Here is a 1,153,433-nt window from a genome sequence, read left to right on the forward strand (position 1 = left end):
TGATCGGTCAGATCATGAAGACGTACGACTACATCAACCGCGTTGTGATAATGCTTCCGCTATCGGTCTACGAGGGTACGTGGACAACACTCTCCCCTCTCGTTGCTATGCATCACCATGATCTTGCGTGTGCGTAGGAATTTTTTTGAAATTACTACGTTCCCCAACAGTGGCATCCGAGCCTGGTTTTATGCGTTGATGCTATGCACGAGTAGAACACAAGTGAGTTGTGGGCGATATAAGTCATACTGCTTACCAGCATGTCATACTTTGGTTCAGCGGTATTGTGAGATGAAGCGGCCCGGACCGACATTACGCGTACGCTTACGCGAGACTGGTTTCACCGTTCGGAGCACTCGTTGCTTAAAGGTGACTGGCGGGTGTCTGTCTCTCTCACTTTAGTTGAACCGAGTGTGGCTACGCCCGGTCCTTGCGAAGGGTAAAACAACACCAACTTGACAAACTATCGTTGTGGTTTTGATGCGTAGGTAAGAACGGTTCTTGCTAAGCCCGTAGCAGCCACGTAAAACATGCAACAACAAAGTAGAGGATGTCTAACTTGTTTTTGCAGGGCATGTTGTGATGTGATATGGTCAAGACATGATGTGATATAATTTGTTGTATGAGATGATCATGTTTTGTAACCGAGTTATCGGCAACTGGCAGGAGCCATATGGTTGTCGCTTTATTGTATGAGATGAAATCACCATGTAATAGTTTTACTTTATCACTAAGCGGTAGCGATAGTCGTAAAAGCAATTAGTTGGCGAGACGACAACGATACTACGATGGAGATCAAGGTGTCGCGCCGGTAACGATGGTGATCATGACGGTGCTTCGGAGATGGAGATCACGAACACGGTGCTTCGGAGATGGAGATCACGAACACGGTACTTCGGAGATGGAGATCACGAACACGGTGCTTCGGAGATGGAGATCACAAGCACAAGATGATGATGGCCATATCATATCACTTATATTGATTGCATGTGATGTTAATCCTTTATGCATCTTATCTTGCTTTGATTGACGGTAGCATTATAAGATGATCTCTCAGTAAAATTTCAAGATAAAAGTGTTCTCCCTGAGTATGCACCGTTGCGAAAGTTCTTCGTGCTGAGACACCACGTGATGATCGGGTGTGATAGGCTCTACGTTCAAATACAACGGGTGCAAAACAGTTGCACACGCGGAATACTCAGGTTAAACTTGACGAGCCTAGCATATGCAGATATGGCCTCGGAACACGGAGACCGAAAGGTCGAGCGTGAATCATATAGTAGATATGATCAACATAGTGATGTTCACCATTGAAACTACTCCATCTCACGTGATGATCGGACATGGTTTAGTTGATTTGGATCACGTAATCACTTAGATGATGAGAGGGATGTCTATCTAAGTGGGAGTTCTTAAGTAATATGATTAATTGAACTTAAATTTATCATGAACTTAGTCCTGATAGTATTTTGCAAATTATGTTGTAGATCAATAGCTCGCGTTGTTGCTTCCCTGTTTATTTTTGATATGTTCCTAGAGAAAAATTATGTTGAAAGATGTTAGTAGCAAAGATGCGGATTGGATCCGTGATCTGAGGATTATCCTCATTGCTGCACAGAAAAATTATGTCCTTGATGCACTGCTAGGTCACAGACCTATTGCAGGAGCAGATGCAGACGTTATGAACGTTTGGCTAGCTCAATATGATGACTACTTGATAGTTTAGTGCACCATGCTTAAACAGCTTAGAATCGGGACTTCAAAGACGTTTTGAACATCATGGAACATATAAGATGTTCCAGGAGTTGAAGTTAATATTTCAAGCAAATACCCGAGTTGAGAGATATGAAGTCTCCAACAAGTTCTATAGCTAAAATATGAAGGAGAATCGCTCAACTAGTGAGCATGTGCTCAGATTGTCTGGGTACTACAATCACTTGAATCAAGTGGGAGTTAATCTTCCAGATAAAATAGTGATTGACAGAATTCTCTAGTCACCATCACCAAGTTAGTAGAACTTCGTGATGAACTATAGTATGCAAGGGATGACGAAAGTAATTCCCGAGCTCTTCGTGATGCTGAAATCGACGAAGGTAGAAATCAAGAAAAACATCAAGTGTTGATGGTTGACGAGACCACTAGTTTCAAGAAAACGGCAAAGGGAAGAAGGGGAACTTCAAGAAGAACGGCAAGCAAGTTGCTGCTCAATTGAAGAAGCCTAAGTCTGGTCCTAAGCCTGAGACTAAGTGCTTCTACTGCAAAGGGACTGATCACTGGAAGCGGAACTACCCCAACTATTTGGTGGATAAGAAGGATGGCAAAGTGAACAAAGGTATATTGGATATACAAGTTATTGATGTGTACTTTACTAGTGTTTATAGCAACCCCTCGGTATTTGATACTGGTTCAGTTGCTAAGAGTAGTAACTCGAAACGGGAGTTGCAGAATAAACAGAGACTAGTAAAAGGCGAGGTGACGATGTATGTTGGAAGTAGTTCCAAGATTGATATGATCATCATCGCACACTCCCTGTACTTTCAGGATTAGTGTTGAAACTAAATAAGTGTTATTTGGTGTTTGCGTTGAGCATGAATATGATATGATCATGTTTTTTGCAATTCGGTTATTCATTTAAGTTAGAGAACAATTGTTGTTCTGTTTACATGAATAAAAACCTTCTATGGTCATACACACCAACGAAAATGGTTTGTTGGATCTCGATCGTAGTGATACACATAATCATAATATTGAAGCCAAAAGATGCAAAGTTAATAATGATAGTGCAACTTATTTGTGGCACTACCGTTTAGGTCATATTGGTGTAAAGCGCATGAAGAAACTCCATACTGATGGGATTTTGGAATCACTTGATTATGAATCACTTGATGCTTGCGATCCGTGCCTCATGGGCAAGATGACTAAAACGCCGTTCTCCAGAACTATGGAGAGAGCAACAGATTTGTTGGAAATCATACATACAGATGTATGTGGCCCGATGAATATTGAGGCTCGTAGCAGGTATCATTATTTTCTGACCTTCACAGACGATTTGAGCAAATATGGGTATATCTACTTAATGAAACAGAAGTCTGAAACATTTGAAAAGTTCATATAATTTCAGAGTGAAGTAAAAAATCATCGTAACAAGAAAATAAAGTTTCTACGATCTGATCGCGGAGACAAATATTTGAGTTACGAGTTTGGTCTTCAATTAAAACAATGTGGAATATTTTCACAAATTCGTGCCACCTGGAACAACACAGCATAATGGTGTGTCCGAACGTCATAACCGTACTTTATTGGATATAGTGCAATCTATGATGTCTCTTACCAATTTACCACTATCGTTTTGGGGTTATGCATTAGAGACAGCTACATTCACGTTAAATAGGGCACCATCAAAAGCCGTTGAGACGACGCCTTATGAACTGTGGTTTGGCAAGAAACCAAAGTTGTCGTTTCTTAAAGTTTGGGGTTGCGATGCTTATGTGAAAAAGTTTCATCCTGATAAGCTCAAACCCAAATCGGAGAAATGTGTCTTCATAGGATACCCAAAGGAGACAGTTGGGTACACCTTCTATCACAGATCCGAAGGCAAGACATTCGTTGCTAAGAATGGATCCTTTCTAGAGAAGGAGTTTTCTCTCGAAAGAAGTGAGTGGGAGGAAAGTATAACTTGATGAGGTAACTGTACCTGCTCCCTTATTGGAAAGTAGTTCATCACAGAAATCTGTTCCTGTGACTCCTACACCAATTAGTGAGGAAGTTAATGATGATGATCATGTAAACTTCAGATCAAGTTACTACCAAACCTCGTAGGTAAACCAGAGTGAGATCCACACCAGAGTGGTATGGTAATCCTGTTCTGGAGGTCATCTTATTTGACCATGACGAACCTACGAACTATGAGGAAGCGATGATGAGCCCAGATTCCGCAAAATAGCTTGAGGCCATGAAATCTGAGATGAGATCCATGTATAAGAACAAAGTATGGACTTTGATTGACTTGCCCAATGATCGGCGAGTCATTGAGAATAAATGGATCTTCAAGAGGAAGACGGACGCTGATAGTAGTGTCACTATCTACAAAGCTAGAATTGTCGCAAAAAGGTTTTCGACAAGTTCAAGATGTTGACTACGATGAGAGTTTCTCACTCGTATCTATGCTTAAGTCTGTCTGAATCATGTTAGCAATTGCCGCATTTTATGAAATATGGCAAATGGATAAACAAAACTACATTCCTTAATGGATTTATTAAAGAAGAGTTGTATATGATGCAACCAGAAGGTTTTGTTAATCCTAAAGGTGCTAACAAAATATGCAAGCTCCAGCGATCCATCTATGGACTGGTGCAAGCATCTCGGAGTTGGAATATACACTTTGATAAGTTGATCAAAGAATATAGTGTTATACAGACTTGCGGTGAAGCCTGTATTTACAAGAAAGTGAGTGGGAGCACTACAACATTTCTGATAAGTATATGTGAATGACATATTGTTGATCGGAAATAATGTAGAATTATTCTGCAAAGCATAAAGGAGTGTTTGAAAGAAGTTTTTCAAAGATAGACCTCGATGAAGTTGCTTACATATTGAGCATCAAGATCTATAGAGATAGATCAAGACGCTTGACAAGTTTTTTCAATGAGTACATACCTTAACAAGATTTTGAAGTAGTTCAAAATAGAACAGTCAAAGAAAGAGTTCTTGCCTGTGTTACAAGGTGTGAAATTGAGTAAGACTCAAAGCCCGTCCATGGCAGAAGATAGAAAGAGAATGAAAGTCATTCCCTATGCCTTGGCCATAGGTTCTATAAAGTATGCCATGCTGTGTACCAGATCTATTGTATACCCTACACTGATTTTGGCAAGGGAGTACAATAGTTATCTAGGAGTAGATCACTGGACAGCGGTTAAAATTATCCTTAGTGGAATAAGGATATGTTTCTCAATTATGGAAGTGACAAAAGGTTCGTCGTAAAGGGTTACGTCGATGCAAGTTTTGACACTAAATCTAGATGACTCTAAGTCTCGGTCTAGATACATATTGAAAGTGGGAGCAATTAGCTAGAGTAGCTCCGTGAAGAGCATTGTAGACATAGAAATTTGCAAAATACTTACGGATCTGAATGTGACAGACCCGTTGACTAAAATTATCTCACAATCAAAACATGATCACACCTTAGTACTCTTTGGGTGTTAATCACATAGCGATGTGAACTAGATTATTGACTCTAGTAAACCCTTTGAGTGTTGGTCACATAGAGATGTGAACTATGGGTGTTAATCACATGGTGATGTGAATTATTGATATTAAATCACATGGCGATGTGAACTAGATTATTGACTCTAGTGCAAGTGGGAGACTGAAGGAAATATGCCCTAGAGGCAATAATAAAGTATTATATATTTCCTTATATCATGATAAATGTTTATTATTCATGCTAGAATTGTATTAACCGGAAACATAATACATGTGTGAATACATAGACAAACAGAGTGTCACTAGTAGGCCTCTACTTGACTAGCTCGTTAATCAAAGATGGTTATGTTTCCTAGCCATAGAAATGAGTTGTCATTTTATTAATGGGATCACCTCATTAGGAGAATGACGTGATTGACTTGACCCATTCCGTTAGCTTAGCACCCGATCGTTTAGTATGTTGCTATTGCTTTCTTCATGACTTATACATGTTCCTATGACTATGAGATTATGCAACTCCCGTTTACCGGAGGAACACTTTGTGTGCTACCAAACGTCACAACGTAAATGGGTGATTATAAAGGTGCTCTACAGGTGCCTCCAAAGGTACTTGTTGGGTTGGCGTATTTCGAGATTAGGATTTGTCACTCCGATTGTCGGAGAGGTATCTCTGGGCCCACTCGGTAATGCACATCACTATAAGCCTTGCAAGCATTGTGACTAATGAGTTAGTTGCGGGATGATGTATTACGGAACGAGTAAAGAGACTTGCCAGTAACGAGATTGAACTAGGTATCGAGATACCGACGATCGAATCTCGGGCAAGTAACATACCGATGACAAAGGGAACAACGTATGTTGTTATGCGGTCTGACCGATAAAGATCGTCGTAGAATATGTGGGAGCCAATATGGGCATCCAGGTCCCGCTATTGGTTATTGACCGGAGAGGTGTCTCGGTCATGTCTACATAGTTTTCGAACCCGTAGGGTCCGCACGCTTAACGTTACGATGACAGTTTTATTGAGTTTTGATGTACCGAAGGAGTTCGGAGTCCCGGATGAGATCGGGGACATGACGAGGAGTCTCGAAATGGCTGAGACGTAAAGATCGATATATTGGACGACTATATTCGGACTTCGGAAAGGTTCCGAGTGATTCGGGTATTTTTCGGAGTACCGGAGAGTTACGGGAATTCGTAATGGGCCTTAATGGGCCATACGGGAAAGGAGAGAAAGACCCCAAAGGGTGGCCGCACCCCTCCCCATGGGCTAGTCCGAATTGGACTAGGGAGGGGGGCGCCCCCTTCCTTCTTTCTCCTCCCCCCTTCCCTTCTCCTACTCCCACAAGGAAAGGAGGAGTCCTACTCCTGGTGGGAGTAGGACTCCCCCCTTTGGCGCGCCTCTCCCCTTGGCCGGCTGCCTCCCCCTTGCTCCTTTATATACGGGGGCAGGGGGGCACCCCATAGACACAACAATTGATCTATTGATCTCTTAGCCGTGTGTGGTGCCCTCCTCCACCAAATTACACCTCGATAATATCGTTGCGGAGCTTAGGCGAAGCCCTGCGTCAGTAGAACATCATCATCGTCACCACGCCGTCGTGCTGACGAAACTCTCCCTCAACACTCGGCTGGATCGGAGTTCGAGGGATGTCATCGAGCTGAACGTGTGTAGAACTCGGAGGTGTCGTGCGTTCGGTACTTGATCGGTCGGATCGTGAAGACGTACGACTACATCAACCGCGTTGTGATAACGCTTCCGCTATCGGTCTACGAGGGTACGTGGACAACACTCTCCCCTCTCGTTGCTATGCATCACCATGATCTTGCGTGTGCGTAGGAATTTTTTTGAAATTACTACGTTCCCCAACAGGCATGACTAATCTGAACAGAACTAGAAACTCTAACTGAACTAGAAACCAAGACCAGCAATTGGACACGACGATGCAACCGATAATTAATTCAACTATGCAAACAATAAAAAGAAAATTGCAAGGGCTCAGACTGGCTTGGACAAAGGATGAACAGGTCTAACTTTCTACGGCTTTTTCTTGGACAATAGGTAAGAAAATAAATGTAATCTAGGTATAACTGGAAATTCTCACCGAGCAACCTGAAAACTAATACCACTTGATAGAGGGGAGGGTGTCCTGATTTTTTGATGAGATGATAACTATCGATTTGGTGGAGCCGACTTTGATGATCTGACCACAAAGGTGCACGATGTTGCGCCTTAGCAATCGCTAAACCAATCTCGTGAGGTTACCGATGATGCTGGAAGCACGATCAACCTGACCATGAAGGTCTATTCCTGCATGCAATCGAAGAACAAGCAAGAATATGATAATGCAATATGAATATTGCGAATATAGATGAAGTATTGATAAATGTGGGGATCCCAAAGTGGTCTTGGTCTGGTCGTTGGACACAAACGAAGTACACGAAGTTGCAATGGCTAACTTTTAACTAAACAAATCCCAAGGAAAAAGCTACTAGAGGGATCTACTTATATAGGAGCAAGGGGTGGCGGCCAAGGAGGTGGGAAAACGTCCCAAGGCAGCCTAAAACTAATCCTAGGTCGTACAAGGCCCATGGGCCCAAGTGGAGGTGATGTAACACCTTTGGACTTGTAGTTTGACTCGGATTCTGCTGCAGCGTCAGATTGTTTCGTCAATATCTCAATGCTCCGGATGAATATGAAGGTGAAACCAATTGGGTTGGAAAGTACATGAAATCTACTTTCCAACAAAAAAAGGAATCACCCAATTCGGAGTACGGATGAAACAGATCTTGGCGTTTTGAGTTAACTATGTCTGGGTAGTCCGAATCTGAGTCCAGGACGTAGGAGACTTGTGATCTATCTTTTCTTGGCCCGAAAGAGACGTGAGATGACTTTTTGAACAGAACCTAAACTTGTCTTTTTCCCTTATCTTCATATGTGGATTGTACAAATGTCCCATACACTTGCAATTAGATATGGCACAAAAGTCTGTGTAGTATTTTTGTCCTTGATAACATAAATAAATTATTGCATAGTTTGCACTAGAAATCACCTCACAAATATGCATGTATGTTATATTTTTGGTCGTATCCAAGGTAGTCATGTCCTCATCACCACCACATCTATGATGATAAGTGTTTTTTTCACAATTATCGCCATACAAGTCTCTCATGAAGATAGCATACGGTGGGTAAACAAATTACTATTGGGCAATTGGTAGAAAAACGAATAATCATGAAAATATCCAAGGCAATGATCATGTATATAGGCATCATGTCCGAGACGTTTAGACCGACTCCTGCCTACATCTACTAATATTACTCCACACATCAACCGCTATCCAGCATGCATCTGGAGTATTAAGTTCATAAAGGACGGAGTAACGCCTTAATGAAGATGACATGACGTAGACAAAGTAAACGCAAGCAATATGAATAAACCCCATCGGTTTACCCTTAATGGCAATAATACAAATACGTGTCCTGTCCCTTTCTGTCACTGGGACGATAAAGTAGCATGTAATATTAAGTGATTTATAACGTAAGCAGAACTAAAAGAGTGCGACCTCTCTTGCGGACCCGTGTAGTCCTTAAGGTCATCTGCTCGGTTGATGATGGTAATACAGTTGTCGTGGATATCAGTGGCGAGGAAGAAGATCTGAGGCGGTGAAAGATAGTCTGGAGGCCGATCCCTGCTATGGTGGACCCTTCTGTCGTTGGAGCAACTGAGTTGGGGTGGACGACGGCGCAGCAGGAGCAGAACAAACCACACATGGTTTTCTTTGACAACTATCGATAAGAGAAGTAATTCCGTAAGGGCTCGTTTGAATTGGAGGATTCTAACAACGCATGGATAGGAAATACACAGGAATAGGATAGGAATGCACGTGCAAAACAGAGAATTTAAAAAGATCTTAGGCATCTGGAGATGGAGCCCGGGGTACCGCTCCGCTGTGATGGAGGGTTTCATCGTTGGAGCAGCTCCGGTGAGTTGTACGACAGCGAGGCTGAAGCAGGACAAGAGAGACAACGTTAACCTGAGTGGAATTCTAATAGCATCTTCAATAGATGACATAAAATGCATAACCACAAAGTGCGAGATGTAAAATACATCAGCCGCTCATCTCTGAACTTAACTGTCGAAACTGAATTTAACTGTCAAAACTGAACTTTGCAGTCAAAACTGAATTTTACTGTCGAAACAGAATGCACTAGTAGCAGAAAATTAGTAGCAGGAGAAGTGTGTGCGAGAGCAGGGGCAGCTGGTCGTGTAGCAGCATCTCAGGTAGCAGCTGCAGGGGCTCGAGGGAGAGTAGGATCTGCTGCTCGTGCAGCAGCAACGCGCGCAAGAGTAGAGCAGCAGCGCAAGCAAGAGCAAGAGCGAGAGCAGTAGCGCGAGCAAGAGCAAGAGCAAGAGGAGACCAGGAAGGGGACCGAGAGCAAGACCAGAGCAGCAGCGCGAGCGAGAGCCAAAGCAGCAGCAGCTCCTACTGATGTGGACGTCACCGACGAGGGAGAGACACCATGGAGGAAGTGGCCAGAGATGCCGTCGTGGATGGAGCCATGCCATGTCGGCTCAGGACCGAGCGCCAGCAGCACCGTGAGATCGAATCAAGAAGAAAATCCGGCAATTAGTGTAGAACCTCTTTGGTTGTGCCGATTAGGCCTCAGCTTCATTCGAGGAATCGGTGATGATGCTACTCTTCCAGTGGTGCAGGTGAAGACGGCGGTGTGGGAATGGAGGTGGCGCCAAAGACGAGGGGAACGTCAGGGCAGCTCCTTGGAGGTGGAGGATGGGGTGGATGAACCGGGACTTCGAGATCGACGACGGATCCTTATCCAGTGCGGTGGATGAGGGACGTCGAGGTGTTGCTGTGGACGACGTCATCGGGGAAGAGGCTCCGGCTAGGTGGCGGACGGAGGAAGGTGTGGGGCTTTGCGGGTTTTCGCGGCCTTGGTGTACGAATGGGTTGGCGGATGGGATGGGAGGGGGGAACCATGGCTTAGGGACGTGCTTGTCCGAAATGTGGGGTAAGTTACAAAAGTACCCCCACCGATTTGAGCTAGGCGGTTCTTTCGGTTGGGGATAGGACGGTAATCTTGCATACACCGAATATTTGCCGATGGAGATTTCGGTGGACGAGAGTTTGTTTTGGCGCCCACCGTATATGAATCAGGGAGGGAGGTGATTTTGGCCGAGGAGACATTGTGTTTTGGCGCCCACCGTGTATTAATCCGGTTGATAGGCGGTTATGTCACGTTTGAGTGAAATTACAAACCTACCCTATCAAAACCTTTAGAAATCTACCCGATAGGCTTTGCTTGTCAGGGATAGGCAGTAATTTCCATCTCGCAGATTTTGGTTTCGGGCGGTTACTTTGAATTTTCCCGCTTCATTCAAATTTTTGCAGAGAAAGAGTGCACGTTTACTGTGCCAACTCAATTTCGATCTCGCAGATTTTGTTTGGGCAGAATCCATTTTCGATTGGAATAAAATTCTATATACATCATTTTTTATATATACTTTCAAAAGCAAACACCCTTTATACATAAATATGGTTTACAAATCGCAACCGCCCTGCCTCCAGAGTCCGGACTAGCCGGAGCCGACGAGGAGGCGTTGGAGGCGGAGCAGCACGCGGAGCCGGAGGAGGAGAACGACAACACAGAGCCGGAATAGGAGGACAACGACGCGGGCGAAGCGGAGCCGGAGGAGGACGATGATTTCCATTATACTTAGACTTAAAGGGCTTTGAGTTTCACGCCACATTTATTTCATAGAGATAAGAGAAAGGAAATTTTAGTGGTCATGCATGCATCTTTTTGTGCTAGCACTTCTATATAAGGGTTGACCGGTCACTTCCTGCGAACATGCGCGGGCGGTGGAAGAGGAAGGAGAAAGGAAGTGGGCTGTGGAGTACGCCAGTTGTAGCACGAGCTCCAAGGAACGTTCGTGCCAAACAATGCATAGTTGTACAGTATAGTCCAGCAGAGTATGAATTGGCCTTTAGGTTGCGTGTGGATGACATGGCTGCAACATGCAGGCTGCAGTTCGACAGCCTACCGCTCCGCTTCGCATGGTTTGGTCACGCAAGATTTGCATGCACGCATGTCACACACGTACTTGTCGAAGGCGTGCTCGAAAAAGGGCGACCAGGTTCGCTAGTCCGCGTTGGTCCATGCGCCCGGAAAACAAGTAATCCGAGTCATTGTAAATGTCATGCGTGCTTTAATTCCGGGCTAGTGGATGGACGCGAATGTGCCATACAACGAACTGCCCGCCAGCTCCCTAATCTCTATCTCAACTCTTAAGATAATAATAATCTATCTATCTATATCTCTCTTCTACTACTCTACTACTCTTATAAAAAACAGAGTTGGTGATGATGGTGTGCCGGCTATCCTGCAATACAGGCCGTCCGATTTATATCTGACGGATAGGAAGAAAACTATGGCAATTTTGCAAAAAATATACACACACACGCCTCTCCACATTTGCAAATAAGGCCTCCCCTCCTTCATCCTTTTCTTTCACAAGATAAAATACTCGCACAAATGCATCTTGATGTTATGTGCAACGCACGAGGATGTTTCCCTGGGGTTCTCTCCAGCGCGGCGTGGCCGTAGTTGCAAGTTGACGCCCCCTGAGATGCCGATGTTGAGGGGCACTCGGATTTTGTCCGATGAGCAGGTAATTGATGAGTTTGATCACATAGTAAATGCATTCTAAAGACTACATCCATGTCCATTTCCCAATTCCCGCGCTGCCCACTGTTTCACAGGTTAGGCTTGGTGCCAGTGGAGATTGGCTTGCATATGTACGGGAGGGTACCCACATCAATTTGCACAACATTTACAACGGTGACACCGTTCCCGTAGAACCTTTGTCAAATATTGGGATCAGCCATGCAACAGGCCATCGCCTGAATAGGTACGATGGAACCACGGTGAGATTGGAGAAGATAGCAATCCCGGAAGCCCCGATAAGGTCGTCCGCCAACCAAAGTTACACTCTCATCACGGTGTTCGACATCGCGATTGCTTTCACGAACCCTGTACATGGCGGTAAAAGGTGGACCATGTTGTTTGCGGCCGATTTGTTGCCGTACAAGTATGAAGACGATGTGCTCCTTTCTAACCGCATCTTCGCGGTGACAAACCAGGGGACTTGTTTCGTATGGGACACATCCTACGGTATAATCCCTCTCTTCCAGTTTATTTGTTTTGATTTTTTTGTTTTATAAGTTTCAAATTCAAATTTAGAGCTCCCCATCACATGTTGAGATTACAATATCCATTAAATCGTTGCGTGCATGTACTAGTTTTTTATTGGTCATTTATATTGGTCACGTGTGCATGCATTGCAAGTAACGTTTTTTACCACAATTTCTTAGGAAATTGAGTGCAATAATTGAGTAGTTTTGCAAATTACCGGTACTACACCTGAAACGGTTCAAAATCAATACTACCACCACTACAAAAAAAATACACATCCGTGACATTTTGGGCCGAACGAAATTTTTTCTGTCATACTTATGACACTTCTATGACGATAATTGTGACAAAACCCGGTATCATCATAGATGTGGTGGGGTCCTACTTCTGTGACAAAAAATCATGACAGAAAATGGGCTTTTCGTCCTGGGTGGGCCGGAGACGCAGCTGCAAGACATTCTTTGGGCCGTCCATGACGGAAAAAACCATGGTAGAAGCGAGGGCGAGGAAAATATCGGGGAGTTCCCGGTTACGGTGGATGGTCGGGGGCCGAGCGATGCACATTTCTCTCGTACGTACACGCGTGTGTGCGAGGCGTTGCGCTCTAACCGAACCCGAGCGAGGCATTGGGCTCTAACTGAACCCGAGCGATTGCACTGCAGGCTACGCGTTACTGAACCCGAGCGATCGATCGATCCCTTGCTGTTAACTGAACCCGAGTGATTCCTTCGCTACTGCCGCTAACTGAAGCCGATCGACGCTGCCTCTGGATAAACATTGAGCATTGTTGGGGGTTTGGATGAACAGTTCCTGGTGGGGGGTTGGATGAACAGGACCCCGTGGTAGTAGAGGCTGTTGCCGCTAGATGAATAGTACCCCGATTGATCGAGCTGGTGGTTGAATAGGACCCCGTGGAGGGCTGGATGAACAGGACCCCATGGAGGGCTGGTTGAACAGTAGCCGGTGGAGGGCTGGATGAACAGTAGCCCGTGGAGGGGTGGTTGAACAGGACCCCGTGGAGAGGGCTGGTTGAACAGTAGCCGGTGGAGGAGCGCGCGGTGTAGCCTGGATGAACAGGAGCCCGTGGATGAACAGTCACAGGTGAAGGTTGGAGGAGGTCGACGGTGGATGAACAGGAGCCCGTGGAGGCAGTCGACAATGGATGAACAGTAACTCGTGCAGGAGGTCGACGGTGGAGATGAACAGTGTCCCGTGGAGTCCCGTTTTGCGGTACGCCACACCCCTCCCGATGAACAGGACCCCCGTTTCGACCGTAGCACTCCAACACAAGTCCGTTTCCTCTGTTTTGCGGTACGCCACACCCCTCCTGGCCAACAGGACCCCGTTTCCACCGTAGTAGGTTTGTTTCCTCCGCTTTGCGGTACGCCAGAACCCTCCCGATGAACAGGATCCCGTTTCGACCGTGGCCGGTCGAACACAAGGCCGTTTCCTCCGTTCTGCGGTACGCCAGGCCTCGTTTCCATCGGCTGTTCCATCCAAGCCGGTTGGCTCCTGATGAACACGATGTATTCCGTTGCCTCCCGATGAACACGACACGTTTTGTTACCTCCCCATGAACACGACGACGACGCAGTTTCTCCGTTCCGACCCAGCCATGTACATGAGACCTGGCCGTACGTATGCGCGTATGTACGTACGTGGCCGTATTTACTTTCTTGCACCCTGGCCGCTGTATGTACATGTACATTCTATGTGCACGCCTCTACTACGACACGTGCGCGCCTCTACTATGACACGTACCCTTCCTTACACGGCCACGGTTCATCGCTGCAGCCTGCAGACAGACCGATCATATGTACGTACACGTTCGCGACCAGAATGACAACACTACGTACGCTTCGACCGGGTGGGTCCCAGCAGTCAGGGGGGAAACGTTTTTTTCGTGAAATACGGTGGCCCGTCCGGTGGGTCCCTACTGTTTGGTGGAGGAATCATTATTTTCCGCGTAATAAGGAGGCACTTCCTTGCTGCGGTCATGGACCCAGCTGTCAGCCTCTCAACGTACAATACTCTTCCGATGGAAGTCATTCATTGACCACATTGACCATGCCGCGCCGAGAGCACCAAGGCGGTGGACGACGGCGAGGCCTAGGAAGGGAACGACGCGGAGTCGGGGAAGACGCGGCAGTGGATGCCCACACCGAGAGAAGTACGAGGGTTCACTGGTTCGGCTGCGGTGTGAGGCTGCCGTCGCCGCAGGGCCTGGCCAGCGGTGGGAGTAGTAGGGGCGGTGAGGCCTCCGCGGCAGCACAGCCGGCCATGGGAGGCAAGAGCACGCGGTGGTTTGGACGGCTGGACCAAGAAAATCAGAGGTTGTAGAAGCAGGACGACCATTGGATGTTAACAATCCAGCGGTCACTGGTGATAGAATCGTTTGTTGACTAAGCTGACAAAGCCCTCCGTCCGTGTCAACTTAGTAGGCCCACAAGTCAGCCTCCCACTATTGTCGGTCCCAGCTAGAAGGGGGAGTATTCATTTTTTTGTGCGTAATAAGGAGGCACTTCCTTGCGTGCGAAGATATAGCTGGTGGGTCTGAGCTGTCAGCGGGAGTATTCATTCTTTTTGGCGTAATAAGGAGGTACTTGCCTGCGTGCGGCCATGGACCATGTGGGTCCCAACTGTCAGCCTCTCCATGTACGTCCCTCTTCCGATGTTGTCGTTTGTTGAGAACGTTGACCACGCCGTGCCGAGAACACTAGCGCGATGGACGACGGCGAGACCCAGGAAGGGAATGACCCGGAGGTGGCGAAGCCACAGCAGTGGAGGGATGTGGGTGAGTATAGGGATGGCCTGTCCAGCGGTGGGAGTAGTAGGGGGCGGTGAGGCCTGCACGGCAGCATAGTCGGCCACGGGAGGCGGGAGCAGGCGGTCCCGCCGGCGCTGGATTTGGCGGCTGGAGCAAGAGATCAGAGATTGAAGAAACATGACGGCCGTTGGATTGACATCCAACGGTTACGTCTGCTAGAATCGTTTGTTGTCGTATATAATAAGTAAAAAAATCTTGCATATGCGTCAACTTAATAGGCCCACAAGTCAGACCATTCCCTATTTTTTAATAATTTATATATAGCTCATTGCAACTTCTTATGCAATTTATTGCAGTCCGTTTTTTTGTTGGCCAGGGCCAGGGTTAAAAATTTAAACAAAATTTCGCATATTTCTGTGGGTTCCAAACTATTTTTAATACTGAAATGTCGAGCCAGATTTAAAGTACTTTGAAGATATATTTAAATTAGGTTAAAGATTGGAATGTGAAAATGTGAAAAAAAAATTAGAAATTATAAAGTAATTGCCAATTTGTCATATGTTTTTATATTTACATCCCATTTCATATTACTTTCAAGATTTGCAGTCGTCTTGAAAGAGTTGCAGCCCATCAGGGCGTAGAAAAATAAGTAGGCCTGGATTGGGTATTCTTCAGAAAAAATAAACTGCGCTCATTTTCACCCAAAAAAAGCTGGGCTGGTCGTGTGGTGAGCATAAAATATAAGCCTGGGCTAGACGGGCCACAACCCAGTTGAAACCCTGCTCTGTCTCAACAATAACAAAAAAATACTTCTCGAGTAGCTACGTCCCAGGTGTCAGCCGATCATGTGCTGTTCTCTTGTCTATTGACTATATACGCTGACAATATCGTGGGCCCCAGATGTCAGGAAACCACTAGCAGGAAGCATTTTCTTTTTCCATACGCTAACAATGGAGTATATATATATATATATAACAAAAAATGAGGAACTTCCTTGCGTCCGGCCATGGACATGGTGGGCCCCTACTGTCATCCTCTCCATGTACAGTCCTCTCCCGATTCCTCTTGTTTGTTGACCATGTTTACAACACGAGAGGGCGGCACCGCGGCGAGCGCAGCAAAGCGCGTGGAGGACGACAGCGAGGTCTCGGAGGTCGGCATTAACAATTTAGGAGACGGTGGGGCGGCGATGCATGCGCTGAGGCGCAGCCAGCCGTGGGAGGCGGAAGCAGGCGGCCCCGCAAGTGCTGGTTTGGTTTTGGAGGCTGGAGGAAGACAGGACTGAGGAAACACGACAGGTTGTAAAAGTAGCAGGAGTACTTAACAACCTTAACTGAAACCAGCAGGGGCACTTAACAACCATAGCTGAAAGCAGTATGAGTACTTATACAGGTTCAACTGTACAAAGCATGCCTCGAACAGTGCTACTTTGCCTACAGTTAACCAAAGGGTGAGGCCGCCAAGCCCCAGGACAAGGCCCAGGCACCACCCCGCACATCCACAACCTTCTGAAAGCGGCTTCATCTCGCAATGTGTTCAATAAACAGGATATTCACTTTAGAGCCATGGAAAAGCAGGAACATAATCTTCTGTCCTATTCTCCAAGATGGACGAGCCTTCATTATTTGAGACCACCCATGAATAAGTATCTTTTCACCTCCAAGGGGAATGGAGTAGGCCGACATAAACATCATGTTGTGACCAAGCGCAAGTTTGACCCGAGCATGGTCAGGCATCTGTATAGGAACAATAGAACTGGGCAGTTCCTGTTTCAAGAAGATCACAGCTGTAAAACTGTGCATAAGCAAGAGTTTATGAACAACATATATAACAGAAAACAACTCTTACCATAAGTTTCTCAACACAGTTGGACCTGTTCAACGAGTGCAGCAGTGGCACACATATCCCACGTGGCCTTCCACCATTGAAATGCCCCACAAGGACCTCAAGACGATCAATAAAGTGTAGGAACTTGTGGATGTCGTCCAAGTCAACTTCAGTGCCATGTGTAACAGCCGAGTTCTTATAGAATAACAAGCGAGTAGCCTGCTTAACTCTAAAAAAACCTACACATGCCACCAATTATAAGAAAATATTAGTTAGTAGTAGCATCTTCGTGAGAGATTCGTTGCCACTTCTAAAGTTAAATTGTGATTAGTTGGACATAATAGTTGGATTAAGAAGTAATCGAGGCAAGAAGCAAGAACCAGATACAAAACTAACATGGATGAACAATTGGAATGACGTCGGGGTGGAAGATCGCAGTGAAGATGAGAGCAGGTTCTGCTATTTCCATCAACATTCGTGCGCCAACTTTCAGTCCGTAACACTTGAGAAAGTTTATTCAAGTTTGGCCATAAAAAAAAGCAGCGATCTTCTTGGTTCATGAACCCAACTCGAAACTTATATCCATGGCTTGTCTTCACTGTGACCATTAAACTGGTGTATTCAGTTATGGCAAGGCCGAGCATCTTGACTACATGTGTTCTGGCAGAGCAAGGAATGCACTGCAGGAAAAATAATATGAGAACACAATGTATTCCCTATATCCAAATCTAGAAATAATTTCCTCCTTCACGTCAGTGTTGACCATGGTACTAGTACCTTTTATCCAAATATAGCAATCCAAATTTCCAAATTAGTCGACAACATGTTCAAAAAACCCCACCCTCCCAGATAGAAAAGAGGATTCTAGGAACATACTGTGCGCGTTTTAAAATCCTGTGTTAGGATGAGAAGGAACAAGTGTGGCGTCTCGCCGAGGGCGCAGAAACCTGTAGGGTCCTCACACTTTGGGCACTGCAAATGAAACACACTAGATTCAGTAGGAAGAAAAATGCATCAACGGCGGCGGCTGCCATCCTAGGAGTACCCGCGACCAAGGGACTTGGATTTATCGGGGATGGATGAAGAATTCGTACCAGGTTCTCCATGAGAAAACCCTATGCAGTCGCCGAGCGGGGGGTTTCTCTGAACAAGCAGACGAGGGAGAAGGGGATTCAGGCCTAGTGAAATATTGTCGCTTCGTCCGTCCAGCTTACTGCTAAAGCTGGAAAGGTGGGGATTTTGTGATTTGACGGCTGATTGGGCATTACTGCGGCGCTACGACCGGGGTGTGTCTACCTTGCAGTTGTGCACTCTAATTTGGTGCATATGGCACGTGGACCCCGTTGCTGGATGCCCCACATATCAGTGAAAGGAAGTAGAAAGACAGGAGTAACTAGTTACACATAAATATATTTTTGACAGAGAGATACTCCCTTTGTAAAGAAATATAAAGATCTTTTATATCACAACTTTATACATAAGGAAAATCAAGGGGAATATATATAACATATATAATTATAAAAACATAGTTTTTTTAACACGGTATAGACGAGTTGGTGATGATGGTGTGTCTGCCATCCTGCAATATAGGCCGTCCGATTTATATCTGACGGATAGGAAGGAAACTATGACAATTTTGCAAAAAGGTGCCCACACACATCTCCACATTTGCAAATAAGGCCTTCACTCATTCATCCTTTTGTCTCACAAGATAAAATACTCATACAAATGCATCTTGATGTTACGTGCAACGCACGGGCATTATGGGGGTTCAGCTGAGAAATACTCAGCGAGGCTCACGGTTCTGGAATTTGGGCCACAGGCCGGTGGGCCTGCATGTTTGGGGGCCCATGTGTTCTACCTCGGCGCTTTTCATATTGCAAGCAGTCAGTACGGCGCTGGTTTTAGATGTTGTCGCAAGGCGAATACACAAAATTGAATAAAGCACGACAGCGTTTGGAATGAAATCAAACGACTGTTCCTAACCAGCAATCAGAGTTGCAATTCTATCAACGATACTTTGATACTACTAATACACACAAGACACTTGTTTCACCATGCCAGAGTATTACATCAAAATGTCTCGGAGGATAGATCAGTTCAGCAGTTGCGTGCTGCTACTGAAGAATTTCAAAGTTGATTTGGACCAGCTCTCCTTGCCGAGAAAGTTCGATTTTGACATCATCCCCTACCGCAAGATATGATTTAGATTTGAACCTTGAACATCCTTTAGCACCAATCATCATGCGACCATCCTTTGTACTTACGGTATATTAAGCAGGTTCATTCACACCAAGGCTGCGCATGGTAAGAGAAACTTGGCCACGGTCGCCCGGATTGTTGAACGACTCCCTCGTTGCTCTAGGAATTCTCTGTTTGCAAACGAGAAGACATACACAAACAGTTAGATCAACACAGTGAATCATGTGAAACAACATGGAAAGAAAAAAGAACGAAGCACTTGGGCGGCCAATGCTTACCAAGAAGGTGGACATGTCGGTTTTTGTAAGGACATTGGTATATGAAGTGTGAACTGTAGCCCAGTCTGTTGCCGGTGCAACTGCTGGTTCCGTTGCCGCTGCACGGGCGGGAGCAGATGCAATTGCAAGATTTGGTGCAGGTGCCAAAGCCGTTGCTGGTGCCCGTGCTGGTGCGACTGGTAGTGCCGCTGCAGCTGCCGGAGATGGTGCTCCTTATAGAGCTGCTGCCGGTGTCGGAGCAGGTGCCGGTGTCGATGCCCGATCCCCCGTTAGATCAGCCTGATCCGCTGACGCGGTCGGTGCCCAATCCTCAGCTGGATCAGACTGAGATGCTGCCACTGTCAGTGCAAGAGCAACTGTCGGTGCTCGATCCATTGCTGAAGGTGGTACCGATGTGCGAGACAACGGCGATCGTGTCTGGTCTGCTATGATCAGCTTTCTAACTTGACTAGGCTCTGTGACCGTGATCCAGTCTTTTTCTTCATTTCTTTTAAACGCGAGAAGGACTAATTGTGGCGTGTTTGTTAAACCAAACTGCAGTTCGTCATAGGGATTCATCTTGTACTCAGACAAAAGACTGATCCAATTTTTTCCAGTAATATAAGTGATGGACAGTGCCTTCGTTACTGACATGGCATAAGAAGTGAAGCCTGCAAACATATCCATCGTAGAGCAAACCAAACGGTTTATTCTGTGATGAATGTCACATGGCAAAACCTGCATCAGAAAATTGCAGCAAAAGAAAGAAAACATGACACTAAATCAATAAGATTTAGACAGTAAATCAATAAGATTTACTTGATGTGACACGAGTGAATCCTTACCAGGAAATCACTATGTTGAAGTACTAAACAGAAGATTGGTCGTCCAACTACGCGTGGCATGCAGGGCCCCCGCCTACTCCCACAACCAGGACAGTCCAAAGGTCGTGACAAATCATATGGACCGAACATCCATGGGACTGGAAATCCTGGTGGGTGCGATAAACCCTGCAATGCATACAAATATTGGAGTGTAACCATAATTGATAAACCATCCTCACAAAAAAGATGACCTGGATACCTCAAAATATAGAGACTAAATTGAGTGGACAGACATTAACATAGACTGTTCTGAGGACTCACCACACACCAAAAGCGGTAGTGCTAAACAATACAGGGTTCACAAACACAAATCAAGTGCTGAACAATAGTACATACTATAGACAAGCAAAGTTGCACTAATTAAACTCTGCAGATTATTTCTTGCCACCGAACTACGGGATGAACCCTGCATAATTGGCTAGGCCATGGACTTCGTGAGAGATATCTACTGGCACCATCACCATCTCCTCAACCTTGGAGAACCTAACATAGTGGTCTTTCCACTCATAAACATGATGATGAAGACATGCCGCATCAGATTTGTCGGGAAGCTTTACAAGAACCACACCCTTCATAATCGAAGGCACAGCCAGGAAATTGTTGTGGTCAAGTACAGCATCGAGAACATGCATGACAACAATGCTACAGGAAAACATTAGTTCAGGACACGTGGCGACAAGGACACAACAGCTGGATAGTTTAGCAGTAGAACTCAACCTCAGGTCTTCCAGTTCACACGGCATGACTTTGAGAACTTCATCTCCACTGCGGACCTGGTTCTAATTCAAACAGAAACCAAATATTTTGTTACTACCTCCATTCAGAAATATAAGATGATTTTTGATATTTTACTCCATATATGACTACATATACGCACAGAAATGAGTGAACAAAGACACTAGAACATGTCTTCAAAGGCATGAGAGCAGAGGGATTACTTGCAATATCCATAACACAAGTTACTGATGCAAATATACAGTCTTCAAAGGTAGCATTGATGTTCATAAAGTAGTTGAAAGTAATCTATAAGAAATCAGTGTCAACCTCTCGCATGTTTTGGTCAAAAGAAGAATTTAGAACTGTCATTTGGCACACAAAAATCACATGCAAGATCACCCAGAAAGTTGTACTACTAGTACTAGTACTGTGTGTTAGATGAAAAAACACGATCAGGATCGAGAAAAAGATCGTTAAGAAGAGATATTACCTGGACTTGCTTAATGAGGGATCCCGGAGAGGGGGCTTGGACAGGGCGATGGCTTTGAGCTTGTCTGCGGTAGTCTCGGCGGGGTGCTTGCGCTTCTTCGTACCATGAGCCTTGACGGTTTTGGCCAGAGCCATAGAATCACTTCGGCCGGTGCTCCAGCGTCCATCAAGAAACTGTCAAATAGAAATAAAAGAAAAGACACCATAATCACAAACCCCAAAGCAAAACAGAGAGGGAGTTATAGGATCAGTCTCGGGGTTGCAAGACCGGGCCTTGGCCAGAATCAACACCATTGATGCGCTCACCTTTCCTTCTTTGGGAGAGAAGAACAATCGCAGAAGCATGTCGGGGTTTTCTTGAAGAAATGAGGAACAAGATGAGGGAGAAGCGAGGGTTGGGTAGAGAGGAAGCTGAGAGAGAAGAGTGAAATGATGGTTGCTTCATCCGTCCAACTTACTACTGGAAAGGAGGGGCTTTTGTGATTTGACGGCTCATTGGGCATTACTGCGGCGCTTCGATCGGGGTAGTCTACCGTGCAGTTGGGCACTCTACTACGAAGTAATTTAGTGCATGGCTGGTGGACCCCCATGCTGGCTGTCCCACACGTCGGTGAAAGTGAGTAGCAAGGTTCCCGATGACCGTCGAGGAGGATCCGCACGGTAGAGCGAGTCCAATGTTTTTTCTGAAGAAAAAAATGATTACAACAAGCGCTTCCACTCTTATGACGGAGGAGTGCGAAACACGGTAGCCACTTGAACATACACAGTGCTCCTACTACTAGGCATGTGCAGTGGTTCATATGTCAGTACTACATAATCTTGTTGCTAGTGTAGTAAGATATGACGATAACAAATGATGTTGTGCGCATGTCAACTATATGAACAGTAATGTAACATAGTACCGCTTTTTCGACTGTCCGGTCGAGAATGAACGGTGCGATTAATGTTAACAGAACTAGGTCTACAGTGCACGGAGAGTACGGTGCTACAGTACTCCACGAAACATGAACCATATGAAGCATGACTCAGTGTTAGGCAGGGTGTATGAAGGGTGCACGGGATGGGAGCAAAAGTTCCCTTCTCGACCCACTTTTGGGTGTTTGGCAGAGTGCATGAAGGGTGCATGAGTCCACACTAGTAGGTTAACACAAATACACGAAGAGGGAACAACTATATTGATATGAGAATGCAACCAAACACACCCACACGCTTTGTGCTAGAGTGACTGATCTGCATCGTCTGAGGTTGATCCAACGGTCATGTTGCACCGAGACATGGACATGCCCATGCAGAGGACGCCTAAACACCACTGAAGTCCCTCTGCTTCTCGAGGCGCATGACATTGGTGATGCAGGGTGCAAAGGCCCGCAGAGCCCGCTCCCGGTCGACGGGAGCCCGCTCGTCAAAGACGGCATCCAATGGCACGAATGGATTCCGGTGATGGAGCCCTGAGAGGATTCGCCCGGCAACGGCGACGGTAGCCCGCAACCCCTCCTTGTCCAGCTCCGCCCCCACCATCGCGCGGAGACATCTCAGCTCCTCCGAGATATAGGTGAAGAAGGAGACCAGGTCAGGAAGCCGCAGCTCGTTGAAGTCGACGTGGTGGTCAAACGGGTTTAGCCCGACGGCCGGCATGGTCGCGCTGGCACGACGGTAGGCATCGCGCAGCCGCAACACATGCATGGCAACTTGGTCCCGCAAGTGGCTGAGGCGATCCTGGACCTCATCACGATCAGCCCGCTCGTGCTCTAGCCAGCTCCCCTGACGACCAATCGTATCTCCCGCTTTCTGCAGCAACGCCGCCGATGCCTCGAGCATGTTTGTGGTGGACGCATGCCGCTTTTGAAGCTCCGTGAACTTCCGCACATAACGGAGGAGCATGGCACTCCTCTCCTTCTTGAGCTCACGGAGCTCCACGTCCTTGGCCCTGAGCTCCGCATCCTTGGCCTGGAGCTCCCATGTCAGGTGCCTCACCGCAGACTCCGTGATCTGCTGGGTCGCCATGGCACCAGGTAGAAGCAATGGGGAGAGGAAGCAAAGGGGGCGAAATGGCTAAAAGTCAATGCAATCTACGGGAAGGCGGAGGGAGCCAGCCGAGGAGCAGGGAATCTTTAGGTTTTCACCATGGGAAAACACTAGTCGATGACTTCTCACATCAGGGAGCAGTGGGTTTTACAGGCGGAGTCATCGTGACAATTTACTGTCGCGCCTGCTCCCGTCAATCAAAAAATTAAAAATCCTGCCGCCGCGCCTGCTCCCGTCAATCAAAAATTAAAAATCCTGCCGCGCCTGCCGCACCCAAAGACTAGAGCAACGCCGCGGTGGATATTTAAATTTACCTGCCGGCAAGGAGATAAAAAAGGGTGAAAAAACAAATGTGGCAGTGGCCTAGCTAATCGGTCACACTAGCCCAACTAGCTAGCCACCGTGCTTCAATGATGTACTCGGCGGGAAAGGTGGCCTTTCATGATTTGACGACTCATTTACTTGCTTCAGCGCTACGACCGAGGAGGACCCAGAAAATGCGCGGTAGGGCATCCCACGTCTCGGCAAGGAAGAATATATGCATGCACCACCCAGGAGGACCCAAAAAATGCGCAATAGGGCATCCCACGCCTCGACAAGGAAGAATATATGCATGCACCACCTAGGAGGACCCCGAAACCGCGAGGTAGGGTGTGCCACGTCTCAACACGGAGGAAAAATGTGCGTGTAAAAATATACTGTATCAGACGTAGTAGTACCTATGGTTCGACCTCAGGACCCAGCCAGTCGGTCGAAAACACCCCACTAGCCACACAGCTTCATCATGATAACTGGCACGGAGGATAGGTGTGGTTAGCTCCGTCTCGACCAGCCACAACGTCTCTTGTTCTAGGCGATTCTTCTATTTTCCAAGCTTTTTTTAGTTATAATGACACCACGGCAAGCTAGCGCCGCTCTTCATGTGTGCCCATGCGTCTAAAGGTTAGACGATGGAGAGGAGAGAGAGATCGCAGACCTGGGACCCACCAGTAAGCGAGTCAACGGTCATGCACGTGTTGACGAGGCACTCCCTCTACTCTACTCAACGTAATACTGTATAAAATCAAGTTATGGGACAAAGCCAACAACCCTTGTTATGTCAGGCTATCGACTTATGCTTTGTAGTCCAGGTTGCCAGTTCGAATCTTGTCTTTCGGTTTTGTTAGTTTTAGGTCCAAATTTGATCAATGACAACTGGTACCCCCATGTGTTGTTCCGATATTTCAGTGTAAGATGGTTTTTTGAACAAACACTTTGCGCGGTTAAACAAGTAACGACACGAGTTACACATATTTTGCAAGTTTATGAACAAAAATGACAGCGGCATAGAATATCACATCCACCCCGCAGCTTAGATGATATGGTGATACGAGTTTTTACATTGTTGGAACTGAGATCCAATGGCTTGGGAGTAGTCTTTGTAATTATGCGCAATTTCCAAACTCTCCAAGGTTTTTTTGCAAATAAAACATTCAGGCCTCATGTGTGCCGCTGCATCTTGGATCCAACGGCTCCCCGTTGCTCATATTAGGCGCTCCCCGTAGCTTAATTAGCTGCTACGGTGATACGAGCATCTAGGTCGTATGATCTGTGGTCAGATGCCACATGCGTAGTACTTGTACTTTCTGCGCAATTCCCAAACTCTCTCAGGCGTATATTGCAAAAACATTCAAACCTCCTACCGTGAGCCGTCAGATCTCCATGAACTCGTATCACCATAGAATCTACGGTGCGGGAGCACCTCATATTCTCCCGTGCGAGAAAACATCAGGTGCTCTCGCAGCTTGGATGGTACGGTGATACGAACTTCGAGGTCATTTGATCTGAGATCCAATGGCATCTGAGCAGTCTTTGTGCTTGTAAGCAGTGGCCGAACTCTTTGGGGGCTTTTCTGCAAAAAAACATTCGAGCCACCGAGGAGTTGTTGGGTCACAAATCCAACGTCTCCGAAGAGCTTGTATCACCAAAGCATCTTCCGGTGTGTTTGGTTGCGTTCTCGTCTCAGCATAGTTGTTCCCTCTTCATGCATGCTCAACTCAACACCCCTCTTCATGCATGCTCTCTTCATGCATGCTTCTAGTGTATTTGTGCTAAGCTAGTGTGGACTCATGCACCCTCCATACACTCTACCAAACACCCAAAAGTGGGTCGAGAAGGGAACTCTTGGGCTCATGCACCCTTCATACACCCTACCAAACACACCTCATACAAGCTCTTCTGAGACGTTGGATTTGTGACCCAACAACTCCTCGGTGGTTCGAATTTTTTTTACATATAGGAGAATATGATGTTCTCCTTCATCTTAGATGCTACAGTGATACGAGCTTTGAGGTCGTTGGATATGGGATCCAAGGGCATCTGAGTAGTTTTTGTACAAATTGTGTGCAATTCAGAAACTCATTAAGGTTTCCTATAAAAATATTAAGACATCATGTGAGCTGCTATATCTCAGACCAACAAGCTCCAAGCAACTCATATCAGCATATAGCATATAAGATGTGGGGGCACATGATATTCTCCCGGGGAGGAGGGGGTGCACAACCAATCAGTGTTTGGGAGGGTGGGGACAAATATAATCTAAACAATCCTAAACAGAGCTTCACAATTTACATATCTAGGGTCGAGGGGTTAACCCCCGACAATCTACATAGCTCCACCTAAACACAACATTTGCATGTACTGTAGTACTAGACTTAATATTCATGTTTCAGTTTCTTGTTCATTTTAAATATTGAATTAAGGACCATGCATGTCTTTCATTTTACTCCCTTCGTTCCTAAATATTAGTCTTTTTAGAGATTTCAAATGGACTGCCACATACGGATGTATATAGACATATTTTAGAGTGTAGATTCACTCATTTTGCTCTGTATGTAGTCACTTGTTGAAATCTCTGAAAGACTAATATTTAGGAACAGAAGGAGTATTTTTGAATTCGTGTCATACATGCATGGTTTGGAAAAATAGATGCACTATACTTATTGGATTGCTATTGTGTTCGTGTGTGTTCGTGTGTGTGTGTGTGTGTGTGGTCGTATGCTTGATATATACAAAGTTTTCTCACCACCATACTATTCATCTTTTAAATTGGAATTTGCAATGAAAAACTTACTAGGGATACCATGAAATGTGAAATCCACGTTGAGATCACTATATCACAAACTAACTCTAATTCAAGAACTCGTCATAAATCAATTTCCATGTTGAGATTACTATTTGCAAGGAAAATACGGGCATTGTAATCACATAGATTCGTTTGGCAATTTAAAAGATTCCTTTTGTATTCTTTTTTTACGGATCCTTTCGTATTCTCGAATGGTAGGACCCAACGGCGTACCAGCCAGACCTTAGCTCGTGTTGATCCTAAAAAACAACCGGGCTCGTGTCCTTTTGGTGGCGTGCATGGTACGCACATTAGCCAACCCCAACTAGTCGAGCCTCCGCGTTTCGAGTCGTAATATCTGGTGGCCAGAATTCCAGCCCTAGGAAATTCCCTTCATGTCCCCGATCCATAATGACTACCGATGACCAATGGAGGGATGCTTTAGTAACTAAACAACGTTACCTACTGTGCCGAGCACGGTTCAATTCCCTCGGTCGCCGCTACCAAGGTCACCCGTCAACTGCATTGCCTAGTACTACTACTACACCAGGATGAGCACAGAATTGACCCCATTTGTTCGTGCCTAGTAGTACTTGAGTTAATATGTACCCCTAAAAAAACTTGAGTTAATATATCAGGCAATGCACTGGTATGGAGGGATTATCATTTTACTCTGCATATATAACTTGTCTGAAGTCTAACTAGGCAAAATGTTTGACGAAATCCTTTCTTAAGAAATACAACAGGAAAGATGTATCGCTTGAAAATTTATTGCATGATGCAGGTTATGATATTGTTTCGAATCCTGGATTTTAAATTTCATTAAAATCGAAAAGGTGACCAGAAATTCATCAAATATTCCTACGTAATTTTTTCTTCAATTTGAGACAAGTTGCTTATGAGAAGTTGCACAAATGAAGAGCCAAGGTATTTTGGAACAAAGACCTGTCACGTTAAGGCGAACGCTTTCACTATTGAAACCGTGGGCGTTTACGTGCCGCCACGAGTCCCGCTTCTCATCGGTAGGTGCCGTCGGAGCAAGCGTGTGAGTCAGCAGGAGGCGTGCGAGCAGACCACTGCGCAGGCTCACCGGGAGGCGAGCCCTTTGACCAGGCTCCGCCGCCCACCTTCGTCCCAACTGCTTCCACTTTTAATGTCGTCGGCGCTGCAGTTTAAAATCAACCCCGCACTACCCGGTATCGCTACAATCTTCTCTCTTCCCCTCCGATTCTCCTGTCATCTACCTCCAACGAGCCTGACCTAACCGTACGCCATGACGCATCACGATGGTCTGCCCTTAGTCTTCCGGTTTCCTAAGGAAGACACCTAGCCGGAGTCTCAAGAACATAAGGTGCTGTGCGACGAGCTTCAACCGGCCTTGCGGGAATACGCCGCGCCTGTCCTCGCTCCCATTCCGGCTCCCGTCACCCCGTCTACGCCAGCGCCCATCCCCGTGGCATTGATGGGCTGGGAGCCGCACATTGTCGCCGAGCTTGATGCCACGGGGTTCCACGGGGTTCCACGAGGTCCCCGCCGACTTTCACGCGCCCGTGCACCTGCAAGCGCATGCGTCTGCACGTGCATTGTCGCGCACGCCCGTGCCGGTGCCTGTGCAGCGCATGCGCCTGCGCGTGCACTGACGTGCACGCCCGTGTCTATGCCCGTGCACACGAATGTCTCCGCCGCGCCGTTGCTAGCGCCTGTCCCCGCGCGGGTGCCAGTGCCCCCCTCAGCGGCATGGATGGCCGCCGTCGACCGCTTCCTTGCACCAACGCTAGTCGCCTCCTCCCGCCAATTGACTCGCTCCTGGAGACCGAAGTCCAGAACATTGTGGCCTTCCTTGAAGCTAGGGCCAACATCCAGGAGTACGCCAACAACGGCGCAAGACACCGCCATCGCCGCCGGTCAGTGGCCCGACGACACATAGAGCATGGCAGAGGAGCCGCTTCCCACCGCAAGACGCCCCCGCCGCCGTCGCGTAATCTAAATTTGCCATGAAAAACGTTCGGATTGCCATGCTTAAAATCCGAATGTTTATCATTTCCGTTTATTTTAGATCCATTAGTGTATGAATGTAAAGTCGAAGTCAGACTGAATGAAATCTAAGGTTTGATCGATTGAATGTTCTGCTAGAGCCATATCAAATTAAATATAAAACGTCATCAGCCACATGTTCCTTCTCATCCAACGACCTAGACTGCTTCAATGTCGAACGCTCAACACGTTTAGCGTGCAGTTAATTCCATGCCAAAAATAGTGCTAATCACATAATAACACGCAAATAATATCGTACTTAATATCCGCATGCACTTAATATACTTCCAAATTAACGTGCATTGCACGTACACATTGACTAGTACTACTAGTACATGAAACTGGTGCCGTAACTTGTGAACGCGTCCAGATATATTCAACGGCAACATCGCCCGCGAGTTCTTCGTGTTTGCCCAGGCGTCTAAACACAGAAGGGGAGGAGAGAGATAGAGAGAGCACATGGAACCCACCAGTAAGTGAAGGCGAAAGTACATGCTAACGAGCCGGTCCCACTAATGTACTAAAAATAATTTACATGTTATCCATTAAATAGGCTGTGGTAATATAAAAACATTATATGAACAAAGGGGGGTACAACAAACATTGCTGTTCTATGTATGTTGCCTATTGACGTGCGGCTTGAAGGCCCTGGTCGCATGTTCGATCCTCGTCCTTTATTTTTTAATTTGTATATGGGTCCAAATTTGTTTCATGACAGGTGGGCCCCTCGGTGTGTAGTTTGTAGCACTTTAATTTGTGGGTCGAAATTTGTTCCATTCTAGGTGGACTATCGGTGTGTAGTTTTGTAGCTTATTTGTAATAATTAAAGAGAACAACAGAGTTTTTTGCAGTAATACCATGGTGCAACGTTGAAGGTGAGAAAGGACGTGCGAGAGAGCGATGACCGAGCCAGAGGGAAATCAATTGGGGGAGGTGCGGGGGTTGCAAAGGTGTTTGGAGTACTTGTGGGCCGAATGCTACAAAAATATAATCTAAACCCATCGGAGTAAATGCCTACACATATTAATCCAAGGTTGGAGTCGCCCTCGCAATTTAAATAGCTCCGGCTTTGCGAGGGATGGAGAGGTAGCTTCAATGTATGGAAGATACGGCGTGAGAAAGCGAGGTCAATCGAGAGACATATAGATAGAGAGACAAAGTGAGTGTGGTCCGACATTCATTGAAAAGATATATATGCTCTGGAGAGATATTGTCCGATTGAGCTTTTGGGAAGAGTGAGGGCTGTAAGATAGAGCTTGAGAGATGATACAGTCACAGATATGTAGATATATTTTGTGTGTGGGAGGAAGCAAGGTCAATCGATTACATATATAAAGGGAGAGAGATTGAGCGAGTGTGGGTCATCGTGCGATCGAAAGAGTGAGACGGGTTGGAGAGAGTGACCTAGATAGACATTGTGAGTGAGAGTGTATACAATATGAATATGTTGAATTGGGCTCAAACATGGAGATATATCATTTGTGTCTGAGAAAGAGTGAGGTCAATCGATACATACATAGAGAGAGAGATTGAGCGAGCGTGGCCCGCCATGAGGTCGAAAGAGCGGGGGCGGCTTGGACGGACTGACCTAGATAGACAATCTGCGTGAGAGAGTATAGAGTGTGTCGATCGAGGCCCGAACAGGAAGATATATCATATGTGTGTGAAAGAAAACGAGGTTAATCGAGACTCAGATAAAGAGAGCGAGATTGAGCGAGTGTGGCCCGCCGTGCGAAAGAAAGAGTGAGACAGTCTTGAGGGAGTGACCTAGATAGACAACGTGCGTGTGTGCGCATGAGAGGTTGGGGGGCTAGATAGGCAATGCATGTATCTAGCGAGAGAGGGTGGGAGGGAGAGAGAGAGAGAGAGCTCGGCATGGGGTGCAATGGCGGGTGTGTGAGGTAAATACATTTGGTAACAGAGTGTAAAAAGGGGGTTGTGTAGTTGAGAGAGTTAGAGATCGAAACATGGAGAGAAAGAATGAACGTGTGTCGGAAACCGATAGCTTCCTAATATGCTTAGGAGAGGAAGATTGACCAATACAGGATGTATGTAGCGTGTGTGCCGAGGGGGGTGGGTGGGGCTAAAAACAACATTTGAATGTAGATAGTACGAGACTTAATATCGATGTTTCAGTTCGGTGTACATTGTAAGATTTGAACTGAGGACCATGCATATGGGTAATTATTTCGAATTCGTGCCATACTAGGTTTGGAAAAGTTGACATTGACTCGATTGTTGTGCTATTTACTAGCAAGAGGCCAATGCGTTGCATGGAACATCAAGATGCATTTATACGAGCTGTTTATCTCGTGGGAGATGAAGATGAACGAGGGAAGTCCTTATCTGCAAATGTGGAGAGGGGTGTGGGTATCTTTTTGCAAAATTGTCATAGTTTTCTTTCTATCCGTCAGATATAGATCGGACGGTCTATATTGCAGGATGGCACACCATCATCACCAACTCAGTTTTTTTTATAAGAATAGATATTAGGTCATATGTTTGAATCCATCCAAAGTTTTCTCACTACCATGGTGTTCAACATATACATATGAATTTGTATTAAAAAAAGTAGCGTGGATACCGTGAAGTGCGAAATCCACGTTAGAATTGGAGATCGCTATGTGACAAACACTCTAATTCAAATAACTAATTATGTGACACACACCCTAACCCACGTTAGCGTGGATACCGTTTCGAATTTTTTTCAAATAACTCATTAATTAATTTATAGTATCTCGTTTCAAATGACTAATTATTTGCAAGGAAAACACGGGCATGGTAATACATACAGATTCATTTGCAAATGAAAGAATATTCGTTTGCATTCTCAAAAGTAGGCGCACTAGGTCGACCACGGTCGTGTCATGGTGGTCGCGTGTGTTGTACGGACGCTTAGCACGCAGCCACCTACCCCCTCCCTCCCCCCCCCAAAAGGACGACGACAAAATAAGTTCGCGCTTCCACGTTTCATATTGAAATATCTGGGGGCCCCAAGCAAAATCTCCCTTCTCCACCGTCCCCTTCCGCGCCCAGATTGCTCAAATCCCTAATTCGCCGCCAACCCAAGCAAATTTCGAATCGCCCCATGTCTCGTCTCTTTCCCCACCTCTGTGCCGGACGACGACGACGAAGACGATGGTCGCGCTTCACCACCGCACCGGAGCTACCTCATCTACGCCCTCGTCCACCGCACCGGGTGGTCCACCGACAACGTCGGCCACCGCAACCGACGTGCCTCACAGAATCCGACTTGCACCGCATCAAGTGCACTTCACCGATGCCGTCTCCCACCTCCACTACAAAAAAAGACACATCCGTGACATTATTGGCCGAACGAATTTTTTTTCTGTCATACTCATGACACTTCTATGACGATAATTGTGACAAAACCCGGTATCATCATAAATGTGGTGGGGTCGTACTTCTGTGACAAAAAATCATGACAGAAACGTCCTGGGCGGGCCGGAGACGCAGCTGCATGACATTCTTTGGGCCGTCCATGATGGAAAAAACCGTGGTAGAAGCAAGGGCGAGGAAAATATCACGGTGTTCCCGGTTACTGTGGGTGGTCGGGGCCGAGCGATGCGCATTTCTCTCGTACACGCACGTGCGTGGGTGCGAGGTGTTGGGCTCTAACTGAACCCGAGCAAGGCGTTGGGCTCTAACTGAACCCGAGCGATTGCACTGCAGGCTATGCGTTACTGAACACGAGCGATCGATCGATGGCTGTTAACTGAACCCGATCGAGCGATTCCTTCGCTACTGCTGCTAACTGAAGTCGATCGATGCTGCCTCTGGATGAACAGTGAGCATTGCTGAGGGGGGGGTTGGATGAACAGTTCCCAGTGGGGGTGGATGAACAGGACCCCGTGGTGTTGCCTCTGGATGAGCAGGACCCCGATGGATCGAGCCGGTTGGGGTTGGATGAACAGGACCCCGTGGAGGGCTGGATGAACAGGACCACCCCGTGGAGGGCAGGATGAACAGTAGACGGTGGAGGGCTGGATGAATAGTAGCCCGTGGAGAGGGCTGGTTGAACAGTAGCCGGTGGAGTAGCGCGCGGTGGAGGCTGGATAAACAGGAGCCCGTGGATGAACAGTCGCATGTGGAGGCTAGAGGAGGTCGACGGTGGATGAACAGTAGCCCGTGGAGGCTGGAGGGGGTCGACGGTGGAGATGAACAGTATCTTGTGGAGTCCCGTTTTGTGGTATGCCACACCCCACCGATGAACAGGACCCCCGTTTCGACCGTAGCGCTCCAACACAAGTACGTTTCCTCCGTTTTGCGGTACGCCACACCCCTCCCGATCAACAGGACCCCCGTTTCGACCGTAGGAGGTCAGTTTCCTCCATTTTGCGGTACGCCAGACCCCTCCCGATGAACAGGATCCCGTTTCGTACGTGGCCGGTCGAACACAAGCCCGTTTCCTCCGTTCTGCGGTATGCCAGGCCTCGTTTCCATCGGTTGTTCTGTCCAAGCCGGTTGGCTCCCACGCGTTCCGTTGCCTCCCGATGAACACGACGCATTCCTTTGCCTCCCCATGAACACGACGACGACGCAGTTTCTCCGTTCCGACCCAGCCATGTACACGAGCCCTGGCCGTACGTATGCGCGAGTAGGCGTTCGAGACCCTGCCCGTATGTACGTACGTGGCCGTATTTTCTTTCTTGCACACTGGCCGTTGTACGTACGTGTACATGCTACGTGCGCGCCTCTACTACGACACGTGCGCGCCTCTACATCGACCAGTATGTACGTACACGTTCGCGACCAGAATGACAACGCTACGTACGCTTCGATCAGGTGGGTCCCGACTGTCATGCACTTCCTTGCATGCGAAGATGTAGTTGGTGGGTCCCAGCAGTCAGGGGGGCGAATCGTTTTTTTTGCCCGGACGCACTTCCTTGCGTGCGAAGATGTAGCTGGTGGGTCCTAGTAGTCAGGGGGAAACATTTTTTTTCACGAAACACGGTGGCCCGATCCGGTGGGTCCCCGCTGTCAGGTGGAGGAATAATTATTTTGCGCAGAATAAGGAGGCACTTCCTTGCTGCGGCCGTGGACCTAGCTGTCAGCCTCTCCACGTACAGTCCACATCCGATGGAAGCCGTTCCTTGACCACGCTGACCACGCCGCGCCGAGAGCACCAGGGCGGTGGACGACGGTGAGGCCTAGGAAGGGGACGACGCGGAGCCGGTGAAGACGCGGCAGTGGAAGCTCGCGCGAAGAGGAGTACGAGGGTTCACTGGTTCGGCTGCGGTGTGAGGCTGCCGTCGCCGCAGGGCCTGGCCAGCGGTGGGAATAGTAGGGGGCGGTGAGGCCTCCGCGGCAGCACAGTCGGCCACGGGAGGCAGGTGCATGCGGCACGACCGGCGCTGCTTTAGGCGGCTGGAGCAAGAAGACCAGAGGTTGAAGAAGCACTACGGCCGTTGGATGGACATCGTACGGTCACTGGAGCTAGAATTGTTCATATTGACTAAGTTGACAAAGCCCTCCATCCCCGTCAACTTAGTAGGCCCACAAGTCAGCCACCCACCAAGGTGGGTCCCAACTAGCAGGGGGAGTATTCATTTTTTGTGCGTAATAAGGAGGCACTTCCGGTGGGTCCGAGCTGACAGCTGGGGGAACACTTTTTTCGCGAAATACGGTGACCCGTCCGGTGGGTCCCAGCAGTCAGGGGGAAACTTTTTTTCGCAAAATATGGTGGCCCGTCTGGGGGGTCCCTACTGTTAGGTGGAGGAATCATTATTTTCCGCGTAATAAGGTGGCACTTCCTTGCTGCGGCTGTGGACCCAGCTGTCAGCCTCTCCACGTACAGTACACTTTCGATGGAAGTCGTTCCTTGACCACATTGACCACGCCGCGTTCCGTTGCATGCATGCGTCCATGGACGTGGTGCTTCCCCACTGTCAGCCTCTCACATACAATCATCTTCCGATGACTCTCGGTTGTTGACCATGTTGACCACACCGTGCCGAGCGCACCAAAGGCCAGTGGACGACGGCGAGGCCCCAGACTGGAACGACCCGGAGATGGGGAAGACGGGTCAGTGGAGTCGCAGATGGAGAGGAGTGGGAAACTTGACTGGTTCGGGTGCGCGGCAGCACAGCCGCGGTGCCGCCCACGGGAGACAGGAGCAAGAACAGAGGTTGAAGAAGGAGCACGGCTGTTGGATTAACATGCAACAGTCCAGCTGCTAGAATCATTTGTTGATTTAGTTGACAAAGCCCTGCGTACACGTCCGCTTAGTAGGCCCACAAGTCAGCCACCAAATCTGACGGGTCCTAGCTGTCAACGGGAGGAATAATTTTTTTCGCATAACAAGGAGGCACTTCCTTTCGTGCGAAGATATAACCGGTGGGTCCCAGCTGTCAGGTGGAGGAAACATTTTTTTAGCTTAATGAGGAGGAACTTTCCTTGCGTGCGACCATGGACCTCGTGGGTCCCAGCCATCAGGCTCTCCACGTACAATCCTCTTCTGATGACTCTCGTTTGCTGACCACGCCACACTGAGCGCAGCGAGGTGGTGGACGACGGCGAGGCCCCGGACGGGAACGACTCAGAGATGAGAAGACGCGGTAGTGGAGTCACAGATTGAGTGGAGGAGAAGGGTTATAACTGGTTCTGGTGCGGTGTGGGTTTGCAGTCGGTGGAGAATAACATGAGGTGTGGAGGGGTGGAGGGATAGCCTGGCCGGTGGTGGGGTAGTGCTTCGCAGCGATGCTTGCTAAGCAGAGCCGCTAGCTGCCGGAGGCCGGACCAGGCGGTCCCGGCGACGCTGGAGGAAGAAGACGAGAGATTGAAGGTGCATGCCGACCAAGTTGACAACGCCCCGCGTAGGCTTCGACCTATTGGCCCACATGTCAGCCTGCAAAAATGTGGCATATATTTAACCCATGTTTTCTAGAATGTACAGTCCATTTGATGGGCTGGGTGAACAAATAATTTCGCGTCAATGCGGCACATTTATATTATCTAAAAAATCCCAGCCCATTTGCACTTCCTTCAAATACACGAATTAGCTAGGCTCGTTATATATAATGTTATGTTAGAAGGAGCAATTAATATCAAAATTAAACCGGAGAGGCACATTTTATATATACATAATTAACAAATTAGCGAGTTATTGCTCAAAATAAAAATGAGCGCGCTATTATTACATTGGTCCTTAAAATCTTCGCAAGCTTTTGTACGCAATTACCAGGATTTTCCTTGCCCGTGAGTAAAAAAACCCAGGATTTTCCTTGCCAACTTCTGTTAAACATTTACTTTTATAAGTTAATAACACGTGGGATATTTTTATAATCTATATATAAGTCTCTATAAAATATACTATAATAGTAATAATATAAATATATATAATGTGGTTAAAAAAATACATTGGGCTGCCGATCTTTAAGAAAAAGCCCATAGGCGGGTATGGACCTCAAAAAATAAGTTGAAACCACTGTCACCGTATGTCGTGGGCTACGCATGTTAAAATACAAAACCTAGGCCTAGCTGATACTTGTTCGCCCTCTGGAAAAAAAGGATACCAGATCCCCGAGCGAACTGGATTATAGAGGGGGCCGGCGGTACGACTAAAGAAGCACATCTAGAGCGATTTTTTTCAGTGGATGGCTCTTGATGGCATTTTTTACTTGCCTCTGCACCATACAACTTGTATTTTTAGCCTCCCAGTCCGTGGTGGACCAGCAGCCCATTTGCTGGGCGGGCCAACCTACAGATACCAGCACTCGATTTTTCATCAAGCCCCAAAAACAATGCAATACTATGTTTGTTTTGAGGCCAAAAACATTACGGCAGGGGTTGAACGGGGGAGGGGGCAAGACAGAGCAAAAAGATTAAAAAGAGCTGATGCGCCATTGCTACCCTAACAAAGCAGGTGCAATTCTTCTCGGGAAGAAGGTTTGCCGTTGACACCCACACGTCACATACCCCACAGTAGGAATACTAACAAGTTCACACACAAGCACAACAGAAAAGGTAAACTTTCGTATCAAACTCAGGTTCACAGGACACGTTCATATTCATAGCCAACATTCACTATCAACAACTCAAAAGATTCATATATACACAAGTTCAGCATGTCTATGGATCCAAATGATTGATAGATCACACAAAAATATTCATAGATAATTCACAAAAAGATTCAGATATACACATGTTCAGTATGTTTATGCGTCCAAATGATTGAGATCATAGCCAATATGATCCATGGACAAACTTTAATTACCTAGGGTACAGACTGGTAAATGGTGTTCAGTCGGAGGTACTTCTTGCTAAAATTAATGCTTGTACGAGTAAACTTTCGAGTACATAAGAGGCAGCACAGACAATCTGAACTTTGCTTGTAGGTTTATCCGCAAATAGTGGCCTCGTGCCGAGGGAGGTTTGAGCAACTTGGCCACTACTTTCATCGAACTAGTTTACTGGCTCATCTTGGTCCTGTATCTCGCCAAAATTCTACATTGTAGACGAGAAAGGAGGCGGTTCAGAAAATGAACCACCCTAATTTTTTGTGCAGTTCAACTGAAATGGAGCATCCCTGGCATGCAGACAGATTAAGTGCCAGATGAATATACGTGTCAACCAACTTGTGTGGAATCTTTAGACTCCATGCCATACAGTTCGCTACCATATGTGCCGATAACCAAAAGGCACAAGTTGGGACCAAAGACTGGACTGCGTTTTTCTGGGCTATGCGCCAAGCAATATTTTTGGCGTTCACTCTCCTAATACTTGGAGTTTGACAATTGGTTGACGCCGGTTGATACTCGAATGAATATAGGCACTTCTTGTTGTCAACATCGATGCTTGTCAGAGTGAACTTTGGAGTACATAGCAGCAGCATAAGTACCTGCCCATGTGATCTTTTTGTGCAGTTCTACTGAAATCACCCGATGTAATGATTTCCCTGCGAGTTCAGGCTCCAAGTTACTCCTTTATGAAATCGGAAAACAGTAGCACAATACCAAATTACCAATACATATGACAAGCACAATAATCAGGATAAAGACCAGTACCAACCTGTGTGAGGTAGCATATCAATTACTATTTCCTTTGACTGGAAGCCGAGATAAGCCAAGCGACTGACTGCAAAGGAAGAATGCAAGCCAAGATTAGCGACTAATAGGAAAGGAAGGAAGCTGTCGAGGCAATGAAGCACCCAAAGTTTTTGTGCAGTTCCACCAAAATTGAGCATCCTTGTTGGCACATATATTGAGAGAGTGAGATTACTGTAATAGTGGGACTTGTTGATGAAACATACACTAACAAATAGAAGCACCCTCATTATCTTAATGGGTAAAGTTAGCATTCCCTCCCTGCTCCACCACATGATTCACCTCCATAGACAAACATACACACATACATGATTCAACATAGGGTGCTACTAAAGATTTGTTTAACTCCGACAGGAAAATTAGGCAGCAATAAATTAGTGGTACTTAAGTACTCCTAATTAATTAAGTGAGACAGCAGAAGTGGAAGGGATCCCTGGAGGATTGTCTCACATGTAAGGTAGTCATTGTCGGAGCCCTTGAATGGCCTCTACTGAGGCCTCTGGCTTCAGCAAGATCGCCTTGGCACTGTTTACTCTTCTTCTTCTTCCTCTTCATGCTCTGTTTCTCATTCTCCTCACCAGTTGGTGAAACCAAGTACATGATTGGCCTTCTATTTCAGAATTGGTTTTATCAGTGAGGGAGTACAAGTGTACTAGTAAAAATAGCATTATTTTCTCATGGCAGTCGCAAAATAGAGATGAACACATGCATTAAATATCATTCTTACCTAAAGGAAGGTTATGGTGCCAATATGGATGATGAGGATTGGAACACATATCTCCCTTTGTGCAGTTCCACCGAAATGAACCAACTGTTCCATTCTGACATTCTAGTTAAATAGCACAAAAGTCACTTCTTTTAAGAAGAGTTTTGTGCAGTGCACCAAAAGGTCACAACTGCAACCAGGTGAAATGGATATCCCTATTTGCACAAAAAGCTACAGAGGAAACAGTCAGAGTCTCAAACAATTACAGGCAAAAACATTTGGCTAAACTTGTCATGGCTTATAAAAGTGGCATGGCTTCATTTTTACCAGGGGCATTAGATTAAGAACAACTAAATATTTGGTATAAGGGCATGGGACAGTGGGTACACCAGCAGTCCAGCACCATGTACCTAAACAGGGGCATAAAGTGGTGATTCATAGTTTGTTGCCCCGAGAAACAAACATCCAAGAAACATATCTAGGTTGGTCCCATTTTTGTTCACTCTAGCCACCTACTCCTATGTGTGGATAGCACATCTAGTCCTGGTCATACCACTGTGTACAGCGTTACCCCTATATTTCCCTTTTCGACCAAGAGACCGGTTGGATGACCAGTCTGTACTACTTTCACCCCCTTTCCTTCCTGTTTGTACCAAGTCCGATGTACTACATACTCCCTCCAGCCGCAAATACTTGTCGGAGAAATGAATAAAAATGGATGTATCTAGAACTAAAATACGTCTAGATACATCCATTTCTCTGACAAGTATTTCCAGACGGAGGGAGTACTAAATTCCCCCACCCCCACTTTATTTCTTGTTTGAACCAAGTACAAGATTCGACTCCATGAAGTAGCTTTACCTCTAACAATAGAAGAATAAAAATAGGTGACGTTGGACCATCCGATCGAGAGGGGCTGAGAGGTAGAAAATGATGCACATGCAGCGATGTAGCGAGCTGGGGAAGTAGAGCTAAGGCGGTTTCGAAGGAGGATATACCTGAAGGTCGTCGGGATGTGGATAGGTGGGCGGCGGGAGGCCGGATCCGCCCACACTAGGGCAACAACGAAGGGATCGGAGGACGTCCCGCGCCGGCGCTCGGCCAGAGATAACGGTGCGGACGGCAGTGGGTCTCCTCCCTCGCTGTCGACGACGGCCTAAACGCTGCCCCTCCTCCCCTTCACCGGCGGAGGGGGATACGTCCGGATCTGTAACCAGCGGTGAGGATAGAAAGACAGTGTTTTTTGAAGGGAGAAATACAGTGTTACCATCCCTATCTTGTTTAGATCTGGAGAGGATGAGAGTGTGTGAATAGAGCAACCCTAGCAAGCAAGCGCGGAGGCTCCGGCCTATATATACGTAGTGGGGTAGTTTTCCTTTTTCACTCCATCAAAACAATCGTTTAAAATTGTGTACTACGTGCCAGGTCGCTGTTTTTTAGTTGTTGATTGTTTTTTGAGATAGCTACCCGCTTGTTCCAAGTGGTGTTACGGTGTGCCAGGTCGCACTTTGTATCGTTCAAGTCTGCTACAAGTCCCTCCATTAAATGAACAACCACCCCCTCGTAAAAATTGTGAACAAGCCCATGGCTAAAATTATCGGAAACGTGGGTTGCCCCAACATGCATTATTATTTATATTTTCTACTCCCTCCGTTCCTAAATATAAGTCTTTTTTATTAGCCACTCCTAAGACAAGAATTTTTTTATTAGCAGTGAACCCCACATGTCATAGACACAAAAAGTGTGGCAAGATTCCCTTAGGCAAGCCAAAGTGTGTCCAACAATTTGAGCAACTCAAGTTAGGAAAGTGTGGAAAGTGTGGGAAAAATAATGTGGCAACATAAGACAAACATAGTCACAATCCAAACAGCCCCGTAATTTTTTGTGACATGCATGAAAATTTGGCTAGTTAAATTTATAGTCAAAATTTGGTAAGGTGCATCAAATCAACACATGCAAGTATCAAAAGGGAAGTCACCTCATGCATGCGTTGTACTCCCTCCGTTTCCAAATATAAGTCTTTTTAGAGATTGCAACAAGTGACTACATACGAAGCAAAATATGTCTACATACATCCGTATGTAGTAGTCCATTTGAAATGTGTAAAAAGACTTATATCGAGTGCAGTGCTTTGATGTGTCGTGTCAACTCGTACAAGACCGAGAAGTTTGATTACTACAATGCCCTCTCCCTCACGGACTGAGCTCCGGTGCCTTAACTGCACCTGCCTTTGGGCCCACCTGTCATAGACGCGAAGGCAGGAGCAGTAAGTCAATGAAGCTGCGTCCCTCCCTCGCGCATGAGCGTGGTGGCTGGCAGGACTAGTAGGAGCTTTCGCTACACGCTTCTTGACGGCGGTGAGGGCTACGACGCTGGCGGTCGCCAGCACCGTCTGGAAACGCTGAGCGGTGCGGGGCCGCAGGCCGGCACCTTGGACGATTTGGCACAGCCGACTGCCGCTCGCGACCATCGCCTCCGTAGGTGCTTCTGGCTTCTGGTCACTTGGTCTTGGATTGGAGTGAGCAGTGTTGCGCAGTGATTGAGAAAGAACATTTATTGTCAATCTAACCCTGCCATCCATACACCTCTTTGGTTTAGAGTTAGTTCAGGGTTAGAATCTAACTCTAACCTCTAACTGAGTTAGTAGAGTTCTCCTCGTCTCGGTTCATCACCATCATACTTTCCCCATTTCTGTGTTTTCAGTATCCTGGTTTAGGTCGGTAGTTTTTTATAAACGTGTTATGTCCAAAATTTAATGGACGTGCTCCGGTTTATATGAAAATAATCCGGTTTCATGTAGTAATTCATTCATTTATTTATTCTTCTGCGAGAGGTTTGCATGTAATTCGTGATGTCTGAAATGTAAAGTACCCTGGCATATGCTCCGAGTCGTGCATGCACTACGACCTAGATGCTCTATGTCCCACATGTCGGCGAAAGGGAGCACGTGGAAATAGCCTAGGAGTACATATAGGAGGATAAATGCGTGAAAAAATATGTACGGTGAAGCGTAGCTGCGGTTCGAAAAGGAGACCTAAAGTGATGACAGGTATAGGTCGCACGCACCCAACTAGTGGTAGTACTAGACATACGACTGCTTTTTCCCTAAAAAAAGAGGTACGAGTGCTCAGTACTCCTATTCTATCAACGCGAGTCCCATCTGACAACAACGTTTGTGCTACAGCTAGCTCTTCTCCCTCGTTTCTCTCTTCTAATTCTAAACTCAGCCGACACCCGGTGGGCAGGGTGGGGATTTGCCGATGGTCGGTTTGCTCAACTGCGGCCCCACCTCACACTGAAAACGTTACTACTGGAATAAAAATGCCATATACTCCTATACTAATAAAACATTAAGGCCACGAGGCGATGCAGTGCTGTTTACGGGAGGCAAGAAGAAGAGATGCATCCATCGACGATGTCCACCTCCTCGACTCAGGGCGCCGGCCCACCGAACGGCGGCTAAGTAGCAACGACTTTCGTTGCTAGGTCGACGTGATTCTGAACAATGGCGTCCAAAGATTCCAGCCGCTGGAAGAAGGCCAACGTCTTTCTGTCCTTGCTGGCCTTGTAGTGGCCTATGTAGAAGATTTCCTCGTAGACATGGATGTGCCGGTCGACGGTTTCTTGCATGGCGAGGCACTGCGCGACGAGCGCGGCCTCGAGGTGCATATTCTTCATCGCGACCTCCGGCAACTGCAGGGCCACCAGGGCTTGAAAGAGTTCCTCACCATTGGAGGCTGATGAGAGTGGCAGGCAATGAGGAGCGTGGGCGCGCGGGCTGGAGCAGTACGGCAAGGTCGTCCGCGCGCTTCTTGACGGCGGCGAACTTGCGGATGGAGTTGACCATCATGTCATCCATGTGAGAGGCGAAGCCGGCATCGGTGAGGGCTATGACGCCAGTGGTTGCCAGCACCATCTGGAAACACTGCGCGGTGCGGGGCCGCAGGCCGGTGCCTTGGATGATTTGGCACAGCCGACTGCCGCTCGTGTCCATTGCCTCCATAGGTGCTTCTGGCTTCTGGTCACTTGGTCTTGGATTGGAGTGAGCAGTGTTGCGCAGAGACTAAGGCGTAGATGTATTGGAGTGGTGGGGCGCCTTTATATGAGAATCCAAACTATGTTGCATTCACATCATGCTGGCTCTATTCTGCTTCTCCAATTAATTCCCTCTGCATGTAGAGTAATCTGAGGATGCATCATTGACCGTTCAACGTCTCGGGAACGGCTACCCTCTCCCTCCTTGGCATTCAAGCACCTATGGAGGCGACTGCCGCTCGCGTCTATCGCGTGTCAGGAGACGTTCCCATCGACGACGAGGTGCCTATGGTGACTTCGTAAATTTCAAGATGATAGCACTAGTATACTCAATATTGTGCACCGCGACCAAGGCCGAGAGGAAAACGAGAGAACTACGTATTTATTTATGGTGTAGATTCACTCATTTTGCTCCATATGTACTCTGTCTCGGTGTAGTCTAGTCACTTGTTGAAATCTCTAGAAAGGCAAATACTCCTTTCTGGTTTACAGGGCTATACTAGCAAGTACTCCCTCCGTCCGAAAATACTTATCATCAAAATGGATAAAAAGGATGTATCTAGAACTAATATACATCTAGATACATCCCCTTTTATTCATTTTGATGACAAGTATTCCAGACGGAGGGAGTACTACAATAGTGGGCTCACATAGCAATTTTGTCTCATGCAAGAGCCTGGCTATATGCGTGCTCCAAGGTTCGCAACTGCCACATTCGGGTTGCACTTGGCTCTTCGCCTCTTCGAGAAGACGAACAATGATGTTACTACTACTGCTTCTACAGTATCGAATCCACTGATGCATGTCCGTCCACCGCGAGCGGGAGGAATAGCTTGTTGTAGTACTATAAGAAAAAGCCTGTCCTCGTCTGCGAGCCACCGCGCGCATGGGAGAGGGAGAAGGCGTGTAGTAGTAAAATCAAGCTTCTCCTCGTTGTACGAGTTGACGCGACACATCACAACACTGACCCCACATGGTCGCCTCTAAACTTGGCTGAAAGACCCGCAGTGTACAATACTCCATTTGCTGCAACCTCTAACATTTACCCCACCACAAATTAAAATATATATTCCTGTCTTGACAGGTAGGGCCAGAAGATTTTTTTAATCAAAAATATATAGCATGGAGCCGACCCCAATGATTTTAAGCTTACAAGCACGATACACGCTATCCTAGACTACTCTACACATGAAACTGCCACACGAGCGTCCGGGCTGCACTTGGCTCTTTGCCTCTTCGGGAAGCCGAACTAAATGATGGAGTACTACTGCAGTGGAGGAGTACTATAGTATGCTTCTGGCGATCTGACACCGATTGAACTGCTGCATGTCCAGCGCGTATGGGAGGGAGAGCGTGTAGCGAACGAAAGCTTCTCGTAGTCCTGCCAGCCACCACGCTCATGGGCGAGGGAGGACGCAGCTTCATTGACTTACTGCTCCTGCCTTTGCGTCCATGACAGGTGGGCCCAACAGGTCGGTGGCCCACCTGTCATGCAGCCAAAGGCAGGTGCGGTTAAGGCGAGAGGGCGTTGTAGTAATCAAACTTCTCGGTCTTGTATGAGTTGACGCGACACATCAAAGCACTGCACTCGATATATTTCAATAATTTGCGTTTACCGATGCATTAATTACAACGCATGCATGCATGCCGTGACTCTCCTTTTGATACTTGCATGTGTTGATTTAATGCACCTTGAAGTAGTATGATATGTGACGGTAAAGCTTTGTAATGCCCCGGCCCTAATAAAGTGAGAGATGGTTCTGCACGAGGAGGGCGAGATCATGCAGATGGAACAGGACCCGACGATGGAGCTCTCTATGGTCTCGATGGACCTCACCTTGCTCCACTGCCCCTTGTGCCTCTGCCCCTTGAAGCCTCCAGTGTATGAGGTTTGAATACACCTCGTCCGTTCGGCTGATCGAGTAAGGTGCAGGTTTCTTGATTGATGTGTTGTTCGATTGATTTGTGCAGTGCAAGGGAGGGCACCTGGCTTGCGCGGACTGCCGCGTCGAGCGCCCCGGGAACCAGTGGCAGTGCTAGAAGTGCGAGCGCGGCGGTGGCTTCAACGTGCGGAACACGGAGGTGGACGCCGTCCTCTCCTCGGTGAGGGTGGAGTGCCCACACGAAGGTTGTGGGCTCTACGTCACTTACCACAAGCTCGCCGATCACCAGAGCGTGTGTCCGCTTGCGCCCTGCAAATGCCCCATGCCCGTCTACGGCTACGAAGGCCCGCCGCTAGTGCTCTCCCACCACATCAGCACCGTGCATCCCATGCCCGTGCAGAGGATCCAGTACGGCAAGGCGCTCCAGCTGCAAGTGCCACTGCCGGAGCCACGGCTCTTGCTGTTCGTGGAGGAGGACGGCCGCGCATTTTTCTTGGTCGGCGGCGTGCTTGACATCGGCGCGCCTATCGCCGTGTCGGTCGTCTGCATTAGAGTGGGGGCGTCCCCACTACCGCACTACATGGCCAAGCAGTGGGCGAACGGCCCGCCGGGGGAGCCCAAAGGCAGGACCGACGCCGTCAAGGTGGAAATGGAGGTGACAAGCAGCAGGGATCCCGGCGACGTCGCCGTGCAGGAGCTGACCTTCTTCACAGTTCCGCCCAAGCTGCTGGCCGGGGCTATGCTGGTGTCCCTCCACATTCAGATTGACAAGCTCAAGTCCTAAATGATTCTACAGTGCCTTCTATTTATCTTAGTAATATGCTAATATAGGGGTTAGCTCGGTCTACTTTAGCTTAAGAGATGGTGGGTTTTGGTGGCGATGCAACAATTACCTCAACATCAGATCAGTAGTGAAAGTAAGTTCGAACAGTCGAATGGATATTTTGTGTCTGTTGGATATAAAGATCCTTTGGGTATGAAGTAACAGCTTATATGCTTTTTTTCGAAACGGAACAGCGATACTAGTATAATTTTTGTTGACATGCACTCATATTTTCGAAACAGACGTCGGGCTGTAGCTAGAAGGGCGGTTGGGACGTGGCATCGGCCCATACCGTGGTGACCCCCGATTGGGACGCACCGACTGTGGATTTTCTCCCTCGCCAATGTCAACCGCGTCTACGCAGAACATTGTTCCCGTCCCCCAGCTGCGGGATCAGGCCGGATATGTGACCAGCAGTGTGGCCACCATCGTTCTATGCTTGTGTAGAGAGCAACCCAAGCAAGCAGGCTTGTAGCTTAGGCTCCTGCTAGTGTATATATAGTGGTTTTCTTTTTCTCTCCATATCAACCATTTTATATTGCGTACGTGTCATTGAAGAGTGAAATGATGGTTGCTTCTTCCGACTAACTTATTGAAGAGTGGCCCCTACACGTACTCCCCCTACGTGTATGCAACGTCACACGTACACATGGACGCAAAAACGCGTGCGACGCCCTAATGCATGCATGCATGCCCGAGCACACAACGGAACACACACGGTCATGCTCAAGTGCTCAACCTACATGTGCATGCACACACATACTCAGCCAAGGTGAGCTAGTGACCGTATAAACACCGGACAATGTATATATTTAGCGCAATGAGCGTATTATGAAGTCCACTGACCGTATTTTTACAAATATACAGTGACACACACTGTATTTATCTCGTTTGAAATTAAGCCATATTAACCGGAGAGGAGGCAGTATGGACTCGCATTACTTTGTTGTGTCCCAACAACTTGCCGAACGAGGATAAGCTTGCAGGACGGGAGGGCTTGCGCGCGGTGGCTCGCAGGACAAGGAGAAACTTTTGACTAATGCAAGCTCTCCTTCGCTCAGGCGGTGGATGTGCAACAGTTAATTTGGTGTCAGATTGCCAGAAGCATACACTATACTAGTACTATTATTGTTGCACTTCCCGAAGAGGCGAACAGCCAAGCGCAAAGTTTACTAGTACTAGTACTACTACTATAGTCTATAGAGGTATGTACTACTCCCTCCGTTCCTAAATATAAGTCTTTTTAGACATTTCAAATGGACAACAACATACAGATGTATGTAGTCATATTTTAGAGCGTAGATTCATTCATTTTGCTCCGTATCTAGTCACTTGTTAGAATCTCTAGAAAGACTTATATTTGGGAACGGAGGGAGTACTATACTAGTACTAGGAACCGGATGGAGGAGCGTCTGCACTCTTATTATATTTTTAAAATGTGATAAAGCAATCTTCAACACATTTGGTTCTCTTCGAGGGTTCTCGCATGTGATAATGGAAGTTGATTGCATGGAACACTCGCCACAATTCTCGCTTAATTCTGGCTCATATCCTGTTACAAATAGGAGCGCTCGGTAATATTTCCTCTTTTTTTGTTATTCAGCATGTAAACAGGTCAACAAACCTTGCGGCGCATCTTTGTGCGAACCGTGCTTGCTCCACTTTGAATGTGGCCGAGAGCTGGCTTGATGAAACACCTCGCTTCCTACTTCTTTTTTTGCGGGGTACCTCGCTTCCTAGTGACCAGTGTCTTGGCTGATCGTCCTAAGAATGCTTATATATGAATAAAGCTCTCTCATTTACCCGCAAAAAAGATTAAGCCATATTAACCGGAAAGGAGGGAGTATGGACTAGCACTACTTGTTGGTGTGTCCCGTCAACTCGCAGAACGAGGAGAAGCTTGCAGGACAAGGTGAAGCTCGTTTACGCCTTTTGACTAATGCAACGTACCCTCGCCCAGGCGGTGGACATGCATCAGTTCATTCGGTGTCAGATTGCCAGAGGCATACACTGTAGTACCGAACATGCGGAGTACCATCATTGTTCGACTTCACGAAGAGGCGAAGAGCCAAGCGCAAGGTTTAGTAGTACGAGTAGTACTACTACTAGAACCGCATGGTGGAGCATCTGTACTCTTATTTTTCTTAATCTCTGACAAAGTACACATTTACTCCGGAGAAGGGCGGAAAACGGCAGCCCAACATGTAATGATGATATTGATCAACCATGCTCGAATATATCTTGGCCTCCGTGCGAGCCCGTCTGTGTGTTCTCGCTCCTCGTCTCTCTCAAGGAACGGCGGGTTGGCCATTTTGCCGTCAATTGAGATCGGTTTGCTCACACTCCGGTCCCACATGTCAGTGATATGCCAAGAGGAGGTGCGTTGACCGACTGGCCATACGCGTACTTGGTTTTGCACCTTCATACTACTCCTCCCTCCGTCACAGTTTACAGGGCGCGCTTCATTATGATGCATTTCTCTCAATGCATTTCCACCACCAGAGAGACTTTAGACGCGTTTGGTTTATTTCTCAATTAATTAGGGTGTGGTAACCGCAATTTTCTCTCGATGTAGTACTACGGAGTGGAGTAAGTGCATGCATGTGTGTACCCGGGGTGGAAGCACTGCATGCATGTGTGTACGTATTATTTCCTCTAGTAATAGACGCCGTGCTATAACTACCAATGCTTTTCTTCAGGCCGATCGCTAGTCGCCTTGGTCCCAGAGATTTTCTCTTTTTCTGAAGCGTGCTCTATAAACAGTGACAGATGGAGTTGTATGAGCGGATTCAAAGAAGAGCGTATTGATGGTTGCTTCTTCTGAGCAACTTACAGTGGGAAAGGTGGGGCTTATGATTTGACTACTCATTACTCACTATTAATGCGGCGCAACGACCGGTCTGAGTCTCCCAAGCGGCTGTGCAATACCCCCTCGGTTCTTAAATATACTCCGGAGTATTTGTCTTTCTAGAGATTTCAACGAGTGACAACTCAAATATTGTTCTTTTTAGAGATTCAAATGGACTACTACATACAGATGTATATAGACATATTTTAGAGTGTAGATTCACTCATTTTGCTCCGTATGTAGTCACTTGTTGAAATCTCTAGAAAGACAAATATTTAGGAACAGAGGGAGTACACATATGAAGCAAAATGAGTGAATCTACACTATAAAATATGCCCATTTGAAATTTGTAAAAAGACAAATATTGTTGATGGCAGTTGCGACGACAAAAACAAGCATATTCCTTGTCCTAAGGGAAGATAACAACACGGTTGTGTTTGTATAAAACGGTGTGAGGACGAGATTGCAATATGGAAAGTACGCCGGACGAGCTACATTTTTTGCAAAGAACTATGGAAGATCCACATGCAGCGACGTGGGAAGACGGGCAGTGGAGCAAGGCCGAAGAGTATACCTGGAGGTCGTCGGGATGTAACTAGGTGAGTGGCGGCAGGCGGAATCTGCCCATACTGCGGCAGCGAGCAGATGGCGTAGGCCCTACCACGCCGGAGCTTGGTCAGAGAAAACGGCGTGTACCGCATATCGGGGCATGTTGCCTCGGCGCCGTCGAACGGAGAAACGATGCACGTCCTCCCTTTCCGCCGGCAGACGGGATGCAGCCGGATCAGTGACCAACGGTGAGAGAGAGAGAGGGGCCACCGCAGCCTTGTGTGAGATACTCTGAAGAGAGACAAACCAGGCAGGGAGGCTCCATTGTATATAGTGGAGCGGACTACCTTTTTCTCCATAAAAATCATTTTATATTCTGTGTACGTGCCATTGAGCGATATAACTTTATTTAAAAATAACGCGCCAACGCATCAAGTCGAACTTTGTTTCGTGCACGCGTGGTACACGACCTCCGTAGGTAAACAACCGCTACACGCGTTCAAATTAGCATGTGGGCTGCCATTTTGTACAGAAATGAGCTCCAACGTGTACCCGCGCGGGTGTGGCTGGGCACGAAGCGTGAGTACGTGCACGGTGCACCTATTCTCTTCTTGTATACATACACCACCTACATGGGGTTGTGTGAGAGAGATACAAACGTAGAGAGATATAGTGTGTGGGTTCGTGAGAGTTTGGGGGGGGGGGGTCAATCAAAAAATGTAACATATGCAATGTGTGAGAAATAGAGTCCTGGATATATCATATATATAGAGGGGGCGATCCACGAGAAGAGAGTGGAGGTATCATCGACTTGAGGTGTCCATAGAATCGAAGAGAGGGATGATGTGTGTGTGTGTGCCCGTGCGTGGTCGATAAAGAGTGCCATCGAATTTGTGTGTGCCCATGTCAAAGATATAGAGTGGCTGGCCTACTAGAATGAGAGAGGGGACAGGTGCAGTTTGTCTCTGTGGCATGGATACCTACCTATAGCGCTCGACTATCGGTGTGTGGTGGGGGGAGGGAGGCCTAATTAACTATAGAGGTACAATGGCTGGTATATGTATGGAGGAGGAGAGAGGCCTACCTCGTGTATTAAGGGAGATCGATCTACCTCATGTATTAAGGGAGATCGATCGACATCCATGCATATGTGCAAGAGAGGAATAAGGTTGGGAGAGAGACAGAGCTAGAGTGTTGGAGGGGGTGGTAGTGGAGTTGCTTCTAAAAAATGGTGGGATAGGCTTGCTAGACAACCAAAGGGCACGCCTACAATATCAATAAGAGAGGGGATGGCTGCCTGTTTGTGCACGTGCGTGTGAGAGACGGGTCGGGAGGCATGCACGAATGATGAGGGGGGACGATATGGCTGTGGTAAGCAGACATAACTACATAGGAAGATCAATCGTCCTTTGTCAGAGAAAGGACAGACATAACTTGTGAGGTACGTCGATCGATGGGGGGGGAATAGTTAAAGTCGACCTAGGTATATGTTGGGAGATCGATCAGTATACATGCATGTGTGTGTTAGAAGCAAATGAGGCACGAGGAGAAGGATAGAGAGAGGGATGCATCTAGGAGGTGGTGCGAGAGTCATACTATATCGAGGGGGAAGGAGTGTGCGAGTACGAGATCGATGAAAAGAGTGGTGGGAGTGAGGCATGGACGGTGATAAGAGAAGAGGGGAAGCTTGTGTTTGTGCTAGGCACACCTGGCTAGAGAGGCATATCGATCGATGTGTGCCGTAAATAAGGAGCTGGGGGGCCTACACACACCATGGGTGAACGACCTAAAGTGAAAAGGTGAATTTGCGCGATGGAGCTAGAGAATGCTGAGGGAGGGTGAGAGGGAGGCAGGCGTCTGCATGCATGAGAGAAACTTAGCGCTAGCTAGCTACAAAGATAAGAGGATTGTGTGGGTGTAAAAGACGAATGGAGATCATACTTCATTATAAAAAGCGAATTCAGATATTTGAAGAATTTATCATAATGTTTTAAACCGACGCATCTGTGAATATATTTAACGGTGATACACATGGTGTGGTTATGAACATGTTATACTACATATAATATATTTTATCTCTACTCTTATAAAAAAATGGAGTTGTTGATGATGGTGCCATCCTGCAATATAGGCCGTCCGATTTATATCTGACGGATAGGAAGGAAACTATGGCAATTTTGAAAAAGATACCCACACCCCTCTCCATATTTGTAAATTAGGCCTCCCCTTGATCATGATGATGTTCTGTCGAACGCATGGGCATCTTGCTAGTAATACGTATAACATATAGAACATTGATCATAATTTGGGCTAATGTGTAGATTTTACAGCTCAGGTCTAAATACTTGTCATAATGTAGGGGGCGGGGCACTATACTATGTGTGATAAACATGGTGTACACGTATGGAACATGGTTTAGATTATGAATATATAGTTAGTACATCAAATGTACTATTATTTGGAATCAACATCAAGTGTATTCAAAAAATAGAATTCGAGTTCATGTAGTACACATAGTTCATATCTATCTCTATAGTAATCATGTGGTGTGTTATTAAGGTAATACACGAATGATGGTTGAAGTTGGCAACAATCATGATTATAGGTTCTTATTGAAATAGAGAAACGAATTCAAATTCAGTTCGAATTGCAGCGGTAGTATAGACATTTGGAATGCACTAAAATGTTGGTATGAGTAGGTTACATGCATTATACAGCAAGCGAAAAAATTTAATTGGACATAACATGGATTCATACTACCGAATAGCATTTAATTGCACTAAATTGTTGGTATGAGTAGCTTTAAATAGCATTTTTATAGTAAAACGGGGCAAGACTCTCTCTTTGTGTGGTGTGAATAGTTTTATTTTTTTGTTTTATTTTTAGTTGAGGGAAGTGCGAATTGATTTGGTACGTACAAGTACAGTATTACACGTTAGGCTTGTCCATAAAATTCAACCCGCGCCTTGTTATATCCCAAAAATTCAGATATCGTGCTCCCAAAACTGGCGCTTCACAACCCGCGCCTTGCTATCCCGAAATTACAACGCGCGCGAAAACTCCCTCCAGCTGCCAAATGCCGACACGCAAAATCCCCCTTCTAACCCTGAGCCGAAAGGGCCGCTAGTTCAAATCGGTGGGGGGTACTTTTGTAACACACCCTACATTTTGGAGAAGCGCGTCCCTAAGTCATGGTTCACCCCCTCCCATCGCCTCCTTTTTGCCATTCAAAACCCAGGCCGCCATAACCTCTCTGCTCCAGCCACGAAACCGCACCCTCCTCCGTCCGCCACCTCACCGCTGCCCAGCCGGAGCCTCTTCCCCGACGACGTCGTCCATCGCAACAGCTCGACGTCCCTCGTCCACCTCCCCGGATGAGGATCCGTCGTCCATCTCGTCGTCCCGCCGGTTCAGCCGCCCCGTCCTCCACCTCCAAGGAGCTGCTCCGACGATCGCCTCGTCTATTGCGGCTGCTCCATCCCCACAGCGCCGCCTTAACCTGCTCCACCAGAACCGCAACATCCTCACCGAATCCTCGAACGAAGCCGAGGCCTACTCGGCACCACCAAAGAGGTTGTACATGCATCGCATCGCACCTTCTCCTTAGCTCGACCTCCCGGCGCCGACGGTGCTCCATCCCGCACCCTCATGGAGCGGCTACCTTGAAGCCGGTGCCGCGAGCGACATCTCCACGGCGGCTCTCCCCCAGTGCGAGGCCCCTTCGGCAGCGGCGTCCATACCAGCCGGATCTGCTACTGCTGCTCCGGCTCTCGCTCGCTCGCGCTGCTGCTGCTGCTCTGGCTCTCGCTCGATCGCTCGCTCGCCCAGCTGCTGCTGCTCCGGCTCTCGCTCGCTCGCACTGCTGCTGCTGATCCGGCTCTCGCTCGATCGCTCGCTCGCCTAGCTGCTGCTGCTCCGGCTCTCGCTCGCTCGCTCGCGCTGCTCCTGCTGCTCCCCCCTCGCTCGTGCTGCTGCTCTGCTCCGATTTAGCTACACTTCAGTTGACTGAATCGACTTTTGGGTCAGTCAATTTTCAGGGGGTGGGGGGCTCGCCGAAGTTAAGGAAGAACCACCCGCAGCGGGGATGGGGGCTCGTCGGAGAGGTACCCCACTATTTATCTTAGGGTTCAGGGTGGGGGCGGGGGGCCTATAGGGCTGGCCGGGGCGGCGGCGGACCGGGAGTGGGGAGTTGTTTCGGGGCGGCGAGGCGGCGCTGGGGCCGGCGGTTCGGCCGGTGGTGGCTGGCGGCTCAGGGGGGTGCAGGTTGAAGATGAACTGCAGGCCCTCCCTAAACTACATGTCAAGTGCCTCTCTGCTACCATTGCGTTCAGTTTCGACAGTAACATTCAGATTCCACAGTAAATTTCAGTTTCGACAGTTAAGTTCAGAGTCAATAGTTTTTACCTCATCTGTTGTAGTCAGGTGGTTTTTGGTGATGTAAATTTACATCTATTTTACATCATCTATTGGAGATGCTATTAGAATCCCACTTGATATTGACGATGTCTGTCTTGTGCTGCTTTAGCCTTGACGTCTTACGGCTCATCGGGGCTGCTCCAACGATAGAACGATCCATCACAATAGAGCAGTGCCCTGGACACTGTCTACAAATTCCTCAGATCTTCCTCCACACCTCCGACAGCCACCTCTGCCTCAACTGCTTCAGCGACCAACCCAATGATGCTGAGGTCGACACGGCTACGGCAAAGAGGTTGTACACTTGTTGCATCACTTATTACTATACATTCATGTCGATCCATTAGGGCTATTTTGGTTCGACGAAAAAACATAGCAATAGGGAATTTTCCAATGGTACTCTACTATTCAATTATTCATGCATTTTGTTGAAAGGAATGAAGCAAAACATCCACCTGGACCTAATTTTCAAAATCCAATGCATGAAAACAAGACCAAGTGCATTAGTGGCAGAATAACATTCTAACTGTACACGCTTTCGTATGGTTTCACTTTATTTTGGCCATGTTTCTTTGCATTCCTCTGCTCTTCCAATTCCTGTAAACCAAACACCCAAGTTGACAGAAATCCTGTGTTTACAAATGCTCTGTTTACCATGTGCATTCCTATCCTATTCTGGAGTTTTTCCTATCCCTGCGTTTTTAGAATCATGCAAGCCAAATGAGCCCTTACAGAATTACTTCAGTTACAGGTAGGCGTCGAAGGGAACTTTGTGTGGTTTGTCCTGCTCCTGCCGTGACGTCGTCCACCTCACCGGAGGTGCTCCATCGACAGAAACATCCACCAAACCAGACATCACGACTCCTGACTGTCTTTCGCCGCCTCAGATCTCCTTCCCTGCCGCTGGCACCCACCGCAACGGCATCACCATCATCGACTCAGCAGATGAACCTGAGGAGTACACGGGTCCACAAGAGAGGTCGCACTCTTTTGATTCTGCTTATGTTATGCATTGCTTAAAATTACCTGCTACTTTATCGTCCTGTTCACCTCTTGGACTCCAAGTCAGGTCCAAATTAATGTTCAAAGTTGAGTTCTAAATTAGTTGTGGGGCACATATCGAGGAAGCAATGAATAGTATCTCTGTCTAATATCTGGTTCACCTAGGGTATGCCTATGTTGTTCATCGTGGCTGGGAAACAAATAGTAAAGCAATCATCATCTGTCTTTTTATTAAATTAAAGCAGTCATCAGCCTGCTATCATTATTTTTGGATCCATCCACTGGTTGTTACCATCACTCTAAATTTCTGCATTCTCTCCTTACATAATCTCACCATATTTTTTCGTATGCATGTCAGATATTGTACACAGTCATGCTGAATATGTAGAGAAAAAGAGAAGAGTTTTGCGCGGCAATACAATGTCATTCAGACATCGCTCCATGGTGGGTTTAATGGCAAACCTTCCCCACCCCTCTCTAGATTGAGAGGCGGATTCAGACGCCGCTGACCACTCCTATTTACCCCCCAAGGTGTTTGCTCTACCTTGGCATGATGATGTTAGTCATATCATGCATATGTTGCCTTGCAGTGCCTACTTTTGACATTATATATGTCATCTGCTTAGTTTAGACATGTTCTGTCGCCACCTGTTTAGTTTCTATATCATATATGGGAATTATGCAGTCTCATGTCTTTTAGCCAGCCATAATATATGTGAAATGTGCAATGCCATCCTGTTTAACCAGGCATCATATATTTGAATTATATCTTGCCCATCCTTTTCTTCATTACATTTCCATTTGTCGACAATGTTTGTACATTAAACTACTCTTCCTGTGAATCAGCCATTTGGGTGGGAGATTGAAAAATCTGGAGTGAAAACAAGGCCTTCAGAGCAGACAGTGCTACCTGTCGAAGCAGATCTCTTGTTGGGTCCCGATAGCTCCCCAGAGATGGATTCAGAGACAGATGACCAGTCCTATTCCCCCACTGAGGTGTATGCTCTAACTTGGCACGGTATTTTAGTTATTTATCATATCTTTGAATTATGTTATGCTATGCTATCCAGTTTAGATAGACATCATATATGTGAAATTATGTCATGCTATTCATTTTAGTTAAACAATATACATGTCAACTATTTCATGTCCTCTTTTTTCCACACTATCTATTGCATCTGTCTCTCATACAATGTCTGTACATTCAACTATGTTTCCTGTTTATCAGCCATTTGAATTGGAGTGGGTGATGCCAGCATCTAGCGGACTAAAAACACGGTCTTCAAATAAAACAGTGCTACCTCTTGGTGGAGATAGCACCCCGGTTGTACATGCACGAGAACCAGCCCTGCCACACATAACCCAAACTCTCGCAGATTGTACCCCTACTGCAATGGACAGAGAACCAGCTTCACTCAATCTAACCCCAGCAGATAGTAACCCAGTTCCTGTTGACACAGCACCATCTCCACCACAGAGCTCCCAAACAAGAGCAGTTAGTAAGGCAGCTCCAGTGCCCAAAGGGCCAGTACTACCATGGTGAACCCCAACTCCACTAGTTAGTACGCCTATTCCTGTGGAGGAAGCACAACCAGCTAGTCGTACTTTAGCATCTATCGCATTTGATGTTGTTAAATCGTATGTGCGTATCTTCCCATCTTGGAAATATTATACTGAAGATGAAGGAAAATGCCAGTTGCAGGTGTTTGTCCAGGAGTTATGTGTAAGTAATGTTATTCATGGCAATTACTTTGCTTTATCCCATACATCCTACCTCCATGATGGTTATAATACAGCAAATTTTCCCATTTTTCTCTATAGAGAAGGACCGATTTGGAAACTCAGGATGAGGTAACCTGTGCTAATACCTCTGCTATCTTCAAGAATGCTTGGTGGCAGTATCGGAATTACCTGAAGAAAACGTACTTCACCAGCAAAGAAACTGATCAAATTCCCTTACGTTCTCCTGAGACACATTTACTGGACGATGACTGGGAACGCCTTGTTCTATACTGGTCCCGAACCAAGAATGTGGTAAGGTCTATGAGCTCATTTTCTATTTTTAAGTACTATATTCTTGCGTCTTACTGTACTCTGTTCATGTAGAACAAGTGCCTAAACCTAAAGAACAACTGTTCTAATTTAAGATTCCATTGCTAACATAGTTCCAAAAAGCGCTAGGCATTAATTGTGCGTTTTGCCACCTCCTTGCACTTTACTGACCAAAGCGCATGCTTATGCGCAGTTATGCACAGATTAAGCGTAGTTATGCGCAATGCGTTTCGCCAACGCCTAGAGCCTAGGCGCGCTTAAGCGCTCTCTTAGGCGCGCCTTTTTTAACTATGATTTCTATCGTGCATACTGCTTTGCTCTTGTATCACTGTATTTACTCATACAAACTTATTTTTAAATTGAAGGATCCAACCGAAACTCCAATGGCACAGCAGGTATGTTCACGCATGTTTCCTTAACAGGCTTGCTCTTATCAATAGCTCTGTTGATTTCAATTTCAATTGTGTATACAGTTGACTTCTCATATCATGCACATTACTAGCATCACAACAAAGCAAATAGTGTTGTTGTACATGTAGACCCGTGGTACCCATCTGAAATCTTGTTGTGCCGTGTAGTTTCCCACGCTTTGTATTCTTTGCTGTTGGTTTCTCTTGAACTGATATGATTTGAACCATGTCTCTATTTGATTTGGCAAGACAATGCAGTGACCATAGGACATAGATATATGTTTGTTTGATGCTTTTATTATGTACTAGTACTTGGCAATAGAAGACTTGGTAGTTTAATCCTGTCCACCTTACTAATGAACTGGTTCACCGAAATGAGTTTCATATACTAGTACATGCTAAACTGTTATGTGTCTGCTTGTTTCTTCTTTTAGAATGCTGACAAAATATTGGGGAAGAGTGCCTTATTAAGCAATGGTAAAGGAAGTAATGCAGATAAGGTTCAGGATAGTGAAACATCCTTGTTGGTCTCCAACAAAGCTGATAAAACAGCTAAGGAAGACTATCTCGAAGACAGTGAGACAACCCCAAAGTCCTGTCTTGGTTTAGTGTTGGAATTACTGGCCACTACCGCTTGCACAAGCTATTCAAACTCACTGTCTGAATCAGTTCGGTTTCTTGAGTCTCAACTACAAGCTGAAAGACATCGATCAGCTGTGCTGCGACAAGAAGCGGAAGGACTGCGGAAGTCCCTGGAGCATTCAGATGCATACTTTCTGGTGCAACAGCAAGCGTTGGAGGATTTTAGCGCCAAACAGGACAAAGCTAATAAGCTTGCTAAGCTTATTGCCAGCATGGTAGATACCACGTTTCTTGAGCTCTTCTAAAGTTGTTTCAGTTATGCTCTTGTTTTGCTGCCGCGTTTATTTGCACTGGTGGCCAATTTTGACGGCCAGCGTATGTAATATGCTGCTTTGTTCCCTATATTTGCACTGGTGGCGAACTTTGATGCCCAGTGGATGTAATATGTGTAATAGCGGTAATAGGCTAGCGTTAATTGCTTGCTTATTTATTTCCTTATTGTCTTGTTTAGTTGTTTGCTTGTAGTCACTACAGTTCTTTTTCTGTGTTTTTCTAGTGGCCACAATAACCTATCTTTGGAAACTAGGCCAGAATAATCATGGCAACACACGGACTGTATTAACCATGGGCCTCCCACGGGCCATATGATCCATGGGCCTTCTACGGGCCGTAGGATCCATTGGCCTTCTATACGGGCCGTAGGATCCATGGGCCTTCTACAGGCCGTACGATTCATGGGCCTTTTACGGGCCGTAGGATCCATGGGCCTTCTACGGGGCGTATCATCATTTCGCCAACTATGGGTTGTACTATTCGTGGACAATAATTGGCCTTTAATAGGCCGTATTTGATAACTCTATGAAAACAGGCCAACGGGTTTTTTTGACATGAAAATTGCCCAACGTATTATCGGGCCACAAACGGGTCGACTGTAACCACGAGCTGAATTTGGCCCACAAGCAGAAAATGACAGTAACGGGCCGTAAGTAAACGAATGTGGAAATGAGCACAAGAATAAATGGGCCCCGAGAAGGCCGAAAGATAACATGGGCTGGAAATGGCCCAACGGAATAATGGGCCGTTAATGGGTATAATGTGGTACACTGTTCATTACGGCCCAGTTTCATCACGTGCCATTAATGAGTATAAAGTGATACACTGTTCATTACGGGCCAGTTTTACCATGGGCCGTTAATGGGCCGAGAGTAATAAGGGCCTCATATGGGCCGAAAGATTTCATGGGCCATACATGGGCCGGAAGTTAAAATGGGCTGGAATTATATTGGACGGCCCAGATGACGCTACTGGGCCTAATTCGGATAGGCCATAAACGGGCCCTGGGTTAGCGGGCTGTAAATGGGCCATATGCGAACAGGCCGTTCATAGGCTTGCCGTGGGCCGGCCCGCCACCTTTTGACCAAGTCAAACGGGCCGGCCTTTTCACAGGAACGGGCCTCTGTTGGGTCATGCCACATGTCGACGTATCGTAGGCGCTTTGGGTCCAATGAGTGGATGACATCTGTCCCAACGGTGAGACGACACGTGTTTCCTCCAGCCAATGATGATTTTACACGTGGAGAATCCCCAGTGGTCGGGGCTGTTAACGGGTTATCGGATCCAAAACCGGACCCGATAGCTTAACGGCATTCCATTACGGTGGATGCCACGTGTCGGTCACCCTTGACGAAAGCACTTCTGTGATGTGCGATTTATCGTCATGGAAGTGGACACTTCCGTGATGATAATTTTTGTAATGTCATGGAACACTTCTACGACATCACAGGTATGACTATCTTGATTCTGTCATAAATTTTTCATGGATGTACATGCATGACAGAAAACGTGACCTACTGTGACAAACACGTATCATCACGGAAGTGTCTTTTTTTTGTAGTGCTCACCGGGGCTACTTCACCGAGCACATCGTCGCACCTCCGCCCCCCGAGGCCGTTGGGGCTTCACCAACGGTCTTGTCCACCGCATCGTAGCGCTCCGCTGCCACTAAAGATATGCATCCATGCGCGGACAGCAAACGCCAGCGCATCACCCTCAACGACTTTGAAGTGACCCACACTCTAGCTAGGCGAGCATGCCCATATGCCGGCCCGAACTAGGTATACACACATCACTCCCTTGTGCACTGTTCCGACGATGTTTGGATATCCTTTCACTGCTCTCTTAGATTACACGCCTATGCAACTCTGACTTTAACTCTTATTTCTAGTGGAGATATCATCTGAAACAAGCAAAACCATTTTTTAGCAAAGCATGACGGCGCTATGGGATCTGGTACACATCCTGCACACCCGTATAACCTTGTAAGTATCTGTCCTCTGGTACAATAGCAAGGTCGATTCCTCTTATTTGATCAACCATTCGCCGTGTCAAAAATGCAGAGGGGGATGCAAGGAGCACAAGGGCTGCACATCCAAGCAAGTGGTAACATGGACTTGTACATGGAACATCGCAAGTGCAAGCAGAGCTGAAGTGAGCCTGTACAACGAGCTAGCGTAAGTCCCTGCATTTCATTTAATTCGTACTGGCCTGCGTGTATGATTTGTGTGCAGTGGCGGATCCACGAATTCAAGTTACCAGGGGCGAACATTTAACTTAAAAAATACGAAGGCACTTGCACTCCGAAAATCAACATAACTTGAGAAATCTGAAGCGACATGCACTTTGAAAACTAGCTAATGATCCAAAGTAGTTCAGATTAGAAAACACTAAATGATGTAAGCACCAAAAAAACACAAAATGCAACATGGTGTACAAGGACTACTAACATGCATGGTCTGTACCTGCTTGAATTATTCGTTCTCTGGCTGAAAATATCGAAGTGTAATTGCACCTATAACCAGTGCGCAAACTGCATATCAATATATCTATCGTGCACAAGTATGCCAATAGTTTCAAACAATAGATTAGAAAATTATTTATGCAACATTGTCATGATACGGGGACTTTCCGGTTGATGGCCTCGACATTTCCTCAAATCATGAAAATGTACTATAATTTGCTTCTCAGCAATGCCTGCAAATCTCTATGTCTCTCTCAACATAGCAGATCATCATTAGACACTAAATCCTTCAATGGGAGCTTGCAAAATGCTTGCATTAGATCCCTCATTAGACACTATATGTTCATCACCAGGAGCATGTAAAATGTTTGCATCAAATCCTTCATTAGCAGTCTGTTCACTAGACACTTCAGGCTCAAGAACAACATGAGCTTGTATGTTTGCACCGGAAACTTGATTAGATACATCAGATTCAGTCAGTTCAGTATTGATTGGGTGAGTTATAAAATAAGCAGAAATTGGTTTCATTTTCTCATAGATTCCCTACATACAAGCAGTTTTACAACACCGTCAGGTCTAACTATTGGCCAGAAATTGAACAGTTGAATTAGATATAATCAGGGATATGATGTACTTGCTCGTTGCGCATGCTGCTCTTGCAAGCTGCGATTGTCTGTTTACGCAAGCTCGATGCCATGCCCGTGCTGCCGCCGCTGCCTCCCACGCAGGCTACACCCATGGTTGGATCTTCATCTTCTTGTCCTTCCATTCGCTTGAAGCCCGGCGACCGCCCTCCAACGAGGGCGCGAGGAAGTGTTGTGTCGGTCTGTCCAGCGACGGCTAAGTTAGGAGCCAACCAGACTGGAGGCTCGAGCGAACGAATTGGGATTTTTCCTGCTGTCGATCGATATGGGAGGCGCTCGTTTGGGCCGCGAGCCTGCTATAGGGCCTGCCTTACACTTACATTATTGTCCCATCCAAATTGAAACGTTTTCTTCATTTTTTACATTGCCTACTCATGCGTTGGGACGAACAAAACTAGCCTGGGCCAACCTGGACAACTCAAACTAGGTGCACACTTTCCAGCCACCCGAGGCGGCCGCCCATACCAGCCCCTATGGTGGCGTCGCCCCTTTTTGCGTGTATGACTGGGGTAGTGAAAAATATTCCAGTGGCGCTTTTGATTTACCCACAAAATGGTTGAATTGCTTGTTTCTATGAACTGAGTTCACCAATAATGTGAAGGATGCCAGTCTTTTCATCCTATTGTAGATTGCTTAGGTCTCGATATGTCAAATGTAATCGCGTGAAATATACAGTAAAAGCCAGTGTGATGTGTGTGACTACAACTAGTCTGACTACACGTGCTCATATAACATATCAAGGATGCACCATCTTACCAGATTAACCATTCGACTTACCAATGCAGCGTGGGAAAAAAGAAGTATTGGGACTGCGTATCCAAGCAATTGATGCCATGGACTCCTTCGTAGAACCTTGTAAGCGAAAAAGAAGTTGCAGTGTGCCTGTACAAAGAGCTAGCGTAAGTTCACTTACCTGCTTCTCGGAATTTTAGTTAGCCATTTATTGCAAAATTGTTCAATTATGTTGCTTGGCTTAATTTAGTTTGCTACTGATTACATAATGCCATAGCCTGTTAATCCTATTATAGACTGCGCCTATCTATGTGTTTGATACTTACTGTTAAGAATTACCTGTTTGCCTGAACTTAAATAGCTACTTAAGCACGTAGATAGCTGGTCATATGTACTTCTAGGGTGCAGTAGAATTCACGTGTAATTTACGTTCTGATACCCTGTTTGTTTAAATGGTTTGTTGTTATCACTTGTTGCACTAGTAATGTTTGCATGTTCATAGATAGACAACTGTCAGGTTTATATGAGGGACACCGTCTTTTTAACTTATATATGTGTTGGAATCATTTTGCTTATGTCAAAGAAATTTACAGATGTCTGTGTTGCCGGTAAACGGTACCGACTTGTTAGTTTAATACGTTGCCAAGAACTTGTTAGTTTTACTAGTTCATGTGTAATTAAATACGTTGCCAAAACTGGTTAGTTGTACTAGTTTGATGTTAGTTTCTTATGGCTCTTGCAAAACTTTATTTATTGATTGCTAACATTCAAGTTTGCTGGATCCAACTAAAACTCCGTTGGCACAATAGGTATGTTTTCAGAAACTTCCTTGTTTACCTGGTTTGCTGCTGTAACTTGTTGCTGTAATCATCTTACCAACTTCAAGTTTTGAGGATCCAATTGGAAATCCAATTGCACAGCAGGTACATTTTCAAAAATATATTTGTGTAACAGGTTTGCTGCTGTAACTTGTTGCTCTAATCAAGTTACTGACTACTCAACTTTTCAGGATCCAAGAGAAACTCCAATGCCACAACAGGTTCCTTTTGCAAACTTGTTTGTTTAACTGCTTTGCTGCTGCAACCGGTTGCTTTAATCATGTTACTAGCTACTCAACTTTTCATGATCCAAGAGAAACTCCAATGCCACAACAGGTACCTTTTGGAAAACTTGTTTGTTTAACTGCTTTGCTGCTGCAACAACCGGTTACAATGATGTTAATAACTACTTTTCAGCATCCAATTGAAACTCTTTAATTCCTTGTTTGTTTAAATGGTTTGCTATTATAACTCCCAGTTGAGATGTTTTGCTAACTTCAACTTTTTAGAATCCAATCAGAACTTTAATGGCAACACATGTTAGCCCAAGATCAAAGAGCGAGGTCCCCATGGACGTTGTATCATCCCACAGCAGTGGCACCGGCCCAATCGTGCATCATGAATTGCCAACTTCTGATGCTCTAGAGGCTAAACTACTGGTAGAAAGAGATTCTGCTTCTGCACTTAGAGATGAAGTTGACATGTTGAGGAAGCAAATAACACAATCACAAGAAGTACCCAAGACAACCATTAAATATTTGGTGGATTTCAAAATGAAGCAAGCTGAGACTGACTGCATTGTTAAGGTCCTGAAGGAAAAAAGGAAATTAAATTCCCACTTGGTAAATCATAGGTGAAATGTTCTTTCCATCGTTGAATAACCTTTGTGTTGTTTGTTCAAGTAATCGATCAAACCATTTGTTCTAGAGATCATGTAATAATTGTTTTTTGTTTTTTAGTTTGTAATTTTATTTGAGCACAAGTCTGTATTAATTGATAAGACTCGGAGATATTTCATTTTGATTGTCGTGCCAGACCTACAAATATGCCAATCGGGCTGAATGTGCATTCGGCAATAATAGTAGTATAGATGGACCATAAGTGGCACGCATCGGAAAGGGCCAAGATGCTGTACTAGCTTCGCTAGAAAAAGGATGCTCTTCTAGCAAAAAAATACAGTGGCCTGGCTTATGTATGTTAGTTGATATTATTGATCCATATCTATAAGTGGTTATATGTCTGTTAGTTTTGTACATTCTTGGTTGATTGACTCGTATTTGAATCTTGATACATCGCTTGTGTACATAGCTAAATGGGAGTACACATTATGCTACATGTGACATTTGAGTTGGACATAAAGTGTTCCAAATATTCGAATTTACCTTAAACTGGATTCTAGCTTCTGAATTCGAGTATTGGCATTTGTTAATCATATTCATATATGACAGTGGAATACATCTTTGTCGTGCTTTTGAAGATATATAAAAACACATAGACTGATTTATAAAGATTCGTATCGGAATATAAAATGGATTCGAATTTAGTTGCCGGGGTAAACGTGGATGCTTATTGTCCCAAAATTCGAAAGAAGCGGAAAATGTCCACTCCCACATCGGCTGCCCGAAGCCAAGTGTTCGGGAGATGGAAATTACTGTCTACCCCTTACACGGGCAATCCATTGGCCCGATTTCCACTGCTCTCAATAGGGGTAGGTTAGTAACTTCAATTAGACCTGACATGAACGCCTCTGAGCCCATTCCGACACGGTGGGTGCCAAACATGGGTGGCAAAACACATTTGATTCAAGCTCGTCCGAAAGACCTCTATTTCTCCCTCCATTTCCCCATTCATACACGGTGGGCGGCAAACAAACTCGCCTCGGCAGAAATCGATGTAGGCAAATATTTTCAATAGGGGCAGGTTTGTAACTTCACTCAGACGTGACACAACCGCCCTACCTGTAGGCCCAGTTCATACACCGTGGGCGCCAACCATGGGCGCCAAAACACCCTCTCCTCGCCAGAAATCGCTCTGGGCAAATATTGGCAAGATGCAATGTAACAACCCGACTCGAATGGATCAAGTTTCTGTGCTTAAGTGTCATCCCTGGATCGGTATGCTGACACACACAGTACTCGAGGATTTATAACAGAGGTAAATCACATGTATAAAGTAACGTAATACTATTACCTCAATCCAAATAGCGGAAGTAACAACAAGTTTGTGGATTCCCATCAACACCAACGGCAAAGTTGAGTGTAGAAATCGTAACCCTAACGTATCACTTACTCGTCGTAAGAATCCTCCAACATGAGATATTGCAGCCATGTAGGTCAGTACATTGAATGTACTGGCAATTTCACACTGTAGAGCAATGCTGAATAATGGCTATCACTACATGCATATTTGGCTGGTGGAAAGCTCTAGGTTTATTTTTGCATAAAGCCAATTTTTCCCTACATCAAAGGAATAAATTTTACCTAACTACCAAGTTGGTTGAAAATTATTGAGCAGGTTCCTTCAACTCAATTCCAATTAAAAGTTAGCAACCCAACACATTAATTAAGTAAAGTGATGAGATCAACATGATAATCCAAGAACCAGATACTCAAGATGTCCATAACCGGGGACACGGTTAATCATGATTAGTTTGTACACTCTACAGAGGTTTGCGCACTTTTCCCCACAAGACTCGATCTCCTCCGTTGAATTTCTCGCATGTTTGAGAAACGGATGACCGAGACACAGTCTTTCACAAGAATTAACTCTAACCCTGGGTAGACAGTACCAACCTACATCCCCTACATCTGCTAGCCTACCACTGGAAGAGGTCATGCAACATACTCAACTATGCTAGAGCCCATAATAGCTTGTGGCTGCACACGGAAGTTTCTAGCAGGAATAATCTTATGATCCCTTTGAGACTGGGTGGCATTCCATAGGGTAATCACACGGGTACTCCGAGATTCCCTTGGGCAAGCACTGGGTTCTCCAGGTGCCCGGGCAAAACTGGGTGCTCCAAGGTGCCCCAACCAATCCACCCAGATGTGTATTAGAGTTTCCACCTTAAGTTTAACCATTAATAATACTCTCACATCTGTCATGGATTCTCTTAGAACCAAACCACGTATATGAGCATAGCATAGCAGTAAGCATAACGTAGTAATCCCAAGGTTTGAATGTAAGGCAATAGGTTCCTACCTCATCAACTACTTCCCAATACCCACATGTTATCAATCCTACTCATGCAATGTTTGAGGGATAAGACTAATGCATAAAAACTGGGTAATGAAGGGATATGATCAAAGTGTGAACTTGCCTGTACTGTTGATGAAGATAATTCACACTCATAACTCCTGATAGTTTTACTCGTCACACTCCGGTCAATCTATGGTGAGCAAGCAATTGCATACATTAGCACTCATGCAAAAGAATCGAAGAAAACATCTCGGAAAACTTCGAAAACAAGCAAACAACTCTTGCAACAGAAAAAAAATTCTAACAGTACCAAAATTAAGTGAATTTGGCCTTATCAGAAAGTTTAGGTCAAGAGCTTCGGTTTGCAAAAAGAATCAACTAAATCGGAGTTATAAAACTCAAGTTATGACAAAAAGAAGTTTGAATTCAAATATGTATGAAAACCAAATTTTAAACTTTCAAAAAATATGTTTAAGTTGTTTATCTGGATATAGGGGATCATAACAAAGAAGTGGGCGTTGGTTTCGTTGGATTTGGACAAACGAGCGAAAAGTAGCGAAGGTTTGAAGACCAGGGACTAATTTGTAGATAAAATATTCATGGATGGGTCCCTGGCCGAAATTAAACAGAAAAAGAAAAATTCTACCGAACGAATGTTCGCTACCGAGCACTAACGGACGAAAACCGTTCACTACAGAGAACTTACGGACGAACGATCTGTAATTAAATTAACCTAAATAAATAAACCGTATCTAAAAGAAACCGAAGACCTAAAAAAATAAAACAGCGTAAACCGGGGACGGTTTGTTACTGAACCGGGGAAAACCGGCAGTCGGGCGGCGGTTCGAAGAGGCGGATCGGATCGGCGGCACGGCGGCTCCGGCGAGTCCGGTGACGGGCGTCTGCGGCGGGGCGAGGCGAGGCGGCGGCTTCGGCAGTGGCGGCGTCGCGCGGGGCGGCGGTGTTGGCAAGCGGCGGCGGCGCAAGGAGGCAGGAGCAGCGGCGTACGCGGCTGGGAAGTGCAGCGCGGCAGCCGCGACGGGCAGCGCGGCGGCGGCATTGGCGAGCAGCGGCGGAGAGGGCCCCGTGCCTCGGGCTTTATAGGGGAGGGGGCGTGCTCGCGTGGGGGTGGGGGCAGAGGAGGCGGCAACGGGAGGCCGGGCGGAGCACGGCGGCGGCGATGCGTGCGCTCTCGGGAGTCGGGGACGAAGGCGGTGGCGCGCTGGGCCTTTGCCTGGCTTCGGCTGGGCCGGCCGAGTCAGCAAAGAAAACGTTTTTTTAACATTTTTCCTGACAAACAAAAATACTAAAAACAAAATAAAAGAGAATATTATATAGGAATATAGTATAACGAAATTTTCAGAAAAAGATTTTCTACAACATGAACATTTTTCTAACGTCAAATAAAATCTACAAAAATTCAAATAATTCAAACAGTGCTACTGCTCTAATAGAATCCAATAAAAATCATTTTAAAAATACCAAAATAAATTTCAAATTTATTTCTCTCCAATTTTCTATTGTAGGGAATCATTTTACCCTAATTTCCATATATTTTATTTTTGAAGAAAAATAATTTGAATAAAATCCAAATAACTCCAAATTGAAAATAATTTCCAAAAGGACTTTAAATTTAATTCTTTTAAAACTTCCAACTCATATTTCATATGTTTTGAAGAAGTCATTTTATCTTCTCTCATCAAAATCATTGAGTTGCTTAAAGTTTCTGAATTTGAAATATTTCCAAGTGAAATTCAAATATTTTCAAAAATCCTTTTCATTTTTTTAAATGGAAGAAGTCATGTCATCTTCTCTCTAGGGTTTTGTATCTGAAAAGAATTTGAATTCTTGGAGATTAGAAAGCAAAGGTGAAAGTTTGGGAAAGTTCCGAATTTCACTCAATTTCACACAATCAATCACACAACAATCAAACAAACAATCAATCTATTGATTTATTATAACATTCCAAAATTTAGAATTTTGGTATGTTACATGCGAGATTACCGTCCTATCCCCAACCGACGGGAGGTCCAAATTTTAAATGGGGGCTAAGTTCGTAACTTTCCCACATTTCAGATAGGTGCGTCCCAAAAACATGGTTCCCCGTACCTATCCCTCCATTTTCCCATTCATACAACGTCCGCGCTAGAACACCATCCCCACACTAGCCTCCTCCGTCCGCCACCCCATCCATCGCCGCCAACCTCCACCCCATCCATCACCACCGTCCTCCAGCATGCCGGAGCACCTACCAAGACCGCGTCGTCCACTGCTAGAGATGGACGTTTCTCATCCATAGCGACGGACCAAGAGCCTTGCATCGCGTCCTGTCGCTTCATCGGTGCCGCCGTCCTCTTTGCTGGGGCCGCTCACATGACCTTCTCTTCCACCGCAACGAGACCTATCCCCCGATGCACCCGTCTATGCTCGCAGATCTGCTTCAATACCACTGACAGCCATCGCACCCCTAATGCCTACACGACGCCGCAAGAGAGGTGGTACTTCATATCTCCTCAACTTTTTGATCTCAACCAGAAAATAGATCGTAACTTGGTTACTGTAGTTTCTTTTCAGCTCTTAGAATTTAGTTCTTAGTTCAAAGCAAACAATGGATGCTAAATAGCATTTCTCCGGTTTGCAGCTTTAAATCTGCCATGGCACAGTCATAATAGGGTTTAATTGATCATGCTTAGGGTTTAATTGATCATGTTGGTTCCACGGTGGTTTCTTTAATAGAAATCAGAGGGGAAACCCTCTTTTGCTCAAAAAAATGCTAGCAGAAGAACACTCGGGTGTGTATCTCTACAGGGTGCCCACGGTGGGTCGCGGCCCACCCTGGGATTTTGGGTTGGCGCTGGCCCCGATTCCCCTCTGTTCTGCTGCACGCTTCAGATCTCTACTCGCCCCCAGCCGCCTGCCTCGCCGGCGACTTGCCGTCCCCGGACGGCATGGCTCTAGGAGGAGACGCCGGACTAACAGGAGGTCAGGAGCCGCTCGCCCAACAGCGTCATCGCTGCCCAGGCGCGCCGCCGTGCCTACCTTGCCAGTCCGTCTAGGGCTCAGGCGTGTAGCACCCACTAAGCCAACCTGATTTATTCTGAGATACGTCCTCAACACTCAGCAGCCACTCCTCATCACCCATTTGCTAATTGATTCATTACTCATTAGGCAGGACTGTCATAGGGTTTGTTTTGTGCTGAGTGCTACCTACACTTAGTGGTTCAGATGTATTTCAGTAATCTTTAGTACCTGTAAAGTTCACAGGGTTTCAAAATTCCATCCCTAGGAATAGACACTAGTCATTTTGGATTGTTGGTCGTAGTGACATTGACCGAGATTACTGCTGCAGGCTAGGTTTGTTGACAATTTTACTTGTCTTTCTTACTCATTCGATATGATATCCAATTATTCACGTCGATTAGGTGGAAACAATAAGTGCTAGACAAACTTCTTGATTCAGATTTCGGATGATCTCTTACTGCAGTTACAATTCTGCATACTTGTCCTAGTAAGCTCACAAGTAAATGATTGATTCACTACATCTATGCTTGCCTTGTCATATTTGTTGTCAATATTCTTTTAGGGTGGACCACCCTGTTTCAAAATACTGGAACCGTAGACATGAGTGAATAGTATTTCTCTGTGTGATCTCTTCCCTCATGTGTGGGCAACGAACACTGCATTGTATAGAAAGAAAGTGTCATTTCCACCTTTTACATAGACTACAATCTTTTACATGGAATACAATCTGCCTACTTGCTATGCGTCGCACTACCAGCACTCCACCCTTGAAGCTAAACATTATGCCACTCATAATTCCTTAGTTTATTTGTTCAAATATGAATTTGATATGATTCTAATGTTCCTACTTCAGTTTTGAAATGTGCGTCTGCCTGTTATAGAGATATAAGAGGTTTGTATTTCTGTTTGGTCTGGTCAGCACAGTTGGGGGGTGAACTTTGCATATGCAGGGGTTTATAGGGAGACACTCTTTGAGTTGAATCCGCAATGCATTCCATAGATATCTGACTACTTTTTATGTTTTCATGAATCTCAGATTCTGAATAGCATCATAATGATTATGAGCTTGCGCGCATGAAAAGAATAAAGCAGAACAATGCCATGGCTGTCAAACTTGGCATTAAGGGACTGAAATCAAGTCTGGATGCAATGCAATGCAAACGCTCTCCACCTACAGATTCATGCTCAGAATATGATCCTAACTGTGATTCTGAGCTAGAGGGAGACCTAAGTCAATGTAGCTCCCTAGTGGAGGAGTCAGAGGCAGATGCCCTATCTTATTCACCCATCAAGGTGCTTGCTCTAACTTTCCAAGGTTATATTGGTCACACATATCTTGCAACTGATGATTTGCATTGCTTCTACTTTGTTGCACTGTCATTAGCTTAGTTTACACATCGTGTATGTGTATACGCCCTGCCTATCCATTTTCAGTACATATTCCATCTGTCATCATACCATATTTATGCATTGAAATGTTGTTCTTGTGTATTAGACGTTCAAAAGGAAGAGGGCGATTGCTGATCGCGGAGGAGCACGAGCAAAGTATTTGGAAAAGGTAGTGACACTTGATAAATCAAATATCCCATTAGGTGTAGTTGCAATATCACCTGACCCACAAAACAACCCAACTCTAGCAGACTCTAGCCCTACTACACTAGTCATTTCTGATGCCCCAACTCAGCAGACCCCAACTGCAGCAAACAGTATGATGATGCCAGTTGACATAGCACCAGCTCTACGACGCAAAAACCCCATTCCAGCAAAGAGTACACCAAATCCAGTTGCCAAATCCCTTTTCGAACCAGAGAGAGCCCCAATTGCAGCAAATAGGACCCCTGTTCCATTTCTTCCCAGTTTAGAAGACGAAGCTTATATAGTTGTCAGGAACTTTGTGCGCATCTTTCCTTGATGGAAATATTATACCGCAGACACAGAACAATTTCCAGTCTTCCTCCGCAGCTTACGCGTAAGTAATGTACTAATGTTATTCATGGTAATTACTGCATATGTTTCTGCTGATAGAAGACACAAGATTTCATTCTTTTAAATAGGCGAGGACCAAACTGGATTGTCAAGACGAGCAAGGGTTGGTTGCACTTTTCAAGCACTCGTTGATGAAGTATCGTTCCTACCTGAGGCAAGCGCACTTCGATGGCAAGCCTCTAAACAAAATTTCTGTAAAGTCTCCGGTGCTACATTTATCAGACAGTGACTGGAATAATCTTGTTACACATTGGTCTCGTCTGCAGCGTAAGGTACTCTCTATGACATCACATCACAATTTGAACTACATTTCTGCATTTTCCTTAACGTCTCACTTGTACGAAAACTGTTAGCAGAAGAACAGTCATTCTCAAGGGACCACAAAATCTCGCAACTATACTGCACACTGCATTGCTCTTGTGAGTACCTCTTGCCCTGTATGACCATACTTACTTTCATAGCTATTTGATTATGTAGCATCACTGCACATGTTAGCCTCGTTCTCATCCATTTGGTGGACATTATAAGATCCGTATGGACTCTTACATAAATTTAGAATCAACCCAATGCTTTTGAAGAGGTTTAGCTCTGCAGTCCTCTTGTAAGGATTGAACGTCGTCTATCACTGTACTTACATTAACAGCTACTCCCTCCGTCCCATAATATAAGAACGTTTTGTACAGTACACCAGTGTTCAAAACACTCTTCTATTATGGGAAGAGGGATTGGTTCATTGTGTAGCATTCTGCATCTTATCTCCCTCGCCACCATTTACTAAAAAAATTCAGATCTATATTTAATCTTACCAAAAAGTTGAATACACAGACAATGCGAGTGCAGAAGTGTAGCCCATTGCTCTTGTCAGTACATTTTGTCCTGTAACATTTGTACTTCCAGGGATTGGTAGTTGATTATGTAGCATCAATCTACATCTTATCTTCATTATCCTCTATCCCTTCTAGTATTATCTTCATAAGCATTGGGTTGATTCTAAATTTATGTAAGATGATTCTGTGCTGAAACTCTTGAGTTATCCTTCCCTTGACATGGAGAAGGGCATTATAAAGCCGGTGTTAACTGTTAATGTAAGCCAGTCCTTCTAAAGCCTTTATCCTCAAATGTTGTTTAATTTGCTCGTACTCCCTATCGTTTACTGCTGTTTAGTTTGCTGTTTCTATCAAAATGCATGTTCGCAAGACCCGTAAGTTCCAAGTTTTACTTGTAAAACCAAATTCCTTATTCATACCATGCACATTACTCAATACTCCCTATATGTATGCTTGTTTTTGTGGATCTATAATCCAATGTGTGGTGAAGCAGCCCACATTTGCACCTTGCCATCTCCTGTTTTATCTTACTGATGTGGCTGAGGATATGAACAACATGCCATGCACATTAACCAAAATAGATACAATGATTGTCTTTGCCCTTCATCTATGCTTGTTATGTTGACATGGTAATCTAGTAGTGTGGGGAAGCTCCCCGCATTATGAACAATGCCAAATTATGCTACAGATATTTTGAACTTACTCTTTATTTTTTAATTTCAAATTGGATGGAATTGACAGCACAGTTATCATGTTTGTTTATAGACATACAAAACCTGTCATCTCTCTGCTTGTTTCAGGGTGATATGCCTGATGGCATGAACAAGTCTGCTGAAGGCTATGAGACAAACCCAACATATATTGCAGCAAAGAAGGCAAAACATCTTGAAGATAGCGAGACAACCCCAAAGTCTTGTCTTGATGCAGTGTTGAAGTTACTTGAGACTAGCAGTCAGACAAGCTCACAGAATTCGCTATCTGAATTAGTTCGACTTGTTCAGTCCCAAGTTCTAGCAGAAAGGCATTCTGCAACTCAACTTTGACTTGAAGTCCTATCTCTAAGAAAGATTGCGGAGAACACCAATGAGAACCTCATTGCTAAACAGCTACACCTGGAAGCTATGACCGACATGGTAGGCCAGTCTCACAGCCTTGCTCGGCAGCTTGCGCAGCAGTTCCCGCGCAAGCCTAACCTTTCTCGAACTGTCTTGGAAGTGGTCTCGGTTTAATATTATTTTGTTACGCTGCAATGGTGCCCAGTTTTTGCAATCCACTTCTTCGTTGCGCTTTACGATCACTTGTGGCGAACTTCGATGCCCAGTGGATGTAATATACCATAAATCCTTTATTGTATGGTGTAGGTTTATTCTAAGTTACTATGCCGTAATTTATTTATTGTATAGAGTAGGTTTGTTCTTAATTCCTACTAGTTACTTCCATCATTCACTATCTAAAAAAATCTGATGTAGTCGACCGGGCCGAAACATTCTTGGGCCGGCCTGCATCTTCCTTGGGCCCGAATGGCCATTGGGGCCTTCACACTTTGCGCCAGGCCCACAACTTACTCCGGCCTATATTCGGCCCAAATTTTAGTTGGGCGTTTTGCGGACCCAGCGCTTAGTTTGGCCCATGTAGCGTTGGGCCATTAACAGGCTGAATATTCTGCTGGCCTGTTACGGCCCAGAAGAAACCATGGGCCTTTAGCAGGCCAAAATGCATGTTGGGCCTCAATTTTCACTAGTCATCGATGGGCCTTCAACATGCTGAAATGTAGATCAGGCCTTTTTTGGCCTAGTTATATGACGGGCCGTTACCAGGGCGAAACATATCTTGGGCCTTTAATAGGCCGAAAGCTTAGTACAGGCATCAACGGGCCGAATTATACGACAGGCCTTTAACAAGCCCAAAGTCACATTGGACTGAACTGTTTCCACCTTTATCACGGGCTGTTAGTGGGCCGGATGTCGCGTCGGACCATATATGACCCGTGGACAGCACGGGTCATTCCCAGGCCGAAAGACACACCGGGCTGAAATGGGCCCATGTCTACATCGGGCCTCTAACAGGCCGAAAGTCACTGGACTGTAATTGGGCCCAAATATTCGGCGAACAATTAACGGGCCAGATCTGGCTTCGGGTCGTAAATGGGCCTTTATTAAACATGCCGTTATTGGGCTGGCCCACTAGTACCTGAGTAAGTACTACGGGCCTTTGACTGGGCCGGCCTTTTTAACCTATATGGGCCTCTGTTGGGCCGTGCCACGTGTCGACGTATCATAGGCGCCTCATGTCCAATGAATGGATGACATCTATCCCAACGGTGAGCCAACACATGTTTCCTCTGGCCAATGAGAATTTTACACGTGGAAAATCCTCATTGGCCAGGGCTGTTAGCGGGTTATCGGATCCAAAACCGGACCCGATAGCTTAACGACGACTGTTACGCTGTATGCCACGTGTCGGTCACCCTTGACGAAAGCACTTCAATGACGCAGCATTTATCGTCATGGAAGTGGACACTTCCGTGATGATAATTTTCGTAATTTCATGGAACACTTCTACGACAGCACAGGTATGACTATCTTGATTCTGTCATAAAATTGTCATGGATGTACATGCATGACAGAAAACGTGACCTACTGTGACAAACACGTATCATCACGGAAGTGTATTTTTTTGTAGTGCACCACGCCCGCGTCTGACCGCCCTGGCCGACCCATACCCCCTCCCTTACCGGCCCGCGCTTCCCGTGTGAACCGGTCAGCGTCGCCCCGGAGTGTCTGTGCCGCATTAATGCCCGACCAGAGCGGAGGCAACCTCTCACTAGTGCCGGCTTTGAAGCAGCGCAATGCCCGAGAGAGCGCTGCTTCCCGATGCACGCGACTGCTCGGCGTCAAGGCTGGCTAAAAGAAGCTGCGATGATATGGACTCCTGTTGCCCACTGTTATGGATCGTTACATCTATGAAGAACACGTGGGACTGGAACTATGAGACGGACATGTACCCAGGAGTGGACGTACGAACCTCAGTAATTTAGCGCAGTAAGTGAAGTAGAAAGGCACAAATAGTATGAACATGCGTGGCATATAGGCATTTGTCTCTTACTACGACTAAATGTTGTACGTGCAATGCACTATGATGTTATGATGTACGTTCCTAAGTACTCTACTGCTATATTAATTGGAGGCACATATTAGGTTTTATATTTGTTTACGTGCATGGCCCGAGACCTTCCAACTAGACGTGTCTTTCTCTCTGGGTCGCACTTTGTATCTTTCATACCACTAGTACTACTACCTGTGGTCTCCGACCTAGAAGTGGAAGAAGTGGAGATGCTCTACCACGCTGTTTATGTCCCACTCCTTTCGCTGACGTGTGGGACATCCAGCACGTGCCATGTTTGGCACTCCTTTGTCGTAAGAGTTGAAACACTAGCTTTCATCAAAAATAAAAAAATAAATATAAATCAGCAGTGATACTATACCACGCGGTTTCCTTGCTCCTCGATATCGGAAATAATACTTCCGTTCACCGACATGTGGGACGCCGACCATCCTGGTCCACTTGCCATGCACGCAAAACTCCAAGGAAGAGTCACCCCGGTCGTCGCGCCGCAGTAATAATGACTAATGAGCCGTCAAATCACAGGCCCAACCTTTCCCACTGTGAAGTTGCTCGGATGAAGGAACCATCATGACTTTGTTGAATTCTGCTTCTTGAAGAACACTACTGTACCAGCGGTACTGCTAGCTACAGTAGTACTGTACTCCAGGAGAGGCCTCCTTTGGTTCATAGGATAGGAATTTTATAGGAATATGAAAATCATAGGAAGTGAGATGACATGCATCTCAATTCCTATAGAGAAAGAGATGCCATTTGATGCATATGATAGGAATTTTTCCATTGAATCTAGGCTAATGTACTGGTAATTTGCTCAAAAAACTACAGTAGTAACTATAGTACATGCTCGTAATTAATTAAACAAACGTACGGGTGACACAGACACACACACACACTAACTACTAGTACTACTACTTCTCTCATGCTGGCCAGACGCCGTCGTTCTCCTTCCCGGCTTTGTTGGCGACACCCCACCGTGCTTGGATCTCCGCCGAGCTCTCCGCAGCAGCGCATGCGTCCTCTTCTTTCTTGCGGCAGTGGGCCTCTCTTTTCTTGAGTGCTTTCTGCCTTTTCTGCTCCCTCTGTGCAGCTTTGGCCACCTCTTGCTCTACCGCCCATTCGGCCTTGGCAGCTCCAAGACCGCCCATGTAGGTGTGAGGTCGCGAGCGGCAATGAACTCGGCATGGCGGGATGCCATCGCTTCCCTACCATTTTGTGTGCGGTCGTGGGTGGCGAGGAACTTGGCGCGGCGGGATGCCATCGCTTCCTTACTGGTTAGTGTGCGGCACGGTGGCATGAACGACGCTTGGTGAGAGCTCTGGGGTGGAGTGGCCGGACAACCGTATAGTGCATTGGTTTGTCAAGAGCTCAAGGACAGAAGACGAAGGAAATTTGGATTCCCCTTGAATCCTGGTCATTTATTACCGAGTAAACTGCATTAGCGATCATCGAACTTGTCTTGATAGCTCACCTTGATCATTGTATACGAGATATGGTGATTATACGGTCACTGGCTCAGCGTATAGCTCTGTATTTGTCTGGTTGACCAGTCAAACAGTCTGCATGCGCCTCATCAGCTCGTGTTCTATATCTACTATCTATCTATGCGGGCCTACCTATCAGTGGAGAAAGAAATGAAAACCAAAATTATGTGTATGTGAGGAATCAAACCACGGACTCGTCGCTGCAACGCACACTCGTCAGCCAATTGAAAATGAAATACTTTGTGTTAAATGCACAAACCGATTTTTTATATTATACGTGATGCACACATTAGCGCACACCGTCCATAGACGCAAGTAGCATGTAGGCGTGCAGACACTCACGCTCACGCTGCCAAACCGTGACAATGCATGCACGTCGCCCTCTCAATCAAAGTTCTGCTCATGGCGCAATGCAAACGTCGAGCCCGTTACCTGCGCGCCCCGGCGGTGCCTGACATTACTGTTTAGACGTTTGCTGGCGGCCTCTGCGAACACCGAGCATGTATTCACCTGGCTCAACACCAACGTCATACTCGTGCTTTGGCACCGAGTTGCCCTACATTAGCCATGGCTCTGCACACAACGCGACGACGTGGCTCGGTGCCTTGCTCATGTATATCATCCATCACAACAACAATCTATAAAACATCCTAGCTAGAGAGGGTACTATGGTACCTATATACGTATCGTGAGGGACCGATCATAGTGCCACAGCACACGAGTGTGTGTTTGATCGATTCGTCCATTATCCGTATGTTATGCATGGTTGTGTGGTGCCTAATGGTGGTCGTCGAAGGCTAGCTGGCACCAAGAGCGGTTGCATGGACGTCTGGTTGTCTATACGTGCCGCATACGCTTCAAAGGCTCGTCATCCATGAGTTCACATTTTACCACCACGCCAGCGTCTGACCGCCCTGGCCTACCAAAACCCCTTCCATCGCTAGCGCGCGCTTCCCGCCTGAAAGGGTCATTGTCTCTCCAGAACATCAATGCCGCATTCACGGGACTGAGTTTCAGTGACTTAACTGCAGGTGCAGTTGGGTCACTGACATGTGGGCCAGATGCCTGTTGGTCCCACATGTCAGTGACCCACATGCACCTGTAGTTAAGTCACTGACGCCGGCATTCACGCCCGACACGACCTCTCACTGGCGCCGGCATTGCAGCAACGCGACGGTCGAGAGAGCGCCACCCGCACGGCATCCCGGTGCGAGCGACTGCTCCGCGTTAATGACACCACGGCCATCCGTCCGTCCGCCGCCCACATTAATGACACACGGCTGATGTCGGTGTCAAAACCGGCGGATCTCGGGTAGGGGGTCCCGAACTGTGCGTCTAAGGTCGATGGTAACAGGAGACAGGGGACACGATGTTTACCCAGGTTTGGGCCCTCTCTATGGAGGTAATACCCTACTTCCTACTTGATTGATCTGGATGAATATGAGTATTACAAGAGTTGATCTACCACGAGATCTTAATGGCTATAACCCTAGAAGTCTAGCCTGTATGATTATGATTGCCTCTACGGACTAAACCCTCCGGTTTATATAGACACCGGAGGGGACTAGGGTTGTACAAAGTCGGTTACAGAGAAAGGAATCTTCATATCCGAGCGCTAAGCTTGCCATCCACGCCATGGAGAGTCCCATCCGGACACGGGTGAGAGTCTTCGGTCTTGTATCTTCATAGCCCATCAGTCCGGCCCACGTCACATGGGCCGGACACCCGAGGACCCCTTAATCCAGGACTCCCTCAGTAGTCCCCGAACCAGGCTTTCAATAACGATGTGTCCGGCGCGTAGATTATCTTCAGCATTGCAAGGCGGGTTCCTCCTCCGATGACTTCAAAGCACCTGATTTCAAAGAGTTGGATTCGGCCTTCCATTTAATGTCGTACCCATCGACTTCTGTGCATCCATGGCTTCAGCTTCCAGGTGTCGAGCGAATACGAGAGGTCAGGGTAATTTTTGCACATAACACCTCGGCCATGTAAGAAAGGTGTCTATTTAAAGAGATTGGATCTCAGATCCATTCCACACCAAGTGGAAAATCCTCAGAGCTTGCTGGGAGAAACCACTCCAACATGGCTAGCGCTCCCAGTTCTTCCTCCCGCCCCCACGGCTCCAAAAAAGGCGATTGGGAAAGATGTTCCGTATCCCACGATCAGCTGTCGAGGCTGCAAACGCAGGGATTTCTTCCCCCACGGATGTAGTCCCCGTTCGAGCAGGATTGGCCTCCTTCAACGGCGGGGCTCAGGCGGAGAATTTCCCCAATCCATCTAGGGGGGAACGAGTGTGCTTCGTTCCCTACTTGATAAGATGCGTCGGATTTCCAATCCACCCTTTCCTCCGAGGACTTCTGGAGTATTATGGCCACCAACTGCACAATCTCACTCCTGCCTCCATCCTGCACATCGTTACGTTGCTCTTTGTGAGCTATTCCTGGGTTGTGAGGCCCATTTTGAGTTATGGAGGAAACTATTCTGCCTCGTCCCTCGCAACCAAGAGGGATCGATATTCGAAGTGGGCGGTGCCGAGGTATGGCGCATCGCCGGGACCGGATACCTGTCCAGCACGCCGAAGAATGGACCTTAGAATGGTTCTATATTGAGGACGTCGCTCTCCCCAACCTAGTTCGAATGGGTCTTCCCGAATTTTCAAATGCTCTGTTGAAGAAACGCCACAGCTGGCGCCCTCGGAGCCTCGAGGAGGAAGATAGCGCGGAAGTCCGTCAATTGATGGGTAAGATAAGGATACTTGCCCTGTCTGGAGTATCAATAGTCGAGGTAATTGTGACTTCCATAGTGCGCGGGGTCCAGCCACTCCAATACAGAGGGCTTCCCATGTGGCACTATAATGGAGAAGATGGCGCCTCATGCTGCGGTCGGAAGGGTCCGGACACCCCCGTTGCTTTGCCAAAATAGTGGCCGAACTGTACAAAGGGGAGAAAGAGGAGTTCACTCGTCTTAAACGTCAAGATGGATTTTCCATGTACAGTCCTCCTAGCTGGGTGAGTTCTAATCCCACCACTTTACTCAATTCTCTCCCTGAGTCACTTTTAATGAGCATCAACCCGTCCATTCATAGCAGGAATGGCGGAAGGCTACCGAGGGGATTCATAGCCCCACCCCACAGTCAGAGGATCACAACCGGGACCTTGACCCCGGATTCAAAGAGGATCCGGACATATTTGTGGAACTTGAGGATGGAGTATTCTACCAGGCGAGCAATGATGGTACGGAAGTGGCCACCATCGCCGACTATCCCGGCCTCCTTCCTGCCTCGCATGTAAGTAATCAAGAGACACTTTCTTCGAAAGAGCTTCCTCATTACGCCTCACTCACCGCACAATTTCATGCTCTAAAGGGGAGGCGCCCGACGCCTCAACATGCACCAGAGGCATCTCCTAAGAGAGCGGCGCCAGCGCTGAGCAAATCTTCAAAGAGGAAGGAAAACGACAATATGGCAGAGCCTTCATCAAAGAGGTATGGTTTTTTAATCATGCCCCCTGGCAGTCACATCAAACAATGACATTATCCGCTGTGTCTTATCAGAAAAAAGTTTGCCGGACTATGTCCGGGGATCCCACCGGTCGCGTCTCCACAAGTCAGGTTCCAGACCCTGCCTTAAAGGCGAGGGCTGATGCAAGAGTGACGCCGGATTGTCTTACAGAGGATTCAGATGATGTATCCGTCACAAACTCTGAAGTGGAAAGCTCTATTAATGATCGGCGCTGGGGGGCCGTTCTTCGCGACCCCGGCTTTACAAAAGAGTTATTCAACGCCTTCAGCTCGGCTGATGCATACATCCGAGCCACTCGAGACGGGCTTACCAGAGCCACAAACCATCATTTGAGAGATATGCGGGTAAATACTCATTTGTACAAATCTGATAATTATATATACCAGTAGCCCCCGAGACTTGAAGCAGTTGATACAACTGATTTAAGGATCATGGTATAACCAGGTGCTCACAGAGAAGAACAACTTGCTGTATCAAGAGCTAGAAAAGTGTTGGACCCAGGTAGCTGCTGTTACCACCGAACTGGAGAAATCCGAGAAGGCATCACCTGGTAATGTTCCCCTCTATCGAGAAAATATAATCATATACCAGCAATATTAATACTTTTTGTACTCCCCATGGCAGGATCATCAGATCAACTGAAGGAAGCACTGAAATTTGCGCAAGTGGGTGAACAAGAGGCCAAAAGGCAACTAGCCGCGGGCGAATGTGTGCTGACACGGGTCAGGGATGATAAAAATAAGCTGCAGGATTCCAACACCCTGCTGGGTGAAGAACTAAAAGATGTGCGAGCCCAGCTGGTCGACTCCATGAAGGAGAATAAGAGACTACGAGGCAGCATATTCAGTATGCTTTTCGAACTTGCCTCCATATAATTCGGCAAGGAACTGATAGATTTATGTCTGCAGGTATGCTGACTGGCCGCCCCGAAGAGGAAATGTCCGGATCTCAAGGCGACCTGCTACAAGAGCTGTCCCAAATGCACGAGTGAGTTCAGCAAGCAATGCGGAGTGTTGCCAAGGCTTTATGGCCATCTGGCTCCCCTCCAGGAAGTATGGCGGAGCTCGTGGAGATATTCAAAGGGGCACGGTGGCGTATTCGATTATGGAAGATATCAGCCTGCCGAGAAGGTGCGCGGGAGGCCTGGGCCATGGTGAAGACACAGTACACCAAGCTTGATCCGAATCATATGGCCCGGGTCGGGCCTAAGGGGTTAGATGGAAAAGAAATCCAGTTAGTTTGGTATATGACCAAGTAAAGGTAGCCGCCAAATATTCCCAACAGGATTGTAAGCTAGACAGCCTGTTGGACGGCATAGAGGAAGAAGTGTTTGAGTCCAAGTGACTATATACTTCAATTGACATAATTGTCCCTAGCCGGATTTGTAAAACGATTTTCATGGCAGACCTTTTTGCTTCGACCTCTGGACCTGAAGGTATGGAGTGTTTCCGAAAACCTGAGTGGCAAGATAGACCGGGGTATGCATAGAAACCAGGCGTAGGGGTCATAGTTGCTTAAATAGACGAGTTGTATCCGGCTAGCTATGTTATATTACAATGTAATTGTAAGAAACGTCTTCCAGAGAGAATAGTTCCGTTAAGGGTTCCTTTCCCTGGGTGAACATGCGTTAATGTGCATGCCCGAACTGTGATTGAAAAATCGCAGTATTCGTGACATCTGGGGGTTCATAGTGTAATGAGTGTGAAAACATCTTTAGTCCACCGACCGAATATTCCCTTAAGAACGCTAGCTTTCGGCTTCACCCAGTCTGAGGTACACATCCGGATGACCCGGCAGTAACAATCACAGAGGTGCTCCCTTTCTGCCCTAGCCGAACAAACGGGAACGTAGGGCATAAGCACAGGAGCCAGGCAACCCAGCTTGGCCAAAACTTAAGTCATAATGATGCATATAATGGCGAAGAAAAGGTACATATGAGGAAAAGACACATATGTGGTGAGCTTGATGCTCGAAAAATAATAACAAGCTTCTGTACAAGAAGCCCCCAGGTATTATGGCGTACATATATAAGGATGTGTATGTCATAGGTGTGTGGTTTAGCCGCACAAGAGCTTAAAGCTAGAAGAAAAGTTAAAGAGAGGAAAAATAATGGAAACAAAGGGAGAAGAAGACGAACAAAGAGTCCGGCTCTTGGCGTAGAATCTTCGGAGTCTGGCAGCGTTCCATGGGTTCGGCTCTAAGCGATTATCTGATGCATCACGCAGGCGGTATGCTCCTCCAGTGAGAACTTTGTCAATGATGAAGGGACCCTCCCACTTGGGCTTGAGTTTGTCCTTTTTCTTCTCTGGCAAGCGTAGAACGAGTTCGCCAACATTATAAGTTTTGGCCCGCACTTCTCTGCTTTGATATCTGCGAGCCTGTTGTTGATACAATGCGGAACGGGCTTTTGCAACGACGCGCTCCTCCTCCAAGGCGTCTAAACTATCCTGCCAATCAAGCTCGGCCTCTCTCTCTTCGTGCATGCACACTCGAGGTGAGTCATGAATAATGTCACAGGGCAACACGACCTCTGCGCCATACACCATGAAGAACGGTGTGTATCCAGTAGTACGATTGGGCGTGGTCCGCAGCCCCCAGAGTACGGAGTCGAGCTCCTCAACCTAGTGCTTGTCTGATTCTTTCAAAGACCGCACTAGTCTAGGCTTAATGCCGCTCATAATAAGACCATTGGCTCGTTTGACTTGACCGTTTGTTTGCGGGTGATAGACGGAGGCGTAAGCGAGCTTAATGCCCAGATTAGCACACTAGGTTTTCACCTCATCGGCTGTAAAATTGGAGCCGTTATCGGTGATGATGTTGTGTGGGACGCCATAACGCTGCACAACACCGGATATGAAGTCTATCACTGGTCCGGCTTCGGCCGTTTTAACTGGTTTAGCCTCTATCCATTTGGTGAATTTATCTACCATGACCAGCAAATATTTTTTCTTATGGCTTCCTCCTTTGAGGGGTCCGACCATATCAAGCCCCCAGACCACAAAAGGCCAAGTAATGGGGATTGTTTGTAGAGCGGTGGGAGGCATATGGCTTTGGTTGGCAAAAAGCTGGCATCCGACACAACGTTGGACAAGGTCATGTGCATCTGCTCGGGCCGTTGGCCAATAGAAACCTGTACGGAAGGCCTTACTTACAAGGGCCCGAGCCGCAGCGTGGTGACCACCGAGACCGGCGTGAATTTTGGCCAAGAGTTGTCATCCCTCTTCTTCGGAGATACATCTTTGAAGTACTCCGGTAGCGCTTTTCTTGTAGAGCTCTCCGTCATGGATCTTGTAGGCTTTCGAGCGTCGCACAATGGAGCGAGCCTCATTCTGATCCTCAAGGAGCTCTCGCCTATTAAGGTAGGCCAAGAAAGGTTCGGTCCGTGGGGCAATTACTGCCATGATAAGATGGGCCAATGGTGTTATTTCGGTGGCTGAGCTCCCGATGATATCGGTATTGTGTTCGGAATCTGGGGGTATAATCGGGTCTGGACTGGTGTTGCCGCTCTCCCCTTGCCACACCATGGATGGCTTGAAGAGCCTTTCCAGGAATATGTTAGGCGGGATGGGGTCGCGCTTGGCGTCGATGCGAGCAAGGACATCCGTCGCTTGATTACTTTCTCGAGCCCCTCGAACCGAGCCGACATTTTGAGAACAGCATTACGATAGGCCGCCATCTTCGGATCTTTGGCATCGAAATATCCATTTATTTGGGATATTGCGAGGTTTGAATCCCCGCGCACCTCCAGGCGTTGTATGCCCATCAAGACAGCCATCCGAAGACCGTGCAATAAGGCCTCGTATTCGGCTGCGTTGTTGGAGTCTGTGTATAATATTTGGAGTACGTACTAAACTGTGTCTCCAGTGGGGGACGTTAATACAACACCCGCTCCTAAGCCCGCCAGCATTTTGGAACCATCGAAGTGCATGACCCAGTTGGAATATGTGCCGTACTCTTTAGGGAGTTCGGCCTCTGTCCATTCGGCGATGAAGTCGGCCAGTACTTGGGATTTAATGGCCCGGCGCGGTTTGTATGTTATGTCGAATGGAAGGAGCTCAATGGCCCACTTGGCAATCTGGCCCGTGGCATCACGGTTGTTTATTATGTCATTGAGTGGTACTTCTGAAGCCACCATGACTGAGCACTCTTGAAAGTAGTGTCGTAGCTTCTGGGATGCCATGAAGACCGCATATGCTCTCTTTTGGTAATGAGGGCACCGGGATTTGCATGGTGTGAGGACAGTGGATACGTAGTATACCGGTTTCTGAAGTGGGAATTTGTATCCGCCCTCCTCTCGCTTGACGACGAGCACCACGCTCACCACCTGGTGTGTTGCCGAGATGCATAATAACATGGGTTCGCCGACGTTCGGCGCGGCCAGGATTGGGTTGCTCGCTAAAAGAGCCTTTATCTCTTCCAGTCCGGCCGTTGCCGCATCCGTCCACTCGAAGTGGTCGGTGCGTCGGAGAAGGCGATAGAGCGGCAATGCTTTTTCCCCCAGTCTGGAGACAAAGCGGCTTAAAGCTGCCACACATCCGGCTAGTTTTTGGACCTGTTTAAGGTCTGTTGGTGTAGCCAATTGTGACAAAGATCGGATTTTGGCTGGATTTGCCTCAATTCCTCTATTGGAGACGATGAAGCCCAGCAGTTTTCCGGCGGGAACGCCGGAAATACACTTTTCCGGATTGAGCTTGATGTCATATGTACGGAGGTTGTCGAGGAGGTTGTTGAATGTGAGACGCAGATCATCTATCAATGACTCGACGTGCCTAGTTTTGATGACGATGTCGTCCACATATGCTTCAACTGTCTTGCCGATCTGTTTCTCCAGGCATGTTTCAATCATGCATTGGTAGGTGGCGCCGGCGTTTTTAAGTCCGAAGGGCATAGTGTTGAAACAGAACGGCCCATATGGGGTAATGAATGCCGTTGCGGCTTGGTCGGACACCTTCATTTTGATTTGATGGTATCCGGAGTATGCGTCGAGGAAACATAGTGCGTCGTGTCCTGCAGTAGCATCAATAATCTGATCGATGCGAGGGAGGGGGAAGGGATCCTTAGGGCAGGCCTTCTTGAGGTCTTTGAAATCGACGCATAGGCGCCAGGATTTATCCTTCTTTGGCACCATCACCAGGTTTGCTAGCCAGTCCGGGTGTTTTATTTCTCTGATGAATCTGGCCTCGATTAACTTGGCTAGCTCCTCCCCCATAGCTTGTCGTTTGGGTTCGGAAAAGTGCCGCGGTGTTTGCTTGACCTGTTTATATGCCTTCAATATGTTGAGGCTGTGTCCGGCCAACCTGCGTGGGATTCCTGGCATATCAGAAGGGTGCCAGGAGAATATGTCCCAGTTCTCGCGCAGGAACTCTCGTAGCGCGGCGTCAACCGTTGGGTCCAGCTGTGCCCCGATGGATGCTGTCTTCTTGGGGTCCGTCGGGTGGACTTGAAATTTGACTATTTCATCTGCTAGTTTAAAGGAGGTGGATTTGGGTCGCTTGTCTAGGATTACGTCGTCCCTATCCACCATGGAGCGTAGCGCGGTTAACTCTTCGGCCGCGAGGGCTTCAAACAGTGCCTCGAGGGCCAGGGATGCAGTTTTGTTCTCGGCGCGGAGTGCTATGTCCGCATCACTGGCAAGGGTGATAATACCATTGGGCCCGGGCATCTTGAGCTTCATGTACTCGTAATGAGGTATAGCTTGGAAGTGTGTAAGTGCATCTCGCCCCAATAGGGCGTGATATCCACTGTTGAAAGGGGCCACTTGGAAGGTTATCTCTTCGGACCGATAATTCTCTGGTGTGCCGAATACCACGTCGAGCGTGATTTTTCCCGCGCATCACGCCTCCCGACTGGGAATGATTCCTCGGAAGGTCGTGCTACTTTGCTCGATGCGGCTCCTGTCCATTTCCATTTTATTGAGTGTATCCTCGTAGATGAGGTTTAATCCGCTGCAGCCATCCATGAGCACTTTGGTGAGCCGAAAACCGTCCACAATTGGATTGAGGACTAAGGTGGCTGGTGCCCGGACTGTCCGGAATTTTGGTTCGTCACTCGCATTGAGAGTTATGGCCGTGTCATTCCAGGGGTTTATTGTTGCGACTTGGCAGACTTCGGCGAGGTCGCGGAAGGCCCTTTTACGCCGATTGTTTGAAGCGGAGGTCTCAAAGACTGTCAATACGCTGAGGTCGTCATCTTCTGGGGGGTGTTTCTCTGGGGTATTTTTGGTGAGGATATCCTCGCCGCTCTTGGCCATTTGCCGGAGTATCCAACATGCTCTAACGCTGTGGGTTGGTATGGACGAACCTACTCCGGTGCCAGCCTTCCATCCGTCTGCCGCGGCTCACTGCCATTCGCCCGCTATATTAACTTCAGCCCCAGCTCCCAGCCATAGCCAAAGACCCACGGTCATTCTCCTCCGATCCCTTCCTTCTGTCGGCACCACTCCAACCATGGCCTCCTGGCGCTCCAAAGCTCTATTGGACGTACTATCGCAGGAGCACACGAAGGACATCGGCGGCTCCGCTCCGGGTGCACTCCAAAGCTCTCTTGGACGTACTGTCGCAGGAGCAGACGTACGAGATCCCTGGCTCCCCCCCCCGGCCGCCATCCGTCGCCACGACCACGAAGCCGGCGCGCGTGCGCGGGCGCAGCCGGTAGTGAGGAAGAGTAGTACATGGTAGGTCGCCGCCGCTCTGGTCCCAGGAAGGCCACCGCTCCTCCACTCAATCGACACCAAGCTTGGTGAGGTAAACATTGGCGACCGATTAGCTGCTTGACAGCGATGTGAAGGCGGAAATCTTCATAACCTTGTGCTCCGGAGGAGGAGGTTATCGAGGCGGAGCTGGACAAAGCCGAGGCGGTTGAGGAGGAGGCAAAGGCAATATCCGGAGCGTCAGTTCTCGGGGCTCATGGCCGGACTTGGTGGTCGTGCGCCGGCGACCATAGATTAGGTTTATAGTAGGTTTTAGTACGGTTTGTGCGAAATATGTAATGAATTTCGTCCAGTTTATAGGAAAAGTTTTCGAAATGTAATGAATTTCATCCGGATAATTTGAAATTTGCTTTGTTTGCATGAATTTCGTCCGGTTAGTTCATATAGTTGTCGAAAGGTATGCAGGTAGCATTGGATGGCATCCTCTGGCATCAGTGTCCTCCGACAGATGTCGGTGTAAATTTGTGGGTCAGCACTGGAGATGCCCTAACTATCATGCTATAATGGCTAATAGTGCTCCATTATTTAGCAGGGAACAGTTATCCCTCGATCAAAATCAGATCCGCCGTGTTTCACAATCCTCCCACGTAAGAGTGTAGACGCTTCCTTATATAAAAATGGAGCAAGTGGACGGTACTGTTGTCGGTGTCAAAACTGGCGGATCTGGGTTAGGGGGTCCCGAACTGTGCGTCTAGGATCGATGGTAACAAGAGACGGGGGACACGATGTTTACCCAGGTTCGGGCCCTCTCTATGGAGGTAATACCCTACTTCCTGCTTGATTGATCTTGATGAAAATAAGTGTTACAAGAGATGATCTACCACGAGATCGTAATGGCTAAACCCTAGAAGTCTAGCCTATATGATTATGGTAATGTGTCTCCTTTCCGGACTAACCCCTCCAGTTTATATAGACACCGGGGGGGGATCTAGGGTTTACACAGAGTCGGTTACATAAGAAGGAATCTTCGGTCGCCAAGCTTGCCTTCCATGCCAAGTAGAGTCCAATCCGGACATGGGTACAGTCTTCGGCCTTCATGTCTTCACAGCCCATCAGTCCGGCCCATGGATAACAGGCCGGACACCCGAGGACCCCTTAGTCCAGGACTCCCTCAGTAGCCCCTGAACCTGGCTTCAATGACGAGGAGTCCGGCGCGCAGATTGTCTTCGGCATTGCAAGGCGGGTTCCCCTTTTTCCGAACTCCAAGATAGTCTTCAGATGTATTGATTGTATCTGGACTTGTGTACACAACTGCAGAGGATATAATGTTTTACGAGTTCAACCTCCCGACAACTTTTTGGTAATATGACATTACGCCTACCTCGGCCATTGTTTGTGAACCGCTTTAGCTGGCCTGTCGCCCCACGTCCCAAGACGCGATTTTATTGGCATGTCTTATCCAAACGGAGATCGTGACTCCCTTTTTTAAGGGATTCCTGTCAACCCGGACGCGGGTAACCCAACCATCGCTTGGGTACAACTCCATGGAGATAAGCAAGTTTTGAGGCCCAGGAGGAGACGTTTGATATTCGCAGCCTTTATATCGGGGTACAGACCCGTCTTTTTTCTTTCACGCTTGCTTCCTCCTCAGACCCTGCTATCCCGAGTTTCGCCACCCGAGTTTCGGTCGCCCCAAGCCCCAATTATGTCCGGATCCAGCCGTCAAGGCCGGTGGGCAGCTTCTTCTGTCACGGAGGAAGATATTGCAAAGCTTCGGGCGGCGAGGTATTTGACCGCAGAAATCCATCCTCGGCTTCCTGCCGAGGGGCAGGTTATTCCCACTCCCAAATCCAGCGAGAGGGTCGTGTTCGTGTCCCACTTCCTTCGCGAGTTAGGGTTTGCACTTAACCCCTTCGTCCGGGGGCTCATGTTCTATTACGGGCTAGATTTTCATGATCTGGCCCCGGACTCTATTCTTCTTATCTCGGCGTTTATCGTCACGTGCTAAGCCTTCCTCCGGACTCCCCCGCACTTCGGCTTGTGGCTCAAGACCTTCGATGTGAAGCCGCAGGTGATAGAGGGGGAGCAGGCCGAGTGTGGTGGTGCTTCAATGAGCAAGCTTGCCGGCGCCGTCTGGCTGAATGGATCCTTCGCCAAATCTTCCGATCTATGGCAGCAGGGGTGGTTCTATATTACCGAGCCCCATGGTTCCAAGTGGGAAACGACGCCCGCATTCCGATCCAGCGCTCCAATTCAACTTGCATCGTGGGTTAACAAGGGGCTGGATTGGGGATCAACAAATGATGTGCGAACTCTGCAGAGCCGCATCCGAAGCCTTATTGAGAAGGACATCGACATAGCCAACGTTGTTCAAGTAATGCTAGTTCGTCGGACCCTGCCGTGCCAGCGACGGCCTCTCCGCCTATGGGAGTTCAATCCAGAAGGGCCACGAACTCTTCAGCACTTCTTCGGCACTACGCACGAAGGAATGTGGAGATTATTCTTCGGGAAACGAAGGCAATGGCCGGACACCACCGAAGATGTCGGCCTAGACTGTAACCATCCGGACACCCCGGTAAGTCCCCTTTTACGGAATACCTTATAGTCAGACACTCAGTGGTTAGATACCAATAGTATCATCCTTTTTTCAGGGCTGGATAAAGAAGGTGGAGCGGATTAGGTGTCCGGCTCCCCTTCCCGAAGACTCAGCTATTCCCGTGTTAACAAGGATACTGGCCTCGGCGCCATACCAGGCACCAGCAGGGAGGGTGAGGAGACCCAAGAGGACCTTGGTTCCGGAGGTAAGTCGGACACTGAGTCCGGGGAAATTGACCTTTCCTCGCCGAAGACGGAGGCGGAAAAGGACCCAGTATCCCTTCTCCAAGCAGGAGAAAAAGGGTCGCCTCCGAAGATTGGGAGGGGCGGTCTTCCAAAAAGGGCAAGATGTCGTCGTCGAGCGGCTTGTGTTTGGAGAGCGACGCCGTTGAACAGCTCCAACAAGGGGACAAGCCCTTGACCAAACCGTAAGAGAATCCGAAGTACTTTGATAGGGTCCCGCTCCGATGTCGTTACCGAAGATACACATAACGCATTTATGCATTTTTATAGGTCGACACGGAATTTTTCTGGGCGATCCTCCTCTTCGGGGAGTCTCCTCCCAGAGATGATGGAGAGCGAGACGCCTCCTCGAACCTCCTCGCCCACTAAGGCGGATGACTCTGAAATGTCCTCGTGGAGGGTCCCTTTAGATCAGGGGACAAAAGAGGCAGTACCCGAAGCCGGACCTCCGACCGTCCGAGATTCCGGGGCCGATGATAACAGAGGCCCCGGACTGACTGGTTCACAACCGATAATAATTTTGGAGGCTGGTGAGCAGATTCCTTCAAAGGATGATTGTGCTTTTGGAGCAGCTTCCGGAGACCCGGGGACTCCGGATATGTTGCAGGACATGTTGCGGAAATCATCCGTCTCAGGGTAACAGCGTACCTTGATGGGTACAGTGATTGAAAAGGTTTCGTCCGCGAAGAGCGGATTAAATGAAGCCTTCCTGAGCCTACTTAAAGGCTTCGAGGTTTGTGACAAAATGTTTTTCAGCTATGTTTCATTTGCAAAGATGCGCCTGTGTATAGGTAGTAGCCCCTGAGACTCAGGTTGTCTTCCATTAGGAAGCAAACAGAGGATCGAAAATGATCGTTTTGAGGACTAACCCGATGAGCTTGAACACATGCTGCTTCCCACTTGGCCACTTCCTGGACTATGGAAATTGCCGAGCTACAGCGGAAGCTTGACGTGGTAGGGGATGATCTTGCATTAATCAATACGCATCTTGACGAGTCGCAAGGTATGTATTCGGGGTAATCCTCATACATTGTTTGTGGTATAAGCATGATGCTGAGATTTAGATGTTCGAATATGCATGGCTGCGGATGGTGCTGCCGCCATTGAAGTTCTTCGAGCGGAGCTGGCTCGGGCCAAGGAGCAGGTCCGTCGTAGCAATGCTACTGCCGAAAAGGCATCAGCTGAATTAAAGGCCGAACAAGCTGTACGGTGCCAAGGTGAAGAGAAGATATCCACGATGACACTCGAGCTGGAGAATGCTACTGGCCGCTGCGAATTTCTGGAGAAGGAGAATAAAGCCTTGACGGCTGAACTGGACAAGGCCCGACAGGGGGCGAGGGAAGCGCGATCAGAATCTAGAGCAATCCATGAGGAGGTTCGACAGGCGAAGGAGATTGTGGCTGGAAAGCCTTTTCTGCTGCAAACTAGGTTCGGTGACCCGGACTATGCTCAGCTTAACCAAGTGTGGAGTTTTCCGAATGAGTATTTCGGCTTGCCGAAGAGTTCTTCCGATGCGGCGCAGTATTACCAAGCGCGAGATGGATATGCAACGGAGAAGCTTTTTTGGTCACAGTTTGGCTCGTCAAAGCGCCCTTTGCTGCTTAATGAACAGATGTCCCAATGGGCTGAACTTCATAGGATATCCGGCGCTGCCATGAAGGATGTTGTAATCCGGTTGTGGCCAACCGAGCCTGCTCCGAATAGCTATTTCGGTTTGGTGCAGAGGCTTGTTGACGCAGTGCCGTGTATCGACGCTGTGAAGCGGTCAACGTGCATTGAGGGTGCACGGATGGCCTTCGCCCGAGTCAAGACGTTCTGGGGGAAGATGAAGGCCATCGATGTTGCGACGAAGAGTCCACCCAAAGGCAAGGACCGTCCGGAACTGGAGCATTATTTTGAAGACGTCCTAGAGGCCGCCCGCTTGATAGAGGGGCAGTGCTCGAAAGACATAATGTTTGAGTGAGATGTATGGGAATTGTAAATGACAATTTTATAGTTAATCTATTTTTATGTTTTGCTTGAAAGCTTGAATTCCTCCTGTGCGGCCGGTTTGATCTAATCTGAAAGTTTTCCAATCGTCGGCTTCAGCCCCCTCGTAGGAAGTACGGGGGTGTTTCGAAAAGCATTTAATCACTCTTTATCCAACGTCTTGGTCCATGAAGGAGGTGATAATGCGGCGAACCAGGCAATCGGACTATAGGGCGTTAACACTTTCACTTAGCCATAGGAGTTTTATGGTGGGACTACGACATAGCCCCTGGTATGTATGTGGTGTATGGTGCCTTACATATTTGATCTGGAAAAGATCCTTCGTGTGACACGGAGAATCACAAAAGATTCCAAGAAGTCGTCAAGTGGTTGACCAGCTCACGCCGCATCATGACAGTCAGTTTTCGGCTTTCTCTACTGAGGTGCTCGTCCGGTTTAGACCAGGGCACAATCGCAGTAGTTCTCCCTTTACTACCCTAGCCAATAGAGCGGAACGTAGGGTAGCAAGCACAGTAGCTGGGCAACCCAACTATTGACCCAAGACAATGATTCGGAGCTGATGCATATAAGGCCAAACTTGCGACGCCAAAGTGTGCTATAGAGCTGTTCGGACTTTTACTGGCAACTCATTTGTTCTCACACCCAGCCCCTGGCAGGTTATGCCAAGGTATTTCTGTGAAATAACCGTAGGAACCATACTTTGTTGGGGAATAATCCGGATGATTAGTTCGGGTATTGTTTAATTGGAACTGAGCGATATGCCAATTATTACCTATGATATATATATATATATATATATATATATATATATATATATATATATATATATATATATAAGCCATCCCCTCGGCTATTGGACATGCTCGGGGTTGGAGGCGGAGGAACAGGCATAGTACAGGCTCGAGAAGTAGATAGTGTGGTCTACAAAAGTTATTTTGGACCTCCTGTCGCACGTCTGCGCCGCCAGTCCTCGGTGGGGGGAATCCTTGACGGAAAATAGCCCCTTAGGTGAGTGTACGGATCCGGACTCCGATAGAGCCAGTTTTTATCCTGTTCGTCACCTATTTTCAAAGGATAGAGAAGGAGGAAATAAAGGGAAAATAAATAACAATAAAAAAAGTTACTGGAGTGTATGCAGGCTTGTCCGTATTATGCTTCCGCTAATGCCCATGGTATCCTGAGTGAGTAATGATGTATCCGCGGTACAAACTTCGTAGGTGTATGGAGTGGGCGGCGGAAGCCGGGTTGCTATTTCCGTTCTGGGAGTAGTTTATCCTCGGGCGGAGATTGCTTCTTACCCCCGGTGCTTCGTTGGTGAACCTTCCCGTCATCCCTGTCGCCTAGCGGCCTCCTTCCCTTGTGTTCGGCGTTAAGCTTGCTGGCCTGCTTAAGGACCCAACAGTTTCGTTAGTATGATTGGCTGGTTTATCGGGGTGGCCATGAATCTGGCAGGGTCGGTCCAATATCATCTCCAGGTTGGATGGTTCGTCGCGATTCGCCTTGAATGGCTTCTTTCGCTGACCGGGCTTGGGATTGCTGAATCCAGCGTTGACCACTGTGTCACGTGATCTTTCATTATCATTGCGACTGTTGTATTTGCTTCGTCGTGGCTTGTCGTTGCCGTCTCGGATTTTGGAAGTGCCCGGATCGCTGGCGCTGTTGCTTCTACGAGCGAGCTAGCTGTCTTCTCCCGTGCAAAAGCGGGTCATCAGAGCAGTGAGGGCTGCCATGGATTTAGGTCCTTCTTGGCCGAGGTGGCGTATCAGCCATTCATCCCGGATGCGGTGTCTGAAGGCCGCAAGGGCTTCCGTGTCCGGACAGTCGACGATTTGGTTCTTTTTGACTAAGAACCGAGTCCAGAGCTCCCTGGCTGACTCCCCGGGCTACTGGACAATGTGGCTTAGGTCATCGGCATCTAGTGGCCGGACATATGTTCCTTGGAAGTTGCCAAGGAAGGCTTCTTCCAAGTCCTCCCAGCTGCCTATGGAATTTTCAGGCAGGCTGTTTAACCAGTGCCGAGCTGGCCCTTTTAGCTTTAGTGGGAGGTATTTAATGGCGTGGAGGTCGTCTCCGCGGGCCATATGGATGTGGAGAATAAAATCTTCTATCCAAACCGAGGGATCGGTTGTTCTATCGTATGGTTCAATATTGACGGGTTTGAATCCCTCGGGCAATTCATGATCCATTACTTCATTGGTGAAGCAAAGAGGGTGTGCGGCGCCTCTATGTTGGGCCACAATGCGACGTGACTCCGAAGGAGTCCATTTGTGGTTTTCGGCTCGGGCGTGGCCAGGTTTGTCACGTCCGAATAGGTAGCGGTCGTCATGTGTCGTTACATGCATGCCCTCGTGATCCATAGATCGATCTTGCGTGTCCTGCTCTACTGTCCAAGTCCCGTCGAAGGTTGTCTGTACAACCACGAGCTGTGTTATTCTTGCCTTTACGGCGAGGTAGGGCGGTCTGGAGTTTGGCTTGAGTTGCCTCTTTATCCGGACCGGGTTGTTGTCGACCTGCCGCATGGTGTGATAATGGTATGGGCTCCAATGCCTCGTTATCAAACTAAGGTAGCGATCTATGCTTCGGGTAGCTTTTGGCTGGGCCACTAAGGTTGTATTCTTCGGCGGCCAGGACTGTGGTCCATCTATCATTGAGCAGGTCTTGGTCAGCTTGAAGCTGCTGCTGCTTCTTTTTCAGGCTTCTTGCGGTAGCTATTAACCTGTACTTGAAACGCTCCTGCTCGTCCTTCGGGTACGATGAAGTGTTCGTCGCCGAGGCTTACCTCGTCTTCGGATAGCGGAAGGTAGTTGTCATCCTCCGAATTGTCACTGGGCAGGGCCTGTTCGTCGGGGCTGGCTTGCCCTTTTTTTTTGTTCCTCCTGTTCGGATTTTGCTCCGACAGGGTCTTCATTGTGTTCGGCGTCGTCTGGGGTATTGTTTCCTCCGGTCCCTGTGTTGCTGTCTTTTGGTGTATCGACCATGTACACATCGTATGAAGAGGTGGCCATCCGACTTCTTGTGAATGGCTGGTCTTGGCCTTGCTCCTTGTCAGCATCGCCGTCCGAGCTGTCGATGTCTTCGGAACCCCAGTTAAGCACGTCGGTTGAGTTTTCGACAGTAGCTATGAAGTGGGTGGCGGGTGGGAAGCAAAGTTCTCCATCAGCCCCTAGTTCGAACCGAACATAGTTCGGCTGTGAGTCCCCTGCCAAGGACAGTTTTTTAAAGAATTTAGCATATCGCCCAAGGGCGAGTGTTGAAAGATGTCTGCGGCGCTGAACTCGAAGATCGATAACCGATCCAACTCGGTGTCCGCAGGTATACGTGGTTCAGAATTTATGGCCAAAAACAAGTCCGGAATTCCGTTGACGCAGATATTGTAAGGTGTTGAGTCTGTGAGCGGTTCCAACGCTGTGGACTCTGTGGCTTCGGATGGTGCAAACTGCTCCGGATCTAAGGTCGTAGCAGTTGCAGGAACTGTCTCCAGAGTCTGGTGCGATGACAGATTTAAGCCATGTTCATCAAAGCAAGGGGGAGCGATCGCCGCTGTCTCAAATCTGTTGAAGATCAAGTCTCCATGGATATCCACGACATAGTTCAAGTTTCCAAATCTGACCTGGTGGCCAGGGGCGTAGCTGTCGACCTGCTCCAGATGGCCAAGCGAGTTGGCCCGCAGTACGAAGCCGCCGAACACAAAAATCTGTCCGGGGAGGAAGGTTCCTCCTTGGACAGCGTCATTATCGATGATTGAAGGGGCCATCGAACCTTTTGTCGACGGCACAGTGGAACTCTCAATGAAAGCACCAATGTCGGTGTCAAAACCGGCAGATCTCGGGTAGGGGGTCCCGAACTGTGCGTCTAGGATCGATGGTAACAGGAGACGGGGGACACGATGTTTACCCAGGTTCGGGCCCTCTCTATGGAGGTAATACCCTACTTCCTGCTTGATTGATCTTGATGAATATGAGTGTTACAAGAGTTGATCTACCACGAGATCGTAATGGCTAAACCCTAGAAGTCTAGCCTATATGATTATGGTAATGTGTCTCCTTTCCGGACCCTCCTGTTTATATAGACATCGGGGGGGGGGGTCTAGGGTTTACACAGAGTCGGTTACATAAGAAGGAATCTTCGGTCGCCAAGCTTGCCTTCCACGCCAAGTAGAGTCCAATCCGGACACGGGTACAGTCTTCGGCCTTCATGTCTTCACAACCCATCAGTTCGGCCCATGGATAACAGGCCGGACGCCCGAGGACCCCTTAGTCCAGGACTCCCTCAACTGTAGCACGTCATATCACTCCAACTAGCCCACCTAACGCGCGGGAAAGCCCCACCCTCGTCATTTTGTTCTAGATTTCTATCGATCGATCGCACGAAAATGTTACGCTTTGCAAGTTCAAAAGGAAAAGGCGGCACACCTAAGGCACGCCTGTCACGTTCACGTCACACCCCCGACAGTCCGGCTCGCACGCCGCTTACCAGAGGGGACACACATTGTCTTGCATTTGCACTGACATGTGGGACTGCAATTGAATAAACCGTCGATAGCCGAAATCTAATCACTCGGCGGGCATCGGCTCAGAAGAGAGAGACGGGGGAGGGAGAAGAGATTGCCCGCCCGCCACGCACAGACTCCAAGAAATATGGTGATAATGTGAGGTGGGCCATGCGGGAGTCCGTAACGCTTCCGAGCCCGCTTCTGACTGCCCTGGCCCACCAGAAAACCCCCCTCCTGCGCGCGCTCCCCCCTCCGACGCCAGCTGCCCGCATTCATAGCAAGTAGTACTAGTACAATACTGGGCTATAAGCCCGCTTATGTGGAGGAGAGAGAGGCATTGACAAATTCAAGGAGTGGGCTCTGCAAGAGCCCGTCTCTACACGTGCTCCTAGGTATAAAAAACTAATTCTAAAAAAGCGGTATTAAAAACAATTGTGTCTAGAAAAGAAAGGTAAAAAACATTTGAGAGGAAATAGATAGAGAGAAAGTGAGAAAAAGTTGTAACCTTATAGTCAACAATATGGTACATGAGGAAGGAGGGTGTTGTGCACATGCCAAGTTCACTGGGCTGCCGTGTTTCACACTCCTCGATAGCTTTCATAAAAACGAAACAATGAATACCCGTTGCTCATCCTCGATATCAGAAAGAATACTTTCATTCGTCGACATGTGGGACATCGACCATCCTGGTCCACCTGCCATGCACAAAATTATCCTGGTCCACCCCGGTCATAGCGCAGGCCCAACCTTTCCCACTGTAAGTTGGTCGGACGAAGGAACAATCATGACTTTGTTGAATTTCGTTTCTTCAAGAAAAATTACTGTACCCGCAATACTGCTACCACACGCGAAGACTAGACGGCACTATAGCACGTCATATCACTGAAACCCACTAGGCCAAACTAGCCCGCCTAGGATTTGTACTTCCACCGTTTCAAAGTTAGTACAAAGTTGAGTCATCTATTTTGGAACGAAGGGAGTACGTCTTTGTACTGCTATGATTTTGTGTTCTCAAAAAATATCCTTTGTCAATCTAACAATTAGGAGTAGAAATAGGGTCTTTCTCTCTCTCTAGATCTCTCTCCATCCCACAACCCCTCTAGCACACGTACACACTCTTTGTAGCCACTCCGAAGGTACGACGTCACTACACATTCACGCATGTTACAAGTACGTGCCAATTTTGTTAGCTATTAATGTGAGGCCTCCTTTGGTTTAGAGGAATCTTGTAGGAATTTCGTAGGATAGGATTTCTATAGGAAAAATTTCTGTAGAGCCCTTTCGTTTATAGGAATGGAATCATATTCCTATGGAGGAATTATTCCTATCCTCCACATTTCATAGGAAAATAAACATTAGCCTAGACTCAATGGAAAAAAATCCTATGATGTGAATCAAAGGGAATCTCCTTTCCTATTCCTACTCATAGGATTTAAGATACATGTCATCTCATTTCCTATGACTTTCCTATTGCTACGATTTTCCTACCCTATGAACCAGATGAGGCCTGAATGTATCCGTGAACCAACTCTTTGAGTTTGATGTGAATTAATGTGTAATTGTTGACTATTGTCTGATCGACCGCTAAGCCTACAATTTTAGGAGCTTGGGCTATTGGCCGATCGACGATGGATCAGACCTATAAGCGTACCACGAGCTCATCGGCCCCAACGTTTATCTTTGGTGAGTATTTTGCGAGCACTCACTACAAAAAAATACGCTTCCGTGATGATACGTGTTTGTCATAGTAGGTCGCGTTTTTTGTCATGCATGTACATCCATGACAATTTTATGATAGAATCAAGATAGTCATACCTGTGCTGTCGTAGAAGTGTTCCATGACATTACCAAAATTATCATCACGGAAGTGTGCACTTCCATGACGATAAATCGCGCGTCACAGAAGTGCTTTCGTCAAGGGTGACCGACACGTGGCATCCACCGTAACGGAACGCCGTTAAGCTATCGGGTCGGGTTTTGGATCCGATAACCCGTTAAGAGCCCCGACCAATGGGGATTTTCCACGTGTAAAATCATCATTGGCTGGAGGAAACACGTGTCGGCTCATCGTTGGGACAGATGTCATCCACTCATTGGACAGAAGGCGCCTATGATACGTCAACACGTGGCACAGCCCAACAGAGGCCCATTCCTGTGAAAAGGCCGACCCGTTTGACTTGGTTAAAAGGTGGCGGGCCGGCCCATGGAAAGCCTGTTAACGGCATGTTCGCATATAGCCCATTTACAGCCCGCTAACCCAAGGCCCGTTACGCCCTATCCGAATTAGGCCCAGTAGCGTCATCTGGGCCATCCAATATGATTCCAGCCCGTTTTCACTTCTGGCCCATGTATGGCCCATGACGTCTTTCGGCCCATATGAGGCCCTATGTAACTCTTGGCCTATTAACGGCCCGTGGTGAAACTGGCCCGTAATGAACAGTGTATCACTTTACACCCATTAACGGCCCGTGGTGAAACTGGCCCGTAATGAACAGTGTATCACTTTTTTATACCCATTAATGGCCCGTTATTCCGTTGGGCCGTTTCCAGCCCATGTTATCTTTCGTCCTTCTTAGAGCCCATTTATTCTTGGGATCATTTCCAGCATTCGTTTACTTACGGCCCGTTACTGTCATTTTCTGCTTGTGGGCCAAATTCAGCCCGTGGTTACAGTCGGCCCATTTGTGGTCCTTTAATACGTTGGGCCGTTTTCATAGCGTCATCAAATACGGCCTATTAACGATGGCACGTTATCGTCGGCCCATGAACGGACGATTCCAACTCTAGCCCGTTTATGGCCATAATGCGGCCTGTTATTGGCCCATGTTTGGCCAATCGATCATACGGCCCGTATAAGGCCCATTGATGATACGGCTCGTAGAAGGCCCATTGTTTCTACGGCCAGTAGAAGGCCTACTGTTTCTACGGCCCGTAGAAGGCCCACTGTTTCTACGGTCCATAGGAGGCCCAGTGTCACTATAGTAAATATTAGCCCATGGTTATTGTGGCCTAGTTTTAAAAAATAGGTTATTGCAGCCACTAGCAAACCGCGGAAAAAGAACTGCACTGACTACAAGCAAACAAATAAACAAGACAACAAGGAAATAAATAAGCAAGCAACTTATGCTAGGCTATCACGGCTATTACACATATTACATCCACTGGGCATCAAAGTTCGCCACCAGTGCAAATATAGGGAACAAAGCAGCATATAAACGCCGCAGCAAAACAAGTCCAGAACTGAAACCACTTCAGAAGAGTTCAAGAAACAATATCCTGGGTACCCATAATGCTGGCAAGATGCTTAGCAAGCTTATTAACTTTCTCTTGTTTGGCGCTTAAATCCTCCCGCGCTTGCTGTTGCACAAGAAAGTACACATCTGAATTCTGCAGGGACTTACTCAGTCCTTCGGCTTCTTGCCGCAGCACAGCTGACTGATGCCTTTCAGCTTGTAGCTGAGACTGAAGAAGCCGAAGTGATTCAGGCAGCAAGTTCGAAGAGCTTGTGCCAGCGGTACTGGCCAGTAACTCGAACACTACATCAACGCAGGACTGTGGGGTTTTCTCACTGTCTACAAGATCGTTTTTATCACCTTTCTTGGAGACCAACAGGGTTGTCTCACTATCTTGAACCTTATCTGCATTACTTTCTCTACCATTGCATAGTGGGGTGCTCTTCTCCAATATTCTGTTTGCATACTACAAGAGAAACAAGAAGACACATCACAGGTTTAGCTTGTAGTATACGAAACTCATTTTGGTAAACCAGTTCAGTAGTAAAGTGGACAGGATAACAGCATGAAACAAACATATATCTATGTACTATGGTCACTGTATTGTCCATATCATTCTAGTTTATGTTCCCTAATCAAGATCGAGACACAGTTCAACTCATATATTTTTAAGACACAACAGCATAGACAGAATATAAGTGTGAGAAACTACACAGCATTGGCAGCACTTGTAATGTGCATCACATGATAACATAACTGTTTATACAACTTAAACTGAAATCAACATAGAGCAAGAAGTTAGAACAACAATCCAGTTAAAGAAATAGGTTTAAAACATACCTGTTGCGCCATTGGAGTTTCAATTGGATCCTTCAAATTCGAAAGTAGTTGGTATGAGTAAATACAGTGATGCAACAGCAAAGGAGTATGGACCATAGCTACGGAATCTGACCTGAGAACAGTTGCTCTTCTGCTCTAAACGTGGAGTTTGGGTTAGCTGTGGTGGTCTTCATGCTTTGGGCACTACAGTAGCTTTACAAACTGCTCGTGTGGGGGTACTCTGTGGTGGACATGGTGCTTTGTCAACTATAAGTGGGTTACTATCTGCTGGGGTTGCGGTTAGATGGGTTGTATCTGGTTCTCTGCCCAACGGTGTAAGTGTGCAATTTGGAAGAGTCTCGATTATGTGTGGTGGGGCTAGTTTGTGGGCCAGTACAACCATGGTTCTATCTGCATTGACGGGTAGCACTGTCTTTTGTGAAGAACGGGTTTTTGCTCCCTTAGATACAGCCATCACCCCCTCCAATTCAAATGGCTGATAAACAAGAAAAGAAATTGAACGTACAGACATTGTATGATAGACAGATGTGGTAATTCACATATATGTTGTCTAACCAAACAGGACAGCATGACACAATTTCACATATATGATGCCTAACTAAACAGGATAGCATGACACAGTTTCAGATATATGATGGATAACTTAACAGGATATAATGGCATAATTCAACATATGATGAGTACCTAAACAGGATGACATGACAAAACTATATGATGTCTTTCTAAAATAGGTTGGGATGAAATAATTCACATACATGTTGTCTAAGTATGCAGGATGGCATGATATAATTGACATAATTGATTCATATACTAAGCAGCTGGCACTCGCATGTATGATCTCTAAACTAAGAAGATAGAATTCAATATTGTGCATATGATGTCTAAACTAAGCAATGCAAGACACCATATGCATCATATGAGAAATATAAACATTGCAACTTAGAGCATACACCTCAGGTGGGATATAGGAATGGTCATCTGTCTCTGAATCCTCCTCTGACGAGTTCCCTGTAACCATCGAGATATATGCTTCAACAGGTACCATTGCCTGCTCTGAAGATCTTGTTTTCACTCCAGATTTTTCCATAACCGGCTCAAATGGCTGATACACATGAAGAGTAGTTCAATATACATAGATTGTCGACAAATGGAATACGTAATGAAAAAAAAAGATGGCATGAGATAATTCACATATATGATGCCTAGCTCCATGGCGGTGCATAATTCACATATATGATAACTGGCTGAAAAACATGGCATTGCATAATTCACATATCTGATATAGAAAGCAAACAGGAGGCATTCAGACAAAGCATGTCTAATCTAAGCAGATGGCATGGCAATGCAAGACACCATATGCATGGTATGAGCAATATAACCCAGCCAAGTTAGAGCATGCACCTCGGGGGGGGATACGACTGGTCATCTCTCTCTGAATCCTCCTCTGAGGAGCTATAAGTAACCAGCAAGAAATCTGCATCGACAGGTAGCACTGACTGCTCAGAAGACCTTGTTTTCACTCCAGATTTTCCCATGACCGACTCAAATGGCTGATGCACAGGAAGAGTAGATGAATGTATAAACATTGTTGACAAATGGAATACATTATGGAAAAAAATATGGCACAATACAATTCACATATACGATGACTGGCTAAACAGGATGGCATTGCATGATTCACGTATATGATGCCTGGCTAAAGAAGACGGCATTGCATAATTCCCATATACTCCCTCCGTTCCTAAATATTTGTCTTTTTAGAGATTTCAAATGGACTACCACATACGGATGTATATAGACATATTTTAGAGTGTAGATCCACTCATTTTGTTCCATATGTAGTCACTTGTTGAAATTTCTAAAAAGACAAATATTTAGGAATGGTGGGAGTATGATATAGAAACCAAATAGGTGGCATTCACACAAAGCAAATCTAAACTAAGCTGATGACATATAAGATGTATAATGTAAGCAATGCAAGGCGCCATATGCATGATATGACCAACATCAGCATGCCAGGTTAGAGCAAACACCTCAGGTGGTAAACATGCATGGTCGGCTCCTTCTGAATCTCCATCTGAATAGTTATCTTCCTCTGGAATACAATCTGGAAATGCAAGAAGGGGGGCACTTCGCCCACCATGGAGCAGCGTCTCCATGACATTATATTCGCACGCAACGGTCTTCTCTTTTTCTCTACATGTTCAGTACGATTGTGTACAATATCTGACATGCATAATAAAAAAATAGTTAGATTTTGTAAGGCCTAAGGGGTGCATGCAAAAATCAAGACTGATGGTAGCAAACGAGTGGATGGATCCAAAACTAATGATAGCAGGTAGATTATAGCTTCAGTTTAAAAAGATAGACAATGGATCATCTATTGTTTGTTGCCTACCCAACATGAACCACATAGAAGACCCTAGATGAACCAGATAGTAGACATATACTATTCGTTGCTGGCTCGATATGAGACCCATGGGCAATTCAAAACTCAAGATTGAACGATAAAGTAGCAGGTAATAATAACCGATGTATAACGTAAGCAAACACGAAAGACTGCGACCTCTCTTCCGGAACTGTGTAGTCCTCAGGTTCATCTGCTCAGTCGATGATGGTAATGCAGTTGGCGTGGCTGCCGGCAACGGGGAAGATGATCTGAGGCGGCGAAAGGAAGTCTGCAGGGGGATCTCTGCTGCAGTGAACGCTTCTGTCGATGGTGCACCTCAGGTGGGGTGGATGACGGCACGGCAGGAGCAGGACATAACACACAGAGTTTTCTTTGACGCCTATCTGAAAATGAAGTAAATCTGTAAGGGCTCCTTAGAATTGGAGGATTCTATTAACGCAGGGACAGGAAAAACACAGGAATAGGATAGGAATGCACGTGCAAAACAGAGCATTTGGAAACATAGGATTTCAGTCAACCTGGGTGTTTGGCTCACATGAATTGGAAGAACAGAGGAATGGAGAAACAAAGTGATGCGACGAGTGTACAACCTCTTTGGCATAGCCTTGTGGACCTCAGCATCATTGGGTTGGATGTGGAGGATGGTGATGATGCTGGTGTGACTGTCGGAGGCGGGGAAGAAGATCCGAGGCTTCTGGAAACGGCGCCGAGGGTACTGCTCCGCTGTGATGGACAGTTCCGTCGTTGGAGCAGCTCCGCTAAGGTGTACGGCGACGAGGCTGAAGCATGACAAGACAGACAACGTTAATCTGAAGTGGGACCCTAATATCATCTGCAATAGATGATGTAAAATACATCACCAAAAAGTGCTACTCCCTCTGTTCCTAAATATTTGCCTTTCTAGATATTTCAACAAGTGACTACATACGAAGCAAAGTGAGTGAATCTACACTCTAAAATGTGTCTACATGCATCCGTATGTTGTAGTCCATTTGAAATGTTAGAAAGACGAATATTTTGGAACGGAGGGAGTAGATGTAAAACGCATCAGCCGCGCCACGGCCGCTCCGACAGATGCTGTAAGTACTGTTCACTCTGAACTTAACTGAAGAAAATGAACTTCACAGTCGAAACTGAATTTTACTGTCGAAACTGATTGAACTAGTAACAGAGCATTGCAATAGATGTTTAGGGCGTTCGAGCACTAGTAGCAGAGAAGCAGTGATCTAAATTAGCAGACGCTCGAGCAGGGAACGCACTAGCAGAGAGCAAGTCGTGCAGTAGCACCGCGAGCGAGTGCTAAAGCAGCAACTCCTATAGCTGCCGGAGGTCGTGCAGCAGCAGCAGCAGCAGCGCAAGCGAGAGCAAGAGCAGAGCAGCAGCACGAACGAAAGCAGGAGCAGTGCAGCAGCGCGACCGATAGCAAGAACAGAGCCGCAGCGCGAGCGAGAGCCGGAGCAGCTGCAGCTAGTGCCGTTTTGGAAGTCGCCGCCGAGGAAGCAACGACATGGGGGAGAGACGCCATGGATGATGTGGCCGGCGACGGCGCCGTCGATGGAGACACGCCATGTCTGCTCGGTATCGAGCACCGGCAGCCCCGTGAGATCGAATAAAAGATAAAATGTAGCGGTGAGTGCAGAACCTCCTTGGTGGCGCCGAGTTGGCCTCGGCTTCATCGGAGGAATTGGTGAGGGTGCTGCGGTTCCGGTGGGGCAGGTCAAGACGGCGCTGGGGGGATTGAGGTGGCGCGATAGACGAGGCAAACGTCGGGGCAGCTCCTTGGAGGTGGAGGACGGGGCGGCTGATCCGGCGGGACGACGAGATCGACAACGGATCCTCATCCGGTGCGGTGGATGAGGGACGGCGAGCTGTTGCGGTGGACGACGTAGTCGGGGAAGAGTCTCCGGCTGGGCGGCGGTCGGGAGGCCGACGGAGGAGCATGGGGTTTCGCGGGTTTTGGCGGCCTCGGTGTACGAATAGGGGGGCGAAGGGGGAGGGGGAGCCAAGCTTAGGGACGCGCTTGTCCGAAATGTAGGGTAAGTAACCAGCGTACCCCCACCAGTTTTGACACCGCGACGTGGAGCTTCATTTCCGGCTGACGGGTAGAAGGGGGATTTCGCGTGTCTGGGCTACGGGAGCGATTTCGGATGAGGAGAGAGTTCTCGCGCGCGTCCAAATTTCGGGATAACAAGGCGCGGCGCCGGTTGAAGAAGCGGGAGTTTCAAAGCAGGTGAGACAAAAGATACTCGAGCTTGAAAATTTCGGGATAACAAGGTGCGGATTCCTTGTTTGGCAGAACAAACTTAACGTGTAAAAAAACAATTCATACAAGACATAAGAGAGTCATGTCCCCTTTTACTATATTGCTATAGATGCCGTTGAAAAAACTACAAGAAAAATGTAAAAAAAAATCGGGAGAACAGGATTACCCTGCACAGTACCAAACCGATTCGCACTTCCCTCAACAACAACAAAAAACAAATCAATTCCCACCAAAGAAAGAGTAATGTCCCTTTTTATATGATTACAAATGCCATGATCTCGAATTTCAATTTTTGAATCCACGTTATGTTGAATTCGAATATATCGTTAGGTGACCTTGCGGTTTATAATTGATGTAATCGTACATTTTGATCTTCCATCATATATGAACATTTTACTCACCATGTGAACATATATATTGTCGTCTACCATATGGACTAAATTTGAATCAATTTTCCTTATTTGAATACGATTGTTGTCAAGTTATACAATAATTTAAATATTATCTTGATAACAAAAAAAATACATATAGCAGTAATCATATTTCACTATGAACTACATGTACCATACGCTCTCCAATTCAAATATTTGTATCCATTTTATGTTGAATTCAAATCATAGTACATTATTGGTCTAGGTAGCGAGATGTTTGGGATAATCTAAACCCTGTTTTCATACGTATAATTTTTGGCTGAATTGGGACAAGTTTTGGTATAAGCCTCTTGCAAAACCGGAGATTCTCTCAACAAGCCTCGTGGTTCCAAGAGGGAACATGTCACCTTTGTGTGCGAAATGATATACGCTGCCTCCCCCTGATTTTATTTACAAAGGCAACATAGAACTATATGAGTGCCCTGTTAAATTTTGGAATTATTTCGGGTTCATTTGGCCTTTTTATACATTAATTGAGTTTCTGGACTTTTAATGTGCATAATCTAAATATGAATTGCATGCACATGCTCCGGTGCACCAAAGTGGGTTGAAAAATCACATGTGTGTCCTTGGTTGAATTTCTAGGTCCCATGGAAGAAATGAGAATGAAATTCAAACATCTGGGCGTCATGACTCGGCCGAGAACATCGAGAAACTTTGATTTTAAATTCATGTAAATCCAAAACTCGCCTGGAAATCATGAAACTTGGCATGGTGTCATGTCATGGCACTAACATGTTGTGGTAAAAAATTGGGCCGATTTGGAAGCTCGTGGTTCTAAGAGGGAACGTGCCACCTTTGAGTGTGAAACGATATACGCTGCCCCCCCTTGAGTTTCTTAACAAAGGCAACATAGAACTACATTAGTGCCCTGTTAAATTTTGGAATTATTCCGGGTTCGTTTGTCATTTTTATACATTAATTGAGTTTCTGGTCATTTAATGTGCATAAGTCAAATTTGAACTACAAGCACATGCTCTCGTGCACCAAAGTTGGTTGAAAAATCACATTTGTGTCCTCGGGTGAATTTCTAGGTCCCATGCAAGAAATGAGAATAAAATTAAAACATCTGGGCATCGTGGCTCGGCCGAGAACATTGAGAAACTTGGTTTTAAAATTCTTGTAAATCCAAAACACGTCTGAAAATCATGAAACTTGGCATGGATGTCATGTCATGGTACTACCATGTTGTGGTAAAAAAATTGGCCGAATAGGAACAGATTTTGGTATAAGCTTCTTGCAAACCAAAGCTTCTCTCAAGAAGGCTCGTGGATCTGAGAGGGAACGTGCCACCTTTGAGTGCGAAACGATATACGTTGTCCCCCTTGAGTTTATTTACAAAGGCAACATAGAACTACATGAGTGCCCTGTTAAATTTTGGAATTATTCCGGCTTCGTTTGGCCTTATTTACACATTAATTGAGTTTTTGGTCATTTAATGTGCATAATACAAATTTGAACTACAAGCACATGCTCCCGTGCACCAAAGTTGGTTGAAAAATCACATTTGTGTCCTCGGGTGAATTTCTACTCTTTCCTTCCATCTATATAGGTCCTAATGCGTTTTTCGAGGCTAACTTTGACCAAACGTTAGAGCAATAATATATGACATGCAACTTACACAAAGCATACCTTCAAATTTGTATGTCAAAGGAGCTTCCAATAATATAATTTTCATAGTATACATCTCATGTGCTATTAATCTTGTCAATAGTCAAAGGCTGTCTTGAAAAACACATTAGGCCCTATATAGATGGAAGGAGGGAGTAGGTCCCATGCAAAAAATGAGAATAAAATTCAAACATCTGGGCATCATGGCTCGGTCGAGAACATTGAGAAACTTGGTTTTAAAATCATGAAACTTGGCATGGTGTCATGTCATGGTAGTACCATGCCGTGGTAAAAACAATTGGCCGAATAGGAACAAATTTTGGTATAAGCTTCTTGCAAATCGGAGCTTCTCTCAAGAAGGCTCGTGGTTCTGGGAGGGAACGTGTCACCTTTGTGTGCATAATTCAAATTTGAAATACAAGCACATGTTCCAGTGCACCAAAGTTGGTTGAAAAATCACATGTGTGTCCTCGGGTAAATTTCTAGGTTCCATGCAAGAAATGGGAATGAAATTCAAAATTCTGGGCGTCGTGGCTGGGTTGGAAACATTGAGAAACTTAGTTTTTTAATTCCTGTAGATCCAAAACACGCATGAAAATAATGAAACTTGGCTTGGTGCCATGACATGGCACCAAAATGCTGTGGTAAATTTGCAATCCGATTTGCGAAGGCGCACACATTAACAATCAACAAAGTCATTTTGCAACAAGTGCTGTCACGTTACAATCGGAAACACAAGTATTATTGAAACCGTGGGCGTTCTACTTACTAGTACCATTTACGTGCCGCCACGCGTCCCCGTTTTTTATTAGCTAGGAGGCGCCGTGCAGGGTAGCTATTTGAGTACGAGAGGCGTGCGATCAGACCCCTGCGCGTGCTTATCGGGAGGAGAGCCCTTTGACCTCCATCTGCCGTCCACCTCTCTCCCAAGGTCTCCATTAATGGCGCCCGAGCCTCTGTTTAAGGGCGTGGCTATGTCTCACTCGACTGAGATTTAAGAGAGAAAAAAAGAAAATCTGAAAGCACGGATCTTGATGTAAGATCTGACGGACCTATATAGCATCTACTGCGACTTATAGCAAGACTGATGAATATATAAGGACGATTAATTTTTTTTGATCAAAGAAGGGCTTGCCCCTTCCGATTTTCATTACTGAAAACCACCACAATTCACAAGAAGTTCAGCACAACTCCAGCCTAACACGAAGGACTAAAAGCTACCAGATTGAAATCGCAACATCCTAAGAGGCCAACAAAGGCCAAACATCCGCGCTAGAACCCAACATTTCACAACCGACGACACAATCCACATCCCAAAACTGATTATTACATCAAAAGAAACCGGGAAACTGAAGGAAGCCCAGCAGCAACTAGAAGAACAGCAATGCCAGGGTCGCCACAGCAAGAGTTTTCTTCATTCCAGCCTCGCAACATTGATCTTCCATAGAAAGATAAGGACGATTAATTGTCTTACATGATTAGAAAGATAATTAAAAAAGCCACATGCGGCTACGCCCGAAATACACAAGGGCAAAAGAAGAAGGAAGACAAGGATCTGGCTCACTAATCTCTACTTTCTTGATGTGTTGCTGCAGGCCGCGGGAACTAGTCTCCGTGGCGACCGGTGATGAGCTCTTTCGTGTCCTCAAGACGCTACTTGAGAACATCCACGGATTCCTCCACCAGCCTTTGGCGCTCGTTGTGGAGCATGTCATTCTCATCCATAAGTTTCTTGACGATGACGCCGGTCCTCTTCAACAAGGCACTGGTCTCCTCCTGCTAGTCTGCACTTCAGACGATCTTCTCCCTCAGGAGGTCGCGCTCGGCCCGGAGCCTCTCATTTCCCTCCCTTAGTTGTTGGATGACGCCGATAGCCTATTCAAACGAGGCTTTCATGTCGTCCTGCAACCTTGCCCAGCCGGAGATCTGATCCATCTGGCTATGGACGATCACATGCATGCGCCTGTAACAGTCGTCGCCTGCCCGCGAGAAATTTTCCCAGGCCGCCGCGGCGCGGTGGGACATCTCTGCTGCATTCGTGGCGCGGCGGGACATCTCTGCTGCTTCCGCGGCACGGCCGGACCAGTCTGCTACATCGACGGTGCGGCGGGACCTCCGTGCTGCTTCAGCGGCGCGGCGGGACCTCTGTGCTGCTACTTCCGCACGGCGGGACATGTTGGCTGCTCTCGCAGCGAGGCGGGACATCTCTCGTGCTTCCGCTTCCATGCGCGCCTCTACGTGGTGGCAGTCTCTTGACCCAGAACTCACGCTGGCCATGGCAGACGCAAGGGAAGGATGCTGAATGACTTGTTTGTTTTTGTGGATGAGGAGTTGAGGAGGAATGTGCAGTCATCTTGGCATACTAGTATTTATAACCGAGTACTAATACACTCCTAAGTGGGAAACCGTTTAGGTTGTGATCGGTGTGAACAGGTTTGCAATTCAATATAGCATGGTACTAATACGCTCCTAAGTGGAAACCGTTTAGGTTGTGATCAGTGTGAATAGGTTTGCAATTCAATATAGCGTGGAGTAATTTGGAATGTGACGAAACGCAAGCTCAAAATTTATTGACGGTTCTAGTTTCGAAGTGCGGCACTATTCCCGGATGGAGTACTTCTTTTTCTACTCCCTCCTTTCCGGTTTTATAGGGCTTATCTCAAAATTTTAGTTTTTCCATTTTATAAGGCTCAATTTGGTTGTTCCCCAACACATGTTCAGATTCCAAGGTGCATTAAATCATTGCATGCAAGTATTAAGAGAAAATTGACCAATGCATGTACTTTATGCATGCATGCATTGCAATTAATGCATTGATAAACATAATTTTTTGAGAAAACAAGAGCATTAATTAGGTGCTTTTGCAAACTACAAAAAATATTCCACCACTCACCATCTTGGTTGGTGAGATTTTTGAATTAAGCCCCATAAACCGGAAAGGAGGGAGTACTGCTGTGTACGTGCAATAACTGGCACCGTCGTATGCATATCTTACGGTTAATGGGGCGTTCGACAGGAATAGCCGCGTGGCGAGCTCTAGGCTAGTCTTTTTTCAGACGCATTAAACCTATCTCTCGGGACTTCTCGCACGCACCATCGTGCCACCCACAAAAACGTGTACTCTGAGTTTAGTAATATGTTATACAGGAAGAGAAGAGGTGCACGCACGCACTCGTCCTCTCACACACGCGTCTGTTTTTTCTCGAAAAGGAGGATGATGACCCCCGGCCTCTGCATCTGGGAGTCACACACGCATCTGTAGCTACGAATTGTAGTGTTCTCAACCATCCAATTGGCTCTATCATGGATGTACCTATATACTAAAACATGTCTAGATACATCTATATTTTGACAAATGGAAGGCATGTATTGTGGAACGGAGGGAGTGCTTGTCATCAAAATGGATAAAAAGGGACGTATCTAGAACTAAAATACGTCTACATACATCTCCTTTTATCCATTTAGATGACAAGTAGTACTTCTTACCCAAAGGAACTTTATATCCGACAGACACAAAATATCCGCTCGACTGTTGGGAATTACTGATCTGATGTCGAAGTAATTGCTGCATCGCCACCAAAACCCACCATTTCTTAAGCTAAAGTATACCAAGGTAATCCCTATATTAGCATATTACTAAGATAAACAGAAGGCACTGTAGAAACATTTAGGACGTGAGCTTGTCAATCTGAATGTGGAGGGACACAAGCTTAGCCCCGACCAGCAGCTTGGGCGGAACTGTCAAGAAGGTCAGCTCCTGCACGTCGACGTCGCGGCGATCCTTGCTGCTTGTCACCTCCATTTCCACCTTGACGGCGGCGGTCGTGCCTTTGGGCTCCCCCGGCGGGCCGTTCGCCCACAGCTTGGCCATGTAGTGCGATAGGCGCGCCGATGTCGAGCACGCCGCCGACCAAGAAAAACGCGCGGCGGTCCTCCTCCGCGAACAGCAAGAGCCGTGGCTCCGACAGTGGCACTTGCAGCTGGAGCACCTTGCCGTACTAGATCCTGTGCACGGGCATGGGATGCGCGGTGCTGATGTGGTGGTAGAGCGCCGGCGGCGGGCCTTCGTAGCCACAGACGGGCATGGGGCATTTGCAGGGCGCGAGCGGACACACGCTCTGGTGATCGGCGAGCTTGTGGTAAGTGACGTAGAGCCCACAGCTTTCGTGCGGGCACTCCACCCTCACCGATGAAAGGACGGAGTCCACCGCCGTGTTCCGCACATCGAAGCCACCGCCGCGCTCGCACTTCTGGCACTGCAGCTGGTTCCCGGGGCGCTCGACGCGGCAGTCCGCGCAGGCCAGGTGCCCTCCCTTGCACTGCAGAAATCAATCGAGCAGCACATCAATCAAGAAACATGCACCTTGCTCAATCAGCCGAACGGACGAGGTGTATTCGAACCTCATACACTGGAGGCGTCAAGGGGCGGAGGCACAAGGGTCACTGGAGCACGGTGAGGTCCATCGAGACCTTAGAGAGCTCCATCGTCGGGTCCTGTTCGGTCTGCATGATCTCGAACTCCTCGTGCACAACCATCTCTCGACTTGGGCCGGGGTATTACAAAGCTTTACCGTCACATATTTTATACTACTTTAAGGTGCATTAAATCAACACATGCAAGTATCAAAAGGAGAGTCACGACATGCATGCATGCGTTGTAATTAATGCATCGGTAAACGCAAATTATTGAAATATATCGAGTGAAGTGCTTTGATGTGTCGCGTCAACTCGTACATCAACGAGAAGTTTGATTGTCCTCTCCCTCGCGGACTTAACTGCACCTGCCTTTGGCTGTATGACAGGTTGGCCACACACCTGTCGGGCCCACCTATCATACACGCAAAGGCAGGAGCGTCCCTCCCTCGCCCATGAGCGTGGTGGCTAGCAAGACTAGGAGAAGCTTTCGCTACACGCTCTCCCTCCCGCACGCGGTGGACATGCAGCAGTTCAATCGGTGTCAGATGGCCAGAAGCGTACTGTAGTACTCCTCCAGTGCAGTAGTACTCCATCATTGTTCGACTTCCCAAAGAGGCGAAGAGCCAAGCGCAGCCCGGACGCTCGTTTGGCAATTTCATGTGTAGAGTAGTCTAGGATAGCGTGTACCGTGCCTGTAAGCTTAAATCGTTGGGGTCGGCTCCATGCTATGTGGCCGTCTCGAAGATAAAAAAATTAAAATAGTCTTCTGGCCCTACCTGACACCCTGGTGATTGTAGTTTGCACGCTCATCTAGTCAAGACAGGAATATATATTTTAATTTGTTTTTTTCGAAAAGGGGGGAATCCCCGGCCTCTGCATCAGAACGATGCATACGGCCACATATATTTTAATTTGTGGTGGGTAAATGTTAGAGGTTGCAGCAAATATATTGTACACTGTGGGTCTTTCAGCCAAGTTTAGAGGCAAGCATGTGGGGCCAGTGCTATGATGTGTCGCATCAACTCGTACAACGAGGAGAAGCTTGATTTTACTACACGCCTTCTCCCTCACCCATGCACGCGGTTGCTCGCAAACGAGGACAGGCTTTTGCTTTGTAGTACTTCTACAACAAGCTATCCGTCCCGCTCGCGGTGGACGGACATGCAGCAGTGGATTCGACACTGTAGAAGTAGTAGTAGTAACATCATTGTTCGTCTTCTCGAAGAGGCGAAGAGCCAAGCGCAAACCGAACGTTGCAGTTGCGAACACTGGAGCACGCATATAGCCAGGCTCTTGCATGAGACAAAATTGCTATGTGAGCCCACTATTGTACTAGTACGTACAACTACTTCCTAGTATAGCCCTGTATACCAGAAAGGAGTATTTGCCCTTCTAGAGATTTCAACAAGTGACTAGACTACACCGAGACGGAGTACATATGGAGCAAAATGAGTGAATCTGCACCGTAAATAAATACGTACTAGTTCTATCGTTTTCCTCTCCGAGGTGCACAATATTGAGTATACTGACTAGTCTCTTTTTGACACGCATTTACGTTTTTTTACACAGTACAGACGCAAGCGCTCATATACACGCGCATACACTCACCCCTATGAACGCACACACGCACGGCACTATCATCTTGAAATTTACGAAGTCACCATAGGCACCTCGTCGTCGACGGGTCCATAGGTGCTTGAATGCCAAGGAGGGAGAGGGTAGCGGTTCCCGAGACGTTGAACGGTCAATGATGCATCCTCAATTACATGCAGAGGGAATTAATTGGAAAAGCAGAATAGAGCCAGCACGATGTGAATGCAACAGAGTTTGGACTCACATATAATAAAGGCGCCCCACCACTCCAATCCATCTACTCCCAAGTCTCTGCGCAACACTGCTCACTCCAATCCAAGACCAAGTGACCAGAAGCCACAAGCACCTATGGAGGCGATGGATGCGAGCGGCAGTCGGCTGTGCCAAATCATCCAAGGCGCCGGCCTGCGGCCCTGCACCGCGCAGCGTTTCCAGATGGTGCTGGCGACCGCAGGCATCGTAGCCCTCGCCGACGCCGGCTTCGACTATCACATGGACGACATGATGGTCAACTCCATCCGCAAGTTCACCGTCGTCAAGAAGCGCGCGGACGACCTTGCCGTACTGCTCCAGCCCTCGCGCCCAGGCTCCTCATTGCCTGCCACCCTCATCGGCCTCCATGGTGACGAACTCTTTCAAGCCCTGGTGGCCCTGCAGGTGCCGGAGGTCGCGACGAAGAATGTGCACGTCGAGACCGCGCTCGCCGCGCAGCGCCTCGCCATGCAAGAAACTGTCGACCTGCACATCCACGTCTACGAGGAAATCGTCTACATAGGCCACTACAAGGCAAGCGAGGACAGAAAGACGTTGGCCTTCTTCCAGCGGCTGGAATCTTTGGACGCCATTGTTCAGAAGCACGTCGACCTGGCCACGAAAGCCGCTGCTACTTAGGCACCGTTCGATGGGCCGGCGCCCTGAGTCGAGGAGGTGGACGTCGTCGATGGATTCATCTCTTCTTGCCTCCTGTAACCAGCACTGCATCGCCTCGTGGCCTTAATGTTTTATTAGTATAGTACTCCCTCCGTTCCCAAATATAAATCTTTCTAAAGATTCCAGCAAGTGACTACTACATATGGAGCAAAATGAGTGAATCTACACTCTAAACTATGTCTACATACATCTGTATGCTGTATTCCATTTGAAATAGTATCTAAAAAGGCTTATATTTATGAACGGAGGGAGTATATGGCATTTTTATTCCAGTCGTAACGTTTTCACTGTGAGGTGGGGCCGCAGTTGAGCAAACCCACCCCGCCCACTGGGATCGGCTGAGTTTAGAATTACTAGAAGAGAGAAACGAGGGAGGAGAGCTAGCTGTAGCACGGACGCTGTTGTCAGATGGGACTCGTGCTTATAGAATAGGAGTACTGAGCACTCGTGCCTCTTTTTTTTGAGGGAAAAATTAGTCGTATGTCTAGTACCACTAGTTGGGTGCGTGCGACCTATAGCTGTCATCACTTTAGGTCTCCTTTTCGAACCGCGGCTACGCTTCGCAGTACATATTATTTCACGCATTTATCCTCCTATATGTACTCCTAGGCTATTTCCACGTGCTCCCATTCGCCGACATGTGGGACATAGAGCATCTGGGTCATAGTGCATGCACGACTCGGAGCATATGCCGGGGTACTTTACATTTCAGACCTCACGAATTACATGCAAACCCCCCGCAGAAGAATAAATAAATGAATGAATTACTACATGAAACCGGATTATTTTCGTGGAAACCGGAGCACGTTCATTAAATTTTGGACATAACACGTTTATAAAAAATGACCGAACCGAAACCAGTCTAAAGGCCTCTTTGATTTTTCCCGCAAAAAAAGGGCCTCTTTGATTCGCAGGATACTGAAAACACAGGAATGAGGAAAGTATGATGGCGATGAACTGAGACGAGGAGAACTCTAACTCAGTTAGAGGTTAGAGTTAGATTCTAAGCTTGAACTAATTCTAAACGAAAGAGGTGGATGGATGGCAGGGTTAGATTGACAATAAATGCTCTATCTCAATCATTTGACTACTTTGGACCCTATTTCCTGCCGGATTTGGAGGGTGCTTGGATACGTTTTAGTTCCATGACTAAAAGTAGTGGGACTAAAACTTGCTAGCCTCACCCATGCTTGGATCCAAATACTAAAGAGACTAAAATCAAGTTAATGAGCATTTATTATCCTCCAAACCCTCAAATCCAGAACTCGCCTGTGTTAAAGGAGAGGAGTTAAATGAGGAGAGAGAGGACTAATCCACATTTTAGTAGGGGTACCCCTGACTAAAACTTTTTAGTCTCAAGACTAGTTTTAGCCCCTCTTTACTCAGGGGTGCTTGGAACTTTAGCCTCTTAAAGAGACTATTTTTAGTCAGACTAAAATAAGTCCCTTGGATCCAAGCACCCTCTTGGTGTGGCCGGCTCTTCTGTGGCCTCCTCCCGCTCACAATTGACATAAACGAACCATCTATACAAATCAAGCATGCAAAACATGATAATTTTTACTTTGTCCATACAAATGAGATATCCCACTTAAACATACAAGTCATCAATCAAGCTTCACAAAATAAAAAAAAAACACTTCATGAAACAAAGAATGAGCTAACTCATCACGGAAGTCATTCACGATAGGGAGGGAGCCCGGAGCCCCTCACGCACCGAGGGAGGAGCTCGCCATCGTCGCTCTGGAGGAAGGCTCCGTCGAGCCCAAGCCCCGGGAACCCCTCCGACGCCGGCCCTTGGGAGTTGAGGTCGACACCGGCATGGGTAGCAGGGCCGCTTGTCGCCGACTGGGAACTTAATCTTTGGGCCTCTAGAAATAATGCAAGCCTGTAACTAAAATACCTAGAAAGGTGAACTGAATCTTTGGGCCTCTAGAAATAATGCAAGCCTGAAACTGAAATACCTAGAAAGGTGTGAATCTTTGGGCCTCTAGAAATAATGCAAGCCTGAAAGTGAAATACCTAGAAAGGTGAACTGAATCTTTGGGCCTCTAGAAATAATGCAAGCCTGAAACTGAAATACCTAGAAAGGTGAACTGAATCTTTGGGCCTCTAGAAATAATGCAAGCCTGAAATTGAAATACCTAGAAAGGTGAACTGAATCTTTGGGCCTCTAGAATAATGCAAGCCTGAAATTGAAATACCTAGAAAGGTGACCTGAATCTTTGGGCCTCTAGAAAGATTTATTACCTCCTCAAGCAGCATCAAACAATTCCATGCGTGCACCACAAATCTATACCAAGTTTGACCAGGATCTACTTTTCCAAATCAGAATTAGCGCTAGATCAAGCAAGATCAATGATATGGCCGTGAGACAGAGAAGGAACGAACAAACTCACCCCTCTCGCGACCTCCCTGGTAGATGCGCCGCCGCCACGCACGACAGAGGGAGAAAAACGACTGGTGAAGGGGGAGCGGGGCGACCTTCGAAGGCCAGAGGGAGAGGGCGGCCGGAGTAGGGCGGCAGAGGCCGGAAGGAGAGGGCGGCTGGAGAAGAGAGAGGGCGAGCGGCCCTATGGGGAACAGAGAGGAGTCGTGCGAGAGGGGGGGAGCGATCTGGTGCGGGCAGGGGAGATTTTTTAGTTCTCTTTTAGTGGGCCCGAGGATAACTAACCCAATTAGAACCTCTCCACCGGGCTAGTTTTTTTAGCTGGGTTAGAGCAAACTAGCTCAAACTAACCTCTCTTGTTTCGATAATTTGAGGCTATTTCAACCCAAACTAGCTCTAACTCAGGGATCCAAACAAAGAGGAGTGTTACTGTACATGCTACAGTGTGGACCGTAGCACATTGTTTTTTATGGCCATATCACCACATTGTTTTCTACTGCTGGTTCACTGGGCTGCCGTGGTTCGCACTCCTCCGACCTGAGTATTACTGTAGTATAGTACTAGTATATACCGCACCATTCTTTGCTCCTTCTTACTACTCCGACATGTGGGAGAGCCAGCATCTGGGTCGACGTGTCATGCACCAGAGTAGAGCGCGGAACGGAAGGGGGGCATCACCCCGGTCGGAGCGCCAGTAATTCATGACTATAGTGAGTGGTCATACCACAAGTCTTTCTAGCAGTAACGCGCCGTCAAATCGCACAGCCCCACTCGCTCACCCTCCTCGCCTCTCTGTCAAACCGCCTACCCAAAAACTGTCGCGCGTACTGCCCGAGAAAAGCCCCGCCCTCAACTTTTAACTATGCAAAAATAGTTCGAGCTTGTTCGTTCTATATAAATACAGTACTTACTGTATGTTTATTCACCCGTGGGGTTGTTCAATGAATGGAGGGGCGGGGAGCACAAGTGAACAATACTGTAGTACTACTAGTAGTAAGTAGGAGTCGTACAGTAGTCACCTTAAATAGAGAGTTTCTTTTCTTTAATGCCACATACACAAATTGAAACGCTTGTTGTGGAGAGGAAAAAGATAATCACTCCACTATATATGGACGCAGGGGCCTGAGCGCTTGCTTTACTAGGGTTGCTCTCTTCATTCTCTCATCCTCTCCAGATATAAACAAGACAACGGTAGCGACATTTTCTCTCTGCTCACCGCTGGTCACAGATCCGGCCGGATCCCTTCGGCCGGTGTGTGTAGAGGACTAAAAGGTGCATCGTTCACGCGGTCATCGCCGCCGAGGGAGGAAACCCACAGCTGCCGGAGGGGCCCGATTCTCTGCCCATGCCATTCTCTCCGACACAGCGCCGGCTCGGGAGGTCCTCCGACCCTTCTTCCTCCCTGCCGTATTGCCCGCAGATCCGACCTGCCGCCGCCGACATCCCGGCGACCCTCAGGTATAAGTTCCTCGAAAGCGGCCTTAGTCTACTGCCCTAGCTCCCCACGTGTCTTCATGTGCATCTTTTTCTACTCCCATCAGCTCTTCTAAAGCCACCTAAATTTTTAGTATTATTAGAGGTAAAGCTACTTCATGCATTCGAATCTAGGGCTTTGTTCAAACAACGAAGAAAGGGGGGAAAGTTGTAGCATGAATCTAGGACTTGATTCAAAGAGGAAATAATATGGTGAAAGTAGTAGAGACCGGATACCCAACCGGGCTCTTGGTTGAAAAGGGAAATAATGGGAAAACGCAGTACAAACTGGATAAGGAACAAATCTATTATTGGTTGAAAAAAGGATAGAAAGTGGCGGCTGGTGCACAAGTCAACAGAGTATGTCCAGGATTAGATTTGCTGCCCTCACATAGTAAAAGGTCTCAGGATTAGATTTGCTGCCCTCACATAGTAAAAGGTCTCAGGATTAGATTTCCTGCCCTCACATAGTAAAAGGTCTCCAGGATTAGATTTGCTGCCCTCACATAGTAAAAGGTCTCCAGGATTAGATTTAATGCCCTCACATAGTAAAAGGTCTCCAGGATTAGATTTGCTGCCCTCACATAGCATGAACAAACTCGGCATCACCACTTTATGCCTCCTTGTAGGTACATTGTGCTGATGCGTCCACTGTCGCATGTCCTTATACCAACCTTTTGCTGTTGTTAATGTAAGGACGCATGTAAAATGAAGCGATCACAGTGTTACCTTAGGGACATGTCTAACCAGTGTTATTGTTAATCTAATGCTTCTAGTGATAAGATGCAATTAAACTGTGTTACAAATGGCACTCCTGCTGTTTTCCCCAGTATGATAAGTAAGTTGCTCCTTTACGCTGCTGAGTGTCCTGGTGTCCCCACGGTCCCATGCCCTTAAACCAACTCTTTAGCTGATGTTGATTTACTGTGTTTGGTAAACAAGCAATGCCACCATTAAAGTAATCCCATATTTGAGTAATCTCATTGTTGATCGTAATGCTTCTGGTAACATGAAGCATTGCTGATGTTTTAAAATTTCTACTGTCCTTGCGTGATTGCCATGAACATAATTAAGATGCTTCTTTTCATTTTGTATATGTTTCGTATATTCTTATTGACCAGCAACTGTTTACTTTCTATCTTTTTGTGCAGATCGGGATATCCATTTCACCTTGTTGCTATTGTGACCTTTTGGTGAACTACGCAAAACACTTTTTTTTGGAATGAGTGTCTTGTGCAGTTCAACTAAAATGTCACGTGGGCAACATCTCTCAATTTTGGTGAAACTGCACAAAATGGTGACTGGAGTTTCCAAAATCTCCGTCAAGTTCTGCTGGTAATCTCGTGCAACACTTTATTAGCCTTTGCAAGATGGAGCCGTCACTGTCACCACAATGGAACTTTATTTTAGTGGAACTGCACAAAAGGATAAGAAAATTATAGTTGCACCTTACATGAGCCGGACAACCAACCTTAATGTTGCTCAATTTTTGTGCAACTACTAAAGAAGAACCTGCCAGCTCACAAGAGCAAGTACTTCTTGCTAGCTGAATGATACAATTTTTACTTCATTTCAGGTGAACTGCAGAAAAAGTGGCATGAATTGAATCATCGAGTGGAGCTGCAGGTTGACTTCCAATAGTGCCAGTATTATAGTAATCATGCTCTTTATTATCTGTGCTGTGCAAACAGGAATACTCAACTACAGATGTTGTGACGGTCAAGAGCATTCGCCAAGTTCTTCGATTGTATGACATGGCTAGCCAAGATGGATTTAATCCCGATATTCACTTTATCAAAAGGCTCTAATGGGTTGGTTCTGAATCTTGCAAGCTGGGAATCAGTGAGATGTGTAGGCATCTTTGTTGTACTTATTATCTGAATCTTATTTGTTGGTTCTAAATCTTGCAAGCTGGGAATCAATGAGATGTGTAGGCATCTTTGTTGTACTTATTATTTGGATCTTATTTGTTGGTTCTGAATCTTGCAAGCTGGGAATCAATGAGATGTATAGGCATCATTGTTGTACTTATTATTTGGATCTTATTTGTTGGTTCTGAATCTTGCAAGTTGGGAAACACGGCATGATGATGCAGAGGACAACAACCATAACAAACAGTTCAAACTTGGTAGTATTATCTTTGTGAAAGTGCGACAAATGTGCTAATCGTGTGTGTCCTGAGAATAATAATTCTAATTGTTGTGCATGTTGATCCTGTGGCACTGCTAGAACGAGCGAATGCATTGCTTGTTTTAAGTATAAATTTCTATTAAAGCTAATTAAATTTAAGTAAAGTGACCACTAACTCCTGTTATTACAGTACCAATACAGACCCGCTCGTGAACCGACGTGTGGCCGAGGGTGCATCTTCTGCCGGGCGTGCAGCGGACGAGGGAGGGGTAGTAACTGTTGTTGCCTGTACACACATAGCTTACTGTTGAATCCAGTTCCCCAAGAGCTGAAAAACGAACTGCTGCCGCCGCCTACACACTCGTTCACTCGAAGAGACTCCAATGGTGATCCGAGGGGTGAGCCTGCTGGATATGGACTTCAGCAAGGAGTTCCCCTTTGAGTTCGCCGTTCAGTCCTATGGCTGCACCAAGTTGAATGTGATGTACACCAACGATACGGACTCGGTGAAGCTCTGCCTCGCCTCAGTCCTATGGCTGCACCAGGTTCTGGAGCACTCGCCCGTTTCATCAGCAACGCCGACTGCACCTTCGCTACAGTGGAGAGAAGGAAGAACGCGACGATTCGGCCATCTGGTGCAACAAGCTTGTTGACATCCAGAAGCAATACAAGACCATCAGCAACGGGCAGGAGAAGGACTCCGTGGTTGACCTCGCTGAGACCATCATCGACCCCTGATACGCCAACATGAAAGAAGACGACCTGAACACGTGGGAGGTACCTCTGAATCTAGCCTACATAACCTACGCCGCCAAGGATGCATACGCATGCTACGACATGTAGAGGCAGATCTTGGACATGAGGGCATGTCTGCTTCCCGTAACCGACGAGTACACGGACAGCCGCAGCGTCATGATCAAGCGTGCCAGGAAGGTCTAGATGTTGTATTTTATCTGTTTATAAGCACCTTTATCATCTGAGTGTTTCATGCATTAGCCTATGTGTCGTAATTATCTGTTTTGTCCGAAATATTTCTTTTAAGAACCCATTAACCTGATTGCTTTTTTAGTGGCTATTTGCTTATGTATGTAAACTAGTTCACTTGTCCGTAAAAAAACTAGTTCACTCGGCTGCCGTGCTTTGAATCTCCTTCCTCCGAACATATTCCCCTCCTCTGGTGGACCCAGCAGGTCTCTGAATTTTCTCCCACTTTCTTTTTTGATGTAAACTGAGTTTTCTCCCAGTACTTTCCCCTAGAACCAACTCAATTGTCCCACGTCTAGCCTAAAAAATAATAATACCCCATGTACTATTAACTCATCAAATTAAAATGATATTTTATTTCGTAAGTTGAAAGTTCTTACAAAATAATAATAATAATTGTTTATATATAACTTGGCAAGTTAACTCCTAGTGATTGCGTACATAAGCTTGCAAAGATTTTACTGACGTGCAATCATGTGTTTATGTTTTTATAACATTTCTCCGTCTAGCCCAACATGATATTTTCACCCAGCCCAGCAAGTCCGCGGATTTCGAGAAAAATGCAAATGGGATTTAAACGGGCTGCATAGATGCTACATCATTGTTTCACCCAGCCCACCAAATGGACTAAAAAAACAAATGGACTGGCTGACATGTGGGCCAGTAGGTCGAAGCCTAAGAAGGCGTTGGATTTACATCCAACGGCCGGCATTCTTCTTCAATCTCTCGTCTTCTTCCCCCAGCGCTGCCGGAACCGCCTGCTCCAGCCTTCGGCGCCCAGCGGCATTGTTTTGCGCTCCTCAGCGAAACGCTACCCCGCCGACGGCCAGGCCATCCCTCCACTCCGCACCTCCTGTTATTCTCTGCCGAGTGTAGGCCCACCCCGCACCCGAACCAGTCAAGTTTCCCACTCCACTCCCTCTGCGACTCCACTGCCGCGTCTTCCCCATCTCCGGGTCGTTCCAGTCTGGGGCCTCGCCGTCGTCCATCGCCTCGGTGCGCTCGGCGCGGCGTGGTCAACATACGAGAGTCATCGGAAGAGGACTGTACGTGGAGAGCCTGACGGCTGGGATCCACGAGGTCCATGGTCGCACGCAAGGAAAGTTCCTCCTTATTACGCACTGTACGTGGGAAGGGCTTCTGTATTTTGCGAAAAAACGTTCCCCCTACTGACAGGTTGGACCCACCAGCTATATCTTCGCACGCAAGGAAGTGCCTCCTTATTACGCACCAAAAAATGAATACCCCCTGCTAGCTGGGACCCACCATAGTGGGTGGCTGACTTGTGGGCCTACTAAGTTGATGAGGATGGAGGGCTTTGTCAACTTAGTCAATACGAACGATTCTAGCTCCAGTGACCGTACGATGTCCATCCAACGGCCATAGTGCTTCTTCAACCTCTGGTCTTCTTGCTCCAGCCGCCCAAAGCAGCGCCGGTCGTGCCGCGTGCTCCTGCCTCTCGTGGCCGGCTGTGATGCCGCGGAGGCCTCACCGCCCCCTACTACTCCCACCGCTGGCCCAGGGTATCCCTCTACTCACCCACACCCCCTGTTATTCTGCGGCGACGCAGCCTCACGCCGCAGCCGAACCAGTGAACCCTCGTACTCCTCTCCGCATGGGCATCCACTGCCGCGTCTTCCCCGGCTCCGCGTCGTCCCCTTCCTAGGCCTCGCCGTCATCCACCGCCTTGGTGCTCTCGGCGCGGCGTGGTCAATATGATCAACGACCGACTTCCATCGGAAGAGTACTGTACGTGGAGAGGCTGACAGCTGGGTCCACGGCCACAACCCAGTTTTTTTGTGATTTGCCAAGTAAGTCGCTTTGTCAGGCCTGTTGGGCTGCAAATCTTTCAAGACGAGGAGAGCTTCATTCGGCTGGCCGAGAAAATGGCCTATCAGTAATGAGAAATGGGCTGTACATTTTTAAAACACATCAAACCGGCAATTAGTTTCAAATATCTTTTTTTCATTTTGAGATTTTAAATTACCTTAATTTTTATGCATGGAGAATTTGTTGGATTTTATATTGATATACATTTATTTTTAAAATCAGTTTGAATGTGAGTCGAAATTTCGGGATTAAAAACAGTTCGGACCGCACCGAAATATGCAAAATTTCGTATAATTTTTTAACCGTGGCCACAATATGGGCTGTAATGCTAACAAAAAGAATATGGGCTCCAAAAAAACCTTAAGAATTAGCAAATGGGCTGTAAATTATTCGAAATAATGGCAGATGGGCTGTATGATGTTTTCCACAGATTTGAGGCTTTCCTAAAAAAAGGTTAACGCACAAGCAGTGACTGTTGGATGTCCATCGAACGGCCGTCGTGCTTCTTCAATCTCTGCTCTTCCTGATCCAGCCGCTCAAACAAGCGCCGGCGTGACTGCCTGCTCCTCCTCCCCGCGGCCGGCTGTGCTGCCGCGCAGGCCTCACCGCCCCACCGTACTCCCATCGCTGGCCTAGCCATCCCTCTACTCACCCACACCTGCTGTTATTCTCCGGCGACGGCAGACGAACCAGTAAACCCTCGTACAGTCGTACTCCCCTCCGCGTGGGAAACAACTGCCGAGCCTTCCCTGCCTCCGTGTCGTTCCCTTCCTAGGCCTCGCTGTCGTCCACCGCCCTGGTGCTCTCGGCACGGCCTGGTCAACGTGGTCAACGACCGACATGCATCTGAAGTGGACTGTATGTGGAGAGGCCGACAGCTGGGTCCACGGCCGCACGCAAGGAAATGCCTCCTTATTACGCGCAAAATAATGATTCCTCCACCTGACATCAGGGACCCACAGAAAGGGCCTCTGTATTTCGCGAAAAAAACGTTGCCGCCGCTGACAGCTCGGACCCACCAGCTATATCTTCGCACGCAAGGAAGTGCCTCCTTATTACGCACAAAAAAATGAATACTCCCCCTGTTAGCTGGGACCCAGTATAGTGGCAGGATGACTTGTGGGCCTACTAAGTTGACGGGGACGGAGGGCTTTGTCAACTTAGTCAATATGCACAATTCTAGCTCCAGTGACCGTACGATGTCCATCCAACGGCCGTAGTGCTTCTTCAACCTCTGGTCTTCTTGCTCCAGCCGCCCAAACCAGCGCCGGTCGTGCCTCGTGCTCCTGCCTCCCGTGGCCGGCTGTGATGCGGCAGAGGCCTCACCGCCCCCTACTACTCCCACCGCTGGCCAGGCCATCCCTCTACTCACCCACACCCCCTGTTATTCTGCGGCGACGGCAGCCTCACACCGCAGCGAACCAGTGAACCCTCATACTCCTCTACGCGTGGGCATCCACTGCCGTGTCTTCCCCGGCTCCGCGTCGTCCCCTTCCTAGGCCTCGCCGTCGTCCACCGCCCTGGTGCTCTCGGCGCGGCGTAGCCAACGTGGTCAAGGAACGACTTCCATCGGACGTGGACTGTACATGCAGAGGCTGACAGCTGGGTCCATGGCCGCAGCAAGGAAGTGCCTCCTTATTACGTGCAAAATAATTATTCCTCCACCTGACAGCGGGGACCCACCGGACGGGCCACCGTATTTCGTGAAAAAAATGTTTGCCCTTGACTGCTGGGACCCACCAGCTACATCTTCGCACGCAAGGAAGTGCGTCCGGGAAAAAAAATGATTCTCCCCCCTGACTGCTGGGACCCACCAGCTACATCTTCGCAGGCAAGGAAGTGCCTGACAGTCGGGACCCACCTGGTCGAAGCGTACGTAGCGTTGTCATTCTAGTCGTGAACGTGTACGTACATATATACTGGTGGATGTAGAGGCACGCACGTGTCATAGTAGAGGCGCGTACGTGTCGTAGTAGAGGCGTGCACGTAGCATGTACACGTACGTACAGCGGCCTGGGTGCAAGAAAGAAAATAAGCCCACGTATGTGTACATACGGGTGGGGTCTCGAACGCCTACTCGCGCATACGTACGGCTAGGGCTCGTGTACATGGCTGGGTCGGAACAGAGAAACAGCGTCGTCGTCGTGTTCATGGGGAGGCACCGGAATGCGTCGTGTTCATGGGGGGCAACGGAATGCGTCGTGTTCATGGGGGGCAACGGAATGCGTCGTGTTCATGGGGAGGGGTGTGGCGTACCGCAAAACGGAGGAAACGGACCTCCTACGGTCGAAACGGGGGTCCTGTTGATCGGGAGGAGTGTGGCGTACCGCAAAACGGAGGAAACAGACCTCCTACGGTCGAAACGGGGGTCCTGTTGATCGGGAGGGGTGTGGCGTACCGCAAAACGGAGGTAACGGACCTCCTACGGTCGAAACGGGGGTCCTGTTGATCGGGAGGGGTGTGGCGTACCGCAAAACGGACAAAACGGACCTCCTACGGTCGAAACGGGGGTCCTGTTAATCGGGAGGGGTGTGGTGTACCGCAAAACGGACGAAACGGACCTCCTACGGTCGAAACGGGGGTCCTGTTCATCGGGAGGGTGTGGCGTACCGCAAAATGGGACTCCACGGGATACCGTTCATCTCCACCGTCAACCTCCTCCAGCCTCCACGGGCTACCGTCGACCTCCTCCAGCCTCCACGGGCTCCTGTTCATCCAGCCTCCACCGCGCGCTACTCCACCGGCTACTGTTCAACCACCCCTCCACCGTCTACTGTTCATCCAGCCCCCCACACCACGGGATCCTGTTCAACCACCCCTCCACGGGCACCCCTCCACCGTCTACTGTTCATCTAGCCCTCCACACCACGGGGTCCTGTTCATCCAGAGGCAACGCCACCGCTCACTGTTCATCCAACCCCCCCCCCCCCCCGCAACGCTCACTGTTCATCCCAGAGGCAGCATCGATCGGCTTCAGTTAGCAGCAGTAGCGAAGGAATCGCTCGATCGGGTTCAGTTAACAGCCATCGATCGATCGCTCGGGTTCAGTAATGCGTAGCCTGCAGTGCAATCGCTCGGGTTCAGTTAGAGCCCAACACCTCGCTCGGGTTCAGTTAGAACCAACGCCTCGCACACACGCGCGTACGTGTATGAGAGAAACGCGCATCGCTCGGCCCCGGACCTCCCACCGTAACCGGGAACTCGCCGAAATCTTCCTCGCCCTCGCTTCTACCACGGTTTTTTCCGTCATGGACGGCCCAAAGAATGTCATGCAGCTGCGTCTCCGGCCCGCCCAGGACGAAAAGCCCATTTTCTGTCATGATTTTTTGTCATAGAAGTAGGAGCCCAGCACATCTATGATGATACCGGGTTTTGTCACAATTATCGTCATAGAAGTGTCATATGTATGAAAGAAAAAAATTCGTTCGGCCCAAAATGTCACGGATGTGTCTTTTTTTTGTAGTGACTATAGCTCGCACAGTAGCTAGCCTACTAACACCAAGAATCATCAAACAAGCCCTGTTGATATGATAAATAGTTCAAACTTACATCTAAGCATGCCATATATTACATCAAAAGCTGGTGAGGCTACATCTGTTTCCATAACTCGAAGAGGGTTCGCATGATTCACTATCAAACAAAAGTAGCCAGTACCATCCACACAAGACAATGCACTAGACCTAAGATGGTTTCATAACACACATCATTCTGGTAATTAAACACCATGCAAACTACCTTGAAGGATTAGCGCGACCAACTATTTCTTGTCAAGCGATCTCTCGGGCAATAACCACAACACGGACATCGGCATGGGAATCGATCTCTGGGGTGATGTCCACAGGATGGACCGCGACATCAGAATCGATCTCTGGAGCGATGTACACACGACGGACAGTGGCATCAGAATCAATCTCTGGGGCGATGTCCACAGGAAGGACCGCGACATCGAAAACGATCTCTAGGGCGTTGTCCAGGACGGACCGTGACATCGGAATCATCATGGACGTCCACCGGCACCTGCACAACCCTAACATATTAGCAAGAACATTGCAAATGATCAAAAACCACAACTATGGTAAGCCATTATTTTTTACCTTTGTAGCTCACCGGGGGATCCCATCCCTCTGGGGGTCATCTCCTTGATGGGGGCCATCGCCTTGCCAGGGAAATACTGCTTCTCAACGCCGACTATCTCCTCAAACTCGGCCTTGAGCCTCTCATAGGTGGCCATTAGAGTTTCTGGGGTAGGCACAGTGGGGCCCTTGCTGTTCTTCCATCTTTCTTTGAGGAGTTCGTCCGCCAACGTCGTCAACTCTTTGGCCAGTTCTTGTTTCTTGGAGTTCTTCGTCTCCATGGGTTGGCCCGCCAACATGGCAACCTCGTTAGTCGGTGCTTGCTTCTTGGAGATCTCTTTCTCGAGTGGATTGTCCGCCGGCAACTCTTTGCCTAGTGTTCCAGGATCCATCAATAAACTGACAAACAAAAAGCAATCAAAAGGAAACCACAATCGCAATGAAAACGGGAAAAGAATAGGCTATGAGAATCGGTCGGTGCTTCGCACAAAGAAGATTCTTGGAATAAAAATATAGTAGCATCAATGATTCGCCCACCTTTCCTTCGTCGGTACAAAAGAATAATGGCAGAAGTGAGTAGCCTGGAGTGAGGTTTTCGTCAAGAAAGGGGAGAAAGGGCTTCAACGAGCATTCCAGTGAAATGATGGTTGCTTCGTCCAGTCCAACTTCGAGGCCACTTTACCACTGCTGGTAAAGGTGTGCATTTTTTGATATGACGGGTCATGACGGCCACATCGGGGTGACCGGTGAGTCTCGACTGTAGCTCCTCGCTGTGATTTGGTAGATGGCACGCGGGCCCGGATTCTTTGATGTCTCACATGTAGATAGAGCAGCTAGTCATATATTGTACAGTAGTAGTTTGGATGACAGACGAGGAGCTCTGTCCTTGTTTATTGGTCCCTATGATAATCTCTGCCAAATTTTGACTATAAATTTAACTAACCAAATGTTCATGCATGTTACAAAAAATTACATCATTGAAAACTATGTTCAAATACTAATCAAATGATATATTTTTTGTTAACATGCACTAACATTTTGTCAGTTAAATCTTTGGTCAAAATTTAGCAAAAATTACAAAGGGGCCCAATAAATATCGTACTCTCACATTGTTTTTGAGGATACTCCCACATACAAAATATAAATAATAATGCATGTTGGGGCAGCCCACATTTCCGATAATTTTAGCCGTGGGATTGTTCACAAATTGTACGAGGCGGTGGTTGTTCACTTAATGGAGGGTCTAGTACCAGACTTGAACGATATAAAGTGTGACCTGGCACACCGTAACACCACTTGGAATAAGCAGGTAGCTATCTCAAAAAACAATCAACAACTCAAAAAAACGGTGATCTAGCACGTACACAGTTTTAAACGATTGTTTTGACGCATGAAAAAAGAAACTACCCCACTATACGTATATATATAGGCCAGAGCCTCGGTGCTTGCTTGCTAGGATTGCTCTATTCACACACTCTCATCCTCTCCAGATCTAAACAAGATAGCGGTGGTAACACTGTCTTTCTATCCTCACCGCTGGTTACAGATCCGGACGTATCCCCCTCCGCCGGTGAAGGGGAGGAGGGGCAGCGTTTAGGCCGCCGTCGACAGCGAGAGAGGAGACTCATTGCCGGCTGCACCATTATCTCTGGCCGAGCGCCGGCACGGGAGGTCCTCCAATTCCTTCGTCGTTGCCCTAGTGTGGGCGGATCCGGCCTCCCGCCGCCCACCTATCCACATCCCGACGACCTTTACGTATATCTTCCTTCGAAACCGGCCTAGCTCTACTTCCCCAGCCCGCTACGTCACTGCATGTGCATCATTTTCTACCTCTCAGCCCCTCTCGATCGGATGGTCCAACGTCACCTTTTTTCTATTGTTAGAGTAAAGCTACTTCATGGAGTCAAATCTTGTACTTGGTTCAAACAAGAAATAAAGGGGGGAAATTTAGTATGTAGATCGGACTTGGTACAAACTGGAAGGAAAGGGGGTGAAAGTAGTACAGACTGGTCATCCAACTGGTCTCTTGGTCGAGAAGGGAAATATAGGGGAAACGCTGTACACAGTGGTATGACCAGGACTAGATTTTCTATCCACACATAGGAGTAGGTGGCTAGAGTGAACAAAAATGGGACTAACCCAGATATGTTTCTTGGATGTTTGTTTCTCGGGGCAACAAACTCTGAATCACCACTTTATGCCCCGGTTTAGGTACATGGTGCTGGACTGCTGGTGCACCCACTGTCCCATGCCCTTATAGCAAATATTTAGTTGTTCTTAATCTAATGCCCCTGGTAAAATGAAGCCATGCCACTGTTATAATCCATGACAAGTTTAGCCAATTGGTTTTGCCAGTAATTGTTTGAGACTCTGACTGTTTCCTCTGTAGCTTTTTCTGCAAACAGGGATATCCATTTCACCTCATTGCTATTGCGAACTTTTGGTGCACTGCACAAAACACTTCTTAAAAGAAGTGACTTTTGTGATGTTTAACTGGAATGTCAGAATGGAACCGTTGGTTCATTTCGGTGGAACTGCACAAAGGGAGATATGTGTTCCAATCTTCATCATCCATATTGGCACCATAACCTTCCTTTAGGTAAGAATGATATTTAATGCATGTGCTCATCTCTATTTTGTGACTGCCATGAGAAAACAATGCTATTGTTTACTAGTACACTTGTACTCCCTCACTAACAAAACCAATTCTAAAATAGAAGGCCAATCATGTACTTCGTTTCACCAACTGGTGAGGAGAAAGAGAAACGGAGCATGAAGAGGAAGAAGAAGAAGAAGAAGAATAAGAAGGAGGAAATGAAGAAGATCACACGATGGTACCATCCTATGTTATCCTGGCATCTTGCTAGTGGTATTGTATTGTTGTGTTGCTACTAGTCTTAATTTACTTGGAAGACTAGCAAGAAGCCCGTGCGTTGCACGTAACATCTAGATGCATTTGTATGAGTACTTTATATTGTGAGAGAAAAGGATGAACTAGGGAAGGCCTTATTTGCAAATGTGGAGAGGGGTGTGGGTACCTTTTTGCAAAATTTCCATAGTTTCCTTCCTATCCGTCAGATATAAATCGGACGGCCTATATTGCAGGATGGCAGGCACACCATCATCACCAACTCTGTTTTTTATAAGAGTAGAGTAGATAATAGTAGAGTAGACATAGATAGAGAAATGCAGCAGAGTAGTACTTGGGTTGACGACACATCATACAAATTAACTGGATTCTGGATGCATGTGTGACCCAGCTCTACACGATCAACAGTGCCAAGGTGATCTTGCTGAAGCTGAGGCCTCAGTTGAGGCCATTCAAGGGCTCCGGCAACGTCTACCTTACATGTGAGACGATCCTCCAAGGAGCCCTTCCACTTCTGCTCTCTCTCCTGCAAGGTCACTTAATTAATTAGGAGTACTTAATTAGCACTAATTTATTGCTGCCTAATTTTCCCGTCGAAGTTAAACAAATCTTTAGTAGGACCCTATGCTGAATCATGTACGTGTCTATGTGTGTCTGTGGAGGTGAATCATGTGGTGGAGCAGGGAGGGAATCTTGGTAGTGTCATGACATAATAGTGCTATTGTTTTGCATGTCAATTTATTGCCATTGGTTTAATGAGGCAATGTTTTGCGTATTGTCCGTCATGAATTTGATGCTACTGTTAAAGTAATATGCTAATGTCTTTATATCCTTTCTCACTAGGCTAACGAAGGTTTTACCTTGTTCCTACTTGTGCAAACAGGGATCATGTTGTGCCAATCGTACATTTTAATGGAACTACACAAGACAATACAATGAACTATATCCCAGCCAGTGCTTTAACTCTGCTGGAAGTTCTTGATAATCTTTCGATATAATCTCACCACTAGTAAACAAGAGTGATTTCAACCATACATTTGAAGTGCACAAAAATAAATACTATTAAGTGATTCCAGTGAGTGCTTTATCATCTCTTCTGGGACTACATGAATAAGCTTTTTTGCTCAGGTTGGTATCAGCCTAAGGCCTTCATCCATATTAGTTTGATGTCATCTCTTTTGTATCGTGCTACTGTGTTGCTACTGTCATGAGAAACTCCTTTATCTTTGCACGTTAAAGTTTTGCAACCTATGATACATGGCAATGCTTTGAGTGTGGAGCTAATTAGCACTAATTAAATAAACTAATACCTCTCTTTAAGCAAGACTACTATGTTGCTAACTTTACCGATTAAGATAATGAGGGTGCTTCTATTTGTTAGTGTATGTTTCATCAACTAGTCCCACTATTACAGTAATCTCACTCTCTCAATATATGTGCCAACAGGGATGCTCAATTTTGGTGGAACTGCACAAAAACTTTGGGTGCTTCATTGCCTCGACTGCTTCCTTCCTTTCCTGTCAGTCGCTTATCTCGGCTTGCTTCCTTCCTGTCAGTCGCTTCGCTTATCTCGGCTTCCAGTCAAAAGGAAATAGTAATTGATATGCTACCTCACACAGGTTGGTACCGGTATTTATCCTGATTATTGTGCTTGTCATATGTATTGGTAATTTGGTATTGTGCTACTGTTTGCCGATTTCATAAAGGAGTAACTTGGAGCCTGAACTCGCTGGCAAATCATTAAATTGAGCGATTTCAGTAGAACTGCACAAAAATATCAGATGGACAGATACTTATGTTGTTGCTATGTACTCCAAAGTTCACTCAGACAAGCATCGATGTTGACAAGAAGAAGTGCCTATATTCATTCGAGTATCAACCAACGTCAACCAGTTGTCAAACTCCAAGTATTAGGAGAGTGAACACCAAAAATATTGCTTGACGCATAGCCCAGAAAAACGCAGTCCGGTCTTTGGTCCCAACTTGTCCCTTTTGGTTATCGGCAAATATGGTAGCAAACTATATGGCATGGACTAATGATTCCAGACAAGTTGGTTGACGCGTATATTCATCTGGCACTTAAACAGTCTGCATGCCAGGGATGCTCCATTTCAGTTGAACTGCACAAAAAATTTGGGTGGTTCATTTTATCAACCGCCTCCTTTCTTGTCTGCAATGTAGAATTTTGGCGAGCTACAGGACCAAGATGAGCCAGTAAACTAGTTGGATGAAAGTAGTGGCCAAGTTGCTCAAACCTCCCTTGGCATCGAGGCCACTACCTCGAGGATAAACCTACAAGCAAAGTTCAGATTGTCTGTGGTGCCTCTTATGTACTCAAATGTTTACTCCTACAAGCATTAATTTTAGCAAGAAGTACCTCTGATTGAACACCATTTACCAGTCTGTACCCTAGGTAATTAAATTTTGTCCATGGATGATATTGATTGTGATCTCAATCATTTGGATGCATAAACATACTGAACATGTGTATATCTGAATCTTTTTGTGAATTATCTATGAATATTGTCTTGTGATCTATCAATCATTTGGATGCATAGACATGCTGAACTTGTGTATATATGAATATTTTGAGTTGTTGATTGTGAATGTTGGCTATGAATATGAACGTGTCCTGTGAACCTAAGTTTGATACGAATGTTTACCTTTTCTGTTGTACTTGTGTGTGAACCTGTTAGTATGTCTACTGTTGGATTTGTGACATGTGTGTGTCAACGGCACACCTTCTTCCCGAGAAGAATTGCACCTGCTTGTTAGGGTAGCAACGGCGCATCAGCTCTTTTTAATCTTTTTGCTCTGTCTTCCCCCCTCCCCCACTCAACCCCTGTCGTAATGTTTTTGGCCTCAAAACAAACATAGTATTGTGTTGTTTTTGGGGCTTGATGAAAAATCGGGTGCTGCTTTCTGTAGGTTGGCCCGCCCAGCAAATGGGCTGCTGGTCCAGCATGGACCGGGAGGCTAAAAACACAAGTTGTATGGTGCAGAGGCAAGTAAAAAAAATGCCATCGAGAGCCATCCACTAAAAAAATTGCGTCTGATGTGCTTATTCAGTCACGCCGCCAGCCCCCTCTTTAATCCAGTTCGCTCCATGCCCCAACCAGCAGCATGGGATAGAAGTTTATTTCCCCCTCGCGCCTGCCTAGGGATTGATGAAGCGCAGCATCAAATCCAACACCGGTGATGGCTGCTTGTCCAAGTGATTTTCAGATAAGAATTTGCATGTTTCAGAGACATCATTTAAATCAACAGGCACTTTTCAAACATGGATAACGGAATGTTGGAAATTTTATTCATTGTAAAAAATGTAACTAACAACAAGTTAACATCATGCTGATCAACATTCATGTATAGCGCATCTTCATATGATGCAAAGTCAAAAAGATATGCTATTTTCAAAATGGCAAGACAATGTTGAGTGCGTGAAAAACTGGGTAAACTAGGGACGAAATTTTGGCAAGTGTTAGATATTTTTCAACTACACTAGATGGAATCGAACCCGGGCAGTACAATTTTTGGGTGAGAGGGTTGCAGCCACCGGGCTAGTGCGGTATGTTTGAAAGAATGAAGGCGTCTTCCCAGACTCCAGTTCTTTCCTATCCGTGTGCGCTCGCCATGGCGCCGCCGTATGCCGTTTTCAACATGCTCAACAAACGAGAGGAATCCGGAGAGGACTGTATGCCGAGAGACTGACAGTGAGGACCCACCAGGTCCAAGCCGTACGCAAGCAAGTGCCCCATTGGAAAAAAGCTTCCTCCTAATTGTATACTAACGTTGGGGCCCACGGGTTTGTCAACCTTAGTCAATAAATGAAATAAATTTCCAACGATGACTATCATCGGGGAGCTTTTTTTCTAGGGGTATCGGGGATCTTTTTTTGTTGTTGCGAGAAAGGGGTATCGGGGATCTAGCTGGTATCATTTTTTTCTAGAGGGCGAACAAGTATCAGCTAGGCATAGATTTTGTTTTTTAACATGCGTAACCCACGACATACCGAGATAGTGGTTTCAACTTATTTTTTGAGGTCCATCATGTACATATCGGCCTATGGGCCTCCCAACGTAGGTTTTACTTTTTCTTAAAGATCGGCAACCCAATGTATTTTTTTAATAAAACGCAGATATCAGTTCTATTTATCTACATATAAAAATAATAATGATGTGTCCAATTTATGTTTTCCCTTCTAACCACATTATATATATATATATATTATTACTATTATCGTATATTTAATAGAGACTTATATATACATTATAAAAACATCCCATGTCTTATTAACTTATAGAAGTAAATGTTTAACAGAAGTTGGCAAGGAAAATCCTGGTGATTGCGTACAAAAGCTTGCGAAGATTTTAAGGACCAATGTAATAATCACGCGCTCATTTTTGTTTTGAGCAATAACTTGCTAATTTTTTAATTATATATATATATAATGTGTCACTCCGGTTGATTTTTTTATATTATTTGTTCCTTCTAACCTAACATTATATATAGAACACACCCAGCTAATTTGTGTATTTCAAGAAAGTGCAAATGGGCTAGGATTTCTTATAAAATATTAAATGGGCCGCATTGACGTGAAATTATTCGTTCACCCAGCCCAGCAAATGGACTGTAAATTCTAGAAAACTTGGGTTAAATATATGCCACATTTTTGCAGGCTGACATGTGGGCCAATAGGTCGAAGCCTACGCAAGGCATTGTCAACTTAGCCAACAAATGATTATGACATCCACAGCCATTGGATTTACATCCAACGGCCGGCATGCACCTTCAATCTCTCATCTTCTTCCTCCAGCGTTGCCGGGACCGCCTGCTCCGGCCTCCGGCGGCTAGCGGCTCTGCTTAGCACGCATTGCTGCGAAGCGCTACCCCACCGCCAGCTAGGCTATCCCTCCACACCTCCTGTTATTCTCCACCAACTGCAGCCCCACGCTGCACCAGAACCACTTATAACCCTTGTACTCCTCTCAATCTGTGACTCCACTGCCGCATTCTCCCATCTCCGGGTCATTCTCGTCCGAGGCCTCGCCGTTGTCCACCACCTCGCTACGCTCGGCGCGGCGTGGTCAACAAACGAGAGTCATCGGAAGAGGACTGTACATGGAGATCCTGGTGGCTGGGACCCACGAGGTCCATGGTTGCACGCAAGGAAAGTTCCTCCTTATTAAGCTGAAAAAATGTTTCCCCCCTGACAGCTGGGACCCACCGGCTGTATCTTCACACGGAAGGAAGTGCCTCCTTGTTATGCGAAAAAAATATTCCTCCCGATGACAGCTGGGACCCGGCAGATTTGGTGGCTGACTTGTGGGCCTACTAAGCTGACGTGTACGCAGGGCTTTGTTAACTTAATCAACAAATTATTCTAGCACCTGGACCGTTGGATGTTAATCCAACAACCATGCTGCTTCTTCAACCTCTGTTCTTGCTCCTGTCTCCCGTGGGCGGCAGTGCTGCCGTGCACCCGAACCAGTCAAGTTTCCCACTCCTCTCCATCTGTGACTCCACTGCCGCGTCTTCCCCATCTCCGGGTCATTCCAGTCTGGGGCCTCGCTGTCATCCACCGGCCTTGGTGCGCTCAGCATGGTGTGGTCAACATGGTCAACAAACGAGAGTCATCGAAAGATGACTATACGTGAGAGGCTGGCAGTGGGGACACACCACGCCCATGGACACATGCATGCAACTGCATCCTTTTTACCCTGAAAAATAATGTTTTCTCCCCCTGACAGATAGGACCCACCAGCTACATCTTCGCACGCAAGGAAGTGCGTCCTTATTACGGGCGAAAAAATAATTCCTCCCTGACAGCTGGGACCCAGCAGCTATATCTTCGCACGCAAGGAAGTGCGTCCTTATCCTCCCTGACAGCTGGGACCCACCTGGTCGAAGCATACGTACTGTTGTATGTCTTGTCGCGAACGTGTACGTACATACTGGTCGACCGGTCGCTCTGCAACGATCAACCGTGGCCGAGTAAGTAGCGGCACATGTCATAGTAGAGCCCCCCACGTAGCAGTTCAGGCTGTCCCGTCTAAACCGTGTACACGTACATACAGCCACTCGCCACAAAATACGGCCACATACGTACATATGAGCGGGGTCTCAAAACGCGTACTCGCGCATACGGACGGCCAGGGCTGTTCATCTTCAGCTAACCGGCTGGGTCGGAATGGAGGAAACAACATCGTGTTCACCAGGAGCCAAGTGACTGGGTCGGAACGCATCCTATTCACCGAGAGGCAACAGACTGGGTCAGAATGGGTCATGTTTAATGGGATCCAACTAGCTTGGACGGAACAGCCGGAACGGGGTCTGGCGTACCGCAAAACGGAGGAAAACGGCCTTGTGTTCGACCGCGTACGGTCAAAACAGGGTCCTGTTCATCGGGAAGGGTCTGGCGTACCGCAGAACGGAGGAAACGGACTTGTGTTTGATCTCCTACGGTCGAAACGGGGTGCTATTGATCGGGAGGGGTGTGGTGTACCGCCAAACGGAGGAAACAGACTTGTGTTGGAGCGCCTACGGTCGGAACGGGGGTCCTGTTCATCGGGAGGGGTGTGGCGTACCGCAAAACGTGACTCCAGGAGCTACTGTTCATCCACCGTCTACCACCTCGCTCCAGCCTCCACGGGCTACTGTTCATCCACCATCGACCTCCTCAAGCCTCCACCTGAGACTGTTCATCCATGGTGTCTCCCTCCTGCCTCCACCAGCTACTGTTCATCCACAGGCTCATGTTCATCCAACCTCCACCGCTCCTCCACCGGCTACTATTCAACCAGCCCTCTCCACGGGGTCCTGTTCAAGCACCCCTCCATAGGCTACTGTTCATCCAGCCCTCCACCGGCTGCTGTTCATCCAGCCCTCCACAGGGTCCTGTTCATCCACCCCCCTCCGGGAACTACTCATCCAACACCCAACAATGCTCATTGTTCGTCAAGAGGCAGCAGGTTCGATCAGCTTCAGTTAGTAGCAGTAGCGAAGGAATCTCTCGATCGGGTTCAGTTAACAGCCAGATCGATCGATCGCTCGCGTTCAGTAACGCGTAGCCTCTAGTGCAATCGCTCGGGTTCAGTAGGCGAACGCCTCGCTCAGGTTCAGTTAGAGCCCAATGCCTCGCACCCACGAGTACATGTATGAGAGAAACGCGCAATCCCTCCGTGCATCGCTCGGCCCTGACCACCCACCGTAACCGGGAACTACCGATATTTTCCTCGCCCTCGCTTCTACCATAGTTTTTTCCGTCATGGACGGCCCAAAGAATGTCATGCAGCTGTGTCTCCGGCCCGCCCAGGACGAAAAGCCCATTTTCTGTCATGATTTTTTGTCATAGAAGTAGGAGCCCACCACATCTATGATGATACCGGGTTTTGTCACAATTATCGTCATAGAAGTGTCATAAGCATGACAAGAAAACAATCGTTTGGCCCAAAATGTCACGGATGTGTCTTTTTTTGTAGTGTATAGGGGATCGCAACAGTTTTCGAGGGTAGAGTATTCAACCCAATTTTATTGATTCGACACAACGGGATCCAAACAATATTCACGAGTATTAGCAGTTGAGTTGTCAATTCAACCACACCTGAAAGACTTAATATCTGCAGCAAAATATTTAGTAGCAAAGTAGTATGGAAGTAACGATAACAGTGGCAAAAGTAACAGTAGCAGTTTTGTACTGATTGTAACAGAAGTAGCAACGAAAGTAACTAAGCAAAGATCAATATGTGAAAAGCTCGTAGGCATTGGATCGACAATGATAATTATGTTGAATAATATTCATCATGTAGCAGTCATAACCTAGGGTGACACAGAACTAGGTCCAATTCATTAATATAATGTAGGCATGTATTCCATATATAGTCATACGTGCTTATGGAAAAGAACTTGCATGACATCTTTTGTCCTACCCTCCCGTGGCAGCAGGGTCCTAATGGAAACTAAGGGATATTAAGGCCTCCTTTTAATATAGAACCGGACCAAAGCATTAGCACTTAGTGAATACATGAACTCCTCAAACTATGGTAATCACCGGAAAGAATCCCAATTATTGTCACCTTGGGGTATGCGGATCATAACTCGCAATAGGTGTCTACAACTTGCAAGGTAGGATCAAAAACAAAAATATATTCATGAAAACATAATAGGTCCAGATCTGAAATCATGGCACTCGGGCCCTAGTGACAAGCATTAAGCATAGCAAAGTCAAAGCAACATCAATCTCAGAACATAGTGGATACTAGGGATCAAACCGTGACAAAAATAACTCGATTACATGATAAATCTCATCCAACCCATCACCATCTAGCAAGCCTACGATGGAATTACTCCCTCTCGGCGGTGAGCATCATGAAATTGGGGATGGAGGAAGGTTGGTGATGATGATGGCGACAGATCCCCCTCTCCGGAGCCCAAAATAGACTCCAAATCTGCCCACCCGATGAAGAACAGGAGGTGGCGGCGGCTTAGTATTGTAAAAGACGAATAATCCTTCTCTCTGATTTTTCCTCCCTGAATAGGGTTATATAGAGTTGGAGTTGAGGTCGGAGGAGGTCCAGGGGGCCCACAAGCCCTCTAGGCGCGCCCCAGGGGGGGGGGCGCCCCCAGGCTTGTGGCCTCTAGGTGGACCCCCTCTGGTTAATTCTTTTGCCAGTATTTTTTATATATTCCACAAAAAATCTCTGTAAATTTTCAGGTCAATCCGAGAACTTTGATTTCTGCACAAAAATAACACCATGGCAATTCTGCTGAAAACAATGTCAGTCCATGTTAGTTCCATTCAAATCATGCATATTAGAGTCCAAAACAAGGGCAAAAGAGTTTGGAAAAGTAGATACGATGGAGATGTATCAACTCCCCCAAGCTTAACCCATTGCTTGTCCTCAAGCAATTCAGTTGAGAAACTGAAAGTGACAAAGAAAAACTTTTACAAACACTGTTTGATCTTGTTGTTGCAGATATGTCTAGTCAATATTCAGGTTTTCAGCAAAGATTATGAACTAACCATATTCACAATAACATTTAAGTCTCACATTTACTCATATCGATGGCATAATAAACTAGCGAGCAATAACAATGAATCTCGGATGATAACACCTTTTTTCAAAACAATCATGATATAATATGACAAAATGGTATCTCCCTAGCCCTTTCTAAGACCGCAAAGCATAAATGCAGAGCACCCCTGAAGATCAAGGACTGACTAGACATTATAATTCATGGCAAAAGAGATCCAGTCACACTCATACTTAGTATCAATTAATAACAAAGCATACAAATGACAGTGGTGCTCTCTAACTGGTGCTTTTTATAAGAGGATGATGACTCAGAAATAAAAGTAAATAGATAGGCCCTTTGCAGAGGGAAGCAGGGATTTGCAGAGGTGCCAGAGCTCGGAGCTTTTAAAACATAGATAAATATAATTGTGAGCGGTATGCTTTCATTGTCAACATAACAACCAGATGATCTCACTATCTTCCATGCTAGATACATTATAGGAGGTTCCCAAACAGAATGGTAAAGTTTTTACTCCCCCTCCACCAACAATCACACTCCACGACTAGCCGAATTCACGGGTGCCGTCCATACCAACAACAGTCCTGGGGAGTTTTGTTTTATGATTATATTTTGATTTGATTTCGAGCATGGAACCGGGCATCCTGATTACCAGCAACTTTCTCATGAATGACAACTGAATAAACACTCATAGTAGAATAACCCACCTAGCATGGAGGATACTGACAGCCCCTAGTCACTACATGAGCGATTCGGGCATACAAAACATGTTATTATTTGAAGGTTTAGAGTTTGGCACATGCAAATTTACTTGGAACGACAGATATATACCGCGTAAAGGTAGGTATGGTGGACTCATATGGAACAACTTTGGGTTTAAGGAAGTGGATGCACAAGCAGTATTCCCGCTTAGTACAAGTGAAGGCTAGCAAAAGATTGAGAAGCGACCAACTAGAGAGCGACAACGGTCATAAACATGCATTAAGATTAATCAACATTGGGTGCAAATATGAGTAGGATATAAATCACCATGAACATAAATATCATGGAGGCTATGTTGTTTTTGATTCAACTTCATGCGTGAGCATGTGCAAAGTCAAGCCACTTAAATCATTCAAAGGAGGACACCATCCTATCATACTACATCATAACCATTTTAAATTGCATGTTGGCACACAAGACAAACCATTATCCACTCCTAGCTAATTAAGCATGGCATGAGTAACTATAATCTCTAATTGTCATCGCAAACATGTTTCATTCATAATGGGCTGAATCAGGAACGATGAGCTAATCATATTTACAAAAACAAAATAGGCTGAGTCCGTACCAGCTTTTCTCCATCTCAATCATTTCGTCAAATATCATCATTATTGCCTTTCACTTGCACGACGAACGGTGTGGATAATAATAAGAGTGCACGTGCATTGGACTAAGCTGGAATCTGCAAACATTTATTCAAAGGAGAAGACAAGGTAATATGGGCTCTTTGTTAGATCATCAATAATGCATATAAGAGCCACTCAACATTTTCATCATGCTCTTCTCCTTACGACCCAAAGAAAAGGAAAATAATTTCAAAGAAACACACTGAAATATTTTTGGAGTTTTTTTTCCTGAAGAAAGTAAAACAAAAACGAGAAAAACTATTTACACGAAAAAGCTCCCAACAAACAAAAGAAGAACGAGAAATCGTTTTGGGTTTTGTTTTAATACTACTACTAAACTAGAAAGAAAAACAAAAAAGAAGCGAGAACTATTTTTTTGGATTTTCTCAAAGTTTTTCAAACACACAAGAAGAAAGCAAGAAAAATAAACTAACATTGATAATACAATGAAAAAGTATGAACATCGACAACTGGAATGAATGTGTGAACATGAATGTAGTGTCGGTGAAAAATACGTACTCCGCCAAGCTTAGGCTTTCGGCCTAAGTTAGTCTAGGGCCACGGCTGGCCTGTCGAATATCCATGTTGTAGTTGGGGTTGTACTGAGTCGCGACAGCTACTGCTTGGAGGGCTGCCTCGTGGAGGCGAGCGGTCTCCCTCGCTCTCTCTTACTCGGCTGCCTCCTCTCAGGTTGTGAAGTATCTTCATTTTACCTGAGAGTCAAAAAAAGCAAGAGCGGGAAGGGTAATATGGACAGCGCCCTGCCTGTCAAAGATTAGTCTGTACTGAAAAGGCAACTCGCCTCTCTCAAGAAACTGGTAGCGTTCTGTGGCATCATAATCAAGAAAAGCAGGTGGTAACTGTTGGAGATCGTTGCAGAAATTAAAAAATTTCTACGCATCACCAAGAACAATCTATGGAGTCTTCTAGCAACGAGAGGGAAAATAGTGCATCTACATACCCTTGTAGATCGTGAGCGTAAGCGTTCAAGTGAACGGGGTTGATGGAGTCGTACTCGTCGTGATCCAAATCACCGATGACCGAGCGCCGAACGGACGGCACCTCCGCGTTCAACACACGTACGGTTGGGGAAGACGTCTCCTCCTTCTTGATCCAGCAAGGGGAGGGAGAGGTTGATGGAGATCCAGCAGCACGACAGCGTGGTGGTGGAAGCAGCGGGGATATCGGCAGGGCTTCGCCAAGCTCAGCAAGAGGGAGAGGTGTCACGGGAGGGAGAAGGAGGCGCCAGGGGCTTTGGTGCTGCTCCCATGCGCCTCCCCACTATATATAGGGGTGGAGGGGGCTGGTTTCTTGCCCTCCAAGTCCATTGGGACGTTGGCAAAGCTGGGGGAAAGAAATCCCATCATTTCCCTTCCCCACCGATTGTTATCCCCCTTTTTTAGGGATCTTGATCTTATCCCTTCGGGATATGATCTTATTCCTTCTAAGGTGGGATCTTGGTGCGCCTTGACCAGGGATGTGGGGCCTTGCCCCCACTACCCACGTTCATGTTGGTCCCCCCATGCAGGTGGGCCCCACTTCGGAACCTTCTAGAACCTTCCCAGTACAATACCGAAAAATCCCGAACATTTTCCGGTGGCCAAAATAGGACTTCCCATATATAAATCTTTACCTCCGGACCATTCCGGAACTCCTCGTGACGTCCGGGATCTCATCCGGGACTCCGAACAACTTTCGGTTAACCACATACTAATATCTCTACAACTCTAGCGTCACCGAACCTTAAGTGTGTAGACCCTACGGGTTCGGGAGACATGCAGACATGACCGAGACGACTCTCCGGTCAATAACCAACAGCAGGATCTGGATACCCATGTTGGCTCCCACATGTTCCACGATGATCTCATCGGATGAACCACGATGTCGAGGATTCAATCAATCCCGTATACAATTCCCTTTGTCAATCGATACGTTACTTGCCCGAGATTCGATCGTCGGTATCCCAATACCGTGTTCAATCTCGTTACCGGTAAGTCACTTTACTCGTACCGTAATGCATGATCCCGTGACCAAACACTTGGTCACATTGAGCTCATTATGATGATGCATTACCGAGTGGGCCCAGAGATACCTCTCCGTCATACGGAGTGACAAATCCCAGTCTCGATTCGTGCCAACCCAACAGACACTTTCGGAGATACCCGTAGTGCACCTTTATAGCCACCCAGTTACGTTGTGACGTTTGGCACACCCAAAGCACTCCTATGGTATCCGGGAGTTGCACAATCTCATGGTCTAAGGAAATGATACTTGACATTTGGAAAAGCTCTAGCAAACGAACTACACGATCTTGTGCTATGCTTAGGATTGGGTCTTGTCCATCACATCATTCTCCTAATGATGTGATCCCGTTATCAATGACATCCAATGTCCATAGCCAGGAAACCATGACTATCTGTTGATCAACGAGCTAGTCAACTAGAGGCTCACTAGGGACATGTTGTGGTCTATGTATTCACACATGTATTACGATTTCCGGATAACACAATTATAGCATGAACAATAGACAATTATCATGAACAAGGAAATATAATAATAACCATTTTATTATTGCCTCTAGGGCATATTTCCAACAGTCTCCCACTTGCACTAGAGTCAATAATCTAGTTACATTGTGATGAATCGAACACCCATAGAGTTCTGGTGTTGATCATGTTTTGCTCTAGGGAGAAGTTTAGTCAACGAATCTGCTACATTCAGGTCCGTATGTACTTTACAAATATCTATGTCTCCATTTTGAACATTTTCACGAATGGAGTTGAAGCGACGCTTGATATGCCTGGTCTTCCTGTGAAACCTGGGCTCCTTGGCAAGGGCAATAGCTCCAGTGTTGTCACATAAGAGAGTCATCGGGCCCGACGCATTGGGAATAACTCCTAGGTCGGTAATGAACTCCTTCACCCAGATTGCTTCTTGTGTTGCCTCTGAGGCCGCCATGTATTCCGCTTCACATGTAGATCCCGCCACAACGCTTTGCTTGCAACTGCACCAGCTTACTGCCCCACCATTCAAAATATACACGTATCCGGTTTGTGACTTAGAGTCATCCAGATCTGTGTCGAAACTAGCATCGACGTAACCCTTTACGACGAGCTCTTCGTCACCTCCATGAACGAGAAACATATCCTTAGTCCTCTTCAGGTACTTCAGGATATTCTTGACCGCTGTCCATTGTTCCATGCCGGGATTACTTTGGTACCTTCCTACCAAACTTACGGCAAGGTTTACATCAGGTCTGGTACACAGCATGGCATACATAATAGACCCTATGGCCGAGGCATAGGGGACGACACTCATCTTTTCTCTATCTTCTGCCGTGGTCGGGCATTGAGCCGTGCTCAATTGCACACCTTGCAATACTGGCAAGAACCCCTTCTTGGACTGATCCATATTGAACTTCTTCAATATCTTGTCAAGGTACGTACTTTGTGAAAGACTAATGAGGCGTCTTGATCTATCTCTATAGATCTTGATGCCTAATATATAAGCAGCTTCTCCAAGGTCCTTCATTGAAAAACACTTGTTCAAGTAGGCCTTTATGCTTCCAAGAATTCTATATCATTTCCCATCAACAGTATGTCATCCACATATAATATGAGAAATGCTACAGAGCTCCCACTCACTTTCTTGTAAACATGGGCTTCTCCATAAGTCTGTGTAAACCCAAACGCTTTGATCATCTCATCAAATCGAATGTTCCAACTCCGAGATGCTTGCACCAGCCCATAGATGGAGCGCTGGAGCTTGCATACCTTGTTAGCATTCTTAGGATCGACAAAACCTTCCGGCTGCATCATATACAATTCTTCCTTAAGAAAGCCGTTAAGGAATGCCGTTTTGACGTCCATTTGCCATATCTCATAATCATAGTATGCGACAATTGCTAACATGATTCAGACGGACTTCAGCTTCGCTACGGGTGAGAAAGTCTCATCGTAGTCAACCCCTTGAACTTGTCGATAACCCTTAGCGACAAGTCGAGCTTTATAGATGGTAACATTACCATCCACGTCTGTCTTCTTCTTAAAGATCCATTTGTTTTCTATCGCTCGCCGATCATCGGGCAAGTCTGTCAAAGTCCACACTTTGTTTTCATACATGGATCCTATCTTGGATTGCATGGCTTCAAGCCATTTGTCAGAATCTGGGCCCGCCATTGCTTCTTCATACTTCGAAGGTTCACCGTTGTCTAACAACATGATTTCCAAGACAGGGTTGCGGTACCACTCTGGCGCGGAACGTGTCCTTGTGGACCTACGAAGTTCAGTAGGAGCTTGATCCGAAGTACCTTGATCATCATCATCATCATTAACTTCCTCTCTAGTCGGTGCAGGCACCACAGGAACATCATCCTGAGCTGCGCTACTTTCCGGTTCAAGAGGTAGTACTTCATCAAGTTCCACTTTCCTCCCACTTTCTTCTTTCGAGAGAAACTCTTTCTCCAGAAAGGACCCGTTCTTGGCAACAAAGATCTTGCCTTCGGATCTGAGGTAGAAGGTATACCCAATGGTTTCCTTAGGGTATCCTATGAAGACACATTTTTCCGACTTGGGTTCGAGCTTTTCAGGTTGAAGTTTCTTGGCATAAGCATCGCATCCCCAAACTTTTAGAAACGACAGCTTAGGTTTCTTCCCAAACCATAATTCATACGGTGTCGTCTCAACGGATTTCGACGGAGCCCTATTTAAAGTGAATGCGGCAGTCTCTAAAGCATAGCCCCAAAATGAGAGCGGTAGATCGGTAAGAGACATCATACATCGCACCATATCCAATAGAGTGCGATTACGACGTTCGGACACACCATTTTACTGAGGTGTTCCAGGCGGCGTGAGTTGTGAAACTATTCCACATTTCCTTAAGTGTGTGCCAAATTCGTGACTCAAATATTCCCCTCCACGATCTGATCGTAAGAACTTTATTTTTCTATCACGTTGATTCTCAACCTCACTCTGAAATTCCTTGAACTTTTCAAAGGTCTCAGACTTGTGTTTCATTAGGTAGACATACCCATATCTACTCAAGTCATCAGTGAGAGTGAGAACATAATGATAGCCACCGCGAGCCTCAACACTCATTGGACCGCACACATCAGTATGTATGATTTCCAATAAGTTGGTTGCTCGCTCCATTGTTCCGGAGAACGGAGTCTTGGTCATCTTACCCATGAGGCATGGTTCGCACGTGTCAAATGATTCGTAATCAAGAGACTCCAAAAGTCCATCTGCATGGAGCTTCTTCATGCGTTTGACACCAATGTGACCAAGACGGCAGTGCCACAAGTATGTGGGACTATCATTATCAACCTTACATCTTTTGGTATTCACACTATGAATATGTGTAACACTACGTTCGAGATTCATTAAGAATAAACCATTAACCAGCGGGGCATGACCATAAAACATATCTCTCATATAAATAGAACAACCATTATTCTCGGATTTAAATGAGTAGCCATCTCAAATTAAATGATATCCTGATACAATGTTCATGCTCAAAGCTGGCACTAAATAATAATTATTGAGGTTTAAAACTAATCCCGTAGGTAAATGTAGAGGTAGCATGCCGACGGCGATCACATCGACCTTGGAACCATTCCCGACGCGCATCGTCACCTCGTCCTTTGCCAGTCTCCGTTTATTCCGCAGCTCCTGCTTTGAGTTACAAATATGAGCAACCGCACCGGTATCAAATACCCAGGAGCTACTACGAGTGCTGGTAAGGTACACATCAATAACATGTATATCACATATACCTTTGGTGTTGCCGGCCTTCTTGTCCGCCAAGTACTTGGGGCATATCCGCTTCTAGTGACCACTTCCCTTGCAATAAAAGCACTCAGTCTCAGGCTTGGGTCCATTCTTTGGCTTCTTCCCGGAAACTGGCTTACCAGGCGCGGCAACTCCCTTGCCGTCCTTCTTGAAGTTCTTCTTACCCTTGCCTTTCTTGAACTTAGTGGTTTTATTCACCATCAACACTTGATGTTCCTTTTTGATCTCCACCTCCGCTGATTTCAGCATTGAATATACCTCAGGAATGGTCTTTTCCATCCCCTGCATATTGAAGTTCATCACAAAGCTCTTGTAGCTCGGTGGAAGCGACTGAAGGATTCTGTCAATGACCGCGTCATCCGGGAGATTAACTCCCAGCTGAGTCAAGCGGTTGTGTAACCCAGACATTTTGAGTATGTGCTCACTGACAGAACTATTTTCCTCCATCTTACAACTGAAGAACTTGTCGGAGACTTCATATCTCTCGACCCGGGCATGAGCTTGGAAAACCATTTTCATCTCTTCGAACATCTCATATGCTCCGTGTTGCTCAAAACGCTTTTGGAGCCCCGGTTCGAAGTTGTAAAGCATGCCGCACTGAACGAGGGAGTAATCATCAGCACGCTGCTGCCAAGCGTTCATAACGTCTTGGTTCTCTGGGATGGGTGCGTCACCTAGCGGTGCTTCTAGGACATAATCTTTCTTGGCAGCTATGAGGATGATCCTCAGGTTCTGGACCCAGTCCGTATAGTTGCTGTCATCATCTTTTAGCTTGGTTTTCTCTAGGAACGCGTTGAAGTTTAAATAGCGTGGGCCATTTGATCTACAAGACATATTGTAAAGATTTTAGACTAAGTTCATGATAATTAAGTTCATCTAATCAAATTATTCAATGAACTCCCACTCAGATACACATCCCTCTAGTCATCTAAGTGAAACATGATCCGAGTCAACTAGGCCGTGTCCGATCATCACGTGAGACGGACTAGTCAACATCGGTGAACATCTTCATGTTGATCGTATCTTCTATACGACTCATGCTCGACCTTTCGGTCTTCCGTGTTCCGAGGCCATGTCTGTACATGCTAGGCTCGTCAAGTCAACCTAAGTGTATTGCGTGTGTAAATCTGGCTTACACCCGTTGTATTCGAACGTTAGAATCTATCACACCCGATCATGACGTGGTGCTTCGAAACAACGAACCTTCGCAACGGTGCACAGTTAGGGGGAACACTTTCTTGAAATTATTGCGAGGGATCATCTTATTTAAGCTACCGTCGTTCTAAGCAAATAAGATGTAAAACATGATAAACATCACATGCAATCAAATAATGACATGATATGGCCAATATCATTTTGCTCCTTTTGATCTCCATCTCCGGGGCGCCATGATCATCTTCGTCACCGGCATGACACCATGATCTCCATCATCATGATCTTCATCATCGTGTCTTCATGAAGTTGTCACGCCAACGATTACTTCTACTTCTATGGCTAACGTGTTTAGCAATAAAGTAAAGTAATTTACATGGCGTTATTCAATGACACGCAGGTCATACAAAAATAAAGACAACTCCTATGGCTCCTGCCGGTTGTCATACTCATCGACATGCAAGTCGTGATTCCTATTACAAGAACATGATCAATCTCATACATCACATATATCATTCATCACATCCTTTTGGCCATATCACATCACACGGCATATGCTGCAAAAACAAGTTAGACGTCCTCTAATTGTTGTTGCAAGTTTTTATGTGGCTGTTATAGGTTTCTTAGCAAGAACGTTTCTTACCTACGCCAAAACCACAACGTGACATGCCAATTTCTATTTACCCTTCATAAGGACCCTTTTCATCGAATCCGATCCGACTAAAGTGGGAGAGACAGACACCCGCTAGCCACCTTATGCAACTAGTGCATGTCAGTTGGTGGAACCTGTCTCTTGTAAGCATACGTGTAAGGTCGGTCCGGGCCGCTTCATCCCACGATGCCGCCGAAACAAGATAAGACTAGTAGTGGCAAGAAAATTGACAACATCTACGCCCACAACAAGTTTGTGTTCTACTCGTGCATAGAAACTACGCATAGACCTGGCTCATGATGCCACTGTTGGAGATCGTTGCAGAAATTAAAAAATTTCTACGCATCACCAAGAACAATCTATGGAGTCTTCTAGCAACAAGAGGGAAAAGAGTGCATCTACATACCCTTGTAGATCGCGAGCGGAAGCGTTCAAGTGAACGGGGTTGATGGAGTCGTACTCGTCGTGATCCAAATCACCGATGACCAAGCGCCGAACGGACGGCACCTCCGCGTACAACACACGTACGGTTGGGGAAGACGTCTCCTCCTTCTTGATCCAGCAAGGGGAGGGAGAGGTTGATGGAGATCCAGCAGCACGACGGCGTGGTGGTGGAAGCAGCGGGGATCTCGGCAGGGCTTCGCCAAGCTCAGCGAGAGGGAGAGGTGTCACGGGAGGGAGAGGGAGGCGCCAGGGACTTTGGTGCTGCTCCCATGCGCCTCCCCACTATATATAGGGGTGGAGGGGGCTGGTTTCTTGCCCTCCAAGTCCATTGGGACGTTGGCAAAGGTGGAGGAAAGAAATCCCATCATTTCCCTTCCCCACCGATTGTTATCCCCCTTTTTTAGGGATCTTGATCTTATCCCTTCGGGATATGATCTTATTCCTTCTAAGGTGGGATCTTGGTGCGCCTTGACCAGGGGTGTGGGGCCTTGCCCCCACTACCCACGTTCATGTGGGTCCCCCCATGCAGGTGGGCCCCACTTTGGAACCTTCTAGAACCTTCCCGGTACAGTACCGAAAAATCCCGAACATTTTCCGGTGGCCAAAATAGGACTTCCCATATATAAATCTTTACCTCCGGACCATTCCGGAACTCCTCGTGACGTCCGGGATCTCATCCGGGACTCCGAACAACTTTCGGTTAACCGCATACTAATATCTCTACAACTCTAGCGTCACCGAACCTTAAGTGTGTAGACCCTACGGGTTCGGGAGACATGCAGACATAGCCGAGACGACTCTCCGGTCAATAACCAACAGCGGGATCTGGATACCCATGTTGGCTCCCACATGTTCCACGATGATCTCATCGGATGAACCACGATGTCGAGGATTCAATCAATCCCGTATACAATTCCCTTTGTCAATCGGTACGTTACTTGCCCGAGATTCGATCGTCGGTATCCCAATACCGTGTTCAATCTCGTTACCGGCAAGTCACTTTACTCGTACCGTAATGCATGATCCCGTGACCAAACACTTGGTCACATTGAGCTCATTATGATGATGCATTACCGAGTGGGCCCAGAGATACCTCTCCATCATACGGAGTGACAAATCCCAGTCTCGATTCGTGCCAACCCAACAGACACTTTCGGAGATACCCGTAGTGCACCTTTATAGCCACCCAGTTACGTTGTGACGTTTGGCACACCCAAAGCACTCCTATGGTATCCGGGAGTTGCACAATCTCATGGTCTAAGGAAATGATACTTGACATTTGGAAAAGCTCTAGCAAACGAACTACACGATCTTGTGCTATGCTTAGGATTGGGTCTTGTCCATCACATCATTCTCCTAATGATGTGATCCCGTTATCAATGACATCCAATGTCCATAGTCAGGAAACCATGACTATCTGTTGATCAACGAGCTAGTCAACTAGAGGCTCACTAGGGACATGTTGTGGTCTATGTATTCACACATGTGTTACGATTTCCGGATAACACAATTATAGTATGAACAATAGACAATTATCATGAACAAGGAAATATAATAATAACCATTTTATTATTGCCTCTAGGGCATATTTCCAACAGTAACTGAGGTTCATTTTCCCTTATGGGAACACCAAGAAATGTAGCTAAACGAGTGGCATAAATTCCACCAAAGAAATCCCCATCTTTAGCATTATTATATAATCAACGTGCAATGATGGCCCCAAAATTAAATCTTTTATTGTTCATTACTGCGCTCTTGAGAACAATGAGATCAGAGGCGCAGAGGTGGCTATGATCATATTTACCATTAATGCATCTTCCTATGAAGAGAGCAAAGTAATGTAAAGCAGGAAAATGAGTGCTCCCTATAGTCGCTTCTGTTATGGTTCTGGTTTCTCCTACAGTAATGCTAGCAAGGAACTCAGAACAATCAGATTTACGAGGTTCCGTACAACTGCCCCATTGTGGAATTTTACATGCATCATTAAATTCTTCTAGGTCCATGGTAAATGATTTATCATAAAGATCAAACAAAACAAAATGCGTATTGCGCTGAACAGAATACTTAAATCTCCTCACAAAGGAATCAGTAAGGTTGTAGTACTGAGGGCACCTATCTCACACAAAGTCTGTCAGCTCGGTGTTATGCACGTATGCATAGAATTCATCCTTGAAACCGGCACGGGTCGTGAAATTATCCGACGGCCATTCACAAGGTTGCACTGGAGCCTCCCTTGGTGGTTCGAGATCTGGCCCTCGTATCGCGGGTCTTGGGAATTTATTCTTTGAGGAACCACCTTGGAACACTTTCCTCAACATTTTCCTTCTCTGACAATTTCTGAAATTTTTAGTGACTCAAAATAAAAGTGAACAAAACTCAACAAGATTGATAGCAACTACTCCCACAAGTGTCTAGAGACTATATCATGCAACAAAACTACTTTGGACCATATAAATTTGACATGCAAGCTCAAGAACAAGGTAACCATAGCAGCAAAAATTTGCAATATATAAAGCATTAGAACAAAAACTAATTGGACCATTGGAGGAGTCACATACCGAAGAACAATCCCCGAAACTGTTTCAGAAATGGAGTTCCGAGCAAGGAGATCAAAAATGGCACCAAAATGAGCAAGAACACGAATTTGAGCAATGGTGGGATTTTTTTGGAGGAAGACGAAGTGGATGGGTACTGGCATAAGTGAGGGGGACCCAAGTGGGACCCACAAGCCCTGTAGGCGCGCCAAGGGGTGGGGGTGCCCTGTGGGCTTGTGGCCCACTGGTGCACCTCCCTGAGGTGTTTTCAGTGGCAAAAATTCTTAAATATTCCAGAAAAAATCATACTAAATTTTCAGGGCATTTGGAGAACTTTTATTTTCTGGCCATTTTTATTGCACGGATAGTTCAAAAAACAGAAAAATAACAGTATTTTTGCTTTGTTTATTCCAAATAACAAAAAGTAAAAAGTGGGTACACAGAGTTGTGTTTACTAAATTCATCCATCTCATGCCCATCAAAAGGAATCCATTAACAAGGTTCATCAAGTCTTGTTAACAAACTTCTTCCGAATGACATGAAGCCGGAGAATCTTCGTATAACACTAGGTTACCTCAATGGGGATATGCATATCCCCAACAATAAGAATATCATATTTCTTTTTTAAGTAGGGAGAGGGAACTCAAAACCTCCAATAGTAATTGTTGAAAATTTTCCAATAGAGTTGATACTATTCACTTGAGGTTGTTTCTTCGGAAAGTGTATCGTATGCTCATTGCCATTAACATGAAATGTGACATTGCCCTTGTTGCAATCAATAACAGCCCCTACAGTATTAAAAAGGATCTACCAAGGATGATCGACATACTGTCGTCCTCGGGTATATCAAGAATAACAAAGTCCGTTAAAATAGTAACATTTGCAACTATGACAGGCACATCATCAGAAATACTGATGTGTATAGCAGTAGATTTATCGGCCATTTGCAAAGAGATTTCAGTTGGTGTCAACTTATTCAAATCAAGTCTACGATACAAACATAAAGGCATAACACTAACATCGGCTCCCAAATCACATAAAGCAGTTTTAACATTCTTTCTTTTAATGGAGCATGGTATAGTTGGTATTCCTGGATCTCCTAGTTTCTTTGGTATTCCACCTTTAAATGTATAATTAGCAAGCATGGTGGAAATTTCAGCTTCTGGAATCTTTCTTATTTGTAACAATATCTTTCATATACTTAGCATAAGGAGACATTTTCAGAATATCAGTCAAACACATACGCAAAAAGACAGGTCTAAGCATTTCAACAAAGCGCTCAATGTCCTCATCATCCTTTTTCTTGGATGGTTTAGGAGGAAATGGCATGGATTTCTGAACCCATGGTTGTCTTTCTTTACCATGTTTCCTAGCAATAAAGTCTCTTTATCATCTCTTTTATTCTTGGGTTGTGGGTTATCAAGATCAACAACAGGTTCTATCTCCACATCATTATCAATGCTAGGTTGAGCATCAACATGAACATCATCATTATCATTATTACTAGGTTCATGTTCATCACCTGATTGTGTCTCAACATCAGAAATAGAAATATCATTTGGATTCTGAAGTGTATCTACAACAGGTTCACTAGAAGCATGCAAAGTCCTATCATCTTTCTTTTTCTTTTTATTACTAGGAGAACTAGGTGCATCAGTATTAATTCTCTGAGAGTCTTGCTCAACTCTCTTAGGATGACCCTCAGGATACAAAGGTTCCTGAGTCATTTTACCACCTCTAGTCATAACTCTAACAACATTATCTTTGTTCTTATTATTCATCTCATTCAACAAATCTTTTTGTGCCTTGAGAACTTGTTCTACTTGAGTTTTTACCATGGAAGCATGTTTACTAATAATCTTGAGATCATTAAAAATTAAACACATATAGTCACCCAAGCAGTCAAGCATATAAGCATTACGTTTCAATTGTCTACTAACATAAGCATTGAAATTTTCTTGCTTAACAATAAAGTCATCAAATTCATCCAAGCATTGACTAGCCACTAGTACACGTCGGTGCTATACAAACAGTTTTTAACCCCTTTCCGCGATGGCATTTGGAACCGTCGCCTAGTGAGTGTGGGCGATAGGGGGTCCTTCCCACACGACCCAGAAACCGTCAGGGATATGCCCTCCTGGCACACACGCTCGGCAAAATGAGGTCCTGTGCGGCCGGCGAGTGCTCAAATACGGAAATACATACAGTAGAGCTAAAAAATACAATTATACAGGCAAAGTTGTTTCCGGTCGCAAGTACATCCCACATAGTCAGTCCCCCTAAATGTTTCCGTTCGTATGTACATCCCACACAGTCGCTCCAAGGAAAATGTTTCCATTCACAGGTACATCACACACAATTTTTCCCGTTAAATCGTTTGTGTTATTGAATGCGTCACACACGGTCCGTTGAAGAAACTGTGTGGCAAAGGTTGTCCATCACACACATTTTTTATGTGGTAAACATTTGCACAAGGTGGCCTAACGCAAACAGTTTTCAAGAGAAAGTCGTGTGTGATTGTTCATTGATCTGACATGGTTTATTCCTAGAAACTGTGTGCGTTGCCTGAGGTCATCGCCCACGGTGTTTTTTCAATAACCATTTGCAATAGCAAAGCCAATTAGCAGGCTAATTCGCCATTAGCAGGCTAATTGCCCTATTATTAATAATCCATTTATTAATATAATTGACATTCATATTAAGCACATAATATATTTCATTTCCATATTAAGGAAGCAGAATTTCATAATTGAAATACATCAGAGTACAACATGATATAGCTTCAGCACTCAGCTACCCCATTACACAACTGCACCAGCACCAAGTTTCACATGCAACATGTAGAACCTTTTGAAATTAGCATCATCGACGGCATATAGACAGATGCATCTCATCTAGAAAACTGCTGAAGCGGAAGGCGAATATTGATCTTTCATTCATGTTGAAGGTCTTTGCAACTTTAGGCCAGTGCATTTGGATGATTGACCGTTCGTCCTTCGTCCTCTTCAGAAACACTTCAATATTGAACCGTGGGTGTTCTATGAAAACCTTCCTCGCCTCCTGACCATAGAGGTGGTTTGAAAGGTAATCATCAGTGAACTGCTTTGGAAAGGCCTGAAAACAAGGATGTGCATAAATATCTTCTCTATATTGGAAATGGGGCAAAGGAATAAAAAAAGGCAATGTATAATAGTAAGTACCATCTTGTAGTGAACTGATGTCTTCTTTATTGTGCAGACAAAGATCCTGTTGTTTTTTGTCGCTAATTTCTTTATCCTAACAATCTTTATGAGTTTCTTGACTTGATTGTTATTCATGGACAACTCATTTCCCCATATGCAAAAAGGGTCGAACAGTGGGTCAAAACCTCTGACAGCAAGACCTACATGTGCAAGACCAAATTGTTAAAAACCTAAATATTAGAATGGTTCCTACAATTGCACAATATGTGTTGTTAGACAATGGACCATGCATGTGCAGTTAACTAAACACCACACAAATGAACCAAATGTTAACTGAGCACCACATTGCACAATATAACATACTCCTAATAGAAGATCAGACAGTTAACCAAACCAAGCCTGCTTAACAACTTGGAAATATTGCAATTGCATTTGTTTCTCATGTATTTAGTACAGCCAAATTCGATTTATTTCTCACATGGTATACAATAACAGAATGCAGCCACAACAATTGAACATCGCATTGCAGAATTGAACCATGCAGTTAAGTAAACACCACAACAAGCGAACCAAATGTTAACTGAGCACCACATTGCACAATATAACATACTACTAATAGAGGATCAGACAGTTAACCAAACCAAGCATGCTTAACAACTTGGAAATGTAGAAATTGTATTTGTTTCTAATGTATTTAGTATAGCCAAATTCAATTTATTTCCCACATGGTATACAATAACAGAATGCAGCCACAACAATTGAACATCGCATTGCAGAATTGAACCAAATAGTTAACTAAACACCACAACAAATGAACCAAACGTTAATTGAGCACCACATTGCACAATATAACATACTCCTAATAGAAGATCGGACAGTTAGCCAGACCAAGCATGCTTGACAACTTGGAAAATTGCACCCTAAAGAATTGAACATCACATTTGCAGAATTGAACCAAACAGTTAACTAAAGACCACATTGCACGACATATAGAACATATACTCTAGAGCAGAAGATTGCATGGTAAAAGTAGATAGCACTATTCACTAGAATTTGTTAAGGAAAGGAAATAGTTAGCAAACTGAACATGGGTCCTTATAGTGAGCTAATAAGACAAGCTACTCCTCATTGTTGGAGATATCAATGACAATTGGCTCCTTGGACATGGAAGAGGGCGAGGCCTCCACTTCGTGGGTACCCTCGTCGTATTGGTGAGTTGCCTGAGCCGCTCCGAGCACCAACCTGCTAGCTCTCGAGATGAGATAAGCACGTGTACGCTGAGAAAACACCTCGTAGTCTTCGTCGAAGGCACCGACGGTGGCCTCGAGAAAACGCCACGAACTGTCGTTTAAAGCAGCTAACCGCATCGCAGCATCGGCGCGTGAGGCGTCGACGGTAGCCTCGACGGCGAGGTGCTCCTCCAAGATCTGGGGGTCGACACGAATGGCAGCCATCGGGACCTCATCCGTGTGTGCGGCCGCGATTTGCTTCTCCGCTGCCAAATGCTCCTTGAGATCCTGGCTATACTACATGCACCATGGCTTAGGGCGGCGCTTATTTGGTGGAGGCGTCGATGACTTGGGTGGAAGGTGTCGCGCTCGAGCCGGCGGTCGGGGCATGTGGGATGTGGAAGGAGGAGGAGGATGGGGGTCGGGTGTGGATTACCTGCCTGGATAGGCGAGGCCGGGCAGCGTGAAGGAGGGTCACCGGCAAGTAGGTGGCGCTTCAAGCAAGGAGTGAAGGTTTGAACTTGGAATGGAAGGCGGAAACAGCGGAAATGCGGCTTTTAGTAAGGGGGAGGGGGCGGGGAGGTAGATATTTCCGTGGAAGCCAAAAATTTGGAATTGCTTCAGCCAAAACACTGGTGCGCAAAGTGTCATCAGACACGGTCCCTTATTCAGAGCGGGTTGTGGACTGTAGCCGTCGCACCTTCTCGCGTAAGCCGTATGCGTACTATAATCCGACGATGCTCCAAGATATTTTGTACTGCATCTCACACGGTTGATGATAATAAACTGTGTGAGATCTACTTGATTTTTCGTCTTGATTTGTATTACATAATGGGGTCACAGTGGCAATGGACAGTGTTTGAATTGCTAGACCTTTTATCTGCAGTGAACATGCAACTATATGTGTGTCGTAAAAAAAATGGAATTATTCAGGGTTCGTTTGGAAATTTTATACATTAAATTGGTTTTCTAGCCATTTCAGGTGCACAATTCAAAATTAAAGCACATGCACATGGTCCGGTGCACCAACATGGGTTGTAAAATCATATATGTGTCCATGGGTTTATGCTTATGTCCCATGCAAGAAATGGGGATGAATTTCGAACACCAGGGCACCATGGCTCTCCGGCAAATGTTGAGGTACTTGCTTTTGTAATTCTAGTATATCCAAAATTGAACTACATGCACGTGCTCCGTCCATAAAAACGGGTTGCAAAATCAAATGTTTATCCTTGCTTCATGCTTAGGTCCCATGCAAGAAATGGGAACGAATGTCAAACACCCTACCACGGCCACTCGGCCGCAAACATTGAGATACCTAGTTTTTAAATTCTAGTAAATCCAAAGCTCGTCTGAAATTCATGAAACTTGGCATGCTATCATGGAGCGGCATCAACATGTCGTGGTAAATTGTTTGTCCCATTCGGAGCATGTTTGGGGATATGCTTCTCACAACAAGCCTGGTGGTTTCAGTAGGGAACGTCCCACCTTTGGGGACGAAACAATATCCATTGCCTCTTATCGCTTTCAAAAAATTTCTCATGTGAACATAGAACAAAAGGAGTGTTGTGTCAATTTTTGGGATTTTTCGGGGTTTGTTTGGACATTTTTATGCATTAATTGAGTTTTCAATGCATTTATGTGCATAATTCAAATTTGAACTACATGCACATGCTCTACTGCATATAAATTGGTTGAAAATTCAAATCTGTGCCCTTGGTTGCATGCTTACGTCCCATGCAAGAAATGTGAACGAATGTCAAACACCCTGCCACGGTCACTCGGCCGCAAACATTGAGATACCTGGTTTTTAAATTCTAGTAAATCCAAAGCTCGCCTGAAATTCATGAAACTTGGCATGCTATCATGGAGCGGCATCAACATGCCGTGGTAAATTTTTTGTCCCATTTGGGGCAGGTTTGGGGATATGATTCTCACAAACCAGAGCTTCTCACAACAAGCCTGATGGTTTCAGTAGGGAACGTCCCACCTTTGGGGACGAAACGATATCCATTGACTCTTATTGCTTTCAATTTTTTTCTCATGTCAACATAGAACAACAGGAGTGTTGTGTCAATTTTTGGGATTTTTCGGGGTTCGCTTGCACGTTTTTATGCATCAATTGATTTTTCAATGCATTTATGTGCATAATTCAAATTTGAACTACATTTACATGCTCTAATGCATATAAATTGGTTGAAAAATCAAATATGTGTCCTTGGGTGCATGCTTAGGTCCCATGCAAGAAATGGGAATGAATTTCAAACACCAGGGCATCGTTGATTGCCGGCAAAACGTTGAGATACTTTGTTTTTAATTCTAGTAAATCCAAAACTCGTTTGAAATTCTTGAAACTTGGCATGCTATCATGGAATGGCACCCGACATGTTGTGGTATTTTTCGTGTCCATTTTGAGAGAAGGCGCACTCGAATACCAGCCAACAAAGGCATTTTGAAAAAATAGTTGCCACTTTAATATCTCAAACGTTTGTATAATTCAAATCATGTGCATTCTGTTAACCATTCACGTGACACCACGTGTCTTTGTTTTAATGGCTATAGGAGGTGACGTGCGGACAGCTGCTTGACCTTGACTGAACGGGAGGCGTGCAAGAGGAGTCTGGTGTGCAGGCTGACCGAGAGGCGCGCAAGCTGTCCTCCAATGCGCAGGCTCACCGGGAAGCATGCAAGTTGTACACTACGCAGGCTCACTAGGAAGCGAGCCCTTTGACTTCCATGGCCGCCCGCCTTTCTCTCTATTAATGGTGCCCGAGCCGCTGTTTAATACGGGCGGCCTTACTGTCCGCCTCCTATTCCCCTCCCTCCCGCAGACCTCCACCAACGCCATGGCGCAGAATTATCCGCTGCCACTAGTCTTCAAGTTTGGTGAAGTCGACTCCGAGTCGGAGGAGATAGAAAATAAGGAGGAATGGGGCCTCATGGACATGGCCTAGACGAGCTGGCCACGACGGTTGCTGCACACGCTCCCGTCCCAGCTCCCATCCCCGCGCCCGCGCCAGCGACCATCCCCGTAGCATTGACGGGCTGGTCACCGAGCATTATCGCAGAGCTGGAAGCCGCGGGCGTCAGCGAGGTCTCCACGGACCCGCGCGAGCTCATGTACATGCCGACGCTCGCGCCCGTGACCCGTGCCCGTGCCCGTGCGCGCCCCTCCACCTACCTTGGCTCTGGGCCCCGTGCATTTGGCTCCACCCGCCGCGCCCGTGCCCCTGCCCGTGCGTGCCCCTCCACCCACCGCGGCGCCGGTCCCCGTGCGTTTGGCTGCATCCCCCGCGCTCGTGCCCGTGCGAGCGCCCCCCTCAACGGCATGGGACGCTGCCGTTGACCGCTACCTCTCAGCGGTGCCAGTTGCCTTCCTCCCGCGCCCCGCCCGTCGATCGCGCGATGACATGATGTCAGATTTACAAGTGAAGAACATTTTTTGCTGCCTTGAAGACTTCAACAATGACATCCCGGAGGACGACAATGACAACGATGGCGCGGCACGCCGCCTCCGCCGCCGCCGAAAATAGTTTTTTGGGGGTTTAATATTGTATCTCGAATTCTCGATCGTATGAATATAAATTCGCAGTGTGACTGAATGAAAGATATGGTTTGAATGAACTTGCGTTTTTCTCTCTTAATGTACAAACTTATCAAACGATTTTATTTTGAAAAAACGTCAATGGTTTTTAAATATAAAACACTCATCGCAATCGTTTTAGTTAGAACACCCGTATGCAAACCGACAGCTTCCCCAGGAAGCCAAGGGAAAATGTGCCGAGCAGGATTTCTGCAGCTCTTGATCACAAACATTTTAGTTAGAACACCCGTATGCAAACCGACAGCTTCCCCAGGAAGGCAAGAGAAAATGTGCTGCGCAGGATTTCTGCAGCTCTTGATCGCAAACATTTTAGATAGAACACCCGTATGCAAAGTGAGAGCTATGGTCTTCCCCCTTAAGTCGAGGGAAAATTCGCAGCGCAGGATTTGTGCATCCCTTCAACGCAAACGGTGTTTTGCATGACCCGTGTGCATCCACGTACAAACAATTTGGTAAGATTTGCATCTGTCATATTGGGTATATTGCCATTTGTCAAACTGGAAATATTGACATTTGTTGATCTAGTAACATTGCCATTTGTCAATCCTTGTAACACTGCGATTTGTCAAAATATGCAGCTAAATATCACTAGCACTATCTAATTTTTGCAACTAAAATCACTAGCACTGTTCATATGGACACCACTAGCAGGCGTGAGTTGATGGACGCATATGCAAATATACCATTGATTACATACAACAAGTCATCAACCCACAATGACAACGAGGATACATGTTGGATTATAGATCATTTCCAACAAAACATTCTAGTAAAGTAAAGTTTTTCTCACACAACAAATAAGAAAGCGATGAAATGAACTTCAGCTCAACCACTCATCAGCGTTGGAAACGCTTGCTTTGAACCAGAAGTGATTCTCTGGGAAGGGTCATCTACTGTTAATCTCAAGACTAATGCAGGACTGATCATCCAGGCTGAAGCGGCCTATTTCAATACCCATATTGTGATAACCACGGTAGGGAAGCATAGCAATGTCTGAGGTATAGATACAACTACTTCTCATAAATGGTAGTAACGTTGTGTCAACAGCAGCTGGATCGCCTTTCACCATCATTGGATAGGTTTGTCCAAGGAAGAGCGGGTTTTCTCCAAGACTATCAATACTGAACCAGGGAGAAGGTGTTGGCGCTAGCACACTAGTATCCATCCCGAATACCCTGCAACAGATGTTGGAATAGGTCCGGAGAGTGCGACCATGCGAGAAAACACCTGCTTCCTTACTAACATCAGCAGTGCCCTGTATATAGACAAGAAGAGGTGATCCATCGGTATAAGTTGCCAGGCACCACTGAGTATATGGGTCCTGCTCGTGATTATCACCATCGTCATCTCCCTCTTGGTTATAAATTTTTTGAAGTATAGGTGGTGGAATGTTCATAGGACCTTGGAAACACAAGAAGGTTAATTAGTAAAGGGAAACTAGCTAGCTAACCCGCATGCATGTGGATGAAACAATTATAATTACACTAGAAGACAAACGTACCGAAACCATAAGGATTCCATGCAAAAACAGTGCCACGAGTGGTGGCAGCAAACACAAGACCCTCGTATTGAATTGCATCACAGTACTCATCCATGTACAAAAATTGATTTTTGAGTAATATCCATCGAGTTGTGGAAGCAAGGACGGCAACAAGCTTGTCGAACATAGCAACAACTTCATAGTTCGTGTAATTCCAAGAGCGGTTGGGAACTCGACAAATTGCTATCTTCCGTAGACGACAGTCACCATGATCATATTTGAACGTACGTAGAATACCGGTGTGCTCAACTTCAGGGCAGTCTGAGATTTTTTGAAGTGGAACCCGGTGACGAGTGTACACATTCACAAGTTCCCACTCGCAGTTGTACCCAATATAAACAACCCAATCTCCATTTGCGCCTGCCCAAGCCTTACGCTCAAGCGATGGCATCTTAACATCACACGTATCATTATCAAGCGGCATCAATTTGCACAAGGCGAGGCTTACATCGTCCCCGCGCCAGTGATCAGGGTCACGGCGAAGAAGATAGGGGAGATCATACCGCTCCTGGACCCTTGGGTTGCTTGTAATGATGTTATTATTTGAGTCAAGAATGGTCTTGAACGAACTTGCCATGCTAGCCGAGGTGATGACGTCGCACCGATCAATGAGTTCCTCCACCACGTCATCTTTCAGATCGAGGCAAGAATAACGGGGTCGTTTCCAGCCTGTTCCCTCCATGCAGAAGACAATCAAACAATGGCAGAAGGAAAGGGTGAAGGCAAATGGAGGGAGGAAGAGCGTGCAACAGGAGTTCCTAATCGAGAGGGAAAGGCGAAGAGGCGGCGGACGTTTGCCACGGTACAAGAAGAGGCTAGTGGGACCGAACGGTTGCCACAGAGGTCACACACTGACGACAAGGCCGAGTGAACCGCATGCCGTATATCGCACACACCTTGATCTGGCTGACCATTTCTTTTGTGTTGCCTAATCACAAACAGTTCATCCGAGTGAACCGTATGCTGTATATCGCACACGCCTTCATCTGGCTGCCCATTTCTTTTGTGTTGCCTCATCGCAAATAGTTAATTAAACTGAACCGTATGCCCTGCAGCACACACGCAACTAAAATATGAACCGTGTTTCATGCATCCGTCATCGCAAATGTTTTGCACCTTTTTTGACAGGTTTTTTACACCACCGTTTGCGATTATTGCATCGCACACAGTTTCGTCGAAGGGTCTCTGGTCGTAGTGTTGCGTTAGCAGCATCCTGCAGTAGTGAGCAGACTTATTATAAGGAATATCACCTTCATCAAATCTATAGAGATAATTTACCTTTACTACCTGTGTCGGGTTATCAAGACTATGTATTTCTTCAATAGGTGGTAAATTCTTAACATCTTCAGCTTTAATACCTTTTTCTTTCATAGATTTCTTTGCCTCTTGCATATCTTCAGGACTGAGAAATAGAATACCCCTCTTCTTTGGAGTTGGCTTAGGAGGTGGTTCAGGAAGAGTCCAATCATTATCATTACTCAATATGTTATTCAATAATACTTCAGCTTGTTCAACAGTTCGTTCCCTGAAAACAGAACCAGCACAACTCTCTAGGTGGTCCCTAGAAGCATCGGTTAGTCCATTATAAAATATCTCAAGTATTTCATTTTTCTAAGAGGATGATTAGGCAAAGCATTAAGTAATTAGAGAAGCCTCTCTTCTTCAATTTGCACAAAGTTAAATATTTCCTGTAAAACAGCTTGTTTCTTATGAGCAGGAAAATATTTTTCAGAGAAGTAATAGATCATATCCTGGGGACTACGCACACAACCAGGAGCAAGAGAATTAAACCACATCTTAGAATCACCCTTTAAGAAGAAAGGAAACAACTTAAGAATATAGTAATAGCGATTTTTTTCCTCATGAGCAAATAGGGTGGCTATATCATTCAGTTTAGTAAGATGTGCCACAACAGTTTCAGATTCATAACCATGGAAAGGATCAGATTCAACCAAAGTGATTAACTAAGGATCGACAGAGAACTCATAATCCTTATCAGTAACAAAGATAGGTGAAGTAGCAAACTTAGGATCATATTGCATTATAGCATTCAGAGATTTTTTTCCACTTGCATAGTAATTTCTTAAGATCATCTCTATCCTTACAAGCAAGAAATTCCCTAGCTACCTCTCCATCCATAACATAACCCTCATGTATAACAGGTAATTCATATCTAGGAGAGCTAGGTCTAGCAAGTGTTTCAAATTGTTTAGTTTCAATAATTTCATTAGTTTCAGAAATATCATCTTCATTAGCATTCTCAGCATTTTTAGCTCTAGCAAGTTGTTCATCAAGAAATTCACCAAGTGGCACAGTATTATCAAGCAAAGCAGTAGTATCATCACGAGCATCATGCATAGCAGAAGTAGCATCATCAATTACTTGCGACATATCAGAATCAATAGCAGGTGTAGGTGTCGCAAGCTTACTTAAAACAGAAGGTGACTCAAGTACATAGCTAGATGGCAGTTCCTTACCTCCCCTCGTAGTAGAGGGAAAATCTTGGTTCTGGTATCTTTCAGATTCCTCATAGTGATCAACAGATATAAATCCCAAGTGACTCAGAGAATAGAGTTATGCTCCCCGGCAATGGTGCCCGAAAAAGATCTTGATAACCCACAAGTATAGGGGATCGCAACAGTTTTCGAGGGTAGAGTATTCAACCCAAATTTACTGATTCGACATAAGGGGAGCCAAATAATATTCACGAGTATTAGCAGTTGAGTTGTCAATTCAACCACACCTGAAAGACTTAATATCTGCAGCAAAATAGTAGCAAAGTAGTATGGAAGTAACGATAACAGTGGCAAAGTAACAGTAGCAGTTTTGTAGTGATTGTAATAACAGTAGCAACGAAAGTAACTTAGCAAAGATCAATATGTGAAAAGCTCGTAGGCATTGGATCGGCAATGATAATTATGTCGGATAATATTCATGATGTAGCAGTCATAACCTAGGGTGACACAGAACTAGCTCCAATTCATCAATATAATGTAGGCATGTATTCCGTATATAGTCATACGTGCTTATGGAAAAGAACTTGCATGACATCTTTTGTCCTACCCTCCCATGGCAGCGGGGTCCTAATGGAAACTAAGGGATATTAAGGCCTCCTTTCAATAGAGAACTGGACCAAAGCATTAGCACTTAGTGAATACGTGAACTCCTCAAACTACGGTAATCACCGGAAAGAATCCCAATTATTGTCACCTTGGGGTATGCGGATCATAACTCGTAATAGGTGTCTACAACTTGCAAGATAGGATCAAGAACACAAATATATTCATGAGAACATAATAGGTTCAGATATGAAATCATGGCACTCGGGCCCTAGTGACAAGCATTAAGCATAGCAAAGTCATATAGCAACATCAATCTCAAAACATAGTGGATACTAGGGATCAAACCCTAACAAAACTAACTCGATTACATGATAAATCTCATCCAACCCATCACCGTCCAGCAAGCCTACGATGGAATTAATCCCTCTCGGCAGTGAGCATCATGAAATTGGTGATGGAGGAAGGTTGGTGATGATGATGGCGACGGATCCCCCTCTCCGGAGCCCAAAACAGACTCCAGATCTGCCCTTCCGATGAAGAACAGGAGGTGGTGGCGGCTGCGTATAGTAAAACGCGATGAATACTTCTCTCCCCGAATAGGTTTATATAGAGTTGGAGTTGAGGTCAGAGGAGGTCCAGGGGGCCTACAAGCCCTCTAGGCGCGCCCCAGGGCGGGCGCCCCCCAGGCTTGTGGCCTTTGGGTGGAACCCCTCTAGTTAATTCTTGTGCCAGTATTTTTCATATATTCCACAAAAAATCTCCGTAAATTTTCAGGTCAATCTGAGAACTTTGATTTCTGCACAAAAATAACACCATGGCAATTCTGCTGAAAACAGAGTCAGTCCGGGTTAGTTCAATTCAAATCATGCAAATTACAGTCCAAAACAAGGGCAAAATAGTTTGGAAAAGTAGATACGGTGGAGACGTATCAGTGTCACAAGTTTGTTTTCGCATATACGCAATTGCTATCTTGGTTCGAGCATTTTGCATAAGTGGCCAATGTAAGATATCAAAAGAGCAAGAAAGAAAAGCTTGTAAACAAAAGAAAAAGATAATCGAAGAGCTTTTAAGCAAGTGCAATAGCATCATCACATCACCTATCGTATTGCCATATTTGATCATCTTGAATCATCGTGAGAAAACTCATTAGGACATCATACAGATAGCATACTTGAGATAGAAGTCGATGCATTTTTACTTTGTAGGTTGTGCACAAGTCTCATATCCGCCTATTGAGCAATCGTGCTAGTGCCTCTCTAGTGTTGTGCAACAAGAGCATTTTCAGTGGATTCCACATTTTGAGCTCATTCCTTGGTTGCACGAACCCATTTATCTATCTGCGCGTGTGTCTCCGTGTTCTACATATTACTATTGGTCTACTCGTTTCACTTGCGAATTTGCGAATCTCTGATACGTCCATTTTGCATCATGTTTTCTTACGGTTATTTACGATCTTTTTATTCATAATAATGCTTTTTGTAGTAATTCTAATGCCTTTTCTCTCATAATTTGCAAGGTACATACCAAGAGGGAGAATTCCGGTAGCTGGAAATCTGGACCTGGAAAAGCTACGTCAGGCCACCTATTCTGCACAACTCCAAACAAGCTAAAACTTCACGGAGATTTCTTATGGAATATTTGAAGAATATTGGAGCAAATAACTACCAGAGGGGACCCACCAGGTGGGCACAACCCACCTGGGCGCGCCAGGGAGCCTAGGCGCGCCCTGCTGGGTTGTGCTCACCCAGGCCCACCTCTGGTGCCCATCTTCAGGTATATAGGTCATTTTGACCTAGAAAAAATAAGGGGAGGACTTTCGGGACGGAGCGCCGCCGTCTCGAGGCGGAACTTGGGCAGGAGCACTTTTGCCCTCCGGCGGAGCGATTCCGCCGGGGGAACTTCCCTCCCGGAGGGGGAAATCATCGTCCTCATAATCACCACCAACTCTCCCATCTTGGGGAGGGCAATCTCCATCAACATCTTCAACAGCACCATCTCATCTCAAACCCTAGTTCATCTCTTGTATTCAATCTTGTTACCGGAACTATAGATTTGTGCTTGTGGGTGACTAGTAGTGTTGATTACATCTTGTAGTTGATTACTATATGGTTTATTTGGTGGAAGATTATATGTTCAGATCCATTATGCTATTTAATACCCCTCTGATCTTGAGCATGATTATCATTTGCGAGTAGTTACTTCTGTTCTTGAGGTCACGGGAGAAATCATGTTGCAAGTAATCATGTGAACTTGGTATGTGTTCGATATTTTGATAGTATGTATGTTTTGATTCCCTTAGTGGTGTCATGTGAACGTCGACTACATGAAACTTCACCATATTTGGGCCTAAGGGAATGCATTGTGGAGTAGCAATTAGATGATGGGTTGCGAGAGTGACAGAAGCTTAAACCCCAGTTTATGCGCTATTCCGTAAGGGACCCATTGGATCCAAAAGTTTAATGCTATGGTTAGAAATTATTCTTAATACTTTTCTCGTAGTTGCGGATGCTTGCGGGAGGGTTAATCATAAGTAGGAGGTTTGTTCAAGTAAGAACAGCACCTAAGCACCGGTCCAGCCACATATCAAATTATCAAAGTACCGAGCACGAATTAAACCAACATGATGAAAGTGACTAGATGAAATTCCCGTGTACCCTCAAGAACGCTTTGCTTATCATAAGAGACCGTTTTGGCATGACCTTTGCCTCAAAAGGATTGGGCTACCTTGCTGCACTTTTGTTACTACTATCGTTACTTGCTCGTTACAAATTATATTGCTATCAAACTACTCTGCTACTTACAATTTCAGCACTTGCAGACATTACCTTACTAAAAACTACTTGTCATTTCCTTCTGCTCCTCGTTGGGTTTGACACTCTTACTTATCAAAAAGAGCTACAATTGATCCCCTATACTTGTGGGTCATCAATCTCTTTCAACATTATTGAATCTGGCTAACAATTGCATAAATTTTGTGCCACCATCCTCACCAAGCTACTCCAAAGGCTTTACTTATGTATGTGTGAGAATTGACAAGATCTGGTACCAATTGTGCTATTTCCATAATACATTATTGGTGATCATTGATCCATATTCAACATCGGATAAGGTACATTTGGCCTAGTTCTTCCTTTCTTCCACTCACATATTTTCTTGAGATGATGGATAGGCAAGGTACTTCTACCAACCCACTCTTCATCGAGCAAGAAGAGGACCCGAACAACTACGTCACCAAGCAACACCTATTCGGCACACAAAGAGCTTTGCATCAAGAGAAGGAAGCATTGAGCGACCACATCGACCTACTCACTACTGAATTGCAACAATCCGAGCTACGTACAAGAGACTACTTCGACAACAAGCTTTTCACACACATGGAAGAGATCGGCGCAAGGATGTCTACTCAAATGGAGGAATTTCATGCCTTGTTGGTCAACCGTTCTTCTATGACATCGTCATCATCAAGATGATCCCACTCAAGCCGGCATTCTTCGGAATCTTCTTCCGACACAAGTCTTCCCCGAGCTCGTCCACATCATCGCCAAAACCATGAAGATCATCAAGCTCCCCAAAACCCATTTCATGGCAATGGTTTACCAGACCACCTACGAGAATGTGAGCGACTTCATCATCAAGCTAATGATCCAATGGAACAAGACAAGCTCCACGACGCCAACCTCAATAACAAGAAAACCAAGATGGCGGTGCCCATCAACAAGAACGACAACGCTATGAGGAACAAGCCCAACAAGCTCAGCGTTCTCTAAAAGAAGTGACACAAGCCGTCAATGAGCGCAACCGCCAAGTATGTCTACAAGAAGAGGCCCTCCAACGAGAGTGACAAGAAGAAGACGCATGTCTTGAGGAGCGCCAAGAGATGAGGAACCGTGCAAGAATCCCTCAATGTCAAGCTATTCAAGAGGAGACGAGGAGCAAGCGCTTGAAGATCCTCCTCCATGACAAGAGCGTCATCACCATCAACAACAACATAATGACGAGCAACGCTACGGCAAGCTCAAGTTCACCATGCCTAAGTTCTCCAGAAGCAATGATCCTGAAGACTACCTTTCATGGGCATTGAAGGTCATCAAGATCTTTCGCGTACACAACTATGAAGAATAAAAGAAGATTGCGATGGCATCTCTTGAGTTCCAAGACTATGTCCTCATTTGGTGGGAGCCAGTGATTGAGAGGTGAGAAGCAAAAGGTGACCCACCCACCACAAATGGAACCAAATGAAGGATGTCATGTGAGCATGCTTTGTGCCAACATATTATAGTCGAGATCTCTTCAAGAAATTGCAACTCCTCAAGCAAGGCACCAAGTCCGTTGAAGAGTATTACAAGGAAATGGAGATCGCCATGATCCGAGCCAATGTCATGGAAGATGAGGAGAAAACCATGGCACGATTCTTGAATGGACTCAACCACCCTATCAAGAAGATGGGGATTTCCAACCGTACTCGAACCTCCTTGAGCTAGTGCACCAAGCTACCAAGGCGGAGCGGCAAGTGCAATATGATTATAAGTACACCAAGTACTCTTCCAAGACCTACGGTTCATACAATCAAGCTTCAACGACTACAACGCCTTCTACCTCGATGAAACCTACACCAAGCAATGGTGACAAGTGAATTTACAAGAAATCTTCGACATCTTCAAGTCGTGCTCCTACTACAAGCAACTTCAAGCTGAGAGCTTCATCATCAACTACTCCAATGGATGAGACCGTCAAGACGAGTTCCATCTAATGCTTCACATGTCAAGGTCGAGGCCACAAGACATTTGAGTTCCCCACTCGGTGCACCATGATCGCCAACGACGACGGCACCAATGACTCCATGAGTGAGGAAGAAATCGATGCACTTGATCATGTGGCCATGCATCGACGAGTGAATGAAGATGAAGATGATCAAGTCTTTTGCGACAATGATTCAAGCCCCGCTCTTGTTGTTTCCAAGGTCTTCACACTTCAACACCAACAAGACGAGGACTAACATTGCCACATCTTCCACACCAAAGCGGGCATCAATGGACGTTCCGTAAAGGTCATCGTCGACGGAGGAAGTTGCCACAGTTTAGCAAGTGAAGAGCTATGTTCCAAGCTATAATTGGTCAAGATGAAGCATCCTCGTCCCTATAAGGTCCAATGGCTTAGCGACTCTGGCACCATTCAAGTGGAGCAAACCGTTCAAGTCTCCTTCAAGATTGGAGCATATGAAGACACATTGGGGTGTGATGTGGTTCCCATGTACGTTTGCCACCTCCTACTTGGACGACCTTGGCAATTCGACCGTGGCATCATCCACAATGGGTGAAACAATCACTGACACCTACATTGGTGTAAGGACTTCGAATCCGAGGATGTCCTCAGATGTGGAATCAACCTGGAAGATAGAAGTGTCAAGTTTTTTGAACTCGCCTGCGAAACCGAAGACCGAAGATGAAGCCACGACTCCGAGGAGCCGATCGATGTCTTCGGCTTGAAGACCAGTTCAGGGGCTATTGACGGTTTCCCAAATTAGGGGGTGCTAACCACGTCGACCCCCCAATCATGGGCTGGTCCAAGAATCCCCGGACAACCGACAAGTGGGCCATGTTTGCCATGCCCCACGGCGTACTCAAGATGGAATCCTCTGAAGATTTGGCACATACTCCGAGACACATTTTGAATCATCGGCATGTTTATCCCTTGGTCTAATTGAACTACATGTAATCCTAGCTACTCCCGGTGCCTATATAAGCCAATGGGTTTAGCCCATAGGTTACATTCATACACATACGATCTCGACGTAGATCACCTTGTACTTTGTACCCCATCCAAAATTAATACAACAGAAGCAGGATGTAGGGTTTCACCTAAACCTGGGTAAAACATCATGTCCCTCTTTATCCTATTACCATCTAGCCAATATCACCTGCTTGGGACCCCCCTACCCGAGATCCGCCGGATTCAACTCCGAAAAGGAGGAGGCACCAAGCTAACAATGTTAACAGCACCTACACACAAACAAATAATATTGGTTGCAGCCAACAATAGCAAGGAGGTTGTCAATCCCCTTATTCTTGCTAGTTACAAGATTAAAAGCAAATAGATAGTGATAGGGCAAACAACAAGAAAGTGAAAGAGCAAATTGTAGGAGCTTTTGTATTAATGGAGAATAGACCCGGAGGCCTTATGTTCACTTGGCATCTCTCTCGAAAGCAGATAGTGGTATGGTAACAAATTATAGTTGGGCAATTGACAGAAGGGTGGCAATTCATAATTATGATCATTCATGGCATAATCTCACATAGACATTACGTCCGTGATAAGTAAACCGTTAAATTTACTGACATCTAGTACTATACTCCACCCCAAGACCGCTATTCAGCATGCATCTCAAAGTATTAAGTTTGCAAGAAACAGAGTAACGCAATAAGCGAGATGACATAATGTAGACAGAAAGAAACCTAGCAATAAGATTAATCCACATCATTTTATCCTTAGTGGCAACAATACATACGTGCCTTCATCCTTTTTGTCACTCGACAAGATCACCGCAAGATTGAAGCCACTAATATGGACCACTCCCTCTGAAGAAAAAAATCATCTATTTTGGCCAGAGAAGACACATAGATCGGAAAGCATACATGACTATAAAATTACGTGGTAAAGAAACTTCAAGAGATTCAACTAAATTTAATAAACAAGTTGATCATAAGTCCACAATTCATCGAATCCAAGAAAACACACCACAAGAATTACATTGGATTGATCTTAGAGGAGATCATTGTATTGAGGATCAAAGAGAGAGAGAGAGAGAGAGAGAGAGAGAGAGAGAGAGAGAGAGAGAGAGAGAGAGGAGGGAGAGAGAGAGTCGTCTAACTACTACTATGAACCCGTAGATCCTAATGGAACTACTCACACATCATCATGGAGACAACAAGGTTGACGAAGATGGCCTCCCAATGGCTTCCCCCTTCGGCAGAGCACCGGAACAGGGTTCCAGATGGGATCGCATTGGAAGATAGGCTTGCGGCAATGGTAAAATTCTTTCGGGTTCACTTCTGAGGGTTGCGGAATACTGGGTATTTATAGGCTTGGAATTAGGTCAAACAGAGCCACTAGGGCCCCACAAGCTAGGGTGGCGCGGCCAAGGGTAGGCCGCGCCCCTTGGTTTGTGGGACCTGTGTGCATCATATGGTCTTCTCCCTAAGCTTCTAGGGTCTCTTATTTCCCATAGAAAACTTTCATAAAATTTCATCGTGTTTGGACCTTCCTAGGTATGGTTTTTAATGCAAAAAACATGAACTGACATTGGGCACTAAACTAATAAGTTAGTCCAGAAAACTAATATAAAATGCATACAAAAGTGATAATATAATAGCATTTAACAATAAAAAATTATAGATACATTGGAGATGTATCATCGGCTAGGCGCCGAGGCCGGACGGGTTCACATCAGAGTTTCTTCGCAGTGCATGGAGTGTGATCAAGCAATACATCCTTGCCGTCTTTGACTAACTATACTCCTTGAATGGCCTAGGCTTCCATAAAATTAATTAGGCGCTTATAACCTTGTTGCCGAAGAGGCCTGCTGCGGAATCCCTCTTCGACTACCGCCCTATAAGCCTTGTACACCTAATTGGCAAGCTCTTTGCGAAGGCTCTCTCCCTTCGATTGGCTCCGAGGCTTGGTGCCATGGTCTCCACCAATAAAAGTGCATTCATCGACGGGCGTTCCATCCATGATAACTTCTTGCTAGTCCAGCAAACGACACGGTTGCTCCATAACATCAAGGCTCAAAGGATGCTTCTGAAGCTCGACGGCAAGGGCATTTGACTTAGTATCTTGACCGTTTCTCATTGAGATTTTGGAGCACTTGGGTTTTTGCGAGCATTGGCAAGAATGGATTTCCATCATCCTCTTCCCGGCCTCCACACGTGTCCTAATGAATGGGAACCCCGACCCGCCAATCCCACAAAAGTGTGAGTTTCTCCAGGGAGATACCTTACCTCCAATGATGTTCGTGCTCGTGATCGACGTTCCCAACACCATCATCCAAGCCGAGGTGCAACAGGGCATCTTGCACTGGCTAACCTATGAGGCACGTGGCATCAAGCATTTCGCTATACACCGATGACATCGTCGTGTTCTACCATCCTGATGAGCATGATGCCCAAGCTATCAAGGGGATCCTACAGATCTTCAATGATGTGTTGGGTTTGCACATGAACTACGCCAAGTGTTCGACAACTCCAATCCAATGCTCGGAGGCCAAGACTGAATCCTTCTCTACCCTTATGGCCTCCCAGATTACCAAGTTCTCGGTGGCATATCTTGGGCTCCCGCTCTCCATCCAGAAGCTGACTCGTACTGATCTTCTTCCCCTTGGGGGCAAGCTTGGGTGCAATCTCTTCACTTGGCGTGCCTGCATGCTCTCCCTTGGCAGCAGGCTCACGCTCGTCCGGCATGTTCTTTGTGCCATGCCCACACACTTCCTAGTGGCCATCGTTGTCAGCCAATCTGTCCTAGCTAAGGTGAACAAAATCATCAGAGGCTTTCTTTGAGATGGGCGTAAGGAGGCCATTGGCGGCCAATGTTGCGTGAATTGGGCGAGGGTGTGCCACCCCACCTTCTTGGGAGGGCTCGATGTGCAAGATCTGCAGAGGGCCGGCATTGCCTTGAGCACACGCTGGCTGTGGCTGCAGCAGACAGACCCCACGCTCGCATGGAGCCACCTGCACTTACGTTATGACCCCGAGGCATTGCAGTTTTTCATGATTCCACATCCTAGTCTCTAGGGGACGGAAACTCATGTTGTTTTTGGACCAAACCATGGCTTTCTGGTACCTCCATCGCTAACATTGCACCTCTGTTCATGCTATGGTTCCCAAGCAGTGTTGACGTGATCGTACGATGCGCCAAGGTCTTATCGATTGTGCTTGGGTGCATGACATCCAAGGTGGCCTGGGACCGGCCGCGCTGGTTCAATGCGTTGACATGTGGAGGCGCGTTCCCTTCATCACTCTATCTGACAAGCCGGAGACCCTGCAATGGCGGTGGTCGGTGTCGGGCAGCTACTCCACCAAGTCTTCCTATCTGGCCATGTTCCAAGGACTGACTCAGGACCCGAACTGACGCGTCAACATCGGCACCTCTCCGCATCAAGGTTTTTAGCTTGCTTTCCAAGATCGATGTTGGACGACAGATCGCCTTGCTAGGTGATAACCCACAAGTATAGGGGATCAGTTGTAGCCTCTTTCGGTAAGTAAGAGTGTCGCACTCAACAAGGAGCGAAAGGTAGAACAAATATTCCCTCAAGTTCTATCGACCACCGATACAACTCTACGCACACTTAACGTTCGCTTTACCTAGAACAAGTATGAAACTAGAAGTACTTTGTAGGTGTTGTAGGATAGATTTGCAAGATAATAAAGAGCACGTAAATAGAAACTAGGGGCTGTTTAGATAAAGAAACAATTAAGTTAGTTTAACGAGTGCGGAAAAGTGGTGGTAGGAGTTGCGGAATTGTCCCTAAGCAATTGACTACGTTACTAGACCGATAGCAAGTTTTATGTGGGCTGCTAGCATGACATACCTTACTTGGAATTCTATGCACTTATGATTGGAACTATTAGCAAGCATCCGCAACTACTAACATTCATTAAGGTAAAACCCAACCATAGCATTAAGATATATTGGTCCTCCTTCAATCTCGTATGCATCAATTTTTATGCTAGGGAAGCTGCTATCACCTTTGCCCTCCAATACATAGTCCTATCAACATACAACTAACCCTATGGTGTGATCCACGCGTGCGCTCATATGATGGGCACCAAAGGATAGCAACATAAACACAAGCAAATTAAACCAATCATAGCAATTCACCAATCACCGATAGGACAACAAAAATCTACTCAAGCATCATAAGATGGCAACACATCATTGGATAATAATACGAAGCATAAAGCACCATGTTCAAGTAGATGGTACAACGGGTTGCAAGAGAGTGGACCGCTGAATATAGATGGGGGAAGGTGATGAAGATGTTGGGGAAGATGACAGGTATGTTAGTGTAGATCGCCGTCACACGATGATTGCCCCGGCGGCGTTCCGGCGCCACCGGGAGAGAGGAGGAGAGAGCCCCCCTCCTTCTTCTTGTTCCTTGACCTCCCCCCTAGATGGGAGGAGGGTTTCCCCTCTGTTCCTTGGTCTCCATGGCGGCGGAGGGGCGGGAGCCCCTCCGAGATTGGATCTCTCTCTCTCTGTTTCCTTCTATTTGTGCGTTTTCAGATTCTGGCCTTTCACCGTTTCTTAAATTCCCGGAGATCCGTAACTCCGATTGGGCTGAAATTTTAACATGATTTTTATCCGGATATTAGCTTTCTTGCGGAGAAGGAAGGGCGCCAACCGCCTTACGGGATGGCCACAAGGGTCCAGGGCGCGCCCTACCCCCTGGGGGCGCCCTTGTGGCTTGTGGGCCCCTCGGGCATCGTATCGCGTTGATTCTTTTTTCAAAAAATCACATATATTCCAAAAAAAATCTCCGTAAGTTTTTATCGCGTTTGGACTCCGTTTGATATGGATTTTTTGCGAAACAAAAAATGCAACAAACAGGACTGGCACTGGGCACTGGATCAATATGTTAGACCTAAAAATAGTATAAAAAGTTGTCAAAAGTATATGAAAGTTGTGAAATATTGGCATGAAACAATCAAAAATTATAGATACGACGGAGACGAAAATCTGCACCATCTGCTCGCAAGCTGCCCTTCTTGAGGTAGGTTTGGCACGATGTGCTGGCCTGGTGTCGTTCCATAGCCTCAATCCCCGGCAACACGGTGACCTTCTCCGAGTGCTGGATGACGATCTCACATCATGCCCCAATGGTTATCATTGTGGGCTCTCCCCTCTCATCATGCTGACTGCGTGCTGCTTATAGTGTCACCGTAATGCTTGCATCTTTGATGGCATGCGGCCTTTCACATCAAGCGTCCTGCAGGAAATCCAAGACCAAGCACGGCTATGGGCAAGGGCAGATGCTAAAGGACTGATATCATCCTTTGTGAGACGTAGTTCTTAGTCTTCGTGGCCTTCGTGAGACGTAGTCCTTGGTCTTTGTGGGGTAGAACATCCCACTCACCTTGTATGCTCTCGTCACCGTGTAATGCCATTGCACTTGTATCACATGATTGTACCAACACTTTGTATTGGTTTTCCAACTTTTTTTTTTCAATGGAAAGATACACAATCTTTGTGTATTCGCGAAAAAAAAAGCTTCGCAGCCTGCATTAGTCTGGATATGCAACTGATTACTTTTGGTTAATTATGCATCGCTATCCAACTGCATGAGCCGATGAAAGAAAGAACCGTGATTTAGCAGTAAAAGGAGAATCAACAATGTTGTTTTAATCACTAGAAATATTATGTCCCCGTTGCAAGACAAATATTATTGAAAGCCTACAAATGTTATTTGTAGCATATATAGTAGTATTGAAAGCCTACAAATCGAAATTCCAATCACGCGGATGGCCACAAATTGTCTCGTTCGCGCGCTAAATGGAGAAGGTAGGGATGACACTCACACCCCGTCGTTCTTGCTGCCGCGGCCACGCGGTGCCCAGAACTTGAGCCTGACCTCCCGCTTCTCCAGCATCTTCTCCACCTCCTCGATGGGGAGTCCCTTGGTCTCCGGCACGCAGACGAGCACGAAGGCGAGCGCTGCCACGGACAGGCAACCGAAGATGAGGAACGTCCACGCGGGGCCGATGGCCCCCGTCAGCGTCAGGAACGACTGCGCCACTACGAGGTTGGACACCCAGTTCGCGGTCGCCGCCACGCCACCGCACACACCGCGGTGCCGCAGCGGGTAGATCTCTGAGTTGACGATCCAGGGCACCGTGCCCATCCCCGGCGAGAAGAAGGCGATGTACAGAGCCAGCCCCACCATCGCCAACCAACCGTATCGGCTCGGGCAGCCGCGCGTGTACCACAGTCGCCCCTCGCCGTGGCACGCGTCGCGCACCGTCGCGTTCGACAGCAGGCACGCGCCCGGGAGCAGCTTGCTGCCGGCGCCGGACGCGCAGAAGCCGCACTCCGTCGAGCTGGCCTTGAGGCACCGGGTGCAGTCCCAGCCGGAGCTGCTCGTCCGGTAGTCCGGGCATGTGAGGGAACCATCGAAGTGTCTGGTATCGGCGCTGCCGACGGCGGGCGAGTGTGTGGTGGTCTGGTGGAACACCGCGGAGAGCAGGGCAAGCGACGCGATGACGCCGACGAGGCTGATCACCAGCAGCTTCCTCCGGCCGGTGCGGTCGATGAAGTAGATGCTAACGATGGAGCCGAGCGCGTTGAGGCCGGAGGTGACCAGCGAGAGCGCGAGCGCCGTTTGGTTGGAGGCGAACCCGGCGAGCTGCACGATGCTCGGGCTGTAGTACATCACGGTGTTGATACCCACGAGCTGCTGGAACACCTGCAGCCCGACGCCGGCCACCAGCGCCCGCCGCACAGTTGGCGTCTTCACCAGCGCCGTCAGGCTTACCTTCTCCGACGAGCCCCGCTCCCGCGCCTCCGCCTCCACCGACTCCTTCAACTCCTGCATCTCCCTCGTCACCTCTTCCTCGGCCATGTATATCTTACGCAGGATCGCCTCTGCTTCCTCCACCCTCCCCTGACATCATCGGTAATTAAGTTCGTCCGTTCATGTAAAGAGTTGGCACAACTTTCTAGTTCAAGGAAAGAATTGATCTTCTAAATAAACAATTAGTACTACCCAAAACTAACCTTTCTGTAAAGCCATCTTGGCGATTCGGGGAGGAAGAGCATGAGGACGAACTGGAACACGGCAGGGAGGCCGGCGACTCCGAGCATCCACCTCCACGTCCCCGGCGCCTTGGTGAACGCGAGGTTGATAAGGTAGGACAAGAACTGGCCGCCGGTGATGAGGAAGCCGTTGGTACTGACGAGCGCGCCCCTGATCCTCGCCGGCGACGCCTCGGAGATGTAAAGCGGCGCCGTCATGGATGCCATGCCGACGCCTAGGCCGACGAAGACGCGGCCGACCACGAGCTGCACGGGGCCCGTCGCCGAAGCCATGACCACCGCGCCCGCGAAAAAGAGCAGGTCGGCCACGAGGATGGACGTCCGCCGCCCGAACCTGTCGTTGGTCCAGCCGCCGACCGCCGCGCCGATGATGGCGCCGGCCACCGCCATGCTCACGATCATTTCCTGCAGCAGCCATAAACTCCATACTGATTAGCAAACGTACGAAAGTGCACCAATACATCAATTCTTATGAGTCTGTTTCGGCCAAGGAGAAGAAGAATTGGATGTTTTAATTACCTGAAGCCATGTGTTCTTGTCGACGGAGCGGAAATCGTCGCGGATGTAAAGCAGTGCCCCTGAAATGACACCGGTGTCGTAGCCGAAGAGGAGGCCGCCGATGCCGGCGGAGAAGGCGAGGCGGAGGACGTAGGGGTTCCGCCAGGAGAGGGAGAAGCACTCCCTGAAGGCCGAGCCGTCGAACCCGTGAGCGCCGCCCTCCATGGCCGCCGGCCAGCCGGATGCCACTCTCTAATCTGTATCTTTTCTCGCTCCTCCTTGGAATGCTCAGTGCTTACGGATGGATGAGGAAGACCGGGTTGGACTGGCACCTACTACTAGTGTGTGTACGTACTCCCTAGGAGTAGTACATGTATACAGACAGGCGCACGCATACAACATTGATTGTCAATTATCCATGTCACGGGTGTGGACGAATAATTGACCATAATCGGAGGAAGATTCCAGTAGATAGGGGGCCGTTTCACTTTGACTGATTTGACAAAATGGATAGGATAGGATAGGGGGCCCATGCTGATTGTCATCTGATGGCGGCGATTAGGGGCTAGAAAGCAATGACATTAGTCAGTTGGTACATCCAACCACCGGAGAAGAAGGCATCGTCCTCCCTGATGTGATTCCAAGCCATATTGGTGCTGGTGGAATGGCTGTCTGTTACCTGTCCATTTCAGCACAAGCTACCTGAAGAGCATCAAGCAATTCCACTAGTTTGCACGATTTCTGATCCTGATTTTTCGTTAGTAGCATGACAATAGAAATAAATTTCTAAATAAATAGACGAGCTGTATTTGGGGAACATCACTTCCGCATAATCAATAATTTATTGCCAATTTTAGGAAGCATTAATGAGTCTTTAATTACTTTGCTATGTTTGAGCGTTTTAAGAGTTGTTACCGAAAAAGACTTTAGCCCCGCTTTATATATAGAGCAACCCACATACAACCGATGCAAACCACACCTCACTCACCTAAGGCCAGATACAAAGGTGCGATAAACTACAACAACCACGCATCGAACGACTCGAAGTAGACTACAAGAGGACAGTAAGCATCACTACGAAGCCAATAGAGCACTTCCCGACGATACCGCGAAGAGGTAAAGTTGAGGGTCAACGACACCATGAACTCCAAGACGGTGCCTTCAGGAAGGATACGACCCCAAAGTGCCTACGTTACCCGATCCAAGAATCTAGATTTTCATCCGGAGCACGACAAAGAGAGAGCAGCAACTACAACGGAGACTTCAGGAAGGTGACGACGCCCACGGGCGCTGCCTCCGTGGGCCTGACCGAAGCCAGACAGGGATTTCCCCCCGGCAAGCATGCTCCTCCTTCGGCCAAGTGCGGCCAGGCATGAGTACCACAACAACACACCTCCACGGACCGTCAAAAAGCAAGCCACCACACCGCCATGCGCCATGGTCGCTAGCTGCACGCACAAGAGCCGCAAGCTTAGCCCACAAGCACCACAACTCCCACCACTGAGCAGCCGCCCAGGAAACACGACGGCCCCAAGGGCCTCCATTGCTGCGAGTGATGAACCGACTGCAAGCTCCGACCGCCGATAGAGCCGATCACACCGATCGGGAGTCGCTAGGTCAGAGAAGAAGTGAAACGGGAGCGGACCATGTCGACAACCGGCAAACCTGCCGGTGACGGGTGGACCGACCGCATTGGTGCCACCAATCACTCCCACCACCTCTCCATACGCCACCCCATGTGGCGCCCAGCCGTAGCTCCCGGCCTGGATCTGCATCTGGCCCATCCCGGTTGTCGGGTTTACGATCCTGATAATGAGTACTAGGGGTACGGAAGAGGGGGCAGATCCTAGCTACGGCATAGGTGTAACACTCGGTGTTTAACGAGTTTAGGCCCCTCTTGGCGGAGGTAACAACCCTACGTCTCGTGCCCCGAGGCTTGGTTTTTCTTGATGGGGATGCTTACAGAGTTTGCTTAACCCCGGCTCGGGAGGAGGAGTGCAGCTTATATAGAGTGCGCTGCAGCCCCACGCTCTCCACGTCACCAGGGCACTTAATGCCATTAAATACAACAGTTACAGGTGTAAAGAGCCTCTACTACGGTAGTTACAGGTAACGGTAGCCTTGACTCTACTTTAAGGATGACTTAGGATTCCTCGACCGTTGTAGCTCCCATGCCATCCTTCCATCTCTCTAGTCCGAGCGGTGGTGGTCCAGTCGAGTGATGGGCGGCCGTCCGAGTGTCGTTGAGGTGTCCGAGTGGACCTCCTGGTATACGCATCTAAGTGCTAGTGTGGTCCAGAGACCTACCAATGATGGTGTGGTAGGTGGGCCCCTTATGATGGGTCCTTGACCCTACCTGTAGTAGGTGACCTCATCATTAGCCTCCGAATCAGTTGAGTTTTCGTAGGACAAGCGGAGTGGTCCTTCGGTTAGGTCCGAGTGCTTCAGGGGCACTCAGAATATGTTTCTGAGTCGTGGTTCATTGCTCCTTGGACGAAAACACAACATATTATGGACTATATGTTTCCCTAGATGACCGAGTGTCATTGATTGCCGAGAAAAACCTAATGGGACTCATTTGTCTCCTGGAGGAGATAGACTTGGGGCCCGAGTGAGGGCATGCCATTACAACTCGAGCGATGACGCCAGCGCGTGGTCTGATTCTCTGGGGAGATGCCACTCCTTATCACAGGGGAACGCTAGCGCATGCCTTCTATGAGTCCAGATTTATGAGTCATGCGCCTTGGAGCCCAGTGAAAGGGCCAAGTCAACCCGTGGAGGGGCGTTAAGCTCGCCTCATAGCAATCCTAAAGAAGACTTCAGTCAGGTGTTTAACGTGGCCGAGTGCATGGGTCCTCGTGGAGGATGGTGAGTTGGATTGACGTGAGTCCTTTGAGAAAGGAACAACGAGCAATCAATCGGATCGATTTGCTCCAGAAATCTCGGGATTTGAATTTGTGCGCGCGCGCAAAAGTGGTAACGACGTGCATTAGTGGGGAAAGTGGGGGCTCGGCGCCACGATTTTCGCCCACGAAATCTGCCACGTGTCGCGGCTCCTCTGCGCGACGCCCCGTTGCGGGTGCCGTCGATCCAGAGATCAGCGACGCAGGATTTGGTCTGAGACTTTGTCTAAGATATAAAAGATTGGGGGACCGAGGTCGAGGCTCCAGATCCCCTTCTCTCTCCTTCGGCTCCTCCTCTTCTCCTCTCCACTCGAGCGCACAGAGCACCCGTAGCCATGGTGAAAGATTCCACAGTCAAGGCGGAGCAGGCAAAGAAGGCCGGGAAGGCCTCCTACTCAGGCTCCGGCGCGACGGTTGGATGTGTGTCGGGGGATTGGATCCTCTCGTACATCTCGGCCAAGCGGCTGGAGGACCTCGCTGCGGAAGGCTCATCCCAAAGGACGGGTGGAGCCCCCTGAAGGCGGGGGAGGTTGAGCCGCCGCCCTAGGACGAGCGCATCCTGCTGGTCACCCACATCGAGAGGGGCTTCTCGTTGCCTCCCCATTCGTTCTTCCGGGCGTTCCTGGACTACTTCGGTGCGCAGCTCCACCATCTTCCCTCAAATGTTGTCATCTACCTCTCGGCCTCTGTCTCCCTCTGCGAGAACTTCCTCGGTTGCCACCCCCACTGGGGCCTCATCAAACACATCTTCACTTGTCGGTCGATGACGGTCAAGAAGGATTCGCCGACTGGCGAGTAGACCCACGTCACCCAACTGTGTGGGGGCCTGGGCATCCAGCTTCGGGACGGAGCACCTTCCCCAAGATGAGTTTTCCCGACTCAGTCAAGGGATGGCAGGGAACTTGGTTCTACTACAAGGACGTCCCCGGCGCCAACAACCAGTCGGGCCTCCCACCGTACTCAGCGGAGAGGGTGCGGGCTCCAGCGTCTCTTTCTGTGACGAAGGAGGAGAAGACGGAAGTCGGCATCTTGGCCGCCGCCCTTGTTGGGGTCGTGAACACTAGCGTGAACGGGATGGACTTGCTGGAGACCTTCCTCACTTGACGAATCCAGCCACTGCAGGCCAGGGCCCTGTGACGCCCCCGATTCAATCGTACACTAATCATACACGCAAACGTGTACGATCAAGATCAGGGACTCACGGGAAGAAATCACAACACAACTCTAAACACAAATAAAAGAAATACAAGCTTCATATTACCAGGGGCCTCGAGGGCTCGAATACAAAAGCTCGAAAGCACAAGAGTTAGCGGAAGCAAGACTGCCTTAAGAAGGCAACCACAAAAGCAACAACAATCGAAAAGGCAAGGCCTCCTGCCTGGGACCCTCCTAACTACTCCTGGTCATCGGTGATCTCCATGTAGTAGCAGGCTCCATCGGGGAGTAGTAGTAGTTGACGGGGGCAGCTGGCTCCTGGGACGCACCGTCTGATCGCAGCAACCGGGTATAGCGGAAAAAGAGGTAGCAAAGCAACCGTGAGTACTCATCCAAAGTACTCGCAAGACTTACATCAGAACTAAGCTAAGTATGCATCGGTATCAAAGGAATGAGCTGTATATGTGGACTGAACTTCAGAATGCCAGAGGAGAAGGGAAAGACTAGCCTATCGAAGACTAGCATCTTCAACCATCTTGTAGCATTTATAAGAGTACATAATAGCAATTTATAATTAACAAGCATGTTGTAAAAATTAATGCCTCGAGATCCTTCCTCGACTCCCTGCAAGGAAGCAATCCTGGAGCCAACATATCCATCTCATGTCTGAAGTATCCATTTCTAGTTGTAATAGATCGGGATACAACTGAGCGTCCGTTACCGTGGACACGACTATTCGAATAGATAACTTTCCTGCACGGCTGCACCACATTACCCAACACGCTTGATTACTCTCGCCAGACACACTTTCCTGGGTCATGCCCGACCTCGAAGATCAACACGTCGTAGTCCTACTAGGCTCCGCAGAGAGGTCCCCGCTGGTCTACATCCTAAGCGCTCCGGGGTCTTGGGCCCATCGCCCTTTGCACTCCGGGTCGTTATGCGATGAGCCGGGACGAGCACCACCTCATCCTGGATGGCACTGGCCCGATAGGCCCACAATGCTGAACTAGACGTTTGACAGAGTTTTCGGAAGAAACATACGACGCTCTTCAAAATACCTTCTTGAAGTAGACTGAATGATATGTATCAAATTGAAGTTGCCTTTAGAATCTGGGATCAGAACAGGACATGTATCACTTTTCACAATCAAACCAATGGGAAAATGCAATGGATGAAAACCATGGATAAGCCCTTTCTCTTTTCTTTCAAGTACCAACACGAGTGCCCATAACTGTTCCCGCATGGCAGTTAGTGCATATAGGCCAGTGGCCAACTCAGATCAAATACCCAAACCCTTAGTGTATTGGGAGCTCACGGAGATGAGCAGAGACTCACGGTCATGTGACCCCGTCGCCCCGTCTCGAGGAAATACGGCAAGGGCCAGGCCCAACCCTCTCTCTCTAGGGCGGTCTACCTACCCGACCGTGCCTCATAATTATCCCGCGGGTGAGGGAGTCTTGGATTAGGGGGTCCTCGGGGTGCTGGCCTGTCTACTAGGGCCGGATTGGTGGGTCGCATTATATCCAGACCATAGACCCTTTTGTGCCTTGGTGTGCACCTGAAGTCAGGATGGAAGATCCCGAGTTTCCTTGATGTAACCAACTATCTGTAAACTCTAGCACCCCTGGTGTCTATATAAACCAGGGGGCTTGGTCCGTAGAGGCTAGAAGAACAATCGCCATCCTACTAGTTAGGGTTTAGTTCCTCTGATCTCGTGGTAGATCTACTCTGTAACCCCCTTATAAGCAAGCAATATAATCAAGCAAGACGTAGGGTTTTACCCCTTAGAGAGGGCCTGAACCTGGGTAAAAATCGTGTCCTACGTCTACTGTTCCCCATCGATCCAAGGTCCACAATTCGGGACCCCTACCCGAGATCTGCTGGTTTTGACACCGACATTTGTGCTTTCATTGAGAGTTTTGCTGGATCGCCGAAGGGTCGATGGCTCACCTAATCATCGGAGACGGCATTAGCACCGGGGATGTCTTCGTTCCTGGGCAACTTTTCGCGTTCGCCAGCCTTGTTTTGCACGCCAACTCGACTAGTCATCTCAACCCGGTCGACATGTTCGCCTCTGAGCGTCAGATCAGGTTTGGCAACTTCGATTACATCACCGACGCTCGGGGCGATCTGATCTTCACCGGCTTCTCAGCCTCACCTGGAAACACCACCGCTCCCGAATCATTAACTTTGGCGCCTCTTCCCGATCTGATCTTTGGATCGGCCCTTACCGCACTATAAGCTTCGAGCTTGGGTGCACCTCTTACATCCGAAGACCGGGAACCCGCCACTTTGACCTCGGGGACGGAAAACAATGATGTACGGAACCCAGCCTTAGACCCAGTGTCCGTCAATACGTCGACCACGCACCACGCGAACACTGTCTCGAACAGACCCGGAGCGACCGCACTTCGAGTCAGCCCCAGACACGCGGGCAACATGGACCCGACAGACCTCTCGTCCATCAATGATATCCTAGATTGGATTCAGGACATGGGAGTCTCTGACAGTCAGTCGTCAGTCTACGACCAGATCGGGTTTCAGCCCGACAATAGGGAAATTCACACACCGCCTGCCACGCACCTCGTCGCCACCATTGAAGAATTGGCCGAAGGATCGTCATTGCCAAAGCTCAAAACAAGATACGCTCAGATCAATTATCAGGCCTCAAGCCCCGAAGAAGGTCCCAAGCTAAGTACCAACCTAAAAGACGACTTCAAGTCCTTGCCGCCATCCGCTGACAGTAAGGATGCCGCAGATACCACCGCCGGAGTTCCGGACACACAGCCTGGGACAATACGAAATTTTCTCCCACCCACCACCCATGTGACGTACTCCCTAGATAATTCGGGTCCTCCGGACATCTGGGATTTGATGTATGTGAAGCAACAACCTGGAGAAACGGTCCATCACTATTGGGCCAGATTCCTCTTGGTAAAAGAACAAATCACAAGCTACTTTGACTAAGACATAATTACGACCTTTTGGTCTAACTGCCGAGACGAAGGGCTTCTGAACGCTCTTGCCCGTCGCCACAAGCAAAGCATCACCGAGTTATCAGACCTGGTATGCAAGTACTGCGCCATGGAGAGCACCTGGAAGGAACAACAAATACGCGTGGAGTCAAACCAAGTTGAACAGTCAAGTATAATCCGGGACAAGCGGGCATACGCACAGCGGTCGCCCGAACACGAGCCCCCTGAAAAAAGAAATAGATCCCTCGCCGGACCCAGATCGGTCCTGGATGAACTACTGGATAAGCCATGCCCCATACACTCGGCCCTACTAAACACAAATCCGACTCACAGGCTTCGAGCCTGCTAGGTTGTTAGACAGGTCGCCATAAGTGGCAAAGCCGTATTCCGCCTTCAAACTCCCAATAGAGGATCAGAAACACCTTCATTCGATGACCATAACGTCTTAACCATCTACGAAACCTTCCCCTCGAACAATCGGAGGAAAAGAGCCCTTCAAGAGCTCAGCCAAGTCCAGTATGTCACAATAGCAAACCCCTGGACGGACACCCCGATTATCTTCGATGAGGAGGATGAACCAAGGGCGCAACTCATTCGAGCACCCGCCACACTCGTCCTCGATCCCATCGTGGACGACTTCAGATTAACCAAGGTGCTTGGACGGAGGTAGCGGCCTAAACCTCATCTACGAGGATACCCTTGACCAGATGCAATTCGACAGATCTCAAGTCAAACAAAGTCACACCACGTTTTGGGGAATCATCCCCGGCAATGAGGCGCGCTGTTCCGGACGAGTTACTCTGGACATAGTGTTCGACACTCCCGCGAATTATAGGACCGAAGAACTACTCTTCCACATCGTGCCCTTCCATAGCGGATACCATGCCCTATTGGGGCGTGACACATTCTCAAAGTTTCAGGCTATACCCATTACGGGTACATGAAGCTAAAAATGCCAGGGCCCAATGGTGTGATCACAATAGCTAGTGACCCTGACAAAGCCCTCTGAGCCGAAAACGAAACATCATCCCTGGCCCTTGAGGCACTATCTGAGGCTCTCGCAGCCGAAGAATTGAACACACTACATACAGTAGTAGACAGGGATGAGGTCACCCTCAGCAAGAGACCCAAGTCTACTTCCTTCAAGCCAGCTGATGAAACCGTTAAGTTCCAAGTGCACTCAACGGACCCCAATAAGACAGGGACCATCGGAGCCCAGCTGGACCTAGAGATCGACGAGGCGTTGCGCGCATTCCTGTGTGAAAATTGGGACATATTTGCTTGGCATCCTTCGTACATGCCAGGTATCCCGCGCAAGCTGGCAGAGCACAGTCTGAACATAATTAAGGGCTTTAAGCCGGTTAAACAGACGTTGCGCCGATTCTCCGAACCCAAGCGTCAAGCCATGGGAGTAGAATTAGCGAAGTTACTTGAAGCCGGATTCATCAGAGAAATCAAACACCCCGAGTGGTTGGCAAATCTGGTCATGGTGCCCAAAAAAGACAAATCCTAGCGGTTATGCATCGACTTCAAAGACCTCGACAAAGCCTGCCCCAAGGATCCCTTCCCTTTGCCCTGAATAGACCAGATCATTGATGCCATCGCCGGACACGACTCGTTGTGCTTCCTCGACGCCTTCTCAGGATATCACCAAATCAAGATGAAGGAATCCGACCAACCAGCAACCGTGTTTGTCACACCCTACGGACCATTCTGCTTCAACACAATGCCCTTTGGGTTAAAAAACACAAGTGCAACATATCAGCGCATGATTCAAACATGCCTGGAAAACCAAATCGGTAAAACAATCGAAGCCTGATGAGGTGGTCATTAACACCAAACATGTAGGCCAGTTGATCAACGACGTCCGCCTCACTTTCGAAAACCTCACAACATACGATATACGGCTTAACCCGGATAAGTGTGTTTTCGGTGTTCCCGCCGGAAAACTGCTCAGATTCATCATCTCCCATAGAGGGATAGAGGCCAATCCGGCTAAAATCCGAGCTTTGTCCCAACTGGCAATACCCACAGAACACAAACACGTCCAGAAGCTAGCCGGTTGAATTGCAGCCTTGAGTCGTTTCATATTCCGCCTCGACGAAAAGGCTCTGCCGCTTTACAGATTACTCGAAAAGACCAAAAACTTCGAATGGACTGATGAGGCCACTGTCGCACTAGAGGATATGAAGACTCTACTAGCAGGCAACCCCATCTTGACAGCACCTGGCATAGCCGAACCCATGCTGCTATACATCTCAGCCACGAACCAGGTTGTAAGCGTTGTCCTCGTGGTAGAACGAGAGGTAGAAGGACACAAGTTTAAGGTTCAAAAGCCTGTCTATTACATCTCGGAAGTACTCACCCAGTGTAAATCCCGGTATCCGCACTACCAGAAGATCACCGACACAATTTTCATGGCATCCCACAAACTCCGACACTACTTTCAAGAGTGTTCGGTCACCGTGGCATCCGAAGTACCCTTAAATGATATTATCAACAATAGGGATGCCACGGGCCGTATAGCCAAATGGGAAATAGAGCTCCTGCCCTTTGAAATTCAATACAAGCCACGCCGCACTATTAATTCTCAGGTGCTAGCTGATTTTTTGGCCGAATGGACGGAAGCCAAACTTCCTTGGGAATACACTAAACTCCCGCTAGACAATGTATGTTGACGGTTATGAAATGTTGGCCAGACTGGGGGCTGGAGTAATCCTCACATCCCCCACGGGCGACAATATTTGGTACGTACTACAGATCATGTACATAGACTCCAACAACGCAGTCGAATACGAAGCCCTGCTGCATCGTCTTTGGATGGCAACCTCAATGGTTGTTCGGCTGCTTGAGGTGAGGGGGGATTCCAACCTCGCCATCTCCCAAGTCAATGGCGAGTTCGACCCCAAGGACCAAAAAATGGCGGCATATTGGAATGCCGCCTTAAGAATATCAGCCCGGTTTGAAGGGTTAGAATTCCACCACGTCTCTAGACACAGTAACCAAGCTGCAGATATCCTCGCCCGTATGGGCGCTAAACGCAACCCTGTCCCTAAAAACACCTTTCTAGAGCGGCTTTTCAAGCCATCCGTTGTGCGGCAGAACGGAGACTAGGATGCAGCGATCAATGGGCCCGAATAAATCGTCCCTCCGGCTATCGAGCCAGATGACGATATCATCAGCGGCTCGACAGTTGAAGAAAGTGCTTCAGCTCACAAGGTCATGGCCATAATCGCACTATGGACAAAGCCTTTCCTTGCGTACCTCCTACGGCAAGAACTCCCCGATGATTAGACCGAGGCACTGCGCATAATCCGGCACTCCAAAGCCTATAAGGTCCAAGAGGGATATCTATACAAGAAAAAGCGCCACCAGAGTCTTGCAACGGTGCATATCGGAAACAGAAGGGCAACAACTTTTGACCGAGATTCATGCAGGCATGGGCGGCCACCACACGGCAGCTTGGGCCCTGGTAAGCAAGGCTTTTCGAGCAGGGTTTTTCTGGCCGAGTACCCGCACGGATGCTGATACGTCCATTTTGCATCATGCTTTTATATTGATATTTATTGAATTATGGGATGTTCTTACACAGTATGGTACAATACTTATGCCTTTCTTCTCATATTTTACAAGATTTACATGAAGAGGGAGAATGCCGGCGACTGGAATTCTGGACCGGAAAGGAGCAAATCCGAGAGACCTATTATGCACAACTCCAAAAGTCCTGAAAATTTACGGAGACTTTTTTGGAATATATAAAAAATATTGGGTGAAGAAAATACCAGAGGGGACCCACCAGGTGGCCACAAGCCTGGGGGGCGCGCCCTACCCCCTGGGCGCGCCCCTAGGGCTTGTCGACCACCTGGCAGGTCTCCGGTGCCCATCTTCTGCTATATGGAGCCTTTTGACCTGGAAAAAAAATCATAAGGACGCTTTCGGGATGAAACGCCGCCATCTCGAGGCAGAACCTGGGCAGAAGCAATCTAGGGCTCCGGCGGAGCTGTTCTGCAAGGGAAACTTCCCTCATGGAGGGGGAAATCGAAGCCATCGTCATCACCAACGATCCTCTCATTGAGAGGGGGTCAATCTTCATCAACATCTTCACCAGCACCATCTCCTCTCAAACCCTAGTTCATCTCTTGTATTCAGTCTTTGTCTCGAAACCTCAGATTGGTACTTGTGGGTTACTAGAAGTGTTGATTACTCCTTGTAGTTGATGCTACTTGGTTTATTTGGTGGAAGATCATATGTTCAGATCCTTAATGATATTCAATACCCTTCTGATCTTGAACATGAACATGCTTTGTGAGTAGTTATGTTTGTTCCTGAGGACATGGGAGAAGTCTTTTATAAGTAATCATGTGAATTTGGTATTCGTTCGATATTTTGATGAGATGTATGTTGTCTTTCCTCTAGTGGTGTTATGTGAACGTCGACTACATGACACTTCACCATGATTTGGGCCTAGGGGAAGGCATTGGGAAGTAATAAGTAGATGATGGGTTGCTATAGTGATAGAAGCTTAAACCCTAGTTTATGTGTTGCTTCATAAGGGGCTGATTTGGATCCACATGTTTCATGCGATGGTTAGATTTATCTTAATTCTTCTTTCGTAGTTGCGGATGCTTGCGAGAGAGGTTAATCATAAGTGGGAGGCTTGTCCAAGCAAGAAAAACACCCAAGCACCGGTCCACCCACATATCAAATTATCAAAGTAACGAGCGCGAATCCTATGAGCACGATGAAAACTAACTTGACAATAATTCCCATGTGTCCTCGGGAGCGCTTTGCTTTATATAAGAGTTTGTCCAGACTTATCCTTTGCTACAAAAAGGATTGGGCCACCTTTCTACACCTTTGTTACACTTGTTACTTGTTACCCGTACGAATTATCTTATCACAAAACTATCTGTTAATTACCCATAATTTCAGTGCTTGCGGAAAATACCTTGCTGAAAACTGCTTGTCATTTCCTTCTGCTCCTTGTTGGGTTCAACACTCTTACTTATCGAAAGGACTATGATAGATCCCCTATACTTGTGGGCTATAAAGACTCTTTTCTGGCGCCGTTGCCTGGGAGTGAAGCGCCTTTGGTGAGTGGAATTTGGTAAGGAAAAATTTATAACACGTGCTGAAATTTACTCTCACTTGTCACTATGGAGAATCATCCTTTGATGAGTTTGTTCGGGGTATCTTCACCTCGACCAGAAGAGAAAAGAGTTGCTCCTCAACCCACTGTACCTACTGAAAATATTTATTCTGAAATTTCTTTGGGTATGATAGAGAAACTGCTAGCTAATCCTTATGCAGGAGATGGAACATTACATCCTGATTTGCATCTAATCTATGTGGATGAGTTTGTGGATTATTTAAGCTTACAGGTTTGCTCGAGGATGAAGTCAAGAATAAGGTCTTCCCTTTATCTTTGAAGGTAAAGGCATTGACATGGTATAGGCTATGTGATGATATTGGAGCCTAGAATTACAACCAATTGAAATTGGAATTTCATCAGAAGTTTTATCCTATGCATCTGGTTGATCGTGATTGGAATTACATATATAATTTTTGGCCTCGTGAAGGAGAAAGTATTGCTCAAGATTTGGGAGGCTTAAGTCAATGTTATATTCATGCCCCAATCATGAGCTCTCAAGAGAAATTATTATTCAGAATTTTTATGCTCGGCTTTCTCGTAATGATCAATCCATGCTTGATACTTCTTGTACTGGTTCTTTTATAAAGAAGACCATTGAATTCAAATGGGATTTATTGGAAAGAATTAAACGCAACTCTAAAGATTGGGAGCTCGATGAAGGTAAGGAGTCAGGTATAAACCATAAGTTTGATTGTGTTAAATATTTTATGGATACCGATGCTTTTCGTGAATTTAGCACTAAATATGGACTTGACTCTGAGATAGTAGCTTCTTTCTGTGAATCATTTGCTACCCATGTTGATCTCCCTAAGGAGAAGTGGTTTAAATAGCATCCACCCATTGAAGTAAAAGTATTAGAACTGAAAGTGCGTTATATTGACTAGAGGGGGGTGAATAGACGATTTTTATGAATTCTTCACTGAGGAATTTGCCGGTGAGGAAATTCCTTAGAGAAGAACTACTTGCAGCGGAATAAGTACTCAAGAGTAAACACAACGGAATACAAGCATAGTCATCATGATGAAATGAAGACAAGCACAGAGTACAGAAAGCGTAAACACAGGATAACACAGGATGAAGACAAACAGACTGAAGAAATTGAACTGAGGAAATTGAGAAAGTCTTCAGTCAAAGTCTTCAAACACAGATATGACAAGCACACAACACAGTAATGAGGAAATGAAAGAGTTGAGGAATTAGAACCAGTAGGCTTGGTGAAGACAATGATTTGGTAGACCAGTTCCAACTACTGTCTCAGTTGTACATCTGGTTGGAGCGGCTAGGTATTTAAACCTGAGGACACACAGTCCTCACCGTATTCTCCTTGAACTAAGGTCACACAGACCTCGCCAAATCACTCGTGGTAAGTCTTTAGGTGACTTCCGAACCTTCACAAACTCGGTCACTCGGCGATCCACAATTCCTCTTGGATGCTCTAGACCATGATGCCTAACCGTCTGGAAGAAGCACAATCTTCAAAGGTAACAAGCGTCGGATCCACGCAGGATCAATCTCTTCAGTGATGCTCAATCACTTTGGGTTTGTAGGTGTTTGGGTTTGGGTTTTACTCACTTGATGATTTTCGCTCAAAGTCCTCGGAGGATGGGATGCTCTCAAATGACAAGTGTCAGTTTCTCTCGGAGCAGCCAACCAGCTAGTGGTTGTAGGGGGGGCTATTTATAGCCTAGGGAGCAGCCCGACATGATAAGACATAAATTCCCTTCAATGATATGACCGTTAGGTGGGTAGATACTTTGGGACAGCTGGCGCATAGCACAACAACGGTCGGAAATTTGAGTATCAAATTCCTCAGGGCTATCATGTTCCTCACTGTGTAGGCAATCCGCACTGGCGAATTCCTAACTCCTCAGTCAGAACAAATTCCTCAGAGACCAGAAGAACTTTGTCTCTGTCACTGAAGAATATGACTGATCTGTATGAGATTTCCAATGGCTTCACTCGAAGGGATTGGTAGGTGTAGGATTTTGAGTTGAGCATCACATGGAAATTTTTCCTTAGTATTTCCTCAACCCCCTTTAACAGTACGGTGTTTCCTATAACTCAAGAAAGAGAAAATGAAACTACGAAAACAAAAGTCTTCATGCTTCATGTTCCTTGAATGAATACCAAGTCTTCAAGGTCACACCAATTTCTTCACTTTCAAAGTCTTCAGAAAGTCTTCAGAATTACAAAGTCTTCAGACGAAGAACTTCATTTTTAGGGGTCGACTTTCACTGTAAATATCAAACTCCTCATAGACTTATAGACCTGTGTACACTCATAAACACATTAGTCCCTTAACCTATAAGTCTTCAATACACCGAAATCACTAAGGGGCACTAGATGCACTTACAAGAACCTATTAAAGTTGAAGAAGAAACTATTACTTATACTGTTGATCCAGTTATTCCTACTACTTACTCTGAGAAACCACCTTTTCCTGTTAGGATAAAAGAACATGCTAAAGCTTCAGCTGTGGTTCGTAAGAGTTATACTAGAACACCTACACCCCCTGAAAAAATTAAAGTGGAACCTAGTATTGCTATGGTTAAAGATCTCTTGGTTGATAATATTGATGGGCATGTTATTTATTTATGTGATGAAGCTGCTAGAATTGCCAAACCCGATGATAAAGATAAACATAGACCTATTGTTGGCATGCCTGTTGTTTCTGTTAAGATAGGAGATCATTGTCATCATGGATTATGTGATTTGGGTGCTAGTGTGAGTGCAATTCCCTTTACTATATACCAAGAAATTATGAATGATACTGCACCTGCTGAAATAGAAGATATTGATGTTACTATTAAGCTCGCTAATAGAGATACTATCTCACCAATTGGGATTGTTAGAGATGTTGAAGTCCTGTGTGGGAAAATAAAATGTCCCATTGATTTTATTGTTCTTGGTTCCCCACAAGATGACTTTTGTCCCATTGTATTTGGTAGACCTTTCTTGAATACTATCAATGCTAAGATAGATTGCGAGAAAGAAACAGTTAGTGTAAATTTCGGGGATGTGTCTCATGAGTTTAATTCTCCAAATTTTGTAGACAACCTCGTGATAAAGAATTGCCTAATAAAGATGAAATTATTGGTGTTGCTTCTATTGCCATTCCGCCTACTGATACTTTAGAACAATATTTGCTAGACCATGAAAAATGACATATTCATGAAAGAAAGAAATGGAATAGATGAAATATTCTTTAAACAAATGCCTGTTTTGAAACACAATTTGCGTGTTGAGACTCTTGGAGATCCTCTACCACCCAAGAGTGATCCTGTGTTCGATCTTAAACAAATACCTAATACTTTGAAATATGCTTATCTTGATGAAAAGAAGATATATCACGTTATTATTAGTGCTAACCTTTCAGAGCATGAAGAAAAGAAATTATTGAAAACTGTGAAGAAGCACCGTGCTGCTATTGGATATACTCTGGATGATCTTAAGGGCATTAGTCCCACTCTATGTCAGCACAAAGTTAATATGGAACCTGATGCTAAACCAGTTGTTGATCACCAGTGACGGTTGAATCCAAAGATTAAAGTAGTGGTAAGAAATGAAATATTAAAGCTTCTGGAAGTAGTTCTAATTTATCCTATTGCTGATAGTAGATGGGTAAGTCCCGTTCATTGTGTCACTAAGAAGGGAGGTATTACTGTTGTTCCCATTGATAAGAATGAATTGATTCCACAAAGAATTGTTACAAGTTATAAAATGGTAATTGATTTTAGAAAATTAAACAAAGCTACTAGGAAAGATCATTATCCTCTACCTTTTATTGATCAAATGCTAGAACGATTATCCAAACATACACACTTTTGCTTTCTATATGGTTATTCTGGTTATTCTGGAATACCTGTGTCATAAGAGGATCAAGAAAAAAACTACTTTTTCATGCCCTTTTGGTACCTTTGCTTATAGACATAAGCGTTTTGGTTTATGTAATGCACCTGCTACCTTTTCAAAGATGTATGACTGCTATAATCTTTGACTTTTGTGAAAAGATTGTTGAGGTTTTCATGGATGATTTCTCCATTTACGAAACTTATTTTGATGATTGCTTAAGCAACCTTGATCGAGTTCTGCAGAGATATGAAGAAATTAATCTTGTCTTGAATTGGGAGAAGTGCCACTTTATGGTGAATGAAGGTATTGTCTTGGGGCATAAAATCTCCGAAAGAGGTATTGAAGTGGATAAAGCTAAAGTTGATGCAATTGAAAAATGCCATGTCCTAAAGATATCAAAAGTATAAGAAGTTTTCTTGGTCATGCTGGTTTGTATAGGAGATTTATTAAAGACTTCTCTAAATTTTCTAGGCCTCTCACTAATTTTTGCAAAAGGATGTTCCATTTGTTTTTGATGATGATTGTGTAGAAGCATTTGAAATTCTTAAGAAAGCCTTAATTTCTGCACCTATTGTTCAACCACCTGATTGGAACCTATCCTTTGAAAGTATCTGTGATGCTAGTGATTATGTTGTTGGTGTTGTTCTAGGACAAAGAGTTGATAAGAAATTAAATGTTATTCATTATGCTAGTAAAACTCTAGGCAGTGCTCAAAGAAATTATGCTACTACTGAAAAAGAATTTTTAGCTGTTGTATTTGCTTGTGATAAGTTCAGATCTTATATTGTTGATTCCAAAGTAACTGTTCACACTAATCATGCTGCTATTAAATATCTTATGGAAAAGAAAGATGCTAAACCTAGAATCATTAGATGGGTTCTCTTGCTACAAGAATTTGATTTACATATTACTGATAGGAAAGGGGCTGAAAACCCCATAGTAGACAACTTGTCTAGGTTAGAAAATATTCTTGATAACCCACTACCTATTGATGATAGCTTTCCTGATGAATAGTGAGCTGTTATAAATGCTTCTCATAGTACTCCATGGTATGCAAACTATGCTAATTATATTGTTGCTAAATTTATACCACCTAGTTTCACATACCAACAAAAGAAAAAGTTTTTCTATGATTTAAGACATTACTTTTGGGATGACCCACACCTCTATAAAGAAGGAGTAGATGGTGTTATTAGACGTTGTGTACCTGAGCATGAACAGGAACAGATCCTATGCAAGTGTCACTCCGAAGCCTACGGAGGACACCATGCTAGAGATAGAACTGCACATAAGGTATTACAATCTGGTTTTTATTGGCCTACTCTCTTTAAGGATGCTCGTAAGTTTGTCTTGTCTTATGATGAATGTCAAAGAATTGGTAATATTAGTAGACGTCAGGAAATGCCTATGAATTATTCACTCATCATTGAACCATTTGATGTTTGGGGTTTTCATTATATGGGAACTTTTCCATCCTATTATGGGTATACACATATTTTAGTTGCTGTTGATTACATTACTAAGTGGGTATAAGCTATTCCAACTAGTAGTGCTGATCATAACACTTCTATTAAAATTCTTAAAGAAGTTATTTTCCCGAGGTTTGGGGTCCCTATATATTTAATGACTGATGGTGGTTCACACTTTATTCATGGTGCTTTCCACAAATTGGTTGCCAAGTATGATGTCAACCATAGAATTGCATCACCTTATCATCCTTAGTCTAGTGGTCAAGTAGAATTGAGTAATAGGGAAATAAAATTGATCTTGCAAAAGACTGTTAATAGATCTAGAAAGAATTGGTCTAAGAAACTTAATGATGCATTATGGGATTATAGAACTGCATATAAAAATCCTATGGGTATGTCTCCCTATAAAATGGCTTATGGAAAAGCATGTCACTTACCTCTTGAACTAGAACACAAGGCTTATTGGGCAATTAAAGAGCTCAATTATGATTCCAAACTTGCTGGTGAGAATAGGTTATTTGACGCTCGCTTGATGAATGGAGAATCCAAGCCTATGAGAATGTCAAATTGTTTAAAGAAAGAGTTAAAAGATGGCATGACAAAAGGATACAAAAGTGTGAATTTAATGTAGGTGGCCATATCTTGCTATACAACTCTCGTTTAAGATTTTTTGCAGGAAAAACTTCTCTCTAAATGGGAAGGTCCTTACATTATCGAGGAAGTTTATCGTTCCTGTGCCATCAAGATCAACAATGACGAGGGCAATAACCCGAAGGTGGTAAACGGGCAAAGAATCAAACATTATATCTCAGGTACTCCAATAAATGTTGAAAAAAGCAATATTATTATACCATAACACTGGAGGAGTACATAAGGGAGACCTACCAGAATGTTCCAGACCCCTGAAAAGGAATAGGTATGTGATACGGTAAGTAAACCGACTCCAAAACTTTTCTAGAGGCAATTTTACTCCGTTTTGGAATATTTAAAAAATTAGGAAAATAAAACATAGTCCAAAAAGTGCAGGAGGAGGCGACAAGCCTTGGGGGCGCTCCTCCCAGGCTTGTGTCCACCTCGTGTACCCTCTGGACTCTGTTTTCTTGCAGAATACTTCTTTTGGTCGGTAAAAATTCATTATATAATCCCCCGAAAGTTTTGACCATCGTATCACGACAATATCCTCTGTCTTTGTTTTGAGCTATTTCTGCAATAGATTTAGAGTAAGATATCTTCGCAAGAGTCCGTCGGGGAGAGTCGTGTCTCTCACCCGACTCCAGACCCAAAAGCATACAACAAAGTTGAACCCTTTGGGTGGTCAACGGAGGAAGAGATGTAAGCTGACCTGAAAAGAGTGGATGCTATGGAGGAGGATCAAGAAGTTACTTCTGTTCCCCGAAATGATGGCTGGCATGAGGAGTTCACGAGCTCAGTTATGCCTGATTCAATCAAGCCACCCGGTGCTAAGTTTATCTCTTATAACAACATGAAAAAAAGTGTTGTTTTTTCTCCCGCAGCCAAGATGCATCCATGGGTGGACGGTGCTCTAACCGTCACAGGCAAACTCCGCAAGGAAAATATGGACCTCAAGCAGCAAAGTCAAAAGCTTGAAGAGGAGAATTGCATCCTGAAGGGCACTATTGCCGAGAACATTGCACCAACACCTCCGAAGAAGGAGCCATGAGTACATGGGTATGGACACTCCCCTTGGCTTGTGCCATGCTTGGGGGTGGTGTCCCGGTATCGTATCACCATCATATCTTTACCTTTACTGTTTTTCTTAGTTCGATCCTTTTGGTTATATCTTGGTTTAGTAGAATAAACTTTTTAGTATGATCTAGTTTGAGCTTTGCTTTGAGTTCCCTCTATGTAATCGAGTCCGTGAGTTATATAATAAAGAGTAGTTTTGAGTTGAGGGCTTTGCTTTCTTGCTAAGATCTTGATAAAAGAAAGGAATAAAAGAAATAAAAACATTATATAATGATCTTATGGAGAGTGATGACTTCACATATAAGGAGTATGATGAATGAAATTTGTTGAGAGTTGGCAAACATAGTTTTGGTCATTGTTGCAATTAATAGGAAGTAATAACCAAATAGAGGTTTCACATATAAATATACTATCTTGGACATCTGTTGTGATTGTGAGCACTCATTAAAATATTACATGCTAAAAAGTTGATGTTGGACAAGGAAGACAACATAATGGGTTATGTTTCCTTATATCTGAATAGAAGTTATATTGTCATGGATCCTCCAACATATTGAGCTTGTTTCTCATCCCATGCCAGCCAAATCTTTTGCACCAATTAGAGATACTACTTGCATCCAAACATACCTTAAACCAGTTTTGCCATGAGAGTCCACTATATCTACCTATGGATTGAGTAAGATCCTTAAAGTAAGTTGTCATCGGTGCAAGCAATAAAAATTGCTCTCTAAATATGTATGATCTTTTAGTGTGAGGAAAATAAGCTTTATATGAACTTGTGATATGGAAGAAATAAAAGCGTCAGACTGCATAATAAAGTTCTTTAGCACAAGCGGCAATATAAAGTGACGTTCTTTTGCATTAAGATTTTGTGCATCCAACCATAAAAGCGCATGACAACCTCTGCTTCCCTCTGCGAAGGGCCTATCTTTTACTTTTATCTTCTACCTTTATAAAAGAGTCAAGGTGATCTTCACCTTTCCTTTTTACACTTTTTCTTTTTGGCAAGCACTATGTGTTGGGGAAAGATCCAGACATATATATCCACTCGGATGTAGGTTATCATAAAGTATTATTGTTGACATTACACTTGAGGTAAAAGGTTGGGAGGCGAAGGCCTCTCTGTGTCCGATTGAGGCTTTGATCTCATAAGTATCGCGTGAGTGTTAGCAATTGTGAAAGACTAAAAGATGCTTGAGTATTGGGACTTGCTATACAAAAGCTCTTACGTTGACTCTTTACGATATTACGATACATTGCAATTGCTTCAATTACTGAGATCATAGTTTGTTAGTTTTCAATGAAGTTTCGGATTCATACTCTACCTTGTGAATGAACTGTTACTTTAGCATAAGAAATTATATGACAATATATGTTGTTGTTATATAGATGATCATGATGTCCTCATGCCCGTATTTCATTTCATCGACACCTCTATCTCTAAACATGTGGACATATTTATCGATTTCGGCTTTCGCTTGAGAACAAGCGAGGTCTAAGCTTTGGGGAGTTGATACGTCCATTTTGCATCATGCTTTTATATTGATATTTATTGCATTATAGGCTGTTATTACACATTATGGTACAATACTTATGCATTTTCTCTCTTATTTACAAGATTTACATGAAGAGGGAGAATGCCGGCAGCTGGAATTCTGGACCGGGAAGGAGCAAATCTGAGAGACATATTCTGCATAACTCCAAAAGTCCTGAAAATTTACGGAGAATTATTTTGGAATATAAAAAATATGGGCGAAGAAAATACCAGAAGGGACCCACCAGGTGGCCACAAGCCTGCGGGGTGCGCCATACCCCGTGGGCGCGCCCCTAGGGCTTGTGGGCCCCCTAGTAAGGTCTCCGGTGCCCATCTTCTACTATATGGAGGCTTTTGACCTGGAAAACAATCATAAGGAAGCTTTCGGGACGAAGCATCATCGTCTCGAGGCGGAACATGGGCAGAAGCAATCTAGGTTCCGGCGGAGCTGTTCTGCCGGGGAAACTTCCCTCCCGGAGGTGGAAATCGAAGCCATCATCATCACCAACGATCCTATCATCAAGAGGGGGTCAATCTTCATCAACATCTTCACCAACACCATCTCCTGTCAAACCCAACTTCATCTCTTGTATTCAATATTTGTCTCAAAACCTCAGATCGGTACCTATGGGTTGCTAGTAGTGTTGATTACTCCTTGTAGTTGATGCTAGTTGGTTTATTTGGTGGAAGATCATATGTTCAGATCCTTAATGATATCCAATACCCGTCTGATCTTGAACATAAACATGCTTTGTGAGTAGTTACGTTTGTTCCTGAGGACATGGTAGAAGTCTTGTTATAAGTAATCATGTGAGTTTGGTATTCGTTCGATATTTTGATGAGATACATGTTATCTTTCCTCTAGTGGTGTTATGTGAACATCGACTACATGACACTTCACCATGATTTGGGCCTAGGGGAAGGCATTGGGAAGTAATAAGTAGATGATGGGTTGCTAGAGTGACAGAAGCTTAAACCATAGTTTACGCGTTGCTTCGTAAGGGGCTGATTTGGATCCACATGTTTCATTCTATGGTTAGATTTACCTTAATTCTTTTTTCGTAGTTGCAGATGCTTGCGAGAGAGGTTGATCATAAGTGGGAGACTTGTCCAGGTAAGGACATCACCCAAGCACCGGTCCACCCGCATATCAAATTATCAAAGTAACGAACGCGAATCATATGAGCACGATGAAAACTAACTTGACAATAATTCCCATGTGTCCTCGGGAGCACTTTGCTTTATATAAGAGAAAAGGACTGGGCCACCTTGCTGCACCTTTGTTACACTTGTTACTTGTTACCGGTTACGAATTATCTTATCACAAAACTATCTGTTACCCATAATTTCTGTGCTTGCAGAAAATACCTTGCTGAAAACCGCTTGTCATTTCCTTCTGCTCCTTTTTGGGTTCGACACTCTTACTTATCGAAAGGACTACGATAGATCCTCTATACTTGTGGGTCATCATATGCCCACACTCTAGTTCAACGCTGTGTTGGATGTCAGCTTTGCGCTAATCAAAGCCATAGTTCGCCCATGGCTCCCCGAACTATACCAATTACCTGGCCCTTCGCAGTCTGGGGACTGGAGATGGTTGGACCACTTAAAGGGGAATCAAGAAAAATTAATATATACTGGTCATGGTCGACAAATTCACTAAATGGATTAAAGCAAAGCCAGTAACCTGAGCAAAGTTCGGACCAGTTATCGACTTTATATCCGAGTTAGTACACCATTACGGTGTCCCCCATAGTATCATCATGTATAATGGATCTAACTTCACGGCCCAGGAGGTCAAGACCTAGTGCACTACCATGGGTATCAAGCTCGACTACGCTTCGGTGTACCACCCGCAGACCAACGGACTAATCATGAGCGGCATCAAGCCTCGCCTTGTCCGTTCCTTGAAACAATATGATTGTCACTGGGTGGAAGAACTTGACTCCGTGCTTTGGCGATTGCGCACTACCCCCAACCGATCAACGGGATATACACCCTTTTTCATGGTGTACGGCGCAAAAGCAGTCTTACCTTGTGATATTATACACGACGCACCTCGAGTATGCATGTACGAGGAAAAGGAAGCCAAGTTGGATCGGTAGGATGACCTAGACGGTTGGAAGAAGAGCGGGACGTCGCTCAGGCTCGTTCTACATTTTATCAGCAGCATGCTCGATGCTACCAAAGCAGGGAAGTTCGTGCGAAGGCATACAACATTGGAGAACTCATCCTCCGCCTCCCAGAGAAGCGAAAGAACAAGCTCTCGCCTAAATGGGAGGGCCCTTTTATAATTGATGAAATACTAGCAGGAGGAGCGTATCGTCTTCGCAACCCGGCCGACAACCGCCTCGAACCGAACCCCTGGAACGCCGCTCGGCTCCGGCGCTTCTACGGCTAAAAATGCCCACGTCAGTGCACTACCCCTTTCCTCATTGTAAGATTCCTTTTTTTCCTGAAGAATTAGCACCTCCCGGGCCCTGTTCAGATAAACCGAATTTTGTTTAGGCCCCCTTCATCGTACATTTTCAAATGTCACACCCAGATCTTACCTGGGGATCCTTTAAAGCAGCCAATCAATATATTTCGGTGCACGTAATCGTCTCTGCCATGTTGGCACCTCTCGAATACCTCTCCCACCATTATATTCACCGATTTGACTTAAGTTTTTGCCCAGCTGAGTTTCCTGGCTCTTGTGCTTACCCCCTATGTTCCCGATCGTTCGGCTAGGGGGTAAAGGGAGCACCTCCGTGATTATTACGACCGGGTTAGCCGTGTACGTACCTCAGATGGGTCAAGCCGAAGGCTAGTGATACGTCTCCAACATATCTATATTTTTTGATTATTCCATGCTATTCTATTATCAATCTTGGATATTTTATAATCATTTTATATCATTGTTTGGTACTAACCTATTGACATAGTGCCAAGTGCCAGTTGCTGTTTTCTGCATGTTTTTTACATCGTAGGAGATCAATACCAAATGGAGTCCAAATGCAACAAAACTTCACAGAGATTTTTTATGGACCAGAAGACACCCAATGGGCCAAGGCAGCGCCTGGGGGTGCGCCGAGGGGAGCACAACCCACCAGGGCGCGCCAGGAGGCCCAGGCGTGCCCTGATGGGTTGTGCCCACCTCGGGTGCCCCCCGGACCGCCTCTTTGCTCTATAAATACCCCAATATTCCAGAAACCCTAGGGGAGTCGACGAAAATCAATTCCAGCCGCCGCCGAGTCCAGAACCACCAGATCCAATCTAGACACCATCACGGAGGGGTTCACCACTTCCATTGGTGCCTCTTTGATGATGCGTGAGTAGTTCTTTGTAGACCTTCGGGTCCGTAGTTAGTAACTAGATGGCTTCCTCTCTCTCGTTTGATTCTCAATACAATGGTCTCTTGGAGATACATATGATGTAACTCTTTTTGCGGTGAGTTTGTTGGGATCGGATGAACTTTGAGTTTATGATCAGATCTAGCTTTTTATATCCATGAAAGTTATTTGAGTTTCTTTGATCTCTTAAATGCATGATTTCTTATAGCCTCGTATTTCTTCTCCGATATTTAGGTTTTGTTTGGCCAACTTGATCTATTTATCTTGCAATGGGAAGAGGTGCTTTGTAGTGGGTTCGATCTTACGGTGCATGATTCCAGTGACAGAAGGGGAACCGACACGTATGTATCGTTGCTACTAAGGATAAAACGATGGGGTCTATCTCTACATAGATCGATCTTGTCTACATCATGTCATCGTTCTTATTGCATTACTCCGTTTCCCCATGAACTTAATACACTAGATGCATGTTGGATAGCGGTCGATGTGTGGCGTAATAGTAGTAGATGCAGGCAGGAGTCGGTCTACTAATCTTGGACGTGATGCCTATGTAATGATCATTGCCTGGATATCGTCATGATTATTTGAAGTTCTATCAATTGCCCAACAGTAATTTGTTTACCCACCGTTTGCTATTTTTCTCGAGAGAAGCCACTAGTGAAATCTACGGCCCCCAGGTCTCTTTCTCATATTATTTGCCTTTGCGATCTATTTTCCTTTGCTTTTATTTTCAGATCTATTAAACCAAAAATACAAAAATACCTTGCTGCATTTTATTCTTATTTATTTTATTTGGCGTCCGTTTGCCTATCTTGAGGCGCCGCTACCCGAAAGGGATTAACAACCCTTTTTACACGTCGGGTTGCGAGTATTTGTTATTTGTGTGCAGGGGCTGTTTATGTTGTGTTGCTTGGGTCTCCTACTGGTTCGATAACCTTGGTCTCATCACTAAGGGAAATACCTACCGCCGCTGTGCTGCATCATCCCTTCCTCCTTGGGGAAATACCGACGTAGCTTCAAGCCGCATCAAAAGGAATTTCTAGCGCCGTTGCTGGGGAGGATCTTCAACATATACCAGGTTCCTAATCACAAATCTCATCTCCTCGCAATTTACATTATTTGCCATTTGCCTCTCGTTTTACTCTCCCCCACTTCACAAAAAATTGTTGTTTTATTCGCCATTCTTTTTCGTTCGCCGTTTTCTTACCGGATATGTTTTTGTGTGCGTTCTTGTTTGCGTAGTCATGATGCCTCAAAGAAAATATTTGGATGTTCCTTACCGCAATATTTTGCTTGAAATTGAGAAAAGTACTAAGGAATATATGACTACACAATTTGAGCATAATAAGTATTTTACCAAAGAAATTAAGGAACGCTCCGTTGTGCTTGATGCTATAACAAAACAACTTGATGATATTAGTAGAGAAGTTTGGAATCTCCAATCTAAGTATGCTTTTGCTGAAAGTTTGCTAGGAAAAATATCCGATGCACAAGCTACTCTAGTAAATCAAATGACGGCTAAACCAATCTCACTAGAGGATAAAAATGATGATCTTAAAGTGATTGGTGTTTCTTCTATTGATTCCTTGTTTAGTAAAATTAAGATTGATGAAAAAGGGACTGTACAAGAGTCCACTTTAGTTAGAAGGAGTCCCGATAATTCGGAGGGTGAAAATCTTGTTGAGAAAATTGATAAAAGTGGGTTTGAAGAGGTCAAAACTTTAACTAGTGATGTGCCCACTCTTTTGGATTACAAAGACTTTAATTATGATACTTGCTCTTTGATTGACTGTATTTCTTTGTTGCAATCCATGGTAAATTCACCCCATGCTTATGAACAAAATAAAGCTTTTACTAAACATTTTGTTGATGCTATGATGAAAGCTTTAGAAGAAAATTTGGAATTAGGAGTTTCAATTCCAAGAAAATTGCATGATGAATGGGAACCTACCATCAAAGTCAAGATTAAAAATTATGAGTGTTTTGCTTTGTGTGACTTGGGTGCTAGTGTTTCTACAATTCCGAAATCTTTATGTGATGTGCTTGGTCTTACCGATATTGAAGAATGCTCTTTAAATTTGCACTTGGCGAATTCCACTATTAAAAAGCCTATGGGAAGAATAAATGTTGTTATTATTCTTGAAAATAGGAATTATGTGCCCATAAATTTTATTGTTCTTGACATTGATTGCAATTGGTCTTGTCCAATTATTCTTGGTAGACCGTTTTTACGCACTATCGGTGCCGTGATTGATATGAAAGAAGGCAATATTAAGTTCCAATTTCCTTTGAGGAAGGGTATGGAACACTTCCCTAGAACAAGAATTAGGCCACCATATTAATCAATCATGAGGGCATCTTATGGATCTCGAAACAAAGATGACAAAACTTAGATCCTTGCTTTATGCCTAGCTAAGGGCGTAAAACTATAGCGCTTGTTGGGAGGCAACCCAATGAATAAAATTTATTCTTGCTTTTTTTTTGTTCTTGAGTGTTTGCACAATTATGCTACTGTTATGATTGTGTTTTTTGTGTTTTAATTAGTGTTTGTGCCAAGTAAAGCCTTTAGGATCTTCTTGGGTGATAGTTGTTTGATCTTGCTGAAAAACAGAAACTTTTGCGCTCACAAAAACAATTCTCATTTTTTACAAGAGCGTGATAAAATACCAATTCTTTTTGCAGAATATTAATATACAAATTGCTCAGGTCGTCCTAATTTTTCAGAATTTTTGGAGTTTCAGAAGTATTCTAAATATCCAGATTGCTACAGATTGTTCTGTTTTCGACAGATTATGTTTTCTTTGCGTTGTGTGCTTGTTTTGACGGCTCTATGGTTTTCTTTGATGAGTGTTTGCCATAGAAAAGTTGGAATACAGTAGTGTGACGCCCGGATAATTAAGCTACACTAACTTTCTACTAATGATGCCACGTCCCTCGGTTACTGTTGCTAATCTACCGTTAGGTCAAACCGTTTAAAAATTCAAATTCAAATTAATGTCAACGATAAAAGTTTTTCAAAATTTAAAACAAAAATGTTCGGGAGGTGCCATATTTTGCATAAGTAAATATGGTGTAATAAACACATTTTTATAAAATGCCTAGATAATTTAAAATGATTTAAAACAGAAAAGAAAATACACAAGAGAAAACAAAAAAAAGAAAAAAGAAAGAAGAGAAACCCCCCGGGCTTCGGCCCAGCTGACCACAGGCCCAACTGGGCCAAGCAACCAGGCCACCCGCCGGCCCACCCTGCCCCCTGCTTATCCACCCACTCCCCACCGACACCCCACTTCCCCCCCGAAAATATCCCCCCCTCTCCCCCGATTGGATCGGGATCGAGAGGAGGAGACTGCCGACGCCCGGACCGCCCGACGCCGCCTCGCCCTCGCCGGCCTGCCTCCTCCTCCCCACCGGTCTGCCTCCCCCGTCGCCGGTCGTCTCCGTCCTCCGCCTCGCCCCCCGTTGCCCTGGACCCTACTCCCCGCCGTGAGCCGCCGCCTTTTCTCTCCTCCTCTTCCTCGTCCCGCAGCTCCACGCCAGCACGCGCGCCCGCGCCGTCCCATGGCCGTGCTCGTGCTGTGGCCGCGCCCTCTCTCCCCCGCGGCTCCCTCGTCCCGTGCACGCACCGTCCGCATGCACACGGCACCCACGCGCCGCGCCCCAGCTCCTGGCCGTGCCTGCCCCCGTCGATGCGCGCGCGCTCGCGCGCCCTGCGCCCCGCTGCCACCCCGGGGGGCCGCGGCCTCCTTCCCCGCACCGCGCCTGGGCAGCGCGCCCCACCGTCCCGCTCCTCGCGCCACCGCGTTGGCCTCGCCCGCTGACCCCGCGCCTCCGTTGCCGCCTGCTCACCGCGCGGCACTGCTCCGCCCTGCCGCCCGCTTCGCCGCTGCTGCCGCTCCTCGCGCTCGCCCGCGACCTCCTGCGCCCTGTCCGCCGCGGCCACCGCCCGGTTGGCCGCACCTGTCGCCGCCCGCCGGAGAGCGCCCGCCCCGTTTCTTCGGGTCCGCCCCGATGGGCGCCTCACCCGCAACGGCGCCCGCTGCCTAGCGCCCGCTCGGGCGCACACCCGCACCCGAGCGCCCGAACCCGGTAGGCCCCTATGGGCCTATGACATATGGGCCCCGCCCACAGAACGTGTTTAAAAAAAATAAAAAATATTAATAATTAAAATAAAATAAAAATAATATCATTAATTAATTAAGATAATTAATTTACTTAATTAATCCTGTTAATTAATATAATTAAGCCTAATTAATTAATCTAATCACTTAAATTAAAATTAACTAATCGTGTTTAGTTAACTAAGTCAATGACCAGTGGGACCCACACGTCAGCGACCCAGTCAACACTTCTGTTGACTGCTGATGTCATGATGACGTCAGCAAACACCGTTCTGGATAATGTTGTATTAAATTAATTAAATAAATGCTAAAATTAATTTAAATATTTTAAAATTCATATAAAATAAACCGTAGCTCGGATGAAAATACTTTCTACATGAAAGTTGCTCAGAAAGACGAGACGAATCCGGATACGCAGCCCGTTCGTCTGCCACACATCCCTAACATATCGAACTCGCAACTTTCCCCCTCCGTTTCATCTGCCCGAAAATGGATTATGCTATGCGATGCTACTTGGAGGACTTCAATCTACTCTCTTCCACATGCTGCAAGATGGAGGCTGCCAGAAGCGTAGTCTTGACAGGACTAGCTACCCCCCTCTTATTCTGGCATTCTGCAGTTCAGTCCACTGATATGGCCCTTTACACATATATCCATGCATATGTAGTGTAGCTCCTTGCTTGCGAGTACTTTGGATGAGTACTCACGGTTGCTTTCCTTCCTCTTTTCCCCCTTTCCTTTCTACCTGGTTGTCGCAACCAGATGCTGGAGCCCAGGAGCTAGAGATCCCGAGGATGATTCTATGTGGAGTTTGGCTTCGAGGAGTAGTTAGGAGGTCCCAGGCAGGAGGCCTTGCCCTTTCGATCGTTGCTACTTTTGTGCTAGCCTTCTTAAGGCAAACTTGTTTAACTTATGTCTGTACTCAGATATTGTTGCTTCCGCTGACTCGTCTATGATCGAGCACTTGTATTCGAGCCCTCGAGGCCCCTGGCTTGTATTATGATGCTTGTATGACTTATTTATGTTGTAGAGTTGTGTTGTGATATCTTCCCGTGAGTCCCTGATCTTGATCGTACACATTTGCGTGCATGATTAGTGTACGGTCGAATGGGGGGTGTCACAAGTTGGTATCAGAGCCAGGTTTCGATCCTGGGACCTGTGGGTTATGGGCCCACGTCGCCATTGGGTGGTATTAGGATCTTTTACTCCTTGTCTATACTCTGGGACTCTGATCTCTCTTCTATTCGGGTTAAGTGAGTTTTGCTAAATCTAACATTAGGATCTCGTTATCACTTTCACCCGGAGAGCCCCTTATTACTGATGATCGTCTGCTGCACGTGAAGACCCTGAAGATACTCTCCGCTGATAACCCAAGAACTTGTGTTCATCGCTTTTGCAATTCCCTTTCATCGATAAACTCCTATGGATAACCACGTATACTCGCCATTCACACAATGTTTCCCAGTTGATCTTGTTATTACAAGATACCCCGAAATTCTCTCTGTTGTTCCGAGAATCCTTTGAGCTTACTGCCTTGCTGTTCTTTGTCACCTGAATACCCCTACGGATAATTCTTGCACTTACCGAGTATCCGCTCATCCCCAGTTGATTCAAGTATTTCACAAAAGTGTTCAAAATACCATTCGATCTTCCAAAAATCCTCAGGAGCCTTTTGCTCTTGAAATTCTTGCTTACTTGCATTATGATTAATCTTAAGTCTCGTAATCTTATTGGCATCTCTTGTCATTATCATTTTGAGTCCGTTGATTCAATCTGTTGCGAATGCTCGCAATCCTCAATCAGAGCCTAGAATTCATCCTTCCGGCTCAGACGTCATTTGAAACATGAGCTGGTTCTCGCCAATCAAATTGTCGTCGATTTTGCCCCTATGTCTATTGAACTTATCCATCCTTAATCAGAGCGTTTGTTTCTGATCCTTCGCTTTGTAAATCATAATTCCTTTGCAATTGAGCTCTAAGTTACTTAGTTGTTTCTATAATCCAAGGTCTTTGCATTGATTCTACCTCTGGTTGTGTGCCGATACTCACATCAGATCCTTTATGGACCATCAGAACCTTGTTGGATTTTATCCGACAACGTCCTTCATATTCAATCACTTTGGAAGTTGTTTACCTGATACATCATGCCTTTAGTAAATTGTATCCTCTCGTTTTGTCACCCATGCTCTACTATCGAGCTTGAGTTATTTACCCCTGAAGCTTGTGGTATATGTTTCCACGATGCCCCGATGGGTTGAACCTATGCCTTTCATAGTATGTGTGAACTTGAAAGTTTTCATGAGTCATACTCTTCTGGTATTTTGCCAGATAAAAATTTTCAACACTGCAACTTCATCAAACGCGAGAAGTGAATGAAAGGGTATGCATTGGCGAAGTGGGAGTCGACCTTGAACTTTGTGTTCATGCCCATGGACACGATGTAGATCCTATCATAGAAGCTTCTTGTAATAATAACTATTTCCTTGATATGATATTGTCTAGTATCTGTGTATTGATCCTTTTGCAATCGTGGTTCCGACCATGTTCTCCTTTAAATACCATTTCTCGTGCAAGTTTAAGCACTTGTCCTCTGCAGAGCAATACCCCTGTCCAACCTCTACTTTGGTCTGTCGTCGAGTATTACCCACCTGGTATCTCGAGAATGCCAAGGAACTACTTAACTTCTTATGGGTTCTTCATCAACTAATATTCTTGCCGATTCCATTTTTCCAACGGGTTCTGAGTTGTTAGAACCACTCAAAGACACCGATAACTGAACCAAGTCCGCTCTACGGTTCAACAACCTTAGTAATCTTCTTTACTTACGAGTTTGTACCCAAACACGTCATTCCTAGCCTGATTGGCTATATCATTATCGTGCTAAATTTTAAACTGTGCCACCCGGTCCTTCTTCCCGGAGCACAACTTTCGACGGTGAGCAAACTTACGTCGATCTTCCCCATAATACCATTTCACCTTGAGCAGCAAGCTTGATTTCGAATTTGTGTCATACCCGTGGTTCCAATATCCTTTCGCTTCATCATTCCTTTGACTTGATGTCATCGCCAATTGATTACATCTTCATGAAATCTCTTGACAAATGTGTCGTGATCATCATCGGCATTCGGAGCTCTTCCTGTATATCGATTGAGTTCATGATGAGAAATACCATCCTTGCCCTCGATGATTTGTGTTATCGTCGACAACATTCTTGCCTCCCCCCAACACAAACTTGTTCATATTTTGTGTTGTATCTTGATTTCCCTGCTATCCAACTTATGTTATGTTCTACCGTGGAGTATTACCATCTTTGATGTCAAGAATGTCGTGAGCATTACTCCATCTCTTAAGAATTCTTGGTACAGTGATACTTCTCACCATCACCATTCTTTCTTGGTCCCAATGTTGATTCTAACCGGAATACCAACAAGTGAACGATGCTGCTTGGATTCTGTACTCCTAGCAACCCTATTTGCATTGGAGTTAATGGTCGACAGTTCATTCTTAGACTATTGGATAATGGATCATCATTTGAACATTGATCGTGCTACCTAGCCCATATTTTGGGTGCACATTTCACCCAATGTTTAACTGTGTATGTTTTCCTCGAGCATACATCATTAAGTCATTCGATCTAGCTAATGTTATCTCCTTGTTCACATAGTTGTGGAAATCCATCTTTTGGAAATCTCAATGGATTGTCGCTGAGCCAATCAGTCACCTCCTCACCTCTCCTTGATTTAATGATGAACCCTTGTTCGGAACTCGCTTCCATAGTTCATCTCCCGAGAATCTTCGATGTCGTTTCGACAATTTGTGTTGCACCTTTCTTCTCAGGCATCCTGAGTCTGAGTTATCCTGACACCAATCAGATCTGAATCTCGGTCAGATATGATGGTTGGAACATATTTCCAAGAGTTATAACATTGGTCTTTATATATGACGCGGTAAGATAATGTCATGCCTAGCACACCTGGCCGGAGGCCCTATTGTTATAGTTTCCTTTTTAGCAAGATTATCCATTTCTCCATGAGGAAATTGTAGGACTTATTATATAAGTTGTACCTGATGAATCCTTTGAGTATCCAAAGTCCGAATTTGCTTGAATACCTTGTCAATGCTATCTCGACGCATGCTTGTGGTACTCCGATCTTCAATAAGAACATTTGAAGCCCAATGCTAAATGTTTCCTGCTCAATTATCCAAACACCGTTGTATGGGTAATGTCATGAAATTTCTCTCCCCTCACCTAGAGGGTTTTCTACATAATATCCTATCATGGTTATCAGGCTCTGCTTGTCGTTGGGAAGGATATACCCCTGAAATATGTGTTAAACACATTTTCCTTTCCATTGTTCTGTTTAATCTGATAATCATACTATCATTTCCATTGTATTGTTTAACCTTTCCAGTAATCTGACTTAACTGAGCAGTGACATTTCCCTGCTAGGGTAAGCACCTTGTTGTACCACTCTGTCAGTAAGACCCTGTTACTATTGTTGATGACATTCCGGTAGCCACCGATGGACGAGAAGTTTGCCTATTGGTCCGCCTCGTTCAATGAGCAGGAAAATGGTTCTCTTCGTCCCTCGCCCTTGGTACCGACGTTGTTGCCGACATAACTGGCAGGCTACCCTCTGACATGCCTTGCTACCATGACCGTGCAAGATGTTACCATTCCTCCTACTTTTAATCCACATGGTGGGCCCATAACCCACAGTTCCACAGGATCGAAACCTGACTCTCCTGTACACCACTGGTTCCCAAGGTTGTTCCTCGCGCGTGACCTCGTATATAATTCACGACCACCTTCCGAGGGATCATCAATTCTGGTATCAAACACAATACTTATCCCCGTTGCTTTGAACCCCTTTCATGCCCTGTTTCAGACATCGATCGATTGCGTACCCGCTCGAAACTTTCCATGATACCACCTTACTTTGCTCTCGATATTTTCTTAAGTTCAATTTGAGAGTTACTTTCCACCACCTTCCCCGATGTTATTGACCGCGTAGTCAACCTTGCAGAGGTCCCATTCTCCCAGAATACCCCCTTATTCTTTCGTAAGTACGATGGAGTTCCCGAAGAAAGAATGCCGACTTCATCATGATGACTGGAAGCAGAGAAATGAAGACATCAACATAATGGATCAACCTCTTCGAGAAGAGCAACCAAGACCGAGAAGAATCGTTAGAATTTCGTAACCTATTCATCCCCCTTACTCCCCTCTTAAATCTCGGGACGAGATTTCTTGTAGTGGAGGAGAATTGTGACGCCTGGATAATTAAGCTACAGTAACTTTCTACTAATGATGCCATGTCACCTCGGTTACTGTTGCTAATCTACCGTTAGGTCAAACCGTTTAAAAATTCAAATTCAAATTAATGTCAACGATAATTTTTTTCAAAATTTAAAACAAAAATGTTCGGGAGGTGCCATATTTTGCACAAGTAAATATGGTGTAATAAACACATTTTTATAAAATGCCTAGATAATTTAAAATGATTTAAAATAGAAAAGAAAATACAAAAGAGAAAACAAAAAGAAAGAAAGAAGAGAAACCCCCGGGCTTCGGCCCAGCTGACCACAGGCCCAACTGGGCCAAGCAACCAGGCCACCCGCCGGCCCACCCTGCCCCCTGCCTATCCACCCACTCCCCCCACTCCCCACCGACACCCCACTTCCCCCCCCCGAAAATATCTCCCCCCTCCCCCGATTGGATCGGGATCGAGAGGAGGAGACTGCCGACGCCGCCTCGCCCTCGCCGGCCTGCCTCCTCCTCCCCACCGGTCTGCCTCCCCGTCGCCGGTCGTCTCCATCCTCCTGATCGCCCCCCGTTGCCCTGGACCCTACTCCCCGCCGTGAGCCGCCGCCTTTTCTCTCCTCCTCTCCCTCGTCCCGCAGCTCCACGCCAGCACGCGCCGTCCCGTGCCCGTGCTCGCGCCGTGGCCGAGCCCTCTCTCCCCTGCGGCTCCCTCGTCCCGTGCACGCACACGGCACCCGCGCGCCGCGCCCCAGCTCCTGGCCGTGCCTGCCCCGTCGATGCGCGCGCGCACGCGCGCCCTGCGCCCCGCTGCCACCCCGGGGGGCCGCGGCCTCCTTCCCCGCACCGCGCCTGGGCAGCGCGCCCCACCGTCCCGCTCCTCGCGCCACCGCGTTGGCCTCGCTCGCTGACCCCGCGCCTCCGTTGCCGCCTGCTCACCGCGCGGCACTGCTCCGCCCTGCCTCCCGCTTCGTCGCTGCTGCCGCTCCCCGCGCTCGCCAGCGACCTCCTGCGCCCTGTCCGCCGCATCCACCGCCCTGTTGGCCGCACCTGTCGCCGCCCGCCGGAGAGCGCCCGCCCCGTTGCTTCGGGTCCGCCCCGATGGGCGCCTCACCCGCAACGGCGCCCGCTGCCTAGCGCCCGCTCGGGCGCACACCCGCACCCGAGCGCCCGAACCCGATCGGCTCCTATGGGCCTATGACATATGGGCCCCGCCCACAGAACGTGTTTTAGAAAAAATAAAAAATAAATATTAATAATTAAAATAAAATAAAAATAAATAAATAAAAATAATATCATTAATTAATTAAGATAATTAATTTACTTAATTAATCCTGTTAATTAATCTAATTAAGCCTAATTAATTAATCTAATCACTTAAATTAAAATTAACTAATCCTGTTTAGTTAACTAACTCAATGACCAGTGGGACCCACACGTCAGCGACCCAGTTAACACTTCTGTTGACTGCTGATGACATGCTGACGTCATGATGACATCAGCAAACACTGTTCTGGATAATGTTGTATTAAATTAATTAAATAAATGCTAAAATTAATTTAAATCTTTTAAAATTCATATAAAATAAACCGTAGCTCGGATGAAAATACTTTCTACATGAAAGTTGCGCAGAACGACGAGACGAATCCGGATACGCAGCCCGTTCGTCCGCCACACATCCCTAACATTTCGAACTCGCAACTTTCCCCCTCCATTTCTTCCGTCCGAAAATGCGAAACATCGGGACTACTTTCCCGGATGTTCCCCCCCTTCGCCGGTACCACCTACTGCCGCGTTAGGGCACACCTAGCACCGCTCATTGCCATGTCACGCATCGTCATGCTTATGTTTGCATTGTATTTACTGTTTCTTCCCACTCTTCTCTCCGGTAGACTACGAGACCGACGCTGCTGCTGCCCTGTTCGACTACGGAGTTGACGACCCCTCCTACTTGCCAGAGCAACCAGGCAAGCCCCCCCTTGATCAACAGATGTCGCCTATTCCTTCTCTATACTGCTTGCATTAGAGTAGTGTAGCATGTTACTGCTTTTGGTTAATCCTATACTGATGCATAGCCTATCATTGTTGTTACAGTTGTTACCCTTACCTGCTATCCTACTGCTTAGTATAGGATGGTAGTGTTCCATCAGTGGCCCTACACTCTTGTCCGTCTGCCATGCTATACTACTGGGCCGTGATCACTTCGGGAGGTGGTCACGGGTATATACTATATACTTTATATACATGACACATGTGGTGACTAAAGTCGGGTCGGCTCGTTGAGTACCCGCAAGTGATTCTGATGAGGGGGCTGAAAGGACAGGTGGCTCCATCCCGGTAGAGGTGGGCCCGGGTTCCTGACGGCCCCCGACTGTTACTTTATGGCAGAGCGACAGGGCAGGTTGAGACCACCTAGGAGAGAGGTGGGCCTGGCCCTGGTCGGCGTTCGCAGATACTTAACACGCTTAACGAGATCTTGGTATTTGATCTGAGTCTGGCCATTTGGTCTATACGCACTAACCAGCTACGCGGGAACAGTTATGGGCACTCGACGTCGTGGTATCAGCCGAAGCTCTTCTTGACGTCAGCGACGGAGCGGCGCGCGCCGGATTGGACTGGAACGCCTGCTAGGCTAGGTCTACTTCCGGCCGCCCTCGCAACGTGCAGGTGTGCAATGGGCGATGGGCCCAGACCCCTGCGCGCATAGGATTTAGACCGGCGTGCTGACCTCTCTGTTGAGCCTAGGTGGGGCTGCGACGTGTTGATCTTCCGAGGCCGGGCATGACCCAGGAAAGTGTGTCCGGCCAAATGGGATCAAGCGTGTTGGGTTATGTGGTGCACCCTGCAGGGAAGTTTATCTATTCGAATAGCCGTGTCCCTCGGTAAAAGGACGACCCGGAGTTATACCTTGACCTTATGACAACTAGAACCGGATACTTAATAAAATACACCCTTCCAAGTGCCAGATACAACCCGGTGATCGCTCTCTAACAGGGCGACGAGGAGGGGATCGCCGGGTAGGATTATGCTATGCGATGCTACTTGGAGGACTTCAATCTACTCTCTTCCACATGCTGCAAGATGGAGGCTGCCAGAAGCATAGTCTTCGACAGGACTAGCTACCCCCTCTTATTCTGGCATTCTGCAGTTTAGTCCACTGATATGGCCCTTTACACATATATCCATGCATATGTAGTGTAGCTCCTTGCTTGCGAGTACTTTGGATGAGTACTCACGGTTGCTTTCCTTCCTCTTTTCCCCCTTTCCTTTCTACCTGGTTGTCGCAACCAGATGCTGGAGCCCAGGAGCTAGAGATCCTGAGGATGATTCTATGTGGAGTTTGGCTTCGAGGAGTAGTTAGGAGGTCCCAGGCAGGAAGCCTTGCCCTTTCGATCGTTGCTACTTTTGTGCTAGCCTTCTTAAGGCAAACTTGTTTAACTTATGTCTGTACTCAGATATTGTTGCTTCCGCTGACTCGTCTATGACCGAGCACTTGTATTCGAGCCCTCGAGGCCCCTGGCTTGTATTATGATGCTTGTATGACTTATTTATGTTGTAGAGTTGTGTTGTGATATCTTCCCGTCAGTCCCTGATCTTGATCGTACACATTTGCGTGCATGATTAGTGTACGGTCGAATCGGGGGCGTCACAAGTAGATATAATGCAAGAACAAAATATGAATTGGTTTGCTATAGTACTTATAGTAGTGATTTGCTTTCCTATACTAACGGATCTCACGAAGGTTTTATTGAGTTTCGTGTGATTGAAGTTTTCAAGTTTTGGGTTATCTTACGATGGATGAAGGAATAAGGAGTAAGATGAGCCTAAGCTTGGGGATGCCCCGGCATCCCAAGATATTATCCAAAAGAGAGCAACCAGCTAAGCTTGGGGATGCCCCGAGTGGCATCCCCTCTTTCTTCTAACAACCATCGGTATTTTACTCGAAGCTATATTTTTATTCGTCACATACTATGTGTTTTGCTTGGAGTGTCTTGTATGATAAGAGTCTTTGCTTGTTTTATTTTGTGTTTTAAGTCTTGATTCCTTGCTGGACACACCTATTTGAGAGAGCCAAAATTATGTCATGACTTGTTAGAATTGCTCTCTATGCTTCACTTAAATTTTTATGAGCTATGGACTTGCTCTAGTGCTTCACTTATATCTTTTTGAGCATGGTGTGATTTAGTATTTTTGAAGAAATGCTCTCTTGCTTCACTTAGATTTATTTGAGAGTTTTTAAAAATTTCAAGAAATTCTCTCTTGCTTCACTTAAATTAATTTGAGAGAAAGAAATTTTATGCTCATGATCTTCACTTACATTTGTTTGAGCTTATCAAAAGTAAAATATGAAAATTAGTTCGAAAGTGATAGATATCCAAGAAGGATATAATAAAAACTTTCATGAAGATCATTGGACAAAATAAACTTGATTCTTAGTAATAGTTTTGAGATATGATGATGTGATATGTGAGTCATGTTGATGAGTAATTATGCTTTAGTAAGAATATTGGTGTTAAGGTTTGTGTTTCCCTATGCAAGCACGAAAGTCAATAATTATGCAATGAAATTATATCCTACTTGTGGTGCATTATTTGGTGTTAATTGTGCTTAATGCTCGCTTATGATCTTATTCGTTGCTTGGTTGGTCGCTTCTCAATCTTTTGCTAGCCTTCATTTTGCACTAAGTATGATCACTACTTGTGCATCCAAAAACCTTAAACCAGTTTTGCCACATGAGTCCACTATATCTACCTATATGCGGTTCTTTCGCCCTTCTAAGCAAATTTGTATGTGCCATCTCTAATTTTCAAAATAAACTCTCTTTTGTGTGTTCGTACCACTCGCGGAGCGGTGAGGGGTGGCTAATATTTTCCATGCTAGACACGATGCGTGTTTATTCACTTGTCATTGCACAAGAGTAAGGAAAAGGTATTAGGGATGCCCAGTCCCGAAATGGAAAATGAGTTTACTTTATGTTGTCAAATAATAAATTCCTTGGTAAGTGTTGGTATGGAAGGCACCTGTGGATACGGTTAGCCATGGAAAGTGAAAGTATGGTTGAAAAAGGAATAAACTTTAATTTCTGTTTGGGAATCGCCTATGATATATCTAGCATGGAAAGTGTTGGGAACTCTAAGTCATTTTCGTTGCTGGGAAAGGCACACCTCCCAAAATGTTTTACCTCTAAGTTTTTCGCTTTGAGCACTGGCACCTCTACAAATCCCTACTTCTCTCTGCGAAGGGCCTTTCTTTTACTTTATACAATTTTTATTTTGAATTTGAGTCTCCATCTTGTCTTATAAAGCACCAACAGGAGGCACTATGATCGTACTTGAGTATTAGGTGTAGTTAATATGCGAGTGTGTTTCATGAATGGATCAATGATTGAGCATGATGGGCTAGGGATAGCTTATTTTAGCGTTGATATTTTGAAAGACATGGTTGCTTGTTGATATGCTTGAGTATTTAAGTTATCATGTCAAAACTAGACTATTGCTTTGAATCACATAAAAGTCCAAATGTCCATGCTATAAAGAAAAGAATATGATATAACATGTTAGGCAGCATTCCACATAAAAAAATTTGTTTTTATCACTTACCTACTCGAGGACGAGCAGGAGTTAATCTTGGGGATGCTGATACGTCTCCAACGTATCTATAATTTTTGATTGTTCCATGCTGTTATATTATCTTGGATGTTTTATAATCATTTTATAGTCATTTTATATCATTTTTTGGTACTAACCCATTGACATAGTTGAAGGAAATATGCCCTAGAGGCAATAATAAAGTTGTTATTTATATTTCCTTATATCATTATAAATTTTTATTATTAATGCTAGAATTGTATTAACTGGAAACTTAGTACATGTGTGAATACATAGAAAAAATAAAGTGTCCCTAGTATGCCTCTACTTGACTAGCTCGTCAATCAAAGATGGTTAAGTTTCCTGACCATAGACATGTGTTGTCATTTGATCAATGGGATCACATCATTAGAGAATGATGTGATGGACAAAGACCCATCCGTTAGCTTAGCATAATGATCATTTAGTTTTATTGCTATTGGTTTCATCATCACTTATACATGTTCCTCTGACTATGAGATTATGCAACTACCGAATACCGGAGGAACACCTTGTGTGCTATCAAACATCACAACATAACTGGGTGATTATAAAGATGCTCTACAGGTGTCTCCTAAGGTGTTTGTTGGGTTGGCATATATCAAGATTATGATTTGTCACTCCGTGTATCGGAGAGGTATCTCTGGGCCCTCTCGTTAATGCACATCACTATAAGCCTTGCAAGCGATGTGACTAATGAGTTAGTTGCAGGATGATGCATTACGAAACGAGTAAAGAGACTTGCCGATAATGATATTGAACTAGGTATGATGATACCAACGATCAAATCTCGGGCAAGTAACATATCGATGACAAAGGGAACAACGTATGTTATGCGGTTTGACCGATAAAGATCTTCGTAGAATATGTAGGAGCCAATATGAGCATCTAGGTTCCGCTATTGGTTATTGACCGGAGATGAGTCTCGGTCATGTCTAGATAGTTCTCGAACCCGTAGGGTCTGCACGCTTAACGTTCGATGACGATCGGTATTATGAGTTTATGTGTTTTGATGTACCAAAGTTTGTTCGGAGTCCCGGATGAGATCACGGACATGACGAGGAGTCTCGAAATGGTTGAGACATAAAGATTGATATATTGGATGACTATATTCGGACACCGGAATGGTTCTGAGGTGTATCGGGTATTTACCGGAGTACCGGGGGGTTACCGGAACCCCCCGGGGGTTAATGGGCCTACATGGGCTTTGGTGGAAGAGAGGAGGAGGCGGCCAAGTGGAGGGGCGCGCCCCCCAAGCCCAATCCGAATTGGGAGGGGGGACGGCCCCCCTTTCCTTCTCTCCCTCTTCCCTTTCCTTCCCCTCCTAGTTGGAACCTACTCCTAGTAGGAGTAGGATTCCCCCCTTGGGGCGCACCCCATGAGGCCGTCTGGCTCCCTCCTACACTCCTTTATATACGGGGGAGGGGGGCACCCCATAGACACACAAGTTGATTTCTTAGCCATGTGGGGTAGCCCCCTCCACAGATTTCCACCTCGTCATATTGTCGTAGTGCTTGGGCGAAGCCCTGCGTCGGTAACTTCATCATCACCGTCAACACGCCATCGTGCTGACGAAACTCTCCCTCGGCCTCAGCTGGATCTAGAAGTTCGAGGGACGTCACCGAGCTGAACATGTGCAGATCGCGGAGGTGCCGTGCGTTCGGTACTTGATCGGTTGGATCGCGAAGACGTTCGACTACATCAACCGCGTTACTTAATGCTTCCACTTTCGATCTACGAGGGTACGTGGACACACTCTCCTCGCTCGTTGTTATGCTTCTCCTAGATAGATCTTGCGTGATCGTAGGATTTTTTTTGAAATACTACGTTCCCCAATAGTGGCATCCGAGTCAGGTCTATGCGTAGATGTTATATGCACGAGTAGAACACAAAGAGTTGTGGGAGATAATAGTCATACTTCTTACCATCATGTCGTACTTTGATTCGGCGGTATTGTTGGATGAAGTGGCCCAGACCGACATTACATGACCGCGTTCATGAGACTGGTTCTACCGCCGTGCTTCGCACACAGGTGGCTAGTGGGTGTCTGTTTCTCCAACTTTAGTTGAATCGAGTGTGACTACGCCCAGTCCTTGTTGAATGTTAAAACAACAAACTTGACGAAAAACCGTTGTGGTTTTGATGCGTAGGTAAGAACGGTTCTTGCTAAAGCTCGTAGCAGTCACATAAAATTTGCAACAACAATGTAGAGGACGTCTAACTTGTTTTTGCAGGGCTTGCTGTGATGTGATAGGGCAAGACGTGATGATATATAAATTGTTGTATGAGATGATCATGTTTTGTAACAGTTATCGGTAACTGGCAGGAGCCATATGGTTGTCGCTTTATTGTATGAAATGCAATCGCCATGTAATTGCTTTACTTTATCACTAAGCGGTAGTGATAGTCGTAGAAGCAATAGTTGGCGAGACGACAACGATACTTCGATGGAGATCAAGGTGTCAAGCCGGTGACGATGGTGATCATGACGGTGCTTTGGAGATGGAGATCAAAGGCACAAGATGATGATGGCCATATCATATCACTTATATTGATTGCATGTGATGTTTATCCTTTATGCATCTTATTTTGCTTAGTACGACGGTAGCATTATAAGATGATCTCTCACTAAATTTCAAGGTACAAGTGTTCTCCCCGAGTATGCACCGTTGCTACAGTTCGTCGTGCCGAGACACCACGTGATGATCGGGTGTGATAAGCTCTACGTTCACATACAATGGGTGCAAGCCAGTTTTGCACATGCAGAATACTCGGGTTAAACTTGACGAGCCTAGCATATGCAGATATGGCCTCGGAACACTAGAGACCGAAAGGTCGAGCGTGAATCATATAGTAGATATGATCAACATACACTACAAAAAAACTACACTTCCGTGATGATACGTGTTTATCACAGTAGGTCGCGTTTTTTTTCATGCATGTACATCCATGATGATTTTATGACAGAATCAAGATAGTCATACCTGTGCTGTAGTAGAAGTGTTCCATGACATTACCAAAATTATCATCACGGAAGTGTCCACTTCCATGACGATAAATCGCGCATCACAGAAGTGCTTTCGTCAAGGGTGACCGACACGTGGCATCCACCGTAACGAAACGCCGTTAAGCTATCGGGTCCGGTTTTGGATCCGATAACCCGTTAACAGCCCGGACCAATGGGGATTGTCCACGTGTAAAATCATCATTGGCCGGAGGAAACACGTGTTGCCTCACCGTTGGGACATATGTCATCCACTCATTGGACAGGAGGCACCTATGATAGGTCGACACGTGGCACGGCCCAACAGTGGCCCATTCCAGTGAAAAAGGCCGGCCCAGTAAAAAAAGCAGGCCGGCCCATATAAGGCCTACTTGTGTCAGGTCCATTGAAGCCCACGGCCCATATGAGATGTGCCAATTCGGCCCATCAACGACCCGTTAAAGATTTGACACCATTGCAGCCCATCGTCAGTTCGAGCCCGTTAACAGCCCGCTATATATTTGGGCTCAATATCGGCCCGATGAGATTTCGGCCTGTTAACGGCCCATTCAGTGGATGGGCCAATTTTCACGATGTACATCTTTCAGCCTTTTAGCGACCCATTTAAATGTTGGGCTAATTTCTGGCCCGGTGTGTCTTTCAGCCTATTGACGGCCCATAAATCAGTTGGGCCATTTGTAGTCGGACCTAAGTTTCGGCCTTTTAGCGACCCATTTAAGTGTTGGGCCAATTTTCGGCCCGGTGTGTCTTTCAGCCTGGTGACGGCCCATATATCTGTTGGGCCATTTGTAGTCGGACCTGAGTTTTGGCCTTTTAGCGACCCATTTAAGTGTTGGGCCAATTCCTGGCCCTGTGTGCCTTTCAGCCTATTAACGGACCATAAATGTGTTGGGCCATTTGTAGTCAGACCTGAGTTTTGGCCTTTTAATGGCCCATGCCCTTCATGGTCCAATACCAGCCCGGTTTCTCTTTCGGCCTGCTAAAGGCCCACAACACAGTCGGGCCATTTACAATACGACCTGACTTTCGGCCTCTTAGCGGCCCATGCTCTTCATGGTCCAGTACAAGCCCGCTGTCTCTTTCGGCCTGCTAAAGGCCCACAGTATAGTTGGGCCATATGTAGCCTGAACTTAGTAACGGCCTGTTAACGGTCCGTGAAATCAATTGGGCCCACCTGTTGCCCGCTTCGATGCCAACCTGTTAACGACCCGGGAGTTAAGAGGGCCGACCATTAACTTTGGGCCTGGTAACGGCCCATTAACTTAATGGGCCTGTCGGTGTCAAAACCGGCGGATCTCGGGTAGGGGGTCCCGAACTGTGCGTCTAAGGCGGATGGTAACAGGAGGCGGGGGACACAATGTTTACCCAGGTTCGGGCCCTCTCGATGGAGGTAATACCCTACTTCCTGCTTGATTGATCTTGATGATATGAGTATTACAAGAGTTGATCTACCACGAGATCGTAGAGGCTAAACCCTAGAAGCTAGCCTATGATTATGATTGTTGTTGTCCTACGGACTAAACCCTCCAGTTTATATAGACACCGGAGGGGGCTAGGGTCACACAGAGTCGGTTACAAGGGAGGAGATCTACATATCCGAGTTGCCAAGATTGCTTTCCACGCAAAGGAGAGTCCCACCCGGATACGGGACGAAGTCTTCAATCTTGTATCTTCATAATCCAACAGTCCGGCCAAAGGATATAGTCCGGCTGTCCAAGGACCCCCTAATCCAGGACTCCCTCAGTAGCCCCTGAACCAGGCTTCAATGACGATGAGTCCGGCGCGTAGATTGTCTTCAACATTGCAAGGCGGGTTCCTCCTCCGAATACTCCATAGAAGATCTTGATCACAAGGATCATGTCCGGCTCTGCAAAACAAATTCCACATACCACCGTAGGGAGTATAATACTTCCACGAATCTAATCTGCTGACAACTTTTCATAACGTGACGTCCTGCCGTGGTCCGGTCATTATGAACCGTTTTTCCCAGCCTGCCACTGCACGTGTTGCGAGGCGGTTTTAGTGGCACGTCTTGTCGAAGCAGAGATTGTGTTCCCCTTATCACGGGATTCTCATCAATACAGGTATGGGTAACCTAATCGTGCCTGCTGGTATGACTCCTCGATTTTAGGCAAGTTCCAAACAGCCACGCGGAGGACGCTTGATATTCACCCTCTTTATAAAGGGGCCAAGGCCTGTGCTTTTCTTCTCGCGTTCGATCCTTCCCTTCCCCCACCTCGAATTCCAACACCCAAGGCTCGGGCTAAGCGCTTCGGACCTTCAATCATGTCCGGATCCAACCTTCAAGGCCGGTGGACAAAGGAGGACATCAAGAAGCTAAGAGAAGCCAGGTATCTGACCGCCGAAATCTCGTTGTTCATCGTCGTGTGTGAGGCCTTCCTCTGCATCACCCCACACTTCGGCTTATGGCTCAAGACCTTCAATGTGGAGCCGAAGATGATCGATGGGCGACACGCAAAATGCGGAGGTGCCATAATAAGCAAAGGCGCCGATGCTCCATGGCCAAAGGGTTCCTTCCAGGAGATGTCCGACTTATGGCAGCGGGAGTGGTTTTACATCACAGATCCCCAAGTACTAAGTGGGTAGCTGCCTCCGCCTTCCGTTCAGGCCCCCCACCACAACTGGCGTCATGGGTCAACAAGGGGCTGGACTGGGGGCCATTTAATGACGTGCCGACATTGCAGAGTTGCATTCGAGATCTCCTCATGAGAGATGTCAGCCTTGTCAAGGTAATGCAAGTCATGCTAGTTCGTCGGGTCCTGCCATGTCAATGTTGACCTCTCCGTATGTGGGAGTTCAACCCGGAAGGACCGCAAACTATTCAACAATTCTTCGGCGTGACGCTCGAAGGGATGTATGGATTGTTCTTAGGATCACGAATAAAGTGTCCGGACACCACCGAGGATGCGGGTCTAAACTGCAATCGTCCAGATACCCACGTAAGTAATTCTGCGGCCGAACACGCTGTCTTTTTATTTGTCCTAACATCATTCTGAAAAAATTGCTCTTGGCCAGGACTGGATAAGAAAGGCGAAGATGATCAGGTGTTCGGCCCCCTTCCCGAAGGCTCACCGGATCCTGTACTAGCCAGGATGCTTGAGCTCGCACCTTATCAAGCGCCATCCGGGGAAGATAAAGGGAGGAATAAAGAAGCCGAAAGCGGGCCTCACGCATTACTTATCCAAACCGGGGGAATTAGTGTCTCCGTGAAGGAGGATAATCGGGGAGAAGAATCTGAAATTCCCTCTCCCCAAGGAAGGAAGAGGACCGCCTCTGAAGACTTGGAAACAAGGGTTTCCAAACGAGGGAAGAAACCTTCGCCAGGATGCCCTGCCCCGGAGGGCATTCTTACCGCACAATGCCCGCAAGGGGATCAGCCCTCCACCGAGCTGTAAGTGAACAAGAGTACTTTTGGTAAATATATCCTGCTTCTTCTCCGAGGACAATAACCGAGACGTATGTCTTGCAGTTCGGATCGTATCCCTTCTCGACAGAGTTCGTCTTCGGGGGATCTTCTTCCGGAGATGATGGAGAGCGAAACGCCTCCCCCTGTCTCCCCGCCTCATGAGGCGGACGACCCTGAGGTGTCGTCACGAAGGATTTCTCCTGATCCGCCAAGGCCGGAAGGTAACCCTTCGGCCACCCGAAGTCCGGAGTATTCGACTCCTAAGGAGAGCAACAGAAAGAGTCCGGGACTGTCCGGTGCATGACCGGACGCACTGATGGGTCTTCTGGAGCAACCGACTATCTCAGAGGCGCATCGTACTTTAATGGGTACGGTGGTTGAGAGGATTTCATCTACCAAAAGTGGGTTGCATGAAGCTTTTTATGAGCCTGCTAAGAGGCTTTGAGGTACGCAAAGTAATATATATATTTTGACGGTACCGCACACGCTAGGTGTGCCCTATGCAGATAGTAGCCCCTGAGACTCTGGTTGCTGTCCAAAGGCGGCAAGCAGAGGATCATAGTCCTAGGTAATGATCATGCTGCTTTAATGTGCAGGCGGCTGAGGGTTCGGTGGCTGGCCGGACTGGTGAGTTTGCCGAACTGAGGCGGCAACTTGATGCGGCAGATGCCGACATTGTGCTTGTAAACAAGCGGCTTGACGAGGCACAGGGTATGTATTCTCCGGTGGTCAACAGATATTAAGAGGAGCATTATGCTAGTATTTGTAATATGTTGTGACTGCAGATGGAGCTGCCGCCGTGGAGACCCTTCGGGCGGAGATTGCCCGAGCCAAGGAACAAGCCAGGAGAAGCGATGCGGCCGCCCTAAAGGCGGCCGAACAGTTAAGGGCCGAACAGGCTGCTCATCGCCAGAGCGAAGATAAAATAGACAAGATGGCTGTTGAGCTGAAGGATGTCGCCGACCGGTATGAGCTTCTTGAAAAGGAAAGCCAAGCAAAAGCGGCGGACCTGAAGAAAGCCATGGTTGCAGCCAAGGAAACCCGCTCTAAAATCAGAGCGGCGAAGGAGGAGCTTCGTCAAGCCGGAGATATCACGGCTGGGAAGCCCTTTTTGTTGCGGACGAAGTTCGGAGATCCGGAGTATGCCCCTCTGGATCAATTATGGAGTGCTGCAGACGCGTAATTGGACTTGCCAACGAGTGCTACTGATGCGACGGAGTTTTTCAAAGATCAAAAAGATCATGAAGTGGAAAAGTTGTTCTGGTCGCAGTTCAGTGCTCCAACGCGTCCGCTGCTATTAAATGAGCAAATGGCTGAGTGGGCTGAGCTCCACAGGTTGTCCGGGCTTGCCATGAGGTCTGTCGTGGATCATCTTTGGCCTGAAGGACCAAGGCCGAATAGTTATTTTGGTTTAGTGCAACGATTCCTTGGTGCTGTGCCGCATATCGACGTTGTAAAGAGGTCGGCGTGCATAGAGGGTGCGCGGATGGCTCTTACCCGTGTTAAGACATACTGGGCAGAGATGGAGGCCACCGCTATTGCAACCCGGGGTCCGGCCATAGGCCAGGTCTCGGCCGAGCACTATTTTGAAGAAGTCCTAGAAGGTGCTCGTTTAATAGAGGCTCAGTGCTCGAAGAGTATTATGTTCGAGTGACATGTATCCCAATTGTAAAAACAATGCTGTTTGGATTATAAAGGCTATGTTTATACTTTTGCCCGAAAGTATTATGATGCCTCCTGTGCGGCCATTTATGTATGTATATAACCTGAAAGTTTGCAGTCGTCGGCTTCAGCCCCCACACATATAATGCGGGGGTGTTCGGAAAAGCGCGTATTCACACTTGATCCAACGTCTTGGTCCATTAAGGAGGTGATGGCGCGGCGAACAAGGCAATCGGACTATATAGCTTTAACACTTTCACTTAGCCATATGAGTTTGACGGTGGGGCTACTATATAGCCCCTGGTACTTCCGCGCTCATCCGAATATGGGGCGCGTACATACAGGACCGGGAAACCGGCCCTTCGTTAATGCGGAGGAATCGCGAAGATTCCGCTGAGTCATCGAGTGGTTGACCAGTCTCGCGCTTTATCATGACAGTCAGTTTTCGGCTTTCTCTACTGAGGTGCTCGTCCGGATGAACCAGGGCACAATCGCAGTAGTTCTCCTGGTGCCACCTTAGCCGATAGAGCGGAACGTAAGGTAGCAAAACACAGGAGCCGGGCAAACCCAACTATTGACCAAAGACATGATTCGGAGCTGATGCATATAAGGCCAAACTTGCGACGCTGAACACTCCCTAAGGTATTCGGTCTTTACAACGTATACTGGGCTGAGTAACGCCCTCGATAATGAACCCTGAATTTCCAGGTACGTGCATTAGTCTGACGTGAAGAAATGCCGATAACGCCAGCATCCCTCTTGGTTATGTTGAGTATCCGGAGGGTGTGAAGCAACAAGAGATAGTAAAAAAGGTTTACACAGGGTCTTAATCTAAAAAGAAACCTTTGACCGGGGCCCTGCTGCACATCTGCGCCTGTGTCTCCGTTGTGCCGTATCCTGGAAGGGTGTAGCACGATTATCATCTGTAAAAGAGAAAAACCCAGGTGAAAGTCTTTGTGCGAAAAATTGGTTGTTCTTAATAGACCATTGAAATTCAATCTAAATAAGGTCAAGCCGAACTATAGCCCTTTTTACATGCGGGAAGCCCCTAGCACCACCTTTGGGGGTATATCCATCGTCCCAATCTCAGGTTTATCTGAGCTGTTACAGCTAGTGGTGCGCCGGACTCGTCTAGCCGTGTCCGTGGTCTTGACGACCGATCATTTATTCTGGTTGGAGAGGCCGTTCAGTGTTCGGCTGCTAAAGCCGCCACACATTCTTCCGCGCGTAAAGAACGCTCTGTGTTTCCACTAACTATGATGATGCCACGTGGACCGGGCATCTTAAGCTTAAGATAAGTGTAATGTGGTACTGCATTAAAACGAGCGAAGGCCGTTCTTATGAGTAGTGCTTGATAGCTGCTTCGGAATGGAGCGATGTTGAAGGTTAACTTTTCACTTTGAAAGTTGTCGGGAGAGCCGAATACAACCTCTAGTACTAGAGAGCCCGTGCAGCGGGCCTCTGGGCCTGGTATTACTCCTTTAAAGGTAGTATTGCTTTGGCTGATTCTTTTCGGGTCTATCCCCATTTTGCGGACTGTGTCCTGATATATCAGATTAAGACTACTGCCGCTGTCCATAAAGACTCGGGTGAGATGGTATCCGTCAATTATTGGGTCTAGTACCAAGGCAGCCGATCCTCCGTGCCGGATACTGGTCAGGTTATCCCTGCGATCAAAAGTGATCAGGCAGGCCGACCAAGGGTTGAACTTGGGGGTGACGGGCTCCACGGCGCATATGTCTTGGAGTGCGTGTTTGCTCCTCCTCTTCGTTACGTGAATCATGTTCACTGTTTTGACCTCTGGTGGGAATTTTTTCTGTCCCCCAGTGTTTTGCTGGCGAGGCTCATCCTCGTCTTCACTTGGTGTCTCCCTCCCTTTGTGTTCGGCGTTTAGCTTGCCGGCCTTCTTGAAGACCCAGCATTCTCTGTTGGTGTGATTTGCAGGTTTGTCGGAGGTGCCATGAATCTGACATAATCTGTCTAGAATCTTGTTTAGGCTGGATGGTCCATCTCTACTGCCTTTGAATGGCTTTTTCCGCTGACCGGGTTGAGAGCCCCTGAATCTGGCGTTTACCGCCGTGTTGTCTGGGTTGTCTTCATTGTTTCGACGCTTGCTTTTATTGCGTCATGGTTTTCCATTGCCATCCCTAACTTCGGATGTGCCTGGGTGGCCAACTATCTTCGCCCACGCAAAAGCGAGTCATAAGGCTTGTTAGGGCTGCCATTGTCCTCGATTTTTCCTGGCCGAGGTGTCTGGCGAGCCATTCATCCCGGACACTGTGTCTGAAAGCTGCTAAGGCTTCGGTGTCCGGGCAATCGATAATTTGATTATTCTTAGTGAGGAATCTATTCCAAAGCTTTCGGGCCGACTCTCCGGGCTGTTGAGTTATATGACTTAAATCGTCTGCATCCGGAGGTCGGACATAAGTCCCTTGAAAATTAGCCCTAAAAGCATCCTCAAGCTCTTCCCAACTTCCAATTGAGTTTTCGGGGAGGCTCTTCAGCCAGTGCCGAGCTGGCCCTTTCAACTTGAGGAGCAAGTATTTGATGGTGTGGAGATCATCTCCGCGAGCCATGTGGATATGAAGGATAAAGTCCTCAATCCAGACCCCAGGGTCTGTTGTTCCGTCGTATGCCTCTATGTTCACGGGTTTGAATCCCTTTGGAAATTCGTGATCCAGTACCTCATCGGTGAAGCATAGGGGGTGCGCGGCACCCTTGTATTTGGATGTGTCATGGCATTCTGACGGTTGTAGTGTTCGGTTTTGATTCTGTGCCGGAGCACGCTTCCTAGATCCATAGATGGACCTGGTCATACCGGCTCTTTGGTGCAAGTCCTCATGTGCTGACTAATGTGCGACATCGTTGGCCACCCTATCGCGGCCACGGGGTGGTCGATCCGGCTGATCGGCCGTTTTATTTTTTGGCTATATAGGCTCTAAAGCCTCGTCATCGAATTCAGGCAGCAGCTTGCGCTTTGGATAGCTCTTTGTGTGGCGACTGCCACCGTACTTTTCTTCAGTGTCGAGCACTTTGTTCCATCTGCTGTTGAGTGTATTTTGCGCGGCCTTAAGCCTTTGCTTCTGCTTCTTTAGACTCCTCGCGGTGGCAATAAGCCTTCTATGGAGGTTCTCTTGCTCCAAGTGCCTTTCCGGGATGATGTGTGCATCGTCGTCCGGACTGTTCTCCTCTCCGGAGACAGGTTGATTAGCTTTACCCTCTGCATCGCTGTGATCGAACGGCGGCTCCGTACTATGTTCGCCGTCCGCTGGTGCATCCTGCTCTGTCGCTGGGTCCATGTGGTCGTCGTTTCCTTTGGAGTCGACCGGGGTATTATTCTTTCTTGCGCTGTTATCAATGTTTTTGCCGAGGCGGGGTTTGGAGCGGCGCCTACGCCGCTTTGGTTGCTTCTCGAGGGAACTATCCTTCGCTGCATCCTTCCGTTCCTCGTCATTGTTTTCTTTGGGTGTATCCACCATATATATATCGTGTGATGAAGTGGCTGTCCAGCGCCCTGTGGGCGGTGGTTCCTGTTCCTCTCCTGCATCGTCGTCCATACCGTCGATGTCTTCGGAGTCGAAATCGAGCATGTCGGTTAAGTCGTCGACAGTGGCTATTAAGTGGGTGGTGGGTGGGGAACGTATTTCTTCGTCGTCCGCTTCCCACTCGAGCCGGACATAGTTCGGCCGAGGGCCTCCTGACAAGGAGAGAGACCTTAATGAATTTAGCACATCGCCCAAGGGCGAGTGCTGAAAGATATACGCGGAGGAAAACTCCATGATCGGCGCCCAATGAGATTCGATAGGCACGAACGCAGGCGGTTCGGAGCCCGTGGCCGGGGACAAATCCAAGGATCCGGCAACACAGGTCTCGTAGGAGGTAAAGTCAGCATTCGGCTCTATCACCGCTGAGTGTGCGGCCTCCGTGGCGGGGTCGATCCACCCGTGCATGGACGGCGCAATCTGCTCCGGATTGAGGGCCGGAGTAGCCACACGTGTGATCTCCTGACCACCGTCCGACGGCAGAGCTAAGTCATGCTCGTCGTGACTGTGCGGCGCACCTGACATGGGCTAGAATCCGTCAAAGACCAAGTCTCCGCGGATGTCGGCAGTATAGTTTAAGTTTCCAAACCTGACCTGATGGCCAGGGGTGTAACTCTCAATCTGTTCCAGATGGCCAAGCGAGTTGGCCCGCAGTGCGAAGCCGCTGAATACAAAGATTTGTCCGGGGGGGAACCTCACCCTGGATCGCATCGTTGCTGATGATCGAAGGACCCATCAAGCCTTATGGTGACGGCACAGTGGAACTCTCAATGAAAGCACCAATGTCGGTGTCAAAACCGGCGGATCTCGGGTAGGGGGTCCCGAACTGTGCGTCTAAGGCGGATGGTAACAGGAGGCGGGGGACACAATGTTTACCCAGGTTCGGGCCCTCTCAATGGAGGTAATACCCTACTTCCTGCTTGATTGATCTTGATGATATGAGTATTACAAGAGTTGATCTACCACGAGATCGTAGAGGCTAAACCCTAGAAGCTAGCCTATTTTTATGATTGTTGTTGTCCTACGGACTAAACCCTCCGGTTTATATAGACACCGGAGGGGGCTAGGGTTACACTGAGTCGGTTACAAGGGAGGAGATCTACATATCCAAATTGCCAAGCTTGCCTTCCACGCAAAGGAGAGTCCCACCCAGACACGGGACGAAGTCTTCAATCTTGTATCTTCATAATCCAACAGTCCGGCCAAAGGATATAGTCCGGCTGTCCGAGGACCCCCTAATCCAGGACTCCCTCAGTCCCACTAAAGTTCGTACATGTCTTTAGGCCAAATTAGATAATTTGAGCCCATTACGACGAGCAATTATGCACAAGACCAAAACCGATCAAGCTAAGGTACGGCATACAGGGAAAAACGTTGCACATCCAGCATATATTACAGGAAATTACATCCACTGGGCAATCAAAGATTGATGCCAGTGCAAATAAATGAACAGAACCTAACGATCTACAACGTCACAATCTGCAACCTCAGCACGGATGACGCCCATAAGCATGTGGGCAAGTTCTTGCTGCTGTGCTACACTGTCTCTGAAAACATTGATCAGTTGTTGTGTCGCACGACTCTGCACCTCTGATTCCTCCACCATTTCCATCATTCCTTCAGCCATTAATTGGTTCACAAACATACATTTTTTCCGTTGCATTCGAGACAGAGGATACTGAAAAGATTTAGATGGCGATTTTGGCAGGCTTGTATTATTGATAGTGGAGAGTGTCTCGACCACTGCATCATAACATAAATTAGGAGGGGAACCAAACAGATTAATCATGAGTTATTGGCATATTACCTGGCCTAGATTTATTGGAAAGAAACAATGGGGTTGCCTTGCTGTTTTCAGAGTTGGTCTTCTTATCTTCAGCAGCCTGCACCAAATTAAGACACTAGCATTGCTATCATTGGCCAAGTCAGATAATAGGAAAGCAACATTGGCACAACGAACGTTTGGGCAACTAGCCAACACCAAATTAACACAATATGGCACAACTATCATCAGCCAGGTAAGGTAACACGAAAGCAACATTGACACAATGAATGAATGGGCAACCAGAGCAGCACTACAATTCAGTAATGTGCATGATATGAGATACTACACTCATGCAGCTCAGTATGCAAAACTACCAGGAAGTTTTCTTTACAAAAATCAACATTGGCGCCTTTAAAATTTTGCTACAACTAATTTTAGATCAGATAAAGGTTGGATTCACCCCGATTAACAAAATACATGCTGATGTAAAAATATAGTGATATACAATAGGTACTTACATCAGCATTGGAGCACAGAGAATTCCCGCAAGATATTTTCCTCGAATACATCCTGTCGTGGTTTTGTCACGGCAGATGTCCTAGAGAAAGGACTTAGTCGTGGAGCCATCGCTATGGGTTAGCTTAAAGGGGTTAAAGTGGACAAGGGACGCAAGAGAGTTTTATACTAGTTCGCCCCCTTACGATGAAGGTAAAAGCCTACGCCTAGTTGTGATGGAATTGATGGGGTTTCGATGACCAGGGAGCGAATACGCTGCGCCTGAGTCTCGAGTTGTTGTCTGTTGTTCCTGAACCGCCGCCAGGTCGTCCCCTTATATACATGGGTTGACACCCGTCGGTTTACAGACTCCAAGGCCGGCTCATAATCGTGTCCGGCTCGGTCTCTGCTACTTCTATCTTACAACACAAGTTTACATCTCAATGCCGGTTTGTGTCTACAGGCCTTAAACCGGCTTTGGGCCCTTGGCCTTCATGAAGCGTCACCGTCTGTCTTCATGAGCTTCAGATACAGATGAACTACTTATGAAGTTAACCTGGCCTCTCCTGGCCGGTTTACGCCCAGTGGTAATATCCCCAACATTAGGCCCCAGATTGATTTGAACTGGTTCATGTCAATCCTCAATACTTAAGAAGATTTCTTCTTCAACATCTTCACACAATCTTGTAAACCGCCATGACATCATTTTCTAGGATCATGGTAAACCGCCGTGACGTCACCTCTCATTAACGAGCCTCCGACAATCGAGGCGATAGCATCACCTCATATCCAAAAATCCGGCTCCTCGATTTTCTCATCTAACATTTATCTCCCTTATAAATAGGGCTAGGGGGTCTTTCCATTTTCCCCCTCGTGCCTCTTTGCTTCATCGTCATCCTCGCGATGCCCGACCCTTCGACCTCGGCCGCCGCTGTCAACCTTCGACTGCTGCACCAACCTTGGCCGCTGCATCGACGTGAACGTACCAGAGCTTCTCCGCGCGCCGCCGCTGCTCAACAGCATCCGTAAGTCTCCCCTTTCTCTTACCATAGATCTACACTTAGGGTTTCTGTCGTTCATCAGTGTTCGTCGCCGCCCTTCTTTTTCCTTATTTATATCCATGGATTAGATCTGAAAACCACATAGATCTCGCGCGGTAGTAGTTTAAGCCACATAGATCTCGCGCGGTAGTAGTTTCAACAACTGTTTGATATCCAACTCATCTTAACTTGGTGAACTTTTAGTACGCTGGAATTTAGGTCAGAATATATTTTGTTTTCCCACGCACGGTAGATCTGAAATTACCATAGCAAGATGTGAAACTTGTTTCTTCCTTCACTTACACACTTTGAATACCAGATTGGCCGGTTTAACTTCACAGAAAAATGATGACCCGGTAGATACCATTAGTCCCCTGTTGAACCGTCAATGCATTATACTGTTCCATTGTCAGACTTCGGTTTACGAATAACCAAATCCGGTTTACCAATATGCTTGTATCCTCATACCGCTGTATAGTTGTCCACTGTAAATCTTAAACCGGTAATAATCATTTTTCAGATTTTCCTTGTCATGGCTAAACAAGTCTATGAGTGCAATTGGGCTCCCTCTCGAGTAACCGAGGAGCAGTTAAACAACCTTGTTAAAACAGGCGCTTTAGCCAAGAAATATGTCATCCACTTGAGGGTCCCTGGCCCGGAAAATCCTCCTACACCCAAGGATGGAGAGGTAGTCGTGTTTGCTGATCATCTCGGACGAGGTTTTAGCCCTCCCAGTTCAAAAAATTTCTGAGATGTGCTAGCCAATTTTCAGCTGCACCCTCAAGACATCGGTCCCAACTCTGTTACCAACATCTGCCACTTCCAAGTATTCTGTGAAGTTTATCTGCAAGAGGAACCTACAGTCAAACTGTTTAGGGATTTCTTTCACTTAAACCGTTGCACCGAATTCTCAGATGGACCCAATACGGAACTGGGCGGAATGGCAGTTCAGAAGAGGAAAGAAGTCACCTTCCCCCATCCCAAACTCCACAGTCACCCCAAAGAGTGGAACCAAACTTGGTTTTACTGCATGGATACCTCTCCATCTGACGAAAACCCCCTGCCGGGTTACCGCCCTGAACGCCTGAGCAACACACACCCGTTTCCTCAGAGGTTGACAGCAAGAGAATGGGCCAACTATGCTCTCCAACTATCAAAGCTTAGAGACTTCATGGCGAACGGTTTGACAGGAGTTGATCTTGCTCGTTGCTGGATAAGCTGGAGCATTCTGCCCTTAAGCCGGCGCCCCGGTTTGATGTGTGAGTACACGGGGAGTTTGAAGGATGCTCAGCGGCACATTGACATTCAGCTTACAGACGAAGAAGTCACTGAGGCTGTAAAGAAAATACTGAACGAACCGGAGGTCGTCTGTGCCCAAACCGGACTACTCCCTTTCTGCACCTTCAACAAACCACCAGCTGTAAGAATCATATAATCCTTTATATCTGAATTTGCTTCTGTCCAAATATTCTCTGAAAGTGTGATTATTTCCTGACAGGGTGATGATCCGTTCTGGAAGAAGAAACCATCACAAGACAAACCGGTGAAGCCGCAAGACAAACCGGTCAAGCCAGTTCGTCCAAAGACCAAGGTTGTTAAGAAACCTGCCAAAAGAAGGACCACCGCATCCTCTGATCTACCCGCTGATGACGATGTGTGTAATCCGGAACCAGAGGTAGAACTTGACTCTCTTGGTTCATTTTTCATACATCTGATTGACAATGATTATTATCAGGATGACGCTGAAGGTAGTCACGCTGAGGACGTAGAGGTAACCATTCTGTCCTCCGATTCAGATCCTCTGCCAACACCAAAATCCCGTCAAGCAAACCGGAAAGTAAACTTTTCTCACCCTCTTGCTTACTTGGACCCAAACTTTCTTTCGAAGACGCAGCAGCACGAAGCTCGCCGTACAACCCGGCACAGCGGCCAGGTAGTTACCTCCGCCAGTTTACAGAACAGTCCGGTTCGGAAACGCTGATCAGAGGTCTCTTATCCCATTGATACTTCATGCCCAAAAACAGGTTGTTTTCGCCAGCCTCTTAACCCGTTTGATTCAAATTATCAGGGTACTTCTCACTCATCCTCTGGCGAGTCATCGGCCACACAGCTTCCACCCCTCAAAACAGTTCCTGGGTGAGCTATGCACATGTCTTTACTCTTGATGTGTTTTACATACTGTACTGATCCTTATGTCTATCTTTTCTCAGCGCCAAGCCAAGACCCAGCAAGAAAGCTCGGTTAAACAAACCGGCTGATGATAATGTTGTTGCTGAACCGGAAACAACTCCAGAGGCGGAAGAAACCGATGTTGATGCCATGCTTCACGATCCGCCGCCTCAAGACCATGACTTCCTTGCTGAACAAGTGCAAGTTGACACTACCAGCCATGCAGACCGGCCAGCCAGCCCTGTCCAAACTGCTGACAAACCGGTCAGTCCAGTTAAGGACACTGATAAACCGCCAACTCCGGTGAAGGCTGCTGATGAAGAAGATGATGATATTATGATTACTGGCACTGGCCACACCACTCCTGGAAATCATGTAGCTTTGTCAAAGCATACTGCCAAGGATGATCTCTCTGCTATCGGAAAAGGCAAATGGAATGCCGATTTATCAAGCTACGCCCATCTCAATGCTCAAGACATTCACTCTGGCTTCTTGAACCGTCTGTATACCAGCCGTGATTATGAAGCTAGTTTGGTAAACTTGATGAAGGAGCGATATGAGGTAAGTACCATTTTTCTCTTTTGTCCAATTGTAGTTTATCAATTCCTAGTAGCCCCCAAGTGACGGTTTATGATACCGATCTAAATCGGGACTTTTGTCATAACTCATCTTTGCATATTTAGCCTCCAGGGACCGGATTACCTCGTTAAGATGAAGCGGTTTCTTTAAAATTTGCCATACTGCTCTTTCACCGGTATAGCCCCCAAGGGCCGGTTTAACTTTATAAAGATGAACCGGGACTGTAGAAGAACTCCCATACCAACAGCTTTTTGAGCAAATATACATTAGCCCCCAAGTGCCAAGATTAATACTTGTATTGTGCTTGGGACTTGTAGAAATTTCTGATCAAGAGCAAACATGCATTAGCCCCCAAGTATCAAGGGCATAACCTGTTATGGGCTTGGTACTTCAAATATGTAATGTCAACTCATGATACATCTGTCCCTTTACAGGTGAAGCTGAGCAAGAAGGAACGCCAAACCGTTGATCTGCAAGAGAACATCAAAACCCAGCAAGCTGAAGCCTCCAAAGTGAAGGAAGAGTTGACCCACGCTCTAGGCGCTATGGAGAAACTAAAAGAGGGCTTCAACAAAGAGCGGGCGGATTGGGAGACCGAAAAAGCCGCTTTGATAAAAAGGGCTGAAAATGCAGAAGCCGCTCTTAAACCGGTGGTTGACGAGCTCACTGGTGTAAAGCGGCAAGTGCATGCTATGACCGCTGCTGTGTTTGGTAAGCATCCTTCCTTTATGCTTTCAACATATCCTCCCATGCGTTGCCGCTTTACCGATGTTTGTAATGATACAGCAACTCGCATTAGCCATCTGGGCTCTGATGTGCAGAAGAAGTTGAAAGCTGCCTACACGCTGATAGAGCAACTGTATACCGATGCACAATGGATTATCTGCACCACTTCTCACAATAAGCCACCCCCGACGTTGATCAAGGATACCTTAGAAAGGCTATCTATGCTACCTGCCCGGATAGTAGAGCTGAAGTGGTCTGCTGCTAGGGCTGGCGCTCTGACCGCACTAACCTGGGCAAAAGCATGGGTGCCTGATCTTGATCCGACGGACGTGGCTAAAGGCTACCCAAGCTTAAAAGAAGACGGATCAGAGTTTGGCACTGAAGATCTCCGCGCCATAAAGCGGGAAGTACGTCCACTGGCTTGTCAACTTGCTGAAGAGGCTGATCTTTCATTTTACCAGGTGAGCTATGATACTAATAACAAGCGGGTTGCTGCACCAACTCCTGAGGCTCAAAACCTGATCCCTCCAATCCGTAAGCACACTTATGCCCCTGACATTGAACCGTCCACCCTTATAAGCGACGAAGCTGTTTTCCAAGCTTTAACCGGGATCGACTGGACAACTATTGAGTTCCAGCCGCTGGGTAGAGACGAAGAAGATGAACCGGTGCAAGATGATCCGCAGCCGTTAGGTCAAGCTGCTCAGCAATCATAACCCGGGGGCCGGTTTAATGTTCCATACTGCAATGTTTATTGAGAAACAATTATTCCTTTGGGCACTGAAACGCCTTGTAATAGGCTAGTTAAACACTTGGTCTGTTATGCCTTCGTGCATATATATCTGCAACTGATGCGTGTTAATCCGCCATGCTTGAGATATGATGTTCATAATCCATAGCTATTTATTCCAGTTGTTCCTGCAGATAAAAAGCTTAAAGCGCCCTGGCGGTTTACCACCGGGCGGGTCATGATACCCAACTATATATATGACCAATGTTGTAAAAGATAACCAAATATGGCAATATATGATACCTGCGACCTTTAGGCATAGTGTTGGCTGACCAACCTTGTAATGAGGGTAATAACCTTAATCCAGAGTAAAAGTATCTCCTGTTATATAATGCCGGTTTACAACAAAACCGTTCCGGGTTGTGATAAACACCGGTTTATTCCATACTGGTGACTATGAGTCAAAACCAGACCGGCCTAATAGTCTCCGGATTATAACTTGGTCATGTACTGACAACTTGTAGTTGACAGCCTAACCGGGTTGATAAACACTGATTTGAAAACATCACAAATCTTAGCAAAAGAAAAAGAAACTTAGCAAAAGGCAAATAAAACCGTTGTAGTCGAGGCTTTTCACGGGCTGCCAGGCCCCAAATTTGATCAAGAGGTGTTGCTATGGTTCGGGTTCGACCAAGCCCCCAAGTGATGCTATGGCATTACGCCGATCAAGAGGTGTTGCTATGGTTCGGGTTCGACCAAGCCCCCAAGTGATGCTGTGGCATGACGCCGATCAAGAGGCGTAGGTATGGTTCGGGTTCGACCAAGCCCCCAAGTGATGATGTGGCATTGCGCCGATCAAGAGGCGTAGCTATGGTTCGGATACGACCAAGCCCCCAAGTGATGCTGTGGCATTGCGCCGATCAAGAGGCGTAGCTATGGTTCGGATACGACCAAGCCCCCAAGTGATCTAATATCAAGCTTTAAGAAGCTAAATCAAGGGGTAAACCGGACGCCGCTTTGTAAGCTCCATGTAACCACACGTGATGTAAGAAAACAACAGATACCCCGCTTTAGCTGAGGTTCCGGTTTATTATGTTGATCATAATACATACAATGTCATAATATGTACATAAGCAGAGCCTGTAGCTCAAGTATAGTAGGGCCGAAGATGAGCTATATTCCACGGCTGGTTGGTCTCCTCCTCCGATTTACGTGAGTCTTTGCGCTCTCGAACATCGATTAGGTAGTACGACCCATTGTGCAGATCCTTGCTGACCACAAAAGGTCCTTCCCAAGGGGGGATAGCTTGTGCATATCCGTCTGATCCTGGATGAGTCGAAGCACCAAATCTCCTTCTTGAAAGGTTCTGGTTCTAACCCGGCGGCTATGATAACGACGCAAATCTTGCTGATAAATCGCCGAACGGGCTGCCGCCATGTCACGCTCCTCATCTAACAGGTCAAGAGCTTCCTGCCGTGCCTTCTCGTTATACGCTTCAACATATGACGCTACACGAGGCGAGTCATGATGGATGTCACTAGGAAGAACTGCTTCCGCTCCATAAACCATGAAGAACGGCGTGTAGCCTGTCGATCTGTTGGTTGTGGTATTGATGCTCCATAACACTGAAGGTAACTCCTCAACCCAACAACCCGGCGTCCGTTACAAAGGAACCATAAGCCGGGGGTTGATGCCTCTCAAGATCTCTTGATTGGCCCTCTCCGCTTGACCATTGGACTGGGGGTGAGCCACTGATGACACGTCAAGCCGGATGTGCTCACATTGACAGAACTCCTTCATGGCACCCTTTGACAGATTGGTACCATTGTCTGTTATAATGCTGTGTGGAAAGCCAAACCGGAAGATCACCTTTTTGATGAATTGAACTGCCGTGGCTATGTCACACTTACTAACTGGCTCTGCTTCCACCCACTTTGTGTACTTATCAACCGCCACCAAAAGGTGGGCCTTCTTGTCCTTGGACCTCTTGAAAGGCCCAACCATATCCAACCCCCAAGTTGCAAACGGCCAGGTGATTGGAATCATCCTCAATTCTTGAGCTGGTACATGAGCACGCCGTGAGAATTTCTGACAGCCATCACATCTTTTAACCAAGTCCTCGGCATCAGCATGAGCTGTCAACAAATAGAAACCGTGACGAAACGCCTTGGCCACCAAAGATTTTGAACCGGTGTGGTGTCCACAATCTCCTTCGTGGATCTCACGCAAAATTTCACGGCCTTCCTCAGGAGATACACAGTGTTGAAACGCCCCTGTCACACTGCAGTGATGTAACTCTCCATTGATAATAGTCATGGACTTGGACCGCCGGGTTATCTTTCTGGCCAAAGTTTCATCCTCTGGTAACTCGCCCCGGTTTATATATGCCAGATACGGAACCGTCCAATCCGGGATAACATGTAGAGCTGCCACCAACTGAGCCTCCGGATCAGGAACAGCCAAATCCTCTTCACCAGGGAGCTTGACGGATGGATTATGCAAAACATCCAGGAAGACATTAGGTGGAACCGGTTTACATTGGGAACCCAGGCGACTTAAAGCGTCTACCGCTTCATTCTTCCGCCGGTCCACATGATCCACCTGATAACCTTTGAAGTGACCTGCAACAATATCCACCTCACGACGATATGCTGCCATTAGTGGGTCCTTGGAATCCCAAGTGCCGGACACTTGTTGAGCCACCAGATCCGAGTCACCGAAGCACTTAACTCGGCTAAGATTCATCTCCTTAGCCATCCGAAGACCATGGAGTAAGGCCTCATATTCAGCTGCATTATTAGTGCAAGGGAACATTAAACGGAGAACATAACAAAACTTATCACCTCGTGGGGAAGTTAACACGACTCCAGCCCCCGAGCCCTCTGCCTGGACCCATCAAAATGAATAGTCCAATAAGTGTGATCCGGCTTCTCTTCTGGCGCTTGTAATTCTGTCCAATCATTGATGAAATCCACAAGTGCCTGAGATTTGTTCGCCGTTCGGGGTATGTATTTCAACCCGTGAGGCCCGAGCTCGATAGCCCACTTAGCAATCCGACCAGTTGCCTCCCTATTCTGGATTATATCCCCCAAAGGAGCAGAGCTGACCATCGTGATGGGATAACCTTGGAAATACTGCTTAAGCTTCCGGCTTGCCATGAAAACCCCATACACCAATTTTTGCCAATGCGGGTACCTCTGCTTGGATTCAATGAGTACCTCACTAATATAGTAAACCGGCCGCTGAACCGGATATTCCTTTCCTGCCTCCTTGCGCTCCACCACAATAGCCACACTAACAGCCCGAGCATTAGCTGCCACATATAGCAACAATGGCTCTTTGTCAACCGGAGCAGCGAGAACCGGCGGATTAGCTAGTTGCCGCTTTAAGTCCTTAAATGCTTCATTAGCAGCGTCACTCCAGACGAAGTTATCCGTTTTCTTCAGCATCTGATACAAATGGATGGCCTTCTCGCCGAGGCGACTGACAAAATGGCTCAACGTGGCAATCCGGCCTGCCAGGCGTTGAACATCATTGATACACTTTGGTTTAGCCAAGGAGGTGATGGCTTTGATCTTTTCCGGATTAGCTTCAATGCCCCTGTTAGACACCAAAAAGCCCAGGAGCTTCCCTGCAGGTACACCAAAGACACATTTGGCTGGATTAAGCATCATTTTATAAACCCGCAGGTTTTCAAAGGTTTCCTTCAAGTCATCAATCAATGTCTCATTCTTCCTTGATTTTACCACAATATCATCCACATAGGCATGAACATTGCGGCCGATCTGTTTATGAAGACAATTCTGCACACACCGTTGATAAGTTGCCTATGCACTCTTGAGCCCAAAGGGCATGGACACATAGCAGAAGGCTCCAAAGGGAGTTATGAAGGATGTCTTCTCCTGGTCCTTAACTGCCATTTTGATCTGATGATAACCAGAATATGCAGCCAAAAAACATAAACGTTCACAACCTGCCGTAGCACCAATAATTCGATCAATACGGGGGAGGGCAAAAGGATCTGCTGGACAAGCTTTGTTGAGATCTGTGTAGTCCACACACATACGCCAAGTGCCATTCTTCTTGAGGACCAGCACCGGATTAGCCAACCACCCAGGATGGAATACTTCAATGATAAATCCAGCCGCCAAGAGCCTGGCTACTTCTTCTCCAATAGCTTTGCATCTTTCTTCATTGAACCGGCGGAGAAACTGCTTGACCGGTTTATACTTAGGATCAACATTGAGAGTGTGCTCAGCGAGTTCTCTCGGTACACCAGGCATGTCAGAAGGCTTCCATGCAAAGATGTCCCGATTCTCACGGATGAACTCGATGAGCGCGCTTTCCTATTTCGGATCCAAGTTAGCGCTGATGCTAAACTGCTTGGACGAATCACCAGGCATGAAGTCAACAAGTTTAGTCTCATCAGCCGATTTAAACTTCAGGGCCGGATCATGCTCCGTAGTTGGTTTCTTCAATGAAGTCATATCTGCCGGATCAACATTGTCCTTGTAAAACTTCAACTCCTCTGTTGCACAAACCGACTCAGCATAAGCCGCATCACCTTCCTCACACTCCAGAGCAATCTTGCGGCTTCCATGCACGGTTATAGTTCCCTTGTGACCCGGCATCTTGAGCACTTCAACGGTCAAGGTTTCTGATCTCGAGTCATGCTCATCTCCAAAAGCCACCTCCAGAGCTATCTTACCAACAGGATATGCCGACTTACCAGGCACCACACCATGGAACACCGTATTGGACGGTTTAAGATTTTTATCTGTTAGCCCCATGCGACGGAAAGTTTCATAATAAAGGATATTGATACTACTCCCTCCATCCATTAGTACCTTAGTGAATTATAACCTCCCACCTGAGGTGCCACCACCAGAGCCAGATGACCCGGATTGTCAACCCGGGGTGGATGATCTTCTCTACTCCACACAATGGGCTGCTCGGACCAGCGCAAATAACGGGGCACCGCCGGTTCGACGGCATTCACCACCCTTTTATGAAGCTTCTGATCGCGCTTGTCCAAGCTAGTGGTGAAGACATGATACTGTCCGCTATTCAACTGCTTCGGGTTGCTCTGGTAACCCGACTGCTGCTGCTGCTGATTGCCCTGATGATTATAGCCACCTTGGTTACCTTGATTACTTTGATTGTTATGTCCACCCTGATTGCCATGGAATCCTGAACCGGAATTTCCTCCGCCATAACCCGGCCCATGAGAACCAGAGCCCGAACCGCCTCCTAATCGATGATCATACCGGAAAGAATAAGAATTTTTGAACTCTTGCATGATGTAACAATCTTTCCAGAGGTGTGTAGACGGTTCCTCCTTCGTCCCATGCTTTGGACAGGGCTGGTTCAACAGATACGACAAACGGTCCGGATTAGGATTCGGCATTCCACTGCGCCGGGGCGGTTTACCCTTACGCCGCTGGCCCTTGTCGTGTGTATTAGTGTTAGCCACAAAGTCTAAACCGTGGTCAGCTTTACGCTTGCCGCCGTTTCCATGACCCGTCGGGTTGTGGTGCTGCCCCTTGGCGTTGCCGCTCTTCTTTCCCTTCCCTGTCTTATCATCGTCAGACTCAGGATCCTTGGTACTATCAGAGTCGGCATACTTCACCAGTGCAGCCATGAGGGTTCCCATGTCATTACAATGACGTTTGAGTTGTCCCAACTTCAACTTCAAGGGTTCAAACCGGCAATTGCCTTCCAATGTTAAAACTGCGGTGTCAGCGTCGATGCGGTCTGATGAATGCAAAATCTCCGAAACCCGGTGCACCCAATGAGTTGTTGACTCTCCTTCCTCCTGGACACAGGCAACTAAGTCCACAATTGACATGGGCTGCTTGCATGTATCCTTGAAATTCTGAATAAACCGGGCTCTCAACTCGGCCCATGACCTGATAGAATTAGCCGGTAAGCTCTTTAGCCAAGTGCGGGCCGTTCCTTCTAGCATCATGGTGAAGTACTTCACACATGCCGCATCATCCACGTCCAGCATCTCCATGGCCATCTCGTAGCTTTCAACCCATGTTTCAGGGGATAAATCGGCGGTGTAATTCGGCACCTTGCGCGGGCCCTTGAAATCCTTGGGCAGGCGCACATTGCGCAACGCTGGGACAAGACATGGCACTCCCAAGGAACTAGAGGTAACTCCTGGTTCCACTGATGTGGTTGGACGAACTGGAGTAAGCTGACGGGCCTCGTGCAGTGCCGCTAACTCGGCCTCTCTGCGTGCCCGAGCCCGGTCCACCACCTCCTGAGCATCACCAGCACCACCCGCCGGGTTATGGCCACGGGGCGGATCACGGTTCCGCGCATTGCTTGATACTGCCGGTTCATCCATACGCCTGCTGTAACTCCGGCTTGGACGGGGAGTGGAATGAATCCAATCGCGACTATATGAATAAGCCTCCTGTTGAACCAAGGCTGTCTGAAGAAGCTCCTTAACCCGACGCGTCTCGACCGCTGCTGGAGAATCGCCTTCGATTGGGATGGCCGCCAGCCGTGAAGCGGCAGCGACAATATTGTCCATTGGGTTAGAATAATGACCCGGTGGCGTGGGGACATGAGGTACCACAATGTTGTTCTGACAAGGCGGATCCACCAAACGTGGCTGAACCGGCGCCCCTGCTTCGAGTGCCTCTGCCTGGTTTACCACCGGCGGATTACTGGTCCATGCTCCTGGGGTGTTAAAGAGATTTCTAGCGTCATAAACCGGCGGCAGGCGAGATCAGTGCCTCCTCTTCATGACTTCGTTCGACGCACCCTGATTCAGCATAATCCGGTAAGCTTGTGCATCCAAAGAGGCCCGCTCCGCGGCTATCCTGGTATCCTCAGCTGCTAAGTCGGCTTTTGCCTGGGTGATCTGATCTTTCACTTTCGCGATTTCCGCATTGTGTGCATCCTGATCCGCCGGGTTAACCTCCGCCATCAGCGTTGCCAACACATCAAATAAATCAGATAGAACCTGAGCTGGCGGTCGGACAGGGCCTCCTGCCCCAGCCGCCGCCGCCGCTGTTGATCCGGAAATTATCGCTGTTGCGGTCGAAGAGTGGAGCGCTGGTTGCGTGGCGGCCATGAAGATCGCCACCCGGTTTGGCAGATCAAAGGGGTCCGGAATACTGTCGCCATCGGAACAGCCCCCAATCCGGCCATCTTGTAACTGATATAACGACTCGGTCTCTCCAGTCGATGACTCGTCGCCGGAATAAACGACGGTCTAATCACCAGATTCCGATCTATCCTTAGATTCACCTCCATGGATAACTCCCACGAAGGCATGCTTCATGACAGGCTTGACCCGGGCAGATCTCGCACGCTGAGCCGTTTCGACGAGGTCGGTGCAGATGTCCGGCTCAAGGCCCGGTTTGCCGATCTTGCCAATGAAAACGTGTATGCCACCAAAGGGGACCCGGTACCCGTACTCGATTGAGCCGGCCTCGGGGCCCCAGCCTGCATCGTCGATGTAGAGCTTGCCGCGACGACTCTTGGTCATCCGGCCCACAACGTAACCCTTGAGCCCTTCGAAGTTGCCCTCCAAGGACTTGAAACCATCGTGCGATAGCCCCACGGTGGGCGCCAACTGTCGTGGTTTTGTCATGGCAGATGTCCTAGAGAAAGGACTTAGTCGTGGAGCCATCGCTACGGGTTAGCTTAAAGGGGTTAAAGTGGACAAGGGACGCAAGAGAGTTTTATACTAGTTCGGCCCCTTACGATGAAGGTAAAAGCCTACGTCTAGTTGTGATGGAATTGATGGGGTTTCGATTACCAGGGAGCGAATACGCTTTGCCCGAGTCTCGAGTTGTTGTCTGTTGTTCCTGAACCGCCACCGGGTCGTCCCCTTATATACATGGGTTGACACCTGTCGGTTTACAGACTCCGAGGCCAGCTCATAATCGTGTCCGGCTCGGTCTCTGCTACTTCTATCTTACAACACAAGTTTACATCTCAATGCCGGTTTGTGTCTGCCTTAAACCGGCTTTGGGCCCTGGGCCTTCATGAAGCGTCACCGTCTGTCTTCATGGGCTTCAGATACAGATGAACTACTTATGAAGTTAACCCGGCCTCTCTTGGCCGGTTTACGCCCAGTGGTAATATCCCCAACACAATCCCAATGAAGGTAGTCTTCTATCATTTAACCTTATTTTAAAGAGATATGGGTAAGAAACATGTAGAAAATATGATCAGAATGCTATAAAATTTCATGATGAGAGGATACGCACACACTTCTTAGAATGGAGTTGACATTCTTTTGCTGGACTGGAGCAGACTAGTTCTTTGGCCACCGGAATCTGCTTCTTATCAGTGGGAGTTGGGTTTCTCTGTGCTGGAGCAGTATCTATGAAAAATGGAGTTGGTTTATTATCTCCTGGCGTTTGGATCTTTTGCAAAGACCTGGTTTGTAACCCTTCAGATTCTAACATAGCCGTCTTCCCCTTGCATGCCTTATATAGAAGAATGGTGCTTCAATTATAAAACATGCTACAGCAGAGATGGAATAGGTACTGAAGAATAGAAAGGCATGACATATTGACATGTATTCCCTCCATCCGGAAATAAATGGATGGGTCTAGGCGTATTTCAGTTCTAGATACATCCAGTTTTATCCATTTTCGCGACATGTAAACCGAACGGAGGGAGTATGATGTAAGAGCTAGGGATACGACAGGACAACACAGTAAAAAAAACACTAAACACCCACTGCAGAACCAGAGTAATCAAACCCACTGATATGAGATAGTACACTCATGCAGCTCAGGATGCAAAACTACCAGGCAGTTTTCCTTACAAAAATCAACATTGTGGCCTTTAATCATACATTTTGCTACAACTAGATTTATATCAGATAAAGGTTGGATTCACGCCGATTAAGAAAATACATGCTGATGTAAAAATATAGTGATATACAACAGGTACTTACATCTGCATTGGAGTACAAAGAATTCCTGCAAGAATCTTTCCTCACAAACGATACCACTGCAGAAATTCTTCTATCTGTTAAGCTTATTTTCTAAAAGAGAGATGGGTAAGAAACATGTAGAAAATATGATCAGCATGCTATAAAATTTCATGATGCAAGGATACGCACACGCTTCTTAGAATGGAGGTGACATATTTTTGCTGGACTGGAGCGGACTAGTTCTTCGGCCACTGGAATCTGCTTATTATCAGTAGGAGTTGGGTTTCTCTGTGCTGGAGCAGTATCTATAAAAACTGGAGTTGGTTTATTATCTCCTGGCATTTGGATCTTTTGCAAAGACCTGGTTTGTAACCCTTCATATTCTAGCATAGTCGTCTTCCCCTTGCATGCCTTGTATAGAAGAATGGTGCTTCAATTATAAAACATGCTACAGCAGAGAGATGGAATAGGTACTGAAGAATAGAAAGGCATGACATATTGACATGTATTCCCTCCATCTGGAAAAAATGGATGGGTCTAGGCGTATTTCAGTTCTAGATACATCCTTTTTTATCCATTTCGGCAACATGTAATGCAGACGGAGGGAATATGGTGTAAGAGCTAGGGATACGACAGGACAACACAGTAAAAAAAAACACTAGTTGAATGTAAAACTGTATGATAGCGGAATACATACAGAAAAAACTAAGGCAACATACACGTGTATGATTGGGAAACTAAGATGGCATTGCAACAGAGCACTAGAACAGCACTTCAATGTAAAAAAACATGGTATGGTAGACATATGAAGTACATACTGATGAATAACAATGCATAAGATATTCAGAAGCATGATGTCCAAATTAAGCAGATGGCATTGCGATAGAGTAGAATGACAGTACTTGAATTTGAAAACATGTTATCATTAATGGAATGGGTACTGAAAAACAGGAAGGCATGACATATTTACATGCATGATCAGCATGCTAAGCACGTGGCATTGCAACAGAGTAGATACACTCCAGGACATTATATGCATGTTGTACCCATATCACGGGCCAAGTTAGACTAAGGACCATGTGGGGTGAAGAGGATTCAAATCTTTCTACAAGTCTTTTGAAGAACTGCCTTTACATGTTCCATCATATTGGGTATCATTGACATCAAGTTTATTAGACTTTACATTGCTCCGTGAGGTTCTTGTGGATATATCAGTGTGTGCAATTATATCTGACATGCATGGAAGACAACTAGTAGTTAGATTTATGTAATGAGTGCCTGTAGGAGACGACATAAATAGTAGGACTGGGGTTAACTAGCAGCAACAGGTCTCAAAAACTAAAGGGAGAACACAGATGAAAGCTACAGAATATGTATCATTTGTACTCGAGATTAACTAGATGGCACACAAAAGTATTAAAGAACAACATAGGTAATACTAGAAGTGGTATAATACTATAATCACCAGCCTGTGGGATAGCATTGGCTGATGGATGATAACTATGGAACAACGTTACCTAAAGAACAAGTATCTTAGCTGAACTATGGAACAACGTTAACTCCTGAACAAGACCCGTAAGAGATTAGCATGAATATACAGTGAAATGTGATAATGTATTTTCCATGCTTAGATGAATAACAAAGCCATAAATGTTGCACACAAGTAAGATGAGGGTACAACCTATCTGGCCTCCATCCATAGGAGTGAGCATCATGTGCTGAATTGTCGACGGCCCTGCAGTTGTTGTGGCTGTCCATGTCGGGCACGCGCATTCGATGCAGGGAACTGTTGAGTGGGGACTATAGCTCCCTTATGGTGTATGCTTCCCTTGTTGGAGCAGCTGCGGTGAGTCGGAAGACGGTGTGGCTGAAGATGCAGATAACGCATAATGTTAAGAACGACACATCTCTTTGATCTGAAGAAATACACTAAGAGATCAACAACAAGGTACGAGAGTGGTCACACGTCTGTTGACTGAAGACTAAATTGGGGTCACACGATTTTATTTTATTTTGGTACTGTCCGATCTACGCCGGATGGCTTGATGGCCGTCTTGTGCCTCCCGGCTGACACTATTAGGAATCTTCCCCGAAGAGCCAGCGACCAATGGCAGAGCAGCTTGCGTTCGCCGTCCATGGCCCCGGCCAAAACCCTGCTCCTCGCCCCATCGCACTGCCATGGTTGCGCCGCCCCTGGGCCAATCCACAAAGACTCCCCGTCATCCAGATTCGGCGGCGGCAGTACCTTCAACCCACGCAACTCTAAGATAGCCATCTAAGCGCTGCTTCTACAGCGAACTTGCGGCCTCGCACCCTTACGTTAGACACCAGCCAACCGGCAGCCTAGGAGCTCCGCCGCCTCGAGGGGTGCTGCTTCCCATTGGGAATGATTGGCCCAGAATAAAAATTCAGACAACTGATGCCTAAATAAAGTGATTTGAGATGAGGGTGCGACCTATCTGGCGGCATGGTGAAGTAGGCAGGTCCAGCTGCCGAGTCGGTGAGGCCGGCGCAGTTGCGGTGGCCACCGGCGGCAAGGAAACAACGATGTCGTGACGGTCAAAGGCTACGGGGAAGCAGCGCCGGGACTCTAGACAGATCCAAAGTTGGAGCCGCTCTGGCGCCGTGAACAGCGGCGGGGGTGAATCGGCTCCGATACGGTTCACGTGGCCGTCGTCGAGGCAGCTCCAGCAGCACGGAGCAAGAGGCACACGGCCTAGTGCACGACAACAAATGGACAGCGTCTCCGGCATTAGGGAGGAGGGCGGCTGTGAAATTGGTGCGGTGGGGGCGCCATGGAGGAGGGGCTGAGGTTTCGCGGCTCGGGAGAAGGGAGCTTCCGGGGAGAAGGTGATTTGGCACCCACGAGGTATGAATGGGGGGGGATTGGGAGGGGAGTGGAACCATGTTTTACGGACGCATTTGTGTGAAATGTGAGGGGGAGTTACAGTTCTACCCCTGCCTTTAGGCTTCTCGGCTTGGGTCTGTGTACTGAGGGTCAGGGATAGTAGAGTAACTTTGCTTCTCCCCAAATAGTGGGCGGGAGCGATTTCTGGCGAGGAGGGCGTGTTTTGAAATATAGTGGGCGCGAGCGATTTCGGGCAAGGAGAGCGTGTTTTGAAATAGTGGGCGCGAGCTATTTCGGGCGAGGAGAGTGTGTTTTGCCGACCATGGTTTATGAATTATTCAGCACATGTCATTTCGACCGAGGAGAAGGCGCGCTTGGATGAAGTTACGAATCTACCCTCGATTTACAACGGGTCAATTAATGCGTCTCCCACATAGGACGGTAATTTTGCGTCTCCCATTTATTTGCTCGGGTGAATTCCACCGAGCAGAGGATGTTTAACGGTTCATTCAAAATTTGGGAGAACGAGCATCCACGTCTACCTTACCAAGTCGATTTGAATCAAATTTTGAAATATTAGCTTGCCACTTCTTTTTTAGATGGAGAGATGATGCTCGGGAGTAATGTGTTTTTACATGCTCGTTGCTAGCGATTTACTTTATGACAAATAGTTGACCCACTCAAAAAAGGGAATCAAACCCAAAATGAAATATCTCGATTCAATATAATAGCTCGTTCACCAGGTCAAAATAGTGAACTAAATCCAAAATTGAACACCTCAATCGAATAGCATGTTGTACAGTATTATAGTACTCCATGAACATGTTGAAAGTCAAATTAATGAACTTGTTTGATATACGCATATATCCGTTCATGTGAGGATTGCAGACAACATGTTCTCCAATTTAAATATTTGAATGCAAGTTTATATCGAAACATGGTTTATATCAGTCTTTGATGCATAAAACGCGACCTCCCCCTCTCCCGGACTCCTGCTCTCTCTCTCTCTCTCGCCAACAATCTTCAATTCTGTCGCACGCATCCAACACACAAACCTTGTTGGTCCCTCTCGCTTTCTCTCCATCTCTCTCTCTCTCTCTCTCTCTCTCTTTGTGTGTGTGTGCGTGGGGGGGGGTCTTTCTAGTTTGCATGCATATATACTCCATCTATAGGTCTCTCTCGCACACTATGTATGATTCTCTAGTCCAAGCTAGATATCTTGGGTGCACTCATCGTACGCACACAAATTCCTTGGCTCGTTGCCTGTAACTATCTCACGCACCACTCTGTCGTCTCGGAGCTCTTCCCCCTCTCTCTCAAACTCTCCATCTACCTGGGTCACACATACACATGCATATCTCACTCGCACTCGATAGGCCCATCTAAAAATCTATCTCTCTCCCTCGTTCTCTCTCCATCTCACACGCACACACACAATCTCATGCCTAGCTAGCCAAGTATGATGGTATCTCACTCAATTGTAGGCACAAGCAGTCCCCCCTATATGTATATGACTAGCTAATCTTAGTCTCCATCACAAACATGTGCATGGTCTATCTCGATTTCTCTCGGGGCTTTCTATCGCGCACGCACCTCCCTCGATCTCCCACCCATATAGTCCCCTCACGATCTCGAGTGGGTCTCTCTATCACAAACACACCCGCTCGCCCTCCCCACGCGTCCATGTTCTCCATGTGTCCCTCTCGACCTTTGTTCCTTGTTAGCCAGACCTCTATTGGACATGTGCTATAGGGGTGTCTCTATCCGTTGCAAACAATCACACACTAGCTATCTTTGTGTATCTCCTCGCCTCACTTTTCTATCTCGGAGATGCATGCGTGATATGTTCGCCTAAGAAACGAAAAAACACACACTCTCTCTAATTTATCGTTTGTTGTTACTTTCTCTTTCACACACATACTCTTTTTGCACACTTACTCATTCTCCTTCACACGCACTTGATCCCTCTCGACTTAGGCACTCTCCCCAGTCCATAGCATCTTGATTTATTGAAAAGTCAAACATCACAAAGTTTGACCATGTATGTGGAGAAAAACAATTACATCTAGAACGGCAAACATATACCATTAGATTCACCATGAGATGTAGTTTCGTATGATGTATCTTTGGTATTGAAGATATAAATAAAATTTGTGTAAACCTATCAAAGTTTCCAAAGTTTGACTTCTAAAAAAATTACATGCACTGCATTATCGAGTGGACGGAATATCTCTTCCCCCCTCTCAGCTATCTGACGCACCACTCAGCCTTATCGGAGCTCCTCAATCTCTCTCAAAGTTTATATCTCCCTGGTTCACACATACACATGTCTCGCTCGCGCTATACATATAGACCCATCCAACACTCTCCGCCCTTGTTCTTTCTCTATGTGACACGCACCCCCCTATTAAGTACCATAATCCCTCACTCCATCATAGGCGCAAGCACTCCCCCCTAAGTATGATTATCTCTCACTAGCCATCAGGAACACACGTATTGTCTCCTTCCATCCATACGTCTATCTCGATATCTCTCGGGGTATCTTCTATCGCGCACACACCTTGTCACTCGATCTCCCACCCATGTAGTCCCATCACGATCTCCAGGGGATCTCTCTATGACAAACATACACTCTCTCCTCCCCATGTTTGCATTTTCTCCGTACGTCTCTCTCGACCTCTCTCCCTTGTTTGTCAGACCCCTCTTGGCCACATGCTAGGGGTCTTGCTCTCTCGGTTGCAAACAACCGCACACTATCTCCTCACCTTGCTTCCGTTGTCGAAGATGCATGTGTGATATGTTTGCATAAGACACACATGTTTTTTCTCGACTTTTATCGAGTGTTGTCTATGTCTCTTTCACACACGCACACACACTTTTTTCACTCACTCTTTCTATTTCACACACTCTCTCTCTCTCTAGTTAGGGACTCTCTCACGTCCATAAGCATATGGATGTTTTGAAAAGTCAAACCTCAGAAAAGTTTGACCAGGTATATGTGGAGAAAAACATTTACATCTGGAAAGATCATTAGATTCATCACAACATGTACTTACTTCATACTATCATTTATCTTTGGTATTGTAGATATAAGTAATTTCTTTATAAACTCGGTCAAAGTTTCAAAAGTTTGACTTTTAAAAAAATGTTGGAACTACATTATCGAATGGAGGGAGTAGCTCTCTCTCTCTCTCTCTCTCTCTCTCTCTCTCTGCTATCTCTCACGGGCCTCCCCTCTCACACGAACTCTCTATACCGACGGACTATACGCTCACTTTGTCAGCGTATAGCTCCGTATATTGTTTAGTTGACCGGTCAACCAGTCCACATGCTGCCTTGTCAGCTCGTGTTCTGTATCTTCGTGTGCTAGCCCATGTGGCAGTGGGTGAAAATAAGTAAACTAGAGGCCCATCTGACACGCGGTGAAGTAAACAAAGTTGAAACCACTCGGGGTAGCACCCCGCACGCTAGTAAATTGAGGGCGCATTGAGGACACACTTCTTCCGCGTGGAGGATGCACTCGCTCACAATTCACCACTGCGCGGCGGCATGCACAGAAGGACGCACTCGCGCACACCCAGCACACAACACACACCAGCACACGTGTACACCGGCATCGCCGCCGGTTGAGATGGACGGCGAGGCAGCCAACAAGCGGAGGCGGCTCGAGCCAAAACCGCATCCGGCGAGCCTGGACTTCATCAGCAGCCTCCCCGACGACATGCTGCTCATCATCATTGGTCTCCTCCCCACTAAATCTGCCGTGCAGACCGCCCTGCTCTCCCGGCGGTGGCGCCTCCTCTGGCGCCGCGTCCCCCTCAACCTCACCGTCGACAGCTGCCTCTGCGATGGGGATTGCAAACGCATGGCGGCAGTCTCCAAGATCCTTTCATCGCACCCTGGGCTAGCCTGGCGCCTTGACATCCGCATGTTCAGTACCAACTGCAAGGTCCAACCCAAGTTCGACGAGTGGTTCTTATCCCCCGCCCTAGATCAGCTCGAGGAGCTCAGCTTTGAAGCTGGACGATGTCGCTCTCTGCCGCCGTCCGCGCTCCGCCTCGCGCCAACGCTGTGCCGCGCCAGCTTCAGCTCCTGCTATCTTCCCCAGATTAATGCCGCGCCCGCCCTTCTTCTCCCTCAACTCAAGCAGCTCGACCTCTTCGACGTTGTCATCTTGAAGAAGGCTATGGAGCACCTGCTCTGCAGCTGTACTGCGCTCGAGTACCTTCATCTTGAGCAGATCCACGGGTTCATTAGCCTCCACATCGCCTCGACGAATCTCCGATGGATTTATTTGTCTTGCTGGCCCCGCAACAAGACATCAATTGGGAAGAGATCACTCTAGCTGTTCCACGTTATGGTCATTGAGAATGTGCCTTTCCTTGAGAGATTGCTTGTATCGGATCTAGAAGGTCCAACAAAAATCAGGGTCATTGACGCGCTGAAATTGACAGCGTTGGTGCACTCGTCTACCAAATTCTCCGAACTCTTTATTGGATCCGTAATCGTTCAGGTACAACACTCATCTTCTTCTCCGTCTTCTTGAAATTCACATTTTTAAATTTCTTCTTGATGTATTTACGACCGTCTTCCAGAAAATGATTCCCACAAGCTTGACCCAGTCTATGCGCACAGTGAAGATCTTGGCAATAAAATCTATCGGCCCCAATCTGGATCAAGTTGTTGGATTCCTTACATGCTTTCCGTGCACGGAGAAGCTACTCATCGAGGTGAAACTTCTTTCCTATTAGTAAACAGTAATCACAACGTAGCTCAAATTTTTCGTAATTTTCCCAAATTACGATGACAAGTGTAGTGTTCAAAACTGCATCTACACGCTGCACCTAAAGAAATGTTTTTAGTATTTTTTCTCACGTGATCACCTGCATCGTTTTTTTGTTTTGCTACTATAGTAGCCTAGGCTAGTCATAGTGGAAAGTAACTTAGACTACTCCAGTAACTCTATGGTTACCCTACGAGCAAGTACTACCTCTGTCCTGGTTTACTCTTCCTATTTTGTAGTATCAAAATTTGACCATAGATTTAACTGACAAAATGTTAATGCATGTCACTAAGAACTATATCGTTGGATTCGTATTTGAACATAATTTCAAATGGTGTAATTTTTAGTGACATGCATTGGCATTTTCTTACATAAATATATGGTCAAAATTTTATACTAAATAAGAGGTAGTACAAAAGTGGGCTATAACATCCCTCCACTATGTAGGCCAAAACACGTGCCAAATTCAATTGTGATGCATTTGGCATCGATTGCCCACCATTGCTCACCTGGTGCCCCAATCTGGATCACCTACTTTGCTCCGGTGCTAAATTAACTCACGCAATGAAAAAGCACTTGCGTGGGAGAGAGAGATGACTGAGGCAATAAAAAACACTTGTTTGGGAGAGTGAGAGGCTGGTGTAGTTGGTTTGATTGATTTGTTTATACATGTGGGTCTGTGTGCACAGCGGTGCCAACTCTCTCACATCGCGAGAGCGGTGCCAAAATCTTTTGATTTGACATCGATGCATATTATGTGGCATACTTTTGCGAAATATGGCATCGGCCGCATAGTGGAAGGTAACAAATGCCCAAGCTCTTTACGTACTCCTAGGTAAATGAGAGGAAAGAGAAAGAGAGAGAGAGAGTGAAAAAATATCACTAGCCAGCCAACCCTATCGTATGAGTGAATGATATTGGTACCTCTTGATGACACGGCAATCTTATACAGCCAGCTACTGTAATATGTTCTCTTCTTTTGTAGATAAAAAAAGACGCGAAAGTGAAAAATGTGCTGCACTATAACAATCTCATTGAATGCCTTGATCTCCATCTTACAGAAATTGATTTGATCGACTACTGAGGCAGCACATCTGAGATTAAATTGGCCAGGTTCTTTGTTCTGGAGGCAAGTGTGCTCAAGGTAATGAGGTTTGGCGTTCTCTGGCGCAACAATGAATGGCGTGCTGATCACCGCAAGCGTCTAAGCCTAAATGACAAAGTCTCCGCAGAAGTTGAATTTGTTTTTGAAACATCAAGTGGCCAGAGACTCGAAAACTTATTTGCCCATTAGTGACTTATCAGGGTGGTGGATTTTAGTTTGTACGATAATGCTGCATCCAGCTAAAGTAACGAAAGTTCTTACGTAAACTTCCTAGTAATTCCCTCTTCGTAGGTGCAAGATTACTCCTAACATTTGTAATATCAGTTTGAAACTTGTAATATTGCCGTGTCCTATTCCTGCATTTTCAAAATCCTGTGAATCAAATAGGTCCTGAGTTGGTGATGATGTTGTGCCTGCCATCTTTCACCAATAGCCGTCGGATCTAGATCTAACACATACAAACCAAACTTCTCCAGTTTTGCAAAAAGATGCCCGCACTTGTTCCCTATTTACAAACAACTCCTTGTCTCTCACAATCAGCCTTATCTCCTCCCCACCACATCTAGAAGGCCATGGAAAAATCTGGCACGATGGCCGCTGCCGGCGCCGTCCACCCCCAATCTTGGTGTTCCGTGCAATGCACGGGCATCTACGCATGGGAAATTATGTCGAACACGGCTAGTTGTAAGCAGGCTAGGTCTACAGCCATGACGATAGTGACTGCAGACGGTGAGGCTGACTATGGTAGCCGAACACGGCGCCTATACTCAGGTGTCATCTCCGGCGTAGGGTCTTGTCACTTCACTGTGAGGAGCAGCACGTAATAATTTGACCAACGTGTAGTACAGTGCTACTACATTGGTAGTACTACTACTACTAGTACTAGCACCACCGTCTGGATTTAGTAGTACTACCACGTCCATCTGGATTTAGTATTTGACTAGTGATGTCTACTACGCAACCTTCTTCTTGTAGACGTTGTTGGGCCTCCAAGCGCAGAGGTTTGTAGGACAGTAGAAAATTTCCCTCAAGTGGATGACCTAAGGTTTATCAATCCGTGGGAGGCGTAGGTTGAACATGGTCTCTCTCAAACAAACCTGCAACCAAATAACAAAGAGTCTCTTGTGTCCCCAACACACCTAATACAATGGTAAATTGTATAGGTGCACTAGTTCGGCGAAGAGATGGTGATACAAGTGCAACATGGATAGTAGATATAGGTTTTTGTAATCTGAAAATATAAAAACAGCAAGGTAACTAATAATAAAAGTGAGCGTAAACGGTATTGCAATGCTAGGAAACAAGGCCTACGGTTCATACTTTCACTAGTGCAAGTTCTCTCAACAATAATAACATAATTGGATCATATAACTATCCCTCAACATGCAACAAAGTGTCACTCCAAAGTCACTAATAGCGGAGAACAAACGAAGAGATTATTGTAGGGTACGAAACCACCTCAAAGTTATCCTTTCTGATCGATCTATTCAAGAGTCCATAGTAAAATAACACGAAGCTATTCTTTCCGTTCGATCTATCATAGAGTTCGTACTAGAATAACACCTTAAGACACAAATCAACCAAAACCCTAATGTCACCTAGATACTCCAATGTCACCTCAAGTATCCGTGGGTATGATTATACGGTATGCATCACACAATCTCAAATTCATCTATTCAACCAACACAAATAACTTCAAAGAGCGCACCAAAGTTTCTACCAGAGAGTCAAGACAAAAACGTGTGCCAACCCCTATGCATAAGTTCACGAGGTCACGGAACCCGCAAGTTGATCACCAAAACACACATCAAGTAGATCACGCGAATATCCCATTGTCACCACAGATAAGCACATGCAAGACATACATCAAGTGTTCTCAAATCCTTAAAGACTCAATCCGATAAGATAACTTCAAAGGGAAAACTCAATACATTACAAGAGAGTAGAGGGGGAGAAACATCATAAGATCCAACTATAATAGCAAAGCTCGCAATACATCAAGATCGTGCCAAATCAAGAACACGAGAGAGAGAGATCAAACACATAGCTACTGGTACATACCCTCAGCACCGAGGGTGAACTACTCCCTACTCGTCATGGAGAGCGCCGGGATGATGAAGATGGCCACTGGTGAGGGACCCCCCCTCCGGCAGGGTGCCGGAGAAGGGTCCCGATTGGTTTTTGCTGGCTACAGAGGCTTGCGGCGGCGGAACTCCCAATCTATTCTGCTCCCCGATGTTTTGAGGGTATATGGATATATATAGGCGAAAGAAGTCGGCCAGGGAGCCACGAGGGGCCCACGAGGGTGGGGGGCGCGCCCAGGGGGGCAGGCGCGCCTCCCTGCCTGGTGGCCACCTCGAAGCTTCCTTGACTTCAACTCCAAGTCTCATGGATCACGTTCGTTCCAAAAATCACGCTCCCGAAGGTTTCATTCCGTTTGGACTCCATGTGATATTCCTTTTATGCGAAACACTGAAACAAGGGAAAAAACAGAAACTGGCACTGGGCTCTGGGTTAATAAGTTAGTCCCAAAAATAATATAAAAGTGTTTAATAAAGCCTATAAACATCCAAAACAGATAATATAATAGCATGGAACAATCAAAAATTATAGATACGTTGGAGACGTATCAACTAGCAATATCTAGTAATGCATGTCAGAAAAAATGTACTACTCCCTCTGTAAATAAATACATGGTGTATTGTTTTATTCCTATCGGAGAGATAACTTACTGTCTTTTTGCTACTTAATAGGATTACACGCAATGAACTAACCACTGCATGTGATGTTTGGTAGTCTCAAGTCATTGAAAGCATGCACGGGCACGGAGGGGGACGCAGCTTCATTGACTTACTGCACCTGCCTTTGTGTGTATGACACGTGGGCCCAACGGGTGGCTGGACAACCTGTCATACAGCCAAAGGCAGGTGCAGTAGAGGGGCGAGGAGTAGATGGCCAACATGCACGTGAATTCAACTCAGTCTGCACTTCTCATATAAAGGCTCCCACCAGTCCAATCTACGCAATCCTACGCACCTACGCACCCAAGGGCAAGAGTGATCACTCCAATCGCAAGATCAGTTGACTAGAAGCTAGACCCATGGAGGCGATGAGTGCGAGCATCAGCCGGCTGTGCCAAATGGTCCACGACGCCGGCCTGCGGCCCGGCACCAAGGAACGTCTCCAGGTAGTGCTTGAGGCCGCCAGGGTGAGGGGCCGCTTGGACGACAGCTTCGTCTCCTTGTTCGAGGAGGTCCTCGTCGGCTTCCTCGACAAGTTCACTGTCATCAAGAAGCTCGCGGACGACCTTGACGTACGCCTCCATCCCACGCGCCCAGGCTCTGCGATGCCTGCCAACCTCAACGGCCTCTATGGTGACAACCTCTTTGACGCACTGGTGGCCCTGCGACTGCCCGCCGTCGTGCCAGAGAATGTCCACCTCGAGGTCGCGCTCGCCGTGCAGCGCCTGGCGCAGCAAGACACCATCAACATAATCACCCACGTCTACGCGCAAATCGTCCACAAGGACTAATACATGCAAGAGGAGGACGATAGGACGCTGGCCTTCTTGGACCGCAGGGCAACCTTGGACGACATTGTTCAGAAGCACATTGAGCTTGCCGCCAACGTCGCTGCTCCTCACACGTCGGTTGGTGACCCGGTGCACTAGGGTGTGAGGATGTCGTTGATGGATCCGTATGTATCTTTATCTTTCCATCAAATCCATGTAGTAGTATATGGTACTACTAGTAATTATCTTACCTTTCGCATCAACTTCATAATTTTCCTACGTACTCCATGCATGAACCGCGCCAGAACCAAACTTGTCATTACTCTCGGGAATATAGTTATTTCTATCTATCGGTCGCGCCATGGAGCAGAACCAAATTTTACAAGTTACAAGTTCAAAAGGAAAAGCCTGCCGTGTTCGTGTTGCACCCCCACACGGTTGGTCCGGCACGCCGCTCAAGGGGGAATGCGTGCTGTGTTGCATTTTCACTTACAAGTGGCACCGCAGTTGAGCAAACCGACTATCGGCAAACCCCCACCCCCCCACCGCGCGATGGCTGAGAAAACAGGAGGGAGAAGAGATGGCTGTAGCATGGACTCCAAGAAAATTGGTGTCGGACGGGACTCGTGTGGGTGGCGTGTGCCGTACTGCTAGACATGAATGCTAGTTATGGCCCATGCCACCCCACTATATCGAGGTGGTGGTTACATAGAACAAATTTCCTGGAGTCCGTGCTCAGCCCTCCTCTATCTCTCTTCTCAGCCAGCCAGCAGACGCGCGGAGCCCATCGTCTGTTTGCTCATATGCGGTCCCACATGTCAGTGAAAACGCAAGAGGACCCACTGAACCTGCACATCTTTCACCTCGACGTGCTGGTGATGAAAAACAAATCCAATAAAGATCTTCGGTGGCCGCTTTTGGAGTTACTCAAGAGTAGTAAGATTCTATTTACAGTTTAACCCAAGATGCACATCACGTGGCTTCAACTACCACTCTATTTTCTTGCATGACACGACCTGGATGCTGGATGTCCCACGTGTCGGCAAAAGGAGGAAGAACTCGACCAAATCTTCGGTTGTGCTCTCGGATTAGACTAGTTGTGCTAACTTAAAATTTTATTGTGTAGAATGGATGCAAGTTTTGGTATTTGGAAGAAGAGTACAACGATATATTGATAGAGCGCAATTTAGTAGATGTTCTAGCGCTTTTAGCTAGCATAGAGGCTAGAGATGAGACTAGTGCACTTGTTGATAGAATAGAGGCTAGACACGTCTACTTCTTTACACTCGAAGAAGAAAGAAGCACACAGGATCGAGCCTCCGCAGATCAACAATGAATGCATTGAGAAGGCACTAATCCAACTTACAGGAGCAGTTATGGAAGTTGGATATCTTCTAAAATATATTCTTGTGGTTCTTGTTTTCTTTGGTCTTGCTTTTCTAGTCAAAATTTTGGTGATGTATTTCCATGTACCAAAAAATCAATGATGAAAAAAAGATATGTGTTTGCAAAGAAAAATGTACGCGACCGGGATGCGTCCGCGCGTTCGGCGCACGACCACCGCATCAGAGAAATGGCCCGGACACGACCCCATTGCCCTACCCAAACGGACAGAATCCGGGCAAAACGGAGGTCCGTTTGGGGTCGTGCGTTGGAGTTGGCCTTACAAGTGGGACCGCAGTTGAGGAAACCGACTATCGGCAAACCCCCACCTCGCCCGCCGCGCGATGGCTGAGTTAGAGAAACGACGAGGTTGAAGAGATTGCTGTAGCACGGACTCCAATAAATATGGTGTCAGATGGAAGTCGTGCTGGTGGTGTGTGTCGTACTCCTGGACGTGAATGCTTGTTCTAGCTTATGCCACCCTACTACTCCTACTACTTATACTAGTAGTATCGAGGTTTCGAGGTGCTGGTTACGTACAGCGAACACATTAACATCTGGCCCACCTCACACTGTGGCCAAATTTCCTGGAGTCTGTGCTAGGTTAAAAAGTGTTCTTTGTGAGGATGGGTGGCTGGTCTCAAGTTTGAAACTTGTTGTATTACGTACGTAGACGTAGAGATAGTGCAACATGTGAAGCTAGTACAAATAGTGTACTATTGTTGATTGGCCTCATCTGATAACCTGTTGCAATGCATGTACAATTATGTATTCGGAAAATATATTTTTTGCCTCGTCGCAGCACCCACTCAAAGAAGCGACTCGAAAGCCATTCATAAATTTAGTAAGTTTATCACAGGCATATCATTTTATTACATACAACAGGTCATCAACCTACAACGACAATGAGGATACATTACAAGTACTAAAGTTTTCATCACACAACAAATAACAAGCAATGAAATGAACTTCAACTCAACCAATCCTCGGCGTTGGAAACGCTTGCTTTGAACCACAAGCGATTCTCTGGGAAGAGCCAGCTACGGTCAATCTTGAGACCAACGCAGGACTGATCATCCAGGCTGAAGCGGCCTACTATATCACGACCAGGGTAGGGAACCACCGCAATGTCTGATGTATAGATACGGTTGCTTCTCATAAATGGTAGTAAAGTTGTGTCAACAGCAGTTGGGTCGCCTTTCACCATCATTGGATAGTTTTGTCCAAGGAAGAGCGAGTTTGCTCCAAGACTATCAACACTGTACCAGGGAGAAGGTGTTGGTGCTAGCACACTAGTATCCATCCTGAATACCATGCAACGGGTGTTGGAATAGGTCCGGAGAGTGCGACCATGGGAGACAACACCTGCTCCCTCAGTAGTAACATCACGAGAGGGCTGTATACAGACAAGAAGTGGTGTTCCATTGGAATTAGTTGCCAGCCGCCAGTGAGCATATGGGCCCTGCTCGTCCTCATGCTCTTGATCATCACCATCGTCATCTCCCCCTTGGTTTTAAAAAATTTCAAGTATAGGTGGTGGAATGCTCACGGGACCTTGGAAACACAAGAAGAAGGTTAATTAGTAGAGAAGGGAAACTTGCTAACTCGCATGCATGTGGATGAAACAATTATAATTATGGTGGAAGACAAACGTACCGAAACTACGAGGATCCCATGCAAAAACAGTGCCACGAGTGGTGGCAGCAAACACAAGACCCTCGTATTACATTTCAAATGACTACCACATACGGATGTATGTAGACATATTTTAGAGTGTAGATTCACTCAGTTTGCTTCGTATGTAGGCACTTGTTGAAATGCCTAGAAAGACAAGTATTAAGGAACGGAGGGAGTACAAAAGAGAGATGATTCAGACAAGATTAGCTTCAGACAATAATTATGACAGGAACATTGTGTCCCTTCACTAGACATGAAGGGAGGCAAAACTTGATTATAAAGGTTGAAAGTAAAACAGTGATTGATGTAATAAGAAAATGGCCCACCAGTTCATGCACCGCTGGGAGTAAATTAGTTTGATGCAGTAATTTTCACTTCTTTTAGTCAGAGGTTTCTTGTAAAATCTATTTCATTTGTGTATCATTGACCTCACAGCATGTTAAATAACTTACCATCATGTTAAGAAAAATAAAGTAAAATCTAAATACAAAAATTCTACTGGTTTTTTTGAGTATTTCTCTCTGTGACCAGCAGTATTGCCATGTATACACTCTTTTCTTCACATGCAAAAAAAAAAATGTTCACTCTTTTCTACAGCACAAATCACACTACTTTTGAGAGAAGTAAGATGCTTCCATGCATGTAGCACTCCGTGATAAGTAAACTGCACTCCGTGAGAAGTAAACTGCTACTGTAGTACTATAGGCTGCTAGCCTCTACGTACATGCACTTGTCTAGATAATTCCAGCCTGTACATGTAAATACTCGTTGCTGGGATTCTTCATGGCAGTAGACCGCTCTGGTTGCAGGCGAACAACTCGTCAGTGACAAGTCTGGAAGCCCCAGATTGGCAGCGCCTTTCAGCAAGCACAAGCCGAGCATAAGCATAACGAACCAACCAATCTGTGGATACAACCAAAAAATAGATGCCAGAGCAGGCAAGGAGAAAATCGCACGCGCCACAGCATCTGAGCGAACAAAACGCCACCTCGCGCGGAATCCATATGGCATAACCTAAACCCCCAAAAATACAGCCGAGGGGAATTCAGAAACCCCAGACAGCGCCCCTCGGACCCCTACCAGACCAGATCGGCCGCGCAATCGAAGCCAAGCCGCTGCCACACACAAGCGCGGCACCCGCTAGCCGCTACCGCTACCAGATCAAGCCAAACCGGACCGACGGCGCACAGATCGAGGAGACGATGGATGGGGGATGGGGGATAGGGGCGTGTCCGTACCTCGACGGTGGGGTTGCCGCGGCTGTCGAAGATCTGGCGGCCTTCACGGACTAGATGGTCGCCGCCATGGCCGGAGCGGGAGCCGGAGCTGGTCTCGCGTCGCGTGGCTTGGGGAGGAAGCCGAGATCGAATCAGATCAGAGCAGATGGAGCGGAGTGGGTGTGCGGAATCCAGGAGCCGAGGCCGTCGAACGTCCATCTCGGCCCTCACGGGAGAGTGAGTGGAAGGGGAGCCGGAGGAGGTGGGGATCCGGCTCATGGAGGAGAGCGAGTGGAAGGGGACGGCGGTTTTGGGCGGAATTGATGGGGGCGGCGGCGCACGGAGGAGGGTCGGCTAGGGTTTGGACGAGGGGTGAGAGGGAGCTACGCTGATTCGGGAGGGGGATGAGAGGGATGACGGGTAGAGGGGGTGGGGGAAGAGGGCTGCCGTCGGATCCGGGCCTATCCAACGGTGGTCGATGCATGATCCGCGTGAGGTGCTCGTGGACCAATCATAATGCAATAAAGGCCTTGACAACGTTATGACCATATAAGTAGGTCGTAATTGATTAAAAATAAGTTCTTTTGCAGGAGAAAAGCATTTTTCATTTTTGAAGTATAAAAATAGTTTTGTTGTGACGAACCTGCCAACTCTATGTATTAGACCAAATTTTATGTATAATTGACCAAATGATTTTATGTAAAATGTTTTTGATCCACGTTTCGTCAAATTGACGGAAAAACCATTTTCATTTTTCGAGTGCACAAAATGAGTTTTTTAAGGACCTACCATATATTTGTTGTAAAATTGAACCAAATAATTTTTCTAAACAATTAGGCCATATTTAATGCACAATTGACCAAATGGTTGGGTGTCAAAAGTTTTGATCCACCTCTGGGGAAAAAGCCAAATTTTCGCCGATTCAGCAGGAAGCGGGTCAAATTTGAACTGCGGCTACCTCGTAGTTTGCTATTTATTTTTTCCAAAAATCATTTCTAGGTACAAAAGTATCTATTTAATCAGAGAAACACCAAAAAAATTCCAAGATTCAACCACTAGCTAGCAACGGTCAAGCCCGCCGTTTTGACCGCATGTTGAAACGGGCATAAAAAATTCAAAAAAATCAAAAAAATGGAAAACCTTTGCATTGTGTCATTATATGTGACAAAGTTACCAGGAAAAATAATAAACTTGTAATACGGCAATTCTTTTAAAAAAGTGTTCTCAGAAATGAGCTACCATGTGTGAAGATTCATGGCTTTCAACCCAAATGATCAATCTTATGGCCACATTCATGGCATAGTTTGTTCAAATGATCTCATATTATGCATAAGGGTGCATCTTGGAATTCCACACAATGTTGCCTAAGGGAGTTTTCATTTTCTTTGGACGAAAAAATCATTTTCCATTTTTCGAGTGCCCGAAATAAGGTTTTTTGTGAAGGACCTACCAAATAATTGTTGCAAAATTGGACCAAATCAATTTTATAAAATACTAGGCCATATTTAATGCACAATTGACCAAATAGTTTGGTGTCAAAAGTTTTGATCCACCTCTGGTGAAAAAGACAAATTTCCGCCGATTTAGCACGAAGCCGGTCAAATTTGAACTACGGCTGCCTCATAGTTTGCTATTTATTTTTTCCAAAAATCATTTCTAGGTACAAAAGTATCTATTTAATCAGATAAACACCAAAAAATTCCAAGATTCAACCACTAGCTAGGAACGGTCAAGCCCGCCGTTGTGACCACATGTTGAAACAGGCATAAAAAATTCAAAAAATTCAAAAAATTGGAAAACCTTCGCATTGTGTCATTATATGTGACCAAGTTACCGGGAAAAATAATAAACTTGTAATACGACAATTCTTTTAAAAAAGTGTTCTCAGAAATGAGCTATCATGTGTGAAGATTCATGGCTTTCAACCCAAATGATCAATCTTATGCCCACATTCATGGCATAGTTTGTTCAAATGATCTAATATTGTGCACAAGGGTGCATCTTGGAATTCCAAACAATGTTCCCTAAGGGAGTTTTTATTTTCTTTGGACGAAAAAATCATTTTCCATTTTTCGAGTGCCCCAAATAAGGTTTTTTGGTGAAGGACCTACCAAATAATTATTGCAAAATTGGACCAAATCATTTTTAATACTAGGCCATATTTAATGCAGAATTGACCAAATGGTTTGGTGTCAAAAGTTTTGATCCACCTCTGGTGAAAAAGACAAATTTCCGCCGATTAGTAGGAAGCAGGTCAAATTTGAACTGTGGCTGCCTCATAGTTTGCTATTTATTTTTTCCAAAAATCATTTATAGGTACAAAAGTATCTATTTAATCATAGAAACACCAAAAAAATTCCAAGATTCAACCACTAGCTAGGAACGGTCAAGCCCGCCGTTTTGACCGCATTTTGAAACGGGCATAAAAAAATCAAAACAAATCAAAAATTTGGGAAACCTTCGCATTGTGTCATTATATGTGACCAAGTTTCCTGGAAAAATAATAAACTTGTAATACGACAATTATTTTAAAAAAGTGTTCTCAGAAATGAGCTATCATGCGTGAAGATTCATGGCTTTCAAGCCAAATAATCAATCTTATGGCCACATTCATGGCATAGTTTGTTCAAATGATCTCATATTGTGCACAAGGGTGCATTTTGGAATTCCAAACAATGTTGCCTAAGGGAGTTTTCATTTTCTTTGCACGGAAAATTCATTTTCCATTTTCCGAGTGCCCGAAATGAGTTTTTTTTGTGAATGACCTACCATATATTTGATGCAAAATTGGACCAAATCAATTTTCTAAAATACTAGGCCATATTTAATGCACAATTGACAAAATGGTTGGGTGTCAAAAGCTTTGATCCATCTCTGGTGAAAAAGCCAAATTTCAGCCGATTCAGTAGGAAGCGGGTCAAATTTGAACTGCAGCTGCCTTATAGTTTGCTCTTTATTTTTTACAAAAATCATTTCTAGGTACATAAGTATCTATTTAAGCATAAATACATGGTTTGGTGGTGATACGTTGAGGTTTGGACGGTGGCCCAGGGCCCCAACTCCAAAACGCGTAGACTCGCATGACCGCCGCATGGTCACCGCGTGACCGTGGCGTTGCCATGCGTTCTGGGAAGCCTAGGCATGTCTAGTAGGTTCGGCACTCCCCAGGTAGATGCTTGGAAGAAAATAACAATAGAAGAATCTCACGAGGAGTCCGAACAATGTTCAAACATGAATTAGCACCCAAGTGTTTGATTAGTGGTACGGGAAATGCACATGGCCAATGGGCCTGAGTTTTGGCTGAGGATGATCATATACTAAGGACACTATCTTGGAAAATTTGCAGCTCAAATGGAGGAGCCTAGGTGTCACTCGCTTTGCAACGTACCACACTGGACAGAAATATGAATGTTGAAGCCACACTCACATGTATTGTTAGATGGGGCTCAAATTTTGTGGAGAGCAATGATTTGGGAATATAGAAGATGTGGCAAAAATTCAGCTCATTAGGATATGCCTAGCTAGTACTTCCTTCACAATAGTTCGAGTTGAACAAAAACTTTGGAAATTTGCCGAGGTAGATTTTCCAGGCAAATGGAGTTGAATATTGTCATGAGGCAATGATTTGGATAGTAAAGAATGCCCAATTTTTTTGGGAATTTTGGGAATGACAGAAATATAGGTTGCTTCACAACCTAGGGCAAAAATTGACACATGGACATGACACATAGGCAAAACTGATGAGGTGGCGCCTAGTCATAGAAATCCACCACAACTTACAAGGATATGACCATCTATATTGGTCATGACCAACTAGAAATAAGGCAGCAGATCAATGCTGTCTGCTTTGTGACCATTTCGTGTAAGGAAATTACGACCTTTCTGACCAAAATGGTCCATATAGTTTAGCGTTTGGAGCCCCCCGAACAGCTTTTGACCAATTGGTCTCAAATGGTCTTAGATCTATGACCAATTCTTCGAGGGTCACTGCGAGAAGGTCACTAGTTGACATATTTCTTGTAGTGGATGTCCATCCAACGGCCTTAGTGCTTCTTCAACCTCTGGTCTTCTTGCTCCAGCCGCCCAAAGCAGCGCCGGTCGTGCCGCATGCTCCTGCATCCTGTGGCCGGCTGTGCTGCCGCGGAGGCCTCACCGCCCCTACTATTCCCACCGCTGGCCAGGCCCTGCGGCGACGGCAGCCTCACACCGCAGCCGAACCAGTGAACCCTCGTACTCCTCTCCGCGCGGGCTTCCACTGCCGCGTCTTCCCCGGCTCCGCGTCGTCCCCTTCCTAGGCCTCGCCGTCGTCCATCGCCCTGGTGCTCTCGGCGCGGCGTGGTCAACGTGGTCAAGGAACGACTTCCATTGGAAGAGTACTCTACGTGAAGAGGCTGACAGCTAGGTCCACGACCGCAGCAAGGAAGTGCCTCCTTATTAGGCGCAAAATAATTATTCCTCCACCTGACAGCGGGGACCCACCGGACGGGCCACCGTATTTCACGAAAAAACGTTTCCCCCTGACTGCTGGGACCCACCAGCTACATCTTCGCACGCAAGGAAGTGCGTCCGGGCAACAAAAAAACGATTCGCACCCCTGACTGCTGGGACCCACCAGCTACATCTTCGCACGCAAGGAAGTGCCTGACAGTCGGGACCCACCTGGTCGAAGCGTACGTAGCGTTGTCATTCTGGTCGCGAACGTGTACGTACATAATGGTCGATGTAGAGGCGCGTACGTGTCGTAGTAGAGGCGCGCACGTAGCATGTACACATATGTACAGCGGCCAGTGTGCAAGAAAGAAAATACGGCCACGTACGTACGTACGGGCAGGGTCTCGAACGCCTACTCGCGCATACGTATGGCCAGGGCTCGTGTACATGGCTCTGTCGGAACAGAGAAACTGCGTCGTTGTAGTGTTCATGGGGAGCCAACCGGCTGGGTCGGAACGAAATGCGTCGTCGTGTTCATCGGGAGGGATTGGACGGAACAGCCGATGGAAACGAGGCCTGGCGTACCGCAGAATGGAGGAAACGGCCTTGTGTTCGACCGGCCACGGTCGAAACGGGATCCTGTTCATCGGGAGGGGTCTGGCGTAACGCAAAACGGAGGAAACGGACCTCCTACGGTCGAAACGGGGGTCCTGTTGATCGGGAGGGGTGTGGCGTACCGCAAAATGGAGGAAACGGACTTGTGTTGGAGCGCTACGGTCGAAACGGGGGTCCTCTTCATCGGGAGGGGTGTGGCGTACCGCAAAACGGGACTCCACGGGATACTGTTCATCTCCACCGTCGAGCCCCTCTAGCCTCCACGGGCTACTGTTCATCCACCGTCGACCTCCTCCGGCCTCCACCTGCGACTGTTCATCCACGGGTTCTTGTTCATCTAGCCTCCACCACGCGCTACTCCACCGGCTACTGTTCAACCAGCCCTCTCCACGGGCTCCTGTTCAACCACCCCTCCACGGGCTACTGTTCATCCAGCCCTCCACCGTCTACTGTTCATCCAGCCCTCCACGGGGTGGTCCTGTTCATCCGGCCCTCCACGGGGTCCTGTTCATCCAGCCCCAACCGGCTCGATTGATCGGGGTCCTGTTCATCCAGAGGCAACACCACGGGGTCCTCTTCATCCACCCCCACTGGGAACTGTTCATCCAAACCCCCCTAGCAACGCTCACTGTTCATCTAGAGGCAGCATCGATTAGCTTCAGTTACCAGCAGTAGCGAAGGAATCGCTCGATCGGGTTCAGTTAACAGCCATCGATCGATCGCTCGGGTTCAGTAACGTGTAGCCTGCAGTGCAATCGCTCGGGTTCAGTTAGAGCCCAACGCCTCACTCGGGTTCAGTTAGAGCCCAACACCTCGCACCCACGCGTGTGCGTGTATAAGAGAAACGCGCATCGCTCGGCCCCGACCACCCACCATAACCGGGAACACCCCGATATTTTCCTCGCCCTCGCTTCTACCATGGTTTTTCTGTCATGGACGGCCCAAAGAATGTCATGCAGCTGCGTTTCCGGCCCGCCCAGGACGAAAAGCCCATTTTCTGTCATGATTTTTTGTCATAGAAGTAGGACCCCACCACATCTATGATGATGCCGTGTTTTGTCACAATTATCGTCATAGAAGTGTCATAAGTATGACAGGAAAAAATTTCGTTCGACCCAAAATGTCACGGATGTGTCTTTTTTTGTAGTGATAGTGATGTTCACCATTGAAAACTACTCCATCTCACGTGATGATCGGACATGGTTTAGTTGATATGGATCACGTAATCACTTATATGATTAGAGGGACGTCTAAGTGGGAGTTCTTAAGTAATATGATTAATTGAACTTTAATTTATCATGAACTTAGTCCTGATAGTATTTGCATAACTATGTTGTAGATCAATAGCTCGCGATGTAGCTCCCCATTTATTTTTGATATGTTCCTAGAGAAAAAACTATGTTGAAAGATGATAGTAGCAATGATGCGGACTAGGTCCGTGATCTGAGGATTATCCTCATTGCTGCATAGAAGAATTATGTCCTTGATGCACCGCTAGGTGAAGGACCTATTGCAGGAGCAGATGCACATGTTATGAACGTTTGGCAAGCTCGGTATGATAACTACTCGATAGTTTAGTGCGCCATTGTAACACCCTGAGAATCATGCTACAGTAACCCCCTGTGATTAAGCTAATCATGTTGCTAAACAGGGCTTGATCACATTTGAACCACACCCCTGTCAAACTCCTAGTTCAAACTTCAAATATAATTAAAGTGAAAAATAAAAGTTTTCAAAAACTCAAACAAAAATGTTCTGTGGGTGCTAAATAATACACTGGCAATTATGGTGGAGAAAACTCCTTTTTATAAAATGCCTAAATACTTTAAATGAAATAAAACAGAAAAGGAAATAAACAAATAAAAAGAAAACAGAAAACAGAAACAGTCAGAGAAAAGAAAAAAAGGGGAGCAGGCCTTCCCCCCCCACTGGACCCGTGGCCGATCTGCACCGACCCCCCCCCGGCCCAAACTGGGCCGCACCCCCGCGCCCCCGGCCCAGCCCACCTCCTCCCTCGCCCCTTCCCTGTTCCCCCGACCCGGTCGGAACAGGGGCGCGCTGCCGTCGCACCACCTCGCCGGCGGTGAACCCCGCGAGAGGATAAGGGCGCCAGCGGCCCCCGCTCCCTCGGGCCTCTCTCCCACTCACCCCGCTCTCCCTCTCGGCCCCCGCGCCTCCCTCTTCCCTCCCCCGGATCCGCGCCGCTCTCCTCTTCCCCACGCCCGACGCGCTCGCAGCCGTTCCCGTCGTTCTCGCGGCCACCGTGCCCCACTCGCCACCTCGCCGTGTCGTACGACGTCGCCGCCCTCGACTACACCCCCTCCGCCTCTCCGTCGAAGCTCGGAGCCACTACAACGACCTCTCCGAGCTCGCCTTCATCTTCGGACGCCGGGGACCCCCTTCTTCCCCGGCGACGACCTGCTGCTACTAAGCCACCCACGGGCCTTTCTTGCGCCGCGCGGTGAGCTCCTCTACCTCCTCCCCCTCTCCGTTAGGTCGCTCGCGCTCCGTAGCTGCTTCCCCGCGCGCGCCCGAACGCCACGCCGCGGAGCTCGCCGCCGGCGTGTCTCCGGTGACCAAATGGTCACGGGCGTTGGCCCGCTAGCCCGACCACACCGAGCCGCACCCGCCTAGGTAGTTAGTTCGGCCGTTCGCGCGCTCTAGCGTAGCTTCCGTCGGGCACCCGTAGCACCTCGCCGCCGGCGAGTTCATAGCGCTCGTCTCCGGCCGTTCCAGCCCCTCCGACCACCGCCGTTGGACGCGCGACGTCGAGCCGCGTCGAACGCGCCAAGCCCCGCCCCCGCAAACCCACTGTGGGCGAAACCCGAAGCACACCCGCGCATCGCCGCCGCGTTGGAGCTCGCCGGAGCCCCTCTCCGGTGCCCTGCCGACGTGGCCGGCCGGGCCCCCCCTGGCTCACCGCCAGTGGCCCCCACGGGCCCCAGTTGACTGGGTTGACCCAGTCAACTGCTGACTGGGCAGGCCCAGTCACTGACATGCGGGCCCCGCCGCAAAATTTAAAAAAAAAAGAAAAGAAAAAGAAAATGTTTTATAAATAAAAATAATTAGTTTAAATAATCTCTCACTGACAGGTGGGCCCAGTAGTTAATTAACTAAAAGTTAATTAGTTTAATCCTCTGTTAACCCACTGTCTATGACAAGTGGGTCCCCCGTGTCAGTTTGACCAGTCAACCCGGACTGTTGACCGCTGACGTCACTCATACGTCATGCTGACGTCATATCCCTTTTTCTGTTAATTAAATAATTCCAGAAATTCAAATAAACTTTGAAAATTCATATCTTTTAAACCGTAACTCGGATGAAAATGTTTTCTATATGAAAGTTGCTCAGCACGACGAGACGAATCCGAATACGCAGTCCGTTCGTCCACCACACCTCCCTAACCTATCGAACTAGCAACTTTCCCCCTCCGGTCCGTCTGTCCGAAAACGTGAAACATCGGGAATACCTCCCGGATGTTCCCCCCCTTCACCGGTACCACCTACTGTCGCGTTAGGACACCCCTAGCACCGCTCACTGTCATGTCACGCATCGTCATGCTTATGTTTGCATTGTATTTACTGTTTCTTCCCCCTCTTCTCTCCGGTAGACTACGAGACCGACACTGCTGCTGCCCAGTTCGACTACGGAGTCGACGACCCCTCCTACTTGCCAGAGCAACCAGGCAAGCCCCCCCTTGATCACCAGATATCGCCTACTCTCCTCTATACTGCTTGCATTAGAGTAGTGTAGCATGTTACTGCTTTTCGATATCCTATTCTGATGCATAGCCTATCCTTGCTACTACTGTTGATACCTTTACCTGCAATCCTACATGCTTAGTATAGGATGCTAGATTTCCATCAGTGGCCCTACATTCTTGTCCGTCTGCTGTGCTACACTATCGGGCCGTGATCACCTGGGCGGTGATCGCGGGTATATACTTATATACTATATACATGACACATGTGATGACTAAAGTCGGGTCGGCTCGTAGGAGTACCCGCAAGTGGATCTTTGTGGCGGAGCGACAGGGCAGGTTGAGACCGCCTAGGTAAGAGGTGGGCCTGGCCCTGGTCGGCGTTCGCGGATACTTAACACGCTTAACGAGATCTTCGTATTTGATCTGAGTCTGGCCATTTGGTCTATACGCACTAGCCATCTACGCGGGAGTAGTTATGGGTATCCCGGCGTCGTGGTATCAGCCGAAGCCTTCGTGACGTCAGCGACTGTGTGGCGCGCGCCGTGTTGGACCGCTTTGACGTAACCGCCGTGATCGTGTGGGTTGCTAGGTCTGCTCGCGGCCGCGTTCGCAACGTGCAGGTGTGCATAGGGCGATGGGCCCAGACCCCTGCGCGCTTAGGATTAGACCGGCGTGCTAACCGCTCTGTTGTGCTTAGGTGGGGCTGCGACGCGTTGATCTTACGAGGCCGGGCATGACCCAGAAAAGTGTGTCCGGCCAATTGGGATCGAGCGTGTTGGGTTATGTGGTGCACCCCTGCAGGGAAGTTTATCTATTCGAATAGCCGTGTCCCTCGGTAAAAGGACGACCCGGAGTTGTACCTTGAGCTTATGACAACTAGAACTGGATACTAAATAAAATACACCCTTCCAAGTGCCAGATACAACCCGGTGATCGCTCTCTAACAGGGCGACGAGGAGGGGATTGCCGGGTAGGATTATGCTATGCGATGCTACTTGGAGGACTTCACTCTATTCTCTTCTATATGCTGCAAGATGGAGATGACCAGAAGCGTAGTCTTCGACAGGACTAGCTATCCCCCTTTTAATTCTGGCATTCTGCAGTTCAGTCCACTGATATGCCCCTTTACACATATACCCATGCATATGTAGTGTAGCTCCTTGCTTGCGAGTACTTTGGATGAGTACTCACGGTTGCTTCTCTCCCTCTTTTTTCCCCTTTCCTTTCTATCTGGTTGTCGCAACCAGATGTTGGAGTCCAGGAGCCAGACGCCACCGTCGACGACGACTCCCACGGCACTGGAGGTGCCTACTACTACGTGCAGGCCGCTGACGACGACCAGGAGTAGTTAGGAGGTCCCAGGCAGGAGGCCTTGCCTCTTCGATCGTTGCTACTTTTGTGCTAGCCTTCTTAAGGCAAAACTTGTTTAACTTATGTCTGTACTCAGATATTGTTGCTTCCGCTGACTCGTCTATGATCGAGCACTTGTATTCGAGCCCTCGAGGCCCCTGGCTTGTATTATGATGCTTGTATGACTTATTTATGTTTTAGAGTTGTGTTGTGATATCTTCCCGTGAGTCCCTGATCTTGGTCGTACACATTTGCGTGCATGATTAGTGTACGGTCAAATCGGGGGCGTCACAGCCATGCTTTACGGCTTAGAACCGGGACTTCAAAAACATTTTGAATGCCACGGAGCATATAAGATGTTCCAAGAGCTGAAATTGGTATTTCAGACTCATGCCCGAGTCAAGAGGTATGAGACCTCTGACAAGTACTTTGCCTACAAGATGGAGGAGAATAGCTCAACCAGTGAGCATGTGCTCAGATTGTCTAAGTACTACAATCGCTTGAATCAAGTGGGAGTTAATCTTCCAGATAAAATAGTGATTGACAGAGTTCTGTAGTCACTATCACCAAGTTACTGGAACTTCGTGATGAACTATAATATGCAAGGGATGACGAAAATGATTCCCGAGCTCTTCGTGATGCTGAAATCGACGAAGGTAGAAATCAAGAAAAGCATCAAATGTTGATGGTTGTCAAGACCACTAGTTTCAAGTAAAAGGGCAAGGGAAAGAAAGGGAACTTCAGGAAGAATGGCAATCAAGTTGCCACTCCCATGAAGAAGCCCAAAGCTAGACCCAAGCCTGAAACTGAGTGCTTCTACTTTAAAGGAAATGGTCACTGGAAGCGGAACTGCCCTAAATACTTGGCGGATAAGAAGGATGGCAAAGTGAACAAAAGTATATATGATATCCATGTTAATTGATGTGTACTTTACTAGTGTTCATAGTAGCCCCTGGGTATTTGATACTGGTTTAGTTGCTATGATTAGTAACTCAAAACAGGAGTTACAAAATGAAAAAAGACTAGTTGAGGGCAAGGTGACGATGTGTGTTGGAAGTGATTTCAAGGTTGACAAGATCACCATCGCACACTCCCTTTACTTTCGGGATCAGTGTTGAACCTAAAATAAATCTTATTTGGTGTTTGCGTTAAGCATCATATGATTGGATCATGGTTATTGCAATACTGTTATTCAGTTAAAGTCAAAGAATAATTGTTATTGTTTACATGAATAAAACCTTCTGTGGTCGTACACCCAAGGTGAATGGTTTATTGAATCTCGATCGTAGTGATACACATATTCATAATATTGATGCCAAAAGATGCAAAGTTGATAATGATAGTGCAACATATTTGTGGCACTGCCATTTAGGTCATATTGGTGTAAAGCGCAAGAAGAAACTCCATGCTGATGGGCTTTTGGAATCACTTGATTATGAGTCACTTGATGCTTGCGAACCATGCCTCATGGGCAAGATGACTAAGACTCCGTTCTCTGGAACAATGGAGCGAGCAACTGACTTATTGGAAATAATACATACTGATGTATGCGATCCGATGAGTGTTGAAGCTCGTGGCGGGTATCATTATTTTCTGACCTTCACAGATGATTTGAGCAGATATGGGTATATCTACTGAATGAAACATAAGTCTAAAACATTTGAAAAGTTCAAAGAATTTCAAAGTGAAGTAGAAAATCATCGTAACAAGAAAATAAAGTTTCTACGATCTGATCGTGGAAGTGAATATTTGAGTTACGAGTTTGGTCTTCATATGAAACAATGTGGAATAGTTTTGCAACTCACGCCACCTGGTACACCACAGTGTAATGGTGTGTCCAAACATCGTGACCGTAGTTTATTAGATATGGTGCGGTCTATGATGTCTCTTACCGATTTACCACTACTGTTTTGGGGTTATGCATTAGAGACAGCTGCATTAACGTTAAATAGGGCACCATCTAATCCGTTGAGACGACACCGTATGAACTGTGGTTTGGCAAGAAACCTAAGCTGTCGTTTCTTAAAGTTTGGGGCTGCAATGCTTATGTGAAAAAGCTTCAACCTGATAAGCTCGAACCCAAATCGGAGAAATGCATCTTCATAGGATACCTAAAGGAGACTGTTGGGCACACCTTCTATCACAGATCCAAAGGCAAGATATTCGTTGCTAAGAATGGATCCTTTCTAGAGAAGGAGTTTCTCTCGAAAGAAGTGAGTGGGAGGAATGTGAAACTTGATGAGGTAATTGTACCTTCTACCAAATTGGAAAGTAGTTCATCATAGAAATCAGTTCCAGTGATTCCTACACCAATTAGTGAGGAAGCTAATGATGATGATCATGAAACTTCAGATCAAGTTACTATCGAACCTCGTAGGTCAACCAGAGTACGGTCCGCACCAGAGTGGTACGGTAATCCTGTTCTGGAAGTCATGTTACTAGACAAGGACGAACCTACGAACTATGAGGAAGCGATGATGAGCCTAGTTTCCGCGAAATGGCTTGAGGCCATGAAATTTGAGATGGGATCCATGTATAAGAACAAAGTATGGACTTTGATTGACTTGCCCGATGATCGGCGAGCCATTGAGAATAAATGGATCTTCAAGAGGAAGACGGACGTTGATAGTAGTGTTACTATCTACAAAGCTCGAATTGTCGCAAAAAGTTTTCGACAAGTTCAAGGTGTTGACTACGATAAGATTTTCTCACTCGTAGCGATGCTTAAGTCTGTCCGAATCATGTTCGCAATTGCCACATTTTATGAAATCTGGCAAATGGATGTCAAAACTACATTGCTTAATGGATTTCTTAAAAGAAGAGTTGTATATGATGCAACAAGAAGGTTTTGCCAATCCTAAAGGTGCTAGCAAAGTATGCAAGCTCCAGCGATCTATCTATGGACTGGTGCAAGCATCTCAGAGTTGGATACATGCTTTGATAAGTTGATCAAAGCATATAGTTTTATACAGACTTGCATTGAAGCCTGTATTTACAAGAAAGTGATTGGGAGCACTACAGCCTTTCTGATAAGTATATGTGAATGACATATTGTTGATCGCAAATGATGTAGAATTTTCTGGAAAGCATAAAGGAGTGTTTGAAAGAAGTTTTTCAAAGAAAGATGTCGGTGAAGCTGCTTACATATTGGGCATCAAGATCTGTAAAGATAGATCAAGACCTTGACAAAGATTTTGAAGTAGTTCAAAATGGAACAGTCAAAGGAGTTCTTGCATGTATTGCAAGGTGTAAAGTTGAGTAAGAGTCAAAACACGACCACGGTAGAAAATAGAAAGAGAATGAAAGTCATTCCCTATGCCTCAGCCATAGGTTCTATAAAGTATGCTATGTTGTGTACCAAACCTATTGTGCACCATGACATGAGTTTGGCAAGGGGGTACGATATTGATCTAGGAGTGGATCACTTAACAGCGGTCAAAATTATCCTTAGAAGACTAAGGAGATATTTCATGGTTATGGAGGTGATAAAGAGTTCGTCGTAAAGAGTTACGTCGATGCAAGCTTTGACACCAATTTGGATGACTCCGTGTCTCGATCTAGATACATATTGAAAGTGGGAGCAATTAGCCAGAGTAGCTCCGTGCAGAGCATTGTAGACATAGAAATTTGCAAAATACATACGGCTCTGAATATGGCAGACCCATTGACTAAACTTCTCTCATAAGCAAAACATGATCACACCTTAGTAAACCCATTGGGTGTTAGTCACATGGTGACGTGAACTAATCACATAAAGATGTGAACTATTGGTATTAAATCACATGACGATGTGAACTAGATTATTGACTCCACTGCAAGTGGGAGAGTGAAGGAAATATGCCCTAGAGGCAATAATAAAGTTGTTATTTATATTTCCTTATATCATGATAAATGTTTATTATTCATGCTAGAATTGTATTAACCGAAAACTTAGTACATGTGTGAATACATAGACAAAACAGAATGTCCCTAGTATGCCTCTACTTGACTAGCTAGTCAATCAAAGATGGTTAAGTTTCCTGACCATAGACATGTGTTGTCATTTGATCAACGGGATCACATCATTAGAGAATGATGTGATGGACAAAGACCCATCTGTTAGCTTAGCATAATGATCATTTAGTTTTATTGCTATTGCTTTCATCATCACTTATACATGTTCCTCTGACTATGAGATTATGCAACTCCCGAATACCGGAGGAACACCTTGTGTGCTATCAAATGTCACAACGTAACTGGGTGATTATAAAGATGCTCTACAGGTGTCTCCGAAGGTGTTTGTTGGGTTGGCATAGATCAAGATTAGGATTTGTCACTCCGTGTATCGGAGAGGTATCTCTGGGCCCTCTCGGTAATGCACATCACTATAAGCCTTGCAAGCAATGTGACTAATGAGTTAGTTGCAGGATGATGCATTACGTAACAACTAAAGAGACTTGCCGGTAACGAGATTGAACTCGGTATGATGATACCGACGATCAAATCTCGGGCAAGTAACATACCATGACAAAGGGAACAACTTATGTTATGCGGTTTGACCAATAAAGATCTTCGTAGAATATGTAGGAGCCAATATGAGCATCCAGGTTCCGCTATTGGTTATTGACCGGAGATGAGTCTCGGTCATGTCTACATAGTTCTCGAACCCGTAGGGTCCGCACGCTTAACGTTCGATGACGATCGGTATTATTATGTTTTGATGTGCCGAAGGAAGTTCGGAGTCCCGGACGAGATCACGGACATGACGAGGTGTCTCAAAATGGTTAAGACATAAAGATTGATATATTGGATGACTATATCCGGACACCGGAATGGTTCCGAGGTGTATAGGGTACTTACCGGAGTACCGGGGGGTTACCGGAATCCCCGGTGGGTTAATGGGCCTACATGGGCTTTAGTGGAAGAGAGGAGGAGGCACCCAAGTGGAGGGGCGCGCCCCCCAAGCCCAATCCGAATTGGGAGGGGGGCCGGCCCCCCCTTTCCTTCTCTCCCTCTTCCCTTTCCTTCCCCTCCTAGTTGGACTAGGAAAGGGGGAACCTACTCCTAGTAGGTGTAGGATTCCCCCCTTGGGGCGCACCACATGAGGCTAGTCGGCCGCCTCCTCCACTCTTTTATATACGGGGGAGGGGGCACCCCATAGACACACAAGTTGATTTCTTAGCCGTGTGGGGTGCCCCCCTCCACAGATTTCCACCTCGGTTATATTGTCGTAGTGCTTAGGCGAAGCCCTGCGTCGGTAACTTCATCATCACCGTCAACACGCCGCCGTGCTGACGAAACTCTCCCTCGGCCTCAGCTGGATCTAGAAGTTCGAGGGATGTCACCGAGCTGAACGTGTGCAGATCGCGGAGGTGCCGTGCGTTCGGTACTTGATCGGTTGGATCGCGAAGACGTTCGACTACATCAACCGTGTTACTAAACGCTTCCGCTTTCGGTCTACTAGGGTACGTGGACACACTCTCCCCGCTCGTTGCTATGCTTTTCCTAGATAGATCTTGCATGATCGTAGGATTTTTTTTGAAATACTACGTTCCCCAACAATAGTGCCAAGTGCCAGTTGCTGTTTTCTGCATGTTTTTTACATCGCAGGAAATCAATACCAAACGGAGTCCAAAAATGCAAGGAAACTTCACGGAGATTTTTTATGGACGAGAAGACACCCAATGGGCCAAGGTAGCGCCTGGGGGTGCTCCGAGGGGAGCACAACCCACCAGGGTGCGCTAGAGGCCCTGGCGCGCCCTGGTGGGTTGTGCCCACCTCGGGTGCCCCCAGACCGCCTCTTTGATCTATAAATACCCCAATATTCCAGAAACCCTAGGGGAGTCGATGAAAATCAATTCCAGCCGCTGCAGAGTCCATAACCACCTGATCCAATCTAGACACCATCACGGAGGGGTTCACCACTTCCATTGGTGCCTCTCCGATGATGCGTGAGTAGTTCTTTGTAGACCTTCGGGTCCGTAGTTAGTAGCTAGATGGCTTCCTCTCTCTCGTTTGATTCTCAATACAATGGTCTCTTGGAGATCCATATGATGTAACTCTTTTTGCGGTGAGTTTGTTGGGATCGGATGAACTTTGAGTTTATGATCAGATCTATCTTTTTATATCCATGAAAGTTATTTGAGTTTCTTTGATCTCTTATATGCATGATTGCTTATAGCCTTGTATTTCTTCTCCGATATTTGGGTTTTGTTTGGCCAACTTGATCTATTTATCTTGCATTGGGAAGAGGTGCTTTCTAGTGGGTTCGATCTTACGGTGTTTGATCCCAGTGACAGAAGGGGAACCGACACGTATGTATCGTTGCTAGTAAGGATAAAACGATGGGTCTATCTCTACATAGATAGATCTTGTCTACATCATGTCATCCTTCTTATTGCATTACTCCGTTTCCCCATGAACTTATTACACTAGATGCATGCTGTATACCGGTCGATGTGTGGAGTAATAGTAGTAGATGCAAGCAGGAGTCGGTCTACTAATCTTGGACGTGATGCCTATGTAATGATCATTTCCTAGATATCGTCATGATTATTTGAAGTTCTATCAATTGCCCAACAGTAATTTTTTACCCACCATTTGCTATTTTTCTCGAGAGAAGCCACTAGTGAAATCTACGGCCCCCGGGTCTCTTTCTCATATTACTTGCCTTTGCAATCTATTTTCCTTTGATTTTATTTTCAGATCTATTAAACCAAAAATACAAAAATACCTTTCTGCGTTTTATTCTTATTTATTTTATTTGGCGTTTGATCTATCAATCTACTACAATTTATTTCACGTCCGTTTGCCTATCTTGAGGCGCCGCTACCCGAAAGGGATTGACAACCCCTTTTACGCGTCGGGTTGCGTGTATTTGTTATTTGTGTGCAGGGGTTGTTTACGTTGTGTTGCTTGGTTCTCCTACTGGTTCGATAACCTTGGTCTCATCACTGAGGGAAATACCTACTGCCGCTGTGTTGCACCATCCCTTCCTCTTTGGGGAAATACCGACGTAGCTTCAAGCCGCATCAGCTAGCATCCTTAAGAACACAATGGGTCGGCATAGAGGAAAACTATAACACTTTTGGTGTTCATCACCAACGCTTGGGGATTCGACCCCTGCGGCCATTATTCACATACCTCGAATATCCGACTATAAATGTCTACACTTGGCATGACAAACCTGCAAAAAGGAACCCATCGAGGAACTATTTCCTTCAGAAGATGTTTCTTACATTACATAGTAATATAACATAACTCTCCGCATGCGTTTTTGTCTGTTCGTACCTAAAGGCCGGATTGTCTGGTTACCAGAAGTGATTTCCTGCTTACATCAGGTCACATAGTACGGAACACTCCCCGACCCCTGGTTAGGGCGGTCAAATCCGATGGCCGGTTATGACAACGTCTTTTTTGCGGACCGAGCATGTTTGATGTAAAGTATATAGATACATAGAATCAAACACGGCACTCTTTGTCCACATTGTCAATTATGCTATCCAAGGCGCAATCCTGCTAGGAGAACTAAGCTGCAGGCATCACTTGTTCATAAACCAAGTGAAGAGGTATTTCCTGTCCGTCTGGCCCTACTGGTCCAACACAAGCCACATGCTCCGGCTCAAATTTCCTAAATCGGGTCTTCACCATGGCCCATGCTTCTCGCTCCCCTTCTTGGCAAGCTGGTATTTTCCATACTTCCAGATGTCACCGAGCTCCCTTAAAGTGCTTCGCTAGTTCAGCCATATCGTCCGGTGCCGCTTCGATCGGCCATAGCGCCTTGGCCATACTTTTCATAGCTTTTCGAGCTCTCTCATGAATCATAGACAGATCTTTTAAAAGACCTCCGCCAAAGGAATTGGCCTCTCCTCTGGGCCGACCAGTCAGGAGACCTAGCCTCAAGCATGGCACATTTGTTATAATCAAGCATCACGGACGACCATTTACACCCAATGCTTAAGTGCCACTTACTGAACATGCCACTTTTCAATCTCTGGTTATCTCCGAGAGCTTGCGCCAGCTGAGATTTTAAGCTCTCCAGTTCCTCGGCATGTTGCTGGTTCTCTGCCTTCAGCTTGTTGTTTTCCTCATGACTTCATTTTAAAACCCGCACACCGGATTGATGCTGTGATTCAGCATACCATTGGGATTATTTGGCGGCATCCAGGTCCTTTTGAAGTTGACCTATAGATTCGACTGCTATAAATAAGGCTGGTGTTAGACAGGGTGATTTAGCATCATTAATACATGTCCATAGCTTTAACTCGCCATGGGCCTCGCTGGTGAACTTTTTCACCGCTTCCAATTCGGCACTCGCATCAGCCAATTGTGTTCAGCTTGCCTCAAGATCCTCGGACAACTTTTTTTCTGGTCCTTTAAGACCTGCAGCAAGCGATACATGATTCTCAAACCCTTAACTCGGCCATCCCGCCCGATTCAAGGCTCGGGGCTAATGGGTTAGTATTTACAAATTGGCTGTTGGAAACCATTCCTTACCTTCGTATTGGTGGAAAGAAGATTGGCAATTCCTCGAGACCTGTTCGGGCCACTCAGAGATATGCGCCGACCAAATTGAAAGCGTTAAATTCTTGGTCAGTAAAGACTGCCTGGCGCAGGGATTGCTTTCGTCGCCCGTGATTCATCACACTTTCAACTTCCGAATTGGTAACTGAAACATCCTCCAGATCTTCCACAGGATGATGTGTTGTGGGATCTCCCACATTAACCTTCGCTCGCGCCGAGGGTCTTCGGCCACTCCCTGACACTTCCTTAATGCCTCCGGATGGTGGGGGCCGTTCCTTCTTCCTGTTAACCAGGATTGAATTTCAGCGGAGCCCTTCATAGATAAGGCAGCGGATGAACTGATCGCAATTCTAGAGCATATTAACTTTTTCCCGAAGAAGCGATTGGCATGGCCGCTTTCCGTTTGAAGGCTCCTTTGTTGACTCAAATCGGCGCCTCCTCCGTTGGTGCTCAGCATGAGGTTCGGTGGCCCTTGGGAGTAGAAGTTAGTGTAGCCGGGTAGCTCAAGGCGAGCACTTTGTTGGAAAAGAGGCCTTCTCGCTACTTACTATGGAGGAGGGGAGGAGCCCAGGGTGATCGGCTATGATGGCCAGCTTAGAACCATCGAGGTTTTTCTGAAAGAAAACCCGGTCCTTAAAGTCAATCGATATATCTGGGTCCTCGTGAAAGCCCAGGTCATCTTCACGAAAATGATCCTCTGGTTGAGGGGCGGGGCCGCTGATGCCTTCAATTTGGCTTCTCTAGCTCTGTTCAGAAAAATGGTTGAACCAATCAATATTCGGGTGCAATGTCCACGCTATGAGACAAGTTTAAAATTTACACATTCAATAGGGTTGTAGCCCGAGTAGCCTTTCCAGTTTCTCGGGCGGGCGAAATCTTCTTCCTTGCCCTTGAATAGATCCATCAATATGGCGGCCATTGCTGCTGGATTGGCTGGCCCCTGTTGCTTGTAGTGGGATGCATCACTTGTCCTGTTATATCTCCACAGGGGTGCGCCCTTTGTTGGAGGGGTTGCACGCATCGTTCAATCGCTACGGCCATTACATCAACCGTCGTCAATCCTCCATGGGCCTGCACCCTTGCCTTCGCAGCTAGGCACTATACCTCAGCAGACTCTTCTTGGGAGGGCCTTTGGGCCGCCAGTTAAGTCGTTTCTTAAGTGGGGCGTCCGAATATACAGGCAGACCCCTCCGAACTGGTTCAAACAGAGGGACATCTTTGATATAAAACCACTTCAAAGACCATTCTTCAGGGTCTTTCTTTGGAGTCCCAATGGGATATCCGGTACCGACTATGCGACACACCTCGGCTCCGCCTACTTCAAAGATTGACCCTCCATGGGTGCGAGGGATAAGGAAGAAAAACTTCCTCCATAGTTCAAAATGGGCCTCGCAGCCCAGAAACATCTCGCAAGAAGCAACAAAGTCGGAAATGTGCAGAATTGATCCCGATGTGAGGTGGTGGAGTTGGATCCCATAAAACTCAAGCAGGCCCCTTAAAAATGGGTGAATGGGGAATCCTAGACCTCTTTGAAGGAGGGATACAAAACATACCCTCTCATCCTTATTTGGATTGGGAGATCTCTCTGCAAAAGCTTTGCCATTATCTGAAGTCAGCCCTACGTGAACGGGCACGAGATCTGTGGCTCGAAGGTACCCTTGCCGTGGGAGGTCGCATAGCTGAAGTCGCGACACAGAGTAGATGGGCCAGTCGCCCAGGAGATGGCCGTGAGGACGCGATGATGAGCCAGGGACATCGGCCATGAGGATTTTCTCTGGGCGGGGTGGGGTTCCTTTCTAAGGTATGGATGGACCACCTGATGCACTCTTGGCCTATTTAATAGACATGTTCCTTGTCCTAGGGGTGTTCTTGTAAAAATACACAAGACTGCTCGTCTTCCGGCAGCTGCATAAAAATCAAGGATCGCCTTTGACAAAGTCAATAGTAAAGGGCCCGGCGTGATTTGGTGGGTCGAGGAGTCATCGGAAAATGAATTGTTGAAGTTAGCCGAACAGGGTAAAGATGACGAACTCGCCTCGCAAGCCGAAGATTTTGGGGATCATAGGACGACCAACGGTTGTGTACTCCAGCATTGAAGGCTAGTTCAGGGGCTACTGAGGGAGTCCTAGATTAGTGGGTCGTCGGGATGCCAGAGTGTCTACTTGGGCCGAATTGGTGGGCCGCATTATATCCGGATCAAAGACCCTTTGTGCCTTGGTGTGCACCAAGTCAGGTTGGAAGATCTAAAGTTTCCTTGATGTAACCAACTATCTGTAAACCGTAGCACCCCTGGTGTCTATATAAACCAGGGGCTTGGTCCGTAGAGGCTAAAAGAACAATCGCCATCCTACTAGTTAGGGTTTAGTTCCTCTAATCTCATGGTAGATCTACTCCGTAACCCCCTTATACACAAGCAATTTAATCAAGTAGGACGTAGGGTTTTACCTCTTAGAGAGGGCCCGAACCTGGGTAAACATCATGTCCTACATCTATTGTTCCCCATCGATCCAAGGTCCACAGTTTCGGACCCCCTACCCGAGATCCGCTGATTTTGACACCGACAACGGGTACCCTCCAGGACATCCCGACTATCCAAAGACTGTCAGGAACTTAGGTCCACCTCTACCAGGCTGGTACCGCCTGTCCCTTTAGTCCTGTAGTAATACTAACTCTCGCGGGGACCCCCACGGTCAACCCGACTTCACATATCTCGCGGGTACCCCTCGGGGCCGACCCGACTTTAACATGGTCCTGGGGTAAAGCCAAGGTAACCGTGTGTCCATAGCATCAAGGGGGAAATCCGAGGAATCACCCTCGATGGATTTCTTCTCGATGTAACCGTCAAGGTGAACTTAGGAGGAATCACCCTCGAGGTTCACACTTGAGGTGTTGCACGACAGAGACGTCATCGGGAGTGGTGGAGGAGGAATCACCCTCGATATACCACAACCGAATAGGTACACTACATAGTTATCATCAGGAGTGCGTTATGAGGTATCACCCTCGGCACTCGATAGTAGCCCAGCAGAGTCGTACAACTAGGGGTGAGGTGATGTGTCGGGCTCTAGACGTCGATCATGTTGATCGAGTCATCAGTCATCAAGCCGAGGCAACTGGGACAAGGTGAGGGGTCACTGATGGATCACTAACCAACCTATACTAAGCAGTTTAGTATAAGCAGGTAAGGTACGAGAGCAGGTTACACAAGCAGGTTGTGCATCAGAATAGGAGCAATCAAGTGCAGTAGCAAAATCTAATGCAAGCATGAGAGAGAATGGAATGGGCGATATCAAAATGATCAAGGGGGGTTTGCTTGCCTGGAAGTTCTACTGAAAAGGAAGAAGGGTCGTCAATTACGTAGTCGATCATAGGGGCAGCATCGATCTCGGGGTCTACCGGAGAGAAGATGGGGAAGAAACAGTAAATACAAAGCACACAGATGCATGACATGACAATAAGCAGTACTAAGGGTGACCTAACACGGTTCTACACATTGCAGGCGAAGAGGGAAAACATCCGAAGGGGTTTTCCCGGCGTTTGGCATTTTCCGGACAGAAGAAAAGAGGGGGACGATTCCATGTTCAGCGTGCTAGGGGCATGTGACAGATGAACAGATGGCATATTCGGAATCGTCATATTTTTCTAAGCAACATTCATATATAAATTATTTTCATTGGAGTTACATATTATTTTATATTAATTTTAGAAGTTTTATTGACTTTCCGCAATTAGTTTTAATTCCTTATTTCGAATTAAAGCAGCAAATACTTTTTGCACCCAACACTGGGCTAGCCACTGAGACTGACAGGTGGGCCACTCCTACTTCTTGAGCTTGCGTTGATTTTTCGCTTGAAGAGGAAAGGGTGATGCAGCAAAGTAGAGATAAGTATTTCCCTCAGTTAAGGACCAAGGTATCAATCCAGTAGGAGGCACAAGCAAGTCTCCAATCTATGCACCTGCACAAACTAACAAGCACTTGCACACAATGCAAAAAAGGGGTTGTCAATCCCTTCACGGTCACGAGCAAGAGTGAGATCTAATAGAGATAGGTATAAAAGATAAATAAAAGAGGAACTAAAGTAAATAAATAAATTGTAGCAAGGTATTTTTGTGTTTTTTGGTTTATAGATCTGAAAGTATATGATGGAAAATAGACCCCGGGGCCATAGATTCCACTAGAGGTTTCGCTCTTGCAAGAAAACGTACGATGGGTAAACAAATTACTGTCGAGCAATTGATAGAAAAGCGCATAGTTATGAAAATATCTAAGGCAATGATCATGAATATAGGCATCACGTCCGTGACAAGTAGATCAAAACGATTCTGCATCTACTACTATTACTCCACACATCGACCGCTATCCAGCATGCATCTAGAGTATTAAGTTCATAAGAACAGAGTAACGCCTTAATTAAGATGACATGATGTAGAGGGATATACTAAGCAATATGATGAAAACCTGTCGGGGAAAATATGCAGGGGTATACATTTTCCCCTGACTCATGCATGGACAAGCCAGAGTGCTAAAGAACCAAGAGATTTGAAGATCCAACATGCAGCCCAGAGGGACCAAGATCAAGCCTGAGGAGCAAGATATCGGCAAGAGAAGGGCCTCCCTTGCAGGGCAGGCGGGCCCAACAAGGGGCGACGCCACCACCAGAAGCAAGCAACCGAGGCTCGCGGGGGCAGAACCACCGCACCAACCACTCAAGCACGACTCACGTCGTCAATCAGTGCGACGTCAAGCCGCAAGATGGTTAAGTGGCAGCCGTTCGCCACATGGCAGCCATTTCCTACACAAGAAACCCGCACATCACACCTGTCCTGCGACGTGTCAAGGGAACAGGTGCGGAGCTGGCAAGATAGCCCGGCAGGCCTTGCCGGGTGACCAGTGATGTGACACTAAGCGGCGCATTTAATGCGCCCTGTCAGCCCGCAAAGTTAGGTATGATTGCACTGTTCTCTATCATATCAGTGGATAATGACCACTTTGCCACTGTGGTGACCCCTTAATCTATAAAAGGAGGCCCATGGCACTCGTAGGAGGGGTTAGAGGGTTGGAAAGTTGATGAACCCAAGCCACCATACGAGCGTAGTCGCTGTGGCCCCTAGGCAAACCATGCCGGGCAAGTGTACTACATGTCTCCACACTCATTCCACCATCAATCCACCAAAGCAGGAGTAGGGTCTTATGCCTCGTGGCGGCCCGGACCTGGGTAAATTGTTTGTGTGCTCTCTGCCGTGCCGCCGTATGCAGATCTGCTCTTGGTGCAACGCGACGTCTCCCCGCCGAACTAGCAAGGGGCCGCCCGGTCCCATAGGTGGCCGCGGATATCTCGCGACATCTTTGGCGTGCCAGGTAGGGGGATCGCTTGTGCGAACCTGAAAGCATGCATAGCGCGTCATCTTCATGACCATCCTCATCTTCGATGGCGCCATCGACCATGGTGCCTGCGGACGTGTAGAAGCGGAGCGGAGGAAGATCCACTCTCGTGCCGTGTTGTCGCTCTCCAAGATTTGCCATAGCAACGGTCACGACCAAGACCATGGTTGGTGACGCTGGATTTACCCCGGTGGTTCGTATGGCGTCATCGCCATCCGAACGCTGTCCGGACGAAGGGGCACAAGGCATGCGGGCGCGAGCTACCTCCTTCCTATCCCTCCAACTCATGAGCAGTCGAGTTGCTTTAGCCCCGATATCATCGATGTCAACGATTACCATGCGACGCTCGGTCCAGCATTTTCCCCACCGTTTGTAATCCTGAGAAGAATGCTGGTATGAGTCCATCGGTCGATGCCCCGGCAAGCACACTTCGGCGAGGCTGCCCGCACTGGCACAACCTATGCGACAGCAGCCGCTGCATTGACTCGAGGGGAGGGGAAGCAAAAAGGAAGGAGCCCAGAGAAGCCCGACGCCATGCCCCTATGCCCGCCAGCTACAAGAAATGCATGCCGACCCTTGCCGGGAGCAAGGGAATCACCCGATTGCCTTCTACTTCTCAAGGCACCGCGGACGCATCGAACGCGCGCGGCCCGGCAGACGAAAAAGAAGCTCAACACGAAAGCTAAGTCCACGTTATCACTTTTTGTTGATGCGTTTCAGATTTCTGCAGTCGTTTATCCCTTAACTCCAGTGAGTGTCCGTATCATGAAAGCCCTCATGCGATGGAACCTTGGCTAGTTTCTTTGATCGCACCACCGTCCTGTCCAGAGCCATGCTCGCAGTTCGAGAGGATGCATCGAGAGCTACCTAGGAAAAACCTGCTGAGACGCATCCACGCCAAGATGACTGTTAAGGGCCGGCCCCTTACGACAATCGCGGCAATATGGTATCGGCAGGCATCTAGAGCATACATAGGAAATGATCATATGAACACGAGCATATAGAGTTAAAAGGGATAAACACGCATTTAAAGATCCAGCTAGAAATATCAGCCTCGCACAAGCACTAGAGATAAAACGACTAAACACAAAATATGCGTCATATTTCATTACATGACCAGAAGGAATAACTTAAAAACGGAGAACCCTGTTGGCGCAGGGAGCGGCCTTCTTCTCAGCGGCAGCAACGTCAGCACCCACTGGCGGCTTCCTGAAGCCATCGTCAAGATCGAGCTCTGGCTGGCGACAGGCGATGTTGCTCAAGACCATGAAGAGGGCGTTGCGAACTAGCCTCCGCGACTCGGTCGCGAAACGCTCGACCCTCCCCTCTACATGCACCTTCAACTTGTTGATCGACTAGTCGAAGAAGATCCCCAACTTGACACTCGGGACCTCATGCTCGCTGGCTGAGTAGACTGGCCCGTCCATGCCCATCGCCGCAGCTTGGGCTCCAAGACGTCTGCAACATCAATCAAGCTCTTGATCCAGAGGTTGCTCATGTCGACCCGATTCTTCAGCCCGTCCTCTGCGTCTTGCCGGAGACACTTGGCGTTTTCCAAATCCTTAGATAGCAGCTGCTGCCGGGATTCAAGGGACTCTGCCGACAGCTCCTGCGAGCCGATCCTTGCCTTCATATCAGAAATGTTTCTGTTGGCAGTCTCAAGGCTTTGGGTCTTGGAGGAGAGCTGCGACTGCACATCAGCCAGGTGAAGCTCTGCTTGCCGTGCCTATTCTTTGAGTGCCTCCACCTCCTTAGCACTCCCGGCAAGGTCTTCATTCAGTTTGTCCACCTGCCGGTCAAGCTCAGCCTTAGCAGAGGATGCAGCATCCAGATCTTCAACAACCTTCTTCAGCTGGGCAGCATGATCAGTAGCAAGGGTGTCCAGAGCAGCACCATGCTCGTCCTTCAGTTCTTTAGTGCGTTGCTGCACCAAGGTCTCCAAACTCTCATCCCTGGCACGGAGGGTGGCTTCAAGATTCTCCTCCCGAAGGGAGATCTCTTGCTCCTTGGCATCCAAAGATGCTTTGTGATCCGCCAGGCGCCCCTCCCGAGCCACGACATCTTCCCTCATCATCTGAAGGATCTCTTGCTGCTTCATGAGTGCCTTGAACTGCTTGTCATGCCATTCATGCAACTCCAGGCATTTGTACTTCAGCTTCTGATCCACTTTGCCGGCGAATTCACGCTGCTCCTTGAGGTCTTGCCACTTCTGGTTGTGTCAGGCCTGCATTTCCTTCAATCCCACCGCCATGGACTCGATGAAAGACAAATCTATGGTGATGGCAGCTGAGTCGTCGACCTCCCCAGCTCCTAGACGCTGAAGCTCTTCATCAAGCTATGCGTCTGTCAAGGACGACCTGGGGGCTCCGATATCAGGCAACAATGGCACCATGGCCAGCGTGTTCGAGGAAGACGGCGGGGCATCAGCAGCGCCCTCGGGAGAAGGAAGTGGACCCATGGTTTGAAGAGGAACCTTTGCCTCGATAACCACTTCCTCCACCGGGGCGCTTTCCAGAGAATGTTCCATCACTGCCAAGGAACCTTGTGTTCTCCTGGCAGCGAGATCCCGCCCCTCAGTAGCCGCGACCTTCGCGGCTTCATCTGCGGCGGACCTTCCTATGTTCGCCACCACCTCTGACAAGTCTGGTTCTTCGGCCTAGGGTCTACAGATGGAAGGGGCCAGTGAACAAACGAAGGGATGGAAGTCTCAAAGCGAACAAATAAGCCAGTGGGGGCAACCAGAGTATGAAAGAGAAGAGGGGTTAAGCTAGATACCTGGAGAAGTCTGCCGGGCAGGGGTCTCTGTTTCCCCGGCAACGGTCGTTGCCGGGTCACGAGCTTCATCCTCTACCGGGGTAGACTCGGCAGCCTTCTACGCCGTCTCTGCCACAGAGGATTCCATGACGGCATCTTCGGCTTGAGCGGCAGGGGACACGTGCTCCTCCAGGAGTAGCTTGCCCTGCGTGACCTCGCCCCCTCCTCCGCATGAAGGGGCGGAAAGGCTGTCTCCATCGTCTCCAGCGGGTGGGGTCAAGTCTCCGTTCCCAGGCCGAGGGCTAGGTTGGGGGCTCGACACGGGATCTTCTGCATCCTTACCCGCCTAAGTCGAGCCCTCTACGCCCTCCAGCAACCCGAGATGCCGGAGCTTCTTCCGGGAATGATGGATGAGGGTCTCCATCTCCTCTTCCACTTCCCTGCTGGCAACAACAAGAACAAGAGGTTAGTCGGCAAAAGCATTCAAATCTGCTTAGGAAGATATCTACCACAAAGAGAAATCCTCCTTACTCTTCTGGAATGAGCATGGAGTTCAAGTTGAACTCCGTGGGAGGAGGGGACTCTCGTCTTCTCTTCAGAGACGAAAGGGTAGAGGTTCCCGGCAGCTTCGGCGCCTGCCGTGATATCAAGGGCTCCGGGGGAGATGAGCTCTGCAAGGAGCTCAAGCCAAAACGGGAGCTGGACTCCACCTCCATGGCCACCAACCATTTTGGCGGAAGGTGCTTCGGATTGAGCAAGGCGAGGAGATTGGCGACACGCCACCTCGGCCTTGGTAGACTTGGTGGAGATCTTCTTCACCTTCTTGGTGGGTGGTGCCGGGTTGGAGGTTGCCGCTCCTCGGGCGGCGGCGTGCCTATGGGTACGCTGGTCTGGGTCCAGTACGGGGGCTTGCGGTCTTGCCGCAAGCCATTCCTCTTCAGGGGCCGCTGCCGCGCTCCCATCCCTCTCCGCCTCCTCTCCCTCGTGGAGCTCCTTTGCTGCCGTGGCTAGAGCGTCTAGCCCCGCGAAGTTATCCCCGACAAGCTCTCCCCCGGCAGTATCTTATGTGGCTTGCACCTTGCTGCTACCCTGGGAAGAGCTCCCATTCCCAGCCTTCCCTTTGCCTTTCCCGGCTTTCGCAGCCTTCTCCATTTCTGCGCGGCGGGCATCCTTGTCCTCCGCGACTCTCTTCAGAATATACACTACCTCCGCAGCAGAGGTGCGTTTGTACATCCCATCTTCAGCCCTGGTGGCCTTTTTCACCAAGGTGCTCGACCACTGGGGCTCTTCGTCAAGAGAAGGGAGCTACCAAGGGCCCAATACTCCCTCAGTGTTGCAATCTGGCATCCACTTCGGTATTTGATCCTGGGCAGAGATGATGTTCAGGGGAACAACGGTTGACGGGAGCTTGAACATCTCGAAGCGACCAAATAGCTGGTCGCGCAACCAAGCATGGCCATAAACTGACAAATTGTTGGCCAGCCCCGGCAGCAGCCTCATCCTATCAACAACGCCGCCGTATAGCCACGCAGGCCTGTCCCTTTCCTACAACGGTGAGATGTGGCGGAGGAGGAAGTCTGCCCCCACATGCTCGATGGTTAACCCGGCAGCCGCCAGGCGGATGATCCTATTGATTACCGGGCGCAACCTGTCCTCAAAAAGGCCCTTGGTGCTCCAATCCTTGCTGCGCTCGACGCACTCCTGCTGCGCTTCACAAAACTCGGGGGCTTCTTTGTCCTAGATCCAACACCAATCCCCTCTCCATTCATCCCATCTCTCGCGTTGGTATCCTAGGAGGTAATTCTTTGTTGACCGTGGTATCCAGCTGGTGATCCCAGAGCGGTTAACTCTGCTCTCCACCCGCGGGACGAAGTAATGTCGGAATAGATGCACATTGGGCTGCACCCCGACGAAATTCTCACACAAATGCGCGAAGATGACCATGGTCGCCATTGCATTTGGCGTGAAATCAAGGAGGTGAAATCCATAGGTGTTCATGATTGCCTCAAAGAACTCAAAAAAGGAGGGCGCAGACTGCAGATGAAATAAGCGGCAAAGAACCGATAAGAATCGGGGGGATTCACCTCACCCGCTTCGTAGACCACGAGCGCTCTATGCCCTTTCTCAACGGGCTGCCCCCACGGATACTCGTACTTCGCTTGAAGGACGGGGCCGCTCAAGTTGGACGGAACAAAGACAATGTCCTGGCACCGCTTCTTGTTCAGCTCCGCCGACCTTTTGTTCCCCTCGGCGGTAGTCTCCTTCACCTCGGTCGTCGACTTCTTCTTGTCCGCGGGTCTCTTCCCCATTGCTGCGACAACGCAAGAAGGATTCGTTGGAGAAAGTGGCGGCGGAAGGAGAAGTGAGACGGGGAACTATCGCTTGCCATGAAGAGGAAGAAGATGGGAGCAGGGCGAGAGATAGATGAATCGTGCCGCTTCGATTTACCCTGCTCTTAAGAGGGGGGAAAGTGGGGCAGGGGCGCGACGCTTCAGAAATTTACCGTTTTACCTTAACTACAACAGTCGAACGACCCCACGACACGCAGTAATTACGCGAAAGTGGACGTTGGATTGACTAGTCATTGTGGCAAACCGTCACCCACAGCCCTCTCCTGCCACGTGTCCGCACATTTTTTGGGGCCTAACCCAGCGTGCCACGCGACACGTGTGGCTTAGGCCCGGGGGCTTATTTCGGGGAAAATATGCTGGGGTATACATTTTCCCCTGACTCGTGCACGGACAAGCCAGAGTGCTAAAGAACCAAGAGATTTGAAGAGCCAACATGCAGCGCAGAGGGACCAAGATCGAGCCCGAGGAGCAAGATATCGGCAAGAGAAGGGCCTCCCTTGCCGGGCAGGCGAGCCCGGCAAGGGGCGAGGCCACCACCAGAAGCAAGCAACCGAGGCTCCCCGGCAGAGCCTGCCGGGGCTCTTGGGGGCAGAACCACCCCACTAACCACTCAAGCACGACTCACGTCGTCAATCAATGCGGTGTCAAGCTGCAAGATGGTTAAGTGGCAGCCATTCACCACATGGCAGCCATTTCCTATAGAAGAAACCCGCAGATGACACCCATCCTGCTACGTGTCAAGGGAACAGGTGCGGAGCCGGCAAGATTGCCTGACAGGCCTTGCCGGGCGACCAGTGATGTGACACTAAGCGGCGCATTTAATGCGCCATGTCAGCCCGTAGAGTTATGTATGATAGCACTGTTCACTATCATATCAGTGGATAATGACCACTTTGCTACTGTGGTGATCCCTTAATCTATAAAAGGAGGCCCATGGCACTCGTAGGAGGGGTTAGAGGGTTGGAAAGTTGATGAACCCAAGCCACCATACGAGTGTAGTCGCTGCGGCCCCTAGGAAAACCCTGCCTGGCAAGTTACTACGTGTCTCCACAATCATTCCACCATCAATCCACCAAAGCAAGAGTATTGTCTTACACCTCGTGGCGGCCCGAACCTGGGTAAATTGTTTGTGTGCTCTCTGCCGTGCTGCCGTACGCTGTTCTGCTCTTTGTGCAACGCGACGTCCCCCCGCCGAACCAGCAATGGGCCGCCCGGTCCCATAGGTGGCCGAGGATATCCCGTGACAAAACCCCATCTTTTTATCCTTGATGGCAAGAATACAATACGTGCCTCGCTACCCCTACTATGTCACTGGGTGAGGACACCACAAGATTGAACCCAAAACTAAGCACCTCTCCCATTGCAAGAAAAACCGATCTAGTTGGCCAAACCAAAATGATAATTCGAAGAGAAATACAAAGATATTTAATCATGCATAAAGAGTTTAGAGAGGACTCAAATAATATTCATAGATAATCTAGTCATAAATCCGCAATCCATCGGATCTCGAGAAACACACCACAAAAGAATATTACATCAGATATAACTCCAAGAACATCGAGGAGAACATTGTATTGAAGATCAAAGACAGAGAAGAAGCCATCTAGCTACTAGCTCTGGACCCGTAGATCTATGGTAAACTACTCACGCTTCATCGGAAGGGTAACAAGGTTGATGTAGAGGCCCTCCGTGATCGAAGCCCCTTCCGGCGCGGTGCCGGAAAAAGGCCCTAAGATGGGATCTCACGGGAACTGAGGCTTGCGGCGATGGAAAAATATTTTGGTGGATGCTTCTGATGTTGGGGGAATATTTTGGAATTTATAGTGCAAATATTATGGTTGGAGGACTCCCAAGGGGTCCACAAGCCAGGGGCGCGCCCTGAGGGCTTGTGGACTTCTCGTGAGTCTTTTGACCCCCTCCCCAAGTCTTCTGGTCCAAGAAAAATCATAGCAAAAGTTTTATTCTGTTTGGACTCCGTTTGATATTCCTTTTCGGTAAAACTCAAAAACAAGGAAAAACCAGAAACTGGCACTGGGTTCTTGGTTAATAGGTTAGTCCAAAAAATCATATAAAATAGCATATAAAACATCCAAAACAGATAATATAATAGCATGGAACAATAAAAAATTATAGATACGTTGGAGACGTATCAAGCATCCCGAAGCTTAATTCCTGCTCGTCCTCGAGTAGGTAAATGATAAACTAAATTTTTTGATGTGGAATTCTACCTAACATATTTATCCACGTAATCTTATTTATTGTGGCATTAATATTCAGATCCATAAGATTCAAAACAAAAGTTTAATATTGACATAAAAACAATAATACTTCAAGCATACTAATAAAGCAATCATGTCTTCTGAAAATAACATGGCAAAAGCAAGTTATCCCTACAAAATCATATAGTCTGGCTATGCTCCATCCTCATCACACAAAGTATTTTATCATGCACAACCCCGATGACAAGCCAAGCAATTCTTTCATACATTTGGTGTTCTCAAACTTTTTCAACTTTCACGCAATACATGAGCGTGAGCCTTGGATATAACACTATAGGTGGAATAGAATATGGTGGTTGTGGAGAAGACAAAAAGAAGGAGAAAGTCTCACATCAACTAGGCGTATTAACGGGCTATGGAGATGCCCATCAAGAGAAATCAATGCGAGTGAGTAGGGATTGCCATGCAACGGATGCACTAGAGCTATAAGTGTATGAACACTACTAGGGAAAAGCTTATAGACAGACGCTTACTAGTAGCGTGCTATATTGCCCCGCGCTGCTGCTACTTACTAGTAGCGTGCTATATTGACCCGCGCTGCTAGTAATATTTACTGGTAGCGCGTGGCAAAAAAAACACGCTACTAGTAAATATCTCTAACCGTACCCCACGAACAGACTATAGTAGTAGCGCTGGTTCTAAAACCTGCGCTACTCCTATGTGGATAGCTGTAGCGTAGGTCAGGCGCCCGCGCTACTAGTATTCTCCCGCCCCACCTAACAGTCCCACTCCACTGTCCACCCGCCCCCGTTTATCTATTAAAAAATCACGAACCCCCGATCCAGATCCCGTCCACCGCTGGCCTCCTTCCACCTCCTCTCCTCTCCCAATCAACGATTGTGTGCGCCCCCTCCGACCGCTGCAGCCGGCCGGCCACAAATCCCTCTCTCCCGTCCGGCCAGATCGGCGAGACCCCCTCCCCCGCCGGTCGGCGATTGCCTGAGCGGATGTGATTTGGTGGTGACCTGCTGCCGTTTCGTCCGTGTTTACATCGATGCTGAACTGCTCCCGTCTCGCCGCCTCTTGCCAGCCGTTTCCGACTACCTCATGGCGTTGCTGGTGTGAGGTTCGGCAATGAAAGGGGGTGGCTGAGGCGGCATGCTGTGGTTCTGAGGGGAGCCGTCCCCACTGCCGCTCCCGTTGCTTGGTGTTCCTTTTTCGTAACTTTTAGGTTTGCCCTTCTTCTTTCCTCCTTTAATTTCTTGAGCGGGCTGTTGTCTGTCTGTCGGATTTCGGGTTCCGGCAAAACCCTCGAGGTTCGAACACTGGGTGCGCGTGAAGATCTCCCCCTACCTAATCACGCCCTCAGCCTCACCGCGATCTCAAAGCCTATCTCGACGAACCCACAACACAAGAGACACGAGATTTATACCGGTTCGGGCCACCGTTGTGGTGTAATACCCTACTCCAGTGTGGTGTGGTGGATTGCCTCTTGGGCTGAGGATGAACTGTACAAGGGGAAGAACAGCCTCCTCAGGAGAGGTCTTCTTGTGCTTGGTGAACTTGTGTGGGTGAGGATGGATCTAGTCCCAGATGAGCTATCCAGTTCGAGATGAGTTGTTTCCTAGTGTGGTGGCTAGTCCTATTTATAGAGGCCCTGGTCCTCGCCTGCGCTCGCCCCTTTAGCACCAAAGAGGAAACGAGGACACTGTGAGCGCTGGCGCCCGCCTGGCCTTGGTCGTCATGGCTGACGTCGTAGGAACCTCGCAAGGTTCCCTTGCCTTGATCTCTCCGCCCCTCGTGAGCCAGCCTGGTGAGGCCGCTCCCGAGGAGGTCTTGTGTCGCCCGCCTCGCGAGGCTTGGCCCCTCGCGAGATTCTTGAATGTTTGCTGGTGAAGATGGGCCATACAGGGCCGCTGGCGGAGCCACGCCGTGGGCCGCAGGAAGGCAAGTCTGGGGACCCCCATTCCCAGGACGCCGACAGTAGCCCCCGGGCCCAAGGCGTGCTCGGACTTGGCTTTGAGGTGAAGCCAAAGGGCAAGTGCGGAGCACCGCGGGCCCCAACATCCTATGGCCTTGGTCGACGCGTGGCGACTGATTGGACGTGGGCGTCTCCGCTTCCCGACGCTGCCTCGGCAACTGTCGGACTTGACGAGTCCCTACTGCATGCTGAGAAATATCATCATTACCTGTGATCATGGGGATCGCCAGTTGGCCTTCTCCTGCTATAAATGACGATGGGAGCGGAGCCCCCGTCGCTCATCTCTTCCAGTTCTTCCTGCCTCTTCTTCCTTCTCGCTCCATTGCTAGTGGCGACTCCCATGGCGCCCATTCGGAGGTTTTCAGCCGCAGAGAAAGGGAAAACCCCCCGCGACAAACCTGGATCGAGCCACCGCCGCGACATGGTCGTGAGGCCGGAGGTGACAAGGCCTTGGTACGAGCGACTTCCTCCCGGCTACCCGCTGCCTCTGTACGCCCAAGCTGAGGGCTCCGGGGGAAGAGGCGATGAGCGCCGCCGCCCTCGCCAGGGCCGCGGTCGCCACGCCGCGGTGACGCATGCTGTCGCCCCAGGAGTCCACACTGCGGACTCCTCGCGCGAGCTCGTGATGTGGGTGGCGATGCCCCCGCACACCTGGATCCGCTTCCCGCAGTTCTTCTCCGCCGAGATGCCGCCGAGAGGCCCCCTGGAGCTTTGGCTGCAGCACGCCGACTGCGACGTCCCGGCGACTGGAGCGGAGGTCGGGACCGTCTCCCCAGGCAAGATCTTCATGACCCGTGGCTGGGGCGAGGTTTCCTGGGTCTGCCGCGCGGAAGGCGCCCTCGCCATCCACTTCAGGTACGACGGCGCCTCCACGATGTTCTTCAAGGTCTTCGACGCGGAAGGCCGCCGCCTGGAGTGCTACCCCCGGAGGGGGTCATCGGGACGGTGCAGCGGCCAGCGCTGGGTGCGCCGTTGGCTTCTCCAGCGGCTCCTCCAGCAGCAGCGGTGGCGCTTGGGAGTCCAGCGACTCTCCCGAGCTCTACGAGACCCCGGAGACGAGCGACGACAGCTACGTGCCTCCGAGCTCTCGTCGGGCCCGGAGCAAGGCCGCAGCGTCCGGCCGTCCCCGTCGCTGATCTGGATGGGGTTGGCGCCGGCCTCCCTTGGCCCACTGTTGATGATGGCATCGGCTGCGCTGGCACGTGTAGATAGGGCTCCTAGGGACTCCCCTCTTTTGTTCCCTGCGAGGAATTGAAACGAACCCCGCGGGGGCGTGTAAAGAACCTGTAATGCCTTTTGTTCATATTATCTTTATCATGAAAGTTGGCGAGCGCATGTCTTGTTTCGGCTCAGTCCCCCCTTTCTAACCCCGCGGCAGCATGGTGCTCTACGCCGACAGGCCCCAGTCCCCAGGCAGGCTGCAGCCGTCGCTGGTATGCCAGGTCGCGATGCCGTGGTCAAGGCCAGGAGGTGAGCGGCCCAAGGTCCGGTAAGAGCTCCTGAGGCGTGATGCTCAAGAGGTCCCCTTTAGCACTCAAGCAACTACCGAGAAGGAAGAAAGGGTGGCGGCGTTGCCGTAACAAGGCTGCCTCAGGTGAAGGTCCGATGCTGTAGTGCTGGGTCGATCTAGTCGCGAGACTTATCTTGGCATTCCTAAGCTGGCTCCTTGTGTCGCGCCAGACTTGTGCATCGACCGCTGTAGGGTAGCTAGGTTGGGCCCGCGCAAGCCTCCCCCTCTTCTCCATGCTCTTCCGTGTGTTCTGTGTCCTCAGGTCCCGGCCCTCGAGCGAGCTCAGTCGCCACTGGTATGCCAGGTCGCGATGCCGTGGTCAAGGCCAGGGGGTGAGGGATGGAGAGCCAGTAAGAGCTCCTGAGTCGCAATGCTCAGGAGCCCCCCTTTTAACACACAAGTGAATCACATGGGAGAAGATGTAGGAGCTCGTGGTACCGCCCGCTGTCGTCTCGGGAGGTTCCTGCAGGTCAGCACGAGGGAAAGCACAGATTGCCGCGATGATTACCGGTCTGCCGCAGGTCGCCCTGCAAGAAGATGAAGGCACTGAGGGCCTGGTGAGGTGACGTGCGCAGGGCGTGCCGCAAGCCAGAGCTCGACCACTCGGATTTTTCGGTGCTGCAGGGACGGACCCGAGCACAGGCGCCGTGCCAGAGTGCATAGCTCCCGTGGTGGGTGACAATCGAGCAGGTGATAACCATAGATAGATTATGCATGGAAAGCGGACGGGGTTAGGTAAATGCAAGAACGATACATGCTGCTGGGCCGGACCCGAGCGGCTTGGGGATAATGCAGCCCGAGGGGCGCCTGCAATAGGGTAAGCTAAAGATGTGAAGGGATACATGCCACAGGGACGGACCCACGCGGTCTAGGAATGATGCAGCCCGAGGGGCGCTCCCAGCTAAATAAACTTGGAAAATGTCACCTGGTTCTGTTGTTGAAGGAATGTTGGGGTAGCTGAAGACTCGTGGTGAAGGGGTTGCTCCTCACGAGCCACCGTGACCCTGAGCCTCGGGAGGCTCTGGGGTCCGGGCGGTTCCTTGAAGACCGTCTCCATCTCCGCCAGGACTACGTGATGCCTGGCCTCCTGAGCCGCCAGGATGCTCTGGAGGTTGCGTTGGAAGGCGAACGCCACGCTCGGCAGGCCAAAAGGCATGTGAACGTAGCTGTGACGTGGCCCTCGCAACGTCCCATGCGCGAAGGCCAGAAGAGCTCCTGAGATGTGGCCCTGTTGAGCCCTGGGATGTCGATGTAGACGCGCAGCCCGCCATCCTCGCCTGGGTGGGGAGCCGCGCCAGGTGAGCGGCGGTCGCCGCGCATGGCTGTCGCAACCTGCAGTTCCTGAGTGGTCTTGGCAATGAACTCCTGAGTGCCAGACGCTCCTCGTCCGGTGTCCTCCTGAGGGAACCGTGCTGTGAAGCACGCCTCCACATGGTGCCCGAGCGCCTCCCTCGTATTGTTGGCAAGGTTGGAGGCCCTCCAGAAGAGAGCCCCCGAGCCCTACCCGAGGAGGGCGCCGGGCGCGCCTTCCTATGCGAGGGAGGGAGGCGCCCCAGGCACGAGTGCCGATCCTGACGTGGCTCCACTAGCGATGCCACTCTCCTGAGGCCCTGTGCGGAGTAGCTGCTTCTTCTTCTCTGGGGCGACCTCAGGAGGGTACTGTGCTGCATTGTTGTCGGGGTCTTCGATTGACGCTGCTTGGAAGGAACGCTCGAGGGAGCACGCTGCATCTCTTTCTTCGCAGGGGACTGTGATGATTCTGCCGCTCCCTGGCATCTTCAGGACATTGTAGCCGTGGTGTGTCACTGCCATGAACTTGGCCAGGGCCGTATACCCTAGGATGGCGTTGTACGGCAGACGGATGTGGTGTTGGGGAATGTAGTAATTTCAAAAAAAATCCTACGCACACGCAAGGTCATGGTGTTGCATAGCAACGAGAGGGGAGAGTGTTGTCCACGTACCCTCGTAGACCAAAAGCTGAAGCGTTAGCACAACGCGGTTAATGTAGTCGTACGTCTTCACTATCCGACCGATCAAGTACCGAACGCACGGCACCTCCGAGTTCAGCACACGTTCAGCCCGATGACGTCCCTCGAACTCCGATCCAGCCGAGTGTTGAGGGAGAGTTTCGTCAGCACGACGGCGTGGTGACGATGATGATGTTCTACCGACGCAGGGCTTCGCCTAAGCACCGCTACAATATTATCGAGGTGGACTATGGTGGAGGGGGGCACCGCACACGGCTAAAAGATCAACAGATCAATTGTTGTTTTTCTAGGGTGCCCCCGACCCCTGTATATAAAGGAGCAAGGGGGGAGAGGCGGCCGGCCAGGAGGGGCGTGCCAGGAGGAGTCCTACTCCCACTGGGAGTAGGACTCCCTCCCTTTTCCTTGTTGGATTAGGAGAGGAGAGGGAAGGAGAGAGAGGGGGAAAGGAAAGGGGGGGCGCCTCCCCCCTCCTTGTCCAATTCGGAATTGGGGGGAGGGGCGCGCAGCTGCCCCTTGGCCGCCTCTCCTCTTCCACCAATTGGGCCCATGAGGCCCAATAACCTCCGGGGGGTTCCGGTAACCCCCCGGTACTCCGGTATATATCCGATAATCCCCGGAACCATTCCGGTGTCTGAATATAGTCGTCCGATATATCAATCTTCATGTCTCGACCATTTCGAGACTCCTCATCATGTCTGTGATCACATCCGGGACTCCGAACTACCTTCGGTACATCAAAACATATAAACTCATAATATAACTGTCATCGTAACTTTAAGCGTGCGGACCCTACGGGTTCGAGAACTATGTAGACATGACTGAGACACGTCTCCGGCCAATAACCAATAGCGGAACCTGGATGCTCATATTGGCTCCCACATATTCTACGAAGATCTTTATCGGTCAAACCGCATAACAACATATGTTGTTCCCTTTGTCATCGGTATGTTACTTGCCCGAGATTCGATCGTCGGTATCTCAATACCTAGTTCAATCTCGTTACTGGCAAGTCTCTTTACTCGTTCTGTAATACATCATCCCGCAACTAACTCATTAGTTGCAATGCTTGCAAGGCGTAAGTGATGTGCATTAACGAGTGGGCCTAGAGATACCTCTCCGACAATTGGAGTGACAAATCCTAATCTTGAAATACGCCAACCCAACAAGTACCTTCGAAGACACCTGTAGAGCACCTTTATAATCACCCAGTTATGTTGTGACGTTTGGTAGCACACAAAGTGTTCCTCCGGTAAACGGGAGTTGCATAATCTCATAGTCATAGGAACATGTATAAGTCATGAAGAAAGCAATAGCAACATACTAAACGATCGAGTGCTAAGCTAACGGAATGGGTCAAGTCAATCACATCATTCTCCTAATGATGTGATCTCATTAAGCAAATGACAACTCTTTGTCTATGGCTAGGAAACATAACCATCTTTGATCAACGAGCTAGTCAAGTAGAGGCATACTAGTGACACTCTGTTTGTCTATGTATTCACACATGTATCATGTTTCCGGTTAATACAATTCTAGCATGAATAATAAACATTTATCATGATATAAGGAAATAAATAATAACTTTATTATTGCCTCTAGGGCATATTTTAGTCTCCCACTTCCACTAGAGTCAATAATCTAGATTACACAGTAATGATTCTAACACCCATGGAGCCTTGGTGCTGATCATGTTTTGCTCGTGGAAGAGGCTTAGTCAACGGGTCTGCAACATTCATATCCGTATGTATCTTGCAAATTTCTATGTCTCCCACCTGGACTAAATCCCGGATGGAATTGAAGCGTCTCTTGATGTGCTTGGTTCTCTTGGGAAATCCGGATTCCTTTGCCAAGGCAATTGCACCAGTATTGTCACAAAAGATTTTCATTGTACCCGATGCACTAGGTATGACACCTAGATTGGATATGAACTCCTTCATCCAGACTCCTTCATTTGCTGCTTTCGAAGCAGCTATGTACTCCGCTTCACACGTAGATCCCGCCATGACGCTTTGTTTAGAACTGCACCAACTGACAGCTCCACCGTTCAATGTAAACACGTATCCGGTTTGTGATTTAGAATCGTCCGGATCAGTGTCAAAGCTTGCATCAACGTAACCATTTATGATGAGCTCTTTGTCACCTCCATAAACGAGAAACATATCCTTAGTCCTTGTCAGGTATTTCAGGATGTTCTTGACCGCTGTCTAGTGATCCACTCCTGGATTACTTTGGTACCTCCCTGCTAAACTTATAGCAAGGCACACATCAGGTCTGGTACACAGCATTGCATACATGATAGAGCCTATGGCTGAAGCATAGGGAACATCTTTCATCTTTTCTCTATCTTCTATAGTGGTCGGGCATTGAGTCTTACTCAACTTCACACCTTGTAACACAGGAAAGAACCCTTTCTTTGCTTGATCCATTTTGAACTTCTTCAAAACTTTGTCAAGGTATGTGCTTTTTGAAAGTCCAATTAAGCATCTTGATCTATCTCTATTGATCTTGATGCCCAATATATAAGCAGCTTCACCGAGGTCCTTCATTGAAAAACTCTTATTCAAGTATCCCTTTATGCTATCCATAAATTCTATATCATTTCCAATCAGCAATATGTCATCCACATATAATATCAGAAATGCTACAGAGCTCCCACTCACTTTCTAGTAAATATAGGCTTCTCCAAAAGTTTGTATAAAACCGAATGCTTTGATCACACTATCAAAACGTTTATTCCAACTCCGAGAGGCTTGCACCAGTCCATAAATGGATTCCTGGAGCTTGCACACTTTGTTAGCTCCCTTTGGATCGATAAAACCTTCCGGTTGCATCATATACAACTCTTCTTCCAGAAATCCATTCAGGAATGCAGTTTTTACATCCATTTGCCAAATTTCATAATCATAAAATGCGGCAATTGCTAACATGATTCGGACAGACTTAAGCATCGCTACGGGTGAGAAGGTCTCATTGTAGTCAATCCCGTGAACTTGTCGAAAACCTTTTGCAACAAGTCGAGCTTTATGGACAGTAACATTACCGTCAGCGTCAGTCTTCTTCTTGAAGATCCATTTATTCTCAATGGCTTGCCGATCATCGGGCAAGTCAACCAAAGTCCATACTTTGTTCTCATACATGGATCCCATCTCAGATTTCATGGCCTCAAGCCATTTTGCGGAATCTGGGCTCACCATAGCTTCTTCATAGTTCATAGGTTCGTCATGGTCTAGTAACATAACTTGCAGAACAGGATTATCGTACCACTCTGGTGCGGATCTTACTCTGGTTGACCTATGAGGTTCAGTAACAACTTGATCTGAAATTTCATGATCATCATCATTAACTTCCTCACTAATTGGTGTATGTGTCGCAGAAATCGGTTTCTGTGATGAACTACTTTCCAATAAGGGAGCAGGTACGGTTACCTCATCAAGTTCTACTTTCCTCCCACTCACTTCTTTCGAGAGAAACTCCTTCTCTAGAAAGATTCCGAATTTAGCAACAGAAGTCTTGCCTTCGGATCTGTGATAGAAGGTGTACCCAACTGTCTCTTTTGGGTATCCTATGAAGACACATTTTTCCGATTTAGGTTCGGGCTTATCGGGTTGAAGCTTTTTCACATAAGCATCGCAGCCCTAAACTTTAAGAAACGACAACTTTGGTTTCTTGCCAAACCACAATTCATAAGGCGTCGTCTCAACGGATTTTGATGGTGTCCTATTTAACGTGAATGCAGCCGTTTCTAAAGCATAACCCCAAAACGATAGCGGTAAATCAGTAAGGGACATCATAGATCGCACCATATCAAGTAAAGTACGATTACGACGTTCGGACACACCATTACGCTGTGGTGTTCCGGGTGGCGTGAGTTGCGAAACTATTCCGCATTGTTTCAAATGAAGGCCAAACTCGTAACTCAAATATTCTCCTCCACGATCAGATCGTAGAAACTTTATTTTCTTGTTACGATGATTTTCAACTTCACTCTGAAATTCTTTGAACTTTTCAAATGTTTCAGACTTATGTTTCATTAAGTAGATATACCCATATCTACTTAAATCATCTGCCAAGGTGAGAAAATAACGATATCCGCCACGAGCCTCAATATTCATCGGACCACATACATATGTATGTATGATTTCCAACAAATCTGTTGCTCGCTCCATAGTTCCGGAGAACGGCGTTTTAGTCATCTTGCCCATGAGGCACGGTTCGCAACTACCAAGTGATTCATAATCAAGTGGTTCCAAAAGTCCATCATTATGGAGTTTCTTCATGCGCTTTACATCGATATGACCTAAATGGCAGTGCCACAAATAAGTTGCACTATCATTATCAACTCTGCATCTTTTGGCTTCAATATTATGAATATGTGTATCACTACTATCGAGACTCAACAAAAATAGACCACTCCTCAAGGGTTCATGACCATAAAAGATATTACTAATATAAATAGAACAACCATTATTCTCTGATTTAAATGAATAACCGTCTCGCATCAAACAAGATCCAGATATAATGTTCATGCTCAATGCTGGCACCAAATAACAATTATTCAGGTCTAAAACTAATCCCAAAGGTAGACGTAGAGGTAGCGTGCCGACCGTGATCACATCGACTTTGGAACCATTTCCCACGCGCATCGTCACCTCGTCCTTAGCCAATCTTCGCTTAATCCGTAGTCCCTGTTTCGAGTTGCAAATATTAGCAACAGAACCAGTATCAAATACCCAGGTGCTACTGCGAGCATTAGTAAGGTACACATCAATAACATGTATATCACATATACCTTTGTTCACCTTGCCATCCTTCTTATCCGCCAAATACTTGGGGCAGTTCCGCTTCCAGTGACCAGTCTGCTTGTAGTAGAAGCACTCAGTCTCATGCTTAGGTCCAGACTTGGGTTTCTTCTCCTGAGCAGCAACTTGCTTGCTGTTCTTCTTGAAGTTCCCCTTCTTCTTCCCTTTGCCCTTTTTCTTGAAACTGGTGGTCTTATTGACCATCAACACTTGATGCTCCTTCTTGATTTCTACCTCCACAGCCTTTAGCATTGCGAAGAGCTCGGAAATTTTCTTATCCATGCCTTGCATGCTATAGTTCATCACGAAGCTCTTGTAGCTTGGTGGCAGTGATTGAAGAATTCTGTCAATGACGCTATCATCCGGAAGATTAACTCCCAGTTTGTGACAGCCTGGTTTTTGCCCTTTCTTATTTGCTAGAAATTTCATTTGAACGTTTTTGAAACTTGGAGTTTCCGAATCTTTTCATTTGGACTTAAACACTAAGCCCTAAGGCAACCCTAATTTTTATGGCTCAGAAAATCCTAAGATAATTCACAAATATTCTAGGGACCCTAGGGCACCTCCCTGAGCAAAAATATTTCATCACTTTTTGGAATATTTTTGCTACAGAAAATCTTTTCTGTTCTGGACAGAAATGGTGGTTTCTACAGCAACTACCATTTTACTTGCTCCATTTGACCTGAACTTTCTTGTGCATCTTTACCTTAGTAACTTATAACTAGCCTCGAAAGCATAGCCATTTTGACCACAGTAACATCACAAAGTTACTAACCAGAAACTTAGCTGGCTTGTAAAATCTTCTCTACTGCACCTGGATCCAAACCAAACTGTGGTAAACTTCAAAACTACCACGAACAACATGCCAGACATGATTTTTGGACGAAGGCTGGCCTGAGGAGAGAGTTCGCGCGATGACCACGCGTGTCCACGATGCCAGGCATGCGTGTCGACGCGCTCTGGGTGACGCCGAGCGCTCTGTTCGAGCGTGCTCGCTTCCCCCGCCAGCCCAACCATGCAAAACCCCGCCAGCATCATCGTCTCGACGTCCTTAACTCCTCACTAGCACTCGCCGACGCCGGAACTCGCCGCAACGAGCACGGGCAAGGTCCGGCCAGCCCAAAGTGCGGAGCGCACTATGCTCGTCGCCATCCCCTTGATCCTGTGCTCGTCTCCGCTCACCCACAGTGGCCGCGTGACCTCCGTCGCCTTCTCCCCCTCTCACTGACGCCGCTCGTCGCCGGGCGCCGTGGACAGGTGTCCACCGGCGGATCCCGAAGCACCCTCGCCGCTCGCCTATAAATAGAGCCACCCCCAGCCTCCTCGAGCACCATCCAGCACTCACACACACCCCACGATCGAGCAGGAAGCCGTAGCCCGGCCGGGCAGGCCTCGGGCCGCCGTCCCCGAGCTCGAGCTCGCCGGCGATCCCCTCTGGTCACCGCGGTAGCTCCAGCCCCTCCCAGGCCTGGGCGACCCCTCCAAGGCCTCCGCCTCTCTCCGGTGAGACCATCTCGCCTGCTTGGAGCCTCTGGAGTGACCTTTGCTCGCCGTCTTCCTCAACTCTAGCGACCTCCACGTTCTGCCTCCGCTTGCGAGCTAGTTTCCGACGCTGTCCGACCACCCCTAGCCACGCTACGGGTACGGGCAGGTGCGCCATCGTCCCCTCTCTCAATCCCTCCCTCTCATTTGGGCCAAGGAGCCCTCGTCGCCGGCGAGAGCTCCGGCGAAGCCGCGGCCCTATCTGTTTCTCTCTCCCTCTTCCCCCACCTGACTAGCGGGGCCTGCTAGTCAGCCACTCAGTACACGCGCGAAGCGGTACGAGTGGTGGTGCCCCTGGGCTTTACACCTTCGACGTCACCCCCCAGCGGTTTCTTTTTATTCAAATTCATTTATATTCCAGAGAGCTTCAAACAATTTTAACTTTTTAACCATACGTCCAAATGAGATGATTCTTTTTGCATTGTGTTCTTTGAAAGGAAATCTAATAGCTCACCAAAGATGAGATTTTTCTGAGCTGTTTAGAATTTCTGGTGAATTTCAAAAGTGTTCTTGATATTCTCTTTTTGTGTTTAAAATTATTTTCAGAAGGTGAGGCTTGTCTTGAGGATCACCAGGAGGCTTGTGAACCTCATATGCACTAAGGCAAGCCACAGCAACATTTTTATGATGCCATTTCAATATTTGTGATTTTCTCACTTAAATGAAATGATGAACCCATGCATTTGAATAATTATTGAATTATTTGTATTCTGTTAAGTATTGGTCAGTTGTTATGCTTGATTTACAGAATAGTTGAAACTAGTTTAAGTGGGTAAAGGAAGTTAAAATTTATTTGAGGTGATGTTAGAAATAATTTTGTTATGCATGTTAGTAATTATTTAAAGCTTTGTGTTTGCATTCTTAAATTGATAAGAATTTGTTAGAAAATATTTTGTTAAATACTTGTTTAATCATATTACTTGTCTTACAGAATGTTTGAACCCAACTTAGTGATAAAGAAATTAAGAGTTGTTGATAATGATATCTTTTGGTCAAGCATATGAAAAATTTATCGGAGTTACTTTCTTGCGTAGGAAATTAATAAAACTTGTTCAAAAATATTTTGGTTAAGTTCTGAGTCATTTTGAGCAAGTAGAGTAATATGAGTTGTTGACGTTTATGCTTGGTGTGCATATGGATGACATCGGTCATTTTTATCAATATGTGATGCATGTGTTGTTTTGCATTTCATGGCATGCTATGACACCGGTCATTTGTAGTTAATAGTTAATCCTGTATATAACTCAACTTGAATATACCGTTGACTGGGTCATGGTGCCGCTGAATCGAGTTTCTTTCCAGTGCAACCACATTTGCCTTGTGGGAAGGCCTTGATTCGGTCCATTGACACGGCCTTTTGTCGGTGCCTCCATCTAGGGAAGATTATGTCGTGTTTGCCCTGGCCCGGTAAGCACACATAATCTTGTGTGCTCATTGATGAGATTATGGTACCGAGTCCCCGAGTGGGAGTGTTTTGACCACGATGGTGGTCGGGGTGTCTTTGGTAGACACGGGGCCACCCAGGACCAGCCCATTGGGGATTTGGGTCGGAGTGGCCGGGAGAGTGCTGTGGCAATGGAGGGGTTTTGTCGGAATGCTGTTGGTCCACCCGAATGGGAATGCGAGGCCATGGGTTCCGTGGTGTGGGTACAGTGTGCTACCTCTGCAGAGTGTATAATCTATCGATAGCCGAGTCCACTGTCACGGACACCTCGTACTAGGTCCCACCATGAGTCAACGTCGAATAAAAATTGCACACTAAGCTATGAACTTTGCATTGTCAATGGATGGCAGAAAGGCCATCGAGGTATTTGGGACCAAATGATGGTCGTGGTTGTGATCGCCGTAAGGATCACGAGTTGTTCTTGAGAAAGACCACTATGGTGGTGTGTTTGTGGTCCAGAGATGATCACAGTTGGTAAGCTGTCCTGAGGACGTTCGGGCTTGATCACAGCATGTTGACATATAATGTTGCATTATTAATAATTGGTTAAATATCATGATATTGTTTGTCATTATGATTATGCTTGTTGTGAGCTTGCAAGTACATTCAATGTACTAACCTGGCGTGTCATGCCAGATTTCAGGAAAGTCTCGTTGGAAAGCATGAGTGTCCCTGTGATATGGAGCTTCCGCTACGACGTTATTCCGCTGCCACGTAGTTGTTCGAGTCGAGGCCCCTTTATGTTCAGTAAATAATGTACATATTGTTCCACCGCACCGAGTGTGCCGCTTGGCCTCGACCACTGTTGTAATATGAACTCTGTTCCGCTAGCATCAATAAAGCATTTGTTTTCTGTACCAATATGTTGTGTGTTGCCAGAAGACATGATCTCTGGGCTGGCAATGCAGGGTAAACCGGTCGCTCTGAGCCGGGGTGCCACAACGGTTGGTATCAGAGCCGCGCTGACTGTAGGACATGCTAGACTACGACATGTTAACTGGACGCTAGACACGAGTAAATGTGAGTGTCGGTAGCAGTTATAGCTGGTTGTTGCATTGTAGTCATTTGATTATTATTTTCATGCTAACCTGTTAATGGTTGTGAGTGTAGATGGCTCCGGTGCCGTATCCGTGCCAGTTGTAGTTGATGCCGTACACGTCACCGCACCTTCTCCGCAACGTGTGGCATCGGCTGTACCCTCATGGAGACAAACCAGTCTACCGTGTGTACCGGGAGCGTCTAGCAGACTTAGTGTATGAGTATCACGCAGTGGTTACTCGGCGCACCAGTTCCGATTCCGGCTCTTACACTCGCACTTCTCGGAGCGGTTATGCCTCCACCGCTTCTCAGGCTGTCCAGTTTGCCGCATTTGAGGTCCTTTTCGAGCTTCGTTATAACGTGGTTCAAATGCAGCATCACCCAGGATTCTATTACTACCCATCTCTGCACGACAACGGTCGTGTCCGTTTTCCTCTCGTTAACCCGGAGTCTGATAGTGTTGCTAGCCATCTTGCTCGCTATATCACTGCTAGCTATCTGATGATCCACAAGCTAGCTCGAGAGCTGACTCGTGCCCGTACTGCTTTAGCCGCTACCTTGGTCACTACTAGATCCACCACTACTCCATCCTCACTGGGATTTACCCCTTATGTCCTAGTTAGCTGTAGCTCCCCTATTTCGCCGGTTACTCCCCGGAGTAGCACAGGCGTTCCGGCCGTGAACCCTCTCAGTACTCCTGCCGAGTGGGTCTCACTTCTTCCTACTCCTGCAGCCCCGATGCTTCATCCTACCCCTGCCCCTGAGGGAGAGCCCTCGAGGCAGCGTCGTCGTGTTACCTTTAACCCGGAGGTTTCCGTTAACCACGTCAGTTCGGGATCTGAGACCGCTTCATGGGAGGGCACCGCAGCACCAGCAGAGCAGTAATGTCTTTGAGTATTCGCAGTCGTCTAGATGGTGTACGGATGTAGTTGTACGAGTCATGATGCTTCATGTATGAGAGTAGTGGAACCAGTCAGGTTGTTAAATTTTCATGTATGAGTCTATGTATAATTATGATGGGACTTTAATCGCTGTATTCTCTTCGCTCTTTTGTCTTTTTCGAGAATTGTTGCTGGCTTTTCCCCAATTTTATTCTTGGATGTCTCTCATCTCGATTTCGTTGCCTTGGGAAAAATACTCAATAGGATGACGCGGGGAGGCGGCAGTAGCAACGTTTGTGAGGGAACTCCTGTTCGTCGTTCCGCACGACAGGCAGGATATTCTCCCGAGCCGTACGTTCAGCCACCACCTCCTCCGCCTGATCCTCCCTCCACCGAGCAAGTTCTGCGTATGTTTGAAGAAAAAAGGAACAATGATCTGATTGAAATATTGAGAAGTGTGCAAGCTATAGTTGGACAAAATGGAAATCAGAATGGTCATCACTCAAAGCTGTTAGATTTTCAGAGGACCAATCCACCCAATTTCAGTCAGGTTGTTGACCCATTGGATGCAGACGATTGGTTGCGCACCATGGAGAAAAAGCTTGAGATTGCCTGTACTGAAGGAAATGATAAAGCCCATTTGCAATCCATTACCTTGAAGGCGCAGCTGCCATATGGTGGGAAAATACAAAAGCTATGTGGCCGATTGTTGAGGAAGTCACCTGGGAAAAATTCAAGGATAAGTTCCGCAAATATCACATCCCTACTAGAGTTATGAAGGCCAACCAGCGTGAATTTCTCGCGCTTGTCCAAGGAAATCAATCTGTGGCTGAGTATCTGCAAAAATTCAATCATCTGGCCCGTTACTCTCTGTATGACGTAGCCACCGAAGAAAGGAAGATGGACAGATTTCTTGGAGGTTTAAATCCGCAACTTCGGTGTGCTCTCAATATGTTTGATTTCACGGATTTCGAAACTCTGGTAGACAAGGCATTCATTGCTGAACAGGAACACAAGCTTATATCAGATAATAGGCCTGTTAACGACAACAAGCGCAAGTTTGAGCCAAAGAAGGATAGTCAACCTATGCAAAAGGCTCGTACCTGGCAGCAGACTCTCGTGGAATACCGGCCAAATTGGTAGCAGAATGTTAACAAGACCACCACTCGAGTCAAGAATGTTGGGGCCAATCCAATGCATGAGGAGCGGCAGCGCAATAATTCTTGTTTCACTTGCGGGCAGCCTGGACATTATGCCAAACAGTGCCCCAAGAACCACAAGGTGAATGCGCTGAGCAGGCCACAAGTCAACTTTATGGAGTCAGGGCCAACCCAGCAAAACTTCACTGGGCACGTGAATCATATCTCCGCCGATGAATCCCAAGAGAAGCCAGAAGTCGTCATTGGTATGTTTTCTGTTAATGACATACCTGCAGTAATTTTATTTGACTCTGGGGCTTCCCATTCTTTTATTTCTCGGAGTTTTGCCGCCCAAAACAATTTTCCTTGCACAATTTTGGGCAAAAATATGCTGGTACAAACCCCGGGATCTATAATCAAGAGCAATCTAGTCTGCCGTGATCTGGAGATCAATATCAACGGGGTCCACTTTCCAACATCTCTGATAATCATTGAGTCTGAACAGTTGGATATTATATTGGGAATGAATTGGCTGACCAAATATCAAGTTTGTATGAACTGCGCAACCCGAGAAGTCAATTTAACCAGTCTGAATGGGCAGCTCACCAAATTCTATGCTCGCAAGCATATACCCAAGCCAGAACTAGTGTGCACTGCTGTGGTCGAATTGGAATTTATTCCTGTGGTCAGTGAGTACCCTGATGTGTTTCCAGAAGAACTGCCAGGCATGCCACCAGATCGGGAACTGGAATTTGCCATAGATCTTGTGCCCGGAACCGCACCATTATACAAGAAGTATTACCGGATGCCCTCATCAGAATTAGTGGAACTAAAGAAACATCTTGACGAATTACTCCGGAAAGGTTATATTCGTCCCAGATCTTCACCGTGGGGGTCACCTGCAATCTTCGTGGGTAAAAAGGATGGCAGTCTCCGTATGTGCATAGATTATCGCCAACTGAATGAGGTCACCATCAAAAATAAATACCCACTGCCAAGGATTGATGATCTGTTCGATCAGCTCAGTGGGGCTAAAGTATTCTCAAAAATCGATTTACGGACCGGGTATCATCAGCTCAAGATTAAAAGAGAAGATATTCCTAAGACCGCATTCACTACACGATACAGTCTTTACGAATATACTTTGATGTCCTTTGGTCTCACCAATGCCCCTGCCTTCTTCATGCATATGATGAACAAGGTGTTCATGGACTTCCTCGACAAATTTGTGGTAGTCTTTATCGACGACATCCTCATTTACTCCAAGAGTGAAGAAGAGCATAAGGATCACCTCCGGGCAGTGCTACAACTGCTCCGCAACCATAAGCTATACGCCAAGTTCAGTAAGTGCGAATTTTGGCTCAAGCAAGTTGGGTTTCTCGGGCATGTACTATCCGCCGAAGGCATAGCCGTGGACCCGAGCAAAGTAAAGGATGTGCTCGATTGGGTACTGCCCACGACTGTAACACAGATCCGGAGTTTCCTTGGATTAGCTGGATACTATCGTCGTTTCATTGAAGGGTTTTCCAAAATTGCTAAACCTATGACGGAACTGCTCAAATAGGATACAAAGTTTGAGTGGACCAAGGACTGTGAGAAGAGTTTTTATGAGCTAAAGACGCGTCTGGCAACCGCACCCGTATTGACTCTTCCAGACATTTATCGCAGCTTCGACGTGTATTGCGATGCCTCCAGACAAGGTATTGGTTGTGTACTGATGCAAGACGGCAAGGTAGTAGCCTATGCATCACGACAACTACGACCAGATGAGGGAAATTATCCTACTCATGATTTGGAATTGGCTGCAGTGGTTCATGCATTAAAAATTTGGAGGCACTATCTCATTGGAAAAAGGTGCCAAATTTTTACCAACCACAACAGCCTCAAGTACATCTTCACTCAGCCAGATTTAAATCTCCGTCAGCGAAGATGGTTAGAGTTGGTCAAGGATTATGACCTTGGAATAAATTACCATCCAGGCAGGGCCAACGTCGTTGCCGATGCGCTCAGTCGAAAGCCCGTCAGCTTAAATGTCATGTTAAAATCATTGCCTACCGAACTTCAGGAGGAGATCGCTCAGCTCAACTTGGTCATCGTGGATGCTGGCCTCACTAATATTTTGGAAGTTACCCCCACACTTGAGATGGAAATCCGCAAGGCCCAGCCAGATGACGCCAAGCTACAAAAACACGCAAGGCAGCCCCCAGATTTCTTCAAGGACAACTTCGGTACCCTCCGATTCCGTGGACGAATTTGTGTACCAAATCAACCGGACTTGAAGAGGAAAATCTTGTCAGAAGCACACGAATCCTCGTATTCCATTCATCCGGGAAGTATGAAAATGTATGAAGACCTTAAATAAATATTCTGCTGGAATGGGATGAAGAAAGACATTGCCTATTTTGTAGCCTGTTGCGACATATGCAACAAGGTGAAAGCAGAGCATCAGAAGCCAGCCGGACTTCTCCAACCACTGCCAGTTTCACAATGGAAATGGGATGATGTTTGCATGGACTTCATCACTGGATTGCCTAGGACTCAGCGAGGCAAAGAAGCAATCTGGGTTATAGTGGACACCCTAACCAAGGTTGCTCATTTCATCCCGGTCAGCACCAGATACAGAGCAAATGAACTGGCGCAACTGTATGTATCCAGAGTTGTCAGTCTGCATGGGGTACCCCGGACTATCACTTCCGACCGAGGTTCTTTGTTTACCTCCGCTTTCTGGTCCCACCTCCATCAAGCCTTGGGGACAGCACTAAAATATAGTACTGCTTATCACCCCCAGACGGACGGTCAGACAGAGCGAGTAAATCAAATACTCGAAGATATGTTGCGAGCCTGTGTGCTAGCCAATGGGGCGAACTGGGAAGATTGCTTGCCATACGCCGAGTTCTCGTATAACAACAGTTTCCAGACCAGTCTAAAGATGTCACCCTATGAAGCTCTATATGGTCGTAAGTGCCGCACTCCTCTAAATTGGTCTCAAGCTGGAGATAGCCATATCTTCGGAACCGATGTCATGATGGAAGCCGAGAAACAAGTCAGGAAAATCAGAGACCGACTGCAATTGGCCAAATCCCGTCAGAAGAGTTATTATGATGCAAAGCACCGGCAGGTCAGTTTTGAACCCGGAGAACAAGTGTACCTCCGAGTCACTCCTATGAAAGGAGTTAAGCGATTTCAGACTCGTGGAAAGCTGGCACCCAGATTCATTGGTCCATTCTCAATTATGTCTCGAGTGGGTACGGTTGCATACCAACTGGAACTACCCCCGGAGTTGTCAGAAATACACAATGTGTTCCATGTTTCGCAATTGAGACGATGCATATCCCCGCCTGAGAAAAGGACTGCAATGGCTGAGATAGAATTGGCAAAGGATTTAACTTATGAAGAAAGACCGTCCAAAATTTTGGATCAAGTGGAAAGGGTCACTCGCAGCAAAGTCAGAAATTTTTTCAAGGTTCAGTGGGAGCATCACACCGAGTCAGAAGCAACTTGGGAGCAGGAAGAGTTCCTTAAGAGTCAGTATCCAGAGTGGTTTTCCCAAGCAACTGAATCTCGAGGACGAGATTCATTCTAAGTGGGGGAGGTTTGTGACAGCCTGGTTTTTTCCCTTTCTTATTTGCTTGAAATTTCATTTGAAAGTTTTTGAAACTTGGAGTTTCTGAATCTTTTCATTTGGACTTAAACACTTGGGCATCCTTAGCTTTCACCCAAGTGTTCACTTCTCTCCCAAACCATCACTTCACTTCTGATCCACCACAAAATAACCTTTGGAATATTTTTCTTAAATGAAAAATATTCATTTTCTCTCAAAAACCCTAAGCCAAATCTGTTTGCTTCAAGGAAACCCTAATTTTTATGGCTCAGAAAATTCTAAGATAATTCACAAATATTCTAGGGACCCTAGGACCTCCCTGAGCAAAAATATTTCATCACTTTTTGGAATATTTTTGCTACAGAAAATCTTTTCTGTTCTGGACAGAAATGGTGGTTTCTACAGCAACTACCATTTTACTTGCTCCATTTGACCCGAACTTTCTTGTGCATCTTTACCTTAGTAACTTATAACAAGCCTCCAAAGCACAGCCCCAAACTCCCAGCCATTTGACCACAGTAACATCACAAAGTTACTAACCAGAAACTTACCTGGCTTGTAAAATCTTCTCTACTTCACCTGGATCCAAACCAAACCATGGTAAACTTCAAAACTACCACGAACAACATGCCAGACATGATTATTGGACGAAGGCTGGCCTGAGGAGAGAGTTCGCGCGGTGACCACGCGTGTCCACGATGCCAGGCATGCGTGTCGACGCGCTCTGGGTGACGCCGAGCGCTTTGTTCTAGCGTGCTCGCTTCCCCCGCCTGCCCAACCATGCCAAACCCCGCCACCATCATCGTCTCGACGTCCTTAACTCCTCCCTGGCACTCGACGATGCCGGAGCTCGCCGCAGAGAACGGGCAGGGTCCGGCCAGCCCAACGGTGCGGAGCGCACTATGCTCGTCGCCATCCCCTTGATCCTGTGCTCGTCTCCGCTCGCCCATAGTGGCCGCGTGACCTCCGTCTCCTTCTCCCCCTCTCACTGACGCCGCTCGTCGCCGGGCGCCATGGACAGGTGTCCACCGGCGGAGCCTGAAGCACCCTCGCCGCTCGCCTATAAATAGAGCAACCCCCAGCCTCCTCGAGCACCATCCAGCAATCACACAAACCCCACGATCGAGTAGGAAGCCGTAGCCCGGCCGGGCAGGCCTCGGGCCGCTGTCCCCGAGCTTCAGCTTGCCGGCGATCCCCTCTGGTCGCCGCGGTAGCTCCAGCCCCTCCCAGGCCTGGGCGACCCCTCCAAGGCCTCTGCCTCTCTCCGGTGAGGCCATCTCGCCCGCTTGGAGCCTCTGGAGTGACCTCTGCTCTCCGTCTTCCTCAACTCCGGCGACCTCCACGTTCTGCCTCCGCTTGCGAGCTAGTTTCCGATGTCGTCCGACCACCCCTAGCCACGCTACGGGTACGGGCAGGTGTGCCATCGTCCCCTCTCTCAATCCCTCCCCCTCGTTTGGGCCAAGGAGCCCTCGTCGCCGGCGAGAGCTCCGGCGAAGCCGCGGCCCTCTCTGTTTCTCTCTCCCTCTTCCCCCACCTGACTAGCGGGGCCCGCTAGTCAGCCACTCAGTACACGCGCGAAGCAGTACGAGTGGTGGCGCCCCTGGGCTTTACGCCTTCGACGTCACCCCCCAGCTGTTTCTTTTTATTCAAATTCATTTATATTCCAGAGAGCTTCAAACAATTTTAACTTTTTAACCATAATTCCAAATGAGATGATTCTTTTTGCATTGTGTTCTTTGAAAGGAAATCTAACAGCTCACCAAAGATGAGATTTTTCTGAGCTGTTTAGAATTTCTGGTGAATTTCAGAAGTGTTCTTGATATTCTCTTTTTGTGTTTAAAATTATTTTCAGAAGGTGAGGCTTGTCTTGAGGATCACCAGGAGGCTTGTGAACCTCATATGCATTCAGGCAAGCCACATCAACATTTTTATGATGCCATTTCAATATTTGTGATTTTCTCACTTAAATGAAATGATTAACCCATGCATTTAAATAATTATTGAATTATTTGTATTCTGTTCAGTATTGGTCAGTTGTTATGCTTGATTTATAGAATAGTTGAAACTAGTTTAAGTGGGTAAAGCAAGTTAAAATTTATTTGAGGTGATGTTAGAAATAATTTTATTATGCATGTTAGTAATTATTTAAAGCTTTGTGTTTGCATTCTTAAATTGATAAAAATTTGTTAGAAAATATTCTGTTAAATACTTGTTTAATCATATTACTTGTCTTACAGAATATTTGAACCCAACTTAGTGATAAAGAAATTAAGAGTTGTTGATAATGATATCTTTTGGTCAAGCATATAAAAAATTTATCGGAGTTACTTTCTTGCGTAGGAAATTAATAAAACTTGTTGCAAAATATTTTGTTTAAGTTGTGAGTCATTTTGAGCAAGTAGAGTAATATGAGTTGTTGACGTTTATGCTTGGTGTGCATATGGATGACGTCGGTCATTTTTATCAATATGTGATGCATGTGTTGTTTTGCATTTCATGGCATGCTATGACACCGGTCATTTTTAGTTAAAAGTTAATCCTGAATATAACTCAACTTGAATATACCGTTGACTGGTACATGGTGCCGCTGAATCGACACGGCCTCTGTGTCACTACCGGTTTTCCAATAAAAATATTTATTGAGAGACCGATCCCTTTTACGGACCAGTAGAGAAGAATTCCTTCTTACTGGTAGACAAAATCTTGATCACAGAAGAAAAATACCAGGAGTACTGAATATAATACAAGGTTGAGCGGAGACTGCTCAACAATTTATTACAAGCACGCCAATAATACATAAAGGCGGATAGGGTGACATAACTACTAACTCACGATAAAAGCGGTGGTGGATATATCACAGCGCAGTGGGTGATATGACTCCTGAAAACTAACAGCTCTTCGAGCGTCGGAGTGAGGCTCGAGGAGACTTATTGTGGGTGGCGGAAGCGTATATGATACAAGTGACCAATATCCAGGATCGCACGGGACTGACTGGGATTCCTCTAGGCGTCGGACTCACTATCAAACTCTTCATCCCTAAGATCGCCTTCTTCAACATCTGGCCAAATCAACAAGCCAGGTGAGTACTATGAAAGTACTCACAAGACAGTTCGGACATAGGATATAACAAATGTAAACATGATGCATATGAACAGATTAATAAGCGCACTCAGACATAGAGATAATAATGCATGGGAAATAAAAGAGAAGTCGGGCGGTAGTCCTCCCGAAATCCCAAAATAATACCGAGGGCCAAACGAGTGTCTGAATGACTCCTCGAGAGGAAACAAAAGAAATAACAATGCCGCAGTCGGGCGTCAAGGCGACGCCACGTAAAGGGCTTATAATAGAATGTAAATAACAGTGCATGCCACAGTCGGACGTCTGAGCGACATCACATAAAGGGCTTATATCCAAAGTAAATAACAAGAGTGCCACTGTCGGACGTCTGAGCGACATCACATAAAGGGCTTATATCAAAGTAAATAACTAGAGTGCCACAGTCGGACGTCTGAGCGACATCACATAAAGGGCTTATATCCAAAGTAAGAGTGCCACAGTCGGACGTCTGAGCGACATCACATAAAGGGCTTATATTTCACAACTTAAAATTTAGTAGCTCATGAATTTAATATCACAACAAGGGAATATTCAGATATGAGATAAACAACAGGGTTAGTCCATCCACAGGAATAACGTTCAACCGATTTACCACTCAAACTTGTTCACCGGGGAAAAATACCACGAGGATGTGACATAGATATGGATACGCTGGTCACGGTCCTTGACCATGGATACGATGACTCGGAAGGATTTGACTCTGCAGAGTTTGTACTTTAACCACAGCCAACGGATTTCAGTAGTCACGGGGACTAGTTCCGTTTCGGTGTTTTGGAAGAAACACATCTAACCAGTACACACCCATTCAACATTCCGAAGCCAGGAATCACCCTTGGCAACGTTCAAGAAAAACTTTGAGACGGGGAGGCTACAACCTCGCGTAGCATGGGATCAAAGTTATATACGCGCGCTCTAAGGGGTGCCCCCCTCTCGGTCCCAACCGGAAACACCCATGCCCCCTGACCGGATGAATTGCTTTAATCCAGGGGCATGGAACCCTCATCCCGGCACCACCATTTGGTGTGTACACGGAAAGAGGTTATCAACTTACTAAACCGTACTCTTTGCAGAAAACATGTGGCGGCACGGAAGGGGAAGAACGGTAACGTGACTCAGTCCACGTTGACGTCGGAGTTTATCGGATGTCGTAAGGCTGGCATGCTACAACAATACCACCTTACTGCCTTTCATGTCACCACATGACTAGGCCATCTCTCATCAGAAATCACAGTAACTTCGGAACTCACGGATAGTTGCCTCACATGCAACGAGATACTCACCGATGCTCATATGCCATGCACAAACCATTCAAGCAAACATGCAAAACACCCATCATATCAAAGGTTCAAACATGCTTGCCTGGTTCGGAGAAGTCGGAGTCTAGCTCGGCGAAGTTCGCGGCTCCGTCACCTCTTCCGGAACCTACGGTATGGCGAAAACGTACACTAACGTGAAAATTAACGCGTGCATAAAATTTGTTCCAAATTTTTTCCAAATAAATACTAAAAAACTAGACAAAAATACAAGACTGACAGAAAAAGAATCACTCAAAAATCATCTTTTATTAAAAAGTTATAAGAGTTTTAGTCCAGGGACTAATCTGTGATGAAACAGAAAAGATCCAGGGACTTAACTGAGAAAACAGAAAACGGTTCGGAAAGAAACGCGCCAGCCCAAAGAGAAAATGTATTTGCCCGAAGGCGCCAACAGAAAACGGTTCGAGAGAGAAACAGAAGAGAGGCTGACGGGGGGGGGGGGGGGGTCCCACATGTCAGGTTTAAAAACCTCGCCGGCGCCCGAAGACTGCGGTGGTCGCCGGCGTTGAACCACGGCGAGGCAGGGAGATCGGAGTGTACCAAGAGGTTCAGTGCGTCCTTCCGCGTCGGTGGGTGGTGGTCTTGGTCGACGGAGAGCACCACGTCGACGGCGACACTTTCTCCGGCGGACGGCGGCTCGGGCGATGGTGGAGAACTCCGGTGGGTGCTGCAAACTCCGAACTGAAGCGCGGGTCAGGAGAGTGGATGCGTAAGGAAGCTACTGGCAAGAGCTGAGAGGTAGAGGTGCACGCACGGGAGCGAATCGCGCTGGATCCCGTGGCGGGTCGCGGCGGCTGGAGTTCGGGAAGGAGGCTCCCTCGGGGCTCTTCCAGTGGCTAGGCGTGGTGTTGGAGGAGTGCAGAGGTGGTGTGGGTTCGAGTTCGAGCTCGGGGCCTCTATTTATAGGCGATTCGAGGGGGTGGCCGTGAACGGGAAATCTCCGGCGAGCGATTACGGCGAGGCAGTGGTTGGGCAGGGAGTTTAAGTGGCCAGCCAGCATCAGGGAGGTTCACTGGTGCCGTTCCACTGCTAACCTTGGTCGGGCTTGGCGTAATGGCGCCGGTCCTCGACGGGGCGGCCGTACGGGCACGGCGGCGGCAGAGAGCGCGCCCCGTGCCTAGCAGTTCACGACGAGGGTGGCAGCGCGCACGGGGGAGTGGATGGCCACGCGGCGGCCTCCGGTGGCTTGCGCGGCGCTGGACGGCGCCGTCTACGCTGCGCCCCTCTCTGGCGGCCGCAAAGCTGCCGCTGTCGTCGCTCACGGGGTGGCGCACCTCCTCCTGCTCGTCGCCGACGCCCGCAACCTTCCAGGCATTCGTGCGGCGCAGGGACAAGAGGGAGGGGACGGGGAGCAAGGCGCCATCGCGGCACTGTCGAGATCGACAACAAGTTCTGAAGAAAACGACAGCAGCTCTGAAACTGTTACTGAATTAACTGAACATGATAGCAACAGTGTCCAGCAGGTGTTCGATGAAATGATTTGGCATGAAGAAATTTTTTTCTGGAGCTGGGACTTGGTGAGGTGACCTCTCAATGCACCCAGAGGCTGCCTGAATTTTCTCAGATTTTTAGGAGAAGAATTCAAATGAATTTCATCAAATTTGGCAAATCTGGTCCAAACTTGCAGCAAGTATAGTTTGAAATATTTGAACTGGAGACCAGTGGACTTCATGGATCTTGGTTGAGGGCTCAAAGGACTAGCTAGGGAAATTGGTTTGGAGGCAAAACTCAAAGCAGAAAGGGTAGCTCCTTTGAAAATCTCCAAGAGCTAGAATAGAAGGCAGAAATTGTTTTTGATGAGAATTAAATGGAAAAGAAATAATGGGGAGGTTCAAACTGCTGGATTTGAAAAGTAACTTGACACAAAGATGGGGAAAGGCTTATGGGAGTGGATTTCCACTTAGGTCATGGCAAGAGGGATTTTTGGAAGGGGAAAAAGATCACTCAAATACCATAGGGCCCTTTAAAAGATTTTCAAAAGAAATTTTTCCAAGTGAAAAGCATTTGGTTTTGAGTCCAAACAAAAAGGGAAAACCTCCAAGACCAAGGACCAAGTCTTGGGTGAATCCAAAACAAAACACTTGCCATAAAAGAAAATATTTTGAGAGGGAGAGTTCTTCAGAAGAAAAATTTAAATAACCTCCCTCAAAAAGTTTGAAAAAGTCAAATAAAATTTTGGGTGTCACACTCTGGTCGGTGCCTCCGTCTAGGGAAGATTATGTCGTGTTTGCCCTGGACCGGTAAGCACACATAATCTTGTGTGCTCGTTGATGAGATTATGGTACCGAGTCCCCGAGTGGGAGTGTTTTGACCACGACGGTGGTCGGGGTGTCTTTGGTAGACACGGGGCCACCCAGGACCAGCCCGTTGGGGATTTGGGTCGGAGTGGCCGGGAGAGTGCTGTGGCAATGGAGGGGTTTTGTCGGAATGCCGTTGGTCCGCCCGAATGGGAATGTGAGGCCATGGGTTCCGTGGTGTGGGTACAGTGTGCTACCTCTGCAGAGTGTATAATCTATCGATAGCCGAGTCCACGGTCACAGACACCTCGTACTAGGTCCCACCATGAGTCAACGTTTAATAAAAATTGCGCACTAAGCTATGAACTTTGCATTGTCAATGGATGGCAGAAAGGCCATCGAGGTATTTGGGACCAAATGATGGTCGTGGTTGTGATCGCCGTAAGGATCACGAGTTGTTCTTGAGAAAGACCACTATGGTGGTGTGTTTGTGGTGCAGAGATGATCACAGTTGGTAAGCTGTCCTGAGGGACGTTCGGGCTTGATCACAGCATGTTGACATATAATGTTGCATTATTAATAATTGGTTAAATATAATGATATTGTTTGTCATTATGATTATGCTTGTTGTGAGCTTGCAAGTACATTCAATGTACTGACCTGTCGTGTCATGCCAGATTTCAGAAAAGTCTCGTTGGAAAGGAGCGCTGTTCGAGTCTAGATCGTGTCCACATCAATGTCCCTGTGATATGGAGCTTCCGCTACGACGTTATTCCGCTGTCACGTAGTTGTTCGAGTCGAGGCCCCTTTATGTTCAGTAAATAATGTACATATTGTTCCGCCGCACCGAGTGTGCCGCTTGGCCTCGACCACTATTGTAATATGAACTCTGTTCCGCTAGCATCAATAAAGCGGTTGTTTTCTATACCAATATGTTGTGTGTTGCCAGAAGACATGATCTCTGGGCTGGCAATGCAGGGTAAACCTGTCGCTCTGAGCCGGGGTGCCACACAGTTGAATCAAGTGATTGTTATACCCAGACATTTTGAGTATATGCTCACTGACAGAACTATTCTCCTCCATCTTGTAGTTGTAGAACTTATTGGAAACTTCATATCTCTCAATCCGGGCATTTTCTTGAAATATTAACTTCAACTCCTGGAACATCTCATATGCTCCATGACATTCAAAACGTCGTTGAAGACCCGGTTCTAAGCCGTAAAGCATGGCACACTGAACTATCGAGTAGTCATCAGCTTTGCTCTGCTAGACGTTCATAACATCTGGTGTTGCTCCTGCAGCAGGTCTGGCACCTAGCGGTGCTTCCAGGACGTAATTCTTCTGTGCAACAATGAGGATAATCCTCAAGTTACGGACCCAGTCTGTGTAATTGCTACCATCATCTTTCAACATTGCTTTCTCAAGGAACGCATTAAAATTCAATGGAACAACAGCACGGGCCATCTATCTACAATCAACATAGACAAGCAAAATACTATCAGGTACTAAGTTCATGATAAATTTAAGTTCAATTAATCATATTACTAAAGTACTCCCACTTAGATAGACATCCCTCTAATCCTCTAAGTGATCACGTGATCCAAATCAACTAAACCATGTCCGATCATCACGTGAGATGGAGTAGTTTCAATGGTGAAAATCACTATGTTGATCATATCTACTATATGATTCATGCTCGACCTTTTCGGTCTCCGTGTTCCGAGGCCATATCTGTTATATGCTAGGCTCGTCAAGTTTAACCTGAGTATTCCGCGTGTGCAACTGTTTTGCACCCGTTGTATTTGAACGTAGAGCCTATCACACCCGATCATCACGTGGTGTCTCAGCACGAAGAACTTTCGCAACGGTGCATACTCAGGGAGAACACTTATACTTGGATAATTTAGTGAGGGATCATCTTATAACGCTACCGTCAATCAAAGCAAGATAAGATGCATAAAAGATAAACATCACATGCAATCAATATAAGTGATATGATATGGCCATCATCATCTTGTGCATGTGATCTCCATCTCCGAAGCACCGTCATGATCACCATCGTCACCAGCTCGACACCTTGATCTCCATCGTAGCATCGTTGTCGTCTCGCCAATCTTATGCTTCTACGACTATCGCTATCGCTTAGTGATAAAGTAAAGCATTACAGGGCGATTGCATTGCATACAATAAAGCGACAACCATATGGCTCCTGCCAGTTGCCGATAACTTGGTTACAAAACATGGTCATCTCATACAATAAAATTTAGCATCATGTCTTGACCATATCACATCACAACATACCCTGCAAAAACAAGTTAGACGTCCTCTACTTTGTTGTTGCAACTTTTACGTGGCTGCTACGGGCTTAGCAAGAACCGTTCTTACCTACGCATCAAAACCACAATGATAGTTTGTCAAGTTGATGCTGTTTTAACCTTCTCAAGGACCGGGCGTAGCCACACTCGGTTCAATAAAGTTGGAGAAACTGACACCCGCTAGCCACCTGTGTGCAAAGCACGTCGGTAGAACCAGTCTCGCGTAAGCGTACGCGTAATGTCGGTCCGGGCCGCTTCATCCAACAATACCTCCGAACCAAAGTATGACATGCTGGTAAGCAGTATGACTTATATCGCCCACAACTCACTTGTGTTCTACTCGTGCATATGACATCTACGCATAAAACCAGGCTCGGATGCCACTGTTGGGGAACGTAGTAATTTCAAAAAAATTCGTACGCACACGCAAGATCATGATGATGCATAGCAACGAGAGGGGAGAGTGTTGTCCACGTACCCTCGTAGACCAAAAGCGGGAGCGTTAGCACAATGCGGCTAATGTAGTCATACGTCTTCATGATCCGACCGATCAAGTACCGAATGCACGGCACCTCCGAGTTCAGCACACGTTCAGCCCGATGATGTCCCTCGAACTCCGATCCAGCTGAGTGTTGAGGGAGAGTTTCATCAGCACGACGGCGTGGTGACGATGATGATGTTCTACCGACGTAGGGCTTTGCCTAAACACCGCTACAGTATTATCGAGGTGGACTATGGTGGAGGGGGGCACCGCACACGGCTAAAAGATCAACAGATCAATTGTTGTTTTTCTAGGGTGCCCCCTTGCCCCTGTATATACAGGAGCAAGGGGGGAGAGGCGGCCGGCCAGGAGGGGCGCGCCAGGAGGAGTCCTACTCCCACCGGGAGTAGGACTCCCTCCCTTTTCCTTGTTGGATTAGGAGAGGAGAGGAAAGGAGAGAGAGGGGGAAAGGAAAGGGGGGGGGCGCCGCCACCCCTCCTTGTCCAATTCGGACTTGGGGCAGGGGGGAGGGGCGCGCGGCTGCCCCTTGGCCGCCTCTCCTCTTCCACCAATTGGGCCCATGAGGCCCAATAACCTCCGGGGGGTTCCGGTAACCCCCCGGTACTCCAGTATATATCCGATAACCCCCGGAACCATTCCGGTGTCTGAATATAGTCGTCCAATATATCAATCTTCATGTCTCGACCATTTCGAGACTCCTCGTCATGTCCGTGATCACATCCGGGACTCTGAACTACCTTCGGTACATGAAAACATATAAACTCATAATATAACTGTCATCGTAACTTTAAGCGTGCGGACCCTACGGGTTCGAGAACTATGTAGACATGACCGAGACACGTCTCCGGCCAATAACCAATAGCGGAACCTGGATGCTCATATTGGCCCCCACATATTCTTCGATGATCTTTATCGGTCAAACCGCATAACAACATACGTTGTTCCCTTTGTCATCGGTATGTTACTTGCCCGAGATTCGATCGTCGGTATCTCAATACCTAGTGCAATCTCATTACTGGCAAGTCTCTTTACTCATTCTGTAATACATCATCTCGCAACTAGCTCATTAGTTGCAATGCTTGCAAGGCTTAAGTGATGTGCATTACCGAGTGGGCCCAGAGATACCTCTCCGACAATCGGAGTGACAAATCCTAATCTCGAAATACGCCAACCCAACAAGTACCTTCGGAGACACCTGTAGAGCACCTTTATAATCACCCAGTTACGTTGTGACGTTTGGTAGCACACAAAGTGTTCCTCCAGTAAACGGGAGTTGCATAATCTCATAGTCATAGGAACATGTATAAGTCATGAAGAAAGCAATAGCAACATACTAAACGATCGAGTGCTAAGCTAACGGAATGGGTCAAGTCAATCACATCATTCTCCTAATGATGTGATCTCATTAATCAAATGACAACTCTTTGTCTATGGCTAGGAAACATAACCATCTTTGATCAACGAGCTAGTCAAGTAGAGGCATACTAGTGACACTCTGTTTGACTATGTATTCACACATGTATCATGTTTCCGGTTAATACAATTCTAGCATGAATAATAAACATTTATCATGATATAAGGAAATAAATAATAACTTTATTATTGCCTCTAGGGCATATTTCCTTCATGTGGGTGACGTCAAAGTCGATGAGCTCGGTGCGGTAGTTGTCGCGCTGCCCGAAGGTGCACTACAAAAAAAAGACACATCCGTGACATTTTGGGCCGAATGAATTTTTTTCTGTCATACATATGACACTTCTATGACGATAATTGTGACAAAACCCGGTATTATCATAGATGTGGTGGGCTCCTACTTCTATGACGAAAAATCACGACAGAAAATGGGCTTTTCGTCCTGGGCGGGCCGGAGACGCAGCTGCATGACATTCGTTGGGCCGTCCATGACGGAAAAACCGTGGTAGAAGCGAGGGGGAGGAAAATTTCGGGGAGTTCAAGGTTACGGTGGGAGGTCGGGGGCCGAGCGATGCGCGTTTCTCTCGTACATGTACGCGCGTGTGTGCGAGGCGTTGGCTCTAACTGAACCCGAGCGAGGCGTTGGGCTCTAACTGAACCCGAGCGATTGCACTGCAGGCTACGCGTTACTGAACCCGAGCGATCGATCGATGGCTGTTAATTGAACCCGATCGAGCGATTCCTTCGCTACTGCTGCTAACTGAAGTCGATCGATTGGATGAACAGTGAGCGTTGCGGGGTGGGGGGTGGATGAACAGTGAGCGGTGGCGTTGCCTCTGGATGAACAGGACCCCGTGGTGTGGTGGAGGGCTGGATGAACAGTAGACGGTGGAGGGGTGCCTCTGGAGGGGTGGTTGAACAGGACCCCGTGGTGTGGAGGGCTGGATGAATAGTAGAAGGTGGAGGGGTGCCCGTGGAGGGGTGGTTGAACAGTAGCCGGTGGAGTAGCGCGCGGTGGAGGCTGGATGAACAGGAGCCCGTGGAGGCAGGAGGAGGTCGACGGTAGCCCGTGGAGGCTGGACGAGGTCGACGGTGGAGATGAACAGTATCCCATGGAGTCCCGTTTTGCGGTACGCCACACCCCTCCCGATGAACAGGACCCCCATTTCGACCGTAGGAGGTCCGTTTTGTCCGTTTTGCCGTACGCCACACCCCTCCCGATCAACAGGACCCCCGTTTCGACCGTAGGAGGTCCGTTTCGTCCATTTTGCGGTACGCCACACCCCTCCCGATCAACAGGACCCCGTTTTGACCGTAGGAGGTCCGTTTCGTCCGTTTTGCGGTACACCACACCCCTCCCGATCAACAGGACCCCCATTTCGACCGTAGGAGGCCGTTTCCTCCAATTTGCGGTACGCCACACCCCTCCCGATCAACAGGACCCCGTTCCGAACGTAGGAGGTCCGTTTCCTCCGTTCTGCGGTACGCCAGGCCTCATTTCCATCGCCTGTTCCGTCCAAGCCCTCCCGATGAACACGACAACGCATTCCGTTCCGACCCAGCCGGTTGGCTCCCACGCGTTCTGTTGCCTCCCGATGAACACGACGCATTCCGTTGCCTCCCGATGAACACGACGCATTCCGTTGCCTCCCCATGAACACGACGCATTCCGTTGCCTCCCCATGAACACGACGACGACGCTGTTTCTCCGTTCCGACCCAGCCATGTACACGAGCCCTGGCCGTACGTGTGCGCGAGTAGGTGTTCGAGACCCTGCTCGTATGTACACATACGTGGCCGTATTTTCTTTCTTGCACCCTGGCCGATGTACGTACGTGTACATGCTACGTGCGCGCCTCTACTACGACACGTGCGTGCCTCTACTACGACACGTGCGCGCCTCTACTACGACACGTGCGCGCCTCTACATCGACCAGTATGTACGTACACGTTCGCGACCAGAATGACAACGCTACGTACGCTTCGACCAGGTGGGTCCCGACTGTCAGGCACTTCCTTGCCTGCGAAGATGTAGCTGGTGGGTCCCAGCAGTCAGGGGGGCGAATCGTTTTTTTCTTGCCTGGACGCACTTCCTTGCGTGCGAAGGTGTAGCTGCTGGGTCCCAGCAGTCAGGGGGGCGAATCGTTTTTTTGCCCGGACGCACTTCCTTGCATGCGAAGGTGTAGCTGGTGGGTCCCAGCAGTCGGGGGGCGAATCATTTTTTTTCCGGACACACTTCCTTGCGTGCGAAGATGTAGCTAGTGGGTCCCAGCAGTCAGGGGGGCGAATCGTTTTTTTCCGGACGCACTTCCTTGCGTGCGAAGATGTAGCTCATGGGTCTCAGCAGTCAGGGGGCGAATCATTTTTTCGCGAAATACGGTGGCCTGTCCGGTGGGTCCCCGCTGTCAGGTGGAGGAATAATTATTTTGCGCATAATAAGGAGGCACTTCCTTGCGGCTGCCATGGACCCAGCTGTCAGCCTCTCCACGTACAGTCCACGTCCGATGGAAGTCGTTCCTTGACCACGTTGACCACGCCGCACCGAGAGCACCAGGGCGTTGGACGACGGCGAGGCCTAGGAAGGGGACGACGCGGAGCCGGGGAAGACGCGGCAGTGGATGCACACGCGGAGAGGAGTACGAGGGTTCACTGGTTCGGCTGCGCTGCCGTCACCGCAGAATAACAGGGGGGTGTGGGTGAGTGGAGGGATGGCCTGGCCAGCGGTGGGAGAAGTAGGGGGCGGTGAGGCCTCCGCGGCAGCACAGCCGGCCACGGGAGGCAGGAGCAAGCGGCACGACCGGCGCTGCTTTGGGCGGCTGGAGCAAGAAGACCAGCGGTTTAAGAAGCACGACGGCCGTTGGATGGACATCGTACGGTCACTGCAGCTAGAATCGTTTATATTGACTAAGTTGACAAAGCCCTTGGTACGTCAACTTAGTAGGCCCACAGGTCAGCTTCCGAAACGGTGCGCCCGAAATGTTAGGGGGAGGAATCATTTTTGGCTGGTGAAGCTAGAATATCCGAGATTGAAGAAGAAGCACGGCATCCGTTGGATGGACATCCAACGGCCTCTGCTGCTAGAACCATGTGTTGACTATAAGTTGACAAAGCCTTGCATACGCGTCAACTCTGTTTTTTTGGGACGCGTCAACTTAGTAAGGCCAGAAGTGTGTGGCAGAGAACTTATAGCCCATTTGAGATTTGTAAGAATGTGTAGCCCATTTTTGAATTCTAATGGAATTTACTACAACCCATTTACAGTTTGTTAAAAGTACAGCCCATTTCAACCAACCGTTCAAAACAGATTTCAATAAAATTTCCCACATTTTTATATTACGTAAAAATCCGATGAAACATTGCGCTCGCAAAAATTTATGAAATTAAAATTTTCAATATCCAAAAATAATATTTTATAAAGTAATCACATGTTTGGTGCATTTTTTTATAGTTACTGCCCAGTTTTTATAATTACATCCCATTTATTATTTCTTAAAGCCCATTTTCTTGTTAAGCCTAATGCATCCCTCCTAGGAAAGATTTGCAGCCCAGCGGGGCGGAAAATAACAACTTGACCTTGCCTGGGTATTCCTAAAAAAAAGTATAGCTGGGCTAGCCATTTTCAACTTGAAAAAAATTAATATCTGGGCTGGATATCTGGCCTGGGCTAGACGGGCCACAGCCCGCCCAGTTAATACCTACAGCGATGTTTTCGTTGTTGTTCAGAGGAAAATTAATATCTGGGCTAAACATCGAAAAACTCTACAGTGCTCACACCTCAAAAACACAAATACTGCTCGAGCTGCTTGGTCCCAGCTGTCGGCCGCTTCTTGTGCAATTCTCTCATTTATTGACTACTACATAGGTTGACAATGGTGTGGGACCGTGATGTCAGGAAACCAGGAGGAAGCAAAATAAATTATAGTTATATATATATATAATAAGGAGGCACTTGCGTACGTGAGGCTATGGACCTGGTGGGTCCCCATTGTCATCCTCTCCAAGTAAAGTCATCTCCTCGCCCGCGCGCGCTTTCCGCCCGAAACAGTCAGCGCTGCCCGCCCCGCTTCCCGGTGCAGGCGATTGCTCCGCCTTCAAACGACACAAGTGCCGTCCGTCCGTCCATCTGCTGCCCACATTAATGATACGCGGTTGCCGAGGCGGCTACTCCGGCGCCACACGTCCGTCCCTCCGCCCGCCCACCATTGCTATATAAACTGCTGCGCCGGCCATAGCCGCAGTCATCCGCATCCGTTCCCTTTCTCCTGTCCACACCACTACTGCCCACCATGGCTTCCTTGCGCCCCAGCGCTCTTCGGGACGGGCGGACGACGGACCACAAGGAGATGGCAGCCATTGCTGCCGACCGGCTGGCCGGGAGGCAGCCGGAGGACGACGACGTCCCAATGGAGAACATGGTAGTCGACGATCCGGCGCCAACCACCTCCTCCGCGCCATCCTCGCCGGTGCATTGCACCATAACCATCGGCGAGGCCCCTGCCCAATATATGGACAGGGTGAGGCAGATGCGTGAGGAGCAATTCCGGGAGGCGCAGGCCGACGCCACCTACAACCACCATCTCCTCCAGGAGCACCTACAGGCGAAGGAGCAGATCGCTGCGGAGCGGGCGGAGCAGGAGGCGCTGCTCGACTCGTACCGCTCCGCCCGAAAGGGCCGCCTCGAGCGCTGGCGGTATCGCATGGGGGTGGCGGAGGCTGCGGCCGCCTACAAAGAGGCTAGCAAAGAGGGCGATGAAGCGGGCGAGGCGCTGTTTGGCGAGACCGAGGACGAGGCAGAGGACAATGCCAACTCCGACGAGTCCCCGCTCCGCTGGCGTCGACGAGGCCCTGCTCCGCCGAGGTCCCGTGGCGCCAACAACGAGGCAGAGGACACCGCCGGCTCCGCCGAGGCCCCGCCCCGCCAACAACGAGGCAGAGGACATCGCCGGCTCAGCCGAGGCCCCACCCTGCCGGCAACGTGGGGGAGGATTTCCACCGCTCCGCTGAGGCGCCGCCCGCCGGCAACGAGACAGAGGACATCGCCGGCTCCGCCGAGGCCCCGCCCCGCTGCCAACGAGGCCGCGCCACACAGAAAATGAGGAAGAGTAGAACACGGTAGGTCGCCGCCGCTCGGGTCCAAGTAAGGCCACAGCTGCTACCCTCCGGTTGAAGCCAAGCTAGGTGGGTTGACCATTGACGGCCGGTTAGCTTCTTGGCAGCGACGTGGAGTCGGAGAGCTGCGCTGGAGAAGAACGCTGCTTCTATTTAACTGCTGGTGAAGTTGGCTGACTGACACGTGGGCCCAACAGGCCACATGTCAGTTACGCAACTGCACCTGCAGTTAAGTCACTGAAGCTTCTGTTCGGCTCAGCGGGACATAGGTGGGTAGCTTCAGTTAATTAATTATACCTCCAGCGCACCCCTTTTTAGTTGAAGAATGTATGAAATGTAATGAAATCCGGCATGTTTATATGAAATCCGATCGTGTATGAATGAATTTATTTCGATTAGTTTGAATTCTTGTATCACTGGCATTGGATGAACATGCAAAACAATACGTACTAGCATTATTCCCAGGGTGATCACCTCGTTTGCAGCAGTTTCACAAGTACTCCCTCCGATCCTTTCTAGTCGTGCATACAAGTTTTGTCTGCAGTCAAAGTATCTCTACTTTGACCAATCTTATACAAAAAAAGTATGCACTTTCACAATGTGCGAAGTAAAAAGGAACAGAAGGAGTACAAAGAGTTTGATCAGCTTTTTAGTGTTTCTGTACATTGCAATCAAACACACAGGCCTGGCAATTCATAGAGATCATTCAAAACAATCGATGATTATGCATCTCAGCAACTCAGGTGTCAGAGGCAATATTTACTTCACAACTAAAGAATAAAGAAAAAATTGATCGACGTGCTGATAGCAAAGGGCGTCCCATTCGAAAATATCAAACGCATGTCTTGCTAAAATCAATGAGCAAAATTTGACAAGGTTGTCCCATTCCAAAATATCAAATGCCTACGATTGTGGAATGGGCAGGGTTTGCCATCAGTTCAGACATTGACATGGCACCTCGTGCTAAATAAACCAGCTGTTCTTTTTGTGCAGTTCCACCAAAATCAACCAAATTCGCGCGTAGCTTGTATGATTTCGCCCTTATATGTTGCAACGCCTTGAACTTATCGGCACCTCCTTTCTTGTGGTGGAAATGAATGATTCGATGTATTCATGAACATTTTGTGCAGTTCCCATTGAAATCAAGCTGAGCACCCCTGTTTGCACAAATACAAAAAAGTGATTAGTATAAAGCAAACTGTACTATGAATTGACAGTTTCAACAGGCACATACATGGTCCATGTAGAGCACACTTTTAGAAAAATGGAACTCACCAGAAAGAATCCTAGAACAACATTGTACTCGCGCATGACAGCAAAAAAATGGAGATTTGTCAGTCCTTCTCAGCTGAAGTTAGTTTGGTCTTGTGGGGAGTAATGTAACCATCCTTCAACTGCTCCTTCTGATGAGAAGATAGACAGGGCTTCTTCATCCTGGCATAATCAGAACTAGTCACTTCACGTACTCCATATTCTTCTTCAGAGGAAGATGATCCTGTTGTGCAAAGACAAGAGGACTACTAAATGCTAGCATCCCTGTTTGCTCAAAAAAAGGAAAGGAAATATTTAAAACATCATAGATGAAGCACTTCTCAAGGACAATACCACTTTTTCATGACAATATCTAAACAGTAGCACAACACCAATAGAGATGACAAAGCTCAATCATATGGATGAAATCAGTGGGCGAGTACCAACCTTTGTCAGGAGGCTTATTGTGTAGAGCATACAGATGAAGCACTTCTCAGGAACCATCTGTTGCTATCTACGGTGGTGGCCATGCTTACTATATACTCCTCGTTTAGTTTAATGTTTCCAACATCTTCTTGTGCAGTTCCAATAAAATATATGGTATCTTCAAAGAAGATCCCTGTTTGCACAAGTAGAGATAATTACATATTACATTAAGAGTGGCATCAAATCAGTGGCAAAACAATTGCTCGTTCCAGCCATAGCATTAAATTAAGATGCAAAACTATATCATTACTTGTGTCATCACAGTTCCAGTGCTTCATTACAGCACCGGGAGTTGATTTTTGTTTTTCTTCTGCTTGTTCTTCCCCTTCATCACTTGGTTCAATAACAGACAAGCTTTGCCTTCAATGTAAGATTTGGCATGTCAATTAGGGAGCACAAGTATAGTACTAAACTTAATTTTCTGATGAAAGTGGCAAAATACAGGCCAACAGTTGTGAAATATCCTTATCTTACCTCAATGGGATATTACGGTGCACATACAGATTGGAAGTCTTGTCTCCATTTGTGTAGTTCACTAAAATCAAGCAACATTATCGTACAAGTAGCACAACATATGAAAGCACACTGCAGAATCATGTGAAAGAAGACTAGTACTGACCTCTCATGATGCGGAATTCAAACAACTCACAAGAAGAAGATCTGAACCAAATTCGCCTTAACGGATAGGAAGTAAGATCTCCTCTTGTGCGGTTCCACTAAGATCAAGCAATCAAGCAACGTTGTCGGTGTGACATTTTGGTTGAACTGCACAAAACACTCTTAAAACAAAAGTGTTTTGTGCCGTGCAACAAAAGGTCACAATGGCAACGAGGTGAAGTAGATAACCCTGTTTACACAGAGGTGCAAAGGAAACAATTAGTGGTCAATAACGGTGGATGACACAGAAGCCAACAAAAAGAAGCATCTAAATATCTAAATGTGAAAGAAAGCAAGATAGTAGCATTTCTCAAACGGTGGCATTGATTAATATTAACATAGAGATTATATTAACAATAAAATTCGTTAAACATGTAATTTGCTTTTAACTGTGGCATTGCATCAATTTTCCAGCGGAATTATTAGAGGGTGTTTGTTTACAGGGACTTTTTGGTGTAGGGACTAAAAAAATCCGTGTCAGTCCCATCTAAACCAAACAGGAGGGACTTTTAGGGACTAAAAGTGGGCATTTGGGACTAAAGAAAGAAGACCCCGAGGGAGTCTTTTTGGGACTTTTTCCAACAGTTGCCCCAGCCACGCGTCGCACCTTGTCTCTATTAGTTCATTACTAGGGGTAACATGGTATTTTAGCATGTCATTTAATAACCTCTAGTCCATGTTTAGTCCCTGGAACCAAGCAGGTAGGGACTAGGGAGTTTTTAACCAAACAAGGCCTTAGATTAACAACAGCTAATGAGTTGCACGGGACAGTGGACGCACCAGCACCATGTGCATCTACCGATGTACTGTGGTCATGCACAGTCTGTTGCAACAAAGAACAAACAACCAAGGAGCATATGTGTGTTGGTCCCAGTTTTGTTATCTTTTGACACCTTTCCCTATGTGAGCGCAGCAAATCTAGTCCTGCTCAAACTCTACAGCCTTGTCCCTTCCTTTCCTTTTTGAACTAGTACTTTCGCCCCTTCCTTTCCTCTTTGAACCACGTCCTAGATTTATGCGATACAACTTTCCCCACTACTTTCCCCCATTCCTTTCCTCTTTGAACCGCGTCCTAGATTCATGCTATACAACTTTCCCCTTCATTTCCTCTTTGAACCACGTCCTAGATTCATGTTATATACAACTTTTCCCACTACTTTCCCCCACTCCTTTCCTCTTTGAACCACGTCCTAGATTCATGGTATACATGCAGCTAGAGCAATGCATGTGGAGTAAGTAAATTATACCTTAAGGTTCTTGGGGCGTGGTTCGGTGGGCGACGGGACGGCGGCGAAGAAGAAGGGGTCGGAGGCCCTCCCACGCCGCCGCTGGGTGGAAAGTGAACAGCTGCGCCGGTAGTCCCTCACCGACGGCGACAACGTTAAGCCTCCTTCCCTTCCCGGCGGACGGATCCTGCCGGATCTTTGAGCAGCAGTGAGGGGAGAGAGAGGCCAATGAAATCTTGTTTAGATCTGGAGAGGGCGAGAGAGTGTGAAGAGAGCAACTACAAGCGCTGAGGCTCCAGCGGGAGAGGGCGAGAGAGTGTGAAGAGAGCAACTACAAGCGTTGAGGCTCCAGCGTGTATATATATACTGGAGAGAGAGTGTGCAGCGTGCAAACCCTAGAAAACATTTTGACCAGTCAAAGAATCCTCCTGGCACAAATTATGCTCAAGTGTAGTTATCGAACCCGAGACCTCAAGTTTGATGAGCGAACAGGCTAACCAGCTACACAACCCTCCCGTTATGTTCAACGAGAGGGAAATAACCTTTTATACATTCCTGCATTTGTGTGACAAGCATGCCGTGTTTTTTTTTGTGTGTGTGGGAGTCATTGGGATTTCAATCATAATCATGTCATGTGGCTTTGGTGGTAAGACTATCCATAGTGGTGCAGAAATAATGCAGCCTTAGTCACCTTACCTCTCTCCACGTAGTACGTTGGGTCCCACCAGTCAGAGGGTGAAACAAACAAATTAATAAGAAAAATTAAAAGCGCCAGCGGTGTATCTTACCTCACACATCTCGCTACTGCTCGGGAACACTGTCCGATTGATCCCTCTGTTCGCTCACGTGCTATTTTAAGTGAATCCTTATTATAACATGCACACAAATTTTGGGCACTTGTATTCGACTTAAGTCAGTGTGCCACCGTATCTCGTATACTTACTACTCCCTCCGTCTAGGTGTAATAAGTCACGTTAGAAGGTGCAACGGGACCAAGGTGCGTGCGTGCGTGTGTGTGTGTTTAACAGCATGTGTGTGTTAGAGAGAGCGACAGATCGACCTACTCCTACAGAGAGATGTTGTCTAGTGTACGATTTTAGCCGCGAGAGTCGGTGCATCCTCTCGTTTCCGGGCGTGTCCGGTAGGGATATGCGGATAGCTGCCACGCCCGCTCCTGACCAGCCTGGCCCACCCAAAGCCCCTCCATCGCCCGCGCGCACTTCCCGCCAGAAACGGTCAGCGCCGCTCCAAAGAATCGGTGCCGCATTCATGCCCGGGCAGAGCGGACGCGACCTCTCACTGGCGCAAGAGTGATGGTCGCTTCGTCCGTCCAACTTACTGCTGGGTCTATGTGATTTGACGGCTCATTGGTCTTTATTACTGAGGTGGTAGGACTACTGGATATCCCACGCTTTCGGCGAAAGGAGGTACTACTACTAGATTACAATTTTGTCCATTCATACAGTGGAGGCGTGCAAGAGCAGTGAAAACACGCAGGCTCAGTGATTACATGGCCCACCTCACACTATCACCGTGCGACACCTAGCTCTTTACATAGCACTCCCTTCGTTCCTAAATATTACTAGATGAGTCCCCGCGTGTTGCCGCGGAACAGCGGTATATCTCTTTGCGCAAAATTATCGATTTCATAGAACTAAAAAAACTCTATAACCGCATGACAAATGTGGTAGCCAAACTAAATAAACTCCCATCATCATTTAGATCATCCCACATACGGAAAAAATATCAGCCAACTCCTACTGCATAATGGGATTATATTTTTCTTTTTGACATGTTAATGGGACTTAAAAGCTCACTTACATGCATGCTACCGGTGCATGCTTGCATGCAGACATGTTGATGTGATTTAAAACCCACTCACATGCATGTGCCACGGTATTTCTGCATGCTTGCATGTGACTTAGTGCGGAGCCTCTCAACGTCTAGATCAGACGACTATTATGGACTGATTTACTTCATCTAACGGCTACATCAATTTTGATGATGTGGCTCAAGGAGAGGATAGAGAATTCCTAGTAGTGGGGGCTAGCTATTACTAGTAGATAAGTCTTTGTAGAGATTCCACTACATACGGAACAAAATGAATGAATCTACACTTAAAATGCATCTATATACATCTGCATGTGGTTCATGGTGAAATCTCTACAAAGACTTATATTTAGGAACGGAGGAAGTACTAGTATAGTACGTACTGTAATTTATCAGTGAGACAAATTTGTACAATGCTATGAAGCTTCCAGCTTCTGTTACATGTATCTTGCGTCCAAGGTTGCCCGTTGCAACATTTCATCAAATACTCCCTCCGTTCGGAATTACTTGTCTCGGAAATGGATGTATCTAGAACTAAAATACGTCTAGATACATCCATTTCCACGACAAGTAATGCCGAACGGAGGGAGTACAAAGGAGACTAACATGCATGCTATTGCATCTCAATGATTGACAGATCATAGCAAATATGTACTCCCTCCGTTCCAAAATAAGTGTCTCAACTTTGTGCAAACTTTAGTACAAAGTTGTACTACTACTAAAGTTGACACTTATTTTGGAACAGAGGCAGCTAAAGAAAAAACGATCCATGCAGTCCCTAGCCCTTGAACCGTGAACCCTGACCAGGCTTCAATTTGCTGGCAACGTTCGAGCTTCCTAATAAATGAAGTTTGCAACCTTTTGACCATCGGATCATTTTGTGCAGTTTCACCAAAATCGAGATGAGCATCCCTGTGGCAAAGAAATTGAAGAAGCATTATTAGAATAAGATTACTGGGACTAGTTGATGAGACATAAACTCATCACAAATACAGTACGTAGAAGCCAGTAGAGGTATGTGTGGGGCAAATAAGTAGAGAAATATCCACCAGGAGTGATGTGGGCAGCTGGAGCAGTGGTGCAAGCCGGCTGTAAAGGGAGTTGTACCTGAGGGACGTAGCTCAACCTTGAGGAGGGCGGCGGGAGGCGGCAACTGCCCACATCGCGGCAGTGAGCAAGGGACGAAGGCAACCTCACCGGCTTTGTGAGAGAGAACGGCGGGGACCCCTGATCGGGACGTGCCGACAGTGGGTTTTCGCCGTCGGCGACGGCCACCACATCTACACTAAGCATCCACCCCTTTCCCAAGCGGACGTGATCCGCCGGGATGTTAGAGATGTGGCCACAGTCGTTTTGTGCGAGAGAGAGTGTGAAGAGAGCCACCCCAGCAAGCAGCCGTGTAGGTTGGCCCGTCCTGACTATGTATATAGTGGAGCGGTTTCCTTTTCTCTCCATATGGACCTATCATATTGCGTACGTGCCACTGAAGAAAAAAAACTTTGTTTATAAATGACGTGGCACCTACTACTCTTTCTCCTATAACCTTGCGCTTGGCATCTCCAAAATATTAACCTTGCGATTGGCTCTTCGCCTCTTCAGGAAGTCCAGCAATAATGGTAGTGCAGTATATATCGTTCTGCTATATGAGACCGAATGAATTGCTGCACGTCCACCACGTGGGTGAGGGTCAAGGGGCGAGGGAGAGTGCTACATATGGAACAAAATGAGTGAATCTACACTCTAAAATATGTCTATATACATCAGTGTTTGGAGTATGTACTAGTAGTTCATATTGAAATCTACTAAAGGACATATATATTCCAAACAATATCATATAATCTCTATAATCAAGGTAGTAGGGACGAGGAGTAAACGGAGGGAGTAGTAAATTTTTCTCCTCGTCCTGCGAGCCACCGCGTGCATGGGCGAGGGAGCGGGCTTAAGGCGGAGCAAGCTTCACCTCATCCTGCGAGCCACCGCGCCCGTGGGCGGGGGAGACGGCGTACTAAGCAAGCTTCTCCTTGTTCTGCGAGTTGACGGGACACATCAAAAGTACTCCAGTGTATAGAGCCTTGCCTCTAAGGTAGGCCCCACATGGTTTGCCTCTTTTTTTAACATAACACGTCAAGTCGCAATTTGTTTGTTCATCCGTGGTAGACGATCCTCCCTCCACCAAGTGGACAACCAGTACACGTGCCAAATTACCACGTGGGCTGCCTTTTTCGTACAGAAATGAGCTCCACCATGTACCCGGTGTGGTTGGGAAAGAGACGGGAGTACGTGCGCCGTGCATGCACCTCTTCTCTTCGTGCACGTCCCCCACCTACGTGGGTGTGTGTGAGAGATACAAACCGCGTTCGTGAGTGTTTTTTGTTTTGGGGTGGGGGATGGGGTGGGGGTTGATTTCGTGAAATATTTGTGGGAATATGTGTCGATGACATCTCAAACAAAATTTTGCATGCAATGTGTGTGAAATGGAGGCCTATCCATATCATACATAGAGGGTCGGGCAATCCACGAGAAGAGAGGGAGCGGTCATAGCTATCGATAGAGTCAAAGAGAGGATCAAGTGGGTGGGTGCGAGATCGATGAAGAGAGCCATCGAAATTGTGTGTGTGTGTGCAAGTCAAAGATATAGGGCGACTGGCCTACCGGAACGTTAGAGGGCACATGTCAAGTTTGTGTGTGGCAGGGAGACATGACTAGAGCGCTCGATGTATCGGTGTGTGTGGGGGGAGGGGGGTGGGGGGAGGGGTAGGCAGAGGCCAAACTATAGAGGTAGAACGACTCGTATATGTGTTGAGAAGGAGAGACCCAGCTATGTCTTGAGGGAGATCGGTCGACATCCATACATAACTGAAGGACGGGAAATATGTGTTAGAAATATGTCCTAGAGGCAATAATAAATTGGTTATTATTATATTTCCTTGTTCATGATAATCGTTTATTATCCATGCTGAAATTGTATTGATAGGAAACTCAGATACATGTGTGGATACATAGACAACACCATGTCCCTAGTAAGCCTCTAGTTGACTAGCTCGTTGATCAATAGATGGTTACGGTTTCCTGACCATGGACATTGGATGTCGTTGATAACGGGATCACATCATTAGGAGAATGATGTGATGGACAAGACCCAATCCTAAGCCTAGCACAAGATCGTGTAGTTCGTTTGCTAAGAGCTTTTCTAATGTCAAGTATCATTTCCTTAGACCATGAGATTGTGCAACTCCCGGATACCGTAGGAATGCTTTGGGTGTACCAAACGTCACAACGTAACTGGGTGGCTATAAAGGTGCACTACAGGTATCTCCGAAAGTGTCTGTTCGGTTGGCACGAATCGAGACTGGGATTTGTCACTCCGTGTGAATGGAGAGGTATCTCTGGGCCCACTCGGTAGGACATCATCATATTGTGCACAATGTGACCAAGGAGTTGATCACGGGATGATGTGTTACGGAACGAGTAAAGAGACTTGCCGGTAACGAGATTGAACAAGGTATCGGGATACCGACGATCGAATCTCGGGCAAGTAACATACCGATTGACAAAGGGAATTGAATACGGGATTGATTGAATCCCCGACATCGTGGTTCATCCGATGAGATCATCGTGGAACATGTGGGAGCCAACATGGGTATCCAGATCCCGCTGTTGGTTATTGGCCGGAGAACGTCTCGGTCATGTCTGCATGGTTCCCGAACCAGTAGGGTCTACACACTTAAGGTTCGATGACGCTAGGGTTATAGGCAATAGGTATACGTGGTTACCGAATGTTGTTCGGAGTCCCGGATGAGATCCCGGACGTCACGAGGAGTTCCGGAATGGTCCGGAGGTAAAGATTTATATATGGGAAGTCCTGTTTTGGTCACCGGAAAAGTTTCGGGTGCTATCGGTAACGTACCGGGACCACCGGGAGGGTCCCGGGGGTCCACCAGGTGGGGCCAGCAGCCCAAGAGGCCTACGTGGGCCAATAGTGGGAAGGGACCAGCCCCTAGGTGGGCTGGGGCGCCTCCCACCAAGGCCCAAGGCGCCCTCAAGAGGAGAGGGGGCAAACCCTAGGAGCAGATGGGCCCTAAGGCCCACCCTAGGTGCGCCCCCCCTTTCTCCCCCTTGGCCGCCACCCAGATGGGATCTGGGGGCTGCCGCCACCCCTGGGGAGGGAACCTAGGTGGGGGCACAGCCCCTCCTCTTCCCCTATATATACTTGAGGTATGGGGGCTGCCCAACATATGATTTGCTCTCCCTCTTGGCGCAGCCCTTCCCTCTTCCATGTCCTCCTCCTCTCCCGCGGTGCTTGGCGAAGCCCTGCAGGATTGCCACGCTCCTCCATCACCACCACGCCGTCGTGCTGCTGCTGGACGGAGTCTTCCCCAACCTCTCCCTCTCTCCTTGCTGGATCAAGGCGTGGGAGACGTCACCGGGCTGCACGTGTGTTGAACGCGGAGGCGCCGTGGTTCGGCGCTTAGATCGGAATCAACCGCGATCTGAATCGCTACGAGTATGACTCCTTCATCCGCGTTCTTGCAACACTTCCGCATAGCGATCTACAAGGGTATGTAGATGCACTCCCCTTCCCCTCGTTGCTAGATTACTCCATAGATTGATCTTGGTGATGCGTAGAAAATTTTGAATTTCTGCTACGTTCCCCAACATTGGCATCATGAGCTAGGTCTATGCGTAGTTTCTATGCACGAGTAGAACACAAAGTAGTTGTGGGCGTCGATTTTGTCAATTTACTTGCCGTTACTAGTCTTATCTTGATTCGGCGGCATCGTGGGATGAAGCGGCCCGGACAGACCTTACACGTACACTTACGTGAGACAGGTTCCACCGACAGACATGCACTAGTTGCATAAGGTGGCTAGCGGGTGTCTGTCTCTCCCACTTTAGTCGGATCGGATTCGATGAAAAGGGTCCTTATGAAGGGTAAATAGAAATTGGCATATCACGTTGTGGCTTTTGCGTAGGTAAGAAACGTTCTTGCTAGAATCCCATAGCAGCCACGTAAAACATGCAACAACAATTAGAGGACGTCTAACTTGTTTTTGCAGGGTATGCTATGTGATGTGATATGGCCAAAAGGATGTGATGAATGATATATGTGATGTATGAGATTGATCCTGTTATTGTAATAGGAATCACGACTTGCATGTCGATGAGTATGACAACTGGCAGGAGCCATAGGAGTTGTCTTAATTTATTGTATGACCTGCGTGTCAATGAAAACGCCATGTAATTACTTTACTTTATTGCTAACCATTAGCTATAGTAGTAGAAGTAATAGTTGGTGAGACAACTTCAAGAAGACACGATGATGGAGATCATGATGATGGAGATCATGGTGTCATGCCGGTGACAAAGGTGATCATGCCGCGCCTCGAAGATGGAGATCAAAAGGCGCAAGATGATATTGGCCATATCATGTCACTTTATGATTTGCATGTGATGTTTGTCATGTTTACATCTTATTTGCTTAGAACGACGGTAGCATAAATAAGATGACCCCTCACTAAAATTTCAAGAGACGTGTTCCCCCTAACTGTGCACCGTTGCGAAGGTTCGTTGTTTTGAAGCACCACGTGATGATCGGGTGTGATAGATTCTAACGTTCGAATACAATGGGTGTTGACGAGCCTAGCATGTACAGACATGGCCTCGGAACACATGTGAAACACTTAGGTTGACTTGACGATCCTAGCATGTACAGACATGGCCTCGGAACACAAGAGATCAAAAGGTCGAACATGAGTCGTATAGTAGATGCGATCAACATGGAGATGTTCACCGATGATGACTAGTCCGTCTCACGTGATGATTGGACACGGCCTAGTTTGACTTGGATCATGTATCACTTAGATGATTAGAGGGATGTCTATCTGAGTGGGAGTTCATTGAATAATCAGATGAACTTAATTATCATGAACATAGTCAAAAGGTCTTTGCAAATTATGTCATAGCTTACGCTTTAGTTCTACTGGTTAAGATATGTTCCTAGAGAAAATTTAGTTGAAAGTTGATAGTAGCAATTATGCGGACTGGGTCCGTGAACTGAGGATTGTCCTCATTGCTGCACAGAAGGCTTATGTCCTTAATGCACCGCTCGGTGTGCTGAACCTCAGCGTCGTCTGTAGATGTTGCGAAACATCTGGCATACACATTTTGATGACTACGTGATAGTTCAGTGCGTAATGCTAACAGTTTAGAATTGTGGCACCAAAGACGTTTTTGAAACGTCGCAGCACATATGAGATGTTCCGAAGACTGAAATTGGGATTTCAGACTAGTGCCCACATCAAGAGGTATGAGACCTCTGACAAGTTTCTTAAGCCTGCAAACTAAGGGAGAAAAGCTCAATCGTTGAGCATGTGCTCAGATTGTCTGAGTACTACAATCGCTTGAATCGAGTGGAAGTTAATCTTCCAGATGAGATAGTGATGGTTCTCCATAGTCACTGCCACCAAGCTATTAGAGCTTCGTGATGAACTATAACATATCAGGGATAGACATGATGATCCTTGAGCAGCTCGCGATGTTTGACACCGCGAAAGTAGAAATCAAGAAGGAGCATCAGTTGTTGATGGTTAGTAAAACCACTAGTTTCTAGAAGGGCAAGGGCAAGAAGGGATACTTCATGAAACGGCAAATCATTTGCTGCTCTAGTGGAGAATCCCAAGGTTGAACCCAAACCCGAGACTAAGTGCTTCTGTAATGAGGGGAACGGTCACTGAAGCAGAACTACCCTAGATACTTGGTAGATGAGAAGGCAGGCAAGGTCGACAGAAGTATATTGGATATACATTATATGAATGTGTACTTTACTAGTACTCCTAGCAGCACCAGGGTATTAGGTACCGGTTCGGTTGCTAAGTGTTAGTAACTCGAAATAAAAGCTGCGGAATAAATGGAGACTAGCTAAAGGTGAGATGACGATATGTGCTGGAAGTGTTTCCAAGGTTGATGTGATCAAGCATCGCATGCTCCCTCTACCATCGAGATTGGTGTTAAACCTAAATAATTGTTATTTGGTGTTTGCGTTGAGCATAAACATGATTGGATTATGTTTATCGCAATACAGTTATTCATTTAAGGAGAATAATGGTTACTCTGTTTATTTGAATAATACCTTCAATGGTCTTGCACCTAAAATGAATCTCGATCGCAGTGATACACATGTTCGTGCCAAAAGATATAAAATAGTAATGATAGTACCACATACTTGTGGCACTGCCATTTGAGTCATATTGGTATAGAACGCATGAAGAAGCTCCATGTAGATGGATCTTTGGACTCACTCGTTTTTGAAAGGATTGAGACATGCAAACCATGTCTATTGGTATATATGCGTGAAGAAACTCCATGCAGATGGATCGTTTGGACTCACTTGATTTTGAATCACTTGAGACATGCAAATCATTCCACATGGGCAAGATGACTGAAAAGCCTCGTTTTCAGTAAAATGGAACAAGAGAGCAACTTGTTGGAAGTAATACATTTGATGTGTGCAGTCCAATGAGTGCTGAGGCACGCAGTGGATATCGATATGTTCTTACTTCACAGATGATTTGAGTAGATGCTGAGAATATTTACTTGATGAAACACAAGTCTGAATTATTGAAAGGTTCAAGTAATTTCAGAGTGAAGTTGAAGATCGTCGTGACAAGAGGATAAAATGTCTATGATATGATCATAGAGATATCTGAGTTACGAGTTTGGCACACAATTAAGACATTGTGGAAAGTGTTTCACAATTAATACCGCCTGGAACACCACAGTGTGATGGTGTGTCCGAACATCATAACTGCACCCTATTGGATATGGTGCATACCATGATGTCTCATATCGAATTACCACTATCGTTTATTGGTTAGGCATTAGAGACAACCGCATTCACTTTAAATAGGGCACCACGCAATTACGTTGAGACGACACCGTTTAGAGAAACCTAAGTTGTCGTTTCTTAAAAGTTTGGGGCTGCGATGCTTATGTGGAAAAAGTTTCAGGCTGATAAGCTCAAACCCAAAGCGGATAAATGCATCTTCATAGAATACCCAAAACAGTTGGGTATACCTCATATTTCAGATCTGGAAGCAAAAGTAATTGCTTCTAGAAACGGGTCCTTTCTTGAGGAAAAGTTTCTCTCGAAAGAATTGAGTGGGAGGATGGTGGAGACTTGATGAGGTTATTGAACCATAACTTCAACTAGTGTGTAGCAGGGCACAGGAAGTTGTTCCTGTGGCACCTACACCAATTGAAGTGGAAGCTTATGATAGTGATCATGAAACTTCGGATCAAGTCACTACCAAACCTCGTAGGTCGATAAGGATGCATACTACTTCAGAGTGGTACGTAATCCTGTCTTGGAAGTCATGTTGCTAGACAACAATGAACCTACGAGCTATGGAGAAGCGATGGTGGGCCCGGATTCCGACGAATGGCTCGAGGCCATAAAATCCGAGAGAGGATCCATGTATAAAACAAGGTATAGACTTTGGAAGAACTACTTGATGGTCGTAACGCTGTTGGTTGCAGATGGATTTTAAAAGGAAGACAGACAATAATGGTAAGTGTCACCATTGAGAAAGCTCGACTTGTCGTTAAGATGTTTTCCGACAAGTTCAAGGAGTTGACTACGATGAGATTTTTCTCACTCGTAGCGATGCTAAGAGTCTGTTGGAATTGTATTAGCAGTTACTGCATTATTTATGAAATCTTGCAGATAGGATGTCAAAACATTGTTTCCTCGACGATTTTCTTGAGGAAAGGTTGTATGTGACACAACCAGAAGGTTTTGTCAATCCTGAAAGATGCTAACAAGTATGCAAAGCTCCAGCAATCCTTCTAAGGACTGGAGTAAGCATCTCGGAGTTGGAATGTACGCTTTGATGAGATGATCAAAGATTTTGGGTTTATACAAAGTTTATGAGAAACTTGTATTTCCAAAGAAGTGAGTGGGAGCACTATAGAATTTCTGATGAGTATATATTGTTGATCAGAGATGATGTAGAATTTCTGGAAAGCATAGAGGGTATTTGAAAAGTGTTTTTCAATGGAAAACCTGATTAAGCTACTTGAACATTGAGCATCAAGATCTATAAGGATAGATCAAAAACGCTTAATAGTACTTTCAAATGAATACATACCATGACAAGATTTTGAAGGAGTTCAAAATAGACCAGCAAAGAAGGAGTTCTTGGCTGTGTTACAAGGTGTGAGTATTGAGTAAGACTCAAGACCTGACCACAACAGAAGAGAGAGAAAGGACGAAGGTCGTCCCCTATGCTTTAGACGTAGGCTCTACAGTATGCTATGTTGTGTACCGCACATGAAGTGTGCCTTGCCATGAGTTGGTCAAGGGGTACAATAGTGATCCGGGAATGGATCACATGACAGCGGTCGAACTTATCCTTAGTATCTAGTGGACTAAGGAATTTTCTCGATTATGGAGGTGAAAAGGAGTTCGTCGTAAAGAGTTACGTCGATTCGAACTTTGACACTAATCCGGATGACTCTGAGTAGTAAACCGGATTCGTATAGTAGTGCAGTTATTTGGAATAGCTCCAAGTAGCGCGTGGTAGCTGCATCTACAAGATGACATAGATATTCGTAAAGCACACACGGATCTGAAAGGTTCAGACCCGTTAACTAATAACCTCTCTCACAAGCGAGATATGAACAAACCCCATGGGTGTTGGATTCATTACATTCACATGGTGATGTGAACTAGATTGTTGACTCTAGTAAACTCTTGGGTATTAATCACATGGCGATGTGAACTAGATTATTGACTCTAGTGCAAGTGGGAGACTGTTAGAAATATTCCCTAGAGGCAATAATAAATTGGTTATTATTATATTTCCTTGTTCATGATAATCGTTTATTATCCATGCTGAAATTGTATTGATAGGAAACTCAGATACATGTGTGGATACATAGACAACACCATGTCCCTAGTAAGCCTCTAGTTGACTAGCTCGTTGATCAATAGATGGTTACGGTTTCCTGACCATGGACATTGGATGTCGTTGATAATGGGATCACATCATTAGGAGAATGATGTGATGGACAAGACCCAATCCTAAGCCTAGCACAAGATCGTGTAGTTCGTTTGCTAAGAGCTTTTCTAATGTCAAGTATCATTTCCTTAGACCATGAGATTGTGCAACTCCCGGATACCGTAGGAATGCTTTGGGTGTACCAAACGTCACAACGTAACTGGGTGGCTATAAAGGTGCACTACAGGTATCTCCGAAAGTGTCTGTTGGGTTGGCACGAATCGAGACTGGGATTTGTCACTCCGTGTGAACGGAGAGGTATCTCTGGGCCCACTCGGTAGGACATCATCATATTGTGCACAATGTGACCAAGGAGTTGATCACGGGATGATGTGTTACGCAACGAGTAAAGAGACTTGCCGGTAACGAGATTGAACAAGGTATCGGGATACCGATGATCGAATCTCGGGCAAGTAACATACCGATTGACAAAGGGAATTGAATACGGGATTGATTGAATCCCCGACATCGTGGTTCATCCGATGATATCATCGTGGAACATGTGGGAGCCAACATGGGTATCCAGATCCCGCTGTTGGTTATTGGCCGGAGAACGTCTCGGTCATGTGTGCATGGTTCCCGAACCCGTAGGGTCTACACACTTAAGGTTCGATGATGCTAGGGTTATAGGGAATAGGTATACGTGGTTACCGAATGTTGTTCGGAGTCCCGGATGAGATCCCGGACGTCACGAGGAGTTCTGGAATGGTCCGGAGGTAAAGATTTATATATGGGAAGTCCTGTTTTGGTCACCGGAAAAGTTTCGGGTGCTATCGGTAACGTACCGGGACCACCGGGAGGGTCCCGGGGGTCCACCAGGTGGGGCCACCAGCCCCAGAGGCCTACGTGGGCCAATAGTGGTAAGGGACCAGCCCCTAGGTGGGCTAGGGCGCCTCCCACCAAGGCCCAAGGCGCCCTCAAGAGGAGAGGGGGCAAACCCTAGGAGCAGATGGGCCCTAAGGCCCACCCTAGGTGCGCCCCCCTTTCTCCCCCTTGGCCGCCACCCAGATGGGATCTGGGGGCTGCCGCCACCCAGATGGGATCTGGGGGCTGCCGCCACCCCTGGGGAGGGAACCCTAGGTGGGGGCGCAACCCCTCCTCTTCCCCTATATATACTTGAGGTATGGGGGCTGCCCAACATATGATTTGCTCTCCCTCTTGGCGTAGCCCTTCCCTCTTCCATGTCCTCCTCCTCTCCCGCGGTGCTTAGCGAAGCCCTGCAGGATTGCCACGCTCCTCCATCACCACCACGCCGTCGTGCTGCTGCTGGATGGAGTCTTCCCCAACCTCTCCCTCTCTCCTTGCTGGATCAAGGCGTGGGAGACGTCACCGGGCTGCACGTGTGTTGAACGCGGAGGCGCCGTGGTTCGGCGCTTAGATCGGAATCAACCGCGATCTGAATCGCTACGAGTACGACTCCTTCATCCGCGTTCTTGCAACGCTTCCGCATAGCGATCTACAAGGGTATGTAGATGCACTCCCCTTCCCCTCGTTGCTAGATTACTCCATAGATTGATCTTGGTGATGCGTAGAAAATTTTGAATTTCTGCTACGTTCCCCAACAATATGATGGGACAGAGAGAGAGAGGAGAGAGAGATGGAGGGAGAGGGAGGGAGAGGGGTAGAGTGCTGGATGGGTGATGGAGTTGCTTCTCGAAGATGGTGGGAGAGGCCTACTAGAAAAACTGAGGGTGGAACTGCAATGTTATCAATAAGAGTGGGGATGTGTTTCTGTGTGTGCCTATGCGTGATAGATCTGTCGAGACGCATCCATGGATGATGAAGGGGAACCATGTGTTTGGTAAGCAAACCTAACTAGATCGGTAGATCGATTGAAGGGAGAGACACAACTAATGAGGTAGATCGATTGATGTGTGGGTAAAAACGAGTTATAAGGACCTAGCTAGCTATATGTATAGCGAGAGATCGGTCGGTGTACCTCCATTTGTTAGAGGCAAATAAGGCCCAGCGAGACGGATAGACAGAGAGAATGGAGCTAGGAGGTGGTGCGAGAGGCCCAACTACTAGCTAGATAGGGGGAGGAGTGTGCGGTTGTGAGATTGATGAAAAGAGGGGCGAGAGTTTACACGTGTGTCTGACCGTATGAGAGACACGAGGCAAGGACACATAAAGGAGGAGATTGAAGGTGTGTGTGTATGTTGTAGGCAGGCATCGCTGGAGAGGTTTATCGATCGGTGTGTGTCGGAAAGGAGTTGTGGAGACTCTGGGAGAACGACCTAAAGAAAAAAAATGAATGTGCCCGGTGGATAGAATGCCGAGGGAGGGGGAGGGCGAGGAGGGCGTGTGCATGCACGAGAGAAAGTTAGTGGTAGCTACAAAGGTTAGAGGATTGTGTGGGTGTAAGAGACTAACAAAGATCATAATTTGATATGAAAGCGGATTCATATATTTGAATAGGAGATCATAGTGTTTTAAACATTGCATGCATGAATATAGCGGTGATACATGTGCTGTGCACATGTTATACCATAATGTGATAATGCATGGCGTTTGCAACTCACAGCTAAATGCCGAACAATCTAAACCATGCTATACATCAAACAATCTCACATTTTATTTGAATTTGTGATAATGTGTGGCGTTTGCAGCTTACAACTAAATATCAAACAATCTAAACAATACTATATATCGAACATTCTCACATTTTATTTGAATTTGTGGTAATGTGTGGTGTTTGCAACTCACATCTAAATACTTGTAGGCGTAGGGGGCGGGGCACCATACATAATGTGATAAACACATTATACATATGAGACATGGTTTAGATTATGAAGATCTAGCTAGAGCTGAAAATGTAATGTGACTTGAAATCAAAATAAAGTGGATTCAAAAAATCTAGTTCGAGTTCATATAGTACACATAGTTCATATGTAACTCGAGACTAATCATGTGGTGTGCTGTGAAGATAATACACAAACGATGGTTTAACTTGACAATAATGATGATTGTAGATCTTACTAAAACAGATAAACGAATTCAAATGCTTTGACTTCACAGCAATCATTACTGTAGATCTTATTCAAATAGAGAAACGAATTCAAATTTAGTTCATATTGAAGCGGTAGTATATACGTTTGGAATGCACTAAAACGTTCATTTGAGTAGTAGGTTGCATGCATTATACACGTAGCGAAATATTTTAATTGAACATAACATGAATTCAAATTTTTGAATGACATTTGTAGTGCGCATTGATTTGGTAAAGTACACGTTAGGCTTGTCCGGAAATTTCAACCCGCGCCTTGTTAGCCCGAAATATTTAAGATATATCTTTGTCTCGTTGTGCTCTGACAACTCCCTCCATCTCAACCCGCGCCTTGCTATTCTGAAATTACAACGCGCGCGAAAACTCCCAACTCCTGTGGAATCCCGACACGCGAAATGCCCGTGGTACCCCTGAACCGAAAGAACCGCCTCAAATCGATGGGGGTACTTTTGTAACTTACCCCACATTTCGGACAAGCGCGCCTCTAAGCCATGGTTCCCCACTGCCATCCCATCCGCCCACCCATTCGTACACCGAGGCCGTGAAAACCCGCAATGAAACCCCACACCCTGCTCCGTCTGCTACCCAGCCGGAGCCTCTTCCCCGACGACGTCGTCCACAGCAACACCTCGACGTCCCTCATCCACCGTACCGGATGAGGATCCGTCGTCGATCTCATCGTCTCGCTGGTTCAGCCACCCCGTCCTCCACCTCCAAGGAGCTGCCCCGACATTCCCCTCGTCTTTCGCGCCACCTCCATTCCCACACTGCCGTCTTCACCTGCACCACCGGAAGAGCATCATCATCACCGTTTCCTCGGATGAAGCTGCGGCCTAATCGGCGCCACCAAAGAGGTTGTACACTAATCGCCGCATTTTCTTCTTGATTCGATCTCACGGTGCTGCCGGCGCTCGGTCCCGAGCCGACACGGCGCGGCTCCATCCATGGCGGCGTCGCCGGCCACTTCCTCCACGGCGTCGCTCCCTCGGCGGCGACGTCCACATCAGTAGGAGCTGCTGCTGCTTTAGTTCTCGCTCGCGCTGCTGCTCTGCTCTTGCTCTCGGTCCCCTGCCTGGTCTGCTCTTGCTTTTGCTCTTGCTCGCGCTGCTGCTCTCGCTCTTGCTCTTGCTCGCGCTGCTGCTCTCGCTCTTGCTCTTGCTTGCGATGCTGCTCTGATTTAGCTACACTTCAGTCGACTGAATCGACTTTTGGGTCAGTCGATTTTCAGGGGGGGGGGGGCTCGCCGGGGTGAAGGAAGAACCAGCCGCAGCGGGGAGGGGGGCTCGCCGGAGAGGTATCCCACTATCTATCTTAGGGTTCAGGATGGGGGCGGTGGTCGCCGGCGGTGGCGGGGCGTTGGCGGGGCGGTGGCGTGGGGATCGCCGGAGAAAAAGCTCGGAACGGGGGGCCTAGAGGGATGGCTGGGGCGGCGGCGACCCGGCGGTGGGGACTGTTTTCGGGGCGGGCGGGGCGGCGCACCGCCGGCCGCGGGCGGCGGGGGGCTGCTGTTTGGCCGGTGGTGGCTGGCAGCTCAGCGGGGTGGAGGTTGAAGATGAACCGCAGGCCCTTGATTTCGTATCCAACGGCCGCAAAATCGACTGACCAGAGATGAAAAAGTCAGTCGACCGACGTGTAGTGTAACGCCCATGATGCGGCTATATCTCCCACGTGTCGAGGCATGACTTAGAGGCATAACCACATTATGGTTTTGTCGCAAGAAGGGTCATCTTCACACAATCCCATGTAATGAACAAGAATGGGATAAAGAGTTGGCTTACAATCGCCACTTCACACAATACATAATAAAATCATACATCATTCAAAGATACACACATAGGTCCGACTACGGAACCAAAATAAAAGAAGACAACCCAACTGCTAGATCCCTGATCCTCCCAACTGGGCTGCACTATTGATCAACAAGAAAAGAAACAACACAACGGATAAGATCTTCATCGAGCCCCCACTTGAGCTCAGTTGCGTCATCTGCACTGGTATCATCGGCACCTGCAGATGTTTTGGAAGTATCTGTGAGACACGAGGACTCAGCAATCTCACACCCGCGAGATCAAGACTATTTAAGCTTATAGGAAAGACGAGGTAATGAGGTGGAGCTGCAGCAAGCACTAAGCATATATGGTGGCTAACATACGCAAATGAGAGCGAGAAGAGAAGCAACGGAACGGTCGTGAACTAGCAATGATCAAGAAGTGATCCTGAACTTCTACTTACGTCAAACATAACCCAGAAACCGTGTTCACCTCCCGGACTCCGTCGAGAAGAGACCATCACGGCTACACACGCGGTTGATGCGTTTTAATTAAGGTCAAGTGTCAAGTTCTCTACAACCGGATATTAACAAATTCCCATCTGCCACATAACCGCGGGCACGGCTCTCGAAAGTTTATACCCTGCAGGGGTGTCCCGACTTAGCCCATCATAAGCTCTCACAGTCAACGAAGGATAAACCTTCTCCCGGAAAGACCCGATCAGTCTCGGAATCCCGGTTTACAAGACATTTTGACAATGGTAAAACAAGACCAGCAAAGCCGCCCGGATGTGCCGACAAATCCCGATAGGAGCTGCACATATCTCGTTCTCAGGGCACACCGGATGAGCAAGACGTCGGGTTGGCATAGACCCTGGTTGCCCAGGGGGCGCCGGACATCGCTCGGTTTGGACCAGCACTCGAAGGAGAACTGGCCCGGGGGGGGGGGTAAATAAAGATGACCCTTGAGTCTGCAGAACCCAAGGGAAAAAGGCTTAGGTAGGCAAATGGTAAAACCAAGGTTGGGCCTTGCTGGAGGAGTTTTATTCAAAGCGAACTATCAAGGGGGTCCCATAAATCACCCAACCGCGTAAGGAACGCAAAATCAAGGAACATAACACCGGTACGATGGAAACTAGGGCGGCAAGAGTGGAACAAAACACCAGGCATAAGGCCAAGCCTTCCACCCTTTACCAAGTATATAGATGCATTAATTAAGATAAGAGATATTGTGATATCCCAAGAGAGTTCATAAACATAATCCAGCATGGAGCAATCTTCATCTTCACCTGCAGCTAGCAACGCTATAAGAGGGGCTGAGCAAAGTGGTAACATAGCCAAACAACGGTTTGCTAGGAAGGTGACAAAGGTTAGAGGTTCATGGCAATTTGGGAGGCTTGAAAAGCAAGTGGTAGGTAGCGCGGCATAGCAATAGAACGAGCAACTAGCAAAGCAAAGATAGAAGTGATTTCGAGGGGTGGTCATCTTGCCTGAGATCCCGCTAGGAAGAAGAACGAGTCCATGAAGAAGACAAACGGATGGAGTCGAACGAATCCTCACAACTCCGGAAAGAAACCGAAGCTAACGAGAGAAGCAACCCGGAAAGAAACAAACAACATAGTAAACAACCACCACATACACATGGCATGATGCAAAAACAAATATGATGCATGTCCGGTTTAAATATGCATGGCATAGCAAAGTGCAACAAACAACACTACAAATTAAGTGGAGCTCAATATGCAACGATTTGCATATTGACGAAACACCACATTTAATTATTTAGTTCACTCTTGTTTAAGTAACCAACAATATTAAATGTTGTTAACCATGGCAAGGGGTGAAGCATAATTAAACAACCTATCTAGGCACGTTTAAATGAGGCCGGAAATAACAAACGACAATACCGGAAACTCCCCATATGTCATATTTTAGATTGGTACTGTTCTGCCATAAACACCATTTTAATGTTGTTAAACAGCAAAATAAAGTGCACCAAGCTAAACTAGGCATTTTTCTACCCCATTTGCATATAAAGGTTATTAAAATCCGAGCTACGGTTATTTAGTTATGAAATAAATCATTTTAACATGGCATTTATGCAAAATTAAATAAACAGCATTTTAAACATTTTAACATGGGCTGAAAGTGAAAAATTATTAATCTACACAAAATTCTAAGCATTTTACATATATAAATTATTTTAAACTGATGCACAGTTGTGAAGTTATTAAATGCATGAAGTGCAAGGGTTTTCTGTAAACATGCAGTTTCTCTGGAAATTAGATAAATCGCAGACATGGGGAAAAATACACTGGGCCGAATCTAAAACCGGAGCAGGCCCAACAGAAGAATAATCAAAGGGGCACTGGGGGCCTCACCATGGGCTAAGGCCCAGTCGATGGAGAGGCTGGCTGGAGCCGGTGGCCGCTGGCCCAGGCGCTGGGGCGGAACGGTCAACGAAGACGAGCGGCAGGGGATCGGCTTGAGATGACCGTGCTCTCGGTCAACGGGCAAGGGGTGGCATCCCAGGCGCGCGGACGCGCGAGGCAGAGGGCGTGCTGGAGGACTCCGGTGGCGTGGAGCTTGGCGGCGCGCGGGGCGGCACAAGGAGCGGGACGAGGCACTGGTCGTCGTCATCGGGCTCGATCCCGCCTGGATCAAGATGATGGCTCCAGCGGGCGATGGCGCTCGGCGACGCAGGGGAGCCATAGGAGACTTCGACGTGGCTGGCGACGTGGTCAACGCGCAGGCAGAGGAGGCGCATGGGGCAGCAGCGACGGGGTAGAGCACTCGAACTCGAGCTCCCGAACGAAGACGAACGCGGCGGCGGGCGCATGCGAGATCCGGCGACGCGGATTCTTTCCAGGACAGGCGCGGGAGACGAGATCCGACGCGAGGAAGTGGATTCGGCCGGGGACGACACCTTGGCAAAGCAGGGGAGGTCCAGGACAAGCTGTACGCGGCCTCCGGCAGCGGGGACGGGGCCTGCCGGTGGGATCCGGCCGGGAACGGGCAAGGGCGACGAAGGTCGGCCGGGTCTGGTGGTGGAGATGAGGCCCCGATGCTAGCGCGATGCAGCGGTGGGTTCGGACGGCCATGGCAGGACTCCTGCTGCTGTTGGACCATGAGAGGGAAAACGAGGTCAGGAGGGGGAGAGAGAGCGGAGCTGCGGCAAGAAGGGAAGGAGGGCGACGTAGCTTAGCTGCTGGTGGTACTCTTCGGCGGAGGGAGCTCTGGAGGTCGGCCGGCGACGGGTGAGACGAGGTGAGGAGGAGGCACTCGGGACAGGAGCTGGCTGCGGGAGGAGCGGGACGAGGAGGAGCTCCTCTGGTTGGCCGGGTGGATCGAGGGGAGGCCTCGGGTGCCAGTTGGTTAGGAGAGAGGATCGGGAGGGATCCCGAGGAGGAAGATTGGACAGAGTGGCGGCGGCGGGCACGAAATGGAAGGATGGGACAGGATCCCTAGTTTCTAGGGTTGCCCACTATTTATATAGGTAGGGGATAGCTTAGGGGCATCCGGTCCCTCCGTTCATCATCGGACGGTCCGGGAAAATTAGGTTAGGGAGCCCAATTAAGAAAACGGAGATGTTTTGTAGATGTTTGGGGATGATCTGGACCCAACGGTAACAACAAACCGGGTCGGGTACGGGACAACTTTCGGACGCGCGGGAGGGGATCGCGGGCTGATGAGAGAGGTTAGTTGGTTTGACAAGAGGGAACCGAAAACACGGTTGGTCTCGGAACGGTGAACGAAGACAAGGGGGGAACGCGGCAACTACGAACGAATGCAAATTTTAAAACATGACTGCAACGAAGAACCGATGCAATGCAAATGATGCGATGATGAATGCAGCACACAAATAAAACACAGCTGACTCGCAAAACAAGGAAGGCAATCGGAGCGTCGGTCTCGGGGCGTTACATGTAGCCTCACCTGGCTAGTGCGTTCAGTTTCGACAGCAAAATTCAGTTTCGACAGCAAAATTCAGTTTTGACAGTTAAGTTCAGTTTCGACAGTTAAGTTCAGTTTCGATAGTTAAGTTCAGAGATGAGCGGCTGATGTATTTTACATATAGCACTTTGTGGTTATGTATTTTACGTCATGTATTGGAGATGCTATTAGAGTTCCACTCAGGTTAACGTTGTTCGTTGTCTCTCTTGTCCTGCTTCAGCCTCGGCGTCGTACAACTCACCAGAGCTGCTCCAACGACGAAACCCTCCATCACAGCGGAGCAGTACCTCGGGCTCCATCTCCAGACGCCTAAGATCTTCTTCCCCTCCTCCGACAGCAAAGTCAGCCGGAGCATCCTCACCGGCCAACCCAATCACGCTGAGATCGACATGGCTTCGCCAAAGAGGTTGTACACTTGTTGCATCTCTTTTTTACTCTACATGTTATATATATTGTCCACTGAGCACACGGATTTGTTCCTTTAGTGTCTCCTTGAAAGAAAAAACGTAGGAATTTTAATTTTCACTTGTCCTCCTTTTCAAATTCCTATTCATGAAGCACAAGACTAAGAGATAGTTGCATAATAGTATTATAACTGTACATTTTCTTGTGGTTTGACTTAATCTCACCATGCTTCTTTGCATCCTGTGATCTTCCAATTGTTGTGAATCAAACACCCAGATTGGCAAAAATCCCGTGTTTTTAAATTCTATGTTTTGCACGTGCATTCCTATCCTATTCCTGTCTATTTCCTATCCCTGCATTGTTGGAATCCTCCAATTCAAACGAGCCCTTACAGAATTACTTCTCTTACAGATAGTTGTCAAAGAAAACCTTGTGTGGTTTGTCCCGCTCCTGCTGCACCGTCGTCCACCCCAGCTCAGCTGCTCCAACGACAGAAAGGTCCAGCACAGCAGGGATCCGGCCTCCAGACTGTCTTTCGCCGCCTCAGATGTTCTTCCCCGCCGCTGGCAGCCATGAAAACTGCATTACCATCATCAACCGAGCAGATGACCTCGAGGACTACACGGGTCCGCAAGAGAGGTCGCACTCTTTCGTGTCTGCTTACGTTATGCATCGCTTAATATTACATGCTACTTTATCGTCCTGTTCACCGATTAGACTCTGAGTTAGCTCCAAACTAATGGTCAAACTTGAGTTTTTAAATGGTTGTGGGGTACATATCGGGGCCGCTATCAGTAGTATCTATCTACTATCTGGTTAATCTCCGGTGTCTACTATCAGTTTCATGTTGGGTGGGAAACAAACAGTAAAGAAGCCATTATCTGTATTTTTTAACTGAAGCCATTATCTGCCTGCTATTATTGGTTTTGGGTCTATCCACAGGTTGCTACCATCACTCTGGATTTCTGCATGCACTCCTTACATAATCTCACTATGTTTTATTCCTATGCATGACAGTTATTGTAAACAATGGAATGAACATGTAGAGCAAAAGAGACGAGCCTTGCGCAGCAATAAAATTTCATGCAGACGACGCTCCATGGTAGGCGCAAAGGCAGCCCCCCTCCATGCATTTCGGATTGTAATCGAGAGGAAGATATATGTTCAGAAGACAACTCCTATTTACCCCCTGAGGTCTTCGCTCTAACTTGGCATGCTGATGTTGGTTATATCATGCATATGGTGTCTTGCATTGCTTACTTTATACATCAAATATGTCATCTGCTTAGTTTAGACATCCTTTGTGCGAATGCCATCTGTTTAGTTTATTCATCGTTTATGTGATTTATGCAACGCCATCTTGTTTAGCTAGGCATCATATATGTGAATTTTGCAATGTCATCCTGCTTAGCCAGTCATCTTATATGTAAATTATATCAGGCCATCCTTTTTTTTCGTTACATATTACATTTGTCAACAATGTTAGTACATTCAACTGCTCTTCGTGTCCATCAGCCATTTGACACGGTGGTGGCAAATTCTGGAGTGAAAACAAGGTCTTCAGAGCAGACTATGCTATCTGACGAAGCGCATATCTCGCTGGTTACGGATAGCTCCTTAGAGGAGGATTCAGAGACAGATGACCAGTCCTATTCCCCCCCCCCCCCCCCCGAGGTGTATGCTCTAACTTGGCAGGGTTATGTTGCTCATATCGTGCGTATGGTGTCTCGCATTGCTATGTCATTTGATTAGTTTAGACATGCTTTGTGTGAATGCCACCTGTTCAGTGTCTAATTACCATATATGTGAATTATGCATTGCCATCTTGTTGCAAGACATTATATATGTGAACTATACAATGCTATCTTGTTGCAAAGGCATTATATATGTGAATTATGCAATGCCATGCTGTTTAGCCAATCATCATGTATGTGAATTATATCATGCTATCATTTTTTTGTATTACGTGTTCCATTTGTCGACAACGTTTGTATATTCAACTACTCTTCCTGTGCATCAGCCATTTGAAGCGGTGATGGAAGTATCTGGAGTGAAAACAAGGTATTCAGAGCAGACAATGCTACCTGCTGAAGCAGACATCTTGCTGGTTACAGAGAGCTCCTCAGAGGAGGATTCAGAGACTGATGACCAGTCCTATTTCCCCCCTGAGGTCTATGCTCAAACTTGGCAGGGTTATATTACCCATGTCATGCATGTTGTCTTGCATTGCTTAGTTTTTACATCATATATGGATTGCCATCTGCTTACTTGCTTACTATATAAATCATATATTTGAATTATATCATGCTATCATGTTTACATAGTACATACACATCATCTATCTGAATTATGGCATGGCAACCCATTTAATAAAGACATCATATAGTTATATCATCTCATCCTGTTTAGTGTTTACAGTCATCATATTTTGAATTATGGCATTCTATCCGTGAATGTATGTGAATTATGGCATGCCAACCTATTTAATAAACACATTATATAGTTATGTCATGTCATCCTGTTTACATAGTCTCATATTTTGAACTATGTCTTTCCATCTTTTTTAGTTAGCCATCATAATGTGAAATTGTGTCATGCTATCCTGTTTAGTTAGCCATCATATATGTGAAATTGTGTCATGCTATCCTGTTTGGTTAGACAACATAAATATGAATTATTTCATGCCCTCTTTTATTCCCCACTTTCCATTGCACCTGTCTATCATACAATGTCTATACTTTCAATTACTTTTCTTGTTTATCAGCCATTTGAATTGGAGAGCGTGATGGCAGTATCTAAGGGAGTAACAACACGGTCTTCAGAAAAGATAGTGCTACTAGTTGATGCAGATAGAACCACGGTTGTACTTGCCCAAGGACCAGATCCACCACACATAACCCAGACTCTTGCAGATTGTACCCCTACCCAGTTGGATAGAGAACCAGCTACACCCCTTCTAACCCCATCCCCGGCAGATAGTAACCCAGTTCCAGTTGACACAGCACCATCTCCACCACAGAGCACCCAAACACGAGCAGTTAGTAAGGGAACTGCAGTGCCCAAAGCACGAGGACCACCACTCCGAATCCCAACTCAACGCTTAAAGGAGAAGAAGATTTGTTCTCAGGTCAGGTTCTGTAGCTATGGTTCTACTCCTTTGCTCTTGCATTACTGTATTTACTCATGCCAACTATTTTCAAATTTGAAGGATGGAATTGAAACTCCAATGGCGCAACAGGTATGTTTTAAACCTGTTTCTTTAACTGGTTTGCTGTTGTAACCTGCTCTATGTTGATTTCAGTTTCAATTGAATAAATAGTTATGTTCTCATGTCATGCACATTACAAGTGTTGTTATTGCTCTATAGTTACCCACACTTATATTCTGTCTATTCTGCTTTGTCTTGAACAAATATTATTTGAACCGTGTCTCTATCTTGATTTGGCAACAAAAACTAGAATGATATAGACCATAAAGTGACCATGGTACATAGATATATGTTTGTTTCATGCTGTTATCCTGTCCACTTTACTACTGAACTCATTTACCAAAATGAGTTTCATATACAACATGGTAAACATGTGATGTGTCTGCTTGTTTCTCTTTTAGAATGCGGACAAAATATTGGAGAACAGTACCGCGTTATCCAATGGTAAAGAAAGTAATGCAGATAAGGTTCAAGATAGTGAGACATCCCTATTGGTCTCCAAGAAAGCTGATAAAAACTATCTTGACGACAGTGAGGGAACCCAAAAGTCATGTCTTGATGTAGTGTTCGAGTTACTAGCCACTACTGCTGGCACAAGCTCTTCGAATTCACTGCCTGAATTAGTTCGTCTTCTTGAGTCTCAACTTCAAGTTGAAAGACATCGATCAGATGTGCTGCGACAGGAAGCTGAAGGACTGAGGAAGTCCCTGCAGAATTCAGATGCATATTTTCTGGTGCAACAGCAAGCGCTGGAGGATTTAAGCGCCAAACAAGAGAAAGTTAATAAGCTTGCTAAGCATCTTGCCAGCATTATGGGTACCCAGGATATTGTTTCTTGAGATCTTCTGAAGTGGTTTCAGTTCTGGATTTGTTTTGCTGCGGCGTTCATTTGCGCTGGTTGCCAACTTTCACAACCAGTGTATATGATATGCTGCTTTGTTCCCTATATTTGCACTGGTGGCGAACTTTGATGCCCAGTGGATGTAATATGTGTAATAGCCGTGATAGCCTAGCGTTAGTTGCTTGCTTATTTATTTCCTTGTTGTCTTGTTTATTTGTTTGCTTGTAGTCATTGCAGTTCTTTTTCCGCGGTTAGCTAGTGGCTGCAATAACCTATTTTTTAAAACTAGGCCACAATAACCATGGGCTAATATTTACTGTAGTGACACTGGGCCTCCTACTGGCCATAGAAATAGTGGGCCTTCTACGGGCCGTAGAAACAATGGGCCTTCTGCGGGCCGTATCATCAATGGGCCTTATACGGGCCGTATGATCGATTGGCCAAACATGGGCCAAACAGACTGCATTTTGGTCGTAAACGGGCTAGAGTTGGAATCGTCCGTTCATGGGCCGACCATAATGGGCCATTGTTAATAGGCCGTATTTGGTGATGCTATGAAAATGGCCCAACAGACTAACGGTCCACAAACGGGCTGACTGTAACGACGGGCTGAATTTGGCCCACAAGCAGAAAATGACAGTAACGGGCCGTAAGTAACCGAATGCTGCAAATGAGCCCAAGAATAAATGGGCCCTCAGAAGGCCGAAAGTTAACTTGGGCTGGAAACGGCCCAACGGAATAACGGGCCGTTAATGGGTATAAAGTGATACACTGTTCATTACGGGCCAGTTTCACCACAGGCCGTTAATGGGTGTAAAGTAATACACTGTTCATTACGGGCCAGTTTCAGCACAGGCCGCTAATGGGCCAAGAGTTACAAAGGGCCTCATATGGGCCGAAAGACGTCATGGGCTATACATGGGCCAGAAGTGAAAACGGGCTGGAATCATATTGGATGTCCCAGATGACGCTACTGGGCCTAATTCGGATAGGGCGTAACGGGCCTTGGGTTAGCGGGCTGTAAATGGGCTATATGCGAACAGGCCGTTAACAGGCTTTCCATGGGCCGGCCCGCCAGCTTTTGACCAAGTCAAACGGGCTGGCCTTTTCACAGGAATGGGCCACTGTTGGGCCGTGCCACGTGTCGATGTATCATAGGCGCCTTCTGTCCAGTGAGTGGATGACATCTGTCCCAATGATGAGCCGACACGTGTTTCCTCTAGCCAATGATGATTTTATACGTGGAAAATCCCCATTGGTCGGGGTTGTTAACGGGTTATCGGATCCAAAACCCGACCCGATAGCTTAACGGCGTTCCGTTACGGTGGATGCCACGTGTCGGTCACCCTTGACGAAAGCACTTCTATGACGCGCGATTTATCGTCATGGAAGTGGACACTTTCGTGATGATAATTTTGGTAATGTCATGGAACACTTCTACGACAGCACAGGTATGACTATCTTGATTCTGTCATAAATTTGTCATGGATGTACATGCATGACAAAAAACGCGACCTAGTATGACAAACATGTATCATTACGGAAGTGTATTTTTTTTGTAGTGGTGACAGGGAGGCGGACCTGCCCTATCGGGGTGGTGGAGCCGTCGGTTACTCCTGAGAAAGGCTTGGTAGGCTGAAGCTGACCGTATGGCACTTGGAGGCTGTCGAACGTCTCGACAGACAGGACATTAAGCCCTGCGCCGCCATCGATGAGGGTCTTGGTGACTTGCACGTTGCTGATGACGGGTGAGCAAAGCATCGGGAGGGCGCCAACGGTGGCCGCGCACTTGAGTTGGTCTGCTGAGCTAAAAGTGATGGCGCACTTGGACCACCTAAGCGGGCGTGTGGCCTCGAGCCTGGGGAGGACCACGTTTACGTCGCGAGCAAACTGTTTGAAGATACGCTGAGAGGCTGGGGCCTGAGCTCTGCCCAAGATGCAAGCGATAGCCCACAGCTCCTGGAAGCCCCCAGCCCCCTCGCCCTGATGGTGGTCGTCGTTCCTTCTTGGTGGTGGTGGAAGCGGAGGAAGCCCACCATTGCCCTAAGGACGGTCCTCGCGAGGCTGGTCCCTCGAGGTGCCCTCGCGAGGTTGGTCCTGCTAGCGGTCCACGTGAGGCCGGTCACGCCACTCCTGGCATGGGCCACGATCGTCCCAGCGTCCTCCGCCATGTCTTCCTCCTCGGCCGTAGCCCCGGTCATTGCGCTCGGGGTGTCGACCGAGGCGTCGATCCCGAATGGCCCTGAGCTCTTAACAGTCATTAGTGTTGTGGCTGTGGATGTTGTGGAAGGCGCAGAATGGACGGCTGCTCTTGGACGACTCGGGAATGTCCCGGTCGCGCTTCGTCTCCGGCTCTGCTGCAAGCACGGCCACTCCTTTGCGCTTCACGTCCTTGGCCTTGGCCTTCTTCTCCTCAGGGTCGGCAGCCGGGAGCTCGAGGAGGGAAAGGCGCCCTTCCTCAGCTCTTGCGCACTTGGTCGCCAGGTTGAACAGCTCCAAGGTCGTGCACATCTCCTCATGGATGGCGAGCTCCTCCTTCATCTTGACGTCGTGGACGCCATCAGAAAACGTGGAGATGATGGCCTCGTTCATCACCTTGGGGATCTTGAGGCGAACGTTGTTGAAGCGCTGGATGTACTTCTCAAGGGTCTCTCCTGGCTGTTGCTTGATGCGGCGCAGGTCACCCGCGGCCGGAGGGCGGTCGCGAGTGCCCCGGAAGTTGGCGACGAAGCGGTCGCGCATCTTGTTCCAGGAGGAGATCGAACTCGGGGGCAAGTTTAGGAGCCACGAACGAGCGCCATCCTTGAGTGCCATGGGGAACCAGTTCGCCATGACTTTTTCGTCGCCGTTGGCCGCCTTGATGCTCAGCTCGTAGAGCTCCAGGAACTCTGCGGGGTCGGGGGCGCCGTCGTAGCAAGGAGGCAGGTCTGGCTTGAACTTGCCCAGCCACGCGACGCTACGCAGCTCAGGGGTGAAGGCGCGGCAGCCTGCGGTGGCCACCGGGACACTTTGCTGATGCAGAGCCTGCCCTTGATGCCCGCGCACCACCGCCGCAGGCGGTACGCGGTCTTGTCGCAGCGGCGCTGGGAGCGCGGGCGCATTCTCTTGCGGTCGAGGAACTTCTTGGCAGCTTCCTTCTTCTCGCGCAGGCGCCCAGCGCGGTGGGTCACGCCAGGGGGCCGCACGCCTTGGCACTAGGACGCCGTCTTGGTGCAGGGGCGGTGGAGGCGCCCCGTGCGCCACGTCGCCCGCAGTTGGCGGAGGGCGAGGCAGCAAGAGAGATGGCGTAGGGGAGCCCCCTGCGGCGCTGATGAGCTCGGCGATGCGGTCCAGCCAGTCCTCGTAGAGGTCGTCGACGGGGCGGTAACGCAGGAGCTCGCGCGCCATGAGCAGCGTGGCCTGCGCGTCCGTGGGAGCGCGTCCGTGGGAGCCGGCCAGGGTCAGTGACGGAGTGGCGGTGCGGCCGCCCCGCCGCACCGAGGGGTGCAGTGAGGATGCTTGCTGCTCGTTTTCCGCCGGGCTGGTGGCGGCGTTGGCAGCGGGTGACAAGAACGACAGGGAGGCCCGCCGACAGGTGCGGTCTAAGCAACACGGGCGGCGAGGGCGGCCCGGCGCTCAGCGCGAGCTCGACGAGCGTCCGCCATGGAGACGACGAAGCGACGGGATGCGGATCGGCGGAAAGAAAGCTTCGGCGCACCCCTACCTGGCGCGCCAAATGTCGGATTTCAGGTTCTGGCAAAACCCTCAAGGTTCGAACACTCGGGTGCGCGCGAAGATCTCCCCCTAACTAATCACGCCCTCAGCCTCACCGCGATCTCAAAGCCTAGCTCGACGAACCCGCAACACAAGAGACACGAGATTTATACTGGTTCGGACCACCGTTGTGGTGTAATACCCTACTCCAGTGTGGTGTGGTGGATTGCCTCTTGGGCTGAGGATGAACTGTACAAGGGGAAGAACAGCCTCCTCAGGAGAGGTGTTCTTGTGCTTGGTGAACTTGTGTGGGTGAGGATGGATCTAGTCCCAGATGAGCTGTCCAGTTCGAGATGAGTTGTTTCCTACTGTGGTGTCTAGTCCTATTTATAGAGGCCCTGGTCCTCTCCCCAAATATTGAGCGGGAAGGGAGCCAACAACGGCCAAATTCGAAGGAAGACAACTAGTACAAGCTATCCTGACTAAAGGTGGTCTTCGCCTGCCAAAGGCTCTGGTCGGGACGCCTTCTTGGGCTCCACGGTGACCTCCGTCCTGCCGTCCTGCTGGTCTTGATCTCATTGCACCGATATGGAAACCTTTGCCTGATGCCTCGAGACTCCTCGCCTGCGCTTGCCCCTTTAGCACCAAGGAGGAAACGAGGACACTGTGCGTGCTGGCGCCCGCCTGACCTTGGTCATCATGGCTGACGTCGTAGGAACCTCGCAAGGTTCCCTCGCCTTGATCTTTCCGCCCCTCGCGAGCCAGCCTGGTGAGGCCGCTCCCGAGGAGGTCTTGTGTCGCACGCCTCGCGAGGGTCTTGAATGTTTGCTGGTGAAGATGGGCCATACAGGGCCGCTGGCGGAGCCACGCCGTGGGCGGCAGGCAGGCAAGTCTGGGGACCCCATTCCCAGGACGCCGACACTGTCAGCGCCTGTTACTCCAGTAGATGGTTTTATGTTGCAGAAAAGCAGGGTAATGCGGGCCTCAAGGCATGGGTCGGTGCCGTCCAGCGGCGCCGTCGTGGACGGACGGTGCGGCCGATAGTCCTCTTTATCTTGCAGATGGAGACAACCTGGCGCTGCTGCCATGGTTCTTCCGTCTCAAGCCTCTCCCTCATGTTGCAGATTTGATTGGTTGGCTGTTTAGTCCTAATTTGTGTTAAAGCTGCTAATGCACGGCTTGGTGAGATAGATCTCAAGCAGTGGGTGAATGAGTGGCTTGGTGCTTTTGAGGAGCCAGTGGCCATCCTTTTGCTGATTATGACTATCATATTAGTAGTACATTCTGTGATGGCGATGGGAGATACTAACAAGGATTCCAGCAGGGTGACAATTGGTTCTGTCTCGAGCAAAGTACATTCTGGGCACATGGATGCATTGTTTGTTTGTTCATTCACTTTGCAGTAATTATTTTTTTAACCCTCTCTGTCAGCAGGTTCTGTAATATGATATGCACCCTGCGTGCCTTTGGATTCTTCCAAGTAAAAAAGATGATCTTTGCACGTTATTTTATAACCTGTAAGACATAATTTCATGTGCTGCTCTATTCTCCGAATATTGGTATACAACTGATGTGATCCTCCGTCGAATAGTTTTAAACTTGTTCAGCTCATTTGCCATGGTAAAGAACTAAAGATAGGCTGTTTCATCGTCTTTCACGAAGTAATCATGAAATGTTAGCTTTATTTTACAGCTTTAAAGATACAAATCTTTGTGCTTCTTTTGATGTAGATAGGAATAGTGCATACATGGCTTTGCAGAGTCAATTTTTTCCCTTTTATCGCATCAAAACTTACCGCATACTATTATGTGACGCTTTCTCTAACCGCGCAATCGACCGGGCAAAACTACGAGGGGCTTAAGCAGGAGCATGATAAGAAGGTGGGGCTGCTGAGGAAGCAGGAGGTGAGGGCGTGGACTACCTCAAGATGGAGAAGAATAGGATGGAGATGGAGAGCCTCGAGTCCAAGATGCTGGTGGCCACCCAGTCCATCGACATCACCACCTCTGAGATCATCAGGCTCAGAGAATCAGAGCTATTCCCTCGGCTACTTGAGCTGGTTGCTGGGTCAGTACCACACTACCATCACTCCTCACTCATTCATTTACCATATGCATCCAGTACTGGTACCTCACATGTCTCACTACTTCCTGTATCTGTCGTTTTTTGCATAGTACTACTTGCATATGCATGGTCAAGAAATAAATAAATATAAGCTTGATAACACGTAAAAATGAACAAACGAAACTATACAATCTCTAAGGAAGCGAGAATCACAGATACGAATTGTAATTTGCCATGCAAGTGAACACATAATTATTTATTAGTGTGATCACAAAGCAGGCTATGTAAAACTTGACGAGCATTTTACTTGAATAGGGAAACAGACTAGGTAGGATATCAGTCGACTGTTGGGGTGACAACGTAGTAAAGTGAGCAACCAAACTATCAGAAGAAACTGTACAATAAACAAACAAAGATGAGTGATTCAAATGTCAAATATATTTTATAGACACTTGTCAAATCTAATGTACAATGGCAAACATGATGGTTATAATATATCCAAATTACAATATCCTCTCTAAGAGTTTAACTCAAAAGTGCATTTTTGAATCCAAAGTAGCTAGCGGAGGTCAAGTGAAAGGCTGTTCACTGTCCCAAAGTTCTTTCCTCTACAAAAGAGTGTAATCTTAACCAATGATTGTTTCCAACATGCAAGGACGTGACCACGCAAATTTATATATCTTAATCTCATATGCTATCAAGCTTTTCAAGTGCAGTTACCAAGCACCACTTTTATTTAAGGAAGAAGTTGCTGTTTTTTTATTTAAATAGTTGATACCTAACTAGGTGAACGAGAAAATTTCTTTTCCCTATTCGTGCATGTTTGCTAGTACTATTTGGTTGAACTGATGCAATTTGCGTACTAACAAGTTTTCACTTTCCCAACGTGGGCGCAGAGGTGATCGACGCTAACTAGGACGGCCCGGTAGCGCTGTGCTCTTCAACCACTCGGAGACGGAATTCGCCGTGAAGCCTGGTTGCCATGTCAGACAGATGATCGTCCAGGTGATTTCGACGCCGGAGGTCGCCGAGGTGTGGAGGACCTTGACGCCACCGTCCAGGGGAGGGAGGATTCGAGTCCACCGACATCTGAACTCCAAGCCTAGGTAGATGCATCTAGAGAAGTGGTTTGTTTAGGTTGGTGGTAGACCACTAGGGAAGGTACCCACCTTACGATGATGGTTGTGTGTGTCTGATGTTAAATGGAATCTTGAGATGGTTCTGTGACATGTTAAATGGAATATTGAGATGGTTCAGTGATATTCGTTTGTTTTGCATTGGACGTATTACCATTCATGAATACTACATCTAATTTTTATTTTTTTAATTCCTCAATTGTTAGTAGTAGCGCGGGGAGGAAACTGAGCGCTACTAGTATATAGGATACTAGTAGCGTTGGTTGATTACCCATGCTACTACTATTTCATTAGTAGTAGCGCGTGTACGTAATAGCAGTAGCTTGAGTGGCACACGCTACTACAAACAAAGTTAGTAGTAGCGCGGGTACCCGCGCTGCTAGTAGCCATTTTACCCGCGCTGCTAGTAGCCTTTTTCCTAGTAGTGGAAAGCTCAAAAAGAAACTAAGTGGGTGTGCATCCAACTTTCTTGCTCATGAAGACCTAGGGCAATTTGTGGAAGCCCATCATTGGAATGTACAAGCCAAGTTATAATGAAAAATCCCCACTAGTATATATGAAAGTGGCAAAATAGGAGACTCTCTATCATGAAGAACATGGTGCTACTTTGAAGCACAAGTGTGGAAAAGGATAGTAACATTGTCCCTTCTCTCTTTTTCTCTCATTTTTTTGTTTGGGCTTATTTGGCCTCTTTTATCTTATTTTGGCTTCTTTGTCCTCTTTTATTTCTAATAAAGTCCGGAGACTCATCCCAACGGATTCATAGCTTCCATCATCCTTTCCTCACATGGGACAATGCTCTAATAATGATGATCATCACACTTTTATTTACTTACAACTCAAGAATTACAACTCAATACTAGAACAAAATACGACTCTATATGAATGCCTCCGGCGGATTACCGGGATGTGCAATGATCAAGAGTGACATGTATAAAAAATATGAACTGTGGCCTTGCCACAAATACTATGCCAAATACATGATCATCCAAAGCAATATGACAATGATGGTATGTGTCATAATAAAATGGAATGGTGGAAGTTGCATGGCAATATATCTCGGAATGGCTATGGAAATGCCATAATAGGTAGGAATGGTGGTTGTTTTGAGGAAGGTATATGGTGGGTTTAATGCACCGGCGAAAGTTGCGCGGTACTAGGGAGGCTAGCAATGGTGGAAGGGTGAGAGTGTGTATAATCCATAGAATAAACATTATCCATAAAGAAATCACATAATTATTGCAAAATTTTATTAGCCATCAAAACAAAGTACTACACACATGCTCCTAGGGAGATATATTGGTAGAAAAAGACCATCGCTCGTCCCCGACCGCTACTCATAAGGAAGACAGTCAAAGAATAAATCATGCTCCGATTTCAGCACATAACGGTTCACCATACGTGCATGCTACGGGAATCACAAACTTTAACACAAGTATTTCTACCAATACACAATTACTCACTAGCATGACTCTAATATCACCTTCTTTATATCTCAAAACAATCATAAGGAATCAAACTTCTCATAGTATTCAATGCTCTTTTTATGAAAGTTTTTATTATATCCATCTTGGATGCCCATCATATTAGGACTAAATTCAAAACCTAAGCAAATTACCATGTTGTTTAGAGGTTCTCAAAATAATATAAGTGAAGCATGAGAATTCAACAATTTCTACAAAATAAAACCACCGCCGTGCTCTAAAAAGATATAAGTGAAGCACTAGAGCAAAACTGCCTAGCTCAAAAGATATAAGTGAAGCACATAGAGTATTCTAATAAATTCACGATTAAAGCATGTCCCTCTCAAAAGGTGTGTACAGCAAGGATGATTGTGGCAAACTAAATAGCAAAGACTCATATCATACAAGATGCTCCAAACAAAACACATATCATGTGGTGAATAAACATATAGCCTCAAGTAAATTTATCGATGGAACGAAGACAAAAGAGGGGATGCCATCCGGGCATCCCCAAGCTTAGATGCTTGGTTGCCCTTGAATATTACCTTGGGGTGACTTGGGCATCCCAAAGATTAGGCTCTTGCCACTCCTTATTCTATAGTCCATCAAATCTTTACCCAAAACTTGAAAACTTCACAACACAAAACTCAACAGAAAACTCGTGATATCTGTTAGTATAATAAAGTAAATCACCACCTTAGGTACTGCTGTGAACTCACTATAAATTTATATTGGTGTAATATCTACTATATTCCAACTTCTCCATGGTTCCTACCCCCCGATACTACCCACAGATTCATCAAAATAAGCAAACAACACATAGAAAACAGAATCTGTCAAAAACAAAACAGTTTGTAGTAATCTGTAAACTTCAGATACTTCTGTAACTCCAAAACTTTTAAAAAATTAGGACAACAAAGGAAATTTGTATATAAATCTTGTGTAAAAAATTCATATCAAAATGATGTTTTTGTGATTTTTTAAAATTCTGGCAATGAGCGCAAAAGTTTTTGTTTTTCAGCAAGATAAAATCAACTATCACCATAGACCATCCCAAAGGTCTTGCTTTGCTCAAACACTAATTAAAACGCTAAAACACAATTACTACAGAAGTAATAATGTGTATTTATTGAAAAACAGAACCAAAAATAAAATTGGGTTGCCTCACAACAAGCGCTATCATTTAACGCCCCTAGCTAGGCATAAAACATCGATCTAGCTATTGTCATGTTTGGTATTAAACCCATAAGTAGCGCTCATAATAGATTCATATGTCAACTTAATTTTCTTTCTTGGAAAGTGTTCCATGCCCTTCCTTAATGGAAATTGAAATCTAATGTTTACTTCTTTCATATCAATAATTGCACCAATCATTCTAAGGAAAGGTCTACCAAGAATAATAGGACATGTAGGATTGCAATCTATATCAAGCACAATAAAATATACGGGCACATAATTCCTATTTGCAACTATAAGAACATCATTAATCCTTCCCATATGTTTCTTTATAGCAGAATCCGCTAGATGCAAATTCAAAGAACAATCATTAAATTTGTGGAAACCGAGCACATCACATAAAGTTTTCAGAATAGTGGAAACAGTGGAACCCAAATCACACAAAGCATTGCATTCATAATCTTTTAATAGTGGGTTCCCACTCATCATAAAGCTTTCTAGGGATAGAAACTCCCAACTCAAGTTTCTCTTCAAAAGATTTCATGATAGCATCAACAATATGTTTAGTAAAAGCTTTATTTTGATTACAAACATGAGGTGAATTTAACATGGATTGCAACAAGGAAATACAATCTACCAAAGAACAATTATCATAATTAAAATCCTTGAAATTCAAAAGAGTGGGTTCATCGCTACTTAAAGTTTTGACCTCTCCAATCCCACTTTAATCAATTTTTCATTAAGATCTATAAACTCCAAATTATTGGGACGCCTTCTAGCTAAAGTTGACTCATCTCCAGTCCCATCTTTATCAATATTTATATTAGAAAACAAAGATTCAATAGGAGTCACACCAATCACTTTAAGATCTTCATCATTATTTTCACAAAACTCCGGTTTAGCGGCAATCTTATTTACTAGAGTAGTTTTCTTATCAGAAATTTGACCTACTAAATTTTCAATATGAGAAAACTGAGATTTAAGACCATATATTTCATTTGTGACATCATCAAGCTCCTTATTGCTATATTCCATCATAGTTTTTTCTTCTTTAAGTTCATTCCTAAAGAAACTATTATGCTCAAATAAGGACATAAAACCTTTTGCATTATTTTCAATTTCTTCCAACTTCCTATAGTAAGGATCAAAACTCTTGGGTTGAGCCATAAAGACAAGCAAACAATCTAGCACACGAGCAAACGAAAAGAAAACAACAAAGACAAACGAAAGAAGGGGGAATAAAGACAAATATTTTTGTGTTTGTTTTTGAAAACGTTTTAGAAGTGGGGGAGAGGAAAACGAGAGGCAAATGGCAAATAATGTAAGTGCAAGAGAGGAGAGTTTCTGATGGGTACTTGGTAGGATTGATGTAGAACCTCCCCGGCAACGACGCCAGAAATTCTTCCTACTACTTCTTGAGCTTGCGTTGATTTTTCCCTTGAAGAGGAAAGGGTGATGCGGCAAAGTAGAGATAAGTATTTCCCTCAGTTAAGGACCAACATATCAATCCAGTAGGAGGCACAAGCAAGTCTCCAATCTATGCACCTGCACAAACTAACAAACACTTGCACACAACGCAAAAAAGGCATTGTCAATCCATTCACGGTCACGAACAAGAGTGAGATCTAATAGAGATAGGTATAAAAGATAAATAAAAGAGCAAACTAAAGTAAATATAAATAAATTGCAGGAAGGTATTTTTGGGGTTTTTGGTTTATTAGATCTAAAGATATATGATGGAAAATAGACCCGGGGGCCATAGGTTTCACTAGAGGCTTCTCTCTTGACAAAAAACACACGGTGGGTAAACAAATTACTCTCGAGCAATTGATAGAAAAGCGCATAGCTATGACGGTATTAAAGGCAATGATCATGAATATAGGCTTCACGTCCGTGACAAGTAGACCGAAGCGATTCTGCATCTACTACTATTACTCCACACATCGACCGCTATCCAGCATGCATCTAGAGTATTAAGTTAATAAGAACAGAGTAACGCCTTAAGTAAGATGACATGATGTAGAGGGATAAACTCAACCAATATGTTGAAAACCCCATCTTTTTATCCTTGATGGCAAAAATACAATACGTGCCTCGCTACCCCTACTATGTCACTGGGTGAGGACACCGCAAGATTGAACCCAAACTAAGTACCTCTCCCATTGCAAGAAAAAGCAATCTAGTTAGCCAAACCAAACCGATAATTCGAAGAGAAATACAAAGATATTTAATCATGCATAAAGTGTTCAGAGAAGACTCAAAAAATATTCATAGATAATCTGATCATAAATCCACAATTCATGGGTCTCAACAAACACACCGCAAAAGAATATTACATCGGATAGAACTCCAAGAACATCGATGAGAACATTGCATTGAAGATCAAAGAGAGAGAAGAAGCCATCTAGCTACTAGCTATGGCCCCATAGGTGTGTGGTAAACTAATCACGCTTCATTGGAAGGACAACAAGGTTTATGTAGAGGCCCTCTGTGATCGAATCCCCTTACGGCAGGGTGCCAGAAAAGGCCCCAAGATGGGATCTCACGGGAACATAGGCTTGCGGCGGCAAAAAAGTATTTTGGTAGATGCTTCTGATGTTGGGGGGGAATATTTTTGAATTTATAGTGCAAAGATTAGGGTTGGGGGGCTCACGAGGGGTCCACAAGCCAGGGGGCGTGGCCCCCCTAGGGCACGCCCTGAGGGCTTGTGGACTCCTCGTGAGTCTCCTGACCCCCTCCCCAAGTCTTCTAGGTGTCTTCTGGTCCAAGAAAAATCATCGCGAAAGTTTTATTCCGTTTGGACTCCGTTTGATATTCCTGTTCTGTAAAACTCAAAAACAAGGAAAAAACAGAAACTGGCACTGGGCTTTGGGTTAATAGGTTAGTCCCAAAAATAATATAAAATAGCATATTAATGCATATAAGACATCCAAAATAAATAATATAATAGCATGGAACAATAAAAAATTATAGATACGTTGGAGACGTATCAGCCACTGCCTAGTCAGCAGTCAACTCTGTTGACTGTTGGCCTGGTCAAATTGACTGGTGGGCCCCCTGTCATTGACTCATACATTTAATAGTGTATTTAAATTAAACTAATTAGACGTAGGGACCATTGTCAGTGGGTTGTTTGTGTCAGACGTAGGTTAAACAATGATTAGGGGTTAATTAAGCTGGGCAGGCCCACACGTTAGTTGGTCAACCCACTGTTTTAAGCGTGTGTGCGTGCATGCCAGCCGGCGAACACAGAGGACAGTCTCGTGCACGTAGGCGGCGGCTCCGGTGACCAAAGTCCAGCCGCGAGCGCCAGTCGGACGAGCGCAGTGAGCCGCGACGAGTGGTGCGAGCGACGCGTGCAGGGGCTGGCAGGAGCGACGACTACGTCGACGGCCGAGCTCGAGGGGGGCGTCGCAAGGCGACCAAAACGTTCGTTCCAACAAGCAAGGGAAAACCTCCACGGCACATCAAGCACATGGACGCGCTCGGCTAGGGCGGAGAGGCCCTACCGCGGCGGCACGATGAGCAACAGTGGCGATGGAGCTATGGTAATGGCGGGGCTACGGCTAGCGGCTGCGCGTGAGATAGAGAAGGGAGGGAGGAAGGAGAGCTCACCTTGGAGCACAAGGAGGCTCAGTGCCGGTTTAGGAACTGCAGGAGCGGCCGGAGTTGTTGGCGGGGTGGCGATGACCCGAGGAGGAAGACATGGTGGATCCGGCGCTGCGGCACTCCTCAATCCCAACGAGCTACACCAGAGGGCGAGGCACTCCACGACGACGCCGATGGACACGTCGGCGAGGCGCAGGTACGGCAGTCGCCGCGGAGGTGGCCGACGCCGGCGGCACGGTTGCTCGGACGAGGCGGGTCTAAAGGGGAATGGAGAGGCGGAGAGGCTAGGGGTGTGCGGGTGATTGGGCGGTGCAGGGGGAGTGGGAGAGCCCGAGGAGGCGGGGTGGGGCCTTATCCACCCGCTGACACTGGCGAGGTGGTTCGGCAGGGCGTCGCCCTTGTTGCGACCCCGGTCGGGGGAACAGAGGGAAGGCGGCCGTGCGGTCGGTGGGCTGGGCCGGCCAGACGGCTGGGCCCGCGGGGATGCAGGGGCCTTTTCTCTTTTCTTTTTATTTTATTTTTCTTTTAAGCTTTTCTGTTTTCATTTTAGTTTTATTTTATTTTTATTTTTATAAAATATAACACTAGCCCCTAAATTAGTATTTATAATTAGGCTACCGCCACATTTAATTTGGTACAATAATAGAATAGGTCTGTATTTATTTATTATTTAAAAAGCATTTAATAATTATTCTTAACCCCTGATTTAATTTTTTAGGGCATTAAAGCACTTTATAAAAATGTTTGTTCACCACCATAATTAGTTATGGAATATTTGCCACACTTTAACATTTTAGTTTTAATGTTTGAAAACTTTTATTGCTTGACCGGATTTTGAATTTGAATTTTGAATAGGTTTTGAATCAACGCGAGATTAACAACAGTAACAATGATACCTCTCCAAAGTATCTATAATTTTTTTGTTGTTCCATCCTATTATATTATCCATCTAGGATGTTTTATATGCATTTATATGCTATTTTATATGATTTCTGGGACTAACCTATTAACCTAGAGCCGAGTGCCAGTTTCTGTTTTTTCCTTGTTTTTAAGTATCACCGAAAAGGAATACCAAACGGAGTCCAATTGACGTGCCAATTTTTGATGATTTTTTATGGATCAAAAGAAGCCCCGGAGTAAAAGAGTTGGGCCAGAAGAGTCCCGGGCTGTCCACGAGGGTGGGGGGAGCGCCTACCCCCCTGGGCGGGTCCCCCTATCTTGTGGATGACTCGGAGACCCCCCTGACGTGAGACCTACGCCAAAAATTCCTATAAATACAGAAACCTCCAGAAAATAACCTAAATCGGGAGTTCCGCTGCCGCAAGCCTCTGTAGCCACCAAAAACCAATCGGTACCCTGTTCCGGCACCCTGCCGGAGGGGGGATCCCTCACCGGTGGCCATCATCATCCCAGCGCTCTCCATGACGAGGAGGGAGTAGTTAACCCTCGGGGCTGAGGGTATGTACCAGTAGCTATGTGTTTGATCTCTCTCTCTCTCTCTCGTGTTCTTGATTTGGCACGATCTTGATCTATCGCGAGCTTTGCTATTATAGTTGGATCTTATGATGTTTCTCCCCCTCTACTTTCTTTTAATGGATTGAGTTTACCCTTTGAAGTTATCTTATCGGATTGAGTCTTTAAGGATTTGAGAACACTTGATGTATGTCTTGCATGTGCTTATCTGTGGTGACAATGGGATATTCACGTGATCTGCTTGATGTATGTTTTGTTGATCAACTTGCGGGTTCAGTGACCTTGTGAACTTATGCATAGGGGTTGGCACATGTTTTCGTCTTACTCTCCGGTAGAAACTTTGGGGCACTCTTTGAAGTACTTGTTGTTGGTTTGAATAGATGAATCTGAGATTATGTGATGCATATCGTATAATCATACCAACGGATACTTGAGGTGACATTAGGGTTTTGGTTGTTATGTGTCTTAAGGTGTTATTCTAGTACAAACTCTAGGATAGATCGAACGGAGAGAATAACTTCATGTTATTTTACTACAGACTCTTGAATGGATCGATCAGAAAGGATAACTTTGAGGTGGTTTCGTACCCTAGAATAATCTCTTCGTTTGTTCTCCTCTATTAGTGACTTTGGAGTGACTCTTTGTTGCATGTTGAGGGATAGTTATATGATCCAATTATGTTATTATTGTTGAGAGAACTTGCACTAGTGAAAGTATGAACCCTAGGCCTTGTTTCAACGCATTGCAATACCGTTTGTGCTCACTTTTATCATTAGTTACCTTGCTGTTTTTATATTTTCAGATTACAAAAACCTAAATCTACCATCCATATTGCACTTGTATCACCATCTCTTCGCCGAACTAGTGCACCTATACAATTTACCATTGTATTGGGTGTGGTGGGGACACAAGAGACTCTTTGTTATTTGGTTGCAGGGTTGTTTGAGAGAGACCATCTTCAACCTACGCCTCCCACGGATTGATAAACCTTAGGTCATCCACTGGAGGGAAATTTGCTACTGTCCTACAAAACTCTGCACTTGGAGGCCCAACAACGTCTACAAGAAGAAGGTTGCGTAGTAGACATCAAGCAATTTCTGGCGCCATTGCCGGGGAGGTTAGTGCTTGAAGGTATATGTTTAGATCTTGCAATCGAATCTTTTAGTTTCTTGTTTTATCACTCGTTTAGTTTATAAAAGAAAACTATAAAAAAATGGAATTGAGGGTGCCTCATATGCTTCATCTTTTTAATATCTTTCATGAAAATAAGGATTTCGATAATTGTGCCAAAGTGTTAGAAAAAGAATGCATTAAAATGTTTGGCACTAAATCTTTGAATGATGAGCATGATTGCAATGTTGTTAGTAGGAACTCTTTGAATATCCATGGTACTAATGATGATTGCACTAGTCATGATGAAAATGTCTCTTATAAGCATGTCAATTTTTGTGGAGTGCATAGAGTTTGCAAGTACACACCAAATAAGGAAGATAGATTTTGCAAGAGGCACAAGTATTTAGAATCTAAATGGTTGCAAGAAAGGCTAGATGTTTGTGCTCAAAATTAAAATTTTCTTAGCCATCCTTGTGAAATTTGCAATGAACGTGGTCATTTAAATCTCCAATGCAAATTGTTTCATGATTGTATCGTGTCCAAAAATTGTGATGACTCGATTTCCCTTGCGCATCATAATGAACTTAGTTTGCTTGTGGGTTATGAAGAAATGAAATGTATAACCAAGGATCTTCCAGAATTTGTCCTTGATAAAGTTCTCTATTTTGATCTAGAGGAAATTTTTATGTATTGTGCGGTGAATTGCAATGAAAATCCTTATATTGCCAATTACATAAAGACAAGAAAACAAATAGACGATGAAGAGAATACTAATGAAAGGGAAGAGACTTCCCAATATTCTCCTGTTATTTCTTATGGTGAATCAGGTAACGAGGAGGAGCCATGTATTCAACCAATCTCATTAATAAGGAGCTCCAAAAAGAGGATTAAACCCACACATGATGCAAGAAGAAAAAGAAAAGACGGAGAAACAAAGGTAAAAAGGTATCCCTCCCAAATGATGTTGCTCCTATTACTCATTCTGATGATGATAATTGCTATACTATTGGTGCTATCCATACTATTAATGATGAGAGTGATTATGCTTATGATATGAAAAGGCCCAAGCTTGGGGATGCTATGTTTGATGAGCATGACAAGTTTGAGAATTTATTTGCTGCAATTACTGATTCTCCCAAGCTTGGGGATGCTATGTTTTATGAAGATGATATGTTTAAACTCCCAAGTTTTGATATGCAAATTTATTATGATGATAGCATGCCTCCTATTTATGATGGTTATATTGATGAAAGTGGGTTTGGAAGAGTGTCAACTTTAGGAAGTAATGATCCCACTATTTTGGAGGGTGTTGAATCTTATTGTGAAAATTATGAAAGTAGATTTGGAGAGGTCATGACTTTATTTAGTAATGATTCCACTATCTTGGAAGAGGTTTCAATTGATTATGATGAGAACAAAGTTGCTACTTATGATGATTATTGTGATGACACTTATTCTATAAAAAGTAGTGATGATTATATTAAAACTTGTCATGATCGTGATTACCCTTTTTCTAAACATTACTCTTTTAATGTGGAAACAATTTATAGTGTTCGAGTTTCTTATGATACTCCCACTATTCCGAATGAGAAGAATTTTGCTTATGTGGAGTGTACTTAATTTTCTATGCTTGTAGATCATGAAAAAATGCTTTATGCGATGGTTATATTGTTGAATTCATTCATGATGCTACTGAAAATTATTATGAGGGAGGAACATATGCTTGTAGGAATTGCAATAATATCAAGTTTCCTCTCTATGTGCTTAAAGTTTTAAAGTTATGCTTGTTTTGCCTTCCTATGCTAGTTGATTATTGTTCCCATAAGTTGTTTGCTCACAAAATCCCTACGCATAGGAAGTGGGTTAGACTTACATGTGCTATTCATATTCTTCATGATGCTCTCTTTATGCTTCAATTCTTATCTTTTATGTGAGCATCATTGAAATCATCATGCCTAGCTAGGGGCGTTAAAACAATAGCGCTTGTTGGGAGGCAACCCAATTTTATTTTTGTTCTTTGAATTTTGCTCCTGTTTAGTAATAAATAATTCATATAGCCTCATTTTATATGTTTTTATGTTTTAATTAGTGTTTGTGCCAAGTAGAACCTTTGGGAAGACTTGGGTGAAGTCTTTGCGATCTTGCTGTAAAAAACAGAAACTTTTGCGATCACGAGATTAGCTGCCATTTTTTACTGGAGAGTGATTTTAGGTTGATTCTTTTTTCAGATGATTAATAGACAAATTCCTCAGGTCCACCAATTTATTTCAGAATTTTTGGAGTTACATAATTATTCGAATGATACATATTACTACAGACTGTTCTGTTTTTGACAGATTCTGTTTTCTATGTGTTGTTTGCTTATTTTGATGAATCTATGAGTAGTACCGGAGGGTATGAACCATGGAGAAGTTGGAATACAGTAGATAATACACCAATATGAATTTATAATTAGTTCACAACAGTAACTAATTGGTGGTTTTATTTTCTTATACTATCGGAGCTTACGAGTTTCTGTTGAGTTATGTGTTTTGAAGTTTTCAAGTTTTGGGTAAAGATTCGATGGACTATGGAATAAGGAGTCGCAAGAGCCCAAGCTTGGAATGCCCAAGGCACCCCAAGGTAATATTTAAGGACAACTAAGAGACTATGCTTGGGGATGACCCGGAAGGCATCCCCTCTTTCGTCTTCGTTCATCGGTAACTTTACTTGGAGCTATATTTTTATTCACCACATGATATGTGTTTTGCTTGGAGCGTCATTTTATTTTGTTTTGTTTTGCTTTCTGTTTGAATAAAATACCAAGATCTGAAATTCTTAAATGTTATGGAGTCTTCACATAGTTGCATAATTATTCGACTACTCATTGATCTTCACTTATATCTTTCGGAGTAGTTTGTCATTTGCTCTAGTGCTTCACTTATATCCTTTTAGAGCACGGCGGTGGTTTCATTTTGAAGAAATAGATGAACTCTCATGCTTCACTTATATTATTTTGAGAGTCCTAAACAGCATGATAATTTTCTTTGGCTATGAAACTAGTCCTAATATGATAGGCATCCAAGATGGGTATAATAAAAACTTTCATATAAAGTGCATTAAATACTATGAGAAGTTTGATACTTGATAATTGTTTTGAGATATAAAGATGGTGATATTAGAGTCGTGCTAGTTGATTAATTGTGAAATTGAGAAATACTTGTGTTGAGGTTTGCAAGTCCCGTAGCATGCACGTATGGTAACCGTTGTGTGACAAATTTGAAGCATGAGGTGTTCTTTGATTGCCTTCCTTATGAGTGGCGGTCGGGGACGAGCGATGGTCTTTTCCTACCAATCTATCCCCATAGGAGCATGCGCGTAGTGCTTGGTTTTGATGACTTGTAGATTTTTGCAATAAGTATGTGAGTTCTTTATGACTAATGTTGAGTCCATGGATTATACGCACTCTCACCCTTCCATCATTGCTAGCCTCTTCGGTACCGTGCATTGCCCTTTCTCACCTCGAGAGTTGGTGCAAACTTCACCGGTGCATCCAAACCCCGTGATATGATACGCTCTATCACACATAAGCCTCCTTATATCTTCCTCAAAACAGCCACCATACCTACCTATTATGGCATTTCCATAGCCATTCCGAGATATATTTCCATGCAACTTTCCACCATTCCGTTTATTATGATGCGCTTCATCATTGTCATATTGCCTTGCATGATCATGTAGTTGACATCGTATTTGTGGCAAAGCCACCATGCATATTATTTCATACATGTCACTCTTGATTCATTGCCCATCCCGGTACACCGCCGGAGGCATTCATATAGAGTCATATTTTGTTCTAGTATCGAGTTGTAATCATTGAGTTGTAAATAAATAGAAGTGTGATGATCATCATTATTAGAGCATTGCCCCGTGTGAGGAGAAAAGAGAAATGCCAAAAAAAGAGAAGGCCCAAAAAAATGAGAGAAAATGAGAGAAGGGGCAATGTTACTATCCTTTTTTCCACACTTGTGCTTCAAAGTAGCACCATGATCTTCATGATAGAGAGTCTCTTATTTTGTCACTTTCATATACTAGTGGGAATTTTCATTATGGAACTTGGCTTGTATATTCCAACGATGGGCTTCCTCAAAATGCCCTAGGTCTTCATGAGCAAGCAAGTTGGATGCACACCCACTTAGTTTCTTTTGTTGAGCTTTCATACATTTATAGCTCTAGTGCATCCATTGCATGACAATCCCTACTCCTCACATTGATATCAATTGATGGGCATCTCCATAGCCCATTGATTAGCCGCGTTGATGCGAGACATTCTCCCTTTTTGTCTTCTCCATACAACCTCCATCATCATACTCTGTTCCACCTATAGTGCTATGTCCATGGCTCGCGCTCATATATTGCGTGAAAGTTGAAAAAGTTTGTGAATACTAAAGTATGAAACAATTGCTTGGCTTTTCATCGGCTTGTGCATGATGGGAGCATTTTGTGTGACGAAAATGAAGCATGGCCAAACTATATGATTTTGTAGGGATGAGCTTTCTTTGGCTATGTTATTTTGAGAAGACATAATTGCTTGGTCAGTATGCTTGAAGTATTATTGTTTTTATGTCAATATTAAACTTTTGTCTTGGATCTTTCGGATCTGAACATTCATGCCACAATAAGAAAAATTACATTAATAAATATGCTAGGTAGCATTCCGCATCAAAAATTCTGTTTTTATCATCTACCTACTCGAGGACGAGCAGCAAATTAAGCTTGGGGATGCTTGATTCGTCTCCAACGTATCTATAATTTTTGATTGTTCCATGCTATTATATTATCCATCTAGGATGTTTTATATGCATTTATATGCTATTTTATATGATTTTTGGGACTAACCTATAAACCTAGAGCCCAGTGCCAGTTTCTATTTTTCTTTGTTTTTGAGTATCGCAGAAAAGGAATACCAAACGGAGTCCAATTGACGTGCCAATTTTTGATGATTTTTTATGGACCAAAAGAAGCCCCGGGAGTAAAAGAGTTTGGCTAGAAGAGTCTCGGGCTGTCCACGAGGGTGGGGGCGCGCCCTACCCCCTGGGCGCGTCCCCCTATCTTGTGGACGACTCGGAGACCCCCCTAACATGAGACCTATGCGAAAAATTCCTATAAATACAGAAACCTCCAGAAAATAACCTAGATCAGGAGTTCCGCCACCGCAAGCCTCTGTAGCCACCAAAAACCAATCGGGATCCTATTCCGGCACCCTGCCAGAGGGGGGATCTCTCACCGGTTGCCATCTTCATCGTCCCGGCGCTCTCCATGACGAGGAGGGAGTAGTTCACCCTCGGGGCTGAGGGTATGTCCCAGTAGCTATGTGTTTGATCTCTCTCTCTCATGTTCTTGATTTGGCACGATCTTGGTGTATCGCGAGCTTTGCTATTATAGTTGGATCTTATGATGTTTCTCCCCCTCTAATTTCTTTTAATGGATTGAGTTTACCCTTTGTAGTAATCTTATCGGATTGAGTCTTTAAGGATTTGAGAATACTTGATGTATGTTTTGCATGTGCTTATCTGTGGTGACAATGGGATATTCACGTGATCTACTTGATGTATGTTTTGGTGATCAACTTGCGGGTCCAGTGACCTTGTAACTTATGCATATGGGTTGGCACACGTTTTCGTCTTGACTCTCCGGTAGAAACTTTGGGGCACTCTTAGAAGTACTTTGTGTTGGTTTGAATAGATGAATCTGAGATTGTGTGATGCATATCGTATAATCATACCCACGGATACTTGAGGTGACATTGGAGTATCTAGATGACATTAGGGTTTTGGTTGTTATGTGTCTTAAGGTGTTATTCTAGTACGAACTCTAGGATAGATCGAACGGAAAGAATAGCTTCATGTTATTTTACTACGGACTCTTGAATAGATCGATCAGAAAGGATAACTTTGAGGTGGTTTGGTACCCTACAATAATCTCGTCATTTGTTCTCCTCTATTAGTGACTTTGGAGACTCTTTGTTGCATGTTGAGGGATAGTTATATGATCCAATTATGTTATTATTGTTGAGAGAACTTGCACTAGTGAAAGTATGAACCCTAGGCCTTGTTTCAACGCATTTCAATACCGTTTGTGCTCACTTTTATCATTAGTTACCTTGCTGTTTTTATATTTTCAGATTACAAAAACCTAAATCTACCATCCATATTGCACTTGTATCACCATCTCTTCGCCGAACTAGTGCACCTATACAATTTACCATTGTATTGGGTGTGTTGGGGACACAAGAGACTCTTTGTTATTTGGTTGCAGGGTTGTTTGAGAGAGACCATCTTCATCCTACGCCTCCCACGGATTGATAAACCTTAGGTCATCCACTTGAGGGAAATTTGTTACTGTCCTACAAACCTCCGCACTTGGAGGCCCAACAACGTCTAAAAGAAGAAGGTTGCGTAGTAGACATCAACAATAGTGACATGGCATCCTTAGTAGATGGTTACTATAGATAATTATCCGGGCGTTACAGGCCCACCCGATGTAGCTGCATGAAGGGCCGAGTGACCCCACCCGAGTGCACCCAGTGGACCTTAACGAGAAGGATGTGGGGGCCAAGATCCGGGTGGTCACCTGTGCCCGAGACAACCCGAGGGGTGCCAGGATGGTGCCTCCATACCCCAAGGACTTTCCGCCAGTCGAGGTATGCATCTTGTGTTCTGTTGGACAGTCCATATGTTACTTCCTGTGTATCTGATTCTGGTGCTGTGATATGTATGCCTCTCCAAGACTTCCAAAACATGATCTCTGATATGCCGGTGGTTGACCGGTCTCCTGTGGATGTGACGAGTGAACCAACAACGAGGACGAGAGCTCTGAGGATGGGGAGGAGGCTGAGTCATGTCCGTCTTATGAAGCCCCAAAGGAACCCCGTTCCAAGGCACTGCATGATCAGAGTGGCAAGGCGGGAGTAGCCCAGCAGCCGACAGCCTCGGGGCGGATGTCGGTGTCAAAACCGGCGGATCTCGGGTAGGGGGTCCCGAACTGTGCGTCTAGGATTGATGGTAACAAGAGACGGGGGACACGATGTTTACCCAGGTTCGGGCCCTCTCTATGGAGGTACTACCCTACTTCCTGCTTGATTGATCTTGATGAATATGAGTGTTACAAGAGTTGATCTACCACGAGATCGTAATGGCTAAACCCTACAAGCCTAGCCTATGAATATGGTAATGAATCTGTCCTGTCTGGACTATGCTCTCCGGTTTATATAGACACCGGAGAGATCTAGGGTTACATGGAGTCGGTTACATAAGAAGGAATCTTCACTGCTGGTCGCCTAGCTTGCCTTCCACGCCAAGGTAAGTCCAATCCGGACACGAGCATGGTCTTCGGTCTTCATGTCTTCACAGCCCATCAGTCCGGCCCATGGATAGCAGGCCAGACGCCCGAGGACCCCTTAGTCCAGGACTCCCTTAGTAGCCCCTGAACCTGGCTTCAATGACGAGGAGTCCGGCGCGCAGATTGTCTTCGGCATTGCAAGGCGGGTTCCCCTTTCTTCGAACTCCAAGATAGTCTTTGGATGTGGCAGATATATCCGGACCTGTATATATAGTTGCAGAAAATATAATATTCCATGAGCCTAATTTATTGGTAACTGTTTATGACATCACGCCTGCCCGGTCACTATTTCCAAACGTTGGCTGGCGCGTCGCCCCACGTCTCGGGACACGGTTTCACTGGCTTGTCTTGCCAAGGCAGAGATCGTGTTCCCTTATTCATGGGATTTTAATTAATGCAGGCATGGGTAACCCAACCGTCCCCTGGGTACAACTCTCTGGAGATTGGTAAGTTTCGAGACCCAGGTGGATACGCTTAGTACTTGGGGTCTTTATATAGGGTCCCAGACTCGTCTTCTTCCTTTGCGCTTGCTTCTTCCTCAACCCTAGCCACCCCAAGTTCCAACCCTCTGGTTCCCATCGCCACCAGCCCCAATCATGTCCGGATCCAGCCGTCCAGGCCGGTGGGTGGCTTCTTCTGTCACAGAGGAGGATATTGCGAAGCTCCGCGCAGCGAGGTATCTGACCCCCAAAATCCTCCATCGGCTTCCTGCACAGGGGCAGATCGTTCCTACCCCCAAATCCGGTGAGAGGGTAGTGTTTGTGTCCCACTTCCTCCATGGGTTAGGGTTCGCGCTTAACCCCTATGTCCGGGGGCTCATGTTTTACTATGGGCTAGACTTTCACGATCTGGCCCCGGACTCTATTCTCCTCATCTCGACATTTATCGTCACATGTGAGGCCTTCCTCCGGACTCCTCCGCACTTTGGTTTGTGGCTCAAGACCTTTGACGTGAGGCCGCAGGTGACAGAGGAGGAGCAGGCAGAGTGCGGCAGCGTCACAATAGGCAAGCTTGCTAGCGCGGTTTGGTTTGAAGGATCTTTCGCCAAGTCTTCCGACCTATGGCAGCAGAGGTGGTTTTATATCAATGAGCCACGGGGCTCCAGGTGGGCGGCTATGCCTACGTTCCGACCCGGCCCGCCAATTCAGCTTGCTTCATGGATCAATAAGGGACTGGACTGGGGATCCGTCAATGAAGTGCAGACTCTGCAAGGTCGCATCCGAAGCCTTACTAAGAAGGGCATCGGTCTTGTGAACGTCGTTCAAGTAATGATAGTCCAACGGACCCTGCCATGTCAGCGGCGGCCTCTCCGTATGTGGGAGTTTAATCCCGAAGGACGGCGGACTCTTCAGCACTTCCTCGGCACTACGCACGAGGGAATGTGGAAATTATATTTCGGGGAACGAGAGCAATGGCCGGACACCACCGAAGATGTTGGCCTCGACTGTAATCATTCGGACACTACGGTAAGTATTCGATCTCCGCACACCCTTTATTCGAGTATCTCTTGGTAAGATTTTGAACAAGCCGTCCCTTCACAGGACTGGATAAAGAAAGCGATGTTGATCTGGTGTCCGGCGCCCCTTCCCGAAGACTCTGCGAGCGCCCTACTAACAAGGATGCTGACTCCGACACCGTACCAGGTGTCTGCGGAGGAGGGCGAGAATAGGGAGGCCGGAGGTGGTCTCTGCCCCAAGGATAAATCAGACGTTGTGTTCGGGGAAACCGAAACCCTCTTGCCTGAGGGCAAAGCTGCAGAGGAGGCCTTCCATGGTAAGAAGAGGGCCACTTCTGAAGGTCAGGAGGGGAAACCTTCCAAGAAAGGGAAAACGCCATCGACGGGCGGCTTGGGCCGGGCAAGCGATGTTGACGTGGAGCTTTATGATGAGGATAAACCTCTGGCCAAACCGTAAGTGCAGCAGGGTACTTTAATCGTACCTCCTTCCTTTCTTATTACTGAAGTAATCCTCCGACATACGTATGTCTTCACAGGTTAACGCCTGGGGTTTCCCAATCGTCCTCCTCCTCGGGAGACCTTCTTCCCGAGATGATGGAGAGTAACACGCCTTCTCCGGCCCCCTCGCCCAACAGGGCGGATGATTCTGAGGTATCATCCCGAGGGGCTCCTCCTGGTCGACAAGCACAGGAAACGAAGAGGGCATTACCCGAAGGTGGTGCCTCTGTCACTCAAGGTTCGGGAATCAAGCGTGGCGGCCCCGCCCTATCCGGTTTAGAGCCGGAGACGATCCCGAGGGCGAGTGGGCAGATTCCTTCAAAGGAATACTGTACTCTGGCAGCAGCTTCCGAAGACCCAGAAGCGTCCGTTTCGGAGGAACACCGTGCCTTGATGGTTAAGGTGGTCGAAAAGGTTCTATCCGTGAAGAGCGGGTTGAACGAGGCCTTCACGAGCCTCCTAAGGGGTTTTGAGGTTTGTGATGTAGTTTTGCCAATTGAATAATATTGACAGAATGCACCTGTTGTATATGCAGTAGCCCTTGAGACTTGGATTGCCTTCTGACGGAAGCGATCGGAGGATCAAAAAGATATGCTCAGTTGCCAACCTTGATATAACTTGGAATACAGGCTGCCTCCCCTCCTGCGGCTACCCGAAATACGGAAGTGGCCGAACTGCAGCGAAAGCTGGATATTGCGGAAGATGACATTGCATTGATCAGGCGTCTTGACAAGTCGCAAGGTATATATGTCTAGCATTCCTTACACCAATGGGCTTGTAATGTAGGCCTGACGCCGAAAAGGGTTTATATGAAATGTGCATGATTGCAGATGGTGCTGCCGCCGTTGAAGCTCTTCGGGCGGAGCTAGCCCGGGCCAAGGAGCAAGCCCGGCATAGTGATGCAGCTGATCTAAGAGCCGAACAAGCAGCTCGCCGCCAAAGTGAGGAGAGAATATCCGCACTGGCGCTTGAATTGAAGAATACTGCCAGCCGCTTTGAATTCCTTGAGAAGGAGAATAAAGCCAAAATGGCTGAGCTTGATAAGGCCGTACGAGAGGCGAGTGAAGCTCGGTCTGAATCTAGGGCAACTCGTGAAGAGAATCGGCAGGCTAAGGAGATAGCGGCCGGTAAGCCCTTTTTGCTTCAGACCAAGTTTGGCGATGCGGACTATGCTCACCTAAACCAGGTCTGGAGTTCTCCAGCTGAATTTTTGGACTTGCCGAAGAGTTCTTCCGATGCGACGCAATTTTACCACGCGCAAGAGGGGTATGCAATGGAGAAGCTTTTCTGGTCACAATTCAGTGTGTCGAAGCGCCCTCTGTTGCTCAATGAACAGACGTCCCAGTGGGCCGAGCTTCATATGATATCTGGCGACGCCATGAAGAACGTCATAATCCGGTTGTGGCCAAGTGAGCCTATTCCGAGTAGTTATTTTGGCCTGGTGCGGCGGCTTGTTGACATGATGCCACATATCAACGTTGTGAAGCGGTCGGCATGCATTGAGGGTGCACGGATGGCCTTTGCCCGAGTCAAAACATTTTGGGGAAAGATGAAGGCCATTGATGTTGCGGCGAGGAGTCCACCCAAGGGCCAGGACCGTAATGAGCCAGAGCACTATTTTGAAGACGTCTTAGATGCCGCCCGCTTGATAGATGGTCAATGCTCGAAAGATATAATGTTAGAGTGATTTATATGATGGTGTAACAGACAACTTTATAGTTAATCTATTTATATTTTGCTCAAAAGCTTGAATTCCTCCTCTGTGGCCGTTTGAGTATAATCTGAAAGTTTTCCAGTCGTCGGCTTTAGCCCCCTCGTAGGAAGTACAGGGGTGTCCAAAAAAGCATTTAATCACTCTTTATCCAACGTCTTGGTCCATAAAGGAGGTGATAATGCGGCGAACCAGGCAATCGGACTTATAGGGCGTTAACACTTTCACTTAGCCATAGGAGTTTTATGGTGGGGCTACGACATAGCCCCTGGTATGTATACGGCGCATAGTGCCTTACATATGTTGATCTAAAAAAGATCCCTCGTGTGACACGGAGAATCACTAAAGATTTGAATAAGTCATCAAGTGGTTGACCAGCTCTCGCCGCATCATGACAGTCAGTTTTCGGCTTTCTCTACTGAGGTGCTCATCCGGTCTAGGCCAGGGCACAATCGCAGTAGTTCTCCCTTTACTACCCTAGCCGATAGAGCGGAACGTAGGGTAGCAGGCACAGGAGCCAGGCAACCCAACTATTGACCAAAGACAATGATTCAGAGCTGATGCATATAAGGCCAAACTTGCGACGCCGAAGTACGCTATAGAGCTGTTCGGACTTTTACTGGCGACTCGTTTTGTTCCCATACCGGGCCCCTGGCAAGTTATGCCGAGGCGCGTCTTGTAAGGCAGCCGTTACGGCCGGACTCATTGTAGAAAGAGCATGAAATATTAGTTCGGATAAAGTTTACTAGGAGCGGAGCAATATGCCAATGATAAATATATAAAGAGTAAAAACCACAACCCAGCTATTTGACATGCTCGGGGTTGGGAACAAAAGAAAAGGGCATGGTACAGGCTCAAAAGGAAGAGTGCGGTCTACAAAAGCTTATTTTGGACCTCCTGTCGCACGTCTGCGCCGCCCGTCCTCGGGGAGGGGAATCCTTAACGGGCGTGGCCCCTTAGGTTAGTGTGCGGATCCGAACTTCGAGAGAGTCCGATGTAGATGTTGTCCTGATGGTCACCTGTTTTTAAGAAATTATACAGAAAAATAAGAAAGACGGATAAAAAACGTTACGGGGATTCTTGCAGGGTTGTCCATATGTGCTTCCGCCGATGCCCATGGTATCTTGAGTGCGTAGTTATGTACGCGTGGTGTAAACTTTGCCAGTACAGTAGGTGGGCGGCGGAAGCCGAACAGCTATTTCCGTTCTGGGAGTGGTCGAACTTCAGAGGGAAAGTGTTTCTGGCCCCTGGTGTTCGGCTGGCGGGCCGATCCGTTGTCTCTATCGCCTGGTGGCCTCCTCCCCTTGTGATCGGCGTTGAGCTTGGCTGCCTGCTTAAGGACCCAACAGTTTCTGTTGGTATGATTAGCTGGCCTATCAGGGTGACCGTGAATCTAACAAGGTCGCTCCAATATCCTGTCAAGGGTGGATGGTCCATCCTGGTTTGCCTTTAGTGGCTTCTTCCATTGACCGGGCTTCGGATTGTGAAATCCGGCGTTCACCATTGTGTCGCATGTATTACTGCGACTGTTGTGTTCGGTTCGTCGTGGCTTACCGTTGGTGTCCTCGAATTTTGGAAGTGCCCGGGTCGCTGGCGTTGTTGCTTTTACGAGTGAGCCAGTTGTCTTCTCCCGCACAAAAGCGAGTCATTAGAGCGGTGAGGGCTGTCATGGACTTGGGTCCTTCCTGGCCGAGGTGACACGCTAGCCGTTCATCCCGGACGCCATGTTTGAAGGCTGCGAGGGCTTCTGCATCCGGACAGTCGACAATTTGGTTCTTTTTGACTAAGAACCTAGTCTAGAGCTCCCTGACTGACTCGCCGGGCTTCTGGACAATATGACTTAAGTCATCGGCATCTAGAGGGCAGACATATGTTCCTTGGAAGTTGTCTCGAAAGGCATCTTCCAAGTCTTCCCAGCTACCAATGGAATTTTCTAGTAAACTGTTTAGCTAGTAGCAAGCTGGCCCTTTAAGCTTGAGAGGTATGTATTTAATGGCATGAAGGTCGTCTCCGCGAGCCATTTGAATATGGAGGAGGTAATCCTCAATCCATACCGCGGGATCTATTGTTCCATCGTATGATTCGATGTTAATGGGTTTGAACCCGTCTGGAAATTCATGCTTCATTACCTTGTTAGTGAAGCAGAGAGGGTGTGCAGCTCCTCTATGTTGAGCCACACTATGAAGCACTTCCGGCGGACTCCGTTTACGGAGTTTGGACCGGGCGTGGTCGGCTCTGTAGTGTCCGAATGGGTGACCATCATAGTCGGTCGGGGTGTATCTCCGTGATCTGTACATCGATCTTGTGCGCCCTGCTCTATCCTCCGGGTCTTGGTTGATGTCGCGAGTGTTCCCTCCAGCTGTTTTGCTCTTGATTTGACGGCCGGATGGGTTGGTACGTTGCTCTGTTTGGGCTGCCGCTTTGTCTGGACCGAACTGTGGCCGGCCCGCCGCATTGTTCGATGGTGGTGTGGGCTCCAGCGCCCTGCCATCGTATTGAGGGAGCCACCTACCCTTTGGGTGGATTTTGTCTGGGCTACTAGGGCCATATTCTTCGGCAGCCAAGACCTCGGTCCATCTATCATTGAGAAAATCTTGGCTTGCTTGAAGTTGCAGCTGCTTCTTCCTTAAGCTCCTTGCAATGGCTATAAGCCGGCGTTTGAAACGCTCCTGCCCGAGAGGTTCCTTAGGAATGATAAAATCCTCGCTGCTGAGGATCTCCTCTTCCTTGGAGGATGGGAGATAATTGCTGTCCTTCGAGTATCCATATGTGGCCTGTTCATCAGGGCTGTCTTGCCCGCTTTCCTGTTCCTCCTGTTCGGATTCTACCTCAACAGGGTCTTCCTTGTCCGGAGTGTTGTCTTTTCTGGTGCTAGCAGTGTTTTCTCTTGGCCGATGTGGCTTGGAGTGGCACCGTGGGTGCAGGTGTTCGGATTGTGTACCAGGAGGTTTATTCTCGACTGGATCCTCCTCCTCATCGGGTGTGTCTATCATACACACATCATACCAGGAAGTGGCCATCCCGTGTCTAGCGGGTAGCGAGCTCTGGCCCTGCCCCTCATCGTCGTCCATACCGGCGATGTCTTCGGAGCGGGGGTCAGGTGTGTTGGTTGGGTCTTCGACGGTGGCTATAAAGTGGGTGGCAGGTGGGAAGAAAAATTCTCCATCATCCGTCGTAAGTTCGAACCGAACATAGTTCGGCGACGAGCCATCTGCCAGGGATAGGTTTTTTAGTGAGTTTAGTAGGTCGCCCATGGGCGAGTGTTGGAAGACATCTGCGGAAATGAACTTGAAGATCGATAACCGATCGAGTTCGGTATCCGCGGGCTCGCAGGGTTCGGAACTCGACGCCGGAGAATAGTCCGGGGTTCCGTTGATGCAGATGCCGTACGCAGTGGAATCTACGAGCGGCTCCAACGCTGCAGAATCGGTAGCCCCCGCGATGGGGTTAAGCTTCCCATCTTCGGGGGACTTGATCTGCTCTGGATCTAAGGCCAGAGTTGCTGCAGGAGCTCTCTCCTGGATGTGGCCCAATGACAGGTTTATGCCATGTCCATCGGGGCAGCGGGGAGCGATCGCCGCGGTCTCGAATCCGTCGAAGATCAAGTCTCTACGGATGTCCGCAACGTAGTTCAAGCTTCCGAACCTGACCTGATGGCCAGGGGCGTAGCCGTCGATGTGCTCCAGATGGCCAAGCGAGTTGGCCCACAGTACGAAGCCGCCGAACACGAAGATCTGTCCGGGGAGAAAGGTTTCTCCCTGGACAACGTCATCATCGACGATTGAAGGGGCCATCAAACCTTTTGACGACGGCATAGTGGAACTCTCAATGAAAGCACCAATGTCGGTGTCAAAACCGGCGGATCTCGAGTAGGGGGTCCCGAACTGTGCGTCTAGGATCGATGGTAACAGGAGACGGGGGACACGATGTTTACCCAGGTTCGGGCCCTCTCTATGGAGGTAATACCCTACTTCCTGCTTGATTGATCTTGATGAATATGAGTGTTACAAGAGTTGATCTACCACGAGATCGTAATGGCTAAACCCTACAAGCCTAGCCTATGAATATGGTAATGAATCTGTCCTGTCCGGACTATCCTCTCCGGTTTATATAGACACCGGAGAGATCTAGGGTTACATGGAGTCGGTTACATAAGAAGGAATCTTCATAGCTGGTCGCCTAGCTTGCTTTCCACGCCAAGGAAAGTCCAATCCGGACACGAGCATGGTCTTCGGTCTTCATGTCTTCACAGCCCATCAGTCCGGCCCATGGATAGCAGGCCGGACGCTTGACGACCCATTAGTCCAGGACTCCCTCTGCAGACGACCCGCGGCTCCAAGCGCGCATGTACCAAGGTGTAGAGCTCCGCCGAGAAGCAGCCCAAACAACCGAAGCAGATCGCCTCCAAGCCTCGGAAGGCCACGGTGCCTCGAATCAAGGTGACGGTGTTGGTGTCCTCGACGTAAGTATATTTTCTATTTCTTTGTTTATTGTTATCTTGACTCGGTTGATGACCGAGTGTCGTTGACATTTGTAGCAATGAGAACTCAACAACGTCGTTGGACTCGCATGCTCACAAGCAGGACCATGGCGATGTTGATGCGGCCGATGTTGCCAAAAGGCATCTTGCGCCGACTGGTCATGAAGTCCAGATCTTATCCGACTGACCTTCATTAATTTCTCCGACTCATATGCTCATCCAGCTCCACCCCAGGTCAGCTAGCTGGATGACGATGAGAGGGTTGACCCGCCTAACCCAGAGGCTGCCAAGGGAAAGGCATCCGACATCGACGTGGCCATGCAGGAGGCTTCCCATCGCCGAGTGGAACGTGCTTCGCCAGCCAAGACTGTCATCAAGGCCACGGGGCCGAATCCTCTAGCTTAGAGTGGCTCAGCGCCTGTGACTGCGGTGATCCCGGTTTAAGGCCCATGATAACCCACAAGTATAGGGGATCGCAATAGTTTTCGAGGGTAGAATATTCAACCCAAATTTATTGATTCGACACAAGGGGAGCCAAAGAATATTCTCAAGTATTAGCAGTTGAGTTGTCAATTAAACCACACCTGGATAACTTAGTATCTGTAGCAAAGTATTTAGTACCAAAGTAATATGGAGGTAACGGTAGCAAAAGTAATATTTTTGGGTTTTGTAGTGATTGTAACAATAGCAACGGAGAAGTAAATAAGCAAAGAACAATATGTGAAAAGCTCGTAGGCATTGGATCGGTGATAGAGAATTATGCCGGATGCGGTTCATCATGTAACAGTCATAACATAGGGTGACACAGAACTAGCTCCAATTCATCAAATGTAATGTAGGGATGTATTCCGAATATAGTCATACGTGCTTATGGAAAAGAACTTGCATGACATCTTTTGTCCTACCCTCCCGTGGCAGCGGGGTCCTAATGGAAACTATGGGATATTAAGGCCTCCTTTTAATAGAGTACCGGATGAAAGCATTAACACATAGTGAATACATGAACTCCTCAAACTACGGTCATCACCGGGAGTGATCCCAATTATTGTCACTTCGGGGTTGCCGGATCATAACACATAGTAGGTGACTATAGACTTGCAAGATAGGATCAAGAACTCACATATATTCATGAAAACATAATAGGTTCAGATCTGAAATCATGGCACTCGGGCCCTAGTGACAAGCATTAAGCATAGCAAAGTCATAGCAACATCAATCTCAGAACATAGTGGATACTAGGGATCAAACCCTAACAAAACTATCTCGATTACATGATAGATCTCATACAACCCATCACCGTCCAGCAAGCCTACGATGGAATTACTCACGCACGGCGGTGAGCATCATGAAATTGGTGATGGAGGATGGTTGATGATGACGACAGCGACGAATCCCCCTCTCCGGAGCCCCGAACGGACTCCAGATCAGCCCTCCCGAGAGGTTTTAGGGCTTGGCGGCGGCTCCGTATCGTAAAACGCGATGAATCCTTCTCTCTGATTTTTTTTCTCCCTGAAAGTGAATATATGGAGTTGGAGTTGAGGTCGGTGGAGCGTCAGGGGGCCCACGAGGTAGGGGGGCGCGCCCCCACCCTCGTGGACAGGGTGTGGGCCCCCTCACGTGGATTTTTCTACCAGTATTTTTAATATTTTCCAAAAAGATGTTCTATGGAGTTTTAGGTCATTCCGAGAACTTATGTTTCTGCACATAAATAACACCATGGAAAGTCTGCTGAAAACAGCGTCCGTCCGGGTTAGTTCCATTCAAATCATGCAAGTTAGAGTCCAAAACAAGGGCAAAAGTGTTTGGAAAAGTAGATACGCCGAAGACGTATCAACTCCCCCAAGCTTAAACCTTTGCTTGTCCTCAAGCAATTCAGTTGATAAACTGAAAGTGATAAAGAAAAACTTTTACAAACTCTGTTTGCTCTTGTTGTTGTAAATATGTAAAGCCAGCATTCAAGTTTTCAGCAAAGAGTATGACTAACCACATTCACAATAACATTTAGGTCTCATGTTTACTCATGTCAATAGCATAATCAACTAGCGAGCAATAATAATAAATCTCGGATGACAACACTTTCTCAAAACAATCATGATATGATATAACAAGATGGTATCTCGCAAGCCCTTTCTGAGACCGCAAAACATAAATGCAGAGCACCTTTAAAGATCAAGGACTGACTAAACATTGTAATTCATGGAAAAAGAGATCCAATCATAGTCATACCCAATATAAATTAACAGTAATGGATGCAAATGACAGCGGTGCTCTCCAGCTGGTGCTTTTTAATAAGAGGGTGATGACTCAACATAAAAGTAAATAGATAGGCCCTTCGTAGAGGGAAGCAGGGATTTGTAGAGGTGCCAGAGCTCGATTTTAAAACAGAGATAAATAATATTTTGAGCGGCATACTTTCATTGTCAACATAACAACCAAGAGATGGCGATATCTTCCATGCTACGCACATTATAGGCGGTTCCCAAATAGAATGGTAAAGTTTATACTCCCCCTCCACCAACAAGCATCAATCCATGGCTTGCTCGAAACAACGAGTGCCTCCAACTAGCAACAGCCCCAGGGGGAGTTTTGTTTGCAATTATTTTGGTTTAGTTTGCATAAAGCATGGGACTGGGCATCCCGGTGACCAGCCATTTTCTCGTGAGTGAGGAGCGGAGTCCACTCCTCTTGAGAATAACCCGCCTAACATGGAAGATACGGACAGCCCTAGTTGATACATGAGCTATTCGAGCATACAAAACAGAATTTCATTTGAAGGTTTAGAGTTTGGCACATACAAATTTACTTGGAACGGCAGGTAGATACCGCATATAGGAAGGTATAGTGGACTCATATGGAATAACTTCGGGGTTTAAGGGATTGGATGCACAAGCAGTATTCCCGCTTAGTACAAGTGAAGGCTAGCAAAAGACTGGGAAGCGACCAACTAGAGAGCGACAACAGTCATGAACATGCATTAAAATTAATAAACATTGAGTACAAGCATGAGTAGGATATAATCCACCATGAACATAAATATCGTGAAGGCTATGTTGATTTGTTTCAACTACATGTGTGAACATGTGCCAAGTCGAGTCACTTAAATCATTCAAAGGAGGATACCACCCCACTATACCACATCACAACCATTTTAATAGCATGTTGGCATGCAAGGTAAACCATTATAACTCATAGCTAATCAAGCATGGCATAAGCAACTATAATCTCTAATTGTCATTGCAAACATGTTTATTCATAATAAGCTGAATCAGGAACGATGAACTAATCATATTTACAAAAACAAAAGAGGTCGAGTTCATACCAGCTTTTCTCATCTCAGTCAGTCCATCATATATCGTCATAATTGCCTTTCACTTGCACGACCGAACGATGTGAATAATAATAAGAGTGCACGTGCATTTGACTAAGCTGGAATCTGTGAGCATTCAATAAAAAGGAGAAGACAAGGCAATATGGGCTCTTGGTTAAATCAACAATAATGCATATAAGAGCCACTTCAACAATTTCATTATGGTTTTCTCCTATCGACCCCCAAAGAAAAGAAAAGAAATAAAACTATTTACACGAGAAAGCTCCCAACAAGCAAAAGAAGAACGGGAAATCTTTTTGGGTTTTCTTTTTAATTACTACTACTACAGCATGAAAAGTAAACTAACTAAAAGCTACTACTAATTTTTTTTGTTTTCCTTAAAGTTTATCAAACACACAAGAAGAAAGCAAGAAAAAGGAAAATAAACTAGCATGGATATTACAGTGAAAGAGTATGAGCACCGACATCTAGCAATCAGTGTGTGGGCATGAATGTAATGTCAGTGGGAAATACGTACTCCCCCAAGCTTAGGCTTTTGGCCTAAGTTGGTTTATTGCCACGGATGGCCTGGCGGATATCCATAGTTGTAGCTGGGGTCGTACTGCGATGCGGTAGTTATTGCCTCCTGGGCTGCAGCGTGGCGGCGAGCTGCCTCCGCCCTCCTCTCGTACTCATCTGCCTCCTCTCTGGTAATAAAATGTCTTCCTTTTGCCTGATAATGAAAGAAGGTAGGAGCAGGGAGAGTAATACGGACAGCACGACGTCTGTCAAAGATTAAGCGATACCGGAGAGGTGATTCATTCCTCTCGACAAACTAGTGGTGAACCATAGCATTAAAGTCTAGGTAAGCAGGAGGCAATTCAATATCATCATTGTGTATGGTTACACCAAGAAAATCAGCTAAGCGGGTTGCATAAATTCCGCCAAAGAAATCTCCATTAAATCTATTATGATGCAACCTACGTGCAACAATGGCTCCCAAATTATAAGATTTGTCTCCTAACACAGCACTCCTAAGAATACTGAGGTCAGGGACACACATATGACATGCTTCATCTTTACCATTTATGCACCTACCCATGAAGAGAGCAAAATAATGTATAGCAGGAAAATGAATGCTCCCTATGGTAGCTTGTGCTATATCTCTAGATTCCCCAACAGTTATACTAGCAAGAAAATTTCTAAATTTAGATTTGCGGGGTTCACTAGCACTACCCCATTGTGGAAGTTTGCAAGCAGTGATAAAATACTCTAAGCCCATCGTATAAGATTTCTCATAAAGATCAAACAGGACAGTTGGAGAATTGCGTGAAGATGAAAGTTCAAACCTCCTCACAAAGGAACTAGTGAGATAGTGGTACTGGCGGCACTTTTCTTCCTCGAAGCTCACAAGATCAGCGTTATGCAAATATGCGGTAAATTCTTCTTTGATTCCCGCTTGATCCATAAAGTTATCTGAAGGCCATTCACAAGGCCGCACTGGAGCGTCCCTTGGTGGCTCATCGTCAGCATCACGCATTGCAAGCCTGGGTCCTTGCTTCCTTGAAGAACCACCTTGGTACATTTTCCTAAGCATATTTCTTCCTCTGAAAAATTTCTGAAATTTTTAGTAACTTCAAACAAAAGTGAACCAAGCTCAATAAAATCGATAGCAACTACTCCTACAAGTGCCTAGAGCCTATATCATGCATTAGAACTACTTGGAACCATATAAATTTGACATGCAAGCTCAAGAACATGGTCACCTAGGCAGCACAAATTTGCAATGAATAGAGCACTAGAACAAAAACTAATTGGACCAATGGAGGAGTCACATACCAAGGAACAATCCCCCCAAGCAGGTTTGTGAGAGGTGCTTTGAGCAAGGAGATCGAAAATCACAGCAAAATGAGCTAGAACTCGTGCTTGAGCTGGATGGTGATTTTTTTGGGAGGAAGAAGAAGTGTGTGGGTGCAGGAATAAGTGGAGGGGAGCCACCGTGGGACCACAAGGCAGGGGGGCGCCCTAGACCCTCGTGGCCAGGTGCTTGCTCCCCCTGCTGTGTTCTCAGTGCCAGATATTCTCAAATATTCCAGAAAAAATCATATTTAAATTTCAAGGCATTTGGAGAACTTTTATTTTCGAGGTATTTTTATATTGCATGGATAAATCAGAAAACAGACAGAAAAATACTATTTTTACTTTATTTCAACCAAATAACAGAAAGTAGAAGGAGGGTATAGAAGGTTGTGCCTTCTAGTTTCATCCATCTCATGCTCATCAAAAGGAATCCACTAACAAGGTTGATCAAGTCTTGTGAACAAACTCATTCTGAATAACATGAAACCGGAGAAATTTCGAGGGATATGCACATCCCCAATAATAAGAATATCATATTTCTTCTTGACAGTAGGAAGAGGAAATTCAAAACCTCCAAAGATAATTGATGGAATTTTTCCAATAGAGTTGATACTATGAACTTGAGGTTGTTTCCTCGGAAAGTGTACCGTATGCTCATTACCATTAACATGAAAAGTGACATTGCCTTTGTTGAACAGCCCCTGCAGTATTCAAAAAGGGTCTTCCAAGAATAATAGACATACTATCGTCCTCGGGAATATCAAGAATAACAACGTCCGTTAAAATAGTGACGTTTGCAACCACAACAGGCACATCCTCACAAATACCAACAGGTATAGCAGTTGATTTATCAGCCATTTGCAAAGATATTTCAATAGGTGTCAACTTATTCAAATTAAGTCTACGATATAAAGAGAGAGGCATAACACTAACACCGGCTCCAAGATCACATAAAGCAGTTTTAACATAGTTTCTTTTAATGGAGCATGGTATAGTAGGTACTCCTGGATCTCCTAGTTTCTCTGGTATTCCACCCTTAAAAGTATAATTAGCAAGCATGGTGGAAATTTCAGCTTTCGGTATCTTTCTTTTATTTGTGACAATTTCTTTCATATACTTAGCATAAGGATTCATTTTGAGCATATCAGTTAATCGCATACGCAAAAAGATAGGTCTACTCATTTCAGCAAAGCGCTCAAAATCCTCATCATCCTTTTTCTTGGATGGTTTGGGAGGAAAGGGCATGGGTTTCTGAACCCAAGGTTCTCTTTCTTTACTGTGTTTCCTAGCAACAAAATCTCTCTTATCATAACGTTGATTCTTTGATTGTGGGTTATCAAGATCAACAGCAGGTTCAATTTCTACATCATTATCATTACTAGGTTGGGCATCATCATGAACATCATCATTAACGTTTTCACTAGGTTCATCTTCATTACCAGATTGTGTTTCAGCATCAGAAATAGAGATATCATTTGGATTGTCAGGTGGTTCAGCAATAGGTTCACTAGAAGTATGCAAAGTCCTATCATTTTTCTTTTTCTTCTTTTTAGAAGGACTAGGTGCATCGATATTATTTCTCTGAGAATCTTGTTCAATTCTCTTAGGGTGGCCTTCAGGATACAAAGGTTCCTGAGTCATTTTACTAGTTCTAGTAGCCACTCTAACAGCATAGTCATTATTTTTACTATTTAATTCATTGAGCAAATCATTCTGAGCTTTAAGTACTTGTTCTACTTGAGTGGTGACCATAGAAGCATGTTTACTAATAAGTTTAAGTTCACCCTTAACATTAGCCATTCAAGCGTATCGGAATTGTATTTCAATTGTCTACCAAAATAAGCATTGAAGTTTTCTTGTTTGACAATAAAATTATCAAACTCTTCTAAGCATTGTCTAGCAGACTTATAGTGAGGAATATCACCTTCATCAAATCTATAGAGAGAATTTACCTTTACTACCTGTGTCGGGTTATCAAGACCATGAGTTTCTTCAATAGGTGAAGGATTAGGATCATATATTTCTTCAACAGGCGGTAAATCAAGACCATGTATTTCTTCAATAGGAGGTAAATTCTTAACATCTTCAGCTTTAATACCTTTTTCTTTCATAGATTTCTTTGCCTCTTGCATATCTTCAGGACTGAGAAATAGAACACCTCCTTTCTTCGGAGTTGGTTTAGGAATAGGCTCAGGAATTGGCTCATGAGTTGGCTCAGGAAGTGTCCAATTATTTTCATTTGTCAACATATTATTCAATAGAATTTCAGCTTCATCCAGTGTTCTTTCCCTGAAAACAGAACCAGCACAACTATCCAGGTAATCTCTGGAAGCATCGGTTAGTCCATTATAAAAGATATCAAGTATTTCATTTTTCTTAAGAGGATGATCAGGCAAAGCATTAAGTAATTGGAGAAGCCTCCCCCAAGCTTGTGGGAGACTCTCTTCTTCAATTTGCACAAAATTATATATTTCCCTTAAAGCAGCTTGTTTCTTATGAGCGGGGAAATATTTAGTAGAGAAGCAATAAATCATGTCCTGGGGACTACGCACACAACCAGGATCAAGAGAATTAAACCATATCTTAGCATCACCCTTTAATGAGAACGGAAATATTTTGAGGATATAAAAGTAGCGGGTTCTCTCATCATTAGTGAACAAGGTGGCTATATCATTTAATTTAGTAAGATGTGCCACAACAGTTCCAGATTCATAGCCATAGAAAGGATCAGATTAAACCAAAGTAATTATATCAGGATCAACAGAGAATTCATAATCCTTATCAGTAACACAGATAGGTGAAGTAGCAAACGCAGGGTCAGGTTTCATTCTAGCATTAAGAGATCGCTGCTTCCATTTAGCTAATACCCTCTTTAGATCATCATTGCAAGCTAAGATAGCTCTAGCAGCTCCTTCTTCCAGAACATAACCCTCAGGAACAACAGGCAATTCATAGTTATTAGGGGGAGAGTCTTCATCATCACTTTCATCGATATTATCAGTTTCAATAATTTCATTCTCTCTAGCCCTAGCAAGTTGTTCAGCAAGAAATTCACCAAGTGGCATAGTAGTATCAAGCATAGAAGTAGTTTCATCATAAGTGTCATGCATAGCAGAAGTGGCATCATCAATAACATGCGACATATCAGAACGAATAGCAGAAGCAGGTTTAGGTGTCGCAAGCTTACTCAAAACAGAAGGTGAATCAAGTGCAGAGCTAGATGGCAGTTCCTTACCTCCCCTCGTAGTTGAGGGATAAATTGTTGTCTTAGCGTATTTCAAGTTCTTCATAGTGACCAGCAGATATAAATCCTAAGTGACTCAAAGAATAGAGCTATTCTCCCCGGCAACGGCGCCAGAAAATAGTCTTGATAACCCACAAGTATAGGGGATCGCAACAGTTTTCGAGGGTAGAGTATTCAACCCAAATTTATTGATTCGACACAAGGGGAGCCAAAGAATATTCTCAAGTATTAGCAGTTGAGTTGTCAATTCAACCACACCTGGATAACTTAGTATCTGCAGCAAAGTATTTAGTAGCAAAGTAATATGGAAGTAACGGTAACGGTAGCAAAAGTAATATTTTTGGGTTTTGTAGTGATTGTAACAATAGCAACGGAGAAGTAAATAAGCGAAGAACATATGTGAAAAAGCTCGTAGGCATTGGATAGGTGATAGAGAATTATGCCGGATGCGGTTCATCATGTAACAGTCATAACATAGGGTGACACAGAACTAGCTCCAATTCATCGATGTAATGTAGGCATGTATTCCGAATATAGTCATGCGTGCTTATGGAAAAGAACTTGCATGACATCTTTTGTCCTACCCTCCCGTGGCAGCGGGGTCCTAATGGAAACTAAGGGGTATTAAGGCCTCCTTTTAATAGAGTACCGGACCAAAGCATTAACACATAGTGAATACATGAACTCCTCAAACTACGGTCATCACCGGGAGTGATCCCGATTATTGTCACTTCGGGGTTGCCGGATCATAACACATAGTAGGTGACTATAGACTTGCAAGATAGGATCTAGAACTCACATATATTCATGAAAACATAATAGGTTCAGATCTGAAATCATGGCACTCGGGCCCTAGTGACAAGCATTAAGCATAGCAAAGTCATAGCAACATCAATCTCAGAACATAGTGGATACTAGGGATCAAACCCTAACAAAACTAACTCGATTAAATAATAGATCTCATCCAACCCATCACCGTCCAGCAAGCCTACGATGGAATTACTCACGCACGGTGGTGAGCATCATGAAATTGGTGATGGAGGATGGTTGATGATGACGACGGCGACGAATCCCCCTCTCCGGAGCCCCGAACGGACTCCAGATCAGCCCTCCCGAGAGGTTTTAGGGCTTGGCGGCGGCTCCGTATCGTAAAACGCGATGAATCCTTCTCTATGATTTTTATCCCCGAAAGTGAATATATGGAGTTGGAGTTGAGGTCAGTGGAGCGTTAGGGGGCCCACGAGGTAGGGGGCACGCCCAAGGGGCAGGCACGCCCAGGGGGCAGGCGCGCCCCCCACCCTCATGGACTGGGTGTGGGCCCCTTGACGTGGATTTTTCTTCCAGTATTTTTAATATTTTCCAAAAAGATGTTCCGTGGAGTTTCAGGTCATTCCGAGAACTTTTGTTTCTGCACATAAATAACACCATCGAAAGTCTACTGAAAACAGCGTCAGCTTGGGTTAGTTCCATTCAAATCATGCAAGTTAGAGTCCAAAACAAGGGCAAAAGTGTTTGGAATAGTAGATACAACGAAGACGTATCAGCCCACACTAGCACCTCCGTCAACCTCTGCCACCTCCTTCCCCATGTATCTTGTCCCAGAAGACCAATTGGGGGCAAGCAAGGTGGCCCTGATCCAGGTGGGGTTAATGTGCCGCCGTCTGAAGGATGCCTACGATGCTAGTGAGGCGCTGCAAACCAACGTCCGAGTAAGTTCCATTTTGAGTAAGATTTTCAGTCGAAGTTTGTTCTTTTTCTTTCTCCACGATAGGGTTTTCGTCAGTGGGTTTGCGTAGGGCACACCCACTGGGTGTTTATTTTGGTCCAGTGGGGGCATGTTGAGTGCTCCCACTGGGTGTAGTCCCCGAGGCTCCTGCTGACTGGCAGCAGTCGGCGAGAGTCTTAGAACTTATGTTTTTTTATGTTGTCGCTTTCACTCGGACTTAGCTGGGGTGTTACCGAGTGTTTGCGACCCAGTGGGGCCACGTTGATTGCACCCACTGGGTGTAGTCCCTGAGGCTACCGCTAACTTGAGGTAGTCGGTGGTAGTCTTAGAACTGTGGCTCCTATGCCCAGGGGCTTATTGCCATTTTTAGCTCATCTCATCAACATGAATCACTTTCCAGTGGGGGCACGCTGAGTGCACCCACTGGTTGTAGTCCCCGAGACTGCTGCCTATTGCAGGCAATTGGTGGTGGTCTATTAGATTTGTCATGCATTGATGACTCACAAGTATACAGGCTCAATCGTAGTCCTTTTGATAAGTAAGAGTGTCGAACCCAACGAGGAGCAGAAGGAAATGACAAGCGGTTTTCAGCAAGGTATTCTCTGCAAGCACTGAAATTATAAGTAACGAGTAGTTTGATAGCAAGATAATTTGTAATGAGCAAGTAACGGTAATGGTAACAAAAGTGCAGCAAGGTAGCCCAATCCTTTCGAGGCAAAGGACAGGCCAAAACGGTCTCTTGTTATAAGCAAAGCGTTCTTGAGGGTACAAGGGAATTTCATCTAGCCACTTTCATCATGTTGGTTTTGTTTCTGTTCGCTACTTTGATAATTTGATATGTGGGTGGACAGGTGCTTAGGTGATGTTCTTACTTGAACAAGCCTCCTACTTATGCTTAACCCCATCGTAAGCATCCGCAAATACAAGAAAAGTATTAAGATAAAATCTAACCATAGCATTAAATTTTGGATCCAAATCGGTCCCTTACAGAATAGCGCATAAACTAGGGTTTAAGCTTCTATCACTCTCGCAGCCCATCATCTAATAACTACTCCACAATACATCCCCTTAGGCCCACATATGGTGAAGTGTCATGTAGTCGACGTTCACATGACACCACTAAGGGAATCATAACATACATACCATCAAAATATCAAACACATATCAAGTTCACATGATTATTTGCAACAAGATTTCTCCCGTGACCTCAAGAACGAAAGTAACTACTCACAAATGATAATGATGCTCAAGATCAAAGGGGTATTAAATAGCATAATGTATCTGAACATATAATGTTCCACCGAATAAACCATATAGTAATCAACTACAAGATGTAATCAACACTACTAGTCACCCACAAGCACCAATCTATAGTCCTGGTACAAAGATTGAACACAAGAGATGAACTAGGGTTAGGAGATGGTGATGTTGAAGATGTTGATGGAGATTGCCCTCCCTGAGATGGGAGAGTTGCTGGTGATGATGATGACGATGATTTCCCCCTCCGGGAGGGAAGTTCTCCTTGCGGAATCGCTCCGCCGGAGGGCAAAAGTGCTCCTGCCCAAGTTCCTCCTCGAGACGCGATGCTTCATCCAGAAAGTCCTCCCCTTATTTTTAGGTCAAAATGACTCATATAGCAGAAGAGGGGCACTGGAGGTGGGACGAGGAGGGCACAACCCACCAGGGTACGCCTGGGCTCCCTGGCGCGTCCAGGTGGGTTGTGTCCACCTGGTGGGCCCCCTCTGGTACTTATTTTCTCCTATATTTCTTATATATTGCATAAAATATCTCTATTAAGTTTCATCTCATTTGGAGTTGTGCAGAATAGGTAGCCTGACGTAGCTTTTTCAGGTCCAGAATTCTAGTTGCCGGTGTTCTCCCTGTTTGTGTGAACCTTGCATATTATTAAAAAAATGCATTAGAACTACTCCAATAATCATTATTATGCATAAAAACAATATAAATAACAGTAGGAAAACATGATGCAAAATGGACGTATCAACTCCCCCAAGCTTAGACCTCGCTTGTCGTCAAGCGAAAACCGAAATCGAAAAACATGTCCACATGCTTAGAGAGAGAGAGAGGTGTCGATAAAACCAAAATACAAACATAGAAGCATCAAGTATATTATTATAACAGCAACAAACTTTGAGTTCACGAAATCGGAGACAGAGTTTATCTTCGAGTATCACCACTTCGAGGAGTGAAGCGCTTTGGAGTTAAGGGAAAGTTAGCGCCTCGTTTTGTAGGACCATACAGAGTTTTGGAATGTATGGGAGAAGTTGCCTACGAGCTGGAATTGCCTGAAGGATAGTCAGGAGTTTATGATGTATTTCATGTTTCCCAGTTGAAGAAGTGCCACGCAGAGATGGCTGAGGTACCACTGAGAGATACAGTGCCGCTGGAAGAGATTCAGCTGGAAAGTGATTTGACCTATGAGGAGAAGCCAGTTAAGATTCTTGAGTATGCCAGCCGAGTCACCCGCAGTAAGGTTATCAAGTTTTGCAAAGTCCAGTGGAGTCACCATACGGAAGATGAAGCCACCTGGGAGCGAGAGGAAGATCTACGGAAGAACCACTCTCACCTATTTTCTAGCCAACCCGAATCTCGAGGGCGAGATTCATCTTAAGGGGGTAGGTTTGTAACATCCCAAATTTTCAATTTGGAATGTTATACATTAGATCATCATTGCATAGCATATTTTATTGCATTTTGGCAAATCCTCGATAAATCCTAAGCAACTCAAGGACCCTCGGAGAGAGTTGGGGATTTTCCCGGTTTTTCATATTTGATTTTTAATCAAATAATAGAACGAGGATTTTTGGTTTTAATTATTTTTCTCTTCGAAAAATATTTTACGTTAAAATAAATGAGAGGAGAAAATATGACTTCTCCACAATAATTGAAATATTGGAGGAAAAATATTAAAATCAAATATTGGATTTTATTCGGATTTTATTTGCAATTTTAATTGCATTAAAATAATTGCACGTTTTCAAAACTGCATTTTTGGGCCAAGAAAATGTTCATCTTGTTCTAATTATTTTAATTAGACGGGAAAATTTTGTTTTAGCATTTTTGAATTTTTATTTATTTTTCTGCGATTTTTCTTAGATTCGGCGCATTTTTTTAAAAAAAAATATCCCGCGCCCGACAGGGCCGAGGCCCAGCCGAGCCAGGCCGGCCCGTCCCCGCGTCGTCTCCCTCCCGAGCACGGCTCGCGCGCCGCCGCCGAGTCCGGCTCGAGCACGCCGCCCGCCGGTGCCTTGCCCCCTCCTCCACGCCACCCCCTGCCCCTCCTTAAATACCCCCTGCCCCGCCACCTCTCCTCACCCCGCCGCCCCAACCCGCACCCGCCGCCGCCCCGGAGCCCGTGCGCCGCCGCCCGCCGCCTCCCGTCGTCGCCCCACCGCCCCTCGTCCGCCCCGCCGGAGCCCCGCCGGAGCTGCCCGCCGAGGTAGCCGAAGCCGCCGCCGCAGCCGAGTCCGTTTTTTTTAAACCGATTCGGTTTATTTTTTTTCAAAACCCTAGTTTTTTTATAGATCGGTTTAATTTAACGTTCACCGACCCGTTCATTTTAACGAACGTGTTCGTCGGATTGTCGCTGTTAACGAACGTTCGTTCGTTTAACTGTTCGTCAGTTTTTCTTTTTCGTCGGATTTTCCGCGATTATTCCAGATCGTGATTTCCGATCAGATCTTCGTTTTCGTTTAACTTTTCGCTCGTTTATCGGAATCAGGCGATTCAAGCGCCTAGAGTTTCATCTCGAAATTCTCTTTCCGTTTAACCCACTCAAACAAGTTTTTGCCACTGTAAAAATTTGACCTAGATCCAGATTAGTAAACGAAGCTTGTTTCTTTCGCCGTTTGACTTTCGTTGCTTCGTTTGAGTTGAATCTTTTTGCAAACCGGAGTTCTTAAGTTGAACTTTCTGGTTAGATCTTTATTTGAGTTTTACTTTTGCATTAGATGAGTACTTATTGTTTGCTTGTTTGTTTGCGATAGAGTACCCGGAGTGCGCCGCTTGCTACTTCGAATCTCTAGGTTTCACGGATCATCAGCAAGGCAAGTAACACTTTGATCATACTTTTCACTACCCAGTTTTATTGCATTAGATCAATCCTCAAACATTGCATGGTTAGGATCTAATTAAATTGTGGGTATTGGGAAGTAGTTGAGGTAGTACCTATTGACCTTTATTATCAAACCCTTGGGAGTTACTTCTGCGTTTTGCTTATACTGCTATGCTATGCTTGTAGACATGGATTGGGTTGAGAGATATTCACGACAGATGTGAGATTGTTAATTAATGGTTTATTTAAGGTGGCAACTAACACTCACATCTGGGTGGATTGAGGCACCTGGAGAACCCAGTGCTGCCTGTATTTTTGGATATCCCGGAGTACCCGTGTGATCATCCTATGGACCGCCACCCAGGCTCAAAGGGATCATGAGATTATTCATGCTAGAAACTTCCGTGTGCAGCCACAAGCTATTATGGGCTCTAGCATAGTTGATTAAGTTGTGTGAGCTCTTGAAGTGGTAGACTAGCAGATGTAGGGGATGTAGGTGGTATTGTCTACCCGGAGTAGAGAGTTAACGCTTCTGAAAGACTGTGTCTCGGTCATCCGTTTCTCAAACATCATGTAGTGCGAGAATCAAGCGGGGGAGATCGAGTCTTGTGGGGAAAAGTGCACAAACCTCTGCAGAGTGTACAAACTAATCATGATTAGCCGTGTCCCCGGTTATGGACATCTTGAGTATCTAGTACTTGGATTATCATATGAATCTCATCATCATGTTACTTTAATTAATTTTGTTGGGTTAATGATGACACTTAATTGGGATTGAGTTGGAGGTGCCTTCTCAATGTTTCACAACCACCATGATAGTTAAATAAAATTTATTCCTTTGAAGTAGGGAAAATTTGGCTTTTCGCAAAACTGTAACCATAGAGCTTTCTACCAGCCATATATGCATGTAGTATATCATTATTCTGTTCATTACTCTCTATGTGTTACATTGCCAGCATATTCCATGTGCTGACCCGTTTTCGGGCTGCAACGTTTCATGTTGCAGACTTTTCAGACGACGAGTAAGGTGCCTTAGGTCGTGGTCTTATACTCAGTGATGCCGTTGGAGTTGATGGACTCACTTATCTTCCAAGCCTTCCGCTGTTATCGTATTTGATGGCCTTAAGCCATATTTACCATACTTATTCTTTTTTGAGATATTCGTTGTAATAAGTGTGTGATTGCTACTCTGTTATAAATCCTCCATTTGTACTGTGCGTGTCAGCATTACTGATCCAGGGATGACACTGGTGCACAGCAGCACAGACTGTTTGAGGTCTGGTCGCTACAAAGGTGGTATCAGAGCACACGCTGACTGTAGGACACGACCACTAAGCTTAAACCCTAGAACACTTCTCTCTTCTCATTTCTGACTCCTCTCCACTTTCTACTCTTTTAGGAATGGCGGATGCAAGAAGCAAGTTCATGCAACCAGATGAAGATACGCCTTTTGGACGACACTTGAAGGAAATCACTAAGTACTTGAACATTGTAATACCAAGCATCACCGGAACCTACAACGCCACATTACCTGAAGAGGAGAGCTGGAAGATTCAAGTTCAAGTTCCAGGAAGGACGTTTACGCCAGTCACTGAGCCTATAAAGTTGGCTTTTGAAGCACCAACCTGGAGTTTAGGGAAGAGCATGGCAGCCCACATCTCTATGGGATGCATTGGAGAAGTCTACCACAGGGAGCTTAAAGACACTATTTATCAGATTTGTGGACGCCGAGACGAGCAATGGGAGATGATGAGCACCAAGAAGGATGGATCAATTGCAGCCTTCATCCAGGAGCAAAACCAACACATTCGTCGCCAGGAGAACCAGATGTGCTCAGACAAGATAGATCTGAAGAAGGCATTGACGAAGATCAAGGAGCTGGAGGAAGAACTCAAGGCTACACGCGAGGATTATTTGGAGGAAATCGTCACATTAGTAGGGAAGAATGACGACCTGGAGAAGAAGATTGGAGTACTCATGGGAAATCCAGTATCAAAAGCAGAAGATGATGAATGCGCTTGCCCGGATAACTACATCATCATCGACGACACCGACTCGGACCCCAGTGAAGATGACTTTGTTGATGAAGCTGGAGCAGATATCATGGAGTCTTCGACTGATCAAAATTTCTAGTAGACCACCATATCAGTAGTAGTTTTCCCCCATATAATAGTATAGTTCAAGCACTTTTGTAACGCCAGTTAGATCGATTGTATGCCTTGTTTGAATTGATTGAGTGATATTGATTGTGTTTGTCTCATGAGCATATGGGTAGTGTTATCCCTCTAGACCTCATTCTATTCTAAACTCTCATCTTTTCTAACCTATCAGATGCCTCCGAGACGCGACACCGGATTTGTTTTCCCACCGGAGATCACCCAGTTGATTCAGCAACAGAATGCCCTGATGCAAGTGTTAGTACAAAACCAAGGCAACAACAACAACAACAACCCACCACCACCACCTGTTGATCACCTAGCCTGTTTCTTGAGGCTAAATCCGCCGGTGTTTTCCAGAAGCACCGAGCCGATTGTTGCAGATGATTGGCTCCGCAAAGTTGGAAGCGAGTTGACCACTGCAGGATGCACAGATGCGGAAAGAGTACGTTTTGCCGCACATCAGCTTGATGGAACCGCAGCATCATGGTGGGAGAATTACACAGCCACACACCCTATTGACACTGTCACATGGGACCAGTTTCAGCAAGCTTTCCGTAAAACCCATGTTTCAGCAGGAGCTATGGCTATGAAGAAGCGTGAGTTTCGCAACCTACGCCAAGGAGGACGCACCGTAGGCCAGTATGTGGAGGATTTCAGTAAGTTAGCACGTTATGCACCAGATGACGTTGCCACAGATGCCGCCAAGCAGGAGAAGTTTTTGGAAGGACTGAATGATGAGCTGAGCATGCAGCTAATGGTAGCAACCTTCAACAACTACCAGGAGTTGGTAGATAGATCACTCATGATTGAAGGGAAGCAGCAGCAGATTGAAAACCGTAAGAGGAAGTATGGACAAGGGAAGTACAATTCTGGAGCCCAGCAGAAGCCACGTTTTGCCCCGAAACCGGGAGGACAGTTTCAGCATACCCATCGAGGAGGTAGTTCGCACAACCATAGTGGACCCAAGAATGGTAATGGGAATGGAGGAAGCAACGGGCAGAACCGTAATGCCAGAAGACTGGACATTATGCAACCGACTGTCCTGAAGCCCAGAATGGAAATGGCAATGGAAGCTCTGGGAAGAAGCCGAACCCTTTCAACAAAGGACATGTGAACCACGTTAGCGTGGAAGAGGTTGAAGCACAGCCTGATGCAGTAATAGGTAAGTTTTTGGTTAAGTCATTTACTGCACTCGTTCTTTTTTATACTGGTGCATCGCATTCATACATATCAAGGGGATTTGTGGATAAGTATAAACTACCAACCCAAGCCCTAGGTCACCCATGTTAGTAACCTCGCCAGGAGCAGAGTATATGGCTAGTTTATGGTGTGATCGGTTACCATTAAGGATTGGTAACTACGTGTTTCCCTCAGACCTAATAATATTGGAATCGCAAGGATTGGATGTGATATTAGGCATGGATTGGTTATCAAAGTATGGAGGGAACATCGATTGTGCCAGTAAGTCGATTTTGCTTACCACCCCAGAAGGAAGAAGGATTAAGTATGTATCCCGGTATGTGCCGATGAGGACTCAAGTGAATTCCTTATCAGGAGTTGTACAGGAGGAAGTACCAGTGGTGAAGGATTACCCGGATGTATTTCCAGAAGAGTTGCCAGGCATGCCACCGGATAGAGACATTGAGTTATTGATTGAACTTTTGCCAGGCACAGGGCCAATATCTAAGAGACCGTACACGATGCCCGCAAAAGATTTGGAGGAGATTAAGAAGCAGATTAAGGAGTTATTGGATAAAGGCTATATTCGCCCAAGTTCGTCACCTTGGGGGTCGCCCGTACTTCTAGTGGAGAAGAAGGATGGATCGTTAAGGATGTTCGTTGATTACCGTGGATTGAATGAAGTGACCATCAAAAACAAGTACCCACTGCCGATGATCAATGATTTGTTTGACCGCTTACAAGGAGCTAAGGTATTTTCCAAGATCGATCTACGATCAGGATACCATCAGTTAAGGATTCGAGAGCAGGATATACCTAAGACGGCTTTTACCACCAGGTATGGGCTATATGAGTATACCGTTATGTCATTTGGTCTGACTAACGCACCTGCCTATTTCATGAACCTGATGAACAAAGTGTTTATGGAGTTTTTGGATAAGTTCGTCGTGGTGTTCATTGACGATATTTTAGTCTACTCCAAGAATGAAGAAGAGCATAAGGAGCATTTGCGTTTGGTACTTGAGAAGCTCAGAGAACACCAGTTATACTCCAAGTTCAGCAAATGTGAATTTTGGCTGAAGGAAGTTGGATTCCTCGGACATGTTATATCCGGAGAAGGAATAGCAGTAGACCCCGCCAAAGTTGACACAGTAACAAGCTGGGAATCACCCACGTCAGTTGGAGAGATCCGGAGTTTTCTTGGACTTGCAGGATACTACCGGAGGTTCATCGAGAATTTCTCGAAGATTGCTAAGCCCATGACAGAGCTGTTAAAGAAGGACACCAAGTTCTATTGGACTGAGGAATGTGAAGCTAGTTTCCAAGAGTTGAAGAAACGATTGGTTACATCACCAGTGTTGATTCTGCCAGATCAACGCAAGGATTATGAAGTTTATTGCGACGCTTCTCGTCGAGGACTTGGAGCAGTGCTTATGCAGGAAGGAAGAGTTGTGTCATATGCTTCACGACAACTTAAACCTCATGAGAAGAATTATGCCACGCATGATTTGGAATTAGTAGCCGTAGTGCATGCGTTGAAGACATGGAGACATTTTCTCATCGGAAACCATTGTGAGGTGTACACGGATCACAAGAGTTTGAAGTACATTTTCACGCAGAAGGAGTTGAATCTCAGGCAGAGGAGATGGTTGGAGCTTATTAAGGACTATGATATGAGATTGCATTATCACCCAGGGAAGGCTAACGTAGTAGCAGATGCCTTGAGCCGCAAGAGACATGTCAACACACTCATGACAGGAGAGTTACCCCAGGAGTTAGCCGAGGATCTTCGCGAGCTATGTTTGGAGATAGTACCGAGGGGCTATTTAGCAACATTGGAAATTCAGTCTACCTTGATGGAAAAGATCAGAGAAGCTCAGAAGATAGACAAGGAGGTTGACGAGATAAAGGAAAAGTTGAGCAAAGGAAAAGCCAAGGGATTTCGTGAGGATGAGCACGATACCTTATGGTTTGAGGACCGCGTTTATGTGCCCAATGATCCGGAGATCAGGAAGTTGATCTTGCAAGAGGCCCATGATTCACCATATTCGATTCACCCAGGAAATACCAAGATGTATTTAGATTTGAAGGTTACTTTCTGGTGGACCGGAATAAAGAAGGATATTGTGGAGTATGTAGCAGTCTGTGATGTATGTCAGAGAGTGAAGGCAGAACATTAGAAGCCAGCGGGATTGCTACAACCATTGCCGATACCCGAATGGAAGTGGGATAAACTAGGCATGGATTTTATCACGGAATTGCCCAGGACTCGTTCAGGCTATGACTCAATATGGGTTGTAGTCGACCATTTGACGAAAGTAGCTCATTTCATCCCAGTGAAGACCACTTACACCAGTGCTAAGTTGGCAAAGATATACATGACCAGAATCGTATGTTTGCATGGAGTTCCGAGGACCATTGTATCAGATAGAGGAACCCAGTTTACCTCGAAGTTTTGGAATCAGTTACATGAAACCTTGGGAACCAGGCTAGAATTCAGTACAGCCTTTCACTCACAGACAGATGGAGAGACCGAGAGAGTCAATCAGATTTTGGAAGACATGTTAAGAGCTTGTGCGCTAGATTATGGATCTAGTTGGGACGACAATTTGCTGTATGTAGAGTTTTCTTACAACAACAGTTATCAAACCAGTTTGAAGATGGCCCCTTTCGAAGCTTTGTACGGAAGGAGGTGTAGAACACCATTGTTATGGGACGAAGTTGGGGACCGTCAGTTGTTTGGACCAGATTTGATAAAAGAGTCTGAACAGAAAGTGAGGTTGATTTGCGATAGGCTCAAGGTAGCCCAGTCCAGACAGAAGAGTTATGCGGATTCAAAACGTAAGGAGACAGTTCACGAAGTCGGAGACCGAGTTTATCTTCGAGTATCACCACTTCGAGGAGTGAAGCGCTTTGGAGTTAAGAGAAAGTTAGCGCCTCGTTTTGTAGGACCATACAGAGTTTTGGAACGTATGGGAGAAGTTGCCTACAAGCTGGAATTGCCTGAAGGATTGTCGGGAGTTCATGATGTATTTCACGTTTCCCAGTTGAAGAAGTGCCACGCAGAGATGGCTGAGATACCACTGAGAGATACAGTGCCACTGGAAGCGATTCAGCTGGAAAGTGATTTGACCTATGAGGAGAAGCCAGTTAAGATTCTTGAGTATGCCAGCCAAGTCACCCGCAGTAAGGTTATCAAGTTTTGCAAAGTCCAGTGGAGTCACCATACGGAAGATGAAGCCACCTGGGAGCGAGAGGAAGATCTACGGAAGAACCACTCTCACCTATTTTCTAGCCAACCCGAATCTCGAGGGCGAGATTCATCTTAAGGGGGTAGGTTTGTAACATCCCAAATTTTCAATTTGGAATGTTATACATTAGATCATCATTGCATAGCATATTTTATTGCATTGTGGCAAATCCTCGATAAATCCTAAGCAACTCAAGGACCCTCGGAGAGAGTTGGGGATTTTCCCGGTTTTTCATATTTGATTTTTAATCAAATAATAGAATGAGGATTTTTGGTTTTAATTATTTTTCTCTCCGAAAAATATTTTATATTAAAATAAATGAGAGGAGAAAATATGACTTCTCCACAATAATTGAAAAATATTATTGGAGGAAAAATATTAAAATCAAATATTGGATTTTATTCGGATTTTATTTGCAATTTTAATTGCATTAAAAAAATTGCACGTTTTCAAAACTGCATTTTTGGGCCAAGAAAATGTTCATCTTGTTCTAATTATTTTAATTAGACGGGAAAAATTTGTTTTAGCATTTTTGAAATTTTATTTATTTTTCTGCGTTTTTTAGATTCGGCGCATTTTTTAAAAATAAAAATCCCGCGCCCGACTGGGCCGAGGCCCAGCCGAGCCTGGCCGGCCCGTCCCCGCGTCGTCTCCCTCCCGAGCACGGCTCGCGCGCTGCCGCCGAGTCCGGCTCGAGCACGCCGCCCGCCGCCGCCTTGCCCCCTCCTCCACGCCACCCCCTCCCCCTCCTTAAATACCCCCCTGCCCCGCCACCTCTCCTCACCCCGCCGCCCCAACCCGCACCTGCCGCCGCCGCACCCGCCGCCGCCCGCCGCCTCCCGTCGTCGCCCCGCCGCCCCTCGCCCGCCCAGCCGGAGCTGCCCGCCAAGGTAGCCGAAGCCGCCGCCGCCGCCGAGTCCGGTTTTTTTAAAAAACCGATTCGGTTTATTTTTTTCGAAACCCTAGTTTTTTTATACATCGGTTTATTTTTTTGGTTTTATTAATTAGTGAACGTTCACCGACCCGTTTGTTTTAACGAACGTATTCGTCGGATTGTCGCTGTTAACGAACGTTCGTTCGTTTAACTGTTCGTCAGTTTTTCTTTTTCGTCGGATTTTCCGCGATTATTCCAGATCGTGATTTCTGATCAGATCTTCGTTTTTGTTTAACTTTTCGCTCGTTTATCGAAATCAGGCGATTCAAGCGCCTAGAGTTTCGTCTCGAAATTCTCTTTCCGTTTAACCCACTCAAACAAGTTTTTGCCACTGTAAAATTTGACCTAGATCCAGATTAGTAAACGAAGCTTGTTTCTTTCGCCGTTTGACTTTCGTTGCTTCGTTTGAGTTGAATCTTTTTGCAAACCGGAGTTCTTAAGTTGAACTTTCTAGTTAGATCTTTATTTGAGTTTTACTTTTGCATTAGATGAGTACTTATTGTTTGCTTGTTTGTTTGCGATAGAGTACCCGGAGTGCGCCGCTTGCTACTTCGAATCTCTAGGTTTCACGGATCATCAGCAAGGCAAGTAACACTTTGATCATACTTTTCACTACCCAGTTTTATTGCATTAGATCAATCCTCAAACATTGCATGGTTAGGATCTAATTAAATTGTGGGTATTGGGAAGTAGATGAGGTAGTACCTATTGACCTTTATTATCAAACCCTTGGGAGTTACTTCTGCGTTTTGCTTATACTGCTATGCTATGCTTGTAGACGTGGATTGGGTTGAGAGATATTCACGACAGATGTGAGATTGTTAATTAATAGTTTATTTAAGGTGGCAACTAACACTCACATCTGGGTGGATTGAGGCACCTGGAGAACCCAGTGCTGCCTGTATTTTTGGATATCCCGGAGTACCCGTGTGATCATCCTATGGACCGCCACCCAGGCTCAAAGGGATCATGAGATTATTCATGCTAGAAACTTCCGTGTGCGGCCACAAGCTATTATGGGCTCTAGCATAGTTGATTAAGTTGTGTGAGCTCTTTAAGAGGTAGACTAGCAGATGTAGGGGATGTAGGTGGTACTGGCTACCCGGAGTAGAGAGTTAACGCTTCTAAAAGACTGTGTCTCGGTCATCCGTTTCTCAAACATCATGTAGTGCGAGAATCAAGCGGAGGAGATCGAGTCTTGTGGGGAAAAGTGCACAAACCTCTGCAGAGTGTACAAACTAATCATGATTAGCCGTGCCCCCAGTTATGGACATCTTGAGTATCTAGTACTTGGATTATCATATGAATCTCATCATCATGTTACTTTAATTAATTTTGTTGGGTTAATGATGACACTTAATTGGGATTGAGTTGGAGGTGCCTTCTCAATGTTTCACAACCACCATGATAGTTAAATAAAATTTATTCCTTTGAAGTAGGGAAAAATTGGCTTTTCGCAAAACTGTAACCATAGAGCTTTCTACCAGCCATATATGCATGTAGTATATCATTATTCTGTTCATTACTCTCAATGTGTTACATTGCCATCATATTCCATGTGCTGACCCGTTTTCGGGCTGCAATGTTTCATGTTGCAGACTTTTCAGACGACGAGTAAGGTGCCTTAGGTCGTGGTCTTATACTCAGTGATGCCGTTGGAGTTGATGGACTCACTTATCTTCCAAGCCTTCCGCTGTTATCGTATTTGATGGCCTTAAGCCATATTTACCATACTTATTCTCTTTTGAGATATTCGTTGTAATAAGTGTGTGATTGCTACTCTGTTATAAATCCTCCATTTGTACTGTGCGTGTCAGCATTACTGATCCAGGGATGACACTGGTGCACAGCAGCACAGACTGTTTGAGGTCTGCTCGCTACACCTTGTATTATAAGGCAAGTGTAATTAGTCACTGAGCCAGACACATTGTGCATGAGCCGGCCGGGACAATATGATCCGTTGGGTGTCAACCTGTGTATATAAAGGGATGACCCGGCGGCGGTTTAGGGCAAGAGACAAGAGATCGAAAGCTAGGTCAAACGTATTCGCTCCCTGGTAATCGAAACCTAAGCAATACCACCTCAAACTGGACTAGGCCTTTACCTTCACCGCAAACGGACGAACCAGTATAAACTCTCTGTATCCTTTGTCCCGTTTAACCCCGTTAAGCTAACCTAGTTGCGATGGCTCCATGACTAATTCCTTCTGCTAGGACATCTGTCGTGACAATTCCACGACAAGGGTGATGTCAACAATAATAACTCATGCCACCCATACCCAACTGGATATATGTGCCTAGATCTTTCCTCACCACATGATGCTTGCCAAAACAGAAAATAAAAAGGAATAGAGAGAAAAACTTTAACTCTTGCATAAAAGTAAGTACATAAAAGTAAAAGATTGGCCCTTCGTAGAGGGAAGCAGAGGTTGCCATGCACTTTTTGTTTGTATGCTCAATCTCTTAGTGCAAAAGAACGTCAAGTTATATTGCCCCTTATGATAGCAACCTTTATTATGCAGTATGTTGCTTTTATTCTTTGCCATCACAAGTTCATACAACGCTAAATTTTCTCTTACACTAAATGATCTAACACTTTTGGAAGCAATTTTTATTGCCTTATTGCACCGATGATAACTTACTTGAAGGATCTTACTCAATCCGTAGGTAGGTATGGTGGACTCTCAAAATGATATTTGTGTTTAAGGGTTTTTGGATGCACAAGTAGTGTCTCTACTTAGTGCGGAATTTTTGGCTAGCAAAGATAGGGGAAAGCACCACATGTTAAAGGATCTATGACAATATAACTTCTATGTGGATATGAACAAACATAAATCATTACGTTGTCTTCCTTGTCCAACGTCAATAATTTTGGCATATAATATATTGATTGGGGCTCACAATCACAAAAGATGTCCAAGATAGTGTATTTGCATATGAACCTTCTATTCCCTTATTTTTTTCATGAATTGCATCATTGACCAATTCTATGTTTGTAGATCTCCAATAAAATTTTCTACTTATACTCTTCCTTATGTGATGTCATTACTTACCATAAGATTAGCAGATGATCTTTCATTTATTTGCTTTCTTTTTATTGAACATGAAAGTAAAGAAAACAAAAAATCAAACTAAACTTTATTATATATCTCGCACACGATTACAAGGATAGATCACTAAGCAAACTCTCAAAAAGAAAGGATCAACCTAAACTTTTATTCATCTAAAGCAAAATATAACTATGGATCGAACTAAGATAAGTAAAGGCAAAAGATAGTGGAGGTGATACGATACCGGGGCACCTCCCCCAAGCTTTGCTCAAGCCAAGGGAGTGCCCATACCCGATACTCAAATCTCCTTTGGTGATGAAGAAGGAGGTGGTGGCGATGAAGTCGTAGCAATCTTATCCTCGGGTTTATCCTTCTTCTTTAACTTACGCTTGAGGATGGAATTTCCCCCCTTCAAGTCACCGATCTCCCGCTCGAGCTCCAACACCTTTTTACATAATTCTTGCTTGTTTTCCTGCAAAAGACGAAAGGGGATAAACTGGATCTTAGGCCTGTTTGCTTTGTTGGGGAGACTCGACTTCTTGAATTCCACGTGCATATCCCCAGGTTGAGGCAACGGAGCTTCATATTCGTCTGAGCTCGTCTCCTCCTTCCCTTTAGGATCATAGTCTTCTTCTTCTTCCGAAGTCCAGCTATAATGCTCCACATCCCCATAAACCTTGGGGTTTGCGATATAGTCAGCAACATAGCTTTCACCTTTCAAATCTTGGGATGACATACTATCAGATCTATTGGAAAACAACAAGAAAAGCAAACAGAAGATTTCTCCGTGATACGGTGGTCAATAGGTTTGGGAGGTATATAAAGATTTTTTTTATCTTGGGAAACAAGCAAACATAAAAAATGGAGTTCGAAAGGTACCCGAGGTGGCACAACCCACCTCGGCGTGCCTGCCAAGCCAGGCGCGCCTTGGTGTCTTGTGCCCACCAGGGGTGCTTCCTGGTTGTTTCTTATTTTCCTAATTTTTCATATATTCCAAAACTGACAGAAAATATTTTTCCGGATTTTTCGGAGTCCGTTTACTTACCGAATCACGTACCTCCTCTTTTTTCACGATTCTGGAGTGTTCCGGAATGTTTCCTTTATGTGTTCTTCCGGTGTCATAGTTTGGATAATATTGCTTTCAGCATTAATGGGATATAATGTTTTATTCTTTTCCCATTGACAACCTTCGGGTTAGTACCTTCGGCATTATTTATTTTGATGGCTCCAGATCGATAAACCTCCTCGATAACATAGGGTCCTTCCCATTTGGAGAGGAGTTTTCTTGCAATTCTCTTGGGACCTATTGACAGTCTTTTGTATAAAAAAAATTCTCTATTGCTAAGTTCAACTTGACCACTAGACTGAAGATGATAAGGTGATGCAATTCTATGGTTAACATCATACTTAGAAAGCATTTACGAAAAGCACCATGAATAAAATGTGAACCACCATCAGTCATTAAATAAATAGGGACTTCAAACCTTGGGAAATGACTTCCTTAAGCATTTTAATCGAGGTATTGTGATCAACACTACTAGTTGGAATAGCTTCTACCCACTTGGTAACATAATCAACAACAACCAAAATATTTGTATACCCATTAGAGGAAGGAAAAGGTCCCATGTAATCAAATCCCCAAACATTAAATGGTTCAACAACAAGTGAATAATTCATAGGCATTTCCTGACGCTTACCAATATTACCAATTGTTTGACATTCATCACAAGATAAAACAAACTTAGGGGCATCCTTGAAGAGAGTAGGCCAATAAAAACCAGATTGCAATACCTTGTGAGCAGTTTTGTCTGCCGCATGATGCCCTCCATAAGCTTCGGAGTGATATTTCCATAGGATTTGTCCCTTTGATATCTTTAGGACATGGCATTTTCTCAATTGCATCAACTTTAGCTTTATCCACCTCAATACCTCGTTCAGAAATTTGATGTCCCGAGACAATACCTTCATTAACCATAAAGTGGCACTTCTCCCAATTCAAGACAAGATTAGTTTTCTCGCATCTTTGCAAAACTCGATCAAGGTTGCTTACGCAATCATCAAAAGAAGTTCCGTAAACGGAAACATCATCCATGAAAACCTCAACAACCTTTTCACAAAATCAGAGAATATAGCAGTCGTACGTATATGAAAGGTAGCAGGTGCATTGCATAAACCAAAAGACATACGTCTATAAGCATAAGTTCCAAAAGGACAAGTAAAGGTGGTTTCTCTTGATCAGGTTGTGAGACAGGTAGTTGAGAAAAACCAAAATATCCATCATGGAAACAAAAATGTGTGTGATTTGATAGTCTTTCTAGCATTTGACCAATAAAAGGCAGAGGGTAATGATCTTTTCTATTAGCTTTATTTAATTTTCTAGAATCAATTACCATTTTGTAGCCAGTAACAATTCTTTGTGGAATAAGTTCATTTTTATCATTAGGAACAACAGTAATACCTCCCTTCTTAGGGACACAATGAACAGGACTTACCCATCTACTATCAGCTATAAGATAGATTATACCTGCTTCCAGAAGCTTCAATATTTCAGTTCTTACCACTTCTTTCATTATAGGATTTTAAATGTCGTTGGTGATCAACAACGGGTTTAGCATCAGGTTCCATATAAATTTTATGCTGACAGAGAGTGGGAGTAATGCCCTTTAAATCATCAAGAGTATACCCAATAGCTGCTCGGTGCTTCTTTAGAACCTTCAATAATCTTTCTTCTTCATTTTCTGAAAGGTTAGCTCTAATAATAACAGGATACATCTTTTTCTCATCAAGATAAGCATATTTCAAAGTGCCTGGCAATTGTTTTAATTCAAACACAGGATCACCTTTAGGTGGAGGAGGACCTCCTAGAGTTTCAATAGGCAAAGTGTGTTTAAGTAGAGGACGTTGTTCAAAGAAAATCTTATCTATTTCATTTCTTTCATGCATATGCACATCATTCTCATGGTCTATCAAATATTGTTCTAGTGGATCAATAGGAGGTACGGCAATAGAAGCAAGACCAATTATTTCATACTTACTAGGCAATTCTTTCATATGATGCTTTCTACTAAACTTAGAAAAAATAAACACATGAGACTCATCACCAAAACTTACACCGACAGTTTGTTTCTCACAATCTATTTTAGCATTGACGCTGTTCAAGAAAGGTCTACCAAAGATAATGGGACAAAAGTCATCTTGTGGGGAACCAAGAACAAGAAAAATTAGTAGGATATTTTATTTTCCCACACAAGACTTCAACATCTCTAACAATCCCAAGTGGTGTGATGGTGTCTCTATTAGCAAGTTTAATAGTAACATCTGTGTCTTCTATTTCAGCGGGTGCTATATCATTCATAATTTCTTGATATAAGGTAAAAGGAATAGCACTCACGCTAGCACCTATGTCGCATCAACCAGGATAACAGTGATCTCCTATTTTAACTGAGACAACAGGCATGCCAACAAAAGGTCTATCTTTATCTTTTTCATCGGGTTTGGCAATTCTAGCAGCTTCATCACAGAAGTAAATAACATGCCCATCTATATTTTCAACCAGGACATCTTTAACCATAGCAATAGTAGGTTCTACCTTGATTGGTTCAGATGGTTTAGGTGTTCTAATATAGCTTTTATTGACCACAGTTGAAACTTTGGCATGTTCCTTTATCCTAAGAGGGAAAGGTGGTTTTTCAATATAAGTAGTAGGAACAACTCGATCAACATTATAGATAATAGTTTCATATTCATCTATTAGCGGTTCTTTAATTTCTTCTTTAATAGGTGGGTGATATTTAAACCACTTCTCCTTAGGGAGATCAACATGAGTAGCAAATGATTCACAAAAGGAGGCTACTATCTCAGAGTCAAGTCCATATTTAGTGCTAAACTTTTGAAAAGCATTGGTATTCATAAAAGAATTAATACAATCATACTCAAGCTTAATACCTGACTCTTTACCTTTGTTGAGTTCCCGATCTTCAGAGTTGTGTTTAATTCTTTCTAAAAGATCCCACCGGAAATCAATAGTCTTCTTCATAAAGGAACCAGTACAAGAAGTATCGAGCATGGATCGATCAACATGAGAAAGCCGAGCATAAAATTTTTGAGTGATAATTTCTCTTGAGAGCTCATGATTGGGGCATGAATATAACATTGAATTAAACCTCCCCCAAGCTAGAGAGATACTTTCTCCTTCACGAGGCCAAAAATTATATATGTAATTCCGATCACGATGAATTAGATGCATAGGGTAATTTTTTTGGTGAAACTCCAATTTCAATCGATTCCAATTCCAAGATCCAATATCATCGCATAGCCTATACCATGCCAATGCTTTTACCTTAAAAGATAAAGGGAAAACCTTCTTCTTAGCTTCATCTCCGGGTAGACCTGCAAGCTTAAATAATCCACAAAGTACATCCACATATATCAAGTGCATATCATTATGTTCGGTTCCATCTCCTGCATAAGGATTAGCTAGCAATTGTTCTATCATACCCGAAGGAATTTCATAACCAATATTTTCAGTAGGTGCAGTAGGTTGAGGGGTAACTAATTGTGGTTCTGGTCGAGGTGAAGATACCCCGAACAAACCCCTCAAAGGATTGTTTTCCATAGTAACAAGTGACAGTAAATTTCAGCACGTAGTAATAATTTTTCCTTACCGATTTCCACTTACCAAGAGCGCTTCACTCCTCGGCAATGGTGACAGAAAAGAGACTTGATGACCCACAAGTATATGGGATCAATCATAGTCCTTTTGATAAGTAAGAGTGTCGAACCCAACGAGGAGCAGAAGGAAATGACAAGCGGTTTTCAGCAAGGTATTCTCTGGAAGCACTGAAATTATAAGTAACGAGTAGTTTGATAGCAAGATAATTTGTAATGAGCAAGTAATGTTAACGGTAACAAAAGTGCAGCATGGTATCCCAATCCTTTTCAGGCAAAGTACGGGCCAAAATAGTCTCTTATGATAAGCAAAGCGTTCTTGAGGGTACACGGGAATTTCATCTAGTCACTTTCATCATGTCGGTTTGATTTGTGTTCGCTACTTTGATAATTTGATATGTGGGTGGACCAGTTCTTAGGTGTTGTTCTTACTTGAACAAGCCTTCTACTTATGATTAACCCCCTCGCAAGTATCCACAACTATGAGAAAAATATTAAGATAAAATCTAACCATAGCATTAAACTTTTGGATCCAAATCGGTCCCTTACGGAATAGCGCATAAACTAGGGTTTAAGCTTATGTCACTCTCGCAACCCATCATCTAATAACTACTCCACAATGCATTCCATTAGGCCCAAATATGGTGAAGTGTCATGTAGTCGATGTTCACATGACACCACTAAGGGAATCACAACATACATACCATCAAAATATCGAACACATATCAAGTTCACATGATTACTTGCAACAAGATTTCTCCCGTGACCTCAAGAACAAAAGTAACTACTCACAAAGGATAATCATGCTCAAGATCAGAGGGGTATTAAATAGCATAATGGATCTGAACATATAATCTTCCACCGAATAAACCATATAGTAATCAATTACAAGATGTAATTAACACTACTAGTCACCCACAAGCACCAATCTATAGTTCCGGGACAAAGATTGAACACAAGAGATGAACTAGGGTTTGCGAGGAGATGGTGTTGTTGAAGATGTTGATGGAGATTGCCCTCCCTAAGATGGGAGAGTTGTTGGTGATGATGATGAAGATGATTTCCCCCTCCGGGAGGGAAGTTCCTCCGGCGGAATCGCTCCGCCGGAGGGCAAAAGTGCTCCTGCCCAAGTTCTGCCTCGAGACGGTGGCGCTTCGTCCCAAAAGTCCCCCCTTACTTTTTCTAGGTCAAAATGAGTTATATACCAGAAGAGGGGCACCAGAGGTGGGCCGAGGAGGGCACAACCCATCAGGGCACGCCTGGGCTCCCTGGCGCCCCTAGGTGGGTTGTGCCCACCTGGTGGGCCCCCTCTTGTACTTAATTGCTCCAATATTTCTTATGTATTCCATATAAAATCTCCGTGAAGTTTCAGCTCATTTGGAGTTGTGTAGAATAGGTAGCCTGACGTAGATTTTTAGGTCAAGAATTCCAACTGCCGATATTCTCCCTCTTTGTGTGAAACTTGCATATTATGAGAGAAAATGCATTAGAATTAATCCAAAAAGAATTATTATGCATAAAAACAATATGAATAACAGTAGGAAAACATGATGTAAAATGGACGTATCATGCGTCACGCAGAGTACCCATCTGTACTCGATCGACCGAGGTATAATTCTGATGGTACGTTAGATAGGATCTTCTTCATTGCTGACTCGGAGGCCAGCCTAATGAAAGGAGATTAGGGTGTTGTTGTCCTTGATCTTCTTCATCGCTGACTTAGTGGTGAGCTGTATGATAATAGATTAGGACTTTATTGTCCTCGATCTTCTTGATCGCCGACTCGATGGTCACCCGAGTGATAGTAGATCAGGAATTTGTTATCCTCGATCTTCTTCATCGCCGACTCATTGGTCAGACAAGTGACAGTAGATCAGGACTTTGTTGTCCTTGATCTTCTTCATCGCCGACTCAGTGGTCAGCCGAGTGATGGTAGATTTGGGTTTTGATTTTATCTTCATGCTTTCTGACTGACTGTCTTTTGTATGGTGCAGAGGGCCTGTGAGCTAGGATCTCACTATGCCACCATAGAGAAGGAGGTGATATCCCTCCGGGTGAACTTGGATGTAGAGAAGCACAAGAGTGCTCGACTAGAGAAGGAGAAGAAGACCTTGGGAGGTCAGTTGTTTCTTTCGGCTGGCCGTTGCACACTGCTTTTCTCTTTTGATCCGAGTCATTCTGCTCCGACAGATGTTCGTAGCGAGAACACCCAACTTGTAAAGAGGCTTAGGAATTCTATTTCTTTAGAAACCATGAAGCAAGCCCTAGAGAACAAGGACAAGGAGCTGGCACTAGCCCAGAAGGAAGCCAAGACGAAGACCAAGCTTGCTGACGAAAAACTGGCGTCACTCGGAAAGTTGGAGGAAATCAAGATCCTCGAGGCTCCTACTGTTGCTGCAAAAGGAAAGTCTTTCGAATGGGAGAAGAAGTGCAAAGATCAAGTCGGCGCCTTTGAGCATGAGAAGCAGACCTTGGAGGAGAAGGTCGCACAACTCCTTGAGAAGAAGAATGCTATGGAGCAGTACATCGACGACTTCTGCACCGCGATGAACGAGAAGCTTGCTGGTAAGTTTGCAATCTAGATGTGGTCCATTTGCTTTCGGTTCTACTGAATCACCAATTTTTGATGTCGTTTCCTTGAGAAAGAGTATTGCCTTGACGAAGAATTGGAGACGAAGAGGATCGAGCGGGAGTTGAACCCCACTAGCCAAATCGTCAATGACAAAGCTGCCCTTGTGATACGTCTCCAATGTATCTATAATTTTTTATTGTTCCATGTTGTTATATTATCAATTTTGGATGTTTTATAATCATTTTATATCATTTTTTGGTACTAACCTATTGACATAGTGCCAAGTGTCAGTTCCTGTTTTTTGCATGTCTTTTACATCGCAGGAAATCAATACCAAACAGAGTCCAAACGCAGTGAAACTTTTTGTGGATTTTTTGGACCAGAAGACAACCAATGGGCTAAAGAAGCACCTGAGGGCTTCTCCGAGGGGAGCACAACCCACCAGGGCGCGCCTGGAGGCCCAGGCGCGACCTGCTGGGTTGTGCCCACCTCGGGTGCCCCCTGACCGCCTCTTTACTCTATAAATACCCCAATATTCCAGAAACCCTAGGGGAGTCGACGAAAATCAATTCCAGCCGCCGTAGAGTCCAGAACCACCAGATCCAATCTAAACACCATCACAGAGGGGTTCACCACTTCCATTGGTGCCTCTCCAATGATGCGTGAGTAGTTCTTTGTAGACCTTCGGGTCCGTAGTTAGTAGCTAGATGGCTTCCTCTCTCTCGTTTGATTCTCAATACAATGGTCTCTTGGAGATCCATATGATGTAACTCTTTTGCGGTGTGTTTGTTGGGATCGGATGAACTTTGAGTTTATGATCAGATCTATCTTTTTATCCATGAAGTGATTTGAGTTTCTTTGATCTCTTATATGCATGATTTCTTATAACCTCGTATTTCTTCTCCAATATTTGGGTTTTGTTTGGCCAACTTGATCTATTTATCTTGCAACGGGAAGAGGTGCTTTGTAGTGGGTTCGATCTTACCGTGCTTGATCCCACTGATAGAAGGGGAACCGACACATATATATCGTTGCTACTAACACTACAGGAATCAGGCACTTTGTCGTCCGCCATGGCTGATGGCAAAGGTCTTTGTCGTCCGCCCACAGACGGCAACAGGTCCGGCTGAATAAGGGTTCTTTGCCGTCTGCTGGCGGACGGCAAAGATGAAATGGCCTTTGCCATCCGCGAGCAGACAACAAAGAGCCTGGACGGCACACGTGGCAGCTTAGGTCCGTTAGGGGGTTAACGGCGTGCTTTGCTGTTTGCTGGCGGACGGCAAAGACCTTTGTATCTTTGCTATCTACCGGCGGACAGCAAAGTGCCCATGTAGTCATCATGACTCAAGAGAACACCAAGTTGTGTGATTTCTCAAATACCAACAACAATGATTTTATTGGCACTCCGATTGCTCCTCCCGCCACTAGTGCGGAGTCTTGTGATATGAATACTGCTTTGCTAAATCTTGTTATGATAGATCAATTTTCCGGTACTCCTAATGAGGATGACGCATCCTCATCTTAATACCTTCGTGGAATTATGCGATATGAAAATAAAAAAGTTGTGGACAATGATGTGGTGAAGATGAAATTATTTCCGTTTTCTTTGCGTGATTCTGCGAAAATTTGGTTTTCTTCTTTGCCTCGCAATAGTATCGTTTCTTGGAATAAGTGCAAAGATGCTTTTATCACTAAGTATTTTCCACCCGCAAAAATTATTTCCCTTACAACCCAGATCATGAATTTCAAGCAACTTGAACATGAGCATGTTGCGCAATCTTGGGAAAGGATGAAAATGATGCTAAGGAATTTCCCAACTCATGGGTTAAATCTTTGGATGATCATACAATTTTTTATGCGGGATTGAATTTTGTTTCTCGTAATCTTTTAGATTCCGCCGCGGGTGGTACTTTTATGGAAATTACTTTGGGTGACGCCACCAAATTGCTTGATAATATCATGGCAAATTATTCACAATGGCATACCGAAAGAGCTCCTACTAGTAAAATAGTTAATTCGGTTGAAGAAATTTCTTCTTTCAGTGAAAAAGTTGATGCTCTTATGAAATTGGTTGCTAGTAAAAGTGCTCCTATTGATTTAAATCATATGCCTTTATCTACTTTGATTGAGCAAAATAGTGATGCCGTAGATATGAATTTTATCTCTCAAAATAATTTCAACAACAATGCTTATAGAGGTAATTTTAATCCTAGGCCTTTTCCTAGTAATTCCTCTAATAATTATGGTAATTCCTATGGAAATCCTTCTTATAATAATAATAGGAACACCTCTAATCTTGATAATAATATTAAAGAATTTATCAACACGCAAAAAAAATTCAACACTACTATAGAAGAAAAGTTGAATAAGATTGATGATTTGTCTAGAAGTGTTGATAGAATTTCTCATGATGTGGAAAATCTCAAGATGAAAAATTTTGTGCCTAAGGTTGAGGAATCAATTAAAGCTCTTTATGTTTCCATGGATGAAAGTAAGAAAAGAACCACTATGCTTAGAGCTAAAAGAGAATTTTTAGAAAAAGCATTTTCTAGTGATTACTTTTGCAAAAGAGATGAAGATCTTAAAATGATTGGTGTTTCTTCTATTGATTCCTTGTTTAGTAAAGTTAAGATTGATGAAAAAGGGACTGGAGAAGAGTCAACTTTAGCTAGAAGGCGTCCCGATAATTCGGAGGGTGAAAATCTTGTTGAGAAAATTGATAAAAGTGGGTTTGAAGAGGTCAAAACTTTAACTAGTGATGTGCCCACTCTTTTGGATTACAAAGACTTTAATCATGATAGTTGCTCTTTGATCGATTGTATTTCTTTGTTGCAATCCATGATAAATTCACCCCATGTTTATGAACAAAATAAATCTTTTACTAAACATATTGTTGTTGCTATGATGAAAGCCTTAGAAGAAAAGTTGGAATTAGAAGTTTCAATTCCTAGAAAATTAGATGATGAATGGGAACCTACTATCAAAGTCAAGATTAAAAATTATGAGTGCTTTGCTTTGTGTGACTTGGGTGCTAGTGTTTCTACAATTCTGAAATCTTTATGTGATGTGTGGTCTTACCGATATTGAAGAATGTTCTTTAAATTTGCACTTGGCGGATTCTACTATTAAAAAGCCTATGGGAAGAATTAATGATGTTCTTATTATTGCAAATAGGAATTATGTGCTCATAGATTTTATTGTTCTTGATATTGATTGCAATCCGTCTTGTCCAATTATTCTTGGTAGACCGTTTTTACGCACTATCGGTGCCGTGATTGATATGAAAGAAGGCAATATTAAGTTCCAATTTCCTAGAACAAGAATTAGGCCACCATATGAATCAATCATGAGGGCATCTTATGGATCTCGAAACAAAGATGACAAAACTTAGATCCTTTGCTTTATGCCAAGCTAAGGGCGTAAAACTATAGCGTTTGTTGGGAGGCAACCCAAGGAATAAAATTTATTTTTGCCTTTTGCTTTCTGTTATTGAGTGTTACCACAATTATGCTACTGTTATGATTGTTTTTTGTGTTTTAATTACCGTTTGTGCCAAGTAAAGCCTTTAGGATCTTCTTGGGTGATAGTTGTTTGATCTTGCTGAAAAAAAGAAACTTTTGCGCTCACGAAAACAATTCTCATTTTTAAACAGAGCGTGATATCTTGCCAATTATTTTTGCAGAAATTTCATATACAAATTGCTCACGTGGTCCTAATTTTTTCAGAATTTTTGGAGTTTCAGAAGTATTTGAAATATTCAGATTACTACAGACTGTTCTGTTTTTGACAGATTCTGTTTTCTTTGCGTTGTGTGCTTGTTTTGATAGCTCTATGGTTTTATTTGATGAGTTTTTGCCATAGAAAAGTTGGAATATAGTAGATATAATACAAGAACAAAATATGAATTGGTTTTATACAGTACTTATTGTAGTGATTTGCTTTCTTATACTAACGGATCTCACGAAGGTTTTCTTGGAGTTTTGTGTGATTGAAGTTTTCAAGGTTTGGGTTATCTTACGATGGATGAAGGAATAAGGAGTAAGAAGAGCCTAAGCTTGGGGATGCCCTGGCATCCCAAGCTATTTTCCAAAGAGAGAAAGCAACTAAGCTTGGGGATGCCTCGAGTGGCATCCCCTCTTTCTTCTAACGACCATCGGTATTTTACTCAAAGCTATATTTTTATTCATCACATACTATGTGTTTTGCTTGGAGCGTCTTGTATGATATGAGTATTTGCTTGTTTTATTTTGTGTTTTAAGTCTTGATTCCTTGCTGGACACACCTATTAGAGAGAGCCAAAATTATGCCATGACTTGTTAGAATTGCTCTCTATACTTCACTTCAATTTTTATGAGCTATGGATTTGCTCTAGTGCTTCACTTATATCTTTTTAGCACGGTGTGCTTTAGTATTTTTGAAGAAATGCTCTCTTACTTCACTTAAATTTATTTGAGAGTTAGTAAAATTTTCAAGAAATTCTCTCTTGCTTCACTTAAACTAATTTGAGAGAAAGAAATATTATGCTCATGATCTTCACTTATATTTGTTTGAGCTTGTCAAAAGCAACATATGAAAATTAGTTCCAAAGTGATAGATATCCAAGAAGGATATAATAAAAACACTACTAGGAAAAGGCCTGCTAGTGGCGCACCTGTTTTGCCTACTAATGGCGCACTGCAGGTGCACCACTTGCATCACGCCATTAGAATTTTTTACTAATGGCGCACCACAGGTGCGCCATTAGTATCTGGTATACTAATGGCGCACCAGGCAGTGCGCCATTAGTACATCACACGGTGCGCCATTACTATCTGACTTAGTAATGGCGCACCACATAGAAGGGCGACATTACTAACATTTTTTTTCAAATTTTTTCAGAAATATTTTTTTTCAAATTTTTTCCAACTTTTTTCTTTTTTTCTTAATCTTGGGTCACTATGGCTTAATCTCGAGTCAATATGCTTAATCTCAAGTCAAATCGCACTCCGTGGTCAAACTTCCCGAAAGGTCACCCATCCTCACAGTACTCCAGCCCAAGCACGCTTAGCTTCAGAGTTCTATCCAACCCCAGCACCAGCTCACTTAACAGGCACTTGTTGATATATCTAGCATATCAATCCTATTAAACCTTGTTGATGTCTAGGACTTTGTTCATCTTCATGAGTGTGATGAAATTTTGAAAAAATATTTCAAACTTCCCGGTCATATTACGTATCATATTTTGAAAAAAAATCCAAAAAAAAAGTTTTTTTGAAACCAATTTTTTTTCTGTTACTAGTGGCACACCTAGCAAATGGTGCGCCACTAGTAAGTTTGAATTTTTTTTCATTTCCCCCCCTCTAGATCTTAAAAGCCCCGTATCTTTCGTTTTGTTAGGTTTTTGGGGATTTTGAAGATGTTGAACGGGGTTCCCCCGGTTCAATTCCTATGTAACTTTTCGAGTAGATTATTTTTCATATAAAAAACTCTTTAATCTGAGTTCGTATGCAAAAGTTATGCCCATTTTACAAATTCGGAGAGATTTTGCAAATAAAGTCGAAATTCATATTTGTAAATTTTCCCAACAACTAGACCACATATCACATGAGAAACTTATTTTCTTTTATTTTTTTGACATTTCCATCATTTTATTTTATTTTTGGGCAAAGTTAGTAATGGCGCCCCGAGGGTGTGGTGCGCCATTACTAGTTAAAACTAGTAATGGCGCACTGTCCCCTGGTGCGCCATTACTAGTTTTGACAAAAAAATAAAAAAATTGTTAGTAGTGGCGCACCGAGGATGTGGTGCGCCATTACTAGTTAAAGTAGTAATGGCGCACTATCCCCTGGTGGGCCATTATTAGTTTTGAAAAAAATGAAAAAAATTGTTAGTAGTGGCGCACCGTGGATGTGGTGCACCATTAGTATTTGGACACTAATGGCGTAGCAACACATCGTGCGCCATTAGTATATAGTAGTGGCGCATCACATGTGTGGTGCGCCATTAGTGTCCATATTATCTATAGCCCTTTTCCTAGTAGTGAAACTTTCATGAAGATCATTGGACAAAATAAACTTGATTCTTAGTAATAGTTTTGAGATATGATGATGTGATATGTGAGTCATCTTGATGAGTAATTATGCTTTAGTAAGAATATTGGTGTTAAGGTTTGTGATTCCCTATGCAAGCACGAAAGTCAATAATTATACAATGAAATTATATCCTACTTGTGGTGCATTATTCGGTGTTAATTATGCTTAATGCTCACTTATGAGATTATTCGTTTCTTGGTTGGTCGCTTCTCAATCTTTTGCTAGCCTTCATTTTGCACTATGTATGATCACTACTTGTGCATCCAAAATCCTTTAAACCAGTTGTCGGTGTACAAAAGTAGGGGCCTTTCTGTACCCCTTTACTTGTGCACGGGCAGTCGTAGCCACACCTACGGCCATGCTTGGCGGGGCAGAGGAAGCAAAGGTACGAGACTGCCAAGGCAACACTCAAGCCAGAGGCATGAAGAGCAAAGGGACAAGATGGACTTCCCCCAACAACACCCTTGCCGGGGCGGCCTACATAGCCCCGGTAAGAGCCTTGCCGGGGTGATTTGCCCAACACCAGCAAGGCCGCCACCCTTGAGCCAGAGAGTTCTGACACCATCAATAACGTCGAGACCAAGACTCGGGGTCGCCAGCGTGGTGGCATGCATATCCTTGTGAAGACCAAAGGCCTGCGAGTCTAGATAAGAACCAGAAGACGAAGACCCCCCAGCAAGATCCTTGCCGGGGACGGCCGAGGACCCCCAGAAAGATCCTTGCCGGGGACGGCCGCGAGACCCTGGCAAGACCCTTACCGGGGGCATCTACGGGGCCGCGGCCAGGCCCACCCCTGCCAAAGTTTCGCTGCCCCGCGGCCGTTCCGACACGGCAACCAGCCCGCCAACTAGGCAAGCGCCTGCGTGGCAGCATGCAGCTTCTAGGCCAACTAGTCAAGCACCTGCGTGGTGGCATGCAGATCTTCGTGAAGGCAGTCACCGCACCAGCACAGCAACCAGCCAGCCAGCATGGCGCTGCATGCCTCGTTAGCTTGGACACGCGTCGAAGCAAGGCGAGGCGGCGACGGACGAGACGAGCTCTGTTGCCGTCCCTGATAAAGTGAGAGGGCACGTAGGCAGCACATTAAATGCATTTTTCCTACGATGTCAGGCGATAAACTTGTACACTGTAGATACTTTCCACCTCCCGTGTGCCACTGTGGCGACCCCTTTGACATATAAAAGGAGGCCTGAGGCGTATTGTGGGAAGGATTCGGACTGTTTGGACTTGGCACACATAGTATCTAGTCCAAGAACTGAAGAACACCAGATAAACACAGACAAGCAGGACTAGGGTTTTACGCATCGTTCACGGCCCGAACCTGGGTAAAAATCCCCCCTCGCCCTGATCGCTAGACCTGCTCTTTGCACAAATCTTTGCCCCCGCCAACCGTAGTAGGGGTCCTCGGGATCCCATAGGTGTCGTTTTCCCCGACATCTTTGGCGCGCCTGGTAGGGGCGCGTGAGGCTGTGACAATCTGGTCTAGAAGTTAGCGCATCGACTTCTTCATCGCCATGGCCCCCAAGAAGAAAGGGATCACAGTGATCGGATCGTCTGGAACCGGACCACCCATACCAGCGCGGGAGGGCGACGGGGCAGTCGTGGATGGTGGCGGAGGCGTGGCCCGCAAGCATCCACGACACTCTGGCAATCGGAGTCAGGTGAGCGGCGTCGTTCGTGCCCAAGACGACGAGCCGCACGCTGTTGGGTCCAGGGGCGGGGCCGTGCTGCCCACAGGCGGCGCGGCGACCTCCAGGACGCCCCAGCCGGCGCCCGCACCGCGGTCCTCCCAGGCCACGCATGTCGAGCAACGCCGCGATGTCGGTGCCCCAGGGCGCTGCCGCGGGAAGAGCCCTTTGCGTCACTCTCGAGATGCATCGGGCCAGCATGCGCGCCAGACGCTAGCGGAAACGGCGCGCGACCGCGAGACCGTGATAGAGCTCCTTCTAACGTGGTTAGAAGTCGGAGCGCGTCTCGGTCCATGCAGATTTCGCCGCCACCCACGCCAGCAGAAGCATTGGCGCGCGTGAAACTGCTCCTCGACTTCCCTCCTGCTGCGGAGAAGCTCGACGAGTGCAGGGCCACCATTCCGAGCCTCATCAGCTTCGCCAATAAAGATGAACCGTGACCAGCGTGACCCACATGCCGGCGCTCTGTCGAGCCGGTGCACGCTGGTGGTGGAAGGACCGGAGACGCTGCGACCACGGTGCACTCTCCTCCCCCACGCCAGTAACAGTAGCCGCCGGCTCGTCGGGCCAACGCCTGTGACAATGTTTCCACAGCGTCGTCCGACCCGCGAGCCCACCACGACCAACGTCAAGTTCTTCGCGAGCGAGCCCAGGAAGATGCTCGGACCACTATCGAGCGGCGGCGGGAAGCGCGCCATCAGTTAGATAGGCTTGCAGGGCCCACTATGGACTGCCCAACACCGGGGGGGGGGGGGGTTCTTGTGACTTACCTTACGAGGTGGGTTGTCCAGCCTTTGCCCGTGAGCTGCGACAGTTCCCGTGGCCCACCCACCGCACATTCAAGGCTGAGGTTAGAGAAAAATACAATGGCAAGACTCACCCGTCGGAGTTCCTCAGCATCTACACTATCACGATGCAGGCTTCCGGGGCTCATGACGACAAGGTACTCGCCAACTACTTCCCGTTGGCACTTAAGCCCAACGCCATGTCATGGTTGATGCACCTGCCAGTGGATTCCATTTCTTCTTGGTCGGGTCTGTGCCACGAGTTTCTTGGCGCCTTTACTGGGGGCCACCAAGCTCCTGGCCAGGCAAGTGATTTGCATGTCATCCCCCAGAAGGACGGCGAAACCCTGCGCAAGTACATACAAAGGTTCAGCCGTGTGCAGTACAACATCCTAGATGTTCATCCCGCCGCCATCATCAGTGCATTCCATCAGAATGTGCGCAACTGCAAGATGCGTGAGGAGCTAGCGATGAACAAGGTTAGGGATGTATCCGAGCTTTATGTTCTGGCCGATAGATGTGCTTGGGCTGAAGAAGGGAGGAATTACCCCGGCGAAGATGCCGGCGCGGAAACCGACTCCATAGACGAAGACGCCGTCGCCCCGGCAAAGAAGGGCCGAAGCCGCAATAGGAAGCGTAAGGGCAAGACCGTGCTTGCCGTCGAGGGATCCAGCAACCCCAGCGCCGGCAAGAAGTCCAAGGCTGACGACCCCAGCAAGGAAGTTGCCGGGTGCACCACCTGTCGGGCCTTGGCGGTTGCCGACAAGCCAGGAGGCTTCGACAAGCAGTAATGCAAGATCGATCGCACCAAGGGCCATGACCTCCAGAATTGCCGGCATGTTGAGCTGCTTGCAGAGAAGCAGAAAGCTGAGTATGAGAGGCGCGATAAGGAGAAGGGCCGGGATGGTGCTGAGGCGTTCGGCAAGAAGTGTGGCGGTCGAGGAGGTTGCCACGACAAAGATAATCAACCAGAGAGGCCCTCTCGGGGCCGCGACAAGAAGGAGGGAGAGGATGATCATGATGAGGACGACGAGTCCAGTGAGCACGAGTTCTAGAAAGCAACGGAGGTCATGTGCGTCGACGGTGGCACCTTGTTGCACACCTCTCACCGCCAACTGAAATAGTGGGCGCGTGAAGTCGCTGCGGCGGAGCCATCGTTCAACGCCCAGAGGCCACTGAAGTGGTCTAGCACGCCTATCATTTTTGACACCGAGGATCACCCTGATCGCACAACGGCGGTCGGGTGTTTGCCATTTTTGGTTTCACCAACAATATGCAACCTCAAGGTGACGAAGGTGCTAGTTGACGGTGGGGCCGGTCTGAACTTGATCTCGCCCGCTGTGATCGAGAGGCTGCAAATCCCCGATGGAGATCTCGAGGAGACGGGCACGTTTCAAGGGGTCAACCCGGGGAGGAGTCAGCTGAAGGATAAGATCATGTTGCCCGTTACATTTGGAGGTGAGCTAAACCATAAGAAGGAGAAGATTGTTTTTGATGTTGCCAATATCCCCTTGCCCTATAATGGGATCCTCGGCCGCACAACACTGGCCAAGTTTGTGGCGGCATCACATTATGCCTACAACACGTCGAACATGCCCGGGCCAATGAGCATCATCACCGTCCCCTCCGACAAGAAAGACACGCTCATCTACGCCGACCAACTCTATCGGGAGGCAGTTGCAGCAGCTGCCACCAAGGTGGTTGCTCCTACCACTGAGATCCGGGGAGGGAAGAAAATCGGCAAGGCCCCTTCCGGCAAGACTTCCGACCCAGACAAGGACTCCTGCACCCCCTCTGGCAAACGCGCCTCTTCGTAGCGCCACGTTCCCGTTGGGGACGTGCCAGAGAGCTCTTCGTCGACGGTGGCGCCTCATTGCACACCTCTCACTGCCAACTGAAATAGTGGGCGTGTGAAGTCGCTGCGGCGGAGCCATCGTTCAACGCCCAGAGGTCACTGAAGTGGTCTAGCACGCCTATCATTTTTGACACCGAGGATCACCCTGATCGCACAACGGTGGTCGGGTGTTTGCCGTTATTGGTTTCGCCAACAATATGCAGCCTCAAGGTGATGAAGGTGCTAGTTGACAGTGGGGCCGGTCTGAACTTGATCTCGCCCGCTATGATTGAAAGGCTGCAAATCCCTGATGGAGATCTCAAGGAGACGGGCATGTTTCAAGGGGTCAACCCAGGGAGGAGTCAGCTGAAGGATAAGATCACGTTGCCCGTTACATTTGGAGGCGAGCTGAACCATAAGCCGGAGAAGATAGTTTTTGATGTTGCCAAGATCCCCTTGCCCTATAACGGGATCCTCGGCCGCACAGCACTGGCCAAGTTTGTGGTGGCATCACATTACGCCTACAACACGTTGAACATGCCCGGGCCAATGAGCATCATCACCGTCCCCTCCGACAAGAAAGACACGCTCATCTGCGCCGACCAACTCTAGCGGGAGGCAGTTGCAGCAGCTGCCGCCAAGGTGCTTGCTCCTACCACTGAGACCCGCAGAGGGAAGAAAATTGGCAACGCCCCTTTCGGAAAAACTTCCGACCCAGACAAGGACTCCTGCACCCCCTCCGGCAAACGCGCCTCTTCGTAGCGCCACATTCCCGTTGGGGACGTGCCAGAGAGCTTCGCCAGCGGGAGCAAGAGTCCAAGGCGGCCCCACCAGAAACCAAGAAGGTGCCCGTCAGGGAGGATGGCACAAGTGAAGCTTTTACCGTAAGATCCACCCTTGACAGCAAATAGGAAAGCACGCTCGTCGCCTTCCTGCGGGCGAATGTCGACGTGTTTGCATGGCAAGCATCCGACATCCCCGGCGTTCCCAGGGAGGTGATTGAGCACCACCTTGCTATCTGTCCCCATGCGCGGCCCGTCAAGCAGAAGGTCAGGAAGCAAGCTTTGGAGCGACAAGAGTTCATCATCGAGGAGATCAGGAAGTTGGAGGCGGCAGGCTTGGTCAGAGGAGTGCTCCACCCCACGTGGTTGGCCAACCCAGTGGTAGTGCATAAGGCAAATGTGAAATGGAGGCTGTGTATTGAATATACAGATATCAATAAAGCCTGTCCAAAGGATCCTTTCCCTCTGTCATGCATTGACCAAATAGTGGACTCCACTGCCGGGTGTGACCTGCTGTCAGTCCTCGACGCCTACTCAGGATACCACCAGATCTTCATGATGAAGGAAGACGAGGAAAAGACCGCGTTCATCACCCCATGTGGTACGTACTGTTTTGTACGGATGCCTTTCGGGTTGAAAAGCGCTGGTTTGACATTTGCCCGAGTAGTCCAAATTGGTTTTGAGCCCCAACTGCATAGAAATATGCAAGCTTGTCTGGATGATATAGTGGTCAAAACCAAGGACAGGGCCAAGATCGTGCAGGATTTGGAGGAAACATTTGCAAACATGCGGAAGATCAACCTCAAGCTCAACCCAGAAAAGTGTGTGTTCGGCGTCCCATCCGGCAAACTTCTTGAGTTCTTTGTGTCTCAACGCGGAATCGAAGCAGATCCCGACAAGATCAAAGAGATTGAGCAGATTGAGGCGCCAAGACGAGTCAAAGATGTCCGTAGGCTCGCCGGCTGCGTTGCTGCTCTATGTAGGTTCATCTCCAAATCTACTTAGCGCGCCCTCCCCTTTTTCAAGGAAAAAGGCGCGTCCAATGAAATGGACTCCGGAGGCAGAGGTAGCGCTGCAAGATTTGAAGAGGTACCTCTCCTCCACGCCAATACTAGTCGAGCCTAAGCCGCAAGAGCCGTTGCTGCTATATCTAGCGGCGACGAATCAAGTGGTCAGTGTTGCGCTAGTGGCACAGAGAGAACTTGAGGAAGAAACAGAGCCAGCGGCGAAGCCGTCGGATGATGGGCCAGAGCATTCCCCGGCAGGGCCTGATGTCGACAGGGCGGAACCCCTAGCAAAGCCCGGTCCCGACAAGACGGAGTCTGCGCAAGTGGGCGTAGTCGAACAGAAGAAGAAGGTGGTGCAGCACCCGGTTTATTTTGTCAATTCCCTCTTGTAGGGGGCTAGATCAAGATATTCTGGTATACAGAAGCTACTTTTTAGCCTCCTTATGGCCTCGAGAAAGTTGCATCACTATTTCCAAGCGTATGAGATCACCGTCGTCACCCGCCTCCCTTTGCAACGAATCTTGCACAACCAGATGCAACTGGGAGGATTGTGGAGTGGGCGTTGGAACTGTCAAGCTTTGGCCTCAACTTTGAAAGTACTTCAACAATCAAGAGCCGAGCCTTGGCAGAATTCATAGCAGAATGGACCTCAACGCCCGACGAAGAAATTCAAGAAACCACCCTTCCCGGCAAGGAGACAAGCTGTGATTGGATCATGTACTTTGATGGAGATTTCTCGCTGCAAGGTGCTGGTGCCGACGTTCTACTCATCGCACCCACCGGAGAGCGCCTCAAGTACGTAGTCCAGATGCACTTTCCCTGGGAAAAATCGACGAACAATGATGTAGAGTACGAGGGATTGCTTGTTGGTCTCAGGCTCGTGGCAGACCTCGGAATCAGGAAGCTCATCGTCAGGGGTGATTCGCAGCTTGTCATCAAGCAAGTTAACAAGGACTACCAGAGCCCATTGATGGAGGCCTATGTGGATGAAGTGAGGAAGTTGGAGGAGCGTTTTGACGGTCTAAAGGCAGAGCATGTTCCCCGAGCAGAGAACAGCATTGTCGACGACTTGCCGAAATGCGCTGCCCTCAAGTTGCCTGTGGAACCAGGTACCTTTTTGCTTCAATTAACCCAACCATCCGTTGAGCCATCAGCGGGACAGAACAAGCGAAGGAAGGCAGGCCCCGGCAAGTACTTTCCCGCTGAGCTCCCAGGAGCCGCCGGCAAGGAAGTTGCCGGGTACCCCAAGCTTGCTGGGGAGTAGCAACCTCCGACAGGGCCCCAAGCCCTGACCATAGAGGCAGCTGCCCCTATGGCCGAAGATGACCCTTTAGTCCTTGCCGTCGAGCCCAAGCTCCGGCATGGGCGCAGCGTACCGTCCGTTTCCTCCAAACAGGGGAACTCCCTGAGGAACAGGAAGAGGCAGAGAAAGTAGCCCGTCGGTCCAGCATGTACCAGTTTGTGGATGATGCCCTATACAGAAGGAGACCGAACGGCGTGAAATTGAAGTGCATTCCTCAGGAAGACAGACTGGAGATGTTGGCAGAGATACATGGAGGCATGTGTGGCTCCCACATAGGGTCAAGAGCCCTTGCCGGCAAAGCGTTTCGGCAAGGTTTCTTCTGGCCCACCGCTCTCCAGGATGCAACTGCACTAGTAACTAAGTGTGAAGCGTGCCAGTTCCAATCAAAGAAGCTTCATCAACCAGCCCAAGCTCTTCAGACAATCCCTCTTTCCTGGCCATTTTCGGTCTGGGGGCTTGACATGCTGGGCCCCTTTCCCCGTGCTGTCGGGGGCTTTGAGTACTTGGTCGTCTCGATCGACAAGTTCACAAAGTGGCCGGAAGTGGAACCGGTGAGAAAGGTGATAACACAATCAGCCGTCAAGTTCTTCAAGGGACTAGTCTGCCGTTTTGGTGTGCCAAATAGAGTCATCATTGACAACGGCACGCAGATCACGAGCCGCACCTTCATGCAGTACATCCAAGACCTCGGCGGCAAGGTTTGTTTTGCTTCTGTTGCTCATCCCACGAGTAACGGCTAGGCTGAGAGGGCGAATGCAGAAGTGTTGCGAGGCCTCGAGACCAGAACTTTTGATAGGCTACACAAGTGCGTAAGGCGCTAGGTTGATGAGTTGCCAATGGTTCTTTGGTCAATCAGAACGACACCAAATCGAGCCACTAGCCAGACACCCTTTGCCCTGGTATACGGGGCAGAAGCAGTTCTCACCACAGAACTCATATACGGGTCACCTCGAGTGCTCGCTTATGCTGAGCTTGAGCAAGAGGAGTTGCGCCAAGATGATGCGACGGTCCTTGAGGAAGATCATCTTCAGGCTGCTATGCAAGCCGCTCGCTACCAGCAAGCCTTGCGCCGCTACCATAGCCGCAAGGTTCACGCCCGAAGCCTTGAGGAAGGCGACCTTGTTCTTCGGCGAATCCAATCTGCCAAGAGTTCAAACAAGTTGACGCCAAAGTGGGAAGGCCCTTATCGGGTAATACGAGTCACCAGGCCCGGTGCGGTCCGCATGGAGACCGAAGATGGCATTCCGGTGAGCAATTCCTAGAATATCGAACATTTTCGCATGTTTTACCCCTAAGGCACGGTTGCCGGGAGCCCCGGAAACCCCCTTTTGGTACTAGCCTTGCCGGCAAGGCATGTAACCCTATGTACAAAGCCAGCATAGACCCTGTGCGCATTCGAAAAGAAAACCTTAGTATGTACAGTTTCCCGTTGATTTCCATGTTTGTGTATACGTATATACATGCTTGTCCAGGATATTGTACTGCTTTTCGATTCTAGCAAATGTTAATGGACCGCCAAGGTTCCATGTTTCTGTCCTCCCTTCTTTCCAGCCGTGGCTAGGACGCTCGATTCCGCCAAGGACCCGGTTCCGGCAAGAAGTTGAGAAGACTACCCGGCACAGCGATCCCCGGCAAGCCAAACAGATAAAGTTCACCTCTTGCTCATTCATGTTCGTAACCTGTGACTTGTGCATTATAAAACCTCGCCACTCTCTTTAAACTCAGGTGCTCCCATCCCTGAACCGAATGCTACTTCGGTCAGAATGGTTGCAGTAGCCTTTACTAAAAGGAGATTGACGAGGAGCTGGACTCTTTGTCTGCAACCCGGAAGATGTGATTCTCCGGCAGGCACAGAGGGCACCGGTAGGATAGCTTGCCAGGAGAACTCGTTTATTTGCATTAAAGAGGCATTTCGCCTCTGCATGGACGTGTACATGCACGGGTTCCCGGCAAGACTGGTCTTTTTCATTGACATGCTGATACAAGTACGAATGTTACAGGACATAGACATGGGCTCGAGAGATTACATTATTTAGAAATCAAGATTTGGAAAGTGCCTACAAGCTGAAAGAAAGATAAGTGCCCCGTGATCTCCGTTCTTGCCCCTTTCCTCCCAGGTGCGGCAGGTGAAGGCAAAGAAGAGGCGACGGGGAGAGCATGGCGGGGATGGCCCTCGGCAATGCGCGTGGCCGAGGGAGGAGGGCGATGCAGATGATGGTGCTGCCACCGATGGTCAGCCGGAGTCGGAATCGGCGTCCTCCTGCCCACAACTGTCGTCGTCGCTGTCGCTGTCCTCCTCGTCACTGTCGCTCGAGGAGGAGGTTTCGTTGTCGGTGGAGCTCTCCGCACATCACCCTAAGCGGGTTCCCAAGCGCCCGAAGACCTTGACGGAGAGCGGGCCATTCTCCATTAATTTGAACTGGAGAACATGCCCCTCCGACAGGCTATGGGCGCGGGCAAAGGTCTTCTGCCCACGGCGGAGGTACATGATGTGAGGGGCGGGGAAGTCGACGTTGACCCGCATGCCACCGTTCCCGCAGCCCCTCATATGCAGACTCAAGGCCTGTGGCGGGTCAAGCTCCATTACCCGAGCAAACGGGGTAGGGAGGCGGAGGTGACCGCACACTGGCTTGTACAGCCTAATAAGAACTCGCGGGGCTGGTCTCCGACATGGTCCTCCATTGGGGGGAGAGCTGCTGGCAGAAGCGCGGCCGGTGCACCGCCCCGTCCTCCTCTCCCCTGAGCGCCATGGCGGCCTCGGCCTCGCCCCCTCCCTCTTCCTCTCACAGCGGGCTCCTCCGCCATGAGCTCCGAAGGAGGGGGCACACGCTGTCGAGCAGAAGCCCTCGTCGCCGCCATAGGAGCACCGTCGCGCCCTCTCACCATGGCGGGTGGATGAAAGGGACCAAGCAGGAAGGAGATGAATGTAGAAGGACGCTGTCCCTCTCCCCTTTTTATAGAGGGGCAGGACCGGGGCTCGACCCCCCAACCTAAGGGCGGCCGCCCCACTCGACCAATCTGGCCGCCAGATGCGCAGGGAATCAGGACAGACCCGCTACTCTAATCAACAACGCCCGGCTTCCTGCCTCAGCATTAAGGCCTGTGCCCTTCGTATCCGCCACCTACCCTCCCTGAGGTATGGGGGACACGTGGCGGGCGAGCCGGAATTAAGAAGACAAGTGGGACGTCCGTTTCCCACCGCATGATCATGGGGCACAGGCGATGAAGGCCACGACCCGAGTCCACTTTGTAAATGAGCAACGCCCCTGCGGCTTCCTCTTTTTTATGGGGAAGACGCGGGCCACCTCTTTACTATTCACCGCGAGGTGACGCAAACGTGCTGCGACCATTCCACGCACGACCCCCATGTCACGCACTTAATGCGGATCGTGGGGAAGCGCAACTGGCGAAGAAATTACCGCTGTTAAAACTCTGCCACGTGTGCCCGCGCACCGTTCTGGGTCTGGCCCAACAATGCTTCGCGCTTATCGGTGTACAAAAGTAGGGGCCTTTCTATACCCCTTTACTTGTGCACGGGCAGTCGTAGCCACACCTGTGGCCATGCTTGGCGGGGCAGAGGAAGGAAATGTACGATACTACCAAGGCAACACTAAAGCCAGAGGCATGAAGAGCAAAGGGACAAGATGGACTTCCCCGGCAACACCCTTGCCGGGGCGGCCTACATAGCCCCGGCAAGAGCCTTGCCAGGGCGATTTTCCCAACACCAGCAAATCCGCCACCCTTGTGCCCAAGAGTTTTGACACCATCAACAACGTCGAGACCAAGACTCGGGGGCGCCTGCGTGGTGGCATGTAGATCCTTGTGAAGACCAAAGGCCTACGAGTCTAGATAAGCACCAGAAGACAAAGACACCCGGCAAGATCCTTGCTGGGGATGGCTGCGAGACCCCGGCAAGACCCTTGCCGGGGGCATCTGCGGGGCCACGGCCAGGCCCGCCCCTGCCAAAGTTTCGCTGCCCACGGCTGTTCCGACGCGGCAACCATCCCGCCAACTAGGCAAGTGCCCGCGTGGCAGCATGCAGCTTCTAGGCCAACTAGTCAAGCACCTGTGTGGTGGCATGCAGATCTTCGTGAAGGCTTAGTCACCACACCAGCACAGCAACCAGCCAGCCAGCATGGCGTTGCATGCCTCGTCACCTTGGACGCGCATCGAAGCAAGGCGAGGCGGCGACAGACGAGATGAGCTCCGTTGTTGTCCCCGATAAAGCGAGAGGGCACGTAGGCAACGCATTAAATGTGTTTATCCTATGATGCTAGGCAATAAACTTGTACATTGTAGATACTTTCCACCTCTTGTGCGCCACTGTGGTGACCCCTTTGACATATAAAAGGAGGCCCGAGGCGTACTGTGGGAAGGATTCAGACTTTTTGGACTGGGCACGCATAGTAGCTAGTCCAAGAACTAAAGAACACCAGATAAACATAGACAAGCAGGACTAGGGTTTTACGCATCGTTTGCGGCCCAAACCTGGGTAAAATTCCCCCCTCGCGCTGATCGCTAGACCTGCTCTTTGCACAGCTCTTTGCCCCCGCCAATCGTAGTAGGGGTCCTCGGGATCCCATAGGTGTCGTTTTCCCTGACACCAGTTTTGCCACATGAGTCCACTATATCTACCAATATGCTATATTATTTTGCCGTTCTAAGCAAATTTGTATGTGCCATCTCTAATATTCAAAATAAATTTCTATTTTGTGTGCGCATATAGCTCGCGAGGCGGTGAGGGGTGGCTAATATTTTCCATGCTAGATGTGTTATTCTCACGATGAGTGTTTATTCACTTGTCATTGCACGAGAGTTAGGCAAAGGTGTTAGGGATGTCCAATCCCGAAAAGAAAAATGAATTTACTTTATTTTTTCAAATAATAAATTTCTTGGAAAGTGTTGGTATGGAAGGCACCCGTGGATACGGTTAGCGATGAAAAGTCAAAGTATGGTGGAAAATGGAATAAACTTTATTTCCTGTTTGGGAACCGCCTATATCTAGCATGGGAAGTGTTGGGAAATCTAAGTCGTTTTCGTTGGTGGGAAAAGTATGCCTCTCAAAATGTTTTTATCTCTCTATTTTTGCTTTGAGCTCTGGCACCTCCACAAATCTGTACTTCCCTCCGCGAAAGGCCTTTCTTGGACTTTATGAATTTTTTATTTTTGAATTTGAGTCTCCATCTTCTCTTATAAAAGCACCAATTAGGGGGCACTATGATCGTACTTGAGCATTGGGTGTAGTTAATATGCGAGTGTGTTTCATGAATGGATCAATGATTGAGCATGATGGGCTAGGGATAGCTTATTTTAGCGTTGATATTTTGAAAGACATGGTTGCTTGTTGATATGCTTGAGTATTTAAATTATCATGTCAAAACTAGACTATTGCTTTGAACAATATAAAAGTCCAAATGTCAATGCTATAAAGAAAAGAATATGATATGGCATGTTAGGCAGCATTCCACATCAAAAATTCTGTTTTTATCATTTACCTACTCGAGGACGAGCAGGAATTAAGCTTGGGGATGCTGATACGTCTCCAACGTATCTATAATTTTTATTGTTCCATGCTGTTATATTATCAATCTTGGATGTTTTATAATCATTTTATAGTCACTTTATATCATTTTTTGGTACTAACCTATTGACATAATGCCAAGTGCGAGTTGCTATTTTTTGCATGTTTTTTACATAGCAGGAAATCAATACCAAATGGAGTCCAAACGCAGCGAAACTTTTTGTGGATTTTTTTGGACCAGAGGACAACCAATGGGCCGAAGAAGCACCTGGGGGCTGCTCCAAGGGGAGCACAATCCACCAGGGCACGCCTGGAGGCCCAGCGGACGGCAAAGATGCAAAGGTCTTTGCCGTCTTTGTCGTCTGCCAGTGGACGGCATAGTGCCCATGTAGGCCAGCCCAGGTAGCTTCCACGTGGCATTCTATGCCGTCCGCAGGCAGACGGCAAAGATGCAAAGGTCTTTGCCATCTGCGAGTGGACGGCAAAGCAACCATATAGGCTAGCCCCAGTGCCCCCAGGTTGCACAGGTAGCTGCCACATGGCAGCTTTGCCGTCTGCTGGCTTATGGCAAACCTCTTTGCCGTCTGCCAGCGGACGACAAAGAGCCTGTACAACCCCTGTATTTTCTGTTTTTCTTAAATTCATCAATTTGACAGAATTTCAGAGATATATATATACACATTTGAAAATACTTTCAACAAGCATAACAACACATATACATACTAAATCATATCCCTGCCATATGGATATAATCATCCAACACATATACATACCAATGAAAAGTCCATATGCAACATATATAGCTAGCCAACATATCCAACAACAAGCATACAATGGTTTCATCCATACATACATATATAGGTAGCAAGTTTCACATTGTTCATCCTACAAAATCAAAACAAAAAGGAAGCACAAGGAGAAGAGTAGACTCCATCAACGCAAGCTTCCTCATCGAAGCAAATCTGCAAATTGGGAAAGAAGAAGAAGAAGAAGAAGAAGAAGAAGAAGAAGAACAAGAACAAGAAGAAGAAGACTAGCTAGAAGAAGAAGAAGAAGACTAGAAGAAGAAGACTAGCTAGAAGAAGAAGAAGAACACTAGAAGAAGAAGACTAGCTAGAAGAAGAAGAAGAAATTTTATTCTCTTTATTTTTCTCCTCACCTCTTCTTTATCTTCTTCTTCTTCTTCTTCTAATTAACGTAGGTAAAAATGTCATGTTTATCTAACTTAGGTAATGATGCCATTTAGGAGGAAAATAAGCTAAGTATGCATTTGTTAAGCAAAACACTAGAGAAAACTTACCCTCGTCACAGCAAATGCGATGAAGATCGCAACAAAGGTAACAATTGACCCAATGGCATAATGATACCAAGCCTCATTATCAATGGCATATTTTCTAATATTCTTAAGCTTCAGGCGCATTGCATCCATCTTCAAGTGCATTGCATTCATCTTCATATTGTGATCATCGACGACATCGGCAACATACAACGCCAATGTCATCTTCTCATCTTCAATTCTTTTTTTTCTTTCAAATACTCATTTTGTTTTTCAACTAAATTTAACTTCTCGATAAGAGGGTCGGTTTCAAATTCCGGTTCACATGCCTCCTAGATTAAAATATCTCTATGTCAACTTGATGGCCACAATTCTCATAAATGTGAAACACAACAAATAGTTATAAAAGAGAATTTACCACATCTGAATCATAAAGCAGGCGAGGGCTGACGGGGACGGAAATCAAGACCATGGCACTATGTATAAGAAACAATCATACAAAGTAAGAAAATTATACAAGTAACTATATAAATCATACAATCATACAAGTAACTATATAAATCAATTACAACATAAAAAATTGAATACCTAATAATAATCTGGATCGTCGGGTTCAATAAATGCTCCGGGATCAATAAATGCGTCATCATCATCACTATCAGTAATGACGTGCTCATCATCATCATTAATAAAAGCATCATCATGTGGAAGGCCACATTTACGTAATCAGTCAAGCATTGACAGGTCATCCACAACAGTAACCTCTTTTAGTTCAGGCTCTTCTTGTTTCGGCTCAGGGGTGAAGTCGGGTTCGCTGTCGCTGTCGCTGTCTACTTCAATGTTCTAGGGTGAAGTAGAGCGGTTCTTGAAACAGTTTTTGGAAAGACGTGTTTCTTGGAAGAATTCTCTTTCATATGTGCCTGGGTTAATGTGAGGTTCATAATCCTCTTCATTAGGGGGAGGTGGTCTAACACGTGGCGGCACTTCATAAACGACATCCCAACCATTGAAATTTGGATCACTTTGATAGGCCCACGGTAGATAGAAAACTTGGGTTGCTTGTTGAGCCATAATATAGACATCGGGAACATCCAAATGGGTGCTTTGTTTCATTTCCACTAGCCCTAAGTGTTCATGAGTCCTTCTAGTCTCCTTCGGCTGGAACCAATAACATTTGAAGACTACGACGTTTGGTGGGTTGCACCATAGAATTGAAGTTCATAAATTGCTTCAACTCTTCCATAATACTCGGTATCTCCTTCGCCGATAGCAGAGACACAACAATTTGTAGACTTTCGGTCGGCCATAGATAGCTCTTTGCCATAGGTACGAAAGCGATACCCATTGATGTCGTATTTGTCAAATGAACGGACCTTAAAGTCAAAACCATTAGCGACTTGTCTCAATTCGACGTCCATAAACTCTGAATTAGCTTACAAGTTTAATACGAAAGGGATTGTTGCATTAGCCACAAATTAGACGAAGAAATGAAATGGTCCAATGGAAATTACCGTTTGTTTGAACCAAGAGATGAAACCAGGATAGCCGCCACCATGATTTGCCAGAAGCTCATACTCCTCGACGGAATCCTTTTGGATCACCGCTCCATATGAGAATTTGGCAACGTATCAACTGTATCAAATTTATCCAGGAATAAGAGCAGTTCAAAGGAATTAGAAGTTGCGAAACAATGTACCGAGAACTTACTCGATGTACGGCCGCACTTCTGTTAGGTTGGTGAAGATATACAACAAAATGATCTGCCATTCTTCGAAATCCAACGTTAAGGAATTAGAAGCACCGGCTGGTGCGAGATCCCCTATGAATAGGCTGAGGTTGGATACACCCTTTTTAGGGTCGTCCGCATTGTACCGAGGCTTCGGATATGCAAATGACGATTTTTGGCTTCATAGTGTGTTGTCACGAAGTTTGCCGCCTCCTCAGTAATGAATGCCTCAGCCATCGATGCTTCAACTCTACGTTTATTTTTACATTTTGCTCGTAGCGTCTTCTACATCCTCTCAGTTGCGGAGCACCAATGATTTTGCACGCCCCCCAATCTTGCCTCGGTTGGGAGATACAAAATCAAGTGCTGCATTGGATTAAAGAAGCCCGGTGGAAAGATCTTCTCTAACTTGCAGATCAACTCCGGCTCTAACTCTTCCATTTCTTCTAGCAGGCCAGGCCATAGTTCTTTCGCACAAAGAACATGGAAGAAATAGCTCAGCTCTGCTAGTACTAGCCATTCATCCTCGGGGATGAAGCCATGCAACATCACCGGCACTACCCGCTCAATCCATATGTGCCAATCATGACTCTTCAGACCAAATATCTTCAATTTATCAAGACTAGCTCCCCTCTTTAGATTCGCTGCATACCCATCGGGGAACATCAACTGCTGTTGCACCCACAAGATAATTTCCCTCATAGCTGGCCTTCCAAGATTGAACCATGCCTTTGGCTTCGTCTAGTTCTGCTTTCCTTTAGGTTCTTTCATGCTTTGTAATGGCCTATCACATAGCACCTCCAGATCGACTCTAGCCTTAGTATTATCCTTTGACTTCCCATCTATGCTGAACAATGTACCAAAAAGTGCCTCGGTGATATTCTTCTCAGTGTGCATCACGTCGATGTTGTGTGGGCAAAGGAGGTCTTTGAAGTAAGGCAGATCCCACAAGCATGTCTTGTGAGTCCAGGCGTGTTTTGAATTATACCCCTTGAAATACCCTGGACGCTCTGGGTCTGGCTCGAGAGCGTTTAACTGATCCAGGGTCTCTTGGCCTGTCAACGCAGGTGATGCAGAGTTTTTGACAACTCTACCTCTGATGAAGTTCTTCTTGTCTTTCCTGAACTTATGGCGAGGATCTAGGAACTGTCTATGCATGTCAAAGCAAGAAAACTTGCGACCGGCCTGAAGCCAACGAAACTCAATAGCTCCCTTGCATGTGGGGCACGGGAACCTTCCATGCACACACCAGCCAACGAATAGCGCATACGCTGGCAAGTCATGCGTCGAGTACATGTACCTACCAAACACGCCGGCAAGTTCCGTTTGCTAAAGGTGTCGTATGTCTTGAACCCATTATCCCAGGCTTCTTGCAATTCGTCCTTCAGCGACTGCATGTACACATTTATATTCTTCCCCGGATAGTTGGGCCGTGGAATTATCAACGTCAAGAAAATGTTCTTTCTTTGCATAATCTGTCCGGGGGGAGATTGAGTGGAAAGACAGATACGGGCCAACAACTGTATTGGTCTGCCGTCAGACCAAACACACTGAACCCATCCGTGCTGATGCCGACTCGAGGATGCCTCGGATCTACCGCTCTGTCATCATGTAAGGCATCGAAGCGCTTCCATGCTTCACCGTCCGATGTGTGCACCATCATCAGCTTCCCATCTGCATCTAGTTGGGTTCTTTTGCCCTTTTTGTGCCATGTCATCTGTATGGCCATCTCTTCGACCATGAAAATACGAAGAACATTAACGGGGATTTTGGTCTGCATCTTCTCACCCATACTATTGTCTACCACAACATACCTGGATGACTTGCAAATGGGGACAATAGTTCAAGTCCACATACTGAAGCCTAAATAAGGCACATCCTTTCTCACAGGCATGTATCTTCTCATAGGGCATCTTAAGAGCGCGGAGGATTTTGTCTGACTGGTATAGGTTTGCAAGTAGTACATGGCCTTTGGGTATGTCCAAACACTGTCATCATTGCATCGTAGCATTCTCTGCCCAAGTTGAATTGAGCCTTCAGAGCCATTATTTGTGAGATGGCATCCAACTGACAAAGCTGAGTGTGCTCGTGGAGAGGACGTTTTGAAGACTCCAACATTTCATTGAAGGCCTTTGCAGATTCCTCCATCTCATCGTACGAGTCCCGAGCATCGTCAAAGTCTTGCACCATGTCTTGCATCCCGGTACCATACTTGTCGGTGCGACGACGAAGCACCTTAGCTCTGGCACGTTGGGCAGACTCGCCATGAAATGTCCACACCGTATAATCTGGCATAAAACCCCTCTTCTGCAGGTGTTTGCCCATTTCATCCTCTGTCCTCTTGTGCCAATTGTTGCACCCGGCACATGAGCACCATGTTGTCCTCTAGCCATTAGAAAATGCGGCTCTCAGAAACCCCTTGGTTTTTGTTAACCATTCAATGGTCATGTCTTTCTGATTAGTGTGACCGGTGTGCATCCACGCACGATCACTCATCTTGCCTAGCTACTGGACACATAAGAAATATATATATATATCAGCATGTATATATTCATCAGTTAATGGAGTTTGTCACTTTTATTACGTCCATGCAACCTAGATGCTAATAGGTAAAGATAGGTCCTAATCCCACCCGAGTATGTGTAGATTGGGTTCATTTTCCCATGCTCTGCTCCGGATCGGACGCAAAATTTCGGCAGCACCTCCCCGCTGTTCTCCTGATACATGTCTCGGCAATAAGCAGAGAGGATGTGTACCCGGAGAACAACAGGGAGGCACTGACAAAATTTTGCATCGGATCCGAAGCAGACCATATGGTAAAATGAACCCAATCTACACATACTTGGGCTGTACATGGATAACGGTGGACAATTCAAAAGAATCATGGTTATAAATATGCAAATTTTCAATGGTGTTCAACCGCCATCGACGCCGAGAACTGTTGCTGCGGGACGCCGGACACCGGCGTCACTTGTGGGACGTGGATGTAGTGTTCGACACCGACGGCCACATGTATCTCGCACCGACGATACTAGCTATTTAGGGTTCCATCGACACCGAGGAACCCCCTAACCCACTCGACCCGGTTTCATCGGTGATGCACCCCTAATCTTCTTCTTCCTCCTCCTCCTCCTCTTCTTCTTCCTCCTCTTCTTCCTCTTCTTCTTCCTCTTCTTCTTATTTTTTTCATCTTTCTTCTTAACCGAAACTAAACCTAATAAACTTAACCTAAACTAAACTAAATCTAAACCTAAAAAATAGAAACAAAACCTAAACTAAACCAAGCCTAAATTAAACTAAACCTAATTAAACTAAGTCTAAAAAACAGAAAAAGAAGAAGAAGAGGGATGTCTCACCTTCAGGCATGGCAGGGGGTGCCTGGGATGGAGGAGGGGGCGCCGGAGCGGCCGTCCGGCCGCGGGGGTGGAGGCGTGGGGCGCCGGGGCAGCTCGGGGCACTGGGGCGGGGCGGCCGCGCTGGTGGAGGAGAGGGGCGAGGGGTCGGCGGGGCAGGGCACCGAGGTGGCCAGGGTGGCGGGGCGGGGCTGCGGGGCGGGGCGGTGGGGGCGGCTTGGGAAAGAGAGCGGCAGCGCAGGTGTGAGGAGGGGAGGGGGAGAGAGATGGACGTGGGGCTGGCCGCTTTTTAGTTTAGGTCACAGCTCTTTGTCGTCTGCTAGCAGACGGCAAAGAGCCTAGCTAACAGACGTTAGTTGGCCACTTTCTTTGCCGTCTGCTAGCGGACGGCAAAGAATCTTTGCCATCCGCTAGCAGACGACAAAGAAATGGCCGTTAGGTGGCCCTCGCTAGTGCACCACCCTCCCTCTTTGCCGTCTGCTAGCTGACGGCAGAGCTTCTATGCCGTCAGCTAGCAGACGGCAACGAGGTAGCTGACGACAAACATTATCTTTGCCATCAGCTTCTTCTTTGCCGCCAGTTTTCTTTAACCTAATGGCAAAGACCTTCTTTGCCATCAGCTAGCAAACGGCAAAGAGCCGGCTGACAGCAAAGATCCTGATTCTAGTAGTGTAAGGATAAAACGAAGGGGTCTATTTCTACATAAATAGATCTTTTCTACATCATGTCATCAATCTTATTGCATTACTCCGTTTCTCCATGAACTTAATACACTAGATGCATGCTGGACAGCGGTCGATGTGTGGAGAAATAGTAGTAGATGCAGGCAGGAGTCAGTCTACTAATGTTGGATGTGATGCCTATGTAATGATCATTGCCTGGATATTGTCATGATTATTGGAAGTTCTATCAATTGCACAACAGTAATTTGTTCACCCACCGTTTGCTATTTTTCTCGAGAGAAGCCACTAGTGAAACCTACGGCCCCGGGTCTCTTTCTCATATTATTTGCCTTTGCGATCTATTTTCCTTTGCTTTTATTTTCAGATCTATTAAACCAAAAATACAAAAATACCTTGCTGCAATTTATTCTTATTTATTTTATTTGGCGTTCGATCTACCAATCTACTACAATTTATTCATGTCCGTTTGCCAATTTCGGGCGCCGTTACCCTAAAGGGATTGACAACCCCTTTATTACGTCAGATTGCGAGTATTAGTTATTTGTGTGCAGGTGTCGTTTACGTATTGTTGCTTGGTTCTCCTACTGGTTTGATAACCTTGGTTTCATCACTGAGGGAAATACCTACCGTCGTTGTGCTGCATCATCCCTTCCTCTTTGGGGAAATACCGACGTAGCTTGAAGCCGCATCACCTTGTTGTCCTTTGAATTGACGAGCGCCTCGATGACGCCTTCGGTTACATCAACCGCCTGCGCGGCACCATGGGGAGGATTGATTAGGAGCTGCGGCCCGGCGAGTCCGTTCAGATGGATCTGGAGTCCATGATGACTCGACTGAATGAAATCCTGGCCAGAGCGCAATCGTGAAAGAAATCGGTGGCTCGCAGCGATGTGGACGTGGCCTTGTCACTCATCTGCATCCATTGCAAGGATGTGGACGAGGAGAAGTTGAAGAATCTTCTAGTGATCGGCAAGAAGAAACTCAAGTTCGAAGAATTCATGGAGACGTTCGCCGAGGCCGTACGCGTATCACTAATGGAATAGGCCTGGAGACCTTTGTCGAGCCAGCCAGCCCTCAGCCTGACGCTTGAACAACTTGCCTGACTTAAATTTGCCCCGAGATGTCGGGTGGTTCATGTAACCATATACTCTAACGAGCCTTGAGCTCGTTTTGCTTTTGCTTTCACCTTTGAACATTCGAATGGGTGGAAGCTTTTTATTGGGACTTTGAATCCTCATTTGTTTTTGTGTGTTATTTAGACTTAGGCGAAGGCTGGTTCATAGCTAAGCCCCTGAGTGCAGAACTGCCCACACTCGCATCGTTTTAGGACTTAGGCAAGAGCTGGTTCACAGCTAAGCCCTCGAGTGTGGAGCTTTTGCTCACTCGTATTGTTTTAGGAGTTAGGCGAAGGCTGGTTCGCAGCTAAGGCCCGAGTATGGCGCTTGTCCTCACTCGGGTTGTTTTAGGACTTAGGCAAAGGCTGGTTCCCGGCTAAGCCCCCCGAGTGTGGCGCTTGTCCTCAATCGGATTATTTTAGGACTTAGGCGGAGGCCGGTTTGCAGCTAAGCCCCCGAGTGTGGAGCTTGTCCTCACTCGGATTGTTTTAGGACTTAGGCGAAGGCTGGTTCACAGCTAAGCCCCTGAGTGCGGAGCTTGCCCACACTCGGATCGTTTAGGACTTAGGCGAGAGCTGGATCGCAGCTAGGCCCCAAGGCGTGGAGCTTGTGCTCACTCGGGTTATTTTAGGACTTAGGGAAGGCTGGTTCGCAACTAATCCCCCGAGTGTGGCGCTTGTCCTCACTCGGATTGTTTTAGGAATTAGGTGAAGGCTGGTTCACAGCTAAGCCCCTGAGTGCGGAGCTTGCCCACACTCGGATCATTTTAGGACTTAGGCGAGAGCTGGTTCGCAGCTAAGCCCCTGAGTGTGGACCTTTTCCTCACTCGGATTGTTTGAGGACTTAGGCGAAGGCTAGTTCACAACTAAGCCCCCGAGTGCGGAGCTTGTCCTCACTCAGATTGTTTTAGGACCTAGGCGAAAGCTGGTTTGCAGCTAAGCCCCTGAGTGTGGAGCTTGTCCTCACTCAGATTGTTTTTAAACTTAGGCCAAAACTGGTTCGTGGCTAAGCCAATTCCACCCGCTGGGAGTGTGTTAGTTTCCGAATGCAATTAGTCACCTGGGTAAAAGAGCGGCTCTAGGCCGAACTAGACGATATAGAGGGGAAAGTAAGACTTTTATTATCTAAGTTCATTCGGGAAACTATTACAACGGAGGATTTTATTCTAAGTGTAAAACTTGCGGAGCAGATCCGCTTCCATGCTTTGGGCGTCTCTTTGATGAAATTGTAGAGTTGGTAAGCTCCGTTATGTAGGACCTTCGATATAGAGAAAGGACCATCCCATGGGTCGCCAGTTTGTGAGGCTTCTGCTGATCCACTCAGAGGACCAGATGTCCTTCTTGGAAGGCTCGTCCTCTGACATGCCTGTCATGGTATCGGTGCAGGTCTTGTTGGTACAATGTTGACCTTATGAGCGCCAACTCACGCTCCTCCTCCAAGAGATCAAGGCCGTCTTGTCTCGCTTCTTCAGCTTCGGCTTCCGAGTACAGCTCCACTCGGGGGAGTTGTGAAGTAGATCACTCGGTAGGACCGCTTCCGACCCGTACACCATGAAGAATGGGGTGCGATTGGTAGATCGGTGTGGGGTCATTCGTAAGCCCCAGAGGACTGATGGCAGCTCGGCGACCCAAGCCCCTGCCGCGTGCTTTAGGTCGTGCATGAGGCAGAGCTTCAATCCTTGAAGTATCAGTCCATTCACCCGTTCTGCTTGTCCGTTGGCTGCAGGTGTGCCGTAGAGGCATAATCAACCCGAGTGCCTTGGGAATAGCAGAACTCGCGGGACTCATCCGAGTTGTAGTTGGAACCTTGTCGGTGATGATGTTGTTGTGGGGGACTCCGAATCTGAAGATTATTTCCTTGATGAATTGAATGGCAGTTGCGAGTCCAACTTCTTTATAGGCTTCACTTCAATCCAGTTGGTGAACTTGTCGACTGCCACCAACAGGTGTGTAAAACCACTCGCCCCGGTCCAGAGAGGGCCGACCATGCTGAGCCCCCAGACGGTGAATGGCCAACTGAGGGGGGTTGTCTTTAGAGTGGATGCTGGTTTGTGTGACTGATTTGCATAGAATTGGCAATCGACGCACTGATCCACCATGTCTCGGGCGGCCTCATTGGCACGGGGCCAATAGTACCTAGCCTTGAACGCCTTGGAAACCAACATTCTAGAGGATGCATGATGTCCGCAGGTTCTCAAATGAACCTCCTGCAGAATCTGTTGTCCTTCTTCCAGTGTTGTGCATCGCTGAGTGACTCTAGTAGTGCTTTTCTTATATAGCTAATCTCCCATGACGGTGAAGGCTTCAGATCAGCAGACGATCTGACGAGCCTCAGCCTCATCTTCTAGAAGCTCTTGCCTGAGAAAATAAGCCAGATACGGTTCAGTCCACTCAGGAGTGATAACAAGGATCTCGTGGACCAGGTCGATCACTATAGGAATGTCCACTTTAGTCGGATTTGATGGACCAACTGGTTGCGGGGGCTCCTCCACGAAAGGGTCTCCCTTGATCATGGGCGAGTGTAAGTGCTCTAGGAACACATTTTTAGGGACTGCCTTCCGAGTGGAACCTATCCTGGCCAAGTCATCATCCACATGGTTCTTGAGTCGTGGTATGTGATGGAGTTCTAGCCCTTCAAAGTTCTTCTCCGGCTTTTTGATGGTGTTGTAGTAGCCTGTAATTGCCGGACTACGGATATCCCATTCCTTCATGACTTGGTTAACCACTAGATCTGAGTCGCCATAGACCGTCAATCGGCGAATCCCAAGAGTAATTCCCTTCCGCAACTCATATAGGAGAGCTTCATACTCGCCCTCATTGTTGGAGGAATCAAAGTGAAACTGAAGCACATAACTAAGTCGATCACCCTTGGGGGACATGAAGAACACTCCAACTCTGGATCCATGGAGCATCTTGGAGCCGTCGAAGAACATTGTCTAGTGCTCAGGGAGGCTCAGGACAGGCTGCTCCTGCTCTGCCCACCCGGCGAGGAAATCCTCTAGGGCTTGTGACTTGATGGCTTTCTTAGCTTCGAACTTGGTATCCAACAGAAGGAGCTCGATGGCCCACTTTGCCAATCGGCCTATAGCATCTCCGTTGTTCATGATCTCAGACAAAGGGGTGTCACTTATCACTATGACCGAGTGCTCTTGGAAGTAATGTGTCACCTTCTTTGGAGTTATATAGATCCCATATACTAACTTCTGGTAATGCGGGTACCTTTGCTTGGAATGGGTCAGATCTTCGGAGATGTAGTAGACTGGTCGCTGGAGCTTGAAGGTTTTGCCTTGTTCCTCCCGCTCCACAACGAGCACCATACTAACAACTTGGCTTGTGGCCGCGATGTATAAGAGCAAGGGCTCTCTACTGATCGGAGCAGCAAGCACCGATTGGGTGGAAAGCAGGGCGTTGAGTTCTTGGAATGCAGCATGTGCTTCGGGAGTCCAGTTGAACCTGTCAGACTTCTTCATCAATCAGTAAAGCGGCAAGGCCTTTTCACCGAGTTTCGAGATGAAACTACTCGGTTGCTAGGCAGCCCGTGAGGCATTGCAAGTCATGGAGACACTTTGGTTGTTTCATTCGGACAATTGCTCCGATCTTCTCGGGGTTTGCATCGATCCCGCATCCGGAAATGAGGAAACCGGGTAACTTGCCGGCAGGGACCCCGAAGGTACACTTAGCAGGATTGAGCTTTATGCCAAAAAGGCGTAAGTTCGCGAAGGTGTCGGCAAGGTCAGTCAGGAGGTCGGAACCTTTCCTAGACTTGACCATGATGTCGTCCATGTAGGCATCGACATTCCGACTGATTTGGTGTCGCAAGCACTTCTGAATCATTTGCTGGAACGTAGCTCCAACATTTTTCAATTTGAATGGCATAGTGATATAGCAAAAACACCCGAGTGGGGTGATGAACGTTGTTTTTATTTCATCGGGACCATACATTCAGATCTGGTGGTACCTAGAGTACGCATCCAAAATTGATAACCGCTCACACCCGGTAGTAGCACTACTAGAAAAAGGTTGTTAGTGGCGCACCAGTTTTTGCTATTAATGGCGCACTATAGGTGTGCCACTATTAACACGCCACTAGTAACAAATAGTAATGGCGCACCTCTGGTGCGCCATTAGTATCCCAGATAATAGTGGCGCACCACATAGTGCGCCATTACTATGCCTCCTAGGGGGCCATATTTACCTTCACGTATGCCCCCAAGTGCGCCATTACTATGCCCCATAATGCGCCACTGGTATTTAGCCTTGGTGCGCCACTAATGCTCAATATGGTGCGCCACTACTATGAATATTAGGAATTATTATTTTTTGCTTTTCTGGTATTTGCAGAGGTTACAAAATACGTTACAGCACAGAATATAAACATCACACAATAGAATTCATCATATTAGTCTCCAAATTCAAAATAGCGAACAAAGTTCAAACATTAGCCAAGTTTAGGTCTCGAGACATTAGCAAAGTTCATCATATTAGCCGAGTTTGTCGTCACATTACAAAGTCGATATCGATAATATAAACTACCATGACATAGAAGAGAGCTGCGGTCACGATGAGCATCATCGCGATGAAACTGGTCTTCATCCGGTTCCTCCTCCGCTCCCTCCTCTCTCCCGCTAGATAGCGCGCGTATCTAGCTTCCGCCTCCGCCCTAGTGGTCTACCCTTTGTAACTGTTACCGCTGAAATGGTGAACCTGTCTCTGACACTCCTCCCAGTCGTCGTAGACTCCGGGAACCTTACCCTTGTACACGACATACGACAGCATCTCTATGCACGAGACAAACAAAACGTTAGTAGCAATTCACAGATAATATATAAGCAACATATAAGTATGCAACAAAAGGATCGGAAGAGAAAAGCAACACATTAATAGCACGATTCATGGTCCTACTAATAAATAGCATCGATTACATATAAGTTGAACAACTGTCCAAACTAAAGAGACATACAAGTTCATTAAAGTTTAATTACAACATGAGCTAATCGATATTTCAGAACTACATAGCATCATTACTTTCGACTCGACTTAGGGACCGGAGCGTGGATGAAGCCGTCGTCTTTTGTGATGGTCATGAATGTGCGGTCGTTGTCAGCCTACATTTGTAGCGTTGTTTCTATTTCACTGTTGGACGGTTGATATTTGAGGTAGAACTGCCCCGAGGTACGAAGGACATCTTGATAGATGATTTCCGCAAACTCCGACTGGATGCGAAAGAATTCTTGTCTGATGTCCTCGTCTTGGATTTCCGACAAGCGCGCGGCCCAATCTTTGAGATTATTTCGTAGCATAAGGTGATTATGGTCCCATACGATCGCCGCATGTGATGGAGGGCGTAGTAGGCATCCTTCTGACTGCCAGGCGACTGCTTGACGCAGGGGAACGTCGTTACGTGGGTGAACATGTACTTGCCGTACCTACAAATTGGCCTCCTGAAGGTGCCTCCAGATTTGGCGTAGCCGGGGAGAGCATCATCAAGAACTTTCTTGATATTTGTGTAGTCTTTCTTCGACTGACGGTCCGAGTCGAAATACATGGCCATGGAATATTTCGGGCTTAAGAGGATGAGTGTGCAATGTGTGTCACTACACAAAACACGGAATGTTAGAAAAAAAGAACGATTGAAATCTAAGAAACCATATGTTACGGGGCGGTGAGGGGATGACTTACTCAGAAAAGTAAGGCACGAGGAAGTTATCCTTATCTGGGTTCGCAAGAATGACGCCTTCGAGGTATGAACTCGCGACTTGCCGGTCCCCAGCACTGCCCAAGATCTTGGCACGCATGTAGAAGGGGTCGACTATCACGATGTCCGGGGTCTTGTCTCTAATGATCTGCATCTCCATACTGAGCAACAATAGCCGAATGAAGGTGTAGTGCAGCGGATCAAGGTTAAACATAGCGAAGATGTCATCAAACCGCAGGACGATCATACGCCCGATGGTGCTATCGACAAAGCCATTGCCCTCTGGCACCTTGGCTACGAAAAACGGGTATGCCACATCATTCTCGGAGAGATGCCGCTTCTCCATACAAAGAACACTGTCATGCAGACTCCACATAGCACCGGTTGCAGCATTGAGCAGATTAGTCGGTAGCATCGGCCTACCCGCCACATGCACCCTCCTCGAGATATCCTTAGGTGAAGGTGGCCCGTCCTGAGCACGGATCATACTCGATGCCGGCTGGCTCGCACCCTTGTTATTTTTTCTTTTCCGTCCCTTCTGCTTCTTCTGCTGTAATGGGATCGAGTTCTGCTCAGAGACCACCTTCTTGAGTGTGTTGGGGCTGATAATATTTCGCACCTCGGCTATTTGAGTCTCGGTGAAGGCGGCAGCTGGAGGCGTCTCCTGAGAACTGAACGCCAGACGACGCCTATTGCAATTGGGTTTCTCCGCGGTACCAACTAGATCGCGATAGTCTTTTACAGGGTTGGGTTCTTGAGAAGGAGGCCCCAAGAATTCGTCACCGTACCCATGTTCGTTGAAGTACTTATCGACGTTGCAAAATGTACCATCGTCGTCGTCCGGATCCTGTGCCATATGCATGTTCGGATCAGCTGACGGCGGTAGCGTTGCTGCGGTCTTGCCATGGCTTGGCGCCGGCACGACTGGCGGTGTTGTCTGTGGGGTGGTGTCCCCTACCCCCAAACGAATCTGGCTCTTCAGCCAAAGCATGGACCGGCTTATGCAGGCGCTGAGGGTCATCACATCATCTTCATCCGCCCCAGGGGGTCGATACGGAGGTAACAAGTCGTCGCAGCCCCCCAACACCCGAACCAGTTGAACCCTATACACGGTGGGTGGCATCGGATTACCGTGGAACACGCAGTTGCCCGGTTGAACGATTTTGGCCTTGGCGACATCGATCAACTCGCCGTCCATGAAGTGTAGGAGAGTGCATGGAACGTCGGCGGCACCCTGCGAAAACATGTAGGCCGTCAGGGATGCCCAGTCAAAGGCAAGGAGATGAAGTCATCGGCCGAAGCTTAGTTACCGTGATGGCGTTGAGCTCGGCTAATGTTGAGGCACCACTAACGGTGGGCGTGCAAGTGACGGAGGGGACGCTTGCTGCCGAGGTGCCGACCAGCGTATTCTTCCCACACCCGGGTGCATTAAGCTCCAATACCGGCGCCGACGCCGGAGACACCAATGCTGCCTCCGCCGGAGACACCAATGGCGTCGGCTCGTTGTGCGAGTTGCTGCCCGTGAAGCTGGGAATCGGGGGCGGCCCCTGTTGGCCGCCCGCAATCCACGCCTGTAGCCCCTCAAGCAAGGTAGGCATAATGGCGGTGATCATCGCTCCCAGTTGGTCTCGCACTTGCTCTTGGACTATCTCCGGAATCCACGCCACTTGTGCCTTGAGTTCTTTAACCTCACGCTCCTGGCTTTCCGAGCTGGTCTTTCTCTCCTTTCGCCCAGCCTTATAGTATTCCGACCATTTTGTGGACAAGCCTTTGCCGGCCACACGACAAGTTGACGACGGCTTACTGAACTTATCCTTGAGTTTCATTACGTTCAACGGCCTATTTAAAGTGGTGTCCCGAGGGGAGATCTGAGACCCCGCGCTACTGCTTTCAGTTTCCTGTGGAAGGAACGTGAACCATTTAGAAATTTGGCTTCATTAATTAGAATGCAACCATATGGAGCTAATTACGCGGGGGTGTATTCCTTACCAGAACAAGCTCAAGCGCCTTGGTCTTCGGATCCGTGGTAAGCTCCTTTGTTACCGGGTCCACCTTGTACCAGGCCCTGACATAGTTCCTGGTCTGCTTGTCACGGTATTTATCAAAGAGGGGCGGTAGGCCTTGTTCGGCACGCTCCGCGTCCTCCTTGTCCCATATAGGTTCCGCCACTCTGTAACCGCCGGGACTGAGTGTGTGGTGTCCTAAGTTCAAGTCCCGCATATCTTTCCCCCACTGACTTGATTCTACGGATGCGTTGCTCTCACACTTGATCTTGAACTCCAGGTAGTTAGCTTCGCTGATCGAAGGATTTGTACCCTTGATCTTCTCACAACTATCACCACTTAGAATCCTTCTCTTCACCGCGGCTCTCCAAGTAGCCAGGGCCGTGCTCATCTTCGTGAGGGCGGCACTGTTCACTTTATTCCCTGAGAGGCGTGTGTTTGCGAAGTCACCGGGGAACTTGTATCGTTCGTGCAGCTTCGTGAAGAGGAGGTTGCGCAAATTCCCTCGGTCACGATGCCTTAGGTTCTCGATGTTGATCGAGACGGTGCTCCGGAGAATGCACCCGAGTTGTCCCGCGTGCCCACTGACTAATTCTTTGGGCGCTGTTGGATGCCCACTGGAGGACACTTCAGTAAATTCCTCCTTGACGGTGCCGATCACGTTCGGGCGCCGGTCCTTCCGTTGCCTCTTCGGTTGGCTGCCATCTATGCGTGCGCTGCCATCATCAGTGGTGGCATCCCCGGCGGCACCATCAGTGGTGTCATCCCCGAAGCCACTAGGGGTTGTGTAGTCGGGATCGGTCTCTTCCGCGGCGTCCTCATAGCGGTGAGGTTCTTCCTCCATCTCCTGGGACAGCTCCCAGAATGACTTGCCCGAACCACCGGCCTCATTGTTGTCCGCCATGTTCGCTCTAAATAGGAAAAAAGGCTACTAGAGTTATTGGATGAGATCAGGGTAGTATCTATTCTTCTATCCTATATATTTACACATTACAGGTTATAAACACCCCTTTACCCAAAAGATTGTTCCAAGTGCACTATTGCTATCCTACTAAGTGCACTATTGCAGGTTATATATTTTCTATCCTACTAAGTGCACTATTGCTAAACCTGACTCAACTTAAAGTAGCATTCATGATGAAAGGAAACATGAAACCATGGTTTCAGCAAACTCTCAAAAGAAATCAAAGACTGGCCAATACCAAGTATCATTTACTTTAGTTGTATATTAATACTCTGCTAATCAACATTGAAGGAGTTTGGACATTTTGTGTATAACAAACATTACTTCATTCATATAGCATGATGATGCTTTTACCCCTTGAACTGCAGCATAGACCATGTATTTAATCACTTTGCCACATACACAACAGACAAAGTACCCTAGGCAGTACTAGATACTAGAAAATGTAAGGGCAAAAATCAAATTATTTGGTCTACAAAATGCACATTAGCAGTCCAAGGCACAAACAAACCAAAAAAGGTGAATAGACTTAACAAAGCAGCAAAAGGAGCAGGAACACAAGGCCATCAACAGTAGGTTGCAGATGACATTACACTACAGCTGACCAGCCTATCCAGATATCATTTTAAACACCACACCACATGAGCTCCCCTGGGTCAAGTGGCCAGGTTACTACAATTTTTAGCAACTGTCAAAGTTTACAGGTGATTACACATAACAGACAAAGCTATGATCCTTTACTCCTATTTGACTACAGACAAGCACCAAACTGCCATCATCAGAAAAATACATGGTGCTATAGTAATAACAAATAGACCTTATGCGCAGATATAAGCAATGCTGAACAATGCTCCCAGGTAAAAGCCATTCATGCTGATTAATTTTTGTTTCGGTTGAGAATCGGGCACCTTCTAGGTAAAGAAAATTGGGCATGACCTTTGCTAATTTTCTGGACCTAGGAGTGCCCCATTCTCAACCAAAACGGAAATTAATCAACATTTCAGGAGAAAGGGGTAACTATTTGTCCCTGCAAACCACAGCAGCAGGTAGCGGCAGCAAGAGCAAAGCAGCGATGGCTCAAGCAGCAGGCCGGGAACACAATAACAGTCCATACTTGCATGTATGTAGAACATATTCAGAGTCGCCTCTACAGCAATGCAGATACACAGTCACTGCTGGGCAGTAGCAGTAAAGGACATGCTTTTTTCACAGGGTTAATCACATCATTGACAATAGTCAACATTAATCTTGTGTACGGTAAACAATCAATGTTCAGAAAGTAACATGATTTACAATATTAAGGCCAAAAAAAATTTAGTGGCTTAGTGGGCAGACGTATGCACAAACAACCTCACAAATCTGCTTCCCTATTCCACAGCATATACTGGTAATAAGAGCCACACAAGTTATACTGGTGTATAAAAAGGTTTCATGTGTTTCTGCCAAACTGGTAACGGGAAAGCGACGCTCTGGAGCACGCATTAGAGATGTGCTAAATCTAATCATCCTGAATTGCTGTAATTTGTTCATGTCTTTATTCATTTTTTTCTGTTTTGGTTCAGAAATATCTAGGCTGCTTTGTGTTAATTTATTTCTTGATCAATCAATTCAGTAGAGGACCAGTTACTACATGCAACTCGTGATGGTCTCAAGAAGAAGCAGTCCAAAGGTAAGAAATTTACCTTGAATACCCTCCGAGAGGAGCCCGAGGTCACCGTTGGCGATGAGGCCGACGACTCGCCGGCGAAGCCCCCTCCTGGACTGCTCCTCCGAGGGGAAGCAAGAAGGGTTGGAGATGGCCGCTGCTCCCTAGCCGACTGTGCCCTAGCGGTCTCTGATCTGAGCCGGAGGAGAGCACCGGAGAGATGAGTCGGGAGAGGAGGCGACGGCGGTGGAAGAGGTAGAGAAGGAAGAGGGGAGAGGAGGTGGAGCTCACCGGGGAGGCGCAAGGAGGCCCTGCGAGAGCTTAGTAGCAGCAGAGGTGGCCGGAGTTGAGGAAGACGACGGTGACCCGAGGAAGAAGACGAGGTGGATCCGGTGCTGTGCGGCTCCTCGGCTCGCACGCGTCGACGTAGAGGTAGCAGCGGATGCCGGTGGAGTGGTTGGACCAGTCGGAGGAGCATGGGGGAAGGTGGTCGCCGCGGTGGTGGGCGACGAACGGCGACGGAGGCGATCGGGCGCGTGGATCTGGCGAGGGAGGGAGAGAGGCCAGAGGGAGAGGGGAGCAAGTGGGAGTGGATGGGGTTATTTTAGTGGGGGGAGGGTTAGCAATGGCGCACCTTTTAGGGGTGCGCCATAAGAGTTGGTATACCAATGGCGCACCATTTAGGGGTGCGCCCTAAACACCGTGATAGCAATGGCGCACCTTCTCCTGGTGCGCCATTACTAACTTTTTTTTGGGATTTTTTGTTGCATCTAATAATTTTTTAGAAAATGACCATAAATTTTAAAATGTTACGATATAAGTAGTTATTACTAATTTTCAAATACTTGCGTTGCAAAACATTTGTGAATTGGTAAAACATTTATGAATATGAAAAAATATCATCAAATTTGAAAAATATTCGTGAATTCAAAAAGTGCCCATGAAATTTAAAAAATTTCATGAGTTCAAAAAATATTAACAAATTCAATACTTTTTGTGAGTTAGAAAAATGTTTGCATTTTCAAAAAATGTTTGCAAATTTAAGCAGGAAAAGGAACACTGAAAAATAAAATACCAGAATAAACATAAATAAAAATTGGTATATCAATGGCACACCTTCTAGGGGTGCGCCATAAACCCCGTGATAGCAATGGCGCACCTATATCATTGGAGACTCCATCCATTCCGATGATGTTCCTATTGCCTCTCCTCACGACAACAGGACTGGGCTTTGACGGGTCGGTAATGAAGAAGCATTGGTCCACTTGGGAAGCCAGTACCCATGGCTCATTTTTCGCGGTGACGTTTGCGCCCGCGGTCTTGGATTTGGCTTCGGGTATAACCATGGTCTTCTTTTAGGACGCTCTTGGCCCATCTGACACGGAACATCGGGACCTTCTCTCCAGCGTAGCTCAGCTCCCAGATCTCCTCGATCCTTCCGTAGTATCTGCCATGTCGTTACCGGTGTAGGATTCCATCGTTACCCCGGAGTTCTGATAATCATCGCTCTTCATGTCCTTTTCCTCGGTGTAGAATGTGTAGCCGTTGATATCGTACGCCTCATAGGTCATCAAGTTGTGCTCGGCGCCCTATGACAAGGCAAATATGAGTTTTTCTTCCGCGGAAGAAACCTCATGTAAATGGTACGACAGAAGCTTGTCCTTGAACCAACGCGTGAAACCTGAGTTGTGCTCTTTGATTATATCTCCGTCCGTCCTCTGTTGGCCTCGGTCATTGTACGTCTTCTCAATAAAGGTTTTGTGCTCTACCACCCAAGGATCGACCATGTCTTTGTGTTGTAGCGCGACTAGGTTTGCTCTTTCAAAGTCGGCGAGTCGACCCTTGAAGTCGACATGCATTTCGCGGCGACCCTCGCGGTGACCCCATCCAGTGAGCCTGCCGAGGTGCCTGTTGACGGGAAGACCAACGGGGTTCTCGATGCCTAGATAATCCGTGCAGTAGGAGATGCACTCTTCGGTCAGAAAGCCCTTGGCTATGCTTCCATCTGGACGTGCCCTATTGCGAACGTATCCTTTGATGACACCATTCATCCTCGAACGGCATCATGCTGTGCAGGAATGTCGGCCCGAGTTGGATGATATCCTCCACGATATGGACTAGCAGATGCACCATAACATCGAAGAATGCGGGCGGGAAGTACATCTCAAGCTCGCATAGTATCACCACGATCTCTTCCTGTAGCCTTCTGAGTTGCCTCACGCCAACCGACTTCCGAGAGATGACGTCGAAAAAGTTGCATAGGCCAAATAGCGTTTCACGGACGTGCGCGTCCATGATCCCACGGATTACAACTGGAAGTATCTGTGTCATCAACACGTGACAGTCGTGAGACTTCATCCCGCTGAACTTTTGCTTCGCTGAGTCTAGGTATCTGCTTATCTTCCCCGCGTAACCGTAAGGAAGTTTTACTCCTACGAGGTAGGTGAAAAACTGCTCAATCTCCTCCTGACTTAGAGTGAAGCACGCGGGAGGGCAGTCATATTCGATCTTCTTAGCCTTTTTGCCTTTGCGACGACTTTCCGTGTCCTTCGCCTCATCATCATCATCATCATCATTAGGGCGGTTTGCGTGAAGCTCCTCCCTGATGCCCATTGATTGCAAGTCTGCCCTTGCTTTCGGCCCATCTTTGGTCCTCTCTGGCATGTTGAGCAGGGTACCAAGCAGACTCTCGCACACGTTCTTCGTGATATGCATGACATCAAGGCTGTGAGGCACATGGAGGATCTTCCAGTACGGCAAGTCCCAGAAAACAGACCTCGTTTTCCATACCTTCAGCAGGGCTCTGGCGCCTTTTGCTTCTTTCCCGGCGGTGGGCACTCTTTCCAATTTTTCAACAGCTCGTCTATTTCCTCGCCGCTCCTCGCACGAGGGCGTCTTCGGTGTTCGGTTTCACCATCGAACAGATCCTTGCGTTTTCTCCATGAGTCATCGTCGCGAAGCCACCTTCGATGTCCCATGAACATGGTTTTCGAAGACCCGGGATCTCTATCTAGCTGGCGATACGCTGTGTCATCCATGCACCTGACGCATGCACAAAATCCGTGGACCACCTGCCCCGCGACATATCCGTAACCGAGATAGTCATGCACCGTCGTGAGCAGTGCGACTCTCATAGGGAAATATTTTTTCTCTGGGGCGTCCCACGCATTGGCTGGCGTTTTCCACAGCGTGTCTAGCTCCTCTTTCAGCAGCCCCAGATATAGATTGATGTCGTTCCTTGGTTGTTTTGGCCCTTCAATTAGCATACTCATGTGAATGTACTTCCTCTTCATGCACATCCAGGGGGGAAGGTTGTACATCCACACAAACACAGGCCAGGTGCTATGTGTGCTTCTCTGGCTGCCAAACGGATTGACTCCATCGGTGCTCGCGCCCAGCATGATGTTCCTTGGATCGTCCCCAAATTCTGGGTGTTCGAAGTTCAATGCTTGCCACTAGCTCGCATCCTTAGGGTGAGTCAGCATCTTGTCTTTTTTATTTATCTCCGGATCATTTCTGTCATCTTCTCGCTTCTTCCCCTCCCTATCCGCGTGCCAACGCAGGAGCTTTGCTAGCTCAGGGTCCACAAAATACCGCTGCAGACGAGGAGTGATCAGAAAGTACCACACCACTTTTCGAGGAGCATTCTTCCTCTTCTTGTATCGAGTGACACCGCACACCGGACATATGGTAGACTCCGCGTGCTCGTCCCGATAAATGATGCAATCGTTCATGCACACATGGTATTTCACGTGCGTTAAATCCATAGGACACATGATTTTCTTCGCCTCCTCGAAACTGGTCGGGCACTTGTTCCCCTTGGGAAGACGTTCGTGCCAGAATGACATGTTCTCGTCGAAGCATGCGTCGGTCATTTTGTGTTTTACCGTCATCTCCAGAGCCATGAGCGTTACTTTCAGGCGGGTATCCTCGGGCCTGCATCCTTCATACAATGGAGTAACTGCGTCTATCTCCAGTTGATCCAGCTTGGCTTTCTCTCAGGCGATAGCTCTTGCGTTACCCGGTTGCTTGAGAAGCAGCTCTTGAATATGAGGGTCCTTCACCCAGCCCATTGATGGTCCATTGTCGTCTGCTCCGGCATCTTCATCTTCATGATCATGCCCTTCGTCTTGATCTTCCTCATCATCATGTACGACATCTTCTACATGATGACTGTGTCCTGCATCTACTTCGTGATCATGTCCTGGAGATTCTTCGTCTTCTCGCCCGCCCTCGCCACGGTTGTCTTGCTGCCCTTCCTTATTTCTTGCCCTGCCCCCATGGACGACTTCATAATCATCTTCATCACCTTGCCACCGATAGCCATCCATGAAACCACGCAAGAGCAGGTGGTCCCGCACCTGCCGGAATCCGGGTCCATAAGGCTCTTCAGCTTGCATCTTCGACACGGACATCTTATCTCTGTCTCGTTCTTTTGAAGCATCTCGGCCTTCGCGGAGCTCAAAAACCTATTCACGATGCCTTCGGTCATCGTGTGGACCATGGTCGCCTGCGGGATAGAGCAAAACGATATTTTAGAACCAAAAAAAAATTGGCATGACTTTGCCTAAAAATAGGACCAAAAAGAATGCATAGTGCCAAATTCTCGCCGAAACGGAAATGAATCAACATTCCGGCAAAATATTGGCAACTATCGTATTTCAAACACCGGTACCTACAAACACAAACATATGCAACACCACAAACATACATAGATCTAGGCCATAAAAAGTGTGTACGTTGTTGGAGGGAGAAAAAAGTAGATCTAGAACATAAAGAAAGCTTTCCCTTACTTACCTATCAAAAAAAGGAAATTTAACCACTTAATTTCGGTGAATCTATGGTGCAAATGAGGTGAGGAGGAGGAGGCAGCCAAGACCAAGCTTGGTAGAGGTGGAGAGAATGAAGTGGGGAAAGTGAGTGTGGTAGGTGGCTGTCAAAAATATCTAGCTGCTCCCAGGTTACCAATGGTGCACCTCCTAAGAATGCGCCATTGGAAACCAGGGTTACTAATGGCGCACCTGGTGTGTGGTGCGCCATTACTAGTTTTGAAAAAAAATTAAAAAAAAATGTTAGTAGTGGCGCACAATGGGTGTGGTGCGCCATTACTAGTTAAAACTAGTAATGGCGCACTATCCCCTGGTGCGCCACTACTAAGTCTGGGGAGGGGTATGGAGCCAGGACAAAACTAGTAATGGCGCACCACATACCAGGTGCGCCATTAGTAATATGGCCACTAATGGCGCACCTATATCTGGTGCGCCACTGCTATATAGCAGTGGCGCACCACATACATGGTGCGCCATTAATGTCCATATTAGCTATAGCCGTTTTTCTAGTAGTGTAGAGTCTACTATATGATCTATGCGAGGGAGAGGGAAATGATCCTTCGGGTAGGCCCGATTGATGTGCTTAAAATCGATGCACATTCGGAGAGAGTTATTCTTCTTTGGCACCATGACGATGTTGGTGAGCCACTCGGAGTGGTGCACCTCTCGAATGAACTTGAGGGCTAAGATCCCCGCTATTTCCTCGCCAATCGCCTTGCGCTTCTTCATGGAAGATCGTCGAAGGTGCTCTTTGACAAGCTTCATCTTCGGATCGACATAGAGTCTATGCTGAGCCGGTACCCTGGGCACACCCGGCATGTCAGAAGGTTTCCATGTGAAGATGTCCCAGTTCTCACGGAGGAACCGGATGAGCTCGCCTTCCTATTTGTTTTCAAGGGTGGTGGTGATGTTGGTAGGGCGGCATTCGGATCTTCGTGACGAACAAGCACTGGCTTCGTCTCTCCGGCCGACTGGAAAGCAGATTCCACAGTCGGCTTCTTGGACTTCAGCAGACCACTCGTATCCACCGCTTTCTTGTACTCATCCAACTTGGCCATTAATACGTCATTTTTGTATCATGTTTTTATGTTGATATTAATTGCATTAAGGGCTGTTATTTCACATTATGGTACAATACAACTGCCTTTTCTCTCTTATTTTACAAGATTTACATGAAGAGGGAGAATGCGGGCAGTTGGAATTCTGGACTGGAAAGGAGCAAATCTGAGATATCTATTTTGCAAAACTCAAAATGTCCTGAAACTTTACGGAGAATTGTTTTGGAATATATAAAAAATATTGGTTGAAGAAACAATAGAAGGGGACCCAACAGGTGGCCACAAGCCTGGGGACGTGCCTCCCTAGCTTTTGGGCCCCCTGGCCAGCCCCTGGCATCCATCTTCTACTATATGAAAGGTTTTAACCTAGAAAAAAACATAAGGAAGCTTTCAGGGTAAAGCGCCGCCTTCTCGAGGCGGAGTCTGGGCAGAAAAAATCTAGGGCTCCGACGGAGCTATTCTGCCAGGGAAACTTCCCTCCGAGAGGGGGAAATCGAAGCATTGTCATCACCAATGATCCTCTCATCGAGAGAGGGTCAATATTCATCAACATCTTCACCAGCACCAACACCTCTCATACTCTAGTTCATATCTTGTATTCAATCTTTGTCTCAAAACCTCATATTGGTACCTGTGGGTTGCTAGTAGTGTTGATTACTCCTTGTAGTCGACGCTACTTGGTTTATTTGGTGGAAGATCATATGTACAGATCCTTAATGATATTCAATACCCCTCTGATATTTAACATGAGCATGCTTTGTGAGTAGTTACATTTGTTCCTGGGGACATGGGGGAAGTCTTGTTATAAGTAATCGTGTGAATTTGTTATGCGTTCGATGTTTTGATGAGAAATATGATGTCTTTCCTCTAGTGGTGTTATGTGAAAATCGAATACATGACACTTAACCATGATTTTGGCCTAGGGGAAGGCATTGGGAATTAATAAGTAGATGACGGGTTGCTACAGTGACAGAAGCTTAAACCCTAGTTTATGTGTTGCTTCATAAGGGGCTGATTTGGATCCATATGTTTCATGCGATGGTTAGGTTTTTATCTTAATTCTTGTTTCGTAGTTGCGGATGCTTGCGAGAGGGGTTAATCATAAGTGGGAGGCTTGTCTAAGTAAGGACATCACCCACATATCAAATTATCAAAGTATCGAACGCGGATCATATGAGCATGATGAAAACTAACTTGACAGTAATTCCCATGTGTCCTCGGGAGCACTTTGCTTTATATAAGACTTCGTCCAGGCTTATCCTTTGCTATAAAAAGGATTGGGCCACCTTTCTGCACCTTTTCTACACTTGTTACTTGTTACCCATTACAAATTATCCTATTACGGAACTATCTGTTACCGATATGCTTGCAGAAAATACCTCACTGAAAACCGCTTGTCATTTCCTTTTGCTCCTCGTTGGGTTCGACACTCTTACTTATAGAAAGGACTATGATTGATCCCCTATACTTGTGGGTCATCAAGACTCTTTTCTGGCACCGTTACCGAGGATTGAAGCGCCTTTGGTGTGTGGATTTTGGTAAGGAAAATTTTATATTACGTGCTGAAATTTACTATTACTTGTCACTATGGAAAATCATCCTTTGAGGGGTTTGTTCGGGGCATCTTCACCTCGACTGGAAGAACAAAGAGTTACTCCTCAACCTACTACACCTATTGAAAATATATTTTATGAAATTCTTTCTGGTATGATAGAGAAACTGCTAGCTAATCCTTATGCAGGAGATGGAACACTACATCCTGTTATGCATCTAATCTATGTGAATACAGTTTGTGGATTATTTAAGCTTGCAAGTTTAACCGAGGATGAAGTCAAGAAGAAGGTCTTCCCATTATCTTTGAAGGGAAGTCATAGACATGGTATATGGTATGTAATGATATTGCAGCTTGGAATTATAACCGATTGAAATTGGAATGTCGTCAAAAGTTTTATCCTATGCATCTGGTTCATCATGGTCGGAATTATATATATATATATATATTTTTGGCCTCGTGAAGGAGAAAGTATCGCTCAATCTTGGGGGAGGCTTAATTCAATGTTATATTCATTTCCCAATCATGAGCTCTCAAGAGAAATTATTATTCAGAATTTTTATGTTCGAATTTCTCGTAATGATCAATCGATGCTCGATACTTCTTGTACTAGTTCTTTTATGAAGAAGAATATTGAATTTAGATGGTTTATTTTCAAAAGTATTAAATGCAACTCTGAAGATTGGGAGCTCGATGAAGGTAATGAGTCAGGTATAAAGCTCGAATTTGATTGTGTTAAAACTTTTACAGGTACCGATGCTTTTCAGAATTTTAGCACTAAATATGGACTTGACTCTGAGATAGTAGCTTCTTTTTGTGAATCATTTGCTACTCATGTTGATCACGCTAAGGAGAAGTGGTTTAAATATCATCCTCTCATTGAAGTAAAAGTAGTAGAACCCATTGAAGCTAGAGAAGAAACTACCACTAATGTTGATCCAGTTATTCCTACTACTTACTTTGAGAAACCACCTTTTCCTGTTAGGATAAAAGAACATGCTAAAACTTCAAGTGTAGTTTGCAAGATTTATACAAGACCACCTACACCCTCTGAACAAATTAAAGTTTAACCTAATGTTGATATGGTTAAAGATCTCTTGGTTGAAAATATTGATGGGCATGTTATTTATTTCCGTGATGAAGCTATTAGAATAGCTAAACCCGATGAAAAAGATAAAGATAGACCTGTTGTTGGCATGCCTGTTGTCTCTATTAAAATAGGAGATCATTGATATCATGTCTTATGTGATTTTGGTGCTAGTGTGAGTGCAATCTCATTTACATTATATCAAGAAATTATGAATGATATTGCACCTGCTGAAATAGAAGATATTGATGTTACTATTAAACTTGCTAATAGAGATACTGTCACACCACTTGGGGTTGTTAGAGATGTTGAAGTCTTGTGTGAAAAATAAAATACCCTACTGATTTTCTAGTTCTTGGTTCTCCACAAGATGATTTTTGTCCCATTATATTTGGTAGGTCTTTCATGAACACGGTTAATGCTAAGATAGATTGTGAGAAAGAAACTGTTACTGTAAGTTTTGGTGATGTGTTTCATGGGTTTAATTTCTCCAAATTCCGTAGACAACCTCGTGATAAAGAATTGCCTAGTAAAGATGAAACTATTGGTCTTGCTTCTGTTGTTGTGCCTCCTACTGAACCTTTAGAACAATATTTGCAAGACCATGAAAATGCTATGTTTATGAATGAAAGAAATGAAATAGATGAGATATTGTTTAAACAAATGCCTGTTTTGAAATAGAACTTGCTTGTTGAGACTCTTGGAGATCCACTTCCACCCAAGAGTGATCCCGTGTTTGATCTTAAACAATTGCCTGATACTTTGAAATATGCTTATCTCGATGAAAAGAAGATATATTCTGTTATTATTAGTGTTAACCTTTCAGAGCATTAAGAAAACAGATTATTGAAAACACCGAGGAAGCATCGTGCCGCTATTGGATATACTCTTGATGATCTTAAAGGCATTAGTCCCACTCTATGTCAGCATAAGATTAATATAGAGCCTGATGCTAAACCCATTGTTGATCACCAACAATGGTTAAATCCTAAGATGAAGGAAGTGGTAAGATAAATGAAATGTTAAAGCTTCCGGAAGCAGGTATAATCTATCCCATAGCTGATAGTAGATGGGTAAGTCATGTTCATTGTGTCCCTAAGAAGGGAGGTATTACTGTTGTTCCTAATGATAAAAATGAACTTATCCCACAAAGAATTATCACAGGTTATATGATGGTAATTGATTTTAGAAAACTAAATAAAGCTACTAGGAACTATCATTATCCTCTGCCATTCATTGATCAAATGCTAGAAATACTATCAAAACATACACATTTTTGTTTTCTAGATGGATATTCTATTTTTCCCAAATACCTGTGTCACAAGCGGATCAAGAAAAAACTACTTTTACATGCCCTTTTGGTACTTTTGCTTATAGATGTATGCCTTTTGGTTTTTTTGATTTATGTAATGCACCTACTACCTTTCAAAGATGTATGACCGGTATATTCTCTAACTTTTGTGAAAAGATTGTTGAGGTTTTCATGGATGATTTTTTTGTATACGAAACTTCTTTTGATGATTGCTCACCCAACCTTGACCGAGTTTTGCAGAGATGTGAAGAAACTAATCTTGTCTTGAATTGGGAGAAGTGCCACTTTATGGTTAATGAAGGTATTGTCTTGGGGCACAAAATCTCTGAAAGAGGTATTGAAGTTGATAAAGGTAAAGTTCACGCTATTGAAAAACTGCCATGCCCTAAAGATATCAAAGATACAAGAAGTTTCTTTGGTCATGCTGGTTTCTATAGGAGATTTATTCAAGATTTCCCTAAAATTTCTAGGGCTCTCACTAATCTTTTGCAAAAAGATGTTCCATTTGTTTTTGATGATGGTTGTGTAGAAGCATTTGAAATACTTAAGAAAGCCTTAATCTCTGCACCAATTGTTCAACCACCTGATTAGAACCTACCCTTTGAAATTATGTGTGATGCTAGTGATTATGTTGTTGGTGTTGTTCTAGGACAAAGGGTTGATAAGAAATTAAATGTCATCCATTATGCTAGTAAAACCCTAGACAATGCTCAAAGAAATTATGCTACCACTGAAAAAGAATTTTTAGCAGTTGTGTTCGCTTGTGATAAATTCAGATCTTACATTGTTGATTCCAAAGTAATTGTTCACACCGATCATGCTGCTATTAATTACCTTATGGAAAAGAAAGATGTTAAACCTAGACTACTTAGGTGGGTTCTCTTGCTGTAAGAATTTGATTTACATATTATTGATAGAAAGGAAGCTGAGAACCCCATAGCAAACAACTTGTCTTGGTTAGAAATATTCCTGATGACCCACTACCTATAGATGATAGCTTTCTTAATGAACAACTAGCTGCCATAAATGATTCTCGTAGTACTCCATGGTATGCAGACTATGCTAATTATATTGTTGCTAAATTTATACCGCCTAGTTTCATGTAACAACAAAAGAAAAAGTTTTTCTTTGATTTAAGACATTAGTTCTGGGATGACACACATCTTTATAAAGAAGGAATAGATGGTGTTATTAGACGTTGTGTACCTGAGCATGAATAGGAATAGATCCTACACAAGTGTCACTCCGAGGCTTACGGAGGACACCATGCTGGAGACAAAACTTCACACAAGGTATTACAATCTGGGTTTTATTGGCCTACTCTTTCCAAAGATGCTCGTAATTTTGTCTTGTCTTGTGAAGAATGTCAAAGAATTGGTAATATTAGTAGATGTCAGGAAATGCCTATGAATAATTCACTTGTTATTGAACCATTTGATGCTTGGGGATTTGATTATATGGGGCCTTTTCCTTCCTAAAATGGGTACACACATATTTTGGTTATTGTTGACTATGTTACTAAGTGGGTAGAAGCTATTCCAACTAGTAGTGCTGACCACAACACATCCATTAAAATGCTTAAAGAAGTTATTTTTCTGAGGTTTAGAGTCCCTAGATATTTAATGACTAATGGTGGTTCACACTTTATTCATGGTGCTTTCCAGAAATTGCTTGCTAAATATGATGTTAACCATAGAATTGCAATTCCTTATCATCCTCAGTCTAATGGTCAAGTAGAATTAAGTAATAGGGAAATACACTAATCTTGCAAAAGACTATTAATAGGTCTAGGAAGAATTGGTCTAAGAAACTTGATGGAGCATTATGGGCTTATGGAACTGCTTATAAAAATCCTATGGGTATGTCTCCATACAAAATGGTTTATGGAAAAGCAAGTTACTTACCTCTTCAGTTAGAACACAAAGCTTATTGGGCAATTAAAGAGCTCAACTATGATTTCAAACTTTCCGGTGAAAAGAGGTTATTTGAGATTAGCTCACTTGATGAAAGGAGAACCCAAGCCTATGAAAATGCATAATTGTTTAAGGAGAAAGTTAAAAGATGGCATGACAAAAGAATACAAAAGCGGGAATTTCACATAGGTGACCAAGTCTTGCTATACAATTCTCGTTTAAGATTTTTTGCAGGAAAACTTCTCTCCAAATGGGAAGGTCCTTACATTATCGAAGAAGTTTATCGTTCCTGTGCTATCAAGATCAACAACGCCGAAGGCAATAACCCGAAGGTAGTGAATGGACAAAGAATCAGACATTATATCTCAGGTACGCCTATAAATGTTGAGACCAACATTATTCATACCATAACACCAGAGGAATACATAAAGGAAACCTTCCAAATGCTCAAGAACCCTGAAAAGGAATAGGTATGTGATACGGTAAGTAAACCGACTCCAAAAGTTTTCCAAAGGCAATTTTACTCTGTTTTGGAATATTTAAAAATTAGAAAAAAAATAAGAATTAGTCTGAATAGTGCACGAGCAGGCGACAAGCCTCGGGGGCGCGCCCTAACCTCCCGTGCATGCCTCCCAAGCTTGTGGCCACCTCGTGTGCCCTCCGGACTCCGTTTTCTCCCAGATTACTTGTTTTGCTTGGTAAAAATTCATTATATAATGTCTCAAAGGTTTTGACCACCGTATTATGAGAATGTCCTCTGTTCTTGTTTCGAGCTATTTTTCTGACAGATCTAGATCGCCATGACGTCTACAAGTGCCTCCAAGGACAAGGTCTACGAGAAGGTCATCAACCCCTACCTTCCGGAGGTGATGAAACACCCTCAAACCATGGAGATGCGTGAGGGGGTGCTTCACATCCGAGATGTTCAAGGGCCAAGGAAGACTGGAAGCGTGGAGGCTAGGCTCGAAGCGGTGGAGCAGGAGGTCTTCAAGTGCCAAGGGATGGTCGAACGCGGACTCAACGCCAACCACTCCATGATCGCGGAATTCACCCGTGATCACAAGCTGGAAAACAATAGTATTGGAGAGGCCATCTTCAAGCTTCATGAGAAAACTGAGCATCTACAAGCCTAGATCTATGACCTGCCAAACCAAAACTGTGAGTATGGATACATATTTAAGAGGATGAGTTTGGCTACAGATTTGAGGATTCCAGAGACACGTTCATCTTTTTACGATGGTGAGCCTATGCCTTGGAAGACGAAGGAGAAGCCTCCCACATCATCAACTTCATCATCACCACATGCGAAGAAGGAGACTTGAGTATATGGGTATGGGCACTCCCCCTGGCTTATGCCAAGCAGGGGGAAGTGTCCCTGAATCGTATTACCATCACATATTTATCTTTACCGTTTATGTTAGTTCGATCATTTTGGTTAAATCGTGATCTAGTAGAATAAAAGTTTTTAGTGTGGTCTAGTATTTTAGTTTTTGCTTTATGATCTATCTATGTAAGCGAGTGTGAGAGTTATATAATAAAGATTAGTTTTGAGTTGAGGGTTTTGCTTTCTTGCTTTGATCTTGGAAAAGAAAAAGAATAAAAAGGAAATAAAAGATTATATAATAATCTTGTGGAGAGTGATGACTTCACATATAAGAAGTATGATGCATGAAAATTGTTGAGGATTGACAAACATAATATTGGTCATTGTTGCAATTAATAGGAAGTAATCAAGAAAGAGAGTTTTCACATATAAATACACTATCTTGGACATCTTTTATGAATGTGAGCACTCATTAAAATATTATATGCTAATAAGTTGATGTTAGACAAGGAAGACAACATAATGTGTTATGTTCCCTTATATCCGAAGAGAAGTTTTATTGTCATGGATCCTCCAACATGTTGAGCTTGCCTCTCATCCCATGCTAGCCAAATCTTTTGCACCAAGTAGAGATACTACTTGTGCATCCCAAAACCTTTAACCCAGTTTTGCCATGAGAGTCCACTATATCTACCTATGGATTGAGTAAGATCCTTCAAGTAAGTTGTCATAGGTGCAAGCAATAAAAATTGCTCTCTAAATATGTATGATCTTTTAGTTTGAGGAAAATAACCTTTATACGAACTTGTGATGGAAGAAATAAAAGCGACGGACTGCATAATAAAGTTCTTTATCACAAGCGGCAATATAAAGTGACGTTCCATTGCATTAAGATTTAGTGCATCCAACCAAAAAGCGCATGACAACCTCTGCTTCCCTCTGCGAAGAGCCCACCTTTTATTTTTATTGTCTGCCTTTATGCAAGAGTCATGGTGATATTCACCCTTCCTTTTACATTTTCTCTTTTCGGTAAGCACTATGCATGTGTTGGTGAAATATCCAGACAAACATATCCACTCGGATGTAGGTGATCATAAACTATTGTTGTTGACATTACCCTTGAGGTAAAAGGTTGGGAGGCGAAACTATAAGCCCCTATCTTTCTGTGTGTCTGATTGAGGCTTTGATCTCATAAATATCGCGTGAGTCTTAGCAATTGGGAAAGGCTAAAGGATGGTTGAGTGTGTGGACTTGCTAAATAAAAGCTCTTACATTGACTCTTTCCGATATTATGATAAATTGCTATTGCCTAAATGACCGAGATCATAGTTTGTTAGTTTTCAATGAAGTTTTTGGTTCATACTTTACCTTGTGAACGAAGTATCACTTTAGCATGAGTAGTTATATGACAATATGTTGTTGTTCTAAAGATGATCATGATGACCTCATGTCCGTATTTTATTTTTGTCGACACCTCTATCTCGAAACATGTGGTCATGATTATCGATTTCGGCTTTCGCTTGAGGACAAGCGAGGTCTAAGCTTGGGGGAGTTAATACGTCCATCTTGCATCATTTTTTATGTTGATATTTATTGCATTATGGGTTGTTATTTCACATTATGGTACAATACTTATGCCTTTTCTCTCTTATTTTACAAGATTTACATGAAGAGGGAATGCCGGCAGCTGGAATTTTGGACCGGAAAGGAGAAAATCTGAGATACCTATTCTGGACAACTCCAAATGTCCTGAAACTTTACGAAGAATTGAATTGGAATATATAACAAATATTGGGCAAAGAACCAACAGAAGGGGACCCACCAGGTGGCCACAAGCATGGGGGCGTGCCCTACCTCCCAAGGCGCACCTCCCTAGCTTGTGGGCCCCCTGGCCAGCCCCCGGTGTCCATCTTCTGCTATATGAAAGGTTTCTTGAAAAAAAATCAAAAGGAAGCTTTTGGGACGAAGGGCCACCGTCTCGAGGCGGAACCTGGGCAGAAGCAATCTAGGGCTCCAGCGGAGCTATTCTGCCGGGGAAAGTTCCATTCGGGAGGGGAAAATCGATCGTCATCACCAACGATCCTCTCTTCGAGGGAGGGTCGATCTTCATCAACATCTTCACCAGCACCATCTCCTCTCAAACCCTAGTTCATCTCTTGTATTCAATCTTAGTCTCAAAGCCTCAGATTTGTACATGTGGGTTGCTAGTACTGTTGATTACTCCTTGTAGTTGATGCTAGTTGGCTTATTTGGTAGAATATCATATCTTCAGATCCTTGATGATATTGAATACCCCTCTGATCTTGAACATGCACTACTGCAGGATGCTGCTAACGCGACACTACGATCAGAGACCCTTTCACGAAACTGTGTGCGATGCATTAATCGCAAACAGGGATGTAAAAAACCCGTCAAAAAAGGTGAAAAACGTTTGCGATGGAGGATGCATCAAACACGGTTCAGATTTTAGTTGCGTGTGCGATGCAGAGCATACAGTTCAGTTCAACGAACTGTTTGCGATGAGGAGGAACAAAAGAAACGGGTAGCCAGATGAAGGTGTGTGCAATATACAGCATACGGTTCACTCGGATGAACTGTTTGTGATTAGGCAACCCAAAAGAAACGGTCAGCCAGATCAAGGTGTGTGCGATATACGACATGCGGTTCAGTCGGATGAACTGTTTGTGTTGAGACAAGAGAACATAAACGGTTCAATATAACAAGATGTGTGTGATACGCGGCAAACATGTCTGTAATCAGAAATGTGTGCGAAGACCGATAATAACACAGACGGTTGCTGGTAATAAGACGTGTGTGTTGTGCGATGGGATTGCATACAGACAACAACATATATATATACACATTTATAAGGACATGGTTGCATAACCAAATTAAACATCCACTTACATAGGTGGCTACTACAACCATGGCATTTGCACACACCAAAGTAAACTATTACATGCATAATTACATAGGTGGATACTACACACATGACGTTTCCACACACCAATAAAAGTAAACTATATATTACATGCATGATTAACTAGCATAAACGATCATCTGATCATCATCTACTTCTTGTGACACTTGCTCTACTTGTGGCTCGTTTCGGGCTCGTCGATTTGGGTAACGAGGCACTTCCTCATGTCAATGATCCTCCTGTGCATCTCGTAGCATGTGTACACCACTGGTGCGTGTCGGTCCTAAACAAACGGGTTTTAACCCCTTTCCGTGAGGACATTTGGAACCATCGCCAAGTGAGTGTGTGCGATAGGGTGTCCTTCCCACACGACCCAGAAATCGTCGGGGATAGGCCCTCCTGGGACCCAGGCTGGGGCCGTGTGCGATCGTGCGAGGAATCAAAACCCAATCATTTCCATAGGTATGTACATCCCACACGGTACCGAGAAAATCATTTCCGTAGGTATGTACATCCCACACGATAATCCAAGAAAATCATTTCCGTAGGTATGTACATCCCATACGGTGAATCCCAGAAAAACATTTCCGTTCGTATGTATATCACACACAGTCAATCCAGGGAATACGTTTCCGTTCTTATGTACATCCCACACAGTCAATCCAGGGAAAACGTTTCCGTTCGGACGTACATCCCACACATTTTTATGTGTAGGCTCATGTGTGAAAGGTCTAACTATCACACACGGTCTTCCTTGGTTAACTATTTGCTTTTATCAACTATATCACAAACGATTTGATGAAGAAAACTGTGTGGCATTGGGCTATCCATCGCAAGCGCTTTTACTGATAGAACCGTTTGCAAAGGTCCATGACACATTTAGCAGGTTTATTAGTTTACAATTAATAATTCCAGTATTACGCAAATTCACATTTCATATCGAACAGCTATTTGCCAATTTCATATCAGGCACATAAATATATTATAGCATCACAGTACGGTAGCTACATGAAAACAGCACAGTACAACATATAGCTAGTTCAGCTCCATAAGAACAATATATTCAATTCCCTAATCGAGATCATCCAGGCTCGTCTTATCCACCTCTGCTTTCAGTTTAGTAAGAACCCATTTTGCACGGGCCAACTGGGAAAGTGCCTCCTCCTTCGCCAACACCATCTTAGCAAAGTCTGATTTAAAAAATCTGAGCTCATTCTCCACCTTCAACTTTTTATCCCGCATCTTGAAATATGCTTCAGCGTTGACAAGACTTTCTCTAAGCCTACGTGTGTTCTCTTCCTCATACATGCTCCAGAGCTTCATTAGGCACATCTTCAAAGAATGTGGCCTCTCTTGATCAACCCACTCCAAGTAAGAACACTTCCTTTCATCCTATAATATTTAAAACTAGATCAGTAACAATTAATTGTAGGTGAAATGGGTTTATAGCAACATAGAAAATCACCAATGCTTATTTTAAAAAACTGAAGAAACATGTTAATTATGACATATCTTCTCAAAAAGATCAATGTGCAAATGAAATAATTGGTACTGAGACAACAACCAAATTCTGGAACATCGGAAGCTATAATTAACTACAACGACGCTACAAGTTCTTACTCATGTACAATAAATAACAAATTGAACATTTTATGAGGAAGGTAAATATAACTGCAACAGCATAGCGACAGTGTTTGGATGACAGCAAATTGATACTAACAGGTATGTACACATGCACAAATTTAGTAACATAGAACTAATAGCACTAAGGTCGTCCACTATGTATGCCAAAACTGGGGTAAAGACAACTGTTGCTACATCTCGCACCGGTGCCCTGCACCGGCGAGCCGATGCAGCGGAAAAAAAATCAGGGACCCGGACTCCGGAGCATGTAGTTGCTCCGATGCCCAGTTCCTTCGTGCCATAAAGATTTAGTATTTTACTGCTTGGCTGCTCGGATGTGTGGACCAAAGTTGGCTGCACAAACTGCTGAAGCGGTGCCAAATAATTTTCTAATGGCACCGCTGGTGAGATGGCAACAATTTAAGATACTAGGTACAAATTGTGACACTGTCTTAGGATGTGTTTGGTTGAAGGTGTGGTATGAATGGGTTGGGACCGTGATAGTGTCTGAATCACATCTAAAAAATGATTTGTAACAACGAAAGAGGGTCTAACCTTCTATGCACATGCCAGAAACTTCCTCCCACTGTCCACAGAATCAAACGCAACTAGCTTCACGCATGGAGCTTGATGGTGACAACGAGCAGATAGATCTTCAGCCACCCCGCTCCATTTTTTGCCACTGATGGTCCTAGGGAGCTACAAGAGGAAGAAATGACTCAAATCGACTACCGGCTAAAAATCCTTCATTCCAAGTCATAGCCCGAGAGAGAGAAGAGAGGCATACCCGGGTGGTGAAGGAGTAGTCGCCGGAGGAGGAACCGCTGGACAGGACTTTGAAGAAGACCATGGCGTCCTCGGCGGTAGGATGCGAGACGGCGAGAGCGAGGAAGCGGCTATAGCTTAGAAAGGAAGGAAGGAAGGAGGAAACAGGGGAAATGTGACTTGTGGTTGGGGAGAAAAGGGGGTGGGGAAGGGGGGCGGGGTAGATATTTTGGCGGTAGGCCAAAATTTTGGAAATGTGGAGGGAAACTTTGCGCGCGGTGCCGCCGGACCATTCACTTTGAACGATTGTGTGCATCGCAAACGATTCTTCTGCTTTACGCGCATGGGATGAGTTTGATAATTCAAATTTTGGTGGAAATTTCCCCGGGTACGTCATTGCATAATTTAACATCGCTTGCTAATTTGGGGACACAAAAGAGTGTACAACAGACAGACCACACTTACTAAATCGAGGTATTTTAGTAATTACACAGAGCCAGTTGACCTAAACATTGCTCTAACAAAAGACCAGCATTAAAAACAAAGCCTAAGTACGCACAATTAAAAATCCGCTGCCGCGCCGGCCTATGCATCGCCGGTGTGAGATGAGACGTTGATGACTTGTCCTGGCGACATGCCGCCGTTGGTGGACTCCGCGTCCCCCCTGCTGAAGTCGACCGCGTCCTCGTCCTCGTCCTCATCCTCGGCGCCGCCCTCAAGGTTGTAGTACTCGTAGTAGTGGCTGCGCCAGAGCTCGCGTTAGTACTCCACCGCCGATTCTTCGATGGACAGACTCTTCTCTACCTCGACCTCGGCCACGCGCAACTCCTCCTCCCGGCCCTCCTCGATCTCCGCCGCCTCCTGCATCTCTAGCTCCCGCTCGATGACCTCATCAGGAAGCAGGTGCTCCATGGCCACCGCCGCTGAGGGAGTCCTGGATTAGGGGGTCCTCGGATAGCCGGACTATATCCTTTGGCCGGACTGTTGGACTATGAAGATACAAGATTGAAGACTTCGTCCCGTGTCCGGATGGGACTCTCCTTGGCGTGGAAGGCAAGCTTGGCGATATGGATATGTAGATCTCCTCCCTTGTAACCGACTCTGTGTAACCCTAGCCCCCTCCGGTGTCTATATAAACCGGAGGGTTTAGTCCGTAGGACAAGAACAATCATACCATAGGCTAGCTTCTAGGGTTTAGCCTCTATGATCTCGTGGTAGATCAACTCTTGTAACACTCATGTCATCAAGATCAATCAAGCAGGAAGTAGGGTATTACCTCCATCGAGAGGGCCCGAACCTGGGTAAACATCGTGTCCCCCGCCTCCTGTTACCATCCGCCTTAGACGCACAGTTCGGGACCCCCTACCCGAGATCCGCCGGTTTTGACACCGACATTGGTGCTTTCATTAAGAGTTCCACTATGCCGTCACCGTAAGGCTTGATGGCCCCTTCAATCATCGGTAACGATGCGATCCACGGTGAGGTTTTCCTCCCCGGACAGATCTTTGTATTCGGCGGCTTCGCACTGCGGGCCAACTCGCTTGGCCATCTGGAGCAGATCGAGAGCTACGCCCCTGGCCATCAGGTCAGGTTTGGAAACTTGAACTATACTGCCGACATCCGCGGAGACTTGATCTTCGACGGATTCGAGCCCATGTCAGGTGCGCCGCACGATCACGACGAGCATGATTTAGCTCTGCCGTCGGACTGTGTTTGGGAGATCACACCTGTAACTACTCCGGCCCTCAATCCGGAACAGATTGCGCCATCCGAGGATGGGTGGATAGACCCCGCCATGGTGGCCGCACTCTCAGTGGCGATAGAGCCGAATACTTACTTCACCCCTTACGAGAGCCGTGCTGCCGAACCATTGGATTCGTCCCCGACCAAGGGCTCCGAGCCGCCTGCGTCCATGCCTATCGAATTCGATTGGGCACCGATCATGGAGTTTACCTCTGCGGATATCTTTCAGCACTCGCCTTTTGGCGATGTGCTAAATTCATTAAGGTCTCTCTCCTTGTTAAGAGAACCTTGGCCGAACTATGTCCGGCTAGAATGGGATGCGGACGACGAAGAAATTCGCTCCCCACCCACCACCCACTTAGTAGCCACTATCACGATTTAACCGACATGCTCGACTTCGACTCCGAAGACATCGACGGTATGGACGACGATGCAGGAGACGAACAGGAACCACCGCCCATAGGGCGCTGGACCCCCACCTCATCATATGATATATACATGGTGGATACCCCCAAAGAAGGCGATGGCGATAAGACAGCAGAGGATGACCCCTCCAAGAAGCAACCCAAGCATCGACGTCAGCGGCGCCGCTCTAAGTCCCGCCATAGAAAAAGTAGTGATACCGGCACACGAGACAATAACACTCCGGATAGTGCAGAAGACGATGACAATCCCCTCCAGGCAGATTTAGAGCAGGAGGATGAACAAGCTAGCCCTGTAGAACAGGCAGCAGATGGAGAAACGGAGGATGACAATTACATGCCTCTCTCCGAAGACGAGGTGAGCCTCAGCGACGAAGAATTTATCATCCTGAGGATCCCGTCGAGCAGGAGCGCTTCAAGCGCCGGCTTATAGCCACATCAAATAGCCTGAAGAAAAAGCAACAACATCTTCGAGCTGATCAAGATTTGCTAGCAGAAAGATGGACCGAAGTCCTTGCGGCCGAGGAATACGAACTCGAACGCCCCTCCAAGAGTTACCCAAAGCGCAGGTTGCTACCCCGACTCGAGGAGGAAGCATTAAAACCAATGTCACCAGCACATGATGCGGCTGATCGGCCACCTCGTGGGCGAGACAGAGAGGCATATCAGCCCGAAGTCCAGACCGCACCCCACCGCCGTTCAACCAAAAACACCAAGGCCCGGGGCAACACGCGGGACCTGCGAGACGTATTGGAAAACAAAGCAGGGCATACAAGATCGATATACGGATCATGGGGTCGCGCCCCAACGCAAGACGATGATCGTCACGCCGGATATACCAAAAGCGAATCCGGCCGGGCCGAATACAGCAGACAAGACTCGTATGAACTGCGTCATGATATAGCCCGACACAGAGGCGCTGCACACCCCCTATGCTTCACTCATGAAGTAATGGATCACGAATTCCCAGAGGGTTTTAAACCCGTAAATATTGAATCATATGATGGTACAACAGACCCCGCGGTATGGATCGAGGACTTCCTCCTCCACATCCACATGGCTCGCGGTGATGATCTACATGCCATTAAGTACCTCCCACTAAAACTCAAAGGACCAGCTCGGCATTGGCTGAATAGCTTACCAGCAGACTCCATTGGCAGTTGGGAGGATTTGGAAGATGCATTCCTTGACAACTTCCAGGGTACTTATGTGCGGCCACCAGATGCTGATGACTTGAGCCATATAATTCAGCAGCCAGGGGAATCGGCCAGGAAATTCTGGACCAGGTTCCTAACTAAGAAAAACCAAATTGTCGAATGTCCGGATGCAGAGGCCTTAGCGGCATTCAAGCATAACATCCGTGACGAGTGGCTCGCCCGCACCTCGGCCAGGAGAAGCCGAAGTCTATGGCAGCCCTCATGACACTTATGACCCGCTTTTGTGCGGGCGAATATAGTTGGTTGGCTCGTAGTACCAATATAGCAAGCAAACCTGGCACATCAGAAGCCAGGGATAGCAACGGCAAACCACAACGCAACAAACACAAGCGCCGCAAATATGGTGAAAACGCCGAAAATACGGCAGTTAATGCCGGGTTCAGGGGCTCAAAGTCTGGTCAGCGGAAAGGGCCACCCAAAAATAAAAATCCGGGTCCATCCAGTCTGGACCGCATACTCGATCGCCAATGCCAAATTCATGGCACCCCAAAAATGCCAGCCACCCATACCAACAGAGAATGCTGGGTCTTCAAACAAGCCGGCAGGGCAGATGCCAAAGACGAAGGGGGGTCTCAAAGCGACGATAGCAACGAAGAGCCCAGACCACCGAACACAGGAGGGCAAAAGAAATTTCCCCCGCACATTCAATCGGTGAATGTGGTAAATACCACCCAAATTACCACCTCGGACTGGATATGCACCCTTAGGGATGGCGACTCAACGGAACTAGTCGTCCCACAATATAAACTAGGGCCGGTCACCTTCAACCGCACGGATCGTTCGGTTAACGCCAATCAGGGCAATCCAGCCGCACTAGTCCTCGACCCAATAATAGACGGGTTCCACCTCACTCGAGTCCTTATGGACGGGGGTAGCAGTCTAAATCTGCTTTACCAGGACACAGTGCGGAAGATGGGCATCGATCATTCGGCGATCAAACCCACTGAAGCCACTTTTAGAGGCATTATACCAGGTGCGGAGGTTAGCTGTACAGGCTCTATTGCCCTTGAGGTAGTCTTCGGATCACCAGAAAATTACCGTACCGAAGAGTTAATCTTCGAAATCGTCCCTTTCCGCAGTGATTATCAAGCACTGCTCGGACAAACCGCGTTCGCTCGATTCAATGTGGTGCCACATTATGCCTACCGTAAGCTCAAGATGCCCGGTCCACGCGGCGTCATCACGGTTAATGGCAAGGCTGAACCTTCCCTCGGCACCAACAAATACACCACTGCCTTAGCAGCAGAAACAACGAGCAGCACCTTGCAGCCGAACCTCGAGCCGACGTCCAGGCTCCCGGACACCATCAAGGGACTCCAAACTACTTCGTGGAAGGATAACCCGGCCCGTCCAGGGCTCAACTAAACACTCCGGCGAAGGCCTGGACAGGCCGAACTCAGCGGCTCAACCGCCCTCCGGCACGTAAATATTTCTTACATTTCCTTCGTAGGTTCACCTTTGCGCCGACCAGGACGGGCTACATGGAGGCAGCATGAACGCGTAAGGGAATCCTTAGACATTCCCCGCAGTGACCGTCCAGCTATATTACGGATCCGCACTCAGCCTCTTCCCCCTGGTCTCAGCAGGTTCCGCAATCATATTCCTTTTTTATCACATTACTTGTACCCATACGCATAGACGTACTATTTAAATACAACATGTGGATTTATATGACGTTTATCTGCTGTTATTTCTTATTGAAATCATTTTGTCAAGTGGCATCCGTACACAGCGATATGCCTTAAAATATGCCAGGGGCTTCGTTTTACCCATAACACGGCAATAAAGTCCGAACACCTTCATGGAAGCTCGGCACCCCGAACCTATAGCATTATATGCATCAGCTCCGAATCATGTCTTGGGTCAATAGTTGGGTTTGCCCGGCTCCCATGTTTTGGTACCTTACGTTCCGCTATATCGGCTAAGGTAAGCACTGGGAGAACTACTGCGACTGTGTCCCAGTTCTTCCGGACGAGCACCTCAGTAGAGAAAGCCGAAAACTGACTGTCATGATACGACAAGAGCTGGTCAGCTGTTCGAGAGGTCACAAAATCTTTAAGGAATTCTCCCGCATAATGCCATAACCAATGCAGCGTGCGATGGATCGGTTCTTTCTTCGATCAGGTGCTTATAGAGCCCCTAGTACGGTCTTCCGAACACCAGGGGCTAGGCCTACCATACTAAAGCTCCTATGGCTAAGTGAGAGTGATAAAGCCCAATAGTCCGATTGCCTGGTTCGTTGTGCTGAGCACCTCCTTCGAAGGACCCAAAACTGGGATAAAGAGTGCTCAGGTTTATCCCGAACACCCCCGTACTTCTTACGTGGGGGCAGAAGTCGACGACTGGCCAACTCTCAGGTTTAACATATAAAACGGCCGCACAGGAGGGTAAACTTTTATAAAACATGCGACAAATAAACGACCTTGTTCAAACATTACAAAGGACAACATGATTGGCATTCATGGAAATATAATGTCCTTGGTGCATAGCTCCGCTGCAAGGTAGGATCCTTTCAGGACACTCTCATAATATAATTCGGCTTGCGGTGCTCCTTCCCCTCTGGCGGTCCTTCGGTCATCAGCTTTTCGGCATCCATCTTCCCCCAGCGCACCTTTGCACGGGTGAAGGCCATTCGCGCACCATCTATGCAGACCGACTGCTTGATGACGTCAAGTCAAGGGCAAGCGCTTATGAGCCGCTTCACGAGACCGAAGTAGCTGCTTGGAATCGGCTCGGCAGGCCATAGCCGGATAACCAAATCTTTCATGGCTAGTTCCGCCGCCTTATGCAGTTCGATCAGCTGTTTCAGCTGATCAGTAAAAGGCACCGAATAATTCGGTGCCAAATACTGCGACCAGAAGAGCTTATCTGCAGTTTTCCTTTCTTCGGCTCGGTAGAATTGGGCGCCATCTGATATGCTGCGAGGTAGCTCGGCAAATACCCCTGAGAAATCCGGATTCAAAATTAGAAACATAAGTTTTCCCCCCAAATGCTTGCTCTACAGGGAAAAAGCCTTACTAGCCGCGATCTTTCTCGCCTCTTGGATCTCCTGCAGGGTGCTTTGGGTTTCCCCCCGGGCATCGCTCGTGGCCTGATGCGCCTTGGTGAGTTCGGATTCTTTCTCCGTTAAACTCTGCTCCAAGGTCTCGCATTTCCTCACGGCCTCTTGCAGCTCCGGCTCAGCTTTAATAACCCTGGCCTCGTGCTTCTCACGAAGAGCCTGCTCAGTGGCTGCCTTTTTCTCGGCCTCGGCCACAGCCTTCTTAAGGGCTTCGACTTCAGTCCCATTCCCTAGCGCAAGTCATGAAGCTCAGTTCATACTGAAAATTCATCCGCGATAAACGCGAACAAGACTTGTGCATACCTTGTTTATCTCTCAACTGCATTTTCAATTGGCCAAGTTCTTCTGTGGCCCGCTCCAGACTTTGATTCAGCCCAGAGATCTCCGCAGTATGAGAAGTAGCAGCCGCTACAGACACCTGCTTATAACAGAAGAGAAATAGATGCCATTCAATGAGTCTTCCTGCAAACATAAAATTTGATCCTCTGTCCGGTTCTTTCTTTCACCGAACAGTGTATCAGGGGCTACTATCTATACTATGACACTCTTCGACAACTCATAAAACATACCTCAAAGCCTCTTATAAGCTGATAAAGGCTTCGTTCAGTCCACTCTCGGTCGACTGAATCTTCTCAGTCACCGCACCCATAAGGGCACGGTGTTCATCAACGATGGAGGCGTTTTTTAATGCCACCAACAAAGCATCCGACACTTCTGGATGGACAAAGGTCGCCGATGGAAAAGGCATGCCCCCTCCAGCCGAGGGAGGCTGCCTGCTTGATTCTGGAGCCGTATAGGTCTCTGGAATCGCATCCGGCTAGGAGCCGAACTCAGGATCGCCCCCGCCGTCAGCTCCCATGGGAATCTTTTCCCCCACGTGTCCGGCCCCTGAGGTTTGACCACCAGGCGCCGCCTTCACGGTTTTCCCTTTCCTCCTTGGCCGGGGTCCTTCCGGGACGAAGCCTCGGTGTTATGCACCTGTTTGGGGGAAGGGGCCTTTTGGGGCGTCCCGCTCTCCATAGCATCTGAGCTCAGCGAATCCTCTGATGAGGATTGTTTGGTACGGGACCTCGCCGGACTACAAAAATATGGCTTAGGTTAAAATACTATGCCATGATGAGTCTGGACGCCTAACAATGTACTCAGATTTTATATACTTACGAGTTCACCAGGGGCTAGGCCCTGGGATCCCATGCCGGGCCGCTGTCGGCTGTGGCGTTGGACTCCTCTGGAAGAGGAGCCTTTCCCCTTTTGGGTAACTCAGCTTCCAAATGTACGGAGGCCGTCCTCTTCTTTCTTCCCCCCGCAGGGGATTCATCTTCCTCCTCCTCCTCGTCCTCTTCGGAGGCGGAATGGGCATCAGAGCCTTCGGATATTGTGTCCGAAGTGCCGCGGCGACGAAGGTCGCCCCGGGTCTTTTTGGCCTCCTTCTCGGCCGTCTTCTTCGGCACCTTGTAAGGCACCAGGACCAGCATCTTCGTCAGAAGTGGGATGGCCGGTTCTTCGGGCAGCGGGGCCGGACAATGGATCCGCTCCGCCTTCTTCGTCCAACCCTGGGAGAGTTGTATAAAATGCGTTAAGCGCTTCCTTTGGGTTATGCGGATAGAAAAGTTTGATAAACTCACCGAACTTGCAGGGCGGGACAGTTGGTACCCGCGGTGCTCGGCAGAGTCCGGCCACGATTTGCTGGACTTGAAAAGCACCTTCCAGATGTCCTTGTGCGAAGAGCCGAAAAGCTCTCGCAGGGTTTGGTGTCTGGCCAGATCGAATCCCCATAGATTGCAAGTCTGGTGCTGACAAGGCAGGATCCGGCGAACTAGCATCACCTGGACCACATTGACAAGTTCAATGTGCTTGTCTCCCATATCTTTAATGCGTGTCTGGAGCACCGACAGTTCGTCGGACGAAGACCAGTCCAGGCCTTTCTTGACCCAGGATGTAAGCCGCAGGGGGGCACCGGATCGGAACTCGGGAGAGGCGGCCCATTCCGTGCCGCGTGGCTCAGTGATATAAAACCACTGCTGTTGCCACTCCTTGACATAATCATTAAAGGTTCCCGTTGGCCATATCACGTTGGGCATCTTGCTCACCATGGCGCCCCCGCACTCGGCGTGCTCGCCGCCCACCACCTTGGGCTTCACGTTAAAAATCTTCAGCCATAAACCGAAGTGCGGCGAAATGCGGAGAAAAGCCTCGCACACGACAATGAATGTCGAGATGTTGAGGAAGGAATTAGGGGACAGATCGTGAAGATCGATCCCGTAATAATACATGATGCCACGAACAAACGGGTGGAGGGGAAACCCTAGCCCGTGGACAAAGTGAGGGAGGAATACAACCCTCTCATGGGGTTCTGGAGTAGGGACGATCTGTCCCGCCGTTGGGAGACGCTGGCTGATTTTCTTGGCCAGGTACCCGGCCTCCCGAAGCTTTTTGATATCCTTCTCTCGGACGGTAGAGGCCATCCATTTGCCTCCTACTCCGGATCCGGACATCTTCGGAAGACCTTTTGTGTGCAGAGAAGATGAACGCTTGGGCGCTGGAGCTTGAGCGGAAGGGAATGAATCGGGAAGTAGAAAGCGTGGGTGCGAAAGGGAGTTCTTATCCCCTTATAAAGGCAGCAGGGATTCTGCGCCTCCCCACTTGTCTGGTAAAACCTCTTATTCCCCAAGCGCCGTAATTGATGGCGCGGTTGGGTTACCCACACCCGTATTGATGAGAATCCCGTGATAAGGGGACACGATCTCTGCTTCGACAAGACGTGCCAAGGAAACCGCCTCGCGAGATGTGCAGTGGCTGGTTGAGAAAAATGGTTGGAATAATGACCGGGCCGTGGTATGATGTCATGCTGCCAAACGTGTCAGCAGATTAGATTTGTGGAAATATTATTCTGTCTACGGTGGTATGTGGAACTTGTTTTGCAGAGCCGGACACTATCCTTGTGTTCAAGATCTTCTATGGAGTATTCGGAGGAAGAACCTGCATTGCAATGCCGAAGACAAATCTGCGCACCGGACTTATCGTCATTGAAGCCTAGTTCAGGGGCTACTGAGGGAGTCCTGGATTAGGGGGTCCTCGGATAGCCGGACTATATCCTTTGGCCGGACTGTTGGACTATGAAGATACAAGATTGAAGACTTCGTCCCGTGTCCGGATGGGACTCTCCTTGGCGTGGAAGGCAAGCTTGGTGATATGGATATGTAGATCTCCTCCCTTGTAACCGACTCTGTGTAACCCTAGCCCCCTCCGGTGTCTATATAAACCGGAGGGTTTAGTCCGTAGGACAAGAACAATCATACGATAGGCTAGCTTCTAGGGTTTAGCCTCTACGATCTCGTGGTAGATCAACTCTTGTAACACTCATGTCATGAAGATCAATCAAGCAGGAAGTAGGGTATTACCTCCATCGAGAGGGCCCGAACCTGGGTAAACATCGTGTCCCCCGCCTCCTGTTACCATCCGCCTTAGACGCACAGTTCAGAACCCCCTACCCGAGATCCGCCGGTTTTGACACCGACAGCCGCCTTTTCAGACATGGGTTGCATGATGGAGTCCGAGGTGGCCTGGAATATCTTGGCGTGTGCATCCTCGATCTTGGTGTGGTTGGCCTCGACCCGGCCAGGGCGACATCAGCGACACGGACGGTAGCTCGAGCACTCTCGCCGTTTGCAGCCGCCATCGCAGCAGCTGTTGCAGCCGTCTCGACTGCCGCAGACGCCCTCTCGACGGAAGCGGACGCGCTCAATGCGGACGCAGCGGCACTCTTGGCGTAGGTGGCCATGCTCTCGGCGCAGGCGGCGGCGCTCGGGGGGGACGCGAGCATCGTACGGGCCTTCACGAAGTGTTTCCACAGCGTCATCTTTGCAAGAAGGGGGTGCAGGAATGGGGATCGGGATTCATGGATTCGGGGGGTTGTCGGCACTAGAGCAGACGAGCCGGCGAAGCTTAAGGAGGGAGACTTAAATAGACCCAGATATTTTCATCGCAAACGGTTCCTAGAAAACAACTGTGTGTGATGTTGTAGATATTTTTTATTAGCTGTGAAAGATGAATTTGGAATAAAGTGCCAACGGATGGTGTTTTAAATGAAAGAGAAATTTTGTAGTACTAATACAACTGTCATGTCAAATTTTGGAAAATTTCAGGGGTCATTTGACCTTCTAAGATATTGAAGTGATTTTCTAGCCATTTAATGACCGTAATTGAAATTTGAACTACATGTACATGCAACAGCTAACCATAACGGTTTGAAAACTCATATTTCATGCACTTGTGTGCGATTTAATTCCATGTGCAGTAAATTGGAAGGAATTTTCCAACATATTGGTCTAACGGCTATGACACAATTAAGCATGGAGTGACATGGCATTTTAATTCCAAAAAATAAAAAAATCAGAAACACATGAAACCTTTGTTGATGTAATGTCATGCCACCAAGATGATGTGGTAAAAAAATTGGCATGTTTGACCAAAGTTTGGACACACACCCCTCACAAACCGGAGCAACTCACTAGAAGGCTCATGGTTCTGAGAGGGAACAATGCATGTTTGATGACGAATGGGAGATAGCTTCCTCTTACGGCCTTCAAACTTTTTTCTACGTCTAACGTGCACTACTACAACTGTAATGTGAATTTTTTTAAAATTCTAGGGGTCATTTGACCTTTTAAAGACATTTAAGTGATTTTCTAGCCATTTAATGATCGTAATTCAAATTTGAACTACATCTACATGCAATGCCTAACCAAAACCATTTGAAAAATCATATTTGTGTACGAGTTAATTCCATGTGCAGTAAACTAGAAGGAATTTTCAAACATATTTGTATCACGACATGGACACAAATGCATGAATACGTATGCATGGAGTGGCATGGCATTTTAATTCCAAAAAAATCAGAAACACATGAAACCTTGGTTGATGTAATGTCATGCCACCAAGATGATGTGGTAAAGAAATTGGCATGTTTGACGAAAGTTTGGACACAGACCCCTCACAAACCGGAGCAACTCGCTAGAAGATTCGTGGTTCCGAGAGGGAACAATGCATGTTTGATGACGAACGGGAGATAGCTTCCTCTTACTGCCTTCAAAAAATTTCTACGTCTAACATGCACTACTATAACTATAGTGTGAAATTTTGGAAAATTCTAGGGGTCATTTGACCTTTCAAAGACATTTAAGTGATTTTCTAACCATTTAATGACCGTAATTCAAATTTGAACTACATCTACATGCAACGCCTAACCAAAACGGTTTGAAAAATCATATCTGTGTACTTGTGTGCGAGTTAATTCCATGTGCAGTAAATTAGAAGGAATTTTCAAACATATTGGTCTCACGACATGGACAAATGCATACATATGCATGGAGTGACATGGCATTTTAATTCAAAAAAATAGAAGAATGATCAGAAACACATGAACCTTGGTTGATGTAATGTCATGCCACAAAGATGTTGTGGTAAAGAAATTGGCATGTTTGACGAACGTTTGGACACACACCCCTCACAAACCGGAGCAACTCGCTAGAAGTTTCGTGGTTCTGAGAGGGAACAATGCATGTTTGATGACGAACGGGAGATAGCTTCCTCTTACGGCCTTCAAATTTTTTCCTACGTTTAACGTGAACTAATACAACTGACATGTGAAAATTTGGTAAATTTTAGGGGTCATTTGACCTTTTAAAGACATTTAAGTGATTTTCTAACCATTTAGTGACTGTAATTCAAATTTGAACTACATCTACATACAACGCCTAACCATAACGGTTTGAAAAATCATATTTTTGTGTACTTGTGTGCGAGTTAATTCCATGTGCAGTAAATTAGAAGGAATTTTCAAACATATTGGTGTCAAGGCATGGGCACATGCATGGAGTGCATGCCATGGCATTTTAATTCCAAAAAATTAAAAAATGATCAGAAAAACATGAAACCTTGCTTGATTTAATGTCATGCCACCAAGATGATGTGGTAAAGAAATTGGCATGTTTGACAAAAGTTTGGACACACACCCCTCACAAAACGGAGCAACTCGCTAGAAGGTTCGTGGTTCCGAGAGGGAACAATGCATGTTTGATGATGAACGGGAGATAGCTCCTCTTACGGCCTTCAATTTTTTTCTACGTCTAACGTCCACTACTACAACTGTAATCTGAAATTTTGGAAAATTCTAGGGGTCATTTGACCTTTTAAAGACATTTAAGTGATTTTCTAACCATTTAATGACCGTAATTCAAATTTGAACTACATCTACATGCAATGCCTAACCAAAACGGTTTAAAAGTCATATTTGTGTACTTGTGTGCGAGTTAATTCCATGTGCAGTAAATTAGAAGGAATTTTCAAACATATTGGTCTCACGACATGGACACATGATACGTATGCATGGAGTGACATGGCATTTTAATTTAAAAAATAGAAAAATGATCAGAAACACATGAAACCTTGGTTGATGTAATGTCATGCCACCAAGATGATGTGGTAAAGAAATTGGCATGTTTGACGAACGTTTGCACACACACCCTCACAAACCGGAGTAACTCGCTAGAAGGTTCGTGTTTCCCAGAGGGAACAATGCATGTTTGATGACGAACGGCCTTCAAATTTTTTCCTACGTTTAACGTGCAACTGTGATGTGAAAATTTGGTAAATTTCAGGGGTCATTTGACATTAAAGACATTTAAGTGATTTTCTAACCATCTAATGACCGTACTTCAAATTTGAACTACATCTACATGCAACGCCTAACCAAAACGGTTTGAAATATCATATTTTTGTGTACTTGTGTGCGAGTTAATTCCATGTGTAGTAAATTAGAAGGAATTTTCAAACATATTGGTGTCAAGGCATGGGCACATGCATGGAGTGTCATGGCATTTTAATTCCAAAAAATTAAAAAATGATCAGAAAAACATGAAACCTTGCTTGATTTAATGTCATGCCACCAAGATGATGTGGTAAAAAATTGGCCTATTTGATGAAAGTTTGGACACACACCCCTCACAAACCGGAGCAACTCACTAGAAGGTTCGTGGTTCCGAGAGGGAACAATGCATGTTTGCTGACAGACGGGTGATAACCCACAAGTATAGGGGATCGCAACAGTTTTCGAGGGTAGAGTATTCAACCCAAATTTATTGATTCGACACAAGGGGAGCCAAAGAATATTCTCAAGTATTAGCAGTTGAGTTGTCAATTCAACCACACCTGGAAAACTTAATATCTGCAGCAAAGTATTTAGTAGCAAAGTAGTATGGAAGTAACGGTAACGGTGGCAAAAGTAACAGTAGCAGTTTTGTAGTAATTGCAACAGTGGCAACGGAAAAGTAACTAAGCGGAGAACAATATGTGAAAAGCTCGTAGGCATTGGATCGGTGGTGGATAATTATGTCGGATGCGATTCCTCATGCAATAGTTATAACATAGGGTGACACAGAACTAGCTCCAATTCATCAATGTAATGTAGGCATGTATTCCGAATATAGTCATACGTGCTTATGGAAAAGAACTTGCATGACATTTTTCATCCTACCCTCCCGTGGCAGCAGGGTCCTATTGGAAACTAAGGGATATTAAGGCCTCCTTTTAATAGAGTACCGGACCAAAGCATTAACACTTAGTGAATACATGAAATCCTCAGACTACGGTCATCACTGGTAAGTATCCCGATTATTGTCACTTCGGGGTTAATGGATCATAACACATAATAGGTGACTATAGACTTGCAAGATAGGATCAAGAACTCATATATATTCATGAAAATATAATAGGTTCAGATCTGAAATCATGGCACTCGGGCCCTAGTGACAAGCATTAAGCATAGCAAAGTCATAGCAACATCAATCTCAGAACATAGTGGATACTAGGGATCAAACCCTAACAAAATTAACTCGATTACATGGTAAATCTCATCCAACCCATCACCGTCCAGCAAGCCTACGATGGAATTACTCACGCACGGCGGTGAGCATCATGAAATTGGTGATGGAGGAAGGTTGATGATGACGATGGCGACGGATTCCCCTCTCCGGAGCCCCGAACGGACTCAAGATCAGCCCTCCCGAGAGAGATTAGGGCTTGGCGGCGGCTCTGTATCGTAAAGCGCGATGAATCCTTCTCTCAGATTTTTTTTCTCCCCGAACATGAATATATAGAGTTGGAGTTGAGGTCGGTGGAGCACCAGGGGGCCCACGAGGCAGGGGGCGCGCCCAGGGGGTGTAGGCGCGCCCCCACCCTCGTGGACAGGGTGTGGGCCCCCTGGCCTAGATTCTTTCGCCAGTATTTTTTATATGTTCCAAAAATATTCTCCGTGAAGTTTCAGGTCATTCCGAGAACTTTTATTTCTGCACAAAAATAACACCATGGCAATTCTGCTGAAAACAGCGTCAGTCCGGGTTAGTTCCATTCAAATCTTGCAAGTTAGAGTCCAAAACAAGGGCAAAAATGGTTGGAAAAGCAGATACGGTGGAGATGTATCAACTCCCCCAAGCTTAAACCTTTGCTGGTCCTCAAGCAATTCAGTTGACAAATTGAAAGTGATAAAGCAAAACTTTTACAAACTCTGTTTTCTCTTGTTGTTGTAAATATGTAAAGCCAGCATTCAAGTTTTCAGCAAAGATTATGAACTAACCATATTCACAATAACACTTAGGTCTCATGTTTACTCATATCAATGGCATAATCAACTAGCGAGCAATAATAACAAATCTTGGATGACAACACTTTCTCAAAACAATCATAATATGATATAACAAGGTGGTATCTCGCTAGCCCTTTCTGAGACCGCAAAACATAAATGCAGAGCACCTCTGAAGATTAAGGACTGACTAAACATTGTAATTCATGGTAAAAGAGATCTAGTCATACTCAATATAAATTAATAGTAATGGATGCAAATGATAGGAATGCTCTCCAACTGGTGCTTTTTAATAAGAGGGTGATGACTCAACATAAAAGTAAATAGATAGGCCCTTCGCAGAGGGAAGAAGGGATTTGTAGAGGTGCCAGAGCTCGATTTTAAAGCAGAGATGAATAATATTTTGAGCGGCATACTTTCATTTTCAACATAACAGCCGAGAGATCTCGATATCTTCCATCCTACACACATTATAGGCCGTTCCCAAACAGAATGGTAAAGTTTATACTCCCCCACCACCAACAAGCATCAATCCATGGATGGCCCGAAACAAGGGTGCCTCCAACTAACAACAGTCCTGGGGAAGTTTTGTTTGTAATTATTTTGATTTGAGCATGGGACTAGGCATCCCGGTGACCAGCCATTTTCTTGTGAGTGAGGAGCGGAGTCCACTCCTCTTGAGAATAACCCGCCTAGCATGGGAGATACAGACAACCGTAGTTGATACATGAGCTCTTCGAGCATGCAAAACGGAATTTCATTTGAAGGTTTAGAGTTTGGCACATACAAATTTACTTGGAACGGCAGGTAGATGCCGCATATAGGAAGGTATGGTGGACTCATATGGAATAACTTTGGGGTTTATGGAAGTGGATGCACAAGCAGTATTCCCGCTTAGTACAAGTGAAGGGTAGAAAAAGACTGGGAAGCGACCAACTAGAGAGCGACAATAGTCATGAACATGCATTAAAATTAATAAATATTGAGTGCAAGCATGAGTAGGATATAATCCACCATGAACATAAATATCATGGAGGCTATGTTAATTTTGTTTCAACTACATGCGTGAACATGTGCCAAGTCAAGCCACTTGAATCATTCAAAGGAGGATACCACCCTATCATACCACATCACAACCATTTTAATAGCATGTTGGCATGCAAGGTAAACCATTATAAACTCCTAGCAAATTAAGCATGGCATGAGCAACTATAATCTCTAATTGTCATTGCAAACATGTTTTATTCATAATAGGCTGAATCAGGAACGATGAACTAATCATATTTACAAAAACAAGACAGGTCGAGTTCATACCAGCTTTTCTCATCTCAATCAGTCCATCATATATCGTCATTATTGCCTTTCACTTGCACGACCGAACGATGTGTATAATAATAATAGTGCACGTGCATTGGACTAAGCTGGAATATGCAAGCATCTGATACAAAGGAGAAGACAAGGTAGCATGGGCTCTTTGTTAAATCAACAATAATGCATATAAGAGCCACTTCAACATTTTCGTTATGGTCTTCTCCTCTCGACCCCCAAAGAAAAGAAAGGAAATAAAACTATTTACACGGGAGAGCCCAACAAGCAAAAGAAGAACGAGAAATATTTTTGGGTTTTCTTTTACTTACTACTACTACAGGCATGGAAGGTAAACTAGCTAAAAGCTACAACTAATTTTTTTTGGTTTTTCTAAAGGTTTTTCAAACACACAAGAAGAAAGCGAGAAAAAGAAAATAAACTAGCATGGATAGTACAATGAAAGAGTATCAGCACTAACAACTAGAATGAGTGTGTGAACATGATGTAATGTCGGTGAGAAATACGTACTCCCCCAAGCTTAGGCTTTGGGCCTAAGTTGGTCTATGCCCATGATTCAAAGTAGTCCTCTCCAGTGTACTGAGGAGGGTCCTCGGGGTGCCACTGGTTGGTGAGCTCCTCCGGATCCCACTGATAAACCGACTGCTGATAAGGGTCAGGAGATGGCTCTGGCTCAGGCTCTGGGGATCGTGTTCGCTCCCAATATGCATAAATGTCATCGGGCAGGATGATGTACGTGCCTGAATAAATATCAAACAAAGAAGGTGCAGGCAAGGTAATAATCTGACAAGTCTTTTCACTGAATACCAGGTTATAAATGAGTCTCTTCTCCTTATTGTCACAAAGAAAATCATGTTCTACCATACTTTTATAGTCTAAGAAAATAGGAGGCATCAACTTTTCTTCTTTCTCATAGTGTCTAATAGGTATCTCAAAATATTTAGCAAGACGCGAAGCAAAGATACCTCCAAAAATGGGGCCCTTTGTACGGTTTAGACTCAACTGTTTAGCAACCATAGCACCTAAACTGAAAGTTCTATCACAGAGTAAAGCAAGGCGCAAAATGGCGAGGTCAGGAGCACTGAGGCCCCCACTGTTCCCGCGGCCAATTAAACATCTACTAGCAAATACTGCGAAGTAACGTAAAACATGAAAATATATGCTAGTAGTTCTTGCATCTGACACTTTTCTCATTTCCCCTACAACAATCATATCAATAAAACCTGCCACATCCCTTGGATGTGGTTCCTCGACACTGCCCTCAAAGGGCAGCTTGCAAACCCCACAAAAGTCATAAAGTGACATCTCCTTATATATACTCATCATATAAATAAAAATCCACCGAAGGTGGTGATCTCCTAGCATGGAAATGAAAATTTTGCACAAAAATATTAGCGAGTAGGAGATATTGATCGAGCTGGTCGTGGAGGAAGTCGATGAGGCCTGCATTCTCAGCCAAATAATAAAAATCATCATGAATCCCGGCTGCTCTCAAGAACTCACCACAAGGCCATTCACACGGCCGAACCTCCGCGGTGCGAGGGAGATTATATTTAGGCTTCTTATCCTCTTCACTTTGCTTATCCTTCGAGCTTCGGCTCAAAGATCCCCTCAATAATCTCTTCATCATTTTCTGAAAATTTCTGAAATTTTTAGTAACTCAAAATAAAAGTGAACCAAACTCAACAAAATTGATAGCAGATACTCCCACACGTGCCTAGAGACTATATCATGCATTAGAACTACTTGGCACCATATAAATTTGACATGCAAGCTCAAGAACAGGGTCACCTAGGCAGCAAAAATTTGCAATGAATAAAGCACTAGAACAAAAACTAATTGGACCATTGGAGGAGTCACATACCGAAGAACAATCCCCCAAAGCAGTTTTATGAGAGGAGCTTTGAGCAAGGAGATCAAAAACCGCAGCAAGATGAGCTAGAACTCGTGCTTGAGCTGGTTGGTGATTTTTTGGGAGGAAGAAGGAGTGTGTGGTTGCTGGAATAAGTGGAGGGGGCCACCAGGGGCCCACGAGGCAGGGGGCGCGCCCTGGACCCTCGTGGCCAGGTGCTGGCTCCCCCTGGTGTGTTCTCAGTGCCAGATATTCTCAAATATTCTAGAAAAAATCATATTTCATTTTCGGGACATTTGGAGAACTTTTTTTTCAGGGTATTTTTTATTTGCAAGGATAAATCAGAAAACAGACAGAAAATACTATTTTTGCTTTATTTAATCTAAATAACAGAAAGTAAAAGGAGGGTACAGAGAGCTGTGCTTTCTAACTTCATCCATCTCATGCTCATCAAAAGGAATCCACTAACAAGGTTGATCAAGTCTTGTTAACAAACTCATTCCGAATCACATGAAACCGGAGAAATTTCGAATAACACTAGGTTACCTCAACGGGGATATGCACGTCCCCAATAATAAGAATATCATATTTCTTCTTGACAGTAGGAAGAGGAAATTCAAAACCTCCAATAGTAATCGTTGGAATTTTTCCAATAGAATTGATACTGTGGACTTGAGGGTTTTTTCTCGGAAAGTGTACCGTATGCTCATTACCATTAACATGAAAAGTGACATTGCCTTTGTTGCAATCAATAACAGCCCCTGCACTATTCAAAAAGGGTCTGCCAAGGATAATCGACATACTATCGTCCTCGGGAATATCAAGAATAACAAAGTCCGTTAAGATCGTAACGTTTGGAACCACAACAGGCACATCCTCACAAATACCGACAGGTATAGCGGTTGATTTATCAGCCATTTGCAAAGATATTTCAGTAGGTGTCAACTTATTCAAATCAAGTCTACGATATAAATAAAGAGGCATAACACTAACATCGGCTCCAAGATCACATAAAGCAGTTCTAACATAGTTTCTTTTAATGGAGCAAGGTATTGTTGGTACTCCTGGATCTCCAAGTTTCTTTGGTTTTCCACCCTTAAAAGTATATATAGCAAGCATGGTGGAAATTTCAGCTTCCGATATCTTTCTTTTATTTGTAACAATATCCTTCATATACTTAGCGTAAGGATTCATTTTAAGCATATCAGTCAAACGCATAAGCAAAAAGATAGGTCCAATCATTTCAGCTAAGCGCTCAAAATCCTCATCATCCTTTTTCTTGGATGGTTTGGGAGGAAAAGGCATGGGTTTCTGAACCCATGGTTCTCTTTCTTTACCGTGCTTCCTAGCAACAAAGTCTCTCTTATCATAACGTTGATTCTTTGATTGTGGGTTATCAAGATCAACAGCAGGTTCAATCTCTACATCATTGTTATTGCTATGTTGAGCATCAACATGAACATTATCATTAACATTATCACTAGGTTCATGTTCATCACTAGATTGTGTTTCAGCATCAGAAATAGAAATATCATTGGAATTCTCAGGTGTGTCAACAACAGGTTCACTAGAAGCATGCAAAGTCCTATCATTTTTCTTTTTCTTCTTTTTAGAAGGACTAGGTGCATCAACATTAGTTCTCTGAGAATCTTGCTCAATTCTCTTAGGGTGGCCCTCAGGATACAAAGGTTCCTGAGTCATTTTACCCCCTCTAGTCATAACTCTAACAGCATTATCATTTTTCTTATTATTTAATTCATTGAGAAAATCATTTTGAGCTTTAAGCACTTGTTCTACTTGAGTGGTAACCATAGAAACATGTTTACTAATGAGTTTAAGTTCACATTTAACTCTAGACATATAATCACTCAAGTGTTCAATCATATAAGCATTATGTTTCAATTGTCTGCCAACATAAGCATTGAAGTTTTCTTGTTTAACAATAAAATTATCAAACTCATCTAAGCATTGGCTAGCAAACTTATAACGAGGAATATCACCTTCATCAAATCTATAGAGAGAATTTACCTTCACTACCTGTGTCGGGTTATCAAGACCATGTAGTTCTTCAATAGGTGGTAAATTCTTAACATCTTCTGCTTTAATACCCTTTTCTTTCATAGATTTGTTTGCCTCTTGCATATCTTCAGGACAGAGAAATCGAATACCCCTTTTCTTCGGAGTTGGTTCAGGAAGTGTCCAATTATTTTTATTAGTCAACATATTATTCAATAACAATTCAGCTTGATCAACTGTTCTTTCCCTGAAAACACAACTAGCACAACTATCAAGGTGGTCTCTGGAAGCATCGGTTAGTCCATTATAAAAGATATCAAGTATTTCATTTTTCTTGAGAGGATGATCAGGCAAAGCATTAAGTAATTGGAGAAGCCTCCCCCAAGCTTGTGGGAGACTCTCTTCTTCAATTTGCACAAAATTATATATTTCCCTTTAGGCAGCTGATGAGGACATCAATACCACTGTTACACCCACAACCCCTGCTACTATACATACTGGACCGATTACTAGAGCTCGCGCACGCCAATTAAATTACCAGGTACTTTCGTTTCTTGGTAATGATTCTAATGTTGATGAGAATATGATGCTGCCTAAATTGGATACATTTGTTTTGCTTACAAATGAAGGGCCTAGCTTGGAGAAGGATGAACATTGGAGCAAGAACAAGCATGGAGTTGATGGCATGCGCAAGGGAGACAAGAACAAAGTTTCAAGTGATGATTTCAGGACTTTGAAGCCACCATAATGAGTGCATGAAGCCTTGGACGAAATATACAAGATGCCACTTCATAATTTTCGTCCAGAGGCTATTCTAGGTGCTGCGTCACCTTATTTTTGGGCCAGGCCCATGTAATTTTGAAATACTTCAATGTAGGCTGTTTTTAGAGTCCGTATGTGTGGGGAAACAAGAGTTAGGGTGGGTTTCAGACCCCTCCTCCAAGGGCCACAAAATTCCCCCCTCTTCCTCCATATATACAGCCCCTAGGGCATCGTTTAGACTTTGGGTTTTGTTTAGATTAAAAGTTCGCCATAGCTGTAACTTCGCGTACTTCGTTTGTGTTCAACGACCAGACAAAGGCGTCACAGAACCCCACCTTCATTAATAAAGCTTTCCTCTTTTATTCGCAATATCCAGATTGCAATCTCAGTTTCTTGCTTGTTCTTCGTTTGCTCGCAGGAAATAGACCCTCGTGGTCAGGTTGATCGTGCTCCGGCGTGGTCAATAACCCCTCGGAAGTTGGTTTAGCGATTGCTAAGGCGCGACGTCTTCGCACGTTCGTAGTCGGATCGTCAAAGTCGACTCCCACAGAAAACGATTGCTATTTCATCGAAACATCAGGACACCTTTGCCTCTATCAAGTGGTATCAGATTTCCAGGTTGCTCTGTGAGATTTTACAGTTTTTCATAGTTTAGATCAAGTCTGTTCTTCATACCTATAGTCCACGAAAAAGACAAAAAAAATTAGGGTTAGTTCATCATATCCGAACCAATCTGAGCCTTTGCATAATCTTTTCCGTATTTGCTTTGTTGAATTTGCGGTTGCATCGTCGTGTCAAGTTGCTGGTCCTAGCGTATAGTACTTTAGAGTTTCGAGTTCTGTTCACATCGTCATCACCGCTGCCATATACCACCATCATCATCGCCGCTACCATATACCACATATCCACCGCCATCACGCTAATCCGAGTCCACCTCCATCACAGATTCGCCACCAGTCCGTGTTCCATCGCCCTGCAAATATCCGCCACCAGTCCGAGTTTCCACCAGATTCATCTCCGACACCAGTCCTAGTCCGAGTCCAATAATTATTGCTTTGTTCTCGATTTCCAGATCACGTGATACTCCGAGTCGTGACAGAATAGGACTCCCCAACTTCTGAGCCATCTGCAGAAGAAAAATAGTTCCAGTTTAAAAAAAACTAAGTCTGGAAAATTTTGGCTAGGCAGTTTTTGGGACATTTGTAGACTTTTTCAAAAAACATTGTTGCGGAGCAAAAAAAAGAGGAAAAAAAGTGAAAAAAGAAAAAAAATCAGAGTGTGCTCCTCCCTTGTTTACGTGCAGCGCCGTGATTTTGTTAGTGTTCTAGGCTCGCGTCTCTAGTACGGTCTTGCCTTGGACCAGCACAGTACCGTCGTTGAGCGTTTATTAAACTTTGCATTTCTGAATTGATTATTGCTGGCCCTTTTAAATACCATATTATAAGCCTTCCCAGCTCCACATACATCTACATCGTGCGTTTGACTCTCCCTGGTAATCGCTCTATCCAAGCTTTGAGAGTTTTGACTACATCGATTGCCGATCACCGCCTGCTGCTGGGTAAGAACTGGTAAGAATTTGAGATTTGCTTGACGGATTTGTGACACCCACCACCACCACTTGTTAGTAGTCTATAGGATCATATTCTTGTGTGTTTCTATTGCTACTAACCATGCCAGGATCACAAGCCGACGAGATTGACTGGGAGAACTTAACCAACAAGGAGCTTCATGATAAGTTTCAGCAAATGATGACTGAACAGGTGCAAGATGTGCTGAACAATTTTGAAGAGGCCATGGAGAAGATCACTGGCCTTGAGAAGACGTTCGAAACAAAGCTCGATAACAGATTTAATGAACTGCTTGCGCGTCTTCCACCACCGGCTGCACCTGCCACACCTCTGCAACAACAACAACAACAACGACGACTACCTCCACATCGGGAAACAGCCCTCCGCCGAGCGAGTCGTGTCCCTCTTCAGCCTGGCCAAACTGCTAGTGCTGCTGTTGATACTTCTGTGGCTCCTGCTGCTGATGTGGAGGAGGATGATTATGCGGGAGATTACGAGAATGAGGTTGATCAAAATCAGAACTACGTGCAACCACCAGCACTACAACCACCAGGCGTCCACATGCAAATAATGGCAATGTTAGGGCTCCCCCTCAGGTACGAGATCATGACCATCACCCGAAACTGAAATTGAATATTCCACCTTTTGAGGATAGATATGTTCATGATATATATCTTACTTGGGAGTTAGAAACTGAACAACGATTTACATGTTTACAATATCGTGAGGAGAGACGTGTTCCTGCTGCTGTTTGTGCTTTCACTATCTTTGCATGTGTTTGGTGGTCTGAACATTGTAGATTATATCCTGTTCCAGCTGTTGGGAAACGTAGTAATTTCAAAATTTTCTACGCACACGCAAGATCATGGTGATGCATAGCAACGAGAGGGGAGAGTGTTGTCCACGTACCCTCGTAGACCGAAAGCGGAAGCGTTAACACAACGCGGTTGATGTAGTCGTACGTCTTCACGATCCCACCGATCAAGTACCGAACGCACGGCACCTCCGAGTTCAGCACACGTTCAGCTCGATGACGTCCCTCGAACTCCGATCCAGCCGAGTGTTGAGGGAGAGTTTCGTCAGCACGACGGCGTGGTGATGATGATGATGTTCTACCGACGCAGGGCTTCGCCTAAGCACCACTACGATATTATCAAGGTGTAATATGGTGGAGGCGGGCACCGCACACGGCTAAGAGATCAATAGATCAATTGTTGTGTCCATGGGGTGCCCCCTGCCCCCGTATATAAAGGAGCAAGGGGGGAGGCGGCCGGCCTAGGAGGAGGGCGCGCCAAGGGGGGAGTCCTACTCCCACCGGGAGTAGGACTCCTCCTTTCCTTGTTGGACTAGGAGAAGGGAAGGGAGAAGGGGAGTAGGACTCCTCCTTTCCTTGTTGGACTAGGAGAAGGGAAGGGAGAAGGAGAAGGAAGGAAGGGGGCGTCCCCCTTCCCTAGTCCAATTCGGACTAGTCCATGGGGAGGGGTGCGGCCACCCTTTGGGGCCTTTCTCTCCTTTCCCATATGACCCATTAAGGCCCAATACGAATTCCCGTAACTCTCCGGTACTCCGAAAAATACCCGAATCACTCGGGACCTTTCCGATGTCCGAATATAGTCGTCCAATATATCGATCTTTACGTCTCGACCATTTCGAGACTCCTCGTCATGTCCCCGATCTCATTTGGGACTCCGAACTCCTTCGGTACATCAAAACTCATAAACTCATAATAAAACTGTCATCGTAACGTTAAGCGTGCGGACCCTACGGGTTCGAGAACTATGTAGACATAACCGAGACACGTCTCCTGTCAATAACCAATAGCGGGACCTGGATGCCCATATTGGCTCCCACATATTCTACGAAGATCTTTATCGGTCAAACCGCATAACAACATACGTTGTTCCCTTTGTCATCGGTATGTTACTTGCCCGAGATTCGATCGTCGGTATCTTAATACCTAGTTCAATCTCGTTACCGGCAAGTCTCTTTACTCGTTCTGTAATACATCATCTCGCAACAAACTCATTAGTTGCAATGCTTGCAAGGCTTAAGTGATGTGCATTACCGAGACGGCCCAGAGATACCTCTCCGACAATCGGAGTGACAAATCCTAATCTCGAAATACGCCAACCCAACAAGTACCTTCGGAGACACCTGTAGAGCACCTTTATAATCACCCAGTTACGTTGTGACGTTTGGTAGCACACAAAGTGTTCCTCCGGTAAACGGGAGTTGCATAATCTCATAGTCATAGGAACATGTATAAGTCATGAAGAAAGCAATAGCAACATACTAAACGATCGAGTGCTAAGCTAACGGAATGGGTCAAGTCAATCACATCATTCTCCTAATGATGTGATCCCGTTAATCAAATGACAACTCATGTCTATGGCTAGGAAACATAACCATCTTTGATCAACGAGCTAGTCAAGTAGAGGCATACTAGTGACACTCTGTTTGTCTATGTATTCACACATGTATCATGTTTTCGGTTAATACAATTCTAGCATGAATAATAAACATTTATCATGATATAAGGAAATAAATAATAACTTTATTATTGCCTCTAGGGCATATTTCCTTCAGTCTCCCACTTGCACTAGAGTCAATAATCTAGTTCACATCGCCATGTGATTTAACATCAATAGTTCACATCACCATGTGATTAACACCCATAGTTCACATCGTCATGTGACCAACAACCAAAGGGTTTATTAGAGTCAGTAATCTAGTTCACATCGCTATGTGATTAACACCCAGAGAGTACTAAGGTGTGATCATGTTTTGCTTGTGAGATAATTTTAGTCAACGGGTCTGTCACATTCGGATTCGTAAGTATTTTGCAAATTTCTATGTCTACAATGCTCTGCACGAAGCTACTCTAGCTAATTGCTCCCACTTTCAATATGTATCTAGACCGAGACTTAGAGTCATCTAGATTAGTGTCAAAACTTGCATCGACGTAACCCTTTACGACGAACCTTTTGTCACTTCCATAATCAAGAAACATATCCTTATTCCACTAAGGATAATTTTGACCGTTGTCCAGTGATCTACTCCTAGATCACTATTGTACTCCCTTGCCAAAATCAGTGTAGGGTATACAATAGATGTGGTGCACAGCATGGCATACTTTATAGAACCTATGGCCGAGGCATAGGGAATAACTTCCATTCTCTTTCTATCTTCTGCCGTGGTCGGGCTTTGAGTCTTACTCAATTTCACACCTTGTAATACAGGTAAGAACTCTTTCTTTGACTGTTCCATTTTGAACTACTTCAAAATCTTGTCAAGGTATGTACTCATTGAAAAAACTTATCAAGCGTTTTGATCTATCTCTATAGATCTTGATGCTCAATATGTAAGCAGCTTCACCGAGGTCTTTCTTTGAAAAACTCCTTTCAAACACTCCTTTATGCTTTGCAGAATAATTCTACATTATTTCCGATCAACAATATGTCATTCACATATACTTATCAGAAATGTTGTAGTGCTCCCACTCACTTTCTTGTAAATACAGGCTTCACCGCAAGTCTGTATAAAACTATATCCTTTGATAAACTTATCAAAGCGTATATTCCATCTCCGAGATACTTGCACCAGTCCATAGATGGATCGCTGGAGCTTGCATATTTTGTTAGCACCTTTAGGATTGACAAAACCTTCTAGTTGCATCATATACAACTCTTCTTTAATAAATCCATTAAGGAATGCAGTTTTGTTTATCCATTTGCCAGATTTCATAAAATGCGGCAATTGCTAACATGATTCGGACAGACTTAAGCATAGATACGAGTGAGAAACTCTCATCGTAGTCAACATCTTGAACTTGTCGAAAATCTTTTGCGACAATTCTAGCTTTGTAGATAGTAACACTACTATCAGCGTCCGTCTTCCTCTTGAAAATCCATTTAATCTCAATGGCTTGCCGATCATTGGGCAAGTCAATCAAAGTCCATACTTTGTTCTCATACATGGATCTCATCTCAGATTTCATGGCCTCAAGCCATTTTGCGGAATCTGGGCTCACCATCGCTTCTTCATAGTTCGTAGGTTCGTCATGGTCTAGTAACATAACCTCCAGAACAGGATTACCGTACCACTCTGGTGCGGATCTTACTCTGGTTGACCTACGAGGTTTAGTAATAACTTGATCTGAAGTTCCATGATCATCATCATTAACTTCCTCACTAATTGGTATAGGCGTCACAGAAACTGGTTTCTGCGATGAACTACTTTCCAATAAGGGAGCAGGTACAATTACCTCATCAAGTTCTACTTTCCTCCCACTCACTTCTTTTGAGAGAAACTCCTGCTCTAGAAAGGATCCATACTTAGCAACGAATGTCTTGCCTTCGGATCTGTGATAGAAGGTGTACCCAACTGTCTCCTTTGGGTATCCTATGAAGACACCTTTCTCCGATTTGGGTTTGAGCTTATCAGGATGAAGATTTTTCACATAAGCATCGCAACCCCAAACTTTGGTTTCTTGCCAAACCACAGTTCATAAGGCGTCGTCTCAACGGATTTTGATGGTGCCCTATTTAACGTGAATGTAGCTGTCTCTAATGCATAACCCCAAAACGATAGTGGTAAATTGGTAAGAGACATCATAGATTGCACTATATCCAATAAAGTACGGTTATGACGTTCGGACACACCATTATGCTGTGGTGTTCCAGGTGGCATAAATTTGTGAAACTATTCCACATTGTTTTAATTGAAGACCAAACTCGTAACTCAAATATTTTTCTCCGCGATCAGATCGTAGAAACTTTATTTTCTTGTCACGATGATTTTCCACTTCACTCTAAAATTCTTTGAACTTTTCAAATGTTTCAGACTTATGTTTCATCAAGTAGATATACCCATATCTGCTCAAATCATCTGTGAAGGTTAGAAAATAACGATACTCGCCGCGAGCCTCAACACTCATTGGATCGCATACATCAGTATGTATTATTTCCAATAAGTCAGTTGCTCGCTCCATTGTTCCGGACAACGGAGTTTTAGTCATCTTGCCCATAAGGCATGGTTTGCAAGCATCAAGTGATTCATAATCAAGTGATTCCAAAATTCCATCAGCATGGAGTTTCTTCATGCGCTTTACACCAATATGACCTAAACGGCAGTGCCACAAATAAGTTGCACTATCATTATTAACTTTGCATCTTTTGGCTTCAATATTATGAATATGTGTATCACTACGATCGAGATCCAACAAACCATTTTCATTGGGTGTATGACCATAGAAGGTTTTATTCATGTAAACAGAACAACAATTATTCTCTAACTTAAATGAATAACCGTGTTGCAATAAACATGATCAAATCATATTCATGCTCAACGCAAACACCAAATAACACTTATTTAGGTTCAACACTAATCTTGAAAGTACAGGGAGTGTGCGATAATGATCATATCAATCTTGGAACTACTTCCAACACACATCGTCACCTCGCCCTTAACTAGTTTCTGTTCATTCTGCAATTCCCGTTTCGAGTTACTACTCTTAGCAACTGAACCAGTATCAAATACCGAGGGGTTGCTACGAACACTAGTAAAATACACATCAATAATGTATATCAAATATAGCTTGTTCACTTTGCCATCCTTCTTATCCGCCAAATACTTGGGGTGGTTCTGCTTCTAGTGACCAGTCCCTTTGCAGTAGAAGCACTTAGTCTCAAGCTTAGGTCCAGACTTAGGCTTCTTCACTTGAGCAGCAACTTGCTTGCCGTTCTTCTTGAAGTTCCCCTTCTTCCCTTTGCCCTTTTCTTGAGACTAGTGGCCTTGTCAATCATCAACACTTGATGCTCTTTCTTGATTTCTGCCTTCGGCGATTTCAACATCATGAAGAGCTCGGGAATCGTTTTCGCCATCCCTTGCATACTATAGTTCATCATGAAGTTCTAGTAACTTGGTGATGGTGACTAGAGAACTCTGTCAATCACTATCTTATCTGGAAGATTAACTCCCACTTGATTCAAGCGATTGTAGTACCCAGACAATCTGAGCACATGCTCACTAGTTGAGCGATTATCCTCCATCTTTTAGCTATAGAACTTGTTGGAGACTTCATATCTCTCAACTCGGGTATTTGCTTGAAATATTAACATCAATTCCTGGAACATCTCATATGGTCCATGACGTTCAAAACGTCTTTGAAGTCCCGATTCTAAGCCGTTAAGCATGGTGCACTAAACTATCAAGTAGTCATCATATTGAGCTAGCCAAACGTTCATAACGTCTGCATCTGCTCCTGCAAAAGGTCTGTCACCTAGCGGTGCATTAAGGACATAATTCTTCTGTGCAGAAATGAGGATAAACCTCAGATCACGGATCCAATCCGCATCATTGCTACTAACATCTTTCAACACAATTTTCTCTAGGAACATATCAAAATAAACATATGAAAGCAACAACGCAAGCTATTGATCTACAACATAATTTGCAAAATACTACCAGGACTAAGTTCATGATAAATTTAAGTTCAATTAATCATATTACTTAAGAACTCCCACTTAGATAGACATCCCTCTAATCCTCTAAGTGATCACGTGATCCATATGAACTAAACCATGCCCGATCATCACGTGAGATGGAGTAGTTTCAATGGTGAACATCACTATGTTGATCATATCTACTATATGATTCACGCTCGACCTTTCGGTCTCCGTGTTCCGAGGCCATATCTGTTATATGCTAGGCTCGTCAAGTTTAACCTGAGTATTCCGCGTGTGCAACTGTTTTGCACCTGTTGTATTTGAACGTAGAGCCTATTACACCCGATCATCACGTGGTGTCTCAGCACGAAGAACTTTCGCAACGGTGCATACTCAGGGAGAACACTTATACTTTGATAATTTAGTGAGGGATCATCTTATAATGCTACCGTCAATCAAAGCAAGATAAGATGCATAAAAGATAAACATCACATGCAATCAATATAAGTGATATGATATGGCCATCATCATCTTGTGCTTGTGATCTCCATCTCCGAAGCACCGTCATGATCACCATCGTCACCGGCACGACACCTTTATCTCCATCGTAGCATCGTTGTCGTCTCGCCAATCTTATGCTTCTACGACTATCGCTACCGCTTAGTGATAAAGTAAAGCATTACAGGGCGATTGCATTGCATACAATAAAGCGACAACCATATGGCTCCTGCCAGTTGCCGATAACTCGGTTACAAAACATGATCATCTCATACAATAAATTTAGCATCATGCTTTGACCATATCACATCACAACATGCCCTGCAAAAACAAGTTAGACGTCCTCTACTTTGTTGTTGCAAGTTTTACGTGGCTGCTATGGGCTTAGCAAGAACCATTCTTACCTACGCATCAAAACCACAACGATAGTTTGTCAAGTTGGTGCTGTTTTAACCTTCGCAAGGACCAGGCGTAGCCACACTTGATTCAACTAAAGTGAGAGAGACAGACACCTGCCAGTCACCTTTAAGCAACGGGTGCTCACAACGGTGAAACCGGTCTCGCGTAAGCGTACGCGTAATGTTGGTCTGGGCCGTTTCATCAATTGTGTGTCTATGGGGTGCCCCCCTGCCCTCGTATATAAAGGAGCAAGGGGGGAGGCGGCCGGCCTAGGAGGAGGGCGCGCCAAGGGGGGAGTCCTACTCCCACCGGGAGTAGGACTCCTCCTTTCCTTGTTGGACTAGGAGAAGGGAAGGGAGAAGGAGAAGGAAGGAAGGGGGTGCCCCCCTTCCCTAGTCCAATTCGGACTAGTCCATGGGGAGGGGTGCGGCCACCCTATGGGGCCTTTCTCTCCTTTCCCGTATGGCCCATTAAGGCCCCATACGAATTCCCGTAACTCTCCGGTACTTCGAAAAATACCCGAATCACTCGTAACCTTTCCGATTTCCGAATATAGTCGTCCAATATATCGATCTTTACGTCTCGACCATTTCGAGAATCCTCGTCATGTCCCCGATCTCATTTGGGACTCCGAACTCCTTCGGTACATCAAAACTCATAAACTCATAATAAAACTGTCATCGTAACGTTAAGCGTGCGGACCCTACGGGTTCGAGAACTATGTAGACATGACCGAGACACGCCTCCGGTCAATAACCAATAGCAGGACCTGGATGCCCATATTGGCTCCCACATATTCTATGAAGATCTTTATCGGTCAAACCGCATAACAACATACGTTGTTCCCTTTGTCATTGGTATGTTACTTGCCCAAGATTCGATCGTTGGTATCTTAATACCTAGTTCAATCTTGTTACCGGCAAGTCTCTTTACTCGTTCTGTAATACATCATCTCGCAACAAACTCATTAGTTGCAATGATTGCAAGGCTTAAGTGATGTGCATTACCGAGAGGGCACAGAGATACCTCTCCGACAATCGGAGTGACAAATCCTAATCTCTAAATACGCCAACCCAACAAGTACCTTCGGAGACACCTGAAGAGCACCTTTATAATCACCCAGTTACGTTGTGACGTTTGGTAGCACACAAAGTGTTCCTCCGGTAAACGGGAGTTGCATAATCTCATAGTCATAGGAACATGTATAAGTCATGAAGAAAGCAATAGCAACATATTAAACAATCGAGTGCTAAGCTAACGGAATGGGTCAAGTCAATCACATCATTCTCCTAATGATGTGATCCCGCTAATCAAATGACAACTCATGTCTATGGCTAGGAAACATAACCATCTTTGATCAACGAGCTAGTCAAGTAGAGGCATACTAGTGACACTCTGTTTGTCTATGTATTCACACATGTATCATGTTTCCGGTTAATACAATTCTAGCATGAATAATAAACATTTATCATGATATAAGGAAATAAATAATAACTTTATTATTGCCTCTAGGGCATATTTCCTTCACCAGCTACTTGAGCTGCTTTGAAAACTGCTATGCGTACTCGTTGGGTTCCACCATATTATCAACGTGAATTACTTCAAAAATTGCAGCGCTTAAGACAAGGAAAAAATTCTGTAGAATAATATTCTCAGGAATTACAAACTGGCTTGATTAGATGTGGTATTGTTGAGGAGAATGAAGCTATGCTTGCACGTTTTAGGGGTGGATTAAATAGAGAGATTCAGACCATTCTAGAGTATAAGGATTATAATAATATCACTCGTTTATTCCATCTTGCTTGTAAAGCTGAACGTGAAGTGCAGGATCGACAGGCATTGCCGCGAACTAACTTTTCTGCAGGTCGACCTTCATCATGGACACCACGTGCATCATCTACTTCCACTGCACCATCACCTCCTTCAGGTGCCACGTCCAACTGTGATACAAGAAAGCAGGCACAACCACCACTATCAGCCAAGAGCACACCTGCCGGGCCTGCACAGAGCTCTTCTTCTTCCATGGCGTCAACAGGGCACACAAGTGATATTATTTGTCATCGTTGTAAGGGAAGAGGACATTTTGCGAGAGAATGCAAATCTCAGCGTGTGATGATTGCTACTGAGGATGGTGGGTATGAGTCCGCTAGTGACTATGATGAGGAGACTTTGGCTCTTCTTACACATGAAGAACACGGTGGAGATGATTCTGATCATGAGACGCAATACATGGCTGCTGAAGATGCTGACAGGTAAGAATGTTTAGTTGCTCAGCGTGTTTTGAGTGTGCAGGTTACACAAGCTGAGCAAAATCAGAGGTATAATTTGTTCCATACAAAGGGAGTTGTGAAGGAACGTTCTATTCGCGTCATCATAGATGGAGGGAGCTGCAACAACTTGGCTAGCATGGAGATGGTGGAGAAGCTATCTCTCACCACAAGACCACATCCACATCCTTACTACATCCAATGGTTCAACAACAGCGGAAAGGTTAAGGTAACACGTACTATTCGGGTGCATTTTAGTATCTCTACATATGCTGATTATGTTGATTGTGATGTGGTACCTATGCAAGTATGTTCCTTATTACTTGGTAGACTATGGCAATTTGATAAAAATTCTGTACACCATGGTAGAAACAATCAGTATACTCTTGTTCATAAGGATACAAATATTACTTTGCTTCCTATGACTCATGATTCCAGTTTGAAAGATGATATTCATAGAGCTAATAAAGCAAAACAGGAGAAAAATAAGAGTGAAAATCAGATTGTGGCAAAAGAATTTGAGCAACAAATGAAGCCTAATAATAAACCATCTAGTGTTGCTTCTGAAATTAAATTGAAAAGTGAATGTTTACTTGCCACCAAATCTGATATTGATGAGCTAGTTTTTAGCAAATCTGTTTGCTATGCTTTTGTGTGCAAAGAGGCATTATTTTCATTCGAGGACGTGCCTTCCTCTTTGCCCCCTGCAGTCACTAACATTTTGCAGGAGTTCGCTGACGTCTTCCCACAAGACGTGCCATCGGGATTACCACCTATTCGAGGGATTGAGCATCAAATAGACTTAATTCCCGGTGCATTGCTACCCAACCGTGCACCATACCATACCAATCCAGAGGAGACGAAGGAGATTATGCGTCAAGTACAGGAGCTGCTCGACAAAGGTTATATTCGCGAATCCCTTAGTCCTTGTGCTGTTCCTATTATTCTAGTGCTGAAAAAGGATGGTACGTCGCGTATGTGTGTTGATTGTAGAGGCATTAATAATATTACTATTCGTTATCGTCATCCTATTCCTAGGCTAGATGATATGCTTGATGAATTGAGTGGCTCTACAATATTCTCCAAAGTTGATTTGCGTAGTGGATACCATCAAATTCGTATGAAATTGGGAGATGAATGGAAAACAGCTTTTAAAACTAAGTTTGGTTTATATGAGTGGTTAGTCATGCCTTTTGGGTTAACTAATGCACCTAGTACTTTCATGAGACTAATGAACGAAGTTTTACGTGCTTTCATTGGACGATTTGTGGTAGTCTATTTTGATGATATACTGATTTATAGCAAATCTTTGGAAGAACATTTGGAACATTTACGTGCTGTTTTATTGCTCTACGTGATGCACGTTTGTTTGGTAACCTTGGGAAGTGCAACTTTTGCACCGACCGAGTATATTTTCTTGGCTATGTTGTTACTCCATAGGGAATTGAAGTTGATAAAGCCAAGATTGAAGCTATTGAGAGTTGGCTGCAGCCCAAAACGGTCACACAAGTGAGGAGTTTTCTTGGACTCGCTGGTTTCTATAGGCGTTTTGTGCGAGATTTTAGCACCATAGCTGCACCTCTCAATGAGCTTACAAAGAAGGATGTGCCTTTTGTTTGGGGTACCGCACAGGAAGAAGCCTTCATGATATTGAAAGATAAGTTGACACATGCTCCTTTACTCCAACTTCCTGATTTTAATAAGACTTTTGAGCTTGAATGTGATGCTAGTGGAATTGGATTAGGAGGTGTGTTATTACAAGATGGCAAACCTGTTGCATACTTTTCTGAAAAATTGAGTGGGCCTAGTCTGAACTATTCTACTTATGATAAAGAATTATATGCTCTTGTTCGGACCTTAGAAACATGCCAACATTATTTGTGGCCCAAAGAATTTGTTATACATTCTGATCATGAATCTTTGAAACACATTAAAAGTCAAGCTAAACTGAACCGTAGACATGCTAAATGGGTTGAATTCATTGAGACTTTCCCTTATGTCATTAAACACAAGAAGGGTAAAGAAAATGTTATTGCTGATGCATTGTCTCGTCGTTATGCTATGCTTTCACAACTTGACTTTAAAATATTTGGTTTGGAGACCATCAAAGATCAATATGTGCATGATGCTGAATTTAAAGATATATTGCAGAATTGTAAAGAAGGTAGAACATGGAACAAGTTCGTCGTTAACGATGGATTTGTGTTTCGTGCTAACAAGCTATGCATTCCAGCTAGCTCCGTTCGTCTTTTGTTGTTGCAGGAGGCGCATGGAGGAGGACTAATGGGACACTTTGGCGTGAAGAAGACGGAGGATATACTTGCTACACATTTCTTTTGGCCAAAGATGAGACGGGATGTTGAGCGTTTTGTTGCTCGCTGCACATGTCAAAAAGCTAAGTCACGACTCAATCCTCATGGTTTATATATGCCTTTGCCTGTACCTAGTGTTCCTTGGGAGGATATATCTATGGACTTTGTTTTAGGTTTACCTCGAACAAAGAAGGGGAGGGCTAGCATATTTGTTGTCGTGGATAGGTTCTCGAAAATGGCACACTTTATACCATGTCATAAAAGCGATGATGCTGTTAATGTTGCTGATTTGTTCTTCCGTGAAATTATTCGCTTGCATGGTGTGCCAAATACTATTGTTTCAGATCGTGATACTAAATTTCTTAGTCACTTTTGGAGATGTTTATGGGCTAAGTTGGGGACTAAACTGCTCTTTAGTACTACTTGTCACCCCCAAACTGATGGTCAAACTGAAGTAGTCAATAGAACATTGTCTACTATGCTTAGGGCTGTTTTGAAGAATAATAAGAAAATGTGGGAAGAATGCTTGCCTCATATTGAATTTGCTTATAATCGTTCGTTGCATTCTACTACTAAGATGTGCCCTTTTGAAATTGTGTATGGTTTTCTACCTCGTGCACCCATTGATTTGTTGCCTCTTCCATCTTCGGAGAAGGTTAATTTTGATGCTAAACAACATGCTGAATTGATCTTAAAAATGCATGAGTTAACTAAGGAAAACATTGAGCGTATGAATGCTAAATATAAACTTGCTGGAGATAAGGGTAGAAAACATGTTGTCTTTGCACCTGGAGATCTTGTTTGGTTACATTTGCGTAAGGATAGGTTTCCTAATTTGCACAAATCAAAGCTAATGCCACGTGCTGATGGTCCTTTTAAGGTGTTAGAGAAAAGAAATGATAATGCATATAAACTTGAGCTGCCTGCAGATTTTGGGGTTAGTCCCACTTTTAACATTGCAGATTTGAAGCCTTATTTGGGTGAGGAAGATGAGCTTCCGTCGAGGACGACTTCATTTCAACAAGGGGAGGATGATGAGGACATCAATACCATTGTTACACCCACAACCCCTGCTACTATACATACTGGACCGATTACTAGAGCTCGCGCACGCCAATTAAATTACCAGGTACTTTCGTTTCTTGGTAATGATTCTAATGTTCATGAGAATATGATGCTGCCTAAATTGGATACATTTGTTTTGCTTACAAATGAAGGGCCTAGCTTGGAGAAGGATGAACATTGGAGCAAGAACAAGCATGGAGTTGATGGCATGCGCAAGGGAGACAAGAACAAAGTTTCAAGTGATGATTTCAGGACTTTGAAGCCACCATAATGAGTGCATGAAGCCTTGGACGAAATATACAAGATGCCACTTCATAATTTTCGTCCAGAGGCTATTCTAGGTGCTGCGTCACCTTATTTTTGGGCCAGGCCCATGTAATTTCGAAATACTTCAATATAGGCTGTTTTTAGAGTCCGTATGTGTGGGGAAACAAGAGTTAGGGTGGGTTTCAGACCCCTCCTCCAAGGGCCACGAAATTCCCCCCTCTTCCTCCATATATACAGCCCCTAGGGCATCGTTTAGACTTTGGGTTTTGTTTAGATTAAAAGTTCGCCATAGCTGTAACTTCGCGTACTTCGTTTGTGTTCAACGACCAGACAAAGGCGTCACAGAACCCCACCTTCATTAATAAAGCTTTCCTCTTTTATTCGCAATATCCAGATTGCAATCTCAGTTTCTTGCTTGTTCTTCGTTTGCTCGCAGGAAATAGACCCTCGTGGTCAGGTTGATCGTGCTCCGGCGTGGTCAATAACCCCTCGGAAGTTGGTTTAGCGATTGCTAAGGCGCGACGTCTTCGCACGTTCGTAGTCGGATCGTCAAAGTCGACTCCCACAGAAAACGATTGCTATCTCATCGAAACATCGGGACACCTTTGCCTCTATCAGCAGCTTGTTTCTTATGAGCGGAGAAATATTTAGCAGAGAAGTAATAAATCATATCCTAGGGACTACGCACACAACCAGGATCAAGAGAATTAAACCATGTTTTAGCATCACCCTTTAATGAGAACGAAAATAATTTAAGGATATAGTAGTAACGAGTTTTCTCATCATTAGTGAATAGGGTAGCTATATCATTCAATTTAGTAAGATGTGCCACAACAGTTTCAGATTCATAGCCATAAAAAGGATCAGATTCAACCAAAGTAATTATCTCAGGATCGACAGAGAAATCATAATCCTTATCAGTAACACAGATAGGTGAAGTAGCAAAAGCAGGGTCATGCTTCATTCTAGCATTCAAAGATTTTTCTTTCAGCTTAGCTAATAATTTCTTAAGATCATATCTATCATTGCAAGCAAGAAGGTCTCTAGCAGTTTCTTCATCCATAACATAACCCTCAGGCACAACAGGCAATTCATATCTAGGGGGAGAATCTTCATCATCACTTTCATCAATATTATCTGTTTCAATAATTTCATTCTCTCTAGCCCTAGCAAGTTGTTCATCAAGAAATTCACCTAGTGGCACAGTAGTATAAAGCATAGAAGTAGTTTCATCATAAGTATCATGCATAGCAGAAGTGGCATCATCAATAACATGCGACATATCAGAATTAATAGCAGAAGCAGGCTTAGGTGTCGCAAGCTTACTCAAAACAGAAGGTGAATCAAGTGCAGAGCTAGATGGCAGTTCCTTACCTCCCCTCGTAGTTGAGGGATAAAATTTGGTTTTCTTGTCTTTCAAGTTCCTCATAGTGATCAGCAAATATAAATCCCAGGTGACATAAAGAATAGAGCTATGCTCCCCAGCAACGACGCCAGAAAATAGTCTTGATAACCCACAAGTATAGGGGAACGCAACAGTTTTTGAGGGTAGAGTATTCAACCCAAATTTATTGATTCGACACAAGGGGAGCCAAAGAATATTCTCAAGTATTAGTAGTTGAGTTGTCAATTCAACCGCACCTAGAAAACTTAATATCTGTAGCAAAGTATTTAGTAGAAAAGTAGTATGGAAGTAACGGTAACGGTGGCAAAACTAACAGTAGCAGTTTTGTAGTAATTGTAACAGTGGCAACGGAAAAGTAACTAAGCGGAGAACAATGTGTGAAAAGCTCGTAGGCATTGGATCGGTGATGGATAATTATGTCGGATGCGATTCCTCATGCAACAGTTTAACATAGGGTGACACAGAACCAGCTCCAATTCATCAATGTAATGTAGGCATGTATTCCGAATATAGTCATACGTGCTTATGGAAAAGAACTTGCATGACATCTTTTGTCCTACCCTCCCGTGGCAGCGGGGTCCTATTGGAAACTAAGGGATATTAAGGCCTCCTTTTAATAGAGTACCGGTGTGACGCCCGGATAATTAAGCTATAGTAATCCTCTTCTAATGATGCCATGTCATCACCTTACTGTTGCTAATCTTTGCTTGGTCCAAATCGCAACTAAAAATCAAAACTGGGTTTAAAGTTAGGATTCAAATTTATCAAACATGCAAAAAAATGTTCAAGTTGTTGCAAATAATCATTTGATAATATTAGTGGAGAAATCATCTTTTTACAAAATGGCTAAATGCTCTAAAAATAAATAAAACAGAAAAGTTTTTGAAAAAAAAACAAAAAAGGGGAGAGGCCCCCGCCCCTCACTGGACCTCGGCCCAGGTAACCCCCAGGCCGGCCCACACGGCCCCCGCTCCCCTGGCCTATAGGCCACAACCGACCGAAACCCTAACCCCTCACCGCCTCACTCGCCCCCTCCCACGATCCCCCTCGCTCCTCCCACTTCCCCCCCGATCTGAATCGGGGATCCACCCCGACGACCGCGCCCCGCGCCCTCCCCCACGACACCGGCGCCCGTCTCGGCGCTGCCCCGCCGCCGCTGCGGCTCACGGCCTTGACACGCCGGGCCTCATCACCGTCGTCTCCCCGCCTCGCCCACGACACCCGCGGCGCCCCGAGGCCGACGTCACCACGCGGAGCCCCCCTCACCGGAGCCTCGACGCCGCCGGACCACATCCTCGTCCTCATCCCCAACGGCCAGCTCGAGCTCGCACGCGACCCCCCGTGAGCCCCGTCCGCCTCCTCTCTCCCTAGGTCGCCGTGGTCACCGCCGTCCCCGCCCGCGGTCAGCGCGCTCTGGCCGTGCCCGTTGCGCGCTCACCGCGCCCCTCTCCCCGTCGCTAGTCGCGCCTCGTTCGCCCGCGCCCCGCCCTCGTCTCGGGGCCGCGCTCATTGCGCCGTGCCGCCCTGCTCCGGCCTGTCGCTGCCCGCCCGGCACTGGCCGCGCCTTCGGCCGCTCCCATACAGCCCGCGCCCTCCCCTGCTGGCCGTGGCCGAGCCGCCCATGGCCACGCCCGGCCGTGGTTGCCCTCTGTCATCTACACGCGTGTGCACGACCATGCTGTGGAGGCCGGCTAGGCCCCCTGTGTCTATGACACGTGGGGCCCTTCCCCTGTAAAATGAGAATGAAAAGAATAGTTTTAAAATTAATTAAATTGATTAATTAATTAATTAAAGAATTAATTAACTTAATTTAGGTTAATTAGCTTAACTTAATTAAGTTTACTTGATTAGCCTAATTAGCTAAATTAATTAATTTAACCCGCTAATTTGCTAAGTCTATGACAGAACGGCCCCACACGTCAGGTTGACCCTGGTCAACTCTGTTGACCGCCGCCGACGTGATGACGTCAGGCTGACATCATAATCACTGTTTTGAATTAATTTAAATTTGGTAATTCTAGAAATAGAATAAACTTTGAAAAATCATAGAAAATTATCCGTAGCTCGGATAAAAATACTTTGTACATGAAAGTTGCTCAGAACGACGAGACGAACCCGGTTACACCCTTCGTTGGTCCGCCACACACTCCTAGCATAGTGAACATGGAACCTTTCCCCTTCGGTTCGTCTGTCCGAAAATGCCAAACTTTGGGAAACATTCCCGGATGTTTTCCCCCTTCGCCGGTAACGTGTAGCACCGCGTTAGAACATGTCTAGCTCTGTCTGTTGTACTGTTATGCTCTTGCTTGCTATGTATTTACTGTTTCTCCCCCCTCTTCTCTCTGGTAGACCCCGAGACTGTCGCGGATGCCGCTGTGATCGACTACGTCGACGACGACCCCTCCTTGCCAGAGCAACCGGGCAAGCCCCCCCTTTGATCATCCCGATATCGCCCATTCCATTCTCTCATACTTGCATTAGATTTTGCTACTGTTTTTGATTGCTCCTATTCTAATGCATAGCCTGCTTTTGTAACCTGCTTATTGTTACCTACCTGCTTATCGTAAACTGCTTAGCATAGGTTGGTTAGTGATCCATCAGTGACCCCACTTGTCCTTGTTGCCCCTGCTTCATCATCGAGGACTTGATCTACGTGATCGACGACCAGAGCCCGACACCGCACATCACATCACGCCCCTTTTGTTGCTCGACTCTGTAGAGCTACTATCGAGTGGCGAGGGTGATCCCTCATAACGCACTCCTGATGGTAATACTGTAGTGTAGCTATTCGGTCATGGTCATCGAGGGTGATTTCCTCTTTCACCATTCCCGATACGGCTCTGTCGTTCAACACCTCAGGTGTGAACCTCGAGGGTGGTCCCTCTTACGTTCACCTTGATGCTTACATTGAGTGGAATCCTTCGGGGTGATTCCTCGGGTTTTCCCCCTTGATGTTTGGACACACGGTTACCTTGACATTACTGGAGACCTTGGTGAAAGTCGGGCGGGCCCGGAGAGCACCCGCAAGATGGTTACGAGGCATGGCCGGGAAGTCAGGCAGCCCTCGAGTGGGCTGGGCTTGCCCTTGCCGTATTTCCTCGAGATGGGGCGACGGGGTCACATTATCGTGAGTCTTTGCTCGTCTCCGCGAGCCCCTAATGCACTAACAGGTTTGGGTATTTGTTCTAAGTTGGCCTTTGGCCTTTACGCACTAACCACCACGCGAGAATAGATATGGGCCTCGATGTCGCGGTATCAGCCGATGCTTTGTCAGACGTCCAGTTCAGCATTGTGGCCGGGCCGGATCGTGCCATCCACTTCACGGGTGGTGCTGGTATCCCCTTGCGCACAACGACCCGGAGTGCAACGGGCGATGGGCCCAGACCCCGGAGTGCTTAGGATGTAGACCGGCGGGGACCTCTCTGCTAAGCCTAGGTCGGGCTGCGACGTGTTGATCTTCCGAGGCCGGGCATTGACCCTAGAAAGGTGTGTCCGGCCAGAGTGATCGAGCGTGTTGGAAAACATGGTGCACCCCTGCAGGGAAGATACATATTCGAATACCGTGTCCACGGTAATGGATGTTCAGACTTATATCTTGATCTAATACAACTAGAAATGGATACTTAAGTTATGTGGCTCCGGGATTGCTTTCTCGCAGGGAGTCGAGGAAGGATCTCTGGGCATTGTTGCTACAACATGTTTGATAAATATAAATTGATATTCTTTACTCTTCTACATGCTGCAAGACGCTTGGAGCTGCTTGAAGATGCTAGTCTTCGATAGGCTAGGCCTTCCCTCTATTCTGGCATTCTGCAGTTCAGTCCACAGATACATCCCTTCCATTTGATACCAATGCATACTTAGTATAGATCTGATGCTTGCGAGTACTTTGGATGAGTACTCACGGTTGCTTTGCTACCCCCTTTCCCCCTTCTTTCTTCTTTCCAGTTGATGCAACCAGATGGTGGATCCCTGGAGCCAGATGCCACCGCCGACGGATACTACTACATGGAGGCCACCGAAGACCAGGAGTAGTTAGGAGGTCCCAGGCAGGAGGCCTTGGCTCTTTGATTGTTGTTGCTTTTGTGTTTGCCTTCTTAAGGCATCCTTGTTTAACTTATGTCTGTACTCAGATATTGTTGCTTCCGCTGATGCTTGTGTATCGAGCTTGTATTCGAGCCCTCGAGGCCCCTGGCTTGTAATATGAAGCTGGTATTATTTTATTGGTGTCTAGAGTTGTGTTGTGATATCTTCCCGTGAGTCCCTGATCTTGATCGTACACGTTTGCGTGTATGATTAGTGTACAGTCGAATCGGGGGCGTCACAAGTTGGTATCAGAGCCGACTACATGTAGGATCCCCCTTTCCAACTCCTTGGCCGAAGTTGAGGCTAGTCTTTGAAAAATTGTTTTACTAACATGGCTATGTGGCTTATCGGCCCACGTCGCCATTGGGTGGTATTAGGATATTTTATTCCTCGTCTATACTCTGGGACTCTGACCTCTCTTCTATTCGGGCTAAATGATTTTGTTAACTCTAACTCTAGGTTCTCATAAATACTTTCTCCCGGAGAGCCCCACACTCCAGATGATTGCTTGGTGCACCAGAAGATTCTGAAGATACTCTCCGATGTTTTCTCGAGACCCTTGTACCTTCGCCGTTGCGATCCCTACCACCGATAAATCCTTATGCGTAACTACCTACGTTGTCTTTCATACTTTCGTCCCTAGTTGCTCTTGTTATTACAAGATGCCCCGAATTACTCTCTGTTGTCCTGAGAACCTGTTGAGCCTACTGAAGGAAATATGCCCTAGAGGCAATAATAAAGTTATTATTTATTTCCTTATATCATGATAAATGTTTATTATTCATGCTAGAATTGTATTAACTGGAAACTTGATACATGTGTGAATACATAGACAAACAGAGTGTCACTAGTATGCCTCTACTTGACTAGCTCGTTGATCAAAGATGGTTATGTTTCCTAGCCATAGACATGAGTTGTCATTTGATTAACGGGATCACATCATTAGGAGAATGAGGTGATTGACTTGACCCATTCCGTTAGCTTAGCACTCGATCGTTTAGTATGTTGCTATTGCTTTCTTCATGACTTATACATGTTCCTATGCCTATGAGATTATGCAACTCCCGTTTACCAGAGGAACACTTTGTGTGCTACCAAACGTCACAACGTAACTGGATGATTATAAAGGTGCTCTACAGGTGTCTCCAAAGGTACTTGTTGGGTTGGCGTATTTCGAGATTAGGATTTGTCACTCCGATTGTCGGAGAGGTATCTCTGGGCCCACTCGGTAATGCACATCACTATAAGCCTTGCAAGCATTGTAACTAATGAGTTAGTTGCGGGATGATGTATTACGGAACGAGTAAAGAGACTTGCCGGTAATGAGATTGAACTAGGTATCGAGATACCGACGATCGAATCTCGGGCAAGTAACATACCGATGACAAAGGGAACAACGTATGTTGTTATGCGGTCTGACCGATAAAAGATCTTCGTAGAATATGTGGGAACCAATATGAGCATCCAGGATCCGCTATTGGTTATTGAACGGAGAGGTGTCTCGGTCATGTCTACATAGTTCTCGAACCCGAAGGGTCCGCACGCTTAACGTTACGATGACAGTTATATTATGAGTTTATATGTTTTGATGTACCAAAGAAGTTCAGAGTCCCGGATGAGATCAGGGTCTTGACGAGGAGTCTCGAAATGGTCGAGACGTAAAGATCGGTATATTGGACGACTATATTCGGACATCGGAAAGGTTCTGAGTGGTTCGGGTATTTTTCGGAGTACCGGAGAGTTACGGGAATTCGTATTGGGCCTTAATGGGCCATACGGGAAAGGAGAGAAAGACCCCAAAGGGTGGCCACACCCCTCCCCATGGACTAGTCCGAATTGGACTAGGGAGGGGGGGCGCCCCCTTCCTTCTTTCTCCTTCTCCCTTCCATTTTCCTACTCCAACAAGGAAAGGAGGAGTCCTACTCCCGGCGGGAGTAGGACTCCCCCTTTGGCGCGCCCTCCTCCTAGGCCGGCCGCCTCCCCCCTTGCTCCTTTATATACGGGGGCAGGGGGGCACCCCATAGACACACAATTGATCAACGATCTTTTAGCCGTGTGCGGTGCCCCCCTCCACCATATTACACCTCGATAATATCGTAGCGGTGCTTAGGCGAAGCCCTACGTCGGTAGAACATCATCATCGTCACCACGCCGTCGTGCTGACGAAACTCTCCCGCAACACTCGGCTGGATCGGAGTTCAAGGGACATCATCGAGCTGAACGTGTGCTGAACTCGGAGGTGCCGTGCATTCGGTACTTGATCGGTCGGATCGTAGAGATGTACGACTACATCAACCGCGTTGTGTTAACGCTTCCGCTTTCGGTCTACGCTTGTACATGGACAACACTCTCCCCTCTCGTTGCTATGCATCACCATGATCTTGCGTGTGCGTAGAATTTTTTTGAAATTACTACGTTCCCCGACAGTGGCATCTGAGCCTGGTTTTATGCGTTGATGTTATATGCACGAGTAGAACACAAGTGAGTTGTGGGCGATATAAGTCATACTACTTACCAGCATGTCATACTTTGGTTCAGTGGTATTGTGAGATGAAGCGGCCCAGACCAACATTACGCGTACGCTTACGCGAGACCGGTTTCACCGTTGCGAGCACTCGTTGCTTAAAGGTGACTGGCGGGAGTCTGTCTCTCTCACTTTAGTTGAACCGAGTGTGGCTACGCCCGGTCCTTGCGAAGGTTAAAACAACACCAACTTGACAAACTATCGTTGTGGTTTTGATGCGTAGGTAAGAACAGTTCTTGCTAAGCCTGTAGCAGCCACGTAAAACTTGCAACAACAAAGTAGAGGACGTCTAACTTGTTTTTGCAGGGCATGTTGTGATGTGATATGGTCAAGACATGATGCTATATTTTATTGTATGAGATGATCATGTTTTGTAACCGAATTGTCGGCAACTGGCAGGAGCCATATGGTTGTCGCTTTATTGTATGCAATGCAATCGCCATGTAATTGTTTTACTTTATCACTAAGCGGCAGCGATAGTCGTAAAAGCAATAGTTGGCGAGACGACAACGATACTACGATGGAGATCAAGGTGTCGCGCCGGTGACGTTGGTGATCATGACGGTGCTTCGGAGATGGAGATCACAAGCACAAGATGATGATGGCCATATCATATCACTTATATTGATTGCATGTGATGTTTATCTTTTATGCATCTTATCTTGCTTTGATTGACGGTAGCATTATAAGATGATCTCTCACTAAAATTTCAAGATAAAAGTGTTCTCCCTGAGTATGCACCGTTGCGAAAGTTCTTCGTGCTGAGACACCACGTGATGATCGGGTGTGATAGGCTCTACGTTCAAATACAACGGGTGCAAACCAGTTGCACACGCGGAATACTCAGGTTAAACTTGACGAGCCTAGCATATGCAGATATGGCCTCAGAACACGGAGACTGAAAGGTCGAGCGTGAATCATATAGTAGATATGATCAACATAGTGATGTTCACCATTGAAAACTACTCCATTTCACGTGATGATCGGTTATGGTTTAGTTGATTTGGATCACGTGATCACTTAGATGATTAGAGGGATGTCTATCTAAGTGGGAGTTCTTAAGTAATATGATTAATTGAACTTAAATTTATCATGAACTTAGTCCTGATAGTATTTTGCAAATTATGTTGTAGATCAATAGCTCGCGTTGTTGCTTCCCTGTGTTTATTTTTGATATGTTCCTAGAGAAAAATTATGTTGAAAGATGTTAGTAGCAAAGATGTGGATTGGATCCGTGATCTGAGGATTATCCTCATTGCTGCACAGAAGAATTATGTCCTTGATGCACCGCTAGGTGACAGACCTATTGCAGGAGCATATGCAGACGTTATGAACGTTTGGCTAGCTCAATATGATGACTACTTGATAGTTTAGTGCACCATGCTTAACGGCTTAGAATCGGGACTTCAAAGACGTTTTGAACGTCATGGACCATATGAGATGTTCCAGGAGTTGAAGTTAATATTTCAAGCAAATACCCGAGTTGAGAGATATGAAGTCTCCAACAAGTTCTATAGCTAAAAGATGGAGGAGAATAGCTCAAGTAGTGAGCATGTGCTCAGATTGTCTGGGTACTACAATCGCTTGAATCAAGTGGGAGTTAATCTTCCAGATAAAATAGTGATTGACAGAATTCTCTAGTCACCATCACCAAGTTAGTAGAACTTCGTGATGAACTATAGTATGCAAGGGATGACGAAAGTAATTCCCGAGCTCTTCGTGATGCTGAAATCGACGAAGGTAGAAATAAAGAAAAACATCAAGTGTTGATGGTTGACGAGACCACTAGTTTCAAGAAAAGGGCAAAGGGAAGAAAGGGGAACTTCAAGAAGAACGGCAAGCAAGTTGCTGCTCAAGTGAAGAAGCCTAAGTCTGGTCCTAATCCTGAGACTAAGTGTTTCTACTGCAAAGGGACTGGTCACTGGAAGCGGAACTACCCCAACTATTTGGTGGATAAGAAGGATGGCAAAGTGAACAAAGGTATATTGGATATACATGTTATTGATGTGTACTTTACTAGTGTTTATAGCAACCCCTCGGTATTTGATACTGGTTCAGTTGCTAAGAGTAGTAACTCGAAACGGGAGTTGCAGAATAAACACAGACTAGTAAAAGGCGAGGTGACGATGTGTGTTGGAAGTAGTTCCAAGATTGATATATCATCATCGCACACTCCCTATACTTTCGGGATTAGTGTTGAAACTAAATAAGTGTTATTTGGTGTTTGCGTTGAGCATGAATAGGATTTGATCATGTTTGTTGCAATACGGTTATTCATTTAAATTAGAGAATAATTGTTGTTCTGTTTACATGAATAAAACCTTCTATGGTCATACACCCAATAAAATGGTTTGTTGGATCTCGATCGTAGTGATACACATATTCATAATAATGAAGCCAAAAGATGCAAAGTTAATAATGATAGTGCAACTTATTTGTGGCACTGCCGTTTAGGTCATATTGGTGTAAAATGCATGAAGAAACTCCATACTGATGGGATTTTGGAATCACTTGATTATGAATCACTTGATGCTTGCGAACCGTGCCTCATGGGCAAGATGACTAAAACACCGTTCTCCGGAACTATGGAGAGAGCAACAGATTTGTTGGAAATCATACATACAGATGTATGTGGTCCGATGAATATTGAGGCTCGTAGCAGGTATCATTATTTTCTGACCTTCACAGATGATTTGAGCAGATATGGGTATATCTACTTAATTAAATAGAAGTCTGAAACATTTGAAAAGTTCATATAATTTCAGAGTGAAGCGGAAAATCATCGTAACAAGAAAATAAAGTTTCTACGATCTGATCGTGGAGAAGAGTATTTGAGTTACGAGTTTGGCCTTCAGTTAAAACAATGTGAAATAGTTTCACTACTCACGCCACCTAGAACACCACGGTGTAATGGTGTGTCCGAACATCGTAACCGTACTTTATTAGATATGGTGCGATATATGATGTCTCTTACCGATCTACCACTATCGTTTTGGGGTTATGCATTAGAGACAGCTGCATTCACGTTAAATAGGGTACCATCTAAATCCGTTGAGACGACATCTTATGAACTGTGGTTTGGCAAGAAACCAAAGTTGTCATTTCTTGAAGTTTGGGGTTGCGATGCTTATGTGAAAAGGTTTCATCCTGATAAGCTCAAACCCAAATCGGAGAAATGTGTCTTCATAGGATACCCAAAGGAGTCAGTTGGGTACACCTTCTATCACAGATCCGAAGGCAAGACATTTGTTGCTAAGAATGGATCCTTTCTAGAGAAGGAGTTTCTCTCGAAAGAAGTGAGTGGGAGGAAAGTAGAACTTGATGAGGTAACTATACCTCATCGCTTATTGGAAAGTAGTTCATCACAGAAACCGGTTCCTGTGATACCTACACCTATTAGTGAGGAAGTTAATGATGATGATCATGAAACTTCAGATCAAGTTGTTACTGAACCTCGTAGGTCAATCAGAGGAAGATCCGCACCAGAGTGGTACGGTAATCCTGTTCTGGAGGTTATGTTACTAGACCATGACGAACCTACGAACTATGAAGAAGCGATGGTGAGCCTAGATTCCGCAAAATGGCTTGAGGCCATGAAATCTGAGATGGGATCCATGTATGAGAACAAAGTATGGACTTTGATTGACTTGCCCAATGATCGGCGAGCCATAAAAATAAATGGATCTTCAAGAGGAAGACGGACACTAATAGTAGTGTTACTATCTACAAAGCTAGACTTGTCGGAAAAAGGTTTTCGAGAAAGTTCAAAGTGTTGAATACGATGAGATTTTCTCACTCACAGTGATGCTTAAGTCTGTCCGAATCATGTTAGCAATTGCCGCATTTTATGAAATCTGGCAAATAGATAAACAAAACTGCATTCCTTAATGGATTCATTAAAGAAGAGTTGTATATGATGCAACCAGAAGGTTTTGTCAATCCTAAAGGTGCTAACAAAATATGCAAACTCCAGCGATCCATCTATGGACTGGTGCAAGCATCTCGGAGTTGGATATACGCTTTGATAAGTTGATCAAAGCATATAGTTTTATACAGACTTGCGGTGAAGCCTGTATTTACAAGAAAGTGAGTGGGAGCACTACAGCATTTCTGATAAGTATATGTGAATGACATATCGTTGATCGGAAATAATGTAGAATTATTCTGCAAAGCATAAAGGAGTTTTTGAAAAGAGTTTTTCAAAGAAAGACCTCGGTGAAGCTGCTCATATTGAGCATCAAGATCTATAGAGATATATCAAGACGCTTGATAAGTTTTTTCAATGAGTACATACCTTAACAAGATTTTGAAGTAGTTCAAAATGGAACAGTCAAAGAAAGAGTTTCTTGAATGTGTTACAAGGTGTGAAATTGAGTAAGACTCAAAGCCCGACCACGGCAGAAGATAGAAAAAGAATGAAAGTCATTCCCTATGCCTCGGCCATAGGTTCTATAAAGTATGCCATGTTGTGTACCAGATCTATTGTATACCCTACACTGATTTTGGCAAGGGAGTACAATAGTGATCTAGGAGTAGATCACTGGACAACGGTCAAAATTATCCTTACTGGAATAAGGATATGTTTCTCGATTATGGAAGTGACAAAAGGTTCGTCGTAAAGGGTTACGTCGATGCAAATTTTGACACTAATCTAGATGACTCTAAGTCTCGGTCTAGATACATATTGAAAGAGGGAGCAATTAGCTAGAGTAGCTCCGTGCAGAGCATTGTAGACATAGAAATTTGCAAAATACTTACGGATCTGAATGTGACAGACCCGTTGACTAAAATTATCTCACAAGCAAAACATGATCACACCTTAGTACTCTTTGGGTGTTAATCACATAAGCGATGTGAACTATATTACTGACTCTAGTAAACCCTTTGGGTGTTGGTCACATGACGATGTGAACTATGGGTGTTAATCACATGGTGATGTGAACTATTGATGTTAAATCACATGGCGATGTGAACTAGATTATTGACTCTAGTGCAAGTGGGAGACTGAAGGAAATATGCCCTAGAGGCAATAATAAAGTTATTATTTATTTCCTTATATCATGATAAATATTTATTATTCATGCTAGAATTGTATTAACTGGAAACTTGATACATGTGTGAATACATAGACAAACAGAGTGTCACTAGTATGCCTCTACTTGACTAGCTCGTTGATCAAAGATGGTTATGTTTCCTAGCCATAGAGATGAGTTGTCATTTGATTAACGGGATCACATCATTAGGAGAATGAGGTGATTGACTTGACCCATTCCGTTAGCTTAGCACTCGATCGTTTAGTATGTTGCTATTGCTTTCTTCATGACTTATACATGTTCCTATGACTATGAGATTATGCAACTCCGGTTTACCGGAGGAACACTTTGTGTGCTACCAAACGTCACAACGTAACTGGGTGATTATAAAGGTGCTCTACAGGTGTCTCCAAAGGTACTTGTTGGGTTGGCGTATTTCGAGATTAGGATTTGTCACTCCGATTGTCGGAGAGGTATCTCTGGGCCCACTCGGTAATGCACATCACTATAAGCCTTGCAAGCATTGTAACTAATGAGTTAGTTGCGGGATGATGTATTACGGAATGAGTAAAGAGACTTGCCGGTAACGAGATTGAACTAGGTATCGAGATACCGACGATCGAATCTCGGGCAAGTAACATACCGATGACAAAGGGAACAACGTATGTTGTTATGCGGTCTGACCGATAAAAGATCTTCGTAGAATATGTGGGAACCAATATGAGCATCCAGGTTCCGCTATTGGTTATTGACCGGAGAGGTGTCTCGGTCATGTCTAGATAGTTCTCGAACCCGAAGGGTCCGCACGCTTAACGTTACGATGACAATTATATTATGAGTTTATATGTTTTGATGTACCGAAGGAGTTCGGAGTCCCGGATGAGATCAGGGACTTGATGAGGAGTCTCGAAATGGTCGAGACGTAAAGATCGATATATTGGACGACTATATTCGGACATCGGAAAGGTTCCGAGTGGTTCGGGTATTTTTCAGAGTAGCGGAGAGTTACGGGAATTCGTATTGGGCCTTAATGGGCCATACGGGAAAGGAGAGAAAGTCCCCAAAGGGTGGCCGCACCCCTCCCCATGGACTAGTCTGAATTGGACTAGGGAGGGGGGCGCCCCCTTCCTTCTTTCTCCTTCTCCCTTCCCTTTTCCTACTCCAACAAGGAAAGGAGGAGTCCTACTCCCGGTGGGAGTAGGACTCCCCCCTTGGCGCGCCCTCCTCCTAGGCCGGCCGCCTCCCCCCTTGCTCCTTTATATACGAGGGCAGGGGGGCACCCCATAGACAGACAATTGATCAACGATCTTTTAGCCGTGTGCGGTGCCCCCCTCCACCATATTACACCTCGATAATATCGTAGCGGTGCTTAGGCGAAGCCCTGCGTCGGTAGAACATCATCATCGTCACCACGCCGTCGTGCTGACAAAACTCTCTCTCAACACTCGGCTGGATCAGAGTTCGAGGGACGTCATCGAGCTGAACGTGTGCTGAACTCGGAGGTGCCGTGCGTTTGGTACTTGATCGGTCGGATCGTGAAGACGTACGACTACATCAACCGTGTTGTGTTAACGCTTCCGCTTTCGGTCTACGAGTGTATGTGGACAACACTCTCCCCTCTCGTTGCTATGCATCACCATGATCTTGCGTGTGCGTAGAATTTTTTTGAAATTACTACGTTCCCGAACACCTACTGCCTTGCAACCCTTTTCCACATGAATACCCCTACGGATAATTACTCGCGCTTGCCGAGTATCCGTTCATCCACAGCTGTTCATATGTTTCACAAATTACTTTGGAATGCTATCCGATCTTCCAATAATCCTCTCCAACCATTGCTCTGCAAATAGTTGTCTGCTTGCATTATGGATACTTTCCATATGTCTGACAAAATTTAGTAGTATCCTTTGTCATCGTCTTTTTGAACATTTGATTCGATATGTTTGTGTATGCTTGCAATCATCAATCACAACTAGAATTCTTCCCTTCGGCTCAGACGTCACCCCTGACATGAGCTGGTGTTCGGCAAATCAAACCTTGACTGATTGTCGATCTATGTCTATTCAACTTACCTGTCTTTGATCAGAGCCTCTGCTTCTGATCCACCATTTTGGAAATCATATTTCCTTTGCATTTTGAGCTGGGAATTAGTCAGTTATTTCTATAATCTGATGTCCTTGCCTTCTTTCTTCTTCTGGGTGAGTATCAATGCTCACATCAGATCCCTTGTGAACCACCAGGTCCTTTGCTGGGTTTTATCCGGCAACGTCCTTCATAATCAGTAACCTTGTGAGCCTTTCCTTGGATACATAATGCCTTTGATAAATTGTATCCCTTGTTCTTGTCAAACATACCCTTCTTCCGGGCTTTATTTACTCGTGAAGTTGTGGTATATGTTCCTAAGATGCCCCTATGGGTTGAATCTATGGCTTCCCTAAACTGTGTGAACCCAAAGATTATGCAGGTTATATCTACTGGCATTTCTTTGGATAAATTTTCAATTCTACAACTTTGACAAAGACGAGAAGTAAATGAAAAGTTGTGCATTAGAGAAGTGGGAGTCGACGTTGAGCCTTGTGTTCATGCCCATGGACCCGATGTGGAGCTTAACATGGAAGCTTCTTGTTATAATAATAGCCCTGTTGCGATAAGTTCATCTCGTATCCATGTTTGGTCCTTTGCAATCGTGGTTCCGACCATATTGTTCTTGTTCGATCCATTTATCGGACAAGTTAAAGTACTTGTATTCTTCAGATCGTTTCACCTGTTCAACCTCTACATTGATATACCTTCGGGTATTATCCTCTGGTATCTCGAGAATATCACGGAACTACATAACCTCTTATGAGTTTTTCATCAACTATTATTCTCGCCGATTCAAATTTTCCATGGGTTCTGAGTTGTTAGACGCTCGAGAACACCGATAACTGATTCAAGCCTCCATTGCTTTGTTTAAACTTTCTTGCAACCTAACATATCTGAGCAGTGATAATTCCCTGCTTATGTAAACACCTCGGTGTACAACTCTGTCAGTCAGACCCTGTTACTATTGTTGATGACATCCCGGTAGCCGCCGATGGACGAGAACTTTGCCTACTGGTCCGCCTCGCCTTGCGAGCAGGAAAATGGTTCTCTTCGTCCCTCGCCCTTGGTACCAACGTTGTTGCCAACATAACTGACAGTCTATGCTCTGACATGCCTTGCTATCATGCGCCCTTTCTACTTTTAACTCACATGGTGGGCCCATAACCCACAGTTCCACAGGATCGAAACCTGACTCTCCTGTACAACATTGACTCCGAAATATTCTTTGGACTTGGCTTCGTGTGTAAATCAGGAGCCACCTTCCTAGTGATCTATTCTGGTATTAGACGCAATACTTATTCCCATTGCTCTGAACCCCCTTTCACCCTCTGTTTCAGGCAACGAACAATTGCCTACCCGCGAAGCTTCTTATTGCACCTTCTTACCTTGCTTTCGATGACTTTCTTAAATTTCCACTCGAGAGATGCCTCCATGCCACGTTCACTGGGATAGCCCCCAGTTACCTATCATGTAATGAGGTCCGTCCTTTCCGAGTCTTCCCCCCTACTACACCCCTTAAATCTCGGGACGAGATTTCTTGTAGTGGAGGAGAATTGTGTCGCCCGGATAATTAAGCTACAGTAATCCTCTTCTAATGATGCCATGTCATCACCTTACTGTTGCTAATCTTCGCTTGGTCCAAATCGCAACTCAAAATCAAAACTGAGTTTAAAGTCAGGATTCAAATTTATCAAACATGCAAACAAAAATGTTCAAGTTGTTGCAAATAATCATTTGGTAATATTAGTGGAGAAATCATCTTTTTACAAAATGGCTAAATGCTCTAAAAATAAATAAAACAGAAAAGTTAAAAAAAACAGAAAAGGGGAGAGGCCCCCGCCCCTCACTGGACCTCGGCCCAGGTAACCCCCAGGCCGGCCCACACGGCCCCCGCTCCCCTGGCCTATAGGACACAACCGACCGAAACCCTAACCCCTCACCGCCCCACTCGCCCCCTCGCTCCTCCCACTCCCCCCCGATCTGGATCGGGGATCCACCCCGACGACCGCGCCCTCCCCCCAGACGCCGGCTCCCGTTCCCGGCGCTGCCCCGCCGCCGCTGCGGCTCACGGCCTTGACACGCCGGGCCTCATCACCGTCGTCTCCCTGCCTCGCCCCCGACACCCGCGGCGCCCCGAGGCCGACGTCACCGCGCGGAGCCCCCCCTCACCGGAGCCACGACGCCGCCGGACCACATCCTCGTCCTCCTCCCCAACGGCCACCTCGAGCTCGCACGCGACCGCCCCTGTGAGCCCCGTCCGCCTCCTCTCTCCCTGGGTCGCCATGGTCACCGCTGTCCCCGCCCGCGGTCAGCGCGCTCTGGCCGCGCCCGTTGCGCGCTCACCGCGCCCCTCTCCCCGTCGCTGGTCGCACCTCGTTCGCCCGCGCCCCGCCCTCGTCTCGGGGCCGCGCTCGTTGCGATGTGCCGCCCCGCTCGGGCCTGTCGCTGCCCGCCCAGCACTGGCCGCGCCTCCGGCCGCTCCCATACAGTCCGCGCCCTCCCCTGCTGGCCGTGGCCGAGCTGCCCATGGCCACGCCCGGCCGTGGTTGCCCTCTGTCGTCTGCACGCGTGTGCACGACCACGCTGTGGAGGCCGGCTAGGCCCCCTGTGTCTATGACACGTGGGGCCCTTCCCCTGTAAAATGAGAATAAAAAATAGTTTTAAAATTTATTAAATTGATTAATTAAAGAGTTAATTAACTTAATTTAGGTTAATTAGCTTAACTTAAGTAAGTTTACTTGATTAGCCTAATTAGCTAAATTAATTAATTTAACCTGCTAATTTGCTAAGTCTATGACAGAACGGCCCCACATGTCAGGTTGACCCTGGGCAACTCTGTTGACCGCTGACGACGTGATGACGTCAGGCTGACATCATAATCACTGTTTTGAATTAATTTAAATCTGGTAATTCTAGAAATAGAATAAACTTTGAAAAATCATAGAAAATTATCCGTAGCTTGGATAAAAATACTTTGTACATGAAAGTTGCTCAGAACGACGACACGAATCCGGTTACACCCTCCGTTTGTCTGCCACACACTCCTAGCATAGCGAACATGGAACCTTTCCCCTCCGGTTCGTTTGTCTGAAAATGACAAACTTTGGGGAAACATTCCCGGATGTTTTCCCCCTTCGCCGGTAACGTGTAGCACCGCGTTAGAACACGTCTAGCTCTGTCTATTGTCCTGTTATGCTCTTGCTTGCTATGTATTTACTGTTTCTCCCCCATCTTCTCTACGGTAGACCCCGAGACTGCCACTGATGCCACTGTGATCGACTACGTCAACGACGACCCCTCCTTTCCAGAGCAACCAGGCAAGCCCCCCCTTTGATCATCCCGATATCGCCCATTCCATTCTCTCATGCTTGCCTTAGATTTTGCTACTGTTTTTGATTGCTCCTATTCTGACGCATAGCCTGCTTTTGTAACCTGCTTATTGTTACCTACCTGCTTATCCTAAACTGCTTAGTATAGGTTGGTTAGTGACCCATCAGTGACCCCCACTTGTCCTTGTTGCCCCTGCTTCATCATCGACGACTTGATCTACGTGATCGACGAGCAGAGCCCGACACCGCGCATCACATCACGCCCCTTTTGTTGCTCGACTCTGCAGAGCTACTATCGAGTGGCGAGGGTGATCCCTCATAACGCACCCTTGATGGTAATTCTGTAGTGTAGCTATTCGGTCGTGGTCATCGAGGGTGATTTCCTCTTTCACCATTCCCGATACGGCTCTGTCGTTCAACACCTCAGGTGTGAACCTCGAGGGTGGTCCCTCTTACGTTCACCTTGATGCTTACATTGAGTGGAATCCTTCGGGGTGATTCCTCGGGTTTTTCCCTTGATGTTTGGACACACGGTTACCTTGACATTACTGGAGACCTTGGTGAAAGTCGGGCGGGCCCGGAGAGCACCCGCAAGATGGTTACAAGGCACGGCCGGGAAGTCAGGCAGCCCTCGAGTGGGCTGGGCTTGCCCTTGCCGTATTTCCTCGAGACGGGGCGACCAGGTCACATTATCGTGAGTCTCAGCTCATCTCCGCGAGCCCCCAATGCAATAACAGGTTTGGGTATTTGTTCTGAGTTGGCCTTTGACCTTTACGCACTAACCACCACGCGAGAATAGATATGGGCCTCGACGTCGCGGTATCAGCCGAAGCTTTGCCAGACGTCCAGTTCAGCATTGTGGCCGGCCGGATCATGCCATCCACTCACGGGTGGTGCTGGTATCCCCTTGCGCACAACGACCCGGAGTGCAACGGGCGATGGGCCCAGACCCCGGAGTGCTTAGGATGTAGACCTGCGGGGACCTCTCTGCTAAGCCTAGGTCGGGCTGCGACGTGTTGATCTTCCGAGGCCGGGCATTGACCCCAGAAAGGTGTGTCCGGCCAGAGTGATCGAGCGTGTTGGAAAACGTGGTGCTCCCCTGCAGGGAAGATACATATTCGAATACCGTGTCCACGGTAATGGACGTTCAGACTTATATCTTGATCTAATACAACTAGAAATGGATACTTAAGTTATGTGGCTCCGGGATTGCTTTCTCGCAGGGAGTCGAGGAAGGATCTCTGGGCATTGTTGCTACAACATGTTTGATAAATATAAATTTCTATTCTTTACTCTTCTACATGTTGTAAGACGCTTGGAGCTGCTTGAAGATGCTAGTCTTCGATAGGCTAGGCCTTCCCTCTATTCTAGCATTCTGCAGTTCAGTCCATAGATACAGCCCTTCCATTTGATACCAATGCATACTTAGTATAGATCTGATGCTTGCGAGTACTTTGGATGAGTACTCACGGTTGCTTTGATACCCCCTTTCTCCCTTCTTTCTTCTTTCCGGTTGATGCAACCAGATGGTGGATCCCTGGAGCCAGATGCCACCGCCGACGGATACTACTACATGGAGGCCACCGAAGACCAAGAGTAGTTAGGAGGTCCCAGGCAGGAGGCCTTGCCTCTTCGATCGTTGTTGCTTTTGTGTTTGCCTTCTTAAGGCATCCTTGTTTAACTTATGTTTGTACTCAGATATTGTTGCTTCCGCTGACGCTTGTGTATCGAGCTTGTATTCGAGCCCTCGAGGCCCCTGGCTTGTAATATGAAGCTTGTATTATTTTATTGGTGTCTAGAGTTGTGTTGTGATATCTTCCCGTGAGTCCCTGATCTTGATCGTACACGTTTGCGTGTATGATTAGTGTACGGTCGAATCGGGGCCGTCACAACTGGACCAAAGCATTAACACTTAGTGAATACATGAACTCCTCAAACTACGGTCATCACCGGTAAGTATCCCGATTATTATCACTTCGGGGTTAACGGATTATAACACATAATAGGTGACTATAGACTTGCAAGATAGGATCAAGAACTCATATATATTCATGAAAACATAATAGGTTCAGATCTGAAATCATGGCACTCGGGCCCTAATGACAAGCATTAAGCATAGCAAAGTCATAGCAACATCAATCTCAGAACATAGTGGATACTAGGGATCAAACCCTAACAAAACTAACTCGATTACATGGTAAATCTCATCCAACCCATCACCGTCCAGCAAGCCTACGATGGAATTACTCACGCACGGCGGTGAGCATCATGAAATTGGTGATGGAGGAAGGTTGATGATGACGACGGCGATGGATTCCCCTCTCTGGAGCCCCGAACGGACTCCAGATCAGCCCTCCCGAGAGAGATTAGGGCTTGGCGGCGGCTCCGTATCGTAAAACGTGATGAATCCTTCTCTCTGATTTTTTCTCCCCGAACGTGAATATACAGAGTTGGAGTTGAGGTCGGTGGAGCACCAGGGGGCCCACGAGGCAGGGGGCGCTCCCAGGGGATAGGCGCGCCCCCACCCACATGGACAGGGTGTGGGCCCCATGGCCTTGATTCTTTCGCCAGTATTTTTTATATATTCCAAAAATATTCTCCATGAAGTTTCAGGTCATTCCAAGAAAAAAAATTCTGCACAAAAATAACACCATGGCAATTTTGCTGAAAACTGCGTCAGTCCGGGTTAGTTCCATTCAAATCATGCAAGTTAGAGTCCAAAACAAGGGCAAAAGTGTTTGGAAAAGTAGATATGATGGAGACGTATCAACGGGAGATAGCTTCCTCTTACGGCCTTCAAATTTTTTCCTACGTTTAACGTGCACTAATACAACTGTCATGTGAAAATTTGGAAATTTTCAGGGGTAATTTGACCTTTTAAAGACATTTAAGTGATTTTCTAACCATTTAATGACCGTAATTCAAATTTGAACTACAACTACATGCAACGCCTAACCAAAACGGTTTGAAAAATCATATTTTTGTGTACTTGTGTGCGAGTTAAAAAATCATCAGACGATGTAAATATCTGGTGTTCAAAAAAGAAATGTAAAGATCTGGCAAGACAACCGGCCCCCACATGATTGGCAGTCTATCTCGCGGCTCGAGGTTTGGTAGGTGATTGGCGGGGATCATTAATCAGACACGGTTCTGTATTGGAAACTGTCAGCTATCATGTTCACACACGGATTTGCTGCGGGAATTGTGTGGAATTCAAACTACAGTACTCGTAAATTCCAGCGATCAGCGTGTGTACTGTCCTCGTCGATCTAGATTCCGGCCGCCAATAAATACTACCGTGCTCACGTGTTCCCACATGCATTCTCATCTACATCCTCCCCTCGCTCGCCCCTCTCTCTCTCTCTCTCAAATCTCTGCCATGGCGCCGCCGGTCTGCCCATGCGCCGACGAGGAGTCGCCGCCCCCGGAGGACGCTCACTTGATTAGCAGCGACGAGGACCCCTACGTGCCGCCTGACGAGGTTGCGCTGGACCCCCAGCTTTGGATTGGTTTTGGGGCCAGTACAATCTTTGTCTGTGGAAGTCGCTGCCGCCGGCTGAGAAAGCCAGGCAAGTGGCGTTCAAGAAGGAGATGGCGGAGGAGGAAGCCAGGTACCAGGCGGCCTGTGAAGCCCGTGATGCTGCATGGAAAAAGGAGGCAGCGGAGCTTTGGGGGCGGGCGCGTCGTCGTGCCGAGGAGGTGTACGAAGACGGGTACTTCGCGAGGAAGGTCATAGGCGCTGGGGGCCTCGTCACTGCGTGTAGGTGGGCCGATAAGCTCCAACGTGCCACCGACGAGGAGCTCCGGTGAGAGCCCAACAAAATGGCAAGATCGGCCACGCGCGTCCGCCAGCAAGAGGCAGATCGGTACGTCAAGCGCTGCGAGGCGGAGGAGTTGGAGTACTGCCTCCGCACTGGGACGACGCCGCACACCAGGGAGCTGCTGGCGAGGGGCTGCCGGAATACTGGCCCCAGGAGGGATTATTAGTTTTAGTATTGTTCGTTTTCAATTTTATGCATTTTACCTAGTAGTTAAGTATCATCACGTATATGTGATGATATATATATATATTCTGTGATGATCTAATGAACAATTAATATATATATATATATATTATGAACTCCATTTTCTATCTGTTTTTGTATACTAATTTGAATCTAGCAGTTATCATCCACATATACAGAATGGAAAGCATATATACACACATTGAAACAGGACATATAAGAATGGAAAACAGAGTACACACATTGAAACAAAGCAATACTATGATTGCTGTGAATACATAGCTATCCACGTCGAAACGACTTTTCAAAATAAAATGCATCCATGAGACCATGACCAGCAGCCCTTGCCTAGGGTAGCTCTTGGTTCTGCCTGAACTCGTGCAGGCGTTCGTCCAAGCGGTCGACACGCTCGCGGTACATCTGGAGCGCGATCTTGCGCTCCAAGTTGGCTATTTCATGGGAGATCACCAGCTCGAGGATGTGACGGCCATGTTCCTCTACTGCACCCAGGTGGACACCTGGGCCAAGGAGGCGGTCGAGCCTACAGACCAGCGCGTTGGCAGCGGGCCGCGGACAAGGCGAACGGCGGCACCCATGTGAACGGCGCGGCGGGCGTCCGGTGCAAGTACGGCGCGGCCGGTCTCTGGTGCAAGTACGACGCTGAGGGCCTGTGCCCACTCCTGGCGAGGAATGGGGGTACTGACGGGACGTGTACCCAGCTGTGATGCCGTGTCGACAGCAGGCAAGCGCTGATGGATCCGCTCTTGCTATGCAGCACGCCGCGCCTCTCGCTCTGCAGCGCTCCAACGGTCTCGCCGTGCGGCGAGCCGCAGCCTATCAGCGCGGACGCGCCTAGCTTGCTCTGCGGCACGCCATCGATCATGTTGTGCGGCGAGCTGCAGCCTGTCGGCGCTGACATGCCTATCTTGATCCGCGGCGCTCAAGAGCCATGCACCAAAGGTCTGCTCAACCCTGGCGATGACGCGCATCACGGCGCCGTCCATCGCGTTGCCGGGGAGCGCCTCAGCCTCGACGGACCGTGGCGCCTGCTCGTTTTCCTCGTCGACGAGGTTGATGGCAAAGGCGGCGCTTTGGTGGTTTGGCATGCTTGGAAAAGGTGGATGTGCTACAGGCTGCGCTTGTCGGCTTCGTGCGTCGCGCGCCCCCTATGCGCAATATAGTAGGGTGGCGGGAAACAGGTGAGGAAATGGCGGGAAACGGCGGCGTGTTCATAAAACACCATCAATTAATGGAAACTTAGCATCGAGCTAGCACAAGAAGTAGATGATGATCAGATGAACACGGACCACACTAGGGAACCCGTCGGTGATGAATTCATCAATCCCAAATGGTTGAATATTAGCAAGCATTTGCCCACAACACACACGGCCTATTGCATCACAAATAGGTCGGATGGGTCAACTGTATGCCACGTATCGCACATTGTCAAAAAGTAATGCGGTAGACCTTCTCTAACATGTGTTAAAAAAAACAAGGACCTCGAGGTTAAATTAGCTGAGGGAATGGGGCATTTCGGTCATTTGACCGAAATGACCCATCCCATCAGCTAATTTAACATCGACACAACTTCCCATCCAGTCACCCATTCGATGGCTGCTCCAGCCTGAGCACACTTAACTTGATAGTTTTCTTACATGAGCTACTAGTGGAACAGCTAGTCATTGCTGATAGGAATGCCTCTTAAGATCCTTATGGCATATCCGGATGACCACCCGTCCCACAATGGCGAATAGATGTTGTGTAGATAGAGCATATCACATACATCTTATTAGAAGCAATCGTCTGCGTTATTATCGGTCTTCGCACACATTTCTGATTACAGACCTGCTTGCCGCGTATCACACACATCTTGTTATATTGAACCGTTTCTCTTCTCTTGCCTAATCACAAACAGTTCATCCGAGTGAACTGTATGATGTACATCGCACACACCTTAAATCGGGCTGACCGTTTCTTTTGTGTTGCCTAATCACAAACAGTTCATCCGAGTGAACCGTATGTTGTACATAGCACACACCTTCATCTGGCTGCCTGTTTATTTTGTTCCTCCTCATCGCAAAAAGTTAATTGAACTGAACCGTATGCCCTAAATCGCACACACAACTAAAATCTGAACCGTGTTTGATGCATCCGTCATCGCAAATGTTTTGCACCTTTTTGACTATTTTTTTACACCACCGTTTGCGATTATTGCATAGCACACAGTTTTGTCGAAGGGTCTCTGATCGTAGTGTCGCGTTAGCAGCATCTTGCAGTACTGCATGCTCTTGGCCGCGAACCTGAGGTGATGTCCATCTAGTTGTCATATCCAGGCTCTGTGCGAGGATACGGGACTTGTTCTCTGGGCATCCTGCTTCATCTTTTCATAGTAGGGGTTGATGATGGCCGAGGCGAGTCCAACCAGGGAGTCCTTCTTCATGCTGCCCCAGACCCTGTAGTGCTCACGGATTTCGACAAGGTTCTTGCAGGCCAAGCCCGTAACCCTGAGCACTTTTACATCGTCGGTGGTTTCCACCGTGGCGAACTTGTAGTCGGTCTTGTTGACAAACCTGTTGAAATGGTCGCAAGGCTCTGTGGCCATGCAATAGTGGTAGATGAGGACATGATGGCACACGCACAACTGGGCGACGGCAACCTTCTTATCTATGCCGGGACAACCGGCGGTGTACTGGAGGTCGATGCCGACCACCTTGTACTTGTCTCGAGAAAGCAACTGCTCAACGCTGTTGATGTAGTCGTCCACCACGACCGGGTCGATGGTGTACACCACCGAGAAATCCGTCTCCCTCGCGTGGGTCTCCACTCTATGCTCGCCGAACTCCATTGGAGCACTGCTAGACAACCCCTCTCCATGTGTCATCGTGGGTGTGCTTGTTGTGTTGTGGGGCCCGATCGAAAGGTTGAAGAGACTAAGGTTGTAATGGCCATGGGAATTAAAGGGGAAGCCGGATGTCCAGGAATATCGATAGGCCCTGATGGCAGTTCTAACTTGTAGTGCGTAACTCCATCGTGCCGCACGTAACTGCATCGCGTGGCAACGCGCGCGGCGCAACCGCATGCATATGGGGCCCCCGACGTGATCGTGTGCACGCCCCACCACTGGCAGAGCGTGCGCGGAGGGACGCAAGCAGAGCGCTCCGCGGCCACCTCAACGGCGAGCAACCATATATATATGCATATAGCAGTTGAACACGCAAGGAAAAGCTGTACACAAGCCGAGCGCGCAGACGGACGTGAGCAGAGAGCGCGCCAACGGACACGAGCAGAGCACGCCGCGGCACGTAACAGCGAGCAGGGCTTGCCGAGGGACGCGAGCAGAGGCCGGCACAATGATACGTGGCAAATAAGATGAGCTGTGTGTGCGATGTCGGAGACATCAAACACGAATTAGATTAGAGTTGCATGTGCGATACGTGGCTTACAGTTGATCCATCCGAGCTTTTTGTGATGGAATAAGCCGTGTGTGTTGCGGGCAAATGCTTGCTGGTATATAACCTTAAATTTAACCAAAAAAGTGTTAATGCATGTTACAAAAATTGTATAACTGGAAACTATGTTCAAATACGAATCCAACGATATAATCTTTGGCGACATGCATTCGTATTTTATTAGTTAAATCCTACTTATAAACCAGGACGGGGGTATAGTAGGTAATTAAGTCGCAAACGTTTTTTTTGTATTAACCGTATGTGTACGTGTCCTTTCGTCCTCCTCTCCCACGTCTTGTCACCTCGTTGCCGCTGACGGCTTACAGTGCAAGCTTGCGCAGCGCGCGGGGGCGTTCTTTTGGCCAAATGGTGGCTCGAAGTGGCACCAATGAATCATCGGTGAGCCCGTTCCCGCGCAACCTCGCAGGTTCCGCGCAAGCTTCCCGCCCGACTGGGTGAAATCCCGCAAAATCCCAAAGCTTACCAACTTGCCATATAAACCCTCATGGCCGGCGAGTCCTGCATTGCATTTTCCCCTCCCTCCCTGTAGCTTATCTCGTCTACTTCTCCAACAATCGCCAATGGAACCGGTCCGTCGTCGTCGCACAGCCACTCCATCGTCATGGAGGACAACTCCAACTGGGAGGCTAGACCGCGGCGGCGGATCAGTCCCCGCCGTAGTGTAGTGCATGTGGCGTCCATGTTGGGTGTGCGCGGAACACCCACTACATGCTCCGCCGCCAGTGCCCGTCGGCAGCTGTTGCCGCCCACCGTTGCCGCCACACAACCGTCGAAAGCCAGGGCTGTCGGATTCTGGGTTCTGGCAAACCCTTCAGGTTCGAACATTGGGGTGCGCACGAAGATCTCTCTCCCTAGCTTGCTCGCATAGTGATCTCTAGGCCTAGCTTGACGAACCCAAAGAACAAGAGACAGGAGGGTTTATACTGGTTTGGGCCACCATGGTGGTGTAATACCGTACTCCATGTGGTATGGTGGATTGCCTTGTAGGCTGAGGATGAACAGTACAAGGTAAGAACGGCCTCCTGAGGAGAGGTGTTCTAGAGCTCGGTGAGCTGGTGGGATGGCCTTGGTGGAATGGATCATATCCAAGACGAGTTGCCTCCTATGGTGGTGGCAAGTCCTATTTTTAGAGGCCTTGGTACTCTTCCCAAATGTTAGGCGGGAAGGGATCCCACAACGGCCAATTTTGAAGGGACACAACTAGTACAAGCTATCCTGACAAAAGGTGGTCTTCGCCTGCCAAAGGCTCTGGTGGTGACACTGTTGTGGGCTCCGTGGTGACCTCCGTCTTGCCGTCCTGCTGGTCCTGGTCTCGTTGCACCAATGTGGAAACCTTTGCCTGATGCTTCGGGACTCCTCGCCTGCGCTTGCCCCTTTAGCACCAAAGAGGAAACTAGTACTCTGCGCCCGCTGGTGCCCGCCTGGCCTTGGTCGTGACGGCTCACATTACGTGAACCTCGTGAGGTGCCCCTTGCATAGATATCTCCGCTCCCCAGGAGCCAGCCTAGCGAGGCCACCCCTAAGGAGGTCTTGGTGTCGTCCGCCTCGCGAGGGTCTTGGGTTGTTGTTGCCGAAGCTGGGCCGTACCAGGCCGTTGGTGGAGCCACACCCTTGGCCGCAGGCAGGCAAGTCTGGGTACCCTCGTTCCCAGGACGCCGACAGTAGCCCCCGCGCCCAAGGCGCGCTCGGACTTGTCTTTGAGGCGAAGCCAAAGGGCAAGTGCGGAGCATTGCAGGCCCAAACCGCCTGTGGCCTTGATTGACGCGTGGCGATTGACGAGACGTGGGCGTCTCCGCTTCCCCACGCTGCCTCGGCAACCGTTCGACTTGACGAGACCCTGCTGCATGCAGAAGAAAACCATCATTACCTGTGATCGTGGAGGCCGGCGGTTAGGCTCCTTCTGGCTATAAGCGAGGAGAGGGGCGGAGCCCCCGTTGCTCATCTCTTTCTCCACTCCGTCTGCTTCTTCTTCTTCCTTGCTCCTCCGTCTTGCTGTGACACCCATGGCGCCGATAAAGAGGTTCTCCGCCGCTGAGAAGGGAAAGACCCCCCGCGAGGAGTAGGGGCCACTTCCACCATAGAAGAGGTTGGCTCGCCGCCGCGACACCGTCGCGAGGCTGGAGGTGATGAGGCCTTGGTACGAGGGGCCTCCCCCCGGCTATCCACTGCCCTTGTACGCTCAGGCAGAAGGCTCCGAAGGAGGAGGCAGCGACCCGCGCCGCTCGCGCCTTGGCCGCGGTGGCCGTGCTGTGGTGGCCCGCACCATTAGCCCACGAACTCAGGCCGAGGGCTCCTCGCATGAATTCATGGTGTGGGCGGCAATGCCCCCACGGACGTGGATCAGATTCCCGCAGTTCTTCACTAAGGAGATGCCGCTGAGGGGGCCACTCAAGTTGTGGCTGCAGCACGTCGCGTGTGACACCCCGGCGACGGGTGCAGAGGTCGAGGTCGTCTCCCCGGGCAAGATCTTCATGACCCGTGGATGGGGCGAGGTCGCCCGCGCCTGCCACATGGAGGGGGCCCTCACCATCCACTTCAAGTACGACGGTGCCTCCACGCTGCTCTTCAAGGTCTTCAACGAGGAAGGCAGACGCCTGGAGTGCTGCCCTGGAGGGAGCCGCCAGGACGGCGCCGCAGCAGACGCTGAGCCTGCCCTTGGTCCTGCCGATAGCTCCTCCAGCAGCAGCGGCCGCTCCTGGGAGTCCAGCGACCCTCCTGAGCCTGACGAGACTCCGTAGACCAGCGACGACAGCTACGTGCCCCCGAGCTCTCGCCGTGCCCGGAGCGCAGCGAAGGCATCTGCTTGCCGTCGCCGATGATCTGGATGGGGTCGGCGTCCGCCCCCAGGGGCCCACTGTTGATGATGGCGTCGGCGGCGATGCCTGTAGATATGGCTCCTGGAAACCTTCTTCTTTTGTTCCTTGCGAGGAATCGAGCTGAACCCCATGGGGGTGTGTAAAGGATCTGTAGAGCTTTTGCATCAAATGTTATTCCTATTATGAAATTCGCGATCGCATGTCTTGCTTTAGCATTGTTCCCCCTTTTCGCCCTCACGACAGCTTTGCGCTCTATGCCGACAGTTCCAGTCCAAAGGCAGGCTTCAGCCGTCGCTGGTATGCCAGGTCGCGATGCCGTGGTCAAGGCCAGGAGTTGAGCAGCCCAGGGTCTGGTAAGAGCTACTGAGGCGCGATGCTCAAGGGGTCCCCCTTGGCGTGCAAGCAGCTTCCTAAAGGTGGAAAAGGAAGGCGACGTTGCTGGAGCAAGGCTGCAGGAGCCGGAAATCCTAAGTCTCGTGCCGGGCTGACTTGAATGCGCGACTTATCTTATCGAGCCTGAGGCGGTTTCCATGTGCGGCATCCGATTCGTGCGTTAGCAGTAGTGGGACGACTGGGTTAGGCTCGCGCTGGCCTCCCTCCCTGTTTCACACTCTTCCAGGTGCTCTGCGTCCTCGGGTCTCGACCCTTGAGCGAGCTCAGCCACCGCTGGTATGCCAGGTCGCGATGTTGTGGTCAAGGCCAGGGGTGAGGGCTGGAGAGTCAGTAGGAGCTCCTGATACGCGATGCTCAGGAGCCCCCCCTTTAACGCGCAAGCGGATTGCGTGAGAAAAGAAGGAGCCTGCGGCACCGCCTGTTGTCAGCATCTGGAGATTCCTGCAGGTTAGCGTGAGGGAGGAATACAGATTGCAACCGTGTTTGCTGGTCTACCGCTGGTCGTTCCGCAAGAAGATGAAGGCACTGAGGGCCTGGTGATGTGACGTGCGCGGGGTGTGCCGCGAGCCAGAGCTCGACCGCTCAGGTTTGTCAGCGTTGCAGGGACGGGCCCGAGCACAAGCGTCGTGCCAGCATGTGTAGCCCCCGTTGCGGGATGAGCAGGAGGCCGGTCAGCAACGCGGGTGGCCGCGAGGGGCAACAGGTAAGCATGTGATAATCATGAAATGACTCAAGCAATGAGGCAGGTTAGCTCAGATAGATGTAAGAATGATACATGCCACAGGGACGGACCCGAGCGGCCTAGGGATGATGCAGCCTGAGGAGCGCACCCAACAAAGTAAGCTAAAGATGCAAAAGGATACATGTCGCAGGGACAGGCCCATGCGACTTGGGATAATGCTGCCCGAAGGGCGCCCCCAACTGAATGAACTGGAAAGAGTCACCTGATACCATAGTCGGAGTGGTGTTGGAGTAGCTAAAGATGCGTGCTGGAGAAGTTGCTCCTCACGAGCCGCTAGGGTCCTGAGCCTCAAGAGGCTTCGTAGGCCCAGGTGGCTCCTGAAGAACTCTCGCCATCTCCGCCAAGACAGCGTGATGCCTGGCCTCCTGAGCCGCCAGAATGCTACGCAGGTGGCGCTGGAAAATGACAGCCGCGTTCGGCAAGCCGAATGGCATGCGAACATAGCTATGGGGTGGACCCTCGCACCGTCCAACTCGCGAAGGCCAGAAACGTCCCTGAGATGCGGCCCTGTTGAGCCCTGGAATGTCGACACAGACGCGTAGCCCGCCATCCTTGCCAGGATAGGGAGCTACACCGGGTGGTGGGCGGCGGTCGCCGCATATGGCCCTTGTCTCTTGAAGCTCCTGGGTTGCGTTGGTGATGAACTGCTGAGCACTAGGCGCTCCACGCCTTGTTCCCTCTTGAGGGAAACGTGCGGTGAAGCACGCCTCCACATGGTGCCTGAGTGCCTCCCTCGTGACGTTGGCTAAGTCTAGGGCCCTCCAGAAGAGAGCCCCTGAGCCCAGCCTGAGGAGGGCGCCGGGCGCGCCTTCCTATGTGAGGGAGGGAGGTGCCCCGTCTGCGGGCGCAAGTTCTGAGGTGGTGCCGCTGGAAACGCCGCTCTCCTGAGGCCCTTGGCGGAGTAGTTGCTTCTTCTTCTTGGGGGTGGCCTCAGGAGGGTATAGGGTGCCTTCGTTATCTGGGTCTGCGGCTGCTGTAGCTTGGTAAGCGTGCTCGAGAGAGCACACCGCGTCCTTTTCTTCACAGGCGACCGAGATGATGCCACCGCTCCCTGGCATCATGAGGACATTGTAGCCATGATGGGTCACTGCCATGAACTTGGCAAGGGCTGGATACCCGAGGATGGCGTTGTATTATAGGCGAATATGGGCGACGTCGAAGTCGATGAGCTCGGTGCGGTAGTTATCGCCCTTGCCGAAGGTGACAGGGAGGCAGACCTGCCCTATCGGGGTGGTGGAGCCGTCGGTCACTCATGAGAAGGGCTCGGTAGGATGTAGCTGATCGTATGGCACTTGGAGGATGTCGAACGTCTCGACGGACAGGACATTGAGCCCTGCGCCGCCGTCGATGAGGGTCTTGGTGACTTGAACATTGCTGATGACGGGTGAGCAGAGCATCGAGAGGGTGCCGGTAGTTGCCGCGCACTTGAGCTGGTCGGACGAGCTGAAGGTAATGGAGCACTTGGACCACCTGAGCGGGCGCGTGGCCTCGAGCCTGGGGGGAGCTGTGTTCACCTCGCGGGCGAACTGCTTGAAGATGCGCTGCGAGGCTGGGGCCTGAGCACCACCCAAGATGCAGGCGATGGCACGGGGCTCCCGAAAGCCCCCAGCCCCCTCGTCTTGATGGTGGTCGTCGTTTCTCCTTGGCGGCGGCGGTAGCGGAGGGAGGCCGGCGTTGCCCTGAGGACGGTCCTCACGAGGCTGCTCCCTCTAGGCGCCCTTGCGAGGCTGGTCCTGCCAGCGATCCTCACGAGGTCAGTCGCGCCACTCCTGGCGGGGGCCGCGGTCGTCATCTTTGAGGGCCATGGGTAACCAGTTCGCCATGACCTTCTCGTCGCCATTGGCTGCGTCGATGCTCAGCTCGTAGAGCTACAGGAACTCAGCAGGGTCGGGGGTGCCGTCGTAGCGCGGAGGTAGGTTGGGCTTGAACTTGCCGGGCCAGACGACGCTGCGTAGCTCGGGAGTGAAGGCACGGCAGCCTGCTGGGGTCACCGGGTCCCGTCGTGGAGGCGGAGCCTGGTCGTGGTATCCACGCACCGCCGCCATAGGCGGCACGCGGTCTTGACGTGGTGGTGCTGGGAGTGCAGGAGCACTTTCTTGTGGCCAAGGGACTTCTTGGCAGATTCCTTCTTCGTGCACGGGGGCCCTGCGTGGTGGGTCGCGCCGCGGGGCTACGCGTCTTGGTGCAAGGGCGGCGTCTTGATGCGGAGGTGGTGGAGGCACTCCGTGGGCTACGTCGCCCACAGCTGGAGATGGGCGAGGTAGCGAGAGGGACGGTGCAGGAGAGCCCCCAGCAGTGCTGATGAGCTCGGCGATGCGGTCCAGCCAGTCATCGTAGAGGTCGCCGACCGGCCGGTAGCGCTGGAGCTCACGCGCCATGAGCAACGCGGCCTGCGCGTCTGTGGGCGCACGACGAGCGTGGGACGACGAGCTGGCCGGAGTCAGTGACGGGGTGGCGGTGCGTCCGTCCCGCTACACGGAGGGGTGCAGCAATGAAGCTTGCTGCTCGTTTCCGGCCGGGCCGATGGCAGCGGGCGATGGAGAACGGCGGGAAGGTCCGCCAACGGGTGCCGTCTGAGCAACGCGAGCGGAAAGGGCGGCTCGGTGCTCAGCACGGGCTCGGCGAGCGTCAGCCATGGATGCGGTGGAGCAGTGGTGCGTCGATCGACGGAATAAAGGCTTCAGCGCACCCCTACCTATCACGCCAAATGTCGGATTCTGGGTTCCGGCAAAGCCTTGAGGTTCGAACACTGGGGTGCGCACGAAGATCTCTCTCCCTAGCTTGCTCGCACAACGATCTCTAGGCCTAGCTCGACGAACCCAAAGAACAAGAGACACGAGGGTTTATACTAGTTCGGGCCACCGTGGTGGTGTAATACCCTACTCCAGTATGGTATGGTGGATTGCCTTGTAGGCTGAGGATGAACCGTACAAGGTAAGAACAGCCTCCTGAGGAGAGGTGTTCTAGAGCTCGATGAGCTGGTGGGATGGCCTTGGTGGAATGGATCCAATCCAAGATGAGTTGCCTCCTATGGTGGTGGCTAGTCCTATTTATAGAGGCCTTGGTCCTCTTCCCAAATGTTAGGCGGGAAGGGATCCCACAACGGCCAATTTTGAAGGGAGAAAACTAGTACAAGATATCCTGACAAAAGGTGGTCTTCGCCTGCCAAAGGCTCTGGTGGTGATGCTGCTGTGGGCTCCGTGGTGACCTTCTTCTTGCTAATACGTCCATTTTGCATCATGCTTTTATATCAATATTTATTGCATTATGGGCTGTTATTACACATTATGCCGCCATACTTATGCCTATTCTCTCTTATTTTACAAGGTTTACATGAAGAGGGAGAATGCCCGCAGCTGGAATTCTGGGCAGGAAAAGGAGCAAATATTAGAGACCTATTCTGCACAGCTCCAAAAGTCCTGAAACTTCACGGAAGTCATTTTTTGGATTAATAAAAAATACTGAGCGAAGAAAATACCAGAGGGGGCCCACCCTGGCCACGAGGGTGGGGGCGCGCCCTACCCCCCTGGGCGCGCTTCCCTGCCTTGTGGGCCCCCTGGCAGGTCTCCAGTGCCCATCTTCTGCTATATGAAGTCTTTCGTCCGAGAAAAAATCATAAGCAACCTTTCGGGAAGAAACTCTGCCGCCATGAGGTAGAACCAATCTAGTGCTCCGGCGGAGCTGTTCTGCCGGGGAAACATCCCTCCGGGAGGGGGAAATCATCGCCATCGTCATCACCAATGATACTCTTATCGGGAGGGGGTCAATCTCCATCAACATCTTCACCAGTACCATCTCCTCTAAAACCCTAGTTCATCTCTTGTATCCAATCTTTGTCCCAAAGCTCAGATTGGTACCTGTGGGTTGCAAGTAGTGTTGATTACTCCTTGTAGTTGATGCTAGTTGGTTTATTACGTGGAAGATCATATGTTCAGATCTATTATGCATATTAATACCCCTCTTATTATGAACATGAATATGATTTCTGAGTAATTACGTTTGTTCCTGAGGACATGTGAGAAGTCTTGCTATTAGTAGTCATGTGAATTTGGTATTCGTTCGCTATTTTGATGAGATGTATGTTGTCTTTCCTCTAGTGGTGTTATGTGAACGTCGACTACATGACACTTTACCATTGTTTGGGCCTAGAGGAAGGCATTGGGAAGTAATAAGTAGATGATGGGTTGCTAGAGTGACAGAAGCTTAAACCCTAGTTTATGAGTTGCTTCGTAAGGGGCTGATTTGGATCCATATGTTTCATGCTATGGTTAGGTTTACCTTAATACTTCTTTTGTAGTTGCAGATGCTTGCAATAGAGGTTAATCATAAGTGGGATGCTTGTCCAAGTAAGGACAGCGCCCAAGCACCGGTCCACCCACATACCAAATTATCAAAGTAACGAACATGAATCAAATGAGCGTGATGAAAACTAGCTTGACGATAATTCCCATGTGTCCCCGAGAGCGCTTTTCTCTATATAAGAGTTTGTCCAGGCTTGTCCTTTGCTACAAAAAGGATTGGGCCATCTTGCTGCACCTTGTTTACTTTCATTACTTTTTACCCCTTACAAATTACCTTATCACAAAACTATCTGTTACCGATGATTTCAGTGCTTGCAGAGAATACCTTGCTGAAAACCGCTTATCATTTCCTTCTGCTCCTCGTTGGGTTCGACACTCTTACTTATCGAAAGGACTATGATAGATCCCCTATACTTGTGGGTCATCAAGACTCTTTTCTGGCGCTGTTGCCGGGGAGTGAAGCGCCTTTGGTAGGTGGAATTTGGTAAGGAAAAATTTATGTAGTGTGCTGAAATTTACTGTCACTTGTTACTATGGAAAACAATCCTTTGAGGGGTTTGTTCGGGGTATCCTCACCTCGTCCGGAACAACAATTAGCTACCCCTCAACCTACTAAACCTACTGAAAATGTTTACTTTGAAATTCCTTCGGGTATGATAGAGAAACTGCTAGCTAATCCTTTTGCAGGAGATGGAACATTGCATCCCGATTTACACTTAATCTATGTGGATGAAGTTTGTGGATTATTTAAGCTTACAGGTATGCCCGAGGATGTCATCAAGAGGAAGGTTTTGCCTTTATCTTTGAAGGGAAATGCATTGACATGGTTTAGGCTATGTGATGATATGGGATCATGGAACTACAAACGATTTAAATTGGAATTTCATCAGAAGTTTTATCCTATGCATCTTATTCATCATGATCGTAATTATATATATATAATTTTTAGCCTTGCGAAGGAGAAAGCATCGCTCAAGCTTGGGGGAGGCTTAAGTCAATGTTATATTCATGCCCCAATCATGAGCTCTCAAGAGAAATGATTATTCAAAAAATTTATGCTCGGCTTTCTCTCAATAATCGCTCCATGCTCGATACTTCTTGTGATGTCTCTTTTATGATGAAGAGTATTGAATTCAAATGGGATTTATTGGAAATAATTAAACGCAACTCTGAAGATTGGGATCTCGACGAAGGTAAGGAGTCAGGTATAAAACCTAAGTTTGATTGTGGTAAATCTTTTACGGATACCGATGTTTTCCGTGAATTTAGCACTAAATATGGACTTGACTCTGAGATAGTAGCTTCTTTCTGTGAATCCTTTGCTACTCATGTTGATCTCCCTAAGGAGAAGTGGTTCAAATATAATCCTCCCGTTGAAGTAAAATTATTTGCACCTATTAAAGTTGAAGAAAAGGCTATCTCTTATAATGATCCTGTCGTTCCTACTGCTTATGTTGAGAAACTACCTTGACCTATTAGAATAAACGATCATGCTAAAGCTTCAACTGTAGTCAACAAAAGTAATATTAGGACACACAAACCCCCTGAGCAAGTTAAAGTTGAACCTAAAATTGCTATGGTTAAAGATCTATTGGCTAATAATATCGATGGGCATGTTATTTACTTCTGTGATGAGACTGCTAGAATTGCTAAACCTGGTGCTAAAGATAAACATAGACCTGTGGTAGGCATGCCTGTTATTTCTGTTAAAATAGGAGATCACTGTTATCATGGCTTGTGTGATATGGGTGCTAGTGCTAGTGCAATACCTAATTCTTTATACAAAGAAATTATGCATGATATTGCACCTGCTGAGATAGAAGATATCGATGTTACCATTTAGCTTGCCAATAGAGATACTATTTCACCGATTGGGATTGTTAGAGATGTTGAAGTCTTGTGTGGGAAGGTTAAATATCCTGCTGATTTTCTTGTTCTTGGTTCCCCACAAGATAGATTTTGTCCCATTATATTTGGTAGACCCTTCTTGAACACTGTTAATGCTAGGATTGACTGCAAAAAGGATGTTGTTACTATTGGTTTGGGTGATATGTCTCATGATTTTAATTTTGCTAAATTTAGTAGACAACCCCGTGATGAGGAATTGCCTAGTAAAGATGAAATTATTGGTCTTGCTTCTATTGCCGTGCCTCCTAGTGATCCTTTAGAACAATATTTGCTAGACCATGAAAATGATACGTTTATGAATGAAAGAAGAGAAATAGATGAAGTATTCTTTAAACAGGGACCTATTCTGAAACACAACTTGCCTGTTGAAATTCTAGGGGATCCTCCGCCCCCCAAGGGTGATCCAGTGTTTGAGCTTAAACCGTTACCTGATACTCTTAAATATGCTTATCTTGATGAAAAGAAGATATATCCTGTTATTATTAGTGCTAACCTTTCAGAGCATGAAGAAAAGAAATTATTGAAAACTCTGAGGAAGCACCGTGCTGCCATTGGATATACTCTTGATGATCTTAAGGGCATTAGTCGCACTCTATGTCAACACAAAATAAATTTGGAGAAATACGCCAAACCAGTTATTGATCACCAACGACGGCTAAATCCTAAGATGAAAGAATTGGTAAGAAAGGAAATATTAAAGCTCCTTGAGGCAGGTATAATTTATCCCGTTGCTAATAGTCAGTGGGTAAGTCCTGTCCATTGTGTCCCTAAGAAGGGAGGTATTACTATCGTTCCTAATGATAAAGATGAATTGATCCCGCAAAGAATTATTACAGGTTATAGGATGGTAATTGATTTCCGCAAACTAAATGAAGCTACTAAAAAAGATCATTACCCTTTGCCTTTTATTGATCAAATGCTAGAAAGATTATCCAAACATACACATTTTTGCTTTCTAGATGGTTACTCTGGTTTCTCTCAAATACCTGTGTCAGCTGAGGATCAAGAAAAGACCACTTTTATTTGCCCTTTCGATACTTTTGCTTATAGACGTATGCCTTTTGGTTTATGTAATGCACCTGCTACCTTTCAAAGATGCATGATGGCTATATTCTCTGACTTTTGTGAGAAGATTTGTGAGGTTTTCATGGATGATTTCTCCGTTTATGGATCCTCTTTTGATGATTGCTTGAGCAACCTTGATCGAGTTTTGCAGAGATGTGAAGAAACTAATCTTGTCTTGAATTGGGAGAAATGCCACTTTATGGTTAATGAAGGCATTGCCTTGGGGCATAAAATTTCTGAAAGAGGCATTGAAGTTGATAAAGCTAAAGTTGATGCTATTGAAAAGATGCCGTGTCCTAAGGACATCAAAGGTATAAGAAGTTTTCTGGGTCATGCCGGTTTTTATAGGAGGTTCATTAAGGACTTCTCAAAAATTTCTCGGCCTTTGACTAATCTATTACAAAAAGATATTCCTTTTGTCTTCAATGATGATTGTGTAGAGGCATTTGAAATACTTAAGAAAGCTTTGATTTCTGCACCTAGTGTTCAGCCACCTGATTGGAATTTACCTATTGAAATTATGTGTGATGCTAGTGATTATGCTGTAGGTTCTGTTCTAGGGAAAAGAGTTGATCAGAAATTAAATGTTATCCAATATGCTAGTAAAACTCTGGACAATGCCCAGAAAAATTATGCTACTACTAAAAAAGAATTATTAGCAGTTGTATTTGCTTGTGATAAGTTCAGACCTTATATTGTTGATTCTAAAGTAACTGTTCACACTGATCATGTTGCTATTAAATACCTTATGGAAAAGAAAGATGCTAAACCTAGACATATTAGATGGGTTCTCTTGCTACAAGAATTTGATTTGCATATTATTGATAGAAAGGGAGCTGAGAACCCCGTTGCAGACAACTTGTCTAGGTTAGAGAATGTTCTTGATGATCCAGTACCTATTCATGATAGCTTTCCTGATGAACAATTAGCTGTCATAAATGCTTCTCGTACTGCTCCATGGTATGCTGATTATGCTAATTACATTGTTGCTAAATTTATACCACCTAGTTTCACATACCAGCAAAAGAAAAAGTTTTTCTATGATTTAAGACATTACTTTTGGGATGACCCACAGCTTTATAAAGAAGGAGTAGATGGTGTTATTAGACTGTGACGCCCCCGATTCAATCGTACACTAATCATGCACGCAAACGTGTACGATCAAGATCAGGGACTCACGGGAAGATATCACAACACAACCCTAAAAACATAAATAAGTCATACAAGCATCATAATACAAGCCAGGGGCCTCGACGGCTCGAATACAAGTGCTCGATCATAGATGAGTCAACGGAAGCAACAATATCTGAGTATAGGCATAAGTAAACAAGTTTGCCTTAAGAAGGCTAGCACAAACTGGGATACAGATCGAAAGAGGCGCATGCCTCCTGCCTGGGATCCTCCTAAACTACTCCTGGTCGTCGTCAGTGGCCTGCACGTAGTAGTAGGCACCTCCGGTGTAGTAGGAGTCGTCGTCGACGGTGGCGTCTGGCTCCTGGGCTCCAGCATCTGGTTGCGACAACCAGGTATAATGGAAAGGGGGAAAAGAGGAAGAAAAGCAACCATGAGTACTCATCCAAAGTACTCGCAAGCAAGGATCTACACTACATATGCATGGGTATCTGTGTAAAGGGGCAATATCAGTGGACTGTACTTCAGAATGCCAGAATAAGAGGGGGATAGCTAGTCCTATCGAAGACTACGCTTCTGGCAGCCTCCATCTTGCAGCATGTAGAAGAGAGTAGATGGTAAATTCACCAAGTAGCATCGCATAGCATAATCCTACCCGGCGATCCTCCCCTCGTCGACCCGTGAGAGAGCGATCACCGGGTTGTATCTGGAACTTGGAAGGGTGTGTTTTATTAAGTATCCGGTTCTAGTTGTCATAAGGTCAAGGTACAACTCCGGGTCGTCCTTTTACCGAGGGACATGGCTATTCGAATAGATAAACTTCCCTGCAGGGGTGCACCACAAACCCAACACGCTCGATCCCATTTGGGCGGACACACTTTCCTGGGTCATGCCCGGCCTCGGAAGATCAACACGTCGCAGCCCCACCTAGGCACAACAGAGAGGTCAGCACGCTGGTCTAAATCCTATGGCGCAGGGGTCTGGGCCCATCGCCCATTGCACACCTACACGTTGCGAACGCGGACGGAAGCAGACCTAGCCTAGCAGGCGTCCCAGTCCAATCCGGCGCGCGCCGCTCAGTCACTGACGTCACGAAGGCTTCGGCTGATACCACGACGCCGAGTGCCCATAACTGTTCCCGCGTAGTTGGTTAGTGCGTATAGGCCAGTGGCCGACCAGGGCCAGGCCCACCTCTCTCCTAGGTGGTCTCAACCTGCCATGTCGCTCCGCCACAAAGTAACAGTCGGGGGCCGTCGGGAATCCAGGCCCACCTCTACCGGGATGGAGCCACCTGCCCCTTCAGCCCCCATCTCCGAACAGTATCGTAAGTAATGTAACAGTATAAAGTATATAGCATATGCCCGTGATCACCTCCCGAAGTGATCACGGCCTAGTAGTATAGCATGGCAGGCGGACAAGAGTGTAGGGCCACTGATGGAACACTAGCATCCTATTCTAAGCATTAGGATAGCAGGTAAAGGTATCAACAATTATAGCAACAATGACATGCTATGCAGCAGAATAGGATTAACCAAAAGCAGTAACATGCTACACTACTCTAATTCAAGCAGTAGAGAGAAGGAATAGGCGATATCTGGTGATCAAGGGGGGGGGGGCTTGCCTGGTTGCTCTGGCAAGAAGAAGGGGTCGTCAACACCGTAGTCGTACTGGGTAGCAGCGGCGTCGGTCTCGGTGTCTAGCGAGAGAAGAGGGGGAAGAAACAATAAATACAATGCAAACAAATGCATGACGATGCATGACATGACAAAGCGTGATGCTAGGTGTGCCCAATCGCGGTAGTACGTGATACCGGCGAAGGGGGGAAACATCCGGGAAAGTATTCCCGGTGTTTCGCGTTTTCGGACAGATGAACCGGAGGGGGAAAGTTGCGAGTTCGATAGCTTAGGGATGTGTGGCGGACGAACGGGCTGCGTAACCGGATTCGTCTCATCGTTCTGAGCAACTTTCATGTATAACACTTTTTCATCTGACTTACAGTTTATTTTCTATGATTTTTTTAATGATTTAACACTATTCTGAAATCATTATTAATTCGAAATTAAGTAGTTTAAATGCTAGGTGCACCCAGTTCTGCGTACACGGAAGTGTACCAGAGGCTGACATGTGGGTCCAAGGGGTCCCAGTTGACCAGTCAAAGTTTGACTGGTCAACAGGGGGTGGGGCCCCCTTGTCATACACTGTTTTACTAACCTAACAGATTAAATAGACTAATTAGGTTATTAGATTAACTAACACATGTTAATTAAGTTAATTAACTCCTTAATTTATTAATTTATTAATTTATTTATTTTCTATTATATGTTTTGTTAATGTTCTCAGGGGGCGGCCCCACATGTCATAGGCCAGGGGGCCATAGCGGGTGTGGGCTAACGGGTTAACGGGCAGAGCCCGGATGGGCACCCGAGCGGGCGCTGCGATTAGCGAGAGAAGGGGGCGGGCGCGCGGCGCGACGCCGGCGGACGCAGAGGCGGGACTGTGGGGTGAGGGCCGGGCGCGGTGAACGGGACAGCGCGGCGCGGCGGCTCCGATGAGCGGTGGCGAGGGGACGAGGTCCAGCAGGGGCGCGGCAGGCGTGGGTGCGCGCCGGAGCAGAGCTCCGGACGCAGCAGTAGGGCGACCGCGAGTGGCTGCGGGGCGCTAGTGCGGCAAGTAGTGGGAGGCGTGGTGGAGCCAGGGGCTCGGGAGACCGAAGGCGAGCCGGGCGTGAGCGTGCGTCGCCGCGAGCGAGGTAGGGGGCCAGCGAGCATGGGAGGCGGGCCGACGCGGGGCCAGGCGGAGCAGCGGCGTCGCAGGGCGAGCGGGGCGCGGGCAGCGCGAGGGACGAGCGGCCGGAGCGGGCAACAGGGACTGCGAGAGAAGGAGAGGCCGGGGGCCTCACCGCCGGGGGTAGGGTCAACGGCAGCGGGGTCGAGTAGGAGTCGGGGAGGCGACGACGACGGTGGGGCGGTCCGGCAAGTGGCGGTGGTCGGCAGCGGGACCGGTGCGCCGTTCTCGACGGAGGGGCGACGAAGTCGGCGAGGTCGGGGCGCCAAGGAGCAGCGTTCGGCGATGGGGATCGGGGCAGTTGCTCGATCCAGATGGGGGGGAGTGGAAGTCGTGGGAGGGGATAAGGGTTCGGGAGAGTGCGAGGGAAGTTATGTAGTGGGGTGGGGCGGTTGGGCCAGTGGGCTGGCCGGCTGGGCCGTTTGGCCCAATTAGCTAGGGGGTCTTCTCCTTTTATTTTATTTTTTCTGTGTTTTTCCTTTTTCTTATTTTTCTTTTATGTTATATTTTAGTCATACATTATTTTTAGTTTAGTGAAATATGACAACAGTTCCTAATTTAATGTTTTAGGATAACCCACCGTCATAAAAGTTTTTACCCCGAAATAAAATAGTTATGTATTTTACATAGTACCAAAGGCATTTAAAACATTGTTTTTCTACTGTTTAAAACACTTTATTTCATTTAATTATTTTAACAAAGTTTGGTTTCTTCACCCTAATTACCTATGCATTATTTGGCACACCCTAACTCTTTTTTTATTGTTTGAAAACTTTTGTGGTTTGCCTTTAACTCAAATTTGAATTTGAATCGTTTTGAACTAACGCGAGATTAACAACAATAACCGCGATGACGTGGCATCATTAACAGGGAATTACTGTAGCTTAAATATCCGAGCGTCACATAGACGTTGTATACCTGAGCATGAACGGGAACAGATCCTACGCAAGTGTCACTCGGAAGCTTATGGAGGACACCACGCTGGAGATAGAACTGCACACAAGGTATTGCAATCCGGTTTTTATTGGCCTACTCTCTTCAAAGATGCCCGTAAGTTTGTCTTATCTTGTGATGAATGTCAAAGAATTGGTAATATTAGTAGAGGTCAAGAAATACCTATGAATTATTCACTCGTTATTGAACCATTTGATGTTTGGGGCTTTGATTATATGGGACTGTTTCCTTCCTCTAATGGGTATACACATATTTTAGTTGATGTTGATTACGTTACTAAGTGGGTAAAAGCTATTCCAACTAGTAGTGTTGATCATAACACCTCTATTAAGATGCTTAAAGAAGTCATTTTTCCGAGGTTTGGAGTCCCTAGATATTTAATGACTGATGGTGGTTCACATTTTTCTCATGGTGCTTTTCATAAAATGCTTGCTAAGTATGATGTTAATCATTGAATTGCATCTCCATATCACCCGCAGTCCAGTGGTCAAGTAGAATTGAGTAATAGAGAGCTCAAATTAATTTTGCAAAAGACTGTTAATAGATCTAGAAAGAATTGGTCCAAGAAACTTGATGATGCACTATGGGCCTATAGAACTACATATATGGGTATGTCTTTGTATAAAATGGTTTATGGAAAAGCATGTCACTTACCTCTTGAACTAGAACATAAGGCATATTGGGCTATTAAAGAGCTCAACTATGATTTCAAACTTGCCGGTGAAAAGAGGCTATTTGACATTAGCTCACTTGATGAATGGAGAACCCAGGCCTATGAGAATGCCAAACTGTTCAAGGAAAAGGTTAAAAGATGGCATGACAAAAGGATACAAAAGCGTGAGTTTAATATAGGTGATTATGTGTTGCTATGCAACTCTCATTTAAGATTTTTTTGGAGGAAAACTTCTCTCTAAATGGGAAGATCCTTACGTTATCGAGGAGGTCTATCATTCCGGTGCCATAAAAATCAACAACTTCGAAGGCACGAATCCGAAGGTGGTGAACGGTCAAAGAATCAAACATTATATCTCAGGTAATCCCATAAATGTTGAAACTAATATTATTGAAACCGTAACCCCGGAGGAATACATAAGGGACACTTTCCAGAACGTTTCAGACTCCGAAAAGGAATAGGTACGTGGTACGGTAAGTAAACCGACTCCAAAACAGTTCAAATGGCAATTTTTCTCCATTTTGGAATATTTAAGAAAACAGGAAAATAAGAAGTAGTCCGGGAAGGACACTAGGCTTCCACGAGGGTGGGAGGCGTGCCCTACCCCCCTGGGGGCGCCCCCTACCTCGTGGGCACCTCGTGTGCCCTCCGGACTCCGTTTTCTTACACGGTACTTCTTTTGGTCGGTAAAAATTCATTATATAATCTCCCGAAGGTTTTGACCACCGTACCATGCAAATATCCTCTATTTTTGTTTCGAGCTATTTTTTGACAGATCTAGATCGCCATGATGTCTCCAAGTGCCCCCAAGGACAAGTTCTTCGAGAAGGTCATCAACCCCTACCTTGGGGTGGTGCTGCAACACCCTCAAACCATTGAGATGCATGAGGGGGTGCTACACATCCACGATGTTGAGGGACCAAGGAGGACCGGAAGCGTGGAGACAAGGCTCGAGGCAATGGAGCAACAAGTTTTCAAGTGTCAGGAGATGGTGGAGCGCGGACTTGACTCCAATCACATAATGATCACGGAGTTCACCAACAACCACAAGCTGGACGCCAAGGACATTGGGGAGGCCATCTTCAAGCTTCATGAGAAAATCGAGCACCTCCAAGCCCAGATATATGACCTACAAAACCAAAACTGTGAGTATGAATATAGATTCAGGAGGATGAGTTTGGCTGCAGATTTAAGGATCCCGGAGACTTGATCATCCTTCTATGATGGAGAGCCTATGCCTTGGAAGATGGACGACAAGCCTACATCATCAACAATCCCTTCACCAGCAAAAGAGACATAATCACATGGGTATGGGCACTCCCCTTGGCAACTGCCAAGCTTGGGGGAGGTGCCCCGGTATCGTATCACCATCGCACTCCTATCTTTACCGTTTTTCTTAGTTCGATCCTTTTGGTAATATCTTGATCTAGTAGAATAAAGTTTTAGTATGATTTAGTTTTGAGTTTTGCCTTATGATCCCTTCTATGTAATCAAGTCCGTGAGCTATATATAATAAAGATTAGTGTTGACTCAAGGTCTTGATTATCTTGCTATGATCTTGAGGGAATAAAAGAAAAAATAAAGAATAAAAAGAAACAAAGAGATCATATTGATCTTATGGAGAGTAATGACTTCACATATAAAGACTATGATGAATAAAAGTTGTTGAGAGACGACAAACCCAGTTTTGGTCATCGTTGCAATTAATAGGAAGTAATAAAGAAAGAGAGGTTTTCACATATAAATACACTATCTTGGACATCTTTTATGATTGTGAGCACTCATTAAAATATGACATGTTAAAGAGTTGATGTTGGACAAGGAAGACAACGTAATGTGTTATGTTTTCTTATATCCGAAATAAAGTATATTGTCATGGAGCATCCAACATGTTGAGCTTGCCTTTCCCCCTCATGCTAGCCAATTCTTTGCACTAAGTAGAGATATTACTTGTGCTTCCGAATACCCTTAAACCCAGTTTTGCCATGAGAGTCCACCTTACCTACCTATGGATTGAGTAAGATCCTTCAGGTAAGTTGTCATCGGTGCATGCAATAAAAATTGCTCTCTAAATATGTATGACTTATTAGTGTGGAGAAAATAAGCTTTATACGATCTTGTGATGTGGAAGAAATAAAAGCGACGAAGTGCATAATAAAGGTCCATATCACAAGTGGCAATATAAAGTGACGTTCTTTTGCATTAAGATTTCGTGCATCCAACCATGAAAGCGCATGACAATCTCTGCTTCCCTCTGCGAAGGGCCTATATTTTACTTTTGTCTTATTCCTTATGCAAGAGTCATGGTGATCTTCACCTTTCCTTTTTTACATTTTATCCTTTGGCAAGCACATTGTATTGGAAAGATCCTGATATATATATCCAATTGGATGTAAGTTAACATGAATTATTATTGTTGACTTTACCCTTGAGGTAAAAGGTTGGGAGGCAACACTATAAGCCCCTATCTTTCTCTATGTCCGATTAAAACTCCATACCCATAAGTATTGCATGAGTGTTAGCAATTGTGAAAGACTAAATGATAGTTGAGTATGTGGACTTGCTGAAAAGCTCTTATATTGACTCTTTCCGATGTTATGATAAATTGCAATTGCTTCAATGACTGAGATTATAGTTTGTTGGTTTTCAATGAAGTTTCTGATTCATACGTGACATTGTGAATAGATTATTACTTGAGCATAAGAAATCATATGACAATATATATATGTTGTTGTTATAAGAATGATCATGGTGCCCTCATGTCCGTATTTTATTTTATCGACACCTCTATCTCTAAACATGTGGACATATTTATCGTCGTCGGCTTCCGCTTGAGGACAAGCGAGGTCTAAGCTTGGGGGAGTTGATACGTCTATTTTGCATCATGATTTTATATCGATATTTATTGCATTATGGGCTGTTATTACACATTATGCCACAATACTTATGCCTATTCTCTCTTATTTTACAAGGTTTACATGAAGAGGGAGAATGCCGACAGCTGGAATTCTGGGCCGGAAAAGGAGAAAATATTAGAGACCTATTCTGCACAACTCCAAAAGTCCTGAAACTTCAGGGAAGTCATTTTTGGAATTAATAAAAAATACTGAGCGAAGAAAATACCAGAGGGGGCCGACACCCTGGCCACGAGGGTGGGGGCGCGCCCTAACCCCATGGGTGCGCCCCTGCCTCCTGGGCCCCCTGGCAGGCCTGCGGTGCCCATCTTCTGCTATATGAAGTCTTTCATCCGAGAAAAAAATCATAAGAAACCTTTCGGGAAGAAACTCCGCCGCCACGAGGCGGAACCTTGGCAGAACCAATCTAGGGCTCCGGCGGAGCTGTTCTGCCGGGGAAACATCCCTCCGGGGGGGGGGGAATCATCGCCATCGTCATCACCAACGATACTCTCATCGGGAGGGGGTCAATCTCCATCAACATCTTCACCAGCACCATCTCCTCTAAAACCCTAGTTCATCTCTTGTATCCAATCTTTGTCCCAAAGCCTTAGATTGGTACCTATGGGTTGCTAGTAGTGTTCATTACTCCTTGTAGTTGATGCTAGTTGGTTTATTTGGTGGAAGATCATATGTTCAGATCTATTATGCATATTAATACCCCTCTGATTATGAACATGAATATGATTTGTGAGTAGTTACGTTTGTTCCTAAGGACATGGGAGAAGTCTTGCTATTAGTAGTCATGTGAATTTGGTATTCGTTCGATATTTTGATGAGATGTATGTTGTCTTTCCTCTAGTGGTGTTATGTGAATGTCGACTACATGACACGTTACCATTGTTTGGGCCTAGAGGAAGGCATTGAGAAGTAATAAGTAGTTGATGGGTTGCTAGAGTGACAGAAGCTTAAACCCTAGTTTATGAGTTGCTTCGTAAGGGGCTGATTTGGATCCATATGTTTCATGCTATGGTTAGGTTTACCTTAATACTTCTTTTGTAGTTGCGGATGCTTGCAATAGAGGTTAATCATAAGTGGGATGCTTGTCCAAGTAAGGACAACGCCCAAGCACCGGTCCACCCACATACCAAATTATCAAAGTAATGAACGCAAATCAAATGAGCGTGATGAAAACTAGCTTGACGATAATTCCCATGTGTCCTCGGGAGCGTTTTTCTCTATATAAGAGTTTGTCCAGGCTTGTCCTTTGCTACAAAAAGGATTGGGACATCTTGCTGCACCTTTTTTACTTTCATTACTTTTTACCCGTTACAAATTACCTTATCATAAAACTATCTGTTACCGATAATTTCAGTGCTTGCAGAGAATACCTTGCTGAAAACCGCTTATCATTTCCTTCTGCTCCTCGTTGGGTTCGACACTCTTACTTATCGAAAGGACTACGATAGATCCCCTATACTTGTGGGTCATCACTTGCCGTCCTGCCGGTCCTGGTCTCGTTGCACCGATGTGGAAACCTTTGCCTAATGCCTCGGGACTCCTCGCCTGCGCTTGCCCCTTTAGCACCAAAGAGGAAACTAGTACTCTGCACCCGCTGGCGCCCGCCTGGCCTTGGTTGTCACGGCTCACGTTACGTGAACCTCGCGAGGTGCCCCTTGCATAGATGTCTCCGCTCCTCAGGAGCCAGCCTAGCGAGGCCGCCCCTGAGGAGGTCTTGGTGTCGTCCGCCTCGCGAGGCTTGGCCCCTCGCGAGGGTCTTGGGTTGTTGTTGCCGAAGCTGGGTCGTACCAGGCCGTTGGTGGAACCACGCCCTGGGCCACAGGCAGGCAAGTCTGGGTACCCCCGTTCCCAGGCGCCGACAAGGCCATCGCCCGCTCCACCGCCGCGGCCGAAGGTGGGAGGTGGCCGTCATGGCCACCACCCCACAGCCGGCCATTACCTGCTCTGCCAATGCGACCCGAAGGCGGAAGGTGGCCGTCGTGGCTGCCACCCCACTGTCAGACATCACTCGCTCTACCACCATGGCCCGAAGGCGGGAGGTGGCCGTCGTGGCCGCCACCCCATCGTCAGCCGCCGTGGCAGCCAGCCCACCGTCGACCGCCGGGATCATCACCCGCTCCGCCACCACGTGCGTCAACGACCTTGCGCGCTACATCGAGTTCCTGTGGGAGGAGGAGGAGCGCCTCATCGAGCATGCAAAGAGCCTTACCACAGCCGACGCAGAGGCGAGGAATCAGGAGATCTACGAGCTGTCCGATCACTTCGAGAGGGATCGTCTGGAGCGGCAGTGGGCGTTCGAGCTGGCAAGCGTCGCTGAACGTGCAGCAGCGGCAGGCACTGTATTGCATTTGTCCAGCTCGTCGGTAGGCTCCTCCTCCTCTTTTGCCTCTTACTGAGCGTGCTCGGCAGAGGAGAGGCTGCCGAAAGTAACACAAAGCCCCTCCGTAGTAGTAGTATTTAGGGGATACTTTGTTTAGTTCATCCGACTATAGATGTGGTGGAACTGTACAACGTACTTAAAATTAGCTAGTATATATAGTTGAACTAGCTATTTCAGTACGTGGTTGGCAACAATTGGGGAAAAGTTTGGTCGGTTCAGCTGTCGAGTTGAACTGTTTGTATAAATTAAGAACGACTGCTTAATCCATGAATGAAATCTATGCTTAATTACTGAATTTTAGTTGCAAAAATTAGATAGTGCTAGTGATTTTTAGCTGCATATTTTGACAAATTGCAGTGTTACAAGGATTGACAAATGGCAATGTTACTAGATCAACAAATGCCAATCTTTCCGGTTTGACAAATGGCAACATACCCAATACGGCAAATGCAAATCTTACCAAATTGTTTGTACGTGGTTGCACACGGGTCATCCAAAACAACCATTTGCGTTGAAGGGATGCACAAATCCTGCGCTGCGAATTTTCCCTCGACTTAAGGGGGAAGACCATAACTCCCACTTTGCATACGGGTGTTCTATCTAAAACGTTTGCGATCAAGAGCTGCAGAAATCCTGCTCGGCACATTTTCTCTTGGCTTCCAGGGGAAGCTGTCGGTTTGCATACGGGTGTTCTAACTAAAACTTTTGCGATCAAGAGCTGCACAAAACCTACTAGGCACATTTTTCCTTGGCTTCCTTGGGAAGTTGTCGGTTTGCATACGGGTGTTCTACCTAAAACGTTTGCGATGAGTGTTTTATATTTAAAAACCGTATTAAACTGCGGCTTGGGCGCCATTAATGGAGAGGATGCAAGTAAGGCGGTCGGCCATGGAAGTCAAAGGGCTCGCTTCCCGGTGAGCCTGCGCAGCATACAGCTCGCACGCTTTTCGGTGAGCCTCCGCATCGGAGTAGAGCTCGCATGCCTCCTGTTTAGTCAAGCACTCAAGCACCTGTCCACACGGCACCTCTTAGCCATTAAAAGAGTGAGGCGTGGCGTCACGTGAATGGTTGATAGAACACACACAATTTAAATTATACAAAACATTTGAGATGTTACAGTGGCAGATATTTGTTTCAAAATGCCTTTGTTGGCTGTTATTCGAGTGCGCCTTCTCTCAAAATGGACATGAAAAATACCACAGCATGTCGGGTGCCATTCCATTATAGCATGCCAAGTTTCATGAATTTCAGACGAGTTTTGGATTTACTAGAATTTAAAAACAAAGTATCTCAACGTTTTGCCAGCAATCAACAATGGCCTGGTGTTTGAAATTCATTCCCATTTCTTGCAAGGGAACTAAGCATGCAGCAAAGGACACATATTTGATTTTTCAACCAACTTATATGCACTGGAGCATGTGCATGTAGTTCAAATTTGAATTATGCACATAAAATGCCAAGAAAACCCAGTTAATGTATAAAAATGTCCAAACGAACCCCAAAAATTTCCAGAATTAAAAACAACACTCTTATTGTTCTATGTTGACACTAGAAATTTTTTGAAAGCAATAAGAGACAATGGATACCCTTTTTGCTACCTCTTGAGCATGCGTTGATTTTCCCTTGATGAGGAAAGGGTGATGCAGCAAAGTAGCGTAAGTATTACCCTCAGTTTTTGAGAACCAAGGTATCAATCCAGTAGGAGGCCACACGCAAGTCCCTTGTACCTACACAAACAAATAAGAACCTTGCAACCAACGCGATAAAGGGGTTGTCAATCCTTTCACGACCACTTGCAAAAGTGAGATCTGATAGAGATGATAAGATAATATTTTTGGTATTTTATGATAAAGATTAAAAGTAAAGATTGCAAAATAAACGACGACAGAAATAGCTAGTTGACGGAAGATTAATATGATGGAAAATAGACCCGGGGCGATAGGTTTCACTAGTGGCTTCTCTCAAGATAGCATAAGTATTACGGTGGGTGAACAAATTACTGTCGAGCAATTGATAGAAAAGTGTATAATTATGAGAATATCTAGGCATAATCATGTATATAGGCATCACCTCCGCGACAAGTAGACCAAAACGATTCTGCATCTACTACTATTACTCCACACATCGACCGCTATCTAGCATGCATCTAGAGTATTAAGTTCATAAGAACAGAGTAACGCATTAGGCAAGATGACATGATGTAGAGGGATAAACTCAAGCAATATGATATAAACCCCATCTCTTTATCCTCGATGGCAACAATACAATACGTGTCGTTTCACCTGCTGTCACTGGGATCGAGCAACGCAAGATTGAACCCAAAGCTAAGCACTTCTCCCATTGCAAGAAAGATCAATCTAGTAGGCCAAACCAAACTGATAATTCGAAGAGACTTGCAAATATAACCAATCATACATAAAAGAATTCAGAGAAGATTCAAATATTGTTCATAGATAATCTTGATCATAAACCCACAATTCATCGGATCTCGACAAACACACCGCAAAAAAGAGTTACATCAAATAGATCTCCAAGAAGATCGAGGAGAACTTTGTATTGAGATCCAAAGAGAGAGAAGAAGCCATCTAGCTAATAACTATGGACCCGAAGGTCTGAGGTAAACTACTCACACATCATTGGAGAGGCTATGGTGTTGATGTAGAAGCCCTCCATGATCGATTCCCCTGCCTCGTCGCCTCCTCGATTGTTTCTTGACGTCCACTCCAAGTCCTCTGGATCACGTTTGTTCCAAAAATCACTTTCCGAAGGTTTCATTCCGTTTGGATTCCGGTTGATATTCCTTTTTTGCGAAACACTAAAATAGGCAAAAAAACAGCAATTTGCACTGGGCCTTGGGTTAGTAGGTTAGTCCCAAAAATAATATAAAAGTGTATAATAAAGCCCATTAAACATCCAAAACAGATAATATAATAGCATGGAACAATCAAAAATTATAGATACATTGGAGACGTATCAGTTTCGTCCGCAAAGGTGGCACATTCCCTACCGAAACCATCACGCTTGTTGTGAAAAGCTCTGGTTTGTGAGAAGCTTATACCCAAACCTAGCCCAAATGGGACAAAAAGTTTACCACGGCATGTTGATGCCCCTCCATGATAGCATGCCAAGTTTCATGAATTCCAGACGAGTTTTGGATTTACTAGAATTTAAAAACCAAGTATCTCAATGTTTGCGGCTGAGTGACGGTGGCAGGGTGTTTGAGATTCATCCCCATTTCTTGCATGGGACCTAAGCATGCACCGAAGGACACAGATTTGTTTTTTCAACCAATTTATATGCACTGAAGCATGTGCATGTAGTTCAAATTTGAATTATGCACATAAAATGCCTAGAAAACCTAGTTAATGTATAAAAATGTCCAAACAAACCCCAAAAATTTCCAAAATTAAACACAACACTCATGTTGTTCTATGTTGACACTAGAAATTTTTTGAAAGCAATAAGAGGCAACGGATATCATTTCGTCCCCAAAGGTGGCACGTTCCCTACCGAAACCATCACACTTGTTGTGAGAAGCTATGGTTTGTGAGAAGCTTATACCCAAACCGGCCCCAAATGGGACAAATTTTTTACCACAACATGTTGATGCCGCTCCATGATAGCATGCCAAGTTTCATGAATTTCAGACGTGTTTTGGATTTACTAGAATTTAAAACCAGGTATCTCAATGTTTGCGGCCGAGTGACGGTGGCAGGGTGTTTGAAATTCATTCCTATTTCTTGCATGGGACCTAAGCATGCATCGAAGGACACAGATTTGTTTTTTCAACCAATTTATATGCACTAGAGCATGTGCATGTAGTTCTAATTTGAATTATGCACATAAAATGCCTAGAAAACCTAGTTAATGTATAAAAATGTCCAAACGAACCCCAAAAAATTCTAAAATTAAACACAACACTCCTGCTGTCCTATGTTGACACTAGAAATTTTTTGAAAGCAATAAGAGGCAACGGATATTGTTTCATCCCCAAAGGTGGCACGTTCCCTACCGAAACCATCACGCTTGTTGTGAGAAGCTCTTGTTTGTGAGAAGCTTATACCCAAACCTACCCCAAATGGGACAAAATTTTTACCACGGCATGTTGATGCCGCTCCATGATAGTATGCTAAGTTTAATGAATTTTGGACAAGTTTTGGATTTACTAGAATTTAAAACCAGGTATTTTAATGTTTGCGGCCAAGTGACGGTAGGGTGTTTGACATTCATTCCCATTTCTTGCATGGGACCTAAGCATGCAACCAAGGACACATATTTGATTTTTCTACCAAATTATCTGCACTGGAGCATGTGCATGTAGTTCAAATTTGAAGTATGCACATAAAATGCCTTGAAAACCCAGTCAATGTATGAAAATGTCGAAACGAACCCTGAAAAATTTCAAAATTAAGCACAACACTCCTGTTGTTCTATGTTGACACTAGAAATTTTTTGAAAGGTATAAGAGGCAACGGATATCGTTTCGTCCCCAAAGGTGGCACATTCCCTACCGAAACCATCACGCTTGTTGTGAGAAGCTCTGGTTTGTGAGAAGCTTATACCCAAACCTAGCCCAAATGGGACAATTTTATTTACCACGGCATGTTGATGCCGCTCCATGATAGCATGCCAAGTTTAATGAATTTCAAACGAGTTTTAGATTTACTGGAATATAAAACCAGGTATCTCAATGTTTGCGGCCGAGTTACGGTGGCAGGGTCTTTGACATTCATTCCCATTTCTTGCATGGGACCTAAGCATGCAACCAAGGACACAAATTTGATTTTTCAACCAATTTATATTCACTAGAGCATGTGCATGTAGTTCTAATTTGAATTATGCACATAAAATGCCTAGAAAACCTAGTTAATGTATAAAAATGTCCAAACGAACTCCTAAAAATTCCAAAATTAAACACAACACTCCTGTTGTTCTATGTTGACACTAGAATTTTTTTGAAAGCAATAAGAGGCAACGGATATCGTTTCGTCCCCAAAGGTATCATGTTCCCTACTGAAACCATCACGCTTGTTGTGAGAAGCTTTGGTTTGTGAGAAGCTTATACCCAAACCTGCCCCAAATGCGACAAAAAATTACCACGGCATGTTGATGCCACTCCATGATAGCATGCCAAGTTTCATGAATTTCAGACGAGTTTTGGATTTACTAGAATTTAAAAACTAGGTATCTCAATATTTGCGGCCGAGTGACGGTGGCAGGGTGTTTGACATTCATTCCCATTTCTTGCATGGGACCTAAGCATGCAACAAAGGACACAAATTTGATTTCTCAACCTGTTTATATGCACTGGATCATGTGCATGTAGTTCAAATTTGAATTATGCACCTAAAATGCCTACAAAACCAAGTTAATGTATAAAAACGTCCAAACGAACCTTGAATAATTCAATTTTTTGATGACACACCTATAGTTGCATGTTCACTGCAGATAAAAGTTCTAGCAATTCAAACACCATCCTTTGTAGCTGTGACCCCATTATGTAATTTAAATCTAGAGGAAAAATCAAGTAGATCGCACACAGTTTATTATCACCAACCTGTAACATCCCAAATTTTCAATTTGGAATGTTATACATAGGTCATTCATGCATATAATATTTTGTTGCATTTCGTTTCGCGATCCTCGAAATTCTAAGCAACTCTAGGACCCTCGGAGAGAGTTGGGGATTTCATGTTTTTCATATTTGACTTTTATCAAATATCAAAACAAGGATCACTTTGGTTTATTTATTTTCTCTCCAAAATATTTCATATAAAAAAATATAAGAGACGAGATAATATGACTTCTCCAAAATAAATGAAATATTGGAGGAAAATATTAAAATCAGATTAATATTTTTATTGGGTTTTTATTGGAATTTTATTTGAATTAGAAAAAAAGGGGGTGCATTTTTCAAAAATTGCATTTTAGGCCAAGAAAATGTTCACCCTGTTCTAAATATTTTATTTAGACGGTGAAAATTTGTTTTGGTATTTTTTAGATTTTTTATTTATTCTTCTAGGATTGATTTCGGCGGAATATGTTTTAAAAAAAAAAAACTCCCGCCAGACCGCACTGGGCCGAGGCCCAGCCGGCCCGGCCGTGCGCCTCCCCGCACCGGCTCGGGAGAGGACTCCCGAGCAGCGCCGCCAGGACATGTCCGTCCTGGACACGCCGCCACCGCCCCCTCCCACAAGTCATCGCCTCCCTTCCCTCCTTAAAAGCCGCCACCCCCCGCCCCCACTTCGCCACCCCACCCCGCCACCGCAGCCCGCAGCAGCAGCCGCCGCCGCCTAGCGCCATCGCCACCTCGCCGCCGAGCCGCCCCCCCCCCCCCCCCCCGCCCGCCTCGCCGTCTCGTCGCCGCACCACCCACGCCACCCCGCCGTCGCCCGCGCCGCCGCCCCGCTCGCCGGAAGCTGCCGGAGCTGCACCGAAGTTCGCAAATCTCGCCGTTCGGTTTTTTTTGGTTTAGGTAAAAACCGTCGGTTTTGAAAAAAAACCCTAGTTACGTTTTTTTAGATCGGTTCGTCGTTTTTTTCGGTTTAGTCTATTTAGCGGACGTTCGACCGTACGTTCGTTTTAACGAACGGTTTTCGCCCATTAGTCACAGACAACGAACGTTCGTTCGTTAGCCTGTTCGTCCGTTTTTCTTTTTCTCGGGTTTTTCACGATTATTTTCGATCGTGATTTCTGATCCGATTTTCGTTTTAGTTTATCTTTTCGCTCGTTTATCGAAATCAGGCGATTCCAGCGCCTAGATCTTCGTCTCGAGACCCTCTTTCTGTTTATCCAACTTGAACAAGATTTTGGTACTGTAAAATTTGACTTTAGTTCAGAGTAGTAAATTGGATCTTGTTTCTTTCGCAGTTTGAGTTTCGTTGCTCCGTCTGATTTGATTCTTTTTTGCAAACCGGAGTTCTTAAATTGAACTTTCTGGTTAGATCTTCTTATTTGAGTTTTACCCGTGCATCTTTGATTGATTGCTTATGTGTGCTATTGTTTGTTTGCGATAGAATTCCCGGAGTGCGAAGCGTGCTACTACGAGTCCCTAGGTTTTGCGGATCGTCAGCAAGGCAAGTAACACATTGATCATACTCGTTTCAAACCCAGTTTTTATGCATTAGTTCTAATCCTCAAACACTGCATGATTAGGATGTGATTAAATTGTGGGTTTGGGAAGTAGTTGATGAGGTAGAACCTATTGCCTTGTTTTGTTATCAAACCTTGGGAGTTACTTCTACGTTATGCTTATATTGCTATGCTATGCTCGTAGATGTGGATTGGGTTCGAGTGTATCCATGACAGATTTGAGATTGTTAATTAATGATTCAACTTAAGGTGGCAACTTTAATACACATCTGGGTGGATTGCTTGTTTGGTCACCTGGAGAATCCAGTGTTGTCCTAGGATATCCCGGAGTACCCGTGTGATTTTCCTACGGTCCGCCACCTAGGCTGAAAGGGATCTTAAGATTATTCATGCTAGAAAATTCCCTGTGCAGCCACAAACTATTATGGGCTCTGGCATAGTTTGAGTAAGTTATGTGACCTCTTTCAGTGGTGGGCTAGCAGATGTAGAGGGAAAGTAGGTGTAACTGTCCACCCAGAGTAAAGAGTTAATGCTTCCAAAAGACTGTGTCTCGGTCATCCGTTTCTCAAACATCATGTAGTGTGAGAAATCCAACGGAGGAGATCGAGTCTTGTGGGGAAAAGTGCGCAAACCTCTGCAGAGTGTACAATCTAATCATGGTTAGCCGTGTCCCCGGTTATGGACATCTTGAGTATTTAGTACTTGGATTATCCTATCGTATCTCATCACTTTAGTTTAATTTGTTGGGTTAATGAATTACTCTAATTGGGATTGAGCTGGAGGAACCTTCTCAATGATGTTTCAACTACCATGATAGTTAAAATAAAACTTATTCCTTTGTTGTAGGGCAAAATTGGCTTTTCGCAAAAACTTTATAACCATAGAGCCTCCACCAGCCATATATGCATATAGTGATAGCATTATTCTGCTCATTGCTCTACTCTGTTACATTGCCAGCATATTCCATGTGCTGACCCGTTTTCGGGCTGCAACGTATCATGTTGCAGACTTTTCAGACGAGAAGCAAGGTTCGCTAGGTCGTTGCCGTGCATCTCAGCTATGCCGTTGGAGTTGATGGACTCACTTTATCTTCCAAGCCTTCCGCTGTTATCGTATTAGATGGCCTTAAGCCATATTTTTTTGTAATAAGTTCTCTTTTGAGACATTCGATGTAATAAGTGTGTGATTGCTACTCTGTTATAAATCCTTCGAGTACTGTGTGTGTCAGCATTACCGATCCAGGGATGACACTGAAGCACAGAGACTTGACCGTTTGAGGTCGGGTCGCTACAAGATGGTATCAGAGCACACGCTGAGTGTAGGACACGACCACTAAGTTAAGCCATAGATCACCCTTCTCTACTCATTTCTGACTCCTCTCCATTTTCTACTCTCTAGGATGGCGGATTCGAGGAACAAGTTTGCACAACCGGATGAAGACACACCCTTTGGACGACACTTGAAGGAAGTCACTAGATACCTGAACATCGGAATACGAGGCTTCACCGGGACCTACAACGTCACATTACCAGAAGAGGAGCGCTGGATGATTCGAGTTCAAGTTCCAGGAAGGACGTTCACGCCAGTCACAGAGCCCATAAAGTTTTCCTTTGACGCACCAACCTGGAGTCTAGGAAAGAGCATGGCAGCTCACATCGCCATGGGACGCATCGGTGAAGTTTACCACAAGGACCTCAAGGACACCATCTACCAGATATGTGGGCGCCGAGATGAGCAATGGGAGATAGTCAGCACCAGGAAGGACAGGTCCATTGCAGCTTTCATCCAGGAGTTAAACCAGCACATTCGACGCCAGGAAAACCAGATGTGCGCAGACATGATAGATTTGAAGAAGGCGAAGATAAGGATCACTGAGCTTGAAGAGGAACTCAATTCTACACGTGATGGATATGAAGAAGAAATCACAACACTATTGGAGAAGAACGATGACCTAATAAAGAAGATCGGAGTATTCATGGGAGACCGCGCGCCAGGAGGAGAAGACGACGATTCCACTTGTCCGGAGAACTACATCATCATCGACGACACCGATTCCGACCCCGACGACAGTGATGATGACTTTGAAGACATCATCATCGACGACACCGATTCCGACCCCGACGACAGTGATGATGACTTTGAAGACGAAGCTGGAGTAGACATCATGGAGTCTTCCACCGATCAAAATTTCTAGATGACCACCAAATGATTAGTAGTATTCTCCCATGTATATAGTAGTAGTCCGAGCACTTGTTACGATTTTCTAGACCGTTTGTATGCCCTTGCTTGATTGATTGAGTGATATGATTGTGTTTGTCTCATGTTCATATGGGTAGTGTTTTCTCACTAGACCTCTTTTTCTATTCTAATCTTCCCTCTAAACCCATCAGATGCCTCCGAGACGTGACACCGGATTTGTCTTTCCACCGGAGATCACCCAGTTGATCCAGCAGCAGAATGCCTTGATGCAGATATTAGTCCAGAACCAAGGCAACAACAACAACAACAACAACCCTCTGCCACCACCACCAGTTGACAACTTAGCTCGTTTCCTGAGGTTACAGCCGCCGGTGTTTTCCAGTAGCACCGAGCCGATAGTTGCGAATGACTGGCTGCGCCTGATTGGAAGGGAGTTGACCACCGCTGGTTGCACTGATGCAGAGAAGGTGCGTTTTGCCGCACATCAGTTGGACGGACCAGCAGCCTCATGGTGGGAGAATTACACAGCCACATTTCCCATAGCCAATGTTACTTGGGATCAGTTTCAGCAAGCATTCCGCACAGCCCACGTCTCAACTGGAGCTATGAGCATGAAGAAGCGTGAGTTTCACAACTTACGCCAAGGGAACCGTACTGTGGGCAGTACGTGGATGAATTTAGTAAGCTATCTCGTTATGCCCCTGATGATGTGGCCACAGATGCCGCAAAGCAGGAGAAGTTTATGGAAGGGCTGAATGATGAGATGAGCATGCAGTTGATGGTGGCAACATTCAACAACTACCAGGAGTTGGTAGACAAGGCTCTTATGATTGAAGGGAAGCAGCAGCAGATTGAGAGCCGCAAAAGGAAGTATGGACGAGGAAGGTACAACTCAGGAGCTCAGCAGAAGCCTCGTTTAACCCCGAACTCGGGAGGACTTATCCATAACCATGGAGGTCACACCCACAATGAATGGAAACGGGAACGGAGCAGGTAGTAATCAGAACCGCTCTAACCCAGCCACACCTGCCAAGAAGGACCTAAGTCACATTACTTGTTTCAAGTGTGGGAAGACTGGACACTATGCCATTGAGTGCCCTGAAGCAAAGAATGGAAATGGCAATGGAAGCGCTGGGAAGAAGCCCAACCCTTTCAACAGGGGACAAGTGAACCACGTGAATGTGGAGGAGGTTGAGGAGCAGCCTGATGCCGTTATCGGTAAGTTTTTGGTTAAGTCATTTACTGCAATATTTCTTTTTGATACTGGTGCATCGCATTCATACATATCAAGGGGATTCGTGGATAAGTATAAACTGCCCACTAAAGTACTCAGGACACCCATGTTAGTAAGTTCACCAGGAGCGGAGTATATGGCAAGCCAAGGATGCTTTCAGATGCCATTGACCATTGGAAGCCATGTTTTCCCCTCAGACCTGATAATTTTGGAGTCACAAGGATTGGATGTGATACTGGGAATGGATTGGCTATCGATGTATGGGGGAAACATCGATTGCGCGAGTAAGTCGATTTTGCTCACCACCCCGGAGGGAAAAAGGATCAAGTATGTATCTAGGCATGCGCCTAGGAGGAGCCAAGTAAATTCCCTCACGGGAGTTGTTCAGGAGGAAGTGCCTGTAGTGAAGGATTACCCAGATGTTTTTCCAAAGGAGTTTCCAGGCATGCCGCCAGATCGAGACATCGAGTTTTTGATAGAGCTATTGCCAGGCACCAGGCCAATATCAAAGAGACCCTACCGGATGCCCGCAAATGATCTAGAAGAGATCAAGAAGCAGATTAAGGAGTTGTTGGAGAAAAGTTAAATCCGACGAAGTTCATCACCATGGGGAGCACTAGTGCTCTTGGTTGAGAAGAAGGATGGATCGTTAAGAATGGTGGTTGATTATCGTGCGTTGAATGAAGTGACGATCAAGAACAAGTACCCACTGCCGACGATCAATGATTTATTTGACCAGTTGGCAAGAGCTAAAGTGTTTTCAAAGATTGATCTGCGATCAGGATATCACTAGCTGAAGATTCGAGAGAAGGATATACCTAAGACAGCTTTCACCACAAGGTACGAGCTGTATGAGTATACGGTCATGTCTTTTGGACTGACTAATGCCCCTGCCTATTTCATGAGTATGATGAACAAGGTGTTCATGGAGTTCTTGGATAAGTTCGTTGTGGTGTTCATTGATGATATCTTGGTATACTCGAAAAATAAAAAGAGGAGCACAAGGAGCATCTACGTATGGTTCTGGAGAAGCTCAGGGAACATCAGTTGTATGCCAAGTTCAGCAAATGTGAGTTTTGGTTGAAGGAAGTTGGATTTCTTGGACATGTTATATCAGGAGAAGGTATAGCAGTGGACCCTACCAAGGTTCAGTCAGTCACTGAGTGGTTGGCACCCACCTCAGTTGGAGAGATCCGCAATTTTCTTGGACTCGCGGGATATTATCGAAGATTTATTGAGAATTTCTCTAAGATTGCAAAGCCTATGACGGCATTGTTGAAGAAGGACACTAAGTTCCATTGGACTGATGAATGTGAAGCAAGTTTTCAGGAGTTGAAGAAACGTTTGACTACAGCCCAGTGCTGATTCTGCCGGATATACGCAAGGACTTCCCAGTGTATTGTGATGCTTCACGCTTAGGACTTGGAGGAGTACTGATGCAAGATGGAAGAGTTGTTTCGTATGCCTCACGACAACTGAAACCGCATGAGTTAAATTATGCCACGCATGATTTGGAGTTAGCAGCCGTAGTGCATGCGCTCAATACCTGGAGACATTTTCTCATTGGAAACCGTTGCGATGTATACACGGATCACAAGAGTTTGAAGTACATCTTCACACAGAAGGAGCTTAACCTCAGGCAGAGGAGATGGTTGAAGCTCATAAAGGATTATGATATGAAGCTGCATTATCATCCAGGAAAGGCCAATGTCGTAGCAAACGCTTTGAGCCGTAAGAGTTATGTTAACACCCTCGTAAGCGGAGGGTTGCCAAAGGAGTTAGCTGAGGATCTCAGGGAACTTCGATTGGAGATAGTTCCTAAAGGTTTTGTGGCAACATTGGAGGTTCAGTCAACACTATTGGAAAAGATTCGAGAAGCTCAGAAGGACGACAGGGAGATTGCTGAGATAAAAGAGAAGATGAGTGAAGGGAAAGCCAAAGGATTTCGTGAGGATGAGCACGACACCTTATGGTTTGAGGACCGTATATATGTGCCCAATAATGCGGAGCTCAGAAGGTTGATTCTACAGGAAGCTCATGACTCGCCATACTCGATACACCCGAGAAACACCAAGATGTATTTGGATTTGAAGGAGCGTTTCTGGTGGACTGGTATGAAGAAGGATATTGCCGAGTATGTAGCCGTATGTGATGTATGTCAGAGAGTGAAGGCAGAACATCAGAAGCCAGCAGGATTGCTACAGCCTATGCCGACACCCGAATGGAAGTGGGATAAGCTTGACATGGATTTTATCACCGGATTGCCCAGGACCAAATCAGGATATGATTCTATATGGGTAGTAGTTGATCGCTTGACCAAAGTGGCTCACTTTATCCCAGTGAAAACCACGTATACAAGTGCGAACTTGGCCAAGATATACATGACCAGGATCGTATGTCTGCATGGAGTTCCGAGGACCATCGTATCAGACAGAGGAACGCAGTTTACTTCAAAATTTTGGCATCAGTTGCACCAGACCTTGGGTACCAGACTGGAGTTCAGTATAGCTTTTCACCCGCAGACAGATGGACAGACTGAGAAAGTCAATCAGATTCTGGAGGACATGTTGAGAGCTTGTGCACTAGACTATGGATCTAGTTGGGATGACAACTTGCCCTACGCGGAGTTCTCATACAACAACAGTTACCAGGCCAGTTTGAAGATGGCACCGTTCGAAGCCTTGTATGGGAGAAGATGTCGAACACCGTTGATGTGGGATGAAGTTGGAGACCGCTAGTTGTTTGGACTGGACTTGATTAAGGAATCTGAAGAGAAGGTTAAATTGATTCGAGATAGACTGAAGGTAGCTCAGTCAAGGCAGAAGAGTTATGCAGATTCAAAATGCAAGGAGGTAGTCTATGAAATCGGAGACAGAGCGTATCTGCGAGTTTCACCCTTGCGAGGTGTTAAACATTTTGGAGTTAAGGGAAAGTTAGCCCCGAGATTTGTGGGACCATACCGTGTTTTGGAACGCATGGGAGAGGTTGCCTACAAGTTGGAGTTACCCGAAGGACTGTCAGGAGTTCATGATGTGTTTCACGTTTCCCAGTTGAAGAAGTGTCATGCTGAGATGGCCGAAATACCGCTGAGAGATACAGTACCCCTGGAGGCAATTCAGTTGGACAGTGATTTGACCTATGAGTTTGCCTGCCGAGTTACTCGTAGTAAGGTTATCAAGTTTTACAAAGTTCAGTGGAGCCACCACACCGAGGATGAAGCCACCTGGGAACGAGAGGATGATCTTCGCAAAGACCACCCACACCTATTTTCTAGCCAACCCGAATCTCAAGGGCGAGATTCATCTTAAGGGGGGTAGGTTTGTAACATCCCAAATTTTCAATTTGGAATGTTATACATAGGTCGTTCATGCATATCATATTTTGTTGCATTTCGTTTCGTGATCCTCGAAATTCTAAGCAACTCAAGGACCCTCGGAGAGAGTTGGGGATTTCATGTTTTTCATATTTGACTTTTATCAAATATCGAAACAAGGATCACTTTGGTTTATTTATTTTCTCTCCAAAATATTTCATATAAAAAAATATAAGAGACGAGATAATATGACTTCTCCAAAATAAATGAAATATTGGAGGAAAATATTAAAATCAGATTAATATTTTTTTATTGGGTTTTTATTTGAATTAGAAAAAAGGGGTGCATTTTTTAAAAATTGCATTTTAGGCCAAGAAAATTTTCACCCTGTTCTAAATATTTTATTTAGACGGTGAAAATTTGTTTTGGTATTTTTTAGATTTTTTTATTTATTTTTCTAGGATTTGATTTCGGCGGAATATGTTAAAAAAAACAAAAAAACTCCCGCCGGACCGCACTTGGCCGAGGCCCAGCCGCGCGCCTCCCCGCATCGGCTCGGGAGAGGACTCCCGAGCAGCGCCGCTAGGACGTGTCCGTCCCGGACACGCTGCCACGCCCCCTCCCGCAAGCCACCGCCGCCCTTCCCTCCTTAAAAGCCGCCACCCACGCCCCCACTTCACCACCCCACCCCGCCACCGCAGCCGCCGCCGCCGAGCCGCCTAGCGTCGCCGCCACCTCGCCGTCGAGCCGCCCCGCGCGCCGCCCGCCTCGCCGCCGCACCACCCACACCACCCCGCCGTCGCCCGTGCCGCCGCCCCGCTCGCCGGAAGCCGCCGGAGCCGCGCCGGAGTTCGCAAATCTCGCCGTTCATTTCTTTTCGGTTTAGGTAAAAAATGTCGGTTTTAAAAAAACCCTAGTTACGTTTTTTTAGATCGGTTCATCGGTTTTTTCGGTTTAGTCTATTTAGCGGATGTTCGACCGTACATTCGTTTTAACGAACGGTTTTCGCCCGTTAGTCACAGACAACGAACGTTCGTTCGTTAGCCTCTTCGTCCGTTTTTCTTTTTCTCGGGTTTTTCGCGATTATTTTCGATCGCGATTTCTGATCCGATTTTCGTTTTAGTTTATGTTTTCGCTCATGTATCGGAATCAGGCGATTCCAGTGCCTAGATCTTCATCTCGAAACCCTCTTTCTATTTAACCAACTTGAAGAAGATTTTGGTACTGTAAAAATTGACTTTAGTTCAGATTAGTAATCTGATCTTGTTTCTTTCGCAGTTTGAGTTTCGTTGCTCTGTCTGATTTGATTCTTTTTTGCAAACCGGAGTTCTTAAATTGAACTTTCTGGTTAGATCTTCTTATTTGATTTTTACCCGTGCATCTTTGATTGATTGCTTATGTATGCTATTGTTTGTTTGCGATAGAATTCCAAGAGTGCGAAGCGTGCTACTATGAGTCCCTAGGTTTTGCGGATCCTCAGCAAGGCAAGTAACACATTGATCATACACTTTTCATACCCAGTTTTTATACATTAGTTCTAATGCTCAAACACTACATGATTAGGATGTGATTAAATTGTGGGTTTGGGAAGTAGTTGATGAGGTAGAACCTATTGCCTTGTTTTGTTATCAAACCTTGGGAGTTACTCTACGTTATGCTTATATTGCTATGCTATGCTCATAGACATGGATTGGGTTCGAGTGTATCCATGACAGATGTGAGATTGTTAATTAATGGTTCAACTTAAGGTGGCAACTTTAATACACATCTGGGTGGATTGCTTGTTTGGGCACCTGGAGAATCCAGTGTTGTCCTAGGATATCCGGGAGTACCCGTGTGATTCTCCTACGGTCCGCCACCCAGGCTGAAAGGGATCTTAAGATTATTCACGCTAGAAACTTCCCTGTGCAGTCACAAGCCATTATGGGCTCTGGCATAGTTTGAGTAAGTTGTGTGACCTCTTTCAGTGGTGGGCTAGCAGATGTAGAGGGAAAGTAGGTGTAACTGTCCACCCAGAGTAAAGAGTTAATGCTTCCGAAAGACTGTGTCTCGGTCATCCATTTCTCAAACATCATGTAGTGCGAGAAATCCAACGGAGGAGATCGAGTCTTGTGGGAAAAAGTGCGCATACCTCTGCAGAGTGTACAATCTAATCATGGTTAGCCGTGTCCCCGGTTATGGACATCTTGAGTATCTAGTACTTGGATTATCCTATCGTATCTCATCACTTTAATTTAATTTGTTGGGTTAATCAATTACTTTAATTGGGATTGAGCTGGAGGAACCTTCTCAATGATGCTTCAACTACCATGATAGTTAAAATAAAACTTATTCCTTTGTTGTAGGGAAAAATTGGCTTTTCGCAAAAACTTTATAACCATAGAGCCTCCACCAGCCATATATGCATATAGTGATAGCGTTATTCTGTTCATTGCTCTATTGTGTTACATTGCCATCATATTCCATGTGCTGACCCGTTTTCGGGCTGCAAGGTATCATGTTGCAGACTTTTCAGACGAGGAGTAAGGTTCACTAGGTCGTTGCCGTGCAGCTCAGCCATGCCGTTGGAGTTGATGGACTCACTTTATCTTCCAAGCCTTCCACTGTTATCATATTAGATGGCCTTAAGCCATATTTTTTTTGTAATAAGTTCTCTTTTGAGACATTCGATGTAATAAGTGTGTGATTGCTGCTCTGTTATAAATCCTTCGAGTACTGTGTGTGTCAGCATTACCAATCCAGGGATGACACTGAAGCACAAAGATTTGACCGTTTGAGGTCGGGTCGCTACACAACCGTGTGAGATGCATCACAAAATATCTTGGAGCACCGTCGGAGTGTCAAGCACACTAGCCCACTCGTCAAATATCATTTCACTGTTCAATCATCACCGGTGAAAGATGGGGACGTGGACCCGCATCGTGAGGGTAACTTCGGCGGCCCACTCCGGCGAGAGTGCGGCCGCAGCCGCCAGGCACATGCTAACAAGCTTCGTGAGGGCGACCGCAATCTGCGTCCGGGCGGCCAAGGCAGCCCAAACGACCGTTGTTGCTTCTCAGGCGGCGGTAGCAGCATCTGCCTCAGGGATAGCAACTGGCGAGAGCAGCACAGTACCTGTCCGTTTCGCAGCGGCGGCCTTACACTGCCTTCTCCCGCCTTAATTGTTTTACACAGGCAGATTAGACCAAATAGAAGTATCGTGCTAAATTTTGGAATTATTCTGGGTTCATGTGGCCTTTTTTATACATTAATTGAGTTTCTGGGCGTTTAATGTGCATAATTCAAATCTGAACTACAAGCACATGCTCCAATGCACCAAAGCTGGTTGAAAAATCACATGTGTGTCCTTGGGTGAATTTGTAGGTCCCATGCAAGCAATAGGAATGAAATTCAAACATCTGGGCATCGTGGCTCGGCCGGAAAGATTAAGAAACTTGGTTTTTTAATTCCTGTAAATCCAAAACACGCCTGCAAATCGTGAAACTTGGCATGGTGTCATGACATGGCACCAACATGCTGTGGTAATTTTTCTGTCCGATTTGCGAAGGCGCACACATTAACAATCAACAAAGTCATGTTGGAACAAGTCCTGTCACGTTACAAATTGGAAACACAAGTATTACTGAAACCGTGGGCGTTCTACTTACCAATTACGTGCCGCCATGTGTCCCCTTTTTTATTGGCTAGGAGGTGCCGTGCGGGGTAGCTATTTGAGTACGGGAGGCGTGCGATCAGACCCCTGCGCGTGCTCATCGGGAGGAGAGCCCTTTGACCGCTACCCGCCGCGCACCTCCCTCCTAACGTCTCCATTAATGGCGCCCGAGCCCCTATTCTTCGGCGTGGCTATATGTCTCACTGGATTGAGATTTAAGAGAGAAAAAATTAAAATCTGAAAAGAAAGTTTTGCATGGATCTTAATGTAAGATCCGATGGACCTATATAGCATCGACTGCGACTTATAGCAAGCATGATGAATATAAGGACGATGACAGTGGATGATAATTGTCTTACATATTTAGGAACATAATTAAAAAAAGCCACATGCGGCAACGCCAGAAATACACAAGGGAAAAAGAAGAAGGAAGACAACAATCTGGCTCGCTGACCTCTACTTTCTTGATGCGTTGCTGCAGGCTGCGGGAGCTAGTCTCCGCGGCGAGCGGCGATGAGCTCTTTCTTGTCCTCAAGATGCTGCTTGAGAGCATTCGCGGATTCCTCCACCAGCCTTATGCTCTCGATGCGCGGCATGGCATTCTCATCCATAAGTTTCTCGACGATGACGCTAGTCCTCTTCAACAAGGCAGTGGTCTCCTCCTGCTGCTGTAACATCCCAAAATTCTAAATTTTGGAATGTTATATTAAATAAGCAGTTTTGATTGTTTGTTTGATTGTGGTGTGGTTGCTTGTGTGAAATTGAGTGACATTTGAAACTTTTTTGAAAGTTAAATGAGAGGGAATAAAAGGACTTTCCCAAAGTTTCATTTTGCATTTATGATCTCCATGAATTCAAATTCATTCATTGCAAAACCCTGGAGTGAAGATGATATGACTTCTTCCATTTAATTAATTGAAGAAGGGGTTTTGAAAATATTTGAATTTCATTTGGAAATATTTCAACTTCAGAAACTTTAAGCAACTCAATGATTTTCATGAGAGAAGATAAAATGACTTCTTCAAAACATATGAAATATGAGTTGGAAGTTTAAAAGAATCAAATTTAAAGTCCCTTTGAAATTATTTCAATTTGGAGTTATTTGGTTTTATTTAAATTATTTTTCTCCAAAAATAAAATATATGGAAAATAGGGTAAAATGATTCCCTACATCAGAAAATTGGAGAAAAATGAATTTGAAATTATTTTGGTATTTTAAATTTTTTTATTTGGTTTTTAAATAAACCAGTAGCACTGTTTGTTTGTTTAAATTTTTGTGGATTTTATTTGATGCTAGAAAAATATTCATGTTGTAGAAAATCTTTTTCTGAAAATTCTGATATATAATATGCCTATGTTAAATTTTATTTTATTTGGTTCTTATTTTATTTTTGTCGTGCCTGTTTAAAAAAACTTCTTCCCGCCGAACTGGGCCGGCCCAGCCAACCGGGCCAGGCCCGCTGCTTCACACCCGCCCGAGGCCCAGTCGAGACGGCCACCCGACCCGCGCCCCTTTCCCAGCTGCCACCAACGGGTGGACCCTGCTTGTCATCCCCCTCCTCTGTCTCCTTCTTTCGTGTTCATCACGGACAGAGAGCCCCGATCCCAAATCTCGCCCGATTTGATTTGTTTGTTGCTCCTCGCGCAAGCCCAACTCCCTATAAATACTTCCCACCTCCTCCTCGTCCGATTTTTGCGAAAACCTCGATCTACCGTGCCCTAGGGAGTCCTCCGGATCTCGTCGGAGTTCGCAAAGCTTCACCGAGCTCCGCCGCCTTGCCGCGCCTCCACCCTCCCCTTCCGATCACCTCCGCCACCACCATCACGTCCGCGTTGCCGCGCCGCACCTCCCCGTGCTCTCGTACGAGACGGAGAACCACCGGAGCCACCGCCTCGACACCTTCGTCCACGACCGAAGCTACCTCGCGGAGCCACGGTTCGCGTGAACTCCACCAGCGTCGCCTCCTGCCCGACCCAATCATCCAGCGCCGCCCGACCCCATGCCGGAGCTGCCGCCCCTCGCCTCGCGACCCACCGCCCCTCCCTGCCTTCGTCTGCCTTATTGGAGTCGTCGCCTGAGCCGGCAACCATGCCCTCTGTAAGCGCCACCAGTCTCCTCTTTTTTTGGTTCAAGCAGTGAACCCATCGTTTACAAATAAACCTGTCCGATTTTTAGTTAGCCCGATTAGTTTTTATTTTACCATCGTCAGACTTAGGATCGACGGCCTAGATTAGATCGCATTGTTTTCTTTTGAACCGGTATTCTTTAGTTAGTGAACGCTCGCCAGATTAGCTTCTGGAGCGAACGGTTTTCATCGGTTTAGGTTCTGTAGCGAACGTTCGTTCGTTAGGTTTTTCTTTTTATGTTTTACTTTCGGCCAGGGACTTAGATGCAATTACTTTATTTACAATTTAGCCCCTGATCTTCAAACCTTCGCTACTTTTTACTCGCTTATCCAAATCCAACGAAACCAACGCCCACTTCTTTGTTATGATCTCCTCTATCCAGATAACCAACTTAAAAATATTTTTGAAAATTTAAAATTTGGTTTTAAACAGATTTGAATTCAAAGGTCTTTTGTTCATAAATCGAGTTTTATAACTCGGATTTAATTGATTCTTTTTGCTATTTGAAGCTCTTGACCTAAACTTTCTGATAAGACCAAATTCACCCAATTTTGGTAGTGTTAGAAATTGTTTTCTGTTGCAAGAGTTAATTGCTTGTTTTCGAAGTTTTCCAAGATCTTTTCTTCGATTCTTTTGCATGAGTGCTTATGTATGCAATTGCTTGCTCACGATAGATTGAACGGAGTGTGACGAGTAGAACTATCAGGAGTTATGAGTGCGAAACATCTTCAACAACAGTACAAGGCAAGTTCACACTTTGATCATACTCCCTTTTATTACCCCGTTTTTATGCATTAGATTCAACCCTCAAACATTGCATGACTAGGACTTGATAACATGTGGGCTTTGGGAAGTAGTTGATGAGGTAGGAACCTATTGTCTTATATTCAAACATGGGGTGTTACTACGTTATGCTTATACTGTTTTGCTATGCTTGTAGACGTGGGTTTGGTTTGAGAGAATTCATGAAAGTTGCGAGAGTAATATTATTTATGGGAAACTTAAGGTGGCTACTTTAATACACATCTGGGTGGATTGGTTGGGGCACCCTATGGATAACAGTGGCTTGCCCGGGCACCTGGGGAATCCAGTGTTGTCCTAGGAGATCCCGGGGTATCTGTGTGATTATCCTATGGTTTGCCACCCAGGCTCAAAGGGATCAGAATGTTATTCATGCTCGAAACTTCCGTGTGTAGCCACAAGCCATTATGGGCTCTGGCATAGTTGAGTATGTTGTGTGACCTCTTAAAGTGGTAGACTAGCAGATGTAGGGGTGTGGGTGGTATTGTCTACCCATCGTAAAGAGTTAATGCTTCGGAAAGACTGTGTCTCAGTCATCCGTTTCTCAAACATCATGCAGTAAGAAAAATACAACGGAGGAGATCGAGACTTGTGGGTAAAAGTGCGCAAACCTCTGCAGAGTGTACAAACTAATCATGATTAGCCGTGTCCCTGGTTATGGACATCTTGAATATCTAGTACTTGAATTATTTGATTGATCTCATCACGTTACTTAAATAATTTGTTGGGTTATTGATGTTAATTTGGGATTGAGTTGGGGTTACCTTCTCAATAATTTCAACAAACTTTGTAGTTAAATAAAATTTATTCCTTTGTTGTAGGGAAAAATTAGCTTTATGCAAAAAATAAACTTAGAGCCTCCACCAGCCAAATATGCATATAGAGATACCCATTCTCATTTTTATCCTATGGTGTGAATTTGCCAATACATTCAATGTACTGACCTACATGGCTGCAATGTCTCATGTTGCAGGAATCTTACGACGAGTAAGTGATACGTTAGGGTTATGATTTCTACACTCAACTTTGCCATTGGTGTTGATGGGAATCCACAACCTTGTTGTTACTTCCGCTATATGGATTGAGGTAATAGTATTTACGTTGCTTTATACATGTGATTTACCTCTGTTATAAATCCTCGAGTACTGTGTGTGTCAGCATACCGACCCAGGGATGGCACTTAAGCACAGAGACTTGACCGTCTGAGGTCGGGTCGCTACAAGATGGTATCAGAGCACATGTTGACTGCAGGACATGACCCCTAGAAACTGGCAAGCCCATAGGAAAGTTTTTTCTCTAAAACTTTATTTTCAAAAAGATCTTTTACCTCTCTTCTTTTCTGAGCTTTATCAAATATTCGCTTTTAGTTAGATTATACCCCTTCCCCATTTTGACCATGCGGAGATTCGACTGATGAGACCACTCTAAGAAGTACAAAATATCGGACAACTAGGACCACTTCGGAATGAACAGGATTACACCGTGCATTATAATAATGGAAACTACAATGGTTGAAGACTCCGAGGAATAGGAGAATTTGAAGGCTCTAAAGAATTTCCAGATTGGTATGACCTAGGAAGGCTACCCTTACAGAACATATCAGACTATTGAAGCTGTCAATACCCGAGATCAAGGTGGGTCGGAGAAAGACCAGAACATGGAGCGTTAAAACTCAAAGTTTTTTGTCAAGAAAACCCTAAGACAGGAGATATCAACTATGGACTGATAGCTCATGGCAGAGACATGGGCATTAATAAGGCTAACCATGATGTTATCGCCCGCTTATAATATTGTCACCATGCGGAGTTAAGCATGCATTTCTTCGGAAGGATTGGATTGTAGAAGGCTGATGGAGCATCTATCAGCAAAAAGATGAAGTTTTAACCTTAGCTGGTGTATCACCAGGATCTGGAGTATTACATCAAGAAGTTTAGGTTGGACCTTTTTGGAAGCCGTACTTGACAAGGAAGCATTTCATGAAGAACTCAGGACCCAGAAGCTGAAAGTAGCCAAGCTGGAGGAGCAAAACCTCGAGATACCAGAGATTCGACAGGAGCTGAAGGACAGTAGGACCATGGTTCATGCCAAGGATGTTGTAACCCTGAAGTGTGGAGCACAACTCCAGAATATTAAAGGACGTCACGAGAGACTTTGCGTCAACAGAAATGGCCTGGCAGAAGAACTTGAGAAGGTCAAGCACGATCGGAAGAAGCCATCACAGAAATGAACAAGACTTGAAGAGTTTGGCGACTTTGAAGATTTATTGACCTTTAGAAGACCAAATCCCTGTTATATACCAACGTTAGATGCGACGATTGTGAGCTGTCATTTGTTTGATGTTTTCCGATAGCCACAAAATAAAATATGTCTCTTCAGAAAACTATTGTTTGTATTGTGTGTATCCCTCTCTATCTCTCTCTCTCACCCCAAAACCCTTGGAACCAATAGAGGATGAATGGAGATGAACTCACATTTCCGGGACCGATAAGTAAATTGGAAACGGACCGATGGATTCAGAACATGGAAGATCACATGAAGAATAACACTTTAGCCGGAAAGGATATGACCCAGCATGCTCATCAGTACTTTGAAAGAGGTGCTGCTACTTGGTGGAGAATGTACCAAACCATCAATGGATGGCAAAGAGTAATCACTTGGGAAGAATTTAAGTTGACTCTACTAAAGTCTTGACTTGTGTCCCTGAAGTTGAAGCCTTATGGAAATGATATGAAGAAACCTTGTGCATGCAAGCTCTATGGAGAAATAGTACACAACCATAAAGAACACAAGTATGAATGCCCTCATTGTGAATAAAGTCACCCAGGTGAAGAATGCCCAACTAGGCAGATTACTTGTTCCTTGTGTGAAGGGACTAACCACTACCCTGCTCAGTGTCACATTTACCCTATGGTACAAAGAACCATCCAGCAGAAGAAAGAAGCAATGAAAGGAGCCCTCATGGAAATTTTAGAAGGACTTGTGATGAAGGAAGAGGTGGAGGACACACCCAAAGAAGACCCAATTAAACCCTGCACCAAGTCATGCTATTCATGTGGAGAAGAAGGACACATCTCCCAGAATTGTCTGAATGGGGATCTAGTAGAATTCCCGACAGAGGAAGTAGAGTATGACCCACAGGAAATAGAAGTCCTAATTGGCATGGAAAAGTCCAGGAAGAGAAATAGATTGGGTTCCAGGAACAACCCAATTTCTAGATAGAAGGACCCGAGTCATATCACATGTTTCAGGTGCAAAGATTCAGGGCACTACTTCAGTGGTTGCCCAAAAAGGAAGCCGAGGACCCAAGGAGGCTATGTAATCATAAGGAAACCTCGAGACTTGTCAGAAGTAATATGTTTCCGTTGTAATGAAGCCGAGCACTTTGCCAGAGATTGTCCCAAAGAGAAGGAGACTTGTGTTAAGTAGTTGAGTCTTTAAGAAATATAGTAGTAGCAGTGGGAACATTTATTATATTATTGAGGTGTTGAGGCATGTAATGGAAATATAGGAGGTTGTAATAATTTGAGAATCAATAAAGTTAGCATCGTTGGAACTGATTTGGATTTTATGAGTTTTTACTCTATGAAGAAAGATTTTGACCATTTTCGAGGATATGAGAAATATGGTTTATGGAAGAATTTGTGCATTTCAAGGGTGGTAGTACCCTGTGAGGACCCTTGACCCCTGGAAAAGACAATGGCATTCCACGGAGTGGACTTTGGACAAAGTAAGTACGAGTTTTATCTCGATATGTGGGATACCCCAAGAATATGAAGGGATGAAGTACTATTGGATATAGAGGAGGTATAAGGTTGGTAATATGGAGCAATTGTAACTCCATGATTTGCCTGAGTAATCACGTCTTAGTTTGGTACCAATAAAAGGAAGAGAGACAGTACAATTGGATGGATTTAAGAATGCTAGTAAGCTGAATGTTTGGATAATGATCAGTTGCCCCAATGATGAGTTCAAGGTTTACAAGTGATGGGATGGCCCATAACCCACAGGCTCCAGGACCTGCCAAGAAGCGAGCACACTCTTGCTGAAGGAAAAACACTGGAATAAGTTATGACTTTATCAACAGACGAACTTATAGGAGTAACACAAAACCTGAGAGTTGTGAAGGAAGGATAGATGTTTGTTTGGCTTGCAGAATCAATGGATTTATCCGAACTTGGTTCATCGACAAGAGAAATTCTGCAATGCTTGTGAGGATGACCGAGTGTTAGAATGCGAGATTCGCTAAACCATATACAAGGTAATGATTTGGGTGCGGGATGGATTGATCACCATACCGATTTACTCTTATTCTTCGCTTTGCTATATGGGATGGTAAATCTGAGTGACTTACCCATAGTAGAGAGACGACGATCAAAACCTTGTTTAAACCTTAGAATGGTATGACAATTTTTCCCTTGTACAAGGCAGTTGTTGCCAACCGTAGGTCATACAGTGACGTTCAACCCAGACCCGTTTTTTGCAGGGACCCAGGCTAATTGTTTGATGACCACCATGAGATATCGATAGTTGCTTAGTATTGGCGCCAGACCCGTCAGCTAAGAAGGCCCAGTCACAGAGGTACCACACCAAGATGAAATGGACACAAGGATTGAGGAAAAAGGTTATGCCACTCCTGGAGGAGCCCAGAAAAGGAATTATCCCGAAGATCTGAGAAAATTGACCCTGTCAACAATAAGGATGGGGTATATGAGTTTTGATGGAACCGTAACCATGTTTCTAAGGGTGGTAGCACCCAGACCCCTGTAACGATCGATGGATTTTGAGAAGACCTCGAACCTAACCTATTTCTTTCTAGCCTCTCCGAATCTCGAGGGCGAGATTCATTTTAAGGGTGGCAGGTTTGTAACATCCCAAAATTCTGAATTTTGGAATGTTATATTAAATAAATAGTTTTGATTGTGGTGTGGTTGCTTGTGTGAAATTGAGTGACATTTGAAACTTTTTTGAAAGTTAAATGAGAGGGAATAAAAGGACTTTCCCAAACTTTCTTTTTGCATTTATGATCTCCAAGAATTCAAATTCATTTCATCATAAAACCCTGGAGTGAAGATGATATGACTTCTTCCATTTAATTAAATGAAAAAGGGGTTTTGAAAATATTTGAATTTCATTTGGAAATATTTCAACTTCAGAAACTTTAAGCAACTCAATGATTTTCATGAGAGAAGATAAAATGACTTCTTAAAAACATATGAAATATGAGTTGGAAGTTTAAAAGAATCAAATTTAAAGTCCCTTTGAAATTATTTTCAATTTGGAGTTATTTGGTTTTATTCAAATTATTTTTCTCCAAAAATAAAATATATGGAAAATAGGGTAAAATGATTCCCTACATCAGAAAATTGGAGAAAAATGAATTTGAAATTATTTTGGTATTTTAAAATAGTTTTATTTGGTTTTTAAATAAACCAGTAGCACTGTTTGTTTTATTTAAATGTTTTTGTATTTTATTTGATGCTAGAAAAATGTTCATGTTGTAGAAAATCTTTTTCTGCTTTTAATATATAATATGCCTATGTTAAATTTTATTTTATTTGGTTCTTATTTTATTTTTGTAGTGTGTGTTTAAAAAAACTTCTTCCCGCCGAACTGAGCCGGCCCAGCCAACCGGGCCAGGCCAAAGCCCAGCCCAGCTGCTTCACACGCGCCCGAGGCCCCGTCGAGACGGCCACCCGACCCGCGCCCCTTTCCCCGCTGCCACCAGCGGGTGGACCCCGCTTGTCATCCCCCTCCTCTGTCTCCTTCTTTTGTGTTCATCATGGACAGAGAGCCCCGATCCCAAATCTCGCCCGATTCGATCTGTTTGTTGCCCCTCGCGCAAGCCCAACCCTCTATAAATACTTCCCACCTCCTCCTTGTCTGATTTTCATGAAAACCTCGATCTACCGTGCCCTAGGGAGTCCTCTCGATCTCGCCGGAGTTCGCAAAGCTTCACCGAGCTCTGCCGCCTTGCCGCGCCTCCACCCTCCCCTTCCGATCACCTCCGCCACCACCATCATGCCTGCGTTTCCGCGCCGCACCTCCCCGTGCTCTCATACGAGACGGAGAACCACCGGAGCCACTGCCTCGTCACCGTCGTCCACGACCGAAGCTACCTCGCCGGAGCCAAGGTTCGCCTAAACTCCACCAGCATCGCCTCCTGCCCGACCCTGTCATCCAGCGCCGCCCGACCCCACGCCGGAGCCGCCGCCCCTCCCTGCCTTCGTCTGCCTTGCCAGAGTCGTCGCCTGAGCCAGCGACCATGCCCTCTGTAAGCGCCATTAGTCACCTCTTGTTTTTTCTGTTTGTTCGGGTCAAGTAGTGAACCCATCGTTTACAAATAAACCTGTCCGGTTTTTAGTTAGCCCGAACAATTTTTATTTTACCATCGTCAGACCTAGGATCGACGGCCTAGATTAGATCACATTGATTTTTTTCAACCGGTATTCTTTAGTTAGTGAACGCTCGCTAGATTAGCTTCTGGAGCGAACGGTTTTCGTCGGTTTAGGTTCTGTAGCGAATGTTCGTTCGTTAGGTTTTTCTTTTTCTGTTTTAATTTCGGCCAGGGACTTAGATCCAATTAGTTTATTTATAGTTTAGCCCCTGATCTTCAAACCTTCGCTACTTTTTACTCGCTTATCCAAATCCAATGAAACCAACGGCCACTTCTTCATTATGATATAATCTATCCACATAACCAACTTAAACATATTTTTGAAAGTTGAAAATTTCGTTTTAAACAGATTTGAATTCATACTTCTTTTTTCAATAACTCGAGTTTTATAACACTGACTTAATTGATTCTTTTTGCTATTTGAAGCTCTTGATCTAAACTTTCTGATAAGACCAAATTCACCCAATTTGGGTATTGTTAGAAATTGTTTTCTGTTGCAAGAGTTAATTGCTTGTTTTCGAAGTTTTTCGAGATCTTTTCTTGGATTCTTTTGCATGAGTGCTTATGTATGCAATTGCTTGCTCACGATAGATTGAACGAAGTGTGACGAGTAGAACTATCAGGAGTTATGAGTGCGAATCATCTTCATCAATAGTACAAGGCAAGTTCACACTTTGATCATAATCCCTTTTATTACCCAGTTTTTATGCATTAGATTCAACCCTCAAACATTGCATGAGTAGGACTTGATAACATGTGGGCTTTGGGAAGTAGTTGATGAGGTAGGAACCTATTGTATTATATTCAAACCTGGGGTGTTACTACGTTATGCTTATACTATTTTGCTATGCTCATAGACGTGGTTTGGTTTGAGAGAATTCATGAAAGTTGCGAGAGTAATATTAATTATGGGAAACTTAAGGTGGCTACTTTAATACACATCTGGGTGGATTGGTTGGGGCACCCTGGGGATACCAGTGGCTTGCCTGGGCACCTGGGGAATCCAGTGTTGTCCTAGGAGATCCCGGGGTATCCGTGTGATCATCCTATGGTTTGCCACCCAGGATCAAAGGGATCATAATGTTATTCATGATGGAAACTTCCGTGTGCAGCCACAAGCCATTATGTGCTCTGGCATAGTTGACTATGTTGTGTGACCTCTTATAGTGGTAGACTAGCAGATGTAGGGGTGTAGGTGGTATTGTCTACCCATCGTAAAGAGTAATGCTTCGGAAAGACTGTGTCTCGGTCATCCGTTTCTCAAACATCATGCAGTGCGAGAAATACAACGGAGGAGATCGAGTCTTGTGGGGAAAAGTACGCAAACCTATGCAGAGTGTACAAACTAATCATGATTAGCCGTGTCCCCGGTTATGGACATCTTGAGTATCTGGTACTTGAATTATTTGATTGATCTCATCACAATTCTTAAATAATTTGTTGGGTTATTGATGTTAATTTGGGATTGAGTTGGGGTTGCCTTCTCAATAATTTCAAAAAACTATGTAGTTAAATAAAATTTATTCCTTTGTTGTAGGGAAAAATTAGCTTTATGCAAAAATTAAACTTAGAGCCTCCACCAGCCAAATATGCATATGGAGATATCCATTCTCATTTTTATCCTATGGTGTGAATTTGCCAGTACATTCAATGTACTGACCTACATGGCTGCAACGTCTCATGTTGCAGGAATCTTACGATGAGTAAGTGATACGTTAGGGTTACGATTTCTACACTCAACTTTGCCGTTGGTGTTGATGCGAATCCACAACCTTGTTGTTACTTCCGCTATATGGATTGAGGTAACAGTATTTACATTACTTTATACATGTGATTTACCTCTGTTATAAATCCTCTAGTACTGTGTGTGTCAGCATACCGACCCAGGGATGGCACTTAAGCATAGAGACTTGACCGTCTGAGGTCAGGTCGCTACAGCTGCTCCGCACTTCCGACGGTCTTTGCCCTCAGCAGGTCGCGCTCGGCCCGGAGCTTCGCATTGCTCTCATTTAGTTGCCGGATGACGCCGGTAGCCTGTTCAAAAGTGGCTTTCATGTCATCCTGCAACCTCGTCCAGCCGGAGATCTGATCCATCTGGGTATGGACGATCGCATGCATGCGCCTGTAAGAGTCCTCGCCTGCCCGCGAGACATTTTCCCAGGATTCCGCGGCGCGGGAGGACATCTCTGCTGCATTCGCGGCACGGCGGGACATCTCTTCTGCTTCTGCGGCATGGCCGGACCAGTCTGTCGCATCGACGGCGTGGTGGGACCTGCGTGCTGCTTCGGCGGCACGGCGGGACCTCTGTGCTGCTATGGCCGCGCGGTAGGACATGCCGGCTAAGTTCGCGGTGAGGCGGGACATCTCTCGTGCTTCTGCTTCCATGCTCGCATCTCCCTGGTGGCAATCTCTCAACCCAGAACTCACGCTGGCCATGGTAGACGCAAGGGAACGATGACGAATGACTTGTTTGTTTTCGTGGATGAGGAGTTGAGGAGGAATGTGCAGTCATCTTGGATTAGTAGTATTTATAACCGAGTAGTAATACGCTCCTAAGTGGGAAACCGTTTATGTTTTGATCGGTGTGAACAGGTTTGCAATTTGGAATGTGACGGGATGCATGCTCAGAATTTACTGACAATTATATGTGTGGCATTATTCCCGGAAGGCGTAACGTGGGCACGTACCCTTCTCGGCCGCGTACGTGGCGTTTGCACCATAGGGTGCACCGCAATAGGCAATGTCAGCACACATCTTGTTCCAACAACCATGCACACTCGTTATTACCATCGCGCATGCTTCTTTTAATTAGAATGTGTGTGCCCGTCTAGCGCACACACGTTGATCTATCTAACTGTTTCAGTTTGTTGTCGCTAATCGCAAACAGTTCATCCGTGTGAAGTGTATGCCATCAATCACAGACACTTTGATATGGCTGACCCATTTATGTTCTGTTGCCTAATCACAAACAGTTAATCCTTCTGAAGCGTATACCCTCAATCGCACACACCTTTATCTAGCTGCCCGTTTCTATTGTTCCTCCTCATCACAAATAGTTCATCCGAGTGAACTGTATGCTGTATATCGCACACGCCTTCATCTGGCTGCCCGTTTCTTTTGTTCCGCCTCATCGCGAACAGTTCATTGAACACACTCGGATGTGTTTAATCTGAACCGTGTTTGATTCCTCCTCAACGCCCTACATTGCACTCGAAACTAAAATCTGAACCGTGTTTGATGGCTCCGCCATCGCAACCGTTTTCCACATTTTTGATGGTTCTTTTACACCACCGTTTGCGATTATTGCATCGCAAACACTTTCGTCGAAGGGTCTCTGATCGTAGTGTCGCGTTAGCAGCATCCTGCAATAGTGCTAGAATAACACCAAGGTATTCTTTCCGATCGGTCTATCAAGAGTTCGTACTAAAATATCACCAAAGAAAATTCAGATTCATAATATTAAATCCAACACAAAGAACCTCAAAGAGTGCCCCAAGATTTCTACCGGAGAAAGAAAAATACGAGAACATGCATCAACCCCTATGCATAGATTACCCCAATGTCACCTCGGAAATCCGCGAGTTGAGTGCCAAAACATTTCTCAAGTGAATCAATATACTACCCCATTGTCACCACGGGTATTCATAGCAAGACACACATCAAGTGTTCTCAGATCCATAAAAGTATTCAATCCAATAAAACAAAATCTCAAAGAGAAAACTTAATTAACAACAAGATAGAGAGGTGAAAACACCATATCATCCAACTATATTAACAAAGCCCGCGATACATCAAGATCATGACATCTCAAGAACACGAGAGAGAGAGAGAGAGAATAAACACATAGCTACTGGTACAAACCCTCAGCCCCGAGGGTGGATTACTCCCTCCTCATCATTGTGGCCGCCGGGATGATGAAGATGGCCACCAGTGATGATTTCCCCCTCCGGCAGGGTGCCGAAACGGGGTCTAGATTGGTTTTTCATGGCTAGAGAGGCTTGCGGCGGCGGAACTTCTGATTTAGCGACACCCCTAGGGTTTTTGAAATATTTTGGAATTTATAGGACGAAGAGGCGGTGCGGGAGGCCACAGAGGTGGGCACAACCCACCAGGGCGCACCTGGCCCCCCAGGCGTGCTCAGGTGGGTTGTGCCCCCCTCGGGACACCCCTCTGGTACTTCTTTCACCCAAGTTGTGTCTTCTGGTCCATAAAAATTCTCCGAAAAGTTTTGCTGCGTTTGGACTCCATTTGGTATTGATTTTCTGCGATGGAAAAAACAAGCAAAAAACAACAACTGGCACTGGGCACTATGTCAATAGGTTAGTCCCAAAAAATGATATAAAGTTGCTATAAAATGGTTGTAAAACATCCAAGAATGATAATATAACAGCATGAATACTTCATAAATTATAGATATGTTGGAGACGTATCAGCATCCCCAAGCTTAATTCCTACTCGTCCTCGAGTAGGTAAATAATAAAAGAAATAATTTATGAAGTATGAATGCTAGCAAAATGCATAAGTTTGATCAATGATAATTTCAATCACTTTTCCTAGCATCATATAATGACAATTCTTTCTCAGAAAACTTCTCATGATAAAGTAGCAACCAGTTCACATGTTATGGTTCGAAAAATGAATTCTCTTGAAACTCAACAACCTATATTCTTAGTCACCAAACAATTGCAATTCAACTTATTCAACAGAGTCTAAGTAAGAGCTCCACATACTCAATCATCATATAGTCTTCCATGATTGCTAGTACTCAAAGCATATTCTTAGAACAAATGGCATCCATCGAACACAGAGAAAGATAGGGGCTTAATATTTTGCCTCCCAACTCATTTATCATAGAGATAATTGTCAACAATAATAAATCATGATCAAATATATTTGACTGGTCATATGTGCCTAGATCTTTCCCCACCACATGATGCTTTCCAACTAGAGAATAATTGATGTTCAAATGAGAGTGCATACTATTGACTCTTTGCATAAAAGTAAATACTGAAAAGAAAAAGATAGGCCCTTCGCATAGGGAAGAAGAGGTTGTCATGCGCTTTTTATTTGGATGCCCAAGCTCTTAATGCAAAGGAACATCACGTTATATTGCCCCTTATGATAGCAACATTTATTATGCAGTCCGTCGCTTTTATTACTTTGCCATCACAAGTTCGTACAATGCTCAATTTTCCCTTATAATAAAGGATCAAACATATTTAGGAGCAATTTTTAATGCTTTATGGACTGATGACAACTTACTTGAAGGATCTTATTCAATCTATAGGTAGTTATGATGGACACTCATGGCAAGAAACTAGGTTTAAGGATTTTTGGATGCACAAGTAGTATCTCTACTTAGTACGAATTTTTGGCTAGCAAAAGATCCTAGGCAAACACCACATGTTGGAGGATCCATGACAATATAACTTCTATGCAAATATACACAACCATAGTTCATTACGTTGTCTTCCTTGTCTAACTTCAACTAATTTGCTCAATTTTGAAAATAATTAATCGGTGTTCACAATCATAGAAGATGTCCAAGATAATATGTTTGGATGTGAAAGTTCTCTTCCTTATACTAATCATTCATGAGTTGCTTGTATGACCAATATTGTGTTTGTCAAGCTTCAAAAGATTTCACATTCTAAACCCAATGTGAAGCTACCACTAGGAATGATATAATTTCAACTTCATGATATTCAATTCATTCAAAAATTTACTCATAGGACATAAGTGAAGCACAAGAGTAAATGACGAGCTACTCCAAAAAGATATAAGTGAAGATCAAGCGAGTAGTTAAGTAAATAGGTAGCTAAGTGAGGACTCTTTCTTATTTAAAAACTTTCAGATCTAAGTATTTATTAAAACAGCAAGCAAAACAAAACAAAATGACATTCTAAGAATAGCACACATCATGTGAAGAATCAAAAACTTAGGCTCAATCGATACTAACCGATAGTTGTTGATGAAGAGAGGTGGGTTGCCTACCGGGGCATCCCCAAGCTTAGATGCTTGAGAATTCTTGAAATATTAATTTGGGATGCCTTGGGTATCCCCAAGATTGAGCTTTTCTGTCTCCTTAATTCCTTTTGTATCACGGTTTTCCTAAATCTTAAAAACTTCATCCACACAAAACTCAACAAGAACTCGTGAGATAAGTTAGTATAAATCAATGCAATAACCTTATCATTCTCTACTGTAGCAAATAACTAAAATTATTATTTAACATTACATACTAAATGCCTCTACATATTTAATACTCCTATCCTCAAATGGAATCATTAAACAAGCAAACATATACAAACAATGCAAACATAATAGCAATCTGCCAAAAAGGGACAGTTTGTAAAGAATGCAAGAGGATTCATACTTCTATAACTCCAACAAATCTGAAAAATTACCACACTTTAGATAATTTATAAAATCTTATTAATCACATTCTGACATTTTTCAAGAATTCCCGATCTAGCGTGCAACTTTCTGTTTTCAAACAACCACATATTGACTTGCAAAATAAGCATGGCAAAGGCTATACTTTACATTTTTATTGAAGTCAAAGATACAAAACATTATTATAAATAGAAGCAAGCAAATACAAATTAAAGGAAATGACACTCCAAGCAAAACTCATATCATGTGAGAAATGAAAATATAGCTCCAAGTAAGGTTACCGATAATGTTGGAGACGAAAGAGGGGATGCCTTCCGAGGCTGTCGGCGTCCTGGGAACGGGGGTCCCTGATACGTCTCCAACGTATCTATAATTTTTGATTGCTCCATGCTATATTATCTTCTGTTTTCGACATTATTGGGCTTTATTATTCACTTCTATATTATTTTTGGGACTAACCTATTAACCGGAGGCCCAGCCCAGAATTGTTGTTTTTGCCTATTTCAGAGTTTCGCAGAAAAAGAATATCAAACGGAGTCCAAACGAAATGAAACCTTCGGGAACGTGATTTTCAGAACGAACATGATCCAGAGGACTTGGACCCTACGTCAAGAACGCTACCAGAAAGCCTACCCCCCAGGCGCTCCCTCCACCCTCATGGGCCCCACGTTGCTCCACCGACGTACTCCTTCCTCCTATATATACCTACCCCAAACGATCAGATACGGAGCCAAAAACCTAATTCCACCGCCGCAACCTTCTGTACCCGTGAGATCACATCTTGGGGCCTGTTCCGGAGTTCCGACGGAGGGGGCATCGATCACGGAGGGCTTCTACATCAACACCATAGCCTCTCCGATGAAGTGTGAGTAGTTTACCTCGGACCTTCGGGTCCATACTTATTAGCTAGATGGCTTTCTCTCTCTTTTTGGATCTCAATACAACGTTCTCCCCCTCTCTTGTGGAGATTTGTTCGATGTAATCTTCTTTTGCGGTGTGTTTGTTGAGACCGATGAATTGTGGGTTTATGATCAAGTTTATCTATGAACAATATTTGAATCTTCTGAATTCTTTTATGTATGATTGGTTATCTTTGCAAGTCTCTTCGAATTATCAGTTTGGTTTGGCCTACTAGATTGATCTTTCTTGCAATGGGAGAAGTGCTTAGCTTTGGGTTCAATCTTGCGGTGTCCTTTCCTAGCGACAGTAGGGGCAGCAAGGCACGTATTGTATTGTTGCCATCGAGGGTAACAAGATGGTTTTTTTTATCATATTGCATGAACTTATCCCTCTACATCATGTCATCTTGCTTAAAGTGTTACTATGTTCTTATGAACTTAATACTCTAGATGCATGCTGGATAGCGGTCGATGTGTGGAGTAATAGTAGTAGATGCAGGCAGGAGTGGGTCTACTTTTTTCGGACGTGATGCCTATATACATGATCATACCTAGATATTCTCATAACTATGCTCAATTCTATCAATTGCTCAATAGTAATTTGTTCACCCACCGTAAAATACTTATGATCTTGAGAGAAGCCACTAGTGAAACCTATGGCCCCCGGGTCTATTTTCCATCATATTAATCTTCCAACACTTAGCTATTTCTGTTACTTTTTATTTTGCTTTTACTTTACTTTGCATCTTTATCATAAAAATACCAAAAATATTATCTTATCATATCTATCAGATCTCACTCTCGTAAGTGACCGTGTAGGGATTGACAACCCCTTATCGCATTGGTTGCGAGGATTTATTTGTTTGTGTAGGTGTGAGGGACTCGCGCGTAGCCTCCTACTGGATTGATACCTTGGTTCTCGAAAACTGAGGGAAATACTTACGCTACTTTGCTGCATCACCCTTTCCTCTTCAAGGGAAAACCAATGCATTGCTCAAGAGGTAGCAGTCCCCAGACTTGCCTGCCCATGGCCCTCGGCGTGGCTCCACCAGCGGCCCTGTACGACCCATCTTCACCAGCAAACACTCAAGACCCTCGCGAGGGGCCAAGCCTAGCGAGGCGGACAACGCAAGACCTCCTCGGGACGGCCTCACAGGGCTGGCTCGCGAGGGTCCAAGCCTCGCGAGGCGGACGACGCAAGACCTCCTCGGGACTGCCTCACCGGGCTGGCTCGCGAGGGGCGGAGAGATCAAGGCAAGGGACACCTCGCGAGGTTTTGGTGACGCAAGCCATGATGACTGGAGCCAGGCAGGAGCCCGCACACGTAGTGTCCTCGTTTCCTCTTTGGTGCTAAAGGGGCAAGCGCAGGCGAGGAGTCCCGAGGCATCAGACAAAGGTTTCCATATCAATGCAGCGAGACCAAGACCAGCAGGACGACAGGACGGAGGTCACCATGGAGCCCAAGACGGCATCACCACCAGAGCCATTGGCACGCGAAGACCACCTTTAGTCAGGATAACTTGTACTAGTTGTCTCCCTTCGAATTTGGCCGTTGTTGGATCCCTTCCCGCTCAATATTTGGGGAGAGGACCAGGGCCTCTATAAATAGGACTAGCCACCACCATAGAGAGGCAACTGATTTAGATCATCCTCAACCACACACAAGTTCACTAAGCACAAGAGCACCTCTCCTCAGGAGGCTATTCTTCCCTTGTAACTGTTCATCCTCAGCCCAAGAGGCAATCCACCACACCACACTAGAGTAGGGTATTACACCACATCGGTGGCCCGAACCAGTATAAACTCTCATGTCTCTCTTTCTGCGGGTTCATCGAGCTAGGCTTCGAGATCGCGGTGAGCCTGAGGGCGTGGTTAGGTAGGTAGAGATCTTTGTGCGCAGCCCAGTGTTCGAACCCCAAGGGTTTTGCCGGAACCCAAAATCCGACATTTGGCGCGCCAGGTAGGGGTGTGCCGAAGCTGTCCTTCCGTCGATCTACGCTTCGCCATCACCGCGCCTCACCCTCATGGCCGGTGTTGCTCTTCCGGCTACAGCGACCGATGCCCGTGGCGGGGCCAGGGAGCTCCGAGCCTTGGCCCCTGCCTTAAAGCAGGTGCAGTGGCCACCCAAGTTCAAGCTAGAGAGGCCGCCGCGCTACGACAGCGCGGCGGACCCGTCAGCTTTCTTGCTGGCGTACGAGGAGGCCATCCTTAAGGCTGGGGGAGACGAAAAGGTCATGGCCAACTGGCTTCCCATGGCCCTCACCGGCGCACCACGCGCCTGGCTGCTCAACCTCCCCGGATCCACGATGGCATCTTGGGAGGACCTGCACAGCCTCTTCGCTGCGCGCTCCGCGGCACCGGCGCCCCATCTGTCGCGGCCCTCCTCGGCGGCTCGCAAGCGCCGCCCTCGGACCGTCATGCCAAGCCGTTCTTTCGCTAGATCAGCACCGCTTCCACGCGGCAGGGGGCTCCCCCGGGTTGGGTGGCGCCCAAGGCCGACCTGACCTTCGACTCGGGCGATCACCCCGTCACCACCGTCGGCTCAGGCGTGCTCCCAATGCTTTGCACGCCCACCATCTGCAACGTAGCCGTCACCAAGACCCTCATCGATGGCGGCGGCAGCCTCAACGTGCTCTCGGTGGATTCCTTCAGCCTCCTTCATGTACCACTCGAGCGGCTCCGCCCCAGCAAGCCCTTCTCCGGAGTCGGCGGCGGCTCCTCCAGCCCCCTGGGGCAGATCCGTCTTCCCGTGACCTTCGGCACCCGCGACAACTACCGCACTGAGCTGATCGACTTCGACATCGCCCGCATCGGCCTCCCATACAACTCCATCCTCAGGTACCCAGCTCTAGCCCAGTTTATGGCAGCGACCCATCCAGCCTACAACCTCATGAAGATGCCCAAGAGCAAGGACGTCCTCACCATAGTCGGGGATACCAAGGAAGCTCTGGTGGCACTCAAGCTTGCCCTCAAGACCACCGCGGCGGCGCGACCGGCCGACGTAGCCCCCTCTGGAGTTAAGGGGGCCGCGCCGGCCAAGACGAAGCAGGTTTTCACTCAAGATCGGGCAAAAACCAAACAGGTGCCGGTCGAGGAAGATGGGTCTTCTGGAGCCACCTTTACCATAGGTGCCAACCTCGACTCAGATCAAGAGGAAGCATTGGTAAAGTTCTTGCACGCAAACAAGGAAGTATTCGCCTGGGAGCCCGATCAGCTGGTAGGGGTCCCAAGAGGGGTGATCGAGCATCACTTAAGGGTGTGTGTCGGTGTCAAAACCGGCGGATCTCGGGTAGGGGTTCCCGAACTGTGCATCTAAGGTCGATGGTAACAGGAGACAGGGGACACGATGTTTACCCAGGTTCGGGCCCTCTCTATGGAGGTAATACCCTACTTCCTGCTTGATTGATCTTGATGAATATGAGTATTACAAGAGTTGATCTACCACGAGATCGTAATGGCTAAACCCTAGAAGTCTAGCTTGTATGACTATGGCAATGAGTCTCTCCCCCTTTCCGGACTAAGTCCTTCGGTTTATATAGGCACCGGGAGGATCTAGGGTTACACAAGGTCGGTTACAAAGGAAAAGAATCTACATATTCAGTCGCCAAGCTTGCCTTCCATGCCAAGGAGAGTCCCATCCGGACACGGGTGCAGTCTTCAGTCTTCGTATCTTCACAACCCATCAGTACGGCCCATGGCTATCAGGCCGGACGCCCGAGGACCCCTTAGTCCAGGACTCCCTCAGTAGCCCCTGAACCTGGCTTCAATGATGAGGAGTCCAGCGTGCAGATTTGTCTTCGGCATTGCAAGGCGGGTTCCCTTCTTTCCGAACTCCAAGATAGTCTCCGGTCGTGATGATTGTATCCGGACCTGTAACACACACCAGACACAACCGCGGAGAGAATATAATATTACACAAGTCCAATCCGCTGACAACTTTTTATAACGTGATGTCATATTTGTTCGGTCGTAATTTCAAACCGTTTTTCGTCTGCCGCTCCATGTTTTGAGACGCGGTTGTCATTGGCACGTCTTGTCAAAGCAGAGATCGTGTCCCCTTATTGCGGGATTCTCATCAATACGGGCGTGGGTAACCCAACCGTGCCGTTTACACTGCCCTTGGGAATAGGCGAGTTTTAGGGCGAGTGGGGAGGCGTTCGACATTCGCGGCCTTTATAAGGGGATAAGGATTCGTCCTCATCCACCTACGCCTTCTCCTTCCTCCACCCATCCATTCTTGAGCTCTAGTGCCCAAGCTCTAGCTTTCCCCGCCCGAGAAAGCACTCCAACCATGTCCGGATCCGGAGCTGGAGGCAAGTGGATGGCCTCTTCCGTTAAGAAGAGAGATATCAAGGAACTCCGAGAGGCCGGATACCTAGCCAAGGAGATCGTTCACCGACTCCCGGCCAAAGGGAAGATCATCCCTACCCCCGAGCCTCATGAGAGGGTGGTGTTCCTCGCGCATTTCGTCCGCGGGCTGGGATTCCCTCTCCACCCATTTGTCCATGGACTGATGTTTTACTACGGGCTAGACTTCCATGATCTAGCCTCCAACTTTATCCTCAACATCTTGGCATTTATAGTCGTGTGCGAGGCCTTTCTCCGCATCCCACCTCACTTCGGCCTGTGGCTGAAGACCTTCAATGTGAAGCCAAAGGTGGTGAGCGGTCAACAAGCAGAGTGCAGAGGTGCCATGGTGGGCAAGATTCCCAATGTCACTAGGCTCGAAGGCTCCTTTGTGGAGACAGTGAAGGGGTGGCAGTCGGGGTGGTTCTACATCACCGAGCGGCGGCCCCCGAATTCCGATCTGGAGTTCTGATGCGGCTCACCTACTGGCAAGAGAAGGGCCTAACCTGGGGTTCTTCGAACGAGCTGACTGGGCTCCAAATGTGCGTCCAGAACATGATAACTAAGAAGATCAAACTTTTCAACATGATCCAGGTTATGCTTATTTGCCGGATCCTTCCGTACCAACGCCGGACCTGCTATTTGTGGGAGTTCGATCCGGCCAAGCACCAGGCGCTGCTAGAGCTCTTCAGTACGACGCACGAAGACATCTGGAAAGTGCTCTTCAAGGCCGGCAAGACACCGCCACCTACAACCGAGGATCGTGGGCTTAGCTTAAAGCGTCAGGCTAACTTGGTAAGCTCTTTCATGTTTTCAAGGTATAGCCTTTACTGGCATATTTTGAGAAAAGAGTCTAAGCCTTCCTATCAATTTCTTTTAGGCATGGACCGACATAGCGGGGCAGATTAATTGTCCAGCTCCGCTACCCGAAGATGAAGAGACCCCAGTCCTGACGAAGATGCTGTTTCCGGCGCCTTATGATGTGCCAGAGAAGAAGGCCAAGAAGACGGCCAAAGGGACCAGGAGTGGCCTTCGCCGAAAGGGTGCTTCGGACATGTCGTCCGAAGACGAGACTGATTCTTCGGCCGCCGAAGACGACGGCGAGGAGGAAGAAGAAAGCGGCTCCCCCCTTGAGGGGGGAAGGAAGAAAAGGGGGGCCACCACCAATCTGGAGGCGAAGGCGCCCAAGAGGAGGAAGGGCTCCCTTCCGGATAACTCCGCGAGGGATGTCGATAGCAGTCCGGAGCGAATGCCCCGGACCAAGCCTCGGGCCGCCTCGTAAGTATCCCAAACCTTATGCACATAAGATGCCTGGCCTTTCCGCTTTGTAATATTAATAAGTTTAATTTGTGCCATTGCAGTCCAGCCCGCGATAGCTCCCCGCGATCCTCAACAGAGGGTTCGCTAGACTCAAAGGAGATGGCTAGCATGTCACCGCCGCCCACCCACTTTGTTTCGCCCAAGGGTGATGACGAGGTGGTGTCCCAAAGGACCTTCCCAGACAGAGGGGAGGTTCCGGAGATCGTCAGGGTGGCGCTCCAGGATGACTCCTCGGCCGCCGGACACATGGGGGAAAAAGCCCCCATGGGGACTGGTGATGGGGGCCAAGTTCCATTCGGCCCTCAGCCGGATATCATTCCGGAGACCTACACGGCTCCGGAGTTCAGTGAACGGCCTTCCCCGAAAGGAGGAGGTGTGCCTGTTCCGCTGGTGACCTCTGTCCAACCAGAGGCATCGGATAATCTGCTGGAAGCGCTGCGAGGCGCTTCCATTGTGGATGAACACCGTGCCCTTATGGGTATGGTGATCGAAAAGGTTCAGTCTGCCAAAAGCGGACTGAACGAGCCCTGCACTAGCCTTTTGACAGGCTTTGAGGTAATAATAGTAGAAAGAATGTCACAGTGTAGACAGTAGCCCCTGATGCTCTGTTCGGTGTTCGGAAAGAAAAAGCCGAACAGAGGATCAAAACAATTCTTGCAGGAGTCTAACATAGGATGTCTATGTGAATAAGCAGGCGTCGCTGCTGGCTGCTGCCGCTCATACTGCGGAGGTCTCCAGCTTGAAGCAGAGCCTTGAGTGAGCCAACGAAGAGGTCGGCCTCGTAAAGAAGCAGCTGGAGGACAGCCAAGGTATGCAATAACCTACGCGTATATTTTAGGAAGAATGAATGTTTCGTGCGGACTAAAGCGTCATGAACTTTGTTAGGGGCCACGACCGAGGTGGCGGCCCTCAAGAAGGCATTAGCTGAGGCCGAGGACAAAGCGGCCAAGGAGTGCGTCGCACGCGAGAAGCACGAGGCCCGGGTCGGTGAGGTCCAGCAAGAGCTCCAGGGCGCCGTCAAGAAGTACGAGTCATTGGAGCGTGATTCTAAGACGCAAGTATTCGAACTTGCGAAGGCCCGCCAGAGCGCACGAGATGACCGAGCCGAAGCCCAGAGCACCCTCCAGGAAATCCAGGCGGCCAAGAAGATCGCGGCGGGTAAGGCTTTCATTATGCAAAGCAAGTCCGTGAAGGAAACATTCCTTTTACTTACCCGAATTTGGAGCTCTCCAGGGGCATTTACGGATTTGCCGCGCAGCATATCGGATGCTGCCGAGTTCTATCGAGCCGAAGAAGGGAGTTCTTCGGAGAAACTGTTCTGGTCTCAATACCTCGGACCAGACCATCCGGTGCCCTTCAGCGACCAGCTGAAACAGCTGGTCGAGCTGCACAAGGCGGCCGAGCTAGCCATGAAGGCCCTAAAAGTCCGGCTATGGCCTGCCGAGCCTATGCCCAACAGCTACTTCGGACTTGTGAAGCGGCTTGTTAGTGCCTGCCCGCGGCTTGAAGTCATAAACTGGTCGGTCTGCATTGAAGGTGCACGGATGGCCTTCGCCCGCGTCAAAATGCACTGGGTGAAGATGGATGCCAAGAAGCTGATGACCGAAGGGCCGCCTGCTGGCAAGGAGCACCGCTGACCCGAGCTATATTTTGATGGTGTCCTCGAGGGATCCCGCCTTGTGGCGGAGCAATGTGCGAAGGATGTTATATTCCCATGAAAACATTCATGTTATCCTGTCTTGTAACCATGAAACAAGGTCGTTATGTAATATAATGCTTGTGACTCTTAAAATTTACCTCCTGTGCAGCCGTTATGTAATCTGAGGGTTAACCAGTCATTGGCTTCTGCCCCCACGTAGATACTACGGGGGTGCTCCACATTCTGGTCCTTAAAGGAGGTGTTTAGCGCAACGAACAAAGCAATCGGACTGTACGGCTTTTATCGCCCTCACATAGCCATAGGGGTTTGACAATAAGAATCTTTGGCGAAGCCCCTAGTATTCGGAAGACAGAGCTAGGGGCGCTATACACGCCTGATCGGATAAAAACCGATTCCTCGCATAAAGCGGAAAAAATCTCTAAGGATTTGAAACCTCTCGAACAGCTGACCAACTCTCGCTGCATCATGACAGTCAGTTTTCGGCGTTCTCTACTGAGGTGCTCGTCTGGAAGAACCGGGACACAATCGCAGTAGTTCTCCCTTTACTACCCTAGCCAATATAGCGGAACATAAGGTAGTAAGCACAGGAGCCGGGCAACCCAACTATTGACCAAAGACATGATTCGGAGACGATGCATATAATGTTATAAGTTTGGGGTGCCGAACCGTACTATAAAAAGTGTTCGGACTTTATTGCCGTACTGCGAGGCGTGATGAAGCCCCTGGCGAAGTGATACGTACCAGAGTGTACGGGTTCGATGAGTAATAAATACAAGGGCAAGGAGAAAATCAAGTAATAAGCTGATGCTACCATTTATTTACCATTGTAATGTGATTAATACGTTGAGGCGTACTTGTACAAGAAATGCGATAAGCAAGTAAGGCTATTTTAACATGCCATGACCAAGAGCGAGCTGCGTGTGGGTATGTAAAACATGTATAGCAATCGTTAGCAGAGACCACCTGGAGATTCCCTTGTACGCCAAAGCTCCTTGCCTCCTTGGTGTGTCCGACAAACGGGTTGTCAGAAGAAACCTCGAAAAGAGAAAAACCCGAAATGAAACGGAAAGGTGAAGGTGTGCGAATGTGAGGGTCGGTTGAGCCGCACTGTGGATCGCAAGCTAGCCATGCCTCCATCGATACACATGGAATTTTGAGTGCGTAGTTATGTACGCGCGGTATGAATGCCAGTACCTGATCGAGGCTAGGACGGAGGCCGAATTGCTAGTCGAGCTCTTGATGAGCCGCGCTGGCCTGGTGCAGCGTAGTCCGGACCCTCTTTACAATGTCCAGCGGCTCGGCAGCCGGATTACGGTTCTGCTTGAGAAGGCCGCTCTGTGCTTCTGCTGTGAGGGCGGCGGTGTGCTCTTCTGTACGGAGGGAGCGTTCTGTGTTTCTGTGGACCAGGCATCTTAAGCTTAATATAAGCATAGTGCAGCACCGCATTGAACCGAGCGAATGCCGTCCGTCTGAGCAGTGCGTGATAACTACTGCGGAATGGGATGATGTCGAAGATTAACTCCTCGCTTCGGAAGTTGTTGGGGGATCCAAAGACAACCTCTAGTGTGATTGAGCCCATACAGCGGGCCTCTACACCTGGTATGACTCTTGAAGGTAGTCTTCGTTGGCTTGATCCTTGATGGATTAATGCCCATTTTGTGCACTGTGTCTTGATAGAGCAGATTGAGGCTGCTACCACCGTCCATGAGGACTCGCATTAGGTGGAATCCATCAATGATTGGGTCTAGGACTAGTGCGGCTGATCCCCCATGCCGGATACTGGTCGGATGATCCCGACAATCAAAAGTGATCGGGCATGATGACCATGGGTTGAATTTTGGGGCGACTGGCTCTATCGCATAAACATCCCTTAGTGCGCGCTTGCGCTCCCTCTTGGGGATGTGTGTAGCATATATCATGTTCACCGTTTTGACTTGAGGGGGAAACTTCTTTTGTCCCCCTATGTTCGGTTGCCGGGGCTCCTCGTCGTCGTCCTCACTTTGCGATCCCTTTTCCCTGTTCTCGGCGTTTAATTTGCCGGCCTGTTTAAAAACCCAACAGTCTCTGTTGGTATGATTGGCTGGTTTTTCTGGAGTGCCATGTATCTGGCACGGGCGATCGAGTATGCGGTCCAGGCTGGATGGTCCCTGATTGTTTCTCTTGTATGGTTTCTTCCGCTGGTTGGACTTGGAGCCACTGAATCCAGCGTTAACTGTAGTGTCGTCATTATTATCACCATTTCTTCGGCGTTTGTGCCTGTTACGTCGGAGCTTGCCGTTGTTGTTCTTAACCTCGGAGGGGCCTGCCTCGCTGGCTGTGTTTTTGCTGCGAGCCAACCAACTATCCTCACCCGCGCAAAAGCGGCTCATGAGTGCCGTGAGGGCTGCCATAGATTTTGGCTTTTCTTAGCCTAGGTGACGGGCGAGCCATTCATCACAGACGCTGTGTTTAAAGGCCACTAGGGCTTCGGCATCCGGACAGTCGACGATCTAGTTCTTTTTAGTTAGGAACCTAGTCCAAAACTTCCTGGCGGACTCCCCGGGCTGTTGAACTATGTGGCTTAAGTCATCAGCGTCTGGTGGCCGGACATATGTACCTTGGAAGTTATCGAGGAAGGCCTCTTCCAAGTCCTCCCAGCTGCCAATAGAATTTTTGGGCAGGCTGTTTAACCAGTGCCGAGCTGGTCCTTTAAGCTTTAGCGGGAGGTACTTGATAGCGTGGAGGTCATCTCCTCGGGCCATGTGGATGTGGAGGATAAAGTCCTCAATCCATACCGCGGGATCATTTGTCCCGTCGTATGATTCAATATTCACAGGTTTGAACCCTTCGGGGAATTCGTGGTCCATTACTTCATCCGTGAAGCAGAGAGGGTGTGCGGCGCCTCTATATTTGGCCGCGCTGCGCCTTAGCTCGGATGGGGTTCGTCTGCGGTTATCAACTCGGGTGTGACTGGGCTTGTCACGTTCGAATAGGTAGCCATCATCTCATGTCGAGGGACGTCCTCGCGATCCATAAATCGATCGGGTATGTCCTACTCTACTATCCAGGGTCTACCAGAGGTCGTATGTATGACCTCGGACTATTTTGTCTCTATTTTTCCGTGGCGGCGGGGCGGGTTGTTCGGCTTGAATTGCCGCTCTATCCTGACCACGAGGTGGTCGATCCCCCGTACTGTCCAGACCGCGTAGTGTTCGGTCGGTCGCGTTACGCAAGGGAGGTATGGGCTCCGGCACCTCTTCATCGAATTGAGGTAGCAACCTTCGCTGTGGGTAACTCTTGGCTGGGTGTCTGAGGCCGTATTCTTCGGCTGCCAGGACATCAGTCCATCTGTCGACGAGCAGATCTTGGTCAGCTTGAAGCTGCTGCTGTTTCTTTTTCAGGCTCCTTGCAGTGGCTATTAGCTGGCGCTTAAAGCACTCCTGCTCGAGAGGCTCCTCAGGCACGATGAAGTTGTCGTTGCCGAGGCTTGCCTCCTCCTCGGAGGGCGGATGGTAACTGCCATCCTCCGAGTCTTCTTCCGTTGCCTGTTCGTCAGGGCTAACTTGCCCATCTTCCCGATGGTCCTCCTTTGTGGGGTTTTCCTTGTCATCGCCGCTATTATTCTTTGGCGTATCTACCATGTATACGTCATATGAGGAAGTGGTCGTCCATCGTCCAGTGAACGGCGGGTTCTGGGCCTCCTCGTCTACGGCATCGTCGTCCATACCGTCGATGACTTTGGAGTCATAGTCAAGCACATCGGTTAAGTGTTTGACAATGGCTATGAAGTGGGTGGTGGGTGGGAAGCGAAATTCTCCTTCATCATCAGCCTCTAGTTTAAACCGGACATAATTCAGCTGTGAGTCCCCCGCCAAGGACAGATTTCTCAACGAATTTAGCACATCGCCCAAGGGCGAGTGTTGGAAGATGTCTGCGATGCTGAATTCGAAGATCGATAAACAATCAAGTTCGGCGTCTGCAGGTTCACCTGGTTCGGAACTTATAACCAGAGACGAGTCCGGAATTCCAGTGACACAGATAGTGGGGAGGTTAAGTCCATGTGCGGCTCCAACGCCGGGGAGTCTGTGGCCTCCGTGGTGGGGTCGAGCCTCCGATCCTTGGATGCCATAGTGTGCTCTGGATCTAAAGCCAGAGGGGTTACAGGAGCTATCTCCTGGATGCGGTCTGACGATAGATTTAGGTCATGTCCGTCAAGGTGACTAGGAGCGGTCGCCGCGATCTCTAATCCGACGAAGATCAAATCTCCACGGATGTCCGCAACGTAATTCAAGCTCCCAAATCTGACTTGATGGCCAGGGGCGTAGCTATCGATCTGCTCCAGGTGGCCAAACGAGTTGGCCCGCAGTGCGAAGCCGGCGAACACAAAGATCTGTCCGGGGAGAAAGGTTTCTCCTTGGACAACGTCATTGTTAACGATTGAAGGGGCCATCAAACCTTTTGGGGACGGCACAGTGGAACTCTCAATGAAAGCAACAATGTCGGTGTCAAAACCGGCGGCTCTCGGGTAGGGGGTCCCGAACTGTGCGTCTAAGGTCGATGGTAACAGGAGACAGGGGACACGATGTTTACCCAGGTTCGGGCCCTCTCTATGGAGGTAATACCCTACTTCCGGCTTGATTGATCTTGATGAATATGAGTATTACAAGAGTTGATCTGCCACGAAATCATAATGGCTAAACCCTAGAAGTCTAGCCTGTATGACTATGGCAATGAGTCTCTCCCCCTTTCCGGACTAAGTCCTCCGGTTTATATAGGCACCGGGAGGATCTAGGGTTACACAAGGTCGGTTACAAAGGAAAAGAATCTACATATTCGGTCGCCAAGCTTGCCTTCCACGCCAAGGAGAGTCCCATCCGGACACAGGTGCAGTCTTCAGTCTTCGTATCTTCATAGCCCATCAGTCCGGCCCATGGCTATCAGGCCGGACGCCCGAGGACCCCTTAGTCAAGGACTCCCTCAGTGTGCCCTAATGTGCACCCTGTGAAGCAGAAGGCGCGGCGACAGTCCACGGAGAAGCAGTCCTTCATCGTCTAAGAAACCCACAAGCTGGAGGCGGCAGGTGTCATTCGCGAGGTTCAGTACCCGGAGTGGCTGGCGAACCTCGTCGTTCTGCCAAAGAAAGGCGGGAAGGAGCGCATGTGTGTCGACTTCCCCAACCTCAACAAAGCCTATCCCCAAGATCCGTTCCCGCTTCTGCGCATTGACCAGATCGTTGATTCCACCGTCGAGTGCGACCTGCTGTGCTTCCTGGATGCGTTTTCAGGCTATCAGCAGATCAAGATGGCAGTAGAGGATGTGGCGAAGACGGCCTTCCTGACCCCTTGTGGGGTGTACTGCTACACTTAAATGCCGTTCGGGATATGCAACGCAGGCGCGACCTTCCAACGGCTGATGCACATCGCACTGGGCCAACAACTCGGGAGGAACGTAGAAGCCTACGTCGACGACATTGTGGTGAAGTCGCGGGAGGCGAGAACCTTGATTTAGGACCTGGAGGAGACCTTCACAAGCCTACGCCAGGTGGACTTGCGGCTCAACCCGGGAAAGTGCGTATTTGGTGTCCCCTCCGGCAAGCTGCTGGGCTTCCTTGTGCCCCACAGGGGGATCAAGGCCAACCCAGAGAAGGTCAAGGCAATTGAAGACATGAGCCCACCACAAACCCTCAAGGAAATGCAGAAGCTTGCCGGCTGCGTGACTTCGCTGGGACGCTTCATCTCCAAGCTGGGAGAGCACGCCTTTCCGTTCTTCAAGCTAATGAAGAAGAAGGACCCGTTCGAGTGGACTCCGGAGGCTGACCAAGCGTTTCAAGACCTCAAGAGATATCTGACCAGCCCTCCGGTGATGGTGGCGCCCCGCCCTCTCGAGCCCCTGGTGCTCTACCTCGCCGCCACTCCTCACTCGGCCAGTGCAGCTCTGGTGGCGGTTCGGGAACAGCTCCAGGCCAAGTACACGTCGCGCCGAACCGCGCCCCCAGCCAGGGCAACGCAAGACCCGAAGGAGACCGTGGGGGCTGCAGCAACACCAACGAATGACCCAGCTTAGCAGGATGGCGACCTTAGGCCTGCCGAGGCCCCAATGGGCGACCGGGCTCCGGAGGTCCCATCGCCTCAGGAGGCGCCCCAACCTCCAACAGACGTGGGCCCCGTTGATGCGCCCGCCCTCGTCGAGCACCCAGTGTATTTCGTCAGCACGGTACTGCGGGATGCCAGGGCACGGTACCCCATGCCTCAGAAGCTCTTACTCGCGCTCTTGGTGGCCTCGCGTAAGCTGTGGCACTGCTTTCAAGGTCACCCAATCAAGGTCGTCTCGGCCTACCCACTTGAGAGGGTGCTCAGGAGCGCTAACGCTGCTGGAAGAGTCGCCGAGTGGAATATCGAGCTGCAGGTGTTCCAGCTGGAGTTCAGCACAACCAGGGACATCAAGGGAGCCGCGCTCGCCGACTTCGTGGCAGAAAGGACGGACGCCCAGGAGCTTGAAGCAGGAGAGGATCGGTCCCTCTCGCCAGGGAGTGAAGCGCCGGATGGCTGGGTGATGTACTTCGATGGCGCATTTGCGCGCCAGGGCGCGGGAGCTGGAGCGGTGCTCATCTTGCCCACTCAGGACAAGCTCTACTACGCCATGCAGCTCTGCTTCCAGCAGGGCGAGAAGGTCTCCAACAACATAGCAGAGTACGAAGGCCTCATACCTGGCGTCAAGGCTGCGGTGGCCCTGGGGGTGAAGCGCCTCACCATCAAGGGCGACTGACAGCTCCTCGTCAACTTCTCCAACAAGGTATATGAGCCGAGGGACGAGCACATGGAGGCATACCTCACGGAGGTACGCAAAATGGAAAAGCATTTCTTGGGCCTGGAATTGCAGCACATGCCCCGCGGCACCAACAAGGAAGCCGACGACATTGCCAAGAGAGCATCCAAGCGGCTACCCCAAGAGCCTGGCGTCTTCGAGGAGTGGCTCTTCAAGCCATCGGCAATGCCACCACTTTCAAGGAAGGCGCTGCCTCGGGGGGAGCTCCCCCAACCACCTGCCTCGGGAGCACGGGCCTGCGGCCCGACAACGGGAGCGCACCTACTCTTGGCGCTCGAGCCTCAGGAGGGGTGCTGGACCAAGGAGTTCAAGGAGTACCTGACGCAAGGGACGCTGCTAGAGAAGGAGGAGGAGGCGGAACGCGTGGCTCGGCAGGTCACGGCGTACTGCATTCAAGGCGGTGAGTTATACAGGAAGCGGTCGAATGACGTTTCCCTACGTTGTATCTCCAGGGAACAGGGGAAAGAGCTGCTAGCTGACATACACGGCGGGGACTGCGGGCACCACTCGTCGTCGCGAACCCTCATCGGCAAGGCGTTCCGCAGCAAGTTCTACTGGCCTACGTCGCTCAACGACGCGACTGAGCTGGTGAAGTCCTGTGAAGCCTGTCAATTCCACGCCAAGCAGATCCATCAGCTGGCTCAGGGCCTCCAGACCATCCCACTCTCGTGGCCATTCGTGGTCTGGGGGATGGATATCTTGGGCCCGTTCCCTCGAGCGCCTAGGGGCTACCGTTACCTCTACGTCGCCATCGACAAGTTCCCCAAGTGGGAGGAGGTAGAAGTCGTCCGCACCATCCCGGCCAGATCCGCGGTCAAGTTCATCAAGGGTCTCGTGAGCCAGTTCGGGGTCCCCAACCGCATCATCACCGACAATGGCTCGCAGTTTACTAGCAATCTCTTCAAGACATATTGTGCTAACCTTGGAACACAGATCTGCTACGCTTCGGTGGCACACCCCAGGAGCAATGGTCAGGCCGAACGCGCCAACACGGAGGTCCTGAGAGGCCTCAAGACCAGGACCTTCAAGAAGAAGCTCGAGGCCTGCGGCAGGGGCTGGCACGATGAGCTCCAGTCTATGTTGTGGTCCATCCGCACCACCGCCACCAAGCCAACAGACGAGCCCCGTTCTTCCTCGTCTACGGAGCAGAAGCGGTTCTCCCTCACGAGGTCAAACATCGCTCCGCGCGGGTCCTGGCGTTTGATGAGGCGCAGCAGGACGCCATGCGGGGGATGGACCTTGTGCTGGGGGAGGAACGCCACCGTGAAGGCACACTCTGGGCGGCAAAATACCAGCAGGCGCTGCGGCAGTATCACTGTGGCAGCGTCCGCTCTAGGATGCTCGAGGTGGGTGACCTCGTCCTAAGGCGGGTGCTCTCCAGGGAAGGGCTGCACAAGCTCCCGCCCATGTGGGAGGGCCTGTTTAGGGTCGCTCATGTCTCTAGGCCTGGCGCCGTGCGCCTGGAGACGCAGGACGGGGTACCTATCCAGAACGCCTGGAACATCCAGCACCTCCGGAAGTTCTACCCATGAAGAAAGGCCCAATGCCCGTGAAGAAGGCCCAGTGCCTGTGAAGGTCTCCGCTCGTGACACCCTCACGTAATAATGAGTGGGGCTGTACACGCCCCGGAGTTTCAGGAGTGCCACCCTCGGGCCTCGGGGGCTCCCTCCCACGTCCTAGTGGCAGCACTTAGCTCCGCGCTGGTGAGAACACAAGAAGACTAGACTAGGTGCCGGATGCGGATTTTCATTTGCTTTCCGTAGTTGGCTTGCCTCTCTTTAATGGAATTTGCTTTCTAGTGTTCCTTGCCGGTTTGGTTCCATCGCCTTTTGCCTCTGTTCTGCCTTCGGTTCCTTGTTTCGACCTGTACTCTCTCTCTCTCGCATGCCTCGCGAGGGGGCTGGACCCTCGTGAGGTTTTTTTTCCTTTTTTCACGAGGCACCCTCGTTCGAGCTCGTAAGCTGGCGCACTCCTCTCAATCTGTGCCCCTCGGGTACCGCGATGCGAAATGCCGGATCGTGGCCGGCGGCGCCTGCAACCAGGGCTCGGAAGAATAAGATTTTCCTAGCGAATTTTTGCAGTTCATAGACGCCTGCCAAGCCAAGGAGGCCTCGCCGGGTATTGGGAAATGCGCACCTCACGAAGCGAAAATTACTTCGAGCGTGTCAAGCTAAGTTATTTCTACCCGGCACAGGAACAATAAACATAACATAGCACAGCAACTTGGAAACCATGATTCGTTGCACGCCCCTACGGGGCCCCATACTTGTCTCTCTCTTAATGTAGGAAGAAAAGGAAGAACGAAACAAAAGCGACGCATGCCCCTGCAGCAACTCGCGGGGATGGGCCAATGGCGCCCTCCTGAGCTCAGCCGGACCCCTCCTCGCGCTTCACTGAGGCGCGGCGATGAGATGACCTGCTACCACCCTCGAAGCGGGCACAGTTGGTCGTAGCCGCCGCTGCTGGAGCTGTCGCCGGAGGGAGAATCGGCGTAGCTGGGCAAGCGGCGGCCAGCACCGAAGGCAAGATCATCCTCACCCTCGTCTCGACCGTCGCCAAGGCCAAGCACCTCGTCGCCGTCGTTGTCTTCGGGGCAGCACCCAACGCGGCGGCCGTCTTCTCCGAACGCCCTCACGTAGAGGGTCACGTTGCCGTCATATTTGAAGTGGAGGGTGCACCGCCTGCCCAGGCCGCGCGCGCGGGCAAACGTCTGCCAACCACGGGCCAGGGCTGTGTTGCCTGCGACGGAGACCTCGACTGCGACCCATGAAGCTTTGTTGCAGCAGCCGTCCGCCTGCATCCAGAGCCCACCTGGACCTGCGGCCGGTACCTCGCCGATGAAGAAGCGTGGGAACTGAAGCCAGGTGCCGGCCGGGTTCTCTGACCACACGAGGAACTCTGGCAGCACCTCTGCCGAGTGGAAGCACGGCCGGGGAGGCCGTGCGACCATGGCATCGACGGGGCTGCCACGATCTGGGCGAGTCCCACCACGAGAAGAGGCGCCGCCGCGGCCACAAGGGGTCGCAGCGTGCTTACGGGGACGGCCGCGCCCACGCTTGGGCGGCAGAGAGCCGGGCCCCTCTTGGCGGGCCTTCCCCTTCTCCGCGGCCCAGAACCTCTTCGTAGGCGTCATGGGAGTTGCTACTAGCAATGAAGCGAGGAAGGAGAAGCGAGCGGAGCAGGAAGAGATGAGCAATGTGGGCTCCGCCCCCTCCTCATTTATAGCAGGAGAAGGCCAACCGGCGACCCCCACAATCACAGGTAATGATGATTTTTCTCTGCATGCAGCGAGGACTCGTCAAATTGGGCAGTTGCCGAGGCAGCGTGGGGAAGCGTAGACGCCCACGTCTAATCAATCGCCATGCGTCGAGCGGGGCCGCAGGCTGTTGGAGCCCGCGGCGCTCCACACTTGCCTTTGGCTTCGCCTCAAAGCCAAGTTCGAGCGCGCCTTGGGCCCGGGGGCTACTGTCGGCGTCCTAGGAACGGGGGTCCCCAGACTTGCCTGCCTGCGGCCCATAGCATGGCTCCACCAGCGGCCCTGTATGACCCAACTTCACTAGCAAACACTCAAGACCCTCGTGAGGGGCCAAGCCTCGCGAGGCGGACGATGCAAGACCTCCTCGGGACGGCCTCACCGGGCTGGCTCACGAGGGGCGGAGAGATCAAGGCAAGGGACACCTTGCGAGGTTTCTGTGATGCAAGCCATGATGACTGGAGCCAGGCGGGCGCCAACTCGTGCAGTGTCCTCGTTTCCTCTTTGGTTCTAAAGGGGCAAGCGCAGGCGAGGAGTCCCGAGGCATCAGGCAAAGGTTTCCATATCGGTGCAACGAGACCAAGACCAGCAGGACGACAGGACGGAGTTCACCATGGAGCCCAAGACGGCAGCACCACCAGACCCTTTGGTAGGCGAAGACCACCTTTAGTCAGGATAACTTGTACTAGTTGTCTCCCTTCGAATTTGGCCGTTGTTGGATCCCTTCCCGCTCAATATTTGGGGAGAGGACCAGGGCCTCTATAAGTAGGACTAGCCACCACCATAGAGAGGCAACTGATTCAGATCATCCTCAACCACACACAGGTTCACCAAGAACAAGAGCACCTCTCCTCAGGAGGCTGTTCTTCCCTTGTAACTGTTCATCCTCAGCCCAAGAGGCAATCCACCACACCACACTGGAGTAGGGTACTACACCACATCGGTGGCCTGAACCAGTATAAACTCTCGTGTCTGTCTTTCTACGGGTTCGTCGAGCTAGGCTTTGAGATCGCGGTGAGGCTGAGGGCATGGTTAGGTAGGGAGAGATCTTCGTGTGCACCCTAGTGTTCGAACCCCAAAGGTTTTGCTGGAACCCGAAATCCGACAGGGGCATCCCCAAGCTTAGGGTCTTGTCACTCCTTATTCTCCTCATATCGATATCCCACCCAAAAATTCAAAACTTCAATCACACAAAACTTAACGGAACTTCATGAGATAGGTTAGTATGATAAAGACAAATCATTCACTTTGGTACTCTCAAAGACAAGATTCATAATTGTTCTCACACAATGCCTATTGTGCCTTATTATTTCCATAATTTATATTGAGCAATATAAGCCATAGAAACTAGAAAACAAGCAAACTATGCATTGAAAACAGAATTTGTCAAAAACAGAACAATCTGTAGTGATCTAAACTTTGACATACTTTTGTAACTCCAAAAATTATGAAAATTTGGGAAAATGTAGATCATTTGTATATCAATCATCTGTAAAAAATCAGAATTTTTCGACACTCAAGTGAATTTGAACAATTCTGTTACTGGAAGCAAAAGTTTCTACTTTTGCACAGAATCAAGTCAACTATCATCCACACTATCCCAAAGGCTTTGCTTGGCACTTTATTGAAACAAAAGCTATAAAACATGATTACTACAGTAGTTTAATCATGTGAACATATAAAAACAGTAGGTAAACGTGTTGGGTTGTCTCCCAACAAGCGTTTTTCTTTAATGCCTTTTTAGCTAGGCAGGATGATTCAATGATGCTCACATAAAAGATAAGAATTGAAACATAATAAGATCATCATGAATCATATGAGTATCACATTTAAGCCTAACCCACTTCCTATGCATAGGGATTTTGTGAGCAAACAAACTATGGGAGCAAGAATCAACTAGCATAGGAAGGCAAAACAAGTGCAATTTCAAAGAGGGAAAACTTGACATTTGTGAGAAGCCTACAAGCATATGTTCCTCTCTCATAATAGTTTTTAGTAGCATCATGAATGAATTCAACAATATAACTATCACATAAATCATTCTTTTCATGATCCACAAGCATAGAAATTTTATTACTCTCCACATAAGCAAATTTATTCTCATGAATAGTAGTGGGAGCAAACTCAACAAAATAACTATCATGGGATTGAAAATTATAATCATGATGATAAGTTTCATGGTTATCATTATTATTGATAGCATACATGTCATCAAAATAATCATCATAGATAGGAGGCATGCAATCATCATAATAAATATTCTCATCAAAACTCGGGGGACTAAAAATATCATCATCATCAAACATAGCATCCCCAAGCTTATGGCTTTGCATATCATTAGCGTCATGGATATTCAAGAAGTTCATACCAACAACATTGCAATCATGCTCATCATTCAAAGATTTTTGGTCAAACATTTTATAGAATTATTCTTCTGTCAACTGAGCACAATTTTCCTTTCCATCATTTTCACAAAAGACATTATAAAGATAAATAATATGATGCAACCTCAATTCCATTTTTTGTAGTTTTATTTTATAGACCAAACTAGTGATAAAACAAGAAATTAAAAGATTCAATTGCAAGATCTAAAGATATACCTTCAAGCACTCACCTCCCCGGCAATGGCGCCAAAAAAGAGCTTGATGTCAACTACACAACTTGTTCTTGTAGACTCGTGTTGGGCCTTGATGCGGCTTGAAGCTACGTCGGTATTTCCCCAAAGAGGAAGGGATGATGTAGCACAACAGCGGTAGGTATTTCCCTCAGTGATGAGACCAAGGTTATCGAACCAGTAGGAGAACCAAGCAACAACACGTAAGCGGCGCCTGCACACAAACAACAACCACTCGCAACCCGACGTATTAAAGGGGTTGTCAATCCCTTTCAGGTAACGGTGCTAGAAATTGGCAAGACGGACGTGAATAAATTGTAGTAGATTGATAGATCGAACGCAAAATAAAATAAATAAGAATAAATTGCAGCAAGGTATTTTTGTATTTTTGGTTCAATAGATCGGAAAATAAAAGTAAAGGAAAATAGATCGCAAAGGAAAATAATATGAGAAAGAGACCCGAGGGCCGTAGATTTCACTAGTGGCTTCTCTCGAGAAAAATAGCAAATGGTGGGTGAACAAATTACTGTTGGGCAATTGATAGAACTTCAAATAATCATGACGATATCCAGGCAATGATCATTATATAGGCATCACATCCAAGATTAGTAGACCGACTCCTGCCTACATCTACTACTATTACTCCGCACATCGACCGCTATCCAGCATGCATCTAGTGCATTAAGTTTTGGAGAAACAGAGTAATGCAATAAGAACGATGACATGATGTAGACAAGATCTATCTATGTAGAGATAGACCCCATCGTTTTATACTTAGTAGCAACGATACATACGTGTCGGTTCCCCTTCTGTCACTGGGATCAAGCACCGTAAGATCGAACCCACTACAAAGCACTGAGGGAGTCCTGGATTAGGGGGTCCTCGGACAGCCGGACTATATCCTTTGGCCTGACTGTTGGACTATGAAGATACAAGATTGAAGACTTCGTTCCGTGTCCAGATGGGACTATCCTTGGCGTGGAAGGCAAGCTTGGCGATATGGATATGTAGATCTCCTCCCTTGTAACCAACTCTGTGTAACCCTAGCCCCCTCCGGTGTCTATATAAACCGGAGGGTTTAGTCCGTAGGACAAAAACAATCATACCACAGGCTAGCTTCTAGGGTTTAGCCTCTACGATCTCGTGGTAGATCAACTCTTGTAATACTCATATCATCAAGATCAATCAAGCAGGAAGTAGGGTATTACCTCCATCGAGAGGGCCCGAAGCTAGGTAAACATCGTGTCCCCTGCCTCCTGTTACCATCCGCCTTAGACGCACAGTTTGGGACCCCCTACCCGAGATCCGCCAGTTTTGACACAGACATTGGTGCTTTCATTGAGAGTTCCACTGTGCCGTCACCGTAAGGCTTGATGGCTCCTTCAATAATCGGCAACGATGCGATCTAGGGTGAGGTTTTCCTCCCCGGACAGATCTTCGTATTCGGCGGCTTCGTACTGCAGGCCAATTCGCTTGGCCATCTGGAGCAGATCGAAAGCTACGCCCCTGGCCATCAGGTCAGATTCAGAAACTTGAACTACACTGCCGACATCCGCGAAGACTTGATCTTCGGTGGATTCGAGCCCATGTCAGGTGCGCCGCACGATCACGACGAGCATGATTTAGCTCTGCCGTTGGACAGTGTTCGGGAGATCACACCTACAACTACTCCGGCCCTTAATTCGGAACAAATTGTGCCATCGGAGGACGGGTGGATAGACCCCGCCACGAAGGCCCCACTCTCAGTGGCGATAGAGCCGAATACTACCTTCACCTCCTATGAGACCCGTGTTGCCGAACCGTTGGATTCGTCCCCGGCCACGGGCTCCGAGCCGCTTACATCCATGCCTATCGAATCCGATCGGGCACCGATCATGGAGTTTACCTCCGCGGATATCTTTCAGCACTCGCCTTTCGGCGATGTGCTAAATTCTAAGGTCTCTATCCCTGTCAGGAGACCCTTGGCCAAACTATGTCCGACTAGAATGGGATGCGGACGACGAGGAAATTCGCGACCCACCCACCACCCACTTAGTAGCCACTGTCGACGATTTAACCGACATGCTCGATTTCGACTCCGAAGACATCAACGGCATGGACGACGATGCAGGAGAGGAACAGGAACCATCGCCCACAGGGCGCTAGACAACCACTTCATCACATGACATATACATGGTGGATACACCCAAAGAAAACAATGACGAGGAACGGAAGGATGCAGCGAAGGATAGCTCCCTCGAGAAGCAAACAAAGCGTCGGCGTAGGCGCCGCTCCAAATCCCGCCTCGGCAAAAACAGCAATAACAGCGCAAGAGAAAATAACACCCCAGTCGACTCCAGAGGAAACGACGACCACATTGACCCAGCGGCAGAGCAGGATGAACCAGCAAACGGCGAACATAGTACGGATCCGCTGTCCGAACACGGCGACACCGAGGATAAAAGCTCATCAACCTCCCTCCAGAGAGGAAAACAATCCGGACGAAGATGCACACATCATCCCGGAAAGGCACTTGGAATAAGAGAACCTCCGCAGAAGGCTTATTGCCACCGCGAGGAGTCTAAAGAAGCAGAAGCAAAGGCTTAAGGCCACGCAGAATACGCTCAACGGTAGATGGAACAAAGTGCTCGACAATGAAGAAAAGTATGGTGGTAGTTACCACACAAAGAGCTATCCAAAGCGCAAGCTGTTGCCTGAATTTGATGATGAGGCCTTAGAGCCCACACAGCCGAAAAATAAAACGGCCGACCGGTCGGATCAACCACCTTGTGGCCGCGATAGAGCGGCTAACAAGGCCGCACATAAGTCAGCACACGCTTCACGTGAGGACTCGCATCAGAAGACCGGCGCGACCAGATCCATCTACGGATCAAGGAAACGCGCTCCAGCGCACAACCAAAACCGAACACTACAACCGTCAGAACGCCACGACACATCCAAATACAGGGGTGCCACACACCCCCTATGTTTCACCGATGAGGTGCTGGACCACGAATTTCCAGAGGGATTCAAGCCCATGAACATAGAGGCATACGACGGAACGACAGACCCTGGGGTCTGGAATGAGGACTTCATCCTCCATATCCATATGGCTCGCGGAGACGATCTCCACGCCATCAAGTACTTGCCCCTCAAGCTGAAAGGACAAGCTCGGCACTGGCTGAAAAGCCTCCCCAAAAACTCAATTGGAAGTTGGGAGGAGCTTGAGGATGCTTTTCGGGCTAATTTTTAAGGGACCTATGTCCGACCTCCGGATGCAGACGATTTAAGTCATATAATTCAACAGCCCGGAGAGTGAGCCCAAAAGCTTTGGAATAGATTTCTCACTAAGAAGAACCAAATCGTCGACTGCCCGGACGCCGAAGCCTTAGCAGCTTTCAAACACAGCGTCCAAGACGAATGGCTCGCCAGACACCTCGGCCAAGAAAAACCGAGAACAATGGCAGCCCTGACAAGCCTCATTACCCGCTTTTGCGCGGGCGAAGATAGCTGGCTAGCCCGTAGTAGCACCAGCGACCCAGGCACATCCGAAGTCAGGGATGGCAATGGAAAACCACGACGCAGTAAAAGCAAGTGTAGAAATAAAGAAGACAGCCCAGATAACATGGCGGTAAACGCCGGATTCAGGGGCTCTCGACCGGGTCAGCGGAAAAAGCCTTTCAAAGGCAGCAGAGATGGACCGTCCAGCCTAAACAAGATTCTAGACAAACTATGTCAGATTCATGGCACCCCCGATAAACCTGCAAATCACACCCACAGAGAATGCTGGGTCTTCAAGCAGGCTGGTAAGCTAAACACCGAACACAAGGGGAGGGAGACACCAAGTGAAGACGAGGACGAGCCTCGCCAGCAAAGCACTGGGGGACAGAAAAAATTCCCATCAGAGGTCAAAACAGTGAACATGATCCATGTGACGAAGAGGAGAAGCAAACATGCACTCCGAGACACACGCACCGTAGAGCCCGTCACCCCTAAGTTCAACCCCTGGTTGGCCTGCCCGATCACTTTTGATCGCAGGGATCACCTGACAAGCATCCGGCACGAAGGATTGGCTGCCTTGATGTTAGACCCAATGATAAACAGATACCATCTCACACGAGTCCTTATGGACGGCGGCAGTAGTCTTAATCTGATATATTAGGACACAGTCCGCAAAATGGGGATAGACCCGACAAAAATCAGCCACAGTAATACTACCTTCAAGGGAGTAATACCAGGCCTAGAGGCCCGCTGCACGGGCTCTCTAATACTGGAGGTTATATTTGGTTCTCCCGACAACTTCCGAAGCAAAAAGTTAACCTTCGACATCGCTCCATTCCGAAATGGCTATCAAGCACTACTCGGAAGAGCAGCTTTTGCTCGTTTTAATGCAGTACCGCATTATGCTTCTCTCAAGCTTAAGATGCCCGGTCCACGTGGCATCATCACAATTAGCGGAAATATTGAGCGTTCCTTACATGCGGAAGAATGTGCGACGGCTTTAACAGCCGAACACTAAACGGCCCCTCCAACCAGAATAAGTGATCGGTCGTCAAGACCGCGGACACGGCTAGACTAGTCCGGCGCATTACTAGCTATAACAGCTTAGATAAACCCGAGATTGGTTTGCTGGTTATACCCCCATAGACGGTACCAGGGGCTTCCCACGTGTAAACAGGGCTAGTTCGGCTCAACTTTACTTATCTTGAATTTTAATGGTTTATTGAGAATAACCAATTTTTCGCACGACAACTTTCGCCTAAGTTCTTCTCTTTTACAGATGACAATCGTGCTACACCCTTCCAGGATACGCACAACAAAGACACAGGCGCAGACGTGCAGCAGGGACCCACTCAAAGGTTTCTTTTTAGATTAAGACCCTGTGTAAACCTTTTTTTACTGTCTGTTGTTGTTCACATCCTCCGGATACTCGGTACAATCGAGAAGGACGCTGACGTTATTGGCATTTCGCCATGTCAGAACATTGCATGTACCTGGACACTCGGGGTTCATTATCAAGGGCATTGCTCAGCCCGACATATGTTATAAAGACCGCATACCTTAGGGAGTGTTCGGCGTCGCGAGTTTGGCCTTATATGCATCAGCTCTGAATCATGTCTTTGGTCAAATGTTGGGTTTGCCCGGCTCCTGTGTTTTGGTACCTTACGTTCCGCTCTATCGGCTAAGGTGGCACCGAGAGAACTACTGCGATTGTGCCCTAGTTCATCCGGATGAGGACCTCAATAGAGAAAGCCGAAAACTGACAATCATGATAAAGCGCGAGACTGGTCAACCACTCAATGACTTAGTGGAGTCTTCGGGATTCCTCCGCATTAACGAAGGGCCGTTTCCCGGTCATGTATGTACGCGCCCCGTATTCGGACGAGCGCGGAGGTACCAGGGGCTATATAGTAGTCCCACCGTCAAACTCCTATGGCTAAGTGGAAGTGTTAAAGCAATATAGTCCGATTGCCTCGTTCGCTGCGCTATCACCTCCTTAATGGACCAAGACGTTGGATCAAGTGTGAATACGTGTTTTTTGCGAACACCCCCGCATTATATGCGTGGGGGCTGAAGCCGACGACTGCAAACTTTTAGGTTATATACATATATACATAAACGGCCGCACAGGAGGCATCATAATACTTTTAGGCAAAAGTATAAACACGACCTTTATAATTTAATAAACATTGTTCTTACAATGGGAATACATGTCACTAGAACATAATATTTTTCGAGCACTGAGCCTCTATTAAATGAGCGCCTTCAAGGACTTCTTCAAATTAGTGCTCGGCCGATACTCGGCCCACGGCCGAACTCTGGGTTGCAATAGCGGTGGCCTCCATCTCTGCCCAGTATGTCTTGACACGGGCAAGAGCCATCCACGCACCCTCTATGCATGCCGACCTCTTCATAGCATCGATGCGTGGCACAACACCAAGGAACTGTTGCACTAAACTAAAATAACTATTCGGCCATGGCCCTTCCGGCCACAGATGATCCACAACGGACCTCATGGCAAGCCCAGACAACCTATCGAGCTCGGCCCACTCGGCAATTCCCTCATTCAACAACAGCGGACGCACTGGAACATTGAACTGTGACCAGAACAGCTTTTCCACTTCACGATCTTTTTGATCTTTGAAAAACTCGGCCGCATCAGCAGCACTTGCTGCCAAATCCACGTATGCGTCTGCAGAACTCCATAGTTGATCAAGAGGGGCATACTTAGGATCTCCGAACTTCGTCCGCAACAAAAAAGGGTTTCCCAGCCGCGATATCCCCGGCTTGACGCAGCTCCTCCTTCACCGCTCTGATTTTAGAACGGGCGTCCTTGGCCGCTACCATGGCCTTCTCCAGGTCCGTCATCTTTGTTCGATTTTCCTGTTCAAGAAGCTCGTAACGGTCGGCGGCATCCTTCAACTCAACAAGCATCTTGGCTATTTTATCCTTGCTTTGGCAATGCGCAGCCTGTTCGGCTCTCAGCTCTTCGACCGCCTTTAGAGCGGCCGCATCACTCTTCCTGGTTTGCTCCTTGGCTCGGGCAAGTTCCGCCCAAAGGGTCTCCACGGCGGCAGCCCCGTCTGCAGTCACAACATATTAAAGATACTAGCATCATGCTCCTCTTACTATGTGTTGATCACCGGAGAATACACATACCCTGTGCGTCGTCGAGCCGCTTGTTTACAAGCACGATGTCGGCATCTGCCGCATCAAGTTGCCTCTTCAGCTCGGCAAACTCACCAGTCCGGCTAGCCACCGGACCTTCCGCCACCTGCACATAAAGGCGGCATGATTATTACCTAGGACTATGATCCTCTGTTTGCTGCCGATTTCGACAGCAACCAGAGTCTCAGGGGCTACTATCTGCATAGGGCACATCTAACGTGTGCGGTACCATCAAAAACATATACTACTTTGAGTACCTCAAAGCATCTCAGCAGGCTCATAAAAGCTTCATGCAGCCCGCTTTCGGCGGATGAAATCCTCTCAACCACCGTACCCATTAGCGTATGATGCGCTTCTGAGATAGCCGCTTGCTCCGGAAGATCCTTTAGTGCGTCGGGTCACGCACCGGATGGTACCGGACTCTTTCTATTGCTCTCCTTAGGAGCCAAATACTCCGGACTTCGGGTGGCCGAAGGATTACCCTCTAGCCTAGGCGGATCAGGAGAAATCCTCCGTGACGACACCTCAGGGTCGCCCGCCTCATGAGGCGGGGAGGCATGGGGAGGTGTTTCGCTCTCCATCATCTCCGGAAGAAGATCCCCCGAAGACGAACTCTATCGAGAAGGGCTACGATCCGAACTACAAGATATATACTTCGGTTATTGTCCTCGGAAGTAAAGCAGGATATTTTTACTATTAAGTACTTTTTGTTTACTTACAGCTCGGTGAAGGGCTGATCCCCTTGCGGGCACTGTGCGGCAAGGGTACCCTCTGGGGCAGGACCCTCTGGCGAAGATTTCTTCCCTCGTTTGTAAACCATTGTTTCCAAGTCTTCAGAGGTGGTCCTCTTCCTTCCCTGAGCGCGAGAAGAAAAAGGACAGGCCTTGGCCTCTTTATAAAGAGGGTGAATATCAAGCGTCCTCCTCGTGGCCGTTTGGGACTTGCCTAAAATCGAGGAGTCATCCCAACGGGCACGATTGGGTTACCCACATCCGTATTGATGAGAATCCCGTAATAAGGGGGACACGATCTCTGCTTCGACAAGACGTGCCAATAAAATCGCCTCGCAAAACGTGTAGTGGCAGGCTGATTGAGAAAAATGGTTCGAATAATGATCAGGCCATGGTGTGATGTCACGTTATGAAAAGTTGTCAGCAGATTAGATTTGTGGAAGTATTATTCTCTCTACGATAGTATGTGGAACTTGTTTTGCAGAGCCGGACACTATCCTTGTGTTCAAAATCTTCTATGGAGTATTCGGAGGAGGAACCCGCCTTGCAATGCCGAAGACAATCTGCGCGCCAGACTCATCGTCATTGAAGCCTGGTTCAGGGGCTACTGAGGGAGTCCTGGATTAGGGGGTCCTCGGACAGCCGGACTATATCCTTTGGCCGGACTGTTGGACTATGAAGATACAAGATTGAAGACTTCGTCCCGTGTCTGGCTGGGACTCTCCTTGGCGTGGAAGGCAAGCTTGGCGATATGGATATGTAGATCTCCTCCCTTGTAACCGACTCTGTGTAACCCTAGCCCCCTCCAGTGTCTATATAAACCGGAGGGTTTAGTCCGTAGGACAACAACAATCATACCATAGGCTAGCTTCTAGGGTTTAGCCTCTACGATCTCGTGGTAGATCAACTCTAGTAATACTCATATCATCAAGATCAATCAAGCAGGAAGTAGGGTATTACCTCCATCGAGAGGGCTGAACCTGGGTAAACACCGTGTCCCCCGCCTCCTGTTACCATCCGCCTTAGACGCACAGTCCGGGATCCCCTACCCGAGATCCGTCGGTTTTGACACCGACAAGCACCTCTTCCCATTGCAAGATAAATAGATCAAGTTGGCCAAACAAAACCCAAATATCGGAGAAGAAATATGAGTCTATAAGAAATCATGCATAAAAGAGATAAAAGAAACTCAAATACTTTCATGGATATTAAAAATAGATGCGATCATAAACTCAAAGTTCATCGTTCCCAATAAACACACCGTTAAAAGAGTTACATCATATGGATCTCCAAGAGACCATTGTATTGACAATTCAGCAACAGAGAGGAAGCCATCTAGCTACTAACTACGGACCCAAAGGTCTACAAAGAAGTACTCACGCATCATCGGAGAGGCACCAATGGAGGTGGTGAACCCCATCCGAGATGGTGTCTAGATTAGATCTGGTGGTTCTGGACTCTGCGGCGGCTGGAATTTATTTTCGTCAACTCCCCTAGGGTTTCTGGAATATTGGGATATTTATAGAGCAAAGAGGTGGTCTGGGGGCACCCGAGGTGGGCACAGCCCACCAGGGCATGCATGGGCCTCCTGGCGCGCCCTCGTGGGTTGTGCTCTCCTCAGAGCACCCCCAGGCGCAGCCAGGGCCCGTTAGGTGCCTTCTGGTCCAAAAAGAATCTCCGTAAAGTTTCGTTGCGTTTGGACGTCGTTTGGTATTGATTCCCTGCTATGTAAAAGACATGCAGAAAACAACAACTGGCACTTGGCACTATGTCAATAGGTTAGTACCAAAAAATGACTATAAAATGATTATAAAACATCCAAGATTGATAATATAACAGCATGGAATAATCAAAAATTATAGATACGTTGGAGATGTATCAGGCCTCCAAACACAGAGTTTTGTAGGACAGTAGCAATTTTCCCTCAAGTGGATGACCTAAGGTTTATCAATCCGTGGAAGGCGTGGGATGAAGATTGTCGCTCTCAAACAACCCTGCAACCAAATAATAAAAAGTCTCTTGTGTCCCCAATACACCAAATACAATGGTAAATTTTATAGGTGCACTAGTTCGGCGAAGAGATGGTGATACAAGTGTAGTAGTGACAGTAGATATTGGTTTTTGTAATAGGAACAATAAAAAATAGCAAGGTAGCAAGTAACAAAAGGGGACATTTACATTTATGCCCCTAATTTGTGCCCACTCTAAGAATTACCCCTAATTTCAAAGCCTGCTCAAATTTACCCCTCTGCCGTTATGTGCACTTATAGAAATGCCCTTCTGTGCCGTTACTGTCCGGTCAAAGGGCTTTGACCATCCTGAAAAAAATAGCAAAAACAATCAAAAAATCTGAAATTTTGTGGTATCAAAGATACCCAGGTTCGCAAGATGCGTACAAATTTTCGTGCAATTTGGAAATTCCAGGAGCTCGTGGCAAAGAAAAACTAGTAAATATGTACGCCCGTGAACAGTAAATTCAAAAAATAGCAAGAAAATTCAAAAAAATATGAATCAAAGAGGCTCGGGTCCGCAAGGTTTGTGCAAATTTTTGTTGTGTTTGGACACTGTAGGAGCTCGTGAAAAAAAAAATTGGCTCGGGAAAAAACTTTGGAAAAAATGACAATTTTGTTTTTTTGCTAGAGCTCCTCGTATATCATTTGATCACAAAAACTTGCGAGCACCTTGTGCACCTAAGCCTCAGTGATGCCAAAAAAATTCATATTTTTTTGAATTTTCTTGCTATTTTATTTGAATTTAGTATTCACAAGTATACAGAATGTCCAAATAGCAAGAAAATTTGCACACACCTTGCACACATGAGTATCTTTGGTCCCACAAAATTTTAGATTTTTAAACTTTTTTTTGCTATTTTTTCAGGACGCTCAAAGCCCGTTGACCGGACGGTGATGGCGCAGAAGGGTATTTCTGTAAGAGCACCTAATGACGGAGGGGCAAATTTGAGCAGGCTTTGAAATTAGGGGCAAATTTGATTAGATGGTTCGAGTTAGGGATAGAAATGCAAATGGCCCTAACAAAAGAGAGCAAAAATGGTATTGTAATGCTTGGAAATGAGGCCTAGGGTTCGTACTTTCGCTAGTGCAATCTCTCAACAATGCTAATCTAACTGGATCATATAACCATCCCTCAAAGTGCGATGAAGAATCACTCCAAAGTTCCTATCTAGCGAAGAACATAAGAAGGAATTGTTTGTAGCTATTTGCTACTTCTTGAGCCTGCGTTGGTTTTCCCTTGAAGAGGAAAGGGTGATGCAACAAAGTAGAGTTAAGTATTTCCCTCGGTTAAGAACCAAGGTATGAGTCCAGTAGGTGAAACACGCAAGTCCCCAATATATGCACCTGCACAAACAATCAAACACTTGCACCCAATGCAAAAAAGGGGTAGTCAATCCCTTCACGGTCTCTTGCAAAGCTGTGATCTGATAGAGATAGATATAAAAGATTACTAAAACGCAAATGTAAATAAATTGCAGCAAGGTATTTTTGGTATATAGATCTGAAATATATGAAGGAAAATAGACTCGGGGGCCATAGGTTTCACTAGAGGCTTCTCTCTTAAAGGCATATAATACGGTGGGTAAACAAATTACTGTCGAGCAATTGATAGAAAAACACAAAGTTATGACGATATCCAAGGCAATGATTATGAATATAGGCATCACGCCCGTGTCAAGTAGACCGACTCCTGCCTGCATCTACTTCTATTACTCCACACATCGACCGCTATCCAGCATGCATCTCGAGTATCAAATTCATAAAGAACGGAGTAACGCCTTAAGTAAGATGACATGATGTAGAGGGATAAACTCAAGAAATATGATGAAACCCCATCTTTTTATCCTTGATGGCAACAATGCAATACGTGTCTCGTACCCCTACTTTGTCACTGGGTGAAACCACACAAGATTGAACCCAAAACTAAGCACCTCTGCCATTGCAAGAAAAACCAATCTAGTTGGCCAAACCAAACCGATAATTTGAAGAGAAATACAAAGGTATACAATCATGCATATAAGAATTGAGAGAACATTCAAATAATATTCATAGATAAGCTGATCATAAATCCACAATTCATCGATCTCGACAAACACACCGCAAAAGAAGATTACATCGGATAGAACTCCAAGAACATCGAGGAGAACATGGTATTGAGAATCAGAGAGAGAGAGATGAAGCCAGCTAGCTACTAGCTATAGACCCGTAGGTGTGTGGTAAACTACACGCTTCATCGGAAGGGCAATAGGGTTGATGTAGATGCCCTCTGTGATCGAATCCCCCTCCGACAGGATGCCAGAAAAGGCCCCAAGATGGGATCTTATGGGAATAGAAGGTTACCGCAGCGGAAAAGTATTTTGCTGGACGCTTCTGGTGGTTTTGGAATATTTGGGAATTTGTAGGACGAAGAATAGGGTTAGAGGAGCTCCGAGAGACCCACAAGGTAGGGGGCGTGTCGGGGAAACGACACCTATGGGATCACATGGATCCCTTCTACGGTTTGGCAGGGAAGAGGGGTGCACAAAGAGCAGATCTAACGATCAACACGAGGGATTTTTACCGAAGTTTGGGCCATTGAGAAGCGTAAAACCCTAGTCCTGCTTTTAGTGTATATTCAGTGTTCTTGAGCTTCGGCTAGCTGCTGCGCATGCAAACTGGGCCGGAAAGTCCAAAAGTCCCCCCTATATCGCCTTGGGCCTCCTTTTATAACAAGGGGCGACTACAGTGGCGTACAGGCGCACAGGAGGTGTAAAGTGCTACACTGCACGTGCTTATGTGTTGCTTATGTGCCCTCTAACTTTATTGGAAATAGAGCCCGTCCCGTCCGTCGTCGCCTCACCCCGTCTTGACACGCATCCAGGATGACGAGGCATGCAACGCCAAGCTGACTGGCTAACCGCTGTGCTGGAGCGGTGGCAGGATCTTCACGCAGATCTGCATGCCACCACGTAGGTGCTTGCCTGGTTGGCAGGCCAATTGCTGTGCTAGAACGGTGGCAGGGCAGCGGGGCCTTGCCGTGCGCGAGCCTTGTCGTGGCCTCGCAATCATCCCCGGCAAGAATCTTGCCGGGGCCTCGCAAACGTCCCCGGCAAGAACCTTTCTGGGAACTTTGCCTTCTGGTCTTCACAAAGATCTGCATGCCACCACGCAGGCGCCCCCGAGTCTTGGTATTGACATTGTCGATGGTGTCAGAGCTCTCAACCTCAAGGGTGGTGGTCCTGTCAGTGCTTCGCAAGTTGTCCCGGCAAGGATCTTGCCGGGGCTTCGCGAGCCATCCCGGCAAGAATCTTGCCAGGGGTCGAGCTTGTCTTCTGCTTTCTGGTTACTGGCTTGGACGCCGTCTCCGTCATCTCTTATTTTGCCTCCAGCTGCCCCCGTCAAGCCTTGCCGTGGGTGCGGCGGCAACTGCCCGTGCACAAGTAAGGGGTACCAAAGGGCCCAAACTTTAGTACACTGACTGGAGCCCCCGGGCCTGGGCCACACACGAGTGTGAAGCATCGTTGGGTCAGGCCCAAACAGTGCGTGGGTACGCGTGGCAGGGGTTAACTGCTATAATCATCTTGTCTGTTGCGCTTCCCCATGATCCGCATTGAGTGCACGACGTGGGAGTCGTGCGCAGAACGATCGCAGCAGCAGCACGCCTGCGAAAACACCTTCACATCGGACAGTAAAGAGGCAGCCCCGCGTCTTCCCCATAAAAAGAGGAACCCGCAGGGGCACTGCTCATTTACCTCCTTCGCCCTTTTGAATCTAGGAACCGCCATCACCTTCTTCCTTGAGCCCAAACCAGAGCTTTCTCCTCCGTCCGCCGCCGCCGCGCCCCCACCACTCTCGGTCCCCCGCCCTCCCTCGGCTGCTATGGCGCCCAAAGCGAGCAAGGGTAAGGGAGCGTCCAAGGTGAGCGAGGGGGAAGAGGTGCCGGAGAGCGAGTTGGTGAAGATGCGGAGGGAGCATGTCGTCTTTGCTATGATGCTCGACACACGCGCGCTCAAGGACCGGTACCTGTGCATGTGTGGGAGAGCGACGACGGGGCACCCTGCTACCCGCGTCATCCCAGCTTCTCGCGCCGAGCCCGCCCCAGATAAACTCCCTTTCTTCGTCGATTACTTCTATTGCGTGCTCTACCCCACATTCTCGGATTTCTTCATTGACATCATGTACACATTCGGCTTCCATACCTTGGACTTCACACTGAATGTCGTGGCGTGTATGGCCACCTTCGCCCACCTCTGTGAGAACTTCGCCAGGGTGGTCCCCAATACGGTGCTCCTCCGCCAGTACTTTGTCCCCTGCATCCAGCCAGGAGGGGCCCTTTTTGACTGCATCACCTGGATCCCGAGGGCCTTGAGCAAGAAGACGTACCCAGATGCACTACAAAAAAAAGACACATCCGTGACATTTTGGGCCGAACGAAATTTTTTTCTATCATACATATGACACTTCTATGAAGATAATTGTGACAAAACCCGGTATCATCATAGATGTGGTGGGCTCCTACTTCTATGACAAAAAATCATGACAGAAAATGGGCTTTTCGTCCTGGGCGGGCCGGAGACGCAGCTGCATGACATTCTTTGGGCCATCCATGACAGAAAAAACCATGGTAGAAGCGAGGGCGGGGAAAATTTCAGGGAGTTCCCGGTTACGGTGGGAGGTCGGGGGCCGAGCGATGCGCGTTTCTCTCGTACACGTACGCGCGTGTGTGCGAGGCGTTGGCTCTAACTGAACCCGAGCGAGGAGTTGGGCTCTAACTGAACCCGAGCGATTGCACTGCAGGCTATGTGTTACTGAACCCGAGCGATCGATCGATGGCTATTAACTGAACCCGATCGAGCGATTCCTTTGCTACTGCTGCTAACTGAAGCCGACCGATGTTGCCTCTGGGATGAACAGTGAGCGTTGCGGGGGGGGGGGTGGATGAACAGTGAGCGGTGGCGTTGCCTCTGGATGAACAGGACCCCGTGGTGTGGAGGGCTGGATGAATAGTAGACGATGGAGGGGTGCCCGTTTAGGGGTGGTTGAACAGGACCCCGTGGTGTGGAGGGCTGGATGAACAGTAGACGGTGGAGGGGGCCCGTGGAGGGGTCGTTGAACAGTAGCCGGTGGAGTAGCGCGCGGTGGAGGCTGGATGAACAGGAGCCCCTGGAGGCTGGAGGAGGTCGACGGTGGAGATGAACAGTATCCCGTGGAGTTCCGTTTTGCGGTACGCCACACCCCTCCCGATGAACAGGACCCCCGTTTTACCATAGGAGGTCCGTTTCGTCCGTTTTGCGGTACGCCACACCCCTCCCGATCAACAGGACCCCCGTTTCGACCGTAGGAGGTTCGTTTCGTCCGTTTTGCGGTACACCACACCCCTCCCGATCAACAGGACCCCCGTTTCGACCGTAGGAGGTCCGTTTCATCCGTTTTACGGTACGCAAGACCCCTCCCGATGAACAGGATCCCGTTTCGAACGTGGCCGGTCGAACACAAGGCCGTTTCCTCTGTTCTGCGGCACGCCAGGCCTCGTTTCCATCGCCTGTTCCGTCAAAGCCCTCCCGATGAACACAGCCACGCATTCCGTTCCGACCCAGCCGGTTGGCTCCCACGCGTTTCGTTGCCCCCCGATGAACACGGCGCATTCCGTTGCCTCCCCATGAACACGATGACGACGTTGTTTCTCTGTTCCGACCCAGCCATGTCAATGAGCCCTCGCCGTACGTATGCGCGAGTAGGCGTTCGAGACCCCGCCCGTATCTACACATACGTGGCCGTATTTTCTTTCTTGCACCCTGGCCGCTGTACGTACGTGTACATGCTACGTGCGCGCCTCTACTACGACACGTGCGCGCCTCTACATCCACCAGTATATATGTACATACACGTTCGCGACCAGAATGACAACGCTACGTATGCTTCGACCAGGTGGGTCCCGACTGTCAGGCACTTCCTTGCGTGCGAAGATGTAGCTGGTGGGTCCCAGCAATCAGGGGGTGAATCGTTTTGTTTTTGTTTTTGTCCGGACGCACTTCCTTGCGTGCGAAGGTGTAGCTGGTGGGTCCCAGCAGTCAGGGGGAAACGTTTTTTCGTGAAATATGGTGGCCCGTCCGGTGGGTCCCCGCTGTCAGGTGGAGGAATAATTATTTTGCGCGTAATAAGGAGGCACTTCCTTGCTGCGGCCGTGGACCCAGCTGTCAGCATCTCCACGCACAGTACTCTTCCGGTGGAAGTCGGTCGTTGACCACATTGACCACGCCGCGCCGAGATCACCACGGCGGTGGACGACGGCGAGGCCTAGGAAGGGGACGACACGGAGGCAGGGAAGACTCGGCAGTTGTTTCCCACACGGAGGGGAGTACGACTGTACGAGGGTTTACTGGTTCGTATGCCGTTGCCGGAGAATAACAGCAGGTGTGGGTGAGTAGAGGGATGGCTAGGCCAGCAATGGGAGTACGGTGGGGCGGTGAGGCCTAAGCGGCACCACAGCCGGCCGCGGGGAGGAGGGAGCAGGCAGTCCCGCCGGCGCTTGTTTGAGTGGCTGGAGCAGGAAGAGCAGAGATTGAAGAAGCACGACGGCCGTGGGATGGACATCCAATAGTCAGTGCTTGTGCGTCAACCTTTTTTTAGGAAAGCCTCAGATCTGTGGAAAACAGCATACAGCCCATCTGCCATTATTTCTAATAATTTACAACCCATTTGCTAATTCTTAAGGTTTTTTTGGAGCCCATATTCTTTTTGTTAGCATTACAACCCATATTGTTGCCATGGTTAAAAAATTATACGAAATTTTGCATATTTCGGTGCGGTCCGAACTGTTTTTAATCCCGAAATTTCGACTCACATTCAAACTGATTTTAAAAATAAATGTATATCAATATAAAATCCAACAAATTCTCCACGCATAAAAATTAATGTAATTTAAAATCTTGAAATGAAAAAAAAAGATATTTGAAACTAATTGCCGGTTTGATGTGTTTTAAAAATGTACAACCCATTTCGCATTACTGATGGGCCATTTTCTCGGCCAGCCGAATGAAAGCTCTCCTCGTCTTGAAAGATTTGCAGCCCAACAGGCCTGACAAAGCGACTTACTTGGCAAATCACAAGAAAACTGGGCTGTGGCCGTGGACCCAGCTGTCAGCCTCTCCACGTATAGTACTCTTCCGATGGAAGTTGTTCCTTGACCACGTTGACCACACCGCATGGAGAGAACCACGGCGGTGGACGACGGCGAGGCCTAGGAAGGGGACGACGCGGAGCCGGGGAAGACGCGGCAGTGGAAGCCCGCGCGGAGAGGAGTACGAGGGTTCACTGGTTCGGCTGCGGTGTGAGGCTGCCGTCGCCGCAGGGCCTGGCCAGCGGTGGGAATAGTAGGGGCGGTGAGGCCTCTGCGGCAGCACAGCCGGCCACAGGAGGCAGGAGCATGCGGCACGACCGGCGCTGCTTTGGGCGGCTAGAGCAAGAAGACCAGAGGTTGAAGAAGCACTACGGCCGTTGGATGGACATCGTACGGTCACTGGAGCTAGAATCGTTCATATTGACTAAGTTGACAAAGCCCTTCGTCCCCGTCAACTTAGTAGGCCCACAAGTCAGCCTCCCACCAAGGTGGGTCCCAGCTAGCCGGGGAGTATTAATTTTTTTGTGCGTAATAAGGAGGCACTTCCGGTGGGTCCGAGCTGACAGCGGGGGAAACGTTTTTTCACGAAATACGGTGGCCCGTCCGGTGGGTCCCAGCTGTCAGGGGGAAACGATTTTTTTCGCAAAATACTGGTGGCCCGTCAGGTGGGTCCCCGCTGTCAGGTGGAGGAATAATTATTTTGCGCGTAATAAGGAGGCACTTCCTTGCGGCTGCCGTGGACCCAGCTGTCAGCCTCTCCACGTACAGTACTCTTCCGATGGAAGTCGGTCGTTGACCACGCCGCGCCGAGAGCACCACGGCGGTGGACGACGGCGAGGCCTAGGAAGGGGACGACGCGGAGCCGAGCAAGACGCGGCAGTGGATGCCCACGCGGAGAGGAGTACGAGCGTTCACTGGTTCGGCTGCGGTGTGAGGCTGTCGTTGCCGTAGAATAATAGGGGGTGTGGGTGAGTGGAGGGATGGCCTGGCCAGTGGTGGGAGTAGTATGGGGGCGGTGAGGCCTCCGTGGTAGCACAGCCGGCCACGGGAGGCAGGAGCAGGCGGCACGACCGGCGCTGCTTTGGGCGGCTGGAGCAAGAAGACCAGAGGTTGAAGAAGCACTATGGTCGTTGGATGGACATCATACGGTCACTGGAGTATTGACTAAGTTGACAAAGCCCTCCGTCCCCGTCAACTTAGTAGGCCCACAAGTTAGCCCAACAATATGGTGGGTCCCAGCTAGCAAGGGGGTATTCATTTTTTTGGGCGTAATAAGGAGGCACTTCCTTGCGTGCGAAGATATAGCTGGTGGGTCCGACCTGTCAGCGGGGGGAACTTTTTTTCGCGAAATACAGAGGCCCTTCCTATGGGTCCTAGCTGTCAGGTGGAGGAATCATTATTTTGCGCGTAATAAGGAGGCATTTCCTTGCGTGCGGCCGTGGACCCATCTGTCAGCCTCTCCACGTACAGTCCACTTCCGATGGATGTCGTTCATTGACCACGTTGACCAGGCCGCGCCGAGAGCACCAAGGCGGTGGACGACGGCGAGGCCTAGGAAGGGAACGACACGGAGCCAGGGAATACTCGGCAGTTGTTTCCCACGCGGAGGAGTACGAGGGTTTACTGGTTCGTCTGCCATCGCCGGAGAATAACAACATGTGTGGGTGAGTAGAGGGATGGCTAGGCCAGCGATGGGAGTACGGTGGGGCCGTGAGGCCTGCGCGGCAGCATAGCCGGCCGTGGGAGGAGGGAGCAGGCAGTCCCGCCGGCGCTTGTTTGAGCAGCTGGAGCATGAAGAGCAAAGATTCAAGAAGCACGACAGTCGTTGGATGGACATCCAACAGTCACTGCTTTCGTGTGTTGACTAAGTTGACAGGGTGTTGCGTGTGCGTCAACCTTTTTTTTAATGAAAGCATACGCGTCAACCTGTAGTAGGCGCACAAGTCAGCCTCAAATCTGTGGAAAACAGCATACATCCCATCTGCCATTATTTCTAATAATGTACATCCCATTTGCTAATTCTTAAGAATTTTTTTGGAGCCCATCTTCTTTTTGTTAGCATTACACCCCATATTGTGGCCACGGTTAAAAAGTATACAAAATTATGCATATTTCGGTGTGGTCAACTGTTTTTAATCCAGAAATATCGATTCACATTCAAACTATTTTGAAAAATAATTTATATAAATATAAAATCCAAATAATTGTCCATGCATAAAAATCAATGGAATTTAAGATCTTGTAATGAAAAAAAATTGAAACTAATTCCCGGTTTGATGTGTTTTAAAAATGCACAGCCCATTTCTGGGCAAACCGAATGAAACTCTCCTCGTCCTGAAAGATTTGCAGCCCAGCAGGGCCGATAAAGCAAGTAGGCCTTGTTTGGGTATTTCTTAAAAAAATAAAACTCGGCTAGCCATTTTCAGCAAGCAAAAAATACAACTGGGCTCATGATGTGGTAAACATAATTAAAACCCTGGCTAGACGGGCCACAGCCCCCGCACAGCCCCGTTGTTACCCTGATCCGTCGCTAAAACTAGTATAAATAACAACTGCTTGTTCCTGAAAAAACTGCGCGACTTGCTGGGTCCCTGGTGTCAGCCGCTCGTAGTGTAATTCTCTCGTTTATTGACTACGTTGACAATGGCATGAGCCCCAGATGTCCAACCATTAGGAGGAACCATATTTTTGGGCTTGTACTATAGAGGCACTTGCGTGCGTACTGCCATGACGCTGGTGGGTCCCTACTGTCATCCTCTCCACGTACGGTCATCTCCTTGTTCCTCTCGGTTGTTGACGACGTTGACAACACAAGAGGGCGGCGCACCGCGCACGGCGAGCGAACCAACGCCGCAAGGCGGAGGACGACGATGAGGCCTCGGACGGAACGAACAGGAGCCATTGAAGATGCGCCGGTCCAGTCGCAGGCGGAGGGGAGTACGAGGGTTGACTGGTTCGGGCGCGGGTGCGTGTTGGGGCTGACGTCGCCGGAGAATAACAGGACGTGTGGGCGAATAGAGGGAGGGACCGGCCAACGTTGGAGGGTACATACGGTAGGGCGGCGGAGGCGCAGCCAGCCATGGGAGGCGGGAGCAGGCGGAGGCGACGGGGTGGTTTGGTTTGGGCGGCTGGAGGAAGAAGAAGACAAGAGATAGAAGATACACGACAGATGTTGGATGTCAATCCAATGGCTGGTAGGCAGAATCGTTTGTTAACTGGCTATTAAGTCACACCACCTTGGATAGGCTATTTCCCCGCGGGTCCCAAATGTCAGAATCCAAATCTGTCACGGTCATGCACCCTTTCCTATGAAAATTTACAGCCCATTTGATGTGCTAGTTCGAAATAAGTTTGTGGGTGCTAGTGGGGGCTAATCACTTGGCTTCTGTAATGCACAGTGAGCTCAAGCAGCCGGCGAGAGTGATGTTATTTCCCTTGGTTGGGATTTGTTACAATATTTCACTCTAAATTAAACGAATGGCAAGCCATTTGCCTTGTTTCAAAGAAAATATGACAGTCATAGCCAAGTTGAAAAGGGCAGGAACATCTAACTCCAGCTTACAAACTGTACAAAAGCACGAGGGTTAATTGTTCATCAGGTTTACAAAAAAACCAGATTGAAAAGGGAAACAACATCTAACTCCAGCACTGTTTTCGGCAGTCACAGTCAAATGGATCGGTCAGGTCCATAGAATGAACATCCTGGGTCGTAAAATTTACTAGATTATGACCACAATATGTTGTAAATAGAAGCCCGGTACGTTCAGAAGCTCTTTTGCCCACCTGAAACTCCTTTTTTTGCTCTTCGACATACCCATCCGTCAAAACCATGCTGTTGATAAACTTAAGCCTGATGGACAATAGTAACCTCGCATTCAGCAGGAAGAATGTGACAAATCTTGTGTTTGCACGGTTGGCTACATATCGTTCTAGCGTTATTGTCTTCAATCGAATCTCATGAGAAGTGAGAAAATCCCGATGCTTACGAATCCACCGATTGGTTATAACTTTCTTACCCCGTCCTGTTGCCTAAATAGACATGAAGATTGAAAACAATTAAGGTCTAAAAGAAGAGTGTCGAAAGAGCAACAGCTGAACGGTTAATTCTAGTACACTATATGCGGGCTTCCAATGTGCGTGAAATTATCACCTTTATATACAACTTCTCCAGACATGGAAAGCATTCCAGCAAGCCAATAATCTTGTTCAGATCAAAACTATTCATTTGGATATATAAGATCTTGACAGAATCCAGCACCATTGATAGGCCATCCATGGAGAAACTCCTCATTGAGCATAGAACATAATATTAGTACAAAATGTGTACTCCAAGATGATATATAAATTATGCGCAGAAATTTAAAATGCAGCTTATGGTTACAAGTGTAGATGATAATATAAAGTACCTGAAGAACTGTGGAGCCAAACACCATATTGAAATGAGCACAGTGATCATGTCTTACACCCAAGGTCTCCAGTTTAGGCGCAGAGAGGACGGTTATTTGCAACGGTGAATAACTAGAATCAAGGATCAACCTTTGAAGTGAAGGGGCATCTTGGATGATGAGCTGCCTTCCGTCAAAAGAAATTCCAATTCTTACAAGGTTAGGCGACTTTATTTGGAGACAACCGATTCTAACTGTGAAAACAAGCACCAAGCACTCCAGCGCAGGGCAACTGGAGTGGATGATGCTGTGCAATGAGGCCTCCGATATACGAACCCGCACAAGTGAAAGTTTTTTGAGAAATGGGAGTCGAAGGTTTAGTACCAGATTGTCTGGTAGGTAGCACAACGCAAAGGTGGCGGTGTGGAGAGAGGACGAAAACCGCGAGATGGACATCGGTGCTGAGGGCACAAGTTCATGGCGTTCGGTATGTGGTATGTGATTTCCAGGGGAATAGTAGAACTCAAGCAGCTGTAGTTCTATGAATTCAGGGGATTTCAGCCAGGCGTCCACCGTGCAGGGCATGGTATGCTTGCTCAGGTAGCATGACGGGATGCAGAGGCTTTGAACGGAGCCCTGGTGGGAGGAGATGATGGCTCTGGGGATTTCAAAATCATTGAAGAGAGATAGCTGACGACATTCGAGATTAAGGGGCACGGCGCGCCATAGAGGGCGCCACCAAATTGAGAGGACTTGGGTGCGGCAGCAATCCTTGGTGGGGAGAAGCGAGATGATCTCCCCAAGGACGGCGTCCGGGAGATCGCTGATGCGGTCCACCCGAGATTCTACGGGTTCCTGGGATCCGGTGGGGGCGGGGTCGCCGCTTCTCCCCGCGCTGCCGGGTGCGGGATCTACAACTGGCGTCGCCGCTGGCGGGAGCCTCATGTTCTTGGCGCTGGGGTCAGCCGACTCCATTTTCCTCGAGGGCGTCGCGTCGCGCTCACGGATTTGAGCAGAGTAACGAATGACGAGCCTAGTTGTAGTGCGAGCAAAGAAGAAGGGGTGCTGGGGGTTTTCTGTAGGAGTGAGGAAGAAGGGGAGCTGGGGTTTTCTGTAGGAGTGAGGTGAGGAATTTGGGGGTACGAGTGGCGCGAGCTGACGTGAGGTGGGTGGGAGCGAGGAGGAAGAAGAGCACCCAGGTTTTTTGGGGGGGGGCGGTGTGCTGGGTGTGGGTAGCGCCTCTCATTCAGTAAATATATGGGCTTTTGAATTGATTTTACTATTTACTAGTGTGGATGGGCTGTTTTGTCTTGGGCCCAGAGAAACAATTACTACTAGTACAATGGAGACACTCTACAGCTACCCAGAAAAACAATTACTACTAGTACAGTGGAGACACTCTACCGCTTCTGGCTCCTCCTAGGTCATTGAAACGTCTCCCTCTACTGAATGCCGTTATACTTTTGTTCACCGACATGCGGGCCATGCAGCGCGTGGGCCCAAATGCCATCCACCAAATTAGAAGGCAGTATGCAGGCGGAGATTCACCCCGGTCGTAGCGCGGCAGTAACGAGCCGTCGTATCACAAAACCCCACCTCCCCGCAGTCTATGTTTGACGAACGAAGCAACCATCATTTCACCCTTCGCTGAATCCCCTTCTCCCTCACCGTCTTCATGAAAGGCAACACTCGCATCTGCCACTGTTCTTCTCTCCGAACGAAGGGAAGGTAAGCGGATCCGTGATGTTGGTATATTTTCGTTCAGAGAAAAAAAAAGAACTTTTGCAAAGCAGTAACCGATCCTCACTCTCTTTTTTGTTTCATTGTCATTGCGATTGTGTTTTGCTTTTAGTGGTCTCCTAGTATTCGTCAGTTTCATGATGGACCAAGGAGAACCAGGCAAAGATCTGCCGATATTGGAGCAGACACGGGAGGCTGATCCCCATGAGACAGAGAGCTCCAAGAAGATGGAGGCAACCACCGAGCCGACCCCAGATACGCTCACGGCCACTACTGAGATGGTCAACGCCCCGTTTGACGTTACAGCCCCCGTGGCACTGCAGGAGCAGTTTTCCCCCTTCGAGGATGTGTCCCCCCCCCCCGCTAAGCTGCCCAAGGTGATTTCCTTCTTTGCCGATCTCGATTGTGGTTTTTCATCTAAGTATGTGGTGATTTTTTTTAGAAAAGGAAGTATGCGGTGATTAATAATGCAAAATTTTATTAGCTTCGATGCCATGCTATACATAGTGGTTTAAATAACTTGTGTTTCTTATACTGAAAAGTAATTCAGAATTTGTTTCTGTTTCAATTAGAGCCCTGATGCAGACAAGGATTGTGTGGTTGTACATGTCACTCGCTATGAGGCGGACGACCTGAATATACGCACTGGGAAAACAGAGTTCTTAGGCTGTTGGATCCTGGAAGCCATTTGCGGTTATACCAATGAAGAGTTGTATTCCAGCCTCACTGTTGTCAGGCGTGTTGTCAAGGGTGTACTGAAGCACAAGAAGTTCAAAGCTACTCCTTCGTTTGTGAGGCATACTGTTCTTGTCAAGCTTACGCAGGAAGATGATGTGTCATGCCTCCACAAACAAGTTTATCAGTGGCAAGGCCACAGGGTTGTCTTCATGAAGGTTCACAGGATTGAGCTGCTGCGGGACATCCTCGATGATGTTCATGGGAAGGTCCGTCTTGTGTCCAGCCCAAATTAGATCGAGGCATGAAATAGTTGCCCCAGCTAGTGTTTAATAGTAGTTTGGATTGTGTCTAATTATCCGAACCTTGCTTGTTATCGACCCCTCTAGGGCTAGTACTCTGTTTGAATCCGTCTATGGGAACTGCTGCTACTTTTGTGTGCCCGTGAATCATGTGAGAACCATCGTAATTGTTGCCGAAACAGATGCGTACTCACTAGTTTTTTCATGAATATGGCATGGTAAGACATAGTTGTCACGGTTTATCATACGAGCAGTGTGTGTTTTGATGAAATAGAGCACTCGTTCGAGAACCGTGCGCTGACGTATACATAAGTACTTGTAAACACTGTTGGTGCTACCCCACTTATAAGCAGTTGTGCAAAACACGGCACATTGGCTCAGCTCGCTTCAACACTAGGCTATCGACCAGCTAACAATCAACAATCTGTTGTCTGACATATAAGAAACTATGTATGTTGTTACAGTGGTTCATGCAGTTAATTGAGTAATAAATTCCAAACGTTCACATGCTAGTCCAGCGCTCATGTGGAACACTCACATTAAACTCGTCTTCATAAAAAACTTGAAAAGCATAAGTTAAGCAATTTTATACATCTCAATGATTCATAGAACATAAAAAACATATACTAGTTCACAGCAAAAGACAAAGTTGTGAGAAGGTTTACAAATCAGGAAAAAACAAGCAAGGCTTCTCTGAGCAAAGGGCCTCCCGCCAGGCTTAAATTTCCTGGAGTTCACTCTGGTTTTTTCGTGTTACCACCATCCAGGGTTAGGTTCTCTCATTCCAGAATAACCAATTATAATTGTGGTCTCAGCTGGAATGCTGAACTGAACCATGCAGTGTACTAACCAGCTGAAATGCTTGTGCATTCCACTAAATTTAAGCACCGCTATTTGCAAAAATAAGAAGACCACAATGCCTCTTGTCCGCGCACCTGTCCAAAAAACCGCCGTGCAGCCATGCCAGCTAGTCCTCGATCCATGGATGAACTAGTAGAAAGTGCATTCCGTACTAGGATGTAGTTGTTTTCGCTCGTCCCTGCACTGCAATCAGGAAGTAAAACGTACGAATCAGCTTCTTCTAGATTGCGTTGGTCATTCTACCTTAGTTACTACCAATGTAGGGATACCTTGAAGACGGGAGGTTAGACGACGGCAACGAGGGATAGCCATCTCATTTGCGTAGTTGTACTAAAACTGAGGTGTGTGCTTTTGATTGCGCGGATAGAAACGATACGGAGACAGACATCCCGAACTGATATGGAGACATACATCCCTATTTGTGCAAATACGAAATACGGTTATTTAAACAGTGACAGATATTACTACTTTCCCCCGTTTCCTCTTAGAACCAAGTCCTAGATTCATGCTACAGATTTCCCACTTTCTTCCCTGTTTGAACCAACGCTTTGAGTCGACTGTATGAACTAGCGTTACTTCTCATAATAGTAGAAGTCTAGGTGGCTTTGTAATAGCGGACGGAAGTAGAAAAGGATCCACACGAAGGGAGCGGGGGCAGTAGAGCAAGGCAGGTTTCGAAGGAGTATATACCTGAGGGTCGTCGGCATGTGGCAAAGACGGCGTCGGGAGGCCGCATCTTGGCCACAATACCGCAGGGAGGAAGAAGGGGTCGGAGGCCCTCCCGAGCCGGCGCTCTCTCGGAGAGAACGGCACGGCCGCCGATCGGGACGCGTGGGCAGCCGTTGGTCTCCTCCCTCGCCGCCGACGACAATGTGAATGATGCACCTACACCCCTGCCCCGGTCGAGGTTGTCCGGCCGGATTTGTGACCAGCCGTGAGCTGAGAGAGAGTGTGGCCACCTATGTGTTGCTTAGATCTGGAGAGCATGAGAGAGTGAACGAGAGGAACCCTAGTAAAGCAAGCGCTTAGGCTCCTGCTTTTATATATAGTGGAGTGATTTTGTTGTACCAGCTTCAAAAAAATGCGCTCCTACGTGTACCCGCAAGTGGGTGTGAGAGAACTAGTGCGTGCGTGCACCGCTTCTCTTCGTGAGAGTACAATATACTATGCCCAAAGAACGTTCGCTGCAAGAGTAATAGTATAAGTGTGTGACGTGTGAGCTAAAATAAAATGTGCGCGCCGTCTTTTGTTTTTTAGAAGTTCTGAGGGTAGGGTGTGAAGAGCACATATGTGTGTGACATCTACCTGCAGATAGACGGTGGGTGCGACGTGCGAGTCTGCGAGAGGACTCGGGAGAGTCGTGACTCGTGAGGGTGCGTGTGCGTGAGAGAGAGGGGGGAACGTATCAATGCAATGCATGTGTCCGTAAATCATTATCCGACAAACGTTCGCCACAAGCCTTTTCCTGACGAACGCCGTAAGAACCGTTAGATCGGCATCCGACAGTGTCAGTTTTGCCATGTCATTTAACAGAACAGCCACTCCTCCTACACACAAATCTTCCACGTGAGTGTTAGCAACTGCCGTATGCTCCCTCTGTTCCGAAATGCAGTGCATATAGCTTTATTGAAAATTCGAACCTCGCAAACTTTTACCGAGTTTTCGTGTACCAAATTGCACATGTAGAATACCATGTATATATCATTTCATTCATCTTCGAGAGGTAACTATAAAGATGGGTGAGGAGTCTACAAAGAAAGACCATCATATCACCCATAGCAATTTCAAGCACCCTTTAGTGTCAAGGAATATCATAGGAACTCTATATGATATGATTTTTATAGGATTTTTTCCTTTAGAGCCAATTGTTTCATAGGAATAGATTCATATACTCCACATTTCAAAGGAAATAAACATGATATCATTTCTATAGCTTTAGAGCCACTTGGTTCATATGAATGGATTCCTATACTCCCTTAATTTCAAAGGAAAATAAACATTAGCGTACATTCGATAGAAAAGTTCCTATGATATGAACCAAATTACATCTCTTTTCTAATCCCTCCCCATAGGAATTGAGATACATGTCATCTCTAGATTCAATAGAAAAGTTCCTATGATGTGAACCAAATGACATCTCTTTTCCAATCCCTACTCATAGGAATTGAGATGCTCCATGTCATTTCTTTCCCTACAACTTCCATGTATACATCTTCTATTCCTAAATAGATAGTACAACCCACTAGTAGCTTTTTTCCAAAACATGCAACTATGGCACAAGAACTATATAGTGTGCCAATAACTTTGAAAGATGGTCGCTGGATGAAGCTAACCCGACAGTGCAGAGATAGGCAAATCCGAGCACTACTGGCCGTTGGATATCATCAACATTCCACTAGATCTGCCACATGTACAATTTAGAAGACTCCATGGTTGAACTTAAGCATAATGCACAAACCTCAAAACACAAGCACTTCTCCTTTGTTCTAGAATCTTCTGTATCATAATTGATTATTTTTTTCTAAATGAATTGCCATTATTTGTTTTTTACTTTATGATTTACAATGCACAACCCCATGAATCTTAACATTTTTATAAAACTAATTGATTTTGAATGAGATGAACTATAAGAACTAAACGAACATCTACATCATGCATATATGACTCAAAGCTTTACATGCTATAGTCTGTATTTATTCATAATTTGGTTTCGAAATCTCATGCGTTCAATACATGTGTACCTTACTAGTTTTGAGTAGAGTAGCAAATTTCACGCGGCCCCGGGTATATCAAAATGCAGGGCCCATGCATCATTGCCTTTTGGTCGAACCTACGTCCACAATTTTTTGTACGTACTATATCTCCACTGGTCCCCGAACCCAAAATGCTGCCTCGTTCCCGTAAAACCAAGCGGCCCACACATATTTAAGGCGTCGACTCGAACCCGTTTACTACAACGTGGCCCCGCACGCCGTAGTACTCCTACAAACCCTACCACCGCACTCATCATCGGTTTTCTTCAAGAGGACGAGGGAGAAGCTGATTTGTAGTGGAGGCGCTTTAAAAAAAAGGATCTGTAGTGGAGACCCCTACCCTAGGGTGCCCTAGGTAGCTGTCGCACGCATCATTGTTTTCTCTTTTCTTTATGCTCTTGCGCCCTAGAGTGAAATGATGGTTGCTTCGTCCGTCCACCTTAATGCGGGAAAGGTGGGGCTTTGTGATTTGACACCTCATCGCTCATTTTCTACTACTACGGCGCTACGACCGGGGTGCCTCCAATTCCAACCGCTGCTCCGAACTGTAATTTGGTGCATCGGACATGGAACAAGATGGTGGATGAGCCACATGTCGGACAAAGGGGTCCTGTTAAGTGTGTCGCCATTTCGTGTGCGGACTGACCCTGCTTGAGTTGCTACGCCAACACGACAGGAGCAGCCTACCACTTGGTTTTGCTCCTTGGTGAATCCCGACTATATTGATCTAAAAAGATACGTGCTGAACTACCCTCTCCGTCTCGGTTTTGTTATTTTTAGGAGTCTCAGTTTATAGGGCATGCACGTAGTTCTAGGTCATCCATTTGACTAACTAAATATGAGTTACTATGTCACAAAAAGTATATCATTGGATTCTTAAGCGGATGTAGTTGTATTTAAAAGTCAAGGGCGGGGCTTTTCCTGCGCGGTAGGCGGGGCAGTTCCGCCTAGTCGGTTCGACAGAGATGCGAGAAGACGAGGGAGTAGGCTGCTGCAAACGTAGGGCTGTGTGATTTGACAGCGAGTTACTGCTGGACAGGTGGGGCCCCGTGATTTGACTTGCCATTATCATTTTAACTGCGGCGCTACGACCGGCGTGAGTCTCCCGATTCCTGACCACCTCCATATAGGTGCCTCTCCCAATGCTCCACCATGTAGTAGAGGCTGGCTCTTGCATGAGAGCCCACTTCTCCACTTTTTCCTTGCCTCTCTTTCCTCCACATATGCAAAAATGCCATGTAAAGCGCACTATTGTACTTACTTTTACTTGCTCCTATAGGTGCTTAAGCTTGCCACATAGGCATAAAGTCTGCTGTGGCAAGTTAATCAAGAAGAGAGAGACTAGTTTCGTGACCCAAGGAAGAAATGGTGCTAAGCGCGTGTACCTAGGTGAAAAGACAATTTTGAGTCTATAGCTAATTAAATGAAGCAAACTTAGCAACACCATTTCATGGGAAGAGGTCACTCCTTGGCAAATGCAATAAATACTAGTACTCCCTGTGTCCCATGATATAAGAACGTTTTTGACACTACACTAGTGTCAAAAACGTTCTTATATTATGGGACGGAGGGAGTACGAAGAAAGAGATAGAGAGGAGTAAAAGAACACTTATAGCCAACCTTATAGCCAACCTTGTTGTAGTATGAGTGACTAAGTGATGACTATGTATGACATGCCAACATCAGATAGCCTAACACACCGTGTTAAATCTCCAAGGGCGCGACCGCGTGAGCGACGTGACGGTCGTGGTAGGCGCAACCATGATACGGGCTGCTGGCAGCCCTTGGATTTGAGATCAAACGGTCGCATGCTAAGTTGCTGAAAATTTTCAAAATAACCCTCCAGGATAGGATATTCACCCATAGGTCTAGAATCACGCCATGCAACCGTTCGATCTCAGATCCAAGGGCTCTCGGAAGCCCGTATCATGGGAGAATGGAAAGCCACTACCCTGCCATTCGCACGCTGGCAGTTCGCTCCTACTCGTCCCCGCACATCCTTCAATACTACGGCGGTTCGCTCCTAGTCGTCCTGTCCATTCACATTACGGCAGTTCCACTAATCCTAACCCTCCTCCTAAATCCATGGCGTCCCAAATCTCCACGATCGGCGGTGAGTACAAGGTTAGAACCATCACCGGCGATGAGTTCGACGTCATCTACACCCGTTCTTCCGCGACGGTGAAAGGATGCCTTTCTCGCTTCAGACGCGTGTTCGAAAACTCAGATGATGAGTGGGTCGCTAGGCTAGATGTTGAGTACACCACAGTCCTGGGACGAGAGAAGGATCTAAAGGACGAAGAGAGGAAGAAGCCCGCCATGATCCAGGTTTGCGTACATAACGTTTGCTTGGTCTACCACATATGCCATGCCGATGTTGAGTGCCAGGATTTTAAGAACTTCCTCAAGGACAAAACAGTGAAATTCGTTACTATAGACTTTAAGAACGACAAAGAAGTCCTGGGTCGGATAGGCCTCGTTGTAGGCAACCCCTTCGACCTCCAGAAGAATCGGCCGGTGCCCTCTCGTCAGCCTTCAATGCTGACCCTGGCAGGAGCCATGGTTCATTCTTCGTACCGTAAACTGGAGAAACCTCATTACACGTTTCATCGTCATGCATGGCAGCGGAATGTACCAGATATAGACCACATCCACTACGCTGCAATGGATGGCTACCTTTGTTTCAATATCTACAAGGGTTGGATGAAGAGCAACAGCCAAGTGTGCGGTTCAAGCAAAGAAGTATCGGCCAAGAGGAAGAGGGACAAGGACGAAGTCGAGGACGTGGACGAGGACTCTGAGTAAGGTGGCAGTGTCATTGCTCATGGTGGTTCTAAACTTCTAATGAAGTGTCTACCGGATTGGTTGCATAGTTTAATTTCAGGTGTGCTTAGTTTAATTTGAGGGGTGTGTTGTGCTGATCCCCCAGCAGAACTATGTTATGTTTCTTCTCGTTACTTTAACTCTTCAGTATGTACATACTACTAGTATTTCTTTAATAGAATTTAGCACCCCAATTAAGCACGTACTAGCTTTATTAATAGTACTATATGCTTAATTTGGCGACGAGCGCTCTCTATATGCACCACCTTTTTTTTAATTTCAATTTTTGCTCCATGGCGCAATCCATCGATAGTACTACTGTACAAAAGTATACATTTTTTAAAAGGCTAGAGTACTGTTCATCACATATATAGCCAGTTAAATTCTCAACCTAGAACGACGTGCATGCCATGTAGTAAACCGATACGGAGGAAGTATAGTAAAAATGAGGTGATTTTACCGAGCGATCGGCGGGGGAGCATGACCTGTCATGCGGTCCCACATGTCATGATGTACCAAGGCGATGCGCGTGTCCCTCTTGAGGCAGAAGCAATACTACGTGGTTTGAGATGATGGCGAACCGAAGTGTGAAATAATGGTTGCTTCGTCCGTCTGGGAAGGTGCGGCATTGTGATTTGACGTGTCATTGCTCATTACTACTACTGGGCCGGTACGAGTGGGGTGCGTCCCCCCTGCTGTTCTGCACTGTTATTTGGTGCTTGACACGTCGACCCGGTTGCTATATGTCCCACATGTCGGCGACAGGAAGTACAGAATTCATGAAAGGGAGCGTCGACGGAGGAGTATACTACAGAATTCATGAAAGGGAGCGACTTAGTTTTGGAAAAATCTGTTTTTACGGAGTACGTACCCACTAGGGTTTATAGGGCTCATCTAAAAAACATTCGTTTTTCTGTTTGATAAGTCTCAATTCTACTATACTAGTAGTAGTACCATTACATGTTGGATTTCGAGGTGCGTTAGATCACCCGACGCAAGCAGTGTCAAGAGGAAACTAACCAATGCATGTACAAGTTCATGGAAATTTAGTGGTCATTCATGCATTCGTTCTAATTAATGCCTCGATAAACATAACTTCTTGAGAAAAACAAGCATACTACTTACTTGTGCAAACTACGAAATTAATTCGACCACTCACCGTCTACCTTGGTTGGAGAGATTTTGAAATTGAGCCATAAACTGGAAAGGAGGGAGTAGTAACTTTTGTCTCGATTACTATTTGTGGCCTTGTATAGATGCAAAATGTATTTTTTTATAGTGGCCTTGTATAAGTAAATGGAGGGAGTACTAACCAAAGTACGTAGTAGGGACGAGGAGTAAACAGAGGGAGTAGTAAAATTTTCTCCTCATGCTGCGAGCCACCGCACGCGTGGGCGAGGGAGCGGGCGTAAAGGCGTACAGTAGTAGTAGTAGTAGTACTACTACTACTACTACTCGTAAGCAAGCTTCACCTCATCCTGCGAGCCACCGCGCCCGTGGGCGGGGGAGACGGCGTACTAAGCAAGCTTCTCCTCGTTCTGCGAGTTGACGGGACACATCAAAAGTACTCCAGTGTATAGAGCCTTGCCTCTAAGGCAGGCCCCACATGGTCTGCCTCTTTTTTTAATTTAACATAATGCGTCAAGTCGCAATTTGTTTGTTCACCCGTGGTAGACGATCCTCCCTCCACCAAGTGGACAACCAGTACACGTGCCAAATTACCACGTGGGCTGCCTTTTTTGTACAGAAATGAGCTCCACCGTGTACCCGCGCGGGTGTGGTTGGGAAAGATACGGGAGTACGTGCGTCGTGCGTGCACCTCTTCTCTTCGTGCACGTCCCCCACCTACGTGGGTGTGTGTGAGAGAGATACAAACCTAGACATAATGCACCATCCATCCCCATGCCTCCGCCCAGTCCGACCACCAGTCACCACCACGCCCCACTCCTCCTCACCTTATCTCTCCCTCCATTTTTATATACAAGGGGCCACTATCAAAATTACAATTTGCAGATATACAAGGCCACTAACACTAATTGATGCAATATTAATGGTGTTTGCCTCGTGGTACTAGCAAAGGAGGACATTAATTATCCCTTGCATGCATGCGGGAGTTTGTAAAAAAATGCATCTTGATGTTCCGTGCAATGCACGGGCATCTTGCTAGTCCATGAAAACAACACAGGGCAAAATTCCACGGCGAACGAGGGATTTGAATCTGTTGGGAGGGGCTGTTTGGATCTTGCCCAGGGTAGCCAAAATATTGGCTACCCTTTTGTCCACTGGTGCCTTTGCCACCGATGAATGAGGAATGGCTCGGGTGCTCATGTTGTCATGCATCCTCCAGCGTGCACGTTGGAGACGAGCTCGCACGAGCTGTGTTTTTTTGTCCCACAACGCCGCCCGAGCCGCCCGCAGACCGACCGACGACTCGCAAATTACGCCATCCAACCGTAGCCGCACACATTATGACAGCAACTCAACCAACCGGACGAAATTCACGCAAACACGTAGACAAACTGATATTTCATATAAACAACGACGGAAATCATATAAAATACCGGATTTTCATACAAACATGATGGATTTCATTACATTCAAATGAACTACGCGGTGCTAGTTCTGGACAGCACAGGTATATAATACCTGGCCTAAATGGTCGCCCGCCGATCGATTTGTGTTCCTCATGTCCGGCAGCACGATCACCGGACTGCCGGGAGCCCCGGAGGTATATGCTTCAGCGCAAAGGACGGCTCGCTTCCCCACTGCCCAACTGATATCATTGGCTGGTGCCGAAGATGATGGTGGCCGGCACCGGTTCGAGTTCATCACTGGCCACTACTTCGCCATGGCCGGCACCGGCTCGAGTTCATCCTAACATTCCCCTCTTCCGTGGAGCCCATGCGGGGTCAAAGAAGGTCCTTGCAACAAAAGGATCCGGCAAGACACCTGCTGTGTACGCCGGCGTCGCCTCCGCGGTGGCCTTCATGGGACCCAAGCGGCGGCGGCCTCCCGTGTTATACTTCTCCTCGATGATGGCGGCGGACGCGGAGGCGCTGGCCATCGACTCGTCGCTCTCCGCGCACCCGGCTTCTGTCGCTGCTTGCATGGCGCGGCCGTCGGCATGGGAGTCTCGGCCACAGAAACGGGAGATGCGGTACGAGGCGGTGGCGTGGACGGCAGCAACGACGCCCGTGCGCCGCTCCTCGTCGAGCTGGCCTGGAGCGGCGAGTTGCTGAACCGCGCGCCGGCTTGGGGCGGCAACTGGCTCCGTCGGGCGAGGGGAGGGAGGTGGATCAGCGAGCTGCATAGCTCGTATCCGGCGGGCTACCCAGACGGCTTGGATGCGGAATAACTACTCTTCGTAAGCCATTGTAAGAGTGGACAAAATGGTGGAGGAGATAGGGGAGCGGCGGAGGTGTGCGATTCTTGGCCGGCGTTTGGCCTCGTTTAAATAGGAGATTAAATAGACGGCGGACGGGAGGAGCTCGGCCGGTGTTGCGTTTAACGCCGGCCCGGTCATGAACGGACGTGTGTCCAGAGTGGGTTTCTCGGCTTCCACACGGGCGGGTTTTATGGAGGCGTTTGAATGCAGCACGGAGGCGTGTTCAGCCGGGCGTGCCGCGAGTGGCGCCCTCGACTCTAACCTAGGACACTGCGCCGTTCTTCCACTGACGTGTGGGCTCTTTGGGTGCATGGCCTGCATGTCAGTGACCCAACGTAGGCAGCGCACAGCAGAGGAACCTTTGGTGGGCCAGGGCGGTCAGAAGCGGGCATTTCATAAACCGATGATTGTTCATTGAGTGTGATGTCATCTTTTTCATGTAGATAAGCCTACTATGTTGATAGCCCGTTCGATACATTGTGATTCATAAAGACCACTGCAAACATCAATGTTCTGCTTATCACAGATAAGATTGATTAATACCCGTAACAATCCATGTCCTTAACAAAGGGTGCATGCACGTATAGGTTGAGCGTGTGTCTTGCGTCGTGTGATGTGTGCATGCAGGCGTGCGAGTGTTGCGTGCGTGCAAGGGTACGTTTCAGTGTTGCATGCATGGGTGCGTACGTGCGTGTGTTCGTGAGTGCATGTGTACGTGTCAGTGTTGCACGCCAGCATGCGTGCGTGTGTACATGTCAGTGTTGCACGCCTACATGCGTGCGTGTCTTGCGTGCGTGCATGTGTACGTGCGGGGTGAGGCTACACGTCAGTCGACTGACTTTTTCATCTCTGGTCATTAGATTTTCCATCCGTTGGATACGAAATCAAGGGCCTCCAGTTTATCATCAAACTCCACCCCCCCTGAGCCACCAGCCACCACCGGCCGAACCGCCAGCCCCCGCCGCCCGCGGCCGGCTCGCCCTCCCCGAAACCACTCCCCACCGCCGGTCCGCCGCCGCACCGGCCATCCCTCTAGCCCCTCCCCCCCCCGCCGAGCTTTTTCTCCGGGGATCCCCATCCCACTGCCCAATGAACGCCCCCCAACCGCCGGTGACTGCCAACCAGAGGTCTCACGACTTCGAATACCCACCGACCACTATTTTATTACCATTTCTGTCCTTCATATATGCGCTGACGGGTGGGCCCTATGGTAATGTGCGCTGCTGAATGTGGACCGTTTGCCTGGTCAATTGATCGTGTTATCAACAAATTACAGAGCTGTATGGTGAGCCAGTGACCGTATGATCACCCTAAAATGTACTCCTATTTTATTAACACAGTACAGACTCAAACTACCATTTCTTTCTTTCATATACGGGCTGACAGGTGGGCCCCACGGTTACGCGCCCCGATGGTGCAACACTAGTTGCGCCGCGTGGAACGTTTGACTGGTCAATTGATTGTGTCATCAACAAAATACGGAGTTGTACGGGTGAGCGAGTGACCGTATAATCATGATATGTATTTGTTTAACACGGTACAGACGCAAGGGCTCATATATACGCGCAAGCACTCACCGCTGTAAGCGCACACACGCGAACCCTACCCCTATGAGCACCTTCGAGAGAGTGGGCCAGCATATATGATCTTGAGATTTTACGAAGTCACCATAGGTGCCTCGTAGTCGAGTGGAACGTCTCCTCCCACTGAACGTACATCGCCGGAAAATACTGAAATTAACACAAGATAAATGCGAGCACCGGGACTTTAACCTTGGTGAGCTCGAGAAACCACTGTCCCCTAACCATCCAACCACATGTTGGTTAGCACGACAAAATGTATGTGGTGACCGTGATGAGCTTATTCTGAAGTCCAGTGACCATATCGTGCTTTCGCTTCAAATACAATGACCGTAAGTGTCGTCAACAAAATACGGAGCACGCATCAAATGCAAAGTCCGTCAGTGTCATCAACAAAATATGGAGACGTATCGTGAGCTAGATACCGTTGTACTATTGTATATGCTTATTCTCTTAGTGGCCGATTGCGTGTGTGGTGTGGTGGGCACATCATTTCTAGTTGTGGTGGGTCAACATGAAGACTCATCGGTCGGTTCCATCCTGCGCCACATATAGGTTGGACCGAGACGTGTTATACGAAGACCCATGTGGAGGACTCGGCGTACAACACGAAGCTACCAGAGTCGCGGAGGACTCTATCCCCACTGGTGATAAGCCGACTATATATGATTTGTAACCCTAGGCCCTTAGTATGTTATACAAGCTTGGGGGCTGGTTCGTCGATAGTATACACACACGCACAATGCCTGGTATTCACGTGTACTTTGTACACACCCCTACCACCAATATACAGTACCAGGAGTAGGCTCTTTCTTCAACTGCAAGGGTCCGATCCGAACTAGGGTAAAACTTTGCCTCGTATTACCATCCAGCCTAACAGCCAGGGATATCCTACCGAATGATATGATGAAATCATATCTGCCAACTACTAAGAGAGAGGTGTGTCGGGGGGGGGGGGCAATGTGTGCGAGAGAGGCCTAAAGATAATGTGCGTGCGGGAGACACGTATGCACATATATGTGCGTATAGAGGGCTAGTAGAGACCATGCATGTGTATATATGCATGTGAGAGAAATAGTGTTTTCCAACTGAGATTAGTGAAAAGAGTGGTACATAGTAGTCAGAAAGAGAGAGAGAGAAACAGAGAGAGCATGTGCGTGAGACACCCCGACACCCTGAGAGAGATTGTGAGCATGTGTGAAGGACAAATGCCGATGCATATAAAGTGTGTGCACTTATGCGTTAGATGGAGAGATATATAACGCGTTTGTGAGAACGGGGCGAGGCATAGTGCATCTACGTGTAAAAGGCGGTTCTACGCATTAATTTAAAATATAAATGGCATTATTATTTTTGGATGAGATCATGAATTTTGCAAATTGCGTATGGACGAAAATCGGTCTATCAGACACCCATACTCTATTGAATTCTAGCATGTGCATGTGTTTATTTCATATTATCGATCCATAGAGTGAGAGCGGTTTGAAATACAGGCAAAGTATGCTTTTGCAATTCATATATAAACATTAATTAGTGCACTCCATGTTGTTAGTGTGAAGCACTTTATACATTTGTCACTTGCATGGATACATTCCAAATTGCTAGCTACGAAATAGAATACATGTCGAATTCAACATAAAGGGGGTTTCGAAGATTCGAATTCATAGGAAGTGCATTCATCTATTTGAACCCGAGATAATGGCATTTGTAAATCAGATGTAAAAGGGGGCATCAATCTTTGTTGTGAGTTTGAACAAGCTATATATATTCACACGCATATCTAACTTTTTTTTGCAACCAAGGAGATTATATCTGGAACCATGCATGAACTGAGGTAAGTTGCATATTTTTTTAATATGTACTCATGTACAATGTATATTCAAATGTACCCCCTCCATTCCAAAATAATCATAACTTTAGGATTTTCAAGAGTAAAGATTTGTGAAGTTTGACAAATCCTGAAAGTTCAATTCAAGAGAACCGAAAACGTTAATGCTTCTGCTCCCAAATATTGAACGAAGCGCCAAATAGGCCTCTGGTCACCCGAAACCGCGCGAGACTAATGTTTTGGTGGTACGAAATTACTGTCCTAACTCTGGCCCGTGTAGCCTATCGGCCCGATGTCCAAAGGTCTAAACCGGGGTAGGTTTGTAACTTCACCAAGACGCCAGTCTCAACCGCCTCCGAGAAGCATTCATACGCCCTGGGCGCTTACCCATGCGCTCGGCCGAAATATATCCCACCCACATTTGGGACACCTGACATGACTGTCCTACCCCCAACCCGCAATATGTCCGAAATTTTAGATGGGGGCAAAGTTTGTAACTTTCCCCAAATTTCAAACAAGCGCGTCTCAAACCGAAACATTGTTCCCCCTTAGTTCCCCGCCTCCCTCTGTTTCCCCATTCATACTCCGTGGGCACGAAAACGCCCTCTCCACCAGCCTCCTCCGTCCTCCACCCCATAGCGGCCAATCCACCGTCGCCCTCCTCCATCACGCCGGAGCCGGTACCCCGACGTTGTCGTCCAACGCAACCGCAACCGCAACGCCCTCAAGGACTTAGCAGCTGAAGCCGAGGTAGAGCTGCCTCCACGATGCCAACGCCGACGTGCGCCGTACCAGAACCACTCCGACCACGCCTTCCTGCGCCTCACTGCTGCGGCCCCACTGTCGCAACCGTCCACCGCACCGGAGTTGTTCCCGCTACGCCGTCGTTCGCCGCCTCGGATCTACTTCCCCGCCGCCAACAGACGGCCACCGCACCACACTCAACAACTTGGCCATGGGTTCGTCCAAGGTTGCACCGTCCTCCACAACTTCTGGTTTCCGGCAAACAACAAGAAGATCGTCGGAAAAACAGAAGGAGGACACAGCACTGCCAGCAGAAAGAGGTACTCCTCTTCCCTTATTTGTGCAAATCTTACGTCTCCGCTCACACCGTATTCATCCCACGAAAGAAACTAGTTGAGCGCTTCTTAATGCATCTTCTTCGTGATACTAAATGCACAAGGTTTCCTCCCTTTTACTATTTCACCTTTGCTAGAGGTCAGCAGCCCTCCTGGATTTCAATTCAGGGTCAGTCGAACCACAATTAAAAGAAGCAGCACCCACTTAGGCGCGCGGAGCACCTAGTCCGCCTGTTCCCCGAGGAAGCGGCGCATCGGTGTCTATCATAGGGGTGTGGGGCGCAAGAGCTACTTGCGCCCGATCTGGAGGTCGGCGGAGCTTGAATGGATGGCCGGGGGGGCGGTGCCAAGCACGGCGGTGTGGTGAGGTCGAGGGGAGGGCGCCGGCAGGGGAGGAATACTGGGCCGGTGGTCGCTGGCGCTTCGAGGAAGATCGTCAACACTGACTGGCTGGAGGTAGATGAAGGCGATCTGCCCGTTCTTTGTACATCGGACGGTGCAGAAAAAATGGACTGGCCTATTTGCTTTCAGTCGACGGTTATTTTAATAGAATCCTATAGTAATTTAGTGTGCCATGCATGTTGTAGAGCTATCATATGTCTCTCGTCATTCATTTCTCACCGACCTGCTATCTGATACCTTTACACTGTACTAATTGTGCACACACTTCACCCATACTCACACTATTGTTTTTTTATGCATGGGTATTTCAGACTCTGATGCAGTGTTGATGAATGCAGAAAAGAAAAGACAGAAGTCGCTCCAGTGTAATTCGAAGATAAGCACTAAGCGTTTCAGCACTCTAATGGGTGCAGTGTCAGCAGTTGGAGACAGTAAACGTAGCTCTGCAGTTGATGATCTCAATTGCCACACACAACCATCCCAGGTGCTTGCTTTAACTTCGCGCTGTTAAATGTGGTTGCATGTTGCATATGGTGTCTAGCTTGTATTGCTTCCAATTTGGTTAAATTGCATCTGCTTACTTTACACATTATACCTTTGATAATGACATGCCTTCCTGTTTTTTATACATACTACATATGTCTATTAACCATGTTCGTACATCAAACTAATGCTCTTTTGTATCCCTCGTCAATCACTTATGATGAGACAGTCACCCGAGTGGGTTACTGTGAGACGCCCTACTCGTTTAAAGAGTGCATTGTCATCCTCCCCACATGATTCTCAAGAAACAGCAAGGCTAAATGAAGATAGTCAACGTAGCTCTCTAGTTGATCACCGCAATTCCCCCACACCACCATCGCAGGTGCTTGCTCTTACTTGGCAGTGTGATATGTGGTTGCATGTTGCATATGGTGTCTACCTTGTAATGCTTCTAATTAGGGTAATTGCATCTGCTTAGTTAACACATTATACATGTGAATATGACATGCCTTCCTGTTTTTGGTACATACTACGTCTTTCTATTAACCATGTTCTTACATCAAACTATTTTTCTTGTGTATCCCTCATCAATGCTCCTAATTTGTTAAATTGCATCTCCTTAGCTTACACATTATACATGTGAATATGACACGCCTTCCTGTTTTTGGTACATACTACATCTGCCTATCACACCATGTTCTTACATCGAACTACTGTTCTTGTGTATCCTACGTCTATCGCTTATGATGAGACCGTCACGCGCGTGGGTTAATATGAGACGCAATACTCTTATAAAGAATGCAATTTCATCCTCTCCACATGATTCTCAAGAAACAACAAGCCTAAATGAAGATATTGAACGTAGCTCTGTACCTGAAGACCGCACTTCCCCTACACCACCATCACAGGTGCTTGCTCTAACTTCGCAGTGTGATATGTGGTTGCATGTTGCATACGGTGTCTAGTTTGTAATGCTTCTAATTAGGGTAAATTGCATCTGCTTAGTTTACACACTATACCTGTGAATATGACATGCCTTCCAATTTTTTGTACACACTACATCTATGTGTTAACCTTGTTCTTACATGAAACTACCTCTCTTCTGTATCCTGCATCAATCACTCACGATGAGTCACCTTTATTCGTTGCATATTGCATATTATTTCTAGCCTGTTGCCATGTATTGCTTCTAATTTGTTCAAATACATTTGTTAGGGCACCCTTTCAATTTGGCAGAGTGATATTGGTTTCATCTTTCATATGGTTTCTAGCTTGCATCAATTCTAACAAGTTCAAGCACCTTGTGCTTAGTTTACACTTTATACATCATACATGTCAATATGTCAAGCCGTCCTGTTTTTCATACATATTCCATCCTCCTATCATGCGGCTGCCTTACATGAAAGTAGTGTTCATCAGTATCATGCATCAATGAGTTCTGAAGAGAAAATTTTATTCCTTTTTCTTGTGGGTTTGACTTGACAAGGCAAAATCAAGAAAGAGGAAGGAAAAGAGTAAGGAAGGCGATGATGGTGGTCCTCTGCAGCAACGTAAACGGAGCATCTGTACCGATTCTCCTTGTACTGATAGTGCATTACAAGGTCCAAGTCTCCGCTCCCCTACTCCACCATCCAAGGTGCTTGCTCTAACTTGGCAGTGTGATATCTGGTTGCATGTTGCATATGGTGTCTAGCTCGTATTGCTCCTAATTAGTGTAAACTGCATGTGCTTAGCTTACACATGATACATGTGAATATGACACGCTTTCCTGTTTTTGGTACATACTATATCTGTCTATCACACCATGTTCTTACATGAAACTACTCTTCTTGTGTATCCTGCATCAGTCACTTATGATGGGACACCTTTAAGTTGGCAGTGTGATATTGGTTTGCGTCTTGAATATGATTTCTAGCATGTATTGCTTCTAGTTTGATGAACGCAACCTATGACGAGACAGTTTTAACTTGGTAGAGTGATATTGATTGCACCTTCCATATGGTGTCTTGCAGTGTTTCTAATTTGTTGAAGTGCCTTCTGCTTACTTACGACATCATAGGTGTGAATATGTCAAGCCGTCCATTTTTTCATACATATTCCATCCTCGTATCATGACTTTGCCTTTCATCCGAGTAGTGTTCGTCAGTATCATGCATGAATGAGTTCTGAAGAGCGAATGATATTCCTTTTTCTTGTCGGTATGACCTCACAATGCAAAATCAATAAAGCTGAAGGAAATTGGCAAGTCATTGGATGATGGTGGTCCTTCCAAGCAACTGAAACGGAGGTTCTCTACAGATTCTACTCCGCCATCCTCCCAACAAGATTCGCAAGACAACGCAAGGCTAGACAGTCAACGTAGCTGTGTAGATGATGAGCACATCTCCCCTACTCCACCATCACAGGTGCTTGCTCTAACTTGGCACTATTATATGTGGTTGCATGTTGCATATGATGTCTAGCTTGTATTGCTTCTAACTTTGTTGAATTGCATCTGCTTACTTTACACATAATGCCTGTGAATATGACATGTGTTCCTGTTTCTACATCAGACTACTATTCTTGCATATCCCGCATCAGTCACTTATGATAAGGCACCTTTAAGTCGCCACTGTGATATTGGTTGTGTCTTGCATATGATTTCTAGCATGTACTGCTTCTAATTTGTTGAAACGCCATACAGTTTGAACTTGGCAGAGTGATATTGGTTGCATCTTTCATATGGTGTCTAGCTTGCAGTGCTTCTAATTTGTTGAAATGCCTTCTGCTTAGTTACCACATCATAGGTGTGAATATGTCACACCATCCTGTTTTCATACATATTCCATCCTCGCATCATGTGTTTGCCTTTCATCCGAGTAGTGTTCGTCAGTATCATGCATGAATGAGTTCTGAAGAGCAAATTTTATTCCTTTTTCTTATCGGTTTGACTTCACAATGCAAAATCATTACAGCTGAAGGAAATTAGTCCGGCAGTGGATGATGGTGGTCCTTCGGAGCAACTCAAACAGGGGGTCTCTACAGATTCTACTCCGCCATCCTCCCAACAAGATTCGCAAGACAACACAAGGCTGGACAGTCAACGTAGCTGTGTAGATGATGAGCACATCTCCCCTACTCCACCATCAGAGGTGCTTGCTCTAACTTGACACTATTATATGTGGTTGCATGTTGCGTATGATGTCTAGCTTGTATTGCTTCTAACTTGAATTGCATCTCCTTACTTTACACATAATGCCTGTGAATATGACACGTGTTCCTGTTTCTAGAACATACGTGTACATGATGAGCACATCTCCCCTACTCCACCATCACAGGTGCTTGCTCTTACTTGGAACTGTTGTACGTGGTTGCGTTTTCCGTATCATGTCTAGTTTGTATTGCTTTTGATTATGTTGAATTGCATCTGCGTAGCTTATAACTTATACCTGCAACGATCACTTACCCATAAGACACATTTAACTTGGGACTGTGATGTAGGTTGCATCTTGCATTGTCTTCTAGCTTGTACTGCTTCTAATTTCTTGAAATGGCACTTATGACGAGACACTTTTTACCTGATAGAGTGATATTGGTTGCATGTTCATATGGTGCCTAGCTTTCATTTCTTCTAATTTTGTTGAAATGCCTTCCGCTTACTGTTTTTTCATACATATTCCATCCTCCTATCGTACGTGTGAATATGAAACACTGTCTTTTTTTGTATATATTCCGTCCTCCTATCCTGCGCTTGCCTTACATCAAAGTAGTGTTCGTCTGTATCATGCATCAACCAGTTATGCAGAGCTAATTTTATTCATCTTCTTGTGGTTTTGACTTCATAAGGCAATATCAGAAAATAGGAAGGAAAAGAGTAAGTTAGGGTATGTTGGTGGTCCTCCGCACCGACGCAAACAGAGACTCTCTAGATTTGCCACTGCTACTGCTAATGAAGTTGAAGTCCCAAGTCTACATGATGAGTTCATCTCCCGTACTCCACCATCGCAGGTGCTTGCTCTAAGTTGACAGTGTGATAATTGGTTTCATGTTGCATATGTTGTCTAGCCTGTATTTCTTCTATTTTGATTAAATTGCACCTGCTGAGTTTATACGTTATACATGTGCATATGACATGGCTTTCTGTGTCTAGAATACACTGCATCTATCTATCATACCATGTTCTTACATCAAAGTACTGTTGTTGTGTATCCCGCATCAGTCACTCAGATTGGACACTTTTAACATGGCAGTTTGATAGTGGTTGCATCTTGCATTGATTTCTACGTTGTACTACTTCTAATTTTTCGAATTGCCACTTATGACAAGACACTTTTAACTTGGCAGAGTAATATTGGTTGCATCTTTCATATGGTGTCTAGCTTGCATTACTTCTATTTTCTTGAAAAACCTTCTGCTTAGTTTGCACATCGTAGCTGTGAATATGTCATGCCGTCCTGTTTTTCTTACATATTCCATCCTCATACGGTTGTCTTACATCAAAGTATTGCTTGTCTGTATCATGCATCAATGAGTTGTGAAGAGTGATTTTATTCTTTTGTGTTGTGGGTACAGCTTGACATGGCAAAGTCAAAAAAGAGCAAGGAAAATAATATAGTAGGGAGTGCTGTTACTCGTCGGGTGAAACGGAAAAGGTTTTGCCATCGAGATTCTGCTGGTACTTATAGTGCAGTAGAAGGTCCAAGTCCACCGGCTAAATCTACAAACACAGTATCACCTGCTCCACCAGCTGCAGCATCCGCTTCAACTGTACCAGCATCTCAACCAGTTACTCGTTCGTTTGCTCCGGAACTGGCCAGTTCCCAAGCTGCCTTCACATCTAACACTACTTCCGAAGCACTGCTGACACAACAGGACTTGGCAAGATCAGATGAACCTCATGAGCATCAACACCAAGACGGTACCTGACCGAGTCAAGTTGCAGTTGCATGCTCCTTTATATCTACTCTCATAGTTTGATGTACACTAACATTCCATATTCGTTGTTGAACTAGCACCACGGCGCAAGCGGAAACAGACATCAGGGATAATGCTTGACAGATTAACAAAATCTAAAGGAGGAAGAATGGAGATCCATTTTGAGGCAGGTTTAAAAAGGCCACGTGATGCTACAGAGTCAGCCAAGTTAGTATCAGAGGCAGTCGTTGCCGTTAGGTGTCATGCACGTATCCTCCCAACGTGGATCCAGTACAGGAATGAGAAAGACAATACCCAGTTTAACACCTTCCTTGACCATTTATCCGTAAGTAATGTTATTCATCGCAATTAGTAATATTGTCTTACTCTGTCCCATACTTTCTAGCTTCCTCCTAATAAGACTCACATTCTTTTTTCAACAGATGAGGTTCAAGTTGGATCCGAAAGATGATGCAACTAAACAAGCATGCACTTATGTTTTTCAGTCTGCTCTGCGACAGTATCGGTACCACCTTAGAAAATCTCACTTTGAAGGCAAGGCTAACAATGAAATCGCTCAAACATCTCCAGTGGAATATATTACAGATGAAGACTGGACAACCCTCGTTAAACACTGGTCTGATCCAAAGTATCAGGTAGGCTATATGTATTTGATCAGACCACATATTGAACTTGTATTTATGTATGTGCCTTACAAGTGTATCTTCTTCTAGGCTAACTGTTTGAAGAACAAAACCAACCATTCTAAAGTGAAATTCCAACAGACAACAGGATCTCGTAGCTATATTGCACACTGCGAGGCTCTTGTAAATAGCTGCTACTTCCTTCTTTTTTTGTGCCATATTATCGTATCTATATTGACTTGTTCCAAATACAGAGGAAAGCCCGTGCGGACCAAAAAGAACCTGAAGCGAATGCAGTGCAAATCTTCAAGGATTGCCACACCAGCAAGATGAAGGGCATGAGCACACCAGTTCAAGCCGTTGTTGTAAGTCCTTACTCCTCCTGCCTTGAACTGATTGGTACTGTGATGCGTTCATTTAACTACTTGGTTTGCAGCCAATGTCAGTTACTCTGTTCACTTTTATTCACAGTTGTCTTACCGTATCATTTCACCTTACATGGTTTAAAAGAGATGAAGGATATTCTTTTGGTCTTGATCTGTAATCTTGTTGTTATGTTCACGTGCACACACAATGATAAAATAGCATGTTTGTTTTATATCTGTTTGCCCATGATATGAATGATGTCATACTATGTTCATCCTACTTTAAACCATGTCTCTTTATCCTTAGATGTCAACGAATGTGAGGAAATAGACAATACAGTAGGCATGCTACATGGACATATCTTCCGAAAGTGATTTTATTATGTAGTTGGCACTACAATACATGCTAATGTATTACAGTAGTTCACCAAAATAAGTTATGTATAAATGTTTAACCTACTTTGTTTGTTTTTTTCTCATTAGTAACTTATCTGGTACACTAATCTACAAGTTCAAACTTTCAGGAAGCTATGGAACAAATGATTGAACAGCCACAACCACCTGAAGGTGACGAGGCTACTACAGGCACAATGTCACCTCTTGCTGCAGTGTGTCAGTATCTCTCCACTAACAGTGCAAAAAGCACCTTCCTGCGTAATTCTGGGTTGGTTGTCAAGGTAACCTCGTCCAAATCGCCTACTGAACAAAATCTTCCTGCTAGACAGAGTGATATATCTGTGCTCCAGACACAAGTTTAATCCCGAATGGACGTTGTTTCGGAAACAAGAATAGTGGTTGGGAAATGTCGTCAAGATATGAATGGTTTTGAAACCAGACTATCAGACATTCACTTCGTTGTTCAAGAGCAATGGCGGAAAAAGGTGGAGATCGTGCTGCTCCATCAGATTCTACAGCCTGAAACATTAGCACTCAGGTCAAATGATCTGTGCTTCTGTACATCTAATGGTGCTTTTATCTGGAAGGACTGTAAACTTTATACCAACAGGCCTTTTGTTGTATGGTTGGAATTTATTTTGTTGTGATACAACATTTATGATGCTGCCTCAGGCTGCAGTAATTACGACACTATTTTTGTATAGTGTAGGTTTATCTTAGTAATGTATTCGGCCGAAAGCTTCGTAGGAGCCCAACATGCCAACATTCGTCGGGCCCATTCCAATTGGGCTAAAAACGATTACGGGCCGAAATTGGCATGTACCCACTAAAAATATCTGGGCCTAAATCAGCATAAGCTTTCATATTTTTCTGGTAGGCCTGTGCCCATAGTGGGCCTTTAACAGGCCTAAACATAATTTGGGCCCTAAGTAAAAATAGGTCGTTTACAGGTGTAAATATCTCGAGCCCATAAAAAACATGGGCCTTTAATAGACCGAAAGTGAGATTGGGCCCTGATTGTGCCAAATAACCCACTGGACTTAGCAGGCCGAAATGGTGGCCCATTTACGATGCGGATCTTTGACAGGCCGAAATTCGGACGTGCCGTAAATGCGCCGACCTAATACATGGGCCTTTAACAGGCCGGAACTTCGGTCGGGCTAGATTATCGTCATTTTTATATGGGCCGTTAATGGGCCCGATATGACGTTGGGCCACATATGGCCCATGGTTTATGTCCGGCGTTAACAAGCCGAAAATGACAACAGGCCAAAAGTGGCCCAAAGCTATAGTGGGCCTCTAACAGGACGAATGTCAGACATGGCCGAATATGACCCAAATCCTTCACGGTCGTTTATGGGCCGACAGTTTTGATGGCCTGTAAATGGGCCCAAATGAAGCTAGACCTTTAACAGGCCGGAAATACACCGGGCCGTAATTCGGCCCAATTACTTAGCGGACTGTTAACGGGCCAGAAGTGACCATGGGCCACGTTGATGACAAGTTTAGGACAGGCCGTTGACGGGCCGATTTGACAGAGAATGTTGGGCCTTTAGCTGGGCCGACCCATTATGGTCTGCAGAATCTTGTGGGCCTTTAGCTGGGCCGGCCCATTGTGGTCTGCAAAATCTTGTGGGCCTTTAGCTGGGCCGGCCCATTATGGTCTGCAAAATCGTGTGGGCCTTTAGCTGGGCCGGCCCATTATGGTCCGCTAAATTTTGTGGGCCTTTAGCTGGGCCGGCCCATTATGGTCCGCTAAATCTTATGGGCCTTCGGTTGGGCTGGCCCATTTAAACTTTGTGGGCCGGTCCACGTGTCAACATGTCATAGGCCCATCTCGACCGTTGGATGAGTGACACCTGTGCCAATGCGGAGCTGACGCGTGGATCCGTCAGCCAATGAGAATTTTACACGTGGAAAATCAGCATTGGTCGTGGCTGTTAACGGGTTATCGGATCCAAAATCCGACCCGATAGCTTAACGGTGTTCTGTTACGGTGGATGCCACGTGTCGGTCACCCTTGACGAAAGCACTTATGTGACGCGCGATTTATCATCATGGAAGTGGACACTTCCATGATGATAATTTTGGCAATGTCATGGAACACTTCTACGACAGCACAGGTATGACTATCTTGATTCTGTCATAAATTTGTCATGGATGTACATGCATGACAGAAAACGCGGCCTACTGTGACAAACACGTATCATCATAGAAGTGTATTTTTTTGTAGTGATGGGACCCACAAGGAGAAGTAGGATGAATGGCGGGGCAAGTGGTGTTGGATTGTGGAGAAGGACCCGTAGCCGTTCTGTATGCCCCGGCAGACGAAACTGGTCTGTGGCGGCAATTGGGGCGACCTCGGCCCTCAAGACGAGAAGCTCATAGTTGCAACCACCAGGATCCTTCGCCTCAAGGCTGCCGGGCTCACAATCGAGATGATTGGGGCCGACTTCCTCCGCCGCCGCATCGCTCCTATACAAAACAAGGGGAGGTCAGCTTGGGAGTACCGGAACGCGGCAGACATCATGAGGCTGCGCCTCGGCCTGAACAACAATCTGACGGTGATGCAGCATGCGTCTCTCTGCCAAAAGCTGTTCCACCTCAAGGCTGACAAGACTGAGAAGGCCGACAAGACTGAGAAGGCCGACAAGCCGCCCAGGTTGCCGGCGGGCGTGATCCCGTTGTGCAACAATTCCGCCCTGACCACCATCATCGCCATGATGCCGGTGTTCAATGCCCATGGCCTTGATCAGACCTGGGCCAAGCCATACGCGGAGCGGGTGCAAAAGTTCTTTGACAACTTGTCGGAGAGGGCCGCCCGGGAAGAAACGCGGCTCATCCGCCCCACCACCAACGAAGAGGTCACTACTGCAGGATGCTGCTAACGCGACACTACGATCAGAGACCCTTTCACGAAACTGTGGGTGATGCATTAATCACAAACGGGGATGTAAAAACCATCAAAAAGGTGCAAAACGTTTACGATGGAGGACACATCAAACACGGTTAAGATTTTAGTTGCGTGTGCGATCTAGGGCACACGGTTAACCCGTTCAACCTGTTTGCGCTGAGGCAGAACAACAGAAACGGGCAGCCATATCAATGTGTGTGCGATATACGGCATACAGTTCGCTCCGATGAACCATTTGCTATTAGGGAGTGCAACATAAACGGTTAGCCAGATCAAGGTGTGTGTGATATAGGGCATACGGTTCACTCGGACGAACTGTTTTCGATTAGCGAACGCAACAGAAACGGTTCAACTTAGATATGATGTGTGTGATACGTGGCAAACAGCCGACTCACATGAACTGTTTGCGATGAGAATTTACAACACAGACGGTTAATACAGTTAGTTCGTGTGCAATTCTGTGTGTACAAAAAACTTTGAAAAATGCAAACTAGTTGCTTGCGGTGGCTAGGAGTATCGCACACGATGCGTCTGCGAGTACTCGTGTGCGATGATTAGTAAGTTACACATGCATTTCCTTATGTTAACACTTGTGTGACAAATAACACGTGGCACCGGATACGGTATTCGGGTTGTGTGTGTGCTCCACTTAGTCTTCCCGCGCTCCAGCGAATGCTTCCCGCGCTCCACATGGGTGAATTGTAAAATCCACGCCTATTCCCTCACCGGTTTCCCGCCACCAGCTAACGGCTTGCTGCATATAACCCAGGCGGCAATGCACCACCGCGACACTCTACGGAGATCTAGTCCTCACCTATCTACCATTAGTTATTCCAAGCATGCCAGGCAACGACCAAAGCTTCGACGTCGACGCCTACCTGCGTTACATCTTCGGCAAGGAGAACGAGCCGGAGGAGGTCGGGGAGCAAGAGCTTCATCGGCCGGTGCAGGCACCATGGCCCATCGGCAGCCATATCGGCGTCACAGTCCTTGGGAACACAATCGACATATTGCAGAGGAGGTGTGATGAGCGGTTTGCCATTCACCGTGCAAAAGATCCAGAGCTGCTTGGCGGCATGATCGACGACCCACCCGAAGAACCGCCGTCACCAGTGCTCATCGAGAGCCTCATGCCCCGCGAGGAATGGGCAGAGGACCTCTGCAATTCAGTCAAGACAAAGGCAGCCTGCAGCTTCATCATTGCCCGCGGCGGCCGTGTCAACCTCATTCCCGATGATGTGGTGGCCAGGCTCGAGCGCATCCTTTCCAGAGTTGACGTCCCCGACAAAGTAGAACATCGCCAACGTGATATCTTGAGGATGCGGGTGATCGACGGAATTTGCTACCAAGCCAGAGACATGGAAATGGAGCGGTTCCGCGGAGTTGTCATGCACACGATTGCACGCTATCAAGCTCTTCTGGAAGAGGCCCAGCAGCCCCAAGAGCCTCCCAGCGCCAGCAGCTCCGTAGGCGGAGGCGGGTCGGGACACTCGGAGTGAACGGCCGTAAGGGTGCTATGCTGATCATGGAGTCCGAGAAGACCATCGTCGGAAGGTCGCCAGCTCAGCCTTTCAACTTATATTTTATTATAATTGTATGCATATGCAGGTCGTGAGTGTTCTGGGCCTTGCCGCATTTGGCATTTTAAATTATCCTGAATATGTAAGACACTTATTAAGAATTATTAACCATTGCCATTGTAACTTTGCCTCAACGGCGAGCAGAGCGCGTGCAGGGATGCTAGAGCGGAGCGCACGCAGGGACGCCAGAGGGAGCGCGCCGCGGCCGCCTCAACGGTGAGCAACCACGTGGTCAACCTTCTGCCATCAATAAATTTTGACCTTGTTTCTCGTCACATTGCTAATTACAATGCAATAAGTAATTGCAAATCTGTTCACACCTATCAAACTAATATGTGTTCACACTTAGCACCGGGCTATAAAAACTACCCACTCGAAAATTACTTCACAGTTCCTCTCCTCATCACCCACAAAACTGGTTTTTTCTGTCAAGTCATTCCGCCATGACCAGTAGGAGGAGTTTAGGATGGACATATAACCAGGCAGCAAAGACCAAGGCTGCGGAAGCACTAGAGAGGTCCCGCCGCGAAGCTGCAGCCGCAAGAGAGATGTCCCGGTGCGCCGTGGAGCCCTCGAACGAGCTCTCACGGGCACGGGAGGGCTCTCACAAGCGCATTCGCGGCATCGGCCATCATGACGAGCCGGTGTTCCTGAAGTCCTTCGCCGGTGATGACGACATTCACGCTGGCGTCACTCCGCAGCAGGAGCTGGTTGACGACTTGATGAAGCTGCTCAAGATCAGCGATGCCTCGGTTGACAAAGCGACCGGCCTCGTCGAGCAACTCATGGATGACAATGCAAAGCTCCTCAAGTTGGTCACCGAGAAGGAGGAGGAGGCTGCCGGCTGGAAGATGCTGCATGAGCAGAGCAGTGCCTCGGAGATGACGCTGAAAGCGGTCGTCGAGGAACTGATGGGTGGCTTGAGGAAGCTCTAGATCGAGCGCGAGCAGGAGGTTGAGGAATCCGTGGCTGCTTTCAAGCAAAGTCGTGAGGAATTGAAGAAGGAGCTGGAGGATTTCGCCGCTCGGCGATCCATCAACGAGTAGAGACAGTAGTGACCCAGATCATTGTCTGCAATTTCCTTCTTCTCTTGTCCCCGTTTCTTCCGGGCTTTGCCGCATGTGGCATTTTAAATTATTCGGAATATGTTAGACAATTATTATCTGCGCCATTGTAAATTTGTCGTCGTATTATCCATTGCCATTTTATTTGTGGTCGTATTATCCGTTACCCTATGTGGCAATTTAAATTAGGGCGGAATATGAGTTGAAAACACGAACAAATTAAAGCAAATGCTGCCATGGGATCACAAGCAAACACCCTCCGTCTAGGTGCTTTAATTAACCCATTAATGCAGAAGTTGTGAGCGAGGCGGGCGGCGGCTGGTGCATGGAGGTCAAAGAGCTCGCTTCCCGGTGAGCATGGGAGGCCTTGCTGCTCGCACGTGTCCCGTCGAGCCTGCGAGGTGGACAGGATGCACGAGTCCCATCGAGCCTGCGCGGCGCACTGCTCGCACGCGTCCCGTTGAGCCTGCATGGCGGACTTCTCGCGCTCGTCTCGTCTAATCAAACAGCTGCACGCATGCCACCGAGTATGGTTAAATTTTGACACGGTAAATATAATACAACCGTTTGCGATATTAACGTGTCAGCTTTTTGTTCCAAAAAGGACTTCGTTGGCTACTAATGTGTGCGCCTCTTCTCAAACTGGATGATTTTTTTACCACGGCATATATGTGCCATGTCATGAAACCATGCCAAGTTCCATGTTTTTTGGGCGACTTTTCGACTTACTGGGATTTAAAAACCAAGATTCTCACTGTTTCAGGACGATGACAAGTTTGTAATTCATTCTCATTCCTTAAACGAGACCTAAACATGCAACCAATGACACATGTACGATTTCCCACCCATTTTGCTTCGCTGGAGCATGTGGTTGTAGTTCAAATTTGAATTATGGACTACATTAAATGCATAGAAAACTTAGTCATTAGTAATATATATACAATGGCCAAACGAACCCTGAACAGTTTCAAATTTCAGCGCGACACTCCTGTTATTCTATGTTGCCTGTAGAAAACAAAGTTCAAGGCGAGAAGAGGCAGCGATTATCGTTTCACCCACAAGAGGGGCATGTTTCCCTACCGGAACCACGAGGGTTGCGACTGGCTCTGATACGTCTCCAACGTATCTATAATTTTTTATCGTTCCATGCTATTATATTATCTGTTTTGGATGTTTAATGGGCTTTAATATGCTCTTTTATATTATTTTTGGGACTAACCTATTAACCGGAGGCCCAGTGCCAGTTGCTTTTTTTGCCTATTTCAATGTTTCACAGAAAAGGAATATCAAACGGAATCCAAACAGAATGAAACCTTCGCGAGGATCTTTCTTGGAACGAACGAAATCTAGGAGACTTGGAGTGGAAGTCAGAGACGCAACGAGGCGGCCGCAAGGCAGGAGGGTGCGCCCAGGGGGTAAGCATGCCCCCCACCCTCGTGGGCCCCTCGTAGCTCCACCAACCTACTTCTTTCGCCTATATATACTTTTATACTCTGAAAACATCCAGGAGAGCCACGAAACCACTTTTCTACCGTCGCAACCTTCTGTACCCGTGAGATCCCATCTTGGGGCCTTTTCCGGCGATCTGCCGGAGGAGGATTCGATCACGGAGGGCTTCTACATCAACACCATAGCCTCTCCGATGATCTGTGAGTAGTTTACCACAGACCTTCGGGTCCATAGTTATTAGCTAGATGGCATCTTCTCTCTCTTTGGTTCTCAATACAAAGTTCTCCTCGATGTTCTTGGAGATCTATTCAATGTAATACTTTTTGCAGTGTGTTTGCCGAGATCCGATGAATTGTGGGTTTATGATCAAGATTATCTATGAACAATATTTGATTCTTCTCTGAATTTTTATATGCATGATTTGATATCTTTGCAAGTCTCTTCGAATTATCAGTTTGGTTTGGCCTACTAGATTGATCTTTCTTGCAACGGGAGAAGTGCTTAGCTTTGGGTTCAATCTTGCGGTGTACTTTCCCAGTGACAGCAGGGGCAGCAAGGCACGTATTGTATTGTTGCCATCCAGGATAAAAAGATGGGGTTTATATCATATTGCTTGAGTTTATCCCTCTACATCATGTCATCTTGCTTAATGCGTTACTATGTTCTTATGAACTTAATACTCTAGATGCATGCTGGATAGCGATCGATGTGTGGAGTAATAGTAGTAGATGCAGAATCGTTTCGGTCAACTTGACAAGGACGTGATGCCTATGTTCATGATCATGCCTAGATATTCTCATAACTACACGCTTTTCTATCAATTGCTCGGCCGTAATTTGTTCACCCACCGTAATATATGCTATCTTGAGAGAAGCCACTAGTGAAACATATGGCCCCCGGGTCTATTTTACATCATATTACTTTATCGTCAACTTGCCAATTTCTATCGCCGTTTATTTTGCAATCTTTACTTTGCAATTTATACAACAAAAATACCAAAAATATTTATCTTATTGTCTTTATCAGATCTCACTTTTGCAAGTGGCCGTGAAGGGATTGACAACCCCTTTATCACGTTGGTTGCAAGGTTCTTGATTGTTTGTGTAGGTACTAGGCGATTTGCATGTAGTCTCCTACTGGATTGATACTTTGGTTCTAAAAAACTGAGGGAAATACTTACGCTACTTTGTTGCATCACCCTTTCCTCTTCAAGGGAAAACCAACGCATGCTAAAGAGGTAGCAGGCTCCGGTTTGTAAAAGGCCTGTAATATAGATTCGCCCAAATTGGACAATTATATGTACCATTTAGTGACACCATGCCAAGTTTCATGATTTCCTGGTGAGTTTTGGATTTACAGACATTTAGAAACCGAGATTTGCAATATTTGTGGCCAAGCCAGGATGGCGAGACGGTTGCATTCGTTCCCATTCATTCCATGGGACCTAAACATGCACCCCAAGGAAACATGTACGTTTTTTCTAGCCATTTGGTGCACTGGAGCATGTATTTGTAGTTCGGATTTGAATGATGGACATTAAATGCCTAGAAAACTCAATTAATTAATAAAAAAGGTCAAACGAACCCTGAATAATTTCAAAGTTCAGTGCGAATCTCCAATTGTTTCGTGTCGCATGTAGAAGAAAATACAAGGCTAGAAGAGGGAGTGATTATCGTTTGGCCCACAAGGGGACACGCTTCCCTATCGAAACCAAGAGGGTTCTTGCGACAGGCTCCGGTTTGTAAGAGGTTTGTAATAAAGCTTGGCCCAAATTGGCAATGTTTTTACCACGACATATATGTGACATGACGTGACACCATGCCACCTTTGATGACTTTCTGGTGAGTTTAGGATTTATGGGGACTTAGAAACCGAGATTCGAAATGTTTAGGGATGAGCCAGGACAGCGGTACAGTTGTAATTCGTTCCCATTCCAGGCATGAGACCTAAACATGCACCCAAGGACACATGTATAATTTTTCTAGCCATTTTAGTGAACTGGAGCATGTATTTGTAGTTCAGATTTGAATTATGGACATTAAATGCATAGGAAACTCAATTAGTGTATAAAAAAGCCAAACGAACCCGGAATAAGTTTAAATTTCAGCACGGATATCCTGTCGTTCCATGTTGCCCGTAGAAGAAAATACAAGGCGAAAAGAGGCAGTGATTACGTTTTGCCCACAAGGGGAACACATTTCCCTATCAGAACCATGAGGCTTCTTTGAGAGAAGCTCCAGTTTTTGTAAGAGGGTTGTAATACAGCTTGGCCCAAATTGGACAATGTTTTAACCATGACATATATGTGCCATGACGTGACACCATGCCACCTTCGATGATTTTCTGGTGAGTTTAGGATTTATGGGGACTTAAAAACCGAGATTCAAAATGTTTGAGGACGAGCCATGACACCGGTACGGTTGTAATTTGTTCCCATTCCCGGCATGGGACCTAAACATGCACCGAAGGACACATGTATAATTTTTCTAGCCATTTTGGTGAACTTGAGCATGTATTTGTAGTTCATATTTGAATTATGGACATTAAATGCCTAGGAAACTCAATTAGTGTATAAAAAGGCCAAACAAACCATGAATAAGTTTAAATTTCAGCACGGATATCTTGTTGTTCCATGTTGCCAGTAGAAGAAAATACAAGGAGAAAAGTGGCAGTGATTACGTTTCGCCCACAAGGGAGACACGTTTCCCTATCGGAACCACGAGGCTTCTTTGAGAAAAGCTCCGGTTTGTAAGAGGCTTGTAATAAAACTTGCGCCACAATGGACGAAAAAATTCCTCGACATATAAGTGCGATGTCGTGACACCATGGCAGGTTTCACGATTTTCAGCTTAGTTTTGGATTTACGTGGATTTAAAAACCGAGATTCTTCTCACGAAATGTTTTCAAATAGCACACGGTTCACTCACGAAACTCGATATTCAATGAAAACTTCGTGGAAACCATATTTTAAAGTTTCGTAAAATCTGAAAAAAAATGTGGGATGTTAAGAAGGTGATGTTTTATGGCGACGCAAAATTTCATGTTGAAAAACATTACGAGATGTGAGCTATGAAAAAGACAAATTCCGCCCTGAATAGTGACATTACTATTCAGCACTATTCAACACTGATTTTGTCTTGTTCATAGCTCACATCTCGTAATGTGTTTCAACTTGAAATTTTGTGTGGCAATAAAACATCATCCTCTAAACATCCTGCATTATTTTGAATTTTTTTTTTAAACTTCAAAACATCTTTTTCTCGTGGTTTTCACTGGTTTCCACTGAATGTTGGTTTCCATATGATATCCCCCCCGCTGGGCACGCGATCTAAGTCTTGCGTTCTGACTGGCCAGAACCCAAACCCACGGATCGTACGTGTGCACCGTTGGATGCTCCCAGATCCAACGGCAACCCTGAGCCCTTTCGACAGCACATGCAGTACATGGGTAAGCACTGTGCGCATGCATCGTGTAGCTCACGCTTCCTTCTCTGCTAGGTTTTCATTCAAAACAGGCTACCGTTTCTCGCCACTCCTCTCATCGGTTTCCCGCCTCTTCTCCCAGATATGCATGATGTAGATGTTCGTTTAATTCTTATAGTTCATCTCATCCAAAATCAATTAGTTTTATAAAAAAAACTATTTTAAGATTCATGGAATTGTGCATTGTAAAGGTAAAAACAAAAAGTGGCAATTCATTTAGAAAAAAAGGTTTGGGCAATTAAGATATGGAAGATTCTAGAGAACAAAGGAGAAGTGCTTGTGTTTTGAGGTTTGTGCATTATGCTTAAGTTCAACCATGGAGTCTTCTAGATTGTACGTGCGGCAGAATCTGGTGGAATGTAGATGATATCCAACGGCCAGTAGTTCTCGGATTTGCCATCTCTGTACCGTCGGATTGGCTTCATCCAACGAGCAACTTTCAAAGTTATTCGCACACTATATAGGTGTATAGATATATATAGATGTGTCCCATGCTAGACAAAATAAAGTTTGATCACACGCGTGGGATGACCCCCCCCCTCCACCGCCTCGAAGTTGGGAAGGTGACATCATAGGTATTGAAACAGGCTTGCAGTCGGGTACAGTGTTCGGTTTGTAATGTAGTTGGCGTGGCCCATCGAAGTTGTGCATTTGGGATTTAAACAGATCATACACCATCGTACCCATACATATTTTTGGGTCACATGTAGTGTATATGGGGTCTTCTGATCGACCACGTCTCCCTTGTGCGGTTTTTGGTGACGACACGGATATCTGTGGGCTGCCCGAGTGTATATATATATCATCCCTTTGACCAATAATGAGGGGTATGTGTTGGCCATGAATGGATTCCTCCTAGTCTGTGTTAGGGTTGGTCACCGTCAAATGTCGGTCAACCAAAGCTCGAGCTCATGCGTTGTCAGGATTCCCTCCCAAATGCTCGGATTGCTGGGTTCGACCTACGTCAAACCCTGCGTACGTATCTCGTCCTTAACTACCTTGCCTTCATGGTTGTTTTCTGTATCGAGAGGTAGGCACCACATCTAAATTGTACATTATTCTATATTGAAAACACACATCACCCCTTCCCAACATACATCATTTTGGGCCGCATGCAAGAGGTGCTGGTTTTGCGGTCCCTCTCGTGCGATTTTTTATGATGGTTCAATCTATTGGCCCAAGCGGTTTATTGACAACAACAACTGTCATTTGACCAAAGGAAAGATTCATTGGTCCGTCTTATGGTAGGTCATGGCGACATGCATGTATGACCAAAGTATCGATCATTACGTGCATCCACCCCGCTGACACGAAGTGGGAGGTGGTGGGCCAAGCATCCTAGCTAGGTACGACATTATGTCATTATATATATCCTATCTAGGTGGTTGTTAGGGACTTAGGGTGCTTTCGGGTTTGCGAGGCAGGTGCCACCAAATTTATGCATTGTGTATTTAAAGTTTTAAACATCCCCAATATTCATACATATATTTGGCCACTTCCAGGTGGTTCTTGACTTCTGGCCCCTCTCATCGATCTTCAATGACGCGCCCAACCATGGGCCCGCGGGGTCAAAGTTGTGCATTGGAATTTTGAACATCACAGACCACCCTTTTCACTCATATATATTTGGGCCACATGCTGGTATGGCTGTCTTTTGACCCTCTCTAACGTTATTTTTTGCTGCAAAGACTCTGATGACCCTCAACGGACATGGGGTATAATATCTTAACCGTGTGCGATACAAATGCGATGTGAATCACCACGACCGCGCAAGCGCGAGCAAATTAAGGTGGAGGTACTGGCTCAACCGTGTGCGATGCAAGTGCGCTGAAATCACCACGACTGCGCAAGCGCAAGGAAATTAAGGTGGAGGTACTGGCTCAACTGTGTGCGATGCAAGTGCGCTGAAATCACCACGAACGCACAAGCGCGAGCATACTGGCTCAACCATGTGCGATGCAAGTGCGCTGAAATCACCACGACCACGCAAGCGCGAGCAAAGGGTGGAGGTACTGGCTTAACCGTGTGTGATGCAAGTGCGCTGTAAAACCACCACCTGTGCAAGCTAAAGGCGGGTAAGTTTATTTGGTAATTAGGACGAACCGTGTGCGTAAGACCAGCTAGCTAGAAATATGAAAAACAAACTACCCGCCTTGAGCGTTGCACAAATCGGCGGATCCTGGCCACTTTTCCTTATCATCATACACGCATATTGTTATTGGACTGTGCGTGATCTTGGGCGCTCCCGCCCCGCATCAATTCCTTTACCCAAAAAATTTAGCAGCCGTCATACTTCAACCGTCGCCCACACTCCTCCAGCACTGACTTAGAGTAAAATTGCAGTAGCCGAGGCATTTGAACCGTCGCCCTCCCTCGTCCACCACCATATCCACCCACCATTACTAAAAAAAATAGTAGCTGCGCCGTATCCTCAAACAGCACCCCCTCCACAGTCCCCCACCAGCCCCCTCCCCCCTTCGAACCCTAACTCGCGGCCGGCACTGGCGCCGCCGCCAACCCTGCCGGTCTGCCCGTTCCTCCTAGCTTAGATAATAAAGTTCAGGTTATCCAGCGATTCCCATACCGTCGGCCCACTCCCTTGAGTTTTTAGATGAGGCATGCGGTGTCCCTCCCCGCTAGATCCACATCCCCTGGTCCAGAATGTCGCAGCCTAAGCTCGACCACGTATCCCGGGGAGCCCGACGAGCGTTCGGCCAAGAAGAGGTTTATCATGGCCTCTCCGGCGGACGTTGGCGAGGTGGCCGCCGTTCGCCCCGACCTGTCGATCCCGGAACAACACGTCGTCGTGGAAGCCGGCGAAGATGTTGACTATGTTGCCATGCCGAAGGCTTCATGTTAGCGGGCTGGCGTATTACTGTATGTCGGGAAAGCTGGCTACGACATCAAGCTCGTAGACACCGACGGCTTCACGTGGGCCATGTCACAAGTTAAGTGGTCCATCCCCAACCCCTCTGGTTCAACCGTCGTCGATCTCTTCGATGGCCCTGCCGCTGATCTCCTCTGCCAAGCGGTCAAGAATTTGCGAGCTTTATACGCCATCGAGCCCATTTTGTCACTTCTGAAGGACACGTTCTGCGGCGGCGGCTTGGGATCCTCAATTGCCAAGTCAGATCTCATCGACCATGACCACGACCAAGAGGAGGGCACCCACGAATGTTCTTCCAAGGTGAAACAGCCCATCTGTGACATCAGAGGGCGCACCATGGGTCTGTGCTCTTCCAACTGGAAGGATCCCGTCCATGAAATGTGAGGCAACATTCTATCAGCAAATCTTACCTTTTCTAGCTTGCCAACCCGTACCATGTGTTGTAGTAGCATTTGTCGTGCGGTGCTTTAACTGTGCCGTGCTTAATTATTTCAGTTATGCGAAAATGTATTTTTCAATAGGTCTATGTGATGTTTAAGTATGAATTGTCCACTTTAGTTTCACGAATGGCTATATTTGGTTGTTTATAGTGAGTAGATGCCTTGTTTATCTGTATTTGGTTGTTAGGTTGGTTGGAGTGAGCATTTTTTTCAGTTATCGAGCAGATGCCTTGTTTATCTGTATTTGGTTGTTAGGTTGCTTTTTTTAGCATTTGTCCAGTTATCAAGCAGATGCCTTGTTTATCTGTATTTGGTTGTTAGGTTGCTTTTTTTAGCATTTGTCCAGTTATCAAGCAGATGCCTTGTTTATCTGTATTTGGTTGTTAGGTTGCTTTTTTTAGCATTTGTCCAGTTATCAAGCAGATGCCTTGTTTATCTTTATCTGCTTGTTAGGTTGGTTGTAGTGAGCATTTGTCCAGTTTTCAAGCATATGCCATGTTTATCTGTATTTGCTTGTTAGGTTCGTTGCAATGAGAGTCTATCCAGTTTTCAATGGCTATATTTGGTTGTTATACTGGTCATTTATGCCTTGTTTATTTCAGTCATTCACAATGTGTTGTTCATTATGTGCAAGTCGGAACTATGCCGCTCGACTACATCAATACCAGTTTGAACGGCTATATTTGGTTCCAGTTATTCCTGGTGTAGTTAACACATGCCCTTTATTTCAGTTTTACGCATTTATCCAGTGTGATGTTTAAGCATTACCTACGTTCTATTCATTTTCAACAATACCAGTTTGAATTGCAATATTTGATGGATGTTAAGCCTGCTGTAGGTAACATTGCCTTCCATTTTATATCTGCTTTAACAGCATGCTGAAACCAACACATTCAAGCTATCATTTGGAGATGATGTTGTTTACCTTTGCTATATTTGTTTGATGTTAAGATTGATGTACTTATCATGCCTTTCCACTACTTATGCAGGACAACAACGGGAGTGGCCACCATTTTCCATCGAGGTTAGCTTCATCCCTCGGCTTGTACTCCCCCCGTTGTTCCATAATGTAGTGCATATAGATCTAGGTCTGGACACTAGTTAGCTTCTAATATTGACTTTTTGCTAGTAAGTACATATGCCCTTGGCAAGGATCCACGCATCGACCCTTTTTGCGTATGGGGCAATGAGATATTGATGAACAAGCATCAAGTGAAGAAACTGATAAGGATTATTAGCAAAAAGACACGAATGGTGGCAAGCAAATTATTTGTTTATGCTCTATCCAACACAACAGTGAGCTGTAGGATGGTAACTACAAACTTTGCAGCCTTCTCTTTTTACTTCCCATAATGAGTTGTTAGACAACAATGTCTGAATCTATTTTGTTCCCAGTGGTTCCCGAAGCAGTTCACTCAAGATTACCTCGCAAAGTACACGATTGGTGGACACACAATGAAGGTTAAAGTATTTCATCCAAACTACAATGAGCATCGAGAAGTCCTAAGGAAGACAGTGAAGGATGGACGGGCAGCCATCACAAGGGGTTGGCCTAGAGTCGTGCGCACCTTACACATGGAGGAGGGCACAATATGGGCATTTCGCTTCACCTTCTCCAGCAACCAGAATGTCTTTCTCCTCTCTCTTTATACTCTTTAGTACAACTTTGGTTCATCATTCTTTACTTGGTGTTTCTGTAGTTCTTCAGTATATGTAACTATGCATCGAATTATGGATTCGTGGTTGAACCTATATTTGTAATAAACATGGTTGGATATGAAATAAGTGATTGCCTACTTTCAAATTCAAAACATGTGATTTTTAAATTAGTGATTAATTGGATTAATTAGGGATTACACTGCACATGGTTTGCGAACGCGAAACGTCTACGATATACGTTGAGATTAGACACATTTCTAGGATCCACTACGTGTGCGATCAATCTCCACTCCACACACGACTTTCTCTTGAAAACTGTTTGCGTTAGGCCACCTTGTGCAAACGTTTACCACATAAAAAGTGTGTGTGATGGACAGCCTTTGCGACATAGTTTCTTCTACGCACCATGTGTGATGCATTCAATAACGCAAACGTTAAAGTTATTAATATCGTGTGCAATGGTCACGCTATCACAAATGATTTAACGGGAAAAATTGTGTGTGATGTACCTGTGAACGGAAACGTTTTCCTTGGAGCGACTATGTGGGATGTACATACGAACGGAAACGTTTAGCGGGGACTGACTGTGTGGGATGTACTTGTGACCGGAAACAATTTCGCCGTATAATTGTATTTTTTAGCTCGACTGTACGTATTTCTGTATTTGAGCACTCGCCGGTCGCACACGAACTCATTTTGCCGAGCGTGTGTGCCAGGAGGGCATATCCCTGACGGTTTCTGGGTCGTGTGGGAAGGACCCCCTTATCGCCCACACTCACTTGGCGACGGTTCCAAATGCCGTCGCGGAAAGGGGTTAAAAACCATTTGTTTAGGACCGACATGCACCAGTGGGTGGCATACATTGCTAGCAGGGCGGAAGTAGCAGCCTTACCGAGGAGGCCGACAGCATAGGCATTCGCGAAGGTGAGGCCAGCACAGAGGAAGACTTTGCCGAGCGGGGGGAGCCTGCCGGAGAGTACAGTGGCGCCGCTGCCGGGGGCCCTTCTGCCGTGGAGACAGCCGAGGAGACGGCTAAAGAGTCAGCTGAAGAGGAGCCACGCGAGGAGCCCCCAGTCCCGGGGAAGAAGAAACGTGTCCTTCGGCGGGTTTTTGCTACGTTGAGCCAGTCCGGCAAGCTTCCTCGCATGAAGAGGCCCCCGCCAAGGGGGCGATCGGCAAGGCCGCGCAGTGGCAAGAGGCCCAGCCTCAACTTGTGCGCCAGACGAGGCGCACGGCCGCGGCAGCAAGGGAAGCAGCGGCCGCCGCCTCCGCCACAGCCAAGCGGCCCAGGTCTCCGTGTCCATCTCCTCGTACGGACACCATAGCAGAGGCCGACTTTGACCTCTCCTCTTTTAGAACGAGGCGAGAGAGGAGGCCAGAAGAAGAAGACGAGTAAGTGTCTTGCCGCTTTCTTCATTCCTTGAGTCCCTATTTTTCTTATCTTATCTGATTCGATCTGGACCTGACTTGTTCCCGCAGAGACACAGAAATGCTGGCGCAGAGGATGGCGAAGGCCAAGACCTCGACGGGTGACGAGCCCCCGGCAAGCACCTCAGGTGTGTCGGAGACGATCACGATCAGCCCGGATCCCATCCCACGATGTAGCCCCCAACCCAGCCCCTAGCGTGAGTCCATTACTCATTTCCCGACGGCGGGGGTTGGGGTGTACATCTTCACTACTAACCTTGTGGATTTGCAGGAGAAGAATGGCAACAGGAGGAGCCGCTGAGGGCCACCCCCGACATGCCTCCTCTGTCAACTACACCGCCCAGGGAGGGATCCCCGGCAAGGGTTTCCACCGACGAGCCCACGCGCGTGGAGGAGGAGCTGGCGAGCACAGGCGCCGGAGCTCCATACCGACAATGAATGTTGCCGGGGAGGGGGTCACCTCCCAGGCGCTCGCCATAGGTAGGCCACTTGCTTTCATGCACTCGCCATTCTTGCTGTGTGGTTTTCCTCTCTGTTCTTTCCGCCTTGAGTTTCAAACTTGGTTTCATCTTGTTTCGCCTCCTCAGCTTTTAGATCTCCCCTTGGCGGATCAGATGGATGTTGACGCCACCATCGAGGAGACTGCCAAGGATGCTGCCGCCAAAGTCGCTGCCGACGAGGCCGCCAAGGACGTGCATGAAGAGGCCGCCAAGGGGTCCGCCGGGGAGGTCGGCAAGGAGACCGGTTGCCGTACTGGCGGCATTCCTGCCGTAGGAGTGCCTGGCGCTACATCGGTCCCAGAGTCCTCAGCTGCAGGGGAGACGGTTATCGAGGACCAACCGCCAACTTCCAAGCCCCCACCTCAAGCAGATATCTGAAGGTGGGCCATGATCTGTTTGTCAGCATCCCAAGGACGGCAAGCACTGGAGCGCCAACCGAGGGGGAGGTTTTTGACGAAGAAGTCATCGCCGCCGCCGGGCTCAAGGTTGTCGACGAGCTGAGTGCCAGCAGCAGCGGTTCCATGGAAGACCAGCTCCTCCAAGCCATGAGCAGCAACTTTCAGAAGCTCCAGGCGCTTCATCGTGCCCACAAGGAGAAACTGGACTCCAGGGCAGCGGTTGTCGACGTGGCAGAGGCAGACTTCCAAAAGCGCATCAAGCAGATGCAGGTCTGGTTTGCCGAGGCCCGGCAAGAGCTGAGGACTAGCCAGGAGCAGCCGAGCCATCGTTGGGACAAGCTCCTCCTGAAGCAGTTCGATGTTGAGAAGGCACAGGAGGAGGCTGCTGCACAGGCCGCCAAGGACGACGCCCAACTAAGGGAGCGCCGTGTCCTGCTCGATGCTCAAGAAGAGGACCTTGCTGCTCGCGAGGAGGCACTTGCCGCCAAGCTCCGCAGCAAGGATGAAGAATTTGAAAAACTTGTCGCGCAGCGGACCCAGGAGCTGGAAAATCATAAGACACACTTGACGCTCTGGTCCTGGATCATGCCGGCAAGTTGAAGGAAGCCGTCGATGCTGCCAAAGCTGCAGAGGCCGCCAAGAATGAGCTGGCCGAGAAGGTGGAGAAGCTGGAGGCGGATCTGGAGAAGCTCGGCAAGGAGATCTTGATGCTCAAAAGCAACAGGGAGAAAACCATGTATACCTTGGCGGAGTTGCAAACTACCATCTCCGACAAGACCCAACAGCTTCCTCCGCCAACGACTCCATTGCCAACCTGAAGCTGAAGTTGACCACTCTGGAGGAGTCCCTTGAAGGCAGCAGGGCTCGTGAGAAGACCCTGGCTAAGGACCTCCAGGAGGAGAAGCAACTGCTTGAGAGCACCGCTGGCACCTACAACGACTATGTGAAAGACATGGGGATCTGGACTGAGCGCCTCATCGACGTCGCGGAGATGCTCACCACGCAACTGTCCATCATGGGCATGCAGAGCTTCAGGTTCTCCCACGAGGAGAGGGTGACTCCGAGCGCCAGGCTGACCATGTTCTTTGAGGCAGTCCTTGACGCCCTGATGTTGCTCCACTCCAGCCGAGCGACCCAGTTGGCCAACGAATTTCGCAAGCTCTGCCGGGGCGTCCTCCTCAAGGTGCTCACCAAGGTGGCATACAGGAACCTTGGCCCCAACCCCACCAATGTGCTTGACAGCTTGCCAGAGGATGCAGACCGCAAGGCATTTGAAGAGCTCGTCGTGCCCATCGTCGACTTGGTTGACCAAGTCAAGAGGGTGGAAGGCTAGCGCCGAGACTAGTCGGTTCTCTTCTCCTTTGCCTCCATGAATTCGCACCCAAGACAATTTGTCTTAAGTTAGAACTGCGGCAACCATTGATGTAATATAACTTGCTGTGTTTTGGATTGAATGCATGTTATCTTCCTCATTTGATCTCTCTTTGTATGGCATACACCCTATGCTTTATTGGGAGAAAACTTGCCGGTGCGCGCACCCTTGCCATGAGCGCTTTGAGGAAGGATCCTTAGTAGCCTGCTGGGGGTGCCACTGCCGGCAAGGCACCTTGCCGTTCTTAGCGCAGCCACTTGAACCGTTGAGTGGAGTCGAAACAGAGCAAAGGCGCAACCAATCCCGACCAAGTTCCTTCGAGTGCAGGTTTTCCATACAAGAACCAAAACCATTCGAGAAAAATAACCTTACATTTAAAAGAAATTCACTCAAGGTTTCGCGACTTAGCTTTTCGCTGTTGTGTTCTTTTTTGCAAGATGCCACTTCGAACGTCGCCTGTTGGTGTCCACACTCCCTATCCCCCCCGGCAAATTTGTATGCGAGGGAACCTTCTGTCCTTTGAGAAAAAGAAAGAAGAGAAAATAGGAACACGGAACCTTGGAGGTTCATCAGTACTTGCTGGAAGCAAATGTAGTACAATATCCTGGATAAGCATGCATATATATATAAACATGGAAATCAACAAGAAATGTACGTACTTAAACTTATTCAACTACGCACAGGGTCTGTGCTTGGCTCTGTACATAGGGTTATATGCCTTTCCGGCAAGGCTAGTACAAAAGGGGGTTGCCGGGAGTCCCGGCAACCACGCCTCATGGGTAAAACTTGCGAAGATGTTCGATATTCCAGGAGTTGCTTACTGGAATGCCATCTTCGGTCTCCAGGCGGACTTCGCCGAGCCTGGTGACTCGTATTACCCGATAAGGGCCTTCCCACTTTGGCGTGAACTTGTTGGAATTCTTGGCCGACTGAACGTGCCGAAGAACAAGGTCGCCTTCCTCAAGGCTTCGAGCGTGAACCTTGCGGCTATGGTAGCGGCGCAAGTCTTGCTACTAGCGCGCAGCTCACACAGCAGCCTGAAGACGATCTTCCTTAAGGAGCGTAGCCTCATCTTGTTGCAACTGCTCTTGCTCAAGCTCACCATAAGCGAGCACTCTAGGCGACCCGTATATGAGTTCTGTGGGGAGAACTGGTTCTGCCCGTACACCAGGGAGAAGGGCGTCTGGCTGGTGGCTCAATTCGGTGTCGTCCTGATTGACGAAAGAACCGCCAGCAACTCATCAATCCAGCGTCTTCCGCACTTGTGCAGCCTATCAAAAGTCCTTGTTTTGAGGCCCCGCGGCACTTCAGCACTTGCCCTTTCCGTCTGGTTGTTGCTTCTTGGATGAGCAACAGAAGTAAAACAGATTTTGCTGCCGAGGTCCTGGATATACTGCATGAAGGTGCGACTTGTGAACTGTGTGCCATTGTCGGTGATGACTCTGTTTGGCACACCAAAACGGCAAACTAGTGCTTTGAAGAACTTGACGGTCGACTGTGCTGTCACCTTTCTCACTGCTTCCACCTCCGACCACTTTGTGAACTTGTCGATTGCGACGTACAAGTACTCAAAGCCCTCGACAGCACGGGGAAAAGGGCCCAATATGTCGAGCCCCCAGACCGAAAATGGCCAGGAGAGAGGGATCGTTTGAAGAGCTTGAGCTGGCTGATGGAGTTTCTTTGAATGGAACTGACATGCTTCACACTTGGTTACTAGTGCAGTTGCATCCTGGAGGGCAGTGGGCCAAAAGAAACCTTGCCGGAACGCCTTGCTGGCAAGAGCCCTTGATCCTATGTGAGAGCCACATATGCCTCCATGTATCTCTGCCAACAGCTCCAGTCTGTCCTCTCGGGGAATGCACTTCAATTTCATGCCGTTCGCTCTTTTTCTGTATAGGACATCATCCACAAACTGGTACATGTTAGACCGACGGGCTATTTTCTCCGCTTCTTCCTATTCCTTAGGGAGTTCCCCTGTTTGGAGGAACTGAACGATGTGCTATGCCCATGCCGGAGCCTAGGGCTCGACGACAAGGACTAAAGGCATGTCCTCTGCCATGGGAGCAGTTGTCTCTACAGCAAGGGCTTGAGGCCCTGCCGGAGCCTGTCACCCCCGGCAAGCTTGCCGTTGTCCCCGGCAACTTCCTTGTCGGCGGCTCCCGGGAGCTCAGCGGGAAAGTACTTGTCGCGGCTCAACTTCCTTCGCTTATTCTGTCCTGCCGATGGTTTGACGGATGGCTGAGTTAGTTGGAGCACAAAGGTCACTGGTTCCATAGGTAACTTGAGGGCAGCACATTTGACAGGTCGTTAGCAATGTTATTCTCCGCTCGAGGAACATGCTCTGCTTGAAGACCTTCAAAACGCTCCTCCAACTTCCTCACTTCATCTACGTAAGCTTCCATGAGCAGGCTCTGATAATCTTTGTTAACTTGCTAGATGACAAGCTGTGAATCACCTCTGATGATGAGCTTCCTAATACCAAGGTCTGCCACGATCCTGAGACCGGCAAGCAGTCCCTCATACTCCGTAGTGTTGTTTGTTGATCTCTCCCGGGGAAAGCGCATCTGGACTACGTACTTGAGGTGCTCTCCAGTGGGTGCAACAAGTAGCACACCAGCGCCGACGCCTTGCAATGAGAAAGCCCCATCAAAGTACATAATCCAATCATGGCTCATTTCCTTGCCGGGGAGAGTGGTCTCTTGAATTTCCTCGTCAGGCGTTGAGGTCCATTTTGCAATGAACTCCGCCAAGGCTCTGCTCTTAATTGTCGAAGTGCTTTCAAACCTGAGACCAAAGCTTGACAGTTCCAATGCCCACTCCACAATCCTCCCGGTTGCATCTGGGTTGTGCAAGATCCGTTGCAACGGGAAGCGAGTGATGACGGTGATCTCATGTGCCTGAAAATAGTGGCACAGCTTCCTCGAGGCCATAAGGAGGCCGAAGAGCAACTTCTGCACACCAGAGTATCTTGATCTAGCCCCCTACACGAGGGAGCTGACAAAATAAACTGGGTGATGCACCATCTTTTTCTTCTGTATCACTTCATTTGCTTGCACAGATCCTGCCTTGCCGGCACCAGACTCTGCCGGGGGTCTCTCCTTGCCAGCACCAGCCCCTGCCGGGGAGAGCTCTGGCTCATCATCCGACGGTCTCGCCACTGCTGCTGCTTCTTCTTCAACTTCCCTCTACGCCACTAGCGCATCACTGACCACTTGGTTTGTTGCCACTAGATATAGCAACAACGGCTCTTGCGGTTTAGGCGCGACTAGTATTGGCGTAGAGGAGAGGTACCTCTTCAAATCTTGCAGCGCTACCTTCGCTTCCGGAGTCCATTTCATTGGACCTGCCTTTTTCAAAATCTTGAAAAAGGGCAGGGCACGCTCAGCAGATTTGGAGATGAACCTACTTAAAGCAGCAACGTAGCCAACAAGCCGACGCACATCTTTGACTCATCTTGGTGCTTCAATCTGCTCAATCGCCTTGATCTTGTCGGGATTTGCTTCGATCCCACGCTGAGACACAAAGAATCCGAGAAGTTTGCCGGATGGGACACCAAACACACACTTTTCAGGGTTGAGCTTCAGGTTGATCTTACGCAAATTTGCAAATGTTTCTTCCAAATCTTACACGAGTGTTGCCTTGTCCTTGGTTTTGATCAGTATGTCATCCATGTAAGCTTCCATATTTCTATGTAGCTGGGGCTCAAAACCAATCTGAACCGCTCTTGCAAACGTCAAACCAATGCTTTTCAACCCGAAAGGCATTCGTATAAAACAATACGTACCACATGGGGTGATAAACGCGGTCTTCTCTTCATCTTCCTTTGTCATGAAGATTTGATGGTATCCTGAGTAGGCGTCAAGGAACGACAACAAGTCGCACCCGGTAGTGGAGTCCACGATCTGGTCGATGCGCGGCAAAGGGAAAGGGTCCTTTGGACATGATTTATTGATGTCTGTATAATCAATACAGAGCCTCCATTCCCCATTCGCCTTGCGCACCACAACCGGATTGGCCGACCACGTTGGGTGGAGCACTCCTCTGACCAAGCCTGCCACCTCCAACTTCCTGATCTCTTCGATGATAAACTCTTGCCGCTCCAAAGCTTGCTTCCTGACCTTCTGCTTGACGGGCCGCGCATTAGGACAGACAGCAAGATGGTGCTCAATCACCTCCCTGGGAACGCCGGGGATGTCAGATGCTTGCCATGCAAACACATTGACATTCGCCCGGAGGAAGGCGATGAGTGCGCTTTCCTATTTGCTGTCGAGGGTGGAGCTTATAGTGAAAGCTCTTCCCGTGCCGTCCTCCTTGACGGGCACCTTCTTGATCTCTCGTGGTGCTGCCTTGGATTTCTTGCTCTTGCCAGTGGAGCTCTCTGGCACGTCCTCGACGGGAACGCAGCACTCCGAGGAGGCGCGCTTGCCGGAGTGGGTGCAAGTGATCTTGCCGGTGCAAGAGGTCTTGCCGGTCTTCTTCTCCCCGGGAGCTCCAGTGGCAGAGCAAGTGCGTTGGCGGCAGGTGCTACCACTGCCTCCCAGTAGAGTTGGTCGGCGCAGATGAGCGCGTCTTTCTTGTCGGAGCCGACAGTGATGATACTCATCAGACCGGGCATCTTCAGTGTGTTGTAGGCGTAGTGTGACGCTGCCATAAACTTGGCCAGTGCTGGACGGCCAAGGATCCCGTTATACGGCAACGGGATCTTGGCGACATCAAAAACGATCTTCTCTGTCCTGTAGTTCAGCTCACCACTAAATGTGACTGGTAGTGTGATCTTACCCTTGGATTGGCTTCTCCCCGGATTGATCCCTTGAAACGTGCCCATCTCTTTGAGGTCTCCATCAGGGATTTGCAACCACTTGATCACCTTGGGCGAGATCAACTTCAGACCAGCCCCACTGTCAACTAACATTTTTGTCACTTTGAGGTAGGGAATTGTTGGCGAAACCAACAACGGCAAACACCCGACCGCGGTTGTGCGGTCAGGGTGGTCCTCAGCATAAAAATGATAGTCGTGTGGGACCGTTTCAATGGCTTCTGGGCATCGATCGATGGCTCCGTCGCATTAATCTCGCGCACCCACTATTTAAGTTGGCGGTGATAAGAATGCAATGAGGCGCCACCATCGATGCACATGGCTTCTGTGGCTTTTTGAAACTCATGCTCGCTAGACTCGTCGTCCTCCTCATGCTCATCATCTCCCTCTTTCTTGTCGCGGCCCCGAGCAGGCCTCTCTTGTTGCTTGTCCTTGCTGCGGCGGCCCCCTTGCTTCTTTTCGGATCCCTCAGCACCATCCTGGCCCTTCTCCTTATCTCGCCTCTCGTACTCAGCTTTTTGCCGTTCCACAAGCTGCTCAACTTGCTGGCAGTTCTGGAGGTCATGGCCCTTGGTGCGGTTGATCTTGCAATATTGCTTGTCGGAGCCTTCTGGCTTGTCGGCAGCCGCCAAGGCCTGGCAGGCGGCGCACCCGGCGACCTCCTTGCCGGGGTCATCAACCTTGGCCTTCTTGGCAATGTCGGGGTTGCCGGATTCCTCGACGGCAAGCACCGTCTTGCCCTTGCGCTTCTTGTTGCGCCGTCGTCCCTTCTTTGCCGGGGCGACGACATCTTCATCTCCGGAGTCACTTCCCGCGTCGGCATCTTCGCCGGGGTACTTCCTTCCTTCTTCATCCCGAGCACATCTGTTGGCCAAAATGTGAAGTTCAACAACATCCCTAACCTTGTTCATTGCCAGCTCTTCACGCATCTTGCGGTTGCGCACGTTCTGATGAAACGCACTGATTACAGTGGCAGGATGAACATCTGGGATGTTGTACTGCACACGGCTGAACCTCTGTATGTATTTGCGCAAGGATTCGCCATCCTTCTGGGGGATGAGATGTAAATCACTTGCCTGGCCAGGAGCTTGGTGGCCTCCAGTAAAGGCGCCAACAAACTCGTAGCACAGATCCGACCAAGAGGAGATGGAATCTACTGGCAAGTGCATCAACACGACCAGACGTTGGGCCTGAGCACCAACGGGAAGTAGTTGGCGAGCACCCTGCCGTCGCGAGCCCCGGCAGCTTGCATCGTGATGGTGTAAACGCTCAGGGACTCGGACGGATGAGTCTTGCCGTCGTATTTCTCCAGGACCTCTGGTTTGAATGTGCGGGTAGTGGGCCACTGGAATCAGCTCAGCTCACGGGTGAAAGCTGGACAACCCACCTCGTCAGGTAGGTCACCAGAATCCCCCGGCGCAGGCCTGTCTAAAGTGGTCCCCGCATGCCAATCGGATTGATGGCGCGCTTCTCGCCGCTGCTCGATGGTAGTTCGAGTGTCTTCCTTTACCCATTCCCGAAGAACTTGACGTTGGTCGCGACGAGCTCGCGGACTAGATGATGCCGTGGAGCCGTCATCGCGGGCATCGACCCGCCATGCTGGCGATCGTTGCTGTCGTGGTGGAGGGGAGTGCACCGTGGTTGCAGCGCCTCCGACCTTTCCGCCGTCGGCACGCACCGGCTTGATGGACCGACGACGCGAAGGACCTGCCTCCTGGTTCCCATCTTTATTGGTGTGGCCAATAAGGCTCTGGATAGCAGCTCTCCACTCTTCTTGCTTCTCCGCAGTAGGAGGAAAATCGAGGAGTAGCTGCGCTCGCGCCAATGCTTCGGCTGGTGTAGGCGGCAGCGACCGGCGCATGGAACGGGAGGTGCTCGGACTTCTAACCACGTTAGAATGAGCCCCATCATGGTTCCGCGGCCGTGCACCATTTCCACCAGCATCTTGGTGTGCGTGCCCACCCTGCGCATCTCGAGAATGATGCTGAGGGCTCTTTCCATGGGGACGCTCATGATCTCCAACGTCGTGGTGCCACTCGTCGCGCACGACCAGGGAAGACCATGGCACAGGGGCCGGCGGGGGTGTATTGGAGGTTGCTGCGCCATGCGTAGGCAGCACGGCTCCGTCCTTGGACCCAGCGGCGCACAGATCGTCATCGTGGCCGCGAACGATACCGCTTGCCTGACTTCAGTCGCCAGAACGTCATGGATGCTCGAGAACTGCACCTCCGCCACCATCCGCCTCTACACTGCCGCCCGTCCATGCTAGCACAGGTAGATCGGCTGCAGACAAATGGATCACCGTGATCGCCTTCTTCTTGGGAGCCATGGCGATCAAGAAACCGACGCACTAACTGCTAGATCAGGTTTGCACAACCTCAATTTACCCCCTACCTGGCGCGCCAAAGATGTCGGGGAAACGACACCTATGGGATTACGTGGATCCCTTCTACGGTTTGGCAGGGAAGAGGGGTGCACAAAGAGCAGATCTAACAATCAACATGAGGGATTTTTACCCAAGTTCGGGCCGCTGAGAAGCGTAAAACCCTAGTCCTGCTTTTAGTGTATATTCAGTGTTCTTGAGCTTTGGCTAGCTGCTACGCATGCAAACTGGTCCAGAAAGTTCAAAAGTCCCCCCTGTATCGCCTTGGGCCTCCTTTTATAACAAGGGGCAACCACAGTGGCGTACAGGCACACGGGAGGTGTAAAGTGCTACAGTGCACGTGCTTTTTTACTAACGTCTTAGGACAAACACATTAAATGCGTTGCTTGCATGCCCTCTAACTTTATCGGGGATGGAAATAGAGCCCGTCCCATCCGTCGCCGCCTCACCCCGTCTTGACACGCATCCAGGATGATGAGGCATGCAACACCAAGCTGACTGGCTAGCCGCTACACTGGAGAGGTGGCAGGATCTTCACGAAGATCTGCATGCCACCACGCAGGTGCTTGCCTGGTTGGCAGGCTAGTTGATGTGCTGGAATGGTGGCAGGGCAGCGGAGCCTTGCCATGTGCAAGCCTTGTCGTGGCCTCACAATCGTCCCCGGCAAGAAGCTTGCCGGGGCCTCACAAACGTCCCCGGCAAGAACATTGCTGGGAACTTTGCCTTCTGGTCTTCACAAAGATCTGCATGCCACCACGCAAGCACCCCCGGGTCTTGGTCTTGACATTGTCGATGGTGTCAGAGCTCTGAACCTCAAGGGTGGTGGTCCTGTCAGTGCTTTGAAAGTCGTCCCGGCAAGGATCTTGTCGGGGCTTCGCGAGCCATCCCGGCAAGAATCTTGCCGGGGCTCCAGCTTGTCTTCTGCTTTCTGGTTGCTGGCGTGGACGCCGTCTTGGTCGTCTTGTATTTTTCCTCCAGCTGCCCCCGTCAAGCCTTGCCGTGGGTGCGACTGCAACTGCCCATGCACAAGTAAGGGGTTCCAAAGGGCCCAAACTTTAGTACACCAACAGGGCGACCCCCGTGGGGCGTGCCCTGCACCCTTGCCGTCGCCTCGGGACTCTTCTTACTTGGTTTCCAAGTCCTACATATGTCTTCTAGTCCAAGAAAAATCATCGTGAGTTTTATTTCATTTGGAGTCTGTTCGATATTCCTTTTGTGCGAAACTCAAAAACAATGAAAAAATAGAAACTTGCACTGGGCTCTAGGTTAATAAGTTAGTCCCAAAAATAATATAAAATAGCATATTAATTCATATAAAACATCCAAAACAGATAATATAATAGCATGGAACAACAAAAAATTATAGATACGTTGGAGATGTATTAAGCATCCCCAAGCTTAATTCCTACTCGTCCTCGAGTAGGTAAATAATAAAAACAGAATTTTTGATGTGGAATGCTACCTAACATATTTATCCATGTAATTTTCTTTATTGTGGCATGAATGTTCAGATCCATAAGATTAAAAACAAAAGTTTAATATTGACATAAAAACAATAATACTTCAAGCATGCTAATAAAGCAATCATGTCTTCTCAAAATAGCATGGCCAAAGAAAGTTATCCCTACAAATCATATAGTCTTGCTATGCTCCATCTTCATCACACAAAGTATTAAATCATGCACAACCCCAATGACAAGCCAAGCAATTGTTTCATACTTTTGATGTTCTCCAACTTTTTCAACTTTCACGCAATACATGAGCGTGAGCCATGGATATAGCACTATAGGTGGAATAGAATATGGTGGTTGTGGAGAAGACAAAAATAAGGAGATAGTCTCACATCAACTAGGCGTATCAATGGGCTATGAAAATGCCCATCAACAGATATCAATCGGAGTGAGTAGGGATTGCCATGCAACGGATGCACTAGAGCTATAAGTTTATGAAAGCTCAAAAAGAAACTAAGTGAGTGTGCATCCAACTCGATTACTCACGAAGACCTAGGGCAATCTGAGGAAGCCCATCATTGGAATATACAAGCCAAGTTATATAACGAAAAATTCCAACTAGTATATGAAAGTGACAACATAGGAGACTCTCTATCATGAGGATCATGGTGCTACTTTGAAGCACAAGTGTGGAAAAAGGATAGTAACATTGTCCCTTCTCTCTTTTCTCACATTTTTTGTGGGCTTCTGTGGCCTCTTTTATTTTATTGTAAAGTCCGGAGACTCATCCCAACTTGTGAGGGAATCATAGCTTCCATCATCCTTTGCTCACATGGTACAATGCTCTTATAATGATGATCATCACACTTTTATTTACTTACAACTCAAGAATTACAACTTGATACTTAGAACAAAATATGACCCTATATGAATGCCTCCGGCGGTGTACCAGGATGTGCAACGATCTATCGTAGCAAATGGCATCAAAAAATGGACAAGACATGTAAACATCATTCTAGCTACTAACGATCATGCAAAGCAATATGACAATGATGGTGTGTGTCATAATAAAACGGAACGGTGGAAGTTGCATAGCAATATATCTCGGAATGGCTATGGAAATGCCATAATAGGTAGGTATGGTGGCTATTTTCAGGAAGGTATATGGTGGGTGTAAGGCACCGGGGAAAGTTTTGCGACACTAGAGAGGCTAGCAATGGTGGAAGGGTGAGAGTGCGTATAATCCATGGACTCAACATTAGTCATAAAGAACTCGCATACTTATTGCAGAAATCTATTATTCATTGAAACAAAGTACTACGTGCATGCTCCTAGGGGGATAGATTGGTAGGAAAAGACAATCGCTCGTCCCCGACCGCCACTCATAACGAAGACAATCACTAAATAAATCATGCTCCGACTTCATCACATAACGGTTCACCATACGTGCATGCTACGGGAATCACAAACTTTAACACAAGTATTTCTACCAATCCACAATTACTCACTAGCATGACTCTAATATCACCGTCTCTATATCTCAAAACAATCATAATGAATCAAACTTCACATAGTATTCAACGCACTTTATATGAGAGTTTTTATTATATCCCTCTTGGATGCCCATCATATTAGGACTAAATTCGTAACCAAAGCAAATTACCATGCTGTTTAAATAGACTCTCAAAATAATATAAGTGAAGAATGATAGTTCAACAATTTCTATAAAATAAAACCACCGCCGTGCTCAAAAAAGATATAATTGAAGCACTAGAGGAAAATTGCCTAGCTCAAAAGATATAAGTGAAGCACATAGAGTATTCTGATAAATTCACGATTGAAGTGTGTCCCTCTCAAAAGGTGTGTACAGCAAGGATGATTGTGACAAACTAAAAGCAAAAGAATCATATCATACAAGACGCTCCAAGCAAAACAAATATCATGTGGTGAATAAAAATATAGCCTCAAGTAAATTTACCAATAGACGAAGACGAAAGAGGGGATGCCATCCAGGGAATCCCCAAGCTTAGATGCTTGGTTTTCCTTGAATTTTAGCTTGGGGTGCCTTGGGAATCCCCAAGCTTAGGCTCTTTCCACTACTTATTCCGTAGTCCATCAAATCTTTACACAAAACTTGAAAACTTCACAACACAAACTCAACAGAAAACTAATGGGATCCGTTAGTATAAGAAGATAAATCACCACTTTTTGGTACTGTTGTGAACTCATTCTTTATTTATATTGGTAAAATATCTACTGTATTCCAACTTCTCCATGGTTCATAACCCCCCCCCCCCGATACTACCCATAGATTCATCAAAATAAGCAAACAACACATAGCAAAACAGAATCTGTCAAAAACAGAACAGTCTGTAGCAATCTGAAAACTTTGAATACTTCTGTAACTCCAAAAATTCTGAAAAAGTAGGACAACCTGGGAAATTTGCATATCAATCTTGTGTAAAAAAATCAGAATTTTATCAGGCTTCTGTGATTTTTAATAATTCTGTGACTCGGTGCAAAAGTTTTAGTTTTTCAGCAAGATGAAATCAACTATCACTGTAAGCCATCCCAAAGGTCTTACTCGGCCCAAACACTAATTAAAATATAAAAACACATCTAACTAGAGGCTAGATGACAAAATTATTGAATAAACAGAACCAAAAGAGCAAGAACAAAAACAAAATTGGGTTGCCTCCCAACAAGCGCTATTGTTTAACGCCCCTAGCTAGGCATAAAACAAAGATCTAGATATTGTCATCTTTGGCATGCAACTCCTCAGTTACACATTTGGACCTTATAGGAGGTTCTTTAATCTTATCTATAATCACACTCCTTGGTAAGAAATCAAGAAATTCATTTGTAACAAAAGGTTCCTTCATGATATTGACAAAATGAGGGTGAACACTTCTCATCTTAAGATCTTCATTTTCCCCACTAGATGATTTACCTCTATTTTTAGGAACATAAATAAACTTAGCAGCCTTGGTGGAAGGAAAATTTGGGGTACTTTTAACGGAAGCAAAAGCGGAACCCAAGTTAGTAATATTATTCTCCAATTTATCAATGCTAGTGGAACCTTGATCTAACTTCTCATTAACTATGGGTTCTTTTTCCTTAAAATTCTTCAAAGTAACTCCTACCTTTGATCCATATTGAGTAATATGATTATGAATCTTTTTATCTAGGTTTTCAGTAAGATCTACGGTAGCAATTTTATTCTCAATAATATCAAGCCTTTGCATCACATGTTCCAAAGTTAAAACAGTTTCATTAACCATAAGAGGTGGAGAGCCTACCAAATCTATCATAGCCTTATAAGCATCCAAAGTGTGGCTTCCCAAGAAATTTCCCCCGGTAATGGTATCTAGAACATATCTATTCCAAGGAGTAAGACCAACACAAAAATTTCGAAGGAGAACGGATTGCTTAAGAGTAGATCTATTTTGAGCATTGCAAATTCTATACCAAGCATCATTTAAATTTTCTCCCTCCCTTTGCTTAAAATTAAGAACTTCACTCTCGGGAGTACTAGCAATGGTAGGGGGATTAGCCATGAGAGCAAATCAAACGATCTATCACACGAGCAAATGAAAAGATGAACGAAAGAAGGGCGAATAAAAAGGCAATTTTTTTGTATTTTTCTGAAAACATTTTAGAAGTGGGGGAGAGGAAAACGAGAGGCAAATGGCAAATAATGTAGTGCAAGAGATGAGAGTTTATGGTGGGTACTTGGTAGGCTTGGCGTAGATCTCCCCGGCAACGGCGCCAGAAATTCTTCCTGCTACTTCTTGAGCTTGCGTTGGTTTTTCCCTTGAAGAGGAAAGGGTGATGCAGCAAAGTAGAGATAAGTATTTCCCTCAGTTAAGAACCAAGGTATCAATCCAGTAGGAGAAACACGCAAATCCCAACTATATGCACCTACACAAATAATCAAACACTTGCACCCAATGCGAAAAAGGGATTGTCAATCCCTTCACGGTCACTTGCAAAGGTGAGATCTGATAGAGATAGATATAAAAGGTTACTAAAACGTAAAAGCAAATAAAAGTAAATAAATTGAAGCAAGGTATTTTTGGTATATAGATCTGAAAATATATGAAGGAAAATAGACCCGAGGGCCATAGGTTTCACTAGAGGCTTCTCTCTTGAAGGCAAATAATATAGTGGGTAAACAAATTACTATCGAGCAATTGATAGAAAAGCGCAAAGTTATGACAATATCCAAGGCAATGATTATGAATATAGTCACCACGTTCGTGTCAAGTAGACCGACTCCTGCCTGCATCTACTACTATTACTCCACACATCGTCCGCTATCCAGCATGCATCTAGAGTACTAAGTTCATAAAGAATGGAGTAACGCCTTAAGTAAGATGACATGATGTAGAGGGATAAACTCAAGCAATATGATGAAAACGCCATCTTTTTATCCTTGATGGCAACAATGCAATACGTGTCTCGCTACCCCTACTTTGTCACTGGGTGAAATCACGCAAGATTGAACCCAAAACTAAGCACCTCTCCCATTGCAAGAAAAACCAATCTAGTTGACCAAACCAAACCGATAATTCGAAGAGAAATACAAAGATATCAAATCATGCATGTAAGAAATCAGAGAAGATTCAAATAATGTTCATAGATAAGCTGGTCATAAATCCACAATTCATCGATCTCGACAAACACACCGTAAAAGAAGATTACATTGGATAGATCTCCAAGAACATCGAGGAGAACATGGTATTGAGAATCAAAGAGAGAGAAGAAGCCATATAGCTACTAGCTATGGACCCGTAGGTCTATGGTAAACTACTCACGCTTCATCGGAAGGGCAATAGGGCTGATGTAGATGCCCTCCGTGATCGAATCCCCCTCTGGCAGGATGCCGAAAAAGGCCCCAAGATGGGATCTCATGGGAACAGAAGGTTACGGCGGCGGAAAAGTATTTTGGTGGACGCTTCTGGTGGTTTGGGAATATTTGGGAATTTATAGGTTGGAGAATAGGGTTAGAGGAACTCTAATAGGGTTAGAGGCCCACAAGGCAGCCCCCCCCCCCCCGAGGCGCGCCCTGCACCCTTGCGGTCGCCTCGGGACTCTTCTCACTTGGTTTCCAAGTCCTATGTGTGTCTTATGGTGCCAAGTTTTATTCTGTTTGGACTCCGTTTGATATTCCTTTTTTGTGAAACTCAAAACAAGGAAAAAACAGAAACTGGCACTGGGCTCCAGGTTAATAAGTTAGTCCCAAAAATAATATAAAATAGCATATTAATGCATATAAAACATCCAAAACAAATAATACAATAGCATGGAACAATAAAAAATTATAGATACGTTGGAGACGTATCACTATTCTTTCCGATCGATCTATCCAAGAGTTCATACTAAAATAACACCAAGTTATTCTTTTCGATCGATCTATCAAGAGTTCGTACTAAAATAACACCAAGTTATTCTTTCCGATCGATCTATAAAGAGTTTATACTAAAATAACACCAAAGCAAATTCAGATTCATAATACTCAATCCAACACAAAGAACCTCAAAGAGTGCCCCACGATTTCTATCGGAGAAACAAAAGACGAGAACGTAAATCAACCCCTATGCATATATTACCCCAATGTCACCTCTGGAATCCGCGAGTTGAGTGCCAAAACATATCTCAAGTGAATCAATATAATACCCCATTGTCACAATGGGTATTCATAGCAAGACATACATCAAGTGTTCTCAAATCCATAAAAGTATTCAATCCGGTAAAACGAAATCTCAAAGGGAAAACTCAATTCACAACAAGATAGAGAGGGGAAAACACCATATGCTCCGACTATATTAACAAAGCCCGTGATACATCAAGATTGTGACATCTCAAGAACACGAGAGAGAGAGAGAGAGAGAGATAGAGATTAAACACATAGCTACTGGTACAAACCCTTAGCCCCGAGGGTGGACTACTCCCTCCTCATCATGGTGGCCGCCGGGATGATGAAGATGGCCACCGATGATGTTTCCCCCTCTGGCAGGGAGCCAGAATAGGGTCTAGATTGGTTTTTCCTGGCTATAGAGGCTTGCGGCGGCAGAACTTCTGATCTAGCGACACCCCTAGGATTTTTGGAATATTTGGGAATTTATAGGCCGAAGAGGCGGTGTAGGAGGCCACCGAGGTGGGCACAACCCACCAGGGCGCGCCTGGGCCCCCAGGCGCGCCCAGGTGTTCTGCCCCCCTAGGGGCACCCCTCTAGTACTTCTTTGGCCCAAGTTGTGTCTTCTGGTCCATAAAAATTCTCCAAAAAAGTTTCGCTGCGTTTGGACTCCGTTTGGTATTGATTTTCTGCGATGTAAAAAACAAGCAAAAAACAGCAACTGGCACTGGGCACTATGTCAATAGGTTAGTCCCGAAAAATGATATAAAGTTGCTATAAAATGATGATAAAAGATCCTAGATTGATAATATAACAACATGAATACTTCATAAATCATAGATATGTTGGAGACTTATCCTGCCGCCCTTGGTGATCTCCCACACCGCCTCTTCGCCCTATAAATCCCCAAATATTCCAGACACCCTAGAGGGGGTCGACGAAACACAATTCCAGCCGCCGCAAGTTCCAGAACCACGAGATCCAATCTAAACACCATCATGGAGAGGTTCATCATCCTCATTGGTGCCTCTCCGATGATGCGTGAGTAGTTCATCTTAGACCTACGGGTCCGTAGGCAGTAGCTAGATGGCTTCTTTTCTCTCTTTTGATTCTCAATACAATGGTCTCTTGGGGATCTATGTGATGTAACTCTTTTTGCGGTGTGTTTGTTGGGATCTGATGAACTTTGAGTTTATGATCAGATCTATATCCATGAATATTATTTGAGTCTTCTTTTGATCTCTTATATGCATGATAATCTTATTTATAGCCTTGTATTTCTTCTTCGAATCTTCGGTTTAGTAAGGCCAGCTTGATTGATTTTTATTGCCATGGGAAGAGGTGCTTTGTGATGGGTACGATCTTGCGGTGTTCTTTCCTAGTGACAGAAGGGGCAACAAGACATGCATGTATCATTGCTATTAAGGATAACAAGATGGGGCTATTCCTACATAAATAGATCTCGTCTACATCATGTCATCATTCTTATTGCATTACTCCGTTTCTCCATGAACTTAATACACTAGATGCATGCTGGATAGCGGTCGATGTCTGGAGTAATAGTAGTGGATGCAGGCAGGAGTCGGTCTACTAATCTTGGATGTGATGCCTATATATTGATCATTTCCTTGGATATTGTCATAATTATTTGATCTTCTATTAATTGCCCAACAGTAGTTTGTTTACTCGCCGTGTGCTATTTCTTGAGAGAAGCCACTAGTGAAATCTACGACACCCGGGTCTATTCTTTATCATATTTAATCTCTGATCTATTATTTGCCAATTTTATTTTCAGATCTATTATTCCAAAAACCCAAAAAAAATACTTTGTTGCACTTTTTATTTGCATCTTTTATTTCCCGTTTTATCGGGATCTATTTATCCAATCTACCACAATATTTATCCCGTCAACTTGACAATTTCTGGCGTCGTTACCCGAAGAGGGATTGACAACCCCTCATACGCGTCAAGTTGCAAGTATTTGTTCTTTGTGTGTAGGTACCATTTACATAGTATTGATTGGTTCTCCTACTGGATTGATACCTTGTTTTCACAACTGCAGGAAATACCTACCGTAGCTGTACTGCATCATCCCTTCCTCTTTGGGGAAATACCAATGCAGTTTCAAGCGACATCAAAATGAATTTCCGGCACCATTGTCGGGGAGATATCATCAACATCTAGCAGGTTCCTAATGACAAATCACATCTCCTTGCAATTTACATTATTTGCCATTTGCCTCTTATTTTCTTCTCCCCCACTTCACAAAAATTTGCCTTTTTATTTGCCTTCTTTTTTGTTTGCCTTTTAATCGTTCGATCTTTTGTTTGCTTGTGTTGCCATGTGCCTTCTATTATCTTGCATCTTCACTTCCTAAAAAACTATTGATATGGATCCTCATCCACTTGCTAATCTTTTTAAAAGATCCAATCATGATGAACAAATTGCTAGTGAGTTGAGTGTACTAGATTATCTTTATGAAGTTTTGCTTGAGATTCGTGAATCTGAAAACTATGATGAAGAAATTTAGGAAGTGATTCATGATAGCTCCTTGGATGAGAATCATGATTGCAATGATTTTACTATAAATTCTATTAATGTCAATTGTGCTAATAATATGCAAAACCCCAAGCTTGGGGATGCTAATTTTGCTATGGCCACTACTTCTTGCAATGATCATGATTGGGGTGATTCTTCTTATGATCTTGAAAATTTATCTAAGCCTCATGATGAATATGATATTGATAATAAGATTTGCAATAATATTGGTAGTGGGTTTGGAAGAGCATCAACTTTAGGTAAACATAATCCCACATATTTGGAGATGTTCAATCTGACAATTTTTTTGATGAAAGTGGGTTTGGAGAGGTCATGACTTTAGTTGATGTTAATCCCACTATTTTGGAAGATTATAAAACTTTTATGCATGTGGATCATGAAGAGAAAATTTTATATAATAGCTATATTGTTGAATTTGATAATGATCCTACATGTAATTACTATGAGAGACGAAAATATGGTTGTAGAAATTTTCATGTTACTAAATCACCTCTCTTTGCATTGAAATTATCGATGCTTCCTTCTTCCTATTTGCATATGCTAGAAATTGCTTGTCTTGATAAAAAAAAATTCCCTATAAAATGCCTATGCATAGGAAGTATGTTAGACTTAAGCTTGTTTTTCACATGCTATATGATGCTCTCTTTGTGCTTCAATTTTTCTGTTTCATGTGAGCATCATTAAAGCATTATGCCTAGCTAGGGGCATAAAATGATAACGCTTGTTGGGAGGCAACCCAAGTAATAAAATTTATTTTTGCCTTTTTCTTTCTGTTTTTGAGTGTTTGCGCAATTATGCTACTGTTATGATTGTGTTTTATGTTTCAATTAGTGTTTGTGCCACGTAAAGCCTTTGGGATAGCTTTGGTTGATAGTTGATTTGATCTTGTTGAAAAACAGAAAATTTTGCATCCAGTAACAGAATTGTTTAAATTCACAGAAGTGATGAAAAGTTCTGAATTTTCACACAAGATTAATATACAAATTGCCCACGTTGCCCTAATTTTTCAGAATTTTTGGAGTTACAGAAGTATACGAAGTTTTCATATTACTATAGACTGTTCTTTTTTGGCAGATTCTGTTTTCTTTGTGTTGCGTGCCTATTTTGATTAATCTATGGTTTGTATCGGGGGGTATAAGCCATGGTAAAGTTAGAATACATTAGGTATAATGCAAAAATAAAATATGAATGGGTCTGCAACAATACTTAGGGTAGAGATTTGCTTTATTATACTAACGGATCTCACGAAGGTTTTGTTGAGTTTTGTGTGATTGAAGTTTTCAAGTTTTGGGTGAGATCACGATGGATGAATGAATAAGGAGTGAAAGGAGCCTAAGATTGGGGATGCCCCATGGAACCCCAAGTTAATATTCAAGGAGAACCAAGAAAATAAGCTTGGGGATGCCCCGGAAGGCATCCCTTGTTTCTTCTAACGACCATTGGTATTTTACTTGGAGCTATATTTTTATTCGTCACATATCATGAGTTTTGCTTGGAGCGTCTTGTATTATATGAGTTTTTGCTTGTTTTGCTTTTTAGTTTGTGTCATATATCCTTGCTGGACACACCTATTTGAGAGAGCCAAAATTATGCTATGTTTGTTAGAATTGCTCTTTATGCTTCACTTAAATTTTTTTGAGCTATGAAATTGCTCTAGTGCTTCACTTATATATTTTTGAGCAGGGTGTGCTTTAATATTTTTGGAGAAATGCTCTCATGCTTCACTTAGATTTATTTGAGTGTTAGTGAATTTTTGACGAAATTCTCTCATGCTTCACTTATATTATTTTGACAGATCAAAATTTGTATGCCCATGTTCTTCACTTAAATTTGTTTGAGCTTATCAAAAGAAACATATGAAATTAGTCCCAAAGTGATAGATATTCAAGAGGGATATAATAAAAACTTCTAAAAACTTACATGTAGATCATTGGACAAAATAAACTTGATTTCTTGTAATAGTTTTCCGATATGATGATAGTGATATGTGAGTCATGTTGGTGAGTAATTGTGCTTTAGTAAGAATATTGGTGTTAAGGTTTGTGATTCCCTATGCAAGCACGAAAGTCAATAGTTATGTAATGAAATTACATCCTACTTATGGTGCATTATTCGGTGTTAGTTATGCTTAATGCTCGCTTATGTGATTTTTCGTTTCTTGGTTGGTTGCTACTCAATCTATTTGCTAGCCTACACTTGTACTAAGTAGAAATACTACTTGTGCATCCAAAATCCTTAAACCCAGTTTTGCCATATGAGTCCACCATACCTACCTATATGCGGTATTTCAGTGCCGTTCTAAGCAAATTTGTATGTGCCATCTCTAATTTTCAAAATGAATTTCCTTTTTGTGTGCTCGTACAACTCATGAAGCGGCATGGGGTGGCCAATATTTTCCATGCTAGATGTGTTATTCTCAAGATGAGTGTTTATTCACTAGTCATTGCACGAGAGTACGGCAATAGGGATGCTCTGTCCCGAAATGAAAAAGAAATTTACTTTATGTTGTCAAATAATAAATTCCTTGGAAAGTGTTGGTATGGAAGGCACCCGTGAATACAGCTAGCCATGGATTGTGAAAGAATGATGGAAAAAGGAATAAACTTTATTTTCTGTTTGGGAACCACCTATGATATATCTAGCATGGAAAGTGTTGGGAATTACTCGGCCGTTTTTGTTGACGGGAAAAGTATGACTCTCAAAAAATTATCTCTCAGTTTAAGCTTTGAGCTCTAGCACCTCTACAAATCCCTACTTCCCTCTGCGAAGGGCCTTTCTATTTACTTTATGCAATTTTTGTTTTCATTTGAGTCTCCATCTTCTCTTATAAAGCACCAACTAGGGAGCACTATGATCGTACTTGAGCATTGGATGTAGCTAATATGCGAGTGTGTTTCATGAATGGATGAATGATTGAGCATGATGGGCTAGGGATAACTTTCTTTAGTGTTGATATTTTGAAAGACATGGTTGCTTACTGATATGCTTGAGTATTGATGTTTGACACGAGAAATAATAAAAATAACGTGGGTTATTGCATTATTATCTCTCGATGCTCAAGGGGAAATAAAACATTGCGGGCGTGCCAGTGTACTAAGTACACAAATAAACATAGGCAAACATGCACTTTATTAATATCTCGTTGGAGAAACAAAAATACAAGATCCCTTTACACATGTGCTTCGTGTCCTGCTAGCGCGGCCTGCCTGACTGCAGCGATTGTGGTCTCTTGGTTCCCGGGGCCTTGGAAGGCTCCCGGTTAATTACTCCCGCGCAGTTGCTCCGCGAGATACCTCCGATTAAGCCGTGTGGTCGTCTTCGTCTTCTTCGCTTCGTGTTCTCCATGCACAATGATGATGGTGTGTGTAGTGTGGGCAGCGGCAAAGCCCGTGTCCTCGTCGGTACACGTGCCGCTCAAAACGTGGCTTTGTGCTAGCCATGTCCGCCCTTGCTGTCGTGCCTCGTCGGTTTTGACAGCGTTGATGTAGTCGGTGTTGGAGTAGCATGGATCCTGCTTGGCACAGACTTCTTGACAATATAGCGGCTTCGTCGGGGTACGCAAGGGGTTGCCTTGCGGGAGTATTCTTTTATGGAGATTGGCATCGGTGTAAAACCAACGCACACTCGCATCGGCATGGCCGGTATGGTCGGCGTCTCGTCTCAACTAGACGCCGAGGTTACGACAGTCTGTGAAGACAAAGACTCCGCCTCACGAGACCGTGGAAGGTAACGTCTGATGCGTCCATTTTGCATCATGTTTTCTTACTGCTATTTATAATGTTTTTATCCATAATAATGCTTTTTGGAGTAATTATAATGCCTTTTCTCTCATAATATGCAAGGTATATAGAGAGAGGGAGAATTCCGGCAGCTGGAAATATGGACCTGGAAAAGCTATGTTAGGCTACCTATTCTGCACAACTCCAAACAAGATGAAACTTCATGGAGATTTTTTATGGAATATTTGAGGAATATTGGAGCAAATAACTACCAGTGGGGACCCACCAGGTGGGCACAACCCACCTGGGCGCGCCAGGGAGCCCAGGCCCGCCTTGGTGGGTTGTGCTCACCCAGGCCCACCTCCGGTGCCCATCTTCTGGTATATAGGTCATTCTGACCTAGAAAAAATAAGGAGAGGACTTTCGGGACGGAGCGCCGCCGTCTCGAGGCGGAACTTGGGCAGGAGCACTTTTGCCCTCTGGCGGAGCGATTCCGCCGGGGGAACTTCCCTCCCGGAGTGGGAAATCATCGTCATCATCATCACCAACAACTCTCCCATCTTGGGGAGGGCAATCTCCATCAACATCTTCAACAGCACCATCTCATCTCAAACCCTAGTTCATCTCTTGTGTTCAATCTTGTTACTGGAACTATAGATTGGTGCTTGTGGGTGACTAGTAGTGTTGTTTACGTCTTGTAGTTGATTACTATTGGTTTGTTCGGTGGAAGATTATATGTTCAGATCTAATATGCTATTTAATACCCCTCTAATCTTGAGCATGATTATCATTTGTGAGTAGTTACTTTAGTTCTTGAGGTCACAGGAGAAATCATGTTGCAAGTAATCATGTGAACTTGATATGTGTTCGATATTTTGATAGTATGTATGTTGTGACTCCCTTAGTGGTGTCATGTGAACGTCGAATACATGACACTTCACCATATTTGGGCCTAAGGGAATGCATTGTGGCGTAGCAATTAGATGATTGGTTGCAAGAGTGACAAAAGCTTAAACCCCAGTTTAAGCGCTATTCCGTAAGGGGCAGATTGGATGCAAAAGTTTAATGCTATGGTTAGAATTTATTCTTAATACTTTTCTCGTAGTTGCGGATGCTTGCGGGAGGTTTAATCATAAGTAGGATGTTTGTTCATGTAAGAATAGCACCTAAGCACCTGTCCACCCATATATCAAATTATCAAAGTACCGAACACAAATTAAACCAACATGATGAAAGTGACTAGATGAAATTCCCGTGTACCCTCAAGAACACTTTGCTTATCATAGGAGACCATTATGGCCTGTCCTTTGCCTCAAAAGGATTGGGCTACCTTGCTGCACTTTTGTTACTACTATCATTACTTGCTCGTTACAAATTATCTTGCTATCAAACTACTCCGCTACTTACAATTTCAGCACTTGCAGACATTACCTTGCTGAAAACCACTTGTCATTTCCTTCTGCTCCTCGTTGGGTTCGACACTCTTACTTATAAAAAAGAGCTATAATTGATCCCTATACTTGTGGGTCATCAAGGCTATTTTCTGGCACCGTTTCCGGGGAGTGAAGCGCCTTTGGTAAGTGGAATTTGGTAAGGAAACATTTATGTAGTGTGCTGAAATTTATTGTCACTTGTTACTATGGAAAACAAACCTTTGAGGGGTTTGTTCGGGGTATCTTCACCTCAACCGGAACCACAATTAGCTACCCCTCAACCTACTGCACCTACTGAAAATATTGAATATGAAATTCCTTTGGGTATGATAGAACAACTGCTAGCTAATCCTTATGCAGGAGATGGAACTGAACATCCTGATATGCACTTGATATATGTAGAACAAATTTGTGGATTGTTCAAGCTTGCAGGTCTACCCGAAGATGAAGTTATGAAAAAGGTTTTCCCTTTATCTTTTAAGGGAAAAGCATTGGCATGGTATAGGCTTTGCGATGATATTGGATCTTGGAATCGGAATCGATTAAAATTGGAGTTCCATCAAAAAAATTATCCTATGCATCTAGTTCATCGAGATCGGAATTATATATTTAATTTTTGACCTCGTGAAGGAGAAAGTATCGCTCTAGCTTGGGGAGGCTTAAGTCAATGTATATTCATGCCCCAATCATGATCTCTCAAGGGAAATTATTATCCAGAAGTTTTATGCTCGGCTTTCGCGTAATGATCAAACCCTGCTTGATACTTCTTGTGCTGGTTCTTTTATGAAGAAGACTATTGAATTCGGGTGGGATCTTTTGGAAAGAATTAAACACAACTCTGAAGATTGGGAACTTGACGAAGGTAAAGAGTTAGGTATCAAAATTAAATATGATTGTGTTAAATCTTTTATAGATACCGATGCTTTTCAAAAGTTTAGCACTAAATATGGACTTGACTCTGAGATAGTAGCCTCGTTTTGTGAATCATTTGCTACTCATGTTGATCTCCCTAAAGAGAAGTGGTTTAAATATCACCCACCTATTCAAGAAGAAATTAAAGAACCGGTACCAATTAAAGAAGAAACTATACTTTATAATGTTCATCCAGTTGTTCCTACTACTTATATTGAGAAACCACCTTTCCCTGTTAGGATAAAGGGACATGCTAAAGTTTCAACTGTGGTTAACAAAAGCTATATTAAAACACCTAAACCTGATGAACAAATCAAAGTAGAACCTAGTATTACTATGGTTAAAGATCTCTTGGAAGAAGATATGGATGGGCATGTTATTTACTTCTGTGAAGAAGCTGCTAGAATCGCCAAACCTGATAAAAAGGATAAACATAGACATGTTGCTGGCATGCCCGTCATCTCAGTTAAAATAGGAGATCACTGTTATCATGGTCTATGTGACATAGGTGCTAGTGCTATTCCTTAACCTTATATCAAGAAATTATGAAAGACATAGCACCCGCAGAGATAGAAGACATTGATGTTACTATTAAACTTGCTAATAGAGACACTATATCACCAATTGGGATTGTTAGAGATGTTGAAGTGTTGTGTGGGAAAATAAAATACCCTACTGATTTTCTTGTTCTTGGTTCCCCAAAAGATGACTTTTGTCCCATTATCTTTGGCAAGCCTTTCTTGAACACCATTAATGCTAAGATAGATTGTAAGAAGCAAATTGTCGGTGTTAGTTTTGGTGATGAGTCTCATGAGTTTAATTTTTCCAAGTTTAGTAGAAAGCTTCATGAAAAAGAATTGCCTAGTAAAGATGAATTAATTGGTCTTGCGTCTATTGCTTAACCACCTACAGATCCTTTAGAACAATATTTGCTAGACCATGAAAATGATTTACATATGCATGAAAGAAATGAAATAGATAAAAATTTATTTGAACAACGTCCTCTACTTAAACAGAACTTTCCTATTGAAACTCTAGGAGGTCCTCCTCCACCCAAAGGTGATCATGTGTTTGAATTAAAACAATTGCCAGACACATTGAAATATGCTTATCTTGATGAAAAGAAAATATATCCTGTTATTATTAGTGCTAACCTTTCAGAACATGAAGAAAAAAGATTATTGACAGTTCTAAGGAAGCACCGGGCTGCTATTGGGTATACTCTTGATGATTTAGAGGGCATTAGTCCCACTCTATGTCAGCACAAAATTAATATGGAACCTGCTAAACCCATTGTTGATCACCAACGTCGGTTAAATCCGAAGATGAAAGAAGTGGTAAGGACGGAAATCTTAAAGCTTATGGAAGCAGGTATAATCTATCCTATAGCTGATAGTAGATGGGTAAGTCCTGTTAATTATGTCCCTAAGAAGGGAGGTATTACTGTTGTTCCTAATGATAAGAATGAACATACTCCACAAAGAATTGTTACAGGCTATAGAATGGTAATTGATTTTAGAAAATTAAATAAAGCAACTAGAAAAGATCATTACCCTCTGTCTTTTATTGATCAAATGCTTGAAAGATTATCTAAGCACACACTTTTGCTTCCTTGATGGATATTCTGGTTTTTCACAAATACCTGTTTCTCAACCTGATAAGAAAAAAACCACTTTTACTTGTCCCTTTGGAACCTATGCTTATAGTCGTATGCCTTTTGGTTTATGTAATGCACCTGCTACCTTTCAAAGATGTATGACTGCTATATTCTCTGACTTATGTGAAAAGATTGTTGAGGTTTTCATGGATGACTTCTCTGTTTATGGGAAGTCTTTTGATGATTGTTTAAGCAATCTCGAGTGAGTTTTGCAGAGATGTGAACAAAAAAATCATGTCTTGAATTGGGAGAAGTGCCACTTTATGGTTAATGAAGGCATTGTCTTGGGTCATAAACTTTCTGAAAGAGGTATTGAAGTGGACCAAGCTAAGGTTGATGCAATTGAAAAAATGCCATGTCCTAAAGATATAAAAGGTATTCGTAGTTTCTTAGGTCATGCTGGTTTCTATAGGAGATTTATTAAAGACTTTTTGTAAAATTTCTAGGCCTCTCACGAATCTTTTGCAAAAGGATATTCCTTCTGTTTTTGATGATGATTGTTTAGAAGCCTTTGAAACACTCAAGAAAGCCTTAATTTCTACACCTATTGTTCAACCACCTGATTGGATCCTACCTTTTCAAATTATGTGTGATGCTAGGTGATTATGCTGTTGGTGTTGTTCCAGGACAAACCGTTGATAAGAAACTAATGTTATTCATTATGCTAGTAAAACTCTAAACAGTGCTCAAAGAAATTATGCTACTACTGAAAAAGAATTCTTAGCAGTGGTGTTTGCTTGTGATAAATTTAGACCTTATATTGTTGATTCCAAAGTAACTGTTCACACAGACCATGCTGCTATTAAATAACTGATGGAAAAGAAAGATGCCAAACCTAGACTTATTCGACGGGTTCTCTTGTTACAAGAATTTGATTTACATATCATGAGAAGACCAAGGAAAATATTGAGAAGATGACTAAACAATATGCAAAACGAGCAAACAAGAGAAGAAAGAAGGTGTTGTTTGAAGAAGGTGATCTTGTGTGGGTACACCTGCGGAAGGATCGTTTCCCAGATCAACGCAAATGCAAGTTGCAGCCACATGGAGATGGTCCATTCAAAGTTCTTGCGAAGATCAATGACAATGCCTACAAGATTGACCTTCCGATGGATTATGGTGTTAGTCCAACTTTCAATGTGTCCGACCTCTCTCCATACTTTGGACCATCAGAGTCGAGGATGACTCCTCTTCAAGAGGGGGAGGATGATGAGGACACCACAACCATCGACAAGCCTCCAACAATTATAGGTCCAATCACAAGAAGTCGCGCCAAACAAATAAGTGACCAGGTGAACGCTAACTTAAGTTTACCTTATAACCTTGATGACATAACTATGCTTTCATCTCCATTGTTGTTGGTTGAACTTGAAGCAATCCAACAACCTATGAGCTCTTGAAGCAACCGCTTTGGAGGAACAAGTTTGAAGAAAACAAGTTTCAAGTGAAGGTGGTGCTGTCAGTTTTTACCTCTGATGTTTTGGTGTGGCACACCCATCTGATGGAGAGACGGGGCCATAGGGGTACATCAACAGAAGCTACATCAAATTATCTTTCAAATGCAAAAAACCTCACATCATTTGGAGTTGTGAGTCAAAAGTTCTAGTCATTCTCGTGGAAGGTGTCCAGGCTGTCAAGACTTCGCGAATTTCCAAGGAGCTCTGCAACAACTCCCAAAGTTGACTGCTTATTCTCCCAAGGAAGCCATGCAAACCTGCTTACTTTTGAAACCATTTTCACACCTAGCTAAGGGGGTTTGTCCCTGCTATAAAACCCCATCTCCCCCATCCTCTAGAGAACCTTTTGTCAAACCATTCAGCTACAAGCTTATGCAGCAAGACTGCCAGAGAGATCCGAGAGATCTTGCTACCTTGGCTCTTGTGAGTTCATTCGGATTTGCGAGAAGGAGCCTCTGGTTCCCCCCTAGTTCGTGCTCTACGGTTCCGGCCGTTTTGTGTGGATTAGTCCCGGTTTGTGGTTCTGCGATTGTTCGGACAGCGGGTTGGAGTTCTTGTAGCTTCGGTCAGCCATCCCCAACATACGGGTTGCATCCAACCTTGGCAGGTATAAAGCTAGTTATCCCGGCTGCTTGCAGCTAGTTATCCCTCCCGATTCGATCCTACAACGTGAAGATCGGGCCCACCTCGGGCGTGAACTCGTTCATCGGGTTCCCACCTGTCATCTGGCATCAGAGCCTTCGTTGACACGGTAGGATCTGTTATCCAAGTTTATCTTGCTATCATCCCTTTAGATCGAGTGTTTTTCATGCTGTATTTTCTATCCTAGAAGTCCAAAGCCCCACCAAAAATAAATCCAAGCCTTGTTGGTGCTGAGATCTTGTTGTTGCATACCTTGCATGTTCTTCATCTTTTAAATCTGCACCAAGTTCATCTTCGTAATTGCTTTCAGATTTGGTTGTTGTGCTTTGGAAAAAAGGGAGAAAAAAAAAGAGTGGCAAAAAATTAATCAAAGAGAAAAAAAAGAGTGGCAAAAAAATTCAAGAGAGAAAAAGAAAGTGTTGTGTAAGATCCAAAAGTTTCAGCTTGGTAGAAAAATTTCAGAAGCTTGTGTGTTGTGTGTTTTTCAATCTTGGTGCAAAGGTGCAGCAGATCTATCCCCATATTTTCTTCGTTTTCATCAACTTGATTTCAGCACAAGCCCCCTTTTTGTTAACCCCACCGAGCTCCACCAAAAACCGAAGCTAGTTCTTTGATCCCTGTCTTTCAATCGCTTTGACACATCCGGGAGAAGCACAATCTGATGTGAACTCATAAGAACTTTGGTGAGTAAGAGGTGAGGTTGTGTGATTCCACAAAATGATCCTATTCCACTTTTGGCCTTACTAACATGGCAGGATCTAGATCGAGTGTTCATGGAGAAAACCATGGGGAAGAAGATGCCCCGGTCACACGTGCTGATTTTCAGGAATTACAGAACATGGTTCGAGACCTTCGAAGGATGTTTCACGAGCGACCTCCAGCAGGTGGCGATAGGGTTTAACACCGACAACACCCTATTGACCCACTTGAGGAAGTTGGGGATGAAAATTCCGTGCATGCTGCTGTGGATGGTGACTTGGAGGATGATAACAACAGCCATGGTGGACATGCGGCTGCTGCTCGTGGGCGTGGTGTTGCTGCTCATGGAGGGCAGCGAGGAGGACAACTTCGAGGGCGAGGGCATGGTCCTCGTGGGCACTACTATGACCCTCATGAGCGTGTTGCTCGTGGTCATGGAGATGATTTTGATGATTATGATGGTGTCCCATACCGTCGTGCTGCTAAAGATGGGCGTCGTGTAGAACGTCGTGATCGAGATGGTCGAGATGACATAGCAAGAATCAAGTTGCATATCCCCAAGTTCACAGGAAAGGAAGACCCCGATGCATATTTTTATTGGGAAGAGCAGTGTGATCAGATTTTTCGTATCCATAACCTTGCTGATCCGAAGAGAGTAAACCTTGCTTGTGTTGAGTTTTCTGGTTATGCACTCACTTGGTGGAATCAACTACAAGAAAATCAACTGCTGCTAGGCCGTGATCACATTGACACTTGGGAAGAGATGAAACAAGCCATGAGACGAAGGTTTGTTCCTTCACAATATCAAAGAGATCTCCGAAACAGATTGCAGCGTCTCAGCCAAGGTACGCGCACGGTGGATGAGTACTATAAAGAGATGGAATTGTTGTTGGTTCGTGCTCGTATTCATGAAGATGAGGAGTCAAAGATGGCAAGATTTTTGCATGGTCTCAACAATGAAATTTCTGATTTTGTGGAGATGTTTCCCTATAACACTCTACAAGATATTTTGGAGCAAGCAAAGCGCACGGAGAGGAAGGTGCAGCGGAGTGGTCATGGACGGATATCTCATAACCGCACCACCACACCATGGCAAAGGTTGCAACAAAGTGCCTCTCATGGTGGTTATCAGTTTCAGCATACTTCACACCCTACTGCCACCCGGCGAACAGCGGCTTCATCGGCATCATCACCAACCCCTAGGAATGTGCACAACCGTGCTCCTTTTGCTGCTGGAAGTACTTCTAACCCCACGGTTGTACCATCATCTCGAAGCCGAGATATTGAGTGTTGGAAGTGCAAAGGGCATGGTCACATTTCTTCTGAATGTCGAAACAAGAGAGTTCTCTTTGTCAATGAACAAGGTGAATGGGAATCTGAGAGTGAGCATGAAGACAATGGAGCATTGGGTGATCATGAGGATGAAGAGGGCGATAAGAGAGGTTGTGATATTAAGGCCGACATGGGAGATTGCCTTGTTTCTCGTCGTGTGCTTAGTGTCAATGCAGCTAGAGAAGAGAAAGGGCAGCGACATAATATTTTTCACACTCGTGGCACCATCAAGGACAAGGTTTTCAGAATTATTGTTGACAATGGCAGCTGCAACAACATTGCAAGTTCAGATTTGGTAGAGAAATTGGGACTGAAACAAAGAAGGCATCCAAGTCCATATAAGATGCAATGGCTCAATGATTTTGGTACACTTTGAGTAAGCAACGTAGTCACCGTTCAGTTTTCCATTGGGAAGTACCGACATCAAGTGGAATGTGACGCGGTGCCAATGCAAGCATGCCAATTGCTGTTGGGAAGACCTTGGTTGTATGATCATGATGTGCAAATTAGCGGCCGTGCTAATCGTCTCTCGTTCCAATACGAGGGAGAGCGCATATCTTTGCTCCCTCTGACATCCGAAGAAATATTGATGGATGATCTGAAAAGGAAAGAGAGAGTGAGCGAGAAACACTTGAGTGACATCCACCAACATTGTGAGCGAGAGAATCCAAAGCCAACTAAAACCCCACAGCTTAAATTGACCAAGACATGGGAAAAATAGGGATTAGTTATGATGACTAGGAAAAGGGACATGAGAGAGTTGAGAGAACCCAACTCCGTGTTCTTTGTACTTTTGTACAAGGACAACTTTCTTTCTACTAACGAATTACCCTCTACCACTCCTAGCGTTGTTGCTGAAATTTTCCAGGGGTATGAAGATGTGTTCCCCGAGGAGATACCACCGGGGCTGCCACCACAAAGAGGCATTGAGCACCAAATTGATTTGGTTCCAGGAGCCCCATTGCCGAACCGACCACCATACCGCACAAATTCGGAAGGCCTACTAAACAAAGGTTATGTAAGGGAAAGTCTCTCTCCTTGTACTGTACCCGTTCTTTTAGTACCCAAGAAAGATGGAACTTCTCGAATGTGTTGTGATTGTAGGCCTATTAACAACATCACCGTGAGATATAGGCATCCAATACCTAGGCTTGATGATATGCTTGATGAACTTAGTGGTGCCACCATCTTTTCTAAAATTGACTTGCGAAGTGGCTACCACCAAATAAGAATAAGAGAGGGTGATGAATGGAAAACTGCTTTCAAAACAAAATCTGGTTTGTATGAGTGGTTAGTTATGCCATTTGGATTGACAAATGCACCTAGTACCTTCATGAGATTGATGAATCATGTGCTTAGAAAGTTCATTGGCAAGTTTATGGTTGTTTACTTTGATGACATCCTGATTTATAGCAAAACTTTGGATGAACATGTTGAACACATTCGGTGTGTGCTTGCTGTCCTAAGAGAGGAGAAATTATATGCTAACAAGGAAAAGTGCACATTTTGCATAGAAAAAGTTGTGTTTCTTGGCTTTGTTGTTTCAGGTCAAGGTGTGGAGGTAGATGAGGAGAAGGTCAAGGCCATCCGTGAGTGGATGCCTCCACAAAATGTAAGCCAAGTACGAAGCTTTCTTGGCCTTGCTAGTTTCTACCGTCGGTTTGTGAAGGACTTCAGCACCATTGCTGCCCTAATGAATGAGCTAACCAAGAAAGATGTTTCCTTCAAGTGGGCAAATGCACAAGAGAAGGCCTTCCAAGAGCGAAAAGAAAAATTGACATCTGCACCATTGCTTGCGCTATCCAACTTTGGTAATACTTTTGAAATTGATTGTGATGCAAGTGTGTTGGTATTGGAGGCGTACTAATGCAAGAAGGCAGGCCTATTGCATATTTTAGTGAGAAGCTAAGTGGTCCAACTCTAAATTATTCAGTTTATGACAAAGAATTATATGCACCTGATAGATCTTTGGAAACATGGCAGCATTATTTATGGCCTAAAGAATTTGTGATATATTCCGACCATGAATCCTTAAAGCACCTTAGGGGTCAACAAAAACTAAACCGTAGACGTGCAAAATGGAGTGAATTCGTAGAATCTTTTCCCTATATTGTCAAGAACAAGAAAGGAAAAGATAATGTTGTTGCTGATGCTTTGTCTAGACGCCATATTTTACTCTCACAACTTGATACTAAAATTCTTGGGATGCAAAGCATCAAAGAATTGTATGCCAATGACCCATATTTTGCTGAACCACACTCAAAGTGTAGTGAGGGGAAAGGTTGGGAAAAGTTTCACTTGCATGATGGATTTTTGTTTCGAGCTAACAAATTGTGCGTCCCAGATTGCTCTGTTCGTTTGTTGCTTTTGCAGGAGGCTCATGCTGGTGGTCTCATGGGACATTTTGGAGCAAAGAAAACTGAGAGTGTGATGATTGACCATTTCTTTTGGCCAAGGATAAGGCGTGATGTTGAGCGCTGCATACTACGTTGTGAGATTTGCCGCAAAGCTAAGTCACGTTTAAACCCTCATGGACTTTATACGCCCTTCTCCATTCCTAGTACACCTTGGGAAGATATTTCTATGGATTTTGTTCTTGGATTACCACGCACTAAGAGGGGGAGTGATTCAGTTTTTGTGGTGGTTGATAGGTTTAGCAAGATGGCTCATTTTATCCCGTGTCATAAGAGCGATGATGCTTCACACATTGCTGATTTGTTTTTCAGGGAAATCGTGCGACTACATGGAGTACCACGCACTATTGTTTCAGATCGTGACACCAAGTTTCTGAGCTATTTTTGGAAAACGTTGTGGGCAAAGCTAGGGACAAAGCTTCTCTTTTCCACTACATGCCACCCACAAACGGATGGACAAACCAAAGTTGTCAATCGCACGCTATCCATGATGCTGAGAGCAGTTTTAAAGAAAAATTTGAAGATGTTGGAAGAATGTCTCTCCCACGTGGAGTTTGCATACAACAGGGCAGTACATTCGACCACTAAATTTTGTCCTTTTGAAATTGTTTATGGTTTCAAACCTGCTGCTCCCATAGATCTTTTGCCTTTACCATTGCAGGAGCGAACCAATCTTGATGCAAGTAAGCGTGCTGACTTCGTGAAGAAAATTCATGAGAAGACCAAGGAAAATATTGAGAAGATGACTGAACAATATGCAAAACGAGCAAACATGGGAAGAAAGAAGGTGTTGTTTGAACAAGGTGATCTTGTGTGGGTACACCTGCGGAAGGATCGTTTCCCAGATCAACGCAAATGCAAGTTGCAGCCACGTGGAGATGGTCCATTCAAAGTTCTTGCGAAGATCAATGACAATGCCTACAAGATTGACCTTCCGATGGATTATTGGTGCTAGTCCAACTTTCAATGTGTCTGACCTCTCTGCATACTTTGGACCATCAGAGTCGAGGACGACTCCTCTTCAAGAGGGGGAGGATGATGAGGACACCACAACCATCGACAAGCCTCCAACAATTATAGGTCCAATCACAAGAAGTCGCGCCAAACAAATAAGTGACCAGGTGAACGCTAACTTAAGTTTACCTTGTCACCTTGATGACACAACTATGCTTTCATCTCCATTGTTGTTTGTTGAACTTAGGTATAACATGGAAGCAATCCAACAACCTATGAGCTCTTGAAGCAACCGCTTTGGAGGAACAAGTTTGAAGAAAACAAGTTTCAAGTGACGCTGGTGCTGTCAGTTTTTACCTCTGATGTTTTGGTGTGCCACACCCATGTGATGGAGAGACGGGGCCATAGGGGTACATCAACAGAAGCTACATCAAATTATCTTTCCAATGCAAAAAACCTCACATCATTTGGAGTTGTGAATCAAAAGTTCTCGTCATTCTCGTGGAAGGTGTCCAGGATGTCAAGACTTCGCGAATTTCCGAGGAGCTCTGCAACAACTCCCAAAGTTGACTGCTTATTCACCCAAGGAAGCCATGCAAACCTGCTTACTTTTGAAACACATTTTCACACCTAGCTATGGGGGGTTGTCCCTGCTATAAAACCCCATCTCCCCCATCCTCTAGAGAACCTTTTGTCAAACCATTCAGCTACAAGCTTATGCAGCAAGACTGCTAGAGAGATCCGAGAGATCTTGCTACCTTTGCTCTTGTGAGTTCATTCGGATTTGCGAGAAGGAGCCTCTGGTTCCCCCTAGTTCGTGCTCTACGGTTCCGGCCGTTTTGTGTGGATTAGTCCCGGTTTGTGGTTCTGCGATTGTTCACACAGCGGGTTGGAGTTCTTGTAGCTTCGGTCAGCCATCCCCAACGTACGGGTTGCATCCAACCTTGGCAGGTATAAAGCTAGTTGTCCCGGCTGCTTGCAGCTAGTTATCCCTCCCGATTCGATCCTACAACGTGAAGATCAGGCCACCCTCGGGCGTGAACTCGTTCATCGGGTTCCCACCTATCATCTGGCATCAGAGCCTTCGTTGACACGGTAGGATCTGTTATCCAAGTTTATCTTGCTATCATCCCTTTAGATCGAGTGTTTTTCATGCTATATTTTCTGTCCTAGAAGTCCAAAGCCCCACCAAAAATAAATCCAAGCCTTGTTGGTGCTGAGATCTTGTTGTTGCATACCTTGCATGTTCTTCATCTTTTAGATCTGCACCAAGTTCATCTTCGTAATTGCTTTCAGATTTGGTTGTTGTGCTTTGGAAAAAAAGGGAGAAAAAAAAGAGTGGCAAAAAAATAATCAAAGAGAAAAAAAAGAGTGGCAAAAAAATTCAAGAGAGAAAAAGAAAGTGTTGTGTAAGATCCAAAAGTTTCAGCTTGGTAGAAAAATTTCAGAAGCTTGTGTGTTGTGTGTTTTTCAATCTTGGTGCAAAGGTGCAGCAGATCTATCCCCATATTTTCTTCGTTTTCATCAACTTGATTTCAGCACAAGCCCCCTTTTTGTTAACCCCACCGAGCTCCACTAAAAACCGAAGCTAGTTCTTTGATCCCTGTCTTTCAATCGCTTTGACACATCCGGGAGAAGCACAATCTAATGTGAACTCATAAGAACTTTGGTGAGTAAGAGGTGAGGTTGTGTGATTCCACAAAATGATCCTATTCCACTTTTGGCCTTACTAACATGGCAGGATCTAGATCGAGTGTTCATGGAGAAAACCATGGGGAAGAAGATGCCCCGGTCACACGTGCTGATTTTCAGGAATTACAGAACATGGTTCGAGACCTTCGAAGGATGTTTCACGAGCGACCTCCAGCAGGTGGCGATAGGGTTTAACACCGACAACACCCTATTGACCCACTTGAGGAAGTTGGGGATGAAAATTCCGTGCATGCTGCTGTGGATGGTGACTTGGAGGATGATAACAACAGCCATGGTGGACATGCGGCTGCTGCTCGTGGGCGTGGTGTTGCTGCTCATGGAGGGCAGCGAGGAGGACAACTTCGAGGGCGAGGGCATGGTCCTCGTGGGCACTACTATGACCCTCATGAGCGTGTTGCTCGTGGTCATGGAGATGATTTTGATGATTATGATGGTGTCCCATACCGTCGTGCTGCTGAAGATGGGCGTCGTGCAGAACGTCGTGATCGAGATGGTCGAGATGACATAGCAAGAATCAAGTTGCATATCCCCAAGTTCACAGGAAAGGAAGACCCCGATGCATATTTTGATTGGGAAGGGCAGTGTGATCAGATTTTTCGTATCCATAACCTTGCTGATCTGAAGAGAGTAAACCTTGCTTGTGTTGAGTTTTCTGGTTATGCACTCACTTGGTGGAATCAACTACAAGAAAATCAACTGCTGCTAGGCCGTGATCACATTGACACTTGGGAAGAGATGAAACAAGCCATGAGGCGAAGGTTTCTTCCTTCACAATATCAAAGAGATCTCCAAAACATATTGCAGCGTCTCAGGCAAGGTACGCGCACGGTGGATGAGTACTATAAAGAAATGGAATTGTTGTTGGTTCGTGCTCGTATTCATGAAGATGAGGAGTCAAAGATGGCATGATTTTTGCATGGTCTCAACAATGAAATTTCTGATTTTGTGGAGATGTTTCCCTATAACACTCTACAAGATATTTTGGAGCAAGCAAAGCGCACGGAGAGGAAGGTGCAGCGGAGTGGTCATGGACGGATATCTCATAACCGCACCACCACACCATGGCAAAGGTTGCAGCCAAGTGCCTCTCATGGTGGTTCTCAGTTTCAGCATACTTCACACCCTACTGCCATCCGGCGAACAACGGCTTCATCGACATCATCACCAGCCCCTAGGAATGTGGACAAGCGTGCTCCTTCTGCTGCTGGAAGTACTTCTAACCCCACGGCTGTACCATCATCTCAAAGCCGAGATATTGAGTGTTGGAAGTGCAAAGGGCATGGTCACATTTCTTCTAAATGTCGAAACAAGAGAGTTCGCTTTGTGAATGAACAAGGTGAATGGGAATCTGAGAGTGAGCATGGAGACAATGGAGCATTGGGTGATCATGAGGATGAAGAGGGCGAGAAGAGTGGTTGTGATATTCAGGCCGACATGGGACATTGCTTTGTTTCTCGTCGTGTGCTTAGTGTCAATGCAGCTAGAGAAGAGAAAGGGCAGCGACATAATATTTTTCACACCCGTGGCACCATCAAGGACAAGGTTTGCAGAATTATTGTTGACAATGGCAGCTGCAACAACATTGGAAGTTCAGATTTGGTAGAGAAATTGGGACTGAAACAAAGAAGGCATCCAAGTCCATATAAGATGCAATGGCTCAATGATTTTGGTACACTTCGAGTAAGCAACGTAGTCACCGTTCAGTTTTCCATTGGGAAGTACCAAGATCAAGTGGAATGTGACGTGGTGCCAATGCATGCATGCCAATTGCTGTTGGGAAGACCTTGGTTGTATGATCATGATTGTGCAAATCAGCGGCCGTGCTAATCGTCTCTCGTTCCAATACGAGGGAGAGCGCATATCTTTGCTCCCTCTGACATCCGAAGAAATATTGATGGATGATCTGAAAAGGAAAGAGAGAGTGAGCGAGAAACAATTGAGTGACATCCACCAACATAGTGAGCGAGAGAATCCAAAGCCAAATAAAACCCCACAGCTTAAATTGACCAAGACATGGGAAAACCGGGATTAGTTATGATGGCTAGGAAAAGGGACATGAGAGAGTTGAGAGAACCCAACTCCGTGTTCTTTGTACTTTTGTACAAGGACAACTTTCTTTCTACTAACGAATTACCCTCTACCACTCCTAGTGTTGTTGCTGAAATTTTGCAGGGGTATGAAGATGTGTTCCCCGAGGAGATACCACCGGGGCTGCCACCACAAAGAGGCATTGAGCACCAAATTGATTTGGTTCCAGGAGCCCCATTGCCGAATCGACCACCATACAGCACAAATTCGGAGGAAACCAAGGAGATTCAACGACAAGTTGAAGGCCTACTAAACAAAGGTTATGTAAGGGAAAGTCTCTCTCCTTGTGTTGTACCCGTTCTTTTAGTACCCAAGAAAGATGGAACTTCTCGAATGTGTTGTGATTGTAGGCCTATTAACAACATCACCGTGAGATATAGGCATCCAATACCTAGGCTTGATGATATGCTTGATGAACTGAGTGGTGCCACCATCTTTTCTAAAATTGACTTGCGAAGTGGCTACCACCAAATAAGAATGAGAGAGGGTGATGAATGGAAAACTGCTTTCAAAACAAAATCTGGTTTGTATGAGTGGTTAGTTATGCCATTTGGATTGACAAATGCACCTAGTACCTTCATGAGATTGATGAATCATGTGCTTAGAAAGTTCATTGGCAAGTTTGTGGTTGTTTACTTTGATGACATCCTGATTTATAGCAAAACTTTGGATGAACATGTTGAACACATTCGGTGTGTGCTTGCTGTCCTAAGAGAGGAGAAATTATATGCTAACAAGGAAAAGTGCACATTTTGCATAGAAAAAGTTGTGTTTCTTGGCTTTGTTGTTTCAGGTCAATGTGTGGAGGTAGATGAGGAGAAGGTCAAGGCCATCCGTGAGTGGATGCCTCCACAAGATGTAAGCCAAGTACGAAGCTTTCTTGGCCTTGCTGGTTTCTACCGTCGGTTTGTGAAGGACTTTAGCACCATTGCTGCCCCAATGAATGAGCTAACCAAGAAAGATGTTCCCTTCAAGTGCGCAAATGCACAAGAGAAGGCCTTCCAAGAGCTGAAAGAAAAATTGACATCTGCACCATTGCTTGCACTACCCAACTTTGGTAAGACTTTTGAAATTGAATGTCATGCAAGTGTGTTGGTATTGTAGGCGTACTAATGCAAGAAGGCAGGCCTATTGCATATTTTAGTGAGAAGCTAAGTGGTCCAACTCTAAATTATTCAGTTTATGACAAAGAATTATATGCACTTGATAGATCTTTGGAAACATGGCAGCATTATTTATGGCCTAAAGAATTTGTGATATATTCCGACCATGAATCCTTAAAGCTCCTTAGGGGTCAACAAAAACTGAACCGTAGACATGCAAAATGGAGTGAATTCGTAGAATCTTTTCCCTATATTGTCAAGAACAAGAAAGGAAAAGATAATGTTGTTGCTGATGCTTTGTCTAGACGCCATATTTTACTCTCACAACTTGATACTAAAATTCTTGGGCTGCAAAGCATCAAAAAATTGTATGCCAATGACCCATATTTTGCTGAACCACACTCAAAGTGTAGTGAGGGGAAAGGTTGGGAAAAGTTTCACTTGCATGATGGATTCTTGTTTCGAGCTAACAAATTGTGCGTCCCAGATTGCTCTGTTCGTTTGTTGCTTTTGCAGGAGGCTCATGCTGGTGGTCTCATGGGACATTTTGGAGCAAAGAAAACTGAGAGTGTGATGATTAACCATTTCTTTTGGCCAAGGATGAGGCGTGATGTTGAGCGCTGCATACTACGTTGTGAGATTTGCCGCAAAGCTAAGTCACGTTTAAACCCTCATGGACTTTATACGCCCTTATCCATTCCTAGTACACCTTGGGAAGATATTTCTATGGATTTTGTTCTTGGATTACCACGCACTAAGAGGGGGAGTGATTCAGTTTTTGTGGTGGTTGATAGGTTTAGCAAGATGGCTCATTTTATCCCGTGTCATAAGAGCGATGATGCTTCACACATTGCTGATTTCTTTTTCAGGGAAATCTTGCAACTACATGAAGTACCACGCACTATTGTTTCAGATCGTGACACCAAGTTTCTGAGCTATTTTTGGAAAACGTTGTGGGCAAAGCTAGGGACAAAGCTTCTCTTTTCCACTACATGCCACCCACAAACGGATGGACAAACCGAAGTTGTCAATCGCACGCTATCCATGATGCTGAGAGCAGTTTTAAAGAAAAATTTGAAGATGTGGGAAGAATGTCTCCCCCATGTGGAGTTTGCATACTACAGGGCAGTACATTCGACCACTAAATTTTGTCCTTTTGAAATTGTTTATGGTTTCAAACCTGCTGCTCCCATAGATCTTTTGCCTTTACCATTGCAGGAGCGAACCAATCTTGATGCAAGTAAGCGTGCTGACTTCGTGAAGAAAATTCATGAGAAGACCAAGGAAAATATTGAGAAGATGACTGAACAATATGCAAAACTTGCAAACAAGGGAAGAAAGAAGGTGTTGTTTGAAGAAGGTGATCTTGTGTGGGTACACCTGCGGAAGGATCATTTCCCAGATCAATGCAAATGCAAGTTGCAGCCACATGGAGATGGTCCATTCAAAGTTCTTGCGAAGATCAATGGCAATGCCTACAAGATTGACCTTCCGATGGATTATGGTGTTAGTCCAACTTTCAATGTGTCCAACCTCTCACCATACTTTGGACCATCAGAGTCGAGGACGACTCCTCTTCAAGAGGGGGAGGATGATGAGGACACCACAACCATCGACTAGCCTCCAACAATTATAGGTCCAATCACAAGAAGTCGCACCAAACAAATAAGTGACCAGGTGAACGCTAACTTAAGTTTACCTTGTAACCTTGATGACACAACTATGCTTTCATCTCCATTGTTGTTGGTTGAACTTAGGTATAACGTGGAAGCAATCCAACAACCTATGAGCTCTTGAAGCAACCGCTTTGGAGGAACAAGTTTGAAGAAAACAAGTTTCAAGTGAAGGTGGTGCTGTCAGTTTTTACCTCTGATGTTTTGGTGTGGCACACCCATCTGATGGAGAGACGGGGCCATAGGGGTACATCAACAGAAGCTACATCAAATTATCTTTCAAATGCAAAAAACCTCACATCATTTGGAGTTGTGAGTCAAAAGTTCTAGTCATTCTCGTGGAAGGTGTCCAGGCTGTCAAGACTTCGCGAATTTCCGAGGAGCTCTGCAACAACTCCCAAAGTTGACTGCTTATTCTCCCAAGGAAGCCATGCAAACCTGCTTAGTTTTGAAACCATTTTCACACCTAGCTAAGGGGGGTTGTCCCTGCTATAAAACCCCATCTCCCCCATCCTCTAGAGAACCTTTTGCCAAACCATTCAGCTACAAGCTTATGCAGCAAGACTGCTAGAGAGATCCGAGAGATCTTGCTACCTTTGCTCTTGTGAGTTCATTCGGATTCGCGAGAAGGAGCCTCTGGTTCCCCCTAGTTCGTGCTCTACGGTTCCGACCGTTTTGTGTGGATTAGTCCCGGTTTGTGGTTCTGCGATTGTTCGGACAGCGGGTTGGAGTTCTTGTAGCTTCGGTCAGCCATCCCCAACGTACGGGTTGCATCCAACCTTGGCAGGTATAAAGCTAGTTATCCCGGCTGCTTGCAGCTAGTTATCCCTCCCGATTCGATCCTACAATGTGAATATCGGGCCACCCTCGGGCGTGAACTCGTTCATCGGGTTCCCACCTATCATCTGGCATCAGAGCCTTTGTTGACACGGTAGGATCTGTTATCCAAGTTTATCTTGCTATTATCCCTTTAGATCGAGTGTTTTTCATGCTATATTTTCTGTCCTAGAAATTCAAAGCCCCACCAAAAATAAATCCAAGCCTTGTTGGTGCTGAGATCTTGTTGTTGCATACCTTGCATGTTCTTCATCTTTTAGATCTGCGCCAAGTTCATCTTCGTAATTACTTTCTGATTTGGTTGTTGTGCTTTGGAAAAAAATAGAGAAAAAAAAGAGTGGCAAAAAAAGAATCAAAGAGAGAAAAAAGAGTGGCAAAAAAAGTCAAGAGAGAAAAAGAAAGTGTTGTGTAAGATCCAAAAGTTTCAGCTTGGTACAAAAATTTCAGAAGCTTGTGTGTTGTGTGTTTTTCAATCTTGGTGCAAAGGTGCAGCAGATCTATCCCCATATTTTCTTGGTTTGCATCAACTTGATTTCAGCACAAGCCCCCTTTTTGTTTACCCCACCGAGCTCCACCAAAAACCGAAGCTAGTTCTTTGATCCCTGTCTTTCGATCGCTTTGACACATCCGGGAGAAGCACAATCTGATGTGAACTCATAAGAACTTTGGTGAGTAAGAGGTGAGGTTGTGTGATTCCACAAAATTATCCCATTACACTTTTGGCCTTACTAACATGGCTGGATCTAGATCGAGTGTTCATGGAGAAAACCATGGGGAAGAAGATGCCCCGGTCACACGTGCTGATTTTCAGGAATTACAGAACATGGTTCGAGACCTTGGAAGGATGTTTCACGAGCGACCTCCAGCAGGTGGCGATAGGGTTCGACACCGACAACACCCTATTGACCCACTTGAGGAAGTTGGGGATGAAAATTCTGTGCATGCTGCTGTGGATGGTGACTTGGAGGATGATAACAACAGCCATGGTGGACATGCGGCTGCTGCTCGTGGGCGTGGTATTGCTGCTCAAGGAGGGCAGCGAGGAGGACAACTTCAAGGGCGATGGCATGGTCCTCATGGGCACTACTATGACCCTCATGAGCGTGTTGCTCGTGGTCATGGAGATGATTTTGATGATTATGATGGTGTCCCATACCGTCGTGCTGCTGAAGATGGGCGTCGTGCAGAACTTCGTGATCGAGATGGTCGAGATGACATAGCAAGAATCAAGTTGCATATCCCCAAGTTCATAGGAAAGGAAGACCTCGATGCATATTTTGATTGGGAAGAGCACTGTGATCAGATTTTTCGTATCCATAACCTTGCTGATCCGAAGAGAGTAAACCTTGCTTGTGTTCAGTTTTCTGGTTATGCACTCACTTGGTGGAATCAACTACAAGAAAATCAACTGCTGCTAGGCCGTGAATACATTGACACTTGGGAAGAGATGAAACAAGCCATGAGGCGAAGGTTTGTTCCTTCACAATATCAAAGAGATCTCCGAAACAGATTGCAGCGTCTCGGCCAAGGTACGCGCACGGTGGATGAGTACTATAAAGAGATGGAATTGTTGTTGGTTCGTGCTCGTATTCATGAAGATGAGGAGTCAAAGATGGCAAGATTTTTGCATGGTCTCAACAATGAAATTTCTGATTTTGTGGAGATGTTTCCCTATATCACTCTACAAGATATTTTGGAGCAAGCAAAGCGCACGGAGAGGAAGGTGCAGCGGAGTGGTCATGGACGGATATCTCATAACTGCACCACCACACCATGGCAAAGGTTGAAGCCAAGTGCCTCTCATGGTGGTTCTCAGTTTCAGCACACTTCACAACCTACTGCCACCCGGCGAACAGCGGCTTCATCAGCATCATCACCAGCCCCTAGGAATGTGGACAAGCGTGCTCCTTCTGCTGCTGGAAGTACTTCTAACCCCACGGCTGTACCATCATCTCGAAGCCGAGATATTGAGTGTTGGAAGTGCAAAGGGCATGGTCATATTTCTTCTGAATGTCGAAACAAGAGAGTTCTCTTTGTGAATGAAACAAGGTGAATGGGAATCTAAGAGTGAGCATGAAGACAATGGAGCATTGGGTGATCATGAGGATGAAGAGGGCGAGAAGAGTGATTGTGATATTCAGGCCGACATGGGAGATTGCTTTGTTTCTCGTCGTGTGCTTAGTGTCAATGCAGCTAGAGAAGAGAAAGGGCAGCGACATAATATTTTTCACACCCGTGGCACCATCAAGGACAAGGTTTGCAGAATTATTATTGACAATGGCAGCTGCAACAATATTGCAAGTTCAGATTTGGTAGAGAAATTGGGACTGAAACAAAGAAGGCATCCAAGTCCATATAAGATGCAATGGCTCAATGATTTTGGTACACTTCGAGTAAGCAACGTAGTCACCGTTCAGTTTTCCATTGGGAAGTACCGAGATCAAGTGGAATGTGACGTGGTGCCAATGCAAGCATGCCAATTGCTGTTGGGAAGACCTTGGTTGTATGATCATGATGTGCAAATCAGCGGCCGTGCTAATCGTCTCTCGTTCCAATACGAGGGAGAGCGCATATCTTTGCTCCCTCTGACATCTGAAGAAATATTGATGGATGATCTGAAAAGGAAAGAGAGAGTGAGCGAGAAACACTTGAGTGACATCCACCAACATAGTGAGCGAGAGAATCCAAAGCCAACTAAAACCCCACAGCTTAAATAGACCAAGACATGGGAAAAACCGGGATTAGTTATGATGGCTAGGAAAAGGGACATGAGAGAGTTGAGAGAACCCAACTCCGTGTTCTTTGGACTTTTGTACAAGGACAACTTTCTTTCTACCAACAAATTACCCTCTACCACTCCTAGCGTTGTTGCTGAAATTTTGCAGGGGTATGAAGATGTGTTCCCCGAGGAGATACCACCGGGGCTGCCACCACAAAGAGGCATTGAGCACCAAATTGATTTGGTTCCAGGAGCCCCATTGCCAAACCGACCACCATGCCGCACAAATTCGGAGGAAACCAAGGAGATTCAATGACAAGTTGAAGGCCTACTAAACAAAGGTTATGTAAGGGAAAGTCTCTCTCCTTGTGTTGTACCCGTTCTTTTAGTACCCAAGAAAGATGGAACTTCTCGAATGTGTTGTGATTGTAGGCCTATTAACAACATCACCGTGAGATATAGGCATCCAATACCTAGGCTTGATGATATGCTTGATGAACTTAGTGGTGCCACCATCTTTTCTAAAATTGACTTGCGAAGTGGCTACTACCAAATAAGAATGAGAGAGGGTGATGAATGGAAAACTGCTTTCATAACAAAATCTGGTTTGTATGAGTGGTTAGTTATGCCATTTGGATTGACAAATGCACCTAGTACCTTCATGAGATTGATGAATCATGTTCTTAGAAAGTTCATTGGCAAGTTTGTGGTTGTTTACTTTGATGACATCCTGATTTATAGCAAAACTTTGGATGAACATGTTGAACACATTTGGTGTGTGCTTGCTACTAAGAGAGGAGAAATTATATGCTAACAAGGAAAAGTGCACATTTTGCATAGAAAAAGTTGTGTTTCTTGGCTTTGTTGTTTCAGGTCAAGGTGTGGAGGTAGATGAGGAGAAGGTCAAGGCCATCCGTGAGTGGATGCCTCCACAAAATGTAAGCCAAGTACAAAGCTTTCTTGGCCTTGCTGGTTTCTACCGTCGGTTTGTGAAGGACTTTAGCACCATTGCCGCCCCAATGAATGAGCTAACCAAGAAAGATGTTCCCTTCAAGTGGGCAAATGCACAAGAGAAGGCCTTCCAAGAGCTGAAAGAAAAATTGACTTCTGCACCATTGCTTGCACCACCCAACTTTGGTAAGACTTTTGAAATTGAATGTCATGCAAGTGGTGTTGGTATTGGAGGCATACTAATGCAAGAAGGCAGGCCTATTGCATATTTTAGTGAGAAGCTAAGTGGTCCAACTCTAAATTATTTAGTTTATGACAAAGAATTATATGCACTTGTGAGATCTTTGGAAACATGGCAACATTATTTATGGCCTAAAGAATTTGTGATACATTCCGACCATGAATCTTTAAAGCACCTTAGGGGTCAACAAAAATTGAACCGTAGGCATGCAAAACGGCGTGAATTTGTAGAATCTTTTCTCTATATTGTCAAGTACAACAAAGGAAAAGATAATGTTGTTGCTGATGCTTTGTCTAGACGCCATATTTTACTCTCACAACTTGATACTAAAATTCTTGGGCTGCAAAGCATCGAAGAATTGTATGCCAATGACCCATATTTTGCTGAACCACACTCAAAGTGTAGTGAGGGGAAAGGTTGGGAAAAGTTTCACTTGCATGATGGATTCTCGTTTCGAGCTAACAAATTGTGCATCCCAGATTGCTCTGTTCGTTTGTTGCTTTTGCAGGAGGCTCATGCTGGTGGTCTCATGGGACATTTTGGAGCAAAGAAAACTGAGAGTGTGATGATTGACCATTTCTTTTGGCCAAGGATGAGGCGTGATGTTGAGCGTTGCATACTACGTTGTGAGATTTGCCGCAAAGCTAAGTCACGTTTAAACCCTCATGGACTTTATACGCCCTTAAAAGATATTTCTATGGATTTTGTTCTTGGATTACCACGCACTAAGAGGGGGAGTGATTCAGTTTTTGTGGTGGTTGATAGGTTTAGCAAGATAGCTCATTTTATCCCGTGTCATAAGAGCGATGATGCTTCACACATTGCTGATTTCTTTTTCAGGGAAATCTTGCAACTACATGAAGTACCACGCACTGTTGTTTCAGATCGTGACACCAAGTTTCTGAGCTATTTTTGGAAAACGTTGTGGGCAAAGCTAGGGACAAAGCTTCTCTTTTCCACTACATGCCACCCACAAACGGATGGACAAACCGAAGTTGTCAATCGCACGCTATCCATGATGCTGAGAGCAGTTTTAAAGAAAAATTTGAAGATGTGGGAAGAATGTCTCCCCCACGTGGAGTTTGCATACAACAGGGCAGTACATTCGACCACTAAATTTTGTCCTTTTGAAATTATGGTTTCAAACCTGCTGCTCCGATAGATCTTTTGCCTTTACCATTGCAGGAGCGAACCAATCTTGATGCAAGTAAGCGTGCTGACTTCGTGAAGAAAATTCATGAGAAGACCAAGGAAAATATTGAGAAGATGACTGAACAATATGCAAAACGAGCAAACAAGGGAAGAAAGAAGGTGTTGTTTGAAGGAGGTGATCTTGTGTGGGTACACCTGCGGAAGGATCGTTTCCCAGATCAACGCAAATGCAAGTTGCAGCCACGTGGAGATGGTCCATTCAAAGTTCTTGCGAAGATCAATGACAATGCCTACAAGATTGACCTTCCGATGGATTATGGTGTTAGTCCAACTTTCAATGTGTCCGACCTCTCTCCATACTTTGGACCATCAGAGTCGAGGAAGACTCCTCTTCAAGAGGGGGAGGATGATGAGGACACCACAACCATCGACTAGCCTCCAACAATTATAGGTCCAATCACAAGAAGTCGCGCCAAACAAATAAGTGACCAGGTGAACGCTAACTTAAGTTTACCTTGTAACCTTGATGACACAACTATGCTTTCATCTCCATTGTTGTTGGTTGAACTTAGGTATAACATGGAAGCAATCCAACAACCTATGAGCTCTTGAAGCAACCGCTTTGGAGGAACAAGTTTGAAGAAAACAAGTTTCAAGTGACGCTGGTGCTGTCAGTTTTTACCTCTGATGTTTTGGTGTGGCACACCCATGTGATGGAGAGACGGGGCCATAGGGGTACATCAACAGAAGCTACATCAAATTATCTTTCCAATGCAAAAAACCTCACATCATTTGGAGTTGTGAATCAAAAGTTCTAGTCATTCTCGTGGAAGGTGTCCAGGATGTCAAGACTTCGCGAATTTCCGAGGAGCTCTGCAACAACTCCCAAAGTTGACTGCTTATTCACCCAAGGAAGCCATGCAAACCTTCTTACTTTTAAAACCATTTTCACACCTAGCTAAGGGGGTTGTCCCTGCTATAAAACCCCATCTCCCCCATCCTCTAGAGAACCTTTTGTCAAACCATTCAGCTACAAGCTTATGCAGCAAGACTGCTAGAGAGGTCCGAGAGATCTTGCTACCTTTGCTCTTGTGAGTTCATTCGGATTTGCGAGAAGGAGCCTCTGGTTCCCCCTAGTTCGTGCTCTATGGTTCCGGCCGTTTTGTGTGGATTAGTCCAGGTTTGTGGTTCTGCGATTGTTCGGACAGCGGGTTGGAGTTCTTGTAGCTTCGGTCAGCCATCCCCAACGTACGGGTTGCATCCAACCTTGGCAGGTATAAAGCTAGTTATCCCGGCTGCTTGCAGCTAGTTATCCCTCCCGATTCGATCCTACAACGTGAAGATCGGGCCACCCTCGGGCGTGAACTCGTTCATCGGGTTCCCACCTATCATCTGGCATCAGAGCCTTCGTTGACACGGTAGGATCTGTTATCCAAGTTTATCCTGCTATCATCCCTTTAGATCGAGTGTTTTTCATGCTATATTTTCTGTCCTAGAAGTCCAAAGCCCCACCAAAAATAAATCCAAGCCTTGTTGGTGCTGAGATCTTGTTGTTGCATACCTTGCATGTTTTTCATCTTTTAGATCTGCACCAAGTTCATCTTCGTAATTACTTTCTGATTTGGTTGTTGTGCTTTGGAAAAAAAGAGTGGCAAAAAAAGAACAAAGAGAGAAAAAAGAGTGGCAAAAAAAGTCAAGAGAGAAAAAGAAAGTGTTGTGTAAGATCCAAAAGTTTCAGCTTGGTACAAAAATTTCAGAAGCTTGTGTGTTGTGTGTTTTTCAATCTTGGTGCAAAGGTGCAGCAGATCTATCCCCATATTTTCTTGGTTTGCATCAACTTGATTTCAGCACAAGCCCCCTTTTTGTTTACCCCACCGAGCTCCACCAAAAACCGAAGCTAGTTCTTTGATCCCTGTCTTTCGATCGCTTTGACACATCCGGGAGAAGCACAATCTGATGTGAACTCATAAGAACTTTGGTGAGTAAGAGGTGAGGTTGTGTGATTCCATAAAATTATCCTATTCCACTTTTGGCCTTACTAACATGGCAGGATCTAGATCGAGTGTTCATGGAGAAAACCATGGGGAAGAAGATGCCCCGGTCACACGTGCTGATTTTCAGGAATTACAGAACATGGTTCGAGACCTTGGAAGGATGTTTCACGAGCGACCTCCAGCAGGTTGCGATAGGGTTCGACACCGACAACACCCTATTGACCCACTTGAGGAAGTTGGGGATGAAAATTCCGTGCATGCAGCTGTGGATGGTGACTTGGAGGATGATAACAACAGCCATGGTGGACATGCGGCTGCTGCTCGTGGGCGTGGTATTGCTGCTCAAGGAGGGCAGCGAGGAGGACAACTTCGAGGGCGATGGCATGGTCCTCATGGGCACTACTATGACCCTCATGAGCGTGTTGCTCGTGGTCATGGAGATGATTTTGATGATTATGATGGTGTCCCATACCGTCGTGCTGCTGAAGATGGGCGTCGTGCAGAACGTCGTGATCAAGATGGTCGAGATGACATAGCAAGAATCAAGTTGCATATCCCCAAGTTCATAGGAAAGGAAGACCCCGATGCATATTTTGATTGGGAAGAGCACTGTGATCAGATTTTTCGTATCCATAACCTTGCTGATCCGAAGAGAGTAAACCTTGCTTGTGTTCAGTTTTCTGGTTATGCACTCACTTGGTGGAATCAACTACAAGAAAATCAACTGCTGCTAGGCCGTGAATACATTGACACTTGGGAAGAGATGAAACAAGCCATGAGGCGAAGGTTTGTTCCTTCACAATATCAAAGAGATCTCCGAAACAGATTGCAGCGTCTCGGCCAAGGTACGCGCACGGTGGATGAGTACTATAAAGAGATGGAATTGTTGTTGGTTCGTGCTCGTATTCATGAAGATGAGGAGTCAAAGATGGCAAGATTTTTGCATGGTCTCAACAATGAAATTTCTGATTTTGTGGAGTTGTTTCCCTATAACACTCTACAAGATATTTTGGAGCAAGCAAAGCGCACGGAGAGGAAGGTGCAGCGGAGTGGTCATGGACGGATATCTCATAACCGCACCACCACACCATGGCAAAGGTTGCAGCCAAGTGCCTCTCATGGTGGTTCTCAGTTTCAGCATACTTCACACCCTACTGCCACCCGGCGAACAGCGGCTTCATAGGCATCATCACCAACCCCTAGGAATGTGGACAAGCGTGCTCCTTCTGCTGCTGGAAGTACTTCTAACCCCACGGCTGTACCATCATCTCGAAGCCGAGATATTGAGTGTTGGAAGTGTAAAGGGCATGGTCACATTTCTTCTGAATGTCGAAACAAGAGAGTTCTCTTTGTGAATGAACAAGGTGAATGGGAATCTGAGAGTGAGCATGAAGACAATGGAGCATTGGGTGATCATGAGGATGAAGAGGGCGAGAAGAGGGGTTGTGATATTCAGGCCGACATGGGAGATTGCTTCGTTTCTCGTCGTGTGCTTAGTGTCAATGCAGCTAGAGAAGAGAAAGGGCAGCGACATAATATTTTTCACACCCGTGGCACCATCAAGGACAAGGTTTGCAGAATTATTGTTGACAATGGCAGCTGCAACAACATTGCAAGTTTAGATTTGGTAGAGAAATTGGGACTGAAACAAAGAAGGCATCCAAGTCCATATAAGATGCAATGGCTCAATGATTTTGGTACACTTCGAGTAAGCAACGTAGTCACCGTTCAGTTTTCCATTGGGAAGTACCGAGATCAAGTGGAATGTGACGTGGTGCCAATGCAAGCATGCCAATTGCTGTTGGGAAGACCTTGGTTGTATGATCATGATGTGCAAATCAGCGGCCGTGCTAATCGTCTCTCGTTCCAATACGAGGGAGAGCGCATATCTTTGCAACCTCTGACATCCGAAGAAATATTGATGGATGATCTGAAAAGGAAAGAGAGAGTGAGCGAGAAACACTTGAGTGACATCAACCAACATAGTGAGCGAGAGAATCCAAAGCCAAATAAAACCCCACAGCTTAAATTGACCAAGACATGGGAAAAACCGGGATTAGTTATGATGGCTAGGAAAGGGGACATGAGAGAGTTGAGAGAACCCAACTCCGTGTTCTTTGTACTTTTGTACAAGGACAACTTTCTTTCTACTAACGAATTACCCTCTACCACTCCTAGCGTTGTTGCTGAAATTTTACAGGGGTATGAAGATGTGTTCCCCGAGGAGATACCACAGGGGCTGCCACCACAAAGAGGCATTGAGCACCAAATTGATTTGGTTCCAGGAGCCCCATTGCCGAACCGACCACCATACCGCACAAATCCGGAGGAAACCAAGGAGATTCAACGACAAGTTGAAGGCCTACTAAACAAAGGTTATGTAAGGGAAAGTCTCTCTCCTTGTGTTGTACCCGTTCTTTTAGTACCCAAGAAAGATGGAACTTCTCGAATGTGTTGTGATTGTAGGCCTATTAACAACATCACCATGAGATATAGGCATCCAATACCTAGGCTTGATGATATGCTTGATGAACTTAGTGGTGCCACCATCTTTTCTAAAATTGACTTGCGAAGTGGCTACCACCAAATAAGAATGAGAGAGGGTGATGAATGGAAAACTGCTTTCAAAACAAAATCTGGTTTGTATGAGTGGTTAGTTATGCCATTTGGATTGACAAATGCACCTACTACCTTCATGAGATTGATGAATAATGTGCTTAGAAAGTTCATTGGCAAGTTTGTGGTTGTTTACTTTGATGACATCCTGATTTATGGCAACACTTTGGATGAACATGTTGAACACATTCGGTGTGTGCTTGCTGTCCTAATTGAGGAGAAATTATATGCTAACAAGGAAAAGTGCACATTTTGCATAGAAAAAGTTGTGTTTCTTGGCTTTGTTGTTTCAGGTCAAGGTGTGGAGGTAGATGAGGAGAAGGTCAAGGCCATCCGTGAGTGGATGCCTCCACAAAATGTAAGCCAAGTACGAAGCTTTCTTGGCCTTGCTGGTTTCTACCGTCGGTTTGTGAAGGACTTCAACACCATTGTTGCCCCAATGAATGAGCTAACCAAGAAAGATGTTCCCTTCAAGTGGGCAAATGCACAAGAGAAGGCCTTCCAAGAGCTGAAAGAAAAATTGACATCTGCACCATTGCTTGCACTACCCAACTTTGGTAAGACTTTTGAAATTGAATGTGATGCAAGTGGTGTTAGTATTGGAGGCGTACTAATGCAAGAAGGCAGGCCTATTGCATATTTTAGTGAGAAGCTAAGTGGTCCAACTCTAAATTATTTAGTTTATGACAAAGAATTATATGCACTTGTGAGATCTTTGGAAACATGGCAACATTATTTATGGCCTAAAGAATTTGTGATACATTCCGACCATGAATCTTTAAAGCACCTTAGGGGTCAACAAAAACTGAACCATAGACATGCAAAATGGAGCGAATTCGTAGAATCTTTTCCCTATATTGTCAAGTACAAGAAAGGAAAAGATAATGTTGTTGCTGATGCTTTGTCTAGACGCCATATTTTACTCTCACAACTTGATACTAAAATTCTTGGGCTGCAAAGCATCAAAGAATTGTATGCCAATGACCCATATTTTGCTGAACCACACTCAAAGTGTAGTGAGGGGAAAGGTTGGGAAAAGTTTCACTTGCATGATGGATTTTTGTTTCGAGCTAACAAATTGTGCATCCCAGATTGCTCTGTTCGTTTGTTGCTGTTGCAGGAGGCTCATGCTGGTGGTCTCATGGGACATTTTGAAGCAAAGAAAACTAAGAGTGTCATGATTGACCATTTCTTTTGGCCAAGGATGAGGCGTGATGTTGAGCGCAGCATACTACGTTGTGAGATTTGCCGCAAAGCTAAGTCACGTTTAAACCCTCATGGACTTTATACGCCCTTATCCATTCCTAGTACACCATGGGAAGATATTTCTATGGATTTTGTTCTTGGATTACCACGCACTAAGAGGGGGAGTAATTCAGTTTTTGTGGTGGTTGATAGGTTTAGCAAGATGGCTCATTTTATCCCGTGTCATAAGAGCGATGATGCTTCATACATTGCTGATTTGTTTTTCAGGGAAATCGTGCGACTACATGGAGTACCACGCACTCTTGTTTCAGATCGTGACACCAAGTTTCTGAGCTATTTTTGGAAAACGTTGTGGGCAAAGCTAGGGACAAAGCTTCTCTTTTCCACTACATGCCACCCACAAATGGATGGACAAACCGAAGTTTTCAACCGCACGCTATCCATGATGCTGAGAGCAGTTTTAAAGAAAAATTTGAAGATGTGGGAAGAATGTCTCCCCCACGTGGAGTTTGCATACAACAGGGCAGTACATTCGACCACTAAATTTTGTCCTTTTGAAATTGTTTATGGTTTCAAACCTGCTGCTCCCATAGATCTTTTGCCTTTACCATTGCAGGAGCGAACCAATCTTGATGCAAGTAAGTGTGCTGACTTCGTGAAGAAAACTCATGAGAAGACCAAGGAAAATATTGAGAAGATGACTGAACAATGTGCAAAACGAGCAAACAAGGGAAGAAAGGTGTTGTTTGAAGAAGGTGATCTTGTGTGGGTACACCTGCGGAGGGATCGTTTTCCAGATCAACGCAAATGCAAGTTGCAGCAACGTGGAGATGGTCCATTCAAAGTTCTTGCGAAGATCAATGACAATGCCTACTAGATTGACCTTCCGATGGATTATGGTGTTCAACTTTCAATGTGTCCGACCTCTCTCCATACTTTGGACCATCAGAGTCAAGGACGACTACTCTTCAAGAGGGGTAGGATGATGAGGACACCACAACCATCGACAAGCCTCCAACAATTATAGGTCCAATCACAAGAAGTCGCGCCAAACAAATAAGTGACCAGGTGAATGCTAACTATAGTTTACCTTGTAACCTTGATGACACAACTATGCTTTCATCTCCATTGTTGTTGGTTGAACTTAGGTATAACATGGAAGCAATCCAACAACCTATGAGCTCTTGAAGCAACCGCTTTGGAGGAACAAGTTTGAAGATAACAAGTTTCAAGTGAAGCTGGTGCTGTCAGTTTTTACCTCTGATGTTTTGGTGTGGCACACCCATGTGATGGAGAGACGGGGCCATAGGGGTACATCAACAGAAGCTACTTCAAATTATCTTTCCAATGCAAAAAACCTCACATCATTTGGAGTTGTGAGTCAAAAGTTCTAGTCATTCTCGTGGAAGGTGTCCAGGCTGTCAAGACTTCGCGAATTTCCGAGGAGCTCTGCAACAACTCCCAAGTTGACTGCTTATTCACCCAAGGAAGCCATGCAAACCTGCTTACTTTTGAATCCATTTTCACACCTAGCTAAGGGGGGTTGTCCCTGTTATAAAACCCCATCTCCCCCATCCTCTAGAGAACCTTTTGTCAAACCATTCAGCTACAGGCTTATGCAGCAAGACTGCTAGAGAGATCCAAGAGATCTTGCTACCTTTGCTCTTGTGAGTTCATTCGGATTCGTGAGAAGGAGCCTCTGGTTCCCCCTAGTTCGTGCTCTACGGTTCTGGCCGTTTTGTGTGGATTAGTCCCGGTTTGTGGTTCTGCAATTGTTTGGACAATGGGTTGGAGTTCTTGTAGCTTCGGTCAGCCATCCCCAACGTACGGGTTGCATCTAACCTTGGCAGGTATAAAGCTAGTTATCCCGACTGCTTACAGCTAGTTATCCCTCCCGATTCGATCCTACGACGTGAAGATCGGGCCACCCTCGGGCATGAACTCGTTCATCGGGTTCCCACCTATCATATTATTAGACGTTGTGTACCTCAGCATGAACAGGGACAAATCCTATGGAAATGTCACTCCGAAGCTTATGGAGGGCATCATGCTAGAGATATAACTGCTCACAAGGTATTGCAATCTGGATTTTATTAGCCTACTCTCTTCAAGGATGCCCGTAAGTTCGTCTTATCTTGTGATGAATGTCAAAGAATAGGTAATATCGGTAAGCGTCAAGAAATGCCTATGAATTATTCACTTGCAGTTGAACCTTTTGATGTTTTAGGATTTGATTACATGGGACCTCTTCCTACACATATTTTGGTTGCTGTTGATTATGTTACTAAATGGGTAGAAGCTATTCCAACCAGTAGTGCTGATCACAAAACCTCTATTAAAATGCTTAAGGAAGTTATTTCCCAATGTTTCGAGTCCCTAGATATTTAATGACTGATGGTGGTTCACACTTTATTCATGATGCTTTCTATAAAATGCTTGAAAAGTATGATGTTAACCATAGAACTGCATCACCTTATCATCCTCAGTCTACTGGGCAAGTTGAACTTAGCAATAGAGAAATAAAATTAATTTTGCAAAAGACTGTTAATAGGTCCAGTAAGAATTGGTCTAAGAAATTAGATGATGCACTTTGGGCTTATAGAACAGCATATAAAAATCCTATGGGTATGTCTCCATATAAAATGGTTTATGGAAAAGCTTGTCATTTGCCTCTTGAATTAGAACATAAAGCATATTGGGCCGTCAAAGAGCTCAATTATGATTTCAAACTTGCTGGTGAAAAGAGGTAATTTGATATTAGCTCCTTAGATGAATGGAGAACCCAAGCTTATGAAAATGCAAAATTATTCAAAGAAAAAGTTAAAAGGTGGCATGACAAAAGAATCCAAAAGCGTGAGTTCAAAGTTGGAGAATATGTTCTCTTGTACAACTCTCGCTTCAGATTCTTTGCAGGAAAACTCCTCTCAAAATGGGAAGGCCCCTATGTTACCGAGGAGGTTTATTGGTCTGGAGCCATCAAAATAAATAATTCGGAAGGTACTAACCTGAAGGTTGTCAATGGGCAACGAATAAAGCATTATATCTCAGGTACGCCCATTAATGTTGAAAGTAATATTGTTCAAACTTTGACACCGGAAGAACACATAAAAGAGTCCTTCCGGAACACTCCTGAATCGTGAAAATAAGGAGGTACGTGATTCGATAAGTAAATGGACTCCGAAAAATCCGCAAAAATATTTTTTATCATTTTGGAATATTTAAAAATTTACGAAATAAAGAAACTTCCAGGAAGAGTCCCCTGGTGGGAACAAGACACCCGAGCACGCCCAGGTGGGTTGTGCCCACCTGGGACACCTTCCGGACTCCATTTTTCTACAGCTTGCTTGTCCTCCAAGATAAAATATCTATATATACTTCCCAAACCTGTTAATCACCGTATCGAGGAGAAATCATCTGTTCTCTTTTCCTTGTTGTTTTCCTGTTAGATCTGAAAATATGTCTTCCCAAGACTCTGAGGGTGAGAGCTATGTTGCTGATTTCCTCGCAAACCCCAAATCCTATGGGGATGAGAGGCACTATAGCTAGACCCCCGAAGAAGATGAAGATGAATCGGTTCCTCCCCGATTAAAAAACGAGAGCATGGAGGCGTTATGCAAGAAGATAATAAAACTCAAGATAGATAACGACGAGTTGAGGATAGATAATTTTATTCTCCGTCAGAAACTGGAGGAAGCAAAGGGCAAACCCTCCACCTTTTCACCACCACCACTGTCATGGAAATCCGATGACAAGATCTCTTCTTCATCACCATCATCTTCTTCACCACCAAAAGAGAACTGAGTATCGGGTATGGGCACTCCCCTTGGCTTCCGCCAAGCTTGGGGGAGGTGCCCCGGTATCGTATCATCCCACTATCTTTTTGCCTTTACTTATTTTAGTTTGATCTTTTGCTTTAGATGAATAAAAGTTTAGTTCGATCCTTTCTTCTTTGAGAGTTTGCTTAGTGATCTATCCTTGTAATCGTGTGCAAGTTATACAATAAAGTTTAGTTTGAGTTTTTGTTTTCTTTACTTTCATGTTGCAAATAAAAGAAAAGAAATAAGAAAGAAAAAGAGTAAGGAAATAAATAAATAAAAGAAAGGAAATAAACAAAGAAAAGATCATACACTAATCTTATGGTAAGTGATGACACCACATAAGGAAAAGTATAAGTAGAAAATTTTATTAGAGATTGACAAACATAGCATTAGTCAATGATGCAACTCATGAAAGAATTAATAAGGGAAGAGAAGATTCACATATAAATACATTATCCTAGAAATCTTTTGTGATTGTGAGCCCTCATCAAAATATTATATGCCAAAATTGTTTACGTTGGACAAGGAAGACAACTTAATGGTTTATGTTTGTTTATATTGACATAGAAGTCAAATTGTCATAGATCCTTTAACATGTGGTGCTTGCCCCCTATCTTTGCTAGCCAAAAATTCCGCACTAAGTAGAGATACTACTTGTGCATCCAAAAACCCTTAAACCCAAATCTTATTTTCAAGTGTCCACCATACCTACCTTGGGATTGAGCAAGATCCCTCAAGTAAGTTCTCATCGGTGCAAAAGGGCAATAAAAATTTCTTCTAAAAGTGTGAGATCATTTAGTGTAAGAGAAAATTGAGCGTTGCACGAACTTGTGATGGTGAAGAATAAAAGCGACAGACTGCATAATAAAGGTCGCTATCACAAGGGGCAATGCAACGTGGTTCTTTTGCGCTAAGGGGTTGACCATACAAACAAATAAGCGCATGGCAACCTCTGCTTCCCTCTGCGAAGGGCCTATCTTTTACTTTTATGTATTTACTTTTATGCAAAGAGTCAAAGTTTTCCTTCTATTCCTTTTATTTTTTCTCCTTTGGCAAACATCATGTGGTGAGGAAAGATCTAGGCACATATGTCTAGTTGAATATAGATAGCATGGGTTATTATTGTTGACATCACCCTTGAGGTGAATACGTTGGGGGCGAAACTATAAGCCCCTATCTTTCTTTGTGTCCGGTTGAAACGTTTTGCTCATGTGTACGCGGTGAGTGTTAGCAATCCTAGAAGACTATATGATGGTTGAGTATGTGGACTTGCCTAAAGGCTCTGATACGTGACCCTTCCTGAAAAGATGATGAATTGTAGTTGCAAAGTTGACTGAGAACATAGTTTGTTGGCTTCTAATAGAGTTTTTGCTTCATACTTCGATTGTGTGATGAATTGTTACTTATTCATGAGAAGTATATGATAGAAGTTTTATGACAAAAGTATTATGTTTAATTTTTTGCTGTTATAATAATCAACATGATGCTTCTATGTCCGTGTCGGTGTCCTGGGAACAGGGGCACCCAGACTTGCCTGCCTGCGGCCCATGGCGTGGATCCGTCAACGACCCGGTATGGCCCAGCTTCAACAACAACCCAAGACCCTCGTGAGGGTCCAAGCCTAGCGAGGCGGACGACACCAAGACCTCCCTGAGGGGCGGCCTCACTAGGCTGGCTCCCGAGGAGCGGACATATCAATGCAGGGTGCACCTCGCAAGGTTCGTATGACGTGAGCCATGACGACCAAGGCCAGGTGGGCGCCAGCGGGCGCAGTGCGCCAGTTTTCCCTTTGGTGCTAAGGAGGCAAGTGCAGGCGCAGAGTCCCGAGGAATCAAGCAAAGGTTTCCATATCGGTGCAACAAGACCAAGACCGCCAGGATGACGGGATGGAGGTCATCGCGGAGCCCACCGCGGCGTCACCACCAGAGCCTTTTGCAGCGAAGACTACTTTTGTCAGGATAGGTTGTACTAGTTGTTCCCCTTCCAATTTGGCCATTGTGGGATCCCTTCCCGCCTACATTTGGGAAGAGGACCAAGGCCACTATAAATAGGACTTAGCCACCACCATAGAGGAGGACGGATCGATTCCTCCTAAACCACCTCACCAGCTCATAGAGCTCAAGAACACCTCACCTCCTGAGGCTATTCATCCACTGTACTAGTTCATCCTCGGCCCCTCGAGGCAATCCACCAAAAAGCTGGAGTAGGGTATTACACCGCAAGGTGGCCCGAACCAGGATAAACTACTGTGTCCCTTGTCCCTTGGGTTCGTCGAGCTAGGCCGTGGGATCGTTGAGCAGGCGGATAGGGAAGAGAGAGTTCGTCGCACGCACCCCAGAGTTCGAACCTCTCAAGGGTCTGCGGAACCCCGAATCCGACAATTGGCGCACCATGTAGGGGACCGTCGAAGCCTCGCATCTCCGTCTGCGTCGCCTTGCCAACCGGCTTCCATGGCGAGCACCGCTTCTTCCCCGACCGGACCGACGAGCGCCCGCAGAAGCACCGCGGGCCTCATGGCTTTCACTCCCGCCTTGCGGTAGGTACGGTGGCCGCCGAAGTTCAGGTCGGAGATGCCACCTCGCTACGACGGCACGATAGACCCGGTAGGATTCCTCCAGGCCTATGAGGAGGCCGTTTGGGCGGCCCGCGACAATGATGAGGTCATGGCCAACTGGTTCCCCATGGCCCTCACCGGCATACCGCGCGCCTGGCTTCTCAGCCTGCTAGGATCTTCTATGGCCTCCTGGGTGGAGCTGCGTGGCCTCTTCGTTGCGCGCTTCGCGGCACCGGCGCCCCACGCCGTCGCAGCCCTCCTCGGCGGATATCAAGTGCCGCCCATGGACCGCCACGTCAAGCAGTTCTTTCGCCAAGTGGGTGCCGCCCGTGTACAACAGGGAGCTCCTCCAGGGTGGGCATCGCCTAGCGCCGACCTCACTTTGACTCCAGGGACCACCCCACAACCACGGCGGGCACAAGCGCGCTCCCGATGCTTTGCACCCCTACCATCTGCAACATGGCGATAACCAAGACCCTCATCGACAGTGGAGCTGGCTTGAACGTGCTCTCCGTGGAAGCTTTAGGCTTGCTTCACATGCCGTTCGGCCGGCTGCGCACCACCAAGCCATTCTCTGGAGTCGTCGACAGCTCCACCTTCCCCCTGGGGCAAATCCGCTTGCCTGTCACCTTCGGCACCCACAACAACTACCGGACTGAGCTCACCGACTTCGATATCACCCGCATCGGTCTTCTGTACAGCGCCATCCTGGGGTACCCAGCCCTGGCCAAGTTCATGGTGGCAACTCACCCTGCTTACAACCTCATGAAGATGCCGGGAAGCAACGGCGTCCTCACCGTGGCTGGGGACCCCAAGGAGGCGCTGGTGGCTCTCAAGCTCGTCTTCAGGGTCGTGACCGCCACACGGCCGGAAGCGGGGAGGGCCCCTGAGGTCCCGGGGGCTGTGCCGCCTAAAACGAAGCAGTTGTCTCTCAAGATCGGGCCAAGATGAAGCAGGTACCAGTCGACGAGGATGGGGCGTCAGGAGCCACCTTTACCAGAGGTGACGACCTCACCCTGGATCAAGAAGAGGCGTTGGTAGGCTTCCTGCGCGCGAACAGGGAGGTGTTCGCCTCGGAGCCCAAGCAGCTAGTTGGGGTCTCGAGGGGGATAATCGAGCACCACCTGAGGGTGTGCCCCAACGTACGCCCGGTGAAGCAGAAGGCGCGGCGGCAGTCCACGGAGACGCAGTCCTTCATCGTCGAGGAAACCCGCAAGCTGCAAGAGGCTGGTGTCATCTGCGAGGTGCGGTACCCAGAATGGCTAGCGAACCCGGTCGTCATGCCCAAGAAAGGCGGGAAGGAATGCATGTGTGTCGACTTCACCAACCTCAACAAGGCCTTCCCTCAGGACCCGTTCCAGCTTCCGCGCATGGATCAAATCGTTGACTCCATCGCCGAGTGCGACCTGCTGTGCTTCCTAGATGCCTTCTCAGGATACCACCAGATCAAGATGGCGGTGCAAGATGTTGAGAAGACAGCCTTCTTGACCCCATGCGGGGTGTACTGCTACACCTGCATGCCGTTCGGGCTGCGTAATGCTGGGGCGACCTTCCAGCGGCTGGTTTACATCGCCCTAGGCTAGCAGCTCGGGAGGAACGCTGAGGCCTATGTCGACGACATCGTGGTGAAATCTCGGGAGGCAAGGACCCTCATCCAGGATTTGGAGGAGACATTCGCCAGCATGCGCAAGGTGGACCTGCGGCTCAACCCGGAGAAATGTGTGTTTGGCGTCCCCTCCGGTAAGTTGCTGGGTTTCCTTGTGTCACACAGAGAGACCGAGGCGAACCCGGAGAAGGTCAAGGCAATAGAAGAGATGAGCCCGCCGCAGACTCTCAAGGAAATGCAAAAGCTGGCGGGCTGCGTGACTTCACCGGGGCGCTTCATCTCCAAGCTAGGGGAGCGCGCCCTCCCGTTCTTCAAGTTGATGAAAAAGAAGGGCCCATTCGAGTGGACTCCAGAGGTGGATGCGGCGTTTCAAGACCTCAAGAGATACCTCAGCAGCCCACCAGTGATGGTGGCGCCGCGCCCTATCGAGCCCCTGGTGCTTTACCTGTCCGCCACGCCTCACTCTGCTAGCGCAGCACTGGTGGCCGTCCGGGGGGAGCGCCAGACCAAGGGCCGCACCGCGCGTTCGGTCGAGATGATGCAGCACGAAGACGACGCCCCTAAAGCCACGGCGGCGCCTACGGATGACTAGGATCCACAAGACGGCACTCCTGAGGCTGCAGTTGCCCCGACGGGTGCCCGAACTTCAGAGGTCCCCCAGCCTCAGGAGGTCTCGGACTCCACCAACACTCCCGCCCTCGGTTAGCACCCGGTATACTTCGTCAGCACAGTGCTGCGTGATGCGCGGGCACGCTAGCCTATGCCGCAGAAGCTTCTACTCGCGCTCCTCGTCGCCTCGCGCAAGCTGCGCCACTACTTCCAAGGCCACCCCATCAAGGTCATCTCAGCTTACCCGGTGGAGAGGATGCTCCGGAGCCACAATGCTGCGCGAAGGGTCACAGAATGGAACATTGAAATGCAGGCATTCCAGCTAGAGTTCAGCACCACCAGGGTTATCAAGGGTGCCGCGCTCGCCAACTTCGTGGCGGAATGGACCGACGCTCCAGGGCCCGAAGCGGGTGAGGACCGGTCCCTCTCGCCAGGAAGCGAGGCACCGGACGGTTGGGTCATGTACTTTGACGGCGCCTTCGCACGGCAGGGCGCGGGGGCTGGAGCCGTGCTCATCTCGCCCACCCAAGACAAGCTATACTACGCTGTGCAGCTTTGCTTCCAATATGGCGAGAAGGTCTCCAACAACATTGCGGAGTATGAAGGCTTGATCGCCAGCCTCAAGGCCGCGGCCACATTGGGCGTGAAGCGCCTCACCATCAAGGGTGACTCCCAGCTGCTCGTCAACTTCTCCAACAAAGTGTACGAGCCGAAGGACAAGCACATGGAGGCATACCTGGCGGAGGTACACAAAATGGAGAAACAATTCTTGGGCCTGGAGCTGCAGCACGTACCTCGCGGCACAAACAAGGAAGCCAACGATATCGCCAAGAGGGCGTCCAAGCGCCAACCATAGGAGCCCAGTGTCTTCGAGGAGCGGCTCTTGAAGCCTTCGGCAGCTCCTCCAGCTGCGGAGTCAACACTGCCTCAGGAGGAGCTTCCCCCACCACCAGCCTCGGGAGCCCCCGCCTGCGGCCCGACAGAGCCTCAGGAGGGATGCTGGACCGAAGAATTCAAGGCGTACATGCTACAGGGAACCCTGCCGGAGAAGGAGGAAGATGCGGGGCGCGTGGCTCGGCAGGCCACAGCCTACTGCATTCATGAAAGTGAGCTATACCAAAAATGGCCAAATGACGTTTCCTTGCGATGCATCTCCAGGGAGCAAGGGTGTGAGCTGTTAGCCGACATATACGGCGGAGACTGCGGACATCACTCGTCATCGCGCACCTTGGTGGACAAGGCGTTCCGCGGCGGATTCTACTAGCCCACGGCACTCAACGATGCAATTGAGCTGGTGAAGTCCCGTGGAGCGTGCCAGTTCCATGCCAAGAAAGTCCACCAGCCTGCTCAGGGCCTCCAGACTATCCTGCTCTCATGGCTATTTGCGGTCTGGGGGCTGGACATCTTGGGTCCATTCCCTCAAGCGCACGGGGGCTACCGATACCTCTTCGTCGCCATTGACAGGTTCACCAAGCAGGCGGAGGTGGAGCCAGTCCGTACCATCCCGGCCGGCTCGACGGTCAAGTTCATCAAGGGCCTCGTGAGCCGGTTCGGAGTCCCTAATCGCATCATCACCGACAACGGCTCACAGTTTACTAGCAATCTATTCAAAACATATTGTGCTAATCTTGGAACGCAGATATGCTACGCCTCAGTGGCACACCCCAGGAGCAACGGCCAAGCCGAGTGCGGAAACGCAGATGTGCTGAGGGGCCTCAAAGCAAGGACTTTCAAGAAGAAGCTCGAAGCCTGCGGCAGGGGCTGGCTAGACGAGCTCCAGTTCGTGCTATGGTCCATCCGCACCACCGCGACCAAGCCGACCGGTGAAACTCCATTCTTCCTCGTCTACGGAGCTGAAGCGGTTCTCCCACATGAGGTCAGGCATCGCTCCGCACGGGTCTTGGCGTTTGACCAGGCACGCCAGGATGCCACGAGGGGGATGGACCTCGTGTCGAGGGAGGAACACCGCCGCCAAGCCTCGCTCCGAGCGGCAAGGTACCAGCAGGCACTGTGGCGGTATCACTATCGCAGCTTCCACTCCAGGACGCTCGAGGTAGGCGATCTCGTCCTACGGCGGGTGCTCTCCAAGGAAGGGTTGCATAAGCTTTCACCCATGTTGGAGGGCGCGTTTAGGGTCGCCCGCATCTCCAGGCCTGGCACCGCGCGCCTGGAGACGCAGGACGGGATCCCCATCCAGAACGCCTGGAACATCCAGCACCTCAGGAAGTTCTACCCATGAAGCAAGGCCCAGTGCCTATGAAGGTCTCCGCTCGTGACACTCTCACGTGATAATGAGTGGGGTTGTACACGCCCCGAAGTCTTCGGAGAGCCGCCCTCGGGCCTCGGGAGCTCCCTCCCACGTCCTAGTGGCAGCACTTAGCTCCGCACTGGTGAGAAGACTAGACTAGGTGCCGGACGCGGCTGTTCATTTTCTTGCTTTCTGTAGTTGGTTTGTGATGCCTTTAATGAATTTTGTAGTTCTCGCATTTTCATTTGTCAAGCCGGCTTTCCCCTGCGCCTTTTCCCTTGCATCTTGGTTTGGGTCCAGGAGGAGCGGCAGTTGCCCGTCGCTCTTACTCGCGCGTCTCGCGCGCGGGCTGGGCAGGTGCGTGCGTGCGACGGGCTCGCCCCGTGCCGCAAACACGCTTCGCCATAGCCCTGTTCCCCCAGAGCTTTGGCTTTTTCTATCCGCGCGAGACGCCCTCGAGTAAGCTCGTGATCTACGCACCCTCTTGAAGTCCATGCCCCCCGGGTACTGCGACGTGGTGCGGTGAGCCACGACTGGCTCACGCCTGAAGGCTCGCGCAAAAAAGAATAAGACACCTGACAAAGCTTTCTAACAACTCCGGAGCTTCATGATGCCTCCTGAGGTCGGAGACTCCCGAGCCGCTAGCAAGAAGGGCCTCACCAGGTAATGAAACGCGCGCTCTCACGAGGAGGGAAACTACCGCGAGTGTATCAAGCTAAGTTATCCTACCATACCTGTTGAGGATATGACCATTAGAGTCACCTGCCCAGGAGGGGCCGGGTTACGTCATAATGATCATAACGTGAAGCCCAGTACCAAGCTTGAAGATGGCGGATCAATAATGGGCTTAAGACCCGGAGGCGGCTTAAGGCCCGTAGTGATAACCCGCCGTTATGGCAAGACTTGTAATGTAAGGCAAGAGTAGTTAAGAGTCCAAGCCGGATACTGTTATAAGCCGGCCGGGACTCTGAGAGCCGCGGGGGGTCAACCTCTCTATATAAAGGGATGACCCGGCAGTGGTTCAGGACGAGAGACAACAGATCGAAAGCCAGGCATAGCGATTAAGCTCCCTGGTCATTGAAACCCTAAGTAATACCACCTCAACTGGACGTAGGCTTTACCTTCACCGTAAGGGGCCGAACCAGTATAATCCTCGTGTCCCTTGTCCCGCTTAACCCCTTTAAGCTTCCTAGCTGCGATGGCTCCACGACTAAGTCCTTGCACGAGGACATCTGCCGTGACAATTCCACGACAGTTGGCGCCCACCGTGGGGCCAGCGCACGGTGGATTTGAGTTCTTGAAGGGCAGCTTCGAAGGGCTCAAGGGATACGTTGTGGGCCGGATGACCAAGAGTCGTCGCGGCAAGCTCTACATCGATGATGCAAAATGGGGCCCCGACGCTGGCTCAATCGAGTACGGGTACCGGGTCCCCTTCGGCGGAATCCATGTCTTTATCGGTAAGATTGGTGAGCCGGGCCTTGAACCGGACCTCTGCGCCGATCTCATCGAGACGGCTCAGCGTGCATGACCCGCCCGGACTCTGCCTGCCTTGAAGCATGCTTTCGTGGGATGCGTCCATGGAGGACTCTCTGAAAGATCTGGATCTGGCGAGGAGACGGCCGCTCGCTCTGACGGCGAGTCATCCACAGAGAAGACCGACTCGTTATACCAACTTCAAGATGGCAGGCTCAGGGGTTGTTCCGATGGCGACAGTATTCCGGACCCCTTTGAGCCGCCGAGCCGGGTTGGAATCTTTATGGCTGGTGCACAACCTGTTCAAAACCCCGCCGCCGGGGCAGGAAGCCCTGTGCCCTCGCCAGCTCAGGTGTTGATGGATCTCACGAACAAGATGACGGCCCTGTTAACCGCTACGGTTGCCCCAGCGGATCAAGCTCAGCATGACGCGGAGGTGGCGCAGTTAAAGTTGGACCTAGCAAAAGCCAAGGAGGATCTGGCGGCGGAAGGGATCAGGATGGCTGCAGAGAGGGTGGCTCTCGACGCCCAGACTCAGCTGATTCAGGCGCAGTCTTTCCGGCTCACGATGGATCAGAACGCGTCCAATGAGGTCATGAGAAGGAGGCATCAAAAGGCCCAATCTTGACTCCCTCCGGTTTACGATCCTCGAAACCTCTTCAACACGCCTGGTGCAGGGCCCAGTAACCCGCCAGAGATCACGGCGCCCGGGGCCGGAACGTCAATTCAACCCCAAGTGATGGGGCCTCCCCGGGTGAACGCTGCCCCGCCTCAGTACGTGCCAATACCACCGGGTCATTATGCCAACCCGTTGGAAAACATGGTCGCCGCGGCGGCGCGACTGGCGGCTCTCCCAATCGATGGCGACTCTCCGACGGCGGTTGAAACCCGCCGGGTCAGAGAACTCCTTCAGACGGCTCTGGTGCAACAGGAGGCATATTCATATAGCCGGGACAGGATTCATTCAACCCCTCGTCCAAGCCGGAGCCCGAGTTATAGCAGACACATGGTCTCAGCGACCGGCTCTAGCAATGTCCGACGCCGTGACTTGCCTCCAGGCCACGGCCCGGTTCATAATGGAGCTTTTAACGCGGTAGACCAAGACAGAGTACGACAGGAGGCGGAGCAGGCGGCTCAGTTGACGGCTTACCAGCCACTCCCGGTTCATCCGACGGCTTCCATCGACGCGGGTATACCTACGAGGACTGGAGGTGTTCCTTGTCTGGTGCCGGCTCTCTGTAATGAACGTCTGCCCAAGGATTTCAAAGGGCCTAGGAAGGTGCCTAATTACATGGCTAATTTACAACCCGGAGCATGGATCGAGAGTTACGAGATGTCTATGGAGTTGCTGGAGGTCAGTGAAGCGGCAATGGCCAAGTACTTCACCATGATGTTAGATGGGACTGCCCGCACTTGGTTGAAAGGACTGCCACCGAACTCTATCGGGTCTTGGGCTGAGCCAAAAGCCCGGTTCATCCAAAACTTCAAAGATACATGTAGGCAATCTATGTCAATTGTGGATTTGACTAACTGCAAGCAGCAGGAGGGTGAGTCTACAACCCATTGGGTTCGCCGGGTCAAAGAGATAATACATTCATCTGATAAGATGGATGCCGACTCTGCAGTCTTAATGTTAGAGCAGAATTGTCGTTTTGCGCCCCTAAAGATGAAGCTCGGGTGGCTCAAGCGCGATTGCAATGATATGGGTACGCTGATGGCGGCTCTGGTCAAGTACGCTGACTCTGATAGTACGAAGGATCCCGCGTCGGATGATGAAAGGACAGGGAAGGGAAAACGGAACGGCAATGGCAAGGGCCCCCAGCACAACTCGGCGAACCAAGGAGGTAACAAGCGTAAGGCTGATGGCAGTATGGAATTTGTGGCCAACGCCAATTCACAGGGTAACAACCACCGGCGCAAGGGGAGACCACCTCCCCGAGCCGGCGGGTCAGGCCCGACGCTTGAACAATTGTTGAATGAGCCTTGCCCAAGGCATGGTTCTAGGGAAAAGCCGGCCACTCATCTATGGAAGGACTGCGCAATCATGAAGGCCTTTAAAAATTCCAATGCTTTCAATGGCAACAGTGGCCCGGGCGGCGGCTCGGGCGCTGGCGGCTTTCATGGCCCGGGCGGCGGTTCAAATTCCAATTCTCAGAATGTTCAAGGGGGCTTTAATCAGCAGTCCGGCCAGGGTCAGCAGCAACAGCAGGGGGGATACCAGACTAATCCAAAGCAGCTCAATGGCGGGCAGTATCACGTGTTTACTACCAGCCTGTGCAAGCGAGAGCAGAAGCTCCATAAAAGGGTTGTGAATGCTGTTGAGCCGGCGGTTCCACGCTATTTAAGATGGTCTGAGCAGCCTATTGTGTGGAGTAGGTAAGATCATCCTCCCCGGGTTGATAATCCGGGTCACCTGGCCTTAGTGGTGGCTCCTCAGGTTGGGGGTATAAATTCACTAAAGTACTCATGGACGGAGGCAGCAACATCAACATCCTCTATTATGAGACCTTCCGTCGTATGGGCTTAACTGATAAAAACCTCAGCCAGTCCAATACTGTTTTCCATGGCGTGGTGCCCGGCAAGTCGGCATATCCGGTCGGTAAGATCGAGCTGGAAGTGGCCTTTGGAGATGAGTACAACTACAGGGCGGAAAAACTAACCTTTGAGGTGGTCAAGATAAGAAGTCCATATCATGCGTTATTTGGGCGGCCGGCTTACGCCAAGTTCATGGCACGGCCGTGTTATGTGTATTTGCAGCTCAAGATCCCGGGTCACAATGGGACCATTACGGTTCATGGAAGCCGAAGGATAGCCTTGGAGTGTGAGGAAGGTGACGCGGCTTACACTGAATCTGTCTGTGCAACAGAGGAGTTGAAGTTTTACAAGGACAAGGTCGACCCGGCAGATATGACGTCTTTGAAAAAGCCAACCACGGAGCATGAGCCGGTAATGAAATTTAAGTCCGCTGATGAGACTAAACTTGTTGACTTTGTTCCAGGTGACTCATCTCAGCAGTTTAGCATCAGTGCCAATTTGGATCCGAAATAGGAAGGCGCGCTCATTGAGTTCATCCGTGAGAACAGGGACATTTTTGCATGGAAGCCTTCTGACATGCCGGGTGTACCTAGAGAACTCGCTGAGCACACTCTCAATATTGATCCGAAATTTAAGCCGGTCAGGCAATTCCTCCGGCGGTTTAATGAGGAGAGGTGGAAAGCCATTGGTGAGGAGGTGGCCCGGCTCTTGGCGGCCGGGTTTATTGTTGAAGTCTTTCATCCAGAATGGTTAGCTAACCCGGTGCTCGTACTCAAGAAGAACGGCACCTGGCGGATGTGTGTGGATTACACGGATTTAACAAGGCTTGTCCGGCTGATCCTTTTGCTCTCCCCCGTATTGATAAAATTATTGATGCTACGGTGGGTTGTGAGCGCTTAAGTTTTTTTGGATGCTTATTATGGATACCATCAGATTAAAATGGCAGTTAAGGACCAGGAGAAGACGGCGTTCATCACTCCCTTTGGAGCCTTCTGTTATGTGTCTATGCCTTTTGGGCTCAAGAGTGCACAGGCGACTTACCAGCGCTGTGTGCAGAATTGTCTTCATAACCAGATTGGGCGCAACGTTCATGCCTATGTGGATGATATCGTGGTTAAATCCAGGGAGAAGGAGACCTTGGTAGATGATCTTAGAGAAACCTTTGATAATCTCCGGGTTTACAAGATGATGCTTAACCCGGCCAAGTGTGTTTTTGGTGTTCCCGCAGGCAAGCTCTTGGGTTTTCTGGTTTCTCACAGAGGCATTGAAGCTAACCCGAAAAAGATCAAAGCAATCACCTCTCTGGCTAAGCCGACGTGCATAAACGACGTCCAGCGTCTGGCGGGCCGCATCGCTGCTTTGTGCCGGTTTATAAGCCGTTTGGGTGAAAAGGCCATGCCACTGTACCAGTTGATGAAGAAAACAGATGACTTTATCTGGAATGATGCTGCTAATGCTGCTTTTGAGGATTTGAAGAGACAGCTGGCTGAGCCCCCAGTCCTTGTTGCTCCTGTTGACAAGGAGCCCTTATTACTGTATGTAGCCGCTAACACGCGGGCCGTCAGTGTGGCTGTGGTGGTGGAGCGTAAGGAAGCGGGTAAGGAGTATCCGGTTCAGCGGCCGGTTTACTACGTCAGCGAAGTACTCATTGAGTCCAAACAACGGTATCCACATTGGCAGAAGCTTGTTTATGGGGTATTCATGGCAAGCCGAAAGCTTAAGCATTATTTCCAGGGTCACCCTATCACTGTGGTTAGTTCTGCTCCCCTGGGAGATATCATCCAAAACAGAGAAGCCACAGGAAGAGTGGCTAAGTGGGCTATAGAACTTGGGCCTCATGGTCTGAAATGCGTGCCACGCACTGCTATCAAATCTCAAGCATTGGTGGATTTCATCAACGATTGGACAGAGCTGCAGGTGCCTGAAGAGAAACCGGATAATACATACTGGACTATTCACTTCGACGGGTCTAGGCAATTGGAGGGCTCGGGGGCTGGAGTTGTATTAACTTCCCCTCGAGGTGACAAATTTTGCTATGTGCTACGGTTGATGTTTCCCTGTACTAACAATGCGGCTGAGTACGAGGCCTTGCTCCATGGTCTTCGGATGGCTAAGGAGATGAGCTTGAGCCGGGTTAGGTGCTTTGGCGACTCAGATTTAGTGGCCCAACAAGTGTCAGGCAAGTGGGATTCCAAAGACCCTCTCATGGAGGCTTATCGCCGCGAAGTTGATGCCATTGCTGGACATTTTCAGGGGTACCAAGTAGAGCACATCGATCGCAGGAAGAACAAAGCGGCTGATGCATTAAGCCGGCTGGGCTCTCAGCGAAAGCCGGTGCCGCCTAATACTTTCTTGGACATCTTACATAACCCCTCGGTTAAGTTTCCTACAGAGGAAGGCTTGGCTGTTCCTGACCCGGAGGCACAGTTGGTGGCGGCTCTCCACATTACCCCAGACTGGACAGTACCATACTTGGCTTACATGACCCGGGGAGAATTTCCTGAGGATGAAACTTTGGCCAGACAAATAACCCGGCGGTCTAAGTCAATGATAATTATCAATGGCGAGCTACATCGTCGCAGTGTCACTGGAACTTTCCAGCGTTGTGTTTCCCCTGAGGAAGGTCAAGAAATTTTACGTGAAATTCACGAAGGGGATTGTGGCCATCATGCCGGCTCAAAATCCCTTGTGGCCAAGGCTTTTTGTCATGGTTTTTATTGGCTGATGGCTCATGCTGATGCAGAGGATTTGGTCAATAAATGTGACGGTTGCCAGAGGTTCTCCCGACGGGCTCATGTGCCGGCTCAAGAATTGAGGATGATTCCAGTTACTTGGCCATTTGCGGTCTGGGGGCTTGATATGGTTGGGCCTTTTAAAAGATCTAAGGATAAGAAGACCCACCTCCTGGTGGCGGTCGACAAGTTCACAAAGTGGGTTGAAGCAGAGCCAGTTAGTAAGTGTGACGCAGCCACAGCGGTTCAGTTTATGAAAAGGGTGATATTTCGCTTTGGTTTTCCACACAGCATTATAACTGAGAATGGTACCAATCTGTCTAAAGGCGCCATGGAGGAGTTTTGTCAACGAGAGCATATTCGGTTTGATGTTTCATCAGTGGCTCACCCTCAGTCCAATGGTCAAGCTGAGAGAGCCAATCAGGAAATCTTGAAGGGCATCAAGCCCCGGCTTTTGGTCCCTATGCAACGGACGCCGGGTTATTGGGTGGAGGATTTACCCTCCGTGTTATGGAGCATCAATACTAGTCCTAACAGGTCTATGGGTTACACGCCTTTCTTCATGGTTTATGGAGCGGAGGCGGTCCTCCCTAGCGACATCCGTCATGACTCGCCTCGAGTGGTGGCTTATGTTGAGGCGGATAATGAGCGGGCGCGCCAAGATGCTCTTGACTTGTTGGACGAATAGCGTGATGTGGCAGCGGCTCGCTTGGCGATTTACCAACAAGACCTGCGCCGCTATCACAGTCGCCGGGTTAAGTCCAGAGTCTTCCAAGAAGGTGATCTGGTGCTCCGGCTCATCCAAGATCAAACAAATGCACACAAGTTATCCCCGCCTTGGAAAGGGCCCTTTGTGGTCAGCAAGAACTTGCACAACGGGTCATACTACCTTATCGATGTTCGGGAGCACAAAGATTCACGTAAGTCGAAGGAAGAGACCCGTCGGCCGTGGAACATAGCTCAGCTTCGGCCTTATTACACTTGAGCCACCGGCTCTCATAATGTACATATTTCTATAGCCATGTATATATTATGATAAATAATAAAGCAGGACCTCTGTCCTTTTCTCCTCCAAAGGTAAATGTGTTATTTCCATTACAACATTACATGGTCACTTGGAGGTGGATCCGGCTTATGATCGTATTCGAATCTAGCCATTAACAATATGATCATTTGGGAGCTTCATGTTCAAACATAGGTCGTATTCGAACCAAAGAGAACATAGCTGTCGATACCCACTTGATTGGCAAATTGCCGAGCTCATTGGGGAATTTTTCTTGGTCATATTTGAATCATAGCTCAACCCCCTTTGGGAACCGACGTGGATCGTATTTGAATCAGCGTCGTTAAACAACTCTTAGGGTCATTTGGGGGCTTCCTGTTCAAACATGGGTCGTATTCGAACCTAAGAGAACATAGCTGTCGGTACCCTCTTGATCGGCAACGCCAAAGCCACTGGGGGCTATATGATCGCATTCGAATCTTAGCTTAACCCCTTTGGGACGGTTCTCTGGTCGTATTCGAACCAGAAGCCCCTAAGTTTTGATCTTTTTGGTTTGCAACAAGTTCTTTTGATCATATCAACAGTGTGCAAGGGCGGTTCTTATTCCGCCGGCTTAACTTTGATTAACAATGTTGATAGCACACAATACGCATTATCGATGCTGGTGAACCGGAGTTGAGTTCTCAACCTCATTATTTGAGTTACATAAACCGGAAGTGTACTTGAAGGCTTGCAGGTATGCTATTATGGTTACCTCGAGGATATAATTGAGAGCCAGTCTTTTACGGCTTTGGTTCATATTCCGGGTTATATGTAAAATATATGACTCTCAGTGCGGAAGGCCGCCTAGAGACTTGTGATTTGTTTTCTATGCAGGACAATGAAAGACAGTTCTTTAAACTTAAGGAAAGTAAATGATCAAACATAACCCGGAGGAATATAAAAGAGCAGCTTCAACGGAGTTAAGCACTCCACACGTGCACGATGGCACGACAAAATTAAGTGTTTGTCCTACTCTATTACAGGACTCCCCGAGTCCAAAAGGTGAGGCATTGTTCTTAAGGCGTAGCCATGAGCTGCCTAAGAAATCAAGGTGCTTGTTGGGTTGAAGCTCCCGGCTCATCCCTCTCCGCTCCTCCGGCTGTTTCCATGACCTGGAAGGTTGATGATTTCCAGTCAATGCCGCTCAAAGCTTCAAATTGAGCCTCATCATCAATTAACCCGGCCGGGTCAACTTCTGGGGCGAAGGTATGCTTACGAGTCGGAGGGATCAGGCTGACTGCTTCATAGCGTGGAGTTGGGATCCTCTGATTCTCCGCGTCATAGCCCGGCTGATACTTGGTAAGGTCTGTGTCATTCCCAATCAAGGTGGCCACCGGGCGCACGCTCTTCACACAGGCGGCGAAGTCTTTCTGGTCAAAGGGGGTTTCGTCTTCCTTCAGGCTGGGGTATCCAAGAGCGATGTCGGCCGGGTCCAGCTCCGGTAGAAACGCCTTGGCCCGGCTCAGAGCAGCTATAGCTCCGGCTCTTGCAGAAGCCCGTCTCAGTTCTTGGAAGCGCTGAGGAAGTACGGCAAGCCGCCTAAGTACATCTGCCAGGTGAGTGGGAACTTCATTGGACAGAGCCACAACGGCTAAAGCATGTTGTGACCCGGTGTAAAGTTGCTCCACCAAAGTGTAAACCGCTTTCAGTTTGGTCAGCACATTCTGGTTGAGGTTGGAACTCCTGGGACCTGCATTACAAAGTCAGGTGAGCTGATGGCAATGGTGGGACTTATCAGACGTAAATGATGTAAACTTGTTAGAAGCTTACAAAGTAACTTACCGAAGATTGCGGCGACCATCTGCGATACATGGCGTTTTAAGCCGGAGAGTTCGGCGGTTCTTTCAGTAAGAGCAGCCTCCGCTTGTTTAGCCCGGCTGAGCAAGGCAGTCTTCTCATCGGCCGAGGCTTTTCTTTCTGTTTCAAATTTTTTCTTCAGTTTTTCTTGTGCAGAGACACTGAACTCAAATTTGGCATTGGCCTTCTGGGTCTCATTTTCCTGAGTCTTCAGGCGGGTCTTCAGATCAGAGATTTCCGATTCAAGTTTCTTGCAGGCAGCCTGTACAAGTTCCGGGTTACAGTTTGAGTGACTATCATGCAACATTAAAGTCCCAAGCACTTTGCAAGCAAAGACACTTGGCACTTGGGGGCTAATGTAGGCTGAGAAGCTTTATTTACAGTGCCGGTTCATGAAAATAAGTCCCAAGCACTTTGCAGGCAAAGGTGCTTGGCACTTGGGGGCTAATGGGCAAAGTTGCTCAAGTACTTGATTAAAACATAAGGTAAAAGACCGGTTCACCTAGGCTGTTTAACCCGTCCCTTGAGTGTTACCAGGTAAGCCGGTATTAAGTGTACAACATATTCTATCATAAGTAATAGACTTGGGGGCTAGCATGGTAAGGATGACTATGGAGTAAGCAAGAGAATTATACCTCAGATTTTTGCTGTATCTGCTTCACCATGTCAATTTCCAGGTCCCGGCTGTTGTGCACTTGACCAATATAACCAGCGACAATGTCTCCAATGCTCAAGTTAGCATAGTCAGTGATATCCAGTCTGGCCCTGTGGCGCTCCAGCAGTTCTTCCTTAGCAGAGCATCTAGCCAGCACAGTGGGTCTTCCCGGCTCAACAAATTCGGTCCGGGTAATCACCACATCTGGGTCATCGGCAGGTTGAGCTGGGCTGGGAATCTCCGGGTTGTCAGAACCCTCCATGGCTTGTTCTTCAGTTGGAGCGGTGGTTTCTGGAGCTGGTGCAGATGGCGGCTCAGAGGCAGAGGCGTTGGGTTCAGCCAAGACCGGCTCTTCGACCGGGTTACTTTTCTTTGCCCTCTTGCTGAGTTTTGCTTGTGCACTGAAAGTCAAAAGGTTAGTGCAAAAACATGAGTAAGATAAGCACAAAGTAAGCTGATCATCATTACCCGGGAGCAGTCTTGAAAGCCGGCAAGTTAGATTGCATGGAGTCCCCGGAGGAAGGTGAAGTTTCCTGATAGTTTGAATCAGAAGAATTGAGTGGTTGACGAGTGACGCCTGCCAAAGGATGAAAAGGATATAAGTTGGAGATAACCTCGGTCCGGCGTTTCCTTGATGCTTCAGGTAAGCCGGAGGAGAGGTCTGCTTCCTTGTTGGTCCGGGTTTGCCTCCGGCTCTCATGAATCTGTCGCTTCAAAAGAAATTGAGGATCTTGATAAGCTAAAGGATGTGAAAATCTTACTTTCCGGGTTACTCTTCGGACTTTCAGCCTTAGCAAGGGCTCCGAGTCGGAGGAAAGTATAGTTACCTCTTCAATCACCGGGTTACTCGCTCCGGTATCATCCTGCTGATAATCAGTGTCAATAAGGTGGTTAAAAATAGAAAAAAAGCAAAAGAAGAGCCTAAAGAATCAAGGGCTACCTCTGACTCGGAGGTGTCATCCAACTGAAGCAGGTCTGAGGCGCTAGGCTTACTCCCCTTCTTGCGGGGAGCGGCTCTCTTGGCGGCTTTTTTAACCTTCCTGGCTTTTTTAGCAGCTTCATGGTCATACCTGACCTTCCAGAACTTATCATTAGCCTGAAAAATACAACAAAGGTTTCTTGAAGTTAAAGATGAAAATTGTTAAAATGGAAAGTAAGGTGCTCAGATTAGTAGCTTACCGCCGGAGCCGGGTTAGCTTTGCAGAAGGGACTTAAGCCTGTCCTCCCGCAATCTGCTAAGCTCACGTTTAGAAGGGACTTGGTCATGTCATCAACGACGTCCTCAGGTAAGTCGTTGGGGCTGTGCCGAAGAGGATCATCCTTCCGGCCCGTGTAATCACACATTAAGCCAGGGTGGCGGCTTAGAGGAATCACCCGCCAAGCAATCCAGACCCGGACCAGATCAACGCCGTTAAGGCCGTTTCCCAGAAGAGCTTTAATCTTGTTGATGGTGGGGATAAGTGGTTGACGCTCAGCTTGAGATAATTTGTCTAGCAGGGGGTGATTTGACTCCAGACGCAGGGCGCGAAAGCCGGGCAGAGGGTTCTCATCAGCCGGAGAAGTATCCTGGCAGTAGAACCATGTCTGGTTCCAGTCCTTTGGGTGGCTTGGCGGCTCAGCATAAGGAAAGAGGCAATCTCTCCGTCGTTGGATTGAAATCCCGCCAAGTTTCAGGCTAGGCCCGTTGGCACACTCGTTCTGGCGGTTCAGATAAAACAGCTCCCTAAAGAGTAGTAGGCTGGGCTCTTCTCCAAGGTACACCTCACAGAACACTTGGAAGTTACAAATGTTCGACACGGAATTGGGTCCAATGTCTTGAGGTCGTAGATCGAAGAAGTGCAGAACATCTCTGAAGAACTTTGAGCCGGGAGGTGCAAAACCCCGGCTCATGTGATCAGCAAATATAACAACCTCTCCGTCTCTTGGTTGAGGTCTTTCTTCGGACAGGTCAGGGGCACGATAGGACATGACCTCCTTCTTAGGCAGGTAACCCGTCTTCACGAAGTCATTTAAGGTATTATCAGTAACGTTGGATCTCACCCAGTTGCACGTAATGGGTGCCTTGGGAGCCTTGGGCGGCATTGTGAAAGACGGAAGCCTATGACAAAAGAAAATTTCCGGTTCAAATTTAAGCCGGAGGAAGATTTCAGTTCAGCATTCAAGATGGCGGCTTATGAAGGGGCCTAATGATATATGGCTAATTGTGTCGGGTTATCTAAGCCGCTGTGGATATCATAAGAAATTCAAGTTATTTAATCCTCTATTATGAATGAGCCGGAAATTTCACAAAGCATGGCCTCTTTTAAGCCGGCGATATGAGCCGCCATGGTTAACAGATGCAGTTTTTTTTGTCTAAGTGTTGCACAAACAAGTTTCACAGATTGCGGGGATTATTTTGGATCAAACGATAGTTTAGAAAGGAAAATTTCTAGACCTAAAAACTGATACAGAGAAGTTCATAAGCTCTAAATGAGGTCTTGTTGCGGACAAAGGGGATTTACTAGCATAAAAATGAGTGAGAAACTACTACCGCAGGGAGTCTGTACCGTTTTTGGATCAAAAGGAACCTCAGTGGCGGAACTGTGAAGAAATCGCGATGAACTACGAAGAACACAGAAAACTTGCGAGCTCTAATGCGGATCTAAGGTACGGGACGGCGAGGACTTACTGGTGCTGATGAGCAGCGGAGGCGCGCCGCAGGATTCTGGTCAAGACAGGTTGATGCAGCGGCCTTGGTCGGTGAAGACGAGGTGCGCGGCGGCGGCGGAGGAGCTCGGGCTCTGGAGCGTCAGAGGAGGAAGACGATGGAGGGGAAGAGTGACGAAGACCTATGGGCCGAGCCTATTTATAAGGGCCGGCTGGTAAATGGGCGCGGGAAAAGAGGAGGCGGAAGACATGATTATATTGCCGCAGAAACGCCTCGATTTTCAGGATGGTCTTTAAAGATAAGATCCGTTGAGATATGACAGAATAAAAAATGAATTTAATGGAAGATGACGTCATGGCGAGTTACCAAGAATCCAGAAGATGACGTCACGGCGGGTTATAACCTTTTGCACAAGCAGAAGCCGGAAGATTTTGAAGATTTTTGAAGATTGACATGAACCGGTTCAAATCAATCTGGGGCCTAATGTTGAGGATATGACCATTAGAGTCACCCGCCCAGGAGGGGCCGGGTTACGTCATAATGATCATCACGTGAAGCCCAGTACCAAGCTTGAAGATGGCGGATCAATAATGGGCTTAAGACCCGGAGGCGGCTTAAGGCCCGTAGTGATAACCCGCCGTTATGGCAAGACTTGTAATGTAAGGCAAGAGTAGTTAAGAGTCCAAGCTGGATACTGTTATAAGCCGGCCGGGACTCTGAGAGCCGCGGGGCGTCAACCTCTCTATATAAAGGGATGACCCGGCGGCGGTTCAGGATGAGAGACAACAGATCGAAAGCCAGGCATAGCGATTAAGCTCCCTGGTCATCGAAACCCTAAGTAATACCACCTCAACTGGACGTAGGCTTTACCTTCACCGTAAGGGGCCGAACCAGTATAATCCTCGTGTCCCTTGTCCCGCTTAACCCCTTTAAGCTTCCTAGCTGCGATGGCTCCACGACTAAGTCCTTGCACGAGGACATCTGCCGTGACAATTCCACGACAATACCCGTTCGAAACATGAACACCACAACATAACATCAGAACAATAAACATAGCATAGCAGCATAAAATACCATGGTTCATTACACGCCCCCGCAGGGCTCTCCACTATTTCAAATGCAGGAAGAAACGAAAGCTTAAACAAAAGCGGCACGCACAACCGCAGCAGCTCACGAGGCTTGGCTCCAAGGGCCCCCCGGACTCAGCCCGAGCCTTCCTCGCGCTTCATCGGTGCGTGGCGACGGGACGACCCACCGCCGTCCTCAAAACGAGCTTAGTGGCGTGGTGGCTGGTCGTAGCTGCTACTGTTGGTGCTCTCGCTGGAGGAGGAGCCGCCGCCGCTGGACAAGCCGCGGCCGTCGCCTAGGGCAAGCTCGCCTTCCGCGTCGTCACGGCCGTCGTCAAGGCCAAGCTCACCGTCGTCGCCGTTGTCCTCGGGGCAGCACCCTGCGCGGCGACCCTCTTCCCCAAACACCCTCACATAGAGGGTCGCGACACTGTCATACTTGAAGTGGAGGGTGCACCTCCTGCCCAGGCTGCGCGCGCGAGCGAACATCTGCCAGCCGCGGGCCAGGGCCGCGTTGCCCGCGGCGGAAACCTCCACCGCAGCCCACGAGGCCTTGCTGCAGCAGCCGTCGGCCTGCAGCCAGAAGCCGTTGAGACTCGTGGCCAACAGCTCGCCGACAAAGGAGCGCGATAGCTGGAGCCAGGTGCTGGCCGGCCTCTCCGACCACACGACGAACTCCGGGAGCATCTCCGCCGAATGGAAGCGTGGCCGGGGAGAGGAAACACCGATGCGGCCACCAAGGAGAACGCCGGTCCCAAAAGGAGTACGCCCGCGCCCCCGAGGAGCCACAGCAGGGGTCGCGGCGTGCTTGCGGGGGCGGCCCCGCCCCCTCTTGGGGGGTGGCGAGCCGGCCCCTCCTGGCGAGCCTTCCCCTTCTCCGCGGCAGAGAACCTCTTCGTTGGCCCCATGGGGTACTATGGCAAGACGGCGAGGCAGAGAGGAAGAAGAGAGAGCGTGCGACGAGAAGAAGGAGATGAGCAAAGGGGGGACTCCGCCCCTCTCCTCATTTATAGCCAAGAGGAGGCCAACCGCCAGCCTCCACGATCACACGTGATGATGATTTTTCTCTGCATGCAGCAGAGTCTCGTCAAGTCAAACAGTTGCCGAGGCAGCATGGGGAAGCGTAGGCGCCCACACCCCATCAATCGCCACGCGTCGACCGAGGCCGCAGACGGTTGGGGCCCACGGCGCTCCGTACTTGCCACTTGCCCTTTGGCTTCGCCTCGAAGCCAAGTTCGAGCGCGCCTTGGGCCCAGGGGCTACTGTCGGCGTCCTGGGAACGGGGGCACTCAGACTTGCCAGACTGTGGTCCATGGCGTGGCTCCGTCAACGGCCTGGTACGGCCTAGCTTCAACAACAACCAAAGACCCTCGCGAGGGGCCAAGCCTCGTGAGGTGGACGACACCAAGACCTCCCTGAGGGGCGGCCTCACTAGGCTTGCTCCCGAGGAGCGGAGATATCAATGCAGGGTGCACCTCGCGAGGTTCGTATGACGTGATCAATGACGACCAAGGCTAGGCGGGCTCAGTGCGCCAGTTTCCTCTTTGGTGCTAAGGAGGCAAGCGTAGGCGCGGAGTCCCGAGGAATCAAGCAAAGGTTTCCATATTGGTGCAACAAGACCAAGACCGCCAGGACGACAGGACGGAAGTCATCGCGCAGCCCACCGCGGCGTCGCCACTAGAGCCTTTTGCATGCGAAGACTACTTTTGTCAGGATAGGTTGTACTAGTTGTTCCCCTTCAAATTTGACCGTTGTGGGATCCCTTCCCTCCTACATTTGGGAAGAGGACCAAGGCCACTATAAATAGGACTTAGCCACCACCATAGAGGAGGACGGATTGATTGCTCCTAAACCACCTCACCAGCTCATCGAGCTCAAGAACACCTCACCTCCAGACGCTGTTCATCCACTGTACTAGTTCATCCTCAGCCCCTCGAGGCAATCCACCACAAAGCTGGAGTAGGGTATTACACCGCAAGGAGGCCCGAACCAGGATAAACTGTTGTGTCCCTTGTCCCTTTGGTTCATCGAGCTAGGCTGTGGGATCGTTGAGCGGGCAGATAGGGAAGAGAGAGTTCTTCGCACGCACCCCAGAGTTCGAACCTCTCAAGGGTCTGCGGAACCCCGAATCTCACAGTCCATATTTTGTTTTTATCGACACCTCTTTCTCAAAGCATGTGGACATGTTTTCGATTTTGGTTTTCACTTGAGGACAAGCGAGGCCTAAGCTTGGGGAAGTTGATACGTCCATTTTGCATCATGTTTTCTTATTGTTATTTATAATGTTTTTATCCATAATAATGCTTTTTGGAGTAATTTAATGTCTTTTCTCTCATAATATGCAAGGTATACACAGAGAGGGAGAATTCCGACAGCTGGAAATCTGGACCTGGAAAAGCTACGTCAGGCTACATATTCTGCACAACTCCAAACAAGCTGAAACTTCACGAAAATTTTTTATGGAATATTTGAGGAATATTGGAGCAAATAACTACCAGAGGAGGCCCACCAGGTGGGCACAACCCACCTGGGCGTGCCAGGGAGCCCAGGCGTGCCCTGGTGGGTTGTGCTGTCCCAGGCCCACCTCCGGTGCCCATTTTCTAGTATAAAGGTCCTTCTGACCTAGAAAAAATAAGGAGAGGACTCTTGGGACGGAGCGCCTCCGTCTCGAGGCGGAACTTGGGCAGGAGCACTTTTGTCCTCTGGCGGAGCGACTCAACAGGGGAACTTCCTCCCGGAGGGGGAAATCATCATCATCATCATCGCCAACAACTCTCCCATGTTAGGGAGGGAAATCTCCATCAACATCTTCAACAACACCATCTCATCTCAAACCCTAGTTCATATCTTGTGTTCCATCTTGTTACCGAAACTATAGATTCGTGTTTGTGGGTGACTAGTAGTGTTGATTACATCTTGTAGTTGATTACTATATGGTTTATTCGGTGGAAGATTATATGTTCGGATCCAATATGCTATTTAATACCCCTCTGATCTTGAGCATGATTATCATTTGTGAGTAGTTACTTTTGTTCTTGAGGTCACGGGAGAAATCATGTTGCAAGTAATCATGTGAACTAGATATGTGTTTGATATTTTGATAGTATGTATGTTGTGATTCCCTTAGTGGTGTCATGTGAACGTCGACTACATGACACTTCACCATATTTGGGCCTAAGGGAACGCATTGTGGAGTAGCAATTAGATTGTGGGTTGCGAGAGTGACAGAATTTTAAACCCCAGTTTATGTGCTATTCTGTAAGAGACCGATTGGATCCAAAAGTTTAATGCTATGGTTAGAATTTATTCTTAATACTTTTCTCGTAGTTGCGGATGCTTGCGGGAGGGTTAATCATAAGTAGGAGTTTTGTTCAAGTAATAATAGCACCTAAGCACCGGTCCACCCACATATCAAATTATCAAAGTACCGAACACAAATTACACCAACATGATGAAAGTGACTAGATGAAATTCCCGTGTATCCTCAAGAACACTTTGCTTATCATAAGAGACCGTTTTGGCCTGTCATTTGCCTCAAAAGGATCGGGCTACCTTGCCGCACTTTTGTTACTACTATCGTTACTTGCTCGTTACAAATTATCTTGCTATCAAACTACTCCGCTACTTACAATTTCAGCACTTGCAGACATTACCTTGCTGAAAACCACTTGTCATTTCCTTCTGCTCCTCGTTGGTTTCGACACTCTTACTTATCGAAGAGAGCTAAAATTGATCCCCTATACTTGTGGGTCATCAACGTCATAGAGGGGCGTGGTAGATGCATTGTCTTGACGAGATGCCATATTTGGTGATCTGCCAAAACAAGGATCACGCCGCGGGGCTGAAGAAAGGTAACATCATGGAGGGGCGTGTTTCATGCCCCGTCTCAGCTAGATGTCGTATGACAAACGAGACCTGATGCAATGAAGGGTGCACCTTGTCTCGTCTGGACGCCATATTTGGTGGTCCACCAACACAAGGGCAAAGCATCGCAGTGCCGAATAAAGGTGACATCATGGAAGGGCGTGGTTGATGCCCCATCCTAGCTAGGCGTCGTATTTGGTGGTATGCTAAGACAAGGAGCATGCTCCCTGTACGTCGAGACCTATACGCCCTGAAAAGTGCACCTCATCTCGGCTGGACGCCATATTCGGTGGGCCGCCAAGACAAAGGAAACACATCCCCGGATCATGGTAAGGGTCGGTAAAGACGTGTCATCACATAGCACCATCTTCTTCATATCGCGGGATCCGTGTTGCGGGCAGTACCGGGGGCATGTGTCATCTTCATGGGATCCGGGTCGCGGGCTCCGTCTTGATGAGGTAGACATTAGTGGTGTTGTCCCGCGAGCTCCACGCCTCTGTCCACTGCGGCACCAGCTTGATGATGTTGACGATGGACGTCGTCCTAGCGAGCTCGGTGTCGCCATCCACCACGGCACAGTGGCGGCATCCTCGCTAGCTCCAGGCCTCCATCCTCCATAGCACTACTTTGATGAACAAGACAACCGGCGTCATCCTAGCAAGCTCCAAGTCGCCATCCTCCGCGGCACGCGGCAGCATCCACGAGCTTCACACCTCTAGGCTCCACGCCACGATCCTCCGCGGCACCGGGTTGATGATGTTGGTGATGGGCGTCATCTTAGTGAGCTCCATGCCACCATCCTCGGTGGCGCCGACTTGATGATGAATTCGAGGGCATCGTCTGGGTCGGGGTCCATGCCTCCATCCTTCATGGCGCTGGCTTGACGAAGTAGATGGTGGTCGGCCTCCCAGCAGGCTCGACGCCTCCTCCTTGCTATGTGCGTCCATGGGTGAGTGTGCGCCCATGTGTGGGAGCGCCATATCAGCCACCGCATCCAGGTGCGTGATGACCTACACACATAGAACAAGAACAAGATTATTGCACCGCCGAAAATCCTCCCGTGGACGTGTTCATCTGCTCGCCGCTGCTCTGCTTCGGTGTGAGGGTGTCATTGCCGTGTTCCCTTGAAGCAGGCGCCACTGCATGGGCGTGCCCTGCCACCAGGGCGCGGGAGCTTCTCTTCTTGCCTACGTGAGGTGCTCTTCTTGGTGTGTTGTGTGCCTTCTGTCTCCCTCGCAAGTTGTGTTCTTGCGTGAGGTTCTCTGTCCGTGAGTCTTGCTGGGTGTTGCGGCTGGCTGTGTGAGATGTGTGCTTGCTCCCTGCATACACAAAAGAGATATAGATATACGTATCTGGCCTCCACGGATCTTTCTTGGCGCATTCATTGCCGCCATTGCCCGGTGAGAGTGTCGCCGCCGTGGGCGCGGCCTTCCTATTTGTTGGGTGCATGATGGCTGGATGTGGTGGATGCCTGGTTGCTATACACGCCGTCGCCATGGGCGCATTGTGAGGGCCTCGCTACTATTTCACTCAATTGACATGGATTCGGAGATTACAACTTGTTCACAGTGGGGAAATCGAGAGGAGGATGGAGAACGGAGGAAGGGGATGATGAACAGTACTATGGTAGCCTATGCCAAGCCTCGACCGAAGCCGCCCATTCTGTCCAAGCCAAGTTGCTCACGGAGGCCCCCCTGTATATGTAGTGCATCTCCTTCGTGGGCTGGATAGTGCCTATGGGCCAGCGAGGCCCAGGTCGCTGACAATCCCTCCCCATAAGATTCGACTTGCCCTAGTCGATGTTGTAAAGTGCCATCAGGATCCCATAGAACTCGCAAAACATCTAGAACCCAGTCTTTAGCCTGGTCCACAAACTGATACTGTGTCGAACCACCCGGATCCCATGTCACGTGAAGAGTGGTACAACATGCCCGGGGCAGACATAATGTGTGCTTGCAAGATTTTCATGTCGCCAAACTGAAACAAAGCAATCACCTGGGTCCCATTGCAGCTATAGCTTCTCCTCAGAATTGAACAGGGCATCACAATCAGCTGCTGGAACATGTAAGAACCCATTGGCTGTGGCAACACCGAGCGATCTGATAACAACACAATTAGCTAGCAAGGCTGGTTGAAATTCAGCATACCCCAGTGCAAATGATATCCCAGCCGACAGGGATAAATCATTAATGAGCAGCAAACAATCTTTGCATTGCATCAATTTTGTTGCGATATGTGTCCCATTGCATTTGTAGCATCTCGACGATGCACTGATACATTTTCTCCTGAGGACTGAATATGTAGCTATCATAATAAGCAGTGTACTGTTGCATTCAGCATAACCTGTTCCCGTTTCTTGGCCATTAACATCTGCAGGACTGTAGCTCATAGCTATGTTCTCTGGAACACATATAGCAACAGCAACCCAGGACACCAATTGAATGAAACCTTCGAGTTTGGGCACTGGTAAAACCAGAACACTACAATCCTGAGCATCAACCATGCTTGAACCAGGACACCAAGGTCTTTCATAGAGAAACATTTCCAAGGAATCCATGGCTTCAGTACAAACATAGCAGACAGATTGCAAGTCCATAGCCTCAACCATTGATTGCACAATATAATCTCCACTCTCCTTAAACTTCAACCTGCTGAAAATTTGCCCAAGCGCTAAAATCCTCATAAACTCAACTAGTTTCTTGAGTGCAGTACCACCATCAGAATATCCGCAAGCAAGTGCCCAAGCAATCTCCCATTGAAAAAAATCAGAAGTAGACGGATACACACAGTCAGGCACAAAACCATTCCAAGGTGGCCAGGCGTTTGGCCATTTGAAGTGCTCAAGAGCCAATAAGATCAAACCAGAACAAGGAAACCCAAGGAACCAGAAATGTTCATCTCCATGGAACTCCTTCCTAGCAAACAAAGCACTAGTATTTTTTGCACTGATAATGTGACCTTCCAGCATGTCATCTCCACGACACAAAGAGTAAGATTCCCTTGATGCAGACTTTAGGATAAGCCCAGACGACCAAGATTTCAGTTCAACAGAGCACCATATCGTAGTGTGATCAACTTCTACTGCAGGACAATGAAATCTCTCATGGTTAGACCACCACCAACTACAAGAATTCTTCTGCCCATGATTAGATGTTTCCCAGAAAAAACAAATAGCGCCACTTTGGCTAAGTAAAGTCTGTACAAGAATGTCATGCAACCAAATTTGTGCCCAATGGGTGCCACTGAGAAAAGGCAAAGTGTTGCCACCATTTTTGGCTTGGAAACAGAAAGCTCTTCACAAGAATAACACGCCCATCGCCACCAGTTAATAAGTGGTTAGAACTGAGGAACTGCCCCAATTGCCAGGATAACGCCATAGCTCCTAAACCAAACTAAGAAAAGGCAAAGGGTATTGTATTGGCAACACAATATGCAAGAACTGAGTATTGAATACAGAAACTCGAGCACAGCTAATTGCAGTTGAATCATTTGCACGCTGTCCAGGATCCCACAGTAATGCCAAGAACTCATAATGTGTAACACACCGAGGTATCATCCTCATATTCCAGCACTTGATCTTGCTATCCCCTGGATCCCAAGGTGATAATAACCCAAGCACTTGATATAGGTACATACCTAAGTTCTTGCCACCATACAATATCTGAATGAGAGGTGCAACTGGTGGAGCAATGGTCTGAACGAAACAAGGTACTAGTGGTGACTTGTCCTGCTCTCTGGTGGTGTCAAAGACGCCCAGTGCAGAAACTAGAGTCGCCACACTGGTTTTCTCGTTGAAACCTTCTGTCGAACAAGCGTGGGGCGGCATTGTGACAAGATCGAGGACATCCGATTGCTTGAGGGGCGGTCTTGGTGAGTTCTCTGGAGGTCAGATGACAGATGTAGGTGCACCTTCTGGACGCAAGGACATGGCCACATGGTCTTCTCCGTCGATGTCGTGGTCGACACCCCACGTCGAGCATGTGGCGGGCGTCAGTGTATTGGGGATGACAACCTTGCTCGCTGCAAAAACCGTCGCCATGCCGCTGACATCGGTGTGAACCTCACACGTAGTAGGAACAACAATGGTTGAAGATGCTAATGGTGTTGCTGTAGGAGTAGATGTGGCCCTTGTTGAACCGTTGTTTTCTCCTGGACACTTGGTCGAGCACTTGGTGGGCATGGCGAGAGCAGGGCCGAGCGAGGCAGAGACTGCTGCCATGGAGGTGGAGAAGGCCGCCGGTCGCCCTGTGGACGCGGTGAGCTTGGGTGGAATCACCGGAAGGCCAGTGTCTGATGCAGCACTGATCTATCCTCTTGGGCTCGTCGATCCAGTCGTTGCCGACGCGACGAGGGAGGGAACGCCGCCTGATGTGGGGGCAACGGCACTCGGGCTCGACAAGGAGATGCCCGTGGCCGCTGTCGTTGGAGCGGGGTTGGAGGAGGAGGCAGCAACCTCCGACTCATGGGACCCATCGGTGGTGATGCCGTTTCTCGAGACACGCAGAGGCCTCGCCATGATCGTCATTGTCGAATTTGAAGACGCCAGGTCGGGACCGTGATTGGGGTCAGGGAAGACATGGATCCCAGCTGGCGTAGACAGAGCAGGCTCGGTCGCAGTGGCATCCACGATTTCCTTGGCGCCCTCAGCATCGTCGCGGCTGAGAACTCGACTGCATTTTGACGGAGGTCGACGAACACCGCCTCCACGCCCTTCTCTAGCCTCGCCTTGGACTCAACGAAGCACCAGTCCACATCACGGGCTAGCTGGGCCCTGAGCACCTCATACATTGCTAAACCCTCAGGCGAGAGGCTCGCCACGAGCTCCGCGCGCCATCGTGGGTCCATGGATTTAATTGGGAAAAAATTTGGGTGAAATTTTTGATGAAGAATCGAACGGCTCTGATGCCAATTATGAGGGTCTCGCTACTATTTCACTCAATTGACATGGATTCGGAGATTACAACTTGTTCACAGTGAGGAAATCGAGAGGAGGATGGAGAACGGAGGAGGGGGATGATGAAGCCTATGCCAAGCCTCAACCGAAGCCGCCCGTTCCGTCCAAGCCAAGTTACTCGTGGAGGCACCCCCTGTATATATAGTGTGTCTCCTTCCTGGGCTGGGTAGTGCCTGAGGCTCAGCGACGCCCAGGTCACTGACACACGTCTCGACCCGCTGGCCTCCGTCTTCTCTCGTCTCTCTCCTCTGCTGCGTACCTCCCCCTGCAAAATAGCAAGAGGGTTGTTGCACATGCATGCATCGCCAGCTCGCCTTTATGGCATAGTGCGATAGTGCGCCTGCTGTCAGCGGCGTCCTCTACGCATCCTCTAGCATGCCGTCGCCGACGCCGGCGGCCTGTCGGCCACCACGCCGCTGTGAGCGCGTCCTCTACAAAAAAAGACACATCCATGACATTTTGGTCCGAATGAATTTTTTTCCTGTCCTGCTTATGACACTTCTATGACGATAATTGTGACAAAACCCGGTATCATCATAGATGTGGTGGGTCCTACTTCTATGATAAAAAATCATGACAGAAAATGGGCTTTTCGTCCTGGGCGGGCCAGAGACGCAGCTGCATGACATTCTTTGGGTCGTCCATAACGGAAAAAACCGTGGTAGAAGCGAGGGCGAGGAAAATATCGGGGAGTTCCCGGTTACGGTGGGTGATCGGGGGCCGAGCGATGCGCGTTTCTCTCATACACGTACGCGCGTGGGTGCGAGGTGTTGGGCTCTAACTGAACCCGAGCGATTGCACTGCAGGCTACACATTACTGAACCCGAGCGATCGATCGATCTGGCTGTTAACTGAACCCAATCGAGCGATTCCTTCGGTACTACTGCTAACTAAAGCCGATCGATGCTGCCTCTTGATGAACAGTGAGTGTTGTTGGGGCGGGGGTTGGATGAACAGTTCCCAGTGGGGGGTGAATGAACAGGACCACGTGGTAGTAGAGGCCGTTGCCACTGGATGAAAAGGACCCCGATCGAGCCGGTTGGGGGTGGATGAACAGGACCCCGTGGAGGGCTGGATGAACAGGACTCTGATACGTCCCCAACATATCTATAATTTTTGATTGTTCCATGCTATTATATTATCTGTTTTGGATGTTTAATGGGCTTTAATATGCTCTTTTATATTATTTTTGGGACTAACCATATTAACCGGAGGCCCAGTGCCAGTTTCTGTTTTTTTGCCTATTTTAGAGTTTTGCAAAAAGGAATACCAAACGGAGTCCAAATGGAATGAAACATTCACGAGGATCTTTCTTGGACCGAAAGCAATCCAGAAGACTTGGAGTCGAAGTCTAGAACTCCACGAGGAAGCCACGAGGCAGGAGGGCGCACCCCCCACCCTCGTGGGCCCCTCATAGCTCCACCGATGTACTTCTTTTGCCTATATATACTCTTATCCCTAGAAACATCAGAGGGAGCCACGAAACCACTTTTCCACCGCCGCAACCTTCTGTACCCGTGAGATCCCATCTTGGGGTCTTTTCCGATGATCTGCCGGAGGGGGAATCGATCACGGAGGGCTTCTACATCAACATCATTGCCTCTCCGATGAAGCGTGAGTAGTTTACCATAGACCTTCGGATCCATAGTTATTAGCTAGATGGCTTCTTCTCTCTCTTTGATTCTCAATACAAAGTTCTCCTAGATGTTCTTGGAGATCTATTCGATGTAATACTCTTTTGCGGTGTGTTTACCGAGATCCGATGAATTGTGGATTTATGAACAAGATTATCTATGAATATTATTTGGTTCTTCTCTGAATTCTTATATGCATGATTTTATATCTTTGCATGTCTCTTCGAATTATCGGTTTAGTTTGGCCTACTAGATTGATTTTTCTTGCAATGGGAGAAGTGCTTAGCTTTGAGTTCATTCTTGCGGTGTCCTTTCCAGTGACAGTAGGGGCAGCAAGGCACGTATTGTATTGTTGCCATCGAGGATAAAAATATGGGGTTTATATCATATTGCTTGAGTTTATCCCTCTACATCATGTCATCTTGCTTAATGCGTTACTCCGTTCTTATGAACTTAATACTCTAGATGCATGCTGGATAGCGGTCGATGTGTGCAGTAATAGTAGTAGATACAGAATCGTTTCGGTCTACTTGACACGGACGTGATGCCTATATTCATGATCATTGCCTTAGATATCTTCATCACTATGCGCTTTTCTATCAATTGGTCGGCAGTAATTTGTTCACCCACCGTAATACATGCTATCTCGAGAGAAGCCACTAGTCAAACCTGTGGCCCCCGGGTCTCTTTCCTATTATATTACATCTCTTTTATTTACATCGCATCTCGTTTACTATTTTGCAATCTTTACTTTCCAATCTATACAACAAAAATACCAAAAATATTTACTTTACTATCTCTATTAGATCTCACTTTTACGAGTGACCGTGAAGGGATTGACAACCCCTTTATCGCGTTGGTTGCAAGGTTCTTGATTGTTTTTGCAGGTACTAGGTGACTTGTGCGTTGTCTCCTACTGGATTTGATACCTTGGTTTTCAAAACTGAGGGAAATACTTACGCTGCTTTGCTGCATCACCCTTTCCTCTTGAAGGAAAAACCAACGCATGCTCAAGAGGTAGCAAGAAGGATTTCTGGCACCGTTGCCGGGGAGATCTACGCCAAGTCAAGACATACCAAGTACCCATCATAAACTCTTCTCCCTCGCATTACATTATTTGCCATTCGCCTCTCGCTTTCCTCTCCCCCACTTCTAAAACGATTTTCGAAAACCTTTGCCTTTTCTTCGCCCTCTTCCTTTCGTCTCTTTTCGCTTGCTTCTTGTGTGCTTGTGTGTTGGATTGATTGTTTGTCACGATGGCTCAAGATAATACTAAATTGTGTGACTTTTCGAATACCAACAACAATGATTTTATTAGCACTGCAATTGCTCCTACTACCGATGCTGAATCTTGTGAAATTAATACCGCTTTGTTGAATCTTGTTATGAAAGATCAATTTTCTGGCCTTCCTAGTGGAGATGCCGCTACCCATCTAAACAACTTTGTTGATTTGTGTGATATGAAAAAGAAGAAAGATGTGGATAATGATATTGTTAAATTGAAGTTATTTCTGTTTTCGCTCAGAGATCGTGCTAAAACTTGGTTCTCTTCTTTGCCTAAAAATAGTATTGATTCATGGAATAAGTGAAAAAATGCTTTTATCTCTAAGTATTTTCCTCCTGCTAAGATCATCTCTCTTAGGAACGATATTATGAATTTTAAGCAACTTGATCATGAGCATGTTGCACAAGCTAGGGAGAGGATGAAATTAATGATACATAATTGCCCTACACATGGTTTGAATTTGTGGATGATTATACAAAAAATTTATGCTGGACTGAATTTTGCTTCTAGAAATCTTTTAGATTCGGCCGCGGGAGGCACTTTTATGGAAATCACTTTAGGAGAAGCTACTAAACTCCTAGACAATATTATGGTTAATTATTCTCAATAGCACACCGAAAGATCCACTAGTAAAAAAGTTCATGCGATTGAAGAGATTAATGTTTTGAGTGGAAAGATGGATGAACTTATGAAATTGTTTGCTAATAAAAGTGTTTCTTCTGATCCTAATGATATGCCTTTGTCCACTTTAATTGAGAACAATAATGAATCTATGGGTGTGAATTTTGTTGGTAGGAACAATTTTGGTAACAACGCGTATAGAGGAAACTTTAACTCTAGGCCATTTCCTAGTAATTCCTCTAATAATTATGGTAATACCTACAACAACTCTTATGGAAATTTTAATAATATGCCCTCTGATTTTGATACTAGTGTTAATGAATTTATGAGTTCGCAAAAGAATTTCAATGCTTTGGTTGAAGAAAAATTGCTTAAGATTGATGAGTTGGCTAGGAACGTGGATATAATTTCTCTTGATGTTGATTCTTTGAAAGTTAGATCTATTCCACCTAAGCATTACATCAATGATTCTCTCAAAGCCATGAGAATTTCCATTGATGAGTGCAAAGAAAGAACCTGCTAGGATGCGTGCTAAAAAAGATTGCTTTGTGAAAGTGTGTTATTCTAGTTTTCATGATAATAATGATGAAGATCTAAAAGTGATTGATGTGTCTCCTATTAAATCTTTGTTTTCTAATATGAATCTTGATAAAGATGGGACTGGAGATGAGTCAACTTTAGTTAAAAGGCGTCCCAATGATTCGGAGTTTTTAGATCTTGATGCAAAAATTAATAAAAGTGGGATTGAAGAGGTCAAAACTTTACATAGCAATGAACCCACTATTTTGGATTTAAAGGAATTTAATTATGTTAATTGCTCTTTGATAGATTGTATTTCCTTGTTGCAATCCGTGTTAAATTCTCCTCATGCTTATAATCAAAATAAAGCTTTTACTAAACATATCGTTGATGCTTTAATGCAATCCTATGAAGAAAAGCTTGAACTAGAAGTTTCTATCCCTAGAAAACTTTATGATGAGTGGGAACCTACTATTAAAATTAAGACTAAAGATTATGAATGCTATGCTTTGTGTGATTTGGGTGCTAGTGTTTCCACGATTCTAAAAACCTTGTGTGATGTGCTAGGTTTCCGTGAATTTGATGATTGTTCTTTAAATTTGCATCTTGCGGATTCCACCATTAAGAAACCTATGGGAAGGATTAATGATGTTCTTATTGTTTCAAATAGGAATCCCGTAGATTTCATTGTTCTTAATATAGATTGCAATCCTACATGTCCTATTATTCTTGGTAGACCTTTCCTTAGAACGATTGGTGCAATTATTGACATGAAAGAAGGAAATATTAGATTCCAATTTCCGTTAAGGAAAGGCACGGAACACTTTACAAGGAATAAAATTAAATTGCTTCATGAATCTATTATGATAGCCACTTATGGATTGCATACCAAAGATGGCAATACCTAGATTTATTCTTGTTTTTATGCCTAGCCAGGGGCATTAAACGATAGCGCTTGTTGGGAGGCAACCCAATTTTATTTTTGTTCTTTGCTTTTTGCTCCTGTTTAGTAATAAATAATTTATCTAGCTTCTATTTATATGTGGTTTTATGTTTTAATTAGTGTTTGTGCCAAGTAGAACCTTTGGGAAGACTTGGGTGAAGTCTTTGCGATCTTACTGTAAAAAACAGAAACTTTTGCGCTGACGAGATTTGCTGTGATTTTTTACTGGAGAGTTATTTTTGGTTGATTATTTTTGCAGATGATTAATAGACAAATTCCTCACGTCCAAAAAGTTATTTCATAATTTTTGGAGTTACAGAAGTATTCTAAAGTTACATATTTCTACAGACTGTTCTGTTTTTGACAGATTCTGTTTTTCGTGTGTTGTTTGCTTATTTTGATGAATCTATGAGTAGTATAGGGGGTATGAACCATAGAGAAGTTGGAATACAGTAGGTTTACCACCAATATAAATAAAGAATTATTTCATTACAGTACCTTAAAGTTTTGGTTTATTTTCTTATACTAACGGAGCTCATGAGATTTTCTGTTGAAGTTTTGTGTTGTGAAGTTTTCAAGTTTTTGGGTGAAGATTTGATGGATTTTGGAATAAGGAGTCGCAAGAGCCTAAGCTTGGGGATGTCCAAGGCACCCCAAGGTAAAATTTAAGGACAACCAAAAGCCTAAGCTTGGGGATGCCCCGGAAGGCATCCCCTCTTTCGTCTTCGTCTATCGGTAACTTTACCTGAGGCTATATTTTTATTCACCACATGATATGTGTTTTGCTTGGAGCGTCTTGTATGATTTGAGTCTTTGATTTTTAGTTTACCACACATCCTTGCTGTACACACCTTTTGGGAGAGACACGCATGAATCGGAATTTATTAGAATACTCTATGTGCTTCACTTATATCTTTTGAGCTAGATAATTTTGCTCTAGTGCTTCACTAAATCTTTTTAGAGCACGGTGGTGGTTTTATTTTATAGAAATTATTGATCTCTCATGCTTCACTTATATTATTTTAAGAGTATTTTAGAACAGCATGGTAATTTGCTTTGGCTATAAAACTAGTCCTAATGTGATGGGCATCCAAGATGGGTATAATAAAAAATTCATATAAAGTGCGTTGAATACTATGAGAAGTTTGATGCTTGATGATTGTTTTGAGATATGAGGATGGTGATATTAGAGTCATTCTAGTAGAGTAATTGTGAATTTGAGAAATACTTGTGTTGAGGTTTGCAAGTCCCATAGCATGCACGTATGGTAACCGTTATGTAACAAATTTGAAGCATGAGGTGTTTCTTTGATTGTCTTCCTTATGTGTGGAGATCGGGATCGCGCGATGGTTAACTCCTAACAACCATTCCCCTAGGAGCATGCGCGTAGTTCTTGGTTTTGATGACTTGTAGATTTTTGCAATAAGTATGTGAGTTCTTTATGACTAATGTTGAGTCCATGGATTATACGCACTCTCACCCTTCCACCGTTGCTAGCCTCTCTAGTACCGCGCAACTTTCGGCGGTACCATAAACCCACCATTTAACTTCCTAAAAACAGCCACCATACCTACCTATTATGGAATTTCCATAGCCATTCTGAGATATATTTCCATGCAACTTTCCACCGTTCCGTTTATTATGACATGCTCCATCATTGTCATATTGCCTTGCATGATCATGTAGTTGACATCGTATTTGTGGCAAAGCCACCATTCTTATTTTTTTTCATACATGTCACTCTTGATTTATTGCACATCCCGGTACACCGCCGGAGGCATTCATATAGAGTCATATTTTGTTCTAAGTATAGAGTTGTAATCCTTGAGGTGTAAATAAATAGAAGTGTGAATATTATTATTATTTGAGCATTGTCCCGTGTGAGGAAATAAAAAAAAGAGGCCAAAGAAGTCAATGAAAAAAAAGAGGCCAAAGAAGCCAAACAAAAAAAGACAGAAAAAGAGAGAAGGGACAATGCTACTATCCTTTTTCCACACTTGTGCTTCAAAGTAGCACCATGATCTTCATGATAGAGAGTCTCTTATTTTGTCACTTTCATATACTAGTGGGAATTTTCGTTATAGAACTTGGTGTCGGTGTTAAAACCGGCGGATCTCGGATAGGGGGTCCCGAACTGTGCGTCTAAGGTCGATGGTAACAAGAGACGGGGGACACGATGTTTACCCAGGTTCGGGCCCTCTTGATGGAGGTAATACCCTACTTCCTGTTTGATTGATCTTGATGAATATGAGGATTACAAGAGTTGATCTACCACGAGATCGTAATGGCTAAATCCTAGATGTCTAGCATGTATGATTGTGTTTTTCTCTACGGACTAAACCCTCCGGTTTATATAGACACCAGAGGGGCCTAGGGTTGTACAGAGTCGGTTTATAGAGGAAGGAATCTTCATATCCGAATGCCAAGCTTGCCATCCACGCAAAGGAGAGTCCCATCTGGACACGGGAGGAAGTCTTCTATCTTGTATCTTCATGGCCCATCAGTCCGGCCCACGTCACATAGCCCGGATGCCCGAGGACCCCTTAATCCAAGACTCCCTCAGTAGCCCCTGAACCAGGGCCCCAATGCGGTTTACCTCCTGGCTAGAAAAGGGCCTGGACTGGGCATCGTCGGACGAGGTGTCAGCGTTGCAGACGCGCATCAAGAGTATGGTGGACAAGAACATCAAGCTTGTCAATGTGATCCAGGTGATGCTTTTTCGCCAGATCCTTCCTTGCCAAAGACGGACTTGCAATTTGTGGGAGTTCGATCCGGCCAAGCACCAGACCTTGCAACAGTTCTTTGGCTCCACGCACGAAGGCATCTGGAAGATGCTTTTTAAGGCCAATGAGACGTGGCCGCAGACGACCGAGGACCGTGGGTACAACCTGACCCATCCCGCCAGTTCGGTAAGTTTTTCATATTTCGAGGTGTATCCTTCACCTCTACATTCAAGGAAGATGTCTGAGCTTCCCTATCTGTCTTTTCAGGGCTGGACAAAGAAGGCGGAGCGGATCCAGTGTCCGGCTCTGCTGCCCGAAAACCCAGCAATCCCACTTCTGACAACGATGCTGGTTCCGGCGCCCTACCAGGCGCCGGAGAAGAAGGCCAAGGAGACCAAAAGTGGCCTCCGTCGTAAAGGCATTCGGACATGACGTCTGAAGACGCCGAAACCCACTCCTCCTTCGCCGCTGAGGACGAGGAGGAGGAGGAGGAAATCAACTCCCCCCCCCCGAGGGGGCAAGGAAGAAAAGGGCGGCCTCCAGGGAGAAGCCCCAGGCCGATTCGTAAGTACTCAAAGGCACTTATACACACATATCCAACTTCTTTATTTCGTGGTTTTAATATGTCGAATCATGCGCTACAGTCCGTCCCACGCCCGCCCCCAGCGATCCTCATCTTCGGGGAATTCGCTGGATCCGAAGGTGATGGATAGCGGGTCACTTCCGGCGGCCTCCTCTCCCAAGGCCATGGACGACGCCAAGGTGTTGTCCTGAAGGACCTCCCGGGGCCAGGGAGAGATACAAGAGGCCGTCAAGGTGGCGCCAGAGGGTGATACCTCGGCCGCCGGACACATGGGGGAGCAAATTCCCCCGGAGACTTGCGATGGGGGCCATATCTAATTCGGCCCCCAGCCAAATACTATTCTGGAGGCCCATACGGCTCCGGAATTAGGCAAGCAACCTCCTTCGAAAGAAGGAGGTGCACCTATTCTGCCGGTGACCTCTGTCCATCCAGAGGCACCGGATACTCTACTGGAAGCGCTGCAAAGTGCTTCCATTGTTGAGGAACACCGTATCCTCATGGGTACGGTGGTTGAGAGGGTTCAGTCCTCTAAGAGCGGACTGACCGAAGCCTGCGCCAGCCTTCTAACAGGCTTTGAGGTATGCGACGTAATTTATGCAAAAAGAATGTTGTAGTATAGACAGTAGCCCCTGAGACTCTGTCCGGTGTTCAAAAAGAAAGGCCGGACAGAGGATCAAATAATTTTCTCAGGAGACTTAGCATATGTGTTTATGTTAATAAGAAGGCGTCTATGCTGGCTGCGACCTCCCATTCTGCCAAGTCTCCAAACTGAAGCAGAGTCTGGAGTGGGCCGAGGAAGAGCTCGGTCGTGTGAAAAAACAGCTAGAGGACAAGCAAGGTATGCAATGGCCTATTCAGATCTAGAAAGATATGAATTGTTTGTGTTGATCATGGTATCATGATATTTCGTAGGAGCTGCGACCAAGGTGGAGACCCTCAAGAATGCGCTGGCTGAGGCCCAAAAGAGAGCGGCAAAGGAACAAGCCGCCCGCGAAAAACACGAGGCCAGGGTCGGGGAGGTCCAGCAGGAGCTCACAGTCGCCGTGAAGAAATGCGAGTCCTTGGAGCGCAAGAATGCGGACCAAGAGTCCGAACTGGCTAAGGCCCGCCAAAGCGCACAAGAGGCCCGGGTTGAAGCCCAGGCGCCCTCCAGGAAATCTAGGAGGCCAAGGAAATCGCGGCGGGTAAGGCCTTTATTATGTGGAGCAAATTTGTGAAGAAAATGTACCTCTTACTGACCCGGATTTGGAGATCTCTAGGAGTGTTTGCGGATCTACCGCGCAGTGTTGCTGATGCAGCAGAGTTCTTCCGAGCCGAAGAGGGGAGCTCAAAGGAGAAGTTGTTTTGGTCGCAATACCTTGCGCCAGAGCATCCAGTGCCCTTTAGCGATCAGCTGAAACAGCTGACCGAACTGCATAGGGTGGCCGAATTGGCCATGAAGGATTTGATAATCCGTCTATGGCCTGCCGAAGCCATACCCAGCAGCTACTTCGGGCTCGTGAAGCGGCTGGTCGATGCCTGCCCTCGGCTTGATGCAATCAAGCGGTCGGTCTGCATCGAAGGTTCAGTGGGCGAAGATGGACGCCATCAAGCTCGCGACCGAGGGACCGCCCATGGGCAAGGAGCACCGCACGCCCGAGCAGTATTTTGATGATGTCCTAAAGGGATCCCGCATTGTAGAGGGCCAGTGTGCAAAATACGTTATATTTGAATGAAGACATTCATGTTATCCCGTCCTGTATTATGAAACAAAGCTGATATGTAATATAATGCTTGTTGTTTATTTAGAATTTTGCCTCCTGTGCGACCGTTTTATTAAATTTGAGAGTTGGCCAGTCGTCGGCTTCAGCCCTCACGTAGGTAGTACGGGGGTGTTCGGGTTGAAACCTAAACACTCTTGATCCAAGAGTTTGGTCCTTAAAGGAGGTGTTTAGCGCAGCGAACCAGGCAATCGGACTATGTGGCTTTATCACCCTCACTTAGCCATAGGAGTTTGACAATAGAAATGTAGGCGCAGCCCCTAGTTAGTATTTGTTAATCCGGACTAGGGTGCTGTAGACACCTGATCGGGTGGAGGCCGATCCGTCGCATAATGCGGAAAAAATCGCAAGAGGTTTTAACCCCCGAATAGCTGACCAGCTCTCGCCGCATCATGACAGTCAGTTTTCGGCTTTCTCTACTGAGGTGTTTACATGGATAAACCATAAACACAATCGCAGTAGTTCTCCCTTTACTACCCTAGCCGATAGGACGAAACGTAAGGTAGCAAGCACAGGAGCCGGGCAACCCAACTATTGACCAAAGACATGATTCGGAGCCGATGCAAATAATGCTAAATTCAGGGTGCCGAACTATACTGCAAAAAGTGTTCGGACTTTGTTGCTGTAGTATGGAGCGCAATGAAGCCCCTGGCGAATTAAAGCGTACGAAAGTGTATGGGTGCAATCGATAAGAATAGCGAAATAAAATGAAGTAGTAAGCCGGTGCCACATAAGTTGGGCCGCAAACTATTTCCATTATAATTTGATTAATACGTCAAAGCATATTTGTACAAATAGTGCGATAAGCAACATGGCTATTTAACATGCCAAGATCAAGGGGGAGCTGCGTGCGGGTCCTAAAAATAGGTAGAGTGGTCGTCAAGAAGACCACCTAGAGATTCCCCCATACGTCTATGCTGCTTGCCGCCTTGGTATATCCATCCTTCGAAAGGATCGATGATCAGGCCGTCGTGAGGGGCCTGTGGAAAAGAAACCAAAAAAGGATAAAAAGAAGAGGAAAAGTATGTGTGCCCAGGGGAGGTCGAGCCGTGTTATGGACCACAATCGAGTTGTGCCTCCGTCTTTGCCCATGGTATTTTGAGTGCGTAGTTATGTACGTGCGGTACGTACACCGCCATTTGGTCGGGACTGAGACGGAGGCCGAATTGCTAGTCGAGCTCCTGACAAGCTGGACTGTCAAGCTGCGGAGTAGTTCGGACTCGTTTAATAGTGTCCGGGAGCTTGGCCGTTGAATTAATGTTATGCTTGATAAGGCCGCTCTGTACTTCCGCTGCCAGGGCCGCGGTGTGCTCCTCGGTACGGAGGGAGTGTTCCGTGTTTCCATTGACTGTTATGACACCGCGTGGTCCGGGTATCTTGAGTTTGAGGTAGGCATAGTGTGGCACCGCATTGAATCGATCAAATGCAGTTCGTCCGAGCAGTGCGTGATAGCCACTGCAGAAGGGGACGATATCGAAGATCAAGTCTTCGCTTCGGAAGTTGTCCAGGGATCCGAAGACGACCTCCAATGTGATTGAGCCCGTGCAGCGGGCCTCTACAACTGGTATTACTCCTTTAAAGGTAGTTTTTGTGGGCTTGATCCTTGATGGATCGATGACCATCTTGCGGACTATATCCTGATAGAGCAGGTTGACGCTGTTGCCACCGTCCATGAGGACTTGCGTGAGGTGGAATCCGTCAATGATTGGGTCGAGGACCAGTGCAGTTGAACTGCCATGACGGATACTGGTCGGATGGTCCCTGCGATCGAAGGTGGTCGGGCAGGACGACCATGGGTTGAATTTTGGGGCGACTGGCTCTATCGCGTAGACGTCCCTGAGCGCGCGTTTGCGCTCCCTCTTGGGGATATGGGTAATGTATATCATGCTCACTGTTTTGACCTGGGGGAAACTTCTTCTGTCCCCCTGTGTTCGGCGGACGGGGCTCCTCGTCGTCGTCCTCCTCACTTTGCGACCCCTTCTCCTTGTTCTCGGTATTTAACTTACCGGCTTGTTTGAAGACCCAACAACTTCTGTTGGTATGATTGGCTGGTTTATCGGGGGTGCTGTGGATCTGACATGGACGATCGAGTATGCGGTCCAAGCTGGATGAGCCCAGATTGTTTCTTTTAAATGGCGTCTTCCGCTGGCCGGACTTGGAGCCACTGAATCCGGCATTGACCACCGTGTCATCGGTATTGTCACCATTGCTTCGACGCTTGTGCCTGTTGCGTTGGGGTTTGCCGTTGCTATTTCTAGCTTCAGAGGTGCCAAGTTCGCTTGCATTATTCTTGCTACGGGCTAGGCAGCTATCTTCGCCCGCGCAAAAGCGGGTCATAACTGTTGTGAGGGCTGCCATGGACTTCGGCTTTTCTTGGCCGAGGTGTCGGCAAGCCATTCATCGCGGATGCTATGCTTAAAGGCCGCTTGGGCTTCGGCATCCGGACAGTCAACGATCTGGTTCTTTTTAGTTAGGAACCTGGTCCAGAATTTCTTGGCTGACTCTCTGGGCTGTTGAACAATGTGACTTAAGTCATCGGCGCCCGGAGGTCGGACGTATGTACCTTGGAAGTTGTCGCGGAAGGCGTCTTCCAAATCCTCCCAGCTGCCAATAGAGTTTTCTGGCAGGCTATTTAACCCGTGCCAAGCTGGTCCCTTGAGTTTTAGCAGGAGGTATTTGATGGTATGAAGATCATCGCCGCGGGCCATATGAATATGGAGAAGAAAGTCCTCAATCCATACCGCAGGATCTGTTGTTCCATCATATGATTCGATATTCACGGGTTTAAACCCTTCTAGGAATTCATGATCCATTACTTCATCAGTGAAGCAGACGGGGTGTGCGGCGCCTCTATATCGGGCAAAGTCGCGTCGTAGCTCGGATGGAGTCCGTCTGCGGTTTTCGGCCCGGACGTGGTTATGCTTGTCACGTCCGGCTAGATAGCCGTCGTCGCGCGTCGGGGCACGCCCCCGCGATCCGTAGATCGATCTAGCCTGACCTGCTCTATTTTCCAGGTCCTGCCGCAGGTCATATGTATATCCCCAAGCTGTTGTGTCTCTACCTTTACGGCGAGGTGGTATGGGCTGGTGTTCGGCTTGAGTTGCCATTTTGTCCCGGCCACGTAGTGGTCGGTCAGCCGCGTTACGCACTAATGGTACGGGCTCAAGTGTTGGGGAACGTAGTAATTTCAAAAAAATTCCTACGCACACGCAAGATCATGGTGATGCATAGCAACGAGAGGGGAGAGTGTTGTCCACGTACCCTCGTAGACCGACAGCGGAAGCGTTATCACAACGCGGTTGATGTAGTCGTACGTCTTCATGATCCGACCGATCAAGTACCGAACATACGGCACCTCCGAGTTCTACACACGTTCAGCTCGATGACGTCCCTCAAACTCCGATCCAGCCGAGTGTTGAGGGAGAGTTTCGTCAGCACGACGGCGTGGTGACGATGATGATGTTCCACTGGCGCAGGGCTTCGCCTAAGCTCCGCAACGGTATTATCGAGGTGTAATATGGTGGAGGGGGGCACCGCACACGGCTAAGAGATCTCAAGGATCAATTGTTGTGTCTCTGGGGTGCCCCCTGCCCCCGTATATAAAGGAGCAAGGGAGGAGGAGGCCGGCCCTAGGAGGGGGCGCACCAAGTGTGGAGTCCTACTAGGACTTCCTAGCCCTAGTAGGATTCCACCTCCCATATGGAATAGGAAAAGAGGAAGGGAAAAAGAGAAGGAAGGAAGGGGGCGCCCCCCTTCCCTAGTCCAATTCGGACCAGACCAAGGGGAGGGGTGCGGCCACCCTTGAGGCCCTTTTTCTTCTTTCCCGTATGGCCCAATAAGGCCCAATACGTATTCCCGTAACTCTCCGGTACTCCGAAAAATACCCGAATCACTCGGAACCTTTCCGAAGTCCGAATATAGTCGTCCAATATATCGATCTTTACGTCTCGACCATTTCGAGACTCCTCGTCATGTCCCCGATCTTATCCGGGACTCCGAACTCCTTCGGTACATCAACATACATAAACTCATAATAAAACTGTCATCGTAACTTTAAGCGTGCGGACCCTACGGGTGGCGAGAACTATGTAGACATGACCGAGACACGTCTCCGGTCAATAACCAATAGCGGGACCTGGATGCCCATATTGGCTCCCACATATTCTACGAAGATCTTTATCGGTCAGACCGCATAACAACATACGTTGTTCCCTTTGTCATCAATATGTTACTTGCCCGAGATTCGATCGTCGGTATCTCGATACCTAGTTCAATCTCGTTACCGGCAAGTCTCTTTACTCGTTCCGTAACACATCATCCCACAACTAACTTATTAGTCACAATGCTTGCAAGGCTTATAGTGATGTGCATTACCGAGTGGGCCCAGAGATACCTCTCCGACAATCGGAGTGACAAATCCTAATCTCGAAATACGCCAACCCAACAAGTACCTTTGGAGACACCTGTAGAGCACCTTTATAATCACCCATTTACGTTGTGACGTTTGGTAGCACACAAAGTGTTCCTCCGGTAAACGGGAGTTGCATAATCTCATAGTCATAGGAACATGTATAAGTCATGAAGAAAGCAATAGCAACATACTAAACGATCGGGTGCTAAGCTAACGGAATGGGTCAAGTCAATCACGTCATTCTCCTAATGAGGTGATCCCGTTAATCAAATGACAACTCATGTCTATGGCTAGGAAACATAACCATCTTTGATTAACGAGCTAGTCAAGTAGAGGCATACTAGTGACACTCTGTTTGTCTATGTATTCACACATGTATTATGTTTCCGGTTAATACAATTCTAGCATGAATAATAAACATTTATCATGATTTAAGGAAATATATAATACTTTATTATTGCCTCTAGGGCATATTTCCTTCAGTCTCCCACTTGCACTAGAGTCAATAATCTAGTTCACATCGCCATGTGATTTAACATCAATAGTTCACATCACCATGTGATTAACACCCATAGTTCACATCTCTATGTGACCAACACTCAAAGGGTTTACTAGAGTCAATAATCTAGTTCACATCGCTATGTGATTAACACCCAAAGAGTACTAAGATGTGATCATGTTTTGATTGTGAGATAATTTTAGTCAATGGGCCTGTTACATTCAGATCCGTAAGTATTTTGCAAATTTCTATGTTTACAATGCTCTGCACGGAGCTACTCTTAGCTAATTGCTCCCACTTTCAATATGTATCTAGACCGAGACTTAGAGTCATCTAGATTTAGTGTCAAAACTTGCATCAACATAACCCTTTACGACGAACCTTTTGTCACTTCCATAATCGAGAAACATATCCTTATTCCACTAAGGATAACTTTGACCGCTGTCCAGTGATCTACTCCTAGATCACTATTGTACTCCCTTGCCAAAATCAGTGTAGGGTATACAATAGATCTGGTACACAGCATGGCATACTTTATAGAACCTATGGCCAAGGCATAGGGAATGACTTTCATTCTCTTTCTATCTTCTGCCATGGTCGGGCTTTGAGTCTTACTCAATTTCACACCTTGTAACACAGGCAAGAACTCTTTCTTTGACTGTTCTATTTTGAACTACTTCAAAATCTTGTTAAGGTATGTACTCATTAAAAAAACTTATCAAGCGTCTTGATCTATCTCTATAGATCTTGATGCTCAATATGTAAGCAGCTTCACCGAGGTCTTTCTTTTGAAAAACTCCTTTCAAACACTCCTTTATGCTTTGCAGAATAATTCTACATTATTTCCGATCAACAATATGTCATTCACATATACTTATCAGAAATGCTGTAGTGCTCCCACTCACTTTCTTGTAAATACAGGCTTCACCGCAAGTCTGTATACAACTATATGCTTTGATCAACTTATCAAAGTGTATATTCCAACTCCGAGATGCTTGCACCAGTCCATAGATGGATCGCTGGAGCTTGCATATTTTGTTAGCACCTTTAGGATTGACAAAACCTCCTGGTTGCATCATATACAACTCTTCATTAATAAATCCATTAAGGAATGCAGTTTTGTTTATCCATTTGCCATATTTCATAAAATGCGGCAATTGCTAACATGATGCAGACAGACTTAAGCATAGATACGAGTGAGAAACTCTCATCGTAGTCAACACCTTGAATTTGTCGAAAACCTTTTTGCGACAATTCTAGCTTTGTAGATAGTAACACTACTATCAGCGTCCGTCTTCCTCTTGAAGATCCATTTATTTTCTATGGCTTGCCGATCACCGGGCAAGTCAACCAAAGTCCACACTTTGTTCTCATACATGGATCCAATCTCAGATTTCATGGCCTCAAGCCATTTTGCGGAATCTGGGCTCACCATCGCTTCCTCATAGTTCGTAGGTTCGTCATGGTCAAATAACATGACCTCCAGAACAGGATTACCGTACCACTCTGGTGTGGATCTCACTCTGGTTTACCTACGAGGTTTGGTAGTAACTTGATCTGAAGTTCCATGCTCATTATCATTAACTTCCTCACTAATTGGTGTAGGAGTCACGGGAACATATTTCTGTGATGAACTACTTTCCAATAAGGGAGCAGGTATAGTTACCTCATCAAGTTCTACTTTCCTCCCACTCACTTCTTTCGAGAGAAACTCCTTCTCTAGAAAGGATCCATACTAAGCAACGAATGTCTTGCCTTCGGATCTGTGATAGAAGGTGTACCCAACTGTCTCCTTTGGGTATCCTATGAAGACACATTTCTCCGATTTGGGTTTGAGCTTATCAGGATGAAACTTTTTCACATAAGCATCGCAACCCAAACTTTAAGAAACGACAACTTTGATTTCTTGCCAAACCACAGTTCATAAGGCGTCGTCTCAACGGATTTTGATGGTGCCCTATTTAACGTGAATGTAGCTGTCTCTAATGCATAACCCCAAAACGATAGTGGTAGATCGGTAAGAGACATCATATATTGCACCATATCTAATAAAGTACGGTTACGATGTTCGGACACACCATTACACTGTGGTGTTCCAGGTGGCGTGAGTAGTGAAACTATTTCACATTGTTTTAACTGAAGGCCAAACTCGTAACTCAAATATTTTACCTCTGCGATCATATCGTAGAAACTTATTTTCTTGTTACGATAATTCTCCACTTCACTCTGAAATTCTTTGAACTTTTCAAATGTTTCAGACTTGTGTTTCATCAAGTAGATATACCCATATCTGCTCAAATCATCTGTGAAAGTCAGAAAATAATGATACCTGCTACGAGCCTCAATATTCATCGGACCACATACATCTGTATGTATGATTTCCAACAAATCTGTTGCTCTCTCCATAGTTCCGGAGAACGGCGTTTCAGTCATCTTTGCCCATGAGGCACGGTTCGCAAGCATCAAGTGATTCATAATCAAGTGATTCCAAAATTCCATCAGTATGGAGTTTCTTCATGCTTTACACCAATATGACCTAAACGGCAGTGCCACAAATAAGTTGCACTATCATTATTAACTTTGCATCTTTTGGCTTCATTATTATGATTATGTGTATCACTACGATCGAGATCCAACAAACCATTTTCGTTGGTGTGTATGACCATAGAAGGTTCTTATTCATGTAAACAAAACAACAATTGTTCTCTAACTTAAATGAATAATCGTATTGCAATAAACATGATCAAATCATATTCATGCTCAACGCAAACACCAAATAACACTTATTTAGTTTCAACACTAATCCCGAAAGTATAGGGAGTGTGCGATGATGATCATATCAATCTTGGAACTACTTCCGACACACATCGTCACCTCGCCTTTTTACTAGTCTCTGTTTATTCTGCAACTCCCGTTTCGAGTTACTACTCTTAGCAACTGAACCAGTATCAAATACCGAGGGGTTGCTATAAACACTAGTAAAGTACACATCAATAACATGTATATCCAATATACCTTTGTTCACTTTGCATCCTTCTTATCCACCAAATAGTTGGGGTAGTTTCGCTTCCAGTGACCAGTCCCTTTGCAGTAGAAGCACTTAGTCTCAGGCTTAGGACCAGACTTTAGGCTTCTTCACTTGAACAGCAACTTGCTTGCCGTTCTTCTTGAAGTTCCCCTTCTATCCCTTTGCCCTTTTCTTGAAACTAGTGGTCTTGTTAACCATCAACACTTGAAGTGGTCTCGTCAACCATCAACACTTGATGTTTTTCTTGATTTCTACCTTCGTCGATTTCAGCATCACGAAGAGCTCGGGAATTACTTTCGTCATCCCTTGCATACTATAGTTCATCACGAAGTTCTACTAACTTGGTGATGGTGACTAGAGAATTCTGTCAATCACTATCTTATCTGGAAGATTAACTCCCACTTGATTCAAGCGATTGTAGTACCCAGACAATCTGAGCACATGCTCACTAGTTGAGCGATTCTCCTCCATCTTTTAGCTATAGAACTTGTTGGAGATTTCATATCTCTCAACTCGGGTATTTGCTTGAAATATTAACTTCAACTCCTGGAACATCTCATATGGTCCATGACGTTCAAAACGTCTTTGAAGTCCCGATTCTAAGCCGTTAAGCATGGTGCACTAAACTATCAAGTAGTCATCATATTGAGCTAGCCAAACGTTCATAACGTCTGCATTTGCTCCTGCAATAGGTCTGTCACCTAGCGGTGCATCAAGGACATAATTTTTCTGTGCAGCAATGAGGATAATCCTCAGATCACGGATCCAATCCGCATCTTTGCTACTAACATCTTTCAACATAATTTTTCTCTAGGAACATATCAAGAATAAAACACAGGGAAGCAACAATGCGAGCATAATTTGCAAAATACTGTCAGGACTAAGTTCATGATAAATTTAAGTTCAATTAATCATATTACTTAAGAACTCCCACTTAGATAGACATCCCTCTAATCATCTAAGTGATTACGTGATCCAAAGCAACTAAACCATGTCCGATTAACACGTGAGATGGAGTAGTTTCAATGGTGAACATCACTATGTTGATCATATCTACTATATGATTCACGCTCGACCTTTCGGTCTCTGTGTTCCGAGGCCATATCTGTATATGCTAGGCTCGTCAAGTTTAACCTGAGTATTCCGCGTGTGCAACTGTTTTGCACCCGTTGTATTTGAACATAGAGCCTATCACACCCGATTAACACGTGGTGTCTCAGCACGAAGAACTTTTGCAACGGTGCATACTCAGGGAGAACACTTTTATCTTGAAATTTTAGTGAGAGATCATCTTATAATGCTACCATCAATCAAAGCAAGATAAGATGCATAAAGGATTAACATCACATGCAATCAATATAAGTGATATGATATGGCCATCATCATCTTGTGCTTGTGATCTCCATCTCCGAAGCACCGTGCTTGTGATCTCCATCTCCGAAGCACCGTCATGATCACCATCGTCACCGGCGCGACACCTTGATCTCCATCGTAGCATCGTTGTTGTCTCGCCAACTTATTGCTTTTATGACTATCGCTACCGCTTAGTGATAAAGTAAAACTATTACATGGCGATTGCATCTCATACAATAAAGCGACAACCATATGACTCCTGCCAGTTGCCGATAACTCGGTTACAAAACATGATCATCTCATACAACACATTATATCACATCATGTCTTGACCATATCACATCACAACATGCCCTGCAAAAACAAGTTAGACGTCCTCTACTTTGTTGTTGCATATTTTACGTGGCTGCTACGGGCTTAGCAAGAACCGTTCTTACCTACGCATCAAAACCACAACGATAGTTTGTCAAGTTGGTGCTGTTTTAACCTTCGCAAGGACCGGGCGTAGCCACGGTTCAACTAAAGTGAGAGAGACAGACACCCGCCAGTCACCTTTAAGCAACGAGTGCTCGCAACGGTGAAACCAGTCTCGCGTAAGCGTACGCGTAATGTCGGTTCGGGCCGCTTCATCTCACAATACCGCTGAACCAAAGTATGACATGCTGGTAAGCAGTATGACTTATATCGCCCACAACTCACTTGTGTTCTACTCGTGCATAGCATCAACGCATAAAACCAGGCTTGGATGCCACTGTTGGGGAACGTAGTAATTTCAAAAAAATTCCTACGAACACACAAGATCATGGTGATGCATAGCAACGAGAGGGGAGAGTGTTGTCCACGTACCCTCGTAGACCGACAGCGGAAGCGTTATCACAACGCGGTTGATGTAGTCGTACGTCTTCACGATCCGACCGACCAAGTACCGAACGTACGGCACCTCCGAGTTCTACACACGTTCAGCTCGATGACGCCCCTCGAACTCCGATCCAGCCGAGTGTTGAGGGAGAGTTTTGTCAGCACGACGGCGTGGTGACGATGATGATGTTCCACCGGCGCAGGGCTTCGCCTAAGCTCCGCAACGGTATTATCGAGGTGTAAGATGGTGGAGGGGGCACCGCACACGGCTAAGAGATCTCAAGGATCAATTGTTGTGTCTCTGGGGTGCCCCCCTGCCCCCGTATATAAAGGATCAAGGGAGGAGGAGGCCGGCCCTAGGAGGGGGCGCACCAAGTGTGGAGTCCTACTAGGACTCCCTAGCCCTAGTAGGATTCCACCTCCCATATGGAATAGGAAAAGAGGAAGGGAAAAAGAGAAGGAAGGAAGGGGGCGCCCCCCTACCCTAGTCCAATTCGGACCAGACCAAGGGGAGGGGTGCGGCCACCCTTGAGGCCCTTTTTCTTCTTTCCCGTATGGCCCAATAAGGCCCAATACGTATTCCCGTAACTCTCCGGTACTCCGAAAAATACCCGAATCACTCGGAACCTTTCCGAAGTCCGAATATAGTCGTCCAATATATCAATCTTTACGTCTCGACCATTTCGAGACTCCTCGTCATGTCCCCGATCTCATCCGGGACTCCGAACTCCTTCGGTACATCAACACACATAAACTCATAATAAAACTGTCATCGTAACTTTAAGCGTGCGGACCCTACGGGTTCGAGAACTATGTAGACATGACCGAGACACGTCTCCGGTCAATAACCAATAGCGGGACCTGGATGCCCATATTGGCTCCCACATATTCTACGAAGATCTTTATCGGTCAGACCGCATAACAACATACGTTGTTCCCTTTGTCATCAATATGTTACTTGCCCGAGATTCGATCGTCGGTATCTCGATACCTAGTTCAATCTCGTTACCGGCAAGTCTCTTTACTCGTTCCGTAACACATCATCCCACAACTAACTTATTAGTCACAATGCTTGCAAGGCTTATAGTGATGTGCATTACCGAGTGGGCCCAGAGATACCTCTCCGACAATCGGAGTGACAAATCCTAATCTCGAAATACGCCAACCCAACAAGTACCTTTGGAGACACCTGTAGAGCACCTTTATAATCACCCATTTACGTTGTGACGTTTGGTAGCACACAAAGTGTTCCTCCGGTAAACGGGAGTTGCATAATCTCATAGTCATAGGAACATGTATAAGTCATGAAGAAAGCAATAGCAACATACTAAACGATCGGGTGCTAAGCTAACGGAATGGGTCAAGTCAATCACGTCATTCTCCTAATGAGGTGATCCCGTTAATCAAATGACAACTCATGTCTATGGCTAGGAAACATAACCATCTTTGATTAACGAGCTAGTCAAGTAGAGGCATACTAGTGACACTCTGTTTGTCTATGTATTCACACATGTATTATGTTTCCGGTTAATACAATTCTAGCATGAATAATAAACATTTATCATGATTTAAGGAAATATATAATACTTTATTATTGCCTCTAGGGCATATTTCCTTCATCAAGTGCCTCGTCATCGAATTGAGGTAGCAGTTTACGCTTCGGGTAACTTTGGTTTGGGCGCTCGAGGCCGTATTCCTCGGCTGCCAGGACATTAGTCCACCTGTCGTTGAGTAGATCTTGATCAGCTTGAAGCTGTTGCTGCTTCTTTTTCAGGCTCCTTGCAGTGGCTATTAGCCGGTGCTTAAAGCGCTCCTGCTCGAGGGGTTCCTCAGGCACGATAAAGTCTTCGTCGCTGTGGCTCACCTCATCCTCGGAGAGTGGAAGATAATTACTGTCCTTCGAGTCTTCGTTTACGGCATGTTCATCAGGGCTAACTTGCCCATCTTCCCGATCGTCCTGTTCGGAGGTTGGATCGTCGTGGTCTTCATGGTCTTCAGCGTCGTCCGGGGTATTGTTGTCTCTCGTGCCGGTACTGCTGTTTTTTCCACGGCGTGATTTAGAGCGGCGCCGCTGACGTTGGCGCTTTGGCTATATCTCAGGAGGTTTATCCTCGACTGCATTTTTCTCATTATCACCGTTACACTCTTTGGGTGTATCCACCATGTATACATCATACGAAGAGGTGGCCGTCCAACGTTCAGTAAACGGCGGGTTTTGGGCATGCTCTTCTCTGGCTTCATCGTCCATACCGTCGATGTCTTCGGAGCCATAATCGAGCCTGTAAGTTAAGTCCTCAACAGTGGCTATGAAGTGGGTGGTGGGTGGGACGTAAAATTCCCCGCTCTGAGCCCCTAGTCTGGGCTGGGCGTAGTTCGGACGTTGCTCCTCTGTAATGACGAGGGATCGCATCAAGTCCAGAGCCTCGCTTAAAGGCGAGGTTTGGCCAGAGAGAAGAGAGTCCGTGGAGTATGGCGGGAAGGAGACTCCTTGGCCGAGCTCACACGATGCTGACTCCGAGGGTTCGGAGCGAGTGTCCGGAGAAGAGTCCGGCTTCGTGATGGTTGCCAGCGACACTACTTCCTCCGGCTCTCCCGTACTGGGCTTAGTGGCCGCAGATAGTCCTGCGAGCTCAGGAATCCCGTCTTCGGACCCGGCGATGCGCTCTGGATCTAAGGCCAGAGCGGAGGTTGGGGTCGTGAACCCTTGGAATATCAAGTCTCCTCGGATATCAGCGACATAGTCCAGATTTCCAAAACTAATCTGGTGACCTGGTGCGTAGCTGTCGATCTGCTCTAGACGGCCAAGCGAGTTAGCCCGCAGTGCGAAGCCGCCGAATACGAAGATCTGGTTGGGGAGAAAAACCTTCCCTAGGGCGGCATTGTTGTAGATGACTGATGGAGCCAACGAACCTTTTGATGACGACATAGCGGAACTCTCAATGAAAGCACCAATGTCGGTGTCAAAACCGACGGATCTCGGGTAGGGGGTCCCGAACTGTGCGTCCAAGGTCGATGGTAACAGAAGATGGGGGACACGATGTTTACCCATGTTCGGGCCCTCTTGATGGAGGTAATACCCTACTTCCTGCTTGATTGATCTTGATGAATATGAGGATTACAAGAGTTGATCTACCACGAGATCGTAATGGCTAAACCCTAGATGTCTAGCCTGTATGATTGTGTTTTCTCTACGGACTAAACCCTCCAGTTTATATAGACACCAGAGGGGCCTAGGGTTGTACAGAGTCGGTTTACAGAGGAAGGAATCTTCATATTCGAACGCCAAGCTTGCCATCCACGCAAAGGAGAGTCCCATCCGGACATGGGAGGAAGTCTTCTATCTTGTATCTTCATGGCCCATCAATCCGGCCCACGTCACATAGCCCGGACGCCTGAGGACCCCTTAATCCAGGAATCCCTCACTTGGCTTGTATATTCCAATGATGGGCTTCCTCAAAATGCCCTAGGTCTTCGTGAGCAAGCAAGTTGGATGCACACCCACTTAGTTTCTTTTGTTGAGCTTTCATACATTTACATTTATAGCTCTACTGCATCCATTGCATGGCAATCCCTACTCACTCACATTGATATCTATTGATGGGCATCTCCATAGCCCATTAATATGCCTAGTTGATGTGATACCATCTTCCTCCTTTTGTCTTCCCCACAACCACCATTCTATTCCACCTATAGTGCTATGTCCATGGCTCACGCTCATGTATTGCGTGAAAGTTGAAAAAGTTTGAGAATACTAAAGTATGAAACAATTGCTTGGCTGAAACCGGGGTTGTGCATGATTTGAATATTTTGTGTGACGAAGATGGAGCATAGCCAAACTATATGATTTTGTAGGGATGAACTTTCTTTGGCCATGTTATTTTCAGAAGACATGATTACTTTGTTAGTATGCTTGAAGTATTATTATTTTTATGTCAATATTAAACTTTTGTCTTGAATCTTTCGGATCTGAACATTCATGCCACAATAAAGAAAATTACATTGATAATTATGTTAGGTAGCATTCCACATCAAAAATTCTGTTTTTATCATTTACCTACTCGAGAACGAGCAGGAATTATGCTTGGGGATGCTTGATACGTCTCCAACGTATCTATAATTTTTTATTGTTCAATGCTATTATATTATCTGTTTTGGATGTTTAATGGGCTTTAATATGCTCTTTTATATTATTTTTGGGACTAACCTATTAACCGGAGGCCCAGTGCCAGTTTCTGTTTTTTTGCCTATTTTAGAGTTTTGCATAAAAGGAATACCAAATGGAGTCCAAACGGAATGAAACCTTCGCGAGGATCTTTCTTGGACCGAAAGCAATCCACTAGACTTGGAGTCGAAGTCTGGAACTCCACGAGGAAGCCACGAGGTAGGAGGGCGCACCCAAGGGGAGTAGGCGCGCCCCCCACCCTCGTGGGCCCCTCGTAGCTCCACCGACGTACTTCTTTCGCCTATATATACTCTTATACCCTAGAAACATCAGAGGGAGCCACGATACCACTTTTCCACCGCCGCAACCTTCTGTACCCATGAGATCCCTTCTTGGGGCCATTTCCGGCGATTTGCCGGAGGGGGAATCGATCACGGAGGGCTTCTACATCAACACCGTTGCCTCTCCGATGAAGCGTGTGTAGTTTACCACAGACCTTCGGGTCCATAGTTATTAGCTAGATGTCTTCTTCTCTATCTTTGATTCTCAATACAAAGTTCTCCTCGATGTTCTTGGATATCTATTCGATGTAATACTCTTTTGCAGTGTGTTTACCGAGATCCGATGAATTGTGGATTTATGAACAAGATTATCAATGAATATTATTTGGTTCTTCTCTGAATTCTTATATGCATGATTTGATATCTTTGTAAGTCTCTTCGAATTATCAGTTTAGTTTGGCCTACTAGATTGATCTTTCTTGCAATGGGAGAAGTGCTTAACTTTGGGTTCAATCTTGCGGTGTCCTTTCCAGTGACAGTAGGGGCAGCAAGGTACGTATTGTATTGTTGCCATCGAGGATAAAAAGATGGGGTTTATATCATATTGCTTGAGTTTATCCCTCTACATCATGTCATCTTGCTTAATGCGTTACTCCGTTCTTATGAACTTAATACTCTAGATGCATGCTAGATCGCGGTCGATGTGTGGAGTAATAGTAGTAGAGGCAGAATCGTTTCGGTCTACTTGACATGGACGTGATGCCTATATTCATGATCATTGCCTTAGATATCTTCATAACTATGCGCTTTTCTATCAATTGCTCGGCTGTAATTTGTTCACCCACCGTAATACATGCTATCTTGAGAGAAGCCACTAGTGAAACCTATAGCCCCCGGGTCTCTTTCCTATTATATTACATCTCTTTTATTTACATCGCATCTCGTTTACTATTTTCCAATCTTTACTTTCCAATCTATACAACAAAAATACCAAAAATATTTACTTTACTATCTCTATTAGATCTCACTTTTGCGAGTGACCGTGAAGGGATTGACAACCCCTTTATCGTGTTGGTTGCAAGGTTCTTGATTGTTTGTGCAGGTACTAGGTGACTTGTGCGTTGTCTCCTACTGGATTGATACCTTGGTTCTCAAAACTGAGGGAAATACTTACGCTACTTTGCTGCATCACCCTTTCCTCTTCAAGGGAAAACCAACGCATGCTCAAGAGGTAGCATACCCCGTGGAGGGCTGGATGAACAGGACGACCCTGTGGAGGGCTGGATGAACAGTGGCCAGTGGAGGGGTGGATAAACTGTAGCCCGTGGAGGGGTGGTTGAACAGGACCCCGTGGAGAGGGATGGTTGAACAGTAGCCGGTGGAGGAGCGGGAGGCTGGATGAACAGTGGCTGGTGGATGCAGGACGGGAGACGCCGTGGATGAACAGTCGCCGGTGGATGCTGGAGGAGGTTGACGGTGGATGAACAGTAGCCCGTGGAGGCAGTCGGCGGTGGAGATGAACAGTATCGCGTGGAGTCCCGTTTTGCGGTACGCCACACCCCTCCCGATGAACAGGCACCCCGTTTCGACCGTAGCGCTCCAACACAAGTCTGTTTCCTCCGTTTTGTGGTACGCCACACCCCTCCCGATCAAGAGGACCCCTTTTCGACCGTAGGAGGTCCAAGAGAAGTCTGTTTCCTCCGTTTTGCGGTACGTTAGACCCCTCTCGATGAACAGGATCCCGTTTCGACCATGGCCGGTCGAACACAAGGCCGTTTCCTCTGTTCTGCGGTATGCCAGGCCTCATTTCGATCGGCTGTTCCGTCCAAGCCGGTTGGCTCCTGATGAACACGACGCATTCCGACCCAGTCGGCTGCCTCCCGATGAACAAGACGATGTTTCTCCATTCCGACCCAGCCGGTTCGCTACCCCATGAACAGGACGTTGTTGCTGCCATCCATTGCCTCTCCATGTACACAAGCCCTGGTCGTCCGTATATATGCGCGAGTACGCGCTCGAGACCCCACCCATATGTATGTGCGTGGCCGTATTTTTTGCCCTGTGGCTGTACGTATGTGTACAGGACTTAGACGGGACTGCGTGAACTGCTATGTCGGGTGCTCTACAATGACACGTGCCGCTACTTACTCAGCCACGGTTCATACTTGCAGAGAGACCGATCGACCAGTATGTACGTACACGTTCGTGACCAGACAGACAACGCTACGTACGCTTTGACCGGGTGGGTCCCAGCGGTCAGGGAAGATAAGGACGCACTTCCTTGCGTGCGAAGATATAGCTGCTCGGTCCCAGCTGTCAGGGGGAGGAATCGTTTTTATTTTGCGAGTAGTTGATACGTCTCCGTCGTATCTATAATTTTTTATTGTTTCATGCCAATCCACTTTCACATATTTTTGGCAAATTTTATATGATTTATTGGACTAACCTATTGATCCAATGCCCAGTGCCAGTTCCTGTTTTCTGCATGTTTTTTGTATCGCAGAGTATCCATATCAAACGAAGTCCAAATGCAATAAAATTTCACGAAGAATTATTTTGGAATATATGTGATTTTTGGGAGTTGGAATCACCGCAAACGGAGGCCCATGGTGGGCACAACCCACCAGGGCGAGGTCCCGGAGCCAGGCGTGCCGTGCTGGGTTGTGCCCACCTCGTACGTCGGTTGGGGCTGTACTTCGGGCGGAAGGAAGCTTATATCCGGAACAAATCGTGTTAAAATCTCAGCGCAATTGGAGTTACGGATCTCCGGGAATATAAGAAATGGTTTTCGGCCAGATCTGGGAACGCGAAACAGAAGAGAACAGAGAGGGAGATCCAATCTCGGAGGGGCTCCCGTTCCAACGCGACCAGGGAGGCCATGGACCAGAGGGGCAACTCTCCTCCCATCTAGGGGGAGGCCAAGGAAGAAGAAGAAGGAGGGGAGCTCTCTCCCCTCTCTCCCGGTGGCGCCGGAGTGCCGCCGGGGCAACGATTGGGACGACGATCTACATCAACAATCTTGCTACCGTCAACACCAACTTTCTCCCCCTCTAGGCAGCGGTGTAACACCTCCTCCCCCGCTGTAATCTCAACTTAAACATGGTGCTGAACTCCATATATTATTTCCCAATGATCTATGGTTATCCTATGATGTTTGAGTAGATCCGTTTTGTCCTGTGGGTTAATCGTGATCTTGGTTGGTATGATTGTATATTTAATTTATGGTGCTGTCCTACGGTGCCCTCCGTTCTAGCGCAAACGTGAGGGGTCCCCGCTGTAGGGTGTTGCAATATGTTCATGGTTTGCTTATTGTCAGTGTTGCGGGGGATGACAGCAGCCCAAACGCGGATAGGTGGGTTATGGCATATGGGAGTAAAGAGGACTTGATACTTAATGCTATGGTTGGGTTTCATGACCTTAATGATCTTTAGTAGTTGTGGATGCTTGCTAGGGGTCCAATAATAAGTGCATATGATCCAAGTAGATAAAGTATGTTAGCTCATGCCTCTCCTTCATATAACATTACAAGAATGATTACCGGTACTTGTTATCGATTGCCTAGGGACAAATAACTTTCTTCTTGACAAAAGCTCTCTACTAAAACTAACTTAGTTGTGTCTTTATCTAAACAGCCCCTAGAATTTATTTACTTGCTCTTTATTATCTTGTAAACCTATCTATCACACCTACAAAGTACTTCTAGTTTCATACTTGTTTTAGGTAAAGCGAACGTCAAGCGTGCGTAGAGTTGTATCGATGGTCGATAGAACTTGAGGGAATATCTGTTCTACCTTTAGCTCCTCGTTGGGTTCGACACTCTTACTTATCGAAAGAGGCTACAATTGATCCCCTATACTTGCGGGTTATCAAGACCTTTTTCTGGCGCCGTTGCCGGGGAGCAATAGCGTGGGGCGAATATTCTCGTGTGTGCTTGTTTGCTTTATCACTAAGTAGTTTTTATTCTTGTTCTAAGTTGTTCTTTATCTTTAGTTATGGATATGGAACACGAAACACCAAAAAAATTAGTTGTACTTGCTACTCATGGAGATGGGAAACCTCCTAAAACCCTCGATGCTCGTTATGTAAAAAATATTATGCACTACTTTGAATCCCGAGAAAACCCCATTCAACTTGATAGTGGGAGTAACGTTGGATCAACGTGAATACTTTAGGGATTATCGCTTGACACAAAAAGGGAAACTTTTATGGGATCAAATTCATATGTTGCATTGGTATGCTTGGAATTTATGTCAGAGATATGATTTTACTTGTTGCTCTAGGATGGATGCTCCACATCTTCCCTTTTCATGTGAATTTAATGATAATGAAACCTTGGCTTCTTATGCTATGGTATACATGATTATTATGATGTGGAACGAATAGAAGAATTTGTTGCTTTTAAGGGTGCTTATGAAATTGAATCTTTGTTCAAAAATATGAAGCTTTTGATGCTGATGTTTATAGACCTGAAAATTTTGCCATCCTTAAATATTGCTATGATAATTATAAATACAATTCCGATATTGATGAATTTATTGAGAAAGTCTCCGCTGTCCAAGAAGAGACTAATATTTTGCAGGAGTCTATGGAAGAAGGTATTGATGAAACTGTGAGCTCACGGGATGAAAAAGATGATGAGGGGAGCAAAGAACAAAAGGAGGAAGAACGGATTAGCTACCCGTGCCCACCTTCTAATGAGAGTAACCCTCCAACTCATACATTGTTTAATTTCCCTTCATGCTTACCGAAGGATGAATGCTATGATAACTGCTATGATCCCGTTGATTCATTTGAAATATCCCTTTATCAATATGCTTGCTATGCTTGTGGCCAAGATGCCAATATGAATGATGCTTATGGAGATGAACTTGCTATTGTTCCTTATGTTAAACATGAAATTGTTGCTATTGCACCCACACATGATAGTCCTATTATCTTTTTGAATTCTCCCAACTACACTATATTGGAGAAGTTTGCACTTGTTAAGGATTATATTGATGGGTTGCCTTTTACTATTTCACATGCTGATTTTGATGAATATAATATGCATGTGCTTGCTTCTCCTACTTGCAATTATTATGAGAGAGGGACTACTTCTCCACCTCTCTATGTTTCCAACACAACAAAATTGCAAGAAACTGCTTATGCTATGTATTGGCCTTTACTTGATGTGCATGAATTGTTCTTGTATGACATGCTGATGCATAGGAAGAGAGTTAGACTTCGTCATTGCATGATATATGTTGCTTTGTGCTCACTACAAAATGCCAAATCATTGTTAATTCAAATTGGCTTTGATATACCTTGGGATCTGGGTGGATTCATTACTTGAGCACTTTATGCTTAGGTTAATGGCATTAAAGAAAGCACTGCCAGGGAGACAACCCGGAAGTTTTAGAGAGTCATTTATTTCTGTTGAGTGCTTTTATATAGTTTAAAAACAAAAAAAATATAGAGGGGAACTTAAAACTTCACAAAAAGAAAAGTGAAAGTGAGATAGACGAGCACCGTGGAAGCGGGAGCTAGCCTTGAACTTTGTTCATGCCCTTGGAAACTTTATGAACCTTGAATTGCAGAAACTTTTAAATAAAAATAATTATCCCCTTTTACAATTCCATTGTATTATAAAAATAATGTGCCAAGGTTTGCCTTTAGGATGTTTAGATTGCTTGTTGGTTTGTGCGGTGCAAAACAGAAACTTTGGCTGTAGTGCGCGATTTTACATTTTTTACTGGAACGTCAAACGGTTCTGAAACATTTTGCACTGTCTTTCTATACAAAAATTTTATTTTTCCTAATGTTTTCAGAATTTTTGGAGTACATAGGTATGGTGAATGTTCAGATTACTACAGACTGTCCTGTTTAAGACAGATTATGTTTTTGATGCATTGTTTTGCTTGTTTTGATGAAACTATCGATTTTTATCGGTGGTATAAGCCATGGAAAAAGTTATATTACAGTAGCTAAAATGCAAAAAAAAATATGAATTGGTTTGCAATAGTAATTAGAGTAGTGATTTGCTTTATTATACTAACGGATCTTACCGAACTTTCTGTTGAGTTTTGTGTGGATGAAGTGATCAAAGATCGAGGAGATCTCGATATGAGGAGAAGGAGGAGAGGCAATAGCTCAAGCTTGGGGGTTACCAAGGTACCCCAAGTAAATATTCAAGGAGACTCAAGCGTCTAAGCTTGGGGATGCCCCGGAAGGCATCCCATCTTTCTTCAACAAGTATTGGCATGTTTTCGGTTCCGTTTCGCTCATGTGATATGTGCAAACCTTGGAGCGTCTTTTACATTTAGTTTTCATTTTTATTTTATGCACCATGCTGGTATGAGATAGTCCATGGTTGATTTATAGAATGCTCATTGCACTTCACTTATATCTTTTGAGTGTGGCTTTATAGAATGCTTCATGTGCTTCACTTATATCACTTGAAGTTTGGATTGCATGTTTCTCTTCACACCGAAAACCGTTGTTTGAAGAATGCTCTTTTGCTTCACTTATATTTATTAGAGCATGGTCTTTTGTAGAAAGAATTAAACTCTCATGCTTCACTTATATCTATTTAGAGAGTCAAAAGGAATTGGTCAATTGCATGGTTAGTCATAAAATCCTACATAAAACTTATGGATCACTGAATATGATATGTTTGATTCCTTGCAATAGTTTTGCGATATAGAGATGATAATATGTGGGAGGTACTATTAAATGGTTGTGGTTAGTAGGAATATTGGTGTTAAGGTTTGTGATTCCCGAAGCATGCACGTACAGTCTCTCGTTATGCTATGATGTTGGAGCATGTTTATTATTGATTGTCTTCCTTGTGAGTGGCGGTCGGGGACGAGCGATGGTCTTTTCCTACCAATCTCTCCCCCTAGGGGCATGCGTAGTAATACTTTGCTTCGAGGGCTAATAAACTTTTGCAATAAGTATAGTTCTTTATGACTAATGTGAGTCCATGGATTATACGCACACTTACCTTTCCGCAATTTGCTAGCCTCTACGGTACCGTGCATTGCCCTTTCTCACATCGAGACGTGGTGCAAACTTCGCAGGTGCATCCAAACCCCGTGATATGATACGCTCTAGCACACATAAGCCTTATTATATCTTCCTCAAAACAGCCACCATACCTACCTATTATGGCTTTTCCATGGCCATTCCGAGATATATTGCCATGCAACTTCCACCGCTTCCATTTGATGACTTGAGCATTCATTGTCATATTGCTTTGCATGATCATATAGCTGACATAGTAGTTGTGGCTCAGCCACCGTTCATCATTTTTCATACATGTTAGCTAGATCATTGCACATCCTGGTACATTGCCAGAGGCATTCATATAGAGTCATACTTTGTCATAGGTATCGAGTTGTAATTTTCATTTCTTTTGAGTTATAAGTAAATAGAAGTGTGATGATCATCATTATTCATTTTCAGAGCAGTGCCCCAGTGAGGAAAGAATGATGGAGACTATGATTCCCCCACAAGTCGGGATGAGACTCCGGACATTGAGAGAAAAAATATAAAAAGAAAAAAAGGAAAAAAGAAAAAAAAAACAAAGAGAGAAGGGGCATTGTTAGTATCCTTTACCACACTTGTGCTTCAAAGTAGCACCATGATTTTCATATGGAGGGTCTCCTATGTTGTCACTTTCATATACTAGTGGGAATTTTTCATTATAATGATTAGATGCACACCCACTTAGTTTTCATATTGAGCTTTCATACACTTATAGCTCTTAGTGCATTCGTTGCATGGCAATGCCTACTCCTCCCATTGATATCGATTGATGGGCATCTCCATAGCCTGTTGGTTAGCCGTGTCGGTGTGAGACTTTCTTACTTTTTGTCTTCTTTATATTTACCCCTATCATTATAATCTATTCCACCCATAGTGCTATATCCATGGCTTGCGCTCATGTATTGCGTGAGGGTTGAAAAAGCTAAAGCGCGTTAAAAAGTATGAACCAATTGCTCGGCTTGTCATCGGGGTTGTGCATGATAAATACTTTGTGTTAAGAAGACAGAGGATGACAAGACTATATGATTTTGTAGGGATAGCTTTCTTTAGCGTTGATATTTTGAAAGACATGATTGTTTGTTGGGATGCCTGAGTATTGATGTCTTTATGTCAAATTATAGACTATTGCTTTGAATCACTTATGTCTTAATATTCATGCCATGATTAGATATATGATCAAGTTTATGCTAGGTAGCATTCCACATCAAAAATTATCTTGTTTATCATTTACCTACTCGAGGAAGAGCGGGAATTAAGCTTGGGGATGCTGATACGTCTCCGTCGTATCTATAATTTTTGATTGTTTCATGCCAATATTATACCACTTTCACATATTTTTGCAACTTTTTATATGATTTATTGGACTAACCTATTGATCCAGTGCCCAGTGCCAGTTCCTGTTTTATGCATGTTTTTTGTATCGCAGAGTATCCATATCAAACGAAGTCCAAATGCAATAAAATTTCATGGAGAATTATTTTGGAATATATGTGATTTTTGGGAGTTGGAATCACCGTAAATGGAGGCCCGTGGTGGGCACAACCCACCAGGGCGCGGTCCCGGAGCCAGGCATGCCGTGCTGGGTTGTGCCCACCTTGTACGTCGGTTGGGGCTGTACTTCGGGCGCAAGGAAGCTTATCCAGAAAAAAATCATGTTAAAATCTCAGCGCAATCGGAGTTACGGATCTCCGGGAATATAAGAAACAGTTTTCGGCCACATCTGTGAACGCGAAACAGAAGAGAACAGAGAGGGAGATCCAATCTCGAAGGGGCTCCCACCCCTTCACGGCCAGGGAGGCCATGGACCAGAGGGGGAACTCTCCTCCCATTTAGGGGGGGAGGCCAAGGAAGAAGAAGGAGGAGGGGGGCTCTCTCCCCCTCTCTCCCGGTGGCGCCGGAGTGCCGCCGGGGCAACGATCGGGACGGCGATCTACATCAACAATCTTGCTACCGTCAACACGAACTTTCTCCCCCTCTATGCAGCGGTGTAACACCTCTTCCCCCCACTGTAATCTCTACTTAAACATGGTGCTCAACTCCATATATTATTTCCCAATGATCTATGGTTATCCTATGATGTTTGAGTAGATCCGTTTTGTCCTGTGGGTTAATCATGATCTTGGTTGGTATGATTGTATATTTTATTTATGGTGCTGTCCTACGGTGCCCTCCATTCTCATGCAAACGTGAGGGGCCCCGCTGTAGGTTGTTGCAATATGTTCATGTTTCTCTTATTGTCAGTCTTGCGGGGGATGACAGCAACCCAAACACGGATAGGTGGGTTATGGCGTATGGGAGTAAAGAGGACTTGATACTTAATGCTATGGTTGGGTTTCATGACCTTAATGATCTTTAGTAGTTGCGGATGCTTGCTAGGGGTCCAATCATAAGTGCATATGATCCAAGTAGAGAAAGTATGTTAGCTCATGCCTCTCCCTCATATAAAATTACAAGAATTATTACCGGTACTTGTTATTGATTGCCTAGGGACAAATAACTTTCTTGTTGACAAAAGCTCTCTACTAAAACTAACTTAGTACTTCTAGTTTCAATCCTATCACACCTACAAAGTACTTCTAGTTTCATACTTGTTCTAGGTAAAGCGAACGTTAAGCATCCGTAGAGTTGTATCAGTGGTCGATAGAACTTGAGGGAATATTTGTTCTACCTTTAGCTGCTCGTTGGGTTCGACACTCTTACTTATCGAAAGAGGCTACAATTGATCCCCTATACTTGTGGGTTATCAGTAATAAGGAGGTACTTCCTTGTGTTCGAAGATGTAGCTGGTGGGTCCAGCTGTCAGCCTCACCGCCTAAAGTCCTCTTGTGATGGCTGTCCTTCTTTGACCACGTTGACCACGCCGTGCCGAGAGCACCAAGGCGGTGGACGACGGCGAGGCCTAGGAAGGGAACGACGCAGAGCCAGGGAAGACGCAGCAGTGGATGCCCATGCGGACGGGAGTACGTGGGTTGACTGCTTCGGCTACGGTGTGAGGCTGCTGTCGCCGAAAAATAACATGAGGTGTGGGTGAGTATAGAGGGATGGCATGGCCAGCGGTGGCAGCACAGCTGGACACAGGACGCAGGAGCAGGCGGCACGGCTGACGCTGGTTTGGGCGGCTGGAGCAGGAAGACCAGAGGTTGAAGAAGCACGACGGCCGTTGCATGGACATCATACGGTCACTGCAGCTAGACTCGTTTATATTGACTAAGTTGACAAAGCCCTTGGTACGCGTCAACTTAGTAGGCCCACAGGTTAGCCTCCGAAAAGGTGCGCCCCAGATGTCAGGGGGAGGAATCATTTTTTGGGCGGCTGAAGCTAGAATATCCGAGATTGAAGAAGAAGCACGACATCCGTTGGATGGACATCCAACGGCCACTGCTGCTAGAACCGTGTGTTGACTATAAGTTGACAAAGCCTTGCATACGCGTCAATTTACTTTTTTTAGGGGACGCGTCAACTTAGTAGGCCCACAAGTGTGTAGCAGAGAACATATAGCCCATTTGGGATTTGTAAGAATGTACAGCCCATTTTTGAATTCTAATGGAAATTACTACATCCCATTTACAGTTTGTTAAAAGTACAACCCATTTTCTAGCTAGGACAACAATTAATAATTTCAACCAACCGCTCAAAACAGAATTCAATAAAATTTCCCATATTTTGATGGGATTGAAAATATTTTTATCCCCAAATTTCTAGTCAGATTAAATACAATTTTAATATAAATTTGTCTTACGTAAAAATCCAACAAAATATTGCGCGCGCAATAATTAATGAAATTAAAATTTTCAAAATCCGAAAATAATATTTTATAAACTAATTACGTGCTTGGTGCATTTTCTTATAGTTACCGCCTAGTTTTTATAATTACATCCCATTTATTATTTCTTAAAGCCCATTTTCTTGTTAAGCCTAATGCATCCCTCCTAGGAAAGGTTTGCAGCCCAGCGGGGCGGAGAATAACAAGTTGACCTTGCCTGGGTATTCCTATTAAAAAGTATAGCTGGGCTAGCCATTTTCAACTTGAAAAAATTTAATATCTGGGCTGGATATCTGGCCTGGGCTAGACAGGCCACAGCCCGCCTAGTTAATACCCTGCTCTCCTTTGAAAAACAACAAAAACATCGCTCAAGAAAAACTCTGTAGTGCTCACACCTCAAAAACACAAATACTGCTCGAGCTGCTTGGTCCCAGCTGTCAGCCGCTCCTTGCGCAATTCTCTCGTTTATTGACTACATAGGTTGACAATGGTGTGGGACCGTGATGTCAGGAAATAAGGAGGAAGGGAAAAAATTATAGTTATATATAATAAGGAGGCACTTGCGTACCTGCGGCTATGGCCCTGGTGGGTCCCCACTGTCATCCTCTCCAAGTAAAGTCATCTCCTCATTCTTCATGTCCATTGACCATGTTGACAACGCGAGACGGCGGCGCCACGACGAGCGCAACAACTCGAAGGACGACGGAGAGGGCCTCGCGGGCCCTACGGATGGTCTGATACAGCGCCCGCTGCTCATTCGAGAAGCCAGGATCATAGTGCCACATGTCCGCGAAGGCATTGTCGTTCGCTTGTTCACCGGTGCTCATTGAGGAGACGGAGGTCGCAGCACAGGTCCTCCTGCGCTGGTAGCTCTTCCACCATTAGGGCGTCGAAGTGCAGCCGCACCTGCTCTACGGTGAACACGGCATGAACCGGCTTGGACAGTGCCGTCGGCTCCTGGTTGGAAGCTACGTCCATAGTCTGATTGTCATCGCTTAGCTCGGCAAGCTCGCTGGTGAGCCAGCATGTATGGCTGCTGGACCGACCCGCTGCCAAGCACGAGTCTGACTACCCTGGCCCACCGAGACCGCCTCCCTCACCCGCGCACGCTTTCCCCCTGAAACGGTCAGCGCCGCCCGCCCCGTTTCCTGGTGTAGGCGATTGCTCCGCCTTCAAACGACACAAGTGTCGTCCGTCCGTCTGCCGCCCACATTAATGATACACGGTTGCCGAGGCAGATACTCCGGCACCACAGGTCCGTCCCTCCGCCGCCCACCATTGCTATATAAACTGTTGCGCCGGCCATAGCCGCAGTCATCTGCCTTCGTTCCCTTTCTCCTGTCCACACAAATACTGCCCACCATGGCTTCCTCGCGCTCCAGCGCTCTTCGGGACAGGCGGACGACGGACCACAAGGAGATGGCAGCCATTGCTGCTGACTGGCTGGCTGTTAGGCAGCCGGAGTACGACGACGTCCCAATGGAGAACATGGTAGTCGACGATCCGGCGCCAACCCCCTCCTCCGCGCCATCCTCGCCGGTGCATTGCACCATGACCATCGGCAAGGCCCGTGCCCAATACATGGACACGGTGAGGCAGAAGCATTGGGAGCAGTTCTGGGAGGCGCAGGCCGACGCCGCCTACAACTACCATCTCCTCCAGGAGCACCTACAGGCGGAGGAGCAGATCGCCGCGGAGCGGGTGGAGCAAGAGGCGCTTCTTGACTCGTATCGCTCCGCCCGCGAGGGCCGCCTCGAGCGCTGGCGGTACCGCATGCGGGTGGCGGAGGCTGCGGCCGCCTACAAAGAGGGTGATGAAGTGGACTAGGCGCTGTTTGGCGAGACCCAGGACGAGGCAGAGAACAGTGCCGGCTCCGACGAGTCCCCGCTCCGCTGGCGTCGACGAGGCCCTGCTCCACCGAGGCCCCGCGACGCCAATAACGAGGCAGAGGACACCGCCGGCTCCGCCGATGTCCCGCCCCGCCGGCACCGAGGCGAAGGATTTTGCCGACTTCGGCGAGGCCCTTCTCCGCCAAGGACCCGCTGCGCCAACAACGAGGCAGAGGACATCGCCGGCTATGCCGAGGTCCCGCCCCGCCGGCACCGAGGCAGAGGACCTTGCCGGCTTCGGCGAGGCCCTACTCCGCCGAGGCCCCGCCCCACCAACAATGAGGCAGAGGACATCGCCGGCTCAGCCGAGGCCCCACCCTGCCAGCAACGAGGGGGGGATTTCCTTCACCCCACCGAGGCACCGCCCCGCCGGCAACAAGACAGAGGACATCGCCAGCTCCGTCGAGGCCGCGCCACACAGAAAATGAGGAAGAGTAGAACACGGTAGGTCGCCGCCACTCGGGTCCAAGTAAGGCCACCGCTGCTACCCTCCAGTTGAAGCCAGGCTAGGTGGGTTGACCATTGACGGCCGATTAGCTTCTTGGCGGCGACGTGGAGTCGGAGAGCTATGTTGGAGAAGGACGCTGCTTCAGTTACTTAACTGCTGGTGCAGTTGGGTCACTGACATGTGGGCCCAACAGGCATCTGGGCCACATGTCAGTTACGCAACTGCACCTGCAGTTAAGTCATTGAAGCTCAGTCCGCTGGAGAAGAAGCTTCTGTTCGGCTCAGCCAGACACAGGTGGGTAGCTTCTGCACCCCTTTTTAGTTGAAGAATGTATGAAATGTAATGAAATTCGGCATGTTTATATGAAATCCGACTGTGTATGAATGAATTTAGTTCGATTAGTTCGAATTCTTGTATCACTGGCATTGGATGAACATGCAAAACAATACGTACTAGCATTATTCCCAGGGTGATCTACTCGTTTGCAGCAGTTTCACATGTACTCCCTCCGGTCCTTTTTAGTCTGGATACAAGTTTTGTCCGCAGTCAAAGTATCTCTACTTTGACCAATCTTATAGAAAAAAGTATGAACATTCACAATGTAAAATCAACTGACTTGAAAAAAATCTAATATGTGAAGTAAAAAGGAACAGAGGGAGTACAAAGAGTTTGAGCATCTTTTTAGCGTTCCTGTACATTGCAATCAAACACACAGGCCTGGCAATTCATAGAGAACATTCAAAACAATCGATGATTATGCATCTCAATAATTCACATGTCAGAGCCAATATTTACTTCACAACCAAAGAATAAAGAAAAATCGATCGATGATGCTGACAGCAAAGGGCGTCCCATTCAAAAATATCAAACGCATGTCTTCTTGCTAACATCAATGAGCAAAATTTGAAAAGGTTGTCCCATTCCAAAATGTCAAATGCGTGTTGTTTTGCGTACATCAATGAGCAAACTTTGACAAGTTTTTCCCATTCCAAAATATCAAATGCCTAAGATTGTGGAATGGACAGGGTATGCCATCAGTTCGAACATTGACATGGCACCTCGTGCTAAATAAACCACCTGTTCTTTTTGTGCAGTTCCACCAAAATCAACCAAATTCGCGCGTAGCTTGCATGATTTCTCCTTTATATGTTGCAACGCCTTGAACATATCGGCACCTCCTTTCTTGTGGTGGAAATGAATGATTCGATGCATGAACATTTTGTGCAGTCCCCATTGAAATCGAGCTGAGCACCCATGTTTGCACAAATACAAAAAAACTGATTAGTATAAAGCAAATTGTACTATGAATTGACGGTGTAAACAGGCACCTACATGGTCCATGTAGAGCACACTTTAAAAAAATGGAACTCACCGGAAAGCATCCTAGAACAACATTGTACTTGTGCATCACAGCAAAAAAGATGGAGATATGTCAGTCCTTCTGAGCTGAAGTTTGTTTCGTCTTGTGGAGAGTAATGTAACCATCCTTCAAGTGCTCCTTCTGATGAGAAGATAGACTGGGCTTCTTCATCCTGGCATAATCGGAACTAGTCACTTCACGTACTCCATATTCTTCTTCAGAGGATGATGATCCTGTTGTGCAAAGACAAGAGGACAACTAAATGCTAGCATCCCTGTTTGCTCGAAAAAAAGGAAAGGAAATATTTAAAACAGCACAGATGAAGCACTTCTCAAGGACAATACCACTTTCTCATGACAGTATCTAAATAGTAGCACAACACCAATAGAGATTACAAAGCTTGATCATATGGATGAAATCCGTGGGCGAGTACCAACCTTTCTCAGGAGGCTTATTGTGTGGAGCATACAGATCAAGCACTTCTCCGGAACCATCTGTTGTTATCTACTGTGGTTGCCATGCTTACTATATACTCCTCGATTAGTTTAATGTTTCCAACATCTTCTTGTGTAGTTCCACTAAAATATATGGTATCTTCAAAGAAGATCCCTGTTTGCACCAGTAGAGATAATTACATATTACATTAAGAGTGGAATCAAATCAGTGGCAAAACAATTGCCTCTTCCAGCCATAGCAATAAATTAAGATGCAAAACTATATCATTACTTGTGTCATCACAGTTCCAGTGCTTCATTACAGCACCGGGAGTTGATTTTTGTTTTTCTTCCGCTTGTTCTTCCCCTTCATCACTTGGTTCAATAACAGACAAGCTTTGCCTTCAATGTAAGATTTGGCAACTCCAAGGGCTGGTCTCCAACGTGGCCCTCCATCGGGGGAGGAATGTCCGTTACGGGCGCAATCGAGGCACCGCCCTGGCCTCCTCAGCCCCATGCACCTCGACGACCTAGCCCACGCCCCCTACCGCCTCCTCTCACTGCGGGCTCGGCTCCCACATCTTCAAGAGGAGGAGGGAGGCTCTGTCGAGTAGAAGTTCTCGTCGCCACAGGATCAACGTCAGACCCCCGACCTCTCACCATGACAAGAAGAGGCTATGGCGAGAATGGAGGGAGAAGGAGGTGTAGGAAAGCATCTCGCCCCGCGCCCCCTTTTTATAGGCGAGCAAGGGAAGGGGTCGGATTCTTCCATGAAGGTTGCCGCCCCGTTCGACCAATCCTGCTCCTCCTCACCATTTAACGACTCGAAGAATCAAGGCTGACCCTCTACTCCAATCCATGATGCCTGGCTTTCTGCCATGGCACCCATTCCCGTGCCCTCTGCATCCACCGCCAACCCTACACAATGCGTGCGACACACGTGGCAGGAGCGCTTGAAGCGGGAAGAACAGTGGGATAGCAGTTACCACCCCATGGACGTGGGACGTGGGTACTCCGCAAGGCGTGGCCCATTATCTGCCCCACTACAATTGGTGTTACACGGCGCGCGGAAGAATCGGAAACTGAACTGAGCTCAGGTTAATGAATAAGCAAAGAAAATCTCCAAGGGCGAGCCACCACTACGCTCCTGCTTGTGCATTGGTTAGGGCCTACCCCGACGACGCCCGACAGCACATTCAGGCCAGGCCCGGGGGCTCCTGTCGGTGCAACAAACCCTGGGTCCATTTCCCAGACTGTGCATAGGCCTAAGGACAAGATTGCAGCACCAAAGATCAGACCAAGCACTAAAGATCAGTCCTTTGAAGAGTTAAAGTGCAGATCAAGAAGACCAAGTCAATCTAGAGAAACAAGATATCACTAAGGGAAAAACCTCCCTTGTCGGGCAGGCGAGCCTGGCGAGGACGAGGATTGCCCCCAAAGACAAGACTCCAGACTGCCCCGGCAGGCTTGTCGGGCACAGCAAGGGCGGACTACCCCGCCAAGGCTTCACCGCTCCACCTCACAACAACGCAAGTCGTCGATCAGTGCGGTGTCGAGCCCCTAATAGACTAAGTGCCTGCTTCTTGCCACATGGCAGCCACTTCCTACGAAAAACACCTCCAAATGACACCTGTCCTGAGATGTGTCAAGCAAGCAGGCGCGAAGCTGGCAAAACAGCCCGGCAAGGCTTGCCGAGCACGCTGTGACGTGATATTAAGCGACACATTTAATGCGCTCTGTCCGCCTGCAGATTTAGGTATGATAGCACTGTTTGCTATCTAATCAGTGTGTAAAAGACTGATTTGCCACTGTGGTAACCCCTTTATCTATAGAAGGACGCCCATGGCGACCGTGGAGAGGATCCGGACCCTTGCATATTGATACGCGCGTAGCCGCTCTTGCCCCGAGGCAACCCTGCTGGGCAAGAGCTCCGCGTTCTCCACCATCAATCCACCAAAGCAGGAGTAGGGTTTTACGCCTCATGGCGGCCTGAACTTGGGTAAAACTGCCTGTGTGATCTCTGTCGTGCTGTGTTACGCTTCTCCGCTCTTTGTGCAACGTACCCATCCCCCACCGAACCAAAAGGGGCTCATGGCCCCATAGGTGGCAGTGGTTTCCCACGATAGTGTGCATCTAACTCTATAATGAAAAATTCCCACTAGTATATGAAAGTGACAACATAGGAGACTCTCTATATGAAATACATGGTGCTACTTTGAAGCACGAGTGTGGAATTAGCATGCCCCTTCTCTCTTTGTCTTTGTATTTTCTTTTCTTTCCCCCTTTTTCTTTTTCCTTTTTTCCTTTTTTATTTTTCTTTTTCTCTCTCTTTTTGTCTGGAGTCTCATCCCGACTTGTGAGGGAATCATAGTCTCCAACATCCTTTCCTCACTGGGACATGCTCTAATAATAAATATTGATGATCATCACACTTCTATTTACTTACAACTCAAAAGAAATAAAAATTACAACTCGATACCTAGAACAAAGTATGACTCTATATGAATGCTTCTGGCAGTGTAGCAGGATGTGCAATAATCTAGCGTAACAACGTTATCAAAAAATAGACAAGCCACGGAAATATCTTTCTAGCTATCTTACGATCATGCAAAGCAATATGACAATAAATGCTCAAGTCATCAAAACGGAAGCGGTGGAAGTTGCATGGCAATATATCTCAGAATGGCTATGGAAAGGCCATAATAGGTAGGTATGGTGGCTGTTTTGAGGATGATATAATAAGGCTTATGTGTGATAGAGCGTTGATGGCTCGTGTCCGTGTTACTATTTTCCCCGAAGAGGAAGGGATGATGCAGCATAGCTACGGTAGGCATTTCCCTCAGTGATGAGACCAAGGTTATCGAACCAGTAGGAAAACCACACAACACTATGTAAACGGTACCTGCACACAAAGAACAAATACTTGCAACCCGACGCGTAAGAGGGGTTGTCAATCCCTCCCGGGTAAAAGATAGATAAATTTGTAGTAGATTGGATAAATAGATCTCGCGGAAACAAGAAATAAAATAAATAACAAAAAAATTGAAGCAAGGTATTTTTCGGTTTTTGGATTAATAGATCTGAAAAGAAAAGAGGGAAATAATAGATCAGAAAGCAAATATGATAAAGAATAGACCCGGGGGCCGTAGATTTCACTAGTGGCTTCTCTCGAGAAAAATAGCATACGGTAGGTAAACAAATTACTGTTGGGCAATTGATAGAACTTCAAATAATTATGACGATATCCAGGTATATAGGCATCACGTCCAAGATTAGTAGACCGACTCCTGCCTGCATCTACTACTATTACTCCACACATTGATCGCTATCCAGCATGCATCTAGTGTATTAAGTTCATGGAGAAACGGAGTAATCCAATCAGAACGATGACATGATGTAGACAAGATCTATTCATTTAGGAATAGACCCCATATTGTTATCCTTAATAGAAACGATACATACGTGTCATTCCCCTTCTGTCACTGGGATTGAGCACCGTAAGGTTGAACCCATCACAAAGCACCTCTTCCCATGGCAAGAAAAAGTGATCTAGTTGGCCTAACTAAACCAAAGATTCGAAGAAGACATATGAGGCTATAAGCAATCATGCATATAAGAGATCAAAACTCAAATAACTTTCATGGATAAAATAGATCCGATCATAAACTCAAAGTTCATTGGATCCCAACAAACACACCGCAAAAAGAGTTACATCATATAGATCTCCAAGAGACCATTGTATTGAGACTCAAAAGAGAGAGGGGAATCCATCTAGCTACTTCCTACGGACCCGTAGGTCTACACTGAACTACTGACGCATCATCGGAGAGGCACCAACGAGGATGACGAACCCCTCCGTGATGGTGTCTAGATTGGATCCGGTGGTTCTGGAACTTGCGGCAGCTGGAATTGTGTTTCATGGACTCCCTAGGGTTTTTGGATTTTCGGGGTATTTATAGAGCAAAGAGGTGGTGCGGGAGGCCACCGAGGTGGGTACAACCCACCAAGGCGCGCTTGGGCCCCCAGGCACGCCCAGGAGGGTTGTGCCCCCCTTAGGGCACCCCTCTGGTACTTCTTCGGCCCAAGTTGTTCCTTCTGGTCCAGAAAAAATCTCCAAAAAGTTTCACTGCGCTTGGACTCCATTTGGTATTGATTTTCTACGAAGTAAAAAACAAGCAAAAAAATAGCAACTGGCACTGGGCACTATGTCAATAGGTTAGTCCCCAAAAATGATATAAAGTTGCTATAAAATGATTGTAAAACATCCAAGAATGATAATATAACAGCATGGAACAAGCAAAAATTATAGATACGTTGGAGACGTATCAGCATCCCCAAGCTTAATTACTACTCGTCCTCGAGTAGGTAAATGATAAAAACAGAATTTTTGATGTGGAATGCTGTCTAACATGTTCATCACATATTCTTTTCTTTTGTAGCATGGACATATGTACTTTCATATGATTCAAAGCAATAGTCTAGTTTTGACATGAAGATTTCAATACTCAAGCTTATCAACAAGCAATCGTGTCTTTTAAAATATCAACACTAAAGCAAGCTATCCCTAGCCCATCATGCTCAATCATTGATCCATTCATGAAACACACTCGCATATTAGCTACACCCAATGCTCAAGTACGATCATATTGCCCCTTAGTTGGTGCTTTATAAGAGAAGATGGAGACTCAAATAAAAATAAAATTGCATAAAGTAAATAGAAAGGCCCTTCGTGGAGGGAAGTAGGGATTTGTAGAGGTGCCAGAGCTCAAAGCGAAAAAGATAGAGATAAAACATTTTGGGTGGAATGCTTTTCGTGTCAAATAAAAATATTGAGTAGTTCCCAATACTTTCCATGCTAGATATATCATAGGCGGTACCCAAAAAGAAATTAAAGTTTATTCCTTTTTCCACCATACTTTCACATTCTACGGCTAGCCGTATCCACGGGCGTCGTCCATACCAACACTTTCCAAGGAATTTATTATTTGAAAACATAAAGCAAATTCATTTTTCAATTCGGGACTGGGCATCCTAATACCTTTGCCGTACTCTCGTGCAATGACAAGTGAATAAACACTCACCTTGAGAATAACACATCTAGCATAGAAAAATATCAGCCACCCCCTACCGCTTCATGAGCGGTACGAGCACACAAAAAGGAAATTATTTTGAAAATTAGAGATGGCACATACAAATTTTCTTAGAACGGCAAGAGAATACTGCATATAGGTAGGTATGGTGGACTCATATGGCAAAACTGGGTTTAAGGATTTTGGATGCACAAGTAGGAATCCCACTTAGTACAAGGGAAGGCTAGCAAAAAGATTGAGAAGCATCCAACCAAGAAACGAAAAATCAAATAAGCGAGCATTAAGCATAACTAACACCGAATAATGCACCACAAGTAAGATGTAATTCCATTGCATAACTATTGACTTTCGTGCTTGCATAGGGAATCACAAACCTTAACACCAATATTCTTACTAAAGCATAATTACTCACCAACATGACTCACATATCACTATCATCATCTCGCAAAACTATTACAAAGAATCAAGTTTATTTTGTCCAATGATCTTCATGAAAGTTTTTATTATATTCCTCTTGAATATCTATCACTTTGGGACTAGTTTCATGTGTTGCTGTTGATAGCTCAAACAAATCTAAGTGAAGAACATGAACATAAAAAATTTCTTCTCTCAAAATAGTATAAGTGAAGTATGATAAAATTTCTTCAAAAATTTATTAACACTCAAATAAATCTAAGTGAAGCATGAGAGCATTTCTTCAAAAATACTAAAGCACACCATGCTAAAAAAAGATATAAGTGAAGCACTAGAGCAATTCCATAGCTCAAAAAATTGAAGTGAAGCATAGAGAGCAATTCTAACAAATCATAGCATAATTTTGGCTCTCTCAAATAGGTGTGTCCAGCAAGGATACATGACACAAACTAAAAAGCAAAACAAGCAAAGACTCATATAACACAAGACGCTCCAAGCAAAACTCATGATATGTGACGAATAAAAATATAGCTCCAAGTATAATACCAATGGTCGTTAGAAGAAAGAGGGGATGCCACTTGGGGGCACCCCCAAGCTTAGTTGCTTGTTTATCTTTGTATAATAACTTGGGGTGCCATGGTGCATACCCAAGCTTAGTCTTTTCTTACTCCTTATTCCTTCATCCATCGTGATCTCACCCAAAACTTGAAAACTTCAATCACACAAAACTCAACAAAACCTTCGTGAGATCCGTTAGTATAAGAAAGCAAATCACTACTCTAAGTACTGTTGCAAACCCATTCATATTTTATTTTTGCATTATACCTACTGTATCAAAACTTTGCTATGGCTTATACCACCCCCCCCCCCGATAAAGTCCATAGATTCATCAAAATAAGCACACAACGCAAAGAAAACAGAATCTGTCAAAAACAAAACAGTCTGTAGCAATCTGAAAACTTCGTATACTTCTGTAACTCGAAAAATTCTGAAACATTAAGACAACATAGGAAATTTGTATATCAATCTTGTGTAAAAACTTCAGAATTTTTCATCGCTTCTGTGATTTTTTTTAAATTATTTTACTGGACGCAAAAGTTTATGTTTTCCAACAAGATCAAATCAACTATCACCCAACATGATCCTAATGGCTTTAGTTCGCACAAAAACTAATTAAAACATAAAAAACGCAATCATAACAGTAGCATAATTCTGTAAACACTCAAGATTAGAAAGAAAAAGGAAAAAATTATTCATTGGGTTGCCTCCCAACAAGCGCTATCGTTTTATGCCCCTACCTAGGCATAATTCGTAGATTCAAGTATTGTCATCTTTATTTCTAGATCCATAAGATGCCCTCATGATTGTTTCATATAGTGGCTTAATTCTTATTCTAGGGAAGTGTTCCATACCCTTCCTTAGTGGAAATTGAAATTTAATATTGCCTCTTTCATATCAACCACAACACCAATAGTACGTAAAAACGGCCTACCAAGTATAATTGGACAGGACGGATTGCAATCAATATCAAGAACAATAAAATCTATGGGACCATAATTTCTATTTGCAAGAATATGAACATCATTAATTCTTCCCAAAGGCATTTTAATAGTAGAATCCACCAAGTGCAAATTTAAAGAACACTCTTCAAGATTGGTAAGACTAAGCACATCACATAAAGATTTCGGAATTGTGGAAACACTAGCACCCAAATCACATAAAGCAAAACACTCATAATTTTTTAACTTGACTTTGATAGTAGGTTCGCATTCATCATGCAATTTTCTAGGAATTGAAATCTCTAATTCCAACTTTCTTCTAAAGCTTTCATCATAGCATCAACGATATGTTTCGTAAAAGCTTTATTTTGTTCATAAGCATGGGGTGAATTTATCATGGATTGCAACAAAGAAATACAATAAATCAAAGATCAATTACCATAATTAAAGTCTTTGTAATCCAAAAGAGTGGGCACATCACTAGTTAAAGTTTTTACCTCTCCAAACCCACTTTTGTCAATTTTTTCAACAAAATTTTCACCCTCCAAATTATCGGGACGCCTTCTAACTAAAGTTGACTCTTCTTCAATCCCTTTATCATCAATTTTAATTTTACTAAAAAAATAACCAATAGAAGAAACAACAATCACTTTAAGATCTTCATCATTTTTATGGAAGCAATCGCTAGAAAACGCTCTTTCTAAAAATTCTCTTTTAACTCCAAGCATAGCGGTTCTTTTCTTACTTACATCCATAGAAACATATAAAGCTTTAGTTGATTCTTCAACCTTAGGCACAAAACTTTTCAACTTGAGATTTTCTACGTCATGAGAAATTCTATCAATGCTTCTAGACATATCATCAATCTTATTCAACTTATCTTCTATCGTATTGTTGAAAACTTTTTGAGCATTGATAAATTCTTTAATATTGTTCTCAAGGTCTGAGGTGTTCCTATTATTATTGTAAGAAGGATTACCATAGGAATTACCATAATTATTAGAGAAATTTCCAGAAAAGGCCTAGGATTAAAATTACCTCTATAAGCATTATTATTAAAATCTTTTCGCAAGACAAAATTCACATCTACGACATCACTATTTCACTCAATCAAAGTAGACAAAGGCACATAATTAAGATCATAGGAGCAGTTTTATTAGAAACCAACTTCATAAGAGCATCAACTTTTTCACTCAAAGAATTTATTTCTTCAACCAAATTGACTTTTTTACTAGTAGGTGCTCTTTCGGTATGCCATAGTGAATAATTTGCCATAATATTATCTAATTTAGTAGCTTCACCCAAAGTAATTTCCATAAAAGTACCACCCGCGCCGGAATCTAAAAGATTTCTAGAAACAAAATTCAATCCCGCATAAATTTTTTGTATGATCATCCAAAGATTTAAACCATGAGTAGGATAGTTTCTTAGCATCAATTTCATTCTTTCCCAAGATTGCTCAACATGTTCATACTCAAGTTGCTTAAAATTCAAGATTTTCATTCTAAGGAAACAATTTTCGCGGGCGGAAAATACTTAGTAATAAAAGCATCTTCGCACTTATCCCAAGAGTCAATACTATTGCGAGGTAAAGAAGAAAACCAAATTTTTGCACGATCTCGCAAAGAAAACGGAAATAATTTCAACTTCACAATATCATTGTCCACATATTTTTTCTTTTGCATATCGCATAATTCTACGAATGTGTTAAGATGGGACGCAACATCCTCATTAGGAGTACCGGAAAATTGATCTTTCATAACAAGATTCAACAAAGCGGCATTAATATCACAAGATTCCGCACTAGTGGCGGGAGGAGCAATCGGAGTGCTAATAAAATCATTATTATTGGTATTGAAAAAATCGTACAACTTGGTATTTTCTTGAGACATCGTAACTATGCAAACAAGAACGCGAACAAAGACAGATCTGACGAGAAAAACGGTGAATGAAAAAGAGGGCAAACAAAACGGAAAATATTTTTGAAGTGGGGGAGATGAAAACGTGAGGCAAATGGCAAATAATGTAAATTGCAAGGAGATGAGATTTGTGATTAGGAACCTGATAGATGTTCATGATGTCTCCCCGGCAACGACGCCAGAAATACACTAGATAAAGGCATTAGTCCAACAAGAGATATGTTGACATTAATTAGTCCAACATGTCTGTTAAGTCGTCGACTGTGGCGACTAGATGGGTGGTGGGTGAGACGTAAATTTCCCGATCGTCGGCTTTAAATCTGCTTTTGTCATAAAGCGAGGTTTGATCGCCTGAGATTGATAAGCTCTGGATATGATCTAGCATCTCATTAAGGTGAGATAAGTCCTCGGGGTTCATAGCCTGGCCGCGGGCAAGGCTGATTTGAAGCATGATTCGTGAGTCACTTAACGCGGACTTGGCATGCTGATAGGTTGGGTTTGATCCCGAACCACCAACAAAAGAAGCTGGATCTGAAACCGACGTAGGGTTCAAGTTTGGATTTGGACCGACATTGGGGCTTGATGCCGGGACAAGGTCGCCGGGGGCGAGGGTGATCAGTTCCTCTGCATGGGCTAGGGCTACCAAGAAATCTGGTTCGAGGTCTGGAGTGAAGATCGACTCTAGGGTCGAACCCGCAACTGCCGATAAGTTCTCGATCCGACCTGGCGCCTAGGTTGAGAGGATGAGCTCACCGCGGGAATCCGCGGTGTATTCCAGGCTCCCAAAAGTGACGACTTGATCTGGGGCATAATTCTCGATGGGTGCTAGATGGCTCGCTGAGTCAGCACATAGAACCATGTTGCCGAACATGAAGAGTTGGCCGGTGGCGAAGATGTCTCCGCGACCAGCATTGTTGTTGATCTGCAGGTGAGCCATCAATCTTTTCTTTGATCTCACAATGCAACTCTCAATGAAAGCACAAATATCGGTACTAATACCGACAGACCTCAGGGTAGGAGGTCCCAAGCTATTGATCTCGGATCGAGGGGTAACAGGAGACAAGGGACACGGTGTTTACCTAGGTCCGCGTCCTCTCGAAGATGTAATACCCTACGTCCTACTTTGGTTGTATTGATGATTGGGTATCGAGTACAATCTTGATCTACCTCGAGATCATAAGGAGTGTTCTAACCCTAGGGCTAGGTGGATATGGTTATGATCGGATCCCTTCTAAAGGCTAAACCCCTTGGCTTATATACACGCCAGGGGATACCTAGGGTTACATGGTCGGTTGTTGATCTAGAGATGCGCATGGTGGCGGGTGAAGCGATCCTTGGAGTACACGCCAAGTCTTCGGCAGAGTCCATCTTGATTACATTGAGGTGTGAGGCTTTCGACTCCTTCCTTGTGAGAATTGTGGCCCATAAGCTCGCCCCGAGGACTGTGGGCCAACTAGGTTGGTACCTGATACGTTCCAACGTATCTATAATTTTTTATTGTTCCATGCTGTTATATTATCATTCTTGGATGTTTTACAATCATTTTATAGCAACTTTATATCATTTTTTTGGACTAACCTATTGACATAGTGCCTAGTGCCAGTTGCTGTTTTTTGCTTGTTTTTTACTTCGTAGAAAATCAATACCAAACGGAGTCCAAACGCTGTGAAACTTTTTGCAGAATTTTTTTGGACCAGAAGACACCCAGTGGGCCAAAGAAGTACCAGAGGGGAGGCCCGAGGTGGCCACAACCCACCAGGTCATGCCAGGAGGCCCAGGCGCGCCGAGGGGGGTTGTGCCCCCCTCGGTGACCTCCCGCACCGCCTCTTCACCCTATAAATCTCCAAATATTCCAGAAACCCTAGGGGAGTCGACGAAACACAATTCCAGCCACCGCAAATTCCAGAACCATGAGATCCAATCTAAACACCATCACGGAGGGGTTCATCATCCTCATTGGTGCCTCTCCGATGATGTGTGAGTAGTTCATCATAGACCTACGGGTCCGTAGGCAGTAGCTAGATGGCTTCCTCTCTCTCTTTTGATTCTCAATACAATGGTCTCTTGGAGATCTATTGATGTAACTCTTTTTTTTGCGGTGTGTTTGTTGGGATCCGATGAACTTGAGTTTATGATTAGATCTATATCCATGAATATTATTTAAGTCTTCTTTTGATCTCTTATATGCATGATTATTTATAGCCTCGTATTTCTTCTTCAAATCTTTGATTTAGTTAGGCCAACTAGATCGATTTTTCTTGCCATGGGAAGAGGTCTTTGTGATGGGTTCGATCTTGTGGTGTTCTTTCCCAGTGACAGAAGGGGCAGCAAGACACACATGTATCGTTGCTATTAAGGATAACAAAATGGGGGCTATTCCTACATGAATAGATCTTGTCTACATCATGTCAACGCTCTGATTGCATTACTCTGTATCTCCATGAACTTAATACACTAGATGCATGCTGGATAGCGATCGATGTGTGGAGTAATAGTAGTAGATGCAGGCAGGAGTCGGTCTACTAATCTTGGACGTCATGCCTATATATCGTTGCCTTGGATATCGTCATAATTATTTGATCTTCTATCAATTGCCCAATAGTAGTTTTTTCCCCACGTGTGCTATTTCTTGAGAGAAGCCACTAATGAAATGTCCGGCCCCTGGGTCTATTCTTTTATCATATTTGCTTTCCGGTCTATTATTTGTCCCTTTAATTTTCAGATGTATTGTTCGAAAAACCCAAAAATACTTTGCTGCACTTTTATGTGCATCTATTATTTCACGTTTTATCGAGATCTATTTATCCAATCTACCACAATTTTTCTCTCGTCAACTTGACAATATCTGGCGCCGTTATCTGAAGAGGGATTGACAACAAGTCATACGCGTCGGGTTGCAAGTATTTGTTCTTTGTGTGTTGGTACCGTTTACATAGTGTTGATTGGTTCTCCTACTGGATTGATACCTTGGTTTCACAACTGAGGGAAGTACCTACCGTAGTTGTACTGCATCATCCCTTCCTCTTTGGGGAAATATCGACGCAGTTTCAAACGACATCAAAAGAAATTTATGGTGCCGTGGCTGGGGAGACAACATCAACATCTATCAGGTTCCTAATCACAAATATCATCTCCTTTCAATTTACATTATTTGCCATTTGCCTCTCGTTTTCATCTCCCCCACTTCACAAAAAATTGTCGTTTTATTCGCCCTCTTTTTCTATCGTCGTTTTCACGTCAGATCTGTTTTTGTTTGTATTCTTGTTTGCGTAGTTACGATGTCTCTAGAAAATACCAAATTGTGTGATTTCTTAATACCAATAATAATGATTTTATTAGCACTCCAATTGCTCCTCCCTCCACTAGTGTGGAGTCTTGTGATATTAATATCGCTTTGTTGAATCTTGTTATGAAAGAGCATTTTTTGGTACTCCTAATGAGGATGACACTTCCCATCTAAACACATTCTTAGAATTGTGTGATGTGCAAAAGAAAGAAGATGTGGACAATGATATTGTGAAGTTGAAATTATTTCCGTTCTCTTTGCGGAATCGTGCGAAATTTTGGTTTTCTTCTTTGCCTCGCAATAGTACCAATTCCTGGGATAAGTGCAAATGTGCTTTTATTACTAAGTATTTTCCACCCGCGAAAATTATTTCCCTTAGAACTCAAATCATTAATTTTAAGAAACTTGAGCACGAACATGTTGCGCAATCTTGGGAAAGAATGAAATTAATGCTAAGAAATTGTCCTAGTCATGGTTTAAATCTTTGGATGATCTATACAAAAAATTATGCGGGATTAAATTTTGTTTCTAGAAATATTTTAGATTCCGCCACGGGTGGTACTTTTATGGAAATTACTTTGGGTGAACCTAATAAATTTTTAGATAATATTATGGCAAATTATTCACAATGGCATACCGAAAGAGCACCTACTAGTAAAAAAGTTAATTCGGTTGAAGAAATTTCTACTTTGAGTGAAAAAGTTGATGCTCTTATGAAATTGGTTGCTAATAAAAGTTCTCCTATTGATCTTAATGATGTGCCTTTGTCTACTTTGATTGAGCAAAATAGTGATCTCATAGATGTGAATTTTGTCTCGCGAAACAATTCTAATAACAATGCTTATAGAGGTAATTTTAATCCTAGGCATTTCCCTGGAAATTTCTCTAATGATTATGGTAATTCCTATGGTAATCCTTCTTACAGTAATAATAGGAATACCTCTGATCTTGAGAATAATATTAAAGAATTTATCAATGCTCAAAAATTTATCAATACTACGATAGAAGAAAAATTGAGTAGGATTGATGGCATGTCTAGAAGCATTTATAGAATTTCTCACAATGTAGAAAATCTCAAGTTGAAATTTTTTGTACCCAAGGTTGATGAATCAATTAAAGCTATATGTGTTTCTATGTATGAAAGTAAGAAAAGAACCGCTATGCTTAGAGCTAAAAGATAATTTTTAGAAAGAGTGTTTTCTAGTTATTGCTTTCATGAAAATGATGAAGATCTCAAAATGATTGGTGTTTATTCTATTGATTCTTTGTTAAGTAAAATTAAAATTGATGATAAAGGTACTGAAGAAGAGTCAACTTTAGCTACGAGGCATCCCGATAATTCGGAGGGTGAACATCTTGTTGAGAAAATTGATAAAAGTGGGTTTTGAGAGGTCAAAACTTTAACTAGTGATGTGCCCACTCTTTTTTTGACTGGGAACTGTGGGGCAAACCCCCACAGCATATCAAAAACTTTATTAAACAAAGATGTCCCACTCTTTATCAAAACTTTAACTAGTGATGTGCCCACTCTTTTGGATTACAAAGATTTTAATTATGATAATTGCTCTTTGATTGATTGTATTTCATTCTTGCGATCCATGATAAATTCACCCCATGCTTATGAACAAAATAAAGATTTTACTAAACATATCGTAGATGCATGAAAGCTTTAGAAGAAAAGGTGGAATTAGAGATTTCAATTCCTAGAAAATTACATGTTGAATGGGACCTACTATCAAAGTCAAGATTAAAAGTTATGATTGTTTTGATTTATGTGATTTGGGTTCTAGTGTTTCCACAATTCCGAAATCTTTATGTGATCTGCTTGGCTTACCGATATTGAAGAATGTTCTCTTAATTTGCACTTGGCAGATTTCACTACTAAAAGCCAATGGGAAGAATTAATGATGTTCTTATTCCTGCAAATAGGAATTACGTGCCCATAGATTTTATTGTTCTTGATATTTATTGCAATCTGTCTTGTCCTATTATACTTGGTAGACCATTTTTACGCACTATAAGTGCCGTGACTGATATGAAAGAAGGGAATATTAAATTTCAATTTCCACTAAGAAAGGGTATGGAACACTTCCCTAGAACAAGAATTAAGCCACCATAGAATCAATCATGAGGGCATCCTATGGATCTAGAACTAAAGATGATAACACTTGAATCTATGCATTATGCCTAGCTAGGGGCATAGAAGATAGCGCTTGTTGGGAGGCAACCCAATGAATAAAATTTATTTTTGCCTTTTTCTTTCTGTTCTTGAGTGTTTACACAATTTTGCTACTGTTATGATTGTGTGTTTTTTGTTTTAATTAGTTTTTGTGCCAAGTAAAGCCTTTGGGATTGTGTTGGGTGATAGGTTATTTGATCTTGTTGGAAAACAAAAACTTTTGCGTCCAGTAGCAGAATTTTAGAAAATCACATAAGCGATAAAAAATTCTGAATTTTTAACACAAGATTGATATAAAAATGCCTACGTTTAACTAATTTTTCAGAATTTTGGAGTTACAGAAGTATACGAAGTTTTCAGATTAGTACAGACTATTTTGTTTTGACAGATTCTGTTTTCTTTGCATTGTGTGCTTATTTTGATGAATCTATGGTTTGTATCAGGGGGTATAAGCCATGATAAAGTTAGAATACAGTAGGTATAATGCAAAAATAAAATATGAATGGGTTTGCAACAATGCTTAGGGTAGTGATTTGCTTTGTTATACTAATGGATCTCACGAAGGTTTCGTTGAGTTTTGTGTGATTGAAATTTCCATGTTTTGGGTGAGATCACAATGGATGAAAGAATAAGGAGTGAAAAGAGCCTAATCTTGGGATTGCGCCATGGCACCCCAAGTAATTACTCAAGGAGAACCAAGCAACTAAGCTCGGGAATGCCCCGGAAGGCATCCCCTCTTTCTTCTAACGACCATCGGTATTTTACTTGGAGCTATATTTTTATTCGTCACATATCACGAGTTTTGCTTGGAGCGTCTTGTATTATATGAGACTTTGCTTGTTTTTCTTTTCAGTTTGTGTCATCTATCCATGCTCGACACACCTATTTGTGAGTGCCAAAATTATGCTATGGTTTGTTAGAAATGCTCTCATGCTTCACTTAGATTTATTTGAGAGTTCGTAAATTTTTAAGAAATTCTCTCATGCTTCACTTATATTATTTTGATAGATGAAAAAATTTATGCTCATGTTCTTCACCTAAATTTGTTTGAGCTTATCAAAAGAAACATATGAAATTAGTCCCAAAGTGATAGATATTCAAGAGGGATATAATAAAAACTTTCATGAAGATCATTGGACAAAATAAACTTGATTCCTTGTAATAGTTTTGCGATATGATGATAGTGATATGTGAGTCATGTTGGTGAGTAATTATGCTTTAGCAAGAATATTGGTGTTAAGGTTTGTGATTCCCTATGCAAGCACGAAAGTCAATAGTTACGCAATGAAATTACATCCTACTTATGGTGCATTATTTTGTGTTAGTTATGCTTAATGCTCGCTTATGTGATTTTTCGTTTCTTGGTTGGTTGCTTCCCAATCTATTTGCTAGCTCCACTTGTACTAAGTAGAAATACTACTTGTGCATCCAAAATCCTTAAACACAGTTTTGCCATATGAGTCCACCATACCTACCTATATGCAGTATTTCAGTGTCGTCTTTTTGTGTGCTCGTACCGCTCATGAAGCAGCAGGGGGTGGCCAATATTTTCCATGTTGGATATGTTATTCTCAAGATGAGTGTTTATTCACTTGTCATTGCATGAGAGTACGGCGGTAATAGGGATGCCCAGTCCCGAAATGAAAAAGAAATTTACTTTATGTTGTCGAATAATAAATTCCTTGGAAAGTGTTGGTATGGAAGGCACCCGTGAATATGGCTAGCCATAAATTGTGAAAGAATGGTGGAAAAAGGAATAAACTTTATTTTCTGTTCGGGAACCGCCTATCATATATCTAGCATGGAAAGTATTGGAATTACTCGGTTGTTTTCGTTGGCGGGGAAAGTATGCCTCTCAAAAAATTAATCTCTCAATTTAAGCTTTAAGATCTAGCACCTCTATAAATCCCTACTTCCCACTGCGAAGGGCCTTTCTATTTACTTTATGCAATTTTATTTTCATTTGAGTCTCCATCTTCTCTTATAAAGCACCAACTAGGGAGCACTATGATCATACTTGAGCATTGGATGTAGCTAATATGCGAGTGTGTTTCATGAATGGATCAATGATTGAGCATGATGGGCTAGGAATAACTTTCTTTAGTGTTGATATTTTGAAAGACATGGTTGCTTATTGATATGCTTGAGTATTGAAATCTTCATGTCAAAACTAGACTATTGCTTTGAACCATATAAAAGTCCAAATGTCCATGCTACAAAAGAAAAGAATATGTAATGAACATGTTAGGCAGCATTCCACATCAAAAATTCTGTTTTTATCATTTACCTACTCGAGGACGAGGAGGAATTAAGTTGGGGATGCTGATACGTGTCCAACATATCTATAATATTTGATTGCTCCATGCTGTTATATTACCATTCTTGGATGTTTTACAATCATTTTATAACAACTTTATATCATTTTTGGGACTAAATTATTGACATAGTGCCAAGTGCCAGTTGTTGTTTTTACTTGTCTTTTACTTCACAAAAAATCAATACCAAACGGAGTCCAAACACAGCAAAACTTTTTGGGGAATTTTTCTGGACCAGAAGACACCCAGTGGACCAAAGAAGTACTAGAGGGGGGCCCGAGGTGGGGACAACCCACCAGGGCACGCCAGGAGGCCCGGGCGTGCCCAGAGGATTGTGCCCCCCTCGGTGACCTCCCGCGCCGCCTTTTCGCCCTATAAATCCCCAAATATTCCAGAAACCCTAGGGGAATCGATGAAACACAATTCCAGCCGCCGCAAGTTCCTGAACCACGAGATCCAATCTAAACACCATCATGGAGGGGTTAACCATCCTCATTGGTGCCTCTTCGATGATGCGTGAGTAGTTCATCATAGACTAGCGGGTCCGTAGGCAGTAGCTACATGGCTTCCTCTCTCTCTTTTGATTCTCAATACAATGGTCTATTGGAGATCTATTTGATGTAACTCTTTTTTGCGATGTGTTTGTTGGGATCCGATGAACTTTGAGTTTATGATTAGATCTATATCCACGAATATTATTTGAGTCTTCTTTTGATCTCTTATATGCATGACTATTTATAGCCTCGTATTTCTTCTTCGAATCTTTGGTTTAGTTACGCCAACTAGATCGATTTCTCTTGCCATCGGAAGAGGTGCTTTGTGATGGGTTCGATCTTGCGGTGTTCTTTCCTAGTGACAAAGGGGCAGCAAGACCCGCATGTATTGTTGCTATTAAGGGTAACACGATGGGGGCTATTCCTACAAGAATAGATCTCATCTACATCATGTCATCATTCTTATTGCATTACTCTGTTTCTCCATGAACTTAATACACTAGATGCATGTTGGATAGCGGTCGATGTGTGGAGTAATAGTAGTAAATGCAGGCAGGAGTCGGTATACTAATCTTGGACATGGTGCCTATATATTGATCATTGCCTTGGATATCGTCATAATTATTGGATCTTCTATCAATTGCCCAACAGTAATTTGTTTACCCACCGTGTGCTATTTCTTGAGAGAAGCCACTAGGGAAATCTACGGCCCCCGGGTCTCTTCTTTATCATATTTGCTCTCCGATCTATTATTTGGCACTTTTATTTTCAGATCTATTATTCCAAAAACCCAACAATACTTTGCTGCACTTTTTATTTGCATCTATTATTTCGCATTTTATCAAGATCTATTAATTCAATCTACCACAATTTTTATCCCATCAACTTGACAATATCTGGCGCCATTACCCGAAGAGGGATTAACAACCCCTCATACGCGTCGGGTTGCAAGTATTTGTTCTTTCTGTGCAGCTACCATTTGCATAGTGTTGCTTGGTTCTCCTACTGTATTGATACCTTGGTTTCACAACTGAGGAAATACCTACCATAGATGTACTGCATCATCCCTTCCTCTTTGGGGAAATACCGACGCAGTTTCAAGTGACATCGGTACCGCCTAGTCCAGGACACTGTTAGCTAGGGTTTCCCCCCGTGGCTCGCGGGAGCGGCGCGGTGCTAGGCAAGAGAAAAATCAATCTCTGATTTAGAGATGTTCATGTACATATACTCACTCCATCCATATATATAGGGCCTAATGCATTTTTCGAGGGTAACTTTGACCATATGTTAGAGCAATAATATATGACATGCAAGTTATACAAAGCGCACCATCAAATTCGTACGTGAAAGGGGCTTCCAATGATATAATTTTCACATTATACACCTCACATACTATTAATTTTATAAGTAGTCAAAGGTAGTCTCGAAAAATGTATTAGGCCCTATATATAGGATGGTGGGAAAAAATTGTTCTATTCATTAAACATCATGGCAGTACAAGGAAGATCAGAAGTACCATAAATTACATCCAAGTCTGTGGATGACCTAGTCATGACTACACGCACTAGAGCGGGCCGAAGACGCGCCATCATCATCGCCCAACCCTCGCCGGGGTCAGACAATCTTCTTGTTCTGGACAATCGGGAAGACCTAAAGGGACAGAACCATTAAATCATGTTAATCCAACAATTTAGATTGCTTTGGTGGTGAGCACTGTACATGTTTATCTTGAAGTTAATACCATATCAGAATATTTACAGATGCATTAATCACATAGTTAATGTGTAATTGATATCTTACCTAATATCGACATGCAATTAATTTCCTCACCAATTGTTCGAAATATGCCCTATAGGCAATAATATTTGTATTATTATATTTTCATATTCGTAATTATAGATTTTATATTTCATGTTGTAACTACTATGATCCTGGAATATGCGATTCAGTGGAAAACTCATATGCACATGTGGAATAATAAATAGTTAAATAAAAGGTTCCTAGTCTTGCCTCTAGGACTAGATCAAGTGTTGTTGGTGATCACATTTTTTGGATTTTAGCATATCATTTAAATTGTAAAACGATTGTACTAAACAAATTTGGAATTATGATGTTGGAAGAACGATCATATTTAATCGACCCAAACTTGTTTGTTGTGAATTGAATCAATATTGTCTATCTTCAATTGTAATAACACAGAGTGTTAATGTGTGATTTTGATCCTTAGACCATGAGAGTATCACGTTCACTTCTTCCGTACGATGGGCTTTGGGGTTGCTCAAACGCCACCTGTAACATGGTGATCATACCAACAACTTACAGGTTCATCGAAATGTTTGACAAGTGGACAGATAGCTCGAGGGTGGGATTTGCTCTTCTAACGATGGAGAGATATTATTAGGGCCCTCTCAGTGTGATGGCATCAATCATTGTCTGGCCAGACATGCGTGACTTCATCACGGCGATGCTGGAACATAATAACGAGAAAGAAGAACAAAACCGGTAATGAGGATTTTGGTATAACGAGCATAGTGATGACTCAGGAGGATATCAATGCATCCTGGGTTTTGTGAAGTATCTTCAAGCAAATGGAACATCACATGATAACCAAAGGTTCACTCAAATATCATTTGTGTGCTCATTGGGAACGATACGGACGTCCACGCTGCCACTGCCGGTCATTGAACGAACTATTTTGTTCATGTCTATGGGTTACCGAACTTACAGGGTCACAAGCTTAAGGCAATCATGATCTGCTAAGTGTTAGCGGGACAGGAGTCATGATAATATATTTGTTGAATTATTTCATGAATATTCAGAATAGTTCCGAGAGGATCCAGAAGCGTTTCGGGGTCATCGGAAGGGTTTCGGAGAGTATCGGGTAATACCGGGTATTACCGATAAATTATATATAGGTGGAAACTGTTTATAGGGATGTTAAATTCTATATATATAATGGTCTAGAGGTATTTAGAACATTTATATATTTAATTTAATATCAACGGGCCTAAAAAGGCCAAATGGTGGAGAAGGAATTGGGCCACCAAGACCCAATAGGGGAGGCGCCCCTTTCCCTCTTGAGGGAGGCCGAATTGGGGTGGGGGAATGATTCCTCCTTCCCCCCTTAGGATGTGCACCAAGGAGTAAGGATTCCTCTTTGGTGGCAGCCCTCCCTCTCCCCTCAAACCTATATATACTAAAGGATTTCCACCCTTTTGAGATATAAGTTTCAGAGCCTCCTCTAGTTGATCTAGTTCTAGTTGGTCCTAGTTGACTAATTAGAGCCTACCCTAGCTACCTCTAATCCTCATAATTAGAAGCCCCATGTGGTTCTAATCTCCTTCCTCTAATTCTTCGGTGATGATGAGCTCTGGACGGCAAAGCACTGCCAGATCATGAAGACCGTACGCTTGCAACTAAGTAGAGAGGTCATGCTTTCGGTCTTCCGTTCGAGGGCGGTCCGTGGGATCGTCATCAGCATTCGAGGGACTCCAAATATGATCTACACCGACTCGTCCACTTCCGCTGCACTCCGGAGTCGGCAACATTGATCCAAACCCGATATGCATCTTCATATTGTTTTTGGGTGTTCGTAGGGTAAAGTTTTTTCTACTACGTTACCCAACAGTAGTACCATGAGCGGTTCTATGAGTAGATGCAGGTTTTGATCTAGATCACATGTGATTGTGAGGGAGATGTTCTTGCTATGTTTTCCTTGAGTATTGCTTCAGTTTAGTTCATTGACAGCATGGTGTAGCTTTTCACAAGGTTCTGACAATAGCTCGGCTCTGGCTGTCGACGATCTCCTAACAGATCCTTGGGCTTCACCATAGTCAAGAATAGTGAACCGTCGCGTACACAAGAGGGCGATGAAGATGGATGATCTTCTAGGGGGTCACGCATATTAGACGAAGTTTAGTGTGGGGCAACGAGTTTTTTAATTAAGTCTCTTCTTTCACACACCCCGAAAGTTAATCTAGCAACAAGGATTATCACTTTATGGTGTGCATGTAGGTAGCTAGGTTTATCCAGAAACCCTAGAAGCCACGTAATTAAATTTTCCAAACCGATTAGAGGATGTCTAACTTGGTTTTGCAAGGTTTGCATATGATGTGGTATAGCCTTCGTCATATGATAAGTTTATGAAAGTGCGTTATAGCGACTAGAGGGGGGGTGAATAGGCGAGTTTTACAAATTCGTCACTGAGGAAATTCAAGGTGAGGAATTTCCTAAGTCACGAACAACTAGCAGCGGAATAAGTACTCAGATGCAAGCATAACAGAGTAGTAACACAGTCATCATGATGAAGTGAAAGCAAGCACAGAGTACAAGAAGCGTATAAACAGGATAAGCAGGCTCAAGACAAAGTGACTGAAGAATTAGGATTGAGGAAATTGAGAAAATCTTTAGTCAAAGTCTTCAAATAGTAACGATCAAGTTCATCAACACATGAATGAGGAAATGAAAGGATTGAGGAAATAGAACCAGTAGCTTGGTGAAGATGATGATTTGGTAGACCAGTTCCAACTCTTGTGACAGTCGTACATCTAGTTGGAGCGGCTAGGTATTTAAACCTGAGGACACACAGTCCTCACCGTATTCTCCTTGAGCTAAGATCACACAGACCTCGCCCAATCACTCATGGTAAGTCTTCAGGTGACTTCCAAACCTTCACAGACTCGGTCACTCGGCAATCCACAATTTCCTCTTGGATAGTCTAGACCATGACGCCTAATCGTCTGGAGGATGCACAGTCCTCAAAGGTAACAAGCGTCGGTTCCACACAGGAACAATTTCTTGTGTGATGCTCAATAAATTTTGGTTTGTAGGTGTTTCGGTTTGGGTTTTCCTCACTTGATGATTTTTGCTCAAAGTCCTCGGAGATGGGATGCTCTCGATGACAATTGTCAGTTTCTCTCGGAGAAGCCAACCAACTAGTGGTTGCAGGGGGCGGCTATTTATAGCCTAGGGAGTAGCCCAACATGATAATACATAAATTCCCTTCAATGATATGACCGTTAGGTGGGAAGATATTTTGGGACAGTTGGCGCATAGCATAGCAACTGTCGGATATTTGAGTTATCAAATTCCTCAGGGCTATCATGTTCCTCACTTGTAGGCAATCTGCACTGGCAAATTCCTAACTCCTCAGTCAGAACAAATTCCTCAGAGACCAGAAAATCTTTGTCTCTGTCACTGAAGAAATTGACTGAACTGTATGAGATTTCCAATGGCTTCACTCGAAAGGATTGGGTAGGTGTAGGATTTTGACATGAACATCACTTGGAAACTTTTCCTTAGTTTTACCTCGACCCCCTTTAACAGTACGATGTTTCCTATGACTCCAGAAAGAGAAAACAAAACTACGAAAACAAAAGTATTCACGCTTCATAATCCTCGCATGAATATCAAGTCTTCACGGTCACACCAATTTCTTCACTTTCAAAGTCTTCAAGAAAACCAAAGTCTTCAGCTGAAGACATTCATTTTTAGGGGTCGATTTTCATCGTATATATCAAACTCCTCATAGACTTATAGACCTGTGTACACTCACAAACTCATTAGTCCCTTAACCTATAAGTCTTCAATACACCAAAATCACTAAGGGGCACTAGATGCACTTACAATCTCCCCCTTTTTGGTGATTGATGACAATATAGGTTAACTTTTGAACAGGGATAAACATATGAAGTGTAAATACTGATATCGAGGAATTTGATTGCAAGATATAGAAGAACTCCCCCTGAAGATGTGCATATTTGAGGAATTTCCTTTGAATAGCAAATGCACATTGTAGAGTAGAATCGGGGAGATCTCCCCCTATATCTTGTAATTCATACACGCATTTAACATATGATATGAAGAATTTGAAATGCATGATGAAATATGGTGTCTGATGAAATTCAGCATGCGTGCATTAACGAACTTGAGGAAATAGCATCTAGAAAACAGAGCAAAAGTATCAGACCACCATAGGACTTAAGTTTACAACTCGATCAACAAACACTTCAGAAGAGCGAGAGTTGTAACTTAACAAAAAAACATATATATGAGACCCGCTTGAAGACTAACTCAAATTTCTCCCCCTTTGTCATCGAATGACCAAAAGGGACAAAAAATGAGAACTAACGCCCCTGAAGAATATCATCAAGATATCGATGGAGGAGCGCCAGCATTGTTGGGGTCGTCCGTTGGAGTAGGGCCTGCCGCGGTGTCGTTCAAATCTCCGGCTTCACCTGTCTCGCGCGATGAAGAATATGAACTTGCAACCAGCTGAGGAACTTTGACCTTCTTTAATTTCTTCGAAGGTGGTTGTGGCCAGTCAAAGTCCTGTTTGAAATCCATCTCCTTGAGTTCTTCAGCACTATAGAGATTGGACAGAATAGCCCAAGTGTGGTCAAAGACTTCATGCAAGTATTAGTGGTTCTTCTTCACTGTATTTTGAGTGATTGTCATGTTTTGAAGAATAGCACCAAACTGACGCTTGACCCACTTGTGATTTCTATCAACTTACTGATGTAGGCTGAGGAGAACCTCACATTCAGTCATCACACACGGAGAACTGGCTTGAGGATATTGCTTTGAAGCATTTGCGGTAGTACCATGTGTGGCAGAGTCATCATTGATGGAATAAGAAGTAGCTTTGCGAAACTGTCCATCCAATAGATGAGTGCCTTCATCTATAACGGCAGCCTTGCCCTTCTCATCAGCTGAGGAAATGGTCCCTTTGAGGACTTCAATCGGGGGCAAATAGCTGAGATGATTTTGAAAGTCAGCCTTGTACTGAATTGAAGACCTTGATCTGATGAATCTCATAATCCAGGGAGCATAAGGCTTCAACTCAAAAGGTGACCAAGCAGCATTGGCCAAAGTCCTCATGAAGAAATCATGGTAGTTCATAGGAATACCATGTATGATACGGAAAAGCGGATTCTTCATTCTTCTTCATCAGAGTTGTGGCCCTTGATCGGACTGAAGGTTTTTGTCAATATGCGATAAACAGTCCTTGGCACATAAAGCAATTCCTTGACGAGGAATGTGGTCCTTGGAGCTTGCCCAGGCTTCAAAGGCTTCATCGGCACTTGCATTAGATGATTTGAGAGTTCAGGTTCAGCATAGATGAGCCTTGCACCTTCAGTGGGAGGGCTGACTGGGATGGCGTGAAGCAATTCAGAGGCCGGAGCTTTGTAATGAGTGTTTTCGGTTATCCAGTCAAGCACCCATGAATTCACATCTTCAACATTGCCAGTGATGTGCAGTGTGGCATAGAACTGAAGAATTAGTTCTTCATTCCAATCGCAGATGTTGGTGCACAAGTTGAGCAGCCCAGCATCATGAAGAACACTGAGGACTGGGGTGAAGCATGGAAGAGACTCCATATCCACATGAGGAATTTGCTCATGGTCAAAAATCTTGTCCTTATCAAACAGGAGTGAGGAATAGAAGTTCATCTGCCTGGCAGTCCAAAAACGCTTGTGATGAAGTCGAGCAGAGTCATATGAATTGTAGTCAGAGAAGAAATGATGCTCAGCAAAGAAGTCATCAGCTTTGAAATTTTGCTTCTTGGTGTGAGGATTTTGTGGCTTGGGCTGAAGATTAGCAGTTGAAGTCTTCACAGCCTCTTGACACACAACCTCTGGAGTCACAGGCTGAGGAATTTCAGGAGCAGTTTCATCAGCAGCAGCCTTGGCCTCCATTTCTTCAGCACTAGCGGCTGGAACTTCTTGTGGAACAGAGGGAAGTGAAGCTTGACGTCCTTCAGAGCCCGTATGAATTTCTTCAGTTTGGACCGGGGACTGAGGAAGTTGATGCAGAGGGGTGAAAAGTGGTGAATTGGGGTGATGACTTTCCCAATAGTAATTATTTAAAATCGGAGTTGTAGACCCAATGTTCACATCCTCATCTTCTTCATCAAGTTCTTCAACGCCTGCCTCTTCAGCTGTGAACTGAGGCATGGGCGATGATACCAGTGGGGTTGAAAGGATATTGTCCACTTCAATTTCTTCATCCAACTGCTCTGACGTAGCAGCAGAAGGATTTTCCTCATGACTGTCATCTGGAATGAAATATTCCTCACCAAAGTGAACAATCTCCTTTGATGGCATGCTTGGTATCAGAACAACATCTATTGGGTTTGCATAAGAGCTCGTCAAAGTCTTCACTTTCTTCGGAGCTGAAGACTCTGAGGTTGTAGATGCTTTCCTCTTTTTCACTGTTGCCTTCTCTACAGCTTTGGTCTCTTCGCTTCTGATGCAGAACGAAGGTTGATACTTTTCATCTGTGATGACTTTGCAGGAGGAGCAGATGAAATAGGTTCAGTTTCTTCAGGCGCAACTGATGTAGTTACTCAGGCATGTTCTTCAGAGGCTGGAATTTCTTCAGCAGCCCTGGTGCTCTCATTTTCTTCAATAGCCTGATTGTCATCAGCTGTGCTTGCGAGCAGATGTCTCAGCCTGAGGAATTTCATGTTGCGATGAGGCTGCAACATTTGGAGTAAATGTCTTGGTCAGCTTGACAAATCTGACTTTGGCTCCCAGCCAATCAGCATAATATATGTCAAATTCATCACTGAGTCCCTTCATTTCTGTTTGCAGAGCTACAAGTTCATCAGGAGATAGATTCAAAACATTGTTCTTCAGAAAGAGCTCTTTCTTGTACTGAGCTTTTCTTGACTTTCCTCCCCTGTTCAAATTTCCATTTTTCTTCATCAATGAAGGCCGTCAACACATGACTTTGGCTAGGAGTGAGGTTCAGCTCAGGCAAAGGAGTATTGGGGTCCTTGTGCCATAGGTCGATGAAGTCGAGGATCAACTTTGGATCCAGGATGAGTGGCACATTACTGCCTTTGGCTCTAGCGGCTCTTTGCTGTCTGTCTCTGATGATTTCAGCTAATTCTTCATCATCAGCTCCGTCTTCACTAGACGGTACCTGAAAAGCAACCTTCTTTTTGTGAGGACTTGGTCTTGTGCCTCGTCCAGCAGTGGCCTTTTTGTTTAGCAAGATTGGACCAGTTGAGTACTGAGGAGGAGCTGAAGAACTTGCAGAGGCTCCTGAAGCAATAGATATCCCAATGGTCCTTTGGCAAGAGGCAAGATGCGCAGGTGCCGACGACTTTGCAGCAGTTGCTGAGGATTTTGCAGTGGGGACTGGAGCTGCTTTTGAGGAAGTAGCTTGAGGAATAGGCCGTGAGGGCATAGAAGAGCTTGGCCGTGAGGGCATAGCAGCTGAGGAACCTGGCTTGACAGCAGGTTTCTTTGGCATGGCCTTCTTAGGCTTGCTAGCACAGGCCTCAGCAGCGGCAGAAGCAGAGTCTTCATTGAATCTCTTAACTGCTTCTTTGGCCATTTTGGCTAACTTGGTCTGGCGCTTGGCCCATTGTTTTGGAAAATCCTCACCACGCTTGATGCTAGTGGGATCAGCTTCTTGGCCTGGTGCCAGTGGAGGTCTTGGGCATCGAGGGTGTACGGCGAATTTCTTCATGTACTTTGGAGTCACATATCTGTACTCCCTCCATTCTCTGGCCCATCTCCTCTCTATCCTCTGATTGCGCACTTTGCGCTCATTCTTCGTCTCCTTGCCATGAATTGCTTCATCAGGAGTATAGTACCCTGCATAGATATCATCAGGGATCTCGAAAGCAGTATTCACTTCTGGTCTCTTTCCTCCCTTCTAAGGTCTTTTACCATCAGCCATAGTCTTCACTTGAGGATTTTGAACAATTGAATTTTCATAAGAGGTATGCAATTTGTCTTCAAGGAATGCTTCAAATGAGTTAAGTTGATGAGAACCTAGAGATTCAGCAGCAGACATGTGTACCTGTGAACAGAATATAGGTGCGAAGATTTTGGAGAGGTCAGATGCGTTCTCAGAAGTTTTTCAAAAGAAACAAGTTTGAGGAATTTGACCAAGGGTGTCTTAAGGAATTTCACTAAGAGTTCTTTGACTTAGGTTCCAGAGTTGTATAGATTGAAAATCCACATAATTGAGGAATCTTGAAGAAAAACGTTGCTTAGAGAAACAAATCAAGAACAGATGCAAGTGTGGTGTTTAAGAGTGTGGAAGTTGATGAATAAACACATTTTGAAGATATTGTGGAAATCATCAGAATCAACAAGGGCAGTAAAAATAGATTATTTACCCTCGACGAAGAACACGGTGAACTGGGAGTAGAAGTTGAGAAGCTCGTCCGTTCAGATCTTCCACGCCCTAACTTGGCGGCGGAAGACAGCTACGGCGGCGGCGGAGTGAAGATTTCCGCGGCTGGCGCGAGTACGATGGTGATGAGGTCGAGGCAGTGAAGCTCTTCCTCACCGGCGATGATGGAAGGTAGCGGCAGTGCTAGGTCAGAGAGCTTGAGCGAGGGGAGTGAGATCGAGCGGGGTAAATGAGGTCTAAGGAGGGCGAGGGTATTTATAGCCGAGGTGAAAAAACCGCTCGTCCGAGGAAAATGGACGAACGTGCCCCTGACCCTTCTCATCCTAGAGACATGTGTCACCCACGCACTGTGAAGTGGAGATCATTTTAGATCGTGGGTGAATAGAATAATCTCATCGTGGGATGCGGAACGGTTTGATTGGCAAAAGCCGAAAATTCATATAAGAATATTTTAATGTTTTGTTCGCAAATTCTTCAGCTGACAAGGACACGGTGAAGATTTTGAACAGGTTTCAAATAGAATGCTCATGAAGAATTTGTGAACAGACTAGGTTGAGTTTAGCATAGAGGGGGACGGGTCCGATCACATTCTCTTAGGTAAAAGTCAACTTGAAGAATTAGCAATAAGTGAATGTTGTAGAGGACTTGTAAACTCAAATATATATAGTCAATAAAGAACACAGTAGGAAAGAGTGAAGACTTTGCAAAGTTGAAAATGTTGAACAACTGAGGAATTTCAAAAACTGAAGAAAAACTCAAATTGAAGATTTTCAACTTTTCTTGGTGGCGTGACTCACCGTATAAGAATGATGATTTCTGACGCCGCGTACAATTGTCGTAGGGATCTGAGAATCAAATTGTTCATTAATTTCTTCATACTTAGAGGGTTAGTCTTCATTGATTTAAGAAAAACGTTACTTCGTGTGTTGCACATCTAAGTCATCAATTTTGCATAAGTGTTAGGATGTGTGTCCTTTTCAAAGAACATTCGAAGATTCTAGGATCTTTAGCTCACACCGCAACTTGCTAAATCTCTTCTCATCCAAGGTCTTTGTGAAGATATCGGCTAGCTGTTCTTCAGTCTTCACGTGCTCAATAGAGATGTCGCCCTTCAACACATGATCCCGAAGAAAATGATGATGAATCTAGATGTGCTTTGTCTTCGAGTGCTGAACTGGGTTATGAGCAATCTTGATGGCACTCTCATTGTCACAGTAGGGAGGCACATTCTTCACATTGATGTCGTAGTCCTTGTAGGTTTGCTTCGTCCATAGTAATTGAGCACATCACGAACTAGCAGCAATGTACTCAGCTTCAGAAGTAGAGAGTGATACGTAGTTCTGCTTCTTCGAGGACCAACGTACTAAGGATCGTCCGAGGAAATGGCATGTGCCTGATGTTGACTTGCAATCCACACGATCACCAGCATAGCCAGAGTCTGAATATCCAATAAGATCAAAAGCCGGGCCCTTGGGATACCATAATCCAAGTGTTGGGGTGTGAGCTAGATATCGAAGAATATGCTTCACGGCCTTATGGTGTGATTCCTTCGGTATAGCTTGAAAACGGGCACACATGCAAACACTGTGCATAATATCTGGCCTAGATGCACATAGATACAATAAAGAGCCAATCGTGGAGCGGTATACCTTTTGATCAAAGTCTATACCATTTTCATCAGTGCATAGATGGCCATTTGTGGGCATAGGGATTTTGACTCCTTTGCAATCTTGCATGCCGAATTTCCTCAACACATCCTTGAGGTATTTCTCTTGAGATATGAAGATGTCATTGCACTGTTGACGAATTTGAAGACCTAAGAAGAATTTCAATTCTCCCATCATAGACATTTGATATTCCTCACTCATCATATAGGCAAATTTGTCACTATAACGTTGGTTAGTATAGCCAAAGATAATATCATCAACATATACTTGGCACACGAATAATTCATCATCATAGGTTTTGGTGAAAAGAGTTGGGTCAAGTGAACCGGATTTGAAGCCTTTCTTCATGAGGAATTCCTTCAAAGTATCTTACCATGCCCGAGGGGGCTGCTTGAGGCCATAGAGGGCCTTATTGAGTCTGAAGACTTTGTCAGGATGCTTGGGATCTCCAAAACCTGGGGGTTGAGCAGCATATACTTCTTCCTCAAGCTTACCATTGAGGAATGCACTTTTCACATCCATTTGATATAAGATGATATTATGATGGTTAGCATAAGCAAGCAATATGCGAATAGCCTCGAGTCTAGCAACAGGTGCAACAGTTTCATCGAAACCAATTCCTTTAACCTGTGTGTAGCCTTGAGCTACAAGATGAGCCTTATTCCTCACCACAAGGCCATTTTCATCTTGCTTGTTGTGCTAGATCCATTTGGTACCTATGATATTGTGCTTGCATGGGTCTGGTCGCTTGACAAGTTCCCAGACATTGTTGAGCTCGAATTGATGTAATTCCTGTTACATTGCTTGAATCCACTCAGGCTCCAGAAATGCCTCGTCAACTTTGGTGGGCTTTGTGATAGAGACAAAAGAAAAGTTCCCACAAAAGTTAGAAAAATGAGAAGCCCTTGAGCGTGTGAGAGGACCTAGTGCGTTGATGTCGTCGATGATTTTCTCGATCTGCACTTCATTTGCGACGCGAGGATGAGCAGGTTGACGACGTTGAGTAGGCTCAGCATTTTCTTCAGAGCCATTTTCCTCAGGTGCACCAGTATGATGTTCTTCACGTTCTAGAATGACTACTTCAGCAGATTCTTCGGTAGGTATGACATCCTCAGTAGCCTTGAACTTGATTGATTCCTCATGTGGCATTTCATCTAGCATAGGAGGTAGGTGCTCTCTTTGCGAGCCATTAGTTTCATCGAACCACACATCTACAGTTTCAACAACCTTGTGATGAATAGTGTTGAAGACTCTGTAGGTGTGCGAGTCCTTTTCGTAACCAAGCATAAAACCTTCATGTGTTTTCGGTGCAAATTTAGAATTGTGATGAGGATCTCTAATCCAACATTTAGCACCGAAGACTTTGAAATAACTCACATTGGGTTTCTTGTCAATGAGGAGTTCATATGAGGTCTTTTTGAAGAATTTGTGAAGATATACCCTGTTGATGATGTGGCACGCAGTATTAATTGCCTCAGACCAGAAGCGAGAAGGCGTCTTGTATTCATCAAGCATAGTGTGAGCCATCTCAACAAGAGTCATGTTCTTGCGCTCCACAATGCCATTTTGCTGAGGAGTATAAGGAGCAGATAACTCGTGAGTAATACCAAGTTCATCAAGATAGTCATCAAGACTAGTATTCTTGAACTCGGTCCCTTTGTCACTCCTAATGTGCTTGATCTTCACACCGAAGTTTGTTGAAGCCCTCGAGGAAAATCGTTTGAAGACTTCCTGCACTTCATTTTTGTAAGTGATGATATGCACCCATGTATAACAAGAATAGTCATAAACAATAACAAAGCCATATAAAGATGCAGCATTAGTGAATGTGGCATAGTGAGTAGGACCGAAGAGATCCATGTGAAGAAATTCAAATGGACGAGTGGTAGTCATGATAGTCTTCGAGGGATGCTTGGACTTGGTCATCTTTCCAGCTTCACAAGCTCCACACAGATGGTCCTTGAGGAATTTGACACCCTCGATGCCAATGACGTGCTTCTTCTTCGTGAGTGTGTGTAAGTCCTCATGCCAGCATGACCTAGTCGTCGATGCCATAGCCAGCATTCTGAAGCTTTTGCAAGTAGACATGTGGCAGGCTATGGTCCTGTAGAGAAATCAACAATATACGGGTCTCCTCTCCTAAAGCCTTCGAAGACTTTGGAATTGTCAGATTCTAGGATCACAACACAATGATACTTGCCAAAGACAACAACCATATCAAGATCACAAAGCACTGAGACAGACATGAGGTTTTATCCTAAGGACTCGACAAGCATGACTTTGTCCATGTGTAGATCCTTTGAGATCGCAACCCTACCTAGACCCAATACCTTGCTTTTTCCTTTGTCAGCGTAGGTGATATGCTTCAGATGCGACGGAGATAAAGCAGTGTCCATCAATAAGTTCTTGTCACCGGTCATGTGATTTGTACATCCACTGTCGAGGACCCACTCAGTGGCTTTGGGTTAATCATCCTGCAGATGAATTAGTGCATCTTATGAACTCATATACTTCATCAGTGAATAATATGACATCAAATTCATCAGTTTGAATTTCATCAAGCAGTACAACATATATATATATATATATATATATATATATATATATATATATATATAGCAATATGAGGACGTGAGAAATGAATATTCATTTCTTCATGTTTAGCTTGTGTCCCTTCGAGCATATTCAGGTCTCCAGCAAATTCTTCAGACGTTTAAGTTCGTCCAGAGACCTGACCCTGCATAAGAGATTAGTTCTTTTTCTTCACCACCCACATTTGGAGGGGTGGCAAAGAGTTAATCATTCTATTAGCTCCATAGAAAAAGGTGGCATAGAAGCCAGTCCACTTTGTTTCATAGAAGAGGGGTTAGAGTAATCATACGAATAAGTAGAGAAATTCTTTGAGGACTTATGAACATAATGATTTGAAGAATAATGCACATATTCATAGCCCTTAGGCTTTCCCTGCGAAATAGAAGTGTTAGCACATTGATGTTCATATGAGGATTTGGATCCATATGAGGACTTGGATCCATATGAAGATTTTGGTCCATATGAAGAATTTGATCCGGGGTTCCTATTCTTCACAGATGGTGTCATGCCGACATTCACCTGAAGACTTTCAAGGCACCTTTTGGGAACCCAGATTTTCTTCATAGGGGGGCCGTTCATGCAGTTTGTTCCAACATATCTAGCAAATACTTCACCATTCTGATTTTTGAACAGTTTATAGTTGGAGTCAAATGACTCATCAGAAGAATATGAAGATTCACATGTAAAGCCAGATAAAGTGGATGGAGCTACGGGAGGTCCCTTTGCAGCAACCCATGAGGTTTTGGGATACTGCTCAGGTTTCTAGTAGGTCCTATCAGCATTGAGTTTCCTCTCAAAGGCAATACCCTCTTTGCTAGGGTTCCTGTTGAGGATCTGCTTTTTAAGCAGATCACAAAGAGCCTGATGCCCTTTGAGGATTTTGCACATGCCTGTCACATACAATTCCTTCACCCCTGCATTGTCAGTGATACTTGTGGTATCCTCAGATGAGGAATTTGTGACCATAGAGAGAGTTGAAGAATTTGCAGCAATAGAAGCATTTGAACTTTTAGGTGAAGAATTAGCAGATTCACATTCAATGCATTTCAAACATGGTGGAATGAATTCATCCTGAGCGGAACTGATCTGTTGAGCAAGCAATGAATCATGTTTCTTCTGAAGATCTTCATAACTCACCCTTAGCTTCTCAAGATCTTGCTTTCTTTGAAGAAATTCATAAGAAAGCTTCTCATGATCGGCTAAGAGAGTGTTATGATGACTCTGAAGGTTATCAAACTTAGACTGAAGTCTCTGAAGATTATCAGTTTGAGTTTGATCCATTTCTTCACCCAACAGGTCATGGCTTTTGTCTAGCATGTTTTGAACTTTTTCAAAAGCCTTTTGTTGTTTCACAGCAATCTTAGAAAGTTTAGAATAACTAGGCTTGAGGTTTTCATCAGATTCATCCTCACTTGATTCAGAGGAGGGGTATTTGAGTACCTTGGCACCTTTTGCCATGAAGCAATAGGTGGGAGCGTAGTCATCATCGCCGTTGTCAGCAATGTTGGGGAAGTCATTTTCCTCAGAGTTGAAGATGGACTTGCTGATGAAAGCAGTAGCAAGGGCAAGGCTTGCCACACCAGAGTCTGACTCCTCAGATGCCTCCTCTTCCTCATTTTCCTCAGATTCAGCTTCAGAGTCCATTTCCTTGCCAATGAATGCCCGAGCCTTTTTGGAGCTTCTCTTCTTGTGAGATGAAGACTTCGAAGATTTTGACGAAGAGGACTTTGAAGATTTCTTCTTCTTCTTCTTTGAGTCATTAGAACTGTAATCCTTGTACTTCTTCTTCTTTGATTCCTTCTCCCACTGAGGACAATCAGTAATATAGGACCAGGTTTCTTGCATTTTTGGCAAGTTCTCTTCTTGTAGTCACGGGATGAGGAATCTGATCTCATGTCATCACCTCTTGAGGATTTACCAAAGCGACCACGCCTTGAGAACTTCTGGAATTTCCTCACGAGCATTGCTAGCTCCTGACTCAGTTCTTAAGGATCACAAAGACTGCTACCAGAATCCTATCCTTCAGATTCAGAGACTGCCTTGGCCTTAAGTGCACGTGATCTGCCATAGCTCGGTCCATAGAGATCTCTCTTCTCAGCAAGTTGAAACTCATGAGTGTTTAGCCTCTCGAGAATATCAACAGGATCAAGTGACTTGTAGTCTCCACATTCTTGAATCATCAGTGCAAGAGTGTCAAATGAGGAATCAAGCGATCTCAGCAATTTCTTCACCACCTCATGGTCGGTGATGTCAGTGGCACCAAGTGCTTGAAGCTCATTTGAAATGTCAGTGAGGCGATCGAAGGTTTGCTGAACCTTTTCATTATCAAGTCTTTTGAAGCGGTTGAAGAGATTGCAAAGAACATCAACTCTAGAGTCACGTTGTGTTGAGACTCCTTCGTTAACCTTGGACAGCCTATCCCAGATAAGCTTAGTTGTCTCCAAAGCACTCACTCTACCATACTGCCCTTTGCTCAGATGGCCACATATGATATTCTTCGCTTGAGAGTCGAGTTGCTTGAATCTCTTCACATAAGCAGCGTTCACAGAAGGAGTGATTGAGGGAAAGCCATTTTCTACAACGTATCAGAGATCGTTGTCAATTGCCTCAAGATGCATGCGCATCATATTCTTCCAGTAGGGGTAGTCTGTCCCATCGAAGGTGGGACACCCAGCCGAGACCTTGATCATGCTTGCAGTCGACATAACTAAAACTCCAGGTGGTTTAACCAAAATCACACAGGACAAGGAAGTACCTCGCTCTGATACCAATTGAAAGTGCGTTATATCGACTAGAGGGGGGTGAATAGGCAATTTTTACAAATTCATCACTGAGGAAATTCAAGGTGAGGAATTTCCTAGTCACGAACAACTAGCAGCCGAATAAGTACTCAGATGCAAGCGTAACAGAGTAGTAACACTGTCATCATGATGAAGTGAAAGCAAGCACAGAGTACAAGAAGCGTATAAACAGGATAAACAGGCTCAAGACAAAGTGACTGAAGAATTAGGATTGAGGAAATTGAGAAAGTCTTCAGTCAAAGTCTTCAAACAGTAACGATCAAGTTCATCAACACATGAATGAGGAAATGAAAGGGTTGAGGAAATAGAACCAGTAGCTTGGTGAAGACGATGATTTGGTAGACCAGTTCCAACTGCTGTGACAGTCGTACGTCTGGTTGGAGCGGCTAGGTATTTAAACCTGAGGACACACAGTCCTCGCCGTATTCTCCTTGATCTAAGATCACACAGACCTCGCCCAATCACTCGTTGTAAGTCTTCAGGTGACTTCCAAACCTTCACAGACTTGGTCACTCGGCGATCCACAATTTCCTCTTGGATGCTCTAGACCATGACGCCTAACTGTCTGGAGGATGCACAGTCCTCAAAGGTAAAAAGCGTCGGTTCCACACAGGAACAATTTCTTCTCTGATGCTCAATAACTTTTGGTTTGTAGGTGTTTGGGTTTGGGTTTTCCTCACTTGATGATTTTCGCTCAAAGTCCTCGGAGGATGGGATGCTCTCAATGACAAGTGTCAGTTTCTCTTGGAGCAGCCAACCAACTAGTGGTTGTAGGGGGCGGCTATTTATAGCCTAGGAAGAAGCCCGACATGATAAGACATAAATGCCCTTCAATGATATGACCGTTAGGTGGGAAGATATTTTGGGACAGCTGGCACATAGCACAGCAACGGTCGGATATTTGAGCTAGCAAATTCCTCAGCGCTATCATGTTTCTCACTTATAGGCAATCCGCACTGGCGAATTCCTAACTCCTCAGTCAGAACAAATTCCTCAGAGACCAGAAGATCTTCGTCTCTATCACTGAAGAAATTGACTGAACTGTATGAGATTTCCAATGGCTTCACTCGAAAGGATTGGGTAGGTGTAGGATTTTGAGATGAGCATCACTTGGAAACTTTTCCTTAGTTTTACCTCGACCCCCTTTAACAGCACGGTGCTTCCTAACTCAACAAAGAGAAAACGAAACTACGAAAACAAAAGTCTTCACGCTTCATAATCCTCGCATGAATATCAAGTCTTCACGGTCACACCAATTTCTTCACTTTCAAAGTCTTCAAGAAAACCAAAGTCTTTAGCTGAAGACATTCATTTTTAGGGGTCGACTTTCATCGTATATATCAAACTCCTCATAGACTTATAGACCTGTGTACACTCACAAACTCATTAGTCCCTTAACCTATAAGTCTTCAATACACCAAAATCACTAAGGGGCACTAGATGCACTTACAATTTATGTATGAGATGGCTACATGTTGTAGTGTTAAGTGGCCTGCGCGTCACGACATGATGGTTGGAGCCATGAGATTTCCACCTTAATATAAATATCGTAGAGATAGGTTATAGGTGACAGTGGCAAGACATACACGGAGGACCCCGACGAGGAGAAAGTGTACCAGGCACCGGATGAGGAGCTATAATTTCGTGCCACGACAACGTTTTTTGAAACAGCCGCCATGACAACGTTTTCTGAGATTTCCGCCACGGCAACAGTTTTTGAAACGGTTTCCACGGCAACGAAATATTGGCCGTCACATCGCTTCAACTGGAGACTGAAGACGATCATGGAGAACTCCCGACGCCTAGGGCTATACCATATCATGCTATTATGAACTGCCTGAGATGTTTATCCCTTTGTTGTTTGCACCCTTTGATTGCGCAGTAGTCAATTATTAGGGTGATCTCTCACAGTAAATATCAGGTTAAAAGGTACTCTTCCCAGTGTTGCAACCATCTATAACATGTAGCATTCCGGAGTGCGTCATGTCCACATGAGTACAAACGGGACGTGAGGTGTAAGACGGGGATGGTCAGACCATGTATGCAGATAGAACTCGGTTATCTTGAAGTTCTAGCAGAATTGTTCTGATCTCAGAGCACAAAGCATTGAAAGATGAACAAGAGTCATATGGAGATATGATCAGCAAAAGTTTGCCCACCGGTCAAAATTCTCGTCATCAGTAATGTCCACATCAATGGCTAAGAACTAGATTTGGATCATGAATAACTTAAAATAAATTATGAGAGATATTGATTTGAGTAGGAGCACAATTATGTATTAATTCAGTTTAATCACTAGTGCAAATTAATTATGAACAATGTCTATGTGTAGCTTGCATTATAGTTGTAGAATTATGGCTAACAGTTCCATCTTTCTTGTGGAAATTGATTAGCTGTTATTTATCTACTTGAATCCTTAGGATTGAGAGGATTTTCCTCTAAAAGTGCCAAGTAGGATTTTTTTTCCTAATGTATGCTTACAATACTCTCTTGCTAATGCTATGGATGACAAGACTCACGTTCGTCAATCCAAAAGTTAGAAGTGCATTATGGCCTTTTTGCTTCCGAGAAACCCGAACTTCAAAACGTTTGGGACAGTTATGTGATATTCTGGAACTGAAAATTGTTTTTAGAAACAAACAAAGATTAAAAGATATGTGATGTCTAAAGAAGTGTTTTGTTTGCTAGATCTAATGAAGTGTTCAACTATGTTTAAGACCGAAATGTGTAAGATTCGGAAGAATGCCAGTCATGAGTTGATGGCAAGAACTTAAAGAGAAAGAACAAAACCAAAGGATGTAATGAGACTTACATGTTTAGGGAAGCTCAGGGCTCATGCCACTCTGAAAAGGTTAGATTATTCTTCTTTTGAGTGGGAGAAATATTGAAAGTAAAACAATAAAAAGTTTAGAGGCGAAAGGAAGGAATGTCCAGCTCAGGTATGAATGTCATACAATTTATATGATGTAGAGAAAGTCGGTCAAGTAAAGTGTGATTCTTGAGAATTGTGATTAAATTGTTAAACACTAAATTCTTCAGGAATTGTGGTTAAAAGTTTATCACAAAGCATATCGACTCGAGTCCATGTTGTTGCAAATCGATGCAAAAAATTACTACGGCCTAATGATCAATAAATTGATGAGGTTAAAATATGTGTTGAAAAATTTGTAATAGTTATGATACTTTTTCATCAATATATTACCTTTGTATTTATTGTTATAATTCATTTTAGATTTTTTACACTCTAGCCCATTGCATAGAAGTTGCAAGGAGCTTGTTCATAAGAGAACAATAGTTGTTCCATGTAATGAACAGAAGGGCCATACTCCTATTGTGAATAGGATGTAAATTATTAATATTGATGATAAGGATTGAACATCATAACACTGACGCTAAATGTTGCAAGACTAAACATACCACATATGTGTGTGGCACTACATTTAGTCACATTGGAGAAACCCGCATGGAGAAATTCCATAGTGATGGATTTTTGGAGTCATATGATTATGAATCATCTGACACTTGCAACTTTCATCCAAATAGTGAGGTAAACTAAAATACCGTTCACACGCCATAAAGAACGAGCAACAAAAATAATTGGAAATATGCATATTGATGTATGTAGTCCAATAAGTGTTGTTGCAAGCAGTGGATTTTTCTATCTTCAAGGATGACTCAAGTAGATATTTATATTGAGACATAAATCTGGATCTTTTGAAATGTTTCAAAAAGATTTTCGTAATGAAGTAGAAATTATTTTAACAAGAAAATTATGTCTTAGCCTGAGGAATTTCCCAAAGGATGTCTCTTGGCCCATAAAAAATCTCTGTGGAGTTTCACGGTGTTTGGACTCCGTTTGATATTGATATCCTGCGATGTAAAAAACAAGCAAAAAACATCAAGTGGCACTGGGCACTGGGTCAATAGGTTAGTCCAAAAATATGATATAAAGTTGCTATAAAATGATTGTAAAACATCCAAGAATGATAAAATAACAACATGAATACTTCATAAATTATAGATACATTGGAGACGTATCAGCATCCCCAAGCTTAATTCCTACTCGTCCTCGAGTAGGTAAATGATAAAAGAAATAATTCATGAAGTGTGAATGTGATAACCCACAAGTATAGGGGATCGCAACAGTTTTCGAGGGTAGAGTACTCAACCCAAATTTATAGATTCGACACAAGGGGAGCCAAAGAATATTTGAAGGTATTAGCAGCTGAGTTGTCAATTCAACCACACCTGGAGATTAATTATCTACAGCAAAGTGATCAGTAGCACAGTAGTATGATAGTTTTGATAGTAGTGACAGCAGCAATAGTAACAGTAGCAGTGATAGCAGTAATTTTGTAGCAAGTGTAACAGTGATGATAGCAGTAGTAACTTAGCAGAAACAATATAAGGTAAATTCGTAGGCATTGGATCGGTGACTTGTTGGATGATATTCATCATGTGACAGTTATAACCTAGGGCGATATGGCACTAGCTCTAGTTCATCGATATAATGTAGGCATGTATTCCGTAAATAGTCATACGTGCTTTATTAAAAGAACTTGCATGACATCTTTTGTCCTACCCTCCCGTGGCAGCGGGGTCCATATTGGAAACTAAGGGATATTAAGGCCTCCTTTTAATAGAGAACCGGAACAAAGCATTAACACATGGTGAATACATGAACTCCTCAAACTACGGTCATCACCGAGAGTGGGCCTGGTTGTTGTCACTTCGGGGTTGTCGGATCATAACCGTAGTAGGTGACTATAACTTGCAAGATCAGATCTAAAACATGGATATAATGATGAATTCATAAATGGTTCAGATCTAAGTTCATGGCACTCGGGCCCAAAGTGACAAGCATTAAGCATAGCAAAGTCATAGAAACATCAATCTAGGAACATAGTGGATACTAGGGATCAGGCCCTAACAAAACTAACTTGATTACATGATGAATCTCCTCCAACTCCTAATCGACCAGCGAGCCTACAAAGGAATTACTCACTCCCGGTGGGGAGCATCATAGAATTGGCGATGGAGATGGGTTGGTGATGACGAAGAACGAAGATCCCCCTCTCCGGAGCCCCAAACGGACTCCAGATCTGCCCTCCCGAGGAAGAACAGGGCTTGGCGGCGGCTCCGTCTCGTGGATCGCGATAATTCTTTCTCCCTGATTTTTCTTTGGAATAATGTGGTTTTATAGTATCATGGGGGTCATCGGCGGGGCCACTAGGTGGGTACAACCCACCTGGGCGCACCAAGAGAGGGGGCGCGCCCTGGTGGGTTGTGCCCACTCAGGGGCCCCTCTCTAGTGGGTCTTGGCTCCAAAAATTCTTATTATTGATATAAAAAATCCTCGGAAAGTTTCGTTCCATTCCGAGAACTTTTATTTCTGCACAAAAACAACACCATGGTAGTTCTGCTGAAAACAGCGTCAGTCCGGGGTTAGTTTCATCCAAATCATGCAAATTAGAGTCCAAAACAAGAGGAAAAGCGTGAGAAAAAGTAGATTTTATCGTTGGAGACTATCAACTCCCCCAAGCTTAAACCTTTGCTTGTCCTCAAGCAATTCAGTTGATAGAGTGAAAGTGAGAAAGAAAAACTTTTACGAACTCTATTGCTCTTGTTTGCATAAATAAGCTTAAACAACACCCAGGTTTTCAGCCAACATTATAGCTAACCATGTCAACAATAACTCTTAAAGATTATAATGACTCATATCAATGACATAATCAACTAGCGAGCAATAATAAGATATCTCAAACAGCAACATGTTGCCAAAACAACCATGATATAATATGACAATAGTGGTATCTCGCTAGCCCTTTCTGAGACCGCAAAACATAAATGCAGAGCACCTCCAAAGTTCAAGCAGCGACTAAACATTGTAATTCATGGTAGAAAAGAACCAGTCATGATGCACCCAACATTAACTACACACAATGCATAAATCATCACAGCTGTGCTTTACTCAGTTTCTGGCGCTTGTTTTTAGAAGGTGATGACACAACATAAAAGTAAATAGAAAGTCCCTTCACAGAGGGAAGCAGTGATTTGCAGAGGTGCCAGAGCTCAATTTTCAAAACAGAGATAAATGATATTTTGAGACATGCACCCTTCTCATTCACTTCACGACCATCAGTTATCAACATCTTCCATGCTAAGCACGCCAGTGGCGGTTCCCAAGCAATAAAAGTAAAGGTTTACTCCCCCTTCCACCAACAATCACATTCCACGGCTTTTTCTCGTCCAAACCAACAGCAGTCCCGGGGGAGTTTTGTTTAATTATTTGCATTTTTTGAGTTCGGGACTAGGAATCCCTATTACCGCCCATTTCCTCGTGTGATGGCGAGTGAATAAACACTCGACCTGAGGATAACCCACTTAGCACGGAAGATATCGACCACCTCATGTCATTCCATGAACGATCCAGGCACACAAAACAGATAATTTTTTAGAAGTTTTTAGAGGTGGCACATGCAAATTTACTTAGGACGGCAGGGTAATATCGTATATAGGTAGGTATGGTGGACTCATCTGGAATAACTTTGGGTTCAAGGTTTTTGATGTACAAGCAGAATTCCCACTTAGTACAGGTGAAGGCTAGCAATTAAGATTGAGAAGTGGCCAGCTAGAGAGCAACAACGATCATAACCATGCATTATGCGTAAGTAACATTGGACACTAGCATGAGTAGGATATGAGCACAATGAACATAAACATTATAGAGGCTATGTTGGTTTTGATTAAACTACATGCATGAACATGTATCAAGTCAAGCCACTCGAACATTCGGAGGAGGATACCATATCATCATACTACATCACAATCATTTTAACGCTATGTTGATATCCAAGATAAATCATTATCAACTCCCAGCTACTTATGCATGGCATGAGAAACTATAATCTCTAATTGTCATTGCAAACATGTTTAATCATAATGGGCTAAAGCCTGGATACTAGGTTAAACATATTTACACAAATAGAATAAGTCGAGTTCATACCAGTTTCTCTTTGCCACGGCCAGCTCATCGAATATCGTCATTATTGCCTTTCACTTGCACGACCGGATGATATGAAAATAATAATAGTGCAAGAGTGTCGTGGACTAAGCTGGAATCTGCAAACATTTTATTCAACAGGAGAAGACAAGGTAAAATGTGCTCTTTATTAGTTCAACAATTATTCATATGAGAGCCACTCAACATTTTCATCGTGGTCTTCTCCTCGGTACAACTCGAATAAAAAAGAAATGAAATTCAGAGAAACACACTGAAATATTTTTGGAGTTTTTGGTTTTCTTCAACAAGAAAATAGAAAGCAAAAAACGAGAAAAACTATTTACATGGGAAAGCTCCCAACAAGCAAAAGAAGAACAAGGAAATATTTTTGGATTTTCTTTTTAATATTACTACTAAGCATGCATAGAAAGTAAATTACTACAACTATTTTTTTTTTTATTTTTCTAAAGTTTTCCAAACACACAAGAAGAAAGCAATAAAATAAATCTAAGCATGGATGATACAATGAAAAAGTGTGAGCACCGACAGATAGAATAATATGTGAACATGAATATAATGTCGGTGAGAACACGTACTCCCCCAAGCTTAGGCTTTTGGCCTAAGTTGGTAATCGATCAGTAGCCTGGAGGGTAGTAGGGATCCTGAGGAGCGGGCATCCACTCATCCCACCGCGGAGGTGCCTATGCAGCCTCGACAGCAGCCTGAGCGTTCCAGTAGGCGAGGATGTCTGTAGGCATAATCCGCTATCCGCCCCTAGCAACAGAATCAAACAAAGCAGGTGCAGGCAAGGGAATAACATCACGAGTGTCAACGCTATAGACCAAGTTATGAGGAATGGCAATATCAGGACGATCATGTGCAAGAAAGTGATGGTGATCAATGGCTGCACGGTCTAGGTAAACTGTGTTAAGAGGGACATCATGGGGGCGTATCGCAACCTCAAAGTGAGCCACCAAACGAGTAGAAAAAATCCCACCATGTATTTTCCCTTGAGATTTATTAAGATGGAGGCGACGAGCCACAATAGCTCCCAAGCTATAAGTGTTGTCACCCTCTATTGCACGACGTAAAACAACAAGGTCTGGTGAACTAAGTGCACCCACCTTCTCCCTAGCAAGCAAGCATTTGGTAATGAAGAGTGCAAAGTAACGAACAGCAGGAAAATGTAAGCACCGGCAGTGATGGCTGACACTCTCCTCTCATCACCCACTGTCAAAGTGCGACAGAAATCCTCAAACTCAGCCGGCCTATGCTCAGCCAAGCTCCCATCAGACGAGATCATGCATATGTCACAAAATTCAGTAAGTGGTATCTGATGGTTTTCAGCATATAAATCAAAGCTCACTTTAGGAGGATTATTTCTAGGCAAGTAAAGCTTTGAACAAAGATGTTTGTGAGGATTTGGTGCTGGTAACACTTATCTGTGATGAAGTCGGTGAGACCGGCATTGGCAATGTATTGCATGAACTCCTCATGAATTCCAGCCTCTTGCAGGAACGGGATGTGCGGCATTCGCACGGTCGTACCTCCGCCAACCTCCGAGGGTGGAGATCACTGTCAGAAGACTCCCCAATAACACCCTTGGAGTTCTTCTTTGAGCCAAACTTCCTGAAGATATTCATGTCCACGCACAATTTTTCCTATGAACAAAAATCTGAATTTTTAGTTGACAAAATTTTCTCAACAAAACTTCACAAAATTGATAGCAACTACTCATAGGGATACATAGAGGCCATAGCAAGCATTCAAACTACTTAGAACACTAAGAATTCAACAAGCAAGCACATCTACAGCAGCACCAAGAGTAGCTAATTATTCAAAGTATAAACCATTAAAACAAAAACTAATTGGACAAATGAAGGATCACATAACAAGCAATAATCCCCCAAAACAGTTTCGGAAATGGAGCTTCGAGCAAAGAGATCGAAATCCGTGGGTTTGAGCTCAAGAACACGGTAGAGAGAGCAATGGGGATTTTTTTCTACAGGTGAGTGACAATGTGGGATGAAGAGATAAGTGAGGGGGCCCACGTGGGCACCACATGTTGGGGAACGTAGTAATTTCAAAAAAATTCCTACGCACACGCAAGATCATGGTGATGCATAGCAACGAGAGGGGAGAGTGTTGTCCACGTACCCTCGTAGACCGAAAGCGGAAGCGTTAACACAACGCGGTTGATGTAGTCGTACGTCTTCACGATCCGACCGATCAAGTACCGAACGCACGGCACCTCCGAGTTCAGCACACGTTCAGCTCGATGACGTCCCTCGAACTCCGATCCAGCCGAGTGTTGAGGGAGAGTTTCGTCAGCACGACGGTGTGGTGACGATGATGATGTTCTACCAACGCAGGGCTTCGCCTAAGCTCTGCAACGATATTATCGAGGTGTAATATGGTGGAGGGGGGCACCGCACACGGCTAAAATATCGTATATCAATTGTGTGTCGAGAGGTGCCCCCTGCCCCCGTATATAAAGGAGCAAGGGGGGAGGCCGGCTGGCCCTTGGGGCGCGCCAAGGAGGGGGGGAGTCCTCCTCCTAGTAGGAGTAGGACTCCCCTTTCCTAGTCCAACTAGGAAGAGAGAAGGGGGAAGGAAAGAGAGGGAGAGGGAGAGGGAGAGGGAAAGAGGGGCCGCGCCCCCCTCCCCTAGTCCAATTCGGACTCCCCATGGGAGGGGGCGCGCCACCTCCTGGGCTGCTGCCCTCTCTCTCCCCTCAGGCCCACTAAGGCCCAATACTTCCCCGGGGGGTTCCGGTAACCCCTCCGGCACTCCGGTTTTATCCGAAACTTCTCCGGAACACTTCCGGTGTCCGAATATAATCGTCCAATATATCAATCTTTATGTCTCGACCATTTTGAGACTCCTCGTCATGTCCGTGATCACATCTGGGACTCCGAACAACCTTCGGTACATCAAAACATATAAACTCATAATATAACTGTCATCGTAACGTTAAGCGTGCGGACCCTACTGGTTCGAGAACTATGTAGACATGACCGAGACACCTCTCCGGTCAATAACTAATAGCGGAACCTGGATGCTCATATTGGTTCCCACATATTCTACGAAGATCTTTATCGGTCAGACCGCATAACAACATACGTTGTTCCCTTTGTCATCGGTATGTTACTTGCCCGAGATTCGATCGTCGGTATCTCGATACCTAGTTCAATCTCGTTACCGGAAAGTCTCTTTACTCGTTCCGTAATACATCATCCCGCAACTAACTCATTAGTCACAATGCTTGCAAGGCTTATAGTGATGTGCATTACCGAGTGGGCCCAAAGATACCTCTCCGACAATCGGAGTGACAAATCCTAATCTCGAAATACGCCAACCCAACAAGTACCTTTGGAGACACCTATAGAGCACCTTTATAATCACCCAGTTACGTTGTGACGTTTGGTAGCACACAAAGTGTTCCTCCGGTAAACGGGAGTTGCATAATCTCATAGTCATAGGAACATGTATAAGTCATGAAGAAAGCAATAGCAACATACTAAACGATCGAGTGCTAAGCTAACGGAATGGGGCAAGTCAATCACGTCATTCTCCTAATGAGGTGATCCCGTTAATCAAATGACAACTCATGTCTATGGCTAGGAAACATAACCATCTTTGATTAACGAGCTAGTCAAGTAGAGGCATACTAGTGACACTCTGTTTGTCTATGTATTCACACATGTATTATGTTTCCGGTTAATACAATTCTAGCATGAATAATAAACATTTATCATGATATAAGGAAATAAATAATACTTTATTATTGCCTCTAGGGCATATTTCCTTCAGTCTCCCACTTGCACTAGAGTCAATAATCTAGATTACACAGTAATGATTCTTACACCCATGGAGTCTTGGTGCTGATCATGTTTTGCTCGTGGAAGAGGCTTAGTCAACGGGTCTGCAACATTCTGATCCGTATGTATCTTGCAAATTTCTATGTCTCCCACCTAGACTAAATCCCGGATGGAATTGAAGCGTCTTTTGATGTGCTTGGTTCTCTTGTGAAATCTGGATTCCTTTGCTAAGGCAATTCCACCAGTATTATCACAAAAGATTTTCATTGGTCCCGATGCGCTAGGTATGATGCCTAGATCGGATATGAACTCCTTCATCCAGACTCCTTCATTTGCTGCTTCCGAAGCAGCTATGTACTCCGCTTCACACGTAGATCCCGCCATGACACTTTGCTTAGAACTGCACCAACTGACAGCTCCACCGTTCAATGTAAATACGTATCCGGTTTGCGATTTAGAATCGTCCGGATCAGTGTCAAAGCTTGCATCAACGTAACCACTTACGATGAGCTCTTTGTCACCTCCATAAACGAGAAACATATCCTTAGTCCTTTTCAGGTATTTCAGGATTTTCTTGACCGCTGTCCAGTGATCCACTCCTGGATTACTTTGGTACCTCCCTGCTAAACTTATAGCAAGGCACACATCAGGTCTGGTACACAGCATTGCATACATGATAGAGCCTATGGCTGAAGCATAGGGAACATCTTTCATTTTCTCTCTATCTTCTGCAGTGGTCGGGAATTGAGTCTTACTCAATCTCACACCTTGTAGTACAGGCAAGAACCCTTTCTTTGCCTGATCCATTTTGAACTTCTTCAAAACTTTGTCAAGGTATGTGCTTTGTGAAAGTCCAATTAAGCGTCTTGATCTATCTCCATAGATCTTAATGCCTAATATATATGCAGCTTCACCGAGGTCTTTCATTGAAAAACTCTTATTCAAGTATCCCTTTATGCTATCCAGAAATTCTATATCATTTCCAATTAGCAATATGTCATCCACATATAATATCAGAAATGCTACTGAGCTCCCACTCACTTTCCTGTAAATACAGGCTTCTCCAAAAGTCTGTATAAAACCAAATGCTTTGATCACACTATCAAAGCGTTTATTCCAACTCCGAGAGGCTTGCACCAGTCCATAAATGGATCGATGGAGCTTGCACACTTTGTTAGCTCCCTTTGGATCGACAAAACCTTCCGGTTGCATCATATACAGCTCTTTTTCCAGAAATCCATTCAGGAATGCAGTTTTTGACATCCATTTGCCAAATTTCATAATCATAAAATGCGGCTATTGCTAACATGATTCGGACAGACTTAAGCATCGCTACGGGTGAGAAGGTCTCATCGTAGTCAATCCCTTGAACTTGTCGAAAACCTTTCGCAACAAGTCGAGCTTTATAGACAGTAACATTACCGTCAGCGTCAGTCTTCTTCTTGAAGATCCATTTATTTTCAATGGCTTGCCGACCATCGGGCAAGTCAACCAAAGTCCACACTTTGTTCTCATACATGGATCCCATCTCGGATTTCATGGCCTCAAGCCATTTTGCGGAATCTGGGCTCACCATCGCTTCTTCATAGTTCGTAGGTTCGTCATGGTCTAGTAACATAACCTCCAGAACAGGATTACCATACCACTCTGGTGCGGATCTTGATCTGGTTGATCTACGAGGTTCAGTAATAACTTGATCTGAAGTTTCATGATCATTATCATTAACTTCCCCACTAATTGGTGTAGGTGTCGCAGAAACTGGTTTCAGTGATGATCTACTCTCCAATAAGGGAGCAGGTACATTTACCTCATCAAGTTCTACTTTCCCCCCACTCACTTCTTTCGAGAGAAACTCCTTCTCTAGAAAGGATCCATTCTTAGCAACGAATGTCTTGCCTTCGGATCTGTGATAGAAGGTGTACCCAACAGTCTCCTTTGGGTATCCTATGAAGACACATTTCTCTGATTTAGGTTCGAGCTTATCAGGTTGAAGTTTTTTCACATAAGCATCGCAACCCCAAACTTTAAGATATGACAACTTTGGTTTCTTGCCAAACCATAGTTCATAAGGTGTCGTTTCAATGGATTTTGATGGTGCCCTATTTAGAGTGAATGCAGCCGTCTCTAAAGCATAACCCCAAAACGATAGCGGTAAATCTGTAAGAGACATAATAGATCGCACCATATCTAGTAAAGTACGATTACGACGTTCGAACACACCATTACGCTGTGGTGTTCCAGGTGGCGTGAGTTGCGAAACTATTCTGCATTGTTTCAAATGAAGACCAAACTCATAACTCAAATATTCTCCTCCACGATCAGATCGTAGAAACTTTATTTTCTTGTTATGATGATTTTCAACTTCACTCTGAAATTCTTTGAACTTTTCAAACGTTTCAGACTTATGTTTCATTAAGTAGATATACCCATATCTGCTCAAATCATCTGTGAAGGTGAGAAAATAACGATATCCGCCACGAGCCTCAATATTCATCGGACCACATACATCTGTATGTATGATTTCCAATAAATCTGTTGCTCTCTCCATAGTTCCGGAGAACGGTGTTTTAGTCATCTTGCCCATGAGGCACGGTTCGCAAGTACCAAGTGATTCATAATCAAGTGATTCCAAAAGTCCATCAGTATGGAGTTTCTTCATGCGCTTTACACCGATATGACCTAAACGGCAGTGCCACAAACAAGTTGCACTGACATTATCAACTCTGCATCTTTTGGCTTCGACATTATGAATATGTGTGTCACTACTATCGAGATTCATTAAAAATAGACCACTCTTCAAGGGTGCATGACCATAAAAGATATTATTCATATAAATAGAACAACCATTATTCTCTGATTTAAATGAATAACCGTCTCGCATTAAACAAGATCCAGATATAATGTTCATGCTCAACGCTGGCACCAAATAACAATTATTTAGGTCTAAAACTAATCCCGAAGGTAGATGTAGAGGTAGCGTGCCGACCGCGATCACATCGACTTTGGAACCATTTCCCACGCGCATCGTCACCTCGTCCTTAGCCAATCTTCGCTTAATCCGTAGCCCCTGTTTCGAGTTGCAAATATTAGCAACAGAACCAGTATCAAATACCCAGGTGCTACTGCGAGTATTAGTAAGGTACACATCAATAACATGTATATCACATATACCTTTGTTAACCTTGCCATCCTTCTTATCCGCCAAATACTTGGGGCAGTTCCGCTTCCAGTGACCAGTCTGCTTGCAGTAGAAGCACTCAGTTTCAGGCTTAGGTCCAGATTTGGGTTTCTTCTCCTGAACAGCAACTTGCTTGTTGTTCTTCTTGAAGTTCCCCTTCTTCTTCCCTTTGCCCTTTTTCTTGAAACTAGTGTTCTTACTGACCATCAACACTTGATGCTCCTTTTTGATTTCTACCTCTGCTGCCTTTAGCATTGCGAAGAGCTCGGGAATTGTCTTATTCATCCCTTGCATGTTATAGTTCATCACGAAGCTCTTGTAGCTTGGTGGCAGTGATTGAAGAATTCTGTCAATGACGCTATCATCCGGAAGATTAACTCCCAGTTGAATCAAGTGATTATTATACCCAGACATTTTGAGTATATGCTCACTGACAGAACTATTCTCTTCCATCTTGCAGCTGTAGAACTTATTGGAGACTTCATATCTCTCAATCCGGGCATTTGCTTGAAATATTAACTTCAACTCCTGGAACATCTCATATGCTCCATGACGTTCAAAACGTCGTTGAAGACCCGGTTCTAAGCCGTAAAGCATGGCACACTGAACTATCGAGTAGTCATCAGCTTTGCTCTGCCAGACGTTCATAACTTCTGGTGTTGCTCTTGCAGGAGGCCTGGCACCTAGCGGTGCTTCCAGGATGTAATTCTTCTGTGCAGCAATGAGGATAATCCTCAAGTTACGGACCCAGTCCGTGTAATTGCTACCATCATCTTTCAACTTTGCTTTCTCAAGGAACGCATTAAAATTCAACGGAACAACAGCACGGGCCATTTATCTACAATTAACATAGACAAGCAAGATACTATCAGGTACTAAGTTCATGATAAATTTAAGTTCAATTAATCACATTACTTAAGAACTCCCACTTAGATAGACATCCCTCTAATCATCTAAGTGATTACGTGATCCAAATCAACTAAACCATGTCCGATCATCACGTGAGATGGAGTAGTTTCAATGGTGAACATCACTATGTTGATCATATCTACTATATGATTCACGCTCGACCTTTCGGTCTCCGTGTTCCGAGGCCATATCTGCATATGCTAGGCTCGTCAAGTTTAACCTGAGTATTCCGCGTGTGCAACTGTTTTGCACCTGTTGTATTTGAACGTAGAGCCTATCACACCCAATCATCACGTGGTGTCTCAGCACGAAGAACTTTCGCAACGGAGCATACTCAGGGAGAACACTTTTATCTTGAAATTTTAGTGAGAGATCATCTTATAATGCTACCGTCAATCAAAGCAAGATAAGATGCATAAAAGATTAACATCACATGCAATCAATATAAGTGATATGATATGGCCATCATCATCTTGTGCTTGTGATCTCCATCTCCGAAGCACCATCATGATCACCATCGTCATCGGCGCGACACCTTGATCTCCATCGTAGTATTGTTGTCGTCTCGCCAACTTATTGCTTTTACGACTATCGCTACCGCTTAGTGATAAAGTAAAACAATTACATGGCGATTGCATTGCATACAATAAAGCGACAACCATATGGCTCCTGCCAGTTGCCGATAACTCGGTTACAAAACATGATCATCTCATACAATAAAATATAGCATCATGTCTTGACCATATCACATCACAACATGCCCTGCAAAAACAAGTTAGACGTCCTCTACTTTGTTGTTGCAAGTTTTACGTGGCTGCTACGGGCTTAGCAAGAACCGTTCTTACCTACGCATCAAAACCACAACGATAGTTTGTCAAGTTGGTGTTGTTTTAACCTTCGCAAGGACCGGGCGTAGCCACACTCGGTTCAACTAAAGTGAGAGAGACAGACACCCGCCAGTCACCTTTAAGCAACGAGTGCTCGCAACGGTGAAACCAGTCTCGCGTAAGCGTACGCGTAATGTCGGTCCAGGCCGCTTCATCTCACAATACCGCTGAACCAAAGTATGACATGCTGGTAAGCAGTATGACTTATATCGCCCACAACTCACTTGTGTTCTACTCGTGCATAGCATCAACGCATAAAACCAGGCTCGGATGCCACTGTTGGGGAACGTAGTAATTTCAAAAAAATTCCTACGCACACGCAAGATCATGGTGATGCATAGCAACGAGAGGGGAGAGTGTTGTCCACGTACCCTCGTAGACCGAAAGCGGAAGCGTTAACACAATGCGGTTGATGTAGTCGTACGTCTTCACGATCCGACCGATCAAGTACCGAACGCACGGCACCTCCGAGTTCAGCACACGTTCAGCTCGATGACGTCCCTCGAACTCCGATCCAGCCGAGTGTTGAGGGAGAGTTTCGTCAGCACGATGGCGTGGTGACGATGATGATGTTCTACCGACGCAGGGCTTCGCCTAAGCTCCGCAACGATATTATCGAGGTGTAATATGGTGGAGGGGGGCACCGCACACGGCTAAAATATCGTATATCAATTGTGTGTCGAGAGGTGCCCCCTGCCCCCGTATATAAAGGAGCAAGAAGGGAGGCCGGCTGGCCCTTGGGGCGCACCAAGGAGGGGGGCAGTCCTCCTCCTAGTAGGAGTAGGACTCCCCTTTCCTAGTCCAACTAGGAAGAGAGAAGGGGGAAGGAAAGAGAGGGAGAGGGAGAGGGAGAGGGAAAGAGGGGCCGCGCCCCCCTCCCCTAGTCCAATTCGGACTCCCCATGGGAGGGGCGCGCCACCTCCTGGGCTGCTGCCCTCTCTCTCCCCTCAGGCCCACTAAGGCCCAATACTTCCCCGGGGGGTTCCGGTAACCCCTCCGGCACTCCGGTTTTATCCGAAACTTCTCCGGAACACTTCCGGTGTCCGAATATAATCGTCCAATATATCAATATTTATGTCTCGACCATTTCGAGACTCCTCGTCATGTTCGTGATCACATCTGGGACTCCGAACAACCTTCGGTACATCAAAACATATAAACTCATAATATAACTGTCATCGTAACGTTAAGCGTGCGGACCCTACGGGTTCGAGAACTATGTAGACATGACCGAGACACCTCTCCGGTCAATAACCAATAGCGGAACCTGGATGCTCATATTGGTTCCCACATATTCTATGAAGATCTTTATCGGTCAGACCGCATAACAACATACGTTGTTCCCTTTGTCATCAGTATGTTACTTGCCCGAGATTCGATCGTCGGTATCTCGATACCTAGTTCAATCTCGTTATCGGCAAGTCTCTTTACTCGTTCCGTAATACATCATCCCGCAACTAACTCATTAGTCACAATGCTTGCAAGGCTTATAGTGATGTGCATTACCGAGTGGGCCCAAAGATACCTCTCCGACAATCGGAGTGACAAATCCTAATCTCGAAATACGCCAACCCAACAAGTACCTTTGGAGACACCTGTAGAGCACCTTTATAATCACCCAGTTACGTTGTGACGTTTGGTAGCACACAAAGTGTTCCTCCGGTAAACGGGAGTTGCATAATCTCATAGTCATAGGAACATGTATAAGTCATGAAGAAAGCAATAGCAACATACTAAACGATCGAGTGCTAAGCTAACGGAATGGGTCAAGTCAATCACGTCATTCTCCTAATGAGGTGATCCCGTTAATCAAATGACAACTCATGTCTATGGCTAGGAAACATAACCATCTTTGATTAACGAGCTAGTCAAGTAGAGGCATACTAGTGACACTCTATTTGTCTATGTATTCACACATGTATTATGTTTCCGGTTAATACAATTCTAGCATGGATAATAAACATTTATCATGATATAAGGAAATAAATAATACTTTATTATTGCCTCTAGGGCATATTTCCTTCACCACAACCCACCAGGGCGCGCCTGGGGGTCCTGGCGCGCCCAGGTGGGTTGTGCCCACCTGGTGCACCTCCCTTTGGTAATTTTTGCACCAAAAATTCTTAAATATTCAGGAAAAAAACATATAAAATTTTCAGGGCATTCTGAGAACTTTTATTTTTGGGTCGTTTTTTATTGCACGGGAAATTCAGAAAACAGACAAAACAAGGCATTTTATTTTATTTAACTAATAAAAAATATAGAATAAAAAGTAGGGACAGAAGGTAGTGCTTACTAGATTCATCGACTTCATATCGTTCAAAAATGATCCATTAATAAGGTTGATCAGGTCTTATTAACAACCACTTTCGATTAGTATGAAACCGAAGAACTTCCGTAAATCACTAAGTTATCTCAATGGGGATATGTATTTCCCCAACAATAAGCATTTCATATTTCTTTTTGATAGTAGGTAGTGGTATTTGAAAACTTCCAATAGTGATTGTCGGAGATTTTTCAATAACATTAATACCATTCACTTGGAATTGTTTCTTCGAAAAGTGCACCGTATGCTCATTGCCATTAATATGAAAAGTGACCTTGCTTTTATTGCAATCAATAACAGCCCCTGCAGTATTCAAGAAGGGTCTACCAAGGATAATCGACATGTTGTCGTCCTCGGGCATCTCAAGTATAACAAAGTCAGTCAAAATAGTAACATTAGCAACAACAACGGGCACATCCTCACAGATACCGATAGGTATGGCAGTTGATTTGTCTGCCATTTTCAAAGATATTTCATTAGGTGTGAGTTTATTCAAGTCAAGTCTTTCATATAAAGAGAAAGGCATAACACTAACACCAGCTCCTAAATCACACAAAGCAGTTTTCACATAATTCTTTTTGATAGAGCAAGGTATAGTTGGTATTCCCGGATCTCCAAGTTGTTTAGGCACTCCATCTTTAAAAGTGTAATTAGCAAGCATAGTGGAGATTTTAGCTTCCGGTATTTTTCTCTTATTTGTGATGATGTATTTCATGTATTTTGCATAAGGAGGCATTTTCAAGATATCAGTCAAGCGAGTACGCAAAAAGACTGGCCTCAGCATTTCAGCAAAGCGTTCAAATTCTTCATCATCTTTCTTTTCAGTTGACTTGGGTGGAAAAGGCATAGGTTTTTTAACCCATGGTTCTCTTTCTTTACCGTGTTTCCTAGCCACGAAGTCTCTTTTATCATACCTTTTATTCTTAGGTTGTGGGTTATCAAGGTCAACAGGTGGTTCTATCTCAACATCATTGTCTGGTTCTTTTCATTTGTTTGAGTGTCTTTATGAACCTCATCATTATCCTTTTCATTATCACTAGGTGAGTGTTCATTACCAGATTGAGTTTCAGCATCAGAGATAGAAGTTTCATTTTCATTATCAGGAGGTTTCTCTATTTCAGGTTCACTAGAAGTGTGCAAAGTCCTATCATTTTTCTTTTTCTTTTATTTTTAAAAGGACTAGGTGCACTAGTGTTAGCTCTTTGTGAATCCTGTTCAATTCTTTTTGGGTGTCCCTCAGGATAAAGTGGTTCCTGAGTCATTTTACCTCCTCTAGTTGCAACTCTAACAGCAAAGTCATGCATATTATGATTCATTTCATCAAGCAATTCTCTTTGTGATATAGCAACTTGTTCCAATTGAGTTTGAACCATAGAAGCATGTTTTCCAACACCTCAAACATCATTTTATATTCTAAATAACAAGTCACTTAAGCGAGCAATCATATCAAAATTATATTTCAATTATTTCATAACATTTGCAATGAAGTGATCTTGTTTTCTAATGTAGTTTTCAAACTCATAAAGGCATTGGCTAGGGTGCATAATGTGAGGATTATCATTATCATTGAACTTCATAAGAGAATTTACCTCTACCACCTTAGGCAGTGGTGGTGTATTAAGCCCATGTATTTCTTCAATAGGAGGTAAATTTTTAACATCCTCGGCTTTAATACCTTTTTCCTTCATAGATTTCTTTGCCTCTTGCATATCTTCGGGACTAAGATATAATATACCCCTCTTCTTTGGAGTGGGTTTAGGCGGTGGTTCAAGAATAGTCCAATCATCATAATTTTTCAATATGCTATTCAATAATTCTTCAGCTTGTCCAACAGTCGGTTCCCTAAAAACACAACCAGCACAACTATCTAGGAAGTCCCTAGAAGCATCGGTTAGTCCATTATAGAAGATATCAAGTATTTCATTTTTATTAAGAGGATGATGAGTATTGTACCAAGCTTTAGCATCACCCTTTAATGAGAAAGGAAATAATTTTGAGAATAAAGTAATAGCGAGTTTTCTCATCATGAGTAAAAAGGGTTGCTATATCATTCAACTTAGTAAGATGTGCCACAACAGTTTCAGTTTCATAACCATGGAAAGGATCTGATTCAACCAAAGTAATTAACTCTGGGTCGACAGAGAGTTCATAATCCTTATCATCAATAAAGATAGGTGAAGTAGCAAACTTAGGATCACATTTCATTCTAGCATTCAGAGATCTTTCTTTATACTTGCATAGTAATTTCTCTAGATCATCTCTATCATTCAAGCAAGAATATCTCTAGTTGCTTCTTCACTCATAACATAACCTTCCGGTACCTTAGGCAATTCATATCTAGGAAGGCTAGTTCTAGCAGGTGTTTCAGGAGTTTCAGTATCAAGCTCATCATCAGATTCAACAACATCATGTTGTATAACTCTAGCAATTTGTTTATCAAGAAAATCACCAAGTGGCACATCATCATTATCAAGCAAGGTACTAGCATCATTCATAGTAGAAGTAGCATCATCAATAACTTGCGACATATTGGAATTCATAGCATGTGGTGGTGTTGCAAGTTTACTCATAACAGAAGGTGAATCTAAAGCAGAACTGGATGGCAGTTTCTTACCTCCCCTCGTACTTGAGGGAAATATCTTCGGTTTAGGATCCTTCAGATTCTTCATAGTGATAATATGATAATAATCCCAAGTGACTCAACAAATATAGCTATGTTCCCCGGCAACGGCGCCAGAAAAAGATCTTGATAACCCACAAGTATAGGGGATCGCAACAGTTTTCGAGGGTAGAGTATTCAACCCAAATTTATAGATTCGACACAAGAGGAGCCAAAGAATATTTGAAGGTATTAGTAGTTGAGTTGTCAATTCAACCACACCTGGAGATTAATTATCTACAGCAAAGTGATCAGTAGCACAGTAGTATGATAGTTTTGATAGTAGTGACAGCAGTAATAGTAACAGTAACAGTGATAGCGGTAATTTTGTAGCAAGTGTAACAGTGATGATAGCAGTAGTAACTTAGCAGAAACAATATAAGGTAAATTCGTAGGCATTGGATCGGTGACTTGTTGGATGGTATTCATCATGTGACAGTTATAACCTAGGGCGATATGGCACTAGCTCCAGTTCATCGATATAATGTAGGCATGTATTCCGCAAATAGTCATACGTGCTTTATTAAAAGAACTTGCATGACATCTTTTGTCCTACCCTCCCGTGGCAGCGAGGTCCATATTGGAAACTAAGGGATATTAAGGCCTCCTTTTAATAGAGAACCGGAACAAAGCATTAACACATGGTGAATACATGAACTCCTCAAACTACGGTCATCACCGAGAGTGGGCTCGGTTGTTGTCACTCCGGGGTTGTCGGATCATAATCGTAGTAGGTGACTATAACTTGCAAGATCGGATCTAAAACATGGATATAATAATGAATTCATAAACGGTTCAGATCTGAGTTCATGGCACCCGGGCCCAAAGTGACAAGCATCAAGCATAGCAAAGTCATAGCGACATCAATCTAGGAACATAGTGGATACTAGGGATCGAGCCCTAACAAAACTAACTCAATTACATGATGAATCTCATCTAACTCCTCACCGACCAGTGAGCCTACGAAGGAATTACTCACTCTCGGTGGGGAGCATCATGGAATTGGCGATGGAGATGGGTTGGTGATGACGAAGAACGAAGATCCCCCTCTCCGGAGCCCCAAACGGACTCCAGATCTGCCCTCCCGAGGAAGAACAGGGCTTGGCAGCGGCTCCGTCTCGTGGATCGCGATAACTCTTTCTCCCTGATTTTGTCTGGAATAATGTGATTTTATAGTATCAGGCGGGTCATCAGCGGGGCCACCAGGTGGGTACAACCCACCTGGGCGCGCCAGGAGAGGGGGCGCGCCCTGGTGTGTTGTGCCCACCCAGGGGCCCCTCTCTGGTGGGTCTTGGCTCCAAAAATTCTTACTATTAGTATAAAAAATCCTTGCAAAGTTTTGTTCCATTCCGAGAACTTTCATTTCTGCACAAAAACAACGCCATGGTAGTTCTGCTGAAAACAGCGTCAGTCCGGGGTTAGTTTCATCCAAATCATGCAAATTAGAGTCCAAACAAGAGGAAAAGCGTGAGAAAAATTAGATACGTTGGAGACGTATCAGAATGCTAGCAAAGTGCATAAGTTTGATCAATGACAATTTCAATCACTTTTCCTAGCATCATAACATCAATTCTTTCTTATAAAACTTCTCATGTTATAGTGGCAACGAATTCACATGCTAAGGTTCAAACAATGAACTCTCGTGAAACTCAACAACCTATGTTCTTAGTCACCAAGCAATTGCAATTCAACTTATTCAACAGAGTTTAAGTACGAGCTCCACATACTCAACTATCATATAGTCTTCTATGATTTCTAACACTCACCGCATATGCATGAGCAAAATGTTTCAACCGGACACATAGAAAGATAGGGGCTTATTGTTCTACCCCCCAACGTATTCACCTCAAGGGTGATGTCAACAATAATAACTCATGCTACCCATATTCAACTGGACATATGTGCCTAGATCTTTCCTCACCACATGATGCTTGCCAAAAGAGAAAAATATAAAGGAATAGAGAGAATAACTTTGACTCTTTGCATAAAAATAAATACCGAAAATTAAAAGATAGGCCCTTCGCAGAGGGAAGCAGAGGTTGCCATGCACTTATTTGTTTGTATGCTCAACCCCTTAGTGCAAAAGAACGTCACGTTATATTGCCCCTTATGATAGCAACCTTTATTATGCAGTCCATCGCTTTTATTGCTTTTCCAACGCTCAATTTTCTCTTACACTAAATGATCTTACACTTTTAGAAGCAATTTTAATTGCCTTATTGCACCGATGACAACTTACTTGAAGGATCTTGCTCAATCCTTGGGTAGGTATGGTGGACTCTTGAAAATAAGATCTGGGTTTAAGGGTTTTTGGATGCACAAGTAGTATCTCTACTTGGTGTGGAATTTTTGGCTAGCAAAGATGGGGGACAAGCACCACATGTTAAAAGATCTATGACAATATGACTTCTATGTCAAAATGAGCAAACATAAATCATTACGTTGTCTTCCTTGTCCAACCTCAACAATTTTGGCATATAATATTTTGATGGGGGCTCACAATCACAAAAGATTTCCATGATAGTGTATTTGCATGTGAAAGATCTCTTCCTTATACTAATTATTCGTGAATTGCTTGTATGACCAAAATTGTGATTGTTAAGCCTCAAAAGATCTCACTTTCTAAACCCAATGTGAAGCTACCACTAGGCATGATATGATTTCAACTTCATGACATTCAATTTATTCAACAATTTACTCATAGGATATAAGTGAAGCACAAGAGCAATTCCAAAGAAAAGAGCTTCGTTCACGGGATGTGAATGCCGCTTATTAGCCTCCTTGGCAACTATTTGAGGACTCTATTTTATTTAGAAACTTTCATATCTAAGTACTTTATCAAAACAGCAAGCAAAACAAAATAAAATGACACTCCAAGGATAGCATATATTATGTGAAGAAGCAAAAACTTAGGCTCAACCGATACTAACCGATAATTGTTGAAGAAGAAAGGTGGGATGCCTACTGGGCATCCCCAAGCTTAGATGCTTGAGACTTCTTGAAATATTATCTTGGGATGCCTTGGGCATCCCCAAGCTTGAGCATTTGTGTCTCCTTAATTCCTTCTATATCACGGTTCCCCTAAATCTTAAAAGCTTCATCCACACAAAACTCAACAAGAACTCATGAGATAAGTTAGTATAAACTAATGCAAAAACCTTATCATTCCCTACTGTAGCAAATTACTAAAATTATTATTCAACATTGCATACTAAATACCTCTGCATATTTAATACTCCTATCCTCAAATAGAATCATTAAACAAGCAAACATATGCAAACAATGCAAACATAACAGCAATCTGCCAAAACAGTACAATCTGTAAAGAATGAAGAGTATCAATAATTATTCAACTCCAAACATTATGAAATTCTACCACACTGTAGAGAATTTATCAGAGCTCATTTTGCAAAAAGTTTCAACATTTTATCACATTCTGACTTTTCTAGGGAATTTTTGCAACAGCGGTAAACTTTCTGTTTTCAAACAGCAACATGTTGACTTGTAAAATAAGCATAATAAAGGCTATCAATTCCACTTTTATTGAAATGAAGGATGCAAAAAAAATTCTAAATAACAGAAAGCAAATCCTAACAAAATAAATTGATGATCCAAGCAAAACTCATATCATGTGACGAATGAAAACATAGCTCCAAGTGAGGTTACCGACAATGTTGGAGACGAAAGAGGGGATGCCTTCCGGGGCATCCCCAAGCTTAGTTGCTTGGATATTCCTTGGATATTAACTTGGGATGCCTTGGGAATCCCCAAGCTTATGGTCTTGTCACTCCTTATTCTCTTCATATCGATATCTCACCCAAAACTTGAAAGCTTCAATCACACAAAACTTAATGGAACTTCGTGAGATAGGTTAGTATGATAAAGAGCAAACCATTTCACATTTGGTACTGTCAAAGACAAGATTCATAATTGTTCTCACACAATGCCTAATGTATCATATCATTTCCATAATTTATATTGAGCAATATAAGCCATAGAAACTAGAAAGCAAGCAAACTATGCATTGAAAACAGAATCTGTCAAAAACAGAACAGTCTGTAATGATCTGGACTCAAACCATACTTCTGCTACTCAAACAATTATGAAAAAATTATGAACACGTGAGAAATTTGTATATTAAACTTCCACAAAAATAATCAACTCAATATAACTCTTATGTTAAAAATGAGACTTATTTTCGTGAGTGCAAAAGTTTCTGTTTTTCAGCAGGGTCAAATCAACTATCACCCAACATGATCCCAAAGGCTTTACTTGGCACTTTATTGAGACAAAAGCTATAAAACATTATTACTACAGTATCTTAATCATGTTAACACACAAAAACAGTAGGTAAAAGTGTTGGGTTGTCTCCCAACAAGCATTTTTCTTTAATGCCTTTTAAGTTAGCTATGATGATTCAATGATGCTCACATAAAAGATAAGAATTGAAACATAAAGAGAGCATCATGAATCATAAGTTCCTCTATCATAGTAATTTTTAGTAGCATCATGAGTAGATTCATCAATATAACCATTACATAAAGCATTCTTTTCATGATCCACAAGCATAGAAAATTTATTACTCCCTATGGCATACATGTCATCATAATAATCATCATAGATAGCAACTTTATTGTCATAGTCAATTGAAACCTCTTCCAAAATAGTGGACGTATCACTAAATAAAGTCATGACCTTTCCAAATCCACTTTCATCAATATTGTAATAAGATTCAACACCCTCCAAAATAGTGGGATCACTACTACCTAGAGTTGACACTCTTCCAAACCCACTTTTATCAATGTAATCATCATAAATAGGAGGCATGCTTTCATCATAATAAGTTTGATCATTCAAAGTAGGGGGACTAAAAAGATCATCTTCATTAAACATAGCCTCCCCAACCTTGGGACAAACATTAATTGCAGCAAATAAATTCTCAAACATGTCATTCGCATCAAACATAGCATCCCCAAGCTTGTGGCTTGGCATATCATAAGCATAATCACTCTCATCATTAATACTATGAATAGCACCAACAGTATAAGAATTGCTATAATCATAATTTCCCAAGTTGGTGCCAAAAAGATTTCCAATATTATAAGAAGTATCATTATCTTCCCAATCATAATCATCACAACAAGCAATAGGCATAACAAAATCATAATCATCAAGAAACACGGCGGCCTTTTTGCAAAAAAATTCAAAATTCAACCATGGACCACCCCCACCATGCCTCCCACCCACCGACCACCCCCCACCGGCGCTCTCCTCTTCTTGCCTTTGATTTGATCTTCTGATCCGATCAATCTCTCCGGCGGCCTCTGCTCTTCATCTCTATACCCATCTCAATGGGTTCTCCTTCTAGATCCACCCTTGGATTGGATTTCTCCAAGGGTAGGGTTTTTGCAGATGAGATCTATAATGCTTCTGGTTTCACTGTTCATCCTATGGAGAATATGGGATCTTTCACTCTGGTGGTGTCTTTTAGTAGACACGAATTTCGTCTTAATGAGGATTCTGTGGCGGCTGCATTAGAATCAGCTCTTGGAGGTTCGGCCATTGATTTCTTGGTGTCTCAGATTGGTGATAAGGTATTCAGCTTTAATGTTTCTTGCAAAGATGTTGGTTTTCATATTGTGGATCTTAGATCTTTCTCTTGCCCGCAATTCAAATGTTACTTTCATCTTTGGGGAAATGGTGGCCCCAATTGGGTTCGTGAGTTTAAGATCTAGAAGAAGGAGTGTGATGCTGAGTGGGTTCTTGTTAGTCCTTCTAAGCGCAGGGCTGCTCTTGGCCTCTTAGCCATGCATAATCCACCAGTTAAATCAGCCATCAAGTCTAGCTCTGGTGTTCAAAAAAAGCTTTCCTTTGCTATGTTTCAGAATTATTCGATTTGCAAAGGTTATAGGTATCCTGCTACGGATAATTGCATTGCTACTGTTCAAGATGCTGGTTATCAGATTCCTGAGAGTGAAAGGGTTGTCATTCGTGCTCCCGTTAATCATGATCTTAATTGGACGGTGACGTCGCCGCCCATCGTTTTTGGTACGGTTGGATCTCCGATTGTGCGCCACCGCCTTGCTTTGCATGCTCAGCCACCTCAAGAGCCGCCATCTTCGGCGCAGTTGTTGGGCGGGATTTCGCCTGCTTTGATTTCCCATGATGGGCCTTCTGTCACTCAGCCTGTTGAGCCTGTTGGGCCTTCTAATGTGGTGGCCCAAGTTTTAGGGCCTTCCATCAATCCAAATGGACCTTTGGATGACATTCCTTCCTCGCACGATGCTAATATTGCTTTCAATGATATGGTTGATAATATGGTGGATAAAATATTTACCTGTCAAAAATGTTCTCTTCCTGGTCATTCTGATAAAGATTGCCCCTCTTCGTTAGTCTGTTTGGCATGTTTGCGGGTGGGCCATAGTCGCAGGGACTGCGAGAGGATTTCCTTGGAGCAAGGTTTGTTTTGGAAGCCAAAATCTCCTCCGACCTCTCCGGTTCCCAATACCGGTATCGAAGTTGCCGCCTCCCCTGTTTCTCCAGCAAGGGACGCTTCATGCTCCTCTGACAACCTAGTCGCATCTATTCATTGCTCTCCTTCACCAAAAACCCCAACTGGTTCTCCGTCGGTGACACCTCCGCCTCCGGTCTCTCCACCTTCCGAGCTCCTGATGGCCAACGTCGCTCTTGATGCTCACCGCTACATTCCGGCTGGCCACCATATTATTGATGGTGGAGGCAACGGGTTGCCTCGGACTTTCGTCACGCCTCCTGCCCCCATTGTTCGTCGCCATGAGGAGTTCATGGTGGCAGAAGTTATGCCTCTGCCGCCTCCTGATCAAGTGGGGCCTTCTCGCGAAGAAGTGGTTGATTTGCTGGAGAACATGGGCGTTCAGGTTAGATCTGCACAACCTTGGGTTTGCGGTGTTGGTCTGTTCCAGCTTAGAGATGCTGCAGTTTGTTTCCGCTTGCTGCAATTGCCACCTCAACCTTTGGGTGGTGATAGATTCGTCAGATTTCATAAGCATGATGAGGGAGTTGGTTATAGAGGCACTCAGGGTTTTCGTGATGGATGTTTGATGTTTCTTGGTATTCCTCTGGGTCTTAGGACTACTGAAAATATTAGAGCTGCAGTTAATACTTTTGGGAAGTTTCAGCATTGGGTGAGTGATGATCCATATTTGGTTCTCTCCATTGTTTTTGCTTCGTTCCCAGAGGATATTTTGGTCCCATGAGATGTGGTTTTCACTGATTACGCTACTTATGGTGGAGCCAAGGTTTCCTGGACTGCTCCCTGTTACATTTTGGGGGAAACTTTGCGGAACAGATGCCTGAAGATGAAGACCCCATGCCTTTGGATGGAAACCCTCATCCACTTCCTGGCCATGATCTGCCTATTGAGCATAATTTTGTTCTGCCTCCGTACCCTGCCATTGGGTGGAATGACTTGCCACCAATTCCTCCGCCTGCTGATGATCATGTTGCAGATGATAACTGGGGCAATGCAGTTTGGGGGGATGAGGATAATGAGCATCATGCCAATGAGCAGCAGCCAGTTCAAGACCAGGAGTCCATGGTGATTGATCAGCCGGCTCTTTCTGATTCAGATGCGCACTTGGACGTACCTGAGAATGTTCTGCAGCCTGTGCCTGGGGATGATTTTGTGGCCCCTCCTGTCGATGTGCCTGAAAATGTTCTGCAAGCTCCTGAGATTGATGATGATGCCCCTCTTGTTGTTGTGCCTGAGCTTGATCTGCTACCAGCTCCTGAGAATATTGATGAGGCCCCTCTTGCTGTTAATGACTGGGCTATTGTGCCTTACCATCCACCCCTGATTCAGTTCGAGAGGATTTTTGTTGGTGTTGTTAAGGTTGTTTTTGGTCCTGTCCTTCCACCTGAGCTTGCATGGAAAAGGACTTTTGACTCTCTCCTGCAGTTTGGCCCTCTTATGGCCAAGCCCATGACTATGTCCTTTGTTGATATTGAGCCCATTGTTCTCTCCAAGAGGAGTTGGGCCCTTGCTTTTAATGATGTTCAGGTGCTCTCTAAGCTTCAGTTTGTTCAGGCTCTTTCTGCAAGCCCATATGCATCTCAGCCTGTTGCAAGAAAATTGTTTCCTTCAGTGGACTCTGTGGTTTCTAATAGCACTGTTGCTTTGGATTCTGGCCCTGCTTCTTCTGTGCTGGAAAAGACAGTCTCTGATGAAAAGTTTTCCTTCTCTGCTGAACGTCAAGTCAAGAAGGGTCGCAGACGCAAAACTATGGCGCCAATGCCTCTTGTGGAAACTTCTGTCCGCAGGTGTACTAGGGGATCAATCAAGCGGGATGGCTTCAATCCTGTCTTCCAGGAGTTGCAATCTGAGCCCAAGAAGAAGAAGCCTAGGAGTAAGCCTTTTGTGGTTGTTCCTTCTGAGGATGCTCATCAGCATGGCCATGGCGACAATGAAGAAGACCCCCATGGTGTGCCTCCTCCGACTCCAATTCCCACCCTTCAGCGTGTTGGAGAAGATCTGGGCATAGCACCAGAAAAGCTATCTGTGGATCGGCTTATGGCCGAGCCGTCTGAAGATCGTCCTGCTGCGTCTGATGTTTGATCTCAGGGTGATCCCATGGGTTTGGCAAGCCCTTAATTTGGTTGTTTATGTCTGGGCTACTTTTGTTTGTGCTAGAAGAATTTGTTCTCTAGTTTTATCTTTTAATCCTCCAGTGATTGTCATGGTCTGTAATAATGCACTTTGTCATATGTGTTGGATCTGGGCTTTATATTTTGGGCACTATTACATAGTGTTGCTTTATTGCTGCTCCTCTGTTGTTTATCATGAATCAGGCATCTTTTAGGAAATGGAGTGTGCTTTGCTGGAACGTGCAAGGTCTTAATTACCATGCTAGGCAGCATGCTGTTAAGCAAAAAATTGAGGAAAGCCAATGTGTGGTGGCCTGTTTCCAACAAACTAAATGTAGTTCTTTTGACAGCAGAGATATTAGGGCTTTTTTCCCCCAAACATTTTGATTCGTTTGCTTTTGCTCCCTCTGAGGGTGCTTCTGGGGGTATTCTTGTGGTCTGGAACACCACAATTCTGTTTGGTATGCTTGTGGAAACCCATCCTTTTGCTGTGGTTATCAATTTTACTTCCAGGCACAATAATGAACAGTGGACTCTAGTATCTGTTTATGGGCCTTGTCAAGGTGAACCTAGGGACATTTTTGTTAATTGGCTCTATCATTTGAATATCCCTATTGAGGACAACTGGCTGCTCCTAGGAGATTTTAATTTTATCAGATCAATTGAAAATAGGAATCTGCCAGGAGGGGATCTTAATGACATCTTCATTTTTAATGAGATTATTGGGCACCTTGGTTTGCTTGAGCTACCTTTGAAGGGCAGATCCTTCACCTCGTCCAATATGCAGGATGCTCCACTTTTAGAGCAGCTTGACTAGTTTTTTACCTCAACCAACTGGATTTCTTGCTATCCTTTTTCTGAAGTGCTGCCTTTGGCCAAGACTGCCTCTGACCATGTCCCTTGTGTGGTTGTCATAAGCACAAACATTCCTAAAGCTAATATCTTCAGGTTTGAGAATTTATGGGTTAAAATGGAGGGGTTTATGATTGTGTGAAGCAGTCTTGGGAGAAACCCTCAAGGAAAACACATATATCTGCTATTATTGCTGATAAACTGAAAACTCTCAGGCAGGATCTGAAGAAATGGAAGCTGGGGATTTCTAAGATTAAAATTTTGATTGATAAATGTAATAAGGTGGTGATCATCCTGGATAATCTTGAGGAGTTGAGGCCCTTGTTTAGGCAAGAATTTAATTTTAGGAAGATTGTTAAACTACATGTGGAGCATCCGCTACATCTTCAGTTCTTGTACTGGAAAAAAGATGCACAATCAGATATATCAAAGTGGGGGAGGAGAATACTAAGTTCTTCCATGCAATGGCTACTGAAAGACACAGAAGAAACTCTATTGCTAGTCTTCAACTGCAGGATGGTACAATAATCTCTGAACATAGTCAGATGGAAGGCATTATTTGGTCTGCTTTCAAGGGGAGAATGGGCACTTCTAGAGGAATTAATATGGGGTTTGATTTAAACACTCTCCTTACACCTGTTCCTGGCTTAGATGCTTTAACCAAGCCCTTCACAGTAGAGGAGATTGAGAATGTGGTGAAGCATATGCCAGTGGACAAGGCCCCTGGACCTGATGGTTTTAATGGTCTCTTTTTTAAGAAATGATGGCCTCTTATTAGCAAGGATTTTATTGCCCTTGCTCAGGAGTTTTTTGATGGATCTACACATCTTGCTAATTTGAACTCCTCCTATGTTACCTTCATCCCTAAAAAGCTTGCTCCTGAGGGAGTGGGGGATTATAGACCTTTGTCTTCAACTCGCTTGGGGGTAAAAATTTCTTTCTAAGATTGTTGCCAACAGGTTCCAAGAGCTCATTATGGAATGCATTCCTAAAACTCAGTATGGCTTCATTAAATCAAGAACAATTCAGGATTGTATTGGATGGACTTTGGAGTATTTGCATCAATGTCATCAATCTAAGAGGCCCATTCTCATTCTTAAGCTTGATTTTGAAAAAGCCTTTGACTCCATTGAGCACTCTGTTATTTTTGAGATCATGAAGTATAAGGGCTTTAATAAGAAATGGATTGGTTGGATCAGGGAGCTTTTGACTACTGGTTCTTCTTCAGTGTTGCTTAATGGTGTGCCTGGTAAGCAGTTCTTGTGCAAGAAGGGGGTCAGGCAAGGTGATCTTGTCTCACCTCTCCTCTTTGTTTTGGCTGTTGATCTGCTGCAGTCAGTTGTTAATGAGATGCATGCCATGGGTGATCTGCAGCTGCCAATTCCATGCCATGATAAAGATTATCCAATCATTCAATATGCTGATGACACAATGATAATTTTGCCTGCTGTGGACAGTCAGTTGCTGGCTCTAAAGAGAATGTTGCTGGTCTTCTCTCAATCCACTGGACTGGATGTTAACTACCATAAATCTTGCATGATCCCAATTAATGTTTCTCAAGAGGAGACAAAGAGATTGGCTGATATTTTTGGTTGCCAAGTAGGAGCTATTCCTTTTACTTACCTGGGTCTTCCTGTTGGCACTACTAAGCCCAAAATGATTGATCTTATGCCCTTGGTGGATTGCATGGAAAGAAGAATGACTGCTAGCTCCTCCTTTTTGGCCCAAGGGGGGAGGCTCCAGTACTTAAACTCTGCTCTGTCATCTCTTCCTATTTTTTCCTGTGCAGTTTGCTGATTAATCCTGGAATTTTAAAGCAGTTGCAAAGGATTCAAAGGCAGTGTTTGTGGAGAAAGAACAGACAAGAGCCTGCCCCCTCTTTGGCTGCTTGGGAGCTGATCTGCAGGCATAAAAATAGAGGTGGGTTGGGTATTTTGAATCTTGGAATTCAGAATGTGGGCCTGCTTCTCAAACATTTGAACAAGTTCTTCAATAAGGCTGTAGTACCTTGGGTTAATCTTGTCTGGAATTCTTACTATCATGGAGTTGTACCACAGGGTACATCTTCATGTGGATCTTTTTGGTGGAAGGATATCCTCAAGTTGGTGGACCATTTCAGAGAGGTGACTTGGATTAAGGTCAATCAGGGGGATACTGCTTTATTCTGGTCTGACAAATGGCAGCTAGGAAATTATGTTACCCCTTTGCAGCAAAGATTCCCTAGGCTCTTTTCTTACTGCAAAGATGCTCTGTCAACTATCAAAGAGGCCTTGGTTTGCTCAGACCTGATTTCTTGGTTTAATTTGCCTTTATCTGAGCAGGCTTACATGGAGTTTCTTTCTCTTAAAGATTTGCTGCTGCTTCATGAGGTTGAACCTTCTGCAATGGATGTGTGGTACTGGCATGGATCTGATAAATTCTATACCCCCAAGAGGTTTTACATCCAAATGCATTTGAATCTGCCATTTAATCCCCTTCTGAATTGGATTTGGTCAAGCTCTTGCACAATGAAAATAAAGGTTTTTGTCTGGATGATGATCATGGACAGGTTGAATACTAAGGACATGGTTGAGAGAAGGCATTGGCATATTGAAGATGGGATCTCTTGTGTGTTCTGTCATTTGCAGGTCAGGGAAGATAGGGATCACCGCTTTTTCAATTGTCTCTTTAGCCAACGAGTGTGGAATTACCTTCAGATTGATTGGTCTCAAGGTAACAACATGACAAAAATTGTTGTCAATGCCAGAAGGGACTTCAATAAGTCTTTCTTTGCTGAAGTGGTGTTCACTGCTTGCTGGAATATTTGGCTGATTAGGAATGCAAAAGTCTTTAGGCATATTAGACCTAGCTTCAATCATTGGAGGAGATCTTTTGTACATGACATATCTTTAATCTCCTTTAGGATTAAGCCTAGATTCAAGGATAGCCTTGTTCGCTGGGTAACTTTTCTTTCCCCTTGATGTACTTTCACCTTATTTTCTAGCTTAGTTTAGGCTTTTTCTTTGGGGTTATTCTTCATAACCTTGTATATATTGTAACTTTATGGGTTGGAATAAAATGATAGGCTGTGGGGTTTTCCCTACAGTGCACAGTAAAAAAATCATCATCAAGTGTATCATCTTCCACAATTATCTTTGATTCATTTTCATGAGGCACAACAATGATAGGAGCAACATTATTTGGGAGAGATACCTTTTTACCTCTATTCTTTCTTCTTTTCTTCTTCTTCACCACATCATGCATGGGTTTAATTAATCTTCTCAAGCTTCTTATTGATGAGATTGGTTGGATAGGAAGCTCCTCCTCGTTACCCGATTCATCATAATAAACACTAGGAGGGTATTGGGGGATATTTTCCCTTTCATTAGTACTCTCTTCATATTCTATTTGTTTTCTTGACTTTAGATAGTTGGCAATATAAGGATTCTCAATGCAATTTACCGCACAAAACATATAAATTTCTTCTAGATCAAAATCAAGAAACCTCTCGGGGTTTGGAAAACCCTTAGTTATACGTTTCATTTCTATATATCCCAAAAGAAGACTAAGCTCTTTATGATGCTCAAGGGTAATCAAGGTATCACAATTTTTGGACACGATTTGATCATGAAATAATTTTCATTGGAGATTTAAATGACGACATTCATTGCAAAGTTCACAAGGATGGCGAAAAAAATTACATCTTTCAGCACAATCATCTAGCCTCTCTTGCAACTTTTTCGTTTCTAAATATTTATGCTTCTTACAAAATTTATCTTCCCTTTTTGGTGTGCAAAGGCACTCCCAATTCATTCCGCAAAAAGTGACATGCTTATAAGAAACATTTTTGTCATGACTTATGCAATCATCGTTAGAATTTTGGATATTCAAAGATTCACACTAACAACATTGCAATCATGCTCATCATTCAAATATTTTGTGCCAAGCATTTTATTGATTTCTTGTTCTAACAATTGAGCACAATTTTCCAAACCATCATTTTCAAGAAACATATTATAAAGATGATCAATAATATGATGCAACCTCAATTCCATTTTTATGTAGTTTTCTTTTATAAACCAAACTAGTGATAAAACAAGAAACTAAAAGATTCAATTGCAAGATCTAAAGATATACCTTCATGCACTCACCTCCCCGGCAACGGCGCCAGAAAAGAGCTTGATGTCTACTACGCAACTTTATTCTTGTAGACACGTGTTGGGCCTCCAAGCGCATAGTTTTGTAGGACAGTAGCAATTTTCCCTCAAGTGGATGACCTAAGGTTTATCAATCCGTGAGAGGTGTAGGATGAAGGTGGTCTCTCTCAAATGACCCTGCAACCAAATACAAGAAATCTGTTGTGTCCCCAACACACCCAATACAATGGCAAATTGTATAGGTGCACTAGTTCGGTGAAGAGATGGTGATAAAAGTGTAATATTGATGGTAGAAATATATTTTTGTAATCTAAATAAATAAAAACATCAAGGTAGCAATTAGTAATCGGGCACAAAAACGGTATTGCAATGCTTAAAAACAAGGCCTAGGGTCCGTACTTTCGCTAATGCAATCTCTCAACAATGCTAACATAGTTGGATCATATGATTATCCCTCAAAGTGTAACGAAGAATCACTCCCTAGTTCCTATTAGCGGAGAACAAAAGATAGGAATTGTTTGTAGGGTATGAAACCACCTCAAAGCTATTATTTCCGTTCAATCTATTCAAGAGTCCGTACTAAAATAACACGAAGCTATTTTCCGCTCGATCTATCCTAGAGTCCCTACTAAGATAACACCAAAGCAAGTTCATATTCATAATACTCAATCCACACAAAGAACTATAAAGAGACCCCAAAGTTTCTACCGGAGAAAAACGTGCATCAACCCCTATGCATAGATTACCCCAATATCACTATGGGAATCCGCGAGTTGAATGCCAAGACACATATCAAGTGAATCAATATGATACCCCAATTGTCACCACAAGTATTCATACCGCAAGATATATATCATGTGTTCTCATCTCTGAATATTCAATCCGACAAGACAAAACTTCAAAGGGTAAAGATTCAATTCATCATAAAAAGAGTATAGAGGGTAGAAACATCATATGATCCGACTATATTAACAAAGCCCATGATAGAGATCACGAGAGAGAGAGAGAGAGAGAGAGAGATTTATCACATAGCTACTGGTACAAACCCTCAGCCCCGAGGGTGGACTACTCCCTCCTCATCGTGGTGGTTGCCGGGATGATGAAGATGGCCACCGGAGATGATTCCCCCCTCCGACAGGGTGCCGGAACGGGGTCTAGATTGGTTTTCGGTGGCTACATAGCCTTGCGACGGCGGAACTTCTGATTTAGGTTAACCCCGAAGGGTTTCGGAATATTTGGGAATTTATAGTGCAAAGAGGGGGTGCGGGAGGCCACCGAGGTGGGCATAACCCACCTGGGCGCGCCAGGGGGGCCTGGCGCGCCCTGGTGAGTTGTGCCCCCCTCGGGGCACCCCCGAGGTGCTGCTCTGGCCCAAAGGATGTCTCCTGGCCCATAAAAAATCTCCGTGGAGTTTCGCGGTGTTTGGACTCCGTTTGATATTGATTTCCTGCGATGTAAAAAACAAGCAAAATACAGCAACTGGCACTAGGCACTGGGTCAATAGGTTAGTCCCAAAAAATGATATAAAGTTGCTATAAAATGATTGTAAAACATCCAAGAATGATAAATAAACAGCTTGAATACTTCATAAATTATAGATACGTTGGAGACGTATCAGCCGAGAGCATCCTGACCACAAACCAGCACCTGCACGGTCGCGGAAACCTCCTCGCCAGCACCCATCCATCCTCAACCGACCACCAGCATGTAATCGCCGCAAATCCTGGCCGCGGCGCCACCAACACCACAAAGGGGCCGCCTTCCTCCGAAACAAGTTGGCGTCGACAAGAGCCACAACGCGCGCCCCGGCCACCACAGTAAATCCCAGCCACCGCTCCCGGCACCACCACACATGGTTGAGATCTGCATCCACCAAGGCCCCACGCCGCAACCTCCTGCAACCACCACCAAGCTCGAAGAAGACCACCGCCCTGCTCCACCACACGACCGCACACCACCTCTTCTCCTGCTCTCCACCGTGCAGCACCTCCACCGGCATCGCCACATCGGGCAAGAGCCGCCACCGACACCCCCATGGTGCCCAGAGGCCGCCAAGACCTGACGAACACCACGCCTCACGCGCAACCATGGCCCAGATCCGAGCAGATCCAGATCGGGATCGGGGTCACGGACCCCAGGCCGCAGCCGCCGCGGAGGCCACACCACTGGACGACGCCCTGCCCTCCACCCCCGCCAGAGAACCGAGCCAGCGCCGGAGCTCCGCCGCACCACACCGCCAAGCCGCCGTCGGGATTACTCGCGCCGCCGTCGGGGGAGAGAAAGGGACGCGCCAAGGAGATGCCCCGCTGCCGCCAGCACTACCCGGGCTTTGCCCGGCAGTGGCCCTTGGCAGCGGCGAGGGGGAAGGGAGGTTGGAGAAGTCCGGCGGCGGGGAAGCTAGGGTTCCCCTGAGTCGCCACAGAGAAGGGCGCAAGGGACGGGGTACATACCCCCCATGTTAGAGGCCAGTCCGCGTCAAGAATAGCTCAGACCATGACATAGAACAGGACCTACTTTACGTTGCCGCTATTTTTACTTTTCCATTGTCTCTGTAAAAGAGAAAAAGGTTGACCCCGCGCAAAAGAAAATATGTTTTGTGTTTTAAATACATGATGAAATGCATGGTACTCAGCAGATGACGTGAAGTATATGATTGGATTAGGCCAACTCCAACCGTCAATCTCAAACGGATGTCCCGTTTTATCCGAATTTTGTCCATTTGGGTCGAAAAAATGGACACGGGCGTTTGGATGCGGTTGTTCGGCCGTCGGTGCGTCCAATCGGCCTGCCCATCCCAAACTGTCCGTTTTTTTACTTGCAAATTTGACGCAAAAACAAACCCAAACAAACATTGCACATAATTTAAAAACATTAATATAAACATAAACGTTCACAAATGTCCAGTCCACCGCACTCTTAACAAAAAACATAAAATTTAAACAAAATTAAAAAAAGCTAGATAAGCCCGTCGCCGCCCCGGCCGCCGTCGTGTTCAGTCGCCGCCGCCGCCGTCCTCGTCGCTAGTGAGGTCGATGTAGGAAGGCGGCGTTCAAAGGTGGGCATGCGGCCCCTACCAGGAGGGAGGCGTCTGCGGATGCACGATCTCTAGCTTTGGCGGAGACGGTGACCACGTGTCGGCGTGCATGGCACTGTCTCCGTCCACGACCACCTTTGGACGACCAATACAGGGTTCCATGCTGCGGGCTCCTCCTCCACCTCCTCCATGGCCGCCTCCTTGACCACGGCATCGAGCTCCGGGATGCGACGTCGCCGGCCAGGGAGAGGGACGTCATTTCTTCGAGGCCTGCCACTGGGCCTCGTCGTGGGTGTGGACGGAGTCCTGTAGCACCCGCCTATCTAGCTCTTCCTCCTCCTCGGCAATCATCAGAGCGGGTGGTCACGGGGACAACAATGAGGAAGGCGTTGGCGTCAGGCCATGAACCAGCCTACGCCCGCGTGGCTGGGGTGGGCTGGGAGCGGGCGGCGGGCTTGGAGCATGACCAGAAAAGAAAAAATTGCTGGTGAAGGTCATGCTCGTCGCAGAGCCATGTATCCCACAGCGAGGAATCCACGGCGTACCTCTAGTCGTGAACGAGGTCCAAGGGCAGGCGGGCACGGCGGCTGTCGATCTCCTCACGGCGGGCGCAGCCGCTCACCGGGTTCACTAGAATGGGCACCCGATCCGCGGAGAGCACCAGCTGGTGGGGAGGTGAACGTCTCTCCACGACAACGGCGTGTCGTCTCCCAATACTGCTTGCATATCTCCGCCTTGACGTACGACCGCATCCGAGGTGCGGCCGCCGGCGGCGTAATGTGGAATGCGGGAGGTGGAGGTGGGGGGGAGGAGGAGGGGTGGAGCGGCGACGACGGCGGGAGGACGACCAGGGATCCACTCCCACACCATTGTCGTCGCCGAGGGAGGTCGGGAGAGGAGGTGGAAGAGCGGCGAGCTAGGGTTTGGGTGTCGGGGCACGAGGAGGCACGCGTCGATGGAAGTGGAAGCCTTTGGACTGGCTGATCCACGGCTTCCGCATTAAAAAGGACAGCGACCGGGTGGATGGGTGGCTGGCGGGGGTCCGTCCACTTGTACGCAGTTAATTTGGGTGGTCGGAGGTAGGTGGCTGGTCGACAGGCGAGCCTGAGGTGGCGAGGAGTGGGCGTGTGGGTGCCCGTTCGCTGTCCGCGTGGACGCAAGCCGGGCGCATGTTTTGCGCCGAAAATGGGTTGAGTCGGACGCCAAACCGATGTTTTTTGTGGATGAGGTCACGCGTTTGGTTGTCGCTTCTGTCTGTGTGGGTTAAAACGGACACGGCGGACGGGATGGGTCGTCAATCCCCTATCTAGGCCAAGATGCTTGCTCCGCATATTTTTTTCTTCTTCTTCGATTGAGCCGCAGGAAAAAATAGTAAGTGTACAAAAATAAATTAGTGTTTTCTTTATAACCTACGCTCCGAGTGGGTCGACTGCGATTACATAACGCATGTTGCGTTGGGCCACTTCTGGGCCTCAAAACACCAACTAAATAAATTGGCGATTTCTATTAACACTAAATATTACCACGTCGCCCCCTTAGAACAACCACCTCCAATTTAAATGCATCTTCAAGTTACCTATTATTGATATACTCAATAAGTCATCATAAACAGTACCACCTCGCCTCTTATAACCAAGACAACCAATTTATATATGTCGACAGATGGAATAACTGGACGCATGAGATGGGTAACAATGTCTCCCGTTGCAACGCATAGACATTTATATATTTTATAAACTACTAGCAAAAGGGCCTATACGTTACAACGGAAGAAAAAAATCATAATCTTCAATGGCCACAACGACATTTTGCTGCATCACCGAGCTACACTATCACTCTCATGTTTTAAACTCATGCACATATTCGAAATCGTGAAAAAAAATTCAAATTCATGAAACACTTTTGCAAAATTTTGAACATTTTCTAAAATCAAGAACATTTTAAACTATTTGCAAACATTTTTTCAAATTGTGAACATTCTTAAAACAATTACCTTGAATTGCCGAACATTTCTAGAATCGAAGATTTTTTTTTTTTTGAAATTGGTGGAACAGTTTTTGAAATTTACGTACATTGTTTTAATTTAACAAACATTTTCTGTAATGCATGATCATTTTTTAAATCAGTGAATATTTTATGAATGATTAAACTATTCTACGGGTCACGAACTGTTTTTGAATTTTTAGGATTTTTTTATAACATTTTTCGGATTTGCACAAAATTTCGAACATTTTTTAAATCATGAACAGTTTTTAGTCCCTGAAGATTTGTTTTTAAAATTTCGAACATTTTTTTGAATAAGAAAACCATTTTTTACAAAATCACAAACATTATTTGAATCCACAAACATTTTAGGATTTAGTAAATATTTTATTTTAATATTATCAATTTTTAAAATATTTGGAACTTTTCAAGTCCCAAATTATTTAAAATAGAAAAATAAAAAAATAAAAATAAAATATAAAAACGAAATATAAATAACATACCGCCCGAACATTGGCCGGGCGAAACGGGCGCGCTGCGTCTTCTCTCAACGCTCAGAGCATAGTATAGCAGGTCCCTACTATATGGGCCAGCCCTGATGGGGATTCCATGTACGAAACTTTTTTTTATCACTTAGGTAATGTTGGTGGGTAATATTTTGTAACTTTAGGGGAAAATTTCGTGTCATACCGCCAGAAACAATAGCCCCGATATTATTAGGTATATAAATATAGATATATAGAATACAAGAGAACTAAAAAAACGAAAGAAAAGCCAGAAAACCGGGAGAGGTCCAAATCAGCGCCTTCAACACTGGCCGAGCGGCGCGTAGCAGGCCGCGGCCCAACTTGATGCTTCACTCGGCTTGATGTACTCGCTCGCCACGCTTGCGATTTAGCTGCTGGTTTCTAGAAAAAAAATCAACAATCTCGTTTTTTATGTATTAAATAGATTCATGAATTCATTTTTTCGTAGATTTAAAGAAAGATCACAAATTTAGAAAAAAATCATGAATTTGATTTTTTCATGACTATAAAATTATTATTTTGTGAATGTGAAAATTTTCACGTGTTTGAAAAAAGTTCATGGATTTGAAAAAGTTTTATGAATTTGATATAAGTTCATGTATTTCAAAAAAGTTCATTGGTTTTTTAAAAAAAGTTCAACAATTTGAAAAATAACAAAATTGATAAAACAAAGAACGAATGGAGAAAAAAATCGAAAAATAAAAAAGATAAAAAAGATTTAAAAAGGGGAAATAAGACCAAACTGAGAAGCATCTAGAAGCTTCCAAAATCATTATGCACCACCTCCCGCGAAACCGGCATGCAACTATGTACAGTAAACACGTTGCGAACACGATGGGAAAAAAATGAAATGGACCAAGCCCAGGACAAGGGGTTAGGGAGGTGTAGCCTTGTAGGCCAACAAATGGTAATAATGGGCGCGTAAGGCCCTACATAGAAAATGGTTGTCTTCAGTGCCGTAATAACTTGTGTGCTATATATTGCTTGGACAATAGAGGCAAAAATATAAACGACAACCCACCACAAACGATGCTCACCGCACATACATCATGCTAGAGCCCAGTCACCAAGACCATGCCGTACCCGTCAACTACAAGTCATCTGTGATGATTTCGCCAATCTCAAGATATTGTTATGTATCAGTATCTCAAACATAGACATAGGGTGTCCGTGTCTGCGTTCATAAGGACAAGTGTATTTTATTTCAAAATTCTTAATTTTTTAAAAAATTGTAACATTTTGAAGTCCCAAATTATTTAAAGTACAAAAACGAAAAGAAAAATATATAATAAAAATAAAAATAAAATTTAAATAATAGGCCGCCCGGACATTGCCAGGCCAAATGGGCACGCTGCGTCTCCTCTCAACACACAGAGCTTAGTATAGGAGGTCCCTACTGCATGGGCTGGCCCAGGCAGGGATTCCCTTGTATGAAACGTTTTCTTATCACTTAAAGGTGATGTTGGTGTGTAATATTTTGCAACTTTAGGGGCAATTTTCGTGTCGTATCGCCAGAAACAATAGTCCCGTTATTATTAAGTATAGATATAGATATATATAGAATACAAGCAAACTAAAAAAAATGAAAGAAAAGCAGAAAACCTAACCTCTCCAGGAGAGGTCCAAATCAGCGCCTTCAACGCTTGTTGGCCAAGCGGCGCTAGCATGCAGGCGTAGCAGGCCGCGGCCCAACTTGATGCTTCACTCGCTTGATGCACTCGATCGCCACGCTTACGATTTAGCTGCTGGTTTCTAGAAAAAAAAATCAACAATCTCGTTTTCTATGTGTTAAATAGATTCATAAATTCATTTTTTCGCAGATTTAAATAAAGTCCACAAATTAATTTTTTTCATGAATTTCATTTTTTTCGCGACCATAAAATTGTTCGTCTGTGAATTTGAAAAATTTCACGGGACGTCAAAAAATTCATGGATTTGAAAAACTTTTATGAATTTGATATAAGTTCACGTATTTCTAAAAAGTTCATTGATTTGGAAAAAAAAGTTCAACAATTTAAAAAAATATCAAAACTGATAAAACAAAGAAGGAAAGGAGAAAAAATCAAAAAGTAAAAATATAAAAAGATAAAAAAGTGGAAATAAGGCCAAACTAAGAAGCATCTAGAAGCTTCCAAAATCATTATGCGCCAGCGCTCGCGAAACCGGCACGCGCACTATGTAGAGTAGCCACGTTTCGAACGCAAAGAAAAAAAATAAATGGACCAAGCCCAGGACCGGGGGGTGTAGCCTTGTAGGCCAACAAATAGTAATAATCGGCGCGTAAGTCGCTACGTAGAAAATTGACGTTTTCGGTACCGCAATAACTTGTGTGCTATATATTGCCTGGAAAATAGAGGCAAAAATAAAAGCAACACCCCACCACAAACCCGTTCACCGCACATACACCATGCTACAGCCCAATCGCCAAGATCATGTCGTACGAGTCAACTACGAGGCGTCGGTGGTGATTTCGTCAATCTCAAGATGTTGCTCTGTATCAGTATCTGAGACATGGTCATAGAGTGTTCGTGGGTGCGTTCATAACAACAAGTGTATGTGTGTAGCTGCGATTGTACCGTGTTAAAAAAAGTTAACACCAAGTCATGCCACGGGACAGGACCTGCTTTACGATGCCGCTATTTTTCCTTTTGCACAGTTTCCCATGAAAAAAAGATGTAATAAAATGCATGCTACTCAGCAGAGCACGTGAAGTATATTATCGATTAGTGAGTAAAAAGATCCAGGGCCAAAAGTAATCAAAGATACGTGCGCCGTGTGTAGAGCTATCCATAGCAAACATGTTATTCACGCATTAATATGATGTGCAGACTCCAAATTGTTAGAAAGGATAAAGACAGATCGACGAAATCGTTGTTTATTGCTTGAGCCTCGTAGGCATATATACAGAAGTACATGATTAACTTAGAATACAAGATAAGCCGGAACAAATCATAGTATATTTTGTATTTCCTAACTAATCATAATACTCAACGTCCCCGCAGTCACAACGGTAGTGACGCAGACGGTGAGACTGGAGAAGAATCCGAAGATAAGCCGACAGACATCTCCCCGCAGTCGTAACGGTCAATGCATCGCCGAAGTTGTGGCCGGAGTGGAAACCGACGAGGTTGCTCAAACAAGGCAGGAGCCCTTTGTGCCGATGTCGATGTAGCCGAGAGTGTAGGGTGGTGTAGCGTGGTCGAGGTTGCCATGCGAAGAATGCCGTGGTCGATGTCGAGTCGGGGTAGCCGGTGTCAAGGAAGTTGTCGTGGAGCCGCGGGCGCAAGGAGGCGCTAATTTAGTCATGGGCGCAGTGGTGTCGAAGTACTGGTGCGCCAGGAAGAAGACGTTGTTCATGAGGCGTCGCGCCGGGTTTGCTAAACCTGGGACACGTCGTAGATAAAGGCACGCGTCAATGTTGCCAGGACCGGGCATGCGTAGACGGACGAAGACGAAGTTGACAAAACGCCGCACCAGACTTGCCAGGCCCGGGGACACGTTGTGGACGAAAGCACGCATCGGTGGTGCTAGCACCGGGGATGCGTAGATGAGGGACCTGTATGAGTTGTACGCCATGTCGAGGAGTCGGCGGGGCTAGCAGAGAAGGAGACTCGACGACGCTCGTGGCGCCAATCGGCATGGGGTCGATGTCACCAACGGTGGTCGGAGTAGACGAAGTGGTCGGGGAAGATGACGACGACGCTGGCGACGAGCTGTTGCTGGACGAAGACGAAGGGGGTGGATGGGCAGCAGCGGCTACGGGACTAGCGGCGGCGGCGCTGCTCGAAGTAGGCGAGAAACCCAACAACGTGACGAAGACCGCCTCGGATGGTGGCGTTCCCGGGCCAAGGGAGGCGGCGCGACGCATACCACTAGAAGTCGACGCGTGGGGACCGCGGAGTGGACCGCGGGCCGCGGTGCGACGGCACGAAGGGGCGACGCAGCGGCAGCATGCGGGTCGGGACGACAGCGGGAAGACCTCGTTGCGGTGGCGTGAACCGCAGACCACGGCGCTACGACCCAAAGAGTGGCGCAGTGACGAAGCGCGGGTCGGTGCAGCCGCGGGGAGGACCTTGGGGCGGCGGCGTGCATAGCATGTCGCAGCACTATGGCCCGAAGGGGCAACGCAGCGGCGACGCGCGAGTCGGTGCAGCCGCGAGGAGAACCACGGGGCGGCGACGCTGCGGCCCGGCGATGCGGCGCATCGGCAGCCCGTTGCTCGATTGGTGGTGGGGCGGGCTGAACTCGGGGACGATCTTCACAGGACTTACGGAGGCGCGCGCAAGCTACTAGCTAGGTTCGGTGCGGATGAAGCGGAGTGGCGACCAGGTGATCAATCTGGCCGCTCGCAAGGTCGGGGTCACTGGTCGGTGATGAGGTGGTCGAGCCACGGAGGCCACGCGCGAGGAATGCGCGAATAGTCGGTGCGTGCACGCGGCCCACGCCCGAAAGGGGTGCAAGCGGCGCCGTAGAACACAGCCGGTCCACGCATCATGTGCGACGAGGTGATAGGGCCAGTGGACAGATGCAGCCGGCCGGGGTGGACGTGAGGTGATGCAGGATCCTGATCAGATGAGGGCAATGACGGTCGGCATAGAGCGACAGGCGGGCAGACACGCGAACAACGGCCGGGACGGGCCACCGCATCGCGTGAGGCCGTCGGGTCGAGGAGGAGGCGGCGCGCCGGTGTCGGAGTAGAGGCGTACGGGTGTCGACGACGGCGGCGGCACGCAAACCGTTCTTAGATCAGAAAACCAAAAAGAAAACGCTGATCAAGAGGACCGACAAGAGAGAAAATCCCGATCAAGAGACGGGAAAAGACTATCTAGGACAACTGGTCAACACGAGGTACGGGCGGCACAGCCTCCGGCGGCGGTCATGGAGGCCGACCGTCCCGGGAACGGCGCGCGGGGTGGAAGCGGTGAACGCGGATATGATTGGATCGATTAGGCTAATACCATATTGAAAATGATAGAAAAAGATTGATGGAATAGTTGTTTATGGCTTGAGTTGCTTAAGCCTCGTAGGCATACATGATCAATTTAAAGTGCAAGACAAGCGAGAACAGGTCCTAATCTATCTCGTAGTTTTTAATTAATCATAATACTCAGCACAAATGTTAGCTCAAAGGAAGGGGAGGGGACTCGAAAACGACGGCCCGTTTGTATGTAGAATAGTAATGTAGTGCTACGTCTACGTGTATCATGGCATATAGCTGAGGCTGTCGTAGCGAGCGTAGTGGCGTAGCAGCAGCGAGTGACGCAAGGCATTGGCCGGAGGGCCTGGGCAATGCTGCATGCTTCATGCTGATGCCGGGTAAAGGGCGATGGACTTTGCTTTGCGTATGGATTAGTCGCCAGGCCAGTTTTGCCTTTGCCATGCTACGCGTATGCATGCGTGACGACCGATGGGAGTGGTATGCTATACGGGGAGCTCCTTCTCCGTCTCTTTCGACACCCCAGCGACGTGCCGGCCCTATTCACGGAAACTCATCCTCATCACGCCATGCCATGCCTAGGCCTACATCCACTGCACCAACTTTTTCTTTCGCCTTGCCTGTGCTGTGCAGCATGACTTCCCATATTTCAAAGCCATCGTTACCATAGTACCTCCTTTTTTTTTCTTTGCCGGAAGCCCTTGCCACTTTGCTTTGACCGGCACATATTTACATACTTGTATGTATCACGACCAACAGTACTAATGTTGTATAGTTTTTCTAGCATGTCAATGTTTTTTTTTCTTCATTTTTTCTGGGGAGATTTTTCTTCTTATTCTAGCTAGTACTACTACGTGTCAAAGCATCATGACGCGTAGCAAATAACCGTGCCTGAAATATCGCTTGTATTACTACTAGTGCAGATGAGTTGATTGTGGATCGTCACACGAACAGTGCTTGCTTGCCAGCGGCATCTAGTCTTAGCTAACCTCAGCATTCTTACCGGCCATGACCAACAAAAAAGCGTCTGCTAAAAACAAGCCGGTACAGTGAGTGAGGTTAAAGCTACCTCACGCCTTTGAACCAAGCCTCCAAAAAAAAAAGGCAAGTCACGTTTCATGGGGCTTTGCTCTGCTGCTGCATGCGTCTGGCATCTGCGACTGCGTGCGTACGTACCGGTACCAGCGTACTACTCTACTACGGACAGTCGCGTGCATCACCTTCTGTGGACGCGTCTTCCCACTCTCCATCAAATCAAAATTCAATTTTCCACCAACAAAATGCTACTACAGCTTCAACAACTATACTCTTATTAGGATTATTTTTCCTCTACTAGGAGTACTACTACAAGTATGCATGCGACTGCGAGGCATGTATACCAATCAAGACGTCCAATTGAGTACGCAGCAAAATACACGAACATGCATAGAGATGATAGTGTCTATGGTTTACGGTGGACAGATACTTGATTTATCTCAGGATAATAATAACACAATGTGCATGCTAGTTTGCTAGGCGTCATTGCATTACATTGTTGGTCTGATCTGATGGCTAGTATCCCTCCACTCTCTAACTAGATAAGCGTCACCTACAAAAACAAACACACGCAACTGACAAGGCTAATTGAGCTTTCCTTGTTAACTATATCTACATCTCACTAGCCAGTGAAGCTCAACACACCATGCAACGCACAGCCACAGCCACAGGCACGGCACAAGAAAAGAAAAGACGACCAACACACAAAGTAAACGCCGTCGTTGATCACCACCACCATCAGTTCCGGCCGGCCGGCGAGACAGCAAAGCAATGCAGCTCGCGGCTCAGAGCCAGAGCGCGCCGGCGTCCTTGAGGAGCGGGACGAGCGTGCCGTTGATGTGGCACGCCATCACCTTCTCCACGCCGCCCAGGAGCCTCCCGCCGACGAACACCACGGGCACTGGCGGCTGCTGGTGGTGGCCGGCGCCGGGTCCGGGGGGCAGCAGCTGCGCCAGCGCCGCCTGGATCTCTCGCCCGGCGCCGCCCATCTGGTCCAACTCGTAGACGGTGGGGCCGACCCCCAGGCCAAGCAGGAGGCGCTTGACGACGTGGCACATGCAGCAGCCGCTGGCGCTGAAGACGACCACCGCGTTGCCGCTGGCCATGCGAGCCACCCGCTCGTACACCGCCGCCTCCTCCGCCTCCGCCATGATGCCGCCGCCCACCACGCCCTCCACCTGCTGCTGCATCCTCAACATCTTGGCGCCTCCTTCTCCCTCCCCGGCCTAGCCTAGCTAGCTAGTGAGAGTGTAGTTAATTGTTTGTTGGCGCAGTGCAAGGGAACGAGGATGAGGAACAGGGAGCGGTGGACGTGCGTTTATATAGGAGAGGCGGACAGGTCGAAGGGTGAGTGTGTCTCGAATGGAAGTGTGATGGGAGAAGGGAAGGGAGTATACGGGGGTGGGGTGTGGGGGTCAAAGAGACATGGATCGCTTTTGGCAGAGCTGGTCGCGAGCTCCGCAACGAACCCGGCACACTCTAACCACCACTACTCCACCCCATTCCACTACGGTTACAAGAGATGAGAGTAAAGCGAGGAGCAAGTTAAAGAGCTATGCGGTAGCTTTTGTGCGTAGACGAGGAGAAGGAAAAAGCAAAGGGATGGCCGAAAGATGGATGCAATGCATGGCATGGCGAGCCGATCCTACTCCGTAGCATGCATGCATGCACGGCCGCCTAATCTACTTATGTTGTGGCACATCAGCAAAATCAGTTACTCCTTTTCTTTATAATGAACCAATGGGCCTTTAACGCTCTCAGAAAATATTGTCCATCTCGATTTACAGGCGAATTCTAAGTACTAGGAATTTACATGTATCTGCAGGCCAAGAATTTGAACGCCGACTATACGGAGGGAGGGAGGGAGGGAACGGAGCATGGACACGGCGTGACAAGACAATTGTCGATCGTCACGGCAGCCGACAAGCCGACAGCACGACGTCCCCCTCAGCCGCCGTTTGACTCCTCGGCCCCACTGCCACCAAACGCCGTCACGCCCATCGTCACCTCCTTCACGTCCCACATTGCCTTCACGTGATCGATTCCCCCACCAGGCCCCCGCGGCATGCATAACCGTCCATCGCTCTTGGGTCTTCCTCACCAACGGCTCACACCACACAACCAACCAATAGATCAGCACAACGGGCCATAGTCGGTTGCGCGCAGTAGAGCAACGGTAATAGTCCCCGTATTGACAGCCTCCGTACGTATATATGTATGTAGAGCGTCTATCATACTTCCTCCGAGCGAAAAAGTTTGTCCCAATCTTGTTTCTCAGTGGTGCTAGACAGTGGCGGCGCCAGGAATCGGCCACGTCCCAGGCCTTCCCAGGCAGCCTTTGTCTACTGTAGCGTACTGTAGCACTGTATCCACAGTAACATGCTGCAATCAATGAAGGACCAGCCCTCACGCCCAGGCAGCCGCCCGGGCTGCCTGGGCCTGTCTCCGCTACTGGTGCTAGATATATCTAATTGAGGGACAAACTTTTTTGGACGAAGGGAGTATGCATTATAAAGGTCAACGAGGTGATGCGTAAACATATGACACTTTTAGAGCATCTATAGCTGGACTTGGCAAACCCGGATCCCTATACGCAAGTGGGCGCGTCTGGACGCATTCACGGACAGCGCCGGGCGGCCCCTCATATGGGCTGTCGCACATCCACACACCTCAAATGCGGAGTTTTAAATCCAAGCACGTCAATCATACGATACAAACTGTTTAAATTCAAGAGTTTAAACAAAGCAAATCAAATCATAGTTCAACAATTCGGGCATGCCAAAATAAAATCAGTGTCCAAGCGTGACGGATGCATCACTGGCTGGCCGAATCACTCGCCGGACGCCATCTATGCCGCCTACTTCGAGGCCATCTGCGCGTCCTGCTCCGCCTGCATCCGGGGCGCATGCTCCGCTTGCATCCTTGCCGCATGCTCTGTTGCTGCCGCAGCCGCCCTCTCCGCCTCGTACTCCCTACGATCGTTAACCTCCTTCTTCTCCATAAGCCACTTCTTTTCAAGAGGGTTTCGTCCGCTAACATGATCTTCGCATCCTCCGAGTCCCTGCGAGTTGCAACCTCTCCTTCTCAAGCTCAATCTCTCCAAATGTCTTGGCCTTCTTGAGCTCCCATTTGATCGCCCCCTCTTACTTCTCCAATTCGATCATCTCCCTCTCAATTTCCAGCTTCTTCTCCGCCCTCTTCCAGTCCCAACCCATCCTCTCCTTTTGCGCATCCAACATGAGCATGCACCGCTCCTCTTTCTTGTTCTCCCTCGCCGAAAAAAGCCCATCCATCTGGAATGCATTTTTGTAGCCGCGACGTCGCAGGAGGCCCTTTTCTTCTCCCACTTCTATCCCATGACTTGTCGGTTATCCTTTGGCACGGTGGCTCTTCCATTATCGATGACAATATCGTCCTCTTCATCGTCCAACCCAATTGATTTGTGGGAGTTTGAGCCATCATTCCTCTTCTTGCCGGCCTTGAGATTAGCAACAAGTCGTGTCCACTTTGGCTTGCCATTCAATAGGACCCAACGATGGCTAAAAGCAAACGCCATCTTCTCCGTTTCGTGATACAAAGTGGCCACCACCGCCGTCTAGCAAACAACATATGTATGAGCACGAGAAGGCAAACACAAGAATCATATGCAAATGATGATAAGATGAAGCAATCGAGCTTACGTGAGTTGCCATTCACATTCCCTTTGAGGGTGGCCGTTCACTTGTGAGTAGTACCCGACGTACTTGTGCACTTCCCCTTGAATGATCCCCCATCGATGCTGGAGAGATGCCAGACTACGGTTGGTGATGATTGGATGCGGCTCCACATATTCCTTTTTGTTCGTGATATTCCTTCCAAATCTTCTTCCAATACTTGTTCCCCATTTGTTCGGTGCCGTATATTGGATCCATTGTTGTGGCGACCAAGCTTTGACCAACAAGGTATCCTTAAAAGTTGAGAATGCCGGACCTCTTACCTATGTCGTCTTTCCCTTCTTCTTCTTCTTCTTGCTTGGATTGGGATCAGATGTTGTCCCAACTTCAAATGTGGTGCAAGTTGTATCCCCCAATTCGTACTCCATTTTGGGTCGGAACTTGATTATCATTGATCATGTTCGACAGGAACACCTCCTAATTGATCATGGTTTGCAAGCATTCATCATGTCCGAAATGAACTAGCAGTCTATGCAAAACATTGAACATGCCATATGCAAAGTTGATCGGACACGAGCAAAAGAACATACTCACTCTTGCTTTGTCATTCTGCCGAACGGGTCGTGGGCAGCCCGAGCGCCGCCGCTGCCCGTGCTTATCCGCGTCCGAACGAGCTGCGGTGAGTGACTTACGTCGATCGCCAACATCTGCGTGGGTGGAAAGCTCCCCGGAATGCCCCAATCGATCGTCGGATTCTCCTCTGTCCCAAAGTGGTCCGACAGCCCAATCCGCGTCGGCGGACGGATGGATGGGGTACGGGGTTCCGGGCGCGGGGGCGGGGGCGGGGGGGGGGGGCAACTTCTCGTCCATGTTCGCATCTCCCTGTGACGCTGCTGCTTCCCTCTCTCATTGCCGATGTCGTAGGTTCCTCCAGGCGATGTTCTCTGGCTTGCGGGACAAACCCGAGGACGGGATGCCGACTGACGAGGTGGACACAATCTCTATCATGAAGGTCAATGATGGGTTGGACGACATCTAGGGAGGCAGATCAAAACCGGTGATGAGGATGGGGAGCAAGAGTGGTGGACGGCGAGTGCTCGGACGCGGGAAAGGTAGGAGGGAGGAGGGAGGGGGAAGGGTTTTGTGGATTTGATGCAAATTGTGGTGGGGTAGGGCTGTCGGGTCCAACGTGGGGACGCGCCCTGGCGTCCCAATATCCGCCCCATATTTTGACTGGATGTCATGGGTGCCGATCAACTCGCGCGTTGGAGGCCTGTTTAAGGAGCCCGGTCGGGTCGTATTTTGTGACCGGTCAGTGACCGGGTGTAAGTGCATCTAGTGCCACCCCTAGTTGGTTTTGGAGTATTGATGACAAACTTGGTTGAGGGACTAATGTGTTTCTGAGAATTGCAGGATAACACAGGTAGTAGTCCCTCATTGATTCAGTTTACCTACCGGAGATGACCTCTAAAAATGTGTGAAGACATTGAAGACAATGGCGGTATGTGAAGATATTCACAACGAAGATTATGACTCGAGAAGGCATTCACGTGAAGACTATGAAGTACGAAGACATAGTTGTTTCGTAGTTTCCTTTTCTTCTTTGTTGAGTCATAGGAACCACCGCACTGTTAAGTGGGGTCCAAGTGAACAAAGTCAGAGTGACTGAAGTGATGCTCAACCAAATCCTATGTCTTCGAGCGAAGACAATGATAGCAAATCTTATCCAGAGCTGGATGAGTCAGCTTTACTTGTAGCCCAAGTCAAGCTGTCGCGTGTGTTTGAAATCTGACCGTTGGACACGTGTCAGTTCCTTAGTGACTTAGGGTCATTTCAGACAAATCAGGTCGGGTTGCCTCCTGGCTATAAATAGCCCACCCCCTACACCATAAATTGGTGGCTGCTCAGAGTTAGAGCACGGCTTTTGTCGTTTGAGAGCAACCCACCTCCGAAGCATTTGAGAGAAAGATCCTTGCGAGGATAAAGCCCAAAACACCCAGAGCCAAAGAGTGTTAGGCATCCCTGAAGTCTTTCTGTCCGCGTGATCTGAAGACTTATTACACTTGAGGACTGTGAATCCTCCAGCCGGTTAGGCGTCGCGTTCTGAGCATCCAAGAGTCATTGTGGATTGCCGGTGAACGAAGTCTGTGAAGGTTTGGAAGTCTACCTTGAAGACTTACCTGAGTGATTGGGCAAGGACTAAGTGTTCTCAGCTCAAGGGGAATAAGGTGAAGACGCGGTCTTCTGAGTTGAATCTCAGCCTCCCTAACCAGACGTACAGTTGTCACAGCAACTGGAACTGGTCCAACAAATCCTTGTCCTCTCCAAGCAACTGGTTCTATCACTTTCCTCTCTTTACTTACAGTTTATCTTCATGAAGTCATTGCCTGCTTGCATGATCTGATTGACTTCACTGTGTGAAGACTGTTGTCGTTTGGCTTCATATTATCTTCCATCCTGATCCATACTACCTAGCTGCTAATAGTCTTCGTGCTTTCACTTCATTGCTTACTTGACTATGGCTTGCCTAGTGTAGTCTACCTTCCGCTGCATATCAATAGGTTCATTTCTATTGTCTGTCTTCGAAACTCCCATGTTTTGAAGACTTTCATAAAAATCGCCTATTCACCCCCCTCTAGTCGATAACTAGCACTTTCACCGGGTCCTCCGCCCGAGCATTTGAGGCGAGTTTGGGGAGCCTCGCTGTAGATACTCTTATGTTGCATGCCTCTATATTATGGGACCTACTCATTGGTGCGACATCTTTTTTCTCAACACCATGCCATCCTCATGTAAAGTGGGGATCACGTAAAGTTTTCTTCGAACACAAACATATAACATATGGAGCGCGCTTCAAAAGTTAGTCCTAAGACGCCCAATATGAAGGTTGTGATAACGGATATGGAGGGTGCTCCGTCAATTACTATAGGTGTATTTGGTAGGGTCCGTGGATGGTGCACGAGGGCAAAAGTTCACTACTCAACCCACTTTTAGGTGTTTGGTAGCCCGCACGAGGCCTTCTCAGCATGCACGAGCTCAGCCCAAATACCATCGTAGCATGCACGAAGAGAGAACACCCCAGCAATCATTCGCTGGTCAGCATGCCCGAGCAAAGTGAGTGACAACGTGTTCCAAAAATGTTTACCAATTCAAATTTGTTTAACTTTTAAAAAAAGTTCAGATTTCCATTTTTTGTTTAAATTTAATAGATATCTTCTAAACTTCAAAAAATGTTTAGGTTTTCAAATTTTGTTTAAATGTTCAAAAAAATGTTCGGAATTTCAAGTTTTTTAACAAATAAAAATGTTCAAATTTCACATTTTGTTTAAATTTTAATATTTTGTGTAGAATTTTTAAAAAATATTTTTGAAAAATGTTCAGAATTTTTAAAAATGTTCAAATTTATATAATAAAATTGTTCGGAATTTGTTTAATTTTTAGAAAATCTTCGAAATTCCAAAAAAGGTTTACATAAAAAAATGTACAAAAGTTTTGTTCACATTTCAAAAAGTTGTTCAACATTAAAAAAATCTGGAATTAAAAATTGTCCAGCATGTCTATATACATGCAGGCTGCCAAAAGTCTCAACTCAGCATGTCTTAGCACATACACCGGTACCAAACAACAACAATTGCATGTACTCAGCATGTATTAGAGGAGAACAACCATGCTAGATTGAGAATGCTACCAACACACCCTGCAATTCTAGAATTACTACATTGGCAATTATTGTGATGAGTGGTTCATTATGATGACTCTTTTAGAGTTGTCTTACATACCATTCTCCTATCTCTAACTCTAAAAAAAGATAACCGCACCATAGCAACTTCAGAATGAAAACTGAGTTGTAATTTATCGCATTAGAGTTCTATAATAAAAAAATGGATTAGAAAAATCACTCTCTAAATTAGGTCTCGATTGAGATCTGCAACTAACCCATCCACGAAATCTGACTCCCAAAAAGTCTTCTTTGTTAATCCGTCATCTCTTTTTCCATTAAAAGAAGTATTTGAACATCATTTCAAACACCATCTAATCTTCACTCTGCCCACACCGCCCCCGATCCCTCTTGGTGGTCGCGACGATCTCTAGCTCTACTCGTACATCCTCCTCCTGCATGGCCATAGAGCATCTCTAGCCGTTGTGCCCCCCAGGGACGTTTTTTCGTCTGGCTAGGGCTACGCCGGAGCAAATTTTGGGCTGGGGGGGGGGGGCAAATATTTCCAGCCATGTCCACCCCCAAGCATCTCTGCACCTCGACGAGGAGGACACGTGGTGGTAGCTCGGAGGTCCACGACCACGTGGCGCGCAGCGAGGAAGCAGTCGGGCGCCACCGCTCCTCGAGCTCGCCCTGCGGCGGCTCCGGCATGCCCGGGATGGTGACGATGTCGAGGATGCCCCGGCCATGCGGTGGTGTGCCTCGGCAACGGCGGCGAGCAAGCGGAGGGCGAAGTCGCCATCCCCTTCCTCTGCATCTTGCGGGCAGCCCAACCAGGCGTGACGGCGACGCGCGGTTCCTGGCCGGCGAGCCACTCTCTGATGCAGTCCGGATGGAACGCGTGGCTACATTTGGGGAGGAGGCGGAGCTGGTCCCTGATACGTCTCCGTCGTATCTACTTTTCCTAATGCTTTTGCTCTTATTTTGGACTCTAATTTGCATGATTTGAATGAAACTAACCCAGAGTGACGTTGTTTTTAGTAAAACTACTATGGTATTTTTTTTGTGCAGAAATAAAAGTTCTCGTATTGGAAAGAAACTTTTTGGAGATTTATTTCAGAATAAAAGAAAAATACTGGAGCCAAGAACCACCGGAGGGGGGGGGGCTGGGTGAGCACAACCCACTGGATGCGCGCATGTGAGTTGTGCCCGCCTGGTGGCCCTGCAGAACCTGACTCCACTCCTTAAATACCTATATTTGGAGGAAAAAATCACGGAGGAAGATTTATTATGTTTCACGAGACAGAGCCGCCGCCACCTCCTGTTCTTCGTCGGGAGGCAAGATCTGGAGTCCGTTCAGATTTATGTCATCACCAACCCTTCTCCATTGCCAATTCCATGATACTCCCCACCGGGAGTGAGTAATTCCTTCGTAGGCTCGCTGGTCGGTGAGGAGTTGGATGAGATTCATCATGTAATCGAATTAGTTTTGTTAGGGCTTCATCCCTACTATCCACTATGTTCTGAGACTGATGTTGTTATGACTTTGCCATGCTTAATGCTTGTCACTTTGGGCCCGGGTGCCATGATTTCAGATCTGAGCCGTTCATGTTTTCACCATTATATCTATGTTCTAGATCCGATCTTGCAAGTCATATTCACCTACTACGTGTTATGATCCGTAAACCCGGAGTGACAATAATCGGGATACTTTGATGACCATAGTTTGAGGAGTTCATGTATTCACTATGTGTTAATGCTTTGTTCCGATTCTCTATTAAAAGGATGCCTTAATATCCTTTGTTTCCTTATGGACCCCGCTGCCACAGGAGGGTAGGACAAAATATGTCATACAAGTTCTTTCCATAAGCACGCATGATTATTTACGGAATACATGCCTACATTATATTTATGAACTGGAGCTAGTTTTGTATCTCCCTAAGTTATGACTGTTATATGATGAATATCATCCAACGAATCCACTGATCCAATGCCTACGAATTTCTCATATATTGTTCTTCCTAAGTTACTACTACTGTTGTTACTGTTTCAGTTGCTACAAAATCATTGTTATCACTTTTACTGTTGCTGCTACTGTTACTGTTGGGGAACGTAGTATTTCAAAAAAATTCCTACGATCACGCAAGATCTATCTAGGAGCGCACAACAACGAGCGGGGAGAGTGTGTCCACGTACCCTCGTAGACCGAAAGCGGAAGCGTTAAGTAACGCGGTTGATGTAGTCGAACGTCTTCGCGATCCAACCGATCCAAGTACCGAACGCACGGCACCTCCGCGATCTGCACACGTTCAGCTCGGGGACATCCCTCGTACTCTTGATCTAGCTGAGGCCGAGGGAGAGTTTCATCAGCACGACGGCGTGTTGACGGTGATGATGAAGTTATCGCCGCAGGGCTTCGCCTAAGTACTACGACAATATGACCGAGGTGAAATATGTGGAGGGGGGCACCGCACACGGCTAAGAATCAACTTGTGTGTCTATGGGGTGGCCCCCTCCCCCGTATATAAAGGAGTGGAGGAGGAGAGGGCCGGCATCATGGGGCGCGCCCAAGGGGGGATTCTTACTCCTAGTAGGAGTAGGTTTCCCCCTTCCCTAGTTGGAGTAGGAGAAGAAGGAAGAGGGAGAGAAGGAAAGCCCCCCCCCCCAATTCGGATTGGGCTTAGGGGGCGCACGCCTCCCACTTGGCCTCCTCCTCCTCTCTTCCACCATGGCCCATTAAGGCCCATTAACTCCTCGGGGGGTTCCGGTACTCCGATAAATGCCCGAACTCATCTGAAACCATTCCGGTGTCCAAACATAGCCTTCCAATATATAAATCTTCATGTCTCGACCATTTCGAGACTCCTCGTCATGTCCGTTATCACATCCGGGACTCCGAACTACCTTCGGTACATCAAAACACATAAACTCATAATACCGATCGTCATTGAACGTTAAGCGTGCGGACCCTACGGGTTCGAGAACTATGTAGACATGACCGAGACTCACTTCCGGTCAATAACCAATAGCGGAACCTGGATGCTCATATTGGTTCCTACATATTCTACGAAGATCTTTATAGGTCAAACCGCATAACAACATATGTTGTTCCCTTTGTCATCGGTATGTTACTTGCGCGAGATTCGATCGTCGGTATCATCATACCTAGTTCAATCTTGTTACCGGCAAGTCTCTTTACTCGTTCCGTAATGCATCATCCCGTAACAAACTCATTAGTCACATTGCTTGCAAGGCTTATAGTGATGTGCATTACCGAGAGGGCCCAGAGATACCTCTCCGATAATCGGAGTGACAAATCCTAATCTCGGTCTATGCCAACTCAACAAACACCATCAGAGACACCTGCAGAGCATCTTTATAATCACCCAGTTACGTTGTGACGTTTGATAGCACACTAAGTGTTCCTCCGGTACTCGGGAGTTGCATAATCTCATAGTCATAGGAACATGTATAAGTTATGAAGAAAGCAATAGCAATAAACTAAACGATCATAGTGCTAAGCTAACGGATGGGTCAAGTCAATCACATCATTCTCTAATGATGTGATCCCTTGATCAAATGACAACTCATGTTTATGGTTAGGAAACATAACCATCTTTGATTAACGAGCTAGTCAAGTAGAGGCATACTAGTGACACTCTGTTTGTCTATGTATTCACACATGTACTAAGTTTCCGGTTAATACAATTCAAACATTTACCATGATATAAGGAAATATAAATAATAACTTTATTATTGCCTCTAGGGCACATTTCCTTCAGTCTCTCACTTGCACTAGAGTCAATAATCTAGATTACACAGTAATGATTCTAACACCCATGGAGTCTTGGTGCTGATCATGTTTTGCTCGTGAGAGAGGCCTAGTCAACGATTCTGCAACATTCATACCCGTATGTATTTTGAAAATCTCTATGTCTCCCTCCTTGACTTGATCGCGGATGGAATTGAAGCATCACTTGATGTGCTTGGTTCTCTTGTGAAATCTGGATTCCTTTGCCAAGGCAATTGCACCAGTATTGTCACAAAAGATTTTCATTGGACCCGATGCACTAGGTATGACACCTAGATCGGATATGAACTCCTTCATCCAAACTCCTTCATTTGCTGCTTCTGAAGCAGCTATGTACTCCGCTTCACACGTAGATCTCGCCACGACGCTCTCCTTGGAACTGCACCAACTGACAGCTCCACCATTCAATAAAAATATGTATCCGGTTTGTGACTTAGAGTCATCCGGATCAGTGTCAAAGCTTGCATCAATGTAACCGTTTACGACGAGCTCTTTGTCACCTCCATAAACGAGAAACATATCCTTAGTCCTTTTCAGGTATTTCAGGATGTTCTTGACCGTTGTCCAGTGATCCACTCCTGGATTACTTTGGTACCTCCCTGCTAAACTAATAGCAAGGCACACATCAAGTCTGGTACACAGCATTGCATACATGATAGAACCTATGGCTGAAGCATAGGGAATGACTTTCATTTTCTCTCTATCTTCTGAAGTGGTCGGGCATTGAGTCTGACTCAACTTCACACCTTGAAACACAGGCAAGAACCCTTTCTTTGCTTGATCCATTTTGAACTTCTTCAAAACTTTATCAAGGTATGTGCTTTGTGAAAGTCCAATTAAGCGTCTTGATCTATCTCTATAGATCTTGATGCCCAATATATAAGCAACTTCACCGAGGTCTTTCACTGAAAAATTCTTATTCAAGTATCCTTTTATGCTATTCAGAAATTCAGTATCATTTCCAATCAAAAATATGTCATCCACATATAATATCACAAATGCCACAGAGCTCCCACTCACTTTCTTGTAAATAAAGGCTTCTCCAAAAGTCTGTATAAAACCATATGCTTTGATCACACTATCAAAGCGTACATTCCAACTCCGAGAGGCTTGCACCAGTCCATAAATGGATCGCTGGAGCTTGCACACTTTGTTAGCACCGTTTGGATCGACAAAACCTTTTGGTTGCATCATATACAACTCTTCTTTAAGATATCCATTAAGGAATGCAGTTTTGACATCCATTTGCCTAATTTCATAATCATAAAATGCGTCAATTGCTAACATGATTCGGACGGACTTAAGCATCACTACGGGTGAGAAGGTCTCATCGTAGTCAACTCCTTGAACTTGTCGAAAACCTTTCGCAACAAGTCGAGCTTTGTAGACAGTAACATTACCGTCAGCGTCAGTCTTCTTCTTGAAGATCCATTTATTCTCTATAGCTTGCCGATCATCGGGCAAGTCAACCAAAGTCTACACTTTGTTCTCATGCATGGATCACATCTTAGATTTCATGGCCTCAAGCTATTTTGCGGAATCGGGGCTCATCATCGCTTCCTCATAGTTCGTAGGTTCATCATGGTCAAGTAACATGACCTCCAGGACAGGATTACCGTACCACTCTGGCGCGGATCTTACTCTGGTTGACCTATGAGGTTCGGTAGTAACTTGATCAGAAGTTTCATGATCATCATCATTAGCTTCCTCACTTACTGGTGTAGGAATCACTGGAACTGATTTCTGTGATGAACTACTTTCCAATTAGGGAGTAGGTACAATTACGTCATCAAGTTCTACTTTCCTCCCACTCACTTCTTTTGAGAGAAACTCCTTTTCTAGAAAGGTTCCGTTCTTAGCAACGAGTATCTTCCCTTCGGATCTGTGATAGAAGGTGTACCCAACAGTCTCCTTTGGGTATCCTATAAAGACACATTTCTCCGATTTGGGTTTGTGCTTATCAGGTTGAAACTTTTTCACATAAGCATCGCAGCCCCAAACTTTAAGAAACGACAACTTGGGTTTCTTGCCAAACCACAGTTCATATGGTGTCGTCTCAACGGATTTAGATGGTGCCCTATTTAATGTGAATGCAGCCGTCTCTAAAGCATAACCCCAAAACGATAGCGATAAATCAGTAAGAGACATCATAGATCGCACCATATCTAATAAAGTGTGCTTACGACGTTCGAACACACCATTATGCTGTGGTGTTCGAGTGGCGTGAGTCGCGAAACTATTCCGCATTGTTTCAAATGAAGACCAAACTCGTAACTCAAATATTCTCCTCCACGATCAGATCGTAGAAACTTTATTTTCTTGTTATGATGATTTTCCACTTCACTCTGAAATTCTTTGAACTTTTCAAATGTTTCAGACTTATGTTTCATCAAGTAGATATAACCATATTTGCTCAAATCATCTATGAAGGTTAGAAAATAACGATATCCGCCGCGAGCATCAACACTCATCGGACCGCATACATCAGTATGTATTATTTCCAACAAGTCTGTTGCTCGCTCCATTATTCCGGAGAACGGAGTCTTAGTCATCTTGCCCATGAGGCATGGTTCGCAAGCATCAAGTGATTCATAATCAAGTGATTCCAAAAGCCCATTAGTATGGAGTTTCTTCATGCGCTTTACACCAATATGACCTAGACGGCAGTGCCACAAATAATTTGCACTATAATTATTAAACTTATATCTTTTGGCTTCAATACTATGAACATGTGTATCACTACTATCAAGATTTAGTAAAAATAGACCACTCATCAAGGGTGCATGACCATAAAAGATATTACTCATATAAATAGAACAACCATTATTCTCTGATTTAAATGAATAACCGTCTCGCATCAAACAAGATCCAGATATAATGTTCATGCTCAACGCTGGCACCAAATAACAATTATTCAGGTCTAAAACTAATCCCGAAGGTAGATGTAGAGGTAGCGTGCCGACAGCGATCACATCGACTTTGGAACCATTTCCCACGCGCATCGTCACCTCGTCCTTAGCCAATCTTCACTTAATCCGTAGCCCCTGTTTCGAGTTGCAAATATTAGCAACAGAACCTGTATCAAATACCCAGACGCTACTGTGAGCATTAGTAAGGTACACATCAATAACATGTATATCAAATATACCTTTCACTTTGCCATCCTTCTTATACGCCAAATACTTGGGGCAGTTCCGCTTCCAGTGACCAGTCGCTTTGCACTAGAAGCACTTAGTCTGAGGCTTAGGTTCAGACTTGGGCTTCTTCACTTGAGCAGCAACTTGTTTGCCGTTCTTCTTGAAGTTCCCCTTCTTCCCTTTGCCTTTCTTCTTGAAACTGGTGGTCTTGTTGACCATCAACACTTGATGCTCCTTCTTAATTTCTACCTCCGCAGCCTTTAGCATTGCGAAGAGCTCGGGAATCGTCTTATCCATCCCTTGCATATTATAGTTCATCACGAAGCTTTTGTAGCATGGTGGCAGTGATTGAAAAACTCTGTCAATGACACTATCAACCGGAAGATTAACTCCCAGCTGACTCAAGTGATTGTGGTACCCAGACATTCTGAGTATATGTTCACCGACACAACTATTCTCCTCCATTTTGTAGCTGTAGAACTTATTGGAGACTTCATATCTCTCGATCCGGGCATTTGCTTGAAAATTTAACTTCAACTCCTGGAACATCTCATATGCTCCATGATGTTCACAATGTTGTTGAAGTCCCGGTTCTAAGCCGTAAAGCATGGCACACTGAACTATCGAGCAGTCATCAGCTTTGCTCTGCCAGGTGTTCATAACATCTGGCGTTGCTCCTGCAGCGGGTTTGGCACCCAGCGGTGCTTCCAGGACGTAATTCTTCTGTGCAACAAGGAGGATAATCCTCAAGTTACGGACCCAGTCCGTGTAATTGCTACCATCATCTTTCAACTTAGCTTTCTCTAGGAACGCATTAAAATTCAATGGAACAACAGCACGGGCCATTTATCTACAACAACATAGACATGCAAAATACTATTAGGTACTAAGTTCATGATGAATTAAAGTTCAATTAATCATATTACTTAAGAACTCCCACTTAGATAGACATCCCTCTAATCATCTAAGTGATCACGTGATCCATATCAACTAAACCATGTCCGATCATCACGTGAGATGGAGTAGTTTTCAATGGTGAACATCACTATGTTGATCATATCTACTATATGATTCACGCTCGACCTTTCGGTCTCAGTGTTCCGAGGCCATATCTGCATATGCTAGGCTCGTCAAGTTTAACCCGAGTATTCTGCGTGTGCAAAACTGGCTTGCACCTGTTGTATGTGAACGTAGAACTTATCACACCCGATCATCACGTGGTGTCTCGGCACGACGAACTGTAGCAATGGTGCATACTCAGGGAGAACACTTATACCTTGAAATTTAGTGAGAGATCATCTTATACTGCTACCACCATACTAAGCAAAATAAGATGCATAAAGGATAAACATCACATGCAATCAATATAAGTGATATGATATGGCCATCATCGTCTTGTGCCTTTGATCTCCATCTCCAAAGCACCGTCATGATCACCATCGTCACTGGCTTGACACCTTGATCTCCATCGATACATCGTTGTAGTCTCGCCAACTATTGCCTCCACGACTATCGCTACCGCTTAGTGATAAAGTAAAGCAATTACATGGCGATTGCATTTCATACAATAAAGCGACAACCATATGGCTCCTGCCAGTTGCCGATAACTGTGTTACAAAACATGATCATCTCATACAACAATTTATATAATCACGTCTTGACCATATCACATCACAACATGCCCTGCAAAAACAAGTTAGACGTCCTCTACTTTGTTGTTGCAAGTTTTACGTGGCTGCTACGGGCTTAGCAATAACCGTTCTTACCTACGCATCAAAACCACAACGATTTTTTGTCAAGTTTGTTGTTTTAACCTTCAACAAGGATCGGGCGTAGCCACACTCGATTCAACTAAAGTTGGAGAAACAAACACCCACTAGCCACAAACCAGTCTCATGAACGCGGTCATGTAATGTCGGTCTGGGCCGCTTCATCCAACAATACCGCCGAATCAAAGTATGACATGCTGGTAAGCAGTATGACTATTATCGCCCACAACTCTTTGTGTTCTACTCATGCATATAACATCTACGCATAGACCCGGCTCTGATGCCACTGTTGGGGAACGTAGTATTTCAAAACAATTCCTATGATCACGCAAGATCTATCGAGGAGAGCATAGCAACGAGCAGGGAGAGTGTGTCCATGTACCCTCGTAGACCGAAAGCGGAAGCATTAAGTAACGCGGTTGATGTAGTCGAACGTCTTCGCGATCCAACCGATCCAAGTACCAAACGGAAGACACCTCCGCGATCTGCATTCAGCTCAGTGACGTCCCTCGTACTCTTGATCCAGCTGAGGCCGAGGGAGAGTTTTGTCAGCACGGCGGCGTGTTGACGGTGATGATGAAGTTACCGACGCAGGGCTTCGCCTAAGCACTACGACAATATGACCGAGGTGAAATATGTGGAGGGGGCACCGCACACGGCTAAGAATCAACTTGTGTGTCTATGGGGTGGCCCCGTCCCCGTATATAAAGGAGTGGAGGAGGGGGAGGGCCGGCCTCATGGAGCGCGCCCAAGGGGGGATTCCTACTCCTAGTAGGAGTAGGTTTCCCCCTTCCCTAGTTGGACTAGGAGAAGAAGGAAGAGGGAGAGGGAGAGAAAGAAAGAGGCCCCCCGAATTCGGATTGGGCTTGGGGGGCGCGCGCCTCCCACTTGGCTGCCTCCTCCTCTCTCCCACCATGGCCCATTAAGGCCCATTAACTCCCCGGGGGGTTCCGATAACCCCCCGGTACTCCGGTAAATGCGTGAACTCATCCGAAACCATTTCGGTGTCCAAACATAGCCTTCCAATATATAAATCTTCATGTCTCGACCATTTCGAGACTCCTCGTCATGTCTGTGATCATATCCGGGATTTCTAACTACCTTCGATACATCAAAACACATAAACTCATAATACCGATCATCATCGAACGTTAAGCGTGCGGACCCTACGGGTTCGAGAACTATGTAGACATGACCGAGACTCACTTCCGGTCAATAACCAATAGTGGAACCTGGATGCTCATATTGGTTCCTACATATTCTACTAAGATCTTTATCGGTCAAACCGCATAACAACATACGTTGTTCCCTTTGTCATCGGTATGTTACTTGCCCGAGATTCGATCGTCGGCATCATCATACCTAGTTCAATCTCGTTACTGGCAAGTCTCTTTATTCGTTCCGTAATGCATCATCCCGTAACTAACTCATTAGTCACATTGCTTCCAAGGCTCATAGTGATGTGCATTACCGAGAGGGCCCAGAGATACCTCTCCGTTACACAGAGTGACAAATCCTAATCTCGATCTATGCCAACTCAACAAACACCATCGGAGACACCTGTAGAGCATCTTTATAATCGCCCAGTTATGTTGTGACGTTTGATATCACACAAGGTGTTCCTCCGGTATTCGCCAGTTGCATAATCTCATAGTCAGAGGAACATGTATAAGTCATGAAGTAAGCAATAGCAATAAAACTAATCAATCATTATGCTAAGCTAACAGATGGGTCTTGTCCATCACATCATTCTCTAATGATGTGATCTCGTTCATCAAATGACAACACATTTCTATGGTCAGGAAACTTAACGATCTTTGATTAACGAGCTTATAGTGATGTGCATTATCGAGAGGGCCCAGAGATACCTCTCCGACAATCGGAGTGACAAATCCTAATCTCGATCTATGCCAACCCAACAAACACCATCGGAGACACATGTAGAGCATCTTTATAATCACCCAGTTACGTTGTGATGTTTGATTGCACACTAAGTGTTCCTCCGGTATTCAGGAGTTGCATAATCTCATAGTCATAGGAACATGTATAAGTTATGAAGAAAGCAATAGCAATAAACTAAACGATCATAGTGCTAAGCTAACGGATGGGTCAAGTCAATCACATCATTCTCTAATGATGTGATCCCGTTGAGCAAATGACAACTCATTTCTATGGTTAGGAAACTTAACCATCTTTGATTAACGAGCTAGTCAAGTAGAGGCATACTAGTGACACTCTGTTTGTCTATGTATTCACACATGTACTAAGTTTACGGTTAATACAATTCTAGCATGACTAATAAATATTTATCATGATATAAGGAAATATAAATAACAACTTTATTATTGCCTCTAGGGCATATTTCCTTCAGTTACCACTACTATCAAAACTATCATAGTACTTTGCTACTGATCACTTTGCTACAGATATTTAATCTCCATGTTTGGTTGAATTGACAACGCAGCTGCTAATACTTGCAAATATTCTTTGGCTCCCCTTGTGTCAAATCTATAAATTTGGGTTGAATACTCTACCCTCGAAAACTTTTGCGATCCCCTATACTTGTGGGTTATCAAGACCTTTTTCTGGGGCCGTTGCCGGGGAGCATAGCTATATTTGTTGAGTCACTTGGTATTATTATCTATTTATCACTATGAAGAATCTGAAGGATACCAAGACTAAGATATTTCCCTCTAAGACGAGGGGAGGTAAGGAACTGCCATCTAGCTCTGCACTTGATTCACCTTCTATTTCGAGTAAACTTGCAACACCACCACGTGCTATTAATTCTGATATGTCGCAAGTTATTGATGATGCTACTTCTGCTATGGATAATGCTTATGATGATGCTAGTACTATGCTTGATGATGATGTGTCTTTAGGTGAATTTCTTGAATAACAAATTACTAGATCTAAAGATATTGAGAATGCTGAAACTGATGAAATTATTAAAACTGAAAATCTCAAAACACCTATTAGATCTAGCTCTCCCAGATATGAATTGCCCAAGATACCTGAAGGTTATGTTATGGATGGGGAGATAGCTAGAGACTTTCTTGCTTGCAATGATAGGGATGATCTTAAGAAATTATTATGCAAACTAAAAGAAAAATCTTTGAATGCTAGAATGAAATGTGATCCTAAGTTTGCTACTTCACCTATCTCTGTTACTGATAAGGATTATGAATTCTCTGTCGACCCAGAGTTAATTACTTTGGTTGAATCTGATCCTTTCCATGGCTATGAAACTGAAACTGGTGTGGCACATCTCACTAAGTTGAATGATATAGCCACCCTATTTGCTCATGGTGAGAAAATTCGCTACTATTATATTCTCAAGTTATTTCCGTTCTCATTAAAGGGTGATGCTAAGATATGGTACAATACTCTTGCTCCGGGTTGTGTGTGTAGTCCCCAGGATATGATTTATTACTTCTTTGAAAAATATTTTCCTGCTCATAAGAAACAAGCTGCCTTACAGGAAATATTTAATTTTGTGCAAATTGAAGAAGAGAGTCTACCGCAAGCTTGGGGGAAGCTTGTCCAATTGCTTAATGCTTTGACTGATCATCCTCTTAAGAAAAAATGAAATACTTGATATCTTCTATAATGGACTAACCGATGCTTCTAGGGATGTCGGTGTACAAAAGTAGGGGTCCCTTTTTGCACCCCTTTACTTGTGCGCGGGCAGTCGCAGCCCCACGCCCCTGGCCATGCTTGGCGGGGCGGAGGAAGCAAAGGCACAAGACGACTAGACAACCGCCAAGCCGGAAACACAAAGAGCAGACGGGCGAGATGGACTCCCCCAGCAAGGCCCTTGCCGGGGCGGCCTCCACAGCCCCGGCAAGATCCTTGCCGGGGCAACTCGCCCAACGCCAGCAGGGCTGCCACCCTTGAGCCTAAGAGTTCCGACGCCCTCAACCACATTGGAACAAAAGCTCGGGAGGCGCCTCCGTGGTGGCATGCAGATCTTTGTGAAGACCAAGAACGTGCAAGATCAGATGAGAATCAGAAGACGGAGATCATCGGGGAGATCCTTGCCGAGGATACCCACGAGACCCCCGGCAAGCCCCTTGCCGGGGACGACCACGATACCATGGCAAGACCCTTGTCGGGGGCCCGGCAAGACTCTTGCCGAAGACATCCGCGGGGCCGCAGCCAGGCCCACATCTGCCAAGAGTCCGCCGCCGTTCCCATGCAGCTACCAGCCCACCAACTATGCGAGCACCTGCGTGGCGACGTGCAGCCTTTAGGCCAACTCAGCAAGCACCTGTCCTAGTGTGAGGACTTAGTCACGAGGCCAACGCATCTATGTGGTAGCTTGAGAGGGGTTGAGTGGGACGAGAGAGGCAGGGCGGATCAACACACAAGACAAGGATTTAGACAGCTTCGGGCCCCGGGAAACATCATCCGGTAATAGCCCTACATGTTGTTTGTGGCTAGGTCTCATTATCATCACGAGAGAGTCGCCGTAAACCGGCTCTTTGTGTCTAGCCCTAGAGATTGTTTCTTCTTGTCTGTAGCTTGTCCCTCTTTGGGGAGCCCTGCCCCTCCTTATATATGATGAAGGGGCGGGTTACATGTGGAGTCCCATTAGGATTAGGGCTAGTCTATCTCTAATACAAAACGGATACAAGTCCAGGTCTTAACTCCTTGTAAGACAAATATTCCCCACGCCTTTCCTCTTAAACCGGCCCACCATAATCATGAACCGGTCTTCTGGGCCTTGGGCCTTGTCACCGCCTGTCCCGCCCGCCGGGTTACCAGTGAATCATAATGTTCAGTCAGGTTGCTTGTAAACCGTCTGGTCTGTGCGGGTCACCGATGAATCGCCAAGTTTCAGCGGGGTCTCAAATAAACCGCCAAGTCCGGCCGGGTTGTACTCTGCGGCCGGTTTACGCCGCGGGGCATATCCCCGACATTAGCCCCCGGTTTAATTTGGATTTATCCATGTTAAACTGATCATCTAAAACAAATACAAGAATAAAGTTGACAGATTATGCTCCGGGTTAAGAATTCTTGTAAACTGGCATATGATCATCCTTAAGTCTTGTCATTTCCTCCTTCTAGAAAATCCGAGTCAATAGACCAGCTTCATAATCAATTTGCTTGCAGAAGATATTTTGTAAATAAAGAATCCATTTGAATCCGCCTTCAATGCGCTGACTTGACAAAAATATTGGTCTTCAAATATTCAACTGATATCCACCGGTTTGAAAATGTAGAACTTACCGATTTATCATTATCAAAATTGCCGGTTTATAAATATTGATGGCACCGGGTCATTATTGTTGTCGACACCGGGTCATGTAATTGATCTTCCTGATTTGCTCAAAACTAATAAACTGAAGACGTTCCTCCTTTATATGCATAATACCTGTAGCCCCCAAGTCTTAAGAGGAGAACATAGTGATAACTTAAGACTTGCTCCAATAAGTGTCTTCAACCTTGAAGAATTTCGGTTTGTTCATCTCAATCATATAAATTGAATACTCCATATATGTAGCCCCCAAGTGCCGGGTTGTCATGCTTGCAGCAACCTGGGACTTGTAATTGCTTATAAAAACTTCAATCAGTGTAGCCCCCAAGGGCCGGGTCATTATGCAATAATGAGCAGGGACTTTGTAAATATAATCATGTAGACTTGAGCAGTGATGTGTAGCCCCCAAGGGCTAGCTCCTTACAATGTGATGAGTCGGGTTTTCAATAAGACTAGTAAAAATGACTTTGCATTAGCCCCCAAGTGTCATGGTGCATGCTTGCAGCGACATGAGACTTGCATGTAATCTCAATTTGAATAATGTAGCCCCCAAGTGCCGGGTTGTAAGCCTGCAGCGACTCGGGACTATTCCTTTCATTGTAGAATAAATCATATCCTTTGATAAAATAATAGCCATTGCGCTAAAGCGACTTTCAAAACCTCAATAATACCAGTTATTAATAACCATAAAAATCCAGCCATGTTGGCTATTCCAGATAATATAATCCGGTATGAAAACCTTATTCATTCAATATCATAATGAAAATTCAGCCAAGTTTGGCTATTTGAATAATATAACCCAATGATTTATAAGCGCATGATTCCAATGGCGCAATCCAAATATATACTGGCGACTTATAGTCCAAAGCCAGGCCGGGTTAACAAACACCAGATAATTTCTCATCATATACTGGCGACTTATCGTCTTAAAGCCAGGCCGGTTTAATAAACACTGGATAATTTATCATCATACTGGCGACTTATAGTCGAAAGCCAGGCCAGGTTAATAAACGTCGGTGATTTATAATCACGCTTTATTCAACATGTTTCTGCATTCAACAAGTTTAAAGTGTCCGGGTCATAATGCCCAACATATAACCTGGGTTGATAACCAAGGCTGCACATAAGAATAATCAAATATGAAATATATCATACTTGTGACATTAAATCACATCATTGGTTGGCCAACTTTATTATAGTAAAGGTGATAACCCCAATCTTGAGTACTGATAACTCCTTCCATATTATGCCGGTTTATGATAAACCGTGCCGAGTTGTGATAAACACCGGATTAACCATATATAATACTGGCGACTTGTAGTCAAACCAGACCGGGCTGATAGTCTCCAGATTATAATTTGATCGTGTACTGACAACTTGTAGTTGACAGCCTAACCGGGTTGATAAACACCGGTTTAAAAACGTCACAAATCTTATTAAAACAAAGAAAACTTAGCGAAAGGCAAATAAAAACCGTTATAGTCGAGGCTTTTCACGGGCTGCCAGGCCCCAAATTTGATCAAGAGGTGTAGCTATGGTTCGGGTTCGACCAAGCCCCCAAGTGATGCTGTGGCATTACGCCGATCAAGAGGTGTAGCTATGGTTTGGGTTCGACCAAGCCCCCAAGTGATGCTGTGGCATTGCGCCGATCAAGAGGTGTAGCTATGGTTCGGGTTCGACCAAGCCCCCAAGTGATGCTATGGCATTGCGCCGATCAAGAGGTGTAGCTATGGTTCGGGTTCGACCAAGCCCCCAAGTGATGCTGTGGCATTGCGCCGATCAAGAGGTGTAGCTATGGTTCGGATACGACCAAGCCCCCAAGTGATGTTGTGGCATTGCGCCGATCAAGAGGTGTAGTTATGGTTCGGGTACGACCAAGCCCCCAAGTGATGCTGTGGCATTGCGCCGATCGAGAGGTGTAGCTATGGTTCGGATACGACCAAGCCTCCAAGTGATGATGTGGCATTGCGCCGATCAAGAGGTGTAGCTATGGTTCGGATGCGACCAAGGCCCCAAGTGATCAATAATATGATAGGCCAATAAGGCGGGATACCCATGTTTGAACCGCGCATCATGGCAGTAGGTCCTCTTCGGCAACCTTTAACTTTTTGCAAGAGATAAATTCTTCTTGAGCCGGGATTTTGAACCGGATATTGAGAGCTTCAAAGCTTTGTGGGAGACATCTTTCCCTTAAACCGGATTTTAAACCGGAATCTTCATTTTCAGCCGAAAATTTTCTAACGGCCTTTAAACTCGAACTTGCGAGAAGTTAATTCCTTTTTGAACCGGACATTGTTAAACCGGATTTGAGCGCTTCAGAGCTTTGTGGGAGAATAGATTTCCCTTGAACCAGATTGTAAACCGGATATTGAGAGCTTCAGTGAGACTGACTTCCCTTGAGCCAGATTTTAAACCGGAGTCATTTCTGATGACCCGGAACTTCTTCATTGAGCCGGGATTTTGTAACTGTCATATACTTTCTAAACCGGAAATTTCTGACGGCCTTTAAATTTTCATCAATATAACAGTAGCCTCCGGGACCGGGTTATCTTTTCCTCCATCGTCCTGGGGTTCTTAAATTTGCTGAAACTGGCAAGATTTGCTGAGTCATGTCATCGTAGCCCTCGAGTCCCAAAGGTGACTCGAGGAGTTGGCTTGAAACTCTCCATATTTGACCGTGATGTAAACCGGCATAACTTGTATATCATTGGTGTTGATAGCATGATGTGAATCCACAGAAGGTTGAGGTGACTGCGGCGGCTTATAAATGATCCCGTATGAGCCATGTCAGCAACTCGGCCAATGGTTCCTTCCAACTGGCGATTTGAAGTTAACCAAACTGTAGTGGCGACAACTTGTGCGCCTGCCCATTGAACCACCCAGTGCAGACGGTGGTTGATGATAATTTAACTTCATTTTATTGAAAGAAAACCAGGCTACCCAAGCTGTGACTTGCTCATACTCAATAAAAAGCTCATGCAGACAGGTGCGGCCTGGTATGTTGATGTAGACCAGGCCGCGAGAGACGGACGACAAGGACGACCGCAACATTAGAGGTAGCTCAGACAGATGAGTCGGCCGCGGCATTGTAAGCCAGGTGCGGACGGGGAAAATCGGCACCGGTGTCGTAAACCGGCACGGACGAGCGAGTTAATCATGTCGTTCTGATGTAGTGAACAATTGTCCTGCATCACAAAACATCATAGGCCAGAGTAATTGTTTTTTGACAAAATGAATATGTGCCAAATTTATATTTAAAAGGATATCACCTGATTCGCCCGGACAACAAATGAATCGGCCGTGGCATTGTAAACCGGCGTGGACGGGAGAGTCGGCCATGGGGTCGGACGGGTAAATCGCCCTAGTGTTGTAAACCGTCGCAGACGAGCGAGTTGTCTTCCACGTTGCAAGCTGGCGCGGACACGTGAACCGGCGGCGAGGGCGGACGGGCGAGTCATCCGTGGCGTTGTACGGTGGTGCGGACGGGCGAGTCAGCTGGCGCGTTTGATGTAAACTGGACCGCGATCGGCGTGCCCATGGAGCCACGCGGCACAGCCGAACGTGCATCCGCGGCATAACACCACTTTTGTAATGAATAATTTACATGTATATAACAACACTATAGGGCAGAGTAGTTGTTTTCACAAAAAAATAACAAGTACTGATAAAAAGTAAGCTGGATTTGTCCGGACGACAGATAATCCTTGTGTGGACCAGAATTTAACTCGAACAGATGAAGGCCCAGTAGCAGCGTGGATGCTCATCGTATAACCAGTTTTTTATCTGATTTTCTTCAGGCGTCTTGTCGCATCTTCCGAGAAGCAGACAGAAGCGGAGACCAGCATACGCGTGTTGTTTGCAACCGGGGCGGGTCAACGAGGTCCAGCGGCGTACACGGAAAAGGTATCTCGCAAACGCTGTTGATCCGCCAATCCGATCTGGCGTGGTAGTCCTTTGCCCAAACATGCATACTCACGTGAAGCAAGCAGTTCCTACAAGCATTATTTCTTCCTTGTACAGATTGCCTCCTCAAAGTTTGAGTTTGGATTTGACTCGGTCCTGACACCAGAAAAAGTAGCAGCAGCAGAGGCGTAACCCGACGACTCTAGAGGGGCGTCGGCAAGACGGGCCGCGGCCAGGTAGCAGCGGCTCTCAGGGCGACGACGGTGGAGATCCGGCCAGAGTGGCTCGTACTGTCTCGGGTGTGTTGACAAATCCACATGGTAGCCTGCAATTTACTATTCCAGGATGCTTCCTTTGGATGGCTTTTATTTTGACTCGGAGTGCTAATAGTAGTACTATTCAGTAGCGATTTGATCTGACACGCTTGCTTTAATTGAATCTTCAAGCGGCGGCTCGCAGGCAGGGACTGACCGAGACAGAACACCGGTTTGGATGCGGCAGCAGTAGGGTCCCGGCGACTTGATGTTGGTCTTGGCTCGCATAATAGCCACTGTAACAGATATCGATTCACCTTTGGATTCGTCGGATCGCCGGGTCACGTTCATCCACACGTAACCCTAATTTTCTTTTGACCTCAAACCTCACAGATTTACATCTGGATTGATGAATTTGAAGTTGATGTAAATCCCTTCAAACCGGCTCTTCTGACAAAATGCAAACTTCCCGATCCCTAGGAGTGGTCCCTCCAAGAACTCAACACCATCGTGCGCCTGGCCCCACGGTGGGCGCCAATGGATCGTCAATTCTAAGCCGGGTCTCAAGCAAACCGCTAAGTCCGGCCGGGTTATACTTCCGGCCGGTTTACGCCGCGAGGTATATCCCCGACAACCTGCGTGGTGGCATGCAGATCTTCGTGAAGGCTCTGCCACTGCACCAACTCAGCAGCCAGCCAGCCAGCGTGGCACTACATGCCTCGTCAGTTCGGACGCGCGTCAAAGCCAGGCGAGGTGGCGACAGCTGGGACGAGCTTCCTTGCCGTCCCTGATAAATCGGCGGATCTCGGGTAGGAGGTCCCGAACTATGCGTCTAAGGTCGATGGTAACAGGAGACGGGGGACACAATGTTTACCTAGGTTCGGGCCCTCTCTATGGAGGTAATACCCTACTTCCTGCTTGATTGACCTTAATGAATATGAGTATTACAAGAGTTGATCTACCACGAGATCGTAATGGCTAAAACCCTAGAAGTGGTGGATGGCCAACACGCGGGGTGCGGGGGAGCCAAGGTGAGCAAGATGCCCAACGTCACCTGGCCCCAAGGCACGTTCGTGGAGACTGTCAAGGAGTGGCAGAAGCTGTGGTTCTACATCACATAGCCCCGCGACGCCACCTGGGCCGCGGCTCCCGAATTCAACTCCGGGGCTCCAATACGGCTGACCTCCTGGATGGAGAAGGGCCCAAATTGGTCTTCGTCGGAGGAGTTGATGGCTCTGCAAACGCGCATCGATAGCATGGTGAACAAAAACATCAAGCTCGTCGATGTGATCCAGGTTATGCTAGTTCGCCAGATCCTCCCCTGCCAAAGCCGAACTTCCCCTCTATGGGAATTTGATCCGGAAAAGCACCAGACCTTGGTGAGACTCTTCGGCACCACTCACGAAGACGCCTGGAAGCTGCTCTTCAAGGGCGACGAGAAGCCGCCGGCCATAGACTCGGATCGTGAGCACGATCTTGCCCACCCCGCCAGCGCGGTAAGTCCTTCACATCTCAAGGCATACCCTCTACCTGCTTGCCCAAGGAGGGTAACTGAACTTTGCTAACTTATCATTTCAGGAATGGACGGAGAAAGTGGAGCGAATTCACTGTTTGGCTCCGCTGCCCGAAGAACCAGTCATCCCGCTCCTAACGAAGATGCTAGTCCCGGCGCCCTATCAGCCGCCGGAGAAGAAGGCCAAGAAGAAGGCCAAGGGGGGGCCGGGGTGGCCCCCGCCGCAAGGGCACTTCGGACGTGATGTCCGAAGACAAGACTCACTCCTCTGCCGCCGAAGATGACGATGAGGAGGAGGAGGAAAGCAACCCTCCCCCTGATGGGGGAGGAAGAAGAGGGCGGCCTCCACAAATCTAGAGGCGGAGGCGCCTAAGAAGGGGAAAGGCCCCCTCGCGGATGAAACCGTGAGGGACGTCGACAGCAGTTCGGAGCGACCCCCCGGAGCAAGCCCCTGGCCGCATCGTAAGTACTGACAGACTCGTACTCGTTCGTGTATCCGGCCTTTCCTCCTTATTAGATCAACATGGTTAATTGTGCTATTGCAGTCCGGCCCACGATAGCTCCCAGCGATCCTCATCAAGAGGTTCGTTGGACTCAAAGGCGATGGCCAGTGAGTCACCGCCGGCCGCCTACTCTCCCACGGCCAAGGGCGACGCCGAAGTGCTCTCGCGAAGGACTTTCACAGGCCAGGGAGAGTCTCAGGAGGCCGTCCGGGTGGCGCTAGAGGGCGAGACCTCGGCCGCCGGACATACGGGGGAGCCGTCCCCCATGGAGACTGGCGATGGGGTCCATGCTCACTTCGGCCCCAGCCGAATACATTGCCGGAGACCTATACGGCTCCGGAGTTCGGCCAACAACCTCCTTCGAAAGAAGGGGGGTGTGCCTATTCCGCCGGTGACCTCTGTCCAACCAGGGGCACCGGACAATCTTCTGGAAGCGCTACGAGGCGCTTCCATCATGGAAGAACACCGTATCCTTATGGGTATGGTGATTGAGAAGGTTCAGTCCGTCAAGAGCGGACTGACCGAAGCCTGCAGCAGCCTGCTGACAGGTTTTGAGCTAAGCAACGTAAAGGAGAAAATCCCCATATAGACAGTAGCCCCTGAGACACTGTCCGGTGTTCGGAAAGCAAGACCGGACAGAGATCAACTCATTCTTACAGGGAACTAACTAAATTTGTCTTGTATGAGCAGGCGTCGTTACTGGCCACGACCTCACATGCTGCCGAAGTCTCCGGACTAAAGGAGAGACTGGAGCGGGCTAAGGAGGAGCTCGGACAAGCGAGGATGCAGCTGGAAGACCAGCAAGGTATGTAATGACCCGCTGTGTATTCAGAAAGAATAATAGATATGTATTGACCATAGTGTGATGATATGTGCAGGAGCGACGCCTGAGGTCGAGGCCCTTAAAAAGGCCGTCGCCGAAGCCGAAGGGAAGGCTGTCAAGGAGCAGGCCGCCCGTAAGAAGCTCAAGACCCGGGTCAACAAGGTCTAGCAAGAGCTCCAGGACGCGGTGAAGAAATGCGAGGTCTTGGAGTGCGATGTGTCGGCTCGAGAGGCCGAACTCGTCAAGGCTCGCAAAAGCGCTGACGAGGCCCGGGTTGAGGCCCAGGGCGCCCTCCAAGAGATCCAGGAGGCCAAGGAGATCGCGGCGGGTAAGGCATTTAGTATGCAAAGCAAGTATGTGAAGAAGAAGTATGTCTTACTAACCCGGATTCGGAGTTCTCCAGGGGCGTTTGCGGACCTGCCACACAGTGTGTCAGACGCTGCGGAGTTCTTCCGAGCCGAAGAGGGGAGCTCAACGGAGAAGCTGTTCTGGTCGCAATACCTTGCGCCAGAACATCTAGTGCTCTTCACCGATCAGCTGAAACAGTTGGTCGAGCTGCATAGGGTGGCCGAACTGGCCATGAAGGATTTAATAATCCGGCTGTGGCCCGCCGAAGCTATACCTAGCAGTTACTTCGGCCTCGTGAAGCGGCTGGTGAATGCCTGTCCTCGGCTGGACGTCATCAAGCGATCGGTCTACATCGAGGGAGCGTGGATGGCCTTCGCACGAGTCAAGGCGTGGTGGGCGAAGATGGACGCCAAGCTTGTGACCGAGGGGCCGCCTGACGGCAAGGAGCACCGCACACCCGAACGGTATTTTGGAGACGTCCTGGAAGCGTCTCACCTTGTAGTGATGCAATGTGCGAAAGACATTATCTTTGAATGAATGCATTCATGTTGCCTCTGCCATGTATGATGAAACAAAGTTGTTATGTAGTATAATGTTTGTTTTTATAAAAAGAATTACCTCCTGTGCGGCCGTGTGTTATAAAATTTGAGGGTTGGCCAGTCGTCGGCTTCTGCCCCACATAGGTAGTACGGGGGTGTTCGGGATGGAATCTAAACACTTCTTGATCCAATTGTTTGGTCCTTGAAGGAGGTGTTTAGCGCAACGAACCAGGCAATCAGACTATACGGCTTGAACACCCTCACTTAGCCATAGGAGTTTCACAATAAAAAATATAGGCGCAGCCCCTAGTATCCGAACTAGGATGTTGTAAACACCTGATCGGGTAAGTACCGGTCCCTCGCGTAATGCGGAAAAAATCTCCAACGATTTGAGACCTCCGAAGAGCTGACCGGCTCTCGCCGCATCATGGCAGTCAGTTTTCGGCTTTCTCTACTGAGGTGCTCCATCGGGTAAACCAGGGCACAATCGCTGTAGTTCTCCATTTACTACCTTAGCCGATATAGCGGAATGTAAGGTAGCAATCACGGGAGCCGGGCAACCCAACTATTGACAAAAGACATGATTCAGAGCCAATGCATATAATGCTAAATTCGGGGTGCCGAAGTGTACTGTAAAAAAGTGTTCGGACTTTGTTGCCGTAGTGCGGGGTGCTATGAAGCCCCTGGCAAATGGAAACGTACCAAAGTGTACGGGTGCTACTTGATAAGGTTATTAATAGAAAATAAAGGAAAGCAGAAAAAAGAGCAAAGGTAATGAGCTAGGCCCGTAGAATTTGGGTCGCGAACTGTTTTCATTGCAATTTTATTAGTACGTCAAAGCACATTGACACAAATAGTGCAATAGGCAACGGGCTATTGGACATGCCGTGACCAAGGGAGAGCTGCATGTGGGTCCTGAAAACAGGTAGAGTGATCGTTAAAGAAAACACCTAGAAATTCCCCTGTACGCTTGTACTTCTTGTCATCTCGGTGTGTTTATCCTTTGACAGGACTAGTGATCAGGCCATCAGGGAAAGCCTGTAGAAAAGAGACCTGAAAAGGGGAAAGGAAACAGTGAAAGTAAATGTGTCCGAGAGCGGTCAAGCCGTATTGTGGATCACAAGGTAGGTATGCCTCCGTGTGTGCCCATGGTATTTTGAGTGCGTAGTTATGTACGCGCGGTACCAATGCCACCACTTGATCGGGGCCGGGACAGAGGCCAAATTGCTAGTCGAGCTCCTGACGAGCCGAGCTGTCCTGCTGCAGAATAGTCCGGACCCTCTTAACGGTGTACGGGGGCTCGGCAGCCGAATTAAGGTTCTGCTTGAGAAGGCCGCTCTGTACTTCTGCTGCTAAGGCAGCGGTGTGCTCTTCTGTATGGAGGGAGCTTTCCGTGTTTCCATTGACTTTTATGACCCCGCGTGGACCGGGCATCTTGAGCTTGAGGTAAGCATAATGAGGGACCGCATTGAATCGAGCGAATGCGGTTCGTCCGAGAAGTGCGTGGTAGCCGCTGCGAAAAGGGACGATATCGAAGATTAATTCTTCGCTTCGGAAGTTGTCCGAAGATCCAAAGACAACCTCTAGCGTAATTGAGCCCGTACAACGGGCCTCTACGCTTGGTATGACTCCTTTAAAGGTAGTCTTTGTGGGCTTGATCCGTGATGGGTTAATGCCCATTTTGCGCACTGTATCCTGATAGAGCAGGTTCAGGCTGCTACCGCCGTCCATAAGAACTCGCGTCAGGTGGAATCCGTCAATTATTGGGTCAAGGACCAATGCGGCCAAACCGCCATGACGGATACTGGTCGGATGATCCCTTCGATCAAAAGTGATCGGGCATGACGACCATGGATTAAATTTTGGTGCGACTGGCTCTATCGCATAGACGTCCCTGAGCGCGCGCTTGCGCTCCCTCTTGGGGATGTGTGTAGCATATATCATGTTCACCATTTTGACCTGGGGGGGACTTCTTTTGCCCCCCTGTGTTTGGTTGCCGGGGCTCCTCATCATCGTCCTCGCTTTGCGATCCCTTTTCCTTGTTCTCTGCATTTAACTTACCGGTCTGTTTAAAAACCCAACAATCTCTGTTGTTGTGATTGGCAGGTTTGTCCGTCATGCCGTGGATTTGGCACGGACGATCAAGTAAGCGGACCAAGCTGGATGGTCCCTGATTGTTCCTTTTATATGGCTTCTTCCGCTGACCGGACTTGGAGCCGCTGAATCCGGCGTTGACTGTCGTGTCATCAGTGTTGTTGCCATTGCTTCGGCGTTTGTGTCTGTTGCGTCGGAGCTTGCCGTTGCTATTTTTGCCCTCGGAGGTGCCTATTTCACTTGCTGTGTTTTTGCTACGGGCCAGCCAACTATCCTCACCCGCACAGAAGATGGTCATGAGTGCCGTGAGGGCTGCCACGGACTTCGGCATCCGGACAGTCGAAGATGGTCATGGATTCCTGGCCGAGGTGGCGGGCGAGCCATTCGCCACAGATGCTATGTCTAAAGGCCGCTAGGGCTTCGGCATCCGGACAGTCGACGATCTGGTTCTTTTTAGTTAGGAACCTAGTCCAGAATTTCCTGGCTGACTCTTCAGGCTGTTGGACTATGTGACTTAAGTCATCGGCATCTGGTGGCCGGACATATGTACCTTGGAAGTTGTCAAGGAAAGCTTCTTTCAAGTCCTCCCAGCTGCCAATAGAATTTTCAGGCAGACTGTTTAGCTAGTGCCGAGCTGGCCCTTTGAGTTTTAGTGGGAGGTATTTGATGGCGTGAAAATCATCCCTGCGGGCCATGTGGATGTGGAGAATAAAATCCTCGATCCATACCGCGGGATCGGTTGTTCCATCATATGATTCGATGTTTACGGGTTTGAACCCTTCCGGGAATTCCTGATCCATTACTTCGTCGGTGAAGCAAAGAGGGTGTGCGGCGCCTCTATATCGGGCCGCATCGCGACGTAGCTCTGATGGAGTCCGTCTGCGGTTTTTGGCCCGGGCGTGACTAGGTTTGTCACGTCCGAATAGATAGTCGTCCTCGCGTGTCAGGGCACGCCCTTGCGATCTGTAGATCGATCTTGTATGTCCTGCTCTACTGTTCAGGTCTTGACAAAGGTCATATGTATAACCCCGAGCTGTCTTATCCCTGCCTTTACGGCGAGGTGGGACAGTCTGGTTTTCGGCTCGAGTCACCGTTTTATCCCGACCGCGCGGTGGTCGGTCAGCCGCATTGCACGATGCTGGTGCGGGCTCTGCCGCCTCGTCATCGAACTGAGGTAGCAATTTGCGCTTCGGGTAACTTTTGACTGGGTGTTTAAGGCTGTATTCCTCGGCTGCTAGGACGTCGGTCCATCTGTCATTGAGCAGGTCTTGATCAGCTTGAAGCTGCTGCTGCTTCTTTTTCAGGCTCCTCGAAGTGGCTATTAGCTGAAGCTTAAAGCGCTCCTGCTCGAGAGGTTCCTCAGGCACGATGAAATCTTTGTTGCCGAGGCTCACCTCCTCCTCGGAGAGCGGATGATAACTACCGTCCTCCGAGTCTTCTTCTATGGCCTGTTCATCAGGGTTGACTTGCCCATCTTCCCGATTGTCTTGTTCGGCAGTTTGTTCGTCGGGGTCTTCTGTGTCTTCGGCACCATCCGGAGTGTTACCGTCTCCTGTGCCGGTGTTGTTGTCCTTGCTACGACGCGATTTAGAGCGGCGCCGCTGACGATGACACTTTGGTTGTGTCTTAGGAGGGTCATCCTTCGCTGGGTTCTCCTTGTCGTCGCCGCTATTATCTTTTGGTGCATCCACCATGTATACGTCATATGAGGAAGTGGGCATCCATCGTCCGGTGAACGGCGGGTTTTGGGCCTCCTCTTCTCCGGCATCGTCGTCCATACCGTCGATGTCTTCGGAGTCATAGTCAAGCGTGTCGGTTAGGTTTTCGACAGTGGCTATGAAGTGGGCGGTGGGTGGGAAACGAAATTCTCCATCATCAGCCTCCAGTTCAAACCGGATAGTTCGGCTGTGAGTCCCCCGCTAAGGACAGATTTCTTAATGAGTTTAACACATCGCTTAAAGGCGAGTGCCGGAAGACGTCAGCGGTGCTGAATTCAAAGATCGATAACTGATCAAGCCCAGCGTCCGCGGACGCACATGGTTCAGAATTATAGCCGGAGACGAGTCCGGAGTTCCAGTGACATAGATATCACATGAGGTTAAGCCTGTGTGCGGCTCCAACGCCGCGGAATCTGTGGCCTCCGTGGCGGGGTTGAGCTTCCCGTCCTCGGATGGCGCGGTCTGCTCTGGATCTAAGGCCGGAGCGGTTACAGGTGCAATTTCCTGAGTATGGTTCGATGACAGATTTAAATCATGTTCATCGTAGGAGTAGGGAGCGGCTGCCGTGGTATCGAATCCGTCGAAGATCAAGTCCCCGCGGATGTCCGCGGCATAGTTCAAGCTCCCAAATCTAACCTGATGGCCAGGGGCGTAGCTGTCGATCTGCTCCAGATGGCCTAGCGAGTTAGCCCGCAGTGCGAAGCCGCCGAACACGAAGATCTGTCCGGGGTGGAAGGTTTCCCTCTGGACAGCATCGTTGTAGATGATTGAAGGAGCCATCAACCTTTTGGGGACGACACAGTGGAACTCTCAATGAAAGCACCAATGTCGGTGTCAAAACCGGCGGATCTCGGGTAGGGGGTCCCGAACTGTGCGTCTAAGGTCGATGGTAATAGGAGACAGGGGACACAATGTTTACCCAGGTTGGGCCCTCTCTATGGAGGTAATACCCTACTTCCTGCTTGATTGATCTTGATGAATATGATTATTACAAGAGTTGATCTACCACGAGATCGTAATGGCTAAAACCTTAGAAGTCTAGCTTGTATGACTAGATCTTTCCAGACTAAGCCCTCCGGTTTATATAGACACCGGAGGGGACTAGGGTTGAACAAAGTCGGTTACAAAGAAAGGAATCTTCAAATTTGGTCGCCAAGCTTGCCTTCCACGCCAAGGAGAGTCCCATATGGACATGGGTAGAGTCTTTGGTCTTTGTATCTTCATAGGCCATCAGTCCGGCCCATGGCTAACAGGCCGGACGCCCGAGGACCCCTTAGTCCATGACTCCCTCACCGAGAGCTGCGGCAGTTCCAGTGGCCCTCCCACCGCACGTTCAAGCCAATGTTGGCGAGAAGTACAACGACAAGACCCACCCGTCCAAGTTCCTCAGCATCTACACCATCGCGATGCAAGCTGCTGGAGCTCGCGATGATAAGGTGCTTGCCAATTACTTGTCGTTGGCACTCAAACCCAACGCCATGTCATGGTTGATGCACGTGCCAGTGGATCCATTTCTTCTTGGTCGGATTTGTGTCATGAGTTTGTTGGCGCCTTCACTGGAGGCCACCAAGCTCATGGCCAGGCAAGCGATTTGCAAATCATCCCCTAGAAAGAAGGTGAAAACCTGTGCAAGTACATACAGAGGTTCAGCCGGGAGCAGCACAACGTCCCAGATGTTGATCCCGCCGCCGTTATCAGCGCATTCCATCAGAATGTGCGCAACCGCAAGATGCGTGAAGAGTTGGCGATGAACAAGGTCAAAGATGTGGACGAACTTTATGTTCTGGCCGATAGATGTGCTCGAGCTGAAGAGGGGAGGAAGTACCCCGGCGAGGACGCCGGTGCGGAAACCGACTCCACAGACCGCCCCGACAAAGAAGGGTCAGCGCCGCAACAGGAAGCGCAAGGGCAAGACTGTGCTTGCCGTTGAGGGATCCGGTGAGCTCGGCGCCGCCAAAAAGGCCAAGGCTGATGACCCCGACAAGGAGGTTGCCGGGTGTGCCGCCTGCTTGGCCGTGGTGGCCGCCGGCAAGCCAGGAGGGTCTGACAAGCAGTACTGCAAGATCCACCGCACCAAGGGCCATGACCTCCAGAACTGCCGACAAGTTGAGCTGCTTGCAGAAAAGCAGAAGGCTGAATATGAAAGGCGAGACAAGGAGAAGGGTCAGGATGGTGCTGAGGGATCCAGCAAGAAGCGTGGCGGCCAAGGGGGTCGCCGCGTCAAAGATAACCAACAAGAGAGGCCCGCTCGGGGCCGCGACAAGAAAGAGGAGGATGATGATCACGACGAGGACGACGAGTCCGGCGAGCATGAGTTCCAGAAGGCTACAGAGGCTATGTGCGTCGACGGTGGTGCCTCGTTGCACACCTCACACGACGAGCTGAAGCAGTGGGCGCGTGAGGTCACTGCGGCGGAGCCGTCGTTCGATTCCCAGAAACCACTGAAGTGGTCCCGCACGCCCATCGTTTTTGACACCGAGGATCACCCTGACCGCACAACTGCGGTCGGGTGTTTGTCGTTGTTGGTTTCACACTCAATACGCAACCTCAAGGTGACCAAAGTGCTGGTTGACGGTGGGGCCGGTCTGAATTTGATCTTGCTTGCTGTGATCAAAAAGCTGCAGATTCCTAATGGAGACCTCGAAGAGACAGGCACGTTTCATGGGGTCAACCCAGGAAGGAGCCAGCCTAAAGGTAAAATCACGTTGCCCATTACGTTTGGGGGCGAGCTGAACTATAGGACGGAGAAGATCGTCTTCGATGTCGCCAAGATCCCCTTGCCATACAATGGGATCCTTGGCCGCCCAGCGCTGTCCAAGTTCATGGCGGCGTCCCACTACGCCTACAACACGTTGAAGATGCTGGGGCCACTGACCATCATCACCGTGCCCTCTGACAAGAAAGACGCGCTCATCTGCGTCAACCAACTCTACCGAGAGGCAGTTGCAGCAATTGCCGCCAGGCCACTTGCTCCTGCCGCTGAAGCTCTAGGGAGGAAGAAGGCTGACAGGACTCCTTCCGGCAAGACCTCTTGCACCCACTCCGGCAAGCGCACCTCTTTGGAGTGTTGTGCTCCCATTGAGGACGTGCCAGAGAGCTCCAACGGCAAGAGCGAAAAGTCCAAGGCTACACCACCAGAAACCAAGAAGGTGTCCGTCAAGGAGGACGGCACGGGCGGGGCTTTCACTATAAGCTCCACCCTCGACAGCAAATAGGAAAGCGTGCTTGTCGCCTTCCTGCGGGCGAATGTTGATGTATTTGCGTGGAAAGCATCTGACATCCCCGGCGTTCCCAGGGAGGTGATTGAGCACCATCTTGCTGTCTGTCCTCACGCGCGGCCCGTCAAGCAGAAGGTCAAGAAGCAAGCTTTGGAGCGGCAAGAGTTCAACATTGAAGAGATGAGGACGTTGGAGGCGGCAGGCCTGGTAAGAGGAGTAATCCACCCCACGTGGTTGGCCAATCCGGTGGTGGTGCGTAAGGCAAACGGGAAGTGGAGGTTGTGTATTGACTACACAAACATCAATAAAGCCTGTCCAAAGGATCCTTTCCCTCTGCCATGCATCGACCAGATTGTAGACTCCACTGCCGGGTGTGACCTGCTGTCATTCCTCGATGCCTATTTAGGGTACCACCAGATCTTCATAATGAAGGAAGATGAAGAGAAGACCGCGTTCATCACCCCATGTGGTACATACTGTTTTGTACGAATGCCTTTCGGGTTGAAGAGCGCTGGTTTGACGTTTGCCCGAGCAGTCCAGATTTGTTTTGAGCCCCAGCTACATAGAAATATGGAAGCTTATATGGATGACATAGTGGTCAAAACCAAGGACAGGGCCACGCTCGTGCAAGATTTAGAATAAACATTCGCAAACCTGCGCAAGATCAACCTCAAGCTCAACCCAGAGAAGTGCGTGTTCGGTGTCGCCTTCGGCAAAATTCTCGGGTTCTTTGTGTCTCAACACGGAATCGAAGCAAATCCCAACAAGATCAAAGCGATCGAGCAGATTGAGTCGCCGAAACGGGTCAAAGACGTCCGTAGGCTCGCCGGCTGCGTTGCAGCCCTGAGTAGGTTCATCTCCAAATCTGCTGAGCGCGCCCTCCCCTTTTACAAAGTTTTGAAAAAGGCGGGTCTAGTAAAATGGACTCCGGAGGCACAGGCAGCACTGCAAGATTTGAAGAGGTACCTCTCCTCCACGCCAATACTAGTCGCACCTAAACCACGAGAGCCGTTGCTACTGTACTTAGCAGCAATGAATCAAGTGGTCAGTGCTGCACTGGTGGCGCAGAGGGAACCTGAGGGAGAAGTAGGAGTTGCAGCAGAGCCGTCGGATGGCGGGCCAGAGTCTTCCCCGGCAGAGCCTGACGCCGGTAAACCAGAACCCCCGGCAAGGCCCGGACCCAGCGAGGCAGAGCCTGAGCAGATGGTCCAAGTGGGACAGAAGAAGAAGATGGTGCAGCACCCAGTGTATTTTGTCAGTTCCCTCTCACAGGGGGCTAGGTCAAGATATTCTGGAATGCAGAAGCTGGTTTTCGGCCTTCTCATGGCCTCGAGAAAGCTGTGCCACTATTTCCAAGCACACGAGATCACCGTCGTCACCCGCCTCCCTTTGCAACGGATTTTACACAACCCAGATGCGACAGGGAGGATTGTGGAGTGGGCATTGGAGCTGTCGAGCTTTGGCCTCAGGTTTGAAAGTACTTCAACAATCAAGAGACGAGCTTTGGCAGAGTTCATAGCAGAGTGGACCGCAACGCCCGACGAGGAGATTCAAGAGACCACCCTTCCCGGCAAGGAGACGAGCAGTGAGTGGATTATGTACTTTGACGGAGCTTTCTCATTCCAAGATGCTGGTGCTGGCGTGCTACTCGTCGCACCCAACAGAGAGCACCTCAAGTACGTGCTGGTCTCAGGATCGTGGCAGGCCTCGGAATCAAGAAGCTCATCATCAGGGGTGATTCGCAGCTCATTGTCAAGCAAGTCAACAAGGATTACCAGAGCCCGTTGATGCAGGCCTGCGTGAATGAAGTGAGGAAGTTGGAAGAACGTTTAGACAGCCTACAGGCAGAACATGTTCCCCGAGCGGAGAACAGCATTGCCGACGACCTGTCGAAACGCGCTGCCCTCAAGTTGCCTGTGGAACCAAGTACCTTTGTACTTCAGTTAATACAACCATCTGTAGAGCCATCAGCAGGGCAGAACAAGCGAAGGAAGACAAGCCCCGGCAAGTACCTTCCCGCTGAGCTCCCAGGAGCCGCCGGCAAGGAGGTTGCCAGGTACCCCAAGCTGGCCGAGGGGCAACTGCCTCCGACGGGGCCCCAGGCCCTGACCGTAGAGGCAGCTGCCCCTGCGGCCGAAGATGTGCCTTTGGTCCTTGCCGTCGAGCCCCAGGCTCCGGCATGGCCGCAGCCCACCGTCCGTTTCCTCCAAACAGGAGAGCTCCTCGAGGAGCAGGAAGAAGCAGAGAAAGTAGCCCGTCGGTCCAACATGTACCAGTTTGTGGATGATACCCTATACAGAAGGAGGCCAAACGGAGTCAGGCTGAAGTGCATTCCTCGAGAGGACGGACTAGAGCTGTTGGCAGAGATACATGGAGGTATGTGTGGCTCCCGCATAGGGTCAAGGGCCCTTGCCGGAAAGGCATTCCGGCAAGGTTTCTTCTGGCCCACAGCCCTCCAGGATGCAGCTGCGCTAGTAACCAAGTGTGAAGCGTGTCAGTTCCATTCGAAGAAGCTTCATCAACCAGCTCAAGCCCTTCAAACAATCCCTCTCTCCTGGCCATTTTTGGTCTGGGGCTCGACATACTGGGCCCCTTCCCTCGTGCTGTCGGGGGCTTTGAGTACTTGTACGTTGCAATCGACAAGTTCAGAAAGTGGCCTGAACTGGAGGCAGTGAGGAAGGTGACAGCACAGTCAACCGTCAGGTTCTTCAAGGGGCTAGTTTGCTGTTTTGGTGTGCCGAACAAGGTCATCACCGACAACGGCACGTAGTTCACAAGCCACACCTTCATGCAATACATCCAGGACCTCGGTAGCAAGGTCTGTTTCGCCTCGGTGGCACACCCACAGAGCAATGGCCAGGCGGAGGGGGCAAATGCTGAAGTACTACGAGGCCTGAGGACAAAGACTTTTGACAGGCTGCACAAGTGTGGAACGCACTGGATTGATGAGTTGCCGACAGTTCTTTGGTCGATCAGAACGACGCCAAATCGAGCCACCGGCCAGACACCCTTTGCCTTGGTATACGCGGCAGAAGCAGTTTTCCCCACGGAACTCACATACGGGTCACCTCGAGTGCTCGCTTATGACGAGCTTGAGCAAGAGCAGTTGCGGCAAGATGACATGACGCTCCTTGAGGAAGATCGTCTTCGGGCGGCTGTGCGAGCTGCACGCTACCAGCAGGCCTTGCGCTGCTACCATAGCCACAAGGTTCATGCCCGAAATCTTGAGGAAGGCGACCTTGTTCTTTGGCGCGTTCATTCGGCCAAGAATTCCAACTAGTTGACACCAAAGTGGGAAGGCCCTTATCAGGTAATACGAGTCACCAGGCCTAGCGCAGTCCGCCTGGAGACCGAAGACGATGTCCCGGTGAGCAACTCCTGGAACATCGAACATATTCGTAAGTTTTACCCATGAGGCGCGGTTGCCGGGCCTCCCGGCAAGCCACCTTTTGTACAAGCCTTGCCAACAAGGCATGCAACTCTTTGTACAAAGCCAGGCGCAGACCCTGAGCATAAATAAATGAAGCGCTGGCGCCCTAAGTTTTAGCATGCATGCCAGGTTAAGTCTCTCTTTGGTAGGGTTGATAGTGCCCGGCGGCAACTAACCCCTAGCATAGAGGTCGGGTGTGTGTCTTTCCGTCCTTTCCAGTCTTTTCTTGGTTCGCAGGCTGCACAGGCGTTTCTGCTAAGCCATTTAAGGGCAGGGAGACGGATCGACATCCCCGACCCCGGCAAGCCATTGCCGGGGGGCTGCAGATTCAAGCACCTGACCACGGCAAGCCAAGGTTCCCGGGGGCTGCAGATCCAGATAAGTCCTTTATCCCCTGTTATGCATTTCCGTATGGAATTGGGACGTATGAAGCCTCGTTTATTCCTGGGCCACCATGCTCCCCTTTTCCTGTGCCCAAGAACTATTCCCTGGGCCGGAACTTTTTTGTAGTTGCGGTGACAAGGAAGCAAATGAAGGGCCTAACCCTACTTCGCCCCTGCTTCCGCCGAGAGCGTGAGTATGGTCGTGAATGAAGTGAGGGGACGACAAGGCCTGTTGCCGGGCGACAATGTTTATCTTAAAAATAACAAGGATTCATTCCTTGGCATGGGCCTCGCTCACGCACAAAGAACCCGGCAAGCACCCTTTTTCATTAATACGTTCCAAACAGGTACAGTTCGTACGGAATGCAAACATGAGAAAGGGGATTACAAGGTTTAAATCTAACAAGTGCCCGCAGGCTTAAAAATTAAAAAAGATAAGTGCCCCGTGATCCCCGTTCTTGCCCCTTTCCTCCCAGGTGCGACAGGTGAAGGCAAAAAGGAGGCGACGGGGAACGCGCCGATGGAGAGCTTGACGAGGAAGACCCTCGGCAGGGCGCGTGGCCGAGGGAGGAGGGCGACGCAGTCAGTCGGAGTCAGAGTTGGCGTCCTCCCGCTTGACGCCCTCGTCGTCACTGTCGCTGTCCTCCTCGTCACTCCCGCTTGAGGAGGAGTCTTCATCATCGGAGGAGCTCTCCATGCAACACCTTAGGCGAGTTCCCAAGTGCCCAGAGACCTTGACGGAGAGCAGATCGTTCTCCATTAATTTGAAGTGGAGAACGAGCCCTCCGACAAGCTGTGGCCACGAGCGAAGGTCTTCCATCCGCGAGAAGATACATGACGTGAGGGGCGGGGAAGTTGACGTCGACCCGCATGCTGCCATTGCCGCAGCCCCTCATATGCAACCTCAGAGCCTGTGGCGGGTTGAGCTCCATCTCCCGAGCGAACAGAGTAGGGAGACGAAGACGACGGCACATTGGCCGGTGTAGCCTGATGATGAACTTGCGGGGCTGGTCTCCGACGTGGCCCTCCATTGAGGGAGGGGCCGCTGGCGGAGGCGAGGCCGGTGCGCCGCCCCGTCCTCCTCTTCCCCGAGCGCCACGGCGGCCTTGGCCTCGCCCCCTCCCCCTTCCTCTCACGGCCGGCTCCACCGCCACGAGCTCTTGGGAAGGAGGGGCGCGCTGTCGAGTAGAGACCCTCATCGCCGCCATCGGAGTGCCGGCGCGCCCTCTCTCCATAGCAGAAGGAAGGAAGGAGCCAAGGTAGAAGGAGATGAATGATGAAAGATTGGGGGGGGGTGCCATCCCCCTCCCCTTTTTATAAAGGGGCGGGGACGGGGCTCGGCCGCCCCACTTAACCAATCCAGCCACCAGGGGCGCAGGGAATTGAGACCGAACCGCTGCTCCAACCTGCGACGACCCGGTTCCTCGCCTCGTCATTTAAGGCCCATGCCCCCCCGCATCCACCGCCTACCATCTTCGAGGCATGAGGGACACGTGGCAAGCAAGCCGAAATGGAGGAGACAAGTGAGGCGACCGTTTTCCACCCCGTGATCGTGGGGCACGGGCGTCTTGACGGCCACGACTCGAGTCCACTTAGTAAATGAGTCGCGCCCCTACGTTTTCCTCTTTCTTATGGGGAAGGTGCAAGCCGCCTCTTTACTACGATGTGACGCATGAGGGCAGCAACCGCCCCACGCATGACCCTCACGTCACGCATGACCCCCACGTCACACATTCAACGCGGGTCGTGGGGAAGCGCAACGAGCGAGGGAGTTACTGCGGTAAAAACTCCGCCACACGCGTGCCCGCACACCGTTCTCGGCCTGGCCCAATAACGCCCCGTGCTTATATGTGGCCCAGGCCCGGGGGCTCCTATCGGTGTACAAAAGTAGGGGTCCCTTTTTGCAGCCCTTTACTTGTGTGCGGGCAGTCGCAGCTCCACACCCCTGGCCACGCTTGGCGGGGCAGAGGAAGCAAAGGCACAAGACGACTAGACCAACGCGAAGCCAGAAACACAAAGAGCAGAAGGGCGAGATGGACTCCCCCGGCAAGGCCCTTGCCGGGGCGGCCTCCACAGCCCCGGCAAGAACCTTGCCGGGGCAACTCGCCCAACGCTAGCAGGGCTACCACCCTTGAGCCTGAGAGTTCCGATGCCCTCAACCACATTGGATCCAAAGCTCGGGAGGCGCTTCCATGGTGGCATGCAGATCTTTGTGAAGACCAAGAACGTGCAAGATCAGATGAGAATCAGAAGACGGAGATCCTCGGCGAGATCCTTGCCGAGGATACCCACGAGACCCCCGGCAAGCCCCTTGCCGGGGATGACCATGATACCACGGCAAGACCCTTGCCGGGGCCCCGGCAAGACTCTTATCGAAGACATCCGCGGGGCCGCAGCCAGGCCCACATCTGCCAAGACTCCGCCGCCGTTCCATGCAGCTGCCAGCCCACCAACTAGGCGAGCACCTGCGTGGCGACGTGCGGCCTTTAGGCCAACTCAGCAAGCACTTGTGTGGCGGCATGCAGATCTTCGTGAAGGCTCTGCCACCGCACCAACTCAGCTGCCAGCCAGCCAGCGTGGCACTACACGCCGCGTCAGTTCGGACACGCGTCGAAGCCAGGCGAGGCGGCGACAGCTGGGACGAGCTTCCTTGCCGTCCCCGATAAAGCAAGAAGGGCACGTCGGCAGCGCATTAAATGCGGTTGTCCTACGGTGCCAGAGGATAGAGTCGACCACTGTATAGCTTTCCACCTCCTGTGTGCCACTATGGCAGCCCCTTTGTCTATAAAAGGAGGCCCGCGGCGTACTGAGTGAGGATTTGAACTTTTTGGACCGTGCATGCCTTGTAGCTAGTCCAAGAGCACCAGATAAACAGAAACTAGCAGGAGTAGGGTATTACGCATCACTTGCGGCCCGAACCTGGATAATCCCCCCTCCCCGTGTTGATCTCTCAATCCCGCTCTTTCCATAGCCCCGCGCCCGCCAACCGTAGCAAAAGGGATTCCTCGTGATCCCGTAGGTGTCGTTTCCCCCAACAAGGGACTTCCTAGATAGTTGAGTTGGTTGTGTTTTCAGGGAATGAACTGTTGAACAAGCCGAGGAATTACGGAATAACATATTGAAAAATTATGATGATTGGACTCTTCCTGAACCACCGCCTAAACCCGCCCCAAAGAAGAGGGTGTCTTATATCTCAGTCTTGAAGATATGCAAGAGGCAAAGAAGAGTATGAAGGAAAAAGGTATTAAAGCTGAAGATGTCAAAATTTTACCTCCTATTGAAGAAATACATGGACTTGACACACCACCACCAAAGGTGGTAGAGGTAATTTCTTTAATGAAATTTGATGAAAGTGACATCCCTTACAATAAACATCCTAGTCAATGCCTTTATGAGTTTGATAACTACAATAGAAAACAAGACCACTTCAATGCAAATGTTATGAAACAGTTGAAATACAATTCTGATATGATTGCTCCTTTGAGTAACTTGTTATTTAGAGTCAGTAATGATGTTAGAGGTGTAGGAAAACATGCCTCTATGGTTCACACCGAGTTAGAACAAGTTGCTAAATCTCAAAAAGAATTGCTTGATGAAATGAACAATAATATAAATGACTTTGTTGTTAGAGTAGCAACTAGAGGAGGTAAAATTACTGAGGAACCACTTTATCCTGAGGGACATCCTAAAAGGATTGAAAAAGACTCTCAAAGAATTAACGCTGATGCACCTAGCTCTTCTAAAAATAAGAAGAAGAAAAATGATAAGACTTTGCATATCACTAGTGAACATGAAGTAGAAAAACCTCCTGATAATAATAATGATGTTTCTATTTTTGATGTTGAAGCTCAATTTGGTAATGAACATTCATCTAGTGATAATGAAAAAGATAATGATGATGTTCATGAAGACACTCAACTAGACAAAGATAAAGAACTAGATAATGATGTTGAAATAGAACTGGCTGTTCATTTTGATAACCCACAAGCTAAAAATAAAAGATATGATAAAAGAGACTTTGTTGGTAGAAAACATGGAAGAGAAAGGGAACAATGGGTTCAAAACCCATGCCTTTTCCACCTAGATCAACTAAGAGAAAAGATGAAGAAGAATTTGAACGCTTTGCTGAAATGATTAGGCCGGTCTTTTTGCGCACTCGCTTGACTGATATTTTAAAGATGGCCCCTTATGCAAAATACATGAAAGACATCATCACTAATAAGAGGAAAATACCAGAAGCTGAAATCTCCACTATGCTTGCTAATTATTCTTTTAAGGATGGAGTACCAAAAAAACTTGGAGATCCGGGAATACCAACTATACCTTGCTCCAGCAAAAGAAATTATGTTTAAACTGCTTTATGTGATTTAGGAGCTTGTGTTAGTGTTATGCCTTTCTCTTTATATAAAAGACTTGACTTGAATAAACTCACACCTACTGAAATTATTGGGGAACATAGTATTTCAAAAAAATTCCTACGATCACGCAAGATCTATCTAGGAGAAGCATAGCAACAAGCGGGGAGAGTGTGTCCACGTACCCTCGTAGACCGAAAGCGAAAGCATTTAGTAACGCGGTTGATGTAGTCGAACGTCTTCGTGATCCAACCGATCAAGTACCAAATGCACGGCACCTCCGCGATCTGCACAAGTTCAGCTCGGTGACGTCCCTCGAACTCTAGATCCAGCTGAGGCTGAGGGAGAGTTTCGTCAACACGACGGCGTGGTGACGGTGATGATGAAGTTACGGATGCAGGGCTTCGCCTAAGCACTACGACAATATGACCGAGGTGGAAAACTGTGGAGGGGGGCACCGCACACGGCTAAAGATCAACTTGTGTGTCTATGGGGTGCCCCCTCGCCCGTATATAAAGGAGGGGAGGAGGAGGCCGGCTGGCCCTAAGGGGCGCGCCCAAGGGGGGAATCCTACTCCAAGTAGGAATCGCCCCCCCCCTTTCCTAGTCCAAGTAGGAGAAGAAGGAAGGAGAGGGAGAGGGAGAGGGAAAGAGGGGCCGTGCCCCCCTCCCCTAGTCCTATTCGGACTCCCCTTGGGGGGGCGCCACCTCCTGGCTGCTCCCCTCTCTCTCCCCTAAGGCTCACTAAGGCCCATTACTTCCCCGGGGGGTTCCGATAACCCCTCTACATGTCGGTTTTATCCGAAACTATCTGGAACCCTTCTGGTGTCTGGATAACATGGTCCAATATATCAATCTTTATGTCTCGACCATTTCGAGACTCCTCGTCATGTCCGTGATCTCATCTGGGACTCCGAACAACCTTCGGTACATCAAATCACATAACTCATAATACAAATCGTCATCGAACATTAAGCGTGCGGACCCTACGGGTTCGAGAACTATGTAGACATGACGGAGACACATCTCCGGACAATAACCAATAGCGGAACCTGGATGCTCATATTGGCTCCTACATATTCTACGAAGATCTTTATCGGTCAAACCGCATAACAACATACGTTGTTCCCTTTGTCATCGGTATGTTACTTGCCCGAGATTCGATCGTCGGTATCATCATACCTAGTTCAATCTCGTTACCGGTAAGTCTCTTTACTCGTTCCGTAATGCATCATCCCGCAACTAACTCATTAGTCACATTGCTTGCAAGGCTTATAGTGATGTGCATTACCGAGAGGGCCCAGAGATACCTCTCCGACAATCGGAGTGACAAATCCTAATCTCGATCTATGCCAACTCAACAAACACCATCGGAGACACCTGTAGAGCATCTTTATAATCACCCAATTACGTTGTGACGTTTGATAGCGCACTAAGTGTTCCTCCGGTATTCGGGAGTTGCATAATCTCATAGTCATAGGAACATGTATAAGTCATGGAGAAAGCAATAGCAAGAAACTAAACGATCATAGTGCTAAGCTAACGGATGGGTCTTGTCCATCACATCTTTCTCTAATGATGTGATCCCGTTCATCAAATGACAACACATGTCTATGGCTAGGAAACTTAACCAACTTTGATTAACGAGCTAGTCTAGTAGAGGCATACTAGGGACACTCTGTTTGTCTATGTATTCACACATGTACTAAGTTTTCGGTTAATACAATCCTAGCATGAATAATAAACATTTATCATGATATAAGGAAATATAAATAACAACTTTATTATTGCCTCTAGGGCATATTTCCTTTAGTCTCCCACTTGCACTAGAGTCAATAATCTAGTTCACATCGTCATGTGATTTAACTCCAATAGTTTCACATCTTTATGTGATTAGTTCACATCTCCATGTGACTAATACCCAAAGGGTTAACTAGAGTCAATAATCTAGTTCACATCGCTATGTGATTAACACCCAAAGAGTGATCATGTTTTGCTTGTGAGAGAAGTTTAGTCAATGGGTCTGGCACATTCAGAGCCGTATGTATTTTGCAAATTTTCTATGTCTACAATGCTCTACACGGAGCTACTCTAGCTAATCGCTCCCACTTTCAATATATATATCCAGATTGAGACTTAGAGTCATCCGGATCAGTGTCAAAGCTTGCATCGACGTAACCCTTTACGACGAACTTTTTGTCCCCTCCATAACCGAGAAACACATCCTTATTCTACTAAGGATAAGTTTGACCGTTGTCCAGTCATCCACTCCTGGATCACTATTGTACCCTCTTGCCAAACTCATGGTGAGGTACACAATAGGTCTGGTACACAGCATAGCATACTTTATAGAACCTATGACCGCGGCATAGGGAATGACTTTTCATTCTCTTTCTATTTTCTGCCGTGGTCGGGTTTTGAGTCTTTACTCAACTTCACACCTTACAACTCAGGCAAGAACTTCCTTGATCCATTTTGAACTTCTTCAAAATTTTATCAAGGTATGTGCTATGTGAAAGTCCAATTAAGCATCTTGATCTATCTCTATAGATCTTGATGCTCGATATATAAGCAACTTCACCGAGGTCTTTCATTGAAAAATTCTTATTCAAGTATCCTTTTATGCTATCCAGAAATTCAGTATCATTTCCGATCAACAATATGTCATCCACATATAATATCAGAAATGCTATAGAGCTCCCACTCACTTTCTTGTAAATACAGGCTTCTCCAAAAGTCTGTATAAAACCATATGCTTTGATCATACTATCAAAGCGTATATTCCAACTCCGAGAAGCTTGCACCAGTCCATAAATGGATCGCTGGAGCTTGCACACTTTGTTAGCACCTTTTGGATCGACAAAACCTTCTGGTTGCATCATATACAACTCTTCTTTAAGATATCCATTAAGGAATGCAGTTTTGACATCCATTTGCAAAATTTCATACTCATAAAATGCGGCAATTGCTAACATGATTCGGACAGACTTAAGCATCACTACGGGTGAGAAGGTCTCATCGTAGTCAACTCCTTGAACTTGTGGAAAACCTTTCAAGACAAGTCGAGCTTTGTAGGCAGTAACATTACCGTCAGCGTCAGTCTTGTCCTTGAAGATCCATTTATTCTCTATGGCCTGCCGATCATCGGGCAAGTCAACCAAAGTCCACACTTTGTTCTCATACATGGATCCCATCTCAGATTTCATGGCTTCATGCCATTTCGCGGAATCTGGGCTCATCATCGGTTCCTCATAGTTCGTAGGTTCGTCATGGTCAAGTAACATGACTTCCAGAATAGGATTGCCGTACCACTCTGGTGCGGATCTTATTCTGGTTGACCTACGAGGTTCAGTAGTAACTTGATCCGAAGTTTCATGATCATCATCATTAGCTTCCTCACTAATTGGTGTAGGAATCACTGGAACTGATTTCTGTGATGAACTACTTTCCAATAAGGGAGCAGGTACAATTACCTTATCAAGTTCTACTTTCCTCCCACTCACTTCTTTCCAGAGAAAACTCCTTCTCTAGAAAGGATCCATTCTTAGCAACGAATATCTTGCCTTCGGATCTGTGATAGAAGGTGTACCCAACAGTCTCCTTTGGGTATCCTATGAAGACACATTTCACCGATTTGGATTCGAGCTTACCAGGTTGAAGCTTTTTCACATAAGCATTGCAGCCCCAAACTTTAAGAAACGACAGTTTAGGTTTCTTGCTAAACCACAGTTCATATGGTGTCGTCTCAACGGATTTAGATGGTGCCCTATTTAACGTGAATGCAGCTGTCTCTAATGCATAACCCCAAAACGATAGTGATAAATCGGTAAGAGACATCATAGATCGCACCATATCTAATAAAGTACGGTTATGATGTTCGGACACACCATTACGTTGTGGTGTTCCAGGTGGCGTGAGTTGAGAAACTATTCCACATCGTTTCAAATGGAGACCAAACTCGTAACTTAAATATTCGTCTCCGCGATTAGATCGTAGAAACTTTATTCTCTTGTAAAGATGATTTTCCACTTCACTCTGAAATTCTTTGAAATTTTTAAATGTTTCAGACTTATGTTTCATCAAGTAGGTATACCCATATCTGCTCAAATCATCTATGAAGGTCAGAAAATAATGATACCCGCCGCGAGCCTCAACACTCATCGGATCGCATACATCAATATGTATTATTTCCAATAAGTCTGTTGCTCGCTCCATTGTTCCGGAGAACGGAGTCTTAGTCATCTTGCCCATGAGGCATGGTTCGCAAGCATCAAGTGATTCATAATCAAGTGATTCCAAAAGCCCATCAGCATGGAGTTTCTTCATGCGCTTTACACCAATATGACCTAAACGGCAGTGCCACAAATAAGTTGCACTATCATTATTAAACTTATATCTTTTGGCTTCAATACTATGAATATGTGTAGCACTACGATCGAGGTTCAATAAACCATTCACCTTGGGTGTATGACCACAGAAGGTTTTATTCATGTAAACAGAATAACAATTAGTCTTTGACTTAAATGAATAACCGTATTGCAATAAACATGATCCAATCATATTATGCTCAATGCAAATAACATTTATTTTAGGTTCAACACTAATCCCGAAGGTAAAGGGAGTGTGCGATGGTGATCTTATCAACCTTGGAATCACTTCCAACACACATCGTCACCTTGTCCTCAACTAGTCTTTGTTCATTTTGTAACTCACTTTTCGAGTTACTAATCATAGCAACTGAACCAGTGTTAAATACCTAGGGGCTACTATGAACACTAGTAAAGTACACATTTATAACATGTATATCATATATACTTTTGTTCACTTTGCCATCATTCTTATCCGCCAAGTATTTGGGGCAGTTCCGCTTCCAGTGACCATTGCCTTTGTAGTAGAAGCACTTAGTTTCAGGCTTGGGTCTAGCTTTGGGCTTCTTCATGGGAGTGGCAACTTGCTTGCCATTCTTCTCGAAGTTCCCTTTCTTTCCCTTGCCCTTTTACTTGAAACTAGTGATCTTGTCAACCATCAACATTTGATGCTTTTCTTGATTTCTACCTTCGTCGATTTCAACATCACGAAGAGCTCGGGGATCGTTTTCGTCATCCCTTGCTTATTATAGTTCATCACAAAGTTCCAGTAACTTGGTGATAGTGAATAGAGAACTCAGTCAATCACTATCTTATCTGGAATATTAACTACCACTTGATTCAAGCAATTGTAGTACTCAGACATTCTGAGCACATGCTCACTGGTGGACCTATTCTCCTCCATCTTGTAGGCAAAGTACTTGTCAGAGGTCTCGTACCTGTCGACTCGGGCATGAGTCTGAAATACCAATTTCAGCTCTTGGAACATCTTGTATGCTCCGTGGCATTCAAAACGTTTCTGAAGTCCCGGTTCTAAGCCGTAAAGCATGGTGCACTAAACTATCAAGTAGTCATCATACCGAGCTTTGCCAACGTTCATAACGTCTGCATCTGCTCCTGCAATAGGTCCGTCACCTAGTGGTGCATCAAGGACATAATTCTTCTATGCAGCAATGAGGATAGTCCTCAGATCACGGAGCTAGTCCGCATCTTTGCTACTATCATCTTTCAACTTATTTTTCTCTAGGAACATATCGAAAATAAATGGGGAGCTACATCGCAAGCTATTGATCTATAACATAGATATGCAAATACTATCAGGACTAAGTTCATGATAAATTAAAGTTCAATTAATCATATTACTTAAGAACTCCCACTTAGATAGACATCCCTCTAATAATCTAAGTGATCACGTGATCCATATCAACTAAACCATGTCCGGTCATCACGTGAGATGGACTAGCTTTCAATGGTGAACATCACTATGTTGATCATATCTACTATATGATTCACGCTCGACCTTTCGGCCTCAGTGTTCCGAGGCCATATCTGCATATGTTAGGCTCCTCAAGTTTAACCTGAGTATTCTGCGTGTGCGAAACTGGCTTGCACCCGTTGTATGTGAACGTAGAGCTTATCACACCCGATCATCATGTGGTGTCTTGGCACGACGAACTGTCGCAACGATGCATACTCAGGGAGAACACTTGTACCTTGAAATTTAGTGAGAGATCATCTTATAATGCTACCGCTGTACTAAGCAAAATAAGATGCATAAAGGATAAACATCACATGCAATCAATATAAGTGATATGATATGGCCATCATCATCTTGTGCCTTTGATGTCCATCTCCAAAGCACCATCATGATCACCATCGTCACCGGCTTGACACCTTGATCTCCATCGAAGCATCGTTGTCGTCTCGCCAACTATTGCTACTACGACTATCGCTACCGCTTAGTGATAAAGTAAAGCAATTACATGGCGATTGCATTGCATACAATAAAGCGACAACCATATGGCTCCTGCCAGTTGCTCAGAACTGTTACAAAACATGATCATCTCATACAACAATTTATATATGATCATGTCTTGACCATATCACATCACAGCAAGCCCTGCAAAAACAAGTTAGACGTCCTCTACTTTGTTGTTGCAAGTTTTACGTGGCTGCTACGGGCTTCTAGCAAGAACCGTTCTTACCTACGCATCAAAACCACAACGATTTTTCGTCAAGTGTGCTGTTTTAACCTTCAACAAGGACCGGGCATAGTCAAACTCGATTGAACTAAAGCTGGAGAAACAGACACCCACTAGCCACATGTGTGCGAAGCACGTCGGTAGAACCAGTCTCATGAACGCGATCATGTAATGTCGGTCTGGGCCGCTTCATCCAACAATACCGCCGAATCAAAGTAATACATGCTGGTAAGCAGTATGACTATTCTCGCCCACAACTCATTGTGTTCTACTCATGCATATAACATCTACGCATAGACCTAGCTCGGATGCCACTCTTGGGGAACGTAGTACTTCAAAAAAATTCCTACAATCACGCAAGATATATCTAGGAGAAGCTTAGCAATGAGCGGGGAGAGTGTGTCCATGTACCCTCGTAGACCGAAAGCGGAAGCAATTAGTAACGCAGTTGATGTAGTCGAACGTCTTCGTGATCCAACCGATCAAGTACCGAACGCACGGCACCTCCGCGATCTGCACACATTCAGCTCGGTGACGTCCCTCGAACTCTAGATCCAGCTGAGGCCGTGGGAGAGTTTTTTCAGCACGACGGCATGGTGACGGTGATGATGAAGTTACCGACGCAGGGCTTCGCCTAAGCACTACGACAATATAACCGAGGTGGAAAACTGTGGAGGGGGGCACCGCACACGGCTAAAGATCAACTTGTGTGTCTATGGGGTGCCCCCCTCCCCCGTATATAAAGGAGGGGAGGAGGAGGCCGGCCGGCCCTAAGGGACTTGCCCAAGGGGGGAATCCTACTCCAAGTAGGAATCGCCCCCCCCTTTCCTAGTCCAAGTAGGAGAAAAAGGAAGGAGAGGGAGAGGGAAAGAGGGGCCGCGCCCCCTCCCCTAGTCCTATTCAGACTCCCCTGGGGGGACGTGGACCACCTCCTCGCTGCCGCCCTCTCTCCCCCTAAGGCCCGCTAAGGCCCATTACTTCCCTGGGGGTTCCGGTAACTCCTCCGGCACTCCGGTTGTATCCGAAACTATCCGGAACACTTCCGGTGTCCAAATAACATGGTCCAATATATCAATTTCTATGCCTCGACCATTTCGAGACTCCTCGTCGTGTCCGTGATCTCATCCGGGACTCTGAACAACCTTTGGTACATCAAATCACGTAACTCATAATACAAATCATCATCGAACTTTAAGCGTGCGGACCCTGCGGGTTCGAGAACTATGTAGACATGACCGAGACACATCTCCGGTCAATAACCAATAGCGGAACCTGGATGCTCATACTGGCTCCTACATATTCTACGAAGATCTTTATCGGTCAAACCTCATAACAACATACGTTGTTCCCTTTGTCATTGATATGTTACTTGCCTGAGATTCGATCGTCGGTATCATCATACCTAGTTCAATCTCGTTACCGGCAAGTCTCTCTACTCGTTCCGTAATGCATCATCCCGCAACTAACTCATTAGTCACATTGCTTGCAAGGCTTATAGTGATGTGCATTACCGAGAGGGCCCAGAGATACCTCTCCGACAATCGGAGTGACAAATCCTAATCTCGATCTATGCCAACTCAACAAACACCATCGGAGACACCTGTAGAGCATCTTTATAATCACCCGATTATGTTGTGACATTTGATAGCACACTAAGTGTTCCTCCGGTATTCGGGAGTTGCATAATCTCATAGTCATAGGAACATGTATAAGTCATGTAGAAAGCAATAGCAATATACTAAACGATCATAGTGCTAAGCTAACGGATGGGTCTTGTCCATCACATCATTCTCAAATGATGTGATCCCGTTCATCAAATGACAACACATGTCTATGGCTAGGAAACTTAAGCATCTTTGATTAACAAGCTAGTCTAGTAGAGGCATACTAGGGACACTCTGTTTGTCTATGTATTCACACATGTACTAAGTTTCCGGTTAATACAATTCTAGCATGAATAATAAACATTTATCATGATATAAGTAAATATAAATAACAACTTTATTATTGCCTCTAGGGCATATTTCCTTCAGAAATATCTTTGCAAATGGCTGACAAATCAATTGTCATACCTATTGGTACTTGTTAGGATGTGGCCGTTGTTGTTGCAAATGTTACTATCTTAACATACTTTGTTATACTTGAGATGCCCGAGGATGACAATATGTCGATTATCCTTGGTAGACCCCTTTTGAGTACTGCAGGTGATGTTATTGATTGCAGTAAAAGCAAGGTCACTTTTCATATCAATGGTAATGAGCATACAGTGCACTTTCCGAAGAAACAATTCCAAGTGAATGGGATTAATGTTATCAAAAAATTTCCGACACTCACTATTGGAAGTTTTCAACCACCTCTACCTACCGCCAAAAATAAATATGATATACTTATTGTCGGGGACATGCATATCCCCGTTCAGGTAACTTAGTGTTTTACAAAAGTTCTTCGCTTTCATGCTAATCGAAGGTGGTTGTTAATAAAACTTGATCAACCTTATTAATGGATCATTTTTGAGAGGTATGAAGTTGATGAATTTAGTAAGCGCTACCTTCTGCCCTTACTTATTGTTTTTTGTTTTCTTAGTTAAATAAAATGAAATGCCATGTTTATCCTATTTTCTGGATTTCCCGTGCAATAAAAAAATGACCCAAAAATAAAAGTGCCTAGAATGTCATAAAATTTAATACAATTTTTTCTGAATATTTCTGAATTTTTGGTACAAATAACATCAGGGGGGTGCACCAGGTGGGCACAACCCACCTGGGCACGCCAGCAGTCCCAGGCGTGCCCTGGTGGTTTGTGGTCCCCATGTGGGCCCCCTCACTTATCTCTTTAGCCCACATGATCTCTTACCTCCAGAAAAATCACCATTGCTCTCTCTCTCTCTCTCTCTCTCTCTCTCTCTCTCTCTCTCTCTCTCTCTTTCTCTCTCTCTGTCTTTGCTCGAAGCTCCGTTTCCAAAACTGTTTTGGAGGATTGCTACTTGGTATGTGACTCCTCCATTGCTCCAATTAGTTTTTTCTTTAGTGGTTTGTATTTTTGAATAATTAGCTACTCTTGGTGCTGTTGTAGATGAGCTTGCATGTTGAATTCTTAGAGTTCTAAGTAGTTTGAATGCTCAATATAGCCTATATGCCTCCTTATGAGTAGTTGCTATCGTTCTTGTTATGTTTTGTTGACAAAATTTTGTGACCCAAAAATTTCAGAATTTGTACGCAAATAAAATGTACTTGTTTGGAAGGAGTTCTACGAGGAGGAGGTCCTCGGAGGCATCGTCTAGCAGTGGCTCAAATCGTCGGTCTTATGTTGAACCATGTGCAAGTTCAATACGGGATGCCACTATCAAATCGTGCTTATTGTCGTGCAACGATTTCATGGTGAGTGCAGGTATTAAAGAAAAATTTGAGCAATATGTTCACAACGCTGAGCTCGGTCCCTACATTGAAGATAAGTGCATCCGGCATCTCAATCTCATAGAAATGTTCACTAAAGAATTTAAATTCCATCCTCGTGAGTCTAGAATTTAGTTTATACTTTATGACCGTCCAATTACCATGCCTCTAGACGTGTTTAATGGTGTGTGTAAAATTCCATTTTAGGGTACGCTGGACGAGCCACCAAGATGTGAGTATGAGTTATTCTTGATCAATCTTTGTTACGGCGAGGACAGAGGAGTGACACAAGGTAGAATAAAAACTATTCATTTCCCATCAATTCAATACTTTGCACTGTTTAATGGCAAGCATCGTAGGCAAACATGACTGTAGTACACTATGTGCTCCTGACTTGAGCCTCATACACACTATTCTCACCGGTATTAAATGTTACAACCTTGGAGCAATTGTTGCACGCAGATTGCAACACAACACTAGTAGTGGATATTTTTATGGTGGGATTTATGCTTCATGTTTAGCAAAGGAGCTGGGTGTATCACCTTGGCCTAATGACCCTATCCTACCTACTCAGTACTTAGACTTTGACGCCATGAAGCTCCATAAGTTTCTTAAGGGCAAAATCAATGATTATACTTATAACTTGCGGTTCAATAAAGAATCCATCGTGCATACCTTTTTGCCTGCGCCTGCTCTCTTTGATTTTTGCAGCAAAGGAAGATATTATGTCTTTTAGAGCTAGGCCCGCGCGCACAACGCAGAGGTCGTGGCTGCTCGGTAGGCTGAGGAGGATGCACCAAAAGCCTATGTGCTCTACCACTCTGACTATTATGCAGGACGCGGGTAGTGATTACCAAGCTAGGCCAAAAGCCTAAGCTTGGGGGAGTGCCTATTTCCACCGACATTACATTCATGTTCACACATTTCATTTCAGTTGTCGGTGTTCATACTTTTTGTCGGTGTACAAAAGTAGGGGCCTTCTGTACCTCTTTACTTGTGCACGGGCAGTTGTAGCCACACCTGCGGCCACGCTTGGCGGGGCAGAGGAAGCAAAGATACAAGACTACTAGGGCAGCACTCAAGCGAGAGGCATGAAGAACAAAGGGGCGAGATGGGTCTCCCCCGGCAACACCCTTGCCAGGGCGGCCTGTGTAGCCCCGGCAAGAGCCTTGTCAGGGCAACCTTCCCAACACCAGCAAGGCCACCACCCTTGAGCTTGAGAGTTCCGACACCATCGACAACATTTGGAACCAAGGCTCGGGAGGCGCCAGCATGGTGGCATGCAGATCTTTGTGAAGACCGAGGCCTGAAAGACTAGATGAGAAACAGAAGACGGAGGCCCCCGGCAAGACCCTTGCCGGGGACGCCCACGAGACCCCCAGCAAGACCCTTGCCGAGGACATCTGTGGGGCCACAAGTAGGCCCGCACCTACCAAGATTTCGCTGCCCCATGGCCGTTCCAACACAGCGGCTAGCCTGTCAACTAGGCGCGCACCTACGTGGCAGCATGCAACTTCTAGGCCAACCAGCCAAGCACCTGCGTGGCGGCATGCAGATCTTTGTGAAGACCCTGCCACCGCACCAGCTCAGCAGCCAGCCAGCGTGGCACTGCATGCCTCGTCAGCTCGGACACGTGTCAAAGCGAGGAGAGGCGGCAACGGACGAGATGAGCTTCTTTGCCGTCCCCGATAAAGCAAGGGGACACATAGGCGGCGCATTAAATGCGCTTGTCCTATGATGTCAGGAGATAAACTTGTACACTGTAGATACTTTCCACCTCCTGTGTGCCACTGTGGCGACCCCTTTGACATATAAAAGGAGGCCCGAGGCGTACTGAGGAAGGATTCGGACTTTTTGGGCTAGGCATGCACCACAGCTAGTTTGAGAACTCAAGAACACCAAATATACACAAAAGCAGGACTAGGGTATTACGCATCGCTTGCGGCCCGAACCTGGATAAAATTCCCACGCGTTGATCTTATAAACCCGCTCTTTACACAGCCCCGCGCCCAACCAACCATAGTAGGGATTCCCTGTGATCCCATAGGTGTCGTTTCCCCGACATCTTTGGCGCGCCAGGTAGGGACGCAAGCTGTGAAAATCCGGTTTTGAAGTCAACTCACCGACTCCTTCGTCGCGATGGCTCGAGAGAAGAAGGCGATGTCGATCAGCCACGCTCTGGTGCCATCAGCTAGGCGAGGCGGTGCTGCCCGCGACCACAACGACCCTCCGCATGACGATGGAACTCTAAGTCACGCAAAACCTTGAGCAATTTCTTCTTTTTACAAGGTTATCCTCCTCGAAAAACCTTGCCCCTTGTATGGAAAACTTGTACGCAATGGATCCCTTCCGCTATTGGCAACGCCCTTGTTCTGTTTCAAGTCCACTCAACAGTTCAAGCGGCCGCGCTGAGAACGGCAAGGTGGCTTGCCCGGCGGCAAGCGCCCCCCGGCGGGCTGCTAAGGATCCGTTCCTCAAAGTGCCATAGCATGGGTTTACGCACCGGCAAACCTATCCAACTAGGCGTGAGGTGTGTACATACAAGGAAAGATCGAACAGGAAGATATCATGCTTCATTTCAAAGTTCTGCAGAGTTATATTACATCAATAATTGCCGCGGTTCTAACTTAAGATGAATTGTCTTGGGCATGAACCCGCAGCGGCAAGGAGAAACGGGGTGGCTAGTCCCGGCGCTGGCCCTCCACCCTCTGGACTCCGTCGATGCAGCTGATGATGGGCTCGATACGCTCTTCGAGCACCGCGAGGTCCGTCCCCTCCGGCAAGCTCTCCAGCGCGTCAGCGAAGTCGACGCTGGGGTTCCAGAACGCCACCTTGGTGAGCACCTTGGTCAGGGCGCCACGGCAGAGCCTTCGGGACTCATTGGCCAGATGAGTTGCTCAATTGGAGCAGAGCTGTTCCAGGGCGTCGAGTCCGCGCTCAAAGAACAAGGTCAGCCTGGCATTGGGGCTCACGTTCGGCACCTGGGAGTACCTGACATCCGGCATGCCCATGACGGCTAGCTGCGCGGTGATACTCCCCGCGACGTCGACGAGGCGGCTGATCCACAGATTCACGCTGCCCACATATTCGTTGTGGGCAGCGGCATCGTCCTTCCGCAGCTGCCTCTCATCCTCAAGGGTATTGTTCAGGGTGTCCTCACGGGCCCTGAGCTCTGAGAGCGTACGCTCCAAGCCGTCCAGTTTCAGCTTCAGGTCATTGATGGAGTCGTTGGCCTCGGAGAGCAGCTTGGACTTGTCGGAGATGGTGACATGCGAATCCGCCAGGGTGCGGTTGGTCGTGTCCCTCTCTGCCGTCACTGCCAAGATCTCCTTCTTCAGCTGCCCCAGCTCCAGCTTCTCCACCTTGCCGGCATGGTCCAGGGCCTGAGCATCGAGTGCCTCCTTGTGCCTCTACTCCAGCTCCTGGGTCCGCTGCGCGACGATCTTCCAGATTTCTTCATCCTTGCCATGGAGCGTGGCGGCAAGCGCTTGCTCATGGGCAACGAGGTCTTCCTCCTGGCTGTTCAGCAGATCCTGCTGCTGCTACCGAGCAGCCTCGTCCTTGGCGGCCTGATCCTTCGCCACCTCTTGAGCCTTCTCGATATCGGCCTGCTTCAGGATGAGCTCTCGCTTGCGCTCATCCAGCTCACCCTGGGCAGCCCTCAGTTCATCTCGGGCCTCGCCAAACCAGACCTGCGTCTGAGCGACGCGCTCCTCAAAATCCACCTCCGCCTCGTCCACCGCCGCCATCCTATATTTCACTTTGTCTTGGCGGGCACGGTGGAGCGCTTGGAGCTTCTGGAAGTTGGCGCTCATGGCTCGGAGGAGCTGCTCTTCTTGGGAACCGCCGCTCCTGGCGCTCGGTTCATCGACAACCTGGAGCCCAGCAGTGGCGAGTGCCTCATCATCGAAGACCTCCCCCTCGGCAGGCGCCCTGGTGACTGCCGTCCCTGGGAGGCAGACAAACAGGTCGTCGCCCACCCTCAGGTACTTCCCTGGGGCAGGGGCTGCAGGGGAGGAAGGTTGGTCGTTTGCCACCTCCTCCTCGGCGGGCTCCGCGGCAGCCTCCCCGGCGGCGGCCTTGCCGGGCTCCTCGGCAGCGGCCTTGCCAGGCTCCCCGGCAGGCCCCTTGCCGGCCTCCCCGGCAGCGGCCCCACCGGTTTCCCCGGCAGGCCCCTTGCCGCCCCCTCGGCGGCAGACTTGGCGGCTTCCTCAGCCGCGATCTTGGTGGCCTCAGCTTCGGCATCCTTGGCGACCTCCTCGATGACATTGTCGATGTCCTCATGGTCCATCGAGGGAGGGTCTGGAAACCAGAAAGGAGAATGAAACGAGGCCAAGGACAAAGTTCAGAACAAAAGAAAAAAAGACAGGGACGGGAGGCAGGCCGCTTACCCGTGCCAACCTGAGAAGCGATTCCCTCCCCGCCAACATTCGTTGCCGGGACGGAGCCACCAGCACCCAAGCTCGCCTCCTCCTCCTCCATGTGTGTGGGCCTGGCGGTGGATGCCCTTGTCCGGGATGCCCCTCTGGGCGTCGTGGTCGATGGGGGCGGCGTGTTGGGAGTGGCCCTCAGCGGCTCCTCCTGCTGGCGCTCTCCTCCTACAATCCCGACAAGGTCAGCACCAAGGATTCGTGCCCCAACGCCCATCAATGGGGAGCGAGTAATGAACTATGCGGGGGGCTAGAGCGGGGGCTGCATCGAGGGCTGGCATCCGGGCCGATCTCCACCACCACCGGCATGCGCGGAGTGTTCGCCGGGGGCTTATCGCCCGTCGAAGCCTTGGCCCTCTTCGCCACCCTCTAGGCCAGCGTCTCCGTGTCGCTGCAAAGACAAGATCAAGTCAGGGAAAATGGCATAGGCTGAGGGTCAAAAATGATGAGGGGCAAGATACTTACTCGTCCTCCTCCGCCGGCCTCCTCTTCTTCTTTGGGCTGAAGGACCCAAGATCGAAGTTAACCTCTGGGCCGTCGTCCGAGGGAGGAGGGGAAGGCGAAGGCGTCCTACGCCGCTTGGACGAGGAAGAAGCGGTGGCCGCTGCCATCTTCTTCGCTACCGCGGCCCTCGTCTGGCGCACGGGCTGCGCCTGGCCCTGTTGCCGGTGCGTGGTCCTGCCGGGCTGGAACGGCTTGCCAGAGCTAGCACGTCGCAGGACGTGGCTCCTCCCCAGCAGCGAGGAGTCGTCTTCCTGGGTCTCCTCTCCGGTCGACTCCTCGACCTCGTCTTCAACAAGGGGGGCCTCGGCGCCGACGCCGCTGGCCTCCTCGGCAGACCCCGCCCACTCGGTGAGCTCTTTCACCTTTACGGCCGTGTCGGCCTCGTCCTCCATGGTGCCGACGCTGTCGGCATCCTTGCCGAGTACCGCCACCTCCGCCCTGGCGGCAATGTATGCCAACTCCTCCCGAGTGGTGTCGTGGACGAGCAGTGGCTCGTCACGAACATACTGTTGGGGAACGTAGAAATTTCAAAAAAATTCCTACGCACACGCAAGGTCATGGTGATGAATAGCAACGAGAGGAGAGAGTGTCGTCCACGTACCCTCGTAGACCGTTAAGCGGAAGCGTTATGACAACGCGGTTGATGTAGTCGTACATCTTCACGATCGACCGATCCTCAGTACCGAACGTACGGCACCTCCGCGTTCAACACACGTTCAGCTCGGTGACGTCCCGCGAACTCACGATCCAGTAGAGCTCGAGGGAGAGTTTCGTCAGCATGACGGCGTGGTGACGATGTTGATGAAGCTACTGTCGCAGGACTTCGCCTAAGCACTGCTACGATATGACTGAGGTGGATTATGGTGGAGGGGGGCACCGCACACGGCTGGGGGAGATCAATGATCAACTTGTGTGTTCTAGGGTGCCCCCCTGCCCCCGTATATAAAGGAGCTAGGGGGAAGGCGGCCGGCCAAGGAGGAGGGCGCGCCAAGGGGGGAATCCTACTCCCACCGGGAGTAGGACTCCTCTTTTCCTAGTAGGAGTACGAGAAGGGGGAAGGAGGAGAGAGAGGGGAAGGAAAGGGGGGCGCCGCCCCCCTCCATGTCCAATTCAGACTAGAGGGGGAGGGGGCGCGGCCTGCCCTGGCCGCCCCTCCTCTTCTCCACTAAGGCACGTTAGGCCCAATATACTCCCCAGGGGGTTCCAGTAACCCCCCGGTACTCCGGTATATGCCCGAAACCTCCCGAAACACTTCTGGTGTCCGAACATAGTCATCCAATATATTGATCTTTACGTCTCGACCATTTCGAGACTCCTCGTCATGTCCGTGATCATATCCGGGGCTCTGACCTACCTTCGGTACATCCAAACATATAAACTCATAATACCGATCGTCACAGAACTTTAAGCGTGCGGACCCTGCGGGTTCGAGAACTATGTAGTCATGACCGAGACACGTCTCCGGTCAATAACCAATAGCGGAACCTGGATGCTCATATTGGTTCCTACATATTCTATGAAGATCTTTATCGGTCAAAGCACATAACAACATACGTTGTTCCCTCTGTCATCGATATGTTACTTGCCCGAGATTCGATCGTCGGTATGTCAATACCTAGCTCAATCTCATTACCGGCTAGTCTCTTTACTCGCTCCGTAATTCATCATCCCGCAACTAGCTCATTAGTCACATTGCTTGCAAGGCTTATAGTGATGTGCATTACCGAGAGGGCCCAGAGATACCTCTCCGACAATCGGAGTGACAAATTCTAATCTCGATCTATGCCAACTCAACAAGTACCATCGGAGACACCTGTAGAGCACCTTTATAATCACCCAGTTACGTCGTGACGTTTGGTAGCACACAAAGTGTTCCTCCGGTAAACGGGAGTTGCATAATCTCATAGTCATAGGAACATGTATAAGTCATGAAGAAAGCAATAGCAGTAAACTAAACGATCAAGTGCTAAGCTAACAGAATGGCTCAAGTCAATCACATCATTCACCTAATGATGTGATCCCGTTAATCAAATGACAACTCATGTCTATGGCTAGTAAACTCAACCATGTTTGATCAACGAGCTAGTCAAGTAGAGGCATACTAGTGACACTATGTTTGTCTATGTATTCACACATGTATTATGTTCCCGGTTAATACAATTCTAGCATGAATAATAAACATTTATGATGATATGAGGAAATAAATAATAACTTTTTTATTGCCTCTAGGGCATATTTCCTTCAGTCTCCCACTTGCACTAGAGTCAATAATCTAGATTATACAGTAATGATTCTAACACCCATAGAGTCTTGGTGCTGATCATGTTTTGCTCGTGGAAGAGGCTTAGTCAACGGGTCTGCAACATTCAGACCCATATGTATTTTTCAAATATCTATGTCTCCCACCTGGACTTAATCCCAGATGGAATTGAAGCATCTCTTGATGTGCTTGGTTCTCTTGTGAAATCTGGATTCCTTTGCCAAAGCAATTGCACCAGTATTGTCACAAAAGATTTTCATTGGACCTGATGCACTAGGTATGACACCTAGATCGGATATGAACTCCTTCATACAGACTCCTTCATTTGCTGCTTCCGAAGCAGCTATGTACTCCGCTTCACACGTAGATCCCGCCACGACGCTTTGTTTAGAACTGCACCAACTGACAGCTCCACCGTTCAATGTAAACACGTATCCGGTTTGCGATTTAGAATCGTCCGGATCAGTGTCAAAGCTTGCATCGACGTAACCATTTACGATGAGCTCTTTGTCACCTCCATAAACGAGAAACATATCCTTAGTCCTTTTCGGGTATTTCAGGATGTTCTTGACCGCTGTCCAGTGATCCATTCCTGGATTTACTTTGGTACCTCCCTGCTAAGCTAATAGCAAGGCACACATCAGGTCTGGTACACATCATTGCATACATGATAGAGCCTATGGCTGAAGCATAGGGAACACTTTTCATTGCTCTCTATCTTCTGCAGTGGTCGGGCATTGAGTCTGACTCAACTTCACACCTTGTAACACAGGCAAGAACCCTTTCTTTGCTTGAACCATTTTGAACTTTTTCAAAACTTTGTCAAGGTATGTGCTTTGTGAAAGTCCAATTAAGCGTCTTGATCTATCTCTATAGATCTTGATGCTCAATATGTAAGGAGCTTCACCGAGGTATTTCATTGAAAAACTCTTATTCAAGTATCCTTTATGCTATCCAGAAATTCTATATCATTTCCAATTAGCAATATGTCATCCACATATAATATTAGAAATGCTACAGAGCTCCCACTCACTTTCTTGTAAATACAAGCTTCTCCAAAAGTCTGTATAAAACCATATGCTTTGATCACACTATCAAAACGTTTATTCCAACTCCGAGAGGCTTGCACCAGTCCATAAATGGATCGCTGGAGCTTGCATACTTTGTTAGCTCCCTTTGGATCGACAAAACCTTCCGGTTGCATCAGATACAACTCTTCTTCCAGAAATCCATTCAGGAATGCAGTTTTTACATCCATTTGCCAAATTTCATAATCATAAAATGCGACAATTGCGAACATGATTCGAACAGACTTAAGCATCGCTACAGGTGAGAAAGTCTCATCATAGTAACTCCTTGAACTTGTCAAAAACCTTTCGCAACAAGTCGAGCTTTGTAGACAGTAATATTACCGTCAGCGTCAGTCTTCTTCTTGAAGATCCCTTTATTCTGTATGGCTTGCCGATCATCGGGCAAGTCAACCAAAGTCCACACTTTGTTTTCATACAAGGATCCCATCTCAGATTTCATGGCCTCAATTCATTTTGCGGAATCTGGGCTCACCATCGCTTCTTCATAGTTCGTAGGTTCGCCTTTGTCAAGTAACATGACCTCCAGAATAGGATTACCGTACCACTCTGGTGCGGATCTCACTCTAGTTGACCTACGAGGTTCGGTAGTAACTTGATCTGAAGTTTCATGATCAATATCATTAGCTTCTTCACTGATTGGTGTAGGTGTCACAGAAACCGGTTTCTGTGATGAACTACTTTCCAATAAGGGAGCAGGTACAGTTACCTCATCAAGTTCTACTTTCCTCCCACTCACTTCTTTCGAGAGAAACTCCTTCTCTAGAAAGGATCCATTCTAAGCAACAAATGTCTTGCCTTCGGATCTGTGATAGAAGGTGTACCCAACAGTTTCCTTTGGGTATCCTATGAAGATACATTTCACCGATTTGGGTTTGCTTATCAGGTTGAAGCTTTTTCACATAAGCATCACAGCCCCAAACTTTAAGAAACGACAACTTTGGTTTCTTGCCAAACCACAGTTCATAAGGTGTCGTCTCAACGGATTTCGATGGTGCCCTATTTAACGTGAATGCAGCCGTCTCTAAAGCATAACCCCAAAACGATAGCGGTAAATCAGTAAGAGACATCATAGATCGCACCATATCTAATAAAGTACGATTACGACGTTCGGACACACCATTTCAGTGTGGTGTTCCGGGTGGCGTGAGTTGCGAAACTATTCCACATTGTTTCGAATGTAGACCAAACTCGTAACTCAAATATTCTCCTCCACGATCAGATCGTAGAAACTTTATTTTCTTGTTACGATGATTTTCCACTTCACTCTGAAATTCTTTGAACTTTTCAAATGCTTCAGACTTATGTTTCATTAAGTAGATATACCCATATCTACTCAAATCATCTGTGAAGGTGAGAAAATAAGGATACCCGCCGCGAGCCTTAATATTCATTGGACCACATACATCAGTATGCATGATCTCCAACAAATCTGTTGCTCGCTCCATTGTTTCGGAGAACGGCATTTTAGTCATCTTGCCCATGAGGCATGGTTCGCAAGTACCAAGTGATCATAATCAAGTGATTCCAAAAGTCCATCAGTATGGAGTTTCTTCATGCACTTTAGACCAATATGACCTAAACGACAGTGCCACAAATAAGTTGCACTATCATTATCAACTCTGCATCTTTTGGCTTCAATATTATGAATATGTGTATCACTACTATCGAGATTTAATAAAAATAGACCACTCTTCAAGGGTGCATGACCATAAAAGATATTACTCATATAAATAGAACAACCATTATTCTCTGATTTAAATGAATAACCGTCTCGCATCAAACAAGATCCAGATATAATGTTCATGCTTAACGCTGGCACCAAATAACAATTATTCAGGTCTAAAACTAATCCCGAAGATAGATGTAGAGGTAGCGTGTCGACCGCGATCACATCGACTTTGGAACCATTTCCCACGCGCATCGTCACCTCGTCCTTAGCCAATCTTCGCTTAATCCGTAGTCCCTGTTTCGAGTTGCAAATATTAGCAACAGAACCAGTATCAAATACCCAGGTGCTACTGTGAGCATTAGTAAGTTACACTTCAATAACATGTATATCACACCTTTGTTCACCTTGCCATCCTTCTTATCCGCCAAATACTTGGGGCAGTTCCGCTTCCAGTGACCAGTCTATTTGCAGTAGAAGCACTCAGTCTCAGGCTTAGGTCCAGACTTGGGTTTCTTCTCCTGAGCAGCAACTTGTTTGCTATTCTTCTTGAAGTTGCCCTTCTTCTTCCCTTTGCCCTTTTTCTTGAAACTGGTGGTCTTGTTGACCATCAACACTTGATGCTCCTTCTTGATTTCTACATCCGCAGCCTTTAGCATTGCGAAGAGCTCGGAAATTGTCTTATCCATCCCTTGCATATTATAGTTCATCACAAAGCTCTTGTAGCTTGGTGGCAGTGATTGAAGAATTCTGTCAATGACACTATCATCTGGAAGATTAACTCCTAGTTGAATCAAGCGATTATTATTCCCTGACATTTTGAGTATATGTTCACTGACAGAACTATTCTCCTCCATCTTGCAGCTGTAGAACTTATTGGGGACTTCATATCTCTCAATCCGGGCATTTGCTTGAAATATTAACTTCAACTCCTGGAACATCTCATATGCTCCATGACGTTCAAAACGTCATTGAAGTCCCGGTTCTAAGTCGTAAAGCATGGCATACTGAACTATCGAGTATTCATCAGCTTTGCTCTGCCAGACGTTCTTAATGTCGTCAGTTGCATCTGCATTAGGCCTGGCACCCAATGGTGCTTCCAGGACGTAATTCTTCTGTGCAGCAATGAGGATAACCCTCAAGTTACGGACCCAGTCCGTGTAATTGCTACCATCATCTTTCAACTTTGCTTTCTCAAGGAACGCATTAAAATTCAACGGAACAACAGCACGGGCCATCTATCTACAACAACATAGACAAGCAAAATACTATCAGGTACTAAGTTCATGATAAATTAAAGTTCAATTAATCATATTAGTTAAGAACTCCCACTTAGATAGACATCCCTCGAATCATCTAAGTGATCATGTGATCCATCTCATCTAAACCATGTCCGATCATCACGTGAGATGGAGTAGTTTTCAATGGTGAACATCACTATGTTGATCATATCTACTATATGATTCATGCTCGTCCTTTCGGTCTCAGTGTTCCGAGGCCATATCTGCATATGCTAGGCTCGTCAAGTTTAACCCGAGTATTCTGCGTGTGCAAAACTAACTTACACCCGTTGTATTTGAACATAGAGCTTATCACACCCGATCATCACGTGGTGTCTCGGCACGACGAACTTTCGCAATGGTGCATAATCAGGGAGAACACTAATACCTTGAAATTTAGTGAGAGATCATCTTATAATGCTATCGTCAATCAAAGTAGAATAAGATGCATAAAGGATAAACATCACATGCAATCAATATAAGTGATATGATATGGCCATCATCATCTTGTGCCTTTAATCTCCATCTCCAAAGCACCGTCATGATCACCATCGTCACCGGCGCGACACCTTGATCTCCATCTTAGCATCGTTGTCGTCTCGCCAACTATTGCTTCTACGACTATCGCTACCGCTTAGTGATAAAGTAAAGCAATTACAGGGCGATTGCATTGCATACAATAAAGCGACAACCATATGGCTCCTGCCAGTTGCCGATACTCTACTACAAAACATGATCATCTGATATAATAAAATATAGCATCATGTCTTGACCATATCACATCACAACATGCCCTACAAAAACAAGTTAGACGATCTCTACTTTGTTGTTGCAAGTTTTACGTGGCTGCTATGGGCTGAGCAAGAACCGTTCTTACCTACGCATCAAAACCACAACGATAGTTCGTCAAGTTAGTGTTGTTTTAACCTTCTCAAGGACCGGGCGTAGCCACACTCGGTTCAACTAAAGTTGGAGAAACTGACACCCGCCAGCCATCTGTGTGCAAAGCACGTCGGTAGAACCAATCTCGCATAAGCGTACGCGTAATGTCGGTCCGGGCCGCTTCATCCAACAATACCGCCGAACCAAAGTATGACATGCTGGTAAGCAGAATGACTTGTATCGCCCACAACTCACGTGTGTTCTACTCGTGCATATAACATCTACGCATAAACTAGGCTTGGATGCCACTGTTGGGGAACGTAGTAATTTCAAAAAAATTCCTATGCACACGCAAGATCATGGTGATGCATAGCAACAAGAGGGGAGAGTGTCGTCCAGGTACCCTCGTAGACCGTTAAGCGGAAGCGTCATGACAACGCGGTTGATGTAGTTGTACGTCTTCACGATCGACCGATCCTCAGTACCAAACGTACGGCACCTCCGCGTTCAGGACACGTTCAGCTCGGTGACGTCCCGCGAACTCACGATCTAGTAGAGCTCAAGGGAGAGTTTCGTCAGCACGATGGCGTGGTAACGATGTTGATGAAGCTACCGTCGCAAGACTTCGCCTAAGCACCGCTACGATATGACCGAGGTGGATTATGGTGGAGGGCACCGCACACGGCTGGGAGAGATCAATGATCAACTTGTGTGTTCTAGGGTGCCCCCTGCCCCGTATATAAAGGAGTTAGGGGGAGGCGGCCGGCCAAGGAGGAGGGCGCGCCAAGGGGGGAGTCCTACTCCCATCGGGAGTAGGACTCCTCTTTTCCTAGTAGGAGTAGGAGAAGGGGGAAGGAGGAGAGAGAAGGGAAGGAAAGGGGGCGCCGCCCTCCTCCTTGTCCAATTCGGACTAGAGGGGGAGGGGGCGTGCGGCCTGTCCTGGCCGCCCCTCCTCTTCTCCACTAAGGCCCATTAGGCCCAATATACTCCCCGGGGGTTCCGGTAATCCCCCGGTACTCCGGTATATGCCCGAAACCTCCCGAAACACTTCCGGTGTCCGAACATAGTCATCCAATATATCGATCTTTACGTCTCGACCATTTCGAGACTCCTCTTCATGTCCGTGATCATATCTGGGACTCCGAACTACCTTAGGTACATCAAAATATATAAACTCATAATATCGATCGTCACAGAATTTTAAGCGTGTGGACCCTAAGGGTTTGAGAACTATGTAGACATGACCGAGACACGTCTCCGGTCAATAACCAATAGCGGAACCTGGATGCTCATATTGGTTCCTATATATTCTATGAAGATCTTTATCAGTCAAACCGCATAACAATATACGTTGTTCCCTTTGTCATCGATATGTTACTGGCCCGAGATTCGATCGTCGGTATCTCAATACCTAGCTCAATCTCGTTACCGGCAAGTCTCTTTACTCATTCCGTAATGCATCATCCCGCAACTAGCTCATTGGTCACATTGCTTGCAAGGCTTATAGTGATGTGTGAAGGAAATATGCCCTGGAGGCAATAATAAAGTTATTATTTATTTCCCTATATCATGATAAATGTTTATTATTCATGCTAGAATTGTATTAACCGGAAACATAATACTTGTGTGAATACATAGACAAACAGAGTGTCACTAGTATGCCTCTACTTGACTAGCTCATTGATCAAAGATGGTTATGTTTCCTAGCCATTGACATGAGTTGTCATTTGATTAATGGGATCACATCATTAGGAGAATGATGTGATTGACTTGACCCATTCCGTTAGCTTAGCACACGATCGTTTAGTATTCTGCTATTGCTTTCTTCATGACTTATACATGTTCCTATGACTATGAGATTATGCAACTCCCGTTTACCAGAGGAACACCTTGTGTGCTACCAAACGTCACAACGTAACTGGGTGATTATAAAGGTGCTCTACAGGTGTCTCCGAAGGTACTAGTTGGTTTGGCGTATTTCGAGATTAGGATTTGTCACTCCGATTGTCGGAGAGGTATCTCTGGGCCCACTCGGTAATGCACATCACTATAAGCCTTGCAAGCATTGCAACTAATGAGTTAGTTGCGGGATGATGTATTACAGAACGAGTAAAGAGACTTGTCGGGAACGAGATTGAACTAGGTATTGAGATACCGACGATCGAATCTCGGGCAAGTAACATACCGATGACAAAGGGAACAACGTATGTTGTTATGAAGTCTGACTGATAAAGATCTTGATAGAATATGTGGGAGCCAATATGAGCATCCAGGTTCCGCTATTGGTTATTGTCCGTAGACATGTCTCGGTCATGTCTACATAGTTCTCGAACCCGTAGGGTCCACACGCTTAAAGTTTGATGACAGTTATATTATGAGTTTATACGTTTTGATGTACCGAAGATAGTTCGGAGTCCCGGATGTGATCACGGACATGACGAGGAGTCTCGAAATGGTCGAGACATAAGGATTGATATATTGGAAGCCTATATTTGGATATCGGAAGTGTTCCGGGTGAAATCGGGATTTTACCGGAGTACCGGGGGTTACCGGAACCCCCCCTGGGGTTTAATGGGCCTACATGGGCCTTAGTGGAGAAGAGGAGGGGCGGCCAGGGTAGGCCGCGCGCCCCTCCCCCTCTAGTCCGAATTGGACAAGGAGGGGGGCGGCGCCCCCCTTTCCTTCCTCTCTCCCTCCTCCTTCCCCCTTCTCCTACTCCAACTACGAAAGGAGGGAGTCCTACTCCCAGTGGGAGTAGGACTCCTCCTGGCGCGCCTCCTCCTGGCCGGCCGCCTCTCCCTCCGTTGCTCCTTTATATACGGGGGCAGGGGCACCCCATAGACACAACAATTGATCTCTTGATCTCTTAGCCGTGTGCGGTGCCCCCCTCCACCATAATCCACCTCGATAATATCATAGCGGTGCTTAGGCGAAGCCCTGCATCGGTAGAACATCATCATCATCAGCACACCGTCGTGCTGATGAAACTCTCCCTCAAAGCTCGGCTGGATCGGAGTTCGAGGGATGTCATCGAGCTGAACGTGTTCTAAACTCGGAGGTGCCATGCGTTCGGTACTTGATCGGTCGGCTCGTGAAGACGTACGACTACATCAACCGCGTTGTGCTAACGCTTCCGCTTTCGGTCTACGAGGGTACGTGGACAACACTCTCCCATCTCGTTGCTATGCATCACCATGATCCTGTGTCTGCGTAGGAATTTTTTTGAAAGTACTACATTCCCCAACAGTGGCATCCGAGCCTGGTTTTATGCGTAGATGCTATATGCACGAGTAGAACACAAGTGAGTTGTGGACGATATAAGTCATGCTGCTTACCAGCATGTCATACTTTGGTTCGGCGGTATTGTTGGATGAAGCGGCCCGGACCGACATTACGCGTACGCTTACGCGAGACTGGTTCTACCGACGTGCTTTGCACACAGGTGGCTGGCGGGTGTCAGTTTCTCCAACTTTAGTTGAACCGAGTGTGGCTACGCCCGGTCCTTGAGAAGGTTAAAACAACACTAACTTGACAAACTATCGTTGTGGTTTTGACGCGTAGGTAAGAACGGTTCTTGCTCAGCCCGTAGCAGCCATGTAAAATTTGCAACAACAAAGTAGAGGACGTCTAACTTGTTTTTGCAGGGCATGTTGTGATGTGATATGGTCAAGGCATGATGCTATATTTTATTGTATGAGATGATCATGTTTTGTAACCGAGTTATCGGCAACTGGCAGGAGCCATATGGTTGTCGCTTTATCGTATGCAATGCAATCGCCCTGTAATGCTTTACTTTATCACTAAGCGGTAGTGATAGTTGTAGAAGCATAAGTTGGCGAGATGACAACGATGCTACAATGGAGATCAAGGTGTCGCGCCAGTGACGATGGTGATCATGACGGTGCTTCGGAGATGGAGATCACAAGCACAAGATGATGATGGCCATATCATATCACTTATATTGATTGCATGTGATGTTTATCTTTTATGCATCTTATCTTGCTTTGATTGACGGTAGCATTATAAGATGATCTCTCACTAAATTATCAAGGTATAAGTGTTCTCCCTGAGTATGGACCGTTGCGAAAGTTCTTCGTGCTGAGACACCACATGATGATCGGGTGTGATAGGCTCTACGTTCAAATACAACGGGTGCAAACCAGTTGCACACGCGGAATACTCAGGTTAAACTTGACGAGCCTAGCATATGCAGATATGGCCTCGGAACACTGAGACTGAAAGGTCGAGCATGAATCATATAGTAGATATGATCAACATAGTGATGTTCACCATTGAAACTACTCCATCTCACGTGATGATCGGACATGGTTTAGTTGATTTGGATCACGTGATCACTTAGAGGATTAGAGGGATGTCTATCTAAGTGGGAGTTCTTAAGTAATATGATTAATTGAACTTAAATTTATCATGAACTTAGTACCTGATAGTATTTTGCTTGTCTATGTTGATTGTAGATAGATGGCCCGTGCTCTTGTTCTGTTGAATTTTAATGCGTTCCTTGAGAAAGCAAAGTTGAAAGATGATGGTAGCAATTACATGGACTGGGTCCGTAACTTGAGGTTTATCCTCATTGCTGCACAGAAGAATTACGTCCTGGAAGCACCGCTAGGTGCCAGACCTGCTGCAGGAGCAACACCATATGTTATGAACGTCTGGCAGAGCAAAGCTGATGACTACTCGATAGTTCAGTGTGCCATGCTTTACGGCTTAGAACCGGGACTTCAACGACGTTTTGAACGTCATGGAGCATATATGATGTTTCAGGAATTCAAGTTAATATTTCAAGCAAATGCCCGGATTGAGAGATATGAAGTCTCCAATAAGTTCTACAGCTGTAAGATGGAGGAGAATAGTTCTGTCAGTGAGCGTATACTCAGAATGTCTGGGTATAACAATCACTTGATTCAACTGGGTGTTAATCTTCCGGATGATAGCGTCATTGACTGAATTCTTCAATCACTGCCACCAAGCTACAAGAGCTTCGTGATGAGCTATAACATGCAAGGGATGGATAAGACGATTCCCGAGCTCTTCGCAATGCTAAAGGCCGCGGAGGTAGAAATCAAGAAGGAGCATCAAGTGTTGATGGTCAACAAGACCACCAGTTTCAAGAAAAAGGGCAAAGGGAAGAAGAAGGGGAACTTCAAGAAGAACAGCAAACAAGTTGCTGCTCAGGAGAAGAAACCCAAGTCTGGACCTGAGCCTGAGACTGAGTGCTTCTACTGCAAACAGACTGGTCACTGGAAGTGGAACTGCCCCAAGTATTTGGCGGATAAGAAGGATGGCAAGGTGAACAAAGGTATATGTGATATACATGTTATTGATGTGTACCTTACTAATGCTCGCAGTAGCACCTGGGTATTTGATACTGGTTCTGTTGCTAATATTTGCAGCTCGAAACAGGGACTACGGATTAAGCGAAGATTGGCTAAGGACGAGGTGATGATGCGCGTGGGAAATGGTTCCAAAGTCGATGTGATCGCGGTCGGCACGCTACCTCTACATCTACCTTCGGGATGAGTTTTAGACCTGAATAATTGTTATTTGGTGCCAGCGTTGAGCATGAACATTATATCTGGATCTTGTTTGATGCGAGACGGTTATTCATTTAAATCAAAGAATAATGCTTGTTCTATTTATATGAGTAATATCTTTTATGGTCATGCACCCTTGAAGAGTGGTCTATTTTTGCTAAATCTCGATAGTAGTGATACACATATTCATTATATTGAAGCCAAAAGATGCAGAGTTGATAATGATAGTGCAACTTATTTGTGGTACTGCCGTTTAGGTCATATTGGTGTAAAGCGCATGAAGAAACTCCATACTGATGGACTTTTGGAACCACTTGATTATGAATCACTTGGTACTTGCGAACCATGCCTCATGAGCAAGATGACTAAAACGCCGTTCTCCGGAATTATGGAGCGAGCAACAAATTTGTTGGAAATCATACATGCAGATGTATGTGGACCGATGAATGTTGAGGCTCGCAGCGGGTATCGTTATTTTCTCACCTTCACAGATGATTTAAGCAGATATGGGTATATCTACTTACTGAAACATAAATCTGAAACATTTTAAAAGTTCAAAGAATTTCAGAGTGAAGTTGAAAATCATCGTAACAAGAAAATAAAGTTTCTATGATCTGATCATGGAGGAGAATATTTGAGTTACGAGTTTGATCTTCATTTGAAACAATGCGGAATAGTTTCGCAACTCACGCCACCCGGAACACCACAGCGTAATGGTGTGTCCGAACGTCGTAATCGTACTTTACTATATATGGTGCGATCTATGATGTCTCTTACTGATTTACCGCTATCGTTTTGGGGTTATGCTTTAGAGACGGCTGCATTCACGTTAAATAGGGCACCATCAAAATCCGTTGAGATGACGCCTTATGAACTGTGGTTTGGCAAGAAACCAAAGTTGTTGTTTCTTAAAGTTTGGGGCTGCGATGCTTATGTGAAAAAGCTTCAACCTGATAAGCTCGAACCCAAATCGGAGAAATGTATCTTCATAGGATACCCAAAGGAAACTGTTGGGTACACCTTCTATCACGGATCTGAAGGCAAGACTTTTGTTGCCAAATTTGGATCCTTTCTAGAGAAGGAGTTTCTCTCGAAAGAAGTGAGTGGGAGGAAAGTAGAACTTGATGAGGTAACTGTACCTGCTCCCTTATTGGAAAGTAGTTCATCACAGAAACCGGTTCCTGTGACACCTACACCAATTAGTGAGGAAGTTAATGATGATGATCATGAAACTTCAGATCAAGTTGTTACTGAACCTTGTAGGTTAACCAGAGTAAGATCCGCACCAGAGTGGTACGGTAATCCTGTTCTGGAGGTTATGTTACTAGACCATGACGAACCTATGAACTATGAAGAAGCGATGGTGAGCCCAGATTCCGCAAAATGGCTTGAGGCCATGAAATCTGAGATGGGATCCATGTATGAAAACAAAGTGTGGACTTTGGTTGACTTTCCCGATGATCGGCAAGCCATTGAGAATAAATGGATCTTCAAGAAGAAGACTGACACTGACGGTAATGTTACTGTCTATAAAGCTCGACTTGTTGTGAAAGGTTTTCGAAAAGTTCAAGGGATTGACTACGATGAGACTTTCTCACCCGTAGCGATGCTTAAGTCTGTCCGAATCATGTTAGCAATTGCCGCATTTTATAATTATGAAATTTGGCAAATGGATGTCAAAACTGCATTCCTGAATGGATTTCTGGAAGAAGAGTTGTATATGATGCAGCCGGAAGGTTTTGTCGATCCAAAGGGAGTTAACAAAGTGTGCAAGCTCCAGCGATCCATTTATGGCCTGGTGCAAGCCTCTCGGAGTTGGAATAAGCGCTTTGATAGTGTGATCAAAGCATTTGGTTTTATACAGACATTTGGAGAAGCCTGTATTTACAAGAAAGTGAGTGGGAGCTGTGTAGCATTTCTGATATTATATGTGGATGACATATTACTGATTGGAAATGATATAGAATTTCTGGATAGCATAAAGGGATAGAGTTTTTCAGTGAAGGACCTCGGTGAAGCTGCTTATATATTGGGCATCAAGATCTATAGAGATAGATCAAGACGCTTAATTGGACTTTCACAAAGCACATACCTTGACAAAGTTTTGAAGAAGTTCAAAATGGATCAAGCAAAGAAAGGGTTCTTGCCTGTGTTACAAGGTGTGAAGTTGAGTAAGACTCAATGCCCGACCACTGCAGAAGATAGAGAGAAGATGAAAGGTGTTCCCTATGCTTCAGCCATAGGCTCTATCATGTATGCAATGCTGTGTACCAGACCTGATGTGTGCCTTGCTATAAGTTTAGCAGGGAGGTACCAAAGTAATCCAGGAGTGGATCACTGGACAGCGGTCAAGAACATCCTGAAATGCCTGAAGAGGACTAAGGATATGTTTCTCGTTTATGGAGGTGACAAAGAGCTAGTCGTAAATGGTTACGTCGATGCAAGCTTTGACACTGATCCGGACGATTCTAAATCACAAACCGGATACGTGTTTACATTGAACAGTGGAGCTGTCAATTGGTGCAGCTCTAAACAAAGCGTTGTGGCGGGATCTACGTGTGAAGCGGAGTACATAGCTGCATCGGAAGCAGCAAATGAAGGAGTCTGGATGAAGGAGTTCATATCCGATCTAGGTGTCATACCTAGTGCATCGGGTCCAATGAAAATCTTTTGTGACAATACTGGTGCAATTGCCTTGGCAAAGGAATCCAGATTTCACAAGAGAACCAAGCACATCAAGAGATGCTTCAACTCCATCCGGGATGTAGTCCAGGTGGGAGACATAGAAATTCGCAAGATACATACGGATCTGAATGTTGCAGACCCGTTAGACTAAGCCTCTTCCACGAGCAAAACATGATCAGCACCAAGGCTCCATGGGTGTTAGAATCATTACTGTGTAATCTAGATTATTGACTCTAGTGCAAGTGGGAGACTGAAGGAAATATGCCCTAGAGGCAATAATAAAGTTATTGTTTATTTCCTTATATCATGATAAATGTTTATTATTCACGCTAGAATTGTATTAACCGGAAACATAATACTTGTGTGAATACATAGACAAACAGAGTGTCACTAGTATGCCTCTACTTGACTAGCTCATTGATCAAAGATGGTTATGTTTCCTAGCCATTGACATGAGTTGTCATTTGATTAATGGGATCACATCATTAGGAGAATGATGTGATTGACTTGACCCATTCCGTTAGCTTAGCACACGATCGTTTAGTATTCTGCTATTGCTTTCTTCATGACTTATACATGTTCCTATGACTATGAGATTATGCAACTCCCATTTACCAGAGGAAGACCTTGTGTGCTACCAAACGTCACAACATAACTGGGTGATTATAAAGGTGCTCTACAGGTGTCTCCGAAGGTACTTGTTGGGTTGGCGTATTTCGAGATTAGGATTTGTCACTCCGATTGTCGGAGAGGTATCTCTGGGCCCACTCGGAAATGCACATCACTATAAGCCTTGCAAGCATTGCAACTAATGAGTTAGTTGTGGGATGATGTATTACAGAATGAGTAAAGAGACTTGCCGGTAACGAGATTGAACTAGGTATTGAGATACCGACGATCGAATCTCGGGCAAGTAACGTACTGATGACAAAGGGAACAACGTATGTTGTTATGCGGTCTGACCGATAAAGATCTTCGTAGAATATGTGGGAGCCAATATGAGCATACAGGTTCCGCAATTGGTTATTGACTGGAGACGTGTCTCGGTCATGTCTACATAGTTCTCGAACCCGTAGGGTCCGCACGCTTAAAGTTTGATGACGGTTATATTATGAGTTTATATGTTTTGATGTACCGAAGATAGTTCGGAGTCCCGGATGTGATCACGGATATGACGAGGGGTCTCGAAATGGTCGAGACATAAGGATTGATATATTGGAAGCCTACATTTGGATATCGGAAGTGTTCCGGGTAAATCAGGATTTTACCGGAGTACCGGGGGTTACCGGAACCCCCCCGGGGGTTTAATGGGCCTACATGGGCCTTAGTGGAGAAGAGGAGGGGCGGCCAGGGCAGGCCGCGCGCCCCCTCCCCCTCTAGTCCGAATTGGACAACGAGGGGGGCGCGCCCCTATCCTTCCTCTCTCCCTCCTCCTTCCCCCTTCTCCTACTCCAACTAGGAAAGGAGGGAGTCCTACTCCCGGTGGGAGTAGGACTCCTCCTGGCACGCCTCCTCCTGGCCGGCCGCCTCTCCCTCCCTTGCTCCTTTATATACGGGGGCAGGGGGTACCCCATAGACACAAAAATGGATCTCTTGATCTCTTAGCCGTGTGCGGTGCCCCCCTCCACCATAATCCACCTCGATAATATCGTAGCAGTGCTTAGGCAAAGCCCTGCATCGTTAGAACATCATTATCGTCACCACGCAGTCGTGATGACGGAACGCTCCCTCAAAGCTCAGCTGGATCGGAGTTCGAGGGACGTCATCAAGCTAAACGTGTGCTGAACTTGGAGGTGTCGTGCGTTCGGTACTTGATCGGTCGGATCGTGAAGACGTACGACTACATCAACCGCGTTGTGCTAATGCTTCCGCTTTCGGTCTACGAGGGTACGTGGACAACACTCTTCCCTCTCGTTGCTATGCATCACCATGATTCTATGTGTGCGTAGGAATTTTTTTTGAAATTACTACGTTCCCCAAAAATGTGCATTACCTAGAGGGCCCAGAGATACCTCTCCGACAATCGGAGTGACAAATTCTAATCTCGATCTATGCCAACTCAACAAGTACCATCGGAGACACCTGTGGAGCACCTTTATAATCACCCAGTTACATTGTGATGTTTGGTAGCACACAAAGTGTTCCTGAGGGAGTCCTGGATTAGGGGGTCCTCGGACAGCCAGACTATATCCTTTGGCCGGACTGTTGGACTATGAAGATACAAGATTGAAGACTTTGTCCCGTGTCCGGATGGGACTCTCCTTGGCGTGGAAGGCAAGCTTGGTGATATGGATATGTAGATCTCCTCCCTTGTAACCGACTCTGTGTAACCCTAGCCCCCTCCGGTGTCTATATAAACCGGAGGGTTTAGTCCGTAGGACAACAACAATCATACCATAGGGTAGCTTCTAGGGTTTAGCCTCTACGATCTCGTGGTAGATCAACTCTTGTAACACTCATATCATCAAGATCAATCAAGCAGGAAGTAGGGTATTACCTCCATCGAGAGGGCCCGAACCTGGGTAAACATCGTGTCCCCCGCCTCCTGTTACCATCCGCCTTAGACGCACAGTTTGGGACCCCCTACCCGAGATCCGCCGGTTTTGACACCGACATTGGCGCTTTCATTGAGAGTTCCACTGTGCCATCATCATAAGGAAGGATGGCTCGTCTCGTTGTCAGGGACAACATCACCTCTGAGGTAGCCCTGGCTGTAGGCCAAACTCTCCGACTAGGGGGCTTCGTCATGACCGCCCGTTCGGCCGCTGCGCCGACGATGACTTCTCGGGTCATCGAAAACAACCTCCACATCGGCTCGAAACTTACCGAGTGGATGAATCCAATGGAGCTCTCCTCTTTGAACGAGCTCTTGGATCGCATCGCCGCTTTGGGAGTCGCTACGGACTATGATCGGATTGGGCTTAAACCCGACCAAAGGGATATTATCTCTCCGCCGGTCACCCATCAGATAGCGGTGGTGGAGGAGCAATGCGGCGATTCTTCCTCTATCTTGAGGACAAACTATGTCCGGATTCCCGAGCTCTCCGAGCCGGATACCCGTCTACGGGAGGACATCGCCCAAACCCTGAACCTAGAATCAGGCAGCAGGCCAGACCCTCTGGGCAACATCCCGGAGCCCGAACTTCCAAGATCGGAAACTCCTCCGCCCCTGGGTCTCAGATCGGGTCAAGGTCCGGACTTAAATCCACTCACCCACCCAGATATAAACAATCTTTCCCACATTAGGCAAGATCCCCAGGAGGCAGTACATCACTATTGGGCCAGATTCCTCCTTGTAATGAACAAGGTCAAGGACTGTCGCGAGGAAGACACAATTTCATTCTTTTGCAATAATTGCACGGACAAGGGAATCCTCAACACCATAAGTCGCCGTGACATAGCACACTTCGCTGACTTGGCGGCCATAGTACGGAAGTACTGTGCGATGGAAAGCGCCTGGAAAACCCAAACAAAATTTTGGGATAATCCGGCTCTGACAAAACCCCCAGTCCGAACTAAAAGGGTGCACGCTCATAAGTCGCCTGACTCAATTACAAAGAAGCAAAAGCCCACTACAGGGCGTGGAACCGTATTGGAGGGATGGCTTAATGGGCCATGCAAAATTCACAGTACAGCGGATACCATACCAACACACAGCCTTAGAGCATGTTGGGTACTCCGGCAGGTGGCCAAGAGCGGAGAGGATCTCCTCATTAAAAATACCGCAGAGCACCACCCCGTGCATAACAACAATACAGTATTGACAGTCTTCGAGACCTTCGCCTCAAATAATAGGCATAAGCGAGCACTCCGCAGCCTTGCCGAAGTCTGCCACATGGCAGCAATAAATCCATGGAGTGACACGGCTATCACCTTCAATGCTAGTGACGAACCTAAATTCCGAACAGCCCGAGCACCAGCCGCCTTGGTCCTAAGTCAAATTGTGGATGGCTTTCGGCTTACTAAAGTGCTCATGGACGGCGGCAGCGGATTAAACCTCATTTATGAGGAGACTCTTCAAAAAATGGAAATAGACAGAAACCGCATTGAGCAAAGCAGCACGACCTTCAGAGGAATCATCCCTAGTCGGGAGGCACGATGAGCTGGGAAAATCACACTAGATGTGGTATTCGGCATGCCAGAGAATTATAGGTCCGAAGAAATTACATTCCAAGTGGCCCCGTTCAGTAGCGGATACCACGCCCTAATAGGGCGGGAGGCATTCATGATCTTCCAAGCCATACCCCATTACAGGTACATGAAGCTCAAAATGCCCGGGCCCATTGGAATCATCACTATAGCTAGTGATCCGAACATAGCACTCCGCGCCGAAAACAAAACATCCGCACTAGCCCTCGAGGCATTATCCGAAGCCCTCGCGGCCGAGGAATTAACTGCGCTGCGCTCCACAGTGGACAGGGACGATGTAATACTCGACAAAAGATCCAAGTCCACCTCTTTTAAACCAGCGGATGAAATAGTCAAATTCCAAGTCCACCCAACGGACCCTACAAAAACAGCATCCATCGGGGCACGGTTAAACCCCGCTGTAGACGCCGCACTACGGGAGTTCCTGCGCGAGAATTGGGACATATTCGCTGGCATCCTTCAGACATGCCAGGAATCCCACGTAGGCTGGCCGAGCATAGCCTTAACATTCTAAAGGGATTCAATCCGATCAAGCAGACTCTTCGGCGTTTCTCCGAACATAAGCGACAAGCCATGGGAGAGGAGCTAGCCAAGTTACTGGAGGCCGGATTCATTAGGGAAATAAAACATCCGGACTGGCTAGCAAACCTGGTGATGGTACCAAAGAAGGATAAATCATGGCGCCTATGTGTCGATTTCAAGGACCTTAACAAGGCTTGCCCCAAGGATCCCTTCCCCTTCCCTCGCATCGATCAAATTATCGACGCTACTGCAGGACACGAATCATTGTGCTTCCTCGACGCATACTCCGGTTACCACCAAATTAAGATGGCGGAGTCCGATCAAGCCGCAACGGCATTTATCACTCCATACGGCCCCTTCTGTTTTAACAGAATGCCCTTCGGGCTCAAAAACGCCGGTGCAACGTATCAACGCATGATTCAGACGTGTCTGGAAAAACAGATCGGCAAAATAGTGGAGGCATACGTAGACGATGTTGTCGTTAAAACCAGACACGTCGAATCCTTAATAGACGACTTGAGGTTCACGTTCGACAGTCTCCGAACATACGACATTAAGCTCAATCCGAAAAAATGCGTTTTCGGCGTGCCCGCCGGAAAGCTCCTGGGCTTCATCGTCTCCAGTAGAGGAATTGAAGCAAATCTGGCTAAAATCCGAGCTCTGTCACAGTTGGCTATCCCAACTGACCTCAAGCAAATCCAGAAGTTAACTGGATGTGTGGCGGCCTTAAGCCGCTTTATCTCCCGATTAGGAGAAAAGACACTACCCCTTTATCGCCTCCTTTGGCGCACCGAACACTTCGAGTGGACGGACGCGGCCACGGCTAGATTGGAAGCAATAAAAGCCATCCTGGCCACCAACCCAATCTTGGTCGCGCCAAATGTTGGCGAACCAATGTTGTTATATATAGCGGCAACTCACCAAGTTGTGAGCGCAGTGCTCGTCGTCGAACGAGAGACGGACGGACATAAATTCCCACTTCAAAAGCCAGTATATTATGTATCCACTGTCCTCACTCCATGCAAATCACGGTACCCACATTATCAAAAGATAACATACGCGGTATTTATGGCATCCCGGAAATTACGACACTACTTTCAAGAGTGTTCAATTACGGTGGCCTCGGAAGTACCACTCAATGACATAATAAACAACGGCGATGCCACGGGCCGGATTGCCAAATGGGCTATCGAGCTCCTCCCGTTCGACATAACATATAGACCACAGCGAGCCATTAAGTCGCAAGTACTGTCCGATTTTGTCGCCGAGTGGACAGAAGCCGAACTCCCTAAAGAGTACGGCGCGTACTCCAATTGGATCATGCACTTCGACGGCTCTAAAATGCTGGCTGGTCTGGGGGCTGGTGTCGTCCTAACGTCCCCCACCAGAGATACAGTCCAATACGTACTCCAAATACTATACACAGACTCCAACAACGCAGCCGAATACAAGGCCCTGTTACATGGTCTCCGGATGGCAGTTTCCATGGGAATTCAACGCCTGGAGGTGCGCGGGGACTCGAACCTCGCAATATCTCAAATAAATGGAGACTTCGACGCCAAGGATCCAAAAATGGCGGCTTATCGCAACGCCGTCCTCAAAATGTCAGCTCGGTTCGAGGGGCTTGAATTCCACCATGTGGCTCGGGAAAACAATCAGGCGGCGGATATCCTCGCCCGTATCGGCGCTAAGCGTGACCCTGTCCCACCTAACATCTTCTTAGAAAGGTTGTTTAAGCCATCCGTGCTATGGGAAGGGGACACCGGTAACAATATCCCGGACCCGGCCACAACACCAGATACCGAACACTCAGACACAATCGGAGGCTCTGCCACCGAAATAACACCTTCAGCCCACGTGATAATGGCCGTCATCGCCCCGTGGACAGAACCATTCCTGGACTATCTAACCAGGCAGGAACTACCCGAGGACCAAAATGAGGCACGCTGCATGGTGCGGCGGTCTAAAGCCTACAAGGTCCACGAGGGAGAGCTTTATAAGAAAAGCACTACCGGAGTCCTTCAAAGGTGCATCTCCGAAGAGGAAGGGCGGAAGCTTTTGGCAGAAATCCATGCTGGACTCGGCGGCCACCACGCCGCAGCCCGGGCCCTTGTAAGCAAGGCCTTCCGTACAGGTTTCTATTGGCCGACGGCCCGAGCAGACGCACAGGACCTTGTTCAACGTTGCGTCGGTTGCCAGCTTTTTGCAAACCAAAGCCATATGCCGCCTACCGCTCTCCAAACAATCCCCATTACTTGGCCTTTTGCGGTCTGGGGGCTTGATATGGTCGGACCCCTCAAAGGGGGAACCCATAAGAAAAAATACCTATTGGTCATGGTGGACAAATTCACCAAATGGATAGAAGCCAAACCAGTCAAAACGGCTGAATCCGGACCGGTGATAGACTTCATATCTAGGGTTGTACATCGTTATGGCATCCCCCATAGCATCATCACTGACAACGGCTCGAACTTAACAGCCGACGAGGTAAAACTTTGGTGCAGCAACATGGGCATCAAGCTCGATTATGCTTCTGTCTATCACCCGCAAACTAACTGTCAAGTCGAGCGAGCAAATGGTCTTATCATGAGCGGCATTAAACCCAGATTAGTGTGGTCCTTAAAGGAATCAAACACGCACTGGATAGAGGAGCTCGACTCCATACTATGGGGGTTGCGGACCACGCCGAATCGCACTACCGGATACACACCATTTTTTATGGTGTACGGCGCAGAGGCGGTACTGCCCTGCGACATAATTCATGACTCACCTCGAGTGCGCATGTATGAAGAAAAAGAGGTAGAGCTCGATCGGCAGGACAGTTTGGACGCCCTGGAGGAGGAGCGTGACGTGGCAAAAGCCCGTTCCACATTCTATCAGCAACAGGCTCGAAGGTATCAAAGCAGAGAAGTACGGGCCAAAGCTTATAACGTTGGCGAACTCGTTCTACGCCTACCGGAGAAGAAAAAGAACAAGCTCAAGCCCAAATGGGAAGGTCCCTTCATTATTGACCAGGTTCTAACCGGTGGAGCGTACCGTCTGCGGGATGCATCGGATAATCGACTCGAGCCAAACCCATGGAACGCAGCCAGACTCCGAAGGTTCTATGCCTAGTGCCGGACTCTATGTTCGTCTCCTTACCTCCGTCAATTTTTTACATATCCATTATTTGTCTTTTCTCTCTTTCCCTCTTCTTTTTTTCCTTTTCTTCAAGGCCTTAAAAGGCTAAATTGTGTCTTGACTACACAATCTTGACGCGCTAACCGCGCTCATTATACCTGGGGGCTTCTTATACAGAAGCTTAATATAACTATTTTCCGGGCTTTATGCCCCACACATGTGTTATTCTTCCACATGTACCTTTTTCGCCATTATATGCATCGATATGACTTAAGTTTTGGACAAGATGGGTTGCCTGGCTCTTGTGTTTATGCTCTACGTTCCCGTTAATTCGGCTAGGGCATAAGGGGAGCACCTCTGCGATTGTTACTGCCGGGTCAGCCGGATGTGTACCTCAGACTGGGTGAAGCCGAAAGCTAGCGTTCTTAAGGGAATACTCGGTCGGTGAACAAAAGATGACTTTTATTTATTTTAATACATGCCCCCAGATGTTTATAACCTGCGTCTCTTTTCGCAGTTCGGACATGCACATTAGGGCATGCGTACCCAGGGAAAGGAACCCTTAACGAAACTATTCTCCCTGGAAGATGTTTCTTACTATCCATGTAATATAACATAGCTTGTTGGGTACTTGTCTGTTCAAGCACTTATGACCCCTACGCCTGGTTTCCACGCGTACCCCGGTTTTTACATAACTGAGCGGGTATTCGGATACACTCCGGACTATCGGGTCCAGAGGTCGAAGTGAAAAGGTCCACCATGAGAAATGCTTTACAATCCGGCTAGGGACAATATATGTCACTTGAAGTACACTGTCACTTAGACTGACTAGATTCTTCTTCTATACCATCCAACAGGCTGTCTAGCCTACAATCCTATTGGGAATACTTTGCGGCTAATTCTACTTGGTCATACACCAAACTAACGGGGATCTCTTTCCCATCAGGCCCCACAGGTCCGACCTCGGCCATGTGGTTTGGGTCAGCTTTGGTATATCGCATCTTCACCATGGCCCAGGCTTCCCTTGCACCTTGTCGGCAGGCTGATATCTTCCATAATCGGAAGCGCCGCCGCGCTCCCTTGAGCTTCTCTATAAGCTCCCCCATGCCTCCTGGCGGGGAGGCGGATGGCCACAAGGCTTGGGAAATACCCTGCATCACCTGCCGAACTTGTTCGTGCAGTTGTGAGAGCTCTGGTAGAAGATCACCCGCAGACCCGGGCATCTCCTCCGCGGGACGGCCCGTCAGCATACCTGCAGACATAACTCTGTTAGCCGGCTTCTTCGCCGAAGTCTTTCAAAAGTTCGTTCAAGCACTTACTGAAAATGTCGCGTCGAAGCCGCTTATTCTCCTTCACGGAGTCCGCAAGCTGGGCTCGAACATCTTTCAGTTCCACGCCCAGCTGGATATTGGCGTCTTGGAGATCATTTTTCTCCTGCCTAACCCGCGTAAGCACGCGCTCGCCAGCATTTAGCTGTCGATTAGCACGTTGCGCATCCCCTGGCACGGCCTCCGGATTCACTCCGGAGTCATCTGCAACATCTATTGTTAGATTTGCATGCATGCCGCATACTATCTGGTACCTGTCATTCTTTGCAAGGGAAACAAGTGTTACCAGAGGGGGCCTTCTCGGACTCCTTCAACGCGGCAACTGTGGCCCATAGCTGGGCTTTGCACTCTTCCTGCTCTTGAGACAATTGGGTATTCTTCTCTGTAAGAACCTGCACAACTAATGATCCTTAAATCAGTTGTGTCAACTGTTTCAAGTCTCAGGGACTACTGATATATATATAATCATCAGATTTTCTTACCCGTATATCCTTTACATACTGGTCCGTGGCTCTGGCAAGACCATTTTGAGCGGCACGGATGTACGCGTCTCCTGAGTTGAAGGCATCAAACGCCTCTTGGGAGAAACAAGCGTCACGGAGTATGGCCCGGCGACGCCTGTGATTCATGGTGCTCTCCACTTCGGAATTTGTAGCGGATAATCTATCTGCATCCTCTGTAGGAGGAGCATCCGGCGTTCGCCCCGTGTTAGCTTCCGCCTCTATGTCCGGCCCTGGAGCCTGACTGGTGGAGGCGTGATCGGCAACCTCTTCGGACATAGTCCGGCGAGCGTTTTTCCTACTAGGAAACGTGGACGTTATTATATTTTAAAAGACGACAACCACGGAGCGAGGTTCTGTATCATACCTCTGCGACGGCGTCTCAGTCCTGACCGCCTTCTTTTTGGCCTACCCGGCTTCGGTGCCCCTTGTTGGCGAGTCACTGCGGGTTTGGCATGGCGTCCCGAGGGCCTTCCCTGTAAGACACCATATGTGTACGGTAGGTGAAGTGCGAAAAAGGGGATCCTTCTCGGAAGTTGGGACTCCGGTTTTACTTATATGCGATGCAGGGAGTAGCCCAGGATAGTCGGCTATGATGGCCACCATGGCATCATCGCAGCTTAATTGATAGAATGTCATGTCGATCAGCTCCACAAATATGTCCGGATCCTCTTCGAGTCCGGGATCGAGGGCCCGGTCAGGGTCCTCCGGTTGTGGAGGCGGGCTGTTGACCTCCCTTACAACTTTTCGCAGTTCCTGCCATGAAATGGCAAAGTAAGTACTTATGATGAAGAATGCGGGAAGGCTGGGAGTAAAAAGTGACAACTCACCCAGCTTGGAGGGTTGTACATGGAGAATCCATCCCGTGGCTTAATACGGATGAACTCCTCTTCCTCTCCCTTGTACAAATCGAACAGAATTTTTGCTAGAGTAGCAACTGAGTCCGGTCCCTTACGCCCACAGCGGGTGGCATCATCTTCCCCGTTAAAGTGCCACATGGGGTGCCCTCAATATTGAAGTGGCTGTACCCCTCGCATTATACATATTAAAATAACCTCGATTATTGTCAGTCCTGATTGAGCCAGCATTTTTATCCGGCCCATCAAGTAAAGGACTTCTCCGTTATCTTCCTCCTGAGGGCTCCGAGGGCGCCAGCTGCGGCGTTTCTTCAGGGGAGCGTTGTCGAACTCAGGGAGGCCCATCCGAATAGGGTCCAGAAGGGGGACGTCCTCCATATAAAACCACTCCGAAGGCCAGTCCTCGGATGTCTTCTTTCGGGGTACCGGACAGGTATCCGGTCCCGGCGATGCGCCATATTTCGGCTCCGCCCACTTGGTACGGTGACCCCTCCTGTGTACGGGGTACGAGGCAGAATAGCCTCTTCCATAGCTCGAAATGAGCTTCGCAGCCTAGAAACAGCTCGCAAAGGGCGACATAGCCAGCAACGTGTAATATGGAGGCGGGAGTGAAATTATGCAGCTAGAGGCCATAGAACTCCAGGAGACCACGGAGGAACGGATGAATTGGAAATCCAAGGCCTCTTAATAAGTAAGGGACGAGTCATACCCGTTCCCCCATGGATGGGTTGGGAAAGATCTCCGCTTGCTCCCCACTGTTATAGGTGGCGAGCCCGGCTCGAACGGGGACCATATACGCTGGAGGAAGAAATCCCTGGGTCTGCAACTCTACTAATTGGCCGTGAGGGACGGAACACTTCTTCCAATTTCCGGGCTTAGGGCTACGGGAGCGAGAGGAGGAGCTGCGACGACCGGCCATGTTGGAATGGATTTTTTCCGGGCACGCTCCGATGGATACTCGCTGTGGGAGGATGGTGTGAGCTAGATCTGAGAATCCCCGTCTCTTTAATAGACGATTTACCCACATGGCCAGGGTGGCAATTGTAAAAATGCCCCGACTTCTCGCATTCGCTCGACGTGTGGGGAATATCCATTATTAGGCACGGAAGCCAAGGAGTGCAACATTTATGGGAAGCCGGACACTACTCAAACAAGTATTCAGAATTTGGAGAAGAACCCGCCTTGCAATGTCGAAGACAATCTGCGCGCGGGACTCATCGCCATTGAAGCCTGGTTTGGGGGCTACTGAGGGAGTCCTGGATTAGAGGGTCCTCGGACAGCCGGACTATATCCTTTGGCCGGACTGTTGGACTATGAAGATACAAGATTGAAGATTTCGTCCCGTGTCCGGATGGGACTCTCCTTGGCGTGGAAGGCAAGCTTGGCGATATGGATATGTAGATCTCCTCCCTTGTAACCGACTCTGTGTAACCCTAGCCCCCTCCGGTGTCTATATAAACCAGAGGGTTTAGTCCGTAGGACAACAACAATCATACCATAGGCTAGCTTCTAGGGTTTAGCCTCTACGATCTCATGGTAGATCAACTCTTGTAACACTCATGTCATCAAGATCAATCAAGCAGGAAGTAGGGTATTACCTCCATCGAGAGGGCCCGAACCTGGGTAAACATCGTGTCCCCCGCCACCTGTTACCATCCGCCTTAGACGCACAGTTCGGGACCCCCTACCCGAGATCCGCCGGTTTTGACACCGACAGTTCCTCCGGTAATCGGGAGTTGCATAATCTCATAGTCATAGGAACATGTATAAGTCATGAAGAAAGCAATAACAGTAAACTAAACGATCAAGTGCTAAGCTAACGGAATGGGTCAAGTCAATCACATCATTCTCCTAATGATGTGATCCCGTTAATCAAATGACAACTCATGTCTATGGCTAGGAAACTCAACCATCTTTGATCAACGAGCTAGTCAAGTAGAGGCATACTAGTGACACTATGTTTGTCTATGTATTCACACATGTATTATGTTCCCGGTAATACAATTCTAGCATGAATAATAAACATTTATCATGATATGAGGAAATAAATAATAACTTTATTATTGCCTCTAGGGCATATTTCCTTCACATACCTCTCCGACAGGTTGTCGAAGAAGGCCTGCACCCGCTCCGCTTCCGGCCCGGCCCAGCTTAGATCAAGGCCGTGCGCGTTGAACTCCGGCGTCATGGCGATGATGGCGGTCTGGCAAGAGTTGTTGCTCAACGGGACCACTCCTGCTGGCAACCCGAACAAAGACCCGCCGGCCCTGACGGCCTTGCCAGCCTTCTCGGCCTTGCCGGTCCTCTCGACCCCGCCGGCCTCGTCGACCTTGAGTTGGAAGAGCCTCTGGAAAATATGGGCATGCAGTAGCACCGTGAAATTGTGCTTCAAGCCAGGGCGAAGCCTCATGACATCGGCCGCGTTCCTGAAGTCCCATGCCGGCCTCCCCTTGTTGTGCAATGGGGCAATCCGGCGGCGGATGAAGTCAGCCCCAATCATCTCGAGGGTGAGCCTGGCCGAAGTGAGGCGATGGATCCTGGTGGTGGCGATCATGAGCTTCTCGTCATTGGCGTCGACATCGCACCAATCCTTCCTGCAGAACGGCGGCGCTCGACGGACCTGGCAGAACTCCTACGGATCTGCCTCCTCGATCCAGCACCACCGGCCCCGCCACTCGTCCCACCTCTCCTTCTGGGCACCCTCCGGATACGTGCCCCTGCCCTGGGTCCTCAGAATCCAGGTGATGCAGCCAGAGATGGCACCCCCTGCCTGGATGCGCAGAAAAGAAGTAGTGGCGGAAGTGCGCCGTGCTGGGAAGCACTCCGGCAAAGCCCTCGCGGAGATGGGGGAAGAAGGCCATGCACGCCACGACGTTCGGCATGAGGTCCAGGAGATGGAAGCCGTAGGTGTGCATGATGTCATTGAAGAAATCAGAGAAAGGGGGGCAGAGCCCGCTGGAGAAATAATCAACGAAGAAGGGGTACCGGTTTGGACCGGCCTCAGCAAAAGCGACGGGGATGATGCGTGTGGCAGGGTGCCCTGACGTCTCCCTTCCCCACAGGGGCCTGAACATGTCCCTGAGGGTGAGCGCATCGACCGTCGAGGGGAAGAGGGCGCACTGCGTCCGCGTCTCCACCAGCTCGCTCTCCGGCGCCTCCTTCCCCCCGGCGTCCGTGGCCGTTCCCTTGCCCTTGCTCGACTTGGGCGCCATGGAGGTTGAGAGGGGGTGAGGGATCGAAGGCAATGGGGGCGCAGCGGCAGCGAGCGGGGGCGAGAGCTTCGACTTGCATCTGGAGAAGAAGAGGGGAACGGCAGTTTCCAAGATTGGAAAAGGCACAGAGGGTAAATGAGCAGCGCCCCTGCGGTTTTCCCGTTTTATGGGGAAGACGCGGGCCGCCTCTTTACTATTTACCACGACGTGACGCAAGCGTGCAGCAACCGCCCCACGCACGACCCCCACGTCACGCACTCAATGCGGGACGTGGGGAAGCGCAACTGGCGAAGGAGTTGCCGCAGTAAAACTCTTCCACGCGTGCCCGCGCACTTTCTGGGCCTGGCCCAACAATGCGTCGCGCTTATGTATTGCCCAGGCCCGGGGGCTCCTATCGGTGTACAAAAGTAGGGGCCTTCTGTACCCCTTTACTTGTGCACGGGAGTTGTAGCCACACTACGGCCACGCTTGGCGAGGCAGAGGAAGCAAAGATACAAGACTACCAGGGCAGCACTCAAGCCAGAGGCATGAAGAACAAAGGGCGAGATGGGTCTCTCCCGGCAACACCCTTGCCGGGGCGGCCTGCGTAGCCCCGGCAAGAGCCTTGCCGGGGCAACTTGCGCAACACCAGCAAGGCCACCACCCTTGAGCCTAAGAGTTTCGACACCATCAACAACATTTGGAACCAAGGCTCGAGAGGCGCCTGCATGGTGGCATGCAGATCTTTGTGAAGACCGAAGACCTGCAAGACTAGATGAGAACGAGAAGACGGAGGCCCCGGGCAAGAACCTTGCCGGGGACGCCCACGAGACCCCTGGCAAGACCCTTGCCGGGGACATCTGCGGGGCCACAACCAGGCCCGCACCTACCAAGATTTCGCTGCCCCATGGCCGTTCCAACGCAGCGGCCATTCTGTCAACTAGGCGCGCACCTACGTGGCAGCATGCAACTTCTAGGCTAACCAGCCAAGCACCCACGTGGTGGCATGCAGATCTTCGTGAAGACCCTGCCACCGCACCAGCTCAGCAGCCAGCCAGCGTGGCACTGCATGCCTCGTCAGCTCGGACACGTGTCGAAGCGAGGCGAGGCGGCAATGGACGGGATGAGCTTCTTTGTCGTCCCCGATAAAGCAAGGGACACATAGGCAGCGCATTAAATGCGCTTGTCCTATGATGTCAAGAGATAAACTTGTACATTGTAGATACTTTCCACCTCCTGTGTGCCACTGTGGCGAGCCCTTTGACGTATAAAAGGAGGCCTGAGGTTGATCTTCTAAACCCGCTCTTTGCACAGCACCGCGCCCCGCCAACCGTAGTAGGGATTCCCTGTGATCCCATAGGTGTCGTTTCTCCGACACTTTTTCATTGTATTATCCATGCCAAAAAAAATTTCTTGCTTTCTTCTTGTGTGGTTGATTTTTTTTGAGAAAACTCATAAATATTTCTTCCTTATTTTTGATTTTCTTCTAGTTTATTTATTTGTAGTGTTAAAAGAAAACCCAAAAAGATTTCTCGATTCTTCTTCCTCTGCTGCTTGTTGGGAGCTTTCCCGTGTAAATAGTTTTTCTCGTTTTTGTTTTTTCTTCTTTCTTTTGCTTTCTTCAAGAAAAACTAAAAACTCCAAAAATATTTCAGTGTGTTTCTCTGAAATTCTTTTCTTTCTATTGAGCCGTACCCTAGAGAAGACCATGATGGAAATATTGAGTGGCTCTCATATGCATTATTGTTGATCTAACAAAGAGCCCAAATTACTTTGTCTTCTACTCTTGAATAAAATGTTTGCATATTCCAGCTTAGTCCACGACACTCTTGCACTATTATTATTTTCATATCATTCGGTCGTGCAAGTGAAAGGCAATAATGACGACATTTTGATGAACTGGTTGTGGCAGAGAGAAACGGGTATGAACTCAACTTGTTCTGTTTTTGTAAACATGTTTAACCTAGTATCCATGATTCAGCATATTATGATCAAACATGCTTGCAATGACAATTAGTTTATAGTTTCTCATGCCATGCTTAACTAGCTAGGAGTGGATAATGATTTATCTTGGGTGTCAACATTGCATTAAAATTGATTGTGATGTAGTATGATGATATGGTATCCTCCTCTGAATGTTTCAAGTGGCTTGACTTGGCACATGTTCATGCATGTAGTTGAATCAAAACCAACATAGCCTCTATGATATTTATGTGCATGGTGTTCATATCCTACTCATGCTAGTATCCAATGTTCATTATCCATAATGCATGTTCATGACCGTTTTAGCTTTCTAGCTGGCTGCTTCCCAACCTATTTGCTAGCCGTCGCATGTACAAAGCGGGAATACTGCTTGTGCATCAAAATCCTAAAACCCAAGTATTCCAGATGAGTCCACCATATCTACCTATATGCGGTATTACCATGCCGTTCCAAGTAAATTTGCATGTGCCACCTCTAAAAACTTCAAATAAACTTCTATTTTTGTGTGCCTGGATTGTTCATAGAGCGGCAGGGGGTAGTCAGTATCTTCCATGCTAAGCAGATTATTCTCATGATGAATGTTTATTCACTCGTCGTTGCACGAGAGGGGCGGTAATAGGGATTCCCAGTCCTGAAATAAAAAATTGCAAATAATTAAACAAAACTCCCCCAGGAATGATGTTGGTATGGACGATACCGTGGAGTGTGATTGTTGGTGGAGGGGGAGTAAACCTTTACTTTTATCGCTTGGGAACCGCCACTAATGTGTTTAGCATGGAAGATATTGATAACTTTCGATCGTGACGTAAAATGGAAAGGTGCATTTCCCAAAATTTCATGTATCTCTGTTTTCAAAATCTGAGCTCTGGCACCGCTGCAAATCCCTCTTCCCTCTACGAAGGGACTATCTATTTACTATTATGTTGAGTCATCACCTTCTCAAATAAGCGCCAGATCTGAGAGCACTATTGTAACCCTCATGCATTGTGTATAGTTAATGTTGGATGCATCATGACCGGATCTTTTCTACCATGAATTACAAAGTTTAGTCGCTGCATGAACTTTGGAGGTGCTTTGATTTGCGGTCTCAGAAAGGTCTAGCGAGATACCACTGTTGTCATATTGTATCATGATTGTTTTGACAAAGTGTTGGCATTTGAGATATCTTATTATCGCTCGCTAGTTGATTATGCCATTGCTATGAGTTAATATAATTTCTAAGAGTTATTGTTGACATGGTTAGATATAATCTTTGCTAATAACCTGGGTGCTACTTAAGCTTATTTATCTAAACAAGAACAAAATAGTTCATAAAAGTTTTTTTTTCACTTTCAGTTTGTCAACTGAATTGTTTGGGGACAAGCAAAGGTTTAAGCTTGGGGTGTTGATACGTCTCTGTCGTATCTACTTTTCCTAACGCTTTTGCTCTTGTTTTGGACTCTAACTTGCATGATTTGAATGAAACTAACCCGGAGTGACGCTATTTTCAGCAGAACTACCATGGTCTTGTTTATGTGCAGAAATAAAAGTTCTCGGATTGGAATGAAACTTTTTGGAGATTTATTTCAGAATAAAAGAAAAATATTGGAGCCAAGAACCACTGGAGGGGGGCCCTCAGTGAGCACAACCCACCACGGCGCCCCCCCTCCAGGTGCGCCCAGGTGGTTTTGCCAACCTGGTGGCCCCGCAGACCCTGACTCCGACTCCTTAAATATCTATATTTGGAGGAAAAAATCAGGGAGGAAGATTTATCACGTTTCACAAGATGGAGCCGCCGCCACCTCCTGTTCTTTGTTGGGAGGCTAGATCTGGAGTCCGTTCAGGGCTCCGGAGAGGGGGATCTTTGATCTTTGTCATCACCAACCCTTCTCCATCGCCAATTCCATGATGCTCCCCACCGGGAGCGAGTAATTCCTTCATAGGCTCGCTGGTCGGTGAGGAGTTGGATGAGATTCATCATGTAATCGAGTAATTTTGTTAGGGCTTGATCCCTAGTATCCTGTGTTCCGAGAATGATGTTGTTATAACTTTGTCATGCTTAATGCTTGTCACTTTGGGCCCGGGTGCCATGATTTCAGATCTAAACCATTTGTCTTTTCACCATTATATCTATGTTCTAGATCCGATCTTGCAAGTCATATTCACCTACTACGTGTTATGATCCATAAACCCCGGAGTGACAATAGTCATGATACTTTTCGGTGATGATCGTAGTTTGAGGAGTTCATGTATTCACTATGTGTTAATGCTTTGTTTCGGTTCTCTATTGAAAGGAGGCCTTAATATCCCTTAATTTCCTTATGGACCCTGCTCCCACAGGAGGGTAGGACAAAAGATGTCATACAAGTTCTTTCCATAAGCACGTATGACTATTTATGGAATACATGCCTACATTATATTTATGAACTAGAGCTAGTTTTGTATCGCCCTAGGTTATGACTGTTATATGATTAATATCATCCAATGAATCCACCGATCCAATCCTACGAATTTCTCATATACTGTTCTTGCTAAGTTACTACTGCTGCTCTTATTGTTTCACTTGCTACAAAATCATTGCTATCACTGTTACCGTTGCTGCTACTGTTACCACTGCTATCAAAAATATCATACTACTTTGCTGCAGATATTTAATCTCCAGGTGTGGTTGAATTGACAACTCAGCTCCTAATACTTGCAAATATTCTTTCGCTCCCATTGTGTCGAATCTATAAATTTGGGTTGAATACTCTACCCTCGAAAACTGTTGTGATCCCCTATACTTGTGGGTTATCAGTCCTCGAACTCGTTGAGGCAGACGGCGCACTCGAGCACGACCGTGTCGTCGTCGCCCTCGCCTCCCTCGTCCTTCGCCCGAAGCGCCCTCGCCTCGGCATAGGTCATGGTGGGGAATGAGGCGACAACGTCCAGGTCGAGCCCGCGTGGTCGGGCCTGCTGCTGCTGCTACTGCTGCCGCGACGGCATTAGGAACGCCACGGCTGGGATGGTTGGGGAGTTGCCTTGGCTGCACTGATGGATGTAGATGGAGAAGAAGTCGATGAAGAAGAAGGTGGCAATGAGCGCAACGAGGAGCACCACCATGGGCACGCTGAAGCTGGGCAGCTTCCCCGCTTGCGTGACCGCGCCAGCCGCGAGGACAAGCACCGCGAGCAGCAGCGCATGGCGGCGAGACTTCGGCGTCGGTGTCGGCATCAGGGCGTTTCTATATTTTGTGACCGGAACGCGTCTTGTTGTGGGGGACAGGAGATGCACGTGGGTGGGGCCTGGGAGGAAAAGTATGGAGAGATGAGTGGGAGGCTGACGATGGGCCAATGACATGCAAAATCTTCTCTCTCCTCCCCCAACAGCCCCCAGTGCCCTGGGTTTCCCTGAGATCACCGGTTGTATTTCTGACCAAATCTGCAAAAAGTAGGGTCTTGGGGTGCGGCTGGGACTTTTTTTGAGCGCCGGTCCTAAAAAAGTGTCCTGGGGGTGTTCCTGGGGGCTCGGCTAGAGATGCTCTTATGCTCTAGCTCTGCCACATTCACCCCACCTTCGTTGATCATTGAGTCTACATTATGTGAAGTTATTTTCAAACACTTGGTGGGCTTCCTTACCTCGGTTTCAACCAGTGGAAATTTCTCCTTTCTCTTTCCATTGATGTGGAGTGTAGAGGTGGATGATGCAGACATCACTTCCATTGATGAAATGCCAATGAGAGTGGTATTCTCTTGGTCCCTCATGAACTGTTGGTGGGAATTTAGGGCATAGTTGAGAGAGATATCAAATAGACAGGTGTCAGGAACGACAAATGGCATGGTAATAGAGCAATTTGTGCCTTGAGTAATGATTTCCTAGACTTTAGATGTTATGAACTTCTTACCCCAATCAAACTTATCCGGTGACAAAATTGTATCTGAAAGAAAATTAATCCAATCAATGGGTACCTGAATTACTTCCTTACTATCACTTTTAGGAGCAAAATGCTTCTGCCAAAACATAGCACCTTCTTGTCTTACGAGTTCTACATCAGATGCCTTTGAAGTTGTTGTGATATCCCTATGAGCCGGGTCCATTTCCGTCTGCAATCAACATATATCCAATCAGAATGTTGTGATCTGGATTTAAACACACAAGTACAAGAAAACCATGTGGAGCTATAGTATCAGATAAAGAGGTATCACCTTCAGTTCAATAAGCAACACATTGGTAGAAGAATCACCTTTGTCTAGGGTCTCTACCATTTCATTAGGTTGTTCTATTGCATTAGGACCAATGCCTAGCACGTGTTCTTTCAAAACTTGTTGATGAACAATTGACACTATCATGTTGGTCTCAGTAGTAGCCATAGGATTAGCTCGGTGGGCCAACTAGAGCAGATTCATAAGGAACATATGTGTCCGCCTTGTGCACATAGAGAATGTGAGAGTATACTTGCAGTTCTGTTCCATACAAATCAGCAGTGATTGACTGTTTCAGTATAGCAGAAAGGTTAAAATCTAACAATGGGTCAAGTTGCAATGATTGGAGGTACAATATTGGTAGATGCCTGAGGAGATTTTACATGGGCCACAACAAGCCCATTAGCAATGAGGTCATTCATTCCTTCCAGCCCGGCTTCAACATTCAAATCTGGCAGGCCCTGAAGAAAAGGCACCAAAGGATCATTAGCAGAGGCAGCAGTGTTGGCAATGTCATATGAAGGAACCAGTGATACAATGATCCTGTTGTTGGCATTGTCTCCGACACCATGAGCTACATCTTCATCCATAGGTGCCACTGGTCTACTACGCAACTTTATTCTTGTAGACTCGTGTTGGGCCTCCAAGCGCAGAGTTTTGTAGGACAATAGCAATTTTCCCTCAAGTGGATGACCTAAGGTTTATCAATCCGTGCGAGGCGTAGGATGAAGATGGTCTCTCTCAAGCAACCCTGCAACCAAATAATAAAAAGTCTCTTGTGTCCCCAACACACCGAATACAATGGTAATTTGTATAGGTGCACTAGTTCAGCGAAGAGATGATGATACAAGTGTAATATGGATAGTAAATATTGGTTTTTGTAATAAGAACAATAAAAAACAGCAACGTAGCAATTGATAAAATGGAGCACAAATGGTATTGCAATGCTTGAAAATGAGGCCTAGGGTCCATACTTTCGCTAGTGCAATCTCTCAACAATGCTAATATAATTGGATAATATAACCATCCCTCAACGTGCAACGAAGAATCACTCCAAAGTTCCTATCTAGCGGAGAACATAAGAAGAAATCGTTTGTAGGGTATGAAACCACCTCGAAGCTATTCCTTCCGATCGATCTATCCAACAGTTCGTACTAAAATAACACCAAATAATTTCAGATTCATAATACTCAATCCAACACAAAGAACTTCAAAGAGTGCCCCAAGATTTCTACCGGATAAACAAAGACAAGAACGTGCATCAACCCCTATGCATAGATTACCCCAATGTCACCTCGGGAATCCGCGAGTTGAGTGCCAAAATATACATCAAGTGAATCAAAAAAATACCCCATTGTCACCACGGGTATTCATATGCAAGACATATATCAAGTTCTCTCAAATCCATAAAAGTATTCAATCTGATAAAATGAAATCTCAAAGGGAAAACTCAATTCACAACAAGATAGAGAGGGGAAAACACCATATAATCCGACTATATTAACAAAGCCCGCGATACATCAAGATTATGACATCTCAAGAACACGAGAGAGAGAGAGAGAGATTAAACACATAGCTACTGGTACAAACCCTCAGCCCCGAGGGTGGACTACTCCCTCCTCATCATGGTAGCCACCGGGATGATGAAGATGGCCACCGGAGATTATTCCCCTGTCTGGCAGGGTGCCGGAACGGGGTCTAGATTGGTTTTCGGTGGCAGAACTTCTGATCTAGGTTAACACCGAGGGTTTTTGGAATATTTGGGAATTTATAGGGCGAAGAGGGGGTGCGGGAGGCCACCGAGGTGGGCACAACCTACCTGGGCGCATCTGGGCCCCCAGGCACTCCCTGGTGGGTTGTGCCCCCCTCGGGGCACCCCCAGGTGCTTCTCTGGCCCACTGGATGTCTTCTGGTCCATAAAAACTCCACAAAAAGTTTCACGGTGTTTGGACTCCGTTTGATATTGATTTCCTGCGATGTAAAAAACAAGCAAAAATAGCAACTTGCACTGGGTCAATAGTTTAGTCCCAAAAATGATATAAAGTTGCTATAAAATGATTGTAAAACACCCAAGAATGATAATATAACAGCATGAATACTTCATAAATTATAGATACGTTGGAGACGGACCAGCATCCCCAAGCTTAACTCCTACTCGTCCTCGAGTAGGTAAATGATAAAAGAAATAATTTAGGAAGTGTGAATGCTAGCAAAGTGCACAAGTTTGATCAATGATATCACTTTTCTTAGCATCATAACAGCAATTATTTCTGATAAAACTTCTCATGTTAAAGTAGCAACCAATTCACATGTTAAGGTTCAAACAATGAATTCTCTTGAAACTCAACAACCTATGTTCTCAGTCACCAAGCAATTGCAATTCAACTTATTCAACAGAGTCTAAGTAAGATCTCCACATACTCAACCATCATATAGTCTTCTATGATTTCTAACACTCACCGCATACACATGAGCAAAACGTTTCAACCGGACACATAGAAAGATACGGGCTTATAATTTCGCCTTCCAACTTATTCACCTCAATGGTGATGTCAACAATAATAACTCATGCTACCCATATCCAACCGGATATATGTGCCTAGATCTTTCCTCACCACATGATGCTTGCCAAAAGAGAAAAATAATAAGGAATAGAGAGAAAAACTTTGACTCTTGCATGAAAGTAAATACATAAAAGTAAAAGGTAGGTCCTTCGCAGAGGGAAGCAGAGGTCGCCATGCACTTTTTGTTTGTATGCTTAATCCCTTAGTGCAAAAGAACATCACGCTATATTGCCCCTTATGATAGAAAAACCTTTATTATGCAGTCTGTCGCTTTTATTCTTTGCCATCACAAGTTCGTACAACGCTCAATTTTCTCTTACACTAGATGATCTAACACTTTTAGAAGCAATTTTTATTGCCTTATTGCACCGATGGCAACTTACTTGAAGGATCTTACTCAATCCTTAGGTAGGTATGGTGGACTCTTGAAAATAAGATTCGGGTTTAAGGGCTTTTGGATGCACAAGTAGTATCTCTACTTGGTGCGGAATTTTCGGCTAGCAAAGATGGGGGGCAAGCACCACATGTTGAAGGATCTATGACAATATAACTTCTATGTGAATATGAACAAACATAAATCATTACGTTGTCTTCCTTGTCCAATCTCAACAATTTTGGCATATAATATTTTGATGGGGGCTCACAATCACAAAATATTTCCAAGATAGTGTATTTGCATGTGAAAGTTCTCTTCCTTATAGTAATCATTCAGGAATTGCTTGTATGACCAATATTCTGATTGTCTAGCTTCAAAAGATTTCACCTTCTAAACCCAATGTGAAGCTACCACTAGGCATGATATATTTCAACTTCATGATATTCAATTCATTCAACAATTCACTCATAGGATATAAGTGAAGCACAAGAGTAAATGACAAGCTACTCCAAAAAGATATAAGTGAAGATCAAGTGAGTAGTTATGTAAATGGGTAGCTACTTGAGGACTCTCTCTTATTTAAAAATTTTCAGATCTAAGTATTTTATTGAAAACAGCAAGCAAAAAAAAATTACATTCTAAGAACAGCACAACTCATGTGAAGAAGCAAAAACTTAGGCTCAACCGATACTAACCGATAATTGTTGATGAAGAAAGGTGGGATGCCTACCGGGGCATCCCCAAGCTTAGATGCTTGAGACTTCTTGAATTATTATCTTGGGATGCCTTGGGCATCCCCAAGCTTGAACTTTTGTGTCTTCTTAATTCCTTTTATATCACGGTTTCCCTAAATCTTAAAAACGCCATGCACACAAAACTCAACAAGAACTCGTGAGATAAGTTAGTATAAATCAATGCAAAACCTTATCATTATCTACTGTAGCAAATCACCAAAATTATTCTTAAACATTGCATACTAAATGCCTCTGCATATTTAATAGTCTTATCCTCAAATAGAATCATTAAACACGCAAACATATGCAAACAATGTAAACATAACAGCAATCTGCCAAACAGAACAATCTGTAAAGAGTGCAATATTCATCATACTTCCCTAACTCCAAAAATTCTGAAAAATTACTGCACTGTAGAAAATTTATTATAGCTTACTATGCAAAAAGTTTCAACATTTTATCACATTCTGACTTTTCTAGAGAATTTTTGCAACAGCGATAAGCTTTCTGTTTTGAGACAGCAACATGTAGACTTGCAAACTAAGCATGGCAAAGGCTATACTTGACATTTTTATTGAAATAAAATATTCAAAACATTATTCTAAATAACAGCAAGCAAATACAAATAAAATAAAATGATGGTCCAAGAAAAATACATATCATGTGACGAATGAAAACATAGCTCCAAGCAAGGTTACCGATAATGTTGGAGATGAAAGGGGGGATGCCTTCCAGGGCATCCCCAAGCTTAGTTGCTTGGATCTTCCTTGAATATTACCTTGGTTGTGCCTTGGGAACCCCCAAGCTTAGGGTCTTGTCACTCCTTATTCTCCTCATATTGATATCTCACCCAAAACATGAAAACTTCAATCACACAAAACTTAACGGAACTTCGTGAGATTGGTTAGTATGATAAAGAGCAAATCATTTACTTTGGTACTATCAAGACAAGATCCATAATTGTTTCCACACAATGCCTACTGTAGCATATCATTTCTACAATTTATATTGATCAATATAAGCCACAGAAACTAGGAAACAAACAAACTATGCATTGAAAACAGAACCTGTCAAAAACAGAACAGTCTGTAATGATCTGGAAAACAACCATACGTCTGCTACTCCAAAACTTCTGAAAAAATAGGACAACGGAGGGAATTTCTATATCTACCACCTGTAAAAAATTCAGATTAAAATCACGTTCCAGTGAATTTTCAAAATTCCTGGACTGAGCGCAAAAGGTTCTGTTTTTTCACAAAATCAAGTCAACTATCATCCACACTATCCCAAAGGCTTTACTTGGCACTTTATTGAAACAAAAGCAATACAATATGTTTAATACAGTAGAATAATCATGTGAACACGCAAAAACAGTAGGTAAAAGTGTTGGGTTGTCTCCCAACAAGCGCTTTTCTTTAATACCTTTTTAGCTAGGCATGATGATTTCAATGATGCTCGCATAAAAGATAAGAATTGAAACATAACAAGAGTATCATGAATCACATGGAAAGCACATTTAAGTCTAACCCACTTCCTATGCATAGCGATTTTGTGATCAAACAACTCATGGGAACAAGAATCAACTAGCATAGGAAGGCAAAACAAGCATAACTTCAAAAATTTCAACACATAGAGAGGAAACTTGATATTATTGCAATTCCTACAAGCATAAGTTCCTCCCTCATAATAATTTTCAGTAGCATCATCAAGAAATTCAACAATATAACCATCACATAAAGCATTCTTTTAATGACACAAAATCATAGAAAACTTGTTACTCTCCACATAAGTAAATTTCTTCTCATCAATAGTAGTGGGAGAAAACTCAACAAAATAACTATCATGAGAGTGAAAATTAAAATCATGATGACAAGTTTCATGGTTATCGTTATTCTTAATAGCATACATGTCATCACCATAATCATCATAGATAGCAACTTTGTTATCATAGTCAATTGAAGCCTCATCCAAAATGGTGGATTTATCACTAAATAAAGTCATGACCTCTCCAAATCCACTTTCATCATTATAATCATCATAAATAGAGGGCACACAATCATTATAAAACAATTGAACATCAAATCTTGGGGGACTAAAAATATCATCTTCATCAAACATAGCATCCCCAAGCTTATGGCTTTGCATATCATTAGCATCATGGATATTCAAAGAATTCATACTAAAAACATTGCAATCATGCTCATCATTTATACCAAACATTCTATTGAATTCTTCTTCTATCAATTGAGCACAATTTTCCTTTCCATCATTTTCATGAAATACATTATAAAGATGAATAATATGATGCAACCTCAATTCCATTTTTTGTAGTTTTCTTTTATAAATCAAACTAGTGATAAAACAAGAAACTAAAAGATTCAATTGCAAGATCTAAAGATATACCTTCAAGCACTCACCTCCCCGACAACGGCGCCAGAAAAGAGCTTGATGTCTACTGCGCAACCTTATTCTTGTAGACTCGTGTTGGGCCTCCAAGCGCAGAGTTTTGTAGGACAGTAGCAATTTTCCCTCAAGTGGATGACCTAAGGTTTATCAATCCGTGGGAGGCGTAGGATGAAGATGGTCTCTCTCAAGCAACCCTGCAACCAATTAATAAAAAGTCTCTTGTATCCCCAACACACCGAATACAATGGTAATTTGTATAGGTGCACTAGTTCGGCGAAGAGATGATGATACAAGTGTAATATGGATAGTAGATATTGGTTTTTGTAATAAGAACAATAAAAAACAGCAAGGTAGCAATTGATAAAACGGAGCACAAACAGTATTGCGTTGCATGAAAATGAGGCCTAGGGTCCGTACTTTCGCTAGTGCAATCTCTCAACAATGCTAATATAATTGGATCATATAACCATCCCTCAACGTGCAACGAAGAATCACTCCAATGTTCCTATCTAGCGGAGAACATAAGAAGAAATCGTTTGAAGGGTACGAAACCACCTCGAAGCTATTCCTTCCGATCGATCTATCCAAGAGTTCGTACTAAAATAACACCAAATAATTTCAGATTCATAATACTCAATCCAACACAAAGAACTTCAAAGAGTGCCCCAAGATTTCTACGGGATAAACAAAGACAAGAACGTGCATCAACCCCTATGCGTAGATTACCCCAATGTCACCTCGGGAATCCGCGAGTTGAGTGCCAAAATATACATCAAGTGAATCAAAATAATACCCCATTGTCACCACGGATATTCATATGCAAGGCATATATCAAGTGCTCTCAAATCCATAAAAGTATTCGATCCGATAAAACGAAATCTCAAAGGGAAAACTCAATTCACAACAAAATAGAGAGGGGGAAACACCATATGATCCGACTATATTAACAAATCCCGCGATACATCAAGATCATGACATCTCAAGAACACGAGAGAGAAGATTAAACACATAGCTACTGGTACAAACCCTCAGCCCCGAGGGTGGACTACCCCCTCCTCATCGTGGTGGCCGCCGGGATGATGAAGATGACCACCGGACATTATTCCCCCCTCCGGCAGGGTGCCGGAACAGGGTGTAGATTGGTTTTCGGTGGCTAGAGAGGCCTGCGGCGGCGGAACTTCTGATCTAGGTTAACCCTGAGGGTTTTGAAAATATTTGGGAATTTATAGGGCGAAGAGGGGGCGCGGGAGGCCACCGAGGTGGGCACAACCCACCTGGGCGCGTCTGGGCCCCCAGGCACGCCCTGGTGGCTTGTGCCCCCTCGGGGCACCCACAGGTTCTTCTCTGGCCCGCTGGATGTCTTCTAGTCCATAAAAAATCCACAAAAAGTTTCGCGGTGTTTGGACTCCGTTTGATATTGATTTCCCGCGATGTAAAAAACAAGCAAAAATAGCAACTGGCACTGGGTCAATAGGTTAGTCCCAAAAAATGATATAAAGTTGCTATAAAATGATTATAAAACACCCAAGAATGATAATATAACAGCATGAATACTTCATAAATTATAGATACGTTGGAGAGGTATCAGCCACCAGATCATGAAGAGCCAAGCATTCACCCTGATGCTGTTCCAAGTCAACACGTGGATTGTCTTCTGGCATAGCGTAGTGCCCCCATGCTGGGAGATCCACCTGATCTTCATCATCCTCCAAATCCATGTTAACACCCCCGCCCCCATGATTAAGAGCAAGTTGCAGATCCAACTGAGGGGCTTGTTGTGCCTGACTTTCTTGCTGACCTTCATGTTCATGTTATTGGATGGGCCCTGAAACGTCTCCAACGTATCTATAATTTTTTCTTGTTCCGTGATGTTATATTACCATTTTTGGATATTTTACAATCATTTTATAGCAACTTTATATAATTTTTTGGGACTAACCTATCGACATAGTGCCCAGTGCGAGTTGCTGTTTTTTTGCTTGTTTTTTACTTCGTAGAAAATCAATACCAAACAGAGTCCAAACGCAGCAAAACTTTTTGGAGAATTTTTCTGGACCAAAAGACACCTGTTGGGCCAAAGAAGTACCAGGGGGCTCCGAGGGGAGCACAACCCACCAGGGCACGCCTGGCGGCCCAGCCGCGCCCAGGTGGGTTGTGCCCACCTCGGTGGCCTCCCGCATCGCCTCTTCGCCCTATAAATCCCCAAATATTTCAGAAACCCTAGGGGAGTCGACGAAACACAATTCCAGCCATCGCAAGTTCCAGAACCACGAGATCCAATCTAAACACCATCACGGAGGGGTTCATCATCCTCATTGGTGCCTCTCCGATGATGCATGAGTTGTTAAACATAGACCTACGGGTCCGTAGGCAGTAGCTAGATGGCTTCCTCTCTCTCTTTTGATTCTCAATACAATGGTCTCTTGGAGATCTATTTGATGTGACTCTTTTTGTGGTTTGTTTGTTGGGATCCGATGAACTTTGAGTTTATGATCATATTTTTTATCCATGAATATTATTCGAGTCTTCTTTGATCTCTTATATGCATGATTACTTATAGCCTCGTATTTCTTCTTCGAATCTATGGTTTAGTTAGGCCGACTAGATCGTTTTTTCTTGCCATGGGAAGAGGTGCTTTGTGATGTGTTCGATTGTGCAGTGTTCTTTCCCAGTCACAGAAGGGGCAGCAAGACACGCATGTATCGTTGCTATTAAGGATAACAAGATGGGGGCTATTCCTACATGAATAGATCTCGCCTACATCATTTCACCGTTCTTATTGCATTACTCTGTTTCCCCATGAACTTAATACACTAGATGCATGCTGGATAGCGGTCGATGTGTGGAGTAATAGTAGTAGATGCAGGCAGGAGTCGGTCTACTAATCTTGGACATGATGCCTATATATTGATCATGCGTTGGATATCTTCATAACTATTCGATTTTCTATCAATTTCCCAACAGTAATTTGTTTACCCCATCGGGTGCTATTTCTTAAGAGAAGCCACTAGTGAAATCTACGGCCCCCCGGTCTATTCTTTATCATATTTGCTTTCCGATCTATTATTTGCCACTTTTATTTTCAGATCTATCATTCCAAAAACCCAAAAATACCTTGTTGCTCTTTTTATTTAATTCTTTTATTTTGCGTTTTTATCGAGATCTATTTATCCAATCTATCACAATTTTATCCCGTCAACTTGACAATTTCCGGCGCCGTTACCGGAAGAAGGGATTGACAACCCCTTATACGCGTCGGGTTGCAACTATTTGTTCTTTGTGTGCAGGTACCGTTTACATATTGTTGCTTCGTTCTCCTACTGGATTGATACCTTGGTTTCATAATTGAGGGAAATACCTACCGTAGTTGTGCTGCATCATCCCTTCCTCTTTGGGGAAATACCGACGTAGTTCATGCGACATCAAAAGGAATTTCTGGCGCCGTTGCCGGGGAGACATCACAAATCTCATCTCCTTGCAATTTACATTATTTGCCATTTGCCTCTCGTTTTCATCTGCCCCACTTCACAAAAATGAGCCCTTTTATTTGCCTTCTTTTTCGTTTGCCTTTTTTCTTGTTCGATCTTTTGTTTGCTTGTGTTGCCATGTGTCTCCTATTTGCTTGCATCTTCGCAAGCTAAAAATTTAATGATATGGATCCTCATCGAGTTGCTAATCTTTTTAAAAGATCCAATTATGATGAACCATGTGCTAGTGAATTGAGTTCACTAGATTATCTTTATGAAGTTTTGCTTGAGCTTCGTGAATCTGAAAATTGTGATGAAGAAATTTATAAAGTGATTCATGATAGCTCCTTGAATGAAAAGCATGATTGCAATGATTTTATTATAAATTCTATTAATGTCAATTGTGCTAATAATAAGCAAAACCCCAAGCTTGGGGATGCTAGTTTTTCTATGTCCACTACTTATTGCAATGATCATGATTGGGGTGATTTTTCTTATGGTCTTGAAAATTTATTTAAGCCTCAGGATGAGTATGTTATTTGCAATAATATTGAAACTGGGTTCGGAAGAGCGTCAACTTTAGGTAAGAATAATCCCACATATTTGGAGAGTGTTCAATACTATGAAATTTTTGATGAAAGTGGGTTCGCAGAGGTCATGACTTTAATTGATGTTAATCCCACTATCTTGGAAGATTATAAGACTTTTATGCATGTGGATCATGAAAAGAAAATTTTATATGATTGCTATATTGCTGAATTTGAGTATGATCCCACATGTAATTATTATGAGAGAGGAAAATATGGTTGTAAAAATTTTCATGTTACTAAACTACCTCTCGTTATGTTGAGATTTTCAATGTTTTATTCCTCTCCTTTGCATATGCTACATATTTCTTGTCTTGATACTTTGTTTGCTTATAAAATTCCGATGCATAAGAAATATGTTAGACTTAAATGTTTTTGCCACATGTTTCATGATGCTCTCTCTTTGTGTTTCAATTATTATCTTTCATGTGAGCATCGTTGAAATATTATGCCTAGTTAGGGGCATAAAACGATAGCGTTTGTTGGGAGGCAACCCAATGAATAAAATTTATTTTTGCCTTTTTCTTTCTGTTTTTTAGTGTTTGCACAATTATGCTACTGTTATGATTCTGTTTTTATGTTTTATTTAGTTTTTTTGCCAAGTAAAACCTTTGGGATTATGTCTGGTGATAGTTGATTTGATCTTGTTGGAAAACAGAAACTTTTGCGTCCAGTAAAATAATTCTCATAAATCACAAAAGTGACGAAAAATTCTGAATTTTTAACACAAGATTGATATACAAATTGCCTACATCGTCCTAATGTTTCAGAATTTTTGGAGTTACAGAAGTATACAAAGTTTCCAAATTGCTTCAGACTGTTCTGTTTTTGACAGATCATGTTTTCGTTGCATTGTGTGCTTATTTTGATGATTCTATGGATTGTATCGGGGACATAGACCATGGTAAAGTTAGAATACAATAGTTATAATGCAAAAATAATATATGAATGAGTTTTCAACAGTACTTAGAGTAGTGATTTGCTTTCTTATACTAACGAATCTCACGAAGGTTTTTTTGAGTTTTGTGTGATTGAAGTTTTCAAGTTTTGGGTGAGATCACGATGGATGAAGGAATAAGGAGTGAAAGAGCCTAAGCTTGGGGATTCCCCATGGCACCCCAAGTTGTTATTCAAGGAGAATCAAGTAACTAAGCTTGGGGATGCCCCGGAAGGAATCACCTCTTTCTTCTAACGACCATCGGTATTTTACTTGTAGTTATATTTTTATTCGTCACATATCATGAGTTTTGCTTGGAGCGTCTTGTATTATATGAGTATTTGCTTTTGTTGCTTTTTAGTTTGTGTCATCTATCCTTGGTGGACACACCTATTTGAGAGAGGCAAAATTACGCTATGATTTATTAGAATTGCTCTATGTGCTTCACTTAATTTTTTGAGCTATGGAATTGATGTGCTTCACATATATATTTTTGAGCATGGGGTGCCTTAATGTTTTTGAAGAAATGCTCTAATGCTTCACTTAGATTTATTTGAGAGTTAGCAAATTTTTGAAGAAATTCTCTCATGCTTCACTTATATTATTTTGAGAGATGAAAAATTTTATGCTCGTGTTCTTCACTTAGATTTGTTTGAGCTTGTCAAAAGCAACATATGAAATTAGTCCCAAAGTGACAGATATTCAAGAGGGATATAATAAAAACTTTCGTGAAGATCATTGGACAAAATAAACTTGATTCCTTGTAATAGTTCTGCGATATGATGATAGTGATATGTGAGTCATGTTGGTGAGTAATTATGCTTTAGTAAGAATATTGGTGTTAAGGTTTGTGATTCCCTATGCAAGCACGAAATTCAATAGTTATGCAATGAAATTACACCCTACTTGTGGTGCATTATTCGCTGTTAGTTATGCTTAATGCTTGCTTATGTGATTTTTCGTTTCTTGGTTGGATGCTTCTCAATCTTTTTGCTAGCCTTCACTTGTACTAAGTAGAAATACTACTTGTGCATAAAAAATCCTTAAACCCAGTTTTGCCATATGAGTCCACCATACCTACCTATATGCGTATTCCCGTGCCGTTCTAAGCAAATTTATATGTGCGATCTCTAATTTTCAAAATAAATTTCCTTTTTGTGCGCTCGTACCGCTCATGAAGCGGTAGGGGGTGGCCAATATTATCCATGCTATATGTGTTATTCTCAAGATGAGTGTTTATTCACTTGTCATTGCACGAGAGTGCGGCGGTAATAGGGATGCTCAGTCCCGAAATAAAAAAAAGAAATTTACTTTATGTTGTCAACTAATAAATTCCATGCAAAGTGTTGGTATGGACGATACCCGTGGATACGACCAGCCGTGGAATGTGAAAGAATGGTGGAAAAAGGAATAAAATTATTTTCTGTTTGGGAACCACCTATGATATATCTAGCATGGAAAGTGTTGGCAATTACTCTGTCGTTTTCGTTGACGGGAAAAGTATCAAAAAATTTATCTCTCAATTTAAGCTTTGAGCTTTGGCACCTCTACAAATCCCAACTTCCCTCTGCGAAGGGCCTTTCTATTTACTTTATGCAAATTTTTATTTGTTTTGAGTCTCCATCTTCTCTTATAAAGCACCAACTAAGGGGCGCTATGATCGTACTTGAGCGTTGGATGTAGCTAATATGCGAGTTTGTTTCATGAATGGATCAATGATTGAGCATGATGGGCTAGGGATTACTTTCTTTAGTGTTGATATTTTGAAAGACATGGCTGCTTGTTCATATGCATGAGTATTGAAATCTTCATGTCAAAACTAGACTATTGCTTTGAACCATATAAAAGTCCAAATGTACATCCTACAAAAGAAAATAATATCTGATGAACATGTTAGGCATCATTTCACATAAAAAAATTCTATTTTTGTCATTTACCTACTCGAGGACAAGTAGGAATTAAGCTTGGGGATGCTGATACGTCTCCAACGTATCTATAATTTTTGTTTGTTCCATGCTGTTATATTATCATTCCTGGATGTTTTACAATCATTTCATAGCAACTTTATATCATTTTTTGGAACTAACCTATTGACATAGTGCCTAGTGCCAGTTGTTGTCTTTTTGCTTGTTTTTTACTTTGCAAAAAATCAATAACAAACGGAGTCCAAACGCAGCAAAAAAATTGGAGAATTTTTCTGGACCAGAAGACACCTGTTGGGCCAAAGAAGTACCAGAGGGGGGGCTCCGAGGGGAGCACAACCCACCAGGGCATGCCTGGGGGCCCAGGCGCGCCCATGTGGATTGTACCCACCTCGGTGGCCTCCCGCACCGCCTCTTCGCCCTATAAATCCCCAAATATTCCAAAAACCCTAGAGGAGTCGACGAAACACAATTCTAGCCGCCGCAAGTTCCAGAACCACGAGATCCAATCTAAACACGATCACGGAGGGGTTCATCATCCTCATTGGCGCCTCTCCGATGGTGCGTGAGTAGTTCATCATAGACCTACGGGTCCATAGGCAGTAGCTAGATGGCTTCCTTTCTCTCTCTTTTGATTCTCAATACAATGGTCTCTTGGAGATCTATTTGATGTAACTCTTTTTGCGGTGTGTTTGTTGGGATTCGATGAACTTTGAGTTTATGATCAGATCTTTTATCCATGAATACTATTTGAGTCTTCTTTGATCTCTTATATGGATGATTATTTATAGCCTCGTATTTCTTCTTTGAATCTTTAGTTTAGTTAGGCCGACTAGAATGATTTTTCTTGCCATGGGAAGAGGTGCTTTGTGATGGGCTCGATCGTGCGATGTTCTTTCCCAGTGACAAAAGGGGCAGCAAGACACGCCTGTATTGTTGCTATTAAGGATAACTAGACGGGGGCTATTCCTACATGAATAGATCTCGTCTATATCATGTCACCGTTCTTATTGCATTACTCTATTTCTCCATGAACTTAATAGACTAGATGCATGCTGGATAGCGGTCGATGTGTGGAGTAATAGTAGTAGATGCAGGCAGGAGTCGGTCTACTAATCTTGGACGTGATGCCTATATATTGATCATGCCTTGGATATCTTCATAACTATTCGATTTTCTATCAATTTCCCAACAGTAATTTGTTTACCCATCGTGTGCTATTTCTTAAGAGAAGCCACTAGTGAAATCTACGGCCCCCCGGTCTATTCTTTATCATATTTGCTTTCCGATCTATTATTTGCCTCTTTTATTTTTGGACCTATTATTCCAAAAACCCAAAAATACCTTGCTGCACTTTTATTTACTTCCTTTATTTTGCGTTTTATCGAGATCTATTTATCCAATCTATCACAATTTTATCCTGTCAACTTGACAATTTCTGGCGCCGTTACCCGAAGAAGGGATTGACAACCCATTATACGCGTCGGGTTGCAAGTATTTGTTCCTTGTGTGCAGGTACCGTTTACATAGTGTTGCTTGGTTCCCCTACTGGATTGATACCTACTATAGTTGTGTTGCATCATCTCTTCCTCTTTGGAGAAATACCGACGTAGTTCAAGCGACATCAGGCCCTAAGACATGATTATGCTTATTCGGGTGGAAATTTACTTGTTGAGGGATGGGGTGATTATTCCCATCAGCCTAAATAGGATCTTCATCTGGTGCCTCAACCCCCAGAATTTGTCATTGTAAAATGATAACAAGTATAGTCAAAGATTTAGTAATCATCTCCCTCCCCAAAGACAATACTAGCTAGGATGTCTACTGAATGCAACTTCTTTCTAATGGAAAACCACAAAGGTGGATCCACACCTCTTTGTTAAGAATAATCTTTCTCCAATTCATCTCCTTATTGTGCTTCTCGAATATGACATCAACATCACTAAAAGGGTGTGGGCTACTGGATACCAACTCATCTCTATCGAAAACTATCCAACTTGACATATGCTTGCCCAAATCGACAAGGCGAAATCTCATAGGACCCCACATGCTTGTCTGCGAGAAAATTAGATACTACCTCTCGAACTGTGTTGAAATCCATGGGAAGATTTGGCATTCGAACAATGGATGCCATGGCCCAATCTTCATGTGTGGGCAGCACGACTCCAGCCAGGACAGGAACCCTAGCAGGTCTACCCTCAATATCAATGCATTGGTGATTGGGAGGAAGAAATAGCATCCGGTTCCATCGTCCGCTGTGGGTTGGATTCGGTGGTCGCCATAGTACTGCTTGGTGTTGTGTTGTGTTGAGAGACAGAGGAGCGGATTCACATAGCATTGGAATTTAGAGCGGCAGGGTAATGGCGTATACCTACTTGGGATAGCAACATCGAGGAATTAGCATTGTTTCCCTAGTTGGTTGCCTGATTGACGTGCTGAATAGTCTTAATTGCGGGAATGGTGGAAACTTTCCCAGTATTGTTGGATGGCGATTGGTTTGCGGAGTGGGCTCAAAAGACTGGTTGGGCTTCACAGAGAAGTAATAGTCATGGGCTATGTGTCCCCATCTCTTCCACGCTCGACACTTAAATCGGTTGGTGCAAGCGGGGCTAAAATGACAACAAGGCAATGAACACAAAATGGGCTCTTGGATGAGTGTGAGGTGTGGCGCAAGATTTAAATTGTTGGTGTACCCACCCTGTGATTAGAAACCATCGAGGTTAATGCCGTGGACCCAAGGAGACGATTACACATCGAAGATGGTGCAAGATTTGAATTAGCAGCATGTTCAGAAGGCGATCAATGGACTAAAGGATTTGGATCTGAGTAGGTACGAGGAGATAGAATATTAGTGTGCGATCTATGGTCCAAATGTAGAAATAAATCGTTGGTGCAATCTACAAATGTAGAAAAAGAGACCTTTGAAAATGTGCGATCTACAAATGAATGGTTCAGTGCCAGGTCAAACAATACTGTTTGGTATAAGTATGAGCCTAACATGAAAACATTCAGAAAGTATAGATGATAATTCTTGGAAGGCTTTTGCTTCTTTTATTCATAGAATCTGGATGATTTATTCACATAGCACAGTTTTCAAGTGTAGTTTGGTAGATCTGCATGCCACCACTCAAACTGAAAGCATGAGAAAAATGCCATTAGCAAATAACTTATACTCCATACGTAAATAAATCATCTCAATTTAGGACATTTACATGACAGCTCGATTACAAAAGTGTTTCTTGATTTAGGCACCACTTCTCTTCAGTTTTTTTCATTTCATTCAGATATCCATGATATGTTTGACTGAACTTGATGTCTGCAATTAGAAATAAAGAGCATACAAGGTTTTAACTTTGTGTTTAGAGCTAAATATAGATAGTGCCATCTCTTAATTTTGGTCATCAGTATGATGTTGATACATGTGTTGATACATGCAGCAAGCATGTGTGTATTGGACTAGCATGTGCAACACAACCTGGGGCAATCTGCAGCCCTCATGCATTATGAACAGAAAAACTAGTCACCAAATAAGATAGATGGATCTAGGAATCCACTCTAGGATTTTGCAACATTCGGATTAGGAAGGAGTAAGAAATCATGAACTAAAACACCAAAGGTGCAGTGTTATATTGAATCTGTATTCAAGAACAACAAAAGCAAACAATAATTTAAGAACAAGTGAGCAATGAACCATGTGGTTCTCGCTCATTTTTACCGACATAGTCGTGGCTGGTGAAGGCAAGTTCATGGTGGGCCTGAATGTGAGGTGGCGTGTGGTGGAAAAGGAGGAAGAAATCACCTTGTTGCCTGCTATCCTTAGCAGCTGCCAGTCTCATGACACCGCCTTCAGATAAAAGGCCGACATAGCCGTGAATGGCGAAGGCACGCTCATGGTGGGCGTGAATATGAGGTGGCGTGTGGTGGAAAAGGAGGAAGAAATTACCATGTTGCCTGCTATCCCTAGCAGCCGCTAGCCTCATGACACCGCCTTCAGATCAACGACCGATATAGTCATGGATGGCGAAGGCAAGTTCATCATGGGCGTGAATATGAGGTGGCATATGGTAGAAAAGGAGGAGGAAATAACCCTGTTGCCTGCTATCCCTAGCAGCCGCCAGTCCTCATGACACCACCTTTAGATCAACGGCACGATGGGACGGTTAACGGAGTTGCAGAAGAACGAGCTATGCTAGACATCGAGGTGGCCGCAGGCAGTCCATGGTGGTGGGAGGTGGTGCGAAGTGTCGTTGGTGCAGCGGCTGGCAGCAAGGCGGCAGACGCTTGAGTGGGAGCGCCGGTGCGGGCTAGGGCAAGGGTGGTAGGGGAAGGATTGCTCAAGCGTGCGTGTGTGGGCGCCGTTCAATGAGCTGTTTTTTTTATTGTAGGTGCGTTTTTTTGTATCGTTTGGTTTTCTCGTGTGCTTTTTTGCATCTATAATCGTTGGAAGGGAGGGCGGACGAAGGTGAGCAAAATGGTTTTTCATGGGAAAGGAAACCTTAATTTTTTGAAGGTAGTAGAGACGATTAAAGAGTGATTTAAAGGTAATAATCCAATCTTATTTTTTTAGGGATAGTTTTTTTTACAAAAGTAGCGCAGTCTCTTTGAAGAACCAACAAGTTGGTAGCACACTGATCTGATCTAGTGACAGAAAAAAGAATGAAATGGAGTGAAAGTGGGCGTACAAGTGTTAAGCAGAAACGATTAAAGGCCAAGTTGGGGGTGCATCGGAGAGTGTGTGAGCAGCGGAGCAGAGCAGGGCAGGGTGGTGATGTTGAAATGCGGTCAAAGGAGTGAAGTGGCGTGAGCGGATCACGCCATCCGCAGCTTTTTCCACCCATTGTCTGCACGCGATTCGGCTGCTGCTGCTGCTCGATCAATCGCAACCTCCTTTCCACCCACGCTTCCTATTCTCGCACTCTTTTACACCGTCTTTCGGCCCTAGTCTACCACTCTTGTTCTTCATTAGCTAGCTATACCTACTACATATACTTTCTCCGGTACTTTTTATTCTGCATATAAGAATTGTCTGAAGTCAAACTTCACAAAGTTTGACCATATTTATAAGAAAAAATATCAACATCTACCGTGATAAAGTTATATGATGCGGAACTTTAAGTCATGACGCATCTACTGGTATTGATTTCACATTGTGAATGTAAATATGTTTTTCTATAAAGTTGGTCAAACTTTAATAGGCTTGACTTCGGACAAATCTTATATGCGAACTAAAAAGGACCGGAGAGAGTACTAGTAGGTGACTGTAAGCGGGCCCGCGGAATCAGAGAGAGAGGGAGAGAAACCATGCAAAAAAAAAGAGAGTTATGGATGCTTGATCTCTACTAGTACGGCATGTTGGTCCTACCCGTCATCCACGGGGGGTGGCGCTTCGACCGTCTTGTTGGACTGGACTGGTGCAAGAGTGCAAGACAAGCATGTACAAACAGATGGCCGCTTTACTTGATCTGATGTGATGTATCCCTCTCCTCACCTCTCCTAGTTTTGGCTGGACGTATACCTACCGTTACCGTTGCCAAATGGGAGAACCTCTCCTTGGCCATTTCTTTCTATAGTTGATTGATAGAGTAATGCTGTTTTGGTCATTTTGTTTGACGAAACGCAAAACGTCTTCAAAATTTACAACAACATGTACCCCTACATAGGGATGTGTATGGTGTGATAAAATTAACTTTTGGGGCATCAGCAGCTGGCTAGGAGTAGCTAGCTATAGAAGAAGGAAGGAACGGACCGTGACTTGATGACATTGCTTTTTTGTGCTCCTGGCCAGTGCGCAAGCTGGGTGGCTGCAGGTACTTTTGGTGGCTGGACTGCGCTCCGGCCGGGCATGCAGTGGCTTTTCTTGTTTGCGAGGGAGGCCATGCACGCGAGCCTGACACACCGGAATCGGATGGATGGATGGATCGATCGCGTGGTGGCATTCTCCGGGTCGCCCATCGATGCCATCCTTTTGACGCCTTCCGCTTGTGCGCTTGCGACATAAAGGCCAAGGCCCCGTCTTTCCCTTTCCTTTCCTTTCCTTTCCGTCCCAATTAAAAGCTACAACTAGTATAGCTAGGCCGTGGTCGTCGTAGCGTTGCATGGCATGGCATGGATAGCATTAGCGCTTCGAGAACCGAATCAGCAGACCGGATTAGATGAGACCAGGCCACGCATGCATGGATGCACCCACGCTGACCGGCCGGCCCTTCATTATTTTTCCTTCTTTGGCTCCAGCATACGTTGCTTTTGGTCGCTTCCGCTTGGCCCCTTCTCCTTCGCCGGCATGTTGCAGCTACACATGCATGCGCGAGCTGCTGACCTCATCTCACCTTTGCATGTTGAAGCTTCACTCTGTTACGTTAATTAACACTCTAGCCCCTGTGCTTCATAAACGTCTGTTTTCTCAGACATAGCACCAAGCGGTTACAACTTTCTTTTACAAGGGTAAGGGCGTCTCCAACGCTAACCCGCAAAAAACCTTCCGCATCCATCCATGAATACGGATGCGAGAGGCAGCCATCCAGCCATAGCCGCACACATCCGGCCTTCTGGATTTTTTTCCCAGTCCGCACGAACAAGTAGCCACATGCAAAGGATACGAAAATTCAAATAGCCGCTTGCACCATTAGTTTAAATTTAGAAAAGTTTAAATATTTTACATCCCAACATTGTTGTCCCCTTTCACCGCCCATTGATGCTCAATCAGATCCTCCTTGAGTTGCTCGTGAGTTGGTCAATGCCGAATTTGTTGATGCATTTAAATAAACTCCTCAATTGTGGCCGGATTTTGGTCCGGAAGTTAGATAGGATCACCCATGTTCTCAAATTCCAGAGTTGTGGCAGCATCATCGCCCTCATCCTCGACGGCCATGTTGTCCATGATCAAACAATATGTCATCACCTCCCACAAGATCTCCGGATCCCATTATTTTATAGGTCCACGAACAACTGCAAAACGGTCCTCAAGAACTCCAAATGCCCTCTCGACATCCTTTCTAGCTGCTTCTTGTCTTTGAGCAAAGTTAGCCTTTTTCTGGCCAACTGGGTTTGAGATGGTCCTGACAAAGGTAGCCCATGAAAGATAGATACCGTTAACCAGATAGTAGCCCATATTGTACTCATGTCCATTGACAGTATAGTGGAAAGGAGGAGCTTTTAGTTCAGCCAGCCCCGCAAACAACGACAATCGTTGCAACACATTGATGTCATTGTGAGACCCGGGCATGCCAAAGAAAGCGTGCTAAATCCAAAAATTCTATGATGCAACTGCTTCAAGAATGATGGTGGGTTTTTTAACATGACCCTGATATTACCCTTGTAAAGCCTTCGGACAGTTCTTCCATTTCTAATGCATGCAGTCAAGAGATCCAAACAAACTTGGCCACCCTCTTACTTCTGAGATTGCCAGGAGCCTCTCGGTGACTGTCACAGTTGGTTCCCTCAGGTACTGAGGTCCGAACACCTCGACCATGGCAGTTGCAAACCTGACCATGGCATCCGTAGGTACTCGTCCCACGAATCAGCGGCCGTGCCATATGCAAGCATCCGGAGTGCGACCATGCACTTATGGTAACCAGATAAGCCAATTGTTCCCACGGCATCCTTCTTCAGGATGAAGTAGTCATCGTTGGACCAGACGCCATGGTATAAACGATCGAAGATGGTCTTGCGCCTCCGAAAACGCCGACAAAATGGTCAGCGAAGACTGCATCAGGGGCAAAGTAGACGACCATCAGTGTCAAATGCCCGCGCGCCTTGTTGCGGTCGAGCATGCGATGACCCTTAATCGAGTCCTTGAAATTGAGAACCTGCTCCTCCGCACGCTCCGCGTCGTCAAAGACCACCTGCATCACCGTCGTCTCATTAGAGTACCCTTCCTCGTCCAACGGGCCATCGGAGGACTCAACATACTGCTCGTATATGTACTCCAAATCGGAATCCATTGCTACAAACAAGAAGGGACAACTATTTTCAGCTCCGACGATTCATCGAACAGTTGCCGGGCATGGTAGATGATGGTACTTGGTGGGGCGGTCGAAGGGAAGGGGTTGAACGGAGACGGAGGAGAAGCGGTCGGGAGCCCTGCTGGATCGCCAGAGGTGACGGAGACGCATATTTCCGGCAGGGGTGTGGTGTGGTGGCCGGGGTGGTGGAGCGGCGGCAACGACAAGAGAGAAAGAAGGAATGAGAAAAAAATGGGGAGGATGGAGTCGCGGGGTCCGAGAAGGGTTTTGGGTGGGCCTGGGGTGTCGGATTCGTATGTTTCGCGTGTCCGGTCTCCTGCAAACCTCCCTCACTTTTGTCTCCATTTTGCGGGTGAAATCGCATCCGGACCGCCTCGAGGACCAATATAGGGCTGCGTTGGATGGCTTCCGCGGTCCGGACGGTTCTGGGAGGATTACGGGTCGCCTTGGAGATGCCCTAAAAGAGTTTATTCCATATGAACAGGGTTACAGTCAAAAGGCGGGAGTTCCTCTATACACGTGCTACCTCTTGAGCTTGTGTTGGTTTCCCTTGAAGAGGAAATGGTGATGCAGCAAAGTAGAGCAAGTATTTCCCTCAGCTTTTGAGAACCAAGGTATCAATCCAGTAGGAGACAACGCGCAAGCCACCGAATACCTCCACAAACAAACACCAACCTTGCACCCAACGCGATAAAGGGGTTGTCAATCCCTTCACGGTTATTTGCAACGTGAGATCTGATAGAGATGGATAAACGGTAAAGTAATATTTTTGGTATTTTTGGTTTATGGAACAGAAAGTAAAAGATTGCAAAGAAAGTAAATCGGAAACTGAAATTGTAGATCGGAAACTTATATGATGGAAAATAGACCCGGGGGCCATAGGTTTCACTAGAGGCTTCTGTCAAGATAGAAATTATTACGGTGGGTGAACAAATTACTGCCGAGCAATTGATAGAAAAGCGCAAAGTTATGACGATATCTAAGGCAATGATCATGAATATAGGCACCACGTTCGTGTCAAGTAGACCGAAACGATTCTGCATCTACTACTATTACTCCACACATCGAACGTTGTCCACCATGCATCTAGAGTATTAAGTTCATAAAGAACAGAGTATCGCCTTAAGCAAGATGACATGATGTAGAGGAATTAACTCAAGCAATATGATGAAAACCCCATCTTTTTATCCTCGATGGCAACAAGACAATACGTGTCGGTTACCCTTCTGTCACTAGGATCGAGCACCACAAGATTGAACCCAATGCTAAGCACTTCTCCCATTGCAAGAAAAAACCAATCTAGTTGGCGAAACCAAATCGATAGTTCGAAGAGACTTGCAAAGATATCAAATCATGCATATAAGAATTAAGAGGAGATTCAAATAATATTCATAGATAAGTTGATCATAAATCCACAATTCATCGGATCTCGGCAACCACACCGCAAAAGATTATTACATCGAATAGATCTCCAAGAACATCGAGGAGAACTTTGTATTGAGAATCAAAGAGAGAGAAGAAGCCATCTAGCTACTAGCTATGGACCTGTAGGTCTGTGGTAAACTACTCACGCTTCATCGGAGAGGCAATGGTGTTGATGTAGAAGCCCTCCGTGATCGAACCTCCCTCCGGCAGGACGCTGGAAAAGGTCCCTAGATGGGATCTCACGGGTACAGAAGGTTGCGGCGGTGGAAAAGTGGTTTCGTGGCTCCCCTGGAAGATTTTCGGGTATTTGAGAATATATAGGAGGAAGATCTAGGTCAGGGGGTCACCGAGGGGCCCACAAGGTCGGGGGGCGCGCCCTACCCCCCTGGGCGCGCCCTCCACCCTTGTGGCCTCCTCGTGGCTCTTCTGACTTGCACTCAAAGTCTCCTGGGTGTCTTCTGGTCCCAGAAAAATCATCGTGAAAGTTTTATTCCGTTTGTATTCCTTTTCTGCGAAACTCTAAAACAAGGAAAAACAGAAACTAGCACTGGCTCTAGGTTAATAGGTTAGTCCCAAAATCATATAAAATAGCATATTAATGCATATAAAACATCCAAAACAGATAATATAATAGCATGGAACAATAAAAAATTATAGATACGTTGGAGACGTATCAACACGTTGATCCTCTTTGTAGCCATACAACAGTAGTGCCGTTCCATCTCCTGCATAAGGATTAACTAGTAGTTTCTCTAACATACCCGAAGGGATCTCATAATAAATATTTTCAATAGGTTCAGTAGGTTGAGGGGCAACTCTTATTAATTCCGGTCGAGGTGAAGATACCCCAAACAAACCCCTCAAAGGATTATTTTCCGTAGTGAGAAGTGACAGTAAATTTCAGCATGTAATATAAATGTTTCCTTACCAAATTCCACCTACCAAAGGCGCTTCACTCTTTGACAACGGCGCCAGAAAGGAGTCTTGATGACACAAAAGTATAGGGGATCAATCGTAGTCTTTTGGATAAGTAAGAGTGTCGAACCTCATGAGGAGCAGAAGGAAATGATAAGCGGTTTTTAGCAAGGTATTACAAGTACTGAAATTAGCGGTGATAGGTAGTTTTGTAGCAAGATAATTCGTAACAAGTAACAAGTAGCAATTGTAACAAATGTGCAGCAAGGTGTCCCAATCCTTTTTATAGCAAAGGACAAGCTGGAAAGTTCTCTTATAACAAGCAAAGTGCTCTCAAGGACACATGGGAATTGTGGTCTAGTCATGTTCATGACGTTTGGTTGATTAACGTTCGCTACTTTGATAGTTTGATATGTGGGTGGACCGGTGCTTGGGTGTTGTTCTTACTTGAACAAGCAACCCACTTATGATTACCCCCTTTCGCAAGCATCCGCAACTAAGAAAGAAGAATTAAGATAAATATAACCATAGCATGAAACATATGGATCCAAATCAGCCCTCACGGAATAACACATAAACTAGGGTTTAAGCTTCTGTCACTCTAGCAACCCATCATCTACTTATTACTCCACAATGCCTTCCCTTAGGCCCAAGTATGGTGAAGTTTCATGTACTCGACATTCACATGACACCACTAAAGAAACCAAAAACATACATATCATCAAAGTATCGAACGAATAGCAACATCACATGATTACTTATAACAAGACATCTCTCATGTCCTAAAGAACAAAAGTAACTACTCAAAAATAATATTCATGTTCAAGATCAGAGGGGTATTGAATATGCTTGAGGATCGGAACATTTAATCTTTCACCAAAAAAACCAACTAGCATTAACTACAAGATGTAATCAACAGTACTAGCAACCCACATGTATCAATATGAGGTTTTGGGACAAGGATTGAATACAAGAGATGAACTAGGGTTTGAGATGAGATGGTGCTGGTGAAGATATTGATGAAGATTGGTCCTCCACAAATGAGAGGATTGTTGGTGATGTCGATAGTTCGATCCCCCCCCCCTCGGAGGGAAGTGTCCCCGATGGAATCGCTTCGCAGGAGAGCAAAAGTGCTCCTGCCCAGGTTCCGCCTCGAGACACCGGCGCTTCATCCCGAAAGTCTTCTTCTGAATTTTTCTAGGACAAATGGCTTCATATAGCAGAAGATGGGCACCGGAAGCCTGCCAAGGGGCCCACAAGCTCATAGGGTACACCTAGGGGGTGGGCGCGCCCCCTAAGCTTGTCGCTCCTTGGTGACCCCCTGATGGTATTTCTTCTGCTAATATTTTTTATATATTCCAAAACAATTGTCCACAAATTTACTGGTCATTTGGAGTTGTACAGAATAGCTATCTCTGGTGTAGCATTTTCTAGTCCAGAATTCCAGCTGCAGGCAATCTCGCTCTTCATGTGAAACGTGCGAAATAAGATAGAAAAGGCATAAGAATAGTATCATAAAGTGAAATAATGACCTAAAACGTAATAAATAACATTAGGAAAACATGATGCAAAATGGACATATCAAGGACCTCATAAGCCAAAGCAGATGAGGGTCACCCTTCATAAGAGCGACGTGGTTATTCGAACCCTGCAGTATGCATTGCGAGAGATCGATCGCGAAGCGGAGCCCGGAACAAAGGTAGGGAACACGTGGCCCTCCTAGTAGCCCCCAAGCTTCGAGTGCATTGTGACTCATCGTAATGGGCTTCGAGGTTGTTTCGTGGACCACACACCGGGTGAGTTTTTCGTTCGGCTTGTCTCTGTCGTTGGAAAGATTATGTTGATGGTATGTGATTGGGAGGGCTGGTAGGTTGAAGTAGATCCAGCCTTTTCCCTGAGCGGCAGCTCGCACATATTTCCTTGCGAGATGGTTCGAGTAGGAGTTACACGCTGTGGACTTGACGTGCTCGTCAAAGAGGAACTCGATCGACCCGAAGTGGGTGTAGTTGATGTAAGGTGGGGGCGTAACATCGAAGAGTTGCACCCAACCATTAGCCGCCAGCTCGAAAGAGCTGAAGGTGAAGGTCTGGATTGGCATGAACTCGTCTTGCACATCTGGATATCTGACCAAGATTAGGTCTTTGATCAGCATAGCCCGTTTCTTGCGTGCCAACTGACCGTGCTAAACGTGATCATATATAAGTACTAGGACGGAGCCCGCACGCACATGTTACCTATGTTCGGGCCTCCCAAGAGTAATACCCTACATCCTGCTATTTCTTGTTACTAATGGTGGAAGGATACCACGTGCGAGGGAATACAGTGGTGTAGATGGGATAGTTATTGATAGTTGGTCTATCTGAAAATAGATGGAAAGGAGATCCCTCTAGCCTCCCCTTATATACACGGTGGAGGCTAGTGTTTTACAGGTAGAGATGTGATCTAGGCCGATGCCACCCGTGGCTTGGGGGAAAATATGATCGCTAGGTGCTTATCCTCCCCTTTGGGCTCCCTTCTATTGGTGCGCCTCATAGGCCCACTAGCGGGCCTTCGGCCGGGCTCCCCTCGATGTATGAGGTCGTCATATAATCCCATCGGAAGGGAGTACTTCTCTAGATACTAGATGATACCCCTCACGTTGTTGCATAAATGTTTTACAATACATTTAAATGCAATTTTATTATATGTAACATGAATAATTAAAGTAACAATATGAGAACTAAAACTAAAAATACACGTGATTTGTTGTGTTATACCATGGCATAGTTGTAAAATATCTTGCATAATAGAATGAGAATTCTCATGCATGTTTGCATGTTGAGGGGTTTTTATGCATTGTTGCATGTTATAGTGGGGTGTTTTCGTATGCTTGTTGATGTGCAAGCAATGTGATTTAAAACACACTTAGAATGCACTAATACATGTTGCACAGTAGTGGATTCTCATGCGTACATCAAACGGATGCTAGTGGATCAAGCTAGTAATCTAACGGCTACAACAATTTGGATGATGTGGAAGCACACATGTTGAGATAATTAGAAGTAGTGGGGATAACTCTATTATGTATATATATATGATATATGATAGGTAGCAATGGTATAAAAGTAGCATGAACATAGCAAAAATTATAGATACGTTGGAGACGTATCAACACTCGACCGTGCTAGTGAAGGTGTTCAACGAAGTAGTGGGCGTCCCTATAAACATGACCGCCGATCACGTGGTCATGAACTCATCATGGCTGTTTGGCACAGGGGAGGAGGGGTTCTAGATGTTCGACTAGGCATTCACTACTATAGCTCCCAATGCCATTTGTGGGGGCAACTCCAGCAACGACAAACATGACATCACCACCACTTGGAGGAGGCAAGCTATGGAAATAACTTCATCTTATTAACACGACCCTGTCTTTACACAAGAATTGGTTTCCGAATTGAGGGACAAAATACAGTCATGTTTTATCTTTGGAAAGGTAAAATAGTGAGGATATGTGAAGAAACTCAAACTTCAAAACTCTGGGCGGATTGGATCAAGTCCATTCTAATGACAACGCATTATTTAATTTGATTTTAACATATCGTGTATACACTATAAACACCAATTTAGGGGCCTTTTTTACCGTCTATTTATTTGTGTTATAAACTAAGTACTATCTAGTATTCAAAGTTCATACTTTGCAAGGAATTTGATTCTAACATATCATATAGAAAATGTCAACACCAATCAGGAGCCTATTTATTGTCTATTTATTTGTGCTTCTTCCGAGTTCAAACTTTGTAGGGTATTCAAAAGCATTTGGCTTGTAACACTTGACACATAGAGCATTATTTTATTTAAAAAAGTCGGCAACGGGTGTGGAAGAGCTGCCCATCAGAAGTAGAGTAGTTGCCAGTGATGAGCGGACCCGTCGTCACTTGCAAGTTGTTATCAATGGAAAATTATCACTACCGAGTGCTTTTCTCTTCATAAAGCAGAAAAATGCGCTCGTTACTAGTAAGCCTTCCTGTGATAGTGTAGATGGCCTCCACCATTGAAGGGGTTGGTGAAAGCACAAGTGCTCCCTGGGTGATACTGGTAATTAATATCAACATATCTCCTGTTGGACTAATGTTTTTATCTAGTGTATTTCAGACAAGTTCAACAACGGCGTGGCATGGACAAGAGGATGTGGAACCCCCATCAAAATGCTAAGGACACATATTGGCAAAAGCCCAAGACTCTTCATTTATACTTTAGTGATCCAAGATCACATTGAGCCCATAGGAAAGCCAATACTATTAAAAGGGATGAGGTGTTGCTTAATGGTCTACTTGCTCAAAATGCTTAGTGATATTGCTCCAAAGCCCTGAACCACTCCCCATTTCCAAATATGTCCAAAACCCAAAGTCAAACTCGACCCCACCGAAACCTTCTGTCCGGCGCCACCGAGTTCATTTGACATAGCCACTGCCAGAAACCATAATACCTCGGTCACACCGATACGGATCTCGGTCTCACCGAGATGGCCTTGCAAACTCTCTATTGCTCATTGCATTATTTTGGTCTCACCGAAATGTGCAATCGGTCCCACCAAGTTTGCTCGACATTCTCTCTATTGCCTTATCGCTTTGCTTCGGTCTAACCGAGTTGATGCAATCGGTGCCACCGAGTTGATGTTTGCCCTAACCCTAGCACATCAATCCCACCGAGTTGTTCCAGTCGGTTCCACCGAGATTCCTAATGTTCACATTTTGAACTGAATCGGTCTCACCGAGTTCTTCTATTCGATCTGGCTGAGTTGGGTCAAATGTGTGTAACAGTTGGATTTTGTGTGGAGGCTATATATACCCTTCCACCCCCTTCTCCAGATGTGAGAGGGCCATCAGAACGTGCCTAAAGTTCCAGCTTACATTTTTTGAGAGAGAACCACCTACTCATGTGTTGAGATCAATATATTCCAATCCAACCACCAGAATCTTGATTTCTAGCCTTCCCCAAGTCGCTTTCCACTCAAATCATCTTTCCACCAGATCCAATCTGTGAGAGAGAGTTGAGTGTTGGTGAGACTATCATTTGAAGCAGAAGAGCAAGGAGTTCATCATCAACACAACATCTATTACCTTCTGGAGAGTGGTGTCTCCTAGATTGGTTAGGTGTCGCTTGGGAGCCTCCGACGAGATTGTGGAGTTGACCAGGAAGTTTGTAAGGGCAAGGAGATCGCCTACTTCGTGAAGATCTACCCGAGTGAGGCAAGTCCTTCGTGGGCAATGGCCATGGTGGGATAGACAAGGTTGCTTCTTCGTGGACCCTTCGTGGGTGGATGATGCAGCATGAAGCTACGTCGATATTTCCCCAAAGAGGAAGGGATGATGCAGCACAGCGACGGTAGGTATTTCCCTCAGTGATGAAACCAAGGTTATCGAACCAGTAGGAGAACCAAGCAACAATACGTAAACAACACTTGCACACAAATAACAAATACTCGCAACCCGACGTATTAAAGGGGTTGTCAATCCCTTTCGGGTAACGACGCCAGAAATTGGCAAAAAGACGTGAATAAATTGTAGTAGATTGATAGACCGAACGCCAAATAAAATAAATAAGAATAAATTGCAGCAAGGTATTTTTATTTTTGGTTTAATATATCTAGAAATAAAAGCAAAGGAAAATAGACTGCAAAGGAAAATAATATGAGAAAGAGACCCAGGGGCCGTAGGTTTCACTAGTGGCTTCTCTCGAGAAAAATAACAAACGGTGGGTAAACAAATTACTGTTGGGCAATTGATAGAACTTCAAACAATCATGACGATATCCAGGCAATGATCATTATATTGATGTCCAATATTATTAGACCGACTCCTCCCTGCATCTACTACTATTACTCCACACATCGACCGCTATCCATCATGCATCTAGTGTATTAAGTTCGTGGAGAAACGGAGTAATGCAATAAGAACGATGACATGATGTAGACAAGATCTATTTATGTAGAAATAGACCCCATCGTTTTATCCTTAGTAGCAACGATACATACGTGTCGGTTCCCCTTCTGTCACTAGGATCAAGCACCGTAAGATCGAACCCACTACAAAGCACCTCTTCCCATTGCAAGATAAATAGACCAAGTTGGCCAAACAAAACCCAAATATCGGAGAAGAAATACAAGGCTATAAGCAATCATGCATATAAGAGATGAAAGAAACTCAAATAACCTCCATGGATAAAAAGATAGGTCTGATCATAAACTCAAAGTTCATCCGATCCCAACAAACATACCGCAAAAAGAGTTACATCATATGGATCTCCAAGAGACCATTGTATTAAGAATCAAACAAGAGAGAGGAAGCCATCTAGCTACTAACTACGGACCCGAAGGTCTACAAAGAACTACTCACGCATCATCGGAGAGGCACCAATCAAAGTGGTGAACCCCTCCGTGATGGTGTCTAGATTGGATCTGGTGGTTCTGGACTCTATGGCAGCTGGAATTGATTTTTGTCGACTCCCCTAGGGTTTCTGGAATATTGGGGTATTTATAGAGTAAAGAGGCGGTCTGAGGGGCACCCGAGGTGGGCAAAACCCACCAGGGCGCGCCTGGGCCTCCAGGCGCGCCCTGGTGGGTTGTGCTCCCCTCGGAGCAGCCCCCAGGTGCTTCTTCGGCCCATTGGTTGCCTTCTGGTCCAAAAAAAATCCACAAAAAATTTCATTGCGTTTGGACTCCGTTTGGTATTGATTTCCTGCGATGTAAAAAACATGCAAAAACAACAACTGACACTTGGCACTATGTCAATAGGTTAGTACCAAAAAATGATATAAAATGACTATAAAATGATTATAAAACATCCAAGATTGATAATATAACAGCATGTAACAATCAAAAATTATAGATACGTTGGAGACGTATCAACATCCCCAAGCTTACTTCTTCCTCGTCCTCGAGTAGGTAAATGATAAAAACAGAATTTTTGATGTGGAATGCCGCCTAACATGTCATCTCATATTCTTTTCTTTATAGCATGGACATTTGGACTTTTATATTGTTCAAAGCAATAGTCTAGTTTTGACATGATAACTTAAATACTCAAGCATATCAACAAGCAACCATGTCTTTCAAAATATCAACGCTAAAATAAGTTATCCCTAGCCCATCATTCTCAATCATTGATCCATTCATGAAACACACTCGCATATTAACTACACCCAATGCTCAAGTACGATCATAGTGCTCCCTAGTTGGTGCTTTTATAAGAGAAGATGGAGACTCAAATTCAAAAATAAAAATTGCAGGAAGTAAAAGAAAGGCCCTTCGCGGAGGGGAGTTGGGATTTGTAGAGGTGCCAGAGCTCAAAGCGAAAATGGAGAGATAAAAACATTTTGATAGGCATAATTTTCCCACCAACGAAAATGACTTAGAGCTCCCAACACTTTCCATGCTAGATATATCATAGGCGGTTCCCAAACAGAAATTAAAGTTTATTCATTTTTCACCATACTTTCACTTTCCATGGCTAACCGTATCCACGGGTTCCTTCCATACCAACACTTTCCAAGGAATTTATTATTTGACAACATAAAGTAAATTCATTTTTCATTTTGGGACTGGGCATCCCTAATACCTTTGCCTTACTCTCGTGCAATCACAAGTGAATAAACACTCATCGTGAGAACAACACATCTAGCATGGAAAATATTAGGCACCCCTCACCGCCTCGCGAACGGTACGAGCACACAAAAGAGAAATTTATTTTGAATATTAGAGATGGCACATACAAATTTGTTTAGAACAGCAAAATAATACCACATATAGGAAGGTATAGTGGACTCATTTGGCAAAACTGGTTTAAAGGATTTTCGATGCACAAGTAGTGATCATACTCAGTGCAAAATGAAGGCTAGAAAAATATTGAGAAGCGACCAACCAAGAAACAAATAATCTCATAAGTGACCATTAAGCATAATTAACACTGAATAATGCACCACAAGTAGGATATACTTTCATTGCACAATTATTTACTTTCGTGCTTGCATAGGGAATCACAAACCTTAACACCAATATTCTTACTAAAGCATAATTACTCATCAAGATGACTCACATATCACAATATCATATCTCAAAACTATTACTAAGAATCAAGTTTATTTTGTCCAATGATCTTCATGAAAGTTTTTATTATATCCTTCTTGGATATCTATCACTTTGGGACTAATTTTCATGTGTTGCTTTTGACAAGCTCAAACAAATATAAGTGAAGATCATGAGCATAATATTTCTTTCTCTCAAATTAATTTAAGTGAAGCAAGAGAGAATTTCTTGAAAATTTTACTAACTCTCAAATAAATCTAAGTGAAGCAAGAGAGCATTTCTTCAAAAAAATAAAGCACACCATGCTCAAAAATATATAATTAAGTGAAGCACTAAAGCAAGTCCATAGCTCATAAAAATTTATGTGAAGCATAGAGAGCAATTCTAATAAGTCATGGCATAATTTTTGCTATCTCAAATAGGTGTGTCCAGCAAGGAATCAAGACTTAAAACACAAAATAAAACAAGAAAAGACTCATATCATACAAGACGCTCCAAGTAAAACACATAGTATGTGACGAATAAAAATATAGCTTCGAGTAAAATACCGATGGTCATTAGAAGAAAGAGGGGATGCCACTTGGGGCATCCCCAAGCTTAGTTGCTTGCTCTCTTTGGATAATAGCTTGGGATGCTGGGGCATCCCCAAGCTTAGGCTCTTCTTACTCCTGATTCCTTCATCCATCGTAAGATAACCCAAAACTTGAAAACTTCAATCACACAAAACTCCAACAAAACCTTCGTGAAATCCGTTAGTATAAGAAAGCAAATCACTACTGTAAGTAATGTAGAAAACCAATTCATATTTTGTTCTTGCATTATATCTACTGTATTCCAACTTTTCTATGGCAAAAACTCATCAAAGAAAACCATAAAATCATCAAAACAAGCACACAACGCAAAGAAAACAGAATCTTTCAAAAACAGAACAGTCTGTAGTAATCTGAATATTTCGAATACTTCTGGAACTCCAAAAATTCTTAAAAAATAAGTACCACGTGAGAAATTTGTATATTAATCTTCTGCAAAAATAATTGGTATTTTCTCACGCTCTGGTTAAAAATAAGAATTGTTTTCATGAGCGCAAAAATTTCTGTTTTTCAGCAAGATCAAACAACTATCACCCAAGAAGATCCTAAAGGTTTTACTTGGCACAAACACTAATCAAAACACGAAAAACACAATCATAACAGTAGCATAATTGTGCTAACACTCAAGAACATAAAGCAAAAATCAAAAATAAATTTTATTCATTGGGTTGCCTCCCAACAAGCGCTATAGTTTTACGCCCCTAGCTAGGCATAAAGCAAGGATCTAAGTTTTGTCATCTTTGTTCAACTCTTCAATCAAACACTTAGAATTCTTCAAAGGTTTAGCATAAAGATTTTCAATGAAAATGTCCCTAGGAACAAATTTAAAGAATTCATTCTTGCCAAAGGGATCTCTTATAACTTCAACAAAATCCGGGTGGATACTGATCATCTTAAGATCCTCTTTACTGTTGTTACTAGAAGTTGCACCCCTGCTCTTAGTAACTTGAGTAGTCTTGCCAATCTTTACAGGAGTTTTTTAATAGTTTTAGTGGAAGCAAAAGCTGTGCTAAAATTACTAAAGATTTCTTCCACTTTATCAATCCGAGACGGGCTTTCTTCAATTCTTTCATGAATTATGGTTCCCTTTTCTTTTAACAACTTAAAAACTTCTCCCGCTTTTGACCCAAATTTAGTAGCAAAATTATCCATCTTTTTATCTAAGTTTTCAATATGCTCTTTAGTAAGCATTTTCTTTCCAATGGAATCTAATCTTTCCATAACATGCTCAAGAGTCAAAGTTGTTTCATTAATCATAAGAGGTGGCGAGCCCACTAAATTTCCCATAGCATTAAAATCATCAGGAGAGGGACACATCAAGAAATTTCCACCGGTAATCGTATCAAGGATGAATCTATACCAAGTGGTGATGCCCACATAAAAACAACGAAGAAGAACAACGGTATATTGCTTGCAGATAGATCTGTTATGGGCATTGCAAATTCTATACGAAGAATCTTTTAAATTTTCTCCTCCCCTTTGTTTAAAGTTGAGAACCTCGTTCTCGGGAGTGCATGCAATAGAGGAAGAACTATCCATGACGATAATAACGGCAAACAAGATTGGACACAAAAACAGATCCGGCAAGAAAACGGCAAACGAAAAAGAGGGCGAATAAAACAACAAATTTTTGTGAAGTGGGGGAGAGGAAAACGAGAGGCAAATGGCAAATAATGTAAATTGAGAGGAGATGAGATTTGTGGTTAGGAACCTGGTATATGTCGAAGATCCTCCCCGGCAACAGTGCCAGAAATTCCTTTCGATGCGGCTTGAAGCTACGTCGGTATTTCCCCAAAGAGGAAGGGATGATGTAGCACAGCGACGGTAGGTATTTCCCTCAATGATGAAACCAAGGTTATTGAACCAGTAGGAGAACCAAGCAACAATACGTAAACAGCACCTGCACACAAATAACAAATACTCGCAACCCGACGTCTTAAAGGGGTTGTCAATCCCTTTCGGGTAACGGCGCCAGAAATTGGCAAACGGACGTGAATAAATTGTAGTAGATTGATAGATCGAACACCAAATAAAATAAATAAGAATAAATTGCAGAAAGGTATTTTTGTATTTTTGGTTTAATAGATCTGAAAATAAAAGCAAAGTAAAATAGATCACAAAGGCAAATAATATGAGAAAGAGACCCGTGGGCCATAGGTTTCACTAGTGGCTTCACTCGAGAAAAATAGCAAACGGTGAGTCAATAAATTACTGTTGGGAAATTGATAGAACTTCAAATAATCATGACGATATCCAGGCAATGATCATTATATAGGCATCACGTCCAAGATTAGTAGACCGACTCCTGCCTGCATCTACTACTATTACTGCACACATCGACCGCTATCGAGCATGCATCTAGTGTATTAAGTTCATGGAGAAACAGAGTAATGCAATAAGAATGATGACATGATGTAGACAAGATCTATTTATGTAGAAATAGACCCCATCGTTCTATCCTTAGTAGCAACGATACATACGTGCGGGTTCCCCTTCTGTCACTGGGATCAAGCACCATAAGATCAAACCCACTACAAAGCACCTCTTCCCATTGCAAGATAAATAGATCAAGTTGACCAAACAAAACCCAAATATCGGAGAAGAAATACGAGGCTATAAGCAATCATCCATATAAGAGATCAAAGAAGCTCAAATAACTTTCATGGATAAAAAGATAGATCTGGTCATAAATTCAAAGTTCATCGGATCCCAACAAACACACCGCAAAAAGAGTTACATCATATGGATCTCCAAGAGACCATTGTATTGAGAATCAAACGAGAGAGAGGAAGCCATCTAGCTACTAACTACGGACCCGAAGGTCTACAAAGAACTACTCACGCATTATCGGAGAGGCACCAATGGAAGTGGTGAACCCCTCTGTGATGGTGTCTAGATTGGATCTGGTGGTTCTGGACTCTGCGGCGGCTGGAATTGATTTTCGTCAACTCCCCTAGGGTTTCCGGAATATTGGGTATTTATAGAGTAAAGAGGCGGTCCGGGGGGCACATGAGGTGGGCACAACTCACCAGGGCGCATCTGGGCCTCCAGGCGCGCCCTGGTGGGTTGTGCTCCCCTCGGAGCAGCCCCCAGGTTGGGCCGGTTGCCTTCTGTTCCAAAAAATCCACAAAAAGTTTCGTTGCGTTTGGACTCCGTTTGGTATTGATTTCCTGCGATGTAAAAACATGCAAAAAACAGCAACTGGCACTTGGCACTATGTCAACAGGTTAGTACCAAAAAATGATATAAAATGATTATAAAACATCCAAGATTGATAATATAATAGCATGGAATAATCAAAAATTATAGATACGTTGGAGACGTATCAGTGGAGCCCTCCATGGACTCGCAATGGACTCGCACAACCGTTGCCCTTCGTGGGTTGAAGTCTCCGTCAATGTGGACGTATGATAGCACCACTTATCTGAACCATGCCAAAAATCTGCGTGTCTCCATTGCGTTTGCACACTCGAATCCCATACCTTTACTTTCTTGCAATTAGCATGTTTTACTCTTTCTGCTGCTGATACTCTTGCCATGCTTGCTTGAAATTTATTGTGAATGCTTAAACTTGTGCTAAAACTCCACCTCAACTTGAAGAACTTAAAAAACTGCCACTTTTACTTGTTGAGGGTCTAATCACCCCCCTCTAGACCCCTCTTCTCGATCCTTTCAATTGGTATAATTGCTTTGGTCTCCATTGCTTTGGTGTAGTCGCCATTGGAGGAACATGGATGAGTCTACGATTGGGAGTATTAGACATAGATTGTGTATGCTTGACAGAGAGTTCTGTAATGCCTGGAAGAATGAGATGCTTGAGATTTTCAATGAATATAATTGGAACAAGTATATTACTAGCCCTTATGTGCCCCCTATTGATCCCTTGCATCCTACCCCCGATGAGTTTCTTGGCATGAGCCGCAATCTTAGAACTATTGATCTTATCATGAGAGGATTGCCTAGAAATTTGCTTGTATGCTTGCCTACATTTGAATGTGCTTATACTATATGGAAATATCTTGAGGAGCGCTTTCCAAACTATTCCCTGAAAAATCTAGATGAGATTATTCAAAAGTCCATTGCTTTTCAAAAGATGGATACTGGTGATCCTAAGTTTGATGAATGTCTATTTGAGCTCCGTGACCTTATGCGTGCCAAAGGAGATGTTGGAGTCATTAGTAGCATCATCTCGCGAGTTATTAGAATTCATAAGCATGCACATTGTCATGGTCATACATCTAATGAATCACTCTCTCTAGGTGATGATCATTCACATGATGATGTTGAACATGGATACCATGGTGAGGATGATGATAGCGACTTTGATCTTGATGAGTCAATGAGACACTTTGGTCTTATGGCTAATCTTCGTGGCTACATGGCCGGAGGAAAGGAATGGGTTCTTGATAGTGGATGTACGGATCATATGACCGGAGATAAGGATATGTTTCGTGAGCTTGCTGAAAACGATGGTCCTCGAAAGTATATCACTTTTGGTGATAACTCAAAGGGTAAGGTAGTTGGCCTTGGTAAGGTGGCCATCTCCCATGATAGCTCTATCCAAAATGTCATGCTCGTTGAATCCCTTGGTTATAATCTACTTTCCGTATCTAGACAAGCTGACTTCGGTTTCAATGTTCTATTTACTGAAATAGATTGCCAAGTGTTTCGAAGAGATAATCATACTACGGTCTTTACCGGTATTTGTAGAGGTGACCTATACATTGTTGATTTCACTAAGAAAGCTCAACCTCGTACTTGCTTAATTGCTAAATCTTCTAAAGGTTGGTTGTGGCATAGAAGGTTAGGTCACGTGGGTATGCGAAATCTTGATAAGCTTATTAAAGGTGATCAAATCCCTGGTGTTAAAGATGTCATATTTGACAAGGATATACTTTGCAGTGCTTGTCAAGCAGGAAAACAGGTTGGAGGAAGCCATCCCATGAAGAACATCATGACCACAAGAAGACCACTCGAGCTACTTCATATGGATCTTTTCGGTCCTAACACCTACAAGAGTCTCGGTGGTAACTCGGTCGGTTTGGTCATTGTTGACGACTTTCCAAGATTTACGTGGGTGTTCTTTCTTGATGATAAATCGCAAGTCCAAAAGATCTTCAAGAACTTCGCTAGGAAGGCCCAAAACCAATTTGGAGTGAGAATCAAGAAGGTTCAAAGCAACAATTGAACGGAGTTCAAGAACATCAATGTGGATACCTTTCTTGACGAAGAAGGGATTTCACATGAGTTCTCGGCTACGTACACACCTCAGCAAAATGCAGTTGTTGAGAGGAAGAACCGGACACTTATTGAAATGGCAAGAACGATGCTTGATGAATACAAGACGCCTATACACTTTTGGGTGGAAGCGGTTGAGACAGCTTGTCATGCTACGAATCAACTATATCTTCACAAGCTTCTCGGCAAGACGAGATATGAGCTTCTCACCGGTAACAAACCCCAAGTTGGATACTTTCGAATATTTTGCTCAAAGTGCTACATTCTTGATAATCGTCGTTAAAAATTTGCTCCTAAATATCATGAAGGTTGCCTACTCGGCTATGGCTCAAACTCTCAAACTTACAATGTCTACAACAATTTCACCCGAAAGGTTGAAGAGACGGTGGATGTGAAGTTTGATGAATCTAATGGCTCACAAGTAGAGCAATTGCCAATTGATGTAGGATACAAAGATCCTTCGGAAGCAATCCAAGATTTTTCCATTGGCAACATTCGCCCAAAGGAGGTGAAGGAGAGTACCTCGTCCGTTCAAGTGGAAGCCTCAACTTCACACCAAGGTGAACCACAAGTTGATATGGAGGCATCCACAAATGGAGCACGTCAAGACGGAGGAAGTGAGGAAGTACAAGAAGATGAACCACACCGACCTGAAGGAAATATGCCCTAGAGGCAATAATAAAGTTGTTATTTTATATTTCCTTATTCATGATAAAGGTTTATTATTCATGCTAGAATTGTATTGATCTGAAACCTTAATACATCTGTGAATACATAAACAAACACCGTGTCCCTAGTGAGCCTCTATTAGACTAGCTCGTCGATCAAAGATGGTTAAGGTTTCCTAACCATGGACATGAGTTGTCATTTGATAACAGGATCACATCATTAGGAGAATAATGTGATGGACAAGACCCATCCGTTAGCTTAGCATAATGACCATTCAGTTTTATTGCTATTGCTTTCTTCAGTCAAATACACATTCCTTCGACTATGAGATTATGCAACTCTCGGATACCGGAGGAATGCCTTGCGTGCTATCAAACGTCACAACCTAACTGGGTGATTATAAAGATGCTCTACAGGTATCTCCGAAGGTGTTTGTTGAGTTGGCATAGATTGACATTAGGATTTGTAACTCCGAGTTTCGGAGAGGTATCTGTGGGCCCTCTCGGTAATACACATCATAAGCTTGCAAGCAAACGCCTAAGGATTTAGTCACGAGGTGATGTATTATGGAACGAGTAAAGAGACTTGCCGGTAACAAGATTGAACTAGGTATGAAGATACCGACGATCGAATCTCGGGCAAGTAACATACCAATGGACAAAGGGAATTACATATGTTGTCATAACGGTTCGACCGATAAATGTCTTCGTAGAATATGTAGGAGCCAATATGGGCATCTAGGTTCCGCTATTTGTTATTGACCGGAGAGGTGTCTCGGTCATGTCTACATAGTTCTTGAACCCCTAGGGTCCGCACGCTTAACGTTCTATGACGATATAGTATTACATGAGAATGTGATTTGGTGACCGAATTTTCTTCGGAGTCCCGGATGAGATCATGGACATGACGAGGAGTATCGAAATGGTCGAGAGGTAAATATTAATATATAGGACGATAGTATTCGGACATCGAAAGTGTTTCGGGGGGTACCCGGTACTTATCGGGTCACCAGAAGGGGTTCCGGGCACCCCCGACAAAAGATATGGGCCCTATGGGCCAAGAGGGGAAACGCACCAGCCACAAGGGGCTGGTGCGCCCCCCATATGGGCCGGCCTAGGAGGAGAAGGAAAGAGGGGAAGGGAAAGGAAAGAGTGGAATAGGATTCCCCCTTCCTTCCCTCTCCCCCCTCTTTCCTTCCCCCTTCGACAAACATGGCAGGGGGGCACGGCCAAGGGCATGAGCCCAAGTAGGATTCAGACCTACTTGGGGCGCCCCTTGGCCTCTCCCCTCTCCCTGCCACCTATATATATGAGGAGGGCGGCGCCTAGCACACCGCAGACAATTCTCTTAGCCGTGTGCGGCACCCCCGTCCACCGTTTAATCCCTCGATCATATTTTCGTAGTGCTTAGGCAAAGCCGTGCGGCGATTACATCACCATCACCGTCACCACGCCGTCATGCTGCCGGAACTCATCTACTACCTCACTGTCTTGCTGGATCAAGAAGGCGAAGGACGTCACCGATCTAAACGTGTGCAGAACACGGAGGTGCCGTGCGTTTGGTACTAGATTGGTTGGAGCGCGAAGAAAGTTCGACTACATCAACCGCGTTGTGAAACGCTTCCGCTTACGGTCTACGAGGGAACGTAGACACACTCTCCCCCTCTCGTTGCTATGCATCTCCATGGGTAGATCATTGCGTGCGTAGAATTTTTTTTGTTTTCCATGCTACGATTCCCAACACGACCTCCCTCTCCACCTCCACTACAGAACGACAACACCAACAACTGATGAAGGACAAGAAGAAGAAGAAGAAGACAACGAAGAGGATGTTCCACCCAGCGCAAACAATAGCTCTCACGAGTTAGAGCAAGAGTCACAATAGACCATCTCGTCGAACAAATCTTTGATGATATTCAAACTGGGAGAATCACTCGCTCTAAAACTCGTTTGGCTAACTTTGACGATAGTCATACTGCTTACCACCAACGTCTTATTTTGATTCGTTGGTATTGTGGGAAGAAGCGGCCCGGACCAACCTTACATGTCCACGCACATGAGAACGGTTCCACCGACAGACATGTAACTAGTTTTGCATAAAGATGGTTGGCGGGTGTCTATTTCTCCTACTTTAGTTGAATCAAATTTGACTACGACCGGTCCTTGAAGAAGGTTAAAACAGCAAACTTGACGAATCACCATTGTGGTTTTTGCCGTAGGTAAGAACGGCTCTTGCTAGAAGCCCGTAGCAGCCACGTAAAACTTACAACAACAAAGTAGAGGACGTCTAACTTGTTTTTGCAGGGTATGTTGTGATGTGATATGGTCAAGACATGATGTGATATACGTTACTGTATGATATGATCATGTTTTGTAAGATATCTGACAATGGCAGGAGCCTTATGGTTGTCTCTTTATTGTATGAAATGCAAACGCCATGTAATTGCTTTACTTTATCACTATGCGTTAGCGATAGTTGTAGAAGCAAAAGTTGGCGAGACGACCACGACGCAATGATCGAGATCAAGGTGTCGAGCCGGTGATGATGGAGATCATGACGATGCTTTGGAGATGGAGATCAAAAGCACAAGATGATGATGGCCATATCATGTCACATATTTTGATTGCATGTGATGTTTATCTTTTTATGCATCTTATTTTGCTTAGTACAGCGGTAGCATTACAAGATGATCCGTTCACTAAATTTCAAGGTAAAAGTGTTCTCCCTAAGTATGCACCGTTGCTACGTTTTGCACATGTAGAATACTTGGGTTAAACTTGACGAGCCTAGCATGTACAGACATGGCCTCAGAACACTGGAGACCGAAAGGTCGAACGTGAATCATGTAGTAGATATGATCAACATAGAGATGTTGACCATTGATGACTACCCCATCTCACGCGATGATCGGACATGGGTAGTTGATTTCGATCACATATCACTTAGATGACTTGAGAGATGTCTATTTAAGTGGGAGTTCATTAGTAATTTGATTAACTGAACTTAATTTATCATGAACTTAGTCTTAATAGTTTTTGTATATATATGTTGTAGATCAATAGCTCGCGATATAGCTCCCATATATTTTTGATATGTTCCTAGAGAAAACTAAGTTGAAAAATGATAGTAGCAATAATGCAGACTGGGTCCATGATCTGAGGATTATCCTCATTGCTGCAGAGAAGAATTATGTCCTTGATGCAGCGCTAGGTGACAAACCTATTGCAGGAGTAGATGCAGACTTTATGAACGTGTTGCAAGCTTGATATGATGACTACTTGATAGTTTAGTGCGCCATACTTTACGGCTTAGAACCGGAACTTCAAAAAAGTTTTGAACGCAACAGAGCATATGAGATGTTCCAAGAAGCTGAAAATTGATATTTCAGATTCATGCCCGTGTCGAGAGGTATGAGACCTCTGACAAGTACTTTGCCTACAAGATGGAGGAGAATAGCTCAGCCAGTGAGCATGTACTCTGGATGTCTGGGTACTACAATCGCTTGAATAAAGTGGAAGTTAATCTTCCAGATAAGATAATGATTGACAGAGTTCTCTAGTCACTATCACCAAGCTACTAGAACTTCGTGATGAACTATAATATGCATAGGATGACGAAAGTGATTCCCGAGCTCTTCCCGATGTTGAAATCGGCGAAGGTAGAAATCAACAAGAAGCATCAAGTCTTGATGATTAACAAGACCACTAGTTTCAAGAAAAAGGGCGAGGGAAAGAAAGGGAACTTCAAGGAGAATGGCAAGTAAGTTGCCACTCCCGTGAAGAAGCCCAAAGCTGGACCCAAGCCTGAAACTGAGTGCTTCTACTGCGAAGGGAATGGTCACTGGAAGTGGAACTGCCCCAAATACTTGGCGGATAAGAAGGATGGCAAAATGAACAAAGGTATATTTGATATACATTTTATTGATGTGTATTTTATTAGTGTTTGAAGTAACCCCTAGGTATTTGATACCGGTTTAGTTGCTAAGATTAGTAACTCGAAACAGGAGTTACAGAGACTAGTTAAAAGCAAGGTGACGATGTGTGTTGGAAATGATTCCAAGGTTGATATGATCACCATCACACACTCACTCTACCTTTGAGATTAGTGTTGAACCTAAATAAATGTTATTTGGTGATTGCGTTGAGCATGAATATGACTAGATCATGATTATTCCAATACATTTATTCATTTAAGTTAGAGAAGAATTGTTGTTCTGTTTACATGAATAAAACCTTCTATGGTCATACACCCAATGTGAATGGTTCATTGAATCTCGATCGTAGTGATACATATATTCATAATATTGATGCCAAAAGATGCAAAGTTGATAATGATAGTGCAACATAGTTGTGGCACTGCCGTTTAGGTCATATTGGTGTAAAGCGCATGAAGAAACTCCATGCAGATGGACTTTTGGAATCACTTGATTATGAATCATTTGACACTTGCGAACCATACCTCATGGGAAACATGACTAAAACTCTGTTCTTTCGAACAATGGAGCGAGCTAATGACTTATTGGAAATAATACATACTGATGTATGCGGTCCGATGAGTATTGAAGCATGTGGTGGGTATCGTTATTTTCTGACCTTCACAGATGATTTGAGTAGGTATGGGTATATCTACTTGGTGAAACACAAGTCTAAAACATTTGAAAAGTTCAAAGAATTTCAGAGTGAAGTGGAGAATCATCGTAACAAGAAAATAAAGTTTCTATGATCTGATCGCGGAGGCGAATATTTGAGTTACGAGTTTGGCCTTCATTTAAAACAATGTGGAATTGTTTCACAACTCACGCCACCTGGAACACCATAGCATAATGCTGTATCCGAACTTCGTAACCGTACTTTATTGGATATGGTGCGTTCTATGATGTCTCTTATCAATTTACCACTATCGTTTTGGGGTTATGCATTAGAAAAAGCCGCATTCACATTAAATAGGGCACCATCTAAATCCATTGAGATGACACCGTATGAACTATGGTTTGGCAAGAAACCTAAACTGTCGTTACTTAAAGGTTGGGGTTGCGACACTTATGTCAAAAGGCTTAAGCCTGATAAGCTCGAACCCAAATCGGAGAAGTGCATCTTCATAGGATACCATAAGGAAACAAATGGATCGGAAAGCCAAAGAAAATAAATGGATCTTCAAGAAGAAGACTGGCGCTGATGGTAATGTTACTGTCTACAAAGCTCGACTTATCGCAAAAGTGTTTTCAACAAGTTCAAGGGGTTGACTACGATCAGACTTTCTCACCCGTAGCGATGCTTAAGTCTCTCCGGATCATGTTACCAATTGCCGCATTTTATGAAATCTGGCAAATCGACGTCAAAACTGCATTCCTTAATGGATTTTTTAAAGAAAGTTGTATATGATGCAACCAGAAGGTTTTGTCGACCCTAAAGGTGCTAAAAAAGTGTGCAAGCTCTAGTGATCCATCTATGGACTGGTGCAAGCATCTCGGAGTTGGAATATACGTTTTGATGAGGTGATCAAGGAATATGGTTTTATACAGACTTACGGTGAAGCCTGTATTTACAAGAAAGTGAGTGGGAGCTCTGTAGCATTTCTGATATTATATCTGGATGACATATTATTGATTGGAAATGATAATGAATTTCTGGATAGCATATAAGGATACTTGCATAAGAATTTTTCAATGAAAGACCTGGGTGAAGCTGCTTATATATTGGGCATCTAAGATCTATAGGGATAGATCGATACGCTTAATAGGATTTTCACAAAGCACATACCTTGACAAGATTTTGAAGAAGTTGAAAATTGATCAGTCAAAGAAAGTATTCTTGCCTGTGTTGCAAGGTGTGAAGTTGAGTAAGACTTAAAGCCCGACCACGGCAGAAGATAGAGAGAGAATGAAAATCATTCCCTATGCCACATCCATAGGTTCTATAAAGTATGCTATAGTGTGTACCAGACCTATTGTGTGCCTTGCCATGAGTTTGGCAAGGGGGTACATGATGTCTACTACGCAACTTTATTCTTGTAGACACGTGTTGGGCCTCCAAGCGCAGAGTTTTGTAGGAGCGTAGCAATTTTCCCTCAAGTGGATGACCTAAGTGTAACATCCCAAAATTCTAAATTTTGGAATGTTATAATAAACAGATAGATTGGATTGATTGTTTGATTGATTGACTGAAAGTGAGTGGAATTCGAAATCTTTTGAAAGTTAAAGGAGAGGGAATAAAAGGACTTTCCCAAACTTTCATTTTGCTTTTATGATCTCCATGAATTCAAATTCTTTTCACCACAAAACCCTGGAGAGAAGATGACATGACTTCTTCCATTTATTTAAATGACAAGGGGTGTTGAAAATATTTGAATTTCATTTGAAAATATTTCCCATTTCAGAAACTTTATGCAACTCAATGATTTCACGAGAGAAGATAAAATGACTTCTTCAAAAAAATATGAAATATGAGTTGGGAGTTTCAAAGGTCAAATTCAAAGTCCTTTTGGAAATCATTTTTAGTTTGGAGTTATTTGAAGTCTTATTCAAATTATTTTTCTCCAAAATAAAAATATACAGAAAATAGGGTAACATGATTCCCTACATCAGAAAAATGGAGAAAAATAAATTTGAAATCATTTTGGTATTTTTAAAATGATTTTTATTGGATTTTATTAAGGCAGTAGCACTGTTTGATTTATTAAAATTTGTATGGATTTTATTTGACTTTACAAAAATGTCCACGTTGTAGGAAATCTTTTTCTGAAAATTTTGATATATTATATGCCTATATAATATTTTGATTTATTTTGTTTTCATTTAGTTTTTGTTTGTCTAAAAATGTTTAAAATAAAACTTTGGACCGACCGGACCGGGCAGGCCCAGTCGCCAGGCCGCGGCCCAGCCAGCCCGTCAGCGCGCCCGTGCCCGTCCCCGACTCCGGCGGAGTCCGCCTCCACCACGGTATCGCCGCCGCCGCCCGTGTCCGTGCGGGACTCCCTCCGCCGCCTCTCCTCTGCCCCCTCCCGCACGCCACCGCGCCGCCCCTCCCCCCCTTAAATAGCACCGCCCCGGGCCCCTCTCTCTCTCTGCCCCGCCGCCGCCTCTCCCGCATCTCATCGCCGCCGCGCCACCACCGCTCGCCTGCGCCGCCGCCCGTGCCTTGCCCTGCGCTCGAGCCGCCGCGCCGGAGCCACGTCGCCGCCCTCGCCCCTCGTCGCGAAGCCGAGCCGCCGCGCCGGAGCCCGCCGTCGCCACTGCCCCGCCTCGCCGGAGTTTCCCCGCCGGCGCCGGACCGCCGCGAACCGGTATAACCGCCGCCCCGGTTTTCTCGGTTTTCCTTCTGTTCGGTTTTTCTAAAAAAAACCCTAGCCTAGATCTGTTTTTTTAGGTTTTACTAAACTGCGAACGTCCACTGTTTAGATCCTATAAACGAACGTTCACTATTTAGTTTTTTTCTTTTTCTGTTATTTTCGGCCAGGGACCTAGTAGTAATTTGTTTTTCTTACAGAATAGCCCCTGGTTTTCAAACGTCTATAACTTTTTACTCGTTTGTCCAAATCCAACGAAACCAACGCCCACTTCTTCGTTATGATCTTCTCTATCCAGTAAAACAACCTAAACATGTTTTTGAAAGTTTTAAAATTTGAATTCAAACAGATTTGTATTCAAACTTCTTTTGTTCATAACTTAAGTTCCGTAACTCCGTTTGAGTTGATTTTTTTTGCAAAGCGAAGCTCTTAACCTAAACTTTCTGATAAGGCCAAATTCACGTAATTTTGGTGCTGTTAGAAATTGTTTTATGTCGCAAGAGTTATTTGCTTGGTTTTGAAGTTTTCCGAATTGTTTTCTTCGTTCTTCTCGATCTTTTGAGTGATTGCTTATGTGTGGTTACTACTGCTTGCTCCCGATAGATTGACCGGAGTGTGACGAGTAGATCTATCCAGAGTTTTGAGTGCGAGTCATCTTCATCAACATTGCAGGCAAGTTCACACTTTGATCATATCCCTTTCATACCCAGTTTTATGCATTAGATTCAACCCTCGAACATTGCATGAGTAGGATTGATAACATGTGGGTATTGGGAAGTAGTTGATGAGGTAGTACCTATTGCCCTATTTATTATCAAACCCTTGGGAGTTACTTCTACGTTGCTATTATATTGCCATGCTATGCTCGTAGACGTGGATTGGGTTTGAGAGATATTCATGACAGATGTGAGATTGATAATAATGGTTTACTTAAGGTGGCAACTAAAACTCACATCTGGGTGGATTGAGGCACCTGGAGAACCCAATGTTGTATGTTTGTATAAGAACCGCCACCCAGGCTCAAAGGGATCATAAGATTATTCATGCTGGAAACTTCCGTGTGTAGCCACAAGCTATTATGGGCTCTAGCATAGTTGAGTAGGTTACAGGATCTCTTGAAGAGGTGGGCTAGCAGATGTAGGGGAAAGTAGGTGTACCGGTCCATCCAGAGTAAAGAGTTATTGTTTCTGAAAGACTGTGTCTCGGTCATCTGTTTCTCAAACATCATGCAGTGCGAGAATCAAGCGGAGGCGATCGAGTCTTGTGGGGAAAAGTGCGCAAACCTCTGCAGAGTGTACAAACTAATCATGGTTAGCCGTGTCCCCGGTTATGGACATCTTGAGTATCTAGTTCTTGGATTATCCCGTTGATCTCATCATGTTACTTTTAATTAATATTGTTGGGTTGATGATGATACTTAATTGGGATTGAGATGCTGTCAACCATCTCAAAGTTTCACAACCACCATGATAGTTAAATAAAATTTATTCCTTTGAAGTAGGGAAAAATTGGCTTTTCGCAAAAACATTATAACCATAGAGCTTTTCCACCAGCCATATATGCATGTAGTGATAGCCTTTGTTCATCATTTCTCTATGGTGTGAATTTGCCAGCATATTCCATGTGCTGACCCGTTTTCGGGCTGCAATGTTGCATGTTGCAGGATATCTTACGATGAGTAAGTGATTCGTTAGGGTTACGATTTCTACACTCAACTTTGCCGTTGGTGTTGATGGGAATCCGCAACCTTGTTACTTCCGCTATTTGGATTGAGGTAATGGTATTTACGTTACTTTATACATGTGATTTACCTCTGTTATAAATCCTCGAGTACTGTGTGTGTCAGCATACCGATCCAGGGATGACACTTAAGCACAGAGACTTGATCCATTCGGGTCGGGTCGCTACAAGATGGTATCAGAGCACATGTTGACTGTAGGACGTGACCCTAGAAACTGGCAAGCCCATAGGAAGGATTTTCTCAAAAACTTTCCTTTTCAAAAAGATATTTTACCTCTCTTCTTTTCCGAGTCTTATTCAAATATTCCCTTTTAGTGAGACCATACCCCTTTCCCCTTTTGACCACACGAAGATTCGACTGATGAGACCACTCCAAGAAGGACAAGATATCGGACAACCAAGACCATTTGGAATAAAGAAGATTTTACCGTGCATTATGATAATGGAAACTACAACGGTTGAAGATTCCGAAGACTGGGAGAAATTGAAGGCTCTGAAGAACTTCTAAATTGGTATAGGAAGGCTACCCTTATGGAACTTGGCAGACTATGGAAGCTGTCAATACCCGAGATCAAGGTGTATCGGAGAAAGACCGGAACATGGAGCATAAGAATCCAAAGTTTTGAAGGAAAACCCAAAGACAGGAGATATCAGTTATGGAATGAAAGCTCATGGCAGTAACATGGGCATAAACACGGCTATCCATGATGTTATCGTCCGCTTATGCTATTCTCACCGTGCGGAGTTAAGCATGCAGATGCATGGAAGGATTGGATGGTAGAAAGCTGATGGAGCACCTATCAGCAAGATGAAGTTTTAACTTTAGACCGGTGTATCACCAGGATCTGGAGTATTACATCAAGAAGTTAAGATGGACCTGCAGGAAGCTGTATTTGACAAACAAGTGTTTCGAGAAGAACTCAGAACCCAGAAACTGAAAGTAGCCAAGCAGGGAAAGCAAAACCTCGAGATAATGGAGACTCGCCAGGAGCTGAAGGACAGTAGGATCATGGTTCATGTCAAGGATGTTGAAACCCAGAAGTTTGGAACGCAACTCCAGAAATATAAAGGACGTCACGAGAGACTTCGTGTCAACAGAGATGATTTGGCAAAAGAACTTGAGAAGGACAAGCATGATTGGAAGAAGCCATCGGAGACATGAACAAGATTTCAAGAGTTTGGCGACGTTGAAGATTTATTGACCTTTAGAAGACCAAACCCCTGTTATACCTACGTTAGATGCGACGTTTGTGAGCTGTCATTTGTTTGTTGTTTTTCCGACAGCCACAATAAAAAAATCTGTCTTTTCAAAACTATTGTTTGTATTGTGTGTATCTCTCTCTATCTCTCTTATCTCACCCCAAACCCATGGACCCAATAGAGGATGAATGGAGATGAGCTTGTATTTTCCGGACCGATGAGTCAATTGGAGACGGGCCGATGGATTCAGAACATGGAGGATCACGTGAAGAATAACCCTATAGTCGGAAGGGATATGACCTGGCATGCCCTTCAATGTTTTGAAAGAGGTGCTGCTACTTGGTGGAGGATTTACCAAACCATCAATGGATGGCAAGGAGTAACCACTTGGAAAGAATTTAAGTGGACTCTACAAAGATCTCGTCTTGAGTCCCAGAAATTGAAGCCTTATGGAAAGGATATGAAGAAACCTTGTGCATACAAGCCATGTGGAGAAATAGGACACAACCATAAGGAACCCAAGGATGAATGCCCTAATTGTGAAGGAAGTCACCCAGCTGAAGAATGCCCAACTAGGCAGATCACTTGTTTCTTGTGTGAAGGGACTACCCACTACCCTGCTCAGTGTCACATCTACCCCATGGTACAAAGGACCGTCCAGCAGAAGAAAGAAGCAATGAAAAGAGCCCACATGGAAATTTTAGAGGAATCTGTGATGAAGGAAGAGGTGGAGGACACACCCAAAGAAGAACCAATTAAACCCTGCACCAAGTCATTCTATTCATGTGGAGAAGAAGGACACATCTCCCAAAATTGTCTGAATGGGGATTTAGTAGAATTCCCGGCAGAGGAAGTAGAGTATGACCCACAGGAAATAGAAGCCCTGATTGGAACGGAAAAGTCCAGGAAGAGAAATAGATTGGATCCCAGGAACAACCTAATTTCTACAAAGAGAGACCTGAGTCATATCACATGTTTCAGGTGCAAAAATTCAGGACACTACTTCAGTGATTGCCCAAAAGGGAAGATGAGGACCCCAGGAGGCTATATAATCACAAGGAAACCTTGAGATATGTCAGAAGTAATATGTTTCCGTTGTGATGAAGCAGGGCACTTTGCCAGAGAATGCCCCAAGGAGACGAAGACTTGTGATAAATAGTTGAGTGCAACGAGAAACATAGTAGTAGTGTGGACATTTCTTTTATTTGTGAGGTACCGGGTTGAGGCATGTAATGGAATGAAGGAGATTGTAATATTTGAGAATCAATAAAGTTATCATCATTGGTATTGATTTGGATTTTATGAGTTGTTACTCTATGAAGAAAGATTATGACCATTTTCGAGGATATGAGAAATATGGTCTATGGAAGATTGTGCATCTTAAAGGTGGTAGTACCATGTGAGGAAACTTGACCCTTGGAAAAGGTAATGATATTCCACGAAGTGGATTTCGAACAAAATAAGTATGAGTTTTATCTCGATATGTTGGATACCCCAAGAATATGAGGGTATGGAGTATTATTGGATGTAAAGGAGGTAGTCTATGAAATTGGAGGCAGAGCATGTCTTCGTGTGTTCCCTCTGCGAGGAGTTAAACTATTTGGAGTTAAGGGAAAGTTAGCCCCGAGATTTGTAGGACCATACCGAGTTTTGGAACGTATGGGAGAAGTGGCCAACAAGTTGGAGTCACCCGAAGGACTGTCATGAGTTCATGATGTGTTTCACCTTTCCCAGTTGAAGAAGTGCCATGCAGAGATGGCCAATATTCCCCTGTAAGGACGCTTGATCCTAGAAAGGATAATGATGTTCCACGAAGTGGAGTATGGACTTCATAAGTATAAGTGTTTTTTTTATCTCGGTATGTGGGATATCCCACGAGGATGAAGAGTACTATTGGATATAAAGGAGGTATGATGTTGGAAATATGTACCAATGGAAATTCCATGATGAGCCTGAGTAATCATGTCCTAGTGGTGCCAATAGAAGGAAGGAAGACAGTACAATTGGATGGATTTAAGAATACCAGGAAGTTGGATGTTGGATTAAGGATCAGTTGCCCGATGATAAGTTCAAGGAACTACAAGTGATGAGATGGGCCATAACCCGCAGGCCCCAGGACCTGCCAAGAAGCAAGCACACTCTTGTCGAAGGGAAGACCCTGGAAGAAGTTACGATTTTTATCGACAGACGATCTTATAGGAGTTACGCAAAACCTGAGAGTTGTGAAGGAACGATAGATGTTTGTTTGGCTTGCAGACTCCATGGATTTATCCGAACTTGGTTCGTCGACAAGAGAAATTCTGCAATGCTTGCGAGGTTGACCGAGTGTTAGAATGCGAGATTCGCTAAACCATATACAAGGTAATGATTTGGGTGCGGGATGGATTGATCACCATACCGACTTACTCTTATTATTCGCTTTGCTATACGGGATGGTAAATCTGAGTGACTTACCTATAGTAGAGAGACGACGATCAAACCTTGTTTGAACCTTAGAATGGTATAAGAAAGTTTCCCTTGTACACGGCAGTTGTTGCCAATCGTAGGTTATACGGCGAGGATCAACCCAGACCCATTTTCCTGCAGGAGAAACCGTAAATTGTTGACCACCATGAGTTGTTGATAGTTGTTTAGTATTGGCGCCAGACCCGTCAGCTAAGAAGACCCAGTCATGGAATAACCTTACCAAGATGAAAGACAGAAGAATTGAGGAAAAAGGTTATGCCGCTACCCAAAGAGCCAGAGAAGGAATTTTTCCGAGAATCTGAGAAGACTGACACTGTCAACAACAAGGATGGAGTATACGAGTTTTGATGGAACCGTAACAATGATTCTAAGGGTGGTAGCACCCCAGACCCCTGAGATGATCGATGGATTTTGAGGAGACCCCCAAACCCTAACCTATTTCTTTCTAGCCTCTCCGAATCTCGAGGACGAGATTCATTTTAAGGGTGGTAGGTTTGTAACATCCCAAAATTCTAAATTTTGGAATGTTATAATAAACAGATAGATTGGATTGATTGTTTGATTGATTGATTGAAAGTGAGTGGAATTCGAAATCTTTTGAAAGTTAAAGGAGAGGGAATAAAAGGACTTTCCCAAACTTTCATTTTGCTTTTATGATCTCCATGAATTCAAATTCTTTTCACCACAAAACCCTGGAGAGAAGATGACATGACTTCTTCCATTTATTTAAATGACAAGGGGTGTTGAAAATATTTGAATTTCATTTGAAAATATTTCCCATTTCAGAAACTTTATGCAACTCAATGATTTCACGAGAGAAGATAAAATGACTTCTTCAAAAAAATATGAAATATGAGTTGGGAGTTTCAAAGGTCAAATTCAAAGTCCTTTTGGAAATCATTTTTAGTTTGGAGTTATTTGAAGTCTTATTCAAATTATTTTTCTCCAAAATAAAAATATACAGAAAATAGGGTAACATGATTCCCTACATCAGAAAATTGGAGAAAAATAAATTTGAAATCATTTTGGTATTTTTAAAATGATTTTTATTGGATTTTATTAAGGCAGTAGCACTGTTTGATTTATTAAAATTTGTGTGGATTTTATTTGACTTTACAAAAATGTCCACGTTGTAGGAAATCTTTTTCTGAAAATTTTGATATATTATATGCCTATATAATATTTTGTTTTCATTTACTTTTTGTTTGTCTAAAAATGTTTTAAAAAAAACTTTGGACCGACCGGACCGGGCCGGCCCAGTCGCCAGGCCGCGGCCCAGCCGGCCCGTCAGCGCGCCCGTGCCCATCCCCAACTCCGGCGGAGTCCGCCTCCACCACGGCATCGCCGCCGCCGCCCGTGTCCGTGCGGGACTCCCTCCGCCGCCTCTCCTCTGCCCCCTCCCGCACGCCACCGCGCCGCCCCTCCCCCCCTTAAATAGCACCGCCCCGGGCCCCTCTCTCTCTCTCTGCCCCGCCGCCGCCTCTCCCGCATCTCATCGCCGCCGCGCCACCACCGCTCGCCTGCGCCGCCGCCCGTGCCTTGCCCTGCGCTCGAGCCGCCGCGCCGGAGCCACGTCGCCGCCCTTGCCCCTCGTCGCGAAGCCGAGCCGCCGCGCCGGAGCCCGCCGTCGCCACTGCCCCGCCTCGCCGGAGTTTCCCCGCCGGCGCCGGACCGCCGCGAACCGGTATAACCGCCGCCCCGGTTTTCTCGGTTTTCCTTCTGTTCGGTTTTTCTAAAAAAAAACCCTAGCCTAGATCTGTTTTTTTAGGTTTTACTAAACTGCGAACGTCCACTGTTTAGATCCTATAAACGAACGTTCACTATTTAGTTTTTTTCTTTTTCTGTTATTTTCGGCCAGGGACCTAGTAGCAATTTGTTTTTCTTACAGAATAGCCCCTGGTTTTCAAACGTCTATAACTTTTTACTCGTTTGTCCAAATCCAACGAAACCAACGCCCACTTCTTCGTTATGATCTTCTCTATCCAGTAAAACAACCTAAACATGTTTTTGAAAGTTTTAAAATTTGAATTCAAACAGATTTGTATTCAAACTTCTTTTGTTCATAACTTAAGTTCCGTAACTCCGTTTGAGTTGATTTTTTTTGCAAAGCGAAGCTCTTAACCTAAACTTTCTGATAAGGCCAAATTCACATAATTTTGGTGCTGTTAGAAATTGTTTTATGTCGCAAGAGTTATTTGCTTGGTTTTGAAGTTTTCCGAATTGTTTTCTTCGTTCTTCTCGATCTTTTGAGTGATTGCTTATGTGTGGTTACTACTGCTTGCTCCCGATAGATTGACCGGAGTGTGACGAGTAGATCTATCCAGAGTTTTGAGTGCGAGTCATCTTCATCAACATTGCAGGCAAGTTCACACTTTGATCATATCCCTTTCATACCCAGTTTTATGCATTAGATTCAACCCTCGAACATTGCATGAGTAGGATTGATAACATGTGGGTATTGGGAAGTAGTTGATGAGGTAGTACCTATTGCCCTATTTATTATCAAACCCTTGGGAGTTACTTCTACGTTGCTATTATATTGCCATGCTATGCTCGTAGACGTGGATTGGGTTTGAGAGATATTCATGACAGATGTGAGATTGATAATAATGGTTTACTTAAGGTGGCAACTAAAACTCACATCTGGGTGGATTGAGGCACCTGGAGAACCCAATGTTGTATGTTTGTATAAGAACCGCCACCCAGGCTCAAAGGGATCATAAGATTATTCATGCTGGAAACTTCCGTGTGTAGCCACAAGCTATTATGGGCTCTAGCATAGTTGAGTAGGTTACAGGATCTCTTGAAGAGGTGGGCTAGCAGATGTAGGGGAAAGTAGGTGTACCGGTCCATCCAGAGTAAAGAGTTATTGTTTCTGAAAGACTGTGTCTCGGTCATCTGTTTCTCAAACATCATGCAGTGCGAGAATCAAGCGGAGGCGATCGAGTCTTGTGGGGAAAAGTGCGCAAACCTCTGCAGAGTGTACAAACTAATCATGGTTAGCCGTGTCCCCGGTTATGGACATCTTGAGTATCTAGTTCTTGGATTATCCCGTTGATCTCATCATGTTACTTTTAATTAATATTGTTGGGTTGATGATGATACTTAATTGGGATTGAGATGCTGTCAACCATCTCAAAGTTTCACAACCACCATGATAGTTAAATAAAATTTATTCCTTTGAAGTAGGGAAAAATTGGCTTTTCGCAAAAACATTATAACCATAGAGCTTTTCCACCAGCCATATATGCATGTAGTGATAGCCTTTGTTCATCATTTCTCTATGGTGTGAATTTGCCAGCATATTCCATGTGCTGACCCGTTTTCGGGCTGCAATGTTTCATGTTGCAGGATATCTTACGACGAGTAAGTGATTCGTTAGGGTTACGATTTCTACACTCAACTTTGCCGTTGGTGTTGATGGGAATCCGCAACCTTGTTACTTCCGCTATTTGGATTGAGGTAATGGTATTTACGTTACTTTATACATGTGATTTACCTCTGTTATAAATCCTCGAGTACTGTGTGTGTCAGCATACCGATCCAGGGATGACACTTAAGCACAGAGACTTGATCCATTCGGGTCGGGTCGCTACACTAAGGTTTATCAATCCGTGAGAGGTGTAGGATGAAGATGGTCTCTCAAACGACCCTGCAACCAAATACAAGGAATCTCTTGTGTCCCCAACACACCCAATACAATGGCAAATTGTATAGGTGCACTAGTTCGACGAAGAGATGGTGATAAAAGTGTAATATAGATGGTGAAATATATTTTATAATCTGAATAAATAAAAACAACAAGGTAGCAAATATTAAACGGGCACAAAAACGGTATTGCAATGCTTGAAAATGAGGCCTAGGGTCCGTACTTTCGCTAGTGGAATCTCTCAACAGTGCTAATATAATTGGATCATATAACCACCCCTCAAAGTGCGATGAAGAATCACTCCAAAGTTCCTATTTAGCGGAGAACATAAGAATAAATTGTTTGTAGGGTACGAAACCACCTCAAAGCTATTCTTTCAATTCGAACTATTCAAGAGTTCGTACTAAAATAATACAAAGCTATTCTTTCCGTTCGATCTATCCTAGAGTTCGTACTAAAAGAACACCAAAGAAATTCATATTCATAATACTCAATCCAACACAAAGAACTTCAAAGAGGGCCCCAAGATTTCTACCAGAGAAACGAAGACAAGAACTTGCATCAACCCCTATGCATAGATTACCCCAATGTCACCACAGGAATCCGCGAGTTGACTGCCAAAACATATATCAAGTGAATCAATACGATACCCCATTGTCACCACGAGTATTCAATTGCAAGACATATATCAAGTGTTCTCAAATCCATAAAAGTATTCAATCCGATAACAACGAAATCTCAAAGGAAAAGACTCAATTCATCACAACAAGATAGAGAGGGGAAAACACCATATTATCCGACTATATTAACAAAGCCTGCGATACATCAAGATCGTGACATCTCAAGAACACGAGAGAGAAAGAGAGAGATTAAACATATAGCTACTGGTACAAACCCTCAGCCCTGAGGGTGGACTACTCCCTCCTCATCGTGGTGGTCGCCGGGATGATGAAGATGGCCACAGGAGATGATTCCCTCTCCAGGAGGGTGCCGGAAAGAGTCTAGATTGGTTTTCGGTGGCTATAGAGCCTTGTGGCGTCAGAACTTCTGATCTAGGTTAACCCTGATGGTTTCTCTATTTATAGGATTTTTTGGCGTTGGTTTCACGCTAAGATGGGCCTCGAGGTGAGCACAACCCACCAGGCAAGCCAGGCCCACCATGCGCGCCCTGGTGGGTTGTGCCCTCCTCGTGGCTCTTCTGGCCCTCCCACGAAGCTTCGGGGGTCTCCTTTGTTCCAAAAACAAATCGTCAAAAAGTTTCAACTCATTTGAGAACTTTCATTTCTGCACAAAAAACAACACCACGGTAGTTCTGCTGAAAACAGTGTGAGTCCGGGTTAGTTCCATGCAGATCATACCAAAACCATATAAAATTGTTGTAAACATGGGATGAATACTTCATAAATTATAGATACATTGGAGACCTATCAGCATCCCCAAGCTTAATTCCTACTCGTCCTCGAGTAGGTAAATGATAAAAGAAATAATTTATGAAGTGTGAATGCTAGCAAAGTGCATAAGTTTGATCAATGATAATTTAAATCACTTTTTCTAGCATCATAACGACAACTCTTTCTTATAAAACTTCTCATGTTAAAGTAGCAACCAATTCACATGTTAAGGTTCAAACGATGAATTCTCTTGAAACTCAACAACCTATGTTCTTAGTCACCAAGCAATTGTAATTCAACTTATTCAACAGAGTTTAAGTAAGAGCTCCACATACTCAACCATCATATAGTCTTCAATGATTGCTAACACTCACCGCATACACATGAGCAAAATGTTTCAACCGGACACATAGAAAGATAGGGGCTTATAATTTCGCCTCCCAACGTATTCAACTCAAGGGTGATGTCAACAATAATAACTCAAGCTACCCAGATCCAACTAGATATATGTGCCTAGATCTTTCCACACCACATGATGATTGCCAAAAGAGAAAAATAAAAAGGAATAGAGAGAAAAACTTTGACTCTTTGCATAAAAGTAAATACTGAAAAGTAAAAGATTGGCCCTTCGCAGGGGGAAGCAGAGGTTGCCATGCGATTATTTGTTTGTATGCTCAACCCCTTAGTGCAAAAGAACGTCACGTTATATTGCCCCTTATGATTGCAACCTTTATTATGCAGTTTGTCGCTTTTATTCTTTGCCATCACAAGTTCGTACAACGCTCAATTTTCTCTTAACTTAAATGATCTAACACTTTTAGAAGCAATTTTTATTGCCTTATTGCACCGATGACAACTTACTTGAAGGATCTTGCTCAATCCTTAGGTAGGTATGGTGGACTCTTGAAAATAAGATTTGGGTTTAAGGGTTTTTGGAATGCACAAGTAGTATCTCTACTTGGTGCAGAATTTTTGGTTAGCAAAGATGGGGGGCAAGCACCACATGTGGAAGGATCAGTATAACTTCTATGTGAATATGAAAAAACATAAACCATTACGTTGTCTTCCTTGCCCAACGTCAACAATTTTGGTATATAATATTTTGATGGGGGCTCACAATCACAAAAGATTTCCAAGATAGTGTATTTGCATGTGAAGGTTCTCTTCCTTATACTATTTATTCGTGAATTGCTTGTATGACCAATATTGTGATTGTCAAGCCTCAAAAGATTTCACTTTATAAACCCTATGTGAAGCTACCACTAGGAATGATATGATTTCAACTTCATGACATTCAATTTATTCAACAATTTACTCATATGATATAAGTGAAGCACAAGAGTAAATGACAAGCTACTCCAAAAAGATATAAATGAAGATCATGAGCATAATATTTCTTTCTCTCAAATTAATTTAAGTGAAGCAAGAGAGAATTTCTTCAAAAATACTAAAGCACACCGTGCTCAGAAAGATATAAGTGGAGCACTAGAGCAATTCCATAGAAAAGAGCTTCGTTGACGGGATGTGAATGCCGCTTACCTAGCCTCCCGGGCAAATATTTGAGGACTCTATTTTATTAGATCTAAGTATTTTATTAAAACAACAAGCAAAAACAAAATAAAATGACCTTCTAAGAATAGCACACATCATGTGAAGAAGCAAAAACTTAGGCTCAACCGATACTAACCGATAATTGTTGAAGAAGAAAGGTGGGATGCCTACCGGGACATCCCCAAGCTTAGATGCTTGAGACTTCTTGAAATATTATCTTGGGATGCCTTGGGCATCCCAAAGCTTGAGCTTTTGTGTCTCCTTAATTCCTTTTATATCACGGTTTCCCTAAATCTTAAAAACTTCATCCACACAAAACTCAACAAGAACTCGTGAGATAAGTTAGTATAAACCAATGCAGAAACTTTATCATTCTCTACTGTAGAAAATCACTAAAATTATTATTCAACATTGAATACTAAATGCCTCTGCATATTTAATACTCCTATCCTCAAATATAATCATTAAACAAGCAAACATATGCAACAATGCAAACATAACAGCAATCTGCCAAAACAGTACAGCCTGTAAAGAATGCAAGAGTAACAATACTTATTCAACTCCAATCATTATGAAATTTTGCCACACTGTAGAAAATTCATTAGATCTTATTTTGCAAAAAGTTTCAACATTTTATCACATTCTGACTTTTCTAGGGAATTTTTGCAACATTGGTAAACTTTCTGTTTGCAAACAGCAACATGTAGAGTTGTAAAATTAGCATAGTAAAGGCTATCAATGCCACTTTTATTGAAATAAAAGATGCAAAAAATTATTATAAATAACAGAAAGCAAATACTAACAAAATGAATTGACGCTCCAAGTAAAATACATATCATGTGACGAATGAAAACAGAGCTCCAAGTGAGGTTACCGATAATGTTTGAGACGACAGAGGGGATGCCTTCCGGGGCATCCCAAAGCTTAGTTGCTTGGACCTTCCTTGAATATTACCTTGGGGTGCCTTGGGAATCCCCAAGCTTAGGGTCTTGTCACTCCTTATTCTCCTCATATCGATATCTCACCCAAAACTTGGAAACTTCAATCACACAAAACTTAACAAAACTCCGTGAGATAGGTTAGTATGATAAATAGCAAGCCATTTCACTTTGGTACTGTCAAAGACAAGATTCATAATTGTTTCCACAAAATTCCTACTGTAGCATATCATTTCCACAATTTATATTGAGCAATATAAGCCATAGAAACTAGAAAACAAGCAAACTATGCGTTGAAAACAGAATCTGTCAAAAACAGAACAGTCTGTAGTAATCTGTACTCAAACCATACTTCTGCTACTCCAAAAATTATGAAACAATTAGGACCACGTGAGCAATTTGTATTTTAAACTTCTGAAAAAAGAATCAACTCAAAATCTCTCTTCTGTTATAAATGAGAATTATTTTTGTGAGCGCAAAAGTTTCTGTTTTTCAGCAAGATCAAATCAACTATCACCCAACATGATCCCAAAAGCTTTACTTGGCACTTTATTGAAACAAAAGCAATAAAACATGATAAATACAGTAGCATAATTATGTTAGCACACAAAAACAGTAGAAAAAACTGTTGGGTTGTCTCCAACAAGCGCTTTCCTTTTATGCCTTTTAGCTAGGCATGATGATTTCAATGATGCTCGCATAAAAGTAAAGAATTGAAACATAAAGAGAGCATCATGAAGCATATGACTAGAACATTTAAGTCTAACCCACTTACTATGCATAGGGATTTTGTGAGCAAAAAACTTATGGGAAACAAGAATCAACTAGCATAGGAAGGCAAAACAAGTAAAACTTCAAAACTTTCAACACATAGAGAGGAAACATGATATTATTGCATTTCCTACAAGCATATGTTCCTCCCTCATAATAATTTTCAGTAGCATCATGAATGAATTCAACAATATAACTATCACATAAAGCATTCTTTTCATGACCCACAAGCATAGAAATTTTACTACTCTCCACATAAGCAAATTTATTCTCATGAATAGTAGTGGGAGCAAACTCAACAAAGTAACTATCATGGGATTGAAAATTAAAATCATGATGAAAAGTTTCATGGTTATCATTATTCTTTATAGCATACATTTCATCACCATAATCATCATAGATAGCAACTTTGTTCTCATAATAATCAATTGAAACCTCTTCTGAAATAGTGGATTCATCACTAAATAAAGTCATGACCTCTCCAAATCCATTTTCATAATTATTACAATAAGATTCAACACCCTCCAAAATAGTGGGATCATTAGTACCTAGAGTTGACACTCTTCCAAACCCACTTTCATCAATATAATCATCATCATAAATAGGAGGCATGCTTTCATCATAATAAATTTTCTCATCAAAACTTGGGGGACTAAAAATATCATCTTCATCAAATATAGCATCCCCAAGCTTGTAGCTTTGCATATCATTAGCATCATGGATATTCAAAGAATTCACACTAACAACATTGCAATCATGCTCATAATTCAAATATTTTGTGCCAAACATTTTATTGACTTCTTCTTTTAACAATTGAGCACAATTTTTTGAACCATCATTTTCGAGGAATATATTATAAATATGATCAATAAGATGATGCAACCTCAATTCCATTTTTTTGTAGTTTTCTTTTATAAACCAAACTAGTGATAAACAAGAAACTAAAAGATTTGATTGCAAGATCTAAAGATATACCTTCATGCAATCACCTCCCCGTCAACGGCGTCGGAAAAGAGCTTCGTTGACGGGGTGTGAGTGCCACTTACCTAACCTCCCTGGCAATGGCGCCAGAAAAGAGCTTGATGTCTACTACGCAACTTTATTCTTGTAGACACGTGTTGGGCCTCCAAGCGCAGAGTTTTGTAGGACAGTAGCAATTTTCCCTCAAGTGGATGACCTAAGGTTTATCAATCCGTGAGAGGTGTAGGATGAAGATGGTCTCTCTCAATCGACCCTGCAACCAAATACAAGGAATCTCTTGTGTCCCCAACACACCCAATACAATGGCAAATTGTATAGGTGCACTAGTTTGGCGAAGAGATGGTGATAAAAGTGTAATATGGATGGTGAAATATATTTTTATAATCTGAATAAATAAAAACGGCAAGGTAGCAAATAGTAAACGGGCACAAAAACGGTATTGCAATGCTTGAAAATGAGGCCTAGGGTCCGTACTTTCGCTAGTGTAATCTCTCAACAGTGCTAACATAATTGGATCATATAACCACCCCTCAAAGTGCGATGAAGAATCACTCCAAAGTTCCTATCTAGCAGAGAACATAAGAATAAATTGTTTGTAGGGTACGAAACCAATTCAAAGCTATTATTTCCGTTTGATCTATTCAAGAGTTCGTACTAAAATAACACAAAGCTATTCTTTCCGTTCGATCTATCCTAGAGTTCGTACTAAAATAACACCAAAGAAATTCATATTCATAATACTCAATCCAACACAAAGAACTTCAAAGAGGGCCCCAAGATTTCTACCGGAGAAACAAAGACTAGAACTTGCGTCAACCCCTATGCATAGATTAGCCCAATGTCACCTCAGGAATCCGCGAGTTGAGTGCCAAAACATATATCAAGTGAATCAATATGATACCCCATTGTCACCACGAGTATGCAATTACAAGACATATATCAAGTGTTCTCAAATCCATAAAAGTATCCAATCCAATAATAACGAAATCTCAAAGGGAAAAACTCAATTCATCCCAACAAGATAGAGAGGGGAAAACACCATGATCCGACTATATTAGCAAAGCCCGCGATACATCAAGATCGTGACATCTCAAGAACACGAGAGAGAGAGAGAGAGAGATTAAACACATAGCTACTGGTACAAACCCTCAGCCCTGAGGGTGGACTACTCCCTCCTCATCATGGTGGCCGCCGGGATGATGCATATGGCCATCGGAGATGATTCCCCCCTCCGACAGGGTGCCGGAAAGGATCTAGATTGGTTTTCGGTGGCAACAGAGCCTTGCGGCGGCGGAACTTCTAATCTAGGTTAACCCGTGAAGGTTTCTCCATTTATAGGATTTTTTGGCGTTGGTTTCCCGCTAAGATGGGCCTCGAGGCAAGCACAACCCACAGGGGCAAGCCAGGCCCACCAGGCGCGCCCTGGTGGGTTGTGCCCTCCTCGTGGCTCTTCTGGCCCTCCCATGAAGCTTCAGGGGTCTCTTTTGTTCCAAAAAAATCGTCAAAAAGTTTCACCTTATTTGGAGAACTTTCATTTCTGCACAAAAAACAACACCATGATAGTTCTGCTGAAAACAACGTCAGTCCGGGTTAGTTCCATGCAAATCATACCAAAACCATGTAGATTACTGGACATCGGTCAAAATTATCCTTAGAGAACTAAGGAAATATTTTCTCGGTTATGGAGGTGATAAAGAGTTCATCGTAAAGAGTTATGTCGATGCAAGCTTTGACTCCGATTCATATGACTATGAGTATCAATCTAGATACATATTCAAAGTGGGAGCAATTAGCTAAGAATAGCTCCATGCAGAGCGTTGTAGACATAGAAATTTGCAAAATACATACGGAATTGAATGTGTCAGACCTGTTGACTAAACTTCTCTCACTAGCAAAACATGATCACACCTTAGTGCTCTTTGGGTGTTAATCACATGGCGATGTGAACTAGATTATTCACTCTAGTAACCTCTTTGGGTGTTGGTCACATGGCGATGTGAACTATGGGTGTTAAATCACATGGTGATGTGAACTAGATTATTGACTCTAGTGCAAGTGGGAGACTGAAGGAAATATGCCTCAGAGGCAATAATAAAGTTGTTATTTTATATTTCCTTATTCATGATAAATGCTTATTATTCATGCTAGAATTGTATTGATCGGAAGCCTTAATACATGTGTGAATACATAACCAAACACCGTGTCCATAGTGAGCCTCTACTAGACTAGCTCATTGATCAAAGATGGTTAAGGTTTCATAACCATGGACATGAGTTGTCATTTGATAATGGGATCACATCATTAGGAGAATGATGTGACGGACAAGACCCATATGTTAACATAATGATCGTTCTGTTTCATTGCTATTGCTTTCTTCATGTCAAATACATATTCCTTCGACTATGAGATTATGCAACTCCCGGATATCGGAGGAAAGCCTTGTGTTCTATCAAACGTCACAACGTAACTGGGTGATTATAAAGATGCTCTACAGGTATCTCCGAAGGTGTTTGTTGAGTTGGCATAGATCGAGATTAGGATTTGTCACTCCGAGTTTCGAAGAGGTGTCTCTGGGCCCTCTCGGTAATACACATCATAAGCTTGCAAGCAAACAACTAAGAATTAGTCACGAGGTGATGTATTACGGAACGAGTAAAGAGACTTGCCAGTAACAAGATTGAACTAGGTATGAAGATACCGATGATCGAATCTCGGGCAAGTAACATGCCAATGGACAAAGGAAATTACGTATGTTGTCATAACGGTTTGACCGATAAAGATCTTCGTAGAATATGTAAGAGCCAATATGGGCATCAAGGTTACGCTATTGGTTATTGACCAGAGAGGTGTCTCGGTTATGTCTACATAGTTCTCGAACTCGTAGGGTCCGCACGCTTGACGTTCGATGACGATATAATATTATATGAGTTATGTGATTTGGTGACCGAATGTTCTTTGGAGTCCTGAATGAGATCACAGACATGACGAGGAGTCTCGAAATGGTCGAGAGGTAAAGATTGATATATAGGATGATAGTATTCGGCCACCGGAAGTGTTTTGGGGGGTACCGGGTACTTATCAGGCCGCCGGAAGGGGTTCCGGGCACCCCTGGCAAAAGGTATGGGCCTTATGGGCCAAGTGGGGAAATGCACCAGCCACAAGGGGCTGGTGCGCCCCCCATATGGGCTGGCCTAGGAGGAAAAGGAAAGAGGGGAAGGGAAAGGAAAGAGTGGATTAGGATTCCCCCTTCCTTCCCTCTCCCCCCTCTTTCCTTCCCCCTCCGACAAACATGGCAGGGGGTGCGGCCAAGGGCAGGAGCCCAAGTAGGATTCACACCTACTTGGGGCGCCCCTTGGCCTCTCCCCTCTCCCTCCCACCTATATATATGAGGAGGGGGGCGCCTAGCACACCCCAGACAATTGTCTTAGCCGTGTGCGGTGCCCCCGTGCACCGTTTACTCCCTCGGTCATTTTTTCGTAGTGCTTAGGCGAAGCCCTGCGGAGATTCCATCACCATCACTGTCACCACGCCGTTGTGCTATGGGAACTCATCTACTACCTCACCATCTTGTTGGATCAAGAAGGCCAAGCACGTCACCGAGCTGAAGGTGTGCAGAACGCGGAGGTGTCGTGCGTTCGGTACTAGATCGGTTGGAGCGCGAAGAAAGTTCGACTACATCAACTGCGTTGTGAAACGCTTCCGCTTACGGTCTACGAGGGTACATATACACACTCTCCCCCTCTCGTTGCTATGCATCTCCATGGATGGATCATTGCGTGTGCATAGAAAAAAAATTGTTTTCCATGAAACGATTCCCAACAGTGGCATCATGAGCCAGGTCTATGCGTAGATGATATGCACGAGTAGAAGACAAAGTGTTGTGAGTGGTGATAGTCATACTGCTTACCACCAACGTCTTATTTTGATTCGGCGGTATTGTGGGATGAAGCGGCCCGGACCAACCTTACATGTCCACATACATGAGACCGGTTCCACCGACAGACATGCAACTAGTTTTGAATAAAGGTGGCTGGCGGGTGTCTGTTTCTCCTCCTTTAGTTGATCGAATTTGACTACGGCCGGTCCTTGAAGAAGGTTAAAACAGCAAACTTGACGAATCACCGTTGTGGTTTTTGCCATAGGTAAGAACGGTTGTTGCTAGAAGCCCGTAGCAGCCACGTAAAATTTGCAACAACAAAGTAGAGGACGTCTAACTTGTTTTTGCAGGGTATGGTGTGATGTGATATGGTCAAGACATGATGTGATATACATTATTGTAAGAGATGATCATGTTCTGTAAGATATCTGACAACTGGCAGGAGCCTTATGGTTGTCTCTTTATTGTATGAAATGCAAACGCCATGTAATTGCTTTACTTTATCACTATGCGTTAGTGATAGTTGTAGAAGCAATAGTTGGTGAGATGACCACGACGCAATGATGGAGATCAAGGTGTCGAGCCAGTGACGATGGAGATCATGACGATGCTTTGGAGATGGAGATCAAAAGCACAAGATGATGATGGCCATATCATGTCACATATTATGATTGCATGTGATGTTTATCTTTTAATGCATCTTATTTTGCTTAGTACGGCAGTAGCATTATAAGATAATGCCTTCACTAAATTTCAAGGTAAAAGTGTTCTCCCTTAGTATGCACCGTCGCTACAGTTTGTCGTGTTGAGACACCACGTGATGATCGGGTGTGATAGACTCAACGTTCACATACAACGGGCGCAAGACAGTTTTGCACATGCAGAATACTTGGGGTTAAACTTGATAGTTTAGTGCGCCATACTTTACGGCTTAGAACCGGAACTTCAAAAAAGTTTTGAACGCCATGGAGCATATGAGATGTTCCAAGAAGCTGAAAATTGATATTACAGATTCATGCCCGTGTCGAGAGGTATGAGACCTCTGACAAGTACTTTGCCTACAAGATGGAGGAGAATAGCTCAACCGGTGAGCATGTACTCTGGATGCCTGGGTACTACAACCACTTGAATCAAGTGGCAATTAATCTTCCAGATAAGATAGTGATTGACAGAGTTCTCTAGTCACTATCACCAAGCTACTAGAACTTCTTGATGAACTATAATATGCAAGGGATGACAAAAATGATTCCCGAGCTCTTTGCGATGCTGAAATCGGCGAAGGTAGAAATCAAGAAGGAGCATCAAGTGTTGATGGTTAACAGGACCACTAGTTTCAAGAAAAAGGGCGAGGGAAAGAAAGGGAACTTCAAGAAGATTGGCAAGTCAGTTGCCACTCCCGTGAAGAAGCCCAAAGCTGGACCCAAGCCTGAAACTAAGTGATTCTACTGCGAAGAAAATGGTCACTGGAAGTGGAATTGCCCCAAATACTTGGCGGATAAGAAGGATGGCAAAGTGAACAAAGGTATATTTGATACATGTTATTGATGTGTATTTTACTAGTGTTCGAAGTAACCCCTAGGTATTTGATACCGGTACAGTTCCTAAGATTAGTAACTCTAAACAGGAGTTACAGAGACTAGTTAAAAGCGAGGTGACGATGTGTGTTGGAAATGATTCCAAGGTTGATATGATCACCATCACACACTCCATCTACCTTCGGGATTAGTGTTGAACCTAAATAAATGTTATTTGGTGTTTGCGTTGAGCATGAATATAATTAGATCATGATTATTGCAATACATTTATTCATTTAAGTTAGAGAATAATTGTTGTTCTGTTTACATGAATAAAACCTTCTATGGTCATACAGGCAATGTGAATGGTTTATTGAATCTCGATCGTAGTGATACACATATTCATAATATTGATGCCAAAAGATGCAAAGTTGATAATGATAATGCAACATACTTGTGGCACTTCCATTTTGGTCATATTGGTGTAAAGCGCATGAAGAAACTCCATGCAGATTTACTTTTGGAATCACTTGATTATGAATCAATTGTTACTTGCGAACCATGCCTCATGGGAAACATGACTAAAACTCCGTTCTCTGGAACAATGGAGCGAGCTAATGACTTATTGGAAATAATACATACCGATGTATGCGGTCCGATGAGTGTTGAAGCACGCGGCGGGTATCGTTATTTTCTGACCTTCATAGTGAAACACAAGTCTGAAACATTTGTAAAGTTCAAAGAAATTCAGAGTGAAGTGGAGAATCATCATAACAAGAAAATAAAGTTTCTACGATCTGATCGCGGAGGCGAATATTTGAGTTACGAGTTTGTCCTTCATTTAAAACAATGTGGAATTGTTTCACAACTCACACCACCTGGAACACCACAGCGTAATGGTGTATCCGAATGTCGTAACCGTACTTTATTGGATATGGTGCATTCTATGATGTCTCTTACCGATTTACCACTATCGTTTTGGGGTTATGCATTAGAGACAGCCGCATTTACATTAAATAGGGCACCATCTAAATCTATTCAGATGACACCGTATGAACTATGGTTTGGCAAGAAACCTAAGTTGTCGTTTCTTAAAGTTTGGGGTTACGACACTTATGTCAAAAGGTTTCAGCCCGATAAGATCGTACCCAAATCGGAGAAGTGCGTCTTCATAGGATACCCTAAGGAAACAATTGGGTACACCTTCTACCACAGATCCGAAGGCAAGATCTTTGTTGCCAAGAATGGAACATTTCTAGAGAAGGAGTTTCTCTCGAAAGAAGTGAGTGGGAGGAAAGTAGAACTAGATGAGGTAATTGTACCGTCTCTCAATTTGGAAAGTAGCACATCACAGAAATCCGTTCCCGTGATGCCTACACCAACTAGACAAGAAGCTAATGATGATGATCGAAACTTCAGATCAAATTGCTACTGAACCTCATAGGTCGACCAGAGCATGATCCGCACCAGAGTGGTACATCAATCTTGTCCTGGAAGTCATGTTGTTGGACAACAGTGAACCTATGAACTATGAAGAAGCTAAGATGAGCCCAGATTCCGTTAAATGGTTTGAGGCCATGAAATCTGAGATAGAATCCATGTATGAGAACAAAGTATGGACTTTGGTAGACTTGTCCGATGATCGGCAAGCCAAAGAAAATAAATGTATCTTCAAGAAGAAGACTGACGCTGATGGTAATGTTACTGTCTACAAAGCTCGACTTGTCGCGAAAGGTTTTTCGACAAGTTCAAGGGGTTGACTACGATGAGACTTTCTCACCCGTAGCGATGCTTAAGTCTATCCGAATCATGTTAGCAATTGCCGCATTTTAAGAAATCTCGCAAATGGACGTCAAAACAGCATTCCTTAATGGATTATTTAAAGAAGAGTTGTATATGATGCAACCAGAAGGTTTTGTCGATCCTAAAGGTGCTAACAAAGTGTGCAAGCTCTAGTGATCCATCTATGGACTGGTGCAATCATCTCGGAGTTGGAATATACGCTTTGATGAGGTGATCAAAGCATATGGTTTTATACAGACTTACGGTGAAGACTATATTTACAAGAAAGTGAGTGGGAGCTCTGTAGCATTTCTGATATTATATGTGGATGACATATTATTGAATTTCTGGATAGCATAAAAGGATACTTGAATAATAGTTTTTCAATGAAAGACCTCGGTGAAGCTGCTTATATATTGGGCATCAAGATCTATAGGGATAGATCGAGACGCTTAATAGGACTTTCATAGAGCACGTAGCTTGACAAGATTTTGAAGAAGTTCAAAATGGATCAGTCAAAGGAAGGGTTCTTGCCTGTGTTGCAAGGTGTGAAGTTGAGTAAGACTCAAAGCCCGACCACGGCAGAAGATAGAGAAAGAATGAAAATAATTCCCTATGCCTCACCCGTAGGTTCTATAAAGTATGCCATACTATGTACCAGACCTATTGTGTGCCTTGCCATGAGTTTGGCAAGGGGGTACAATAGTGATCCAGGAGTAGATCACTGGACAGCGGTCAAAATTATCCTTAGAGAACTAAGGAAATATTTTCTCGGTTATAGAGGTGATAAAGAGTTCATCGTAAAGAGTTACGTCGATGCAAGCTTTGACACCGATTCAGATGACTAAGAGTATCAATCTGGATACATATTGAAAGTGGAAGCAATTAGCTAAGGATAGCTCCATGCAGAGCGTTTTGTAGACATAGTAATTTGCAAAATACATACGGAACTGAATGTGTCAGACCCGTTGACTAAACTTCTCTCACAAGCAAAACATGATCACACCTTAGTGCTCTCTGGGTGTTAATCACATGGCGATGTGAACTAGATTATTCACTCTAGTAACCTCTTTGGGTGTTGGTCACATGGCGATGTGAACTATGGGTGCTAAATCACATGGTGATTTGAACTAGATTATTTACTCTAGTGCAAGTGGGAGACTGAAGGAAATATGCCTTAGAGACAATAATAAAGTTGTTATTTTATATTTCCTTATTCACGATAAAGGTTTATTATTTATGCTAGAATTGTATTGATCGGAAACCTTAATACATGTGTGAATACATAAACAAACACCGTGTCTCTAGTGAGCCTCTACTAGACTAGCTCGTTGATCAAAGATGGTTAAGGTTTCCTAACCATGGACAGGAGTTGTCATTTGATAACGGGATCACATCGTTAGGAGAATGATGTGATGGACAAGACCCATCCGCTAGCATAATGATCGTTCAGTTTTATTGCTATTGCTTTCTTCATGTCAAATACATTTTCCTTCGACTATGAGATTATGCAACTCCCGGATACCGGAGGAATGCCTTGTGTGCTATCAAACATCACAACGTAACTGGCTGATTATAAAGATGCTCTACAGGTATCTCCAAAGGCGTTTGTTGAGTTGGCATAAATCGAGATTAGGATTTGTCACTCTGAGTTTCAGAGAGGTATCTCTGGGCCCTCTCGGTAATACACATCATAAGCTTGCAAGCAAATGAATAAGGAGTTAGTCACGAGGTGATGTACTACGGAACGAGTAAAGAGACTTGCCGGTAACAAGATTGAACTAGGTATGAAGATACTGACGATTGAATCTCGAGCAAGTAACATACCGATGGATGATACGTCCATTTTGCATCATGTTTTCTTAGTGTTATTTATAATGTTTTTATCCATAATAATGCTTTTTGGAGTAATTCTAATGCCTTTTTCTCTCAATATGCAAGGTATACACAAAGAGGGAGAACTCCGGCAGCTGGAAATCTGGACCTGGAAAAGCTACGTCAGGCCACCTATTCTGCACAACTCCAAACAAGCTGAAACTTCACGGAGATTTTTTATGGAATATTTGAAGAATATTGGAGCAAATAACTACCAGAGGGGGCCCACTAGGTGGGCACAACCCACCTGGGCGCACCAGGGAGCCCAGGCATGCCCTGGTGGGTTGTGCTCACCCAGGCCCACCTCCGGTGCCCATCTTCTGGTATATAGGTCATTTTGACCTAGAAAAAAGAAGGGGAGGACTTTCGGGACGGAGCACCGCCGTCTCGAGGCGGAACTTGGGCAAGAGCACTTTTGCCCTCCGGCAGAGCGATTCCGCCGGGGGAACTTCCCTCCCAGAGGGGGAAATTATCGTCATCATCATCACCAACAAATCTCCCATCTTGGGGAGGGCAATATCCATCAACATCTTCAATAGCACCATCCCATCTCAAACCCTAGTTCATCCTTGTGTTCAATCTTATCACCAGAACTATATATTGGTGCTTGTGGGTGACTAGTAGTGTTGATTACATCTTGTAGTTGATTACTATATGGTTTATTTGGTGGAAGATTATATGTTCTGATCCAATATGCTATTTAATACCCCTCTGATCTTGAGCATGATTATCATTTGTGAGTAGTTACTTTTGTTCTTGAGGTCACGGGGGAAATCATGTTGCAAGTAATCATGTGAACTTGATATGTGTTCGATATTTTGATAATATGTATGTTGTGATTCCCTTAGTGATGTCAAGTGAACATTGAATACATGACACTTCACCAAATTTGGGCCTAAGGGAATGCATTGTGGAGTAGCAATTAGATGATGGTTGCGAGAGTGACAGAAGCTTAAACCCCAGTTTATGCGCTATTCCGTAAGGGACCGATTGGATCCAAAAGTTTAATGCTATGGTTAGAATTTATTCTTAATACTTTTCTCGTAGTTGCGGATGCTTGCGGGAGGGTTAATCATAAGTAGGAGGTTTGTTCAAGTAAGAACAGCACCTAAGCACCGGTACACCCACATATCAAATTATCAAAGTACCAAACACAAATTAAACCAACATGATGATAGTAACTAGATGAAACTCCCGTGTACCCTCAAGAACGCTTTGCTTATCATAAGAGACTGTTCTGGCCTGTCCTTTGCCTCAAAAGGATTGGGCTACCTTGCTGCACTTTTGTTACTACTATCATTACTTGCACGTTACAAATTACCTTGCTATCAAACTACCTGGCTACTTACAAGTTCAGCAATTGCAGACATTACCTTGCTGAAAAACACTTGTCATTTCCTTCCTCGTCGTTGGGTTCGACACTCTTACTTATAGAAAAGAGCTACAATTGATCCCCTATACTTGTGGGTCATCAAGGCTATTTTCTGGCGCTGTTGCCAGGGAGTGAAGCGCCTTTGGTAAGTGGAATTTGGTAAGGAAACATTTATATAGTATGCTGAAATTTATTGTCACTTGTTACTATGGAAAACAATCCTTTGAGGGGTTTGTTCGGGGTATCTTCACCTCGACCGGAACCACAATTAACTACCCCTCAACCTACTACACCTACTGAAAATATTGAATATGAAATTACTTCGGGTATGATAGAACAAATGCTAGCTAATCCTTATGCAGGAGATGGAACCGAACATCCTGATATGCACTTGATATATGTAGAACAAATTTGTGGATGTTCATGCTTGCAGGTTTACCCGGGGATGAAGTTATGAAGAAGGTTTTCCCTTTATCTTTGAAGGTAAAAGCATTGGCATGGTATAGGCTATGCGATGATATTGGATCTTGGAATTGGAATCGTTTGAAATTGGAGTTCCACCAAAAAATTATCCTATGCATCTAGTTCATTGTCATCGGAATTATATATATAATTTTTGGCCTCGTGAAGGAGAAAGTATCGCTCTAGATTGGGGGAGGCTTAATTCAATGCTATATTCATGCCCTAATCATGAGCTCTCCAGAGAGATTATTATCCAGAATTTTTATGCTCGGCTTTCTTGTAATGATCAAACCATGCTTGATACTTCTTGTGCTAGCACTTTTATGAAGAAGACTATTGAATTCCGGTGGGATATTTTGGAAAGAATTAAACACAACTCTGACGATTGGGAACTCGACGAAGGTAAAGAGTCAGGTATCAAAATTAAATATGATTGTGTTAAATCTTTTATGGATATCGATGCTTTTCAAAAGTTTAGTACTAAATATGGACTTGACTCTGAGATAGTAGCCTCCTTTTGTGAATCATTTGCTACTCATGTCGATCTCCCTAAAGAGAAGTGGTTTAAATATCACCGACCTATTAATGAAGAAATTAAAGAACCGGTATCAATTAAAGAAGAAATTATACTTTATAATGTTGATCCAGTTGTTCCTACTACTTATATTGAGAAAACCACCTTTCCCTGTTAGGATAAAGGAACATGCTAAAGTTTCAACTATGGTTAACAAAAGCTATATTAGAACACCTAAACCTGATGAACAAATTAAAGTAGAACCTAGCATTGCTATGGTGAAAAATCTCTTGGAAGAAGATATGGATGGGCATGTTATTTACTTCTGTGAAGAAGCTGCTAGAATTGCCAAACCTGATAAAAAGGATAAACATAGACTTGTTGTTGGCATGCCCGTCATCTCAGTTAAAATAGGAGATCACTGTTAACATGGTTTATGTGACATAGGTGCTAGTGTGAGTGCTATTCCTTACACCTTATATCAAGAAATTATGAAAGACATAGCACCCGCAGAGATAGAAGACATAGATGTTACTATTAAACTTGCTAATTGAGACACTATATCACCAATTGGGATTGTTAGAGATGTTGAAGTCTTGTGTGGGAAAATAAAATACCCTACTGATTTTCTTGTTCTAGGTTCCCCACAAGATGACTTTTGTCCCATTATCTTTGGTAGGCCTTTCTTGAACACCGTTAATGCTAAGATAGATTGTAAGAAACAAACTGTCGGTGTTAGTTTTGGTGATGAGTCTCATGAGTTTAATTTTTCCAAGTTTAGTAGAAAGCTTCATGAAAAATAATTGCCTAGTAAGGATGAATTGATTGGTCTTGCTTCTATTGATGTACCACCTACTGATCCTTGTGAACAATATTTGCTAGACCATGAAAATGATTTACATATGCATGAAATAAATGAAATAGATAAAAATTTCTTTGAACAACGTCCTCTACTTAAACACAACTTGCCTATTGAAACTCTAGGAGGTCCTCCTCCAGCCAAAGGTGATCCTGTGTCTGAATTAAAACAATTGCCAGACACTTTGAAATATGCTTATCTTGATGAAAAGAAGATATATCCTGTTATTATTAGTGCTAACCTTTCAGAACATGAAGAAGAAAGATTATTGAAAGTTCTAAGGAAGCACCGGGCTGCTATTGGATATACTCTTGATGATTTAAAGGGCATTAGTCCCACTCTATGTCAGCACAAAATTAATATGGAACCTGATGCTAAACCCGTTGTTGATCACCAACGTCGGTTAAATCCGAAAATGAAAGAAGTGGTAAGGACGGAAATACTAAAACTTCTGGAAGCAGGTATAATCTATCTTATAGCTGATAGTAGATGGGTAAGTCATGTTCATTGTGTCCCTAAGAAGGGAGGTATTACTGTTGTTCCTAATGATAAGGATGAACTTATTCCACAAAGAATTGTTACAGGCTATAGAATGGTAACTAATTTTAGAAAATTAAATAAAGCAACTAGAAAAGATCATTACCCTCTGCCCTTTATTGATCAAATGCTTGAAGATTATCTAAGCACACACACTTTTGCTTCCTTGATGGATATTCTGGTTTTTCACAAATACCTAATTCTCACCCTGATCAGGAAAAGACCACTTTTACTTGTCCCTTTGGAACTTATGCTTATAGACGTATGACTTTTGGTTTATGCAATGCACCTGCTACTTTTCAAAGATGTATGACTGCTATATTCTCTGACTTTTGTGAAAAGATTATTGAGGTTTTCATGGATGACTTCTCTGTTTATGGGAAGTCTTTTGATGACTGTTTAAGCAATCTTCAGCAAGTTTTGCAGAGATGTGAACAAACAAATCTTGTCTTGAATTGGGAGAAGTGCCATTTTATGGTTAATGAAGGCATTGTCTTGGGTCATAGAATTTCTGAAAGAGGTATTGAAGTGGACCAAGCTAAGGTTCATGCAATTGAGAAAATGCCATGTCCTAAAGATATAAAAGGTATTCGTAGTTTCTTAGGTCATGCTGGTTTCTATAGGAGATTTATTAAAGACTTCTCTAAAATTTCTAGGCCTCTCACGAATCTTTTGTAAAAGGATATTCCTTTTGTTTTTTATTATGATTGTTTAGAAGCCTTTGAAACACCTATTGTTCAACCACCTGATTGGAACCTGCCTTTTGAAATTATGTGTGATGCTGGTGATTATGTTGTTGGTGCTGTTCTAGGACAAAGAGTTGATAAGAAACTGAATGTTATTCATTATGCTAGTAAAACTCTAGACAGTGCTCAAAGAAATTATGCTACTACTAAAAAAGAATTCTTAGTAGTGGTGTTTGCTTGTGATAAATTTAGACCTTATATTGTTGATTCCAAGGTAACTGCTCACACAGACCATGCTGCTATTAAATATCTTATGGAAAATAAAGATGCTAAACCTAGACTTATTCGATGGGTTCTCTTGTTACAAGAATTTGATTTACATATCATTGATAGAAAAGGAGCTGAGAACCCAGTAGCTGATAATTTGTCTAGGCATGAAAATTTGCCTGGTGACTCACTACCTATTGATGATAGTTTTCCTAATGAGCAGTTAGCTGCAATAAATGTTGCTCAGAATACTCCTTGGTATGCTGATTATGCTAATTACATTGTTGCTAACTATTTACCACCTAGTTTTACATACCAACAAAAGAAAAAAAAATTCTTCTATGATTTAAGACATTACTTTTGGGATGACCCACATCTTTATAAAGAAGGACTAGATGGTATTATTAGACATTGTGTACCTGAGCATGAACAAGGACAAATCCTACGGAAATGTCACTCTGAAGCTTATGTAGGGCACCATGCTGGAGATAGAACTGCTCACAAGGTATTGCAATCTGGATTTTATTGGCCTACTCTCTTCAAGGATGCCCGTAAGTTCGTCTTATCTTGTGACGAATGTCAAAGTACAGGTCAAAGAATAGGTAATATCGGTAAGCGTCAAGAAATGCCTATGAATTATTCACTTGCTGTTGAACCTTTTGATAATTGGGGATTTGATTAGATGGGATCCTTTCCTTCCTCTAATGGGTAGACACATATTTTGGTTGCTGTTGATTATGTTACTAAATGGGTAGAAGCTATTCCAAATAGTAGTGCTGATCACAACAACTCTATTAAAATGCATAAGGAAGTTATTTTCCCAAGGTTTGGAGTCCCTAGATATTTAATGAGTGATGGTGCTTCACACTTTATTCATGGTGCTTTCCATAAAATGCTTTCCAAGTACGATGTTAACCATAGAATTGCATCACCTTATCATCCTCAGTCTAGTGGGCAAGTTGAACTTAGCAATAGGGAAATAAAATTAATTTTGCAAAAGGCTGTTAATAGGTCCAGGAAGAATTGGTCTTAGAAATTAGATGATGCACTTTGGGCTTATAGAACAGCATATAAAAATCCTATGGGTATGTCTCCTTATAAAATGGTGTATGGAAAAGCTTGTCATTTGCCTCTTGAGTTAGAACATAAAGCATATTGGGCCGTCAAAGAGGTCAACTATGATTTCAAACTTGCTGGTGAGAAGAGGTTATTTGATATTAGCTCACTAGATGAATGGAGAACCCAAGCTTATGAAAATGCAAAATTATTCAAAGAAAAGGTTAAAAGATGGCATGACAAAAGAATCCAAAAGCATGAGTTTAAAGTCGGAGAATATGTTCTTTTGTACAACTCTCGTTTCAGATTCTTTGCAGGAAAACTCCTCTCAAAATGGGAAGGCCCATATGTTATCGAGGAGGTTTTGTCTGTTTGGAGCCATCAAAATAAATAAGGCTGAAGGTACAAACCCGAAGGTTGTCAATGGGCAACGAATAAAACATTATATCTCAGGTATGCCCATTAATGTTCAAAGTAATGTTATCCAAACATTGACACCGGAAGAACACATAAAAGAGTCATTCCGGAACACTCCAGAATCGTGAAAATAAGGAGGTACGTGATTCGGTAAGTAAACGGACTCTGAAAAAACTGCAATTTTTTTAATCAGTTTTGGAATATTTAAAAATTTAGGAAATAAAGAAACTTCCAGGAAGCGTCCCCTGGTGGGCACAAGACACTAGGGCGTGCCAGGCTTGCCTGGCGCGCCCAAGTGGGTTCTGCCCACCTGGGACACCTTCCGGACTCGGTTTTTCTCCCGTATGCTTGTCCTCCAAGATAAAAAATCTATATATACTTCCTGAACCTATTGATCACCGTATCACGGAGAAATCCTTTATTCTCTTTTCCTTGCTATTTTCTATCAGATCCCATCTACCATGGCCTCTTCAAACTCCTCCAAGGACAAGTTATTCAAGAACGTCATCAACCCATATCTGCAGGAAGTGGTGCAGCACCCTCAGGTCATCCAGATGCATGAGGGGGTGCTTCACCTCCATGATGTGCCATGTCCCAAGGGGACAGGAACCGTGGAGGCCAGGATGGAAGCTATGGAGCAAGACGTCTTCCGGTGCAAGGAGATGGTGCAGCGTGGACTCAACGATAATCACCTTATGATCACGGACCTCTCCCGTGATCTCAAGGTGGATGGCAAGCCCATGAAGGACATCGTCTTCACCCTCAACAAGCAAATCAACTTCCTCCAAAGCTAGATCTGTGACCTCCAAAACCAAGTCTTTGAATAAGAGGCGAGGTTCAAAGGTATGAGTTTGGCTGCTAGTTGCAGGACCCGTGAGACTCACTCCTCCTCTTATGATGGTGGACCACTGCCATGGAAATCCGAGGACAAGATCTCTTCTTCATCACCATCGCCTTCTTCACCACCAAAAGAGAAATGAATATCGGGTATGGGCAGTCCCTTTGGCTTCCGCCAAGATTGGGGGAGGTGCCCCGGTATCGTATCATCCCACTATCTTTTTGCCTTTACTTATTTTAGTTCGATCTTTTGCTTTAGATGAATAAAAGTTTAGTTGTATCCTTCTTCTTTGAGAGTTTGCTTAGTGATCTATCCTTGTAATCGTGTGCAAGTTATATAATAAAGTTTAGTTTGAGTTTTTTCTTTCTTTACTTTCATGTTGCAAAAAAGAGAAATAAAGAAAGAAAAAGAGAAAGGAAATAAATAAAAGAAAGGAAAGAAACAAAGAAAAGATCATATACTAATCTTATGGTAGGTGATGACACCACATAAGGAAAACTATAAGTAGAAATTTTTACTAGAGATTGACAAACATAGTATTAGTCAATGATGCGACTCATGAAAGAATTAATAAGGGAAGAGAAGATTCACATATAAATACACTATCCTAGAAATCATTTGTGATTGTGAGCCCTCATCAAAATATTATATGCCAAAATTGTTGAAGTTGGACAAGGAAGACAACTTAATGGTTTATGTTTGTTTATATTCACATAGAAGCCATATTGTCATAGATCCTTTAACGTGTGGTGCTTGCCCCCTATCTTTGCTAGCCAAAAAATCCGCACTAACTAGAGATACTATAATTGTGCATCCAAAAGCCCTTAAACCCAAATCTTATTTTCAAGTGTCCACCATACCTAGGGATTGAGCAAGATCCCTCAAGTAAGTTTTCATTGGTGCAAAAAGGCAATAAAAATTGCTTCCAAAAGTGTGAGATCATTTAGTGTAAGAAAAAATTGAGCGTTGCACGAACTTGTGATGGTGAAGAATAAAAGCGACAGACTGCATAATAAAGGTCGCTATCACAAGGGGCAATGCAACGTGACGTTCTTTTGCGCTAAGGGGTTGAGCATACAAACAAATAAGCAAATGGCAACCTCTGCTTGCCTCTGCGAAGGGCCTATCTTTTACTTATATGTATTTACTTTTATGCAAAGAGTCAAAGTTTTCCTTCTTTCCTTTTTATTTTTCTCCTTTGGCAAGCATCATGTGGTGCGGAAAGATCTAGGCACATATGTTCAGTTGAATATAGATAGCATAAATTATTATTGTTGACATCACCCTTGAGGTGAATACGTTGGGAGGCGAAACTATAAGCCCCTATCTTTCAATGTGTCCGGTTGAAACGTTGTGCTCACGTGTACGCGGTGAGTGTTACCAATCATAGAAGACTATATGATGGTTGAGTATGTGGACTTTCCTAAAGGCTCCGATACGTGACCCTTCCTGAAAAGATGATGAATTGTATTTGCAAAGTTGACTGAGAACATAGTTTGTTGGTTTTTAATAGAGTTTTTGCTTCATACTTCGATTGTGTGATGAATTGTTACTTATTCATGAGAAGTATATGATAGAAGTTCTATGATAAAAGTGTTATGTTTAATTTTGTTGATGTTATAATAATCAACATGATGCTTCTATGTCCGTATTTTGTTTTTATCGACACCTTTCTCTCAAAGCTTGTGGGCATGTTTTTCGATTTCGGTTTTCGCTTGAGGACAAGCGAGGTCTAAGCTTGGGGGAGTTGATACGTCCATTTTGCATCATGTTTTCTTACTGTTATTTATAATGTTTTTATCCATAATAATGCTTTTTGGAGTAATTCGAATGTCTTTTCTCTAATAATATGCAAGGTATACACAAAGAGGGAGAATTCCAGCAGCTGGCAATCTGGACGTGGAAAAGCTATGTCAGGCTTCCTATTCTGCACAACTCCAAACAAGCTGAAACTTCATGGAGATGTTTTATGGAATATTTGAGGAATATTGGACAAAATAAATACCAGAGGGGGCCCACCAGGTGGGCACAACCCACCTAGGCGCGCCAGGGAGCCCAGGCGCGCCCTGGTGGGTTGTGCTCACCCAGGCCCACCTCCGGTGCCCATCTTCTGGTATATAGGTCATTTTGACCTAGAAAAGAAATAGAGAGAGGACTTTCGGGATGGAGCGCCGCTGTCTCGAGGCGGAACTTGGGCAGGAGCACTTTTGCCCTCCGGCGGAGCGATCGCTGGGGGAACTTCCCTCCCGGAGGGGGAAATCAACGTCATCATCATCACCAACAACTCTCAGATCTTGGGGAGGGCAATCTCCATCAACATATTCAACAGCACCATCTCATCTCAAGCCCTAGTTCATCTCTTGTGTTCAATCTTGTTACCGGAACTATAGATTGGTGTTTGTGGGTGACTAGTAGTGTTGATTACATCTTGTAGTTGATTACTATATGGTTTATTCGGTGGAAGATTATATGTTCAGATCCAATATGCTATTTAATACCCCTCTTATCTTGAGCATGATTATCATTTGTGAGTATTTACTTTTGTTCTTGAGGTCACAGGAGAAATCATGTTGCGAGTAATCATGTGAACTTGATATGTGTTCAATATTTTGATAGTATGTATGTTGTGATTCCCTTAGTGGTGTCATGTGAACGTCGACTACATGAAACTTCACCATATTCGGGCCTAAGGGAATGCATTGTGGAGTAGCAATTAGATGATGGGTTGCGAGAGTGACAACAGCTTAAACCCCAGTTTATGCGCTATTCGTAAGGGACCGATTGGATCCAAAAGTTTAATGTTATTGTTAGAATTTATTCTTAATACTTTTCTCGTAGTTGGGGATGCTTTGGGGGGGGGGGGTTAATCATAAGTAGGAGGTTTGTTCAAGTAAGAACAACACCTAAGCACCGGTCCACCCACATATCAAATTATGAAAGTACCGAACACAAATTAAACCAGCATGATGAAAGTGACTAGATGAAATTCCCGTGTACCCTCAAGAACACTTTGCTTATCATAAGAAACCGTTTTAGCCTATCCTTTGCCTCAAAAGGATTGGGCTACCTTGCTGCACTTTTGTTATTACTATCGTTACTTGCTCATTACAAATTATCTTGCTATCAAACTACTCCGCTACTTACAATTTCAGCACTTGCAGACATTAGCTTGCTGAAAACCACCTGTCATTTCCTTCTGCTCCTTGTTGGGTTCGACACTCTTACTTATCGAAAAGAGCTACAATTGATCCCCTAGACTTGTGGGTCATCACACTGCCATGGAAATCCGAGGACAAGATCTCTCCTTCATCACCATCATCTTCTTCACCCCCAAAGGAAAACTGAGTATGGAGTATGGACACTCCCCTTGGGTTCCGCCAAGCTTGGGGGAGGTGCCCCGGTATCGTATCATCCCACTATCTTTTTACCTTTACTTATTTTAGTTCGATCTTTTGCTTTAGATGAATAAAAGTTTAGTTTGATCATTTCTTCTTTGAGAGTTTGCTTAGTGATCTATCCTTGTAATCGTGCGCAAGATATATAATAAAGTTTAGTTTGAGTTTTTGCTTTCTTTACTTTCACGTTGCAAATAAACGAAAATAAAGAGGGAAGAAAAAGAGAAAGAAAATAAATAAAATAAAGGAAATAAATCAAGAGGATCATATACTAATCTTATGGTAGGTGATGACACCACATAAGGAAAAGTATAAGTAGGAACTTTTATTAGAGATTGACAAACATAGCATGAGTCAATGATGCAACTCATGAAAGAATTAATAAGGGAAGAGAAGATTCACATATAAATATACTATCCTATAAATCTTTTGTGATTGTGAGCCCTCATCAAAATATTATGTGCCAAAATTGTTGACGTTGGACAAGGAAGACAACTTAATGGTTTATGTTTGTTTATATTCACATAGAAGTCATATTGTCATGGATCCTTTAACATGTGGTGCTTGCCCCCTATCTTTGCTAGCCAAAAATTCCGCACTTAGTAGAGATACTACTTGTGCATCCAAAAACCCTTAAACCCAAATCTTATTTTCAAGTGTCCACCATACCTACCTATGGATTGAGCAAGATCCCTCAAGTAAGTTGTAATTGGTGCAAAAAGGCAATAAAAATTGCTTCTAAAAGTGTGAGATCATTTAGTGTAAGAGGAAAATGAGCGTTGTACGAACTTGTGATGGTAAAAAATAAAAGCGACAGACTGCATAATAAAGGTTGCTATCACAAGGGGCAATACAATGTGATGTTCTTTTGCACTAAGGGGTTGTGCATACAAACAAATAAGCGCATGGCAACCTCTGCTTCCCTCTATGAAGGGCCTATCTTTTACTTTTATGTATTTACTTTTATGCAAAGAGTTAAAGTTTTCCTTCTATTCCTTTTTATTTTTCTCCTTTTGCAAGCATCATGTGGTGAGGAAAGATCTAGGCACATATGTCCAGTTGAATATAGATAGCATGAGTTATTATTGTTGACATCACCCTTGAGGCGAAACTATAAGCCCCTATCTTTCTGTGTGTCTGGTTGCAACGTTATTCTCATGTGTACTCGGTGAGTGTTAGCAATCATAGAAGACTATACGATGGTTGAGTATGTGGACTAGCCTAAAAGCTCCGATACGTGACCCTTCATGAAAAGATGATGAATTGTAGTTGCAAAGTTGACTGAGAACATAGTTTTTTAATAGAGTTTTTGCTTTATACTCCAATTGTGTGATGAATTGTTACTTATTCATGAGAAGTATATGATAAAAGTTCTATGATAAAAGTCTTATGTTTAATTTTATTGCTGTTATAAAAATCTACACGATGCTTCTATGTCCGCATTTTGTTTTTATCGACACCTCTCTCTCTCTAAGCATGTGGACATGTTTTTCGATTTCGGTTTTCGCTTGAGGACAAGCGAGGTCTAAGCTTGGGGGAGTTGATACATCCATTTTGCATCATGTTTTCTTACTGTTATTTATAATGTTTTTTATCCATATTAATGCTTTTTTGAGTAATTATAATGCCTTTTTCTCTCATAATATGCAAGGTATACACAAAGAGGGAGAATTCCGACAGCTGGAAATCTGGACCTGGAAAAGCTACGTCACGCAACTTATTCTGCACAACTCCAAACAAGCTGAAACTTCACGAAGATTTTTTATGGAATATTTGAAGAATATTGGAGCAAATAACTACCAGAGGGGGCCCGCCAGGTGGGCACAACCGACCTGGGCGCGCCAGGGAGCCCAGGCGCGCCCTGGTGGGTTGTGCTCACCCAGGCCCACCTCCGGTGCCCATCTTCTGGTATATAGGTCATTTTGACGTAGAAAAAAAAGGAGAGGACTTTCAGGACGGAGCGCCGCTGTCTCGAGACGGAAACTTGGGCAGGAGCACTTTTGCCCTCTGGCGGAGCGATTTCGTCGGGGGAATTTCCCTCCCGGAGGGGGAAATCATCGTCATCATCATCACCAACAACTCTCCCATATTGGGGAGGGCAATCTCCATCGACATGTGCAACAACACCATCTCATCTCAAACCCTAGTTCATCTCTTGTGTTAATTCTTGTTACAGGAACTATAGATTGGTGCTTGTGGGTGACCAGTAGTGTTGATTACATCTTGTAGTTGATTACAATATGGTTTATTTGGTGGAAGATTATATGTTCAGATCCAATATGCTATTTAATACCCCTCTGATCTTGAGCATGATTATCATTTGTGAGTAATTACTTTTTTTCTTGAGGTCACGGGAGAAATCATGTTGCAAGTAATCATGTGAACTTGATATGTGTTTGATATTTTGATAGTATGTATGTTGTGATTCTCTTAGTGGTGTCATGTGAACATCGACTACCTTAAACTTCACCAAATTTGGGCCTAAGGGAATGCATTGTGGTGTAGCAATTAGATGATGGGTTGCGAGAGTGACAGAAGCTTAAACCCCAGTTTATGCGTTATTCCGTAAGGGGACGATTGGATTCAAAAGTTTAATGCTATGGTTAGAATTTATTCTGAATACTTTTCTCATAGTTGCAGATGCTTGCAGGAGGGTTAATCATAAGTAGGAGGTTTCTTCAAGTAAGAACAGCACCTAAGCACCGCTGGACCCACATATCAAATTATCAAAGTACCGAACACGAATTAAACCAACACAATGAAAGTCACTAGATGAAAATCCCGTGTACCCTCAAGAACGCTTTGCTTATCATAAGAGATTGTTCTGGCCTGTCCTTTGCCTCAAAAGGATTGGGCTACCTTGCTGCACTTTTGTTACTACTATCATTACTTGCACGTTACAAATTACCTTTCTATCAAACTACTTGGCTACTTACAATTTCAGCACTTGCAGACATTACCTTGCTGAAAACCACTCGTCATTTCCTTTTGCTCCTCGTTGGGTTCGACACTCTTACTTATCGAAAAGAGCTACAATTAACCCCCTATACTTGTGGGTCATCAATGGACAAAGGGAATTACGTATGTTGTCATAATGGTTCGACCGATAAAGATCTTCGTAAAATATCTAGGAGCCAATATGGGCATCCAGGTTCCGCTATTGGTTATTGATCGGAGAGGTGTCTCGGTCATGTCTACATAGTCCTCGAGCCCGTAGGGTCCGCACGCTTAACGTTCGATGACGATATAGTATTATATGAGTTATGTGATTTGGTGACCGAATGTTCTTCGGAGTCCCAGATGAGATCACAGACATGAAGAGGAGTCTCGAAATGGTCGAGAGGTAAAGATTGATATATAGGATGATAGTATTCGGACACCAGAAGTGTTTCGGGGGGTACCGGGTACTTATTGGGTCACCGGAAGGGGTTCCGAGCACCCCCGGCAAAAGATGTGGGCCTTATGGGCCAAGAGGCGAAACGCACGAGCCACAAGGGGCTGGTGCGCCCCCCATATGGGACGGCCTAGGAGGAAAAGGAAAGAGGGGAAGGGAAAGGAAAGAGTGGAATAGGATTCCCCCTTCCTTCCCTCTCCCCCAATCTTTCCTTCCCCCTCCGACAAACATGGCAGGGCGCGCGGCCAAGGGCAAGAGCCAACTAGGATTCAAACCTACTTGGGGCGCCCCTTGGCCTCTCCCCTATCCTTCCCGCCTAGCACACCCCATACGTCACCGAGCTGAACATGTGCAGAACGCGGAGGTGTCGTGCGTTCGGTACTAGATCGGTTGGAGCACGAAGAAAGTTCGACTACATCAACCGCGTTGTGAAATGCTTCCGCTTATGGTCTACGAGGGTACGTAGACACACTCTCCCGCTCTCGTTGCTATGCATCTCCATGGATAGATCATTCCGTGTGTGTATAATTTTTTTTGTTTTCCATGCAATGATTCCCAACACGACCTCCCTCTCCACCTCCACAAGAGAACGACAACGCCAACAACAATGATGAAGGACAAGAATAAGAAGAAGAAGACAACGAAGAGGATGTTCCACCCTAGCTCAAACAAAATCTCTCACGAGTTAGAGCAAGAGTCACAAGAGACCATCCCGTCGAACAAATCTTTGATGCTATTCAAACCGGGAGAATCACTCGCTCTAAAACTCGTTTGGCTAACTTTTGTGAACATTACTCATTCATTTCTTGGACTGAACCTATGAAGGTTGAAGAATCTCTTGAGGATCCAGATTGGGTGAATGCTATGCATGAAGAGCTACACAACTTTGAGATTAATCAAGTGTGGACATTGGTTGAAAATCCGGATGACAACCACAACGTCATTGGACCAAATGGGTGTTTCGGAATAAGCAAGACGAAGATGGACAAGTTGTATGCAACAAGGACCGTCTCGTCGCCCAAGGCTACACTCAAGTCGAAGGTATGGACTATGGTGAGACATATGCCCCCGTTGCTAGACTTGAGTCCTTACGCATCTTACTTGCTTTATGTCAATCACCATGATATCACTTTATACCAAATGGACATTAAAAGTGCTTTTCTAAATGGTGAAATTGAGGAGGAAGTTTATGTTAAAGAACCTCCCGGCTTTGTCAATCCTAAGAAACCTAATCATGTCTACAAACTTCACAAAGCTCTTTATGGTCTTAAACAAGCCCCTAGAGCATGATATAACTGCTTGACCAAGTTCCTTATTGAAAAAGGCTTTGAAATTGGGAAGATTGATTCTACACTTTTTACTAAAAGGGTTAATGGTGAATTATTTGTGTGCCAAATTTATATGGATGATATCATATTTGGTTCTACTAACCCCCATTTGAAAAGTTTGGAAGGCTAAAGTCGGAGAAGTTTGAGATGTCTATGATGAGTGAACTCAAATTTTTCCTTGGTTGCAAATCAAGCAAACTAAGGAAGGTACCTTTGTTTCTCAAACAAAGTATACCAAGGATCTTTTCAAGAAGTTCAACATGCAAGAAAGCAAATGTATGAAAACACCCATGCCTACTAGTGGACGTCTTGACTTGACTAAGGATGGCAAACCGGTTGATCAAAAGGTTTAAGGCTCTATAATTTGTTTATTGTTCTATCTACGTGCCTCCCGTCTCGATATTATGCTAAGTGTTTGCATGTGTGCATGATATCAAGCGGCCACTAAAGAATGTCATCTTAAGGCTGTGAAAAGGATATTGAGATACTTAATTCATACACCAAACTTTGGCATTTGGTACCCTAAGAGGTCGTCTTTTGATCTTGTTGGCTACTCAGATTCGGATTATGCCGGTGACAAGGTTGATAGAAAGTCCACTTCGGGTACTTATCAATTTCTTGGTAGATCCCTTGTGTTTTGGTCTTCCAAGAAACAAAACTCACTATCCTTATCGACCGCCGAAGCAGAATACATTGTTGCCAGATCATGTTGTGCTCAATTACTTTGGATGACCCAAACCCTTAAGGATTATGGGATACATGTGAAACATGTTCCATTGCTTTGTGACAATGAAAGTGCTATTAAGATTGCTCATAATCCCGTGCAACATTCTCGGACTAAGCATATTGAAGTTCGTCATCATTTCATTCGAGATCATGTTGCTAAAGGAGACATCAATCTTAAGCATGTTTGTACCGATAAGAAATTGGCGAATATATTCACCAAACCACTTGATGAGAAAGTATTTTGCCGTTTGAGAGGTGAATTGAATATCATTGATGCCTCAAACCTGGAGTAGAAGCTCCATTTGGATACATGCAAGGCATGAGCCTTTTACGAGTAATCCCTTATGTTTCTCTTATAATGATGATCATATGTCTTGGATCTATACTTGTACCCTTGGATGTTATCTAACCCTTGTAGATACTTGGATGAGCCAAAATCCATGAGATTGCAAGTCACTCACATTTTGAGCAATCTCTACATCTCCAAGTTCCTACTATATGGTTGTTGAATACAAGGAAGCTTGAACCCACTCAATATATCCTTTGAAAATTTCGATATATCAAATTTCATTTGGTATCAAGCTTCATGATTATCATTTTGGATACACAAGTGCTCTTCCTTGCAGGACTAACCCATGTAGGAAGGCGAACTCAAACTCCAAGTGGTGCTCCCAACTCTTGATGGACTACATCAACCTTGAGCATCCAACACAAGTTCGACTACATGATCAAGATCAACACCACAACCCAAAGTATGTTATTCCATCTTAGAGAAGCTTCGCTCCAAGTCATGAATCAAAGAAACTCAACAAGATGTGAATACATCAAAATGCTTAAAAACCGGTAACCCCATTTTGAGCTTAAACGATGAGTATGACCTACAATCAAGTGTTAATACTTGACTCCTTAGTCAATATACTCTAACATTGGTGACTTTGTCGCCGACCCCTTCTAGATGAAGTTCTCTAGTGTTCCTTTGCTCATTTACTTTATGTTTCTTGCTATGTGTTTCTCTTTCAAAAAAAAAACTTCATCTAGATCTCTTTTTTCGTCTCTGTAATTTCAGTGTCTAATTCATTGCAAATCCTTCAGTTAATTCCTTGCACATCCTTGTGAGATTTCATTTGCCAAATGAGCCGAGCTTGACAAAATCTTTACTCTAAGTTGAACTCGGTCCCTCCGATCCAAACCTATCGGCTCGACCGAAGCACAAGGGCAGTTCATCGGTACAACTGACATGGACTGATTAGGTCTCACTGATATGAACTTTCTGTAACTCTATCATTTCGGCGTCACCGAAAGAAAAGAATTGGAGTCACTGATTTCAACTCTGAGGAAATATTTTGCCATTTCTTATTGCCTATTTTCTTCAGCTCCACTCAATGATTCTATCCTCTATCAGCATCTCAGACTACATGCTGCTTTGTAGTGACTCTCAAGGACCACACCTATTTGACTCATGCTACAGAAGTGCCCTTCTTGGAAATTGTTGTCAAAGGGGGAGAGAGATACCATCAAAGCTTATCATATGAGCTCATCTAAGCTCTTCTACAGATGCTTGTTGACAAAAGAGGAGAGAAGTCATATGTCTTTAAGAGGGGAAAGACATGTCAATATGTTTGATCTTAGCTATTGCTAATATTCTTGTTTCTCTAATTTTGGTTGATTGTACCATTTCTTGCTCTGATTTTCTCTCACCCTACTTTCCCTACTTTCTTCCATTATCCAATATCAGATTCAGGGGGAGAAAGATTCCATATCCAGGGGAGGAAAATCTTTGGAATTCATTGCATATCTTTAGATCTTTGGGGACATGCCAATGTCTGAATGGAGTACTTAGTACTCACCCATTACATGTCATCCCAGCCTTGGTACTCTCGTGGTTTCCTGAAATTGCTTTACTTAGAGTGTTCTTGTGTTATCTAACACTATTTTCTCAAGGCCACTCCTTCCAAAGCCAGCTCAAGACCACAAGGTAAGTATATGCATCACACTCATGTGCATGATGATCTCTTGCTGATGTACATATTGTTTGCAAGAAGGATTCATAAACATGGAGATACATTTCCTAACCACATCATTTGCTCTGATGCATATAGCCAAGATACATGTAACTTATTGCTTTCTCTGTCATGCTCATGCATTCACATGTTCATACATTCTGTATTCACATGATTGCATACATGTAGGGGGAGCTTATGCATGTTACATGTCTCTCCAAAGCTTTACCTATTACCTTGCATTTTTTAATCTAAAGCTTTGATGTATGTTCTCATCAATTACCAAAAAGGGGGAGACTGAAAGCACAAGTGCTCCCTGGGTGATTTTGGTAATTAATGTCAACATATCTCCTGTTGGACTAATGTTTTTATCTAGTGTATTTTAGACAAGTTCAACAATGGCGTGGCATGGAGAAGAGGATGTGGAACCCTCATCAAAATGCTAAGAACACATATTGGCAAAAGCTCAAGACTCTTCGTTTATACTTTAGTGATCGATGATCACATTGAGTCCATAGGAAAGCCAATACTATTAAAAGGGGATGAGGTGTTGCTTAATGGTCTACTTACTCAAAATGCGTAGTGATATTGGTCCAAAGCCCTGAACCACTTTCTTATTTCCAAATATGTCCAAAACCAAAGTCAAACTCGGCCCCACCGAAACCTTCTATCCGGCGCCACCGAGTTCATTTCACATAGCCACTGCCAGAAACCCTAACACATCAATCACACTGATACGGATCTCGGTCTCACCGAGATGGCCTTGCAAACTCTCTGTTGCTCATTGCATTATTTCGGTCTCACTGAAATGTGCAGTCAGTCCCACCGAGTTTGCTTGACATTCTCTCTGTTTCCTTATTGCTTTGCTTCGGTCTAACCGAGTTGATGCAATCTATGCCATCGAGTTGATGTTTGCCCTAACCCTAGCACATCGGTCCCACCGAGTTGTTCCAGTCGGTCCCACCGAGATTCCTAACATTCACATTTTGAATTGGACCGGTCTCACCGAGTTCTTCTATTCGGTCTGACCGAGTTGGGTCAAATGTGTGTAACGGTTGGATTTTGTGTGGAGGCTATATATACCCCTCCACCACCTTCACCATATGTGAGAGAGCCATCAGAACGTGCCTACAGTTCCAGCTTACATTTTCTGAGAGAGAGCCACCTACTCATGTGTGGAGATCAAGATATTCCAATCCAACCACAAGAATCTTTTATTTCTAGCCTTCCCCAAGTTGCTTTCCACTCAAATCATCTTTCCACCAAATCCAAATCTGCGAGAGAGAGTTGAGTGTTGGGGAGACTATCATTTGAAGCAGAAGAGCAAGGAGTTCATCATCAACACAATATCTATTACCTTTTGGAGAGTGGTGTCTTCTAGATTGGTTAGCTGTCGCTTGGGAGCCTCCGACAAGATTGTGGAGTTGAACCATGAAGTTTGTAAGGGCAATGAGATCGCCTACTTCGTGAAGATCTACCCGAGCGAGGCAAGTCCTTCGTGGGCCATGGCCTTGGTGGGATAGACAAGGTTGCTTCTTCGTGGACCCTTCGTGGGTGGAGCTCTCCGTGGACTTGCGCAACCGTTACCCTTCGTGCGTTGAAGTCTCCATCAACGTGGACGTACGATAGCACCACCAATCGGAACCACGCCAAAAATCTCCGTGTCTTCATTGCGTTTGCACACTCCAATCCCATCCCTTTACTTTCTTGCAATTAGCATGCTTTACTCTTTCCGCTGCTCATACTCTTGCCATGCTTGCTTGAAATGTATTGTGAATGCTTATACTTGTGCTAAAACTCCACCTCAACTTGAAGAACTTAAAAAACTGCCAATTTTACTTGTTGAGGGTCTAGTCACCCCCCTCTAGACCCCTCTTCTCGATCCTATTAGTTGGTCAAGCTCAATGTAGATTGAGGCATTGCAAAAACATCTGTGAAAGGCTTGGTGAGTGATGTGTGTCATGGTCACGCAGGAATCTTCCTAGGAGCTTCGCCCCTTGTTTTTCAGGGTATGACTAATCTAGCAACACTCAATGCGTGGGCTTGTGGTGATGCCTTCCCTCTAGCTTTTGAACTTCAACAGAGGAATATGCAAGTTGCTTCTAATTGCCTGCATGCAGGTAAATAATTTGGTTCAGACTTTAATGGAAACTGATCCAAAGAGGCGCATGTTCCGGCAAAATAGGTTTATAGTAAGAAATGGGCAATTTAATTTTGAGACTCATCGTCTCATAAAAGTCCGATACTCCTTCCAAATGGGAATACATGTCAACACTAGTTTTCGGTCGTCAATTTGATTACTAGCACAAAATGTGTTGTATGTCATAAAATATGTATTTTAGAATCATTGCCGAATGAAGTTTCTATACACACTTTTATTTGTGATGTCTATTAGTTAAATTGATGACCAAAGTTCTCGTGCCAAACTTATATTCCATCTGGAGGGGACTACTTCTCTTGATATTAGCTGACATGTATTGCTTCTCTTTGCTCAGGAGATTGCTTGTACTCTATTCCCTCCGTTTATAAATATAAGACTTTTTAGGTATTTTAATACGGACTACTCCCTTCATCCTTGAAAAAATGTACTACCAACTTTGTTGGAATTCAAACTTTTTTTTATGTTTGACCGTATTTATACAACAATAAACCAACATTTATGCTATCAAATTAGTAGCTTTAGATTCATGATAAAATATATTTTCATCATATACCTATTTGGTTTCACAAATATTGATATATTTTTGCCGAAACTCGGTCAAACTTTGAAATAGTTTGACCCTCCAACAAAGTTGGAAGTACACTCTTTAAAGTACGGAGGGAGTACATACGGATGTATATAGACATATTTTAGAGTACAGATTCACTCATTTTGCTACGTACTACCTCCGTCCTGGTTTATTGGTCCCTATTATATTTGCGCTAAATTTTGACTATAAATTTAACTAGTCAAATATTTACGCATGTCATCAAAAATTATATCTTTAATAACTATGTTCAAATACGAAACCAATGATATAATTTTTGTTGACATGCATTAACATTTAGTTAGTTAAATATTTGGCCAAAATTTGACACAGATTACAAAGGAGACCAATAAATCAGGACGGAGGTAGTATGTAGTTTATATTAGAATTTGTAAAATGACTTATATTTAGAAACGGAGGGAGTAAATATTGTTTCCCATGATCAATAACTCTAAATCTTTCTTGGTTGATAAAAAAACTAAAGCAGCATGCGGACGTATGAAAGTGCTGAATATATGCCGTCCATGCATGCTGCTGATGCATGCAAGAATCCATGGTTTGTAGAGGCCGAGAGAAGAGGAGAGAGACATAATGGGTGCATAAGTGTGTTCCCTAAACGGGTGTCTGGCGACAGAGCAAGACACGATGTTAGTCTTTTTCGTTGCCCAACCCAACCAATGTGATGTTGTAATGGATAGTGTCGTGCGATCTTGGGGCAGAATCATTACCTATCTGGTAGCTAGCTTTCGCCATGCCCAAGATGTCTAGAAGAGTAAAACATGCACGCTTAATTAAAGTGTGCCGCGGCAGGCAGGACGCAGATTTTTTTGGGACAGAGATTGTGCCGGTAAAGTCGTTTTTTGTTGGGTTATGTGATTATGTTCCCTGGGCCTTGCTCTCCTTTCTCTGATCAATTGTTCGATCTAGGCCCGCATGCATATTGATACTAGAATGCAAGAGCAGTACGTTTCAGCTTTGAATTCTTCAAAAAAGTACGTTTAAGTTTTGTGCGTTTGAGCTTGCTTGCGAGGATGCTAATTTTTACCAATCGCCCTGAAAAAACAAAAATGATATGCTCCCAGAGAAGAGCAGTACAACGGAACGAAGAAAGTTGTTTGGGTTAGCAAGTACTCTCTCGGTCCACCATTATAAATTATTTTTTGTATTTTGATATGGATTACATAAGAACTGAAATGAGTGAACAAACACATTAAAATGCATCTATATACATCCAATTTAAAAAAAATAAAAATCTTATGATAGTGAACGGAAGTACTACTACCTATAATGTAAGACGCTTTTTCACTCTAGTGGAGTGTCAAAAAACGTCTTACAATATTATGGGACGGAAAGAGTAGTAAATTAGAAAAAAAAATGTTGTTTATTTTGATGTGAATCAACCGGAGCATAATGCACTGTAGACGGATCACGCATGTACGTCCGTGGCCGGTTCTTAGCTTGCTGCTGCTGTGCCTGCGCGTACGTGCCGGCTTTATCCACCCTGATCTGATTCTGGTTAAAGGCTACGTACAGAGTCTACGTGGTTAAAGGCCACATCCTGATCAGAGTTGTGGTAGCCGTGCTTTTAACCTGGCTCAGACTGCGGGTGCACGCGCGCTCCTGGATTCAGACGCATGCGTGCAACCCGGCTAGCATTTCACATTTGGATTTTTGCTCCCGAGCTCTAGGTCCACATGGCAATGGTACCTGCCATCTGCAAACCCGACGTGTAAAAACCCTATTAGGTAACGGTTTAAGAAAAATAAATACACATGGATTTATAAATGAAAACAAATTATACGGTACGGTTTCTGGAAGGCAATACCAAACCTGCGTACTTGAATACCCATATACTAATTTATTCTAATAGGTAAGCCCCATGTGTCATTGCGAACCAACCTGTGGTTGGATCGTAAATTTCAAGATGATATGCGGGTCATTCTTTTGAAGGTGCTCATAGGAGTAGGAGTGCGTTTGTGCGTTCATAGGGTGAATGTATGCGCGTGTTTATGAGCGCTTGCGTCTGTACTGTATTAAGAAAAAGTCCCATGTGTCATTCACGAACAGCAAAAGAAACTATCCGCTTTATCCTAGGCTAACACAACAGCAAGGCTCGACCCAAAATTCCCTCCCTTTACGCATGTGCATGATCTTTTTAAAATGTGTTGATCTTGTTTTGTGAACTTATGATTTTGTCTCTGTTTTTTAATCTTATTATACGGTCTCCTTTATTTGATCATTCCAGAGTAGGGCAACAAAAGTGTGTTCAATAAAAGAAAATTGTGTCACTCTTGTTTGCCTTGTAATTGAAAAAAAAGAAAGAATAGATGTGAATATTTCTCTAAAAAGTTCACTTGCAGGCGACTCATCCATGAATTTGATTGGACATTGTTTAGTGTGTGCCATATCTTTCATGCTTATTGTTATTCACTTCTGAAAATCAATACCATTGCTTTTATTCCATCGCACAACAAATCGTGATATGTGTGTGTGTGTGTGTGTGTGTGTGTGTGTGTGTGTGTGTGTGTGTGTGTGTGTGTGTGAAATGTGGTATATATGTGATGAAATGTTGAAGTATGCATGTTGAAATGTTGTGTATATATGTGGAAATGTTGAAAAGACATGATGAAGTGTGAATTGGGAAAGGTCGCCGAGATGGTTACTCTTACCCGCACCCGGCCGGGTACGTGTGTGGGAACAATTTGAAACCCGGTGTGCGGGTACGGGTACGGGTTTGGGAAAAAAATGTTGAGACGGGTGTGGGTTTGGGCGACCATTACCCGCACCCACATATTTTGAAAATTTTGAAAAATCATATTTAAAAGTTTCAAAAAATCTAAAAAAATCCAACTGGTCTCTCACCCCTTTCCTTTAACCACTTCACGGAAATATTCAGTAAAGTCTTCTTATAGCAACCATAAGAAAACAGAAAAGTAGGTGAAAAGGGGAGAAGCGATGTAGATGTTCGATGTTGAAACATATGCTACGGGGAGAAAACCTGTTAACACCAACAACCAACGAAGCAAGTAGCAACAATGAAAGACTACATGCCACAAAGCTCCACACTACCACTCAGCTGACATCAAACCCCAGTGAGCAAAATGAAACCCCCAGCTCCGATGAAATCAACATGAGGAGCACCACCATAAATCTTCACCCGTGTTGAGCACCAACATCATCTTCTATATTGAGCCTCCCTGGAGCATCAACACGATCAACCAGGGATGCAGCAACCTGGACTGCCCTCTTCTCACCAGCCTGAACATCGACTCTATCTTCCAGCTTCAGCAACCCTGCCCAATACATCGTAAACGAACATGCAGGGACAACAACTTCCAAAGGAGTATGCACCATGTGTCTCTCAAATGTAACTTCGTTTCGAGTACACCAAATGCCCCAATAGATTGTAGCTACAATCATCATATAGTACTTTTTGAGTCCAGGGAGGAAGAAAAAAGGCAAGATAAACTTTGCCAAAAAAATTGTGACTACAAAAAGAACTAAGAGCTAAACCAGAAAAAAACAAATGGTCGAGCAAATGAACAAGTGAAGAAAATATGATTAGCAATTTCTACTTCTCGGCAAAAGGAGTAAGTGGGATTCCCTAACCAATTACATTTGTGCATGTTATCACGAGTAAGGATGGCATTTTGAAAGAGCTGTCACATGAAGATCTTAATCTTCAGATGAATATTGGCTTTTCAAATCCATTTGTTATTTGGGTTGGATAAGTCATTTTCCAACCATTCATAGACACACTTAATAGTAAACACCCCTTTACTCGCCAAGGACCAAGAAACCTATCAGAAGAATCATTCAACAAAAACTTATTAGCCTCATTAGTAATACTAGACCAACTATCAGCCAATTCCCCAAATAGTCTATGATGAAAGGAGGCAACACACCTTTTAGCCACAAATTCAGCTAAAGTATGATCCTGATTTTTGACAAATGTCAAATAGGACCGGGATTTTTTTCCAAAGGATGATCAAACATCCAGGGATCATGTCAGAGTCTGGCCAGGCTGCCAGTATTGATAATAATTTTCCTCCCGACAAAATACACTTCCTTAACTTTCATAATTTTATTCCAATAGGGGGAATCATTGAAACGAGGTTGCATAATGGCAACAGTTTGGCACTTAAAATATCTAGCACGAACAATTTGTTGCCACCAGCCATTACTAGTCTGCAGTTTCCACCACCACTTCACAAGGAGACTAACATTATGCTTGTTTAAATCATTAATGACCAAACCTCCAATTCCTTTGGATCTACACACCCTCGGCCATTTCACCATATGATAGGCCCTATCCTTTTACCTTTCCTCTAGAAAAAAATGCCTACTGTGAGTGTCCATTTTCTTAATAACTGTTCTATTAAGCAAGAATGTGTACATGAAGAAGGAAGGAATCCCATCTAAACTGGAATTAAGCAAGATGGATGTATCTCTTGAGGAAGCGAAAGAACCAATCCACACGTCCAAACGCTTAAGCAGCTTTGCGTCAAGAAAATCCCAGTCAATAGTCTTGAGCATAGAGTAAGTGACAAGTAGTCCAAGATATTTCATGGGAAGAGTACCAACTTGACAATCGAACGTATTAGCATAGAAACCATCAATCACATTATCAACAATAATAGTAAATAATTCACCTTTAAGTTAGTTATTCTTTAACCCAAACATAAGCTCAAACATATATAGCATCAGTTTGAGATTGTGAGCTTTTGAAGCATCACGAATAAAGCAAAGGGCAATAAAATATCTTCATTGTATTGCAGAATAGCCACTTCACCATTAATCAGATCAGTTGCAAGCCCCTGGATAAGATTATTTTTTAGGATGCAAGCACCATCTTAGTAAGATACTCAGCGGTCATATTAAACAAAAAAGGATAATTGGTCTCCCTGCTGAACCCCTTTAGCACTCTGAATATATGGTCCGAACTCATCATTGATTTGACACTAACTCTGCCATTATACAAAATCTAGGACACCCATCCACACCATTTTCGTTAAATCCCTGAATCTTATTATAAGATAGCAAAAAAAATCCCAGTGCAGTTTGTCAGACGCATTTCAAAATCAATATTTTAAAAAATCTAATATATATATATATATATATATAAATTTTAAAATATGCAATAATTAAATGATACCTGTGATACGCCCATTTTGCATCATGCTTTTATATCAATATTTATTGCATTATGGGCTGCTATTACACATTATGCCACAATACCTATGCCTATTCTCTCTTATTTTACAAGGTTTACATAAAGAGGGAGAATGCCGGCAGCTGGAATTCTGGGCTGGAAAAGGAGCAAATATTAGAGACCTATTCTGCACAACTCCAAAAGTCCTGAAACTCCACGGAAGTTATTTTTGGAAATAATAAAAAATACTGAGCGAAGAAAATACCAGAGGGGACCACACCCTGGGCACGAGGGTGGGGGGCGCGCCCTACCCCATGGGCGCGCCCCCTGCCTTGTGGGCCCCCTGGTGGCCCTCCGGTGCCCATCTTCTGCTATGTGAAGTCTTTTGTCCGAGAAAAAATCATAAGCAAGCTTTCGGGACGAGACTCCGCTGCCACGAGGCGGAACCTTGGCGGAACCAATCTAGGGCTCCGGCAGAGCTGTTCTGCCGGGGACACTTCCCTCCGGGAGGGGGAAATCATCGCAATCGTCATCACCAACGATCCTCTCATCGGGAGGGGGTCAATCTCCATCAACATCTTCACCAGCACCATCTCCTCTCAAACCCTAGTTTATCTCTTGTATCCAATTCTTGTATCTAAGTCTGAGATTGGTACCTGTAGGTTGCTAGTAGTGTTGATTACTCCTTGTAGTTGATGCTAGTTGGTTTATTTGGTGGAAGATCATATGTTCAGATCCTATATGCATATTAATACTCCTCTGATTATGAACATGAATATGCTTTGTGAGTAGTTACGTTTGTTCCTGAGGACATGGGAGAAGTCTTGCTATTAGTAGTCATGTGAATTTTGTATTCGTTCGATATTTTGATGAGATGTATGTTGTCTCTCCTCTAGTGGTGTTATGTGAACGTCGACTACATGACACTTCACCATTATTTGGGCCTAGAGGAAGGCATTGGGAAGTAATAAGTAGATGATGGGTTGCTAGAGTGACAGAAGCTTAAACCCTAGTTTATGCGTTGCTTCGTAAGGGGCTGATTTGGATCCATATGTTTCATGCTATGGTTAGGTTTACCTTAATACTTCTTTTGTAGTTGGGGATGCTTGCAATAGGAGTTAATCATAAGTGGGATGCTTGTCCAAGTAAGGACAGCACCCAAGCACCGGTCCACCAACATATCAAATTATCAAAGTACCGAACGCGAATCATATGAACGTGATGAAAACTAGCTTGACAATAATTCCCATGTGTCCTCGGGAGCGCTTTTCTCTATATAAGAGTTTGTCCAGGCTTGTCCTTTGCTACAAAAAGGATTGGGCCACCTTGCTGCACTTTATTTACTTTTGTTACTTGTTACCCGTTACAAATTATCTTATCACAAAACTATCTGTTACCTATAATTTCAGTGCTTGCAGAGAATACCTTGCTGAAAACCGCTTATCATTTCCTTCTGCTCCTCGTTGGGTTCGACACTCTTACTTATCGAAAGGACTACGATAGATCCCCTATACTTGTGGGTCATCAACCTGCAACAATATGGATAAGATGACCACTCAATCTCTAACAAAATGGTGCAAACAATGACATACTAGTATATATACATGTGAAATGCATGTCTTAAGTATAACTTAGTATTTTGTAGTGAATGATTCAAGGCAAAAAATATTCAATTCAATCAACAAAGGTAATATACTTGGACTTGTTTTATAATGAAGAATAGGAGGTACTTTATGTCATGTTGTTGCGAAACATTTATTTTTGATATCAATATAATTATGTTTTTATGACATGTTGTTTTTATGTCATGTTGTTTTACTGATTTGCAAAATTATGCTAATGGGTTTGCTTACTCATGTTTGTTTTCATTGTAGATACAGCTGGCATTCTGCATACGACTATATTAGAGTAAGTTACTTTTATGTACTAATAAATAGAATTTATAACTACTAACTGGTGCCAACATTTACTTCAGTGTTTGTACCACTCAAGTCAATGGACTTTGATCTCGATTTATTTCATACTGGTTTCCCCGTACCATGAAGTCGAAAATAACTATGTCTTCTAATACTACTTGTATGAATCCAAAGTTAACATTGAAAATGTGAGAAATTCTATTGTTGCAGGTATGTTTGCATGTTTCGCATAAAGTGGAAGAATTCTTTCATATATAAAATGATGTAAAAGAGTTTGAGAAACATCTTGTTCAACAAACTATAACTAATCCTGAAATTTGATTTAAAAAGATGCTGGTAAAATAAACTTAAACTAATGTTGTTTTAGGTGCTTGGATAAACTGGTAAAATAGTATTCTTGAAAACACATTCATCGATCTAGTAATATGACAAACTGGCAATGGGGATTACCCAAGCGAGTGTTGGACTCCCATCCCCGTCCCATTCCCGCCTGCGAGGATGAAACGTTTCCCACCCCCGTCACCGTCGGGTTTTTATCCCCATGGGGAAACCCATACATACAATCAAGAACAACCTTCGATAGCATTTCAGCAGAAAAAATAACATTTTAGCACAATAAACAATATGTTGTGGCTAGTTTAGAGATCTTTTAGGGTTTTTTGGGGCAAAGAGGCAGGATGGGTGGAAATTTGAGTGGCTAATGGTGGGAACTACCTGGGGTCTACTAATTTTAGAGCCCTCGTGTAAGGCCTTCATGGGTAAGGTGGGTAACGGGCACGGGTAATGCTATCTCATCCATGTCTTGCATGCTAGATAAGGTATTTGACCCACCAGCTTCCCCATGGGCATTAAAGCTGGCACATCCATGTCCCCTATAGAGTAATTACCCACGGGGACGCGGGTACCGGCTAACCATTGCCAGCTGTACTAATATCTCCTTGTACGCAATTAAGGGTCGGCATCTCCTTAGTAAGCTCCGAGGAAATGGAGCATCCTGGTGAATCGGGCCTCTGGCGGTGGGTGGGACCCTTTTGACAGCTTCTGCATGCAATGCATGCTACCCGGGTCATCCCATCTACTGGGAACGTGTGGCTTGCATACATCCCTTTTTGTGCAACATGTTGTTGCTCAAGCTGCGAGTGGGAAAGGGTGGATAAATGATTTGATGGCTGATTTTGTGACCGAGGCTACGTTGCGTTGAAATCTTGATCCAGGGTGTGTGGTGGAGGTGGCGGCAGCCACGACCTATTTTCCTTCCTTCGCCAAGCAACCTCCTATTTACCCCATCTTCAACTTTGCGACTATTCCTTCTTACTGGACGCGACGAGTACAGGGAATGGCACTAACCCCTAGCTGGTCACGACAACAATGATGGCGAGCTATGGCTCCGTGGAACACATGGCCTCACAGTGGGGTCTAGAGGGGGTCGATGACCGCTACGGATGCCTGAAGGGACTAGGGTTCGCTCGCATCCACCGCCGTTAACTCGCCCGCCATCCTTCCATGTGTCACTTCACCTCACCTCACCTCACCATCATGTGTTGACCATTATCTTCCATACCCATGAAGGAAATATGTCCTAAAGGCAATAATAAAGTTGTTGTTTATATATCCTTATATCATGATAAATGTTTATTATTCATGCCAGAATTGTATTAACCGGAAACTTAGTACATATGTGAATACATAGACAAACAAAGTGTCCCTAGTATGCCTCTACTAGACTAGCTCGTTAATCAAAGATGATTAAGTTTCCTGACCATAGACATGTGTTGTCATTTGATGAACGGGATCACATCATTAGAGAATGATGTGATGGACAAGACCCATCCATTAGCTTAGCATTAATGATCGTTTAGTTTTATTGCTATTGCTTTCATCATGACTTATACAGGTTCCTCTTACTATGAGATTATGCAACTCCCGAATACCGAGGAACACCTTGTGTGCTATCAAATGTCACAATGTAACTTGGTGATTATAAAGATGCTCTACAGGTGTCTCCGATGGTGTTTGTTGAGTTGGCATAGATCGAGATTAGGATTTGTCACTACGTGTTTCGGATAGGTATCTCTGGACCCTCTCGGTAATGCACATCACTATAAGCCTTGCAAGCAATGTGACTAATGAGTTAGTCACAGGATGATGCATTACGGAACGAGTAAAGAGACTTGCCGGTAACGAGATTGAACTAGGTATGATGATACCGACGATCGAATCTCGGGAAGTAAGATACCGATGACAAAGGGAACAACGTATGTTGTTATGCGGTTTGACCAATAAAGATCTTCGTAGAATATGTAGGAGCCAATATGAGCATCCAGGTTCCGCTATTGGTTATTGACCGAAGATGTGTGATACGTCTCCAACGTATCTATAATTTCTGATTGTTCCATGCTATTATATTATCCATCTTGGATGTTTTATATGCATTTATATGCTATTTTATATGATTTTTGGGACTAACCTATTAACCTAGAGCCCAGTGCGAGTTTCTATTTTTTCCTTGTTTTTGAGTTTTACAGAAAAGGAATACCAAAGGGAGTCCAATTGACGTGCCACTTTTTGATGATGTTTTATGGACCAAAAGAAGCCCCCGGAGTAAAATAGTTGGGCCAAAAGAGTCCCGATCCATCCACGAGGGTGGAGGGCGTGCCCTACCCCCCTTGGCGTGCCCCTGCCTCGTGCATGACTCGGAGACCCCCCTGACGTGAGACCGATGCCAAAAAATCCTACCTAGATCGGGAGTTCCGCCGCCGCAAGCCTCTGTAGCCACCAAAAACCAATCGGGATCCTGTTCCGGCACCCTGCAGGAGGGGGGAATCATCACCGGTGGCCATCTTCATCATCCCGGCGCTCTCCATGATGAGGAGGGAGTAGTTCACCCTCGGGCCTGAGGGTATGTACCAGTAGCTATGTGTTTGATCTCTCTCTCTCTCTCTCTCTCTCTCTCTCGTGTTCTTGATGTGGCACGATCTTGATGTAACACGAGCTTTGCTACTATAGTTGGATCTTATGATGTTTCTCCCCCTCTACCTTCTTGTAATGGATTGAGTTTTTCCTTTGAAGCTATGTTATCAGATTGAGTCTTTAAGGATTTGAGAACACTTGATGTATGTCTTGTGTGGGATACCTGTGGTGAAAATGGGGTATTATATTGATTCACTTGATGTATGTTTTCGTGATCAACTTGCGGGTTCCGTGACCTTGGGAATCTATGCATAGGGGTTGGCACACGTTTTCATCTTGACTCTCCGGTAGAAACTTTGGGGCACTATTTGATGTTCTTTGTGTTGGTTGAATAGATGAATCTGAGATTGTGTGATGCATATCGTATAATCATACCCGCGGATACTTGAGGTGACATTGGAGTATCTAGGTGACGTTAGGGTTTTGGTTGATTTGTGTCTTAAGGTGTTATTTTACTACGAACTCTAGGGTTGTTTGTGACACTTATAGGAATAGCCCAATGGATTGATCGAAAAGAATAACTTTGAGGTGGTTTCGTACCCTACAATAATCTCTTCGTTTGTTCTCCGCTATTAGTGAGTTTGGAGTGACTCTTTGTTGCATGTTGAGGGATAGTTATATGATCTAATTATGTTATCCTTGTTGAGAGAACTTGCACTAGTGAAAGTATGAACCCTAGGCCTTGTTTCAATGCATTGCAATACCGTCTTCGCTCACTTTTATCATTAGTTACCTTGCTGTTTTTATAATTTCAGATTATAAAAACCTATATCTACCATCCATATTGCACTTGTATCACCATCTCTTCGCAGAACTAGTGCACCTATAAAATTTACCATTGTATTGGGTGTGTTGGGGACACAAGAGACTCTTTGTTATTTGGTTGCAGGGTTGTTTGAGAGAGACCGTCCTCATCCTACGCCTCCCACGGATTGATAAACATTAGGTCATCCACTTGAGCGAAATTTGCTGCTGTCCTACAAACCTCTGCACTTGGAGGGCAAACAACGTCTACAAGAAGAAGGTTGTGTAGTAGACATCAATGTGTCTCGGTCATGTCTACATAGTTCTCGAACCCGTAGGGTCCGCACGCTTAACGTTCGATAATGATTTGTATTATGAATTATGTGATTTGATGACAGAAGTTTGTTCAGAGTCCCGGATGAGATCACGGACATGACAATGAGTCTCCAAATGGTGAAGAGGTAAAGATTCATATATTGGAAGGTTATGTTTGGACATCGGAATGGTTCCGAGTGGTTCGGGCATTTTTCCGGAGTACCAGGAGGTTACCGGAACCCCCGAGAGAAGTATTGGGCCTATTGGGCCTTATTGGAGTAGAGGATAAAGGGCCACGTGAGAGGGGCACGCTCCCCCTTGCCCAAACCGAATTGGACTAGGGGAGGGGGCCGGCCCCCCTCTTTCCTTCTCCCTCTCTCTCCCTTCCCTTTCCCTCCGGTGGAAGAAAGGAAAAGGGGGGGGGGGCGAATCCTACTTGGACTAGGAGTCCAAGTAGGACCCCCCCCTTGGCGTGCCCCCTCTAGGGCCGGCCTCCTCTCCTCCGACCTTTATATATGTGGGAGGGGGGCACCCCAAAGGTACACCAAGCCTTCTCTTAGCCGTGTGTGGTGCCCCCCTCCACAGTTACACACCTCAGTCATATCGTCGCAGTGCTTAGGGGAAGCCCTGCGCCGGTAACTTCATCATCACCGTCACCATGCTGTCGTGCTGACGAAACTCTCCCTCGTCCTCAACTGGGTCAAGAGTTCAAGGGACGTCATCGAGCTGAACGTGTGCTGAACGCGGAGGTGCGGTACGTTCAGTGCTTGGATCGGTTGGATCGCGAAGACATTCGACTACATCAACCGCGTTATTAAACGCTTCCGCTTTCAGTCTACGAGGGTGCATGGACACACTGTCCCCGCTCGTTGCTATGCATCTCCTAGATAGATCTTGCATGATCGTAGGTAATTTTTTTGAAATACTGCATTCCCCAATAGTGGTATCAGAGCCAGGTCTATGCGTAGATGTTATATGCACGAGTAGAACACAATGAGTTGTGGGCGATAATAGTCATACTGCTTACCAGCAACATCTTACTTTGATTCGGTGGTATTGTTGGATGAAGTGGCCCGGACCGACATTACATGACCGCGTTCATGAGACTGGTTCTACCGACGTGCTTCGCACACAGGTGGCTGGCGGGTGTCTGTTTCTCCAACTTTAGTTGAATTGAGTTTGACTACGCCCGGTCCTTGTTGAAGGTTAAAACAGCACACTTGACGAAAAATCGTTGTGGTTTTGATGCGTAGGTAAGAACGGTTCTAGCTAGAAGCCTGTAGCAGCCACGTAAAACTTGCAACAACAAAGTAGAGGACGTTTAACTTGTTTTTGCGGGGCATGTTGTGATGTGATATGGTCAAGACGTGATGATATATAAATTGTTGTATGAGATGATCATTTTTTGTAAAAGTTATCGGCAACTGGCAGGAGCCTTATGGTTGTCGCCTTATTGTATGAAATGCAATCCCCATGTAATTGCTTTACTTTATCACTAAGCGGTAGCGATAGTCGTAGAAGCAATAGTTGACAAGACGACAACGATGCTACGATGGAGATCAAGGTGTCAAGCCGGCGACGATGGTGATCATGACGGCGCTTTGGAGATGGAGATCAAAGGCACAAGATGATGATGGCCATATCATATCACTTATTTTGATTGCATGTGATGTTTATTTTTTATGCATCTTATTTTGCTTAGTACGGCGGTAGCATTATAAGATGATCTCTCACTAAATTTCAAGGTATAAGTGTTCTCCCTGAGTATGCACCATTGCTACAGTTCATCGTGCCGAGACACCACATGATGATCGGGTGTGATAAGCTCTACGTTCACATACAATGGGTGCAAGCCAGTTTTGCACACGCAGAATACTCGGGTTAAACTTGACGAGCCTAACATATGCAGATATGGCCTCGGAACACTGAGACCGAAAGGTCGAACGTGAATCATATAGTAGGTATGATCAACATATGTCCACCATTGAAAACTACTCCATCTCACGTGATGATCAGACATGGTTTAGTTGATATGGATCACGTGATCATTTAGATGACTAGAGAGATGTCTATCTAAGTGGGAGTTCTTAAGTAATATGATTAATTGAACTTTAATTTATCATGAACTTAGTACCTGATAGTATTTTGCATGTCTATGTTGTTGTAGATCAATGGCCCGTGCTACCATTCCCTTGAATTTTAATCGTTCCTATAGAAAGCTAAGTTGAAAGATGATGGTAGCAAGTACACGGGCTGGGTCCGTAACTTGAAGATTATCCTCATTGCTGCATAGAAGAATTATGTCCTGGAAGCACCGCTAGGTGTACCACCTGCGCCAGCAACTGCAGACATTGTGAATGCTTGACAATCGCGTGTTGATGACTACTCTATAGTTCAGTGTGCCATGCTTTACGGCTTGGAGTCGGGACTTCAAAGATGTTTTGAACGTCAATGAGCATATGAGATGTTCCAAGAGTTGAAGTTAATATTTCAAGCAAATGCCCGAGTTGAGAGATATGAAGTCTCCAACAAGTTCTATAGCTGCAAAATGGAGCAGAATAGTTATGTCAGTGAACATATACTCAGAATGTCTGGGTACCACAACCACTTGACTCAACTGGGAGTTAATCTTCCTGATGATAGTGTCATTGACAGAGTTCTTCAATCACTGCCACTAAGCTACAAAAGATTCGTGATGAACTATAATATGCAAGGGATGGATAAGACAATTCCCGAGCTCTTCGCGATGCTAAAGGCTACGGAGGTAGAAATCAAGAAGGAGCATCAAGTGTTGATGGTTAACAAGACCACTAGTTTGAAGAAAAAGGGCAAAGGGAAGAAGGGGAACTTCAAGAAGAACGGCAAGCAAGTTGCTGCTCAAGTGAAGAAGCCCAAGTCTGGACCTAAGCCTGAGACTGAGTGCTTATACTGCAAAGGGACAGGTCACAACACTACAAAAAAAGACACATCCGTGACATTTTGGGCCGAACGAATTTTTTTCTGTCATACATATGACACTTCTATGACGATAATTGTGACAAAACCCGGTATCATCATAGATGTGGTGGGCTCCTACTTCTATGACAAAAAATCATGACAGAAAATGGGCTTTTCGTCCTGGGCGGGCCCGAGACGCAGCTGCATGACATTCTTTGGGCCGTCCATGACGGAAAAAACCGTGGTAGAAGCGAGGGGGAGGAAAATTTCGGGGAGTTCCCGGTTACGGTGGGAGGTCGGGGGCCGAGCGATGCGCGTTTCTCTCGTACACGTACGCGCGTGTGTGCGAGGCGTTGGCTCTAACTGAACCCGAGCGAGGCGTTGGGCTCTAACTGAACCCGAGCGATTGCACTGCAGGCTACGCGTTACTGAACCCGAGCGATCGATCGATGGCTGTTAACTGAACCCGATCGAGCGATTCCTTCGCTACTGCTGCTAACTGAAGCCGATCGATTGGATGAACAGTGAGCGTTGCGGGGGGGGTGGATGAACAGTGAGCGGTGGCATTGCCTCTGGATGAACAGGACCCCAAGGTGTGGAGGGCTGGATGACCAGTAGATGGTGGAGGGGTGCCCGTGGAGGGGTGGTTGAACAGGACCCCGTGGTGTGGAGGGCTGGATGAACAGTAGACGGTGGAGGGGTGCCCGTGGAGGGGTGGTTGAACAGTAGCCGGTGGAGTAGCGCGCGGTGGAGGCTGGAGGAGGTCGACGGTGGAGATGAACAGTATCCCGTGGAGTCCCGTTTTGCGGTACGCCACACCCCTCCCGATGAACAGGACCCCCGTTTCGACCGTAGGAGGTCCGTTTCGTCCGTTTTGCGGTACGCCACACCCCTCCCGATCAACAGGACCCCCGTTTCGACCGTAGGAGGTCCGTTTCGTCCATTTTGCGGTACGCCACACCCCTCCCGATCAACAGGACCCCCGTTTCGACCGTAGGAGGTCCGTTTCCTCCATTTTGCGGTACGCCACACCCCTCCCGATCAGCAGGACCCCGTTCCGAACGTAGGAGGTCCGTTTCCTCCGTTTTGCGGTACGCCAGGCCTCGTTTCCATCGCCTTTTCCATCCAAGCCCTCCCGATGAACACGACCACGCATTCCGTTCTGACCCAGCCGGTTGGCTCCCACGTGTTCCGTTGCCTCCCGATGAACACGACGCATTCCGTTGCCTCCCCATGAACATGACGCATTCCGTTGCCTCCCCATGAACACGACGCATTCCGTTGCCTCCCCATGAACACGACGACGACGTTGTTTCTCCGTTCCGACCCAGCCATGTACACGAGCCCTGGCCGTACGTATGCGCGAGTAGGCGTTCGAGACCCCGCCCGTATGTACACATACGTGGCCGTATTTTCTTTCTTGCACCCTGGCCGCTGTACGTACGTGTACATGCTACGTGCGCGCCTCTACTACGACACGTGCGCCCCTCTACATCCACCAGTATATATGTACGTACACGTTCGCGACCAGAATGACAACGCTACGTACGCTTCGACCAGGTGGGTCCCGACTGTCAGGCACTTCCTTGCGTGCGAAGATGTAGCTGGTGGGTCCCAGCAGTCAGGGAGGAAACGTTTTTTTCGCGATACGGTGGCCCGTCCGGTGGGTCCCCACTGTCAGGTGGAGGAATAATTATTTTGCACGTAATAAGGAGGCACTTCCTTGCTGCGGCCATGGACCCAGCTGTCAGCCTCTCCACGTACAGTCCACGTCCGATGGAAGCCGTTCCTTGACCACGTTGACCACGCCGCGCCGAGAGCACCAGGGCGGTGGACGACGGCGAGGCCTAGGAAGGGGACGACGCGGAGCCGGGGAAGACGCGGCAGTGGATGCCCACGCGTAGAGGAGTACGAGGGTTCACTGGTTCGCTGCGGTGTGAGGCTGCCGTCGCCGCAGAATAACAAGGGGTGTGGGTGAGTAGAGGGATGGCCTGGCCAGCGGTGGGAGTAGTAGGGGCGGTGAGGCCTCCGCCGCATCGCAGCCGGCCACGGGAGGCAGGAGCACGAGGCACGACCGGCGCTGGTTTGGGCGGCTGGAGCAAGAAGACCAGAGGTGAAAGAAGCACTACGGCCGTTGGATGGACATCGTACAGTCACTGGAGCTAGAATTGTGCATATTGACTAAGTTGACAAAGCCCTCCGTCCCCGTCAACTTAGTAGGCCCACAAGTCAGCCTGCCACTATACTGGGTCCCAGCTAACAGGGGGAGTATTCATTTTTTTGTGCGTAATAAGGAGGCACTTCCTTGCGTGCGAAGATATAGCTGGTGGGTCCGAGCTGTCAGCGGCGGTAACATTTTTTTCGTGAAATACAGAGGCCCTTTTGGTGGGTCCCTGATGTCAGGTGGAGGAATCATTATTTTGCACGTAATAAGGAGGCATTTCCTTGCGTGCGGCCGTGGACCCAGCTGTCGGCCTCTCCACGTACAGTCCACTTCAGATGCATGTCGGTCGTTGACCACGTTGACCAGGCCGCGCCGAGAGCACTAGGGCGGTGGACGACGGCGAGGCCTAGGAAGGGAACGACACGGAGGCAGGGAAGACTCGGCAGTTGTTTCCCACGCGGAGGGGAGTACGACTGTACGAGGGTTTAGTGGTTCGTCTGCCGTCGCCGGAGAATAACAGCAAGTGTGGGTGAGTAGAGGGATGGCTAGGCCAGCGATGGGAGTACGGTGGGGCGGTGAGGCCTGCGCGGCAGCAGAGCCGGCCGCGGGGAGGAGGGAGCAGGCAGTCCCGCCGGCGCTTGTTTGGGCGGCTGGAGCAGGAAGAGCAGAGATTGAAGAAGCACGACGGCCGTTGGATGGCCATCCAACAGTCACTGCTTGTGCGTCAACCTTTTTTTAGGAAAGCCTCAAATATGTGGAAAACAGCATACAACCCATCTGCCATTATTTCTAATAATTTACAGCCCATTTGCTAATTATTAAGGTTTTTTTTGGAGCCCATATTCTTTTTGTTAGCATTACAGCCCATATTGTGGCCATGCTTAAAAAATTATACGAAATTTTGCATATTCGGTGCGGTCCGAACTGTTTTTAATCCCGAAATTTCGACTCACATTCAAACTGATTTAAAAAATAAATGTATATCAATATAAAATCCAACAAATTCTCCACGCATAAAAATTAATGTAATTTAAAATCTCGAAATGAAAAAAAAGATATTTGAAACTAATTGTCGGTTTGATGTGTTTTAAAAATGTACGGCCCATTTCTCATTACTGATGGGCCATTTTCTTGGCCAGCCGAATGAAAGCTCTCCTCGTCTTGAAAGATTTGCAGCCCAACAGGCCTGACAAAGCGACTTACTTGGCAAATCACAAAAAAATTGGGCTGTGGCCGTGGACCCAGCTGTCAGCCTCTCCACGTACAGTACTCTTCCGATGGAATGTCGTTGACCACATTGACCACGCCGCACCGAGAGTACCAAGGCGGTGGACGACGGCGAGGCCTAGGAAGGGGACGACGCGGTGCCGGGGAAGACGCGGCAGTGGATGCCCACGCGGAGAGGAGTACGTGGGTTCACTGGTTCGGCTGCGGTGTGAGGCTGCCGTCGCCGCAGGGCCTGGCTAGCGGTGGGAGTAGTAGGGGGCGATGAGGCCTCAACGGTAGCACAGCCGGCCACTGGAGGCTGGAGCAGGCGGTCTCTCCGGCGCTGGTTTGGGCGGCTGGTGCAAGAAGAGCAGCGATTGAAGAAGCAGCGGGATCGTTCGATTCAAATCCAACGGTTACTGCTGCTACAATCGTTTGTTGACTAAGTTGACAAGCCCTTCGTACGCGTTAACTTAGTAGGCCCACAGGTCAGCCTCCCAACCGGTGCGCCCCAGATGTCAGTGGGAGGAATCATTTTTTTCACGTAATAAGGAGGCAGTTGATTGCGTGCGGCCAGGCCAGCGGAGGGAGTAGGGTGGGCCGGGGAAGCCTGCGCGGCATCACAGCGGGCCACAAGAGGAGGGAGCAGGCAGTCCCGCCGGCGCTAGTTTAGGCGGCTGGAGCAGGAAGACCAGAGATTGAAGAAGCACGTCGGCCGTTGGATGGACATCCAACAGTCACTGCTGCTAGAATCGTGTGTTCACTCACAAAGCCTTGCGTAAACAAGTCAGCCTCGAAATCTGTGGCGTGTACATCCCATTTGCTATTATTTTTATAATTTTTACTCATTTTTAATTCATATGGAATTTATTGCAGCCCGTTTTCCATTTTTAGAATTGCTGGCCATTTTCTGGTCAGTACCAGGGTCAAAAAATTAACTAAATATGTGGGAAATTTTGAAAATTCGCAAATTTTTGCTGCGGAACGAAATATTCTTAATCCAAAAATTAATAGCCATACTAAAATAAATTTAAAAATAAATTAGTACTATGTCATGTTAAATCCAATGAAATACGTATAAGATATTAGTGAAGAACAAAAACAAAAAAAGAAACTTATATCCCATTTGCTATAATTTTTTTGGTATTTTCAACCCCTTTTGATATTACTTTTAACAGACATTGACCATACTCTTAAGCCAGGCCGGAATGCATCCCTCCCCGTCTTGAAAGATTTGCAGCCCAGTAATTTGGAGAAAACAAATAGGCCTAGCTTGGGTATTCCTCAAAAAGAAATACTGGGCTACCTATTTTCCCAAAGAACTAGTGCATGAGCATTTAGCTTTATTTATTTATTTATTTATTTATTTATTTACTTACTTATTTATGTTTAGGGGACCATGAGCATGTACCTGGGCCAGATTCATGTGAGAGCCTCCCTTCCAATTAATTATGGGCTTCTCTATTGGGCCTTCATCAGTGGACTGCATGTTATCAACAAGTGGAAAATGTGTTCCATACGAAAAATAGTATGCGCTACGTACGGTACGGGGCACTAAAGGATCGAACCGTGCAACGACTTCCAAAACATTGTGTTTTTCGTTCTAGCAACACATTTATTCAACCAACAGACGAAATATACTACTGATTGTACATTGAAAACAGCAGCAGCAGCAGCAACCAGGGCTGGGGGTGCAACAGAAGCAGTAAGCAGACCAGAAGAGTGAAGACGCAGCTCTCTCTTCCAAACCAAACATCAGCCATCATTACAAAAGGGCTACCAAAAAAGAACAAGTGTATGCATCAAACTAAATAAAGATCCTACTACACCAAGTGTACGCATCTAACTAACTGGCTCAGTTAGACGTTACTATTATTAAGCTGTGGAGATTGGCTGACGGCTTGAACAAGATGGGTGCCTGACGGGGGAAACTCCAGCCAGTAGGTCGAAGTCTGATACTTGCGACCCTCTCTCCTACTTTGGGCTGCAGAGCATGGTGGCACATATCAGGGTATGGTGCATGCAGAGACGCATGGTACGCTGTGTACACACAGTTTTGCCTGATGAACGAAACCGCGCTGCCATCATGATCCTTGCCATCGGTTATCTCCTGGTTAATCGGATAATTCAGTCCGACAAACAGAGAGCGTGTACCAAGGCTACTTACCTGCCTCCAGTCAAAAATTCCTGAAGGCCCAGAGAAGCTGGGATCTTGCTCAAAGACCTTGCAGTGACTGTGATTGTATTCCGCGAAACAACACGTCCGGTACGTGCGAACGATCATCAATCTTTCGCCGTCGTCTGATCGAGCCAGGAACCACCTGCAACTGCCATGCCGCTTTTCTTTGAAAGGTTCTGGGATTAGGAAGGGTAGGGACACCAGGCGGCCTACAACATCATATCAAGTTGGAGTCAAATAAAAAAGGGCTCTTGATTTAGTCAATCTTAAGAACAGCATGTTATGAGCATGAATATTTTTTCAGCAAATGTTGACAGTAATATAAGCAAGCCATCATGTTATCATAGGAAAGTAACATACTGTTGTAACAGCCGTTTGTAGCGATGACTGGAGTAGGCCAACAATACGTCCAGCCATAGAAGGAGTCGACAGCGTAAATGAAGCCCTTGTGTTCAATGGCATCAGAGAACCATGGAGGATGTATGATCCTGCGATGGACGTGCAGATTTATCCACTTACTGCAGTGACCTGCCAGATAGGTGAGACCACAGTTGAAGAACACAATTAGCCTGAAGTCTTTATAATTCGCAGATCTTGTGGGCACTTGGCAGATTACAACCTTGAGCAAATCAAACTTGGTATCATGTTGGCTACTATAAGATTCCGAGTATTCTGGGCCGCAGTGCCAAAGCAGTGCAGTGTTAATCGAAGGAAGGGGGGTCAATCGCCGGGTGTAGACCTCCACGAGCATCCAGCTGCCGCGACCGTCGACGAGCACCATCCAAGACGTGTTCATGCCGACCCAGTACATACCGTTAATGTAGTTGAGGCTGACAGGGATCAGATCGTAGTCAAGGGGGTTGATGCTCGCCACCCTACGATCGTTATGCTGCGTGACACGTTGTTTCTGAAGATCAGGCGGCATCAGCAAGCAAGGAGCTGGCTTAAAAAGCTCCGGCTTGAGGGCTTTGAGTAAACGGTACAGCCCCGACGAGCACGCGGCGAGCGGCATGGTACTGAGATTGTCCACACGCGAAACAATGAGCTTGATTACCTCTGTGGGGAGCGAATTCCAGCCACTCTTTCGGCGGACGCTGCTCGGTTCTGCCATTGTTAGTGCTTGGGTTTCGGACGAGGGGGGGAGGCGCCTTAGCGGGGATGGAAGATTGGACGAGATTATGTGCGGACAAAGATGGAGAAGCGAATATGTGCTGCGGGAAGTGGACAGGTGATGATGACTACAGCACGCCGCTTGACTTACGAGACACATACCAGCGCGTAGGGTCATGTCGATGCCAGACAACTTGCTTGAGTGATCACAGTACTGGTACTCCCTACAGTGCTATGCCCTAACTTGCTTGAGTAGAGTAGTAGAGTAGGACTCTGCTCTACTACTAGCACCGGAGGAGTAGTATATTCTAATCTAAAATAGTTACAAACTTCAATGCCCGAGCGTGGAACGACTACGAACCGTGCTCAAAGACCGTGTCTACATGGTGTTTGGACATGGGCGACAACCTCAACGCCAACGGTGCTGCTCCCGTTGCACCGTATGTGTTTCTGTCCTTCCTGTTCGAAATCATGGTAGAATTCATGTTTCTACTCTGTATCCTACTACTATGCTAGTCCACATGATTAGTTTCATCTCTGTTATAGCCGTCATGATTTATTTTGTGCTTATTCGGATTAAATCTCGTAGTAACTTGCTCATATATTCAACTGGCGCAACGTCCCCTACAGCCACTCCTGTTTCATGGACGGCCTGGTCGATGCCTCCAAGGAGCCCTTCATCCACTGCTATGAGTGCCCGATGCCGTTTTGTGGCTCGCCGGCGGACATGGTGCATCACCTCACGGATGCGTGCAGCAGTCACTGCTGGCCCTTGGCAGAGAACATCAAGTACGAGACGTGCTACCCGTTCACCATGCCGGAGTCACTGGAGGATCACCGCCGCCTGCTAGTCTCGGAGGAGGACGGCAGCGTCTTCCTCTTGATCGTGGGCACCGGCGAGGCCCGCACAGGCCGCCGCCCCGTCTCTGTAATGTGGGTCAGGGGCGACGCCGCTGACGCTGACACTGACATGAGGCCGATGTACGGGTGCGTGGTCAGTGTTACTACCCCTCCGGGTCGCGTGGGCGGCGACACCGGCCTCATCGAACGGACTTGGACTCTGGGGAGCTGGGACTATCCCGCCAATGTGGACTTGGAAAACCCATGGCATCCTTTACCCGCCGACGCGGTGCACGGGGACTCCAAGGAGGTTCACCTGGACATACACATTATCAAGTTAAATGTTGATCATTAGTCTTCACTCAATGTAATCCGCTGTCTAAGCATGTGGAGACTTCCATGCAGGATCTTGCTCTATTGGAGTATCGCGCATGAATAAAAGTGTATCCGTTTATGGTTTAGTCTAGAATCTTCCATGTATGAATTTTTACTACAGTACTGGTGAAAGACTTACGATGAACCATTTCTTACATCTCCTCTGCCCGCTTGCAAGTCATCCTGATTTAATCCCTCCGTCTAGGTGTATAAGGGCATGGTTAATATTACTTAATAGTATAGCCAACTGTTGACTATAAGAAAGTGCCATGTCATCTATAACCAACATGTATAACAATCGATACGCAAAAACTAATTCTTAAAGATCATTTCTTGCAAAGCACAATAAGTGTTATTTCTTCACAAGTTTTGGATGCAGGTTGAATAGTTGAACGCTTTTGTTTGCAAAAGATACCTTTTTATCTATTTCACCCGGATGTTTGTGAGCTCTAGAGATGAAATAATATCCGAAGAAACCTATCGATACCCGTTACACATGAAATGACCCCCACATCCTTTGTCAAAATAAACAACTCCCCGATCAATGCATTTCACTCTTCGGTGCAACGCACGGGCACCTTACTACTATAGATTAGTACGACCAAAAATTGAACTAACATTATATATAGTACAATAAATGCTGATGCATGTCACCTAAAATTATATCATTCAAAACTATGTTCAAATACGAATCCAATGATATAGTTTTTTTTTGACATGCACTAACATTTTGTCAGTTAAATCTTTAGTCAAATTCAATGGGGGACTAATAAACCACGACCGATGTAGTACAAGTGTAGAGGGCGGCGCTGCACGGGAGTCTCACCTCTCACCCCGCTCGTGGCGCGGCAGTAAAGCCGTCATATCACAAAACCCAACCACTCCCAGTAATAAGTGGCCTGGTAAAATAAACGGACAAGCTACCATCACATCCCTCCGTCTTTTTTGCATTTCATCTCTCTGCATTTACTTTCTCCGGTTCATCTCGCCCACTCGATCCTTAGCTACTACTCCTAGGGCCAGTTCTTTTGGCGGCTTCCCCAGCTTTTCCCACAAGACTAGTCACAGTGGAGAGTAACAATAAGGCGCCTCACTCATTTATTTGGGCTTCTAAACTACTACTCCGTCCTGGTTTATTGCTCACCGTTGTAATTTGTGCTGAATTTTGACCAAAGATTTAACTGGTTTATTCCTCACCATTGTAATCCCTCCGTCTAGGTGTGTAAGTCATCTTACGAAAACCAAACAATCCCAAAACACTTAGGCGCGGGGCATTAACTTCTACTCCGTACCTCATTTCTTGTTTCTTGACATATCAACCAATAAGAGATAAAAGTGTGCATGCTTTTAATGACTTGAGATATCAAACACGACATGCAGTGGTTAGTTCATTGCATGCAATACTATTAATTAGCAAATAAACATTAACGTTTCTCGTTTTCTCCTCCTCCTTGGTCACGGTGCATAGCCTAAGATGACTTACTCACCTAGACGGATGGAGTAGTGCATGTGACATGCACTAACATTTCATTAGTTAAATTTATGATCAAAATTTGACACAAATTACAATGGGGACCAATAAACCAGGACGGAGGTAGTAGTTATGGGATTACTAATCTAGAAGCCTAAAAGACTTGGCCCCTGGTACTCCTACTAGTAGTAGTACTCAAGTTGGAATTCCAATTGCACGGCACAACTTGTTAGGCAAAAAATTCGATACAGGGTGTAGGAAGCGGTTTGGGAATTTGCATGCCTTTCCAACCAGTGAGATACTCCGTACAAAGTATGACAGAGAAATAACCACAGTGAAGGAAGCTAAAAGTAAACAATCAAACGAGCATTTTTGCATTTGTTTTGCATTGAATCGTTTCACAAGCTTGACTAGTGCTGTTTTTCTACTTTTACAAAAACCGCATCGTAATGTTAAAACGTGCATTTGCACGTACATAAGTAATAGTAGTACTCCCTCCGTCTAGGTGTATAAGTCTTCCCTCCTTGGTCACGGTGCACAACCAAAGATGACTTATTGACCTGGACGGAGGGAGTAGCACAGTCTGCAAGCATATATCGAGAGAGACGTGTAGTTGGATAGTATATAGTAAAGTTTGTGCTATATGCACGTACTTGCAAAATGCGTACGAATACACAAGGTTTCCAAACTTTCCCTTTTACATACTTAATTAAGGACGCTAAAAATTCCTGAACGTTCGGGATTTATCATTTGCGTCCCAAAACTAAGGAGATCGCCTTACGAAACAAAAATTATACTCCTCCTAAAAGCCACGGCGCTCGCAGGAGCGCTTGCGGCGCGCCACGAGTGCCCTGGTGCGCGGCCGTTTCCCAGCGCACCTACACAACGCCTCTTCCTCAGCCTCGCAACTCGCGAGGTGCTGATTGGCGGCTTGCCGGCGGGCGAGCGCGATCTCACCGGTGTGGTGATCCGGCGCCAACAGGTACTTCTCCTCGCTGGAAGCGTGCACCCGGTCCACGTACCGCCAATCGTAGATGAGGCGCTTGGGCCCGACTGCACTCAGGGCGTCGGCACGGGCGTCCTCCGCCGCCCTCACGGCCCTCGCACGAGCCTTCTGCCAAAGAGCCAATTGCTCGACTCTCTCGGACGTGACATAGGCCTCCCAGGCAGCTTGTTCCGCGGTGCGCTTCTCTTCCTCGGCCTTCTTCTTCGCCTCTATTTTGGCGCGCTCTGCTGGAGGCAAAGCCTCCCACAAGGCGACATCCATTTCTTTCCAAAGCTCCTCAAGGCTGGGGGGCTCGGCGGGCGGCACGGGGTTCTCCTCGTGTCGGGGAGCCGACGCGTCCTCCGGCGCGCGTGCTGGCGAGATTGGGAACGCCGACGCGTCCACCTCGACGCGCGCGGCGAGGAGCGGAACGCCGACGCGTCCTCCTCGACTAGTGGCGGCGAGGAATGGAACGGCGACGCGTCGCGGCGAGGAGCGGAACACCGACGCATCCTCCTCGACTAGTGGCGGCGAGGAACGGAACGGCGACACGTCGCGTAGCGGCGAGGAGCGGAACGCCGACGCGTCCTCCTCGAATAGTGGCGGCGAGGAACGGAACGGCGATGCATCGCGTAGTGGCGAGGAGCGGAACACCGACGCGTCCTCCTCGACTAGTGGCGGTGAGGAACGGAACGGCGACGCGTGACCGTCCGCGCGGTGCAACGAAGGGCTCCTAGGGCTTGGGAGGGGCGATGCCATGGTGGTCGACGTGAGAGGGAGGGGGAGGAGAGAGCGATGAACGTGAACGTGAGGGGGAGGAGATAGCGATGTCGTGGGAGGCGCAGTATTTATAGCGAGCAATGGCACACCTACGTAAGATATGGACTGAGCTGCACTGACTTAACTGCAGGTCCAGTTGCGTCACTGACATGTGGGCCAGACCCCTGTTGGGCCCATATGTCAGTGACCCAATGCACCTGCAGTTAAGTAACAGCTACGTGGGCATATTTGTTGGAGTAAATTACGGGGGAGCGAAGGGGTGGAAATATTGCTGGTCACAACGGATTGGACGAGCGTGGGGGGAGGAGAGTCATGCATGCAGATTTTTTCACACGGGGTGGAGTGGTGGGACCGCCGGAGGGAGAAGGAGAGTTTGGCAGGCATATTGTTTCAACACATGGAGAGGAAAAGATTTGGAGACGAACGGGCTTCCTGCAGGTATGGGGAACGGTGCATAATAAGTCATCTTGCATGCCGGGCTAGGTATAGTCTCAAGTCATTAAAAACATACACGCCCCACACATGTTCATATTTCAAGGTGCACTAAATTATTGCATGCGATGATTAAGGCTGGCCATAATGGTGGTATCTTAGCTGGTATCATGCACGCGGGAATAGCAAAGATGCTGATGTGGCAAAGAATTAAAGAAGAGAGGGGGGTTAGAGTAACTAGTGTTCATACGTGCATTGGTAAACACATTTTTTTGTGAAGAACGACAGCACTAGTTGAGTACTTTTGCAGACTTCAAAAACTATTCCACCGCCTCTACTATCTTCCTAAGAGTAGGTGAAATTGAATCGAGCCCTTTAAACTAGAAGGGAGGTAGTGGTACTCTAAGGCTGGTCATAGTGGGGAGTAACTTAGACTAGTAACATGCATATGTTACTAGTCTATGTTACTACCTCTATAGTGCATAGTATCATAGATTAGTATCATAGGTGGTCTCATTTATTGCCATGCATGACACATAGTAGCATCACATTTATTATGTTACGGTATCTACCTATGTTACTATAACCATCTCTCTCTTCTTTAATTGCCTACCACATTAGCATGTTTGTGAGTCCCAAGTGCATGATACTACTTATGTTACCCCCACTATGGCCAGCCTAATAGCTAACCTTGTTGTGATGACAAGATAGGACATGGCACGCACCTGGACGGAGAAACTAGTCTGCATTGTGCATTTAAGTTTTGTCTGAAGTCAATGTACCTCTACTTTCACCAGACTTATAGAAAAATGTGTCAACATTCACAATGTCAAATCAATATTTTTACACTCATTATAAAACGTAGTTCTTATACTCATTATAATCAGTATTGTAGATACTGATATTTTTAGTATAAATTTGGTCGTGGGATTTCATTGATGCCTGTCAAAGCGTGGAGTAAGCGGAGCTTAGGGCTTGCATTGCCGGTCTCTACATAGGTATTTCTCTTCATAATCCGGTAATTTTAGAGACTGATTGCGCTTTTGTGGTAGCGTCTCTTGCATCGGGGGACTATGATAGGTCTGCTATGCGTGACCTGAAGATGAAAGCGTTGAGCATCTCGAAGTTGATCAACAATCTTCAATTGTCAAAGATTAGCCGTTCGGCCAATAAGGTGGCACACTTAATCGCTAAGTATAGCTTTGACAATAGATTAGATGGTATTCTTGTAAATAACGTACCGCCCTGTGTGGTGAATATTGTATCGAATGAGTGTACTGGTGTGGCTGGTTAATTAATATAAGGTGGTGTTCAAAAAAAAAGTATAAATTTGGTCAAACACTTTGCAAACGGTTGACGGGAGTAAAAAGGACCAGAGGGAGTATCATGCATGCGGAGTAGGCAAAAAAATTGCTTGTCTAAAAAAAGGCAAATTTTTTTGCTCATTTATAGCCGGTCGAAGTCTCAAAGGGCGCGACCGCGCGAGGGAGGCGAAGGTCGTGGGAGGCGTGACGTTTGACGGAATTAAGTGAAGTTACATCCACGCGCCGGCATGGCGTGCGAACAGGCAGAAGCTATACCGTCAGGCCTACGATATGGGTCTAGTAGACATGACATCTAGTGGGTCCCGCATAGTTCTCGAGAACTCTTTGGGGGCTTGCAGCCGTTTATCCACCAGGCAAGCCAGCAACCCCACGCCGTTCGCACGCCCTACTCGTCCCCGTCTTCTACCTTACAACAGTTCGCTCCCAGTCGTCCCGTCCTTTCACATTAGTTCGCTCCCAGTTTTTCTGCGGGGTACAACAGTTCAACTTCTCCTAACCCTCCTCCAAAATCCATGGCCTCCCAAATCTCCATGGTCGCCGCTAAGTACCAGGTTAGAGCCATCACCGGCGATCAGTTCATCGGCATCTACACACGTGGATCCGAGACGGTGAAAGCATGGCTTGCTCGCTTCCTACGCATGTTCAACAGTTCAACGGATGAGTGGGTCGCTGGGCTAGATGTTGAGTACACCACATTCCTGGGACGAGAGAAGGATCTAAAGGACGAAGAGAGGAAGAAGCCCGCCATGATCCAGGTTTGCGTACATAATGTTTGCTTGGTCTACCACGTATGCCATGCCGACGTTGAGTGCCAGGATTTTAAGAACTTCCTCAAGGACAAAAGAGTGAAATTCGTTACTGTAGGCTTTAAGAACGACAGGGATGTCCTGCGTCGGATAGGTCTCGTTGTAGGCCAGCCCTTCGATCTCCAGAAGGCAAGCCTGGTGTCCTCCTCTCAACCTTCAATGCTGACCCTGGCAGCAGCCATGATTGATCCTTCGTACGCTAAACTGAACAAACCTCATCACGAGTTTCATCATGCATGGGAGTCGAAGACATTAGATGAAGATCACATCCTGTACGCAGCAATGGATGCCTACCTTTGTTTAAATATCTACAAGGGTTGGATGAAGAAGCAGAGCCCAATGTCTGGTTCAAGCAAAGAAGCGTCGGCGAAGAGGAAGAGGAAGAGGGATGAGGACGAAGTCGAGGACGTGGACTCGGACTCCGAGTAGGTGGCAGTGCCGTCGCTCGTGCTGGTTCTACTGCAGTGTCAAGCGGACTAGTTGCTTAGTTTATTTTCAAGGGTGTGTTGTGCTGAGGCCCCAGCAGAACTATGTTTATGTTCTTTCTCATTATTTGAACTCTTTAGTACGTACACTAGTACTAGTACTATGTCTTACTACTGTTCTTCTTGCAGTTGATACTACTGCTCGTATCTTCGTGTTCCTACTGTACTTAATACGTTCGTACTAGTAGTATAATTTGGGTCAATCGATTTGTGAAAGAAGTTCGACGGAGCAAAGGAAGAAGACGGCAGAAGAGGTGGAAGAAGCCCTTCTAGCCATCCATGTTGCATCAAACGGCTCACATGAGTCGACTGACCCAAATTGCCCCTTCAGATTGCAGGATCCACGTGGCATTCAAGGTCTCGAAGGTAGATTCCGCGTCCGCACCCGGTTTGCGGGCTCGACGCGCGCGCGACCGGCTTCCGCCGCGACAGCCACCATGCGCGCCTCCTCCGCGCGGGCGGAGACGACAATGACACGCTAGTTCCTCCTCGCCGGCGTGCTGGAGCACGCGCTCGTCCTCCTCTTCGTACGCTGCGTGCATAGACGCGGCTCCACCAGCTGCTCACGTGCTTGGCAGCGTGGCGGCATCGCGAGGAGGGACTGCAGACGACGTGAGCGGGCGAGCCTTCGGCTTCATGGCACAGGGATGGCGGCGACACAGCGGTGATGGGCGAGAAATTGTTGGCCGGAGCAGGCGGGCGCCGGCATGCGCAACGGCGGCGGCGGCATATTGATGAGTGCGCGTGTGGGATCTTACTTTAGTTTTATATATAAGGTTGGTCAAACTTAAAAGAAAACCGTACTAGTACACGTAAACATTAGACTTAGGCAGCGCTTTTATTAGTTAGTACCACAACCACGATACGGAATCCTGTGCAAGCGCATGAACCGCGGCCGCGTGGTCGATCGAACGGTGCGTCACCGTGTCGCGCTCGAAGGACATCCACCGAACCTTTTTGTGTGTGTGAAAACAATCCTCGAATATTACTCAACTTTTCTTTCCTATGGAAGTTCTTGACGCTGCAATATTTCCATATATTTGAATTTAGCTCCAGTTCGTGTTTATTTGGATTTGGACGTTTTAGGTGCGCCCTAGTTTTTTTTAATACTGATTTTGTGTGTGTGACTGAGAGAGAACGTGTGTATGTGTCCATATGTGTGTTGTGGCGGAAGGGCAATGTGGAGACGGTGTGCGTGTGATACAGACATAGAGAGGTGTGAATGTGCATATGATCATGCATGAGTGAGACATAGATAGATGCCGATATGTTGTGTATACATGAGAGAACGGTCTTCTAGTTTACTTATGTGTGTGTGTGTGAGAGAGAGAGAGAGAGAGAGAGGGAGAGAGAGACAGAGAGAGGAGCATCCGTAACACAACAACCATCTCTCTCGATTCGTCCGTCCCTCGCACGATCGCATGCAACACATGCATCAACACGCACATTTTGACACCCTCACCCGGCCCCTGCCCACCTCAAGGCCCGCACAATCTCTTCGTGAATACCCATTTCTCTCCTTAGGTTTGTTTTCTCTCAATATCTGACACACACACACACATACAGAGACACACGCAGCACAACACACACACACACTCCCCCAAGCACACAATTCATCCCCATCCAAGGTTATACGGCGACCACTCTCGCTTGTGCTTCTTTGCACCCCAACATGCACAACACCTCAATCTTCAAAGAGGGCATCGAGCAGATCGAAGATGGCGACCACACCGCGCTAGAGAATGCGGGGTCATTTGGAAGCAGGGTGATGTGATGACGGCTGACTGACTCCTCCCCCCACCCTCTCTCTCTCTTGCACAAAATTACCAATCCCTCTCTCCCCCGCACAAAATTGTCAATCCCTCAACCCACGAGATCCTTCCCCTGTTGTCCATGTTTTTCCAGCTCTCTCATCAAACATGTTGTCTCTTCTCCTTCCAAATATATAGAATCCAGATGCACACGCATCTCATGTATATTACATGTATCCATCTTTCTCACAGACCTAACTTCTTCCTCTCTCTTTCTCTCTCTTTCTCTCTCTATCTCTCTCTCTCTGTCTCGTTAGGTTTGTCTCCTACTCTCTCGTCCACATACAAACAATCTTTCCCGCCCTATCTGCTCCATCTTCAAAAGCTCTCTCTGCACGTTTCATTCACACATTGGGATATGTCAAAATGTTGCTTCGATAATGGCTGATGTAGAGTTATGGTTGTTTTTGTTGCATCCTACAAAGTAATAACTATGAAATGCATTTAGATTCTCATTTGACTGGGATTATGTGAGTTTGAGCATGTTGTGAAGTACTATAGACCTTGTATACATCTTGGGATTCATTGTAACTATTGAATTGTATATACCATTACATTCGAAGTCAATGGCCTAATATATTTATTTCACAATTTCAACAAATGATTAGTTCACTACAAACTAAGAAAACAATTGTGTACTCCCTCCGTTTTTATTTAAGTCCGCGTATTAGCATTGGTCAAAGTCAAGTTTTGTAAACTCTCAGAAAGCTTATAACAAAAATATTAACATATACAATAACAAATAAATACCATTAGATTCATTATTGAATGTACTTTCACATCATACATATTTGTTATGGTAAATGTTTATATTTTTCTATAAACTTGGTCAAACTTTAGGAAGTTTGACTTCGGTCAAACCTAATATGCAGAGTTTACTACTACTACTCGCTAGTTGCTTAGCCGAATCACTCAACACGCCACACGGGGAGTCCAATGTCACAAAATTTTGAGGTCGGCGGGAAAATCTCCCGCGACCCTGATTCGAGCAGTGGGAGGTTACCATCATAGCCTTCGGAACAGGCCTACGGATGACGCTTGGTAGGGGGCTATTTTCGTAACTTCAGGTTCACCCTACCCAGCCAACCCCACCCCGGCACCCAGAGTAGTACACCTGAATACTCCCCATTTTCTATCCCCACCGCAAAATAGACTTCTCCACGGCACCGCAGCCTTCGTGCTCCTCCCCTTTACATCGGCGCACCCGTCCACCGCAGCGCATCTGCCTCATCGACGACCTCGTACGCCACACTGGAGCCGGTCCACCGTCGTCGTCGTACACAGAGCCTCTTCCCCGGCATCGTCTTCCACGGTCTCGGATCTGCTTCCCGGAAGCCGACGCCAAGAGCAGAAGTACCACCGTCATGGACAATGAACTAACTCCCGTTGCCGACCACGACTCACAGAGGCCGCCACGACCTTCGTTCTCCTCCTCGATTGGTAATGTGTGTATTGAATCACTTAGCAGTACATGTGCAGTTCCAATTTTGTTCATACCTACCCTTCAAGTTTCCTGGGTGCTATTGTTCCCGTAAAAGTAATTGGTTATAGCCTCCATTGTCCAACAGAATATCAGCTTGTAATTGTGCGTCGCCCCTGTATCGCGCTAGTAGAGAAGAGAGTAGAGATAGCAGAGACGTCGGGAAAGGATCGCGCGCGCGCGGGAAAAAGCGGCCGGGCGTGCGCTAGTTTTGGCGCGCGGCGTCCGGCGCGCTTTATAAAATCCAACGCCCTCCCACCGCTCTGTTCCTTGCCACCGCTCTCTCCCCGTTCTGTGCCTCGCCACCGCTCTCTCCCCGCTCTTTTTCGCCTCGCCGCCGCCGCGCCACCATGCCGCCGCGTCGCCGGGAAACTTGGGGATACCGCGGCATCCGCGCGCGCCCCTCCGGCGGCTTCTCCGCCGAGATCCGGTTCCGCGGGATGCGCCTCGGCCTCGGCAATTTCGACACCACCAACGAGGCTGCCCGCGCGTACGACCCGGCGGTGTGGCGCCTCCGGTGGCCTCATAGAACATTGAACTTCCCCAACGTGCCGACGCGGGAGCGGGCGCAGGAGCTCGCGCCTCTACCGCGGCTTAGGGCGCTGTGGCGCCAACACTTCCCGCAGGACATCATCAACGAGCACGAGTTCTATGTGCAAAGGAGGGCGGAGAGGGATAAGAGGAGGGCACAGCGAGCCGCCTATCGCGAGGACAAGCGTAGGCGAAAAGCGGACGCTCAATTCAACATGATGCTAGGAGCAACGTCGCCTTGGGAATCCGACGACGATCGGTATCTTCACGCCTACAGTCAGACGTCGGAGGAGGACATCACCAAGGAGGAGTCGGACGACGAGGAGTAGTTGAATTATCTTTGTTTATCTATCTATGCTGAGAACTATCCTCTACTCTCTAGTATCTACTTCTCGATCTCAGCACTATAAACGCTTTTTTAAAGCGCCGCGCGTTGTGATTGTGTTTGAGATGCTCTAACATGGCAGACGAGTGCTTTAATGTTGCCCACAAGATGCGCGAGTATTACTAGTATTATATTTTTCTTGCCATGTTGAGATTTTAAAACCACGAGTGCGAACATGCAGAGGAGCAATGAAGACCAAACACGGGATATTCGGGCATCTTCAAGGAGCGTGGCAAGTTAAAGAGGAGCTGCACCGAACCTGTAAAACGAGCTTTGGAAGTAACACCCTTTCAATTACTTTCGTGTAGCCTCGTGTTCTTTGATCTGTATATGTTGTAGTTTCTGTTTCTCTTAAGCGTGGTGTTCTTCGATGTGTAATAAGAAGAGTCTTAATCGTCCTAATGCTATCGTTTTTAGCTTGATGTAGGAAGTGGGTGTTCTCACCTTGTAGTCTATTTTTATTTTTATTTTTATTTTCCTTTTGAATTCACTTCTCCGAGTTCTGTTTATCTGGCTTCTACTAAATGGATCTAGGTTGCTCTGAGTATTGATCTAAAAAAGAAGTAACTTCATGTCAGGATGCAGTTCCTGCGAGGAGGGAAGTATGGTCAACCTCGAGATCATGTTTCCAAAATGAGGCTGGATTATACACAAGGTGCCAGTTCCCTAATGATTCTGGATTAGACACAAGGTGCAAATTCCCAGATGATGCTGGATTACACACAAGCCAGGTGGAGTCGTCAGCTGTTCGTGTCCTCGTGGCATTAGTAAAGGCTGAAAGAAAGTGTGCAGCAGCCCTTGAGAATGTAGTTGAGTTCCTGAAGAAGCGAAAAGAGCAATCAGATGCTCTCTTCACCCAAGCCAAAGAAGAGATGGAAGAAGCCAGAAATAAGCTAGCAGAGGCAGAGCAGGCTAGGCATCTCCTGCTATCTAAAACTGTTGTCAATACAAAATTTCCTTCATAATAGCTAGGTTCAAATGTTTATCCAGTCAGCATGCCTGTTGTGATGTCCGTGCATCTACTGATGTGGCACAACATGTTTTTTTGGGTCATGTAATAACAACAATTACTTTCCAAACAATAACAGACGAAGCATTGGACATGGTATAGTTCACGCGCAAGCCCGACATTCCAAGTTCAACTTCCACATCAAACTCATGTTCACAGATATCTGCACATTCATACATAATGTCCACAACCATGATTCACTTCAAAGCCAAAAAAAATGTGAGGAGAGTTATAAATAAAGAAAATCCTCTACTAGTTCCTGCTACCAGTGCGAGCACAACAAGTCAAGACCATGCGTAAATTAATTATATTTTAGTCATTTTTTGTGTTCTAAAATGCCTGCCGGCTCGCAGAAGGACGTGTTGCCGGCACACACGCGGATTCAATGAAGGCAGGCGGGGCAGTCTTAAGCTGGTTGCACGCGGCGAGGAGGTGTGCTCAGCCGGGCCAGCAGCGAGTGCAACCCTCTTGGCCGGCGCGCCGGTTCAATGCCTGCGCTATGAGAGGTCGCGTCCGTGTCAGAGCAATCACTCCCTCCAGTCCTTTTTTGTTTGGGTATAACAAAATCTCGTTTTCCATTCACATATTACAAGTAAAATTCGTGGACAAACTTTGACCCAAAGTACGATGGGGACTAGTAAACCAGAATGGAGGTAGTAGTTTTTTTAATCAAAGAAGGGTTTCCCCTTCCGATTTTCATTACTGAAAACCAGCATCTAAATCTAAACCATAGTATTTGCCCTAGAACTACCAGGTTCAACATCTCGCAACATAAACCCATACAACCTCCGTCGCAAAAAAAACCATACAACCATACGCCAAGGAGGTACGTAGTACTATGAATTCCATTTTCGCTCCATACCAATCGTTCTAAAAACTACTTACTACTTATAACGCGCCATTGAAAATCGGAACTCTTAACCCCGCTAAAAAACGATATTTTAAATGTGGCTACTCGATCTGTGGCAACTCGCGAGCCACCGCGCTCCAAGTCGTTCACCTGTGGTCCCGACCATCAACTCCTACGGATCAAATTATCACGCGAGCTGACTATTCCTACAAAGGTGCTCCACCACGTACCCGGTACCCGCGAATGCAGCAATCGTGCACCTAGGGTTTTAGGGTTTATTTGTTAACGTCGCCTTTACGTAACACTCATGTGTGCGAGACAGCGAGAGGCCGACTGCGTGCGTGCGCCTCTTCTCTTCGTATATGTACTCCACCGTTTTCTGGTGTCCAAAAATTATAATAACTACTAGCAATGTGCCAATGCGTTGCCACACGATCAAAGTAGATTAATACATATTCACCGATTTGAGAGAAAAAAAAGTCTAGTTTTGAAATACGTATATCACTAAAAATATGTTATGTTTCACTCAAAATATATTCCTTTGGCGGTTTTGATGAGATAAGGGAGGAATGTTGTTGGTTTCAAGATTCGAGAAGTGGTATATGTCAAATTTCTACTCTTACTAGCAAGATGTCCGTGCGTTGCACGGAACATCAAGATCTTGTGGGAGAATAGGATGAACGAGGGAAGGCCTTGTATCTGCAAATGTGGTGAAGAGTGCGGGTAAGTTGCCATATTTTCCTTCCTATCCGTCAGATATAAATTGGACGACCTACATTGCAGGATGGCAGGCCCACCATCATCACCAACTCTATTTTTTATCCCTACTCTTATAAAAAGCATTGTCAGTGATGATCGTGTGCCTACCATCCTGCAATATAGGCCGTCCAATCTATATCTGGCGGATAGGAAGGAAAATATGGCAATTTTGCAAAAAGATACCCACACCCCTCTCCACATTTGCAAATAAGGCCTTCCCTCGTTCATCCTTTTCCCCCACAAGATAAATTACTCATACAAATGCATCTTGATGTTCCGTGCAATGCATGGGCATCTTGCTAGTTGTTGCAAAAATCCCATGTGTGTGCGAGAGAGAGGGAGAGTGGAGGAGGACGGAGTGCATGTGTGACAAAGACACAAGGAGTGTGTGTGCGATAGGTATCAGCTTAAAATGAGGCGATAGTGTGTGTGTGCACGATCGAGAGGGCGTGTCTCAAGAAGGGAAGAAAAATCTACATAGATACAAGGAGCGGGAGAGAGACATGTATGCGATGGTGGAAGCACGAGTGTGCGGGTGTATAAACCTATCTAGAGGCTAGCTAGTCGATAAATGTTTGTGAGAGAAATACGAGTCGGGGTGTGAAAGCGAGAGTTTTGTGTGTGTGATAGAGAGCCGGTAGTCGGGAAGGGGAGTGGAAGCAGGAGTTGTGTGTGTGTGTCTGTGAGAGAGAGAGAGGAGACGGTAGTCGGGGTTGTCTGATCGGTAAACAAATGAATAATGTCAGTCTGGGATGGAGACGAAAAGGAGACCGCAACAAATGTTGTGTCTATAGGAGAGAGAGAGAGAGAGTAATTTTAGTGGTATGAGTCATATGTAGAGACATATAGGGTGTGTGATAGAATCCCATAGAGGGAAAGACAAGTGAAAGACGGGGGGAGACTGTGTGTGTGGCGGTGAAAAAGAAAGCTTAGGTACCGAGTGATACCAGAGAAGAGTAGAGACGTGAGAGATAATGAAAACCGTGTAATGTATAATGATAGGGGGAGTGTGACACTTCTCAAGGGAGACGTCGAGAGACCATGTTTGCGAGGATAGGAGAAACATGAAGTGAGCGTGCGGGTGAGCTGGAGAAAAGAGAGTGATAGCTACCTGAAGGAGCATGCATGCGAGAGAGATGGGCGTGAAAGGAGTGAACAAAAAAGGGATTCAAATACTTGAATTCGAGATGATGATACATGTAATCCATACTCGAACCAAAATTGATCTATCAAACATGCATACTCATATGAATTCACGCACATCTATGTTATTTAATATGTAGATATTACTGATCCATACATTTTAGTAGAACATAATTTGGTTAATTTTTTTTGAATTCAACCTTAAGATTTTGAGATCGTTGTATTTGTAAATCATATTATACATATAAAGGAGCAGAATTCTTTGTTGTGCTTTTGAAAGTATATATAAAAATGATGTATATATAATGTAATTCCAATTGAAAATGGATCCCGCCCGAAAAAATAGAATACAAACGGTATTCGAATTGAGTTGGCACGGTAAACTTGCACTCTGCAAAATTTGAACGAAGCGGGGAAAGTCGTAGTAACTGCCCGAAACCAAAATCTGCGAGATGGAAATCACTACTACCTATCCCTGCCACGCAAAGCCTAACTGCTGGATTTCTATAGGTTTCGATAGGGGTAGGTTTGTAATTTCACCCAAACGTGACGTAACCGCCTCTCACCCGGATTCATACACGGTGGGCGCCAAAACACAGTGTGTCCTCGGCTGAAATCGACTCCCTCCCTGATTCATATTCATACACAGTGGGCGCCAAAAACAAACTCTCGTCGGCAAATATTCGGTGTATGCGAGATTACCGTCCTATCCCCAACCGACTAATGTTGATGTGATGTAGTAGAAATTTGAAACGGTGGCTAAGTTTGTAAATTTCCTCGCATTTGAGACAAGCGCGCCCTGAATACATGGTTCCCCCTTCCTCTCTACCTCCCTTTTCCCCATTCGTACTCCATGGGCGCCAAAACACCCTCTCCACCCACCCTCCTCCGTCCGCCGCTGTCCTCCTCCACCATGCCGGAGCTGATACCCCGACGCCGCCGTCCAGTACAAGAGATCGACCTCTCTCATCCACGGCTTCTGACCGGGATCCTTGCATCCCGTCCTCCCGCTTCATCCCCGCCGTCGTCCACCTTGCCGGCGCCGCTCCTACGACCGTCTCGTCCACCGCGCCCTGCCGCCATCGTCTACCCTCCTAGATCTGCTTCCATGCCGCCGACAGCCATCGCTACCGCAGCACCGTCAAATTCTCAGCAGATGCGTACACGGCGCCGCACCAGAGGTGGTACTCTTTCGTATCTGCTCAACTTATTTAACGCTGCAAGAAAATAGATCGCCACTGCTTTACTCTGATTTCTTATTTTGGTTGCAAAGTTGCCTTTGTCCGGTTCACACCTTCAGATCCACCATGGCACGCTCAACACTATACTCCCAATGCTTATGGTTTTCCCCTTTTATATTCCACACTAGTTAAATCACAGTAGACTAAATTTCAAAATTGGGTCAGTCGATTTTTCAGAGCTTGCCGGAGTTCGCCGGTGCGATCGAAGGGGTCGGGTGGTTGTGGGGCCTCGCCGAACGAAGAAAACTCGACGCGGGTGGGGGTTGGGGCGGGGGTGGGGGGTGGGGGTGGCGGAGGAACACAGGCAGTGGGGGCCGGTGGTCCGGCCGGCGGCCCGTGCGGTATTCGGTATGGGAAGAATCAGAGACGAGGAAGAAGAAGGGTTAGGAGACGTAGGATCTTCATCCAACCGCCTGAAATGGTCGAGAGACAGCTGGGAGTTGCATTCTTAATGCGCTCTGGTTGATCATGTGTGGGCACTGCGCAACCAACATTTTATTATCCAAAATCTGCTTGCTCTTCTTTACCATGTTCCTCTTCCGTTCTTCTTTAATATGTACTCTCTCCGTTCCTAAATACAAGTCTTTGTATAGATTCCACCATGGACTACATATGGAGCAAAATGAGTGAATCTACACTCTAAAATGTATATGGATACATCTGTATGTGATCCATAGTGGAAATCTCTACCAAGACTTATATTTTGGAACGGAGGGAGTATGATAGTAGTACAGTATGTTCCTTGTACTGAAGATGAGCAGGGACATTTGCAGTGTAGAGGTCTATATGGTCGGTTGTGATGGACACTTTGAGCCTCTTTGATTCGTAGGATCTTGTAAACATAGGAATAGGATTTGTAGTGGCCTGCCCACTTGAATCCTATAAGAATAGCAAGGAAATGCGGGGTGTTGTGTCGCCTTTGAGAGTTACACTGATATTAATAGTACCGCACCTTCACTTGAAGAGAGCTGGTATCCGAAGCCTTTCTAGCCGTACTGGCAATACTAGCACATATATTCCAGCAAGTTCCACTTTGCTGATTTTACTCTGATGCTTAAGGTTTTCCCGTTATATCTACACTATGATATGTGTAGCTACTTTGTGTCGCACTAACAGCAGTCCACTCTTGAAGCTAAACACTGCAATGACTTACAAAATTGGCACCAAGGCATTGAGTGCCATTCTGGATGCAATGAAACTCATACGATCCCCACCTGTTGATTCTTGTTCAGAATATGATCCTAATGACTATTCTAACCTTGAGGAGTCAAAGGCAGATGGCCTGTCCTGTTCACCCCTCAAGGTGCCTGTTCTAATTTGGCAATGTTTTATTGATTGCGGGTATCTTGCATATGTTGTCTTGCATTTCTTCTACTTTGTTGCACCACCATCTACTTAGTTTACTCATCATATATGTCGAGATGCCATGCCCATCCATTATCAATACATATTCCATCTGTCATCATACCATGTTTTTCCACTCAAATGTTGTTCTTGTGCATCAGACATCAAAAAGGAAGAGGGTGATTGCCGAACCTGAAGGAGCACCAGCAAAGTCCTTGAAAAACGTGGTGGTGCCGGAGAAATCAGACAACACCCCACTTATATTGGCTGTACAACCAGTGACACAAAACGTAGGACCGACTCCAGCAGACTGTACCCATACTTCACTGGCCACACCACTAGCCCCACCACACAGGACCTGCACTCCAGCAAAAGGTATACCGATTTCATTTGCCATAGCACCAGTTGTACCACAGAAAAATCCCACTCCAGCAAAAAGTACAGCAAGTCCACCGGCCGAAGACCTATCCCAACTGCAGAGACGGCCAATTCCTGCAGATTGGAACCCCATTCCATTTATTCCCAGTTTAAAAGACAATGCTTTCAATGTTGTTAGGGACTACGTGCATATATTCCCATCATGGGAAGATTATTGTGAAGACAAACACAATTTTCACATCTTCCTGTCCAACTTACGTGTAAGTGCTATTATTCATGGTTATTATTTTCCTGTTTTCTGCTGATTGAACACAACAATGATTTACATTACATTGTTGTAACTAGGCGAGGGTCAATCTGGATAGTCATGACGAGCAAAGCTTTCTTGTGCTTTTCAAGGAAGCATTGCAGCAGTATCGGTGTTACCTGAGGAAATCACACTTTGATGGCAAGTCTATAAACGAATTTCCGGTGAAGTCTCTTGTGCTAAATTTAGACGACATTGAATGGAAAAACCTTGTTATGCACTGGTCTCGTTCACAGGATGAGGTACTGTCTATGAAATCACATGACAATTTGAACTTCTACTTTTTCGCATGTGCCTTACGGATCTTTTTTGCAGGAAATCTGCTCGAAGAAGAATTCCGGTTTGACAAGAACGACAGGATATCGCAAATATGCTGCCCGTTGCTTTGCTCTTGTTAGTACCTGTTGTCCTGTATCACTATACTTGCATACATACCTTGTTCATTATGTGACAGCAGTATGCATGATAGCTTGCCTATCAATTGTTCGCTCCAAATTATCTGATCTGTATGAATGGTTACATTAGTGTAGAATATATCCAATGCCAATGTTTTTTTAGCTCTACATTGTTCTTGTAAGTACATGCTGTCCTTTATCAGTGTACTTATAATGACAGGTAGTTGTTCATGTACCATCACTCTGCAGCTTATTTTCCTTTGCCCTCCATTTTCTACACATCAGATCTATATTTACTCTTACCATAAGGTTGGTACTGAAGAATTTTAGCTGTGCATTGCTCTTGGATGTACCTTTTGCTTGTATCGCCGCACTTACATTTATAGCTACTTGGTTATGTAGCATCACTCTTCATCTTATCTTAAATATTCTCCATTTTTCGTATATTATCACATCTATATTTACTCTTAACAAAATGTAGAATAAAGGCAATGCTTTTGAAGAAGATTCTGTGGTAAACTTCTTGAATTGCCCCCCATCAGCATGGACAAGGCCTTTATAGAGCCTATCTTCACCAATAATGTAAGTTTGTCCATCTCAAGCCTTCAAACTTTGTTGTATATATTTGGTTAGGCATGACTGTAACAGCTGTTTATTTTTGGTGTTTGCATCAAATTGCTTGTTTAAAGTTAATTATGTAGTTCATAAACAAAAGTTTGTCCTTTCTTAATTTAAGTTTTCAGTTCTACAACCAAGTTCCTTCTTCATACCATGTAAATTAAACTATACAGAGCAAGTGATCTTCTTTTGCACTGCATGTATGCTTCTGTTCTTCATCCGTAATCCAGTGGTGTGGTGAACCTACCCACTACAGCACAATGTCATATTCTGCAATGTATTAACTATGAACAATGTCATATCATTCTACTATTATTTAAACCGTCTCTTTATTTGCCAATCTGAAATGGTATAAATTGACAGCACACTAACCATTGATACTTATGAGTTCTTGATCTGTAATCCAGTGGTGTCGTGAAGCTGCCAACTCCTTCACAATGTCATTTCCTGCCATGTCTTGACCTGAACAATACCATATTGTGTTAATGCAATTTTAAATTGTGTCACTTTATTCGTCAGTAAGAAATGTGATGAATTGTCAGCACAGATACTTTTATGTGCAAAACCTGTCATCTGTCTGCTTGTTTATCTTTCAAAGTGAGGAAGATATAAGTGTTGAACAAGCGCAGTCTCATCATCTTGCTCAGCTGCTTGCGCTACAGCTCCCCAGCAGGGCTAACCTTTCTTGAACTCTATTGAAGTGCTGTCGGTTTTGTATATTATTTTATCAGCGTGTTTATTTGCACTGGTGGCGATCTTTGATGCCCAGTGTATGTAATCCGTTGTCTGCTTGTGCTTTATTATCATAGTGGCGAACATTGATGCCCAGTGGATGTCATATGCCGTAATTTCTTTATTGTATAGTCTAGGTTTTTTCTTATTCACGATGTTGCAGTTATTTTACTGTGTATATATCCTGTCTTCGCAGTAAATCGGCCAAACCATAAAATTATGGTACATAATCAGGCCGTCATGCAATCACGATGTAGGTTGGGCCTGAAACGTGCCAAACAGCTCACGGGCCGGCAGCAGCCCGAAATGAATCCCGGCCCATGATTGTGTGAATCAAATCACGGGCTTTTAACAGGCCAAAATTGTCTCGGTCCTTGTTTGGCCCAATCAGATATCGGCTGCGAGCAGGCCGGATGCAAACCGGGCCGTAGTTAGGCCCAACTATATGACGGTCTTTTAACAGGCCGAAATTAATATAGGGCCGAATGTTAAACGGGCCTCTAACAGGCCAAAACTAATATCAGGCCGAATTACTAAGTGGGCCTTTAGCAAGTGGGCCCAAAAGCATAGTGTCCAGTTGACGGGCCGAATCTGATATGGGCCATAATTGAGCCCAAAGCCTCTTAAAGGGCCGGACCTGATCTGGGCCAGAATTTGGCCGAGAACGTGGTAGGCTTTTAACGGGCCGGATCTCATATGGACCACTATTAAGCCCGAAGCATGGCAGGCCATTAATGGACCGGATCAAATATGGGCCGGCATTTGGCCCAAAACATGGCAGCCAGTTAATGTGCCGGCCTACTAGGGTCCTCAAAATCTTGTGGGCCTACAGCTGGGCCGGCCCATTAATGTCGGCAAAATCTCATGGGCCATTAGATGGGCCGGCCCATTATGATCCGCAAGAATCTTGTGGGCCTTTACCTGGGCCGGCCCATTATGGCACACAAAAATCTTGTGGGGCTTTACCTGGGCCGGCCCATTATGGCCCACAAAATCTTGTGGGCCTTTAGCTGGGCCAGCCCATTATGGTCCGCAAAATCTCGTGGGCCTTTAGCTGGGCCGACCCATTATGGCCCGCAAAATCTTATGGGCCTTTAGTTGGGCCGGCCCATTTAAACTTGATGGGTCGGGCCACGTGTCAACATATCATAGGCGCGTCTCGCCCATTGGATGAGTGGCACCTGTGCCAACGCGGACCTGACACGTGTCTCCTCCAGCCAATGATGATTTTACACATTGAAAATCCCCATTGGTCGGGGCTGTTAACGGGTTATCAGATCCAAAACCCGGCCCAATAGCTTAACGACGTTATGTTACGGTGGATGCCACGTGTAGGTCACCCTTGACGAAAGCACTTCTGTGACGCGCGATTTATCGTCATGGAAGTGGACACTTCCGTGATGATAATTTTGGTAATGTCATGGAACACTTCTACGACAGCACATGTATGACTATCTTGATTCTGTCATAAATTTGTCATGGATGTACATGCATGACAAAAAACGCGACCTACTGTGACAAACACGTATCATCACGGAAGTGTATTTTTTTGTAGTGCTGGAAGCGGAACTGCCCCAAGTATTTGGCGGATAAGAAGGATGGCAAAGTGAAAGGTATATTTGATATACATGTTATTTATGTGTACCTTACAAATGCTCGTAGTAGCGCCTGGGTATTTGATACTGGTTCTGTTGCCTATATTTGCAACTCAAAACAGGGGCTACGGATTAAACGAAGATAAAATCTAGGGGCTGTTTAGATAAAGACACGATTAAGTTAGTTTTAGTAGAGGCTTTTGTCAACAAGAAAGTCATTTGTCCCTAGGCAATCTATAACAAGTACCGGTTGATGAGGACATAGACCTGGGGTAGGGTAATAGGCCTGACCTATACCTCCTACCTAAGGTCCTTGTCCTAGAAGCAAAGAGGTTCAGGAGTAAATAGAGGGGACCCAACAAAGGTGTCGAGTGCAATCCACTCGACCTACCATTCACTCGGAGACCCCCCTTGTTTATGTCACTCGACCACTAAACCACTCGACGTGCAGAAGACCTAAAGCCACTCCGCGCAGCAACGGTCGGGCATTTACTCTTAGACTTAATAGTCATTTATATTACTTTACTACAGACATTACCTGTGACGCTCCTACTTTATGAACATTGAACTCCTTGTAACGTGGGCTGGCTGGGGTCCTGGCGCACTCTATATAAGCCACCCCCCTCCACTGGCACAAGGGTTCGCACCCCCTGTAACACACACGCATATAATCCAGTCGACCGCCTCCGGGCTCCAAGACATAGGGCTGATACTTCCTCCGAGAAGGTCCTGAAATCATAAAACTCGTGCGTACAGCTTCTCCATAGCTAGGACCTTGCCTTTGCATCCCTACCCCCATTCTACTATCAGACATAGAACCACGACAGTTGGCGCCCACCGTGGGGCAAGTGTTTTAGCGACTTGTTGGAGAATTTGCAATTTTTCCGATCCCCATCAGCATGGCTTCAGGCGGAGGATTGACCGAGGGCCGCGAGATCCGTCTTGGCGCGCTCGTGTTTGTCGCCGACGACTCCGCTTGGCTCCAAGAGGCTCCACTCGACGTCGAGGCGCTCCCCGTCCGCGGGGCAACGCACTTTCGTGCGTGCGTCCGCGGTGTCCTCCTGCGGTAGCCGTCGACCCAGTATCGGTCGGCTCCTGTGGCGTCTTCACTCCCTGTAGCCCGCCGGCACAAGCGTTCCAGTCGGTCGAGGCTCCAGCAGTGGGTGAGGCACGCGGTGGCTCGCCAGTCGGCCACCCCTCAAGTCGTGGCAATCGAGCCCGACGAAACTCTCTACGGCCTGTTTGGCCTGTCGACTGGCTCCGTTGAGACCGCATCCGAGTGCGACAGCAGTGACCCTGCGGCGGAAGTCCTGATGGTCAACGGACCGCGTAGTCCTCCTGGCTTCCCCTGCGTTGACGGTGGTGATTGCGGAGGCGATCCGTCGCGTGCCCACGAGGAGTACCGCCCCGAGCCCCTCTCTTCGCAGCAGAGGGAAGAGCTTCGCCGCCGTAACATGGATGCACTTCACACTCCTATTGTTGGAGAAACCCCTGAGGCCCGGGCCTTGGAGGAGGTGCGCCTGGCCAACTTGGCTGAGCGCACTCGACTGGAGAATCTCCAGCATGCACTCGACGAGCGTGCTCGGCAGCGAGTTCCTAAATCCAGTCGACGTCAACTCTTTCCGCCTTCAACCCAGGTATATCGAACTCCGATCTAGAATCTCACGGCTGTTGCCCGAATAGCAGAGTCGATTCAGCCTTCCCAGTCGGAGGCTGGTAGGGGTTTGATGCAGATCCGGGCTTTACTCTGGGCGGCGGGGGAGCAGAACACAGAAGTGTCATAGTCTCGGAATAGGATTCATAGTAGATCTGTGATGGCAGACACAGTTCAGTCGGCTCACAGCCCAAGATCGCCTCCAAGGCGTGAGGGACGTGGAGATCGACAGGATCAGTACAGGAACCGTGAGCAGTACGATCGTCGTCGAGTATCCACACCTCCCCCAAGGAGTGGGTCATACGCGCCTCGGCAACACGATGACAGACGCCCTCACAGTGGTGGGCGAAGGATTCCAGTCGACCCCCGGGAGCCGGACTTTGACGCGAGATCCATTCTCGTTCAAGGTCTGGTTGACAGGAACAGAGCACACAGAGATGGCCACGATAGAGATTACCCGACCGGCAGTAGGGTGCATGTTTTGGGTCCCGAGTGTTTCAGCAGAGCCATCAAAGCAGCAGTGATTCCTCCCATCTTCAGGTTGGCGACTGGAGTCAGCAAGTTCACTGGTGAGTCCAAGCCTGACACTTGGCTTGAGGACTACCAAGTGGCTGTGCAGATTGGTGGTGGTAATGATGAAGTGGCCATGAAACACCTTCCTCTGATGTTAGAGGGCTCGGCCAGAGCCTGGTTGAATCAGCTAGCACCTGGCAGTATTTATAGCTGGGAAGAGCTCGCTCGGGTGTTTGTCAGAACATTTCAAGGTACATGCAAACGACCAGCAGGGCTGACAGAGTTACAGTCTTGTGTACAGAAGTCGAATGAAACTTTGAGAGATTATATCAAGAGATGGATCACGTTGCACCACACGGTGGAGAATGTGTCTGATCACCAAGCAGTTTGTGCCTTCAAGGAAGGCGTCAGGTATCGGGAATTGAATCTGAAGTTCGGTCGGACCGGAGATATGTCTCTGAGTCGAATGATGGAAGTTGCCACCAAGTATGCTAATGGTGAAGAGGAGGATCGGATCCGGACTGGCAAGCACAAAACAGTCGCCCACGAAACCGGGGGAGGGAACTCCAGTCGGAAGCAGAAGCGCAAAGCCGAGTCAGCTGCTCCCGGAGAAGCCTTAGCCGTGACTCAAGGAAAGTTCAAGGGTAAGCCCAAAGGGCCATGGAACCCCAAGAAGGTAAACGATCAAGATAGAAATGATGTGTTGGATTTACCGTGCCACATTCACACCAAAAAAGACGAGGAGGGTAATCTCATTTACCCGAAGCATACCACTCGACAATGTCGGCTCCTGATCCAGCTATTTCGAGAGAAACAACCCAAAGAGAAAGAAAAAGAATCAGACAAGGTTGAGGATAAGGAAGAGGACGATGATGGTTACCCTCACGTCAATTCCACTATGATGATTTTTGCTGATGTTGAGAGCAAAAGTCGACTGAAAGTCATCAACAGAGAAGTGAACATGGTCGCCCCAGCGACGCCTAGTTATTTGAAGTGGTCTCAGATTGCCATTACATTGAACCAGTCTGATCACCCAACACACATAGCCACCCTGGGAGGCAAGCGTTGGTGGTCGACCCAGTCGTCGAAGGCACTCGGTTGACTAAGGTTCTGATGGACGGTGGCAGTGGCCTGAATATACTGTATGCGGAGACCTTGAAAGGAATGGGCATTCTGATGTACAGACTCAGTGAAAGCAATATGAGTTTCCATGGGGATATTCCTGGCAAGAAGGCTGAGTCACTCGGCCAGATCGCCCTTGATGTGGTTTTCGGTGATTCCAAGAATTACCGCAAAGAAAAGTTGACGTTTGAAGTCGTTGATTTCCAAAGTTCTTATCATGCTATTCTGGGCAGGCCGGCTTATGCACGTTTTATGGCTCGACCATGCTACGTGTAACTCAAATTGAAGATGCCTGGTCCCAAAGGAGAGATCACTATCACTGGCAATCGGAAGAAGGCAGAAGAGTGCTTCCAGAAGGGCTCAAAGATCGCCGATGCACAAATGGTAGTACTGGAATTGCAGGAGTATCAAAAGAATGCAGATCCGAGTGATTTGTTGCGAGCAAACAAGCCTGCCACGGATTCATCATTTTAGTCGTCTGGTGAAACGAAGCCGATTCATATTCGCCCGACCGATCCCAATGCTGCTCCGACTCACATTTCGACAACGCTCGACTCCAAATAGGAAGACGCGCTCATCCAGTTCCTCCGTGAGAACTCGGACATCTTTGCATGGAAACCTTCTGACATGCCGGGTGTTCTCAGGGGGCTGGCTGAGCACCGTTTGCGAGTCGACCCAAAAGTGAAACCAGTCAAAGAACATCTTCGACGGTCCGCCGTACAGAAGAGAAAAGCGATCGGTGAAGAAGTAGCTCGGCTCCTAGCAGCTGAGTTTATCCGAGAGATTTACCACTCCGAGTGGCTAGCCAATGTTGTCATGGTCCCCAAGAAGGACGACTCACTTCGCATGTGCATTGACTTCAAGCATATCAATCGGGCCTGCCCGAAAGATCACTTTCTTCTCCCCCGCATCGATCAAATGGTCGACTCGACTGGAGGGTGTGAGCGCTTGTCCTTTTTGGACACTTATTCCGGGTATCATCAGATCCGCCTGTATGGACCCGATGAGATAAGAACAGCTTTCATCACTCCATTTGGGTGCTTCTGTTATGTCACCATGCCATTCGGCCTGAAGAATGCTGGAGCCACATTTATGAGGATGATTCAGAAGTGTTTACTCACTCAAATCAGTCGGAATGTGGAAGCATACATGGATGACATTGTGGACAAGTCACGTAAAGGTTCCGACCTATTGGCTGACCTTGCTGAAACTTTTGCCAACCTCAGAAGGTATGATATCAAGCTTAATCCATCAAAGTGCACATTCGGAGTTCCAGGCAGAAAATTACTCGGTTTTCTCGTTTCCAAATGAGGGATCGACGCTAACCCAGAGAAAGTTGGTGCCATTCTCCGAATGAAATGCCCTGTGCATGTGCACGATGTTCAGAAGCTTACAGGTTGTTTCGCCGCCTTAAGTCGATTCATTTCTCGCCTCGGTGAAAAGGCATTGCCTCTTTACCGACTGATGAAGAAGTCTGATAAGTTCGAGTGGACTCCTGAAGCTGATGTAGCATTTGCAGAGCTCAAAGCCCTGCTTTCCACCCAACCGGTGCTTGCTGCCCCAATCAGCAAAGAGCCTTTACTGCTTTACATTGCAGCCACTAGACAAGTCGTCAGTACAGTACTTACGGTCGAGCGGGAAGAAGAAGGAAAAGCCTATAAAGTTCAGCGCCCAGTATATTATGTTTCTGAAGTTTTGACTCCATCAAAGCAAAGATATCCACATTATCAGAAGCTTGTTTATGGGATTTATATGACCACGAAGAAGGTTGCACATTATTTCTCTGACCACTCCATTACAGTCGTCAGCGATGCTCCATTATCAGAGATTCTGAACAACAGAGATGCAACTGGTCGAGTGGCAAAGTGGGCGATTGAACTTCTTCCCTTGGATATTAAGTTTGAGGCAAAGAAAGCTATCAAGTCCCAAGCAATAGCAGATTTCCACGCCGAGTGGATCGAACAGCAACTGCCGACTCAAGTCCACTCGGAGCACTGGACCATGTTCTTTGATGGTTCCAAGATGCTGAATGGTTCCGGTGCTGGGGTGGTACTGGTATCTCCCCGAGGAGACAAGCAAAGATAGGTTCCAAGAGGGAAGCCATTCCCAGAAACGTGTTTTTGGAACACATTCATACACCTTTAGTTCAAGAAGACCCTTTCACTGAAGAGCCCACGCAGCCTAAGAGCGCCACAAATCCGACTGAAGTCGAAGTCCCAGCCATGGTCGACCTGATCATGGAGGTTTTGCTCATCACTCCCGACTGGACAGTGCCATACATTGCGTATATCCTTAGGAAAGAACTCCCAGAGGATGAAGAAGAGGCTCGACAGATCGTCCATCGATCCAAAGCCTTTACTGTGATAAAAGGACAACTGTTTAGGGAAAGTGTGACCGGAGTCAGCCAGAAATGCATCACACCAGAAGAAGGTCGAGTGATCCTCAACGACATCCACTCGGGGACCTGTGGTCACCATGCGTCCTCTCGGACCATTGTGGCCAAAGCATACCGAGCTGGATTTTATTGGCCACGAGCAAATGAAATGGCGAAAGATATAGTCGACAAATGTGAAGGCTGCCAGTTTTACTCCAATATGTCCCACAAGCCTGCGTCAGCCCTGAAGACTATTCCACTCGTCTGGCCCTTTGCCGTTTGGGGATTGAGTATGGTCAGACCCCTGAGGACTGGTAGGAGCAGCTTCACTCATGTGCTTGTAGCATTCGACAAGTTTACCAAGTGGATTGAAGCCAAGCCGATCAAGAATCTTGAAGCCAGTACTGCCGTCAGCTTCATCAGAGAATTGACATTCAGATATGGAGTTCCGCACAGCATCATCACTGACAACGGGTCGAACTTCGATTCTCATGAGTTCAGAGCCTTCTGTGCTTCCCAAGGCACACGAGTCGACTATGCTTCAGTCGCCCACCCCCAGTCGAATGGACAAGCAGAAAGAGCAAATGGCTTGATTCTCAAAGGACTGAAAACCCGACTGATGCGTGATCTCAAGCACGCAGCAGGTGCCTGGGCCGATGAACTTCCATCAGTTCTTAGGGGATTGAGGACAACTCCCAATCGTTCGACTGGCCGAACTCCATTCTTCTTGGTTTATGGAGCTGAAGCTGTTCTACCGAGTGACTTGCTTCACAATGCACCCCGAGTCGAGCTCTTCTCTGAAGATGAAGCAGAACAGGCCCGGCAGGACGCAGTCGATCTCCTAGAGGAGGAAAGAGAGATGGCCTTAATCCGGTCGACCATTTATCAGCAAGACTTGCGTCGATTCCACGCTAGAAACGTGAGGGGCCGGGCCTTTCAAGAGGGAGACTTGGTTCTTCGAGTGGATCAATAGAAACCACCCAAGCTCGCCCCTACTTGGGAAGGTCCCTTCATTGTCACCAGAGTTCTCCACAACGGAGCATACCATCTTTACAATGTCGAGCATCAGAAAGACGAGCCACGGGCTTAGAACACGGAGCTGCTCCGCCCTTTTTATACTTAAGTACTCATTCAGACGAGATGTAATAAGAAATACCTTTGTAGTTTGTTTATCAAAGACAAGAGCTTTACAGTCTTCCTAAATGGTTGTTGTTACTTTCGTTTGCGTCTGAAAACTCCCAGTGGGTGACTTTGCCGCGAATTCATTTCGCCTAAGTTTGAAAAATCCTACCGAGTGGTGAGCAACCTCTCACTCGGGGGCTTAGCCGCGAATCCGTTTCGCCTAAGTGTGTAAAATCCTACCGAGTGATGAGCAAGCCTCTCACTCGGGGGCTTAGCTGCAGTCCAGTACTCGCCTAAGTTTGAAAAATCCTACCGAGTGGTGAGCAAGCCTCTCATTCGGGGGCTTAGCTGCAGTCCAGTACTCGCCTAAGTTTGTAAAATCCTACCGAGTGGTGAGCAACCCTCCCACTCGGGGGCTTAGCTGCAGTCCAGTACTCGCCTAAGTTTGTAAAATCCTACCGAGTGGTGAGCAACCCTCCCACTCGGGGGCTTAGCTGCAGTCCAGTACTCGCCTAAGTTTGTAAAATCCTACCGAGTGATGAGCAAGCCTCTCACTCGGGGGCTTAGCTGCAGTCCAGTATTCGCCTAAGTTTGAAAAATCCTACCGAGTGATGAGCAAGCCTCTCACTCGGGGGCTTAGCTGCAGTCCAGTACTCGCCTAAGTTTGTAAAATCTACCGAGTGGTGAGCAACCCTCCCACTCGGGGGCTTAGCTGCAGTCCAGTACTCGCCTAAGTTTGAAAAATCCTACCGAGTGGTGAGCAACCCTTCCACTCGGGGGCTTAGCTGCAGTCCAGTACTCGCCTAAGTTTGTAAAATCCTACTGAGTGGTGAGCAACCCTTCCACTCGGGGGCTTAGCTGCAGTCCAGTACTCGCCTAAGTTTGTAAAATCCTATCGAGTGGTGAACAACCCTCCCACTCGGGGGCTTAGCTGTAGTCCAGTACTCGCCTAAGTTTGTAAAATCCTACCGAGTGGTGAGCAACCCTCCCACTCGGGGGCTTAGCTGCAGTCCAGTACTCGCCTAAGTTTGTAAAATCCTACCGAGTGGTGAGCAACCCTCCCACTCGGGGGCTTAGCTGCAGTCCAGTACTCGCCTAAGTTTGTAAAATCCTACCGAGTGGTGAGCAACCCTCCCACTCGGGGGCTTAGCTGCAGTCCATTACTCGCCTAAGTTTGTAAAATCCTACCGAGTGGTGAGCAACCCTCCCACTCGGGGGCTTAGCTGCAGTCCAGTACTCGCCTAAGTTTGTAAAATCCTACCGAGTGATGAGCAACCCTCCCACTCGGGGGCTTAGCTGCAGTCTAGTACTCGCCTAAGTTCGAAGTCCATCCCCATCCGCAAGGACGACGAGGTGCAGGTCGACTGCAACCTTCTCCTTTGGAGCTGCGCCACAAGTACAATGTGCGGTCCATCCCTATCCACAGGGACGACGAGGTACAGGTCGACTGTAACCTTCTCCTTCGGAGCTGCGCCACAAGTACAATGTGCCCTCCATCCCTATCCGCAAGGACGACGAGGTACAGGTCGACTGTAACCTTCTCCTTCGGAGCTGCGCCACAAGTACAACATGTGCTCCCTCCCTATCCGCAAGGACGACGAGGTGCAGGTCGACTGCGACCTTCTCCTTCGGAGCTGCGCCTTAAGTACAATAGCTGCATCTCAAGTACAAAGATTATTCCAATTGAAGAAGCAAAATCCACTCGAAGGCAAACACAAGCATATTCAGAGATAAACCAAGTTCAGATAAATCCTAAAGTTCCGAACGATAGATCAAAAGTATTCGAGCATCAATCCCGAAGAAGTTTAACGATTACACAATCACTCGGCATTCCGAGGCAAATAAAGGTGGAGCATAATGTTTTTCGGTCACGCGTCAGGAGAAGGACTGGCTGGGTCGCAGAAACTGTGAAGGTCTATGTTGTCTGCAATACGAGTGGCAGCGTCAAGGAAAGTGTCCATGAAGGATTGGAAGGTGTGCCTCTTTGTGTTAGCAACCTTGAGCTCCACCAGCTTGTCTTCTTTGACGTCTTTGCAGTGCACTCGGACCAAGGATAACGCGACATCAGCACCACAACGAGCAGATGACTTCTTCCACTCTTGCACTCGGTCAGGTATTTGATTCAATCGAGCCATCAGAGACTTGAGGTCTTGAGACAGTTCCGCCTGAGGCCAAAGTTCAGCATCAACCCGAGTCATCGCTGCCTTTAGGCGAGCAAGATAAGCAACCGCGCTGTCCATGCGCGATTCCAACCGCAGCACATTCATCGCGACATCATCCTTGACTGGACAATTTATGGGATCGAGACCCGTCTCGACCCGCCCAGTTTCTGCTTCAAAGTCTTGGCAAAGCTCTACACAGTCGAGTAAATGATGAGTCGACGATATAATCAAGCTGGACAGTCGACCGTAATAAGTCAGTCAATCATCAGTACCTTCAAGTTTTAGGACCAGCTTTGCAGCAAGCTGGCCCAGATAAGACTCCAACTCGCCCTTCTTGGCCTTGAGGTTCCCAAGCTTGTCAGTCAGCTTGTCCTTGTCTTTCTTCAGTCGCTCGACTTACCGATTGGCGTCAGAGACAACAGTCTTCAGTTTGGAGTTCTCCTCTTCTAGCTTGCCGACTAAAGCAAGCTTCTTGTCAGCAAGCGCCGTTTTCTCTCGCGCTTCCTTCTGTGCAGCAGCAAGATCTAGATCCTTCTTCTCCAAAGCTTGCTTCATTTTCTCTAAAGAAATAACATTCTTCAGACGGGCTTGGAGTTGACGGTTTTCACTACATACATCTGCTCGAGTGGAGTCACTCGGTTCAAAAATGGAAAGGAAAAGGGCCGGTAGTGAGAAAGACAATTGACGATTGGTTACCTCCCATGGCAGCTACTTCATCACGAGCAGTCTTGAGATTCTTCTGGGCCAATTGCAGATCAAGGTTGAGGCTGATTTGCTGCTTGTTCATTGCGGAAAGCTGAGCCCCAAGATCACAAAATTTCTGCAGTTTAAGCCATATCAGTTGACCAAGATAAAAAGACATCACAGTGATAGCTACTCTAAGACTACCGCCGAATCAAACATTCAACGGCAGTCTTGGGGACTACACCCAGTGGGTGCACTTGGCGTGCCCCCACTGGTTTGAATAAACACTCGACATGGTCTGCCCAGTGCGAGAGTAAAAAAAAAGCAGTTCTCAGACCATAGTCGACTGCCCGCAGTCAACCACGGTCTCGGGGACTACACCCAGTGGGTGCACTTAGCGTGCCCCCACTGGCTCTGGTGTCATTCGACCTGGCCAGTCCAGACCGAGTGACAAAATTCAGATTCTCAGACCACAGTCAACTGCCCGCAGTCAACTATGGTCTCGGGGACTACACCCAGTGGGTGCATTAAGAGTGCCCCCACTAGTTCAAAGATTCAATGCAAGACGACTTAAATTGACTCGTGCAACTTCAAAAAAGTCACACCCCAGTGGGTGATCGGACGAGAAATAAGATCAATCGGAAATCAACTAACCTGGACATTGGTCTGCAGAGCAGCTCCGGCGTTGAAGGCCACCTGACTGGCCTGATGCACCACTTTCATTTGCCCCATCACAAGGTTCAACTAATGAAGAGCTTCCTTGGCGGCAGATGGTGGGTCGTCCGGGGTTTGATACGTAGTGAAAAGCAATGATGGCAGAGCAGTCGGAGCAACCGCTGGGTCTGATGCGTGGGGTTGTATTGGTACAGCAGAAGTCTGAGCAGCTGATCCTGATGGGCAATCAGTCGATAGCGGGATAGCGAAAGTGACGTTGGTATGTGTCGAATCTGACGATTGCTCGACTGCCATCCCAGGCATCTCAGTCGACTGAGGAACCTGGGCCTCAGGCGCTTTCCCGCTCAGTTCCTTGTTCCTCCTCCTCCGTCCTCTCATCGGTACTTCTTCTTCATTGTCCGGGAGCACAACAACGTCCCGTGGCGCTACAACAAACAGAGAAAGTCAAGGAGATATCTGACAAACAATCCAGTCGTCCAAATAAACTCGAGTCGGGCATACTTACTAGCTTTGGAGGTAGCTGCGTCGTTGGTTTCCTCGTTGTCTGGGGTCTTGTCGATATCCATATCAGTCGCGGCCGAGGCCGGGCTGTGAAGGTTCATCATCCACTCGGTCAGTACAAGAGAATCGGTCAGAACAAGAAAATACAGGGAGAACATTTACCCAGAAGCAACAGGAACGTCCATCTTGATTCTAGGCAAGGTCTTCCGAGCCTTCGAAGGATTGATCTTGGGCTGCTTGGTGACCTTCTCAGCCAATTCTGGAGTCGAAGACCGAGTGCGCTTTTGAGATGGAGCGCTCAAGGCCACAGCCTGGCCGCGCCTGCCCGCGGGATCATGGTGCTGCTTGTATCGACGTTCAGAACGAGGTGGTGAGTCGGCTACCTCCTTGTCGTCCGACTCATCACTCTCATCTTCATCATCGTCGGCTGGAGACTCCCACTCGCCGCTCTCCTCCGCGCTGTCCTCGCCTTCATGGTACTGCTCCAGAGCTTGTTCGCCATTGGGCATTGAGTACATTTCTGTATAAATCTACAAAACAAGGAGCCGAGTGGAAATCAGTCGGATCAACAAACAATCAGAAAACACATCCAAATTCAATCAGTTGTAATGGCCAAACCTTGTCTGGCTGGTTGCTATCGCTGAAAGGTTTGACTCTCCTAGCGCCCCTGGGGTTGTCCTTGTTCCCGGTGATGCCGCTCAGCCACTCGGCAACTGTTTTGGCCGTCACCTCCTCCGGATGAACCCGAGCGGTATCACCAGCCCCAGAGTACATCCACATGGAGTGGTCACGAGCTTGGAGTGGTTGAATGCGCCGACTGAGGAACACCTCCAGCAGATCCATACCGGTGACACCGTGGTTGATCAGTTGAACTACCCTCTCGACCAACATGCCCGTCTCCGCCTTCTCCGTGGCGGTCACTTTCAACGAAGATGGAGTCTGAACACGATCAAAAGAGAAAGGGGGAAGTCCAGTCGAGTGGCCTGGGGTCGCGATATCCTGGCAATAGAACCAGGTCGACTGCCAGCCCCTGACCGACTCAGGAAGAGTCATTGAAGGGAAGGAACTCCTCTTCCTCTTCTGAATACCCAGACCCCCACACATCTGGATAACATGGGTTTCTCGTCGTTCGAGTTTGCTTTATTCACTGTTTGGGAGCGGATAGTGAAAATGTGCTGGAAAAGACCCCAGTGCGGTCGACATCCCAGGAAATTCTCGCAGATGGACACGAATGCGGCAAGATATGTGATGGTGTTGGGAGTGAAATGGTGGAGTTGAGCCCCGAAGAAATTCAAGAAACCTCGAAAGAAGGGGTGTGGAGGAAGCGAGAAGCCGCGGTCGACGTGAGTGGCGAGCAGAACACACTCACCCGGTCGCGGCTGTGGCTCCGTTTCCCCCTCCGGCAGCCGTGCAGACTCATGGACGATCAGCCCTAGCTCGGCCATATCATCCAAGTCTTCCTGTTGAAGTGAGGATCGGATCCAATCTCCCTGGATCCAACACGACGGCAACCCCGAGCGCGATGAAGATCCCCGATTTGTCTTCTTGCTTTTCGCCGCCCCCGTCGCCTTCTTCGCGCGTTCCGGCGCCGCCGTTTTCTCCTTCCCCATGGCGGCGGATCGGCGGCGTCGAGGGTGGAGAAGCCAAGCGAGGTAAAGGAGCAAGAGGAAGAAGAAGGAGAATGGGCATACACAGTGCGGACGCCTCGGCCTCGCCGCTTTTAAGGGCCTACTTCCGAGTGGCTGACGCGTGGGTCCGGGCGATCCTGTAAAATCCCTTAACAGTCGCACACGGGATACGTGGCGAAAAAGGTGGCGCGGAAATCGAAACGCCCTACTTATCTACTCTGCTTTCCACAGCGCGCTCCGCCTAGCGCGCTTCCACCAAAATTTTGAATCCCGCGAAATCCGGGATCCTCTACAACCGATCACGCCAAAGATTCCATGTCAGAGATAACACTCGACGGATGACGTTATAAAACCAGTCGGTCATTTCTGAATCGATCAAGGCGACTGAAACGAAGCCGAAGTTCCAACAACTGGCACCCATTTGGAGATGAAAGCAAGAGCCAAGAGCAAGGTCAACTTCAACCTTCTTTTCACTCGACCTCAATCCATTCGGGGGCTAATGATGAGGACATAGACCTGGGGTAGGGTAATAGGCCTGACCTATACCTCCTACCTAAGGTCCTTGTCCTAGAAGCAAAGAGGTTCAGGAGTAAATAGAGGGGACCCAACAAAGGTGTCGAGTGCAATCCACTCGACCTACCATTCACTCGGAGACCCCCCTTGTTTATGTCACTTGACCACTAAACCACTCGACGTGCAGAAGACCTAAAGCCACTCCGCGCAGCAACGGTCGGGCATTTACTCTTAGACTTACTAGTCATTTATATTACTTTACTACAGACGTTACCTTTAACGCTCCTACTTTATGAACATTGAACTCCTTGTAACATGGGCTGGCTAGGGTCCTGGCGCACTCTATATAAGCCACCCCCTCCACTGGCACAAGGGTTCGCACCCCCTGTAACACACACGCATATAATCCAGTCGACCGCCTCCGGGCTCCGAGACGTAGGGCTGTTACTTCCTCCGAGAAGGGCCTGAACTCGTAAAACTCTTGCGTACAGCTTCTCCATAGCTAGGACGTTGCCTTTACATCCCTACCCCCCATTCTACTGTCAGACTTAGAACCACGACACCGGTAATCATTCTTTTAATTTTATATGAGGGAGAGGCATGAGCTAACATACTTTCTCTACTTGAATCATATGCACTTATGATTGGACCCCTAGCAAGCATCCGCAACTACTAAAGATCATTAAGGTCGTGAAACCCAACCATAGCATTAAGTATCAAGTCCTCTTTACTCCCATACACCATAGCCCACCTACTCGGGTTTAGGTTTATGTCATTCTCGCAACCCACCATAAGCGAACCATGAACATATTGCAACACCCTACAGCAGGGCCCCCCTTACGTTAGCGAGAGACAGAGGGCACCGTAGGACAGCACCATAAATAAAATATACAATCATACCAACCAAGATCACTATTAACCCACAAGACAAAACGGATATACTCAAACATCATAGGATAACCATAGATCATTGGGAAATAATATATGGATTTTAGCACCATGTAAGTAGAGATTACAGCGGGGAGAAGAGATGTTACACCGCTGCATAGAGGGGGAGAAAGTTGGTGTTGACGGTAGCAAGATTATTGATGTAGATCGCCGTCCCGATCGTTGCCCCGGTGGCACTCCGGCACCACCGGAAGCGAGGGGGAGAGATCCCCCCTACTTAATCTTCTTCCTTGGCCTTCCCCTAGATGGGAGGAGAGTTCCCCCTCTGGTCCATGGCGTCCGTGGCGTCGGAGGGGCGGGAGCCCCTCCGAGATCGTATCTCCCTCTGTGTTCTCTTCTGTTTGGCGTTTCCCAGATCTGGCTGAAAACCATTTCTTATATTCCCGGAGATCCGTAACTCCGATTGCGCTAAGATTTTAACACGATTTTTTTCCGGATATAAGATTCCTTGCACCCGAATGAGAGCTTGAACCGACGTACGAGGTGGGCACAACCCACCATGACACGCCTGGCTCCGGGACCGCGCCCTGGTGGGTTGTGCCCACCTCGGGCCTCCGTTTGCAGTGATTCCAACTCCCAAAAATCACATATATTCCAAAATAATTCTCCGTGAAATTTTATTGCATTTAGACTTCATTTGATATGGATATCCTGCGATACAAGAAACATGCAAAAAATAGGAACTGTCACTGGGCATTGGATCAATAGGTTAGTCCAATAAATCATATACAAAGTTGCCAAAAGTATGTAAAAGTTGTATAATATTGGCATGAAACAATCAAAAATTATAGATACGACGGAGATGTATCAGCATCCCCAAGCTTAATTCCTGCTCGTCCTTGAGTAGGTAAATGATAAAAATAATAATTTTGATGTGGAATGCTACCTAACATAAACTTGATCATATGTCTAGTCATGGCATGAATATCGAGGCATAAGTGATTCAAAGCAATAGTCTATAATTTGACATAAAGACATCAATACTCAGGCATCCCAACAAACAATCATGTCTTTCAAAATATCAACGCTAAAGAAAGTTGTCCCTACAAAATCATATAGTCTTGTCATGCTCTGTCTTCTTAACACAAAGTATTTATCATGCACAACCCCGATGACAAGCCGAGCAATTGGTTCATTTTAACGCGCTTCAGCTTTTTCAACTCTCACGCAATACATGAGCGCAAGCCATGGATATAGCACTACGGGTGGAATAGAGTATGATGATAGGGGTAAATATAAAGAAGACAAAAAGGTAAGAAAGTCTCACATCGACGTGGCTAACCAACGGGCTATGAAGATGCCCATCAATTGATATCAACGTGAGGAGTAGGGATTGCCATGCAACGAATGCACTAAGAGTTATAAGTGTATGAAAGCTCCATATGAAAACTAAGTGGGTGTGCATCTAATCCTATAATGAAAAATTCCCACTAGTATATGAAAGTGACAACATAGGAGACTCTCCATTTGTAAAACATTATGCTACTTTGAAGCACAAGTGTGGTAAAGGATACTAACAATGCCCCTTCTCTCTTTGTTTATTTTTTATTTTTTCTTTCCTTTTCTTTTTCTTTTTTTCCTTTTTTTTCTTTTTGTTCTTTTTCTTTTTTCTCTCATTGTCCGGAGTCTCATCCCGACTTGTGGGGGAATCATAGTCTCCATCATCCTTTCCTCACTGGGGCACTGCTCTAAAAATGAATAATGATGATCATCATACTTCCATTTACTTATAACTCAAAATAAATAAAAATTACCACTCGATACCTATCACAAAGTATGACTCTATATGAATGCCTCTGGCAATGTACCAGGATGTGCAATGATCTAGCGTAACATGTATGAAAAATGATGAACGGTGGCTGAGCCACAACTACTATGTCAGCTATATGATCATGCAAAGCAATATGACAATGAATGCTCAAGTCATCAAACGGAAGCGGTGGAAGTTGCATGGCAATATTATCTCGGAATGGCCATGGAAAAGCCATAATAGGTAGGTATGGTGGCTGTTTTGAGGAAGATATAATAAGGCTTATGTGTGATAGAGCGTATCATATCACGGGGTTTGGATGCACCTGCGAAGTTTGCACCGACTCTCGAGGGGAGAAAGGGCAATGCACGGTACCATAGAGGCTAGCAAATTGCGAAAAGGTAAGAGTGTGTATAATTCATGGACTCACATTAGTCATAAAGAACTCATATACTTATTGCAAAAGTTTATTAGCCCTCGAAGCAAAGTACAACTACGCATGCCCCTAGGGGGATAGATTGGTAGGAAAAGACCATCGCTCGTCCCCGACCGCCACTCATAAGGAAGACAATCAATAATAAATCATGCTCCAACTTCATAGCATAACGAGAGACTATACGTGCATGCTTCGGGAATCACAAACCTTAACACTAATATTCTTAATAAACACAACCATTTACTAGTACCTCCCACATATTCGATCTCTATATCGCAAAACTATTGCAAGGAATCAAACATATCATATTCAGTGATCCATAAGTTCTATGTAGGATTTTATGACTAACCATGCAATTGACCAATTCCTTTTGACTCTCTAAATGGATATAAGTGAAGCATGAGAGTTTAATTCTTTCTACAAAAGGCCATGCTCTAACAAATATAAGTGAAGCAAAAGAGCATTCTTCAAACAAAGGTTTTCTATGTGAAGAGAAACAGGCAATCCAAACTTCAAATGATATAAGTGAAGCACATGAAGCATTCTTATAGAGCCATACTCAAAAGATATAAATGAAGTGCAATGAGCATTCTAAAAATCAAACATGGACTATCTCATACCAGCATGGTGCATAAAAGAAAAGTGAAGAACTAAATGAAAAAGACGCTCCAGGATTTGCACATATCACATGAACGAAACGAATCCGAAAACATACCGATACTTGTTGAAGAAAGATGCGATGCCTTCCGGGGCATCCCCAAGCTTAGACGCTTGAGTCTCCTTGAATATTTACTTGGGGTGCCTTGGGCATCCCCAAGATTGAGCTCTTGCCTCTCCTCCTGCTCCTCACATCGAGACCTCCTCGATCTTCGAACACTTCATCCACACAAAACTTAACCGAACATTTAGTGGCGGGGTTAGTGAATATGGCAATGAAATCCCATCATGTACTGCTGTAAGATTACTTCATAATTATAAACAAACATTACCCATTGTATGCTATCACAATTCTATGGCCCCAAGTCAAGGAGGCTTCAACAAGAATTCAAACATACGCAAATAATGAAGCTATAACAGCAATCTGTGAAAACATGACAGTCTGTAAAGATTTGAACATCCACCATACTTCTGTAACTCAAACAATTCTGAAACAATTAGGAAACATAAACATTTTGTATAGAAAGACATTGCAAAAAGTTTCAGAACCGTTTGACGTTCCAGTAAAAAACGTAAAATCGAGCACTACAACCAAAGTTTCTGTTTTGCACCGCACAAACCAACAAGCAATTTAAACATCCTAAAGGCAAACCTTGGCACCTTATTTTTATAATACAATGGAATTGTACAAGGGGATAATTATTTTTTTTGAAAAGTTTCTGTAATTAAGATTCACAAAGTTTCCATGGGCATGAACAAAGTTCAAGGCATGCTCCCGCTTCCATGGTGCTCGTCTATCTCACTTTCACTTTTCTTTTTGTGAAGTTTTAAGTTCCCCTCTATATATTTTTTGTTTTCAAAATTTATAAAAGCACTCAACAAAAATAAATGACTCTCTAAAACTTCCGGGTTGTCTCCCTGGCAGCGCTTTTTTTAAGCCATTAAGCTAGGTATAAAGTGCTCAAGTAATGAATCCACCCGGATCCCAAGGTATATCAAAGTCAATTTTAATTAGCAAGGATTTGGCATTTAGTAGTGAGCACAAAGCAACATATATCAAGCAATGGCGAAGTCTAACTCTCTTCCTATGCATCGGCATGTCATACAAGAACAATTCATGCACATCAAGTAAATGCCAATACATAGTATAATTAGTTTCTTGCAATTCTATCGTGTTGGAAACATAAAGAGGCGGAGATGTAGTTCCTCTCTCATAATAATTGCAAGTAGGAGCAGCAAGGACATGCATATTATATTCATCAAAATTATCATGTGAAATAGTAAAAGGCAACCCATCAGTGTAATCCTTAATAAGTGCAAACTTCTCTGATATAGTGTAATTTGGAGAATTCTAAAAGATAAAAGGACTATCATGTGTGGGTGCAACAGAAATAATTTCATTCTTGACATAAGGAACTATAGCAAGTTCATCTCCATAAGCATAATTTAAATTGCATCATGGCCACAAGCATAGAAAGCATCATAAAAAAGGGATATTTCAAAAGAATCAACGAGATCATAGCAATTATCATAGCATTCATCCTTCGGTAAGAACGAGGGGATATTAAATAATGTATGAGTTGAAGAGTTACTCTCATTAGAAGGTGGGCACGGGTGATCAATCCGCTCTTCCTCCGCTTGTTCTTCGCTAGCCTCATCATATTTTTCATCCAGTGAGCTCACAGTTTCATCAATTCCTTCTTCCATAGACTCCTGCAAAATATTAGTCTCTTCTTGGGCAGCAGAGATTTTCTCAATAAATTCATCAATATCGGAATTGTATTTATAATTATCACATCAATATTTAAGGATGGCAAAATTTTGAGGTCTTTAAACATCATCATCTAAAGCTTCATACTTTTCAAACAAAGATTCAATTTCATAAGCACCCTTAAAAGCAACAAATTCTTCTATTCGTTCCACATCATAATAATCATATATACCATTAGCATAAGAAGCCAAGGTTTCATTACCACTTAATTCACATGAAAAGGGAAGATGTGGAGCGTCCATCCTAGAGCAACAAGTATAATCATATCTCAAGCATAAGTCCAGAGCATACCAATGCAACATATAAATTTGATCCCATAAAAGTTTTCCTTTTTGTGTCAACCAATAATCCCTAAAGTATTCACGTTGATCCAACGTTACTCCCATTATCAAGTTGAATGGGGTTTTCTCAGGAATATCAAAGTAATGCATAATACATTTGACATAATGAGCATCGAGGGTTTTAGGAGGTTCCCCATCTCCATGAGTAGCAAGTACCACTAAATGTTTTTGTGTTTCGTGTTCCATATCCATAACTAAAGATAGAGAACAACTTAGAACAGGAAATAAAAACTACTTAGTGATAAAGCAAACAAGCACACACGAGAATATTCACCCCACGCTATTGCTCCCCGGCAACGGCGCCAGAAAAAGGTCTTGATAACCCACAAGTATAGGGGATCAATTGTAGCCTCTTTCGATAAGTAAGAGTGTCGAACCCAACGAGGAGCTAAAGGTAGAACAAATATTCCCTCAAGTTCTATCGACCACCGATACAACTCTACGCACGCTTGGCGTCCGCTTTACCTAGAACAAGTATAAAACTAGAAGTACATTGTAGGTGTGATAGGATAGGTTTGCAAGATAATAAAGAGCACGTAAATAAAATCTAGGGGTTGTTTAGATAAAACACGACTAAGTTAGTTTCAGTAGAGAGCTTTTGTCAACAAGAAAGTCATTTGTCCCTAGGCAATCGATAACAAGTACCGGTAATGATTCTTGTATTTTATATGAGGGAGAGGCATGAGCTAACATACTTTCTCTACTTGGATCATATGCACTTATGATTGGACCCCTAGCAAGCATCCGCAACTATTAAACATCATTAAGGCCGTGAAACCCAACCATAGCATTAAGTATCAAGTCCTCTTTACTCCCATACACCATAGCCCAACTACTCGGGTTTAAGTTTCTGTCACTCTCGCAACCCACCATAAGCGAACCATGAACATATTGCAACACCCTACAGCGGGGGGCCCTCATGTTTGCTCGAGACGGAGGGCACCATAGGACAGCACCATAAATAAAATATACAATCATACCAACCAAGATCACGATTAACCCAGAGGACAAAACGGATCTACTCAAACATCATAGGATAACCATAGATCATTGGGAAATAATATATGGAGTTGAGCACCATGTTTAAGTAGAGATTACAGCGGGGAGAAGAGAGGTTACACCACTGCATAGAGGGGGAGAAAGTTGGTGTTGATGGTAGCAAGATTGTTGATGTAGATTGTCGTCCCGATCGTTGCCCCCGCGGCACTCCGGTGCCACCGGAAGCGAGGGGGAGAGAGCCCCCTCCTTCTTCTTCTTCCTTGGCCTACCCCTAGATGAGAGGAGTGTTCCCCCTATGGTCCATGGCCTCCATGGCATCGTAGGGGCGGGAGCCCCTCCGAGATTGGATCTCCCTCTCTGTTCTCTTCTGTTTGGCGTTTCCCAGATCTGGCTGAAAACCGTTTCTTATATTCCCGGATATCCGTAACTCCGATTGCGCTGAGATTTTAACACGATTTTTTTCCGGATATAAGCTTCCTTGCGCCCGAAGTAGAGCTCCAACCGGCGTACGAGGTGGGCACAACCTACCACGTCTGGCTTCGGGACAGCGCCCTGGTGGGTTGTGCCCACCTCGGGCCTCCGTTTGCGGTGATTCCAACTCCCAAAAATCACATATATTCCAGAATAATTCTCCATGAAATTTTATTGCATTTGGACTTCGTTTGATATGATATTCAGCGATACAAAAAACATGCAATAAACAGGAATTGGCACTGGGCACTGGATCAGTAGGTTAGTCCAATAAATCATATAAAAAGTTGCCAAAAGTATGTAAAAGTTGTATAATATTGGCATGATACAATCAAAACTTATAGATACGACAGAGACGTATCAATTCACATATTCATAATATTGAAACCAAAATATGCAAAGTTAATAATGATAGTGCAACTTATTTGTGGCATTGCTGTTTAGGTCATATTGGTGTAAAGCGCATGAAGAAACTCCATGCTGATGGACTTTTGAAATCACTTGATGCTTGCGAACCATGCCTCATGGGCAAGATGACTATGACTCCGTTCTCCGGAACAATGGAGCGAGCAACAGACTTGTTGGAAATAATACATACTGATGTATGCGGTCCGATTGGTGTTGAGGCTCGCGGCGGGTATCGTTATTTTCTGACCTTCGTAGATGATTTGAGCAGATATGGGTATATCTACTTGATGAAACATAAGTATGAAACATTTGAAAAGTTCAAAGAATTTCAGAGTGAAGTGGAAAATCATCGTAACAAGAAAATAAAGTTTCTACGATCTGATCGTGGAGGTGAATATTTGAGTTACGAGTTTGGTCCTTTGAAGCAATGTGGAATAGTTTCGCAACTCACGCCATCTGGAACACCACAGCGTAATGGTATGTCCGAACGTCATAATCGTACTTTATTAGATATGGTGTGATCTATGATGTCTCTTACTGATTTACCGCTATCATTTTGGGGTTATGCTTTAGAGACGGCTGGATTCACATTAAATAGGGCACCATCTAAATCCGTTGAGATGACACCATATGAACTGTGGTTTGGCGAGAAACCCAAGTTGTCGTTTCTTAAAGTTTGGGGCTGCGATGCTTATGTGAAAAAGCTTCAACCTGATAAGCTCGAACCCAAATTGGAGAAATGTGTCTTCATAGGATACCCACAGGAGACTGTTGGGTACACCTTCTATCATAGATCCGAAGGCAAGATATTCGTTGCTAAGAATGGATCCTTTCTAGATAAGGAGTTTCTCTCGAAAGAAGTGAGTGGGAGGAAAGTAGAACTTGATGAGGTAATTGTACCTTCTCCCGAATTGGAAAGTAGTTCATCACAGAAATCAGTTCCAGTGAGGAAGCTAATGATGATGATCATGAAACTTCTAATCAAGTTACTACCGAACCTCGTAGGTCAACCAGAGTAAGATCCGCACCAGAGTGGTACGGTAACCCTGTTCTGGAGGTCGTGTTAATTGACCATGACGAACCTACGAACTATGAGGAAGCGATGATGAGCCCAAATTCCGCAAAATGGCTTGAGGCCATGAAATCTGAGATGGGATCCATGTATGAGAACAAAGTGTGGACTTTAGTTGACTTGCCCGATGATCCGCAAGCCATAGAGAATAAACGGATCTTCAAGAAGAAGACTGACGCTGATGGTAATGTTACTGTCTACAAAGCTCAACTTGTTGCGAAAGGTTTTCGACAAGTTCAAGGAGTTGACTACAATGAGACCTTCTCACCCGTAGCGATGCTTACGTCTATCCGAATCATGTTAGCAATTGCCGCATTTTATGATTATGAAATTTGGCAAATGGATGTCAAAACTGCATTCCTTAATGGATATCTTAAAGAAGAGTTGTATATGATGCAACCAAAAGGTTTTGTCGATCCTAAAGGTGCTAACAAAATGTGCAAGCTCCAGCGATCCATTTATGGACTGGTGCAAGCCTCTCGGAGTTGGAATATACGCTTTGATAGTGTGATCAAAGCATATGGTTTTATACAGACTTTTGGAGAAGCCTGTATTTACAAAAAAGTGAGTGGGGGCTCTATAGCATTCCTGATATTATATGTGGATGGCATATTGTTGATCGGAAATGATAATGAATTTCTAAATAGCATAAAAGGATACTTGAATAAGAATTTTTCAATGAAAGACCTCGGTGAAGCTTCTTATATATTGGGCATCAAAATCTGTAGAGATAAATCAAGACGCTTAATTGGATTTTCACAAAGCACATACCTTGATAAAGTTTTGAAGAAGTTCAAAATGGATCATTCAAAGTCTTTCCCTATGCCTCAGCCATAGGTTCTATCATGTATGCAATGCTGTGTACCAAACCTGATGTGTGCCTTGCTATTAGTTTAGCAGGGAGGTACCAAAGTAATCCAGGAGTGGATCACTGGACATCGGTCAAGAACATCCCGAAATACCTGAAAAGGACTAAGGATATGTTTCTCATTTATGGAGGTGACAAAGAGCTCATCGTAAATGGTTACGTCGATGCAAGCTTTGACACTGATCCGGATGACTCCAAGTCACAAACCGGATATGTATCTATATTGAATGGTGGAGCTGTTAGTTGGTGCAGTTCCAAGCAGAGTGTCGCGGCGGGATCTATGTGTGAAGCGGAGTACATAGATGCTTCGGAAGCAGCAAATGAAGGAGTTCATATCCGATCTAGGTGTAATACCTAGTGCATCGGGTCCAATGAAAATCTTTTGTGACAATACTGGTGACATTGCCATGGCAAAGGAATCCAGATTTCACAAGAGAACTAAGCACATCTAGAGACGCTTCAAATCCATCCGCGATCAAGTCAAGGAGGGAGACATAGAGATTTGCAAGATACATACAGATCTGAATGTTGCAGACCCGTTGACTAAGCCTCTCTCACGAGCAAAACATGATCAGCATCAAGACTCCATGGGTGTTAGAATCATTACTATGTAATCTAGATTATTGACTCTAGTGCAAGTGGGAGACTGAAGGAAATATGCCCTAGAGGCAATAATAAAGTTGTTACTTATATTTCCTTATATCTTGAAAAATGTTTATTATTCATGCTAGAATTGTATTAACCGGAAACTTAGTACATGTGTGAATACATAGACAAACAGAGTGTCGCTAGTATGCCTCTACTAGACTAGCTCGTTAAGCAAAGATGGTTAAGTTTCCTGACCACAGACATGTGTTGTCATTTGATGAACGGGATCACATCATTAGAGAATGATGTGATGGACAAGGCCCATCCGTTAGCTTAGCATTAATGATCGTTTAGTTTTACTGCTATTGCTTTCATCATGACTTATACATGTTCCTTTGACTATGAGATTATGCAACTCCCGAATACCGGAGGAACACCTTGTGTGCTATCAAACGTCACAACATAGCTGGGTGATTATAAAGATGCTCTACAGGTGTCTCCGATGGTGTTTGTTGAGTTGGTATAGATCGAGATTAGGATTTGTCACTCCGTGTTTTGGAGAGGTATCTTTGGGCCCTCTCGGTAATGCACATCACTATAAGCCTTGCAAGCAATGTGACTAATGTGTTAGTCATGGGATGATACATTACGGAACGAGTAAAGAGACTTGCCGGTAACGAGATTGAACTAGGTGTGATGATACCGACGATCGAATCTTGGGCAAGTAACATACCGATGACAATGGGAACAACGTATGTTGTTATGCGGTTTGACCGATAAAGATCTTTGTACAATATGTAGGAGCCAATATGAGCATCCAGGTTCCGCTATTGGTTATTGACCGGAGATGTGTCTCGGTCATGTCTACATAGTTCTCAAACCCGTAGGGTCCGCACGCTTAACGTTCGATGATGATTTGTATTATGAGTTATGTGATTTGATGATCGAAGTTTGTTAAGAGTCCCGGATGAGATGACAGACATGATGAGGAGTCTCGAAATGGTCGAGAGGTAAAAATTCATATATTGGAAGGTTATTTTTGGACATCAGAATGGTTCCGAGTGGTTCGGGTATTTTTCCGGAGTACCGGGAGGTTACCGGAACCCCCCCGGAGAAGTATTGGGCCTATTGGGCCTTATTGGAGTAGAGGAGAAAGGGCCACGTGAGAGGGCTGCGCCCCCCTTGCCCAAACCGAATTGGACTAGGGGAGGGGGCCGCCCCCCTCTTTCCTTCTCCCTCTCTCTCCCCTCCCTTTCCCTCCGGTGGAAGAAAGGAAAAGGGGGGGGGCGAATCCTACTTGGTCTAGGAGTCCAAGTAGGACTCCCCCTTGGGCGCGTCCCCTCTAGGGCTCGCCTCCTCTCCTCCCCCTTTATATACGTGGGAGGGGGGCCTCCATAGGTACACCAAGCCTTCTCTTAGCCATGTGCGGTGCCCCCCTCCACAGTTACACACCTCGATCATATCGTCGTAGTGCTTAGGCAAAGCCATGTGCCGGTAACTTCATCATCACCGTCACCACGCCGTCGTGCTGACGAAACTCTCCCTCATCCTCAACTGGATCAAGGGTTCGAGGGACATCATCGAGCTGAACGTGTGCTGAACATGGAGGTGCCGTACGTTCGGTGCTTGGATCGGTTGGATCGCGAAGACGTTCGACTACATCAACCGCGTTATTAAATGCTTCCGCTTTTAGTCTACGAGGGTACGTGGACACACTCTCCCCGCTCGTTGCTATGCATCTGCTAGATAGATCTTGCGTGATCGTAGGTAAATTTTTTGAAATACTGCGTTCCCCAACAACCCATTGCTCGTCGTCCGTCCATGACCTCCCCCTCCATCCCCCGTCTGGCATCCATCACCTCCGAGCTTTGCTTCTACCCATCGTTACTCGACCCTCCTTCCTTTGTTGTGTTGTTTATGGCCTGCTAGTATGCCCACCACGTGATATGGCATATGCCTGATGCATATTACCTATGGTGGTTGATAACCCACAAGTATAGGGATTGCAACAGTTTTCGAGGGTAGAGTATTCAACCCAAATTTATTGATTTGACACAAGGGGAGCCAAAGATATTCTCAAGTATTAGCAGCTGAGTTGTCAAACCACACCAGAAAGACTTAATATCTGCAGCAAAGTATTTAGTAGCAAAGTAGTATGGAAGTAATGGTAGCTATGGAAAAAGTAACAGTAGCAGTTTTGAAGATTGTAATAGCAGCAACAACGAAAATAACTTGGCAGAGATCAATATGTGAAAATATCGTAGGCAATGGACGGTGATACGTCTCCAACGTATCTATAATTTTTGATTGTTCCATGCTGTTATATTATCATTCTTGGATGTTTTACCATCATATTATAGTCATTTTATATCATTTTTTGGTAATAACCTATTGACATAGTGCCCTGTGCCCTGTGCCAGTTGCTGTTTTGTGCTTGTTTTTTACATCGCAGGAAATCAATACCAAACGGAGTCCAAATGCAGTGAAACTTTTTGTGGAATTTTTATGGACCAGAAGACACCCAATGGGCCGGAGAAGCACTTGGGGGTGCCCCGAGGGGGGTACAACCTACCAGGGTGTGCCTGGGCCCCCAGGTGCGCCCAGGTGGGTTGTGCCCACCTCGGTGGCCTCCTGCACCGCCTCTTTGCTCTATAAATACCCCAATATTCAAGAAACCCTAGTGCAGTCAACGAAAATCAATTCCAGCCGCCGCAAATTCCAGAACCACCAGATCCAATCTAGACACCATGACGGAGGGGTTCATCATCCTCATTGGTGCCTCTCCGATGATGTGTGAGTGGTTCATTGTAGACCTATGGGTCTGTAGTTAGTAGCTAGATGGATTCCTCTCTCTCTTTTGATTCTCAATACAATGGTCTCTTGGAGATCTATTTGATGTAACTCTTTTTGCGATGTGTTTGTTGGGATCCGATGAACTTTGAGTTTATGATCAGATCTATCTTTTTATCCATGAAAGTTATTTGAGTCTTCTTTGATCTCTTATATGCATGATTACTTATAGCCCCGTATTTTTTCCTCGAATCATTGGTTTAGTTAGGCCAATAGATCGATTTTTGTTGCCATGGGAAGAGGTGCTTTGTGATGGGTTCAATCTGATGGTGCTTGACCCCAGTGACAGAAGGGGAACCGACACGTATGTATCGTTGCTATTAAGGATAACAAGATGGGGTCTATTTCTACATAAATAGATCTTGTCTACATCATGTCATCATTCTTATTGCATTACTCTATTTCTCCATGAACTTAATACACTAGATGCATGCTGGATAGCGGTCGATGTGTGGAGTAATAGTAGTAGAAACTGGCAGGAGTCGGTCTACTAATCTTGGACGTGATGCCTATATAATGATCATTGCCTGGATATCGTCATGATTATTTGAAGTTCTATCAATTGCCCATCAGTAATTTGTTACCCACCGTATGCTATTTTTCTCGAGAGAAGCCACTAGTGAAATCTACGGCCCCCGGGTCTCTTCTTTATTATATTGACCTTCACGATATGCTTTTATTTGCTTTTATTTTCAGATCTATTTAACCAAAAATACAAAAATACCTTGCTGCGATTTTTTACTTATTTATTTTATCTCGCGTTCCCACGAGTTCTATTTATCCAATCTACTACAATTTTATCCCGTCCACTTGCCAATTTCTGGCGCCGTTACCCGAAAGGGATTGACAACCCCTTTAATACTTCGGGTTGCGAGTATTTGTTATTTGTGTGCAGGTGTCGTTCACGTAGTGTCGCGTGGTTCTGCTACTGGTTCGATAACCTTGGTCTCATCACCGAGGGAAATACCTACCGTAGCTGTGCTGCGTCATCCTTCCTCTTTGGGGAAATACCGACGTAATTCAAGCCGCATCAAAAGGAATTTCTGGCGCTGTTGTCGGGGAGACATCATCAACATCTACCAAGTTCCTAATCACAAATCTCATCTCCTTGCAATTTACATCATTTGCCATTTGCCTCTCGTTTTCCTCTCCCCCACTTCACAAAAATTTGCCGTTTTATTCGCCCTCTTTTTCGTTCGCCGTTTTCTTGTCAGATCTGTTTTTGAGTGCAATCTTGTCGCGTAGTCACAATGACTCAAGAAAACACCAAGTTGTGTGATTTCTCCAATACCAACACAATGATTTTATTAGCACTCCGATTGCTCCTCCCGCCACTAGTGCGGAGTCTTGTGATATTAATACCGCTGTGCTGAATCTTGTTATGAAAGATCAATTTTCCGGTACTCCTAATGAGGATGTCGCATCCCATCTTAACACATTCATGGAATTATGCGATATCCCAAAGAAAAAAGATGTGGAAAATGATGTTGTGAAGTTGAAATTATTTCCGTTTTCTTTGCGAGATCGTGCAAAAATTTGGTTTTCTTCTTTGCCTCGCAATAGTATCGATTCTTGGGATAAGTGCAAAGATGCTTTTATTACTAAGTATTTTCCCCGTGAAAATTATTTCCCTTAGAACCCAGATCATGAATTTCAAGCAACTTGAACATGAACATGTTGCACAATCTTGGGAAAGGATGAAATTGATGCTAAGGAATTGCCCAACTCATGTGTTAAATCTTTGGATGATCATACAAATTTTTTATGCGGGGTTGAATTTTGTTTCTCGTAATCTTTTAGATTCCGCCACGGGTGGTACTTTTATGGACATTACTTTGGGTGAAGCCACCAAATTTCTTGATAATATTATGGCAAATTATTCACAATGGCATACCGAAAGAGCTCCTACTAGTAAAAAAGTTAATTCGGTTGAAGAAATTTCTTCTTTGAGTGAAAAAGTTGATGCTCTTATGAAATTGGTTGCTAATAAAATTGCTCCTATTGCTTTTAATGATGTGCCTTTGTCTACTTTGATTGAGCAAAATAGTGATGTCATAGATGTGAGATTTATCTCGCGAAACAATTTCAATAACAATGCTTATCGAGGTAATTTTAATGCTAGGCCTTTTCCTAGTAATTGCTCTAATAATTATGTTAATTCCTATGGTAATCCTTCTTATAATGATAATAGGAACACCTCTGATCTTGAGAATAATATTAAATAATTTGTCAATACTCAAAAGGTTTTCAATGCTACAATAGAAGAAATGCCGAATAAGATTGATGATTTGTCTAGAAGTGTTGATAGAATTTCGCATGATGGAGAAAATCTCAAGATGAAAATTTTTGTGCCTAAGGTTGAGGAATCAATTAAGGCTCTTTATGTTTCTATGGATGAAATTAAGAAAAGAACCGCTATGTTTAGAGCCAGAAGAGAATTCTTAGAAAAAGCGTGTTCTAGTGATTGCTTTCATAAAAGTGATGAAGATCGAAAATGATTGGTGTCTCTTCTATTGATTCTTTGTTATTAAAATTAAGATTGACAATAAAGGGACTGAAGAAGATTCAACTTTAGCTAGAGGGCGTCCCGATAATTCGGAGGGTGAAAATCTTGTTGAAAAAACTGATAAAAGTGGGTTTGAAGAGGTAAGAACTTTAACTAGTGATGTGCCCACTCTTTTGGATTACAAAGAATTTAGTTATGATAATTGCTCTTTGATTGATTGTATTTCTTTGTTGCAATCCATGATAAGTTCACCCCATGCTTATGAACAAAATAAAGCTTTTACTAAACAAATTGTTGATGTTATGATGAAAGCTTTAGAAGAAAAGTTGGAATTAGAAGTTTCAACTCCTAGAAATTTACATGATGGATGGGAACCTATTATCAATGTCAAGATTAAAAATTATGAGTGTTTTACTTTATGTGACTTGGGTGCTAGCGTTTCTACAATTTCGAAATATTTGTGTGATGTGCTTGGTCTTACTGATATTGAAGAATGTTCTTTAAATTTGCACTTGGTGGATTCCACTATTAAAAAGCCTATGGGAAGAATTAATGATGTTCTTATTCTTGCAAATAGGAATTCTGTGCCTATTGATTTTATTGTTCTTGATATTGATTGCAATCCGTCTTGTCCAATTATTCTTGGTAGACCGTTTTTACGTACTTTTGGTGCTGTGATTGATATGAAAGAAGGCAATATTAAATTTCAATTTCCACTAAGGAAGGGTATGGAACACTTCCCTAGAACAAGAATTAGGGCACCTTATGAATCAATCATGAGGGCATCATATGGATCTAGAAACAAAGATGACAATACTTAGATCCTTTGCATTATGCCTAGCTAAGGGCGTAAAACGATAGCGCTTGTTGGGAGGCAACCCAATGAATTAAATTTATTTTTTTCTTTTTCTTTATTTTATTGAGTGTTTGCAAAATTATGCTACTGTTATGATTGTGTTTTTTGTGTTTTAGTTAGTGTTTGTGCCAAGCAAAGCCTTTAGGATCATGTTGGGTGATAGTTACTATGATCTTGCTGGAAAACAGAAACTTTTGCACTCACGAAAATAATTTTAGTTTTTAACAGAAACGTGGTAAAATACTGATTGTTTTTGCAGAAGATTAATATACAAATTGCTCAGGTTTTCCTAATGTTTCAGAATTTTTGGAGTTACAGAAGTATCCAAAATATCCAGATTGCTACAGACTGTTCTGTTTTTGACAGATTATGTTTTCTTTGCGTTGTGTGCTTCTTTTGATGATTCTATGGTTTCCATTGAAGAGTTTTTGCCATAGAAAAGTTAGAATACAGTAGATATAATGCAAAAATAAAATATTAATGGGGTTGGAACAGTACTTATAGTAGTGATTGACTTTCTTATACTAACGGATCTAACGAAGGTTTTGTTGAGTTTTGTGTGATTGAAGTTTTCAAGTTTTGGGTGATATTAGGATGGATGAAGAAATAAGGAGTAAGAAGAGCCTAAGCTTGGGGATGCCCATCGCATCCCAAGCTATGATCCAAATAGAAGCAAGCAACTAAGCTTGGGGATGCCCGAGTGGCATCCCCTCTTTCTTCTAACGACCATCGATATTTAATTCGAAGCTATATTTTTATTCGTCACATACTATGTGTTTGTTTGGAGCGTCTTGTATGATATGAGTCTTTGCTTGTTTTGATTTTTATTTTAAGTCATGAATCCTTGCTGGACACACCTATTTGAGAGAGCCAAAATTATGCTATGACCTGTTAGAATTGCTCTCTATGCTTCACTTAAATCTTTATGAGCTATGGAATTGCTCTAGTGCTTCACTTATATCTTTTTTAGCATGGTGTGCTTTAGTATTTTGTGAAGAAATGCTCTCATGCTTCACTTAGATTTGTTTGAGAGTTAGTAAATTTTGAAGAAATTCTCTCTTGCTTCACTTAAATTATTTTGAGAGAAAGAAATATTATGCTCATGATCTTCACTTGTATTTGTTTGAGCTTATTAAAAGCAACATATGAAACTAGTTCCAAAGTGATACAAATCCAAGGAGGATATAATAAAAACTTTCATGAAGATCATTGGACAAAACAAACTTGATTCCTTGTAATAGTTTTGAGATATGTTGATATAATATGTTAGTCATGTTGATGAGTAATTGTTCTTTAGTAAGAATATTGGTGTTAAGGTTTGTGATTCCCTATGGAAGCACGAAAGTCAATAGTTATGAAATGAAATTACATCCTACTTTGGTGCATTATTCGGTGTTAGTTATGCTTACTTCTTGCTTATGAGATTTTCTGTTTCTTGGTTGGATGCTTCTCAATCTTTTGCTAGCCTTCATTTTGCACCAAGTATGATCACTACTTGTGCATCCAAAATCCTTTAAACCAGTTTGCCATATGAGTCCACTATACCTACCTATATGCGGTATTGTTTTGCCGTTCTAAGCAAATTTGTATGTGCCATCTCTAATTTTCAAAATAAACTTCTCTTTTGTGTGCTCGTATCGCTCATGAAACGATAGGGGGTGGATGATATATTTCCATGCTTGATATGCTATTCTCAAGATGAGTGTTTATTCACTTGTCATTGCACGGGAGTACGACAAAGGTATTAGAGATGCCCAGTCCCGAAATGAAAAATGAATTTACTTTATGTTGTCAAATAATAAATTCCTTGGAATGTGTTGGTATGGAAGGCACCCGTGGATACGGCTAGCCGAGGAAAGTGAAAGTATGGTTGAAAAAGGAATGCACTTTATTTTCTGTTTGGGAACTGCCTTTGTTATATCTAGCATGGAAAGTATTGGGAAATACTCGATCGTTTTGGTTGACAGGAAAAGCATGCCACCCAAAATGTTTTATCTCTATCTTTTTCGCTTTGAGCTCTGACACCTCTACAAATCCCTACTTCCCTCCGCGAAGGGCCTTTCGTTTACTTTATGCAATTTTTATTCTTATTTGAGTCTCCATCTTCTCTTATAAAGAACCAACTAAGGGGCACTATGATTGTACTTGAGCATTGGGTGTAGCTAATATGCGAGTGTGTTTCATGAGTGGATCAATGATTGATCATAATGGGCTAGGGATAACTTGCTTTAGCGTTGAGATTTTGAAAGATATGGTTGCTTGTTGATATGCTTGAGTATTAAAGTCATCATGTCAAAACTAGACTATTGCTTTGAACCATATAAAAGTCCAAATGTCCATGCTACAAAGAAAAGAATATGTGATGAACATGTTAGGCAGCATTCCACATCAAAAATTCTATTTTTATCATTTACCTACTCGAGGACGAGCAGGAATTAAGCTTGGGGATGTTGATACGTCTCCAACGTATCTATAATTTTTTATTGTTCCATGCTGTTATATTATCATTCTTGGATGTTTTACCATCATTTTATAGTCATTTTATATCATTTTTTGGTACTAACCTATTAACATAGTGCCCAGTGCAAGTCGCTGTTTTTTGCTTGTTTTTTACATCGCAGGAAATCAATACCAAACGGAGTCCAAATGCAGCAAAAATTTTTGAGGAATTTTTATGGACCAGAAGACACCGAATGGGCCGGAGAAGCACCTGGGGGTGCCTCGAGGGGGGAACGACCCAACAGGGCGCGCTTGGGCCCCCAGGCACGCCCAGGTGGGTTGTGCCCACCTCGGTGGCCTCCCGCACCGCCTCTTTGCTCTATAAATACCCCAATATTCCAGAAACCCCAGGGGATTCGAGGAAAATCAAATCCAGCCGCCGCAAGTTCCAGAACCAACAGATCCAATCTAGACACCATCACGGAGGGGTTCATCATCCTCATTGGTGCCTCTCCGATGGTGCGTGAGTAGTTCATTGTAGACCTACGGGTCCGTAGTTAGTAGCTAGATGGCTTCCTCTCTCTCTCTCTCTCTCTTTGTTTCTCTCTCTCTCTCTCTCTCCCTCTCTCTCTCTCGTGGAATTGTCATGGCAGATGTCCTAGGGTGAGGACTTAGTCGTGAGGCCAACGCATCTATGTAGTAGCTTGAGAGGGGTTGAGCGGAATCGAGAGACGCAACACAAGACAAGGATTTAGACAGCTTCGGGCCCCGGGAAACATCATCCGGTAATAACCCTACATGCTGTTTGAGGCTAGATCTCATTACGCTCATGAGGGAGTCGCCGTAAACCGGCTCTCCTCTAATTGTGTCTAGCCCTAGAGATTATTGATTGTTGCCTGTCCCCCTTTGAGGAGCCCTGCCCCTCCTTATATATGTTGAAGGGGCGGGTTACATGTGGAGTCCTATTAGGATTAGGACTAGTCTATCTCTAATACAAACCAGATACAAGTCCAGGTCTTAACTCCTTGTAAGGTAAATATTCCTTATGCCTTTCCTTGTAAACCGGACCACCATAGTATGAACCGGCCTTCATGAACCGCCCGTTGGGCCACCGGGTCTTGTCGCTCCTCTGACCAGCCTGCCGGATTACCAATGAATCGTAAACCGCCAGTTCCAAACGGGTCGCCAGTGAACCGTCAAGTCTCAGCCGGGTCTCAAGCAAACCGCTAAGTCCGGCCGGGTTATACTTCGGCCGGTTTACGCCGTGGGGTATATCCCCGACATTAGCCCCCAATTTAATTTGGATTTATCCATGTTAAACTGATCCTGCAAAATAACTCAAGAACAAACTTGATAGGTTGTGCTCCGGGTTAAATATTTTCCTGAACCGGGACCTGATTATCCTTAAGTCCAATTGTCATTTCCTTCATCTAGAAAATCCGGGTTAACAAGCCAGCTTCATACTCAACTTCATACTCAATTTGCTGACATTGGTTTCTCACAGAGAAATATTGTGGAGAATAATCCACTTGAGTCGGCTTCCAAAGCGCCGATTTTAAGAAATATGGGTCTTCAAATACTTATCTGATATTCAGCCGGTTTGAAGATGTAAAACTTGCCGGTTTAATATTACCAAAATTGCCGGTTTTATAAATATTGATGGTACCGGGTCATAATTGTTGTCGACACCGGGTCATGTAATTGATCTTCCTGATTTGCTCAAAACTGATAAATTGAAGACGTTCCTCCTTTATATGCATAATACCTGTAGCCCCCAAGTCTTAAGAGGAGAACATAGTGATAACTTAAGACTTGCTCCAACAAGTGTTTCAACCTTTTAGAAATCCGGTTTGTTCATCTCAATCATATAAACTTAATACTCCATATATGTAGCCCCAAGTGTCGGGTTGTCATGCTTGCAGCAACCTGGGACTTGTAATTGCTTATAAAAACTTCAATCAGTGTAGCCCCCAAGGGCCGGGTCATTATGCAATAATGAGCAGGGACTTTGTAAATATAATCATGTAGACTTGAGCAGTGATGTGTAGCCCCCAAGGGCCGGCTCCTTACAATGTGATGAGTCGGGTCTTCAATAAGACTAGTAAAAATGACTTTGCATTAGCCCCCAAGTGTCATGCTGCATGCTTGCAGCGACATGAGACTTGCATGTAATCTCAATTTGAATAATGTAGCCCCCAAGTGCCGGGTTGTAAGCCTGCAGCGACTCGGGACTATTCCTTCCATTGTAGAATAAATCATATCCTTTGATAAAATAATAGCCATTGCGCTAAAGCAACTTTGAAAACCTCAATAATACCGGTTATTAATAACCATAAAAATCCAGCCATGTTGGCTATTCAAGATAATATAATCCGGTATGAAAACCTTATTCATTCAATATCATAATGAAAATTCAGCCAAGTTTGGCTATTTGAATAATATAACCCAATGATTTATAAGCGCATGATTCCAATGGCGCAATCCAAATATACACTGGCGACTTATAGTCCAAAGCCATGCCGGGTTAACAAACACCGGATAATTTCTCATCATATACTGGCGACTTATCGTCTTAAAGCCAGGCTGGTTTAATAAACACCGGATAGTTTATCATCATGCTTTATTCAACCTGTTTCTGCATACAACATATTAAAGTGTCCTGGCGGTTTACCGCCGGACGGGTCATAATGCCCAACATATAACCCGGGTTTATAACCAAGGCTGCACTTAAGAATAATCAAATATGAAATATATCATACGTGTGACCTTTAGGCATATTGTTGGCTGACCAACCTTGTAATGAGGGTAATAACCCTAATCCGGAGTAAAAGTAACTCCTTTTATATGATTCCGGTTTACAATAAAACCGTTCCGGGTTGTGATAAACACCGGTTTATTCCATACTGGTGACTATGAGTCAAAACCAGACCGGGCTGATAGTCTCCGGATTATAACTTGACCATGTACTGACAACTTGTAGTTGACAGCCTAACCGGGTTGATAAACACCGGTTTGAAAACATCACAAATCTTATCAAAAGAAAGAGAAACTTGGCAAAAGGCAAATAAAACCGTTGTAGTCGAGGCTTTTCACGGGCTGCCAGGCCCCAAATTTGACCAAGAGGTGTAGCTATGGTTCGGGTTCGACCAAGCCCCCAAGTGATGATGTGGCATTACGCCGATCAAGAGGTGTAGCTATGGTTCGGGTTCGACCAAGCCCCAAGTGATGTTGTGGCATTACGCCGATCAAGAGGTGTAGCTATGGTTCGGGTTCGACCAAGCCCCCAAGTGATGTTGTGGCATTACGCCGATCAAGAGGTGTAGCTATGGTTCGGATACGACCAAGCCTCCAAGTGATGCTGTGGCATTGCGCCGATCAAGAGGTGTAGCTATGGTTCGGATACAACAAAGCCCCCAATTGATCAATAATATGATAGGCCAATAAGGCGGGATACCCATGTTTGAACCGCGCATCATGGCAGCAGGTGCTCTTCGGCAACCTTTAACTTTTTGCAAGAGATAAATTCTTCTTGAACCGGGATTTTGAACCGGATATTGAGAGCTTCAAAGCTTTGTGGGAGACATCTTTCCCTTAAACCGGATTTTAAACCGGAATCTTCATTTTCAGCCAGAAATCTTCTGACGGCCTTTAAACTCGAACTTGCGAGGAGTTAATTCCTTTTTGAACTGGACATTTTTAAACCGGATTTGAGTGCTTCAGAGGTTTGTGGGAGAATAGATTTCCCTTGAACCGGATTTTAAACCGGAATCCTTTCTGATGACCCGGAACTTCTTCATTGAGCCGGGATTTTGTAACTGTCATATACTTTCTAAGCCGGAAATTTTCTGATGGCCTTTAAATTTTCATCAATATAACAGTAGCCTCCGGGACCGGGTTATCTTTCCCTCCATCGTCCTGGGGTTCTTAAATTTATTGAAACTAGCAAGATTTGCTGAGTCATGTCATCGTAGCCCCCGAGTCTCAAAGTGACTCGAGGAGTTGGCTTGAGATTCTCCAAATTTGACTGTGATATAAACCGGCACAAGTTGTATAGCATTGTTGTTGATAGCACGATATGAATCCACAGAAGGTTGAGGTGACTGCGGCGGGTTATAGATGATCCCGTATGAGCCGTGTCAGCAACTCGGCCAATGGTTCCTTCCAACTGGCGATTTGAAGTTAACCAAACTGTAGTGGCGGCGACTTGTGCGCCTGCCCATTGAGCCACCCAGTGCAGACGGCGGTTGATAGTATATGATAATTTGCCTCCATTTTATTGAAAGAAAAACTGGGCTACCCAAGCTGTGACTTGCTCATACTCAATAAACAGCTCATGCAGACAGGTGCGGCCTGGTATGTTGATGTAGACCAGGCCGCGAGAGACGGACAGCAAAGACGACCGCAGCATCAGAGGCAGCTCGGACGGATGAGTCGGCCGCATGTCACGGCATTGTAAGCCAGTGCGGACGGGGAAAATCGGCACCGGTGTTGTAAACCGGCATGGACGGGCGAGTTAATGTAGACCGGGTCCGCAGAGGCGGTGTCTTTGTGCACGTCCATTGAATAGCAATCAAACGCGATCCCGGCAAGTCGATGTAGACCGGGCCGCAAGGGCGGCGACTTGTGCGCGTCCATTCAACGGGTAATATATCACGAATTATTGCCGGGCGGAACATTATCAGTCCGTGCTCCATACTCGTGGTATAAACCACATTTGTAGTGAATAATTATCCTGTATACAAAAATATACCGATCAAAGTAATTGTTCTTTTTTAAAGAAAGCAATATATATTATAAAAATATAATGGATGGATTTCACCTGATACGTCAGGCCAGTAGTTATCCTCCTCATTATAAGCGGGTGTGGACGCGTGAACCGGCCGCGAATGTGGACGGGCGTGTCATCCGTGGCGTTGTAAACCGGTGCGGTCGCGAGAGACGGCCACGGAGTTGGAAGCTGGTGTGGGAGTCCATTGAGTAACGACGACCACCTGTGCCAAAATACGTTGGCGTGCCTCCATCTCCGCGGTCTAATATCACTTTTTGTCATAAATAATTGCCCTGCATAAACAATATTGCAGACCAAGGCAAACATAAACTTGTTCTTTGACAAAAACAACATGTGCTAATAAAACAAACTTGGATGGATATCACCTGATTTGTTTGGACAACGGATGATCCATTTATCGCGACAGAGGAGGCTCAAGCAGACCAGCGACTCAATATAGTTCCGGCGGCTCAGGCAGACCGGCGACTTAATATAACCCCGGCGGCTCAAAGCGGCAAGGGCAGCTCAACGCGGCTCCGGCGGGTTGATGTAGATTAAGCTGCACGGGCAGCGACTTGCGCACGTATCCATCCAGAACATGGCGCGAACGTGCTAGCGCAAAAATAATATTGGCGCACGCTCCTTGGTGACACCTTTGTAATAAATAATGGTCCTGAAAAAATATCATAGACCAAGTAATTGTTCTTTGATGAAAATAATATGTGTTAAAAATAAACCTGGATGGACATCACCTGATTTGTTCAAATGACAGATGATCCGGATGTAACTCCGTAGACAAACTAGCGATGGTATGACCCATCTAATGTAAACATTTGATGATCAACGGTTGCATGCAATTGTTGTGTCATCTTCAAGAGGGTACCACTTGCCCATAAAGTTTGGGACGTGCATGTTTCTCCTCCTACAACAGCACGTCACTCATGTGCGTAGAGCTCTTTTTTGCATGATCTCAATCTTGGTAACTTGTCTTTAGTATCACATGCTGTGTCATACGAGAACTTGAGGTTGCTCAAGACGCAACATGACCCAATAATCAGGAATCAGGTACTTTTGTTAAACGAAGATGCACTAGTACTTGAAACATCCGTTGAACGTCACTTTTCGTCGAGAGCACAGGCCTTGATAATTTTGACTGGTAGCCTGACACGGTACCATTGTTTGCGCCGCCACTGGTGTCAATATATGGGCTGGTTTAAGCGAAGGTGAGCGACGAGGCGGGAGGGCGGCTCAAGCCATCGCGGGACAGTACAGGCGCGATCGGTCTACTATTGTTAGTCTTCAAACGAACCATGGCAGAAGCACGCAAAGGCGTCGGTGACTCAGAAGTGGAAGCAAGCAACGGCGCAGGCGGCTCAAGGCCGCAGTGGTGTGGCGGCTCACCGTAAGGATGAGATGGCGGCGGAGGCGCGCGACAAGGCGGGGCGACCCGGCCGTGTGAGGAGGCGTCTAGCGTGAAGCGAGGTTGCTCAAGAGGGAGAAGTGACAGCTTGAAGCTTGTTTCGGTGACTTGGCATAAACAGGGCAGAGCTGGTGATTTGAGCGGCTCGGAAGGCCGGGTAACGCCACATCGGCGGGTCAGAGATAGCACGGGCCGCGGCTGTGGAGTTGGGTAGCTCGGAAGCAGCGACTTGCACGCGGAGGGGCCGGCGGCTTAACGTGAGCCGCGGCCAACCGTGGCGGGTCACAGGCGGGAAAAGTCACCTGGCGGATCCATCCACGGCAGCCGGCCAGTTTGTAGAGAGACACAGCAACCCCGGCAGCTCGACGGTGGCCACGAGGCAGAGCTACGGCGATTTGAGCAGGCAACTTTGAGCGGCGGGTCACAGCAGATGCAGGGCGGCTCGTGGTACACTTCGTCAGCGGCGGAGGCAATTCGACCGAGGTACAGCGGCCGCGGCGAACCACATCAGAAGCGGAGCCTGGCGGATCCATCCACGGCAGCCGGCAGGCGGCCCGAGACCATAGCAGGGTCGGCCTGGTGCGACCACACAGGAAGGGCGCAGCAGGAGAAAACCGGTGGCTCAGAACATAGGTGCGGCCTGCTCAGAAGCGACACGCTCAAGCGGGTCGGAGCAGAACCAGGTAGCAACAAGGGGTGCCGGCGGCACCGCAACTCGGCGATCGCGCGGATCTACGGCGGCTCGGAGGCAGGTTGACAAGTCCATCTTCGAATCAAAGTAGTATTCCACTTGATATTTCTCGTGTCTTCACGTGATGAATAGGGGTTGACCCATCCAAACTTGCTCTAAATAAAGCTCGCGTACTAGGAGTAGCTTGTAGTACTATTCCAAAGTCAAACAGATCTCGTTACACATGCAACTACTAGTACTTGGCTGTGATTTCCTTGATTGTAGCAGCAGCAGTGATTCAATCCTCTCGGGAGTTACTCCTGTCACTGTTTGTTGTTTTTTGTTTATTCAGCGAGCAGCCTTAACCAAGAATCCGACCAGGACGCATATGACTCGCTGAAGTAGACGTCGTCTCGGTTTGTACGACGGTTGCTGCATCAGATATTGATCAATCTTCGGATTCGGCGAGTCGCCGAGCCACGCACAGGGCGGCGCACATAAACCCTAAAATCTCTTCATCTCTGATCAATCACGTATATGTCAGCTCCAAAGTTTAACTATAATTCTGACAAATTTTGCCGGCTCTGCGTGTGGTTGTCCGGTAGCTCATCCGATCGCTCCGTGCTGATTCTTTTTCATCCGATTCAATTGCGAGTTTCTCGACCCCTGAGAGAGATCCCTTCAAGAACTCAACACCACCGCGCGCGAGCCCCACGGTGGGCGCCAACTGTCGTGGAATTGTCACGGCAGATGTCCTAGGGTGAGGACTTAGTCGTGAGGCCAGCGCATCTATGTAGTAGCTTGAGAGGGGTGAGCGGAATCGAGATACGCAACACAAGACGGGGATTTAGACAGCTTCGGGCGCCGGGAAACATCATCCGGTAATAACCCTACATGTTGTTTGAGGCTAGATCTCATTACGCTCATGAGGGAGTCGCCGTAAACCGGCTCTCCTCTAATTGTGTCTAGCCCTAGATATTATTGATTGTTGCCTGTCCCCCTTTGGGGAGCCCTGCCCCTCCTTATATATGTTGAAGGGGCGGGTTACATGTGGAGTCCTATTAGGATTAGGACTAGTCTATCTCTAATACAAACCGGATACAAGTCCAGGTCTTAACTCCTTGTAAGGTAAATATTCCTTATGCCTTTCCTTGTAAACCGGACCACCATAGTATGAACCGGCCTTCATGAACCGCCCGTTGGGCCACCGGGTCTTGTCGCTCCTCTGACCAGCCTACCGGATTACCAATGAATCGTAAACCGCCAGTTCCAAACGGGTCGCCAGTGAACCGTCAAGTCTCAGCCGGGTCTCAAGCAAACCGCTAAGTCTGGCCGGGTTATACTTCCGGCCGCTTTACGCCGCGGGGTATATCCCCCCCCACACTCTCTCTCTCTCTCTCTTTTGATTCTCAATAAAACGGTCTCTTGGAGATCTATTTGATGTAACTCGTTTTGCGGTGTGTTTGTTCGGATCCGATGAACTTTGAGTTTATGATCAGATCTATCTTTTTATCCATGAAAGTCAGTTGAGTCTTCTTTGATCTCTTATATGCATGATTACTTATAGCCTTGTATTTCTTCTTCGAATCTTTGGTTTAGTTAGGCCAATAGATCGATTTTTGTTGCCATGGGAAGAGGTGCTTTGTGATGGGTTCGATCTTATGGTGCTTGACCCCAGTGACAGAAGGGGAACCGACACGTATGTATCGTTGCTATTAAGGATAGCAAGATGGGGTCTATTTCTACATAAATAGATCTTGTCTACATCATGTCATCGTTCTTATTGCGTTACTCCGTTTCTCCATGAACTTAATACACTAGATGCATATTGGAAGCAGTCGATATGTGGAGTAATAGTAATAGATGCTGGCAGGATCGGTCTACTAATCTTGGACGTAATGCCTATATAATGATCATTGCCTCGATATCATCATGATTATTTGAAGTTCTATCAATTGCCCAACAGTAATTTGTTTACCCACCGTATGCTATTTTTCTTGAGAGAAGCCACTAGTGAAATCTACGGCCCCTGGGTCTCTTCTTTATTATATTTGCCTTCGCGATCTATTTTTATTTGCTTTTCTTTTCAGATCTATTAATCCAAAAATACAAAAATACCTTGCTGCAATTTTTACTTATTTATTTTATCTTGCGTTCCCGCGAGATCTATTTATCCAATCTACTACAATTTTATCCTGTCCACTTGCCAATTTCTGGCGCCGTTATCTGAAAGGGACTGACAACCCCTTTAATACGTCAGGTTGCGTGTATTTTTTATTTGTACGCAGGTGCCGTTCATGTAGTGTTGCGTGGTTTCCTACTGGTTCGATAACCTTGTTCTCATCACTGAGGGAAATACCTACCGTAGGTGTGCTGCATCATCCCTTCCTCTTTGGGGAAATACCGACGTAGTTCAAGCCGCATCAATCGGCAATGATAATTGTGTCGAATGATATTCATCATGTAGCAGTCATAACCTAGGGTAACACAGAACTAGCTCCAATTCATCAATATAATGTAGGAATGTATTCCGTATATAGTCATACGTGCTTATGGAAAAGAACTTGCATGACATCGTTTGTCCTACCCTCCCGGGGCAGCGGGGTCCTAATGGAAGCTAAGGGATATTAAGGCCTCCTTTAATAGAGAACCGGACCAAAGCATTAGCACTTAGTGAATACATGAACTCCTCAAACTACGGTAATCACCGAAAGGAATCCCAATTATTTTGACCTTGGGGTATGCAGATCATAACTCGTAATAGGTGTCTAGAACTTGCAAGATAGGATCAGTAACACAAATATATTCATGAAAACATAATAGGTTCATATCTGAAACCATGGCACTCGGGCCCTAGTGACAAGCACTAAGCATAGCAAAGTCGTAGCAACTTCAATCTTAGAACATAGTGGATACTAGGGATCAAACATTAACAAAACTAACTCGGTTACATGATAAATCTCATCCAACCTATCACCATCCAGCAAGCCTGCGATGGAGTTACTCACGCACGGCGGTGAGCATCATGAAATTGGTGATGGAGGAAGGTTGGTGATCAAGGTTGTTAGAATCGCGATTCTGTTATACGATTCTACGACTTTACGATCCAAACTTACCCATCTGATTCTACGATTTAGTTCATAAAATCTACGTTTCTACGATCCTGGTAGTGAAGATTCTACGATTTACGATTCTACTATTAGAGCTCCGATCCGATTCAAAATCGTGATTCTGACAACCTTGTTGGTGATGATGATGGTGATGAATCCCCCTCTTCGGAGCCCCGAGCGGACTCCAATCAGCCCTCCCGATGAAGAACATTAGGCGGCAGCGGCTGCGTATTGTAAAATGCAATGAATCCTTCTCTCTGATTTTTTTCTCTCCCCGAATAGGGTTATATAGAGTTGGAGTTGAGGTCGGAGGAGGTCCAAGGGGGCCACAAGCCCTCTAGCCGCGCCCCCAGGCTTGTAGCCTCTGGGTGGACCCCCTCTAGATAATTTTTGCGCCAGTATTTTTTATATATTCCAAAAATATTCTCCGTAAATTTTCAGGTCAATCCGAGAACTTTTATTTCTGCACAAAGATAACACCAAAGCAATTCTGCTGAAAACAACGTCAGCCCGGGTTAGTTCCATTCAAATCATGCAAGTTAGAGTCCAAAACAAGGGCAAAAGAGTTTGGAAAAGTAGATACGATGGAGACATATCAACTGCCGCAAGCTTAACCCATTGCTTGTCCTCAAGAAACTCAGTTGATAAACTGAAATTTACAAAGAAAAACTTTTACAAACTGTGTTTGATCTTGTGGTTGTAAATATGTATAGCCAGCATTCAGGTTTTTAGCAAAGATTATGACTAACCATATTCACAATAACATTTAGGTCTCACATTTACTCATATCAATGGCATAATCAACTAGCGAGGAATAATAATAAATCTTGGATGACAACACTTTTTCAAAACAATCATGGTATGATCTGACAAAATGGTCTCTCGCTAGCCCTTTCTGAGACCGCAAAACATAAATGCAGAGCACACCTGAAGATCAAGGACTGACTAGACATTATAATTCATGGCAAAAGAGATCCAGTCACACTCATACTCAATATCAATTAATAGCGAAGCATACACATGACGGTGGTGCTCTCTAACTGGTGCTTTTTATAAGAGGATGATGGCTCAACAATAAAAGTAAATAGATAGGCCCTTTGTAGAGGGAAGCAGAGATTTGCAGAGGTGCCAGAGCTCGAGCTTTAAAACAGAGATGAAAATAATTTTGAGCGGTATGCTTTCATTGTCAACATAACAACCAAGAAGTCTCGGTATCTTCCATGCTAGATACATTATAGGCGGTTCCCAAATAGAATGGTAAAGTTTTTACTCCCCCTCCACTAACAAGCACAATCCACGGCTGATCCGAATCCACTCGTACCGTCCATACCAACAACAGTCCTGGGGGAGGTTTGTTTAATTAAGTTTTGATTTGATTTGAGCATGGAACTGGGCATCCCGAATACCAGCCACTTTCTTGAGAATGACAAGTGAATAAATACATATCGTGAGAATAACCCACCTAGCATGGAAGATACTAATAGCCCCCAGTCGCTGCATGAGCGATTCGGGCATACAAAACAGATTATTATTTGAAGGTTTAGAGTTTGGCACATGCAAAATTACTTGGAACGGCAGGTAGATACCGCATATAGGTAGGTATGGTGGACTCATATGGAACAACTTTGGGTTTAAGGAAGTGGATGCACAAGCAGTATTCCCGCTTAGTACAAGTGAAGGCTAGAAAAAGATTGAGGAGCGACCAACTAGAGAGCGACAACAGTCATAAACATGCATTGAGATTAACCAACATTGAGTGCAAGCATGAGTAGGATATAAATCACCATGAACATTAATATCATGGACGCTATGTTGTTTTGTTTCAACTACATGCGTAAACATGTGCCAAGTCAAGCCACTCGAATCATTCGAAGGAGGATACCATCCTATTGTACTATAGCACAACCATTTTAAAAGCATGTTGGCGCGCAAGGTAAATCATTGTCAACTCCTAGCTAATTAAGCATGGCATGAGTAACTATAGTCTCTAATTGTCATTGCAAACATGTCTCATTCATAATGGGCTGAATCAAGAACGATGAACTAATCATATTTACAAAAATAAAATAGGTCGAGTTCATACCAGCTTTTCTCCATCTCAATCATTTCATCAAATGTCGTCATTATTGCCTTTCACTCGCATGACCGAATAGTGTGGATAATAATAAGAGTGCACGTGCATTGGACTAAGCTGGGATCTGCAAACATTTATTCAAAGGAGAAAACAAGGTAATATGGGCTCTCTGTTAGATCAACAATAATGCACATGAGAGCCACTCAACATTTTCATCATGGTCTTCTTCTTTCGACCCAATGAAAAAGAAAAGAATTTCAAAGAAACACACTAAAATTTGTTTTTTTGAAGTTTTTGTTTTTCTGAAGAAAGTAAAAACAAGAACGAGAAAAACTATTTACACGGGAAAGCTCTCAACAAGCAAAAGAAGAACGAGAAATCTTTTTGGGTTTTCTTTTAATACAACAACTAGAAAGAACTAAAAAGAAAAACTAAAAAGAAGCGAGAACTAATTTTTTTTGGATTTTCTCAAAGTTTTTTCAAACACACAGGAAGAAAGCGAGAAAAAAAACTAGCACGAATAATACAATGAAAAAGTATGAACACTGACAACTGAAATGAGTGTGTGAACATGAATGTAATGTCGGTGAGAGATACATACTCCCCCAAGCTTAGGCTTTTGGCCTAAGTTGGTCTAGGGCCACGGCTAGCCTGGCGGATATCCAAAGTTGTAGTCGGGGTTGTACTAGGATGCAGCATCGGAGAGCGGTCTTGTGGAGGCGAGCGGCCTCCCCTGCTCTCTTATACTCATTTTCTTCCTCTCTGGTTATGAAGTATCTCCGTTTTACCTGAAAGTCAAAGAAGGCAGGTGCGGGAAGCGTAATATAGAAGACACACTCCCTGTCAAAGATTAGTCGGTACAGGAGGGACTATTTGTTCCTCTCAAGAAACTGGTAGCGTACCATAGCATTATAATCAAGGAAATCATGTGGTAACTCAATGTCATCCTCCCTTATGGGTACCCCAAGATAATTAACTAAACGGGTGGCATAAATCCCACCAAAGAAATCTCCATCTTTAGCATTATTATGTAACCTCCTTGCAATAATAGCCCCCAAGGTATATCGTTTATCACCCATTACCGCACACTTGAGGACACTAAGATCTGATGCACAAAGGTGGCTATGATCATGTTTACCATTAATGCATCTACCTATAAAGAGAGCATAATAATGTATGGCAGGAAAGTGAATGCTCCCTATGGTGGCTTGTGTAATATTTTTAGTTTCTCCCACAATGATGCTAGCAAGTAAATCGTTATAATCAGTTTTACGAGGTTCACCATGAATGCCCCATTAGGAAATTTTGCATGCATCATTAAAATCTTCAAGGTCCATGGTAAATGATTTATCATAAAGATAAAATAGAACATAATGAGTATTGTGCAGGGATGTAAACTTAAATCTTCGCACAAATGAATCAGTGAGGTGATAGTACTGCCGACACTTATCTGACATGAAGTCCTCAAGGCCAGCATTTTGTACGTACGCATTTAATTCCTCCTTGAAACCTGCATGATCCATGAATTGATCCAATGGCCATGCACAAGGCCGTACTAGAGCTTCCCTTGGTGGTTCAAGGTCTGGCTCACGTATCGCGAGCCTTGGGGCTTGCTTCCTCGAGCAACCACCTTGGTATATCTTCCTAAATATTTTTCTACCTCTAAGAAATTTCGAAAAAATTTAGTGACTCAAAATAAAAGTGAACAAAACTCAATAAGATGGATAGCAACTACTCCCACAAGTGCCTAGAGGCTATATCATGCATCAAAACTACCTTGGACCTTATAAATTTGATATGCAAGCTCAAGAACAAGGTCAACACAGCAGCAAAAATTTGCAATATATAAAGCACTAGAACAAAAACTAATTGGACCATTAGAGGAGTCACATACCGAAGAACAATCCCCCAAAACAGTTTTTCGTATGGAGCTTTGAGCTAGGAGATCGAAAATGGCAGCATGATGAGCTAGAACACAGGTTTGAGCAATGGTTGGATTTTTTCTGGAGGAAGACGAAGTGGATGGGTGCTGGAATAAGTGAGGGGGACCCACGTGGGACCCACAAGCCTTCTAGGCACGCCCACGGGGGTGGGCACGCCCTATGGGCTTGTGGCCCACTGGTGCTACCCCCTGGTGTGTTCTCAGTGCCAAAAATTCTCAAATATTCTAGAGAAAATCATACTGAATTTTTAGGGCATTTGGAGAACTTTTATATTTGGGACTATTTTATTGCGCGGATAATTCAGAAAATAGAGAAATAATAGTATTTTTGCTTTATTTATTCTAAATAACAGAAAGTAAAAGGTGGGTACAACAAGTTGTGTTTACTAAATTCATCCATCTCATGCCCATCAAAAGGAATCCATTAACAAGGTT

General features: G+C 45.9%; 6 protein-coding genes across 6 annotated transcripts; 2 read left to right on the forward strand and 4 right to left on the reverse strand.

Moving 5' to 3' along the window:
• Positions 1–173,677: 173,677 nt before the first annotated feature.
• On the reverse strand, positions 173,678–176,081 carry LOC109732727 (probable inositol transporter 2). The gene is made up of 3 exons (XM_020291913.4): positions 175,610–176,081; positions 175,052–175,495; positions 173,678–174,938 (listed from the first exon to the last, which is right to left on the reverse strand). Exons 1-3 carry the CDS (start codon positions 175,811–175,813, stop codon positions 173,853–173,855), a joined length of 1,734 nt encoding a protein of 577 aa, XP_020147502.1. The 5' UTR covers positions 175,814–176,081; the 3' UTR covers positions 173,678–173,852.
• A 272,459-nt stretch (positions 176,082–448,540) lies between these two features.
• Positions 448,541–449,074, reverse strand: LOC141040966 (uncharacterized). Its single transcript, XM_073507077.1, has one exon. It carries the CDS (start codon positions 449,072–449,074, stop codon positions 448,541–448,543), a length of 534 nt encoding a protein of 177 aa, XP_073363178.1.
• Positions 449,075–468,462: 19,388 nt separating this feature from the next.
• LOC109781060 (uncharacterized) lies at positions 468,463–468,795 on the forward strand. Its single transcript, XM_020339642.1, has one exon. The coding sequence runs from the start codon at positions 468,463–468,465 to the stop codon at positions 468,793–468,795; it is 333 nt and encodes a 110-aa protein (XP_020195231.1).
• A 248,657-nt stretch (positions 468,796–717,452) lies between these two features.
• On the forward strand, positions 717,453–721,491 carry LOC141040967 (uncharacterized). Its single transcript, XM_073507078.1, has 6 exons — positions 717,453–717,915; positions 718,043–718,386; positions 718,879–718,933; positions 719,586–719,998; positions 720,413–720,466; positions 721,090–721,491. Exons 1-6 carry the CDS (start codon positions 717,453–717,455, stop codon positions 721,489–721,491), a joined length of 1,731 nt encoding a protein of 576 aa, XP_073363179.1.
• A 159,296-nt stretch (positions 721,492–880,787) lies between these two features.
• Positions 880,788–881,759, reverse strand: LOC109766186 (glutaredoxin-C9). Its single transcript, XM_020324958.4, has one exon. The coding sequence runs from the start codon at positions 881,572–881,574 to the stop codon at positions 881,161–881,163; it is 414 nt and encodes a 137-aa protein (XP_020180547.1). The 5' UTR covers positions 881,575–881,759; the 3' UTR covers positions 880,788–881,160.
• A 113,022-nt stretch (positions 881,760–994,781) lies between these two features.
• On the reverse strand, positions 994,782–995,348 carry LOC141040968 (uncharacterized). Its single transcript, XM_073507079.1, has 2 exons — positions 995,250–995,348; positions 994,782–995,096 (listed from the first exon to the last, which is right to left on the reverse strand). The coding sequence occupies exons 1-2, from the start codon at positions 995,346–995,348 to the stop codon at positions 994,782–994,784; spliced, it is 414 nt and encodes a 137-aa protein (XP_073363180.1).
• Positions 995,349–1,153,433: the final 158,085 nt, after the last annotated feature.

Source organism: Aegilops tauschii, chromosome 2 (genome assembly GCF_002575655.3).
Source record: "Aegilops tauschii subsp. strangulata cultivar AL8/78 chromosome 2, Aet v6.0, whole genome shotgun sequence".
NCBI lineage: Eukaryota > Viridiplantae > Streptophyta > Magnoliopsida > Poales > Poaceae > Aegilops > Aegilops tauschii.

Coding starts and splice junctions, on each gene's coding strand:
- LOC141040968 (XM_073507079.1), bottom strand. CDS start 995,348: ATGGTCAGGTTTGCAACTGCCATGGTCGAGGTGTTCGGACCTCAGTAC. Junction 995,097..995,249: donor GGCTCCTGGCAATCTCAGAA/GTAAGAGGGTGG, acceptor TTTTGGATTTAG/CACGCTTTCTTTGGCATGCC.
- LOC109781060 (XM_020339642.1), top strand. CDS start 468,463: ATGACGTCTACAAGTGCCTCCAAGGACAAGGTCTACGAGAAGGTCATC.
- LOC141040967 (XM_073507078.1), top strand. CDS start 717,453: ATGAGGCGAAGGTTTGTTCCTTCACAATATCAAAGAGATCTCCGAAAC. Junction 717,916..718,042: donor TGCTCCTTCTGCTGCTGGAA/GTACTTCTAACC, acceptor GAATGAAACAAG/GTGAATGGGAATCTAAGAGT. Junction 718,934..719,585: donor GGGGCTGCCACCACAAAGAG/GCATTGAGCACC, acceptor TTGTTGTTTCAG/GTCAAGGTGTGGAGGTAGAT.
- LOC109766186 (XM_020324958.4), bottom strand. CDS start 881,574: ATGTTGAGGATGCAGCAGCAGGTGGAGGGCGTGGTGGGCGGCGGCATC.
- LOC141040966 (XM_073507077.1), bottom strand. CDS start 449,074: ATGAAGAAGTCTGACAGGTTCAACTGGACTCCCGAAGCACATGCTGCA.
- LOC109732727 (XM_020291913.4), bottom strand. CDS start 175,813: ATGGAGGGCGGCGCTCACGGGTTCGACGGCTCGGCCTTCAGGGAGTGC. Junction 175,496..175,609: donor ACAAGAACACATGGCTTCAG/GTAATTAAAACA, acceptor TGGCTGCTGCAG/GAAATGATCGTGAGCATGGC. Junction 174,939..175,051: donor CAAGATGGCTTTACAGAAAG/GTTAGTTTTGGG, acceptor CGATGATGTCAG/GGGAGGGTGGAGGAAGCAGA.